This window comes from Melospiza melodia, chromosome 29, assembly GCF_035770615.1.
Source record: "Melospiza melodia melodia isolate bMelMel2 chromosome 29, bMelMel2.pri, whole genome shotgun sequence".
In the NCBI taxonomy this organism is placed as follows: domain Eukaryota; kingdom Metazoa; phylum Chordata; class Aves; order Passeriformes; family Passerellidae; genus Melospiza; species Melospiza melodia.
Genome location: NC_086222.1, coordinates 5694293 through 6670529, shown reverse-complemented (window position 1 = coordinate 6670529; position 976237 = coordinate 5694293). Strand labels below are relative to the sequence as shown.

The following is a 976237-nucleotide window of genomic DNA, read 5'->3' as shown; positions in this document are numbered from 1 at the left end:
TTCTTTGTGTCCCTTCACACGCAGAACCGGGGCTATTCATGTGCAGAGTTAGACAAAAGTCCAATCCAGGTGTCTGGATGTTGTCAGAGAACTTCGGGGAAGTCGGTATTCACATGTAACACGGTGGCACTGCCAATCACCATGGTAGATACAATCTTCGAGGTGAGAATCACTCTTGAGTGGTCCTAGCATTCCAGGGAAGCCGGTGGTCATCACCCAGGAAGTTTCCATTCTTACGTTAAAGAACCCGATGTTATCTTAACGTAATCCGGGAACTGGATGAATAAGAACAAGACACTGCTCCCTGCTGGGGTGGTCAAAAGACATAATTTGGATCTTACAATATTTTATACATTAATAGCATGAATTATCTCTATCATATACTACAACTGTATAAAACCTCGCTGCAAGAAGCAGCTCTTGTGAACGGGGGAGACTCTGACACTCGAGGGGTCGGGTCCAGGTTCACCCAGCGCCGACTCCGGACTCAACGCTGTCTCTTTGGCTGTGGTGGTCTCAGAGACCAAAATTCAGTTGCACAGATAGATTAATAAATCTTTCCGAAATTTTTGATAATTTGGCTCACGACTGATCATTTATAACACCTTTTGCAAACTGGTGTTAATTGTTGGTGCTCCTTTGGGAAGAGCATGGGGATCTCCCGGGGAGGGACCAGGCTCCCGCAGCAGGTGGCTGTGAGGGATGCTGGGCACGGCAGTCGTTTCCAGGCAGTTCAGACTCGAGCACTGGACACGATCTTTAAAACACCGAGTGATTTTTAAGTGCTTCTCTGAGAGCATTTACAGGGCCCTGATTTACTGAGTGCTCAGAGCAGCCTGTTCTCATTGGAAAACAGGGCTCGGGATGCAGCCAAGCATCCAGAAACACAAGCCTTGCACTCTTTTAATCTCTGCCTTTCTCAGCTTTCCTGTCTTTGAAAGGGGGATTACCTGGACACATTCCCAAATATTCCCACAGCCACTGCTGAACAATCTGCACCCACTGCAAGAACAGGCAGGAGCCCAGAAACTCTCACAGAAAGGGAAGGAGGGTCCTGACAGGGAAGATGTGTGCTGGTGTTTAAACAATCCCATGGGTGAGGGTAGGGTTGAATGGCTTTGAAATGGGGCTGAATGTTTCCATTTCAAGCAGCAGGTTTGTTACAGAGCCCTGACAGCGTGGCTCCTGAATCAGACATGGGTCTGCACAAGCCTGAACTTCTGAACTTTGGGGGAAAATGGCAGTTTTAAGGGGGGAATGTTACCCCCTTAAAACTAAGCCTTCTGATGCTTGCATTTTTGTAATGGAGTTTCTCACACATTTTTCATGTAAATAATGATTGTTTTGCATTTCTTTCTGGAAGAAGAGAGAATTGATGGACTGTTTGTTTGACCAGTGTGGTTGGAGAAGTAGCAATTTCATCCTCCAATCCATGGTCACTTTTAGATTTCTATAAATATCCAGGTCTGGAAATAAATGTGCCTTTTTTGCCTTGGACATCCTAGCATGTGAGTGTCGCTCATTTTGTGTCCTATTGCAACAGAGGATGTGGGGTAGGTGGTTTGGGAAGGCTGAACCTCCCATAGCTCAGCCAGTGGGGAAAGGAAGAGGGAAACAAAGGCCAGGAGTTAGGATAAAAGGGAGGCTGCATCCTCCAAAACCTCGAGAGAGAGAAAACCCTGCAGGTGTGCCCTGGTGGATGCTCTCCTTTTATTCCAATGAAGCTGAAGGACTCTTCTTTCTCCCTTGTGGCTTTTCCCATGTGATTTTCAACACAGCCCCTCCTTCTCTGTTCCATCCCAATGTGACAGCAAATATGGGCAGCATCCCTGAAGGTGCTGGGAGCACCAAAAATCAGGAGAAAGCCAGGGGTGTCATCAAAAAGGGTGCCATGGAAGAGGATAAGGAACTGGCTGATGAAGGTGGTCTGCAGGTCCATGCATGGGTGTTATAGATGAGTAATGTGATGGTTGACTTTCACAAGTAAGGAGTGAATATTAAGTATATGATAAGAGAAGTTTTGTACATTTATATTTCTGCTTCCCCTTCCCCCTTGCATTGTTATCAGGGGGTGATCAAGGTTTGGGGCATTTGGGAGGGTCAGCTTCTTACTATGGCAACACCTGCCCTCCAATCAAGGTGTCAGGAATGATCTCCACCATGGACAGCAAAGGAGTCGATGGACACGATTTTTGGCAGGGGCTGAAGGTATAAAAGGTGGGACCTTCATTTTGCAGAGGAGCACAATGTGACTGAATCCTTTGCTCCCAGTGCTGTAATCCTTTCTCTATTCAGTCTGCTGTTGTATTTTTTATAAGGTTTTAATAAACCTTTTACATTCTTTGAAAGTGAATATAATTTCTCATAATGGGGTACAGAGTACCCCATTCTTGGGGTAGAATTGGAATGTGCTCCATACCCCACCATACCTACACCACACATCCCTGGAAGCCAGGGAGGCAAAGGAAATGTTCCAACACCCTTGAGAGAACCTGGGGGTCTGAACCATCTCCTTATCACCACACCCAGCCCAGGGCCTTGTGTTCCATCCCCCAGCCCAGCTCCTCACAGTGACCATTAGTGTTTCCACATTCCCACCCCTTTCCAAGCCTCCCTTTCCTCCCACACCACTTCCAATGCCTTTGCCTTGCTCAGAGCAACGAGCAGCCCCCAAAATCACCTCAGTGCAATGTGGACGGGCCAGAGAGCTTCTGTGTCTGTACAAAACCAAAGCATCACTCAGGAACTCCAAAGCAGAGCCCGGGATAGGCCAAAGGAGATGACTCCAAAGGCGCCGTCTCCGAGACATTTCAGCACAAAATTTCCATGGGATTGCCCTTGGCTAAACAAAAACGCCCTTTGCCCCCTCCTCCCACCGCTCCTGTGGGAGCTGGTGCCGAGGAGCTGCTGCAGGAGGGAGAGGCAGATCCAGGGCACCTCGATAAATCCCTGCAGGGCTCACGTCCAGCTCCTGCTTCCCAGAGATAAAAGGGAAGCGGCGCCGCTGCGAGGCGCGGACCCCGGGCTAATCTCCTCCCGCTCCGTGTCACGGGAGCCAAGACCAGCCAGGGGAGGGAGGAGGGAGGGATGGGGCTGTCAGCATCCCAAAATGTTCCAGGGAAATCAGCCCCAAGCAGCTGCTTGAGGAAGGAGCAGCGCCTCTTGTTTATTTTACACGGGGAGCTGGAAAGCATTTTTCTGTCTTGAAGTGGAAAATGAATCCTGCAGAAGGGCCCTGGAGGGTGCGGATATTATTTAGGTGCTTTGAGATCTATCCTAAGGTGTGATGAGGCTCTGACAGGTCCCACGATGGGAATCCAGGAGGGCAGAGAAGAGCCTGGCAAAATTGCAGATGCTGGAGGAAAATCACTCGAGGGGCCAGAAAAAAGGGAGCTGTAATGACATCCAAGAGCTTCAGAGGGAGGAGAGGCTGGGCAGGGAAAGAAAGCGAGCAGTTGCTGCAGGACGTTTGTGCCAGACACATTCAGATCAAAATTAGGCTGAATTTTTAGCAGGGAGGATGATTAACCCTGGGAATAAATTATCAAGCAAAATGGGAAATGCTCCACCTCTTGATGTGTGTGGATAAAACCCAGGTGCCTTTGGGAAGGATGAGCTTTAATGGAGCCCAGAGCTCCCCCTGGACAGGAGTGGGAGAGCCAGGCTCACTCCCTTCAGACCCTGCCAGTCCATAAAAAAATGATTGCTCCCCTCTGCCCTGGGAAAGGACTGACCCATCTGCCTTTGGAGAGGGCTGTGAGACACTAAGGAATTGCCAGGTGCCAAATGGATTCTTTTTTTTTTTTGCAGTAATAAAAGGGAATTTAATTGTCGAGGCCAAATGAAAGATCCCGCCAAGGCCGCTGTCAGTCCAGCACCACAATAAAATCATGGCTCTCGTCAAACAACAAATGAAGGAAACTTCCACTTTTATTTTGGTTTTTAATTTTTCTTCCCTTCCACACCTGAGAGTGTTTTCTTCAATCTCATGCCTAGTTTCTAGGCTCTGTTATATTAACACCCTTCAGCTCTGATGGTGTTTGATCTCAGCCTTGGGATGCTCGGAGCCCCTTCCAGGGCACTTTGGGGGTACAGTGGCACAGGGCAGGGGTGGCAGGTGGGTTGCTATTTCTGCTCAGTGACTTCCAGTTTAAATTACCTACAAGGTGCCCTGAATATTATCCAGGTGCCATTTTAATCCCCAGGAGGACAGGGCAGGTTGATGGCTGCAAGTTGTCTTTGCTGCTGTGGCTGGGGCGGGGTGAAAACCAGCAAGAGCCCAAAGAAGGGTGGAGAAGTGGGTGGGAAATCAGCAGAGCTGGGTTTTGCTCTTCCCTACACCCTTTTGTCCCCAAGTGGCAGCACAACAGCAGGAATGAGCAGTGAACCTGCCCAACATCCCAGCTCCATCCTCCATCTGGGTGAGTCGATGCTGGTGACCACAAGAGATGCTCCCAAAATTGCCATGATCTCTTCAAATTAGGGGCTTGACCTGTGGCCACACCAAATAAATTCATTAAGTTTATCTACATGGCCAATATTTGAATTCAGGAAATTTGGGTTTATCACTCCCCTTCCCACTCCTGTGCTCACAATCCATTGGGAGTACAAGAAGCAGGTGAGTCCTCACCCAGAAAATCGGTTTCTCCACCTGAAAATGGATTTGCTATTTAACCCAACCCAGTCAGGAAGGAAAAAAAAAAAACCAATAAAACTGAGACAAGGTGGAGCTTTGCCTCTCAGGCTCCATCTCGGGGAGAATTTGGAGCGTTTCCGATCAAAGGCAGCCCCGCAGGGACCGCTCGGGGCGCAGCGGGAGCCGATTCCCGGCTCAGCGCATGGACGGCTCCCCAGGGACCCCGAGGCAGTGCTTTGAGCAGAGCTTAGAGCCTCTTCCCCTCGCAAAAAGCCTTTCCCAGTGTGAGCTTTGGTCTGCGGCACAGGAAACATGAGGGATATTTTGGGACCGGTCTTGTTCTCCTGCCGCCTTTCTTCTCCTGCCTCCTGCTGCTGCCTCTCGTGTTTTGATCTCTCTCCTCTCCCTCTCCCTTCATGTCTCTCCTTTGGAGGTGAGATGCAGCTCCCTTTTCCCCTGCTGTGGCCACGTCCCACTCTCCAAATCCATGAGACGTGTGGCAGTTTGGACCATCCTCCCTGGGGCTTTGAAAGCCATAATATCTCTGGGATGAGTGAAGCAGGAAGGCCAAATATTCAGCGCATCCTGCCCCGCGCAGCACCCTCTGAATCCATTCACCCATCCCCAAAATTTTTTGGCGTCATTATTTACACAGTTGTTTCCAATCACTTTGCAAAGGGGTCACAGAGTCCAGAATGAAAACATAAGAGACAGAGGGCAGTGCTGGATGGGATATTGGGAATTGGGAATTGCTCCCTGTGAGGGTGGGCAGGCCCTGGCACAGGGTGCCCAGAGCAGCTGGGGCTGCCCCTGGATCCCTGGCAGTGCCAAGGCCAGGCTGGACATTGGGGCTTGGAGCAGCCTGGGACAGTGGAAGGTGTCTCTGCCATGGCAGGGGTGGGATGAGACGAGCTTTAAGGTCCCTTCCACCCCAAATCCTTCTGGGGTTCCATAATTATTGAGTTGCAATAATTCTGGGTTGATAATGAGCACTGATGGATAAATACACTCCAGAAAGGGGCATCAGCTCCATTCCCTTTGCCTCCCCACCACAGCCCAGGCCAGAGGCTGTGGGGTCCATCTAGGGGCTGGGATGCTCCAGAAGCCCCAGGATCTGCTCAGCTCCCAGCACAGCTCGAGTGTCACTGGCAGCGGAGCCGCGCACCCTGCAAGGAGCTGAGCTGTTTACTGGAGCACTAATGAGATAATCAAGGAATCATTTAGGCTCCTCTGCAAGCAGATAAGTGCCTCTGGCAGATTTTCCACACATCTAGCCCACACAGACCTGGTCCAAGGGGCATCCGAAGGCCTGATTGGGCATGTCCCAAACAGGGAGTGGAGGTGTAGAGTTGGTGCTGGGATTGAGGCACATTTTCCAGCCCCAGAGTGAAACAAGAAACTCCTCATGTCTTATCTATGTTCCTAACATGTCTAATCCATGTTCCTAACACCACCCATGCTATTTTCCCTGCTCATTTTCCTACATGGAATTTGCAGAGCAATGCACAGCACTGGGGAAACTGAGGCACAGAGATTGAGGGAATTACACCCGATAGCCGAGCTGGAATAAATTCCCACTTCTTTTGGGTCTTGATCCCAAGCTGCAACCCCCTCACCACCCAACTGACCCTCTTCCACTGACCCTTCCCTTTTGTCTTTTGCAGGGGCTGGCCAAATCCCTGCTCCTGGGTGAGGCCACAGCCCCTGCCAGGATTTCCCTCTCGGGGGGCTGGTGAGGAACATCTCCACACACATATGGCAGCCTGACTCCTCTGAGCACATTTTCAGGGCAAACTCCTCATCCCACTGCCTGCTCGCCTGAAAATAGAAAGCTGAATTTGGGATGAAATGCGTTGCTGTTGGCTGGGGAAGCGGCAGGCAGTTACAAAGGAGGGGCTGCCAGGAATATTTTTCACCCAAAAGAAAAAAAAAAAAAAAGGACAGAAAAGCAGGAAAAAAGAGCTTTTTTAAAAAAAAGAAAAAGGAGAAAATGTTGTTTATGATTGGGGTTTGGGAGAATCGTTTTGGAAAAGCTGTTCCTTTGCAGAAGAATGAAGGGAAAAGGGGGATTTGGGAGAGCAGTGGGTGATGTAAAGAGGTGACACATCCATATGGAAGAAGCAGAGGCAGCTCCATGGTTTTACCTTTCTAGATCATTCCATGTTCAGCCCATCTCCTCTCCAAGTCGCATCTTCTACCTGTGGGCATTCCCAAAGTCCTGGCCTTGGTGGCAGGTGACCTCAGAGGGTGGCATGTCCCCCTTTGGGGATGCCTTTGCCCAACTGGGGCCACACGGGAGCAGCCTCTCCGTGAGTCACTACAGGAGGACTGAAAGAGTATATTTAATACAAAATATGGAAATTCCCATTTGCATGGAGGATTTCGTGATATTTGTCAACGTTTCAATGAAACTCGTGGCAAAAGCCGGGAATTTTCCAACGCTGCGCAAGGAACGTCTGCCAAGAAAATTCATTTACTCTTGAGCAAAACTTCGCATTTCCTCCAATCATGGCCATTCTCACTCACTGTAAATGTGGTGGCGAAGCCTTTTTGGGGTAAAACCAAGGAAAACAGCAAGCCAGACATTGCCAAAGGGCCTTGGGAGCTCATCCATCCTGGATTAGGGCTCAGGGTGCTTTGGTCTTGGGCAGAGACATCCCTGGAAGTGAAGGGGATCCACCCTGCAGATCCGATGTCCCAGTGTTGCCCCAAGTCTTGGAGCTCCTGGATAATTTCCCCCACACTGGGCACATGGCTGGGCACCACAGTGATCTAAAAACTGCCCCCAAATGTGCCACAACCACAGAGCTGGGCTGGGCTTTCTTCAGGCAGCGAAAAAAGAACCAAGGAAGGGGAAAGAAAGCCTCTGCAAAAAGCCATTTGTCCCCTCGGCTTTATTCTGACTGCAGAGCCAGAGCAGCTTGTAGCTCCAGAGAACTTTTAATAGAAATCTTCAGAATGAAATGGGCTACAGCTGTTTGCCTTGATAAATATATTTTATGCTACATGCCTCAGCCGCCATCTGTTTGCTGATACGAGCATTTCTGCTCCGAGCAGCTGAAGGGAAGGCATCAAAGGCAGAGCAGGAGCTGGGATTGCTGGCAGGTACAGGGGAAGAGGTGAAGTGGCCCGTGCAATGGGCTTATTCCGGTGGCTTAATGTGCCACAGAGGGGACAGCAACACCAGGGAGGGCTGGGCAGGGCTGGGAGCTGGGCTTTGCAGGCAATGTTCTGCTGGGGTACACCACAGGCCAGGGTGCCCAAGGAATTTAGATGAAAAAGATATTGGTGTCACTGCAGGATACAAAATGACACGGATACACTGCTTCTTTCAAGGTAAAAAGGGCACTTTTTATTTTTTAACTTCAACATTTATAGATTTCCAAAAGTGACAGTAGATTGGAGGGTGAAAGTGCCACCTCCCCAATGACACTGGACAAACCAACAGTCAATCAAATTTCTCCTCTTCTACAAAAAAAATGCAAGACAATGAGTTATTGACATAAAATGTGTGGAAAAGTTCATTACAAAAATGTAAACATCAAGAAATTTAGAATATCTTGAAAAATCAGAGCAACAACATTGGAAAGGAATTGATCCCTGTGAGGGTGGGCAGGCCCTGGCACAGGATGCCCAGAGCAGCTGGGGCTGCTCCATCCCTGGAAGTGTCCAAAGCCAGGTTGGATGGGCCTTGGAGCCCCCTGGGACAGGGGAAGGTGTACCTGCCATGGCAGAGTTGGAATGGGATGAACTTTAAGGTCCCTTCCAACCCAAACCTTTCTGGGATTCTGTGACTTACAAATACAGATGCCGATTTGCAAATGTAAATGTGGATTTGCTAACAGGCATTTTACCCCAAACTCTTGGGCAGCAAAACTTCCCAGGTGGCACCAGGCAGATGCAATGGGTCACACATTCCATCCTCTTCCACCTCCACTCACTAATTCCATCCTCTGGAAACAAAACCCCACAAATGTGGGGAATCTGTTCAGCCACCCAACACCTGGGTGAGGAACAAACCAGCCCAAACCCCTCTGCCCCTCTGTCATGGATGGCTCTTTGGGCTGGCAGTTAAACTCTTGCCTTGCTGCTCCAGTAAAGCTCCTCTGTGGGAGAGCTGGATTTGTTTTCCTGCTTCCCCCACTCCCCTGCTCACCCCCAGCCCTGGCACCCCTCTAATTGCAGTAGGTGTGTAATAGCTGGTTGTCAGTGCCACTCTGTGCCCAGGTGACAGGTGCCCTGGCCAGGAGCAGGGTTATTATGGTGATTATTGCTATCAGTGCTGTGATTATCAGATTATTCCATGGCCTGCATGGCTCAGCAGAGGTCAGGGCTGCGGGAGATGCTGTGGGAGTGCATAAAAAAGGGGAGCTCCATGTGCAGGGGGATTGTGATGAGGGAGCTGGGCAGACAGGCAGGCAGGGCTGAAGTGCCCTGGCTGGCCAGGAGAAGGGGAGCAGGGGTCAGGTTTAATTGGGTTGTGCCCAATTTTGTCAGAGGTCGACATCGCCCACAGGGTGAGGTTGGCAGGAAAATGTGGGTGTCAGCACTGCCTGCAATGGAGATGGGGTGGGTGACTCAGGGACAGGGGCCTGGAGCACTCCAGGGTCACCTACCAGGGCAGTTATGGTCCCTTTATTATACTTATCCCAGGAAAATTGTCCTTCCCCTCAGCACTGGCTTGTCTGTGCTGTTTGCAGTGTGTGGATCAGCACAGCCCAGCTGCACGAGCAGGAAGAGCCTCTCTGCCCCTGGGAGGGAAAATGCCCTTTTCTCCAGAAAAGTTCTCCTGGGGAAAATCCCCCTTTCCTAGTGGGCTCTGGAGGGTGTGATGCTGAGCGTTTTGGGCCAAAATCCCCACAGTTTGCCTCTGATGCCTCCATCACTTGTGAGCATGGAGAAAGCTCTGGGGCAGAGCAGGGCTGGCCTGGGAGAGCCACACGGGGACGTGGTCCCTGCTCTCCCTGGTGTTCCTGGGGACACTGGGACATGGGAAGCAGAGCCATGGACAGATGGACCAGCTGTCCATGGCTGTGTCCTCACCATTCCCGTGCCAGCCCCATCCTGCCCCCACCCTGTCCTGCAGCCACCCCAGAGCCCTGCTGGGCCTCATTTTGGGATGACCATGAGATTTCCGTGGGCACTTAGAAGGGGAGAGGATCTCAGAGCCCCAGAGCAGCCTTAGACTCGCTGTCCTCAGCAGGGCTCTGCTCCAAGCCTGTGGGAGAAGTCCCCCAGCACCACCTGGATCACACCCTTCCAGAGCCAGAGCAATTCCTGCTGTCCTTTGCCATGCCTGGGAAATGCTCCTTTTGTCCTGTCTTTTCTCCCTCTCCCCATTTCTGTTCTTCCACCCAGAACGCTTCAAGTGTGAAGCACTTTAAAATTCAAGGGAATTCAATACAATGCAGGAGGTTTTGTATTTTTTTGTCTGTTCCTCCTCCTCCCTCATCTCCAGCATGTTTCATTCAGTGTCTCCGGGCCCTTTGCTGGGGCAGATAAAGGCTGAGCAAAGCCCTTTTGCAGAACTGGGCATCCTGGTGGTTCCAGAAAAAGCCATGGAGCAGAGAGGAGGAAAAGGCAGAGCTGTTCCATATTGTGGGCTCTTCACAGCTCCCAAATCAGGGCTGGAAAAACCTGAGGGTACTGCAGGAAAGGAGCCCTTTCCCTTCAGCATCACTCAGCACCGTGTCCACTCTCCCTGCATCTCAAATCAGCCATTTCCCTGGATTTCCTTCACCTCCTCCCTGTCTCAACCCATCAGTTCACACCAAACTGGGTCTGAACGGGATGATTTCATCATTCAGCATCCCCCACGTGGGTCCCCAGCCCCAGCCCCTCGGTGTGACCCTCCCAGCGCTGTTCCTGCCCTGACCCAGGAGCTCCTGGCTGCTCTGAGGTGTTTCCATGTCAGCTCCCACTTACTGCTGTGAGTGATTCCTCTCAGCCAGGCCAGGCACTGAATCACTGCTCTGTGATCCTGTAAAATTAACATGGCCTGCTATAAATAACCTCTCCCTAATGGCCTGTCAGTCCAGGCCTCTTGGACAGGCTCGGCTCATGTGAGCGAAAGCTTTAACGACTGTAATTGAAATTAGATGAAACCCATCAAGGCTGAGCTTTCTCTGACCCGTGCTAGGACAAAACCTGTCATGCAGCAGGGGAAAATTCCCCCTCCAGGATGTGCCATGCCTGTCTGTGTGTGGGAACAGCCCTGGAAGTGCAGCCAGGGGCTCTTTGTGCACAGAGAGCACTCTGGGTTTCTCTGGGGTGGCAGCAGCAGAGTGGGGATGTGGCAGAGGAGCCAATGGGTCTGGGCTGCTCTGATGTCCAGGGATGTGCTGTGGGATGTTCAGGACCAAACTTTAGCCCCAACAGCTGGGTATTGAAGAGGAAACACAAGTTATTGTGGCTGATGATGAAACAGAAGCTGCATTTTGCATTTGGGCCCAGCAAACCGAGAAGCAGCACCTTCCACAGGGTGTTTGCCCTCATCCAGATTCCAAGGGAGTTTCAGCTGCTGCCACTCCAGGATCAGGCCTCAGATGGAATTCCCTTGGCACACATCTCAGTGTTTTGTTGACTTGTTTCCTCCCATACAGACCCCAAAGGGCCCCAGGTTCCTGGGGTGGCAGCAGCAGAGTGGGGATGTGGCAGAGGAGCCAATGAGTCTGGGCTGCTCTGATGTCCAGGGATGTGCTGTGGGATGTTCAGGACCAAACTTTTAGCCCCAACAGCTGGGTATTGAAGAGGAAACACAAGTTATTGTGGCTGATGATGAAACAGAAGCTGCATTTTGCATTTGGGCCCAGCAAACCGAGAAGCAGCACCTTCCACAGGGTGTTTGCCCTCATCCAGATTCCAAGGGAGTTTCAGCTGCTGCCACTCCAGGATCAGGCCTCAGATGGAATTCCCTTGGCACACATCTCAGTGTTTTGTTGACTTGTTTCCTCCCATACAGACCCCAAAGGGCCCCAGGTTCCTGGGGTGGCAGCAGCAGAGTGGGGATGTGGCAGAGGAGCCAATGAGTCTGGGCTGCTCTGATGTCCAGGGATGTGCTGTGGGATGTTCAGGACCAAACTTTTAGCCCCAACAGCTGGGTATTGAAGAGGAAACACAAGTTATTGTGGCTGATGATGAAACAGAAGCTGCATTTTGCATTGGGGTGCAGCAAGGCAGGCAGCAGCTCCTTCCACAGGGTGTTTGCCCTCATCCAGATTCCAAGGGAGTTTCAGCTGCTGCCACTCCAGGATCAGGGCTCAGATGGAATTCCCTTGGCACACATTCAGTGTTTTGTTGTCGTGTTTCTCCTCCCATACAGACCCCGAAGGGCCCTGGGCTCCCTGGGGCTGTAAATCCCACACATCCACCCCCCGCCCTCATGGTACCCCTGGGAATGGGACAACAAATCCCCCCTGAGCACCTCGTGTGCTGCTTGCACACAACAAAACACCTCCTCTCTGGGGACAAGGGGTGGCTTGGGGCAAATTAGGAGCTGCCAAAATGTCCCTGAAGTGCTGCTTTGCCCAGGCCACCAGCGAGCCTTGGGATGCACAGGGATGTTGGTAATGAGGGGGCTGAGAAGGGGGGATTGCTTTGTGGGCTTTGGGTTTGTTCCTAAACGCCAGGAAAGAGGAAAAGACAAGAAAATTGACTTTCTCTTTAGGTCCTAATAGGCCCCAGGAATTTACAGGCACGCAGAGACACCCAGAGAGATGCTTGGCTTTCATTACCCAGGGAGAGAGGCTGGAGGCTCAGCAGGGGAGATTGGAGTCATTGCTGCAGGAGCTCTGCAGCAAAAAGGCCTGGAAAACATTCCCTGACTGCTCCTTCCAGGCACCTGTTGTGTCCCTGGGGAAACCAAGGCATGGGTGTCAGAACTCAGTGCATCCCTCGGGGTGTCCAGAGTTCCTGAGGACCCCACTTGGGGGCTCAGAGACCCTGGCACACAGCCCAGAACACCTGGGGATTTGATTTTGACCCCTGGAGCAAATGACCAGCTTTGTATGAGGACCTGAAAGTCACAGAGGTTTGAATAGTATAATAATAAAATTATCACAGGATGAAAATGTAGATTTCAGGATTTTTGGTATGGGGGTTATGGGGACAAGATGGAGGGATCTGGGCATGTCCAGCCTTTCTTCTTCTTCTTCTTCTTCTTCTTCTTCTTCTTTCTTCTTCTTCTTCTTCTTCTTCTTCTTCTTCTTTCTTCTTCTTCTTCTTCTTCTTCTTCTTCTTCTTCTTCTTCCTCTTCTTCTTCTTCTTCTCCATTTTCTGCTGTGATGTTGGCACTTTGGGATTGGTTTAGAACAGAAGTGCACTGCCTAACATAGGTGATGGGTATTGGAAAGTAATTGTAAATATGTTATGTTTAGAATAGAAGCTCACTGTCTAACATAGGTGATGGGTATTGGGAATTAAGTGTAAATATGTTATAGGTAGTTTGTAGTATAAAAGGACAACACCACCTCAGGGGCGGTCAGAGTGCCTGTGGCTGCCCTGCTGAGCAAAAAGAAAATTTTATAGATAAGAATTAATAAACAACCTCAAGACTGAAAACTGAATAGTCCAGACTCGTTCTTCAGCTGCGTGGGCCGAAGCAGAGACACCCTGCACATCTTGGGGCAGCAATTATCAACAGCAACCCGAGACATGGGAAGTTTGGGTTCCAGCCCTCCAGCCCAAAAGCAGGAGGGCAGGAGGGAGGTTTGGGGGAGCAGAGCTTGGCATCCTGGCCCCAGAAGGTTCATCTGTAAGAGGAGATCCAAGCTTGTGTGGCTGCAGGTGAAATACAGGGCTGGTTTGGGGTGTGGTCCCAGAAAAACAAGCAACAGCATCTTCTGGGAGGAGTTGGGTAAGCAAACAGCATCCAAGGAGCCATTTCATCCAGGCAGGGAGGCTCAGGGATGAGATGGAGACGGATCAGCTCAGCCCCCAGCCTCGATCCAGGCGTTTGCTGCTCTTCCCCACATTCCCCTTCATTTTAATCCTTGCTTATAAATCTTTCCAGCCTGTGGGAATGAAATTCAGACTTTTGTGTATTTACTAATTGAGAAGATGGATGGCTCAGGGTGGGTTTTTTCCTATTAAGCTTTTTCTGCCAAGCAATTTACTCCATATGACAAAGATTTTTACTCCACTTGGGCAGTTTTATCTGGTTTTAAACTTGCTATTAATATTTTTCACTGAAAAGATTAGATGGTAAAGAGAGGGCAAAGGTTTCCAAAAGTCACAAAGAAACACAAACCCTCCAACTAGAAAAAAATAAAAGTAGCTTAGAGCTATCAGGGTGAACTGTCTGGTTGGTCTGCAACAAAGCATCATTTGAATTTAGCAGTTGCAGAAGAATTTGAAAGGGATTGGTTTTAAATTCGCCACCAGAGACAATGTTTTCATTTCCAAATTGCCAGCAAACCCAAAAAATTTCATTTTCTTCTCTGCCTATTTGTGAGGGAATATTCACTGGGGTATTTGATAGCTGTAATTTACTTTCCAAGCTGTGTAATTAGCCACCTCAATCAAACAGCATCATTTCTATCTCTGCTCTGAAGAATAAACCATTGCAGTGCACAACAAACCCTTTGCCTGGATTTGAGCAAAGCCCAGGAACAGGCTGGAATTCTGCAGCCAACTTCTGCTTCCAGAGATGCTCATGCTCATCACGGGCTCTGAAAGCTTCCTGGGAAAAAAGAGAGAGAAAAGTGGGGCTGGTATTGACTCCAGGCTCTTGCTCATCTCCCTGTAACACAACCAGCTCGGGGAGGATGTGCTGGGGAATGTTCATTCCCTGGACTGCAGATGTTGGGGTTCTGGACTGGGAGATGGGAAGGAGCATCAGGGTTTCCCAGAGCTTTCCCTTTTTACACCTGACAGCACCAGAAGTAGTGCAGAACAAATTTTTTTTCTGTATTTTTGTGGATAAAGAACCTTTCTTTCCCACAGACACATTTCCCCCCAAAGGTGAGGAACTGGAAATCTCCAGGGTCCCATTTCCCCGCTGTGATGGGCTCAGAGTTGTCTTTTATTGTCTTTGTTGTTTCACATCCAGACTTGTGGGTGTAAAACCCTGCTCGGCCCCATTTGGGGTGGCCTCCTTTGGGATTCCAGGCTGGGCTCAGGTTCTGTGGGGTGACTTCAGATCACACCTGAGCCATTCTTTACCAGCCCAGATCATCTGGAGCAGTCCCAGGAGACTCCTGGGCATTACAACCTCCCCCTAAACACAGGGAGGGGAAAACGAGGGAAATTGCCTTGTAAAACCACAAGGACTTTTGGCTCTCTCCTTCTCGCTGGAGCTCTTAAATTCAAGGCTGGCTCCGGAGCCTGCGCAGTTCCTGGCAGACTTGAGAGACAGAACTTTTCTTCCCTCTCCTCCTTAGCATAACAATCCCTTGTTAACATAATAAGATTAATTCTTGTGCTGCAATCAGGAAGCCACACTTTCACCGAGCTCTAAATAATATCATTCCCTTGCCACGTTTATAAAGTAGCTGGGGTTTTTTTTTTTCTTCCTTTCTTTTTTTCTTTTCTTGTTTTTTTTCCCTTTTGCATTGAAAAAAAAAAAAATGGAAATCTTGTAATCTTGAGATAAATATAACGGTGTGGAAGCTTCCCATTCTCCTCCAATCTGATTGCAGTGGCAGCAAAAGGACACGGGCCTAATTAAAGTGCCAATCAAGCAAAAATGGGATTCATTGTTTTTATACAAATGCTCCCTTTAACCCTTTGCAGCTCGTTCATAATTTTCTAATGCACTGCAAAGCAAAAAAAAAGTCCACGCCAGAGTGAGTATGGAGGATGAAAAATCGCCAAAAATTATATTAAAAAGCATAGCTGGTGATGAGGACAGTGTCCAGCAGCCTCAGCACATCGTTGCCATCGCATTTTGCTGCTGCCAGCTCCCCTCCTGCAGCCACCGGAGGAGCTGCGGAGCTCCCGCCTCCCTCAGCGTCCCTGCCCTGCTGGGAAAGTTCCGTGGGACTGGAAAACGCCAGGATCGGACGGCAATTCTCAGCAGGCACTAAGGCAGTCCAGTGTCTGTCACGTTCAGACTACAAACAGCACCTAACCCGGAGTTTTAGTAGTTTTCCAGTGGATTGGGACAATCTGCCCAGATCTGAACATCACCAACCCCCTGGGGCAGGAGGGGGAGAGTGAAATCTGGCCCCAGTTCGCCTGTAACACCAGCAGGACACTGAGACAATCCCCAGGCACATCTGGGCACAACTGGGCAGTGAAACAGGAGCTGGGAATTCTGAAGGCTGCCTGGTGCTCCCTGTGCCTGTTCACAGCAAGGAGTAGTGGCACAGTGGCAATTCCCTCTTATCCCAGGAAACACCTTGTGGGGCTTCACCTGGGGTTCCAGAGCCATCCCTCTGCACCACCACCTCCTCAGCAGTGCCCCATAAATCCCAGTTTCCAGCAGCACACCCAGCCCATCCGTGCACAACAGCCCAGCAGGTCCAGCTCGCTGCTTTAACCTTGCCTGGCAGCGGCCGCTGACAGGGAGGGGAAGCAGCAGAATGCAAAGCACAGCATTAAAATAACTTTGCATTAAAAGACCTGCATCAAAGGCAGCCAAAAAGCCTCCAGGGAATGGCCTGGGCACTGATCTGGGTGAAGTTAGGAAGGGCCTATCAAGAACCCTGTCAGGGATGGGGTTTGGCCACCTCTGTGCCTTTGATCCCTCGGGGTCCCCAGCCCGGCTGGGATGGCCCCAGGCTGTGAGAGGAGCAGGGTGGCTGTGGGAGGCATGGCAGGAATCCACAGATCATGGAATATCCTGAGCTGGAGGGACCCACAGGATCATCCAGTGCAGCCCCTATCCCTGCCCAGACCCCCCGACAATCCCACCCTGGGCATCTCCAACCCCTCCTGGAGCTCTGGCAGCCTCGGGGCCGTGCCCATCCCTGGGCAGCCTGGGCAGTGCCAGCACCCTCTGGGGCAGAACCTTTCCCTGATCTCAGCCTGCCCTGCCCTGGCCCAGCCCCAGCCGTGCCCCGGCTCCTGTCCCTGTCCCAGGGCAGAGATCAGAGCTGCCCTCGGGAGGAGCTGCAGCCCCTGAGCTCTGCCCTCATCTCCTCTGCTCCAGCTGCACAATCCCAGTGCCCTCAGCTGCTCCTCAGGGCCCCTCCAGATCCTTTCCCACCTCCATGTCCCTGCTTTGGACACTCTCCAGCAGCTGTGGATTGATTCATTTTATGGTGCCTCACCTGCCCCCAGCACAGTAGGTGAGGCTGCCCCAGCCCCAGCACAGCAGGACAGTCCCTCCCTGGCCCAGCTGATGTCCCCAGTGCATGGTGGCCTTTGTGCTTCCAGGGCACTGCTGGCTCATGCCCAGCCTGCCCTCACAGAGCTCCCAGGTCCCTTCCTGTGGTGCTGCTCTCCAGCCCCTCATTCCCAGCCTGGCCCTGCACCCAGGGGTGCTCCAGGGGGATCTCCAGCGCCCTGGGGGTTCACTGAGCTGCTCCGGGGCAGGCTCAGGCTGGAGAGCAGGGAAAGGCCCCAGGGCATCACTCACAGCAGTGATGGAGTGGGAAAGGTCCCAGTTCCATCCCAGCTCCAGCCTTGCCCACAGCCGCTCCCCTCAGACAAAGGGGGGGCCAGGGCGGCGCAGGAAGCTCTCCCCACCCGAACCCAAAATGCCATCACAGCTCTTTTCTTTCTTGTTTTTAACCCTCAGAGCTTCTCGCTGCCCTCCCCTGGCTGTTCCCAGGCCCTGCCTGTGCTGCCCACATTGCTCCAGGCCCGCTGCACAAGATCTTTATGAGTGCCACAGGCTGAGGGGCCTTGGCAGCTCTCCACATGGCAGCAGCAGGAGACAAGGAGAGAAAAGAGCCCAGGCTCTCCTGATCTGCTTCCCTGGCCTTCCCTGGGCTGTTTTCAAAGAGGATCCGGGGGAGCTGTGGAAAGGGACTGGCATGTTTGGCTGGGGTTGCTCTGGAAAGCGAGGCAGCACCAGAGCTGGAACACTCAAACTGCTCTCATGGCCTGGGCTGAGGGGCAGCAGAACTGGGGGATTTGGGGAGGCAGCTGCCTTTACTCCTGCAGGGAAAAGCAGTGTCCACCTGGGGCCAAGAGAAAAGGTTTGCTTTTTTCTCCCTGTTTTCTGCCCTCTCCAAGAGCATCTCAGCAATGGGGTGACCTCCTGGGAGATCAGCCTCCTGCCCTGATGTCCCTTGTTTGCTGGTAGGAAAAACACAGCCCCAAATACCCCCCAAAACCTCAACCTGCCATTCCCAGGGATATCCTTGGCACCTCCACGACCTCTCAGCCCCAAAACTGCAGTGAGGTCCTGCAGGGTGGGACAAGAGCTGTGCCTCTCTCCTGTTGTTTGGAGGGACAGCTGCACCTTCCTCCATTCCTTTATCCCATTTTTTTGCTTTTCAGTCAGCACTCAGCCTACCTTGGAAACATTTGTTCTGTGAGCAGGTGACAAAGGGGAGTGGTGCTCTGCAGACGGGAAACTGAGGCACGAGGGATGCGTTTCCTTAAAGCCTGGGAAGGCTTTAAGCCTCTGAAACAGGAGCAGGGAAAAGCTCCAAGTCCCAGCTCCATGCTTTTCCAGCAGGACTCTGCACAGCTTTCACTTGTCATGTGTATTTTTAAATGACAAGGAAAAGATTTTCTAAACCAGGGAAACGTGATTATTTTCCTCTCTCTCTCTCTTCCAGGTGCTTGGCTTAGCGTTGTAATACCACAAGAATGAAATCCATCTGAGTTGCTGTTGTCCTGCTGCTTAAAACCCCATTTTCTGTCAATATTGCTTCATTTTGATCAAGCTGCTTACATGTTTTGTATTATTCTCTTTTTTTTCCCCCCTCCATTTTGCTGCAGCATTTTCAGAACATTTTGTTTCTTGCACTTCACAGTAAATACTTCTCAGTAAATAGCCTGGAAGTAAGAGAGGCAAAGGCACGAGAAAGTCTGGGCTTTCATTGTTGTGGTGTTTCATATCTATTACACTTGTCAATGTAGAATATAAAAAAAAATAAAAAATAGGGGAGGGCTGGGGGGGGAAAAGAGGAATTTGCCTGTTTTATCCCCACTGATAAAGGGGATAAAAGGAGGAAGGGAGAGGTTGAACACCTGCTCTTTCCAGCTTCTGGAATTGCCCTTTGCCTTTAGATACAGCACAGGGCAGAAGTGTGACCCCAAATTCCATGGGGAGATGTGGACACGGCCCCAGCACAGCCAGGTGGGGAGCAGGGGGTGCAGAGGGACCAACCCCACGTGGGGTTTGCAGCTGCGAACGCACCCTGGGCCCAGCACTGGGGCAGAGCTGCCAGCACCAGCTTAATATTCCTCCCCAAAGGCTGCTCCCCCCAGCTCCCTGATTTTCTCAGCTTTTTAATTGGAATGATTCATTTCCTTCCACAACACAGAGCAGATTTAAATGAGATATCCGAGAGGAGCAGCTAATAATCAGTTTGCACTCGATTTGCTCTCCTGAATCAGGTGGAGGGGAGCTGATCTTGCAGGACGCTGCTCAGGCTGCAGCAAGCCAAAATTATGTCAGAAAGCTGATTTTTTTTTTTTTTTTTTTTTTTAACATGCCTGGTCCTCTAAATCAAATTTGACTACCAATGTAGTCGAAACCACAGAGGTAATCAGTTAATAAAACTTCGCACTTACCTGCTACTTCCACTCAAGGATTTAAAGCCCTTTGCAAAGGTCAGTATTGCAATGATGAGAATTTTCCAGCTGAAATGTTTTCACTGGGAAGGAGAAAGAAGAAGGGAAAAAAAAAAAAAAAAAGAAGAAGAGAAAAATATTCATGATTCCTGGAAGTTAAAAATTCTGCTGTTTTGGATGCAGGCAAGGAATAATATTTTTTGTGAAAGGAAAAGAAGAAATTGCCATGCAAATGTTAATGGTGTTTTGAAGCTTCACAGGAAAGCCTGACTTGTGTAGCAGCCTTAATATACATTAGTACCCCTCGTCTGCAAGCAAACAACATTTTGCAGAATAAACTGAAACACAACAGGGAGAGCCTTGGAATTATTTAGAAATCTAATTCCCACTGAAATCAGGCGCTGAGCAATTTATTCCATGCACATTTAAATCAGTGCTGCTGCCAGAAAAAAGCACGCCAAAAAATGCACCACCTGTAACCTGCCAGGCACGGGGACACCACTGCAGCTGTGGCCAGTGCCAGAATCCCTGCCAGGGCTGGAGGTGATGTCCTGGTGCAAAATGCATTCCAGGAGTGCCACTATCCCTTGGAGTGGAGAAATGCAGGAATTGGACAGCTCTGAGCAGCCAGCCCCACTTCTGCTCCTCTTCCTCCCAGGAACACGAGCAGGCAGGGATGGGCAAACCAGCACACGTGGCCAAACCCAAATAAGCTTGATTTCCTTAGGGATGCAGGCTAAAAATAATAATAAAAGCTCTTTATTTGCAGGGTGACTCCCCCTGCGCTGAGAGCAGAGCCTGCGTGCGGTGCTTGTGTTTCAATCAATAAAACTCAGCTCCACGCTGCTCCTAAGCCAGGTTTAACCACCTGGCACCAGTTTAGCTTGTTAGCACAAGTGGATTTTAGAAAGTTATCCTTTTTTAGCCAGCCCAGGACTGGTAGCCGTGGTTTGACCATGGTTTAGCCATGGTCCCACCAAGGTAAGCAGGAAGCTCCAGAAGAGCAGGAAGAGCTGTGTTGCCTTTTTTTCAAACTCACCTTGCAATAATTAGAGTCCACGGCTGTAATTACTTTCTCATTTTGGTTTAATAATTGCCTCAGCCATCCCCACATGCCCCTCAGACTGGTGATGAGGGAGGCTCTGGCATCAGTAGGCATATAAAGTGTAGTGGTAAGCAAGGATTTCATTGGCTGGGTTTGATTTTTGGGCACCTCTGCTCTGCCCCCAAACTCCTGCTGGGTGAAAATGAAAATAAAGAAGGTTAAAAAAACCCCAGAAGGATAAAAATGGTGATTAAAGGAGAGAAAAGGCCCTTTTGTCTCTTGCCCCAGTCCTGCCAAATGACAGCAGGAAGTGCTTGCACAGGGTCCCCTCCTTACAAGCAAAACTTTATTGGGTGGGGAGGTGTATTTTTATTTTTCATTCCCAGCTCCAATGTATGTTTTTAGGGAGGTGTGAGGAGCTGCTGCTTTCCTCCTGGAGGAAATGAGGGTGCAACTCTGGGTGGTCTTCCAGAGGACTCCCCGTCCCCATTTCCAGCTCCCTCTGGACTTTTGGAAGGTTGTTGGATATAATTTATCTCCAAGGGGGTGGACACGACATTATACACACATTATTGACATACACACGTTATTTCCCCCTCTCTTTTCCTGGGATTTGGGGAGTATTTTTGGGAGTATTCCCCTGTATTTCAGGATGAGGCTCTGGGTGCCCCCCCAGGAAGGCACAGACTGTAGGAGGGGCATTCTTATTTTTCAATTCCAGCTCCAATGTATGTTTTTGTGGAGATGTGAGGAGCTGCGGCTCCCCTCCTGAAGGAAATGAGGGTGCAGCTCTGGGGGTCTCACAGAGGACTCCCCCCCATCTCCAGCTCCCTCTGCACTTGCGGATATAATTTATCTCCGGGGGGGATGATGACATACACATATTATTGACATACACATATTATTGATGTACATACATTATTTCCCCCTCTCTTTTCCCGGGATTTTGGGAGTATTTTTGGGAGCATCCTGTATTTCAGTGGGAGGCTTTGGGTGCCCCTCGGGAAGGCACAGAGGGGTGCAGGGCTGCCGTGACTGATGGGCACCAATCCCCCACACCTCAAATTGAGCTGGGGCGGGCAGAGCCGTGCAGGTGTTCGCGCTCCTGCTTTGGGTGCCCCGTTGGGGCGGCGGCAGCTCCGGGAGGGGGGCGAGCATCACCTGAGGCAGGAGCATCACCTGAGGCAGGAGCATCCCCAGCGCGCCCTCACCCCCCGGGTGCGCGGCGCTCTGGGGAGGGGGCGATGCGCGCTCGTTCCTCCCCGCTGCGCGCAAGTTACTCCCCCTTTCCCCGGCACTTGGGCTCCCTCCCTCCCCTCCCTTCCCCCCCCGCTCCAAAAGCCGGGCTGCGCCGCCGAGGCTCCGCCAGTGAAGGCAGCGCTGCCGGGGGAGGGAGGAGCTGGGGGGGCGGCGATGGAGCGGAGCCGGCGGGCGGCGGCCTGAAGCCCCCGCCGGCAGCGGCAGCGGAGCCCGAGCCCGAGCCCACCCTGAGGAATGAGCGCTCTCCAGGCTGACCTGCTCCTGCTGCTGCTCGGCTGCCTCCTGCTCAGCCACGGTAGGACCCACCCCGCACTTTGCGAGCGGGGCGGACCCGGGGGGCTCCCCGGCTCGGGGTGGGGTGCGGGGGCTGCTGTGGGGAGAAGGTGCGGGGGAGAGAGAGAGGGAGGATTGCGGAGTTGTTCCCCTCCTGCATCCCCGCCGAGGCGGCTTGCCGTGCTTTCCTTTAAAAATAAGCGAAAAATCTTTAGTATGCAAATGAGTGCTTTCTGTTCCAGCTCGGTAAATCGGATCGTGTTTGTGTGTGTAAACACGGCTCGGCTGAGTAACAGCCCCCCCTGGCCCCCATCGCCGCCCGGTGCTTCCCCTGGTGCAGGAGGGCGATGGATGCTCAGTTTCGGTGCGGCGGAGGAGCCGCTCGGGCTGGCGGCAGCGGCTCCAGCCCGGGGACCGGAGCCTGCGGCTGTGCAGCCGGGCTGGGCAGCGATTTGTGCCGGGGGGTGTAAGGACAGAGAGTTGTTCCAATGCGGGCAGCCCGGGGGAGGTGGGCACCCCGCCGGGGTGTCACAGCCCCAAGGCCACCTCCCCACGGCGCGGGCAGCAGCGTGGGCATCGCAGGAATTCACCCCGCAACTTTACAACCTGCTTCATTCCCACGCAAAAAAATAAAATTAAAAAAAAAATTAAAAAGAAGGATTTGTGAAGGGGGTGCGTTTTGGGAAGCTGTATCTGGCACGCTGCTGTGTGCCTCCTCCCTGGACTATCTGTCACCTGTGGAGAACGCTGAGCTGCAGCCAGACCCCGGCTTCGCCTCTGTGCTGCTCATCCCCCCCAACGCCGGTGTCAAATCCCATCTGTGTCACGCCGCCGTGGCCCCCACGCCAGCTTTTGTGAGGGTACGGCTTGGGGATGCTTGGGAAAAAAAAGAAAAAGGGATAAAAAAACCCCAAACCCACGCAGCCAGTCCATCTGTTGATTAAATGAAGGATAAAACTTTTGGAGAGAGTAGTGCTTCTCCACGGGCAGCTGGTTTTTTGCTCAGCCAGACATCAGTGCTGAACATCCCCCACCACACGCTGGGTTTCACCCTATTCCCCGAGCAGGGACGCCTTGTTTGTGGTGTCTGTGCTCCTGGTTATCCTTCCCTCCTCTTTTCCTGGGCTCGGATGTGATGCTGGGCTCCTACACTGTCCTCCCTTCCCCTTTTCTCTTCCCCTCACTCTCTGCTTGTACTAATATTCCTTCGGGGAGAAAGCTGTGTTTGCATTTGCCTTTGCTGCTGCACAAAAGAAACCCACTGTGTCCTCCGTGTGGGTTTCTGGCTGAACAAATCTGAACTCTCCTGGTACAGCAGGGCAGCGCGGAGCCGGGCACGGCAGCGATCTGGGAGCTGCTCCGGCCTCCCTGCATCCCTCCCTGCTCACACGGACCCCATCAGTCCCTGCAGGTCAAATGGCACTTTGCTAGCGGGGCTGGAGAAGTTTGTGAGCAGGATCCAGCCGGGATTTGTTGGGTTCTCCCCCCGCTCCTTCCTTTTGCAGCCATGATTTTAATGTGGGTTAATGCACTTTTTAATAGCGCTGGCGCTGGGAAGCCACGGCGGCTCCTCGGCTCTGCTGCCTGAGCTCAGCTGGTTCGTCTCCTGCAGGATCGTGGTACCTGCTTATTCACGCCGGGTTAGGAGGCACAGAGAGTGCCTCGCGGAGCGTTTTCTCCGCTGGTTTCTCCCACAGGATGAGCCAGGAGTGTTTCTGTGGAGTTGCCGCTCTCCGTGCGCGACAAAGGCGCCGTCGGCAGCGCCGTGGCTCTTCCCGTGGGGTGAAACCATGCAGGGGATCCCTAAGAGGATTTAATGCATGGGATTCCTGCAGCCACACGGTGCTGAGGGGCAGGAAAGGCCTGGGTGCGGGTGCTGAAGCTGATTTTCCAGCAAGTGTTGTGTCTGCCTCCCCTCGAGCAGTGTCCAGATGTGGTGGCACTGGCTGGCTGTGACAAAGGTGTCCCTAAGGTGTGGGGATGGGACACCCCATTTAACTGTTTCAGGGGGGATGGCATGCTGTGTGGGCACCCACAGGGCAGCCCTGCCTTGCCCGGGAGGTGCTGGTGGTCCAAAACTCATTTCAAGGGACAGCTAAAATCACTTGGCTCTGCCCTGCCTTGCCCAGGCGGAGCTGGTGGTCCAAAACTCACTTCAAGGGACAACCTAAATCACTTGGCTCTGCCCTTCAGGAGTTTCAGGAGCTCCTTTTTGTGGGCAAGGTGCAGGCAGGGCTGTGTTTTCTTGTCAAAGTGGCTTGAAGGGATTTGCCATCATTAAATCCCCCAAGCCAAGGGCAGCAAGGCTGGAAGGATCACCTGTGCTGAAAACCTCACTTGGGATGTCTGGTCTGGACAGTACTTAACAAAAAATCTCCTTATCCCAAACCTCCCCAAAAGGACATTTTCCATCACGGGATTTCTACACCTGTGCCCTTGGGTTTGTATTTCATGGGCAGCCCGGTGATATCCTGGCATCCTGCTGTTCCTGCAGCCCGTGCAAGCTGGAATTTGGGCTTCCAGTGCAGCTGGCAAGAGGAGAAGCTGCTCTTTGCTTCTGTCCGGGGCTGTGCTGCACCTGGGCATGGCTCAGCCTGGGAGGGAGGAGGATCTGTCTCACAGCTCACTGCTCCAGGGGACCTGGGCAGAACAAATTGTCTTCCCTGGAGCATCTTGTCTTTGTCCCTTGCAAATTATCTGAAGCAGCCTGTGCTGGCTCTTTCTGAGTTGGTGGGTCAGTGCTCCAGGGCGGGTTTGCCCTGGTACCACTCACTCTTCCACCCCCTCCAGGCTGCCAGGGCCAGGCTTTGGTGGGAGGGAGAGAAAGTCCCAGCACCAGTGGCCTCCTGTGGAGATGGGATGTGTGGGACCCTTTGTGGGAAGGAACTGCTGCTGCCATGGATCTGCCTGCCTGGGGAATAACTCACCCATCCCTCCCCTGCTGCAGTGCCAGCCAAACTGGGGGAGGCTGGAAACAACTGGGGGAGGCTGGAGACAACTGGGGAAGGTGTCTCAGTGTGGGAGCTGGGGCTGTGGGGAGAGCAGCACTGAAGATGCACCTACAGCCACCCCCTCCTCTCACTGACCTGTGCGAGGTGGATTTGGCAGCATCTTAAATTTACCTTGGATGGGAAGATTTCTGCCTGTCTAGGGCTCTCTTTCCAAAGGCATGTTTGCTTTCCCTCGGGGTGATGAATACCGAGTTCTCTGGGTGTTGCAGGGTATGTTTTTCTCCTTCACAGTTCACTTGGTTCCTCCCTGGAAGCAAATGCTTTACAATCTTCTGTCAGAGGGGCCCGTTAGCAGCAGCAGTGGCTCAACTTCCCACTGGCTCAGCAGCAGCCCCCAGGTGGAGAAGGGTGAAATTATGCTGATGAGAGAAACCAGGCCAATTCCACCCACCAACACTGATTAGGAGCAAGAGATGAGGATTTTCACATCTTGGGGGCGGTTAGTGGGCAATGGGGAGGGAAAATACAAGGTTTGGGGTGCTGAGAGTGTGTGTGTGCAAGAGCTGGGGCACTTGGGGGGTTTCTGTGTCTCACAACCATAAATCTGTCAATGAAAAGCTTGGAAATCTGTGACTGTGGTCCCTGTTCCATGTTTATTCCTCCTGCCATGTGGGGAGCAGGGCAGCTTTGCCAGGAGTGTGTTGGGCTGTTCCCTAAGGCCAGCAGGGCACTGTCAGCACTGGGAGCTGTTCAGGAAGTACCAGAAGTGGAAGCACCCAGTGAGATATAAAAATGATGGTGAGGAAGAGCTCCTGAAGCCCAAGAGGTCACACCTCAGGTTATTCTGTGGTTCTGTGAACTGGAAATGGCTGAGCAGAAAACAGAGGTGGTTTGGAAAGTACTTTGTGAGGTGCTGCTGGTGGAAAGGTGCAGGCTTGGCTGGGGCAATGCATTCACAACTGGGCTGCGTGGGAAAGAAACTGAAATAAGCCTCAAGATAAAACTGGTGTGGTCCAGTCTGTGCTGTCCCAAAGGAATGGGGCAGAATTGCCTCATCCAACACCTGCTATAACACAATTTAGGTTTCCCATCTCCCATCTGCACCTCCTGCAGTGAGAGCCACGTGAGGACCACTGATGACTTTGCTCAAATCAGCTTTTCTTGCAAGGTTTCAGCTCTCAGAAAAGCACAGGATCCCACAGGGAGGAGCTGGGGTTTTGCTCAGGTGCCCTGTGCCAGAGGGAGGGGAGCTGGGCAGATGTTCCTCCTCAGATGTTCCTCCTCAGAGCTAACACCACGTCCCCACCAGCCTCCCCCTGCCAAGGTTAAGCAGAGGTGCCCAGGCAGTTTATGCACAGCACATCTCGGGCTGATGTCGATTATTTCTGTGCTTTCCTGTTGGTTTAGGGGACACCAACTGGAGTCTGAACGTGCCTAGAAATCCCTGACAGGTTCCCAGCACCGCATGTCACCGGCTCCAGCCGCTCTGTAGTCGGACTGCCAACGTCAGGATAAAAAAGCTCCGTGCTCTTCTTTCTTTTGTAGCTGTAAATAAAGGGGGGAGAGGCCAATGTGCCCCTTAGGTTGTGAGCTGGCTGAGGATCAAGGGCTTTGAATAAACTGTTTTCTTCCTGTGAGCAGCCTGTGATGGAGAGTGTGGCTGCTCCAAAGCTCTGATTTAATGATCGGCTTTGCGAGTTTGTACAGTGCTGGGTGCAGGGGGCTTTATGGAAATGCTGCTGGAGAATTGGCTTTACATCACTTCCAGAATCTTTCCAGTAGGATTAAACAGCTTCTATTTATTTATTTATTTACTTTAAAACCCAGCAAATTTATACCAACAATTGCTGAAGGCCCTAATTTATCTTCTGCTCAGGAGCAATACGAGTCTTTCCTTTGGCTTCATTGAGAGCCACCTCTGGCCAAAGAGAGCGACAGAGCCACAGTGACCATGTACAGGCTTATTGTATAAATCAATAGGTAGTGAAACAAATTGGTTGTAAATCAGTCTCTTACTTGCTGAGATTTAAGGCCTTTGGTGGAGCTGTGAGTTTTTGAGGCGGTCTGCCCTGCCTTCAGGGCTGGCACATGGCCTGGCTTTTGCAGGGATGTGGGAACCCAGTACTCATTTCAAACGTGCCAGGAGATGTGCAGGGTTTCCTGGCTGGGAAGAAATAAAGTTTAAAAGCTGTGCTCATCCTTCCAGGCAAAGGCTGAGCAGCAGGATCCTGGTGCTGCTCAGATCTCGGGGGTTTCCATTCCTCCACTGCACCTCATGGCACGTCTGTACTCCAGACTGCTCAAGGGGGAAGAGGAAAGTATCCATTTCTGAATTGTGCCTTGTGGTAGGACAGAGAAAATGCTGGGATTTGGTCTTGGAAACGGTGGCCTTACAGATGTCCTGGTTCAATATGCCCTTTGAGTGTAGCCCAGCCTGTTTATTCATTGCCTGGCTGGCAAGACCCACACTCGAGTGTTTGCCTTTCCCTGGTGGCAGCAGCAGCCTCCAAAGTGGAGCAAAGGAGCTGGAGGTCACTTGGCTGTTACATGGCTCTTCTTTTTACCGACTTGCATTAAACAGCTTAAATCTAAATGTGCTTTTAGTGCCTGTGAGCGATGGGCTCTGGGCGTCCTGCCTCGGGTAGTGTCACATGCTGGGGAAGTGGGAGGTGGAACACTCACATTGTTAAATTCAGATGCTAACTTGGGGATAAGATCTTGTCTTAATGTGTTCATTCAACTCCCCCACTCGCAACAAAAGCTACAGCAGCTCTTGGTCTGCTGCATTTGGGGTGGAGCAGGATGTAATTGGTTTTTGAGGGCTTTGCCATAACTGCTGCTCATTAACCATTGATGCAGGCACGGTCAGACTTTCAACTCGGATAATAGATGCTGTCTTTTGTTTGCAATTACTTTGCGTTTGGGTGGAATTGCCTCGAAGGTTTCACATGTGTGTGGTCGTGTGGTGGCTAATTCACCTCCTCAGGGCTGCTGGATTTATGTTCTGGGCTCTGGGGCTGTCATGCTCAATATGAGGCAAAGGCAGTGGTGAACGCCCTGCCTGGCTGGGCCGGGGCTGGGAGGATGTTCAGCACCTCCTGAACGTTTTAGGAGCCTTCTGGGTGAGCAACCCCAACGCAGTGGGAGGGGAAATAACAGAGAAAATGTTCAATAATGTGGTTTTTCTGAGGAGTTGTGCCCAGCAGGACATGCCCTGCAGGTGAGATGAGCCCTGCTAATTATAAAATATGCACCAATGGTGGAAGGGATTGGCTCCTCAAACTCCCCCATGGATGAGGATCAATCTTTGTGCTGTGGGCCTAAATAAGCATGGAATATATGTGAGTGGAAGAAGCTACAGGGTTTGGGGTCCCACCTTGCATTTTGGGCAGGTTGTCATTAACCTTATATCACCTAACTCGTTAAAAAGTCAGAAAGGAACGGCCTGATTCTGATGGTGGAAGGGATGAACCCCTCGATCCTCCTGATTCTGATGGTGGAAGGGATGAGCTCCTCAAACTTCCCCATGGATGACGGATCAATCTTTGTGCTGTGGGCCCCATATAAGCATGCAATGTAAGTGAGTGGAAGCAGCCACAGGGTTTGGAGTCCCACCTTGCATTTTGGGCAGCTTATCATTAACCTTACATCACCTAACTCGTTAAAAGGTCAGAAAGGAAAGGCCTGATTCCCTCTCAGGTCCTGTTGGCCCGTCCCCCTCCCACCCCAGCATAAATGAGTATTCAAGCAGTCTGCTGCCAGTCAGTGAATGTCAATATTGGATAAGTGTTTCCTTTATATCACTGCAATTTAGCATAAGCTGCTTGGAAACAAATGTCTTCCATAAGCATGAGGTGTTTCAGTAAGTACACAGTCAACATTACTATGAGGATTAAATAAATGTCAGCCCCACTTGTATGCTCAGCAGCGAGTTAAGACAGCCGAACTTGCATAATGGCCAGCACGGCAGGAACAGCAGCAGGGATTTGGAGAGTGTCTGGAAAAAGTGGGATGGAAGGAGCTGCTTTGGATGGATCTGAAGCCCCTGGGTCAGGAAGGGATGTAGAGACAGGTGCAGAAGCTCCTTAGAGCAGGGGTAGCTGATGATGGGAAGGAATCCTTTCTATGGGGGTGGTGAGACTCTGGCACAGAGGAGATGTGCCCTGGGAGTGCCAGGGTGGATGGGAACCTGAGCAGCCTGGGATAGTGAATGTCACTCCTGGCCATGGGCTGGAATGAGATGCATTCACCATTCTGATTCTATGGTGTGGAGTGCAAAGAGATGCATGGAGCTTCCTTCTGGACAACCAGGCCTGCTCATTCTTTGGTGCTGGCTGCAAACCAAAGATGAAAATGTGGTTTGGCCAATATTGGCTGGGTCTGGTGAGGCTGCTGGCCCAGGAGGAGCAGGCTGATCCTGCAGATCTGCCCAGTGCTAGGCTGGATCTGCCTCTGCCTTTCCCAGTGCTAACTGGGAGTTGTTGGCTGCAGCTGGTGAGGCCAAGGATGAGGCTCAGCTGTCACTGCTGTGTGACAAACTGCGAGCCCTGATTCAGCTCCAGCTCAAGGCTTCCCAGAGCCACAGAGATGAGGAAAGGGTGGCACTGGTCCATGCTGGCAGCACTGTGGGGCCTTCAGGGAGATGGTCACCTCTGGCTGCTCTGTCTTCAGGTGTTGGGTGGGAGTTTCTCTCTGCCCAACAGGAAAAGGACTCTGGCTTCTCCAAAGAGATTTAAACCCAGCCAGCACATGGAGATGTTGCTGAGGCAGCCAAGGCTTGAATCTTTCCCTCAAGCTGTGTCTGCAGGAAAACCCTGCTCTTCTCCACTCCTCACTTTGCATCTTCACCTGTCACCCCGAGGTGTCACTCGGTGCTGTCTCAAGTTCTGCCAGCGAGGAGCAAACCCAGTGAGCGTGGTGGGGGCTGAGCTGGCTGTGCTTCCATCCCAACCATGCAGAACCGCTGCTCTCTCCCCAGCTGGCAAGGCGCTGACTGCAGCCACTTGTTCCCAGCTGCACAAAAATAACCGGAGACAAAATCGTTATCACTCACATGAGCCTTATCAGCTCCTCTGATGTCTGTGGCTGTCTCTGCCCTGCGAGCACTCATTCCCCATGGTGTGTGTGTTTAGTGCCGGTTCCAGGTGATCCCAACCACAGCTTTCCCGAGGATTTTTGCCTCCTCACCTGCGCGGTTCCAGCGCTGGAGGAGCAGGGCAGGACATGGGGATGTCCTGGAGAGCCGGGGGTGCACGGGGAGGGAATGCTCGAGTGTTGTGTCCCCGATCCAGGTCACCTGGAGGGAATGCCCGAGTGTCCTGGCCCCAAACCCACTCACCTGGAGGGAATATCTGAGTGTTGTGGCCCGATCCAGGTCACCTGGAGGGAATGCCCGAGTGCTGTGGCCCGCAGGTCACCTGGAGGGAATGCCCGAGTGTCCTGGCCCCAAACCCACTCACCTGGAGGGAATGCCCGAGTGTTGTGTCCCCGGTCCCGGTCACCTGTCAGGTCTCACCCTCAGTGTTGCCGTTCAGCCTGGCGGTGGCAGTAGCTGCTCTCGCATGGAGGAGCCGAGCGCTCCGCTCGCACCTGCCCGTGTCACCTCCTCGCAAAGGGGCAAGGTGACCGCGGGGCTCCGGGGGTGCTGAGGGCACCGAGCCTGGCCTGGAGCTCCGCAGCTACGGCCAGTCCCTCGGAATGGAGAGGGTGTTTGGGCGCTGGGCTGGGAGGAGAGCCGGGACCCTCTGAAGGTGCCACCCCAGTGCGGGGTTGGACACTTGAGGTGACCCTGCCTGGAGCACACCGTGTGTGAGAGCCGTGGACTGCTCTGCAGGGGAAGGGCCAGGGGATGGGAGGGTGCCACAGACATCTTTAACGAAAAATCCTTTCCTTAGGCTTTTTCCCCCTGAGAAGCTGAGAGACCTCAAGAACAAAATGTAAACAATGGTTATCTGCTGCTGTGGAATGCAACAGGTGCATCTGGGATTGGTCTCAGGTGGTTGTTTCTAATTAATGGCCAATCACAGTCAGCTGGCTTGGACTCTGTCTAAGCCACAAACCTTTGTTATCATTCCTTCCTATTCTATTCTTAGCTAACCTTCTGATGAAATCCTTTCTTCTATTCTTTTAGTATAGTTTTAATATAATATGTATCATAAAATAATAAATCAAGCCTTCTGAAACATGGAGTCAGATCCTCGTTTCTTCCCTCATCCTTGGACCCCTGTGAATAGTCACAGGAGGGGACTTGGGGCTGTCTGACCCAACTCTGAGCCCCCCAAAGCAATAAATGCACCCAAGGGGTCTCTCCCCTCCATGAGCAGCTCCACCCCTCAGTGGATCCTGTGGGATACCCTGCAGCAGGGAATGGCTGCTGCTCCTGGTCCGTTCTCGCTCCCTCCTCTGAGCTAATCCCCGGAGTGTGATTCAACACTCGCCTCTTTTCCTTCTGGCTGTGTCTTTAATAAGCCAGGAGTGACGGGGCCACCCCCCATCCTCCACAAGTGCCTGAGAAACAGAACCAACAGATGCTAAAATTAGGCACAGCTGTTTGCAGCGTTTTGTCCTCCCGATCACAGAGTCTGACACTGTCTGTGCTTATTCCTCATCTTGTCCAGACACTGAAAAGGTTTAAGATATCAAAGCTTGGAGTGGCTGTAAATTAACTCTTTCTGTCTGAGCTGAAGCTTGACTTACTGATAGTAGATTTCTTGTGATTTCCTTTATTTGCCCTTCTAGTAATAGGAATTGCCAGGTATTCTCTCTGTACCCGGGAGACAACACTGCTGGTTTGGGCTGCTCAGGAGCTTCCCCATCAGGGACCAGGGGAACATCTTCGGTCCTGCTGTCCCTCAGCCTTTATGTGCCTAAACCCTGTTCTGTGTTCACCCTGTTCACCCACCCCAGCATCCAAACCCCGTTCTACGTGCAGCTTGGACAACCTCTGCAGCCCAGCTCAGCCTCTAAAGCCTCTAAAGCTCTTTCTCTCTAAAGCTGTCCCAGTCCAGCCCCACATCCTGGCCATGATCATCTGCTCTTGCCTTGGTGAGGGGGAAGGTTTTCTGGGCATTTTTGGTACACACAGGCTGTGTGTTCCTGGTTTGGGTGTCGGCGTGGGTGTCACCCCAGGGCTGCTCTCTCCCTCCCTGCCAGGTGTGTTTGGCCTGGCAGTGGCTGTAGGGAGCATTTTGGGAGGAGGTGCCCGTCTCTGTCACCTGCCACCCCTTGGAAAACATCCGTTCCCCTCCACTGGGGTGGCACCAAAGTGGAGCTGTAGCACTCTGGAAAGGGCAGCAGGAGGGATTTCATGGCAGAGCAGAAATGTCTTTTCTGTCAAGCCTGGAGCAGTGTACATGTCCCTGCTGACAGATCTGCGCTGATGGCAGCAGCACAGCTCTGGGGCTGCCTGTGTCAGGGTCTGCACGGGGTTGTGAGTCTGAGGGGTCTTTTCTGTCTCTGTGTCTCTCTCCCGAGGCAGCGGCGCCTGCTGAAGATTCCTCTTGCTCCGGTCATGCTTAAAATGATAATGTTGGTTTAAGATAGACACTTGTGATAAACCGGGGAACACGGCGCCCTTTGAAATCCTGAAAGCTCTCTCTCATCAAGAGGGCTGGCTGGAAAGGCAGAGCCAGAGCTTTCCAGGCTGTTCACATTGCCACAGTTCCCTGCTGACCTGCTCCTAAGGATGCTGTGCCTCAAAGAGCTGCCACCCTCACCCTCCTCCCCTCCTGGTGTCTGCCACGCCTGGGCAGCACCTCTGTGCAGCTTCCTCTGGCCTCCCCAAACTGCCTCTTTTCACTCTGTCTGTGCTGGAAGCAAATCAGGAGGGGAAGTGCTAAAGAAAGGCTGATTTTCCCTGAGGAGGAGTATGGGTGGTGGGGAAGAGTGAAACATCTCAAGGAAAAGCACCACGAGCAAGTGCCAAGGGGTTGACATGCCTTGGTGATGTCTTTGTAGGGGAGGTTGGAGCAAACCTTTCATCCAGCACTGTGATTTTTCCCTGCAGCAGGGAGGTTTCTCCCCATGGTTTGGCTTTATCCCAAGGATAGACAGAAATCTGTGCAGTGCTTTAACCCCTGCAAGTTTCTGCTGACTCGAGCAGATCGGAGTTGTTGTCCCAGTGGGAGCATCTTGTTCAAAATCAGGAAGAAAAGTTGAACTTTTGAAACTTGTAGAGCACGAAACATCCAAGAGTTAGGGATTGGAGACTTGGAAGTAGACTTGGCAAAATACCACGTTTTGATATCTGAAATTTTAACGTGGAGTGTAGGAAGGGTTTTTTGCACAAAGGATGTTGAGTATCCCTGTGGTGGGTGAAGGGGAAACTGTTGTAAAAATCATTTGTCTGCTGATTGCTGGTTTTTCTCTGGGACTTGGAAATGGATTTCAGGTCTCTTCTTGCCTTTGGCCTGGCCAGTGAGCCACCGTGGTGGCTCTCTGAACATCCCAATTTGTCACAGGATATTGAATTCTAAACCAGTGTTAATCTGATCTGTGTGTCTGTAAAGCATCTTGTGTTGGGTTTGATAAAATTAGGTTTTATTGTCTAACACAGTTTATTTCTCTTGGTCTGCTTGCGTGCTTTTATTGCCTGTTCTGCTCTGCACCACGAGGCCATCGTGTGCCAGCATCTGCCTCACTTGCACAGCTCTGAAAGCACCTTAAAACCAGCCCCTAATTATTGGAAATATGGAAAGACTCTGAGGGTGCCAATGATATCAGTCTGGCACTGGTGCATTGAGCAGGTAAAGAAAGGACCTAAGAGGCAATTGAAGAGATTGATGGGCAGTAATGGGGATAATTGTAATTTTTGTCCTGTGTTTTTAATAAAGTGATTGACGACAGGCACAGCTGGAGCCCCCGTGCGGAGACCAAGAGATGCAGTTAAATTACAGAGGCTTCTTAACTTAATGAGGCCAGGTAATAAAAACGAGGCATAATGAGCAAGGTATAATAGTACTATTATCCTTAGAGTGCTCTCACCCAGGGCTGAACAGGGAGAGCTTGGGATGAGCTCACTGCAGGAAGGGCTTTCCTCCCTGGGGAAGGATCTGGAATGGAAACCTGGGAAGGATACTGGGTGATCCCATTGGGAGGAAGGGCTTTCCTTACTGGGGAAGGATCAGCAGTGGGAGACTTGGAAAGAACGCTGGGTGATCCTACTGGGAGGAAAGGCTTTCCTTATTGGGGAAAATGAGGAGTGGGAGACTTGGGAAGGATAGTGAGTGATCCTACTGGGAGGAAGGGCTTTCCTTACTGGGGAAGGATCAGCAGTGGGAAACCTGGGAAGGATAGTGGGTGATCCTACTGGGAGGAAAGGCTTTCCTTACTGGGGAAGATGAAGAGTGGAGACTGGGAAAGAATGCTGGGTGATCCTACTGGGAGGAAAGGCTTTCCTTATTGGGGAAAATGAGGAGTGGGAGACTTGGGAAGGCTGTTGGGTGATCCTACTGGGAGGAAGGGCTTTCCTTACTGGGCAAGATGAAGAGTGGAGACTGGGAAAGAATGCTGGGTGATCCTATTGGGAGGAAAGGCTTTCCTCCCTGTGGAAGGATCAGGAGTGGGAGACTTGAGAAGGCTGTTGGGTGATCATGCTGGGAGGAAGGGCTTTCCTTACTGGGGAAATATCAGGAGTGGGAAGAATTTTGGGTGATCCCATTGGGAGGAAGAACTTTGCTCTCTGGGGACGGATAAGGAATGGGAGACTTGGGAAGGATATTGGGTGATTCCCACTGGGAGGAAGGGCTTTCCTTACTGGGGAAATATCAGGAGTGGGAAGAATACTGGGTGATCTCACTGGGAGGAAAGGCTTTCCTCCCTGGGGAAAATGAGGAGTGAGAGATTTGGGAAGGATATTGGGTAGCCAAGTGCTAACCCAGGACTCAATAAGCAGGTGGAGCGCCACCTGGTTGATCCTCCCCGTGCTTCTGGTTGTATTTGTGAGGTTTGAGGCAGCTCTGTTCCAGGTTTTATTCACTTCTTGTAACCCCGTGTGGCCCTTGTTGCTACTCAGAGGACATGGCCAGAGGGTCAGACTTTGTGACATGAAGGAAAAGCAATGAAAATGTGAAATGTAACAGCCTGGAGGGAGGATGTGCAGGGAGTTGGTGGATGGGCTCAAGAAGGTTGGCCAGGGCTGCACCAGGCTCATGCCACACCTTGGTTTGGAGCCTTGGCAGGGAGGCTGCAGCAGCTGGATTGGGACCTTGGTGGGGGTGGAGATGGGAAGAGGATTAGTGTCTGCAGAGCAGTTGGGTGTCTGCTGCTGCTAAATGTGGTTAAACTTGAGCGACTCCTAATCTAATAATGAAAGGAAGAGAAATAAGTGTTCTCAGTGATGCATGCCCCTCACGGTAAGTACTAATTGAAAACAGATATTTACTTTAAAATGAAAATGTAATACGATAATGGTGGGTTGAGAATTTCACACACGTAGGAGGGAAAGATGAACATGCACAGCTTCCCATCTGCTCTGCCTGGGCTTGGAGTGTCCCTGGGGGCAGGATCTCCCACACCACCGCCTGGACAAGGGGCCTGGGGCTTGGGCTGGAGCAGAGCTCAGCCTTACTCAGCTAAAATCAGCTTCACTGGGGGTCTCTTGAGCTGATCTTGGTCTGCAGAGGCTGCGCTTCTGTCTTTCCCCCCACACCTTGCAGAGCCTTCCCAGCCAAATCTCCATGGGAAGGAGAGGTGGGGTAGACTGGGGGAGCATCACCTCCCTTGTCACTGAGATGGGGACACCATCCTGAGTGGTGGTGACCCCTTCCTGATGGTCTCTGCTGCTTGAGACGCCCCTTGCTGCCCCTTTCTGGCTGTCCTGACCCATTTCCCTGGTTCGGTGGGTGGGCCTGGCTAATGCTGCCTTTTGGGGGCTGCTGAGGAGCGCTGGGGACACCTTTGCTCTCTCAGGCCAATCTAAATGGGTGCTGATCCCTTGGGGAAACTCTTGGCTATGAGTGCAGAGACTACAGCCCCTGTTGGTGTCTGTCTGTCCTCCCCTCCTCTCCCTGAGCCACTTTCCAGCCATTGCTCCAGAGTTGGGGTCAGGATGCTTTTCCAAGTGCTTGGGGTCAGGATGCTTTTCCAAGTGTTTGTAACAAAGCTCAGTGCAGCGTGACTGGTGCCCATTAAAGGATCCTCCCCAACAAGAGCCCCCCCAGCGCTGGAATCTTCTGAGGGAAGTAGCCTGGCCCTAATCCCTTTGTGCAGAGTTCCTGCTTGTTTCTTCCTATGGGTGCATTTGTATAATTTGCATTTTGCACTCTGATCGTATGCATAGAATTCAAATTGAAATGGGGCTTGAATGCATTTGCATGCTAATGAGGCGGTGGCTTTATTTATTTATTTGGAGCCCTCTCAAGCAGGCAGCCGTGTGTTGGGGAGCAGCTCGTGCAGCTGTCCTGCTGACAGAGCTCTGTGGCAGCTGAGGAGCCTCAGTTCTGTCCCAAGACTCATTTGCCCCCTGTGCCTAAGCAGGTGAGGCTGGTGGGCTCTGGTGGGGAGATCAACAGTTCCTGCACTACCCAGAGATGCCTCTTTAGGTCATCCTGGTGTCCATTGGGTGTGGGTGAGACATTTCTGTGTTAGGTTTGGGTGCAGCCAGCACGAGCACTGATGGTGACTGCAGAGCTCCAGGGCACAACAACCACAGCCTGTCCCCATTCTCTCCCTGACTTTGGGGTGCTACCCGCAGCTCCCTGTGCTCCTCCTCCCTGTTATGGGGCTGTTATTGCTGGTGTCCTTGGGCACCTGCCCTGGGATGGGCCCTGGGCTGTGCTGCCCATCCATCCCCAGCTGCCCTTGGTGCTGCTGTGCCCCCTCAGCAGGAGCCTCCCAGGCTCTTGCAAAGCAATAGTGAAGAAAGTTTGGAAATGTTGAGAAGGAGAAGCCAAGGGCTGGGAGAAAATCAGTTCCCAAAACTCCACAGCGTTATTGGGAGGAAAGAGAGAGAAAGACACCAGAGCCTGTGAGTTGCAGCATGGAGTCCCTTTGTGCCCCACAGACACACCCAGGGCACAGCTCAGTGCCAGCCTTTCCATGCCAGCCCTCCCTCTCCAGTGACTCCTGCTGCAGCTGAGCTCCTGGCTGGCACAGGGAGCACTGGCCAAGCCAGGGCTCCTGAAATGGCAGCAGGAATTGGGTCACATTGCCATGCCCCAGGAGAGGGAGTTTCTTTCAGAGCAGTCTGGCTTCCAGTTATTATTTTATAGAGGATGTTGGAGGTTGATAAGGGAGCTGTTCTGACTGCCAGTGGGGCTTATTTGGGGCTTATTGTGTGCTCCAGTTTGTATTTTAATATAGTCAAAGGTGACTTACAACTTTAATATTAATTTTAAAACCGATTGCTCGAGTTGGTTTTTTATCTACGTTAAACCAGATTAATCTCAGCCTCCCTTGATCCTGTTGGTAGCTTTTCTCTCCCTGGCTGGAGCCACACGTGGTCTGTGTTGCACCAACAAAAGCTGAGGAGGAAGATGTTTTTGTGGCAATAAATAATTGTCGCAGGGCTGCTTTTCTTCCAGAGAAATCTCGTCTCTACGAGCTCAACAATGGCATCAGTGGGAGCTCTTGCTTTTGTCCAAGGCTCTCCTCCTGAGCGTGCAGAGCGGGGCTTTGCTGAACAACACCTGGCTTTGTGCTTCCCATAGACAGCTCCTCCCTGCTGTTGTGTTTCTCCCTGGTTTTCCAGGCACTCCAGAATCCATCTCCTCCTGTGCTGCTTTGTGCTCTGGCTTTACAATTCCTGGCACGCTGGCTCTGCTGCTCGCTGGATGTTTTGTGCCCACAATATTCTGTGGGTAGGGGAGGTGGCTTTGGGACAGCAGGCTGTGTGGAGCTGGGGTTGGATCCTTGTCCTGTTTCTGGCTCCTTGGGCACCCTTGGGCAAGGCTGGAGGAGCCAAGAGCAGCCAGAGCTTGGTGATGTTCTGCCTCTGGGTGCCGAATTCCTGGTGGTTTGGGCATTTGTTGGTATTTTGAGTAAATGTGACACCTCTTAAGGTGGCCATTTAGGTACCCAAAACTGAGCTGCTCTCAGCAAAATTCAGCATTAAGCTGGGCTGCCCCAAGTGCAGGCTGGTGCTGTCCAGCAGTTTTCCAGGCAACGCCAGAAGGGTTTGATTTGGAAGAGACCATAAAGCCCACCCAGTTCCACTCCCTGCCACAGGTAGGGACACCTTCCACCAGACCAGGTTGCTCTGAGCCCTGTCCAAGCTGGCCCTGAACACTTCCAGGGATGGGGACTCCCAAATGATGTGGTTTAAGTGAATCCCCTTGACATGACTGTTGGATTTGAGGACCTTAAAGACCTTTCCAGTCCTAACAATTCCATGATTCTCCGACATCTGCAGGACAGTCAGTGACCCATCATGCTGCTCTAGATGCTCTGTATCTCAGAGCATCCTTGTTGGTGCTGCCAGCCTGTGGAGCACTGGGGGGTGCTTGATCTTTGTAGTTAGAAGAAAAGGATCAGAGTCATGGCCCTGGACCCCTGTGGTCATAAAGCTTCACGTCCTGAGCAGTAACCAGGCCAGCCTGGTACCAGTGGCACCAGTGAAATCACCCAAATGCTGAGTTTACAGTACTCCTGTACCCCTGGGAATGATTGCTGGAATCCAATGCTCTGTAAACAGCCTTTAAATTTTCATGGTTTGTGTGTGGAAAAGCACTTCACTGATGGTCCATGTTCTCCAAAATACCTCCCAAATGCTGCCTGTACAGTTTCTCCTGCCAGCCTTACAAAGAGCTGCGTTCCAGAGATTGTTATTCCGTGCACAGTGCTGTAAATAAACACGCTGGACTGGTGGGCTGGAATCCGAATGAGCCGAGTGGATCTGACAGTGGCACGTGGGGGGAACTGAGGCACGGCAGGCTGATGTGACATCCATGAGAGTTGGTGTCACAACCTGGGGGAAAACAGAGGGATTTGTGTGCTGTATCTGCCCCTGGTCTGTCTGTTCTGCTGTTTCAGCCCGAGGTGAGGGAGCACCAGGTACCAAGATAAGACAGTGATAAGACTGTGGACCCAATAAAGGCAAGACTTGACTCGTGTGAGAACGCGGAGCAGCAGCCGCATAAATCCCATTTGTTTTACATTTCAGAGCTTAATGAGACAGAAATCGCATGGCAATTGTCACATGTGAAGGCAGAGATTGCCGGTTTGCATTTAACTAAAGCAAGCACCGTATGCGGCACGGGGATCCTCACTCCTGCAAACGGCTCAGCACCAATCCTGGCTGGAAATAACCAACCTCCCTGGCTGGAAATAACCAACCCCCCTGGCAGCCACACCATGTCCTCCTGGAGGGCCCCAGCCTTCCCCAAAATACTCAAATGTCACGTTCTTTGTGTAGAGAATGGAAGGGTAGTCTGTGACAGTGTTCACAGGGATCTTAGGTTGAGGGAAGAGATGAGGATTTGATTCCATGTTTCAGAAGGCTTGATTTATTATTTTATGACATATATTACATTAAAACTATACTAGAAGAATAGAAGAAAAGGTTTCATCAGAAGGCTAGCTAAGAATGGAATAGGAAAGAATGATAACAAAGGCTTGTGTCTCAGACTCTCTGTCCGAGCCAGCTGACTGTGATTGGCCATTAATTAGAAACATCCAACATGGGCCAATCACAGATCCACCTGTTGCATTCCACAGCAGCAGATAACCATTGTTTACATTTAGTTCCTGAGGCTTCTCAGCTTCTCAGAGGAAAAATCCTAACGAAAGGATTTGTCATAAAAGATGTCTGTGACAGTAGTCAAGTCCACGAACTGAATTCTTTGTGGTTTTTCCAGGACGTGGGTACTGAAAACCTCCTTTTGGAATGATCTGAATGAAGTTTAATCAGACTCAGGGCAGGTGCTGCAACCCCCAGGATCATCCAGGCTGGGGATGGAGGGATGGAGAGCAGCTCTGGGAGAAGCCCCTGGGGTGCAGGTGGGGGAGAGCTGGACAGGCCCTGGCCCAGAACCCCCCCGTGCTGGGCTGACCCCCAGCCTGGGCAGCAGGGCAGGGGGGGATTCTGCCCCTCTGCCCCCCAGGTGAGACCCCACCTGCAGAGCTGCCCCCAGCTCGGGGCTCCCAGCACAGGGAGGAGCTGGAGCTGCTGGAGGAGCCCAGAGGAGGCCACGGAGATGCTGCAAGGAATGGAGCCCCTCTGCTCAGGAGCCAGCCTGGGAGAGATAGGAGTGATTATCTGGAGGGGAGAAGCTCTGGGGTGAGTGAATTGTGGCCTTCCAGAGCCTGAAGGAATTGACAAGAGTGATGGGGAGAGACTGGGATCAAGGAATGGAGTGACAGGACAGGGGGAAATGGCCTTAAGCTGAGGGAGGGTAAATTTAGATATTAGGAAGAAGTTGTTCCTGGTGAGGGTGATGAGGACCTGGAATGGATTTCCCAGAGCATCCCTGGCAGTGCCCAAGACCAGGTTGGACAGGGCTTGGAGCACCCTGGCATAGTGGGAGCTGTCCCTGCCCATGGGGTGGAACTGGATGAGCATTAAGGTCCCTTCCAATCCAACCCAACCCATCCCAGCACTGTGTGCCTTGTCCTCCAAAGGGTGGAAACCCTCCTGGAATCGTCTCCAAGCTGTGTTAACCATTGAGTTCCACGTGGTTTGTCACTGCAGACCTGTAGCTCTTTCAGACGAGTTGAACAATAGAAGGATATTAGTGCCAAAAATGCATTAACTTGGGTAACTTCCTTCATCTCTGCTAATTTGTGCCTTCGCTTTCCAGATAATGTTCATAAATTGCTAAAGCAGTACTTTAATATTAACATAAGCTGCAGTCTCTGTGACAACTGTTACAGAATGGGCTGTTTGCACCTCTGAAATTGATTTTTTTTTCTTTTTTGCCCTTGTCTGTCTAAACTGAAAAACTGAAGAAAACATGCTGTATTGGGTTAACCAAAAACATGAACAAAAATAATTTTTTCAGGTGAAATAAAACATTTCATTAGATACAATATGTTATTTTGTTAAGATTTTAAAAACCTTTTTATAAGTAAATTAACTTCAGAGGTGCCTTGGGAGTGGGGGGGGGGGAGAATGTCTAAATGTTTCATGTGGAGGAGAAAATGTCTAAATAAACCACTCACTTCTGACACCCACTCCTCCCCTTGCAGGCCAAATGGGTTTGATGGGAATTCATGAATGTCTTTGCTTGACCCACATCTGTGCTGGAATTATTGTGCTGAAGACGCGGGGGGAAGAGTTTAATGAGTCATTTTTTAATGGGTATCTCAGTAGGTGAGAGAAGGACCGAAATTATCCATTTGAAGGAATAATGGGACCCTGGTTGGGTGACTAAACCCTGCTCTTAATCATCCTGGGGGCGGTGAGGAGGGGAAATTGGGGCTTGGAGCACCCTCATCAGATAAACTGGGGGGGAACAGTATTTTGTATTTTGCAGCTGGCCTAGAGCTTTGGAGAGGGATGAAGGATGGAGGGATGGGATGAAGGGAAAAGGTTCTTCCCCTGGAGGGTATCAGGCACTGAACAGGGAATGGGCACTGCCGGAGCTCCAGGAGCCTTTGGACAATGCTCTCAAGGACAGGGTGGGGTTGTTGCATGTCTGGGCAGGGCCAGGAGTTGGACTGGATGACTCTGGTGGTCCCTTCCTAGAGAGGGAACCAAAATCAGCTGACAATCCCTGGTGTTGATCCTTCCTCATCCCAAGGGGCCCTGTGAGGCTGTGGCTGGTGGTGTGCTGGGTTCCCAAACCCTCCTGGCCACTGTGTTTCACCAGCAGTTCCTTCAGTGTTGGGTCTTCCTGCTGCCCTTACCAAGGTAACTGGGACCATCTCAGTGCAAAGGGAGACTCCCCTTCCCAACATCCCAACTCCTTTGTTCACAGAACCCACCGAATTCACAGGATCACCAGGTTGGAAGAGACCTCAAAGATCATCAAATCCAACCCAGCCCAAACACCTCAACTGAACCCTGGCACCCAGTGCCACATCCAGGCTTTGTTAAACACACCCAGGGATGGGGACTCCACCACCTCCCTGGGCAGAACATTCCAGAACTTTATCACCCTTTCTGCAAAAAACTTTTTCCTGATATCCAACCTGAATTTCCCTTGATGCAGCTTGAGGCTGCTGTAAAGCACTTGGCGAAAACCCTGTTGGGATCTGCTGCTGTGCTGTCTAAAATGTGAAGTGAGCAAAGGTTGGGAAATCATTCTAGTGGGACCTTTGTGGTGTCCAGGTCTTCTGCTGAAGGAGTGCTGTTTTTCTGGGCACATCCATTTGGATGCATCCCCTCCAAGTCAGCACGTGGAGCGCTGGGAAGGCTGTGATCTGTTTTAGTGCAGCAATTGAGCAATCACATTGTTCTGGACATAGCAACTAATGATTTTTTTCTGTATGATAATGCATCTTCATTACTCTGGGGAAATCATTTGCTCCTGTGAAGACAGGCCTCTCATTCCTGGGTTAAGGGGGAAGAGACTAATGGCTTAATTAAAAGGTTGGAGAGAAAAATTCATCTTAACCCTTTTTTTGTGTGTTTGAAGCGTGCTGTGGGTAGAGAGATGCACACGCAGGCGTGGCACAGCCTTCATCTCAGAGAGGGTTTTGGACCAGTGGACACGAATTCCAGGAGTTCCATCCATCACCTGTATCTCCCACAAGCCACCTGCCCCCTGGAATGGGCCAGCCAGGGTCTGAGCTCTGTGTGTTTGTGTCCAAGGCTGAGATTTATTCCGTGTGAAAGGGGAGCGTTATTTAAATCTGCACATTTTGCAGGATGTGAAAGCAGCTCCCCATAATCTACAGCCCTGCTGTCCGCTGGGAACGCTCCATTAGCATCTTTCATTCCTGCAGTTGGATGCTTTGCAGCTCCTTTTAGCAGTGATAATCCAGCAAAGGCCCTGTGTTGTTCACACTGCAATATTTATGGAGCCAGCCTTCCTTTGAATTTCCACGCTGGCTTTGGCCAAAGGCAGAGAGAAAACACAAACAGTGGCTTTAGAAACACAGAGTCCAGGCTTTGCCCTTGCTGGGATGTAGGGCTTTCCAGAGGCCTGTTTGGAGCTGATTTGGTGTCTTTGGGGAAGGAACAGAAGGGCTGAGTGTGTCTGACAGCAATTGTGCTCTCCCAGCCTCCATCCCAAGGGAAATTGTGGTGTAAAGCCCTTTCCTACAGACAGGTGAACACCCACAAGCAGAGGCAACAGGACCAGTGGGTGAGCTGCTGGGATTTTCAGCGTGCAGGGGCCCTGCATCCTTCCCTCCAGGCCTTTGAACTGAGCAGTGCCAGTGCAGGGCATCCCTTTGTGTACCCAAGTCATCAAGGCTGGAAGAGATCTCACCATCAGCTAATCCCCAGCACCACCACAATCCCCCTAAACCACATCCCCAAGTGCCACATGCAGAACACTTCCAGAGATGGTGACTTCCCCTCCCTGGCCACTTCCAACACCTGATGAGCAAAGCCATCCTGCAGGGGAGCAGTGCTTTCCCTGGGCTTGCTCTGGGTGAGCCCTTCTCAGGGGGCTCACAGCCCTGGGTGATTTTCTGTTGGGATGCAGATGCCAATGGGCACCCACGAGTGTGGGATTCACGTCCTCTGAACCTGAGAGAAGCAGTGAGAGAAGCAGAGAAAAGAATGATCCATACAATTCTTATCTCATTTGCTGCTCCTGTGTTGTGCCAAAGCAGAATGCAATATGGAGATTGTTTACCCAGAGTGATGGGGTTTTGTTTCCTTGGCCCATCAGGGCTGAGAACATGTCCCGACTGTGGGTCAGGAGACAGCCACGAGATTCTGGGCAGCTGAGTTGAGTTGGGTGCTTGTGCAGACTCAGTTTAGATGCAGTGTAATATAGTATAGATTAATAGAGTATAATAAAGTAATTAATTGGCCTTCTGATGGCATGGAGCCAGATGCATCATTCTTCCCTGTGTCAGGGGTCCTGAATATCACCAATACACGAAGCTGGGTGGAGCTCATGGAGATGGGTTTCCCATGTTTGTTTTCACAGCTGCTGCATGTGGTGCCTTTGCCTTTCCCTGCTCTGCCTGCAGTGCTCTCCCAAAGTGGAGCACTCCTTCCTGTGCCAGGGAGAGGGCAGGGGGAGCCCCTGGGCACGTCCCAAGGGTGCTGCTGGGTTGGTGCTTTGGCTCATTTGGGTGCCATTCGGCACGGGAGGAACAGAGCCCCTGGCACACACGTGCCTCTCTCTGCAGCTCCAATCCCCCAGCTCCTCTCTCTTCATTTGACACAATTAAATATTAAAGCCAGTAAACACTTTAGTTCGTCTGCACAGCACTCTCTGCTCAATTATCCCCCTGCAGGGCTGTCAGACTGTGCCAGTTGCTTCCCTGGGTGCTGGCAGCCTTTACCCTCTATGCCAGCATTGCCCCGAGGAGAACCCTGCTCTCCAAACCTCTCTTCCCACCTCTCTGCTGCTCCTCATGCCTTGGGGTTACCTCAGCTATCCCAAGGCAGTATTGGCCTGCATGAGTCTTTTCAAAGGGCCAGAAGGAGCTGCTTGTTCTTCTAAAGCTGTTTTGCAGGTATTGACTGGGGAATAAAGGGGGAGTTTAGGCAATGGCTGCTTAGAAACCTGTGCATAGAGGTCAGAGCTGTTGTTGTCTGTGAAATGCAGAATGGGTTCTTCATCCCCTGGACCTGCAGGACACTCTCTCGCAGTCTGTGTGGATCTGCAGCACCTCAGAAATGCCTCCCTGAAGGTGGGATTTTGCTTCCAAAATACCGGAGTTAAGGCTTCATCTTCTCTCTATCACAATTGTGGTGTGGGGTCACCCCTGCCCCAGTCCTGAGGACGCTCTCCTGGCAACCTAAAACCCTTTTTGTATTTTTATGTGGCCAATGAGATCTTGCTGACAATTGAAGGAAATTGCTGCAGTCGTCCCAGTTAAGCAGAGCTGGTTTGGGGTGGTTTTTTCATTGCTGTTGTGTTCTTGCCTTTCAGGGCCTTGACATTCAGTAGAGTCCATTTCCAAGAGGGATGGGACAGCAGGATTTTACTGTGGTTTCAAAAGACAGTTTAAGTGCTTGAACTGCTGCCATCCCTGAGTTACACGCCTGACTCTGGCCTTGACTGTGCAGGTTGAATTTCTTGCTCTGATTTTCAAGGCAGCCAGCATTAGCAGCTCGTCTTGTGCCAGACAGATCGCTGGGAGCAGCTAATGGGGTTTCTCTTTTCATTCTCTCAGCAGTGATGTGCATTCCCAGACCTTGGCACCTGAGCTGGGCCCTGGCAATATCAGCAGATATCAGTGAGGAGCCTTGCCTAGCTCCAGGGTGAGATAATCAGCGTATGCAGAGTTTCACCCCAGCACAAAATTCAGATTGGAATTTTCCCTGGTCTCCATTAAAACTTATTACCCACTGGGGTTACTATTGACCAGGCTTCCTCACCAGTCTGTATTTCCTTCCTGGATCAATAATCCCAGTATTGATTTCAAAACAAGTTGGTATCTTGGAAGTGAGGCCATGCTGGCTCCGGGCAGCTCGGGCTGTGCTGCTGTGGGAATTCCCCATTGCAGCTCTCCAGGCTTTATCTGTGGGCTGCCCCTTCCCCCAGCAGCAGGATTTGATGTCTGAAACCCCTCTAGAGATGGGGCTTCAGCTGAAGGGAGCAGCCTGGGTTTGTTGTGTCAGGAGTAAAAGCCTGCTGTGCTGTGGTGTGATCCCAGCTCTGCATTCAGCTCCCAGGGCTGTGCATCTCCTCTGTCCCTCAGGATGGCTCCAAGGCTGCTGGGTGCAAACTGCAGGCACAGGGAGGGAAAACCGCTCCTCTGGGCTTCCATAAATATTTCATGGCATCTCACAGCTCTCTGGGGGAGGCTTTTGGGAACCTGAGACCTCAGTGCCACCTTCTCCTGACTCTTTCTGTAATACCCCTCAGCCTGGAGCCATCCTTGGTTATTTATTTTCCCCGCAATGTCTTGCAGGGCAGGAGCTGCTCCTCTCCATGGGATTGTTCTCAGCTGCCTCTGGTTTTCAGAGCTCTTGAATTGACCAGCAAGTGTGACCGTGGTCACAGGGGTTTTTGGATTGGGGAAGAGACGAGGATCTGACTCCATGTTTCAGAAGGCTTGATTTATTATTTTATGATATATATTACATTAAAGCTATACTAAAAGAGTAGAAGAAAAGGTTTCATCAGAAGGCTGGCTAAGAATAGAATAGCAAAGAATGATAACAAAAGCTTATGTCTCAGACAGACAGTCTGAGCCAGCTGACTGTGATTGGCCTTTAATTAGAAACAACCACATGAGCCAATCACAGATCCCCTGTTGCATTCCACAGCAGCAGATAACCATTGTTTACATCTTGTTCCTGAGGCATCTCAGCTTCTCAGGAGGAAAAATCCTAAGGAAAGAATTTTTCATAAAAGTTGTCTGTGACAAGCAAGCTCCTTTGCACATTTTGTCCCCCAGCCCAAGGAGATCTCCTGGAACTGCAGTTAATAAAGCACAAATCTCCCCAGGCCTGATGAACCCATCCCTGGGGTGGCTTTTGTGCTGTGTGAGGTGTTTCATAAGAAGCTTTGCTGTTCTGCAGCACCCCAGATCCTGCAGGCTGAGCTGGCTCAGGGGCAGCTGAGGCACCAGGCAGGATCCCTGATGGAATCTGTTGGGAGTAATGAACCACAGATGACTCTGTTTTCTGAGCTGCTGTTTCTAGAAAGCTGCCAGCCACAAAAGTGTGAGGCTAGCCATGGAAAAGAGCTTCCGTGGGGAAGCTGGGAAAGCTGTTGGTGCTGTCAAATGTCTCTGCTTTCAGCCCAAGAGGCTTCTGTCTTTCTGTCGTGGACAAAGTGTCTGTTCCTGTTCTGTCCCTGCTCCTTCCAGATCCTGGGAGGTTTAGTGCAGTTCACGCTTGCAGAGCACTTGGGTAAAGCATTCTTGAAAAGTGCAAAATATTTATTAGTATTTGCATAGCAGCCCCTGACCTGCTGTGAAGAAGCAGCCCTTCAGCTCTTCTGAGTAAATATACCTTCATTAAATAAAACTGCCTGTACTGCTCAGCACCGCTCTGTCTCACCTTCATCTGCTTTTTCATGTGTAAAAAGTCTTAGGAGTATTTGACTTTAATGAATTTTGAGCATGCAAAGAGCCTGCCTGGCCCAACAGTGCAGTTTTGACCCTGGTGACAGGAATGAACAGCATCCAGGGGGCTGCTGAGGAATCATTTCCTGAAGGAGTTGCTGAGCACTCTGCTTGGAAGTTCCTTTATGGCTGGAACCCTGCAGAAGGGCAGGGAGGGGGGCTACAGGGCTGGCTCCCACCTTGGTTTGCTGGGAAGATGTTGTGTTGTCATTTCAGGGTTCACCCCGGGTCCCTCCCCTGCAGATTCCCTCCCAGGTGTGTCAGTCCCCTCTCCTTTCCCCTCCCTGACCCCTCCCAGCACTGTCTGTCAGTCCTGGCATTCCAGAAGGGAATTGGCAGATCCAAAGGATGCCCTCTACCCCTGGGGGGCATTGGGCCATCCAGGTGTCCTTTGTCCCTTTGTCCCTCCCCTCCTGTCCCTGCTTGGTGGCTCCCTGCCCCTTCCCTGCCCCTCTCCTGGGCTTCAAAGGAACAGCAACCACGGGCTCAGGGAGTTCTGTTGGAGCTGCTGCTGCATTCAGAGGCCTGTGGGCCAGAATAAAGCTCTGCATCCAAACCCTCCATCAGAACCGACTCCTTTCCTTCACCATCACCTTAAAGCTTCTCCACAGAGGGAAACTTGAGGAGCAGCCCCTGTTATGGGGAGAAGCTCCATCCCAGCACCACCAGAGCTCCTGCAGGCCTGGACTTGTCCCCACGGGCCCAACTGCAGCACCCAGGCAGCCTAAAGTGTCTCTGGGGTGAAACACCACACACCCAGGCAGCCCAAAGTGTCTGTGGGGTGAAACACCACACACCCAGGCAGCCCAAAGTGTCTGTGGGGTGAAACACCACACACCCAGCCAGCCCAAAGTGTCTGTGGGGTGAAACACCACACACCCAGCCAGCCCAAAGTGTCTGTGGGGTGAAACAGAGACACTTTTGGAGCAGGATGGACCCTTTGGATGGACGCTCCTCTGGAGCAGGATGGACCATTTGGAGGAGGATGATCCATGTAGAGCAGGATGGTCTGGTTAGAGCAGGATGGTCCATTTAGAGCAGGATTTTCCCTCTCAAGCAGAATGGTCCATCTGGAACAAGATGGTCCTTTTGGAGTAGGATGATCCATCTGGAGAAGGATGCAGCAGCAAAAGTGTCTCTGGGGTGAAACACCACAGTGCTGCTGTTTGGTTCAGCGCCAAGGGTGAACCAAAGGCACATCAGCCAAGGCACATCCAGTTGGGCTATATTGGGAATATTCCAACAGGAAGGTGTGTGGATTGGGGCTGGGCCTGCCTGGGGCTCACAGCCACCCTTCAAAGCTGCTTTGTGCTGCTGCTGCAGAGCTGCTGGGATTGCAGATGGGATGCCAAGGCTTTAGATGCTCTCGGTGGCCCATAAAATCTTCTTGAGCTTTACATGACGTTAAAGCTTGAAGAGGCACTATTTAAAGCAGAGTGTTTTCACAAGTGCTTGAGGTTGGCTTAATGCTGCTCTTGTTGCAGCTAAGCCCAGTTCAAACAAACTTTGTTCAGCGCTGAGCACACTCTGGAAATATTCCCCTCTCCCCCACCCCCAGAGGAAGGCAGGCAGATATTTGTGTTAGAAGAGTCTCTGTACAGCTCAGAGGCTCCAGCCATTTCCAGGCTGACTGGAAATAGGGAGGACAGAAGGCACTGGCCATGATCCACGAGCTTTCCAGCCTTGGCAGAAATGGTAAATAGGCTGCCAGGTAAGGCTGGGTGTTAAGGGGGGATTTCTGCTTTATAATTCATTGAGCAGCTTACAGGTTCAGCTGGGAAGCTGCTTTCTCTTCAGCATCCTTCTTAAAAAAAAAAGTTGCACAGCTCAACAGATTTCCTTGATAAATTCCTGAAGTGTATCCTCATCCTTCCCTCATGTCAGCTGACAAATGACTGTTTTGTCTGGCATCCCTTATTGACTTATTTGTTTTTAATACAATGCAGAGAGCAAAGAGCCCAGGCAGCACAAGCCTCTTGCTCGTGGCTTTAGGGGCTCGTTTTTCATTTGGGAACAGAGGTGCTTTCTTTGTGCTTCCTCATTTTCATCCAAGGCTTTGTTGCAGATTATAAAATACAATGTTGAGAAGAGAAGTCCGCTTGTTTCTCTCACCAGTCACCTCTTGGTCCCCAGAGCCACATTTTGGGACACTGGCTGTGCACCTGCTTGTCTTTGCTTCCCTCTGTTGCAGTGTTTTATGTGCGAGCCAGACTGGGAGTGTGCTCAGAGCTGTTGTACTTGGAGAGTCTTGTGAAGCTTCCCCAAACCCCAGGAATATGTGAGGGATGGAGAATAAACACCAGATGCTGCAGTGCCACCGAATAAAGCTGAAAAAGCATAATCCACCCATATGTGCCAGATTCATCCCAGCTATGCTTTGTTCCCTCTGCAGCCTGCTGGTCTTAGAGAGTCCTAAAATCCCAGACTGGTTTGGATTGGAAAGGACCTCAAAGCTCATCTCAACCTGGCACCTTCCAGCAGCCCAGGTTGTTCCAAGCCTTGAGGGCTCTGCTCAAGTTCTTGGTGCTGTGAAGGATTTGTGCCCCTGCTGGCTTTCTCCGTAGTCTGCCAGAGATGGGATTTGCCAGAATCCTTGAGCTGAAGTTCAGCTGCCTTGCAATGGGATTAGAGCTCCTGAAGAGATGAGGAGTTTCAAACACGGGTGTTGCTCTGTCCTGGAGCTGCCAGGCTGGGGGTGCTGGAGTAATTTGGATCTGGGTCCATTTTGTCACTGGCCGGGGTCTCTGTACAAATCACAAACAGGATAGGACTGCTGTGGAATGTGCCTTGAGCTGTTTTATTTTTCAGCATCAGTCTCATTCCATGGTTATGACAATGGGATGATGCCAGCAGCTCACATCCCAGGCAGCAGACCAAGAACTTAATGTTACAACTCACTTTATAAGCTTCCTGACCAATCACACAAAGTGAAAGCACATTGACAGCAGTTCTATCCAACCACCATAAGCACAGGTCCCTTTGGTTAAACAATGCTTGCTTATTTCCAATACAATACCTGCTTGTGAGCCTTAAAACACAATGCACAGAGCTCCATTATTAAGCTTCAACCTTCCTAATATCTTGCTAGATAAACTTTTCTGTAGCTTCGGGAGTTATTCTAGACAAGCGTTAGTACACAATAGACAAGCGTTAATACACAAATCATTGTTCTATTTGTCCTTACTTTTCTACTTTTTAAATAATTTTTCTGCTGGCCAATCTCATGGCTGCTGCTTAGCTCTAATCACAGTTCAACTGTCTCCTGCCTTTTGGAGCTTTCCCACAACCCTCTGATTTTGTAGATTCCCTCACATTTTCTCTTTAGGCTTTGGTGGCTGAGTGTCTCTTGTTTCTTTAAGACAAGATCACTTTGTTTTCTTGCCTGGAGCACAAGCCAGTGTCATCATCTGCCACATCTCCCACCGGTTTACGACAGGTGAAGAAGAATTAAATACCAGGAGGATTATAAGAAGCCATAATGTAATTACTTAGGGAGAAATCCACTAGGATTCTGCTGAATATCCTGTCTTATAAGGACTTTTGGGGCTTCTTAGCTGTCTGGAAGCTTTGGGATCTGCTAAGACTGAGCTTTGAGAAAAGTAGCCTTAAATCTGCAGCACTGGGGGCGGGGGGGGGAAGGTTGCTGGGCTGAAGGTGATGTTGGGGTCGTTCCTGATTTGGGGAAGAGTTTCAGACTCCCACATTTGGGGCAGTGAGGTTTCAGACCTCACACTTGGGCAGAGGGGTTTAGACCCCACATTTGGGGCAGTGGGGTTTAGACCCCACATTTGGAGTAATGGGGGTTCAGACCCCACATTTTGAGCAGTGGGGATTCAGATCCCCACATCTGGGGCAGTGTGGGTTCAGACCCCACATTTGGGGCAGTGTGAGTGGTTGTGCTGCAGCCTTTGGTGGGTTCCTCCACCAGTGAAATGCTGCCAAGCTGTGGGGTGTGTGTGGCCTGCCCAACTCTAACCCAGTCTGGGGGTGTGAGTCAAATCCAGTGGAGAATAAAACACCTCCTGAGCTAAGGAAGAGTCAGGCTGTGCCTTTGTGTGTGGCTGGTGGCCACAATCTGAGGGGCCAGAATAGAGGTGCAAAGCAGGATCAGCCATTCTTGACAGCAGAATCCTCAAAAAGTTCCTTTTCCTCTGGGTAACCAATTGTGGAAGAGGTGAGAGAAGAGCTGACACTGTGCTGAAGCAACTTTCTCCAAGGTGATGCTCCTCAGTGCCTCCTGCACTCCCAGCTCTCTCCCCATGCTCCCTGCCCAGCTGTGGAGGGTGTTGGGTTTCCATCTCCCTCGCAGGGCCTCCCTCCCCCTGTCCCAGCACCATATGTCATTAAAATGCTCAGACATGTGGAAAGGGCCTTGACAGAGATGCAAGGAGACAGGGGAGACACGGCGGAGCAGAGACTTTGTCAGATGGAATGATTCTGACATTAGCCACGGTAACTGGGGGAGAGAGATCCAGCCAGGGGAGGGGGGACCTGGAGTGACAGGGCAAAACAGAGCAATTTCCAGCTGCAAATGGAGTGGAAACAGCACTGGGGTTGGAGGACACGAGCATTGTGTTCACAGCAGTGCAGGGCAGGCAGTGACCCTGCCTTGCCATCAGTTCGGGCGTGTTTAGGTCTCAGACCAGCAGCAGGAGGATTTATTCCCCTTCTTCCACCCTTTGCCATGCCAGGAGCTTGTTTGGGAATCTTTTCTAGCTGAGTGTCCTCCCACAAGGCTGTGAGAAAGATGTTAGCCAGCTCCAGCCTCCACCTGTGCCAGGTGAATGTGGGGAAAGAGCCCTGGGAGCATCTGGGGGGTGGAGAAAGGGGAGCCTGGTGTATGCCCACTGCAGGATTCCCTCTGCCTCCTGCTCTTTGCATGGAACCTCCCTAAAAACCCAAGACAGAGCTGTTTTGCTGGTTGCTTATCTTGCTTTGAAGGTATTTTTTCCCTGCAGAGAGCACCTCTGAAATTGCTTTGTGATCCTGTAAAGAAAACAAATGAAAGGAAGTCTTCCCCTGCTCCCATTGATGGGAGGAATCCAAGCATCCATGTAGGTGGCAGGCGTGGATGTACAGCCCTGAGTGTTTGATATTCAGGTGGGGAAAACTCAGCAAAGAATTCTTTATATCGTTAGTGCAAATATGGCTGTGGTTCAGCAAAATTGAACAAATGAAACACTTGGGGCTGGGAGGAGAGAAAAAAGCAATCCCCAAACTCTGTGCAACCTGCAACAAAAATGCAGCTCCTGGTGTTTGAAGAGCCTGGGCTGGAGAGGAAACCCCTCTATGGGCAGGGAACAAAGAGCCAGCTCCAGGGAGTGAGTCAGGAGTGAGCCAGGACACTCAGCTACACGAGAGGGAACGTCCTGCACAGCTCTCCTCAACATCCTCAGCTGTGAGCTTGGGAAAAGGCCACTTTTATTTATTTATGAACAGCTGGAGACCAGGAGTCTCCAGCCAGGCACGGTGAGTTCCCGCTGTGCCTCCATGCCCAGTGTGGAGGGACTGGGAGGCTGCTCAGCCTGGCCCTCACTGTGGAGCTTCCTCTTCAAATCAACCACCTGGAGGTCATTCTAAAAGGATTAAAGGGATGTGGTTCCTCCCATGGAGAATGGTGAAGGGTGCTTGGGACTGGAACGCTCTGATGTGCTCTCAGGTGGCTGAATTACAGCATGCCTGAAGATGGGGCATTGCCACTGCTTCCCAAATGGTGCAATGTCACAGACATCTTTTATGAAAAATCCTTTCCTTAGGATTTTTCCTCCTGAGAAGCTGAGAGGCCTCAGGAACAAAATGTAAACAATGGTTATCTGCTGCTGTGGAATGCAACAGGTGGATCTGTGATTGGATGTTTGTAATTAATGGCCAATCACAGTCAGCTGGCTCAGACACAGAGTCCGAGCCACAAACATTTGTTATCATTCTTTCCTATTCTATTCTTAGCCAGCCTTCTGATGAAACCTTTTCTTCTATTCTTTTACTATAGTTTTAATATAATATATATGATAAAATAATAAATCAAGCCTTCTGAAACATGGAGTCAGATCCTCGTCTCTCCCCTCACCCTAAGACCCCTGTGAACACAGTCACAGGGAAGCAGTCTCCTGCCTTTATTTTCCCAAGTTTTCAGGGTGTTCCTTGAGGGATGTGTTGGTCTGCCCGAGGGTGTTAGGACAGCTGTTTGCTCCTGGGCAGGAGCTGCTTTAGGGAGGCTGAGCAGAGATGTTTATATGGTTTTCTCTGGGGCCTGGACATGGAGTCATGGGATACCCTGAGCTGGAAGGGTGTCGGAGCATTGTGGGGTAGCACGGTGGGGATGGACGAAGACAAGAGATCTCTGACGCCAGGTCTGGGAACTTGGGGTTTATTGCAGAGGGCCTGGGTGCAGGGCCCTGCTGGGAGCTGCCAAACACAGCTCAGAGCAGGGCTGAGAGAAGAGAGGGGGAGAGAGGATGAGAGGGTGAGAGAGTAAAAGGGTAAGAGAGTAAAAGGGGTAAGAATGTGACATTCCCATTACAATACAATAGATCATCTTCTGTGTGAATATTCTGATTCTCACTAACCAATCCAGTACAAGATACAAATCCTACAGCATTTACATGCAGCCTATAAGAATCACTACATTACCATCCTGTGTTGCATTTTAAACCCTAAAAACTCCTCTTTGGGCCCCTTCTGCCAAGCTGTAGGGTCTGCTCTGACCCTTGGGCCTGTCTGCAAGCAGAGGGTGTTGTTTCATCAAAAGGGGATCACCTTCAGCCAGCCACACCATTGTTTTCCAGTTGTTCAGTAACTGAGGGATCTCAAAGCTTGCTTTCATTTCAATGTCACTTATAGTTTCTATATTCTCAAAATCTTCTGCCAGACAATCATATTGATAAGGCTTTCCTGTTTCATCTTCCTCAACATCAGGGAACCACCAGGATCACCCAGTCCAACCCCTGGTCCTGCCCAGACACCCCAACAATCCCACCCTGTCCCTGAGAGCATTGTTCAAAGGCCCCTGCAGCTCTGGGAGCTCAGGATATAGCTGTGCTGTGAGGGCCCTGACAAAGGAGGAATGATGAGGAGGAAGGAGGAATGATGAGGAGGACTCCAGTGATATCAGAAGGATCATTAATGTGCCTTGTTTTTTTCTGCAAAGAGAAATGTGGGGCTACATCGAGGCCATGCCCATTCCCTGAGGAGCCTATTCTAACTTATGTTTACCAGAACTTTATATTCTCCCTAATTCCTGGCCTGCTGGCTGATTTCTGGGTGCATTTCTCCCCTCCCCAGCCTCCAGCACCGTGGTTTCCTTCCATGAGTCACTCCCTCCCAGACAGGCTGTTATTTCTCTCCAAGTGGCCTATCTAACACAAACTTTGTACTCTTGAGTGCCAAGGGAAGCGTTCTTGGGGGAGACGAGCTCGATTTGTTTAACACTGTAATTCACTGTTAGAAGTCTCTCTCTTTTGTCACAGACAGAGTCACCGGATGCGTCAGCCTTTGATCTCAGCAGCCGATCTTCTGCGTGGAAGAAATTTCAGTAACATTTTAAATTATGTGTCTGAGATACCCATTACCAACGTGTTGCACTTAGATTTAGGGAGACTGTTGAGTGGTAGATAAATAGTACATGAGGTGCCTTTTAAAATACTTTTATTATACCAGTATTTTTCTCCATGAGACGTTCTTAAGAACTGGGAAACTGCATTTCCTCTCCTGCCATTTTAAAAAATGCTCCACAAGCCTGGGTTTATGGTACTTGCCTAATTTGATAGATGTTGATAAATGGCATGTCTTATAACGAGTGGCTTTGGGGCTAAGTGTGCATCGTGGCTGGATTTGAGTTTGCTTCTTGCTCTGCAATTAATTCCTTCAGTGACCTTGAGCATATTGCTTCAAAGCTGTCTCATTTTACTGTCTTATCTCCAAATGAAGTCCCTCCATTTGGAGAGAGAAGCCTAAATGAAATCTCTGCTGGCAGCTGGGAGCTCACCTGGCTGTGTGCAGCGGTTGCAGAGCGGGTTGCATTTCACCCTCCGGTGACACGATGTGCTCTGTTGTGTTACACTGGAGTTAAATCCGGCATTTTGCTCTCATCTGTCAGGCTCCTGCGCTAAGGAGATTCACCTTGTTGCTTTTACACAGCTTCAGGTCCCTCTGCTTCACTTAATGGGATTGTCTGTCCAGGAGACAGCTTGGGGAAAATGTAAAGATGTGTTTTCCGCCTCCTGTGCTCTCGCCGTTGGAAGATCTGCCAGAGCAAATCTCCCAGGTTCACAGGGAGTGCTCAGGAACACACACCAAGGCTTTGAAATCCCCTCTGCAAGTGTCCACCCAAGTGCCAACTGCATTTTAAGCTCAAGCTTTAGGCTGAGAGGTCTGAACTCCTTTGCTTTGTGTGCATAAGCTGGAAGAGAGGTGGGCACCAAGATCATGGAATCAGGGAATCACTCAGCAATCTGAGGTAACAAAGCTGTTTGAGGTATTAAATGAGGAGCCCTAGAGCTGGGAGAGGCTGCGGCCAGTTTGGCAAAGGCTCAGTGTTCCAGCTGAGAAAGGGAAGGTTGTGATTTGCTGTAAGGATGGAATCCTTTACTCTGTGAGGATGGTGAGGCTCTGGCTCAGAGATGTTGTGGATTCCTGATCCCTGGAAGTGTCCAAGGCCAGGTGGACAGGGCTTGGAGCAACCTGGGCTAGTGGAAGCTGTCTCTGTCCAGGGCAGGGGGATCCAACTGGATGGGCTTTAATGTCCCTTCCAGGCCACACAATCTGAGGGTTCTGTGAGTCTGTGAACTTGGAGCTCTTGGAGGACTTGGAGGGTTTGGGAGCAGCTCCCTCTCCCTGTCACCCTGATTTTTTAAGTTTTTCTAAGCCTTCTGTGGTTTACATTCTTGTAACAAACTTTCTCACACACTTTATGTAAATAACTCATTGTTTTGCATTCTTTTATGGAGGAGGAGAAACTTTAATAGACTGTTGGTTTGTCCAGTGTCAATGGAGAGGCGGCACTGTCACCCTCCAATCCACTGTCACTTTTGGAAATCTATAAATGTTGGAGTCAGAAAAATAAAGGTCCCTTTTTTACCTTGGAAGGAGCAGTGAGTTCACATTGTGTTGTTTCGTGTCTTGTAGTGACACATCCTCCTCAGTGCCCCATGTCCTGTAGTGGACATCTCCTCCGTGCCCCAGACTTGGAGTGTGACCATGTTCACAGGGGTCTGAGGATGAGGAAAAAGATGAGGATCTGACTCCATGTTTCAGAAGGCTGATTTATTATTTATGATATCTATTATATTAAAACTATACTAAAAGAATAGAAGAAAGGATTTCATCAGAAGGCTGGCTAAGAATAGAAAAAGAAGGAATGATAACAAAGGTTTGTGTCTTGGACAGAGAGTCCGAGCCAGCTGACTGTGATTGGCCATTAATTAGAAACAACCAACATGGACCAATCACAGATGCACCTGTTGCATTCCACAGCAGCAGATAATAATTGTTTACATTTTGTTCCTGAGGCTTCTCAGCTTCTCAGGAGGAAAAATCCTAAGGAAAGGATTTTTCATAAAAGATGTCTGCGACATTGGAGCTTTAGGGTCTGGCTCCCACCCATGACTTGAGAGAGCAAAGAGCAGCAGGCAGTGGTGTGGAACAGCTGCTGCTCCCAAGGCCCTTCCTGCTGCTCCCACATCCCCAGCACCTTCCACGTGGGGCTTGAACCATTGAATGACCCACAGCTACCAGGGGGACTGGGCTCTGCTCCCTGACACTGTGACAAGGGAAGGGCAGCATTTCCCAGAGCTGGAGCCAGGAGCTGTTGCTAATAGCATAATTTCCAAGCAAGTGTTGTCTTTTGAAATCCCATGAATGGGATAGGAAGTGTCAAATTTGGAGCTTTTAGCTGCTTGACCTCCAGCTTTGATTTTTGAGCAGGCTGTGCTTGTGTTTTGTTAGTGGCCAGCTGCAAAGGACAGGGATTCAAGGGAGCATTGAATGCACCACAGATCCCTCCCAAAGGGATTTTGGGTCCCAGTGGTGCTGGCTGCTGTTGTTTCACAGGTGACAAAGGCATCTCTGAGGAGATGGACTTCAGTAGAACCCGGTGAATTTCTAAAGGAAGGCTGTTTCATTAACCACAGACGTGTGCTCAGAGCTGATGTATTTCTGATCAGAGGAAGGGTCTGTGCTTCTGCAGGCACAGACACAGAGAAAAGGATGAAAAGATTTTCCTTAGGTGGGCGTTAAGAGCAAAGACACATCGATTGCTGCAGGCAGTGAGGGCTGGTTCCCACCCACCGGCCTGGGGCCTGAGCTTTTCCATTTTTGCCTCGTGGATGGAGCTTTCCCCTTTTGCAGCACGAGCTTAGCAGAGCTTCTTTCCCTTTGAAGTGCTCCGAGAGCTTCAGGAGGTAAAAAAAACCCTCAGTAGGTGCAAGAATCTCTTCCAGTGGATCATTATTTGGTGTGTCTGGAAACACTTCAAGGGGGATGCAAAGCAGAGCTGGTTGTGGGGCACACTGGGCGTGCCTGTGGGCAGAACACCTGTGAGCAGGGCTGCTCTTCACAGTTCCTCATGGACTCACTGCTGTTCACAGGGAATGGCTGCTGGAGCTGGGGATGGATCCCAGACACTGGATTTTATTTATTTTTTTTTCAGTGCAGCTGCTGTGCTGTGACAAGGAGTGCTGCACAGTGCAGGTTAGCAGAGGTCCCTGTGAGGCTTTGTAATGAAACACAGAACCTTTCACCCTTAGCCAAAGCTTCTGTAAATTGCAAACAGGGATTAAACCGGGAGCAGGAGCTCAGAGCCCCGCTCCTCATGGTGCAAGACACATGGGGAATTCTGCTCCACTGGAATTGAAAAATCCACAGCTAAGAAAGCAAGTGTTATGGGCCAAGGGGGCAAGTGTAATGAAACCAAGTGTGATCGTGTTGCCCTGATTAGATCCAGAGCGTTTGGTTTGCAGAGAACTCCCTGGGCATGGGGACTCCTTTATTCCTATTAAATAAAGCAGTCATGCTGGATCTGGAAGAATTGCAGAGATGGAGCTGCTGGGAGGGGGGAGCACAGGGGGAGCAGATCAAAACGGGTTTGTCAGTGCAAAGCTCGCACCGAGCACGGCAAAGAGACAGGGAGAGGCAGATCACACGGGGAGAATGAGACTGAGCCACAGCCAAGGTGTCAGAGCAGGTTTGTCGCTGCCAGAGCCAACTGCAAGTGAAAACATCACGGGCAACCAGAGGCAGATCGAGCCTGTCAGCGAGGTTTAACTCGTCTGAGGGCTGAGAACACTCCCAGCCCTGCAGGGCTGGGCAGGAGAGCAGGGACATGTCACCAGCATATTTTCTGGAAAAATCCCTTCAGCAGGATTTCTCCCCTGGGAAGATGAGAAGCCTCAGAGAAAAAGGAAAACAATATTATCTAATTTGCTTCTCCTGTGTTTTGCTGCTTTGGAATGTGGTTTGGAGATTGTTTATCCAACATGTGAATGTCTATATCAATATCTATATCTAATATCTAATATCTAATATCTAATATATAATATCTAATATCTAATATCTAATATCTAATATCTAATATCTAATCTATATACCTATATAATATATATACATATTATATATAGTATATATCTACAATATGTAATAAATATATATTTATATATAAAATATATACTATATTATATATAATAATATATAAATAATACATATATAATGTATAAAGATATTGTATATTATATATATATATATATATAACATCTAATCTATCTCTATCTAATATCTATATCTATAACTATCCAACATGTGAATTGTTTTTACTTAGTGACCAATCATGGTCAGACTCTGAAGAGTCAGTCACAAGTTTTTAATTAGTATCTTGCTAAGCCTTCTATAAGTATCCTTTCTCTATTCTTTAATGCAGAACAGTATAGCATTCTTTATTATAATATAGATAATAAAATAATAAATTAGCCTTCTGAGAACCTGGAGTCAGATTCATCATTTCCTTCCCTCATCTGAGGACTGTGAAAATACCACAGGGACAGGCAATGCCTGTGCAGGGACAGGAGAGCAGGGACAGACAGTGCCTCTGCAGGCTGGAGGTGCCCAGGACGGTGCCCAGCTCAGGAGGAGCTGCTGCAGCCCCTCCAAGCCCTGGCTGGTGCCCAAGGGGCCAGGGAATGGCTGTGCCACCCAGAGAGCCTCACGCCTGTTAGGGGGCTCCCAATGAACACTCAGATCTTGTCGTGAGCTTAGCAGGAGTTGAGGGAAGGTTGGTGGCACTTGGGGACTCTCCAGGTGGATTTGGGTGCTGGAGGGGCAGAGCTGTGCCCCACCACAGGCTTTGCCTTCCTCCCTGCATCCACTGGCAGCATATTCCCTTTTAATATTCCTGCCAGCTCCCTTGCCCATGACAGCCAGGGGATGCTGCTGTGCTTTATTGCCACCACATTAATGAAAAGGCCATTGCAGCTGAGGCTCCTTTGGTGACTTGGAGATGGATTTCCTCTTAAGGCGAACAAAATGAGCCATCCCCAGCCCGCCTGGAGATAAGGAATGCTGAGGGATGGTTGGGACTGGAGCATATTTTGCTGGGTGAGGCCATTCTTCTGCCTGACGAGTTGTTTAAAATCCTGCAGATTGTCCCTTCCTGCCAGGCAGAGCTATGGATGGGGCAGGTGGGGCTTTTTGAGTCATTGGAAGAGACTTTACAGCTCATCCTGTTCCACCCCTGCCATGGCAGGGACACCTTCCCCTGTCCCAGGTGCTCCCAGCCCTGCCCAGCCTGGCCTTGGGCACTGCCAGGGATCCAGGGGCAGCCACAGCTGCTCTGGGCACCTGTGCCAGGGCCTGCCCACCCTCACAGGGAACAATTCCCAATTCCCAATATCCCATCCAGCCCTGCCCTCTGGCAGTGGGAGCCATTCCCTGTGTCCTGTCCCTCCATCCCTTGTCCCCAGTCCCTATCCAGCTCTCCTGGAGCATCACTGGAAGAGGCTCTGAGGTCCCCATGGAGCCTTCTCCAGGGCACTGAGGATCTCACCAGAGCTTGGGAGGAGAAACCCCCTCAGCCCTTGAGGGTCCAGGTCTCCCTGAGATGCCCCAGCCCCTGGAACGTGTTCCCCTGGGCAGTCAGAGTGCTCAGGGAGCTGAGGAGGGCTGGGAGCAGCAGCAGGGAGGGTTGGGGCTGCTGCTCCCCTCCCCAGAGGTGCAGGGAGGTGCCAGTCTGTCCCAGCACTGGGCTGCTGCCACCCACACCTGCTCCAGAGCCACAGCAGGACCTCACATCCTGATCAAAGCTTTTGTGCCTCTTCCCACCTGGATTTCAGTGCTGCAGCAGCTCTCTGAGCAGGGCTGGTTGCAGGTTTTCCTTTCTGACTTTTCCCATCTTCATTTCTTGTAAGAGCTTAAAAGAGAGATGCAGGATTCCAGGCAGCTCTCTAAAATGCATTTATTGTATCCAAAATGCAATTTATTACATCCAAGACATTACAGCAGTCCAGGGTGGTGGGTGACAGAGCTTTGCCTACAGCTGTCAGCTCCAGCTGCAGGCAGGCATGAAGACCCTTTGGTTTTGGTTACATTGCATTATTTACTTTTCTTTTGGTTACATTGCATTCTATACTTTTCTTTGCTGAGGATCTTAATGCAGTAGAACCAATCTATACCTTAACTATTATCTATAGCCTATCATAACTACTGTAATTACCATATTCATGTTACTTGTCTCCAATCACTAAAAGTTAGTACATTACAGTTTAAGCTAGAAGTTGTTTTTCAGTTTTCTTGCAGTGGAAAATTCTGAGACCTTTTTTCTACTTGCCACATTTGCTGACTTGTTTGCCTGTGCTCTCTTTCTGCTTGTAAAAACATCTTCTTGTTTGGGGTGGGTTTATCCTTTTCTCTAAGCCATACAAACCCCTTCTAACCAACACACCATTTGCCTCCTTGGTTATCCAGTAAGACTGGCTCAGCAATTCTTTTCTTCTATATCAAAACTTGCTTCCATCTCTATTCCTTCATCAGACTCTACATTTAAAAATCTTTCTGCCAAGCACACATATCTGTGAGATTTTCTTGTCAAACTTTCATCCTTCCCAACAATTTCTTGTCTGCTGGCTCTTCCAGCCTGTGCTTGAAGCATCACAGCCCACTGAGCACATCATGCTCCATGGGAACCTCCAGGGGAGGATGTGCAGGGAAGCAAAAGAGAAACAGGAGCACCTCAACCCTTCCCTGTAATCCATGGAGAGGCAGGGCAGCCAAGGAAGGGGCAGCCAAGGGAGACTCTCAAATTCTGCATCTTCCAGGTCTCAGTATAAGATGTCAGATTGCCCAGAGCAGCTGTGGCTGCCCCTGGACCCCAGGCTGGACAGGGCTTGGAGCACCCTGGGACAGTGGAAGGTGTCCCTGCCATGGTTGGGGTGGCACTGGATGGGCTTTAAGGTCCCTCCCAACCCAAACCATTCCATGTTTCTCTGCTAGTTTGGATCACAGAGCACTCAGATACAAGGCAGAGGCTCTGGAAGGACTCAAAGTGGTGCTGAGTCCTTCCAGAGTTTGGCCTTGCTGCTGAATTTGATGCATGTTGTTCATTTTCGCACACTCCTACTGCAGAAAAGCTGGGTTTAAAAAATAAGGAGGGGGAAAGTTTCCTATCTGCTTTAAATTAAAATAAATCCAGAGCAGAGAAGGCCTTTTGTAAGGTCTGCTGAGTTAATGGATTCATAATGACTTTTAAAGCTTCACTTGGGTAAGAAATACTGTTCATTTCATAATTGCATATAAATATACTTTCTCATAATCCAGGACAGCATAGCAAAAGGAAATCTACTGGCTTAATTATAAATCTTTTTATTAGCTGGAACCCCGCTGGAATAAAAAAAAAGCACCACATATTGTTTTTATCTAGGAGGAAAAGCATGGGGAAAGGAGGGAGGGGGATGTCTTGAGAATGAGTTATGAGGAATTAAACAGGAAAGAAAACAACTGTGAGTGCAGGGGCTGGGGGCAGCAATGCAGGTACTGGGGGCTCCTCTGAGCACTTTCCCAATCAATCCAGGCAGGGACCATTCCCAGCCTGGTTTCCCTGGGAGACAGCACAGCAGATCAATCCTCCAGCCAGTTGGTGCCTTTCCCAACGTGTATTTTTTTATCTCTTTGACCCACCCTGACCCCAGCTGAAGCAGATTTGTTTCTCCTTAGCTCCTGTCCACCTTGCTGGCACGGGCAGATTTCTCTTTTGGAGCTGGAGCAGGAAGCCGAGCTGGAGGGAGGAATCAGAGACCTGCTGATGCTTTGTGCACCTGGGGATGCAGAGACACCTCTGGGGATGCAGAGACACCTCTGGGGATGTGCCCTGGCTGGGAGGCGCCTCCTGTGCCATGGGTGGGTGTCCCAGAGCAGAAGGATGCTGGGGGTGGGTGGCACTGGTTTTTCTGGGATGCTGGGGATGGCTGGTCCTGGCTGGGGATGGCTGGCACTGGCTTTTCTCTGGGATGCTGGGATGGCTGACACTTTTTTTTTTCTCTGGGATGTTGGGGATGGGTGGCACTAGCTTTTTTTAGGATGCTGGGGATGGCTGGCACTGGCTTTTTCTGGGATGCTGAGGATAGCTGGCACTGTTTTTTTTGGGATGCTGAGGATAGCTGGCACTGGTTTTTTTGGGGATGCTGGGGATGGCTGGCACCAGGAATTTCTCTGGGATACTGGGGATGGGTGGCCCTGGTTTTCCTGGGATGCTGGGGATGGCTGGCACTGTATTTTTCTGGGATGGCTGGCACTGGCATTTCTCTGGGATACTGGGGATGGCTGGCACTGGTTTTTCCTCTGGGATGCTGGGGATGGCTGGCACTGGTTTTTCCTCTGGGATGCTGGGGATGGCTGGCCCTGGTTTTTCTCAGGGAAGCAGCAGGGTTGAGCCCAGTTCTTTGGGCATTTACAGGAGCAGAGCTTTGGGATGGCTGCAGCTCCTCCCTGGGAGCTGTAGGACCGAGCTCTTGTGCCCAGCCCATCCATCACTCCCTGCTCCCCTTCCAGGGAACGCGGCACCCAAGTGCTGCTTTTAAAAGCAAAAAGGAAACTAATTAAGCGCTTAAAGGTTGAACAGCCCATTTGCACCTGATGGAGACAAATGAGGCTGCCTGGTGCCCAGCAAAGCTGGCACTGCTCTCCTGCTCCCAGGTGTCTGGTTCTGCAGTTCTGGGCTGCTGCACACCCTGGCACTGCCAGGCACCCTCTGCCCCCTGTGCCTGCAGGGCCGGGGTGGCTGTGCCGGCCCTGGCACCCCCTGCTCAGGGAATGTCCTGGGAGAGGCCCCTGGGTGTAGGATTGATGGGGGTAGCACGGTGGGGACGGATGGAGACAAGAGAGATCTTTGCAGCCAGGTCTGGAACTTGTGGTTTATTGCAAAGGGCCTGGGTGCAGGGCCCTGCTGGGAGCTGCCAGCCACAGCTCAGAGAAGGCCCAAAGAGGAAGAGAGAGACGGCAAGAGCATGGTGAAGAGAGAATGAGAGAGTAAAGGAGAGGATCAGAGGGCAAGGTTCCTGTTGCAATACAATAAATGTTCTTCTGGTTGTGGGATTTGGGGTTTATTGCAAAGGGCCTGGGGCAGGGCCCTGCTGGGAGCTGCCAGCCACAGCTCGGAGCTGGCCTGAAAGAAGAGAGGGGGAGAGAGGATGAGAGGGTGAGAGTAAAAGGGGTAAGAGTGTAAAAGCCAAGAGCTAAGAGACAAGAGGTAACAGTGCGAAATTCCCGCTACAATGCCATAAATCTTCCTCTGTGTTGAACATTCTAATTCTCACTAACCAATCTAGTTTAGGATACAAATCCTACAGCTTTTCCATACAGCCTGTAAGAATCATTACATTACCATACTGTGTTACATTTTAAACCCTAAAAACTCCTCTTTGGGCCCCTTCTGCCAAGCTGTAGGGTCTGCTCTGACCCTTGGGCCTGTCTGCAAGCAGAGGGTGTTGTTCCATCAAAAGGGGATCACCTTCAGCAGCCACACCATTGTGTTCCAGTTGTTCAGTAACTGAGGGATCTCAAAGCTTGCTTTCATTTCAATCTCGCTGATAGTTTCCATATTCTCAAAATCTTCTGCCAGACAATCATATTGATTTCCTGTTTCATCTTCCCCAACACTTGGGCATCACAAGTCTGGTGAGGGAGCTGGGAAGGTGCTCAGCCTGGGGGAAAGGGCTCAGGAGGGCCCTTGTCACTCTCCACAGCTCCCTGGAAGGAGGGGACAGCCAGGAGGGGGTCAGGGTCTGCTCTGAACTGATGGGAGGATGAGAGGACATCATTTTGAAGTGCAGCAGGGCAGGTGTAGCTTGGGCATCAAGAGGGATTTCTTTGGAGAAAGGGTGATCAGACACTGGAATGGGCTGCCCAGAGAGGCGGGGAATCCCTGTCCCTGAAAGTGTTTGAGCAAAGACTGCACAAGGCACTAAGCACCACAGTCTGGCTGATGTGGTGGTGGCTCACAGGCTGGATTCTCTGATCTCAAAGCTCTTTTCCAGCCTCAGTGGTTCTGTGGTCTCTATAAATCCTCCTCACTGTGCTCTGATGCCCCACTGTGATCACTTTAATCTTCAGAGCCAAAGCCGAGCCCAAGAGCCTCTGCTGCTACCCCTGGTCTTGCTCCCATCCTGGATTTGGGTGCTGGTGTCCTCTGAGCTGTGTCTGACATCAAATACAGCTGCTAAGTGAGAAATCTGAGGGGCTACAGGCAACTTCAGCTGAAAGAATGTGTCATATTCTCTATCACTCTGGATACAACCCAGTTCTTTGAGAGAATTTAAAGTACCAGGATGGCTGGGCAAATAATTTCCCTGTTTATTTTGCCTTGTGTGTTGAGAAATGTGATGTTAATTTGTTCCTTTTTAGAGGAACCCAAGAATGTTTTATCCAAGCTAAATTCTCAGCACTTTTGGCCAGATCTTCCCTGGGACTTGTATGTAGTGATGGAGGTGGGAGGGAAAGAGAAAGCCAGAGCCAAAGCAGAGAATTGAAGAAAAGCAAAGCAGAGCAGGACAGTAATAATGCTTTTGGATTCCTTTTTCATGTTCTGAAAAGGAAATAGGGAGGTAAAAAAAAAATAATAATCTCTTCTCCCACCCTTCCCTGCAGACCATGGAATTAAATCTATAACCATTAGAGAAACATTTTGACCCAGACATCTTTTTTTCTCTCCGCTCCTTCTCCGCATTCAAAAGCCTCCAAAGTGTCAGCATGTTTCCATGCAGGCGAGATGTGCATTGCATCTAAACAACATCATGTCAGTGTGGTGGAGAAAATTCCCACTGAGGGCCCTGCAGGTCAAAGCAAGCTAATGTATGATGCCCTCCCTTGCACCACTGAGCGTGAGTTGTGCTGATAAGGCTCCGTTCTCTGTGTCTATTAAATCTTCACTCCTGTATAAGCAATGCAGGCACAGAGTTATTTACTTCTTTTTCTGGCCTTCCTCCCCCTGTAAATTGTCATCCTTGAGCAGAGGGGACCAGCTCAGCCAGGGGATCTGGTGGTAGCCATCCTAGCTGGTTTTATTTTATTTTTATTCCATTTTTTCCCCGCTCTGTGACACTGGTAAGTTGTGTCTGGTTGCTTTATGTGCTGCTGTGACTTAGCTCGAGGGCCTGTCCTCACCTAGAGCTGGTGATTCCTCCCTCCCTGCTGTCCTGGGTGTGAGGTGAGTGCTGGCTCCCTCTCAGCTCCTTTGGGAAGTGGCTCTGGGAAGCAGCTGATATTTCACCACTTTTGATGTGCAGGATATTTTTGGAAGTGTGAAAAACGCCAATCACTTGTTTTTAAAATTTTAAAAGTTTAATAGAAATAAGGTGGTTATAAAAATAGTAATATATTTAGTGTAATAAAAATTTTGGACAATTTGAATTAGGACAATATGAGACAATAAATACAAAGAGTTATGGATGTCCAGGTACCTCATTCTGGGCAAAATAAGCCCGAAAAAGGACACACATTAACAGAGGATTAACCCTTAAAAACAACAGCCCGTCATATATTCATACACCTCATACATGATGCATAAATTCCATTCAAACACAGGATTCTGTCTGGGCAGTGTCAGCTTCTTCCTCTTAATCCTGACAGTGTTGTTAAGTCTGAGCAAGGCAAGAGGAAGTTCAGGCAGGAAGAAGTTCATTTCTTTTGATAAGAGCAATCAATTATTTTTCTCTGAAAGATTCAGGTGTCCTTGGCTGCTATCTCAGTGAGAGTCCTTTCTTAAAAAAAGAATCTTACATAGTATAGTTTCTATTTTAACATTTTGTAATAACCTAAAACTATATTTAACGAAAATTATTACAGCATCACTTTCTAACACCACACATATAATATTCATTTCAATATTTGCAAAAAGCCAATCATAAAATATGCATTTTTCACAGAAGGGAGGCGACTGGTTGGGAATTGTTCCTCTTGACCTCCACCCTCTCCATTTTGTGCTGCCAGGGCACTGAGTCTCTCCTTCTCACATTGCTGCTGCTCAGTGCAGGCATTTTGGTGCCATTTCCCAGTTTCTGAGTCTTTTTTTGTCCCAGCCTTGGGGGGTACCTGTGCTAATGAGGAATGTCCCCTCGGTGGGTGGCAGTGGAATGCTTCCAGCCCAGCCGTGTCACAGGGCTGGCTCATTAACCACAGCTGCACCAGCACGGAGGGACACAGGTCAAGCTGTGAGAGCTGCTCAAGTGGGGCTTTTCTAGGGAACTGCTGGAGCCTCTTAGAGGAGAGGCCTTGGGGACTCATTATGTGCTGCCAGTGGTGCAGGGTGAGCTGGCTGTGGATCTGTTGTTCCGTGTAAACAGATACACGGAGATGGAGGGTCTGCTGTGCCTGCTGCAGGAGCAGAAGGATTGGTGGTCACAGGGAACTTGCAGGGTTTGGGCAGGAAAGGTTAAAAGGAGGAAAAGAAGAGATTCTTCTGTATTGAGGACCTGCTGTTCCCTGGGCAAAGAGGGTGATGAGTGTGCAGGTGAGGGGCTCTGAGTGCTCACACTGTGGGGATAAGGACAGGACGTGTCTTTAGGGGTGATGGAGAGAGCCTGTGCCATGGAGAAAGAGCAAAAGAGACAGGGGAAGACGGCCAGATAGACACCTTTAATCTTTTCTATTAACTGAGTCTTTTTGCCTGTGGATTTGGGGAAGGCAGCTGGCTCCTTTAGAGCCAGGCTGGCAAATGAAAAAAGGGATGACAGGAGATCTCTGATGCTGAGAGTGGTTAATGCTTGCAGGGGACAGCACTGGGGAAAGGATGAGCAGTGAGGGGGCGGGGGAGTCACCAACATCTGCTCTCACACTCAGCGTTCACACTGATCCCCCCTCCAATCTGCCAATCTGCTCCCCTAATCCCTAAATCCCAGCGATCTGTGCAGCCCCGCCCGGACATCCATCCCTGCAATCTGCCCGTGCTCAGGGAGCAGCTGCCGGGCAGGAGGAGCCCAAATGAGGCGCTGCCCTTGTTGTCAGACACTGCTGACTCTCCCCACCTGGCTGAGAGAGGCAGGGACAGGAATTAATCAAACAAGCAGCAGCAGCTGTGAGGAGCAGCTCCCAGCGGCTCCTGAATCAGCGGGTTCAGCTGGGTTTGGGGTAGGGAGCAGTGAGCCCACGTTTGAAAAACACCTTCACTCAACAGTGAAAATGTAAAACGTGTAATAAAGGGCAAGAGGAGACCACAGAGCAGAGGTGATTAGGGTGCATCTTGGTGCTCAGCCAAGATCACCCTGTTATCTTCAGATATACCCCTTAAATACCTTTTCATTACATCAGCCTGTTGCATATTCATAAACCCTTATGCATAGTAAACTTTTTCCCAAACTAGTTTCCATGTTCCAAGAATTGTTTAGCATGGCTCCTCCTTGGATCTGCCTTTTTAGAGAATGTGTATTCCTTGGCTGTGGTTTTAGTCCTTTTTTATCCCCTCCAGTTTTGGGCCTTGGTCCACTCTGCCTTCAGACATTGAGTGCTGATGGTTGGCAGATCTGTACAGGTGTGCTCATCCTGTGTGCATTGGCTGTTATCCCATCCCAGCAGGCATTTTAACACAAGGACCCTGATATCAGCTATTTCCCTAAGCTTAACAACAGAAATAAAAATTATATCTTTATAACAAATTTACTTTAACATCACACATATAAAATCCATTTTAATATTTGCAAAAAGCCAATCTTATAATGTGTATGATAACACACAAATCCAGCCTGCTGACTGTGTTCCTCTGGCCTCCCTCTGGGAACCATGAAACATATCAGCCAAAACACAGGGAAAACCTGGGGGTGTTGCTGTGCCTGCCCTGCCCTGTGAGTACCTTAAATGTGTGTTCAGAAGTACAAAGTCATCTTGGCAGGAGGCTCAGCTGGGAGCAGCCAAGTCTGGGGGAATCTGAGTCAGTTTTGGGGACAGGAGCTGTGTGGGATTGTCACATCCCTGCCAGTGTTTCACACAGTTGGAAAGGCAAGAAAACGAGGAACAGCTCCCAGTGGGTGCTGAGCCAGGGGTTCAGCTGGTTTTAGGGTAGGGAGCAGTGAACCCAGAGCCTGCTGACTCTGTTCCTCTGGGATCCACAGCATGCATCACTCAAAATATCAGGAAACCTTTTCCCTGTGGCGCCGGTGCTCCAAACACTCTGCTGGGGCTTCACCTGTGCAGCTCTTCAGGTCTGGGCCAGACTTACATCCCTTCATCTTTGTCTTCTCAATAATGGCATGGTTGTTGCTGATGTGCCCCTTTCAGTGGCAGAGCTGTTCCTCCTCTGGGAAATGCCAGGCTTTAAATGGACACCAGGGGTTTGCAGGCAGCCTTGGTCCTTCTGCACAAGTGTGGTGTTTGCTGGGTCCCCAGGATGAAGGAAGAATTGAGAATCTATGTTCTTAGAAGGCAAATTTATTATTTTATGATACTATATTATGTTAAAGAATGTTATACTAAACTATACTAAAGAATAGAGAAAGGATACTTACAAAAGGTTTAACAAGATAATAATGAAAAACTCATGACCGCTTCCAGAGTCCCAACACAGCTGGACAGTGATTGATCATTAAGTAAAAACAATTCACATGTTGAATAGTTATAGATATTAGATATAGATATAGTTATAGATATAGATTAGATATTATCTATAGATTATTATATATTATATATTATGTATAATATATTATGTATAATATATTATATATTATATATTATATATTATATATTATATATTATATATTATATATTATATATTATATATTATATATTATATATTATATATTATATAATATATATTCATTACAAATTGTATATATTATAATATAGATATATGTGTATATATTATATATAGGTAGATAGATTAGATATAGATATAGATAAGATATTAGGTATAGATTAGATACAGATATAGATATTCACATGTTGGATAAACAATCTCCAAACCCCATTCCAAAGCAGCAAACACAGGAGAAGCAAATGAGATAATATTATTATTTTCTTTTTCTCTGAGGCTTCTCAGCTTCCCAGGAGAAGAAATCCTGGAGAAGGGATTTTTCCAGAAAATATGGCAGTGACACACCAGGACTTGGGGCTTGGGTTCATATCCTGCACCAGGCTGGACATGGAGGCAATGCAGGTTTCTGGAGAAGAGAGGGACATTCCCTGGAGGAGAGGCATACCCCTGCCCGCTGCAGGGTTTGTTCCACCCCAAGGAGCACATTTGTGTTATTTTAAGGCTTTAAGCAGTTTTGTTTAAAAATTTTTTTGTTAAAACTCACATGCCAGCCTGTGGGTCCTCAAGACAGTACCTGGGGCCCCCAGACAAACCCCAGGCTGGTGCAGCAGTTCAGGGATGGAGTAGCACACATAAAATCCCAGTCCCTCTTCTTAAGGAAATTCGAGTCCTTTAGGAGGAGGGGAAAAGCTCAGCTGTCTGCACTGAAACCTGTTGGCATGGAAGAAGTGCCGAGAATCCACCTGTCATCTCTTTAGCACCTCGTCAGTGGCTGAAGCCTCGTGCCCAAGCACAGGGGCTATTAGGGAATAGCTCAGCAGCTATTTTTATACTCCAGCCAGCTCTCTCGGGTGTGATTTTTCCCTGAGATTTTTCTCCCCCTCTGTCCTCCCAAAATTAGCTGAATTTTGACACAAAAGAAGTGGTTGGAAAAAATATCATGCAGAGAGGCCTCAAAAACCTTTCCTGACTCCTGGAAAGGTGTCGGAAAGGAAAGGAAAGGAAAGGAAAGGAAAGGAAAGGAAAGGAAAGGAAAGGAAAGGAAAGGAAAGGAAAGGAAAGGAAAGGAAAGGAAAAAGGAAAGGGAAAAGGAAAGGGAAAAGGAAAGGGGGATGATGCTTCTTTGGTGCCTTCCTTTTCTTGGGAAGGAACAGAGGAATGAAAGACCCTTTAGAGCTGAGGTTGGCCATGCTCAACTGGCCCTTGGGGTCCTGTGCCCTGCCCCAGCCCATGGAGAGCCAGGCAGTGAGAGCAGGAACAGCTCAGGAATACCAACAGCCCTGGCTGGGTTCCCAGCCCTGGGGCCAAAGCACAGGCCTCGGGTGGGTGGCAGGAGCTGAGCAGCAAAGCTCGCACAAGGATGGGATTGCTCTGGAACCTGGTACCTCATGGGCCCAAAACATCGCTCAGGACTGAGGTGGCAGTGTCAGAGCCTGGTTTGTGGGTGGGGAAGTGGTGATTGAGCAGCTCTGGCAGGGTGAGCAGGCTGGGAAGGCTCCCATGGCACTCAGCCTGCTGCCCAGAGCTGCCTGTGGAACAGAGGAGCATTGGCATTCTTCAGGAAAGGGCAAAATTCAGACTCTTTCCTGAATTCAGCTTTCAACAAAGCCTGTTTGCAGACATTTCCTCGTCTCTCCTTCCCTGCTCTGGCTCCACAGGTTCTGCCAAGTCTGGGGAAATCTGAGTCAGTTTTGGGTGCAGGAGTTGTGTGGAGTGGCATTATCACAGCCCTGCCAGTGTGTCTCAGTTGAAAAGGATATAAAAAGTGCATTTTCCTCTCTCCTCCTTGCCAACAAAATTGAGACTCTTTCTTGCTCTCCTATGGCTAAATCAGCTGAAGCCTTCCCTTTTGTTTAGGTAACCTTCTCTTATATTAAACATATACCCAGCAAGCCAGATTCATTACTTATTAATTTACAAAGTGGTAAATTTCAAAGCTGTCATAATGTTGAAGTCATGTTCACTTTAGTTATTCTGCATAATTAATTACAAAGTAATAATTTGTACATCATGATATTTTCATTCCAACATGAAAGCCAAAGACTGGGAGCCGTAACAGCCTCAGGCAGCAGAGAGGGCTGAAGGAGGTTTCCAGACGTGCCTGGCTGAGGGGAATTTCAACTCTGCCTCACTTCTGGCTTCTGGAGAAGTTCTTTGTCAGAACCCAGGACTTTCCTCTGGCTGCCCTGGAGGACTCAAGACCCTGGCAGGGGTCTCAGAGACCTTGGCATGGAGTCAAAGACAGTTTCTCTCAATAATTCCTGCAATCCCCTCTGTGGCAGACATCTTTTATGGAAAATCCTTTCCTCAGGATTTTTCCTCCCGAGAAGCTGAGAGGCCTCAGGAACAACATGTAAACAATGATTATCTGCTGCTGTGGAATGCAACAGGTGGATCTGTGATTGGTCTCATGTGGTTGCTTCTAATTTATGGCAAATCACAGTCAGCTGGCTCAGACTCTGTCCAAGACACAAACTTTTGTTATCATTCTTCCTTTTCTATTCTTAGCCAGCCTTCTGATGAAATCCTTTCTTCTATTCTTTTAGTGTAGTTTTAATGTAATACATATCACAAAATAATAAATCAAGCCTTCTGAAACATGGAGTCAGATCCTTGTCTCTTCCCCAATCTGAAAACCCCTGTGAACACGGTCACACCCCTCTCCTGCCAGTTTTCTAGTTTCTTAAGTTTCTTCCATATATCTCCCCAAGATTTTCCTACAATTTGTGTTTTTAATAATACCTCCCCTATGGGTGAATTTGGATCAACCCCTGAATACATTTGCAAACCTCTTCTCAATCTCTCTAACCATTTGGTAAGAGTTTTGTCTTTCCCCTGGCATTCTCCAAACACTTTGCTAATGTTCTGCCCTCAGGGTACAGCCTCCCAAATCCCCTGTATGATAATGTTTCTTAAATCAACCATGTGTCACCGACCCTCCTCTGTTTGAGCATTCCACCCAGGTCTTTGATTTGGCCATTTCTGATCCCAAATTAAATCCTGGGGATTCCAGTGTTCCCATTCTTGTATGCCAGCTTGTTTATCACCTCTCTTTCCTCAGCAGTAAACAAAATTCTCAACGTGGCTTGCATGTCATCCCAGGTAAAGACACTAGTCCCCAGAAACTGGTCTAACCAGTGCCTTTGATTTTAGCCTATGGAAACAATTACCAACTTTGTGTGAAGAGTTACAAGCCACAAGGGTTTGAATAGAATGGTAGTGAATTTAGCACAGGGTGAAAATGTAGAATTTTGGGGTTTTAGAATGGGGGTTCAAGACGCAAGATGGAGGAATCTGGGCGTGTCCTGTCCTTCTTAGCCTCCATCTTCTGCTGTGATGGTGGCACTTTTGGATTGGTTTAAATTAGAGACAAACTGTCTCACATAGGTGATAGGTATTGGGAAATTAATGTAAATAAAGTACAGGTAGTTTTTAGTATAAAAATCTAACACCACCCTGAGGGCAGGGACTGTGTCACAACCCAACCTGCTGTACAGATCTCAGCAGGTAAGACAGACAATGCATTAGATGAGAGCAAATAAACAACCTTGAGAACCAGAGCCAAGGAGCTCTGTCTTCTTCTTTGGTCCCAGGGCTGGGAAAAAGAAACTTTCCAACACCTTGGGGTCATCTCAGCACCAGAGACCTGATCAGCTCTTCTTCCCTCTCAGTGTAATGACCTCTCCCCTGTGGGGAAGGGAGGAGATGCAAAGGAGGATGAGAGCAGTGAACACGCCCTGACCCCAGGTGTGCACCACAGGTGAAGTTTGAAGGTGCAAGAGGGAAAATCCTGGTGTGTGCTCAAGGACAGCCTGTGCTTGAGCAGGCTTGAATTGCCTGGCAGGGGTGATGAATGCATCCCTTTAGATCTGGGCCCTTCTCAGAGCAGGCAGGTCCAGTCTGATGTCACAGCCAGGGCACAGTGGGCCATGGGCCACTCATGTTTTACCACCCAGCCTGCCCTGCTGGGAGCCTCCTGAGCACCAAGGAAAGGGTAAGACCATCAATCTCCCAGAGCCAAATCCTGCTCCTGAGCTGGAGCTGGCTCCATTGGGAGCATCACTTACCAGCCCTGCTGCAGGGAAATATCTCCTGTGACAAGTCTAATTCATTAATTGTGGTTGATGATGTCACATGCAATTGGAATGGCGAAGGAGACGTGAGCAGGGAGTGCTGGGAGGATTTCCCAACTTCCCTGCACTTCATGTCCTTCAGCACAGCCAGTCCTGACGTCCCATTAGCAGGGAAATGCACCCAGGCTCCTCCAGCAAAGCCTTTGCAGCCCTCTGGAATCAGGGCTGCAATTCTGATGAAGCCTGCCTATGTTGATTTCCTGAAAAAAATAAAAACAAGATATTGAAAAAGCAAACAGCTTTCAAAAATTGAGTGGTGTAATGGTAAACTTATAATATTAATATATAACATAACATAACATAACATAACATAACATAACATAACATAACATAACATAACATAACATAACATAACATAACATAATATATATAACATGTATTATAATATAATATGTATTATAATATAATATACTTATAATATAAACTTGTAAGTTATTCTGATGAAGTCTGCCCCTGTTGATTTCCTGAAAAAAACAAAAACAAGATATTGAAAAAGCAAACAGCTTTCAAAAATTGAGTGGTGTAACGGTAAACTTATAATATTAATATATGCTATGATATGATATGATATGAAATACTTATAATATAAACTTATGAGTTATTCTGATGAAGTCTGGCCATGTTGATTTCCTGGGAAATCAAAAACAAGATATTGAAAAAGCAAACAGCTTTCAAAAATTGAGTGGTGTAATGGTAAACGTATAATATAAATATAATATAATATAATATAATATAATATAATATAATATAATATAATATAATATAATATAATATAATATAATATAATATAATATAATATAATATAATATAATATAATATAATATAATATAATATAATATAATATAATATAACATGTATTATAATATAATATGTGTTATAATATAATATACTTATAATATAAACTTGTAAGTTATTCTGATGAAGTCTGCCCCTGTTGATTTCCTGGGAAAACAAAAACAAGATATTGAAAGCAAAAACAGCTTCCAAAAATTGAGTGGTGTAATGGTAAACTTATAATTTGGGAATGGTTGTTACATTCTCCATTGCAAAGATCAATCTATAGCCTTTGTGAGCTGGTGAATTTGCCCAGTCTTGAGAACTTATTTTAATCACTTGACGCTAATCTCATTTCCAGGCCTGAAAACAGCCCCAAACATTGAAATTATATGTTAATATAGCAAGATTGACAAAAGGAAGCTGCTTGTATCGACTTGGAATTAATGAAGCAATTCAGCGATGAACAATATCGCTGGCAGGAGGTGTTAAGGAGAATTGTTGCAGTTGTTAAATTTTGGCACTGAGAGGTCTCATTGCTCTGAGGAGACAGTCGGATCACAGCGAAATGAAAATTACCTGGGAACTTCACAGGGTTTTAGTTATTCTGAGTAATTTCATCAGAAGTGCAGCAGAAAACAGGGAAATGCAGGTGGGGGGACTCCTGGTTATCCACGAGTGCTTTTCTGCACTGCTGAGGCAAGAATCCTCTCTGCAGTTCTGTGATGGGGTGGAAATAACATGCAGGCTGGGCTGTGCCCCACTCCAGCCCCCGAGGATGAGCTCAGTCTTACTCTGTGTTACAGCAAAGAGCTCTGGGTTAGAAGGGGCCTGACCATCCCAAGCTGTGAATGTGCAGGTCCTGAGACAGAATCACAGAACCTCCTTGGCTGGTGATTGGAGGAACTTGGTTCACGTCCAGTCCCACTGGAGGACTTGGAGGGGAGCCACTAGGATCATCCAGTCCCCCTCCTGTCCCTACCCCCCAGCAATTCACAGAATGACCAGGTTGGGAGAGACCTTCAAGATCATCGAGTCCAGCCCAGCCCCAACCCCTCAACTGAACCCTGGCACCCAGTGCCACATCCAGGCTTTGTTAAACACACCCAGGGATGGGGACTCCACCACCTCCCCGAGCAGCCATTCCAGAACTTTATCACCCTTTCTGTGAAAAACTTTTCCCTGATATCCAACCTGAACTTCCCTTGACAATCCCACCCTGGGTATCCCTGGCAGGGCTGCCCAAACCCTCCTGGAGCTCTGGCAGCCTCAGGGCTGTGCCCATTCCCTGGGCAGCCTGGGCAGTGCCAGCACCTTCTGGAGGAAGAACCCTTCCCTGATCTCCAGTCTAAACCCCTAAACCTCCTGTCCCTGTCCCAGGGCAGAGATCAGAGCTGCCCTCGGGAGGAGCTGCAGCCCCTGAGCTCTGCCCTCATCTGCTTCAGTCCCAGTGCCCTCAGCTGCTCCTCCTGTGGCTCTATTCCCCTCCAAATCCTTCCCCATCCCCACATCCCTCCTTTGGATGCTCTTTAACACTTTTTCATCTCATGCTGAGGTGCCCAAATCTGCCCCAGGGCTGGAGGTGAGGCTGTTCCAGCCCAGAGCAGAGCAGGAGCATCCCTTCCTCACCAGGCTGTGGATGCTGGACCTCATTGTCCCCTCCTGGAAGTGCCAGGTGTGTGTTCCCAGCTGCTTGTGGCCCAGCTCTGCGGGGCTGTGGAAAGCTTTGCTTTGCTGTGGGTTCCCCTTTTGTGGGACCCAGTTTTGTCTGGGGCTCCTTGCACGGCCTGGTTGGCAGCTTTGGCTTTCTGCAAAGTGCTAGTGGTTTGTGGGGCTGCTGACAGTCCAAAGCATTTCACCCTCCCCAGAGCTCAATTTGTGCTGCTTGGTGGTGTCAGCAGAGTGCGAGCTTGGAGGAGCCTGAGCCAGGCTTTGATTCCTTGACCAGCCCAGCCAGGAGACACAGAGCATAAAGCTGCACGTCAGGAGAAAAGCAAAAACTTGTTAAGAAATAGAGTTTCTGCTCTTTGGAATGAAATTCCTCAGTTAAGACTGCAGATAAAGATGCCAGGATGTGTTGCTGCTGTTAACATCTCGGGGCTTTGAACTCGTACATGCAATACTTGAGAGACAATTTGGAGCAGCTGAATTCAAGGCACAGCAAAAATGCTTTAGAAGCTGCTCTCTGACAGTGATAAACATGTGAAACGGGGAGGGAGGTGCCCAGCGGAGTTTGAAGTAGCTGCTGGTGAATCTGTTCCTCCAAGGGAGCCGGAGTTGAAAGTTGGAGCATGTTTGCCAATTATTGACTCGCTGATTGATGGCTTAGGAGGATGAAGGAGACATGAAAACAACAAGTTTCCCTCCAGATGAGGGGGATTCCAGGGTGGGGCAGGACCATCACAGGCAGCCCATCACGGGTGAAATAAACAGGGCAGGAGACTTTTTCTCCTTTTAATGTCTCTATTAAACATGATCAGCTCAAGGTTGGGAGGGAGGCTCAACAGGCCCACGGTCTCTGTCATCTCTCCAAGGGTGACTTGGAGGAGGAGGAATGCGCAGCTTTCTCCACTAATGGGCAAAGCTGGGGGGTCCCCTCCTCCCTAGAACAGTGAGCATAACCCCCTGAATCAACTATTGAGTTTTCTAGGCTCAGGGTCTTGGTTCCAGCTGAGGTCTTTGCTCAGGGCAAGCAAAGGTTCTCAGCATCTGTGCAGGGTCGGTACTCTGTTCCTCACGTCCAGACATCACTCTGATCTTTTAATTCCATGTTGGCTCGTTGTTTTTGAGGTCTTTTCGGTGAGTTTGGTGGTGGGGCTTCCCATGGCATGCTGGTCCCGAGGTATTTTGCATCCTCTGATGCCCCCTCCCCACATCCCCTCCTCTCACTGTCCGGGGAGAAGGACCATGAACTTAGCCTAGGGCTATACCAATACAAAAGGAACAATTAACGAGAACACCTGTGATTACAATACCAAACAGGTTGAACTTCACCTTGGCAGCAACTGGTTTAACTGATTCTACAACTCTTTCCCCCCCCCCCCCCAAAAAAAGGCAGATTTTTTACTTATAGCAACAGGTGCTCCCTTTCCTCAGCTGGAAATCACACCTGCTTTGGGAGTGTGCCTTTCCTTTCTGTGCTCCTGGGAGCACAGGCATTGATGTCCACTCACACAGAGGTTTCTGCTCATCAGTCTTCAGCTTCCAATGGATTTGGTGGTCCCTGGTGTTAATCTGTGCTCAGAGGCTGCAGCAAAGTGCCTGTGCTGCTTCCAGGTGTGCCCACACTGCAGCCTGGGGTTTTAGGGACAGAGGAGATTGGCAAAGCGCTCTTTTTTTTCCCCTTTTTTCTGCTTTCCTTTGCAGGAGGAGCCAGGTTTGCCTCTGTATCCCACTGGTAGTTTTTCCTAGAGCTCTCTAAGTGACAAAGCTTTGTTGAGGTAAAATACACAGCACTTTGAAATTACAGCTTTTTCAGGTTTGGTAGCTGGTTGAGGGCCCCAGCAGGCTGGGGGGTCTGTTCTGGTTGGATATTAAATACAGATGGTTTATATTCACCAAAGTGAAGTTTCCTGTTATCTGGCAGGTGTATACTGCAAACAAAATGTTTATTTTTAAATCTCAAAGTGACTAAAAAAGGTAGATAACTTTTTTTCTTTGCAATAAAGAATGCTGGGGTTGAAAATACTTTCATTTCATGAGCTGAAGGTGTTCTCTGAATGTAGCTCAGATTTGTAAAATTACTTTGCTCTCTCTGACTTTTTTTACTTGTCATTCCCCCTCAAAAACCTGAACTCTCTGAAAATGTCAATTTGGGGAAGCACTCTTTGAATTTTGGGCTGGAGAAAATTCCAAATTGGCTGTGGAAGTGTCTGTCAGGATCTTTATCAGTGTGCTCTGCCCGTGGCTCCTCATTCCCTTGGTTCATGGCACCACAACCACATTTTGATGGTGGAAGAGAATTTGTCTGAGGTCATGGAGTGAATCCATGGTGTGGGAATCCACAAAATCAGAGGGTTTTGGGAAAGCTGCAAAAGGCAGGCTCCAGAGGCAGCAGAACTGTGGTTAGAGCTAAGCAGCAGCCGTGAGATAGGTCAGCAAAAAAATTATTTAAAAAGTAGGAAAGTAAGGACAAATAAAAAGAATGGTCTGTGTATTAATGCTTGGCTAGAATAACTCTCTAAGCTACAGAAAAGTTTATCTTGCAAGACATTAGAAAGTTTTAAGCTTTAGAATGGAGCTCTGTGCATTGTTTTAAGTCTCACAAGCAGGTATTGTATTGGAAATTAGCAAGCATTGTTTTAACCAAAGGCACGTGTGCTTATAGTGGTTGGACAGAACTACTGTCAATGTGCTTTTGCTTTGTGTGATTGGTCAAAAAACTTATAAAGTGAGTTGTAACATTAAGTTCTTGGTCTGCTGCCTGAGATGTGAGCTGGTGGCATCTTCCCATTGCCATAACCATGTAATGAGACTGATGCTGGAAAATCAAACAGCTCAAGGCACGTTCCACAGCAGTCCCATCGTGTTTGTGATTTGTACACAGACCCCAGCCAGCAATACCATGGCTCAGGTGAGACCTCAGTTCAGAGCAGCTGTGGCCTGGCCTTGCCTTTTAACCACGACCCCACACCTCTGCCATGAGAATTAAACTGGTTTGGGATCAGAGCCACAGTGTGGGATTAGGGTGGAGTGTAAGGAGTGCTTTTGGTGAAGTTTTAAGGTGGAATTGAAACCTTCACCTGGCACTTATTCCCAGGTGATGCAGGGTCTGTGGCCAGGGGCAGCATCTCTGCTCCTGGAAAAATGGATGTTCTGTGCTTTGGCATGCCAAAACTCATCAGGAGGAGCTCCTGACAGCAGCTGGACAGCAGAGTGCCTGGTGGCCAAGGAGGCCAAGGGCTCCTGGCCTGGGTCAGGAATGGTGTGGCCAGCAGGAGCAGGGAGCTCATTCTGTACTCGGCACTGGTGAGGCTGCACCTCGAGTGCTGTGCCCAGCTCTGGCCCCTCAGCTTGGGAAGGACCTTGGGACACTGAGCACATCCAGAGGGGCTGGGAACACAAACCCTGAGAGGAACCACTGAGGGAGCTGGGAGTGCTCAGCCTGGAGAAAAGGAGACTCAGGGGTGCCCCCATCACTCTCACAGCTCCTGAAAGGTGCCTGTGCTGAGCTGGGGCTGGGCTCTGTCTGCAGCAGCACTGACACACCCAGAGCACACAGCCTCGAGCTGCACCAAGGGAAATACAGGTTGGATAGCAGGAAAAAGTTTTTTACAGAAAGAGTGATAAAGTTCTGGAATGTTCTGCCCAGGGAGGTGGTGGAGTCCCCATCCCTGGGTGTGTTTAACAAAGCCTGGATGTGGCACTGGGTGCCAGGGTTGAGTTGAGTGTTGAAAGCGAAGGGAGACGACCCATCCTTGTTGATCAGCATCGAACTCCCATTCATTGATCTCACACACTTTTATAGTGGTGTTAATTAAGCTCATGCATATTGCAAAATCCGAGCTCACCATAGGTCACAGATTACACATTAACCCCTCCTTTTGTTTTCAATACCTGTGGTTTGTTATTGAATCCAGGATTTGTGTTCTCACCCTGATATGAAGGGTTCTCAAAACCTCCATGTCTGTTCCCAAAACAGCCAAGGACAGAATGTTTACCTGTTATTGAAGACAGGCTTGAGAACTTAGCTGTTTACAGAAACAGGCTGTGAGAATTTGCTCCTCACGGCTGCCTTTTACTTTTCCATCAGCTGTATATTTTCATGGCCTTTTTTCCTTCAAGCCATGTCTGAGCAAAATTCTCCATCAGTTGAGGGGTTGGGGCTGGGTTGGACTCGATGGTCTTGAAAGTCTCTTCCAATCCAGTGATTCTGTGAATTCTGTGGGTGTCCCCAGGATGAAATGTGCCATGAAATGCAGCTCCACACCCTGGCAGAGGCTCTCCAAAGGGCAGCTGCAGCATGGGGGACACAGATGGATTGTGCTGTGTGATTCCAGTGATCCCTGTTCATTCCCAGTCTCCCACAGCACCCTGGGAAAGGCACATTGGGGATTCATTCAAGCTACCTCAGCACATCAGAGCCTGTAAGGAGAGGAAAAATATCCTCCTAAAAGCAGCCTCAGCTTGCTGGGATCAGGCACAGCAGCACAGAAATTGCTTGCCCCATATGCCAGGGAAATCTGGTGCCTCTTGGATGGATCTGCTCTCAGAGATTTCTGCCAAATTGCTGGCAAAGGCTCTCACTGGCTGCCTGGAGCTCAGTCCTGGCCCTTTTAGTTCAATGTTCTCTTAATTGTGACCCTCCCAGCTGGCAGGCTGCTGCCCAGCCCATCCAGGAAGTGCCATGGGATGCAGGAGTGCCCTGGCTGAGCTCCCAAGGGCCAGCATCTCCAGAGAGCCATTGGCTGGCCTGTCCCTAAATCCCACTGGCATTTCTGGTGGCACTTAATAGACTTGGCGTGCCTGTGCAAGTGCAAAATGATGGCATTGATGAGGTTTAGATTGGATATGATGGAAAATTTCCTCACTGAAAGAGTGCTCAAGCTCTGGGAAAGGCTGCCTAGGGCAGTGGTGGGGTCAGCATCTCTGGAAATGTTCAAAAACACTCAGGTGTGGCCTTTAACCTTATTGCTTCTCACCAACCAGGGGCAACGAGCAAATCACAAACAGGATGGGACTGCTGTGGAACGTACCTTGAGCTGTTTGATTTTCCAGCATCAGTCTCATTACATGGATATGACAATGAGAAGATGCCACCAGCTCACATCTCAGGCAGCAGACCAAGAACTTAATGTTACAACTCACTTTATAAGTCTTTTGACCAATCACACAAAGCAAAAGCACATTGACAGTAGTTCTGTCCAACCACTATAAGCACAGGTACCTTTGGTTAAACAATGCTTGCTTATTTCAAATACAATACCTGCTTGTGAGCCTTAAAGCACAATGCACACAGCTCCATTATTAAGCTTCAACCTTCCTAATATCTTGCTAGATAAACTTTTTTGTAGCTTAGAGAGTTATTCTAGACAAGCGTTAATACACAGACCATTGATCTCTTTGTCTTTGCTTTTCTACAGTTTAAATAATTTTTCTGCTGACCAATCTCATGGCTGCTGCTTAGTTCCAATCACAGTTCTGCTGCCTCTGAAGCCTGCCTTTTGCAGCTTTCCCAAAACCCTCTGATTTTGTGGATCCCCACAATTGCTCTCTACAGCTTCCTGAAGGGAGGTTGCAGACAGGTGGGGTTGGTCTCTGACAGAACCAGAGGACACAGCCTCCAGCTATGTCAGGGAAGGAATAGGTTGGATATTAGGAAAAAATTTTTCATCAAAAGAATAATAAAGGACAGGAATGCTCTTCCCAGGGAGGTGGTAGGATCACCATCTCTGGATGCCTTTAAAAACAGACTGGACATGGCACTTGGTGCTGTAGTTGAGGTGTTAGGGCATGGGTTGGACTTGATCTTAGAGGTCTCTTCCAACCTCATCATTCTGTGATTCTGTGATTTGGGGACAAGGTTTGGTGGTGGTCTTGGCAGTGCTGGGGGAATGGTTGGACCTGGTGATCTGAGAGGGCTTTTCCACCTTTCCTGTTGGCTCTGTTGTATTCCTGGGGCTGGGTGCCCACAGAGCCTCCTGTGATGGTCCTGCTGCTCCTCAGCAGGGCTGGCTGTGCCTGGGGAGCTGCTGAGGAGTCAGTTTTGAGGAAAGATGTATCTCGCATCCACCAGCACATGTAAAATGGCCTCAGCTTTACTTCCAGAATGGTTTGGGTTAGAAGAGACCATGAAAACATCTCATTCCACCCCCTGCCACGGACACTTTCCACTACAGGAGGTTTTTCTATTTGGGCATTTTTTGTACTAAAAATCAGAGCTGTTAGGCAAAAGCAAGAGGAGCCTTGGCAGAGCACAGGGGCTGGCAGTGAGGATTGGGAATGGACATGGGTGAGCAGTGAGAGCCCAAGGTAAGGACAGGCAGGAGAAAAAGATCTTTCTATTTGCAGGGTCTGTTTGAAACTAATGGAACAAGGAGGGGGGAACACATTGTTTTTCTGCTCTGCAGGAGTTTGAATATTAAATAAAGCGAGGCACTGAAATCCTCCTGCCAAAGGCCCAAGAGTTGGTGTTTTCAGGCACCTCTGTGTCTCTGGGAGCATCACAGGGGTTTGGAGTGCAGAACCCCAGGCTGGTTTGGGTTGAGAGGGACCTTAAAGCTCATCTCAACCCCTCCTGCCATGGACAGGAGCACCTTTCACCAGCCCAGCCTGCTCCAAGCTGTCACCCTAGTTTTTAAAGATTTTCTAAGCCTTCTGATGTTGACATTCTTGTAATGAACTTTCTCACACACTTTATGTAAATAACTCATTGTTTTGCATTCTTTTAAGGAGGAGGAGAAATTTGATGGACTGTTGGTTTGACCAGTGCCATTGGAGAGGTGGCACTGTCACCCTCCAATCCACTGTCACTTTTAGAAAACCATAAATGTTGGAGTCAGAAAATAAACTGCCCTTTTTTCTTCACCTTGAGAGCAGGGGTGCGTGCTTGTGTTCTTTTGTGTCCTACAGTGACACCAAGCCCTATCCCACATGGACCAATTCCTGAGCAGTCTCTGGTTTTTTCTGAACTCCAAATTTTCCTTTCCTTGCTCAGAAATCAGTCCTCAGGGATGCTCTGGACTGATTTCTGCCACTCTGAGCACTCGTGGTGCTTTTTTTTTCCCCTTTTACTGCAATATTCAGCACCCCAATTCTCTGAGCCTTTTTCCTGCCTTTATTTTCACTGCAAAGACACAATAGGTGTCTAAAGGTAAGAGGCAGTGGATGGGAGGTGAAGCTTTCAGGAGTCCTGGGGATAGAACAGAGCAGTTTATCCTTCCTGATATTAGTTCAGGATTTTGCTGCTTCTTTGACAAAAGAAAGTCCAGCTAGCCACTGGTTTCCCTGTGATGATTCTGGGGTTTTGTAGGAAAAGCCAATCTTTTCTTTGGTTGAAAAAGCCAATCTTTTCTTTCGTGAAAAGGCAGCTTTTCAGTCAAAGCCAGGTTTTCAGTAGGAAATGGCTGGATATTGATCATCCCAATGGAAAACCTGCCTCTGCAGCTCCTGTCACCAAGCTGGAGCACAGGAGAAGCAGCAGCTGCCCTTGCCCAGCCCCAGCAGGGTCTGTGGGCTCCAGGCAGGCACATCCACACCCAGCATGGTCCATGGCTCTGCACAAAGGCTGATAAATGCCCCTGTCCAGCTGCAATCACCTGCTGCTGCCATGGGGGATTGGCTTTGGGCTGGGTGGGGTGGGAAGCTCTAATTATTTGTCAGATAAGAATCCAACCTTCTCTGCTCACTGCTTAATTAGGCTGTCCGCAAGCTGGGATTAAAGACTTTGCATTATTGGCTGGAGAAAAATAAAGATGGTTTAACATGATTTCAGCAAGGAACCTCCAGGAGCAGCTGCTGTCCTGCCCCAAATGCTGTGTGTGAGCTGAACCCCTGACCCTGAGGCAGTGAGTTAGTGCTTGGAGATGGCTCCTGGACATTCATTCTGAGTGCTCAAGACGATGGCCCTGAACCTGACTGCTGGGGATGCTTCCTCTGAGCCTGCTTAATCGGTTTGATAGACTGTCCATCATTTATTTTTATTTATTTCCATTTAGGAGAGGAGGAATTTGTTGCTTGGGCTCTGTCAAAGAGCTGCAGGCAGTGGCAGAAAACAGCATCTGGCTTTTGCAGCCTAAAATAGACCAGGGGGTGTTTGATACAAAAGAAAAGCAATAAGGGGAGGGGGCTTTCCTGTCCAGCCCAAGCACTGCTGGCTGTTAATGGGGCTCATGCAAAGCAGGAAAGTTCATCTGCTTTGAGTGGGTTTTCTGGAGGAAGATTCTGCAGATTCTGCAGAGACAAAGCCCAAGTGATCATCCCCTGGGAGCTGAGGCTTGGAAAACTCCCCTCACCTGAGGTTTAGATGTGGTTGTTTCATCTGGAGTGAAACCAACCTCCTGCTGCAGGCAGAGAACCCTCGGCTCTGATAACTGAGGTCCTGCAGTGGGAGGGTGGCCTGGGATGGGATTTATGCTGCTGTTCTTATAAAGACTGGGCTAGGCTGAGGTTGGATACTGGAAAGGAATTGTTCCCTGTGAGGGAGGGGAGGTTGTGGTGTGGTGAGGGTCCCCAGGATGAGGTGAGAGATGAGAATTTGACTCCAAGTTCTCAGAAGGCTGATTATTATATTATATTATATTATATTATATTATATTATATTATATTATATTATATTATATTATATTATATTATATTATATTATATTATATTATATTATATTATATTATATTATATTATATATTATGTTATATTATATTGTGTTATATTATGTTATATTACATTACATTATATTATATCATATCCTATTATTACTACCTTATATTACATTATATTACATTGTATATCATATCATGTCACATCAAAAGAAATTATATACTAAAACAATACTAAAGAAAGAAAAAGGAATACATCAGAAGCTAGAAAGGAATGAAAATAAAAAACCTGTGGCAGACTCAGGGAGTACGACACAGCTCAGCTGGACTGGGATTGGTCATTAATTAAGAACCAATCAAAGATGCACCTGTTGGTAAGCAACCTCCAGACCACATTCCAAGCAATCAGATAATTATTGTTTACATTTCTGAGGCTTCTCAGCTTCTCAAGAGAAAAATTCTGGTGAGGGGATTTTTCATAAAATATCATGGTGACAGAGAGGGTGCCCAGAGAAGATGTCCATCCCAAGGCCAGGCTGGGCAGGGCTTGGAGAACCCCTGGATAGTGGAAGGTGTCCCTGTCCATGGCAGGCAGTGGAAAAAGATGATTTTTAAGGTCCCTTCCTGCACAAGCCTTTTTAAGATTCTTTACTGGATTTCAAGACCAAGATACTCATAAATGGTTAAGTTGGAGTGGAGTGAAGTTGTGTTTTTCTTGTCCTCAGTGATTTGCAGGCCACAGACGGGGCAAGAGGAGAAAAGCCTCGCCTGTAGCACAGCAATAACAACTGGGAAGCAAGTGTCTGCTGATGTTCATCGTGTTACTGTGCTCCTTAAAATACATATGCCTTGAAGTCTGCCAGGCGTTTTGTTCCACAAAGCATATGGTTTAACAGATAAAATGATTTCTGACCTGGAGACCTGAACTGACAACTTTGGAGACGAACAAAAACCAGGATGGCTCCATCTGTCAGGGCCGGTTCATGTCCGCGCTGCTTACTGACATTTGTGTGTGTGCATCAGGAAAATGCTTCAGTGCCCCTTCCCCTGCCCTCCCCAGGAGCTGCTCCCTGTCCACCCTCGTGTTCCTGCCTTGCTGCACGAGTTCTGCCCCAGGCCCTCTGTGCCAGGGCTGTGCCAACCCTGGGCATTTGTTCTGTGGCAGTTCCTGCTCAGGCAGTGCCTTGGTTGCTGGGTTCAGGCTGAAGCTTTGAGCAGGGTCTTTCCTCGACATTTCCATGCTCAGGAGCTTTTCACCAGTCAGGTTAGCTCCATCCCCATCCTGGTGCCAGAGACTAATTCAGGCAGGTCATTCTAATGGCAAATTCTTCTGGATGACAAAGCTCTGGGTGCTGGCCCTTGTGCTCTGCCTCCATTTCAGTTTGTCACATGTGTGCTTCTATAGCCAAGAAGCTTCCTGCTTTTGATAGGGCTCCATGGCCATGTGTCACAGACATCTTTTATGGAAAATCCTTTCCTTAGGAGTTTTCCTCCTTAGAAGCTGAGAAGCCTCAGGAACAACATGTAAACACTGATTATCTGCTGCTGTGGAATGCAACAGGTGCATCTGGGATTGGTCTCATGTGGTTGTTTCTAATTAATGGCCAATCACAGTCAGCTGGCTCAGACAGAGAGCTGAGCCACAAACCTTTGTTATCATTCCTTCCTATTCTATTCTTAGCCAGCCTTCTGATGAAATCCTTTCTTCTATTCTTTTAGTATAGTTTTAATATAATATATATGATAAAATAATAAATCAAACCTTCTGAAAAATGGAGTCAGATCCTCATCTCTTCCCTCATCCTAAGACCCCTGTGAACATGGTCACAGTCATGTACTTGTAGAGTGAATATCCTAAAAATGTCCTGTATTACCCCCTGCAAGTGTCCCAGCCCTTGCAGAGGAGCTTGCTTGATCAAGGACTGATGTCACTGTTGAGTGCAGGGGCTCAGTGGTGTTCACAAAGTCACCTCCTGCAGACCACAGGCCTCCCTCAGCCTTGGCATGGTCACTGCAGCCAGACCAGGGTGTGGAAGGGAGCGTCCAAAATTGATGTCCTGTCACCCCAAGCCCTAGTCCATCTCTCTCCATCTTTGTTTTGGTCACTTCAGGCTCTGGAAGGCCACAGTTCACTCACTCCAGAGCCTTCTTCCCTCCAGATGATCACCCCCATCTGTCTCAGGCTGGCTCCAGAGCAGAGGGGCTCCATTCCTTGCAGCATCTCCGTGGCCTCCTCTGGGCTCCTCCAGCAGCTCCAGCTCCTCCCTGTGCTGGGAGCCCCGAGCTGGGGGCAGCTCTGCAGGTGGGGTCTCACCTGGGGGGCAGAGGGGCAGAATCCCCCCCTGCCCTGCTGCCCAGGCTGGGGGTCAGCCCAGCACAGGGGGGTTCTGGGCCAGGGCCTGTCCAGCTCTCCCCCACCTGCACCCCAGGGGCTTCACCCAGAGCTGTTCTCCATCCCTGGAGGGATTTGTAGTGAGTTCTGTGAGGCTTTGGGTGATGAACTTTTCCTCCTTTCCCTTCTAGAATAAACTTTCTTTCTCCTTTCCTCATTATTCTCCCGATGTCCCCATTGCCTGTGCACATGCAGGGGTAGAACAGCTGAGGGGGATTATTTCTGCTCTCACCAGCAAATCCATCCCCATGTAGTTATTTAAAGCTGAAACTCAAAAGCCAAGCAGTGTCTGAGAACAGAAGCTCTTCTAAGAAGTTTTAAGCAAACATTATTAGATATGACCTCTTATTTATGAGCGACTTTGCAAAGGATGTCTGTTACCCTCTCACTGCCTCAGCAAAAGACCTTTTTTCCCACCATAATATCCCCAGCAGCAATCAGTCTGATTGGAGTTTAGGATGATGCAGTAAACATACCAAAGCTGAATTTAACCAGCAGAGAAGCAAATAATAATAACTTGAGGCCTTTGGCCATAAAAATGCAGACGTTTACCTTGAATGTTGACTCAAACCATTTCAATTTTGTGCCAAATGAGGCTTGAAATGTATCACCCCATGTTCAGTGTCCAACCAATAAAAATTGCCTTAAATATTGCACCTTCCTGCTGGCAGTGCTGCAGAAGGGAAGCTTCTCTCTCTTGGTCGGGGCCCCCTGGAAGCCAGGCAATAATGATGGGGTTTGTTTGTTTATTTAGGGATCTCAGAGCAAACTGTGAATATTCACTGATGTTGTGGAGGCTGTTTGCATTCACCTGGGCTGCACTGGAAGATAAAGCTTTGTCTTCCTGCTCTGACATCTCCAAATCTGCAATTCTAGGTGGAAGGAGCGGGATATGGTGAAGGAGGAGCATGGGTAGGTAAAGGAAAGCAGCCAAAATCTTTATCTCTGCACTTTACTGAGCTTCCTGATTCATTAGCAGGCCTGATTATCCAGTTCCGTGGCTGTAATCCCTAATTAAACACCACTGCTGACAGCGTGTTTGTGCCAAGCTGAACATAAGTGGCCTCTTCTCAATAAATGTGTAAGTCTGATCTCTGCACTGTTAGCAGAGAAATGAGAGCCCCAAGTTCTTGGAGAGTGGTAATTGCCAGAGGGACTTGCTTTATTTTACCCCTTAAATGCACAGTCGATGACCATTAATGTTCAATATCCTTTAAATTGTAATTCCTTGAACCAAAAGCTTGTTTTGAAAATGGAGGGAGGCCTCTGTAAGTGTGGTGATGAATCCACCTGGAGGAGAGGCCAGAGATGGAGGTGCTGTCACTCATTTCCAGCTCCCAGTTTCTCTGCAGCCTCTCATGGGGACCAAAGGATGCTGGAGCAGGTGCTGATTCCTGATTGCACTGAAATCTTCTGTTGTCTTGAGAATGGCTTAAAGATTTTGGTGCTGTTTGGATTTCTGTTCAGTTTTGGGCTCTGTGTTTGGGTGGTCCACCCAAACACAAAACTATTTGTGTAAAATATTTTGCTACTATAGTGGAAAAACTATTTAGGGGAAGAAATGAGGTGATGTGTTATGGCTGGAGGGATTTTTGTACATTACATTATTTTATTGTTTGGCAGCAAACAGCTTTGAAATGGGTGAGACAGGACCTCAGCAGCTTTGGGAGGGCTCAAACATGGTGCAGGAGCTCAGCTGATGCTACCTCACCCCCGTGTCCAAAATTATTCTAACCTCTCCCACCACACTGCCTAAAACAAGAACAGCTTCTTTACAGAGAGCACTGAGAGAAACCAGATTTGCAGCTGGTGTGGGGATGTTTATGTATGAGATAGGACTAAAGCACTGCTGCCTTTTTGTTTCCAAAAGTGGGATTAGCCTGAAAGCTTCTGGCCATAACTTTTGAGCCCGTGGTTTAGAGAGGCTGAAGGATGAGGTGCACGTGTAGGTCAGAGCTGCATCCCTCTGGAGTGGTGCTTGGGGAGCACTCAGGGTGTGCAGACATCCCTGCCTGGCCAGATCTGCTGCTTCCCTTGTGCTTTTCAGCTCTTCTCTCCAGGATCTGCTGCCTTTCCCTGCCGGGGAAGTTGTGCCCCTGGGGGCCTGGCTGGAGAAGGGGCTGTGCAGAGCAGGCACAGGGAGTTCCCCCCTCTGCTGTGACCCCGCTCTGCCTCCTGCCCAGCCCGGGGCAGTGCTTCAGCTGCAGAGGCCGCAGCAGATGGAGAGGCTGCCCTGGTGCTGGAGGCACTGCTATAAATTCCCTGTGCCCTGGGAGCTCGGTGCCACGCAGGGAACAGGGAATGGCTCCTTCTGGCCTTTCTCTGTCTCCGTGGAACAGCCTGGCTTTGGGGCTTTGCTCTGGGTTTTGCAGCCTGGCCCCAAATGGGCTGGAAAAGGGCCAGAAAAGAGGTTCTTGGGCCCCCAAATCCAGACAGGTTCTGTGAGGTGAGACCCCCCCACCCAATTTGGCCACTGGCTCTCCTAAGGGGTGTCCTTCTTTCAAGGAGCAATCTCAATCCTCCCCCCATCACCCCCTTATCTTTTACATTTTATTTTCCCTGAGCAGATGTGAAGATCGTGCTTTTGTCAGCTTTCCTCCTGCTCCAAAAAAAGGGAAAGAAGAATTTGAAAAGAATATTAAATTCAGGAAGGGTGCACAGAAGGGATGGGAACAAGTTTTCCGATCGCACATCAGAGCCGCGTGTCCCACATTCCCCTCCTCGAGGCGGATCCTTTGCCTTGATTTCTTTACCTTTTTCTTTTCTTCTGTCATGACTCCTGGAATAATTAGTTACTAGCAACTCTGTGTGTGTAGTTTTAAAGGCAACTTTTATATCAGCAGCATGGGTTCCTTTGCCACAGCTCTGCAGTGCCTCATTCCCTTGAAGATATGCAATCAGCACTTCTCCTGAACCCACTGATATACTTGGCCATCACTTAAATATCATTACAGGAAAGATTTCACCGAGATCACTGCACGTTAGACTTTAAAGTTTGACTTTAAAAGAATGTCTGGGCTTTGCTAAAAGGCATTAGTAATGGGATTCTCTATCTTTGAGCTTAATTTATTCTGGAGAAAAAAGGCCATTATCTTAAATCTTTTTTTTCCCCTTTTCCTCCTCGTACAAAAAGGAAGAAAGGGAAAAGCAGCCTCTGAAGTCCAGCACTTATGGCAAACCCATTGTTTAATTACTTGCTCTTTTCATCCTTTGGAGGGAGGCGAGCTTGGGGGGAGGTGGCAGCCCATGGTGTTTTGGCGTCAGGGCTCCTATTGCTCCACAAATAATGCCAGGCTTGGGGTGTTTTTTAACTCACCCTTCTCTCGACCTGCTTTGCTCCAGAATTAGGGAGTTATGGGTTCATTTTCCATGAGAAAAGAAGAGTCATTCCTGTTATGCAGCGCTGTGGGTGAGTCTTGACTAAGCCAGAAGGACAGGCAGAAAACCTGGGATTTCTCAGTGCTGTTCAACAGCTGCAGGCTGGGAACCTTCCTCTGAAAGACTTTGTGACAGACAGACCCTCCTTTGCAGAGCTCTCATTAGCCGTGCCAAAGAACAGACCAGGAGCGAGCCCATGGAGGTGTTTTATGTACAGACACTGCTGGGAGCAGCTCTTGGCTTCTGGAGGATTTGATTTCCATCAATGCCATCAGAGCAGAGGGAGCCTACGAACCTCCTGTTATTAGTGCTCAGCCAACCTTGAAATTTTTGGTGCATCCCAAGCCAGCATTGTGCTCATGCATCAAAACTGAGCAAAAAGCCTTGGCCTTGGGTTTAATTCCACCTGAGGATATGTTTAGCCTTGGATTACAGCACACAGAACTCTTAGATTAGGCCAGAAACAGAACTCAGACTAACCAAACACAAATGTCTTTCAGCAGCAGAAGTATTCTTCTCGCCAAACTGAGGAGAGAAACCCTGGGAAGGGTTCAATTCCAGTTTTTCCAATTCAGAGCCCAATGCAGCTCCCTGGAGTGTGGAGCTGGGAGCTTCCATTCTCACCAGTGCTCTCAACTTGGAATGTGAGTGGGGCTGGAGCAGGGAGGAGCAGAGGCTTTGCCCCAGGGCCGTGGGAGCTGTATTGATTCCAGCAGTCCTGCTCTTGGGCTGTGACTTTCCCACTTCACTGGGAAATGGTTTGTGCTCTGTGGAGGTGTCTTGGTTTGAAAAGGCAGGTGTCTGCTAAGGAAGGCAGGAGCCTCCCCTGAAATGGAAAATGCAAACCCCCTCCCTCTGAGTTGTTATAATTTGGAAATTAGAGGCTCTCGGGCAAAGATGTGGGAACAGGAATAACAGTTCTTTATTAGGGAAGAAAATAAAAAATAACATAAAAATGCAGTAATACAAAACAACCCTGCCAGAGTCAGAGCAGTCCCTGCCCCCTGTGTGTCAGGGAGGTGTCCCAGCCCCATCCCAGGGGGGCTCAGCCCTCCTGCAGTGCCAGCTGTGGCTCTGCTGCAGCAGGGATCCTGCACAAGGGGGGAGTTTTCCTCTGCAGCTCCAGGGCTGCTGCAGATGGGCCTGGGCTCCCTCTGGCCATGCAGGGCAGCACAAAGCTGCTCCTCTGGCAGTGCAGGGGGCAAAGGCTGCTGGGGTGTCCCAAAGCTCAGATTGGATCCAGGTAGGAATGCTTGGCTCCTCCCCTGGGCGGGGCATCTCCCCATGGGATGCTGGGATTGGATCAGCCATGCAGGGATACTCACTGGCCATGGACAGCAGAGAATTAATAATTAATGGCCCATGAATAGCAGAGATCTCCTGGAAGGAGGATTGGCTGTGGGAGAGATAAAGAAAACTGCCCAATGAACAGCAGAGAACTGCCCCAGCTCTGACAGATGGAAATTGAACACACAGCCCCATTTCCAGCCTAAGTCAGGGGCCCTCCTGGGTGCAGGCAGGGCTCCATCCCTGGGAGCTGCAGCTGCTGGAGCTGGAGTTATCCGACGGGCTTAAGGATCAATTATACATTAGGGACCTGGTAATGATGAGAATTAAATGAGCTTTTGCTGAAGTGTGCTGTGCTTCTGTTCACCTTCGCATGGAAACTGCTCTGAAGAGCACCAACATCTGCACAAATAATCCATCTTCTGGCAAGCACATTGATCCCGTGTTTACAGATGGGAGGGCTCTCCTGCAGCCTCTCCTGGGACAGGGAGCTCTGCAGGCAGGAGGGAGGGCTGTGGTGCTTTTCCATGCCTGGGATATGCACATCAGCACTGAGGCACAGCTCCGAGGCCAAGCAGGCAGCAAGGCTGTTAAACTCTTCCCTCCCTCCTGCTTTGAGGCAGTTTCTCATCATGGAAATGCTGGGAGAGCCTGGGGAACTGAAGGCTCTGGGGAGAGCTGAGAGCCCCTCGCAGGGTCCAGGCTCAGCCTCCATCCAGGAGGTCAGGACTTTGCCATGAAGCAGTGTGGAACATCCACCTGGACACCCATGGATGCTCCAGCTGCTCCCGTAGGTGCAGGTATGTCTGGATGGAGTTGCCAGCTTTTGGCAAAAGTGCAAAGGGGATTTTCTGCTGCACCACTGCCTTGTGAGCCCAGGAACCAGCCTGGATGGTTTGAGAACCTTTTGTGCTGGTGTTTGTCTCTTGTTCCTTCAGAGAATCCCAGAATTATTGACCTGGGTTGGAAAGCACCTCCCAGATCATTGGATCTCACTTTTGACTGATCCCAGCTTTGTCACCCAGCCCAGAGCACTGAGTGTCACATCCAGCCCTTCCTTGGGCACCTCCAGGGATGGGCACTCCAACCCTCCCTGGGCAGCCCCTACCAATGCCTGACAATTCCTTGAGTGAAGAAATTCCTCCTGATCTCAAACCTGAGCCTGCCCTGGCCCAGCCTGAGGCCGTTCCCTCTGCTCCTGTCCCTGTTCCCTGGAGCACAGCCCGATCCCCCTGGCTGTCCCCTCCTGGCAGGAGCTGTGCAGAGCCACAAGGGCCCCTGAGCCTCCTTTGCTCCAGGCTGAGCCCCTGCCCAGCTCCCTCACCAGCTCCTTTTCATAGGACTGGCCCTCCAACTCTTCCCCAGCTTCACTTTTTTCTCCAAGTTCAGGGTTGAAGCCAAACCACTTTTGGCATTTTGCTTGTCCCAGGCCTGAATGGTTGTAAATAAGGTCCTGACTTTGGCCATGACCCAAGGGTGTGTTGAATCATCCAAGGGTTCCAGTGCTTTGGGTATTTTCTCACGGGTTTGGTCTTTAGCAAGATTTAAACCTTGGTCTCCTGACTCAAGCAAGTGCCACTGGGCATCTGAAGCATGATCTTTTATTTGTGCAACTTGCAGAGATCAATGCAGGGTCCCCAGGACAGCCCAGGCCGGTGGTTAAAACATCATCAGTTCAAACTCCCCTTGTTTGAATCCCTGTGATTCTGCTCCTCCCCACGGCACAGCTGGATGATGACACTTCCCCATTGCAATGCAGTTCTGCAGGTTAATTTATTTTTTCCAGCGCACTTTGCAAACATTAAGCGTTACATAAATCTCGGGTATTACTATCCACAAGATGCATTGATTTGCAGTGTGGTCGTATTGTCTGGATTTCTTTTTTCCTTTAAAAACTCCAATCCATTAGAAGGAAGGGGGAGGAAGAGGGGGAGCCCCATAGGTCTTGTACAAGACCAAATAGTCCCATAAACACAGAGCTGAAAGTGGCTGATCAATGAGAAGGCAAATGGGGCCAATTGTGATCAGATCCTGCCTCCAGCTATGGTTTGCACTGGGGACTCTGGGCTTGCTGGAATCAATGCATGACTGTGGGGAGCAGCTCCCACAGCAGTGGGATGTTTTCCCACTTTTCCCCTAATTCCATATTCCCTATATGATTTTGCCTTTGGTTTTGGAAAGGAGGAGCTCACAGGTCACTGGGAAAATCCAGTCTTGCCAGCAGTGGTGTTTGTGCTCCTGTGGCACTGTTATCTCTCTGGGGACAGGGAAATACACACCAGCATTTTGGGGGTTCTGAAGGCGACCGCAGGGAATAAATCACGAGGCAGCAGCAGTGGAGAGCAGGGCTGCTCCTCCAGCTCCTCAATGATGCTGTAATTTCCTTTATCAGCAACAGCAGGACAGGAGAGATAACTGAATGCTTTCTGTTAGGCTGGGGGCTGACAAACATGGGGGGTTATTTTTTGGCTGAGTGACACCGTAATGGCAAGCATTGTGTTCTTCTCAATTTTTATTTGGAAAGCTAAGATGGAGCAAGCAGGGACTATCTGTCTTTTAGGCATGGAAAGGTGTCCCCTCCCCAGCTCCAATCAATCATAACTCTCCAAGAGTCATTGATTTACAGACAGCACCTGCTCGCTGCATCCCCACATTGCTTTTTGTTTGGCTGGGGGTTTTTGTGTGTTTTTTTTTTGTTTCTTTTTTTTTTGAGAAACTCTGTACTTTGTGTTAGTGGGAGGCAGAAAGAGGCATGACAGTTGTAACCAGTGAGTTGCACCTCCCTTAACCTGCTTCCCTGGCTTGCAGAGCCCAACTCTGGTATTCCCAACTCACTGCTCACATCTGGGCTGAGACCAAGCAAACTTCTCTCACAGTCTGTAAAATCCTAAATTTTTGAGTGGATGAGATGGGAATTGCTGGTCTGGGTGGAACCAGCTCTTGCCAGTGCCAGTAGTTTGGTGTTGATGGCTGAAGTGTTGAGTCTTTTTTGGAGCAGAGTCATTGTCACAGACATCTTTTATGAAAAATCCTTTCCTTGGGATTTTTAGTCCTGAGAAGCTGAAAGGCCTCAGGAGCAAAATGTAAACAATGATTATCTGCTGCTGTGGAATGCAACAGGTGGATCTGTGATTGGTCTCATGTGGTTGTTTCTAATTAATGGCCAATCACAGTTAGCTGGCTCAGACTCTCTGTCCAAGCCACAAACCTTTGTTATCATTCTTTCTAATTCTATTCTTAGTCAGCTTTCTGATGAAATCCTTTCTTCTATTCTTTTAGTATAGTTTCAATATAATATATATCAAAAAATAATAAATCAAGCCTTCTGAAACATGGAGTCAGATCCTCATCTCTTCCCTCATTATAAAACCCCTGTGAACATGGTTACAAGTCATCTTCTCAATCCTCTTGTATTTTCGCTGGAAAAGGGGATGTGTGGTGATTGTACCAGGCTCTGCTGTGTCTCTGCCCTGGATTCCCCTGTGTGTGAGGAGCAGTTGAATTTTTTGAGGTGCACCAGTTTCCCAGACACAGAGAACTGCAGAAGCAATTGCTTTCCAGCAAGCCAAGGAGCCATGCAGGGTTAGATTTTGTTTGCTGGATGGGATTTGTGTTTGCAGAAGTGCTTTGAGATTCTGGGCAGATGGACCCGACAGAAGCGTGAAGCTCTGTTGTTCTTCTCCAGCAACAAGATTTGAGTGCTGAAGCTGCACTTGTAAGAAACTTCCCCCAAATCTGAAGTGTGCCAATGTTTCTGAGCTGATCTGCCTCTGCTCTTGAGAAGAGTGGTCCTTGTGAGGCAGTAGATTACAGCAGGGAGCTGTGCTGGGAGCTGGATCTCTCTCCTGCAGAACACACTCCCATTGTCCCAACCACAGTTTGGTATTTGCCATAAGCCACGCTCTCTTATGAAAAACCATTTGCAAGATAAGTAAAGGAAAATGTAATCCCTGAGTGGAATGAAAGGTGCTTTGAAATGAATGGGGGATAATCCTTTTGTTGTCTGTTACAAATGCACTTTATTTCTGCATTATCTGAGCATGAGAATAGACTGTTCTCTCAGCCAACAAATCCACTGCAGCACCCTCTCCTCAGCACTCAGACCCAGAGCAGCGACAGAGCCGCCTCTCAGCTCCCTCAGCTCTGTGGGTTGCAAAAAGGGCTCTTTTGAATTTCAAAATCCTGCTGGCGTGATGATTTTGGCGTTTGCAGAGTGCACAGTCTTGGCTTAAGTCGCGCTAAAGACGCGGGTTGGGATGCAGGAAGTGGTCTGAGGGATTTAGCTGCCTACCTGCCCCTGCCTTCCCATCCAAACAGGCAGGGAAATCTGCCTAAATTGCTTTTAAAATCACAAAGCCTCTGCTCCAGGGACTTCTAGTCGGGGTCGGAGGATTTCTTCCATCTGCTTTCAGTGTGTTTTCCTCTGTTGGCAAATTTCTCTCGGCAAGTTCAAGCCCCTTGATTTATGCAAGGAGATGCTTCCAGCTTCTGCTGGACTTTGTGACCCTGTGGCAACAGCCAGGCTGGATCCATCCCCAGCCACTCCAGCAGAAAGGAAGGCTCAAAGCTTAAAGACTGAGCACTGCAGAGCCTGGAATGGCAACAGCTCTTTCCAGCTAATGGTAAAGTGCTTTAGTTACTGCAGGCATTGATTCTGGGGCCCTGGAAAATGCATCCCAGCATGGCTTCTCCTTGGATTTTTAGTGAGTGATCAAAGTTCAGGAGATAAATCATGAGTCATTTGTTCAATCTGATTTTATTGTCTGTCATACCCAGCCTCCAGCCAGAGGTTCAAAACTTCTTTGCACTCTTCCCTCCCTCCTGATTTGATGCAGTTTCCCATCATGGAAATACTGGGAGAGCTGGGGGTGCTCTCCTGGAGAGGAGAAGGCTCCAGGGAGAGCTCAGAGCCCCTGCCAGGGCCTGAAGGGGCTCCAGGAGAGCTGCAGAGGGACTGGGGACAAGGGATGGAGGGACAGGACACAGGGAATGGCTCCCACTGCCAGAGGGCAGGGCTGGATGGGATATTGGGAATTGGGAATTGTTCCCTGTGAGGGTGGGCAGGCCCTGGCACAGGGTGCCCTGAGCAGCTGTGGCTGCCCCTGGATCCCTGGCAGTGCCCAAGGCCAGGCTGGGCAGGGCTGGGAGCAGCCTGGGACAGTGGGAGGTGTCCCTGCTCATGGTGTGGCAGGGAATGGGATGAGCTTTAAGGTCCCTTCCCACCCAAATGATTCCAGGATTCTGTTCCCATTCTGTGCTGAAGACAGGACACAGATTTTCTTTTGGGTTTTGCTTCAGGAAAGTCCCTGGAAGTGAGGACAGTCCTGGACTGAGTTGTTGCACATCTTGCAGGCTGGGCAGTGCCTTTACCTGGGTGAATTCCAGCAGCGATGCTCTGTGCTCCAAACCATGAGATCCCATCAGAGCCCAGCTGTGCAGGAACCATGGTGTCTTCCCCAGATCAACAGGTCCAAGCCTGGGGCTCCCATTATTCCCACTGCCTATGGCATGCATGGTTTCAGTCTTAGAATAATCCAGTTGCTTTTAGTAAAACAATTATAGCTCTTACGATTTTTCTTTGCAAGCAGACTAATTAGAGGAGAATAGGAAATTAATTAAAAAGCTAATTATTAAGCCCATGAATGTTGTTTTCAAATTTTTAAATGAATTTACTTTTGCTCAATGCTGCCATTTCCAATTTTTTTTCAGCTGTAGTGGTGGCTACAGGTTGGGAAACAGGGAGTCAAAGTGTGGGATCCTGACATGGTGTGGTGCCCTGCTGGGTCCTAAGGGGATTAGGACATAGATGATGGAAAAGACACAGCAACAGCACTAAGCTGCCTGTAAGCCTGTTGTCTTCCAGCTTTTTCCATTACCAGGCACAAAGGAAATTCAGGTTTTCTGCCTCCTGGAGTCTCATGCCATTGTAATCTCAAAGTAATCCCTTCAAACAAGCGTTTCCCTGCCCTTGGAGCACGTTTGCCATGGGGTCTTGCTTTCTTGGGAGCCACGAAACGCTGCAATTAATCGGGGTGCTTAGGTGGCTTCTTCAAGACCACATTAGGCTCAGCAGCAATTTACAGCAAGTGTCCACTGGTAAATGGTGAAAACCACCCAGGGAAAAGCCGGGATGTTCCCATGCATAGCAAACGATTCATTAGCATCCAAGCAATTACGCGGAATACCAAAATGACCTTGCAGTCATTAGGAGAGAGGTATGTTATGACTTAAGTTTAGAGGGACTTGCATTACAATGTAACATCTAATTAGTGTTACCTCTGCTAATTGCTACATATTGCTGAGGTATATAAAAATAAATGCCTGAGTGATACGGGGCCAGCAATGCCGAGGCTGCGCCCATGTTGGAGCAGGGGGAGAAGTTTCCTGCCATAATGAGCAGCAGCAGCTTGGTTTCCTTCACTGGCAGCTTGTTAATGTGGCTCCTGTTGTCTGCTGAATGTAAAGAGGGGTTTTGAGTGGGGATTGTGCCTGCTGGGCTCTCCAGGGTCTTTTGTGAGGTGGGGTCCCACTGCTGGAGTGGGGGTGAAACCACTGGGGAGTTCCTCCAGCCAGAGCTGGTGGTGGCACTGCCACAAAGGAGATTCCTGTATGAGGCTGCAGTCATGGATTTGGGGTCAGAGCCTTCACCTCTGCTGCCAACAATCCTGGAATTGTTTGGGTTGGAAAATATACCAAGACAAGTCCTACAATCAAACCAGTGCCACCACTATGGGAGAGACCTCTGCTCCCAGGGGACAAGGAATGAGAAAAAACAGCCTCAGGGTGCATCAAGGGAGGTTCAGGCTGGAATTTCTCCAAGGAAAAGGTGCTCAGGCACTGGAAGAGGCTGCCCAGGGAGGTGTGGAGTCCTCACCCCTGGAGGTGTCCAAGGAGGGCCTGGAGGTGGCACTCGGTGCTCTGGTCTGGTGACAAGGTGGGCGTTGGGCACAGGTTGGACTCAATGATCCTGGAGGTCTTTTCCAACCTCAATAATTCTGTAGTTCTCTCTTCACCACTAAACCATGGCCTCAAGTGCCACCGCCAGCTGTTCTTTGAACACTTCCAGGTTTGGTGACTCCACCAATGCCAGTGCTTGACAACTCCTTCCACAAAGAAATGTTCCCTAATATCTAGTCTAAACCTTCCCTGGTGCAACTCATAAAAAGAACATAAAGGGAAGAAATAGAGGGAAAATAAAGAGAAATGCTGAGGCTTTATCCCCAAGCACCTGAGTCCTCTCCCCAAAGCTAAAACTTTTGGAAGATCAGTCTCTTGAATAAGAGACGGGTTGACCAAGGAATAATCTCTGCAGGAGGCTGTGCTCTGTCTATTTTCATGTACACAGGTGATAAATTACTCTCTTAATAAAGAGAATAATTTTGTCTCCATCCTGCCCCACTGATGAGTGGCATATTTACAGGAAGGCAGGCTTGGAGTCTGGGGAGCAGACCAAGGGTGACAACATCAGGAACTGCCTTGGTGTGACCAGGACAGTTTCCTTTCTACTGGAACTACAACTAAAGGAGTGGAAAGCCACTGAGAATGTTAAAAAAAACTGTGCCTGTCTGCATTCCTGGCTTATGAACACATTCACTTCTCAGCTTCACAACACTTCAGTTTCCCAGCTGTCTGCATGAAATTTTGAGAGTTTTTTTTATTGTTTGTTTGTGATTTGTTTTGGTTTTCTTTCATTTTCAACAACGGGGTTAGGAGAAATGGATCTGCTGATAATTAAAGTGAAATTTTTGTTCCATGTGGTCTTTAGTACTAAGATCATCATCAGAGCCAGACAGTGATATTTTGATATTCTAGACAATTTTTTTTTTGATATCTGGAGGGAAGTTACAAAGTGGGGAAGGACGGCAGGCCTGGCAGTTTTATAATCGCTCTGTCTAATGTGCAGTATCATGGGACGCCTCTCAGATGTCTCCACGGTGGCTTCTATGTGCTTCAAACACGTGTGCTCTTAACTGCAGAAACCAGCTCCTGAATTAATGACTGCGGCTTCAAAGGACCCTCCCCCTCCCCAAGCTGGAGATCTGAGGGCCATCTCCAAGTGGGTGACATGCCTTTGAAAATTATGCAGTGCAAACAATAAACCTCATTAGAGAAAGTCAGCAAAAGCAGCTCGGCAACCCAGCACTGGGAATGGACACGGTGGGGACACAATCCAGGATCTCTGTCCAGGGCCAGGCAGGGCCAAAACCTCTGGGTGTGCGGGTAAAGTGTGTGTGAGTCCAGAGTGAAGTGCCAAGTCCTGCCCTTGGTCACACCAAGGCTCTGCAGGGCTCCAGGCTGGGGTGGAGGGGCTGGGAAGTAGGAAAGGGCCTGGCAGGGGTGGTCAGCAGTGGCTGGACATGAGCCAGGTGTCCCCAGGTGGGTGAGTGGCCAATGGCCCTGGGCTGTGCCAGCTCCAGTGAGGGCACTGGACCACAGCAGTGACTGTCCCTTGACACTGAGCACTGCTGAGGGACCTCTGATCCCATGTCCAGTTCTGGGGAAGGACATTGAGGGTCTGGAGCGTGTCCAGGGAAGGGTCTGGAGCCCCAGGAGCAGCTGAGGGAGCTGGGCAGGGGCTCAGCCTGGAGCAAAGGAGGCTCAGGGGGGCCCTTGTGGCTCTGCACAGCTCCTGCCAGGAGGGCACAGCCGGGGAGGTCGGGCTGTGCTCCAGGGAACAAATGATAGGATGAGAGGAAACCACCTCAGGCTGCACCAGGGGAGGTTTAGATTGGATATTGGGAAAAGTCTCTTCACCCTAAGGGTTGCCCAGGCACTGGAACAGGTTGCCCAGGCAGAGCCTGCATCCCTGGCAGTGTTCAGACAATGTGTGGATGTGGCACATGAGGACATGGTCTGGGGGTGTACATGGTGCTGGTGTTGACAGTTGCGTTTTTGCATTTGATGGTCTGAAACTTCTTTCTGAACCTTAACAATTCTGTGAGTGCCCATCCCAGTGAGGCTGTAGCGTTCCCCCCAAGGAGCTGCTGACAGGCAGAAGGAGCCGTGGGATGTGGTTCACAGGCAGCTGAGGGGCTTGGATGAGTTTCTTGTCTCCTGAGAAGAGTTGGGCAGCGCAGGGTGGAGCTGCTCACCTGCTCCTTCTTCATGGTGGGGTTGTGGGGAGGGTTTTCTAAGCAGAGTGAAATCAGTGCCATGACAGGCAGCAGCTCCACATTGACCAGAACCTCTGTTAAAGTCTGGTCCACCTCACTGAGCTCCACCACCATCTCCAAAGAGAACCCACCCTCTCACCAAGCTCGGGGCCAGCTTGGCCGCCCCACCACTCTGCCCATTTTGAAATGAGGATTAATGAGTTCTTCCATCTGATACTTGTTTGAGATTTGCCATTTGGGTTCATTTTAAACTAATTTTATTCTCCGTGTCACTGGCAATTTATGCAGCAAACGCAATTATTGGAGATGAACGCCTGCCACAGCTGAAGGCTACAAGTGCCACTTCCTTGGATGCGTGAGGAGCAGAGAGCTGGGGAATTGGGACGGGGGGGGAGGGAGAAGGAATATTAGAAAAATAATCTTTCCCTACAATGCTCTCAGAGCTGATACACACACCTTCATAAAAAAGTAATTTAATTTTCCCAGTGCAGCACGAAAAGGAGATCTAATTATCCACTTCTAAATTGCTTCCTTAATTTTTCAAAACATGGCTTTTTGTTTATGCCTCTCCCCGAGCCCTGCTCGGAGCCTGCCGTGGAGCTCACCTCCATCTGGAGGTCAGTGATAAAGCCACCTGGAAAGGAACTTGCTCCTGGTAGCAGGTGTTGGAGCTCCTAATGTGCCACGTGGGCCTTTTGTCCATGCTAATGGGGCTTCTCAACAGGTGGCATCCTCTGGTGATGCTGGGAATTTGGGAGGCAGCCCCAGAGCTTGGCTGGGGATGTGCATCAAACATGGGTTCTTTTCTCAAGGTCTGCAGGAGTTTTGCTGCCTCAAAGCTCTGCGTTTTGCTGCTTTCTGGGTTTCTGGGTCTGGCTCAGCAGCGTTGCCATGGCCCCACATCTGTTCTGCATCCATATCAAAGTCTGTAATCCCCCAGAATGAAATTTCTGGAGTCTCCAAGAGATTCCCGTGGGCGCTGCCTTTTAGGGTGTTTATTTACCTTGGACGTGGACAATACATTCTGCCAAGTCCCCAGAGACCGGCGTTTCTGCAGGAAGCTCTTGTAAAAATCATCAGCTGTGTTTGAGACAAGTGTTTGAAAAACCTCCTGGTTTTGATCATGTTGCATGGCGCGCCTCTCCGTGCTTCATGTTTTCTTCCCATGGATTTCCCTAAAGTTCAGCTCACAGGCTTGCTTTGGAATGTGAAATGATGTACACACACGCCTCCTCTAATATTTATAGGATAAATGCTAAGCTGCACTTTAGTGATTATCAGGAGCTTCTCAAAAACAGGTTTCAGGAGCTGACATGACACCTTCAATTATTTACTGGGTGCCGGGTTTCAGACTACTGGCTGTGGTTTGTTCAGGTGTTCAGAGGCTGAAGAAGGATCCAGGGACATCTTGGAGCCCCTGCCAGGGCCTGAAGGGGCTCCAGGAGAGCTGGAGAGGGGCTGGGGACAAGGGATGGAGGGACAGGACACAGGGAATGGCTCCCACTGCCAGAGGGCAGGGCTGGATGGGATATTGGGAATTGGGAACTGTTCCCTGTGAAAGTGGGCAGGCCCTGGCACAGGTGCCCACCCTGGATCCCTGGCAATGAATCCCAAGGCCAGGTTTGGGTTAGGTTTGCATGGGGTTTGGAGCAGCCTGGGATAGTGGAAGGCATCCCTGCCATGGCAGGCAGTGAAACAAGATGGCCTTTTGAGGTCCCTTCCAACCCAAACCAGTCTGTGATCCCACCAATCTATGAAAGCAGTTCCAATATGTGCTGTCCATATTTTAAACTTCTTTTTGTGTTGCATTCCACTGTTATACTCCCCCTCTCTGTGCTTCGTGCCTTGTTGGGTCTGAGTTCTACACTGAAACCTGTAGGGATGGGGTTTTTTGTTGCCTGTTGATCTCACTAGAGCCGGATTAGTTTCTTTTTTGTGCCCCATTTTTCCCCCCAGATATTAACAGCAGCATGTAGAGCATCTCGGGGTTATCTTATAGAACCCTAGAATGGTTTGGGTTGGAAGAAACCTGTAGGATGATGTATTCTGAGCCCCTTGGTGTGTCAGGGGGTGCCCACAGCAGTGTGGGTCAGAATCCCCACCCTCCATGGGCACAAGGGGGTCGGGGCTGTGTGAGCCGGAGGCAGCAGCTGCTGGCAGAGCTCTCCCGCCGAGCCTGGCTGCTCAATAATGCTCTAATTAACTACTGCAAACTTCAGAGGACCCAGCTAACTCTAATTGAGAGATCAACAGAGGCTGCAATGAAGTTAGATGTGCATACTAATTACTGAATTATCTAACACCTGCTTTGGAGAGCAGCACCAAAATATAAGTACATTTTGCATTGTAAGGGCCTTGCTTTGAGGAAGGCGAGATCTTGCCTTGTCAGACACATCTCAGATCCCTCACGCTGGCTGCAGCTTCCCAGAGGCGCCTCGCTGGAATTTATCCTTTATTTTTAGGCAGGGTAGTGAGGCTGTCATGTTGCAGGCTCAGCTTGCAAGAAGCCAATTAAGCAGGACTCCAAACATTAACTCGGATGCTCCCAAGGTAGCGTTGAGGATGATGATGATGATGATGGTGATGATGATGATGATGAGGATGATGACAATGCCGTCCTTCGCAAAGCCCCGGTGAATTCTTACAGCACTCTGGGTCTCATGTCAGCGTCCAAATGACACTCAGTTTGCTGGCAGCTCCCAAAGCTACTCTAAAATAAGAGGGGGGAAAAAAAGAGGATTCATTTTTCAGCTGCTGAGTGGCAAAAACAAAGGTTAAAGATCCCAGGCATTAGTGCAGGGATCCACCAAAGGGCTGTGGCCAAGCGCTCTTGGAATGGGGAGGAGAAACAAGAGAGGGGAGAGGAAAGGCTGGTTTGGAGTTTTTCATTATTATTATTCCATTCTGTTGGGGTTTTTTGCATACTGATCTGAGGTGCGATTTCCACATCATCAGCTCAGTCAGCCATCACCAGCAGCCCTCTGAAGGCAATAATTTTCTGCTAAGCAGTTTTGTCACCGTGCTGGAAGGATAAATGAAACCAGTGTTTCAGTGCTTTGTCCAGCCTGGAATCAGCACATGGCACATCTTCCCTCAACAAGTGGTTATTCTCTATTTTCTTTTGTTGAAGATTAAGCTGCTTACCATGGAAAATTCGTCAGCTTTGCTATTTCTTCCCCCTTTTTTCAGTATATTTGCTCAAGTGAGACTCGTTGGCTGTTTTGATGGTGTCAGTAGGGCTGTCTCTGTTTGTTAGAGAGTTGGTTGGATGCTTTCCTGCTGACAACTGACTATTCCATCCCTCCTGAAAGGCAGGAGCCCCCTGCTCTCAAAACACTGCTTGTGCTTATGGTTGTGATATAAAAAGCCTTGAAATCAAAAGTTATTGACTGTACTGAGCTAGAGACAGGTAGGGAAGGGGTCTGCAGGGCAAAGAGGCTCCTCTGTGGAATCCCATCCTGATTCCTCTCTTTGGAGTCCCATCCTGATTCCTCCTATTTGGAATCCCATCCTGATTCCTCCTTTTTGGAGTCCCGTCCTGACTCCTCTCTGTGGAGTCCCATCCTGACTCCAGGTTCTTTTGTCTCCCTCCTGGAAGGAGACACAACTTCTCTGTCACTGCCTTGTCCCTCTCCCCTTGCTCCTGATCCAGTGCCCTCACGTGCATCCCCACGAGGTGTCTGCTCTATTTTGGGGAGGGGGTTGTTAGAAATTCCCCTCGCACTCCTCTCGCCCACTGCAAACGGGGATTATCGACTGCCTGTGATGCTAAACTTCCCTCAGCCTGCCGCTTACTTGGAAAATCTTTCTGTAACTGCAGTTGCCAAGCAACTGTCAGCTGTATTTCCAAGATGCTCAGGCTGCCTTCAAGATGTTTGGACCCAAATGCTGCTGCTCCGCTCTCCATGGTTGCTGTTTTCCCTGGGCAGGGAGCTTTGGGAAGGCCAGGGAGCATTATTCCCATCCTGACATCATCTTCCCTGGCTCTACTAGCATGTTTTCCCAAAGCTCTCTGCCCACTCATCCCATTGATTATCCTGCTGGTTGAGCTCTGAGGAGGTGCCTGGCTCTCCCTCCAGCATGTGCTTGCACACCTGGCACAGTGTGAGAGAAAGTTGGAAATCCAGGTGCTTCACCTCATCACTAGTAAAAGCATTCCAGTCTTGCTTTTTTCTTACTATGAAAAAAGAAGTGATTTTTTATTGGAGCTAAGACAGTTAAAAGACAGGAAAGCTGGAGGTGTAGATTTAGATGAGATATTAGGCAGAAATTTGTTACCGTGAGGGTGGTGAGAAGCAGTGCCCAGAGTGGTTGTGGACTGTGCATCCCTGGAAGTGCTGAGCAGCCTGGTCTGGTGGAATTTGCTTTTGCTCATGGCAGGAGGGTTGGAACGAGATGGGCTTGAAGGTCCCTTCCCAGCCAAGAATTCCATGATTCTGTGATTGTATTGATGCCTTAGGATTTTAGCTTTTATATTTTCCATCTATTTGCAACCCTGCAGTTCTTTAGTGTATAACTCTGAACTCCACACACAGTGGGAGCTGCTGCTTCCCCATTTTGGGCAGACACAACAATTCCTCTGCAGGCCTGGCAATCAAGGACACCTCACTGCCTCAGGCCCCAGAGATGGAGACAAAAGGGAGCTGGGGAGAGCAAATGGGGTAAACGGGGTAAATTGGGGTAAATGACTTAATTACCTGAAGCTGTAATTGGACAATTCCCCCCAATATGGAAATGGACCAAACTTATAAAAGTGTGAAAACCTATGACCTGTTATCCATTTTGGGTGTAGCCCCCAGGGGGCTTCATCTGCCCTAAGTGAACCTGAAGGCCCTTCAATAAATATAATTTCTTTTTATTCCCTTAATTTTGTCTGGCCTCTGTCTTTAGGAAGTCCCAAAAGGCATCATCAGTGTCATGGGGCTGCTGCCTGCAGTGCTCTGTGGATGCTGTGGGATGGCTGCTGACTCTCAGGGTGCTGGGGGCTCACCTGGCAGGCTCCAACCCTCCATCCTCACCTGGCAGTGCAGCTGCTCCAGGTTGTTTCTGTGCAGCAGGAGCCCAGTAATGCCTGTGCTGGTCTGCACAGAATGAGAGGGATGGCAGAAATGAGAAACCCATCAAACTTTGCCTACAGAAGTGCTCATTAGCAGCCTCCCTGTGTCCGTGGCCATGCATGGCCAAGCTCACTTTGGAGCCAGGCTGTTCCATTTGGGTTAATAGAAGGAATCTCTGTTCCATTAGGTGCATTACAGTGACAAAGCACCCGGGGAGAGGGAGCTGGTGCCTGTCAGCCGCCCGAGGACCGGGCTGTCACTTGTGCCATCAAGCCTTCCTACTTATTTGCAATTTTTTTTTCAGATGTGATTGACATCTGGAGGCTCTGACATTCTCGGCACAAACATACAGCCTGTTATTATGCTTGCATTAACATTTTGATAAACACACAGTGCAGCATTGAAAAAGTAATTACATGTCATCACATCTCTGCCTCATCAAAGAAAACTTTGCTGTGTAATTGCTCCAAGATTTACCCAGGTACAATGTGCTGCTTCCAGTAAAGGCTCCTTTCTCTTGAAGAGCTTACATTTACCTTTTAAGATGCACAATATCTTTTCCCCAAGGGGCTTTCTAGGGCTAAAATAAACTCAGCAATATAATTTAGCTTTTCATAAATACACTGGGATATTAGAGTGTGGTACTCTTTGCATAATATTTATTTAATGCTGGATGTAAATATGCTGTGTATTATATGGGCAAAGCTATCAAGGGGAGTTTTTTGCAGACAGGTAGAAATAGCACATTGTTACCCTGGCTCCTGCATTAGCACAAGGGCCCTTTGCACTTGTATTTATATGGGTACTTCTCACAATGACATCTAATTTTACAATAAAGTGAGCTTAGCTGAAGCGCCTCGCTGCAGATTCTAAAATATTGGCTATTTCCTCGCTTGTAAAGGACTTTTCTGATGGGTCTCTGAAAGAGGTATTATATGGAAGAATACAAATAATTTCAAGAGAGGGTTTTTTTTTCCCCCCTTCCTTCAGAGCCAAGTAAGGAAGAGAAAACCTCATAGATGTTCAGTCAATAAATCTTGCGAGGTAGGTGCTGAAAGACCTGAATAAAGGTAGAAGGAAAAAGCAGTGTATGATGATAAACCAGGTGAAGTGGTCAATGCAACAATTGCTGGCCAGGGAGGGTTTCAGATTCTTTTCTTTAGGGTGCTCTGTGCTGGCTGAGGCACATCCTTCCTGCCTGGGGAACAGGATAATACCAGCCTGTTCCCACTGCTGCCTGATGGGATTTTATCCCTTTTGCTAAAGCAGTGCTTGTCTGCGCTCTGGAATTACAAGTTTCATGCTGTGCCCCCAGTTCTGATGGGACTGAACCCTGATATTTCCTACCAGCAGGTGAAGGGCTGAGTATTTGGTCTGGGTGGTTCAGTTCTCACATTACAAGGTTTCTTCATGGTCTGTGTTACTGGAGAGATGTGGAGGCTTGTGCATTGCAAAATTGTTCTGGAGTGGTGAATAATTCTTTGGATTGTTCATGAGAGGAGCCTTATGAACAAATCCTTTGGGAAGCCTCTTCTCCCTTCTTGTAGTAATGAGGGAAATGAGTGAGGAATGGCCTTAACAGTCTCTGCTTCCCTTCTGTCCTCTGCCTTTGTCTGCTTCCAAAGGAAAATATTCCTCCTCCTTCTGCAGGAACACATTTTCTCCCCCTTCTTCTGCAGGAACACATTTTCTCCACTTTCTTCTGGAGATGTCAGGGAAATAATGGCTGATTCTTTTCATAGAAGATGGTCAGGGAATCACAGAATCACTAAGATTGAAAAAGACCTTTAAGATCATCAAGGCCAACCATTAACCAAGCCCCACCACGTACACCACTAATCCATGTCCCAGGTGCCACGTGTTTGCTGAACATTTCCATCCATGGTAACTCCACCACATGTCTCTGCAGTATGTTACAATCCTTTCCATGAAGAAAACTTTCCTAATATAATTTTTTTTCTAGTCTATACCTCCCCTGGCACGACCTGCAGCCATTTCCTCTCATCCTCTCTGTCTCTGCCGGGTGGGACAGGAATTGTGCCAGCCTTAGAGCTGCCACCACCTGAGCATATTGGCTTACCCAAAAACCAGTTTTCTTTCCTCCCTGGGCCAGGTGCCAGCTCTAGCAGAGGTGTCTGGCATTACAGGAGCAAGGCAGCACTCCTGGGGCTGGGATCTCCTCAGTCCCTGTCCTCTGGTGATGTCCTTTCTCCAGGAGATGCTCGTGTGGTCACCAATTGTTGTGGTGTTATGGGTCCCAGGATGAGGTGAGAATGAGAATTGACTCCAAGTTCTCAGAAGGCTGATATATTATATTATATTATATTATATTATATTATATTATATTATATTATATTATATTATATTATATTATATTATATTATATTATATTATATTATATTATATTATATTATATTATATTATATTATATTATATTATATTATATTATATTATATTATATTAATTTTACTTACTTTACTTTACATTACATTATATTATATTCCATTCAATCATATCATAACATAACACCATATCATATCATATATCATATATCATATATCATATATCATATATCATATATCATATATCATATATCATATATCATATAAATTATATACTTAAACTATACTAAAGAAATAGAAAGGAGAAATCAGAAGGATTCTAGAAAAGAATGAATAATAAAAACTTGTGACTGACCAGAGTCCTGACACAGCTGGACTGGGATTGGTCATTAATTAAAAACAATTCACATGGAACCAATCAAAGATGCACCTGTTGGTAAGCAACTGCCGGACCACATTCCAAGCAATCAGATAATTATTGTTTACATTTCTTTTCTGAGGCTTCTCAGCTTCTCAGGAGAAAAATCCTGGCAAAGGGATTTTTCATAAAATATCTCAGTGACATCCAGATAGCATGGATGGAGTGTGGTTGTGCTCAGGAGCAGCTCATGGGGTGCTGTGTGCCTGCCAGGGAGCTCAGCACCCTCAGAATCCCTGACCTTGCTGGAATGACCATGGGGAGCATTAGGGCCAGCCTAGCACGATCCCAAGTGTGTTTAATGGTTGGATAATGCCCTGTTAATGTCTGTTAATCCTCTCAGGAGCTCGGTATTAGCTCAGCTTTAGCACCAGACTGTCACTCTCTAACAGGATGCACCCAGCCTGGCGCTGGGAACATCTGTATCTCACATCTGTATTATTCTGATTATAGGCTTGTGGCCTAGATACGGTGTCTATGAAATTAGATCTGGTATTATACCTCCCGAGCAGCTGGGGGGGTTAATTCCCTCTCCTCCCTGCTAATGAGGGCTGCAAGGGCTGGGATATGCCATGGGATGTGTTACCAGGGCTGGGCATGCACTGGATTGGCTCTGACCTGCTCTGCTGAAGGACAAAAACTGTCTGGGCAAGCAAAGGTCAGCCAGAAGTGTTTGGAAAGTGGGGTATTTTCAGGAGTCTCCAGGAGAAAGGAGGAATTGAGAATCTGACTCCATGTTCTTAGAAGGCATATTATATTATATTATATTACATTACATTACATTACATTATATTATATTATATTGCATTACATTGCATTATATTATATTATATTATATTATATTATATTATATTATATTATATTATATTATATTATATTATATTATATTATATTATATTATATTATATTATATTATATTATATTATACCATATCATATCATATTATATTACCATTACATTACATTATATTATATAAAAGAATGCTATACTAAAACTATACTAAAGGATAGAGAAAAGATACAGACAGAATGTTACAAAGAATGGTGATGAAAACTCATGACTGCTTCCAGAACCCTGACACAGCCTGAGCATGATTGGTCATTAAGTCAAAACAATTCACATGAAGCCAACAAACACCCACCTGTTGGATAAACAACCTTCAACCATGTTCCAAAGCTGCAAAACAAGAGAAGCAATGACAGAATATTATTTTCCTTTTTCTCTGAGGCTTCTCTCTTTCCCAGGAGAAGAAATCCTGGCAAAGGGATTTTTCCAGAAAATATGACAGTGACAGGAAAGTTCTCAGGTATAGGGTGGGATTTTTGGGATTCTCCTTTGCAGGCCCAAATATTGGATGCAATGATCCATGTAGGTCCCTTTCCAGCTCAGGGAAATGTATGGAAATCTATGAATTACAGCACAGGGAGGGTCTTTCTGTTGCTGTGTTTGACCTTCTGCTTTCTTGCTTATGGTGCGGGACAGCTCACTGTATTTTAATCTTTTCCATCCTGATGAGCTGCGAGATTCTGCTTTGCCCAAAAGCTTCCAAGTGTGGTACCCTCAAATCTCAGCATTGTAGCCTTGAGGAGCTGAGGGATTTGATTCCCTCAGGTGAGACCACACCTGCAGAGCTGCCTCCAGCTCTGGGCTGCTGTTACAGGGAGGAGCTGGAGCTGCTGGAGCCCAGAGAGGTCATGGAGCTGCTCCAGGGCTGGAGCCAGGCTGGGAGAGCTGGGGGTGCTCACCTGGAGAGGAGAAGCTCCAGGGAGAGCTCAGAGCCCCTGCCAGGGCCTGAAGGGGCTCCAGGAGAGCTGGAGAGGGACTGGGGACAAGGGATGGAGGGACAGGACACAGGGAATGGCTCCCACTGCCAGAGGGCAGGGCTGGATGGGATATTGGGAATTGGGAATTGTTCCCTGTGAGGGTGGGCAGGCCCTGGCACAGGGTGCCCAGAGCAGCTGTGGCTGCCCCTGGATCCCTGGCAGTGCCCAAGGCCAGGCTGGACAGGGCTGGGAGCAGCCTGGGACAGTGGGAGGTGTCCCTGCCATGGCAGGAGGTGAGACTGGCTGATCTTTAAGGTCCCTTCCCAACCTAAGTCAGTGTCTGATTCTGGGATTCTGGGATTTGGGCAGCAGCAGAGTCTCCTCTCCCCCATCAGGAGCACATCCCCACTGACTCAGGAAGAGCCAGGGAAGCCCCATGTGCCATGCTGGCCTGTCACTGCTTATTGCATTACTTATCCCAAGCAGGAAGTGGCTCACGGTTCCTCTTCATCTTTTCCATCCTTACCCATTTACTTTCAGAACATTTACATTTAAATGTGTGTTTCTGCAGAAGCTTTACAGGAAAGCAATGTTGGACCAAAAAAAAAAAAAAAAGGAAAAAAAAAAGGGAGACTCTAAAATGCATTTTTCATGCTCCTTCATACTCTATTGATTTTGTTTTTCTCATTTTTTCTTATAAAGAGAAGGTTTTCTAATACATTTTTCAGAAATAAAGGAGTCAGCAATTCCACCCTCCTAAAGCAATAGTTATTCACCAAGATTACAAACAGAACTGGGGAGGGAGGGCTATTTATATAAATTTCCCTTTTCAATAAAATGAATATGGTGAAAAGCAGGCAGCTCCAGAGCTGTGTTCCCAAACAGAGAGTTCTGATCCTGAGTTTGTGCCTTGCCTGGACTGTTGCTGATGGGCAATGCACTTCACTTCCATGCTTATCCTGCTGGTTGAGCTCTGAGGAGGTGCCTGGCTCTCCCTCCAGCATGTGCTTGCACACCTGGCATGGTGCTGAGTGTGAGAGAGAGCTGGGAATCCAGGTGCTGCACCTCATCACTAGTAAAAGCATGCCAGTCTTGTTTTTTTCTTATTATGAAAAGAAATAGAAGTGAATTTTTTATTGGAGCTAAGACAATTAAAAGACAGGAAAGCTGGAGGTGTAGGTTTAGATGAGATATTAGGCAGAAATTTGTTACCGTGAGGGTGGTGAGAAGCAGTGCCCAGAGTGGTTGTGGACTGTGCATCCCTGGAAGTGCTCAAGGCCAGGCTGAGCAGCCTGGTCTGGTGGGATTTGCTTTTCCTCATAGCAGGGAGGTGGAACAGATTATCCTGAGCTGGAGTGACCCACAGGATCATCCAGTGCAGCCCGTCTCTGCCCAGACCTCCCAACAATCCCACCCTGGGCATCCCAAACCCTCCTGGAGCTCTGGCAGCCTCGGGGCTGTGCCCATTCCCTGGGCAGCCTGGGCAGTGCCAGCACCCTCTGGGGAAGAGCCTTTCCTTGTCAGGATCTCTACTGCTCAGAGTGACCCTGAGAAGAGTTATAAAGTCTCTTTTTCCAGCCCGGCACTTAAAGAACGAGTCAGAGCTCTTCATTTCTCGGTCTCAAGGTTGTTTATTGTTCCTTCTCTATAAAATTCTTTCTCCTGCCCTGCCAAGGTCTCATCCAGCAGGACAGTCCAGGCACTCTACCTGCCCCCAGGGTGGTGTTATCTCTTTATACTAAAAAATACAGGTACAATATTTACAATTACTTCCCAATACCTATCACCTATCACAGTGAGGTTCTACTCTAAACCAATCTAAAAGTGCCACCATCACAGCAGAAGATGGAGGCCAAGAAGAAGAAGGAGAAAGGCTGGACACACCCAGATCCCTCCATCTTGCCCCCTGATCCCCCATACCAAAAACCCCAAAATCTACTTTTCCACCCTGTGATAACTTCACTATTATTCTACCTAAACTATTGTGGCATGCAGATCTTCACATAAGCTTGGTATTTTGCTCCACAGGTCATAATCAAACCCACAGGTGCTTTGGGCTCTGTGCCAGGGTCTCTGAGCCCCCTGGCAAGGTCCTGGCCATCCTGGACAGCCAGAGGGATGTCCTGGGTTCCCACATTTCCCCTGATATCTGAAGGATATTCCCTGATATCCCACACTCTGCCCTGTATGAGAGCTGGTGAGGAGGGAGCCGCAGCCACCGAGCACTTCCCTGAACAAGCACCTTGTAGGAAAAAATCAGTTTTCTCTTGTCAGGAGGCGAGAAGTTATTTGTAAGCACTGGATTGCTGTGGTTTGACATCATTGATGTCCAACATTCCAGCTCCTGGTTTGAAAGGGCTGTTTTCAAATACTGTTTGTGTTGGTCTGTTTGAAGAAGGAGAGGGAGGAAAAAGCAGCACGACAAGCAGCACGTCAAAGTTATTGAGAAGAATTGCTGTCACTGCCTTGCCTGCCTAATCTCCCAGGGCTTTTTTTTTCCAACTGGGGACTGTTTGTGAAATGTTGATAGTATTGGGTGGGTTTTTTGCATTTGAGAGCATCATTATTTTGGCTGCCTCAGAAAAAACCATCCCAGGCCCCGTGTGGAGCTGCTTTTTGCTGAGGCCAGCCATGTATCTTGGTTAAACTCCTGGAGCTGGCCAGCAGCTGCCAATGATAGTCAATAATGTGCCCTTTTATACAAAATCTGCCTTCTCACTTTGATGGAGCACAAAGGGGAGCACTTCTCCTAAATGACAAAGTTTGGCTCCGAGCCTCAGCTCCTTTTTTTGTGTGTTTGGCTCTGAGAATATTGAGCTGGGGTCAGACAAGGGAGTGGTCTTGTCCTCCCACCTTGGGCACTTGGAAATGAAGAGCTTTGGGCAAATAACACAAATTTTGAATTAAACCTCATCTTCCACGTTTCCCTTCCCCTGTTTTTCACACTGCTGCTATTATTAAAAGCGTTAATTATTTTGAATAACAGCATTGCTATTATTATTTCTATTTATGATGATTTTTGCTTGCTGGGTGCCTCTGGAATGTCCTCCCCCTTGCTCTGAGTCTCTCCTGTATGCTGCAGATGAGCTCTGCCTTTTGCTTGGGGTTATTTCCTCCTCCCCCACTTTTCTGGACTGAAACGTCTTTGCCAACTGCGGGAACCTCCCCCTTCTATTTATCCTCCTTCTTTGTGATCTCCTACAATGTAGCTTAATCAACCCACTGGTGCTCTGCTGAATCCTGTCTGGGAGACACAAAGGAATTAAAGAGGTTGAGTGTTGAAAAGCTTTTTCCAGCGTCTGAGTTGCCTCCAGGAGAGCGGCTGCTTGTGCAGGGCCCTGCTGGGATCAGCTCCCACCTGGGCACAGGGCTGTGCCAGGGATCTGATCAGCTCCTGCCTGGGCACGGGGCCGTGCCAGGGGGGATCAGCTCCCACCTGAGCATGGGGGCTGTGCCAGGGATCAGCTCCCACCTGGGCACGGGGCTGTGCCAGAGATCAGCTCCCACCTGGGCACAGGGCTGTGCCAGGGATCAGATCAGCTCCTGCCTGGGCACGGGGCCGTGCCAGGGGGGATCAGCTCCCACCTGAGCATGGGGGCTGTGCCAGGGATCAGCTCCCACCTGAGCATGGGGGCTGTGCCAGGGATCAGCTCCCACCTGGGCATGGGGGCTGTGCCAGAGATCAGTTCCTACCTGGTCATGGGGCTGCGCCAGGCCTGCTCCTCCATTTCAGCCCTTACATGTTGCCCTCAGGGGCTGCCTGAGCCTCAGCCCAGGGGGATTTCAAGGAAGCAGAAAGGGACCTGGGAGCTCTGTGAGGGCAGGGTGGGCATGAGCCAGCAGTGCCCTGGCAGCACAAAGGCCACTGTGCCCTGGGGACATCAGCTGGGCCAGGGAGGGACTGTCCTGCTGTGCTGGGGCTGGGGCACCTCCTGTGCTGGGGGCACTTTGGGTGCCACGATACAAAACAGACATGGAGCCATTAGAGAGCATCCAGAGCAGGCCGTGAGGATGGGAAAGGATCTGGAGGGGCCCTGAGGAGCAGCTGAGGGCACTGGGATTGTGCAGCTGGAGCAGAGGAGATGAGGGCAGAGCTCAGGGGCTGCAGCTCCTCCCGAGGGCAGCTCTGATCTCTGCCCTGGGACAGGGACAGGAGCCGGGGCACGGCTGGGGCTGGGCCAGGGCAGGGCAGGCTGAGATCAGGGAAAGGTTCTGCCCCAGAGGGTGCTGGCACTGCCCAGGCTGCCCAGGGATGGGCACGGCCTCGAGGCTGCCAGAGCTCCAGGAGGGGTTGGAGATGCCCAGGGTGGGATTGTCGGGGGGTCTGGGCAGGGATAGGGGCTGCACTGGATGATCCTGTGGGTCCCTCCAGCTCAGGATGTTCTGTGATCTGTGACTCTGGGGGTCTGTGCCCAGCTGGTGCCCAGGATAGGCAGAGGAGGCTGGGGCTGGATCACACCCTGCAGGTGTTTGAGATGTGCTAACACAGCCCTGGAGCTGCCTTCCCTCTGCCACTGGGAACTCTCCTTTAATTCCATTTAATTCCACTCCCATCTGCCCTCCTTCCCCTCCCAGTGCTGGTCCCAGCCCCAAGCTCACTCCACAGCATCTGGCAGTGGAGGCCATGGAGGTGCCCCATGGGAATATCTCCTTCCTACGTCCCATTGGATTCATTAATAACAACATTATGTTGCGATGTTTTCCCCTTGTATTATTCTATAGATCATTTTTATTATGTAGATACAAACCCTTTGATATTGTAATTGTGAAGTACACGTTATGAAGACAAATGTGTTTGGCTTAATGAGAATGGATTGCCAATAAAAGCTGAAATAGAGGAAAGCATTTTATTATTATTATTTTTTTTAGCATTAGCCCTCGTAGGAAGTGTTGTCAGACTGAGCATGCAGCAGAAAAGAGCCACGATGCAAAGAGACTTTTTAGTCTGTTGATGGAGCATTGGCTTCCGGAGTGCTGTGGTTATTTGATTAAAAATAAACTACCTCAGGTGGCTGCACAACTGAGAAAATCAACAAAAGGATGAAGTGAAGTGTGAAGTGTGCACTGCAGAGGTGGAACTGGATCACTCTCAAAAACCTGGGAATTCTTTTGGAGAAACTCCTGAGTTTACAGGTCTGTCTGGTGAAGGCAGATGATAAATTCAGTGGGGCTGGTGAGGGGCTGGATAGCAAACCTTGGAGGGACAGGTGGTCCTGCAGTCCCAGAAAATGATTTCCTGGAGGAATGATGCAATGAATAATTTGCCTGAAATAGAGAGGTCAGGCTATTGTCCAAGACATGAGGAGATCTTTGCTGTGGGCAAACTACAGAGAAAGTGTAAAGTCATAAAAGACAAAAAACCTCAGTTTTTAGGAGCACTGACTTCTCCAAGCCCCTTCATCATCCTTCCAGTGCCTGAAGGAGCTGACAAGAAAGATTGAGAGAGACTCTTTACAAGGGCCTGGAGTGATAGGACCCAGGGAATGGCTTCCCACTGCCAGAGGGCAGGGATGGATGGGATATTGAGGGGGAATTGTTCCTTGGCAGGATGGGCAGGCCCTGGCACAGGGTGCCCAGAGCAGCTGTGGCTGCCCCTGGATCCCTGGCAGTGTCAAAGTTCAGGCTGCATGGGCTTGGAGCAGCCTGGGACAGTGGGAGGTGTCCCTGCCCATGGCAGGGATTGAAATGGGAATGGAATTAATGTCCTTTGCAACCCAAACCAATGCAGGATTTTATTATTTCAGTGGCTAACAGCCCTGTATTAACTCTCCTGCAGTGTGGGGAGCATCCCTGTTCCTGCTCTGCAGACAGAAATAGGAACTCTCACTGTACTCATGAAAGGACCCAGCATCTCTGGGTGTGAGAGAACCTGCTGGATATGGATGGGGAGCAGCCAGCTGGAGCAGGAGGGACGCAGGGATCAGCAGGTGAGGCGGAGCAGAGCTGTTGTGCCCCTCCATGCCCATCAGGATCAGTTTGCACAGGGACAGGCAGAGCTGTTGTACCCATCCATTCCTGGATTCCCATCAGGATCAGTTTGCACAGGCACAGGCAGAGCTGTTCTGTTTCTCCATGCCTGGATTATCCCATCCCGGATCAGTTTGCATAGGGACAGGCAGAGCTCTTGTGCCCATCCATGCCTGGGTTATCCCATCAGGATCAGTTATTTTAAGCTTTGCACAGGGACAGGCAGCTCCAGGCCGGGCTCTGCTCACCTGTGGCTGCTGAGCTCTCTCGGAGCTGCCAGCCCTGGGAAAGGCTCAGGAGCAAACAGATGGAAGGAGCCTCTCCCCATCTGACACCAGCACAGATTTAATCAGCTCACACTTCCCTTTTCCACCTGGCACAGACACCGGGAAATGGATCTTGATTTGCGTCCTCCCAGCTCTCCCCGTGGACTCTTGACATCTTTGTTTTCTTGTGACTCAACAGCAGCAATTGCAGCCCAGCACTCTGCCACCTGTCACAGGGACGAGCCCGGTCCCTCCCTGGCTGTCACTGCTTCGCTTTCTGATTTTTTGACTCCTTTTTTGGGGGGGAGCAAGGCAAGGTAGGATAGTGATACAACAGCATGAGGAAGAGAGCTCGTCCAGTGCCGGCGGTCTGCTTCATTTCCATGTTCCCTCTCTTTCTCCCCAGCTTTAAAATATATTTAGGCTCAGCTTTGTCCCAAATATTGCTAAAAGTGGGGCTGTTCCACCCTTGTAGGTGTTGCTGTTGCTTGCAAACTTCTTAATATTTCATGTCCTGGGTTCCTGGAGCCCACCTCTTGGAACTGGTTACTGAACGTTCAAGCTGCTTTCAGTAGGGAACAGAAGGGGGAAAAAAATCCCAAATGCCCTCAGGCACTATATTAAAGCTTAAAAAGATTATTTCTTTCCCTTTGAGATGGGAAAATGAATGACAGTCCCAGCAAAGGAGTTTTATTGCGTGAGAAGGAGGACCCCAAAAGAGTCTTTCTTTGAATAGGTCCTGCTAAGGGGCTTCAAGCAGAGCAGCCTCTGTGGTTTGGGTGGGGAAACTGAGGCACAAAGCCAAACTGATGGGGGCAGAGAGAAGCCAAGTCTCACCTGCTGCACACAGTGGCCTTTGAATGTGGTGTATTCCTGTTAGAAAGGAGATTAATTCATAATGCCTAAAAAGAAATTCCACATGTGAAGTGAGGGAGGGGAAAAGGCCCTCCCTGCCTGTGCTGTCAGGAGGATTTGTGTGGCTCAGCAGAGCTGTCAGAGTTAAATCCAAACACAACCACTGGAGCCAAGGAAACTGAGAAGTGAAAAGTATTTTATTAACATTCTCTATTGATTTCTTAATGGCTTTTCTTCCTGGAAACAGGCAAATATTTACTGTGCTTGGAAGGTGCTTTGTGATGATTTTGGGGCAGGGGCTGGCAGTGGGGCAGGGGTGTCAGGGGTGCCATGAAGGTGTCCTAGGCTGAGTCCCAGGCTGCCCTGGAGGGGAAATGCCCAATGAAGAAAATACAGGAATTTTGGCAAGGTTGGATTGGGTTTCCACCCTCGTGCACTCCTTCCCCCTTGAACACCTCTGTTATTTTAAGCTTTCAGTGCAGCAAGGGAAGAAAATGGAAAAAAAATAAGAAAATCACTTTCCACTTGCAAATGATTCTATAGAGCACATCAGTGCTGCAGTGCGAGGTGAGGAATCTGGGATGATAACACCAACCTGGAAGGAAACTCAGCACAGGGATGCACCAAACCCTGCTCTGCTGCCTCCTGGTCGCTCCACTGAGCAGCCCAGTTGCCTGGAAAGCTCAGTACCTTGTTTGCTCTGCTCTTGACTTCTGATTCTTCCCTCTCTCCACCTCTTTTTATTTTTCTTCAGGACGCCGTTATATGAATATCCTTGGCTTAATTTGCATTGCATTAGAGTAAAACATTTTAAATTTCTTCACAGCAGAAGTAAATCTGACAGACTTTATGAAGCCATTATACCTGCAGGTATTTTATACTTTTAAAATACATTCTTGTCAAGCTATCTTAATTATATTATTATATGTACTTTTGAACTCGGATCCACTCTCGGGTGATATATTACACTTCTGACAGTGCAGCCCTAAAAAGCTACAATTTATATCAAAGCTTTGTGGCTGAACAAAGATGTATCTATTATGGATTCGGGGGAATTTATTAATTTACTGTTTTGGAACACTTATTCATTGACAAAGCTTGCTGGCTTTAAATTTCCAGTGGGCGATTCCTGTGTGCAGCATTTCCGTGGCTTTGGAGGTGTTGGACTGCAGCTGGAGAGAGCTGGAGGCACAGAGGGCTGGAGCCTTTGCTGGCTTTTATCCAGGGTCAGAGTTTGCAGCATTGCCCATCCCTGTGCCAGTGGCCACAGATAATCCCTTACAGGACATCCCCAACGCTCTGAAGGAGCTGCCCTGGCAAAGAAATCTTTACTGGGTCCTTCCACAAAACTGTTCAGTGCTGGAAACTGATGGGAGTTCAGAGCGTGCAAGGGAAGTTCTTGGCTGCAGCACAAATCCTGTTTGCAGGAGGTGTTTAGCTCACAGAAATCAGAGAATTCCAGAATAGTCTGGATTGTAAGGGACTTTAAAGATTATCTCGTTCCATGGCAGGGACATTTTCCACTGTCCCAGGCTGCTCCAAGCCCCATCCAGCCTGGCCTTGGGCGCTGCCAGGGATCCAGTGGCAGCCAAAGCTGATCTGGGCACCCTGATTCCCAATATCCTAATTCCCAATATCCCATCTAACCCTGCCCTTGTCCTGTCATTCCAGGCCCTTGCAAAAAGTCTCTCTCCATCCATCTTGTTAGCCCCTTTAGGCCCTGGCAGGGGCTCTGAGCTCTCCCTGGAGCCTTCTCTTCTCCAGGTGAGCACCCCCAGCTCTCCCAGCCTGCCTCCAGCACAGAGGGCTCCAGCCCTGGAGAATCTCCATGGCTTTCTCTGGATTTTTTCAACACAAGAGCAGAGTAGAGGGGTGTCCTGGTTTAGGACAAATTAGGGGAAATCTCCAAAAGGGAGCCCCCCAAAAGAAAACAAACCTCCAACCACCCCTCCCCCAACACCGGGTTCGGGAAGGAATTTCTCGGAGGAGCAAAGTGGAAAACAAAACCTATTTATTTACAAGTAACAAAAGAACACTCCCCAACACAAGAAAAGAAAAGAAAACAGACTGTGTTGTGGAGGGCGCTGAGCTTCTCTCACAAGCTCCGGGTGTCCTGGACGTCTCAGGTCAGGTCCGGAGCTGGTCCAGTATCTTCAGGGGAGGGTAAGAAAGAGGGAACAAAAGAAAAGGAAAAAAAAAACAGCGCAAAAAGCAGAAAGCAAGCAAGCAAGCGGCTAGCCAAGCCAAGCAGCCCAAAAACCAAAAGCGAAAGTGCCTGGTCACACACTCCCTCCTCTCTTCCCCGCCCCGCCGCAACAAGACGGCCGGAGGGGGGTGGGGAGAGAGAAAAGGCACAGCTGCCAGACACAACACACGATATTGGGATAAAGGCTGTCAACCCGCGACAAGGGGGTATCTGCCCTGGTTGCCTGGAGTTGTCTTTGTGTGTGCCAAGGACATCAGGAGGGGCCTCAAGGCTGCCCATGGAGTTGTTCATTCCCATGACCACAGGCACAGCCCTGTGCCTCTCCTGGGCTTTGGGGTTATCACCCAAAAAAGAGGTTGGTGGTCAATCTTCATCAGTTCAGGATGTCCTAGTTGAAGATTACTCCAAATTCTTGGTGAATGGTTTTGGTGCAAGGGAAGCCACATGCTTGTCCTGAATTCCATTCTCCAGCAAATCAGCCCATGGATGTGGGACAGCTTCACTTTCCCATGGCCATAGAGTTTGAATGAGATGATCTTTAAGGTCCCTCCCACCCCAAACCATTCCATGGCTTTGCTGTTCTATCAAATATTTAAGATGTGAAGAGATCCAAGATTTCAAGTCCAGCATGTGACCAAACACCACCTTGTCACCCAGACCACAACCCTAACTGGGCACTCCAGGGATGGTGACTCCATCCTGGGCAGCCCATTCCAGCGCCTGACAACCCTTTCCATGAGGAAACTCTCCCTGATGCCCAACCTAAGGTCTGCAAACAGCTGGGCCAGTGACATGGAGAGGTGAAGGTCCTTTCCATCCTTGCTTTACAAACTCTTCCCCAAATCCATGCTGGCTCCAAAGCTCAGGGCTCGCAGCAGCAGCTCTTTGAGCTCAGCTGGTCATTCTCCCTCCTATTTAACAGGAGAAACAAACAGATCAACAACTGTTCTATGCTCATTAAATTGCATCAACTTCTCCCTTGATGATCTTCTGTAGATGGGAGGTCTCAACTTAAGTGGCACCAAGGGGGATTGTTCAGCCTGGACAAAAGGAGACTCAGGGGTGCCCTCATCACTCTCACAGCTCCTGAAAGGTGGCTGTGCTCAGCTGGGGCTGGGCTCTGTCTCCAGCAGCACTGACACAACCAGAGCACACAGCCTCGAGCTGCACCAAGGGAAATTCAAGTTGGATATCAGGAAAAAGTTTTTTACAGAAAGAGTGATAAAATCCTGGAATGGCTGCCCAGGGAGGTGGTGGAGTCCCCATCCCTGGGTGTGTTTAACAAAGCCTGCATGTGGCACAGGGTGCCAGGGTTTAGTTGAGGTGTTGGGGCTGGGTTGGACTCGATGATCTTGAAGGTCTCTTCCAACCTGGTCATTCTGTGACTCTGTGAATTCTGTGAATTCTGTGGAACACCCCCTGTCTCTGTTGGGTGCCAACAGCTCCATTAGAGCCGGGGCTGGAGGTGCAGTGAGCCAGGAGTGTTTATTCCATGAACTCCTTCTGCAGTGACTGCTCTCCTCCCACCTCTCCTCGGATTAAGGAGGCGAGGAGAGCTGGAGGAGCAGCATTAGACTTTCTATTCTGAGCAATCACCAAAATCCACTCAGGAAGTTTAATTGCTTCAAGTAAAACTTGTAAATTCCAACAGGGCACAAAGCACTTGAGCTGGCAATTTTCTTCACTGCTTTCTGAGGATTCAAATGATATTTTTCATTCCCTATTGTTGTTCTAAAGGTTTTAGAAGAGCACTGATTTTTTTCCCTTTCTTTTTCTTTTTTTTTAAATTATTTTTTACCCTCTTCAAGCCCTGCACTTCCCTCCTAAAACATGTTCCAGTCAAGTTCATTGAAATTGTCTTGGTATTGTCAGAAAAATCAGTTTGACTGCTTCATCTTGTAAAACTTTCAAAGCTAAAAATTAACTGACATTTCCAAGTGAAATGTCATTTTGCTCCAAATAAATAAATAAATAAATCCAATGTTTTGACATTTTTAAAGCACTCTTCCTTTGTAAAAGGGAAAGAAGTTCTTTAAATGAAAGTCCTGTCAAAACTGACTTCTTTTCCCTCCTTTTTTTTTTTTTTTTTTTTGCTCAGAGAAAATTTGACTTTTACAGATTTTTTTTCCTGTGGGAAGATATTGTGTTCATCCGTGGGCCTAGGCTGGCCCCAAGAGTGACTGGGGAGGATCCTAAGAGGATCTAACCAGAGTGGAGAAGCACTGGAGGAAGTCTTGGCTGGGCAATTGGATGGTTCTGCATCCCTGGCTGCATATAAATATACATTTCCCAAATATACATTTCCCATCCCTGGCAGTGCCCAAGGCCAGGTTGGAGGGCTTGGAGCAACCTGGGGTAGTGGAAGGTGTTACTGCCCATGGCAGGGTGTGAAACAGGATGGGCTTTAAGGTCCTTTCCAACCCAAACCATTCTGGGATTCCATGATTTTGTAGAAATATATAAAAATCTTTATTGTGTGTTGGCTTGGCTACTTGTTTAGAGGCAAATTTCCAAAGCAGCTGAGCAAGCCAAGCATTTCCTGTGGTGGCCCAGGACACAGAACCCCAGGAATGTCTCTTCTCTTCCACTGGGCTCTGGAAAAGTGGAGATGTCTGACCACAGCAACCCCAAGGTTGGAAAAGACCTCAAAAATCATCAAGTCCATCTTTTGATGGGACACCCCCACTAAGCCATGTGCCACATCTGCTTGTGTTTGAGCACCTCCAGGGATGGGGACTTCACCACTGCCCTGGACAACGCCTTCCAATGCCTGACCACTCTTTCAGGGCAGGAATTGTCCCCAATATCCAACCTGAACATCCCCAGAGCAGCCTGAGGCTGTTTCCCTTCTTCTGCTGCTGTTACCTGGCCACAACTTCCAGGGACCTGTAGGATGTGGATACTGACAGCCTGGTGAGAGACAGGAACCACATAAACTTCCCCAGGAATTGTTCTGGGGAGTTTTGAGAAGGCTGAGAGAGAAATAATTAAAACAATCTTGCAGCTGGTGTTTTGAACAGTTGTTTTCCCATAAGATGTTTACCAAAGGGTATCTCCTTAATTAGTCAGTCATGTGAGGGGTGTTAAGAACCAATTAGGTTCTGGGTGAATGATGTTGGTTATAAATATCGTGCAATATTGATAAATATCATGTGAGGTTGCAACAAAGGGGCCTTTTGCCTCTGAAAATGCATGGAGTCAAGGCATTGCCTTTCTTCTGAGGGAGTCAGAAGCTCCCCCAACTTGCTGTTGTCTGGGTCAGCCTTGGAAACAGCAGCTTCTCCCCTCGTTGTGTTTTATCTCACCACGTGGCTGTTAACATGAAGATAAAAACAGCATCTGAGCAAACAGCTGGTTTGAACCCCAACACCCTGATTTTCACCCCAAGAGCAGCACTGGGATGTGCCTGAGTGTGGGTTTAGAGTTCACTCACCCAGTCCCACTGAAGGAACCGCTTAGACCCAGGCAGGGCTGATTTTTTTTATTATTTTTCCATTGATTGATGTGCTCCCTGCCTTCAGTGTGCCTTGCTGAGGGCAGCAGATCCCAGGGTGTTCATTCAGACACATCCCATGGCTCAGGGGGCTCTGAGAGCACTGCAGCAGGGCTCAGGTTTAAGGAGCTCTCCAAACCTCCATCCTTGGCTTGAGGGCTGAGCCAGGGGAGCTGCTCCCATGGGGCAGGGTTAGGGAATGGCTCAGTGCATGTTAGGAGATGCCTCGTGGAAAAATAGAGAACAAACACTTCTGTAGCTGCTCCTCTCCTGGCTTTCATGCTAGCTGATGTTGGTAAATCACTGCAGAATGTTGTAAATGATGTGTGGAAGGGGAAAAGGCAGAAATTATCCCTTCGTTATGCAGGGAAATCTTCTGTGTTGGGGGCAATTCATGGCAGAGGTTTCCTGTAATGATGGAGCAGGAAAACCTTCTGCTCTAAAGGGGTGAAAAAATAATCCCCTTTGTTTTTATTTCCATCTAAGGATTTTCTAATATCTTATTTCCCTGCAAACCATCCTCACAAAATACCCCTGGGCCCCCCCAGCCTCCCCACACTTTTCATTCGCTACCATGGTTTCACCCCCCATTTTCCCTGCTGCTGAGTTTTGAGAGGTTTCAAAGCCAATTCCATTTCCCCTCTGGTGTTTTGGGATTTTTCTTCATTTGTTTTGGGTGGGTTGGGGTGTTTGGGGTTTTTTGTGCTTGGATTTTGTATTTGGCAAGGCCAGGCAGTTCCCATGCCTGTAACTCCTTCCCTTGTGCCTTTCTGGGGTGGTCTGGAAGCAGCTGAGCACAGAGAGGGAGAGCATCACCAAGAGCCTTGGACATGCCAAAAACTGCTGCAAAGCAGAGGGGAACCATGGCCCACCATGGGGAAAGGGTCATAATCTAATATTTAAATTCCAGTGAGGACATTTAGCTTAAACATCTGGAATATCCTTTTCTCTGTGAGGAGAGAGAACCCTGGAGGTGTTTGAGGTAGCTCAGACACACATGAGCTGTTTTTACTGGGGGCACAGCTCATCTTGGTACTGGAGAAATGCAGAATAAGAATGGCTTGAGAGGACCTGGAGGGATCACATAACTCATCCATCTTCCTCCAAGTCCGGGGTTAGGCAGTGCTGGCTTTATCCAGGATTAGGGATTATTTTCTTGGAAGGAGGATTTGGTTGTTCAGGTGGAGATGCCCATTTGGGAGGCTGGTGAAATGGTGCCCTTCCACTATCCCAGGGTGCTGCAAACCCTGTCCAGCCTGGTCTTGGACACCTCAGGGATGGGGCAGCCACAGCTGGAACCTGCATCTCCCACCCTCCAGGGCTGGCTGGTGCCAGGGCAGCACCACCAACCCTTCAGCAGTAACTTCAGAAGAAAGGAAACTTCAGAAGAAAGGAAAGGCCTTTGACTACTCCTTGGCATGGCTTCAGACCATCTGAGATGGGCCCAAGTGGGAGCTGCAGCCCAGACATGGCCCGTGGAGCAAAGCTGCTATTCTGAGAGGCGAGGGAAGGCCAGGCTCCATTGGGGATCTGTCAGGGCAGGCAGGGAGATGAGAGGTAGTCAATGACATAAGAGATGTCAGGGTTTATTTCCAGTAAGAGCCGGTGGAGCTGGGAAAATTGCTCATTAATGCTTTATTGATATTCATGTTCCTATTGAAGAAGTCTGGGCTGGGAGGTGGAGCAGGGGGGGCCGTGCCCTGTTAATGGGGCCAGGCTGAAAATAGGTTCTTTTATGCCTGGGCAAAGGGGATGCACTGACCACGGGAGGTTTGCCTGTGTCAGTGTCTCTAAATAGAGCCTGGATCATTGCTGTGCCTGAGCCAAAAGCTTTGGAGGAAAAAACTAATAACTCAGGTCAAACCATGCCAGCAGCGCTGGAGTTCTCGCTGGCTTTTTTTTCACAAAGGAAAATTTAAAGCAGATTGTTGTAAAACTATGCAAAATGTTCGTCTGTGGGGTTTGGGACTATTTAACCCTCATGTTTGCTTTAGCGTTCTGTTTTTAGAGTAATTTGAATTTAAAATGCTCTATCAAAAGGAATTTATTTCCAAAATGTCAAATTACTTTATTTCAGAAGTGCTGACGGTAAAACGTTTTGGCTTTTAAAAAACAAAGCAAACTCCATTAGCAGTTTGGCATTGGTGACATTCACAAATATTTTCTGTTTCTCTGAAACTCTTTATTCCATACATTTCCTACACCCTGCCCAGATTTGTAGCCAGGCACCAGGCTGAGCACTGCAGCTCCACAGGGAATGTCCCAAACCAAGCAATTCCCAGCATGGTTCACAGAAACCTTGAGGTTGGAAAAGACCTCGAAAATCATCAAATCCATCCTTTGGTGGGACACCCCACTAAGCCATGTCATGCTTGTGTTTGAGCACCTCCAGGGATGGGGACTTCACCTCTGCTTTTGGGGCTCACTGGAAATGGGATTTTGCAGAATCACAGAATGGTTTGGGTTGGAAAAATACCTTAAAACTCTCATTCCACCTTCCACCAGCCCAGGTTGATCCAAGCTCTGCCCAGCCTGGGACCCTGCCTGGTGCTCATCCCCTGCAAGTTTAATCAACTTCCAACTGAACCAAGCACCTTTCTGGTGATGAAAAGGACCATAAAACCACGGAGAGAGATATCCTGAGTGTTATTGCTTGCATGGCCTTAGGTCTGGGAGCAGCAGTGCCATAACCATCCTCTCAGCCTGTCAGGCTCCACCTGCAGTGGCCAAATCCCCTCCCCAGCCCTCCCCAGATTGCTCTGGCTTTGCTGGAACCTTCCTGCCTCGCCTGAGCAGGGAATGGAGCTGGAGCCTCCCTGGGGGACAGGTAGAGCAGGAGCAAACCTGCCACAGCTCAGTAATTGGGGCAGGGGAGGGTGGAGGTGAAACATCTCCTGTTCCATGTTCTGCCTCTCAGCTGTCTCGTGCAGCCTCATTTCCTGGGCTGTGCATCAGCAGGGAGCAGCCGACTGCTGGAGCCCTGTTAGCACATCTCAGAGGTCTGCCATGCATAATTCCCATTTTTTTGAGTTTTGTCTCATTTTATTTTGTTCTTTTTGCTGTTCCCATGTCTGTTCATGTGTTTGATCACAGCAGGATTTGTGGAAGGGCAGGATGTAACATCCCAAATGCTGAGCCAGACCCCCAGTCTCCTTGCTGAACCACAAACCGCTCCTTTTGGATGTTATTTTAAGCTCAGTACATTCCCTGCTCTCCTCCATCCAGCCTGATCCTCCTGTCTGCTGGGACATTGTTTTAATGAAGCACTGGGCATTTTACAGGTGCTGAGAAGCTTATCCTTGTTGTTCCTGGCATGTAAAAGCAGAATCACTCTTCTCATTGTATAGGTACAGAACATTTTCCCTGGTAATGTCTCCTGCCAGCCTGCCTTCCCAAACCTCCCACTAAAGCTGTGCTTCCTGCAGCAATGCTGGGAAAGGGCTGGGTGTTCCCTCCTTGGGACACACCTGGAGGGGCACCCAGGAGATGGAAAGCTGTCACAGACATCCTTTATGAAAAATCCTTTCCTCAGGACTTTTCCTCCTGAGAAGCTGAGAAGCCTCAGGAACAAAATGCAAACATTGATTATCTGCTGCTGTGGAATGCAACAGGTGCATCTGGGATTGGTCCATGTTGGTTGTTTCTAATTAATGGCCAATCACAGTCAGCTGGCTCAGACTGTCTGTCCAAGACACAAGTCTTTGTTATCATTCCTTCCTTTTCTATTCTTAGCCAGCCTTCTGATGAAATCCTTTCTTCTATTCTTTTAGTATAGTTTTATTATAATATATATCATAAAATAATAAATCAAGCCTTCTGAAACATGGAGTCAGACCCTCATCTCTTCCCTCAACCTGAGACCCCTGTGAACATGATCACAGAAAGCTGCCTGCAAGTCCCTTCCCCTGTGTAAGATGAATGTTTATCAGTGCTGAGATGAGGGAAGATGCTCCTGTCAGGGTTATGGCACTGCTGCTCCCAGACCTAAGGCCATGCAAGCAATAACACTCAGGATACCTCTCTCCATGGCTTTATGATCCTTTTCATCACCAGAAAGGTGCTTGGTTCAGTTGGAAGTTGATTAAACTTGCAGGGAAGGATGGTGATTTATGCCTGACCAGTCCTCCCAAGCACTTTGTAGCACAGTGTGAATTAAGGCTGATTAAAGTGGAGGGAAGGTTCCCTTCTGCCTCACCCTGGGATTTTGGATTGGGATGTCAGGAGCATCCATCCCTGCCCGTGCTCCACCAGGTCCTGGCTGCCAGGCACTGATGGGAGAGGAGGGCATGGGCCAAAACACAAGAGCAGACCACTTATTATTCCAAATAAAAAGCTGCTCTTCTCATTAAAGCTGAAAATTATGGTCTGCAGATAACTCTGGTGGTGGCTCATGGAATCAATAAACCCCCAGTTTGTTTTGAAAGCCAAGTTGCCGAAATGCCAAAATACATATTTTGCAAATTGCTTAATTTCCATTTGAAAAGATCAAACCTTATTTCTTCTGAAAGCTGAGAGGTGGGGTGACGGAGGCGACACACACACACAGCAATTTCAATCTTCTTTTTCCTGGAAGATCATCATTTAATGGAAACTGAGAGCAATGGAGAAACTGCTTCCTTTTGTCTTATTTTACTTTTCAAACAACAACCCTGCAGGGAGGCTGATAGTCTGAGTTACAGGGAGTCTGGGCTAATTCCAAAGCAGCTATAGCTGATTTTTGGAAGCAACATTTCTGGCTGTCAGGGCATCTTCCCACAACAGCTTCTGCCTTTTGGAGGCGTGATGGTCACTGGGGCTCTCGTGGATGCTCCTTGCTTCCTAAAACCTTTGTATCCATTGGAACGTAGGATATACAAGCTGCTGTCAGGGATGCAGGCTCACAGGAGCACTCTGCAATCAGAGGCTGCAGGATGGGTGAGCACTCGGAATGCTGAGCCTGGAGATTTCCAGGGGGTTTTGTGTCAAGCTGAGCAGGTGTCAGGTGTGCCCTTGGCATGTGGGGCCTGTCTCAGCCCAGCTGAGCATCCTCCAGCCCCTCCAACATGTCAATAACACTCACATCAACTGCTGGCAGCTCAGGAAGGGAGAGGCAGAGAAACAGCTGGAAGAATAATTTACCTCAGAGGTGCCCATGGCACACACAGCCCTGCCCTGTGCCTCCATACCCAGGGACTTCTCTTTCTTTCCCATAACCACTTGAAAAATAAAGATGTATGATGCCTACTTGAGCAGAATAGATTGTTTTCGATTGCTATTCATCTATTATTTTAGAAAGTAAAATGAATAAAACTTATGCAGGTCACAGACATTAAAGAGCATTTTTATATCAGTTTGGGAGCGCTTGTCAGCTTTGATTTATTAAGTAACGTTCCCCGACTGGCTACTGGTGTGTGTTGTCAGTCTCTTGATAATGGATAGACCTCACAGCTGAATGCTCTGTGATTAGACTTCTCAACTATATATTTTTAAATAAAGGCATTGCTTTTTTTGGGTTTGCTCATTTCCCTCTCTTAGGCGATTTCATTCATCTTCCCTCACCCTCCCTCTCTCCGCTGTAAATTTGTTGCTGTTGGGAGCTATGAGGATGCTAAATGGGACACATCTTAGAGGGTTTGGGTTGGGTTTTTTTTTTGTTCCCCCCTCCCCAAGCTTGCTTCCAACTTAGCTTGATGGATTAAATGTCACAGGGGGACAAAAGTGGGTAAGGAAGCCATAGAACACCTTTCCAGAGAGAACACGGCATGTGCTGCTCTCTTACTACAGCTGTGTCAGCATTTTTGCTGTCACACTGCTCTTCCCTGGGCCTTAGGGATGGAATTACCAGGGCTGCATGGAGAGGTGGATGAGGGAGCCCTCAGCCTCTCTGAAGGGAGCAGGGGCTGAGCAAACCCAGCACTGCCAGCCCTGATCCCTCCTGGGGAGGTTGCAGGGAGTTAATGGGAATGGCAGTGGCAATGGCAATGGCAACAGGAAGCCTTGCCTGGCTGATGTCAGCATTTTGACTGTCACACTGCTCTTCCCTGGGTCTTAGGGATGGAATTACTAGGGATGCATGGAGAGGTGGATGAGGGAGCCCTCAGTCCCTCCAAAGGGAGCAGGGGCTGAGCAAACCCAGCACTGCCAGCCCTGGTCCCTCCTGGGGAGGTTGCAGGGAGTTCATGGGAATGGGAATGGGAATGGGAATGGGAATGGGAATGGGAATGGGAATGGGAATGGGAATGGGAATGGGAAGCCTTGCCTGTCTGATGAGGAGAGCTCAGGGAAGTTCAGAGGGGCTCTGCTATCTCCTCTCACCACAACAGTTTGTTTTCCCTTTGGGGATGGCCCTGTGCTGCCTGGCTGAGCCCAAATCCCTCTGCTGGAGTCTCTCCAAGGGCAGCTCAGGAGCCCCTTGGCCGCCAGGGCAGGGATTTGCAGTGAGCTCTGAGCTGCTGTTACCAGGCACGTGCTGGGAGCTTCTCCTGGGAACGGCAGCAAATGGGACTGAAGATGAGTATCCTGGGCTAAAATCCTCAGCTAGAACTGTAATTATGCTTTCATAAAGAGCTGAGCTGGAACGAGGATGAGATTGTTTCCCCAGGGGCTGCAGGAGCGCTGGGACTGACTCATTAGCGTGGAATTGCAACAGCGCAGGTGGGAGGCCACCAAGTGCCTTTGTAAATGAGTCTTGCAGATCCTTCAGGAAGGGCAAAACTCAACAACCTCCCCAGGATGCTGGGATGAGGCAGCGACCTCTGCTTTTGTTATCCAAGGCTTTGGTCTCAGACCAAAACTGATCCGTCTGACTTGGGAAATGCAGAACGCATTGATAAGAAAAAAAAATATTGCACTGATTTCAAAAGCCTTTTTACTCTTGCATGACTCCGAAAATTGCTTTTGATTTAAAGGTTAAGATCTGACAAGCCAAGAGACCTTAAAGATCTTTTCTTTCCCCTTCTCTTTTCAACTCCCTGACTCCTTCAAAACCTGAAAGATGATAAAATCTGTGTAGGACCATCTGTATGGGGAGGGGGGCAGCAATTCCTTTGGGAAGTGATTCCTGCTGCCCCTCCACTGCCAGATGGGGACACGTGGGTCACACAAGGACTTGGTTTCCCCAGGCTGCATCATCCTCTGGTCCCTCTCACAGCAAGATCCAGCCTGGGCTGAGTGACCCCATGGGGGAAGGATAGAGGGGGTGAGGAAGAGGAGTGCCAGGAGAGGACAGAGCAGGGTTTGGAGCTGTGGCTCTGGAAGGACAAGTGATGTGTCCATGGTGATTTGATGTGATGGTTGGCTGCAGGAGGCCCCTCTCAGCCAGGGTCTGCTCCCAGCAATGTCTTTGCAGTTCATTAAGTGTCTCCTGCTGCTGTTTCTCAGCCTGAAATGGCCTTAGTGGCTTTGCCTGTTGCAGTGACACTGCCATTATCTCCCAATAACAAACACATTCATTATGAAGCCAGATTGTTCATTTAGACCTTGAAATGATAACACTGCTGCTCATTCAACAAATCCAACCCCAGTGTGCTCTGAAGGGGCTCATTGGGGCATTTTTGGTTTGTCCCTACTGACTGTGGTTTCTTAAGCTACCCTGCTGACAGCCAGGCAGGAATGTCATGGATAAAAAAGTGTCTGAGGCTCTCATGCCAAGGGGGTTCCTGCTCCTGGGGAGCTGGGTTTGCCATCAGGGAGAGGAATCGGCTGCCAGGCACCCCAGGTGTGAAGGGAAGGGTCTCCACTGAGATGGGGCAGCAGATCAGAGCCAAACTCCCTCAGGGTCCATGGAGTTGGTGGTAAAGCACTCAGGGAATTCCACTGACATGTCACAACTTTGGCACTGGTGGAAGGAGCCCTTGTTCTGGCTCTTGGCATCAGCAGCTGGGTTGGTTGTGCCACCTTTGGCCCCATGAGGAGCTCCCTGCCAGGTTCATTCTGTTCAGTGCCATGTTCTAGGAGGGAGCAGGGCTGAAATCTCACACAGTATTTCCCATGGCCTGAGGGCAAACAGCTTCAGCCCTTCATTGCTTTAGACCCAGCCTGAATGCAGGAAAACCACCGTGTCCTACAGCAGAATCCACCTAACCAGGTCCTTTAGTCCTCTTTTTTTTTTCTTTTTCTTCCTCTGTGTAAAAACATCTACATTTTGTCAGGATCTCTAGCTTGTCAGTGACCCCGAGAAAAGTTGGAAAGTCTCTTTTCCCAGGCTGGTGCTTGAAGAAGGAGTCAGGGCTCTTCATTTCTCGGTCTCAAGGTTGTTTATTGTTTCTTATCTGTAAAATTCTTCCTCCTGCCCTGCTGAGGTCCATCCAGCAGGACAGTTCCAGGCACTCTGCCTGCCCCCAGGGCAGTGTTATGTCTTTATACTAAAATCTACCTGTACAATATTTACAATTACTTCCCAATACCTATCACCTATGTTAGACAGTGAGCTTCTACTCCAAACCAATCTAAAAGTGCCACCATCACAGCAGAAGATGGAGGCCAAGAAGAAGAAGGAGAAAGGCTGGACATGCCCAGATCCCTCCATCTTGCCTCCTGAACCCCCATTCTAGAAATCCCAAAATCTACTTTTCCACCCTGTGATAACTTCACTGTCATTCTACTTAATTTGTCATGGCTTGCAGATCTTCATCTAAGGTTGATAACTTGCTCCATGGGTCATAATCAAACCCACAGGTGTTTTGGGCTCTGTGCCAGGGTCTCTGAGCCCCCAGGCAGGGGTCTTGGCTGCTCAGGACAGCCAGAGGGATGTTCTGGGTCCTGACAACTTTCTCCAGTTTACCAGGTAAAAACCTGGAGCATTCCTCCCTGAGAATGTGTAAAAACAACATTCTCCACTTTCCCTTTGCCAGTGGTGGTTCTCCTCCCACATCCTCTGCGTGCCCTTCTCCATCCTTGGCGCCCTGTGTGGGATTTTCTGGTTATCAGCAGGAGTTGGGACTTCCAGGATGGGGGCAGTGAGGCACCATGGACGTGCCAGTGGATGTTCCAAAGGGAAGCTGCTGCCCAGCCCTCCTGATTCCCACACCAGATGGGGCTTAATCGGGAGCGCCGCGGGGTTATTATTGAGAGACATCCAGTTCTGGATGAGAGAAGATTATCCAGGGTTTATTTCCAGCTGATAACACTCTGCCCTTCCATAACACCTTTTATCTGAGCATCTCGGAGCTCTTCACAGACTCAGTTAATTAAGGCTCCCGTTGCCCCCCGGAGCCGCGGGTGAGACCCGGGTGAGGAGCTGCAATTAGGAGGGATCGGCTCGGGCAGGCAGATAAGGCTCATGATCTCCTGCCTCGTCTTTGCTGTCTTATTTGCATGTTTATCTTCCCTGTGCAGTTGAGAACAGTGAACCCAGGGGTTGCCCTCCCTGCCCAAACTTCTCGTAAGGTGCTGCACCGGACTGAAAATGTGCGGATCTCCTTCTGCAGCCCCAGAATGAGCTGGATGCAGAGGTTTGTCAGTGGAGCATGATGCTGACTTTGTCCTCCAAGTCTCCCTTTTCTCCATGGGCTCCAGCCTTGGCTCTGCTCGAGTTTCCTCCCTGCAAACACGACCTCCAAGCCTTCCTTTGCTCAAAAATAACAACAAAACCCCTCACAAGCCTCCAAAAAAACCTTTTGCTGCCTCTCCCCACAGGGCCAGATTCCTCAATAGTGATTTCTCTGGAGAATAGCTCGGCCTGAGGTTTCCTTCCCCTCCTCTTTCCTTTTCTTTACTTTCCCCTAACTAAAAATCAGGAAGCTCTAAAATCCTCTTTGAAGTAACACTGTATGAAGAGGATTTATCCTTGTCCACTTAAATATTCATGACAGCTCGCATTTCTGTTCAAAAAGACACTTGTTTATTTAGATAAGATTTAATTTATTCATAATTTACCTAAATTTGCAGGAGCGTGCATGTACATTTTAGCTTATAAGTAGCGTAATACATAAAACATTATTGAGGCATGCAAATTACACAAATACAGCATTGGAAACTGCCTGCTTGTTTTAGGCAGATAACTAATTTCTTACCCTGAGTAGAGACACAAACACAATTGCCTGGGCTTGTTGCCTGGGATTTGGCGACTCTGAATTATGCTTCCCTTAATGCAAGAGGCACAGCTTCAGAGCAGGGCTGTGGCAAAGCCCACTTTTCTTGGACTGTGAACCGTGGTAATGCCAAAGCCCTTTGCTGGAATTTTTTTTTGTTTCCAGTCCTCTCTCCAGGGACTCAATTTGGGTTGGTGTGAAATCTCCAAGTTCCTCTTTGTTTCCTTGGGATGGGGTTAGAATTTTTTGAAAAATGCGTGTATTTTATGATTGGCTTTTCGCGAATATTAAAATGAATATTATATGCGTTGTGTTAGAAAGTAATGCTTTATTAATTCTCTTAAGTAGTGGGTTAAATATAGTTTTAGGTTACAAAAATTGTTAAAATAGAAACGATGCTATGCCAGATACTTTTTTAAAGAAAGGACTCGCAGTGAGATAGCAGCCACAGGACACCTGAATCTTTCAGAGATAAAGAATTTATTGCCCCATTATCAGAAGAAACAAACTTCTTCCCACCTTGAAGGATTCGGAGGAAGAAGATGACACTGATCAGACAGAATCCTGTGTTTGAATGGAATTTATGCATCATGTATGAGGTGCATGAATATACAACAGGCTGTTGCTTTTAAGGGTTAATCCTTTGTTAACATGGGTCCTTTTTCAGGCTTGTGCTGCCCAGAAAAGGTACCCAGACATCCCTAACTCTTTGTATTTGTTGTCTCATATTGTCCTAATTCAAATTGTCCAAATTATTATTACTCTAATTGTATTACTATTTTTATAATCATTTATTGCTATTAAACTTTAAAATTTTTAAAAACAAGTGATTGGCATTTTCCACAAATTTCTAGCAGAATTTCTACGATTTCTAGCAGGGCAATTTCTAGTTGTGTCTAGCAGGGCAAACTCTAGTTGTCTCACCAGTGCCTGGGGGGTGATGGAGGGACCAGATATCCCCGTTCCACACTGTGAAAAATGCCAATCACTTGTTTTTAAAATTTTAAAAGTCTAATAGTAATAAAATTGTTATAAAAATAGTAATACAATCAGAGTAATAATAATTTGGACAAATTGAATTAGGACAATATGAGACAATAAATTCAAAGAGTTACGGACATCTGGATGCCTCTTTTGAGAAGGACATCCATTAACAGGATTAACCCTTAAAAGCAACAGCCTGTTGCATATTCATACACTTCATCCATGATGCATAAATTCCATTCAAACACAGGATTCTGTCTGGTCATCGTCAACTTCTTCCTCTGAATCCTAGCAGCGCCTTCGAGGTGGGAAGAAGTTCATTTCTTCTGATAAAAGGGCAATAAGTTCATTTTCTCTGAAAGATTTAGGTGTCCTGTGGCTGCCATCTCGCTGCAAGTCCTTTCTTTAAAAATAAATATCCTACATAGCACAGTTTCTATTTTAATATTATTTATAACCTAAAACTATATTTAACCTACTACTTAAGAGAATTAATACAGCATTACTTTCTAACACAGTACATATAATATTCATTTGAATATTTGCGAAAATCAATCATAAAACACATGCATTTTTCACACACACCATTCTCTGGCAGTGTGGGATCTGCTTTTCCTGTGATGGACCTTGTTGGAGTGACCCATGGAGCCCCTTGATCCTCATTATTCCCTGCACCCCTCAGGATGATATGCTCACTTGCTTTCCTCAGAGCAGAGCCACAAATGGCACACAAGTTCCTCATTTCCTTCAACAATTCCTTCCCAATATTTAAATTTTTCCTCTTCTATTTTGTTTCGGCTTGTAGCAATTTTAGTTTTTATCAATGCCATACAGGTGAAGTAAAACGTTCCTCAAATATCCCATTTTCTACTTACTTCCAGTTAATAATTGCACAAATTAGCAACCACACAATGTGCTCGGCTGGGGAAAGCAGGCTGGGCTTCCTCCCAGATCTCCATCCCCCCGTGCCATGGACAAGGGCTGAGGCTGGAGGGGCTGCAGGGATTTTTGGGCTCTGCATTTGGCAGCTGGACAGCAGGCACTGCCTTAGCAGCATCACTGCTCTCAGACTGTCAGAAATTGTTCCTAACAGGAGCAATTCTGGTCAGGAATGAGAAGTTTGCAGCTGTATATGTGGAATGTAGGGTTTGTGTCTGTGGAGCCTGCAGGAGATCTCTCAAAGACGGGAATATTGGGCAGGTGCTGCTGTGCGGGGCTGTGTTACCCACAGCCTGTAATTAAGGCTCCGTGACACCTCCCACCAGACTCTGCCTTCCCTTGCCTGGGCTGTGCCAGGCTGGAACTGTTTGGGCTGCAGCTCCCAGGGCCAGATGTCCTCTGGGGCTCACAGGCTTTGTTTGTTTGTTCTGCAGGGATGGACCAGGAGGGATGAGGACAGCAGGGCTGGTTGGTGCTTTTGCATTTTCCTAGCTGAAATCAGAGCCAACATTTTCTATCGTTTCCAAGACTGAGATCAGTGGAGAAAATACATTTTCCCTGGGTTTGCCTGCTTCAAAAATCACTGATGAGTATCTCCAGAGCCTGAGTGCTTCAGGAGAGGGACAGGTTTTTTTGGTGGATCATGAAAATACCTTATTTTAATCTTGGAAAAGCCATTGCACCTTGGGAAAAAGAACCTCTTCCTGGTTTTGGGAACAACCTTGAGTGTGCAGGTGGATAGAGAGGATAGAAACTGCTGGGGAACCCGCAGGGATCAGTCTGTGGTGGCACTGTCCCCTGTGCCATTTGTCCTCAAGGCTGAGGCAAACCAGAGCAGGCCCAGCCTCATTGCCATGGTCATGCAGTGAGGAGAACGAGGTGGCTCTGCTGCATTTGCTTTGTAGGAGAATTTAATAACAGAGGCTTAGTTACAGAGTCACAGCGTATTTGGGTTTCCAGCAGGTCATGGCCTCACTGGGTGGACAGAACTCACCCAAGAGCTGAGCTGGTTGTGGTGAGCTCCAGGAAAAAACCTCTTTCAGGGTAATGGGAAACAAAATAAGACCTAAGGAGAAATGCTGGCATTAAACACTTGCTGATGAAAGGAGCTCTGCCTGTTGCGTGGGCTGGAGATCCTGGGAGGAAATGCTGCAATGTTTTAGTGGCCTTCACCTGGCAATGCTTAATTTAGTCAGAAATGCTGTTATCTGACCATGATCTTCTAATTGCTGCATCCCTGTCTGCAGAGAGGGTTCACAGGAGGATCAGAGGTGTTTTATATAGCCACAACCCCCATTTTGTCCTTTTTTCACCTGTTCTTGGCTGGAATTCCTGCATAGGCTCTGCTTTAAAGGGAGAATTTCATGATGAAGTGGGCAGACTCCAAATTCTGACTTTGCTGAGACTTGTTGGAGCTGTAGAAATGCAGCAGAATTCTACATGTAGTGCCAGGCTGGTGGGAATCATGGAATCCCAGAACATTTTGGGTGGGAAGGGACCCTAAACCCACCCAGTGCCATCCCCTGCCATGGGCAGGGACACCTTCCACTGTCCTGGAGTGCTCCAAGCCCTGTCCAGCCTGGCCTTGGGCACTGCCAGGGATCCAGGGGCAGCCACAGCTGCTCTGGGCACCCTGTGCCAGGGCCTGCCCACCCTCACAGGGAACAATTCTTTCCCAATATTTAAATTTTTCCTCTTCTGTTTTGTTTCAGCTTGTAGTAATTTTAGTTTTTAGCAATGCCATTCAGGTGAAGAAAAACAGCCCTCAAAAACCAGTGCTTGGGAAGGTGTTTTCCTTCCCCATGATTTTGGAGGGAGCTGAGATGAGGGGAGTTTGTGTTTAGGAATGGGATGTGGGAAGAGTGTCTGAGCAAAAACTTCAGGTTTCAAATAATTTCACTAAAAAAGCTCATAATTGTGTGAGCTTGACCACCTCAGTGTCTGCCCTGAGAGAAGGGGGAGATGCAGTGTTTGGCTATTCCTGAACACACATTAATTAAGGGAAGAGATGAATATTTACTGACCAGCTCCGGGCAGGGTGTATCGGAAAAGAACACAGCATCGATCGGAGGGAAAAATAAATAAATAATAGAAATGTCCCCCCCAACACCACCTGTAGATGTATTAGGGAGAAAATATTGAACTGGGCTCTCCTGGCTCCCATGCAATTGATGCAATTTATTTTCAATTTGTCAAACGTGGCATTGGAGCAGCAATTGGTTTTGGTGATTTATTAGGAATTTTCTAACCAGGGCACTCTGTCATTGGAGTTACTTCACTTCTGTTCAAGTAGATTTTTGTCTTTCTGCAAGCTCAAGCTGTGAAGCCAAGAAGGTGAGTTTTTCTACACCCCCCCCCCCCTCCTTTTTTGTTAAATCAAAAGGGAAAACTGAAAGAAACTCAGCCAAAAAGGGAAATGGGGAAAAAGTAGCAGAATTGACATATTTTAAACATCATGACAGGATGGGCTGTTTAAATTGCCTCTGTGAATTGATTTAAAAGCTGTTGGAAGGCATCTCTATTTCATTAACTGTCTTTCTCCTTCATTTCAGTCACTGGAGTCATTGCCTCTTATTACCTTCCAGGTTCGTGATATCCATCCACATGGTTATTTTAGTTATTACTATCTGTATACAGAAAATGTAAGAGGCAATTTTGGGACAGAAGCAGCTTGGGAGGGATGTGGGGATGGTAAAATAAATAATTTGATTTCTGTGTGACACCCATGATTCAAAGCCATCAGGATTACAGGAGTGTTTGTGCTGGGTGTGCATTTTGGTCAGAACCTGGGGGAAAGTGTGGGGGTGTGTGGTATCAAATCTGCATCTGGATATGAAGTGTTTTCCCACATTGAATAACTGATAATGAAACCACAGCAAATTTTCTCCTGGGAGTTAGGTGCTGCAGTGTGCTCATGGTATTTTTCAGCCCTTCTGGCTGTGGTGGTATCAGGAGTTTGGAGAGTTTGAAGTGTATTTTCATTTACCTTCCTCTGCGAGGTGGATCTTGGGGAGCAGGAGGACCCTTTCCTTATCCTGGGGGACACTGATGATCTGTCCCTCAGGGAACATCAATGCTCCCTTTATTTAACACCTGAAAAGGTGCCTGTGGTACCTACAGAGGTTTCTGGATGTTTCCAAGGTTTGTGGGGGAAAGAAGAGAGGAAATCTTTTGGGCAGTCCTTCCCAAAGCTTTTCGTTTCAGACCTAAACAACACAGCAAGCTCCAGATTATTTTCACATTTTCTAAAAAGCTGGAGCTTCCAATCTGTTTTCCCAGAGCTCTGCAGAGTCATTAGCTGCTTACAGCACTTAAAAGAAAAATGTGGTGCCTCGGAGACTTCGCTTCTGTTTGCTGTCTTTACCACCAACTAATTGGTTGGATAACGAGCAAATATTTTTCCTCTGTTCCTTAATTTCCAAGCTTTTTGACTTGCAAGCAGGAAGAGCAGAAGCTGCTGGTGGTTGGCGGGCAGTGAGAGGGGAATGAGCTGTGGGGAGGCTGCTGGAGCCACACTCAGGGTGGGATTGCAGGGACTGCCTGGACCCTGCTCTCCCCATGGTTTGTGCCTCTTCTGCTGAGAATTCACATCCACAGGTCTGGTCTGACTTATTGTGTTTGTAGGGAAACTCTGATGAAGGCAGGAATGATGCATTTGACTCTGTGTTCTCAGGAGTCTAATTTATTATTTTGTTATTATTTATATATTTATTTATATAAACATATAAATAAATATTTAATTATTTCTATAAATAAATATTATAAATTAATAATTTATTAATTATTACTTAATCAATATTCTGTTAAAGAATACTATATTATACTGTACAAAAGAATACAGAAAGGATACTTACTGAAGGCTAAAAAGATATTAATGAAAACTCATGACTCTTTCCAGAGTCCTGACACAGCTTGGCCCTGATTGGCCAAAGAGTCAAAACAATTCACGGGACAATCCAATAAAACAATCACCTGTGGGTAAACAATCTCCAAACACATTCCACATGAGCACAACACAGGAGAAGCAAATGAGATAAGAGTTGTTTTCCTTTTCTCTGAGGCTGCTCAGCTTCCCAGGAGAAAATCCTGGGCGAAGGAATTTTTCAGAGAATGTGAATGGCACACTGACTCATCCTTAAAGCAGGTGGGGAAGGGAAGGGGTGAAGCTCTGCAGGGCAGAGTGACCAATAGCTTCCATTTGGGGGGAACAAAGCACCCAGGAGCCTTGATGGTGTGAAAAACCCATTCAATCTCCTGTGAAAATCTAAAAAGTTTAATAAAGGACCACAGAGCAAAGTTGTCATTCAGCCAAGAGCACACCTGCTAGTTTTGGGAGCACCCTTTATATACCATTTCTACTGTATCAGCTTGTTACTTATTCATAAACAATTTTACATAGTAAACTTTCCCCAAACTAGTTTACATGTTCCAAGATTCCATATTCAAAACTTTACTTTTTCCCCAAACTGGTTTACATGTTTGGTTCCACCCTTTCACAGCATTCTTATTCCTTGGCTGTGGTTTTAGTCCTTTTTTATCCCCTCCAGTTTTGGGTCTTGGTCCACATTGTTTCCAAACATTGAGTGCTGATGGTTGGCAGATCTGTACAGGTGTCCTCATCCTGTGTTCATGGGGTGTTATCCCATCCCAGCAGGCATTTTAACACAAGCACACTGATATCAGCTATTTCCCTAAGCTTAATTAACAACAGAAATAAAAACTATATCTTTATAACAAAGTTACTTTAACATCACACATATAAAATCCATTTTAATATTTGTGAAGAGCCAATATTATAATATATATCTATAACAATAGGAGGACTTGAATGATCCTATTATCAGGGTGACTGTGGTGAGGAGAGACAGCTCCTGGCTGCATGAGCTGGCATTACCTTGATTTAAAGGCAGTGTTTGTGGCTTTGAATGGAATTCTCTGGGTTTGATTCAGCCCTGACCAAGAGCTGTGTGTGCAGCTGGAGGCCATGGCCATCACTCACAGTGAGGTTCCCCAGGGCTGTGAGCACAGCAAGGTTTAAAGGCAGTAGCCAAGGAGAGCAGGGACATCCTGAATGACATCTTGAGTGCCACCCTGAGTGCCACCCTGTGTGCCATCCCAAGTGACATCCTGAGTGCCCTGAGGGAGCAGAGAGCTGCCCTGGCAGGGGAGAGCTGATCCCCAGCACGGGGACACTCCTACAGTGAACAGCAAAACTTCCTGGGCTTGCAAAGTGTTCTGAACTGGAATCTTCACCCAAATGCTGGAACCTGGCAGAGGCACCTTTGCCCTGGGCTCTTGCTGGGGGTGCACCACCCTGCCCGTGACCCACGAGCAGCAGGTGCCAGGGATTTACCCCCATCTTCTGATACTGCTGCTGGTGAAGTGAAACCAAGCCAAGTCTGAGATGCTGAAGGGTCTCAAGGGGCTACACGAGGAGTGGCTGAGGAAACTTGGCTTGTTCAGCTGAGACTGAAGTCAGACCAGGGGCTGCAGCTCCTCAGGGGACAGCTCTGATCTCTGCCCTGGGACAGGGACAGCACCCGGGCACGGCTGGGGCTGGGCCAGGGCAGGGCAGGCTGAGATCAGGGAAAGGTTCTGCCCCCAGAGGGTGCCCAGGGAATGGGCACAGCCCCGAGGCTGCCAGAGCTCCAGGACGGGTTGAGCAGCACTGCCAGGGATGGACAGGGTGGGATTGTTGGGGGTCTGGGCAGGGACAGGAGCTGCCCTGGATGGTCCTGTGGCTCCCTCCAGCTCAGGATATTCTGTGAACCCTCCTGGCTGCCTGGAAGTGTTGCTTTGGCTCACTCCTGCCCTTTGAGTATCCTGATGTGTGTTCCCACAAGTACAAAGCCACCTTGGCGGGAGGCTCAATCTCACCTTCCCCTCACACCTGGTTTTGGGAATGACAAAGGCAGAATGTTCTGTGCTGGTTTAGCTTTTTCCTGTCTCCATCTGAGCTGTGTGGGATAGCTCTGTTTATCCTCTGTTCAGTGCTCTGTGTCTCTGCATGAAGGCAGTACCAAACTTTGGGATTTGCAGAACCAGTCTGATGCTCTGGGACTGCAGAGCTCGTGGCTTGAGGTGAGCCAGGTGCTGCCTGTGGCATCTCAGACGCATCTCTCACACCCAGGTTCCTCCACAGCCACCCCAATGGCAGCAGATGTGACCCCATTGTCCCACCACCTGTGGAAGGACCCCATTCATTAACTGTGAGCACATTCCCTGCAGCATCCACATTTCAGGGCCCATCTCTGGGAAATGTTGATGCTGTTTCCTGGAGCATTGGATGATGGCATTTCCCAGTATCTGTTTTCATTTCAAATTCACAGGCCTTTCTTGCACACAACTTTTGGTGCCACCTCACACTTGCAGGGTGGCAGGATGGGAAGTAGCAGTCCCCAGCCCAAACAAAGCACATCCTGAAATTTTATTAATGAAGATTTGCAGCTGCTCCTGGGACTTGGCAACTGCCAGCAAAGGCTGGTGACAGGATTCATTTGGTGATAAATATCAAGTGGGAGCAATAAGCAAGCCGTGGTCAGTTCATGAGTGGGTTTTTCATGTTGGCTGGGGAATAATTTGGTTTCCAGTGGCAGCAGGATGTGCTATTTCTCCTCCCTCTCCCCCACCAACCTCCTAAAGATGCTGCAGGACTGATCTGTAAAGGAGCAATGTTGCAGCCTCTCACCTCGTTTACAAGCCAAGGTTGATCAGCCTTGAAAGGAGAAGGAGCTGGTGGAGCTGAAAGCTGGGACGTGCCTTGAGTGGAGAGGGAAGGGCTGTGGAGCCAGGCAGGGCTTTTTGCAGGTGATAGTTATGGTAGATAATCACCCTGCTCCATCTGGGCTGAAAACATTGCTAATTGAGGCAGGGCTGTTTCCCGTGGGAGAAATAACCCTCCTGTTCTCAGGGCTTTGCTGTGAGGTCAGGGGTTCCTCAGGAGATGCTCCCTGCCTCACCCTGGGGCTGGTTTACTGAAATACTACCAGCTATTTGCCTTCTATTTTCATCCATTCCTGGCACTTCCCATCTCCAGCTTGTTACAGGCTTGGCAGGGAAAAGAGAATGGGAAAGAAACATTTCATTTCCATTTCCAAAGCCGTGCCTCGCTCCCGAGGAGCAGCCACAGAGCTGATGATGCTCACGGAGCTGTCTCTGACAGATCAGTGCCAAAGGGAAACCTGGGCTTCCATTTCCAGCCCTGTCCCCCCTGGGCAGAGCTGAGGAGTTCGTGGGGATCAGCAGGGAGAAGGAAAACAATTTGATCAAGGGGCCCTGGAGTCAGGCACATGGAGAAACTGGTCTGGTGGGGTTTTTCAGCTTCCATCAGTGTCAAGTTGATTTTATTTCTAGAGCAGTGATGATATTAAAAATAAAAGGAAGGGAGGGGTGAATAAAGCACCTACAGGTAAATGGGGCAGAGCCCCCATCAGCTGCTCAGCTGGCCCTTCCTGACCAACTCAAAGCTTTTTGGAGCTGATGAGAGGAGATTTTACAAGGTGGGTGGGGGCTCAGGTGTAATATTTTATGGTGTGTAACCACACTTATCTATTGCCTCATTTTGCTGTATTTGGGAGTGTGGGGAACATTTTGTGCAATGGGCAGTGTGGTGTAGGGGGAAAGGGAATCCCACTCTGTCAGTGCCTGGGGCTGGGGTTGGCGACAGTCCCCACAGCTGCCAGCAGGACAATCCCAGTGAGTCATGTCCTGTCACTGCCTGGCACCAGCATCAGGGATTCCTAAGGAAGATTGGAAAAATGCTGCAGCAGAGGTGAGGGTCCCCTGCCTCCACTCCTAGGCAGGTGCTGCCGTAACTCTGAATTGCCAAAAGCTGCTCCAAGTCCTGGAGCCTGAGGTGTTTATTGTCTGTCCCAAACTGCTCCTCCCCTTCAGCACCAGCTGCCCTCGCTCACCCCAGCACCCAAACCAACCCTTGGTTCCTCCAAACCCACCAGGGTCAGGCTCCTGCTCCTCTCACACCAAGAGAAGTGAGCTGGTGTCCCCTCTTATAGGCAGTGAGTGGGGACTGTCCCCAGATGTGTCCCTCAGGTTTTTGAAATGTTTTCCATCTGTGAGAGAAAGGAATGCAAACCTGTGGGTGGCACAGCATCGCCTGGAGAAGTTCTGCTTCCTTCTGCTTTCACTCAGTCCAAGATTCTTCCCTGCTAATGATGGTCATATGCAAATATGTGAGACCATTATATATTTATATTTTTTATCATTGTGTTCTGAATTGTCCCAGCAAAGTTGCCCTAAATCAATGCTGAGGGAAGATGAAAGTTCACTGCTTTCTGTGCAGACGAATATGAAAATAGGAAGGGTTTTAGTCTTCTCTGACATTTTCCTTGCCTTCTGAGCAAAAAAGTAGCAGGAAAGCAATAAAATAAGCCTTCCACTCAGGACTCCAGCTGCCAGGAGAATTATTAGACTTTTGCAGCCCAGGCTCAGGAAGGGCTTTTATACATCCCAAGCCAGGCAGGTGAGATGAGACACTGGTGCTCAGTGCAGGGCTGCCTTTCCCAGGGCAGCTGCAGCCAGCAGTGAAGAAGGCAAGACCTCAGTCAGGAAAAACAACACATTTCTGTGATTTTCCTCTCCTTTGCTGCAGAGCTCGTGCTGCTCTGGTGCAGACAATGAGGCTGTGCAGTGCAATCATGACCCTGTGCTGGCAGAAATGCCAGGCTGGTTTAATGAAGAATCCTGAGCAGGGCATAAAAACCCCCACGTTAATGGCTCAGGGCCCAGAGAGGTGAGCTGGTCCTTATGAGAGAATGATGGGTAAAAATTGGCCTGTACCGCTCTTAGCCAGCCTCAATTAATGGAGATAATGCTCCTCTCACAATGAGCCACTTCTGCTCTGCCACCTCCCGTGACCTCACTGGCTTTCATGGCATTGGTGGTGATACAAATGTGTGAATCCTGTGCCAGGAAAGGCCAGGCTTGGCTGGGAAACAGGGCAGAGGCAGCAGAACCATGGTTTTGTGGTCATCCCAGCCAGTCAACAGCGGTGGTGGGCAGGTAGAGGCTCTTCAGTGGAGCCACAGGTGACTTGGGCTGAGCGCAGCAATTAAGAGCTTATTTATCCCAGCTTGGAGTGTCACGCTCTGGTAACCAGGCACTTCTTGTTGCTCATCTCGAAATCCCAATCGAACGCCTTCATTATCACCCAGCAGTGTTTCCTTTGTGGATAACAAGTCACACTGCGAGCATTAATGGAGCGTCGGATGGATTTGTGTTGTGGGATTGTTGTAAGCGCTGATTGAAGTTTTGCCTGTGATTAGGGGGCTTAGTCAGGTGTGAGAGAGGGAGGCTCTGCTGCCTCGTAAGATCTGGGTTTGCAGCGCCTCTCTGAGGGGTGTCATCACAGAATTCACAGAATTCACAGAATCACCAGGTTGGAAGGGACCTTCAAGATCATTGAGTCCAACCCAGCCCCAACACCCCAACTAAACCCTGGCCCCCAGTGCCACATCCAGGCTTGTTTTAAACACATCTGTTGGAACTCAGTGCATCCATCTGAGTGTCCAGAGTTGCCAAGGACCCCTGCCAGGGGGCTCAGAGACCCTGGCACACAGCCCAGAACACCTGGGGATTTGATTATGACCTCTGGAGCAAGTTACCAGCTTTGTATGAAGACCTGAAAGTCACAGAGGTTTGAATAGTGTAATAACAGAATGATCACAGGGTGAAAATGTAGATTTTAGGATTTTTAGTATCGAGGTTATGGGGACAAAATGGAGGAACTTGGGTGTGTCCAGCCTTTCTTCTTCTTCTTCTTCTTGGTTTCCATCTTCTGTTGGAGATGTTGGCACTTTGGGATTGGTTTAGAGTAGAAGCTCACTGTCTAACATAGGTGATGGGTATTGGGAAGTAATTGTAAATATGTTATGTTTAGAATAGAAGCTCACTGTCTAACATAGGTGATGGGTATTAAAAAGTAATTGTAAATACGTTATGTTTAGAATAGAAGCTCACTGTCTAACATAGGTGATGGGTATTGGAAAGTAATTGTAAATATGTTATGTTTAGAATAGAAGCTCACTGCCTAACATAGGTGATGGGTATTGGGAATTAAGTGTAAATATGTTATAGGTAGTTTGTAGTATAAAAGGACAACACCACCTCGGGGGCGGTCAGAGTGCCTGTGGCTGCCCTGCTGAGCAGATCTTGGCTGGGCAGAAAGAAAATTTTATAGATATGAATAAATAAACAACCTCAAGACTGAAAACTGAATAGTTCAGACTCGTTCTTCAGCTGCATGGGCCGAAACAGAGACATCTGGGAAATGTTAATGTTCAGTTAAACCCAACTCCAGACACTGCCTGGGGTTCTGGTTTAGAGGGTTTAGAGGGTTTGTGGTGGGGCATCATCCTCCCAGTGGAATGCAGACCTTTGTGACCATGTTTACAGGGGTCTGAGGATGAGGGAAGAGATGAGGATCTGACTCCATGTTTCAGAAGGCTTGATTTATTATTATATGATATATATTATATTAAAACTATACTAAGAGAATAGAAAAAATTATTTCATCAGAAGGCTAGCTAAGAATAGAATAGGAAGGAATGATAACAAAGGTTTGTGGCTCGGACAGAGAGTCCAAGCCAGCTGACTGTGAATGGCCATTAATTAGAAACAACTGCATGAGACCAATCCCAGATGCACCTGTTGCATTCCACAGCAGCAGATAACCATTGTTTACATTCTGTTCCTGAGGCGTCTCAGCTTCTCAGGAGAAAAAATCCTAAGGAAAGGATTTTTCATAAAAGATGGCTGTGACAGACCTTGTTCTGCAGAGGTGGGCACAAAGGAGGGGCAAAGGTGTGAGCTCATCTCCTCACCCAACCAAAAACAAGAAAACATTCCAGGGTCATGAGAAACATTCTTATTGTGTGGAAGAAACAGGACATCAGGTGTGCTAGGAGCTTCTTGTCCAGCAGCTGTGGGAGTTGGGAGGCAAAGTTGCTCCACCCCAGCTGAACACTCTGACACTTTCATTCCTTGAGATCAGTTGTGATTCCTTAATTGGGATGAATGTGGAGCTGGGGGAGAGGCTGGTGGCACAAGCCATCAATTTTCCCAATGAATAATGCTGGGAAGTGGCATCCTCCCTGTCTGGCAGGCTCCCAGCCTCCCCCACTGCACACCTCATTATCCCGTTCCACTGCCTCATCTCCATAACATTCATCCCTAATGATGGCGGAGGGATATTCATATTCTGGAGAGTTATTTGATTATTTCCAACCCAGCCCTGGTTCCCTCTGGAACACCAATATTTGGGGGAATAAAAATATTGGGGAATATTTCTAAGACGTCGTGGCTTGCTCAGTCTGGACTGATGGGTACAAGGTGAGGGTGAAGGATGTCCAGGAGGATGTTCTGTCTGGTGTGTGTAAAATTTCCTATTCAGCCTGTCCTGGTGCATGTTAATATTTCCAAATCAGTCTTTCCTGGTGTGTGTTAATATTTCCAATTCAGCCTGTCCTGGTGTGTGTAATATTTCCAATTTCAGCCTTTCCATTGGTGTTTCTGGTCAGATTCCTGTTTCCTCAGCTCCAGGAGAACCTTTGGTAGGAAAAGGGTGCTCAGACCTGCCAGGGAGTTGCAGAGCTGAGTTGTGGGTTAGGCAGACAGCTGGGAGGTGCAATAAAATGGGCAAAATGGGGGTTACACTACAAATGTGTGTTGAGAAGATAAATTCATTAAATTACCCTGCAGGCTGGGCAGAGGGGGCTGTAAAATTGCTCCTCACCTCCTCAGGGAGCCTCGTGCAGGATCTCAGGGCAGCCCCAGCACTGTGGGGTGTCCTTGTGGGTCTCCTTTCTCTCCCCAGATTTTCCAGTGTCTCCCATTACCCTGAGCCCCACTGGGCCACCATCCACGGCTCCCTGGCCAGTGAGAGGTGCCAATACAGCTCCCGTGTCCACAGACTCCACAAACCTCTTTGAAGGCTCCTAACAAGTTAACAAAGATTGATCTGCTTCTCATCAGATCATCTTGGCTGTTCTTAATGAACCTGGGCATTTTGAAGCCTTTCTTCCCCTTAAAAATGAGCTTCCAAATAAATACTCTTCTTGCAGTCGATGGGCAGCTGATTCCCTCTGCATTCCCCCAGCATTAAGGTTTGTATTGAATGAGGTACCCCTCTGGCTTTGTGCTGGTCATGTGTGTTGGTTTTGGAGGGAGGCTTAAGTTAAGCAAATCTTATATTTGGTCTTAAATAAAGATGGATTTAATTACAATTAACTGTCTCACAGAGTGGTGGTTTGAGAAAGCTGCCTCAGCCCTGGTATTTCTACCTAAGATTTAGTTGTAAGCCCTCAGAAAACACCCAAATTTTAATTCTCTCCTGGACAGGCTAAGCCTTGAATAGTAAAAGTAAAGGTGGGAAGAGCAGTTCAAGAGGAGCTGTCAGAGCAATGAAATTAGTGACCCTTTTGTCCAAAAAATTTTACTTTAGGCAGCTGGGATAATCCGCCCTGCTGTCTGTAGCATCACCAGGAGAGAGTTGTCAGAGTAATGGGGACTTTGAGAGATCACTGATGGTTCTGGTGTGAATGTCCACCTGCTGCTGGAGCTCTTTGTTCCCTGCCCTCCCCATTTTCAGGGAATCCATGGGGCTGAAGTCCTGCCCTGCCATTGCTTCCCCTGCTTGGTAAATCCCTTGTACACACGTTGCCATCTGGTCCCTAATGCTTTGTGTCAGTTTAAGTTCCCCTAAGCTCTTATTGACCATTTCTTGTGTTATCTGCACACTCCCTAATTCCTCTTCTCCTCTCCCCAGGGTTCTGATCCCTGACTTAGGCAAATCCTCATCCTCTTCATTTGTGAACACAGATGGAAAAGTAAATATTGTAAGTGTCGGTGTCAGCTTCTTATCCTCTTCTGCCTCCAATTTCCCTCTGTCAGTCTTATCTGTGCTGGATCCACTTATCTCTGTGTCTGCATAATGGTCTTTTCCTTCTGTGTTTTTGTAAAAGCCGAGAGATTCTCGTCGTTAACTGTCGTTTCTCCTTTAATTATATCGCTGTGTGTTTACCTTCCCCAACCCATGGCCCCGCTTCTAACACATCCCCACTTCTAAGCAGGAGAGTTTTCTTTGTACCTGACTTTGATTAAAGATGGGAACGTCACAGAATGCCTTGTTCTGGAAACTCAGCACCTGGGGCTGTGTGAATTCAGCACTGCTGGCTCTGCTGTTGGGCACTGCTGACTCCTGGGGTGGGGGACATCACACAGCCCCCAGGGATGAGATGGGAAAAACCCAGAGGGGATGGACAGCTGTGTCTGGATTTTCCTCTCTGTGTGTGACATGGGGAGAGTGTTTCTTACAAAGAGTAGAAGCTGTGTGGGTGAAAGCAGGGCAGAGGCAGAGCTGCCCTTCCTTTCCTTTGGGATTTTTATGGGTGCAGGAGCATCTTGGGACAGACCAGAGCCAAAAGGCACGTGGAGTTTAAGCCAAAACACAAATATCAAACTCCCAAACTGCTTTGGAGTGTGTTTCCCCTTGGAGTGTGGGTGCTCCCTGCTTTGTGCTGACACCAGATCCACCCCAACCCCCAGGATTTGTGGGCTGATCATGGCTGATGTTATAACCTGGATAAATCAATTTATTTTACCTGTAAGTGCCCCACAATAGTGTTTATTACATAACAATTCCTATCAGGAAAGTGTCTTGGTGTGTGATTTACAGCAACACTAAACACCAGGGTAGCAGGAGGGCCCCGCTTTTTGCAAGCTGCAGCAGTTTGTAATTTCCAGATCAATATGATGATGTGTTTTTTGAATTTTAATGAATAAACTACACTGGTGTTTGTTGTTTACCTGCTTTCTGATTTTTTAACAAGTGGCTCTAGTGATAATTACCAAAAATCTGTAGTCACAGAAGGAGGGAGGAGGTGGGGGGGGGGGAACCTGGATCCTTCATAACTCTCCAACTGGGCAATTATCTCCATACTGTATGTGCTGCTTTTCTATAAATGTTGAAATTCAGTAATTACCACTAGAGCCAGCCGTGACATTTCCAAAGCAGATACATAACAAATAGGGATGCCATGGAGTCATTAAAATTCAGATATCAAAACAGCTCTCCCTGTTCTTCTTTGCATGAATCCATCTCTTTGTTTCATGAAGAATTCAGTTGCCAATTAAATACCTTTTCTTTCCTTTTCCTTCTTTGTTTTTTTTTTTTTTTCTTTTTACTTTTTTTTCCCCATTTTCTTTTTCCTTTTGCAAATGAATTCTAATCTCCATGAAAGGAGCTGAATTGACAGTCGTGACAGTTGGTGCTTTAGGAAAAAAACATGGATGGGTTTAGTCCTTCCTGAGGAACCCAGCCAGCACCTCCCCAGCTTTGGAAATGGTGAGGTTGTATCAAAAATATAGGGAGAGAGGGATGGTTTCTGAACAACTCCCCTTCTCTCCTTATGGCACCTTTTATTCCTGCTTGTCCTAAAAGGAAAAGCATCTTCCAAGGTGTCCAGTAACTTTGGGAAACCTCTTTTCGCCTGTCCCACCAGAGCTGTGGTTTCATGGCCAACAGGAATAGCTCAATTATCTCCCAAATTGTTATTCCTGCTGCAGTCTTGTAGCAATCCCTGGCATCTGGCAGTCAGAGCTTTTTATTAGCTGTTTTTTCAGTGGTTTGGGAGGTTTTTTTTCATTTTTTAACAATGTTGTCTTGTTTACGGGTTTGACTCTTGGAAGACAGGATGTGATGCCTCCCAATCAGTTGCTAATGAAACGGAGGGATTGACAGGCTGGAATTGATCCTTCCTTTGTAAAGTGGGAGCAGGCAGACAGGTCTGCCTGTGAACCTGTCAGGGGTTGTGTGTAAGACAGGTGTGATGAGGAGCCCGGGCGCTGAAAACAAGGAGAACAGCATCTTCCAAAACCTCACAGGCAGGGAAACCTGAAGGGTTTCAGCTCCTCCCTGCCTGGATCTGAGTGCTGCTCGTGTGCTTTGCCAGCAGTGTCTTTTGGAGACAGCAGGGTGGGGTTGTTCAGAGGGGCTGGCATGTGGAGGGGATCCTGCTCCTTAAGCATGGAAAAGCAGCACGAGCCTGAGTAACAGTGTCAGAGTCATGGAATGGTTTGGGTTGAAGGGACCTTAAAGCCCATCCAGGCCCATGGCAGGGACACCTCCCACTGTCCCAGGCTGCTCCAAGCCCTGTCCAGCCTGGCCTTGTGTGACTGTTTTCGCAGGGGTCTGAGGATGAGGGAAGAGATGAGGATCTGACTCCATGTTTCAGAAGGCTTGATTTATTATTTTATGATATATATTACATTAAAACTATACTAAAAGAATAGAAGAAAGGATTTCATCAGAAGGCTGGCTAAGAATAGAAAATGAAAGAATGATAACAAAGGTTTGTGTCTCGGACTCTCTGTCCAAGCCAGCTGACTGTGATTGGCCATTAATTAGAAACAACCACATGAGACCAATCACAGATGCACCTGTTGCATTCCACAGCAGCAGATAACCATTGTTTACATTTTGTTCCTGAGGCCTCTCATCTTCTAAGGAGGAAAAATCCTAAGGAAAGGATTTTTCATAAAAGATGTCTGTGACAGCCTTGGGCACTGCCAGGGATCCAGGGGCAGCCACAGCTGCTCTGGACACCCTGTTCCAGGGCCTGCCCACCCTCACAGGGAACAATTCCCAATTCCCAATATCCCATCCAGCCCTGCCCTCTGGCAGTGGGAGCCATTCCCTGTTCCTGCCATTCCAGGCCCTTGTAAAGAGTCTCTCTCCATCTTTCTTGTCAGCTCCTTCAGGCACTGGAAGGATGATGAAGGGGCTTGGAGAAGTCAGTGCTCCTAAAAACTGAGGTTTTTTTGTCTTTTATGACTTCACTCCACACTTTCTCTGTAGTTTGCCCACAGCAAAGATCTGCTCATGTATTGGACAATGCCCTGACCGCTCCATTTCAGGCAAATTATTTATTGCATCCTTCCTCTAGGAAATCATTCTTCTGGGGCTGGGAGATCTCCTTTTGCACAGCACTAAAGGAGGAGCTTGTACAATTTAAGGAGGCCTCAAGTCCATCCTTTGGTTTTCTAGCAGTGGCCAGATTTGCTTTTCCTCCACCAGCAAAGCCTTGGATAAACCCACTCAGGGGGAGCTTGGCTAAGGTTTACTCTCAAGCCTGGTGCTCATATGTTAAGGTGAACAGGAATAATATTCACTTCAAGGAGAGATGAGGCCCTTGTGTTGACTACATTATCATTTATACGAACAAAAAGAGCTTAAAATGTTAGCATATCCTTTTGAAAACGGAGCTTTGCATCCTATTAAGAGGAAGGAAACACAACCTGCGGCACATTATATTTCCAAGCTCCTGTCAAGAAACACTTAGGGCTGTCTCATGCTTAGGAGCATCCAGCTTGAGGAATAAATTGGGAACAGCTCCCTGAGAGCTGATCCCCAACAAAGGGACAGGAGATGTCACTGAGTTAAAACCCAGCCAAACACCAGGCGGGGATCTGTGTGGGACCAGAGCTCAGGGACCTTGAGGATGGAGAGCTGCAAATGTTTCCTGGTGTGGAGCCTGGAGAGGAGGGAGCACATCTCCCAGCCTGGCTTTGGAGAGGGGAGGATTTGGGGGAAGATTCCCTCATTTCAGCACTGCGGATTTTGGCAGTGTGGTTTTCAGCCTGGCTGGAATAGAGAGGAAAAACAAACTTAATTTGACCCCTGTGATTGGGAAAAAAGTGTTTCAACATCAAAATTGCTTCCTGCCAGTGTCAGGTGGCTGGAGGATTTTAGGGGAATAAGCTGGAAATCCTCAGTTCCATGTGGAGAGAGGTGTGCAATACACAGCACATGGCTCATGCAGGTGTAGGACACCTAAACTAGCAATTGGGATTGTGCCTCCCATTCCCTAAATCTGCTCCCTCATCCCCTGCACAAGGCAGGCAGTTCTGTCTGCCCAAGTGCAAGCAGTCTTTGTTTTAAGGGAAAATCAGGAGAAAGCCCTAAATCCCAAAGAGAAAACCTCCAAAAGCCTTTCCCCAGGAAGAGCTTTTGGAGATAAGTTGCTGCTTGGCAATTTGCTAATGTGAACTTGTGGCCCCACTAGAGTCTTTGTAGAGCCAAAATCCACCTGGAGGGGAAGAACCAGGATATTTAGGATATGCTTTGTCAGGCTGCTGAATCTGGTGCTTGGAGCCTGCTGTAGTTGCATCTTCTGTTGAGGAAGGATCCCTCATGCCCTTCTGTGGCATTCACATTCTCTGAAAAATCCCTTTGCCCAGGATTTTTCTCCTGGGAAGCTGAGCAGCCTCAGAGAAAAGGAAAACAATTCTTATCTCATTTGCTTCTCCTGTGCTGTGCTCATGTGGAATGTGTTTGGATATTGTTTCCCCACAGGTGATTGTTCCATTGGATTCTGCTGTGAGTTGTTTTCACACTTTGGCCAATCAGGGCCAAGCTGTGTCAGGACTCTGGAGAGAGTCACAAGTTTTCATCATTATCTTTTTAGCATTCAGTAAGGATCCTTTCTGTATTCTTTAGTGTAGTTAGTTTAATATTGTTTAATATAATACAGTATCATAAAGTAATAAATCAGCCTTCTGAGAGCATGGAGTCAGATTCATCATTCCTCCCTGCCACAGGGTCCCTGCAAATCCAACACCCTTCCCACTCTGCCATCTCTGCTGGGCTGCACGGGGAGGGTGGATGCTCCTCCTGTGCCAGCTCAGGTGCATTTTTGGGGTGTGTTGGGTCTGCTGAGCTGGAGTTCATTGCCCACAGGAGCCATCCCAGTGCTGAGCTCCCAGTGGGAGCTGGAGAGGTGTTTATAACACACTCATGTGTGTTTGGGCACAGCAGGCATAGCCTCAGCACTGTCCCTCAACATTCCGCACATCCAGGGGCTGGAGTGAGCAAGATCCCAGGAGGGGACACAGCCAGGCCAGCTGGCCCACCCTGACCAAAGGGACATTCCAGACCCCCAGCTCAGAGCACAGAGAGAATGAAGGGACCAGAAATGGGGGGCACTCATTATTTGTATTTGTCTCTCAGAGCAGCCACTCCATGCGCTGAAGCTTCCCAGGAAGTGGCTGAGCATCCCTGGCTAATGGGAATGGGAGAATAAAACTTTTCTTTCTCTTTGCTTCAGTAAACTGCCTTATCTCAGCCTGTGAGTTGTTTTCCATCTTGTTTTATCTCCACTGTCCAGCTGGAGAGATGGAGCAGCTCTGTGAGCACCTGGTGTCCAGCCAAGGTCAACCCAACACAGTGGACTGTGAAATCAGAATCCAGGAATGCTCTGGGTTAGAAGGGACCTTAAAAATAATTTCTGGCCATGGCAGAGACACCTTCCCACTATCCCAGGGGGTTCCAGGCCCTGTCCAGCCTGGCCTGGGCACTACCAGGGATCCAGGGGCAGCCACAGCTGCTCTGGGCACCTGTGCCAGGGCCTGCCCAGCCTCACAGGGAACAATTCCCAATTCCCAATATCCCATCCAGCCCTGCCCTCTGGCAGTGGGAGCCATTCCCTGTGTCCTGTCCCTCCATCCCTTGTCCCCAGTCCCTCTGCAGCTCTCCTGGAGCCCCTTCAGGCCCTGGCAGGGGCTCTGAGCTCTCCCTGGAGCCTTCTCCTCTCCAGGCTGAACATCCCAGCTCTCCCAGCCTGTCCCAGTACTAGCTGTCTCATCCTGAATAAATGCTTCCTTTCAGGCTGGGGCTCCAAACATCCTCACAGAGCAACTTTCCTGAGCTGCAAATCCAGACCAAGCTTTGAAAAACACCACTTTTATTTCAGTCAAGGCCCTGTCTAGTGCTGGTAAGGACCTGGGGATCTCCAGTTGTTGTAGCCCTGCAGGGTGTGCTGGCCAGCAGATCCTGGGTGGAGCAGTGGACATGGACAGGTCCTTCCTGTATGCACAGGGTGCAGGAGATGAGGCAAGGAGTTGGTGCCAGACTGGGAGCATCTCCGTGGGGATCCGTGTTCTCCAGTCCTGGCCATGGGCACGTGCCCTGGCTGGCTCCATGAGGGACCAGGTAAATGAAGATGTCTCACTGCCCTTTCTCATCAACACTGATGCATCCCACTGATAGGCAGAGCCCTGTTCCCTCACCTGTCCACTTTGATTAATCTGGTGCCTCATTCCTGGGCTCTGTGAATTTGTCTTGGTTCTGCTCTTCCCCCTGAGGCAGAAGCTTCTCCCCCTCCTTTTAACCACATTCTGCTACAAAGCCTTACCCAGGCTGCACAGAGAGATGATGTGCAAAGTCCCTGTGCATTCCAGAGCACAAAATCCAGCTGTGAATCCTCTTCAGAAGCCTTCAGAAAGCGCTGCTAACACCAATGCTCTGGTCAGAGAAGCACTGCAGCTTCAGGCACTTCAAACCCAGCGCTATCAGGAGGGCTCTGAGCTCACACAAAGCACCCCCAGCTTTAACATAGAGCAGGGAATAAAGGCTGGAGTCCATTGGAAAGGTTTCCTGTGTGTGCAGGAAGATAATTTATGGTAATGAGGACAGCCCTGAGTTGCTGTAAGTTACAAGAACTTATCACTGCTCTCTGCTGTTGCGGCACATTCCCGGGATTTGGGCTCACCAAAGCAGCGTGAATAGATTTATTTTGCATTGTTAGACTGTCAAGTCACTGCAGAGCAACAACTTCCAAATGATAACTTGTGCAGCGTGCAGGAGTTGGGAATTACACGCTTTTAGTCCCACAAAGAGCCAGGGTGGGCTGACAGCTGCTCGGCTGGAGCCTCTTCCCAGTCCTGTTTCCCTTCCCTCTCTGTGCTCTGTGCACATGGTCAGTGCTCAGCATCAGCTCCCTCCTCCCAGCCCCATCAGGCTGTTTTAAGGATTATATCCATTTATTTCTAGTTCACAATGTGCCAGAGCAGCTGAGATGGACTCACAGAGAAGAGGGAAGCACCTCCACCTGATTCCTGTGTGACATTGGCTGGGCTGGTTGGGTTTGGAGCAGGGGAGGAGGCCCAGGCAAGGGCAAGTCTTGGGGTGGAAATCAGTGCCAGGAGAGGCTGAGGGGACTGAGGTTCTTCAGACTGGAAAAAAGGAGGCTCAGGGGGTCTTGGGTGGATGGTTGTTAATTGCTGCCCCGAGATGTGCAGGGTGTCTCTGCTTCGGCCTGCGCGTCTGAAGAACGAGTCAGAGCTCTTCAGTTTTTGGTCTTGAGGTTGTTTATTAATTCTTATCTATAAAACTTTCTTTCTGCCCAACCGAGGTCTGCTCAGCAAGGCAGCCACAGGCACTCTGACCACCCCCGGGGCAGTGTTGTCCTTTTATACTACAAACTACCTATAACATATTTACACTTAATTCCCAATACCCATCACTTATGTTAGACAGTGAGCTTCTATTCTAAACATAACATATTTACACTGAATTCCCAATGCCCATCACCTGTGTTAGACAGTGCACTTCTACTCTAAACCAATCCCAAAGTGCCAACATCACAGCAGAAAATGGAGAATAAGAAGAAGAAAGAAAGGCTGGACACGCCCAAGTTCCTCCATCTTGTCCCCATAACTCCCATACCAAAAATCCTAAAATCTACATTTTCACCCTGTGATCATTTTATTAGTATATTATTCAAACCTGTGTGACTTTCAGGTTCTCATACAAAGCTGGTCATTTGCTCCATGGGTCATAATCAAACCCATAGGTGTTCTGGGCTGTGTGCCAGGGCCTCTGACCCCCCCGGTGGGGTCCTGGCAACTCTGGACACCCAGAGGGATGCACTGAGTTTTGACAAGGGGATGTTCTGTTTTTCCACAGCTCCCTTACAAGATGGAACAGCCAGGGGGAGGTCAGGCTCTGCTCCCAGGGAACAGGGACAGGAGGAGAGGAAATGGCCTCAGGTTGCAGCAAGGGAGGTTCAGGTTAGTTATTAGGAAACATTTCTTCATAAGGAGACAGTGGTTAAGCATTAGAGCAGGGAAGTGGAAGAGTCACCCCCTCTAGAAGTGTTCAGAAAAACAAGTGGCTGTGTCATTTCAAGGTATGGTTTAGTGGGCCTGGAATTTAACTTGGTCAAAGGTTGGACTTGATGATCTTGAAGGTCTTTACCAACCCTAATGACTCAATCATTCTGTGATCTCCTCGCCTTGTCAGATGGATCAGGGTCTCACTTCCTGGCCTTTGGCTCCTGTTGCTGTCCCTGGCACTGGAGATTTGAGTTTAATGGTGTTGGGGGTGACTTCAGCATAGAAATCACCAAACTCTGACCCCACAGGACTGGGGGAACGTGAGCACATGTTGTCTTATATATCAAGTGTTCTATTATCATTGTAGTGTAAGGATTCCATATCGCCAGAGTTCCATACCTCCTCGATGTTTCTCGTAGGCACCTCCTCTAAACACTGACTGTTCCTGGTCCTTGCAGTAGTCCTCTAAATTCTGATCCCCCAAATCCACTCTTTTATACCACTGTTCTTATTTGCTGCAGGTGTGGCCTGTTAACACCAGGCCTGCTCCTAATTTTTAGTCATTGGTTCAACTGCAACTCTTTGGGGGATAAGATTACATTCTATACCACCTTGGTTCTGTATCCCCTAGAGGTGCAGGTGGTGTTTAGTGGTGTCCCTGGCCACAGCTGTGGGTGACACCCTGGAAATGTCCCCATCACACGGTGTCCTGCAGCAGGGCACATGGTCCAGCCTTTACACAAACCCCAAGGGCATGGAGAGCTTTCCTATGTGGGATCTCAGCACCTCAGGACTGATGTGCCGAGTCACCGAGACCACCCTTGGGGGTCTCGGAGGTCCTGGAATGTTGCCAGCAGTGTCTGGTGGCTGGACTTTGATCCTGCATGGGAGACGACACCTGTATGAGGATGGGAGGATTTCACTGGGATAAATGGTGAAGGGATAGGTTAATTAGAGTGTGAAACAGAGGTTTTAGAATTTCGGTACAGGGGGGTCTGGAGAAGTAAGATGGAGGAATTGGGGCATGTCCTGTCCTTCTTCTTCTTCTTTTTGGCCTCCATCTTCTGTGGTGATGGTGGCACCTTGGGATTGGTTCTTACTAAAAGTGCACTGGTCAATAAGGGTGAAAGGTATTGGGGAAAATAGGTAAATATCTTACACGTAGTTTTGAGTATAAAGATAAGTGACCGCCCCAAGGGCTCTCAGTGTGCTCATGGCTGGCTGTTGTGCAGACCTCTGTCGGGCCGAGAGAAAATCTTGTAGATAAAAACTAATAAACACTGAAGACCGAGAAAAAACCTGAAGACTCTTCTCGTCCTTTGGAGCGCAGGCTGTCCAAGGCCATCCCGAGCCTTTCCAGGCCATAAAACAGCCGAGAAAGAGACAAGTGGCGTCCCTGGGTGGGCTCGAACCACCAACATTTCGGTTAACTGGTGCTGAGATCCCACATTCCTGTGGGAGCAGGGATCCTCTCAGATGTAGGATGAAAGGGAAGGAGTGACATGTGGAGTCATGGAGATGGAACATAAGGAGCCTGGGAGGAGAGCTCAGACTCACATAACTGCTCCTGAGCTTTCATTTGGTCATGGAAAGGTAAAAAAAATAACATCAAGTCCTACTTGGTTATAACTGAGTTGCCTTTTTTCCCCTTGCCTTGGTACTTCTGAATATCCACACAAGTTTATTTCTTCTTGGTGGGTGTTGCACACCAGGTGTGGTCTGAAGCATTTTCTGGCTTCCTGCAATTATTGTGTTGGGTGTAACTTGACAGAAATTGGTGTTGCTAGGGAGGAACCAGCTTGGGAATGCAGAGCACCCTGCAAGAGCCTTCAGGCTGGAATATTTTGCTATTATTTTTTTTAATATTCCGCTGGAGTTTGAGACTGTATCAAGAAACTTCTTTTGAAAAGGAAATAAACCCATAAATTATAGCATAGTCTTTGCAGAAAGGCAAAAAGAATACAAGATTGTTTAAACGTATTATTTGCTGACCTTGACAGTTTACTTGTAATGTTATTTAAACATTTGGGTTTGCAGGGCGGGGGTTCTTATTTATTTATTTAATAAGCTGCCAGCTTACAAATTGCAAAACTTTCGTGGCTCCTCTTATCTTCTAAAGAACCACTGAGATGGCAAAATATATTCTGTGTCTCAACAATTCCGCCTGCATTTGCATGAGGAAATTGGAAAGCGAGTTGTTTTCCCTCTTCTGCATGACAATACCCCGAGCACAGAGCAATTCACCCTTTAATTTGGGATAGTTAGCTGGGGAGAAGAATGGCCCCAGCAGTTTGACTCGGTTCTGTCGCTGATGTTGTCACCGTAATTAAAATTGATTTATTAGTAAAGGAGACAAAATCCATGCTTACCTGTTTATTCAGCACCTTGTCAACCTGCAGAGCACAATAGTTGGGGTCACCGAGGTCAAATCTACTGCAGAGCTGGAGGAGCTTCGCCAAATTGAGTTTTCAGGGAGAGCTCTTAATTAGTGAAACATTTCCAGATGGCTGATGGTGGAAATATCAGACCCAGAATGGGACCAGGACCTCCACTGGCTCTGCAGGAGCATGACCTGGACTCCATCAGGACATCCTTACCTGGATGCACACACAGGTTTTGTAGGATAAAACATTCCAGGGGTGATTTCATCCTTGTTGCATTAATTTGGCAGCAGCAGCACATTTCTGCTGATAAGAGCTCAGGGCAGTTAATAAGCACTTGATTGGATTGAGGAATCTCTTGAATGCAGGGAAAAGGCTGAAATTAAGCTGGATGGAAGGCAGCCCCTGTGGTTTGTTAGGATTTTGTGTCAGGCTGGTGTTTCTGAGGATGGGTTCATGTTCCAGGTGGAGTCTCCAAGCATGAGCCGTGAGCCTTGTGCTCCCAGATTCCTGGGATTTTAGTCAATGGGAAGAGACAACCTCAGGGATGATTTGTCTCAGCTGAAAATGGGCATTTGAGGAGGCCTGCCTGCTGAAAGTGCTCATTCCTCCCTTTTGGCTGTAAGAGAAATCTCAGGTGAGGGATTCATCCCTCAGTGTCTGACTCCAGCTATCTGCCTGCTTGCTCCAAACAACATCCAAGCTTTCTGGTGCTTTCTGAGTGTTCTAAGAGGAATTGCATTCCCTGACTTTGGCTGCACGTCACTGGGCTAATCCTGGAGCTGGAAGTAATCTGTTTGGAGTGAGACAGTGCTGTCAGAATTATGAAGCTGTTGAGACAATGAGGAGCGTGTTGGACAACTGGTTTGGTCACAAAGGAGCTTTGAAAGGCAGATTTAGGCCGATGCCAAATAGGCTTTCAAAATCCCCTTATTTACTCTTCAAAATATGCAGAAGCAGAGACTTTATGAGTAATCCTTGTACTTCTTCAAGACAAAGAAATATTAATATTAGATAGGGACCCACTGACTTTGTAAAAGGATAAATAAGGGCAGAAAGATTGAATGGTTGGAGAGAACTCTGCAGCAAATGAAAATCCATTTCACTTGCCCCCAACAAGCACAGGCCAAGGTTGGAGAAAGGCTGGATTTTGGAATGCTTTAAATAAGGGTCACTGAGGAGGAGCTGGAGGAAATAACTGTTCACATCCTTAATGGCTGCAGTTACCTCGAGTGTGGTTTTTGCCTTGTGCTCAAGTACTGGGAGTGGCATAGATTGAAAGTTATATTTTGAGGGGTTGAAGTTTATGATGTGAACGAGAAAAGATACAGCAGTAAAAAATAAAACACTCCTGCAGTGCTGCTGCAGGACTGAGGCTCATAAAAAGTACTAACAATCCTTGATAAGAGTTCCCTTAAAATAAGGGATTTCTCCAGCCATAGAGTGCCCACAGTGGGGGACTGGAAATGGAGCATCTTTAAAATTCTTTCCAACCCAAAGCTCTCTGATTGTGATTGCGTGATTCTGCCAACTGTGAGACAACTATTTTCTGCTCCCATGAAAAAAACAACCTTTGGGGATGTCAGGAGTGTCAAGGAGGGGTGGAAATCTCCTTCCTCCATCCCATGGACAAGCCCTGGAGCTGGGACCTGCTGCCCACCAGCCCCAGCCCAGAAAGGGGAGCTCCCAGTGGAGCTCAGGTGCTGGAAATGCCCAGTGTTTTTTGCATATGTAGTGAGCAATGTTTGCCATTTATGATATTTCAGGGGAGACCTGACTTTATAAAGCATTCATGAGCTTGGCCTCCTGGAACGCATTTTTTTTCCCCTGGTTATTAGGAAATATTCAAATACTGCAAACAAATGTCAGTCTGTAGAATATTCATGAAGTCTCCTGTTCAAGTGGATCCCCCAAGTCGCTGCTGGCTGGAATACATCAACCTAATGCTGATTGCCTACATTTAGGGTTGAATAAAGATATTCCACTAAATAAGTGCGGAATGGCTTTTTCAAGTTCTGAGACTCTGGGAATTGAAAAGGCTCACACAGGTCCCGGTGCCAGGGAGCTGCTAATGGAGGTTGTTTTTCTGTGTGCTTGGCCATCATTTGGAATCAAGGGTGGAATTTATCCCCTCTGGTTCTGGCCAGCTGAAATTCCTGCCCTAAGGTTTTAGCTGGACTCCCCTCTTTAGTCAAGAATGGCAATTTCAGCTTAAAATGTGACAAAATGACAGCATTTTGAAACATTGTAAAAACAGCGTTTAAATACAAATAAAAAACCCCAAACCCCACCCAGACAAACTCCTTTCTGCAAAGGGTTCATTCTTTCATTCAACATAAGCAAACTGTGCTCTGATGGTTCTTGCTTACTTTTGAAATAGCATTTAATTTCAAATTAAGTACTTGGAAAAACTGTTACTTACTTTTGTAATACATCTAAAACACAATTTCATTTCAAAAGAGCACAGGCCTGATACCAAATTGCCAAAATAAGATGTGCCACAGCTTTGAAAATGACTTTGTAAATGGCTTTTTGGCTTGGTCAAGCTGAAAACACTTTCGATAATAAAAAAAAATGTTTCAGACAAAATAATGTTACAAGGTGGGAAAATGCTTAGGGGAAAAAAGGAAACGTTTAGGGCTAAGTTTACCCCTAATTTTTCTCTCTCTTCTGGGTTTGGAAAATGTACAGAAGGGTGAGAGACAGGATAACCTGGTCCCAGGGGAGCATTAGCAGGGTGGTTTGGTCTGGCCATCAGAGAGGCACTAAAACCCAGGAGCTGGAAGATAAATCCTGCAAACAAATTCAGGCTAGAAAATTAACAACACCTCCAACAGGAGCCTAATTAGCTGCTGGCACAGAGTGCCAGGGGTTACCTGGATCTCGTGTTCCTAGAGGGGAGTCAGGGCAAAGCAGATGTTCTGCTCACCCCCAGGTGCTGTAGCTCAGCCAGGGCAGGGCACGGCAGCCCTCGAGGTTTGGTGTTTTCTCAGATCCCTTCCACCCCAAACCATTCCTGCTGAGCCCAGAGGTGGAAATAACCCAAATAACCCAAATAACCCATCCCAATGGTCCTGCACACCTCCAAAACCTGTGGGTCCAGGCCCAGGCAGGGCATGAATGCTGCTGCAAAGCACATGGATTGTAAAAGACTCTTGTGATCCCTTCCTGCAGCAGCCTCTTGCTTTTCCGTGCCCATCTTTAGCATGCAAGCTGCGGGGAGAAATAATTACATTTAATAGAAACGGTGGGTTCCCAATGAAGATGTACAGCGTTGTACACAGCGTGCTCCTAATGAACAGAAATGTCAGGCCAAAGTAAGAGATGAGAAGGATTAAATTCTCCAAGGTGGGTGGTGTGATTACCCTGCCTTTGTGCGAGGCTGTCTGGAGCCACTGTGCTGCAGCTGCAGGCAGGTATTGGACGGGAAAGACCAAGGAGTTGATCAAAAAGAAGGGAATCCCACAATGCTTCCGAGAGCTGCTAATTAAAGAGTTTAAACTCGGGTTGTTTGCTGAGAGGCACGAGGAGGGGCTGGGAGGGGAAATGCCTTTGTTTGGCCAGCAGACCTGCAGGTGCAGATGGGCAGGACAGGCTCTCCTGGGGCTCAGGTGAGACCTGTGGATGGAGATGGACAGGACAGGTTCTCCCAGGACTCAGGCGAGACCTGCAGGTAGAGAAGGGCAGGACAGGCTCTCCTGGAGACCTGCAGGTAGAGATGGGCAGGACAGGATCTCCTGGGGCTCAGGTGAGACCTGCAGGTGCAGATGGGCAGGACAGGTTCTCCCAGGACTCAGGCGAGACCTGCAGGTAGAGATGGGCAGGACAGGCTCTCCTGGGGCTCAGGTGAGACCTGCAGGTGCAGATGGGCAGGACAGGTTCTCCCAGGACTCAGGCGAGACCTGCAGGTAGAGAAGGGCAGGACAGGCTCTCCTGGGGCTCAGGTGAGACCTGCAGGTGCAGATGGGCAGGACAGGCTCTCCTGGAGACCTGCGGGTGCAGATGGGCAGGACAGGCTCTCCTGGGGCTCAGGTGAGACCTGTGGATGGAGATGGACAGGACAGGTTCTCCCAGGACTCAGGCGAGACCTGCAGGTAGAGAAGGGCAGGACAGGCTCTCCTGGAGACCTGCAGGTAGAGATGGGCAAGACAGGATCTCCTGGGGCTCAGGTGAGACCTGCAGGTGCAGATGGGCAGGACAGGTTCTCCCAGGACTCAGGCGAGACCTGCAGGTAGAGATGGGCAGGACAGGATCTCCTGGGGCTCAGGTGAGACCTGCAGGTGCAGATGGGCAGGACAGGTTCTCCCAGGACTCAGGCGAGACCTGCAGGTAGAGATGGGCAGGACAGGATCTCCTGGGGCTCAGGCGAGACCTGCAGGTGCAGATGGGCAGGACAGGCTCTCCTGGAGACCTGCAGGTGCAGATGGGCAGGACAGACTCTCCTGGGGCTCAGGTGAGACCTGTGGGTGGTGAGAAGGCAGGGCAGGTCTCCCTTGCTGTACACACCACCTCCCCTTTTTATCACCATGACCTCCCTCAGCAGTGGGAGCTCTCTGGAGCCTGCAGTGGGACTTGGGGGAAGCTCTTTGCAGTCCCTGTTTTTCCTCCTCCTCCTGGTACTGAAATTCCTCACGTAACCACAGCTTATGACCTCGTCCTGCTGAATTTTCATGAGCTCCTTGGCAAGCTGCAGTTCTTCAGCCAGTGCACCTATACACGGAATAAAATCCAAGAGACCTTAAACCTTGCTCTTAATTTTTCACTCCCTGGTAAAATTGCTGCATAAGGATATTTGAAGAAGTCATTGCCCCCTGCGGATATTATCACTTAATCTTTTTTTTCCTTCTTAATAAAAGCCTGACTCAAAAGTCACTTGCTGAAAACAACCATGTCCTGTGCTGCCAGTGCCTCACTACAGTATTTTTTAAGATCATAGCTCATAACCACAGGGAGAGGTCTCTGTGGAGGGAGTGAGGAGTAACTTTCTGTTTATAGCCATTTACCTTCAACTGTAATGTATTTAAGAAGGAAAATTGCCACTTAGACTTGCAAAGCAAATTGGCTTGTGCTCAGTAATGGCTTTCTAGTGTCTGTCTAGGAAAGGTCATCCTGGAGACTCCTGCACTGCAGAACTCGGTGCTGGTGGCCGGAGGGACATGGTGTGGCCCCAAGGTGGCATTTTCTCCAACTGTAAAGGCCTCAGCACCACCCCTCTCACATTTTCCAGGTTTCTCCATCCTCTCCATCCTGGCTGGGATGCAAAGCTGTCCTTGGTGTCTCCTTATGGGCACAGGAGCCCCCCAGTGTGTGTGAAGCAGAGGCACCAAGCTCTGTGTCCCCCCTTGCCTCTGTGAGAGACAACTGCTGACCTTGAAAATGTAAAGAGGTTTATTAAACCTTAACAAAAATACAACAAAGGACTACATAAGGAAAAAGCTGCAGTGCTGGGAACTGCCCCTTGTGCACACCACATAGCCAGTTCATCTTCAAGGTGGGTGCTCAGGCTTTTATACCCCTGGGGCTGCATCAGCCAGCCCTGGCCCTTCCCAAAGTCTGTCAGGCAGCTCTTTGCCATTTATCAGTGCAGACTGCTTTCTTGTAACTGGATTGGAGCTCAGGTGTTGCCATGCCAGCCCCTGAGCACCCCCAAGCTTTTCCATTCCCACCTGCCCCAGGTAAGGGACATCTGTGCAGCTTCTTTGTACCTGTCCTAGAAAACAATACAGGGGGGGAAATGGAACTATGGGGAGAACGGAGGACATCTAAACCACAATAACATAACTGTACATCACTAAAGCTTTTCTTAATATTCACACAATAGTTACCTTTTAATTGTGAAAACCAATCATCTCATTATCCATCTAGAACACCTCCATCTGCCCCACTCTGCAGAGGCACCGGCCCACGTGTCCCCCTGCAAAAAGGGCCCATGTTCCATTTTAATGTTATTAACCATCACCGTGGTAACAAATACAGATGTTGTGTTTGCAGCAGCACCATTTCACAGGTCCCTGAGGAGCCTTTACCCTTGAGTGCACTTAGTTGATAGCAAAACCAAAGGGAAAGTAAAACAAGCAGGTTGGAAAAGAGGCACTGGCCTTTCTGGGGCTCTGAGTGCAAATTATCAGGTGTGGGAATGCAGCTGACTGTCAGCCTGGGTGTAAATCTCCCCCATTTATCCATCCCCACAAGTGTAAAGCAGGCAGGCAGCATTACCAGCTCCTAACAGCGCTGCAGTGGCCAGTCTGGCACAGCAATTATCTTAATAACTTCAGTAGCAACAGCAGTAATGGGAAATGCAGCTCTGTGTGTGTCTGAGGGATTCTCACCTTTATCAGGGATCAGTCTGGGGCAGCAGCAGGACACCAGAGAGAGGTTTTGTTAGCACTGTGTGAAGCAAAACCATCTCAGGTAATTGTGGTTTGGACTGTGGGCATCAGCCTCCAAATGCAGTCCAGAATTCCTGTGAGGTGCCTGATGTGGGACTCCTTGGACAAGAAGCCAAAACCTCCCTGAGGGCTGGAGGCAAGGACAGGAGGGTGATGAGGTGCTCAAAGCCAGACTCTGACCAGGGACCAAGTCATGAGGGCAGCGGCAAGAGCTTGGATTTAACAGGAGCCCTTGTGTCAGCACATTAATCGAACAAGAGAAGCTGCCAGTGGTGCCGCAATCCACCTCTGCTACAGCACTTGAATATCTGTAAGTAAAGGGGGAAACACAGTAATTGAATCTAGGCCTTGCCCCGGTAGGTCCCAGTTGATCTTGATGGGCTGCAGCTGCAATGTCCTTCATTGGGCTGCAGCTGTGGCTGGTGAAGATAACTGGGATAAAAGGGGGTTGGCCAGTCGGGGAGAGCCTGGAAGGAGCCCTGACTAAGAAGCAGCAACAAGCAGAAGAAGTCTGTGCTGTGAAGAACTGCCCCTAAAGAAATATCACCGAGAAGGTACAAGACTTTAGAAATATGATTGTGACAGTATGGGAATCTAGAAACATGAAATACAACAAGATAACAACACTCTGCCACATCTCCCTGGTCTTAAAGCAGCTTTGCAGCCCCCCAGCCCTTCCCTGACTTTTCCTCTCATCCTGCACCATCTACTTGAGCCTGATGAAGCAAAAACTGGCATTACCTCCTATTTCCATAATTTTCCTTGTGGCGATGCCCTGATTCCATCTGTCCATCTCAGCCCAAATGACAGCCCAAGTACATTTCCTGCAGCGTGCACTGGCAAACTGTGGGATGGCCCCTTCCTTCCTCCATCAATCCATCAGCCACAACTCCATAGAATTATCTCCCTGCTCCTGGGAGCCTGTGGCATCATTAAACTCAAGCGCGAGCAGACACGTGCAGCTGAATTTGGGCTGGAAAGGGGAGATCTGTGAATGATCCCAGAAAAACACTGAGGAAATGTCCTTGTCCTCAGCCAGAGGAAGGCGTGTCACAGCCAGGGCTCTGCTAAAGGGATGCCTGGGGCTCATTACAGTGAGAGTGAAACTGGAAGGTCAAAGTGCCATGGGGGTGTTTTGGGCTTAAGGGAGAAAAGAAGGAATAAAATGTATTGGAATTGTCTTTTGTCTCTGTCTCTAGAGATTCCAGGCACGGCAGGCTCAGAGGGCAAACTTCTCATAGGAGGCATTTCCTGACCCTCCTGCAGCAGAATCTTAATGGAGATGATGTTTGTTCCCCCTGGCACATCTCCCTGTCTGTGATACAGATTTCAAACAAACATCTTGAGCAAAGTTTTCCACTTATTGCAGTTAAGCTTTCCTGGGCACTGCCTCGTGGCCTGTGCTGGTTTTTTTTGGGGAGGAGAGCGTTGCCTTCCCCCTTCCCAGGGCACAGGAATACGGAATTTGTGCTGAGGGAAGACGTTTTCTATTTTATGTTTTATGTTCTCTACCTCCAGAGAGAGGGGCCATTTCCCTTTACTCAATCCCTTTTTACATCTTACTTTTTTGTTGCTGTTATTTTAGGTTTTCTCATATTCCTTTTTCCCTTTAACAGTGCAGCCTCATCATCCCTTGTCAAGTTTGGTTGAGATTCACCAAGAATTTCAAAAGAACTTACAAGACACTTGATTGATGGACCAACAAGGCTGTCAAAACAGCTTAAGGAAACCAGGGTGAAACTAAAGATAATAATTAATGAAATGGATAAGGAGAGAGGCTGGAAGGTTTTCCAGCTGCTAGATCCAGTGGGGATCATAAAGGATCTGGCACCTGGAGTAGAGACTGTAGAAAATGAGCTGAGAGGTCTTCTGCTGAGAACTGTGAGGCTGACAAAGTCTGACATTGTTTTCATCATCTGCCAAATACATTTTTTAGGGAAAAAAAGGCAGAATATTCCCCTAGAAGACACTTTGATTGATGTACCTGGAGAGCTGTTATACCTTGGTTTCCTCTGCAAACGGGTCTTGGCTGCTGGCACCTCTTTTCTGTGATGCAGGGGCTGTCAGAGCTCCTAGGAAGGTGACACAGAGGCTGAGGGAGTCCCAAAACCCCCAGGGATTCATGGAGTAGTGTGGGAGTCTGACAGGTACAATCCTGAGGATGGTTAAAAGCAGAAGTGGTTGGATGTCAGATTCTTTCTCCGCCAATTGATTATCTTCTGATCCAGGATGAAGGGCTCTGAGATAGCCCAAGGCAATGCAGGATGTTCCAGGCCCTGCACGGGGATGGATCTGAGGTTTGGGGAGGCTGCAGGGGTGTGAGCAGAGCCCTCTCCAGCCAATCCCTTCCCTGGCTGGCTCAGCACCCCTGCTCTGTGTGCAGCAAAGGACTGAGTGTGCCTTGCACAGCTTAACAGAAACCAGAATGTTTTCTCTGCTTGTGAAAAGGTGTGGAGCTGCTGGAGCAAGGCCAGAGAGGCCATGGAGTGCTCTGAGGGCTGGAGTCCCTCTGGAGCCAGGCTGGGAGAGCTGGGGGTGCTCAGCTGGAGAGGAGAAGGCTCCAGGGAGAGCTCAGAGCCCCTGCCAGGGCCTGAAGGGGCTCCAGGAGAGCTGGAGAGGGACTGGGGACAAGGGATGGAGGGACAGGACACAGGGAATGGCTCCCACTGCCAGAGGGCAGGGCTGGATGGGATATTGGGAATTGGGAATTGTTCCCTGTGAGGGTAGGCAGGCCCTGGCACAGGGTGCCCACCCTGGATTCCTGGCAGTGCCCAGGCCAGGCTGGACACTGGGGATTGGAGCAGCCTGGGACAGGGGAAGGTGTCCCTGAGGTGGAACTAGGTGGTGTTTAAGATCCCTTCCCACCCAAAACATTCTAGGATTCTGGGACTTGTGCATGTCCCAAGGGCTGGGAAGTGAGGACTCTTGTCCTCACTGAGGACAAGAGGGAAAGGCTGGAGCCGTGCTGGGGATGTTTAGGTTGGATTTCAGGAGAAGGTTCTGCCCCCAGAGGGTGCAGGGACAGAGGTGAAGCAGCAGAGCTCAGGTGAAGACGTGTGGCAGTGAGATGGGCTGGAGGGGATGGCACAGGAAGATGCCAGAAGCAGGACACTCCCGGTTTGGGGCTCAGCCACATGGGGCTGTTTTGCCCTGGCTGTTTTGGCTCTGCTTTTCCCGCAACCACTGATGAATCCTTTTGGTTTCTGGGAGGCCAGATGGGAATCCCAAAGCCTTGGCCAAGTTTTGCAGGAGGAGCCTCCTGCCCTGGCCATGCTGCACAGCCCAGCCTGGTGCTGCCTGATGAGCATGACAGGGCTTTTACACTCGACACCTGTGTTTATAAATATGGAGGAATTGTCTCAAGCTGGTCAAAACACAATTATTTCATTTTCTTCCCCATTCAGGATTGTTGTTGTTTAAGAATAAATTGCCGCTGCTGATTTACAGGATCAACAAGGACAGCATGAAATGGGCTCAGTGAAGTGATTTTGAATTTCCACTACAATTACTCTTCTCTTCAACCATATGATTCCCTTTTGCTCACATGCACCAGCCAGGGCCGGGTTTGTTTTCTCCCTGCTGCCCTGGGAGCTGTGCCCGCCCTCGCTGTGCAGCAGCCCCAGGCTGAGCCTGCACAAACAAACCTGGAGTGCTAAATTGCAATTTATTCAAGGAGCCTGGCAGGGAAGGTGCATCCCCAAATCCCACTGCTCTGGCACCAGGGGATGGAGATTCTCTGGCTTCAGCTGTGAAGTCAAGAGTAAAGACCCTGGATTTGTTATGCCAGTGTTGTGTGTGTCTGCTGAATAAATTCCTCCTCTTCTTGTCCCTCAATTTCTCTCCCAGCACACCCTGGTTGAGGCCTCCTGGCTTCACACTGAGCTCCTCACGAAGCCCACGTGCTTCTCTTGGTGATCCAAGGCTTTGCAAGCTCACACAGATGGGTGACACTGTGTGTGTCACCATTAAAACTCTCTGTGGCCCAAAGGGCCTCAGGGAAGGGACTGCAGACTTGGTAGAAATTCATTTCCCAGGCCCTTGTGTGGCCTTCTCCAGCTCGTTCAATGTGTCCAGGAACACAACTGGAAATGGGCCAAAAATTCCAGGTGTTGGCAAGTGAGGAATCCTCTCATGGGTGTGTGCATCACTTGGAGTAAAGAGGCAATTTAAGTGAGCAGAGAAATAATTTGTAGGAATTCAGCTTTCCCTGCTGTTCCTTGGATTAGTGTGGTGTTGGAGAAGGGAGTGAGCATTGCCTTTAAGCTCTGTTTGTTTCTTTGCATCTCTTACCCCCCTTAAGTCTTTCCTTCCCCTTTACCAATGTCTGCAGGAGCTCTGTAGAATTCCAGAATAATTTGGGTTGGAAGGAAACTTTAAATTCATCCAATCCCACACCCTGCCATGGGCAGGGACACCTTCCACTGTCGCAGGTTGCTCCAAGCCCTGTCCAGCCTGGCCCTGAAGCCCAAAGCCCCTCTCCTGACACTCCCATGGCACTGGGATGTTTGGATGGTGTTGCTAATTCAGGACTATTGTCCCTTCTTGTATTGTTTAATGAAAGGTGTGTGCTGGGGACCTGAAGTTATTAACAAACCCTCAGCTCTGGTAACAGCACGAACACAAACCCACGCCAGCAATGCTGAGCTCTAAATAGTCTAATAAATGTGAACATCTTGGGTAATGTGATTTATTATTGACAGCATGAATAGGAAAATAATAAAACAATGTAATGATTCTGCAAGAAAAGTGAGGGGGTTTTATTATTATTCATACTTGGAAGGGTGTTTACAAGGCAGGAATGAGGTCAGACTTTTAAAGAGAGCCACGAATGCCAGATCTGAACCTCGTGCATGTGAGGAGATGTAATCCCCTTCCTGCAAGTTCATCTGCGTGGGGAATTGGGCTCCCCAGTTTCATTAGCACTAATAGACCCTGCCTGTGTCTGAGTGGCTCCACGGATATTGCAGTGCTGGGTGAGATGGAGAGCTGGAGCTGCACAGCTTGGCTGGGAAGTCGCTTTTCCACGCCTGGCAAAGGGAGTTATGGAGTTTTGGAGTGGGGTCTGTTGGTTTAACTCAGGTTAAGAGGTGGAACTTGGGAGGGCTGGGGTTGGAAAACGGGAATCCAAAATGCTGCAGTGGTTTGGGGAGAGGGAAGCTGAGACACAAAGGGTGGTGCAGCCAATCTGGGATGGGGCTGTTGTCTGAGCTTTGGGCTCCATCCAGGGATGATCCAACAGGGCACAGCCTGGCACGGGTGTTAGCAGGGCACTGCTACTGGCACTGGCACCCCAACACACCCTTTTCCTTCCCTACCAGCTATCCCTGCCATTTTCCAAAGGTCCTGCTGTTCTCTCAGGGATAACTGAACCCATCATCATCCCTCTGCAGTGCCTGGTGCATCCAGAAACTGAGGGAAAGGCTGGAGCTGTGCTGGGGAGGTTTAGGTTGGATTTCAGGAAAGGTTCTGCCCCCAGAGGGTGCTGGCACTGCCCAGGCTGCCCAGGGAATGGGCACAGCCCCAGAGCTCCAGGAGGGTTTGGACTGCACTGCCAGGGATGCCCAGGGTGGGATTGTTGGGGGTCTGTGCAGGGACAGGGGATGGACTGGATGATCCTGTGGGTCCCTTTCTCACTCAGGATATTCCATAATTCTGTAATTCCCAAGAAATATTCCATCTGTGGTTTTATTCAGCATTCTGTTTCCTGCCCCACACAGCAGCACTTCCCACAGGTGGGACTAAACATCCCTCATTTTCCTCTTTATTTTACATCAGCCCAGCTCCACTCCAAGCCCAATTGGATTTTTCATTACTGTGGCAGGTTATGATCCTTTGGATACTTTTCCTGTAATTTTCATGTTTTCGTTTTAACATTTCTCACGAGATTGAAAGCTTGGGATAAGAGGTGGGAAGCTTTTGCTCAGCACGTTAGAGAGGAACCTCTGGAATTTGAATGAGGTGAGGGATGCCAGGGCTGGTGGCTGTGGAGATGAGGGGAGGTGATGGAGTTGAGCTGGGGAAGCTGCAGCACACGAGGAGCATCCACAAAAACAGCATTTCTTAAGGCCCAGCAGTGCTAAATCTCTGCGCCTCTCTGACAGCTTCTACTGCCATCAACATCTCCCATGTTTTTCAGCGAAGTAATTCTTTTAGATGCTTCAAATATAGATAGATTTTTGTGTATAGAGGGTTTTCTTTTATTTATATAAATATATATATCTCTACTGTCAGCTGGTATTACAAAGAGCATAAAGCACATCTCCAGCGCCTGCATGTTCAGCTTGGCTGGGATCACGTCTGTCGCAGGAATGGGAGGACAAATGAGCCAAACTCCAACATTTCCCCTCTGCAGGGGACACCTGGGGGGTCCTGCTGTTTGAATGGCTCTGGGATGCTGCTGGTAGCTCTGGGATTTCAGGTAGTTCCAGATGCTTTGGTAGGGAATATGTGTAACTGAGCATTTATGCCCCTTATTTCCCTCTGTATGAGAAAAAAAGCACTCTGGGCTTTTTTCTTGAATTACTTTGCCTGGAGACTGCCAGCTTCTCTGCCTGCATCCCTCTGGGAAGCAGGGGGCTTGTGGAACTCCTTTTTATCAGCAAATTAGATAATGGCAATTATCTTGATGATCTTTAAGGTCCCAGCCCAGCCCATTCTACGGTTCTACGATCTTACTTTTGTGTCATTAAATGCTGGCAATGACTCTCAGCTTCCCCCACCTCCTGTGGCAGAGAACATCATTTCACTTGGCTGCAGAGCCCGAGCCACAGAGGGATACGGTGTCGGTCTGCAGGAAATCTCAGCCGTAGGACCCAGATATTGCATTTAGATGTAGTTGCTTTCATTAACTCTCTATTTTATAGCACTCATCAGTCTTTCTCCCCTGCCAGAAAGTCTCCAATGTACTGAGGAATATTCAGGCCTCTTTTGGCAAGCGTCAGAGATAAGTGGATAATAAAACACACCTTGAAAATATTCTCCATCCTATTATTAGCCACTTTCTTATTATACTTGCAAAGAAAAAATTCCAGTTATGAAGCAGCGCACTCCTCTGTATTGCCAGTCCATCGTGCTCAGACACTTGCAAAGAAAGTCTTTCAATAATATTCCCACTATTGTTTGTTGATTGGCTCTATTAATCACTTTTCACAGCCTCAGCTACACATTTCCATGAGCGTGCACAGTTTAAACCCCCCTCCCTCCCCGCAGCCTCCTTTTATGCTCCCATGAAACTTTGAGGATGCCTAAACCCCTGCTTCAGCAGGAATGAGAGGAGACAGATCTGCAAAGCTGCCTGCTCTCCTTTTAGCAAGAACAAAAGCTCCCTGGAATAGCAACTGTTATTTACTCATCTCTCATCAGCAGATTTGACCTAATTTTGCTCTTCCCATGCCTTTGTTTCAAACACCTGGTTGCGGCATCGCCGCCGGATCCGGCTCTCGCACAGCGGCTGGATTCGCTTGGAGGGGGAAGCTGGCTCCTCCGGGGAAAGCTGAGCCTGGTGGCCTGGATGAGCCTTGCAGAGCAGCCCCCAGCATTTCACTGGTGGGGAGCCCCTGAGAGCCTTTCCTGAGCCCCCAATGTGCCCACAGTGGGTGCTGGGCAGCAGTGACTGCTGAGCCCCTGGCATGACTCTTCAAGCTCAGTTTGGCACAGGTGAGAGCACCTGGCTGCCCCTCTGCTCCTAAAAATACACCCAAACCCCAATTTATAGTGATCCCAGCCCCTGGTGGGCACCCACCAGGTTGTAGTTGCAGCAGCCCCCGGGGCAGGAGCTCTGACTTCACCTCAAAGGCTGCCCAGAGGAGCTCAGCCACAGATTTTGTTGGGATATCTAGCTGGTCAGTGTGACCCTGAGAAAAGTTTGAAAGTCTCTTTTCCCAGCCTGGTGCTTGAAGAAGGAGTCGGAGCTCTTCATTTCTCTGTCTCAAGGTTGTTTATTGCGTCTTATCTATAAAAAATTTTCTCCTGTCCTGCTGAGGTCAGCTCAGCAAGACAGTCAGAGGCACTCTGCCTGCCCCCAGGGCGGTGTTATGTCTTTATACTAAAAACTACCTGTACAATATTTACAATTACTTTCCAATACCTATCACCTATGTTAGACAGTGAGCTTCTACTCTAAACCAATCCCAAAGTGCCACCATCACAGCAGAAGATGGAGGCCAAGAAGAAGAAGAAAGGCTGGACACGCCCAAGTCCCTCCACCTTGTCCGCAAAACCCCCATTCCAAATATCCTAAAATCTACATTTTCACCCTGTGATAATTTTATTATTACACTACTTAAACTTCTGTGACTTTCAGGTCCTCATACAAAGCTGGTAACTTGCTCCAGGGGTCATAATCAAACCCACAGGTGTTCTGGGCTGTGTGCCAGGGTCTCTGAGCCCCCCGGCGGAGTCCTCAGCAACTCTGGACACCCGGAGGGATGCACTGAGTTCCAACAAGATTTGTCCTGGCTTTCCATTTAAAATAGCCTCCAGCCCTCCTGTGCCAGCGAGGAGGCAGCAGGAAGGGAGATGCACTGATGAGAAATGTGGGGGCCCGAAATTCATTTTTCAAAGATGGCAGCAAAGCCAGTGATTTATCTGCTGTCACCACGGTCCGAGCCAATCTTCCCCACCAGGTGAGCGATGCAGGAAAGGTAACTCAGCAAACACAAAATACAACGAAGCCCTGCCAGGCTCCCTCACCTAGAGATGACTTTTATTTTGAGCCCTGAATGTAATTAACAGCACTGACTTGAGAAAAGTAATGAACTCTCTCCCATGCAGTCTCTGGGATCTCTTAGCCAACTTCCATGCTCTTTGCCTCATGCATTCCCCATCAGTTTTCCCTCTGTCATCTCTGATTTATTACCTTCAGAGCAGAATCTTCATCCCCAGGGCTCAGCAGCTCTGAACTGGCTAAGAAAGACCTTTGGTGTCATTGGGACAGACCCACTCAGGCAGTGTTAGTTTTTGGAAGTTTTGAGTCCCTTGAGCCACTCATCCATCCTGTAGCCAGCCTTCTCCAGTGCTAGCTGGCTACACATGTTTCCAGCAGATGTTTTGGCTCTTTTAGGAAAGCTGTGTGCCATGGAGGCCACCTCTCCCTCCCTTCATCCATGTGGGAACCATTCCAGGCATCACCTCCAGCAATGACCGCGCTTCACCTCCCACCTGTGCGGGGCAGCCACAGCCCTGCCTGGCCAGGGACATGAGAATTGTTACAGCACAGGCTGACCTGCACTTATTGCCAGTCAGGGTCTGTGTACAAATCACAAACATGATGGGGCTGCTGTGGAACGTGCCTTGAGCTGTTTGATTTTCCAGCATCAGTCTCATTCCATGGTTATGGCAATGGGAAGATGCCACCAGCTCACATCTCAGGCAGCAGACAAAGAACTTAATTTTACAACTCACTTTATAAGTTTCTTGACCAATCACACAAAGCAAAAGCACATTGACAGTAGTTCTGTCTAACCACTACAAGCACACGTATCTTTGGTTAAAACAATGCTTGCTGATTTCAAATACAATATCTACTTGTGAGCCTTAAAACACAACACACAGAGCTCCATTACTAAGCTTCAAACTTCCTAATATCTTGCTAGATAAACTTTTCTGTAGCTTAGAGAGTTATTCTAGACAAGCATTAATACACAGACCATTGTTCTATTTGTCCTTGCTTTTCTACATTTTAAATAATTTTTCTGCTGACCAATCTCATGGCTGCTGCTTAGCTTTAACCACAGTTCTGCTGTCTCTGAGGCCTGCCTTTTGCAGCTTTCCCAAAACCTTCTGATTTTGTAGATTCCCACAGTACTGAACATCAATCCAGTTATGAATAAGAAACCCACCCCAGCTCCATAAACCAGCCTCTGGGCTGACTGACAGAGGTCTCAACCAATAACAGCTCTCCTAAAATACAAGCATTTGACTGGATCAGAGTCTGGGAGGCATAGGGATTAGACCAATGGCTGTTTAAGAGCCCAGAGCTTTGAATTGCCTATAAAAGCAAGCCCTGAGCAATAAAGCAGGCTGTTTGGCTGATGAACAACCAAGGTCTGTCCTATGTTATGTCTCAGACACGTGAACATCACGTGTCACAAAAGGCTTCCCAGGAACCTGGGAGAGCAGCACAGCCAGGGTGCAGAGAGGAGACACAGCCAGGGTGCAGAGAGGAGACACTGTCCTTTCAAACCTTTTTTTAGGGTTTCAGGTGTTTGTGAAGCCAAGGTTCAGAAAGGAGCTGTACAGCCAGAAAGGGGGATGCTCATGGAGGATGGAAAGGGACCCTGCTCCAGTCTGTGTGTGCAAACTGCAAACTAAATCCTTTGGTGCAGAGAGGTCCAGCCTTGTGGGATGTGTAATTCTGGCTCCATGGTTTTGGATCTGCAGGTTTTGTGCTAATGTCAGGCTTGGCACAGCCTTTGTCCTCTCTCCCCATGGTCCTTCCAGCAGCATGAAAGATTTTTGCAAGGCATTCCTGGGAATGTGTGTCTGGGAGGGGAAGGAGGTGAGCCTGGCTGGAGGAGTGGCACATCTAATGCGCAGCCCCAGCCAGAAGGGAAGCCCAAGGTGTGACTGTGCTCTTGCTGAATTGTAGGAACTATGGAGAGATCCAGAGTGTTTGGAGGTCGTGGACAGTGTAAAGGGTTTTAGTATTAAAGGGCTTTCTCTGTTGGTTCCTGCTGCCAGAATTAGGGTCTTGTGGTGGTGTTCACAGGGGTTCTTGGATGAGGGAAGAGACGAGGATCTGACTCCATGTTTCAGAAGGCTTGATTTATTATTTTATGATATATATTACATTAAAACTATACTAAAAGAATAGAAGAAAGGATTTCATCAGAAGGCTGGCTAAGAGTAGAATAGCAAAGAATGGTAACAAAGGCTTGTGGCTCAGACAGAGAGCTTGAGCCAGCTGGGCTGTGACTGGCCATTAACTACAAACATCCAACATGGGCCAGTCAAAGATCTACCTGTTGCATTCCACAGCAGCAGATAATCATTGTTTACATTTTTTTCCTGAGGCCTCTCAGCTTCTCAGGAGGAAAAAATCCTAAGGAAAGGATTTTTCATAAAAGATGTCTGCAACCGGGTCTTACACTCAGAAATCCAGGCTACTGTCTCCTGCTGGCTGCATCCCCTGTGCCCAGGGAGGTCGTGGAGTCTCTGTCTCTGGAGATATTTAAAACACACCTGGATGTGTTCCTGTGTCACCCGCTCTCTGTGACTCTGCCTCAGCAGGGAGGTAGGGCTGGACAATGTCCAGAGAGCCCTTCCAACCCTAACTGTTCTGGGATTCTGTGATTCCTATTCGGGGATTCTGTGATCCCCAGAGCAAGGCAGACAGACAAGCTGAAAGTCTCACTGGAAAATAAATTATTTAGTGCACCTTCAAATAAAACCAGGGGTCTTTGCTCTCATATCGTTACTGTTTTCTAATAAAGGTGCCAAGAAACTGTTCTGCCTGTGGGGTCACTCCTGGTGCACGGAGATCACTCACTCTGCAGGCAGATTGGAGGGAGCTGCATGAGCTGGGGCTGCCATCCCTGCTGGGTCATCCCTGGTCAACAGCTTAGCTGGGAAATCAATCAGAAAGCTCAAGATGCTGTCGAATAAGGCTGGTAATTCCCTCTGTTGTACCCAGCAAATAATGGGAGTTCTTATACATCCACGTTCGGCGTTTTCAAACAAAATTGAGAAAGTAATCACCTGCCTGCGTATGGCTTGAAGGAAATTTCCAGAAGCTTGAAGGTGCTGGCCGTGGGCTCTGCTCAAATTTTAGATTATTTTAACTACAGTGCTTTTCCCTCAAAAGCTTTTTCTCCTTTTTTTGGGTGGTTTTGGATGGCTGAGTCGTTCTTGACCTCCTGCCTCGAATTCTCATGGTTTGTTACTGCTCATCGTTAAAGAGCTGCTGTGCTCTACAGTAGAATCGATGCAGTTCAGGCCCAGGGAAATGAATCCTGTAGCCAGTCAATTCTAATCACTTTGGGACCCTTCTGAGTGTGAGGAAGTTCTATAAATGCAAGCAGGACAGTGCATGAGCTCTTTACAAGTGCCCAACAGGTGTGGATAGTGAGTGCTGTTGAAAAGCTTTCATCTGAGGTTTGGCTTCATTATTAAAATTATTTCAGCAGTTCTCCAAGACTTCCTTTCTTCCTCCTCAGTGGCAGCACAGCCTGGGACTGGACTGGGCTGTTCTAATGCCACACATCTGGTTATTCCATTTGCTTACCTCTGCTGAGAGGTACCTGCAGAAGGAACAGGTCCATATACACCCTATTTGCCTGGATTTAATGGAAATTGTAATTTTGAAGTCTGATTCTCTCTGTTTTCCTTTATTCTTGCTAGGAAGAATATTCCCCATAACCAGATATGTGGGTGTTGGGTGCAAAGCCTGTGCTGAAGTTTGGGCTCCCAAAGCTGATTTTCAGTTTTTATTGCCCTAATCAGTCAAAAATCTACAACAACCCTGCAGTTCCCCATTACCTTTGACATAAAAGGCCTGGAGTGAGAGGACAAGAGGGAATGGCTTTAAGATGAAAGAGAGAGAGATGGGATTTTGGGAAGAAATGCTTCCCTGTCAGGGTGGTGAGATCCTGGCACAGGGTGCCCAGAGCAGCTGTGGCTGCCCCATCCCTGGAAGTGTCCCAGGCCAGGTTGGACAGGGCTTGGAGCCACCTGGGACAGTGGGAGGTGTCCCTGCCCATGGCAGGATTGTGGAATGAGATATTCTTTAAAGTTCCTCCAACCCAAACCCAAATCTGGGATTCTGTGCTGAAGTTTGTGAGGTACCTGCTAATTTATTAATGCTCCGCTCACTTTTATTAATGCTCCTAATGTGCCACTGGCAGAGCCAGGACTTTGGGAGAGGGGATTGTTCTTATCTAAAGGGAAGGTAATATTTTACTGTGAAAAGCAACACAAACCAGCACGAGACTCCTGATAAATCATGTGCTCAACATCACCCGGCTGCGACGGAAATTAATGGGAGTTGCAAGGCAAAATTCCCCATCATCTCTTGCAAATCTCAACTGGAGCTTGTGCTCTCAGCCTCACTGCTGTGTGCAGCCCGTGCTCCCACGCTCGTTCTTCATGGAAAAAGGGCCCTCCAGCAGCCTGTGAAGTTTATGATGAGACTGGAGCAACTGGAGCTAAACTGTGAGCTTTTTGTCACCGCCACACGCAGCCACTCTGGGGCTCGGCGGGGCCGGTGGCTGTGAGAGAGAAGCACAGGAAAAGCAGCAGAGTCTTCAGTTACTACAAAATATGCAGAGCTGGTTTGGAGCGAGGCAATAACCTTGGAGTTGCTCTCCCGACTCTAATAACCCAAATGTTGAAGGCACTGGGTTGTAGCTCATCAGGAACGGCGCTGCCCCAGCTCAGCGTGCTCAGCACCACGCTGGAGTGCCAGAGTTGGGAAAGGTCCTTAATGAAGCATTAATTCATCCAGCACCGCCTGCTGGGCCTGCTTTTCACACAGGAGGCCACACGGTGTGTCCCTGCTGGAGGAACTTCTCCTGCTTTTCCTTTTCCTTCTCTTCCTTTGCTCCTAGGAAGGTGCCATCATTGCAGGTAATGAATTCAGCGCAGGTGGCAAATCACCAGATCCTGCCATGCCCATGGCTGCTGTAAAAAATTTAAGACATCAAGTTCTGTGAAACTGCCTGTAATGAAGCATCCCCTCCTTACCTGCAAGGAACACATCGTGGGAGGCTTCTCTCCCTCTTCTGGAGTTACCCCACAGCAGCCATGGGGCTTTTTAAACCTTTTTGATTTCTTCTCTCAGGATGCAGCTTCTGCTCAGACTTTTTAAAACTTGAAGAGAGCATAAAGGATCTTAGTGCCAGAAGCATCACATCTCAAATGCCATGGAGAGATTTTCCTATTTATCATTTTTTTTCTGCAGGCTTTTTGAACCCTGGTGGTACAGCAGACAAAGAAAAGGCCAAGAAAAAAATGCCCAGAAAACAGTGAGGAGAAGAAGTCATAGAATCATTGACTCCTGGAATAATTTGACTTCAAAGGGCACTTAAAGCTCATCCAGTCCCACTCTTTGCCATGGGCAGGGAGACCTTCCACTGGACCAGGTTGCCCAAAGTCCCATCCAACCTGGCCTTGGACATATCCAGGGGTCCAGGGGCAGCCACAGCTTTTCTGGGAAACTTGTGACAGGGCCTTCTCACCCTCATAGGGAGGAATTCCTTCCCAATATCCCATCTAACCCTGCCATCCAAGGTGGAAGCCATTCCCCCTTGTCCTGTCACTCCATTCCTTCTTCCCGGTCTCTCCCCATCCTTCTTGTCAATTCCTTCAGGCTCTGGAAGGCCACAATTCACTCACCCCAGAGCTTCTCCCCTCCAGATAATCACTCCTATCTCTCCCAGGCTGGCTCCAGAGCAGAGGGGCTCCATTCCTTGCAGCATCTCCGTGGCCTCCTCTGGGCTCCTCCAGCAGCTCCAGCTCCTCCCTGTGCTGGGAGCCCCGAGCTGGGGGCAGCTCTGCAGGTGGGGTCTCACCTGGGGGCAGAGGGGCAGAATCCCCCCCTGCCCTGCTGCCCAGGCTGGGGGTCAGCCCAGCACAGGGGGGTTCTGGGCCAGGGCCTGTCCAGCTCTCCCCCACCTGCACCCCAGGGGCTTCTCCCAGAGCTGCTCTCCATCCCCAGCCTGGATGATCCTGGGGGTTGCCCTGGCCCAGGTGCAGCACCTGCCCTTGGTGTTCAACCTCATGAAATTGTCCAGGCCAGGACAAGGTTGGAGGATCTGCTCTGCTCAGTTTCTGTTACCAAAACCAGCTTGGAGGGGAACCAGTTTTGTCTTTCTGGGGTTTCTTTTCTCATCTCTCCTCTGTAAGGACACTGTGTACATGTGGTGGAGATTGTTGAGTAAGTGGCAGCATATGGGATTAGGATTTCTCCCTTTAATAATGGTTGATCTGATAGCAGATTGTGTTCTCTTTTTTTTCCCCCTCTCCCACAGAAAATAAGTTGGGTTTTTTTTAGCATGGGCTTTTCAGCAGGAGCTGTCTGTTTTCCATCAAACATTTGAGTATAGCAAAGAAAGAACATATTGCTAATTTTGGCCAAAATTTGATGGCTCGTTTTTGACCAAGCATTCCTTGCTTTTCAGATCCACCAGCTTGGAGCATAAAGAGGGGATGTGGTGAAATCCTCACTGCCTCCTTGTGTTCTGCTGCACTTCCTCATGGAAGTGAATTTTGCAATGAGCTGTAAACCTCCGTTCCTGTTCCCCTCCATGAATTATCCGGTGCTATTCCAGCGCCTCGTGGCAGAGCACAGGCAGTGAATAGGCACTGTCATGAAACACTCCAGAGCTGTAATTAATAGCTCAACCTGCAGAAAGAGCTTAAATTTAGAGCTGCAAACTCTTGTGATGCTCTGCCTGGAGCAGGGACTTCTCCCTCTGTTTGCAGGGTGACCTGTGCATGCAGCTTGGCTTTTCTTCAGGATGCAGATGAGCATTTGTGCCAACTCACAGCCAGAAAATGGCACGGAATTCCATCCAGATTCAAGGAATACGGGGACTTTAGAAGGAGCAGCCAGGGAATGTGTTGATGTGATTTCAGGGTGGAAGTTAGGAGGATGAGGGGATACAGGACAGCTTTTGTGTTATTCTGCTGGGAAAATAAACTGGTTTTCCTAAGCGCTGGGAAGGGGCCATGTAGGAGTGTCGGGGGTAGGATGGTGGGGATGGATGGAGACAAGAGATCTCTGGAGCCAGGTCTGGAACTTGGGGTTTATTGCAAAGGGCCTGGGTGCAGGGCCCTGCTGGGAGCTGCCAGCCACAGCTGGAGCAGGCCCCAAAGATGGAGAGAGGTAAAGAGAGAGAAGGCAAGAGCGTGGTAAAGAGGATGAGAGAGAGAGAGAGAGAGAGAGAGGTAAAAGAGAGGTAAAGAGTAAAAGAGGATGAGGTTCCCGTTACAATACCATAAATCTTCTTCTGTCTTGAATATTCTGATTCTCACTAACCAATCTTACTAGATACAAACATACAAATCCCATAGCATTTACATGCAGCCTATAAGAATCATTACATTACCATACTGTGTTACATTTTAAACCCTAAAAACTCCTCTTTGGGCCCCTTCTGCCAAGCTGTAGGGTCTGCTCTGACCCTTGGGCCTGTCTGCAAGCAGAGGGTGTTGTTCCATCAAAAGGGGATCACCTTCAGCCAGCCACACCATTGTGTTCCAGTTGTTCAGTAACTGAGGTATCTTAAAGCTTGCTTTCATTTCAATCTGGCTTATAGTTTCCATATTCTCCAAATCTTTTGCCAGACAATCTTTTGCCACACTGGGAAGTGCCTGTGGACTCATCAAGCACAGTTTGGTCAGGGATGTGATGTCTCACCCAGCCTCAGCCCCAGCCCTGCCCATGTCCCCCCAGGGTGGGAGCTGTCCCTGCTTCTGCCTCTGGCTGTTGCACCATGGGAGCAGCAGGGAGATAAAAGGAGATCAAGGAGTTAAAAGTGCCCACTGTTTTTTGGGAGGTGGCATGTGGAGCCCAGAGACCCTTCTCACTGAGGGAAACAATAAATCCCAGCTCTGGGAGCATGCTGGAGCACTCCTGGGTTGCTGCCCCCTCCCCGTGCTTTGCACTGGCCCCATCCCCGTTATCTGCTCATCCTGAATTGCACGGGAAACATTCATATGGGAAAATAATCCTTTCACCAGGCCAGCTGAGAAAAATAGCTATAATTAAAAACAATGATGCACTGGGTTTCGAGCAGTGGTCTTTATTTCCCGTCAGGCTGCCAAAGACCAGGCCAATTAATCTGTTACAGGTGGGAGTTTATTTTAATATCATGTTGAAAGTCAACCAGGCTGTTTGGCTTCGTTTTCCACCATCTGACTTGGTCCTCCTGCCCTCTTGCCTTCATTAGTGGGAGACAGTAAAGAAAATTACAGTCTGTCCTACTCAAGGCAGCTGTGCTGGGAGGGTTTTTAAAAAGACAGAAGTAAATACCAGTGACCTGGCAATTACTGGAGCATTGTTTATTCCAGTGCTAAATGCAGAAGCCACAAACCTGTTAAAGTGTAGGAACATGGAAACCCATTATAAGGAAGATTAAAGCAGCTAGCCTTTGAAATAAGAGTTTGTTTTGTTTCAAGGTGATGCACACAGGATCGTTTCTTTCTTCCTGGTGCTTTTAACTCTCCCCTCTGTAGTGTCACATGGAATTCACAGAGAGGGATGTGGATGCTCGATCTGTGGAGGGATATTCCCAGACAATTAGCTTAAAATAACCTTCCCTGGCTGCACCCTCGGGTTGGAATACACTGAACTGATTAATATTACCTGGTTTGACAAAGCAATTCATTAGTGGGCAAGCACAGGGTGATGGTGGATGTGGTGGCCAGGAGAGCTGGACCGAGGAGCAGGCTGCGTTTGCCTCTTCGATTTCCTTCAGCTGTGGGAGCTGGTGAATCTTGAAAACAATGAAGCGGAATTTATTCTGATTTAAGTACCTTTTTAATGCTCAAATGCATGAATTATCTTCCTGTTAATTGGAGGATTTGAAATATCAGTGAGCATATGCACAGCCTTACCTCGGCTGCTCGCTGGGAAAGGGTAAAGGCAGAAAGGGCCTTGCAGGGAGATGGGGGATGCAGGGGAGGCTGTGCCATGCAGTGGGCAGCAGTGCTGGTGCTCTCAGCCTCACCCAGTGTCTTGGTTTGGAAAGACAGGTGCCTGCTAAGGAAGGCAGGAGCCTCCCCTGAAATGGAGAATGTAAACCCTCCACACCCCTCAGAATTGCTATAAATTTTAAATTAAGGGGCTCTCAGGCAAAAAATACGGGAGCAGGAAATAACAGTTCTTTAATAGGGAAGAAAATAAAAGGATAAAATAAACAATGCAGTAAACTAGAACAACACTGCCAGAGTCAGAACCCAACCTGACACCCTGTGGGTCAGGGTGTTGGCAGCAGCCCCATTGGAATTGTGGCTCAGCCCTCCTGCAGTGTCAGGGCTGGTTCTGCTGGAGCAGGGATCCTGTAGAGAAGGATGGATTCTTCCTCTGAGGATCCAGTGGAAGGAGAGGCAGCTGCTGTTCCTCTGGGGAATCCCATGGAGAAAGCCGTGCTGGTGTCTAAAAAAACCTCAGGATTATATCCGGGTAGGAATGCTTGGCTCCTCCCTCTGGGCTCACATCTCCCAATGGGATGCTGTAGTTCTTATCAGCCATGCAGTGACATTCAATAGCTGTTATCAGCAGATGTTCCCTCCCCAGGGAGGAGTGATTGTGGTCACTCAGAGAGAGAGATAAGGCAACTGCCCATTTGACAAAGGTAATCTGCCATACAGATGGTAATTGAAAACATCTTGCATGGCAATTTTCAACACTCAGCCTGTCACCAGGCTGGGCAATGCCTGGGAAAAGCCACCCTTTCCTCCAGGGCTGTGGGTGGGGTGAGGTGGGCGAGCAGGGGCTCTGCTGTTTCCTGCCAGCTCTGCAGAGGGAAGCTTGGCTCCAGCAGTGGAGCTGCAAGGAAAGCTCAGCTGCAGGTTTAAGGGGGCTTCTTTCTGAGAGAGAAAAGCGGGGTTTGTCTCACCCTTGCCTTACCTTTGTGTAAAAGCCTTTCATTCAAGCTCCTGCTAAGGCTTTGTTGCTTTGTCTGCTGGGAGGAAAGGGAGACCTGGGTCCCTCCCTGAGCATCCTCCTCACAAAGCCCTGCCCCTCCTCCCTGCCAGAGGAGCTGCTTCCCGTGGCCAGGGCTGATCATTTCCCTCTGTTCCTTCTGCTGTGGATGTGTAGCACTCCTGCCTTTCCCTGATCTGGAGACAGCCCAGGAGCATTTCCCCATCCACCACGCTTTCATTACTCGATTTATCTGTTCGGTGGCTGCAGTGAGAATTAGTTATTAGCAGTGCCCTAATCCTCAGTAGCTCACTTCATTTGACTGGAGTCAGGGCCAGATTTTAATCTTGCTTGTAGTGGTGTAAATCCTCAGTCAGCTCCAGTGGAGTCGACCCAGGCTTTGTAACAGTGTGAGCAAGATAAGAGTCCTCTGCGTCCCTTCCTCCACGAAGCCCTTGGAGAGTCTAAGTCAATATCTACCCCCACCCTCATAAATCTGTATGAACTTGGCCAGTATTCCCCTAGGGAATGCAAATCAAGATGGGAAATGTTCCCCCCTTTCATTTCAACAGGACTATCTCAGGAAAATATAAATCTAAGTTTTAACTTGAGCTGCCAGCCCAGAGAGTCACAGAATCAGGGAAAATGGTTCTGACATGCCCTGTTAACTGGGAGTGCTCCCCAAAAGATAGGAGAAGATGAGGTTGGAGGGGGGAACAGCTGGCAGTGGTGATAAGGCTCTGCTGGAGCTGGGGGTGTGCAGCTGCACCTACTGCTGCTGCTGAGGCTGGCTGGAGCCTGTTAAAATGCTGCTTTAACCACAGGAGGGAGGCTTAGATGGGCTCTTCATGCAGGAATCTACCCCTGGGACATGGATGTGGAGTAGGAGGACACCTCTAGGTGTGGTAAGGACACCTCTGGGTGTGGTGGCTCTCAGAGGGAAGCTCTTCCAAGGTTTGTTGGAGCCTGGAGTGGGCTGGTGATGGAGCAGAGGCATCCACCAGCCTGGCAGATCTTTGGCTTGGCATTCTTCAGCAATGATTTCCCATTCTGGTTCAGCTGAAGTCCCAGAAAAGAGCAGGATGCTTCAGGAGGAGAGCTGGAGGGCAGCTCACAGAGCAGGGAGGGGAAGAGACCATTGACACCCAAGGCTTCCATGGATGGTCCTCCCAGTGACCGCTGATGAACCCACAACAGCCCTGACCAGCTCTGTTATCCAGTGCTGTCATCCACATTTGGATTTAGCAACACAGCAGGAATTAGCATGTCCAGGCAGAGCACTGAAAAGTACCTTGGCTTGTTTATTAAAGTGCACATTTCTCCCCAGATCACCAGCTGACAGAGCCTTTGGAAGGTTAAGCTTGCATCCTAGTTCATATTTCCTTGCTCCTTATAAAAAAATTACCCAATTCATTCAAGTCATGGATTTTTCTGCAGCTGAAGCAGTTTCCCGGAGGAAGTTGTCATGCAGGCTCACAGTTATGGAAATGCCAGAGTTATTTCTGACACCAGTAAATAATAGTTCTCTATGCACTGACACTGTTTTCTTACCTTACCAGGCTGGGGCTGGAGCCGTGATTTAGATGTTTGCAGCTGATTAGCATTTTTGGGACTGTGGTAAGCAATTTGTGCAGTGTGTTTCAATCTTATTTTATGCACAGGAAGGAGGGGAAAAGTGATTAGTGCTCTTTGGAAAGAAATGTCTGCTAAATTGTTCTGATCAAGGTAAATCAAGACATCCCCTGGAATGATCTGGGAGCCAGTCCTCCCCCTCAGCTACTCCTCATTCAAAGGAAAATGAAGACCTTGTGGTTTTGTTTGCTGGGGTTTTGTGCTATTTCTGCCAGGGAAAGATCTTTCTCCTGCAAAATCTTTTTTTTTTTTTTCCTGAGACAGGGAAAATAGGATCTAGCCTTTTGCATCAGGAGATGTCAGTGCATATAGAGGGCTGAGAAAAGCTTGGGAAAGTGCTCGTGCCTCTGCCATGTTCAGGTCAAACATAATCCTGAGCAGAGGAGCTTTGCTCAGGAACACCCAGCACAGGTGAGGAACAGGACCAAAGAGTTTGGAAGCCTGTGCTGTTTGCTTGGTGTCTTTGCCAGTGGGTGCTCTTTTATGCCAAGTTTTCCATGGCTGTGCATGGGGATGGTTTGAATGAACACCAAGTGCATCACCAAGCCTGGCTGACAGGACTTCTGTAGGAATCTACAAAATCAGAGGGTTTGGGGAAAGCTGCAAGATGCAGGCCTCAGAGACAGCAAAACTGATTAGACCTAAGCAGCAGCCATGAGATTGGTCAGCAAAAAAATTATTTAAACTGTAGAAAAGCAAAGACAAATAGAACAATGGTCTGTGTATTAATGCTTGTCTAGAAAAACTCTCTAAGCTACAGAAAGTTTATCTAGCAAGATATTGGGAAGGTTAAAGCTTAAGAATGGAGCTCTGTGCATTGTGTTTTAAGGCTCACAAGCAGGTATTGTATTTGAAATTAGCAAGCATTGTTTTAACCAAAGGCACGTGTGCTTATTGTGGTTAGACAGAACTACTGTCAATGTGCTTTTGCTTTGTGTGATTGGTCAAGAAACTTATAAAGTGAGTTGTAACATTAAGTTCTTGGTGTGCTGCCTGGGATGTGAGCTGGTGGCATCTTCTCATTGTCATAATCATATAATGAGACTGATGCTGGAAAATCAAACAGCTCAAGGCACGTTCCACAGCAGCCCTATCTCCTTCGTGGTCTGTAAATAGCCCCTGGCCAGTGTCAAACTTCTACACTTTTGCCACACCTGGACTAAGTTTGTCTAAGCAGTCCTTAAGAACCTGCAGGGACTGAGATTGTGCAAAGCTATATTTTTATTTTATTTCTTTTTCAGGAAGCTGTATCTAATGTCTTTCTTAACATTTCCTTGCTGCAGTTGAAGCTTCTTATTTTTTTTTTATCCAATCTTCTGTGGACATGGAGAGGAGCTTTCCTCCCTCCTGCCACCAGTTGTTTGTGTGTTGGAAGATTATTCCTGTGGCTCTCCTCAGTCATCCCTTTTGCAGCCCCTGGTGGCTCACACAGTCCTTTTTGGGGTGTTTTCCTGTCCCTGGTGCCACCTGGACCCTCATCCCAGTCCCTTCCATGGTGGTGCTGCTGCTGTGTGGGAGCTGAGCAGAGTGCAGGGATTCCCTGAGTGTCCTGCATCTCCTGCTGGGCTTTGGGCAAAGGGAAAAGCCAAGGGTTCATGGCAGGGGGAGATACACAGAATCTATTCCAGCTGGAGCTCAAAGCATCCCATGGCCAGGAGATGGCTGTGAGATTCCCCATGAGTAGTCCTGGGGTGCCTCAAGAGGGAATCATTAAATGGACAGGGAGTGACAGGACAAGGTGAATGGTTTCACACTGACTGGGGCAAGGTTAGGTTGGATTTTGGGCAGGAATTGTTCCCTGTGAGGGTGGGCAGGCCCTGGCACAGGTGCCCAGAGCAGCTGGGGCTGCCCCTGGATCCCTGGCAGTGCCCAAGGCCAGGCTGGATGGGGCTTGGAGCAGCCTGGGACAGTGGGAGGTGTCCCTGCCCAAGGCAGAGGGTGGCACTGGAGGAGCTCTGAAGTCCCTTCCACCCCAAACCATTCAATGATCCTGTGATTCCATGGCACATCCAGCCCTCTCCTCTCAGAGGCATCCCCCCCCTCAGGGCTGAGCTTGCAGAGGTTCCAGAGTTTGGGCTGCAGCTGATTCAGTTCTTTGCTGGCATCACCTGACAGTGCTCTCAAGGTGCTCTTCCAGCACTTCACCCTTGTCACAGTTCAAACACTCTCACATTTCCCAGCTGCAATTTATTCCCATGGCAGGATCAGTCCAGTATTCCCCTAGGGCATGCAAATCAAGATGGGAATTTCTTCCCCCTTTTCTTTCAACAGGATTATCTCAGGAAAATACAAATCTAGATATTAACCCGAGCTGCCAGCCCAGAGGGTCATAGCCATGGGGGCAGCTCACAAGCCCCACTGGATGCTGAAAGTGAAGGACTGTGTGGTAATTAATGCCAGGACTTCTGCATCCTAGGGCTGTTTGACCCTGCTGAGAGATAGGGATATAAAATTAACTCAGAGCTCTGGCTTGGGCTCCTCTCTGGCTCTGGGAATCTCCTCTCCAGCTGGAAAGGAGGAGCTTGGTGGTGATTGCTTGAGATCAGAGCTATTCCTGCAACCTGGCTGTCCTGTGAACCTCAGCTCTGTCCCCTGCCTCCCTCAAAGCACCCCCACCAGCTCTGGTGTTGGTTTCTGATTCCCCTGCTCTGTCCCTGAGGCAGTGGAGCTGTGGCTGCTGTGGCTCCCTCCGTGCCTGGCACCCCTTTGTAATTATCTCCAACCCAACTGCTCATTTCCAGCAGAACTTTAAACATTGCTCCCTTTTATGTAGCACAGCTTTTTAATTTCCCTCCCTAACAGAAGTGATTGTTTATGTTGTAAATGCCACATTAGGCCCTGTGAAATGGAGATGGAATTGATTTTCATTTTGGAGATTTCACAGCTTGCCCCAGAACTTTTCCTGTTGATTGCTGGTGCTGGGGAGGCACAGGAGTCAGGAATGGCACATGCAGTGGGGGATGTACAAACACCAGAGCCTTCCTCCAAGTGTTGTTCATGGATCACGGAATGGTTTGGGCGGGAAAGGACCTTAAAACTCATCCAGTCCCACCCCTGCCATGCCAGGTACACCTTCCACTGTCCCAGACTGCTCCAAGCCCTGTCCAGCCTGGCCATGGACGTTTCAGGGATGTAGATGAAACTTCTCTGGGCACCCTGTGCCAGGGCCTGCCTGCCCTCACAGACAGTAATTTCTCTCCAATATCCAATCTAAATCCCTCTCTTTCAGCTTGAAGCCATTCCCCCTTGTCCTGTCACTGCAGCTCCTGATGAGATCCACCAGCTCACCCAGTTCAGTCCAGGCCTGTTGCAGCTTCCAGGACTCAGTCAAGGAGCTGCCTGCTCATTTCTCTTTTCTTGAAAGGCATGTCTGGATCGAACTCTCCCTTGCCAACTCTGACATTGAGGATGAGGAACACAAACCCTGTGAGGAGTGACTGAGGGGGCTGGGGGTGCTCAGCCTGGAGAAAAGGAGACTCAGGGGTGCCCTCATCACTCTGCACAGCTCCTGAAAGGTGCCTGTGCTCAGGTGAGGTTGGAAAATCAGGGCCCCCAACACAGGGAAGAAATTATGAGGAGGACTCTATGATATCAGAAGGCTAATTAATTACTTTATCATACTATATTATTCTATACTATATTGCACTACATCTAAACTAAAACTGCACAAGCACTCAACAAAATCTCCTGACTGTCTCCTGACCATCAGGACACAGTTTGCAGAAATTGGTCAAGAAAACAAAACACTCACACCAGAATCTAATTAAGCAAATTCCTTCAAGTAAACAATCTTCTAACACATTCCACGTGTTCCAAAACACAGGAGCAGTAAATGAGATAATAATTGTTTTAATCATTCTTTTCTCTGCTTCTCTCACTGCTTCTCTCAGGTTCAGAGAATGTGAATCCCACAAGGTTGGGCTCTTTCTCCAGGCAGCACTGACACAACCAGAGGACACAGCCTTGAGCTGCACCAAGGGAAATAGAGATTGGATAATTGGGAAGAAGTTTTTTACAGAAAGGGTGATAAAGTTCTGGAATGTTCTGCCCAGGGAGGTGGTGGAGTCCCCATCCCTGGGTGTGTTTAACAAAGCCTGGATGTGGCACTGGGGGCCAGGGTTTAGTTCAGGTGCTGGGGCTGGGTTGGACTCGATCATCCTGAAGGTCTCTCCCAAAGTGTGGATTCTGTGAATTCTGAGGTGGGCCCAGGTCAGCCCATCCACATGACATCCAGGCCTTGGCATGTACCAAGGCCTTGCTCCTGGTTGCTCCATGTTTGTGAGAATGGATGTATTTACCCTATAGTAAATAGGTGGGGTATGTACCCTGCTATGTATTGATTGTTATAGTAGCAGTATTAGTAACAGTGCCTTGTATACTTCACTGTGTGCAGCAGATGATGAATAAGACCATGAAAGATGTTTTCACAGTTCTAGAAAGAGAGGGAGATGTGAGAAATGGATTTGTAAAGAATTCTCAAAACCTGACAGAAAGCTCACACAGTCTTGTACATCTGTATGAAAACTCTGAGATAAGGTGTGCTGACTTAGGAAGGCCATGGAATAGAGATGACATTGTTGAGAGAGAGATTGAACTAGAAACAAGTTTCAACAAGCTTCAAAATATGGCCTTGCAAAAAGACTCTCTATTTTAGAGAATTAGAACTGTAAAAGATGCATTGTAGCAGGACCACGTGGTGTTAGAAGTAATAGCAGCATTGTGTGGCAACAGCTAATAGGCTGAAAAACATTTATAAGGTATTGTAACCAGGAAATAGGCTGGCTTCTGATAGAATGGCATTGAGTTTTACATCTCTTATGTCTCACCCTTCATGGAGACTGATAATGGAATCAAATCTTTTGAAACTCCTCTCAGTTGCCCCATCTCTGTAAAGGCTGGGAAAATCAACAATGTTCTACCGGGGTAAGCCATGGAGATAGTTCTTGTTTTGGCAGGGACGTGATGGAAACTCTTTTCCTCACCTGTGCTTGCAGGATCAGGACAAGCTCTGAGGAGAAGGAAGCTGTGTGTGTCCCCTTCCTGTAGAACAGGTGGGATCACCAGTGCCCACTGTCCAGCTCCTGTCACTGGGAACACACCTTGGGGATGTAAAATCCTTGGGGATGGTATCCTTGGTAAGATCCTTGGGGATGTAAAAATCCCTCATGTAGGGAGCAGAAGGAGCTCTGCAAATTTACAGGGCTGCAAGGATGTGATTCCCTCTCCTATCTTAGCCCAAGCAGTAGGAGTTGTGGAGGTCAGGGTGGTTTTTTGGTCCCAAACTGCATGGAAGTTCCTCTCAGCTGCTGCAGCTCCTTCTTTTAACACAGTGCTTGTGTTTGATCACCCTGATCCCACTGGATCCCAGGCAGGACCCTCAGTGACATCACAGTAAATCATCCCAGCAGCCCAAAGGCTGAAATATGTTTGCATCCCCCATTTCTCCAGGAATGCTACAGAAAAAATCAGCTCATAAAATAACGAGGCTTGAGCATGGGAAGTTCATGAACGCCAGGGCCTGTTGAACCATTTGCTGCCAATAATTCATTATTTTATAGAGGGCAAAGGGAAAAAATGCACGATTCTCCTATCACCTTAAAAAAATGAATTAAAAGAAGCTGCAGAATAATCTGTCCTGTTCCCAAAATGCATTTTTGGAGCAGACTTCCTCCATTCCCATGTAAATACAAACCCCCCCTCTGGCACTGGAGCTGGATCTGCCGATGTGAGCGCAGAAGGGAGGCAGAAGGATCTGAGTAAGTGGCATGAAGACAATTTGCTTGGACCGGGGAGGAAGATGCACTCTGACAAGGATAGATGGAATGAGGTTGTTGCCAGAGAAAATCTCAAGGAATTGTGAGCCAGGTTGGGGGGAGCCTTGGATGCAGCAAGCATGCAAATCTCCTTGTGTTTTTTGGTTTTGAAGTAGTAGCAGAGCCGGCGAGGGGAGGGAGGGGGCTAGAAAAATCCAAAGAAGCTTTGTCAAGTCTGACATTCCTTTTGCATCCAAAAGTGGGTATTGATTTTCCACCCGTGACTGCTATAAATGAGAATTTCTGTGTCGCAGCTCAGGCCCGCTCTCCTTGTGTTTCTTATCTCTTTAAATATGATTACCTGCACTTCATGGCTTCACAGGAAAAATTGTAATGAACTTTGCCAGCCCAGGCAGCCCCACATTGCCTTGGTGTGCGTGAGCAAATGAGTTCCACCAGTTCCTCCTGCTCTGTCTCCGGGCTACAGGTTTATTGACTTTCCGCTAATTTTCTTGTCAGGATAATTCTCCCAATCAAGATTTAAAACAAACTGGGAGGTTACTAAAGTGCTGGAGGTTCAAGTCCTAAAGCTTTTTGGTTTTGACTGAGAGACCTTTGAGCATTTGGGTTATGGGGGGCAGGTGAGGGAAGGGGATGGGGTGAGGGGGTTGTGCTTGATTTTGGTCTGGTACAAAGCTCTTTGTGGAAGGAGTGGGTTGTTTGTTTAGAGCAAATCCCTTCTTCCATGCCAACATCTGCTGCTCTGTATTTGCTCGCAGGGGAAACTATAAAAAAAAAAAAAAATAGAAAAAGAAAGAAAGAAATAGATTATTCCCACTGCATCAACCTACAGGCATCTGCTGGCTGCAATTTTCTTCAATTTCTCGCCGTGAAAAGCAAGAGCGTTCATTTTGTAAGTGCTGCTTTTGTGTGTGACCTATATTTTGAAAACTGATGGGGTCACCACCTCCCTCCTCCCAACCTGTTGAACCAAAGAGTGTCTGAGATCTCTCCTAGATTGTATTTATCTCAGAGATTATTTAAAAAGCAAGGTAGCTATTACTAATAAGACAGTGTTGTTCTGGTGAGGTTTGATTTTTTGCTTTTTTTTCCCTCTCCCCTTTACTCTCCTTTGGAAATGAAAATCCCAGCCTGGCTCCACCTGACCAGGAAAGCGCTTCCTTTGCTGTCTCCATCCTTCAGAGCTGATTTAAAAGCACGTAATCTCCCTCCACTCATCCTCTCCTGGCCCTCTTTGATTTCCCCCCCGTGGGTTGCTATTACGCTGCCTGGCAGAGTCGGGAGGTGTCGGAGCCTGTCAGGTACATTTGAAGACATCCCATTTGTGCATATGGATACACACATTGCAGCTCTCCAGTTGCTTAATGACACATCTCATTCCCCTTGGATTGCAGCTTGGATTGGCACAGGCAGAGCCAGGTGAGCTGCAGCAGCCCAGATCCATCCGTGTTCAGCACTTCTTTTGCTCTTTATCAACTTTGGGGTCTTTTTTTTTGCCTGTCAGAAGTTCCTCTTTTTTTTTTTCTTCCCCTTTAATCTCACTTTCTATTAAAAGTCTTCCCAGAGCTAATGTAATAAATTTAGATCCAAAGCCAGATGCATAGCAAAACTTTTGGCAGAGAATACTCTATCAGAAGACATTGCAAATGAAATATGCTTCCCCTTGGGGATTATTCTACAGTTTAATTTAATTTGATATTTCAAATTAAATTAATTCAAATGGTTATGCAGTTTCCAGGGAAAACAGACTTCATTTATGATGTTCTGCCACCAAATTGTTTTGCTCCTATCATATATCTTATATTGTTAACTGGGAATGATAAGTAGTGACAACGTAGGATTTTTTCATGCCCTTTGTTTTGCAATTCCCATCCTAAAGGGAACAGAAACATCTCCTTATGCAGGGGTTTCTCTGTGGGGTTATTCCAGCATTTCCACTGAAACCTGACTGTGGCTGAAAATTAGATTTTCATCAAAATGTGGCTTAAAAAAACAATAATGTGTTTGCTTTGAGAAGGTTTTGAGTTCATGGGACTCCTACGTCTTGCCTGGTTTCAATTTACAGAAGAAAAAACAGCAACTCTTGGTTTGGGATTGGGGTTTTGATCTTCCAGGCTTTATGGCACGGGCAGGAAGGATGTGAGGAAAAAGGTCTGAGATGCTTTTCTAGCTTATTCTGTCGGTTTGGGATTGGTGTGGACACTCCTGGGGACTCAAAAGCAGCGTGGGCAGGACCTTGAGGGAGCTGATTCTGCCCCTCTCAGGTGAGACCCCAGCTGCAGAGCTGCCTCCAGCTCAGGGATCCCAGCACAGGAAGGAGCTGGAGCTGCTGGAGGAGCCCAGAGGAAAGGAAAATGATTACAGGGATGAAGCAGCTTTGCTGTGAGGAAAAGCTGGGAAACTGGGGATTGCTCACCTGGAGAAGACAAAGCTCCAGGGAGACCTGATTGTGGCCTTCCAGGACCTGAAGGGATCCTAAAAGAGAGCTGGAGAGGGACTGGGGACAAGGGCGTGGAGGAATGGGACAAGGGGATTGGCTCCCACTGCCAGAGGGCAGGGCTGGATGGGATATTGGGAATTGGGAATTGTTCCCTGTGAGGGTGGGCAGGCCCTGGCACAGGGTGCCCAGAGCAGCTGTGGCTGCCCCTGGATCCCTGGCAGTGCCCAAGGCCAGACTGGACAGGGCTGGGAGCAGCCTGGGACAGGGGAAGGTATCCCTGCCCATTGTGGGAATAAGAAGAACTTCAGGCTCTCTTCTAATCCAGACCATTCTCTGATTCTCTGTTTTACAGCCAGAAGTGATTTTCTTTTATCAGGGGTACGTTGGGGAAATTTCTGCACTTCCCAAGCAGATCCAGCTTCACCAGGGGCAGAATTGAGGGGGTTGTGCTGCATTTGAGGGGTTCCATTTCCTTTCATCCTTCAGCAGCAGGGAGGAACTTCCTAAAAACAACCCAAACCCCAAACCTGGATTGTTGTGCTTTTAGTGTGCCCTGCCTGGAATGAGATTACTGATGTTGTGCCAGCCCTAAAGCAGCTTCCCAAGACCTGTGGGGACTCCCATGGGATTCCTTTATCACCATCTTATCCTGCTAGTGCAGGGAGTGATTGATTCAGCATGGCTTTCCTCCACAGGCTCTGATTATTCAGAGTCATCAAGGAACTTGCTCCAAACTCTGAAGTACATTAAGACAAGGTAATTCAGGGAAGCCTTTGCATCTGGAAATCTCTGTAAGCACTTTCCTATCTGCTGGCCTGTAGAAAAGCCATTATTCTCGACAGGGGAAAAAAATATTGCTAATATCACAAGAGGCTTTGGAAGAGAACATAAAGCTGGTTTCATTTTCCAGTCAACTGAGATCTAATATTTCCTGTACAAGATGTTGAGATGTTTTAGAAAAAGGAGCAATGTTTATTTGTCTAAAGCACCACACACACACATACACACAAGTTCTATATTGTGCTTCTGGCTTTTTTCCATTGTAAATGGTTTTGCAGGGAGAAATCTCTTTCCCATCCATCACAGCCAGTAGATTAGAAAAATATAAATATCATCTAAAGAGAATGGAGCTGTGGCTCCTATGGAATGCACAGGAGAGAAATGACAAATGCAGCATCCCTGGTGGTGGGGAAGGCTTGGCTTTGGGTCAGAGATAGCCTTGTTGTCTTCCTGGCGATTTATTTGCTTACTCTCTCCCAGGACAAGGCTCCCAGAGTGATATTTCTTATCAGACATGTCTTTTGGGCTGGTCCAAACCCATTTCATTGAGCAATCTGCCATCAGCAAAGGAAGGTTGGTCAAAACATTCTTCTTTTTTGCCCTTAGAAGTGCATCCACTTGGGGTTTTTCTCATTATTTTTCAAGTCCTGCAAGGATTTGTTCCAGAGTAGCCCCAAAGCACTCTGGGGAGTGTTGGATTCCAGTGCCCCCATGGTGCTGATCTCAGCCTGACAGCCAGGCTGATGCCCCAAGCTTTTGTCTTTTGAGCCCTGACCATTCCTGACCAGTTTTGGGCATGATGGGAGGCAAGTCTGTGCCCTGGAGGGCTCGTGGATGGCTGGGTGTGTGTGATGAGGATAAAGCTGTAGTTACAGGGCCATGGCTTGAAGTGACAGAGGACCCTCCCTCATCCCTTTGGCCAGCCCATCCCCATGGCTGGGAGCACTGGAACAATGAAGGTTTCAAGTGTTGGGATTTCCATCATTTTTCCTTTTTAAATTCCTCTTCCTCCTCCTCCTCCTCCTCCTCCTCCTCCTCCTCCTCCTCCTCCTCCTCCTCCTCCTCCTCCTCCTCCTCCTCCTTCTCCTTCTCCTCCTCCTCTCCTTCTCCTCCAATTTTATTTTTTTATTTCTATTTGTATTTCATTTTTATTTTTTATTTTCTTTTTTATTTTTATTTTGATTATGATGATGATGATTATTATTACTACTATTACTACTACTACTACTAGACAATGTTTCACTCCTCAGTGCTTCCCTGGCAGCCAGGAATTCTTCACCTTGGAGTTGCCGGTGCTTTGGTTTGATGACATGCTGCCAGTGGTTTTGGTGTGGAAACCTGCTAAAGCAGAAGTGGCTGTTTGGGCACAGTCAGGGTAGTCAGGGAAGTCTCCTCTTTCCCCCAAAGCTGAATTAGGCTCAAGTTTAATTGGGTGTGGAGCACCCCCAGCTGTGGGTGTTCCATTGTGTTTCAGTGCTGCTTCTCCTCAGGCAGAAACCAAGTCCATCCCAGCACAGATTTTGCTTTTCTCATTTTGGTGATTCACCTTGCTATCCATCTTCCCTCCCCCAAAACCTCTCCATCCCCAAAGCCCACTTGGGCAGGGGGAGCATATTCTGTCCTGAGCACAGACAGAGAGAAATGGGACACCCAGGCCATGGCTGCCTCCTTTGGCTTGGCCTCCTCTCCTTGGAAGCCTTGGCTTTTAGTGGTGCTGATGCTTTTTGGGCTACCTAAAAACAGAGACCAGACAAAATTAAGGGAATAAAAAGCAGTTTTATTTATTGAAGGGCCTTCAAGTACATTTAGGGCAGACAAAACCCCCCCAGGGGCTACACCCACAAATGGACTCACGGGTTTTCATACTTTCATATTTGCATTTTGGGGTGAATCTGCCAATTCCAGCTTCATCTAATGAAGTCATTGACCCCAAGTTTTCTGCCCCCAACTCACTTTTGCTTCCATCTCTCAGGCCTGAGGCTGTGAGGTGTCCTTGACTGCCAGGCCTGGAGAGGAATTGTTGTGTCTGCCCAAAACAGGGAAGCAGCAGCTCCCACTGTGTGTGGAGTTTAGAGTTCTACACTAAAGAACTGCAGGATTGCAAATCCTCCAATATTATTTATATTACAAAAAATATCAACAACTATTTATATTACAAAAATGATAAAAGCTACAACCCTAAGGCATTGGTGCTGGCAGTTCCTGTAGTCGCACAGGCCGTGTCTGCAGGATCAGGCCCTGGAAGAGGATTTCTGGGAGAGCTCTGTGTCCCAGAGCTCAGGCTGGGAGCAGCTGTGCCCAGAGCCTGCTCAGGTGTTGGAGATGACAGAATGCAAACACTGCAGGCAGATGTTCCTGCAGCCCAGCTCATCCTGCAATCCATTCAGGTGCCTCCCCTCAGGAAGTTTCTCAGGGCGCCGTGTGCTCTGTGACACCTCTGCTGTTATGGTTTCATTTTTCTCTGCTGCAACCTTTGTCTCTGAGCAGAGAGTCACAGAGAGAGATTGCGCGGGCCTGGCTCTGCTTTGGGCAGCTCTGCTCTCCCCGTGTGCCTGAGGGGCCTCCACAGGCAGCCCCAGCATGGAGCCCTCCAGGCCAGCATGGGCAGAGCAGGGATTTTGGGAGAGCTGACCATGGAATCATGGAATGGGTTGGGTTGGAAGGGACCTTAGAGCTCATCCAGTGCCACCCCTGCCATGGCAGGGATACCTCCCACTGTCCCAGGCTGCTCCCAGACCTGTCCAGCCTGGCCTTGGGCACTGCCAGGGATCCAGGGTGGGCACCCCGTGCCAGGGCCTGCCCACCCTCACAGGGAACAATTCCCAATTCCCAATATCCCATCCAGCCCTGCCCTCTGGCAGTGGGAGCCATTCCCTGTGTCCTGTCCCTCCATCCCTTGTTCCCAGCCCCTCTCCAGCTCTCCTGGAGCCCCTTCAGGCCCTGGCAGGGGCTCTGAGCTCTCCCTGGAGCCTTCTCCTCTCCAGGTGAACACCCCCAGCTCTCCCAGCCTGGCTCCATGGGAATATTCTCTTGAGGGGGCTCTGTTTGGGGCATATATAAATAGGAAATTTATTCACAAGCTGCAGGATGGGTCTCTCAAGGCCATACAGAGGTGCTGGCTGCACTCAGAGCAAGGGGAGGTTGCTGTTATCTGTAAATCCTTACAGATAATTGTGATGGTGTTCACAGGGGTCCGAGGATGAGGGAAGAGACGAGGATCTGACTCCATGTTTCAGAAGGCTTGGTTTATTATTTGATGATATATATTACATTAAAACTATACTAAAAAAATAGAAGAAAGGATTTCATCAGAAGGCTAGCTAAGAATAGAAAAAGAATTATAACAAAGGCTTGTGACTGACTGAGACAGTCTGGATAGCTGACTGTGATTGGCCATTAATTAGAAACAACCACATGAGACCAATCACAGATGCACCTGTTGCATTCCACAGCAGCAGATAATCATTGCTTACATTTCGTTCCTGAGGCATCTCAGCTTCTCAGGAGGAAAAATTCTAAGGAAAGGATTTTCCATATAACATATCTGTGACAGAAAACCTCTGATGTGGGCTGGCTTTCCCAAGGAGGTGCCTCTCTGGTGTCCCTGGGGAATGGCAGCTCAGGTGAGAGCATTGCTGCCAGATCCCATGGCCTGAGCAGCCCATGGTGCCTTTATCCTCATCCCAGAGTGACAGACTGTCCCTCTGGGCCTTGGGGTGAGTTTGAGGGGTCACTAGGGTGTCTGCTTTGCTCCAGAGCCAGCTGTGTGCCACAGAGGTTAATGGCTGCAGAGGGAAAAGCCTCCAGGAATGCAGTGTGTTTGTCCCAAGCACCTCTGGGTGACCCAAAGCCCTCAGAGGTGGCTCTGGGGGCCAGAGTCCCACACACAGCCCTGCCTGGACTGTGCCACCTCTCCCTGGCCTCAGGAGCACCATCTCTCTGTGTTAAATACATCAGTGCAGATAAAACCTGTGATCCAGGAGACTCTGGCTTCAAAACCTGTTGTGGGGGAGCTGCTGCCCTTAAGGTGCTTCAGGAGTTATTGATGGAAGAACCTTGGGGGCCGAGTCTCAGCTCTGACAGAGGCGAAGGAGAAATCATTGTTTAAATAACCCCCAGGGACTGGAACTGGTGGTGACCCAGAAACAGTTTATTTTTTTTATTGCTTTCCAGAGCTTCCCCAGGCTAAAGCTGTCTCCAGTAAAGGAAAAGCAGGTTGCTACTGGGGGTGTAAGCAAATTAGCAGACGAGGGCAAAAGCTGAGCAGAGTCGAGGACCCGGGAGCTGTGACAGCTGAACAGCACTTGTGCCTTTCTCTCTTCTCCTGCTTTGAGTGTCCCACTGATCTGTAGCCCCTTCACCAAGTAATTCTTTTTTTGTTTCATTTTATACCATTGTTTCAGTATTTCAGGGTAAAACCAGATTCTTCATTGACTGGCAATTCCACTTTCAGCCTATGTGATGCTCGGTCAAAACCAAACTGATTTCTTAATCACTGAAGGATGTTTTCAGGGGCTTTATTATTCTTTATCATTTCAGCCACTGTGTGGGTACTCACTGCAAATCTCCTAGCCTGCTTCCTGCTGTTTCAGGGAATGTTGGGGGTAGGAGCAGGAGGGGATAAATATATCCTCATTCAGTCATCTCTTGACCTGAATAGAGACCATCACCATCTTTATTATTGCAGGGTTGACTTTGGGGTTGCATTTTATCAGTCTGAGCCTCCATAGCAGCCCTTCCTGCCTGCTTTATAGAAGCTGCTCATTCCCTGTGGGATGTTCCAGCTCCCAGTCCCACTCTGCTGGTGCCTTGGCCAACACAAGGGGGTTGTTCGCTTGTTTGCTAATTGGATTTTGCACCAAGGGAGTTCCAGAGAGCTACACCTCTGGCCTAAATCAGCGTGGTGGTGACCCCAGGCCACCAGTGCTAAAAGCCCTGGCCATGGCTTGTCAGGCTCCAGGAGATCTCTTGTCATTTTGGATCAGTGTGAGCCCTCACAGCTCCTGAGCACCTGCCACCAGCAGGGAGCAGGACAAATGCCCTGGTGCCACAGATGGAGAGAACAAACAAGTCTTTGCCTACATTATTGGGTTGTTAATGAGGAGAGACCTCATCAACCTCCCAGCCTGTTGGAACTCAGGACATCCCTCTGGCTGTTCTGGATGGCCAAGACCAGTGCCAGGGTCTCAGAGACCCTGGCACAGAGCCCAAGACACATGTGGGTTTGATTATGACCCATGGAGCAAGTTACCAACCTTAGATGAAGATCTGCAAGCCACAACAGTTTAAGTAGAATGATAGTGAATTTATCACAAGGTGAAAAATAGATATTCTGGGTTTTTAGAATGGGGATTCTGGGGGCAAGATGGAGGGATCTGGGTGTGTCCAGCCTTTCTCCTTCTTCTTCTTGGCCTCCATCTTCCACTGTGATGGTGGCACTTACAGATTGGTTTAGAGTAGAAGTTTACTGTCTAACATAAGTGATAGGTATTGGGAAGTAATTGTAAACATTGTACACGTATTTTTTAGTACAAAGACATAACACCACCTCGGGGGCAAGCAGAGTGCCTCTGACTGTCCTGCTGGACGGACCTCGGCTGGACAGGAGAAAATATTTTTATAGATAAGATACAAGAAACGACCTTGAGACCAAGAACTGAAGAGCTCTCACTGCTTCTTCGAACACCAGGCTGGGAAAAGAGACTTTCTAACGTATATCAGGGTCACTATGAGCAGCAGAGACCTCAAGACCAGCCATCTAATTTCTCTTGGCTGCCATTTCAGCCACTTAGGAACCACACCAGGAGCAGCATTTCCTGGTGTGAACCAGCTCTTTGAGGGAAACATTTCAGATGGGAAAACGAGCAATTCTCCCTTTGCCCCTGTCTCTGATATCAGAAATGTCCTCCGGACCACACATCTTCTGCAGAAAGACTGAAGTCCAATCCCAGCTGTCTCAACCAAGCATTTCCCACTGTGTGCCTCCAGCAGCATCCCAAACCTCTGCAGGATGGAAGTGGGAGACTTTCCATCCTTACCCTGCAGTTCTCATTTCAGGGGCTGCTGCTCGAGCCCAGAGCATTTCAGGTTTATTTTTCTAACCATGACCTCACCTCCATGTAAGCAGAGCTTTCTTGGAACTCAGCCACAGAGCTGAACGCGCCAGTGCCCCTTTTGAAGCTCAGACAGCTCCATCCCTCTGTCAGGAGTTTTCCTCCTCCCTATGCCACCTGGAAGCATTGGAGTTGACCCTCTCCCCAAACTGGACCCAGCCCCTACAGCCCCACACCAGCCTCTGGCACTGGCCATGCTGCACAGGTATCTCCCACTCACCCAGCGCTGACTCACAAACTAATTAAAGTTCATGTCACACTGGGAAGATGCAAAATGCTCTCTGAGCACTAGATGTTATTATTTTAAGCTTCTCTTCTTTTTCCTGAGGCACAGCAACTCCCCGAATCCCAGCTGGCACACCACATCCAGCCACAAAACACCGCTAATTGGGTGTTTCTCCTGTTGACCTCATTTCTCCAGCATACTTTGGCTGGGTTTATTTCCATGGGTTTTGGGGAATTTTTTTTCGAGAGGGCCTGGAAACCAGATAAACAGAAACACTTTGCTGAGTGTCTTGGGCAGTCCTTGGTCATTCCTCTCCTCCAGACCTTGCCCTGATTGAAGGTATAACAATGCTGCTCTTCCCCATCATCATCTGTTTTACACATCCAAGGAAATAAGAGGCAGAGGGAGGTGGGAAGAAAGAGATCAAGGGCAGAGTGATGACTTTGGAAGAGGTTTCATTTGGAGGAGTTCGTAGATCTCTAGTCTAGGCAGGACCTACACTGTTTCTCCTTCACATCCCAAGGCATTGGCAGGTCCATCATCCTTAAGAAGTATTCCTGGGACAGGATTTGGGTACTGAAGGGTGGCTTTTGGACTGATTCCCCTTCAAAGGAGAAGGTGACTTGTGCTATAAATGTTGTAAATCTCAGCCAGGCTCTGGGACAGCTCCTGCCTGATGAACACACCAAGTTCATTAGCAACGACTTTGTTCAAGCGTCCCCGACCCGGTTCAGCTCCCAAAGAATTGAGGAGTCTCCCATTAATTCCTTAATTGTGTTATTGGGAAGGTGCCTCCTCAGTGTCACCTTGCAGAGTTGGTAGGTGGAAACCTTTCCTTGGTGTTCTCCAGGTGTCTTGTTTCCTTCTTTGCGTGTTTGTGAAAACAGATTTGATTCCGTGTGTGGGATTCAGCCCCATCCACCTTCCCTGACATGAATTCATCATGCTGTTTCCCCCACACCATTCATTTCCTCCTTAAAAATGAATGCAAAGAGAAAACACAATTAGATGCTGTTTTGGTTAAATAATACCTTGGAAAAAAACCAGAACAATGGCTTGAAAAATAAGGAGAGAGTGAAGATTGCGCAGTTTGAACTAATGATAGAAATTACCTCGAGTTAAGTTGGATTTTAAATCAGAGGTTTGGGGATTGTATCTTTTACTTTTCTTTCCAGTGAATTATGAAAAATATAGAGGCCTTCTGGATGGATGATTAGATTTTTTTTTTCTCTCTCCCATCCGCATTGAAAAATGAAATATTTCTGTAATTTTAAATCTGTCCAATTGATCAAAGTGTGGTGTCAAAAAATGTTGTAAGCTCTTCTTCTCATCCAGCCCCTTCAGCAGCTGCAAACCAAAGACCTTTTCAATCCCTTTCTGGAGGCAGCTGAGGTTACCTCTGTTGAAAGAGTCTGTGCAAGGAGTGAGTCTGCATTTCTCCAGCACATTCCCACAGCAGGGATTTACAAAGGACTGCGGATTTGGCACGTGGAACGCCAGCACATACCCTCAGCTTTGGGGGTTTGTCTCCCCATAGGGTCATAATCTGTCCCAGTACAGCCCTGCCTAACAGTGGGGCAGGAATGAAGGATGGGTGGCCAGAAGAGAGGTGAGAAAGGGAATTTTTTCTTCCCTGGCTCAGTTTAATGAGTAACCACTGGGAGATTTATGGGTGTTTTCCTTCCCCTTATGTTTTCCTTTCCCTGCTTACTTTCACTGGAGAACAAGAAAACCAAACAAACCAGAAACCTCAAATATTTGGTCACTGTTTGAGGAAGCAAACACAAAGTGTATCCAAACATTTGGAGAGGTGGGAAGCTGTGGTATTGCACAGCGGGATAAATACAAAGTGTGTCCAGAAAAGAAAGATTTTTTGGAAAGCTGTCAGTGAGGAAAAGCTGAGAGAGTTGGGGGTTGCTTTGTATACAAAATAAGGGATGGTTTTCCTCAAGTGGATACTGTGGATAAGACTGAACAGTCTTGCAGTGAAGAGAGGAGGAGAAACCAGCTTGGTTTCAGCAAGAAAGCTGAAAGAGGAATAAAACCCCCACTTCTTCTGGGAAGGTGGGGTGTGGGACAGGGAATGTGGAGTGCTATGGACTCACTTTCATCAGCAGCTTGATTAGGAATAGGTCTTCCAAATACCTTGATTAGGAATAGGTCTTCCAAATACCTGTTTCCATGCTGTCATCCAGCCCCTGGAGCTGCATGGAGAGTGACCCAATATTCCCTTTAGTTCTCAGAATCCAATTCTCCAGCCCCTTGCATCGCCTTTGGTTCTGCTGTTTTGACATGAAACTCTGGCTGTCTTCAAAAGAAAAGTACAGGGCAGAAAAGTAACCCATCTGTTGCATCTGTTTGCATATCAGGGAGGTGTTTGCTCACTCTGGGAGGACTCATTTATTCCTGTGGCTGCATGGGGACGTGCTCAGAACTTCCATAAAACGTGTGAGGAGCAGCAAGTGCTGCTTCATCTCTTGGTGAATGAGCAGCAGTTTCAGAAAGCAAAGCAAGGAGTGAAAGGCTCCTGTTCTCTCACTTCATGCCTCAGTGTCCCCCAGCTCCTGGACACGCATGGGAGATCAAAAGGTGGAAATCTCCACTCTCCTACACATCAATCCCTTTGCTTTAGGAGCTCTTTGTGCTATTGACTCACCCTCCTGAGGGAAAATAAGCATTTTCCTTAGTTACACAAATGGACACACGGGTGTAAAGAGATGAAGTCATTTTCAGAAAGTCACCGACAGAAATGAGGGAAAGTCAGAGAGCCCTCCTTCCCTGGCACAGCCCCTGGTGAACCTCTGGATAACCCAGGGGAGAGTCTCCAACAGCTCCACAGAAATGCAGCAAAGAGATGGATTGTTGCAACTCTGCTGCTTACCAAATTAGAAACAATTTAAGGATTTAAGGATTAAGTACCATTAATTACTGCCCAACAAATGCTGATCTACAATGGAGCACTTGTGGAAATGGAGAGAGAAGTTTCTGCGTGAATACTAAATGGCTTCATTAATGCTCAGTGCAATTTCATTGAGTGATAGATTAATTAGCTTGATGCTCCAAGAATTACTGAACAGGATCATGGGCACATGTGATGAAGGGACAGCAGGAGCCCAGTGTCCCCTTGCCTGGCAGAGCGGGTCACACAAGTGTGGGATGTGGGGGCAAGGTAAAGGGAGTAAAGAAAGAGGAAATGGGGTTTCTGAGAGAGGAAAAACCCAGATGAAAAATGGGTTTCTTCATCTGGATTCTCTGATCTGGAAAACACTGGAGGTCCCAGTGGTCAGGATGAGAGAAGTGGGATCAAGGTCATTATTTTTCTGTGGCACCTGGAGATGATGCTTTACCCTCCTGCTGTTGTGCTGCTGATGGTGGGTGGGTCAGACATCATCCCTGCTCCTCATATCTCTGTTCCCTCCATCCTCTCTGTTCAGCCATAACCACGGGGCTGAGCAGACCTTCCCAGCCACTGATTTCCTTCCCTCCATGGCTCGTGCTGGGTGCTCTTCCCATCACACACCAGGATAACGGAGGTTGGAGTTTGCATCCTCTTTATCCAACACTTGTGGCAAACTCTTGGAGCATCCCAGGTTCCTTGGCATTGCTCCAGGGGCATGTTTACCTGGATCTGGAGAAAGACTTGGTGCTTCCAAAACCTGGGGGAGCCCCGTCTGGCATGGCAGCCCAGCAAAACTGCGACAGCTTGAGCTGGAGTCTGCTCCCCGGCAGCATTTTCTCCCCGAAGCAGTGGAGGAGGAGGAGGGAGCAGCATCCAGCCAGGATGTCTGGCAGTGAGTAATTTCAGTTTCTCCTCAGGCTGTCATGCCATGACAGCTGCCTGGGCAGAGCCTCCCCACCCCCCTTCAGCACGTTACCTGGAGTTCAGCATCGGATTTCTGTCCCTCAAGACTTTTTAGCCACCCGTGCCATCGCAGCGTTATTGATTGCTCACCCAGCCGTGGCTGGAGCTGGATTAGGTGTGAACAGAGCACTGCCCCAGCAGGCCCAGAACAGGGCAGGATGCTCAGAACCTCCTTTCACCATCCGTCTTTTTTTAGCTCTCTCCTGCGTTGCTCTTTGGCTGCCTCCTTTGCCTCACTCTGTGCCTCACTCTGTGCCTCGCTCTTCCTCAGCACGTTTGCAGTGCCTGTAAAAGTTGTGTGATTTCACAGCTCTGAGCAGGTCCCTCCTTGCCCCAAGGCTGGGGTCCCCTCAGCTTGTTTTGCTCCCGCTCCTGAAGGCAGAGGGTGGAAAATGGCCGACACTTTGTTCCTCCCTTCCAAGGCGAGATTGAACAGCGAGGAGATGTTTGTGCCCCTCCATGGTTCTCCACATCCCTCTCCATCACTCCTCCCCCAGCCCCTGCAAGAAAACCCATATTAGGGTCACCAGCTCTTGATATCATGAGATTAGACATTATAGACATCATATAGATATCTATATAGACATATAGATATCATGACATTACAGCTCCTTGTCTTGATGCAGCCAAAGACTTTGCCCAAATATTCCAGGTCTTCTTTGGCCAAGAGGGGTGGCTGTTCAGGATGCCCCAGTGGAGGAATGCAGGTGGATGTGGAGACTCCTCTGTGCTCTGAATGGCCCTCCCTGGCTCCTGGTCCCAGTCTGGCTCACATTTGGAGCTCACAAATGAGATGAGCCGAATTTCTTACATCCCCCATCCCCTGCCCTGGCCATGGAGACATATCCTGGATTGGCCATTAGGGACCAGAGAAGGAATATCAAATTAACAGCCCTCATGCTCACAACATGCAGAACTCATACCAAAGTTTTCCTAGCGTAATGAGCTGGTATAAAAGCAGCCACAGGGAGACATCCTCAGCTTTATTGGGCTGGCAAAGGCAGGCACAGAGCTGTGCATTCTGGAGTGCCATCTTCTGGCACCTGCAATGCGAACTCGTCGCATTCCTGTGTGGCTGAAGCAATCTGGTAACACAGAGCTGTGCCAGGCACAAGGAAAGAAGTAGATTTCCAGGATTTTCCAGTGTATCCTTGAAAGATGCATGGAGTGCAGATGCTTTTTTTTTTTTTTAGCATCCTCCCATCCCTTTGGCTGCCGGGTACCTGCCTGTGCCAGGCAAGGAGCCGCGCATCTGCACGGAGCTGGTGTCGGCTCCCCGTGCCAGCTTGGGAAGCATCTGTTTCCTGGTTTATTTATCCCCTCTGCAGTCACCACGGGAGGATAATCTCAGTGACATGCCACATCTTGTTTACAGCCGGCCCCTGAAAAGTTAGAAGTGCAAGTTGTGGGGTGGGGAGGAGGCGGGGGAGGACGCGGAGTTGCGCACGCTGGGGACTGAGAGGGGACTTCGGGAAACGTATAAAATATTAAATGACATCGTGGCAAGACACAGACAGGGGGAGAACAATAATTAAAGTAAACAGCACATCAAAAGCCTGGCTAAAACTCACATTTAAATTTCAAGACAACGCAGAAACAGCTCATGTAGCCGTGTGTAAATGTGTTTCCAGGAACCTTTTAAGAATATTAACGATGATGGAAGCAGAACAGCAATGATTCAGACTTTATGTTATGTGACAATACAGGAGGCCACCAGACTCCTGCCTGGCTGCTGGCATAAGGAAGCTGATGAGAGCCTGGATCTTGCCAGAAGAGCAGGTTTCTTTCCAGGGAGTGAGAGATCTGAAGTGAGCAAGAATGGAGCCTCTTCTCTTGCCAGGGACATGCAGGGCTTCCTTCAGCCCCACGGGTAAACTGAACCCCTGAAAAACAGGGGCTTCTGTGGGTTTGTTCCCTACATCCAGTCCCACGTGGTATCGTGCTGTCTGCTTCCCAGGCTTTGTCCTAATTAGTTTAAAACATTCCTGGTCAGGTTCCTGTGTGTTCTTCATCAGGATCCTCCAATATGTTGCTGCTTTCTAGACTTTTAATTTGCTTGCAGCCACGAGTTGTTCCTGGTGTTGTCTCCTTCTCTGTTCCAGCCTGGAGCATGTGGAATCACCACACCTGAAGCCTGAATATAGCAGAGAATATAACTGGAAAACTCAGGTCAGGCCCGAAGCCGTGCAAGACAAGCTGAGCAGCCCCTTCCCTCCCCAGCACGTTTGAATTAAGGGCTAGAAATCAGTGTCAGATTTGTCTGGACTCCAGCACGGAGTACCTTTGGGCTATAGAACAAATCTCTTAATTATTCCCCGTGCCTTTTGCCCTCTCCTGTACAAGGACTACAATAGCTCTGTCCTTGGGGAGCCCCAATTCTCCTTAGTCCTGATAATACCGTGATTTACGGAGGATTTCCCAACGAGCCTTCAGGGCACAGTGTTACCTAATGGAAGTAATTAAAAAGCATTGGGAAGTGACCCTCTGAAAGTGCAGGCAGCTGCAGATGGAATAAGGGAATTAGAAGGCTGCAGGGAGCTGCAGGAGCATGTGTCTATGCTGTGCCACAGTGGGATGGGGGGCGCGAGTGGGGGCTCAGGAAGGGGATGCCATGAGGGCCTGAACTGGAAAATTTCAGGTGGTTTATTTTTCATTTGATTCTGTATTTTCATGAGGCCTTTTGGATATTTTGAGCTTAGGAGGTTCTTGGGGGACTGCGTGAAGATTTGACTTCCCATAGGGTTCAATTTTCGGCTAGTTGAAGTCTCTAGGCTTTCCTGTTTTCTTAGAGCAGTAGAAAACTCTTCACATCCTTCTGTGCTGCAGCTCCCAAGCTGCTGTTCAAAGGAGAACAGCCACTCCCACTGACAGCATGGAGCTGTGCCAGAGGAGGTTTAAGTTGGATTTAGAGAAAGGTTCTTCCCCCAGAGGGTGCTGGCACTGCCCAGGCTGCCCAGGGAATGGGCACAGCCCCAAGGCTGCCAGAGCTCCAGGAGGGTTTGGACAGCACAGCCAGGGATGCCCAGGGTGGGGTTGTTGGGGTATCTGTGGGGTTGGACTGGATGATCCTGTGGGTCCCTTCCAGCTCAGGATAATCTGTGGTTCTCTGATTCTGTGATTTGGGGAAACGGAGGCATGGCACGGGGGGGCAAGTCTGAAGGGGACAGTGCCCATTCCTGGGGTGTCCATACTGCAAAGGGAATCCTGCTGCCCTCTAAGCAGGCAGGAAACAGTGCTGGCAGCTGGGATGAGCCTCAGGACAGCTTTACCTATGAAATATCTGTGTTGCTGCTCCTTCCCAGGACACTCAAGTGCAGCCCTCCCTCTCCAGCACATAATAGACACCACAAACAATTTCCAGGCATGATTGTGTTCAAAATATTCCAGACACTGCTGGGCTATTTGCATCCCAAGTTCACAGGAGGTTGGTCCCATATCCAAGGACAAGCATTGCATGGACCAAAGACTTTCTTTGCCAAATTCTTTGGCCCTCAGTACAGGAAAGCACAACTTAGTTTGGGGAAAGAGCAGCTCAAAACACACTCAGGGCTTTTTGGTGCCTGGTGAAAATCCAAAATTACACAAAGCCTTTTCCCAAAGCCATCATAGGTTTAGCCAGGACAGGATTTCCCTTTTTTCCCCTTGCACAGAGAGTGGCTGAGTCTCCTGTCAGGATTTTCCCAGCATGCAGATGTTGTTGTGACCTAGATGCTTAAGCATTCATTTACTGCTGAAGTTTTGCATTTAGAGGTCTTAAGAGTTCGGGTCGTGGGCTGTCTGGAAAGCTCCAAAAGGGAAAAACACCGAGGGCAGCTCACGAGTTCCGAGAGAAAAGCGATTTGACGTTCTTATGCCTCCATTTATTGGCAGCCCACAATGAGATGTAAAGAAATGTCAGAAAATCCCATGTGCACGTTGGTTTGGATCGGGGAAAAATTGCTGTTCTCCTCTGCCTGGAGGCTACGAGTCGCTCTGCTAATGCAAAGGCACTAAAATGACCCCTTTGTTTTTCCTATGATCACTTCTGATAGCGCGCTCTGCCAGAGATATCATATCTTTGATCTCTCTGTGCTGATGTTAAGTCTCTCTTGAGTTCAGTAGCATCTCCTTGAGATTAATACTTCATGGCATTCTCAGCACCAAGCTGTCCTAACCCATACATCACAGGATGTCACGCTTCGCACTCGCCTCTGCCTCAGTGACTTCACGCTGGCACCATAAATAACCCTTGGCCGTGTGTGTGTGCAGAGTCCTGCAGGACCTCTCTGGAGGTGAGCAGGGAAGGGATGCTCCTGTGGCCATGGCAGGCATGATGGCCCTGCCTCGTCCCTGCAGGGAGGAGGGTGCTGGGGTTTTGGGAGGGTTATTCCTGATCCGTCTCCAGGCAGAGGGAGGGACCGAGCGCGGCGGCTGCTCCACGGCGCCTTATAGGGAGTGACAAAGCCATGTACCCCAAGGGGACCCATCTGCCAGCCAGCTCCTTCCACGTCTCCTCCATGAGGCCAGTTAGGAAAATCACTGTCTGCTTCGGATTTTACTTTGGCTTTTCTGCTTCCTGATTTGATTTCCAAGGGCTGGGCGGGCAGACTGGGCTCCTTTAGCAGGACAGGCTGGGTGTAAAAACACCTACCCCTGCTTTGGGAGATGTGTGAAATGCTGCCAAACGCCGGTGCTGCAGCCCTGCAAAAGGCACCAACATTCAGCTGCAGCTGACTCAGAGCCTTCTGATGCCTCTGAAACCCTCTGATCATCATGGGAGGCTACGGGTGAAAATCCCCCGCCTTTCCCAGACCAAAAAAAGGAATTTTAAGGGAATTTTGAACATCGCATCCAGCAGATGTTGGGGTTCACGAAATGCCCAATATTGAGCAGGATCTGGCAATGTGGAGCAGGCGTTGATGCTCTTGGGATTGAAACAAGGTCATGGCTGTGATCCAGACAGAGAGCAGTGGAAGTCCTGGTCTAGGGCATGCTTGAGTAGGAGGTTGAGATATGTCCCAAGGGCCTGAAATCTGCTGTGGTTTCAGTGGTTTGGAGTGAAGAGGACTTTGCAAGGTCTTGTTTTTTTTAAATCTATGGTCCTTTACTTCCATCTTGAGTTTTGCTCTCAGGCACAGGGTGGGATTCTCGGGATGTCCTGTGCAGGGTCAGGAGTTGGACTTGATGACCCTTGTGTGTCCCTTCCAACCCAGAATGTCCTGTGATTCCATAGTTTCCATGGTTTTGCTGGTGCTGCTGATGTTCAAGGTGCTGTTCAGTGACCCTGTTCCAGGGACATGAGTCTTGTCCAGTGCTGAAAACACCTCGAGATTCACCTCCTCAGCCTCAGAGTCTCTGTGAACTCACAGCTCCGTGATGTTCCCTCACACCCCCCAGGCTCCCTCCTGGTCTGTGGTGCACGGGGTGAGGAGGGGATGAGCTGCTGCCCTTCTGTCCCCAGCCCAGAACAGTCTGTGTCATTCCTGCACAGCATGGGGTTAGTGAGGAGAAATCCTTCCACTACCTCAGACTGGATTTGGAGAAAATTGAAAGGAAGAAGGGAGGTCTCAGGGGAAGGAGTGAAGACACTGACACTCAGCAGGGCTGGGATGAGATGTCCTGCAGTCTGTGACCCTCCTGTTTGTGCCAGAGGGGCTCTGTGTCCCCTCACATCCCTCCACAGTGCCAGCTGCAGCTTCCTATGGACAAAGGGGCTGTTCCCTCTGTTATATATTTCTGTTATAATCTCCTCTTTTAATGTGTATTTAATCCACACTGGGAAGTGTTTAAGGCCAGTTTGGATGGGGAAAAAACTTGATCTATTTTGAACGGGGAAGTTTGATCTAGTGGGTGATATCCCTGCCCATGGCAGGGACTTGGGAATAGATGATCTTCAGGGTCCTTCCAATCCAAACCATTCTGGCATTCTCAGATCCCAAGCATCACTTGCCCAGAGCCAAAGGATGCCTGGCCCAAAGAGCACCCAAGGGATGCTCACCCAAAAGAGGCACTGAGGGCACACCACGAGGCTTTTCCTCCCCACAAAAAAGGGATTTATGGGGTGGGTTCAGTTTAATCCTGGCTGGATTGGCCATTCCTGTGCTGAAGTTGGAATGTGAAACATTCTGTGCTGCACCTCTGCTGCTCCCTCTAATAGCAACCCAAATAATTAGCACTGATAAGCCTGGCCCTAATAAGAGCCTGTTGCTAATGGGGTGCAGCAGGCTGGGAGTGCAGGTACCACATGTGCCTTGTGGGCTGGGTGGCTGCTAACGAGGAGGGACGACACAATTAGAGAAATCCCCTTTTCTTCTAATTTCCCACCAGTCTCTGGGGAAAAAGGTTTCATTTTTTAAAGTTCTGTCACACCAGGTTAGAGTATTAACAATCACGGTTCGCTGCTATCTGTATTTGTTCCATTTGTGGCATTTATGATGGTTATCCACATTAATTATTTCGCTGCTTAAGTCCCTTCTAATTTCAGAGCACTGTTATTTCCAAGAAAGATGGATATTAAATATGCCACACATCAGCGCGGGGTGGCATTACACCGTGCTATTAAGTTTGATGCGAGGACTTGGCAAAAAATAACTTTGCTATTTGTAATCACCGTGAAGTGTTTTAGTGTTGCAGCTTGGAATAAGAAATAAAGATGATGACAGGAACTGATTTCTTATTAGGACGCGGTGCAGGAGTTTACATAAATCAGGATGGAAATAACAAGGTAACCCTTGGCTGGCCAGATCCATGTGGGGTCTGATGGGGAATGAGTGGGTGCAGAGTGTTTGAGGGGACCTCACTGAGGGCTGGAGCCAGGCTGGGAGAGATGGGAGTGTGCAGCCTGGAGGAGAGAAACTCCAGGAGAGCTCAGAGTCCCTGCCAGGGCCTGAAGGGGCTCCAGGAGAGCTGCAGAGGGACTGGGGACAAGGGATGGAGGGACAGGACACAGGGAATGGCTCCCACTGCCGGAGGGCAGGGCTGGATGGGATATTGGGAATTGGGAATTGTTCCCTGTGAGGGTGGGCAGGCCCTGGCACAGGGTGCCCACCCTGGATCCCTGGCAGTGCCCAAGGCCAGGCTGGACAGGGCTTGGAGCAGCCTGGGACAGGGGAAGGTGTCCCTGCCATGGCAGGGAGTGGAACAGGATGAGCTTTAAGGTCCCTTCCCACCCAGACCACTTGAGGATTCTTTGATCTCTACCCAATGCCAAGGTTCTTTATCCACCCTGGGGTTGAGTGGAATGAACCTTCACCCCAGAAAGGAGGGAGAGACCCATCAGTCCCAAGAAAGAGCTGACACCCCCAGGCGTTTTGGGGCTGTGATGATGCAAAGATTTGGCAGTGTTTTTCCTCAGAAAGAAGGGGCCTCTCACTTGCTCACAGGGCTGCATTTTGCACACACAACCCTCTTACCCTCCCTGGTGTTGCTTATAAAAACATTAGGCTCTTTAGAAGCTGCTGCATTCCCATGGCTTGGAGGTGCTACCCCTTTCTGACTCAAGAGTGAAGCCCAGGACTTGCTATGAACCATCCTGTGAGGGTCCTGCACTCCTGGGAGGGCAAAGCAGAGGGAGTTTTACCCACCAGGAGGGAATGGATTCCCCCATCACCCCTGAGCCTCTGAAGGATGAGATTCCTGTGCCTGACCAGCCCGTGGGGACAGCCAGAGAGCTGATGCCACTTTTGGTTGGCACTGGACATCTGAGTGGTGCAGTAGCTCTGGCTGGATCATCCCTGTGAATATCCTTGATCCACAAGGACACCCCTGACATCTGCCAGGGAGGCAGGACAGGGGTGATGCCCCCACATTTTGGGCAGTGGGGATGAGCCCCTGGCTCCAGAGGTGAAGAGGGAACAGGAATTGTTCAGCTTTGCAGGCTGCCAGGGGCTGGAGCAGCAGCGTGGGGTGGCGTTGGGGTTTGCCTTGGGTTGAGCCTAAGGAAGATTCTTTGTGATTTTCAGCAAACCAGTGATAGAAAAAACAAAGAAAGGTTGAGATCAAATGCAGAGCTTTGCTCAACTCCCAGGTGCAATGTTCCCTCTTAGCAATGAGTGTTTGTGTACAGGTTTTGCTAAGAGAGAGGAATCATTTGAAATTAAAAGTAAACTAAAGGTGGAAAATGTGTCCCTCTTATTTTTTCTGCCAGTGTCAAAACAAATCCCTCTAATTCCTTGGGGGAATTGCTTGTTTATTTTTTGACTGCTGTGGTTTTAGCTCTTCAGGCCCCAGAAACCAAGGCTTTGGTGAGGCATTCCAGCATCTCCAGAGCTGTCTGTGTGTGAGCTGCATCCACCTGGCAGTCTCAGGTCCAGGGTGTGATCCCAAGGGATCAGATCACATTTCTGGACTGAGGTGGGTGCCCAGCAAATTGCAAACCACGAGTGCTGGATGAAGGCCCCTCATTCAAGTGTGAAGGCAGACAAGTCCTTGTCTCTCTTTTTCATGTGTCAGCTCCCAAGCAGCTCCTGCTCAATACAGAAGGATACACCAACCTTTCTCAACTGTTATGGTCTATTAATTAAATGCTAATTAATTATTAAAAGAGTATTTATTGAGATTTAACAAGTCTGCAGCCAGAAAACAAGGAAAAAACCCATTGGTGGCAGGTGTTCCGCTGCAGTAATGAGGTTCTTAATAACCAATTGGCATTTGTTTGACTTAGAATAACATTCTTATTAAACTTAAATCAACTCTTTACTTGAGACACTTAATTACATGGGGGTTATTTTTTTTTCCCTGCCACCTTTCCCTGGTGCTGTGGGAGTTCCCCACCCTCCCTGCTGAGGGAGGAGTCTGTGACTGCATAAATGTGAAAGGTGATGGTTTCTCATGGAGAGTGACATTTATGGAATGATTTCCCTGAGCTCGTGCTCACAGGAGCTTGCAGGGCTCCTTCTCCTTTCCACAGGAAAGCTGGGACATGGGAGAGCTCTCTGCCTGTGCCATCCTAGGACAGCTCTGCTCCTGCCCTGATTTAGGGAGGGAATTACCAGCCTTGACTTTTGCTTGGTTATTTGTTAGAAATCCCTATTTGTTAGGAATCCCTCCCATTTAGCACTGGGAGAAGTTGCTGGTGCAGTGCTGGAAACCCACAGGAGAGGAAATAAAACTCCATACAAGCATCTGGGTGACTGTGGTGCCCTGGGGGGAAGAATGAGCTGCACAAAAAGCCCCAGAATTCGCTCTGGCTGCAGCTTTGTGTTGCTGATGTGAAGGGGAAAGGCTCCCCAGTCCATTATCCAGACACTTTGATTTCTTCAGGGTCAGCAGTGATGTTTAAAATGCTCTTGTTGCGAACATTTTTGCCTTGGAAGGAGATGGGAAGGTGGGCAGGGGAGCAACTGCTGCCTTTAATCGGGATTTAATTACTTCCCCTTTTAATGTGGCTTTTGAAAAGGAAACAAGGATCCCAACCGGGTGCTCTTGTAGCACAAATAACAACAGGGGGGGAAAGGAAAAGTACCCGACAACAACAAACAATCTGTGCTATTACAGGATCATTATTCTGATATTATTTATTTCAGACATTTTGATACTCTCCAATGCTTGACTTCACAGGCTCATTTAGTTCCTTTCAAAAGCAAAGCAGTGCTGCAATTTGCCAGGAGAAAATGTGATAAACACTGAGAAGGGGGGAAGGAAATAACCCGGCAACCATAGGGATAAATATATTTATTTTCACAGTCTGGGGAGTTGTGTGGGTGTGAGGGAACCATCATTCATGGCTTCAGAGCCACAGGACAGGGAGCACCTGAAGGCTGGATGTTCAAGTGGTGATCATTCAGTCACCTCCCAAATTTTAAACTGCCTGGGAAGATGATGGCAGGCAGGAATGCTTTCCTCCATTCCCAGAGAGATTTGGAATTGTGATGGTCCAGCATTGTCAGGACGCGCTCTGAGGTATTTGAGAAGTGGCCAAGCCCTGGAACAGGGTGCCCAGGGCAGTCACTGTCTCAAGAAGGGTTCAGAAAGCTCATGGATGTGGTGCCGAGGGATGTGGTTGGTGGTGGCCTTGGCAGTGCTGGGCTGAGGGTTGGACTGGATGATCTCGGAGGTCTTTTCCAATGTTAATGATTTTGGGATTGCCAGAAGTGCTGGGCTCAGAGCGAGTGGGGCAGGATTGCTCTTAGGGCAGGGAATGCTGCAGGCCAGCCCCAGGGGAAATATCTCCTGCCTCCCTGGTGTAAAACACACTTCAGTTCCCTGTGCCCAGCTCTGTGTGCCAGGACAATGTGTGTGACCTTTCCACAGGGCTGGAAGCGCTCAGGTCATTTAATATCCATTTTGCCTTTCTTGGGCAGCAACAACAGCCACACACAGGCATCTCTGAGTTTACCCAAAAAATGAGAGAAATGGGCCTAACCCACCTTCAAACCCAGGAGAGCAATAAAACCAAGCAAGCCAAGGAGAGCTCTTTGTTCTCCCTGGGTAGTCTTGAGCATTTCTGGAACTTGGGGAGCTCCTGGGTGTTTGTGTCAGCAGGAATTAGATCACAATATCATTAGATCTGAAGGCTGTGCCCGGATTATCATCGATAGGCAGCGAGAGCTGCTGCATCCAATTAGTTTATGGATTAAGGGAATCCCTTCTGAAGTTTACTGTCCCAAGAATGAAAAAAAAAAAAAAAAAAAAAAAGAAAAGAAAAAGAAAAAAAGGCAGAAAAAAGCGTGATTTGGATGAAAAACCCAACTGGAATGTGATGATCCTTAAGGTCCCTTCCAGTCTGAACCATTCTGGGGTTCTGTGATAAAAAGTTCTTTAAGCTTAAAAGTTCTTTCAGAGCTTGGTGAGCAATTGGTTGCCCAGAGCAGCTGTGGCTGCCCCTGGATCCCTGAAAGTGTCCAAGGCCAGGCTGGACAGAGCTTGGAGCATCCTGGGATGGTGGAAGGTGTCCCCATGGCAGGGAGTTGAACAAAATCACCTTTAAGGTCCCTCTGAACCCAAACCATTCTGGGGTTCCATGATCCTGATGTTTGGAGTAGTGGATGGATAGCTTTGGATGTGCCTGATCCCAAAACTCCTCTTGGAAAGGAGTCTGAAAAATCACCCCACCACAAATCCTGGAACTCATTTATCATCTAAAGGACCTTGATATTGAAAAATGAGCCTTGATGTTGTGAAATGATGGAAGTGCATGGACATCATTTAGCTGGAGCTGCCTTGTTCAAACAGTACTGTGAATGTTTATTTATATCTCTATTTTTTATACATTTTTGAGGTTTTTCTGCAAAGACACTCCCTGCTACACCCTTTCAAAGCTCTGTTGGGGAATATGGCCTTTGTTGGTTTCTCTCCAACTGTGGGGCACCTCAACCCTCCCTGCTGGATTCATTTGAAATTTCTGGGTCACAAAGTTGTGTCGAGCCCCCAGTTTCCCACCTCACATGGACTTCCCATGAGAAGGGGCTGGAGGCAACCCCACAATGCCAAACCTCCCTGGATAGAGCATCCTCACCTGCTTGTTGTTGGAAAAGGGTGGGAGAAGAGGGTAAAACCAGAAAAACCACCCTCCTGGGCTGTCTCTCACACCTAGAAAGCACCAGCATTCCCATCTGGGTTTTTATCTTGGCTCACTCCAGAACCAGCGGCACCGAGCTGCTGCAGAGCGGCCAGACTTAGTTATGAATTAAAATAGGAGGATTTCCTAAAGAAAAATTAAACCCAGCCCTAAAGCAACAGCAAAGTGCTGCAAACAAACCAGCCCGCTCGGCCCCTCCTGCTCTGGCACTGGAATGCAGCTCGTGGCCATTATCCCGGGATTTTTACCGGCGCCTTCGCCAGCCCACGAGACGGATTTGCTGTCCCCAGAGCCTTGTCTTTGGGATGTGTGTCAGAAACATCCTTAAATCTTCAGCAAGAACCCACCCAGCCCTGGCGTGGCTGCGGGGCTGAGCGGCGGCTGCCGTCAGGAGCTGTACAAACCTGCTGATAGACAGATGGAGCGCTGTAATTACACACGGGGAGGGGGACGAGCACGCTGGAATTATTGGTGTGGGCAGACAATTAGAGGCTTTTCCAGAAGATTACCCTCTCCCTCCCATCTGTGCTCCAGGGAGGGGTTTGCTGTTTCTGTCCTCAGCCCTGTGCTGTTTGCCCAAATCGCGGTTCCGCGTCCCTTCGGACCCCGCTGGAGCATCCCCGGATTGCAGGAGGAGGGAAAGGTTCTGATGGGACAGAGCCACAGAGCTTTGGGACAGGCTTTGGGAGAGGCTTTGCTGGGAGTTCAGAGCCCCCATCACGGGTGAGGATGCCGTGGGATGCAATTTGGGAGGTGACTGAATGATCACCGCCTGACCCTCAGGTGCTCCCAGTCCCGTGGCTCTGAAGCCATGAATGATGGTCCCCTCACACCCACACATCTGTAAAAATAAATATTTTCCCCTGGGGAATCAACCCTCAGGAAGATGATTTCCCCAGGGAAAGGGTAGGTACGGTGATTTGAGGTAGGTTTGGTGATTTCTCAGCTTCTCCAGCTCGCCAGGGACATTTTCAAGCATGTTTAGACTAAGTGACCTTTGAAAGGTCCCTTCCCACACCAGCTATTCCACGGTTCCATGTGTGCAAGCAGCAGGGAGGGCAGGCAGCTCTCAAGGCCAGCAGCTAATTACATCCCCCTTTCAACCCAAATCACTATTTTGTGTTAACTGTATATTTATTTTCAGTATTTGATGTGCTGAGGAGTTAAACAGGAATTATTTTGGGTGGCTCACCAATCTTTTTTTTGCTTGAAATCAAGTCAGGACATTTGATTTCAGCACTGAAGGGTTATTTCTCCACAGTTTATTTTTCACATTATGGTCACTTCAGTTTGAAAACATTGCCACTGGCCATTTGTTGAGTTTTCTGAATCAGGAAAATAATAATAGTAATAAAAGAGAATACTTGGATGATTCACAATGTCCTTTGTCAGCTTTTCTTTCTCTTGGAAAGATGATGATAAATTGGGTGCAAACTTTCTCCCAGCTCCCATGATAACACTGGGGATGATGTTTGTGGTGAACCTGTAACTATTTCCTGATGTCCCACATTGTCCCTGGCTCCTACCAAACTCATATCAAGGGGTGACAGCAGCTCCTTTGGAATGGAAACCACTCTGACACACAACCCTGGGTATTTATATGTGTGTAATACATTTATTTTCCCTCTCGCCTTAAAAGCCCTGTCAGAATCCTTTGCTTCAAAGTCTTCCAGCCAGACCTTGAGGCTACCTGAAGTCTGAGGACTCCTTTGTGTCCTGTAAATCGATATACACGGGGAAACACAGAGATAAAATAAGAACTCAGTAAAATGAATAAGCTGAAATCAAAATAAATGGCGGCAAGCAAAATATGGGAAGTGGGAGATGGGAAGGGAATTTATTATTTATTATTATGTTGGTGTTTGAAGGGTAGGGGCAGCTTTTGCCCTTTGCCCTTAGCCACAGCTGCTGCTGCAAGGGACCCTCATGTCTCTTTTGTTCCGTCTCTATGGAGCTGTGCACCAAAAAATGCTTTTGGGTGGTTTTGCTGTTTGGAGGTGCTCGAGCTCTGGAGGTCTGAGTGTCTCTGCCTGTTTGCACATGGGTACCAAGACTGATATCTCTCAATTTATTCTCCACCTTCTACAACCTCTCCCATAGTCCCTGTCCTTCCACAGCGGGACTCGGCTTCCCAAAATCTCTTCCATGGTCCCTGCCCTGCTTCCATGGAGCTCAACCCCCCAAAATTTACCCATCCTCCCTGCCCTGCTTCAATGGGGCTCAGGCCCTGAAACCTCTTCCATCCACCCTGCCCTTCCATGGGACTCAGCCTCCCAAAACCCTTTCCATGGTCCCTGCCCTTCTTCAACAGGGCTCAGATTCCTGAAACCTCTCCCATGGTCCCTGCCCTTCTTTGTTGGGACAATTGTACACATTTTGGGGCCGTGCTGAGCTCACACCCATCCGTCTGACATCCTGGGGCAGCACCCTGAGCATGGACAGCTCTCAGACCTGAAGAACCTCTCACATCTCCTGTCCTGAAAGGTGCCCTGCAGACACACAGCCCCCAGGCCCTGGTTTACAGCTGGGGCTGCTTTTGGCACAGTGTGCTCTGGCTCCTTGGCCCCCATTCCCACCCCAGCCCTATGGGAGGACACTCGAGGCTGTGAGTGTCCCTCTGCTGTTGTCAGGACCCAGGACATCCCTCTGGCTGCCCTGAGCAGCCAAGATCCCTGCCAGGGGGCTCAAAACCCCTGGCACAGAACCCAAAACGCCCCTGTGGGTTTGATTATGACCCGTGGAGCAAGTTACCAACCTTAGATGAAGATCTGCAAGCCATGACAAATTAAGTAGAATGATAGTGAATTTATCACAAGGTGAAAAAGTAGATTTTGGGGTTTTTAGAATGGGGGCTTTGGGGGTAAGATGGAGGGATCTGGGCATGTGCAGCCTTTATCCTTCTTCTTCTTGGCCTCCATCTTCTGCTGTGATGTTGCACTTTTACATTTGTTTAGAGTAGAAACTCAGTGTCTAACACAGGTGATAGGTATTGGGAAGTAATTGTAAATATTGTACATGCAGTTTTTAGTATAAAAAGATAACACTGCCCTGGGGACAGGCAGAGTGCCTCTGACTGTCTTGCTGAGTGGACCTCAGCTGGACAGGAGAAAGAATTTTATAGACAAGAAACAATAAACAACCTTGAGACCGAGAAATTATGAGCTCTGACTCCTTCTTCAACCACCAGGCTGGGAAAGGAGACATTCTAACACATCTGGGGGTCACTGTGAGCAGCAGAGACCCTGCCATGCTGTCACACTGCTGTGTGGGGAAAGAGCAGCTCCAACCAGCCTCACTGCTCCTGCAGCGCTCCTTGATGGAAACAAGGGCCTCCAGGGGCTGTGAGAGGGATTCAAGGGCCCTTTGTGGCTCCCCTGCTGCTCCTCTGGCCATGGCAGCCCTGGCAGGAGCTCCTCTGGCAGCGATGCCCTCCCGGCTTCCCCCTCCTGCTGCCAGCAGTGCCGGTGGCTCAGGGACCATCCAGTTTTCCTCTTTCTTCCAGGGCTGGATTACAGCTTCTCCCTGCAATTTAACTCCGATTAGATGCATGAGTGGTGCTGCTCAACAAGGCTGGAGAGGCAGTCAGGGATGTCTTCACCCCTCTGATCATATCCACCGCAGCTTATTTCCCTATTTTTGTTTCTTCCCTCTTCCCTTCTATTTTTTTTTCCACCCTCACTGGTTTGCCGATTGTCATTTCCCCCAACTCCCCCAAGCAGTAAGATCCTCACAAGATCCTGCTTCCAGTCAGATAAATCCATGAGAGCCTTTGTTTTCCTTTTTCTGAGTATTTTTTCCCTTCCCTTGCCCCTGGTTCTGCTCCATCGTCCTTTTTCCCTACTGTTTTTACTCCACCTGATTGGTACCAATCTTTGGCAGTCAATACACTTCACACCATGTCCCATTAAAAGTAGGGAAAGGAGAATTTAGGTATAGTCTTGAAATAGGAGGAGGGATTTTCTCTGAGAAAGTGCAGCTTGCAGCCCAAATTTAACAGAAGTTTGCCAAGCACTCCCCAAGGCAGAGAGATGGATAGGGAACGATCTCTCCCTGCTCCCTAATTTACAGCCCTGACAATACAATGCTGTTAGTGAGCATCCATCTTCGTGTATAAAGGGGGGGAGGAAAAATGAAAATAATAAAAAAAAAATCATTACATGCCTTTCAGCATTGACCAGCCCGAGGAGACGCGAGTTATTCTTAAGAAAGTCGTGTATCTTCCTTACTTTGGCATCAACATAAATAAAATTACTTATCTCTCGGATTTAAATGTGTTGCACCTTTAGCAGGCCATAAATTCTTCTCTGCTGTCCCTTTATGTGTTTATTTCTCGCTCCATCCTTCACCTCTGGATGTGAAACTGCAGCTTCTCTCCCCACTCTGAGCAGGGGGAGGACCCCAAAGTTCCCTCCATCCTCCCACTCGTGTTTTCTCAGGAGGGACCCTCAGTGCCAGAGCGATGTGTGGTCCTTTGTCACCCAGCAGGGCAGGGAGGTGGGGCTGGAGCTCCTGGGAACCTGGACTGAGTCACCTGGAACCTTGAGAGCATCTCATGAACCTCTGCCATGAACAGCTCATCACCCCCAGCAGCAATCAGTGTCCTGGGAGGACATCCAGGCCCAAAATAAGATATTTATGATTGATTTTGTCACCTCCTATATGACCACAGGTGCTACAAACCAACACACACAAATGGACAGAGCTCATAAACATTTCATTTTTCTTCTTTCTTCCCTCTCTCCTTGGTGCTTGATCTAACATAAACAACTCTGCTTGGCTGTGCTTTCCCTCCTGGATTTAAAATGGAGATAGGACAGTAAAAATAATCATTGTCTTGGAAACCCACATGGATCCTTGTCATGGTGAAACCATAAAGTCCAAACTGATGCTTTCAGGTGGGACAAGGTGAAATTGGTTCTTGGAATTATAGAATAACAATCAGCATCCTGGGAGGACATCCAGGCCCAAAATAAGATATTTGTGATTGATTTTGTCACCTCCTATGTGACCACAGGTGCTACAAACCAACACACACAAATGGGCAGAGCTCATAAACATTTCATTTTTCCTCTTTCTTGCCTCTCTCCTTGGTGCTTGATCTGACATGACCAACTCTGCTTGGCTGTGCTTTCCCTCCTGGATTTAAAATGGAGATAGGACAGTAAAAATAATCATTCCATGTGGATCCTTGTCATGGTGAAACCATAAAGTCCAAACTTCTGCTTTCAGGTGGGACAAGGTGAAATTGGTTCTTGGAATTATGGAATAGTTTGGCTTGGAAGGAACCTGGAAGATCATTTCATCCCAATCCCTCTTGTTCCCACAAGGAATGGCTCAGCACTGAACCAAGAGTGGACAGGTCCCATTGGCTCCATCCCAATTAGCAGGCAAAGAAGATCCTGCTGGAGAATCCGCATTTTCCTCAGAATGAAACTAAGCAGAAAACCCTGAATCCCAAGATATCTTTTGTCAGGAAGATTTTGCTCTTACCCTTGGAAGTCCAAAGGGATGAGCAGTTTGTCTCACAGATAGAATGGCAACAGGAAACAGGGACCTCACCTGCACTGATTTTGTGGTTTTTTAAATTTAGAGTCCATGTTTTCCAAAGCCTTCTCTTTTTTTCCCAACCCAAAATAACCTGGCAGCAATGACATTTTAACAGGAAATTAAATGAAAACATTTATTTTGAATTGACATTTTGACTTGAAATGCTGATTTGTTCCGGATTTTTAAGCCAGAGAGCAGCAACACACGGTCATTGTAAATGAGAAAAAAAGGAGAAATATGTGAAAAATGGCCACAAACTCTCAGGACACATCAGGGACAGAGAGGGGACACTTGGCTCCTGGGGAGCTCTGCAGAGAAGGACACAGGATCCACACTCAGCTTCTACACCAACCCACCTTTGCATCTAATTTGAAACAAGCACAAAAAGGGCAGTTTTCTGTTTTCATGAGAAAGGCAGAAATTTCTGTGAGGCTCAGAGAGTGAGAATCGATTTTTCCATCTGCTGTTCTCCACCACCGTTGGAGGGTGATACTGTTGATGTGTTGAGGTTTTGCCTTCTTTAAATATCACTGGTATTTATTTTCATTGCTCACTCTTAATTCTAACGAAGCTGAAGTCTCCTCTGTGCCCTGGTGGGGAATTTATCCCAAAAAAGCATCGAGAAACGTTTCGTTTCTTGGTCTGCAAACATCCTTTCATCTCTCCAGCATCCCATCTGTCTGTCTAGCTGCTCCTCCACCACTTCCTTCCTCTTCCCTGTGATCGCAGCCACCACGACCTGTGAAATGAACATTTTCATAAATTCTTCGTTTGCATTTCAAACGAGGCAGAGGCACAGAAACCCACAGGAAAGGAGAAAAAAGCACAAAAACCAACTTTGCTTTCTCAGTTCCTCCTCATTTCTCACATCTGAAGAGATTATTAAACATGTCTAAAGGTAAAATCTCAACTCTTCCCTACGTGCCTCCAATGGAAATGGTTTTCCTTGGGTGTTCTCTTCCCCTCAGCCTCTTCTGGTACACTTTGGATGGGCTTTTGTGCTGTCATGATCAATTTGTGTGATGTTGCCCTCTAATGGCTGATCAACAGGAATTTTAGGAACCCTGCCCAATAAATCCTCCTTTATTTTCTTATGAGAAATGGTGGGAGTTTGGAGATAAAGGGTCTGGGTGTTTCTCTGTACCCAACAGAGGAGTGGGAAATGCACGTTAAACTCTCATTGTGTTGCCTCTCCAACCCCCTTGTCACTCATCCCTCTACCCCAAAATAGAAAGAACCACAATTAGAAGTTTAGGACAGCATTTCTTCCCCCACAAGCCCTTTCTTGGCTGCCTCCACCCTGCAGGAGATCCTTGAGGACCTCAGCAGATGGCTCCCAGCACCGCAGCCTTCCGACAGGAGCTCCTCCACTCCGCTCCTCTTTGAACAAGGGAAAACATTTTGACTTGAACTTTCATACATAATGATGAGGGTTGGTTACCCAAATCCACACATTTTCTTTAGTCGTTTTCATTTACTACTGTTTTAAATTATTTCACAGCTCCTCCTGACAGCCAGAGCCCAGGCACGGAAAGGGAGAGGGAGGAAAAAAAACCCCACTAAGCGTTCATTTCTCACATAATATATTCCAATCCTGTTAGGTCGTGCTGGTGAAGGTAATATTTCTGGCATTCATTTAATGAAATTGACAGTGATGAATGGTTAATTATACAAATTACATTCTTATTAAATCCCCTGGAATCACTGCCTTAGAAAGTCTTAGCTATGGACTTCTTGTGCTAGATACTTATTTTTTTTTAGGAGCATCTTTACTGCTGGCTGCTGCAAAACCGTCTTCCAAAAAACCTTGAAAAGCATTAAAAATCCCCTAGTTAAGTCAATTACTGCAGATAAGTTAATCTTAATGGGATGCTTAAACCCCTGTCCTTGCATGAGTTTACTTTTCATCCCTCGCTCTCGGCTCTGGAGGCGCTGGAGAGAAAAGTTTTCTGACGATTGTTGTGACAAATGGATTAAGAGTGGATAAACAGGGCTGGATGCAAAATTTGCATTCAGACTGGTTTTTGGCAGAATTTTCCCCCCGAGCTGGCAGTGCAATTTCCCATTTTGGGGTGGAGAGCAGCAGGATGCCAGCGTGTCCCACTGGATCAGTCACTGGGTGGGGATGCGATGCCCTGGGAACTGTTGGCTGGTGATAAAGAATTGTGGGATCATGGGATCATTTTGGAAAAGCCCTCTGAGATCATCAAGTCCAGCCATTAACCCAGCACTGCTTTGTCCCCAAGTGCCACATCCACATGGCTTTTAAACACTTCCAGGGCAGTAGCACCAAACTCCCCTCACCTCTGTGAGGTGGACAAAACCAGCCATGGACATCCCTGATTTCCCAAGAAGCATTTTTAGGAAGGGAAGGCACCAACCATTAACCCCTGCTTATTCCCAGGGTGTTAAATCCCCCTCCCAAACTCTCCAAACACACAGAGTGGTTTTAATTGCAGGGCGCAGGATGAGCCGGCATTATTAAGCAGGGATGCGCGGGAGTAAATGTAATAAATAGACTGTTAAGTTAAGCAAGTTTTCAGCTTCAGCAGTGAGAGTGGCCATCTATCTTGTGTGGCTTTCTGCATGCTTCATTACCACATGTAACCACACTGGAAAAATCAGCTTTATCCCTTCTAATTAGATGATAAGTTCCCTAAGATGTGTGTTAGTGCTGCCAGGCACCTGACGCTCCGCCACGGCGCCCACTTCCCGCAGCTCCCGGGGAAATTTATTACCCAGCCTCATATTAGACTTAAGTTAACATCACTTAATCTTCTTACTCGACAGAGTTATGTATGAGCACTCAGGATATATTGGCCAGGATTTAGGGACTCTGAAGGGGGGGCTGTGCTGGGGGTAGAGGTGGGTGCAGGGCGGGTGGAGTGCTCTGAAGGTGAGCAGGATGCATTTATTTCCCCATCCCCTTATTTCTGAGGAAATCCCAAGGGGACAGAGAATCTCCTGCAGCCTCTCCCTATCCTTTAACTAAACTTCAGGCTGGTTTTGCCTGGCTCTATGCAGAGAACAGCAGCAGTCAGTAATTAAGGAAGGAGCCATGACCTCTTTGAGGGGGGAGGAGAGTGTGGAGGGTTGTTGGGCACAAGCAGAGTGTCACCAAAAATCAAAAATCCTCTAATGATGTAGGCTGCAGAATAGTGTTCATCAGGTCCAAAAACTACCCCGGGAGCATCACCAGCAGCTCTCTGCTCCTGGGCTGTCCCCAGGTTCTTTCAGCCCAGAGAAAAATGAGTGTTGTTTTCTTCCTTATTTTCCACCTAATTTTCCAGGGAGGCTGGAGGCACACAGAGGTTGCAGGGAATTGTCACAATTGAACAACTTGTTTTGATTTGGATTTGGGGTTCCATCCATCTCCCTCCTCCTTTCCCCCCCGCAGGATCTGTGTCTCCATAGCAAAGTGCTGATCCCCTGGTGCCTTCTGGAGCCTGGAATAAGCCAAAGGCAGGAGAAATGATGGAGCTGCCATCACATCTCCCTCTTTTGACTCAATAAGCTTCATAATCTCTGTATAACCACCTATATCACACCAAGACAGGAGGAGCAGGGGGAACTTTATGAGCTGGTTAGAGCAGGCAACTCCATCACCAGCCATGACTATTATTATAAAATATTCTGGAAGTTAACTCAATAAAAAAACTAATAATGAGAGGAACCATCTCTGCCTTTGTTTATGGCTTCTTTAAGTGTATAAATGAGCACAAGGTGATTAATGAGGGTGATCTGAGAGAGAAAGATTTGCATGCACAGCGCTTGAATTATTTCGTTATTGCATGTGCTTCCCAGTCCCTGTGTTTATTGTGCTGCTCGACGCTGTTTAATACAGAATGACTAAAGTTATGAGATCCTATTTATTCCACCTGACACTGTCCCCTCTGCCAGCTCAGCCCCTGGGACAGATAGCGCATGCACAATGAATTTAGAAAATATATTAAAAAGCAATTATAAACTCCCTGCCTTGGGTGTCCTGGCCTTATTCTTCACAGCGCTCCCCGAGCATTTGCATAATGTCTACAGGCTCTTGTGGAGTTATCAAAACATGAGGAGTCTCTCTCTTATTTTCAAGAACTGATGGATTTAAGAATTAAAGGTTGCCAAAGGTGCCTGTGTACCCTCCTTCTCCATGCCCTATAAATGTTCCTGGTGCCAGTAGCTCACTCCCTGCCCCACCAGCCTCCCCAGGAGATGATGGCAGCTGGAGTTTTGCCAGCTCAGTGCATGTTTCTTGCATTAAGCAGCATCCTTTGCTCTTCCCACCACGATGGCTCTGATATTAGAATTTCATTATCTTCCTGGGCTGCTTTCCTCACTGCTTTCTGCTTTATAGACTTCTCAAAACCTCTCTAAGGGACAGGAAGAACATCAGACCGAGCCGTTCCTATATGATAGGTAATTTTTCTTGCCTCTCAGACATTGCAGGGTAAAATCCTGTTGACTGGGAGCTAGATTTCACCTCTCACTCTTTCTCCAGAGCTCTTCAGCCAGAGAATTCCTGTTCCACCCTGGATGTGCTCTCAGTGCTGGTGTGCCACTGGGAGCATCCTGCACATCCATGGCCCATGGGCTGCCGTGCTGAGGCACAAACCCACCATTCAAAGACCTTTTACCTTTTACCCCAGTAATATTTCTGGCATTCATTTCATGAAATTGACAATGATGAATGATTAATTATACAAATTACATTCTTATTAAATCCCCTGGAATCACTGCCTTAAAAAGTCTTAGCTATGGACTTCTTGTGCTAGATACTTAATTTTTTTAGGAGCGTCTTTAGTGCTGGCTGCTGCAAAACCGTCTTCCAAAAAACCTTGAAAAGCATTAAAAATCCCCTAGTTAAGTCACCTGCAAGGGTGACAGGCAGCAAAGAGCCAAAACCATAATTTAGGGCTTTTTGAAGTTGTAACAGCATAGTGTGTAGTTTCAGTGGGATTTTAGGGTTAAAATGATGGTGAACTTGGGTGTTTCACCATTCATAACTGGGGAAAAAACTGCAACAAAATCACTGCAGCCTTGCCAGGTTACGCTGGAAAAACTTCTCACCTGGATATCCCAGTGGTTTATTATTGATGTCTTCTCTTACGCATAATAAAACATGGATATGTTGCAAATCCGAGGTGCTGTTGAAGCAGCTGGCTCTGTGTGTCTCCATCTAATTACACACAGTCCTTTGGGTTTCATTCCAGCCCCGCCATCATTCTCTTCCGCAGGATTTTAACTCACTCCCGGCACAAGCGCTTCATCTCTGTTAAAAGTGAGGGTGCGAGCAGATAAATTAGCATTTCAGGAAGTACTTGAAGGCTTTCACAGCCTGTCTTTCCCCAGAAACTGTTTATCAAGCATCTTAATACCGACCAATTTGTACACCTCAAAAATACATTTATTCTGTAAATTGTTTATAGAAAACCAGCAGAAGGAAATGGGCTTTGCTGCTATTGAATTCATTAGTAGCAGACTGGCTGATTGCTTTTATTCCTCCTAACCTATTGTATATTTGATTTGCTTGGAATATTTTATATACATCAGCGCTGGATGCGTTCTCTGCCGGGGGTTTCAGGGACTTAAATCAGCCCCAAATTGAGGAATCAGACAGCACTGCTGGGTTTTGCTCCACATATTGGTTTTGTTGGAATAGGTAAAAGAAGATGTAGGGTTCCCAGAGCAGCTGAGGCTGCCCACCCTGGAAGTGTGGAAAGCCAGGCTGGACAGATCTTGGAGCAGCCTGGGATAGTGGGAGCTGTCCCTGCCCATGGCAGGGGCTGGGATGAGAGGAGCTTTGGGGTTCCTTCCTGCCAACCCAGATTATTCTGGGATTCCATGACAAGTTACATTATCTTATCCCACTGTTCTCTTGCAGTTTTCCCCACCCAGAGCTGTGGGGTCACTGCACAAACACTTGTGGTTGGCACGGCCATGGGGACAATTTTGGGAGAGGTGGCAGGACCTTTGTTTGGTGATGGAGTTTGTGTCATTGTGGGTTTGCCTCAGGGAACGCTCCTCAAATCCCTTAATCCTTCCTGGCTGCTCAGGTTTTTATTGCTCCTTCAGAAGAAGGGGGAAAGGCCCTGAGAAAACCCCTCCAAACTGGGGTGTCCTCATGTCAGGACTGCAGGGGAGCAGGCACAGAGGGAATTCCAGGTGCTTGGAAAGAGCAGCTCTGTGAGGAGCAGCTCCCAGGGCTGAAAAAGCTGGTTGGGGTCACCCCAAACAGCTGAGTCAGGCATGGAAAACCCCCTGAGGAAACGAGGCCACCCCAGCCAGCCTGGGGCTGTGCTGAGTATGCCCAGCCTGGCCATGCCCACCTCCTGCCCTGGCTCACACACCTGCACCCAAAGTGGCACCTGCAGAACGTCCTGGAGCACAGATCCTGCAGGTTTACCCACTGGGCTGGATGTGCTGCGTGCTGCCACAGGATGCTTTACTCATCTCTGCCCAAAGTCCCCCCATCACCACCTGAAATTCCATGATTCCCTTCTCTGAGAGCTCTCTCCTTGCAAACTGCCTGTTCTGGATCTGAATGCTGCTCTTGCTGCCAGTGCTTGATGTTTATAGGACACAGCCTGTGCATCTGTGCTTATATTTGCATGTGTTTCACTGTGTTTAACCCAGTTTGTCACAGGGTTCACCTGCTGGTTTGGGTGCCATGACCTCCAGGATGTGAGAATTCAGGGCTCCCCAAAACTTTCTTCCTGTCTCTAGAGTTTTGTTCTGCTGGCCTGTATTGGGGGATCTAAGGAAGAGGCAAGAGAAACAGAGCTCTTGGGTTGGAAATAGGCTCCAAACCCCCTTTTTTGTGATTTGACAGTAATTCTGGTTCCACAAAAGAGTAAATACAGGATTCACTTTGACCCAGGAGCTGCTCCATCCCTCGTGTGTGTGGAACATGTCCGTGCTCACTGCCTCCTCTGTGCCACACAGGACAGGCTCCTGTGGGAAACTCATCCTGATCCCACAGTGCCAGGCACTTGTCTCGGGTGGGGTGGGCAGGAGAGCTCTTTGATCACAGCACTGGGCATCTTTAATCAATCCCTACCTGTGCTCTGTGTGCAGAGAATGAGGTTTAAGAGGAGATTGATGGTGTTGAACCTGAGAGGCAAAGGGAGATTCACCTCCAGAGCTCCAGAATAAACCCCTGGAAACTCAATCCACCAATTATATCCCTCCCCAGCACCCTTCTCTTCCATTTTCTTCTCCTCCAAGGCACTGGATTTAAATTTGAGTGTGTGAATGATAAAATATGTACACTTGGCTGTAAAATATGTAGTACTGAAGGGAATAATGTTGAAGGGAAGCAGGACACAGGCCACATCTTCCTTGCAATTTCCCACAGCAAAGGGGCAAGATCATCCCCAAAGGTCAGAGATACCATAAAAATAATTATTCTCCCCAAAACACTGTGAGTGCCTTTGGGTTTGGTAGAAGAGGTGGCACAGGGAGAGGATGTGCTTTCTCTGGGGGGAGGGTTTTGGCTACTGGAGGATGTCAGTGATGCAGTTTTAATGTAAAGGAGCTTGTGTGTTGTCTCAGTCACACAGAATTCCCTGTGGACATTTACACAGAGTCTTAGTTTGGAAAGACAGGTGCCTGCTAACGAAGGCAGGAGCTTCCGCTGAAATGGAGAATATAAACCCTCCCCACGCCTCTGAATTGCTATAAATTTTAAATTAAGGGGCTCTCAGGCAAAAATATGGGAGCAGGAAATAACAATTCTTTAATAGGGAAGAAAATAAAAGGGTAAAATAAACAATGCAGCACACTAGAACAACACTGACAGAGTCAGAACCCAGCCTGACACTCTGTGGGTCAGGCTGTTGGCAGCAGCCCCATTGGAATTGTGGCTCAGCCCTCCTGCAGTGTCAGGGCTGGTTCTGTTGGAGCAGGGATCCTGTAGAGAAGGATGTGTTCTTCCTCTGAAGATCCAGTGGAAGAAGAGGCAGCTGCTGTTCCTCTGGGAATCCAGTGGAGAAGCCGTGCTGGTGTCTCAGAACCTCTGGATTATATCCAGGCAGGAATGCTTGGCTCCTCCCTCTGGGCTCACATCTCCCAATGGGATGCTGTACTTCTTATCAGCCATGCAGGGACATTCAATAGTCTGTTATCAGCAATGTCCCCTCCCAAGGGAGGTGTGAATGTGGTCACTCAGAGAGAGATAAGGCAAACTGCCCACTTGACAAAGGTTCTATTATCATACACATGGTAATGGAAAACATCTTGCATTGCAATCTGGAACACACAGACTCCCAAATATCACATCCCCTGCCTGCACAAAGCCCTGTGTATCCCTGCAGGCATCCTTCCTGAGGGGGATCCAGAGCTCCAGGCTCAAATGTGATCCTTTGCACCCTCTTTTGATCCTTTGCATCCAACAGCACCAATGGTTGCACTCAATGATCTCAGAGACCTTTTCCAATCTAAAAAATCCCATGATCTTCAGCTCCTTGCTAAAAGCCAAGTGGAGAAAGCAGCAGGGAGAGGAGGAAGGCAGGGGCCAGGAATGTCTGGCTTGGGAAAGAAGGGGAGAAGGGTGGTGTTGAGGGGGGGTGGAAGGGTGGCATTTCTCAGCCAGTCAAAGTTTGCAGGAAAACAAACAAAGCCCTTTCCAGACCCTGAGCCTCCAGTGAAGGGAGGCATTTAGCTCCTTGGCAGGGCTCCTTTGGAAGCCTTGGCATGACCCACTTTGGAGAGCAGGAGCCAGCAGGAGACTTTTCCCCCCTCTTTGAACAGGAATAAATGGGAGAAGGAAAATAAAAAACAGAAGAAAGAGGCAACAGTGCTTGGGAGAGAATTTTGATATTGGGAAAGAATATTTGCTTTAAAGGGACAAATCCTGTCTTTTGTCCCTTTCTTCCATTCTAAAAAACCTCCTCATCCCAGGACTGCTCCAAAGGGGGATGTTTGCCCCTGCCTCTGGCATTGTTGTTCTGTCTCCATTCCTCCTGCACATAGAAAAAAATGCAGATGTTCTTCTTCTCCTTCTTCACTGAAATCCTGGAGAGTTCTGGGGGTCTGGGGCATTTGCTGTGGGGAGAAGTGTGGGTGCAAGCAAACCCCACATTTCCTGCATTGCTGTGAGGTGGGCATGGCATGCCTGGAATGGCAGAACCCTGCCCCAACAGGGGAACAGCTGAATGGTGTGGGCATGGGAGGGGTTAATTCCACATCCCTTTCTCTCCCCTCTTTGCATGCTGGGGAAGGAAGGGAGCAAAGGAAAAGGGTGGATCCACCCCAAAGCTGTGGTCTTGTTTTCTGTCGGAGAGAGACAAAACTTTCTGCTGAGCTCGACTTCAAAGGCAAGCGCCGAGCCTGGAGAAATTCATTTTAGAAATTCATGTACAGCTGCATTAGTTCAGGGCTTCACATGTTTTATCCACTTGTCACGATTAGACATTATTATTATTGCTGCAAACAGAGATGGCTGAGAGATAATAATTCTTTATGAACATCCCGTCACAATTAATGTGAGCTCCATACTTGTCCATTTGCTGAGTTTTAAGCTAATCATTCCTTATATGTGTTTCAAGCCTTTAGTGAAGTACAAATAATTTGAACTAATTAGCTTATTAAAAGAAGGGAATGAAAACAAATGGCACATGAATGAATTGTGGGATTTCGCATGGAATTAATATCTCACTAATACATGTGGATTTGGTAAATTCATTATGCATTCATAATCAGACCTGATGAATCACCTAGCTAATTCAGGAGTAATTAGCCATGAACCACTGACACTTATTTTAAAGTGCGACCAAACTGCTTGGCTCTATCCTCAGGACTCAATTACAGTCTCCAAGGCACGGGGAAGCTCTGCAGTGTTCCCTGTGAGACCTGCCAGGGTGACACAGTGACACCCTCTGGGAATCACGGCTGTGTGATCAGGTGTGAGGGTGTCCACGCTTCCAGCCCAGCAGCTCCCACTGGGAGGTATCCATGTCCCCTTTCCTGGAATTCACATTGCTACCCTTGGAACCAGCTCATTTTTCACTCCTTGGCAGCTGATGCATTAACAATCCTTGTAATTATTTACTTTTTCTATTATCATTATGGCTCGTGCAGTGCAGCACCTCCCTCATTCAGCATCCCGTGGAATGTGGGGCTGATCCAGACCCCTGGCCCAGCCTTGGAGAGGGGATCGGGCACTCAGGGAGACAGAGGTGATGTGAGGACACAGTCCCAGCCAGTCAGAGGGTTTTGGAGGTGTTGAGGCAAAAGGAAGAGCTGGGGAGCCCCTGCTGATAGTCAGCACAGGGGCTGGGAAGGGTGGCAGAAAGCACCAAGGGTGTGACAGGAGAGTGGTGGGAAGGTGGAATCAGCTGGAATAAAGGATGGGAGAAGTGGTCCTGTCACAAGGAGGGCAGGGCACAATGAGGGTGATCTTTGAGCTGGGATTCAGGCAGGACACGAGCAGGGAGAGTTTGCATTGCAAAGGCCATAGGAGAGGACTGTGGTACCCAGGGAGGAAGGCTCAGGTGAGCCTTGAGCCCTTGGGAGGAGGAGGATGATGGAGGAAGGCTTTGTGGGGAGAGGAGCAGGATCTCGAGGCTGAGGTGACATTGTGGATTGGGGAACAGTCTGAAGAGCTCTGTGGCAGCTGGGTTGGGCTTGGTGTGAGGGTGAGGCACCCCCGAGGAGGGGCAGGGCAGCAGCTGGGGCCAGGTGGGGGAAGCACCCACGGCTCCCTCCGTGCCAGAGATCCTCAGTCACTGAACGGAACCTCCGCTGCAGATCTGTGACTCATCTGCCTCCAGGTACCAAATTTGTATTTGCAGATAAGATTATCCAGGGATTAATTGTAGAGGGAGAAGAGAAATGTAGATTAGTCATCCCTTGAGAACAGACATAGATCAACAGCATTTAGAATTACCTTTGGGTGTTTAACAGCCACGGATCACCAGAGTACCTGAACACCTACCATGTAAAATCAACAGTCTCGTTAATTATGAAAAATAATTCATGTCACACCAATCCAAACCCACTAAAATCTCTTCTGCATTCATCCCAGAGGCAGCTGTATCGTTCCTGCACTCACCCCAGGGCCAGCAGAATGTCTTGAATACCATTTCTTCCTACACCTTCTCCAGAAAACCCGGGGTGGGAAGGCCTGGCAGCAGCAAAATTCCATAGCCTAATCCTCCCTTTTGCAGGAACCACTGCTGCTGAGAGCCCTGGTGGCTTTCAGAGCCAGGAATGCACCTGGGGAATCATCTTTGATGTCTCCACCTGTGTGCCTCCCTGCAGTGCAGCCAAGCTGCCCCTGGCCCTGCAGCAGTGGGAGAGGATGGATTGCCCTGCTCTGGCTCTGTGCTTGCAGGACCTCAATGATTCCCATCCCCTAGAGATGGACAGAGCTCTGCACCCCAGCATTCCATCCCAAACAAAACCCATGCTGCATAAATTGGGAGTTTTGGTTCCGCTTCTCCAAGCACATGCGTGACAATCGGATCTTTCCCTACCTAAGAGGAGTGAGACAAAGTGGGAAATCACATTCCTTGCACGCCGAGGGCAGCCCAGATCCACCAGGAGGGCCAGCCCCGGATCTTTCCTTACCTAAGAGAAGGGAGACAAAGTGGGAAATCACATTCCAATCACATTCCATGCACGCTGAGGGCACCTGGATCCACCAGGAGGGCCGGCCCTGCTCAGCCCCGCCGGTTCTTGCGATGCCGCGCGCGGATCCGAGCGCGGTGCAATCACCAAGAATAAACAGTAGCAATTATTTAATACTTGTGGCGATGGAGTATTGAAAATTAGCAGCGGAGTTAAGCGCTAATAAGACACGTAACACACCGTAAGCCTGTGAATTTTATAGAGTAGGATCAAGAGTAAATAAAATTACAATTTAAACAAAGGCAGATAATTCAATTATCTTGTAGGCACAGTGCTAAAATTTGGAGTGATTGGCTAATCAATACGTTATTACACAATGCAACAGTGCGGCCTGCCTGGGAGCTGGTAGGAAATGGATACTCAGGAGTGGTGGGAACCAGCAGTGCCAGAGCCTGGCAGATCCCTGGGGCTGAGATGCCTGGGAAGCATCGTTAGCATTCAAGGGTACCCATGGGAGCAGAGGTAGAAACACAGAATCACTGAGGCTGGAAAACCTCTCTCAGATCCAGTCCCACTGTTCCCTGAGCACTGCCACAGCTGTGCCCAAGTGCCACATCTACAGCTTTTGAACACCTCAAGGGATGGTGATTCCACCATTGCCATGGGCAGCCAGTGCCAGTGCCTGACTAAATTCCAGAGGCTTGGAGTTGTAGAAGGAAGGAATGTTAGGCGCTTTCTCTGATCCTTTCATGTGTTTTTTTGATTCACAAGTTTTCAGCACTTTGACATTTAAATTTGACATTTAAATTGAACTTTCTGGAAATGAGCAAAATGAGGGAGGTCGGCACAGCTCTGAGAGCAGCAAGGAGCTGCCACCTGTGAGTACATGTGTAAAACACTCCCCAGAGCAGCAGCTCAGCCATGGTGTGCCCATGCAAAACTGCCCAGGATGGTGCGATGCCAGCCTTCACCATCAAAATGCTCACAGGGTCTTTGGAGCTCTCCAGTTTGTCCCCTGCCTCAGGCAGCCTTTCGGACAAGGGGGAAAGTTGTTTTTTCTTGGTGTTTCTTTGTATTAAGCCTTGAGGTCTGTTCTCCATCCCTGATGTCCTCCAGTCACAAGGAAGCACCTCTTCTCCAGGCCATCTGAGCTCACAACCCTTTTGCACCCAGAGATTCCAGCCCCTGAAGCTCCTAATATCCCTCTCCACATGAGACAGGAGGACAAGCAGGACATGCTGTCCCCTCACAAACATCCCATGGGAAACATGCACAATGAGTGTTCCTCCAGCCAGATCCTCACCTGCCAGGGTCTGGCATTGCCACGTTGGTGTTGGGGTGGATTGTGCCAAATTCCACTATCTGAGGATTTGGCTGCTGCACCCAGCCAGCTGAGATTTGTGAGGATCAGGAGCTGCAGCCAGATGAAATGCTGGGCTTTGGTTCCACACCGATGCCAATCTTCTAAGGGAAAGCAGCTCTTCTTTCCAGCCCATTGTATTTCGCTAATTTAATTCTATTCTGTATGTCAAATCACATTATACATTCACACCGACGGAGGATCTATTTTTTTCTTTATTAATATTAAGACATTTATTTGTCATTTTTTAACAAAATTGAAAAGGAATCAAAACCTCATTTTCTGGGAAAGCGGCGCTATTGACGTGCGTGCACCACTGCAGCTGTCTCGCTGTGTGTGGCTCACCTCTCTCTGCAATTTTTTTTTCCCTTTTCCAAAATCCAGCTCAGGCACACAACTCCCCCACAGGATTTCATACAGCCAAACCCCCTCTTCCACAGAGCACACCCCAGTTTGGAAGGGCCAGCAGGGAGGGCATGGGGCAGCTGGGGTCCAAATGTTGCTCTCTGGTGCAGGTGGGATGAGATCTCTCATCCTGTGCTCAAAGGACTCTCACAATGAGGAATCAGAGAGTCATGAAACTGTGGAATGGTTTAGGTTGAAAGGAACTTAAACCTCATTTTGTTCTAATCCTCCTGCCTTGGGCAGGGACACATTCAGCTGTCCCAGGCTGCTCCAAGCCCCATCCAAACTGGCCGGGGACAGTTCCAGGGATGGGGCAGCCACAGCTTCTCTGTGAACAGCCCCATCTCTCCCAGCCTGGCTCCAGAGCAGAGGGGCTCCAGCCCTTGGAGCACCTCAGTGGTGTCCCCTGAAGACAAGGATAGGGAGCAGAGTGATTAGGAGAGGGGGTTTGGCTTGTCCCATGAAAATCCTTCTGCAGCTCTGACACAGGTGATCCCAGTACCTTGTGCTGGTGCAATGACAAGATGAACATCCCCTTTCTCACAAGGACGTGAGATCACCCCCTTTATTTTGTAACTTGCCCTCCTAGACTTTGCCCTTCTGTCTGCACAGAGACTGTTCGAAGCAGGTGATGTGAGCCTGGGAGCCATTCCAGCCTCTGCAGTGCAGAGCTCCTCTGTGCCATGGTTGGGAATTGTCCAGGGATCCAGTGGACAGAGCAGGAGATGGGCTGGGTGTGCATGGATGTGGCAGCGGGCTCTGAGTTTGGAAACCACTGCACTGAAAGGTTCTGGGGTCCAGCCAGACCCCAGGTACAGAGACTGAACCTCACTCCTTACACCACAGGAGCCTTGGAGAGTATGGAAAATCTCCCTCTGTGACCTTGGTGGGGAGCAGATGACCTCTCCAGCTGCTGTAAAATAATTTCAGTGATGTTTCAGGGAGAGGACTGTTATTTGACTGAGAAACTCTGGCATTTTGTGGAAAACTCCATTTTCCTGTAGAAGCTGAAGATTGGCAGCTGGAGAAATGGAGTGAGAAGTGACAGTGGCCATCTGCAGCGCACAGGAGTGTTTTCCCTCTGTCTGCCTGCCTGGTGCTTTGTCCCCTTTGCCCCAAGCAGAATGGTCCCCAAGAGCTCTGATTTTTCCCTTTTCTTAAAAGCATCATCGTTTTGGGGTTTTTTTGAAGGGTGTTAATTCCATGCTGTGGCTGGGGGGAGCCCATCATGTTTTACAAGGCTGCAAGCTGGGTGGTTTGAGTTGTTTCTTCCCTGTTCTGAAAATCTTTGGGTGCAGGTTCTTGGGAGAATCAAATAGCTTGGAAAAACTTTGTTCAGCTCCAGCTGCCGTGGATCTGAGCTGTGGCTTTGTCACTCACCCTCCAGCACAAGCATTGCTGGAATTAGGGACACAAAACATGAGTGAAGCGATGTGCCTGCCCTGCCTGTGCACAGTTCCACAGCACAGCAGCCAGGAAGGGGTTGGGTGAGTTTATGGCATTTTTGGCTAATGAAGCACAGATCTGCATTGCAGTAATTGCAGGGAGGGGTGGAGATCCCAGCAGGGGCTTTGCAGGAGTGCTGAAGCAGAGGCGGGAGCAGCTCGGGGACGTTTGCTGAGCTGTACCCGTCACTGTGTGGCACCTGGGCTGGTTCTGCAGTGGTTGGTGTCACACGGGGCAGGTTTGGGCAGGGTGGCACTCACAGGCCCCCATGTGGCCTCCTGCCGGCAGACAGGGCCAGTTGTGAGCTCCTCCATCCCACCCTGACTCAAAGATGCTCAGCTCAGACCCCTCAGGGCTGGCACTGGGCTCCCAAAGTCTCTCAGCTGACAAACCCTGGTGGTCCCTCAAGGTTTCTTTCCCCCTTGGAGGATGGATGGTGCCAGCAGGGTGCAGCCATCCCTGGCATTGTTCAGAGAGCTGTGGCTGCCCCTGGATCCCTGCAAGTGTCCAAGGCCAGGTTGGATGGGGCTTGGAGCAACCTGGGATAGTGGGAAGTGTCCCTGCCCATGGCAGGGGGTGGGATGGGATGGGATGGGCTTTGGGATCACTTCCAACCCAAACCATTCTGGATTCACCAGACCTTTCTCCAGCCTGACTGGCTGGTTGGGACCAGCCCATTGCCTGTCCCTGCTGGTGAGATGCCACAACCTCTTCCAATAAACTGCTTCCAATAAACCACTCATCTTGTTCCCCAGCTAAGAAATGGCAGCTGGCACCCCAAGAGAACGGCAAGAGGCTGTGTCAGGTCTAGGTTGTATATTATGGGAAGGTTCTTCCCCCAGAGGGTGCTGGGGCACTGGAACAGCCCCCCAGGGAATGGGCACAGCCCCAGGGCTGCCAGAGCCCCAGGGATGTTTAAACAACTTTCTCAAGGACAGGGTGTCATTGTTGGGGTGTCTGTGCCGGGCCAGGATTTGGACTCACTCATCCTTGTGGATCCCTTCCAACTCAGAGTTTTTCATTATTCTGTGATTCCACCATTTCTCTTTCTATAGGAGACTCCAACACAGCACAGCTCACCTGAAGCACAATAAAAAATGGAATTTCTTATAAAATCAAATATTTTCTAGAAGAATATAAAAACAACAAAAAAAAAAACCACCACCACCCTCCCCCCATTCTTTTCCTGCTGTATCAACATAACCTGATAGCAAGCCATTGCTTTGATGAGGTCTGCATGTTTCCTTTCTGGTTTATGGGATCATATGATTATAAAGTTGAAACAATAAAAGCAAATCAAAGCCCTTTGATAGCACGAAAACAAAACGTTTGGGGTTTGGCTAAAATGAATTATATTGCTGGAGCTGCACTGAAGTGCTTGGGTTTTTAGGACTGCCTTGTGGTGCTTCTAAAAAAAAAGCTTTACATTAAATTTAGGTAAATTTTAAAACAAACCATCATTTCAAAGTAGAAAAAAAAATCCTAGTGCTGTGCTTTGTGAAGGCAGAGATAAAAACTTCCCAATTTTCCCATAGAAGAAGAGTATTTCCAATTAGAAGCGTTTCAAGCTGGTTGTCAACGATTTTGGGACATTATCTGACTCTTCAGTTTTCAGCAAATGAGGTTTCTGATTGGAAGGAGCTCACCCATCTGTAGGAGAGTGTCCTATATAGAGGACTAATAATGTTGGCATGAATAATTCATCGATCTTTATTACATCGAAAGGTATGTGTGGAGTGTGATGCACACACAGCCTCATCAAAGAAAGGCATATTCAGTTAAAAATAATCAGTTTGACTGTAGATTTTGAGAGTGTTTGATGGATTAACTCCAGCAAATCAACCTCCAAACTCGACTTTTGTTTGTCTCTCCCCGATCTGTAGGGAGATTATTAATATCATGTAACATTCAGTTAATAGGTCAGATGTGAGACCTTATTACAGACTGGGGATAAATTGCCTCTCTGGTAGCACATCCCTGACCTTCACAGACTTCAGAGTTCAATATTCAGCCTTCATCCATCCAGCCTTAATTACTGTGTGCACGAGCATTAGCAGCACCACGAAAGGGCCAAGTTCATGCAGCCAGGACCCTGCTTTGCATCGTCTCTCTGCCTGGGAAGGACACAAAAAAGTCTTTGACAGGGTGAGAGCCAGGATCTTCTTTGTGTCTAGGTTGTCTTTTAGTTGTTTTTCACCCAAAAGTTTGCTCTGGGTTCTGTGGAATTGAGGGACTGTGGTACTTTCTGCCTCATTAAAAACCTTGAGAGCTTTCAAATATTCATTGACTGATCTTGTTGCACCCGGATTTTGGGGGTGCCTTTGCAAGGTGTTTTCACCCAGGAGAGGTTCTCAGTTATTGCACAAAACACTGCAGTGGCAGAGCTGGTTCTCCCAAAATCCCACAAATCAGTGAGGATTTGGTTTGTGCAGGGGAGACATCACGGGCAGGTGCCAATCCCTGCTCTCTGTGACAGGGACAGGAGCCGGGGCATGGCTGGAGCTGTACCAGGGCAGGGCAGGCTGAGATCAGGGAAAGGTTCTGCCCCAGAGGGTGCTGGCACTGCCCAGGCTGCCCAGGGGATGGGCACAGCCCCGAGGCTGCCAGAGCTCCAGGAGGGGTTGGGATGCCCAGGGTGGGATTGTCGGGGGTCTGGGCAGGCCAGGAGCTGCACTGGATGATCCTGTGGGTCCCTCCAGCTCAGGAGGTTCTGTGATTTGCACAGGAAAGCGTTTGGGTTTTTTCTTCTCTTAGGAGCAGCCAGAATGATTTGTGGTGCTGTCTCTAATTGAGGATGGATGAGACCAGGGGTGGTTGTAAGGCGAGAAATGTGGGTTTGGAGCCGTATTTGATGATCCAACCTGCCCCATCCCTGCTCCAGCAGTCTGAACAAAGGGTGGTTGGCAGGTGGCCCTCAAGAGAAAAGCTCAGGAGGGTCCTCAAACAGAACTTCCCTGGAAATGTATCTTTTCAGTTTTACTCAATTCTACTCATTTCGCCGGGGGAAAGTCGATGGCCTTCATTACCAGTCAGAGCAGGTGACATAATTCTCCTTCTGTGCTTTCAAATCTATGAACACACGAACTTAATATTAGCAACACAGATACAAATAGCATTTTAACGCAGTATTTATCACCGCGCCTTCTCAGGAGAAAATCTATCAAAGCTTTAAATCTAAAACTCTCCCATTCTTCTCGAGCAACAAGATCAATTCATTAATATTTGGAAAGCTCTCAGGGTTATTAATCATCTGTTATTATTTTATTTATGTACCTCTTACTAAGAAAAAGCGGACGAACCAAGGCCAGTCTCACTGATTGCAGCTTTTAACTTGGGGAAATGCGATGGGAGAAGGATGGGAACAATTTTATGGGGAAAAAAAACATCCTTTGTACTTGCAATTTGCATGGCAGAGGTAATAAAAGATGCTGCAAGCCATCCAAAAGGCTGAGAAAGGTAGCAGGTTAATTGTCTTATAATTATGAATTCACTTTGTATCCGTGGCCTTAGCAGAGATCATAATGAATTTATTTAGTATTCACGGGGCCATCGTGGCACTTTGCTGTCATCAGTGTGGGCAACACCTGTGTTGCCCCAGGGTGGCCATTTGGGGGTTACTCTGAGCCCAGACTGGAGTGGATGGAGCAGAGGAGTTATTAAACCATGCCACAGACAGCCAGGCAGAGAGGTCAGCCCCCTAAATGAGTTTAGCTCCTTCCCTGGGTCTATCTCAGATGAGTACCCGCAGCTTGAAAATAAGTTTGTAATTGACTGACCCAGACAGATGAGTTTGGGAAGAGGTGATTGATGTCAGCAATATATCTGAACACAATCAGCCTGGCCCAGAATACTGATCTGACAGCCTTTAGCGGCTCAGAGCTGCTGCTCTAACACACTTGGGGTAAGTGGATGGTGCCCCAACCATTGCCTTGGGCTTCTGCTTTCTCCTGCCTCAGAAGCAGTGAGGAATCAGGAGCTGCCTGTGATGCCAGCCACGGGTTTATGTACAAATCATGAATGGGACAGGATTGCTGTGGAACACTTCTCAAGCTGTTTTATTTTCCAGCATCAGTCTCATTGCATGGTTATGACAATGGGAAGATGCCAGCAGCTCGTGTCCCCGGCAGCAGACAAAGAACTCAATGTTACAACTTACTTTATAAGATTTTTGACCAATCACACAAAGCAAAAGCACATTGACAGTAGTTCTATCCAGTCACTATAAGCACACTTACCTTTGGTTAAACAATGCTTGCTTATTTCAATACAATACCTGCTTGTGAGCCTTAAAACACAATGCACAGAGCTCCATTATTAAGCTTAGAAATTCCTAATATCTTGCTAGATATACTTTGCTGTAGCTTAGGGAGTTATTCTAGCCAAGCATTAACACACAAACCATTGTTCTATTTGTCCTTGCTTTCTACTTCTCGTATAACTTTTCTGCTGACAAATCTTACGGCTATTCCTTAGCTCTGGTTGCAGTTCTGCTATTTCTGAGGCCTTTTGCAACTTTCCCAAAACCCTCTCATTTTAAGGATTCCCACAGCCTGATCTGTGGTGTTTTATTTGTGTCGAGCCATGGTTTCTCTCTTCAGGTCTCGATGCCACCCAGTATTTCAGCACACATATTTGAGCTTGTGAGTAGTTGGGATGATCTTGGCCTTATCTGCCTCAAAACACCAGGAACAAGTGAGGACTGTGCTAAATCAGGGCAGGACTGGGAAGTTGAGCTCATGCTGGAAGCTGGAAGCAGTGGGGCCTGCACGCTCAAGAGGCTCACACAGACTTGTGAGAAGAGCAGCTTTGTCCTGGGCAGCCTTCTGCTGAGCCATGTGCTTTAATGGCAGAGAGACAAATTCCAGGGTTACCACCGAAGTCCTTTTCAGTAGCAGGACGTGGAACTGTGTCTGGGTACCTGGAGCTGCATCCAACCTTTGGCCTGTGTATTGGAAAAAAAATGGCTCCCAATATTATCAGTTAGATTGTGCCTGGGCCAGTCTGACCCTCGCTGCTGGGCCAAAGGCAGCAACTGCGGTGTGTCACCCCAGAGATACCTTGGCTTGCTGGTGGTTGCAGCTGGGCACTGAACAAGTCCAGGCTTGTTAGGAACCCCGTTTACCTCAGGAGGAATAGCTTCAGGCGATGGTGAAGAGAAAAAGGAGAGGATTCTGCTGGAGGGTTTAATGTCCAGAGGTTTATTCCATGGTTACAGAGGTCTGAACGTGAGCAACTGCTCCAACAGAATATCGGCCGCATGGTCTGATCACCTTTTTAAGCTCAGGGACAGGGGGAGGGGAGGTACAGGTGAGCCACCAACCAGGTGAGAGGGGCAGGGTCTCAGGGGAAGATGACACCCAGACAGGCCAATGACCTCTGGGCATAGGGGCATCCTTTGAACTTGACCAACCACACCACGCCTTGCTGGAATGTTCAGCCTGATTGACAGGACTCACTCAGCAAGGGGGCGAGGGGGAAGGGAGAGAGGTATAGGCACACCTGGGGAAATGACCTGGAAGGCCAAAATGGGACAATACAGCACACCACAACACTGTGGTGGCCAAAGCTCTGGTCCCCAGGTTCTCAGGGGCTGCCACCCTCACCAGGTCACCAGGCTTGGGAAAAGAAAGCTCTGGAAAATCAAGGTGGGGCAAAGGAGCTGGAAAGCGGCAATGGTAGGGTGAATAAATAGGAAAACCCACATTTCCCCACTTTTGGTGCAGAGACATCTCAGATAAAATCATGGTTTAGTTGCTTTGTTGCAAAACCAAAATGAAATGCTGGTGATTCTTCACCTTGAGGAGCAGCGTCAGGAGCCTTTTCCCTGGGTATTTTCTGTCTCGTTAGATTAATGGCGTGCTGTGTGGGACTGTTACAGTTTGAAGGCTCTGTGAGATCCCTGCCATCCCATGCTTTACCAGCTGACAAGCTCAGAGATGCATGTGGGATGCACGTGGGGAAGGTCAGGGCTCCAGCCTGGCTCCCTTGATACAGCAGCAAAGGGCACTGCACAGCCACCATGAGGAGGTGTGGAGATGCCACAGACAATGTGACATTCCGCTGGGCTTTATGTTGTTTGGAAGCCCCTTGTTTGCCTGTGCTGTCCTGACCAAGACCCGCTGGAGCAGCAGGGAGGCCAGGCAGGGACACAGGAGATGGAGCTTCCTCTCTTCCCCAGCCTGTTGCACCTCTCCTGTCCCTTGCCAAGAGCTTGGCTGGCACTCTCGAGCCATGAGCAGTGTCCACCTGAGCTGTGTCTGTCTGTCCCCACCCTCAAACACCCCACTGAGGCCCCATAGCCCATAGGCTTTGCTGAGCAGCATCTCTGGTGTGGTGGCTGCCAGTGGGCAGGAGCTGCTTTATTCCTTCACCAGCTCCTTCATCACCAGCCTTCAGCTGACACGGGGCCTTGGATTCGTGTGTGGGGTGGTGTCTGTGTCACTGCTGTCCCATTTCTCCTCCCTCTGGGTGTCCTGCCTGTGGGCCAGGTTGGGATGGCCCTGGGACAACAGGCACGAGCTGTCAGGCATTGTTAGGGCTGTCCCACATTTGCTCTTCTCCAGCAGGGATGGAGCACATCATGGAGCTGCCTTTCCAGGGAACAATTACCCATCCATTTGCCAGTGGTATTTTCCTTCTCCTGCCCTCCTACTCCTCCTCAGCTGGGCAGGGACCCCAGGATGTCCCTCCTGCCTGTCCTGTCCTCTCCCAGCTCCCTCGTGCTCCTCAGTGTTTGCCATCACTGCCAGCCTGTCCCCACCTAAAGGGACTCGTGCTCTTTTCATCTCTGCATCTCTTTAACTCTTCATTCTTTTGCCTTGTCTTCCTCGCTGGCAGGATATGAAAAAGCCACAGAAATCGAATTCCATTTAAAAGCATCCACCAAGAGAGGATTTCTTTTTTAATCCTCCTTCCCCTTCTCTCCTCCTTAAAATGAAGTTTCTTGCACTGCTCATTAGATGATAAGTGGATACAGAAAAACCTTTGAGCGAAGGTAATTCCTGGCATGTGGAAGAGGGCTCTGGTGCTGGCTCCACATTTACGAATGCAAACGAGTCCGGGCGTCCTGTGGGGATGCTTTGTCAGTCCTTTTATCTCTAAAACCAAAGTTCAAACTGACTTCCTGAGTCAAGAACCAGAAAATTATTCTGTTGAAAGAATTCTCAAATGCCATCAGTGGAGGGGGGAGACCTTCATTTCCCAGCCTCTGAACTGGTCTGTGCATGAGCAGGGGAAATGAAAGAGCCCCTCATTATTGGGGTGCTGCTCAGCCCCATGCTGCTCTCCCATAATTGATGGAATATATCATGCTCCAACAGGGAAGGCCCAAATGGAAATCCCCAATAATAATAATTATAATAATGACTCAATGTGCTTCAGTCACCCATCCAATCCCCAGATCTCAAAGTGCTTTTGAGACAATTAAGCAAGACCCACAGAAATGCTCACCAAGCCAGGATGTCACCATCACAACCTTTGCCTTTGTCACAAATCAGAGGAGCTGTAATTTGAGGGGTGTCCCTTCATCTGGGCACCATCAGCGCCCCAAACCCATGTGGTGTGGGAACATGGATAATTCTTTCTCGGGTTGCTGGTTGTTAATTGCTGCCCCAAGATATGTGAAGGATGTCTCTGTTTCAGCCCACACAGCTGAAGAACGAGTCTGGACTCTTCAGTTTTCAGTCTTGAGGTTGCTTATTAATTCTTATCTATAAAATTTTCTTTCTGCCCAGCCAAGATCTGCTCAGCAGGGCAGCCACAGGCACTCTGTGTTGTCCCTTTATACTACAAACTACGTATAACATATTTACACTGAATTCCCAATACCTGTCACCTATGTTAGACAGTGAGCTTCTATTCTAAACATAACGTATTTACAATTACTTTTTAATACCTATCACCTATGTTAGACAGTGAGCTTCTATTCTAAACATAACATATTTACAATAACTTTCCAATACCCATCACCTATGTTAGACAGTGCACTTCTACTCTAGACCAATCCCAAAGTGCCAACATCACTGCAGAAAATGGAGAACAAGAACAAGAAGAAGAAAGGTTAGATACCCCCAAGTTCCTCCATCTTGTCCCCATAACCCCCATACCAAAAATCCTAAAATCTACATTTCCACCCTGTGATCATTTTATTATTATACTGTTTAAACTGCTGTGACTTTCAGGTCCTCATACAAAGCTGGTAATTTGCTCCAGGGGTCATAATCAAACCCGCAGGTGTTCTGGGCTGTGTGCCAGGGTCTCTGAGCCCCCCAGCGGGGCCCTGGGCAACTCTGGACACCCGGAGGGATGCACTGAGTTCCAATAATTCTTAATAAATCATTCTGTTGGTGTAAATAGGATGAAATAGAAATGAGAGGATGCTTTAGGTGCCAACACAACCATGGACATGGGCTAAAGCTGCCCAGGTGCCTGGCCATGCTGCTCTGGGGTGTTTTGAGGTTTCCAGAATGTGCCATTAAAGAGCTGAAGGTCTGTAAAGTGGGGCCCTTGCATGTGACTGTGGAGCAATCAATCTCTGCAGCACCATTCCTGTGCACAGAGAGAAGTTTCTTCGTGTTGCAAGCCCCCCAAATCAGTCAGACCTGCTGCATCAGAGGTAAACCCTTTACATAGGCCACATATTTCAGCTGGGATGGTGTGAAAACACAAGCACAAACATGCCAGAACCTGGACAGATAAAACAGAGGAGCACAGGGCAGGGAAATGACAGCAGAGAAGGAGAAATACAGCAGGTGTGACTGCCAGCACATCTGTCCCAGTTACCTCCCACCAAGGAGACTCAACAAGGTCCCAGTGCCAGCACCACCCCTGTCACAAGCCACTCAGCCAAATGCTGTCAGCATTCCAGAGGTCTGCATTTCACTGTGGCACCAATTAACATTACAGTTTACAGGCAGTTTGCTGTTTTTTGGGGTTTTTTTGTTTTTTTTTTTTTGGTGGATTTTAAATTGCATGTCTTTTTTAGTAGCTTTTCCTGCAGAGATAAACTGCTGCAGTGGGTTGGGGACCAGAACAGCTCCTGATGCCTCTTTAGCTGAGCATCAGAGTGGCAAAGACATCTTTGCCCACCCAGTTGTGTCTAAATCCCACTGGTGCCAGTACAAATCTCAAGCAGCTCCTGAACACAGATCACCTGGAGTGATGGAAACCCTCCAGGGGCTGCAAGGAGAGCTCAGGCTCTGCTCCCTCTCAGTCCAGGGATGTTTTACTGCCAAGCAGGACGCAGCCAGAGCAGGAGCTTGGGCTGTCCAAGATAATGCTGAGGTCCATGCTGCTTTCACAGCAATACTGGAGGATGCTCCTGTTCCTGTCCAACCTTCCAGCTTGTTCCTTCCACTACCTCCCAGCACTGCCTAAAGGTGCAGGACCCTATTTAATTAAGTAATGAGAATCAAATGTGATAGCTACAAGCATCAGCTAATTAAAAGGAGGGGAATTGCAAATGAGAAGTGCCAAGAATTCACTGAAAATCAATCAAATTAGAGCAGTCTCATCATCCCCTCAAATGGGCCTGATCTTCTCCCTCTGTCTTGCTGCTTAACCCTTTATACCAGGATATTTTGGTTGGTGTTAGGGGAAGGTGCTGCAGAGACACACTGTGGGACAAGGCAGCATTTAGGGCTCCAAAGGCACCCCAGGGCTTTGATCCTCTCTGGAGCTGGGTCTGTGTCTCCTTCCCCCTCTGCAGGTGCTGCTGGCTCCTGGCAGGGCCTTCTTCCTTTAAATCCTCACCCAGGAACACGACAGCAGCACCACCAGAAGACGAGGAAGAAAAAAAATCTCATTTAATCAAAGAGAATATTAAAGTTGAGCTTTTTGTACAGCAACGGGCCTCAGATGGAGAAATCCCCTCTGTCGGCAGAGGGAAGAGCAAGGGAGAGGGAAAGAGATAAAAAAGCATCAGAGTTTTAATTAAAAAGCTGCATCCTGCCTTCGTTTGCAGCTTGTTTCCGGATCCCTTCATTAGGGCTTTACCCTTTAAATGCTCGTTATCAAAGCTGTACAAATTCCACTGACTTGGGATGTGCATTTGCTTGAAAAAGCCCTTTTTGTCTCTGGGTTGGATTGCTGATGGGGTACAGATGGGCCAGCAGCAGAGGGAAGGAGCAGAAATTGTTGTTTCAGGGAGAAGCATCCCAGCTCCAGGGATTTTCTTCCACTGTTCTCACTGCTGCAGCCAGGCCACCTCCGTGTGGGGCTGCTCATGACCTAAAGGAGGTCATGGTGCCTCTTTAGCTGAGCATCAGAGTGGCAAAGACACCTTTGCTGCATCCTAAAGGAGGTCACGAGGCCAAAGGAGAAGCCAGGTGTGTTGGAAAGAGCTAATTTGGCTCTGGAGGCTCAGGAGGGCTTGTTAGGGCCTGCAGCTCCCACCACACCTTTCCTGACCCAGCAGGAATATTTCCAGAGGAACTTTAGGTCTGCAGAGGTTGTGCTGAGCATCTTGCCATGAATATCCCTATCTGTGCTCCTGGAATTGAGGGGAGTTCCATTCCTGATCCCTGCAAGCTGCATCAGAGTGGGGTTTGGCCAGTGCCGTGGTCCCCAAACCTCTTCTTGTCCAAAGTGCCACACGACCTTTTATAGCCACTGTGCCTTATTTTCAATTAAAGCACTGTGCCTTATACAGTCTGTGCCTTATTTTCAATTAAAGCACTAATGATCCCTTCCAAATTGGGCTGTTGAAGAACACCATCCTCACCCCTCAGATGCACTTCAGGATCCAGAATTAAAACAGAGTCTATAATGTGGGTAAAGAATCCCTTATAAAATCCCGTTGGGATCTCTGCTGGTCAGAGTGACCCCGAGAAAAGTTGGAAAGTCTCTTTTCCCAGCCTGGTACTTGAAGGAGTCAGGGCTCTTCATTTCTCAGTCTCAAGGTTGATAATTGTATCTTATCTATAAAATTCTTTCTCCTGTCCAGCTGAGGTCCATCCAGCAGGACAGTCCAGGCACTCTGCCTGCCTCCAGGGCAGTGTTATGTCTTTATACTAAAATTTACCTGTACAATATTTACAACTACTTTCCAATACCCATCACCTATGTTAGACAGTGAGCTTCTACTCTAAACCAATCCAAAAGTGCCACCATCACAGCAGAAGATGGAGGCCAAGAAGAAGAAGAAGGAGAAAGGCTGGACATGCCCAGATCCCTCCATCCTGCCTCTTGAACCCCCATACCAAAAACCCTAAAATCTACTTTTTCACCCTGTGATAACTTCACTATTATTCTACTTAATTTGTCATGGCTTGCAGATCTTCATCTAAGGTTGGTAACTTGCTCCACAGGCCATAGTCAAAACCACAGGGGCATTCTGGGTTCTGTGCCAGGGCTTCTGAGACCCCTGGCAGGAGTTCTGGTAATCCAGGACAGCCAGAGAGATATCCTGGGTCCTGACAAAATCCCTCATTTCCTGTGTTTCCCCATTGCTGGTGCTTTTTCAGGCCTCTGGCTGTGGTGCTGGGCTGGAAGGAGGACGTGGCAGCTCAGTGGTGTCACAGCCAGGCTGTGTCCAAGCCCTCTGTGCAGCGGTGTTAAATGTTTAATCCTTGGGAAGGGCTGAGGGGCCAGGACACCTGGGCCTGGCACTCAGCCGTGCCAAGCTGTCTTGCCTAATCATTAGCAGAGCAGCAGAGCCAGGGTGCACAAGTTCAGTCCCTGGATGTGTCAGGTCTGTTTCCCTTTCATGCCTGATGCTGGGGACTGAAAAATCAGAGCATCCAATGTGGCAAGTGACCTTGAGCAAGGTTGTCCATCCTGGAGATGGATGGGACTTTGTCCAACCCTTGTGCAGGGTCACTGGGGAGCCTGAACTCATTTCTGTTTTGGAGGCGTGAATGAATGCTGGATGCTGCTTTGTTACAAGATGAGGAAGAGATGGGAAAACTTCCTTCCCTCTTTCCACTCAGCCCCCTGACAAAAAGCCCAGCTTGCCACCAGGGTCAGAGCCACCATCACCTCACTATCAGCAACAGGGTGACCCCCGTGGCAGGGAGAAAATGATGAGGAGGACTCCATCTTATCAAAGGGTAATTAATTACTTTCATATACTATATTACTCTATACTATATTACACTTCATCTAAACTGAATCTGCACAAGCACCCAACTCAACTCAGCTGCCCAGAATCTCGTGGCTGTCTCCTGACCCACAGTCTGGACACGTGCTTGGCCCTGATGGGCCAAGGAAACAAAACCCCATCACTCTGGGTAAACAATCTCCATATTGCATTCTGCTTTGGCACAACACAGGAGCAGCAAATGAGATAAGAATTGTATGGATCATTCTTTTCTCTGCTTCTCTCACTGCTTCTCTCAGGTTCAGAGGATGTGAATCCCACACTTGTGGGTGCCCATTGGCATCTGCATCCCAACAGAAAATCACCCAGGGCTGTGAGCCCCCTGAGAAGGGCTCACCCAGAGCAAGCCCAGGGAAAGCACTGCTCCCCTGCAGGATGGCTTTGCTCATCAGGTGTTGGAAGTGGCCAGGGAGGGGAAGTCACCACCTCTGGAAGTGTTCTGCATGTGGCACTTGGGGATGTGGTTTAGGGGGATTGTGGTGGTGCTGGGGATTAGCTGATGGTGAGATCTCTTCCAGCCTTGATGACTTGGGTACACAAAGGGATGCCCTGCACTGGCACTGCTCAGTTCAAAGGCCTGGAGGGAAGGATGCAGGGCCCCTGCACGCTGAAAATCCCAGCAGCTCACCCACTGGTCCTGTTGCCTCTGCTTGTGGGTGTTTAGGAGCTTTCCTCCTAAAATAAAACCTTCACTAGAATGAATTGCCACCTAGCCAGGTGGCCCTGGTCCCTCAGCTGGGTCCCAGCGACAGCTGCTGGGAGCGTGCTCCGCAGCCAACTGCTGGACCTGACAGGATGAGTTAATTGGGATGTGATGTTTGTGATGTTCCTGGATGTGACACTGCTAAGGCACAGCACAACTGGCAGCGTCACTCAGGGCGGGCAGCGTGGCCACGGTGCCACCTCTCATTAGCGCTGACAGCGGGGTGGCCGTGCCAGCTCAGGGACCCTGCTTGCTGCAGAGAGGGCCTGGCCTGTCTGGGCTGCTGTCCTGCTGCCCTCGAGCTGCTCCAGAGGGACAGCACTGCAGAGGGACAGCACTGGGAGCAAACTCAGCAGGCAGTGTCTGCTTTCTGTCTTTCCTGAGGAAGGGCAAAGCTGGGGCACCAGCTGATAAGGGACTGTGCTATCACTCAGATATGGGTACCTCATTTAGGTGCTGGGACTGCTGAGGTAGGAGAGTTTGACTTAAACCCACTCTCATCCTCTGCCTTCACACAGGCAGTGATTCTGGCTGTCCCGGGATGCTCTCCCTTGTGCTGAGGTGGAGCCTGCCTGACCTGGCAGTGCCCAGGGAGAAAACCTGGATTGTAGCTCCAGCAATGCATCTACTCACAGCTCCTGCCCTCTGCCCTGTTCCTCTCTGGCTGGGCAGGATGACCCCAGTTGGGATGTTGGGGTCATTTTGGGTCCTGTTGGGATGCTGGGGTCATGTCTCCCACAGCAGGGAGAATGCCAGGAACCCATGAGTGTCCTACAGGTCTGGGGTGTGAGACCTGCAAGGGCTGCTGTGCCATGTGTGCTTGGGGTGGGTCACTGGTTACAACCTCACTGAGATTAATGGGACCAGCAATGCTCCACGGGTGACTGAAGTAATAGGTACTGAAGTAATATCTGCAGCAGCTGATCTTTGGAGACAGCCATTGCCTTAGCCTTGGGCTTGGGCCACTTTTCCAGATTTCAGGCCGGGTTGTTTCTGACTTAACACCAGAAGTGTGTTTACTTTTTGCATAACCACACCCAAACAAACCAGAGAAGGATGTGGCTCTTTCTTTGGTGCAGCTGTGATGCCCTGGGCCTGGTCCTGCTGCAATCTCTGTCTCCATGGCTCCAGGCAGTGCTGTGCTGCTGGATCAATGGAAGTTATTTCCCAGCACACTCTGGACTATGCACACGGGCCCTGTTAGGCAGGTGAATGGTGCAGCTCACACGTCGTTGTTGCTCTCTAATTGTCATTGCTCTACAAGGAGCTCTGGATATATCTCAAGTGGAAATAATAACCCCAGTTTTATGGAAATGTGGAGATATATACCCAGCCTAACTCCATACAAGGGCAGAGCCACCTCCCTCATGCACCAGTTGTGATTGCTCTCCATGGCTCCAGGGGAGCTTTTCTTGAGCAAATGGCACAAATTCCCATTTCCGTACAACAGCCCTCGGGGAAAAGACAAAAGGCTTTCAGAGTTGTCAGAGAAGCCTCTGCAGGAGGACTCTCTGCAAGGTGCTCCCTTGCCTTGTCTTCTGTGTCTGGTGTTGGCTCTCCAGAACCAGGAGGCCCCTGGAAGGTGTTCTCAGTTCTCAGATGATAATCCATGTTTGTATGGAAGTAAAGAGCCCAGAAGAGACCAGTGCCATGGCTGGGTCAGGATCTGTGCATATCCACAGGGAAGCACAGGCTCTGTCTTATGGAGTTAATGATCCTAGTGGAAAACATAGCCTCAGGCAGTTTGGATACGCTTTCCCTATGGTTAAATCGTGTGTTGGAGCCAGTTTGGCAGCTCCAAAAGGCAGGTTTCTCTTTGAGAGCCTGTCCCATCCTTCTCACTGAACGCTTGGCTCAATCCATCTTGATGTCCCACCCTGGGTGTCACAGCCATCTCTGGGCTCCACTTTCCTCTTGTTGGCCTTGGACCTCCCTGATTGCTTCAATTCCTTCCAAAAAAAATACAGGGGGTGTTTGGTGCTTTGGATTTCATGTGTCCTTTCTGTATTTCCCCCCTGAGCTGCTTCCACCTTTGGGTGTTCCCATCACCTACTGGAGTATTCTGTATTCCATTTTGGAGCACACCTGGCTCTGTGTCACCCCTCTCCTCCATCCTCCTCCTCACCTTGTCCTGTGCCCCACCATGGTGTCATTCCCATCCTACAAACAGCACCATTCCCCTCCCCTCTGCACCAGGATTCATGAATTTCCATCAGCCAAAAACAGAGGATGGCAATTGCTTGGATTCCCTTCTTCCATTGCCAATGGATGGAAAATTAAAAAATAAAGGACCCTTGTGTTTTGGGATGGGAAATAAAATGTTGGGGGGAGAGAGAAAAAATATTTCTCAACATAATGAAAACACAAATGGACAAGATAATTATCTTCATAAGGGCTTGGATCCATGACAATACATCTCATTTTATAAAGCCCATTAGAGTTGGAATTTTATGCAAAATGCTAAAAGAAATCTAAAAATATAAGGCAATAGAGCCAAAGCAATGGGGATTATTAAAGGGGGAGGCGTGTTATATTGGAAGCAATAAACCCTGGAAGAAACAGGAAAAAAATGTTCTAGTAAAACTGTAATAAATGACTGGGGTTTAATCACTTGGTAAATAACTAAGATATTTCTGCAGGTTTTACACTGTCACTAAAAAAAAATAATCCCAACCACTTGTACATTAAGGATTCAGCCAAGATGTTTTTCTGGAGACAGAATCAGGGAAGAGTGTCATTTCAGCAATTCACTTTTTTTAAATAATAGTGTATTATTTTCTGCATGGATCCACTTTTCCAACCTCTCCCTTGCTTTTAAGAGATCATTTACCATTAGCTGGGTTTTTCTCCTGTTCCCCACTCAGCGTACTCTTGAGTCTTTGAACACACAAAATTATATTATTCTGAGCAATCTTCCCCACCACAGCAAAAAGCAAACACTTTGGGAAACTCCTGGAGGGTCTCATTTTTAATAATGATCTTTCCTGTGCTTGGACCCTAATTGAAGATATTATATGGGTGTTTTAGGAAATAGAAGCACATTTTGTGTGGCTTTTTCTTTACCTATTAAATAGCTGGGATCTAAAGAGTCCCCGTTCTTCCACCCCCCAAGTTATGGCGCATTCTGTTAAAATGAAAATACTTTAATTTAATATCCTTTCCTTTTTTCACAACCAGCCTGAATGAAATGCAGCTCTCAGTTTAATTTTTAAGGAGGTGGGGGAGGAGGTGCCCAAACCCTGACCCTGCCCCATCATCAGCACCAGCCCAGCTGGTTCCAACCCCTGAGAAAAATCTGCTTGTCCAGGATGGCAGAGGCTGCACAGGGAACTGGTGGGGTCACCATCCAAAACAGAGGGGTGGCAGAGGTGGCACTGGGGGATGTGGCTCAGTGGCCGTGGTGATGTTTGGTCAAAGATTGGACCTGCTCTTGGAGGTCTTTTCCAGCTCTGTTGATTCTGTGATCCTGAACTCCTAAACTCCTCACTCATGGTCCCATGAGCTCGTGGGGCCCTGATGTGACCCTGCCCTGGCATTGGGGACATCACCCCTGAGGCACCAGGGGTACCTGGGCTGGGGCTGGTGCTTTTGCCTTTGAAAACCTCACATCCCTTCCAGCAGGACAATGCCTTCAGGGGCCAAACCTTCATGCTGGAGTCTTCACATCCCCTCAGCACTCACAGCTTTGCCAGTAGAGCTGAGATCAAAGCCCCACCACGACATTTCCTAAGCAATCTGTTAATGCAGGAAAATCGTGATGGAGCATCATGGTGAGAAACTGAGGGTGCTGTTCATCAAGAAACCAGGCACTGGTTCACCCCTCTGGCTGGGTCAGTGTGACTGTGTTCACAGGGGTTTTCAGACTGGGGAAGAGACGGGGATCTGACTCCATGTTTCAGAAGGCTGATTTATTATTTTATGATATACATTACATTAAAGCTATACTAAAAGAACAAAAGAAAAGGTTTCATCAGAAGGCTAGCTAAGAATAGAATAGGAAAGAATGATAACAAAGGCTTGTGGCTCGGCTGTCTGTCCGAGCCAGCTGACTGTGATTGGCCATTAATTACAAACATCCAACATGGGCCAATCACAGATGCACCTGTTGCATTCCACAGCAGCAGATAACCATTGTTTACATTTTGTTCCTGAGGCTTCTCAGGAGAAAAATTCCTAAGGAAAGGATTTTTCATAAAAGATGTCTGTGACAGGTCAGTGTCACTTGGAGAGCTGATCCCTGTGCTGTGCACGGATTGAATCCTCCTGGATCCATCAGTGCTCCCAGGACCTGCACACCAGCTCCACCAGCATGAATGGGAGTTGCAGAGGGGGAACCCATACAGAGGAGGCTGGAAATCAGCCAGGAGCTCACCCCAAGTCCTGCTGTAAAGCAAACAGGGGGTTCCTTCATAGAATCATGGAACATCCTGAGCTGGAAGGGATCCACAAGCATCAAGTCCAACTTCTGGCATGGCACAAGACAACCCCAAAAATGACATTTGGTGTAAAGCAAACAGCTTTTTGCTACAAACAACCCTTTTGATTTATTATGAAGTGTGGAGCTACACATCCCCAACTGTGCCAGGGCTTTGCCAAGGTCACGGCAGGGGGAGGCTGAATTTAGGACCCAACATATGTGTGCAGCAGACCCAGCTCTGATGTGGCCCCAGGGAAATTTGTGTCAGGATAAAGTGGGATTACAAAATCTTTGAGCGTCTCCACACCTCAATTCTCCCTCCTGTTCAGCTGAGCTGGAGCAGCCCTTGGGGACAGGCACCAGAGCCCTGTCCTGCACCAGAACCGCTCCAGCAGGGAATGTCCACTCTCCAAAGAGAGCTGACACACATTTGGTGTGGAGATTGTGCTGTTAAGAACATTTGTTTGCCTGGAAGTGGCAAAATAAAGGGAGATTTATGAATGCCAGACCTTATGGTTTTAGCATCCTCCTTAAATTTTAATCCTGCAGCAGGCAGCTGTTAATCCTGCTGGGTGCTGGGAACCAGGGTGGCCTTGGAGATGGGAGCAGGGACTCTCTGGGCTTGTCCATGTGACCCCACTTGTGCCACATCTGTAAAAAGTAGGCATTTCACAGCATGACCAGGTTGGAAGAGACCTTCAAGATCATCGAGACCAACCCAGCCCCAACACCTCAACTCAACCCTGGCCCCCAGTGCCACATCCAGGCTTTGTTAAACACATCCAGGGATGGGGACTCCACCATCTCCCTGGGCAGCCATTCCAGAACTTTATCATTCTCTCTGTAAAAACATTTTCCTGTTATCCAGCCTGTGTTTCCCTTGGTGCAGCTCGAGGCTGTGTGCTCTGGTTTTGTAAGTTCCTGGAGACAGAGCCCAGCCCCAGCTGAGCACAGGCACCTTTCAGGAGCTGTGAGAGTGATGGGGGCAGCCCTGAGTCTCCTTTTCTCCAGGCTGAGCACCCCCAGCTCCCTCAGGGGTTCCTCACAGGGTTTGTGTTCCCAGCCCCTCTGGATGTGCTCATTGTCCCAAGGTCTTTCCCAAGCTGAGAGCCCAGAGCTGGGCACAGCACTCCAGGTGTGCCCTCACAGTGCCAGGGATAGGGGCACAATGACCTCCCTGCTCCTGCTGGCCACACCATTCCAGACCCAGGCCAGGAGTTTGGCCTCCTTGGCCCCAAGGGCACTCTGCTGGCTCATGGTCAGTCACTGCTGACCAGCACACCCAGGTCCCTCTGTGCCTGGGTCCAGCCACACCATCCCCAGCCTAGAGCATTGCAGGGGTTATTGTGGCCAAATTGCAGCACTCAGCCCTTGGATTTATTAAACTTCATCTTATTGGACTCTGCCCATCCCTCCAACCATTCCAGGTCTCCCTGCAGAGCCCCCTACCCTCCCACAGATGGATGGACACATGCTCCCAGCTCAGCATCATCTGCAGATTTGTGCCACTGTGCCCATCTGTCCCAAGGGTCACACCTGCAGGAGAAGGATGGGGTCCAGCTGCATCTTCCCATCACTGGAACCTCCTTTCCCCATCAGGAAAAGCCCCATCACCCTGTTTGTGTCAGTGTCTGAAAATCCTTGGAGCTGTGTAAATAAGAGGGATAAACAGCATCTTAAAAAGTTCTGGTCTCATGCAGTTGCAGAGAGAAGGCTTTAAAATACAACCCCTTAAAAGCTCCAGGCTCAGAAGGGAAATAGAAAGAAACCACTAAAATTTACTTGTTTTATAAATGCCTGTGATTTCCTCTCTTTTTTTAAGCTGGTCCCATGAGGTGGGGACATAAATCATGGCTTTATTTGAACGCTTGGGCTGGGAAATGCAACTCTTTCTCCTTGGAGCCAGAGAGCAATGGATGCTCTGAGCTTGTAAAGCCCCTTCAAATGGACTTCTCATCTAGCACAGAGCTGCTCCCAGAGCCCAGCTCCCAGATGAATTCCCAGTTTCCTTATTTCTCCAAGCAGCTCGATCCTCTCAGTGCCAACCCCTCCATTTCCAGCAGCAGGACATTCTGTTTCCTGCATGGATCTTAGTCTGAAAAAAAAGGGTCACTGCCCTGAGGCAAAAGCCACTCTTAAAAATAAAATTTGAAGTCCTGAACACAGTTCTATAAAAAAAAAAAATTGAACATCAAACCTTCTATGTTTACTCTCCAGCTGGCTGGCAATGGAAATAAATATATAAAGGCCTAAATTAAAATTCCAGGGAAGCCATCCAAAATAAATATGCAATATTTTCCTGCAAAGGACCATAATATTATTTTTATTTTTTGCTCCCAATATGATCAGACTACTTTACATTTTAATAAATGCATAGTTTTGAAGAGAAAATAGTTTTGCTTTGATATGGCAATGATTATTTGATCAAATAAACTATTAGAAGTTTTTGGGACTGCATTATGGGGGGAAAATGTTGGCTTCTTTGCAGGATCTGTCTATCTAATAGGCAATGATTGCAAACAAATAGTTATATGCTGGAACAAATGGGGAAAAATTAAGGTTATCTGGCATGGAACAGCCAAAAAAATCCAGTAAGATAACAATAAGGGAGTAATGTATAGCTGAGTGTTTGGGAGATAATTGCATTTCAATTGGCTGGTGGCAGAGCGGACTGAAATATGAAGACAGTGTGGCAGAGGAGCCTCTGTCCTCTCACTCCCAGTACAAAAACATCCCTCACATCTCCTGCTGGGTGCTTCTTCCCCCCAAAGCCACTGGAGTTCTTGGTGAGTTCTCCTGATGGCAGCAGTTTCATCTTCATCCCAAATTGTCCTGTGTGGTCCTATTGTAAATCAAAGGTGACTCCGACAAAGGGGAGAGAATGATGTGGACTCCATGGATATCAGAAGGCTAATTAATTACTTTATTATACTCTACTATATACATTTCATCTAAACTGAACCTGCCAAGCACTCACTCTGCTCACACTGCACAAAATCTCGTGACTGTCACCCCACAGTCCCCACACACACATACACCCTGATAGGCCAAGGGAACAAAACATCCTCACTTTGGTTAAACAATCTCCATATTGCATTCTACTTTGGCACAACACAGGCACAGCAAGTGATAAGAATCATGCTTTCCCTTTCTCTGAGGTTCAGAGAATGCGAATCTCAGAAATCCTTGGGAAGAATTTTGTGCCTTGCTTTTCTTTTTTGTGAAGGGAAATGTGGCAATGTGGTCCCACTCTGCTGGGGAGTCGGGGTGGTTTGAGGGGTTTGTGTCATCCTTGAGTGTAGGATTGACGGGGGTTAGCACAGTCAGGACGGACAGAGAGCAGAGATCTCTGCAGCCAGGGCTGGAACTTGGGGTTTATTGCAGAGGGCCCGGGTGCAGGGCCCTGCTGGGAGCTGCCAGCCACAGCTCAGAGCAGGGCTGAGAGAAGAGAGGGGGAGAGAGGATGAGAGAGTGAGAGAGTAAAAGCATGAGAGAGTAAGAGGGGTAAGAGAGTAAAAGACAAGAGCTAAGAGACAAGAGGTAAGAGCTAAGAGAGTAAGAGTATGAGTGCGAAGTTCCCGTTACAATACAATAAATCTTCTTCTGTGTTGAATATTCTAATTCTCACTAACCAGGCTAGTACAATACACAAATCCTATAGCATTTACATATAGCCTATAAGAATCATTACATTACCACACTTTGTTACATTTTAAACCCTAAAAACTCCTCTTTGGCCCCTTCTGCCAAGCTGTAGGGTCTGCTCTGACCCTTGGGCCTGTCTGCAAGCAGAGGGTGTTGTTCCATCAAAAGGGGATCACCTTCAGCCAGCCACGCCATTGTTTTCCAGTTGTTCAGTAACTGAGGGATCTCAAAGCTTGCTTTCATTTCAATCTCACTTATAGTTTCTATATTCTCAAAATCTTCTGCCAGACAATCATATTGATAAGGCTTTCCTGTTTCATCTTCCCCAACACTTGAGCCCTGGAGGTCCTGGGGATGCTGAGCCAGGGAGTGCCCTGATGTCTCCTGTCACCAGGTGATGTGAAACAAGAGGAGATCATCCCTTGGAGAGGCCTTGGCTGAGCTGAGGGGCCTGGGCAGGTGCAGGCTGCGGGTTCTGGAGGAATATTGTGTGTGATGGGTCTCTGCTGCTTTGGGGAGGAGTGAAAGATTGAGAATAATTGCACCAATTGCTCTTTGCTGAAGTGTCCCCAGCTGGGCTCAGTGTAACCCCAGCTGAGGAAACTGCTGGGCTCGCAGCTCCTCGAGGACAGCCAGGAAGGGGGGAATGGCTGGGATGGAGCCCCAAAATCATTAATATCACATGTGCTGGCATGTAGAGAAGCAATCACAGATCATGGAATATCCTGAGCTGGAAGAGTCCCACAAGGATAACCCAGTCCCACCCCTGACCCTGCACAGATCCTCTCAACAATCCCACCCTGGGCATCCCTGGCAGCGCTGCCCAAACCCTCCTGGAGCTCTGGCGTTGTGTCCATTCCCTAGGCAGCCTGGGCAGTGCCCAGGTCTGGGAAGATCCAAGTGGCATCTGACAGCCCAGCAGGTGAGGGGGTCACCCCAGGTGGGCTGCAGGGCTGTCCCCCCTCACCCCAGGGAAATGCTGGGGGTCACTGGGTTTATTTTCGTGGCTTGATGTCCCTGCTGACATTCTGAAAGCCCGGGTTGGGGGATGAGTCTCATCCCTTTGCTGCCACCCCTGAGTGTGCAGCGGGCTCGGAGAGCATCCCAGGCACCAGGGACAGCTCCGTGCTGCTGGATTTCTGCTGCTCTGAGCATGTGTGTATTTGTGTGTGTGTGGAAATCGAGGCTCCTTCCAGCCAGGAACAGGAGGAAAAGCCACCCACAGCTGCCTGTGCTCCTCAGCTGGATGAAGACAAAAGTGGGGACAGTGTTGTGTTTAATGAACCCACCCATGGGCCGATAGCCACAAGGCAGTTGGGAAGACATGCCCAAATTGTAGGGGGAAGGAGAGATAAAGCCTGTGTGTTTTTAAAGTTCTGATTTCCTGCTTTTACTGAAAATACCTCACAGAGCACTGTGGGTTTGACAGCACTGATTTTAGACTCTTCCCAGCAAACCTGGTGCAGCCTCATGCCCTTTGCTACCACACTGAGATTTATCCCACCTAAATTTTGCTGCCCATCTGTCACAGGCAGGATGTGTCACCTGGCAGAGGTACTGATCTGTCTGTGCTGAGGAGAAACAGCCCGGTCAAATCCGTGAGACAAAAACCCATTCAGCACCTGGAGTTACAAGGAGCAGAGCACATCCCCAGAATACTTATTCTGCCATCAGTGCTCGTTTTCCCCTTATCCATCCCCCTCTCACACGCCATGTGTGAACAGCCTTTTCCGGCATGGCACAGAGCAATTCTCGCTTCCCCTTTGCAGTCTGCCTTCCATAATCCACTTAGAATTTGCAGCTTTTTTTCCCCTTTGTAAGCCTGCCTTTAAACTCTTGATGTAGCGCTTTTCCCATCTGTTTCTGCCTGTGCATCTTCCCCGTGTGCTGCCTAATGACTTGCTCTCGCTAGGAAGAGGCTGTATATTAATATTATCATTATAATTCTCCTTTCCACCACTTCAGATCTTGTGAGGAATGTAATTGCTAAAGCAGATTTTAAGTTACATCATGATAACCGAGAGAGTTACGGGGGAGGTTGGACTATCACTTTGCTCAGTAGTTTCAATTTCCCTTCGGTGCTGCTTTCTGAAGGACCCCGATGGCACAGCGCAGGCAAATCCTGCATGAGTGGATTCATTATTAACATTGTTGTTAACTGGCATTATTAAATTGGAGCCTGGCAGCCCCAATTATGGGCTGAGAGCCTTTTGTGCTGGGGGGCCTATTTCCCATAGAACTCCTCTTCCATCAGCTGCAGGTCCCCTATCATCGGCTAATTCTGCATCCCAGAATTTCTCTCTTGCTTCAGTCCACGTGTTCCAGGGGGAGTATTTTCCTCTGCTTCTTGCCCCATCCCCAGAGGAGCAGAGGATGACGTTCCCATGCTGATAATGCGCCTTGAGAAGTTTATTCCACTCCACTGAATGGAGTTAACAGTCTCTGTGGGTTTAACACCTGTCTAAAATTAATCCTCATTTTGTGTAGGGTGAGGTAACTGAGGGAAGTGGCTTTGCTTTCACCCTCAGAGCAGCTTGGAGCTTAATGGGACATGAACGAGGCAGCACAGCCAGCGCAGGGCTTTCACCACCCAGCCTTTGGTGCCTCTCTGTGTCCCACAGCCTCAGCAGGGCTCCCACCCTCCCAGTGGGATAACACACCAGTAACACCAGTAACCACGCTGGTGCTGGGCTTGGTGGCCACTCTGTAGAGGCTGGGATTAATCTGGAAATGGCTGAGGGAAAGGATGCTCTCCTGTTCCCATCTCCTGGTTTAGCTCCAGGCTGCAGTGGCACTAACCAACTTCCCATGCTGGAAAACCCCAGGTTCAGTGGATTAATGGCTCCAGCCTGCACTGTACTTATTAAGTGGAGCAGACTATTTTCATTAAGAGACACTGACATTATTAAGGCCAGTTAAATGTCTCCTGGAGATGGCGTGCCCAGCGTGAGCTCGGTACAGCCTGTCCTCCAGTTTGGCTGGGACATCCAAAATCCATCCATCAGCCCTCGACTCCTCTCTGTCCCTCATCCCTCAGCTGCTGAGTTTCATTTGGCCAGCCCTCCACTCTCCCTCCTCTAATCCAGTTCCAGGGACTCAGGTGGATTGAGAACCGGGGACTCAGAGACTTTCATTATTCACATTGTGTGCACCTGAAAATTGCGCTGCCTGCTGGCTTCCAAATTGAGTACATTAAATACAAAGCATTAAACTGCCGAAATATGGAAATACCCAGGGAGGGCCTCGGATTTAAGACAGCCCCAGTTTCTGAGAGTCACGAGCTCCGTTAACAGCAGCTGGTGCAGAGCCAGGGAGGAGCAGGGGGATGGGGCTGCAAAAGGACAGGAGCCAGATGGGTCCTGGGCAAAGAGGAGATGCTGCTGGGATCCTGGCAAAGAGGAAGAGTCAGGCTGGGTTAAAATGCAGCAAAACCCAATCTTGAAGAGTCAGGCTAGATTAAAATGCAGCAAAATCCAGGCTTCATCCCCTGTCTGGCCGTGTGATCTGTCAGCTGCTGTGCAGGACCTCACCTGTGATGCTGGAGGTGGCTGAGGGGCTCTGAAGGGTGCAAAGTCCCTGTGCAGCAGAGCTGGTGGTGAGGCTGGGCTGGACATGGAAATGACCCATTTTTCCTCCCTGTTGTTCATGGGCGCTGCATTCATTTCATATGTGGGAGGTGGAGCTCATTGTGCTGCACTCAACAAGGCTTGCCCAGCTGAGGAGAGCTCAGGGATTGCCAAAGGGCCCTTTTGTCCCCTCTTGGTGCCTGTGAAAGGGTTTCATCACTGACCACTGAGTGTTGATAGTGTGAGGTTTTTAGTTTTTAGTTAGGGAAAGTGAGGCAGAGCAAGGAAAACTGCTCCTTGTCAAAGGTCAAGGGCCTCTGTAGCAGACCATGGAGCAACCCAGGTGCCTTGTGTTCCCATATGGAAATCAGGCTGGGCTTTATACCCACCGCTTGCCTGCCCCAGTTATCTCAGCACTGGTCCCTCTGTTACTTTTATTGATATGCACTGTTTCCCTGATACACATATTTCTCCCTTAAAGATGGCAAAATCAAAGCAGGAGCGCTGCCATTCAGGTGGGGTGCTCAAACTGCCTTTGGATTTATGTCTCCCATTCCACACTCGCTTGTGATGGATCTCTCAGTGCTTCAGGAGCTTCACAGATGGATTTCACAGCTACCACGTGCACAGACCCACACCTTTGGGTCTGTTTCCCACATGGTACAACAGTGTTTCCCACATGGTACAACAGTGTAGCTGAACAGGCCAGGAAATGAGTACGGTGCAAATATCGAGTTTCAACTGGGAATCTAATTAACCAGGATTTGATTGAGATAGTGGATTTCCTCATCCATGATTAGCAAAGCTATGTGGGGTGTGGGATCACCAATAGTGATCAAGACTTTGATTAAGAATTTCATCTTGAGAGAACCCTTGATAATTCATCTGCCCTGGGCAAGAGGCACCTGCAACTCTGAAGAGGACAGAGGTTTCCAGCAGCACCAACAGATGCTCTTGCTTAAAAAATAATAGCAAACCTCTGTTTGTTGGCCAAACCTCCCTGCTCCTTGTTGGCTGCACCACAGAGCCCCTAAACAAAGCCAAAAGGTTCCTCTGCTTCTGAACTGACCCTTTTCCCAAGGAAAATAAAACCCTCCCATCCCCAACACTTCTAGTTTAGAGAGAGGCCGAATCCAAATCCAGATTTTCTCCTCATCTTCACATTGCTCCAGTTTTGGGGTTTGGTTTTGAGCCATCTCTGCCTGAGCTGCCAGGTTCCGCCTCAGTTAAAGCCAGTCCTGGTCAGTATTTCCCTTTTCCTGGCTGGAAGTGCATCCCACAGCTCTGCTCCCTCTGCCCCTGCTGCCCTGGGCTCCCACAGTAATTGAACAGGGTATTTTAATGCCAGGCCTGGCAGCTTGGCCTAAGTGATTGTAAACAGGGAGTCAGACATAAAAGGAGAGACAGCAAACATAAAATTTTATGGCTTAATACCAGCAATTAGAGGGGAACACGGGTATGCTTTGGAGCAAAGGTTCTGCTCCCTCCCTGCAGAGAGGCCTCTCCATGTGCAGCACCCCTGGGTGCTCCCGTCCCTGCAGGGCTGTCCCTGCCCCGGGCACACCTGGCAGTGCCCAGGGCTGTGGGAGCAGCACAGGTGGGCACACCTGGCTGTGTGGGAGGCCGAGCCTGGCTGCAGGAGCTGGGCAGGAGGAGGGAGCAGCAGCAGCTGCCGCCTGTCAGCCCAGCAGATGCCTCATTAGCCACGGCAGCCCAGCTGTGCCCAGGGCCCCGCGGCCTCCGGCTCCAGATGAAGATGTTGAGCTTGCTTTGCTCACCTCCCTTCTCCTCACACCCTAATCCCTTCCCCAGTCTGCTGGCTGCGGCCTGTGCTTCACCTTCTCACATCCTCCCTGCTCAGCCCCACGGCATCCCTGGGGCAGCCATCCCAATTTCCCACCCTTTGATGCTCAACAGGAGAAGGGCTCAAAGCTGGATCAGCTCAGCACAGAGGGTCCCCAGGGAGGGAGAGCAGCTTTTGGGCACGGTGTTGGTGGCCAGGGGGGTTTGGCACTGAGGACCTGTCTCTGTCCTCGTTTCACCGGGAGCTGATGCTCAAGTGAGAGCCATCACTCATCGGCTTAAACAAAGTGTAGTACAAGACAATTCAATTAACTGCAGCGGAGTCAATAGCGCGGGGCCGGGAGTGCAGTGCTTCCCAAGCCAGGGGAAATCATCCTGCTGCCTGCTGGCCAGGGGCTGCCATGGGGCACAGAGCCATGCTGCACAGACAAACATCTCCGGGAGCAGAGAGCCATGCTGCAGAGACAAGCATCCCCCAGAGCATCCCCCATGGGGAACAGGCAGCCTTGACTCTGAGAGCAGCCTGGTTTCTCCACAGCTGTCTGTACTCTAGGGACAGATCCAGGAATGGGCAAATCACAGAATCACAGAATCACAGAATTTCAAGACTGGAAGAGACCTATAAGATCATCTAGTCCAGCCGATGTTCTAACTGTTCAACTAGATCATGGCAGCAAGTGCCACATCCAGTCTTTTTTTGAATTCTTCAAGGGATGATGCCTCTACCACCTCACTGGGTAAATGATTCCAGTATCTGACCACTCTTTCTGTGAAGTATTTCCTTCTTACTTCTAACTTACATCTCGCTTGAGACTGTGTCCTCTTGTTCTATCCGTTGTCACCCGGAGAAAGAGGCCGACCCCCAGCTCACTACAGCCACCCTTTAGGAAGTTGTGGCCAGTGGCTTGAGGGTGTGGATTCTGCCCCTCTTGAGAGCTCACCTGTGTCCAGCTCGGGGGTCCCAGTGCAGGAAGGACACAGATCTGAGTGAGTGAGTCCAGAGAGACCATGGAAATGCTCCGGGGCTGGAGCCCGTCTGCTCTCTCTGCTCAGGCTGGGAGAGATGGGGCTGTTCGCCTGGAGAAAAGGCTCTGGGGAGATCTTAGAGCCCCTTCCAGTGCCTAAGGGGGCTCCAAGAGAGCTGGAGAGGGACTGGGGACAAGAGCCTGGAGAGACAGGACAAGGGGGAATGGCTCCCACTGCCAGAAGGCAGGGATATTTTTGTTCCCCTTGCTTTGAGCACTCTCTGCTTCTCTTCACAAACCCCCCCTCTCTTATGAGACCCCCCAGAAATACACAAAGATCCTCCGGTTCACATCTCCATCTTCTGCCCATCCTTGTATTCTCCTGCATTCCCCTGAGCTTCCCTAACAATCCCCCCTCCAATGCACTTGTAATGCTATTCCCGTGTTTCCTGGGGTTTGCTTGTGTTTGACGAAAAGACCTCATCATTCCAGATTTGTCTTGCGTGAACTATCACAGCACTAGCGAGCTGGAAATCTTCCCGAGTTTCCTTTCAGAAGCTCGTCCCTCGGGAGCATCGCTTTAGTAAGTGATTTTTCTGTTCTAGCCCAAGGATTGGATCCGCATCCGGTAGCCAAATTGAATTCATTCGGGCAAGGTTAAGAGCCATTTGATACAGTTTTAGATTAGGTGAAGGCAGCCATATATATTTCATATTCTGCACTAACTGCTGCACAGTTTGCAGGGATGGACCGGTGTAGCACTTATTGACTGCTCCCCAGCGGTCCCGCTGTTACAAATGGATGTTGCTAAACAGGGAGATGGATCCTAAATCTTTCCCTGCTGAAAGGTAATGGAAATAAAACAGAGCGACAGGCAGAGGGAATGGCTCGACACTTAATAAAAGGTTGGGGTGGCTGTCGGGGTGGCTGCGGGCAGTGGGGAGAGCTTCCCTCTCAGCTGGGGGGGCTGTTTGTACCCCTCCCCTTGGCTTGAGCTCTTTCCCAGGCAGGATTGAGAGGAAAGGAATGGAGAGTGTTAGAGGAAAGTATTGCTGCAGTCACCAGCGTGGTACCGAACAGGGCTGCTGTGTTACCGTAGTAACAGGAGATGCTGGGATCCTTCCTGCTCCCCTTCCCGGCTTGCAGGGAGCTCAATTCAGCAACCTGGCTGCGTGCACTGACGAGGCTGAGATGTGTCAGCCAAGGATAGAGACATGGTTTGAATAGCAGGACAAATGGGTTTCTCTGTTTCCTTAAGGTGAGCCCATCCACGGTGGTAGTGATGCCTGAAATGTTCATGTGCCATCGCCATCTGCTCCCGCTGGAACCATCTCAAGAGCAGCATCCCCTGGGGCCAGAGCCCTCCTTCCGTGTGCTTGGCCTGTGGCAGGAAAAAAGGGAAAAGAAATGGCCCTGATGTCTCAGAGAGGCTGCAGAGGCTGTGAGATACCCACAGAGGCACAATGAGCCAAGAGCATCCCATGGGTCCAGGTACAGCATGGAAAGCAGAGAGGGAAATCTCTGCTGCCAGGGTGGAAGAGTTCACAGGGTGTAAGAGCTCCTGTGCACAGCTTTTAGCACAAGCCAGGTGAGAAAGGACTTTGGAAAAGAAGCAAGTTATATTTAGAATAACCAAAAGTCCCCCTGAAGGATCTTAAGGACAGTCAAGGCCCATAAAATTCTGTTTTTACTCACAAATCTCACCAATACTCTAGAGCATCAGGCCCAGGATATTTATTGCTTTTCCAAAGGGTCCAGCTCCTGAAGTCATGACATGAAATGAGGGGCTCAGCCTTCCTTGCCTTTTGACTGTTTGATCTTTACAGCAGCAGGGAAAATTTGGAAAACGTAACCTTTACATTCTGCAGAGCCAGGGAGCAAATAAAAAGGACATAGAAGTCGTTTGCTATTTATTTCTATTTCTGAAAAATTTCATCATTTCTTTTTTTATTATTTTGAAAGCACCTTGGTCTCACACACATTTTTTAAGTGCTTGAAATGGTTTTGAGGAGTGGAGATGTGTAAATAATGACAGGTTTGGGCCTTTTTGTGCATCTTCTGGGCTGTTCCTTAACCTGCTAGAAATGAGGAAAACAAGAACTAGGGAATTAAAAGCTGCCTAAAGATGTGACAGGGGAGAGCACAGATCCTCTCCTCCTAGAAATGTGTTTCCCAGGAGTGGATGGAACTGGTGGAAGTGAGAATGCTTGACCTAAACCCTTGTGTCACACCGAGAGCTCTTCAAAGCAGGAGACAGCACAGAAGAGCTCTTCAGCTTCATGGCACAAGTGGCTCTAGAAATGGTGTTCAGGGTGTTCAGTGTCAATTCTCACTCCACGTTGTCCAGGGGACGTTTGCAGAGGCTGTTCTGCGTGGTTTTGTGAGACAGAGTCCCAGAAGTGCAGAGCTGTGACTGGGTGACATCAGCATGGAGACATCTCCACGTCCCCTCCAGACACAGCCAGGGATCAGAGGGGCAGGAGGTCACAGCGGGGGACACAGGGCACTGCCATGAGAGGATGTGACATTTAAGCTCCACTTTATCTGCTTTCTGTCAGTAGAAGCCTTCCTTCTCCTTTTCTTCCTCCTCGTCCTTCTCCTTTTTCTTGTCCTTCTCCTCCTCCCCCACATTCATCACTCAAACTGCCCCTGTGAAATTCAGGGTCTCTGATGAGGCATCTCCTTCCCTGTGCTATCCATGATGTCTCCTCCCTTGGGGCTTTCCCCTCTCATTTTCCCAGCTATAAATGTGTTTCTCCTTGTTCTCCCCATTTCTTTACCCTCCTGTTTAAAATGGCCAGGGGACTGTCATGGACATCTTTTATGAAAAATTTTTTCTTTGGGATTTTTTCCTCTTGAGAAGCTGAGAAGCTTCAAGAACAAAAGGTAAACAATGATTATCTGCTGCTATGGAATGCAACAGGTGCATCTGTGATTGGTCTCATGTGGTTGTTTCTAATTAATGCCCAATCACAGTCAGGTGGCTCAGACTCTCTGTCGGAGCCACAAACCTTTGTTATCATTCTTTCTTTCTTTCTTTTTCTATTCTTAGCTAGCCTTCTGATGAAATCCTTTCTTGTATTCTTTTAGTATAGTTTCAATATAAGATATAAAATAATAACTCAAGCCTTCTGAAACATGGAGTCAGATCCTCATCTCTTCCCTCATCCTAAGACCCCTGTGAGCATGGTCACAGAGGACTGGTGGGGAAAATGAACATTTTTGTTCTTGTTTGAACCAGAAAAAAAGCAAGCCCTTCTCAAAAAATTGCTCCGTTGTTTGTTTTGTTCTCTTCAAAACCAATTCAAAACTACCAAGCTGGTTGGTTTCTTGCTGTGGTTGTTTGGGTTAGAAATGAGTGCAAGCCAGGTAAAAATATTTTAGCTTGAGGGATTTTCCATCCTGAAAAGAAAAAAAAAGCAGAGAAGGAAGTGTGGAGGAAACAAAGCTCAAACAACACAGCACTGCAAATCCCACCAACCTGGGAATTAAACATTGCTCCTTTTCCATCATTTCCTCAGAGAAGCCCAACAGCTGTGAACAGCCTTGACAAACGTGCTTACACTGTTTGATAGGAATCTTCCAGTCAGTACTAAAATACAACATTGTGGAGCAGGAGGGGAGGGGAGATGTACATTCATCTGTCCAGGGAGAAAATGGAGCATATTTGGACACAGGCAGGTCCAGGACTGACTGGGCAGTACCAGAGCTCTCTGACTGAGGGTGTTTGATGGCTGTGTGTCCAGCAGTGTCAGTGCAAGAGGGAGTGTTGGGAAGGATGGAAGTTTGACAAGAAAGTCTCACAGATATGTGTGCTTGGCAGAAAGATTTTTAAATGTGGAGTCTGATGAAGGAATAGAGATGGAAGCAAGTTTTGATATAGAAGAAAAGAATTGCTGAGCCAGTCTTACTGGATAACCAAGGAGGCAAAGGATATGTTGGTTGGAACGGGTTTTTATGACTTATAGAAAAGGATTAACCCACCCCAAACAAGAAGATGCTTTCACCAAGCAGAAAGAGAGCACAGGCAAACAAGGCAGCAAATGTTGCAAGGAGAAAAAAGGTCTCAGAATTTTCCACTGCAGGAAAACTGAAAAAGAACTTCCAGCTTAAACTGTAATGCACTAACTTTTAGTGATTGGAGAACAGTAACATGAATATGGTAATTACAGTAGTTATGATAATAGATAATAGTTAAGGTATAGATTGGCTCTGCTGTATTAAGATACTCAGCAAAGTATATAATGCATTGTAACCAAAAGAAAAGTATATAATGCATTTGTAACCTAAAGAAAAGTATAGAATGCATTGTAACCAAAACCAAAGGGTCTCCAGGCCTGCCTGCAGCTGGAGCTGACACCTATGGGCACAGCTCTGTCACCCACCACCCTGGAATCTGTAACTCTTGGATGGAATAAAGTGCATTTTGGATACAATAAACTGCATTTTGGAGAGCCCCTGGAGTCCCACGTCTCTCATTTCAGCTCTTACAGTGGTGCCCAATGTAGGGTGCCATTAGTAAGAGCCTGAATGAGGGATGCAGGTTTCCAGGCCTGCCTGCAGCTGGAGCTGACAGCTGTGGGCACAGCTCTGTCACTCATGACCCTGGACTGCTGTAACCTCTTGGATGGAATAAACTGCATTTTGGACACAATAAACTGCATTTTGGATACAATAAACTGCATTTTGGAGAGCCCCTGGTGTCCTGCATCCCTCATTTTGGCTCTTACAGAGAGCCCTTCCCTGTTGGTGTCTGCATGGAGAGCAGCCATAAATTGGGGATGGAAGATCACGCTCATCCCCGTAAGAGCCTAAAGGGATGGCCAGGCAGGGATGGAGTGATGGCTCACCCGGCACAGGAGCTGAGCTGGCAGGAGCCTGCCTTCCTCCCAGAGCCGACCTCAGCTCAGGAAAAAGAAAACCACAACATTTTTGCTGCTCTTCAGAATTCATCCTTTTTTCCAGGGTCCCAGTTTCACATCATTTGAAGGAGGAGGCAGGCTTTGGTGCTGACTCTGGATGTCTCCCTGGGCAAGCTTCAGAAGAGGCTGTGTCATCTCCAACCTTTCAAGGAAGCCACAAGGGCTTAATTAAAACCTAAACCCGCGCACCACTATTCAGATGAGACCCTGGGCTCCTCTGCTGACGGCAGCTCAAACTTGTCACTGTGCTTGTGCTGCACATCCATGCTGGAAGGGAGGAAATTTCAGCTGAGACAGGCCCAGGGCTGGCGTGGGCTGAGCCCCTCTGTGACAGTGTTTGCAGGGGTCTGAGGATGAGGGAAGAGACGTGGATCTGAGTCCATGTTTCAGAAGGCTTGATTTATTATTTTATGATATATATTATATTAAAACTATACTAAAAGAATAGAAGAAAGGATTTCATCAGAAGGCTAGCTAAGAATAGAAAAAGAAGGAATGATAACAAAGGCTTGTGGCTTGGACTCTGTCACAGCTGACTGTGATTGGCCATTAATTAGAAAAACCACATGAGACCAATCACAGATGCACCTGTTGCATTCCACAGCAGCAGATAATCATTGTTTACATTTTGTTCCTGAGGCTTCTCAGCTTCTCAGGAGGAAAAATCCCAAGGAAAGGATTTTCCATGAAAGATGTTTGTGACACTCCTCTGCCAGAACCCTCTGGCTGCAGGAGCGGTCGGGGCCAGCAGCATCCCTGTAAGGCCAGGGAGCAATCAATCACTGGGGCTTCGTTGGGAGATGCATCCAAGGCAGACGCCTGACACAGCCAGTGTGCAGAGGTGACACAGAACTGACTCCAGCCACCAGGACTTGAGGGAGAGAAAAATCTGCATTTCCTAATCACATCACTCTGGTCAGAAGTCACTTGTTTTCAGCTCCACTCTGGGCATTTGCATGCTTGGATGGAAAATGTAATATTAACCATTGCCTCCCATCCCCGAGGAATCAGCCAGGACATAAAAAGGAGCAGCTACAGAGAGGGATGATTTTGGGGGGGTGTAGATTCAGGAGCAGCTTAAAAACAGGGTGGAAAATCCAGCCCATCCATGGAATACCAGTTTGTGGTTCCCAGTAAAAGAAGAAACCAGGCACTGAAAAGAGACACACCTGTGAGATGTTCTCATTCCTGTGTGTGGCTGTAGCACTCACGTGTGTGCTGACAGGGCTGTGCATGGAGGGGTTGCTCTGTGGGACACACCTGTGTGACACAGGACAGGTGTGCACCCCAAGAACACCTGCAGGGTGTGCCTCTGCATCCAGACAGACCAGAAGAGGCCTTAGTGAGACTGAAGGGAACACAGAGAGATTGTATTAACCATGGTGAGGTTGTAGAAACCACGCTGAGGATGAAGCATGGTGATGTTGTGGAGACCAATGAAGCTGTGGAGACTTGATTACCCTGTAGGGACTGTGGTGAGGTTGTAGAGACCATGGTGAGGTTAAAGACATCATGGTGAGGTTGCAGAGACCATGGTGAGGTTAAAGACATCATGGTGAAGTTGTAGAGACCATGGTGAGGTTAATGACATCATGGTGAGGTTGTAGAGACCATGGTGAGGTTAATGACATCATGGTGAGGTTGTAGAGACCATGGTGAGGTTAAAGACATCATGGTGAGGTTGTAGAGACCATGGTGAGGTTAAAGACATCATGGTGAGGTTGCTCCTCTGGTGCAGCTTGAGGCCATTTCCCCTTGGCCTGTCACTTCTTCCCCAGGAGCAGAACCTGGCCCCTACCTGGCTGCCTCCTCCTTTCATTGACTTGGAAACCCAGAAGGTGCCCCCTGAGCCTCCTTTTCTCCAGGCTGAGCCCCCCCAGCTCCTCTCATGCTCCAGCCCCTTCCCCTCTCTGTCCATGGTGTCCTGCTCCTGCCTGGGGGCTCAGGAGGTGCTGCAGGACGTGGTTCCATCAAGAGGCACCAGCCATTCCCACTTCCCTCTGATTCCTAGCACACGGGGCCCCTGTGCCAAGCATACCCCACAACAACTTGCCCAGCAGCTGTAGGAAAGTAATTTCTCCATTATTTGATGCTCCAATGTCGGGACCCATGTTGGGCCTTGCTCAGGTGCTTCCTGAAGAAGCACATGAAGGAAAATCAGATTAGATATTGGGAAGAAATTATTCCCCGTGAGGGTGGGCAGGCCCTGGCACAGGGTGCCCAGAGCAGCTGTGGCTGCCCCTGGATCCCTGGCAGTGCCCAAGGCCAGGTGGGACAGGGCTCAGAGCAGCCTGGGACAGTGGGAGGTGTCCCTGCCATGGCAGGGGTGGAATGAGACAACCCGTAACATCATTTCCAAACCAAACCATCCTGGGATTCCAGGATATCCAGAAGTACATGGAGGTGAATGAGATGCTGTGGAGGCACCACACACATCCCAGCCCATCCTGCTGTCACTGATCTCTCTTCAAGGAGATCCCAGCTGCTCTCTCCGCTCCATCTGCAGCCTCCAAACAGCCACTGCAGGGGAGACAATAACACACTGAGTTCAAGGTGGGGGAGGGAAAAATTATTTTTAAAAAATTCAGCTGTTCTGGCATCCCATAAATCTCAATTTATTTGTCCTTTTCTCTTTATACAAGCGTGAAGGGAAGTAAAACCATGTGTACTGAGCCTCCCTGGGGTCCCTGTCAGCATGGAGGGGGATGTTCAAGGCAAGATGCCTGCAGACCTCAGCCACCTGTAGTGAGGAGAAGGGACTTTGTGGAATTTAATTTAATTTTCCCCCTCAGGTTCTCTGTGGTGGGATCATTCACAATGATTTTTGCTCCCAGGAAGAGGAAGGTGCTGGAAGGGGAAGGAGGAGCTGGAGAGTAGAACAGAGGGAAGTGACCTGAGGGGTCTGGTGAGGGCAGGGTGGGCATTAGCCAGCAGTGCCCTGGCAGCACAAAGGCCACCGTGGCCTGGGGACATCAGCTGGGCCAGGGAGGGACTGTCCTGCTGTGCTGGGGCTGGGGCACCTCCTGTGCTGGGGGCACTTTGGGTGCCACGATACAAAACAGACATGGAGCCATTAAAGAGCATCCAGAGCAGGCCGTGAGGATGGGAAAGGATCTGGAGGGGCCCTGAGGAGCAGCTGAGGGCACTGGGATTGTGCAGCTGGAGCAGAGGAGATGAGGGCAGAGCTCAGGGGCTGCAGCTCCTCCCGAGGGCAGCTCTGATCTCTGCCCTGGGACAGGGACAGGAGCCGGGGCACGGCTGGGGCTGGGCCAGGGCAGGGCAAGCTGAGATCAGGGAAAGGCTCTGCCCCCAGAGGGTGCTGGCACTGCCCAGGCTGCCCAGGGATGGGCACGGCCCCGAGGCTGCCAGAGCTCCCTGGGCAGCGCTGCCAGGGATGGACAGGGTGGGGTTGTTGGGGGTCTGGGCAGGGACAGGGGCTGGATCCATGATCCCTGTGGGTCCCTCCAAATCAGGATGTTCTGTGATTTTCTAATTCTGTTTCTCAGGTGCCCCAAGCATGGGGGCTCCTCAGTGCCAGGGTTCTGCTCAGCAGGGCCCTGGGGCAGCTCCTCCCTCCATTGCCCTCACTCTGCTGCTGGTGTGGCCACGTCAGGGTGATGCTGTGGTGAGGTTGTGGTGATGCCGTGGTGATGCCATGGTGATGCTGTGGTGATGCCATGGTGATGCTGTGGTGATGCTGTGAGGAGGTGAGACAGGTGCCCTGGTGAGGAGGTACCAGTGGCTGCTGTGGCAGGCAGCCCAGGGGTTGTGCCACTGCTCTCTGACTGCAGAGCACCCTGTCCAAACAGCGTGCCCTCCCTCCAAAGGCCCTGCAGGAAGGGTGTGGATGCGGGCTTTGCTCCCAAACCCTGCAGGCTCTGCAGCCCCAACGTGTGCTGGGGTCTGCTGGCTGCCCTCCCTCAGGGCTTTGGGCACAGGGGGTGTCTCCTTCCATCTCTTCAACCCAACATCTGTTTCCTGCCTTGTTGTTGAAGCACAAACTGTGGGCTTTCTGTTGGTTTTGGGTTTTATTTTGTTTCTGGAGTAGTTGCTCTGTCTTTCCTGAGCTCCCAGCAGGATTTGCTCAGGAGTTTGCCATCCACAGCACCTGGATTTGCTGTGCCCATAGCTGCAGAGAGGTGAGATTGGGATGCTCCCAGCCTTGGAGGATCCCAGGGATTGCTGGGATCATCTCTGTAACCTCTCCAAAGCTCTTGCTGAGTGGTGCTGCAGCTGCTTGGGTCACTGGGAGTTTTTAAAAGGTTTTTGCAGGTTCAGGAGTGCACAGCTCAGAGCAGGCAATGGATGCTGCTTCCCAAATCCCTGCACTTCAGCTGCTGTGCAGCATCTCCCATGCATGGGGTGATGGGACAGCCTGGGGGCTTTTCCCTCAGAGCAGTGGGAGTGGCAGGGCCTGTTTAACACCCCTTTTCTGATGGTTTAACATCCCTTTTCTGGCTGTTTAACATCCCTTTTCTGACTGCTTAACACCCCTTTTCTGACTGCTTAACACCCCTTTTCTGACTGCTTAACACCCCTTTTCTGATGGCTTAACATCCCTTTTCTGACTGCTTAACACCCCTTTTCTGACTGTTTAACACCCCTTTTCTGACTGCTTAACATCCCTTTTCTGACTGCTTAACATCCCTTTTCTGACCGTTTAACACCCTATTGTATTTGCAGGGATTCCCATGGCAGGGAGGAATGATGTATCTGACTCCATGTTCTCAGAAGGCTAATTTATTGCTTTATAATACTGTATTATATTAAAGAATATTAAACTAACTACACTAAAGAATACAGAAAGGATACTAACTGAATGTTAAAAAGATAATAATGAAAACTCCTGACTGTTTCCAGAGTCCTGACACAGCTTGGCCCTGATTGGCCAAAGAGTGAAAACAACTCACAGCAGAATCCAATGAAACAATCACCTGTGGGTAAACAGTCTCCGAACACATTCCACATGAGCACAACACAGGAGAAGCAAATGAGATAATTATTGTTTTCCTTTTCTTTGAGGCTTCTCAGCTTCCCAGGAGAAAAATCCTGGGCAAAGGGATTTTTCAGAGAATGTGAATGTCACAACACCCCTTTTCTGACTAACACTCCCTTTCTGACTGTTTAACATCCTCTTTCTGACTGTTCAACATCCCTCTTTCCCCCTCTTGGCACAGAACTTGTATCCACATCTTCATTTTCCCTGGACTAGGACATTCACAACTTGTGTGCAGTAATTACACTCTCCATCGCTTTCCCATCAAGAAATAAATGGAAGAAAAGCACATCCCAAGGTAGCAGCACTGACCTTCATTTCGGAAGGTTAGTCACAGTCAGCTGGGCTATAATCCAGCCCTAAATTTACTCAAGACCTTGCTGTTCCCTCAGGCTGGTCACATGCTGAGATGGGGTGGGAGCTGATGGGGGACGCACAAGTGCTCTGGGAGGTGTTTTCTGTGAGGAAGGGCTGGGGGAGGATTTTTGGGGTCCCTCTCTGCAGCAGGCAGTTCCTGACGTGTGCATCACTCTGTTGGTGGCTGTGAGAGCAGGAAGGTGTTGGGGTCCCCCTGAGGTCAGGCATTCAAAGTTCATTAATCCCATTCTCTTCCATGGCCTGGCAGTGCTGTGATGCTCCCTGTGTCTCCCTGAAATGTCAAATGTCACCTTTGCCTACTGATAATGGATAAACTTCTTTCCAAAGACTTTGCCTAAGGTGTGGTAACTTTGAGCATGGGCTTCCTTCACTCCCTCCCACATAGCTCTGAGGGATTAAATCCTCCCACCAGGGTTGGCAGTACTGGGATAAGCCTTGGGAAAGGTCAGCAGCTCTGTCCATTCCCTCCAGCACGTTCTCACCAGTCTCAGCAGCCTGCAGACATGGAATATTCCAGTCCATGGAATGCCAGGGAATGTGGTCACCAGTTTATTCCCCAGACCATTTAAAGCTTGCTGAGGGAATATCTGTTTTAAGGCCTTCAGCATGCCCCTGTGCTGTGCCTGATAGTCCAGGGAAAACCTTCCCTGCTCTGCTCTGATGCAGAGATGAGGGAGGTCCAGCATTTCTTGATGTTCCTTAGGGAACCTATAAACCCTCCTTTACAAAGGAACTCTGTCTCCACCTTCCAAAGTTATTCCTGTGTTATTCTGCCCAAGAAGGGGATTTGGGGTCTGTGTGGGCCCAATCCTCCTTCCTTTGGCTGTGGAAGGGAGGGAGATGTTTCTGCCATTCCCTGAGAGAATGATTACAGAATGTTGAGGTGAAAGGCACTGTCTTGATCTGCTGTAAATCCAGCTGCATTCCTGCACCTCAGCTGCCCCAACACAATGTGCAGGGCAAGAAGTGGATCCTGGCATCTTTATTATCCCTCTAGACTTGCTCTGCACCACTTGCTGTCTTTGAAAGACGAGGGGTGGAAATAGATGGCCATGAGAATTGTGTTCAGCTATTTCATGAAAGTCATAATCATTTCTAATCTCGACGTGCAGGGACTGCATCACAGGGCCCAATCTGTCACCAAGATTGTCCTGCAGTTGCATTCAGCCAGAAGTAAAAACCCATCCAGAGACAGAAATACAGGAAACAAGAGTGTCTGGGGCTGGGCAACTTTGTGATGATAGGAGAGCCCAGGTGCTGAGCACAAACCAGTCCTACAGATCAGAGATGGGAATGGAAGAAGGAGCAATTGATCTGTGGAGAAATTACTTGCTCCAAGTGTAGATGGAGAAGTTCCTTCTGTCCTCACTGCAGGCAGGGCTGGCAGTGCAATTCCCTGTGGGATGCCCACAGCGTTGGAGAATCCCAGCATGGTTTGGGTTGAAAGGGAACTTAGAGACCATCCCATTCCACCTCCTGCCATGACCAGGGACACCTTCTACCAGACCAGGTCGCTCCAAGCCCTGTCCAACCTGGTCTTGGACACTTCCAGGGATGAGGAGGAGTTTCCTAAGACAGCAAGAGAGTCCCAAACAAGGGCATTTCATCTCGGCAGATGACAGGGGGTGACCAGAACTCTGCTCATCTCCTCCTGAAGGAGCCCTGGGAATTCATCCCTCAGCATTCAGGGCTGTGGGGACAGCAGGTATTCCACTTGTGCCATGGAGTCTCAGTGTGTCTGTCAGGCTTTAATGCAGATTGTTTAATGCAGATTGTTGTCTGTTTTCCCACACCAGGAGGGCTGAGTGCCCTTGGTGATGGGATCTGCCTGCCCAAAGAGCCTTCAGGCCCTGGTGTGAGTGCCCTCATGTGCTGCAGGACTCTCCTCTGGGAAGTCCCTGAGCTGGCAAAAGGGAAGGACGCTATTAGGGAGGCTGGAATCCCTCCAGCATCCGTGATCCTCTCATGTTTGTTCCCTGTGTGTTTGCCAAAAGCACCCTTATTTATTTCATCAGCTAAATGCCGCAAACCAGATGCCTGAGTTCCATCAAGGCATTTAATGATGATGATCATTGCTCCCCCTGATGCAGTGTCTCCTAGCGAGGACGATGCCACAGCAGTGCACAGCTGTTGACCAATGGGGGCCTGTCTGTTTTCTTCAGTGTTTTATGGTACTTATCTTTTTTTTTTTTTTCTCCTAGGCCTCCTTTTCCTTCCATCTTTTTTTTTTTTATCATTTTTTCTGCTGAGTTGCAGGAAGTTCTGAGGTGGAACGTGGCAGCTGTTTAATGGTGCAGGAAGGAGCCTGGCGAGGCAGATGAGCTCAGGGAGTGAGGAGAGCCTCCCTCTCCTCTGTAGTGCTGCAGAAAGTCTCCTGTGTGACACAAACGTGGTCCCACATCCTCCCAGAAGCAGAAAAAGGTTGTGGCTGCTCTTTCCTGATGACAGCAGGGGTATATGGACAAATCACAAATGGGACAGGACTGCTGTGGAACGTGCCTTGAGCTGTTTAATTTTCCAGCATCAGTCTCATTCCATGGCTATGACAATGGGAAGATGCCAGCAGCTCACATCTCAGGCAGCAGACTAAGAATTTAATGTTACAACTCACTTTATAAGTTTTTTGACCAATCACACAAAGCAAAAGCACATTGACAGTAGTTCTGTCCAACCACTATAAGCACACATATCTTTGGTTAAAGCAACGCTTGCTTATTTCCAATACAATATGTGCTTGTAAGCCTTAAAACATAACACACAGAGCTCCATTATTAAGCTTAGAACTTCCTAATATCTCACTAGATAAATTTTTCTGCAGCTTAGGGAGTTTTTCTAGACAAGCATTAATACACAGACCATTGTTCTATTTGTCTTTACTTTTCTACAGTTTAAATAATTTTTCTGCTGACCCATCTCATGGCTGCTGCTTAGCTCTAATCACAGTTCTGCTGTCTCTGGGGCCTGCATCTTGCAGCTTTCCCAAAGCTGCAAATTCCCACAATTCCCCTTCTCTGTTCACCTAAAAAGAAACTTTCATAATCGTGTCATTTATTACTTGCATTTCGTAGCTAAGCTGGGAGTAAATAACACAGATGAGTAAATAATAACAGACCGGGCTGCACGAGGAGGCTTTGGCACAGCCAGAAGGGAAGATTGATCCTAAGGGGTTTGTTCCTGGTGCAGAGCCGTGTTTTTCCTTGGCTGGATGCACCAAGATGAGCTTGAGAGGACACGAGGCAGGGCACAGATGTTGGGGAAGGCACACAGGGATAACTTGGCACAGGAAAGCTGCTCAGAGCCTGCATTTCCCAGCAGTGTGCTCCACTGTTCTGCTGAGCTGCTCTGCTGATCAGGATTGAGAACGGGCTGGGGACAGGTCAGGTTGCTTCATTTCATCTGGTGGCTCCACTGGGAAGGTGGGAGCAGGATCATGTCCTCATATCTCAGGGTGTTCCAGGATGGACAGGCTGCAGCTGGAGTAGAGACAGGCAGAGGCACTTCCAAAAGTGGTATCAGCCCTCAAGGCACCTCCCAAAGGTGATATCAGCCCACAAGGCAGTCCCCAAAGGTGATATCAGCCCACAAAGCATCTCCCAAAGGTGATATCAGCCCTCAAGGCACTTCCCAAAAAGTGATATCAGCCCTCAAGGCACTTCCCAAAAAGTGATATCAGCCCACAAAGCACTTCCCAAAGGTGATATCAGCCCACAAAGCACCTCCCAAAAGGTGATATCAGCCCACAAGGAACTTCCCAAAGGTGATATCAGCCCTCAAGGCACTTCCCAAAAAGTGATATCAGCCCACAAGGCACTACCCAAAGGGCAACACCAGCCTACAAGGAGGAAGTTTTCCCAGTGACAGTGGTGAGGCACAGGGTGCCCAGAGCAGCTGTGGCTGCCCCTGGATCCCTGGCAGTGCCCAAGGCCAGGCTGGGCAGGGCTTGGAGCAGCCTGGGACAGTGGAAGGTGTCCCTGCCATGGCAGGGGTGGCACTGGTGGCACTTCCAGGCTGCTGCCATCCTACAGGAGCCACACGTGGCTGTTCAACCCAGCTGTGGTGCCACCTTCCTGCTGTGAAACTTCTGGAGGTGTCTTAAGATCTCTTAAGAGACAATTAAGAATTTCAGTGTTGCTTTGATATTTGTTGAACAAAACACTGACACAACACACCAGGCTATTCGGGTTTGTTTTAACTTGCAGTTTAGGTTTCAAAAAAAAAAAAAAAAAAAAAAAAAAAGAGAGTATGAAATGAATTAGCAAATTATTTTGATTGCTTTGTTCATTTTTCCAGCGAGAAAGTTACCCACCTGGAAAATACTGACTGGCTGCAGGCAGGAGCAGAATTTATTACCTGAGATAAATGGATCTGGGATAAAAGTCCTCTTTATTTTTTCATTTTAGCTGCAAAGGATGATATGCTTCTGTTCTGCTCTTTGTGCCCAAGATCAAATAAGAAGGAACTTTGCATAGGTGTGCCAATGCCTTTCAAGGGGAAGTTTCTCCCCCCACCCCAGCCTTCCTTTTCCTCCTGGAAGCAGCACCTTGGCCTGGAGATGAGAGCAGTGTTTGACGTCCTTTTCACAGTGATGCCAGCATGACTCTGAATCCCAGAACTGGCACTCATTCTGCGTTCCATCCGTGTGCACAGGCTCTGATCTCTCTACCTTGGCCTTGTTTTATTCCCTTTTTTCTTCCTTTCTTTTCCCATTTCTTTGGAACAGAAGGCTTTGTGGCAGAAGCCTCGTTTCATTTCCGCACAGGTCCCGAGGGGCGGCTGGCAGATCTCACGTGCAGGGTGTCAGGTGCATTAAATGAACATGCTCAGATCACTGTAAATCCCTATTTACACATAATAAACACGAGGATATAAAACACAGAGGAAATAATACATTATTGATTACAGCAGTGGCATGTAATGTCCTTTGAAAGGCGGGTGGTGCTTGGCCATCCATCAGCGCTCTGAACACAGATCCTCCTGTGTCAGAGACAAATCTTATGAAAAGCCTTTCCTTAGGACTTTTTCTCCTGAGAAGCTGAAAGGCCTCAGGAACAAAATGTAAACATTGATTATCTGCTGCTGTGGAATGCAACAGGTGCATCTGTGATTGGCCTCATGTGGTTGTTTCTAATTAATGCCCAATCACAGTCAGCTGGCTTGGACTCTCTGTCCCAGACACAAGCTTTTGTTATCATTCCTTCTTTTTCTATTCTTCACTAGCCTTCTGATGAAATCCTTTCTTCTATTTTTTTAGTATAGTTTTAACATAATCTATATCATAAAATAATAAATCAAGCCTTCTGAAACATGGAGTCAGATCCTCATCTCTCCCCTCATCCTCAGACCCCTGTGAACACCACCACAGGGTGAATCCTTGGGGATTCAGCTCTGTGTGCCTGGCTGCCCTGTTCCCTGGGAGAGAGGATGGGCAGGAATGGGGAAAGGTGGCTTAGAGCTGTTGGCAGATAGAACAGCAAAGGGAGATATCAGCCTACAAGGAAGAAGTTTTGACAGTGACAGTCATGAGGCCCTGGCACAGGGTGCCCAGAGCAGCTGTGGCTGCCCCTGGGTCCCTGGCAGTGTCCAAAACCAGGCTGGAAGGGGCTTGGAGCAGCCTGGGACAGTGGAAGGTGTCCCTGCCCATAGCAGGGGGTGGCATTGAATAGGCTTTAAATTTTCTTCCAATGCAAACTTTGCTATGATATTTCCCCAAAATATCCCCTGCAGCCATGTCTTTTGGCATGTTGGAATTTTCCTTTAGGCAAGAAGGTGCTTGAAAAACATTTTACTACAGGCGCAGCCAGAGCATTCAAATCTCATTGTCTATCCCACTCAGAGCAGACAATATCTCCCATAAGGAGTGGGTTATGGGGTCATGTCTATGTGTGAGCAAAATGAAAGCTTGGTAACACCTCGGGGGGTGCAGAGTCTTTTTTTGGGATTGGGAAGGATGGCTCACAAGCCCTGACATCACTCCTATGGCTATCAGTCCATGCACTCCAATACAAAAAGCGTGGTGGTTTTTTCTCTGTGTGGATGACTTTTTGTTAGGTTTTGTGTTTTTGTTTTTTTTTAATGGTGATGTGCTCACCACCTGAGGTGCCCTATCAGCATCACTGCCCTGGCACTCGTGTTACAGTGATGAAGAGCAATATTTTGATGGTTGCTGAAATTGTAGGTGATGATTCCTTCCTTCTCAACAGCAGGCACCATTCCTCATCTCCCATGCGATTCATGAAATTCATTCCCTTGTTTTATCTCTGGCTGAGGTTGCAGGCGAGTGAGGTCGGTGAGGCTTGACAGGCATTTGGAATAGGTTTTGTTGGGTTTAAATGAGTTGAGAGTTCAAAGCCAGGCAGGTAATGGAGCGGTTCTGCTCCCCTTGTTCACTTTGAGAGGATTGCAGACCCTGCTGCTCCTCACTGCTCTGCTTCAGAGGCAGCTGCTCCATCAGGGGAATCCTGAGGTGCAGCTGGGTTAGAGGGAGTGCAGGACAAGGGGGAACGGCTTCACACTGATGGGGGCAGGGTTAGGGGGGATATTGCTGATGCCTCAGGTTTTGGCTTTTGTATTTTTCACATTCTGTGCTGCCTTAATGTGTGGGTCTGGGTTCACATCAGGGGATGGTGAGCTCTGTGCACAAAGCAGGGAGATAAAACAATTCCTGCTCCAGCTGGGGACCAAGGACAAATGATCCAAATCTCAGCCCAAGAGCACAAACAACATGGACCGAAGAGAGAAAAACAAGAAGGGACTGCATGAGCTAAAGCTGGAATTGGATAATTAACTCCAATATACAAATGGAGCAGAACTGATCACAGTGAGAGACCCCGTGCCCGGTCGTGCGTTTTGGGACCATTTTGGTTCATCTTGGGTGCAGCCCTGGCTGGGCTCTTGTGCTGCCCAAGGTGCATCCATTGAGGCCTTTTAATAAATCCCTGCGTTATTCTTTAAATCCATCCAGCCCCGTTCTAGGTCAGCCTTCTCAAAGCATCATTGGGAAGAAATCCTTCCCTGTGAGGGTGGGCAGGCCCTGGCACAGGGTGCCCAGAGCAGCTGTGGCTGCCCCTGGATCCCTGGCAGTCCCCAAGGCCAGGCTGGAAGGGGCTTGGAGCAACCTGGGATAGTGGAAGTTGTCCCTGAGGATGGAATGAGATGATCTTTAAGGTCCCTTTCAACCCATCCTTTTCATGGTTCTAACAGAGCACCTTCATGGATCACTTGACTCTGCACATGGGGAAAGCTCCCTCTCCCACGAGCTGCCCCAGCCTTGGATCCAAGCTGTTTACTCACTCGTGGGAGCTCTGCAGTGAAAAAATATTAAAGTTCCCTTTTCCTGCAGCTTTTTTCCTCCAGGTATTTAATCTTAGTTTACAGATGAAATGTGCAGTGGAGAAAAAGATGCTAATCACACAGTTGCTGCACTCTGCTCCAGTCACTGAAAAATTTATTACCATCTGTCCTGGACTGGACAGGGCTGGAGCATCACCCTGCTAACAGCTTTGGAGCAGCAGCAGCAGAGAGACCCAACATCACAGCAGGGCACATCCCCAGTCCCTGGGGCCACCAGGGACCTCGCAGGGGCTGGTGCAGGAGAGCTGCACTTCCTAATCTGCTCTTGGCTCAGCTCTGAGGCAAAGTGTGGGCTGGGCTGGAAGCTTCCAGCACTTGGCTGTGAGTGTCACCAGCAGCTTCCTGGTGTTTCATGGTCAGAGGAGATTTTTATCAACCATTTGTCAACACTCTCAGGTGTCACCCTGGTTTTTTTAGATTTTCCAAGCCTTCTGATGTTGACATTCTTGTTGTGAACTTTCTCACACATTTCTGAAAATAACTCATTGTTTTGCATTCCTTTATGGAGGAGGAGAAAGTTGATGGACTGTTGGTTTGTCCAGTGTCATTGGAGAGGTGGCACTGTCACCCTCCAACCCACTGTCACTCTTGGAAAACTATAAATGTTGGAGTCAGAAAATAAACTTCCCTTTTCCTTCACCTTGAGAACAGCGGTGTGCACTTGGGTTTTTTCGTGTCCTCTAGTGACACTCAGGCACCTGGTGGGATTCTTGGGGTGTCCAGTGCAGAGCCAGGAGATCAACTCAATCCTTGTGTGGGTCCCTTCCAACTCAGGACATTCTATGATTTAACTACTCAGCTCTTCCCTCTTTTTTTAGCCAGCTGTTGAGGTGTCATTATTTCAGTCTCCCAGATACAGCATTATGTACATCCCTAACAGGTCCCTTCCCTGGCTGTAACAGGGCACATGGCTTTACATGATCAGGTTCTTTTAGGCTTTTATAAACCTGCAGCAGAAGGCAGGGTCAGAAATCAGACCAGAAATGGGATTTCTCTGCCTCCCAAAGAAAGGTGTTTGGCTGTGCAGCTTTCTGAGCATCTTGTAATATCAAACTGTCTTGGAAGTAAAGTGGTTTGATTTTTGGCCTGTCTCTGCCCTCAGTGGATTATTGGACTTACAGTTCAGAAAGACTCAAACTGCAGCTCCTGTGATGCATCTTAAATATACGCTTTTCACTTGGCTTTTTGCAAGACCAATGTTTCTTCCTGGCAGATCCTCCTGTAACTGTATTTCCCCTCCAGCACCAGCAAGCCCAGCAGAATCTTGGAGCACACAACCATTCCATAAAGTCCCTCTCCTGTGGCTGTGTTTGCTTATGTCTCTCTCCCTTTTTTTTTTTTTTTTTTTTTTTTTTTAACTTGGACTATTTTCATAAAACCTCACACCTTGGAGAACCCAAAACTGCTGAGCAAGGAGATAATCATCAGTGGTGCAAGGAGTGCTCGTGTCTCTCCTGCAGCAATTAGCAAACCTTAACGCAGCCTTGGCTCTCTTTCCAATTAAGCCCTGGCAAGCTGGAATGCACGATGTGCTAATGAAATGGGGAGTTTTGGAGCTCCTCTGCTGGCTGTTTGGAGGATATGGGAGCTTTAGGCTGTCTGCCTGAAACGAAGCCATTGAAAGTAATGGGCTGGACAATCTCACCCCATTACTTTTAATGGGATTGAGAGAGTGCACGGGGAGCAGCACTGGGGGAAGCAGGGGAGTTGTTTCCACAGATCATCCAAGTTATGGCCAATGCTGGGAAAACGCACCCCTGGCAGCAGGAGCTGTGTGCAAGGACAGGGCTTGGCAGGGAGGGAGCAGGGAAGGTGATAAAGGCACCAGTGCCACCAGTCAGCCCTGATGGGGGCTGATTTTGGTCAGGGCACAAGGTCCTTTTGGTCCTTTGGTCACAAGGAGGGGAACTGCTGGATGGGAGAGATCCCTGCTGCTGGGTGAGGGAGATCCCATTGCTGGATATGGGAGATCCCATTGCTGGATGGAGGAGATCCCATTGCTGGGTGTGGGAGATCCCATTGGTGGCTGGGAGAGATCTCAGTGCTGGGTGTGGGAGATGCCATTGCTGGATGGAGGAGATCCCATTGCTGGGTGTGGGAGAGATCCCATTGCTGGATGGAGGAGATCCCATTGATGGATATGGGAGATCCCTACTGCTGGATGGAGGAGATCCCATTGCTGAATGGGGGAAATCCCACTGTTGGGTGTGGGAGATCCCATTGTTGGATGTAGGAGATCCCATTGCTGGATATGGGAGAGATCCCATTGCTGGGTGTGGGAGAGATCCCATTGATGGATATGGGAGATCCCTACTGCTGGATGTAGGAGATCCCATTGTTGGGTGTGGGAGAGATCCCATTGCTGGGTGTGGGAGATCCCATTGCTGGATATGGGAGAGATCCCATTGATGGATATGGGAGATCCCATTGCTGAATGGGGGAAATCCCACTGTTGGGTGAGAGAGAATCCATTGCTGGATGTGCTGGATGGGGGAGATCCCATTGCTGGGTGAGGGGCACTCCTGCTGCTCCATGTGGGACATCGCTGCTGCTGGGTGGGAGATTCCTGCTTTGTGCCTGCTTTGGTCCCTCCCTCACACCCATTTTCCCTCCCTTGTACCCATCTTCCCTGGTTTACCTTCCTGCCCCTGACCTGTGCTAATTGCACCTGCAGAAGTGGAAGCAGGGTTTAGTGTGATGTGATTTCCATGATTTCAGCTGAGGCAGCTGAGCATGGCTGGCAAAGCGTTTGCATGGAGATCCAGTTAGAGGGACCAAGTGCAGAAATTGTGAGTTTTCAGGTCAATTAGGAAACTGAAAATGCTCGAAAAGGGGGAGGGATTGTCATGAGACACAAATATCACAGAAGATTTAGGCTGAATGCTGCAGCCTGAAGCTGCTGTGGATGCTCAGTGTCTCTGGTGTCCTCTCTGGAGCTGGGCAGGGTGAGCAGTGCCAGGGCAGGGTGAGCTGAAGCAGCCCAGCCTGAGGGTGCTGCTGTGGGTGCCTGCGTGGCCTGGGGGCTGCATTTGTTCCTTGGACGTGGAAGGAGCAGGGTCTGGACAGGGCAGCAATCAGCCTCCCACAGCCTGAGATTTGCCCACTCACTTTCCTTTCTCCTTTTGCTGAGCGTGGCCAAAGCCTTCCCTGCCAGTGCCTTGAATCTCAATACCTCAATCAAAGCAGAAAGGGAGTGTGGTGATGAGATAATCCCTCAAATCTTATGGCTTTCTCTCTGTAATTTGTGCCTTGTTCCTTGGCGGAGAGTTGGGGCCTGTTTTCATGCTGCCCCTTCCATTTAGCACCACAGCAGGGACTGCAGCAAACGCACCTCCAAGTGGGATGAACCTGGAATTGCTTCTTCCTTGGCCAGTTTACTCATCTGTGATGGTTTGGTGACACCACCACAAGGTTCCCCAAGCTGTTTAGGAACCTCAGCTCCCATTCAAATTCCTGGGAAGTAATTCAAGTTTGGATATCTGAGGAGGAAATGGGGATTAACCTGTGCCCTAAGTTACACATTCACATCACTGATCCCTTTCATCTTGGAGAGGAGACAGCACAGCAAGGACTGGTCACAGCAGGTCTCCTGCCCCTTCCCACCTCACAGGCAGGAAGGCAGCTAAAAGAGATGGCTGAGAGTTGCCAAGGAGAGGAAAAATGAAATAGAAGCTGAAGATCAGAAATATTTTTAAAACGCCTCAGATGCAGAAGAATTGCAGCCGTGCTGTGAGGTAACCAGCAAATAGAATTTAATTATACAAAACACAGGAGTAATGGAGCTTGTGAGGCTGGAGTGTGATTTCCCAGTAATAGGAGGACAGCAGGGATCCCTGCTTGGGCTGTGTGTGTGTTCACAGAGAGCAGGATGGTGCTGCAGAGCTTTCCCTGCCTCAGAAGGAAGGGATGGGCACAGCTCCTCCAGCTTGGACCAGCTGGGCTCTTCTTGGGGTGGGCAGCACGTGCAGCCTTTGGAGCAGCTGGCAATGGGGGTTTCTGGATCAGGAGCAGGAGAATCTGGGGCACATGGGCTCAAAGGCAGTGGCTGAGGTCAGGCAGAGGAAAGCTGTGATCCCAGCACGTCTCCAAGGGCAGAAGTGGTTTGTGCTTCCCAGTGCTGCTGTCCATCTTCCAGACTTGTAAGAAGGATGGCTTAGGCAGAAACACATCCAAGGTGGGAGGTGTGAGGAGCCATTGTTGATCCAGAGCACGGCTGTAGATGTGACCTTTACGGTTCTGTGGGTTTATTTTTATTATTTTTCTCTCCAGCTTATCCACAATCTGTCAGAGCAGCGTGGGGACTTCCAGGGTTTATTGCAAAGTGTTTCCATTGCCATGTTCTCCTCCCAGTTGAGCTTGTTTTATTGTGTTGGATATTCACCTTAGGGAGTTTGTTGGTTTGTTTGTTTGGTTGGGTTTTGTTTGGTTGGGTTTTGTTTGTTTGTTTGTTTGTTTGCTTTTACAAGGTGCTCTGGGTGGGGAGTGAGGCAGGGACACTCCTGTTGTTGTGAGGAGCTCTGGACCTGCATGTAAATGTGGCTCTCTGAGTGACAAACAATGCTATTCATTCCACCATGAGATGTTCCCACCAGGCCCCAGGATAATGTGCTGTGGCTGTGGCTGATGCTGCTTGGGTTGGGGTGGGACACACAGGGGTCCTTCAGCAGGAGCAAAGAATGGTGCTGGGGCTTTCAATGAAAGGAGAAGCCCCAGTGAAATCAGGCCTTCAGAGAAAACACTGCGCTCTTAAGGAATCAAAATGTGTGGATTTTGTGTCTTTCTCCCTGTTAGTTTTGTTCTGAGCTGGTTTTAGACCATCTCAGTCTCACAATCCCTGCTGTTGAAAGCCCTCCCAGTTTGCAGGAGCACGTCCTGATCCAATCACTGGAGATGGAGCAGGAGAGCTCAACCCAGCTTCAGACCAGCTCAATCCATCTCCCAAACTCCCCTTCCCCTGCAGCCCCCCCAGTTCACACAGACCCCTTGTGCTGCACACACTGGGGCTTTTTCAGTCTCTGGGCCATGGCCCCATTAAAGCATTTTATTTCTCTGGAGAGCTTTTTTCAGTGGAAGGGCTGCTGCAGAAAGCTGGGATGGGTTTCATACATGGAGGGTGGGGTCACTTTTCTGCTGTCTGGAGCTGAATGTGCAGCTGTGGGGTTTGGTGGTGTGAAAGAAGGCGGGTGGAGGAATGTGTGTGCCAGGTCCCCAAGTCCCTGCCAGTGCAGGGCTGAGCTGCCAACAGAGCACTGGGGAGGAAGTGACAGCCCAGGGCCACCCCAGCCCCTGGCTGGAGCAGAGCAGTTCCTGGAGGAGGTGGAGCAGCCAGACAGGGTGAGGGACACTGCCTGCTCCCCTCTCCTGCCCTGGCCATGGAGGAGCTGCATGAGCACATGGATCTGTGCGGGCTGGTGAGAGCAGCCACTGCAGTGAGGCCAAGACAGATGTGCCCAACCTCTGGGTGTCCTGCTGTGTCCCTGTTTGTCCTGCTGTGTCCCTGGCTGTCTTGCCATGTCCCTGGTTATCCTGTTCTGTCCCTGGCTGCCCTGCTTTGTCCCTAGTTGTCCTGCCCTGACCCTGGTTGTCCTTCTCTGTCCCTGGCTGACCTGCTGTGTCCCTGGTTATCCTGCCCTGTCCCTGCCCTGCTCTGTCCCTGTTTGTCCTGCTCTGTCCCTGGTTGTCCTGCCCTGTCCCTGGCTGTCCTGCCCTGTCCCTGCCCTGCTCTGTCCCTGTTTGTCCTGCTCTCTCTCTGGTTGTCCTGCTCTGTCCCTGGCTGTCCTGCCCTGTCCCTGCCCTGCTCTGTCCCTGTTTGTCCTGCTCTCTCTCTGGTTGTCCTGCCCTGTCCCTGGCTGTCCTGCCCTGTCCCTGGTTATCCTGCCCTGTCCCTGCCCTGCCCTGTCCCTGGTTGTCCTGCCCCTGGTTGTCCTGCCCTGTCCCTGTTTGTCCTGCCCTGTCCCTGGCTGACCTGCTCTGTCCCTGGTTATCCTGCCCTGTTCCTGCCCTGCCCTGTCCCTGTTTGTCCTGCTCTGTCCCTGGCTGTCCTGCCCTGTCCCTGGTTGTCCTGCCCTCTCCCTGCCCTGCTCTGTCCCTGGTTGTCCTGCTCTGTCCCTGGCTGTCCTGCCCTGTCCCTGGTTGTCCTGTTTTGTCCCTGGCTGACCTGCCACCTCCCCAGAATCAGCAGATCCTGTTGGTTCAGATCTCTTCCTGGTGGGACAGCATGGATGGTGATGTGTGCTGGTTTCAGGGGCTGACCTGGGCAAACCCTAGGAGACACTGGGGAATGCATGGCCAGGTGCTTGCCTGTTGCTTTAATTTCCCTGGAAGGCTTATCCCAGCCCTTCCTGAGCAGCTCACTGCACTGGAACAGAGCACTTGAAGAACTGGCTGGAGCAGCAGGTACAAGGGGCTGGAGTGGAGCAGGTTCATCCCCTTGGAGTGCAGGTCAGAGCCACCAGCAGGGGAATTGGTTGAACAACTCAGGAACCTCTCAAGGAGGATCTGAGCTCCAGGGCTGCAGCCAGGCCAGGAGCACCAGAGGGGCTGAGCCAGGCTGAGCCAGAGCAGCTCTTGAGAAATCCTCCAAAACTTGTGTGAACTGGGGGGAAATGCTGGAGCTACCCCTGCATCCCAGGAGTTTGTGGAAGGAAACACCAACCCCACGAGAGTGGAGCCTTCAGAAAGGGGGTAAGGAGGGAGCAGGTGCACCCCAAACTCCCATGGGACTGCTGATTGAATTTGGGATCGTGGGCAGCCCCACCAGCCTTTTCCAATGCCTGGCTGTGTTTTTTGCCGTGATTCTCTGACTGTGTAGGGTACCTGAATTTGGGATCATGGGCAGCCCCACCAGCCTTTTTCAATGCCTGGCTGTGTTTTTTGCCGTGATTCTCTGACTGTGTAGGGTACCTGAATTTGGGATCATGGGCAGCCCCACCAGCCCTCTCCAATGCCTGGCTGTGGTTTTTTTTGCCATGATTCTCTGACTGTGTGGGGTACGTGACCCAGCTCTCAGCAGAGCAAACAGGACTGGGTTTGATATTCAGTAGTGAAAAAAAACCAGATTGTTTCTATATAACCTTTTATTTGGTTTTCCTTCAAGTAAAACCCTGTGTGTAGAAGTTATAACTTTTATAGTAGGAAATACAGCAAAAATACTTTTTCCTGCACATGAGGTGTAGTTAAGCTGTGGGAGTTGCTGCCCCAAGGCCTTAACAAAGCATTTTGGACAATTTGACCAGTGTAGAGACATGCCTGTGCACACAAAGCTGTGGAAGGTGTTTGTGTGGGAAGGTTCAAGTACCAACAGCCACCTTACTCTGGGGTGAATTGGTTTTCCTACTGCAGCTCCATCAGATTTCTTAACTTCAGGAAAAGGAAAAAAAAAATAAATCCAAAGAATGACTGGATTTGAGGTTTGTGAAGATTTTTCTTCACTTGTCAGATGCTCCCCAAATTGGACATGTTTGTGAGAGGTTCAGAAAAAGTGCATCAGCCATGAAGGGCTGGGGAGGAGAGTGGGGAATACAGACAGATTCAGTTCTGAACTTTAGGGACCAAAGGCTCTGTGTTGCCACTAGAGAAAAAAAGCCTCTTCAAAACACTCCAGTGCTGAGTTACAACTTGGAGGTGCCTCTTTTCCCTTCATTAGCCAGGGAACACAGGGATATCATTCTCTTTGCTCAGCAGCACAAATCCCTCTTCTTTCTTTCCCCTCCTGCCAGTTGTGTTTCCTGCTAAGAACAACTTTTAATTGTCTGGTACCAGGGCAGAGCTTGTTCCTGGGGAGAGCTGCCTCCTGGGTGTTTCTCTGCTCTTCCTCTTGAAGCTTCCAGTGCTGCTGCCTTTCAAGGCACCTGGAAAGCTGAATTCCAATATTCAAGGCATGTACCTGTCCAAAGTTGCTTGTCCCAAAAAATGCCTTCCTGGGTTATGGAGACTCTGGTTTTCCACTAGGTTGAAAGAAGCATAGCGAAAATCAGCACATCCAAGCTTTCCTGTCTTTTTTCCATTATGGTTTTTAACCCAAAAGAAATGTTTGAGAGAAGTTTTAAGGATCCTCCAGACCTTCATTCTTCAAATTCCCAGTAGGGACAACAGCCCTGGGACTGGTTTGTGCTGTTGCTGTTCCCAAATGTAGGTACGTGCCTCTCCAGTGGTGTTTAAGAAAAATTTAGGTCTTACCGCTCTACCTAGAAGTTCTTACAGACCTACCAAGAGGTTCTTAGACCTATCAAGAGGTTCTACACAGGGCTTCAGTTTTGGGGAGCTTTCTCTCACTGTGCAAAGTTGAGCTTTCCTCTCCAAGGTCCTCACCCTGTACAGCAATAGGAGAGGAGATTGGAATGATAAATTCTTCATCCAGAACTGGCTCCTGAATGGGGACAGTTTCCCACAAGCCCTGTGGATGTCCTTCTCTCTTTCCAGGTCTGTGGGCTGTGGGAGAAGAGCCAGTTGTGTTTTCCATCTCGGAGCCATGAGCTGGCAAACATCTCTGCTCCATCTGTTTTCTTTCATTGATGGATTCTTTAAAGTCAGATTGTGGTCCCACAGGGACACACTCAACTAATCCTCTGCTTTTAAGATTTTATTTGTGCAATAAATGGATGACAAGGTGGTTTGCGAGTACATAATACAATAAATGGGTTTATAAATGCAACTTTTTTGCAGAGCACTGTAGAATAAAATACAATACCAGTCCAGCATTTAACACTGATCTCTGCTTCATTCATATTTCAAACAGTAATGTGCCCATTTTCTCATCTGGGAAGCCTCTTAGGTTTTTTAATACATTTTTATAAATTAACTAGGCACAGATTTAATAATAACATGAATTTGTATGGCTTTTTTCATCTCTGAAGATCTTGGATTGCTCTGCAGACTTAACAGTGTAATATAGGAATTCTGTGCCAAAGGATCTGTTTGCTCTCTGCCAAATGGCAGCAGGAGTTCGGATGGCTCAGGAATGCTCATGGATGCAAATAACATCAAGGGGGGAAGCTTGAACCCAGCACTGATGACAGAGAACTTGGAGAAAAGGTGATCCATGGCTGCCCAGGGCAGGGTCCTCTGAAAAAGAGGTTACAGGGACATTTGGGATGGTTCAGAGTAAATCAAAATGATGAAAAACAAAGAAAATGCTCCTTCACCTATTTCTTCAAACTTTTGGGATGCAGCATCCCCGGACACAGCGAAGCCAAGGGCATGGAAAACCCTGGGAGATCAGGATTTTCTGTCCATATTGCTTCCTTACCAAGGCACCCATGTACCGCAGGGAACTGCGTCCACCAGGACAGGAAACTCCTGAGTGGGAGGAAGAGGATTCTCCATCAAAATCTCTTAGATTTGGTCAGGTAGGATCTTCTCCTTGCTGGCCACATTAGGAACATGTCAAGCTTCTTTCCTTGGAGAATTTCATGCTCTTTGAAGAGTTCCCAGCTGAATTCTTTGCTTCTGGGATCTCCAGGTGAGATAAGGCTTTTCCAGCCCTCTGCCTTGCCCAGTTTCCACATTCTGGTGTCACTGACTGTAGGATATCTACCATGGAGATTGCCCATTCCCCATCCCAGAAAGTAGAGTTAAACTCATGGATATAACACGCAATTAGAAAAAATATTTACAGGTAGCAAATTGCCATTGCTGTAGAAGGAAAACACGACAAAATGGAAACGTGATATTTATGTTAATACAAAGTTTTAAAAATTTAATTTTAGAGACCAGCTGTTTCTGCTTCTCTTATAAGAGTTTAATTGGTATATAATAGCATAGTTAATTAAATACAAATCAATAGTTTAAACCAGCTAATTGATATTTAATATGTATGGGAAAATATAACTTAGTTGTAATATCATTAGCTCAATATTAAATAAGCAATGGAATTGCAATTATGCCTTTACAACGATTATAAAGTTTATCGTTCTTTAATAAACTTGCAATTAGACAGGGTGAGCTGAAAAATTATTAAACAGGTATTATTGGGCTATTAAATGTTTATTATCATTCCTGGTGGGATACAGCTACACAATAGTACATATTATGATTATGTTAATAAACCCTTATTACAGCTTTGCAGCTTTAGCCTTTAGTGCACCGGTGATCTGATATTTCCTTCCCTTCCTGAGTGGTGAGGGAAGGAATTGCCTTGAAATTGAGAAAAGAAATGCCATACAATGAAAGAACTGAGGAAAAAGCAGAAGTAATCTGTAGTAGTAGCCAGCACTAAGAGATCTTTCTTCCTAAGTATCTTTCCCCTCTGTTTCCCAGGGTAAGGATCCCTTGATCCCTTTCTCAAAGTCTCCAAGGTCTGTCTCTTTTAAGTGGCTTTTGCTTCATTGTCGCTGGCAATTTGTGGCTTGAAGTTGCTCCTGCTTTGCCCAGTGAGTTTTGGGGATGAATTAATGCAGGTACTTCTGAGAGGGTCAAAACCATGGTTCTGCTGGGTGTTTTGCAACCAGGATACCTCAGATCCCATTTCATCACAGTGCGTGAGATGATCAACTTCAGCTCTAACTACTTTTGCCATGCTGAGAAATTCAATTATCATCACAAGGAAATGGATGGGACTGATTTGGGGGAGATGGGAACACGCAAGGGCTAAAACATTCTGGTTTTGGTGTGTCTCAGCAGCACCCCTAAAGCCAAGACATTTAAAATGCTGGATATCTGCTTAACTCTTTTAGCTTTAGGTTGCCACTAAAAGCCAAAATGGTGAGACATCCTTAGGCAGCAGAATCATCTTGAAGTATTTTACCTTTTAAAGGCACTCTCAAGTATTTAAAGGTGCCTTTAGCTATAAAGATTTTTGCATGTTCTCACAAATTTATGGTATGAATTATTATAATGCAGTGCTTTTGTACAGCTCCTTTCATCATGGGATATCAAAGTGGTTTATAAGTGTTAATTATAGCACCCCTTGGGGAGGCAGACGGGAGCCAGGCACCCACAGCAGCCTGCTGAGCCAGGCTGCAGAGAGGCAGGAACCCACATTTCACTGGAATCCAGCCCAGCCTGAGCTTTCCTCCCTCTCTGAGGGACCTGGGACCTGTGGGGCAGCACAGCCACTGCCTGGGGCAGAGCCCCTGCCCACAGCCCCCTTTTTGGGAGCTTTCTGCTCACTGCAAGGGGCAGGTGAGAGCTGGACACCTGAGTGGTGGGATTGTCCTGGGATGCTGCAGCTCCTGCTGCCACCAGCACTGCCCTGGCCTGGGCTGCTCTGGGGCCACCATCATCATCATCAGGAGCTGGAGCTGCTGGGGTGAGGCCAGAGAGGCCATGGAGCTGCTCCAGGGCTGAGCCCCTCTGCTCTGGAGCCAGGCTGGGAGAGCCAGAGAGGAAAATGCTCTGAGGAGAACTCAGAGCCCCTGGCAGGGCCTGAAGGGGACTCCATCCCAGAGCCCAGCTGGTTTCTCTCCAGGCAGTAACATGGGGCCTGACAGAGACAGGAGCTGCAAATCAGACCATTGTGGAAAGGATGCTCAGGCTCTGGGAGGAAAAAATATTCTGAGTTCCTCTGTTCTCCACTGGAGAAATGGAGGGGTATGGTGGGATGGATGATGAGGGGTGGGGCATCAGAGGGGCGTGGAGCTGCTGGGGTGAGTCCAGAGAGGCCATGGAGCTGCTCCAGGGCTGGAGCCCCTCTGCTCTGGAGCCAGGCTGGGAGAGCTGGGGGTGCTCACCTGGAGAGGAGAAGGCTCCAGGGAGAGGTCAGAGCCCCTGCCAGGGCCTGAAGGGGCTCCAGGAGAGCTGCAGAGGGACTGGGGACAAGGGATGAGGGGCCAGGACACAGGGAATGGCTCCCACTGCCAGAGGGCAGGGCTGGATGGGATATTGGGAATTGGGAATTGTTCCCTGTGAGGGTGGGCAGGCCCTGGCACAGGGTGCCCAGAGCAGCTGTGGCTGCCCCTGGATCCCTGGCAGTGCCCAGGCCAGGCTGGATGGGGCTGGGAGCAGCCTGGGACAGGGGAAGGTGTCCCTGCCATGGTAGGGTCCTTAAGGCCCATTCCCACCCAAACCATTCCATGATCTTGGTGATGTTTGTGCTCATGGTGTGTGCAGGGGTGGCTGGCCCACTCAGCCCAGGTCTGTGTCCAGGAAAACCCACCCAGCATCCACTCACAGGCCCCGTGTGCACGTCTGAGCAAGCAGAGCTGGCTCACTCAGCTGCACTGTGGGCTCTGCTGCCTTGTCTGACACTAATCTAATTGTGTTGTTTTAATTACTTTGATACCTTGGTGCTCGTTGGAGGCTCAATAGCAATCAATGTGGTTTTGTTTTCCTATCAATAAAGACATGAAGGCTCTCACCTGCTGTGCTGGCTCTGTGCTGAGGGCCCTGGGGGCTCAGGCAGGCTCTGCCTGGCACCGTGTGTGAGTCCTCACAGGATCCTCATGGAACCTCCCCCAAGGGCAGCAAGGTCTTATCGACCCTCCTTATCAGCCAGGGCTGAGGGAAGCAGCTGAGCTGGCTGTCCCTGCAGTCAGAGGCATCCAACACCTGCAGGCCGACACCTTTCTGGGTGTGTTTGTGGTGGAGCACTTGGTGCAGACCATGGTGGAGCACGTTATCTCTGTCCCAGAGAGCAGGAGAACTGGCTTTCACCATCAGACCTGGACAATAGCTGCTCATTACTCCTTCCTGCTAATTCAAGAAACCACTGAGAGCTCTGGTGGTTGAGTCATCTGCCCTGATCTTTAGACATCTTCACCTGAGTTAGTCACCAGCTTTTATGGCTAATGAGGGAGTTACAAGCACCCTCAAAGACACTGTGAAAGGTGGAGTCACATTCTGGAGATGCCTGTTTCTCTCTGGGGCATTCCCTCCAGGACAAGGCGAATTAAATTTCAGCTTACTCTGATTATTTCAAGAGACTTGCCTTTGTCTGAACATCAGCCTCAGTGGATTGACATGTGGGATTTGTTTTGGTTAGATGCCTTAGGACCAGAAGCCTCCTGCAAGGTGGACCCCTGTATAATGCTAGAGAAAGTGCTTTAACTGGGCTTGTGTGTGGCATCAAAAGAAGTCTGGTTTTTCCTAGGTTTAGGCTCAAATTCTGCCTCATACTGTGCACAAGAGGAGGATGTAAGCACTCTGCTGGGATGCCACGGCAGCGAGCACTGCTAGGGAGGGATTCTCTATGTCTGGGTCTGTCACCATGATATTTTCTGAAAAATCCCTTTGCCAGGATTTTTCTCCTGAGAAGCTGAGAAGCCTCAGAGGAAAAGAAAAACAATAATTATCTGCTGCTGTGGAATGCAACAGGTGCATCTTTAATTGGTCCATGTTGGTTGTTTCTAATTAATGGCCAATCACAGTCAGCTGGCTCAGACTCTCTGAGAGTCAGGAGCTTTTGTTATCATTCCTTTCTATTCTTAGCTAGCCTTCTGATGAAATCCTTTCTTCTGTTCTTCTAGTACAGTTTTAATATATCATTTTCTTCTAAAATAATATATATTATAAAATAATAAATCAGCCTTCTGAAACATGGGGTCAACATTCTCATCTCTTCCCTCGTCCTGAGACCCCTGCGAACACCACCACATGGGTCGGGGGATCTTCCCTCATCTCATCACATCACACTTCCCTCTTCCTCTGGACACGATCCAGATCTGCGATTCAGCCCCAAATTTGCCTCGTGGCACTGAAAGCCAAGCTTGCCAGGCAGGTCCTGCTTCACTCTCCAGGCCCCGGTCCCGCCACCTAGATATTTTCTGAAAAATCCCTTTTAGTATAGTTTGAATATATGATTTTCTTTTAATATAATATGTATCATAAAATAATAAATCAGCCTTCTGAACCATGGAGTCAAGAGTCTCATCTCTTCCCTCATCCTGGGAACCCGGAGAACACCACCACATTGGTCTGTGGATCTTCCCTCATCACATCACATCACATCACACTTCCCTCTTCCTCTGGACACGATCCAGATCGATTCAGCCCCAAATCTGCCTCGTGGCACTGAAATCCGAGCTTGCCAGGCAGGTCCTGCTCTGCTCTCCAGGCTCCAGTCCCGTTGCCTTCCCCTCCTGCGAGCGAGCGAGCGGCACAACTCCACAGAGGGGGCTCTGCACAGTCCACAGCCACATTAAGTAAACATCAAAGGGGCTTTGATCAGCAGGGCTCTGCAGAGCACAGAAGCCCCTGAGGAGCTCTGCAGGTCCGCAGGCAGCGTTGGGGACATGGTACCTTAATTTTCTGCACTGTGACACAGGAGGATTTGTTTGAAGAACGAGAGCTCTCTGCCTCTCTGAGATGCGCACGGGGAGAGCGCCTGTGCTCGCAGCCTACTTCTGGAAAAACCCACGCTCAGATCTCTCTGTTTGTTACCAAGAGTCAAAAAGCCCCATTAACAAATGAAGGCATCAAAGGCCTGTGCCTCCTCAGACTCTGGCTCTCTCCTGCTCACAGGGTCACTTGCTTGCTTCTAAAGAGCAAGATTCCTCAGGCCAGAATTCTCTTCCCTACTGAGGCCCATTTCCCGTTTCACTTTGCTGCCCACTAAGGGAGAAAGGGATGAAAGAGTCCTGTTGCTGCAACATGCTACTGTGGAAGAAGATGCAGCTCATTGCCTCACTTGGAATAGAGGAGAGCTTAAGGACAGGCACGGGAGGGGATGCTGACCCTCCTGTCTTTAGATACAGTCTTGGGGCCCAGCCAAGCTCAGCTCTGTGAGGCTGACCAAAGACTTCAGTTAGGTGCCCACCTTCCTGGCGCTTCTCCTGTAGGGTGTCTCCAGCAGGACTTGCTCCCTGCAGCAACCCCAGGTGCTTGCTCCTGTCCCCAGCCCAGTCTAACCCCACGCTCTCTTCTCTTGCAGAACTGGGGCTCCCAGGAAGAGGATGCTGCCTAGTACTGGGGTTCATGTACAAGGAGAAGTACCGCAGGATGACTGAAGGTGAGCAGTTCCCTCACCTTCTCTCCTTCTTCTTCCTCTTTAGCAATCTCATTGTGAGGGGCTTCACCTCTGAGGGCGTGCTGGGTTCTTGTTCCCACCCAGGAAAAAATCCTGCTTCCCCTTTGATCTCTGGAACATTTTAGAGGGCACATGGTGAGCCCCCTGTGTGAAGCTGCAAGAGAAGAGCAGGAGCTTTGTAGTTCCATACATCCAAAACCCACTGTCTTTTCCTACAGAAAGGATTTGTCCCACAGGAAGCTCTTGCAGCAATTGCTGCATCTACTCTTCTTGTTCTAGTTGGGTGGCAGTGGTCCCATGCCACCTCCAGAATCCCAGATTCCAGTGCCTCTGAACCTCACAGAGTCACCATTACATTGCTCTTCAAACTTCTGCTAAAATCTCCCTATTTTATATTCCAGTCATTCCCCAAGTACTTTATGAGCATTGATTAATCCATAGAAATATCATAAATAATTATGAAGCATAATAACTAAACAAAAACTATTTATGTTCAGAAGAACTGCCATCCTTGCTTCTGGTAGCTTCTTTTCCTGGAGCCAGCCCTGGTGCAGCCCCCTCTGATTAATGTTGGATGAGAGAAGGAAGCCCAGAGCCCTGTGAGATGGGAGGGTCTCCAGGATGTGCCACAGGGAGTTCGGCTTCCGTGAGGTCACTCTGGGAGTTGGAAACTTGACCCAAGCATGGATTTAACCCTTTTAAGGGATTCTGATTGGAAATAATTTGGACAAAGGGTGTGATCTCTTGCCCTCCTGGGCTTCCTTTTCTGGAAACATCCAAGGTCAGGCTGGATGGGGCTCTGAGTGACCTGGTCTAGAGGAAGGTGTCCCTGCTCACTGCTGGTGTTGGGTGACCCTGAAGGTCCCTTCTAAACCAAACTATTGCATGATTCTTTTTCCCTGCATGGGATGGAGTTTATCCAGCAGTTAGCCATGGGGGTGTCTGCTTTTCATGCAGTAAAAGGTGAGTTTATTTCCATGAAGTAAAACTCTCATAGAGGCAAGTTTATGGTTCAAATATCAGTTAGAAGATCAAAGGTTCCTTCACGTTCCCGGGAGCCCTGATACTGAGCTGATAACATGGGGAAAGTACTTCACAAGGCTTCACCTCATGCTTGTTAATTACCACACGCTCTTTAAACATTGATTAGAGGATGTTTTTAATGGGAAGGGGCTGCCCCGTGGGACAGGAGTGTTGTGAGAAGGTGCAGCCTCCCTCTTGGTACCTTTCTGTCCCTCCAGGCTCTTGCACAGGCTGTCTGTGGCTGTGCCCAGACCCTGGGGATGCTCTCAGGGTGTTGGAGAGCTGGCAGGACCCTGGGCATGCTGCCAGTCCTTTGGGATTGCTCTGTCCCCTGATGGATTCAGAGCCTGCATCAGCCAAAGTGAGCCCCCTTTTCAGGCTGAGCGTGGCTTTGTGTGGAGAGAACAAAGAAACATGAAAGGCCAAAAGTAAAGCTTTTGTGAGGGAAAGGGAACAAAGTGTTCCTGCCTGACATGCAGCCAGTTTCTGGCCCCTGCAGGCTGCAGGGCCATTATGTTTAAAGGCACAATCTGCCAAAAAACAAAAGTCAGGGGGATTTCCATGGCTACAAAGACCACCTAGGACTTGTGTTTTCATTAGAAGCAGTTACAGATGACAATTGCAGACATCTAGCTTCCCAGGGTTTTGGTGGATTGCAGTACAGATCCACGCTGTATGGTGTGTGAGCTGGGGTGGGGTCAGTGTCTGGTCATCCACAGGAATTTCCTGCCCAAGGTGCCTGAGCCAGACTCTTTGGGACAGCTCTCTTGCCAGGGTGAGGAGAGAGAGCAGCTCCCCCTTTGTATTTGTGCCAAGTGATAGCTTTTTCTCCCTTTAAAAAGAGGCTGAAGAGCAGCTCTATTAATAATTACAAGGGAGCTGAGGGAACGGAAAGCACAGGAAGGCAGTGGGGCAGTGGGATAATATGAGGCGTGGGCTCTCCATCCCAGAGGAAACTGCAGGGATCATTAGAACCTTCCTGTCATTTACTGGAGACATCTACAATGGCTTGGAGGGAGATAAGCACAAGAGGAGTTAGAAACCTTGACACTGTGGAAGAATCTTTTTCTGATGGGAAATAACTTCTTAGGTTGGATTTCAGGAACAGGTTCTGTCCCCAGAGGGTGCTGGCACTGCCCAAGCTGCCCAGGGAATGGGCACAGCCCCGAGGCTGCCAGAGCTCCAGGAGGCTTTGGACAGCACTGCCAGGGATGGACAGGGTGGGACTGTTGGGGGGTCTGGGCAGGGACAGGAGTGGGACTGGATGATCCTGTGGGTCCCTCCAACTCAGGATATTCTGTGAACGTAGTGGTTTTGGCTGTCTTCACAGAGAAGATCCAGTCTGGATGCTCACAGATCAGTTGGGCAGCCTCTCCCAGTGGGATGAAATAGGTCTGGGTTAGAGGTGCCCAGCAAGGGCCTTTGGTGGCATTGTGCTCTTTGCTGAGCAGCTGGCAAGGGATGATGTCCATTAGCACAGCTGGCTGCAGAGGTGGCTCTTCCAGCTGAGCTAGCCCCAGGATGAGGAGCCAAGATCAGTGTCCATGGATGTTGTCATTATAGTGCAAAAGTTCTAGTCCTTTTCCCCAAATCCTGAACCGTGTCGGGGTCACCATTTGTCGTTATTATACTACAAGAGTTCTATTGTCATTACACTGCAAGAGTTCCATATTGCCAGAGTTTTGTACCTCCTTGATGTTTCATGTAGGCAGCTCCTCTAGGCACTGACTCTTCCTTGTCCTCACAGTACCCAACTGACTCCAGTTCCCCTCACCCAACCAATCCACTCTTTTATAACACGCTTATCATCAGCTACAGCTGTGGCCTGTTAACATCAGGCGTGCTCCTATTCTTTAATAATTAACCCAGCTGCAACTGTTTAGGGGGTAAGATTACTTCTATACTACCTTTATTTACTTATATTCTATCCCCCTACACATGGATGTGCCTCTGCCCATGTCAGCTCCATCAGCTCCATGAGCTCCTCATCTCACTCTCTGTGCAGTGATCAGACAGGCCCAGGTGCAATGCTGGAGCCTCTCCCAGCTGTCAGGCCCCACGTGATGGGCACAGCAAACGCCGTTTGGGCACTGTCCTTGCCCTGCTGTGCTGTATCAGGTGCGACCACTTCTCGCTTTGTAAAGCCCTCAGCAGGAAAAGTCTGGATTTGGGGGTGGAATTTGGCTGGGGAGCAGCAAGGCACAGCTCCAGCGTGGCTGCTCTGTGCTCATGTGATTGATGACGGGCTCGTCTCGTGCTGGGCCCACGCGCTGGTGTGCACTGGGAGCTGTGGGGTGGAATGGAGCTGGTGACAGTTGCAGACAGAGGGAGAGGGAGAGGGAGAGCTGTCTGCAATGACGGCCGCGCAATAAAGATGCTCTGGAGTTAATCCTCCGCCATCTGTCTTCATTCTGCTAATAACCCACTCAATCAGCTGCTGCCAACTGTTTGTTAACATTCAGAAACAGATACATAATCAGGAGGAGCGTGCTGTTAGCTCAGGAGGGGCTGGATTGCTCCTTGGGAACAGCTCTCCCATGGCCACGAGGGTGGAGCAGTGGGAGCCACCATGGGTGGCCTGGATGTCCCGAGGCACCTGCAGGGAAAGGGAGGTGCTGCTGGGGCTGGAGGTGATGCTGTGAGCTGACTTACCCTGCTTCTCCCAGGGCTTGTGCCACCCTGATTCCAGGTGATTTTGGAGTAGGGAGATGTTTTCTAGGATGTTGGTCACCATTGTCTCCCAAGAAAAAGGATTTTGAGCTACTCTGAAAATTTGGGCTTGTTCTTCTATTCCCACTTCTCCTTTCTCATGCAGTTCTCTCCCCAGGAGCAGGCAGAGGTGTGCTGCAATATCTCTCTCTGCTCACCCATCATGCTCCCTGTCCATACCTGCAGGTCCCAAGCCGGGCTTGCTCTGCTCTCCTCTGCAATGGTCCAAGGCAGGAATTCAGATGCTAGCTCCTGCAATTTTACTTCTTGTCTCCTGCCTTTGACTACTTGCCAGATCCAACTCGAGTCATTAGCAAGCGTCACTGCAGCAATTATGGCACTTTTTGGCTGCCATTCATAAAGCTACTAACGGGAGCGATTAAGCACTGAGAGGTGTCAGCCTTCACCTCCACCACCTGTTCCCACCAGCCACCAGCTGCTGGAAGTTCCTACAACAATGTCCCCCCACGCAGGGCAGCAGGGCAGCTCCTGCCCTCCTCTGACCTCCCCTTCCAGTCACTTTGCTGGCTCTCATGTCCTCACAGGTGGCATCTCCATGGCATGGACACAGCTCCTGGAGTATGAGGGGTGGGCTCCATCCCCGTGCCCAGCACGGAGCAGGGAAAGGGACAGAAGGATTTGGTGCAAGCTCTTCCTCCTGGAGCAGTGAGTGGTTAATGATCTGTGCTGAGGGAAGGACAAGCCCTGCTCTTCAGAGGGATGCAAACCCTGCCTGCTGTGCCAGGAGGAGGCTGTGCCGCAGTTATCTCTGGCAGCAGCCGCTCTCCGTTGGTGGGTTGTGCATTCAAGGTGTCTCCATTCACCACACAAAGCACAGCAGAGCCAGCAGCCTGTGCTGCAGAGCTGCAGCTCCACACAGCAACGAGAGCTCTGCCTCCTGTGCCAGAGGGACAGCTTGGCAGGTCACCTCTGCTGGTCAGGGCTGCAGAAATCAGCTCAGGAAAGGGCTGCCCGGATCCTGGGGACACAACTTTTCTTTAAAAGCCACCTGGGGCTGTTGGGCAGCATAAAACAGTCTTCAGTTTTGGGAGGGGAAGGAGTGAGGCTTTGAAAATTTTGCAGTCTGAGCTGCAATCACCTTGACTCTTCTGTTCTGAAGGTCTGGGATCTTATTTGAAGGCACTAATGGAAAGCTCTGTTCTTTTGCTCATAGAATCCAAAATGTTAAGGGTTGAAATCATCTGGTCCCAACTTTCCCCTGCCATGTTCAGGGAGACTTCCCACTAGACTTGGGTGCTCAAGGACTTGTCCAACCTGGCCTTGGACACTTCTGGGGATGGGGCATCCACACCTCCCTGGACAACTTGTGCCAGTATCTCTCTACCCTCATAGTGAAGGATTTCTTCCTGATATCTGGTCTGAATTTCCATTTGTACCCATTCCCCCTTGTCCTGTCACTACAGTTCCTGGCTGAGCCCCTCTCCAGCTTCCCTGTGGCTCCTTCAGACACTGGCAGGTGCTATGAGGTCTCCACACAACCCAATCTTCTCCAGGAAGGTGCTCCCATCCTCTTGTCAAGTCCATGGCCTCCTCTGGCCTTGCTCCAACAGCTAGTTCTTGGGGGAAGGAGGAAAGATGGAATTCATCCACAAACCTCAGACATGGGACAGGGGTGAGTTGGCCCAGAGAGACAGGGACAGTGGTGGCCTAAATGCAAGGAGAGCCACCAGCCTGCTCTGTTTGGGGTGATTCCTGCATCCATGCAGCCCTCACAGACTGCAGCTTCTAGGATCACAGAACCATGGAGTCATACAGTGTTTGGGATGGAAGAAACCTTCAGGATCACCCAATTCCAGCCTCTGGAAGGTTGGTTCTGACCAGCCCCTGCCTGCCTGCAGAGCTGGGCAGCTCCTCCTGTTCCTGCTCGTGTTCCCAGCTCTGGCTTCACATCATGACCTGTGAGCAGCTCTGTGTGAGGGGTTTGTCCTGAGCTACAGGGTGTCTCCAGTCTGCAGCAAGGTTTTGGTGCTGCCAGAAATGGGGAGAGAATTGTGTCTGCATATGAAAGCTGGTTTTATGGCTTGTAATTATCTCATACCCATCCTTAGAATAATTATAGCTCCTCCATTATTAATAACTGGAATTCCAGTCCTTGTCATAGATCACAAAATGGAGAGGAAGCTCAGCCCAGGGTTTGCATAATGTACCTTGGCCTAAATTGAATAATTGGTAAAATGGTGAAAATTGTTCGTTTTTTCCCCCATTCCTTGGTGCTGGAATTAGTGAGATATTAGTGCAATTAGCCAGTGCTTCCATTTGAGGCTGCAATCATTTGGTTTGTAATTTAGAATAAATGTAAAAGCCCACTTATGCTTCCAAAAGGATTATTTGTCCTGTTTAAAAGTATCTAATGGGGTGGCTGTCATCTAAGCAAGATACATTTGACCCATTTCAATTTGTTTCCCTTTTAATCTGCTATCTGTTTTCCTGGATCTTTTTTAATAAAAACATAAAGAAGAAGCGGGCAAGAGAGACCAAAGAGGGAGAGAATAGAGGTGTTATAGATCTGGAGTTTATCATAAGCCAAAGTAACTTGAAATCAGGGCTGTTAAACTGCAGAAAGCAATAAAAAGAAAACACTATTTGGAATCGTTTAAAGGGCCGAGTGCCTTGTCAATGAAAGGTTGCTCTATTTGACTGCTTCTTAATAGCTTCTCTGAGGCAATCTGCAGCTCCTGCAGGAGCGAGGGCTGCAGCTCCTTCTGCAGCTCCTTCTGCAGCTCCCTCTGCAGCAGGGCAGAGCTGGGGTCCCTGGGGAGCTGGGCAGCAGCTGAGGTCGGGAAACACCAAGGAGGACAAAGAGGGAAGGAGATGGATCTAAACACCAAAGTGGGTTAAAGCTTTAAAGCATGTCACAAATATCGAAATCCTGGATAATGTGGTGGGCACAGGGCATAGATGCATTGCTGCTTGTAGGGCTGTGGGCAGATGTGTGCCCAGTTCAGCCACAGAATCACAGAGTCATGGAATGGTTTATCTTGTAAGAGACCTAATGATCATCTTATTCCACCCCTGCCATGGCAGGGACCCCTCCCACTGTCCCAGGCTGCTCCCAGCCCTGTCCAGCCTGGCCTTGGGCACTGCCAGGGATCCAGGGGCAGCCACAGCTGCTCTGGGCACCCTGTGCCAGGGCCTGCCCACCCTCACAGGGAACAATTCCCAATTCCCAATATCCCATCCAGCCCTGCCCTCTGGCAGTGGGAGCCATTCCCTGTGTCCTGTCCCTCCATCCCTTGTCCCCAGTCCCTCTGCAGCTCTCCTGGAGCCCCTTCAGGCCCTGGCAGGGGCTCTGAGCTCTCCCTGGAGCCTTCTCCTCTCCAGGGGAGCACCCCCAGCTCTCCCAGCCTGGCTCCAGAGCAGAGGGGCTCCAGCCCTGGAGCAGCTCCATGGCCTCTCTGGACTCACCCCAGCAGCTCCGTGTCTCTCTGATGTCCCACCCCTCATCATCCATCCCACAATCCCCCTCCATTTCTCCAGTGGAGAACAAAGAACTCACAATATTTTTTCCTCCCAGAGCCTGAGCATCCTTTCTCCAACAGTCTGATTTGCAGCTCCTGTCTCTGTCAGGCCCCGTGTTACTGCCTGGAGAGAAACCAGCTGGGCTCTGGGATGGAGTCCCTGCTCTTTTGGGGAAAATGGCTTGTTCAGAAAGGCTGGTTGTGCCTCTGCTGCAAATGTCTCCCTGCCTGACCGCCTCTTCTGCTCCTGCCATAGTTCAAACTGGTTCAGTGAACCCTTCCTGCCAGGAAAACCTCTGATTAGAGCGTGGCACTGAGGCACAGTGGCATATTTGTGCCACCCATTAACAGCCCAGCAAGGCAGTTGCTACCTCAGAATTACTTGGATTTATGGGAACACTTAATCTGGATCTTGCAAGTGACTTTTACATCTGCAGCAGCACAGGCTGAGCATGAATCTTCCTGAGCCTCAAGGATAGATGGGAGCTAGTCCTGTTATCCCTGTAAAATGTGACCTTTCTCCTCTACCAGATGCCAACAACCTCAGTGCTGCTGTAGAAGGTCAAACTGCTCTTGGTTCTCTGGCCTGACAGTGGGAAGGGTCTGTCCTTTGGGAGCAGACCTGTAACCTGCCACTTGGTTTAGTTCAAGCAGTGTTGGCTCTGCTCAGCCAATACAGCAGAGCCCAGAAACAGCTCCAACCACACCCCAGCATCTTCCCACAGCTTTGCCCTCTGGGTTTTGCATGGTCTGCCCCCTGGAAATGGGATTTCTGCCAGGCTTTGCTGCAAGCTGCAGGAACCCTGGCACAAAGGGGTGCAGCAGTGGTGGCTCCGTTATCAGCTGATCAATCACTGTCATATTTTCTGACAAATCCTTTTGCCAGGATTTCTTCTCCTGGGAAGATGAGAAGCCTCAGCTTCTCCTGTGTTTGCTGCTGTGGAATGTGGTCTGGAGATTGTTTATCCAAACATGTGAATTGTTTTTTCTTAATGGCCAATCACGGCCAGCTGTGTGGGACTCTCTGAGTCAGTCACAGGTTTTTATTATTCATTCTTGTTAAGCCTTCTGATGTATCCTTTCTCTTTCTATAGTATAGGTTTAGTATAGCAGAATAGAATAGAATAGAATAGAATAGAATAGAATAGAATAGAATAGAATAGAATAGAATAGAATAGAATAGAATAGAATAGAATAGAATAGAATAGAATAATAAATCAGCCTTCTGAGAACATGGAGTCAAATTGTCATCTCTTCCCTCGTCCTGGGGACCTCACAAACACCACACTGATCTCCAGAGATGGAGGCTCTGTTATCAGCTGATCTCCAGGGATGGAGGCTCTGTTATCAGCTGATCTCCAAGCATGAGATGCAGTGGGAACTTTGCATTCCTCACACTGCTGTCACTCCCAGTGAAGGTGCCACCCCCTCTGTGATGGGGGTGCTCCCTCACCCAGCATTGTCACTCAGCAATTGATGCATTGATTAGGGCCGGCAGCTCCGGGTGAGCTGCACTGAGCCTTTTGTTCTTTATCTGACAAAGGCGTTGGGAAGGAAGAGGAGAGTGGATAGAGCTGTTCTTAAGGAGTTGTTAAGGATGCGTTGTTATCTCAGAGGTCTCATTGATATTTCCGTGATGTTTTGTGTGTCTGGGAGATGAACAAGGCAGGGATGTAAGTGAAACCTGAGGAAAATCAGTGTCTGGTGTCAGAGGGAAACCGTGCCTGGGTTGGGTGAGCTGGAGAACTGGATAAGGCAGGAGCTCTGTGGCTGTGAGCTGAGTCCTGGCTGGTGCAGCACGCTCATTCCCGAGGATGCTGCCAAGGGAATGCATTCCTGTGTTACCTGCTGCTTGTTCTCCCCAGCTCCCTGCTGCTCTCTGCTCCTCTGGAGAGGGGGAGCAGAGCTCCATCCCTGATGTTCCAGTCATGCAGCAGCTGTGGAACGGCTGAACAACTCTGCTGGTCATAAATCTGATCAAAGCTCGGGAGCTTTACGGTAACAGTGTTGTTGTAGCAGTTAATGGTTGAAGGGTATCATTTTATCTATTGATTTGAGCAGCAGTCCCCTGTGGAAAGCTATTGCTGCATGGTCTTAAATAAATGAATACGATCCTTCCTCACTCCCTGAGTAGCAGCATCAGACATTTCAGGAGCTGCTTCTGTTGCAGTTCAGCCTGCAGGTGCGTTCAGCAGAACCTGGATCCTGTGGGGTCTATGCACTGCTCCCTTGCAGGGAGTGCCTTTGGAGAGCCCACTAAAGACATTTCAGGAGTCTTAGGCTGGAGATGCTCTTCACAAGAGCAGGTAGTGGTGGGACAAGAGGAAATGGCCTAAAGCTGAAGGAGGACAGGGTGAGATGGGATATTGGGAGAAAATTCTTCCCTGTGAGGGTGCTGAGGCCCTGGCACAGGCTGCCCAGAGCAGCTGTGGCTGCCTTATCCCTGGAAGTGTTCCAGGCCGGGTTGGACAGGACTTGGAGCACCCTGGGACAGTGGAAGGTGTCCCTGCCCCATGGCAAGGGGTGGAACAGGATGGTCTTTAAGGTCCCTCCCAACCAAACCATTCTGGGATTCCATTATTTGTATACATGGATCAATATCTAGGGTGGGATGTAGATTATTTCAGCCACCTGAATTCCATTGCTCTTGCCATGCCCCTTTAGTTCCTTTCTGGCACTGAAATGGGTTGTGCACCTGAGGAATATGGCAAGTTGTTGGTAAAAGCTTGTCCTGTGAACTGCACCTGGAAGCTGGCAGAGATAAGGTTGTGGACCTCACCTTGCCACAGCTGCCTGGCCATCTTTTGGTGCTGTGGGCTTTGGGCCAGTTTGTTTTTAATCTGGAGATGGGGGACATGAGTGACAGGAGGTCCAAGGCTTCTGTCTGGAGATGGCAGCTCTGCCTTTCCCACCTCCACACTGCTCCAGGCTGAGTTTCCCTTGGAGCTGTATCTGCTGGCAGTTTTCTCCTCTCTGCAGAGCTGCTGCTGCAGCCCGGGGTGTGTATTGAGCTTTCCTCCCTCATGGGGACCCTGCCAGGGAGGCTGCTGGCAGCAGTGTGATCAGTGACCCCAGTCATGCAGCTGACACACAGCCATGGAACTGTTTAGATTGGAAAAGACCTCAAAGATCTGAGTCCAGCCAATAACCCAGCCCTGCCAGGCCACCACTAAAGGACGTGGTGACCACCAGAGCAGAGCCTGGACGGGCAGAGCTGGCTCTGACACTGAGTCAGGTGCTGATGATTCTGTAAATTGTCACAGACATCTTTTATGAAAAATCCTTTCCTTAGGATTTTTTCTCCTGAGAAGCTGAAAGGCCTCAGGAACAAAATGTAAACAATGATTATCTGCTGCTGTGGAATGCAACAGGGGATCTGTGATTGGTCTCATGTGGTTGTTTCTAATTAATGGCCAATCACAGTTAGCTGGCTCAGACAGAGAGTCCGAGCCACAAGCCTTTGTTATCATTCCTTCCTGTTCTATTCTTAGCCAGCCTTCTGATGAAATCCTTTCTTCTATTCTTTTAGTATAGTTTTAATATAATATATAGCATAAAATAATAAATCAAGCCTTCTGAAACATGGAGTCAGATCCTCGTCTCTTCCCTCATCCTCAGACCCCTGTGAACACAACCACAGTAAATTCCCCTGACATGGACACGACAGCCTGGCTGTGTGGAAGTCTCCAGCTCTCAAGCCATTGCTTTCAAGAAAACAATCCAGATTTTGGTCAGAAAGGGGATAATATTGTGATAGCACATCTCTACCCAAGGCTGGAGAAAGGGAGAGCATCATTTCTGCTATTTTACAGGCACTTGTGTGGCACAGACATGGCTGCAAGGAGACAGCGGGATTGTTCCTGCCTGCTCTGGATCCCCAACCTCCCTCTCCTGGAGGCAGCCACGTGCTTTCTGCAGGCAGAGATGGTTTGCTGATGCCCAGACTGGAGCAATGAAGCAGTACCAAGCTCCTGTCACTTAGAATATCAATTAAAACCACTGCAGCCTTGTAAGTCCCACCCTGAGACACCCTCAGATCGACAAACAGCCAGGCCTGCCATTGAAATGGATCTTGAACCAGCACAAGGAAATCTGCTGTGCAATTGTGAGCAGAAACTGGAGTGCTGGAGCACTTCCAGCCCAGCAGGCTGCGGGTGGGAGCTCAGACTGGTGTGAAGATGAAACCCTCTGGTGTTCTGGGCACTGGGGAGCTGGTGGCTTTGCTGTGCTTGGAAAAGGCTTAAATAACTCATTCTGAAGCTCCTTCCCCAGGGTTTCCCTGTGTGCCACATAACACCATCCCTGCAGTCCCAACCCACAGCATGAAGCTCCTTTCTTACAGGAGCAGTGTGAGGCAGCTCTGGTTCACTGCTGTAATGGCAAAATGGGATGAAATTGTGTGTTTCAGGCCAGCACAGTGATCCTGCTTCCATTCCTCAGTGGAGTGGGACTGTGTTGGATTTGACTGAAAGGCACTGCCAAGCACCCAGCAATGCAAGCAGCTGCGTTTGAGCTGACTTGTTTTAAACCCTTCTAAAAATTCTTAGCATAAGGAAATAGGGAAATCTGGTTGTGAAGTATCCAGCTGAATGCTGCAAGTCCTGCTTTTCTTGTTTGCCCCAAATTATTTATCCCAAATTATTTCTTCTTGTTTGCCCCAAATTATTACTATGTATCTGACCAAACCCTCCCACCTGTGTTCACTCAGATTGATTGAAGCCTTCAGGTTGAGGCTGATGAAGGTGGAAAAAGTGGGAATGGTCAACAACCTGCAGGACAGGCAGGGATTGTGTGTGAGGGGAATCCCCCGGGCCAGGCAGCCAATGCAAGGATTATTTAGATCCTTCAGAGGGCAAAGCACATCAGCCACAAACCTTCCCAGTTCCCTCCAGTGCAGCACCAGTCTCAGAGTCAGTATTTCCCTGCCCTTTTATACCCTTTATTTGCTCCCATGGGTATTTACTCCTCTATAAATGTATTAATGGAGCTAATCTTAAAGCATATCCAGAGATATAACTTGAGATGTTTTTTTTTTTTTTCCCTTTAACAAAGATGAAGCTTTTATATAGACGGGAAAAGAGAAGGGAAGTGAAATGTTCAGTGACTAATGATCCTCATCAATATTCATGAGAGTCAGTAGCATTCCGAGATTTAAAATAAAGGGAGAAAGAGAGAAAGGCATTGACTCCTTTAGAAGCTAAATGAAATATTTAGGCTGACCTGGAGATAAGTGTGCTGGGTCGTTGTTGCCATCAGCTCAGACCAGTGTTCAATCCTGGAGCTTTCAAAGGGAGAGCCGAGGTGCCATGGATTTTTCTGGAGACAGGGAATGACTGGGGGGGCTCACCTTCAGCTGAGGGTGCAATCCCTGCTGGGCCAGGGGCTGTGGCACCTCCCAGACATGAGGGAACAATCCCTGCGCAAGGAGCCTGCTCCCAGCCAGCCAGAGCTGGGAATGGAACTGCATCCAGGGGTTTGTCCAACCAGGCTGGGATCAGGGGTGGCCTGTCCCAGGTGCGTCCCAGCTCCCACCATCCACCAAAGGGCTCCTGGCCTGTCCCAGGTGCGTCCCAGCTCCCACCATCCACCAAAGGGCTCCTGTCCCAGCCACTCTCTGTGGTGAGGCTGCCTTGTGGGACAGGGGACAGCCTGAAGTGCTGGCTTGGAGGGTGCAGTGGACATTGATGGATCTAAAGCTCAACCACCCGGTGAGAATATCCTTCCTCCAAGCTGCCAACAGCTTGGGGAGCTGATTTGCTGTTGTGGGAGGGGTCTCCTTATCTGTTGTGCTGTTTTCCTTCCTTCTTGCCCATCCCTGCCCACAGAAAATCACCCCAAGTGCACCTAACTTGGAGGTGAAGTTTTAAACCCCTCAATATACTTGTAAATAGATGGGGGAACCTTAATCCTTCTCCATCTCATCTTTTGTCAGCTGGGTGGGAGGAAAAGAAAAACTTCTGCAGAGAAATAGATGAAATACGGGTTTGTGAGGATGAAATAGGTTTGTGAGGATGTAGCTCTGGATGTGCAGCAGTGATGGTGGAGACAGAGAGAATAACAGGATTTAACTGCAGACAGAGCACTCCAGACCTGGAAGAAAGGCTTCCCCCACCTTCTGCATGTCTCCTCTTCTAAATCCTTTTCCTTTCTGCTTCTGCAAGTTGCCCTTGTCTCCCTCTGCTTCTGAGGCTGCTCCTTTTCATTTGGAGCGATCCCTCCCTCCTGTGAGTGACAGCTGTCCCACCCCTGCCAGGCCATTTGCCCTTGAGACCATCTTTGATCTGTGCCCTGATAGAAGGGCCGAGTATTGACTTTGGCTGCAGCTTCATTAAGAGGCAGCCTCATTTGTCAACTTGTTTGTTCCCAGAGCTGCTGGGGAGGTGGCAGAGCTTGCATCCCCTCCGAGCCGAGCGCGGCCAGAGTCCAGAATTAACTCCCTTTTCAAGGGTTTCCATCAAGGGCATTGCAGGTGGCCCTGCACAGGTCTCTCCTCCTCATTAATCGATGTCACCGAGGTTTAAAGCAATGTTAGACCCAGTGGGAGTGTGGATGGGAGACCTGCCCAGGCTCTGGGGGCTGCAAGGACCCAGGGACAGCTGTGCCAGGTAATCCAAGGCTCTCCCAGCTGGAAAAGAGGTCTGTTCATAGGGAAATCAGAGCTGGGGGCTGGGATGGGCTCTCAGTGGTGGGATCCTTGCAGGGGGTTCTCCAGCTCTGGCTGTGTAAGGACTGTGAGCAATGAAGATGAATTTCTCTTGTCAGTTGTCATCAGGTAGCCTGTCTGCCAGTAAAGGTCTCTGGTTGCCATCCAGGTGCTCAGCGGGGTGAAGTGAGAGAGTTGCCCAGGCTTCCCTGCACTCGTGGTGCTCACTGAATAAAGCACTGACCAGGGTTTGCCCTCTGCAGGGGTCACCTCCCTGCCCTGCTGGTGCCAGGTACAGAGGAGATGCCAGTGATGGATGTGCCCCATGGGCTGGTCCTTGAAGGATCTGGGGGAAACAATCTTACCCTGCAATCACATTAAACTGAAGCTCCAAACACTGGCACCCTCAGGGTAGTTCAGGGATGTGGAATGGCTTCACACAACAGCCCTGGCAAAGAAGAGAGACTTATGGGTGACACAGAATCAAAGAATTATGGAATGGTTTGGGTTGGAAGGAGCATTAAAAACCATCTTGTTCCAATCCCCTGCCATGGCAGGGACAACTTCCACTGTCCCAGGCTGTTCCAAGCTCTGTCCAGCCTGGCATTCAACACTTCCAGGGATCCAGGGGCAACCACAGCTGCTCTGGGTACCCCCTGCCAGGGCCTGCCCACCCTCACAGGGAACAATTCCCAATTCCCAATATCCCATCCAGCCCTGCCCTCTGGCAGTGGGAGCCATTCCCTGTGTCCTGTCCCTCCATCCCTTGTCCCCAGCCCCTCTCCAGCTCTCCTGGAGCTCCTTCAGGCCCTGTGAGGGGCTCTGAGCTCTCCTTGGAGCCTTCTCCTCTCCAGGTGAGCACCCCCAGCTCTCCCAGCCTGGCTCCAGCCCTGGAGCATCTCCATGACCTCTCTGGGCTCACTGCAGTTGGTTCATGTCCTTCCAATGATGAAGACCCCCCAGCTGGGGGCAGCTCTGCAGGTGGGGTCTCATCTGAGCAGGGCAGAGCCCCTTCCCTCACCCTCTGGCCACGCTGTCCCATTGCTCAGGGCCAGAGCAGAGGATGCAGCTTTGCTGCTGGGGGCAGGTGCTGCAGCACAGGGCATTTCCAGACCTGTCTGACCCTGGCCAGGAGGAGCAGGTGAAGACAAAAAGCCAAACTTCACTGGGATCCACTTTCCTGCAGACCCTAAAGCTTCGCTGCCCTTGTGAGGAGAGGTCTGGTGAGGCTGTTTCCATATTCCTGGGGGATGAGCAGAGCAGGAGGTGTGGGAGCACCAGCCCATGTGAAGGAAAGCAGCTCACAAACCACAAGTTGCACAGCTCAGCTGTGCTGCAGGGGTTAAAGCTCTTTGAGTGCTGGGCACTTCCACACTCCTGACAGCACGGAGGGAGCTGAGGGAAAGATGTTCCTGGCTGTTGCCACGGGCATTTTGCTTCAGCAGGTCCCGAGGTGCTCAGCAGCAGTAATTGTGCAGCTCCACGTGGGCTGCGGGGGGACGGGACCTGCAGGGGGGAGCACGGAGCAAACCAGGGAGAATTCTGACTGCAGTGCCAGGAATGGCCCAGGGATTCGACAGCAGGTTGTAAGAGGAGAGACTGGAGGAGGTAAATTTATATAGTCTGGAGGAGGCTCAAGGGGAGACACGACCAGAGTCTATAAATACACGCAGAAATAGAAACCAAGGGAGGAAATTATTCAGAAGGAGGGAGGACAAGGAGCAGTGCCTGAAGCAAAGCAAGAAAAGTTTATTCTGGGTCTTGCATGGAGGGAGAGCAGCCTTCAGCACCCAGCAGCTGCCTGGAGTGGGGTCCCAGCACTGCCAAGCTCCTGCTCTGCTCCCCAGCTCTCGGGGGTCTCTGTGGTCCTGGCTGACCCTGAGATGTGGCAGAGTCTCTTTTCCCAGCCCAGCAACCAAGGAGTCAGGATTCTTCTGCTCTGGTTTTCAAGGTTGTTTATTTTCTGTTATCTATAACATTCTTTCCCTGGCCTGCTGAGGTCCCTTCAGCAGGTCAGTCCATGGCACACTGCCTGCCTTCAGGGCAGTGTTGCCTTTTTATATTAAAAAGTACGTGAACTTTATTTACAATAATTTTCCAATACCTATCACCTATGTTAGACAGTGTGTTCCTATCTTAAACCAATCCAAAAGTGCCACCATCACAGCAGAAGATGAAGGCTAGGAAGGAGAAGGAAGGACCAGGCACACCCAAATTCCTCCATCTTGAGACCCCAAGCCCCCATTCTAAAAACCCCAAAATTCTACTTTTCACTCTGTGATAAACTAGCTATCATTCTACTTAAACTTTTGTGGCTTGTAATTCCTCATATAAGGTTGGTAATTTTTTCCATGGGTCAAAATCAAAGGCACAGGGGGCTTGGGCTCTGTGCCAAGGTCTCTGAGCCCCCTGGCAGGGGCTGGAGCCATCCAGGGCAGCCAGAGGGATGTCCTGGGTTCTGACACCCACCCCTCTGATGCCTCCCAAAGCTGGATGCTCCCCTTCCTGGCACAGCTCTGCTGTTTTACAGTAGCCCCACCTCGTTTCTCCCCTGCCAGCCATCTCACAATGGGTGTCTGGCACCCAGCATGCCTTCGAAGGTTTAATAAAACAGATTGAGATGCACTTGGGCTCGTGGCTTGACAACTGGCTCCCCTTGGACAGGAACATTTGCCTTGCTGGGTGACAATGCTTTGAGTCCGTCGCCTTAGGCACTGTGGCTCATTGCTAGTCATCTCTCCAATGAATAATACACAGGCCTGAATATCTGTCTGCATACATCTTCCTTTTCTGTGGGATAATTTAATGTTATCATTGGGCCTCCTGCTTCAAAGATGAAGAGATTACTTCGAACCTGCAGCCTGCAACCACAGCCATCGGTTTCAAACGTCATTAAGTTTCATTATAACAAATAAACACTGCAATGACATTTATAAGTTACCAGAGAGCACAGAAACACAAATATGAAGCAGATAAACTGCATTTGATCCAAATAATTACTGCAGGCAATATCAAGCTTAGGCTGAGCTGGCAGGCGGGTGCTGGGTAATTTATAGGTGTCCGTAAGGCACTGTGGTGCACAGTGCTCCTTAAAAATGATGATGATGATGGTTATGTGTCTCTCTCTAAGGCTCAAACAGGTTATGTTCCTGCCACCTTGCAGGCAGTGAGCTTTTCCTCAAGTCAGAAATGGACGTGGCCCAGGCAACTGTTGCTGTTTGGGGACTTTCCTCTCACCATTCCTCAGGATTTCAGCCTGAGAAGGGACCTGCATTTGAAATTTGCTCTGATTTAAGCTGCAAAATAGCCTTATTTCTTTGTTTATGGAGTTTTTTGTTTATTTTTCTTTGGGGATATTTATCCCCACCGTGGATAAGTTCTCAAGAGTGGGGAATCCTTGGGGAGAGATTTCCACTGATTTGCTCCAGGGGAGTATAATTCTATACTTAGAGAATAATGCAATACTGGAATACACTGACTTGGAAGGGATCTACAAGGATCACAGAGTCCCACTCCTGATTAATGATAATGAAGTTCCTTTCATTTTGACTCCTGGCTTTACACTACCAGCTCTGAACCCTGAGCAAGGGCTCCTCTACCAGCAAACCAGGTGGAACAGCATTTCCCCCAGCTGTCCCCAAGAACCTGAGTGAAAGGCATTTGCTGCTGTTGTGTGTGCTCTCCCAGAGCTGTGCCTCTGCTGTGGGCTGAGAGCACATCATCTCCTGAGTGACCCCAGCAGGGCTCCTCATCCCCGAGTCCTGCAGGCAGCGCCCAGGAGGGGGGTCAGACACAGCTGAGTTTATTGACAGCGTCTCTCATTACCTGCTAATTAACACAGCAGGCTGCAATGTGCTCATCTGCTCTTGGACCGGGCTTTTGCACCAGGCAGCCATTGACTCTGCAGTGGGGAGCGTTGAGAAGGAGTTGGTGACAGAACAAACAGCAAAATCCGTGCTCAATAATCCCAGTCCCCTCTGAGCCTCCCTTCTGCTCCAGCAGGGAAGGGGAGAAGCCACGGGGTCTGTCTGACAGGGCACAGCCCCTTCCCTGGGCCTTCTCCAGGCCTGCACCTGGCCTGACAAAGCACTTGCAGGGCTGTAAATATTGACTGAATCTCATTTTTCATGGTTCTTTGCTTTGCTGGGTAAAACCCAGGTGAAAAGCACCAGCTGGTTGTTGTCAGCAGTGGTGCAGGTCACTGGCCTCTTCTGTGATGGGTAAATGAACTTTCTAGGCATTTCCTTGACTCTGGGGATAGTGTAGCCAAGATTTTCATGGAGGGGAGCTTTTGTTAAGCTTCCACATATAGAAAGAGAAGTAAGTGAATTTTTAAGCACCTTCCTGGGATAACAAGATGGGCACGTGTGTGAAACATTTTCTCCTCAGAGATGATCTGTTCCCTGTCTGTTCATCTCAGCATCTCCAACCCCTCCTGCCTCCCCCCTGCCACTTTTTTTGTGTGTTTGTATTGCATATACTTCACTTTAGGCTGTTTTTCAGAATAATTTGTTTTAATTTTAAATATGAATCTTACATGTGTAAAAAAAAAAAATGCACATATTTACAATCTCTTCCACTTGTAAAAATCCAAGCAAACAATAATTATAGCAGAAACCTGCTAATTCTCACTCCACTTCATCTTCAGAGCTGATAATTCACACAGCACAGCCCTGAGCAATCCCGCCCTGCTCTGGTAAACAGCAGGAGCTGGAGCGAGTCCACAGCCTGCTCTGCACTATCCCAGAGCTCATCTGGCCAGGAGCTCCCCCAAAAGCCACCCAGGTGATATTTCATGCAGACAGCAGCTTCCCAGCCTTGCAGGGCAATAATAAGATTTATTCCTGCCTTCTCTTCCCTCCATCTGTGAGCTTTGGTGCCACCAAGGCGTTTCTTGTTCAGGAAAGTATCGAAAGGAAATCTTCAATGATGGCGCTTCCAACACCTGCAGAGATGGAAACACCCTGTAGAAACACTCATTTAACTCCTCCTTGGATGGATTCTCCAATCTGTACAATGTCTCACCAGTCTTTAGCAAGATGAGTTAAAATTATTGTGAGAAGGAGCAGAATTTTCCACTCATTTTAATATTATAGAATCCCAGAGCAGTTTGGGTTAGAGGGGACCTTAAAGATCATCCAACCCCACTTCCATATGCAGAGAATGTAACACTCAATATCTGCATTTTCTGTTCTGAGCTGCATCTTCATTCTGATTTCCCTCCATGCCTCATAGCTTGCGATAACAGATTTTGAAAAACGAGGATGGAAGTGAAACATGGTGCGACCCAAGGCAAGCTCTTTGCTCTAATTTTCCACCCCGTGAACTGCACAACTTCCAGTTGCAGCTCTTCCTGGGAGCAGAGCCAGACTTTGAAATCTCCAAATCGTTTGTGAAATGGATTATTCATCCTTCTCGTTTTCCTACAGACGAGTGTCCTCTGTGCCCTCTAACTCAAAGATGAGCTGAGATTTAAAGGACTGTATTTCAAAAGAGCAGCCCTGATCTGGGAACAAAGGGTGGCCAAAGGGGAGCCACTTGGATTTACAGGGGGATCACCTGAGAGATTTCAGAAGGTCACAAGGGATAAAATCCTTAAGGATTTTATCTGGGAGACCTGGTGCAGGCAGGCTGCTGCCCACTGCTTTGCACATCCGCTGTTATTTTTAGAAGGAAAAGTTGCTTTTTCTTCTCTGTGGATTCAAGTGGGAGTTTTATGTCCCAGGAGTGTCTGTGCAGGACTCCTGCAGCTGGGGACCTGCCACCTCCTTTCTGAGCTACAAATAGTTATCATCCAAAGAGCAGCTGCAGTTGCCACAGAGAGAGCTGCTTGGCTGGAATTACCAGAGCAGGAGCATCCCCTGCTCTGTTCCCCTCCCTGAGCCCATCAGCCTGCCCTGGGGAGCTGTGCCAGGACACTGCACCTTGACAGGAGAACAAATGGTGATTTCTTACTGTGCCACAGCTTCCTCACGAGCGCCGGTAACAAAATATTTCTTGGAGTCGTTGGCAGTGCTCAGTGGAGCCGGGCCTGCAGGTGGATCAATGAGAGGAAATCTATTCCCCTATGCTCCTGTCTCCATGAGGGATTGGTGCTCAGTGCCTGCCCAGGGTTTCCAGTGCCTCTGGAGCAGCTGCTGTCCCTGTTCCCAGCAAGGACAGGCATCACCTGTGCCCTGAGCAGCCTTGGCACAGGCTCAGAGCCTACAGCTGCTCCTGGAGAGGGAGCCACGGCAGCCCAGACACTGGGATGAGGTGCTGGCCCCAGCCCAGGGTATGGGGAAGCTCTCACACCCCTCTGCCACAGCTTTAGTGACACCACCAGCTTTGCCTCTTGCTGACCCTTCAGCTCCTCTGACACCCGCTGCAACAGCTTTCCTGCTTTCCCCCCCTCCTCCTGTGCTGGCCCTGGGTAAAACACCGCCTAACCCAGTTTGCTGCCGCTACCTCCAACGATGCAAAAGTCCTTTGTGCCCCAAAGCACACATCCCAGCTCTGGCAGCTTGTCTAATTAAGGAGATAATGCTGCCTGCTCAGAGCTCGGTGTATCTGGGCAGCAGGAGAGGCTGGGAGAGCAGAGCAGCCTGGAGCCATCATGGGAGCTTGGAGCCATCCATGGAGCTTGGAGCCATCCACAGAGCCTGGAGCCATCCATGGAGCTAGGGGCAATCCATGGAGCCAGGAACCATCCATGGAGCTTGGAGCCATCTGTGAAGCCTGGAACTATCCATGGAGCCTGGAGCCATCCACGGAGCCTGGAGCCATCCATAGAGCCTGGAACCATCCATCCATGGAGCCTGGAGCCATCTATACAGCCTGGAGCCATCCACAGACCAGGAGCCATCCAGAGAGCTTGGAGCCATCCACGGAGCCTGGAGCCATGCATGGAACCAGGAACCATCCACAGAACTAGGAACCATGCATGGAGCCTGGAGCCATCCACAGAACCAGGAACCATGCATGGAGCCTGGAGTCATCCATGGAGCCTGGAGCCATCCACAGAACCAGGAACCATGCATGGAGCCTGGAGCCATCCACAGAACCAGGAACCATGCATGGAGCCTGGAGTCATCCATGGAGCCTGGAGCCATCCACAGAACCAGGAACCATGCATGGAGCCTGGAGTCATCCATGGAGCCGGAATATTCAGTGTGATCCAGGCTGTAAGGTCACTGAATGCTGCTTTTTGGCACCTCAGTGCAGTACATTAGTTTGTTTCCTAGCAGTGCAGCTCCCAGGAGCAGGCCTTTAATCTCACAAGAGGTAATTCTCCAAGCTGCTGCTGGGAAGAGTTTGCTAATAAATATCCCACGGTAAGGATACTCTTACACCTTTCCCAATCGGCAGCTAATAACAGAGCAGCGATGACATTTCAACCCTTTCTGCATGGCTGATCAAACTCCTCACAGTGACTTTGAAAGCAGTGCTGGGATTTCATGTGGGTATCAAAGCCAGCAGAACACTCGATAGTTCAGATCTCTTGCCTCTGTGACTAATAGACAAAAAGATCTCTGAAAGGTTTAATGTCTTACTCAAAATTTCCCCGTTTCCTGTTTGAAGCTACTTAGTGGACACAGTGGGATGTTGATGGTTCCTCTCAAAGCAGTGCCAGGAAAATATCTGACATCACTGTGGGATGAGCTCAGCTGAGCATGTGGGCTTGCTGAGAGCTGGTCATGGCCAGGCAGGAGAGCAGAGCACTGGCTTTGCACCTTAAACTCTGCCCTGGCAGCTGGCATTAAGACCACAGGTCATTTATTTGAAAAAGACTTAAAATTATCAAGTCCATCCCTCAACTCAGCGCCTCCACCATATTCATCACTAAGCCATGTCCCCAAGTGCCACATCCACACCTCTTGTGAGCACCCCAGGGACAGGGACCCCACCACTGCCCTGGACAGCCCCTTCCTGTAGCCATGGTATTTTCTGAAAAATCCCTTTGCCAGGATTTTTCTCCTGAGAAGCCTCAGAGGAAAATAAAAACAATAATTATCTGCTGCTGTGGAATGCAACAGGTACATCTTTGATTGGTCCATGTTGCTTGTTTCTAATTAATGGCCAATCACAGTCAGCTGGCTTGGACTTTCTGAGAGTCATGAGCTTTTGTTATCATTCTATTGGAAAAAGGCTCCCAATATTACCAGTTAGATTGTGCCTGGGCCAGTCTGACCCTTGCTGCTGGGCCAAAGGCAGCAACTGCGGTGTATCACCCCAGAGACACCTTGGCTTGCTGGTGGTTGCAGCTGGGCACTGAACGAGTCCAGGCTTGTTAGGAACCCCGTTACCTCAGGAGGAATGGCTTGAGGCGATGGTGAAGAGAAAAAGGAGAGGATTCTGCTGGAGGGTTTAATGTCCAGAGGTTTATTCCATGGTTACAGAGGTCTGAACGTGAGCAACTGCTCCAACAGAATCCCGGCCGCATGCTCTGATCACCTTTTTAAGCTCAGGGACAGGGGGAGGGGAGGTACAGGTGAGCCACCAACCAGGTGAGAGGGGCAGGGTCTCAGGGGAAGATGACACCCAGACAGGCCAATGACCCCTGGGCATAGGGGCATCTTTGAACTTGACCAACCACACGACGCCTTGCTGGAATGTTAAGCCTGATTGACAGGACTCACTCAGCATGGGGGCAAGGGGGAAGGGAGAGAGGCATAGGCACACCTGGGGGAATGACCTGGAAGGCCAAAATGGGACATTACAGCACACCACAACATCATTCCACTTCTTTCTTTGGCTAGCTTTCTGATGAAATCCTTTCTTCTATTATTTTAGTATAGTTTTAATATAATATATACCATAAAATAATAAATCAGCCTTCTGAAACATGGAGTCAAGATTCTCGTCTCTTCCCTCATCCTGGGACCCCTGTGAACACCACCACACCTTCCAGTGCTTTGCAACCCTTTCTGTGAAGACCACTTTCCTAAATATCCAACCTAAACCTCCCCTGCTGCGACTTGAGGCCATTTCCTTGTCCTGTCCCTTGTTCTCTGGGAGCAGAGTCCGGCCCCCACCTGGCTGCCCCCTCCAGTCCAGGAGTTGTGGAGAGGGAGAAGGTCCCCCCTGAGCCTCCTTTCCTCCAGCCCCTTCCCCAGATTCATTGCCCTACTTTTCACTGCTTTTCCTGGGCATCCCTTTGGTTTCACCGCAGTGCATCCCACACCTTTCCCTGGGAGCTGCACAGGTGCTGGGAACAATGGGGACCCCCAGGCTGTGCTCCAGGGAAAGCCTCATCTCCCTGTGTGCTTGTGGGTGAGCAAGGCACCAGCTCAGCTCCTGCTTCCCTCCTCTGCCCGGTCACACAGCTGGGCAGTGCCCAGCACCGTGCCATACACCTGAGTCATCCCCTGACTTTGTGCTGTGCTTTGGTTTCTTTCAAGTTGAATAATTCAGCACTGAGGCCACGTGAGCAGGACTTACGCAGTCTCTCCAAAAAAAGGCCAAACTGACATTTTTGTTCAAACGGATTTGATTTTATTTTCTCCCCAAGGAAGCCAAATTTTAAAAAACAGGAATCTCATGCAAGGGCTGGACTCAAGCTACCTCTCTTATTTGTGCAGTGAAGCCCAAGGCAGTGTCTGACATGGCTGTGGCCATCACCAGCAAGGGGCTGATCCCCATCCCCTCACTGAGGACAGCATCACTGGTGCCATCCCTCTGCTCCTGCCTGGGCAGCCACAGCTCTTTGCTTCTCTGATGCTGTAAGAAAAGCTCATCTCTGTCCTTGTCTGGAGAAATCCTTGCCCCTGGGAACTCGTGGCTCCCTCTTCCCTGTGCTCTGTGCCCAGCCAGGCCTCGGGCTCCACCTCAGTGCAGGTCTGGGTGTTGTGTCCCACCAGGGAGAGAATTGGGCTGCATGAGGTCATGAGTAGCTCTGCAGCCTGCACAGCCCCTCCCTGTGCTTCCCCATGACTGACAATTCCAGAGAGCTTTGTAAATAATGTAAAGCTTTTGTCTGCTTGCTCTTCCTCCTCATCTGAAAATCAATGTGGGCGCGTGTTGTGGAGCACGATGGGCCCTGTGCAGGGGCTCGGTGTCCTTGGCTCCAGGGAGGGGACCCAAAGGAGCACTGGGAGCCAGCCTGTTTGTCACAGGGCCACAGCAGGGGCTGTGTGGGGTGCTGCAGAGCCAGTGGTGGGGTGGTGCTGGGAGATGTGGGAACAGAGCCATCTCTTCCCAGCCCTCTCCATGGCCAAGTGACGTCTCCATCTCCAGGCATCACGCCACAAGAAACCAGCCCCAAGCTGGGCTGATTTTCCTGAAATCAGCTGTAATTTCAGCCCCTGGGCTGAAGTGCCCTGATTTCCATCGGGTGGGATCTGCTTGGTCTGAAGCCAGCCCCTCGTGGATGTTGTGTAGGATTAGGATGTCTCACAGCAGCCCCTTGATCATCCTCCCACCACGCGTCGTGACGGCTCCAAGCTGAGGGAGGGATCAGCTCTTCCCACTGAGGGACAAGGAGAATGTCCCACCACTCCTAATCACCAGGCCTTTCATTTCAGAACAGTAATATTTTGACAAGGAGCTCATAGTCCTCCTTCTCCACTTCTATGCTCTCCTCAACAAAAAGGACTAATTCTTTTCAGAGCACAATGGACATTCAAAGCTTCACTTACATAAAAGCAGCCACAATGTCTCCATTTCTAATGAGTCATTGTTCCCTCGGTGAGTCCCTCGCTTCCTACTACAATACTCACTCCTCTTGGGTAATGAAAATTTAACTTTGTGCTGCTCCCGGTTGCTGGTTTGGGCACAGGAGGCTGCAGGCTGAAATAATTCAGCCAGGAACTCATGCAAACAGATTTCAGTCTTCAGAGAGCTTTAAAAGCCTGTCACAGACTCTGGCTTCAGCGATGGAAGGGGCTTCAAGGTCCTGCTGCAGCACAGACCATGGCAATGTCATTGTGTAGGCACCTTCCTCTGTTTTCTGGGTTGTTAAACAGGATTTTTGGGCCTTCTCACCATCCGTGGGCGTTGAGACATCTGAAAAGCAATGCCCTGGCACTGGCAGTGTTATTTCCCTTGGAAGTCACAAACAGAGAAGAGTTTCAGCCTTTGTTTGAAAGAACAAGGCGACATTACAGAGAAATACTGAGAAACAGGAGCCACAGGTACAAAATCCATTAAGGAAATAGAAAAAGTTCTAAAGTGGTTCTCTCTTTTTTCCTCCTTTTTTCTTCCTTTCGCTTTTATGACACGCTTGTGACTTCACAAGGATCCAGCCTGGGGTTTTTGAAAGCAGGGTTAGTGTTCTTGCCTGCTTGCTCTTCACTGTGGTGCCTTTATTGTCCCCTTTTGTTCCTGCCCGTGGGGGTTTCAGTGGCTGCAGAAGTGCCCCCCATGAGAGAGGCTCCTTGAGGAAGGCAGGATTTTGGGGGCCAGCAAGGGGGTCCTGCTGGTGCCTGGCAGTGTGACCGTGTTCACAGGGGTCTGAGGATGAGGGAAGAGATGAGGATCTGACTCCATGTTTCAGAAGGTTTGATTTATTATTTTATGATATATATTATATTAAAACTATACTAAAAGAATAGAAGAAAGGATTTCATCAGAAGGCTGGCTAAGAATAGAATAGGAAAGAATGATAACAAAGGTTTGTGGTTCAGACAGAAAGTCTGAGCCAGCTGGGCTGTGATTGGCCATTAACTACAAACATCCAACATGGGCCAATCAAAGATCTACCTGTTGCATTCCACAGCAGCAGATAATCAATGTTTACATTTTGTTCCTGAGGCCTTTCAGCTTCTCAGGAGGAAAAATCCTAAGGAAAGGATTTTTCATAAAAGATGTCTGTGACACTGGCAGCTCCTCAGGGAGAGGGGCAAAGCAGCAAGCAGGAGGAGATGGGAAGGCTCTGGGACCAAGAGCTGCTCTGGTGACAGCAGGTGACCTGTGGTGACAGCTCACACCCAGCTGCAGGGCAGCTCCAGAGTGCAGTGGGACACTGGGCTGGTGCTGGACCCTGGCCAAGTGGCATCGTTAGCATCTCATTTCCATAGCTGTTTGTTTTTAAAACAAAACCAAAAAATTCAACAACTAATTCAGATCCTGATCTTTGCTTCTGCTCAGAGCATCTCTGTGCTGGATGGGCAGATCCTCAGTGGACACTCTCAGGAGCAGAGTCAGTGTCCAGTGACTCCCTGTGAAGTTCCCAGGAAGCCAGGCATCAACTCAGTCATTTCTATGAAAATATTCCAAGTCTCTGTACTTGAGGGAAGATGTGAGGTAGAAGTAAAACAGGGCTACACTTGGGTTGGGGGCACATGGACATGTTGTTGCATCTCCCTGCTTTGTTATGCACCACTTCCCAAATCCATTTGGGAATGCTTTCTGCAGCAGGAGGTGATAAGGAGATGGTGATGAGGGTGCCATGCCGGGACTCTTGCTGGGCTCATGTGGTGAACCCTCTCTGCCTCTGGGGTCCCAGCACAGGGAGGAGCTGGAGCTGCTGGAGCCAGTCCAGAGCAGCCCATGGAGATGCTCCAGGGCTGGAGCCAGGCTGGGAGAGCTGGGGGTGCTCACCTGGAGAGGAGAAGGCTCCAGGGAGAGCTCAGAGCCCCTGCCAGGGCCTGAAGGGGCTCCAGGAGAGCTGGAGAGGGACTGGGGACAAGGGATGGAGGGACAGGACACAGGGAATGGCTCCCACTGCCAGAGGGCAGGGCTGGATGGGGTATTGGGAATTGGGAATTGTTCCCTGTGAGGGTGGGCAGGCCCTGGCACAGGGTGCCCAGAGCAGCTGTGGCTGCCCCTGGATCCCTGGCAGTGCCCAAGGCCAGGCTGGACAGGGCTGGGAGCAGCCTGGGACAGTGGGAGGGGTCCCTGCCATGGCAGAGGTGGCAGGGGCGGCACTGGATGGATTTTAAGCTCCCTTCCAACCCAAAAAATTCCATGACTGTCTGATGAACTCCAATTCTGCAGAGATTTGGATTAACCAGTGTTTGTGCCTAAAACTCTCTATAGTGGAAGGGGAGAAGCTGGGAAGCTCCTGCTTGCCCAACAGGTTAGAGTCAAACCTCCTGCTTTGAAACCAAAGCATCACTTTGTAATTCCATTTTAAACATTCCTAGAAAAATACCCAACTGACATCTCTCAGCCCATTTTCTTGTAGCTGAAAACGCTCAGCCTGCATTTGTAAATCACCCTTTCCCAATCTTTCCTCATTTTCAGTTATTTTCTGTCAAGTATCTTATCTCCCTTAAAACTTTTCTGCAAATTACTCGTTCCTTTGACATTAAGACATAAGCTGTAACGTGGACAGGCCTCTGATCTTCCAAACCCAGTTAAACCCAGTAATCAGACTTTAAGCTGATTTGAAAGTGAGTTGAGCTCTCTCTTCAGTACTTTTTTCTTTTTATTTTATCTGAGATTTAGGGAGAGATGATCCTGCTGTGGAGCAGGGACTGGGCCAGGTAATGCTCTTAAGGTCCTTACACCCATCTTTCCTCTCCTGAGCTGTTTGTAGCTGAAATGGAGCCTTGGATGAATAAAAAATGGGTTTAAGTGACAATTCTTCACACTGAACAAACACAGGGAAGGAAAATACAGGAGACATATGCCATGTTTCTGCTCTGATTTTCCATGGCCATCAGCTCGTCTTTAAAACAAATCAAGAAATAAGAGAAAAAGGAAAAATAAAACATAAAAAGAGCTTCATTTCCAGCAGCAATTACCAAATGAAGCCTGTGCTTAATGGGCATTTGCAGAGGGCACAGACACCACTTTGTGCTTCTGAGTTCTCATTAGAGCTCGTGCAGCTCCCAGCTGACAACCTGATAATTCTCACTGATAAAACAAATCTTTCTGGGTTATTGCTGCCTTCCTGCACTGTCCCTGCTCGCCCAGCTCTGCCTTGAGAATTGTCAGGATTACAGAGTGAGCTGTGAAAACCCAGTTAGTGGGTGGAAAGTATATATTAAAATAAAACAACAAAACAGGCAAAGCAAAACACCCACTTTTTCTGCTTTCTGAGTTTTCTCTCTCATCCCATTGTCCCTGCTATCCTAGGAGCGTTTGTCCTTTATGAATCAAAAAAAAAAAAAAAATCAGAGCTGACTCATGTTCCTTTTGAAATCAAATATCTAAATCTCAGCACAAGGGTTTGTGTCAGAGGCCACCATGACTTCCAGTGAGTGCCTAGCAGCAGGAAAAGCTGGAATCTGCTCTGGAATTAACCTGCCCTGTTGTGCAGGCAGCACCACGCCAAGAGCCACCACTGTGGTCTTTTGGAGTATCTGGGGTGAAAATCAGAGTTCCTTGGAGATATGTGGGTGCTGGAAGACGTGGGATCTCTGAAATACCCACAAATAAGGTGCCCAAGGTGCTCCTGGAGATCTGCAAAAATTCCAGCCGGGCTTTTTACTTTCCTGTAATGTAACACATCTGGAATTTCAAAAGGACAGCTCTGCTTTTCCCTGTGCTCCTTTAGGTGGCTAAGAGTGAGCTGAAGCTATAATAAATTAAATTTAAATATAAGCACTCATGTGGGGGCACGCGTTGGTTCAACGGCGTGAGCTAGGAAATGATGGAGCTTCAGAGCCCTGCCCTGTAGGAAAGGTCCTGCAGCTCATCTGGAAACAAGTTCAGATGCAAGAACTTGTGTCACACTTAACCTTGGTTCTGGATTAATCATCAGGCAATGATTAAATGGAGTCGGTGTAAATTAGGATTGAATTGATTTGGGGTGGATCACATGGAGACTGTCCTGCTCTGACAAATTGGTTTTCAAGAGGAATTTTTCCTCCAGCCCAGTCCCCTTCCATGGACTGAACACAGACAGTCAGTGGAGGGCACAGGCTCTGAATTCCTGCCTGATGCAGGGCCATAATTCCTACCCAGAGAGGCTCCTGGTCCTACAAACCCCACAGGTCACTCAATGAGGGGCAACTCACCTGTTCCGCCTTCCCCCAACACCTCTTTCCCAGATCATCTCCTGAATCCAGAATCAGAGCAAGACTAAGTGGGGGCAGAGCAATTGGGATGCTCTACAACCAACCCACACAAAAAACTGTACTCACAGCAGCCCAGATATCAGCAGATCTGCCTGAAATGGCCCCACATTTAGGATCTTCCAGCTTCAGACTGTGGCTCTGCAGGGGGATTTTGGGGTTGTCCCACGCACTCATTATGGAGAGAAAAAGAAATAGCAGGATTTAACACTTTGAATCCCTGGAACATCCAAGGCCAGGTTGGATGTGGTTTTGGAGTACCCTGGGATAGTGTAAGGTGTCCCCACCCATGGCAAGGGGGAAAATGAGATGGGCTTCAAGATCCCTCCCAGCCCAAACCATTCTGGGATTCTCTGATTCTCTGAATAATTTTCAATCATGGCAAAGCCAGGGGAGAGTGAAAATAAAACTTAACGCTGAGTAAACTCTGCTGTGGAAGAGGTTACAGTGACTGGAGCTTCCCATGGAAAATGAGAAGTGCCATGTCACACCTGAGGTGTGAGACATCCCACCATGGCAGGAGATGACCTGGGGCTGGGATTTGTTATTGCAGGATTGCAGGTAGGGAAGGGTGAGGAGAAATTTGTGAGTTTGACAATGCAGCTTCGAGAAAGGCAGTGCTGAGGCAGAGCTGGGCCTTCCCTTCCCCTCCGGATGTGTGGGAAGCTCCCAGCAAACGCCGGGAGGTGACACCTGGGGAGGGAGCAGAACAGCAGCAGTTGGTTGTTTCCCTGTGTGTTTTATAGCAGGTTATTTCCTTGCACATCCTGATTTCAGAGAGCAGACGAGGTGGGAGCAAGGCTCAGAAGCAGAGGATCAACATCCTCTTTTATTATGTGTAATATAAAATACAGCTGCTGCTGAACATCCTGCTGCTTCTCTGTCTGTGATCATTGTGGCTGAAACACTACCACCACAATTTGGAATAAAACAGTTACAAGAAATGCTGGTGCCTCTTGGTTGGAGCTTTCTTTTCCCCCTAGGGAGCAAAAATATTGCAAATATTTGTCTGTCACAAAGTGCTGTGTCCACCTCTGGGTCCTCAGCACAGGAAACACGTGTAGCTTGTGGAGTGAGTCCAGAGGAGACCACAGAGATGCTCCAGGGCTTCTCTGGATACAGGCTGAGGGAGCTGGGGGTGCTCACCTGTCAAGGAGGAGGCTCCAGGGAGAGCTCAGAGCCCCTTGCAGGGCCTGAAGGGGCTCCAGGAGAGCTGGAGAGGGGCTGGGGACAAGGGATGGAGGGACAGGACACAGGGAATGGCTCCCACTGCCAGAGGGCAGGGCTGGGTGGGATATTGGGAATTGGGAATTGTTCCCTGTGAACAGGATGAGCTTTAAGGTCCCTTCCAACCCATTCTATCATTCTATGGGGCAATCACATAATTAAGCAAACACATAATTAAGAGTTGCCGAGCTCAGTCTCCCATTTGTGCTGTGCCAGGAGCGTGCTGGCATTCTGCATCCCAAGGAAGTGCATGGTGTAGGAAGGCCCTGCAGAGCTGACAGTGTCCTGTTCCTCTCTGTTCCTGTGCAGGCCAGGCGTCCTCGTTCACGCAGCAGCCGCAGGACCAGGTGGTGATCGCGGGGCAGCCGGTGACGCTGCTCTGCGCCATCCCCGAGTACAATGGCATCGTGCTCTGGATCAAGGACGGGCTGGCCCTGGGCGTCGGACGGGACCTCTCAAGTAAGTAGAGACACCCCGCTAGAACCCTGGGTACTGAGGTGTTGTGATGGGACTTCAGGGTTCACCTCAGAACCCCGGGTCCCTCCCCTGCAGATTCCCTCCCAGGTGTGTCAGTCCCCTCTCCTTTCCCCTCCTTGACCCCTCCCAGCACTGTCTGTCAGTCCTGGCATTCCAGAAGGGAATTGGCAGATCCAAAGGATGCCCTCTACCCCTGGGGGGCATTGGGCCATCCAGGCGTCCTTTGTCCCTTTGTCCCTCCCCTCCTGTCCCTGCTTGGTGGCTCCCTGCCCCTTCCCTGCCCCTCTCCCGGGGTTCAAAGGAACAGCAACCACGGGCTCAGGGAGTTCTGTTGGAGCTGGTGCTGCATTCAGAGGCCTGTGGGCCAGAATAAAGCTCTGCATCCAAACCCTCCATCAGAACTGACTCCTTTCCTTCACCATCCCCTTAAAGCTTCTCTGCCAGAGGGAAACCTGAGGAGCAGCCCCTGTTATGGGGGGAAGCTCCATCCCAGCACCACCAGAGCTCCTGCAGGCCTGGACTTGTCCCCACGGGCCCAGTGCAGCACCCAGGCAGCCCAAAGTGTCTGTGGGGTGAAACACCACACACCCAGGCAGCCCAAAGTGTCTGTGGGGTGAAACACCACACACCCAGCCAGCCCAAAGTGTCTGTGGGGTGAAACACCACACACCCAGCCAGCCCAAAGTGTCTGTGGGGTGAAACACCACACACCCAGCCAGCCCAAAGTGTCTGTGGGGTGAAACACCACACACCCAGCCAGCCCAAAGTGTCTGTGGGGTGGAACACCACACACCCAGCCAGCCAAAAGTGTCTGTGGGGTGAAACACCACACACCCAGCCAGCCAAAAGTGTCTGTGGGGTGAAACACCACACACCCACAGCCCAAAGTGTCTGTGGGGTGAAACACCACACACCCACCCGGCCCAAAGTGTCTGTGGGGTGAAACACCACACACCCACCCGGCCCAAAGTGTCTGTGGGGTGAAACACCACAGTGCTGCTGTTTGGTTCAGCACCAAGGGCCAGACAAGCACAGACACGTCCCATCCAGCTATATTGATTTTATTTCAATATTACAATACTGAGGATTGTAAACTTTCTGTAGTGACAAAAACTAACCCCCAAGAAAACACTACATTTAACCTAAAACTGTAAAAAACCTTCCAAAACTAAATAATGAAATGAAAATTATGTATGTATACTTTAAAGAGAAGTGTATAATATCATGTAATAAAAAACTTATAATTTAAAAATTTTAAATATTACAATATTATATATATATTAAACACAATTATATAGAATAGAATAGAATAGAATAGAATAGAATAGAATAGAATAGAATAGAATAGAATAGAATAGAATAATCAAATTTAGTAAACCTATATTATATTATTTTATATATAATATATAATATAATACATATAGATATGTACAATTTTTATATATATAGCAAAATAAATGTTTTAAAACCAAAACTAATCCTTCTTCTTCACCTTCTTCTTCATAAGTTTAAATAATATTACATAATTAAATAGAAAATTAAATAGAAATAAAATAAATAATAAAAATATAAATAAAACAACAATAATAAAAGTAAATAAACATAACAATAATAAATCTAAATAAAATAAATAATTAACTTAAATAAATTATTAAGTTAAAATTATAAATTATACATTTAAATATAAATAAAATAAAATTAGTCACAAATAATTAGTTATTAAGTTAAAAATAAAACTAATTTCAGTGTAATTTCTTAATTAACCAATTTATCCATAAAAACACTTATAAATAAAATACAACTCCATTTTAACATATTAAAAAAAGATACTATAAAACTCACAATTTATAAAACTATAATATAAATAAAAACTAATAAACATCTAAATTCAAACCAAAAATACCATCTCACACATGTAATCCCAACTTTAACAAAAAAAAAAAAAAAATTCCACAGCCATCCTCAATAAAGAAGGAAAGCAGGATCTCTCCTCACCCAGCATTTTTTTGGGGAATGTTTTCATTTCACTCCAACACCTTCCAGTCCACCCAAACATAGGCACTGATGCCTGGAATAAACCAAAATCTGTTTCACTCTGACCCGAAACAAACCTGTTGGCTCCTACAGATATTGCCTGTCCCTTTGGAAAGGCCTGGTTTGATTTCCTTGGAAATTAACGTCACCTTTCCAAAATGTGGGATGAAATGTTTTATAAATGTTGGAAGTGCCTGTTTTGATATTCTCAAAAATGAAAACAACCATCGAATACCCTGAGTTTGAAAGGACCTACAAGCCTCTGTTTGCTTTGGATAAGTGTTTGTGGCTTCCTCAAGCTTTGGTTTTGGCAAATTATAGTTTGGTGACCAAATTGCTCACAAGTCACATTCCTTAATCCCACACCCTCACTGTGATTGAGGGTTAATTGTAGCTGGTGAAGACAGGTGCAATACTGGGGAAGTTTTGAGTTTATTCTGTATATTTTGCTGGAAAACACTAATTTGGAACTGAAATATTTCACGTGAATAGGAAGAGTGTTTGCTGGAACAGCCTGGGAGGACATGGAGCCCTTCAGGAGCTGCAATGTCCCCAGGCTCTGCAGAGTTTGGACACATGTGACGCTGCTCAGCTCTCAGTGACCTGGGAGAGTTTTCCCCTAGACAAGAAGCAGCATTGAGAAACCAGGGGAGGCTCCATGCTTTTTGGTCTCCAGGGACCCTGCTCCTCCCTAAAGTGCAATGCCTGCTCCTTCTTTCCCTCAATATTTTATTAATACCTATAATTGCACATTTACAGCTGTGCTCGAGTGAGCAGCCCCATCTTTACCTGTTTTTCAAAGCTCTGAGCCACAATTTTTGCATCTATTAGAGAGCTGAGCTTCCCATGCAAGACCTTGCAACACGACTGAGTAACAAGAGCTCCAGTGAAGTAGGGAGCTGATGTGAATGACTTGCACAATTAACAGAGCCAGGGCTGCTGGAAGCCACAGGAGCTGCCAGCTCGCGTGATACCAGCTCAGCCAGTGTCTAATTAGCACAATACAAACAAACCCATCATTTGTACTCCTCGCGGTTCAGGAGAGCAAATCCTGCTGTTGATGACTCGAGAAACAACAGAAGCACGAGTGTGTGCCAGTGCTGGGTTACACAGGGCACAGGAGGACACAGGGGTAGCACTTTTCCTCCTGTGTGTCCATCCTGTGTGTCCGGCCAGGCTGACCAGGGCTGCAGGTGCCCCCATGTTGTGTTGCACTTAATTGTTATTTAGTTGTTGGCACTGAGTGTTTGGTAATTTGCACTGTTCACATTACTTGTATCCCACGACCTGAACAGCCCACCCAGACACAGATTCTTACACCCTCAGACCCCTGCTGAAGCTTTACACAGAGCTAATCATGGTTGTATTCCAGGGTGTCACCTCAGCTGACTCCAGGAGCTGAGGATATTCCATGGTGGGTTGCAGAGGAGCAGGAGGTGGTGGGTTTCCTGGTGGAAGGGCTCACCCTTTTCCTTGTCCAGGGAGGTTGTGAGTGGCCCAGCCCTGGAAGGGTTCAAAGCCAGGCTGGAGAAGGCTTTGAACAACCTCATCTAATGGGAGGTGTCCCTGTCCATGGCAGGGGGACTTGGATCCCGATGATCTTTAAGGTCAAAACCAAAACCTTCCAACACTTAACATTCTATGATCCCATGATTCTTTGGGATTTCAGTTAATGCTCCTTCATCAGCACTTCTTTTTTGAACCTGTAGAGCAAAACGTGCAGTCTCTTTCCTGGATTTGGCAGTTTCTTTCTCTCTCTTTGGGCTGGGTGCCCAGGAGGGGAGGAAGCTGCCTGGATCCTGGGAATTGCTGTGGGATGCTTGGTCTCTGAACCCATGCTCTGCTCTCCTCATCCCTGGGCTCATGGCCCCAGCTTGTTGCAGCACATATTGCAGTTAAGACAGCCACAATACACAGAGTATCATCATACATCTTCAGAAAGCTTCAACCCATACAGAGTAACACCACATCCTTTCAGAAGGCTTCAAGCATTAGCACTTCTTGTTCTTTAGCCCTCATGGTTGATGCCTTACACCTGTGTGCCCTCTGTTCCCTGGGTGGTTGCTCAGCACACCTGGGCACTCCATGGCTCATTGCTGTCAGTGCTGCTCACAGCTGTACCCATGGGGATGAGGCTGGGCCACCTCCACTCCCAATCACCACAAACTGCGTGCTACCCCAGCTGCCTCCTGACCCGTGCTTTGCCTTGGGCAGGTTACCCACGCTATCTGGTGGTAGGAGACCATCTGTCAGGTCAGCACCACCTGAAGATCCTGCGAGCTGACCTCCAGGATGACGCCGTGTACGAGTGCCAGGCCATCCAAGCCGCCATCCGATCCAGACCTGCCCGGCTGACCGTCCTCGGTGAGTCCTGGCTCCTCACACCCTCGGGGTTTGTTGGGCATTCACTGCCTTCGTGGTCACACTGAGTAGCTTTTGACAAAATGTGTTGTTGCTGGATCAAGAGGGCTGGGAATGAATCCATGGTGAGAGCAGTGGGGGAGCAGCTCAGTCCTGAGAACAGGATCAAAGGAAGCTGCTTGGGGAGTGAAGCAGCTCTGGGGTAGAGTATGACAGTTCCAGGAGTAACACAGCCACCAAGTGTTTGGCACTTCAGCTTTATGGATTTATGCCCCAATTCAAGAGAGTCTGTCCATAAATTTAAGGATGTGAAGAGTGTCAGTGTCATCACTTATGCGTTACCCTGCCTACAGGACCACGACAACTCCACCCGCTGAGAAAAGACTGGTCTCATACTAAGCAGTATTTTTAAACTATCTACATGCTAATATTTTATCACCCTGTGTTTCTCAGTAATTCATCTTTCCCATGAGCAGCACAGGAGGATATTACCTGGAATTACAAACTGGAAGTGACTCCCACAATCATGTAGAGGACCTTTTGTTGTGGGAGGTGGGTGGGGAGCACTGGCAGAGCTGGACAGAGGCTCTGGAGAAGGGGAGCACTGGGGGGCTTTGTTGGCCATCTGGCAGAGCAGGAGGGAGGCTCTCCCCACAGGAGTGCTGGGAAAAGGCAGGCACGTCAGCCAGGCTTCCCGGCATGGACGTGGCTTCAGAGAACTTAATGAAAATGGTATTTTTCTCAAGCAGCTTGGACAAAACCCAGTCTGTATTGCTGCTCCCAGATTCATCCTGATTATTCAACCCTCAAAGTGAAACCATTTGCATATTTAAGTTTGTTTAAATTGAGGATTGGATTTCTTTTTTCCTTGTTGTTTTTATTCCTGGTTAGTTTCTAGGGAGGAAAAAAAATCCTCATTTTAAAAAGATCCAAATCAAGAATTTCTGTGCTTTTAGTCAGATCAACACTGATTAGTTTTAAGCAGCCAAAAGTGAATTAAGGTACCAGCTGTGGTTGAAGGTGCACCTCACTGGAGTCTGCACTGTGAAAATGAGTTCCAATTCCTGGTTTGCAATTTCCCCTGCATTTGTTTTCCTCCCTCCACAACCCTACAACATCCCCTACTCCCAAACTTTCACAGCTGCCATCCCTTCCTTCCCTGACCTTGATGATAATGATGATTTCTCCTTCTTCTCAATCAACCCTTGGCAGCAGCTCAGAGCTCTGACATGTGCCATACATGAAATAATCCTGGAAATGAATAGGAAAGGGGAACGCTGTCTTGCTCACCGACAACCCCTCCTTCGCCTGGGCTCCCTCCTTCTGTTGTGAAAGCAGAATACATTGCGGGAGCCAGACAAAAGAAATAATGTTATTTAATTAGAGCTAAAGATTTCAAAACTAATTTAGTCCCAGGGCGTACGTCAGAGCTGCTGCAAAGCGTTGATTGAGCAGAGAGATGTTTTTATGGATCAAAAGGAAATCGTTATTATCTTTGGGGTTATGGAATGTGTTGAATAGATGGTAGTTAATGTTTATGTGGATATACATAGTAGTTGCTAATTGGTACATTTACCTAAGATGTTCAGCAACTTATATTTGCAGAGTGTTTTCCTTTTAAGAAAATTAAAGTTACAGCATGTTCAATTTAGGACAAATCGATGAGCCAGTGTGGGTTTGGAACTGACTGGTAGCTCATCTTTAACTTTAGGGGTATTTATGCAGATGTTCTGAGGGGGGAAAGGAGTCACAGCCCCAAGGCTACCAGAGCTCCAGGAGCATTTGCACAATGCTCTCAGGAATGGACAGGGTGGGATTGTTGGGGTGTCTCTGCAGAGCCTGGGGTTGGAGTCAATGATCCTGTGGGTCGCTCCCTGCTCAGGAAATTGTGTGATTCTATGACATTTCAGGCTGACTGGGGAAGTAGGAGTGATGATCTCACCTTTTCAGGGGGTTGGTGGTCAGCAGTTCACACTGCTCCTTTGGGATGGGGTGTCCTGTGCTGGCAGCAAGGGCAGGGGCTGCTGTGGGATCTGTGCTCTGTTTTTTCAGCCACCCCACTGGAGGGGAGAGAAGTGGCACATGAAGAATAGAAGCCTTAAGCCCCCGTGTTTCTGACAGCTGGGAACAATGTGCAGCCTGTCAGGCTGAACTCACTGCATGGCAGGGGGGTAACACATGTCTGTGAAGGGGGAGAGACATTTCTGGTGCTTCCAGATGTGCAGCACCACCAGCTGTGCAGACATGTCTGCTCTTAGCATGCAGTGTGTGAGCCTGCTGTAGTTGTGAGCTAAGCAGCTGCGTCTGGAGGGAGCTGGATCTCCCAGATTTCATCTCCCTGGGTTGGGAAGGGATGTGCCAGGCTGCCTGAGCTGCTCACAGATAATGCCTGGGGGGTGTTCCTTCATCCCAGTCTGCCCAGCTTCACCGAGGCTGCAGACTTCCCCTGGGCAGGAGAGGATCCCTGAGGCATCCCTGGAGCTGGGTGCAAACCATGCAGCTCTCTAGGAAGTGATCAATCACATCTGAGGCAGAGCTGAGAGGCTCTGGTGGCTGGGGGGGCTCTCTCTGGTGGTTGGGGGGACTCTGTTGGCTGGGGGGGCTCTGGTGGTTGGGAGCCCAGCATCTGCTGCTGGTTTCTCAGTGACTCAAGGGCTCTTCAGCCACCTGGGTGTTAGAGGCAGTTCTGGGGAACTTTGTCCTGCTTTATCATCCGCAGCCTTGTCTCTGGAAAAATGACCCTGCCTGGTTTTTTGTATGTGTTGGTGCTGCCTTGTCTGTCCTTGCCAGATTTTCCACTTCCTTGGTATCAAGAAATCCCCTAATGCCTCCAGATTTAGGCTCCAGCTGCTGTCATTCATGTCTGACAACAGCTTTATGGGGCTGATGCCTCCTACCTCCCTGCTCATATGCTGAGCTACACCATATTTTAATTAAATATTTAAGGTTTTGTCACATTGTTTTCAAATCTACATGGTTAAATGTAGTGGAACAGATCATTCCATAGCCTTGGAAGTCCAAACACTCAAACAGACGAGCCTATTACTGTCATCAGCATCAGGAAAAGTCTTTTCTTTGTGGAGTTCCAGGGACAAATATTGCTGGGAAATGTTGTGAATGCATCCCAAAGCAGAAGGTTCCCCTTCTCCAGGTCTCCCTCACTCTCCCTCCTACCATTGCCCAGACTCTCTGGGGAAGGAGTCCCTGCCCATTCTCCTCAGGATATCTGCCCCAAGCAGGGAAGGTTGATAAATCTGATGGGATGGGATTTGGGACATATGGAGACATTCAGATTTTCTGCAAGCAAAGGATGTCAGGGTAGTTTGGCTGGGGACCCCAAGCCAGGCAGTCTCTGGGAAGCCACTGGAGGGCTTTTTGCTACCTGGTACATCTCTAATGGCAGACTGCTTAATTTATGATCTATTTAACTAAGCCAGGGTATTAATTAAATAAAGTAAGAGCCTGATTAGGACTTGGAGAAATTTAAAAATAAAATCAGGCAGCAATCGAGCGAAATTGCAAAGCAAACACTTTGGCTGTAACCACTGGAGAGTTCCCTCCAGTCTTCCATCAAAGCTCAGAGCAGGGAGGGCAAATACAAGAGATTATATTGCCAACAGATGTGTGTTGTTAAAATATGCATCTGCCAGCCGTGTAGCTTCAGGAGCCAGAGGGCTCGCTCGTGGATCCTTCTGCACTCGCGGGACCGTGAAGGAATTTGAGGCCCCGGCAGCCGAGCTGGGATTTGCAGACACGTTAATTAGCGATGAGTTCCCAGATCTCCGAGGCAGCCAAGCGAGGAGAAACTTTGAAGAGAGCTTTGGTTTCCCTGGGAGGGAGTGGGGAGGGAGAGGAGAGCCCTGGCTCGCAGCGCCGATGTGGCCACGGCACGGTGACACCTTGGCCTGTGGTGACACCTGGGCCTGCGGTGACACCTTGGCCTGCCATGACACCTTGGCCTGCTGTGACACCTCAGCCTGTGGTGGCACCTCAGCCTGCAGTTTCACCTTGGCCTGCAGTGACACCTTGGCCTGCAATGGTGACACCTTGGCCTGCAGTGACACCTCAGCCTGCAGTGACATCTCGGCCTGCGGTGACACCTGGGCCTGTGGTTGTAGCAATGTATCTGAACAACCAGGCCACATCGTGCACCAGCCATGCCGCTTGTAGTTATTATCATTAGAGCCCTCTGGAATTCATCAAGGTTACTAAGACATAAATTGTGCTAAATTAGGAAGAAGAAGCTGAGAAACAGAATTCCAAGACCACAAGAACTGGATAAAGGAGGGTGGTGAACCACCTGGACTGTAACCAATGACATATTCTGAGAAGTGTGTGCAGAATGTGTGGACAAACCAGAGGCACCAATCAAGAGATGTGTGATCAGCGTGTGCAGTAGGGTTAGAATATATAAATAAGTGCATAATGTAAACAATAAAGGGCTCCTGCTTAATCATATTGGTTAGTTGTCCAAGAGTCCTGATTCTCCAACTTGCAGTGACACCTCAGCCTGTGATGAGAGGTTGTCTGGCAGAACCCACCGTGCCCGGAGGATGGAGCAACCAGGACAATGAAGCAGATGGATGACGAGGTGTTGGGAAACTGGATGGCTCCTCTCCTTCATGGCAGGAGCATCCCAGAGCTGTCCTGGTCTGTCCTCCCTTGCAGGAGATGCGGCACCTCCAGCCTGGTGATGCCTTGGGAAGGCTGACCTAGAACAGAGACTGGACAGAGTTACAGAATAAAGCAGGGATTTATTAAAAGGCCTCCATGGATCCACCTTGGGCAACACAAGAGCCCAGCCAGGGCTACACTCAAGATGAACCAAAATGGTCACAAGGTTTCTCACTTTTATAAATTCTGCTCCATTTGCATATTGGAGTTAATTGTCCAATTCCAGCTTTAGCCCATGCAGTCCCATCCTGCTTGTTTTTCTCTCTTCAGCCCACATTGTTTGTGCTTTTGGGCCTGAGATTTGGATCATGGATCATTTGTCCTTGGTCCCCAGCTGGAGCATGAATTGTTTTGTTTCCCTATTCTGTGAAGAGAGCTCACCATCCCTAATACGAAGCCCAGACCCACACACTAAAGCACAGAACCTGAAAAATGTAAAAGCTAAACCTGAGGCATCACCAGCCATGTACCTCAGGCTGTCCCAGGAAGCTCCCAGGCAGCACTTGCTTGGCGCAGGGGGAAGGTTGGTCCCAGAGGTGCCAGTGGGAAATTGGCCACAAGCAGGAAAAGGCAATATGAGGGTGTGAGGAGGGAGGCAGGAGAGCTACTTCCAGAGACTTAAGGTGAATAATTGATAGGCAATTAACTTGTACCTTCACCTTTTATAGTCTAATTCCCTCTCTCCTCCCTTCCACGGCCTCTTCTAATATTAACTCTGTCTTCACGTGTGTCCCATTAGGAATAAAGCTTTCTTAAATCAACATGAATTATTTAACTCTACAGATTAAGTTAATTTGAAGTGAGAGCTCCTGTCTCTTTACAATGGCACAAGGCAGGGACAGGAGGAGGGTCACTGGGGTGTCAAGTGTATCCACATTCAATCACAACCATTTTCCTCTTTTTATTTTATTTTTTTATTTTATTCCAATCCTCTTTCTTGCCAAGTCTATCCAGTCCTCCCCTGCAGAGCAGAGTAAGCATTTCCATTACCAAAAACGATGGTTGGCAGCTTGAGACATCTGCATTTCCCAGCTTTCAGGCTCTTTAGTGGAGTTTGATCAGGAAATAAAGAGGTTATGTCCTGGGTAAATGCCCTTTCTCAACATTTGTTTGTAATGCTGAGCTGCAAGAAAGAAAGTGAGGAGGTGATGTTTCAAATCCAGAAACAGTTCAGCCTGGAACCCTTTTTCCACACTTTTTAATAGAATTCAATTCTCTGAATGCAAAATTCAGAGCATGTAGAGCTGAGATGTCAATTCAGAAAAAAAAAAAAAAAAAAAAAAAAAAAAAAAGAAAGAAAGAAAAAAAAGTGATGAAAATGTGATCATTTTCTTCCAGACAGTCTCTTCTCCTTGAACAACTTTAGGTCTTCAGAAAGCTGCATTTTCTGCTGGGAATATTTTCAGTGGCAAAACAGCAAGTGGCTCTACTGGGAACGAAACAGAAACATCAAACAATCGAGCGCAAATCCCAAATAACCTAAATATTTGATGTCGTGTCTGAGCAGCTTAAGTTTACAGCTCTCTGAGCCAGCTCCTTCTGATAACAGAGGGTGGCCAGGTTTCCTTGCTCTCATCCCTGCGTGGCTCTGGGGTGGGAAGGCATCTCCATGGGGTTGACCATTCCAGAAAAACCCAGGGGCTCAGAGGTGAAAGGCAGCCACTGCCTGGAGCAGCATAGAGCTGGAAAACAGACCACAGAGAGAGCTAAAAAACTGGGTCTTGAGATCTCCCTGGGTGGGTTTCACTATTGGAATAAATCACACAAAACTCCACTTTCTTCATGGTGGAAAAAGCTCCTACTTTATCCATGTAACTCATTTTTATATAGTTTACAGACCTTGTGTGTGACTCCAATGGGTTAGCAGCCTTCTTGCCAATTATTGGTTAGTAAAAGGTATTTTACTTGTCCATCAAATCTCTCTACTCTTCAATTGTTTACATATTTTCTTCACTGGTTTTCATGGGGTACGTTCAATGTTTATGCAGGTGTTAGTGGTTTTTCACCCAGGAATAGATTGTTATGTTAATGAACTGCTCACAACAGGATTGATTTCACATGGGAACTTGCAAAGTTGCTAGCTTGACAAGGCCAGCCATCTACTTAACAGAGCAGGCTGATTTTATGAGGCCTTTCTTTTATAATTTTTCTACTTTGCTGCAACATTTCACCTGAGTGCTGGGAAGTGCTGCTTCCCCCATTCTGGAGGGGTTTGCACCCTGTCTGAGAGAAGGAGGAGGAGAAGGGAAGGCAGCATCTGCATGAGCTCTGTTCTCCTTACTTCGAAGGAGAAGCAAAATGACATCTTTATATCCCCTGCAAGTACATCTGGGCTGGTGGTGGGTGCCAGGATGAAACTCTCTGTGGGACAGAGCCACCCACCTCAGGCTCTGCCAGGGTCGCAGCAGAGGAATAACAACTTTGCAGTCATACAAATATGGGGAGAAGAAGGCTAAGGAAGGGGTTTGTTTCACCTTAAAGGCACTAAAAATTATAAATATAATAGAACCATGGAATGCTTTGGCTTGGAAGGGATATTAAAGATCCTTTAGTTCTGCTTCCTTGCTCTTCCACTATCCCAGGTTGCTCCAAGCCTCCTCCAACCTGGCCTGGGACACTCCCAGGGACCCAGGGGCAGCCACAGCTGCTCTGGGCACCCTGTGCCAGGGCCTGCCCACCCTCACAGGGAACAATTCCTTCTCCAGCTCTCCTGGAGCCCCTTTAGGCTGTGGAAGGAGCTCTGAGATCTCCCTGAAGCCTTCTCTTTTCCAGGTGAGCACCTCCAGCTCTCCCAGCCTGGCTTCAGCCCTGGAGCATCTTCTGTGGCCTCCTCTGGGTCCCTCTGCCAGGTCCATGTCCCTCCCCACAGGACGGGGCTGGGTGTGAGCAGGGGCTGGTGTTCAGTCACATCAGGGCATGTTCAGCAGGGCCAGCCCAGCATTAAGCAGATGCTGCCTCTGGTCCCCCAAACCCTGCTCCAGATGGGCTCACACAGTTCTTAGAGACTTTGTATTTCCTAAATGCCCTGGGGTTGACTGATGCCGCCTCTCCCATCAAAGCTTCCCTTCCCTAAGCCCTCAGAGCCACACCAGCATTCCTACCTGCACTCTGAAGTGCCACAGAGTAAATAGGAAGAGACACAGATAGAAATGATTAATGTTTGTGTTCCTGCACCAATCTGTGATTCCTTGTCTTGATGCAGGGAGGGCATCGTGGTTCTGACCCGTGGTTTTATCGAACACGAAGCATTTGGCTTTTCCCTGCACTCCGCTGGGCTGGGCTGACCTGATGGATGCAAAGCACAGAGGGCTGATAAAAAAACCCTCCTGATCTTTAGTCATGCCTTTGTCTCTTTCCAGCCTCTTCTGCTGGCTCTGCCACTGCCCTGGGCCCCGTTACTGTGGCTGTGATGGCCATGAGGGCGCTGTGAAATGATGTGAGGGTGCTGGGGTCAGGACCCCTCTGAGCTCACCGCTCATTCCTGTGCCTTCAGCCCCTCCTGCTCTGGGCAAGACCCCTCTGCACCTCACTGCACAAGCCAGCTGGGGGCCAGCAGCTCCCTCCACACCCCACTAGCCTTTCCCTTTCCCCACCCAGCGCCTCCAGCTCCCTGGGTTGCCCATGGACAGCAGGCATTATTCGCTTCATGCGCTGCTGAACCGCTGACACCTCACATTGTGCACGAGCAAACCTCGCTTTGCTCTCACTCCTACGCACGATTCTCCCTGTTGCCAATCAAGGCCCAGCTCCCCCATCTGCATCCTGCCCGCGCTCCTCTGCATCTGTGCTCACAGCAGCCCTTTGTGCCTCTCCCAGCTGTGCACGGATGCCATACCGGGAGCCCGGTGGTTGTTGGTGACCTGACACAGGTATTGACTGCCCCTCCCTTGTCAGCTGGCAAAGAACGAGGCTCTCGGAGGGAGTGTGACATCACCTGAGCGACAGCCCCCGCTCGGCCATCGATTGCCCGGGTGACAAACGGAGCGGCGGCTCGGCAGGGCAGGGCAGGGTTGGAGCCGCTCTGGGAGAGGATGAAGGGATGCCAGCCCTCTGCCTGAAGGGATGCCAGCCTCCTGCCCGTGCCCAGCCTGCAGGAATGTTGTTTCCTGCTTCCAAGAGCTTGGCCAGCCCTTTTTGCTTCTCTTGCCTTTCCCTGCTCCGTGAAGCATTGTCCAGCCTTGCCCCGCTGTGGCAGAGCTTCTCTGTCATCATTGGATGGTTCAGGCGTCCCAGCAGAGCTCCCAGCATCTCCCAGCTCAGTTCCCAGCTCAACCAGCATCTCCCAGCCCGTGGTGAAGGTATCTCTCTGTCACACATCCACACAGTGCATTCCCAGTGCTCTTGTCAGTGTGATAGATGCCAGCCTCCAGTCCTGCAGGAGCACTGGGATGGGCTGGGAGCTGTGCCATTCCTTCTGGCTTCAGCTGGGCTGTAAAACTGGATGGTCATGTCTTACTGACTGACCTGTGGGTGCCCTTGGTAATTAACAGGAGAACAACCTCTCCTGCCCCAGGATATTTCTTACATGCCAAAATGGACAAATGATCCTCTGGAAGGGGCTATTTCTCTATTTCTCTTTTTTTTTTTTTACATTAAAGGTGCCTGATGTGCTCAGATTTGCCCCCTTCAGTGGGCAAAGAGAGGTGGAAAGCATGGACATGGCATTGGGTGACCCACCCAGGACTCCCCAGCCTCCTGCTCCAGGGAGTTGGGCCAGGGCTCTCCCACAGGGACAGCCACAAAGCCACAATATCGGGTTCCTTTAAACTCAACTCTGACCTCCACAGAGAGAGACAAGGGATTCATGGCAAATTATGGATTTAACACCTATGATGAATCCCCATTACAGCATGAAATGAGAAAGGAAAATGTAGCTAAATGGAAGATTTCCCCTGGGCAGCAGGAGGCTGCAGTTCCTGAGAGGCTGGGGAAAATAGAATGAAAAAAATTGGGAAAAAATAGAGAATGAGAAAAAAACCTTGTTCGATTAACTAAATATTGCAAAACCTTTGCAAGCCACTGCTTGCAGGTTAGTGGGGTTTAAAGGCCAGGGCTCAGACTCTTGACACATCCAAGATTTTTAAATCCATCCCCTTAGTTGTCATGACAAGGGGAAATGAAATACTGTTGATGATGGTCCCTTGGGGGCTCAGAACAACTGATCCCCTGTCTCTGGGGCCAGAACCTGCCCTTCATTACATTCTGAGTGTAGCCTGACCCTGCATCTTGTCATTTCCCTTTGGGAAATACCAATGGAGCATCAGAAGGATAAAAAAATGCACTGAAAAGTTCACTTTTACCTTACAGCAAGCTCCTGGCTCCCAAACATGAGGTTTAAGGCCAGGTTGGACAGGGCTTGAAGCAACCTGGTCTGGTGGAATGTGTCCCTTCCCATGGCAGGGGTGTGGAATGTGATGATCTCTAAGGTCCCTTCCAACCCAAACCATCCAGGATTTGGGATAATGCATCTGGAGATGAATTCCCACCGGGAAAAGCTGTCAGTAGCTGCCACTGGGTTGCTTTGCTGGAAGTGCAGGAAGGAAGACAGGCTTCAGCAACCAAATAGGGTTGCTGAGGAAAATCAGAGAAGGGGCTCCCAGAGTGCTGCCTGCTTGGCTTGTTCTATGGGCAGAGAGGGAATTGGGTCATTTATGGCCTCCATGGAAACACACACAGCCTGGGGTCATTTCTGTGCTGCTAAAGCCTCCATGTGCAATCCTTCAGATCCCTCAGGCTCAAATCCCTCCCTTAAAGAGCAGGAAAAAGGAGCAGGGTGAGGCAGGAACAGATCCCTTGGGTCATGGGTTTGGTCCCTGTGCTCACTGCAGCCCCGGCTGCGACAGGAGCACATCCAGGAGCTCGGTGCAGTCACTCATCCCCAGGGTTGGGCAGCGGCCAAGCAGAAGCACTGCAGAGTCACAGAGTGGAGACAAGTGTCTATAATCTCCACTGAGTCATAAATCATGGAGGAGCTGAACTCTCCTCCCCATGACCCCGTGGATCCTCTCCCCGTCCTCATGAGGGCTGGACAGCCTGCGGTGGGTTTGGATAATCCCAGGAACATCCTCATACCTGGTGGCTGTTTCTTATTCACGTTGTTGCTAGGGAATTCTGCAGAGATTTCTCTTAGTGGGTGAGAAGTGACTTTCAAATCAGTGGCAGCATGAAAAAATTGCGATGGAAAAATAAGAGTCTTTCATGAGATCCCATTTAATTGCTAACGAAGACAAAAATCACAGCTCTCACATTTGGTTCCCCAACAAAACCCAGATAGCAGCTGCCCTGTACGTATCTGATTCCAACTGGTAGGTTTAAAAGATACAGAAGGTATTTAATGATAATGATAATGATTTACATTTATATAGTGCCTTGTATCCGCTGGGATCACAAAGTGCTTTATATATGTATGGATAAAAATATACTGGATAACAAGCACTCCATCCATCACCAAATCACAGCCCCTTCCCTGGCGAGCCTGCAAGCTGTTCAGGAAAGAGTTTCTGCATTTCCAGAGCCACTCTCCCTCCTCGCTCCTGCAGTACTTGGGGTGCTCTACGGTAATTTTGTAATAAAACCAGGTGATAAAAACACTTTAAAAACAATGTCATAAAAAAGGAGAACCCTCAGTGTCATAAAACGGCACGCAGAGGAACAGGAGGGGAAACTTGAAAGGGAGAAGGTTATAACAGTTTTAAAATAAAACAGAGTAGGTTTGGGTTGGATATTGGGAAGAAATTCTTCCCTGTGAGGGTGGGCAGGCCTTGGGACAGGTTGCCCAGAGAAGCTGCCCAGCCCCTGGAAGTGTGCAAAGCCAGCTTGGGTGAGGCTTGGAGCAGCCTGGGACAGTGGAAGGTGTCCCTGCCCATGGCAGGGGAGTGGAATGAGATGAGAATTAAGACCCTTTGAACCCAAACCATTCCATTATTCCACAATAAATAGGGACAGTTACCACCAGGAAGATCAGCCTTGGAGGACAAATGTCCTCCAGCTGCTCTGAGTTAGGAGGTGAAGAGCTTGGCCAGCAGGAACAGCCCCAAAGCATGGGTACTATCAGAGCTGGGTAGTCAGGAACCTCCCAAAATTACTTTGGGGGTAGCAGCACAGAGAAAAATCCTGACACCTGATGCTCAAATGAGGCTTCTTCTTCCATGTTCTGGCTTTGTCCTGCTGTGGAACCAATCTGTTCCCATGGGCTGGGTGCAACTCAGCCTTCCCCCAGCAAGCTCTGCCCACATCACCGTGTTTTGGTGCCTGTCCTGGGAGGGATGAAGCCTTCCCAGCCCAAAGTCCTGCTGAATCTGGAAGGAGCCCCTCAGTAACGCCCCTTTGGTGGCAGCCTCAGGCTCAGCTGGGCCTGGGAGGCAGGCGAGGGGAGGGGAGGATGGAAGGCAGAGAGAAATCAAGGCTCTCAGAGACATTCATTCAAAATTCATAGGCGCAAAATTGCAGTCTGCATGGATTTGTTTCCTTTGGAAAATTACAGGAAGCTACAGGCACCAACAACTGTTATTCAAATAGCCACTTTGGATGATTAGGATGGCAGGAGGCTGTACTTACACATGCAGACCCAATATAATCAGGCGTGAGGCAGGGTGGGAAGGCAAGGCCGGGGAAGGGAAGCTGGAGGAGCTCAGAAGCAAAAACAGCAGCAGGGTGGCTCTGTGGGAAGAGCCATGGGGCCAAACCCAGCCCCACTGCTGGGTCCAGCAGGAGCAAGCCAATTAGCTTCCAGGTTTGGGTGATAAGGAAAGCACAGAGCTGGGAGATGATTCCTGGGGGAAGTTTCTCAGCCCTCATGGGTCAGCAGCTAAGAACAGGCAGTGCACAGGGCCAAGCACCATTCCTGCAAGGAGGGCTTTGCTCCACCCTGCACATGCATCACAGCCCAGAAAGCACCACAGAGTCACACAATCCCACAATGGCTTGGGTTGGAAGGCACTTTAAAGGCCACCTCATTCCAGCCTTCTGCCAGGGCAGGGACACCTTCACTACCCCAGGTTGCTCAGGTTAACCTCCTCATCTCCTGCTCTCCTGCCTTCCAGCAGAAAAATCCATCATCACTCCCCTGCCTGTCATAAATCAAGAAAAAAAGTTTTGCCCACACTGAATTTATTTCTAAAAAAAAAAAGAACTTTAAAGCCACACACACACAAAACCCTGAGCAAATACTGCTTTGAGGATTGGCCTGTGGGTCAGCAATGAAACGCAAGCAAAACATCTGAGCCGTGAAGGGTGAAAATTGTATAACAAAAGTAAACTCTGCAGTACAAGCAGAGGAAAAACTCCTGGCTTTGTACTGGGGAGCTGCTTCTCTCCCTTTTAAAATGCTTCTCTGCAGCACCAGAGGTGTCATGCAGCGCAGAGCAGCCAAGAGCATCTCCTCCTGCACCGGCAGCAGCTCCGGCACAGCCCAGCCCTCCCCACGGCTGCGCCTCTCCCGTGGATGGCCAGGATCCAGCCGCCTGCCGCGGCTTCGCGGGCGCCTCGAGGTGTGGGGGAATGTTTGCACACAGGCCCTCCAGGCCCATCTGTGCCTCGGCAGCAGCAGAACACGTGGCTTGGCAGGGTTTGGCTGGAAGCACAGCGGGAGCGGCGGGCACAGGCACCCAGAGCCGCCAATCCCAACCTGTGGGGCCTCAGCCTGCCGGACCCGCAGCCCTGCAGTGTGGGATTCACATCCTCTGAACCTGAGAGAGGCAGAGAAAAGAATGATCCAAACAATTCTTATCTCATTGCTGCTCCTGTGTTTTGCCAATGCAGAATGTAATATGGAGATTGTTTACTCAGAGTGATGGGGTTTTGTTTTCTTGACCCATCAGGGCTAAGCGCGTGTCTGAGGTCAGCAGACAGCCACAAGATTTTGTTCAGTTGAGTGCTTGTGCAGTTTCAGTTTAGATGTAGTGTAATATACTATAGAATAATATAGTATAATAAAGTAATTAATTAGCTGTTACTATAGGACACAAAACATGACATGGACTTGCTGCTCTTTTTAAGGTTCTCCCTGAACCTGAGAGAAGCAGTGAGAGAAGCAGACAAAAGAATGATCAAAACAATTCCTGTCTCATTTGCTGCTCCTGTGTTATGCCAATGTAGAAAGCAATATGGAGATTGTTTACCCAGAGTGATGGGGTTTTGTTTCTTTGGCCTATCAGGGCCAAGCATGTGTCCAGACTGTGGGTCAGCAGACAGTCACAAGATTTTGTTCAGTTGAGTGTTTGTGCAGTTTCAGTTTAGATGTAGTTAATATAGTGTAATATAGTATAGAATAATATAGTATAATAAAATAATTAATTAGCTGTTACTATAGGACACGAAACAACATGACACGGACTTGCTGCTTTTTTTAAAGTAAAAAAAGGGACTTTTATTTTTCTGACTCTAACATTTATAGATTTCCAAAAGAGACAGTGGATTGGAGGGTTAAAGTGCCACCTCTCCAATGACACTGGACAAACTAACAGTCTATTCAAATTTCTCCTCCTCCATAAAAGAATGTAAAACAACAAGTTATTTACATAAAGTGTGTAAGAAGAATGTAAACATCAGAATGCTTAGAAAATCTTAAAAAATCAGGGTGACAATTAGCCTTCTGATATCACAGAGTCTTGCTCCTCATTCCCCCACCAATCAGGTGAAATATGACCAATCCTGCAGCAGGAGGGTCCCAACTCTTCTCCCTGGCTACACAGGGCTCCGTGGGGGAAGGGCTTTAAACTGAGAGAGATTTGGGCTGGATATTGGGAAGAAATTCTTCCTTGTGAGAATTGCCCAGAGCAGCTGTGGCTGCCCCATCCCTGGAAGTGCTCAAGGCTTGGTTGGATGGGCCTTGGAGCAACTTGATCTGGTGGAAGGTGTCCTTGCCTATGGCAGGGGGTGGGTTTTAAGGTTCTTCCCAACCCAAACCAGTCTGGGATTCTGAAGATTCTGTCATCTCTGTGATGTCAGTCTCTGTCACAGAGAGGGAACCAGATGGAAGACCAAAGCTGTATTTATGGTGAAGGTGGATGGGGGGATGGTGACAATGGGATTTTCTGGAGCTTGAGGCTTAGAGCAGCCTGGTCAGGTAGAAGGGGTCCCTGCCCATGGCAGGGGGTTGGAACAAGGTGATCTTTAAGGTCCCTTCCAATGTAACCATTCTGGGATTCCATGATTCTATGGGTTTATGTTCCATCAAGCTCTTTTCCTGGCAAGTCAGTGCTGTTCTAAAGCCCCTTGCTGATGGACAAAGGTGGATGTGGATGTCTTGGAAAGGAGTGAGACCTAAAACAGCAGAGCAGGAGGTCTGGAAGGAGTTAACTTTCAAGCACAGCTCAGAAGGCAGCTTGGACATCCTGCATGTGCAAGGAGAACTTCACAGAGCCTGGGGACTCTCCTTAAACACAGGTTCTCCCTCCCTGGGGCTTTTTGGGGCTTTTTGGGGTGACCTTGAACATGTGTTAGCTGGACATGGATTGTGACGAGCTACTTTGCACATCCAGCCTCTTTCTTGTCTTTACAAGTGCTTCTCTCTTATCTGGTAGTATTTTGCAAAACTTCACAAGCTTTTAGTGGCGAGACTTTTGCTAAGAGGCTGTTGATAAATCTGGAGTAGGCAGCAGGAAGGCTTTAGTGACGTATTCTCTTCCTTTTGACTGGAAAAAGCAGCTTATCTGCTGTGGAGAATACAGGTTCTTCCTCTTTATCCACACTGAAATCTTATCTAAACTGGTTCAGGTGGCAGAGCTGAGAGAAGGAAATAATTAAGCAAGACAGGTGAAATGCTGGCATTATTATTACTTAAGTGGCCCAAACCTTTTACCTCGTGTATTTTTTATTATTATTTTACCTTTTTTTTTTACTGCTGGTGACACATAACAAGGGAGAAATTGGTTTTTCCAGGTTATCTCACCCATCCACACACTTGCCACTTCACCCCCCTCCTCCCTACCCAAATATAAATCTTGTTTAACTGGTTCTGTTGGCAAGACAGAGAAATAATTAAGGCGAAGGTGGCTGCAGTGTTGATGTTATTACTGTAATGCAGCAGCCTGTTTAGTTTCTTTGCCAATGAAATGCAACCAGGGGAAAATCAGTTTTAAAGATTACCTCCCAGAGATGCAAATAAAGGAGCGGAAACCATGTAGTCAGGAAGAAATGGTCTCAAACTAGGAAACATTTCAAAGTCGGTGACAGTCTCTTAGGGGCTTTTAAGACCACAATTTACCTTTTGACTGCATTCTATTTTCTCTGAAATCCTTTATTTCCCTCTTATTTATTGACTGGAGAGACAGCACAGAAACGAGAAAGCGATTCTCCAGCCGCTGGTCTTAAAAATCCATAGAAGGAAATTGTTCTCGGGAGTGCGGATTTTTGTTGTTGTTGGGCACTTCTTTTTTCCTCCCTCCTTGTTTTTAGCCCTCTCTGTGAACCAGGGCTTAATTGAATCACTTTACCATGGAGAGGCCTCGAACTGGAAGGGATCAAGGTCAGCAGCTCTGTCTGGGAGCAAGAAGCCCTGATTAGAGGTGGAGCCATGGTGATAACACAGCGAGATAAGGCACATCCCGCACCAGGTCAGCTCGGGGTGGAGGTGGTGTCTGTCCATCCACACACAGCAACAGCAGCTGAACCACAGTGAGGTGCTTCAAGGGGAATCTCTTTTGTTTCAGGGATGTCACTGCAGGTTGGGAAATGGGCAGCTCTGTGCTTGGATTGGCATCCCAGTCTTGGATTAACGTCCTGCTCTTGGGACTGGCATCCTGCTCTCCATGGAACATCCCACTCTCAGTTTGTTATCCTGCTCTAAGATTAACATCCTGATCTCAGATTGGTATCCCACTCTAAAATTAACGTCCTGCTCTCAGATTAGCATCCTGCTCCTGGTTTAGCATCCCAGATTTAGATTAGCATGAGACTCTGAGATTAGCTTCCCACTCTCAGATTAGCTTCCCACTCCCATATTAGCATCTCACTCTTGGCTTAGCAGCATGCTCTCAAACGAATGTCCTGCTCCTCATTTAGCACGCCAGACTTAGTTTAGCATGTGACTCTCAGTTTAGCTTCCCACCCTCAGATTAGTATTGTGCTTTCAAATTAACGTCCTGCTCTAGGTTTAGCATCCAGGTTTAGCATCCCACTGTCACAGCAGCATCCCTGTGGACACAGTGGCACCGTGAGCCATCCTGCTCTCAGAGCAGCATCCCTGTGGGCACAGTGGCACTGTGAGCCATCCCACAGTCACAGCAGCATCCCTGTGGGCACAGTGGCACTGTGAGCCATCCCACAGTCACAGCAGTATCCCTCTGGACACAGTGGCACTGTGAGTCCCATGCCTTGCCTGCCATCTCCTGCTCCTCTCGTGGTGGTTCCCCCCACCCCACACACGTGTGCTGCCCACAGGTTCCTGTTTGCGGGTGTTCCCTGCTGGGATGATACTGAGACATGCAGAAAAAGCCAATCCCAGAGAATTCCTGCAGTGCTGGCCTAGTTAGCCTGTTCCCAGCTGTGAGCTAACGCTGCTGCCCAGGCGAGCCCCTGGAGACGGTTCTGCTTGGAAGAAATAACTCGATTAAAAAATAGCGCATCAATTCAGGGTCAGAATTGGTGCAGCCCTGTAATTAGAGCCTGGATTTCAGAGATTAAATCCTTTAAGGGCAGCTTTCAGTAGCTGTGTTTAATTACTCCTCGCATCTCCCAGCCCTGTCTTCACAGAAAGGACCATGTTAGGACAGCTCCTGCTCCATCCCTGAGGTTTCCTGCTTGTTGATACTTTTCTGCCTAATTCCTGAGGCTGCACCATTCCTTGGCAATCTGGGCAGGCTGGCAGCAAAGTCCTGCCCGTCCATGCTGCAGAGGCTGAGCCGTGCAACTCCTCCAAAGCATGTTGGGTGGTACCAGGACATCACAGGGATTCACAGTAGGATGGCATTGGGGTGAGGAGGAAAGGGAGAATCCAATTTTAGTGGTGCCTCTGGAAGAGCTGAAAAGGGGGCTACAGGTTCAGGAAACATCCTGGAGCAAGGATTTCTATGCAGAGGCTCCTTAGGTTGGGCTGCTCCATTTCCTGGCGCTGTTGGTGTCTGTCTCAGCTCTCCAGACAGCGCTTGGAGGTATTTGGGTGGTGCAGAGGCAGCAAGAAGAATGGGAGAGGGAAATTGCAGAGATTTGAAAAATTTCCCTTTTGGAATGAAGGATTCTGCTACTGAACTGAACTGAACTGAACTGAACTGAACTGAACTGAACTGAACTGAACTGAACAACAATTGATTTGGGCAGACCTCCCCAGGGACAACACCAGTTCATCCAATCCCACCCCCAGGAAAGCTACCCCACCCTGGCTGTGCCTGTGACCCTTGGATTCCCTGTACCTGGATGCCTCCCGTGATGTGCTGTGATGGCCAAGAGCCCCAGGCTCTGTCCTGGGGTCGGAGCTGTGTCACAGGAAGGTTTGGGGGGATTGTGTCCATTAACACAACTGAAAAAATGAAACAGAAGCCATTCCCAGCCAGCTCCCAGCTTTCTATGCAGCCTCTCCTGCTTTCCCATCTCCCCTGAACCCTTTCTGATTTCTGCTGCTGTGGCAGGCTCCGGGAGGAGCAGCATTCCTGGATGTGGGTGGAGGCAGCAGGACCCCTCACCCTGCGAGCCCCGGGCACCGCACAGTCCGTGTCCCTGCACAAACCCATCGCTGCAGCGAGAGCACCCTCTCCTGTCTCAGCTCTGCCTGCCTGGCTCCCTGCTCCTCCCCTAAGAGATGCCAGGACCGAGGCTCCATCACATCCTGGGGTGAGGCCATGGGGACAGGGACACAGCAGCCCAGTGCCCACACCCTGCCCTGGCCCCAGTGCCACCCAGGGACCTCCTGCCCGCAGCACAGACAGCTGTTTAGGAGGACCAGGGGAATATTTAGGTAAAAAACAATTTCTAGGAGAGGTCTGTTATAATTACTAATTAGATCGGGTTATAATTATCTCTCTTTGAAATCCCATACCTGCCTCAGAATAGCTCCAGTTCCTCTTAACAATTAACAGAGAAAGTCTTTTACAGCACACCGGGTGATTACATCGCAGTCACAGCCTCTGTGGCCAACGCTGCCTTATTAAAGAAGGGCTGGTATTTACAGAAGAACATTGTGATCAAATTAGACTAAAATTAACTGGAGTAAATTAAGAATAAGAGGGTTTCTTTCATCTGCTTCCCTTTATTTTCTGCTACAGAATTGCCTCTGGGTTGGTTATAATGCTCTGTGTGTTGATTGTGGTATTTGACTGGGCAAAAAAATCACAGAAAGTGGCAGCAACTCATTTCTCTGGTTTGCCTCACAGTGAAATCTGCATTCACATCTCCTCTCTCATCCACCTCCTCCTGCTCCACGAAAGCTCAGGCTTGAAGCCTGCCATAGCTCAAGGTGCTCCCAAGCACAGGGTGGGGTTGTTGGGTGTCTGTGCAGGGCCAGAATCTGGACTCCATGATCTTTGTGGATCCCTTCTGGCTCAGGATATTCTGTGAAAATACAGGGTCAGAGCCAAACCTCTGGTGTTTCAGCTCTCCCAGCTTCAGTGAGCTGGGCTTGTCTAGCCTGGAGAAAAGGACACTCAGAGGTGACCTTATCACTCTCCACAACTCCCTGAAATTAGGTTATCATCAGCTGAGGCTGGGCTCTTTCTCCAGGCAGCATTGACACAAACAGAGCACACAGCCTCAAGCTGCACCAAGGGAAATACAGGTTGGATATCAGGAAAAAGTTTTTTACAGAAGGAGTGATAAAGTTCTGGAATGTTCTGCCCAGGGAGGTGGTGGAGTCCCCATCCCTGGGTGTGTTTAACAAAGCCTGGATGTGGCACTGGGTGCCAGGGTTGAGTTGAGGTGTTGGGGCTGGGTTGGACTCGATGATCTTGAAGGTCTCTTCCAACCCAGTGATTCTGTGATTCTGTGAATGAGCTCTGCCTGTGAGTCTCTGCCATGCCTCAGGCATCCCAAAGTGCTCATCCCACACTTCCTGCTCAGGGCATGGCTTTGCTCAGAGCAATAGCAGAAATGGGGTGGATTTCCCCCAGCGACCCTAAACCCAACACTTGCTCACATTTAACACACAGCTTAATAGCTGCAGAACCAAGGCTGGTGCTCAGCATTACCAACAATCATCCAACGAGGAATTGGGAGATTTTTTTTTAGTAGCAATGGGCCAAACAAAAGAATCATCAGGTGGTTTGAGGGTTTTTCAATTATTCTTCAGCACCAATGGAATTACTGGTGAGCAGAGTGTAGTTTATGGGAGGGCCAGCTCTCTCTGTAGGGCTCCAGAAAATGGATGATCAGACTTTTGGCAGTGGCAGTGTGATGTGGGTGCATGGGCTGTTGCTTTGCTTCTCCTGAGCAGGAGGCTGAATCATCCTGAAGAATAGTATAGCAGAAGCTGCTGGAGGGAATGAATAGCAGAGTCTCTGACCCAAGCCTTTGGATAAATCATCCTGCCAGTTCAAACCCATGAATCTGACAGGCTTTGAAAATTGCGTCTTATTACAGTTTCACCAGCTTCTCCACCTTTACCTGATTGCTTCATCCCTAATCCCCACATCAAAGCCCCACTGAACACGGGGGCCTTTATTGCATCTTTAGCCACTCCTGGTTTTTCCCTTAATCCAGGAGCTCCACCCCATTTCTGGTTTAGCCTTTCATCAGCAGTTCCTGCAGGCTGAGCCTCCATCCAGGCAGCTTCACTCTGAACTGGAATTCCAAGCTGGCCTCTAGATGGGCAAAGCCAGGCCATGAGTAGGGAGTGGTGGCACTTCTGCAGTGCCAAGGATGCTGTTAATGCAGACAGTGCCATTGGTGTGGGAGGGAGATGGACACAGGGCACACTCCCCATGGGCTTTGGAAGACACTTTGGGAAGATGCAGCAGCTGGGATGAAAGAAAGATGCAGCAGTTGGGATGAAAAGTTTATCAGTCAACAGGCCAAGATGCTCTTTTTCCTCCTTGGTTTCAGAGGAAGACACTCACATGAAGTTGTTGATAAGGTTTTAAGTTTTGTCCTCCTCTTTCCTCCATTTCTTTTCTCCAGAGAGGAAGAAAGAAAAGAAATGACTGAGTTAAATTAGGTGAATAAACTTCATTTTTCAGGGGTTTTGTCACTGAAAAACTGAAAAATTCCATCTTGTCTGTCCAGAATGAAATGCTGGAGTTTATTGTTCGTTCTATGCAGGCATGATGAGTTCTGATGGGGTTTTGCTTGCTCCTCTCAGTGCCTGCAGAGCTGGCAGTCAGCAGGGACCCCTGCCCTGCTCATGGGGTGACAGGACTGGAGGGGCTGGTGCTGGCAGTGCCCATTGGGGGTACATGTGTGTCTTGGTTTGGAAAGACAGGAGTCTGCTAAGGAAGGCAGGAGCCTCCCCTGAAATGGAGAATGCAAACCCTCCTCACCCCTCAGAATTGCTGTAAATTTTAAATTAAGGGGCTCTCAGGCAAAAATATGGGAGCAGGAAATAACAGTTCTTTAATAGGGAAGAAAATAAAAGGATAAAATAAACAATGCAGTAAACCAAAACAACACTGACAGAGTCAGAACCCAACCTGACACCCTGTGGGTCAGGGTGTTGGCAGCAGTGCCATTGGAATTGTGGCTCAGCCCTCCTGCAGTGTCAGGGCTGGTTCTGCTGGAGCAGGGATCCTGGAGAAAGGTGCAGTCTCTGCCTCTGAAGGTCCAGGGGAAGAGGCAGCTGCTGTTCCTCTGGGGAATCCAGTGGAGAAGCCGTGCTGGTGTTCCAGAATCTCCAGATTATATCCGGGTAGGAATGCTTGGCTGGTGTTCCAGAATCTCCAGATTATATCTGGGTAGCAATGCTTGGCTCCTCCCTCTGGGCTCACATCTCCCAATGGGATGCTGTAGTTCTTGTCAGCCATGCAGTGACATTCAATAGCTGTTATCAGCAATGTCCCCTCCCCAGGGAGGAGTGATTGTGGTCACTCAGAGAGAGAGATAAGGCAAACTGCCCACTTGACAAAGGTAATCTGCCATACAGATGGTAATTGAAAACATCTTGCATTGCAATCTGACACACTCTGATACTTCAGTGGGTGCCAGGGCAGGGAACAGGTACCAGGAGGGAAGGGCAGGGAAGGTTGGGAAGGGCAGAATCCTCCGAGGGTGTTGGTGGTGCTCCCATTCCTGCACCACACTCAGTTCCCCTGAGGGCTGGCAATGGCTGAATTAGAGGATTTTCCCCCTGCAGGTCCTGCCCTGGGGAATCAGAGGAGGAAAGTGGGTGTTCTTTATTCACATCACACCTGAATATTCATGAGAGCTGTGAATTATCCAGCTGTGCCACCTGGGCAGGGCTGGCACGTCTGCCTGGAGCTCCCCCCCCCCCCCCCCCCCCCCATTCCTCCAGCAGCCTTGCTGCAGTGAAGGAGAAAATTAACAGCACTTCTTTTGGGGACACTTCCTTCAACCAAATCACTTTTGAAATCTGGTGTACGTTGGGTGCTTTATTTGCAGATAGCACTCAGGGTTTGTGGGGAACAGGCAGCCACCTCAAGCCAGGTTTCTAAATCTATTCGACCCATTTGAGGATCCAACAAAGGAGAAACCAACCCAGCTCCAGGCAGGCAGAGCTGAAGCCCCATGTGAGGTGTTCTCCCTGCCCTGCTCCTCATGCTGCCTTTGCATTAGTGCAGCACAGCAAACAGTGCATTGAATTGGTACAGAATGAGCCCAGGGCAGGAGCAGCAGCATCGTTTTCTCAACTGGAATGAGTCATTTTTTCTGAAGTATTCCTGCTCTCCTGACCTCACAGTGTTGCTCATCCTGGTCAGGATCTCCAGATGACCTTTGCAGCTCATTGTCAGCTCTAATTGCTCTCTGCTTGGGCTCCAAACATGGACAAGAGCAGAGCTAGGACAGAGGAATTGCTGTGTTAATCCCTGGCTTTGCTAGGCCACCTGATGGCCACTTGGACACTCCTCCTGGACAATTGGGAACGGTCATCACTTTCTCTTTGGGGATGCTGGAGAACAAAATCACCATAGAAATAACAAACCGATGACTACCTCAGGTGGCAAATCCCAGTGTCAGCCACAGGCCTAATGAGCTCCTGTGAGCCCCCAACAGGAGCTGGCAGGACTTGGCATGGTCAGGATGAGCCACAGGCTGGGAAATCGTGGAATGATGCTGGTGGGTGGCACAGTGTGAGGGAGGGACCTGCAGGGACAGCTCTGTGTGTGCAGCAAAGCCACAGGCTCTGAGGATGCTCCTCGTTTTGTTCTGTGAGCTGGCACGGTGCTGGTTCCAGCCCTGGATGCAGTGACCAGGGCTGGGGTGGCCACTGGCACTTGCTGGTGTCTCTCCAGCAGGTGGAAGTGGCACCTGTGTCCTCAGCAAGGTCCCAGTGTGCTGGTATTTGGGACTGTGAGTCCATCATGTCTGTGCTCTCAGGGAACCTACCCAAACCCACAGCATATCCCTGCCCATGGATCCCACAGAGCTCCCCAAAATCCAGTGCCAGTCCATCATTTCCCACACAGATAAGGCTTTCCCTCCCTTCCATGGCTGCAGATTGTGTGAATGTGCTGGCAGTGCCACAGCCAGGACCCTGGCATGTCACAGATGTGTTTTATGAAAAATCCTTTCCTCTCCTGAGAAGCTGAGAAGCCTCAGGAACAAAATGTAAACATTGATTATCTGCTGCTGTGGAATGCAACAGGTGCATCTGTGATTGGTCTCATGTGGTTGTTTCCAATTAATGGCCAATCACAGTCCAGCTGTCCAGACTGTCTCAGTCAGTCACTTTGTATCATTCCTTTTCTATTCTTAGCCAGCCTTCTGAGGAAATCCTTTCTTCTATTCTTTTAATATAGTTTTAATATAATATATATAATAAAATAATAAATCAAGCCTTCTGAAACATGGAGTCAGATCCTCATCTCTTCCCTCATGCTCAGACCCCTGTGAACTCCATCACACCAGTGTGTGCCATGGGTGCTCTCCCACATGGAATGCAGTGGGAACAGCCCCATGTCAGTGGTTACAGTGACTGGAGCTGGACAGCTCAACAAAAGCTCCTCAGTGTGTTTTTTTTCCTCCTCAAACAATCCTCCAAACAAGTTCTGGCACAAGGGTGGCTGTTTGCAGACATGTATAACCCTTTTTATTTCAGTTGGTTTGTTTGGGAAGCGGCTGCTGTGAGGCCCTGGGATGAGGCTCAGAAACAGCTGCGCTGCACAAGTGGCACTCCAGAATCAGATGTCAGGTCCCCAAAGCCTTGAGACTGCGTGAAGGAGTGAGGGAATTTCTAGTGAAAATAAAACTGCTTTGCCTCTCTTATTGGTGTAGCATGCCAGGGTCATGTTCTGCAGCTCTGCAATGCTGAGGACGAGCAATGTGTTGGTTTTCTGAAGCTTTGCAGTGCTGAGGACAAGCAACATGTTGGTTTTCTTGTGATGAAAAGCTCAGCTCCTCCTCGCCTCCGATGCCTTTGGAATCTGGGCTGGAAGAAGAGTGAGAGATGATATGACAAGCAGGGTACAGCTGCTCTGGATTTGGTGACGCTCAGTTTGCTGGCAGATGTTCACCCCCATCCCTTCTGCTCTGCAGAAGCTGAGCAAGGCTCTCTCTAAACCACTCCAAGACCCCTGGGAGCTCTCCTGGCAGTGCCATAGCCCCATTTCTGGCAAGGGGGTGACTCCTTGGGTGGACAGCTGTGCCCTGCATTCCCTGACCCCTCTCCGGGATGGAAAGCAAAGCTCAAGGTGGAAGGATCTTCTTGTATGAGGTCACTTTGCCCAGCCTGGGACCAGCCCAGGGCTCCTGCCAGAGGCAATTCAAGAGCTATGCTGAGTCAATCCACCTTTCCCCCTCCTTTCCATCTGTCTTTCCAAGGTCTCCCTCCCCCGGTGTCAACACAAGCTTAATGAAAATGCAGCAGATGTTGCTGTGATTTCAATTTACTCAAGATTTTAACCTAATGCAAATACTAGTTTGCATCCAGCTGTGACAAGGCAACCTGTGCTGAGGCCCAACATCCCTGCCTGCAGATCTCCTACCTGTCCCATGGCTGGCAGGGCAGTGACTGACTTCCAAAAATCTTCTCCAGGAGGTTGTCGTGGGACCTGCCCTGACCCAGAATGTGCAACAGGACTTGCAGCACCTCCTGGTGAGGCAGAGTGGGATCTGTGGGAGACATCGAGCATCGCTGTGGCCTGGGTGGAAATATTTGTGTGTGTTTTGGAGGTTTCTCATGAAATGGAGGAATAATTGAGAAGAAGAGCAGTCAATAGCAAGTGATTCATCTGCCAGATTGAGCTTTGCTCTCCCTCTTAGGATTGCAGAAGCCAGCTATGATTTCCTGACCTTATCTCCTCTCCGAGTGGGTAAACAACAAACCAACTCCTCTGTCGCTGCCTGGAGCAGCTGGAACATAGTCACAAGCAGATCTGCTTGGTTTGTTTGTTTGTTTGATGGAAAACAAACATCTTCTCCTCTGCCTTGTATTTTCACCACCCGAATTCCTGTGTGTGGGCAGAGCTCCATGGTCACTGTGGTACCGCCAGGTCTGTGACCACCATCCTCCCCAGAGCATGCAAAGCCGTGGTCACAACAATGACCATATTGTGACCATGGCAGGTCACAACATGGTCATTGGGAGGCTCTCTGTGTATGGAGAGCACCCACAGCTCATCCCCCCACTGCCCCCCATCCCTGAAAAACTCTGCACCATTCCCAGCCCTCAGGGCCAAAGCTCTTCAGCACGGGAGGAACGGACCCAGGGAAAGCACAGATTCACATTCCAGTCTTCACCACCTTGCACTTCTCAAAAACAGATGGGAACAGGAGACAACCATATGCTTGCAGAGCCAAAGCAGTGGTTTGCCTCCTTGTGGGACACTTTTCAGATGGTTTTGGTGTTATGCAGACATCCCAGTCCATGCATGCCTTCCCAGAGACTCCTGCCTCCCTCCTGCCAGAGTCCTGCAAGCCCATAATGGACTGAGATGGGCACAAGGGGAAGGAAAATCTTCTGTCACTGGAAAAAACACCCTGCATTTCCCCCTGTAGCAAAGCAGGGGAGTGTGGTCAGCGTGGAGCCCATCAGAAATCTCAGCCTGATTAGGAACAGTGATCCCCTGACACGGAGCAGCAATTTACAGCACCATTAGCCCACGCCAGAGAGACAGACATGCCGAGATTGGCCTATTTTCTGTACCTCTGGAATGCCACACGGCTCGTGAAGGATAAAAATAATTAGCTGGAGCATCTCAGGGATAACTGACAAGTACCCAGGGGCTGGGAGCTCCCCCAATGTGCATTTTGAAAGGGAAGGGGAGAACTTTGCTGAGAGCCGGCTCAGGGCTGTGGATGCTGCCGGATCTGTGGGAGTGGGATGGGATGAGGGCAGCTCAGAGTCACTCCAGCCCTCACACAGGGCCCTGCTGCATCCTGGGCTGAGCCCCTCAATCTGCTGCTGCCAGAGGAGGTTGGTCACACAGGGACAAGCCAGGCTTGGCTGTCCCCTCCTGCTGCAGCAGCACCTGGATCCCACCATCCCTTCTCTCCTTCATCGACCCCTGAGCAGCCTCTCTGCTTTTGGACCTCGTGGTATTTTCTAATTATTAGGCTTGCTAAATGGCACTATCAGGCTGTCATGAATAATGGGGAGGTGTGGGAACCCAGAACATCCCTCTGGCTGTCCAGCATGGCCAAGACCCCTGCGAGGGGAATCAGACACCCCAGCACAGAGCCCAAAATGCTTGTGTGGTTTTGATTATGACCCGTGGAGCAAATTACCAACCTTAGACAAAGATCAGCAAGCCACAACAGTTTAAGTAGGGTAATAGTGAAGTTATCATGGGGTGAAAAAGTAGATTTTGGGTGGTTTTTGGTATGGGGGTTCAGGAGGCAAGATGGAGGGAACTGGGCATGTCCAGCCTTTCTTCTTCTTCTTGGCCTCCATCTTCTGCTGTGATGGTGGCACTTTTAGATTGGTTTGGAGTAGAAGCTCACTGTCTAACAGAGGTGATAGGTATTGGGAAGTAATTTTAAACATTGTACAGGTAGTTTTTAGTATAAAGACATAACACTGCCCTGGGGGCAGGCAGAGTGCCTGGAGCTGTCCTGCTGGATGGACCTCAACAGGGCAGGAGAAAGAATTTTATAGATAAGGAACAATAAACAACCTTGAGAATGAGAACTGAAGAGCTCTAACTCATTCTTCAAGCACTCAAGCTGGGAAAAGAGACTTTTAACATTCTCAGGGTCACTCTGACAAGCAAGAGATCCCGACAGGGAGGGTTCAGGGACAGAGCTGGGAACTGGCTCCATGGGCTACAGGAATGAGTGGGGAGCTCAGGAAGGAGCTTTGCATCACTCCCTCCCTTCCAAGCCACGTGTCCAGACAGGACCTCATCCTTTCCAGCCAGTTTCCCTCCAACCTCTATTTGGATCCCCCTCCTCCCAGCTTTTTGCCTCTTCTTCCTCAGTCTATTCTATTTAACCCACCACCTCCAGGCCTGCATGCCCTGTCTCTCTGCTCAGGCACAGAGAGAGAGCTCTGTCCCAAAATGAGAGCTCACAAAGTGATGGAGCCAGTGGTGCAGAGCTGGGTGAGACTGGTTTTCCATTGCTGATAAACTCACTGGGAGCTGTTTGTTGTGTGAGTCAAAGCTGGGAAAGCATTCCAACTGGGACAGGACAGCAGTAGCCTTTATGTTCCTGAAAAAGGCCAAAAATTTCACATGAGCCTTTCCAAAATGAAAGGCTAGGCAGGGAAAAACCCAAATCCTGTGTTTTGACATCTTCCAAACCTCTCTCCTTTTGTGCTAACTCAGCCCTTCTTGTTTAAAAAAAAAAAAAAAAAAAAAAAAAAAAAAAAAACCTCAATTCCTGAGTAGGATTTTCTTTCCATTCCCTTCCCATCCAGCACAGTTTCTGTCCTGCCTTCTCCCCTCAGCTGTGACAGAGCAGGGCTCTGTCCTGTCCCTTGGGCCAGCCAGCTTTGGGCTTTCTCACCTCTCTTCTCTTTCTCTTCCTTTTGGCAGCCTGGACCCAACTGATGAAACCCTCGGGAGGCAGGAGGGGGATGCTGATGGATGCTTTGGGTAGTGCCAGTGGCACCTCTCTCTGTGCTGCCCACCAGGGAAATCCATCTCCCCAGAGTGGGAGCACCCTGGGGCTCCAGACCAGGGGTAGAATAATAGTGTTTACTATCATTTATGGCGTTTTTATATATAAACTTTGAGATCAATTTGTAAGTCAAACTGAGAAAGAGCTCTTGGATAGTGGGAATAATGGGAAAAGTCTGGTAGAACCCCTCAAAGTGGGATTTCCCATGGAATAAAAAGCTGATACTCCATTACCAACAGCAGCATCACCTCCCAGCTTGTTCTGTGCCCCTGGAGGCTCCTTTGTGTGACTGAGCAAGGTCATTTCTGCTGCACCCTGGTAGAGCCAAGCACCTGGTGAGCAGGAGCTGGGTGTGGTGGCATTGGTGAGCAGGGTCCTGGTAGAGTGGGACCAGCAATTGGTGAGCAGGAAGCAGAGCTGGGATGTCATTAGTGCTGTCCTAATTGCTTTGTGCATGTCTCGGTCTAAGGAGGGGAACAGCCCTAGAGGAGCTGCTGCTTCTCAGCCCATAACATTTCAGAGGTGTTGGATAGAAAACCATAATGAGAACTGCCAGAAATAAGAAAACAGGAAAAAAATCAAGCAAAAAAGTCAGAAGGAAACACAACTCTTTCTGCTGCAGAAGCTCCTGGGAGCCATCACTCAGACACCTGATGCTCCCTCCCTTGCTCTTTCCTCGCCTCATTTCCCAGGTCAGGCCAAACCTGCTCAGATTCCCCATCAGCTTTCAAGAGGAACGAGACCAAAACATTTCCCCTATTGACATGTTGCTGCCTTTTTTTTTGCTATTGATTCCTTAATTAAAAAAGAATAAAATTCCACCAAAGCAGACATTTCTCTGAAACAGTCCATCAGTCAAAATAAAAATAAAAAAAGAGGAAACAAAATCAATATCCTATTAAAAAAAAAAAGCGAGAAACACATTTGGGAGGAGATTTTGGAGCAGCCCCAGGTAGTACATCTAGTTCCTTTTCTAACAAGTTCTGTTTGCTCTCCCTTCCCATGCTCTCCAGTCCCTCTTCTCTTCACTGGCGTCCTTTCCTCTGGACTTTTCCCACAAATCCCACCATTTCTGGCAGGGTTATCACTATTTCTAAAGGGTGAAGCCCAGGGAACCTGCCTGTTTCCCTGCAGGGTCCTGTGCACAGGCACCATGTCCCTAAGGATGGGTGACACCTCTATCTTTGTGCTCCTCTCAAAGAAAACCTTTGGTAAATCATGCAGGCAGAGCAAACTCGGAGCCAGTATTCCCAGGATCCTTGTGTCGTGGCTTTAAGCAGGATTCCTGCTTTTCCAGCCCCATTTTCCTGCTACTCTGCAATTTGCAGGCTCTCTGGGAATGCTGTATTAATGGCTCTGGCTCCATGGGGATGCCTTCACAGAGGGACTTGACTGTGAACAGCCACCCCAGGGGATTCCCTCTGAGCAGAGGTTTAAAGATTTGGGTAATTTATCTTAAAATGGGGCTATGCTAATGGTCTATGCAGGATGAATTATCCTGGGAAAGGCTGCGAGACTGGAGGGCAGACAAGGGCACTGAAGTGTCTGCGAGGCTGAACCTTTTCCCTGTGGAGCTGTACTGCAGCCTGATAAGGGATTCAGACCAAATCCAGACATGTGTCAATGCAGGGACATTGGGATTGATCGTGCTCCATCCTGGGCAGGCTGGGTTTGCTTTGCTCTGAATGTGTGGCCCAGCCACGTTGGAGATAAGGAATTGCACGGCATTGATCAAAGTCAGCTGATGGATGCTGGATGCATCCCTGGGGGTTTGCTCAGCCCTCACTGCAGAGCAGCTGAAGGTCTGCAGAGCCTGTGACCTCTGCAGCTCAGGGGCACCTCCCTGGTGTCCAGCAAGGGACCTGCCACAGCACCATCAGTGCTTCGGGCTGTCTGATCTTTAAATGCTCCGCACGGTGCTTAAAGCAGAGCTGGGGATGTTCGTTGTTTGCCAGAGCTGGATGCCCAGTTCCAGCTACACTTTTCCCAGAGGAGATGGTCAGCATGGCCTCCCTGGGATTCTTGTGTTGTAGGAATGATGGGGGTAGGACAGGACAGATGGACATGAGAGATCTCTGAAGCCAGGTCATGGAACTTGTGGGTTATTGCAGAGGGCCTGGGTGCAGGGCCCTGCTGGGAGCTGCCAGCCACAGCTCAGAGCAGGCCCCAAAGAGGGAGAGAGAGATAAAGAGAGAGAAGGCAAGAGCGTGGTAAAGAGAAAACGAGAGAGAGAGAGAGGTAAAGAGTAAAAGAGGATGAGGTTCCCGTTCCAATACCATAAATCTTCTTCTCTGCTGAACATTCTAATTCTCACTAACCAATCTAGTACAAGATACAAATCCTATAGCATTTCCATACAGCCTATAAGAATCATTACATTACCACACTGTGTTACATTTTAAACCCTACAAACTCCTCTTTGGGCCCCTTCTGCCAAGCTGTAGGGTCTGCTCTGACCCTTGGGCCTGTCTGCAAGCAGAGGGTGTTGTTCCACCAAAAGGGGATCACCTTCAGCTGGCCACACCATTGTTTTCCAGTTGTTCAGTAACTGAGGGATCTCAAAGCTTGCTTTCATTTCAATCTCACTTATAGTTTCCATATTCTCAAAATCTTTTGCCAGGCAATCATATGTATAATGCTTTCCTGTTTCATTTTCCCCAACACTGTGTCCTGAAAGAGGGAGAGGGTTTAGGACCCTGTCCAGCAGAGCAGTGGGAGGATGTGGGGTGTGAGGCCTGAGGTGGCTCAGGCCAGGTGTGTGATCTGCTCCCAGGTGTGTTGAACAGGGAGTGTTTTCATCTGGCTGGAGCTGCCACAGGGGGGTGAGTCCAGCTGTTTGCAGGCCTGTGGTGCTGGGGAAGGGGAGGGAAGCAAGCCACTGACAGCTCTGGGACATGGGATTAATCTCTTTCTAATTTATTTATTTCATGTATTATTTCTGATGTTGTCTTACACCTGGGAGGGTTTGGCTGGTACCCAGATCAAAGCTCCCAGCTCCCAGCCCAGCCCTTCCTGCCTCGTCCATCTCGGTGCCACCACAAGGCAGGAGCAAAGCACTGAATTTCCCTGAATTTCCATGTCCCTGTGGGGCTCCCTGGTGTGAGCTGCCCTCGATTCCTCTGCAGCAGCACAGCCAGGGATCTGAGTGGGAATGTCTCCTGGTGGGGGCTGGAAAGAGCATCACTCAACACAATGCACAGCCTGGTCCTGCCAGGGAAGGAGGGATGCAAGAACTTCCAATTGGTGACCTGCAAATGAGAATGTTCACAGAATCCAACAATGGGAGGAGTTGGAAGGATCCAACAACGGAGAATCAACAATGGAGTTGGAAGGAACCTTAAAGTTCATTTCATTCCATCCCTTCTGCCACAAGCAAAGACCCCTTCCACTGTCCCAGGTTGTTCCAAGCCCCATCCAGCCTGGCCTTGGACACTCCCAGGGATCCAGGGGCAGCCACAGCTTCTCTGGGCACCCTGTGCCAGGGCTTCACCACCATGAAAGGAAAGGGTCCTGGAATCTCAGAATCTCTGCTTGTCAGAGTGACCCTGACACACATTAAAAAGTCTCTTTTTCCCAGCCCAGCAGTCAACGAAGGAGTCAGGATTCTTTTGTTCTCATTCTCAAGGTTGTTTATTGTTTCTTATATATAAAATTCTTTCTCTGACATGCTGCAGGTCTGTCTGGCAGGTCGGGTTGAGGCACAGTGGCCACCCTCAGGGCGGTGTTATCTTTTTATACTAAAAACTATGTGTACATTATTTACCATAACTTCCCAATACCTATCACCTATGTTAGACAGTGAATTTCTACTCTAAACCACTCTAAAAGTGTCACCATCACAGCAGAAGATGGAGGCCAAGAAGAAGGAGAAAGACAGAACACACCCAGATTCCTCCATCTTGCATCCTGAACCCCCATTCTAAAAACCCCCAAATTCTACATTTTCACCCTGTGATAAATTCACTAGCATTCTATTCAAACTTTCTTGACTTGTAATTCTTCATATAAGGTTGGTAATTGTTTTTTCCAAGGGCTAAATCAAAGGCACAGGGGTCTGGGGCTCTGTGCCAGGGTCTCTGAGCCCCCTGACAGGGTCTCGAGTCCTCCAGGGCAGCCAGAAGAATGTCCTGGGTTCCAACACTGGAAAGGGACAGATCTGTCATGGTTTGTCTTTGTTTCCAACAGCCACAGGGCAGACATGAGCTGTAGGCAACACCCCCCATCCTCCTCTGGTCCCACATTGGCCCATCTCCATCAGAGTCACATGCTCTGAGGTCTTGGGAACCTCTCCATCCCTCCAAACTCACTCTGTGCTGATGTCAGGTGCTCAGCACTTGGGAACAAGGATCCATGCCCAAGAAAGGGTGGTTGGGTCAAGAAATTGTCTCATCATTGCTGCAGCGTGGGGTAGGAGCTTTCCCAGCCCTTCTGGGTCCATCCCAGCATGGAGAGCACAAGAAAACAGCCTAAAACCCTGGGGAACCTCCACCCTTCCTAGTGACCCACACTGAACAGGTGTGGAAAATCTTCATCCTTTCCCTCAGTTTGATCTTCCTGCTGTGCAAACAACCAGGGACAGATCAACCACAGGGAAAAATCCTTCCCTGTGAGAGTGGGCAGGCCCTGGCACAGGGTGCCCAGAGCAGCTGTGGCTGCCCTGGATCCCTGGCAGTGCCCAAGGCCAGGCTGGATGGGGCTTGAAGCACCCTGGGACAATGGGAGATGTCCCTGCCCATGGCAGAGGGTGGAATGAGATCTCTTTAAGGTCCCTTCCAACCCAAACCAATTCTGAGATTGTACAAATGAAAAGGCTGAATCCTCCTTGCTTGAAATGGCAGTCATACTTCAAATCCTAGGCACAGGAAGTGCCAGGGAGATTTCTCCCAGCCTGGCCTTAAGTCTTGTCTCTTCTCACTCTTTCCTGCTCCCAGTTTCCTCAGTGACACATCCCAGCAGCTGGATCTGGGTTTTCTCCAGCCCTGGGCTGCAGCTGGGAATAGCCATGGCTTTGGGACAGGGAATGGCTTAAGGGGCAGCGCATGACAAAGCTGTGGCCTTCAAGGGAAAGAGGAGAAAAAAGGAAAAATCAGCCTTTCACCTTAAAAACAAATAAAAACAGTTCTTCCAGACCCTAAGGAAGGTAGAATCCCTCCACTCTTCAAAGTGCTGTCTGGGAATACAAAGCACCCCTGGGACGTCTCCAACCCATGCTGGGGTGCCTGGCATTAGTGAGAGCAGGCACTTCTCTGCCATCTGAGTCTGGAACAGCTGGATCAGACCAGGAACCTGCCCATCCCAGCCAGGCCAGGCAGGGAAATGCCACAGGAGAGGGGAGGGCAAAGCTTCTGCAGTGAGCAAGTGAATCAGTACCGGGGCCACAAGGGTGAAAATGAGATCCTGAGCTGGAAATTCACATTTCATTCTGTCTCCTTGTACCTGAGCACCAGACAGGAGCCCGGGACTGAGGCTAGAGATGCAGCAAGGCTCAAAATACAAACCTCCCCTGGCTCTCCTCAGCCTGCAGGGCCTTGGGAAGGGCTGTGCCCATCCCTGGCATCACCCACCCACCCTGCCCTGGATGCAGGCTGAGACAAGGAGATGTCCTGCTGCTGCACAGGGAGTGGTGCCTGCCTTGCTCTGGGACCCTTCCAGCTCCCTGCCAGGCCCATCCCAAGGGAAATGCAGGATTCAGCTGTGCTCAGGCTCCCAGGCCTGGAAGGTGCTGTTAGGATAGCAAATAGCACAGCTAATTAACAGAAGAGGTGTTGGCTAATGAGCTCAAGGCACGTGCAGCCTCAAAACAGATCCACATAATCAAGCCCCAAACCTTAACGAGCAGGTCCCGGTCTCCCATATCACCCCAGTGTGCATCACTGAATTTCCATGGCACCTCCTGGGAGGAGACAGGCAGGAGTTCTCCCCCCATCCTGCCAGAGAGGGGATCTAAGAGCAGCTCTCACTAGAAGGAGGGGACCAGCTCAGGGTTTTGCTCCTGTTTTCCTTTTTTTCCTATTTTTTATGAACGGTAATAATCCCCCTCTTTTTTTTTTCTTTTTTTTTCTCTTTTTTTTTTTTTTTTTTTTTTTGCATTTTTTTTTTTTAACAATTTGAAACTATCTGACATATGGGAAAAATAATGAATTCGGTTTTTCGCCTGCGTTCTCTGATCTGTCAGTCTGCACCGGGGAGCTGCATGCAGGGGGAGGAGGAGGCCGGGGTGCTGGCCTACATTGGGGAGATAATGATGTTCCTGCTGATCCCCCTCCCAGGAGAAGGCTCAGGCATGTCCTGCAGCTGAGGAGAGCCAGGGTTTGGCTCAGCCTTTTCTTTCAGCTTTGTGTTTCTCTTTGTGGGAGGCTGGTTTTCAGCTACAGCAAAGAGAGATGTGCTTGGAGCATCTCTGCAATCTCCCAGTTCCCAGGGGCTCCTGGATCCACCAGGGCCCTGCTGCCTCCAAAGAAGATTGACCCAGGGCTGTGCTCTTTAGTTTCAGCATCTCTGCCCATCACTGTAGGATCAGGGAGGATGCTGCAGCCTCTGTTCAGTCCCAGATTCATTTGGAGAGTTCCAGAATAATTTTGGCTGGGAAAGACCTCCCAGACCATCCAGTCCAACCTGTGAGCAATCCAAGAGTACTGAGTGCCACATCCAGCTGTTCCTTGAACACCTCCCGAGGTGGGGACCCCAACACCACCCTGGGCAGCCCCTGCCAAGGCCTGAGCTCCTTTTCCATGGAGAAATTCCTCCTGATGCCTGACCTGACCCTCCCCTCACGCAGCCTGAGGCTGATTCCTCTTGTCCTGTGTGTTGTTCCCTGGGAGCAGAGCCAGACCTTCCCCTGGTTCCCCTCTCCTGTCAGGGAGTTGTCCCCCCTGAGCCTCCTTTTCTCACAGAAGATCCCAAAAATTTGGGACACCCAAGCCACAGCCCCCTGCCATCCCTCCAGTGCAGGGGGGGTTGCACAGGACTGGCACAGGCCTTGGTGCAGGGCAGCTGGGCAGAGCAGGAGGCCTGCACAAAGCTGGGATGAGGGGATATTCCAGCTGGGAAAGCCTGGGATTCAGAACACCTGGTCTATCTGTGCCTCAGTTTCCCCTGTGCCCAGAGCAGCTGTGGCTGCCCCTGGAAGTGTCCAAGGCCTGGTTGGACAGGGCTTGGAGCACTCTGGGATAGGGGAAGGTGTCCCTGCCCATGGCAGGAGTGGAACAAGATGAGCTTTGAGGTCCTTTCCAGCTCAAACTGTTCCAGGATTCCGTGATTTTATACTGGAGGGGCATCCCCAGCACAGGGATCTTGTGTGTGATAGGGGCTCTTATCAGTAAATTTGATCCCATCAGTGGTAACAAGGCCAGGTGGGCAGGTAATTTTTCCTCCACTCCTCTCCCATGCCTGCTGACACATCTGGGGAGCTTTGCCCTGACTTTCCACCATGCTGACAGGCAGAATTGGAACCATTAATCATTAATCATGGTTGTCCTGGAGCAGGGGCCCACCTCTCTCTTTGTGGGCAGCAATCTTCAGTTTCCAGGCAGGCAGGGCACACGCAGCAAAGCAAAACAGCTCCCTCCAAATCTGCCCTGAGTTAGGGCTTGGCAGTGGCTGTTCCATCTGACATGATCCATCCAAAACCACTGCCTTGGTGGGCAGAATCAAACAAGGACCTGGCAAATGCAATCTATTCTTTGGCATTGTGCTGCCCTTTCAGCTGGGAGAGGAAAATTTTAAGTTTTTTACTCTTTGCAGAGTGAGCGTTCCACATAAACAATCTGTGAAAAATGCCAATCACTTGTTTTTAAAATTTCAAAAGTTTAATAGAAAGAAAATGGTTATAAAAATATAGTAACACAATTAGAGTAATAACAATTTGGACAAATTGAATTAGGACAATATGAGGCAATAAATACAAAGAGCTATGGACAGTCTGGGTACCTTTTCTGGGCAGCACAAGCCCAAAGAAGGACCCACATTAACAGAGGATTAACCCTTAAAAGCAACAGCCTGTTGCATATTCATACACTTCATCCATGATGCATAGATTCCATTCAAACACAGGATTCTGTGTGGTCATCCACAACTTCTTCCTCTGAATCCTGACAGCACCTATGAGGCAGGAAGAAGTTCATTTCTTCTGATAATGGAGCAATAAATTATTTTTCTCTGAAAGATTCAGGTGTCCTGTGGCTGCTATCTCACTGCAAGTCCTTTCTTTTAAAAAGTATCCTACATAGCATCATTTCTATTTTAACATTTTTTTATAACCTAAAACTATATTTAACACACTACTTAAGAGAATTAATACAGCATTACTTTCTAACACAACACATATAATATTCACTTTAATATCTGCGAAAAGCCAATCATAAAATACATGCATTTTTCACACAATCCATACCTGGCCAGCTCCCTGCCTGCACAGCATCTGGATCTTTGTTAAAGTGTGGAAGGGGGCTGCCAAAACTTCTTTCTCCTTGCATAGAAGGCTTTTCAGTGGAATACAAATGCTCACTTATCCCATGTCAGATCTGTTTGTGTGCTCTCCAAAATGGATCCTGCCCAGACCCAGCTCTAACAAAGGATTTTAGGACTTTGACATTTGATTTAATTCCAATCCATTGTGAAAACTGAATATTTAAAACTCTCTCTAGCCAAGAATCTAGGAGCAAACCTCAGCATGAAGAAGCAAAGAGTATTCCAGTGATATTCCTCAAAATGACCTGGAGAGGGCTTAGATGGAGGAAAATCAGCCCCTCCAGGGCAGTGAGTGGGAAAGCTGAGCTGTGCTTTGCTGCAGTGAGATGAAACCATCTCTAGGAATCATTTCTGAGTTTTAGGGATCTTCATTCTCTTTCACTGGAGAAATCCATCCTGCTGACCCTAGAAATGTGGAACATGTGAGACTGGATGAAAAAAGACAAGTCATTAGGAGAAAATAGGGGGGGAAAGGGGGAGAATTTTAGGAAATATTAATGGCTTGTTTTTCATGAGCTCCTTAATGTGAGGAGGGTCCATGAATGAGGCTCAGCTGCAGAGACAGGAGGGAAACAGGGACACAGGTGCTTGGGGTGGAGAGGAGGCAGCAGCCCTGGCAGCCCCCCAGCCCCTCCTGCTCACACACAAATACACACTCAAGTGCCACAAGACAAATAGGACCGAGAGAGAGATGCACTATTTAAACTTTCATCACTATTTTTCTCCCTGGCTCCCCTTGTTTCTTTTGATTTATTTTTTAGTGTGTTTTCCCCAGGCTGTGCTGTTTGCCTGCATCTCTTTGCTCTCCCTCTCCTGGCAGCAGTTCTGGAGCACCAGGAGCTGTCCAGCATTTTTCAGGCTCTCCAGGCTCAGCTCCCATGGGCAGGGGGGAGGAATGAGGCAGCAGAGGCTGGGAAAGATGTGGCCAGGACACAAGCAGGGACAAGAGGGAACCTGTAGCCACAACATCCTCCTTTTCCCATCCATCCCCGACCCAGCAAGGACTGGGGGACAGCTCTGTACTGCACAGAGCAAGAATCCCAGCCCAGGGTCTGCCATGGGATGGATGCAGGCAGGCAAAGCACCAGCCTTGCATGCCATGGCAATCTCAGCAGGGACAGAGGCTGGCAGCACACAGAGGGGGATGGATGCTTGCAAGCAATGCCAGAGCTCATCCCAGAGCCAGTGTGGCCTCTGTGAATTGGCTGTGGACAGCATGGACTGGGTGGTTTTCAGCCTGTTGTGTGTAGGGAAGGTGCAGAGAGCTCCAGGGATTGTTTTATACAATCACAGAGGCATGGAATGGTTTAGCTTGGAAGGGATCAGTGCCACCCCCTGCCATGGCAGGGACACCTTCCCCTGTCCCAGGCTGCTCCAAGCCCTGTCCAGCCTGGCCTTGGGCACTGCCAGGGATCCAGGGGCAGCCACAGCTGCTCTGGGCACCTGTGCCAGGGCCTGCCCACCCTCACAGGGAACAATTCCCAATTCCCAATATCCCATCCAGCCCTGCCCTCTGGCAGTGGGAGCCATTCCCTGTGTCCTGTCCCTCCATCCCTTGTCCCCAGTCCCTCTCCAGCTCTCCTGGAGCCCCTTCAGGCCCTGGCAGGGGCTCTGAGCTCTCCCTGGAGCCTTCTCCTCTCCAGGTGAGCACCCCCAGCTCTCCCAGCCTGGCTCCAGCCCTGGAGCAGCTCTGGGGCCTCACTCCAGCAGCTCCAGGTCCCTCCTGTGCTGAGGACTCCAGAGCTGGGTTCAGGTTCAGCTCTGGGGATGGGGGCTCACAAGGGCAGAGCAGAAGGGCAGAATCCCCTCACCCACCCTGCTGCCCCCTCTGCGGGGGATGAGCCCAACATGGGAAGATGAGGATGAGAAGAGTGGAGCCTCCAGCTGCAGACTGGATTGGTCTCCAGGTTTCACATTAGGATGCCAAGGAAGATCTGCTCAGTCAGACTTGAATATTCCCCACTGGAGTCAGGAGGGATTCTGAGCCCTGTGCTCTCCCCATTTAAACTCTGACCACTCACTCTGTGTGGTTCGTTTTTCCTCACCTGCCAAATCAAAAGGACTGAAATCCCAATTGCATCAGGAAGGGGAGAGGTAGAACAGAACTTAGCATCCAGGGCTAGGTTTCCTCCAGATCTTAGGTCACTGAGCCCCACAGTCCTGCCCCAAGTCCCCGCTTGGTGCTGCCCTAAGAAGCCCAGCCCGTGACAATGCTCAGACAGCAAAATCCCTGCCTTTCAAGTGTTGGACAAAACCTAAGAGTGTGTTTATATCCTTCCTAGCTCTGAAGAACTGCTGGAAATCTGAATCCTAAATGTGTAAAGGCCTGATAAATGGAAAGCTGAGCACTCCTGGAGCTGTAAGCTGCTCTGCAGTGGTTTAGCCCCTCACAATTTGCAGCCTTCAGGGTTGATAATACAGCGAGACCCTGAGCAGTCTGCAGGAAAACTCTGCCAGAAACACAATCCCTGTAAGGGGATTCTCTTATCCCGTGTAGCAAGCTTCATCCTAAAAGCAGTTTTGTGTTCTAGCCCCTTTTCCTCCCTGTGGAAAGCTTTCCTAGACACTTGATGAAACAGAGAACCTTCTTTCTCCCCCAGCATCCAAATTTTCCTGCTTTTTCCTTTGTCTTCTCCCAACCTACTCCTGGTTCTTTCACTCTAACTCATGCCAGTGAAGCCTCCCAGCCTTCATTTTGCCAATTAAACAACCCAACCTCTGCTGATTTCGCCTGGCAGGGGAGCTGCTCTTTTCCTTTGATCAGCTCCAGGGAGTTCTGCAGCCATGAGTGTGGCCAAAACACCCCAGAATCTCAAAAGCATCGTGCAGAGCGGCACCACTAAAGCTCCAAAATGCCCCCAAGGCTGGTGGGGAAAGCAGAGACTGTCTGGGAAGAGGAGGCAGCTCCCTGCAGCTCCCAGGCAGAGAAGAGGATGCTCGATTCCAAATGATGCACAGAAATGATACCATAGCAAATTAACCCTTTTGTGACGGTGTTCACAGGGGTCCGACAATGAGGGAAGAGATGAGAATGCTGACTCCATGTTTCAGAAGGCTTGATTTATTATTTTATTTTATATATTATGTTAAAACTATACTAAAAGAATAGAAGAAAGGATTTCATCAGAAGGCTGGCTAAGAATAGAAAAAGAATGATAACAAAATCCTGTGACAGACAGCTGGACTCTGATTGGCCATTAATTAGAAACAACCACATGGACCAATCACACATCCACCCGTTGCATTCCACAGCAGCAGATAATCATTGTTTACACTTCTTTCCTGAGGCTTCTCAGCTTCTCAGGAGAGAAAATCCTAAGGAAAGGATTTTCCATAAAAGATGTCTGTGACAGCCTTATCCAAGGGATCTCATTCCACAGGGGACTCTTGTGCCGAGTCCACACCAGCTGAACTCTCCTTGCAGACATTTGGCTCAGGGCAGCCCTCAGGGGCTGCTCACCCCAGCAGGTGTTGGGGTTGAATCACTTAACTCTGAGAAGAGGTTGGCCCCAAGAAGAGGAGGTGGTTACACAAACCCAGCAGCAGCGAGGCACCAGGCACAACCCAGGCAAACAGCCTTAATTAGGGAAAATGTGCTGCTGGCTGCAGGGCTGTTTGCTTGCTGCACTTCCAGGACCTGGCTGCTGCAGGATCCTGTTATCTCAGCAACTCTTGCTAATGACTGAGGCTCTGCTTGCTTGCCACATCCTTGTCCAGCTGCTGGGAGCGTTTAAAGACATCCAGGTCATTCCTAAAGGCAGCCTTAGCCTGGGGTCCCAGCCCAGCAGAAGAATTCTGTGGGGGTCACTAATTAACCAAGTTGTGCAGAGTGGGACAGTGTGCAGGAAAGCCTCTAACAAGTAATTTGAAAAGCTGATGAATGCACCAAGAGCACCAGCATTTAATTGTGTTTCTTTATGATGATGTGCTGTAAGTGCACTTCTCCAAAGGGCAGAGACCCCAAGCTGTCCCCTCTCATCCAGGCAGCCCAGAGCTATGGAGAATAGACTGAAGCCTGTCCAAGGCTGGTTTTAAAATATTCAGCAATTCCTGTATTTTGACAGAAAATGAGGGGTTTGGCAGGGAGAAGTTTGTCAGCATTTCTTGGGAAAATTTTGCCTGCAGTGAAGAGAGGGACAAGTGTCCAGCTGAGGTCCTGAGGGCAACGTGAGGAACAGGAGACCTTCAACTGGGGTGATTCACCTCCACATCACTCTCATGTCCATGTGGGGATAATTTATGGGGACTCTCACCCCATAACAAGCTGCATGTCACAGACTCATGGAACCATTCAGGCTGGAAAATCCCTGTAAGCCCATGGAGTCCCATGTTCACCACTAACCACGTCCCCAAGTGCCACATCCAGGGATGGGGACTCCACACTGCCTTGGGCAGCCTGTTCCCACCTGACCATCCTTTCAGTGAAGGGTTTTTCCCTGATATCCCAACTCCACCTCCCTGGTGCACCTTGAGGCCGTTTCCATGTAGCTTTCCGCTCCTGTGGGCTGGAGCTGTCCTGGATCCCTTCTCCATCATTTCAATCTTCCTGGCCATGAGTGGGTTAACTTCATTTGCTTTGCTGTCAGGAATAACCCCCCCCTGCAACCCCAAACAACTCTTCCTATTTATATCCCTCGTTTAATCAGGAAAGTTAGAGCTTCCATAGCTGCGTGATTAAAAATTAGGAGACCAGATTCTGTAGTGGTGCCTCATAATAACAACCAATCCTGGGAGCACAGTGGATGAATAATGGATCATGGCTTCTTGCTTTCCCTCCTTTCTTCTTCTCCCCTTTTCATCTTTTCATTCTTCTCCTCCTCCTCCTCCTCGTCCTCTGCCTCCTCTCCCAGGCTGGAGGTGGAATGGGGAAGAATGCATCCATCCTTCATACTGCAGAAGTTAGAGAGACATCACTGATTCCTCTTCATCAAACCCTCCACCCCAAGCAAACTCCCTGTTAGGGAGCCTGGAGACATCAATAATTCACAGATACCTGGAGGACTGGGTGATGAAAATCATTTACTTGGGAAGAGATCACCAGAACCCATCCTCTCCTCATTGCCATAAGCAGCTCCTCAAGGCTGGCTGCTCATCCCATAAGGAGAAACTGGAGCAAAACTAAAAACTGAGGATTTCTGGCACGGGCCTGACAAGTGATTCCATGTTTGTTTGCATTATGTTCTCCCCTGTCCCATAATATCCCCTGGTGGACACGCTAGATTGCTTTGCAGGGGAGATGTTGCTACAGGAATACCAGTGAAAAAAGTCAGGAATGTCAAACATCCCACCATAAAAGTTCCTTCATTAAATTCCAAGATAGTCTTCAGAGAAAGATTTGTGGGTTGTTTTTTTCCCCACTCTACAAGATGAATTTTCAATGTTTTTTACAAGCAGAGGTCAAATTCAATTAATGGATTCAGTGAGGGGGAAAAAAAACTATTGAACAATGCCAGATTTGGGTTTAAACAACATAAACTCATCCCATGAAATAAAATAAATAAATCTTAAAAATTAAAATTCATACCTCCTTTATAGTTAAATAACCCCAGAATGGAGCAGAATTGTTCCCATTTTCACATCTCAGTGACAGGCAGGCAACTAACCCAAACCACAGATTTTCACTTTCTTGTTCCACTCTTTTAGCCTGAGGGAAAAAAAAAAAAAAAAAGAGAGAGAATAAAGAAAAAAAAAAGTACATTTTGGATCCGTGTAGAAAAGCTTTTTCCCTGGTCCGTGGGTTCCACCCACTGAGCTGAAAAATCCCATTACTCCCAGTGCTTGGCAGCCGCTGTGCACAGCAGGGAGTGCCCACAGCACATCTGCAAATCCCAGCCTGGGGCAGGCAGCCACCTCTGCCTTGTCAGGGACCATAATCCCTTCCCAGCTCCCACCCCAGCCCGGTGCTGGAGATTCTAAATCCTCCCCATCCAACCACGAGGCAGGGGCAGCTCAGGAGCAAAGCCAGGCTTGGGGACTGCAGAGGGGGCTTTGGTTCCGAGGCCTCAGAATCTCTGCTGCTCACAGTGACTCTGAGATATGGACAAGCTTCTTTTTCCCAGCCTGGCCGTCGAAGGAGTCAGGATTCTTCTGTTCTCATTCTCAATAAGAATTATTTTTCCTTTCTCTGAGGTTCAGAGAATGTGAAACCCAGAAATATTCTCGGGAAGAATTGTGCCTTGCTTTCCTCTGTGAAGAGAAATGCGATGACACCAGGCGTGGAGGGTTTAGTAGCCCTTGGTGGATTTATCTGCCACAGACCTGATCTCTCATATTCCTGCAAAGCTTGAAGCCACCTGGCCCAAGTCCCCTCATAAACTTCTCCAGTTGTTGCTGCTGGAGGTCAAATCTGAGGCAGCAGAGCAGCAGAAGGCAGGTGGCTGTAACTGAGGACAGGGGTGGCACTGCCATGGCCATCCCAAACCATCTGAGAGGTCACAGGGCAGCCCTGGCAGCTCAGCCCCACAGATGACTCCAGGAAGGTGGGGTTCATGCTTCTAATGGCATTGTCTCCTCTCTCCTGTTTCACTGCAGTTCCTCCAGATGACCCTGTCATTTTGGGGGGGCCCATCATCAGCCTGAGAGCAGGAGACCCCCTGAACCTGACCTGCCACGCAGACAACGCCAAGCCAGCAGCCTCCATCATCTGGATGAGGAGGGGAGAAGTCATCAATGGAGCCACCTATTCCAAGGTGAGGCAGGATGGGGCTGGGACAAGTGCTCGTGAGAGGGCACCAGGCCTGACACTTCACACAACCCCAAACATTTGGGGCAGCGCTCTTGTAAGAGCCAAAATGAAAGATGTGGGACTCCAGGTGGCTCTCCAAATGCAGTTTATTGTATCCAAAATGCAATTTATTCCATCCAAGAGGTTACAGCAGTCCAGGGTGGTGGGGGACAGAGCTGTGTCTACAGCTGTCAGCTCCAGCTGCAGGCAGGCCTGGAAACCTGCATCCCTCATTCAGGCTCTTACTGATGGTGCCCCACGTTGGGCGCCACTGTAAGAGCTGAAATGAGAGATGTGGGACTTCAGGGGCTCTCCAAAATGCAGTTTATTGTATCCAAAATGCAGTTTATTGTATCCAAAATGCAATTTATTCCATCCAAGACGTTACAGCAGTCCAGGGTGGTGGGTGACAGAGCTATGCCCACAGCTGTCAGCTCCAGCTGCAGGCCTGGAGACCCTTTGGTTTTGGTTACAATGCATTCTATACTTTTCTTTTGGTTACATTGCATTCTATACTTTTCTTTGCCGAGCATCTTAAGACAGTAGAACCAATGAATACCTTAACTATTATCTATAGCCCATCATAACTACTGTAATTACCATATTCATGTTACTGTTCTCCAATCACTAAAAGTTAGTACATTACCATTTAAGCTAGAAGTTGCTTTTCAGTTTTCTTGCAGTGGAAAATTCTGAGATCTTTTTTCTACTTGCCACATTTGCTGACTTGTTTGCCTGTGCTCTCTTTCTGTTTGGTAAAAACATCTTCTTGTTTGGGGTGGGTTTATCCTTTGCTCTAAGCCATACAAACCCCTTCTAACTAACACACCCTTTGCCTCCTTGGTTATCCAGTTAGACTGGCTCAGCAATTCTTTTCTTCTATATCAAAACTTGCTTCCATCTCTATTCCTTCTTCAGACTCTACATTTAAAAATCTTTCTGCCAAGCACACATATCTGTGAGGCTTTCTTGTCAAACTTTCATCCTTCCCAACAACCCTCAGCTCTGCAAGCTCATCCCTTCCCACTGGGGAGCCTGGGAGGAAAACAGTCAGCAGGATGCAGGTGAGGAGCCACAAACTGTCACCAAAATGGGCTCTGCTCTGAATTTGGCTTTTTGTACCTTCTTACAGATTGTCATCACCTGGTGTGGCCACTTCTCCCCCGTTAATCCCACCTTTAGGGCGTGGTGTTAATGCTGTGTGCAGCAGCACTGACCCAGCCCTGGTTCTGCTTCTGCAGTAGAAGCTCTGGATCAAAGGGGTGGTTGCAGTGACATGTGTCCCCTCCTCCAAGTGCAGTTTTCCATGAAAAATTGTCAGGGTTCTTGGCATTTTTTAAATTTAGACAGAAAGTCTTTATTGGGTCATGAAGGAAATAATCAAAGCGCAGTCAGCAGCACACTGGGAATGGGACCCCAAATGTTCTCCTGTTTATGGGCTCCTGATGGCTGCTGAGTGTGAAAGATTCAGTAACACTTGACAGTTTTAATGAAATTTTTCTCGACAGCAAAATTCAAAGCCTAAAATGGGTCAGTTTGCAGCCAAAACTTCAAAGTGGGCAGTCAGAGCCATTCCTCGAGCTCCCAAATATCTTTAATAAACATTTCATCCCGGGCTGCCACTGTGCAGCCTCCATCCAGCCTCATCCCAGCAATACCCTGATTTGCTGGGGAGAGCAGAGGAGGCAGAACACCCTTCCTTCCTCCTCCCTCTCCTCCTCTTCCTCCTCCTTGCTGAGCTGAGCTGCTTCCCTGCAGCCAGGGGTGAGCAGGGGAATCTGCCCCATCTCCCTGCCTGCCATGCAGAGGAAAGGCAGCACTAATTAGAGCCAGGGAGAACTGACCCCTCTTTCTCTCTCTCTCTCTCTCTCTCTCTCAAATGGAGTGGAATTAATTAAAATCCAGGCCATTGATGTGCAGTTGTTCACTGCTTATCCCCCTCACCCCCAGCCTTCCCTTCCAGGGCTGCCAGGCCCTGAGGAGACACATTTTGAGCCCTCTCCCTTTCAGATCCACAAGGGGGAATGCCCATCTTTAAAATACTTCCAACAAAATACCCTTCCAAAGCAGAGTTTTCCAGGCTGCACATCCATCTCCCACAGCACAGAGATCTCCATGGCATTTTAAGCATTTTGCAGGGATGGGTTGGGAGGGGACATTTTTTGAGTTGGAAGTTTGGGGTCTCAGAAACGTTTCCCTTTTCAAGCTCCCTTTAAAATAGTTCCTCAATTTGCCTCTTTCTGCTTTTTCAAGAGAACTGAAACCCAACCCAGCTTTCCTTTGATCCAGATATTCCAGCCAACCAAAAAAGAAGTCCTGTTTGGGTTACTGACTGCCTGAAACCATTCACACTGAGTGGTAATTTCTTTGTTACTCTGAATTTCCAGTCCACCAAATGATCCATATGCAGCCCCCTGCAATCCCAGCCAGGCAGCACAGAACAGCCACAGCTGACTGAAATCCCTCTGATCCCTGCTGAAGGGGACAGGGAACGTTACAAAATCCTGCAGGATTTGGAGGTTAACCTCAAATAGGGGAAATTTTGCACACACTTTGGGTTCACCTCAACCCCAGCACCAAAGTGGGGTGTTGTTCCCCAAGGGAAGAGCACACAGTGTGACAATAAAGCAAGGACAGGGCAGCATCCTACAGTTGTGTCCAGAGGTGGGAATGGAGCTGGGGAAGGGGCTGGAGGACCACGAGTGTCTGAGGGAGCTGTGGGGGCTCAGCCTGGAGAAAAAAAGGCTCAGGGGGAACCTTCTTGCTCTCCCTGACAGGAGGGGGATTCAGGGGAGGAGTCGGGCTCAGCTCCCAGGGAACAGGGACAGGAGGAGAGGAAATGGCCTCAAATTGTGCCAGGGAATGTTTAGATTGGATAATGACAAAATTTCTTTACTGAAAAGATATTCAGCCATTGGAACGAGCTCTCAGCACGGTGGTGGATTCCCCATCTGTGGAAGTGTTCCAAAACCCTGTGGATGTGGTGGAGAGGGACGTGGTTTAGTGGGTCAGTGCTGTCAGTGCTGGGTAAATGGATGGAGTCAATCTCAGAGGGCTTTTCCAACCCTCATGACTCTGGGATTCTGGGCTGATTGTGGTGACAGTTTCTCAGCATCCTTCCTTGTCTCCTGTGCTTGAGAGGCACAAACCTGTGTGCATGAAGGCTGTGCCACAGTGACCCAGGGAAAGCTTTAGTCTTGGAATCAAAGAATCATTAAGGTCAGAAAAGCTCTCCAAAATCAAGTCCAACCATTCCCTCAGCACTGCCAAGGCCACCACTAAACCATGTCCCCAAGTGCCACATGCACACATCTTTCTGACATCTGTTATCTCCCAGTAAAGCCCTGTCTTACACTGTGAGGAAGAAACTTGAAGGATAAAGATTTAGAAGGAAAAACTGCCTGGCAGGGTCAAAAATCCACAGTGGATAAACCAGAGAGAGGTCAGAGGTCAGAGAATGATTCAAAGGCTGAAAAGCACACAACATCTTGAGAGCTCTGAGGGCTCAGCTGATCAAAGTCAGGGTTACGGGGTGACGTGACCTCCTGTAAGAACATGCAGGAGGATTAGGGGGTGGTAAGGAAGCTCTCCCAGGCTCCTGTGCTCCCAAAAGAGGCACAGCAGGGCACCACAGCTGAATTCAGATAAATCCAGGGAAGAAGCACGGTGCCAAGGCTGAGCAGGCAGAGCTGGTAACCACCTGTCTTGGTTTGAACAGACAGGTGTCAGCTAAAGAAGGCAGGAGCCTCCACTGAAATGGAAAATATAAACCTCCTCCCTCTGAATTATTATAATTTGGAAATTAAAGGGCTTTCAGGGAGAGATATGGGAGTAGGAATAACAGTTCTTTATTAGGGAAGAAAATTAAAATAAAATAAAAATGCAGTAATACAAAACAAACCACTGACAAGAGTCATAACAGGCCCTGTCTCCCTGTGTGTCAGGGTGGTGTCCCAGCCCCATCCCAGGGGGGCTCAGCCCTCCTGCAGTGCCAGCTGTGGCTCTGCTGCAGCAGGGATCCTGCACAAGGGGGGAGTTTTCCTCTGCAGCTCCAGGGCTGCTGCAGATGGGCCTGGGCTCCCTCTGGCCATGCAGGGCAGCACAAAGCTGCTCCTCTGGCAATGCAGGGGGCAAAGGCTGCTGTGCTGTGCCAGGCCCAGATTGGATCCAGGCAGGAATGCTTGGCTCCTCCCCTGGGCGGGGCATCTCCCCATGGGATGGTGGGATTGGATCAGCCATGCAGGGACACTCAGTGGCCATGGACAGAAGAGAATTAATAATAATGGCCCATGAACAGAAGAGAATTAATAATTAATGGCCCATGAACAGCAGAGATCTCCTGGAGGGAGGATTGGCTGTGGGAGGGATAAAGAAAACTGCCCAGTGAACAGCAGAGAACTGCCCCAGCTCTGACAGATGATGAATAGAACACACAGCCCCATTTCCAGCCTAAGACACCCCCAGGGTTTGATCTCTGGCCCCCATCAGTGAACACCTGAGAGGTGATGATTTACCATGGGCTGGGCCAGACCACAGCATCCATGGCCAGGGTCTGTCAGTGCTGCTGGCAGCTGGCATCACCTCAATGCTGTGGGAAGTGCCCAGGCAGCTTTGTGCACTCACCTGGCAGAAGATGACAGCAGGGTCACAAAGCCATTTGCCTCTGGCTCCCTCTTTGCTGGGCTGGTGGGTGAGGTGTCTCACTGGAGCTTTCCTCCCTGGCCTAGGCACAGCAGGGCTGCAGGGAAGCAGATGGAAGTTAAGTGCCCAATTCCCAGGGAAGTGCACTGAAATTTGTCTTTGTTATTCCCCCTGAGGCTTTTGGCAGATTCCAGCCATAGGAATTGTTATTGCAGGAAGCTGCTTGGCTGAGAAGCTCTTATTGAGCCTGGGGATGGGGAAAGGGCCCCTCTCCAGCAGGAAAGTCCTTTCTGTCAGATTAGGCCCTTTTCTGACCCAGAGATGGGGCAACTGAGAGGTGTTTTAAAAACTTTTATTCCATTTTCAGTCTCATGTGAAGGGTGAAACTATATAGATGTTATAATTCTCACCATCACAATCAGAAGCCGACTATTTCCCAATTACAAAGCACTATAAGCGTTTCTTAGCCTATCAGCTTTAACCACACCATGCTGTAAATGCCTTAAGGCAAATCATCTAAAATTACCCCTCGTGGGCCCCATTACAGTGCATCTTTCATGGTTCTATTTCTCCACAGTATCTAGTTTTATTTGCAAGGCCACCCTTTGAAACTTGTTTCTAATTCCATTTCTCTCTCAACAATATCTGTCCTAGTCCATGGCATTTCTAAGTCAACATTTTTTATCTCAAGGTTTGCATACAGATGTGAGCCTTCTGTCAGGCTTTGAGAGTTTGCTACAAATTCATTTCCAGCACTTTCCTCCTCCCTGTTTCCCCTGGCAGACACTCCTCCGTGACGGCAAGAGGGAGAGCATCATGAGCACTCTGTTCATCGCGCCGTCCGACATCGAGAACGGGGAGAGCATCGTGTGCCGAGCCACCAACAAAGCCATCCCCAGCGGGAAGGAGACCTCTGTCACCATTGACATCCAGCGTGAGTACACAGCTGGCTGAGCCACTGTTTTGCGGAGAAAAGAAGAAACCTCACAACTTTATAAAAGTTGTAAAGCCCGCTATGCTTTTATTACGACACGCGCCGGACGCAAGTCCCCCAACAAGGCATGCGTACCTCTGAAGACCTCGGGTCTTCTTTTATCCCCCTTCCAAATGCATATGCATACAGTTTCACAATAAGTTCATACATATTCATTCCGTGTGACATTTAGCACCAGTTCTTCTTTATCAAAGGAATTTCTAAGTCGGGGCCAAATCGACCTTGTGGTCTTTTCTGTTTTTCTTTCTCTGTCTCCTTACTGTCTCGGCATGCAAGTTTTTCCTTCAACTTTGGCCTCACAGACTTTTCACCTTTCTTAGACACTTCACCTAATTCAGAATGGATCTTTACTCTATCTCACCACCCCTGGCTGCTGGGACACCCTGGCCTCTCTGCCCTCTCCAGCCAGGGCTCTGACTCCAGGCAGGAGCAGCATGATGCAGCTGGGGGTTTATCTTTACTGGGATACTGGATGTCATGGTTTGGAAAGACAGGAGCCTGTTTAGGAAGGCAGGAGCCTCCCCTGAAATGGAGAATGTAAACCCTCCCCACCCCTCTGAATTGCTGTAAATTTTAAATTAAGGGGCTCTCAGGCAAAAATATGGGAGCAAGAAATCACAGTTCTTTAATAGGTAAGAAAATAAAGGGATAAAATAAACAATGCAGTACACTAGAACAACACTGACAGAGTCAGAACCCAACCTGACACCCTGTGGGTCAGGGTGTTGGCAGCAGTGCCATTGGAATTGTGGCTCAGCCCTCCTGCAGTGTCAGGGCTGGTTCTGCTGGAGCAGGGATCCTGTAGAAAGGTGCAGTCTCTGCCTCTGAAGATCCAGTGAAAGGAGAGGCAGCTGCTGTTCCTCTGGGGAATCCAGTGCAGAAAGCCGTGCTGGTGTCTCAAAAACCTCTGGATTATATCTGGGTAGCAATGCTTGGCTCCTCCCTCTGGGCTCACATCTCCCAGTGGGATGCTGTAGTTCTTATCAGCCATGCAGTGACATTCAATAGCTGTTATCAGCAGATGTCCCCTCCTGAGGGAGGAGTGGGTGTGGAAAAGATAAGGAAAACAGCCCACGTAACAGAATATAACTGCCCTACAGATGGCAAATAGAATACATCTTGCCTTGCAATCTGGGACACTGGAGTATCACAGAGTGAAGTCACAGCCAGGAGATTTAATGACCCCTGAGCTCCCTGAGGAGCACCCACACTACAGAGATATCCTGCTTCCAGTGTGTCCATGGATCTGAGCAAAGCAGCACCAGCTGCCATGCTCTGGGTGGCCCAGTTCTGCCCTGACCCAGGCCCTCAGGGGTCTTTGGAGCAGGGATGGATCACAAAGGTTTTGGGTGAGCAAGCAACACCTCTGGGCATGGCCAGTAGCAGAGATAAGTCCTGTTAGGATTTCTGGTGCAGAATCTCGAGTTTCCAGACTTACAGGCAGTTCAGTGATACATTTTTTGTGAGACACCTGATCAGGACAGTGTCCCTCCCATGACACAGAGCCAGTCACCACCTCAGAGGACAGGGCTGTAGTCAGAACTGTATCATTCACCCTTACTGTAAATCCACAAAGCAAAATCTGCCATCTTCCAAAATTCACATTTCACAGGCCTCTTTTCTCCTCTGCAGCAGCCATTGCTCTTGGGCTCCTCCCAACCCCTTCCAGCCACGCTCCATTCACACACCCAGTTTCTGCAGCTGTATTTACCCACCACTTGCAAAAGCAGGATGTTCAATATTAGCATGCCAGCTGCTTTCCAGAGACCAATTAAAACTGGCAAACTCAACTGAACAAACTCGAGCACAGCAGAAAATTCAGCATTTAAGACTTCCAGCTTTTGCTGCCGGAAGATTACCAGGCTCTTGGGTTGCTGCCTGCGTGTCCTGACAGAACTGGGCAGATAAAATGAGATAATAGCTTGGGTTATTTCACAGCCAGCAAACAGCTACAATAGCTGGAGACACACTCACACAAACAACATGGAGCAGAGACATCATTACACCAGGGCAGTACAGTGTGGGCTGGAGACGTGAGCTGAATCCCCAAGCCGCATGGAATCTGCTTGGGAAAGAGAAAAACCCAATAAAGAACACCAATTTCCACTCTGAGCTATTAAATTCTCCATGCTGTGAATATAATAACAGTAATATTCTACCCAGCTATTAAAAGTATGTTGTTCTTAATGGTGGCTAATGAGGATATCAATTTTCCAAAGCTGGATGGGTGATGGGAGAGAAAAATACTAAGATGGATTAACCAAGCTGAGGTGGGGTGGATTTTGACCTGGATGCAAAAGCCTGCTCTAGCTGCGTCTAGTAACTGAATCATGGCATTGTTAAGGTTGGGAAAGACCTCTAAGATCATCAAGTGAAACTATTAACCCAGCTTTAGCTCATGAGGTCTCACTCCCAGCCTTGTAGACAACCAGCTGCATTCACTTCGCAAAGAGCTAAAAGTGAAAAAAAGCAAAAATTATCTGAACCACTCATTTTTTCCCTAGGGAATTAGGGAAAAAATTATTCTGGGAAGTCCTGCTCATGGGTCTTCTTCCAATTTCTAGCAGAGAAGCAGCACCTCAGGGAGAGAAAGATGTGGTTTCTGGAGGAATAAGGAAAAGAAAGCAGCAGCTGTTGGCTGGGGAGCTCTTCCCAGCCTGGCATGAGCTGCAGCATCCCCCTGGACCCCTCCAGCTCCAGCAGTGCAGGTTGAACTCACACCATAGCAAACATCACCCAGCTGCATGGCTTGAGAGGTGGCCTTGCAAAAAAATCCAAGGGAACCAAAAATAATACTTCCCAGGAAGCAGCAGCCTGGTAAATCACTCCTACCGCTTTCTTTCATTTTCTTCTGCAACTCAAAAGAGCATCAGCAATGCTCACAGGCAGCAGAGAAACACCAGGATGGAGGTTATCCCCAGCAAGGGTGTGTGTTTGGTGGGAGAGATTATCCTCTTTCAGCTGATGGAAAATTGAAGTTGGGGTCCCATCAACCTCATGCCTGACCATGATAGCAGCAATGAAGGAGCTGAGTCATAAAACCCTCCCTCCCAAATATATAAAAAAAAGGGGGGATCGGCAGAAAGAGCTGAAAAAAAACCCAGTGCAGGCTCTGTAATGGAAACACTAAGCAGCTCCAGCTGGAACATCTGTTCAATGTGATTTCCGTTCCACCAGCCACATCAAAGTCAGCCTCCTGTGAGTTATGCGTCGAACATCACAACTGGGATTAAAATCATGTTTAATAGTTTGATATGCCATAAACTATTTATACCGCAGGAGCCCAGTGGATCCATGGAAATGCACACCCAGCGTGCTGGGATGGGGAGGAGCAGGGTTATTGCTTATCCAAAGCCATTGCTCCAAGCCTCTGCACACACATGTGCAGATGCTCATTTTTACACCTTTTTTTTGTCATGGCAAGAAGGGATTTGGCTGCATCTGTATGTTTCTGCAGGAGGTGGGAGGAGGAGAAGGAAAGTGGAGGGTGATGAGGGGCACATCGCTGTGCTGGAGGGTCTCCTGCTGGGTTTATCCTTGGAGCTTTGCGGTGTTTGATTCCCTTTTGTGCTTCCCACTGGGGAGTGGAAAGCCCAGGGCTGAAGTGGCACCTCAGCCTTAGTGAAGAGGTTGGGAAGGGCTTGTCCAGAGGGAGTGGAGTGCAGAGAGGGATCTGCACCGCCAGGGCAAGGGCCAGCACAGCACCTGCAGCCCATGGAGCTCAGCCTGCAGCCATTCCTCAGGTGCTCAGTGGGAGCTGAGGGTTTGCCAAGGTGCTCAGGGGGAGCTGAGGGGTTTGCCAAGGTGCCTCCCGAGCTGCAGGGCTGCTGAGGAGCGATGCTGGCCCTGGTACCTGTCCCAGTGCCCGTCCCCACAGCACCTGCACCAGCACTCACACCCCTCCTTCTGCTGCCTGTGGGCTGGCTCTATCTCGTTCCATCATTCAAATTCATTACAAGAAGCCAGGCAGGAATTATAATTGTAACTGAGTGGAATTACATCCTGATGAGTTACAATTTGTGTCTTTTTTCCCTTTAAAATGCCCAGAAACACAGTGGCACAGGCAACCCACGCTATCTCAGCACCCACAATACTCGAAAGCCCAATCCCATTTCTGAAAGGAGAGATCAAAGACTTTAATTCATTTCTTTTTCTTTTTTTTTCTTTTTTTTTTTTTTTTGTCTTTTTAATTTTTTTTTTTTTTATTATTTTGAGTGCAGGAGGGAGCCAGGCTCATTTTAATACAAAGAGGTTCCTCTCTGTAAATCGTAGGCACAGCTCCTAACCCATCAAACAATGGGGAAGCTACTAAAGAGAAGTGTGATTCATACTTAACAAAGGAAGGTGATTAGCTGTTGTTGTCTAACAATAGGGAAGTGTCAGGATGCCTGGGAATGAATTAGGAGCCCGCTATACATCTCTGGGCTGCTGTGTCAGGGAAGCTCATTTATATTCCCAACTGCGCCCATCTTTATTGTCATTTGAATTGCACATTTTAAAATGAAATTAGGGTAAATTGAAAATACCTATAATTTCCCCGTCATAATTTCCCATCAGGAAGGCAGGTGGCTTTGCTCACAACAAAGCCAGGCTCCGGCTGGGTAAATACCGCGGGGCGAAGGAGAAGGAGGCTCTGGAGCTCTGCCGGGACTCTGCCTTTGCTTCTCCCCTCCTGCCCAGCCCAGGTCACTGCCCAGGCCACCTCCGACCCTCTGCTGTGTCCCTGAGCTGTCCTGGCTCCTCGCAGGGCTGGAATAACCCAGCCTTGCTGTGCAGGCAGTCCCCACACCAGTTTGCCCAGTTGGAGCCCACACCCTCCAGCAAAGGCACCGAGCAGGTCACTCCAGCAGGACCTGACCTGAGGGTGCTGGAGGGAGAGGCCAGCAGGGAAAAACCATCCCTGGAAAACCAGGACACCCGTTGGGCATGGCTGGAGCCGTGGCCCCACAGCAAAATTTAGGAAAGAACCGATAAAAGCAAGCAGGAAATGGGTGAAATGTTCAGATGCAGAATATCCAGAGCTGTTTTAATTTTTTGTGATGACTGAGGCCTTCAGCTTTAGGTTTTAAGCACGGGACCTTATTTGGGGGCAAAAAGCAGAAAGAAATGGCCTTGTGGAGGGTTTTGTTGGTGCCTGGAGACCTTAAAACCTAAAGCTTAAATGCTTAAAACCTAAAGCTGAAGGCCTCAGTCATCAGAAAAAATTAACACAACTCTGGATATTCTGCATCTGAACATTTCACCCATTTCCTGCTTGCTTTTATCGGTTCTTTCCTAAATTTTATTTGCTGCTAAAGCATTTAGATGCTTCTCATGTAAAAAGGAAGAGAGAAACTGAGGAGCAGCTGGAAGACTGGAGAGCCTGTGACACCAGTAAGGGCTTGGCAGAGATGATTAGGCTGATGAAAGAGCAGAAATGCCACTTTAAAGTTAGAGGATAGACAAAAAATCATTGTTATACAGCAAGATATTAAACTGGAGTGTCTCAAAGCAGGCGAGTTTATGTCCTTAAATGAGAATCAGAGCCAGCAGTCACATTTTCCAAGTGAAATGTTACATCAAATGGTGTCTGTGGCTCTTCTTCCTGTCTTATTTGCTGAAGCCTTTCAAGAGAAGAGCAGTGTTCGTGGCATCAGCTTGTCTGACAAACCTCATATGGCTTTAAACTGAAAAATGGCTTCCACTGCCAGAGGACAGGGTTAGATGAGATCTCAGGAAGAAATTCTCCCCTGTGAGGGTGATGAGGCCCTGAAAAGGTTTTCCAGAGAAGCTGGAAGTGTTCAAAGCCAGGCTGGGCAAGACTTGAAGCAGCTTGGTTTAGTGGAAGGTGTCGCTGCCCATGGTAGGGTGTCACAGACATCTTTTATAGAAAATCCTTTCCTTAGGATTTTTCCTCCTGAGAGGCTGAGAGGCCTCAGGAACAAAATGTAAACATTGATTATCTGCTGCTGTGGAATGCAACAGGTGCATCTGTGATTGGTCCATGTTGATTGTTTCTAATTAATGGCCAATGGCAGCCCAGCTGGCTCGGACACAGAGCCCAAGCCACAAACCTTTGTTATCATTCTTTCCTATTCTATTCTTAGCCAGCCTTCTGATGAAATCCTTTCTTCTATTCTTTTAGTATAGTTTTAATGTAATATATATCATAAAATAATAAATCAAGCCTTCTGAAACATGGAGTCAGAGCCTCGTCTCTCCCCTCACCCTCAGACCCCTGTGAACACGGTCACAGTAGGGATGGAACTGGGTGATCTTTAAGGTCCCTTCCAATCCAACCCACTCTGGGATTCTGTGATATCACAGCTCCAGGGAGTCTGAGTGCTTTTGCCGGGTTTCTGACAGCCTGAGGAGCTGGCAGGCAGCGGGCAGGGGGTGTCCCAGCTGTCCTGGGTGTCTCATGGGCTGTCTCTCTTTGCAGACCCTCCCCTGGTGAACCTGTCCGTGGAGCCGCAGCCGGTGCTGGAGGACAACACTGTGAAGTTCCACTGCTCTGCCAAGGCCAACCCTGCTGTCACCCAGTACAGGTGAGCTGGCACCCCTCAGTGCAGCCCTCTGCTGAGAGCATCTCGCCTTCCCGTCCAGGTGACCCATCTGGAAATCTACTTTTCCACCTTGTGATAAATTCATTATCATTGTACTTAATTTGTCGTGGCTTGCTGATCTTCATCTAAGGTTGGTAATTTGCTCCATGGGTCATAATCAAACCCACAGGAGTTTTGGGCTCCGTGCCAGGGTCTCTGAGCTCAGCACCCCTGGCTGTGGTTTCTGGTGGCCCTTCCACCTCCTCCTCCTGTGTTTCTCCCCACTTGGCGCTGACAGAACTGGGCAGATAAAATGAGATAATAGCTTGGGTTATTGTGGCTCATCCCCAGGGCCTCTGCTGCCCCTGTAGCCATGGCTGGAGCCAGCCCCCCTCCCTGCTGTGGCAGGGTCCCTGTCCCCATTCTGTGCTCCCTGGTGCCACTCTGGCCTCAATGGTGCTGTTGCACATGGAGAGGCTCCTCTTCTGCCACTCACCAGGTGTCCGCTGCCTTCTACAGCTTTCCAGTCAAGGATTCATGGGCATCTGGAGTGGATTAAGAGGCCTGGCACTGAGCTGGCAGAGCCATCTGTTTGGGGACACTGGGAGCAATGCACACCAAGTGAAAAGTCTATTATGGGAGAAATTGTCTCCCTTTTTTTGCACACTCTTTTATGATTTGAACAGAGCAGCTCTGTCACTATCTCCATGTAACCCTTAAGCAACCACCATAGGCCTCTCTGTGCCCAACATGGTGGAGCTGAGCCCAGGAGGGGCCAGAGCAGAGGTGCAGGTGCCTGAGGTGTGAGGGGACACAGGGGATGGGATCTCCATGGGATCTCTTTGAGTGGGACATTCTCCCTGGGTGAGGGGGTCACATCTGCAGGACACAGTCTGCAGTGCCCCTGCACGGGCCAGGGTGAGCTCAGAGCAGGGCACAGGTGCTTGAGGAGATGTGGAGCAGCAGGAAATGTGTCTGTTTTTGCTGAGGGAGATCTGGGGTGCAGGCAGTGCATGGGGTCCCTGCCAGCCCTGAGCCCCTCTGGGTCCTCTCTTCTCTCTGGTGACCTGAAGGAACAGCTGGAGCTGTGCCAGGAGAGGTCTAGGTTGGATTTCAGGAAAGGCTCTTCCCCCAGAGGGTGCTGGCACTGCCCAGGCTCCCCAGGGAATGGGCACAGCCCCGAGGCTGCCAGAGCTCCAGGAGGGTTCGGGCAGCAATGCCAGGGATGCCCAGGGTGGGACTTGGGGGTGTCTGTGCAGGGACAGGGGTGGGCTTGATGATCCCTGTGGGTGCATCCCAGCTCAGGAGATTCTGTGATTCTGTGAGTGCACACTCAGGGACTGATGGGCAGGAGAGCAGATGCTGTGCCATGAGCCCTTGGCTTTGGGTGTGTCTCAGGGCCTTTCTGGTCACTGCAACCCCGAGAATGTTAAAAGTCTCATTTCCCAGCCCAGCGCTTGAAGAAGGAGTCAGAGCTCTTCATTTCTGGGTCTCAAAGTTGTTTATTGTATCTTATTTATAAAAAATTTTCCCCTGCCCTGCTGAGGTCCATCCAGCAGGACAGTTCCAGGCACTCTGCCTGCCCCAGGGCAGTGTTATGTCTTTATACTAAAAACTACCTGTACAATGTTTACAATTACTTCCCAATACCCATCACCTATGTTAGACAGTGAGCTTCTACTCCAAACCAATCCAAAAGTGCCACCATCACAGCAGAAGATGGAGGCCAAGAAGAAGAAGTAGAAAGGCTGGACACACCCAGATTCCTCCATCTTGCCCCTGAACCTCCCCATACCAAAAACCCTAAAATCTACTTTTCCACCTTGTGATAAATTCATTATCATTGTACTTAATTTGTCGTGGCTTGCTGATCTTCATCTAAGGTTGGTAATTTGCTCCATGGGTCATAATCAAACCCACAGGTGTTTTGGGCTCCGTGCCAGGGTCTCTGAGCCCCCTGGCAGGGTCTTGGCCGTCCTGGACAGCCAGAGGGATGTTCCGGGTTCCCACAGGTGTGAGGTCTCCTGCATCAGCAAACACCCCTCCTATCACAGGTTTTTTTTTGTCTAAGCAGACAAAATATGGCTCTGGGAAGCAGGACAGGCTGTCAGCACGCTTTGGGAGAAAAGAGCTTTGTGTAGCAGGTACAGCCCTGTCCTGCCTCATCCATCAGCCACTCACCCCTCCTGCCTGGAAGGGCTGAGCATGCACACACAGGCTCACCATCCATCCTACCTCTGCAGAACCATCCATGGATAATAACAGGAGGCACCTCCGGGGACAGGTACCATGACCCTCCTCCTGTTAGGCTCGTGCAGCTTAATTAGTACAATCAAGTTTCTGGGTAGGAACTATCCCTTCCAGCTGGATACCAGCACAACAAAGCTGTAATTGTGTTCCTGGTTACACAGAAGAGTTATTAATTCAAGAAGTCAATTAATGTCAAAGATACAAATAGCCCTGGTTTCATATTTACAGCTAGAAGGAAAACAAAGTGCATGGCAGGCTGGGTGAAGGACCCACGTGGTTCTTACCCCAGGACTGATTCTGGTACAAGGCAAAACAACCATCTCTGGTCAAGGAAACAGACATGGGCAAGACCCTGGCAAAACCCAACAAAGGAGCCTTCCACATCATCCCTGATCCCATCTGGGCTGATCCCTTGTGCACTGGAGCAGCCTGGAAGGCTCCAGTCCAGGTTTCCACTTCCTTGGACAGGGACTATGGAAAAGAGGAATGGCTCCCACTGCCAGAGGGCAGGGCTGGATGGGATATTGGGAATTGGGAATTGTTCCCTGTGAGGGTGGGCAGGCCCTGGCACAGGGTGCCCAGAGCAGCTGTGGCTGCCCCTGGATCCCTGGCAGTGCCCAAGGCCAGGCTGGACAGGGCTGGGAGCAGCCTGGGACAGTGGGAGGGGTCCCTGCCATGGCAGGGGTGGAACAAGAAGAGCTTTAAGGCCCCTCCAGCCCAAACTGTTTTGGCATTCTGTGATTTCTCTTGGCTGTTTCCACCCTTGGGATCCATGCTCACGCCAAGCTGAGCTGATTTTCTCCACCAAGCAGAGGTGGATCCAACACTCCTCTCCCATCTTTGCTGCCATCTTGGTAGCACAGTTTTTTGCTGTCCCCCCTCTGCCCTCTTCCTCCCTTCTCACCCATCCTGAGGCCACAGGTCTTGTCACCCTTCCTGTCCCCTGAGCCTCCATGATTCTACTTTGCTTCAAATGGCTTTGGGATTCATTCAATGATGGACTTTACTCTTAAAACTAATTGCATGTTTTTTCAGGCTATGCTTTCCCATAAAAAGGGTTCGGGGCAGGGAAAAAAAAGAGGCATGACAAATTCAATCACTTTGGATTTTTCATTTCTTGAGTTCCCTTAGCATGTAAACTTCACACAAGGCTTTTTCCCTACCACTGTGACAAGCAAACAGGACTCAGCAGTGCTCGCTGGGGCTTCCTTCTGCTTAAAGGCTCTGATTGATGAAGGGGAGATTTGTTTCCCTTCCACAAGATCCCAAAGCTCTTCACTATGTAAAATTGGCAGATGTTCCAGCACTCAAGCTTGGAGCCCTCTGGAGTGGGTCAGCCAAACAAGGAGCCCCCTGCACCTTGACACTGGCCAGGAGAGAAGGATGGGAACTGTAACACTCCAGGCCTGGGACATCTGGAGGTTTGAGAAGGAGAACATGAGCTTGGTGCCATCCCCAGGACCCCACCACTGGTGAAAATGAACTTAATTCCGCCTTAAAAAATCAACAGGAAACATGATTATTTTTCCCCTCCTTGGGCAAGGACCACTCTGATGTCTCTCCTATGGTTTCCCTCACGCTTGGACAGAGATCCCAGATCTTCAGACAATATTTATTTTTAATCCCCCCCCCCCCAATATGTTTGTCAGTAAATAACTCTGAACAGAAAGGAAGAATGTTTAAACAACCTAAATCCCCTTTTGTGGCCATAAATCTACAGCCAGCTTTGCAGGGCCATCCCGGCCACCAACACAGCAGCAAGCTTCACCTTGCTGGAGTTTTTGAGGAGCCAAAGGTTTTGCATTGGGGTTGCATCCTGGGTTTTTTTCCTGGGAAAAGCACATGAGGTCCAGTATCCCACCCATAGATGTTCCCTTGGGAAGCATCCATGAACCGGGCTCTTTGTTAGGATGAAGCCACTAAACCACCTCTGTGGTCCTGCTGACCCAAGACTTTAAGCCCAGATCTCCTATTCTCTTAGTTAGAAGGGCAAGGGAAAAGAAACAACATTCAACACAATTTCCCAAGAGATGAAAAGGCCCCTCTGCCCCTATAGAGAACGTAGTTTTGATTAAATTGAGCTGCTTTTTCCTTAGGAAGTTTTCTTCATTCTCACTTATATAATCACACACAGGTCGATTTTAATGCAAGAAAAACTTGGTTGGAAAAGAGACCTCAGAGCAATCCACTCCCAGAGCCAGAGTGGAAAGTTACAGCCTGCACCTTGTCTTCTCTTCTGAAGGCAGAGGGGTAATGGCATTTTCTCAAAACTGACAGATTTTCACAAAATCTTTGGCCTCAGTGGCATTTTCCAAGCAAGAACCCCTCTTCTCTAAAACCTGCTGGCATCTCCTGATGCTGGGAGGCAGGCAGGGCTGGGGCAGAGCTGGAGGCACAGCTCCTCTGCTCCTTCCCCAGCTGAGGAGGCTGGAGCTGAAATGCCAGCCCCTTTCCCTTGCTGGCAGCAGTTTCCTGCTGAGGATCAGCATTTCCCCAGGGAGGTTTGTGTGCCCATGGTGTCACTTGGGCTGTCACTCACTCTGGACACAGAACAGGCCAGTGGCACTAAAAGCAAGGGGAGGGCAGAGGCTGGTGAGGTGTCACAGTGATCCTGAGCAGGGGGTTCTGGCACAGGGTGAATTAACCCTCTGGCAGCAGGGGTTTGCTCTTTGGATGTTTTCCCCCCTTCCATATACAGCAAGCTTTGCACAGACACATCCTACAGCTTCTGCAGGGTCTTATACCCATAAGCCCCTAAGGTGGGATAAACCCATCTGGCCTGGGTTTATCCCACCTCTGTCAGGTTCATCCCACCTCTGTCAGGTTCCCTTTGGAGCTGAGGAGCAGCTCAGCCCACTAAAACCTGCCTGGGTGTTGCCAGTGCAGCATCCTCCACTTGGAAAAGGCTCAAAGGGGACCTGAGCTCCCCAGCAGCGCTTCCCTGGATGTGTCCCCATCTGCTTTAGCACCATGAACATAGGGCTGGAAGCCCAAAGAGGCTCCCTGGTGTCCCAGGGGTGGCAGGGGACCACATTAACCTTTTCTCTCCCCTCCCCTGAGGCACTGCCAGCCCCTGCCAGCCCATTTGCTGGCACAGCATCCCAGTGCCAGGCTGGAGCAGCAAACAGCTCTGGTGCACATCCCACCTCAACACCCGCTCCCACACACCTCTGCAGCTTCCTGGACAGCTCTGGGATGGGGAGGGGAGAGTTTGGGAATTTACAGGCTTTCTTTTGCTGCAAGCACACGGGCAGGAAGGGGAAAGGGAGAGTAATTAGCTGTCGCCGTTGTTCTGTACCTGCGATGGCGGGTGAAATTAATGGGAAGCAGCAGAAGTCAGGGCGACGTGAACCGACTCCCAACCAGGCCTCCTCTTTGCTCCCTTCAGATCTCTCTATTTGCCAATCTTCTCGTGGCTTTTGATGTCTGTTGTGTGTCTGTGGGGTGTTTTCTTGCTGTTATTATTTATCACTCGCAGTGAGAAAGAGAATCTTTAAAGTGGCAGAAGAAAATGGGAAGGTTTAATATTGCAGGAGGCAGAGTCCCTGAGCATTTCAGGCTCCTGAGCTGATGATTATTTTTGTGGAGCGATGGGGAGCTGGTGCAGGCAGGGAGGGCAGTGATACCAATCTCATTCTGTGCATCCACACAGAGCTCTCACCCCCAGGGCTGGCAGAGACCTTTGCAAATAATGTTATCTTTGGTGGCAGAGGGAGACATGTGCAGCCACCCTCCAGCACCAGCTGCAGCTCTGGGACCACTGCACTTTCAAAGGAAAGTGTGGGACTGACAGACAGACACACAGACATAGCTGGGAAGAGGCAGACAGCCCTCCCAGCTGCTGCAAGGTGTTGAGCACAGCAGTTGTGAGCAGCTCTTCATAGCTGAGGGATGTTGCAGAAGTCCAGCAGGTGCTACAGCAGGAGCAGAGGTCAGGAGGAGCCAGGGGACATTTGTTTGTCAGCCACCCAAGGGATGGTGCTGCCCCACTTCTTCCCATCCCACGGCCAGACTGGGATCACAGCAAGTGCAGTCCAAGCAGATTCCACCCACCCCTGCTGCTGCCTGAATGCAGCTCTGTGAGTGGCAGCCCCACCATGCCCCCGCTCCTGCTGAGAGCCATCCCACAGCCATCCCAAGCTCAGAGCCATCCCACAGCCATCCCAAGCTCACCTCCTCGTGCTTCCCCCTGAGCACTGTTTGTTTGTTGGCTCAGGAAGGCAGGAAAGCCCTTGCTCAGTAAATACTGTTTTATCTCTGAACAGCAGCTCACTGTCGCTCATCAAATATTAATCCAAACTCAACTGCTTCTTAACAAGGTTTTCTTTGAAGGCATTGGGGCTGGAACACACCTGGTGGGAGGCAGTCCTGGCTTCCCCCTGGCTTTGCCCAGGGCAAACAAAGGGACAACAACAGGGAAAAGCTCCCTGGTCTGGTTCCTCCACTCTTCTCCATAGGATAGGCATTTCCCACCCAGCTTTAGGAAAATAAGTGGATGAAGAGCCCAAGTGCCTTTGGTGTCTCCAAGGTTCATACATGCCCAGGTACAGGTTTGGGGTGTTTTGGCTGCTGGCCTTGGGAAAAAAAAAAAAAAAGTGGCAGGATTTTGTAGATACAGAAAGATTTCACCTGATGTCAAGGAGCTGTGAGAGAGAAAGAGAACATCACAATGTGCATCATCTGTGCTGTGCCTTACACTGTGCAGCTTGGAGGCATTCCTCCCATGGAGACACATTCCCTCAGTTTGTTTGAACAAACCTGGGGAGAAATTCAAACTCCACAGAGCTTTGCTGCTCTTTACCCTTTGAGCCTTGTCTGCACCATTTGGGGACCTGCTGGCATCTCACCAGATTGATTCATGACATGCCTCAGCTCCCACGGGGGAGTCAAGTTCTGTAAGAGCACGTGCCCCATGTCCTGCTGGAAATGGCTTGGAAGTTTGCTCAGACACTTGAACCAGTTCCCTCGTGGCTCAGCATTGCTTTGGTGCCTGGCAAAGAGCAGGAAAAGCAGCAGAAATCTGGGAAAGCTTTATCAAAGGGATGGGGAATGGAGGAGGGAGTGAGCAGCTGCTCAGCCCTTGCTTGGCTTGGCAGAATCACTGCACTTTCCCTGCCCCAGTGGATGTGGCTGGATGGACCAACTCCCTGCCAGGAGCACTTCCATCATCAGTCAGTCGTGGGCTCAGCACACAGACCCAGATCCTCCAAAACAAATCCCAGGGAAAGAGCCAAGAGACATTCCAGCCATCCCTGAGTGGTTGGTTATGGCAGAGGGGGAAGCCCAGAATGAAGGTCAGCAAGTTATAGAATCACAGAATCAATTAGGTTGGAAAAACTCTCTAAAATCATTGAGTCCAACTTTTACCACTGCACTTCCAAGGCCACCACTAATCCAGATCCCCAAGTGTTGCATCCACACATCTTTTAAATTCCTCCAGGGATGGGAACTCCACCACTGTCCTGTTTAAATGTGTCTGATCCACGTTTTAATCAAGAAATGTCTCCTAATATCCAATCTAAACCTTCCTTGATGAAATTTGAGGCTGTTTCCACCCCTTCCACATCACTGATTCAGATGGAATTCCAGGGAATCCCATCCCTAATTCCTCACCCTCACTTCCCAGGGATCAGACCTGTTCCCATGCCAGAGGTCTGTCCCCAGGGATACATCCTTAGCAGGTTAAAAGGGAAGGTGAAATAAAACTGCCTCCCACATCCAGGTAGGGAGGAGAGCTGGGCTCATGGATGGGTGCACCCTGTTCCATCTGAGCATGAGGATCTATAATATCTCTAACAGAGTCAAGGAATTCACATCTTAGGGAAGGAAGAGTCACAAGAATTGTTTGCTGCTGCCAGGTCGGATGAGCAGAAGAAATCACCCCAGACAGTGGGAGCAAGATGTCTCTGTTCCACCTAGATCTCCATTGCTTCTTTGCTTGGTCAGTCAAGCTGTGGATGTGCACAGATCCCTATTCTGGCTGAAAGGCCAGGAAAGGCCTGTTTGGGGTTTAACACCCTTTCATGACACCAGAGTTGTCCCTACCTCTTCCAGTCAGCTGAATAAATTCACACTGTATGGAATAAATCCATAGGCTGTAAAGGCCAGAAGGGATTATTGGATCGTGGGAAGCTGATCAGAGATTCAGGGCAATGATTTCATTGGCAACTTTTGAGAGAGAAGTGGCAAATGATCCATTTAATAGGCACTGCCTCCAGCCAAGCCAGAGCAGGGGCTGTTTTCCCTCTTTTGGCACTATAAAACCTGGATATATTTTAATATGCAATTCTGGTGGCTTTGAAAAGTGTCTCCTGGGAGTGTTTTTGTGTTCCTTGCATTCCTCTGCCTGTTCCTGGAAGGCCCAGGATACAAGTGACCAACCCCTCGTGCCTTGCATTCCCAGAGCTTCTGATCACCAAGACCACAACCAGGGAGGAGGATCTGCCATATTAACTCCTATTAAATTACAATCATACCTGTCTTCATATTTAAAAGGGACTGTCAAGGGTTTGAAACGCTGCAGGGCCCCAGTGGCTGCAGACAAGGTGTGAAGTCTGTGGGTGCACGGGCACTTTTCTCCACATTGATTGCACTCAGTGTCCCTATCACAGGAAAATCACCCAGATTTCTCCTCCAGGGTCTGCACCGGGACCCTTCCAAGGCTGGTTTGGATGGGCCTTGGAGCAGCTTGGTCTGGGGGAAGGTGTTGGAATGAAATGAGCATTAAGGTCCTTTCCCACCCAAACTGTTCTGAGATTCTATGGGATCATCTGGGATTCTATTCCAACCCAAATTCTGTTCTGGGGCAGCCCCACAAGAGCATCTGCAGAGTCTCAGGGTGCCCAGAAGGCTGCAGAGAGATGAGGTGGGGAGCAGCTCAACACATGTTTGGCCCAGACCAGAGGCATTTCAGCATCTTGAAACGGAATGGTCACTTTGGTTTTGCTGCCATTTCTTGGCACACTTTGGACCTTCTCCCCCCCCCAGCCAGCTCCCTCCTCCAGCCCAGCCTGGGAAAGTTCTCATTTCTGCCAGTGTGCAGTTTTTGTTGCCCTGCTCCCCCTCTCCCATCTGCTGTGTCCCCTGCAGTGGCCGTGGCTGCCGTCTGTCCAGCCGCAGGACGCTGGCAGCCCATCTGCTGTCCCTGGGCAGGGCTGCACCTCCCCTGCTGCTCCCCCAGCCAAAGCTGGCAGGGAGGGAAGAGAAGCTGCAGTGGGGAAGGGGCCCGCAGGCATTTCACAGCAGTAACAGAATAAATCTAATTTATAGACATAGCAAAATGCAGCTAAAGCAGGAGTTGAAATAAATGCAAAGCACACCGAGGTCTCAAGTTATCGGCACTGTAACATTTTTCCTGACTATCTCTGTTTTCCTGCCTGGGTTTGTCTTTGTAGCTTCCTCCCAGACAACTGGACCTTTGCTCTGAAGTGAAAATGAAAGCTGGGGAAAAAAAAAATACCAGGAAATGAATTCTTCAGATCTCCTTCGTGATGCATCAGCCCCATCTGCCAGCTCCCTGTGACAGGGAGCAGAGCATGGCTGGTGGCAGGTGGAGAGACAGGCTTTAGAAAAAGGAAATAAAGTAAAATAAAAGGCACAACTATCCCTGCAGCTGGGAAGTGAGACTGGGGCTGCTGGGGGGCCTCTGCCAAGGCACAGAGCTCCAGGTGAGACTGGGAAGACAGGGCTGGAAGAGCCTTCACTCATGGAGGTGTGAGGACAGGGAGATTTGTCTTCCCATTCCCTGGCTTGTCAAGGTAATGGGAACAAGCGGGTGGGAGATGTTCAGAGGCAGCTTGAACTAATTAGGAGAGAGAATAGAGGGGAGAGAGTCTGATGGAGGGGGGGAAAGGAGGGAAGGAAAACGCTTTGTACTGGTGAGCACCATCCCTGACACAGAGACGATGAAAGTACCAGAGCAGAGTGATGGAGCAGCCAGCCCGGGGCTGGATGGAGCCTCTGCCACGGTGGGGCTGCCAGAGGGGTTTGGGGGTTCCAGGAGAGCTCACAGAAACATGGGGTGCCCCATGGTGGGTGGTGCTCATCTCCATCCCAGCCAGGACCACCAGCATCCCAGGAGTCGGCAGCACTGGGACTTTTCCAAACTCTGCTCCAGCCCTTTCCCAGCCTCAGAGTGAACCTGTCCCCATCTCATTTCCTGACCTTGGGGATGTGGGTGTGTGCTCCCAGCCTCAGAGTGAACCTGTCCCCATCTCATTTCCTGACCTTGGGGCTGTGGGTGTGTGCTCCCAGCCTTGTCAGTCACCCCTCCTTCCAGACTTGCTCCTGGAGCTGGGAATGAGATTCAGAAGGGAGCATCCTTGCCTCCTCTGGCCAGATCTCCTCTCCCTTTGCAAGAAGTGGCAGCTTTTTGTGCCTAATTTAGCAGTCTTTAATCTGAGTTATTCCAAACCACACTTGCCACTTCCTTCATGCGTTCCCGCAGGATGATGGGCTGATTTCACAGAACGAAAAGCCTTAAGCAAATCTTGTCACACAAGAAAATTGATTTTTCAAAACTGACTTTTACAAGATTACTGGTGGTTTTTTTCCTCCTCATCTTTCTTCTATATCGTTCCCTTCCAGTCTCACGAGGTGGCTTCAGATCTAAGGAAATTAGAGATGCTGTGACTAAATTGAAAATGTAAAAAATGGGGAGAAAGAGGGGAAAAAAAGACACCCAGCACCTCCTCTGCTGCTGCCTCTGAAGGATAGAGCTGCATGTGCTTGTGAAGGAGCAGAGCTGTCTCCTTGACCTCTCCCACTGCCATGACATCAGTGCCACATCACAGCAGAGTCTGTCCAAGGATTATGCCAACACCTCACAGGCAACATCCCCTGATGGCCATTCCTTGGTGATCCCAAGCTAGATTGTGGGGTTTTTTCGTTCTCTTCCTCAATCTGTACATATTATTTTATCTTTTGGAATTAAAAAAACAGTTTCCCCCTGCTGCTCGGTTCAGAGACATCTCAATGTGTTTTGTTAAAAAAAAGAAGACAGAGGAAGAGTTGCCTTGAAGTTGTTTCAGACAGCTTAAAATATGCTAAGCTTTTGTGTTTCTGCCACATAAATAATGAATCCTCTTACAGCTTCTGAGTCAGGAAAGATGTTGATTTAAGAGGCCTTCAGCTCTGTTTGAGGCTTTTCTGCCAAAAAGGGAGGAATGTGACCAGGGACGAGCGAGGCATGAAGGATGAAGCAGAGTGTGCAAGGAGGATGTGGGACAGGGACAGAGGTGGCACCACCACAGCCCTGCAGCAGCTGTTCTGAGGGATTTCCCTCCTTGATTCCCTCTTTACTCCTTTATTGCAGACTGTGGGGGCTAGAGATGTGTTTAAATAGAGAACAAATCTGTGAGCATCTACTTCTGTCACTATCTCTGCCCCAGTAAACCAGTGGGGGTTTGGTGACTGCAGCAGCATCAGTTGTTGATCATTTGACTCATCCCCCAAGTGCCACCCCTTGGGGAAGGAGTCAAATGAACAACAGAGCAGTCAGGAGAGCTGCAAAATGTGGGCCAGCAGGCATGGCAGGAGAATGGGAAACCCAGTGGGTGCTGGTGTCCCCAGCAAACCCGGTGGGTCCCCAACAAACCCGGTGGGTCCCACAAAAAACCCAGTGGGCCCCCAACAAACCCGGTGGGTCCCCAACAAACCCCATGGGTCCCCAACACACCCAGTGGGTCCCCAACAAACCCAGTGGGCCCCCAACAAACCCAGTGGGTTCCCAACAAACCCAGTGGGTCCCACAACACACCCAGTGGGTTCCAGAACAAACCCAGTGGATCTCAGGTGCCCTCCAGGACCGTGTGCCCATGTCACCTCCCCGGTACCATGACCAGACACTGGCAGAGGGCTCAGCTGCTGGAATGTGGATCCATTGCAGAGCTGGCAGGTCAGGCTGAGTTCATCAGGGAACAGCAAAAAGAGGAGCAAGGGCCAATCTGGCCCAGGCTGAGCTAGGGCAGGAGAGCCTTTCCTCCCCAAACCTGTGTGACAATGGAACCTTTGCCAAGAACATGCTGTGCATCCTGAGCATCCTCTCCACCTGGCTTGGCACAACTGTTTGGGGTACACGGCACCTACCCTTGCACACCCCATCCCAGAGAGACCCCAAAGGAGTTCTGGGATTGAGGAGTAACCCTGTTCACTTCAGGTCTCAAAAATAGCCTTGGCTTTCTGTTCCACTCTAGAAACTGCTGGCAAATATTAAAGCAAATAGAAAAGGCAGGGTGGTGTCTCTGGATTAGAAAGTTGTTTGTAAAGCATTAACCAGCATTTATTGCTTAGCTCCACTTTGTTACTGAAGTGGGTAGTGAAGAACTTCATGGTTGTTACTTTTGGAGATGTCTTTTTTTTTTTTTTTTTTAATACTGTTTCATGCTGTTCTGTGGAGAAGTTGATAAATAATCACAGAGCTCTCTGGGTCAGTCTGTTGTACCAGGACAGAACCACACTGGGTTGTTTGCCCATGACATGGCAGAGAAGGGCAGAGCTGTGCCAGGGTGTCAAGGGCACTCCAGAGGTTTGTGAGAGAAGAGAGACTTGACCAGAATTTTGGGGATGGATGGATGGATGGATGGATGGATGGATGGATGGATGGATGGATGGATGGATGGATGGATGGATGGATGGAGGAGCTGGGGTTGTTTCAGCTGACAAAAAGGAGGCTCAGGAGAGACCTTATTGCTCTCTACAGCTGCCTGAAAGGAGCTTGTGGTGAGGTGAGGGTTGGTTTCTTATCTCAAGTAACGAGTAATAGAATAAGCACAAACAGCCTCACGTTGCACCAGCAGAGGTTTATACTGGATGTTAGGAACAATTCCTTCCCCAAAAAGGTTGAACAGCCCTGACACAGTCTTTAGAGGGAGGGATTTAAAAGGTGTGTAGCTGTGGCACTTGGGGACACAGGTTAGTGGTGGCCTTGGCAGTACCAAGTAAGGCCCAGACTCAATGGTCTTGGAGGTCTTTTCCAAACTGAGCAATTCCGTGATTCCATGGATGAATTTCCTACTGAAAAGATGAACGATTTTTGGTGAACTCCTAGCTTTATTCTACTCCCCTGTGAGCTGCCTGTGTGTTTGCATTAGCACAAGGGAACACTTTGGATATTTATTATTCCTCCTCATGACTTGCCAGATCCCCAAGCTGCTCACACTCCAGCCAGCAGAAATCCAAGTTCCTTACACAGAAATCCCTGCCCTTGGCATCTTCTGTGAGGAGATTGCCACAAAATGAGGGCTCAGCCCATCTCACCCGGCTGACTCAGCTGCCTCTGTTGATAATCCTGACGTGAACCTGATATCCTGTTGATAATGCTAATGTCAACCATCTGATCTAGACACAGTTGAGCCCTGAATAATTAACTGTTCTGGCAGGGCAGGCCAGGGAACCTGCCAGAGAAGGGGCCATGCCTCACGCCAACCTGAGGACACGCCAGGAGTCACACAGAGCACAAGGGATGGGAACAGTGCCTGTCATAGGGAAGGAGGGGCTTTAGGGGCACTGCTGGGGCTGGAAAGCCAGACAGAGCCGGCTCAGGCTGGTGGGCACCATTTTTGGTGGCCCAAAGCATTGCCTGGGCTGTTTGACATGTCCAAGGTTGGCCACCATCCTTGAAGAGTCAATACAAACTTGGCCCAAGGTCTGTCTGCTCTCGCCATGCCAGAGAGAGGGCAGACCCTCTCATGCTGCAGAGATCAAACCACAAAACCCTTGAAAACATCCCAAAGTCAGGACCAGGTCAAAGCCTCAGAGGAGCTTTAGGAGCCAGCCAAGAAAAAGAAAATCCTTGGAGAAGACCCAGATACCCAGCAACTCTCTGCTGCATGAGTTCCACGTACAGAAAGGCACAAGCATTCCTGCCTGCTGTGCCAATCATTTCTGCCCTGGAATATGTGGATTTGGCAGTTCCAGTGATCTAGAACATGAGGTCCCAGTCCAGCATCACTTTCAAGATCCCCAAGAGCAGCTTTCTTATGCTGATGAAGACCTGTGAGTTTCTGTCTCCATTCACCATTGTCTTTTTCCTGCCAGTCTCAAAGGAATTTCACATGGAGGTGTAAAGCTGCAAAGGCCTCAAGCACAGGTGGAAAATAAGAGCTGGAACAGAGGGAAAGGCAAGTTCCAGCAGCTTCACAGCATCAGGATTCACTTTGCACTGAGGAGGAGTATAAACATAGCAGAGAATTAGCTCCTCAAGATGCCAGCATCCATAAATCTGGTTAAAGACATTCTGCTACGGGGGTGGAGTGGGGTAGGAAGACCCCAGAAAGGACTAATCCTATTAAACGATTTGAGAAAACACAGACCACGTGATGAAATTGGATTACCCAAAATAATAGTTAAGCTATTAGTCATGTCTATTGTGTGGCTGGGTAAGTCAAGATGATGTAGGCAGGGAAAATGAAATGCAGCATCACTGCCAAAGGGGTAGAAAACTCCCCGAGGAGAGGTGACACCTCCAAGCTCATCCAGGACTGGGGGGTGACTCACAGCCCCAGTGTTTCCCCAGGATAAGCAGCTTTGGCAGCTGGCTGGCATAGTCTGAATGGTTTTAAACTTTCTCTGCATACATTAAAATGAGGTATTTAGTGTTCATAATTTAACTTGGGGGGAGAAGTACAATTTTCATATGATTTCATGACTCTGGGGCCAAAGATTCTTAAATCTTAGGTCCTCTCCTTAGAGGGAGAAGGAGTTCTTGTGAAAGAAGGTAAATCTGTGAAAGGGAAGGGGCAGAAAAACATCTTCAGTGGCAAGTGCCAAACTGGGATTAATGTGGACAGGTTTGGTGCCCAGCCCTGTCATTGATGGGGTGGAGGAAGAGGGTGGATTTTAAACAGCAGGATTAAAACAGCACTTCTAAAGCATCTGCATTTTGTTTTGATCTGTCACAAAAACAGCTCAATTTGCAGGAGGAATCATCCAGTCCATGAAGTTTGATGCTTTCCCTTTGAAACAGTAACAGCTTTCCCAGATTTTTCAAGTAACAGCCTCTCTGGTTTCCTTCAAGAGGAGGGATGAGGGTCCTTCACAGCCCCTGGTGCAGGGAAGGACCAGGGGGACACGGTGGGATGGGCTTTGGCCACCCCTCTGTCTTGGTTTGAAAAGAGAGGTGTTGCTAAGGAAGGCAGGAGCCTTCCTTGAAAAGGAAAATGTAAGCCCCCTCCCTCTGAATTATTGTAATTTTGAAATTAAGAGGCTCTCAGGCAAAGATATGGGAGGAGGAATAAAAGTTCTTTAATAGGAAAATGAAAAATACAAATGCAATAGTACAAACAAAAAAAAAAAAAAAAAAAAAAAAAAAGAAGGCTGACAGAGTCATAACAGGAACTGCCCTGTGTGTCAGGGTGGTGTCCCAGCCCCATCCCAGGGGGGCTCAGCCCTCCTGCAGCCCCAGCTGTGGCTCTGCTGCAGCAGGGATCCTGCACAAGGGGGGAGTTTTCCTCTGCAGCTCCAGGGCTGCTGCAGATGGGCCTGGGCTCCCTCTGGCCATGCAGGGCAGCACAAAGCTGCTCCTCTGGCAATTCAGGGGGCAAAGGCTGCTGGGGTGTCCCAAAGCTCAGATTGGATCCAGGTAGGAATGCTTGGCTCCTCCCCTGGGCGGGGCATCTCCCCATGGGATGCTGGGATTGGATCAGCCATGCAGGGACACTCACTAGCCATGGAAAGAAGCTAATTAATAATTAATGGCCCATGAACAGAAGCTAATTAATAATTAATGGCCCATGAAGAGCAGAGATCTCCTGGAGGGAGGATTGGCTGTGGGAGGGATAAAGAAAACTGCCCAATGAACAGCAGAGAACTGCCCCAGCTCTGACAGATGGTGAATAGAACACACAGCCCCATTTCCAGCCTAAGACACCCCCAGGGTTTGATCTCTGGCCCCCATCAGTGAACACCTGAGAGGTGATGATTTACCATGGGCTGGGCCAGACCACAGCATCCATGGCCAGGGTCTGTCAGTGCTGCTGGCAGCTGGCATCACCTCAATGCTGTGGGAAGTGCCCACACTCAATGCCCATGAACAGCAGAGATCTCCTGGAGGGAGAATTGGTTGTGGAATAGATAAAACTGCCCAATGAACAGAGAATAACTGCCTCACCTCTAGCAGATGGGAAATAGAATCCCCCAAACCATGCCTGACAACCCAGGGCACCCTCCCTGCTGCTCAATCCAGCATCCCCGGTCCTCGCAGGTCTAACACGCTCTGCCCACGCTGGGTGCACCTTTGGGCAGGGTTTATTCCCCCCGTGCCCTGGCCAAGCCCTGCCCCTGGGCTCTGGGACCCCTGGGTGTCTCTGGAGCTCTGTGCAGCCCAGCTGCAGCCCTGGCAGTGCTGCTCCATTGATTACCTGCACGGCTCATCAGCCCTCTCCAACTATTCCCCACGGTTGATCAGTCAAGTCATTGACAAGTTAACAGCTTTGTTTACTTCTCCCTCTCGCTTCTGCAGCCAATTTGTTCTGATCACTGTGCTGAGAGAAAGGCTGTTTTGATTGGTTTCTCACCCAAAATGAACCATGGTGGGTGCATGGACTGGTGGCATGGCTTTAATTGTGTCACCTGGGAGAGAGAAACCTTCTCACCCCACTTGTTTCAGGTGCCTGTGCCTTGGGCAGCACAGACCTGACCCCAGGGTGTCCCTGTTAATTTCTCCTCCAGTACCCCAGCTGAGCTCTCATTGAACATCTTCAGGTGTGATTTGGGCAGCTCTAAGTAGCTCCTCATGGATTTTTCCCACCCACGGGACCTGCTGATGGTGAGGAGGAGATGCAAAACCCAGGCACTGCCCTTGAAGCCTGCAGCTGATGAGCAATCAGGCTCATCCCAGCCTCCTGGCTTGGCAGGAGTGGGAGCACTGGAGCCGAGATGAGATGGAAAATCAAGCCAGAATTTTCCTCTGCAGTGAGGTGTTATTATTATCATCAAAATCCCGGAGTGTTTAAAAACAATCCAACTCCAGTAGCAGCAACTGGTGAATCGTGGTGAGCGCAATCAGACACCAAACATGTCCTTGTCAGGGGTAAAAATCTGAAATTTGGGGAAAGGTTGCAATCTTTCTCCTTGTTTATTTGATTAAAAAAAAAAAAAAAAAACATATGGGGGGAAAGTAAGGAGGAGGAGATGAGGAAAGTTGGCATCTCTGCATCTGAGCTGTAGCATTCCCACCATTAGAACTTGAGGCTCACTTTGTGGTGGAGCCAAGATCCCTAAATTGGGATAGAGAGGTTTGGGAAGAGGTGATCACTGCTGCAGCTATGTGTGCATGGAGGTTTGTCAGGATGGGAGCTGGAGGTTTGGAAACCTTTCCTTGAGTACAATGGATACGATACACAAGGAAATACCCTTCCATGTGCTTTCTTCCCCTGTAGTCAGCACAGGTGAGGCCACATCTCAAATCCTGTGTCCAATTTTGGGCCCCTTACCCCAAAAAAAGACATTGAGGTGCTGGAGCATGTCCAGGGGAGGGAACAGAGCTGGGAAGAGAGGCTGAGGGAGCTGGAAAGGGGCTCAGCCTGGAGAAAAGGAGGCTCAGGGGGTACATTGTGGCTCGGCACAGCTCCTGACAGGAGGGGACAGCTAGGGTGAGGGCCAGGCTGTCCTCTCAGGGAACAGGGACAGGACAGGAGGAAATGGCCTCAGGTTGCCCTAGGTCAGGTTTAGGTTGGATATTAGAGAAGATTTTTTTATGGAAAAGGTTGTCAGGCATTGGCACAGGCTGCTCAGGGCAGGGGTGGCATCACCATCCCTGGAGGTGTTAAAGAAACCGTGTGCTTGTGGTGCTTGGGGACCTTGGGGTCAGTGCAACCTTGGCTCTGCTGGTCAGCAGCTGGACTGATGCTCTCAGAGCTCCTTTCCAAGCTGAACAATTGCCTGGCTCTGTGGTTCCACAGCCCAGCCCCATGCTGCAGGGCCAGCCCAGGCTCAGGAGAATCCTCAGGGCTCTGAGCTGGATGCAGCCCAGGCTGGAGGCACAGCTGTGTAATGCGGATGGGGAGAGGTTACCCAGGGCCTGCTGCTGACAAATGAACCCACACTCAGAGTGGGAGGTGGAGGAGCCACATGAGCCCCACACGTCTTCATTAGGCAGGGAGAAGAGGAACAACCCCATACATCACCATTATGAAAATTTACCCGTAATAAAGAAATAATTTGTGCGATGCATCACACGTGGGGGGCACCGCGACACCGCTTGTGTTGGGAACCTCACTCCATCATTTCTCACAAGGCTGGCACCAGCAGGAGCCATCCATTGTTCCTGTCGCCTTTGGACCTCCAAAGGATGCCAGAATGTCAGCCTCAAAACATCCATCCTGTGGAGGATACCAAGGCTCTGGAGCCTCGGGGGTTTGGGGTGGTGCTCAGGGCATCCCACTGGGGACAGCTCTGCTGTGAGGGTGAGAGGAGGGGACTGTCACATCACACCCAGGAACTGGAGGTACTGCTGGCAATAAAGCAACGAAACCCATTCTCTGAGCAATTTGTAGCAATTAATAGCCATTCCCAGGAATGAAATGTTAATTAATTCTTTCCCTGAGCCATGCATTTATTTAAGGTATTTGTGGGTGTTCTTGGTACTTTTATTAAGCAATTAAAATGCGTCCAAGAAAATATTTATCCATTTTAAGTAATTCTTAGTAAACACGATTTATATGGCAAGCAACCACTTTATTTTGCATTGTTAATTAAAACCGACGACACACTCCACTTCCCCCGGTGATTCGCCACCAGAGCAGCCAGGAGTGCTGCTCCAGAGCTGCTGGCAGCTCCAATATCCTCCCTCAGAACCTGCAGGGTGGATTTGTGCAGTGCTTGATGGGGCATTTCAGAGCCCCAGCAGCCCCTGTTACCCCCCAGGAGTCCCTGTGATGCTGTAAGGAGCCGTGGCCTGATGAAGACCTTTCTGAAGAAGATTTTGTTGAGTCCTACAGCTTTCCCAGGGCTGGGAAGTTGGTAGTTTGTTCCCACACGCTGGGTGTTGAAGGATTAGAAGCCCTTGTAGGGCAGACAGAGAGGGGTGTTTGTTCAGGTGAGCGTGAGCAGGGATGAAGTATTCATGAGCAGGGATGTTAACAATGCTCCTCCAAGGACTGACACCCTGTGGGTGTCCTGGTTTAGGGCAAATTTGGGAGAGAATCTCCAAAAGGGGGCTCCTCCAGAAAGCAAACCCACATGGCCCCTGCAGACAACTGGGTTGGGAAGGATTCCTCGGACACAAGTGGAAAGAACCTGTTTATTTAACAGGCACAGCACCCCCAGCACACAGAATGAACGATACCAGATGACACCACTCTGTCACTGCTCTGGAAAAGATGACAAATTCAGAAAGTCTCTCCTGTGGATGCTCACTCTGTTATCAGTCCCTCCGGCACTGGGAAAGGCTGCGGCCCAGAGCAGGCCCTGCAGGCCACAAGGTGCAAACTCTTGGTGCTCCCCAGGTCCCAGACCAGAGCAGGCTCGATTTGGTTGAAAAAAAGGAAAGGAGAAACAGCCCAGGAATAAATTTGGACTGTTTAGCTAAACTAACTAAGGAGCAGAAGTAAGAGCAAGCAGAAGCAAGGCAGAAGCAAGAGCGAGAGCAAATCGAAAAGCAAAAGCAAAAAAGCAAAAGCAGCACCATGTACTGCCCGTCTCTGTGTTCCACCAGGCTGATAAGAAAACCCAAACAGAACTTTCACTCTTCAGAGCCAGTCTTAAAAGCACAGAACATGATATCCAGCATAAACAGAACACATGAATGGGGATACAAGCATCATAACATCACCCTAGGACAGTGGGGTTTGCTGTGCTCTCACTGGGGAATTCTGTGGAGGCTTCACCAGCCTGGCAGCCCAGCCAGAAACAGGATTCATGGGAAAGAGGGATGGAACTGCTGTGCAGAAGGAGATGCAGCTGAGCATCCCTCTGAGAGCTGGGGACGAGGCTCAGGTGTGTCATCCCATCTCTTGGCAGACTTCCTTCAGAAACAAGAGCAGAAGAAATAAAAACACTAAGACATGAAAACCAAAACAAAGCCCTAGCATTGTTTAGGAGCTGACAAATCCCAAACTGTCCTCTCTTATTTGCTTGTGTGCACTCTTAGCTGGGAAGCAATCGATGGAGTCAGAAAAATGCTATTTCCCTGAAGAATGTCTCCTTAGAAAAGTTCCTTCCTCCCTCTTCAGTGTTAAAAGGACCCACTGCAGGTATTCTATTTTTTGTTCATTCTTTAATCACCGGTTTTCAGTGCTGATTGTAACAACCCCTTTGAAACTTGGATCAAAATATCTCTTTCCTGGTTGAAATTTGTTTTCTTCCATCACTCGAGCAAATTCAATTTGCAGAAGATACTGAATTGGGAGGCACCTGGTACTCCCTCCAGAGAGGCCAGAGGAAAACAAAAGCACATTACAAATATGAGAAAGGAAACAACAGAATGAAACCCAGCCCACAGGGGAAGAAATGCCCATCTGGGGACACAGACTGAGATGGTGTTCAGTGAAAAGAAATGAAGATGAGAAAATCTGCACATCTCTGTCCTGGATACAGGCTGGGAGAGCTGGGGGTGCTCACCTGGAGAGGAGAAGGCTCCAGGGAGAGCTCAGAGCCCCTGCCAGGGCCTGAAGGGGCTCCAGGAGAGCTGCAGAGGGACTGGGGACAAGGGATGGAGGGACAGGACACAGGGAATGGCTCCCACTGCCAGAGGGCAGGGCTGGATGGGATATTGGGAATTGGGAATTGTTCCCTGTGAGGGTGGGCAGGCCCTGGCACAGGTGCCCAGAGCAGCTGTGGCTGCCCCTGGATCCCTGGCAGTGCCCAAGGCCAGGCTGGGCAGGGCTGGGAGCAGCCTGGGGTAGAGGAAGGTGTCCCTACTATAGGACAAGATGAGCTTTAAGGTCCCATCCAACCCAAACCCTTCTGGGATTATGATTCTGTGATCTGCATTGGTCCCAATGGGACAGGGTGAATTTGGAGCTGGGTACTCCAAAGGTGCCTGTCAGTGGCAGAGGGCAGGAAATGAAGACACCCCCACAGTCACCCTGTGGGGACCACCCAAGGGGCTCAGGGGCATTGGGAGAGGTCCCACAGCATCCCCTCTGCCTGTGCTGCCCTTCAGCCTAAGGGAGTCACACACACGCAGTCCTGTGGGCAGGGTCCCCACAGACAGAGCCTCACCCCTCTCCTGGCACAGGGAGCCCCCTGCCCAGCCCTGCCCCTGCACTGGAGCCTAGCAAAGGGTGGGAATCAGCACAAGCAGTGACAGGCAAGGTGGTGGCCAAGTCATCCCGGGAGAGACTAAAGCAGGTGAATTTATAGAGTCTGGAACAGACCCTGAGTGGCACATTTGCTATCTATAAATACCTTCAAGGGAACAACATAAATGAAAGGAGCCCCTGATCTCCAGGCTGGCAGGACCAGGAGCACTGGCTGGGAGCCAGGCTGGTGCAGGCCATGGATACAGGAGGAAGAAATCACAGAGAGCCACAGCAGTGGAGGTGGTAGATGGGGCTGCAGGACCATCCTCCCCTCTTCTCTGCTCCTTTTTATTCAGGTTCTGTTTATAAATAACAACTGAATGGTTAATAGGTGAGCAAGGCACGTTATGGGCTCATTAAAACCCTCAGTTAAAACCCTTCTGGCTGTCCACGAGCTCATCACAGGAAGCTTTACAAGAGAGTTATCAGCTGCCATTATTAAAAACCAATTTGACATTATAAAAGATCCATAATGCTCGTTCAGCCACATTGATTTAGCCTGTAAAGCCTTGGAAAACTGGAGCAAGAACCTTGATCTCTGCTGAAGCACAAAAAATTGGTGTTTGTGACACATCAGGAAATCCAGTTTTGCTGCAGCGATGGGTTTTGAGCAAATCCATAAAGCGCCATGCCACGGTTGTTGGGAGATGTTTTCCCAAGCAGCTGCGATGTCAAACAGCTCTTGGAAACTTTGTTCTCTCTTTTGCAACATCCAGAAGGATCTCATCTGAGCTCTGCCCAGCTCAAACCCACCTCCAGACACTTCTTTCTCCACCTGGTTCCAATTCCCAGTGCTCTCCAGGAATGTTGGGAGGATGAACTGCAGGTGCAAGGACATGACCCCATAAGTCACTTTTATCCTCATCTTGAAGCCTCCTTCTTGCCCTTTGCACAGCAGGGAGGGTGCGTTTGTGCAAAATATTTGTGCACAAGAGAAGCTCTGGATTGTCCACAAAGTTTGGTGCCACACCCTGTCCCATTGACTGCTGTAAAAAAATGGCTTCATACACCTGCTGCCTCCCCTGAGCACCTAAGGGGCAGAACAAGACCCTCCAGAGGCTGGAAAACTGCTCCAGGCTGGGAATCTCTGCAGGGACAACATTGTAAAAGGAGCTTAATGGAGCAGGAATATTTCTGACGGAGAGCATGGGGGATTTCCCCATTTCCTTCCTTCCTTCCTTCCTTCCTTCCTTCCTTCCTTCCTTCCTTCCTTCCTTCCTTCCTTCCTTCCTTCCTTCCTTCCTTCCTTCCTTCCTTCCTTCCTTCCTTCCTTCCTTCCTTCCTTCCTTCCTTCCTTCCTTCCTTCCTTCCTTCCTTCCCTGAACCTTCCCAGAAGCTTCCTTCCCTCTTTCCTTTCATTCCTCTGCAGTTCTTGATATGAATTCAGGCCTTTTGGACCAGCAAACCAAACAGGAGACATCAGGACCATGTCTCTCTCCATTCTCTCCATCCCACAGGCTGTGCTAAGCTTTGGGCAGGAGGTGCCAGACCTGTGGCAGATGTCCCTGTCCCTCTGTTGCCCCATCCCCGAGGAACAGCCGCTCTCACAGCGCTGGCAGGTGCCTCCCACAGCCACCAGCAGTGTTCCTGTGGCAGGGCAAGGCAGATCCATGGGGAGGCAGGGGGAGCAGGATGCTGAGCTCAGCCTTGCAGGCTTGGCTTGGGCTGCAATTCCCTCTGGGAGACATCACCAAAGCATCACTGCCTGTTCAGAGCTTGGGAGCAGCACCTGCCCCTCCATTTGTGCAGGTTTTTCCATACAGAACCTCCCTCATTAACACACAAAGCAGCCCTAGAAATAAAACCAGCACCTCCTGATTAATTATTGGAGGGGGAGGTGAGGGAGGCAGGGGAGGGAAGCTGAAGTGGCCAGTCAGCATCTGTTAGAAGTGCAGAGATAAATGGGAGGCGAGGGCAGGTCAGGGCATACAAATGACTGCCATCCACTGGGGAACACCTCTCAGAGTGCTGTGTCACCACGGGGAGGCTGAGCAGGTCACTGGCAGGAGGCACTGAGGTTCACAGTGCTCGGGGAATTGGCTCTGGCAGCACTAAGGGTGTTCTCCAGCCTGCCGTGCACCAGCATTCTGCTCTCTCTGCAGCCCCACTGAGGCACTCGGTGCCTATGGACCTTCAGCAGGAGCTCCCCGCAGCTCGAGTTGTCCTTGGCTGCCTTTGGGGCAGCACTGGAGCAGTGGGGAGCCATGGCAGAGTGACAGGAACAAGCAGAGGGAGGCAGGAGGCCGCTGGGAGGAGCAGATGCTGCTGGCCTTGAAAGGGACAGCTCTCCCCAAACCACGGCACCGGCCCCGTGTGGGGAGCAGCCTCTGCAGCTCTTTCAGCAGCTCCTTCTCTCTCCTTCAGCCTCTGCACCTCCTTCCTCTCTCCAGACCAGCTCCCAGTGCCTGCATCCTTCCCAACCCATCCAGCACAACCAGAAGGGCAGCCCCACAACAACAAGGCAGAGACTCCTCAGGGAAACCCTCTTCCCTCCCATTTACCTGTCCTGTTTGGGGAGGATTATTATATGTTTTTTCCCAGGCTTTTTTTTCCCTTCCCCAAAGAGTGGCTGGAGTTTCAGGCCGCCTGACAGCATCTCCGCCTTTCCCACCCGCTCCCGAGTGGCAGGTTGCCAGATGGTGCCCCATTAGGTCACATTTGCTCATTGTTTGGCAAACAGGGCTTAATTCAAGTGCTGAGTTGACAGCTTGTTCTCCAAGACAATTTGCAAGTTGCAGTGCTGCAAATGCCAGCTTGGCTTTTCGGGAAATGTTATTTCAGCTGCCTTAAAGGGATAAAGTTCTCTTTGACAGGGGAAAGAAAAAAGAAAAAAAGGAAGAAAAGGGCCAAAGCGGGGGGCAGCAGAAAATGTTTTTACTGGTTTTGATGTGTTGTTTGATGCCAGCAGTGTTGTTGGCAAGCCTTCAGGAAGGGACTGTCATCCCCATCAAGTAGACACCCCTCCATGTCCCATTCCTCCCATCACTGAGGTCCTTCACTATCCTAGAAAATGAGGTGTATTCCCACTGAAACAGGGTAATAGAATGTTGGTTTCTTTTGGAAAGGTTTCTGTAGGGGTACATGTCTGTATCTCTCTGATGGCTCCTCTCCTCTCTGTGGCTTCAGTCCCTAAACCCCCAGGGAAGGGGACAATGCTGAGAACAAGCTCATGTCCCTTCTGAAGTCAGGGGCACTCCGGGTGTGCTGCCCCAGCACTGTGACAGCTACACGTGGACATGGCAAGAGACACAAAGCAGCACCACAACAATGCTCTGTTTACTTCAACAGGTGGGCGAAGAAAGGCCAGGTGATAAAGGAAGCCTCCGGGGACTTCTACGAAACCATCGTGGACCACACGTTCTTCTTTGAGCCCGTGTCCTGCGAGGTCACCAATGCTCTGGGCAGCACAAACATCAGCAGGACCGTGGATGTCTACTGTGAGTAACCTGATGGCTTCAGCCTGGCTTCCAGGCTCAGCAGAGCTGCTGAGAATCAGCAGGAAGCACACACAACTCAGTCTTACTTGCCCAGGGTGGCAGGACTGGCTGGGCTCTCCTGCAGCTCACTCTTTGTAAACGCTCTGCTGGTTGGACCTGTGATTTCCTTGTGAGCTCGTGGGGTGGTCACTGGGGAGCTGACCCCTCTGGAGCTGCAGCAGGCTTTTCTTTATTTGGGGCCCATCATGATCTACCCTGCTCCCCGTGCCCTGTTTAGTGTGGGGTTCCTGGCTGGCAGAGCCCATCCCTGGCAGTAATTCCAGTTTCCTCTGCACAGTTGGGCCCAGGATGGCCACGGAGCCGCAGTCCCTGCTGGTGGACCTGGGCTCGGACGCCGTGTTCAACTGTGCCTGGACTGGGAACCCCTCCCTGACCATCGTCTGGATGAAGCGAGGCTCGGGCGTGGTAAGAACCTCTGGGGGCAGGGGCAAGGGCATGGCCAGGGCAGGGGGGCTGCAATCTTGGGGTCTCTGCTGCTCACAGTGACCCCCAGATGTGTTAGAAAGTCTCTTTTCCCAGCCTGGCAGTCAAAGAAGGAGCTCTTCATTCATTCAGAGGGATCCTAGCAGAGGATGGTGCTTTGTGAAGCCATCAGCACCCAGCCATCCCAGTGGGAACCGGGATCACGGCTGATTTTTCCCCAGCCCCTCTGTTTTCAGAACCAGGTTGAAGTCCCTCAAGATTGCCTTCTTTTCTCCTTTTTTCACAAAAAGGAAGCAAGTCAGAGACCAAAGAGAGGTTGAGGCCAAGTAAACACAGGTGTTTTTATGGCTAACTCTGCAATCAATACTAACACAGTGGGTTTAAAGGGATCTGACCCTCTGTGCCTCTGCCTCGTGCCAGGTTAGGGCTGAGACCCCCACCTTGCTACAGGGAGACCCCAGATCCACATCCAACCCCTGCATCCACTGACTCCAGGAGCTGTGGGAGCAGTGCCAGCTGTGGCTCACCCAGCTGAGGAGGAGGAGGAGGAGAGATGATGGGCTGTGACCTGCAGAGCCCTGAGGGAGAAGGCCAAGGGCAGCTGGAGGAGTTTGCTCCAAAAACCATTCTCTGTTTGAGATCTGCCATGTGTTTTTTCAAACCCAGCAGTGCCAAGATCCCGCTGACAGCCTCAGCCAGATCCCTCAGCTTTTCCAGGTTTAATAAAGCACAGCAGGGCAGGGGAGCAGCAGTGAGCCAGTCCATAGCAGGGGGCTGGCCAGAGCCAGTTGAGATTTCCCTGGGTATCCAGACCCTGTTCCAAGGTGTCTGCCACCTCTGCCACAACTTCTGGGCATAAAATTCCAGAGTCAATCCCAGCAGGCTCCCCTGTGCCTGTGGATGTGGAGGTACAAGTGTGGAGTGTGGTTCTCTCTGAGGTTTTTCTGCCTGTGTCACTGCAGCCACCAAATTTTCCTCTTGCATCTTGAACTTCTTACAAAACAGGAGTTTGTAAAAATTCAAATGGATAGGAAGAGGATTTCTAATTCCACCCCAAAACACCTGTGGTGATTCTTTATTCTTTGGGCAACAGCAGCAAGTGCTATTTCCATGCAATGCCAGACTTTGGGCTCATCCGCTTGGCTTTCCCAAGGATGCTCAGGAGCTGGTGACTCGGGTCATTGTTTTGTCTGTAACTTCTCCTGGCCCACCTGAAAGGTCCCCTCCTCTCTTTCAGGTCCTGAGCAATGAGAACAAGCTGGTCCTGAAGTCAGTGCGCCAGGAAGACGCCGGGAAATACGTGTGCAGAGCCGTGGTGCCGCGCGTGGGCGCGGGGGAGCGGGAGGTGACGCTCACCGTCAACGGTACCTCCTCCTTACTTCTGACATTCATTCCTGCTCCCCTCTGACATTCCCTCTCTCCTGCTCCCTTCTGACACTCCTTCCTGCTCCCCTTCTGCCATTCATTTATATCTGCTCCCCTCTGGCATTCCCTCTCTCCTGCTCCCTTCTGACATTCCTTCCTGCTTCCCTCTGACATTCATTCCTGCTCCCTTCTGACATTCCCTCCCTCCTGCTCCTCCTCTGCCATTCATTCATTCCTGCTCCCCTTCTGCCATTCCTCCCTGCTTTCCTTCTGCTATTCCTTCCCTCCTGCCATTCATTCATTCCTTCCTTCTTCCCTTCCACCATTCATTCCTTCCTGCTCCCTTCTGCCATTCCCTCTCACTCCCCTTCTGCCATTCCTTCATTCCTGCTTCCCTTCTGCCATTCCCTCCCTCCTGCTCCTCTTCTGCCATTCATTTATTCATTCATTCATTCCTGCTCCCCTTCTGCCATTCCTTCTTTCCTGCTTCCCTTCTGCCATTCCCCCCTGCTCCCCTTCTGCCATTTCTTCCTGCTCCCCTTCCACCATTCCTTCCCTCCTGCTTCCCTTCTGGCATTCACTCCTCCTTCCCTTCTACCATTCCTTCCCTCCTGCTTCCCTTCTGCCATTCCTTCCTGCTCCTCTTCTGCCATTCATTCCTTCCTTCTTCCTTTCCACCATTCCTTCCCTCCTGCTTCTCTTCTGCCATCCCTTCCTACTTCCCTTCCACCATTCTTTCCCTCCTGCCATTCATTCCTTCCTTCTTCCCTTCCACCATTCTCTCCTGTTTCCCTTCCACCATTCATTCCCTACCCCCATTCCCTTCCTGCCTTGATTCTGTTGTCTGACAGCTCCTGTTCCCAAATTATCCCCTCAGATACTTCCTTTGGGAGCAAACCCCACCCCCAGTTGAATCAGAGATCCAGGCAATTGGAGTAAAGTGGATTTTGCATTATTTTGCCTGGAAATGCACAAGTTAAAGCAAAACAAAAATCAACATTTGCTCAGCCCCACACAGTTCCCTATTATCAACAGGAGTTTATTGAGTAGTTGGGAGCTGGCAGTTTTAAATCTTTAATAGATTAATCTTGCAAAACCCTCGCGAGGTCGGAGAGTGCTGTTGTCTCTGTTGTACACCTGGAAAGCTGGGAATTGAGTCTGGATCCAAGAGCAGCAGCCTAATCACACTCTCCATCCCACATGAGGATACCTGTGAGATTCCTGTGAGGATACTTGTGAACACTCTGCCTGCCAGGATTCCTGTGAGAATTCCTGTCAGGATACCTCCATGGCTGCTTGGGGCTCATCCAGCAGCGTGTCAGGATGTGCCCTGGACTCACAGCCAAATCTCTGGAGTTTAATGATGCCCTGTCCAGGACCTCACAGCAGCTGGTAACAAATTTCAGCATAAATACGGCAGGGAAAGAGCCAGGCAGGCTGCAAATGGTGTAAGCAGAGGATGAATTTTGCATTGTCTCTCACCTGCATGACAAACTGGCAGGTTTCACTCCCCACTCACTGTCACAGGAGAAGAACATAAGCAGGAGGCAGCTCAGGTAAGCATTGATTTCAAACACAGGTAATGCACATGGTGGATGCCCCAGTTCCCTGGAAACATTCAAGGACAGAGCTCTGAGCAACCTGATCTAGCTGAAGATGTCCCTGTCATGGCAAGGGGTTGGACTGGATGACCTTTAAAGATCACTTCCCACCCAAACTATTCCAGGTTTCTATAATCCTGGAAAAGGAAGCTGAGGGCAACCCAGCAGGGACTGAAAACCAACCACTAAAAACTAACCATTGAAAACCAGCCACTAAAAACCAACCACTAAAAACCAGCCACTGAAAACCAGCCACTGAAAACCAACCACTGAAAACCAACCATTGAAAACCAACCACTGAAAACCAACCATTAAAAACCAACCACTGAAAACCAGCCACTCCCTGACTTGGACTCAGCTCCTCAGCGCCTTCAGTCTCCTTCCCCAGCAGCTGCTGGGTTTTAATTACAATTAAATGAGCTCATGGAAAACAAAGCAACAAATTAGCACAAAGAACATGCTCCTTCCCTGACACCTACCAGGCACAGGGATGCCCTGAGAGCAGAGCAGAGCTCCCCACAGCTCGAGGCATTTGGAGCTTGCAGCACTGACTGGAAAAGTTTCCCTCCAGCAATTTTTGGTTTTTCCCACCAGCTTATGCCTGGGAAAACTGATGGGGAGCAAATGAAATCCATGCATGGGGTTCACTGCTCAGCCTTGATCATCTGCCAGGAACTGACTGCCTGCACACCCCATCCCATGGGAGGTGTTGCCAGGTGCACCCTGAAGGTGACAACGTTGGGACATGTTACTGCAAGTGTTGGACCAAGGGACAATCCCACACCTCTGGGCCAGAATAGTCTCCTGGCCCTCCAAGTGAAGAGAACCGAGCCCCTGAGCAGCATCCCCACATCCCACATCCCCCAAGAACAAGAGGCAGCCTGTCCTGCAGTGGGAGCAGCGTTCCAGCTCCAGAGCACAGCACAGTGTGTCTAATCCAGCTAATGAATTCTGCTGGAAGCCTGCTCTGATGTAATTCAAGGGGGAAGCTGAATGCCTCATATTTTGAAGTGATTTTAAATCCAGAGGGTGATACAATTGTCTGTTACTAACAGATGCTTCCCTCTGTCACAGAAAAATCAGGCATTGAGGAGTTCTGGGGTGGCTGCACTGCCCTGATCAGGACACCTGGACTTTTAGAGGGCTGATCCATCCCAGCAAGCCCAGAGGTCCCAACTGAGGGATCACCCAACCCACTCTGAGCCTGTGATCCCACCAGCCCATCCATTCCCAAAATTATCCAAAATCATGGCGTGGTGATGGTGGGGTGGGAGAGCATCCTGTGCCCTTCCCACCCAGCTCCCTCAGACAGGGCTGTGGTTGCAGAGCAGCCCAACCCCATGCCAGAGCCAAGGCCACCAGCCTGCAAGGAAGCAGATAGGATTCAGTCTGGTGAGTGGGAAGGAGGATTATGCAAAGCAGCAGCATTTGGCAGGGCCAGAGCAGCAGAGGCTCAAGGGAAGGGAGGAACTTGGTGCCATCATAAATCAGCAGCAGCTGGATTTACAGCCAAAGCCTCTCGATGCTCTTGACTGCACCCAGCCTGGTCACAGCTCCCACCCCAGCAGGAGCACCCCAAGGTCACCTTCACAGGCAGATCAGCAGCAGTCCCCTCTGTCACTGCACCATCCAGGCTTGGCAGGGGCTGCTGGGCAGGGACCACCACCCCTGCTCACCTTGTTCTGTAAGAGAAGTTTGTTGGAAGGGCTGGACAGCTCCAGGTGACTAACTCAGGATGTCATTTGCCTGGGATTCACCCCAACAAGGAATTTGGGCATGTGTGACAGCTGGGAGCAGGGCAGGGGCTGATGTGCTATCCCGCTTGGTCAGGAGCACATCAGGGTGTCAGGAAGTGTTCAAGAGCAGGTTGGAACAACCTCCTCTGGTGGGAGGTGTCTCTGCCCATGGCAGGGGATCTGGAATGAGATGGGTTTTAAAGTCTTTCCCAACACAAATCATTCTGTGGTGTTCCTTTGTAATCAATACCAGGCAGAACCAGCCAGCTCAGGACTTCTGCAGGAAGCAAGGAGTTAAACAAAACTCTCCTGCCAAATCATTTTGAGTGCCTGGGAGAAAAGTTCAGATGGACTCAAGCAGACTGGAGAAGCCAAGGCCATCCTATCCTTTCATTCCTGAAGGCTTCCACCTCAGACTTCTCTTTTGTGCGAGTCGCCAGGACCGCACAAATAAATTGGCACCGAGGTGCTAAAAATAACCTCCACCAATAGCTCCATCATTTATATCCATAGCAACATTGCTTAGAGCCTTTTCCCTGCCTGTGGGCTGTCTCACACTCGGTGCTGAATGCCAAGCTGGAGATTGGCAGCTTTCATAAGGAGCCAGAGCCTGGTGGAGAATCAAACACCAGCCCTGAATGAGAAGAGGCTGCAACTTCGTGCTATTATTTCTGGGCATGTTCATCTCACAAATAGTCTTTAGTCATCCACTATTATCATGATGATAAGCCTTCGACACTGAACTCCTGAAGCAATAATAAAAGCCAAAGCCATTGGCATTTGTGCCATTTAAAACCCACTCGCCTTGGGGAAAATGATCCTTTTAATGATTATTAAGCCATTTTTCTCTAGCGTCACCCAGTCTTGGAGCACTTCCAGAATTTATAAGTAACATACAACCATCAAAATGGAAAGGAGATGGTTCTTTTTATTACTGTTTAGGTCTGGCTTGCAGATCCCACCACTGCTCTTGCCTCTGCTGGCTTTGGAATCATCAGGTGGGCAGGAGCATCAATGGCCTCAGCAGGCTCCTCAGGCAAAGCAAGGAGTCACCTCCTCTGAGACCCTTGGGAAAGCTGAGCTTTCAGCAATGGATAAACAAGAACTCACACCTTGGGATCGTGCCTAGAACAACATCTTGAGCATTTAGAGAGAAAAACACAACAAAGTGGCTTTTTTTTTTCTTTGCCTTCTTCGATCAAAAAGGGCAGAAGCTTCCACAGCCGTACTGCTGTGTCCATTACAGCAAAACAAGTCCTGACCTTCACGCCCAGCTCCTGCTATTCCTGATGCTGATGGCGGCTCCCTTCCAGTAGTAATTTCCTGAGCTGCCAGAACCGTGGCCACTGGTCAGTGAATTGTGCTTCAATGAGCTTGTTTTCCATCCATCTCCCCTTGGAGCAGTGTAAGGAAGCAGGGACAGGGCTGTGCCTCAGTGGGAAGTGTGTGGGGAGTGTGCAAGCTTGGTGCAGGAAGGGGTTACCGGGACAGTTCCAAAAGGCAGCTGTGTGTACAAATGCCTGAGAGTGAAGGATTTAGCATTTTGGTATATTTCTGTGCATGTATGGAATTTATAAATGGGTGATTTGGATGAGAATCAGGCAGGAATACCCAGGCAAATCTTTCTTCCTACTTTACCCCAAATCCCTGAGACCGTTTTTTGAAGGAGCATGTCAAGTGCAGGGCAGGGAGGTGAGGAAAATGGGAAAAAATCCACAAGGCTGCATTACTGATAAACCCAGTGACATACTCCAAACCAGATTTGGCAACCCCAAGTGAACACCCAAAGTTCCAGAGCTGGAGCAGGGGGAGTTCTGACAGCCCCTGCCACTCCTCTCTCCCTGCCCTGCAGGCCAGTTGTTGCTGTTTTCTGCCAGCAGCAAGCCACTCATGGAAATGCAAATCTGCTTTAATTAAGGAGGTTAATAAACAGCAATTAGGATCCCAGCTCTTGTGCTGCTCCCCTGGGGCCATCAGGGCTGTTAGAAGAGTGAGGGACACACCACATGCTCTCCTCTCCCATCCCTTTTCTCCCAAGCACAGGATGCTCACCAAGGCAGGACATTTCCCATCCCAAGCTGGTGTTTGGCTCAGGAAGAGCCTTTCCTACCCTCTCTCCTCGGCTCCTTTCATGACCCACATGGCACAGGAGAGCCCAGCTGATGGGTGTCAAGGTTTTCCAGCAGAAACTTCTCCACCACATCTTCCTTAATGACCTGGAGAGCAATTAGTTTAATTCAAACTGGTTGCTTAATGAATCTGGTTGGTTGCTTAATGGATCAGGGAGGGCACAGAATAGGAACAGCAGGTGGGATGGGATCCTGCTTTGCTCCTGCAGCAAACAGCCCTTCTCAGAGGCCAGGCTCTCCAAGGAGATGGGAGAAGGACCCTTTACACCAGGGATGGGGGTACAGAGATGGGGGACCCTGGTGTTTTGTGAGGGCTTTGCAAAAACCCACTCATTGCTCTCCATCGCAAGAGGAGATGGGGCTGTTTCTCCATCCCTGTCCTTCAGAGACAGAACCCAATATCCATTCTGGGTAACACCCCCCTAACACCCTCCATCCCCAGCAGTCCCATGGGGTCACAGCAGCCTCTCCTGTCTCCACAGGGCCCCCCATCATCTCCAGCACGCAGACCCAGCACGCCCTGCACGGCCAGAAGGGGCAGATCAAGTGCTTCATCCGCAGCACTCCGCCGCCAGACCGCATCGTGAGTATCACCCTGGGCACGGGCAGTGCCTGCAGCACCTGGGGCTGCTCCAAGCTCACCCTTCTCTCTCTTGGCAGGCTTGGTCCTGGAAGGAGAACGTTCTGGAATCCGGGACCTCGGGGCGCTACACGGTGGAGACGGTGAGCACGGATGAGGGGGTGATCTCCACACTGACCATCAGCAACATCGTCCGTGCTGATTTCCAAACCATCTACAACTGCACGGCCTGGAACAGCTTCGGCTCTGACACCGAGATCATCCGGCTCAAGGAGCAAGGTGGGCACTGCTGGGGGCTGCTGGGGCTGGGGGCACTGGGAATTAGCACCTGGCTGGGCTCTGAGAGTGGGGACATGCTGTGAGAGGCAGGAGGTGCTCAGAGAGCTCTTGGGGTGTCAGAGGAAATTAGGAAGGACAGTGACAAGGCTCCAGCTGTGCTAGCTGCAGGATTGCATCCCTAAGGCACATGATCTAGTAAAGGGGAAGGAGCAGGGACAAGCCCTGTAAAGTCTCTGCTTGGTAAGGTATTGCTGATTTTACCTGTCCTGCTAAAGCTGGAGGGCACGGGCTGATCCTGCACCCCTCACCCCCTGTCCCACAGTACAAGGTGATGTCACTGCCCAGGCTGGACGATCATTCACAGCCTTGGAGAGACAGTGGCTGCTCCCAGCAGAGCCCACTGCTCCACGGTGATGGGGGTGAGCAGAGGAAGGCGTTTGGACTGGTGGCAACTCTCCATCCTGGCCACCAGCCACAATGCCAGCATGTCCCACAGGGCTGGGCTCACACACCCAGCAATTCCCAGGGGATGGCCAGGGAAATTCCACTCTCGGGGCTCTCCACAGCAGGGGAGGGAGATGCCTTGTATGAGGAATGCTTAGCTCCTGGAGGAACTCCAGTTCTCCTCTATTTTATTAAATGCCAGGGCAGGCAGGTGGATTGTTCTCATTAAGCTGTGATTTATAGGCAAGGCTGGCGTCCAGATTAAATCAGAGCTAAATGAACCCCTTAAAATTAGCCTTGGGCTTCTTCCAATGCAAACAGAGCCAGTGGTTTTTTCCAGGTCGGCTGCCAGTCAGCGGCAGCGCTGGGCAGTGAGCCTGGGTCCCAGCAGAGGGGGACGGGGAGCCGAGCTCACACCCAGCGTCCCTGCAGGGCCACCGGGGGGGACAGCCCTGCCCGGGACAGGGGACACCGCAGGGTGACATAGGGGACACTGCAGGGTGGCACAGGAGACACCACAGGGTGACATAGGGAACACTGCAGGGTGGCGCAGGGGACAGCCCTGCCCCAGTCAGAGTGGAACAGGGGACAGCTCTGCCCAGGACAGGGGGACACTGCAGAGTGGCACAGGGGACAGCCCTGCCTGGGCCAGAAAACACTGCAGGGTGGCACAGGGGACAGCCCTGCCCCAGTCAGAGTGGAACAGGGGACAGCCCTGCCCCGGCCAGGGTGACACAGGGGACAGCCCTGCCCCGGCCAGGGTGACACTGTAGGGTGACACAGGGGCCAGCCCAGGGGACAGCCCTGCCCGGGCCAGGGGGACACTGCAGGGTGGCACAGGGGACAGCCCTGCCCCAGCCAGGGTGACACAGGGGACAGCCCTGCCCAGGTCAGGGTGACACAGGGGACAGCCCTGCCCCAGCCAGGGTGGCACAGGGGACAGCCCTGCCCCAGCCAGGGTGGCACAGGGGACAGCCCTGCCCGGGCCAGGGGACATCACAGGGTCCCCTTCACAGGGCCAGCCCCCGAGCAGGCAGAGCAGAGCAGAGCAGAGCAGAGGGCTGAGCACTCAGGAAGGTGCGGTGGGCGCGTGGGCTGTGCAAGGCTGTGGACACTTGCTTTATTTTCAAACAGGTACGGAAATGAAATCAGGAGCTGGTATTCAAGCAGGTATGGAAATCATGAGCTGGCGGTGAATGTGAATTGTCCCCAGGCACCACCACACCTGAGGGCCCAGCGTCCTCCTCCTGGCCCGGCAGCTCTCCCCAGGGCAGGCAGGGCAGGCAGGGCTGCAGGGAGCTGCAGGGCAGTGACTGGGGCAGGACTGGGGAGCTGGAGGGGTCCAGGCCCCCTGTGCCACTGACCCACTCTGGAAACCAGCACTTTTCCTGCCCCAGCTCCCCAGGCACTGGAAGGGGGATGCTCTTACTCAGCCGTGTTTAAAATGTTGCAGAAGTCTCACAGAGTGCTGCTTTGGGACAAAAACAAAGAGGGGAAAGTACATGTTTCCAGGGTCATCTGCAGACATCAGCTTGGTTCAGCATAGTGGGAGAGTGATGGCCAGCATCCATTGGCACCAGAGCAGGTCTGGATGGATCTGGGGCAGATCTGCAGGAGATGCTGCCCTTGTGGTTCCTCATCCTGTGCTGCCCTTGTGGTTCCTTATCCTGTGCCCCAGAGCAGGATTCCTGGGGGAGCCAGCAATCTGCACCTCCCTCAGCTCACCCAGCCCTACAGGAGAGTTTACCATCCCCACCATTCTGTCACAGCCCCTTTGCAGTTTCCTTTATCCCAGCCCAGGAGAGCCCTGGACATTTTCCCCACCCCATTCCCTGCATGGCTCTTCATCCCCATCACCAGCTGCTTCTCTCTGATCTCTGCCCTGCAGATCCCATTCCCCAGAGCTGAGAGCCAGCCAGCCCTCCCAGGGCTCCTCTCTCTCCAGCCCCTTGCTCCATTTTCCCCTTGGAAGACCAAACACATCCCATGAGGAGCTGCCACTGTTGGCAGAAGCACTGCCTAGCAGGCAGCCTCAGAAATCCCTGGTTACTTCATGCCATGGCCCAGCTGCTGGGCTGGAGGATGGTGATTTTAGGGTGAGCTTCTTGGAGCAGCTGGACCCAGCTGCAGCAGCTGTCCAGCAGAGGACTGAGGGGATTTGCCTTTTCACCACCTGGGCACTTCCAGAGGTTTGGTAGTGGATTGGTTCAGTGCCACTTGAGTCATGTCACACTGGCCCACCTTGAGTGGCATGTGACACATCAAGCAGCCCAAGCAGGAAATCCATGAGCAAGCCACAAAAGTGAGAAACATCAGTTCTGTTTGGATCAAGTGTGAGCAGAGCCTGAACTCAATCAGCACCACATGTTAATCACCTACAGTTCCCAAATTAGGGCTCAGGACCCGGGAGCTCCACAGCCATGGCTTAAGGGTACCATGAAGTGGCTTTAGATCTCCCCTCTCCCACTTGGGATAGGGTAAGCAAGGATGACACCCTTTGCTGACTACACAGTGGATGCTGGTGGAATGAGAACTGCCCCCAGTCCCACCTGTAGGGGTGTGCCCCCCTTGGGAAGGATGGAAGGCACAGATGGGATCTGTGCTCTCAGGTCCAGGATGAAATTCCTGCCCACCCCCAGCTCCACACCCATGGGCAATGGGAAATGATTCCTGTATCCCCCTGTCAAGGGACAACCCCTGGGCTTTGCTTCTCAGCTGGGTCACCCCTGTGCCCCCAGGCTCCAGCAGCATCCATGTCCCCATCTGCACAGAGCTCTGAGGAGAACCACCTCTCTGCATACATTTTTCCATAAATTCATCCCATCCATTTCCAAGGCAAGGCCTCCAGGGAGGAAACACCTTCCAAGGAGGTGTCCAGGAAAGTTGTGAGGACACACTCACCCACCTTTTCTGGCCATCCCTGACAGAGTTATCCCTCTTCTGGCTCACCAGATCCTACAGAGTGTTTAGAAAGAGAGGAATGGGGACCTAGAGATACCTGCAGCTTTAGGGGAGAGGGTGTTTGGGATGCAGCTTTATCATCTCAGCCAAGGAAGGCAATTTGTGGTATCCTCAGCTGTGGTGTCCTACAGTGTGAGTGCTGCCCATTGCTGCCCCTCCTTAATCCAACCTAACACTCACTGCAAAGTCAGAGCTGTGCCTGGCGGAACTGAAGAGACAGGGCAGGAAGATAAAAAGGCTTTGGGGGTCCAAATCTGAACCCCTCACCATAAATGTTATTTCCCATTCCACCTTCCTCACACCTCACAAGCTGCTGTCAGGGCCTGTGTAGATAAATCAGCTTTGCTGGCTGAGCCACAGCCCAAAATCCCCCCCAGGAATTTGGTGACTGAGTTCTTGTAGACAGAAGGATGTGAGGGTGTTCTGCCTCCCCCAGACCCTGCCCACACATCCCACCCCACAGTGCTCAGCCCCAGCATGGGTCATCCCTCCTATCCCAGGCTTTGTAGCCCCCTCAGGAATTTTGGAAGGATGACAGTTGATAAGCCACAGGAGAAGGCAGGAAATTGGGATATAAAATAGGGAGGGGCTGTGAATGATGACTTGGGTTAAGTCATCCATCAGCCTGCTCAGATGTCATTTCTCTTTCTTTATAATATTAACACACAGTCTTCTTTTGCACTTCATCCTTTAGAGAAGCTCATTTATTAACCTCAGGGTATTAACAAAGTAGTCACTAATCTGCTCCTCTGGCTCCCCCCTCTCCTCCCAGGGTAAACTGAGGCACAGAACGAGCAGGGCTGTACAAACTGCAGCGTCCCATGGGCAGCCCGTGCCAACATCATCATGCAGGGATGGGGGAGCAGGGAAGGAGGCCCCAAAACCCTCCCTGGGCTCATCCCTGAGCCTCTTGCCAGTAGCCAGGGTGGGTCCCTGAGGGAAAAGACCCCTCTGTGACCTTCAGTCCGCTTCACTCTCGCTCTCCTTGCTCTTGCAGAGTCGGTGCCCATGGCGGTGATCATCGGGGTGGCCGTGGGGGCCGGCGTGGCCTTCCTGGTGCTGATGGCCACCATCGTCGCCTTCTGCTGCGCCCGCTCCCAGAGGAGTAAGTGTCACATGTTGGAATGTCACCAATATCGTGTATGGGATGTGCCTGAGCTTGTCTGGCCCTGCTGCTGAGCCAAACAGCAGCACTGTGGTGTTTCACCCCACAGACACTTTGGGCTGTGGATGTGTGGTGTTTCACCCCACAGACACTTTGGGCTGCCTGGGTGCGTGGTGTTTCACCCCACAGACACTTTGGGCTGTGGGTGTGTGGTGTTTCACCCCACAGACACTTTGGGCTGGCTGGGTGTGTGGTGTTTCACCCCAGAGACACTTTTGGTTGTGGGGTATGTGGTGTTTCACCCCACAGACACTTTGGGCTGCCTGGGTGTGTGGTGTTTCACCCCACAGACACTTTGGGCTGGCTGGGTGTGTGATGTTTCACCCCACAGACACTTTGGGCTGTGGGTGTGTGGTGTTTCACCCCACAGACACTTTGGGCTGGCTGGGTGTGTGGTGTTTCACCCCAGAGACACTTTTGGTTGTGGGGTGTGTGGTGTTTCACCCCACAGACACTTTGGGCTGCCTGGGTGTGTGGTGTTTCACCCCACAGACACTTTGGGCTGGCTGGGTGTGTGATGTTTCACCCCACAGACACTTTGGGCTGTGGGTGTGTGGTGTTTCACCCCACAGACACTTTGGGCTGCCTGGGTGTGTGGTGTTTCACCCCACAGACACTTTGGGCTGCCTGGGTGCTGCACTGGGCCCGTGGGGACAAGTCCAGGCCTGCAGGAGCTCTGGTGGTGCTGGGATGGAGCTTCCCCCATAACAGGGGCTGCTCCTCAGGTTTCCCTCTGGCAGAGAAGCTTTTAAGGGGATGGTGAAGGAAAGGAGTCGGTTCTGATGGAGGGTTTGGATCCAGAGCTTTATTCTGGCCCACAGGCCTCTGAATGCAGCACCAGCTCCAACAGAACTCCCTGAGCCCGTGGTTGCTGTTCCTTTGAACCCCGGGAGAGGGGCAGGGAAGGGGCAGGGAGCCACCAAGCAGGGACAGGAGGGGAGGGACAAAGGGACAAAGGACACCTGGATGGCCCAATGCCCCCAGGGGTAGAGGGCATCATTTGGATCTGCTAATTCCCTTCTGGAATGCCAGGACTGACAGACAGTGCTGGGAGGGGTCAGGGAGGGGAAAGGAGAGGGGACTGACACACCTGGGAGGGAATCTGCAGGGGAGGGACCCGAGGTTCTGAGGTGAACCATGAAATCACAATGGAACAGTCACCCCCACCTCGCTGTCCCCTTTGGAAGGGCTGGGGGGACAACTCTGGGCAGAGGGTGAATCGAGTGGAGCAGGGAGAAATCAGAGCCTGAATTAACCAACACAATTTACTGAATTCACTTCTCTGCACAAGCTGCTTCTCCTGTTGGTCTACCAAGTGTCTGCTGCAAACAGCCGCCCTGTGGGAAAAGGGAAGGGTTTATGGAAGACATGCCAGGGTAACTGCTGATCCCTGTTAGCAGCTAAGGAGGTGTGCAGGGGACCTCTTAATCTCTCCCTTGGAGGAATCCTGAGGTACAAGAGGGAGAAGCATCCTCACTGTGCCACATCGGTGCTTAAAAACCCTCCACAGTTCTGCTTCTGTTTTAATTCCAGTTTTCCTGACATGCATATTCCTGGCAGGAATGCCAGCCAGCAGAGGGGTTTTTCATGGCACTTGTGCATTCTGGAGTCTGGCTGCAGTGGGAATACAAGTTAAAGTGACATTAGAAACAGGTACAGGCGGAGGAGAGGGAAGCAGTGCAGCATTGTCTGGCCTCATTACAAAGACACCGGGAAATTAAAGGAGGATTGTTGGCTCTGTGAAAAGGCACCAAAGCAGGAGGGAGAAGAGTGTGGTTGTCTGGAGCATTCCAAGCCTCTGGGGAGAGGAGAGGAGGAAGATCCTTGGCGCTGCTCCCGGCGCGCCAGACGCGTGGTGCGGATTCCAGGATGCCAAACTCCTCACGTGGTTGCCAGAAAACCCAATTGTTGTTCTTTTATTTTTCCCCCCTTGATGGTTTACAAAGCCATCAAAGACATCAGGCTGCTCCTGGATTCAGTAAGGACACACGACCCCCCACTGCAGAAATGTGTTTAATTTTCAGTGTGATAATGATGCCTCTCCCTGTTTTATCCCATTTTTTTGAACTCCCACAGCCTCCATTAGCAAGAATTAATGAATTAAATAGGGGAAGTCATGTATCTTGCTTTTTGAGGAAGGATTGCTGATGGACAGCACCCAAGACCAGGCCAGTTTGATGTCATTTGGCAGCAAGAGACAATGCAAGCACCTGAAGGAAGCAGGGCCAAGCTGTGTTCCCGTGTCCATGGGCAGTTTTTTCCCCAAGCCACATCCTTCAGAGAAACTGAGAGCGTGTGGTTCATTATTTCTCTCTCGTTTGATGGAACCAGATGGTGCGGGGCTCTTTACAGGACGCACAATTTCACAGGAATGCCATGACAACAGATCCCAGACATGGTGGAAATGCCAGGATTTAGATCCTCACAAGCTGGAGGCATGCAAAGATGGGCTGCTCTTCACGGGGAAAGCCAAGAGGGGTCAAGGCTATCCCAGCCAAGTGCCTTGTGCTATTTATCCCATTGGTAAATCAGGAAAAAGAGGCATTTTCCTCACCAGGGCTGGGAAGATAGGTTCTGGAAAGAAGGCACTGGGGACATGGTGGCAGGGTTTGAATTCCCTTTTCTCTGCTGTGTTTCTGGTGCTATCCTGTTTAGAAAAGGTTTTTTGGTCTCCAATACACCAGAGGCTGCTGTGTCTGGGAGTGATCCCTGCTCTTCTGCTCCCCTGGCAGTGTGATTCCCTGGGGAGAGCTCAGCAGCCTCCCCAGGCCAGGGCAGGGGTCCCTGTGCTCCCTACAAGGCTTCCTTGCCACTTTCCTTTGGGATCAGAATAAGTAAGAGATCATGTAGCTCTGATATTTTCTGAAAAATCCCTTTGCTAGGATTTTTCCTCCTGAGAAGCTGAGAGGCCTCAAGAACAAAATGTAAACATTGATTATCTGCTGCTGTGGAATGCAACAGGTGCATCTGTGATTGGTCTCATGTGGTTGTTTCTAATTAATGGCCAATTACAGTCAAGCTGTCCAGACTGTCTTGGTCAGTCACAGGATTTTGTTATCACTCCATTCTTCTTGCTTGCTTGCTAGCCTTCTGCTGAAATCCTTTCTTCTATTCTTTTAGTATAGTTTTAATATAATATGTATCATAGAATAATAAATCAAGCCTTCTGAAAATGGAGTCAAGATCCTCATCTCTTCTCTCTTCCTGGGACCCCTGTGAACACCACCACAAGATCACCCAAGAGATCAGTGAAGATCCCTGCCCTGATCTCCCTTCTCTCCCCAAAACCTCATGGGAAGCGAAGAGCCAGCCCCAGCTGGGGACAGCAGCAAATCCAGAGTGCAGGTGGGATTCCCCAGCCTGAGACCCATGCATGGGGTGCTGGTGGCACTAAGCCCACTCAGTTCTCCTTCACCTGGCTCCAAAAGCCACTGGAAGCTGCCAAAACAGTCCCTCCTTGGGTTTGGGGGAACTGGGAGCACCAGCAGCTGCACCAGAGCCCAGTGACAGTCAGGGTGCAGAGTCCTGCAGGGAAGGACTTGGATGTGAAATCTAAGTTCACTCTTAATTCTTCTCCAAGGAATACCCACAAACCCTAATGAAGCGAATTAAGGGCTATTTAAAGGGGGTACAGCTCCTTTAAAAAAGAATACAATCTCTACGAGCTGATAAATACTGATTTCCCAATTACATTGTGGACCCTCAAGCAGCCATCAACAAAGAGTGAGTTAAAGCTCTGCACTACAAAAATATAAGAACTTTATGACTCCTTCCCCATTAACAGGCTAACCTATTTTTAAATATGAGAATTAATGCTAGAATGAGTAACCAGGGTCCTCCCTCTACAACACAAGCTTACATACATACATTATTAACAAGTCACCAATATATGACAAATCAAACAAGCAGAGTATTAAATATCTTGTTAACCCATCTTGGTGGATGGGCTTTCACCCCAGTTTTGAGGTGCTGATGCCAGCTGAATGCTGTGGCCACTGTCTCTGGTGGCAGGAGGGTGGGAACACCAGGCTGAAAGGTGACGAAAGGAATGTCGTCCCTGTTAGTGGTGTGTATGTGCAGAGTTATTACACAGATCAGCTCAGGAATGATGGGATTGACAGAGCACTTGGATAGCAGGAGAAGGACTCATTTCCTGCAGGATGACTGCAGATTCCTCTCCCAAGACAAATACTGGAGCCTTGTGCCATCATTTATAACAACAACCTGGTGCAGGCTGCAGGCACCGTTGTGTCAGGAGGATTCAGTGACCCAGAGTAACTCTGGAGAGGAATCTCCTGCCCCAGCCACTGACCACAACTAACAGCAATTCCTGACCATGTTTTGGGAAAATGCAGCAAAAAAAAAGGACCAGGTGCAGACACACCAAGCCTGGAGGCTCTGGAAAATAAAAAAATTTACTGCGCATCTGTTGTTGTATCTTCAGTGACTTAACGGCCCAGAGTTATTTGAGGGGGAGCACTCCTGGGAGAGGAGCTCCAAGACACTGATTAGCATCTCCTTGTGATTAAAGACAGAGGCTGCAGCACCAGGAATGTGGTCCCAGCAGGACAACATTAAAAAAAGAAGTTGTAGTAAGTTCCCAGTGAAAGGCTTTGCCTTGTGCCCTGAGACTTGGCGAGGTCTGGGGGCTGTGGGGGGCAGGGGATGCTGAGAGAGATGAATTCAAGACAGAGCTTCGAGCTGGTGTCAGTTGCATCATTCAGTTTGGTTTAGAGATAAATCTCCCGGGGGTCCAGCCTTTTCTGGACTGCTCCCCACAATCCTGGCTTGGCAGGGCGCTGCTGGATCCATCAGCTGGAGGTAGATCTGACAAACCGGTGGTTGAAGGCAGTTTTTGGGTCTGGGAGGGCTGGCACAGCCATCCTGTGAGGTGAGAGCCAGGTCTGTGGCTGGGGGACAGCTTCAAAGCTGTTGAGGTCTCTCTGCTCAGATTTGCCTCCATCTCTGCTTTTCATCTCGGCCTTGCGCCGCCGCTCTGCTCCCGCTGCTCCGCGCTTTCCTCCTGCTGGAACGACTTGTTCAAAGCACGCCTGACACCTTCAGGGAAGGCAGGGAGTCTCTCCAGGAATGTTTCTCCTCTCATTGTCATTTCCAGGCTGCCTGCAGATGATAAAACTGTCCCTGGCTATGTCTGTGCCCATTGCTTGGCCTTTTCCATGTGCTGTCTGCACCCCAGACTGGAGGAGGCTTTTCTCAGGGGTTCCCAGGGCCTGGGCAGAGCTGGCCCATCCCTCAGGAGCAGGATTTCCCACAGATCAGCAGGCTGGACAATGATTTCACTGCCTGTGGGAGCAGTTCTGCTACAGCCCAGCCCCTGGTAACAGTACTGTGTGAAAAACGCCAGTCACTTGTTTTTAAAATTTTAAAAGTTTAAAAGTAATAAAATGGTTATCAAAATAGTAATACAATTAGAGTAATAATAATTTGGACAATTTGAATTAGGACAATATGAGACAATAGAGAGCAAGAGTTACAGATGTCTGGGTACCTTTTTCTGTGCAGCACTGGCCAGAAAAAGGACCCACGTTAACAAAGGATTAACCCTTAAAAGCAACAGCCTGTTGCATATTCATGCACCTCATACATGATGCATAAATTCCATTCAAATACAGGATTCTGTCTGGTCATCATCCACATCTTCCTCTGAATCCTAACAGTGCCTTGGAGGCGGGAAGAAGTTTGTTTCTTCTGATAAGAGGGCAATAAATTCTCTTTCTCTGAAAGATTCAGGTGTCCTGTGGCTGCTATCTCGCTGTGAGCCCTTTCTTTAAAGTAGTATCCTACACAGCATCGTTTCTATTTTAACATTTTTTATAACCTAAAACTATATTTAACACAGTACTTAAGAGAATTAATACAGCATTACCTTCTAACACAACACGTATAATATTCAGTTTAATATTTGCAAGAAGCCAATCATAAAATACATGCATTTTTCAAAACCGTGAGCTCCAGAAAGAATTTCTGTAGGAGTCTGAGCTGTCCATACCTTCTGGCAACACAAGTATTGCTCCTGCAGCTCTCCAGTGGGCTCACTGAGCCGGGTTTATTTTCTCAGGTGCTGCAGGAGTCCTCAGTGATGTCCTGTGACATTGGTCACAGGGGTCTTTGGATGATGGAAGAGACAAGAATTTGACTCCATATTTCAGAAGGCTTGATTTATTATTTTATTATATATATTACACTAAAACTACACTAAAAGAGTAGAAGGAAAAGTTTCTCATCAGAAGGCTAGGCTAAGAATAGAAAAGAATGAATCAACAAAGGTCTGTGGCTCGGACGGAGAGAGAGCCAGCTCTGCCATGATTGGCCATTAATTCCAAAGAACCACATGAGACCAATCCCAGATGCACCTGTTGCATTCCACAGCAGCAGATAATCAATGTTTACATTTTGTTTCTGAGGCCTCTCAGCTTCTCAGCAGGAAAAAATCTTAAGGAAAGATTTTGAATGAAAAGATGTCTGCGACAACGTCCCTGCAGAAGGTCGGACTGAGCCCCTTGTCCCTCTCCCTCTTTTCGCAGATCTCAAGGGTGTGGTGTCTGCCAAGAACGACATCCGCGTGGAGATCGTGCACAAGGAGCCGGCCTCGGGCAGGGAGGCGGAGGAGCACCCGACCATCAAGCAGCTGATGGTAAGGAATTCCTTCCCTCCCCCGCTGATTGCTCCGGGCCAGGTTTGGTGGTAACAAACCCAGACACGTGTCGTTCAGCCCCCTAATAACCACTCGAGGCAAAGATGCTCTTTCAAAAATGCTGTTCTCGAGATCCACCTTCTCTTGCCATAAAAACATCTCGAGTGAAGGGGTTTTTTTTTTTTGCCAGGCTAATTGCAAAGCAAATTTGCCACCTCACAGCTGGAAAGCTGCAGAGGGCAGGGCAAGCACGGGGTGATAACGAGCTTATCACCCAGCGAGGCTGTGCCCAGGGTGAGCACAGGGTTGGGTGTGAGGCCATCCTGTCTCTGGGTCTGTAACCCCGGGGAGCTGTCACCCTCCCGAGATCACTGCCTTCACCCGAGGGGACCGACGGACACGGCAGGGCAAGAGGAGGATGGCTGAGATGTGGGAAATGCATCTTGTGCATCCTCACCACTCTCTGTGCTCTGGTCACTGCTCTCTGTGCCTCAGCCCCAGCCTGCCTTGGCTTTCACTTGCTGGTGACAAATACAAGCTGAAAAATGGCAAAGAATCCTGAAAAAAAAATATATATATAAAAGAGCAGATGGGAAAGGGGGAAGGGATTGAAGAAGCCAGTGGCTGCTTTCTAGGCTGCTGGGTGGGTTTTTTTCCTCCTCTAAATCTCAATTTTTTGGGCAGCACTTGTATGTCCTGCCTGCAAAAGCTGTTCCATGAATGCCTGGTGGGAAGGCACGGCTGATCATCCTAGAGTGGGTGGAATTGCTTGCTGAAATTGTCAGGATTGCCAGAGTGTTTAGACAGCCAGGGAGCCTCCAAACAATGAGGCAGGAGGAGGAGGAGATCTGGCAACTTATCCCTGCACCACTGGGGTTCCTGTGCAAGACCCTTCGTTCCCAGGAGGGCTTTGCCCTGAGAAATCTGCAAGTCCATGGTGGGATTTGCAAGGCTGGAAGGACAGACGAGGCTGGGGTTGGGTTTGGGAAATGACAAGTTTTCTCTCCATGGGACCCTGTACATCATCTGTGTGATCAGCAGTGCCAAGTCCAGGTCTGGCTCCCTCAGGGGCATCTGGGATCATCCCAAATCCCACTCCAGACCATAACTGGAAGCACACACAAAGCCTCAGCAGAAGGGAACATTTACACTCTGAGTGAACAAGAAAGAGGATGGTGGTGGGAGCTCAAGCACAGGATCTTGGAAGCCGTCCTGGGGGTTTTCTTAGGTTATTTGCAGGAGCCAGGGGGTGATTTCACATCAGCATGTGCCTTGGTGAAGCTGGGAGCAAAGCTGTGCTGGGCACATTGCAATGAGGATTCAGGCAGAGTGGAAATGGTGCAGAAAAAATGACAATATTTGTTTGAGAGCTGGGAAAAAATGCCTTAGAGGGAGAGGTTGTGGAGCTCTTCTGGTTAATCAGCCAGACTGGTGAGAGGTGGTTTGGTCACAGCACAATGGAACAGTGTAAGTGTGAGCAGGGTTCACACCTAAAGCTGAGCACTTTCAGATGTGACACAACAGAGACTCACAGCCTGGCTGGACTGGAGGAGGGCAATTCTTCCCCTTTCCTGGCCAAATCCAGGCATTTTTCCTGAAAATACAGCAGTTGGAAATTGCATAATTGGATCAGCAGCGTTCAGGAGCTGGAAGAGATGGTCCATGATCTCTGACCCTGGTGCTGGCAGGGTTTGGGACAGCTGGGACATCCCACCTGCAGGGAGAAGGCATCAAACCCCCTCCCCTGCCTGGATCAGAGCCTCCCCACCCTCATCTGCCCTCAGCAAGCACGTTCCCAGGAAATACTCCCCAATTCCTTCTCTCCACAGAGTCTGCAGAGACCCCCTCCCTCTGTCCTTCATCCCCATCCTTGCTGTGTCCAACAGCTGCTGTGGGCATCCTCCTCCAGCCATCAGACACCCAGCCTTGGATGCCAAACAGTTCCTGATAAAACATCCCAACTTTGTCAATGAAATGGAAGATCAGTTAAGGAAGGAAGGAAGTTAAAAACTTCCTCTTGCTGATAGGGAGCGACGAGACCTCTTCAGCAGGAGGAGGAGGGCAGTGCCCAGCAACTCCGGGATTTTCCAGCTCTCCTTCCTCCCATTATTACAGCATTATTCCCTCTGCTTCCCCATTTTCCTTCTGCGAGCGTCCTGTGGGATCTCCATCCCTTGAAGTGATCTCACCCTCAGGGTGTTCATCACAGCTGTGAGTGTCAGTGCCACACCAGGGCTCGGGATCATTACCGGGGATGTTAACGAGGAGCAGCCACGCTGCTGATGCCGAATTTTGCCCCAAAAGGCGAGAATAACTGCTTAAGAGACTCAGCTTAGGTCAAATAAGCAGGAGGTATTTCATTGTGACGCGTCGGAGAAATCACAAAATGGATTTCTGAGTTTCCCGTAACAAAAGCAAGCCTTTTATACAGTTTTGAATATAGGATTACATCAGATCATATACATCATCATATCTTTGCATGAATATTCATATGGGGCGTGGTGTAGGCGGAGCGTGGGCGGGGACACCTCTTTTGAGGATCATCTTGGTGGTCGTTCCGGTTGCCTTCATCATGGGCTGGGGTCTCGTGATGAGTCTTCCTCCTTAAACTTTTGAACTTCTTTCCTAATTTGGTCAATTCCCGGTGTACTTGGCTTGGTCTCTATGGCTTGGCAAAGTTCTTAGGGTCAGTTTGACATTGTTGGCTCTGAACATGCTTAGCCCATCAGTTCCCCTATACCTATCTCTCTTTCCTGTCATTGTGTTTCATACTTTAGCTGATTTATTGCTTTATGTGTTTCCTAATGCTGTGCTTTCTTCAAATGCCTCACATTCTATGTTTTAACTCATTATTTCTTGAAGGCTATCTGTTTTGGGGCTTCACTGGCAAACAGCTCCTCGCTGCTCTCCATCCCAACCCCATCCCAGCCCCTGACTCCAGCACAGCCTGAGCTGCTCCTGCTGCATTTCAGGCTCCTCAGCGCCGCGTTTGTGCCTTTGTGCTCGGTGCCCGTGTCCCGCGGGGTGCCAGCGGGACTCTCCGGCCCCACAAACGCTGTTTTGTCGTTCTCCAGCCATCTGTGACCTCGGCAGCTCACCGTGCTTTTCACAAGGAATTATTCATGCATCTATAAACTCATTAACACCTTAGGATCCACGTCACGCTGGCTGATTTGCATATGTTCACATTGCCTCAGCGGCGTTCTGCTCCGAGAGCTGTTCTGCCAGGCGGTGCCGCGGGCAGGGAAAAGGCTGCCAGCTCCAGCGGCTGCAGGCAAAGGATCCTGGTAAAGGGTTTGATCCTGGGAAAAATAAACCGCAACAAAAGCATTCTCCCTCCTGCGGGACGCATTGCACGGGCACGGCAGCTGTGAGGAGGAAGACGATGAGTATGGTCAGCCCTGGGGTGGCACAGCCTTCTCTTCCCTTAGCACGGATGGGTTTGTTCCCGGCTGATCGGAGCCCGTGCCTCCCCACCTGTGAAATGGGGCCGATAATCCCAAAGGAGCCATCCCCACTGCCATGAGCAGTGAGGGACGATCCCAAAGTGACAGAAGTGACAGGCAGGGGCATCACAGAGATCTCCTTCCCTGGATCATTCCTCCCTTCTGGATCATTCATGCCCCACTGTGGCCAGGCAGATCCAGGCATCACCTGTGGTTCAAATTTAGAGCGGAACAGTCAAAACAATCAAGCCACTGACAGGTTTATCTTTTCTTGTCTCCTTCAACCCATCCTTCTGCTCCAAGGGTTGTTCCCAGTTTGTTCATAGCCTTCACAGGTGATCAGCACCAGACACCTTTTCCAGACAGGTGGAAGAGGAAAAAGCAAAGGAGCAGAATTTCCATTCTGGGTGATTTTCCTTCCTATCTTCAGCCCAATGGGCACAGCATCCCTTTTTCTCTGCCCCTTTCTCTGCCTTCCCCCGTGCCCGTGGGGTTCCATGTGCCCACCCTGGGAAGCACGGGCAGCCCTGAGCTGTCAGAGCGGATCTGAACTGCAGAGAGCAGCATCTCCACAACACCCAGCCTCGCCCAGGAGGCTCGGGGAGCATCCCTCCCTCACAGCCAGCCCCTCCCAGTGACACCAGCCCATCCCAAAGCAGCATTTTGGGGGAGGTGGGACAAGGCGGGCAGCCTCTCCTGTGGTGGGCACCAACATCACTGGGCGGCCGAGGCCAGAGCCGGTGTTTGAAGGTGATAAAGCTTCATCAAGCTGGGATTTCCCAGAGGGGTTCTTTATTCACGGGCTTGTTCCCTCCCTGGGAGCAGAGGAAGTCGCTGTTTGAGAATCGCCATCAACATCCCTCACTCACCCTGGTAACATCTCGCCTGCACAAGTGCTGCCGGGTGGCATCCAATTACCCAGCCAGCCGGAAATATTGTAATTAAACCTGGAGCGAGGCGGGGGGAGGCTCTTCCAGCCCGCCGGGTCTGGAGGATACTCAGGAAAACCTGAAGCAGCATTTTAAAAAACATATTGTGTCCACTAATGAAAGCCAAGAATTTAATATCCTGTGGGATTCTCCATCTCAGAGGCTCCGTTTGGTGGCGTGAAACGCGGGAGAGCTCCACGCTTGCAGAGCAGAGCGGAGGGCTTGGCACGCTTGGCACTGCCCGCTGCTCCCAGCGCTGGGAGAGTCTGGAAGGAGCTTTGCTGGGCAGGGAGGCGCTCCCTGGTGTTATAAATGATCCAATCGAGAGCCAAACTTATAAGAAAATTTAGCAATGATTTATTAAATTGTCAGCAAAACAGAATTTCGATCGGCAAAAACCACCACAGCCAAGGGCAGCGTCGAGCCCGGGATCGGCGCTGGGTGAACACAGATCTGACCCTCGAATGTCAGAGTCTCCCCTGGTCACAAATGCTGCCTCGCTCAGCGAGTTCTTATACAGTTTATTCTGCCTGAGGCAGTGATGACCGAATGTTCTTTGTGTCCCTTCACACGCAGAACCGGGGCTATTCATGTGCAGAGTTAGACAAAAGTCCAATCCAGGTGTCTGGATGTTGTCAGAGAACTTCGGGGAAGTCAGTATTCACATGTAACAGGGTGGCACTGCCAATCATCATGGTAGATACAATCTTCGAGGTGAGAATCACTCTTGAGTGGTCCTGGTATCCCGGAGAAGTCGGTGATTATCACCCAGGAAGGTTCCGTTCTTACCTTAAAAAACCTGATATTATCTTAACATCATCCGGGAATTGGATGAATAAGAATAAGACACTGCTCCCGGCTGGGGTGGTCAAAAGACATAATTTGGATCTTACAATATTTTATACATTAATAGCATGAATTATCTCTATCATATACTACACTGGGCAGGGGGAGCCAGCACTGCCAGTTGAAGCTATCTTTCACAGTCTGTGGGGATCCAAGGTCACGAAGGAACAGTGTCCCTGTCACTCACTGATTACAGGAATCCTTTGAAGAATCCAAAATCCTCAGCCATGAGCTGGAGTGGAGAGCATCTTGAACAAAAGTTAGCACTGTGGGTTTTAGGAGACTTCTTGGGTCAAATGGCATGCCCATCTGAAGGTCAGGAGATCTCCTCTGAAAATTAATCCCACAGGCTGCAAACACAAAATGTTACCACTCACTGCCAGTCTGGAGCTCTGTTGCTGTGAGCACTGATCCAGGGAAACTGCACTCCCAATTATTTCATCTGTTCATGCAAGGGCTCAGTTTTTCCCCCAAGTGCAGTTATTGTCAGCTGGATTTTGCCTTGCTGGCTGTGTATTTGCAAGAACATGCTACATACTGTCAGCCTGTCCTGCTCTGAGCCCCTCTTTATGCTTCCCTCCATGAACTCTGCCAACAGGAGATCTTCAGGCTTGAAAATTGTGGTTTGAAATCTTCCCTGAATCTGTTTATCTCTGTACTTTGGGGTACAGAGGGGGTGCTTCAGGACCTGGAGGGGGTCCCTGCCTTCTGCAGCGGGGGAAACTGAGGCAGCGACAGTCAGGGGTGCAGTTTGTCACATCCCTGCTGAGCCAGGAGCACCAGGGGGTTCGGACACGGGCAGGGCTTTGTGGTGCCCGCTGTTCTAGGCAGGGAGGGCTGCTGGTGCCAGGCAGTGCCAGGCAGGGTGAGGTCCTGGCAGGGGGAATGGTGGCACTCACAGCTGGGTGTACGGCCAGGCCCGGAGCATATTGGTGCTGTCACCTGGCTGGAGAAAGGATGGATCTGGAAAAACATCTAGGAAAGACGGGGGCATCCCATGCCAGGGCTCTCAGACATCTCTATTTCTCCCTCCCTCTTCACAATTCCTGTTAATGTTGGTGATATAGTGAACTTGAGCATATTGGTGCTGTCACCTGGCTGGAGAAAGGATGGATCTGGAAAAACGTTCAGGAATGACAATGGGGCATCCCATGCCAGGGCTCTTAGACATCTCTTTTTCCATCTATTTCCCTCTCCCCCTTCATAATCCACATTAATATTGGTGACGGAGTGAACTTGAGTTAAGGTCGGTCCCTTCCCGGTGTTGACTCAGTGATGACAAAGAGGAAATCACACTAACGAGGATCCCACCGCCCACTAATTAACGGTGTAAAACTTTATTAAAGTTGTTAATGACCGGCTGTAATGGGGGAGTTGGAGGTTCGGCGATGTGGTGGCGCTTTGTGGACCTCATGTGGAGACTCCCTGCAGTCCCCAAATCCACGAGGTGCAGCCAAATTCAGAGGGGACAGGGGACAGGCGGGGTCCCCATGGAGCATCCCAGTACCTGGATCATTCCCATCATCACTTCAATAAAATAAATGGCTTAAATAAAATGCCTTCAAACACCCCATCAAACCCGACATCATTAATTCCAGGGAGGTTTTGTCACAGTGGGATTGTTCCTTTGGTTCCCACCACCCTTCTGCCCTCTCCATCTCTGGATCTGGCCTGTGTTATCCACGCTAACACAAAATAAAACCCAAAAAAAAACCCCAAAAAAAACCCAAATCCAAGGAGAAATTTTTTTTTTTTTTTCCTTTTCATTCCAACCTGTTAAACCCTTCCGATAGGGTTAACATCCCCAGTCTGCCTTTGCAGAGATGCTTTAGAGGATCGAGGGGGTCGCCGGGGTTGGCAGAGCAAAAAAACCCCTCCACGTCCCATTTTAGCTGCACTCGTTTAATCCTCGGCGACACTTGTATTTATCCTGGTAAATCAATGGCTGATACAGGCTTTCTTTTCCCTAGGAAAACTCAGGTACTTTAATTTATTGCCTTTAACAGCCACATCAAAGGCTTTCGGGAGATGAACAGCAAGTGCCGCGGGGTGAATTTCCACAGCCACTTACCATCTTAAAGAGGAGCGAATTTGGGCAATAAAAGGGGATTTTGGGGCTGACGTGGGGCTGTGATCCCAGAGAAGCCGGGCTGGAGGCGTCGGGTGGATACGGGAGAAGCTAAAAAAAGGCAACTGAGGAATTGGTTGATAATTATCCCGCTTCCTGCACAGCCCCGCGTGCTGAAGGAAGGGTAATTAAAGCTGTGGTGTAATTAATGTGCACCTTGCCCCTCCTCTCCGCCTCCCCCCGATCACAGCCAGCCTTCAAAGGAAAACTAATGAGGCGGCCAAGTTCAGCTGAGGAGGAAAGGATGAAAAGAAGGGAATAAAAAAAAAAAAAAAACACCAAAAAAACCCCAGACGATTTTGGGGGTGTTGCTTTGGGCAGGCGGGTGCAGCCCCAGCCCTCATCTCGGTAAATAATTCGTTTTCTGCATCAGCCTGCCTTTTTCTGTCCTAAACAGGAAAAATTAATCTGTAACCCAGGGAATTGTGTGGCTTTTGGGCGTCTGCCCTCGGACATCACTGGGACACCCCTGGGCACGTCCTTGAACCCGGCCGGTGGCAATTTCCCAGTGCCCAGGGGCTGGTGATGGATGTGGGGCTGCCCCACGGCCTGGGGGTGATGGGGAGCGGGCGGTGCTGGATGCTGACCCTGCTCCTTTCCCAGATGGACCGCGGCGAGTTCCAGCAGGACTCGGTGCTGAAGCAGCTCGAGGTGCTCAAGGAGGAGGAGAAGGAGTTCCAAAACCTGAAGGTGGGTTGGATCCTGGGGCCTGCCTGTGTCCCCAGTGAGAGACGGGCTCAGAGCCCCCCAGTGCTGGCAGAGAGGCTGCACCCGGGGGGCTGGGGACCCTCCCCGTGCCCACCAGCGGGCAGAGCCTCACCCAGCGCTGCTGCTGCCAGGCTGCCTGTCCTTGTCCCCGGTGGTGGCCTGTCCCAGAGGGCTGTCCCTGTGCCGGGACAGAGGCTCTGGCATGTTGGCACTGCTTTATGGCCCCGGCAGCTTTTAAAGCTAACACGAAGGTGTGGTGCCAGGACAGAGGCATGCAAGGGCACTTGTGTCCCCATCTGGAGGGGGCTGAGCAGATTGGAATTTACTGGTGGCACAAGAGGATGTTGCTGGATGGTTTGGTGGTTGAGGTGTCCTCCAAAGGGGGGCTATGAAAATGAGGAAGGGTCTGGAGGGTTCATATGAGGAGCAGCTGAGGGCACTGGGATTGTTCAGCCTGGAGACCAAGGGGAGACTCATCAGAGTCTGCAGCTTCTTCCTGAGGGACAGCTCCAACCTCTGCTCTCTGTGACCAGCAACAGGACCTGAAGGAACAGCTGGAGCTGTACCAGGGCAGGGTTAATTTGGATATCAGGAAGGTTCTTCCCCCAGAGGGTGCTGGCACTGCCCAGGCTCCCCAGGGAATGGGCACAGCCCCGAGGCTGCCAGAGCTCCAGGAGGCACAGAGAGTGGGTGGGATTGTGGGGGTGTCTGTGCAGGACCAGGAGTTGGGCTGGATGATCCTGATGGGTCTCTTCCAGCTCACCATATTCCATGACTCTGATGAGTCTCACATGTCCCAGGTGGATGGGCAGGGTGGGCACCCCAAATGCCCAGGGAGGTACCCAGAGAGGCCCCCACCAAACTGTCCCGCTTCTCCCACTCCCCAGGACCCCACCAATGGCTACTACAGCGTGAACACCTTCAAGGAGCACCACTCCACGCCCACCATCTCGCTGTCGGGCTGCCCCGCCGACCTGCGCCCGGCGGGCAAGCAGCGGGTGCCCACGGGCATGTCCTTCACCAACATCTACAGCACCCTGAGCGGGCAGAGCCGCCTCTACGACTACAGCCAGCGCTTCGTGCTGGGCATGGGCAGCAGCTCCATCGAGCTGTGCGAGCGCGAGTTCCAGCGCGGCTCCATGAGCGACAGCAGCTCCTTCCTCGACACCCAGTGCGACAGCAGCATCAGCAGCAGCGGCAAGCAGGACGGCTACGTGCAGTTCGACAAGGCCAGCAAGGCCTCCGCCTCCTCCTCCCACCACTCCCAGTCGTCTTCCCAAAACTCAGACCCCAGCCGGCCCCTGCAGAGGCGGATGCAGACGCACGTTTGAGCCCCTCGGGACGCTCGGGACCCTCCCGTGGGCGCCGTGCTCTGCTCGGACAGCGGCACCGCCGGCAGCGGCGCTGGGAGCGGCCGGATCCAGGCCCCCGGAGCAGGGCTGGGGCAGGGGACCGGCCGAGCATCCCCCTCCCCGGCACACGCTAAGCACAACCCCGCCGAGGACGCGCTGAGCCCGGGGAGCCGCTCCCTCAGAGGGGCTGGGGACGGCCCTGGCCCCAGCGCGCCCCCCGCGCCCCCACAGCCGCTCGCCTCCGCTTGCCGCTGCCCCCTGCCCCGGCTCCTCCCTTCCCTTCGTGGTGTTCGGTGTCCATACTTATAGAGTCCGTGTCGGGGGGTCGGGGGGTCCCGCCATGGGGACGGCGGTGGGACAGGGACTCCCCGGGAAGGGCCTCTCCGCTGTATCGCGGCACCGCGGTCAATACAAGAGGTGTTTCTCGTGGCACGCCTGGGCTGATGGCCGCCCCGCGGGGACACGGCTTCCCTGGCACTCTGCCCCGGCACACGGCTGGCCTGGAGCCTGGCTGTGCCGTGGCCTCCTGGGGCAGGCCCCATTGGGGCAGAAATGGCCGGTGGTGGAGGGAAACTGAGGCACGGGGCGGCTGGGACCCCACAAGCCCAGCGTGAGAGCCAGGAGATGGGGCATCACAAACAGGTAAGGGGACACAATGACATGGGGACAGGCCACCCTCCCTGCACCTCACAGCCCCAAAACTCCCTCACACCCCCTCCCCACCTTGCCCCAGGAGCACCCAGCCCATCCCAGCCTCACCAGGACTTTATTGGGTGCCAACATGAGCCCCAACACCCCCATCCATGGGTCACCCCAACACCTGCGGCCCCACGGGGGCAGAGGGGACCCTACACCAGCAGGGAGAAGGCACCAGGTCAACCTCTCCATGGTGGGGGACATCCCAAATGCCCACCCTGAAGCCAAGCACACACCAGCCCACCCAAGGGCCCTTGTCCCTGACACCAGTGGCATGCAGGCCCTGGGGGAAGGCTCCACCATAAATAAGCATTTAAATTAATTAAATTAATCTGCACCACCAAAGGGCCCTGGCAGACCCCGAAGCCAAGCAGCCCAGGGTGCCCCCACCCAGGGGGGCTGTGGGGACGAGTCCCTACGCCAGCGCTAAGGCACAGGACAGGGCCGCCAAGTAAAAAAGGAAATTAAAAAAAGGGGAGGGAATTAAATATTTGGGGGGAGGTCCAGGGCAGGGAGGAGGCAACATGAACCTCCAAAGGCTCCCATTCCCTGGGCAGGGAGGGGCCAGGACCCCAAAATCAGCCCCTCAGCAGGGCCCTCGTCAGTGTATGAGGGAATTAAGGGAAAGAGAATGTCCAGGGCAAGGGCTCCTGCCCTGGCTCACCCCCTCAGGCCCGCTGGGAGGGAGGACCCCCCTACCCCAAAAACCCCCTCAAGTCCTTGGTAGCTCAGTGCGTCAGTAGAAAAGGCTCAGGGCCACGGCCCCGCCGGGCTCCCTGCACCCCGAGAGCCGCCCCAGCACCCCGGGCACCCGCGGTCCAGCACGGGCCCAGCCCCAGGAGTCCCAGGCCGTGGTGGCAGCAGTGACAACAATGCTCTGCCCTCGGTCACTGCGGCCGTGCCAGTGTAGTGTCCCCTCGCTGCAGGGGACGGTGTCTCCTTGTCCTGGGGACGGTGTCCCTGCGCTGCTCCGCCACCCTCAGAAGTAGGTGAGGTTCCTGACGAGTCCCAGCTCCAGCATCCTCTTGATGGCCACAGCCTCATGTGACACGTTGTGCTCCGACGCCTGCAGGACAGGGAGCAGGGGTGACACCAGAGCCTGGGCCGCACATTTTCCTTCCAGTCCTCCCTTCCCACCCCCAACCTTGCCCACCCCACCAGCAGGGACTTCAGCCCCCCAAAAGCAAGGACAGAACCCTCCCCACCCAATCCCCCGGTCCATGAGCTCTTCTGCTCACACATAAACTGTGATGGATCCAACTCTCCATGCCTCCAAGGACATTCGGCTGCCAAAAGAAGTTGGATGATGACCAGCCAAAGGTGGACTTCAACCCTCATCATGGGAGGGGAGTGAGAGGGAAGAGCCTCCCATGCCATTCAGCATCCTGGCACTGCCATCCCCCCCTCCTGGGGGAAAAATGAGGGCAACAGGGACAAAACTGTGAGGCAAACACTTACAGCCATGGACTTGAGTGTGATCTGCTCGTAGTAGTGGATGGTTTGCTTCTTGTTGGCTGAATCGGGGTAGCCAAAGCCCGCGATGTGCACCAGGTCACAGAAGTGCAGTGCCAAGGTGATGGCCAGCAGCCCTGTGGTGGGCTTCTGAGGGACAGAGAGCCACAGCCTTCAGGGAGCTGCACAGAGACAGCCTGACCCCCCTCAGGGTGTGCAGGGTGACTGGCCATCCCCACCCCTTACCTGTTTGACCTTCCGTGGTTGCTTCATGGGGAGGTTGAGCAGTTTAGCAGCAGTTACTTCCATGTAGTAGGGATTGAGGACGCGCACTTGCTCCGGGTTGGCGTCCCAGATCAGTGGGGGCTGTTTCCAAAACCCTTTGCGAACCTGCAAGAGCCCAGATGTCCCCAAGGGTGGGGTGGCATGACAGCTGGAGTCTGGAGCAGCCAGGGAGGGGTTGGACCCGGTTCCCCACCACACTCACCCTCTTCTTGTCGTTAAGGATGGCCTCCATCCACTGGAAGTCCATGGGCTTGAAGGGCACGAGCACCAGCAGCGTGTCGGGGTTGTTCTCGGTCCGGGGGTCGAAGTGGGCTGACTCGGGGTAGAAGAGACGCATGGTGGTCTTGGAGCCCACGTCCTGCTCATAACCGTGCACCGGGGCGTTGTTCAGCCTTTGGGACATCACAGGTGTCAGCCCCAGCTGCGGTGGCACCGGGCAGGGAGTGGGGGCCGGGGCTGTACCTGATCACCACGTCGTAGGTGTTGATGGTGTCCCCCATGGAGCTGTTGCGGAGCCGGTGGCCGTTGCCCACCACGGCACACCTCCTGCACTTGAGGCTGCGAGAGAAAACCCTGGTTTAGCCAGGCCTGCTCCAAAACTGGGCTGATTTTAACCACCAGGGGAGTTAAACCTGGTGTTGTCCAGTCTCCACACCTTCCCATGCTCCACCAACCACATCTGGGTTGCAGAGGTTCATTTTGCCAAATCCTAGGCCCACAGCAGACAAATTGCAACCACCCCCAAGAGAGAAATGATGAAGAAAAAGAGAGAAAAGCCCCTAAACCCACCCCAGTGTTACCTCTGGATGCTCTCGGGCAGGGAGTAGTGGGTGATGGACAGCAGGCGCAGCAGGACGTCTTCTGCAAAGCAAGGGTAAGGACAGGGTGAGGAAGGTGAGGAAGGTAGCTCCTGCCTGGCACAACACTCTGAGTGCTGTCTCATCCCTGCCAAATTTAATCCTACTGTTAATCCCAATTGCAAGCAGATAATCTGTCTCTGGGGCTTAGTAAAACCTGGCCCGCTCTAAACTTTTTTAGAGGCGCCATGTGTGAGGAGATACTGCAGAGCCTAAAAACCAAGAAAATAGCTTGGAAATAGTCCCCAGCAAAATCAACCTGCAGATGTCTTTAGGAAAAAGGAAGCAGCAGCAGGACAGACAGACAGACAGATCCCACAGAGCATTGTCAGGCTTACCACTTCCCTTGGTGCCGTAGGGCAGCTCATAGAGCGACGGCGTCTTCACCCAGAAATAGTCCTTCAGCTGCAAGAACAGTGGGTGGTCCCTCGTGTAGCTGCCAAGGAGCAAAGGGTCAGTGACACTGGGATCAGGGATGGCACAGGGAGGGGGGTCCTGGCTCTGCATCCCCCCCACTCCCTGCTCCCAGCCCCAAACTCACTTCCCGATGAGCTGCGCCGCTTTCTTTTCCACCTCCCCAAGGGGACACGTTGTCTTGTTGTTTTCTTGTACAGGGAAATAAAAGCTGTAAAGGAAGAGGTTAATTAGATCAAATGGCGCCTGTTCCTCTGCAGCCCCCTCCTGGCGAAAGGGGCTCCAGCACCCCCAGGCATCCCCGCTGTGCGATTCAAGCTGTGAGAGATTTCCAGACGGATTTAAGGCCGGCACTGCCTGGGCAATTTATCTGCTGGGCTTGCAGCCTTGCATCAGAAGAGGTCTCTCTTGCTCTGCTCATGAACCTCACACTCCACTTTCCCCATCTCTCTCAGCATCGCTGGCACTGGGAAGAGAGCAGGGCTTTCCCATCCTCCTGGGCTCAGAAAAGCACCAGGAAAAGCAGCGCTTGCAAAAAACCCCCCAGAGCCCAACCACCACCACCCACCGAGGGGGAGCCTCGTTTGTGTCCCCCATTCTCCAGCAGCAGCCAAGGATGCTGCCACCTCCCCAGTCCCCTCAGATCCAGGGAATGTGCCATGCTCTGGCTTCCCTGTGAGGGATGGGCAGGAAGCTGCTGCCTCCCAGGAGTGAAGGAAAGGGCAGGAGATCATTCAAACTTGAGTAAGGAGCACTCACAGCTGTGTGTACCTGTCTTCCCGGTAGATGGAGTACCAAACCATCACCAGAAACAGCGCCAGCACCCCGAGTATCTTCCCTCCTGCAAGGCCAGAGGGGAGGGGGAGAGATAAACCAGTGTCAGCCATGGGGTTTAGAAGGTTGCTTGTGGGGTCCCACAGCATCCCCAGCTAGAGCCAGGATGGCAGAGCCCTCTCCTCAGGGAGCAGGTTTGGCTGGCACCACGGCCCAGAGAGGAGCGGCTCTAAGATGAGTCAGGTGGTTTTATCTCAGGTTTAAAAAACCACTGTGACGTTTCTGCTTCCTCCTGCCTGCTTTTCATCAAAGATTAGGCAAATATCCCTTTTTCCGTGTGCCTCCACCCCATTTCTGTACAACAAAGTCCAAAGGGTTCCAGGTGCCCAAGCCCAGAGATCAAGGTGCCCAAACCCACCCTCCCCACTGCGACCTGTGATAGCCCAACACTCCATCACTCAACTGGAACCACAGCAAAGCAGCATCCAACCCCCAGAATTCCAAATGCAAATTCCCCAGGCTCCCCAGCCCTGCTTGGACAGAGGCAGAGGGGATCCCTGGGGGACTCACGAGACTTGTTGATCATTTTTATCAGCAGGAAAGGGATCAGGCGGGGGCCAGAGCTCTCATTGTGGCTGGTCACCTGCAGCAGGAAAACAGGGAAAACCCATCAGAGCTGACCCTGAAACCCCACCCAAGAGGCATCACCCCCTGCTAGCCCATCTGCATCTGCAGACAAGCAGGTGCAAGTGTTCCGAGAGGATTTATTTATTTAAATTCACATTTCTTTGCTGTAAAAAGGTTGGTTTCAAGAGCTTATCAAAGCCAAGCAAGCGGCACTTCCCAAGGAGCTTCAGCCCCACAGGTTAGAGGCCAAAGGAAAAAAAAAGATAATTAGAGAGGGAAAACAAGCCCCCAGTGGGGTTTCAACCACAAAATCCCATGGGGGAGACTTTAAACCCAGCTTAAGCATCCACCTGGCACCAGCAGATCCAAAGTCCAACGTGCCACCACAAAGCCAGCAAGGACAGGAGCAGCCGAGCAGCATCAAACCAAAGAGCATCACGTACTTGGGGAACCTCCAACGCCTTGGATTCACCCATCCCGGCCTGGGGACAGGAGGTGCTGGAGCTTAGTGCCCACACAAACACTGCCCAGGGAAGCAGGGACACTTTTGTGCTCCTCTGAAACCTCTCGCTCCTGGAACAAGGAGCAAAGAGCCATGGTTGGAGCCATCCCAGGATGGGCCCATCCCATCCCACCAGGACATGGCAAGGATGGAAAATGAACTTACCGTGAGGGGGAAGCTTTGGGCTACAGGGCAGCTTTGCTCCCAGGTGAATCCTGCTCTAAGCCAGGCTCAGAGCTGGGCTTGGCTGTCCCCTGTACCTGAGCTGCTCCTGCCTCTGACCAGCCACGTCTCGGTGTGCTGAATGCCAGCCAAGGGAAAGGTGCACCGGGGCTGGGCGATGCAAACAGCCTCTCAGTCAGAGCCTGCCCATCAGATCCTCCAGGATTAGTCACTGCCAAGGGAGGGCACCCACCTCATCCCCTTCCTGCCCAGGGAAGTGCCACTAACAAACCTGACACCTGCCAAACACCTGGCAGGGCCACGGCCTCAGCCAGCCAAGAACACCGGGTAAAACACCCCCCCCTTTGGGGGCAAAAATGTACCAAGAACGAGGAGAAATGGGACCAAGGATGGTCCCACAAGAGCCAGGCTCTTCCCTTCCCAGTCACGGCCTTCTGAAGTTAAAAGGGCAGAGGAGCAATTAATTAAAAAGGGCAGGAAGGGCAATTAAAAGGCAATTAAGGACAATTAAACCACACTAAAAGCAACGGGACAGGACATTTGAAAAAGAAAATTGTGTCCATTTGACAGCAGAGGGATGGGGAGGTGAGGAGGTCCCCTAGGAAAGCACCTCCCTCTGAAGCACTTCTTCATAAAACACGGATAATTGTGCCCCATCATTACCTGGGGGCTCCAGAAAGGGGAAGCAATCCCCCCATCCATACTGGCTCTCATCCTGCATCCGAATTTCCAGCTCAGCAAGCCCCTCGTGCTTGGGAAGATGAAACCTACAGCTGGGTCTTCACGGGTGGGAGCAATACAGGGAGAAGGCACAGGGGGGTCTCACCCCTTTCCATATTACAATTTCTTGGAAAAAATAAAATTAGGGGAAGGTACAAGCAGCTTCTGCTTCCTGGGGAGTTTTGTTCTTAGTAAAACTGGCCACAAAAGCCCTAAGGGGAAATCCACTGCCTCAGCTGGAGGCTGGGTTTGCTCCTGGGGTAGGGGGCTGAGTACCCCTGTCTGCCCAGGGCTGGGAAATTGCTGGGCATCAGGACCTGATTTTAGCACCAAATTCACCCCCAGCTTCATCCTCAGGTGCCAAAACACCCAACCAAGCACACTTCACCCCTTCCACCAGTGAAAGCACTGGGAAAATCTGCTCTGCCCGCAATGTTTGACTTTACATACCAGCTTTTTTTTAAATAATGTTTCTTGAAAGCTTTATGATCTTTTCCCAGGCTTGTATGCACAAGCTGGGCCTGATGCAAAATTTATCTAAGGCAAACGTGGCATTTAGTCCCTGAGGAGAAGGAACCTTGTTTAGTGAAGCGATCAGGGAATGCGGAGCAAAACAGAGCACACCCGGCTGCCCCCGCACCCCTGGTGCTTCTGGAATGAGATCAAGCTCCCCACAGCCCTCCCAGATCCACAGCCCAAACCAGAGCAGCTGCTGAAAGCAGCAAGGTCTGAACACCCTGAGCCAGGTCCTGTGTCCTCCTTGGAGAGTTGCTGGAGTGAGCAATGCCAAAGGGTCCTGCTGGTCCCCACAGCATCCCCAGTCCTGCAGCATCCTCAGAGCCTGCAGCATCCCTGTCCCATCACAGCACCCTCAGAGCCCCCTGCAGCATCCCTGTCCCATCACAGCACCCTCAGAGCCCCCTGCAGCATCCCTGTCCCATCACAGCACCCTCAGAGCCCCCTGCAGCATCCCTGTCCCATCACAGCACCCTCAGAGCCCCCTGCAACATCCCTGTCCCATCACAGCACCCTCAGAACCTGCAACATTCCTGTCCCATCACAGCATCCCCAGTGCCTCCCTGAGTGTCCCTGTCCCATCACAGCACCCTCAGAGCCCCCTGCAACATTCCTGTCCCATCACAGCATCCCCAGTGCCTCCCTGAGTGTCCCTGTCCCATCACAGCACCCTCAGAGCCCCCTGCAGCATCCCTGTCCCATCACAGCATCCTCAGAGCCTGCAGCATCCCTGTCCCATCACACCACCCTCAGAGCCCCCTGCAGCATCCCCGTCCCATCACAGCACCCTCAGAGCCCCCTGCAACATTCCTGTCCCATCACAGCACCCTCAGAGCCCCCTGCAACATTCCTGTCCCATCACAGTATCCCCAGTATCCCCTGAGTGTCCCTGTCCCATCACAGCACCCTCAGAGCCTGCAGCATCCCTGTCCCATCACAGCACTCTCAGAGCCCCCTACAACATTCCTGTCCCATCACAGCATCCCCAGTGCCTCCCTGAGTGTCCCTGTCCCATCACAGCACCCTCAGAGCCCCCTGCAGCATCCCTGTCCCATCACAGCACCCTCAGAGCACCCCATGGCACCTTGGTCTCACAGCATCCTCAGAGCCCTCCCACAGCATCCCCAGTCCTGCAATAACCCTATTCATGCAGCATCCCTGGTCCCCCACAATGTCCTCAGAGTCCCCTCCCACTGGCATCCTCATCCCAACACAGGATCCTCAAAGCCCCCAGAGCATCCTTCGAGCCTCCCTGAGAATCCCTGTCCCATCACAGCATCCCTGTCCCATCACAGCATCCTCAGTGCCCCCACATCATCCCTGTCCCATCACAGCCTCCCTCAGACCGCCCCAGCACAGACCCCTCACCAAACATCCTGCCTGGATCCCACACTGCAGCATCCCTGTCTGGCAGGAGAGATTCAAGCACTCACTGGGATGAACCCTCGCTCCCCCAGGGTTGTTCCAGGGCATTGCCTGCCCCACCGAGCCCTGAAGCTGGGGGGGAAGTCCCAGCTGGATTCAGCTCCCCACACCTGGAAGAAGTGACTGGAAAACCCTTCTTTGATGTTGGAGGATGCACCCCCACAGCACCGCAGGCTGCAATTATTGCTGCACAAAGGATCCAAAAGCCCCATGGCCCATTCCCCATCTCCCACTCCCTTCCCCACCCCGTGTTCTGGGAAAGCCCCATCCCAGGATGCTGCAGAGGCAGCTCATGGCCAAGCCTCGTGGAGTTTCCCTGTCTGCCTCTGAGCTGGAGCAGCATTTTGCCTCCCAGTTTCACCTTGTCCCCTGGGAGATGCCAGCAACACCCATACAGACCCCGACCCTCCTGCCAGGTGGAAACTCAGAGAGGTTCATCCCTGTATCTCCATCAACCCATTCCCATCTCCCCCCACGGCCTCAATGGCTCCAGCATTTCCAGATTTAAGTCATGTCAATCCACAAAGTGGAAGCAAGCACCTACTAAGTTGCTCCCAGCCAAAAAAAAAAAGCGAAGAAAGGAATTTAAAGGCACAGAACAAGCATGGAGGTGGGGAGTGGTTATAAATTCCCCCACACCATCCCAGTGTGGATGGATAGTGATCCCAGGCCACCCTGGCAAAGCATCATGGACCAGCAGGCTTGGTACTTTTATGTTCCCATGGTAACCTGTGGATTGGGAAAGGCTCGACACGAGGCACGGACACCTCTCCTGTGCTCCCACCGATCCATCCCACATGCCCACGGGACACGGAGCCACCCACTGCCTGGTCCAGCTTCCCTGGGTAAGAAAAGTAGGCATCTCCAACAGTTTATCCCAAAAAAGGTCTTTATTTTTAACTGGAGGAGAGTTGGATAGCACCCGAGGAAGGGATGCAGTCCCTAAGGATTCACTCTCAGCACCAAAGGGAGACAGACAGACAGACCCCTTCAGCCCAGCCACACCATCTCTCCCGAGCTCTCCAGGCACTCAGAGCTTTCAGGAACCAGCAGGGCAGCCCCTGTGCTCCCTGGAGGGCAGCAGCGACCCCCACAGAAGCAGTTTAAGCCCCGGGATGTTCCAAGCCCAGGTGTTGTGTGCGCGGTAGGGCCGGGATCGCCCCACGCCGGCCCTGCCCCGGCACAGCCCGCGCCTGCCGCAGCCTGGGAGGCGGCCGGGGGCCATCCTGCAGGGAGAGCATCCAGGGAAAGGCACTGCCTGCGCTTGGCACGGCATCAAAGACACCCAAATCCCCAGCCTGGCAACCCAAACCTTCCTCGCCCCGGCCGCTGCGAGCTCCCGGCGCTCGGGGAGGTTTTTTTCCAAGCTGGGGAGAAAATCTTTGTGGGATTGCAACGACCACCACTGCAAGGCCAAAAGGCAGCAGGGATCAGATCTGAGCCCCCTCCAAGACACGTTGCATGGCAGGGAAAGAGGGATGCCAAGGGGAACCAGGGATGCTGAGATGCCAAAAACCACAGAGCAGAGCAATGTCAAGAGCCGGAGCTGCAGTGCCATGGCTGGGGGAATGAAGAGGGTTGGGAGGGCACAGTACTGGAAAATCAGCTCCACTGGACACTGGGCACAACCCACAGAGGGTGTGGAGCCAGCCTGGCCTGTGCACTGATACCCACATTTATCCTATTTTAAGAGCCCTGCGAGTCACTTTAAAGGAATCTTTAAAGGAATCTTAATTGCCTCTTACTCGGAGAGGCAGCGCTGTTTCCTTTACCGTGGCACACAATAACCCAGCCAAAGATTTACGATAGGGGAAACAAGCCCTCCTTGGCATGTGAGTCTTAACAAAACATTTACCCATGACCAGGCTGCAATTTTCAAGGTGGCAACAGCAAATAAGCTCAGGTACAACAAGTATTTTCACAGTGGCGGGTCCTCAGGATAAATCCAAGCTGCTTCTGCCTTCCCATGGCACTGCTGGTTTTAATGTGCTCCAGTGTGATTCAGACCAGCCCTGGGTCCATCCTCTCCTCTCCCCTTATGTTTTTTCTAATCCTTGCAGCAGAAAAAACAAAGGGATGGGACACAAATCCCTTCCTACAGCCCCAAACCACCAGCTATGTGGGTATACCTGTTTATCTCACTACTCTGGGGTAACCTTGGGCCAATCACAGACCTACAGGGCTACAGTTGAGCTATAATGTTAGAGATTACATATTATTATTTTTATTATATAGGTTTAATCACTCTTTTGCTATTAAAACACTAAAATAAAGACCTTTTCTTGCTGTATGCAGCTCGCTACACCCTGGAGGTTATGGCCGAGCTGCTGAAGAGAGCAGAGCCACCCATGGGGTGCCAAGCCCCTGCTGAGGAGATGAGGGCAGTGATAATCCGGTGGGATTTCATCCCTGATGCCCTGACATCGATCCAGGCACACCCTTCTCCTGTCCAGCCCCCCTTTGCTGCCACGCTCACCTCGGTGCCGTGTTTACTCTCCGGTATCTCCATCCTCAGGGATCACCCAGGGATGCAGCAGCAGCAGCAACAGCAAAAGCAGCTTTGGCAACACAGCTTTGAGCCCGTGTTTTGGGCTAAATGCCCCCAAAAAGCAGCAGAAAGGGGAGGCAGTGAGCTGGGGGTGCAGGCAGGGTGCTGGCAGCCTCTCCCTGCTCGCCTGGGAGCAGCAGCCAGAACACCCACTGGGAGCACCACTCCCTTACAGTTCTGCGAGGTAAAAACTAAACCACGGAGATGCTCCAGCCCATCCCCAACCCAAACTCAAGCAATGCCCCAGCTCTTCTGGCAAAAGGGCGGGGGGAAATCATGGGATATCAAGGTCCAGGGCTGAGTTACCCTGCAGGGAGCTCCTGCTCCCAATGGCTTTTGACTCTGGGGGGTTCCTTTTTGGGGCTCAGACACTGCCTGCATTATCATCCCCCTTGCAAAGCTCCTGTGCAACCGTGGCCTTGTGGTTTCTCCTCTGTTTCCTGTTTTGCACCAGAGAGGAGCAGAACCCCGAGAGCAACCCCACAGCCTGATTTGGCCAGCCCTAAATCCCCTGGGTTCTTCTCTGCTCTTTTCTCTCACGCACAGAGGGAGATTCCCAGCAAAGAACCCGCTCCATCACTCTGCACCCCCAGCATCACGCAGGGAGGAGGATTCCCATGGCAGGGAAACCTTTTTCTGCATCCCCAGCGGCGGGAGAGGCTGCAAGCAGTCCCAGCAGGGCGGGGATTAGCTGGCAGCGAGTCACGGCTACTTACGGCCCGTCCTCTCGGTCCAGGCGGGAGCTCGGCGGGATCGACGCTGCCGTCCTCTGTTCCCCTAGGAGAGGAGGAGGGAGAGCATCCTCAGGGCTGCGGGCGCTCCGGAGGATGCACGGATCGCTGCGCATCCCCGGGCAGGGCAGCGGGGAACCGGGCGAGACGGCACCGGGCGCACCGAGCGGGAGCGCCCCGGAAAGCCTCGACCTCCGGAAAGCCTCACACCCCGAAAAGCCTCCCACCTCCGGAAAGCCTCACACCTCCAAAAAGCCTTACACCTCCGGAAAGCCTCACACCTCCGGAAAGCCTCCCAACTCCCATCTCCCACCCCGAAAAGCCTCACACCTCCGGAAAGCCTCCTACCTCCCACCTCTCAGCTCCCACCCAGGGCCGCGCTCCCGCCGCTCTCTAAGCAGGAGGTGTGGCCGATCGCAGCGCAGACCTCAACATCCCTCGGCCTCTCACCCCGAAATCCCCCTCCGTGACTCACTCGGCCTTTTAGGAAGACCCCACGAGATGGAGATGGAGCGGTGCCCTTTTCCAGGGAAAGGGGAATGCGGCTTTCCTGCCCTCCCGTGTAGAGAAAGCTCCTTACTCCTTCATCTCCGGCACCTTTTCCCCCAAAACTTTCCAAACTGCACATCCTAGCCCGGCGCTGTCATATCCTTATGGTTTGGGGGAGGAAAAGCTCTGCCGAGAAACCACACCACTCACAGAAACGCTGCTGCCTCTCAGAGAAATCCTCCCTCCCTGATCTGCATGCCAAGGCAGGGATAAATGAGGCAGCCGCTGGAGAGAGCCCACTGCTGTCCCAGCTACCCCAGGGCAGCAGCTCTGCTCCTCTGCCTGTGCCCCTGGGATGGACGGGCTGTGATGAGAGCCACGGCTCTCCCCAGAAAAACACACACCAGAGGGAATATCAGCTCGTTTCAGTGCCAGAAACGGTGATGCAGGTGAGGACACAAGCTCATCTCTGTCAGCTGCTCATCAAGCCCTGGCAGGGAAGGTGCTTCCAAGGAAAGCTCTGAAGGGCCAGAGGTTTCCTCACCTGTCCCCATCTCCTCCAGCTAGAAAAAGCAGAGCTGAGAGAGGTGCAAGCCTTCCCCAGAGCATGTTCCTCTCTTAATATCTCATTAATTTATCAAAGAGGGCTACATTCCTGTCCAAGGGGTGGGGATGGAAACCACCCAGGAGCCTGAGAAAGTTTCTCATGGATTCTTCTCGTCAGGGATCAGGCTTTCTGCACATGCCCCGGGATGACAGGGATGGCTCTATCCCAGTGTCACCTTCCCTCTCCACCCAAAGAACCTCTTCTTCCTCCTTCCATCACTGTTTGCCTTGGGGGGCAATTAATCCTGAGGGCTCAGGGCAACGAGCAGCCAAATCAAATGCACTTGAGGCCACAAAATTCACCTTTGGCACCAGGGTCTTCCCAGAAGCCCTGAATCCACCAGAGCATCCAACACTGCTGCCTCTGACACAACGTTTTCATCCAGAGCTGTGAATTATAGGATGCACTCACAAGGTTAAACTCTCCCTGGGGAGCTCCTGCTAAAGCACTTCATGGCACAGCATCAGCCCCTGCCCGTGGAAATGAGGATGAGGATGTCCAGAGGGGTTCCAGGAGGATCCTGCAGCCCTGGGTGAGCAGCAGACTGTGATACTGTACAGGATCAGCCAGGCAGGATCCTGTGGATCCGAGGTCTTGCCCTGAGCTGGTCTTTCCAGCTCGACTGGAGGAGCCAGGAGCTGGATTGCTGCTGCTCTTCCCAGGGTTGTGTTCCAGCCACTCGAGTGGTTTCCCTGCCATGAGCCCGTGCTCATGGTCATTCCCAGCCCAAGGTGCAGAAAAGTCCCTCACAGTTCCAGTGTCCACGAGGTCAGGAGCCACAGGCAGCTCAACCCATCCGGCAGCTGATCCCAGCAGGAAATAAACATTGCAAATCCCAGACCCTTCAAGAAGCCCTAAACAAGCTGGATTTTGCTCCTTTCCTTCTCCAGCTGTTTTGCTGGCCTCAGTTTCCTCTCCTGCCTATCAGTTTAATCATTTAAATAATAATTTCCAAATCTGAGGGCAAAAAGGCACCTTCTGCCCACTCCCCAACATCTCCCACCGAGATGCTCGTGGCTTTGAGCAAAAGAAAAGAAAAATCCAGTGGGCACATCCCTTCCAGTGGGCACATCCCTTCCAGTGGGCACATTCCTTCCTGTGCTAAAGACTAAAGCCAGGCAGAACTGGCCCTTTGAGGGGCTCAGCCCCAGTGCAGGAGCATCCCGGCAGGAATGGATATTCCAGAGGCAATGGGGGACACACACAGGGCAGGGATGAGCCTCCAAATTCCTCCTGTCATCATCCTCCCCATCAAAAACCAGATCTCTCTAACAGGGCTGTTAAAAGAGGGGAGGGGGAGATGGAGAAGAGTCTCCCTCCAGACCTGCAGGGAGGCAGCCGTCCGTGCGTCCGTCCCTCGGTGCTCCATCGCCGGCGCCAGCCTCCCTCGGTTAAAATTACCTCCCGAGGGGGGAGAGAGCAAAAGCCAGGCTGGGAGGGGAATAAAATCCAGGTGAGCTCATCCTCCTCCAGAGAAAACGTCTCCAGCTGGCAGGAGCAAGGTGTTTCCAAGCCCGGCACATCCCTCACGTCACCACAGTCGCTGCGGCCCCAGGACCAGCAGCTTATTCATCCAGCAAGTATTTAATGGGAGATAATCCAGGCGCTTCCCAACCATCCTTTGGCCGAGCCTAAGTTGTAATTCCAGTGTGGGAATTACACTTTGGGAAGAGGTTTCACTAATGGTCATCCCAGGGGATGCTCCCTGTCCACGACAGCACAAAACGGCAACAACTGGCAGAACCCTCATCCTTCAACCCTGTGTTTCTTTAATTCTATTAATAGTTTATTAAATTTATTAAAATATTTCATTAAAAATAACATAATTTAATAAACCTATTTCTATCAAATCCCTGAGAATGGGAAGAAAAGCAAAGCTGCCCAGCCAAGCCGGATTATCCAAAGCAGCAACCGACCTAAAAATAAACCACTGCTATTTAAGGATGAGCCTCCCACAACAACCACCCCCCACCCCAAAAAAAATTAAAGGAAAAAATAGACATATTCCCAGGCTGGGGTGTTGAGCATCACCCACCACACCAAAAAAAGCCTGCTTTGGGTTCATTTCCTAGCACCAGTCTGCACTTCCAAGAGAACAGCATCCCCACGCTCAGTGCTGCCGATTTCCAGACACCCCATGCAAATAAATAATTAAGATTTAAAGCTGCGTTTGCATAATACAGATAATCTGTCGATTTAACTTGTAAATGCAGGGGGGATTATGCAGCAACGTTGTTAATTAGGCAGCAAAGGGGCCGGGGAAGCCCCAGCTCCAGGGCAGATGCCAATGGACCACCAGGATGCTGAAGAAGCCGAATGTGTGGGGGACGCAGGGTTTTGGCAGTGGGATCTGGTCCCGGGACAGACAGCCCTGAGGTGTCAGGGCTCCAAAACTTTGTGTTAAATCCATATTTTAACTGAAAATCCCCCCCCAGCTCCCCCAGCCCTTCATCAGGAGCTGCCCATCCCTTCCCACACTGCCTGCACCACCCAAGCCCTCGAGGGCTGCCGTCACCCCACGAGAAAAAAGGCAGTGGAAAGGAGCCCGGGGTGAGATTTCTGAGGACAAATCACATCTTTTTGTTGCATAAAGAGCCTGCTCTGACAGCCGGGCTCTTGGTTCCCCCACCCCGAATACCAGACCCCGCCCGGGAGCAAAACCTGTTGAGCCCGAATACGCCCGAACAGACATTTCTTTGTGATTCTTTTTCTTTTTTCCTTGTCTATTTTTTGGTTTGGAAGCAGCACTGGTGATCGCACAGGGACGGGCCCAAGGAATTCCCAGCCCTTGGCATTGCTCCTGATGCCTTGTTCAAAGGCAGCACCACATTTAACCCCTAAAGTCCCTCACTGCCCTTCATTTCTGACACCATCCCACTTCCCACACCCTAGGCCTGTTCAGTCAAAGTTCACTTGCATCCCCCTCTCTGCATTTTTCTCCCTCACTTCTCACTTTCCACCTCATTTTTCCCCTCAATGCTTCAGTGCTTTCCTCCATTCCCAACACAGACAGGTCTGATCCGTCCTCATCCACAAATCTCACCCACAGACCACAGGCCAGGGGGGTCAGGTGAGCCCAACAGCCACAGAGCTGCTGTGCTGGGGGCTCAATCCCCATCCAGGGGTGGTTTATGACCCAGGGTGGGAATGCTGGGCTGGCTGGGTGCACACAGCATCAGCAAAGCCCCAGAGCAGCGTTTCAGACTCCTCAGCTCTTGCTCAGCACTCTCCTGCCTCAGTTTCCTGCCATTTTGGGGTTCAATCCCCATCCAGGGGTGGTTTATGACCCAGGGTGGGAATGCTGGGCTGGCTGGGTGCACACAGCATCAGCAAAGCCCCAGAGCAGCATTTCAGACTCCTCAGCTCTTGCTCAGCACTCTCCTGCCTCAGTTTCCTGCCATTTTGGGGCTGAGGGAAGCTCTGCCCCGTTGGCAATGAGGGCAGAGTGTGCAGCAAGGGATCCCAAACCCCAAACTCCGTGCCAGCTCATTTACCTCCGTTTTAAAAGAAATTTAAAAACCACCCGATGTCGCAAGCAGCTCAAACCCCGGCGGAGGATCCACCCCGGGGCTCCGGCTTGTGCAACACCGCGGGTGAGTTCCAACCTCCCGCCACTGGCACCGGGCTCTGCTTAAGAAATGAAGGCTCAGCTTACTCAGCCTGGCCGGATATGGGGATGTCAAATCCAGCCGGGAAAGCTTCGGCGGGCTGGGGGAGACATTTTGCAAGGGGAAGAGCCGGAACGGGAATGGCATCTGGAAGCGATTGGAGGCAAGGAGCCTCTCCCTGGCGCAGCAGGGAATTCCAACGGCGTGAGCTCAGGTTAAAGCCTCCTTCACAGACCCAGGATTAAAGAGAAGAACCAAACTTCAGCACAGATATGTATTTTTAAACCTACAAAGAACAGGGGAAAGGAAACCAGCTTCCTGCGCGGTCATATCCGGACGTGGTTTGGTGATTTAAGGTTGTTCTGACTTGCAATAAAAAGAAACCAAAACTCCAAAACGGTGCAGAAATCTTTCTGTGGATTTGTGGATCTAACTTCTGGTGTGGTGTCAGGAGTGAAAACTGACCAGTCAGCACTGCACCATCCATTCCCTGGGACCACTGCATCCCACCTCTGAGCATCCCTTGCCAGCAGAGGCTGCATCCTGTGATGGTCCAGGAGCATCCCAGCATCCTCAGGATCCATGGAAGAGCCGATGGAGATCACCAGCCTGGCTTGGACAGAGCAGTCCTCCACAAGGAGCTGATGCAGTGTGGAGTCCCCAGTTCCAAGGGTCAAGGAGCAGCAGTTGGTCAAACCCACCTTCACTGGACATCCCAGCAGAGCAATTCACGCAGGGCAGATCCCCGTGGGACGGGCAGATCCCAATGGGACGGGCAGATCCCAATGGGATGGGCAGATCCCCATGGGATGGGCAGATCCCCATGGGATGGGCAGATCCTGGTGGATGGGCAGATCCCTGTGGGACGGGCAGATCCCAATGGGACGGGCAGATCCCCATGGGATGGGCAGATCCCAATGGGACGGGCAGATCCCTGTGGGATGGGCAGATCCCCATGGGACGGGCAGATCCCGGTGGGATGGGCAGATCCCAATGGGATGGGCAGATCCCTGTGGGACGGGCAGATCCCCATGGGATGGGCAGATCCTGGTGGGATGGGCAGATCCCTGTGGGACGGGCAGATCCCCGTGGGATGGGCAGATCCCAATGGGACGGGCAGATCCCTGTGGGACGGGCAGATCCCAATGGGACGGGCAGATCCCCATGGGATGGGCAGATCCTGGTGGGACGGGCAGATCCCCATGGGACGGGCAGATCCCCGTGGGACAGGCAGATCCCCATGGGATGGGCAGATCCCTGTGGGACGGGCAGATCCCCATGGGACGGGCAGATCCCCATGGGATGGGCAGATCCCCGTGGGACGGGCAGATCCCTGTGGGACGGGCAGATCCCCATGGGATGGGCAGATCCTGGTGGGACGGGCAGATCCCTGTGGGACGGGCAGATCCCTGTGGGATGGGCAGATCCCCGTGGGATGGGCAGATCCCAATGGGATGGGCAGATCCCCGTGGGATGGGCAGATCCCTGTGGGATGGGCAGATCCCCGTGGGACAGGCAGATCCCAATGGGACAGGCAGATCCCAATGGGACGGGCAGATCCCCGTGGGATGGGCAGATCCCCACTGTGCTCCTGCCCCGATCGCTGTTTCGGTCCCATCACGAGCCCCGAGCAGCGCTGCCCACAGCCCTGCCCCGCTCCCCTGCACCTCCCTGGCGAGGCCGTGCCCAACCTGGGCCCCTCCGTGCCCCACCAGGGCTGGGAGCAGCAGCCACGGCTCCAGGAGCTCCGGCAGACACCGAGCACATCCTGGAGAGCGGCCGCAGCCGAGCCAGCCCCAAACCGCCGCAGCATCCGCCAGCCCGGAGGAAAACCAGCATGGAGAGCGGCTCCTTTGGTTTTTCCGCTCCCTGACAGCCAAACGCCTTTCTGCTTCCTCCAAGGAAGCTTTCCAGCCCAACCCCAGTCACATGCAAGGGGTCAGCAGCTGGAAAAGCAGGAGATTAGCAAGTACTGGGTTTTTTTTTCCTCTTCCCTCCCAAGAAGACGCAGGGTTTTCCTAGAAAATGCTCAATAAATACGAGGATTACAGCTGGAGGACAGAGAAGTGTGAAAGCAAAGTGACAGGAACTTAAGAAACACCAAAAAAAAAAAAAAAAAAGAGAGACAGAAGTTGCAACGAGCAGCATGAAAACATCCAATAATTTCCTTTCCTCACTGTAAAACCAAAACCACTCATGCAAGTGTCCCTGGGGGCAGAGAATGGGGGGGTCCCAGTCTGGAATGGGTAAAGCAGGATGAGATCCCAGAGGGATCCCAGTGAATCCAGGATGCCAACCTCTGCAGGAGCAGGACCACATCCCTGCTCCTCACACAGCCATCCTGCTACCTCCAGAGGGAAAAATGTAAGGGGAAAAATAACATAAAATAAATCCCCACACAGCCATCATGCTACATCCAGAGGGAAAAATGTAAGGGGAAAAATAACATAATATAAATAATTTTTAAAAATCACAATGGGGAAAGGCGTGGAGAAGCAGATGCCACGCTGCCAGCCTGCATCAGCTCTGGAATATTCGAAGCTAAAGCAATGGGACCATCACTTTATCAAAGAGAATAAGCAACAGAATACATGGGATTTAGAGATATTGCCAAATAATTAATTAGCAGGATTCAACCTGAGGATTGCTGCCAGCTGAAAACCCCTGAACACAGGCATGAGGAGGGCACTGGTTTCAGCATTCCCATATTCCCCTGAAGCTGGTTGCAAGAATGGGGATGACACAAACTGTAAAAATACGGGATGTAGACATGAGTACAGCTGCTCCAGAGTTCCAAGTGGATGTTTTCCCTCCAGGGTGGATCCTCCAGGAGGATGCTCCAGTCCCAGATGTGGAACACACCCTACTTGCAGATCTCCTTAAAATCAGTGTCCACAGACAGCTCCTCCATTTATATTTATATTTATATTTATATTTATATTTATATTTATATTTATATTTATATTTATATTTATATTTATATTTATATTTATATTTATATTTATATTTATATTTATATTTTACTTATACTTATATTTATATTTATATTTTACTTATATTTATATTTATATTTATATTTGCAGAGACATTATTTCCCAGAGTTTGGTGCCTTGCTGGAGCAGCTGCTGTGAACTCCCTGCCTGAAGCTGGATGAGCAAGCAGCCCTCCAGTGATGCAGACAGTGAGGGACAGGGGTTAGGGGGAGTCCAGCAGAGCATGTCAATCTCATCCTACAGCTCATAGCAACACGAGGAGCTCATTAAATGTTGGACACATCATTAGCAGCCAGGGTAGGAAGGGGACACCTAAACCATCAGTTTAGGTGATGCCTAAACCGGTTCTGCCCTGCCTGGGGTGCCTGTCTCAGGGACACCCTTGGCAGAGACAGCTGGCAAAGCCTGGGCAATCCCTCCCCTGCCTCCAGGAGCATTCAGAGGGAAAGACCAGCAGAAAAGACAGGGAAATTCAGCAGAGCTTCCCAAAAAGTTCCGCCACAAGACTTTATTCAGCTCATCTCACCAAGAGATGGAGCTCAGACTTGCCAAGCAGCAAACATCAACCCACAGGCATCACCCCACTGATCCAACAGGAGAGATGGTGTCCAAGCTGAGGAACACATAAACAAACACCCAGAAACACCCAGAAAAATATTTTCCTTTGTTCTCCACTCCCCAGAACAATAAAACACCACTGGTTCACCCTGCAAAGACCTGACATGAACAGATCAATGGGGAAAAGTCCAGCTGGTCCCTTTCCTGCTGGTCTGGGTGCAAGCATCCTCATCCCTCCCCGGGAGCAAGGGCTGCAGGCACACGGAGTGGGACGGGACAGGACGGGGTTTATCCTGCATGAACGTGCCCAGATCCACTGCCAGCAGCTCTGTCCACGCCAGCACTGGGTGGGGGAGCAGCAGGGACCCCTCCCACCCCTTTGGGACCACCAGGCTGCTGCCACACATCCACCCACCAGGCAGGATGCTCAGGGATGGGGAGAAAACCCTCAGACCGCTTCATAAATCCTGTTCTGCACCGGAGAGACTTCATCAATCCTGTTCTGCCGTCCTGAGCGCTGAGATGCACACGGGGCACGTCCTCCCCTCCCAGGGCCTCCGGGAGGATTTTCCCTTCCCCACCCCGGCTCCCGGGCATCCCGATCGCCCGGAGCCATCGCAAGGAGCGCCCCGCGCTGTGGGGAGATGCCAGCCCTGCCCCGCGCTATGGGGAGATGCCAGCCTTGCCCCGCGCTATGGGGAGATGCCAGCCCTGCTCCGCGCTGTGGGGAGATGCCAGCCCCTGCCCCGCGCTATGGGGAGATGCCAGCCCTGCCCCGCGCTGTGGGGAGATGCCAGCCCTGCCCCGCGCTGTGGGGAGATGCCAGCCCTACCCCGCGCTATGGGGAGATGCCAGCCCTACCCCGCGCTATGGGGAGATGCCAACCCCTGCCCCGCGCTGTGGGGAGATGCCAGCCCCTACCCCGCGCTATGGGGAGATGCCAGCCCTGCCCCGCGCTATGGGGAGATGCCAGCCCCTACCCCGCGCTATGGGGAGATGCCAGCCCCTCTCCCTGGCGCTCTCGGGGTGGGCTCTCCCTGCCGGGAGTGGCCACGGGCAGGAGCGATGCCAAGGGCCGTCTTTTCCCGGCGAGATGAGGGGGTTTGTTTAGCCAGGAATGGGGAGACAGCAGATGGAAGGGCACTGGCAGAGCGGGGGCTTTTCCTCTCGCCGCTGCCCACACTCACACTTCAGGCGCTGATTAATCGCGCTAATTAGAAAAATAATCATAATAATTATTTCTCAAAAACCCACAAAACGTAGAAATAAAGCCACTTTCTCCCTTTCCCATGTGCCGCGCTCGCCAGGACACCGATGCCAAAGGCGTGGGATGCTCGGGGGGGGGGGTCCGAGCTGGGGTGAACCGGGAGCCCCCCGGTTTGCACCCCCCATGCCAGCCCTGCCCGGGAGCTGCCGGGCGGGCAAAGCCCCTGCCCTGCCCAGCGCGGGGCGCCCCCTCCAGCCCCCCAAAACAGCGGGGCTTCGCTTCCCACCCTCCGCTCGTGCCCAGCGCCCCCCGCCCGGCTCGCAGCCCCGCTCCGGACCCGGGGGGACCGGGGGGGGATCCCCGGTGCGGACTCACCATGGGGCGGCGCGGGGGGCCGGGAGGATGCGGGGGGCGGGATGCGGGGCCGGGAGGATGCGGGGGGCGGCGCGGGATGCGGGCCCGGCCCGCGGGGCGGGCGGGGGGCGGACACGCTTGCGCAGAGCGCGGGATGGGCGGCGGAGGGAGGAGGAGGAGGAGGAGGAGGAAGGAGGGAAGGAGGGAAGGAGGGAAGAGCATCCCGGGAGGTGGAGGCGCGCGGTCCCCGCACGGGAGAGCAACAACGCCCTCCCCGCGTCCTTCGGACCCCCAGAAAGCGTGGGGCTGGGGGCAGCCCCTCCCAAGGCACAACCCGAGCCAAAACCCCCCAGAGTTGGCTCACAGCAAATTTTGGGAGTGGGCGAAACTCATCCTTTTTGATGGTCCCGGTTGCTGGCAGCTTTGGTTTCGGAGAAATCCAGCAAAGTCTGCAATTTAGAGCTTGGCACTGCCCTGTCGGGCAGGGTCTGTGGCAGCAAACGGAGCCCACTTTCCGTGGGAATAAGAAGTCATTTACCACCCTCTGGGTATCAGATGAAAGGTGGCCTTTGGGGCTTTGCAGCCTTGCAGCGTCCTAGTTGCTGGCAGCTTTAGTTTTGGAGAAATCCAGCAAAGTTTGCCAATTTGGAGCATGGCACTGCCCTGTCGGACAGAGCGAGCGGCTGCACACAGAGCCCATTTTCCATGGGAAAAAGAAATCCTTTCCTCAGAGTCTGGGTATCAGGTGAAAGGTGGCCTTGGGGCTCTAAGGACTTGCAGGGTCCTAGTTGCTGGCACCTTTAGTTTTGGAGGAATCCAGCAAAGTTTGCCCAATTGGAGCATGGCACTGCCCTGTCGGCCAGAGCGAGTGGCTGCAAATGGAGCCCATTTTTCCATGGGAAAAAGAAATCCTTTCCTCAGAGTCTGGGTATCAGATAGAAAGGTGGCTTTGGGGCTCTAAGGACTTGCAGGGTCCTAGTTGCTGGCAGCTTTAGTTTTTGAGGAATCCAGCAAAGTTTGCCCAATTGGAGCATGGCATTGCCCTGTTGGACAGGGCGAGCGGCTGCACACAGAGCCCATTTTCCATGGGAAAAATAAATCCTTTCCCCAGGGTATCAGATGAAAGGTGGCCTTGGGCCTCTAAGGACTTGCAGGGTCCTAGTTGCTGGCAGCTTTAGTTTTTGAGGAATCCAGCAGAGTTTGCCTGTTTGGAGCATGGCACTGCCCTGTCGGCCAGAGCGAGTGGCCGCACACAGAGCCCATTTTCCATGGGATAAAAGGAAATTTCCCCAGAGATTGACACGGAGACAGGGGGTTTGCACTGTTCCCTCATTGAACCCCCATGAGATGATGCTGGAAGCCCCATGAGATTAAGCTCTAAACCATCATGAGATGACACACAAACACCCTGGGGATGGCTTTACTTTAAATCATCAACTAATATTAAGTATTTTTCTTTTTCCTGAAAATAAATTACTCCCCACCACAGGAATGACCCATGTCAGGCCACCTTCCTCTCCCATGGGATTCCATTTCCATCCCACCCCACAATCCACAAAATTAGCAGTCAACTTTTGAAGTTTTTTTTATTCCCTCAAAACTTTATTTTTATTTCTGCAGCTTCAAACTCATCCCTCCTGCCTGGGGCGAGTTTTGCCATTCCCTGAGACAACATGTCCGGTGCCAATATAAATTGATAAAATATCTGTCGAGCTGACACATCTGATTTTGCCAAGGGAACTACATCCATATTTGAGGATAATCTTTGCCTCATTCCTCATCCTTTTTAAGCTGGGGTTTCCTTGCCGTTAACAAGTGGGGCAGTTTTACCCGTGGTGACAGGAGAACTTGCCATAATTAGGTTTTAATTGCCACAGGCTTGTAGACGATCTGGGCTAATTAGTGGGGCCACAGCTCGGCAGGGATTTGCTTGAAGGATCTTTTGACCCTTTGGTCTCACGGGTTCCACATCTTGGTTTATTGCATCTGAAAACAATAAACAGCATTCAATGAAACTCCAGCAATAATAATGCATCCCAAATGTCTATTTCTGCTGTGCCCCCAAGACAGAAAGAATATTAAAAGAGGCTGCAAAGCTTCTCTTCCCAAGATCTTCTCAGTCCCCAGCAGCTGGGTCCTGCTGGTGATGGTGGATGGGCTCATTCTGGGGTGATGGTCTCTGTGACCGTGTTCACAGGGGTCTGAGGATGATGGAAGAAAAGAGGATCTGACTCCATGTTTCAGAAGGTTTGGTTTATTATTTTGTTATATATATTATATTAAAACTATACTAAAAGAATAGAAGAAAGGGTTTCATCAGAAGGCTGGCTAAGAATAAAATAGGAAAGAGTGATAGCAAAGGTTTGTGGCTTGGACTCTCTGTCCGAGCCAGGTGACTGTGATTGGCCATTAATTAGAAACAACCACATGAGACCAATCACAGATGCACCTGTTGCATTCCACAGCATCAGATAATCATTGTTTACATTTTGTTCCTGAGGCTTTTGAGCTTCTCAGGAAGAAAAATCTTTAAAAAAAGATTTTTCATAAAAAGTGTCTGTGACAGGTCTCCATCTCCAGCATCCCCCCATGGCCCAGGGCAACATCAAGAGGACTGGGAGCAGGATAAAAACCCTTGCAGTTGCAAATCCAGGATCAGGGATGGCCCAGACCTCTGTGCCAAGAGGTCACAGTGCTGTGGCTCAAGCACCACCAAGGTTTGGGGAGCAATGGTGATCCCATATCAAGTGTTGGACACCAGCTGTGTGCATCCCACAGGGATCTCAGGACACCAGCAGTCACAAGGTACCTGTGTTGCCTTGGGTGGACCCCAAAAACCAGCCAAGAGCTTCCTGTGGCCACCACAGCCTCAGCAGCATTCAAAGCCCACCAGAAAATGGGAATATATTTGCTGCTGTAGCAGAGTGCCAGGAGCTTTGCTGGGTTGTTAGTCACTATGAATGACTACACCCTGCCCTAATATTTAATTTACAAAGGATAAACTGCCACTTGGATTAATTCAGCATGATGAGTGCTGAGTAATTTGGAGAAGAAAAGAGAGGGGGAAAATGCTGGCAGTTTGAGAAATGAATTTGTAACGAGCTCTGCCATCACCCTTTGGAACTCACACTGACAGGAGCGTTTGGGGAACCAGTGCAGGACAGGACTGGTGTCCTGCCCCACCAGGGCACGGGCAGAGGCTGTGCCATCCATCACAGCACAGCCAAAATGCTCCCAAGAGGGTGATGAGGCCAAAGCAGGAGCCAGGCAAGCAGGATCTGTCCAGAAAGGAGGAGGAAAATGCTCTCAGCAGCATCTGCTCCAGAGGGACAAGAATGTGGCGATTCATGGCCAGCACAAGCCGGCTTTGTCCTGGATCACCTCAGGCTCACCCTTCCTCCAGCCACAGCGTGGGAATGCCATCTGGCTGTGCAGGCCCAGCCCCAGGACCTCAGTTAATCCTTTGAAGGCTGCAGATCCATCAGAATGCCTCCCCCTGACCCCTTCTTTTGGGACAGCAGAGGCTCCGTGCACCCCCTGCTCTCCAGTGCAACGATTCATCCAGCGGGAGCCAGGCAGATGGTCTGTGGAAGATGTGCTGCTTGGCTGTCTGTCACAGCCCTCTGACAGTCTATTTTCAAGACTGAGGGTGTTTTTTCAATACCTGAGGACCGGGGAGCCTTCCTTAGAAACAGCATGGGCCTGTGTGTTGTTTAACCATCTCCATTCCTGGGCTGGCCTGGGTGGAGATGTAAAACTGGGATGTTCCCTCACCAAGAGACCAAGCTCCCCTTGGCAGAGAAAATGCTTTGTTATGGGCAAAAAATCATCCCTGTCCCTTAGCAATTTAAAACCTAGGGATGGGGAGGGCCATGGGACAGGCAACCCAGCTGACCATGTCCACATCCTGAAGCTCCCCAGCTCCCCAAATCAACTGTTCTGTTCAGGAGATGATAGATAGATAGATAGATAGATAGATAGATAGATAGATAGATAGATAGATAGATAGATAGATAGATAGATAGATAGATAGATAGATAGATAGATAGATAGATAGAGCTGAAGCAAGAGGGAAAGGCTCCCACAGCAGATCACTGCAGCTTTCTTACTGTGGGTTGCACTTCTAGACTCAAAGAATAATTTGGAAAATACCTCTAAGATCACCAATCCCAAGTGTTCACCCAGGAAATGGGAATTTCTGCAGAGAAATAAGGGAAGGTGGCTGCATCCAGCTGCTCTGCCACTCCCTGCTGCTAAAAGGCATCAGGGAGCTGCCTGACCTCAATATTTATAAATGGGATGAGCTGAGCAGAGCCCCAGGGCAGCTCCAACGATGGCACTTTGCTCCAGCCAGCTCCAGGTTCTGCTCCAGCACAGAAAAAATAAATCCCATCTGGGTTTTCCACCATCAGCAGAAAAACCCCTCTTTTAGAGCTCAGGGTGTGGAAAGGAGCACAGAACTGGGGTAGCAGCAAGATGATTCCTGCAATTACATCCCTGGTTACCAACCAGAAACCAGAGCCCTCCTTGGCACCAAGAACTCATGAAGTTTTCAGAGGTTGGTGCTCAGTGGAGAAGGTGCCAGGGAACCAATGGCTGGGTGGCCAAGGAAGCTCCCTGCACCCAGAGGAGCTGGGTCTGCCACCACAAGGGATCACTGAATCCAAACTCCTGGCACTCTCCCATCCTGCCGCCGCCTCAGCAGAAGGAAGAGCACTATTATTTATTTCTGGGGGGTTTTAACCCATAATCCTTGCAAACCCTTAGCAGCCTCTGTGAGAAGGGGCTGTCCTTGCAGTGAGGCTGTTTCAGACACAGATGAGTAAGGAGCAGCAGAGGGGTGATGGCTCTCAGGCTGGGGAGCAGGCAGCACGCAGCGTTTGTCTCCACACAGCCAGACAGGAAGGGTGAGGACTCGGGTTAGTCACTGGAGTTCTCTGGAGCAAGGCACCCCTCCCTGCTCGAGGAAAGCACAATCTCATTCCCAGGGGTAAATCTAGAAAAGAAACACATGAAGCTTTCTGAGAACAGCAGGGTTTTTTGGACCCGTCCATCTACCTATTACCCTATTTGGGCTGACATCTGGGGATAGGTGGAAAAGATGGACACACAAAGTCACTCCCACCCAAACCCCTCTGCTCCCAGCATCCCACAGGCACCCAGTCTGAGGTAAAATCCAGCACACTCAAAGGGGTTTATTCAATCACTGTTTTAATGGACTTGAACAGACAACACAGTTTCCATAGCAAAGGATCATCAGCCCCACCTTGTACAAAAACAGAGTTTAAAAACATAAAAGGAACACAACCTTACAAAAAAGCCCAAAAATGGGTATTTATTTTTTAAAAAATTATACAAAACCACCTCTGCCTCCTCACACTTTTCCTGCCTCCTGGAACTTCTTAAACAGGGGTTCATCAGCCCGCAGGGGGAAGGTCAGAGCCCGTTTCTGGTAGTACATGGAGTCCATGGCCAGGTTGTCAATGACATCAGCCAGGAGATGGGCTCTCTCCACGGAGCTGCCTGGTGCATCATAGCCCAGGGCAGTGAAATGCACGTGCAGGTGGTAGTAGGAGGGCTGGTAGTGCAGGTAGATCCGCAGCTGGGAGCCGGGCACGCCGAAGCGCTTCACTATGGCCTCCTGCAGAGGGGACACACAGAGCTCAGCACTGGCACAGCCTTGGAATGGCTGGGGGAGAGCATCCCTGCATGGCAGGAAAGGTGTAGAGAAAGGTAAAGGGGAGTTCAGTTCCCTCACAGCAAGGGAAAGGGGGAAGTTTGGAAGGACAGAACTCTTCCCCACCCTCCATTTCAGCCTCTGCAGGGACAGAGCAAGGCCTCCAGCTGCCCCACTTTTATCTCCCCATGATGGGATGTGCTATCCACCCCTATCATTTTCCCTTTCGCCCTTATCACTCCAACTCGTTGGAAAAGTAACAGAGATCCGTTACCAGCCAGTGTAATTAAAGCTATGAACAGCAAGAGCAAACTCTGGCACGCCGGCTCCGCTCGCTGCAATCCCCTGACTAATCTCTTAATTAATCTCCCACCTTCCCCAGTGCAATTACTTTCCAAATTCTAACACAGTGAAAGGAGGAGAAGCTACTGCACATCCACCTCCCAAACACACCCTGTGGAAAAATACATCAGCCAGTGAGAACAGGCAAGGGATGGGGATTGGGATGGGGTTGTTAATATGAAGAGCTCACTGCTAACAGGAAGTACAGAGCATTCCTACAGCACCTGGAAGTGGCATGATCTGGGGAAAGTGCTGATGGAGAGCAGAAGCCAGGCTGTCCAGGCAGAGAGGGCAACACAGCCCTGTGTTTCATGAGTCATTATCTCCTGAGGAGCAGTCCCCAGGCGGGTGCTGTGCCAGAAAAGCCAGGGTGTGCCTCTGCAGAGGCAGCCAGGCTCTCCCTGGCCAGGGCAGCAGCGTGGGACCAGGCTCACACTCACCTTCCCTTCCTGCAGGACGTTCCTCAGCAGCGGGAGGTGCTCGGCCGTGAGGTCCCGCAGGGATTTGATGTCCCGGCGGTGCACGAGGGCGATCAGGTACAGATCATCCAGCTGCAGGGACAAGGGTGGGCGTGGAGGGGACACACCAACAGCACATGGAAAAAATAAATCCCAGCTGGGTCAGGCCCCATCTTTGGGCCTGACACACCATTCACAGCTTCCAGGCTGTTATATAGGGATCCTGGTGCCATACGGGGACGTTTGTGCTGCACAGGGATACTTGTGACACACAGGGACACTTGTCCTGCACAGGGACACTTGTGACACACAGAGACATTTGTGTTACACAGAGTAATTTGTGCTGCACAGGGTTATTTGTGCCATACAGGGATATTTGTATCACACAGGGTTATTTGTGCTACACAGGAATATTTGTGCTGCGCAGGGATACTTGTGTCACATAGGGACATTAGTGCCACGTAGGGATATTTGTGGCACACAGGGATTCTAGTGTCATACACTGATATTTGTGTTACACAGGGATATTTTGTTACACAGGGATATTTGTGCCACACAGGGATTCTCGTGTCATACACTGATATTTGTGGCACACAGGGATTGTAGTGTCATACACAGATATTTGTGTTACACAGGGATATTTGTGTCATACAGAGATATTTGTATTACAGAGGGATATTTGTGGCACACAGGGATTCTAGTGTCATACACTGATATTTGTGGCACACAGGGATTCTAGTGTCATACACTGATATTTGTGTTACACAGGGATATTTTGTTACACAGGGATATTTGTGCCACACAGGGATTCTTGTGTCATACACGGATATTTGTGGCACACAGGGATTCTTGTGTCATACACTGATATTTGTGGCACACAGGGATTGTAGTGTCATACACGGATATTTGTGTTACACAGGGATATTTGTGCCACACAGGGATTCTAGTGTCATACACTGATATTTGTGTTACACAGGGATATTTGTGTTACACAGGGATATTTGTGTCATACAGAGATATTTGTATTACAGAGGGATATTTGTGCCACACAGGGATTCTTGTGTCATACAGATATTTGTGTTATACAGGGATATTTGTGTTATAAAGGGATTCTTGTGTCATACCAGGATACTGGTCTTAAACAACCACACAGAGCTGAATGTCCCAGTATGGGATGAGCTCACCCACAATCCCACTACACCTTAAAGCATCATTTCTGGTTTTTGTCCAGAGATGACCAGAAGAGAAGAGCCTCATCCCAACCCATAAACAGTGGGATCACAAACACTTTCTCAGCATTAGAGGCAGATGGAGTGACCAGCCCTCTCATGCTGTGAGCACTGCCCTCGGTGCTGCCCTTCCCACCTTGACATCTTCCTGAGCACCTCAAAAATGTTTTCTCTGTATGACTGGAGGCTGGAGACCAGGTGCAGGGACCCATGCAGACATGCAGGGTCACTAAGCCCTCAGCAGCACCCCTATGCATAGCCCACAGCCTTCTCAGTGACAGCTGATCTGCAGCACACTCAGATGAGCATTCACAGTGAACCAGTGTGGAGAGCCACAAGCCTACTGGGGAGAAGACAACAGCAATGCTCTGGAGAGATGCACCTTGGGCTCTGGGCATTGCTCACACCTCAGGGTGAGCAAAGAAGCTTCCCCCATGGTGCTCTGCAGCACTATGTTAGTTTGTCCCAGTTCTGTCCTCCCCATTGGCCTTGCCTTCCCTTTTACCCTTATATGTTCATGTCCTGGCGAGTTCTCCCTTCCCCATTACCCCACTGGTTTGTGTAACCCTGTCCATCCACCCTGGCATCACCTGAGCCCTCAGGCCATTGGATCCCTGAGCCTCTCCTCTGGCCCTCTTTCCCTGGATTTATACCCTGGACCCCTTCAGCATGTTGGAGCTCCATGCCTGGACACCCCCATGCCTTCCCAGCCAAGCTGCTCTGTGTGTGAGTGTAAGTGTGAGAGAGTGAGTGTGTGTGTGAGTGTAAGTGTGAGAGAGTGAGTGTGTGTGTGTGTGTGTGTGTAAGTGTAAGTGTGAGAGAGTGTGTGTGTGTGTGTGAGTGTGTGTGTGTGTGAGTGTAAGTGTGAGAGAGTGAGTGTGTGTGTGTGTGTGTGTAAGTGTGAGAGAGTGAGTGTGTGTGTGTGTGAGTGTAAGTGTGAGAGAGTGAGTGTGTGTGTGTGTGAGTGTAAGTGTGAGAGAGTGAGTGTGTGTGTGTGTCTGCTGGTGCTCTTGTTGCTCCTGCCCTTGGCCTCAGGGAAGGTTGTGTCCACCACCACCACTGCAGACTGCAACAAACCATTGGCTAAAACTGAAACTGAAACCTTCCCCAGAGATAAGCTCACTGCTTTTCCACTGTGCAAACAGCTGGCCACTTTTGAATCACATCACTTCTATAAATAACAATTTTCAAGGCCTAATTGGTCACTGTGCAAACTCAGGGCAGCTAAAATATGTCCCTTGAGCAGCTCTCAGACAAACCTCTGGCGTCCCCTGAAGCACTCAGCACATTCTATGTTTAACACAACACAAAGTTGTGGATCATTACACTTTAAAAAAAATTAAAATCCCAGTCTCCTCCACTCAGTTAGTGGCTTTATAATATAAACACTGGACAGTAAAGGGTTTGGATATTTGAGATCCAGCAGATCTCTTCAGGGCTGTGAGAAACCAAATGCAGCTCTTTGGAAACAGATGCTGGTCTCAGAGGATGCTCTCAGAACCCTTCACAAAGCTCTTGAAGCACAGAGCTGTTCCTGCACCCAGCCAGCACAGCCATGCTCAGGGCTCCATTTGATTCCCATGCACAGCTCCAGAAAAAGACAGTGTATCAGCTTGTGCTCTTTGGCTCCAGGCTGGCTGATGAGAGGAAAAGCAAACAGCTCTTCTCCTTAGAACAACATCTGCATGTTGCTGTTTGAAACAAATAAGCCTGTTGCTAAAAAGGCCTGGAATGATGTCATGCCAGGCATTGCTTCAGGCAACGCCTCAGGGCTCCTGCAGACTTGAAACCAACTCAAAAGTTGTGAAAGAAAAAAAAAAACAGACAAAAAAAAATCAAACCCAGTTCAAACCACTATCAAGGTTGGGCAGCAGCACCCAGAAGGTTGAGACCAGCAGATTTCACAGTGCTAAAGGGGATTTTCTCCCCATCCAGTAGTCTGAAATAACTGCAGGTGAATTAATGGGATCTGTGGGCCAGGCACTAAAGGAGTGAGGCCACACTGCTGAAAGGACTTCTGAGGGAGAGTCCTGCTGGGAGCTGCATCTCACCATCTCACCTCCCTGCCTTCATTCAGCAGCCTGGCCTGTCAGGTGGGATGTGGCAGAAGGAACCTCGTTCCCTGGCAGCCCTGGGGCTGTCAGGATCAGCTCTGGCTCAGTGCCACCCACAGGCAAGGAGAAATTCCTTGGCTCAAAGGCAACCTGGATGCTGTCTGCCTGCCTGTGAAGGAGATCAGCAGTGCAAAGGGCCCAGATAGCTCCAGGGATGGCTGGGGTGCAGCAGACAGCAGCCCAGCAGCTGTGGAGAAGTCCAGAAGATCCTGTTCAGCACTCCAAGAGGCAACAGGAACATGGGGAAAGCTCCCCTAAGGACAAATCCTACCACTGAGGCATTCCCTGACCACACCAGCTGGGAGATGTGGATGCAGCACATCTTTAGAGAAATCCAAACACAAATTTTAGCCCATCTATGCTTTTAACCCAATCCTGATGTGAGTTGCAAAGTTTGGTTGCAGCACACAAGGATATCCACCAAGGCTTTGCATGTGTTTAAATATTGCTCCACTGGGAGGGCACTGAACAGGGCACATCCTACAAGCTGGACATGAATCCCCTGTGCTGCAAAATCTCATCAGGAAGAAGGGTGTGCCTCTGGTGACCAAGTGGAAATTCGAGCTTAGCTTTCCCACCAGCTCTTGACAGGGGATTTCTGGAGCAAGTGATGTGCAAGGAATTCACAGGGAGCAGCCACTGCCCTGCAGGGACTCCCCAAGCTCTGCACCACAAACAGCTGCTCCCTGCACACACACACAGGATGGAGCTGCCCACCAGCAGCCTTCTGTTCCCATTTTTTGAGTTTTAATTTCCATTTCTAAGTCTTAATCATACAGCAACTCTCCCCACATGCCCCCTGCAGAAGCATATGAGGATCAGAAACATGAGGGGAACTTTTTTTGATGCCACCAACTTCAAGGGAGGGGTGTGTGTATGGAGTTTCTCCTCCCCAAATTTAAAGCACAAAAGGGAGCCAGAACCCAAGAAATAATTCTCAATTTAGGATTACAGCCTGGTCTTAGAAATCACTTTCACCAAGTGGGCACTCCCACAAGGGGTAAAGCAGCTGCTCATGAGCCAAGAACCATCTGTTTAACACTGTGGAGGAGAGTTAATTGCAGCAACCAAAGGACAACACAGCTGCCAGGTTTGCATGCACCTCAAGTCAAGGTTTGCCAAAAAAAAAAAAAGAAAAAAAAAAAAACCAAAAAAACCCCCAAAAATCAGACAAGTTCAGCAGAAGAAATGCACAGGGTTTAGGTTTGAACACATCCTGACAACATTTGGGCTGATATGGACAGTGAAAGTAAACCTAACAAATACATCTCAGCAGGAGAGAACAGCCTGGGTGTGCAGGATCCCAAATCAGCTTGGGCTAAAAGGCCCTGGCAACGTCAGCACTGACAACAGAGCACACAGAAACCAACTCAGGCTCTCTCAGGCTGTTCTTAGTAGCCTGAAAGGGGACATTTCCTCTGGATTACCTTCAGACAGGCAGCATTAGAGGAGCAAACCAACCTGGTTTTGATTCCATTTTAGATCTGGAACCAGAACAAAGCCATTGGAAGGATCTGGGTTTTCATGGACGATTCGATCAGCCTCAGCTTTCTTCTCCAGGATATTATACACCCACTGCAAGAGAAAGATGGGATTTAGAAGTCAGCAGAGAATTTAAAAAAACAGCACCTCAGGTGCATTTAGCCCTAGCTCATGGATTACTGAACATTCTCTGCAACTAGAATTTATAAAAAAAACTGCCAATTTTATTTTAAATGACCAAATAATTTCTAATTAATTAGCCATAAAACACTTCATCAACCAATAAACTCCAGAGTATTATGAGCACTTCATTAAAAAGCAGTGGAACCCAGCTCCTGTGGGGCTCAGCACACACCTCTTGCAGCACCATGGGGCTGTTTACAACTTTTTTACCCCCCAGGCTGCAGCAAAATCTTTACAATCAGGTCTGGGAAGGGAACTTGGCTGATTCTGTTCCTTATTCAAAGAGGAAGGAGCAGAGCTGGATGTGGCTCTGGCTGCTGGCAGCTCTCTGCAGGGATACCAAAGGCCTGTGTGTTTTTTTTGGGCAATGCACGTCTCTTGGCTCCCTGGCTGATTAGAAAACAGCTCACCACTCTTCTTCTTCCATACTTAAGGTTCCAGCCTCCAGCCTGCCTGTAATCCCTGCTCTGGTTATCCCCCCGTGCTCCTCCTGCAAGGCAAAGCACCATTCAGAGAAGAGTTATGGAAATGGAAGATACCAGGGATAAGGGACAGAGTAAGACCAGAGAAAAGCATCTTTGCTCTCCCTGGCTCCCAGCCTCAGCTCCAGCATCCTTCTTTGCAATTCCAAAATGCATGTTATGCTCTAGCTTAAGCCTAGCTTAAGTACTGGACTGGCAAGAGAGTCACTGGAAGGTGGTAACACAAGGCAGCAGGAAATTGCTAAAGCTTGGAAGCTGAAAATGTTTGGAAACATCATTTTCCTCACCAAATATAGGTCTGAAATATTCTGGCTGCCCCAGGTGGGTAGGGAAGGTGCAGCCAGTTTCATAAGTACACCAAATGAGCTGGGCTGGATTTCCCCTCAGACACTTTATGGGAAATCCATCAAGAGTTTCAATAATCTAATAAACACTTAGGATTGCTGCAAACTGACCTGAATACATCTGGAGGGAAAAAACTACTTCTCATCCCTTGATCTGGGATTTTTGGCTTAAATTGCTGTCTTTTCTCCTTAGCATCATCTTAGAGATTAGATTCTTCAAGTGATTCTCAAAACCACAGCACAAGCTCACTGTGTTCCATAATCCTGGGAGGGAGGTTCAGAGGGAAGCTCAGCAAAAAATTGACATTTGCCTTTTGTTGGGATTTTTAAGCCTGCTCTGATCACAAGTGCCAAGCTATCAGTGCCCTAAATAAGTTCACTGATCAGATGAGCTGAATTTTAAACCCAAGGCTGCCTCGTGATGGGCAGGTCCTTGGCTGGCTGCTCCTGCTGCTCCCAGCTCAAGCAGAGCACATATCCAGGGCCTGGCACCACAATAAAACCATTATCCTGAAAGCTGAAAGCATCCACACTTTGTATCTTCCAGCAGGAAACACAGACGCCTCTGTAGTCCCCTGGGATTTGTCATCCCTCACATTTCCTCTTGGACTTGGCAAAACCAGTTGGATAAAGACAAGGAACAGCATTATTAAACTCCAGAGGTCAAGGACTGACCATGATTTCTCAGCAGATGCTCCTGATGGTCACCAGGAACATGTTTCCATGTACTGAAAGCAGCTCACAAGCATTTGGGGCAAAAAGCAGAGTGAGAGCTCAAGCAATTCCTGAAGGCAGCTGCTACACCAGGAAACATAAGAAATTTGGGATCAAAAGCACAGAGAAAATATTCCATGAAGGCTGTGGCCTGGTAGAAACACACACTTGCCTTTCTCCAGCTAATAAATGCTGCAGTTTAAGGCATTGGGGGAGCATCCAAGGCTCCTGGTTAGTTTTGGGGAGTTATTTTTAATGGAGAGCCTCAGCAGCCCCAGGATTTGGTTTATTCCCCCTTCTGCAAAGGCTGGCATGAATTGATCCCTACAGACTTGTATTCCTTTGGTCTCTAAAGGAGAAAGACAGGGAGATGAACAGTTTAAAAGGATAAAGCCAAGGCAAAAGCTGGGGCTGCCTGGGGCAAGCAGCACACTGTAAGTAACAGTTTCATCACATGGAATATGGACTGAGGGGCTGAATGGCAGGAGGAGTGAGTTGTGATGCAGAAGTCCAAGCATATTCTGTCCCTTTCCATTTCCACAACAACCCAGAGACTCCAAAGAAGCCCAGTGACAGCACCAGTGCCCAGGAAGCCAGCCTTGGAAAGGAGAAACAAACCTCAGAGTTCCTCCAGAAACCTTGGGAAAGGACACCTCAAGACCAGCTCTAAGGCAAATGTTTTTCTGCAAAGATGGGAAAGGATGTCCCAGCCAGCCAAATAAAGGGGAACAGCACCACAGAGCTGACAACACAACCAACAGGAGATGGGGCAGAACTCTCAGCTCTCCAGCCTGGCCTTCAGAGAAACCTCTGACAGCAGTGTTTTGACAGAGGAGACCAAAGCCATCTGTGTCTGCAGGAGAGGGTGTGGTACCCATACCTGGATGCTGAAGCTCTGGGCCTGGATGAAGGGCAGGGTTATGTTCTGGTAATCCTCCCAGGTCTCACGGATGAGGTGCACTTCCTGCCGGAGATATTTCTGGATGTGTTTCTCCGTGGCAGGGTACACCACTGTGGCTTTGATCTCTAGGAACAAACACAGTCACTGAGTTACCAACCACGCTGCTTCCTTCAGGCCCCAACAAATCTGCTTTCCCTTCCAAAAAATGCCACACTGAGACATTTTGCAGAGAGGGTGAGGGAGAATGGACATGGAAAGCAAACAAGTGCTTAAACCTCCTGCACTGCTGCTGCTTTTCTGGAGGAAGAAAGAGCCAAGGGCACAGCCAGGGCCTGTCTTTCCAGTTCAGGTGGAAGAGTTTGCTGTCTGTTTTTCCACACTCGCTCTTTCACGTCTATCAGCAACACTGGGGCAGAAGTGGGGCTCCCAGGGCAGTGTTTATGTGCAGTCAACAACCAGGACAGAAACACCACCCTGGGGACAGAGACACATCTTCTTCATACTTCAATTCAAAGCTCACAGGACGCACCCAGCAACTTCATCCAGCCACAAACCCAGATGAATTCCAAGGAGTAGCTTCTTCCCAGAGCTCAGTCAGAGTGCTTGGCCTCAAGCCCCAAGTACAGGAGGCAAAGAAGTCAAGGGCACAGGGACTAATCCAGAGCAAGCAATGTGAGCTGATAGGTCAACAGAGCTCAGCATGAGCCAAGGGAAGAGGGTTGAGTGACCCTCTGCCCACAAAAATAATTTCAGTATTTACCTTGGCAAAAAGAAAACATTTTGTGTTTGCCTCAAGATTAGAACTTTGCTGGGTAATGTTTGTGGCATTGAACAGGATGCAAGTGCTCCCCTTGTCAACCTGGCAGCTGTGATGTCAGCAGCAGCACATCCTACCCACAGGGCCAAAACACACGGAACACATCCGTCTTTGGCCAAGATTGGATGTGTGATACGGAGCCTGCCACAGCTGCAAGGTGCTCCAAGGGCACAGGAGTGTCTCTGCCTTCCCAGCTGACAAAGCTGCCACAAACTGAAGGAGAAAAGCCCCATGAGCCTGAGCAAACCCCAGGCACACCAGACTGAGGCATTGTGAACACTGCAGTCTGTGCCCAGGGTCTGCCACAGAAAACCAGGGGCTGCACACACAGCAGGGCACCAAAGTTGTGCTTCATGTTTAAAGTACCTATACAGGCTAGCTAGACACTGAATATAAGCACCTATTTGTTCCCAGAGCCAGGATTTAGGATGGTTTGAGTCTTTTTTAGTTTTCTGCTTTCTGTTTTTTTAAGGTCAGCGCTGCACAATCTGAGAGACTCTGCCTTTTCATTCCATGCCAAACCCAGCTTAATGAAATCCACAGGAAAATGCTGGTAACATGAAATATGAAAATGCAAACCACAAGGGCAGTCTGGTCTGATTCCCACCATACACATGTTCAAACAAGGTTGTTTTCCAGGACTCAATTAGCACTTCTAGCAGGGTGATGTAATACCACAGAAAAAAAAAAGACAAGGCTGTAGCTCTCCTCACTTAAAAAGATCAGCAAAGCACTGGGGAGAAAACAAAAAAGGCAAAAGATAAAATACCACAGCCAGCCTCAGGCTGAAACCTTCACAGTTTGATTTTATACCCCAAAAATAGAGCAAGAACTGCAGCAAAAGCCCCTCAGTGCTGGGTTGATGATAACCACAGTGCGTGGGGCTGCAGGAGACCCATAATGGCTTCCCTGGCACCTCCCCAACCAGGGGGTGGCTGCTCATGGTGAGGAGAGAGCTCAGGGTGCTTTAAATGAGACATCACAGGACTCCTTAATGTGCAGCTGCAGCTGAGCAGATGTTTGGAAGAGAAGGCAGGGGAAAAGCTGTGGTTCACTTATGATTATTTCCCTTCTAAAGGTCTCATCAACCCCAAAATGCCCCAGCGATGCTAATTAGCATCAATCACTGCAGCCAGAGAGGCTGTTTGATACCTGCTCAGAGCCTGACAGTCCTTAGGAGCTGCACACAGGATGCCAAGTCACAGCTGAGCCCGGGCTGGGCTGCAGGAAACATCCACAGCGAGACCAGGCTCGCCCCAAAACCCTTCCAGCACTGGCACACGGCCACGCTCTGGTTTCCCAGTCTGCTCCTGGCAGGCTCCATGAGCACCAGAGCAGCACGTACACCGTGGGGCACCCAGAGCCTGCCCCAGCCTGGGAACGGGGGTAGGGAACTGCTGGACACGTGAGGTGGGTTCCTGAGCTGGCTGAAGCACCAGGGATTGTCTCTGCTCACATCTGACTCACATCAGGCAGCCTGGTCCTGAACGCCCGCCCGGGGCCACCACAGAGCAGCTGTGGTTTATTCTGGAAGACAGCACTGACCATCAACTAACTGGGGGTTATAAAAAGCCAGGAGGTTTAATTGAAGGAACCTGGATGAGCAGGAGGCAGAGAACTGCCCAGGCTGGTAACTCTATGACAGGAACTTGAGAGGAATCACCACAGTGCTGGGAAACTGCCCAGGAGAAAAGGAGGCTCAGATTGATCAGGCACACACCTCTCCCCTCTCCTGCTAAAAACAAGTGAGGAAAACACAACCCAAGCCAAAGGGAAAATCAGAACACCATTTGGGGAACTGAAGGGAAAAAGGGCTGGAGGCAGCTGCTGTCAGGAGGAGAGGATGAAATATGAGCAGAGAGAGCTCGTGCAGGTAGGAAAGGGCAAATGAGCTCACTAAGGATGGCTCATCCTCCTCTGTGCCACACTGCCCCCAGGCTCTGCCACTGTCCCCTTCTGTGCCACACTGTCCCCTTCTGTGCCACACTGTCCCTAGGCTCTGCCACTGTCCCCTTCTGTGCCACACTGTCCCCTTCTGTGCCACACTGCCCCCGGGCTCTGCCACTGTCCCCTTCTGTGCCACACTGCCCCTAGGCTCTGCCAAAATCCACTCCAGCTCAGCACATCAGTGAGGAGAGTCCTCACACTCTCTTCTCCCACCCCACTGCAGCATTAGCACCTACTGCCAGCCTGTTTTAGACAGATGTAACCCTGCCAGGGAGCCAGGAGAAGCACACAGGGCAGGCACAACCCATTTCTCCTTTGGGGCAGGGGTGCTTTTTCCTCTCTTTGCTAGCAGGAAGCAGAGCTTTCATTTATAAGCTCCCTAATCAACCTCACCATCAGATGCAGGAAGGTGCCAAGGTCAGGGAACAAGAGGCAAGTCGACATTTGAACTCCTGCAGGTTTTTTTTTTCCCCTCTTTTCTGCTGCACCCAGCTCTGAGCTGTCCTCTCATCAGGAGGGAAGACAGCACCTTGGATGCAGCCCTAACTAAATACAAAATGCCCTAAGTAAATATTTTGCCCTTCTGCATGACAGCCTCTATTTGGTTTTAGGGTCACAAGTGCAGAGGAGTCACACAGGAACAGTGGATTCCAACCCAGCCCCAGCCAGGTGTGCCCATGGCTTTGTCCCAGACAGCTGGAGCACTCTTAAGTGAATGAATTAAAGCTGCAAAGGATAAAGCTTGCAAGAGCTCAGTTTCCAAGGCCAGCACATGCCAGGGCAAGATAAACGTGCTGCCAGGGACTCAGCTAAGGCTGCTTGGCTCCTGGGGCTCATGCCAGGAGGACCTGGGGTGCTCAGGGGGTTTTAGCTGCAAAGGGGAAAGTTGCAGTTTACCACCCCTGCAAAACACAGAGCAAAGCACAATGACACCCCCCACCATCCTCCAAACCACCCCACATGTTCCCACAGCTTCAGGCTTGAGCTTTTTATTTAAAGTGTAAATGCAAGAAGTTTCCTTGGCTGGGCAAACCCCAGAGGCAGCCAAAGCATGGAGACACAGGGAGAAGAGCCAGCCTTCCCACTGCAGCTCCTGCAAGTTTCTCCAGCTCCTCACTGCCCGAAACCAGACTCTTTTTGGGATGTGGATTACTTCCTGTATGACTGAAAACTTTCCTTCCACACTCTCTCATTTTTCCCACAATTTCTCCACTGTTGGAGCAATGGAGCCACAGCTTCTCCCCTTGTGCTTGTTTTAAGATGTTTTTATCTTAAGATAAAAAGGTAAGAAGCTTTGGCCTGCAGCCAGGGAGCAAAGACTCCTCAGAGGACTGATAAGAGCCCTTAAATCACACCAGCACAGCTTTGGAGAAACACAGTCCCACAGCAGCCAGGCACCACGAGGCTGCTTTTTGCCACAAACATCAAGGTCTACGTGGCAAATGGGTGTGAGGAATTAGATGTTATCAGGCAATATGAATATTGAACCATCTGGCTTTTACAATCCAACCTTTGGTAGTGGAAAATTTTTCCCTTCCTGTGAAATCAGCCCTTGCTCTCCCTGCAGGGGAAAGCCAAGGTTGGGGTTCCTCTCACATCTAGGCTTAAGCTGCCTCTGAAATCACAGCAACATCCAGAAAGTGGCTTTTATTTGAAGGCATCTTATTTTAGATGCACATGCCTGCCTTTGGTAGCAGCACAGTCACATCAGCTCTGATACACTATTCCCCATAAATTCACTAAGTCCCCTCTCCTCACTCCACAGGTTTGGGTTGCCCTTCAGACAAACTCTGACCATTGTCTGCAAATGTTATTTCCCATTTTAGCCTTGACACACGCAGTAAAATCAATGAGATGAGCAAGACTCATCTGGTGCTGCCTTCACACCAGTGTGCTCCCAGACCTAAAAATCTCATCAGAGTGAAATTCATCCTCCCTGAGTGAAATGTCCCTTCTGAGGCCAGAGGGGAGTCATTTGCTCAAGCAACATGCTTTGGCCTCCCTTTCCCTGTGTCACCATCCAAACAAGTCATCATTGCTTGGGGTCTGTGCTGGTTTTACTGCACAGAGGGAGCAGCACCCAACTCTCTTCACAGAATCACTGGGTTGGAAGAGACCTTCAAGATCATGGAATCCAACCCAGCCCTAACCCTTCAACTCAACCCTGGCACCCAGTGCCACATCCAGGCTTTGTTAAACACACCCAGGGATGGGGACTCCACCACCTCCCTGGGCAGAACATTCCAGAACTTTATGCCTCTTTCTGTAAAAAACTTTTTCCTGCTATCCAACCTGTATTTCCCTTGGTGCAGCTCAAGGCTCTGTCAGTGCTGCCTGGAGAAAGAGCCCAGCCCCAGGTGAGGGGAAGAAAAGGAGGTCTGTCTCTCTTGTAGAGAGTGATGGGGGCAGCCCTGAGTCTCCTTTTCTTGAGGCTGGACAACCCCAGCTCCCTCAGTGGTTCCTCACAGGGTTTGTGTTCCCAGCCCCTCTCCAGCCTCATTGCCCTTCTCTGGGTGTGCTCCAGCCCCTCCATGTCCTTCCCAAACTGAGGGCCCAGAACTGGACACTCAAGGTGAGGCCTCACCAGTGCCAATCACAGAGGGAGAATGATCTCCCTGCTCCTGCTGGCCAACATGGAGGTGGGGAAAGAGTGAAGGAAGTCTCCAGCTGAATGAAGAGCCCCAGGTTGCCAGGAGCACAGAGGCAGCAGTGAGAAACAGGCTCTGGAGGCAGCTCCTCATGGCATCAGCACGAGTCACTCAGCCACCACTTCCTCTGCCTTGAGCTCTATCTTACCTCAGAGGCTGAGTGTGGCAGGGTTCAGCTGCCCAGGGTGCTGTGAAATCCCCCAGGTAAATTCCTTCATCACACAACACAGGACTGTTCCAAGAAACTGCTTAATGCCAAAGTCTGGCCTTTTCTACAAAATACTTTACTGCTATCTTCTAACCAAGTGTAAACTTGCAAGGACCAGGAGACAAAACCCTGTAACACTAACCCTGCAACTAAGGAGCCAACAGACCCTGAGCAAGGGCTCCCTGGCTCTCCACATTATCACTGGACATCCCAGGTCAGTCAAACCCTGACTGCAGCCTTACAGGCAATTCCTCCTGTTTATGTTTTTGAGCCACATTCCTCATGTCAACTGTACACTATGTCCTTGGGCTGACTCAGCTCCAAAGGGTAAACTCCTCCTCCTCCTGACACACAGGGCTGCTTGCTTGGTGCCAGCCCAGCTGCTCACCAGCAGCTCATGCAATGTGCCCACCAAACAGCTATTTGCTGCTAATTGCTTCAAAAGAAGCCTCCTTGCTCTGCACTCCTCAGGGAGCCTGGACAGCAGCCCCAGGGTGCACAGCCCCCTCCTGATCTCCTGCTTGGGGCTGCTCAGCATCCACAACGACCTGAGGGGTGCCAAGGACAGGGGTGGGAAGCAAAGATGCACCACTGGGTAATAGTACAAATATTGCAAGAAATTACCTTTTAGAGACAGATTTAAAAGGCGTTAAAAAGATAAAAGCTCAGCAGAAGAAAGCCAGAGGCTTCCTCCCCATTCAAACATGCAGGAGGGGTTTTGCACCTGGCATAGGCCTTAAACAAAATAAGGAATTCTGTTATCAGATCACCGTGGGGTTACACAACACTGCAATTCTGTTATCAGAGCACTGCAATTCTGTTATCAGAGCACTGTGGGGTTACACAGCACTGCAATTCTGTTATCAGAGCACTGCAATTCTGTTATCAGAGCACTGTGGGGTTACACAGCACTGCAATTCTGTTATCAGAGCAATGAGGAGTTACACAGCACTGCAATTCTGTTATCAGAGCAATGAGGAGTTACACAGCACTGCAATTCTGTTATCAGAGCACTGCAATTCTGTTATCAGAGCACTGTGGGGTTACACAGCACTGCAATTCTGTTATCAGAGCACTGGGGGGTTACACAGCACTGCAATTCTGTTATCAGAGCACTGTGGGGTTACACAGCATTGGAATTCTGTTATCAGAGCACTGCAATTCTGTTATCAGAGCACTGTGGGGTTACACAGCACTGCAATTCTGCTATCAGAGCACTGTGGGGTTACACAGCACTGCAATTCTGCTATCAGAGCACTGTGGGGTTACACAGCACTGCAATTCTGTTATCAGCACTGTGGGGTTGCACAGCACTGCAATTCTGTTATCAGAGCACTGCAATTCTGCTATCAGAACACTGTGGGGTTACACAACACTGCAATTCTGTTATCAGAGCACTGTGGAGTTGCACAGCACTGCAATTCTGTTATCAGAGCACTGCAATTCTGTTATCAGAGCACTGTGGGGTTACACAGCACTGCAATTCTGTTATCAGAGCATTGCAATTCTGTTATCAGAGCACTGTGGGGTTACACAGCACTGCAATTCTGTTATCAGAGCACTGCAATTCTGTTATCAGAGCACTGTGGGGTTACACAGCACTGCAATTCTGTTATCAGAGCACTGCAATTCTGTTATCAGAGCACTGTGGGGTTACACAGCACTGCAGCCAAGTGCTGGGAGGAAGGCAAAGGCAGCAGGGCTGAGCTGGAGGCAGCCCAGGGGATTTCAGTCTTGCAATGCCACCTCGTGGGAATCACTGCAACTCCTGCTGGGCTGGAACACAGCAGGTACCCAAGCAAGAGCTTTCCCAGCTAAAAAATAGGAGATTTAACTCCTCTTCCAACAACTCCTGTGGTGTTATGGTGTTTTCCTCAGACTGAAACTCACTGCAACAACAAAATCTTTAATTTTGAGTCCTTCACAGGAGAAAAGGAGTTTTGCACAATTCAAGCTGACAGATCCAGACACTGCTCCCTCCTACACCGTGGGAACAGAGCTAAAACAAGAGCATTTTTGGAAAGGCACAATTCAAGCTGAAAAATTATCTTGGCCCTGCAACAACATCTTACTTAAGGGACTCAGATTAATTGTGACTCTTAAACCTGTTTGGCTGTTATTGTCTATGAAAGCATTGACATGGAATTTATCACTGCACTTCTGGAATTTAAATCTATACCAGCATTCAGATGGAATTAATTGTGGAAGATGATTCAGCTCTGCTCAGGTGAGACCCCACCTGCAGGGCTGCCCCCAGCTCTGGGGTCCTCAGCACAGGAAGAACATGGAGCCACTGGAGCAAGTCCAGAGGAGGCCATGGAAATGCTCTGATTGGAACAGCTCTGCTCTGGAGCCAGGCTGGGAGAGCTGGGGGAGATCAGCTGGGAGAGGAGAAGGCTCTGGGGAGAGCTCAGAGCCCCTGCCAGGGCCTGAAGGGGCTCCAGGAGAGCTGGAGAGGGACTGGGGACAAGGGATGGAGGGACAGGACACAGGGAATGGCTCCCACTGCCAGAGGGCAGGGCTGGATGGGATATTGGGAATTGGGAATTGTTCCCTGTGAGGGTGGGCAGGCCCTGGCACAGGGTGCCCACCCTGGATCCCTGGCAGTGCCCAAGGCCAGGCTGGACAGGGCTGGGAGCAGCCTGGGACAGTGGGAGGGGTCCCTGCCATGGCAGAGGGTTGGAACAAGACAAGCTTTAAGGTCCCTTCCAACCCAAAACAGTCTGGAATTCTGTGATTAAACTGAAGTGCCCAAAGATCAGCCCAGTTTTTTCAGTGGCAGCTGGAAATCATCACCACTTCAGGACACCTTCCCACTGGGACAGAGCCCCCTCCACAGGGTGAGAGCCTTCACTGCAGCTCCCCAACCTGCTCATCAGTCCTTGGTTATCAGCAGAGTTTTATAACACACAGATGTGTGAAATCTTAAGGGGAATGGGGCTCATCTGCCCCAGCACTTGAGGTTACCAGCCCTTAAATCCTGCCCCAAATACAAACTGCCTGTTCTTACCAGGTGACAAAAAAGCTCATGAGATGCCACCATGGGATGAGAAGCAGCTGCATGTGCCCTGCAGACTGTTTCAAGAGAAACATTCTGGAAGGAGACAACCCTTCCTCACCCAAGTGAGAGCACTGACAATCACTCACTGAGCCTTTCTGCACCTTCCTGTACAAGATCACCAAGCAATGGCCATTCAGTGCCTCATCAGCTGAGCCCCCTGTCCATGGCACAGCAAAAAGGGGATGAAACAGGGCAGCATTCAAAGCCTCATGATGAGACACTGCTTTCAGCATGGCAACAACCCACTGACCTCCCCTGTTGCTTTGATTTTTTTAAGATTTTCTAAGCCTTCTGATGTTGACATTCTTGTAATGAACTTTCTCACACACTTTCTGTAAATAACTCATTGTTTTGCATTCTTTTAAGGAGGAGGAGAAATTTGATGGACTGTTGGCTTATCCAGTGCCATAGAGGTGGTACTGTCACCCTCCAATCCACTGCCACTTTTAGGAAACTATAAATGCTGGAGTCAGAAAATAAACTTCCCTTTTTTCTTCACTTTGACAGCAGCAGTGTGTGCTTGTGTTCTTTCCTGTCCTATAGTGACATTCCCCACCTGGGCCAGGTGTGCTGCTGTCACCAAACCACAACCAGGGTGGCACAGCCAGGCCCAGCAGTGGCACCTGCCCTCCCCACTGCACCCTCCCCTCTGGAATGGGCAGGAATCACATCCTGGCATCCCTCCCAGATCCCTGGGCAGGGCTGAGGGCACTCACCACTCAGCTCTGGGGGAGGACTCAGGGAGAAGGTGCAGTAAATGTCATTGTGCATCTGCAGCTCTGCGTGCATGGGCTTCTTCAGCAGGTCTGGGATCTTCTCCTCCTGGAAAGGAGTCTTTTCCAGGATGACTACAGCATCTGTGCCCTCTCCAGAGAGGCCAATCCTCTAGAATACGAATGGATAAAGTCATCAGCAACACAGATCCAGCACTGTGGACAGTCTGAGGTCAGGGATCATGGCAGACACCTCACAGCCCCCAGTCCTCATGCCCAAACCCCCTGTAGGACAGACACCCATCCAAAAATAAACAGCACGTTTGCCTGGAAGCACAGCAGGAATTTGCTCCCCATCAGGGAACACAAGTGGTTTTTGGGGGAGCTGGGGATGTGGGCAATGACTCAGCCCATCTGCACCTCCCCGGATGCTCCCGGGTTTCCTGTTGACCCACAGCACCAATTTCATCTCTGACACTTCCCAGGAAGAGGGCAAAGGCAGGCGTGGGGAGTTGCTCATAGTCAGGGAGCAAGTTCTGGGGCAGGGGGCACTCACTGCTGCCCTGCTCCAAGGAACCACAGCCCCGGATCCCGAGGCCTCAGCGGGCTGGTTTGGGGAGGTGCTGGGTGTGGAACATCCCCCAGCCTCACTCCTGCCCGTGCAAAACCCAGGTGAGGCTTCATCACATCACCTGGGGCTCCCAACCCTGTCAGCTTGAGAAGGAAGATGTGTGCTGATGCCTTTACAAACAGTTTGATGGGTCTTAATGTCTTTGAAATGGGTTAATGTCTCTATTGACTTCGGGCAGGTTGGCTCCAGAAAGAGACAAGGGTCTGCACGAACCTGAACTTCTGAACTTTGGGGGAAAATTACAGGTTTAAGGGGGGATATGGGGTAGGTGGTTTGGGAAGGCTGTACCTCCCTAGTAGCTCGGCCAGTGGGGAATGGAAGAGGGAAACATGCAGCCAGGAGCCGGGAGTTAGGATAAAAGGGAGGCTGCACCCTCCAAAACCTCGAGAGAAAACCCTACGGTCATGTGGCTCAGTGCATTCTCTCCCTGCATTGGAATAAAGCTGAAGGACTCCTCTATCTCCTTCTAAACATAAACCTCTGGGGTTTGTGGATTTTCCTGACACGCTCACAGGGCAGAGCAGGTCTGTGCCCAGCTGTTACTGCAGGAACCCACTGAGACCAAAGCAGCAGCCTGGAACCTCCCTGTCCCCATCTCCTGCTGGCTGCACATTTCAGCAGACAGGGGCCTCACCATGCAGGGAACCACGGTTATCAACACGCACAACCCCAAGAATGATTCAACATTTCCCTGTAATGGCTGTACTATTCACAGTCCCAGAAGCAGCATGCTGCTTACAACCCAGTGCCGCTTTACCCACCAAGCACGAAAAACGTGCTGGAACCCAAAGGCACCAAATCATAGCAACAAGAAAGAGGATTGCAGTAAGGTCTGCAGCCGCCTCCCCGGCTGTGAGTTCCGCCTGGTTCGGGCCGGGTTAGGCTGGAAAAGCGGCCCGGGTTAGGCTGGAAAAGCGGCCCGGGTTAGGCTGGAAAAGCGGGCCGGGGCCGGGCCAGGCCGGGCGGGAAGGTCTGGGAGCGCCCGGGGGCTCGCGGCACGCGCCGCAGGGGGCGGGGCCAGCCCGAGCGCGCCGCCGGGGGCGGGGCCGTGCCCTTAGCGGGGAAGATGGCGGCGGGCGCGACCGCCCCCCCCACTCCCCGGTACCTCGGCGTGCAGGAACACGATCTTGTCCCGCGCCGACTCCCGCAGGACGCGCCGCACCCGCAGGTCCGACAGCGTGAAAGCGGCGGCGGTGCCGCCTTGAGTGGCGGTCCCGCCATTTTTCTCCTCCTCCTCCTCCCGCTTCCTCTTCGGCTGCGGAGCATCCGCCATGGCTCGCGGCCGCCCCCGCACTGCGCAGGCGCGGCGCCTCGGGGCGCGCTGAGACATGGCGCCCCCTGGCGGCCCGGAGGTCGCGCACCCCCGCGGCTCCTCCTCCCACAAACGCCCGAACCGGGGATTGAGACAAAAACACCCAACACCATTAAATTGTAAAACTTCTGCATTTTCGTAGTCGCAACGATTCCGTGCAGCGTCACTGCCTGCCTCATATCTTGTCCTGCCCACATGTCTTGTCAGCTTAGTAGGCGTCCCGGAGGCCTCAGGACAGAGAACGCCAGTGCAGTAAAGAGCTCTCATGACCCTGAGAACCACCAACACCAGAGCTTAGTGTTTGTGTGATGGATGTCCCTCTCCCCACCGAGGAGATTTTGGCCACCAGGACGTGGTGGGCTCCAGTCTGCTGTCCCTCATGGATGCAGAGAACTCCCTATCTTTGGTCCCAGGTCCGGTCTGAGCAGCTCAGGTTTGACCTCAAGGTCCAACGGGATGTGCCAACACCCAGATCCAACGGTGACAGCTCCACGATGCCCATGGGAATGCATCTGCCTGCTCCCAGCACTACTCCATGCTTTTTGTGGAGCTCTGGCACAGTTCCTGGAGGTCTGCAGGGACAGCAGATGAGCTCCATTAACAAACAAGTACTCTAAAAATCAACTTTACATAAATGTACGGAATCCGCTCCGTTCCCACGGTCCTCACCGCAATGAGCTGACGTTTCACCAGCATCCCAGAGGATACTCACAGCGCATGACAGTGTCTCTGATCTGCCTGAAGCTCTTCTCCTTCAGGGCCATGTAGATGTAGTAGATGTTCCGCAGCTCCCTGGGATAGTCCTTGCGATCCACGTCCTTCAGCACCGGGATGGTGCGTCCGTTGGCCATGGGAGCCTCAGCCAAGGCCTGGTGCATCTGGTACCTGCACCAGGGGTCCTGCAGGAAGCCGGGGGTGATGAGCATGACCCAGCAGTGGCTGTTCTGCACGGCGTCGCAGAGCTCCGTCACCACGGCGCTGCCCGGCGCGGCGTCGCGCAGCTGCAGGAAGCAGCGGAAGCTCTCGGGCTGCCCCTCCAGGTAGGACACCAGCTCTGACACCAGCTCCACGTCCCCCTCGCTGTGGCAGATGCACACGTCGTAGCTCTTGTCCCAGCGGGGGCTGTGCGAGGCGCTGATGTCCACTGCTGACACGGGTGACAGGGAGATGGAGCTGGTGGCCAGGCTCGTGCCGGGAGAGGAGCTGGAGCTCTTGGCAGAGGATGAGGAGGAGGAGGAAGGCGAGGATGAAGCACAGTGGCTGGACTTGAGGCTTTCCACTGAGCTGGACTTGGGTTTGTGCAGGAGCCTCCTAAACCAACCTGCAGAGAGGTCACAGTCACTTCTGGGGGCTCAGCAGCCCCTGGACTTCCCAAGCACAGCATCATTCAATCTGCAGGATGCCCCCAGATGGAAAGGGGTGGGTAGGATCTCATCTTGACCCCAAAACCATCCTGGTCCCTGAAACTGAGCTGCTACCACCACCTGAATGCTGTGGCATCGTGAGGAGCAGCCCACGGGCACCCTGGTGTTGTGCTGGGGAAGGGATGCTGTGAGGGAGGGGACAGAGGCAGGTTTGTTCCCACACTCACCAGCCATAGTGGGCAGCACACTGCTCAGCCACCAACTGCCAGCAGGACACCCCTCCTGAGAGCAGAAAAGAGGAATAAAAAACTGAAAGCAAGAACTGCTTCATGGCAGGTCTCAGCCTGGTCTGGTTCCAGGGATCTGCACCTCTGGCGTGCTCTTACAGCCCCACAATCACCCCCAGCACATCTGCCTCCCCAAAATGTGCTGGGAAGGAACATTTACCTGTTACTGGCTCTGTCCACTGGACATACACAACTGCAGCAAGCGAGGCCAGGAGAGAATGGGGAGGAGAAACCCTCATTCCCATCAGTGGGGAAAGGATCCTGTGGAGAGGAGAAAGGAAAATCAGCTGGGATCACCAGGGATCACTGGGTGCTGGCAAACCAAAGGCAGTGTGGGTGATGCCCAGAGCTGTGCATCCTTGGTGCTGCCTGCCCTGGCACTCCTGTCTGTTCCCTGCCAGCTCACAGCATCCTCAGCACGGTGCTCCCAGCACGGTTTAGGGAGCCCAGACACTCCCTGCAGACACACAGGAACAGAATGTGGCAAACAGCTGCTGTTTTCCACTGCTGGCATCATCCCTTCCGAAATGAAACACCCCACGTCATGCTGAAGCCTTTCCCCTGCTCCAAAAACAGCACAGGGCTGCAGGAAATGCCCACAAAACCCCAGCACACCCATGGAAACCACAGTGCCCAAGAGTCACCACCAACAGCTCAAGTGTGAGAGGAACAATGAGCATGGACAGTGAGCAGGGGGGAAGTTGGAGGGATCTTACCTGGAGTGCAGGAGTCCGGCACTGGAGCAGGGAAGGGGATGCATCAGCCCCTGGGTTTGGCAAAGAAAGATCTGCTGGGATTACCTGGGTGGGAAAGGACAGGCAGGATGCTCACTCTGCAGTGAATGGTGAGGCTGATCCATCCTTGCAGCTGCCACATCCCAGAGTGGATCCCAGTGAAGCCACCCTGGCATGGAAACGAGGGCAGGGGCACCCACCTGCCTCCCCAGGGACAGAGTGCAGCAGCTCCCTGAACACCCCGGTGCCCCCAGCAGCTGCAGCCTCTGCTGGGGAATGTGAAAGCACAGCAGGTTAAATGGGCTGGGACTGCGGGGAGGGGAAGCCAAGCCCCGGCAGGGGCCTCCCTCCCACATCCGCCACATGCCGTCACTGATGGGTGTCAGAGTGCACAGCCCTCAGCAGCACCCTGCTCTGTTCTCCTCCCTGCTTTCCTGACAGGTCCATCTTTGCCACTCACACTTATTTTACGAGTTAAATTTACCTAACAAGTCATTTGTTCACCCCAAAATCCCCCCTGTATTTCTCCTTCCCCAGGTCTCGTTCCCCTAGGGCTGCTGGTGGCCAACTACTGACACTGCCTTCATCTCCTCATCATCCTCAACCCCTCCAAACCCCTCCTCCTTGGGAGATGGAACCAGGACTCACCTGGAGCTCATCTCTCACAGGGCATTGAGGAAGAACCACCTGTGAGAGATGAGCTCCAGGTGAGTCCTGGTTCCATCCCCCAAGAATCTGAGGGAGTCTCCAAAGCTCACATGCCCATCAGCTCCCTGACAGGCTGCTCCTGGCACAGGACATTTCCCCATCTCTTCCCTGCCTAGGGGACAATGCCTGGGCCTCTGATGTGGACACTGTCCCACACCCCATGGGACACCAGCAGAAGGAGCCCTGGGGGTCCAGCCCCAGTACTGAATGTGTCCCTCCCTCTCCCATCCGAGTCCTCACCCTGGATAACAGCGAGGATCCCCACAGAAGCTGGCCCTGGCACTCACATGGGAGCATCTCCAGAGTGATCCCAGGGTGGACCAGAGCACAAAGCTGGGTCAGCATCTCCCTCACTGTTAACCCTGAGGCAGAGTGGTGCCCATCACATCCCACTGTGCACAGGACCACAGCTCCACCTGTGGGGGTCCCAACCTGCAGGGGCTGGGCCAGGACCCACCCAGGTAAGCCCTTACCTCTAGCCCAACAGGGAGAATCATAGAACCCCAGAAGAGTTTGGGTTGGAAGGAACCTTAAAGATCATCTTGTTCCAAGTCCCTTCCAGCAGTCCAGGTTGCTCCAAGCAGATGGCCATGCTCCCCTAACTCAGTGTGTTCATGGAGAGGGCAGGCTGTGCCCAGTGCCCATCTCCCCAATTTCAGGACTGCTGCCCCTGCCCTCAAAACACATCCCCAGTGTCCCCCATCTGCTTCCAAGCTGACTGGAACAATCCCTACCCCTCCACGCCTGAAGGGAAGTATTCCCCTCAGGGAAAAGTCCCATGTCCTCTGACCCCATTTAACCTCAACACCCCATCCAGGGCTAGTCAAGATTCCCCTTCATCAATGGCACCACGAGCCAGCTGTGCCCCAGGACTGACTCCACCTCCCTGCTCAGCACACTGCTCTCCTCCTTCCCTTGGAGTCTCCTGGGACAGAGGGCTGAAGGTCAGGAGATCCCCCAACCCCCACCAGCACCTGTCAGGCTTTTGGGGACCCCATGGCCACCCCACCACTGTGTCCCACAGGTCTTTGAAGAGCTCCTGTTGGGCACAGTGTTCCTCCATGCCACCACCTGGCTGTGGCTTCCACAGATGTTTCCATGCCTATTCACCCACCACCTTCAGCAAAACAACAGACCAGAGCACAGTAACACAAAACCATATGAAATGAGGGGGCTCCCTGATGGCTTTGCCCCCTTGCCATAAACACCTCCCCATCCCCAAGGATTTCCCAAGCCAGGCCATCTCTGAGCCCTGGGGTGCAGGAGCAGGCAGGATCCTCCTGCAGGGCCCCCAGCCCACCCTGAGACACTGTGCTGAGAGCAGAGGAACCTGGGCAGCCTGTGCCCAAAATGCAATGAATTCCCTGAAAGACACTGAGCTCCTCCTCACCCCCTGCCACTATCTTGGCTGCCTTTCTCTCCACCAAGCAGGGGACACCAGTTGGCCCCTTGGTGGCCAAATCCCAAAGGAAAACACCCAAGGCCGAGTGGCACTGAGCCCCACAGGGACCCACAGGCCACCACCAGCCATGGGCCCAGCACCACTCATCCTACCGGGACCCATTTGCCATCAGTCCCTGCCCCAGCACTGCTGCCACCTCCCCAAAAATCAACTCCTCACCAGAGGACAGGACCAAGAGCAGAGCAAGTCACTTGCCAGTGTGAGTCACCCCATCTGGAAACCTGAGTGAGGGTGAACCCACAAACCCTAAATCCCACAAGGCCACACCATCTGGATCAACCTCCACCCCACCTCAGCAATAACAGAATCGTTATTAAAGGTGTAATTAGCAGGCACAGCTCTATTCACAGCGTGCCTTGACCCAGCAGCAGCAGCACGCTGAAATGCCTGCAGCAGACGTTTCAGAGCCTGTGGTTTACAGGAGTGCCTGTGGAATTAACAAACAGCAAACACCAGGTGCTGCAAAGCAGGGTCAAATCGTTCTGGGGGAGAAAATAACCTAATTTTGTCCCTCAAACCACCATGAACGTTTCATTTACGGTGCCAGTACAGAACAGTGCGCAGCTACCCAGAAAACAGAATAATTTTTCTCCTGGAAAGCTCTAAGCACACCCAAATTCCGCCACACATATTCCTGAAGGGATCACAGCGGCCGTCCAGGCCCAGGCACCGCGTGTACCTCATAGGGCTGGAGACGCGGTGGCACATACAGGAACCCAGGCAACGGCAGCTGGCGGAGGAGAAGCCCCTGAGGGGAAGGGGGGCACGGGGGCACCGCCAGGCCCGGCCCAGCGCGGCCCCGGCCCGGACAGACAGACGGACGGACGGACAGACAATCAGACAGACCCGCTCAGCGCCGCCCCCGGCCCAGCACTGCGCCGCGCATGCGCGGGCGGATTTTATAGTCCCGCAAAGCGCCGCGAGAGCACCGCCGCGTTCCCACGCCTGGCCCCGCCCCTTCCGCTGCCAGCCAGTGACAGGGCGGGGCTGGAAGGGGGCGTGGCCAACTCACCCCGCGGGGCGGGGCGTGGCCGGGCGCGGGGCGGGGCGGTGTCTCCTCAATGGGGCCGCGCGCGCGGCGCCAGGTGCGTGCGGGGCGCGCGGCAGCGGCGGGGGGCGGGCAGGGCGCGGTTGCCATGGAGACAGCGCGGGGGGGGGGGGGCTGTTGCCATAGCGACGGCGGCCGCCATAGCGGGGGGGGGTCTCATGGCCGCCGGGCTGAGGGGACGGCGCGGCCTGAGGGGAGCGCAGGGAGCGGCGGGGCCGGGGGAGCGCCGGGGGACCGGGAAACCTCCGGCAGCCGCGGGCGGCCCGGCCGAGACTCGGCCCCGCCGTCGCCCTCTATAAACGCTCGTTCTTATTGATGTGTCCCCGTGGGAAAGGAGCCTCGGCGTCCTCCCCGCCTGCTGAATGCCCGTGTTGTTGCTTTTCCCGCAGCTTTAGCGAGGAGGGCACAACGGAGAGCACAGGTAAGGGCTCGAGCAGAGCCGAAGGTGTGACCCCCCCCTCCCCGCTTCCCTCGGCAGAGTCAGTTCTGGAAAGGCTCTGTGGGATGCGGAGCTCCGCCAGGCTTTGCTGTGTCACTGTCTCTCCTTGCTCATGGAGCCATGGGGAAGCACGTGGAGAATCACAGCGTTGAATAAAATCCTCTGGTGTGTTTTGTCTCGCGTCCAAGGAGGCTGAATCCTGTGTTTTTGTGGCTTGGACAGGAGCAGGGCTTGTCCTCGGTCCCATTGTCTCTGGAGCCTGTGTTTTTCTAGGGTGGTTTTGATCCAGCTCCAGGGCAGCTCCCACGTGGAGGGGTAGGCTTGGGAATTGGCCAGGGACAGCTCAACTTTCAGCTGAAACAAAGTGGCTTTTACGCTATCTTATCCCAACACCCTGAAGTGCTGAATTAAAAGAGAAGCTGGGAATGACATCTTTGCTGGTGGCAGTTCTCAGCACTCAGAGAAGCTGAAAATAATGGACGAGCACTAGGTTTGTACTTGTCTGTTTTGGGAATTTGTGGGGGCTCTTCTGGAGGAGCCCATCTTCCAGCATGGTGCTGGATCACTTGGCTTCAATTTTAAACATCCAAGTACAGCTTTAGTTCTCTGTTGGGTGCAGCAGCAACTTCTCCTTGATGTGAGGGAGAAAATGTTCCATTAATTCCCCTTTTCAGTTCTGCAGGTTGGGCTCTGGGGTTGGCTGTGTGGTGTGGTTGTGTTCTGCAGAGCTGCAGAGAGGTTTTTGTAAATACACACCCTGTGTTGAACTTCAGCCTTTGTCTGACACACGTGGTGTTCAGGTGTTTGCTTTTACCTGGGATACACCTTCACATTTCCAACATGGTGTGTCTGTGTCACACAGGGAGTTGCTGTGGTTGGGTTTCTCCAGTTTTGGTGACTTGGGCACAGTTTAAAACTGCAGTCTGGAAGGCTTTAGCATAAATTAAGAGATTTCTGTGGTGTAGAGGGAGAAAGAGAACACACCAAACCCACACAGGGAGTCTCTTTTAACCCTGATAAAAGTGATGGGGACAAGGCTGGGACAGGGGAACGGGGCAGCTGAGCCAGGAATCCATGGAGTGTTGTGTTTACAGTCTTCAGCCCCTGTAGTCTAAATAGCTGGAAAGTCCCCAGTGTCTGAAGAAGGCTGGAGAGACATTTCTTATCTTCTGAGTGCTGTGGCTCCCTCTCCTCCATGGCACCTGTGTTCCCAGGGGAACCTGCAGTACCTGCTGTGCTTTGTTCCCATGGCAGTGTCATGCTCTGAGGTAATTCCATTTAATTTTGCCTACCTCAGCTGTGCCAGCACCATCCATCCCTCTAGCAAGCAGAGTTTCTCCCCAGGACTAAAAACCAGAGGTTTCTATTTCTTGGCTGAATCCCCATGAATTCTTTTTAAGACCTGTAATAACTTTTTTTTGGAACTAGACTGTATTTATAATGAGTTTTTTGTTCCTTTATGGCTCTCTGCACTGAATAATAGACTTGAAGGTTGAAGGTCATTATATCAGAAAACCTTGCAAGGTGATTATAATTCCAAAAGGTGTTTTTTCCTAAGTTTAAAATTGCTTTTGAAATGTCATTTAGAGGCACTTAAAATTGATTTGATGGCTCCATTCCTGCTGTTAATAGCATGGGAATGTGCAGGGTGAGTGAGATGGGAGCTGTGCTGAGGCAGGTGGAAGCAAACAGGGGAGCTCTAGGTGGGAGTTTACAAACAACCTTGATATTCCAGCCTCAGCTGATGATTCACAATGCAAAGATAATTATAAGCTTAAATTATATCCAATTTAGAAAGCAAGGAAGGATTTACCTTCTGCTGTAGCTCTGCTTCTGCACAGGGGCTGAGGGCAGACCTGGCACCAGCAGGAACTCAAAACTTCCCTCTGAAACACTCCTGTTATCTATTGTTAGTCCCTGCCCTATCTCAAGCATCTTTGCACCACTAAATAAAATCTGGCTGGCTTTGTGGAAGCAGCCTGTCCTTCCAGAAAAATCAGCTAACCCAAAAGGAGAGATGGGACCCTCCTGGGAAGGAAAAAGAGGGGCTTTTCCCCCTTTATCCTGATTGTGCTTGGCTGCATTCACTCAGCAGGGATTTGAGTTCAGTCTGACAGCTCTGTGTCCAGCAGGTCTTCCTGAGAGTCACTGCTTTGGTCTTTGGAGATGTAACCCCTCAAAAAGTGTTCACCTGGCAGGATTCAGGGGTTCAGGGGTTCAGAGGTTCATTGTCAGAGCAGCACTGAGCTCCTGGGCTGAGTGTGGGTTGGAAAAACGCAGGGTACAATGTTCACAAGAGGGTGTGATGGAGGAGCCCTGCCTGGCATGCACAGAGGGGGGAAAACCAGGAGATTCCTCACTTGCTGAGGGCCTTTGACACTTATCCAAAGTCTGGGCCGTACAGTAAGGCCCAGTAAGATAAAATGTGATTATTTCGAGTGATGAGCAGCATGTGTTCAGTAATGTTTCAAGATACAGGTAGTGAAAAACAGCTCTTTGAGGTGTTCTGCTGTTGTACAATGATTTATTATTGAGCAAGGTGGGGTGATGCAAAGTGTCCCTGCCATGGCAGGGGGGTGGAACGACACAAGGTCCTGTCCAGCCCAAACCAATCCATAATGCCATTGTATAGAGTTTTCTGAAGGGGTCAGAGGGTAAAGGCTGCACACACAGTGTATCTGAGCTCCTGACAGTGTCACTTTGCCCTGTTCTCATCATCCAGCAAGGAAAGGTGGTGCTTTCCTGGAATACTGGCTGATTTCTCACATGTTCCATGCCAGCACCTGCAGATCCTACCTAGAGAGACCTGCCATTGTCACCTGCTGGGCTGCCAGGGAGCAATCACAGCATGCCATCTCTAGAATACTCAGATCTCTCTGAAATGGCAAAACCTGCAAAACCTCTGTGATTTTGGGTCAGCAGCTCTTCCTCAGCGTTTCCTCTTAGCCAAAAGCCCTTGTCTAACAGAGTTTTTGATGGACTCCTCATTACAATTGGCAAGGAGAAAGCAGAGGAGGTTGAACAGTCCTGTTCATTTTCATTCCCTTTTCATAGACTTATTTGGGAGAAGCAGAGTGGGAGAGCTCTGCGTGCTGGCAGAGCTTTTGTGTTTTATGTGACGGGGCTGTTGAAAGAGTTCTCAAGCTTCACTTCCTTCCCGTGGGCTTTAAGGTCATTTCCCAGTGCTTGCAGACTCATGGCGGGCTGGGAAACCCTTCTCTCATCACCAGGGAATGAAATGCTCTCGGTGGCTTTTTGGAGCCAACAAAAATCTCTTTGTCTTCTCTTCCCTCCCACTGTTTCCCAAGCAGCAAGTTTGCTGACGGGCCTTGTGGGGAAGGGGGGAGTGCTGCTCCAAGATCCAGCTCTCAGGAAAACGAGCAGCTGAGGTGGAACAAAGGGTCTGGCAAAGTGGGTTTTGCTGAGGCAATCACACCTGGGAAAAACAGCCAAGGATTTTATGGTAAAAGAGGTTAAGGAAGAGGATGAGACTGTGGGACAAAGTTCAGAGACAAAAACATGCAATTCTCAGCCAAGAGGTGATCTTGGAATGATAACAAACCTCAGATTTATCCACGTGTGCAAAGCTGGATCTGTAAAATCCTGTTGTTGTGGTGGTGTCCATGTGCAGTGACTTCCCTTTGGTGATTTGTCTGCTACAGAAACTGGATGGCTTCTACGGTGAGCCTGGGCAAGGAAACATTGTTGGAAGATGGAATGCCACCTGCAAAAAAGCCCAGGTAAATTTCCTTATGCTCCAGTGAATTTGTTCTAACAAGAGCCTTTTCCTTTGCCTGGCATTGTTCTTTAAGGATTGTGACCCCTGGCGACCGTGGCTGTTTTGTTTCCTGATCCAAGAGCTGTGTGCTGGCTGCTGGCCGGGCCCTGGGCTTTCCTGCTGTTTGTGGAACAAACACCTTCACACCCACAATGTACTTTTGGGGTTTTAACCCTCAGCCCGGGGATGGGGTCACTCTCAAAGCTGTATTTTGCTGTCCTGTCTCCGTGGTCCTGGCCACTCACAGTGTCAGGTCAAACATGGTTGTTGTGCTTATTCGCTTGAGTTGGATGATGGTCTCCAGGAGGGCAGAGTTACTCAAATTAGTATGGTTGAGCTACATGTAAATAATTCACTCTGAGGCTCCCTGTGCTGAGAAGTAGGTGGTCTTACAGTTCTGTGAGTGGAGTCTGACTGGTGGGTAATTCTGTCTGTCAGAGACTGAGACTGTGGCTGCTGCAGGCTCAAAAGTTGCTGTGGACAAGCAGCTGATTCAGCTGGGGGGTTGTCTCCCACTAATTTGATTTATTTGCAAGTTCTGGAGGGCTGCAGGATAGTACTGTGTGGTCTTGAGGTTGATCTGTGACCCTGGAATGTGCAGAAGAGACACTGGAAGATAATTTTTTCCTTGCTCAGAATATGAAGGTAGAAACAAGTGCATTTATCAGCAGGGCAGGCATGCAGGACGTTAAGACTTGGGTATTTGTTGATATTTTGGATATCAGTCCCTATATTTCCAATAGTTTTTTTTATATTAGCTCATTAGCCTGAATACTAATTTATTCCTCACAAAAGGCTTGCAGTCCTAAAATTAAACCTTGTTTATCAGCAGTAACAGTGAACCCTCCTCAAGGAAAGGGTTAACAAGTCTGTTTTAAAAGGCAGGGGCTGAGCAAAGCACAGCTCCATCTGTGTGGTGTTAGTTTCCTCTCCCCTTCTCACTAAATATCACGTGTTTGCTGATGAAGCCCATTTCTTCCATACAAGTTGCTTTCCCAGGCTGCTGCTCCAATCCTGAGAAGCTGCAGCAGGTTCCTGCTGTAGAAAGCAGCTGGACACCAGGCAAGGCAAGGCAAGGAGCAACACATCTGCTTAATAAATGATAAAGGTCACATTTAAAAGCTCTGTGAAGGTGTAAAGCCAGGAAAACGGGGAGGAGGGGAGGAGGAGTAAGGAGAACACAGCCCTGCAACCCTTTCATGTGACTCTGTATCATCTGGGATATTCTAAAAAATTGGCCTTGAGCCTCTTGCTGACATTTCAGGCATCACAGGGAAGGGATTGCTGGTACAGCTGAGGGGGTTCCTCAGCAAACTGGGGCTGGAGGAAGCCTTCCCTTGCTTTTGTCTGTGCTGGGATAAGTGGAGCTGTTGTCTCAAGGCCCCTGTTCTGCACCTTGTTTAAACCAGGTCACATTTCTGACCTGCACTGGATGTGACACATGTTTTATCTCAGGACACAGAGCATGTGTGTGTCTCATTCTCTCGTGCTCACCACTCCTTTCCCATGCCCTCCAGCCCTCCATGTAACTTTTATTAATAGACTTCCTTTATTCCAGATTTTTAGTGGATTAGCTTTGCTGCAGAAGCACCCCAGGGCATCATTGACTTCCCCAGTAACCATCCTGGTAACAGATTTGATTCCCAAAATGTTGTAATTAGGGACCTTGTATTGGGAGCATTTGGGCTGCTGATCCTGATGCAGCTGCCTGCTGTCCTTTAAGGATACCAAGCTGCTCCTCTCATGCTCTGTTTATCAGAGAGCCCAATGGATGTTTGACCCAAAATTTAGGCACAGGGTGCCTCCCTCTCAGTCTGCATGTGCCACCACCCCAGACACCCTTCCCCTCGTGGTGGTACCAGCTGTGCTCCTTTCTCCTTTTGCAGGAAGCTGTTGCCAAGTCTCAAAACCAAGAAGCCTCGGGAACTTGTGTTGGTGATTGGGACAGGAATTAGTGCTGCAGTTGCTCCCCAGGTCCCAGCACTGAAGTCCTGGAAGGGGCTGATTCAGGCCCTCCTGGATGCTGCTATTGACTTTGATCTCCTGGAAGATGAGGAGAGCAAAAGGTTCCAGAAGTGTCTTCATGAAGACAAGAACCTGGTCCATGTTGCCCACGACCTTATTCAGAAGCTGTCTCCGGTCAGTGTGCTTGTACCTGCCCTGAGGGCAGGATTTGGCTTTTGGAAAAAGCCAGATTTGCTTCTCCAGCAATGGTGCCCCATCCCAACAATTCCTCTGTGCACAAGGAAGCACAGGTGCACTTACTGTGCCAGGTGCCTGTGACATAACCCTGCTGTGGATGTGGGTTTTGGGTGTTTCACCTGGACCAAGATGATTAAAGGGATGGAGCACCTTCCTATGAGGAAAGGCTGAGAGCAGTGGGATTGTTAAACCTGGAGAAGAAGGCTTCAGTGGTGACCTAGCTGTGGCCTTCCAATACCTGAAGGGAGCTGAAAAGAAAGATGGAGAGAGACTGTGGGCATGGGCCTGGAGTGACAGGGACAAGGGGGAATGGCTTCACACAGCCAGAGGGCAGGGTTAGATGGGATGTTGGGAAGAAATTCTTCCTTGTGAAGGGGGTGAGATTGCCCAGAGAATCTGTGGCTGCCCCATCCCTGGGAGTGTTCCAGGCCAGGCTGGAGGGGTTTGGAGCAACCTGGGATAGTGAAAGGTGTCCCTGCCCAGGGCACAGAGTGGGATGAGATGGCAGAGTGGGCTTTAAGGTTTTTCCCAACCCAAACCAGTCTGGGATTCTGTGATCCTACAACTACACTGAAGGAGAGCACCCACCCTGGTGCAGCCAAGGCTCTGTGTTTGCCCTGCAAGGACCCAGAGCTTTGCAGGGTGTTGGGGAAATGTGGGCAGCTTTTCATGGGGTCATTTGGTGTGAGGTGTTACGGGGCTGGCTCTGATCTCAGTCTGTCTCCCCTTCTCAGCGCACAAGCAACGTTCGCTCGACCTTTTTCAAGGACTGTTTATACGAGGTGTTTGATGACCTGGAATCCAAAATGGAAGATTCTGGGAAGCAGCTGCTTCAGTCTGTGCTTCACTTGATGGAGAATGGGGCCCTTGTGTTAACCACAAACTTTGATAACCTGCTGGAGCTGTATGCAGCACACCAAGGGAAGCACCTTGAGTCTCTTGACCTGACTGATGAAAAGAAGGTAAAGGATGATTATTTCTTTTGTCAGGGACTGTGGTGGTGCAGAATGTGCTCTCATGCTGCTTGAGGGCATTGTTCTGATTGTAGTGGTTTAAGTGGTGGCAGACAAGCTCCAGGCAGAGGCTCTGTCCAGGGCAGCAAGCAGAGGAATGAGGAGGAACACTCCTTTCTGGAAGGCTGCTTTGCTGGCTGCCATCCAGTGCTCAGGAGGAGTCCTTAAGCCTGCTATTCCTTTGATCTCTGTCCTTGAAACTTCTGGCTTGGCCTTGCTTCCACATAAGGCTCGGGTTGATGTTTCTAGCCCATATGAGAAACTCCATGCAAGATGCAAAGCTAACTTTTTTTTTTTTATAAGGTGCTGCACAGTGCTTTTTGTGATGGGTGTTCAGGGCTGCAGCCTTCAAGGCTCCCCTTTTGCCCCATGTCCTCTTCCTGCAATGGCTGGAATGGCTCCTCCTGCTGCACTCTCAGAGCTACTCTCTTTATGCAAAAATCCCTCCTCCTGCCCCAGTCAGGCTGTGAAACCCTGAGCTCTGCACCTGCTCACCTCATCTCTCAATCACGGGTTTTTCTGGTGGGGAGCATCTCATCCTTCTGTTTGCATGTTAAACACCCTCAGTGTCTGTGTCCTGTGCAGTCCTTGCTCTCTTTTCATTCTCATTTCTGTGCTTCACGTTTCCTGCGTGACCTCTTAATCTACATGGCTGGAAGTACTTACAGTGTTACAAGTAAGCATTCTAATTATTGCAAGCTTAAACGAGCTGAGGTCTGCAGGAGTAAACCGAGAGCCTCAGAAGCAGCTGTCTGAAATGGAGGTCAGCTCAGCTAGTGACTCCCTCAGAGCCAGTAGGGGCCACAAAATACAACTTGGTGGGCTTGAGAAACATGCTGACAGAAGATTTGTAGTTTTTTCCCCTTTTTCTGGTCAATCTGGCATTTTGATTCAGTCTGCTCATAACATTCACCTGTCAGCTGAAGTGCTGACCCAAACAAGCACCCCAAGCTGTGGCTGCAGGCCTTGGTGTGGAGGCTGATGGAGAAGATGAGAAGATGAGGAAGGAGCAGCCTCTTTAGAATGCTTCCCCAAAATGTTACATTTAGCAGTGCTGTGGCAGCCAGCGCGATGCACTCACGGCCGTTGCTGCGGGTTTGTGCTGTGCAGGTGCTGGAGTGGGCACAGGAGAAGAGGAAGCTCAGTGTCCTGCACATCCACGGCGTCTACACCAACCCCAGCGGCATCGTCCTGCACCCGGCCGGCTACCAGAACGTTCTGCGCAACACCGAGGTCATGGTGAGCCACGCTGGGCCAGCCTGGGCACGGCTCAGCTGGGCTTAGACTGAGCTTCACTGAGGGTGGGGAGAATTAATAGATATGGGAAAGAGGAGGGTGAATTCCCTGGCCTCTGAGGTGCTGGAACACCTCCCATGTCACAGACATCTTTTATGAAAAATCCTTTCCTTAGGATTTTTCCTCCTGAGAAGCTGAGAAGCCTCAAGAACAAAATATAAACAATGGTTATCTGCTGCTGTGAAGTGCAACAGGTAGATCTTTGATTAGCCCATGTTAGTCGTTTCTAATTAATGGCCAGTCACAGTCAGCTAGCTCAGACTTTCTGTCTGAGACACAAGCCTTTGTTATCATTCTTTTTCTATTCTTAGCTAGCCTTCTGATGAAATCCTTTCTTCTATTCTTTTAGTATAGTTTTAATATATATCATAAAAAAATAAATCAAACCTTCTAAAACATAAAGTCAGATCCTTGTCTCTTCCCTCATCCTAAGACCCCTGTGAACACAGTCACACTCCCACACTTGCTGAAGGATGGCATTGCTGCAGAGCCTCCCCAGGGATAGGGCAGGTGCTGTCTCTTGTGAGGATGAAGCTCACCTTGACCAAGAACATCTTTCCCTTTCTTAAAGCGAGAGATTCAGAAGCTGTATGAAAATAAGTCCTTCCTCTTCTTGGGCTGTGGTTGGACAGTTGATGACACAACGTTTCAGGCCCTGTTTTTAGAGGCTGTCAAGCACAAGTCAGACCTGGAGCACTTCATGCTGGTGCGGAGGGGGGACGTGGATGAGTTCAAGAAGCTCCGTGAGAACATGCTGGACAAAGGCATCAAAGTGATTTCCTATGGAGATGACTACGCTGACTTGCCCGAGTACTTTGAGCGGCTGACGAGCGAGATTGCCATGCGGGGCCGAGCAGGTACAGGGCAGGGGTTGGGCTGGGGGACCCTTGGCTGGCACCATGCACAGTATGCACAGGGGCTACCACCCCTGTCCTTCATGCTATGTAGAGATTCCTGAAACCTTTTTTTTTAAAAAGCAAACGTGTCTCTAAGTGTAGCTGGATCTGCGGGTTGCTTTTATGAAAACATTCTATGTTTTAACAGTTTAGACAGCTGTGCTGCCTCCCACGCCTGCAAACTTTGCTTTTCATGTGCAGCTGTTTGCTCCCTTTCTAGTGAAGGGGCATTTAGTATCCCTGACCCTCATGCTGCTCAGCCTGAGCCAATGATTTTAAACAAGAGGTATCACTAATAAATCATAAAAATGGGGGAAGTGGGTTCTGAGGGTTAACCCAGCCAGGAAAGCCTGTGTGAAACCAGCACATGGGCAGCTGGCTCTCCACCTGAGTCTGGTCTCTGCTCTGCCCCAGGTGTGCCCAAGGAGGGGCAGCAGCTGAACGGCTCTGCCGCTGCCCACGCTGAGGTGAAAGGTAAGGAAGGCTCTCTGGAGCCAAGGGGCTTCACCCTGTGCTGCTCCCTGGGGTCCCAGGCAGGTTTTCAGCCTTTGCTTCCACACAGGATGCAGCCCCTGAGCCTGAGCCCTGCCCAAGGCCCTGAGCTGTGGCAGGGGCTCCTGGGACAGGCCCAGGCCAGGCCAGCAGCCCTCAGGGAGGCCGGAGCCCACCACTCACTGTCCCACTGCTGTCCAGCACCGAGCCAGCACCCTTCCAGCAGGGACAAGGCCAGGACAGAGCCACCACGGATGAACAGCTGGGCTAACACAGTAATTGTGGTTTCACTGGGGCTGCGTGTGCCTGCGGAGCGCGGTGTCCCCGAGGGAGCTGCAGCCTCCTCTAACTTCATACCTAGTGCTTTTATATTCTGTATTTCAATTTAAAAATGAAACTTGAGCTTTTTTTTTTTTTTTTTTTACTGGAAGCTCTAGTTTTCTAGTCCTGTCTTTTTACTGTACAGTATTTTGTATGTTGAAGTTGTATTAAAGGCCTGCTCACTGAACTTTGGCTGCTGTATCATTTAAAGGCCCTTTCACCCCTCCTGGTGGGAGTTCATCTACCCCAAACCCAATAGGAAACAGGTCCTGGCTGGAGACAAGTTATTTATACACAGAGAACAAATTATGAAGTTTATTTTATATAAATTATGTCTCTTAGCAGACAGCATTCAATTTATTGCACTATAGCACATCTGCAATACAGAGCTACAAGACATTGTCAGAGGTTTGTATTATCAGTGTAGCACTTCCGACCGGGATCAAGAGGCACTCGGAGCGGGGAGAAAGGGTGCAGGAAAGCAGCAAGCAGCCACCATTCTCTTCCAGTATTAATGTGGTTTGGTTTTTTTTTTCCTTTTTACTAGCAAATAACGCCAAGACCAGCGGGCAGGAGCCAGGCAGGGCACGCTGCCTTCCACCTCTGGACCTGGCTGCTGCAGCTCTCCAGCTCCTGCCCAAATATGTGGTGTCTGGGGACCCTGCTTCAGAGTCCGGGTGAGGACAGATAGGGGGGACTTTAAGGCAATTTAGCATGTCCCCTCCAGCCCAGCACAGGCCATCACTTTTTTTGGTTTATCAGCTTCGGTGGAGCTGCCACGAACAGCAACGTTAACAGCCAGATCTAATACTGCCCCTAAGCCCAAGTCCCTCCTGTCTCCTCCCTAAGCTGGTCTAAAAATCAAAAGCAGCTCAATAAAAAGCCTTCAAACCCACCAAAAAGCACAGCAGATCCTGGCACCACCCACCTTCCCCCGTGCAGCACGAACAATACAAAGCTCTGGATTCAGCCTCCCCGCAAGGGAGCCTGCGTCACTGGACACAGAATGGAGGAACCCAGAGAAGGGCTTTTTCTGGATAAAAGTGGGTTTATCCAAAAAAAGTACTCCTCGTGCTGCCATTCCTCCATTCTGTTCTGCACTACACGGGAAAGACTAGTTGGTGACAGGGTAAAGCAGGTTCTTCTGGGACATCTGCACACAGCGATTTGGTGTTTAGGCCTTCATGAGCGCTGCGACCACGGCCTTGGCGTTAAGGCTTCGCAGATCACAGTAGGTTTGTCCGGTACCAACGAAAACGATGGGCTTGCTCGTGATGTAGGTCATGGAGATGGCAGCACCCACCTGCAGGGGACAAGCAGCACTATGAAATCCATTGCTTCCCCTCAGGGAGCTCGTCATTTATTCATTCATCCCCCACGAGTGGAAACCAGACTTCTATATTTGGTTCAATGGCTTAAACACAAGGAGAAAGTGCAGGAGTGCCCTGTGTTTGACAGTTCCCATCTCTCCCCTCCAGTCACTGTCAGGACTCTGTGCAGAATCCCCTCAGCAGCCTCCTTACCTTGTCATCAATGGTATCAAACTTGGTGAGGACGATGCCATCGATGAGCCGCGGTGTCTGGGCCATGGAGTGATCAGCCAGGGCCTTGTTGAACTTGACCTGAGGGAGAAAAAGGATCTGAGAAATGTGTTTGTGGTGCTGCCACCATCCAATTCTCTGGTAAAACCTACAGAAACGGCTTCTTTTCCCTCTTTGTCTGTCGGAACTCAGCACATCCCTCTGGGTGTCCAGAGTTGCCAGGACCTCTGCCAGGGGGCTCAGAGACCCTGGCACACAGCCCAGAACACCTGTGGGTTTGATTTTAACCCGTGGAGCAAACTACCAGCTTTGTATAAAGACCTGAAAGCCACAGAAGTTTAAGTAGTGTAATAATAAAATTATCACTAGGTGAAAAAGTAGATTTTAGGGGTTTTAGAATAGGGGTTTCAGAGACAAGATGGAGGGACTTGGGCATCTCCAGCCTTTCTTCTTCTCTACCTCCATCTTCTGCTGTGATGTTGGCACTTACAGATTGGTCTAGAGTAGAAACTCACTGTCTAACATAGGTGATAAGTATAGGAAAGCAATTGTAAGCATTGTATACGTAGTTTATAGTATAAAGAGATAACACCACCACGGGGGCAGTCAGAGTGCCTGCCTGTCCTGCTGAGCAGACCTCGGCTAGACAAGAGAAAACTTTTTATAGATAAGATACAATAAACAACTCTCAGACTGAGAACTGAAGAACTCCTACTCATTCTTCAAACACATGGGCCGAAACAGAGACTTTGCACGCATCTCAGGGCTGCAATAAACTGCAACCTTCCGAGATTCATCTCTCAATAGCAAAGCCTCCACACTCACCAGCTGATCCACAGCCTCATTTCCCACCAGCGCTTCCCCAACGAACAGGACCAGGTCGGGAGCGTTGACAGCGATGAGTTTGGCCAGCGCAGTCATCAGGGGCGCGTTGTCCTGCATGCGTCCCGCCGTGTCCACCAGCACCACGTCAAAGCCCTGGTTGCGAGCTGGGGCCGCAAGGAGGCAGCGTGAAGGACGGCCCTGCCTCAGGACGGCACCCCTCACCCGCAGCTCTGCACATACCGTAGGAGATGGCCTCCATGGCGATGCCCGCCGCGTCCTTGCCGTAGCCCTTCTCGTAGAGCTGCACCATGGTGCGCCCGCCGTGGCTCTCCGGAGGGTGCAGCGCGTTGAGGCGGCGCGTGTGGGTGCGCAGCTGCTCCACCGCTCCCGCGCGGAACGTGTCGCACGCCGCTATCAGGACGCTGAAGCCGTTCTCGATGAGCCAGAACGAGATCTGCAGCAGGCAGCACAGCAGAAAAGTAGCTACACAGCCTGACTCCATCACCCCACCTGTGAGCCAGGGTGCTGTCCCACCTTGGCCAGGTTGGTGGATTTCCCGACGCCGTTGACACCGCAGAAGGTGATGACGTAGGGCCGGCGATGGCGCTGCGCGTCCATGACATCGCGGAGGACGTCCACGCGGCGCTGGGGCTGCAGGATCTGCACCAGGGCCTCCTGCAGCGCCTGCTTCACCGTCGACGTCACCGCTGGGAAAAGGGGGTGCAAAGAGGACGTGTCACACGTGGGGAATGCTCCTGAGCTCCAAACCACACACTGGATGCCACACGGACACTTACTGGTGAACGTCCCCATCACCTTCCCTTCCAGTTTCTTGGCCACTGATTCACAGAGCTGCACTGCAATCTCAGCTGCCACGTTTTTAGCTTTGAGAAAGACAGAACAGGGAGTCAGTGCTGCTGAGAATGTTATGTACATCCCACATTGGTGTCAAGGGAAGGATTCCCACCAGACCTGACTGCTACCCCCCTTTTTGCTGCACTCTCAAGGACTTCTCTAGGGTCAGACAGGAACCCACCACAGCTCCTGTGGGCAAGAATATCCCAAACCACGGGCACGACCCACACCAAGGCCCACCCAACAGAGCACAGGGAACTGCCACTAATCCCTCACACCATGGATCCAGATGTACCAATCAAGTGATCCTTCATCTTCTCCAGAACAGGGTCCATGTCCCCTCTGGTCAAGCTCTTGGAACCCACCAGGCCCTTCAGCATGCCAAACATGCCCCCCAGGCCACCCTTCTTCACACTGTGGGGAAGCAGAAGAGTTACATTGAGGTTTGAAAATTATCATCTGCAAAGGTCAGATGCAGAAGGGCTTGCCCTGAGAGGAATAACACACCAGTTTGTGCTTCCTGCATTACTGGTTAGACTGGAACAGGAGTTACAGGAGAGAAATCAAGAACCATGTGACAAGCAAGGGCTGTGGGAGCCTCTACCTGGGTTTTGAAGGGTTCTGGACAACTTTCTCCTCTTCAGCTTCATCATCACTCTCATACTCCAGGTCATAGAGGCGGCCAGGCTCCCGATTTTTGTCCCCCAGGGCCTGCAAAGAGAACAAGCAGCTTTATGGGCTGAGTGCCACAATCCTTATTTCATGTTTCTTCATGACCCCTCCTCATCCAGGCACAGAGACTGGGCTGGGTTCATAATGCCCAGCTGATCCCAGAGAATGCACAACAGCAAACAGAGCCTGACTTTTCCTTACCATGTCAGGGTCAAACTCCTCCACAGGACAAGCCTCGGCGCTGCCGTTGGTAGCAGAATTACTGTAATCAAGTACTTTGGCATTAGAGTTCCCCAGATCCCACACCCGGGGCTTCTTCCCCTTCTCCTTCTGTGCATCGGGCTTTGGAGATCTGGTGGCACAAAGACAGAAACACATTGTGTGCAGTGCAGGGAAGCAGCAGCCATCACCTCCTTAGGAGATGTGAAAAATAAAAGCCTGGATTACCCAAAAAGGCAGAAATTCATCAATCTGATCCCCAGAGTTGATTTACCTGAACTTTAACCCCATATGGCACCACTTCCCCTCAAGCCAGGTATCAATGCACTAATGCTGTCTGCTTGCTAAAGACAGGTCTGGACTTCTCCCAGGGTTTCTGCATCTCCCAGCAAAGAAAATCAGGTTCTATTACCCCTCCAGGACACCCAGGTGTCTTCTCTCAAATTTTTCAGCAAGGAGGGAAATCAGGGAAATAAGGTCCAGGAAAGTGAGGTCTGGCTTCCAGGGTTCACCAAAAGGAGAAGAGATTCAGCCATGGCCTGGTTCAAACATAGGCAGACTGACCATGCTCTCATCACCCACCTGGACTTCTCCCCAGCTTTCATGTGTCTCCTGAAGAATTCCTCCCGGTTCTTCTGCAGGATTTCATCCTTGGTCAGCTCCTCCTTTTCCCCTGCTGCTGAGAGCTGCTTGTCACCCGCAGATGCTTTACTGGGTGCTGCCACAGCTTCAGTTCCTGACAGGAAGAGCCCCACACAAGCTCAGTCCAGCTCCAAGCAGATTGGGAAAGCACAGCCTGCAACACATTGCTCTGGAATATTTCCCTCCCGTTTATCTTCCCCATCAACTCACCATCCTTTTTGGAACCTTTGTTCTTCTTGTTCTTGACCTTCTCCTTTGGTTTCTCCCCTCGGGTTTCAATCATACACTTGACAGTCTTCTGGGATTTCAGAGACTGCTCAAACGTCTTCATTACCGTGGGAGCTCGGACTTTGCTGCTCTCCTCTGCATCCCTGCAGGGAGATGACCCATTAGCCTGGATTTCAGCTCTTCCCCCGCTCCCATCTCTGCTCAAAACACAGATTTAAGGCAAAACCCAAGCTCTGTACCGGAGGAGGCGCATGAAGTCATCTTTAAAGTCAAAGGTGCCATTTAGGAGGCCCAGGGCTCCTTTCTGCTGGAACTCATTGCGGTACTTGTCCCTGAACTCCTTATGGACGTCGTCTATCAACTTGTCCACGTAGGTTAGAGTCAGGATCTTCTGGAAGCCCACCTGCCAAGGAGCATGGCCAACAGACACTGCACTTCCAGCTCATTCAACAGCAGCAAGCAAGCAAAAACCTCTCTGTTTAATTCAGAGTTCTTTAACTTGGGCAAGCTTCAGCCTGCACTTTCTGCTCCACCTTTCCAAGCTTTTAAAATGCCCCCAAAAAGGTGAAAAACAGCCCAGAGCTTTGCTTCAACAGGTGACTCTAACACACAGAGGCTGTCTTATGGCAACGTGGACACGTAGGGCAAGGGCAGAAAACCTTTAGCTTATCTGTGGGCCAACAGGAAAGGTAGTATGGATTTATGGAGATAAGGTGCCAGGCAACAAAAAAAGATAGTGTTAAATGCACCATAAAGTGAAGGGAATAACACATTTCTGGCTTTTTTTCAGTAGCTGTGGCCAAAGTAAAGTTTTACAAGGCTGCAGCTTCTATTTGAGGTTTGATTAGTTTTAATCCTGCTGCAGATGATTAAAATAAGCTGCTACTGCAGTGGCATTCAGCTGACAGACACCCAAGTCCCCCCTCTGTGGGGAGCCTGGCTACACTGGGGTCACTGCTCAACATCCCCCTGAATCACTCATCACAGCCCCTCACTCCCCAAAAATCCCAGAGACAGAGGAGCCAAAGCACTCTGGGAGCCGATATCCAGCCCTAGGCAGTGCAAACAGCTGCTTGCTCAAACCTCAGCACAGCGGGAACTGTTCCCCCTCTTTTCTGGGGCAATCCCCTTCATTCGGGTTTGGGGGCACATGGGGGGCTGGAGGGACCCTCCTGCCACCAGAGGGGTGCCTGGAGGGGGTCACTTACCACAAACACCAGCTCAAACTGGTTGTCCAGTTTGTACTTAAGCGTGAGGGCTTCATGGGTGAAGGAGTTGTTGCCGCCTCTCTCCTGGGGGAGAGGAGCTGTCAGAATGGGCATGCCAGCAGCACCCACCATCCCCTCACCCCTGTCATTCCCCTCTCCCCACCATCATCCCTGTCACCCCCCTTTCCCAAAGCAGTCCAGCATCCCTCACACATGACCCCATAGGGTGGTCGCGGCCCCTGTGCCCCGTCCCAGGCGGGTGGTCCCATCCAGGTCTGTCGCCTCCCCAAAGTAAAGGCCCCATCCACCCCAAATGGGTGACCCCACACCCGTCCCGACTCCCAGAGCTGGCCGTGCCTGTGTGTCCCCTCCAACAAGTGGTCCCACCTGTGTGCCACCCCTCCCACTCTCCTAGAGCTGTTCGTGCCCGTGCTTCCCCCGCCCCACGCAGGTGGTCCCGGTCCCCATTCCCCGCCAGCTCCGTGGCTCAGCTGATGTCCCTTCCCAGGCAGACGGTCCCATCCCGCCTCCCCGCCATGTCTGTAGCTTCCCCTCTCTCCTCCCGAGGCAGACGGGTCCCACCGCCCCCCTCCCTCACGGCAGCCGGGCGCTCCCTCGCCCCCCTCGCCAGGTATGTGACCCCCACCCAACCCTGCTCCCCCGGCAGCCGGCCCCGCCCGACCTGCAGGAGGACGGAGCGGATGAGGGCGTTGACGGGGGCGGTGGCGGCGGGCCCGCGCACGCCCTGGAAGCACCAGAGGACGAGGCCGCCCTTGCTGAAGATGGTGAAGAAGTCGAGCATGGCGGCGGCGCCGGGCCCGGCGGGGCGCACACGTCGCTCTGCCCCGCGCTTCCGCCGGAAGCCCCGCCCACCCGCGCCATTGGCGGGACGGCGGCGGGCGGGGGCGGGGCCAAGGCCCGCTCCAGTGGGCGGGGCCACAGGGAAGGGGGCGGGGCCATGCTGCGATGGGGGCGCGCTCTGCGCGCGCGGGGGGCGGGGGGGTTTGTGGGGGGGACCCCGGAACCGGGGGGGGTCCCGGTATGGACCCCGGCATGGGGCCCGGGCCGCCCCCTCCGCACCGCGGCTCCGCTCAGCTCCGACTTCTTCCGCGGTGAGAGCCCGAGGGGTCCCCGGCACCGCACCGGGCATTTGGCGGACACGAGGGGAAGGACACGGGAAGAGTGGAGGGGGTGTCTGGGTGTGGATAAGGGGAATGGGGAGGGGGGCAGGTAAATTGGGGTGTCCCAGGGAACGTCGGGTTGCTGGGGTATGTGAGGATATACGGCCGGATTGCTGGGCATGGGGGTGCGCTGGAAATGGGGGGAGATGAGAATGGGGAGCTGGGAACGGGGAGCACTGGGAATGGGGAGAGCTAGTAATAGGGGGGAGCTGGGAATGGGGGGAGCTGGGAATGGAGTGAGCTGGGAATTGGGGGGAACTGGGAATGGGGGGGGATGGAATGGGGAGCTGGAAATTGGGGGCCCTGGGAATGGAGGGAGCTGGGAGTTAGGGGCGCTGGGAATGGGGGGGAACGGGGAAAGAGGGGCGCTGGGAATGGAAGGGAGCTGGGAATGGGGGGCGCTGGGAATGGGGGGGAACAGGGAAAGAGGGGCGCTGGGAATGGGGGGCGCTTGGAATGGTGGGCGCTGGGAATGGAAGGGAGCTGGGAATGGGGGGCGCTGGGAATGGGGTCGCTGGGGTGGTTGCGGTCCGTTTGGGAGCGTGCCAGAGGGGCCTGGGGCGATCCCTGGGGGCTGCGGGGATGGCAGGGGACACTGCTGGGGCTGGGGACAGTTGGGCGGCCGGGGGTCTCAGAGGGGACGGGGGGTTCCGCCAGGCCCAGGGGACACTGGAGGGGGTGCCAAGGGGGCTCTCGCAGGATCATGGTGGAGGTCTCGGGTGATTCCCAGAGCGGACTGTGGACTCCCAGCGGGAGGCACTGGTGTCATTCCAGGCCACTGGAAGCGTTCTGGTGGTTCACAGAGCGTTCGGGGCGTTTTCCTGGTCACCCGGGGGGAGCCTGAGGGCTATCCTGGGAATGTCCCGGGGGGGCAGAGGTACCGGGGCTGCCGGCCGTGCCCCCTCAGGCTCGGCAGCCCCCGCTCCGCCGCAGAGCTGGGGCAGACCCTGGAGCGCATGGCGCAGACCCTGCGGGACCAGCTGCCGGCCTCAGGGAGCGGCGGGCGCGGCTGGGTCCCCCCGGGCACCCACCCCGACCCCCGGCCCCCCGACGAGGCCGACGTGGTGGTGGTGGGCGGTGGCGTGGTGGGCTGGTCCGTGGCCTACTGGCTGAAGGTGCTGGAGGGCTGGCGGCGGCGGCACGGCATGAGGGTGCTGGTGGTGGAGCGGGACCCCACGGTGAGACACCCCGCCCAGGGCAGGCTGTGGGCCTGGGGACCCCCTGAACCCCTTCTGTTCTGCGGATTCAGAGCCTTCGGTATCAGTATGAGTGCCTTTGGGTATTTATATCTTCAGTATTCCAGAGCCTCCACAGTGCTGTCGGCAGGGGGGATCCGGCAGCAGTTTTCCCTCCCGGAAAATATCCAAATGTCCCGATTCTCTGCCAGCTTCCTCCGCAACATCAATGTACGTGGGGTTAGATGGGCCGGGGGTAATTTGAGGAGTCCAGCCCCGCTCACTGTGGTCCCCCCATCTCCTTACAGGAGTACCTTGGGGTGCCGAATGAGCCCCCCATTGACATCCAGTTCCGCCCTGGGGGGTACCTGTTCCTCGCATCCCCCCAGAACGCTGCTGCCCTGGAGGCTGCTGTGCAGCTGCAGAGGTGGGGGACACACGGGACCCTCCCAGGGGGGGTTTCAGAGGCTGGGGTTCATCCTGACCTCCCTCCACATGTTGACCATCTCCAGGGATGAAGGGGCACAGGTGACCTTGCTGTCCCCCACCCAGCTGAAGGAGAAATACCCCTGGATGAACACGGAGGATGTGGCTGTGGCGTCCTATGGTATGTGGGAGGATGGGGGAGGGCATGGAGACTCCCCTCAACATCCTTCCTCATCCTCCTGATGCATCCTTCATCCTGGCTGTATTTATGGAAGGGGAGCTCCAGCCCCCCCAGTGCATGTATTGGGGGGGGTCACACAGGAGTTTCCCCCCGTGTTTCCCTGCCCAGGTCTGGAGGATGAGGGCTGGTTCGACCCCTGGACCCTCCTCAACGCTTTCCGGCGCAAAGCCACGTCCCTGGGAGTGCAGAGCTGCTCCGGGGAGGTGCGAGGTGAGGGATGGGGGTGCACAGCGAGGCTTCCCCCCTGCCACCCCCAGGAGCCCCCACCTGACCCCAAAACCCTCCAGCTTTTGTCACCTCGACCAACTACATGATGGCGTCAGCGCCGCCGTCTGCGCGCATCAAATACGTCCACGTGAGTGTGTGTGTGCCCCCCCGGCTCCCCAGAGTGCCTGTGACCCCCCTGCAGCCCTGACCCCCCGTCTGTGCCCCCCCAGGTGCACATGCCAGACAGCCTGGAGTACCAGCCCGTGGCCTGTGCCATCGTGGTCAATGCTGCGGGTGCCTGGGCGGGGAAGCTGCTGGAGGCAGAGGGGCTGCCCCGGGGGCTGTGCCAGCCCGCCCTGCCCATCCAGCCCAGGAAGAGGTACTGGGGCTCACAGTGGGGCAGCCGGGCAGCTCCTGGGCTCAGAGTGGGGGCACAGCCTGGAAACTCCTTTATCAGTGGGGTGATGCCCTTGCTGCTGTTTTGGGGGGTACTTTAGTACTGTGTCATGAGGGAGCACCTCAGCACTTTTATTCTGGGGGGTGTCATCCTGGCATCCTCTGTCTTTGAGGGGGTGACATGAACCCTTAGGTGCTATTTTGGGGGATCACAGAATGGGACACACATCCCAGCACCCACCACCCTCTGGGGGGGATGTTGAGCTTCCTCAGTTTGTTATTTGGAAGTGGGGTCTTGCATCCTGGAGCTCCCATTATTCCTCAAGTGCCCCCAGCCCCACTGTCCCCGTTATGTCCCCATACTCCCAATCCCAGTGTCCCCATTATCCCCCTCAGTGTCACCTATTGCCTCCCCAGCTCTAGTACCCACAGTATTCTCCCAGTATTCCCAGTACTCCCATTATTCCCCCAGTGTCCCCATTACCTTGCCAGTGCCCCCAGCCCTATTATCCCCATTACCCCCACAGTACTTCAATTATCCCCCAGTGTGCCTAAGAGTGACATGACCTCCTCAGTGTTATTTTTCTGGGGAGGACAAGCATCTCCACATCCCAGCCCCACTGCACCATACTGGGGGGCAAGAGGAGCACCTCTCACACTCTGTTTGGGGTTCCCCAGGTATGTGTTCACCTGGCACTGCCCCAATGGCCCTGGCCTCTCCTGCCCCTTCCTCATCGACACCTCTGGTGCTTATTTCCGTCCGGATGGCGCTGCTGGGAACTACCTGGGCGGGATGAGCCCCCCCGAGGTGAGCCCCTGGGGTCCCCTCAGATCCCTCACCCCCCTATTCCTTATCAGACACCCCCAGCTTATCCTTTTCCAGGAGGAAGAGCCGGATCCCAGCGATCTCTCGGTGGATCACGATTATTTCCAGGAGCAGATCTGGCCCCGGCTGGCTCGGCGTGTCCCAGCCTTTGAATCCCTGAAGGTCAGGGGCTCTTGGGCAGGGTACTACGACTACAACACCTTCGACCAGAACCCGGTGCTGGGCCCGCACCCCCGGCTGGAGAACCTGTTCTCAGCTGCGGGCTTCAGTGGGCACGGGCTGCAGCACGCGCCGGCCGCGGGCAGGGCCCTGGCCGAGCTGCTGCTCCGGGGCCGCTACGAGACCCTGGACCTGCGCAGGCTGGGCTGGGACAGGCTGCTGGATGGGGAGCCCCTGCAGGAGCTCGGCGTGGTCTGATGGGGGCGGGGAGGGGGGAACTGAGGCACGGCCCTGGACCCCCTCCCCAGGCCAGAGGTGGTGTCCTGTAGGAATAAAATGGACCTATGGATGATGAGCGTGCTGGAGAATTAATGGGGTCCATGCCTGTCATGCTCCCTCCACCGGGGCTACCAGGATCCTCCCGGTATCCTCAGTTCTAATGTCCCCATTGACACCTTCCACAACTTCAGTGTCCCCACTACACTCCATTCCATCCCAGTATCCCCATTATGTTCCCGCACCTGCAGTCCCCAGGATCTCACAGTGTTACCTGTTGCCTCCCCAGTTCCCACTAATCCCAGTATCTTCTCAGTGTCCCATTGCCCCAGTGCTCCCATCATCCCCATTATCTGGTGCTCCAATCCCCTCCAGCCCCAGTACCCCCATTACGTCCCTATCCTCCAGATCCAGTGTCCATGTTATTCCCCCAGTGTCCCTTGCTGTCCCCACAGTGTCCCCTCTAACCCCCATTTCCCCCACTGTGGTATTCACGTTCTCTGAATAGAGAGACATAATTCCCTCTCCCAGGATTTTTCCTGGGGAAGGCAGTGAGAGAGAAGAAGGAAAACAATTATCTCTACTTGCTGCTCCTGTTTGGCACGCGTGGAATGCATTATGAAGATTGTTTACCAGGAGTGATTTGTTAATTGGACCAGTGATGGTTGTTTGGACTGATTGACCAATTGGGTCAAAGTGGTGTTGTGACTGTCTGGAAAGGGTCACAGGTTTTTCTTTAGTTTAGTGTAGTTTAGCACAGAATATAGTACAGTATATAATGTAATATAATATAGCTTAATAAAGCTTCTCTTCAGCCTTCTGAATCTTGGAGTCAGAGCACAATATTCCCCAGGTGGGTGACACCTGCATCCATACCCCCAGTGCTTCCATCATGATCCAGTGCCCTCAGTATTCCCCCAGTGCCTCCAGCCCCAGTATCCTCAGTATTTCCACTACCCTGCAGTGTCCCCATCTCCAGTGCCCCCAGTATCCCCTCATTATCTGCCCCAGTGCCCCCAGCCCCCAGTGTTCCCACAGTGCCCCAGCCCCAGTACACCCATCCCCACGGATATCCCCAGTATCCCCCCAGTGTTCCCAGTGTCCCAGCCCCAGTATGCCCATTCATTCCCCCGGTATCCCCAGTATTCCCGCAGTGTTCCCACAGTGCCCCAGCCCCAGTACACCCATCCCCACGGATATCCCCAGTATCCCCACAGTGTTCCCAGTGCCCCAGCCCCAGTACACCCATCCCCACGGATATCCCCAGTATCCCCACAGTGTTTCCAGTGCCCCCAGCCCCAGTACGCCCATTCCCCCCGGTATCCCAGGTATCCCCCAGTGTTCCAGTCTCCCCCCACAGTGCCCCAGCTCCAGTACTCCCATTCTCCCCAGTATCTCCCCAGAGTTCCCAATATCCCCACAGTGCCCCAGCTCCAATATGCCCATTCCCACTGGTCTTCCCCCCATTCCCCCCGGTATGCCCAGTATCCCCCCAGTGTCCCCAGTGCTCCTGGGCCCAGTACGCCCATTCCCCCCGGTATCCCCAGTATCCCCCCAGTGTTCCCAGTGTTCCCAGTAGTCCCATTCCCCCCAGTATCCCCCCAGTATTCCCAATATCTCCCCAGTGTTCGCAATTCCCTTCCCTGTGCATGTGGCGCCCTCTGGCGGCGGGCGGCAGCAGCGCGCACGCGCCCCTGCATTCAGGACAGCGGTGTCCGCACTGGGTTTTGGAGTATGCGCAGTTGGGGCGGTGGGCGGTGCCCGGGGTTTGTGGGCGGTGCCCCGCTATGGGCGTGTCCCGTCGGTGGGCGGGGCGAGCAGCGGCGGGCGGGGCCGCGGCAGTGCGTGTGCGCGGTGCGCGCGGCGCATGCGCGGTGGGCGCGGCCGGGCCGTGTGAGCCGGGCCCGTCCCGCCGTGCGCCCCCGGCCGGCCCCGGTGAGTGCGGGGGGACCGGGGGGCCGGGGGCGGCGTACGGAGACACGCACGGGGGGCACCGCCGGGAACCGCGGCCTTCCCGGCCCGAAACAAACCCCCCGGGGGCGCTGGGCACTGCGGGGGCGGCCCTGAGGGCATTTGAGAGCTGTCCCCTTCGAACACCATGTGGGAGGCTGTGGGAACAGCCCGGGGTAAAGCGCGGGGCTCCGAACTGAGGGGGGCACGCGGAGCCCCGGCAGCCACGGCGGGGTCTGCCTGAGGGTCACCCCTGAGCTGCCAGGGGTGCTGACCCCCGGGTTACCCCCTCAGGGTGCTGACCCCCAGGTCACCCCTCAGGGTGCGGACCCCCAGGTCACCCCTCAGCTGCCAGGGGTGCTGACCCCCGGGTTACCCCGGCTGTGAGGGGTGTGGACCCCCAGGTCACCCCCTCAGGGTTGCAGACCCCCGGGTCACCCCTCAGCCGTGAGGGGTGCAGACCCCCAGGTCACCCCCCCATTCCTGTGGGTGCCCTCCTCGGCACGGTGTTCCTTGACTCGGGTTTTTAGGAGGAAGCTGCCCGTGATTAACTCGGTAACAAATCTGGAGGTCAGTTCTGGTTCCGCAGCTTAGATCCCGGCAGGGTTTGACTCACAATAACCAAAACAAACACGTCTTTAAAATGATTTTAAACTGTTTGCGTCCCGCGGCTGCAGCAGCAGCAGCGCTGCCATGCCGGGGTTGGTGACTTCAGCTGCTCCAGCGCTGCCTGGAGGAACGCGAGGTTTGCGTCCTGCTGGGAAAGCACGAGTTTTGGTAGCTGCTGGTTTCTTTTTGCTTGGTTTCAGAGGCTGATTTTTCTTTCTCTGGTGGTTTCCAAGAGCTGTTCCTCCAGCCCTGGGCTCGCTGGGTCCATTCCCCGGCCTGTTTTAGGGCGGCAATCCTGTTGGCAATCAGCGGGGTGTGCCCGGCCCTGGCATTCCCGGCCAGCCCGATGTCACCGGCTGTGCCCTGTGTGTTCTCTCCGCAGGCTCCTCCGTTTCCCGTCTCTCCAGGATGAGAGAGGCCTGGGCCCGGCTCTCCCCCTCTCCCTGTAGTTGATAGTTTGGGAAGCAGAGGTGATGCTGGAGTCGAGATGGCCGACAGCGTGAGAATCTTCCTTCATGACCTCGTCAGGGTGAGGCTCCTGGGCTGCTCCTGCTGCTTCGGGAGCGCCCTCCCTCCTGTGGCATGGCTTTTCTGCTCTTTCAGTGCAGATTTTGGGAATTAATAAAGGTTGAAAGAGTCTCCCTGGTGTAAGTCTTATAGAGACAGCACTGGCTGAGACATGGGGTGAGTCTGTGCAGGGATTCCTTCCAGGATTTCTGTGTTTGGATAAAATCAGGTGCACAATTGGTGTGCAGCTGGTTCTTGGTGACTTTTCCAAGGAAGGAAAAGGGTCTCCAGGTGTATTTCAACATTGTTGTGTGATGTGTCTATTGCAAAGGGCTCAGTGTTTGCTGCTGAACCTCTGACAAATTTCCTTTGGGCACAAATTAATGAAAAATCACAATAATATCAATAATAACATTGATAATATTGACACACCTCTGTCTCCCTGTGCTGTTTTCCTCTTCTTCCCTGTGTATTGTTATATTTTGTAATCTTATAATTAATAATAATATTAATTATAATATTACAATATATAACAAGACACAAAGTTTATAATATATTTTAATATAGAGTGTACAATATTGTGTATAATTTAATAATAATTACAACAATAATAAATTAATGTCTGTGGCCACAGCAGCTCTGTCCCAGCAGTAAGGTCTGTGTCACCTCATTGTTCCCACCTTGTCTTCCATCATCCAGAGTTAAATGCAGGCTAAAAGCCTCTCATGCTGTGTCACTGAGCAATAACTCATGCTCAGAAATAACTCTGTTTGGGAAACAGACAAAGGTTTGATCAAAGCCCTGTGGCCACAGCCTAAAAGCAGGAGTTGTGTCATTTCCCAGGGCTCCTACACAGCTGTAAGAGCTGCCTGGGCCAGGGATATGAATTTGGGATTGGAATTTATCCTCTTTGGGCAAGAACTCCATGAACCCAACCAGGGTGGTGACACCATCCTGGCTTAGGATTTTTATTTTAAAGGGAAATTGTGACGACCATGGATATGGGATCACCTGGAGCTGGGAATAATGGGACAGGATCCCAGAGGGGTTTGGGTTGGAAGGGATCTTTAAGTCTTTCTTGCTCCATGTCCCACCTTCCACTATCCCAGGGTGCTCCAAGCCCCATCCAGCCTGGCCTTGGGCACTTCCAGGGATGGGACAGCCACAACCTCTCTGGACAAGCCAAGTCCTGAGAGGCAGCTCTGCAAATATGCCAAACATGGAGTAAGGGAAAACTTCTGGGCACTCTTATTAACAGGCTTGCATGGATGTGGCTGGTGGGAGGAAGTTTCTGGGATGAGGACAGATGCTTTTATTAGTGAAGGTATAAGCATCAAACTCACAGCATACACTGAGACTTCACACATCCCAAAGATTGGTGTAATTCCATTTTACTGGCCTCAGAAAGCTGGCAGGGGATGAGGGGCTTCCTGCCAGCCAAGAGATCAGACTCTGATTTTTTGCCAGGGTTTTAAATAGTGCAAATTGGAAGAGAATTGCACCTTTACAGATAAAATTACTGCTGGTCACAGAGATGCTGGGACATGCATTGATTTGGGTCACTGGGCCATGGAACAGAGGTGGTGCTGCTGCTCCAGCTGGGCCCAAGCAGCCAGGGAGTGAGGCCAGCCATGGCACCAGCAGGGTTTGGATGGCCTGGCTCAGCCACATGCCATTGCTCCTCTCTCCTCATGCCCACAGGGAATCAAGGACTCCATCTGGGGCATCTGCACCATCTCCAAGCTGGATGCCCGGATCCAGCAGAAAAGGGAAGAGCAGAGGCGCAGGAGAGCCAACAGTGCCCTCGCCCAGCGGAGGTTTCACATGGAAGAGAAGAAGCAAGAGAAGTGAGTGTGGGTGTGGCTGCTCACAAATGGGGTAATTCCCTTCTCCTCTGGCAGCCAGAGCCAATAAATGGGGAACACGTGGTATGAAACTCCCTTTTTGCACTGTGTCATGGAGCCAGAGCTGTTAGCAGGAGATAAGGAGTCAGGCCTTTTATGTTGTTTGATAATCAGCTTGAATTACCACTGAAAGAATGTGGATTTATAGGTTTCTTTTCCTCCTGAATCCTTGTACTATCTCAGATCCATTGTTGCTGCTGGGATCAGGGAAGAAACAGCAGCTTGGATCCAATGTCCTCATGAGTGTCTCTTTTCCTCAGCCCTGCTGTGTTTTGTGGAGTTTGGAGCTGCAGTGGCTCTGGAAATGCCAGAATTATCCCCATGCAGGAGCAAACAGCATCTGTTCCCATGTCTGACTCCCAGACCATGCCAGGATGTCTCTGCTGCCCTGATGGCACTGGGCTGGCACCTCACACAGAGGTTTTGGGCAGTAATGCACATTCTGAGACATATTTACCAATTATCGTGGCTGAAAGGTGAAAGAAAATTCTCCCATGATCCTGATACATCTCAGGGGTCTCTGCAGCTCCACATCTGGGCTGCCTCTGAAGAAAAATATAATTTTTTGTTGTTGTTGTTTATATAAATAGCTGAATTTTGGTGGTTTTCTTTATAGCAAAATCATTCTGATGTCAAGAGCTGACTGGGAAAGTGCTGCAGAGTCTCACAGAGCTGTTCTTGCATGTCCAAATAGACACCAAAACCATCCTGAGCTGAAACAGCCCCTTCTGAGACCAAAACATGCCCCAGATGTCACAGTTTTATTGTGGCAAGAGTTTGGGGAGAACAAAGCCTGAGATCTACAATATGTGCTTAAAAATCTGGAAGAAAGCTTTGCTTTTCTTCTGTTTCAGTGCAGATTTTGGGAGTTAATAAAAGTTGAAAGAGTCTCCCTGATGTAAGTCTTGTAGAGACTGCACTGGCTGAGACATGGTGTGAATCTGTGCAGGGTTTCCTTCCAGGATTTCTGTGTTTGGATAAAACCAGGTGCACAATTGGTGTGGAGCTGGTTCTTGGTGACTTTTCCAAGGTGTCCAAAATGTGGGGCAGGAGCAGTTGGCCCCTGTGAGGGAGCATTTGTCCAGGTGCTGGGACATTAACACACCTCTCTCCCACAGTGAACCCCGGATAGTGAGCCGCATATTTCAGTGTTGTGCCTGGAATGGAGGTGTCTTCTGGGTATGTGGAGATTCTTATTTATAACAGTTTTTATTTTAAAAACCCTGTGAAAACCCATGTGCTGCTCCAGCCCTCCTAGGCTGTGAGTGGTGGCAGCAGGAATTTTTGGGAACCATCACATTCCCATCCCAATGCTGGATTTTAAGGGATTCACTATGGGATACAGGACCACAGATTTATTCAAGAGACCCACAAATGAAACTCAATCTGCTTTTCCAAGTCTTTGAAACTTCTCTCCTCTTGAACATTCAATTCTTGCTTTGCTATAGCCTGGGATAATGTTTTGCCAATTGGATATTGACATCCTAAAGACATTTCCTCAGCTCTGGCTTGCTGTGCCTGGTTCATAGGGCTGATCCTTAATGGAGCCAACACTTTATAAATCAAATAAGCAAATAAATGGCTTCATTTTCTCATTACACTGGTGCAGAGTATGAGGGATGTGTGATGGTGTTCACAGGGGTCTTAGGATGGGGGAAGAGATGAGAATGTTGACTCCAGGTTTCAGAAGACTTGATTTATTATTTTATATATTATATTAAAACTATACTAAAAGAATAGAAGAAAGGATTTCATCAGAAGGCTAGAAAAAGAATGATAACAAAGGCTTGTGACTGACCAAGACAGTGTGGACAGCTGGGCTGTGATTTGCCATTAATTAGAAACAACCACATGAGACCAATGACAGATGCACCTGTGGCATTCCACAGCAGCAGATAATCATTGTTTACATTTTGTTCCTGAGGCCTCCCAGCTTCTCAGGAGGAAAAGTTCTAAGGAAAGGATTTTTCAGAAAATATCATGGCTACAGGGATGGGCATGGAAATGTCAAAGTGTTCAGCTGTAGATTGTGGCTGCATTTAAACAGAAATCCTTGCTCCTCTCTATTTGTGGGTTGCTGAGGGAGGAGAGGCACATGTGCCTTGGATCTGTAGCCACCACAGGAGCACAAAATGCCCGTGCAGTGCCTCACTGAGGTTCCTTGTTTGTCTTTCCCTGCAGCTGAGTCTCTTCTTGTTCTACCGAGTGTTCATCCCCGTCCTTCAGTCGGTGACGGCGCAGATCATCGGTGGGTGCCTTTCCCCTGGGGGCTCCAGGCTGCTCAGCAGCCCATGGGGTGGATGAGTTCAGGGTCTTTGTCCCATTGAGCTGTTCCTCACACCTCTGTCTCCTTGTGCTGTTTTCCTCTTCTTCCCAGTACCCACCAATCCCATCATTAATTGTCCAGTGGAAAATCAGGGGTGGATCATCCTGCTGTGCTCTTGGGGGTCTTGCCATTTCAAACACATTTGTCTGTGTGTTTTTGCATTTACATAAAAATTAACTGGGTGGAAATGTGCTTTTAAAGACATTAGAGAACTAGAGTCAGGAGAAACTCCCTGTTGGCTGTGCCAGGAAGCATTTGGAGATTCCTACACCAGTTCCTCATGTGTGTCTCTTTGTCTCTCTTCCAAAGGTGACCCTTCCTTACATGGTGATGTCTGGTCCTGGCTGGAATTCATCCTCACCTCCATTTTCAGCGCTCTCTGGGTCCTGCCCCTCTTTGTGCTCAGTAAGGTGGTCAATGCCATCTGGTTTCAGGTGGGTGACAGGAACCTGGGCCCTGCCTTGAGCAAACAGAGGGCGTTTCCTCACTGGGTGGGGCTTGCTCAGGTGGTGTGGGAGCACAGGATGAAATCCTGCCCCAAAACAGGCTCTGGGCATATCCCTGGTGGGCAAAAGCAGCTCAGGAGCATCCCCCTGGGTTTAATTTCCCTGAGGCCCCCATTGCTCTGGAGTTCCTTAGCCTGAAGCCCCTGTCTGTGCTGGCAGGACATCGCAGACCTGGCGTTCGAAGTGTCGGGCAGGAAGCCTCACCCCTTCCCCAGCGTCAGCAAAATCATCGCTGACATGTTGTTCAACCTCCTGCTGCAGGCACTTTTCCTCATCCAGGTGAGACAAACAACCACCCCACAGCTCAAGGGCTGCCCTGCCCCAAATCTGAGCATCCCTCTGTCCTTTTCTGTGCCAGGGAATGATCGTGAGCCTGTTCCCCATCGACCTCATTGGGCAGCTGATCAGCCTCCTCCACATGTCGCTGCTCTACTCGCTCTACTGCTTCGAGTACCGCTGGTTCAACAAAGGTCAGGGAGGCTCCTGCAGGGAAAGGGGGAGTTTGCCTGCACTGAGCATTTCTCTGCTGAAGGAGCATCCAATTGGGGTGTCAGGCTGAGCTCCCATCAGTTTTTATATGGGATGAAGGGTAAATGTAGGCCAGCAGAGTGCTTAGGTGGTAAGAAGGCCAGTGGTGCCTGGTCTGTACCAGCCCCAGTGTGGGCACTGGTGAGGCCTTGTGCTGTGTCCAGTTCTGGGGCCCTCAGGACAAAAAGGACATTGAGGGGCTGGAGCATGTCCAGAGATGGGGAAGAGTGTGGAGCAGCTGGGGGAGCTCAGCCTGAAGAAAAGGAGGCTCAGGGGGGTTACTCTGGTTCTGCACGACTCCCTGACAGGAGGGGACAGCAGAGGGGTTGGGCTCTGCTCCCACAGAACAATTGACAGGATGAGAGGATATGGCTTCAGGCTGTGCTGGGGAGGTTCAGGCTGGACATCAGGGTGAATTTCTTCACTGAAAGGCTGGTCAGGCATTGGAAGGGGCTGCCCAGGGAGGTGGTGCAGTCCCGTCCCTGGAGTTGTTCAGGAGGCGACTGGACGTGGCACTCAGTGCTCTGGTCTGTGGACAAGGTGGGGATTGGTCAAAGGTGGTGACTGGAGGTCCTTTCCAGCCTAAATGGTTCAGTGAAGCTGCAGTGAGGGTGTCTCCTCCCCACGGGTTCATTTCCACGGGATTCTCCTCTTGCAGGAATCGAAATGCACCAACGGTTGTCCAACATCGAGAGGAACTGGCCCTACTACTTCGGCTTTGGCTTGCCCCTGGCATTTCTCACGGCCATGCAGTCCTCCTACATCATCAGGTGGGCGAGCCACTCTGGCCCCTCCTCCTCCTACTGACACCCACTGAGTTCCCCTTATTTAATTGTATTTTATTGTGCTTTTCCCTTGCAGTGGTTGCCTCTTCTCCATCCTTTTCCCTCTCTTCATCATCAGCGCCAACGAAGCCAGGACCCCCGGCAAAACCTAGTGAGTATCCTTCATTTCCAGCCACCCAGTGACCCCTGTCCAGCACCCCAGTGCTCCCCAAAACCCTGCAGGGGTGTTTGGCATCCAGAGCTGACGGACTCTCTTCCCTTTCAGCCACTTCCAGCTCCGTCTCTTCTCCCTGGTGGTTTTCCTCAGCAACAGACTCTTCCACAAGACCGTTTACCTTCAGTCCGCCCTGAGCGGTGCTTCCTCCTCCCCCTCCTCCTCCTCCTCCTCCTCCTCCTCGCCCTCTCCTGCCAAACACGCGGCTGCTCCGGGGCACTGAGCTGCCCCCAGAGCCCGGGGAGGGGGGACCCCACGGGCTCCTCTGCGCCCCCGATCTCCAGGGTCGGGCAGGACCCAGCCTGACCAGGTGTCACTGTCAGCTCTGCGTCTCCCCCTGGAAATATTTTTGGGGGACAAATCTGGGTTTTTAACACCTTTGTGAGTTTCCAGGAGCCGGGTTGTGCCCTGCGCTTGTTTTATAGTGGACTCTTTTGTACGCCTTTCCCGTGCCATGTCCCCGCTCGGGCCGTGGGTCGCCAGCCCGTCACCCGTTTTGCCGTTGTGTCCCTCCCGTGTCTCCCCCGTGTCCGTCGTCCCCCTTCCCGCTCCCTCCATCTCCCCTAACTCAGGTCGTGGGAGGGGGGCGGGCATTTCCGGGAGCTCCCGCTGCCGTCGAGCACAGCGTCCCCGTGCCGTGCATGTACCGTTTCTGTCGGGTCGGGGAAGGAACCGGTGACGTTCAGACCCCTTTGGATATTTCGGGCCGGTTTATCAACTTTTCTCTAGTATTTTCACACTGAAACATTAAACGGAGAGACCACGATTCTCAGCCCTTCTGTTGTGCCGCTCTCGTTCCTGCGGGCGGGGTTCCCGGGCCGGGCTCCCCCCGCGCCCACGGTGGTTCCGCCGCCCACGTGGCCAGACCCGCGGGCTTCCGCTTCCGCCCACGTGACCCGCGCGGCCCCGCCAACCCGGACGGACACGTCACGGCTCCTTCCCCGCCGGCACCGCCCACCTCCCGCTCCACCAATGGAAAGGCGCCGTGCTCCTCACGCGCCGCCCCGCGTCCGATTGAGTTTTCGGCGCTTCGGCCAATGAGCGCGGCCGCTCTTGGAGTGGCGTGCGCGACGACCAATGGGAAGCGAGCGGGGGCGGGGCGCGGGCTGGCGGCGGCGGCAGCAGGGCGGCTGCGCGGGGCGGATGGACGGGCCGGCGGGGCAGCGGTGAGGGACGGGATCGGCACCGGGAGCCGAGCGGGGCCGGGGGAGCTGCGGGCCCTGCGGCCTGCAGGTGCAGGGGTGCCCGGGCTGCGGGGTGTGCGGGGCCTGAGGGGTCACGGCGTGCCCGGGCCTTGGAGGGGCGTGTGGGGAGAGGGAGCGCGGGGGTTGAGGGGTCCCGAGCGTGAGGGCCGAGACCCCGGCGCTGCTCAGGGCCCGGAGCCTGGTGGGGGCAGCGCGGGGTCGGGAGCGCTCCGTGTCAGGGCAGTTCCTGGGGGTGAGGGGTCCCCCCCGAGGGCATCGGGGCAGCCCGGGCAGAGCCGCTGGTGCCCGGAGGCGCCTGCACTGCGCTCCGTTATGGCGGGGCATCCAGGCAATGACCACCGCCGGTGTTTGTACCGGGCAGTGCCCGGCGTGCGCCAGCCGGAATCACTGCTGGGCACTGCCAGGCTTTTCCAGGCCCGGGGTGTTCGGGTTTTAAATCTCAGCCTGTCCCACTGCGTCCTGCTTGGTGTTGTAGCTCAGAGACCTGAACTGCACATTTAGGGACCCGTGATGGGACTGAGCACTGCGAGGGGTTTTCCTGACTGATTGGGCAAGGAACGATTTGAAGAAATCTGAGTGTTTTCAAGGTAGAAAAATGTTAAAGCTGTGATTGTTCAGTAAGTGTGTCACTTCCTCGGTTTGCAACCCCAGGGTTTCTGTGGCTTTTCCTTCCCTCAGGGAAGTCGAATTAAACAGCCTGGTGTGAGCAAAACCAATTTACTGCCCTGGTCTGCATTAACAAACTACTGGGAAATATATATATATATGTATATGTATTTGACATAAGTGATCCAAACTGGCTGTAACCAGGAGCCATTCAGATCTCCTGTGTGTGGGAAAAAACACCCATTTCTTCCATTCTCCAATTTTTTGTGCATTACTTGCAGGTGACGGTTACACTGCAGAGAGCGTCCAGAGGGAGGGCAGGGGTTTGCTCAAGTTAACCCTGTGGTTTTGTTCTGTGCACAGAGAAACAGGCAAGTCCTCTGCCCCGGAGAAGTTCTGGGCTCTGTAAAGGAAGGAAAACCAGCTGGGGTTTGGGGTGACAGCTCAGATCAGGACAGGAGGTGAGAGGTTTGTGGGGGGAGGCACAAGCACCTGGCAGGGGTGAAGGCTGGGCCAGAGGGGGGCATTTAAAATCCAAAGGCTCCTGAAGGCTTTAAAGGCTTTTGATGTTCCTGATTGCGTTTAGGTGTTCAGGGATCCTCAGGCCCTGCATTTGATGTAAGAATGACCAAGCTGGGGTTCCTCCGGCTCTCCTATGAGAAGCAGGACACGCTGCTCAAGCTCCTCATCCTGTCCATGGCAGCTGTCCTGTGTAAGTCTGTGCCCTCAGGGGTGGCTCCTGGTGCAGGAAAACCAAGGGTGACTTCTGAGCTCTGTGTGTTCACTCTGCCCCTTCTCTGTTTGCAGCTTTCTCCACGAGGCTTTTCTCCGTCCTGAGATTTGAAAGTGTCATCCATGAGTTTGACCCGTAAGTGTTGGTTCCTCTTTTCCTGGGGGCCTGTTGGGCTTTTCCTGTTCTGGAGCACACACAATTCAGGTGATGGTGCCAGGCTCAAGTAAATCTCTATTGAAGATGTGGGATTTGGAGGACATGTTTCAGTTCAGCTTGGTTTTTCTCTTCCACACCCAAATTTCCTTGGTACCCAGGGCTCTTGCTGCAGCCCAGATGCAAGAATCACCTGCTGTTGCTTTTCTCATGGGATGTGGTTACTCCTGACTTGGGACAGCAGGAGAGAGAGCTCCTGGCACGATTTGTGTCTGTCCCAAGCTTGTTGCTGATTGAATCAATCCCAAGGGCCAGTGTCACCTTTGTAAACACACTCTTAGTCCCACTGGGAGGAGGAATGAACCTTTGCAGCTGAGGTTTGGGCACACATGGAGCAGCCCCCACAGTGGGCTGTGGCACAGATACCTGTCACTGGCACAGGTGTCACACCCTGTCACCCTTACAGGTACTTCAACTACCGCACCACCCGCTTCCTGGCCGAGGAGGGCTTCTACAAATTCCACAACTGGTTTGATGACCGAGCGTGGTACCCCCTGGGCAGGATCATCGGGGGAACCATTTACCCAGGTAAAGCTTTGCCAAGCTGAAATGCACCTGGGGAGAGGGAAAATCAGGGTGGGGGCTGCTCCATGAGTGCCAGCTTGGGGATGCATCCTTGGCAGCAGCTCCCTCCTGGTGACTCTGGAGCACCCTGATAATGTTTCATTTCCATGCCCAGGCCTGATGATCACATCAGCAGCGATTTACCACGTGCTGCACTTCTTCCACATCACCATCGACATCCGCAACGTCTGCGTGTTCCTGGCTCCCCTCTTCTCCTCCTTCACCACCATTGTGACTTACCACCTCACCAAAGAGCTCAAGGTACAGGGGCCAGCAGGGTGTGCCCCACAGGCTTTGGCTTTCCAGAGGAGTGGGACTGTTTGCCGTTTGGGAGAGCAGCTGGGTCAGAGGTTTGGAGGTGAACACCACACTCCTCAAAACCCCAACTATTGGAAAAAGGCTCCCAATATTCCCAGTTAGATTGTGCCTGGGCCAGTCTGACCCTCGCTGCTGGGCCAAAGGCAGCAACTGCGGTGTATCACCCCAGAGACACCTTGGCTTGCTGGTGGTTGCAGCTGGGCACTGAACAAGTCCAGGCTTGTTAGGAACCCCGTTTACCTCAGGAGGAATGGCTTCAGGCGATGGTGAAGAGAAAAAGGAGAGGATTCTGCTGGAGGGTTTAATGTCCAGAGGTTTATTCCATGGTTACAGAGGTGTGAACGTGAGCAACTGCTCCAACAGAACCCGGCCGCATGGTCTGATCACCTTTTAAGCTCAGGGACAGGGGGAGGGGAGGTACAGGTGAGCCACCAACCAGGTGAGAGGGGCAGGGTCTCAGGGGAAGATGACACCCAGACAGGCCAATGACCTCTGGGCATAGGGGCATCCTTTGAGCTTGACCAAGCACACGAGGCCTTGCTGGAATGTTCAGCCTGATTGACAGGACTCACTCAGCATGGGGGCAAGGGGGAAGGGAGAGAGGCATAGGCACACCTGGGGGAATGACCTGGAAGGCCAAAATGGGACATTACAGCACACCACAACACCCAACCTTCTGGGAAGTGGCAGATCTGTTTGAAAACTTTATTTCCACACATGATTTTTATTCTTTTTAGCAATAAAATCCCTAAACCCAGATGTCTCTTCCCTGGCTGTTTTTCCCAGGATGCAGGGGCAGGACTCCTCGCTGCTGCCATGATTGCTGTTGTGCCTGGATACATCTCTCGCTCTGTTGCTGGCTCCTATGATAACGAAGGTGAGTTTGTGATCCTCAGGGAAGGCTGAGATCAGGTGAGTTCAGTGGAAGGGTAAACCTGAAGGCTGAGTAGAAGCTTAGATGGAGGCAGGACATAAAGTTATAGGGTGGAAGCTATAATTTTTTGAGTCAAAATCAACTGTTAGTTAGACTAGCTTTCTGTTATTCTGCTCGTTCTAACCCACCTTGGATTCATTCCTGTCCTAGCCCTAGTGTAAGGAGGAAGATGAGTAAGGAGGTTCAGGTTAGGGTGGCAGTGGGAGATTGTAGCTGGGTGGCTCATGGTAGTGGGAGGAGTAGGGCAGTCTCTAGGTTGAATAGGAAGAATAGGATGGCTGCTAGGAAGAAGTGGATTGGGTGCTGGAAAGTGGTGCTGGAAGATGCTGCAGATCACAAGAGAGGTCTGTCCTTTCCTGGTGATCCCTGCTGGGTTTGTGCTGAACAAACCTGACCCATCAGAGATCAGAGATGGTTTTTGGCCATGCTGTGCAGCAGAGGGAGTGTCTCCCAGCTCTGGCAGTGGGTTTACTCCAGTATCCCTGTTTGCCAGTCAAAAGGATTTTGTCACCTCCCCAAATTCTGCCTGGAACTGGAGCTACTGTGTGGTTCCTCTGTGCTTTTATCCCTGTTCCAGCAGTGACATGGGGACTGGCAAAGACAGCAATCTCACTGCCACAGCCTGGGGCAGAGGAGGATCCTGGCTCCTGTGCTGCAGCTGGGCTTTTGGGGGCTGTGTAGGAGTTCTCCCAGCTGGTGTGGCTGGAGGAAGCCACGTGAGCTGTTAGACACAAACACCACAGTGTTTCAGTGTACAAACCAGATGTCAAGTGCTTTTCCCAGGCCTGGCTCTTTGTGTGATGGAGCAGCAAAAGCATTTCCAGATCTGTTTTTAATGGTTTGAGTTCTCTGCTGTGCCCCAGAGATGGCATTTACAGCTCTGGCTCCTTCCACAGGTATTGCCATATTCTGCATGCTCTTGACCTACTACATGTGGATCAAAGCTGTCAAAACTGGCTCCATCTATTGGGCAGCCATGTGTGCCCTTGCCTATTTCTACATGGTGAGTGTCCCTTCTCCCAGCTCTGGGGTAACCCTGGCTCTGAGATCCCTCTGGGTGCACTCAGCAGGCAGCCATGGTGTGCTGTTCTGTGGCAGTGTGTCCAGAGAGCTAAAACCTCTATGGAGGTGGGAAGGGAATGGGTCCTTTCTTGCAAAACTAGTGGGTTTTGGATGAGGTGTTCTTAGTAGTGTTGAAAAAATCCATGTTTCTGTCAGTTTTGGAGGATCCTGGCTGGTATTGCTACTGTGTGAAAATCCTGCCTGTAATCCTAGGAAAGCTGAACCTCTGTGTTTCACCTCAGCTCTGCAGCTGTTCAGCCTGGAACTTGTGGTGTGTGTCTGCTTTGTGTCCTGCAGGTCTCCTCGTGGGGTGGCTACGTGTTCCTCATCAACCTCATCCCCCTGCACGTGCTGGTGCTGATGCTCACCGGGCGCTTCTCCCACAGGATCTACGTGGCCTATTGCACAGTCTACTGCCTGGGGACCATCCTCTCCATGCAGATCTCCTTTGTTGGCTTCCAGGTGGGCACCAGCAGGGTTTGAACTCAGGGATGGCTTCTAACAGTGCTGACACCTGGTTTTACTCCTTGCCCTTCATCACTGAGGTTATGAGTGGGTGCTGACTCCTTGTTCCAGCTTCCATTATGCTGATTCCTTGCCACCTTTACAAAATGAGCCTTTGGCTGTGCTGGATGACTTTCAAAGTGTCTAATAACCTTCAAAGCACCTAATAATAACCTTCCCAGCACCATTTGTCTTTCATAAAAATATCTTTGGTTTTGCTGAAGGAAGCACTTATGCTGTGTGTGTCTTGGTATGGCAGGAAACAGGCCTGCCCAGCTCATGTTTTCAAGAGAATCTGGTTAATTTTCTACATGGATTCTTATCAGAATCAAAGCAGATGTAGGAAAAGAGCTCGTGCCAGTCACAGGGAGGGAACATTTGAACATTTTCCTGTGGCTGGCAGAGATTGTGCCAAGCAGTGATTTGTGGAAAAAGCCAGTAATGGCTCCTGTTCATTTATGTCTGACCATGTTCTGCCCCCCTCCCAGCCCGTCCTCTCCTCAGAGCACATGGCTGCCCTTGGAGTCTTCGGCCTGTGCCAGATCCATGCCTTTGTGGACTACCTCCGGAGCAAGCTGAACCCTCAGCAGTTTGAGATCCTCTTCAGGAGTGTCATCTCCCTGGTCGGCTTCGTGCTCCTCTCCGTTGGGGCTGTGCTGATGCTCACAGGTAGCCTGAGGCTGTGGCCATTGCAAGGGTGTTTCACCCTCTTTCCTTGCCTCCCAAGGCATGGAATTTGTCCATCTGAAACTCTGTGTTAATGTGGTGCCAGTGCTGTGAGTCCCTCAAAGGGGGAGGTTGGGACCTGCGTGAATTTGTGCATTAGCAAGGAATATTTAAGCAGCAGCTGTAAGGCAGGAGGGGCAGAGACTCTGGGGACACCAGGCTGGTGCTGCAGATACTGGTTGTTGCTCTGTAGTAGCAAAGAGATGCTAAAGGTAGAGGTTGAGCAGGGAGGAGATTTAACAGTGAAATTGTATTGTATTTCCTTTCCAAAATGGCAGGTTTGAGTAGTAGAGATTCCAAATGAGGTCTGGGATCACTCATTCAGCCTCACGTGTGGTTCCCTGGGAGAGTATGTGTCAACATTTGCTGTTACTCTGCTGCATCCAAAGAGGGTTTGTTTTCTGCACTCTCCTAGGGAAAATCTCCCCATGGACGGGGCGTTTCTATTCCCTGCTGGACCCTTCCTATGCCAAGAACAACATCCCCATCATCGCCTCTGTCTCTGAGCACCAGCCCACCACTTGGTCCTCCTACTACTTTGACCTGCAGCTCCTTGTTTTCATGTTCCCAGGTGAGTTGCTACATCCTGAGTTACTCACCAGAGGGTTTTCCTGCCTCTTGGCTGTGCCAAGCCTTCTGTGTCCTGCTGTGTCCCTCAGTGCCTGGTTTAATTTCATCTCTGAGCTGAACCTGACCTCTTTTTTTTCCCCCCTCACAGTTGGTCTCTACTACTGCTTCAGCAACCTCTCAGATGCCCGTATCTTCATCATCATGTACGGGGTGACCAGCATGTACTTCTCAGCTGTCATGGTGAGGGCTGCGGGCACCAGCACTGCCTCTGAGTGCTCATAACAATTTGATTTGTTTTTCTGAACTTAGTGATGATTCTTTCACCCTGAGGGCTTTTCTCCCTTCCATAAACGTGGTTTTGTTTTGTCCCTCTGCAGTGAGGGAAGGTGAAGTTGCAAAACTCAGTGGTTTGGGTGTGACTGTCTCTGGGGCTAGTGCTGCCTGGTCAGGGTTCCTGATCTCCCAGAGCACCCAGTGCAATCTCAGACAAATTCTCTGGGCTTTGAGGCAGGGAGTGCTGACAAACAGTTGTTGATGAGCCCATTTCCACTCTTCCTGTGGCACCCTGAACACTAAATGTGGTTGAGTTCTGCTGTGGAGGCAGCTACCAGTCCTTGCTTCCACCTAAGATTGCTGAAGTGACCAAAATTTCCCATGTGGGCCAATTTTGAGCATTTCAAGGAATTTCCCTCAGGGGTGTCTGAGATGGTGGCAGCTCCCCACTAAAAACCAACCACAGGTTTATCCCAAGGCTGATATATCCACTGAATTGGTGCTGGATTAGGAATGGCATCCAATTCCCTTGGATTTTTGCTGGATTCCTTCTCCAGCAGTTCTGCTGTTGCCACAGGTGCGTCTCATGCTGGTGCTGGCTCCGGTGATGTGCATCCTGTCTGGCATCGGGGTCTCTCAGGTGTTGTCCACCTACATGAAGAACCTGGATATCAGCCGGCCAGACAAGAAGAGCAAAAAGCAGCAGGACTCCACCTACCCCATTAAAAACGAGGTGAGCACCAGGGGCTGGCTCAGGAACACACCTGGTGCTGATGGGCTGACTGCAGGAGGCTGACGGCCCCGTCCCTCTGGTGCTGAGACCCTGGGTTGTTCCCACAGGTTGCCAGTGGCATGATCCTGGTCATGGCGTTTTTCCTGATCACCTACACCTTCCACTCCACCTGGGTGACCAGTGAGGCCTATTCCTCCCCCTCCATCGTCCTCTCTGCCCGTGGTGGTGATGGCAGCAGGATCATCTTCGATGACTTCCGAGAGGCCTATTACTGGCTGCGGCACAACACGCCGGAGGTGCGGGTGTGACCGTGTTCACAGGGGTCTGGGGATGAGGGGAGAGACCAGGATCTGACTCCATGCTTCAGAAGGCTTGATTTGTTATTTTATGATATATATTATATTGAAACTATACTAAAAGAATAGAAGAAAGGATTTCATCAGAAGGCTGGCTAAGAATGGAAAAAGAAGGAAGATAACAAAAGCTTGTGTCTTGGACAGAGAGTCCGTGATTTGCCATTAATTACAAACAACCACATGAGACCAATCACAGATGCACCTGTTGCATTCCACAGCAGCAGATAACCATTGTTTCCATTTTGTTCCTGAGGCCTCTCAGCTTCTCAGGAGGAAAAATCCTAAGGAAAGGATTTTTCATAAAATGTGTCTGTGACAGTATGGGGTATTGGGGCCTTGGGCACCCCACAATGCCCACTGAGGCACTGATGCCCGGCCATGTTTGGTGCAGGATGCCAAGGTGATGTCCTGGTGGGACTATGGGTACCAGATCACTGCCATGGCCAACCGGACCATCCTGGTGGACAACAACACCTGGAACAACACACACATCTCCCGTGTCGGCCAGGTGGGTCCCTCCCTCCCCCCCTGCCTTTGCCAGCATTTCTGGGCACCACATCAGCACTGGCTGACACCACATCTGTGCTGGTGTCACCCCAGGCCATGGCATCGACGGAGGAGAAAGCCTACGAGATCATGAGGGAGCTGGACGTCAGCTACGTGCTGGTGATCTTTGGTGGCCTCACCGGGTACTCATCGGATGGTGAGATCCTGCTGTGATCCGGGTCAGACCCAGCTGGGGGTGCTGGTGGCAGAATCCCACCTCCAGCTGGGGCTGTGGAGTGAAAACGGGGCCAGAATGCTCCTCTCTGGAGCTCTCCCTCATCTCAACCTTGCTTTTGCCCCCCCCACATCACCTCAACCCTCCCTCCTGGCTCCCCAGCTCAACTTGGCTCCTCATTCTTTTACCTCATCCCAACTTGTTCTTTCACCCCAACGCAACCCCTCGCTCTTGGCCCCCCAAATCAACTCAAGCCCTCATTCTTTGCCCCCCACCTCTCTGCCTTGCAGACATCAACAAGTTCCTATGGATGGTGCGGATCGGGGGCAGCACGGACACGGGCAGGCACATCAAGGAGCACGACTATTACACCCCCACCGGGGAGTTCCGGGTGGACCGCGAGGGCTCCCCGGTGCTGCTCAACTGCCTCATGTACAAGATGTGCTACTACCGCTTCGGCCAGGTCTACACTGAGGCCAGTGAGTCCCTGAGTCACCCTGGGGTGTGGCACAGCTTCTGGGGGACCCCACTGTGCCCTGATATCTCTGGGGAAGATACAGCAGCGCTGCCTGTGCTTTCCTCTCTCCCAGAGCGACCGCCAGGCTACGACCGGGTGAGGAACGCAGAAATCGGCAACAAGGACTTTGAGCTGGACGTGCTGGAGGAGGCGTACACCACAGAGCACTGGCTGGTCCGAATATACAAGGTATGGCACCAGAGCAAGCCCAGACCTGCTCAGTTTGGGAAAAAACCATGGAATTGTACCTAATGAACTTTCTTTACTGCCCAGGTGAAAGATTTGGACAACCGCGGGTTGTCGAGGACGTAGAGGAGCCGGCGCCGGCCGCGCCAGACACCGCACTGACCCAGCCTTGCCTGTGCAGCAGAGATTCGGGGGTTTGCTGGGGGTTCGAGGGGGGCTCTTTCGGGTTTGTTTTATACCGTTTGTAAGCGCAGGCAGCGGCGGGAGCACCCTGCCCGCCCCGTCCTGCCGGCAGTGATTTTTATATACACACGGAGCCGTCGCCAAATCAGGAATTGCGGCTCTCATCGGGGCTGATTGACCAGGAATTGTAAAGAATGCAAATAAATAAAAATCAATTTGATGGGTTTCTCTCTGAATTCTGTCAGAGGGGCGTTGGAGCCGTTTAGCTGATATTAACCGATTTGAATGTAAATACAGGCGGGGGCGTGGCCTGCAATGGGCGCGGGATCCCAGGTGGGGGCGGGGCCTGGCGGGGTGTGGGCGGGGCTTTGTGCGTGCGCGCGCAGGGCGGGGCGGGGCTCGCGGCGGTGGCGGGAAAGGGCGGCGTGGCCGGGCCGCTGCCGGGACCGGGACCGGGATCGCGGCCCGAGCGGGCCCGGGGCCGGGGATGGCGGTGCCCTTCGTGGAGGACTGGGACCTGGTGCAGACGCTGGGCGAAGGCGCCTACGGGGAGTGAGTGCGGCGGGGCCGGGGGGCGCGGGGTTGCTGCCGGCCGGGTCCGCCCCTTGCACGCCCCCGCCCTGCCCCTTGCGCGGCCCGGGCCCCGCCCTGCCCCTTGCACGGCCCCTGTCCCCTCTGCCCCCCGTGTGCCACTTGCACACCTGCTGTTTGTCCCTGCGTGGTTCTGCGTGGCCACTGCGTGCCCGCTGTTTGCTCCCCTCTTGGCCATCACACGCCGTGTGTGTGCCCACAGCTCGCCCAGTCCGCGCTGCTCGCCCGTCACATGCCCGCCGTTTGCCCCCTCGGGTCGTGGCACGTCCTCTGAGTGCCCGCTGCTCGCCCATCACACCCCCTTGCACCTCCGTGTGCCCATGCTGCACCTCCCCGTGCCTGCATTCCCTGCCTGCTCCTGCCCGCACCATTTGCTGCCCATTCCCTGCCCGTTCCTTGCCTTCAGTGCCAATATTCCCTGCCTGCTGCCATCTCCACGGGCAGAACTTTCTCCCCGTTCCCCGCCTGCTGCCTGTCTCTGGGGGAAGCATTGCCATGCCCACTCGCTGTTCCGTGCCCACCGCAGGGTGCAGCTGGCCGTGAACCGCCGCACCGAGGAGGCCGTGGCCGTGAAAATCGTGGACATGAAGCGCGCGGCCGAGTGCCCGGAGAACATCAAGAAGGAAATCTGCATCAACAAGATGCTGAACCACGAGAACGTCGTCCGGTTCTACGGACACCGGCGGGAGGGCGCCACGCAGTACCTGTTCCTGGAGTACTGCCGCGGCGGGGAGCTCTTCGACCGCATCGGTGCGCACGGGGCCCCGGGGATGTAGGGGCAGCGGGACATCCTAAATTGTCATCCCCACACGGCTCAGGGCTGCTCTTCCCTTCTTCTTCCCCACGTGCAGAGCCAGATGTCGGGATGCCAGAGCCGGAGGCGCAGCGGTTCTTCCAGCAGCTGATTGCCGGCGTGGTGAGTGCTCAGCAGCGGCAGTGCCATGGGTGCCCAGCAAAGCCACGGGTGCCAGCGGCGATTCCTGCACGGTGCTGACCCCCGACCCTTACCATGATTCCTACACGGTGCTGACCCTTGCCATGATTCCCATATCATGCTGACCCTCTGATCCTTGCCATGATTCCTGCCCGGTGCTGATCCTTGCTATGATTCCCACACCATGCTGACCCTCTGACCCTGGCCATGATTCCCACATGGCACTGACCCTTGCCATGATTCCTACACAGTACTGACCCTTGCCACGATTCCTACATGGTGTTGACCCTTGCCACGATTGCCACATCATGCTGACCCTTGCCATGATTCCCACATCATACTGACCCCTTGATTCTTGCCATGATTCCCACACATTGCTGAACCTTGCCGTGATTCCTACATGATGCTGACCCTTGCCATGATTCTCACATGGCACTGACCATTGCCATGATTCCTACACCATGCTGACCCTCTAACCCTTGCCATGATTCTCACACAGCACTGACCCTTGCCATGATTCCCACACCATGCTGACCCCTTGACTCTTGCCATGATTCCCACATGGCACTGATCATTGCCATGATTCCCACTCACCACTGACCCTTGCCATGATTCCTACACCATGCTGACCCCCTGACCCTTGCCATGATTCTCACACAGCACTGATCATTGCCATGATTCCTACACCATGCTGACCCCCTGACCCTTGCCATGATTCCCACACCATGCTGACCCCTTGACTCTTGCCACGATTCCCACATGGCACTGATCATTGCCATGATTCCCACTCACCACTGACCCTTGCCATGATTCCTACACCATGCTGACCCCCTGACCCTTGCCATGATTCCCACTCACCACTGACCCTTGCCATGATTTCACATGGCACTGACCCCCTGACCATTGCCGTGATTCCCACTCAGCGCTGACCCTTGCTGTGATTTCACATGGTGCTGACCCCCTGACCCTTGCCAGGACTCTCAAACCATGCTGACCCCCTGACCATTGCCATGATTCTCACACAGCACTGATCGTTGCCATGATTCCTACACCATGCTGACCCCCTGACCCTTGCCATGATTCCCACACCATGCTGACCCCTTGACTCTTGCTGTGATTCCCACACATTGCTGACCCTTGCCGTGATTCCCACATGGCACTGATCATTGCTATGACTCCCACTCATCACTGACCATTGCCGTGATTCCCACTCAGCGCTGACCCTTGCTGTGATTTCACACAGTGCTGACCCCCTGACCCTTGCCAGGACTCTCACACCGTGCTGACCCCCTGACCATTGCCATGATTCCCCTCAGCACTGACCCCTCCCCTCCTCCTCAGGTGTACCTGCACAGCATCGGCATCACCCACCGGGACCTGAAGCCGGAGAACCTGCTGCTGGACGAGCGAGGTGGGGGCAGCCAGGGCCAGGCGTGTCCCTCTCTGGCCTCCATTAAGTTTTCGTTTCTTAATTTGGGGTTTTCCATTTGAGTGTTCAATTTAAAGCTTTAATTTGAATGCTTATATTTTGCATTTGATTTTTTTAATGCAAGGGTCTAATTTTATTCTGAATTTAAATTTTACTTTACATTTTTCATTTAAATTTCTTACAATTTCTTTAGCTTTATTTCTTAATTTAAGCTTTTATTTGAATTTGCATTCTGATTTGAATTTCTTCTTTTAATTTTCAGGTCAACTTTTTAACCTAGAACTTTAGAATCTTAAGTTTAAATTCTAGTTCGAATTTCTTTTGATTTTATTGGTATTTTAATTGGTATTTTTGGTATTTTATTGGTATTTAATTGGTATTTTATTGGTATTTTATTGGTATTTTAATTCAAATTTTCAGGTCAACTTTTAAACCTAGAACTGTAGAATCATAAGTTTAAATTCTAGTTTGAATTTTTTCTTTTAACACTATTTGTATTATAATTCAAATTTAAGTTCAACTTTTAGACTTAGTGGTTTAAAATCTTAACTTGAATTTTCATTTTAAGCCTGTTTTCAATTCAAATTTTTAAACAAATTTTCAGTTTGAGTTTATAAGTAAAATTTTTACTTATGTTTTTATTTCAATTTGAGCTTGCGTTTTGAATTAATTTTGTTGGGGGGGGTGGGTTAATTTTGAGTTTCGATTTGAAGTTTTAACTCGGCTTTGCTTCTGTTCGGGCCCAGACAACCTGAAGATCTCGGATTTCGGGCTGGCCACGGTGTTCCGGCACAACGGGCGCGAGCGGCTGCTGAACAAGATGTGCGGGACCCTGCCCTACGTGGCGCCCGAGCTGCTGCGGCGCCCCGAGTTCCGCGCCGAGCCCGTCGACGTCTGGGCCTGCGGCGTGGTGCTGACAGCCATGCTGGCCGGAGGTGGGCAGGGAGGGAGGGATGGGGAATGGATGAGAGATGGATGGATGGATGAGAGATGGAGGGATGGATGGATGGATGGATGGATGGATGGATGGATGGATGGATGGATGGATGGATGGATGGATGGATGGATGGATGAGAGATGGATGGATGGAGGGATGGATGGATGGATGGATGGATGGATGGATGGATGGATGGATGGATGGATGGATGGATGGATGGATGAGAGATGGAGGGATGGATGGATGGATGGATGGATGGATGGATGGATGAGAGATGGAGGGATGGATGGATGATGGATGGATGGATGGATGGATGGATGGATGGATGGATGGGAGATAGATGGATGGATGGATGGATGGATGGATGAGAGATGGATGGATGGATGGATGGATGGATGGATGGATGGATGGATGGATGGATGGATGAGAGATGGAGGGATGGATGGATGGATGGATGGATGGATGGATGGATGGATGGATGGATGGATGGATGAGAGATGGATGGGTGGATGGATGGATGGATGAGAGATGGATGGATGGATGAGAGATGGAGGGATGGATGGATGAGAGATGGATGGATGGATGGATGGATGGATGGATGGATGGATGGATGGATGATGGATGGATGGATGGATGGATGGATGGATGGATGGATGGATGGATGGATGAGAGATGGATGGATGGATGAGAGATGGAGGGATGGATGGATGAGAGATGGATGGATGGATGGATGGATGGATGGATGGATGGATGGGAGATAGATGGATGGATGGATGGATGAGAGATGGATGGATGGATGGATGGATGGATGGATGGATGGATGGATGGATGGAGGGATGGATGATGGATGGATGGATGGATGGATGGATGGATGGATGGATGGATGGATGGATGGATGAGAGATGGATGGATGGAGGGATGGAGGGATGGATGGAGGGATGGATGGAGGGGTGGATGGATGGATGGATGGATGGATGGATGGATGGATGGATGGATGAGAGATGGATGGATGGATGGATGAGAGATGGAGGGATGGAGGGATGGATGGATGGATGGATGGATGGATGGATGGATGGATGAGAGATGGAGGGATGGATGGATGGATGGATGGATGAGAGATGGATGGATGGATGGATGATGGATGGATGGATGGATGAGAGATGGAGGGATGGATGGATGATGGATGGATGGATGGATGGATGGATGGATGGATGGATGGATGGATGGATGGGAGATGGATGGATGGATGGATGGATGGATGGATGGATGGATGGATGGAGGGATGGATGATGGATGGATGGATGGATGGATGGATGGATGGATGAGAGATGGATGGATGGAGGGATGGAGGGATGGATGGAGGGATGGATGGAGGGGTGGATGGATGGATGGATTTCACAGAGGGTGACCTGGTGCTAGTGGCCATGCTGGCTGGAGGTGGGCATGGATGGAGGGATGGATGGGTGGATGGAGGGATGGATGGATGGATGGATGGATGGATGGATGGATGGATGGATGGATGGATGGATGGATGGATGGATGGATGGATGGAATTCACAGAGGATGATGTGCTGGTGGACATGCTGGCCGAGGTGGGAATGCTGGGATGGATGGATGGATGGATGAGGGATGGATGGGAATGGATGGAATTCACAGAGGATGATGTGCTGGTGGCCATGCTGGGATGGAGGTGGGAATCTTGGGATGGATGGAGGGAATTCACAGGGAGTGATGTGCTGGTGGCCATCCTGGCTGGAGGTGGGAATACTGGAATGTGCAGAATTCACAGAAGGTGATGTGCTGATAGCTGTACTGGCCAGAGGTGGGAATGCTGGGATGGATGGATGGATGGATGGATGGATGGATGGATGGATGGATGGATGGATGGATGGATGGATGGACGGACGGACGGATGGACGGATGGATGGAAGGAATTCACAGGGGGTGACCTGGTGCTGGTGGCCATGCTAGATAGAGGTGGGAATGTTGGAATGGATGGAATTCACAGAGGGTGGTGTGCTGGTGGCCATGCTGGCTGGAAGTGGGAATGTTGGGATGCATGGAATTCACAGAGGGTGCTGGCAGCCATGCTTGCCAGATATGGGAATGTTGGGATCGATGGAATTCATAGAGGGTGATGTGCTGCTGGCCATGCTGGCCAGAGGTGGGAATGTTGGGATGTACAGAATTCACAGAGGATGATGAGCTGATGGCCAGAGGTGGGAATGTTGGGATGGATGGATGGATGGAATTCACAGGAGGTGGTAAATGGCCAGCAGAGGTGGGAACACTGAAATGCCTCTAGGAATGGATGGAATGCCTGTGACCTGTTCAGGGGGTGTGGGGGACATGCAGGGGTGGTGCAGAGGACGTGGGGGAGTGTTTGTGGAATGTGCAGGGATGTATGTGTGGAATGCAGAAGGGGTGCACGGGTGAAGTGTGTGAGGGGAAGTGCCTGGAGTGCACCAGGGATGTAAGGGATGGGGCAGGGGTGCACATGAGATGGGAGGGGTGTGTGAAACACAGATGGAGTGTGTGGGATCCATAAGGGAGATGGGAAATGCATGGAGGGGAATGTCTGGAATATCCATAGGGATGCATGGAGGGCATAGAGGGCCGCAGAAGGGGAATGTTTGTGATGTGTAGGGGGGGTGTATGAGAGGCAGAGGGGAGGTATGGGGGGCATAGGAGGTGTTTGGGATGCATAGACAGGTATGGGATGTGTGTGAGAAACCATGGGATGCACAGGGAGGTTTGGGATGCATGGGGAGCACACAGGATCCATGGCAGGGCAGGGTCACCTGGCACACCACGTCCCCACAGTGCCACATGTGTGCCCAGGGGATTGTGGCACTGGGGGTGACAGCAGTGGGGTCGCCTGGCAGAGCTGCCTTGGGACCAGCCCAGCGACAGCTGCCAGGAATACAGTGACTGGAAGGAGAAGAAAACCTACCTCCCACCTTGGAAGAAGATTGATTCCGCTCCCTTGGGTAAGCACCCAGCAGCTCCCTAAATATGTCCATATATATATATATACACACACACAAATATATAGCTATATATACACACAAACACACACATCTCACACACACCATATTGTGTTCCACCCCCTCGTCTCCCCTAGCGCTGCTGCACAAGATCCTCACGGAGAGCCCCACGGCCAGGATCACCATTGCTGACATCCAGAAGGACCGGTGGTACAGCAGGCCCCTCAAGAAGGGTAAGGGGCTGCGGGGGAGCGCGCTGCTGCCCCCGGATTGGGGGTCACCCGGTGTCCTGTCCTTTGCAGATGTCAAGCGGGCTCGGCTCTCCTCGGGGGGAGTCAGCGACTCCCCTGGAGGCTTCTCCAAGCACATCCGATCCGATACAGACTTCTCACCCGTGAAGGGAGCACTGGGGTGAGCCTCTGCTTCCCTCCACACGGGTTTGCAACTCCTCGCACGCCTCGGGGCCTTCCCGGCATTTTCTCCAGGAGGTGGTCGGGGCGGAAACCCCGCGCAACCCCTGTGATCCTGCAGAATCCCATGCAGTTCCCACAGCGGGCTCTGTGCAGCTCTCCTAACCCTTGTGTCCCCCCTTGCCTTGCAGTGAGGACAAGGCAAGCTATTCCACGTCTCAGCCGGAGCCCGGCACGGGCGGGATGCCCTGGGAGAGTGGCACGGGAAGCATCGACCAGCTGGTGCAGGGCTTCAGCTTCTCGCAGCCCGCCTGCCCCGAGCACATGCTGGTCAACAGCCAACTCCTGGGCACCCCAGGCTCCTCCCAGGTCAGGGGGCACCTGGCACCACCTGCAACCCCGGGGTGCTGCCTCGCCGTGCTTGGGGTGCGGCTGGGCGAGGTTGATCCTCTTGGGATTTCACCTCGCGGCGTTCGGGGCGCAGCTGGGCAGCGGTGTCAGCGTGCACCTGCAATGGTTTGGGGGCTGCTCTCTGCTGCTTGGGCTGCAGCTTTGCCTGCTGGGGAACACTGGAGCTGTAACTTTTTGTTGTTTATCACCTCAGGTGCGAGTCTGCAGGAGTTGGGGCACAGCTTTTCAGTATTTTCACTATCAGGGTGACACTTTGCCATTGTGTGGGTGCAAGTTTGCAGGAGTTGGGGCACAGCTTTTCAGTATTTTCAGTATCAGGCTGACACTGCCATGGCTCTGAGGTGCAAGTTTGCAGGATTTTGGGCACAGATTTTCAGTATTTTCAATATCAGGGTGACACTGCTATTGCCTGGGGTGCAAGTTTGCAGGATTTGGGGCACAGATTTTCAGTATTTTCAGTATCAGGCTGACACTGCCATGCCTTGAGGTGCAAGTTTGCAGGATTTGGGGCACAGTTTTTCAATATTTTCAGGATCAGGGTGACACTGCTATTGCCTGGGGTGCAAGTTTGCAGGATTTGGGGCACAGATTTTCAGTGTTTTCAGGATCAGGGTGACACTTTGCCATGGCCTTGGTGTGTTTGGGGGCAGCTTCACGTCCAATTTACAACACTGGGGTCCAACGTTGCATTGCATAAACTGGGGTGTAACTTTGCATCCATGAGGAGCAGCTTTGCCATATTGATAACATCAGGGAGCAGCTTGGCAATGTGTGGGGTGTGCCTGGGGGAGGTTCATCATCTTGGGGTGCAGCTCTGCAGCATTTGGGGGGCAGAGTCTCATCCAGTTTACGTCAGGATCCAGTGCTGCACCTTTTATACTACTGGGGTGCAGCTTTGCCTTAGATATGTAAGATTAGGAAGCAACTTTTGTTGTGTTTATAATATCAGGGAGCAACTGTTTGGGCTGTGGCTGTTGAATATTTACCACCTGAGGGTGTCAGGTGAAGGATTTGGGCTGCAAATTTGCAGTACTTTTAGTGTCACTTTGTCACTTTGCCAGGGATTTGAGGGGCAGTTTCACATCTGATTTACAGCACTGGGGTGCAACATTGTGCTGTGTAAAATACTGGGGCACAACTTTGCATCATAAATACCACATTAAAGAGCAACTTTACTGTGTATGGAACATCAGGGAGCAGCTTGACAAGGGTGGGATGCAGCTGTGAGTTTTATCATCTCGGGGTGCCACCTCCCAAGATTTGGGTTGCAAATGTGCATCATTTATGGCATCAGGGTGCACTTTGTGCTCTGTGGTGTTTGGGGAGCAACTTCACATCTGATTTACACTATCAGGGAGCAGCTTGGCAGCGTTGAGGTGCTGCTGGGCAAGGTTTGTCATCTCAGGGTGCAACCTGGTGGCATTTGAGGCACGATTTTACAGCATTTTGAGTAATAAAACGCAGCTTTCTAGTTCCAGGGTACAGCTCTGCAGCATTTGGGAGGCACCTTCACATCCAATTTACAATATCAGGGTCCGTCTTTATACTATTTATACCATTGGGACGCAACACTGCATCCTATGTGTGTCTTTAAAGAGCATTTTATGGTACCAGGGGCTGACTTTGCGCTGTTTGGGATGTGGCTGTGCAGGATTTCTGCTGTTTGGGATGTGGCTGCGAAGCATTTCTGCTCTTTGGGATGTGGCTGTGCTGTTTGGGATGTGGCTGTGCTCTTTGGGACATGCTTGTGCAGCATTTTTGCTTCTGTGGGATGTGGCTGCGAAGCATTTCTGCTCTTTGGGATGTGGCTGCGAAGCATTTCTGCTCTTTGGGATGTGGCTGTGCTGTGTTTCTGCTCTTTGGGATGTGGCTGTGCTCTTTGGGATGTGCCTCTGCTCTTTGGGACATGCTTGTGCAGCATTTCTGCTCTTTGGGATGTGGCTGTGCTGTGTTTCTGCTCTTTGGGATGTGGCTGTGCAGCATTTCTGCTCTTTGGGATGTGCCTCTGCTGTTTGGGACATGCTTGTGCAGCGTTTCTGCTCTTTGGGATGTGGCTGTGCAGTATTTCTGCTCTTTGGGACATGCCTGTGCAGGATTTCTGCTCTTTGGGACGTGGCTGTGCAGGATTTCTGCTGTTTGGGACATGCCTGTGCAGGATTTCTGCTCTTTGGGATGTGGCTGTGCAGGATTTCTGCTGTTTGGGATGTGGCTGTGCTCTTTGGGACATGCCTGTGCAGTATTTCTGCTCTTTGGGATGTGGCTGTGCAGTATTTCTGCTGTTTGGGATGTGCCTCTGCTGTTTGGGACCCGCTTGTGCAGCGTTTCTGCTCTGTGGGATGCGCTCGTTGCCTTGTGCCATCAGGGGGTGCAGCTTTCCAACATTTCCTCACCGAAAGCCAGGCTGTGTCAGAGCTGGGGCTGGAACCTGGTGGGATTTGGGACCCTTTGGCGGGGTTGCTGACCCCCGGGATGTTTTTTGGGGCGGCAGAGCCCGTGGCAGCGGCTGGTGAAGCGGATGACGCGGTTCTTCACCAAGCTGGACGCCGACGGCTCCTACCGTGCGCTGAAGGAGGTGTGTGAGAAGATGGGCTACGGCTGGAAGATGAGCTGCACCAACCAGGTGGGGGTCAGGGATGAAACTGGGGCTGGGACCCCTGTGCTGGGCCATCAGGGAACAATTTGAGACATTTCCCCCCTTCGCAGGTCACCATCTCGACCACAGACAGGAGGAACAACAAACTCATCTTCAAGGTGAACCTGGTGGAGATGGAGAGCAAGATTTTGGTGGATTTTCGCCTCTCCAAGGTGTGTGGGGGTCAGGGTGGGTGGTGAGGGCTGTATGGCAGGTGCAGGGTGGGGAGGGACCACGGGAGGTGGGTGCAGGGTTGGGGTGACCATGGGAGGTGGGTGCAGGGTTGGGGTGACCACGGGAGGTGGGTGCAGGGTGGGGGTGAGCACGGGAGGTGGGTGCAGGGTGGGGGTGAGCACGGGAGGTGGGTGCAGGGTGGGGTGACCACGGGAGGTGGGTGCCAGGGGAGGGAGGGGTGCAGGACATGTCAGCCCCTGTCTCTCCCCACGCAGGGTGATGGCCTGGAGTTCAAGAGGCATTTCCTGAAGATCAAGGCCAAGCTCAGCGACATTGTCAGCACCCAGAAGGTCTGGCTGCCCGGCACCTGAGCCCTCACATGCCTTCTCTGCCTCTTCCTTCTCTTCCTCCACCTCCTCCTCCTCCTCTTCCTCCTGGCTGCCCTCTGGCAGCAGCACGCAAATACTGTGAAGGTGTCTGGCCACCTGTTTTAGGTTTTGAAGGTTCAATAAAGCCCTGGGGGACACGAGGTGGGGCTGGTTGCTGCCCGGGGGAGTTGCTGCCACGGGGTTGTTCACTCTGAAGCCTGCTGATGGCGCAGCTTTGCTCGGCCAGGGTAAATCCCACTGCGGGAGCTGTGCCGAGCCCTAAACCCGCCCCAGGGGCTGGGGGTGACCCCCCCGCCCCCCATTCCTGCCCTGTCTCAGGGCAGGGGCTGCCCTCATTTTCCAGCCTCTCTAATTGCTTTTGGGAAGGACTAACGAGCCCGAGAGCTGCCAGGGGTTGTTAGCGCTGGAGCGAGAGAGGAGAGCCAGGGATTAACCCCATCCCCCCCCAAAAAAGAGCATCCCCCCAAAAAAACCCACCCCAAGGTGCAAACCCTGAGACATCACCACAATTCCTCCCTAAAGCTGCATCACTGTTGAATTACTGGGCTAAAAAAAAAAAAGCATTTTTTACTTGTTTACCCCTTCTTAAATTATTATTTTTTTTAATATCCCTTTGCCCAGCCTTTTTGTTTCCCTGGTGGGAACCCCCCTTGGGCGAAGCAATTAGCGGCGATTTTTTAATTGCATATTTATATTGCAGCTGGGGAGCGAGACCCCGGCAGCGGGCGAGGGGAAGGCAGGAAGACGCCGCGCTCCGACCTTGTTTGCTTTTCAGCTGGGATTAAGCACTTTTAATTGTCCCAGAGATCACAGATTGCGGCCAGGGGGGATAATTAGGCTGAATACAGGGTTTTCTGGTTCATTCCCCCCAGGAATTTATATTTCTAAGGGCATGAAAAAGAAAATCTTTGGGAATGCCTCGGGAAGGGAGGGTTGTGGAGGGGTATGAGGCTGGACACAACTCGTTGCATGGGTGGGTCTTGCTGTCAAAACAAATTAATTTTTCACCTGTTACCTGCTGTAAATGGGATATTTTGGGGGGTCATGGCGTATTTTGGAGGGTCATGGACATGTCCCCTCCTCCCCAGGTTGCTTCAGGGGAGACTGGACACTGCCCGTGCTCCACTACGGTCTTGTGCATTAACCAAGCTCCATTCCCATGGGAATCATTTTCAACCCCAAGTTTTAGGCTCCTTTTGGTTTTTTAACTCCGTGGAGAGGATTATTTTCCTCTTCTGGGGTCTGTGGGGGAAACTCGAGGGGGATGAAAGGTTTGTGTTGCTCTGTGGCTGGGCGGGGGGGGCTGTGCTGAAAGCGCCCTTTGTGCGGCCCCGCCGGGGACCCGGCGCGCTCGGAGGCACCGGAGCGTGGCAAATCCCAAAACCAACAGCACGGCCGGGGCGGCCTGGGGGCTGCTGCCCCCTCCTCATCCCAAATTCATGGCTCTCCAGCGGGCACAGCGGGTTCTGCCAGCCCCCAGCTCCCGGCAGCATCCTGGGAGCGGAGTTGGGGATGCGGAGTTGGGGATGCGGTGCTGGATGGAGGATGGAGGGTTCAGGGTTCACGGATGGGAATTTAGGATTTAGGACATGGAGGATGGAGGATTTAGGATCTAGGTGTTGGTTGTGGGACAGAATTTGAGATGCAAATGCGGGACATAGGATTTGGGGTGGAGGTTTAGGGTGTAGGTGCAGGATGTGAAACGGAATTTCTGATGCAGATATGGGACTTAGGCTGTGGATGCCGGATTTAGGATGTAGATTCGGGATGCAGAATAGAATATTTAGGATTTAGGGCACAAACGGAGAATGGGGGATGGAGAATTTAGGATCTACGTGTTGGTTAAGGGACAGAATTTGAGATGCAAATGCGGGACATAGGATTTGGGATGGAGGCTTAGGGTGTAGGTGCAGGATGTGAAACGGAATTTATGATGCAGATATGGGATTCAGGATTTAGGCTGTGGATGCAGGATTTAGGATGTAGATTCAGGATGCAGAATAGAATATTTAGGATTTATTGCACAGATGGAGAATGGGGGATAGAGGATTTAGGATCTAGGTGTTGGTTGTGGGACAGAATTTGAGATTCAAATGTGGGACGTAGGATTTGGGATGTAGACACAGGATAGAGGGTTTAGGATATAGATGTGGGATGTGAAACAGAATTTATGATGTAGATATGGGACTTAGGATTTAAGCTGTGGATACAGGGTTCAGGATGTAGATTCAGGATGCAGGATAGAGTGTTTAGAATTTAGGGCACAGACGGAGAATGTGACATAGGATTTGGGATGGAGGTTTAGGGTGTACATGCAGGATGTGAAACGGAATTTATGATGCAGATATGGGACTCAGGATTTAGGCTGTGGATGCAGGGTTTCGGATGTAGATCCAGGATGCAGGGTAGAGTATTTAGGATTTAGACATGGTGTGCAGGATTTAGGGCACAGATGGAGAATGGGGGATGGAGGATTTAGGATCTAGCTGTTGGTTGTGGGACAGAATTTAGGATTTAAATGTGGGACGTAGGATTTAGACTGGAGGTTTAGGGTGTAGATGCAGGATGTGAAACAGAATTTGCGATGCAGATATGGGAGTCAGGATTTAGGATGTAGATCCAGGATCCAGGATAGAGTGTTTAGGATTTAGACATGGGATTCAGGATTTGGGACATGGATGAAAAATGGATGGAGGATTTAGGATCTAGGTGTTGGTTGGTGGAAAAGAATTTGGGATGCAGATATGGGACTTAGGATTTAGGCTATGGATGCAGGATTTAGGATGTAGATTCAGGATGCAGAATAGAATATTTAGGATTTAGACATGGTGTGCAGCAGAGGATTTAGGATGTAGATGGTGTTGTAGGATTTGGATCACAGGTGCAGGTTTCAGGATGCAGATATAGAAAACAAGATTTAGGATGTAGATGTGGGACATGGGATTTGGGACACAGACACAGGATCTGGGACAGATCCCAAGACAACTTGGGATGCAGATATGGGACATGGGATTTAGGATGAAGATGCAAGACACAGGATGGAGGATCCAGGATGCAACTGTGGGATAGAAGGCTTAGGATGCAGATGTGGGATAGAGCTTTTAGGAGGTATGTGGAGACTTGGGATTTCAGATGTAGATACAGGATGGAAGATTTAGGATGCAGATATGGAACACAGGATTTTGGACATAGATGCAGGATGGTGGCTGGATGATTTAGGATTTAAATGGGGACACAGGATTTAGTATGTAGGTGCAGGATGCAGGACAAAACACTTGGGATGCAAAAGTGGGACATAGGATTTGAGATGTAGGATTTGGGATGCAGGACTTAGAGATGTGGGATATAGGATTTAGGATGGTGGATGAAGGATTCACAATGTAGGTGCAGAATGCAGGATGGAGAACTTAGAATGGAGATGTGGGACGTAGAACTGGGGATGTAAATGCAGGATAGAGGATTTAGGATGCAGGTGGGGGACAGAGGATGCAGGACACAGAATGGAGAAGGCAGGATGCAGGTCTGGAATGGAATATTTGGAATGTAAATGGGGACATGGGATTTAAGGATATAAAGACAGGATGAAGGATTTAGGATGCAGGTGTAGGACATAAGATCCAGGGCAGAGATGCAGGATGGGGGATCGAGGATTTAGGATGTAGATGCAGAACACAGGATGGAGGATTCAGGATGCAGATGGGACACACAGAATTTGGGATGCAGATACACAGTGCCAGATGTAGGGCACAGAAGGGAGCATTTAGGACGTGGGATGCAGGGTTCAGGATGCAGACAGGAATTTAGGAAACAGATTGAGAATTTAGGATGTAGACACAGGTCCCCAGATGCAGGATGGAGCATTTAGGAGGCAGATGCAGCTTTCCAGACACAGAACATGTGACATGGATGCAGGACACAGGAGAGGGGCTGCAGATGTGGGATGCAGGACAGGGGACATGGGATGGAAGGGCAGATGCAGAATATGGGATGCAGGTACAGAATGTGGGGTACAGCAGTAGAATTTGGGATGCAGAGGTGGGATACAGGACAGGTGGTGAGGGACATGGAATATAAAATACAGATGAAGGATGGGCATGGGTTGCAGAGGAGGAATTTGGGATTGGAGGTGGGATGCAGGACACAGGAGATGGGATGTGGATGCAGGACATGGAACGCAGGACTGGGATTTAGGGTGCAGATACAGGATGGAGGTGCAGGACATGGGATGCTCCAGCACAGAGCACCAGAGCTCAGCCCCAGCTCTGCACAGGGACTTTGCAGCACCCCTGGAGATGGGGAGTGCGTGCAAGGAGCCGGGAAACGCAAACTTCCAAGGCAAAAATTATCACTTTCCAAGCCCGTGCAGACATTCTGCAACTCGTCCCCCATCTGGGAGGCAGATCCTGGCCTTTGGCCACATCTGCCTGCCAGATGTGCTGGGGAGGGGAACAGAGCCCCCGTGGATGGGAAAGCTCCCCACTCCCCTGTGGGCAGGCCAGGTTGGGAATGCAGCTCCACCATTCACACCTGCTCTGGAGAAACGCCTGGATGGGACCAGGAGCAGGGGGGAAGGAAGGGCTGGATGGGACCATTCCAGCCTCACAAATGGTTTTCATTCAGTTCAGTTTTTGTCCTGGGGCTGGGGGAGCAGGCAATGACACACAGCCAGGCTGCAGCCATAGGGGACAGCCCAGTATGGCCCAGTATGGCCCAGTAAGAACCTGGGCTGAACTTACCCAGGGCCCTGGGTGGGGTGGGAGCTCCTGGTGAGGCCAAGTGGACCTGCAGGGGTTGTTGGTGCCTGTGGGATGGGGATGTGGGATGGAGAATATGTGGAATGCAAACACAGAGTTTGGGGTGTAGGTGTGGGAAGGGGGGCTGGATGCAGGTGCAGATGGAGGATGTGGGATGGATCCTGCCCATGCAGGACACGGCGCAGATGCAGGATCTGAGATGCAGATCTGGCATGCAAGATTTGGGATGCAGAGTGCAGGATGCAAGAAGTGGGATGCATAGGGCAGGATGTGGGATGAGAGGTTCAGGTGCAGGGTGTGGAATGCAGGGCACAGCTGCAGGATTTGGGATGCAGGATGCACCCTAAATCCCAGTCCTGCGTTCCATGTCCTGCATCCACATCCCATCTCCTGTGTCCTGCATCCCACCTCTGCATCCCAAATTCTACTGCTGTACCCCCCATTCTGTTCCTGCATCCCATATTCTGCAGGATGGAAGAAGTGGGATGGATAGGGCAGGATGTGGGATGAGAGGTTCAGATGCAGGGTGTGGAATGCAGGGCACAGCTGCAGGATTTGGGATGCAGGGTGTGAGAAGTGGGATGCAGGGTGAGGGATGAAGAGTGCAGATGCAGGACATGGAGTGCAGGGCTGAGGGTGCAGATGCAGGATGAGGTGCATGGTGCAGGGTGAGGGATGAAGAGTGCAGGGCTGAGGGTGCAGATGAAGGATTTGGGATGCAGGATGAGGTGCACGGTGCAGGGTGAGGGATGGAGAGTGCAGATGCAGGACATGGAGTGCAGGGCTGAGGGTGCAGATGAAGGATTTGGGATGCAGGAGGCAGCCACAGGATGCTGATCCAGGGAATGGGTGTGGGATGCAAAAGCAGGATGCAGTTGGAGGGTGCAGCTCTAGGATAGAAGGAATGGAATGCAGAATGGTGCAGGATGTAGGTGCTGGATTCAGGATGGAGGTGTGGGGTACAAATAAAACTCCAGGATGGTGATGCACCACCTCAAGCAGAGAAGAATGGTGGAAGCATTTCCCCTCTGATTATTAGGGGCAAATGAGAGAATTTCCCAATAACATCAGCTTTTTGGGGACTGGAAATCCAGTAGGATTCCAGAAGATTTTTATTTTCTGAACTGCCCCCATCAGCTCGGTGTCTCCAGGAGAGAAACATTTATTTAGAAAAAAAATCCTAAAGCTGGAGCAATTCCATCTGAAGACACCCAAATCCAGCATTTCCCACTGTGGAGGTGCCTGAGGGGCTGCATTTGTTGGATTTTTAACCCAGGAGATGTTTTAGCTCTTGCAAAAGCATCGCAGCAGCCTCGGGAATGCCGCCACATTAATAAAAGCAAAAATGCAGAGGAGTCTGTTAAGGAAACTCCTGCAAAAATCCTTTCCAGAAACATCGTGGGCAACATTAGCTCTTGGCCTGAGCTTTTTTCCCCTGCTTTATTTCATTGGGAAAATGAGTTTTGGAGGTCATCACGTGCCCAGAGGATGGTGCAAGGTGGGTTTTGGCAGCAGGTTTGGCCCCCAGATCCTCCTATCAGTATCAGGGAGGGGTTTTGTGGGGAAAAACCTGGAATTTACAGCTTAAAATTGGAATTTTCAGGTTAAAAGCTACAGCAATCAGCCTGAATTGAGGATTGGCACTGTGGATGCAGCCTGGCAGTGGTGCCAGGGACACGGTGAGGCCCCAGCTGTGCCTCTTGCCTGGCAGGCAGGAGAGGGAGAAAAATGCTTTAAAAAGGTAAAAAAAAAAAGCTCCAAAGCAGAAGGCTGAGGTCATTTTCTTGGCGAGGAAGTCGGCTCCTTCCAAATGCCTCCGGGTCGGGTTTAATATCAGCAGAAACATTCTTGGGTAGGGTGGGGAGAAAGTGCTGCTCTCACCATCGAAAGCAGAGCCCTCAAACCCCCAAATGCCCCGGGAAAAAAAACCCCAAACATCCTAAAACCCCCAAAATCAGTTCCCCAACCCCCAGACTGCTTCATTGGAACCTCTAGGTGGGGAGTAAATGAGTATTGGGGTGGAGAGGTGTGAAAACAGCTCATGGAGGAGGGGAAAATTCCCCCTGGGAGCCGAGATCTGAATCTTTAAAGTGGCTTTTGAGCATCATTTGGCCACTGCTGGGATTTTTGGGATGTGGAGAGGAGGAAAATGAGGGGATCTGGCGGAGAAAATGCCATTTTCCCCATTGTCCTGGAGAGTTTTATCATCACTTCAATCCCTGCTTGATTTAGCATCATCTCAGCAGGCTCAGCACCCAGCAACACCCCCTGGGGCCAAGGGACCTGCGTGCGAGGAATATCCTGCTGGAAAATACATCAAAAAGGAGGGGGAAAATTAAATGGATTTCATCTGCTCTGCTCTGCTCTCAGAGGGCTGCCTGAGAAGCTCAGGGGCTGCCAGTGCCTTGTGCGAGCCCTGGGCCGCCCTGCGGAGCTGTTGTGGCTTTTCCAGGGATTTTACACATTAGGAGGGGGTGGTTGGACCGTGTTTGTTTTGCTAAACCTCACCAAAACCCAAACCAGAGCTCGGAGGCGGGAGGAGGAGGTGGGAGATGCAGGGAGAAGTTATGAAAAAATAGGGGCAAAACTAAAAACAGGAGCTGAAGGGGGGGAATGAGTTTGGGATTGCAGCAGAGCAGGGATGTGGCAGTGGGAGAGAGGCAGGGGGTGGCAGGGATGTGGCACTGGCAGGGATGTGTGGGTGGCAGGGATGCTGCACCTTGCTGGGGATGTGCATCCCACCAAAACCAAGACGGGAAAAAAATTCCCCAGGAGAATTGGGAGGATAAGAAGCATCAGGAGGGCTCTGATCCCACTGGGAGGGAAGCTGTGAGGCAATGCTCTGGCATGGAAGGGGATTTTCCTTGCTTGCACATTCCTCCCATCAGCACCAGGAGCAATCCCAGGTGGGCTGGATCTCCTCATGGGTCTGGCCCCGGTGCTGCAGCCCCACAGCCCCTTGCTCCTTAATCTCAGGGCTTCCTCCCTGATCCCTTTGCTCTGTGCTCTCTGCAATCCCTCCTGTGCTAAAGTCCTGCTCATGACATTCCAGAGCAGCCCCTCCCAAGATTTTCCCCATCCCAGCACCCAGAGCTTCCCCTTTGGCCTTTTCTAGGGACAGGGCTGCTCCAGGCTGCCCTCGGGTGCAGGGTTTGGGGTGGCTCCACGGGGCTGCTCCAACTTCAGGCAGTGCTGGGCAGACCCAGCAGCATTTCCTCTACTGGGAAAAGGTCTGGGAAGTGCTGCAGGAATGCAGAGGGGTTTGTGGGATGCAGGGATGCAGCCCACAGGGATGTTGATGGGATGCAGGGATGCAGCAGCACACAGGGATGTTTATAAGATGCAGAGATGTTGACCATGCCCAGGGATGTTTATGGGATGCAGGGATGCAGCACACAGGGATGCTGGCCATGCACAGGGATGTTTATAGGATGCAGGGATGCACCCAGGGATGCTGGCCATGCACAGGGATGTTTATAGGATGCAGGGATGCAGCTCACAGGGATGCTGGCCATGCCCAGGGATGTTTATGGGATGCAGGGATGCAGTAGCACACAGGGATCTTTATGGGATGCAGGGATGCACCCAGGGATGCTGGCCATGCCCGGGGATGTTTATGGGATGCAGGGATGCAGTAGCACACAGGGATGCTGACAAGGCACAGAGATGTTTATGGGATACAGGGATGCAGCAGAACACAGGGACCTGACAATGTATGGGGATGTTTTTGGGATGCAGCACACAGGGATGCTGGCAATGCCCTGGAATGTTTATGGGATGCAGCAGCACACAGGGATGCTGGCAATGCCCAGGGATGTTTATGGGATGCAGGGATGCAGCAGCACACAGGGATGCTGGCAATGCCCAGGGATGTTTCATTTATAGGATGCAGGGGTGCAGCAGCACAGGGATGTTTAGGGGATGCAGGGATGCAGCAGCACACAGGGATGCTGGCCATGCACAGGGATGTTTATGGGATGCAGGGATGCAGCTCACAGGGATGTGGCAATGCATGGGGACGTTTATGGGACACAGCAGCACACAGGGATGCTGGCCATGCACAGGGATGTCTGCAGCATCCAGGGCTGTTTGCAGCAGGGTGCAGGGATGCTGCAGCACACAGGAACATTCAGGCTGTGTGGGATGCCAGCAGCACACAGGGACACTGGCTGTGCACAGTGTGGCACAGTGTGATACTTGCAGCATGGAGGGATGCACGGAGCCACTTTAAGGAACACCTGCAGCAGCTTTCAGGCCTCCCATGCCTCAGTTTCCCCTTGCTGGAGCAGGGCTGTTGGTGTGTCTGTGCTGTGCCTGCCTGGCTGTCAGCTCCATGCTTGGCCAGCAGCCAGGGCAGGGCTGGGGCTGCTGCTCGCCAGATGTGATAAGGAAAGGTTTGGCCCAGGCTGGAAAAAAGAGACAAAAAGAAGAGAGGGGTAAAAAAAAAAAAAAAAAAAAAAAAAGGAAAATAAAAAAAGCAAAAGCAAAGCAAATTCCTTGGCAAATCAAAGCAAAATGCTTGCACACGGCCTTGCATGCAGCCATCCGTCTTGATAAGGGGCTCTGGGGAGGAGGAGGAGGTGGAGGAGAAGGAGGCAAGCTGACACTGGGAACTTGACAGCAATCCCATTTCATGGCAAAAACCCTGCCAGGTTCCCCACTGCCAGCTGGGCAGGGGCCCAGACCTGGCGTGCCTCAGTTTCCCCACTGCATGCCTGCACTGAGGTGTGGCAAAGGGGTTAAAACTGCCTGGGAGGGGTTAAAAGGGGCGATTTCTGCCGGGTTTTATCCAAAACATATGTTTTCACCACTATTCCAGTTATCTGGGATATTTCCTGCGTGTTTGCTCCTATGGCAACCGGCCCAGCATGAAAGACCCATTTACTGGGCCCGGGGATAAGGAGCAGCCATATGGTGTCAATTTGGAGGGAGCTCCATCCCCTCCACCCGGCCCTGGCTCTCCCTCCACCACGGCCTTGGCCCCTCCAGGGGCATCCACCAAGGGCTGGCTCCAGCTGGGGCTGGGAATGGGCACCATCAGCAAGGTGAGGTGGTGGGTTGGGTTTTGGGGAGCTCAGAGGAGGTGGAGATTGGCTGCAGCAGTGACCTGGGATCCTTCAGGAGATAGGGATGGAGTAAAGGCACCTGAGATCCTTCAGGAGACAGGGATGGAGTGAAGGCACCTGAGATCCTTCAGGAGATAGGAATGGAGTGAAGGTGGCTGCAGCAGTGACCTGGGATCCTTCAGGAGATAGAGATGGAGTAAAGGTGGCTGCAGCAGTGACCTGGGATCCTTCAGGAGATAGGGATGGAGTAAAGGTGGCTGCAGCACCCACCTGGGATCCTTCAGGAGACAGGGATGGAGTGAAGGCACCAGCAGCAGTGACCTGGAATCCTTCAGGAGATAGGGATGGAGTGAAGGCACCTGAGATCCTTCAGGAGACAGGGATGGAGTGAAGGCACCTGAGATCCTTCAGGAGACAGGGATGGGGTGAAGGCACCAGCAGCAGTGGCCTGGGATCCTTCAGGATATAAAGATGGAGTGAAGGCACCTGCAGCACCCACATGAGATCCTTTAGGAGACAGGGATGGAGTGAAGGTACCTGCAGCAGTGACCTGGGATCCTTCAGGAGACAGGGATGGAGTGAAGTTGGCTGCAGCACCCACCTGGGATCCTTCAGGAGACAGGGATGGAGTAAAGGCACCTGAGATCCTTCAGGAGATAGACATGGAGTGAAGGTACCTGCAGCACCCTCCGAGATCCTTCAGGAGACAGGGATGGAGTAAAGGCAGCAGCAGCAGTGACCTGAGACCTTTCAGGACACAGGGATGGAGTGAAGGTACCAGCAGCACCCATCTGAGACCCTTCAGGAGACAGGGATGGAGTGAAGGTATCAGCAATGACCTGAGATCCTTCAGGAGACAGGGATGAAGGCACCAGCAGCACCCCCTGAGATCCTTCAGGAGACAGAGATGGAATGAAGGAACCAGCAGCAGTGACCTGAGACCCTTCAGGACACAGGGATGGAGACAAGAGACCCACAATGCTGATCTGGGATCCACCAGGAAGATAAGGATGGAGACAACCTCCCTGCCACACTGAGCTCCATCCAGAGAGAAGGTTGAGGACAAACTGCCTGAACTGTGGGCCCAAGGTCTGCCCAGGAGACAGACCAGGCTGCAGCGAGCCTCCAGCAGGGCTCATTCCAGCCTGGCCTGGGGCAGGCAGGTGCTGGAGAGGTCACGGGCCACAGAACCTTTTATCACCCTCAGAACCCTCAGGAGGGGTGCAGGGGCTCTGTCCCACCCCAGCATCTGGGTTCTTCCCAGAGATACCCCCAGAGCCCTGGGAAACCCAACAGTCACTGCATGGCGAGGTTCTTGCTCCTTCCTAAACACTCAGGCAATTTTTGGCACCAAACTAATTCCATGGAGTTAAATGACCAAAATACAGGAAAATGAGGCAAAAATCATCTTATAGTCTGCTGGAAAAAAAAAATTAAAGTAAAAAAAAGAATTATTTTCTAATAATTCTAATTTACTTTTGTTGCCAGTGGGTGTTTGCTGCAGGGGAGATGATAAAGCTGGGCAGGACCAGGCACGGCGTGGGACAGGGGATTTTGGGAATGATTCACTCCCAAAGCCTCCCGCAGAGGTATTTCTGATGAAAAAAAGAGAAAAAGCCAAAATAGATTAGTTGAGGCTTTTTAAAAGAAAAATAGAGGTTTTACAGAAGTGACCCTTCCCACCAACCTCCCCAATTTTCTTTTTAATAAGGAATAAAAAGCCTTTCAGCCAAAAAAAACCTTTGCTATAAAAACGTGTGTTTGGGTCAAAAAGCCAGTTTTCACTGGGGGGAAAATAAACCAACAAAACCCCCCTGACCAATGCATGAAGAGATGGGTTGGTAAATCTCACAGGGACATACAGCTTCTTTAGAGGCAACATCTCATCTCTTCTCTCTTCTCTTCTCTTTGTCCTCCTCATCCTTTAGTCCTTCTCCTCTTTCCCTCTCCTGCTATCTCATCTTGTTTCTTCTATCCTCCTGATTTTCATCTTGTCTCTCCTCATCTTCTCTTCCCAGGTGATTGTTTTCATGTGTGCTCCATCCCAACACCCCTCCAGCCTTTGTCCCCTGTTCTTTCTCCATTCCTTCGGAGTGGAAATCCTGGGATTCTCCACTCACACACATTGCCTGCCACGCTGCACATTCAGCAGCTGATGCCACCTGCGCTGCCAAGGCTGGGGGGCACCAGGCTGGCACCAGCTGTCCCCTTCCCAAAAAGGACCCAAACCTTCCCTCAATGGAGATCACTGGATGCCAAAGGGCATTGGAGTGTTGGGCTGGCCCTGTGGAGAGACACAGGGACACAGGGCCATGTCTCTGGGACAAGGGACAGGGACACAGGGCTATGTCTCCGGGACATGGGACTGAGACAAGGCACCTGCTGGGATCTGGGCCAGGGTGAAGGGACAAGGACAAGGTGATGGGGACTGGGACATACTTATGGGGACAGGGAGAGATGATGGGGACTGGGATGATGTGACTTGGACAATGTACTTGCTGGGGCCAGGAGATGGGAACAGGAAGGAGGTGCCTGCCATGACGATGAGAACCAGGACAAGGAAGCTGCTGAGGGTGTGGAGGTGGGAACAGGGATCAGGCACAGCCAGGGACAGAATCCAGGGGACCACAAGAAGGAACCCAGCGGAGCCCAGCATGGCCTTGGGGAGCATCTCCCAGCCTCAGTGCCTCTGCCCTGGCCCTGAGCTCTGCACCCAGCCCTCAGTGGTGCAGGCGAGCACGGGGGGCTCGGCGTGGCTCCTCATAATCCCACAGCAGTGCAGGCGAGCAGGGGCCCTTGGTGTGGCTCCCCATAATCCCACAGCAGTGCAGGCGAGCACGGGGGGCTCGGCGTGGCTCCCCCAAAGCCCTCAGCAGTGCAGGCGAGCACGGGGGCCCGGAATGGCTCCCCCCAGGCTCTCAGCAGTGCAGGCGAGCACAGGGGGCTCCCCCCAGGCTCTCAGCAATGCAGGCGAGCACGGGGGCTGCGTGTGGCTCCCCATGATCCCGCAGCAATGCAGGCGAGCACGGGGGGCTGGGTGTGGCTCCCCATGATCCCGCAGCAATGCAGGCGAGCACGGGGGCTCCCCATAATCCCACGGCAGTGCAGGCGAGCACGGGGGCTCGGCATGGCTCCCCCCAAGCCCTCAGCAGTGCAGGCGAGCACGGGGGCTCGGCATGGCTCCCCCCAAGCCCTCAGCAGTGCAGGCGAGCACAGGGGGCCCTGCGTGGCTCCCCCTGAGCCCTCAGCAGTGCAGGCGAGCACGGGGGGCTCCCCCTAAACCCTCAGCAGTGCGGGCGAGCACAGGGGGCTCCCCCCGAGCCCTCAGCAGTGCGGGCGAGCACGGGGGCTCGGCATGGCTCCCCCCGATCCCTCAGCAGTGCAGGCGAGCACGGGGGACTCGGCATGGCTCCCCATAATCCCACAGCAGTGCAGGCGAGCACGGGGCCCCGGCGTGGCTCCCCCCGGGCGGCGGCGCTGCCGATCGGCTCCGCGGGGCCGGGAGCGCCGAGCGCGGGCAGCGGGCGCTCGGAGCCGGGGCCTCACTCCCACGAGCGGATGAAAGGCTCCCTGTCCAAGCGGCATTAGACGCGCTGCGAAGCCTCATTCCCGATCGGTCACGCTCCGAGGCGCAGCTGCAAAACCCCCTCCGGGAGCCCGGGATGCTCCGGGGGCTTTGTTCGGAGCAGCCCCGCTTCCCGGGGAACCGTGACAAGACGATGGGATTACGGGGCAGGAGAAATGAAATAAAATAAAACCCAACCTCGCTGGGACCACGCTGGCTGGGCGGAAAAACAAAGGGGACCCGCAAATTCCCCCGTGCTCCTGCCAGGAATGATGGCCCCACCTGGGCGGGGGGAAGGGGCACGGAGAGGGCTTGAGGATTCCCAATGAGGCAGGGTGGATTTTGGGGGTGTCCCCCCCATTTCTGCTCCCAAATCCCAGCACTGAGCAAGCGAGGAATAGGAGGAAAATCTTGCAGGCAAGTAAACCTTATGAGGAGGGGAAACCTTGCATGGAGGGAAAGCTTGTGAGGAAGGAAACTTCACAAGGAGGAAAACCTGCGAGGAGGTAAAGCCTTGAAAGGAAGGAAACTTCCAAGGAAGAAAACCTTGCAAACAGGAAAACTTGCAAGGAGGTAAAGCCTCCAAAGGAAGGAAACCTCCAAGGAAGAAAATATTGCAAACAGGAAAACTTTCAAGGAAGTAAAACCTTGAAAGGAAGAAAACCTTGCAAGGAGGTAAAGCCTTGAAAGGAAAGAAACCTCCAAGGAAGAAAACCTTGCAGAGAGGAAAACTTTACATGGAGAATAAACTTTGGGTGGGGGAAAATATCACAAAGAAGGAAAATCTCGCAAGGAAATAAAACCTTGCAATGAGGAAACCCTTAGGCAAGGAAGGAGATCTTGCAAGGAAGGAAATACTTGAAGGAGGAAATCCTTTCAAGGAAGGAAACTCAATGTAGGAAAAGCCTTGTAGGGAGGAAAATTTTACAAGGAAAACCTTTGACAAGGAAGAAAATCATGCAAGAAGGAAAACCTTGAAGGAAAAAAAAACCTTCCAAGGAAGGAAACCTTGCAAGAAGGAAAACCTTGAAGGAGAAAAACCTCCCAAGGAAGGAAACCTTGCAAGAAGGAAAACCTTGAAGGAGAAAAACCTGCCAAGGAAGGAAACCTCACAGGTTTGGAGGAAGAGAGCAGGTTGAAGGAGAGGTTCAGCACCTTCCTTCTAGGAGCAGCCCGGTCCCTCCTGGCACAGGGCCCGGCACGGTTTGGCTGAAGTTAATTGGGTTAGTGAGCGGCTAAAGGGCGTAGCTTGTCCGGGCGCCTGCTCCCTAATGAGCATCTCATTTGAATCTATGCAAAATAGCAGGGAGCATGGAGACATGTTAATTAAAGTGATTGCTGTTCGCTAATTAAGCAGCAATTCTCCTGCCCAAGAGGGTATTCTCATGCAAATGCGCTCAAGGAGGGGAAAACATCGCCCCAAAAATTGTACAGGGAGAAATTGCGATTTGGCACGGCCCCTGGTCTGCAAAACACCTTCATTATAATCCTCATTTTGAGTGTTTTTATCCCAAAAAACCATACTTGGCTCTCTTCTGTGCTGAGAACAATCCTGAAGCCTTCATCTTTTCCAGTGGCTGCCATAAATCAAGTCATTTAACTCCTCATCTGTGTCAACCCCCATTCTGTTTTATTTGGGGGTGTTTTCTTCAGATCATGGGATTTTTAATCTGCTGAGGATTTTTCTACTCTTCGTTTTCTTACTTTTTTTCCCCTTTCACACTTGTGGAAATAATGACGTCCTACAGGAAACCTCCTGAGGGATAAAATTAGGGCTGGTAAACACAGGGTAGTGCAGCGTTTTGGTCTCACAGGTTTGTCTGAAAACCATGAGATTTTATTTCAACTCTAGTTTTTCAGGGGAGTTTTAAGCTTATTTTTTCTTTATTTTTAAACATAGCAACTGTGTTTCTTTGCAGTCCATGCGGTGCTGAAGCCTTTCCTGGCGAAACTCTCCTTGGGATAAATCCCTTTTCAGCTACCACTTGTGGATGGGACCAAAACCCAGCAAATTCCCACAAAACAAGGCATGTTTGGCATATTTGGGTCCTTTTGGAAGGGGTCAACGGTTTGGGCACAGTATGAGCCCTTAATAAAGCCCCTTTTTGCTATTTTTAGCCCGAGTACGGGGTTCTTGGTGGCGTCATCTGGAGAAGGATGATGCATGGAGCATGTGTGGGGGCATTTCTGGAAAAAAGCAGAGCCACTCCCTCACTCCAGCGACACTGAGCACACAGCTGCTCGCGGAGTGGGAGCCGTGGGCTCCCCGGCGTGGGGGCGGGCACGGGATGACCCCGGGCGGCCGCGCAGGTGAGCGGCGCTCGGAGGGGGCACAGGGTGCCTGGTGTGTGTGACTGTCGCACACAGGTGACACACAGGTGGCGGGGCCGTGTGGGTGTGGGAGCGCGGCCGCCCAGGGCGGCACAAGCGGCCGGTCCGTGGGAGCGCAGGCAGCGGAGCGCGGTCACGGTGCCCGGTCACGCACACGAGGGCGCTCCGGCCGGGTGCGCGGTGCCCGGTCCCGCCTTCCCCGTGCCGTGGGTGCCCAGTGCACCTGCTGCTCGGGGCTCGGTGCCGCGGGTCCCGGCTCACATGGACGCCTGGTCCCGGAGGTTCGGGAGCGCCGTGGCGCGGGTCCCGGAGGTTCGGGGCGCGGGTCCCGGCTCACATGGACGCCCGGTCCCGGCGGTTCGGGGGCGCTGTGTGCCGCGGGTCCCGGCTCACACGGACGCCCGCTCCCAGCGGTTCGGGGGCGCGGTACCCGGCTCACACGGATGCCCGCTCCCAGCGGTTCGGGGGCGCGGTCCCGCGGGTCCCGGCTCACACGGATGCCCGCTCCCGGCGGTTCGGGGGCGCTGTGTGCCGCGGGTCCCGGCTCACACGGATGCCAGGTCCCGGTGGTTCGGGTTGCGCTCTGCCCGGCGGCGCCCCGCGCGCACGTGCATCCCCTCCACCCCCCTTCCCGTGCCCCTTAAAGGGCCCGCACCGCCCCGCTCGCCGCGCGCTCGGGCCGCGCTCACCGCCGCCCGCTCCCTCCCCTCCTCGGGCGGTGGGTCCGCCCGCGGGGCACCCGTGCTCCCCCGCACCGGCCGGCGTTGGTTCGCTCCGCGGGGCGGGGCGGGGCGGCGGCACCTCCCCCGACACGGGGCGCCGGTGGGAGCGGGGCGGGGAGCGGAGCGCGGGGGGAGATAAGCGGCGCCGAGCGGCCGGGCGGCGCTGGATGGAGGCTCCCGCCCGCCGGGACGCCCGCCCCAGCCTGGAATGTCCTGGCGAGCCGCCGCCGAGCGGCACCGGCACCAGGACCGGGACCAGGGAGGGGGCGCGGCGGAGAGGTAACGCGCGCGCTTCCCGCCGCCGGCGCGCGCTGATGGGGGCGCGGGCGGGCGCGCGCCGGGAGGGGCGAGCGCGGCTCCTCCGTGAGGGGCGAGCGGGCCCGGGGCGGCCGCAGGTGGCGGCGGCTGTCACCCCGCAGGGCTCGCCCGCGCCGCCCCGCTCCGCTGTGCGCCCTCGGTGCGCGGGGCTGAGCCGGTGCACGGCGCTCCGGGGAGCGGGACGAGCCCTCCGCGCTGCCCGGCTCTGATTTATGGTCTCATTTCGCACGGAACGCGCTCCACTCCTCTCTATTTGTCATTTAAACGCTGCTCCGCTTGAAGGAGGTGCCGTAGGGGATGGGTTTGGGGTCGCGTCCAGCCTCTTAACCGCTTTAAAATGGTTAATCTCAATGTTTTTAACCTGTAAGGTCACTTTTCTCTGCAATTAGAGCGGTGCAAAGTCAGTCCCTAAGGCACGAGGTGGTGTGTGATGCCTGAGGTCTCTGGCTGTAAAGCATCCTGACATCTTATCTCTGTTATTATTATTTTTATTGCATTAAGCTGCCTACCTTCTTAAAGCCACGCGATTCTTGAATTTTAAGTTACTTTCCCTTGCTTTATCTGTCTCTTTGCCAAAAGCAAATATAAATTATATAGTTCCTGACTTCTCATGGAAGAACTTTCCAGCCGTCTGTCCCATGCTTCCAATGCTGATGTTTTTTAAACCAAGAGGGATGTGTGTTTCAGCCGTGACACACTGTCGGGCAGAAAACAGGCAATGTTTATTTTGCTCCCGCCTCGTAACTGTGTAAAGGCTTGGTGAAAGGGTAAATGTGATGGCTTTATGTAGCTTTTTCTTTTTAATTATTATTTTACTGCTTTCCCCCACTGCCTTGCTGCCTCTGGGAAGGAGCGGTCGCGCCGAGCCTGTGGCTGTAAAGCTGTCAGCTCTGAAGGGCTGTTTACTCAGCGAGCTGTATCTTTCACACATGCACCAGAAATACAATTTACCAACCCAAACACAGCCCCGGTCACCGGGGTGACGGGCAGCGTGGACGCTTTGCTTCTCTGGGGTTTTATCCTTCGTGGCCCGGCGTTTTCCTTGAACAAAGCAGGTAATCCTGGGGTGCTGGCGCTCCCAGCCGAGCTGTGGGGAGCCCGTTCGCTTTTTTCCTCATCTCCCCCGACCCGGGTGTTTTGACAGTCGCGATTTATGGGATGTACAGCCTGCCCGGAGCTGCTTTAAGGAGAAAAAGTGCTTTTGTGGTAGCGGTTGCTGCGGGCGACGGGCAGCTCCTTCTATATTCCAAAAATTCGCAGCGAACCTTTCCCGGCACAATTTCTTAATGCTTTTCTGTTGAACTTGATATTATTTGCCTTAATTACAGCCAGCATGCTTTTGTTCCACCAAATTGAAGTAGGTGTCGAGAGCATGAGTCAAACACGTTGAAACCAACCCCTGCTTTTTTGGAGCAGCTGCAAGCTTATCTTGTGGGGAGGACTTGGTAATGGAGTGATTAAAAAGAAATAAATATTTTTGACCTGTATTCCCCTTTCCATAAGAAGAGGGAAGCCTCTGACTGGCTTGGTCTCCATCCCAGAAAATCCTCAGGCTTGTGGGGAGACCCATGACTGTTGCTCAGAGCTGTTGAAAGCTGGACTCAGATAGAAGGTGGGATTCACTGAGTTACCTATCATGTTAAAAGGTATTTTTTTTCCTCCTCAAGGGGTAGGAAGTGAGATGGGAACTGCTGCGGTGTGGAGGGATTAGTAACTCACCCGAGGATGAGCGGGATGTGGCTTTGTCGCCTGGATTAATGTGATTTACACCCTTAAGCTGCTCCAAGAGCTCGTAAACAGCCGTGCCCGTGTGTGCAAGGTGAAGTGTGGGCGGGCAAGCTCGGGTGCACCGCGGGAGTACTTTGAAGGGCTGGTTTTTGCCCTCCTTCGTGCAATCTTGGTGATTTTTCATCTTTTTTTCTCTAGGCTTCCTCATCCTTTTTCTGTAGTTTTCATCCTTTTTGCCCCCAAACTCTGTGTTCTTTGCCCCCAAACCCCGACATAGTGGCAGTGGGATTTGGGCTGGCCCCGCTGTGTGCCCCCTCTGCTGGATCACTGGGCTGCTCTGGCGCTAAAATTCTTGGTTTTTACCCCAAAATTGAGGAGGGGATGGAAAAAAAAGCCTTGCAAGGAGAGGCCTGACTGCAGGGCAAGTCCCACCAGTGCTTTCATTATCTCAAGGTGTGCTGTAAGCCCATAAACGAGGCTCCTGCTTACTTTGGCTTGCTGGTGTGCCAGAGGAATAAGGCAGCTGTGCTCTGACTTCAGGTGATGTCACTTGAGGATTTTAACTGTCAGAGCTTAAAAATACCCTGGCTTGTTTAAAGACTGCTTCTGCAGATGTGGAAATGGGGAAGCAAAGCAGTGGATTGTGAGTGCACAGCCACGTCAGGCTCCAGCATCTCATAAATCCCTCTCTGCCTGTCCCACAGCAGAACTGCTCTGCCTGACAGGCCTCGGGTGTACCATGAGCAGGGCATTAATTGCTGGGTGCTCAAGATGAGGCACTGCCATGAGCTGCAGACCAACAAAATTAGTGCCAAAAAACTAACGGGGAAACGTGATGATTAGTTAGTTTTGTGAATAAAGCTGTTTTCTGATGCCGTGGTACAGTCACAGCACTTTCTTGCGTACGGTGTTGGTGTGACTGGGTGTGCTGTGATTTCAGGTTGTTTGCAGAGCTGGGTGTGAGGAGCTGTGGGTCAGGGGCTGCTCTCTGGGTGTTTGTATGTGCACATGCAATGAGCTGTATTGAGAAGGTTCCCTGTGAGCTGTTTCTAGGTCTATGTGTTGCACATGGAATGAGCTGTATTGAGAAGGTTCCCTGTGAGCTGTTTCTAGTTCTATGTGTTGCACATGGAATGAGCTGTATTGAGAAGGTTCCCTGTGAGCTGTTTCTAGTTCTATATGTAAAAAGGCATTGAGCTTCACCTGGATTTCCCATATCACCCACCAAACCCACTCTTCACACCTGCTCCAAGAGCTCCTTTACCTCCTCTGTTTCTGCCAGTCTTTGAGCCTGTGGTGGAGCCTCCTGCTCTGCATTTTCCTCGTTCCCATGTCCACAGATGTGACTCTGGGTGGGTTTCATTGCAGTGCTGTGGCTTGGCACACAGTCCTATCCAAAATGACATGGGACTGTGGTGAACCTGTTGGTGAGATTTCAAACTTTGGGTTTAGTACCAGAAACTCTTGGATTGAGCAGGTTTTGACCCACAAACCTGCTGAGATTGATTATCTCAGGTAATGTTTTTTTATGGAATCGCTTTAATTGGTGACTTGGAAATAGAATGTCTTTTGTTATTTGTATAAATTAATTGATACTGTAAACTTGCCCTTTGTACACAGAGTCAGGTTTTTGTCTCCTGCCTTGCTTATGAGCTGCTGAGTAGTGAGTGGCTCCCTTGAGCCGAGTTCTGCCCCTGCCTCCTCCCTGCAGTGTTCTGCTGTCAGTTCTCTGGTTCTTGGCTTTTCAGTGGGCTGGGGAGCTTCAGAACCAATTTCCGTCTACAGCTGGGGTGAGACTGAGCTAGAAACTTTGTTTCAAGTGGAACGGGTCAATTTCCTGGAAATTTCCTCCTTAAATGGGAATTTGCAGCTTGCCTTGCAATCCTGACTCTCAAGCTGGTACTTGGGCACCAAACTGTGTTCTCTGCCCACTATTTTGCTATTTTGACATATTTTGTTAATTTGGACCTATTTTGTTGTTTAGGCTGGTACTTGGTTGGTTCTCCAGGTGTTTTCCTACTCGCTTTCTGCTCTCCTGGAGGCCTCCCTGAGCAAACCCTGCTGTTGTGTGTCCCCTGCATTATTTGCTCTGGGATGGTGTTTGTCTTTGACAAAGTCAGCAAAAACCCCTTTGCTGTGTCACTTTGGCTAGTGCGAGGTCTCCAACTATGCTGGCCCAAGAATTTCTAGACTAGCTAGTTTCCTGTGTGTGTACATGTTCACTTTTTTCAGTTGAGTGTTCTTCCAGTGATTTCCTTGGTAGATGGCTCAGTACAGCTTCCAGTGTGTCAGAGTTTTCCACTTGTGCTCCCTAGCTCGCTTCTCCCTCTCTGCTGGGGATGATGATTCTCATTGGCAGCCACCACTTTAGGGGAGCTGCTTGTTCAGCCCAGTAAGGGATTGAGCCTTGCACATCCACACCACCTGCCATTTCCATTAAGCCCAAACTCATTCTTTCTGTGTGAGAAATATCTGCTGTCTTTCAACAGGAGGGAAAACAATCATGTAAGGTGGGTTGTTTTCCCATTTTCCATACCTATGAGATGTCTTGGAGCTCTTCTAGCCAGGTGGAACTCTATTTTTTTTCTTTTTTCCCCCCTTTTTTCCCCCTCCCCAGCTGCTTGGGCGCAGTTTCACGTTTCAGCTCCCTCTGAGGGCTGGCTGCTGCAGGAGGTGGCAGGTACATTCCTGCCTCTTCCCTGCTTCGGGAATCCAGTGCTGGAGCAGCCCCAGGGGAGTGACTCCAGCTAACCCTTCAGAAAAAACAAAAAGTACCCAGGCCCCAAACTTTCCTGGATCTTGCCCTGCAGTTAGAGTTGTTAAATCTTCCTCTTGGATGACTGGGATTGCCCTGAGGGCTGGAGGGGGGATGGCCCCTTTTGGCAGCACTGGCTTCCAAATTGGCTTTGCTGTCTCCTGGTCCTGTGTGCTCGCTCTGCTGCTCAGCCAAGGGTGGGTGCCTTCAGAGAGGGAGGGGATCTGGCCTGGAAATGCCCATTTGAACCAGTCCAGCTCACAGAAAGAGCATGGAAAAAGGATAAAATCATTCCCTAAAGCTCAGAGTGAGCAAGACCAGCTTGGCTGGGATGTTGCCATGAGTTTGGCAGCAGGAGGGAGCTGGGGCAGGGAAGGAGAAGGAAACTGAGACCATCCCCTTGGCATGGCTGAGCTGAGAGGTGCAGCCACACCCTCGGCCTCACCTGTCTCTCTGATCATGTCTGTGATTTATACCCTGGGTTCTGCTGTTTAGTTTCCCCACAGACTCCAACCATTGGATCTGATAATGAACCAAGTGGTTGAGTCTTATTTGTTTAATTCAAAGAGCAGTTTAATGCTTCCTTCCTTGCAGTCTGTGGCGTCTCTGCCTTGCAGCCCGTGGTTTTCTTTGCAGTAAACCTATAAAATACCAAGACAAGGACTAAAAGGCTTGAGTTGTGAGCAGCTTGTCATTGAAACAGTCTTGGCAAAGAGGCTGAGCACCACAAATTCACATTTTTGGAGGGGTTCACAGGTGTTTTGTCTCTGCAAAGGTGTATGAGGGTTGTGTTGCCTGTCAAGCATTCCCTGCCAGCTGTGTGCTGGTGAGCCCTGGGCATCGAGGGCTGCCAGCTCCAGCCAGAGGGGAGCTCTGGGGGAGCTTCTTGGCCCCCCTCAATCTTAGATGAAGAACAGCCGGATCCTGAATGTCTCTGTAATCGCTCTGTGGCATCTGCTGAAGCACCAAAGTACAGACATGCTGGCCATGTCCAGCCTCCTGGAGTTGCTGTTATATTCTCTGTAGACACCTTCTAGCTGGAGATGTTCCTGCAGGGGGATGGGATGGCACCAGGGGGTTTTGTTTCCCAGTCCCCAGTGAGTTAAAGAAACCATTTATGGTTTCTTTCTGAGTAAAAGGCCTCACTCTAAAGAAACTTGCAATAAATTAATCTTTTTTCCGTGCCAGTTTGGATGGTGAGGACCCAGGTGACTGTTCTTCTCCTGGGGAACAAAAACAATGGAAAGGGGACAGTTCATGTGGCCCCTTCTGAAACAAACAGTGATTGTTTGGAGTAGAAATGCCCAGCTTGCTTCCAGACCAATCCACTTGAAGTTACTGCAGACAGGTGGTATGTTTTCAGTTTTTAATTTCTTTTTTCTTTTTTTTTTTCCTTGCTTGTTGTTAGTGGAGAGCTGATAGATCGGCCCAAATAAGGCCATGAGCAAGGCTGGCCATTTCCAGGAGGATCCACAGACAGTCAGTGCATGACTTGTTGCCTTTATCTCTGAGATCAGGAGATTCCTTTGCAGTGATGGATTAATCCACCCTTGAGTGAATAATATAACTGAGAACAAGTAGGAGCCAGCGCTCCAAACAGATGATTTGTTCAGTACGTGTGTGCCTCCCCTCCCCCTCTGAAAAGCATCTTTCTTCACCGTTTCATTCAGCCTGTTGAAACCTCCCAGCAACCTGTGTCTGCCCCAGCCCTGCCAGCATGGGGCTGTGCCAAAGGCCTGTGCTCCCAGGTGCAGGGAAGATCAACCAGGATGGAGAGAAGGAGCCCGTGGGCTGCTGGGCTGTGAAGTCACCTGTCTGCTCTGGCCATGACATCACCTGTCTGCACGTCCTGGCTGTGGGTGGGAGTGTTGGTGCTGGCACCTGCCTGGGCTGAGCTTGCACAGCTCTGTCCCTGCTGCAGTGACTGTACCCCAGGGTGAGTTTGCACAGCTCTGGTCCCTCCCTGGCAGTGACTGTACCCTGCTGGCAGTGACTGTACCCCTGGGCTGAGCTTGCACAGCTCCAGTCCCTCCCTGGCAGAGACTGTACCCCAGGGTGAGCTTGCACAGCTCTGTCCCTGCTGGCAGTGACTGTACCCCAGGGTGAGTTTGCAGAGCTCTGTCCCTGCTGGCAGTGACTGTACCCCAGGGTGAGTTTGCACAGCTCTGTCCCTGCTGCAGTGACTGTACCTCAGGGTGTGCTTGCACAGCTCTGTCCCTGCTGGCAGTGACTGTACCCCAGGGTGAGCTTGCACAGCTCTGTCCCTGCTGGCAGTGACTGTGCCCTGCTGGCAGTGACTGTGCCCCCAGGGTGAGCTTGCACAGCTCTGTCCCTGCTGGCAGTGACTTTGGTAGCTCATATGCTGGGTCTTGTTGCTTTAACATCTTGGAATGCATCAGGAGCATGAACTGCTCCTGTTGATAGGCTCCAAGAGAGTGTGAGATGCCTTGCACAGCTCTGGTCCCTGCTGGCAGTGACTGTACTTCAGGGTGAGCTTGCACAGCTCTGGTCCCTCCCTGGCAGTGACTTTCGCAGCTCATATGCTGGGTGTTGTGGCTTTAACATCTTGGAATGCATCAGGAGCATGGACTGCTCCTGTTGATAGGCTCCAAGAAGGTGTGAGATGCCTTGCACAGCTCTGGTCCCTCTCTGGCAGTGACTGTCCCCAACGTGAGGCAGCGGGCTCTGCATCCAGGAGAAGCTGTGTAGAGGAGCTGGAATATTGGCACTGGGGGAGTGAACTCACTGGACACAAGGGGATGGCAGTGGGTGGCTTTGAACAGAAATAAGAAATAAGATATTTAGGAAGATGGTTCTTCAGTTGTGCCAGGGCAGAGCTGTAACTCATCAGCAGAACCACAGCTTCTGGAGATGTCCTAGAGCCGGACACCAAGGGCTTAAGTGACACATGGACAGTCCTTGTTAGCACACCCCCAGTATAGGAGACAAGGCTGGAAGGGAGTTGTGCAGCTACAGCAGTGGAATTCACGTAGTGAGATCTGTTATCATCCCTGTGGATACGCTGGGATAATTCTCTGGCAGCTCATATGCTGGGTCTTGTTGCTTTAACATCTTGGAATGCATCAGGAGCATGGTCTGCTCCTGTTGATAGGCTCCAAGAAGGTGTGAGATGCCTGGGGCTCCTGCTGCTCAGGGACCCCCCCAGGCAGTCGCAGTCTTACTGAGAAAAGCTTTGATAGCTCAAGGTCAAGTTGGTGAAAGTCTCCAGCTTTGGGAACTTTTCCCCAAAGCTTTCCTTGCTTTTCCCCACAAGCTTTCCTCGTGTCATGAGTGCCAGCAGCCTTGCCTTGATCCCATTCTCTTGGGGTGTGGGATTGGAAGCATTGGTGGCAGCTTTCAGCTGCGTTTTGGAGAGTTTCTGTGCTCTGTGGGGTGAAGGTAACCCATTTAAAATGGCATTCTCCCTCTGGAGAACGGGCTCTGCTGCTGTTGGCTGTACATAATTTCTGGGAGCTGAGGAGTTTTGCTGTGTAATGTTCCAACTCCATGTAGATTAAATGTATTGCGGAGTCAAAATAAACAATAGCATGTGGTTTTCCTTTGTTCCCCCCCTTCCCCGCAATGAGAGTTCACAAAAGTTCTTGAATTAGGGCTCTGCGTGCCATACGCTCAAGCGTAGGCTCAAATTTTCATAAAGCTTGCTGAGGGCTGTTACTGCTGGGGAGCACTTTCTCCTTTGGGATGGCTTTGGAAATCTCTTTGTTTCTCAGGAGCTTTTTCTGAAGGTGTGTTTTAGTGCAGCACTCGGATGCTTGCTGCCTTAAATGCTTTGCAGTGACAATATATTGCAGCTTGATGGAGATTTGAGACTCCTCTAATAAAATGCAAGAGAAGGAGGAAAACCCCGAGGGTTTTTTGGAACAGAAGATGTTTTCTGTTCCTGCCACTAATCTCTGTTGCAGAATGAAATAGGAATGTATACTTTAAATCTCTGTCAGGGTGTAGAAGGAAGCTGGCAACGGATGTAATCAAAAATGTTATTATCAAAACTCTCTAAGTATGTTGAAATTTCAAACTTAATGATATAATTTTAAATTCAGCTATTCAGACTGAGGCATGGTTTTGGGGTGCAGATTGCACTTCCAAATTGTGCATCAAGATGGACCAGAGAGGGGTTTGGAGCAGACTGTAGGTAGTGGGTACTGCAGTGGAATGGCTGGAGTCTTCAGCCCTGTGATTTCCAGTGACTGGGGTGGCAGCATTAAATTGAGGTGTGGTTTTCTAGATTAAGGACTTTGTGGCTGAGCACTTAAAAAAGGGTCCAGTTTCCAAGTAGCATTTTTCCTAATTAGTGCGTTTGCCGTGGCTTGTACGTAACCAGCACGTGTAGAAAGTGTACGTGTTCAGAGTTTGTCTGAAACAGCTCTGGGCACAGTGAACACAAGAAAGCACACCTGATGTAATGTGCAGCAGCAAAGACTCTACCTAGTGAAAAAGGAGACAGAAAGTTTCCAGCCTCAGACTTGGAATAAGGGAACTGTGAGTAACCTTCACCCTTGTGACCCTTCAGCCTCGAGCGGAGAGGCTGCAGGTTTGAGGATGCAGAAGAAGCTCAAGTCCTTCTCTGAGCCAAAGGTGTGAAGCTGTTTATTTTCACTGGGACAATGTATATATTGCAGGAGGCAGATGCTCGCCTGCTTAACCCAAGCACTCTCTGCTTATCTGGGCTCTGGCGAGTGTACAAGTGTTGTCCCTTCTAATCCCCCAACATTAAACAGTCCAGGCACCTTTCCCTGGCTGAGCCTGGGACTGCTTTAAAAAACACACAGAGAGAAGCCAACAAGAAAGAAACATTTGCTTTCTTTGCCAAGTTTAAATGAAGACTAATGCCGTGGTGCTGCTTAATCTTGTTTTTCTTGCTATCTGATGGATGCTAACGTGGGATGGAATCAATCCCGGCAGCCGGTTATCTTTGCAGGGCCCCCATGTTGCTGAGCTCGGCATTCGAGTCTCGTGGGGGAGTTGATTTGCTATGAAGAGTCTGGAAATTTCTTCCTACGGGGTGAAGCTGTGGCTGGGGCATCCATCTTCCTTTGGGAAGGTGTCTCCAGGAATCGCCAGCCTGCTGTTGGACGTCCAAACAGAAATCTTGTTCGGCAGAGCGGGATGTGTCTGAGCGAGTGAGAACAGGGCACAGTCAGGTGAACCTGGCGGAAATTTCTCCCTGGTCCCTGTGATGAAACTCAACTCCTTTCCTATCAGTCACTCGTGTTTGAACTGGTTCTGCTGGGAGCAGCTGCCATGGCCCCGATTTGCAGGAGGAGGTTTGGGCTCTGACTCACGACCTGCCACTGTGAGGGTGCTGCCCTGAGTGCCCCCAGCCCTGGGCAGGGGTCCCTGCTGCTGGCTGGGCTGGGCTTGGCTGCAGTGAGTGGAGCAGGAGGGCTGCAGGAGCCAAACCCTCAGGCCAGAGCTTCTTGATGACTGCTGGATCAAGGCTCTCCTTGGCTCTGCTGGCGTGAGGAAGGAGGCGGGAAGCTACACCGGTGCTGGGTTGTGCAACACCACTGAGCAAAGCCAGCCCAAAGCCTCCCTCTCTTTCCCCCATGTTCCACTATCCCTCTCCTTGCCTGGGAGCCAGGTTGGTTTGTTGTAGCAAACCTGGCCTGACCAACACAGTTTTTAATTTCTTTTTCTGCTGAGCTGCTGCTTTTATCTGGGCCTGAGGCAAAGGGGCTCCTTTTGCTAAGCAATATTGTCAGTTGTGTCAGGATTCCTTCCCTCGAGGTGAAGAAGTGCAGGAGTGTGCGTTTGCCAGAGAGCTCGGACTTCAATTTTGAAACCAGGTTTGGTCTTTTGAGCATGGGGGAAGGGAGGGGAGGAGAGCAGTAAAACTGAATTACTGTAAGGCTGGAGGATGGATTGTGTGAAGGCTTGTTTTAATCGGGGGAGGAAAGGCCGGGGTCTTTCCTGCTCTCTCCCTCAGCTGTCCCTGGTTAGCTGGTTTGCTTTTTAATAAGCATTGTTCTGCCTGGAGCCTGGGTCCAGCAGCCGGGAGTGTTGGCATTGCCTGTGACAGCGTGTGGACAGCTGTAACAAGGGGGGAAGCAGTGACTTGGAGTGCAGGGCAGCACTTTTGTGTAGAAAGCAGAGCCCAGATGGGTCTGTTGCTGCAGCCTGAGCACAGTTCCAGCACGGTGAATTCTGAGGTGCCTAACGACTGTGCTGTAACACAGGCTTGGCTCTCTGCTTCCAGTGCACCTCCCATATCCTGCAGCCATGAGTTCACAGGCTCCTAATTGCCTATGATGTAAGACAGCAGTAGATGAGGTTGCTATAAATTCTGGCTGCAGGTGTGGATTTAATGGCTGTGCTTCCCTTTAAGGGCTCACGGATAGCATGGATCCCTGCAAGTTACAACAGAGCGACTTGGACTGGGGCTAGCACAGCTAAAAGAACCCATTTGTCTGCGTTTTTTAGAGCTCTTGCTTGCTGGAGGCTACCAAAGGACGAGGTGTCAGTGTTCATCTGGAATTGCCTGGGGAATGAGCTTGCTGTCCTCTAACAGAGCTCAGCCATGGTTCTAATTCTTTCCATCAATGTTCTCTCAGGGCTAAACCACCCAGGTGAGAGAATGTCACTGGAAGGGGACCTTTGGGCAGCTTGTGTGGACACAAGCACCTTTGTCTGAGAGTATGGCAGCTTTTTCTGATGACCAGTGCAGGACTCTGGTTCTTCTAGTCCTTTTTATTTTTTATTCATGCTGGATTCTGGTTTTAGAAACCATAGACAAATAATAATCATGGGTGATGGTCCTTGACATGCACAATGCAAACTTTTTGGAGGGGAAAAATCCACCCCCTGAGGCAGTTACTCCAGCCTGCTGTGGTGTGTGCACCTGTAGCTTGGATAATTAGGATGGTGAGTTCCCTAGCTCCCTTGAGAAAAGGGGCATGGCTCACTTGCAGTTTGGTTTTGTATATTTTTCTTCATTTTTGCACACATTCTTGCAGCCCAGGGTTTATTCAACATACCAGGGTGTTGCTTCATGAGTTGAGCTGAGGCCTCACGCTGTTCAAGTGCTAAGTTCCTGTTCTTGGATGTCCATTCCCAGCCCCTCCTTTGGGCTGGTGCTCCAGGACTGCATGGGGAGCTGAAACTGCTCCCTCATCCAGGTGAAAACTGAACCTCATTTTTCCTCTGGCTGAGTTTTCAGCTGGATCTGCCAGCAGATCTGACTCACTTGCTGGCCGCAGGATCCCTGCTGCAGATAGGGGAGTGCAAGCCAGGTCCTGAAGGAAGGTGTTGCTGCCCTCCTCGGCAGCGGCCCATCTTTAAATTGGCTGAAAAACGGGTTGCGAAATCTCATTCTTGCTGAAAACCAGAGCTGGAGAAGGAAAGCAGGCGCCTCTCTCCGAGGCTGAGGCCAGCCTGAGGAAGGAGGGGAGGGGTCTTGGCCCAAGACCCTTGCAGGGACATGACTGAAGGCAGCAGAGCTGGCACAGGTGTCCCTTCAGTGGAATGGCACAGGTGCTGAGCTAAATGTGGGGAAGAAAATGGAAATATGAGGCAAAGTAGTGCCGAAGCAGGAGAGATAAAGATAGGGGAGATCTGGGAGGGGGCTGGAAGAGCAAAGGGTGAGAATTTTGTATGTATTTGGCCTACTGTGATAGAACTGTTAAACTAATGATACCCTTAGCTCCCTTGGGGGCTGAAAGCCCTGATTTAGGCATTTAAGCATAATTGCAGCCCAGCAGAACTATGTATCAGGCTAATGCTCTGTTCTCTGGCTTCCCCGAGGCCAGAGGAGGCAGGAGCCATTCCCACTTCATTAGTGTGGCAGCAGGGGGACTGTCTCAGCTCCTTTGCTGAAGTTAATAATAAAATTAAACTAATTGTTATGCCTGTTTGTGGAGAGGAAAGTGTGGCTTCTGGGATGATTTATTTATTTTTCTCCTGATGCCTGTCTCGCTGTGACCGGTGTAGGAATGGCAGGATGGGAGCCCCAGCTCTCCCCCCTGGGAGCACAGATGTGTCTCGGGAGCAGAGTCGTGACTCGGGAGTGTTTTCAGCTCTGTGTGCTGAGACACAGTACACAAACTGTTAAATTTCCTTCCCTCAGCTCCCAGATCCATTCCTCCAGTCCATGCCAAAGCATGCATTCTTCTATCAAGACCATATGTACGCCAGGACCAAGGTTCTAAAGTCAAGGTGTTTTTGAAATATTGGAGTGCAAATTAAGGATCTGAGTAATCTTAACTGTCTTCTAAAAAAAAAAAAAATTTCTCTATCAGCCTCACGTATAACTCAAAAGATTAATGGAAGGCTAAACTTTGATCCAAGTCCAACAGCTGATACCAACCATGAGACTTTCCAGGCCTGGAATCAAAATAGAAAAATCCAATAAAAAATGTCTCCTTCTGCATCTTTAAGGCACACAGCCTCTTGGCCATGGTTTGGGCTATTACTGCTATTTTTTCCTCAGTTTTGCTTAACCTCTTCTTGTGTCACCTTTGTCCTGTGCCACTGGACCTTCCTAGAGCAGTTTGAGTAAATTAATGACAATATTTAGGGTGTTTGATAGCTTGGTAGGAAACACATCTGCCTGATTATTGAGAAAGACCAGCAGGATGTGAGATCCCCTGTCCTCTCTGGGGCTCAGTCACTGTCTCGTTTGCTCAGCACTGTTTGTTTTTCCTGCCATCTGCCACCCGAGCAAACACTTGCTCTGTATTTTGACAAAAATATCAACTTTCAGGTCTTTAAGGTCCCTTCCAATTCAAGCCATTCTGTGAACAGTGATGTGACATTAGAAATTCCTGCACAATTGATAAGGGACTTTAGCCTCAGAGTTGTTCTTTGGATTCATCACCAATTCATGGGGGGTTAAATGGTGTGAAGCAAGAAAAAAGCTCATGCAAGGCTGCTTATAAAAATAAATGTTACCTAAAAAGAGGTAAAAATACCAATTGAATCCTTAGTGGGAATAGGCATAGGAAGCACTTGGATCTGGCTTAGCCCTGGTGGGTATGGGCAGAAATGTGGAGGCATTACTGAAATCCAAGCTGAGGATTGCAAAGTTTGAGCAACTGTAATTTCTCTCCTTTATTCAGGAGATCCTTATCCTTCTGATAAGGATCTGGAGGGTGCACTTTCATTTGTTTAAAATGCAATAAATAAATATGAACAGAACATCAAAGGGTGCTTTTTCTTGTAATTTTTTAGTGCCTCTCTCCTCAGTGTTTCTGTGGATCCCTGGGCGTCCGTTTCATTGTGATTGACCCATTTGTGTCTCTCAGCTTGGTTTATAGGGTTACTGTCAGCAAACTGATTTTTCTGGGGTTTTCCCTTTCACATGTTTTTTTTTTTTTTTTGGCATTAAGAAAATCCCAGGCGTATGGGACTGTTCGGCAGAGTTCTGTGTGTTTCCTAAAAGCACATGGAAAATCCCTTTGAAGAATGTAATTTTATTGCTTGCACTCACAAAATCCTCTCTTTGGTGATGCCATAATTCCAACACAAATGCTTAATTACGGTATTTTTTTACAAAATCCCCGACCCTTCTGTAGCTGCCTGGCTCCTTATCTCAGGCACTCGGCTTCCTGTGATTTAGTAGCACACAAACTGCAGCTCCAGTGCTCGAGGTGGAGAGGGGTAAAACGGGAGCACTTGAATGTTTTCTGCCCAAGCTGTGATTACAGCCCGGCGTTTCCCGGCGCTCGAGCCTTCTCTTCGGAGTGTAATTAGGAACACATTGATTCTTATTGCAGCTGGCAGCTGCTCGCTATTGCCTTTTTCAGCTTCTGACCCCCATAGTCCCGCTGACCTTTCCTGGGGTTAGTCGTAGGCCCTTTTCATTGTGATGGGCTCGAAGTGGCTCATGTGGAGTTGATTATTTCCTTGCTTGTCTGGCCTTTTTGGTGCCATAACTCCAAGTCACTTCCATTTTTTTCCCCTGCTTTTGGCTGACCACAGTGAAAGGAAATGCTTTTGCTGGCGACAGGATCGGTTTGCACGCTTGACTGACTCGATTGAGACCCTGAAAGGGGGGGAGGGGGAGGGTAATGAACACTGTAGGTGCTGCATTTGCTTTTTAAAGGTTGATGTTAATGATTGAGTGGTCATTAGGCATTCATAAAAATGAGGCTTCGTCGCCTTTTGGCGCTCGGAGCCGCGCGGGTTGGCATTAGGGGCGCGTCTGTCGCATCCCGCGGGCAGCGGTGGGTGCGGAGCCTCCGCTGTCACCTGCGTGGTACAGCCCTGGAGCCTCCGCTGCCACCTGCATGGTACCATCCCCTCCTGGGCTGTCCCATCCCCCCGGAGCGCTCCGCTGTCACCTGTGCAGCACCACTGGGCTGTCCTGGCCCCGTCACCTGCGCGGTACCGCCGGGCTGTCCCATCTCTGGAGCGCTCCGCTGTCACCTGAGCTGTCACCTGCGCGGTACCGCCAGGATGTCCCAGCCTCGTCACCTGTACGGCACCATCGGGTGTCCCAGCCCCGTCACCTGTGCAGCATCACCTGGCTGTCCCAGCCCCGTCACCTGTGCAGCATCACCTGGCTGTCCCAGCCCTGTCACCCGTGCAGCTCTCCGGGCTGTCCCAGCCCTGTCACCTTTGCGCCCCCCCGGGCTGTCCCGGCCCTGTCACCCTGTCACCTTTGCAGCCCCACCGGGCTGTCCCAGCTCCGTCACCTTTGTGGCACCACCGAGCTTGTCCCAGCCCCATCACCTTTGCGGCACCACAGGGCTGTCCCAGCCCCATCACCTTTGCGGCACCACCGGGCTGTCCCATCCCCATCACCTTTGCGGCACCACCGGGCTGTCCCAGCCCTGTCACCTTTGCGGCACCACCGGGCTGTCCCATCCCCATCACCTTTGCGCCCCCCGGGCTGTCCCGGCCCCGCAGTGCCCAGGATAACCCGCGCGGGTTCCCCTCCGAAGCCGCGGGCAGGCTGCCGGTGGCTGCCGGTGGCTGCCGGTGGCTGCGGGGCTGGAGCCCGCTCCTCCCAGCCCCGAAAGCTAATGAAGTCTATGTGCCAGCTGTTACACTCATTTTGCCAGACCCCAGGAGGACAGCATGAAGACAGTCAGTGATCAAAGGCTCTGGAGATCACTGAGGAGCCGAGCGGCAGGAATGTCTGATTGCTTTCTCTTGGAATGCCACAGGCTTCAATACCTCCTTTTTTTCTTTTTTTTTTTTTTTTTTCTTTTTTTTTTTTTTTTTAAGGTGTCTTGGTGTGAGATTTAATGATCTAACTCAGCTTGCTCACGCTGAAGCCAGAGTATTTTACTTAATTCAAGGGGATTCATTTGCTCTAAATTTAGGTGGTTTGAAAATTTGTGGGGTTTGTTGTACTGATAACAAGTTAAAATGAAATTTTTCTTGCTAATTCTAATAAATGACCTAGGGGGGAAAAAACCCAATTTGCTGAGCTTTGGGTGTTAAATCACATATGGCACTATAAAGTGAGGTGGGATAAATCAATTTTGAGTTGATGCTGTTTAGGAAAAATGGGAAATGTGAGTATCCAAAGCTGGTACACTGCAGAGGGCTGTCACAGTGCAGCTGGTGGGCAGAGCTGTCCCGAGGCTCAGTCACTTTTTCTTCCTTGGGCTTCTTAGCAAAGGCTGTCAGCTCCTGGAGGCGGAGTGGGCAACCTGAATAACTCCCTCTGTTCCCGAGCATGCTGTTTCCTTCCTCCTCCTCCTCCTTCTGCTCTACCCAACATTTATAGGACCTGGAACGTTTGGGTAGTGCAGAAACCCTTCCTCATTTAGCTGCTCCTCGTGGAACAGCTCAGTGAAGGTTGGGAGAGTGATGGAGCGGGGAGTGATGGAGCAGGAGTGCATCAACACATCGAGGTGGGGTGGTGGCTTTTGGGAAGGGAGGTCCTGGTGGTGTCCTGCCAGCTGGTCTGAGATGGCAGGAAGATGATTCAGGGAGCTGAACCAAAATGGGGATGAGATAATGCTCTTTTCATAGTGACTCTGCCCTCAGCTGCAAGGGTGGAGAGAAGTTCACGGTCCAGTAAATAAGTGGGGCAGGATCTCAGCTGTGTTTGGAAGGACACAGGAGCTTGGCACCATGGGAATGCCTGGCAAACAGCATTTTGTCATCTTCTAGAGTGTGTGGAGGGCAAAGTTGGGTAGGAGTGAGTTATTTTGGAGGTGAGGGCTAAGTTACAGTGTCAGACCAGGCCTGTGAGCTGTGCATTGAGGACCACTGGTTTATGGAGAAGCAGCGACAAACACGAAGCTTTGGGAAGGGACAGGAGGGTCACTGCCAGGGCTGCAGAAATCCTGGCTGCTCTGCTGCCTGTGCCTCAGTAGGGTGCTTCAGTGAGCCCACAGGCTGCTCTCTGGTCCAGGGTGACCCATGGCCATCCTGGTGAGGTCTCCAGGCCATGCCAGCTGTGTGCCAGGCTGTTGTGCCATTCTGGTGTTGGGGACAGCCCTGCTCCCGTGCTGGGAAACCACTGTTGAACTGTGCCCTCCCCTCTGTTTGCAGTTAGAGGTGATAGTTTATTTTCCTGCCTGTGCACAGCATTCCAGAGGTTGTGGGGCTGAAACTGGGAGCTGCTGGACTCCTGTGCCCACAGCTCTGTGCTGAGGGGTTCCTTTCATAAAAGGACTTGTCCTCTGTGACAAACGAGGCACACAGCCAGAGTGTGTCATGTGCAGAAATGCTTCATTTACTAATTATGTGCAGAAGTAGCAGGCACAGGTTTCTGGGTGCCCCTGTGTGTGCAGGATGATTCCTGGGGCAGGCATCCATTGGAATGGTCGGGATGACCTCCCTCTGACACAGGTCTGTTATCTTCCTTGTTTCCCTTGATCCATGAGCAATAACATACTTCAGAGCTGACCAGGAGGTCAAGTGCTGCATGAAGATAACTGGAGGATGACTTTAGGTGAAGAGGTCTGGGTGGAAGTAGGAGAAATGTGGCCTTTGCCGTGCTGTGTCTTTCTGCTGGGCTGGAGAAATGGCCAGTGAAAGTGAAATGCACATTTTCCTGATCTATGGAAACCATGTCTGTCTCTATTCAACCTTGAATATTGTTTATATTAATAACTCCTCTTTTAGTTTAAAATGCTCAGACAGTGACACCTCTTACTAAACACTGACACCTCTTACTTCAAAATAATTCTGACTGTTTGATCCACAAGTGATGGAGGTACATCCTTCCAATCAAGGAACAGTGAAGAGTTGTTCTAAGCAGAGCTCATCTTGTAGTCTAGGACACTAAAATGGAGTCACACCTAACAAAGATGCTCCTCTTTCAGATCCCAAAAGGACCCCAGTGACTGGTGTTTGCTGTCAAAATAACCTGTCAGGGTTATTGAAAAGATAGCAAAGGGGAAGAGTCATGTTTTTCCATCCCTAGGGCTTTTTTTAATACAATATTAGAGGCAGAGTTTCTCCCTGGGATTTCTAAAGACCAAAAGCTATGAGCTGTGGTCTTGCCCTCTTCTCTGTTTTTAACAAGGGGCTTCTGTAGTGTCACCATCTGCAGAAGAAAAAGAAAGAAGCATTTTTGGGTTAGGTTGTGTGGCTGGGTCTTATCTTCACCCTGTGTTCCCAGATCTACCAGTGAGCAAGATGTTTCTGCCATCCCTTCAGAAGCAGAAGTTGAGAAGCTTCATTCAGATGCCCAAGTGTTGTTGCTGAACAATCCTACTCCAGTTAAAGACAATATTTTTCCTTTATTTCCCCCAGTCAGAGAACTTTGGTCTTTGTGGCTCGCTCTGTGTACTCAGTGCTTTGCAGTTGATCTTACCACTCCACAAGCCTGCAAAAGCCAAACTGGTAGGTCAAAAGAGGAGTAGCTGTTGACACTGGCAGCGAGGAACATGTAAGGAGAAAGATAAACAGAGGGAAATCAGAGCCTGGATAAAGTAGATCTCCGAAGATAAAGTTTAGTTAAAGATAATGAGCTGGCCTTGTTTAAAAAGACAGCTGCAAAATAACCCAGTAGCTCCATGTGCTGGGGTTAAAGTTGACCCAGAATATACGTTTCATTGCTTTTGATAAATAAATAGTGGAGGGAAGATTTGGCAAAAAGCAACATTGCCCCCAGCCCTCTTCAGCAAAGTGTTTGATGTTAACAAGTTCTCTGGGTGTTTACTTTGTCCTCTGCGTGCGCTGGTGGAGCGGCGCTCCTGCCCTTGAACCGAGGGAGAATTCAAATAAACCAACCCCTTCGGCACAGCTGGGCTCTTCTGCCATCTGTGGCTTCCCAGAACAGCCCCAGCTCGCCTTGGGAACCAGCCTGGGCCACGGGATCGCTGGGTCTTCCCAACAGCTGAAATAAATTTGGTGGATCAGATAAAACTGCCCCGAAACGGGAGCAGAACTCGACAGCGCTTCTTGCTGCCCTCTCAAGCTGTCAGTGTAACCCAGAGTGCAGTTTGTGGGCAAACAGCTCCATAAAATCCAGAGTGATTATTTAATTATGATTGGAGGCTTTTCCTGATGCTTCATTTGCATATATACTTTACAGTGATGCTGTGGTGATAAAATATGGTTATTTTTAAATAAACCACAGGAATAATTTTGCTGTTGATATCTGGATCCAGCTTGGAAAGCAATTGGCTCTATGAACACTCAATAAACTGGGACTTATTCCTACCAAGCATGTGTATTGCTGCACTTGTTTCTGTGCTGAGTAAAACAGTAAAACTCCCAGTTATTGTGTGTGTGTTGGATACATGTTTATATACACAGCTGATAGATGAGATGTTTAAAGTCTATGTTGAGTGTTATCAGCAGTGGAATTGTATGGCTGGGCTGATAAATGAAGTAACTGTGCTAAATGAGCTCAGATCTTATCCATCATGGCATTACACAAGGCCAATTGGACATTTACATGAATGACAGCTGTGGATTTATTGTTTTCTTGGAGAAACCAGTGTTTGATTGAGACCCAGAGTGTCAGAAACCCCATTCCTGAGACTCACCTCGGGCAAGTTCTGTTGCTGGTTCCATGATTTAGTTTTTATCTTGCTGGTTTAACAATTTATTGTAGAGTGATTTAGGTTGGAAACGACCTCTGGGATCATACTTAGTTTGTGTTTTGCTGGTTTAATGATGTATTTTTTATTTTTGATGATGAAAGTGAGATCTCACATAGCTGAATGGTCGAGTGTGATATGGCCAAGGAAAGGACTGCCCTCTCTAGAAGGAGCCGTGGAGATAAAAGTGGATATAATGCATGCCACAAAAGGATATAGGAGAAAGCACCATTTTTTTGTGGGAACATAAATGAGAATGAGACTAATATTGGTGCTTTTTCATTGCTATGGTTTGCCTGTAAAGCCCAGCAGAAGCAGCCAGCAGATGACAGGTTTCAGTGAGCAGGTTTAGAGCAATTGAGAGCGGTAGCAGTATCGTGGCAGTAGATTCATAGAAACTTGTAAAACAAGTGCGGCCTGATGATAGATGGTCAAATGATTATTGTTTGCAAACAATATTATCTCCAATAGATAAGCTGTTTACTTTGGACTCCAGCTCCTCTGGGTGGAACGGAGTCTAATTTATCAAGGCAGAGCGGTTCAATGCGGACGCCTCATGCCCCAGCTGTGGAAAAACTCTTACATTAAGAATAGTGCTTGGAACCACAGTGAAGTTCAGCTCTAACTCACTTTTACAGATGGTTTCTATATTGCAAAGAATATTAGCTGTTTCCTGGTTGTACTTTTTTTTTTTTTTTTCTTTAAACCCCAAACACTTTGTTGTAAGAGAGTTAAAAGACAAACTCCTGAAGCTCACAGTAGACATGTGCCTGTTTGTTTTGTAGCTGTTTCCGTGCCTTGTCTTAGTCTGGAGCTTTGGGCTTTCAATTTGGATAATCTGGCGCTATGCATCCAGCCCCTGGGCGCTTCCAGGCACTGCTCCTCATTGCTGCCACCAGCCTGGTCACTGTCACCAGCACAGGTAAGGCCTCCCCCAAGCTGGGGACTTGGAGTTTTTGGGGTTGAGCTCCAACTTTGGAACAAACAACACTTGGGAGTGCGTTTCAAAGTGGCCAACTTTACTGGATATTGTCAATAAGCTGCTTTAAGGAAGCATAGAGCACTGAAACACAGCCTTACACTCAGTATGACTTTGCTGTGAAAACTTGGCTCAGGACAAGCACCAGAACATGGAAAACTCTGGGATATGTGGGCTTGTTCCTTGGGATCTCCATGGATTCAGCTGGACGCCGGTTCTGCTGCACGCAGTGCATCTTGTGTTCCCAGGGGCTGGGAGGGGTTTGCATTTTCAGGGGGAGAGGGGAATCAGCCCTTTGAAATCCGAAAGCTGATGCGTGGCTGCAGTTGGAACAGCTCTGGTGTTAAAAAAAAGAAGAGGCATGGTTTTAATTGACACATCTGCTCTGTGTAGTCAGCTTGTCTTAACGTAACCACACAAAAAAGAAGCTTTTACTACTTTTAGCACTTCATAGCCAATCGTTATGAGCAAATGGGATAAATTTTATTTTTCAAGCAGTCATAGGAGATAAATTCCAGCTGCAGGGTCACTGCTACCAATTTTGCCTTTTACGCGAAGTGCAGCGTTGGTGTCAGAAGTGAGGGCAGGGGCGAAGATGAAAGTAGCAGTATGATTTCATAATAATTGGTGGAAGGCAAACTGAAAGGTCAGTGCTTCCCTCTTATCCCTGGAAATTCAAACTGAACTAATAGGAAAAACAGTTTTCTAATTAAAAGCTAAAAATGGACATCTGGAGTCCTGCGAAATGCTTGGATACCATTTTTATGGATTTCATCTTTTTTTGTTAAGTGAAGCCACACTTTAATTTCCAGTTTTATTTTATGTTTATGCAGATAGTTTATGGTTCAGTTAAAAATGTGCAGTCTCTCATCTGAAACTCATAACCAGAGCTGGGATGGACTGACTTGAGAAGAAAAGCATGAACCCAGGGCCCCACCTATAAGAAAACTGTCTCTGACTTGGATGTCATTTAATATCATCTTGACCCGTACTATCTGGAATTCCTTAAGATCCTTTACGAAATAGAAGTTGTTTTTCCCTGCCAATGTGTCTATTTTTAATTTAGTTTTTTCTCCTAATTTACATTACTAACCAATTAAATATTACTGGTGTTAATTGCCTTTTCTCTTGCTTCCTTCATGCAAAATCTTTAGTGGAGAATTCAATAGAAAACAAATGGAAATACTTCCCAATGTTTCATTGGCCAGGATAGGAAAAAATCTCTTCCAACAAGCAGGAATTTTCTTTTGGCAAATAAATGGATTCTCATAACCAAGTTCTGTGGAATTGAACCTTTTATTTATTAGCAGCTCTTCCTGTTTCTGTTCATCTTTACTCAGTAAAGATAATGGATGCCCAATTCATCATCCTTGTCCTGATGAAGTCCATGTATTTGGAATTAGCAAGAGCCTTTGCTGTTCGTCCAGCTTTTTTTTATCCGGCTATTTTTAATTAGTTCTGCAGACTCGGAGACGGTTCTGTGTAAATACCTGGCAGGCTCCTGCCATTTCTAGCATTTTATAAGTCACGTCCGGGCCTGCTTCATATGGGACAGATCAGCTACAGCTGCATGTTCCTGTGCTCCATCTCTTCAGGTGATGGCTGCTGTTTTCCTCTGGATAAATCCACTGGGATCGCAATTTTTGTGACACCAGTGCCTTGTGCACACTTGGGGACATACCTCCCCCTTACTGCACCTACGTCCATTTAATTGTTGTTATCCCTTTGTGGGGTTTGAATCTTGATGTTTTCCCAGCGCTTTAGAGTGAGCAGGAATCTCTCCTGAGTTCCTCTTGCCAAGGAAAAGGCAACACTTGCTTGAGTATCACTCAGAGTTTAGAGTCCCTTTATATGGTGAGTCTTTCCTTCCAGTCAACACATTGTTAACCTGATCACCTGTGTCCATGCAAAATTCTGGTCTCTAACTCAATATATGCATATTTTTCCTTTTAGATCTAACTCCCCGTTTTATTTCTGAGCCCTCATCTACCGTCCAGAAGTCTGGTGAGCCCGTCCAGCTCCGCTGCTCTGCCGAGCCCTCGTCAGCTCACATTTCCTGGCTGTTCAATGGGGAGCCTCTGAAGAGCAGGGTGGGAGAGGTGGAGATGCAGGCAGGATCTTTGACAATCGTGTCCCTGAGCCCAGAAACGTGCGGGCGCTACCAGTGCGTGGCGAGCAGCGGCGTGGGCGCCGTGCTGAGCCGGCCGGCCGCCGTGTCCATGGCCAGTAAGTTCATCTGCATTCCTGTTCTTTGCTCCCTGCCAGTCCTCAGCTGGCTTGTATGGCTTGTCCTTTGACTTTTAGATCAAAATGTTCTGGGACAATATGATGGATTGTACACTTCTTGGCTTTTGTTTAAATTACATCATCTGAGACCTGTCAGGTGATGCAGCCCTGGAGCAGATTCCTCAGAAAGCTTGTGGATACCCATCCTTGGAGGCTTTTAAAGCCTCAGCTACACCAAACCATACCTGATGGATTTAGTGTTGGTGTCAGCCTCACTTTGAGTTGAAGGATCTCAAGGGTCTCCTTCAGCAAACACAAATGTTATTCAATGAAATAATAATTCATTTCCATGAATTGGCCTGAAAAGACAAGATTCCCAAATGCTTCCCTTCACAAAGGATGTTGAAGGAGCAGCTGAGCTGCTACACCATTGTAGAGGTGTAAGAGTTGAGGAGAAATCTGTGGGAATTGTTGCCTGGGAAATAAGTGGGAGCTGCAGATTTTCATTTTATTTGATCAAACCAGTATTGATGTTCTTCAGGTGGGGACGGTCTTCTCACCTCTTAGGGACAGCTTCCCTTCTCTCAGTTGCACTGGTTCTTCTGATCAGTCTTTGCCTTGATGCTCGATCTGTAAATTGTGTGACCTCCAGGGATTTGGAAGAGGAAGGGCAATGTCTTCCACAGGGAAAGGACAGTGCAGTGCTGAGAATGGGAGTACAATATTCCTGCCTGAGTGTGGTTTGTCTGCCTGGGATCTGTGGGCTGTCTGAATCAGGTCTTTGTCAAGCAGGGTTTGAGTGATTTCTCTGCAAGGGTACCTCATCTATGGAGCATGTCCAAAATCCCCTTGGGAGGAAAATCTCTTATAAGTGTTTTGGTAAAGTACTGACCCATGGCCAGTCCCTCTCAAGAGAGCTCCAAGGGTGGCCAACATAAGAAAACTTCACAGCCTCAAAGAAGTTTGAACATGGAGGGAGTAGAAGAGCAGCTTTCACACTTCCCTCCTGCCTTGGAGGTTTTGGCAGCACACAGGAAGGTGCTGGGAGCTCTCTGCCTGCCTCATTATCATCCCAGAAAGACAATTCCATGTTTTTATGGACAGGTTTCCTGCTGTCAGTGTGAATTGTCTTCTGTAGTGCCCGCAGAGTGTGTGAGGAGTCCTGCAGCCTTTCCAGTGTCTCTGCTGGCTTTTGTGGGAGCAGTTGAGGGGGATATAGAAATTATTTTTTCTCCTCACTGTTCCCAGGTAAAAGCTTTTTGCAGTAAGGAAGTGGTTAAGGAGGGTTTATGGTGTTAGGGGCTGCAGGATAGACCAGGGCTGTTGATGTGAATGTCCAAAAGCTGCAGCAGAGAAGATAATCAGCATGAAACCAACTGTATTGTGAACACAAACACTGAGCTTGCTGCCCTTCCCCTCTCCCACGCCGTGCCTGCTCTTACCCTGTTCCAATTCTCTCCAGGTTTAGGTGACTTTGATGCTTTGGGGACAGCTGTTGTTGAAGCAGAGGAGGGAGGCACAGCTCTCATCAGGTGCAAGGTGCCAGAAAGTCACCCCAAAGCACAGGTTCGCTTCCAAGTGCGGGGGAAGTGGCTGGAACAATCAACAGGTGAGGTGTTTTGTGCAATATAAGTATAACAAAAGTTTGCCTGGAGTTTTTGATTTGAATCTAAAGGAAAAAACTCTGGAAACTTGCAAAACTTCCTGTGCAAATTACTTTATCTAAACCTACCCTTATAAATGAGTCTCCTTTGCATGGGGATTTCTGTTTGATTCTGTATTTAGAATAAATAGCTATAGCTGACAAATTAATTTTAAAAATTACAAAAAAGAAAGACATCTTTTGAAGCAAAACTAAATTTAATCCTCTTTTCACCTTCCCCTCTTGTTCAGACAACTACCTAATTCTTCCATCTGGAAACCTGCAAATTTTGAATGTATCTTCAGAAGACAAAGGATCCTACAGGTGTGCAGCATACAACCCAGTTACTCATGACCTCAGAGTAGAACTCACTTCACGGAAGCTCAGAGTCACACGTGAGTATTCAGTTCAGCTTTCCAGAATTAATACAGCTCCAACAGGATAAATAACATCCCTCTTTTAGCAAGGGCCTATCAGTACCTCCAACACCGTGGTATGCAAAATCTCTCCTGCATTTTTTGCACATTCAGTTCTTATTTTCCCTCACTGTGGAGGAGCACCATGACTGCTTTTCAAATCCCAGGCAGTCACCTTTGGAAAGGGAATACTGCTCATACTTCTGTCCCCAAATCTCTTTTGGAGCAGAACTTCTGGGAGACAGTGTTACAATCTTGTGCTCAGTCCCAAGTGCAGTGTTTGAAAGACATGGAGGAGGACAGAGAATGGGGTGGGATTTAAAAACTTGGTTGGTTTCTCCTGCAAGGAAAAGCTGAGAGAATTGGGATAGTTCAGCCTGTAAAATAGAAGGTTTAGGGGTGACATAATTATGACCTTCCTAATTGTGACCTGAAGGGAGCCTACAAGAAAAATGGAGAAAGAGGGCCTGGAGTGACAGAACAGGGGGAATGGCACTGATGGAGAGTAGGTTTAGATTAGATATTGGACCCTGTGAGGGTGACAAGGCCCTGTGAGTCTCTCTGCCAAGAGAAGCTGTGGCTGTCCCATCCCTGGAAGTGTTCAAGGCCAGGATGGACAGGGCTTGGAACAACCCAGTCTAGTGGAAGGTGTCCAGAAGCCCAAGCCATTCTGTGATTCTGTTCCACAATTCATCTCCTTTCCTGCAGGCCCTTCTTCAGGTGGCTCCCACATCCTTCACCCGCTGGCTGCCCAGAGCCTGGCAGTGCCCCAGCACAGCGCCCTGACCCTGGAGTGTGTGGTCAGCGGGGCAGCTCCAGCCCCCATCCGCTGGCTGAAGGACGGCCGGGACGCGCTGAGGACGGGCAGGTGGAGGCTGCTGCACTCCCACCTGGTCACCGACAGGCTGGAGCCATCCGATGCTGGGAATTACTCCTGCCTGGTGGGAGGCGACTCCGGAGCAGTGAAATATGTTAACTATTCGCTTACTGTGCTTGGTAAGAATTAAAGATATTTTCACATCCAGGCAACAAACATACCCTTCGTATACCTGCTAGTTTTGGCATCTGCTTCCAAACAGCCTTGCATTCTTGCTCAGCCTTAAGCATATTAAAACAAAGAATACAGATCTCTTTATAATGACTGTATCCCATCATTTCTCCCAAGTTAAAATCCGTAATTATTTATCTCTTCAAGCCATTTGCAGTCTGAAATAATGAAATAGTGAAGGATAACAAACTCCAAGGAAAGAACTGATCCATTTATTTTCCTACAGAGTGCCAGTGTCAGTAATGTGCCAGGGACCAGATTTGCTTCTTTTGAGGTTCTATGTGAACAAAAACTGGTGAGAGAAGGTGATATGTTTGGATGAGAACATCAACAAAAGCAAAAGAAACATAATAATATATTTGGCCTCTTTTGTTTGGCTGCTAGTTATTCCTCACCTCCCCTTTCCATTGTAGCAGATTTTCCTAGTATTTGAGTTTTTCTGCATTTGTGACAGATTTTGTTTGGGTTTTAAAATGTGTGTGTTTGAGTTACTCAGAAAACAGGGTGTTGACGCACAACACACCTCTTCTTGGGAGATGTCACTAATTAATTGTTTTGAAAATAGAAGTCTTTTATTTACAAGATTACTGCAAACATGTGGCTGTTGAAATAAAAGGGAGAACCCATTCAAATAAGCCCATGTGTGGGAAAACCAGCTTCGGGCTGTGCAGCCTGCGGTACTTGTTCAGCCTTTGGATGTGATAAGCCTGTGTAATGTTTCACAGCAGTTTTTTCAGGACTTAGCCCAGGTCATTTATGCAGAGTCGTTTCCCTTTGCAGAGCCTGCCTCACTCTCCAGAGGGCTGCAGGACCAGACGGTGGCTGCGGGGGCGAGCGTCCATTTGTGGTGCGAGGCCGGGGGCAGCCCCGCTCCCGCCCTCACCTGGCTCCACAACGCGGCTCCTCTCCGGCCCTCCCCACGGCATCTCCTCACAGGAAACCACCTGAGCATCTGCGGGGTCACCCTGGGCGATGCTGGCTTGTACCAGTGTGTGGGAAACAATGGGATTGGGTTTGTGCAGTCCACGGGGAGACTCCGTGTCCAGCCAGGTAGGAGCACTTGCAACCCTTGAGAACTCACATTAAGGATTTATACTTTAAGCTTTGTGGTATTTTTTCCCCCTAGATTATGTATTAATTTGTTTCTGACCACTAATCTTACAAAGAAGGTGCTTTCAGCTGGACTTTAAGAGATGCAGGGATTTCTGGGGTAGTGTGGCTACTTGATACTTAAAACCTGGATTATCAGCTGCAATCAAATCAGCTTATGATTGGACTTGATGGGATTTATTCTTAAATGGAATCAGGATCCTGTTGTGCTGGGTGAGCTGGTACTCTTAGTAGTATTGGCTGCTGAGTAGTTAAGCCTGTTCCATAATCAAGTTTACACAACAATCATCAGGTCTGGGGCTAATGCACGCTTCCCCTCTATCAGATTGGCAGGATCAGGTTCCAGCAGTGTTTTTGATCCCTTTTGTCTCTAAGATACCTTCTAATACCCAGAGAAGTTCATTTCTGCTGGCACAAGGATGCTGGCAAGACTGTTGCTGTCCCCATTCTCTCCCTGTCGTGCATAGCTGAAGCTTTGAACCTTCTCTGGACCAGTAATGGTTGGTGTGAGCTGTTCAGAGCCTGGCTGAGCAGAGATTTCGTGGCCTCTGTGTGTGTGGAGTGGACTAAGCCAGTCTTGCCTGCGCTGTGTTCCTCACTGACAGTCAAGTCTTCGTCATTTAGAGAATTTAAAGCACAGTTTGAGTGTAGGTTTTTATCAGCCTTCTCTAAGGTGGAGTCTGTGCTGATCTCTTCAGTTTGGAAGGGAAGTCTAGAGAAGAAATAGTGGTTAAAATGGTTAGAAAGAGCCACATGTGATGTTTGAAATTGTATTGACGTGTTCTGGCATTAAGTGTCATATCCCTTAGCTGAATTCATGCTTTGGTTGTGTTTCCCCCCAGGCAAAGACTCCGTCCCCATCATCATCTCCTCCCCAGCCAACACCACCGTGGTGGCCGGTGGTGATGTGACCCTGTCCTGCAACGCCACGGGCCTGCCCGCTCCTGTGATCCGCTGGTACGACAGCAGAGGCCTCGAGATCAGCCAGGGGCTCCCCCCTGGAGCACAGAGCCCTCCCCCAGCAGGGCCAGAGCCCCGGTGCCCCTCGGCGCCCCGGGCGGGCTGGGGCTCCCTGCGCCTGCGGAACGTCAGCGCCGAGCGCGCCGGGCGGCTCCGCTGCGAGGCCAGCAACGAGCACGGCTCTGCCCTGGCCACTGCCTTCCTCACTGTCGGTGAGTTACAGCCCCTGCCTTCCTCACTCTCGGTGAGTTACTGCCCCTGCCTTCCTCACTCTCCGTTAGTTACTGCCCCTGCCTTCCTCACTCTCCGTTAGTTACTGCCCCTGCCTTCCTCACTCTCCGTTAGTTACTGCCCCTGCCTTCCTCACTCTCGGTGAGTTACTGCCCCTGCCTTCCTCACTCTTGGTGAGTTACTGCCCCTGCCTTCCTCACTGTCGGTGAGTTACTGCCCCTGCCTTCCTCACTGTCGGTGAGTTACTGCCCCTGCCTTCCTCACTGTCGGTGAGTTACTGCCCCTGCCTTCCTCACTCTTGGTGAGTTACTGCCCCTGCCTTCCTCACTGTAGGTGAGTTACTGCCCCTGCCCCTGCCTTCCTCACTGTCGGTGAGTTACTGCCCCTGCCTTCCTCAGTGTCGGTGAGTTACTGCCCCTGCCCCTGCCTTCCTCAGTGTCGGTGAGTTACTGCCCCTGCCTTCCTCACTCTCGGTGAGTTACTGCCCCTGCCTTCCTCACTCTCGGTGAGTTACTGCCCCTGCCTTCCTCACTGTCGTTAGTTACAGCCCCTGCCTTCCTCACTCTCAGTGAGTTACTGCCCCTGCCTTCCCTCTTGGCTCCCTGATTTGGGTGAGAAACGCCTCAGGATAAGAAATGCCTCAGGATAACAAATTCGTGGCAGGCGGGTGGGGTGGAGTCTCAGGGGAAGGAAGCAGAGATGTCTTAGTTGTCTTCATGGAGCAGTTCCTCCATCCCACCTCAGGCAAAGGAGGAATGCTGTGTGCATTGCATGGGCTTAGCATCTTCTGTGTGAAAAAAACTATCTGAGGGTGTGTCAGACTAAGCCCTTTTCTGACTGAGAGATGGGGCAGCTGAGGGGATGAAAAGCCTTTCCTGCCTTAAAGCCAATCATCTAAAATTACCCCTCGTAGGTCCTAATACAATACATCTTTCATAGTTCTATTTCTCTGTTTCTATATCTCTGTTTCTCCAAAGTATCTAGTCTTTTCTACAAAACCATCCTTTAAAACTTGTTTCTATTTCCATTTCTCTCTCAGCATATCTGTCCCATTCCATAGCATTTTTAAGTCAACATTTCTTGTCTCAGTGTTTACATACAGATACATACTATGTCAGCCTTCTGTCAGGTTTTGAGAATTTTCTACAAGTCCATTTCCCGCAAGGGTGGTATTTTTTATTTATTTTTTTAAATTGCTACTAGGAAAAGACAGTACTTACATTAAAGCAAAATGGGAAAGAGCCTTTCCTCACATTGGAATATTATGTGACATTAATAACAGGTTTGAACTCTCCCAAGTTCCCTTCACAAGAACTCAGATTCAGATTTTTAGTTACATGAAGTTACTTAAGTTTCTCAGCTCTTTCAGCACCTTGCCTCAGTTAATTCAGTTGAATGCCAGGGAGATTTCAGGTTAGTGGGATTTAATATGTGGCCCTGTATTTAAAGTTCTTTGGTTAGAGTTTAAAACTCCTGTAAATAACATAAAAAGATGCTTAAATGTTCACTTAGGGGAAAAAAAGAAAGAAGAAACCTCAAGAAAGTGATCCCATCATGTAGTTTTATAAATCAGTTATTTTTGGACCTTGCTGAGTGGAAAAATGAAACTAAATATCATCCCAGAATTCAGCCTGTGTTAAAGAGAAAAATCCCAGTGCTTTGCCTCAGAATTTTATGGCAGTGAGTTCCATTTTAATGCTTTGTTTATTAACTTTTATCGGTTTCTAATACGTTGTACTGGCTGCTGATTATGGTGCAGAGGGTGGTTAAGGCATTTGGTTTTGATATAAAAGTCTCTGAGGACTTTCTGGGAGCTGTTAGGGGTTTAGAGCAGCTCCTAGCCATGCCAAAGACATGCTCAGACACTCAGCTGTTTAATGAAGAATTCCTGCCAGGTAACGCTTCCGAAGCACCTGAATGACTTCAGCTGGGATTCCATTGCTTCAGCAGAAGGATCAGCTTAAACACCTCTCAGCTTCAATACCTGGTCCTGTAATTTGCCTTGTCCCAGCACACAGTAAGAGAGCCCATTTGGCTGAAAAATATATCTTTTTTTTTTTAATTCTGCTGGATCTGTTCCAGGCTGTGATTCATTGCATGGTCTAACAGTGGGCAGGACAACTTCAGCTGCCATCATAGTGAGAAACCACCAAAATGTAAAATGATGCCTCAGGATCCTGTACCCACGGCCCTCCCTTTTTTTGGGTCTTTTTTAGACAGTTGCAGGAGCTTCCCAGAGCTACTGAACACAAGGTTAAATCTCCAAAATAACTTCATCTAATGGAAATGAAGGAGAAAAATACACTGCAGGCAGTTTGAGTAGCAGGAGAGGGAGTGAAAAACAGAAGGAGCATTTAGTATACACAGGTGGGTGTTTCAGGGATAAACAGGCTGAATTGCTCCTACAGAAACCTTAGAGAAGCTCTGAGAAGTCCTAATGTGATTTGAAACACGTGCCAGGTGTGAGTGACCTCAGTGATGTGCTGTGTTCAGGTTTTCAGAGGGCTTCCCCAGCCTGTGCTGGGGTGTTTGGAGAGCTTGGAAAGAGGGAGGATCCTCTGGCTGTGAAAGGAGCAGGGAGGAAGTGCCTGGGAATGTGACCTGTTTGCACAGCAGAGATAAAACCCAGAGCTGCTGGCTGTGCCCTGGTCAGGAGGGAGCAGGAGAACAAGCAAAGGTGCTGTGAAACACAGGAGATGGGGAAAGGTTTCTGCAGGAGGAGAGGCTGGAAAAGTGAGAGCTCTTCCCCTTCAAAATGAGGCTGAAGGGGAGAAACAAGAGTGGGCAGTCCACTATTGGGTATTATGGAATGTGTGAGTTGGAGCCAGGCTGAGAGAGTTGGGATGGTTCATCCCAAGAGAAGGATCTGGGGAGATTCTAGACCCCCTTCCCATGCCTAAGAGAGCTGGAGAGGGTTTTTGTACAAGGGCCTGCAGTGACAGAAGGAGGGGGAATGGCTTCACACTGCCAGAGGGCAGGGTTAGATGGGATATCGGGAAGAAATTCCTCCCTGTGAGGGTGGTGAGGCCACAGAGCAGCTGTGGCTGCCCCATCCCTGGGAGTGTCCAAGGCCAGGTTGGACAGGGCTTGGAGCAGCTTGAGATAGTGGAAGGTGTCCCTGGCCATGGCAGGGGACCTCAAAGGCCTTTAAGGTCCCTTCCAATCCAAATCATTCTAAGATTCTATGAATACAGTTCTTTTAATGCCCAAATTTGGGTCATTCAGTCCTTCTCCACTTGCTGGTAGGATCAGGATTTTGGGTGCATGCAGCCTTTGGCCTGACTCAGCTCAGTGCTGCTGGTGTTTCCAGTGGGATTGGGAAGCTGAGGAAGAAAAATCTCCATGGCTAAAGAGGAAGGGATGGCACTGAGAGCAACAGCCAAAAAAAGTTGCATAATGACACAGCAGCAGAGAGAAGGCTGATGTGCTGGGTTATATGGGTAGTAATTATACCAGAAAGTTTGCAGAAAGAGCTTTGATGTGAATTACTCAATGGGAATTGTTACCCGGGGCTTGTTTTCCAAAGCAAAAATACAACAAACCCAGCAGTTGTTGACGACTCCCCTCCTGCAGCAATAAACGCAGTGCTGGCTGTGGGTCTGCTGTCACCAGCTGAAACCACAACTCATCCTCCACTCCAAGAGTCCATTCCCCAGTGCCAGCAGGCACCAAACCATGCCCACCCACATCCTCAGGGTCCACCACAGCGCTGAGGGCCTTCCACCTCCTCCCATTTGTTTCCAATATCACGCCCTTCCCGCTGCTCCACTGACAGCGGAGATACCCTTTCACTCGGGGATTGTTCTGGGAGTGTCTGGCATTTTAGGACCATCTGGGCTTTGGGGACATCCTCCCCACGTTGTTGCCTTCTTCCTGTCTCTGAATTTTGTGGCATTGCTAAATAAATGAGAAGAAACAAACAAGGAATGCTTGCCGAGAGCATGTCTTCAATTTGAAAAGAGAACTTTCCTTCCCAGCTTTTTAAAAAGTGGCCAAAAATAGCAGCCACACTTGCTGCTGGTATTTTAATGGAGGTTTGAAGGAATCTGAGTCAGCCAGGCTAACACTGCCTAGGCTTTACATTACCAAGGAATTTGTTTGTTTTGTAAACCAAGTTCCCTTCATTCCCTTCCCCTTCCAGACCCCGGCACGTAACATAAACCTACACAAATCTGAAAGGACAGACAGGGCTCCGAACATCTGGCTGTCCCACTGCTGCCGTGTGCAGCCTTGAGGAGCTGTGCTGCTTCCCAAACCTTCTTGCTTTAAGTACTGATGTTTTCTTGTCCTGGATAATCTCACATGTCCAACCTGCCACCATTTTCCTGCCTGGAATTCTGACGATCCCTGCATCAGCCAAACAGGGCTTTTTTTTTGTCTTGTGGCCTCTTTTAGAGTACTGATACTATATAGATTTCTTTTTCATACCAGCAAAAGTAAATAGGACGGAGGAGGCTGGCGAAGGATTTCTTGAAAAGCGTTGGTATTAAATTGCATATAGATCTTCCTGTAAACTGAGTTTATTCTCAGCATAAATTTTCAAATGAAGTAGTTGAGTTGTACAGCTTTCAAAGCTTCTCTAAATTACAGCTAAAACCTCAGAAGCTGGGGTAGGAGAATGTCCTCTTGTGTGCATGCCAGTGCAGGCCATGAAAAGTTCCTTGTACAACGACATACAAATTACTCGGTTTGTCTCACAAATTTAGCTATATACTTATTTATTTCTTTTAGCATGCATTGCCATGACTTAATTTAGGGGAGATACGGTCAAACTGTGCCTGTAGACGTTGAGTTTCAGGTTTTCTCTCTTTGCTACTGTGAAAAAAAACACCAAACCAAACAAAACAAACCGAACCCCACTGCTGTGCCCTGAAAAAACACCCAGGCCGCAGCTTGGCACTAGGCTCAGACCTGTGTGGGCACCTCTGGACCTGGCGTTTTGCAGCAGGGCTTGTTTGGAAATGTCACTCTGAAATGATTTAGCGTCCCCTCGGCGCGGGGCGAACGTACGTCATGGTGGGGATGTAACCAGACCCTCCCTTTGCAGTTCCTTCAGCAGCTGGCACGAGAGCAGGAGAAACAGCTCCTCTGGAGCTTGCCCAGAGCGACGAGAGCGGCGGCGATTTTGGTGCAGAAATGGCATTTTCAAGCTCGCCTCCGACGAAATCTCCTGTGGACGCGGCCGCGATGGAGAAGGCGTCGAGCGCCGCGGCGCCGCCCGAGGCTCCCATCATCCTGAGCCCCCCACAGACGCCCAAGCCCGACTCCTACAGCCTGGTGTGGCGGCCAGGCCGCGCTGGGGGCCTGCCCATCAACGCCTACTTTGTCAAATACCGCAAGGTACCGTGCCCAGCCCTGCCCAGCCCCGTGCAGGATGCACCGCAGTGCTGTGGGTTTCATAAGGAACAGCGGGGCTGGTGGGTTGTGGTGGCTGATGGCTCAACCTGGACACTGCAACCTTCCCAGAGAGAGCTCCTGCAGGAGACAGCTTCTAGGGGTCTCAGGCAGTCCTTCAGCCACTGGGTAACCTTCAGCAAGGGGCAGGCAGCTCAGCTCTTAGCAGGGATTTCACCTCTTAGCAGGGATTGCACCTCTTAGCCGGGATTTCAGCTCTGAGTGATTTCACCTCTTCGCGCTGATTTCACCTCTTAGCAGGGATTTCACCTCTTAGCTCTGATTTCACCTCTTAGCACTGATTTCACCTCTTAGCGCTGATTTCACCTCTTAGCAGGGATTTCAGCTCTTAGCGCTGATTTCACCTCTTAGCAGTGATTTCAGCTCTTAGCAGTGATTTCACCTCTTAGCAGTGATTTCAGCTCTCAGCAGTCATTTCAGCTCTTTGCAGAGATTTCAGCTCTGCCTTGCAAGGTGTCCCCAGGCCAATACAGGGATAAAGAGACAGGAGCTCCGTGTAGCAGTTCCACAGAGTTCCTTTATTCCAGCAACCCTGTGAAGGAAGCCAGGGGTGACAGCTCCCTCCTGAACAGGGCAGAAGCCGGGGATTTTATGGGGAAAAGTGGGGTGGTACAAAAGGGGAAAAACCAATGAGTTATAAAGAATCTACATGGGATCCAAAGTGTGCTGGGAACTTGCCATGACCGAGGAGGGTTCCTCAGTGCAGGAGGGTTGAGATGATCTTGTCACAGCCCACTCAAGGGACGTCTCTCCAAGGGAGAAGTTTGGTATGCTTATCTGTCTCCACATTGCTGTGAACCAGGACATGGGCTCAGGCCAGGCAGAACACAGTGTCTGAAGCACAATGTCACACACACAGCTGAAGCACAGTATTCCTGTGCTCACACAGCTTGTATGAGGGATGGCTGACATTGTCACCAATACACTGCTCTGTCTAGTTTTAAAAGTGAGATTTATCCAAGCTTTTCTGTTCTTTACAGTGTCGTTATGGAGAATGGGGCTCCAGGACGTGTTGTGTGCAGAATCAGTGTGGTTAAAAATGCATTTAAATGTGAGCCAGCTTGAATCTGTGTGTGAGAGCAGAAGGGAAGCTGAGTTTTACCTTAGTGCATCACTGAGTTTGCTGCTCTGGGTCCCAAAAGGACTTAATTAAACTGAAGTTATCAAATATGAAAGTGAACTGAAATTTGCAGGGCAGTACCTACTGTGGCATTAAAAATGGTGTGACAGCACCAAGCTCTTTTCCTTAATATCACATGGTGGGATTCCTGGAGTCTCTTGTGCAGAGCCAGGAGTTGGACTCTGTGATCCTTGTGGGCCACTTTGAACTCAGGAGGTTCTGTGATTCTAAAATCAGAACCAAGCAATGCCTGTGTCTGTTCTTCCAAGCAAACCAGTTTTCTGCATGGCAAAGCTGTTGGATTTATTTTTCATAAGCTTTTTAATCCTCTACATCCTGATCTTGTCTTAGCCTGGAGGGAATGCTTAGAGTTTTGACCTGTTGGTTCCTGAAAACCAAGTGCCAGAGTTTGTTGGTGATAATTTCTCATCAAAGGCGGTTGGTTCACATAAGCCCTGGAAGCTCTGAATGCTTTTTTGACCTTTTTGACGCTCTCCCTTCTCTCACACCAATCCTTTCCACATTAAATGTGCTCACTCATGCATTTCTCGGCACTGAATTTATCCTGTTTTTAGGGTGGTGCTCTCTTTATGTCATTAAATTATTTTATTGATTTCCCTCTTTTAATAGAGGAAAAAAAATTGGGGGAATAAAAGCCCTGGAGTGGCTGCTGTAGAAGAAAATAGTTGAACAAAGACCTCTGGCATAACCTTTGATAATCCACGGCGTTTAGATCTGCCTCCAATGTTTTATTAAAGTCTTATATTGTTTAGTAGTTTATTTTTGATGGAATCTTTGTCTTTTCCTTTGGGATTTGGGGTAATGTTTTCCTGCAAAGGTCAAGCATTAAGAGACTACCCAGAAAGTCTTTCTTTTCTTTAACGGAGCTGATTTTTCACTGCTAAGTTAAAAAGTGTTTCTGCTTTAAAAAAAAAAGAAACATGCATTGGTAAACCCAAATCTTTGATATCCCTGCTGACTTTTTTGCCACCCTTAAAGAAGACATACGTTTTGTTGCCCATTTTAGCCAGTAAATATTTTTAAATGCTGAAGTTTAGGGGAAGCTGGGCAAGTACAGGGGGTATTGGGTCCAGCCCTTTAGTAGCAATCAACTGAAGGCTGACTGAAGGCTTGGAAAGTAGTTTTACCCACAAGTGAAAATGAAAAAAAAACAGTCAAAAACCAACTCTGTGTATGTGCGTGGAGAGGGGAAATAAGTTTATCCAAGGAGTGTTATGGTGCTTATTCCAAGAGGAGAAAATGGGTGCAAAGCTGCTGATTTGTAGTAGGAGCACTTGGAGACAAACCATAGGTGAATGTAGGACAGCAGTTTTGACAAGGGGCAGAGGTGCTTTGGGGTGCAGTTTGGGGTGTGAGCAGTGCCCAGTTCTGAGCGTGCCATGCTGACAGTTTCTCCTGTGTGCAGCTGGAGACAAACCATAGGTAAATGCAGGAAAGCAGTTTTGGTGAGGAGCAGAGGTGCTTTGGAGCATGATGCAGGGTGTGAGCAGTGCCCAATTCTGAGCACGCCATGCTGTGACAGTTTCTCCCTAGTGAGCAGCTGGAGACAAAGTGTAGGTAAATGCAGGAAAGCAGTTTTGGTGAGGGGCAGAGGTGCTTTGGGGTGTGATTCGGGGTGCGAGCAGTGTCCAGTTCCAAGCATGCTGTGACAGTTTCTCCTGTGTGCAGCTGGAGACAAACCATAGGTGAATGCAGGAAAGCAGTTTTGGTGAGGAGCAGAGGTGCTTTGGGGTGTGATTCAGGGTGTGAGCGGTGCCCAGTTCTGTACTCACCGTGCTGACAGTTTCCCTTGTTCCCCTGTGTGCAGCTGGAGACAAACCATAGGTGAATGCAGCAAAGCAGTTTTGGTGAGGAGCAGAGGTGCTTTGGGGTGCCATGTGGGGTGTGAGCAGTGCCCAGTTCTGTGCACACCATGCTGACAGTTTCCCTTGTTCCCCTGTGTGCAGCTGGAGACAAACCATAGGTGAATGCAGGAAAGCAGTTTTGGTGAGGAGCAGAGGTGCTTTGGGGTGCCATGTGGGGTGTGAGCAGTGCCCAGTTCTGTACTCACCGTGCTGACAGTTTCCCTTGTTCCCTCGCGTGCAGCTGGAGGACGGTGTGAGCGCGGCGGGCGGCTGGCACACGGTGCGGGTGCCCGGCAGCGAGCACGAGCTGCGCCTCACCGAGCTGGAGCCCTCCAGCCTGTACGAGGTGCTGATGGTGGCCAGGAGCGCCGCGGGCGAGGGCCAGCCGGCCATGCTGACGTTCCGCACCAGCAAGGGTAGGTGCAGCACAATGTGCCCTGTGTCCTGGCCTTCCAGAGACATTTGTTTAATGACATCAGTCCTTTAATGGCATCTGCTAAGCCACATGTGAAATATTCTGCAATTTATTTGCTAAAGAACAGCCTCTAATAGCTGAAATTGCTGGAGGGCAAACTTCCTTGAGTGTGAGGCTGTTGGTAAGTAGAGGTTATTAAAAGCTCGATAATATTATTTTTGGGGTGATTGTTAAGATTTGTGCTGTGAGGTTTCTCTTGCTTTAAGGAGCAAAGTCAGGAGTAGTCTGTCGTTGTTGAGATTTTTAATCACAGAAGAAACTCTGCACCACTGAATTTTCATGTGTCAACAAAGCTGTTCCTGGTTTGCTTTGCAGACACCTCAGTGACAGTCTCTGCTGACCACAAGCCAGCTGTTCTGATAGTTGTGTGCAGACAGCAACAAGCACAACATTCCTAATCAGAGCGTTTTTTTCTTCCAAGCTTGGACGCTGCTGCCTGTGCTCTTTAGCACACAAACAAGTAGATATTTTTTGTACTACTGTCCAAGAATGGCTTTTAAGTGACAGAGGGTAGGGTTAGATGGGATACTTGGAATAAATCCTTCCCTGGGAGGGTGGTGAGGCCCTGGCACAGAGCAGCTGTGGCTGCCCCCTCCCTGGAAGTGTCCAAAGCCAGGCTGGATGGGGCTTGGAGCACCCTGGGATAGTGGAAGGTGTCCCTGCCCAGGGGAGGGGGTGTTGACCAAGGGGAGCTTAAAGGTTCCTTCTGACTCAAACCATTCTGGAATTCTATGGTGGACAGGATAGCTTAAAATTTTTAAAAGAATTTCATGTCTTCATGAAATTTGTGAAACATACTTAGATCCTTTGCCCAACCATCCTTCTCATCATTCTATCAATGAACAGATACAAAACTGATGGCCCTCAACCTCTGAAAATCTCTCCCCTGCTAAAAAAAGTCTACAACTCCCTAATTGTGATCTACCCACCCCCCAGAACATCTCTACCTGATGAAACTTTGGGTCTCTCCCAGGAACCTGCCCAACAACTCCAATCCTGGCTGGCCTACTCACCCTGCACAGCCCAGCAGACACAGCCCCAGCCTGCACCACCCTTGGCCAGACACACAGAAACGTTCAGTGTGGCTGACTGGTCCCTCACCTGCTCCAAAGGGAGCCTCCTTCTTCACCTGCATCTGTCAGCAAGCTAGAGAGGATTCTATGGCTCCTACTTACACAAAGAAACCTCTAACACAGGAGTCCTCCTGCTCCCCCTTCATGGACTGTGTGCTAATGAGGTCAAACACCATTTTGAGAGGCCACAGTCATCCATCCCCAGCCTCCTCTCAGCCATCCCCTCCCCTGCACAGACCCTCAGAGGATGAGTCTGAGGAGGATTCTCTGCAGAACACCCCACACTTACCTGATTTTTTTTGTGCTACACCTCCTCCCTTTATCATCACAGGTGCACATTCCTCCACCCCACCTTCCTCCACGTGTCAGGTTCAAACAGCCCCCGGGGCATTGCACCAAACTGTGGCAGAATCCCGTTCCACCCATTCTTTTCTGTAAAAGACATCCTGGTGTTCATACTCACATTCCTCCTCCTGCAAACCCTCCCAGCTTACTGGGGGGCTCAGAAAGCTTCACACCAGCAAAGCCACTTGTCACAGCCCATCATATTAAACCCAGATGGTGCTTCCTCTTCACTGTCCTGTGATAAATCCCTGGCAAAGTCAGGGCAGTCAGTACTGCCACCCTACCCTGCTCCTCACTATCCTGCCACAGGCCAAAAGCCCTCTCAGCCTGGTGTACTGGCTCCAGCTGCTTCCACAGCATTTTTATTCATCCTCTAGACATGGATTTCAGTGAGTAATTTTCTCCATCTGGTGATGTTGTGATGAATGGGCTTGGCAGCACAGGCAGGAGCTGGCAGCATCACCAGTAAGTGGATGTCAGTACTGCAGATGGACAGTCACCCACCCACAGCCTGGGTGGGAAATCTCTCTCTGATTGCTCTCCTGACTGTCCAGCCTGGGGTTTGAAGCCAGGGCAGCACGGTAGCAAGTAAGCATTGACAAAGAGCATTTCCTTATGCAGGCCCTACACTGATGTACTGTCTGTCAAATCTTCTTAGAAAGAACATCATCCTCGAAGAACACACAGGCTCCATCTCCACCTGCAGGAATCCCCAAGCATCCCATTGTTCATGAAGGCACAAATAATAACTTTGGTGTCATCCTTCCAGACCTGTCTCGCCACAGTGGAGGTAGGAGTGTGGATGGTTTGTGATTTGGGCACTAAAAGTTGTGTTGCAAGGAGCTGTGTCTGAGTTAACCTGTGTTTATTACTGCTCCAGGTGCTTGTATTGCCTTCTCTGTTTCCTGTTTATTCTGTTACATAGGATATTTCCTAGGATGCTGCTGCCTGCATGTGTGGCTCTCAAAAAAAACGAGAATTTTTGCTTACAAGACACGTTCTCACTGCTCATTTTTAAACCTGTGGTATCTTTTTGCTAAATACTCTGGTTTTCTCTTTCCTTCCACTGAGAAAGAGCCAAAGGAAGAGGAAGTGGGAAATGGCTGTGTCAGAGCTTTAAGTTCTCAGAGTGTGTGATATCTGTTCTGAATGTTTTCCTGTGGCTTCCCAGGGACAGGCTTATTTCTGATGGGGAGGAGATATAAGCACTTCCCAGTAGATGTGATGTTTGGCCTGGTTTCCAGTGAAAAGAGCACGTTTATAGTCCTTTTTCTCATCCCCTGTTCTCCCAGCCTTTGAACTCCTTGGCCTGGTTCAGGCAGATTTACTCAGGGGCTGAGATCTCAAAGGTATCTAAAATTTGGGGTAAAGCCAAAGGTGAGTGGAGAGGTTTAATAACACTGGCAAGGAGCTGAGCTTGTGGCAGCACTGAATGTCAGAGGAGCCACACAAGGGCCTTACTGGTGCCTGGCTGCAAATGCTCAGCTGCTTCATGCCCCAGAGCTGCCAGCCTGCTGCTCCTTGCTCCACTCCTCAGCACCAGCTCCATGTTCATGGATCCAGGCTGGTTTAGTAAAGCCTCACAGCTCTTAAAACCAGATTTACTAACACCCCTCTTTCCTTTCTCTCTGTCCCACTGCTGCCTGTAACCACAGTGAGTTCCGTAAGTACATCCTGCTGCATGCTTTGTTCTCTCTTCCTTCTCGTTTCTCCAGCACTCCTTAATGCAGATGGGTTGAAGTCCCATTGGGTCTGGCGGGATTTTGGGGACTTGAAAATAAGAACCACCATGTTTTTCTTGTTCACTTAGTGTGTGTGTCTGTTTTCATGTAGAAATGGTTGGGAGTAGTGCAGTACCATATAATTTTTTAATATTATATTGGTAAGATAATAAATTCCTCTTGAATTGTCTGCTTATCATCCATCCTCTTCAGCAGTGGTGATTTCAGGAGGATTTGAGATTCTCCATGTTAATATGTGAAATCCAACACAATCATCAGCAAACGAGCTTAATGTTATTAGTGAAAACTGAGTTTCAGCTGACTCTGACCCTCTTGTACCCGAATTTCCCCGTTCAGTTCCAGAAGCTCCTGACCGACCCACGATATCCACGGCCTCGGAATCGTCCGTCTACGTCACGTGGATCCCCCGTGCCAACGGGGGCTCCCCCATCACTGCCTTCAAGGTGGAGTACAAACGTCTGGGGCGCAACAGCGACTGGCTCGTCGCAGCTGGCAACATCTCTCCCTCCAAGCTGTCTGTGGAAGTTAGGAACTTGGAGCCAGGTAGCAGAAATGATCTTTCATTACTGCGGCTCTTCGGGTTTTCTCGTTTTAACTTCTGCTTGGATTACCCCGTTTCTGCTCGATTAGGTTTGGGTTTTGTGTATGGCCTAGGAGCTCATTACATGAATTCAAGTTGATTTCTGGCTTTCCAAGTGGAAAAAAACCCCACCATAATTTAATACTTGTTCATATGGAGAGGAGGGTTGTGTATCACTGCTATTTTTAACTTAATTGTCCTTCTAGTGAACACTCAGAACGTGGAGAAAAATGCAATAATGGAAAAATGTCTGTCCTGACTTCTTCCAGTGTCTAGCCCTGAAAAACTCAGGCAAAAAAACACAAGAGAAGAGGGAGTGGATAGTGATAGGGATCCTTTGAAGCATCTTCTCAGTGCCCTCAGTTTAGGGATTTTCTGGCCTGATGGAGGTATCTCCAATAGCCCTGAAAACTCAGGCAAAAAACACAAGAGAAGAGGGAGTGGATGGTGATAGGGATTCTTTAAAGCATCTTCTCAGTGCCCACCAGTTTAGGGATTTCCTGGGCTGATGGAGGTATCTCCAATAGCCTTTGGACATTACTTGAGTGACTTCCAGAAGCTGTTTATATCTCCACACCAGCCTGTGGCAAGGGCTCCTCTCCTTTTCTAACTACATACCGTGCAAAAAGTACTTCCTAATCTGTTTAGTCTCCCCTTGAATCCTCTTTCCAGCACTTGTTTTGCTACAAGGGCTTCTTTCTTTCCCCTCTTTCCCTTAAAAGGAGAAATGTACCGGTTCCGCGTGATCGCGGTGAACACGTACGGGGAGAGCCCGCGCAGCGCGGCGTCGCGCCCGTACCAGGTGGCCGGCTTCAGCGGGCGCTTCTCCAGCCGGCCCATCGCCGGCCCGCACATCGCCTACACCGAGGCCATCAGCGACACCCAGATCATGCTCAAGTGGACGGTGCGTGCAGCTCTGCCTCTCCTCGCTGTAGGAATGAGAGGGGGTAGCACGGTGGGGACGGACGGAGACGGAGATCTCTGAAGCCAGGTCGTGGAACTTGGGGTTTATTGAAGAGGGCCTGGGTGCTGCAGGGGCCTTTTGGGATTTGGGGTTTATGGCAAAGGGCCTGGGTGCAGGGCCCTGCTGGGAGCTGCCAGCCACAGCTCAGAGCAGGGCTGAGAGAAGAGAGGGGGAGAGAGGGTGAGAGAGTAAAAGGGTAAGAGAGCAAGAGCGTAAGAGCAAAGAAGGGTACGCTCTTATGTACGAAGGGTACAAGAGAGGGAGGTTCCCATTACAATACCATAAATCTTCTTCTGTGTTGAATATTCTAATTCTCACCAACCAATCTCATACAAGATACAAATCCTACAGCATTTACATACAGCCTATAAGAATCATTACATCACCATCCTGTGTTACATTTTAAACCTTAAAAACTCCTCTTGGGCCCCTTCTGCCAAGCTGTAGGGTCTGCTCTGACCCTTGGAGCTGTCTGCAAGCAGAGGGTGTTGTTTCATCAAAATGATATTACCTTCAGCTGGCCACACCATTGTTTTCCAGTTGTTCAGTAACTGAGGTATCTCAAAGCTTGTTTTCATTTCAATCTCACTTATAGTTTCTATATTCTCAAAATCTTTTGCCAAACATATTTATAAGGCTTTCCTGTTTCATCTTCCCCAACACTTATCACAGTTTGTACTTCAAAGTCAAGGATTAATGTTGTTTGTGGAGTGGTTTTCCTCCGCACAAGACCTGGAGATGATCGTGTTCCTAGGATGGGGCTGAGGCACTTCATGTCTGTATGGTAGAACTGGGGCACTTAATGGGACTTGTGCCTCTCGAGCCCTTTGGCCAAATTTCCAGACACTTTTTCCCGCTCAGAGGCAGCCCTGTCAGTTGTCTGTTGCCTTTTGCACCATCTCCCAGCTTCCCTCTACCCCACTCCCCTTCCAGCTCCCCAGGGACCCTCACACCCCTCCTCGGGTTACGCCAGATGTGCCCAACTGGCAGCTCCAGTGAGAGGCTGCAGCCGCCCCAGTCCACCTGCTCTGGCACAGACATCTCAGAGGCACCAGTGGGCTTAACTCTGTCCCAAGCCCTCTTCATGCCATGAGTTGTGAGTGAGTTGGCTCCGTTTCCTGCAATTCCTGCTGCTTTTGTCAATCCAGGCTGGGGTGGCTGGGAGAGTGTTTCAAACTCGCCGTCTTCCCTCACATCCAGTGGAGGTTTCATGTTAGAGAAACATTTTCCTTTCCCCTGTTACCTCGTCTATTGTAAACAAGTACTTTAAAGTCCTTATTGAAACCCACAGAAATTCTTTGCTCTTGTTTTGAAATCTAACCCCCTGGTATACTTTGGAGGATTTAATGTGTAGAGTTCCCAGTGTTAGTTTGCTCTGCTAGCTCAGCCTTAAGAGATGTTAAGGATAATAAACTTAAAATAACCTCTGGTTCCTCAGGAGGCTGCATAACTTAAAGATTCTTGAGCTGATTTTTAGAGTGACCTTAACTCTTTCTGAAGAGTTTTATGGTTTTAACTTTTCCATTTCCATTAATCATGCAGATTTTCAGGCTGTGTATGATCAAACTCTAACTGAGGGTTTGGGAAGGGATATGGGAGGAAAGAGTTGGCCCAAACTCAGTCTCTTGTACCCATCCTACTCTCTGTCTACTCAGGGGAGCTCAGTCACTTTTACTTACACAACCTTATTAAAAATACTCCTATTTGCAGAGCGTGAGCTACTCGGTGGCGACAGCACAGCAGGACTCAGTTAAAACTTTTCTCCTCTCATGCAGTCTTAAAATTCTTTTGCAGTACATCACATCGAGCAACAACAACACGCCCATCCAGGGATTTTACATCTATTACCGGCCCACGGACAGTGACAACGACAGCGACTACAAGCGCGACATCGTGGACGGTACGGTGCCTGCCTGGAGAAGGGGAGGGACACCCTGTAGCCATGTTGGCTGTGTTTATATGAAATCTAAACTGCTTTTCCCAAGCAGTCTTTATAATATATCTCACAGGAGGAGCTATCTCAGCTCCCTAACGTCGGGGTTTGCCCACACGTGAGCTGGTTTCTTCCTTCTGAAGCCTCTTTGACGTGGAAGCTTGAGGGCTAAATGCTGGGTTTAAGTTTGGCTTGTTACACAGCTGCAAAGCCTTAATGAAGGTCTGTTTTAACTGGTGTAGCTTCAAGTTGTATAGAGAGAAAGCAGTGTAAATGAGGTTTAACCCAGGATAAAAACATCTGGGTTACAGACTGTACTAACAACTAGCTGGCTTTCAAAATTATTTACCCCAGCGTGGACTTTCTAAGCTGGTAGTATCTTGTGTGTAATTGCCCTTCTCTCCTCTTACCTCGCCTAATCACTTCTCCTGCTATAAGGAAGTTGCTTTTAGCCTCAAGTGCTGTAGCACTCTGCAAATGCAGCTATGTTTGTGCTTCATTTTGCCTTTTAATCAAGTTATTTTTTTCCCCTGTGCATATTAGATCATCATTTTCCTGGAAGAAGTTATTAGATAATGTCTATATTAGTCCAGAAGTGGAAAACCCTTTTAAAAATATTTTATTTAATGTCCTTATTGCTCGGCCTGAGCAAATGCAGTGATCTCATTCTGGCCCAATGACGTTAATTATTTTTTTCCCCCTCATTTATTCAGTTACAAGAGGAATGGACCTTTATTTTGAAAATTTTCCCCTGCCAGACAATACTGCACATAGTACTTTGATGCATGACATAAGCTTTTGCACACTATAAAGCTATTAAAGGTCCAGAGTTTGAGCTCAGAGGCTTTAAAGAACCTTATGCAGGCTTCACCTTCATCTGCAAATGTATTTTAGCCTTTGCTAGACAGAACTTGTGTGTTTATAAATCTTATACACTGAGCAGTTAGTTGTTTAAGTGGGCTCCACTGTGCTGTGAAATTAGCTTGTTTCGGGTTTTTTTTTCCGAGCGTGTGTGTATTGAACTCTTTGTGGCAGTCTGAAACCATTAGCAGCTGCTCCGCTCTGCCAGAGCCTGCAACAGAAATCACTCGGTGGAAAGATTTAAACTTCAGCTTCTCTTTACTGTGCTCCCCTAAATTAGCTTTTCAGGAGGAAAAAAAAAAAAAAAGAGAGAGAACTATTTTCAATTAAGTTGTGATTGGAAGCACTTGATGTGAAATATGTAGAGGAACATGTGACTTAAGGTATTTTTGCCATAAATCACTTGCTTTTTCTCCCGCTCTGTTACCTTTGAATTAATCTGCTTTATGACAGGGAATTTTATCTTGAAATGACTGCATGAGTTGTGGAAAAAGTGTTGTGATGCCTGTGCTAGCTAAGTGCTTGCCGCAGGCTTTCCTCACCGCTTCCTGTTAAGTCTTGTCTTTCGAGACATTCAAAACTCTGCAGAAACCTTTTTTTTTTCCCTTATAAATGCCGCTGCAGGCAAAATCAGATTTTATTTGAAGGAAAAAACAAGCAGAAAAGCTCTGATGGCTCCTCGGTATCTCTCAGCCGCTGTAGGCAAAAGCAAAAAAAAAATCACCCCTGTCCTGCATCGATGGTCTGAATTTCTCTGTTTCTGGTCTGCATTTCTCTGTTTCTGGTCTGAATTTCTCTGTTTCGGGTCTGAATTTCTCTGTTTCGAGGATCCTGGAGATTGAATTTTAAATGTAAATGCAGTCTGATGTCAGTTGTTTAAATGTTTTCCCCTGCTAATGGTGCACGAAGAGGACAGTTAAAGTGCCTGTACTGATTCCAGTTCCACTAATGGTTTGAAGCGGAAACCTAAAACCTGGTGTAGTAATTACCGAAAGGAATGCTTGGGGGTGGGGGCGCCGGGAAAAGCGAGGCTGAAATCTTGGGAAAAAACGTGCGATTTAGGCAAAGGCAGCTCCAGCCTCAGTGTGTCCACGGGGATGTGGACACGGACCGTGCTGGGCAGCCCCTGGTGCAGAGGGGCCCTGCTGGGGGTCCCGGACCTGGGCTGGGGTCCCGGAGGAGCTTGAGCAGCATCACGGTGACAGCCGAGCACGCCCGAGCCCTTTTATTAATGCTTAAATCAGTAGGTGGTAGACAGTTCCTTAGAAACAGTGGAAACAGTTCAAGGTGGTATTTTCCAAGAGGGATTAAGAGCACTCAAACAGTTAATTAAACTCCCCCTCCAAAAAAAAAAAAAAAAAAAAGGTCGCTGTTTAGTAAAATTTGTCACAAGCCCGTGAAAGTAAAAACTGGGAGTGATTTATCCTGAAGTGCTCAGTGCTTCAGGAGGGTGTCTAAATGAAAAGCTGGCCGGGGGCCAGAGATGACAAAACCATCCTATTAGAGAAGATTGCTTGGCTGGGGCTGGGGCTTGGGCTCTGCAGGGGCAGTGGCACCAGGACAGCCTTGCTGCGTTCCCAGGATGGTTCATAAAATGCACCCTCAATTATTTGGGGTTTCAACCAAACCGAGCAACTCAGATGTGTCTTTTCCATGTTACACCCATGGCTGCAGTGGTACCTTGCACCTCTAGAAAGTCTGTTCACAGCCAAGTTCTTCCTTGTCCCAAGCTCTGTCTGCCAGTTTTGCTTGTTATTTGCCCAGTGTACTGTAAAGAATCAGCATAATCCACCCTGAACCCATCCCTCTGACAGTTCCATGTTTAGGGTGCACAGGGCTGCTGTTGAACTTAAATGCACATGTGTGGACATTTGGATGTCTGGGTTTTGAGTTTAGTGAGTTATGGCTTTTGTAGAGAATGACTTTCTTTGAAAGAAAATACTGAAAAACCCTCACATTAATTCATCAAAAGGTCCTTCTAATAATCAATTTCACAAGATAACACACGTCTTAGAGAGTCATGGAATGATTTGGGTTGAAAGGGACCTTCAGGATTATCTAGTTCCAGCCCTCTGTCATGAGCAGGGATGCCACTTGTGGACCATGGTTTCAGTTAAATCCATAAACTACTACTGAAGATTTTTGTGCTAACAAGACAAGCTGCAGTGCCCTTGCATTTGGTAGAAAAGGTCCCTGCAATGCACTCTACCATAATTCTGGCTCCTATGGGTAAACGAATTGCAATTTACTTTTTGTCCCCTCCACAGGTACAAAGCAGTGGCACCTGATCAATCACCTGCAGCCTGAAACTTCTTATGACATTAAGATGCAGTGCTACAACGAGGGAGGGGAGAGCGAGTACAGCAACGTGATGATCTGCGAGACCAAAGGTGAGGCTGTGGGGCCGGGCTGGGCTGGCCTTTGGGACGGGAAGGATCCACTGGGGGGATTTCTGTGCAGCACAAAAGTCAGCTGCGAGGATGACCATAATTTTCTGGAATGTTTCGGAGGATTGTTTTGTCTTCCGAAGCTGGGATTGTTTTGAACATATGGAAAGTGATCCTTTGCACTCCTGAGGCTCTGAGCAGAGCTCTGCAGCTTTGCCTGCCCTCAGAGATAGCGCTGCTGCCTCTGCTCTGCTGATGGCCTCTCCTTAGGAGACAACCATGCGCCTCAAGATGACAGAATTGATTTGTACATCTGTTTTATGTCTTCAGGGCTCTGTGACACGTTGTATAAGTGCAGACCACAGCAATTGATGGCTGTGTTGGCTGCCTCCATCCCTAATCCTGCATGCCTCTGGCACAAAGTTTGTACTGTTCTCGGGAAGTGTCAGATATGGCAGTCACATTTATTTTGCGAAGAATTCCTGTCTCCTTTAATCTCTAAAACCAAGTAAGGCTGTAAAGGGAAAATGCAGACAGTAAACTTCAAATGCAGTGCTATGAAAAAAATGTTTGAGAAAAAAAAAAAGAAAAAAGCCCTCTGGGAGCGGAAGCATCAAAATTCAGTGAAGTGAGTAGTGAAACCTTTGAAGGAAGGAGTAGGAGCTGCAGGGCTTCGAGGCTGTGCACACAGTTGGTCTCCCTCCTGCAAGGAATATAATATTCTTCTCTAATTTTAAAATGGGCAAGATGTAATCTGTCATTCACACTGCCTCTTCCTTAAAATTTATCTCCCCGAGGCTTGTAAGGGTGATCCAGCTTATCCAGCATACCTGCATGGAGGTGCTTGTCTCTCTCTGACCAGCTTCACTCCTAAGCCAGGCACCTCTTTTAGGGTTTTAATGTCAAATGAAATCAATCTGAACTGTGGTGTACTGGAAACTAATGTAAATGCAGTTCCTGGGTTAAACCAGCATCTAATTTTCAGTGATTTTCTGTTCATCTCTTGGTTGATCTTCAGCTGTGTGGTTTGGAAAGGGGGTTAGCAGGGTTCACATCAGATAAGGGGAGGTCATCTGGCAGAGCCTGGGCGAGAGAAATGAGTGTTGTGGTTTCTCCTGACCTCAGAAGTGGAAAGATTTGTGCTCTTTCAAGTTGAGAGTTAGAGCAGTTGCAGCCACGGGTACCTCGAGCGGCTCGTTAAAGTTCCAGTGACCTCAAGGAGCGGGTGAGCAGGGGATAATCACCATTTTCCAAGGCAAACAGTTATTACCCAATAGGAGCTGGCATTCTTGCAGGATTTAGCGTTGACTTGGAAGCTTTCTTTGCGAGGCATCGGGACTCAGACTCAGTAATTAATTATTTTCATTTCACGATGAAAAAAAAACCACATTTAGAAAATGCGTTTAGCGGATGTTCCTGTCCTCGTCTCTCCTCACCCAGTGAAACGCACACCAGGAGCGTCTGAGTACCCAGTGAGAGACCTGAGCACGCCCCCCAGCCCCCCTGAGCGGGCTGGGGGCAGCGGGGCCGTGGCTGCCGGCGGCCCCGTGCGCAGTGGGGACATGCTGTACCTGATCGTGGGCTGCGTCCTGGGCGTCATGGTGCTCATCCTCATCGTCTTCATCGCCATGTGCCTCTGGAAGAACCGGCAGCAGAACGCCATGCAGAGTGAGTGGGGGTTGGTTTCACGGGGAAAATATTACCGGGGTAAAATTAGGAATGCCCATGCTGCGTTTTATGGGTGGGAAGCAGTTTCCTGTTAGGAGCCAGCTTGCATTTCTGTAGAGACTTGTACTTCCAAGTGGGACTTAGGTGCAGCTTGGGTTTTTAAGAGCAGTGTCTCCATTTCTTCGCACTGATGCTCCCTGCCCTGCTGGGTCCCTGGAGGACTGTGATGCAGTTTCACCCAGATAATGGTGTGGGAAAGGCCTGGGCAAATTTTCTGCAGTTTGTGTTTAACTTTGAGCCTCTGCATAGGCAGAATGTGTGTAATCGTAATCACTTATTAAAATTGCGGAGAGTTAAATCCTGGATCTCTCCCTTTCCTGAGTGCATCTGGAAGAAAGAGAACTTGCAGCTCTAGGACAAGTCCCTTGTTACCTCTTAGTCCCTGCACAATGAGATGGCATGCAATGGCCAAGTGTTCCAGAGAGGTGTTAATAAGGAAAACCTGTTCATTAATGAGCAGGAGCCTGGAGCAGGAGCTTTGCAAGGTGCTCTGCGCCCACCAGCAACCCAGAGCCAGCAGAATCTCTGCCCTGGCCTTTTCTGCTCCTTGTGCATAAATCAGCCTTGCTCTTGCCACGGCCTGTGGTTATTTTTAAATACTCTTACTCTCCTACAGAGAGAAATGTAGGAGATAATAAAGATAGTATCTTCAGCTGCAGCCCAGAGAGATCTTCTGGAAGCAGCTTATAGCAGATACAGCAGAAGGGCTGTTGGTGATACAAAAGGCCTGGTTTTAGGATGCTCTTGTAGTGATTGACATCAGCCAGGTCTTCCAGACCAACATTTCTGGCCTGCTCTCCAGGATGTGGCTGTTTTCCATGTCTACATGCATATGTATGCTAAGCAGTTGGATAGCAGAATTAGCTCACAAAAGCTGGGGAAAGAAAAAAATAAGTTTCTATATTTTTTAGGGTTGCTCAGTAGAAGTGCTTTCAGTAGAAATGTCTTTTGCAGAATACGACCCTCCAGGCTACCTGTACCAAGGGGCAGATATCAGTGGGCAGATGATTGAGTACACGACCTTGCCCGGGACCAGCCGGGTCAACGGCAGCATCCACGGGAGCTTCCTCAGCAACGGCCTCAGCAACGGCTGCCCCCACCTCCACCACAAAGTTACCAACGGGGTCAACGGCATCATGGCTGCAGGAGGAGCAGGACTGTACCCAGGGCACACCAACTCCCTGTCCAGGACACACGTGGACTATGAGCATCCCCATCACCTCGTGAACGTAAGGTCCTACGCCGGGTGGGAGGCTCAGCCCAGACCGTGGGGTTCATTCAGGGGCTGTGGAAGCAGGCTTAGTTTGGGTGGGGGAATGCTCATCCACTGATAACAGCCAGTTCCACTGAATTCCTTATCCCAGAGGAAGCAACTGGGCTGATACTTGTGATACAAACATCATGGTTTTCATTTGAGAATATCAGATGACAGCAAGAATTCCACTTACTCTGGGAAATCTGCCTCTACCCTCCTCCTAACAGCATGTAAGCTCTGAGAATGCCTCAGTGCTGGGCTGAGATACTTTTCTTGTACATATGGTATTTCTCAATCTCCAAGTTAAATACATTTAATTATAGCTGCTTATTCTGCAGCTTTATGGATCACCCGTTTTTCCCCCACCTGTTTCAGATCTGTAACTCTGAGCAATGCTATTAATTATGGCAAAGCACGAATGGCGCAGGAGGTTCCATGGAATGAAGTGCCCCATACATCTTGAGCTGCAGCACAGCCATAACTGCTTTTTTTCTTTTTTTTTCAGTCCCCTGTTTGTGACTGTTGAGACAGGCTCGTTTTTTGTTTTGAAATTGAAAATAAAATTAAAAACTAATTTCAGTCTGCGACCCAGCCTTTGTATGCTGTGGAAAAATACTTCATTTGCTGAAACGTGTCCTGTTTCCAAGACAGAATAATGATTTCATTATTGTCTATGGAAACAGATGGCTTGCATTCAAACTTACTAAACTTACTCAAAACTGTGAACATTGCCCAGGAAAACTGAAAGAAAAAGTTCAAAAGTCTGAATAACCCATGCTGTTTCTGGAGAAAAAAAAACGGGTCTATTGTTTGTGTTGGTAATTGAGCACAAGCACTTCATTTTATTGAACAACAAATTAGCACTTGCACAGTAGTTGCCACTTCACTTCCCTCCAGTCTGAGCCCAGACCAGTCAGTTCTTTACCCCATTCTGCCCTTGGCCGACCCATGGAGCAAGAAGTGCCCACTTTTGGTTGTTTTCAAGCACAACCAAGGCCCAAACTGGGTTTTTCGTGTCCTGTCCAACCTCCCAGTGGGTGAAACTCTCCAAAAATCTCCAAGCCCTCAGGGAGAGAGAATTTGCAGTGCTCAAAAGCCTGCCCAGGAGAAAGACTGGGAGTTTGCATTAAGTTTTGTCCCTTCCATTTTTATTTTCTTGGGGGGAAAAATGAAATACATGTATAATGACACAGGTCTTGGTGCCTGGAGCTCCTCTGTGCCATGAGGTGTCCACCCAACACCTGTGTCCTGCTGGGAGCAGGTGATGGGGTTGAGCCTTTCTTTCCCCACTCCCTGTTGGGAAAGTTTGAGTCACAGGATCTCTGCCGTGGAGAAGGGCTGGGGCTGGCACGTGGGCGAGGCAGAGGAACAGGATGTTCTGATCCTGTTGGGTTGCTCTTTATTGTTTCAATGATTGGCTTAAATGAGGAAGGGAGAAACTGGCCAGGATGGCAATCAAGGCTAATTAGGCATTTCCTCAGGGCTCCCTATCCCTCAAAAGCTTCAGGGTAAGCTCTGTTTTTGCAAAAACAGGGATTGCTAGAAGTTGCCTGGCACTTGAGCTGCCAAAAGCCAGGTGAGCCTTCCCAGCCTGGCTCCCTCCTGGAGCCCAGGGCAGGAGCCTGGCTCTGCAGCCCCCTTGGAGTGGCTCCCACATCACTGTCTGCCTGGTCCCCAACAATGAGGTATGTGTTAATCTGGGCATTTCAACTGGCTTGTAATGGCCCCGTTAGCCAAAACCAACAACACAAAATCCCTCTCACCCGGAGTCATTGCTGGCTGAGGAATTACCCCATCTGTGCAAATACGAAAAGGTTCAAAAATCAGTGTAGTGAAGTAAACTGATCTAATCGGAGTAATTACAGGAAAGTGGGATGGGTTTGTGTGTGACATCAGCCCTGCAAATTTAATCCCCTGTCTCCCTAAACAAGCCTTGCGTGCTAATGAACAGCAATTCGCTTTCGTGTCTGTCATCAGCGTTAAAAATAAATATATTTACAGCGTGTTTATTAAATTAAACCTCAGCATATTAAGCTGAAAACAGACCAGGGAAATGACCACATACTTGTCTAAGCTGCAGTTATTTACTTTTCCCTGACACACACACTGGCAAAGCCCTCCCCTGGCCTTTGGACAATCGCTCAGTGTTGCTGTGCCACGTACAGCCCGGAGCAGGGCATTGATAACGTGGTCAGAGTGGGGAAACTGAGCCCAAGAGCCCTTGGGTGTCCCTGCAGTGATTTGATTTATAATCATTGATTATTAATCCTTCCTGCTGCAGGGTGGAGGGATGTACACGGCAGTGCCACAGGCTGACCCCTCGGAGTGCATCAGCTGCCGGAATTGTCGGAACAATAACAGGTGAGAAATGACAGTCACAGGTGAGACATGACAATCTTAGATGAGAAATGACAATAACAGGTGAGAAATTACAATAACAGGTGAGAAATGAGAGTCACAGGTGAGAAATGACAGTAACAGGTGAGAAATGACAATAACAGGTGAGAAATGACAATAACACGTGAGAAATGACAGTCACAGGTGAGAAATGACAGTAACAGGTGAGAAATTACAATAACAGGTGAGAAATGACAATAACAGGTGAGAAATTACAGTCTCAGATGAGAAATGACAATAACACCTGAGAAATGACAATAACAGGTGAGAAATGACAGTCACAGGTGAGAAATGACAGTAACAGGTGAGAAATGACAATCACAGGTGAGAAATTACAGTCTCAGATGAGAAATGACAATAACACCTGAGAAATGACAATAACAGGTGAGAAATTACAATCACAGGTGAGAAATGACAATAACAGGTGAGAATTGACAGTCACAGGTGAGAAATGACAATCACAGGTGAGAAATGACCTGCCCAGAGAACAGCCCTCCCTCTGTGTGCTGGGGTGGAGCTGGGGCTGACAAAAGATGAGAGCTGGAGTCCTGGCTAGCACAAGGAGCTCCATGGATGGCAGTTGAAGATTTTCTGTAGGATAGAATATAACAAGTTGTTAAAATTCCAGAGCTCACTTTGCTCAACATGCTCCTCTGATGCTCTCTGAGGAGTGAGGCAGGTTGGGCACTGGATTTTAGAAAAAATCTGTATTTCCTGTGTTTTTCTTCAGTTCTGAGATAACAAAAATCATTCCATAAGGAGCTTGTCAAATTGGATTTAATTGGTCTTCTATATTTTACACTTTCTGATGTTCCATGAAGAACACTAACCAACTCACTCCTTTGCTATTCTTTTTAAAACATGGAATTAGAAGTTTTTGAGGCCTTCAGGAGATGACCAGCCATTGTCAAACTGGAATACTTTTTTTTATCATGTGAAAAAGGATTCCTGTGTAGAATTAGGGAAAATCTGTCTTCTGCATTGTAGCTGGGAGTCAGAAACCGAATAAAAATTACTGAGTTTTCAATTTGGAATTATTATCCTCCTTAGGCTTCTGACTCAGTCTCTGGTTATTTTAATGATTAGAAATAGGACTGAAAGTCAGACAAGCTGGGCTGCTCTGACTGGTAGGTTCTGGGCTTTTTTTTCTATTTTTCAGTATTGTTAAAATCTTCAGCTGCCTTTAGGTGTGCATCTGGCTAAGCTGAGTTGAAATTAGTCATTGAATCATTGAATATTCTGAGTTGGGCCCACAAACATCATGAAGTCCCACCCCTGTTGAACAATCAAGGTGTTGTTGAAGTCAGAAAATGCATTTACTTCATTTTCATAGTTTTGCTTTTTAAAATATCACTTATAATGAGCATTGAATCCTTCTTCCTTCCATAAATATGGGCATGACAGTGAAATGCTGGCAGGGGGAGCTGGGCATGCCTTGCCTGGCCCAGTGTCCCTGGCAGGTCTCAGGAGAGCCCAGTGAATTCCCTCACACCCCAGTGCTGTGATTTCCAGCAGGCTGTGCAGCAGCCTCGTGGTAATTTAGAACATGCCATATGTGTTACACTGTAATTAAGAGCTTGCTTCCAGCGTTAAACACATTTAATTCTTTATTTGCTCTTTTTTTTTTCCCCCTAAGAAAGCGAGGGAAAGAGTTCCATCCTCTGCAACTGCGCTGCTCCTCCCAGCCGGGTCATCAGCAGGGCCTGAACTTTGAGTTTTCACAGCCCCTTTCTATATTTGACTGCTTGACAGAGAAACAAGCTGTCCCTGGGAGCTGCCTTGGCCCGGAGGGGATCATTGCCCTCGGTTTGGCCGAGAGCTGCAAGGCAGGGACCGCTCTGTTCCCGCTGGGGGAATGCACAGAGGACATGGGAGAGGGGAGAGCAGGGGACCAGGACGTGCCTCAGCTTTACACCAGGGAGCCCAGGGGGAGGAGGAGGAGGAGAGGAGGAGGAGGAAGGCCTGTTGGGTTAGTGCAGCCAGCCCAGTAGGTTTTGGAAATTGGGAATTTGAGGCTGGAGTGTTTTCCCCATTTTGTTCAGCCCCAGTGCACAGGTGAGGACTGTCCCCCTGTCCCCATCCCAGCCTGGAATCCCTGCTGGAATCAGGCAGGAGGGGAGGGGGTTCAGGTGGACACAGCTCTGTCTGGCTGTGCCAGATCACACTGTGGCCTTGGTGCCACGAATTCCTCACCAGCCCATTCCCACCAAATGCCTGGAGCTGTTGCTGATTTGGGGTGAATGCAGCAGTTCTGTGAATTGTAACCACGTGCAAATGAATCCTAAAGGTTCAGCGTTATTTCATAGCTGTTTTCAGCAACAGCCATCTCAGAGCAGGTTTTATTATTTCAGTGCTGAAATCCCTGGGTCTTCTGTTTAAATTAGCACTTTATCCCTCATAACTTCTCGTGGAGCCTTGCCAGAGGGAGAAGCTGCTGAAAACTGGAGACCCACTTTGCTATTGTGGACAAAGCCTGTGGTTGACAGGATTGAGAATTGATCTTTTTTCTTCTCTTGTGCCTTTGTGCTAAAGCTCTCAAGATACCTGACATTTGCAGAGGAATTTACACTTTTGCAGATCTCTCCCCTTTGCAAATTCACTCTATTTTGATCAGAAATCTGAAATACACAATACAGATGTAGGAACATCAGTTTGTTTTTCCAGCTTTTTCATCTAAATTATTTTTTTTAGATTATAGTTTAGTAGGGTTTCAGTATTAAGAATTGACAGAAGATGTGTTTTCCCAGCAGGGATTTTACATCACTCCTCCTCCACACTCTGCTCTGGTTATCCCCATGGCTAGTTTCCATCAAAATGTGGTTATTGAAGCTTAGAAGGCTGAACTGCTGTTGAAACATCCTTCAAGCTCTTACAATAACACAGAGAACTTCACTGACCCCTGTATCTTTAAGAAGAAACCCCCAAAACATGCAAACCCAAACATTTTAGATGGGTTTCTCTGAGCTTTTTTTCCTAAATAATAAGTGAGTGCAGTCAAAACCTCTGCGGAGAGAAAGGCAAACTAATAAATGGATTTGTTTGAGGACCAGATGTGTTTCATGTGGATTCTCCAGTGGCTTCTGTGGTATTTTGGTACTTGGAATAATGATTTTGGAGGCAGTTACAGGAGTGGGAGGACAAAATAGGAGAGTGAAGGCTGAAGCTTAGTGCTGCTCCATCCTCACAGCTTTTGGGAGGGGAGCAGGCTCCAGAGGGGAACCCATTTGTCCTGTTCTGGCTTTGCAGGTGAAGCATCTGCCTGAGGGAAGCTCATGACAGCTCCTTCTCTGACAGGTTTATTTGTGTTGTTGGGTGTTTTGTTGCCCTTTCAGTTCTGTCAGTATTGATCCCAGGTTTTGATCAGGTTTCAGGTGTGAACTGAGGCTCTAGGCAGGGCTGTAGGACAGGTCCCTCCAGTGTGATGGTTTTCCTTATTGCCATGACTTTTTTAATGGCATAAAAGTGGTTTGTGGGACTTGGGCAGGACTTAACTGAGACTGCCAAGCTTAACATGTCCTGGTTTGAAACCCTTCTGAGCTCAGTGCTGGGCTGCTGTCAGTGTCAGCTCTGCTGCCTGCTGCCCTGGCACCGCTGTCTCAGTCCATCTTTCCTCATTTTCAGCAATTTTTCTTCTGCTCTGCTCAGGTTTGGGCCAGAATCAGTCTGGAGCAGCACACAGTGCTCCTTGCTGAGCAGGCAGGTCCCGGGGATCCGTTTTTGTATCCCCAAATGCAGTCTTAAACAGCCCCAGGGGTGATGGACAGCAAGTGCACTGCGCTGATCCCTGTGAGCAAAGCAGGTGAGAGATGGGTTTACATCTGGTCAGAAAAAAGAGAAAGGATGCTCAGAGTTGTATCTGCACCAGCACATAAAGACCTGGAGCTTGTTCAGCTTTCACAGGGGCATTTTGGGGTGTCACTGGAGGCTGTGAACACTTTCCATCCTTATTTCCATGCATTTATCTGCAGATCCATCTCTGTCTTGCACCACATAACAAGGAGCATCTTGATGTGTAGTTTCTCAAAATTTGTGGTAGCTGCACAAGTGAACCTTTTATTTTTTGGGTAGTTATGGCTTTCTTAGGAATTGTTTATATAAATGTTCCCTGAGGCCACATTGTTCATGGGGCTGCAAACACTGAGGTGTTTTCCCTCATACCAGAATGCTATGTGTGTCAAAGTCCTGCTACTTTTTGTTTAAAGCTTAAATACCTCAGCTGTAACAATTGATTCAGCACTTTAACTTCAGTTCCACAGCTTTACACAGGTATTACAGGGCCACAGTCTGACTTACACAGCAGAACAGGGGGGTTAAATTTGTTATATTGCATCTATTTTTCTAATTTGCATTCACTCCAATAACACTTAGTATTTATTTTTCAAGGTACCTAAGTGTGCTGCTTGGGTTTCAAGTTTGAGCTCTTTATCTTGGCAGTGAAAACATGTTTTGTGGAGTTGCTTTGATGGAGAAATGGACTCCCAAGTCAGGTCATTGGGTCTCAGTTGATGGGGGAAGGAACTGAGCGTGTTTTGAATGTTTTCAGCTGTCTGCTGGGAGAAAAAAAAACCACTAAATCCTTTTCTTAATGTCAGAATCGCTTCACAAATATATTTAAAACTGATTTGACAAATGCTCTGATCGTTGATATGGTAAAACATTTAAAAGCTGGGGAGGGAAGAAGGAAGGGGAGAAGAAGCCACTCTGAGTAACGTTGCCCTCTGTCCCTCCCGCAGGTGTTTCACCAAAACCAACGGCACTTTCAGCAGCAGCGCGCTGCCCGTGGTGCCCCTGGGAGCCCCTTTCCAGCAGGAGGGCGTGGAGATGAAGCCCCTGAGCCCCCATGTGATGGTGGCCATGTGCCTGGCCCCGGCCGGCCCCGAGTGCAGCGCCGGGCTGGAGGAGGAGGAGGGCGGCGAGAGCGCGGAGCAGCCCCCGGCACAGCGTCCCTGCTGTCGGGAGGGCATCGGCCAGCAGCTCTCCGTGGATTGCATGGACGGTGAGGCACCCCTCAGGGGATATCCCTGCCTGGGAGGCTGGGAATGTTCTGTAGGGAGCTTAATTTACTTCAGGGAAGCCGGTAATTAAACACCTGTAAGAGCCGGCTTGGAGGAAGGTGAAGCGTCCCGCCTTTCCATCGTGGAAAGTGGGAGCAGTGCTGCTCCAGTGCGTGCTCCTGTCCTGCCCTTGTGATTGATGCCTCTCAAAAGGGCTCATTGACACATAAGGAGGCTGTGACTGATGGATGCTGCACTCACAGCACACCCGGTGGCCCTGACACAGGGCACAAGCATCCCAGAGCCACCCTGGAGGCAGGAGCTGGCACAGGGAGGGACCCGGTCTCTGTTGGTGGAAAGAGAACCTGTTCCTCATCCCACCCTGGAATCATTGCTGCTTGTGGGCTGAAATCAGGCAGCTTCCTCTGGCAGGAAGGGAAGGGAGGTTCAGGTGGACACAGCTCTGGCAGGGTGTGCCAGACCAGGAGTGTGGCCTTGGTGCCATGAACTCCTCACTGAGCCATTTCCACCACATGCCTGGAGCTGTTGCTGATTTGGGGTGAATGCAGCAGTTTTGTGAATTGTGACCACGTGCTAATGAATCCTAAAGGTTCAGCATTATTTCATAGCTGTGTTCATCTCAGAGCAGGTTTTATTATTCCAGTGCTGGAACCTCCTCTGAGCTGTTCCATACAGGTGCTGTGCTGGGATAGAGCCTGTGCCCTGCGCTTGTGCCTGCTATGGTGGGAATGAGCCTGAGCCAAAAGAGCATCACCCACTGGAATTAAAGAGTTTTTGGGGCATGTGGTTCTGTTAAACTGACAGAAAATCTGAAAAACCCAACCCAACCACATACCCTGCTCTTGCTTTGCAGGCAGCAGCTTCCTGCACTCGGAAACGTCGAACCACATTTTGAGTTGGAGTCCCCTCATTCTTCAGCCTCTTTCCAAGGACTGTAAGGAAAAACCAGGATGGAGTTCATCCAGAGTCACCCTGAATGGTTCTGGGGACCTTTGTCAGCTCCAGCTGCAGGAAACCTGAGGCAGTGACCGTGTCCCCACTCAAGGCCAGGAACTGCACCGCTGAAAGGGAGTCACGGGGGGATGTTAATTATAACAGAGAGAGTCACTATTTATTTTTTGTAGTAGTGTCATATGAATGTATCTTGGTTTCAAAATGGTTGCCTTTTTATATTATTTATGCCTTGAAATGCCTTTTTTTGTTGGTTTTTTTTTTTTTTCTTCCCCCACACACACCACAAAACTAGCCTGGTTATGTGTATAAAAAAGAATTGTAATAATATAAAGAATGAGGATGGGAAATGTGGAGTGTGTTTCCATGGCAGTTTACCAGTGGGACAAGCACTTCTGAGGAGCCCAAGAGAGGGATTTAAGCAGGTCTGAAATGACCAACAGCTGCCACCTCCCTGGCAGCTCAGTGACATGGCACTGGAACCCTCCTTTCCATGAATACCTCCTGGCCTCTCTTGCTTTCTCTGGGAAGATCCTGATGAAGAAATAAGAAGATCAGTAAGAAAAATGAGCCTTGGTTGAGTCTGTCCTGTGCAGCTTGAAGCAGAACTTGAGTCAGTGACTGTGTCTTTAAGTGCTCAATAACCCTTCTGCAGAAGTACAGGTGGAAATCCAGCCTGTCTCACTTTCCCACTCACAGAAGACAAAATCCAGTTCAACTCTTGGTTTGAGGGATTACTGACAGCTTGGATAGCTCTGAAATGAAACCAGTCCTGGTGAAACAGCTCCCAGCAGCCCTGGGCACTGTGAGGAACCTGCCCATCCTGGACACAGCACGATGGAGGTGCTGCAACCTTAACTGCAGGGCTTGGGTGGATGTTTTAATTTTTCCTTTCCAGATTTAATCCCAGAAAATAAACCAGACCAGTGCTTGCAAAGCACTCCCCTCACACGAGTCACAGTGCAAAGCCCCAGAAATGAAGCACAATTTACAGAGATGGCCACCCCAGGGTGACACCTGCAGCCCAGAGCAGCGTGTCCCTGGCCAGTGTGGAAGGGAGGGAGCTGTGCCAGCCTGGCTGCAGCTCTCCAAAGCCCTGGGGAGCTCAGGGCTGCTGGTGCAGCTCCAGCAGCCACAGGGTTTGGGGAGTGGTGTTTGTGTGAGGAGGAAAGCCTTGAGATCTGCTTTGGTACCAGCAGCTCCATGGGCTGCTGGGATTTTTTTATGTTTCATAGAATCCCAGCAGAGTTTGATTTGGAAGAGACCTTAAAGATCATCCCATCCCACCCCTGCCATGGGCAAGGACACCTTCCACCATCCCAGCTGCTCCAAGCCCCATTCAACCTGGCCTTGGGCACTTGGGACAGCCACAGCTGCTCTGGGTACCCTGTGCCAGGGCTTCACCACCCTCCCAGGGAAGAATTTATTCCCAATATCCCATCTAAACCTGCCCTCTGGCTGTGGGAAACCATTCTCCCTTATCCTGTATATCTGCTTGTATAAGAAATCAATCTCCCTCCTACTTCAGGTAATTGAAGGCCACACTGAGCTCTCCCCAAAGCCTCTCTGTTGCATTATTTGTGGTTATATTTATTCTTTTGCCCTTTTATTGGGTTGTGCTTCCTCCCAGCTAGAGCTGCCTTATCCCAAATGTCTTTGCACACCATGGGCTTTGGCTGCCACATACCCCAGAGCCATCACAAATCTCCCTCCTCCCTTTTTGTTTATCTCATCCCCCCAGCCTGGATTTTCCTTTTGCAGGATCTGCTGCAAAGCCTTTCCCCTTTTCCCACAGAGATTGGCCCACAAGTTGTTGGGATTTAACTGTGGCTGCTTCGTTTTCCCCAAACACTGAAATTGAACCATGGTTTTAAACAACTTTGCTTGAATCTCCCCTGTATTGTGGGTGTGTCAGATAAAGATGCTGTGTTTTCCAGAGAAGCTGTAATATCCCTCTAGAATGTTCTGTGTTTGGAAGTGATGGTTTTGCAGGGGGTTTGGGTGGGGTTTGTATTTCTGGGGCTGGTTTGATAAAGGGATTAATGCTGCTTTATGGCTGATGTGGGGATTGATACTCTGTGGGCAGTGATCAAGGTTGGTTTGTGTGGCTTGATACTTCCCAATGGGTTATTATTAACCAAATACAGCAGAAAATGGCCCAAGGTGCCCTTGTGTCCACACACAGCAGAGGATGAGGACTCAGGAAAGCTGGGAACTGCCTGACACTTTCCTTGGACCCTGCTTCCCTTTGTGCCTGCTCCAATGCAGGGAAAAACCATCTCCAGTCACTGTTTTTAACCTCCTGTGGTTTGCCCTGATACTGGGGAGCCTGGGGGTGAAGATGAGGCCCCTTCCCACAAAAAGCTTTGTGGCTGTTCTTGTACCACAGGAAGCTCAGCACAGTCCCCAGGCAGCATCCCCAGTCGATGCCAGCCCTGGGGCTGAGTGCGGCGCTTCGGCCCTCGGCCTTTTTTCCTGCCATCGGTGAGAAACTATTTATTGTAGCCTAAATATTTATTTTAGCTCCAGCAGTAACTGCAGCCCCGGGGCTGAGCCGGAGGGGCTGAGCCGGGTGCGGGAATGCAGCCAGCCCGAGGCGCACAGGTGGGTGCTGCCGTCCCGTGGTGCGGGACAGAGCAGGACAGGGAAATGAGGAGCGGTCACGGTGTCGCTGTCACGGTGATGGTGACATTAACCGGGTCATCCGTGCTGCCTGGTGCTGCCGAGGGCGGCTCTGCAAGGGGTGGGGGAGCCACGGGTGGGTGCTGGGTCAGTGGGGCAGGTTCAGCAGGGCAGGTGGGTGCTGGCTTAGCGGGGCAGTGGGTGCTGGTTCAGCAGGGCAGGTGGGTGTTGGTGGGTGCTGGGGCAGGTGGGTGCTGGCTCAGCATTATCAGATGGGTGCTGGGTTAGTGGGGCAGTGGGTGCTGGGTCAGCAGGGTGGATGGGTGCTGGTTCAGCGGGGCAGGTGGGTGCTGGTCCAGTGGGGCAGTGGATGCTGGGTCAGTAGGGCAGTGGGTGCTTGGTCAGCGGGGCAGGTGGGCACTGGGGCAGGTGGGTGCTGGCTCAGTGGGGCAGGTGGGCACTGGTTCAGCAGGGCAGGTGTCTCTGCCCTCAGCCCGCCCCGGTACCTGCTGCCGTGCCCAGGGCACACGGCTCTCCCTGTGCTGGTGCTGCCTCGGCACCCGGTGCTGCACCGGGGGCACTCGAGTCTCCCTGGGCTGGCCCTGCTTCCTCCTCGCCGCCTGCGGCTCCCTCAGCGTCCTCCGCTGTGCCCACGGGCTCCTGCTCTCCGCTCCCGGCCCTGCGGGGACACGGGGGGCTCGCTGGTGCCCGGGCGGTGGCACAGAGGGGTTCGGGCACGGGCGGTGGCACAGAGGGGTTTGGGCACAGGAGGTGGCACAGAGGGGTTCGGGCACAGGAGGTGGCACAGAGGGGTTGGGCACGGGCGGTGGCACAGAGGCTTTGGGCACTCACGGGCGGAACAGCAGGTCGTGCAGCCCTGCGGAGGGAGATGGGTGTCACGTTCGGGGGCCGGGGGTCGGGGGCCGGGCTGTGGCCCCGAGCAGCCCCCGCACTCACGCGGGAGGGTGTCCCTGTGGCGGGCGATGCAGTGCACGGCCAGCAGCGACGCTGCGCTGGCCACCAGCATCCCGGCCACCGCCGCCCCCGTCACCGCCGGGTAGGCCTCGAAGGGAGGCTCGGCTGGAAGAGAGCAGAGCGAACATGGCAGGCAGCAGGGACGGGCAGAGCCCAGAAAGGCCCGGCGAGGTGCGAGCCTGTGCCTGAAACCTGCCGACGGCTGCTCACACTCGGCTCCTCAGCTCCACCGCGATGGAAACGCTGCCCTGCTCCGCTCAACCCTCGCTCTGCCCCCACGGAGCAGCCCCTGCCCGCTTCACCTGGCGTCTGCACCTCGGAGGGGTGCCCGGCCGTGCGGTGGTTGACGGCCAGGACGCGGAAAGCATAGAGCACCGCGGGGTCCAGCCCCCCCAGGCGCCGGTCGCGGGAGTGCGGCTCGATGTCGCCGGCCGCCGTTTCCCAGGGGCTGGCGCTCTCCCGGAGGGGTTTCTTGGTTCGGCGCCGCTGCACCACGAAGCCGGTGAGGTTGCCGGCGCCCTGCGTCCGCCACTCCAGCCGCACCTCGGTGCGCGCCCGCGTGTACCGCAGCTTACTGATGGTGACATTGGGCGGGGCCGGGTACCCTGCGGCGAGACGGCGCCCGGCAGGAGGGGCTCGATGCCCCCAGGCCACCCCTGATACCCCAGCCCACCCCTGCCCTTCCCAGGACTCACGGTCCACGCGGAGGCGCACGGGGAGGCTGGCGGTGCCCACGGCATTGGTGGCGGTGCAGCGGTAGATCCCGCTGTCCCCCAGCCACTCGGCATCCCGCACCGTGAGGTTGACCCACTCTTCTCCCTGCTCCAGCTGGTACTTGGCCAGCCCCGGTGTCACCTCCCGCTCCTTTGGGTCGTACCAAGCCACCGTGGCACCGAGACCGGCGCTGCTGCCGCGATGCCGGCACGCCAGCTGCGCCTCGCCGCCCTCCAGCACCGCCACCTCGCTCTCCGCCTGCAGCTCGGGGACCTCTGCTCGGCGACAAGGGGGGACACCATCGGCCGGGAGGTGCCACCCCGCCGCGGCACGGTGGCACGGCGGGGACGGCTCGGGCTTACCCAGCCGCAGGCGGCACTCGGCGGCAGCGGCCCGCAGCGGGTGCGCGGCCTCGCAGACGAACTCGCGGCCGCCCAGGCTGCCGTCGGTGCCCAGCACCAGCACGGCCGTGGAGGGCGCGGGGTCGCCCAGGGCCCGGCCCGCGCTGTCCCGCCAGCGCAGGGTGACGAGCGGCGCGCCCCCCGCCCAGCGGCACCGCAGCATCACGAACTCGTCCCCCTTGGTGGCCGCCGCCGCACAGCTGGGGCTGCCCGACGGGACCCCTGCGGGACGGAGCGCTGTCGGAGCGGGGCACCGCCACGCTGGGCCAAAGCACCCCAAAAAGGAGATACCCCCACCCCAGGGTGAGGGGGGTTCGGCAATCCCGGCCGTGCCACAGCGTCCCCGTTTTGGAGCAAGCTGGAGGGGCTGAAGGTCCCAGGAAAGGCAGCAGCACCCTGGAGTGCCCATCCGTGGTTTGGCCACGGCCCGGGTGACACCAGGGGGTCACAAAGGGGGCTGGGGGGCAATGGGGCCACTGTCACTCACACAGGGTGGTCCCACATGCAGCCCCCAGGGGCAGCGCGGGGTGGGAGGCCAGGCAGGAGAAGGAGCTGCCGTTCCTGGTGGCTGCCCCTGACTGGATCCTGGTGGCCATGGAAAAGCTGGTCCCCATCAACCCCTCTTCCTCCTCCTCCTCCTCCTGGGGGCCCACCCAGCGCAGCCGGGCCGGGGGGAAGCCCCCCAGCCAGCGGCACCGCAGGGCCACATCCCGCTGGTCATCGGAGGCCAGGGCGGAGCAGCTGGGGCTCCCGGCGGGCGGATCTGCAGGAGACCATGGGCACTGGGGGGCAGCGTGGGCTCCCCCAGCCCCACCCGCCCTCCCACATCCTCACCAGGGAGCTGCGCTGGTCCGGCTCGCCCTGTGGGGACCCAGGGCCCCGCCGGGGTTACTCACAGTACACAGTGAGGACGATGGTGGCCTGGGTGCGCGTCTGCAGGTGGCTGTTCTCGGCCAGGCAGGTGTAAGTGCCCGCCTGGGCACGGGCGATGGCGGTGATCACGTAGGTCTGGCCGACGTGCACCTGGGAGCCGTTGTGCAGCCAGACATAGCGGCTGGGGGGGTTGGAGGGAGCCAGGCAGCTCAGCACCACGTCCTCCCGCTCGCCCGCCGAGAAGCCCCCCTGCTCTGGGGAGAAGGGCTCCACACGGATGGCCGGCTCATCGGGGCCATCTGCGGGGACACAGGGCCCTTCAGGCAGGGACAGCCCCACAGAGGGGACACAGCCCTCCCTGGGCTTCCTCCCTCTGGTGGGAAGGGCAGCAAAGGCCACTTAGAAAGGGTGCACCATGAGGGCTGTGAGCACACCATGACACACAGTGGCCACGGCTGCATTGTGGTGGCAGCACACACAGTGGCCATGGTGGCTGGAGAGGCATTATGCCAGTGACGGCCATGAATACATCAAAGCAACGAGCCATACCCTGGTGGCCACAGAGACATAGTGGTGGCCACAGAGGCATCACGGTGATGTCCATGGACGTTCCATGATAGCTATGGACATACCATGGTGGCAGCGTGCTCAGTGGCCATGGGCAAACCACAGAGCATTGTGGTGGCCACATACATGCCATGGATGGCCCCAGCCCTGAAGATGCCATGGATGGCCCCAGCCCTGAAGATGCCATGGATGGCCCCAGACCTGAAGATGCCCCCCAGCTGGTGGCTGAGGCCCCCCAAGGTGGGTGGCACCCAGGGCACTCACAGACGATGTCCAGGTAGACGGGGTCGCTGCTGCGGTTGTTGACCTCGTTGCTCGCGGTGCAGATGTACCAGCCCGTGTGGCTGCGGTTGGCGGGTGTCAGCTGCAGCTCCGCCCTGGAGCCCCCCAGCCCCGCAGGGGACACGGAGGGACCCCCCCGGGGCTCCTGGTGCTGCCAGGAGAAGCTCAGCGGCTCCGTCCCCTCCCGCACGGTGCACATCAGGGCCACGGCCGCCCCCTCCGCTGCCGCCGCCGCCGTCGGCCGCACGAAGGGCTTGGACACGGGCACTGGGGGCACCGAGTGTGAGCGGCCCCACAGACAGCAGAACGCCCCGGGAACCACCCATGCCCCCCACCCAGACAGATTGTTTGGCCAGGAAGTGCCACAGCAGCCAGTGGAATGGTAGTGAGGACACCTGCAGGCTAGTGAGGGGCACCCTGGCTGTGGGCATGGGCTGGGGGAGCTACTGGGACCAGTTTGGGGTGGTGGGATGCTTGGGTAGCCAGGGCAAGGAAATGAGGGTGGCTTAGTGGGCTGCTATGTTGGCTCATAAGGGCCTGCACTAGGAGGCAATGGAGGTTTGGTGGCTGATGGTGAGCTCTGCTCTGGGCTGGCTGATGAGTGCTATGTTGGCTTGCGTTGAGCAACCTTGGCTGATGGGATGCTATATTGGCTAGTGGTGTGTTATGTTGGCTAGTAGGATGCTTTGCTGGCTAGAGACAGACTACATTGGCAAGTAGGGTACTCCACTAACTAGTGGGGTGCCTGGTTGGTGAATGGGGTACTACAGTTGCTAGCGAACCACCAGGCTGGCTAGTGGGACCCTGCATTGGCTACTGGCGCACTTTGCTGGCTTGTGCTATACTTTATGGACTTGTGGAGCCCTTTGTTGGCTAGGGGGTGTTTGTTGGCCAGTGGATGGCTCTGTTGGCCACTGGGCAAGGGACTGGGCTTGGCCACGATCTAGGAGAGTGTGATGCTGGCTGCTGCTGGCCAGCAGGTTCCCCCAGGCTGGCCACAGCCAGGGACTTACCCAGGACACGCAGGAGGACGGCGGCATAGCCCACACGGAGCCGGCCCCGCTCTGGGAAGAGCCCCTGGCAGAGGAAGCGGCCCTGGGCGGCCACGCGCAGCTCCCGCAGCTCCAGCGTCCCGTTGCGCAGCGTCACCCGGCCCAGCGTCCCCGTGCCGGGGGCCACGGCCACCTCCCTGCCCGAGCCCACGGCCACGGCCCGCGGGAGCCCCTCGCCCTGCGGCGTGAAGCTCCAGAACACCACGGCCGGCGGGGCCGCGGCCGCGGGCCCACAGCTCAGCTCCACGGCCCGGCCTCGCACGCCCGTCGCCCGCCATTCCTCGTAGGCCGCCTCGCCGGCCGCCAGCGGCTGCCCTGCCCGGGGCAGCGTCTCCGTCAGGCCCCCGCTCGCCCCCACCCGGGAAATGCAGGGACGGGTCGGTGCTCACCCCCCGCCAGCGCCGGCAGCAGCACCAGGATCCAGGGCCCCCTCCACGGCGGTGCCCGGCCGCGCTCCATGGCGCCATGTCCAGCACCGCACGCCGAAGCAGCGCTGCGCTCTCCGGCACGAGCTGCTCTCCGGTTACCCCCGGGTAATTAAGCCCAGCCCTGATTAACTGTTAATTATTTATCAACCTGCCAGCACAGGGGGAACCCGACGCCACTGCTGCCGGGGCCCCTGCAATCTCAGGGCTGAGGAGCGGCGCACTTGCTGTGGCAATGGCAGCATCCTTGCATTCCCCCCACGTGAGAATTTAATCCGAGTGTCCTCTCTTCCACACACAATATTTTTTTTGGCTAAAGGAGGGGAAAATAAACTGCCACTCCCCTGTGATCAAAGCTGGGGGGTTTGGAGCTGGGGAAGCCAGGCAAGGAGCAAGGTTTGATATTTCATCTCCCACTGTCTGCAACGCCCCAGACCATCAAACATTGATAGGGGCGGCTGTGCCGTAACGCAATGCCAGGGGGCTGGAGCAAGCCAGGGGGGATTTGGGGGTGCACGTGGTGAGGGGGATCAGGGAACACCCAGCAGAGCCTGGAAAACTACCTTGCATCTCCCATCTCCCTCACTGATCCTTTAATTAGAATTACCAAAACCACACTGTTAATACTAAATGTGTGTACTCTCCACAAAGAGGCTTGAAATGCCCCAAAGGGTTAAAGCTGGTGGCAAGGAACTGCAGAGCCAGGGCCAGGCACTCTCCTGCTACCACCAGGTCCTGCTTCCACCTCTGGCTGCACTCTCATCACGTTTTGATCACTTTTTGTGCCTGTCCAGGTTGGGTTTGGATAGAAATCTGGATGAGGAAAGCAGGGTGCAGTAGCCAACCCAATAAATGACACCATTGTCAACACTGACCTAATCAAACCTCACCTGCAAGGGTTGATATATTTCAGAGGATTCTGGTAAAGAAGGAGCCACCCTGGTGATTACAAACAATTTCATTTATTAAAGATTAACAAAGGCACAAACACAGCCCACTTCCTGAGTCCAACTTCTGTCCTCACACTGCTGGGACCCCGAACATTTGGGTTCCAGACCCCTGGGGTCCAACCTCTCTCTCTCACCGATGGGATCCTGAACACTTGGATTCTGGAACCCCCGGGGGTCCAACCTCTCTCCTGCACTGCCGGGACCCTGAACACTCGGATTTTGCCCCGGGATCTGGGATGGCAGCAGTGGATTCCTGCTGCCACCTAGCGAGACAAGGTTCGCTCCAGCCTCTCCTCAGGCAACACAACAGAACTCAACAGCTTCAGAATACAAGAGAACCGGGAAGTCTTCCCCTGTAACTTTTCCTCCTGTTTAGAACTACAACTTGGATTTGGGAGAACGAATCCCTGCTCCTCACTCAGCTGCAAGCTTCTCCAGCTCGTCCATGTCGTAGGGATCCAGCTGCTTGATCGTGGTCTCTGTAGGAAGGAAAGAGCAATTGATGGGATGTGAGTGCAGAGCTCGCTCCTCTGAGCACTGTCCACGCCACCTGAGTGCCCCACGCCAGCTGGGAAGCTCCTGAGTGCTCACTGCAGCAGGGAAACCAGCTGGGAAAGTGCAGGGGTGTCAGACATCTTTCATGAAAAAGCCTTTCCTTAGGAGTTTTCTTCCTGAGAAGCTGGAGGCCTCAGGAAAAAAATGTAAACATTGATTATCTGCTGCTGTGGGATGCAACAGGTGCATCTGTGATTGGTCCATGTGGTTGTTTCTAATTAATGGCCAATCACAGTCAGCTGGCTCAGATTCTCTGTCCAAGCCACAAGCCTTTGTCATCATTCTTTCTTTTTCAATTCTTAGCTAGCCTTCTGATGAAATCCTTTCTTCTATTATTTTAGTATAGTTTTAATATAATACATATAATAAAATAATAAATCAGCCTTCTGAAACATGGAGTCAGATCCTCATCTCTTCCCTCACCCTCAGCCCCCTGTGAACACGGTCACACAGGGGAAATGGGGTCAGCAGGGAAATCAGCTGGGACAAAGCAGGAGGGGAGCTAGATCAGAGCAGCAGCAGCAGCAGCAGCAGCAGCAGCACAGAGCTCAGCCCCTGATGTGCCCCCACTCCCTGTTCCCACCTCCCCAGCCACACAGGACAGGGAGGGTCTGCACCCTCCAACTGCAGCACCACAACATGAAAAGCACAAGTCAGCTTGCTGGGGGCTCATCCTCACACCGGCTCCTGCTGCCCGTGGCTGTGGTTGGGCTCATCCACAAGGCAGCTGTTCCAGCTGTTCACTGCTTCTACTCCACAGCAACAATCTCTGCCAGAATGTGTGGCTGGTGTCTCCTCTGCCTGGTGTCTGCCTCAGGCTCACTCCAGGTTCCAAGGACAGGTGAGTATTTGAAAGAACCAAGAGGGCTGAGTGGCTCTGAGGCTTGGAGATGTGGAATGGACACAGTTTCCTGCCCATCAGAAGGCTTCTATAACCTTCTTTCCTCTAAAAATCACAGGGATAACAGGCGCTGGGATTCAAAAAACCATCAGTGCAGCCCTGGCATCTGGCAAATCCCATGAAAATCCTCTTGATGTTAGCAAGTTACAATCAATTTCCACTCAGGAAAGATTTCCACAGCTGCCATCTCCTCTCCCACAGCCAGGGCTGAGCTAAGCTGGGGCACCCGGTCCCCTGTGACAAGGAAAGGCAGAGAAAATGCCTGAAAGAGGGAAAAAAAGAAGGTGCTGAGGCATCCTGGCTGCTGCTAACATCCCCTGCAAGTTGCACACAACCTCTGGGGCTGCTTCTTGGGAAATTTGCCTGCTGGGGAGCAAAAATCACTCTAAAAGCTGTATCTGTCACCCATTCCCAGTGAGATGAGCCCTGGGGAGAGGAGCAGCCCGACAAGGACTATTTGCCAACAGGGAATAATCTCTGGAAGTGTTCAAGGCCAAGCTGGATGGAGCTCTGAGCAACCTGGTCTAATGGAAGGTGTCCCTGCCAATGGGAAAGGGTGGGAACAAGATGGGCTTTGAGGTCCCTTTCAGCTGTGGCCATTCTATGATTCTGTGAGTCAATGTGAGCCTGTAACAGCTCAAAGGAAAGCTAAACAAGGTGAAGTGTCTTCCTGTGTGTCCAGTGCATGCAGTTGTACAGAAATTTGATGGAGGGGATCCCAGTCCCAGCCCTGCCTGTGGGAGCAGCAGATCCATGTTGATACTTGTCGCAGACATCTTTTCATAAAAATCCTTTCTTTAGGATTTTCCCTTCTGGGAAGCTGAAGCCCCAGAAAAAGAATGCAAACAATGGTTATCTGCTGCTGTGGAATGCAACAGGTGCACCTGTGATTGGCCCATCTGGGATGTTTACAATTAATGGCCAATCAAGGACCGAGCTCTCTCTGAGACAGAGTTGGAGAGAGCTCCTTTGTTATCATTCTTTTCTAGCTAGCCTTCTGAGAACTTCTAAAGAGAAGAAGTGTCTGCCTCAGGCTCACTCCAGGTTCCAAGGACAGGTGAGTATTTGAAAGAACCAAGAGGGCTGAGTGGCTCTGAGGCTGGAGATGTGGAATGGACACAGTTTCCTGCCCATCTGAAGGCTTCTATAACCTTCTTTCCTCTAAAAATCACAGGGATAACAGGCGCTGGGATTCAAAAAACCATCAGTGCAGCCCGGAGTTCCGATGATGATCTGCTCCTCCAGCACTGTGCCCTTCAGAACTGCAAGGGGACAAAAGGATTTATTTGGCTGCCTCCAGGCATGGAGCTCTCTGCTGCTCTGTGTTTTCCCTTGGCTTGCTCAGACTCTGGCTGCTCAGTGATGCCTTCAAGGGGTCATCACGACACTTCCCTACAGCCTTGGGGCACGGGAACCACCCCCATATGGGAAAAGGGAGTCTGCAAGCAGCCAGTGATGATGGAAAGCCTCCTCAGCTCTATTCCTTTTACTATAGTCATAATGTAATATATACATCATCAAATAATAAATCAAGCCTTCTGATCATGGAACCAACATCCTCGCCTCTCTCTCCACCTGCAAACCCTCGTGAGCACGGATACTCACGGAAATACTCCTCAATCCTGTGCACGAGGGGCACGGTCTCCCTCTGCACCACGCTGAAGGCGATGCCGCGGTGCCCGAAGCGCCCGGCCCGCCCGATGCGGTGCAGGTACGTCTCAAAGTCCGGCTCGCCGTCCTGATCCATGGGCAGCCCAAAGTTCACCACCGTGGTCACCTGCTGCACATCGATGCCTGCAACAGAGGGAGAGGATCCTCTTGGGTTGCCTCGTCCCACGGGATCTGCTGCTCAGGACAGCAGGCCTGGTGCGTTTTGGGGCAGGGTACCTCTGGCACAGACGTTGGTGGCGATCAGGACCTTCTCCTTGCCCTCACGGAAGCGCTGGATGACGCTGGCCCGCTGCACCACCGTCAGCTCTGCTGTCAGGATGGCCACTTGGTGCCCGTCCCGGCTCATCTTCCCCGACAGCCAGTCTGCCATCCTCCTGGTCTGCACACACGCCGAGAGGCTGAGGCTGACAGCTCCCTCTCCAGAGTGCCCTGCCCCTTTTCAGGCAGCTCATGGCAGTTTTCAACACTCCCCTGGGGGCTGCTCCTTTGGTCTGGGGGTCTTGTGAGGAGCCCACTGTGCCCACACTGTAAAATGACCCATTCCAGCTATTCCCAATGGGAGAGGGCTCTCCCAGGCAGGCCCCTTACCTGGCAGAAGATCATGACCTGACCGATGGTGAAGCTGCCATAGAGGTTGCAGAGGGCCTTGTACTGCTCGTCTGAGCTCTGGCACACCATGAAGTACTGCCTGATGTTGCTCAGGGTGAGCTCCTCCTCCCGCAGCTTGATCACGATGGGGTCGGGGATGATCCGCTCAGCAAAGGCCCGAACAGGCTCCTTGTAAGTGGCTGAGAACAGCAGCACTTGGCAGCTCTTGGGAAGAGCCCTGGGGCAGGGAAACAGCTCTGTCATCCCCTTTGTCCCAGGCAAAGGACAGAAACCCTCATTTAAACTGATTTTGTGTTGCCTTCAATGGAAAGGGAAGCAAAGATGGAAAGAGACGTTTTACAAGAGTCTATAGTGACAGGAAAAGGGGAGAATGGCTTCACACTGGAAGAAAACAGGTTTAGATGCTAGGAGGAAGTTCTTCCCTGTGAGGATGGTGAGGCCCTGGCATAGGTTGTCCAGAGCAGCTGTGGCTGCCCCTGGATCCCTGGAAGTGTTCAAGGCCAAACTGGATGGAGCTCTGAGCAACCTGGTCTAATGGAAGGTGTCCCTGCCAATGGGAAAGGGCTTTAAGGTCCCTTCCAATTGTGGCCATTCTATGGTTCTGTGAGTCAATGTGAGCCTGTAACAGCTCAAAGGAAAGCTAAACAAGGTGAAGTGTCTTCCTGTGTGTCCAGTGCACGCAGCCGTACAGAAAGACAGACTTGTGGACAAACCTCTTTGGCACCATGGGCACACTCTCACAGCCCTTTGGTAACAAACTCCTCTAAAGCTACAGGAGAGAAGGGAAAGCAGGGAACCAGGGCAGCAGCTCTCAGCAATCCTCACCTGTGGATGCGGATGCTCTGACAGGAGAGGCCCTGCGTGTCGATCATGATGTCAGCCTCATCCAGCACGAACAAGGAGATCTTTGTCAGGTCCAGGATGCGTTGTTTGAAGCACCAGTCCAGGGTGGTGCCTGGAGTTCCGATGATGATCTGCTCCTCCAGCACTGTGCCCTTCAGAACTGCAAGGGGACAAAAGGATTTATTTGGCTGCCTCCAGGCATGGAGCTCTCTGCTGCTCTGTGTTTTCCCTTGGCTTGCTCAGACTCTGGCTGCTCAGTGATGCCTTCAAGGGGTCATCATGACACTTCCCTACAGCCTTGGGGCATGGGAACCACCCCCATATGGGAAAAGGGAGTCTGCAAGCAGCCAGTGATGATGGAAAACCTCCTCAGCAGGAGAGGGGACAGACACGATGTTATTGCCCTTCATGGATGTCTGGGCAGTTCCTGGCAGCTCCAGGTTCTAAGAGAGGATCCCTGTGCCCCCTCCCTGTTTGTGCAGCAGTGCTGGGAGCTGGGCTGGGCTCACCTCGGTTTCCCCGGACAGCGTAGTTCACCTTGATGTCCGTGCAGAACTTGCCGATGGCGCGCACCACCTGCCCGATCTGCAGGGCCAGCTCGTAGGTGGGAGCCAGGCACAGGCACTGGCAGGAGAGCAGAGGAAGGAGCTGTCAGGCCCAGGATGGGGCAGAGGAGCTCAGGAGCATCCCACAGCACTGGGGGACAGGGCATGGGGCAGCACAGCATGGCTGGAGGCTCTGGAGATGGGCTGTGTTCCCAGCTCCAGCCAAGGGGGCAGAAAGAAGCTGCTGCTGCTCTTTTGGAGGAGGAAATGCATCTCTAAGAAGGTGGTGCAGCTTGTTCCTGTGCCCTAGTTCAGTCACACTGTCCACACGTACAAAAGGAGATCTTACACGGCTGGAAACTGTTGGCAAAGCTGGTTCTGCACCCTGAGAGGGCACTGGGAGTATGTGACCACCAGAAACCAGTAGTGTCTGCAGCTGCTCCTCAAAACCTAAATTCCAGGGTAGCTGAAGCCTGGATTGATCCACTCTGGCAATCCTGAGGTGGGCACTGTGCCTTTGGTCCTACCTGCCACTGGGCCCTGGTGGTTTATCACCCCACTCCAGTGGGTAAAGTCACACAGGAACTGGGACAAAGCCCAGAGCTCTGCCCCTGGCAGCGTCCTGGGCGCCTGGGCCACCCCCTCCTGCAGCAGCTCTCCCTGTCCTGCGTTACCTGCGGATATTTCTCGCTGGCACTGGCTCTGCTCAACATGGCCAAGACAAAAGCTGCTGTTTTCCCTGTCCCTGACTGGCTCTGGGCAATCAGATTTTGGGGCCTGCAAGGCAAAAGCAGCTTAGTGCAATGCAGGGGTCGGGTGCTGGGATGCTGTGAGGAGCCGGGGCTCAGCCACCTCACCCCTTCCTACTCACGGGTAAGCCAGCATGAGGGGCAGGGCCTGCTCCTGGATTTTGGATGGTCTGTTGAAGCCCATCATATAAACCCCCTGCAGGAGCTCCTTCTTCCTGTGGAAACAAAGCACCCGAGCGCCCATGTGAAGGAGGCTGGTGTGCTGCAGCATGGTGGGGCTGGGGGCTGTGGCAACTCACAGGGGCAGCTCCTCAAAGGTCTTGATGGAAAAGAGTGGGGAGCTGGGGTCTCGCTGCAGGATCTCCACGTGCTGCTGGGACTCCACCAGGGACGTGTGGATCAACTTGTTCATCAGTGACAGCTCAGCCAGCGGCACTGGGAAAGGCAGCAACTCCGTAAATAAAACAAACGGAATCACAGAATCATTAGGGCTGGGAGGGATCTCTGGAAATTATCCAGTCCAAACTGCTTCCAAGGAAGGGTCAAATGGAGGTGACACAGAACGTGTTCCTGTAGGTCTGGAATGTTCCTGAGGAGGGAGAATCCAGGACCTGCCTGGGCAGCCTGTGCCAGCGCCCTGCCACTCTCCATGTCAAGAAGTTCTTCCTCATACTGAGGGGGAACTTCTTGTGTTTTAGTTTACAACAAGGGGCTTGCAGTGAGAATCCTCTTCTCTCCCCAGAGGATATCTTATTGTTCTGAGAGTTCATTAGAAACACTGCAGGCAACATCCATTATTCCAGACTTACTATCACCATACTCATAAATGAGCATCTAAACGCACTGCACTGAGCCCTTCCCTCCTGTCGATTAAACGCCCTCTTGATTCAATTACGGCTCGATGCCGTGGGCCGCCTCTCCCTCGGGACCCCGCGGGGTCGCTCCGCGCTCGGCGGGGCTCGGAGCGGGGCGGGCACCGCGATCCCCTCCGGACCCACCTCTCTCCTCGTCCTCCGGCTCGGGCCGGGGCGCGGGCGGCGCGGGGGCCGCGGGGAGCAGGCCGAGCCCGCGGGCCGTGCCCCGGCCGGGCCGCTCGGGCCAGCGCAGCCCGGGGCAGCGGGAGCCGGAGCGGCGCGGAGCGGCCCCGTGCCATGGGCAGCCCGGGCCGGGGCCGCCGCCCGCCGGGCCGAGCCCGCGCAGCCCGCGCTCCGCCCCCGCCATGGAGCCGTCCCACAGTGCCGGGCCGCCGGATGGGGCGGGAACATCCGGCACCGGAGCGGCGGGAGCGGGTACGGCCCGGGCGGCGGGGCCCGCGGTGGGAGGGCGTGCTCGGGGAGCTGGGCACCGGCTCCTGGCAGGGCGGTGAGGGTGCCCTGCTGCACACGGGGACTCCGCACGGTGCCAGCTCTCGTCCCTGTAAGGTCTGGGGGGCTCCTGTGTGGCACAGGGTGCTGGGAAACCTTGCGGAGCTGGGGACCATGGAGGAGGGAGGGTCCCTGTCTCCAGCAGGGCTTGGGGGCTGTGTCCCTCTCCCCGTAGGATGCTGAGTCCTGGCACACCAAGAGGGAAGGAGGTGTCCCCAGGGTGATGGAGATGCAGGGATCCCATGGAGTTTTGGGGGGTCCCTGGGGTGCTGGGGAACAGGGACCCCATAGGGCAGTGAGAGTGCCCAGTTGCACAGAGGGATCCTACATGGTGCCAGCACTGGGCCCCATAAGGTTTTGGGTGTCTCTGGGGAACAGAGACTGTCCTATAGTGGGCATGGTGGGGTCCCTGGGGAGTTGGAGGACAGGACCCTGTAGAGCAGGAAGGGGCCCCTGCTGCAGTCAGGACCTCACAGGCTCTGAGAGGGGAGGGAAGGGGCCCTTGGGTGCTGAAGGAACAGGGAGGCTGTAGGATTGGGGTGCTGTCCCCTATAAGAGTTTGGGGAGGGTGTCAAGGGTTCTGGAGCACAAAGACCCCTTCACAGATGGATGAGAATCCATAGGGTGCTGGAGAGTTGGGGACCTCCAACCTGGAATGTCCCCCAAGATGCCAGAACCCCTTCACTGTGGGGCAACAGCCAGGTCCTCAAGCTTCTTTGTCCCCCATCTGGGATCACCTCCCAGTGAGGTTCAGGGGAGGCTGGACACGTAATTCCAGGCTGCAGCTGTCACATTCTTCCCATCATCCTGTTCCCTTTTCCAACCATCTCACTGAGCTTTCAGGGACCCTTTACTGCACCAGCACTGCCACTTTTTCAGTCCATTCCCATATCTTGAAAAAAAATTAACACTAGGAATAGTAATAACACTACTAGTAGTGCTAATAATACCTTGCTTCCATCCTAAAGCTCCTTTATTTTAAAGACGAGGTAAAATAAGGCAAAGACAGCAGAGTTAGGTGATGCAGAGATAAGTCTGGAATAATGGATGTTTCCTGTAGTGTTTCTAATGAACCGACAGAACAATAAGGAATCTTTGCAAATGCTTTATTGAGAAAGATACTGCCGAGACATTGCAAAGAAAACCTCCTCCACACCAAAACTTAAGCTGCTTGAAGTGCACCGGGGGATTTTCCAGACGAGGGAGGATGTTGAGGAGAAGCAAGCAGCGGGGCTGTGGCTCTAGGAGGTGGTGTTCCGGCGGGGCATGTTGCAGTGGGCCAGGTCGTAGCGCACGCCGAAGCGCAGCGAGTCGCGCTTCTTCGTCGTGGGCACCTGGTACGTGTTGGGCACGAGGCGCTTCTGCGCCTGGCGCGGCAGCCCCGACTGCAGCATCTGCGTCCGCATGGCCCAGCGCAGGCCCTGGTGGGAATCCTGCCCAGGAAAGCGGAACCTTTGCCAGTCCTGCCTGTACGCATTGAGTCTGGCCACCGGGTCAGTTCTCCTCACTCTCTCGGCCTGTGGAGCAATGTAAGCGGGCACCACGGGCGATCGCTCGCGGGGCATGGCACGCTCGGATACAGTATTGCTCCCAAAATCCCCCAGGAGAGAGTAGGGCCTGTCCTCAAGGAACCACTCATCATCCTCATAGTGCAGGAAGTCCTCCAAGTTGCCGCTGGTGGTCTCTGTTCCCCCTTCGGAGATGGCGTCCTCCATATAAGTCCTGGAATGCCCCAGGTTCCATGGACAGGTGTTTATATCTGACTTGATGCTCGGTGACTCTTCGGAGACCTCCACCCTTCCATCAGGTCTGTGCCTCAGCACCTTCCTCTTCATCACCAACCTCCTCGCTTCCCTCTGATCCATGGGAAGGTCTGACTGTGTGCCAGAAACGATGGATGAGTCAGCATAGGGATCATCCTGGAAACACGATGGCATGTCGCTGTATCCCTGCCAGGAGCTATGCGGGCTCAGATCAGCTGCCAGCTGCTCCCTGCGCTCTGCTCTTCGCACCTTCTCCATGGTTCCCACCAAACTGGGTGGATTCTGCAGAAAAAGAAATCAGGGTTAATTTACTGCAGTACATTCAGGTTGGCTAAAGATGTCAAAGGGGTTCTGATGCTCAAGTTTTTGGGTTGAGGGGTGTTGATTTAGGTTGGGGGTGTTCTCAGTGCACTGCTAAACCTCCTGCTGCCAGCAGAAGGCTCTTCCCTACAGTAATACAAACACAACTCCTAAATTCCTGCTAGAAAACTACACTAAAATTAATTATATGATAAATTAAGTGCTCATGGAAAAACAGAGGGCAGGTTCCATGAACTGGGTGAGAGATTAATGGTCTTTCCTTGTACCTCTGCTTCTAAACCCGCAATATTGAGTCATAATTTAATCAAGAGACATCCAAGAGGTTGTTTTACTTCCAGAGGAGGGAAGGGCTCAGTGCAGTGTGTTTAGATGCTCATTTATGAGTCTGGTGATAGTAAACCTCCAGCCCTGTGACAAAAAGGGATCCAGACACAGATTCCACTCTCAGCACAGGTTTGGGATCTCTTTAAGGCAATTTGAAAAGCCGCAAGTGCGCTGGGAGCAGTGGGAGCAGATGGCAGGGCGGGATGAGTGGCAGCCGTCAGCGCGCTGTCTGCAGCGGGGATGCAGGTGTGAAAACGACAAGGGCTCCGTGACGGCTCGCCGCGAACGTGCTGCTGCTGACGGAGCAGATCCCATCAGCTGGGGGAAGAGGAGTGATTGAAGAGCCCAAAAAAGAGATTTGAGTGAAATGAAGCTGCCCGAGCTAAGCACCAGTGGCCCTGCCCTGTCTGTGCTCTCCAAGGGGCTCAGACAGTAAAGACTGACTCTGTTGGTAGCAGTTATTTTGCAGGAAAAGCCGAGAGATCTAATAAAAACCACATAAAAATGCAAATCCACCATTTTTTTCTTTCCCTGCAGACCCTAAGGATCCATCAGCAACAAACTGACACTCCAAGGTGGTGGCTATGGCTGAGGAGAGCACGGCTACTGACCACGAGCAGCTCCTGAGGAGGGTGCAGGAGCTGGAAGTGGAGGTGAAGCGGCTGCAGGAGAAGCTCCAGGAGGACAAGGAGGGTGCTGGGAGGAGAGAGGCTCCTCCAGCCTCTGGGAAAGCCAGGAAACGCCAACAACGGCCCTTTGATTTCGCTGCCCACAGCCGCAGACACGTGGCACTGCGCATCGCCTACCTGGGCTGGGGCTATCAGGGCTTTGCCAGCCAGGAGAACACCACCAACACCATCGAGGAGAAGCTCTTTGAAGCCCTGAAGAAGACACGGCTGGTGGATGACAGACAGACGTCCAACTACCACCGCTGCGGGCGCACGGACAAGGGCGTCAGTGCCTTTGGGCAGGTCAGCATCTCCTCAGTGGGGGCTTCAGCATCTCCTCAGTGGGAGTTTCAGCATCTCCTCAGTGGGGGCTTCAGCATCTCCTCAGTGGGGGCTTCAGCATCTCCTCAGTGGGGGTTCCTGTCGATTTTCCTTGGGGGGGATAGAGACCTGATGGGATTACTGCTTGGATTTGTTCCTTAAAGCCATCAGCTCTTAACCCTAGAAGTGAACCTGGCAATGGCTTCCTGCATGTGCAATGATGATTTCAGGCCTTTGAATCCATTTTAGTGCCATTTTCCCCCCATATTAGTTGTTTTCCAGGGCCCTGTTTTAGGAGGATAAAATGTGTTTTAGGCTGCAGATTCTCCAATAGCTTGGTGATGCCCTGCCCTCAGCAGGGTCCTCTCAGCTGATTTAACTTGCCAACCCTACAAAAACCCAAAATCTCTAGGAACCAGCTCACTTCCTGCAGCATCAGGCAGCTGAATTCCTGCACAGAAGGGTCTGAGGGGAGCTGCAGCCAGCGGAAGGGAGCGTGGGAGTGGGAGCTGGAGGGAGGGAAGCAAGCTGGCCTGCTTGGTGGGCATGGAGCCATGAGCCTGGCTGAGATGCTGGGGAGAGAGCAACCTCGGTGGCAACCATAGGGCTGGTTCTCCTTTCTTCCCTCCCAGCACAGAAAGCAAAGCTGGCGTAGGTTTAACTTCAAATGGCTGCTCTGCTCTCCTTCACAGGATGAGCTACACGAAATCAGGGCATTTGGTGCCTTCTCTTGCACCACTTCAGCACACGGCACCCACAGGGGGAATGAACTTGTTCCCACACCAGGCTTCCCGGCCAGCCAGGCTGTTACTGCCTTCGAGTCATCACCTCCAGCTTGAGAAAAAAAAAAAAAAGAAGCACATTACAACCCCGTGACTAAAGATGAAGCCGTTCCGAGACTGTGCTACGTAGGCAGCCTGCAACTTTCCCTGTTTTATTAATGGAATCCATGGCATCTGCTCGGGTCCTCAGAGGCACTCACAGCTCTGCCATGGCAGGATTGCCTGACTGAAGCCACCTTCATCTGTAGGAGATCCTGGATTTATTTCCCAGAGGTGTGGGAAGACTTGGCTCCCCACGCCGCTGCGCCCATCCATCCGCGCTCTAATCGTGCCTTTCCTCATTTCTGCAGGTGATCTCCCTGGATCTGCGCTCCAGCCTGCCGGAGGGGCAGCAGCTCAACGGCCACGAGGCCGAGGGGCAGCAGGAGGAGCTCCGCTACACCCACATCCTCAACAGGGTGCTGCCACCCGACATCCGCGTGCTGGCCTGGGCGCCCGTGGGGCCGGAGTTCAGCGCCCGCTTCAGCTGCCTGAGCCGCACCTACCGCTACTTCTTCCCTTGTGCCCAGCTGGACGTGGCGCTCATGGACAGCGCGGCCCAGCGCTACGTGGGCACCCACGACTTCCGCAACCTCTGCAAGATGGACGTGGCCAACGGGGTGCTCAACTTCCAGAGGACGATCCTCAGCGCCAGAGTGACCTGGGTGGACAGGGGAGGAGAAGCCAGGCCACGGGATCCCTTCCGGCTGTGCCAGTTCGAGGTGACGGGACAGGCGTTCCTGTACCACCAAGTGCGCTGCATGATGGCCGTGCTCTTCCTCATTGGCCAGGGCATGGAGAGCCCGGATGTCATCGATGAGCTGCTGAACGTGGAGAAGAACCCGCGGAAACCACAGTACAGGTAGGGATTGGTCTGGAAAACACAATGGGCTGCTCTTCAGAGAAAGAGCTGGGCCTGGAGTGCTGCTGGCAAGCCATGCCAACACATGAAGCAGTCTCATGCATGGAAACAAACTGCCAGTGGCCTCACTGGAATGTATCCACAAGGATCTCTGTTTTGTTGCTCTTGAGCAAAGTTTTGATAGCTGTACTCCTTGGTATTTGGTGAAAATTAAGTTACTTATTACTCAGAAAGGAAGTTCTGTGAAGGTTAGGGCTGGTTTTGGCAGATCCATTGTTCTTGAGCTTTTTTGTGGTTCCTCCTCCTTGTCTCCAGCATGGCGGTTGAGTTCCCCCTGGTCCTGTACGACTGCGAGTTCCCAGACCTGCAGTGGCTCTACGACCCAGAGGTGCAAGGCTTCAATGTGACACACTTGCAGCAACTCTGGGCCAGCCACGCCGTCAAAACCCAGGTGCTCCGGGACATGTTGGCAGGCCTGGATGCTGCTCCCGTGGCCAGCAGAAATGGTAAAGGGAGTCTGGGGGGAATAACTTGGAATGCACGCTGACAGACAGCAGGGTTAGATGGGATATTGGGAAGAAATTCTTCCCTGTGAGGGTGGGCAGGCCCTGGCACAGGGTGCCCAGAGCAGCTGTGGCTGCCCCTGGATCCTTGAAGTGTTGAAAGCCAGGCTGGACAGAGCTGGGAGCAACCTGGGATAGTGGAAGGTGTCCCTTCCATGGCAGGGCACGGAACAAGATAAGCTTGAAGGTCCATTCCAACACAACCATTATGGGATTCTGGGAATTACAGAGGATTAACTGCTTTGAAAAAGAAAAAAAAAAAAAAAAAGAAAGGACGGGATAATTAAATGTTGTTTTTCCATGATGTCACAGGTCCAGAGAGCAGCCTGGTGCCCTGGGGTGAGCTGCAGCCCCCGCTCCACAGCCAGATCAGCGGCTTCGTGGAAGGGGTCCAAGCCCGCACCTACAAGCCCCTGCTGGCCCGGCCCCGGTGCGAGGGGCTGGAGGCGCGGATCGAGCACTTCGTGCGGAGGGGCCGCATCGAGCCGCCCCAGGGGCCGGGGCTGCCGGGGGACGGGGCCGGGGAGCCCCCCGAGGGCAAGCGGGGCAGCAGCGGAGCCCCCGAGCAGCTGCCCAAGAGGATCTGTATGGACGCCGAGTGACGGGGCACCTCGGCACGAGGGCAGCAGACACTTCACCCTTTTTTTAAATTACTGTAATTGAAAAAAAAAAAAAAAAAGTTTTTTCAGTGCTATTTTTTATAAATCTCAAGAAAACCGGCGTAGCGGTAGTGTGTTCTGGTTTGGGGGCAGTGGGCTCAGCGCCCCAGCGCAGTGAGGCAGCGCTGAGGGGATGGCTGAGGCTGTGCGGGCTGGGACCCCCCACCCCTCTCGCTCCCCGGTACCTCCGACCCGGCCGCGCGGCTCCCGCTGCTCCGTTGTGCCCGCAACTGCCGCCGCGGTTTAAACACCCCCGCGCGCCGCCATTGGCCAGCGCGGGTGTCGCTCAGCAGGCGGCACCTTCCCATTGGGCAAGCGCTCCGCGGTGCTGCACCCGCGGCGCCGCCATTGGCCGGCAGAGGGACGCGGAGAAGGAGGCAGAAGATGGCGGCAGGCGGCGGCGCGGCGAGGCGCTGTTGGCGGAGCGGCGCGGGGCTGTCCCGGGCAGTGCGTGGAGTCTGCGGGAGCGCACGGGCGACGGCGGCTCTGCGGGCAGAGGAGCTGGCGGAGCGGCTGCGGAAGAGCGAGGAGCAACAGCGAGAGGTGAGCGGAGTGCGGGCCGCTGGGCCCAGCGTGTCCGGACTACAAGTCCCGGCGTGCACAGCGCGGGCGGGCACGGGGAGCGGGACTCGTGGTGAGGAATCGGGTGGGATGGGAGCAAACCCGTCCAGTTCCGCCCTTGCCAGGGGCAGGGACACCTTCCCTATCCCAGGGTGCTCCCAGCTCCTTCCAAACCCGGCCTTGGGCACTGCCAGGGATGGGGCAGTGCTCTGGGCAACCTGCGTCAGGGCCTCACCACCCTCAAAGGGAAAACTTCTTCCCAGTATCCCTTCTTAACTCCGTGTTTTGTCGGTGTGAAGCTGTTCCCTCTTATCCTGTCGCTCCAGGCCCTTGTCCATAGTCCCTCTCCAGCTCCCCTGGAGCCCCCCTTAGATACTGGAAGGGGCTCTGAGCTCTCCCTGGAGCTTCTCCAGATAATCACTCCTATCTCTCCCAGGCTGGCTCCTGAGCAGAGGGGCTCCATTCCTTGCAGCATCTCCGTGGCCTCCTCCAGCTCCTCCCTGTGCTGGGAGCCCCGAGCTGGGGGCAGCTCTGCAGGTGGGGTCTCACCTGGGGGGCAGAGGGGCAGAATCCCCCCCTGCCCTGCTGCCCAGGCTGGGGGTCAGCCCAGCACAGGGGGGTTCTGGGCCAGGGCCTGTCCAGCTCTCCCCCACCTGCACCCCAGGGGCTTCTCCCAGAGCTGCTCTCCATCCCTCCATCCCCAGCCTGGATGATCCTGGGGGTTGCCCTGGCCCAGGTGCAGCACCTGCCCTTGGCCTTGTTCAACCTCATGAGATTCCCCAAGGCCACTGACTGAGCTTGTCCCGATCCCTCTGGATCCCAGGCTGTCCCTCAGCCATGGAGCAGGAGCTCAGGGAAGGCGAGCACGTTGCTGCAGGTGCCAGTGCAGGTCTGTGTGAGAGCCAAGAGCTGTTTAAACCCCACCACTGGAGTCTCCTTCTCTCCTCAGATCCCCAAGGACCCGACGCAGCGATGGCTCCGGGAACTCGCTGCAATGAGCCAGCAGCTGCAGCAGGTTCACCCCAACGTCCTGGCCAAGATCCTTAAGCAGAGAACTCTATACCAGAATGAGGAGATTGTGGTGATAGACAAACCCTACGGGCTCCCTGTGCACGGTGAGGGCGAGTGGGGAATGGAAATGGCTCCGTGGTGCTTATGGTGATCCTCTGTCTCTGCTCTTCCTGTGCTGGGGTTTCCTTTCCCTGGGAAGGTTCCAGGGGCTTGGTCACTGTCAGATCTCGGCCTTCCCTGGCATTTTGGGCTGATTTAGGGTGCATGGGGAGCACAAGAGGTGAGACTCCTTGCTGCCCTGGGTCACACAGGTGGCCCCGGCATCAAGAACTGCATCGCTGACGTGCTGCCCATTTTGGCCAAGATGCTGGAGAACATGAGAGCTGAGCCCCTCCACCTCTGCCACCGGCTGGACAAGGAGACCACGGGTGTGATGGTGCTGGCACGGAGCAAGGAGGCAGCAGAGAAGATCCGTCTGCTCTTTAAAACCCGTCAGGTGGAGAAGATCTACTGGTAGGAAAGGCGTGAGTGAAGATGCGGCTGTTAAAAAAAAGGGTGAGGGGAAAATCCCTGGGGTGTGAGGATTTTGTAGAAGGGTGTTGCTTATTTCCCCCTTTCAGCACCATTTTATGGGACTGGGTTGTGGGAGAGGGGCTGAGGGGAGGGCCACACCCCACAGACCTCTGCTTTCCCTTTCCAGGGCAATTGTCCTGGGGGACCCAGACCCTGTTGAGGGCGTTGTGGAGATCCCCATTGTGGAGAAGGAGGTGAAGAGCCACCAATCCCACTACAAGGTGAATCCTGTGTTCCCTCAGTCACCACTCTGGCCAGGCAGCCCCAGCATCCCCTCCTGTGTCCCCCAACTCCCCTCTCGCCACCCTCAGATGACGCTGGCGCCCAGGTTCCGCGTGTGTCCGGAGGATGGCCGGGTGGTGAAGGCGCGCGGGGATCGGCACGCCGAGCGCGCGGTGACGCGCTACCGCCGGCTGGCTGCTGCCTCTGCCTGCTCCCTGCTGCAGCTGCAGCCCATCACCGGTGAGTGGGGCCTGCCCGGGGCTGGATCTGCTCCCTGCCTGTGGCAATCCATAAAATCACAGGGTTTTGGGGAAGCTGCAAAAGGCAGGCTTCAGAGGCAGCAGAACTGGGGTTAGAGCTAAGCAGCAGCCGTGAGATTGGTCAGCAGAAAAATTATTTAAGCTGTAGAAAAGCAAAGACAAATAGAACAATGGTCTGTGTATTAATGCTTGTCTAGAATAACTCTCTAAGCTACAGAAAAGTTTATCTAGCAAGATATTAGGAAGTTTGAAGCTTAATAATGGAGCTCTGTGCATTGTGCTTTAAGGCTTACAAGCAGGTATTGTATTGGAAATAAGCAAGCGTTGTTTTAACCAAAGGCACGTGTGCTTATAGTGGTTAGACAGAACTACTGTCATTGTGCTTTTGATTTTTGTGATTGGTCAAGAAACTTATAAAGTGAGTTGTAACATGTAATTCTTGGTGTGCTGCCTGAGATGTGAGCTGCTGGCATCTTCCCATTGTCAGATCCATGGAATGAGACTGATGCTGGAAAATAAAACAGCTCAAGGCACGTTCATAGCAGTCCTGTCCCATTTGTGATTTGTACACAGACCCCTGCTGGTGTCACTGTGCAGTCAGCAGCAGCTCTGGAAGGGGGAACTTGTCATTAGACAAGACTTTGTCCCATTTCTAGGACAAAGCTCTGGGTGCTGGCTGCCAGTGATTCCAGCATGGCTTTGTCCAGCACTGAGGGTGAGGCCTGGCCCAGCTGGATGTCAGCTGTCTCTTCTTCCCCTTTTCTCCTCAGGGGTGAAGCACCAGATCCGGGTTCACCTGGCCTATGGCTTGGGATGCCCCATCCTGGGGGATCACAAATACTCACATTGGAGCAAACTGGCGCCCCAGGTAAGGCAGGTCTTGCACTGGGGAGCAGCTGGAGCTGGGTACGGCCCCTTGTGTCCCCCAGCTGCTCGTGGGCTGGGGATTTCAAGTCCCAGCTGCAAAGCTGCAGTTTTGAGGGGAACATTTTCTGTCCTTGCTGCAGAAACTTCCTGAGCTCACCCTGAGGAGGCTGAAGCTGGAGCAGAGCAAGGCTCGGCACCTGCCCCTGCACCTGCACGCCCAGCGCCTCTCCCTGCCCCTGGGCCAGCCCTTGGACTTTGTCTGCAAGCTGCCCCTCTTCTTCCAAAAAACCCTGAGGAAGCTGGAGCTGGACATCCCCAAGGACTGACGAGGCAGGACTGGAATGGTGCCGTGTATCTCCGCACCTCCAGCACGTGGCAGCAGCTGTGCCCACCTTGGAGCCAGTGGTGGGGTGAAGCCTGCAGTCTCGGTGCTAGTGCTGAGTGCTGGATTCAGAGTGGGTGCCTACATGGGCTTTTGGCCCAGGAAAGCAGCTGGACATACTGAGGAGCCTCTAGGAGAGACAAACACGGCTGGGTGAAAGTTGGGCTTTGCCTGATTTGTGCTTTGAACTTGTCTGTGAGCAATAAAGGTTCCAGTTCCCTTGAGGGAAGGTGGTGTGTGTCTCTGTGCTCTGGCTGCGTGGGACTCAGTCCCTGTGTAGCTTTGAGCAGACCTGTTGTCTCTCCAGAGTTGTTTGGCTCAGATTTGGAGAGTCCCTTCACTGGAAAATCCATCGAAAGTGCAATTTGGCAGTGGCTGTGGTATTTTTTTGCTGCGTTGAGAGACTGCACAACGTGGAGTTGCTTGGCTTGGCTGGGCTGAGCAGCTCTGACACTGCCCCTGCTCTGTGCTGCCAGCAAGCAGCCTTGGTGTGGGTTTCTCAGCACTGTGCTGCTGGGAAACTGTTCTGTAACTGCTCCTTCAGTTACCTATTCCTTATTTTTAGAATCCCTTATTGGGGTCCCCTGCTCTTGGGAGCTTTCCTTGGGGCCAGATTCTTCTGCCTGTGCCCTGAGAGGGAGGAAGAGGAGGGACCGCTGATATGGGGTGTTGCGGTGTGTGGGGAATTGCAGATGTTCTGCCTCACTATTACCTCATTTGGTGTCTCCTGACCTGTCTGAGGAGCTTGGAGCTGGGCAGCAGGATGTTCTCTGGCCCCTCTGGCTGGTTTGGATGCTGCAAAGGGGATTTTATACCCCCCAGGGCCACTGTGTATCTGGCTGGGGCTTTTTGCTGTGGGTGGGCCCAGTCCCCTGGCTCTCTGCTGAAAATAGCTGGGGACCCCCATGCCCTGGGGCCACAGCGCCAGAAATCTGCTGGCTGATGAGAGAGGGCGGTAAAACCACGGGGAGCCGGGAGCGGCCGCGGCCGGGCAGGAACGCTGCCCTGCAGGATGCTGTCAGGGAGCAGAGCTGCGGTGCTGGGGTGGGTTTTTTCTATTTCTGCTTGTGAAAAGGTTTCCCCTGTAATTACGAGGTGATTTAACGCCCTGCCTGAGCTGTCGTTCACAGCTGCCGGACACAGCACTCAGGCTCTCGGCAGGGACTCCTCACTCAGCCCGGCAGTCACACCTCGGGCAGCCCTCATCAGTGTCCCTTCCTCACTTCAAGATGTCCCTGTCGCACACAGCTGCCGAGTACATGCTCTCTGATGCTCTGCTCCCGGATCCCAGCAGTTCCCGGGCCAAGGGCTTGCGGCTGGAGCTGCCGAGCGATCGCCTGCTGAAGTTTGTCACCGTGGGGCTGCCCCTCTTCCTCGTCTCGCTGGCTTTCGCCCGGGAGTTCTCTGCTGGTGAGTTGTGGCTTTTCCAACGCGTTCTCCAGGTCGTGGGCAATCATCACAGGTGGTTTGGTTGTTGTGGCAAATCCCTTGTATTCTTGATGGTGTGGTGATCCGAAGCGGAACAGCCTGGAACAGTTTTAGGAGCTGTTCTGCCTCATGGGTGTTTATTGATTGTTTTTAATGGATCATAATTCAGTGGGAGAGCATGGGAACAGCTGTGCTAATCCCAGGAGCAGCACTGAGTCAATGCCCAGCCTCGGCTGCTTGTGCCCAGCACCTTTGGGTGCCATGGGCTGGTTTCCAAGGAGGATGAAGAGGAGAGGAGGGTGCCAGCAGCATGGAGAGATACATTGTGACCTCAGGCTAAATCTGGCCTTGGCCACCATCTAACTGCTCTCCCTGAGGGTTTGGTATTACTCCAGTTTCTGGCTGGTTAGTTGTTAGTCTGTAATTCCCTACACTGTGTACACACTGCTACACACAAAGGGTTTGTGTTTGGGAAGAAATGGAAAAGTCCTGGCTAGAAACACAGCAGCTCCAAAACGACCATGAAAAAGGCTTTTTTTGATTCAAAGCAATGCCTGAGATGTAATTACCCTCCTGTAAGGCATTTGCTTGTGGCTTTGGAGTGTTCCTCCACCCTCCATGGCTGAGATTTGCTCTCCTCCTCCTCGCCCCAGGCTCCCAGATCAGCTGCTTCTCTCCCACCAACTTCACGGGGAAGCAGTCCGCCTACACTGACACGGCTTGCTGGGACTCCCTCATCCACCACGGCTTCGACGCCGAGGGACGTGCCATCACCAAGTCCCTCTGGGCTCTCAAGGTAGGCTCAAAGTCACCTCTGGGTGCCCCTGCATCCCATCTGGATGTCCGCAGCAAGAGCAACTCCACATCCTCCGTGACCGTTCGTGTTCTCTGCCCAGGCCTTCCCCTACTCGCTGCTGGTGGTGGCGGTGCTGATGTACCTGCCGTACCTGCTGTGGCGCTACGCTGCTGCCCCCGCCCTGCACTGCGACCTCCTCTTCATCATCGACGAGCTGGACAAATCCTACAACCGCTCCGTGCGCCTGGTGCAGCACATGAAGAAGGTGCAGCAGGCCAGTGCTGAGCCAGAGCAATTCTGGGAGGAGTACGAGAGGTGAGGCCAGGCCAGGTCACCGTGGCCCTTGGAGTCCCTCCACCCAGGATGGACCTGGGTGAAATGGGGGGTGGCTCTCACTCCCCCTGTGTCCCTCCACCCCCAGGGCCCGCCGGGAGAGGTATTTCGAGTTCCCGTTGCTGGAGCGGTACCTGACCTGCAAGCAGCATGCCCACGGCCTGGTGTTCATCTACATCCTGAGGAACCTGCTCCTGCTCCTCTTCTTGGCTGCCACCTGCCTCTACCTGGTCTTTCTCCACCTTAACATCTTCTTCCAGGATGAGTTCAGCTGCTCCATCAAAACGGGGCTGCTCGAGGCAGAGCCGCACATCCCGTCGCTCATCCCTTGCAAGCTGGTCTTCTTCTCCGTGTTCCAGCTCATCAGCCTCTCCGTTGGCAGTGTCTATGTCCTCCTCATCCCCGTGGTCATCTACAACGCCCTGCAGCTCTGCCAGTGGGACAAGGGGCTGCTCTCTGTCTACGAGATGCTGCCTGCCTTCGACCTGCTCAGTCGCAGGATGCTCACCTGCCCCCTCAACGACCTCAACGTCATCCTCCTCTTCCTCCGTGCCAACATCTCCGAGCTGACCTCCTTCAGCCGCCTCAACGCCGTCAGCGCCCTGAGGGAAGCCACTGCCAACAAGGAGGACATCGACACTGTCATTGACTTCATGACACTGCTGGCTGGGCTGGAGACCACCAAGCCCAAACACCAATCCTGCACCCCCGAGGCCGAAGGCAGCACAGCCCTCTCCAATGGTGCAGCCCTAGGTAGGCTTTTAGGGCAGAGACAGCTTCCTCCCTCTTCTCTTGGCTCCCACACCATAAGATCCCACCCTCAATATGTGGCTGGACCACCCTCAATCCTTTGCCAAGACTTTAAGGGGTTTGGGGCATAGCTGGGGGTCACTGTGAGGGCTGACAAATCCTGAAAGGGGTTCTGGCATGCAGAGTGTGATGCTACTTCGATCCAAAGTGTGGGCAGGGGTTGCTATAGGAACAGCAAGCCAAGAGATTGCTGCTTAAATCCAAGCTCTGGGCAAACTGCAGGGCTGGGAGGGTCCCTGTTTTTGGCAGCTCATCCTGCTGGGAGTGGGGTTGGGAGTTTCAAATCCTGGGGGGCTGATGCCAAGGATGCCATGCCTGCATCCTTTCTCCTGTTCATATGGCACTGGTGGGCACAGTGGTGCTGTGTGTGGAGATGGACATGGGTTCCAAGATAAAACCACATTCCCAGGACCTGCACTGCTCCCTCTCCCATGTGTCTGGGGAGCTGGATGCCTCCTCTGGGGTCTCACAGGGACCCCTGGTGCCCATGGCAAGTGGTTTGCAGGCTGTGGGAGACAGCCCAGCCCCACAGGTAGGAGCTGAGAGGCCTGGGCTTCACTCCTGGTCCTAAACACACAGTCTGAATTATGTTTTAAAAAATCCACAGACTGAGCTGGATTCTGCATCCTCGTTACTATGGCAACCCAGGGCCAGCACAGCTGGCTCCTGGGCCAGTTACTCGGTGCTGGAAAAAGCCCAGATCCCAGTCTGCCATTGCCCAGCTAATTAACTGCTTGCTCTTCCCCCTTTGTCTAGAACCAAAGCCTGGAGTGGAAAGGATGGGAAAAGCCTCACGGGACTCACTCGGCTCTGCCTGACCCAGGAGGAGGCAGCAGGAGGGATCCTGTCAACCCAGGATCCACTTTTCTGACACAGCTCTACTGCAGCAGCCAGGCTGAACCCACCTGTGCTTCCTACACCTGGCCTTCCCCTTCTTTTGTACATTTGTCCAGCCAAAAAGGGTTAAACAATCAATATTTTGTGCAGAACCTCTTGGGTCTCTCATTCTAAGCACTGGGTGCCACGCTGTGCCTCTTCCACACAAATTTCCATGCTCTTTTGGCAAGAAGTGGGGCATGGAGGATTAGGAACGCTCATCTGAAGGAAAAAAAAGATCTAGGAATAAAATGAGAGATCCAGGAATAAAATGAGTTGGTTTATTAACTTTTTATTAAGAGAGGGAGGTGGAAGGCACTCGCAGCCCTCCACAGTTCCCTGTCCCAGCCCAGCCTTACTGTTTGGCCATGTTTTTTTGGCAGAGCTCCTCTGTCCACCCTGCAGCTGGAAGCTGATCCCTGGATCCTGTGAGCACCCTACCCTGGGGATCAGCAGTCCATGCCCAGAGAAATGGGGTGTCTGGGGGGCCAGGACCAGCTCCATAGGCAAGGGAGCAGCAGTGAGGGGTTCAGCTCCCATTGCTGTGTCCTCCTGCTTTGCCTTACATAATTTTTCATATATTTAATTGTAAATTGGCTTTTCCCTCTTCCCCCCACCCTGCAGCCTTGGCTTGAGTCCACAGAGGAGCTGAAAACTTGTTTAATTAATAAGGGAGTAATGAAGTCTCTGATTCCATGGCTTGGGAAGGGACAGTGCCAGGAGCCATGAGTGCTTTGCCAGAGCTCTGAGCTCACTCATCTCCCTAATTTAGGGGGAACCCAGAGCTGGGGAGGAGCAGCAGCTCCCTCCCTTCAGCAGTGCTCCCTGCAGGGACGGTGTCCAGCAGGAAGGAGGGTGCAGGCAGCCCCTGGGAGTTGTAGAGGGGACAGGCCAGGTACTCACAGGGCCACTCAGCCCAGGCATAGCGCAGCCCCAGCACGAGTGTCCTGCAGCCACTCAGGGCCAGCGTCACCATGTGGGACCTTACTGCCACCACTGGTGCCAGCAGCCACTGGCACGGGAAGGCCGGGCTGGAGCAGCACACCTGGGGAGCAGAGAAACCCCGTCAGTGCTGCCTTCCCTTCTGCAGCTCTTTGGAGAGGATATCCCACTCCTCACCTCAAATGCCTGTGCGTCCCTCTGGCGCCAGATGAGCTCCTGGCTGTAGGTGACATTCAGCAGCCCCCTGGTCACCTCCAGGACAGCCCTGGTGGGAAATGGTCCCTGGAACACTAGGCCCTTGTCCCCATAGGCCACAGCCAAGGCACCCAGCAGCAGTCGGTGAGCCACGCTCTGCTTGTCCCGGGGGTGGACACTGCGCAGGAAGAGGGGAAAGATGGAGCTGGAACCCAAACCCTCCATCCCTACACCCTCACCCCAGCCCAGGACTCACTCACCTGCCATAGGGAGAGTGCTCATCCCCCAGATCCATGGCCACAGCCATGAAAGTGCTGGGCATCCTGGCATTGGGAACAACGCCCAGGTCGGCTGTCTGGTGCCAGCGGAGCCGGGCAAAGCTGTCATCTGCACTCTCACGGCGGTAGGTGGACAGCTGTGAGGCACAGGGGACATGGGGGGCTGGCTCAGATCCCAAACCTGGCCACTGTGGTCCTGCCTGTGATTTTCAGCACTTGGCAGGATGCATTTGTGTTGACAGCATCCTCTCCCTGGGCATCCCCCAAGGACAAGGGAGGATGTCACCCCTCTCACCCCCCACACCTGCACAAAGCCAAAGGGGAGACGTGGCTCCGTCTGTCCGGCTGATCCGCTGTGGAACGCCCAGCGCCAGTCAGCAATGAGTGCAGGGAAGGTGCAGTTGTACTGGTCTGTGTTCAGCAGGGTATTCTCCTCACCTGTCCCCAGAAAGAAGGGCTGGTGAGAGCTTGGTGGGACAGTGGGGGCTGCTCCACCCCAGGGGACAGAAATGGGGGCTCACCCTGGTACCAAGCGACGCCCCGCAGGGTCATGTTGAGCAGTGGGTGGATCATGGCATTCCAGAGCACCGAGGGCGTTTTTGGGCCAGAGGGATGCTGATGTGGGGAGGTGCTGGAAGACAAAGTTAGGTTTAAGAGGGGCACAAAGCCCATGGCAGCCTTTTGGTTAAAGCAAGCACCACGGCAAAGGGAGATCTGGGGTCCCTCTCTTCTCCCTTTACCCACCTAAGATATGAGTGCTTATGCTCTTGGCATAGGAGGGGTTTTTATCCAGAGGGGTACAATGATGCATAGAGGGGGCTGTGAGGCTCTGGGAGAAGAAGTGAGGTGGGAAGGGATGAGGATGCTCCGCAAAAGCAGCGTGGTACAGAGCAGGAGGCGTTTCCACAGCACCTTCTCTCACCTCCCTGTGTCCTCTGGGAGCCCACATGCCTGCAGAACCCGGCGGGAGGACCAGGCCTCGATGGGGGTCCCTCCCCAGGCCACCTCCACCAGCCCGATGGGGGTCCCCAGAGCCTCATACAGGGAGCGCCCCAAGAGCCAGCACACGGCCGAGAAGTAGGTGAAATTCCCGTGGCCCAGGATTTCTGCTCAAGAAACAGCAGGCTGCAAAGGGAAACAGTGGGAAAAAACCCATTTCCAAGCTCTCTTCTGGAGGCACATTGCACTCACCAGCTGTTGGGATGGACCATGGCAAATCAATCTGCTCCAGGTCCTCCAGCTCCACGCTGGAGCGGGCGGGCGCCGCAGCAAAGACGCGGACGTAGGGATAGCGAGCGGCGGCAGCGAGCTCCTGGCTGGCATTGGCCACCTGAAGAAGGGCCAGGAGCATGCAGGGTGCTTCCCTGCCTCATCCCTACCTGGTCTGCCTGCTCTGTGCTGAGGGGCATTACCTGCAGGACTGTCATGGCCATGTTGCTCTGCCCACTGCAAAGCCACACGTCTCCAAAGTAGATGTCCCGCAGTGTCACGTTCTCCAAGCCCTGCTCAGCTGTCAGTGCATAGGGACCGCCTCGATCCATTGGGTTCAGGACAGCTCTCCAAGTCTCAGAAGGTCCTGGAGGAAGAGGATGGTGCTTATCTTCCACCACCCTTATGAAGGACTCAAGACCTTCACCAAGATGTTGGATGAGCAGCCATAAACCAGTGGTGAAGGACAGGCAACAGGGAAAAGCTTCTCCACCACAGAGACAGGTTGAGGAAACAGATTTCAGAAGCCCTCTGGCATCAGAAGGACCTTTCTCCTGCAGGAATTTAGGGGTTAAAAAAGAAAACCTGGAAAACAAATGTGTGTCAGAGCAGAAGCTGCTGGGAGGAACTGGGATTACAGGAGCAGCTTGGTGTGTGTGACACTGAGATGTCTCCAGCTAATTTTAGAGGCGCCAAATCAAAGCGTAAAGATATTCTGCTGGAGCTTAGCATGGATTTTCTGGCTGGATCCTGCAGATCTCCTGGATTGCTGCTCTCCCACAAGACACCCCCAGGCTCTTCATCTTATGGAGATGCCCTTGGGCAGCACTTTTACCCTCCAAAGGTGATGAGCTCCCTCCCAACTCTTCAGGCAGAGATGTAGCTGGGATTTGAGGTGCCCCTGAGCCTTCCCAGCTCCAAGAAGTTTCTGCTTGCACAGGCAACATCCTTTGGGGCTTAGAGATCCCACAGGGCAGAGATCAAAAGAGAACCTGGAAGTGCTCAGGAGGTTCCTCAGACCTGGTTTAGACAGGGAGAGAAGGTAAATTCCCCTTGTCCCCTGCACAGCCTCTCTGCTGGGCTCAGGCTGTGCGGTGCCACCCACTCCAGCAGCAGCTCGGCTCCCTCTGGGCGCCCACGGGAGCCACTGCTGGCAACCACAGTGAGCAAAGGCTGCACTGCTGGGGAGGGGATGGCTGAGCCCCCCAGGTCCCCTGGAGAGGGAAAAGCACAATGTCACCAGCACCTTGCAGCCCCAGGGCAGCAGTGTGACAAACACAGGCGTGGTGCCAAACCCTGTCTCACCCACCCCACCACTGGCTCTGATCTGGGCTCAGAGCAGTTCTTTGGCCACCAAAACCATCGATTTCTAATGAAAGTCTGGGACTGACCTTTAACCTGTGCTGTTTTCTCCATGATGACGAGGCCACTGGCACCTGAGAGAGTCAGGGTCACCACGGCCCCGAGCTCCCCGTGGCCCCACACCACGGCCCCCGAGGGCTTCTGCTGCAGCACCATGTGGTCACCATAGTAGGAGGCAAAGCTGAGCATCCCCCCTGGAATCAGCAAACAGTGCAAACATCATCAGCTCCAAGAGAAAAACCACCCTGACCCCCTCTTAAATACAGATTATTTGAGATCCCACCTAATTTACAGATTCCTGGTCAGCTTTAAGGTGGTTAAAACCACCACAGAGCTGAGGAAGAGGCAGAATTTAAATTCCACAAGAGGGAATTCACCTCCTAAAATATAGAGACCATGTTGCATCTTGTATTACATGGATTTGGGTACAGATTTTGGTAAAAATTCCTCTAATAGCAGCATGGGAGTGTCTCTCCCAGCCCAGCCTTGCTAATGAATGTTCTGATGTATTTTTACCTTGGAAAAAGGTTTGTCAAGGGGTGGGATAGAAAACATCGGGTGTGCAGCATTGGCAAAGGCACCTTCAGTGGGGATGGAAGGAGAAGGCTCAGCCCTGGCACCCCCAAAAGCCCCATTTTTGCAGTGTGAAAAGAAAATAATATTTGAAAAGGGGGTGAGAAGGAATGTGTGAGGGGTGATCTGGGCAGAGAACCCCAGTGACCAAAGCAGAGCTCATGGAGCAGAGCTCATCTGCTCTGCAGCTCATCCTAGGCTGGGTTTAGGGAAGGAAAGGGAAAGGGAAAGGAAAGGGGAAAAGGAAAGGAAAGGAACGATGTTCTTGGCCCCTCAGGAGTCAGCTGCATCGCTGGTCCCGCTGCCTCATGCCACAAGGCTCCGGGAGTTATATAAAAAACAAGTCGGAGGAGAAAAAAAAGCCTAAAACTGAGACGCCAGGGAAGAGTGGAAGCTATAAAAAGCAGCTGGGAGGAGGGAAGGGAAGAAGAAGGGAGGAGGGAAGGGAGGAGAGCCCACGAGACACCACCAAGGAGCCGCATGCGGCTCCCACCTTACGTAAAGCATCGTCCCACGGCAGCAGAGCTGGGCCAAGGGCGTTGGGGAGGGGCTGGGGGTGTGAAGGGCATCAAAGTGGGACTCGGGGGATGCAAAGGGCATCGAACTGAGGCTTGGGGGGATGCCACGCTTGTCAAAGTGGGACTCAGGCTGTGCAGAGGGTGTCAAACCGCGGCTCTGGGAGTGCAGAGGGCATAGAAGCAGAGCTTGGGGGTGCAAAGCGTGTGAAAGATGGGTGGGGGGTAATAAAGGCATCAAAACTGGGCTAAAGGGGATGCCAAGGGCCCCAAAGTGGGGCTGAGAGCAGCGCCAACCTCATCAAAGAGGGGCTGGGGGTTCAAAGGGTATCAAAGTGGGGCTGGGAGGATTTACAGGAGGCGCCAAGAGGGGCATCCGAAAAGGGGTTGGGGAAATGCCAATGTACATACGAGGCTCGGAGCGCGCAAAGGGCACCAAATCAGGGCTTGGGAGGGCTTAGGGAATTCCCTCGGCATTGGAGCCGGGCTGCTGTGATGCCAAGGGTTCTGGCGGTGCCAAGTGCCCCGAAGTGGGTCTCGGGGGGTCTCAGGGGAAGCTCGCTCCAGGGCCCGGCTGCAGAGGATGCCCGCGGGGCTGGGGGCCGGAGGGTGACCTTGCCCAGCCCTTTACCTGCGGCCGCCGGAGCCAGAGCCAGCAGCGCCAGCAGCGCCCACGCCGCCATCCTGGGGGCACAGCGGACTGCGAGGGCGCCGGGACCCGCGGTACTCCCCGGTGCTGCCCGGTACGGGCCGGTACCGCCCGGTACCCTCCGGTGCCCCCCGGTACCCCCGGCCCGCCCCGCCCCTCAGGCGGGCCCGGCGCGCGGGGGCGGGGCCTGGGCACGCCCCGCCCATGGGGGAGCGGTTGCCAAGCGACGGCGTCCGCAGCACGGCCTGAGGTGCAGGCGCTGCCCCGTCCGGCTCTGACAGGAGAAGCCGAGAGGAAAGGCCGGGAGCGCGGGGCCGAGGGTTGCGGAGCTGCGGGGGGAGCCGGGGCACACCGGGGAACGGGAGCCGGGGCACACGGGGGAACGGGAGCAGCGGCCCCCCCGCCCCCGCTCACCCCGCACAGGCCGCGCGTGCGTAGAGAGAGGCGGCCGCGCGCGTGCGCGGCGGGCAGGGAGCGTGTCTCCCCCTAGCGGCGGTTCTGGCCTCCTCAGACATTGGGCCCCGGGTTCGAGTCCCGGCGCTGCCCGGTGGCACCGGGCGCTGTGGGCTGCGGTGAATCCCGGGCTGTGCCGCTGCAAAGGGTCCAGGAGAAGCGACCATGTCCATCGCCGCCGCCAACACCAGCATGAGGGTGCCCGCCGGCTTCCGGAACCTGCTGGAGGGGCTGGCGCGGGAAGTGCTGCGGGAGCAGCCCACGGACGTGGTGGCCTTTGCAGCACAGTACTTCCAAAAGCTGCTGGAGAGCAGAGAGGGTGAGTGGCCTTGCCCAGCAGCCACCCCCACACTGCCATCCACTGCCCTGCCTGCCCAGCCTGTCCCATCTGCCCATCACCAGGGCATCAGGCCTGCCCCACATGTCCCTTGCCCAGGGTGTCAGTCCTGCCCCCCGTGCCCACCATCTACAGCATCAGGGCTCTCCTGTGTGCCCATCACCAGGACATCAAACCTGCCCTTGTGCCCATTGCCCATGGCCTTGTGCCTGTCCCAGATGTCCACCACCGCTGGCCATCAGGCCTCTCCTGTGTGCCCAAACCTGCCCTTGTGCCCGTTGCCCACAGCCTTGTGCCTGTCCCAAGTGTCCACCACTAAAGGCCATCAGGCCTTCCATTTGTGCCATCGCCCAGGATGTTGTGCCTGTCCCATGTGCCCATCACCCGTGGTACCAGGTGCCCACTGCATGTGGCATCTAGCCCTCTCCTTCCCCAGCTGGTGGCATTGACCCGGTGGCATGGGGAGCCATGCTGGAGGACGACCGTCTCACCTGGCCTCCTTCCGAGGTAGGCTGTCCTCCATTCAGGTGCCAGGAGCCACACTTGGTCCCTGCTCCCACCCTGTCCCTGCCCTCCTTGTGCCACAGCATCTAAATTTTCTTCTTTCCTCCAGGACTTGAAAGAGGCCAAGGACACAGAGGGGTAGCAGGCAGCACCAGCAGGGGCAGGCAGCAGGCACAGCTCTGGATCACTGTGATTCCACCCCAAAACGAGTGGAGAGGAGCCAAAGGGGAGCATGTCCCCATAACCCTCATGAACTGGGACGCCTCTCTGGAGATGCAACCGCAGCACTTGCCCCAAATCCCCCATTTCCCACTGTCCAACCCCAAAACTAAAAAAAGCCCCTTGGTCCTCCCCTGGCTCCTGCCCTTTTCCCGTGGGTGGGTGCTGCACTCCCATCCTGCCCCTGCGGTGCTGTTTTAATGAGGAATTTTATTAACGAGGTCCCCGCTGTTATTAATGTCGATCACCTGAGATTTCTCCCCGAAAAATCCTGGGTTTGGGGCTGAGCTGAGTACGGGATGATATTTTTAGCCTCTATATTTAGGCCCCTGCATCCCTGGAGGATGGAAGAAACTTCATAACATCCCAGCGTGAAGGAATGATGTGACATTGCTCCTCCATAAGCTGAGATACCTCCATGGAATTCTGGGGGGCACACAAGAGCCCCCCAGTCCTATTTCCACTTGTCAAATTCATATTTTCCAATACAGCGTGGTTTCAAAATCCCCCCCAAAAAGTGGGGTTTGCGTCGAAGCCGGCTGCTCTATTTTTGGAGAGGACTGAACCCCCCCAATCCATGCTCACCCCGTTTTTACCCCCTCTTTCCTGTTTTCCATCGCCATATGTGGCGCTCGCCCACGGCACGGGGCATGACAGCGGCTCCCCCGGGAAAAACAGGAAGGAGGGATGGGGAAAAAAAGCTGGCGGGGACCCTGTGCCGGGGCTGATGCCAACCAGCTACGCCTTGACCCCCCCTCCAGCACCGCCCCGCCGGCTGCCGGCTCCTGCTTCGCCCAGGGCAGCATTCCAGCATCCAATTCCCTTTGCTTTTAAGGATTTTTCCTCTGTTTTTAAAGGATTTTTTAACACCTCGGTGCCACCATCTCGAACCACGACGGCGGGATGTTCTCAGCAGGTCTCGCCGGCTGCATTTCTCGTTCTGCCCTTCCAAAATCTGAGTTGTTGCCTTGGAATTCAAATGTTGGAGGTGCTGGGGCACCTGAAAAAGCATCCTCTAGATGAAGGGGTCCAGGGAGAAAAACGCAGAGCCTGGAACAGGCTCAAACCCGCCATTAATGATTAGAAATGTTCTGGCATTTCGCGTCCCTCCTCCGCAGCCGCAGCCTGCGGGAGACGGCGGCGCTCGGCGGCTCTGCCAGGACCCGGCTGCCACGGAGGGAGCAGATTCTGGGGGCTAATTGAGGGACTAATCCTCCTTTTGGGGCTAACTTCTCAGATCCATGACCCCGAATGATTGACTCAGATCAATCAGCCCAAAAAACCCTTCCCACTTAACACAGCTGGTCTTCTCTCATTGGAGCAGGCAGTGATGGATCTGGAGGGTCTAAAATCCAGGGAAGGATCTCTTCCCATCAAAAATTCCAGCAGAGCTGCCAAGGCTTCTCCTGGAAGCTGCAGCAGGGTTTTCTGGAGCAGAGCTATTCCCACCCCCCACCCACCGTGGTGTGCTGGTGGAAAGAAGTGATGGTGGAAAAGCTCTCCAGTGGGAGAGCTGGGTGCCTCACGGGGGAATTTGGGGGATGCTTGGGAGCATTTCCCAAGGGCAGTTTGGGTGCCTGGCATGTGCTGAGGCAGGAGTGACCCCCATCAACCTCCAAGTGTGGGTGAAGCTGCTGAGGGAGGTGGCAGTGGTGGGATGTGCATGGGATGGGGTGGAGTGGGATGGGGAGCAGGTCCTGGGAGCTGGGGTGTCAGGGGACAAGAGGTGACACCATCTGCACTCAGCAGGTGGAGAAAGAGATGGAGGTGGGATGGGAATGGGAGCAAGGATGGTGATGTGGCAGGGGACAGGGCCAGGGATGAGGGTGATGATGGGGATGGGGACGGGGGTGATGGGGTTGAAGCTGGGAATGGGAGCGGGGATTGGCTTTATGAAGAGCATGGGGATGAGAAGTGGGATGGGGATCGTGACAGGGATGGTGATAGATATGGGGACAGGGATGATGGTGGGGATGGAGGAGGTGGTGGAGGTGATGGGGATGAGGTCAGGGATGGGCACAGGGCTGGTGGCAGCAGAGGGGACAGTGCCCATTTCAGTGCCAGCGGGACAGGGATGCTAATGGGGATGATGATGGTGAAGATAATGGTGGCAAAGAGGAAGGTCAGAGCCACCAGGCCCCCAGGCAGGATGACCCCTGTGGGCAAACCTGGCCAGGGGGAGGCAGCGGGGCCGGGCTGTGCGGGTGGGCCGGGGCGCTGTGCCCGCCTTGGGGGGGCCAGGCTGTGTTTTGGGGGCTGGATGGAGCAGCCTCGGCGCGGAGCCCACGGGCGACTTGTGCAGTTGCTTAGCAACTCCCAAACCCGGATTAGAGGCGAGCGAGGCAGGGATGGGGGGGTGTGGGCTGCAGCCCCCCGCATTGCCCTGGGGGTCCCTCCTGTTCCCCGGGGTGCTCCAGCTCGCCCTGCCAGCCCCAGCCCCTCGGCGTGGTCTGGGGTGGCAGCAGGGTCTGCAGGGAGCACTGAGGGTGTGGAAGTGGTTGGGACTGCAGGTCTGGTTGGAGAGCACCCCAAATGTGGGGGGGACAGATGCTCCTATGAGTGGGGAAGGGGCCCCCAGACCCCCAAAGTGGAGCCCACTCCTCTGCTGGGATGTGCAGCTGGGCACATCAGCCCCGGGGCTCTGTGGGTGCTCAGCGGGACATTGCGTCCCACCGTGCCCACCCTTCCTCACCATCTTCATCCCTGCCATCCTCATCCTCACCCTCCTTCAGGACCAAGTCCTAAGTAGGTCAAGAAGGTTTTTCCCCCCCATGCAAACCAACCCGGGGGGCAAAACCTGCCTCCAGCATCACTGTGGGTCATGTACCCCCCAAAAATGAACCCATCACCCCCATTTGCTATAGCTGTGTCCCCCAAAAAACCCTCCATGCCAAAGGCAGGGCTCATCTCATCTTGGCTCGCATCCCCTGCATGTGATGTTGTGTTCCACGAAACTCCAAAGCGAGCTGCCGGCTCCTTTAAGTGTTAGGAGGGAGTTGGAGGCTGCAAAATAAAATTGGAGGAGGGAAAATAAAAAAAAAAAATTAAAAAAAAAAAAAAAAAAAAAAAGGAGAAAGGGAGGAAAAAAAAAAAAAAAATAAGGCACCCCTCCTTCCCCCCCAAAAGCCTGGCAGGGGTGTCGGGCTGATAGGCTCGCCCGGAGGAAAGCGCATTACGTAGGCAAGCGGCTCCGCTCAACTTGCCACCTGCGCCGGGAGAGCTGCCGGGGAAGAAGCGAGATCCTGCCGGAGCCCCTCGCCCGCCGCTGGCCGCCCACCCGCCCTCCGCCATGGACTGCTGCAATGTAGGTGCCCGTGCTCCCTTCCCCGGCCCCGCTCCGCTCCTGCCTTCCAGCCCTGACCGCATCCCTGACCCCCCGCGCTGGGGGCTTTGGGGGCTTTGGGGGCTTTGGGGGGGTTTGGGGGGCTTTGGGGGGCTTTGGGGGGTGCTGCGCCCACCGAGAGCTCACCCAACTCTGAGACCCCCCCAGCGCTGCTGCTCCTTCCCCAGCCCCCCGATCCCCACTCCTGCTCACCCCAGTTCGGGCTCCATCCCACGGCCGGCAGCCTGACCCCACAGCCCACGGAGGAAAATCCCCCCCGACCTCGAATCCGGCTTTTGTGGAGCTTTTTCTTCCCCCCACCCCACAATTGCTCTACAGGTGGGATCGGGGGTTGCCTATGGAAAAAGGGCTCAACTGGGGTGCACCCCTCTCTTCTCACCCGAGGGTGAGCTCCCCTCCTCCTGCTAAACCAGCCTGGGGAGAAAACCACATCCCTTCTCCCTGACCCTCTGACTTTTCGTGCCCCTTTCCCCCTTTTCCTCTCCCTTTCCTCTTTTTTTTACCCTTTCCCCCATTTTTTCCCCCTTTCCCCACTTTTCCCCCGTTTTCCTCCTCCTGCTAAGACAGCAGCACAGGGAAAAGCCCCCATCTCTCCTCCCGAGCACCTCCAGAGAGGCAAAGCCCACCCTGGATATAGGATTTTTCCTGCCTGGATATAGGATTTTCCCTGCCTGGATATAGGATTTTCCCTGCCTGGATGTAGAATTTTTCCTGCCTGGATGTAGTATTTTTCTTGCCTGCATATAGGATTTCTCCCCCATGTATAGGACTTTTCCCCCTCCTATGTAGGATTTCTCCTTCTGAATATAGGATTTCTCCCCTAGATACAAGTTTTCATCAGCTGCATAGAGATCTTCAGCCCATGGATATGGTGTTTTTCCACTGGATATAGGATTTCTCCTGCGAATATAGGATATGGCCCCCTGTTTATGGGTTTGTGGGTTTTCTTCCCTCAATATAGGATGTCTCCCCTGGATATAGGATTTTTTTTCTCCTGAATATATATTTTTCCTACCTATATACAGGATTTCTCAACTTGGATATAGGTTTCTGCCACCTGTATGTAGGATTTCTTCCCTGAATTTAGGATTTCTCCCCTGAATATAGGATTTCTCCCCGGATATAGGAAATGCCCCCACATATATAGATTTCCTCCACCTGTATATGGTATTTCTCCCCTGGATATAGGATTTCCTCTCTCCTAATATAGGATTTCTCTCTTGGATATAGGATTTCTCACTGGGATATAGGATATGCCCCTCCATGTACAGGTTTTCTCCCCTGACTATAGGATTTCCTTCTCCAGATATAGTATTTCTCCCCTGGATATAGGTTTCTCCCACCTGTATATAGGATTTCTCCCCTAGATATAGGTTATTCTCCCCCACCTCTGCATATACAGGATATCTCTCCTGAATATAGGATTTCTTTCCTAGATATAGGATTTCCTTCCCCTGGCTATAGGATTTCTCCCCTGGCTATAGGATTTCCAGCCCTGGCTATAACATTTCCACTCTGGACATATCATTTCCACCTTGGACATATCATTTCCACCTTGGAACTATCCTCACCTTTCACAATGGTAAAACAACCTGAGCAACTTGGTGGAGCCATGGCATGCTCCAACGGGATGAGCTTCCTCCCCCCTGAATCTACAGCTTCCAAATAAGCCCCCAAAACTCCTTTAAGTGCTTGTGGGGCAACACAAAGGCGTCACCCCCACAGCTGCTGGCACTGGATCATCCAATGCCAGCTCATTTCCACCTCATTTCATTTTCCCATGTTTTTCTTTTTTTTCCCATTGAACTTGGTGCTGAGTCCAGCTGCTCTGGTGGGCTGTGGCAGAGGGGGAATGGGTTACAGTGATTTGTCCTTGGTGGGGCTTTTCCTCCCTTCTGGCATCACCGCTTTCCTAAATTTCCTGCTGTTTCCAACCAAAGCCCTGAGGAGGGATGCAGGAGGATGCAACAGGCTATGAGGGAAGGGGAAACTGAGGCATGAGCAGCTCATTTTGTGCAGGATGGCTCCCAGCCCCCTGCCAAAAATACCCCCCAGAACCCATCCTCTGCTCCATGGATATTCCTCTCCCTGCATTATCACCCTGGCTGGAGTCTGGCTTCCTGCAGCCGTGTGCTCCATTGGTTGCCATTTCCCCAGGACACCTGCAAGCCACCCTGATTTTTAACAAAACCCCTCATTTTTAGCAAAGGAGCGCGATTTTTAATGAGTAAACCTAATTCTTAGAACAGGGGCTCATTTAAGACCTTCTTGAGCAGATTCATTTGGGGAGAGGGCTGAGAGTGAGGTTTGAGGTCCCAGCCGTAACCCTGCCATTGGCACCGCCAGGAGGGAGCCTGCACAAAGCTGGACGAGGACATCCTGGACATCCCTTTGGACGATCCCGATGCCAACGCGGCAGCTGCCAAGATCCAGGCTAGTTTCCGTGGCCATATGACCCGCAAGAAGATCAAAGGGGGCGAGATCGATCGGAAAACCAAGGACGCCGAGTGCGCCAACAGCACCCGCGGCGGCGACCTCCGCAACGGCGACTAGGTACCCCCCAAATCCCGCTCTGCCCCCCAAAACTGGGTCAGTTCTGCGAGGATGCTGCTCTGAGTGTCCTTTGCTCTGTTGATTTGGGATGGAGCATCCTTCCCTGCAGAGATTTGGGATGGAGCATTCTGCTCTGTGCAGATATGGGATGGAGCATTCCTCCCTGTGCAGATATGGGATGGAGCATCCTTCCCTGCAGAAATTTGGGATGGAGCATTCTGCTCTGCACAGATTTGGGATGGAGCATTCTGCTCTGCACAGATTTGGGATGGAGCATCCTTCCCCATGCTGATTTGGGATGGAGCATTCTGTTCTGCACAGATTTGGGATGGAGCATCCTTCCCTGTGCAGATTTGGGATGGAGCAACCTGCCCTGTGCAGATTTGGGATGGAGCATTCTGCTCTGCACAGATTTGGGATGGAGCATCCTTCCCTGCTCAGATTTGGGATGAAGCATTCTTCACTGTGCATATTTGGGATGGAGCATTCTGCTCTGCACAGATATGGGATGGAGCAACCTTCCCTGTGCAGATTTGGGATGGAGCATCCTTCCCCACACTGATTTGGGATGGAGCATCCTTCACTGTGCATATTTGGGATGGAGCAACCTTCCCCATGCTCATTTGGGATGAAGCATTCTGCTCTGCACAGATTTGGGATGGAGCATCCTTCCCTACTCAGATTTGGGATGGAGCATCCTTCCCTGCTCAGATTTGGGATGAAGCATTCTTCCCTGTGCAGATTTGGGATGGAGCTTCCTTCTCTGCAGAGATTTGGGATGGAGCAACCTTCCCTGTGCAGATTTGGGATGGAGCATTCTGCTCTGCACAGATATGGGATGAAGCATTCTTCCCTGTGCAGATTTGGGATGAAGCATTCTTCCCTGTGCAGATTTGGGATGGAGCATCCTTCCCCACGCTTATTTGGGATGGAGCATCCTTCCCTGTGCAGATATGGGATGGAGCATTCTTCCCTGAGCAGATTTGGGATGGAGCATCCTTCTCTGCAGAGATTTGGGATGGAGCAACCTTCCCTGTGCAGATTTGGGATGGAGCATCCTTCCCCACGCTTATTTGGGATGGAGCATTCTGCTCTGCACAGATTTGGGATGGAGCATCCTTCCCCACGCTGATTTAGGATGGAGCAACCTTCCCTGTGCATATTTGGGATGGAGCAACCTTCTCTGCAGAGATTTGGGATGGAGCATCCTTCCCTGTAGAGATTTGGGATGGAGCATCCTGCTCTGCACAGATTTGGGATGGAGCATCCTTCCCCACACTGGTTCAAGGTGGAGAAGGGGTTTTTCCTCCCAGGAGATGGAAACACACAGGCAGGCAGCCCCTGCCTTGCCCTAAATTTGGGTGCGCGCCGTAGTAGTTGGGAAGGATGGGAAGTAGGATGGGAAGGCGCAGCCCTAGATTTGGATTGAATCTCTCCCTTAGCAACACCACCCCGAGCGCCTCGCCTCAGCACATGCTATTTTTAAAAGCCTGTGTCACAGTCTCCTGGCAGGAAAAGGTAAATTTAAAAAGCGCCCACGGTGCCGAGGCCGCGTGGCATTGGAGCCCCGGGTGTGGCTGCGCCGTGCCCGGGCCGTGCCCTGCGCTGGGCCGGTGCCGGGAGCGCGGGATGGCCCCGGAGAGCGGCGGGGCCCGCTCGGGGTTAGCGGCGGGGAGGGAGCGCTGCCGGCTCGGCCACGTGAGTGTGGCGGGGCTGGGGGAGCTGCAGCTGCGATGGAACTGGGATAGAACTGGGATGAGACTGGGGAGCAGCTGGGGTGCAGCTGGGGTGGGACTGGGATGCAGCTGGGATGGAACTGGGATGGAACTGGAATGCAGCTGGGGTGCAGCTGGGAGGGGACTGGGATGCAGCTGGGGTGGAACTGGGATGGAACTGGGATGCAGCTGGGATGAGACTGGGATGGAACTGGAATGCAGCTGGGATGAGACTGGGATGGGACTGGGATGCAGCTGCGATGGAACTGGAATGCAGCTGGGATGAGACTGGATTGCAGCTGGGATGAGACTGGGATGGAGCTGGGATGGAGCTGGGGTGCAGCTGGGATGAGATTGGGGTGCAGCTGGGATCAGACTGGGGTGCAGCTGGGATGGAACTGGGATGCAGCTGGGGTGGAACTGGGATGGAACTGGGATGCAGTGGGGATGGGACTGGGATGGAGCTGGGATGGGACTGGGATGGAGCTGGGATGGAACTGGGATGGAGCTGGGATGGGACTGGGATGCAGCTGGGATGGAACTGGGATGCAGCTGGGATGGAACTGGGATGCAGTGGGGATGGAGTAGGAGTGCAATGGGGATTCAGTGCAGATACAGTGGGGATGAGACTGGGATGCAGTGGGGATGGGACTGGGCTGGAGCTGGGATGGAACTGGGATGCAGTGGGGATGGGACTGGGATGGAGCTGGGATGGAACTGGGATGCAGTGGGGATGGAACTGGGATGCAGTGGGGATGGAACTGGGATGGAGCTGGGATGCAGTGAGGATGCAGTAGGAGTGCAAGGGGGATTCAGTGCAGACACAGTGGGGATGGACTGAAGATGCAGTGGGAATGCAGTGAGGAGGAAGAGGAGGGTGCAGTGAGGATGCAGTGGAGATTCAACAAGGCTGCAGTGGGAAGGAACTGGGGATGCAGTGGGGATGGAAGGGGAGCTCAGCTGGGACACAGTGGGGATGAACTGAGGGTACAGTGGAAACAGAACTGAGATGTGGTGGGGAAGCAATGGGGATGCAGTGAGAATGCACTGGAGAGTCAGTGAAAATGCAGTGAGCATGCACAGGGGATGGAGAGGGAATTCAGTGGGGCTGGGATGAGAATGAACTGAGGATGCAGTGGGGGTTTTGTGAAAATCCAGTCAGAACAATGTGGAAATACAGTGAGGCTGCAGTGGGGCTGCAAAGGGGATGCAGGGGGGCTGGGATGAGAATGAACTGAGGATGCAGTGGGGATTTTGTGAAAATCCAGTGGGGACAGTGTGGAAATACAGTGAGGCTGCAGTGGGGCTGCACAGGGGGATGCAGTGAGGCTGCAGTGGGAATGAACTGGGGATGGGGATTCAATGAGACTGCAGTGAGGGTTGAGCAGGGTTGCACTGGGGCTGCACTGGGGCTGCAGCGAGGATGTCAGAGGGCTGAAGTGAGGAGGCAGCTGCCAAGTGCAGGTGCTGTGCAGCTTCTTAGGGCCCAGAGGTTCCTTTGGGATGCCTTGTTAGCGGGGCTGAGCAGGTTGGCAGCAGGGCAGCCGGGTTCCCCTCCTCCTGTCACGGTGCTCTGCCTCGGGGGGTGCACGCAGGGGTCTCCCCCAGGTTCCTGGGCTGGGTGAGGGCAGTGTGGGCAGCAGTGGAGGCAGGACAAGGGTGCAGGCAGGGTGTGGGCGGGCTGCAAGCAGAGCACGGGCAGGGTGTGGGCAGGGGGAGGGCACGGAGGTGCAGGAGCAGCACGGGAGCAGGGGGCAGGGTGTGGGCAGGGTGCAGTCAGGGCACAGGGTACAGGCAGGGTGAAGGCTGCAGGGTGCAGACAGGGCACGGGGGTACAGAGAGCACTAAAGGGCACAGGGTACAGGCAAGGCTGAGGGTGCAGGGCACAGGCAGGGCACAGGGTGAAGGGTACAGGCAGGGTGCAGGGCACAGGGTACAGGCAAGGCTCAGGGTGCAGGGTACAGGCAGGGCAGGGCACAGGGAGGGCACAGGGTGCAGAGAGCATTAAAGGTGCAGGCAGGGCACAGAGTGCAGGGTACAGGCAGGGTGCAGGCACAGGGTATAAACAAGGCTCAGGGTGCAGGGTGCAGACAGGGCATGGGGAGCAGAGAGCACTAAAGGTGAAGACAGGGGATGAGGTACAGACAAGACTCAGGGGTACAGGCAGGGTGCAGGGCAGAGTACAAACAAGGCTCAGGCTGCAGGGTACAGGCAGGGTGAAGGCTGCAGGGTGCAGACAGGGCATGGGGAGCAGAGAGCACTAAAGGTGCAGACAGGGCACGAGGTCCAGACAAGACTCAGGGGTACAGACAGGGTGCAGGGCGCAGGGTACAGACAAGGCTCTGGGTACAGGGTACAGGCAGAGCATGGTGCAGGGTGCAGAGAGCACTAAAGGTGCAGACAGGGGATGAGGTACAGACAAGGCTCAGGGTACAGACAGGGTGCAGGGCGCAGGGTACAGACAAGGCTCAGGGTGCAGGGCACAGGCAGGGCCATGCCCAGGCTGACCTCTCGCTCTCTCCTTGCTTGCAGGGGCCACCAGCTGCTGACCGGACACCCCTCGCCACCGACCCCCTGCCAGCGCTGCCCGCCGAGGCCCAGGAGCCCCCGCTTCACCCCCTGCCCCCCGCATGCACCCCCCGGGGTCCCCCCACAGCCAGGCCCCGCCCCTGTCCCTGGCTGTCCCCCCCCGCCCCAGACACCCCCCGCCCCAATAAACGCCCCTGCCAGAGCCCCGGCCTGTCCTCGGTGCCTTCTGATGCCAGCGGCAGAGCGGTGAGGTCACAGTGGGCAGGGGGAGGGCTGGGGATGCCAGCTGGGACTGCCCGTGTGTGTGTACAACACGCTGCAGGCACGTGTGACATCACTGCCAGGCTGGGACGTGACATCAGCGCGTGCTGTGACATCACTGTGGGTGGGAGATGACCTGGGAGGTGCTGGCAGGAGATGGGTGGTGATGTCACTACTGGACAAGTGACAGCTGCTGTGACACCATGCAGGGGTGTGAGATGTCACTGCTGGGTGTGTGACACCATACAGGTGTGTGTGACATCACTGCTGGATGTGTGACACCATACAGGTGTGTGTGACGTCACTGCTGGGTGTGTGACACCACACAGGTGTGTGTGACACCATACAGGTGTGTGTGATGTCACTGCTGGATGTGTGACACCATACAGGTGTGTGTGACACCATACAGGTGTGTGTGATGTCACTGCTGGGTGTGTGACACCATACAGGTGTGTGTGACACCATACAGGTGTGTGTGATGTCACTGCTGGATGTGTGACACCATACAGGTGTGTGTGATGTCACTGCTGGATGTGTGACATCATACAGGTGTCTGTGATGGCTGGAGTGACATCATTCCACTGTGTGTGATGTCACCACCAGGCATGACTGTGGGTGTGACATCATACAGGCACGTGTCACATCGCTGCTGTGTGATGGCAGGTGTGACATCATGCAGGCACAGGTGGCATCCCTGATGGACATGTGATGCCTGTATGGCATCATCCGGGCCTCACTCAGGTGCTGTGATGTCACACACTCATTGTGGCGTCGTACCTCCTGACACAGGGAGTGACGTCACGGTCATGGGTGTGACAACGCGTCCATCGTGATGTCACCTCAGCCTGAGGAGCTTGGCTGGTGCACTGTGACATCACCCTGCCCTGTGACATCACCCAGAAGGTCGTGGGACATCCCTCCCCGCCTCGAAATCCGCACAAACTCACCCAAAGCGCCGGTGCTGGGCAGCGCAGCAGCTTTTAATCAGAAAACCCCTAAAAAAAGTGTGTTGTGTGTGTGTGTGTCCCCATCATCCCCCCTCCCCCCACCCCTACTTTCTTTTGTGAAAAAATCCCTCATTTCACCCGATATATAGATATAGAAAAACAAAACCATAAAAGGGGACCCCCCTGAGGCAGGGCTGGGGCTGGTTTGGGGGGTGATATTTATGGGGTCCCTCCAACGCAGAGAGCCCCTGCACCCATTAAACACACCCACGACGAGTCCAGCTGCTCGAGGCATCTGTTAAAAAGAAAAGGAAAGCCCAAAAAGGGACCAAAACCACCCCAGGAATCGGGGAGTGGGATGGGCTGGCTGCGGGCACCCCGTTTTGGGGCTGCTCACACCAAGGAGCCCGCTCGGCTCTGCGCTGGCACCATGACTGGCACGGCTCCGGCCCGTGCCAGGCTGGAGGGGGGCAGCGCGCCCGCGGCGGGGGCGGGGGGCTCCGGGCGGCGCCGGGGGGTCCCGTTGGCGGCGGGGGGGGACAGGCTGGGGGGCCGCGTCCCTGCCCGGGGAGGGGGGCCCCGGTAGCTGCCGGTGCTGGTGAGGATGGAGGCGGTGTCGGACGGGGCTCTGGCTCCGTAGCCTTGCCGCGTGCCCGCGATGGACGACAGCGTGCTGGTTTTGGACAGGGTGTCTGAGGCTGGCCTCCTCGGCCACGATGGGGTTTTGGGGGCCACGGCGTCCTCCCTGCCAAGAGGGGAGAGTGTCACAGAGATCAGCCCTGGGAACCCTTCCATCCCTCCATCCCTCCCTCCACAGTGTACTCTCCCTAGCAGTGAGGGTGTGCAGGCATCCCGGAACTCCAAACAAAAAGGGAAAGGGGAAAACAGGTGGAAAATCCCCCTGTTAATTCTGAAACCTCATAACAACCGGCCAGAGGTGGAAACTTTCTTCCTGATTGTTGCCTCTGGAGCATATTGATGACTGGCCAGAGATGAAGAACTCTTCCCCACTATTAACTCTGAGCCTGAGAAACGATGGGCCAGAGGTGGAAACACTCTCCTCGTCTGTTAACCCTGAAACCTACTGATGATTTGAGCCCCCTCCACAAGAAGAGTTTCTCACTTGATCTCGTTGGCTCCTTCCTCCTGGCTGTCACGTTTTTTCCTCCTGTAGCCAACAAACTTCTGGGCAAAGAAGATGATGGTGGCAAGGGCACCCAGGGAGCCCAGCACGGCGCCGGCGATGACTGCTTTGGTGCTTGCTGCCAGAGAGAGACAGAGATTCCCTCATTGTCTTATTCCCACAGGGACCTCATGGGGACTGTGTCCCCCTCCCCAGCCCTGTGGACACGTACTCACTTGATTGTACCTCCAGGACAATGCTGCAGTTCTCAGAACCTGCTTGGTTTTCAGCCCTGCAGACGTAGACCCCCGACATTTCCAGGGAGAGGTTGGTCAGCTTGAGGGTGCCCTTGGCCCGGTCTGCAGGTGAAAAATTTGGGTGCTGCCTCACAGCCACTCCCACACCCTCCACCTCCTCGTGCAGGAAGTGGTCAAGGAGATGAAATCTGAATCTTCTCAGGACATTCCAGCCTACTCCCCAGCCCCACACCGGTGCCACCTTACCCTGGGCAGGGGGAAAGAAGACCTGCAGGGTGGGCGGCTCGCGCTGCCACTGGTACATGGGCGAGGGCTTCCCCTTCTTGGAGGAGCAGCTCAAGGTGACGTTGGCCCCCACGACGGCGTTGCCGTGCAGCTGGCACGTGGGGGTGGCCGGTGGCACTGTGGGCACAGGTGTTAGTCCTGAGGGACGCCATGGGGAGCTCCAAGGGAGCCGGGGGGACTGGGGGAGCCTTACCCAGCACGGTGAGGTTGATGAGGCCGACGTTCTTGTGCATCCTGATGATGTCATCCACCACGTTGACAGTGCACATGTACTGACCCGAGTCTTGCTCGCGGGTGGCGTTGATGAGCAGCGAGATGTTGCGGGTCTCGATGGGGTGCAGGAACCCCACGCGGGACTTCAGATCTGTCTCCTCCACCTTCACCACCCCGCCTATGACTGACAGGATCTGCATTGGGGAAATACCACATGCTTGTGCTTCCAGATCGTGCTGCTGGAGAGAAGAGTCCCCCAAAATCCCAAATTTTGTAGAGCAGTGGTTGCTGCATAAGCCCCCTCCAGCCTTGCCTCTGCTGCAGGCAGCTCCCCACCACAGGCACAAACACCCCTGGCATGGGCACTATGAGCAACTGTCCCATCATGAGCATCTCCCCATCAGGAGCACTCCAAGTGGTGCCCCATTGTGGACATTTCCCATTGTAGGCACCATGGGCATTTCCCAAGGACATCTCCCCACCAGGGGTATCTCCCACCTTCCTATTGCAGGCACCCTGGGCATGACCCCAGTGTGGGCATCTCCCCTCATGGGCACAATGAGCACCTCCCCACCATAGGCACCTCCTGATCATGAGGACCACAGTCATCTCCCCAGTGTAAGCATTTCCCACCATGGACACCACAACACCTGCCTGTACAGGCATCTCCCCATCTTGGATCTCTCGCCATCTTGTGTCTCACCCTACTATGGGCACCACAAACACCTGCCTGTACAGGCATCTGCCCATCTTGGATCTCTCGCCATCTTGTGTCTCTCCCCGCTGTGGGCACCACAAGCATCTCCCTACTGCAGGCACTGTGGGCATGACCTCATTGTGGGCATCTACACATCACCATGAGCACCCCCATCAAGGGTACCCCTATGGTGGGCACCATGAGATCCCCCCATTGTGGACACCACCCCATCACGAGCACCACAAGCAGCTCCCCGTGGGTATGGGGATGGCACCATGGGTATGTCCCCATGGTGGACACCATGAGCATGTCCCCCGTGGTGGTCACCTCTCCATGGTGGGTGCCATGAACTTCACCCCATCATGGGCCAACTCTCCACCATGGGCACCACAAGCATGCCCCCACTGTGGGAACCCCACACATCTCCCCATGGGCACGTCCCCACCATGAGCATCTCCCCTTTGTGGGCATCTCCCCATCATGGGCACCACGTCCTTCCCATGGACACTTATCCACTGTGGGCCACCATGAGGTTCCTCCCCTCATGGGCACTTACCCATTGTGGGCCACCATGATGTTCCCCCCATCATGGGCATTTGCCCATTGTGGGCATCTTCCCTGCACGGGCACCATGAGCATCATCCCATCATGAGCATCATGGTGGGCACCATGGGCTTCCTTCCACCACGGCCACCTCATCATCATGGGCTTCCTTCCACCACGGCCACCTCATCATCATGGGCTTCCTTCCACCACAGCCACCTCATCATCATGGGCTTCCTTCCATCCTGGCCACCTCATCATCATGGGCATCCTTCCACCATGGACACTGTGGCCACTATCCCATGGTCGGCACCATTATCTTCCCCCCATCACAGGCACCCCCAGCAGCCCCTCCATGGTCATTGACCAGCTTGGTCCCCTCCATCTCCAGTCCTGCAGCCGCTGCCCTCTCCTCACCTGGAAGGGAGCAGGTTTCTTGTTCAGCATCCAGGTGATGTAGGGCTCTTTGTGGGAGTGGCTGCTGTACCAGACAGGCAGCACTGCCTGCTGCCCCTCCACAGAGAACACCAGGCTCGTCCCCACGTGCACCTCCAGCACGGCCAAGGAGACACCTGCCCATGGGAGAGGGAAGAAATGGGGAAATGACTCAACCCCAGGTGCTACTTCTCCACAAAATCTCACTGTGAGAAAAACCCCCATTCCCAAGACAAAAACAACAATCCCAGGGTTATCACCAGGAAGCTGAACCAAGAGAACATTCTGCCTCCTTCCCTGCCACAGGAAGGGCTTTCCGCCTGCTCCGGAGGACGCAGGACATTGCTGCTCCCTCCCACCCCAGCTTCCGCCCCACGCTCAGCTCGGGAATTCCTAAGGCACAAGTCACCCTTCCCTAAGGCACAGCCACCTCCAGCAGGCAGACACCCCCTTAGCTCAGTACTGGGGTACTCCCAGCCTCCCGTGATGCTGCACCAGATCCCACGGGATTTATTTGTAGGGTTCTCCCATGTGCACCCCACAAGCCTTTCCCAGCATCCCATTTTTGCTGCCAGCACTAAACTGGGATAATCCATGAGTAGCTTTCTCTCATTTGACCCTAAATATCCCACCCCAATCCCTGTCACCGTGTCCCCTGCATGCCAGCATCCCCCAAGCCCCACTGGAGGGGTTGATGGGGTAAGGGTGGTACCACGGACTGGAGAGGGATGCTCAGCTCCTGGGGGAAGATCATTCCCCAGCTTTGCCCCTAAGGCTCGGCCAGAAAATTAATCAGCCCAGGCTGAGTTTGTGCTGGGGCTGGTTTGTTTTTCCCAGGGGAACATCAGCAGGCCCTGCATGCCAGCAGCTCCATCCCTGCATCCATCCAGCATCGATCCGTGACCCCGGCTGGCCCAGCCCTGCCAGCGCCCCAGGGATGCCTCACATCGGGATGCAGGGGCAAAGATGATGCTGCCCCCTCATCCCAAACCCTCAGTTTGGGGGGAAAAGGAAGGATTTCGGGAGCTTTCAATAACCTCACACTTTTCCCTAAGAGCTCAGAGGTTTTAATTGGATTTTTCCAGGGTGGGAAGAGGGAAACAAGGAGCTGGGGGGTATTTTTAGCCTCCTCCCGCATCCGTTCATCCCCCTCCTGGCAAGGCACGGGTGCCATTTCCGCATGGAGCCTTCCAGCTCCAGGCAGGAAACTCTGCTCCGGCTGATAAGTCTTCTCAGGAATTAAAAAAAAAAATAATTACATTTCCCTTCTCTGGTGAAAAACTGGGAGAAATAAGGCCCAGTCTGGTGAGGATGCGTAAAAATAGCTCACCCAGGCTAAGAACATAAACCTTTAAATCCTGGAGGGGTTGGGGAGGGGGGAGATGCTGGAGGCGCCTGCAGGTCCCAAATCATTGATAATATTATTTATTAATTATAGAAAGCTGTGGTATCAGATCCAATAGAGAGTATGGAAAAATAACGGTAATTATAGTGTATTTATATGTAATTATACAGATAATTGTATGAAATTTAGAGAAAGTGGAAAGAAATATGGGATGGCGACTCATTAAATTGGAATTTCCAGAACAAAATAGATCATTGAGAACATATAATTTATAAGAGTTATAAATATAGGTATATTTTTGTAAGAATAGGGATAATAGCGGGGATGTGAAAGTGATAATAGTGCTCAGAATAACGAGAGTAATGATCAAAGTGAGAATAATAATTCTAAAAGTGGGAATAATAATGATAAAAGTTATATTAATAATGATAATAATAGTGATTGTAATAATTGTAACGATGATTCCAATACAATAACAACTACAGTCATAATAATGATAATACTGATAATAAGAATAGAAACAGAAATAGAAATAGAAATAGAAATAGAAAATAATAATAATAATAATAATAATAATAATAATAATAATAATAATAATAATAATAATAATAATAATAATAATAATAATAATAATAATACAGATAATTAATTATGCAGATGGCACAGTCCCTAAACCTCCCTGCATTCTCAACAACTGGGAAAATCAAGGTGTTTTCAGCCCAGATCTCCATCATTACAAAAATGTGTTAAACTGGGATAATCTAGAAGAAAACAGATTACACTCAATAATTGTATTGTAATTTCTATTAGAAATATTAGAGATAACAGGTAATAGATCTGGTTGAAGGATTATAATTGTAATTTAATAAAAACAATTCTAACAGTTATAATAGTTACAAAAACAATTATAAGAGTGTTTATAATGATATTAGTAATAAAAGAGTGACAAGTATAATGATTATAATGACAATAATAAAAAAATTATTAATACTATAGTTCATTGATTATGCAGATGGCATCGATAAATGACTCCACAGCTTCTACACCCCTGTGCATCCCCAGCAGCTGGGAAAATCCAGGTGTTTCACTCCACATCCTCCATCAGCATGGCTTTTTGGGCACAAAAAAGGTGCTGGGGATTCCTGGGGATACCCAGGCTCCAGCGAGGGAAAAACGTTCTGGCACCAGCCAGAGGATTCCCATTGCACCCCAAGGCATTAACACAGCCCCGTGAGCCTCAGAGCTGCTCCCTGCTGCAAACCCGGGGGTGTTAACCCTGAAAGATAACGAGGAGCACGTTAATTATGTTAATTGTGCTCTGGGGCTGCAGCTTTGCTCTGCCATCCTTAAAACTCCTGTGGCAACAGGAGATCCCAGCTCCATTATCTCCCCTCCAGTGTATGGGGGAGAGGGTGGTGGATCCAGATCCGAAGGGTGCCCTCTCCTCAAAATCCCCTTTTTCTTGCAGAATTCACCCAAATTCGCCGTCTCAGACAGGTGTGACCCTAAGAAAGGCTGGTGGGGCCAGGTTTGGAGCTGCAGGCAGGGGACGAACCCCCTGGCACAGCTCTGCCTTTGGCCACCTCGACGCTGCAAATCCTCTAATGCTTTAACCAGATCGAAAAAATTAAGCTGCTCGTGGTGCTCATACTCATCCAGGGGGGCCTGGGGCCCTCAGCCCCTCCTGCTGCTCTTTGGGCTCAAAACCTGGGTTTTGATCCAGCTGCCCTGAGCTAAACACCTGCCCGGGTGTTTTCCCCCCGCCCCAGCCCATCTGCTGGGATTTTTATTGCATATGGAAAAACAGAATAGACTTAAATTTACCTTTTAAAATAGCCATAATTTTTTTTCCCCTATTAAATAAATATCTTACAATTTAGCATTCTAAAATACTTTAAATTTTCCCGTGACAAAACGTTTAAAAACAGCTTTCAATTTCCCTTTGAATTCATTCCCTATGGAAAAAAATCACCTTTAAATCCCTGCAATCTTAACATTAATCCCTGCTGATATCAATCACCCTATCCTCATCTAAAATTTTATCCTTTCACCCCCAAATAAAAGCTGTTTCCTGGCTCTGGCACACCCTGAACACCCCCAAAAAAAGCAAATTCCCCCTGCAGCCCCCTCCCCAAGTCTCTAAAGCATGAACTGCAGGGGAATTAAATCCCGGAGGCGGTTGGGGTTTGATGACCCCAGTTGATAGGATTAAGGCGCTGGAGTCATGTGAAACCCAGACCCAAATTAAATCCCAAAAGACCAAGCTTGGGATTTAAAATACACAGCGGGAATCTGGCCGGAAAAGGGACCCTTGAAAAAGCTTGGAAAAAGGTCAAGGAGCATCTCAGCACTGCAAGGCAGCCTTCCCTTTTTTAAAAATTATTTTTGGGGATTTTTTTTTCCTTTTCTTCCCTTAACTTTGACTATTTATAAACGGGCAGATAGGAGATGCTGGGCTGTGCAGCGTCCCTTGGGAAAATCCACAGCGGCATTTCTCACGACCCCGGGGGCAGGGGGGGGCCAGAAAGTGCCCCATCCTCCTGAGAGACCAAATTTGGGGAAAAAAAATTAAATAATGCAATAATCATATGTGACTTTGCTATAGATGGAAACGTGCTTCACCCCTGGTGTGGGAGGGAGAGGCGGGGATGGGATGGGATGGGATGGGATGGGATGGGATGGGATGGGATGGGATGGGATGGGATGGGATGGGATGGGATGGGATGGGATGGGATGGGATGGGATGGGATTGAGGAAAGGATTGGGGTTGGCATTGGATAGGGACTGGGAAGAAAACAAGGATGACAAACATCCCTCATTTTGCTTTTCCCCATCACGATCTCATGAGGATCCCACGGGACGAGGAAGGACTGCTAGAAAGCCAAACTAAAGGAAAAACACACATTTGGGGTTCAAAAGGGTCTTTTTGCTGCATTTTTGAGCTATCAGTGCCCGTGATGTCACATCCCAGGGCTCAAGTGTGATTTTTTTTGGTGGGAATCCATCATGATTTCATGCAGAAAACGCCATCAGGATGCGGCAAAGCAGCGCCCTGGTGGGATTTAAGGGCTGAGAGACCCCCATGCCTCATGCAAGCATGCTTTAATTAACTTTTATCAAGGAAGAAAACCTTCAAGGAGGAACAAGTGGCGGCTCCAAGACCCCCACCCAGTGTTCTGCTGGAAGGAAATGCTGCTGCCATTGTTTTTGGGGCCGTTTCCTTTCTCCAAAGGCCTCTCCTTCGCTGGGAATGCCAAAGGATGTTTTCTTTTGGAGCAACCGTGGCAAGTTCCAAAAAGACTCAAATGGGGTGGGAAATTAGGGGTGGAAGAAGGGAAAAACCCACGGACAGAGAAGCGTTGAGATCCCCCACCTCCAAACCAGCTGGGATGGCTGTGCAGCACCAGTAAACAAGGGAAAACAAGTGGATTTTTCCTGCCCAGTACCACGCAGGAAGGTGAACTGTGGACTCACTTTGGAGTCCCTGGCGTGTCCCCACATGGGGGTACATCGGGTTTGGGGGTGTTGGAAGCGGCTGTTTGGCAGCTCCAAGGCACAAACGGCTTTTCCCAGAAAGACTCAGATTTTCTCCACTCCAGGCACTCCTAAAAGGGGAGGGGGATGGATCTCTCCCCCCTTTCCTCCCAACCTGCCTGCTGGGGTAGGGGACTGGGGGCACAGAGACAGGTGGGTGCTGTGACCCCCGCCCCTGGTACCCCACGGTCCATGCATTTAGGCTGGTCCTTCCCGGTGCCACCCTCAGGCTTCCCGGCGGTGTCGGGATCCCGGGCGCCTCCGGCTGCTCCCACACCCTGCCCGGTGCCCCCTCGGTATCTCCGGGTCCTGCCCGATGCTTGCCCAAAATCTGCCGCTCGTCCTGCCCGCTCCATCCCGCTTTTCCCGCGTCCCGCCGGTCCCAGCGCGTCCTGCCCCGTGCCCGCCGCGCTACCCCGATCCCCCGCCAGCACCGCCGAACCTCGCCCGCTGCATCCCCACAGCTCCGCCGCGTCCTGCCCGGCATCCCCCGGTCCCCCGGTCCCGCTCGGTGCCCCGGTGCCCCCGGGGCTCGCTCACCCAGCAGCGCCGCCAGCGCCAGCGCCGCCCGCCGCAGCGCGCCCATGGCCGGAGCCGCAGCAGGTGCCGGGGGGGCGCCGGGGGCGGGACCGCCAGGTGGGGGCGGGCCCGAGCCCACCACACCCCGTGGGGGTGTCCCGGCCCCGCACGGACCCTCCCCCGGGGGTCCGGCCCTCCCCCGCCCCGCAGCGCGCGGTTATTCATGAGTTGTGTGGGTTATTAGCGGTTATAGCAGGGTTAAGGGGGGTGCAGTGCGGCACCGCTGTGTCAAATGTCACCCCCGCCATGGGGAGCGCGGGGACCCCAAACCCGCCCCATTCTCATCCCTCCCCCGCCGGTAGGGTGGAACATCCCGTCCTGCATCCCTCACACTCATCCAACACCCCCCGGCCTTCAGATAAACGCATCGATCCTGAAAAATAAACAATATCCAAAAAAAGGGCAATTCTGAGTACCTGGTTCTCGGGAGCCTCGGGTGGATCCTGCCCGGCTCAGCCAGGGTTATCCCGGTCCTCGATCAGAGCAGGGTCAGACCTCGAAGCCCCAGCAGAGATTAGACACTGGCGGAGGAGGAGGAGGAGGAGGCGGTGGGGGCAGAATTAATCCCTCCTCACCCTCGCCGCCCCCCCGTAAATCCAGCCTGGCCTCCAGCACTGCAGGATCCCGGCAGCAAGGAGGCTTTGGGGATCGACCTGGCTTGATCCCACCGGGAGCCCACCTCTCCCTGACAGCATCCTCAGCCTCTGATGCACCCCATGCTCCCAACTCAGCAGTTTTGGGGCAACTCACCTCGTTCTCCCTCTAGCTGAAGGCTGAGAGTGGGGAGAGTGCATTGGTGACCCACTGGTGACCTGCTCCCCTTCCTCACTCCACATCTCAGGGCTCAAAGGTGATGCCAACTTCCAGATGGGCACTGATCCTCACTTCTTTCAAGGATTCTGGGAACCTCTGCAAGGAAAGCAACCAGCTCTGGCGGTGCTCATCCCTCATTAAAAAAAATTTAGCAATTCCTCCAACAATGACCCCAGGAGCAAAGCCCTGATGGGAAAATCCACAGAGAAGAGCTCGGCACCTCCCCAAACTGCCCCAGAGAAGGAGAAGGATGTGTGGAAAGCTCTGTACGTGTTTGTTTGATTTTATTAGGACCGACACATTCATCGTATGTCACAATGTCACCGATGGATGAGCTCCAGGAAATAAAACCCACCGGCCCCGGCGGCGGCGCGGGGCTGGAGCAGGAACACGCTGAAAAGGCATAAATGCGTCCTCCCCCACCCCCCTCCCTCTCCCTCTCCCTCCCCACCTTCCCCTTCTCACAGCTTTGATTGTATCCATAAGCAATGGGTCGACAACAAAACAAATAAAAATAATCATTGTTTTTTCCCAGCTGCCAAGTTGTTCTCACAGAGAGTTTTGGAACTCGATTGAAAGGAAAAGAAAAGGAAAAAAAGGAAACTGAAAGGAGAAGAAGACAAAAAAAAGGGTAAAAAGTGAAAATAGAAATAATAAAAATAAAAGAAGCAAAAGAAAAAAAAAAAACAACAAAGGAAAATGATACAGGAATTTAAAAAACAAACAAAAAAGACAAAAAGAAGATAAAAAAAGAGGAATAGAGAGAAAAAGAAAAAGAAGAGAAAAAGGAGAGAAATAAGAGAAAAAAAAGATTAAAAAAAGACAGTAAAGAGAAAAATAGGGAAAAAATAGTGAGGAAAAAATAAAAAAGCCAGGAATTATTTTAATGTTATAAAAATAAAATAAAATAAAATAAAATAAAAGCAGATATGGCAACGCTACTAAGGATGTGGAATACGTCACGGAACCCAAAGTCTTTGCAGGCAACACTGTTTGGAGAGAGGAGAACACTCGATGGTGAAAAAAGTGAAGTCCTAAATTATATACAAGGTATCTAAGGGTGGCTTTGAAAAACAGTCCCGGGCCGGGAGTTGGGTTTTCCCTCGCCGTTATCTATTGCTTATTGAGTCAGATCCAGAGGAACACTTAGAGACGGATGCATCCAAATGAGACACCGTGGGATAGAGGAAAGCCCGAGCCCTCGGGGGCGGTCTGAAGACGCCGTGTGCACTGTCCCGTGTGGAATGTACCGAGGCCGCCCCGCGGGCCGGGTGCTGCTCGAGCCCCGCAGAGGGAGCGCCCGCGGCCCCGCGGCGCTGCCAGGCCCAAAAGTCCCCGTGCCCCGGCGGGATCCCAGTGAGATGGAAAACGGGGCGCTAAGCCCTGATCCTTATGAAGGATGAGACTCAGTTGTTAAATTTTAAGGGGTACCCGATGGCTTTTTCCAGGCACTCTACCAAAGAGCCAGCAGACAGAAAATCCCTCTCCACTTCCACAAATTTGATGTAGATGGATTTGGGTGAGACGCCGGGCTCTACGACGCAGTTCTGAGATAAAAAGGCGTTGATCCCGACCCAATCTTTGCTGAAGGTTTTGGTGTTTGCCTGGAAGTGTAAAAACAGGCACTGCTGGAGAGTCCGGACCTCGGCGATGCCGAGGTAACAGTAGATAATCCGGGCAGATTCCATATCCACCCGGAGGGAGGCCTGTGGGGAGGGCACCTCCAGCTCCCCTGGAGTCTCATTGCCGGGGTCGGGCGCCCGGTGCTCGGCCAGAGGGGAGGGGAGCTTCTCGTGGCACTCCTCATATCCAATGGCGTACAGGCCGGGGCTTTTTGGGATCCCTCCTGGTAATAAATACTGCACCACGTTCCCTCCAGTGGGCTTGGAGTGAGCGATGGGAATCCAGTCGATCTCCATGTGCAGCTCCAAGCATCGGGCTTCGCTGATGGTGATCTCCAGGAATTTGTAATAAACATTTTTCCAGTTCATTTTCTGTACTCGGGTCATGATCACCCGGCCCTCAGGTTTTTCTGAGTTGAAATATTCCCGGAGCCGCTTGCCCAGGGGCACCTGGGAGCTGATCTCGGCGTAGTGGTAACGGATATCCTCCTTCCAGCGGGTGTTGTAGCCAATGCCAAAAATGGCCAGTTTGTTGGAAAGGTGGAGCCTGGAGAAGTCCGTCCAGCTCTGAAACAGCTCCCACTTCAACTGGACCGACTCCAAGATTTGCATAATGTTCTGCATGACGTCACGCTTCCTGCAAATGAAGAAATGGAGAGAAGGATAAAGGCATCAGAGCTGAAAGCTTTCGCAGGGAATGCACCAACATTCAGAAAATGTTAATCCCCATCAGCTTTCTTGCCTGACTTTTCTTACTACTACATTTCTGGGGTAGTTTATAGGTTGTAAACAATGTCCTGATGAAGGAATTTTAAATTAATCTTGACAAAACAAAAACAAACCCAACCCCAACTCCTCCTGATATCAAAGCATCTCCAAGGAAGCATGTATCTGGCACTGCTGAATAAACACACATTTAACTACTGGGTCATTCCTTACAATCCTGGGCTTCTCTCAGCACATGGTTCATGAGCTGCATCCCAAACTCACAAGTGCCACTCAAAACACTTCTGCCTCGTTGTTATCCCCAAATTAATGCCAGCAAATGGGACTGGAACTGCAAAAACCCCAATGGGAGCATGAAGCCACTCCCAAGGGCCCTGTCCTTGTGCTGGGGTGGAAGCACAGCTCAAGGGACCAAGCCCCTGGAGCAGAAGAGGCTCCCAGACACATCCCAGATGCTGTGGGATGGACAGTGGCAATCCCTCCAGACAGCCAATTAAGAAATCCCCACGCTCCCAAAAATGTGTTTTCACTCCCAGCAGCAAGGTTTCAGAGAGGGGTTTACATCAGGAGAGAGCATCTGTGTGCACCTGCAGCGAGCTGGAACAGCTTCCTCCAGGATAAATGAGACCATTAGGGTGTAATTAGCTGGTAGGAAGAACTCCTAATTTGGGAAGTTATTGTCCTATAATGAAAGCTGTAGAAGATAATGCAACTCGTTTGCTAACAGAGAAATCTCTCTTGGTGCAACAAATGGGATGTAAAAGATCTTTCCATGCAGCTCTCCTTCCTTTATCCATTGTGCCACATCTGGAAAGCTGAACTGGGGAGACCTCTGCACTCCCGGGAGGATTTTTTTCCTTCCACATCCCACCAGGAGGACATACTGTACCAGGTGACACAGGTCTTGTGCAGGGCACACACAAATTTTCCTGCTCCTGCAGGTTCCTCAAGATCCCTTGAACTGCCTAAAACCAGCCCTTCCCAACAGCTTCCCAGTGGGGTCCAGCACCAGACTGGTGAGGGACACGAAGCCTCTAAGAGCAGATACAACCCCACAACCAAGGCTGATCCTGGCAGGTGCATTCCTGCCCAATAAGAAATAAAAATATCATCTGTGGGGATGAGGTCTTTTTCCATCATAATGTAGGTAAGGGTTCAAAGAAAACTGGACTGGGAGCTGCAGAGCCTTCCTGTGGTGCTGGAGAGGCCCTACTTCAGAGACTTTCATTCCAAAAAACCTTTTACAGGTCTAACTACAAGGCATGTGATTCTGGCAAGGTTCTCCAACTGCTGGGTGTCCTCTGGGCTCAGGACATAGAGCTCTGGTTTGACATCTGATGCTTGGTGCACACCACCTGCAAACCTCACCTGTGCTGGCCAAGCTCCCCTGAGCGTTTCTGAGCATCCAGGTTGGGACAGCTCCCTCCTCACAGTGACACCAGCACCACATCCATCACCACCTCATCAACCTCACCTGCCTTGTAGGACCAACCATGTCAGAAGTTCCCTGAGAAGACCTTCAAAGGCATTTTGGGAAGTACATTTCCACCACCACTGGAGTGTAACTGAGTTTCTAGAGCACTGAGGAGGGACAGGCTGGACAAGCAGAGCCCAGGGGTTCTTAAAAACATTGATTCCATCAGCACTGAAGTTCTGTTTCTTACTACAAGTTATTCTGAGGAGTCAGTTGCACTACCTGGCAGTAATGGAGAGAAATCTCAGACAAGAAGAATATGTGAGTAAATGGAAATGGATTTGGGGTAAACAAACACTGGCAAAACTCATTTAAAACTTCCCTGAAGCTTTGCCATGCTTGGAAAATATCTTTTTGAGGCTTCTGGAAGTGCAAGTTTACCTTCTGGGCACAAGGGGGTAGGACAGCCAAGGGGACAGGGCAACGCTGGAGCAGAGCTCAGTGTCTCAGCACTGGCACACACAATTCACTCCTGACAGCAGCTCAGCTCCAGTTATTCCCTTCCCAAGGCAAAGACAGGAGAGCACGGCGTGGGCAGGTTTTCATTCAACAGCTGAGGAGCAGAGTGAGGAATGAAAGCAAAGCCCCCACCTTTATTAAGTGCACTATAAATACTCTGCTCGCTTTAGCTCGGCACAACCCAGACCCAGCTCGGCTGCATTAGTCACTGCAACTGCTCCTGCAGGGGTGGGAATCACTGCATGGGAGCTGAGCCTCAGCAGCAGACTGAGAAGGGCTTTCCACAAGGAACTCACTGCTTTCAGCACAGAGGAGAACAGGGGGAAATGAATTTTAAGTAGTTTTGCTTCTCAGGTTTAGCATCTTCTCGCTTTTGCCAGGACCCAACTTGGCTGAGCTTTGCATCCCCAGGATCTTGACAACTTAGCCAAGCAAAGGGACCATCAGCAGTAAAAATTACTATTATTTAATTATGTATTAATGTAATTTTCATTCATTCATCAATTTAAAATTATTTATTAAACATGTACTTATGTATTTGCTTTATTTGTATTGTTAATATAATAAATTTTTTAGGAGGACAATGGGAGCTGAGCAGAGGGTTTAACCTGTTACTGTCTCAGGACAATCTCACTTTTCAGCTGCAGAAGGTGCCCTAGAGCTGGATTTTCCCTCATCATCAAACCATCACCTCCCTGCTGGAGTCTGGGACCTGCCTTTCTTCCTCCTTGGAAGCTTTTGCAATTCAAATGAGGAAAGACTTGAGACAAGAGTAGGCGCAAATTTGTTCTGAGGCAGACTTCAAAGGGCCCAGAGCAGCTGCTTGCAGAGAAGATCCACGAGCTTTCTCTAGTTCATCCTCCCAAAGCCAGCAGTGAAATCAAACCACTTCTCAAAGTCTCTAAGTACTTCACTTTCACTTTTCAAAGCAGTTTATTTGGAGACAACAGCCAAGGGCAGGCAACAACAGAGCTGACATGGGGAAGGAGCATTCTGATGGAGGATGGGCCATGGACACAGGTTACCTACTGCCCTTTGCTTCCAAAATGTCAAAAATAAACTGAAAGGTGGGAAGCCCCTGTGTGTTACAGACTCAGAACACTTTGGCCTGTAAGGGACCTAAAAAACTCATCTTGATCCCATCCCAGCCATGGAGAGGGACAGATTCCACCAGTCCAGGTTGATCCAAGCCCTGTCCAGCCTGGCCTTGGGCACTGCCAGGGATCCAGGGTGGGCACCCTGTGCCAGGGCCTGCCCACCCTCACAGGGAACAATTCCCAGTCCCCAATATCCCATCCAGCCCTGCCCTCTGGCAGTGGGAGCCATTCCCTGTGTCCTGTCCCTCCATGCCTTGTCCCCAGCCCCTCTCCAGCTCTCCTGGAGCCCCTTCAGGCCCTGCAAGGGTCTCTGAGCTCTCCCTGGAGCCTTCCCCAGGTAAACACTCCCAGCTTTCCCAGCCTAACTCCAGAGCAGAGGGGCTCTGGCCTTTGCAGCACCTTTCCCCGTCCCCCTAGAGGAGCCCATGGCTCTCTCTGTGTCACTTGGAGACACAGTGCCTGAGTGGGGGCAGCTGTGCTGTCCCACACTGCTGGGAAGTTCAGAGGAGATGGGATATCTGCCCTCTGACACCCAGGCAGGTTGTACACGTGCTGTAACTAAAAGCTATCCATAGAATGCCCACTAAATCCCTAAAGCTGCAATTGGCCTTTTTTCCTCCCAGATTTATAACTCATATTTCCCCAGCCCTTTCAGTATTTTGGGGCTGTGTGACACCTTATCTTCATCCAGCCCTCTTTCATCCATAAAAATAACCATTGGTTATATTCATTAATTGGTACTTGAGGAACCTGCTCCAGACATTCCCTATCCCTTTCTCCTTTGCTCACATCCATTCCCATTCCCACAGCACTTGAGTGATGGCAAAAACTTCCTGTTATGAGCACAAGCAAACTGCACCAACACAAACCCAGCACTGCCCAGGGCAGGGCAGGGAGTTCCTGGAGCCATCGCTGTGCTGAGCCCTTGGGGATCTGAGGAGAGAAGGAGACTCCAGTGGTGGGGTTTAAACAGCTCTTGGCTCTCACACAGACCTGCACTGGCACCTGCAGCAACGTGCTCGCCTTCCCTGAGCTCCTGCTCCATGGCTGAGGGACAGCCTGGGATCCAGAGGGATCGGGACAAGCTCAGTCAGTGGCCTTGGGGAATCTCATGAGGTTGAACAAGGCCAAGGGCAGGTGCTGCACCTGGGCCAGGGCAACCCCCAGGATCATCCAGGCTGGGGATGGAGGGATGGAGAGCAGCTCTGGGAGAAGCCCCTGGGGTGCAGGTGGGGGAGAACTGGACAGGCCCTGGCCCAGAACCCCCCTGTGCTGGGCTGACCCCCAGCCTGGGCAGCAGGGCAGGGGGGGATTCTGCCCCTCTGCCCCCCAGGTGAGACCCCACCTGCAGAGCTGCCCCCAGCTCGGGGCTCCCAGCACAGGGAGGAGCTGGAGCTGCTGGAGGAGCCCAGAGGAGGCCACGGAGATGCTGCAAGGGCTGGAGCCCCTCTGCTCTGCAGCCAGCCTGGGAGAGATGGGGGTGTTTATCTGGAGGGGAGAAGCTCTGGGGAAAGCAGGGGAGGGACTCGTGACAGTGGATGGAGTGACAGGACAAGGGGGAGTGCCTTCCCACTGCCAGAGGGCAGGGCTGGATGGGATATTGGGAATTGGGAATTGTTCCCTGTGAGGGTGGGCAGGCCCTGGCACAGGGTGCCCAGAGCAGCTGTGGCTGCCCCTGGATCCCTGGCAGTGCCCAAGGCCAGGCTGGGCAGTGCTGGGAGCAGCCTGGGACAGTGGGAGGTGTCCCTGCCCATGAGATGAGCTTTAAGGTCCCTTCCAACTCAAACTATTCTAGAATTCTGTTTCTCTATGTCCAAAAGCACACCACAAGTTTCACCAGGATTTGAATGATTTCTGGAGACAATTTCTGCTGAAAATCTGCCCTTGACCAAGAAAACAACTTTGAAGTAGGCTATCTGCATTTCAAAACGCCGTGCAAGGAGGTGAAAGAGTTTGACAACTATTTATCTACTGTGGCTTTTAGATGAAATTTTGTTTTTTTAAGATAATAAATAAATACCCAGCTTATCTTTGTATCAGCTGTGCATCTTCTGACTGCTTTTAACCTACTGAGTCAGAGTTTACAAGTTCCTTCTCCTCACAGACAAGGGGAAAAGCAGCTTTTAGCAAATCTGTGCATTGGAAAATGCTCCGTGCTTCCACTCTGCACGTAGGACCAGTTTGTCACTGGCATGCTTCACAAAATGCCCCAGAGTTCAGAGACTCCACTGCATTTTAGAGGGAATTTGTGGGGAAAAATGAACATAAAACTTTAAAAGGTCTCATTTACGAAAATCTAATTCAGCTGTTCACGCACACATTAAAACTTGGAAGAGAAGACTCATGTGGTCCAAGCCTTCCCCTCAGAAAATTCAGGATTATTTGCTATGCAGCTCCTTAAAGGTAAAATTATTCCAGAACAGCACGAAGAAACTGTTCAAAGTGGCAGCAACAAAGTTTATACTGAAAAAAGCTATTTTTCTCCAGGTTGTCCCTAAGTTGTTAAAAATGAATTTGCTCCATGTGAAGAAAAAAATCACTTTTGGCTATGTGAATATCCACCTGAAGTGAAGAGTCTACCAAAGCTCCTCTACTGCCATGGAAGCTTCTTGTTAATTATTTTTCTTTTAAAATTATTTTTATTTTCTCAAGTTATTTTAAATGTATTTCTCTTTTTACTTATTTATATTGATGTTAAATATTTGAGATAATTTTGTTTTCATTGAGTTCCAGTACAAAGCCTCTGTTCTGTATGACTCATCAGGGATGTTCTGTTGCTGTTCCCAGTGCTGGTGACCTCCTACCCTACAGCAGCTGATTTTCTACCATGGAAAATCCCAGTAACACTAAAACCCACTGGTGTGGGAGCTCCTGTGAGAAACCCCAAAGGATCTGTGAGCCTGGGCTCACTCCCACTGCAGACAGACCCCTAAAGGCTGGCAGAAAGCTGCCCTGGACAGAGCAAATACAGCACAATTCCCTTCATTTTTGGGAATGCTCTGTGTTATTGTTGGAGAGCAAGGGAGAGTCAAAGCATTCAAAAGGCTCCAGTGTTTGCTAGATTAAACCCAGCCAAAAGGTTACCAGGAAGGTCTGGAAAGTTATAAAAATGAAAGTCAGAGGCTCCCAAGCTTTGGCACACTTTCCCACCAAGGAATGGAGCTGCTCTTGTGGATTCTGTCCTCACATCCATGTAGTAAGTCTTGTTTTATTTTCTGAATGGCAAAGCCAAGGAGAAACAGAGTTGTGAAGCTTTTCAGCTGTTCTGAGGTAATGGGAATAATGCATAAAGCAGATTCAACTGTATGAATAGTCTTGCACAATGTATTTATAATTATAAACAGAAGTTTCAAATATCCTCTCCTCCTGCACATTATCCCCAGGGAAATACATTCCAGGGTAAAACATTCATAAATTACTTACTGCGTGTCTTCTGAAGATTCCTGTTTTATCTTTAATGTTCTTTTCGTGGTAGGCATTTCATCTGAAAGGTAAAATTCCAACACATAATTAGATTTTAAATAATGTTCTTAGAGCTTTTTTTTTTTTTTTTTAAGAGCTTGAAATTAAATGAAAAATAACTCTGAGTTGCTTCCTAAGCCAGGCAGTCTGCTGGAGTTCTACATGAGACAGCTCCAGCTCCTACACCCTCTGTAATTGATTGAGTTTTTCTTTAACTTGGAAAAGATATGGTCATTTAGGTTTTGAGAGAGATTCAGATCCTTTCATGGACAAGGCTCCAGTCCCATCCATTAAATCACACATTGACAGAATTGCAAACTACATTGTTTCAAGGGAAAAAAAAAAAAAAAAAACAAGAAAAAGCAATTCTGCTTCTAATGGCACATTTCAAGAGGAAGCAGCAGCAGAACTGCATCTGTGTTCAATTCAGAGCTTGTGTGCCAAGTGCTTTGCTCACAACTCCTGAGCATGAAGGGCATCATCAGCCCAAGCTCACGCAAATGTCCCCAAACTGGTGACAAACCAGGAGATCCCAGCTTGACTCACCACAACAAACCACACCAGACAGAATTAGCCATCATTTCCATACGTTTTGTAACGTTTTTCTTCTCCCCACTGTTTCTCTCCCACATATTTCTGACTTTTAAATCCCCCAGGGAAGGAGTCTGAGGAATTGGAATGTGGTTAACAGCCAACTTGCAAATTTTAACATTAAACTGCGATCTGAGGCTCTTCCAAAGCAACCTGACTCACCAGTCCCCCAAACACAGATGTGTACAGACACCCAACTGCATCTCCTCTCCCTCTTTCATCCCATAAATGGGGAAAAACAGCCTTTACACAATTCACCCTCTTCACCTGCATCTCCAGTGGATCTGATCAGCTTAAAGCTCCTGCTGTGAAAAAAACCTGCTCAGGGTAAGGGAGGAACACACACCCATAAAAGCAGTAGCTTGAGAGAAATGTGCCTCAAGAAAGCCACTTCTTCCCAGAACTCCTCAGATTGGAGTGTGCTTTCTATCAGGGATGTGGTACCCTGATCTGTTTAACAAAGTTCAAAAAGCCATGAGCAACAATTAAATCTCCAAGTTAATTTAAAAATTGACTTTCAGGTAGACACTTTTAGGCAATAATTCAGGAAGAAAAGCACTTGGAAGAGTTCGGTTTAAGTCTCAAACATCAAGTGTGAGCTTGCTTGCTATTTTTTCATTTTAAAAAAGGCCACACCTCTGGATATAGATATATTGACATGTTTAATATCAATATATCAAGGTAAATAAGAAAGAGCAACATTTTTTACTGTTGTTGGTGTTACCAGCAGCAGGCTGAAGCCCTGTTCACAATTTAAGTAAATGATGTTAGAATGGTAACACCCAGGTACCACTGGGAGGGAAAACATCTCCTGAATCCCAAGAGAGAAAATAAAACTGGGAGTGAAAGGACAGACAGGGAAGCTGTCACCTCTGCTGTTTCTGGGCAAACAGCCCTTGTTTCCTCCAGTCTTGATCCATGGTTTGCTTTTGATTAAGTGAGGAATTTCTGTCCCTTTTCTCTCCAAGGATGTGTTTAGCACTGTGTGTCACAGGCATGTTTTATGAAAAATCCTTTCCTTATGATTTTTTCTCCTGAGAAGTTGGGAGGCCTCAGGAACAAAATGTAAACATTGATTATCTACTGCTGTGGAATGCAACAGGTGCATCTGGGATTGGTCCATGTTGATTGTTTCTAATTAATGGTAAATCACAGCCCAGCTGTCCGGACTGTCTCGGTCAGTCCCAAACCTTTGTTATCATTCTTTCTTTTTCTATTCTTAGCCAGCCTTCTGATGAAATCCTTTCTTCTATTTTTTAGTATAGTTTTAACATAATATATATCATAAAATAATAAATCAGCCTTCTGAACATGGAGTCAGATCCTCGTCTCTTCCCTCAACCTAAGACCCCTGAGAACACGGTCTCAACACGGACCCCTGAGCACATTCTGAGAGGTGAAAGCTGGCACAGAGATGTGTGTGCCAGACCCCCAGGAGCACAGGTGAAGCCCAGGCAGGCAGATGTGCCAAGATGGGATTTCTTACCCAGCTCCTGCTCGCCGGTCTGGTAGCAGTGAAGATCCTGGCTGTGGTTTCCCCAGTCCTCCTGAGAGTATTCCTCCATGGTGCTGCCATCTGACTCCAGCTCCTGGTACAGACCACTGCTGTTGATGAGGACGGGCTGGCAGGGCTGGGAGTCCCATCCTCCCTGCCCAAACACCTGCTCCAGCTGCTCAAAGGTGTAGCTGCTTTTCCTCTTGCCCACGCCGTGCTCCTTGACGCGGCTGTAGCACCTGCGGAGGGTCTGAGAGAGAGAGGCAGCTCAGTCAGGGCTGTGGGGCTGGACCAGCACGCAGGCACTCACACACACTCACACAGGCAGAGTTTAGGGCTTTGGGGGTTATTTCTGTTGGTCATATTTGCCCCATGTTCATGAGCAATGCTCCCAAATTAATCTACACCCACCAGGAAGCATCATATAGATCCAACATTCCCGCTTAGCGTTAACATCCATGACACAGGACAAGTTGTGTAGCAGCTACAGATTCCTCAGATTTAATTTGAGTAATTTATTCTCTTTCTTGCTTAAAAAAAAAAAATAAAATCCCCAGATCTCCTATGGATGCAGGGAAAAAAAATAAAATAAAAATACCAAGAGCCCCCCAGTCAGAGACACCAATCAGCCAGGAAAATGCACACCTACTACGAGGAGGAGAAAGCAGAGCTGGTGTTGTGCCCACAGCTTGGAGAGGGGAAAGCAGGGAGGAGAGAGAAAGGAAAACAGAAAGATTTCCCCCAAAAGCAAAGACAGTCCAACCTTCCTTACTCTGGTAAGAAGACACAAGGTACAAAATGGATATGCCTAAGCTATTCAGCTAGGAAAATATTTATTACTTACATATTTTTGCATTCCTTACTAACTCACTCTGTCTCTTGTGAAGCTGCTGAAATTTAAAAGAGGTCAAATCAATAATGCTCCCAAGTTCTCAGACTTTGATATCAAGCATCAAGTAAGTAACAGCACTGAGGTGGCTTGGTAAGAGCTGGGGCAGAACCTCCCACAGATGCCAAAGCCTCACCCAGCTCTGGTGATCCCTTTGACACCCCACATCAAGGGCTAAGCCTATGGTTCCATCCATGTTTTCCCCCTAATCTGGAGCAAAACACAACAACTTGGGGATAAAAAAACTAAAGCTTTCTACACAACCCTCAGTGTGGTTTTAATTCTACCACTGCTCTGATTTTGAAAGACAATTATACGCCCCAGGTTTTCTGGATCTTGGGTGTTTTTTTCAGATTGGTAAACTGCTAGAAAACATTAACTTTTTAAGAAATTAAATTTAGCAGATCGCTGAGGTTCTAACTTGAACGGCAAAGCTGTCTCCAGAAATCAAGAGAGGCATTAATTTGGGAAGGACTAATTCTGCTCCCTTGCTTTCTGCAGGAGGACTGTAATGGACAAATCATTACAAAAACTATTTGTTTTTTTTTTCTCCCCCCAAAGAAAGGAACTTTTAAAACTCCAGAAAGCTGGAACCTACCTAATGCTCCTCACACACTGGTTTAACAGCATCAGCAGCAAAGGGATACATTTCTAACCAGTTTCCTCCTGAGATTCAGAGCCCTGGGGGCAGAAGCAAAACCGCTAAGCAGCAAGTCAGTATTACCCTGCTGTTTCAAACAAAAACACACGAAAACAAGACAAAATAAAAAATAACCCATATAAACACACAGGCAACAACAGGCATGAGTTACTCCACGGTTTAAGGTGGAACCCTTCCCACTTTTGCCATAACTACCTCAGGATAAACAGGCAGATCCTCTTTGGATGGACATCAGCACATTTTAACTTTCTATCTGTGAGCAGGGTGGAAAACAACCTGCTGTGCAATCTGGCACCAAAACCCAGCCTGGAAACCTGTTGGTATTTGCTGGTGCAAAGAGGGTTCCCTCAGGCTGGGGTATAGATGCATTTGGTTGTTAGAATTCACCTTTCTCACTCCAATTTCTCTCTGTTCAGCTCAAATCTCACTGACCAATAAGGGCAAAGTCATTTCACTCCCATAACTCTAAAATCCACCCAAGTTAGATTTTTTTTTAAATTTATTTCCCAGGCCCCAGCTCTTGTACCTGTGCCAGCTTATCCATAGGAGTTAAACATGGATTTAGAGCCTCCAGCTGAATTTATTAGCAGCCTTCAAGTGAAAGGAACCATTTCCAAAGCATCCCTACGCTTGGCCAAGCCCTCTGGGGATGCCCCACACCCTCAGCCACTCTATTTTCACACCCTATTTTCAGCATGTGCTTCAAACATCTCTCCCCACCAATGGGGTTATGGAGGATCCCACACTAGGTTGTAGCCTAGTAGTAATTAATTATTTCAGTCAGGCTGCAATCTGGCTTATTTTACTATCAAAATAATTTAGCAGCAAGTTAATGCAAACAAGTAGAAAAACTAAAGGGAGCAACACAGGAAGGGGGATGAAAATAAATGAGCAACAGAGTGACTGCTCATTATTGATACTTTTGGGGGTACTGCCCAGATGCTCACCTGGCTGTGTTAGCTCTGCTTCTGCAAGCAGATAACCTCAAATTTGAGGGAAATCATCTCAAATATAGGGATTTCCAAAGCACCAAAGGGCCTGTGGCTAAGCAGATGGTGGCTCTTTGGTCTTGTGTGCTGGAGAACCAAGATCCCTGCTAGCTCTTTGTTCTTGGAGGCTCTCCTCAGTGTCTCCAACAGGCAGCTCCTACAACTTCCCTCCAAATACCACGAGTCAGCCTTGCTTCATGCAAGTCCACAGGCTTCTCTTCTTCAGAGAGCCTGCTAAGACCTAAATAATTGCTCAGACCTCAGGAAACCTGGACATTTTATCACCCTCGACCTTTCTCTCACCATTTCATTCTGCTCTCCAAGATCTAAGATCTGGTTTTTCTTACGCACCTCCTCTACTCCTCCCGGTGTCCAGCTCAACTCCTGCTCCGTGGCTCCTGAAGTGCACACACACAGATTGATACAGATACAGAAAGCAGGAAATGTAGGACAAGTAACTGAAAACAGACCTGATCACTGCCCAGTGACTGCTCAGACTGGAAGAGACCGAGGCTTTTGCTTATTGTTCTGCAACACTGCCTGCAACACGAACACACATTATCCCCACTTAATTTATCATCAGGAAAACCAAAGGAGGAGACAGTCACAAAGCTCATTGTGGGTTTTCTCACCATTTCTAACTCACGAGTCCTCATCTCTACAAGTGAAGCCACCGAAGAACCTGGAGCTCTGCAGGAACTGCAGGATGAGGATGAGAAAAACCTTTAGGAAGGCTGCAGACATGGTCCTCCTCCCAGCACAAAAATAAGATGAGAGAGGACCAGACCACAGCAAGCTTTTTGTATAAAACCTGAGGTTGTCCAACATGGAATGCCAGATCCCTGATCTGAGACAGGCTCTTCCTCAGGGGGAAGCTATGGGCTCTGCAGAGCAGTTTGGTGGCCTGTGGCTGTGTCCACATTTTAAGTTGATTAATTTACAGCAACCTAAAGGGGTCCAGAGCACCACCTAGCACAACACTCAGCTTCAAAAAGGCTCTTTTACTTAATGTAGAAGAGTTCTCAGCTTTATATCCCAAATAAAGAACAGCAGTGCCAAACAGCTCCCTCCCTCATCACGCCAGGATACTCACAGGAAACACAAGGTGAAACTACACTGGGACAAAAGAAACAGCTTTTGAAGCCTGGAGTGCTTGTAGGGAACAGTGAAAGCTCTCAAAGCCTCCATTTTTCAGTTTCTGGGAGCAGAAGGTAACAAATCTGTGCAATAACTTCAGCTCATGAACTTTTAGGTTAAAAGCTATGTGCAAGGCAGGAGAACACAAGACTTACATGGGGTATTGCCTCAACAAGGCCCATTTCTGTGGTTTATCAAAAATAAAATGACAAGAGCAGCACCTCAAACTCTTGGGAGAGCCACACACCACTGCAGGAAGGCAGCTGATGACACCAATGCAACTCCAGCATTCCAAACAGGAATATCCCTGTGCAGAATGTGAGAAGCCAGCAGTCAAACAGCCCCCAAGAGCTCAGGGTCAGTCCCAGGAGCTGCCACAGCCCAATCTGCAAAGGCTCCAGCCCCACAGCTGGCTGCACATCTGCACTGTCCCCAAGCACACGATGGCTGTCACAGTGAATCACTCTCTGTATCAAACAGCAAGGCCTTGGCTGCGTCCTGATTTCCCCAAACACACAAGGACTTCCTGAAGCCTCAGAGGAAAAGCAATGGGAATGCCCTCACATGAGGGGAGAAGGGTTGGGGGTAAATACAGACAAGGTGATTGTCCTGACTGAGGTAAGAACAAAGCTCTCTTTGGACCATGAAGAAGCCAAGTCACCCTGGCAGACACAGGGAGGGGGACATCAGTCGAGGCAGGGCAGACTCAGGTTTTTGTTAGGGAGAGCTGAAACTGAACAAAAACTCACAGCCACCACTGCCAGTTGCTAAATCACAATTAAACATAATACAAAAGAAACCCCTCTTGCCTGGCCAGGAATTATTTACACCAATTTGTAAATCACAATTAAACGTAATACAAAATAAACCCCTCTTGCCTGGCCAGGAATTATTTACAGAAGCTGCAGAGGTCGGCCCCCATGAGACAGGACTTTGCCAAGAGGGGATGGAGTTGGGGTTTTACAGGCTGTGTCCCATCAGGGTGAGGACAGCAGTGACATGTGGGGCTGTGACAGCAGAGCCCACAGCGCTGTGAGCTCAAATCCACAACCTGGGAAGATGCTCCACTGCTTGCTGCTATCAGAATGCTCAGGAGGATCCTCAGACCCTCAGCAGGGATTTGTTGCTATTTGAGCCAGAGCCCTGGAGAGGAGGCTCCAGCACTGCCTCAGAAAGGCTGCCAGCTGGGCACCTCTGGCTCTCAATCAATGCTCCTGGTTTTCTTAAATCAGAACGGGATGAAAATAACAGGAATGAACCTGTTAGAGCTTGAGAAGGCAGAGAAGCACAACCAGACCCACCAAGCCAAGGACTTTGTAGAGTTTGGATGTAGTGGGTGGTGCTCCAGACAGAGCTCAGCTTGCAGAGATCACTGGGTCACAGAATATCCTGAGTTGGAGGGACCCACAAGGATCACCCAGTCCAACTCCTGCCCTGCCCAGACACCCCAACAATCCCACCCTGTGTCTCTTGCAGGATCAGTGCCATGACCATTCCATGGGAAGCCTGTGTAGGTACCCAACCATCCTCTGGGGAAAGAACCTTTTCCTGATACCCACCCGAAATGGATGAGATGCCTGAGTGAGCTCCAAGCTGCCCCTGACGTGACCTGTTCCAACATTACTGACTTTGGAGCAAAGAAAGCCACACCTGAGCAGGTCACCTTGCCTTTGGAAACAAACTCATCCCAAAAATCCAACTTGAAGTTGCATGCATCTACTTGTGATCAGGACAAACAGCATTACACCACTCACAAAACCAGACCTTTAAGGAAAACTCAAACTGCAGCAGCCTGCATGAAAAGAGGTCTGAGATGTACTCAAAAAACCATATCTGTGCAAGCCTTGAGAGATCACAGACTCAAATCTCTGCTGGTCCTCACTCAGGTGAATGGAGGGAGACCACAAGCCCATCCAGCAGAGGAAGAGCAGCACAAATCATTCCACGGGTGGGAGGGAAAACCCTCCTGTCCAAAATGAGCTTCACTGAAGGGCAGAAAGCACCAACATGGGCAGCACCACAAGGGACATGGCTTGTGTCATTCACAACCCTAAAACACCTGACATCCAACAGTGTCCCAGCTGTGTGTGACCTGAGGTCTCTAGAGGAATGTCCACACCACTCCAAGTGCTGTGAAAATGTTACCAAGGAGACCAATCCCTAAATCCATGGGAAAAGCTGGAACTGAAATACCAAAAGTGACTCCAACCCCAACTTTCACCACCAGTGGTGCAAGGTTTGGTAACAGGTGAGACCACAGCACCCAGAAAGCTTTGTCTGCTTGGCCCTCCAAATTTACACACTCAGCAAAGGGAGGGGAGCAGGAATCTGCCCCTGTGACAGCACTTGAAGCACAGTGAGGATTTTTAACATCTTCCCAAGTCCTCCATGGTCAGAGAGCACTACAGGAGAAAATTGTGTGTGCCCAGTCTAGGATTTAATGTTCCCAAATCTCCCTAAATGAGATTTAATGCTCAAGTTTTGCCAATCTGTCCTCCTGCAATGAGTTCCTGACCATCAGCTGTTTCTGACTCAACAAGACAACCTCCCAGCTCCCTCTGGGAATCATTCTGCACCCATGGAATGAGCAGTGCATGGCCCAGGTACACCAGAATGATCAGATGTATTCCAGACACACAACACAGCTGCAGAAGCCACTGGATTGTAAAGACACAAATCTTGCAATTCAAGCCACATTCTTACCAGCACAACAGCTCTCTGCAAATACCCCAGCTGAGAGCAAATCCAAGAGTGTTCACTCCACAGGACACTCACATCCCAGAAATGCTCCTCTGCCACAGCCCCACAAAGGACTGAAACAATTCAATCTGCTCTTTGGCACTGAAAGTTTATTTTTTTCCTGCTGTAGATGTCAACCAAAAGTTGCTCCCACCTACCAGAGCACATGAGATCCTCCAGTGAGAAGCTGGGCTGCTGGGAGGGATTCAAGGAATGGCAGCCTGGAAAACCCAGCACATCTGAATCTATTCAAGCCAAGGGAAGAAGGGGAGGTAACCTGAACACCAACACACATCACAGCCCAGGGAGATAAGGGGATGGCGAGCTGGGTGTGAGATAAACTCAAGATAAAGACACCACATTGAAAAGAAATAGAAACCCAGAATCACTGAATTGGTTGGGGTGGAAGTGACCTTAAAGCTCATCTTGGTCCAACCCTCCTGCCATGGCAGGGACACCTTCCACCATCCCAGGGTGCTCCAAGCCCTGTCCAGCCTGGCCTTGGGCACTGCCAGGGATCCAGGGGCAGCCACAGCTGCTCTGGACAGCCCATGCCAGGGCCTCAGCAGCCTCACAGGAAGAATTGTTTCCTAATATCCCATCTATCCCTGCCCTGTCACTGGGAAGACATTCCCACTTGCTCTGCCACGCTCTTGTAGAAAGTCCCTCTCCATCCTTATCAGCTCAAATCAAAGGCAAAGTTGCTTTGAAGGTGGATGCTTGGCATGAAATGCACCCAGGCTCCATCATTTGACACTTCAGAATCACCAGGACAGCCCCTCCACTCACTGCAGCCAAGGAAGGAATTCTGGCTGAAATCCTCTCATGTCCAGCAGCTCACAGCAAGCATTCCTTCTGAGACAGCTGTGCTGGGGCAGCTTTTCCTGCCTTAAAAACAACTCCATGCAAGGTTTACAGATTGTTTGCATCACAGAGCAGCTAAAACCACAGGCCCCTTACAAACAAGCCCCACCATCATCGTGTTTGTGTTGCCTAAAGCAAGAAATACCAACAGCTGAAAGTCAGGTGTGATTTTGCATCCCTTCCCATTTCATGTGGGTTTGTGGCACTCCCATCTATGATTTGTTCTTTCTGAAGCACTCAACCAGCATCTTCAAGGTATTTCTTTTCCTTTTGAAGAACAAATTTCTTTTGTGGACAACCACAACCCAACCAAAACCTCCAGTCACCCATTTGGGAAGAAGAGGAAGTTGTTACACACACAAAAAACCTCAAAAACAGCAGAACTGGATTGGCAGTGATGCTTGGGAATTCCTGCAGTCAGGAGTTAAGATGTTGGAACTGCTGCACTTTGAATCAATGGGTTGGCATTGACTCTGGGAAAGGCAAAATAAAAGCAGAACTCACATTTCTGCAGTAGCTGAAGAAATGACATTTTAAAAATGCCCCGAAATTAGTTTTAACAGCAGCTTCTGAGAAGGGATTTGTCTCTGCTGGGGAAAGGCTCTCCAGCCAGAGGATTTCCACCCTGCAATGCTCTCTCAGCCCAAGTGAGCCATGTGCCATCAGCAGGATGAGCCTTTGATCCACCTTCCATCCAGATGCCAGCAAGAGAAGCAGAAAATCTCCCATGGGTTTAAAAAAACCCTTAAAATCTGGTATTGAGGAACAACTGGAGCCCATTATTTCAAGAACATTATTTTAAAACAAAACGAACCTTTACTGCCTGAAAACACCCCTTGACTCCCACAGCCCTGAGTGCAGCACCTGAGCTCCCCTGTGCCTTCCCAGAGCATCCCAGTGGAAGAGGATGAAGTGATGGAGTTCCACACACTGATGGAACATGTCCCATGCACCCTGTGACCTCCAAGCTGTGTGTGGCCTTCACACAACTCATTTTCCCATGCTTAAACTCCCAACAAACCTCCTGCTCCTCAGTGGAAGCATCACCCAGTGCAGGGCACAGGATCCCAGCAAGGTTTGGCCAAATATTCCATCACCTGCCTTAAAATCCCAGCTCTAAAGTCAAACCTGAAAACAAACAGCTCTGCATGTGCTGCTGTGGGAAGGTGATGAGTTTCAGGATAGAAAACAAGGCTAAACCCTTGCTCAGGAACACAGGGAACAGGAAAGGGCTGGATGGAAAGAACAGAGAGTGGCACTGAACAAGCAAGGATTAAGGACAGAACGTGATTTCAAGGGGTGAGGATGCTATGGCACACAAGACAGCAGAAATCAAGATGTTCCATTCTTCCTGCAGTTCCCAACTGCAGAGCTACCCAAGCCACAAATCTCAGAGCCACCAAGTCAGACTCAAGGTCTCTTTCCAAAGGAAAAGCTGCTGGAACATTTGTATGTGAATCCCTAAATTTGAAATGCCAAAATGGTCCCTAAATTTGAAACAGACCCTCCCAGAGCAGCTCCAACCTGACAGCAGCCTCTGATGTGCAGAAAAGCAGATGCAGATGGTGAGAGACAGGCAAAAATCTGCCCTGGGACCTTTCTGCACACCCTGTTTGAATTAAGAGAGAATGCACCCATGCCATACAACTGGAAAACCCTCTGCTCACAAGCTGATTTGTTCCTTTCCAGCTCAAGTGGCTGTTGAGACTCGAGATTTGGTGTGTCCAGGGAATGCAGGTGTTCCCAAGGAAAGCAGTATGGCATCCTGATCTAAATTCATTTACAAACCAGCTGAACCTGGAATGTTTGCAGCACCATTTATTATCCAGCAGCAAAGCCTTGAGCTCTGTCCCTTGATGGGCGTTAAGTATCCTGTAAAATCCTGGAAACACAGAACATTTTGGGGAATAAATGGGACAGTGCAGCTCCTTCATCATCTCCCCAGTCCTGTTTTGAGTGAGGAGGACTCCAAGGTGCCTGTGCCCTCCTCTTGCTCCTGCAGCAATGACAATCCTCCTGCTCCATCCCAGAGGAATCCATGCACGACCCCTCCACATCCAGGAGTGACTTCTGTTTGTGGTGGACCATGGAAATGCCAAGCAGCCAATCCTGCCTGGAATCCTACAAAAACTGGGACTTTAGGGTTGGCAACAGCTCTCACGACAACTATCTCAGTCATCCCTGGAACAAGGGAAATTCTTGACACCCAGGAGAGCTCACAGCTCCCAACAAGGGTTCATTTCCCAGCAATTCCAGCCCCAAACCCACTGAGAGCACAAAGGAGAAGCCACATTGCTGCTGCAGGACTGTGCTGAGGAAGGGCCTCACTGTGGGGTCCAGGATATGCAAAGTTTGGGTGGATGGTGCCAGGGACAGCACCAGCATTCCTGCAGCTGCTGCTGCCCTGCACAGGGCCTGAGGAGAGGCCAGGCCAGGAACACAGATAATTCCCTTCCAGAGTGCTGAAGGAGAGCCCAGCCTGATGTTCTGCAATCTAGAAACACCTAACAGGTCTGTCAGGAGCTGTTGTTGGTGATAAATATCAGCCTTGAGCTCTTTTTCTGCTCTTTGATGGGTGGTTTCTTCCAAGCTTAAACATTTCAGGGGCAAAGATGTGTTCAAGCCTCACCTCTGAGGAAAAGTGGGAGAACCCTCAGCTGCAAGGAGCTCAAATTGCTGGGAGTCCCAAAATCAGCTCCATCCAAACCCAGAGAGCCAGTTCTGGGCTGCTCTGACAGTGAGGTGACACCTCACAAGCTGCCAGCACACCCCAAAACTGGGGCTGGGGACCTCAACAGCACTGACTGCCATCCCCATGACAGCCCAAAACCACTGCACAAAGCCAGAGCACCTCAAGGAACTTTTCCATCATGCCTCTGGAGAAGTTCACAGGTGATTCAAGCAACAAGGACCTTGAGAGTCATCAAGAGAATTCACAGAATGACCAGGTTGGAGGAGACCTTCAAGATCATTGAGTCCAACCCAGCCCCAACCCCTCAACTCAACCCTGGCACCCAGTGCCACATCCAGGCTTTGTTAAACACACCCAGGGATGGTGACTCCACCACCTCCCTGGGCAGCCATTCCAGAACTTTATCACTCTTTCTGTAAAAAACTTTTTTCTGCTATCCACCCTGTATTTCCCTTGGTGCAGCTTGAGGCTGTGTGCTCTGGTTGTGTCAGAGGGACTCCAAGAGGCTTTGCAGAGCAGCAACTTTCCTCTCCAAAAATATTTGAGTGTGTTCAAGGGAAAAAGGTCCCTGAGCAGCAAACACACAGACATGAGGGAAATACATCCCTGAAATACATCCAGAAGCCAAAAATTCTATAGAAAGTGGGTTTGCTTTGAGTACCTATTCCAGGACAGGCTGCTCTGATCAACAGGGATCAAAGTGGAAATTTCTCACTGATGCTGCAGCATCCCTAATTCCATGTATTTTGCAAGTTAAAGGCAGCCCAGGTGCACACACCTGAACAGCCCCAGCAGGTGTTGTTAAGGGATGGGAAGAGGAAGGGACAAACAACCAGTGCACCGAGCCCCAGCAATAACAAAACATTTATTTCTCACTCCACCTGAATTGGCTGCAGGAGCCCGATGGGTGAGGAAAGGAGAAATCAGAGCCAGAGGGAGATCAAAGTGTGTAAATCATCCTCCCAAACATCATCCACATTTACAAACTCAAGCCCCACAGCCATTTCCACATCGTCCAGTGTCTCCTCTCTGTAAAAGGAGGATGGACAAAGGGGCTGCTCCCAAAGCAGGAACCAAACCCAGCCCTTTTCTCCAGGGAATGATGGAACTGGAAAGGCCCCTCTGGAGAGCACAGCTCATGGGGCTGTTTATCAATCACTCAGGAGCTCTGTGAAGCCACAGAACATCCCTGTTGAGCCAGCAGACTCCACAAAACAACTCCACAGCAAAGGGCAGAGCCAGGAGTGCAAGAGCAAGCAGAGCCACCCCTTGTTACTGGGGGAACTGGGAGCTCTGTTTTCCCAAGGGGGGCACAGGGAGCAGCCAGGGCCAGCCCCTCATGGCCAGGGGACACAGGAGGGGACAGAGCCAAGCACAGCACCCACAGCACTTGGGGCCAAAGGAGGACACCCAGGGGAAAGATCCTGCTGGGGTTGTGGGACACAAACAACTGGGATGCTGTGTCCCTCCCCACTCAGCACCATGGGATGCTGCCACAGCCCACCCACAGGAGAGGAGCTGAACCCCCGGGGAGCAGGGCCCGTGTCCCAAAGGTGCTGCTGGAGGCTACAGGGACAAGGCAGGGACCCAGAGGATGAGGCAGCCAGGAGACACCACTGGAACCAGGCAATGGGACACCCTGCAGGCAGGGCAAGGGCTGGGCTCAGTGCTGGGGTGAACCTCCAGAAAACTGCAGCACGGAGACCCCGAGAGGCCCAGCCCGGGGGACACGGTGCCCCCAAATCCAGGGCCGAAGGACAGACTGACACCCAGAGCCAGCGCCAGAGGATGCTCAGGACAGATCCCGAGGGACTGAACCGCCGGAACGCGGTGCCCCCGGAGCAGAGAAGGCTCAGGAGCGCAGAGAAGGCTCAGGAGCGCAGAGAACGCTCAGGAGCGCAGAGAAGGCTCAGGAGCGCAGAGAAGGCTCAGGAGCGCAGAGAAGGCTCAGGAGCGCAGAGAACGCTCAGGAGCGCAGAGAACGCTCAGGAGCGCGGCTCTGCAGGGAATCGATCCCGGAGCTCACCCAGCCTGGGGCGGGCACGGGCACCCCCGGCTCACCCTCCCCTCCCGTCCCGGGCCGCGCCGCCGCCCCCCGGGGTACCTTGATGCGCTCCCGGCACTGGGACGGGGTGCGCTCGTAGCCCAGCTCGGCCAGGGCGCGGGAGACGCGCTCGTACATGGCGGGCCCGGGCGCTTTGCTGCCGAACACGGTGCCCGCTCCCTCCAGCTGCTGGTACCGCGCCTCCACCAGCCGCTCGTTGCCCCACACGGCGATCAGCGCGTTGGTCTCCGCCGGCGTCCAGGACATCCCGCGGCACGCGGCGGCAGCGGCGGCGGCGGCGGCGCCGCCGGGCGAGAAGGAGACGGAGGGCGAGGCCCCGCCGCGGGCGCCCAGCGCGGCCCCGCCGGCCGCCGGCCCCGCGCCCAGCGGGGAGGCGCCGCTGGGCGTGGAGGGGTCGGACAGGCTGGGGTTGCCGTCGCTGAGCGCGCCCGGTGAGCCCGGCGACAGCACCTCCATCTTGGGGACGCGGAGCGGTGGCTCGGCCGGTGGGAGCTGCGAGGAGCCGCAGGGCGCCGCCATGATGGGGGTGCGCACCGAGCGGGCGGAAGTGACGCGATGCTGGGGGAGGAACTTCCTGCGCGCCGGGGAGGGGCGGTGCCAGAGGAGGCGGGACCGTGACGCGCAGAGGGGGCGTGGCCACGACAATGAGAGGGGCTGGAGGGCGGGGGCGTGGTTCCGATGGAGGGGCGTGGTCAAAGGCGGGTATGGGGCGGGGCACGGGCGTAGTGGGCGCGGTTATAAAATGGGCGGGCACGCTGTTTGTGTGGGGAGTGGGCGTGGTCTGAGAGTGGGCGTGGCTCAGCCTCAGCACCACCCAAAGTGGGCGTGGCCTATGTGGGCGGGGCAGGGTCCCCTCGGCCCCCTCAGGGCAGGGACCCTCCAACCCCTCCCTCCCATCGCCCGCGATTTGCCCTCGCCCGAGAACCCCAAATGTGCGGCCTGGCATCCCAAAGGTCAGGTGTAGCCCCCCAGCCTTGGAGAGGAGCATTCCCGCCGTACTGGAGCCGAGCTCGCCGCTCCGGGCCGAGCACGTCCCTCCGGACTGGGCACCCCCTATTCCTGTGGAGCACCCCTGGGCTTCCAGAGCTCCACACGCCTTTACTGAGCATCCCCCAAGGACTGAGGCTGAGTCCAGGGGACGGGGATCTCTCTTTCCCCACCTCTCTTTTCCCACCGCTCGCTGTCCCCGGCCCCGGTGCCTCCGAAACCCCGGGACCCCAATTAAGGGTGACCGTGATTGATGAGGCCGGGCGCAGCTCGCGGGGGGTGCGGGGACACCCCAGCTGCGCCCCAACTCTTCGTTAAGCCAAGACTAACGAGCATCGGGGAGATTCTAACTCTCCCGACCCCCTCAAACCCCCCCATCCATCCAAGGGGGGTGGTTAGAGAGGTCCTATGGGACCCCCGCCCGGGTTGGTTAATTAAACGCTTTAATTAGGGCCGTGTTGGTTAAACAAATGGCGGGGGAGGAGGACGGAAGGGGACATCCCCCCTGCCTCTGTCTGTCCCTGCCGCTCCTGCCCGCAGCACGGAGAAGCCATCAGCAGTGTAATTACACCCCTCTAATTAGCGGGATTAGGGGCTAGCGACGGCGCGAGGCTGCGGATCCCACACTCCATCCCCCACCCCGAGCGGGCTCTTTGTCCCTGCTGTCCCCAGGGAGTGTCCTCCCAGTGGGGAGACGTCCCCAGTGCCTACATATCCTCAAAGGGATGTCTGTGCTGCCTCCGCATCCCCGAGGGGGTAATGAGCAGAGTGCCCCAAAGGGATGTCCCAATGGCAGTCCTGTGGCATGTGCCCAAAGAGATGTCCCTGCTGTCACCACATCCCCGAGGGATCGCCCAATGTCCCAATGGCAGTCCCGTGGCACGTCCCCAAAGGCGTGATCTGCCGCTGGCATGTCCTCGGTGCCACCACATCCCCAAGGGGTTGTCCCTGCTGCCAGCACATCCACCCACTGTCACCACTGTGACATGCCCCCAAACGGACACACAGCTGGTGTGGTCCCAGAGGGATGCTCCTACTGCCAGCATGTCCCCAAAGGTGTGTCCCCAATGTCAGCATCATGTCCCCAAAACGATGTCTCTGCCACCACCATGTCCCAAAACAGAAGTCCCCACTGCTGGTGTGACCACAAGGGGATGTCTCTGCTGCCACCGTGTCCCCAAAGGTATGCCACCCGCTTCCCTGGAGTGTCCTCAAAGGTGCGCCCGCACTGATGTGTCCCCACTGCCACTCCTGAGGCACGTCCCCAAAGCCATGTCTCCACAGCCAGCTCTGCTGTGTGTCCCCAGAGGGCTGCACGCATCCCATGTGGGGTCTCCAGAGGGGCGTCCCCGCTGCTGCTGTCCCCTCAGGTGGCCATGCCAGCTGCAGTGTCCCCGCAGCTGTAGACCCCCAAGCCCCCCGGAGCTGGCCAGACCACGATTAGAGGCCGGGGAGGAGGGGGAGGGCGGGCCAGATGCAAATGAGGGTGGCGGTTAATTAGGGCCTGAACACTCATTACGGCCGAGAGCAGCTGATTGCGATGCAGCCCCGAGTCCCGGCAGCGCCATTTGACCGCGCGCTAATGACGAGGGGGTGGGGGGCGAGGGTTGAGGGGGGGACAGGAGGGGACAGGGGGGTCCCCCCAGCCCGGCTCACCCACGGCACCTCCGCAGGCATTCCTGGGAGGGGCAGGGTCCGTGTCAGCCCTGCCGTGAACCGGGACCGTGCCCGGCTCAGCCCTGCCGTGAACCGGGACCGTGCCTGGGCACGGCTCAGCCGTGCCGTGAACCGGGACCGTGCCCGGCTCAGCCGTGCCGTGATCCGGGACCGTGCCCGGCTCAGCCCTGCCGTGAGCTGTGGCAGCTCTCAGCCAAGATCACTCGATGTTCTGGATATTATGGACATTCTTAGCTGGGCTCACCTGTGAAACGGGCTCTGGGTGACTTCAGCCACGCAATGAGTTGTGGCCATTCTCAAATGAGACTCATCCGTGCAGCGACTTGTGACTGTTCTCAGGCTTATCCGTGCAGAGGATTGTGTGTGTTTTCAGCCCAGACTGAGCTGTGCGAGGATTTTTGGGCGTTCTCAGCCAGGGCTCACCCGTGCAATGAATGAACTGTGCCAGGGCTCACCCGTGCAATGACCTGTGCCCGTTCTCAGCCAGGGCTCACCCGTGCAATGAGCTGTGCCGTTCTCAGTCAGGGATCACCATTCAATGAGCTGTGCCCGTTCTCAGCCAGGGCTCACCATTCAATGAGCTGTGCCCGTTCTCAGTCAGGGCTCACCCATTCAATGAGCTGTGCCCGTTCTCAGCCAGGGCTCAGCATGCAATGAGCTGTGCCCGTTCTCAGTCAGGGCTCACCATGCAACGAGCTGTGCCCGTTCTCAGTCAGGGCTCACCCGTGCAATGAGCTGTGCCCGTTCTCAGCCAGGGATCACCATTCAATGAGCTGTGCCCGTTCTCAGCCAGGGTTCCCCCGTTCAATGAGCTGTGCCCGTTCTCAGCCAGGGCTCACCATGCAATGAGCTGTGCCCGTTCTCAGCCAGGGCTCACCATGCAACGAGCTGTGCCCGTTCTCAGTCAGGGATCACCATTCAATGAGCTGTGCCCATTCTCAGCCAGGGCTCAGCATGCAATGAGCTGTGCCCATTCGCAGTCAGGGTTCCCCCGTTCAACGAGCTGTGCCCGTTCTCAGCCAGGGATCACCATTCAATGAGCTGTGCCCGTTCTCAGCCAGGGATCACCATTCAATGAACTGTGCCCGTTCTCAGCTCCTGGGGATGTGCGGACAGCGGGATGAGCAGCTTGGGGAAGCGGTGGGGAAACACCCCCGGGTCCCCAGCACTCCTCGTTCCAGTCAGCCTCCCTCCAATTCAATAGGCATAATTAAAAGTCCGCCAAAAAGCCGAGCGGACAAGTCATTAGACCCACAGCAGTGTGCCCTGCAATTTACTGACCTGCTTGTCATTAACCTCCTGCCGCCAAAATACGCCGCTGAAAAGAAGTATAAACTTATTAGTGGCGACGGTGGCTAATTAAAGCGAAAGCCATAATTATCCCGAGATGTGGCCGCAGGCAGGGAACTGATGAAAGGGGAGAAAAGGCGCTCGATGCAATATTGGGAAGGACGCGGGGATGCCGAGCGAGGCAGCGCCCTGCTGCCGCACGCCGGTGCCCATCAGCATCCTGAGCGCCTGCATCCCGATCCAGCTGCCCTGGCCGCCGCACAAAGGGGACCCAGGCGGGCTAATTCGGCGCGGGGGCAACCGGCACGCCCCCCTCTTTGTCTCCCTTTCACAGCCAATATCCCGAGCCCAGATGGGTTAATACATAATGCAGACAAGCAAGTAATTGCTTGCCTTTGTGAGGCCGTCAGCGCTGGGTCCCCGGCCCTCTGATCCCCCATTAGCGGCCATGCAAACAAGCCTTCCACCCAATTAAGCCCAGCTTTGATAAAGCCTTTCCCAATGATGTGGCGGTCCCAAACTAGCGATTCGCACATGAGCCACTACCTGTTAAACCCGGCGTCGGCTTCCTTCGGGGACGAGCATCCCTCGCCTCTCGCCATGACCCAGCTGCCGAGCTCTGCCCGGCTTCCCCCGGCCCTGAAGGGAGGCTCGGCTGATAAATGATCTCGACAAACTCTATATTAAAGAGGTGGAAATGGGATGTTAATATACCCCAAGCCGCTCGTCTCGAGAACACATGGGCTCCGGCTTTCCAAAGATGCTGGTAATGAGGCGGGCTGGGATGCCCGCGAGGAGATCTCGACGCACCGGCCTCCTGCGCCTGCCAGGTGCGGAGGACAGACAGACTGACAGCCGTCCTCTGAGGCATCCCCACACCGCTCCACAGAGGCTCCATGGGTCATCCCCTAAAGCATCTCAATCTGCTCACTGAAAGCATCCCAGCAGCATCCCCTAAAGCATGCCAGCGCACTTCCCTGGAATATCCCAGATTTATTCCTTGCACACCCTGGCATCATCCCCTAAAGCACGTCAGTGCGCTCCCCTAAATCTTCTCAGTCATCCCCTAAAGCATCTCACTAAGCTCTCCTAAAGCATCCACTAAAAAATTCTGGCACCATCCCCTAAAATATCCTGGCATCAACCCCTACAGCACCCCAGTGTCATCCCCTAGATCATGCCAGCATGTTCATCTGAAACATCCTAACGTTATTCCATCTCACACCCTGGCATCCTCTCCTAAAGCCTCTCACTGTCATCCTCTAAATCATTCCAATGTGCTTCCCTAAAGTTTCCCAGGATCATTCACCTAAAGCATCCCAACACCATCCCCTACAGCATTCCAGCATTATTCCTTGCAGCATTCCAGTGTACTGCAACACAGTATCTTACCATCATCCCCTAATACATCCTGGCATCTCTCTGTGCATCCCAGACTAATCCCTTAAAGCATCCCGGTGACATTTTCTAAAGCATGATAGATTGCTCCCCTACAGCATCCCTAGCATCACACCCTGAAGTCCCATAAGGTCCTCTAAAGGACCTTAAGGATGCCAGCATCTCTCCTTAATTCATCCCACCATTATCCCCTAGTCCAGTCTGTTCTCTGAAAAAATCCCAGTGTCATTCCTTAGGGCATGTCAGCATCATCCCCTAAAACACCCCAGTGCACTCCCCTTAGACAGTGTTATCCATGAGCCATCCTGACACCATTCCCTACAGCATCCCAATATCATCCCCTACAGCACCCCAATATCATCCCCTACAGTATTCCAGTGTCATCCCCCAAACTATCCCAGTGTCATCCCCTACAGTATTCCAGTGTCATCCCCCAAACTATCCCAGTGTCATCCCCTACAGCATCCCAGTATCATCCCCTACAGCATCCCAGCATTATCTCCTACAGCATCCCAGTATCATCCCCCACACCATCACAGTATCATTCCCCACTCCATCCCAGTGTCTTCCCCTACAGCATCCCACCATCATCCCCCACACCATCCCAGTGTCATCCCCCACACCATCCCAGTGTCATCACCCAAACTATCCCAGTGTCATCCCCTACAGCATCCTGGTGTCATCCCCTACAGTATTCCAGTGTCATCCCCCACACCATCCCAGTGTCATCCCCTACACCATCACAGTGTCATTCCCCACTCCATCCCAGTGTCTTCCCCTACAGCATCCCACCATCATCCCCCACACCATCCCAGTGTCATCCCCTACACCGTCCCAGCATCATTCCCCAACATCCCAGTGTCATTCCCCACACCATCCCAGTATGCTCCCCAAAACTCTCCAGCTCCATGCCCTAAAACATCCTAGCATTATTTGTTAAAGCGTCCAAGCGTCATCCTCTAAATCAACACAGTATCATCCCCTAAAGCATCCCAGTCATTCCCATATGCTCCCCTAAAACATCTCAGCATCTTTCCTTAAAGCATCACAGTTATCCCTCAGACAATCCCAGTCTTGTCACCCCCTGAAGTATCCATCATGATTCCCAAAGGATCCTACTTCTATCCTCTAGAACATCCACTACATTCTCCTAAAACATCTCACCATCATTCCTTAAAGCATCCCAGCACTGTCCTCTCAAGCAAGCCAGTGTCATCCCCTACAGGATCCCAGAGTAATTCCTGACAGCATCCCAGTGTCATCCCTAAAGCATCTCAGTGTCATCCCCTACAGCATCCCAGTGTCATCCCCTACAGCATCCCTGCATCATTCTCCAAACCATCCCAGTGTCATCCCTAAAGCATCCCAGCATTATCCCCTATACCATCCCAGTGCTACCCCCCACAGCATCCCAGTGTCATTGCTTACACGATCCCAGTGTCATCCCCCACACCATCCCAGTGTCATTCCCTACAGCATCCCAGCGTTATCCCCCACAGCATCCCAGCGTTATCCCCTACAGCATCCCAGCGTTATCCCCTACAGCATCCCAGAGTCATTCCCCACTCCATCCCAGTGTCATCCCCTACAGCATTCCTGCATCATTCTCCAGACTATCCCAGTGTCATCCTCCACTCCATTCCAATGTCATTTCCCACACAGCATCCCAGTGTCATTCCTTACACCATCCCAATGTCATTCCCTACAGCATCCCAACATTATCCCCTACAGCAAGCCAGTGTCATCCCCTACAGCACCCCAATATCATCCCCTACAGCATCCTGGTGTCATCCCCTACAGTATTCCAGTGTCATCCCCCAAACTATCCCAGTGTCATCCCCTACAGCATCCCAGCATTATCTTCTACAGCATCCCAGTATCACCCCCCACACCATCCCAGTGTCATCCCCCAAACTATCCCAGTGTCATCCCCTACAGCATCCCAGTGTCATCTCTAAAGCATCCCAGCATTATCCCCTACACCATCCCAGTGCCATGCCCCTCACCATCCCAGTGTCATCCCTACAGCATCCCAGTGTCATCCCTACAGCATCCCGGCATCATTCTCCACACCATCCCAGTGTCATCCCCCACACTATCCCAATGTCATTCCCCACTCCATTCCAGTGTCATCCCCACACCATCCCCAGTGTCATTCCCTACACCATCCCAGTGTCATTCCCTACACCATCCCAGTGTCATTCCCTACACCATCCCAATGTCATTCCCCACTCCATTCCAGTGTCATCCCCACACCATCCCCAGTGTCATCCCCTACAGCATCCCAGTGTCATCCCTAAAGGATTCCAGCTCCATGCCCCCCCTCCCCACCACTGCCAGTCCCCAACATGGCTTTCTCCACCCCCCCCAGCCGCCCCCGTGCTCCCCTTTCCCTCCTCCCCCCCCCAAGTGCTGCCACAACCTCTATAAATATTCAAAAAGCCGCATTTCCCGGCCAAACGCCTGGCTCGGGGTGGGGGGCTCCCGGGGGGAATGTTAATAACGGGGCTGCCAGGGGTTCCCCCGGCAGCGGGGAGGGGGGACCCAGCCGCTCATTTGCCCAGACAAATATCTTGTCGCTCCTCATTATGGCCAAACTTCGTGCCTCAGTTTCCCCCCTCCCCAGCTCCCCAATGCCGCTCAGCGAGGGTTGGTTGGGGAAAAACAGGAGGAATAAGAAAGCAGCAAAACCAGTGTAGAATAATGAGGATAACAAAGTATGGAGGAAGCCTCCCCCCATGTAAAAACTTTGAGGAGGGTGATTTGGGCAAAGCCTGGGCAAACAGGCGCTAATCGCTAAATCAAGCAGCAATTAAATGCCGTGGCAGTGAGAATAAATCTGCTAACGAGGAGGCGATGCCCCCGCTCTCGCTGTTTGCCCAGCTGATTAACGGGATGGATCTGAGGGGGATTATCCATCGGGATGAGGCGGCTCCTTTGTCTCATTCCCCATCACAAGCTCTCTCAGAGGAGGCGCTGGATGTGCGTGTGTCACCCCTGGGAGCCATCGCTGCGGCCTCGGGCCTCAGACTGGGATTAATACAGAGGTGCTTTAATCCCTGAGGCTCCCAAAACCTCCAGGATTCCCATTAAAAATTCTCACATTTTCCAAGGACTCCATGAAAAGGGGCCCAAGGGTTTTCCATGGATTAACACCCTTTTTCATCCTGTAGTTCTGTGTTGGAGATGTCCCATTCCTCAGGTCAGCTTTTCCCAAAAGGAGAAAGTGGGGAAACAGGAGCATGCAATGTTTAGATATTCCAGCATTGCCATCAATTCCCATCCCACAGAATTATTCAGGTAATAGTTGGATAAACCTCTTCTTTCATGGATAATTTTTTTTTTCTGATCCTACCGAGAAATCCCTGTGCTGCCACACTGCCAGCAGGAGAAGAGGAAAAGCTTTGTGCTCCTACTAAATTAATATTTATTTACTTTCTCTGTGCCTAGCTCCAAGGGACAGATGAATAATGCATTGCCCACCGGACACCTGGCAGATTCGGTGGGATATGGAGAACCCAGAGGATGCTGCTGAGGCTGAGTGGGTCAGATGTGCACCCCTCTGCAGCCTCAGCACAGCTCGGGCCGTGGAAAAGCAGCCCGGGCAAGCTGTCCAGATGTGCAAACTCCAGATGTGCACAAAGGGAAACCACCTGGCTCTCCAGATGTGCTCGAGCATGCCTGTGCACAGCTGTGTGCCCAGCTGTGACATCAGAGACCTCTCCAGCTGTTGGTCTGATGCAGCTGCATCCCCCACACCACCCAACCCTCCCAGATGTGAACACCCTGGAGATCCTTGGTGCCCCAGATGTGTGCGGATAAACCTCCCCCCCTCCCCAGCTGTGCCCCAAGTGTCCTCCAGATGTGAATGCCTTTGGGGACCCAGATGTGCAAACACATGTGGGCAGACTCCCACTGCTCTGGGCATGCAGATGTGAGGCCCCTTCTCCCTCCCAAATCCCAGATGTGCAAACCCAGTCCCCCCTGGTCCTCCTCCACTGCCCCTTCCTTCCCCACCTCCTCTTTTTCCCCGAGCCCCCTCCAGCTTCCCCACACTCCCCACTTCCCTTTTCCCCCACTTTTACCCTATTCCAAGTGCCGCCATCAAAATATCCTTTAATAAACTCCCCCCAGGAGCCCCCTCTCCCCATAATGAACCTCCCTAATTAATTCCCCCAGCCCCCCGCCGGGTGCTCGCTGAAGGAGCCTCATTGCTTCCCACATCAGCCCCAACACAATAATTAAACGGCCAATTGCTACTCACGCATTCAATGGTGCTGATTCCTCCGTGTTTCCCCCCTGACCCCACAAATTGAAGGCCGCTGGTGGTCCCAGCCCCCCCAAAGTGTCCCTCAGTGTGTTACTCAGCCTCATTCCCCGTGGGCTGCGGGGTCGTGCTGCTTTTCGGGGTTCACTGACGGGGGGTCCCGAGTGTGGGCTGATGCAGCCCCATGTGGTGTCGCGTAATTTGGGGTGAAGCCAGGGAGCTGCTGCGTCTCCTCCGTGTCGTCCCTCCAGCCCTAGGACCCCCCTTTTCCTGTGCCCCCTCAAAATTCACCCCAGTTCCACTGCACCACCCCGCCCCACACGGGACATCCCCCGCCTCGGTGCCCATGCCGCTGCTCGGGGACGGGGAGGGCACACAGGGACACCCGCGTCACCCCGCCCCGCACCGCCCCGGGCCGGCCCCTACCCGGGGGCGGTGCCGCAGGCTGAGCCGAGCCGAGCCGAGCCGAGCTGAGCTGAGCCGAGCCGAGCCGAGCTGAGCTGAGCCGAGCCGGACTGAGTCGGGCTGTGCTGAGCCGAGTCGAGCCGGGCTGTGCCGGACTGGGCTGAACGGGGCCGGACTGGGCGGAACTGGGCGAGACTGGGCTGAACTGAGCTGAGCCCAGCCGAACAGAGACGAACTGAGCTGAGCCGGATCAGGCTGAGTCGGACCGACCTGAGCTGGATCGGGCTGAACTGAGCCGGACTGGGATGAACTGAGCCGAGCCCAGCTGAACTGAGCTGAGCCGGATCGGGCTGAACTGAGCCGGACTAGGCGGAACTGAGCCGAGCCGGATCAGACTGAGCCGGATCGGGCTTATCTGAGTCGGATTGGGCTGAACTGAGCTGAGCTCAGCCGAGTTTAGCCGAACTGAGCTGAGCCGGATCGGGCTGAACTGAGCCGGACTGGGCTGAGCCCAGCTGAACTGAGCTGAGCCGGATCGGGCTGAGCCGAACTGAGCTGAGCCGGATCGGGCTGAACTGAGCCGGACTGGGCTGAGCCGGATCGGGCTAAGCCGGATCGGGCTGAGCTGAGCCAGCCTTTGCCGTGCCGGGTAGTGTCGGTAGTGCAGTCTTTGCCGTGCCGGGTAGTGCCGTGCAGAGCCGAGCCGAGCCCCGCCGATCTCAGCCGAGCCGGGACAGGATGCTGCGGTACCTGCTGAAGACGCTGCTGCAGATGAACCTGTTCGCCGACTCGCTGGGAGCCGAAGGCTCCAACTCCTCCTCCTCGCTGCTGCTCGGCATCAATCGCTCCATCGCCGCGCTCCACCTGCCCGATCTGAGCCCCGGTAACGGTACGTGCTCCCCGGTCCCTCTGCCGCCCCGTCCCGGAGTTCCCGCTCCAGCCGGGATGCTGGGAGTACCCACAGACCCCAGCCCCAGCTGGGACCCCACCAGCACCCACACTGGATTCCCATCCTGTCCCCTTGTCCCCAAACCGGACCTGCCCCATGTCACAGCTCCGGAACTGACCCAGTGTCCCCACGCCGGCCCCGTGTCCCCATTCTGGGACCAACTCCCTGTCCCCAGCTCCTGGGAGTGATGTGGTGTCCTTAGATCGTCTACACGACCCCAAACCGACACCAGCCCGCTCTGCCCAAGTCAGGACCGTCCTGGTGTTCCCAAACCAGTCCTGTGTTCCCAAATCCTGAACTGCAAGCAGCTCCCTGTTCCCAAACTGTCCCGTGTTCCTCCTCAGCTGCCAGACTGTGAGCTGGGACAGACACCAAGTTGTCCCCATGTCCCCAGACCCCGAACCAGGGGCAACCCAGTGTCCTCAAACAGCCTTCATTTCCCTACATCCATGCCCAGTCTCCAAACCAGGACCAGCCCCGTGTCCCAAACCTGTCCCAGTGTGCCCAAACCAACTCCCAGACAAAACTAGGAGAGACTCCATCTCTCCAAACCAGCCCTGTGTCCCCAAGCCAATCCCAGACTACTGACTGGAACTGGCTCCGTGTTCCCAAACTCTCTCTACATTCCTGAACCATTCCAGTGTCCTCCAACCAGCTCCGTGTGCCCTAATCCTCCCCATGTCCCCACACCAGCCCCATGACCCCAGTGAGCGGAGTGGGGGTGAAGGAGGGGTGAGGGAGGAGGTGTCTGACTGAATTTTGACTCAGTTTTGAGCTTCTCCCCTCTTTTTCAGTCTGTGCCCCTCCAGGTGGCTGGGGAGGGGGCGGGGGTGTTCCCAAACCCCCTGGGTGCCCCTGCCCCTGCACAGCCAGCCGGGCACAGGGAGGGGCCTGCCCTGACCCCCTGCTTGTCCCAATTAGTCACCGGGCCCAGCTGCGGCCCCCTCAGTCCCTGCTGTGCCCCCCGGGGTACCCAGTGCCCGGCAGCATCGCTTCCGTCCCCATGGCAGCCACAGCCCGTCCCCATGGCAACCCCTGGGCACCCCAAACTGCAGCGCCCCCTGCATCCTGCCCCAGAGTGAGGGGAAAGGGCGTGTGCGAGTGGGAGACGTGTGTGGGGTGCGTGTGCATGTGCATGCACGTGTGTGCACTTATGGGCAGTGTGCATGCGTGTGCATGCATGTGCATGTGCGTACAGTGTGCATATGTGCATGTATGTGCATATGTGCTTGTATGGGCAGTGTGCATGCGTGTGTGTGCATGTGTGTACAGTGTGCATTTGTGCATATGTGCTTGTATGGGCAGTGTGCATGTGTCTGTATGTGTGCATTTATGGACAGTGTATGTGTGTGCATGTGCATGTATTTGCATGTGTGCATGCACGTGCGTGTCTGTACATTGCGCAGGTGCTTGCGTGTATGTGCGTCTGTCCATTTATGTGCATGTGTGCATTTATGTGCAGTGTGCATGTGGTGTGTGCATGTCTGTACGTTGTGCATGTGTTTGCATGTCTGTACAGAGTGCATGTGTGTGCATATGTGTACAGTGTGCATGTGTGCTTTTAGGAGCAGTATGCATGTGCGTGCAGTGTGCGTGTGTGTGCATGTCTGTACAGTGTGCATGTGTGTGCATGTGTGTGCATGCAGCAATGTAGGTAAGCATAGGCTCATGGCCCCACTTGAGTGTGTGTGGATGTGCATGGATGTGCGTGGACCTGTGTGTGCCCCTGTGCATGTGCACCTGCGTGTGCAGCCTGTGTATGCATGCCACACCCGTGTGTGAATGTGCACATGTGTGTGCACCTCTGCATGCCTGAACACATATGTATGTATGAAAGGACCCCCCCAAATACATGCATGTGTGCAGATGTGTGTGTGTGCATTTACACCCTGCACGAATGCACACACACATGCATGCATCTGTGCATGTCAGAACATGCACATCCCACCTGAAGCACACATGTGCATATGTGTGTGTGCAAGCACATGTGTGTGGTTGCACCTGTGTGTGTGCACACCCCTGCGTGACTGCCCACATGTATACACACACCTACACGTGCAATGCACCTGTGCACACATGCACCTGCACTTGTAACGCACGTGTGCACACATGCACGTGTGTGTAACGCACATGAGCACACATGCACGTGTGTGTAGTGCTCATATGCACCTGTGCAGACCCACAGCTGTGTGCACACGTGTGGCTGGGCGTGCAGTGTGTGCCTGTGCCACTGGGCCAGCAGTGACACCTGGGGACCAAACTGCCAAGACACCCCAGGCGGTGTTGGGGACACACGTGGTTCAGCCCAGCTGGCCCCAGCATTAATGAGCGTTAATTATACTGACATTAATGACCATCTATTAATTCTTGTGCCCTAGCAGGGTTGTTTTTTTTTTTTCTGTAACAGCCCCATAACTCCAATATGGGGCTTTTAAAAACTTACAATTAAGCATTTTCTGCAGCCCAGAATGACCAGCTCTGCTACAGAAAGTCAGCACTTGCAGCTGGTGGAAAAATCCCTTTTTGGGGAGAATTTAGTCCCATCCCCATTTCATCAGGCTGCTTTGTCCCACTGGCCTTGCCTGACACCTCTCCATCTGATCTTAAGCTGCACCAAGGGAAATTTAGGTTGGATGTTATGAAGATGTTTTTTACAGAGTGATAAAGTTCTGGAATTGTCTGCCCTGAGGAGGTGGTGCAGTCCCCATCCCTGGGTGTGTTTAACAAAGCCTGGATGTGGCCCTGGGTGCCAGGGTTGAGTTGAGGGATTTGGGCTGTGTTGGACTCAATGATTGTTGAAGTGAGGGGAGAACGACCATCCTGTAATGCATCCAACTCCGATTTATTGATCGATCAGTCACTTTAAATAACAGTGTTAATTAATTTCATGCATATTCCAAAATCCAGGTTTATGATAGGCTAACAGAGAAAACTCTAACCACTCCTTTTGTTTTACAATACCGTTAATTGTTTATTAAAAACAAAACCAGTGTTCCCACTGTGATATGAAAGGTTCCCAAAACTTCCACATCTGTTCTCAGGGTGCCATCTTTTCCCAGAGAGGGTGTTTCGCTTGTTATGGGAAGACTGTCTGAGAACCTTATTGTTTATAAAGTGATGCATGAGAGAGTCTAATTGTTTATAGAAATCAGGCTGGGAACTGCTTTTGGAACTGCTTTGCAACTACCTTTTACTGTTCTCTCAACTGTATGCCTTCATGGCCTTTTTCTTTAAGCCATGCTTGAACTAAACTCCCGACAAATGATCTTGAAGGTCTTTCCCAACCCAGTCATTCTGTGATCTTCTGATTCTGTGAATTCTGCGATCCTGTGATTCTGTGATCCTCTGACCCTGTGTTCCTCTGATTCTGTGATTTTGTGATCCTCTGAATTCTGTGATTCTGTGATCCCCAGTCATTCTGTGATCTTCTGATTCTGTGAATTCTGTGATCCTGTGATTCTGTGATCCTCCGACCCTGTGTTCCTCTGATTCTGTGATTTTACATCCTCTGAATTCTGTGATTCTGTGATCCTCTGACCCTGTGATCCTCTGAATTCTGTGATCCTCTGAATTCTGTGATCCTCTGACCCTGTGTTCCTCTGATTCTGTGATTTTGTGATCCTCTGAATTCTGTGATTCTGTGATCCTCTGACCCTGTGATCCTCTGAATTCTGTGATTCTGTGATTCTGTGGTCCTGCTCCCTCCCACCCTGGGATAGGCTGGGCTGGGACCTGGCCACATTTCATCTCTCACCTCCTGCCTTCCAAGCAAAGCAGGGTCTGGGGCCAGGAGAGCACCACTCAATCCAAGGATGCTCAGCCCCCAAACCCATCCCTGCCCCTCCCCGCTTGTCCTGCAGGATCCCACGCCCAGCTGGAGGACACGGCTCCCCGCATCGTGGAGCACCCCACGGATGTCCTGGTCACCAAGGGGGACCCGGCCACGCTGAGCTGCAAGGCCGAGGGGCGGCCGGCCCCGGAGGTGGAGTGGTACAAGGACGGGGAGCGGGTGGAGACGGACCGGGAGGATCCCCGCTCCCACCGCACCCTCCTCCCGGGCGGCTCCCTCTTCTTCCTCCGCATCCTGCACGGCCGGCGGGGAAAGCCCGACGAGGGCGTTTATGTCTGCGTGGCCAGGAATTACCTGGGCGAGGCCACCAGCCGCAATGCTTCCCTGGAGGTGGCCGGTGAGTCCTGGGGGAGCATTTGAGGGAGGGAAATTTGGGGTTCTGGTGTCGCCCCCTAAACCCAGCCTGCTCCTGTAGCTGTGGCTTTCACATTCCCATCTCTGTTGCCAAGTGAAGAGGGGAAAGTAAATAAAAATACGAGGAAAATAATTAGGAATAAGTAAAGTGAAAAGGAATGATAATAAATTAAAAGAAGTGAGAAATGTTGGAAATAAACGACACTAAGTGAAAACAAATGAAATATTGGAAATAAATGACACTAAGCGAAAACGAATGAAATATTGGAAATAAATGACACTAAGTAAAAACAAATGAAATATTGGAAATAAATGACACTAAGCGAAAACGAATGAAATATTGGAAATAAATGACACTAAGCGAAAACAAATGAAAAAAGTAAACGAGTGAAAATTAGTGAAACTAAAAGTAAGGAAGTGGAAATGAACGTAAATAAGAGAAAATAAGTTAAAACATGGGAAAAAAAGAAATTAAAGAAAGTGGGAGTAAATTAAAGAAAGTGAAAATAAATGAAAAAATAAGTGCAAATTAGTGAAGAGAAATAGTGAAAGAACTGAAAATAATTGGAAATAAATGAAAATAAATGAAAATTACTGCAAAGGAGTGAAAATAAATGAAAACATGGTAAAAGAAATTAAGAGAGGTGAATATAATTGAAAACACATGAAAATAAATGCTAACAAATGAAAATATTTGAAAATCAAGTAAAATCAATGAAGATAAATGAAAATGTGCTCAAGCCAGTTCCGAGCCCCGGTGCTGCCGCAGCCCGGGGGCGCGGGGCCGGCAGCTGAGGCCGCGCTGTCCCCGCAGTGCTGCGGGACGATTTCCGACAGCCCCCGGGGGACGTGGTGGTGGCGGCGGGAGAACCGGCCGTGCTGGAGTGCGTCCCGCCCCGCGGGCACCCCGAGCCCAGCGTGTCCTGGAAGAAAAACGGGGTGCGGGTCAGCGACAAGGACGAGCGCCTGACGGTGAGCGGGGCAGAGCTGGGCTGAAGGTGATGGAGGGGATGGGGAGTGTTACAGGGACACAGGATGTGGGGTGACATGGATGGGGAGCAGTGAGGATCTGGAATGTGGTGGGGGTGTGGGATGCAGCAGAGTTGTGTGATGGGATGGATGTGGGGTGAGATGGGGATGTAGGATGGGATGTGGATATGGGGTGAGATGGGGATGTAGGATGGGATAGGGATATGGGGTGAGATGGGGATGTAGGATGGGATAGGGATATGGGGTGAGATGGGGATGTAGGATGGGTTAGGGATATGGGATGAGATGGGGATGTAGGATGGGATGGATATGGGATGAGATGGGGATGTAGGATGGGATAGGGATATGGGGTGAGATGGAGATGTAGGATGGGATAGGGATATGGGATGAGATGGGGATGTAGGATGGGATAGGGATATGGGGTGAGATGGAGATGTAGGATGGGATGTGGATATGGGGTGAGATGGGGATGTAGGATGGGATGTGGATATGGGGTGAGATGGGGATGTAGGATGGGTTAGGGATATGGGGTGAGATGGGGATGTAGGATGGGTTATGGATATGGGGTGAGATGGGGATGTAGGATGATTTAGGGATATGGGGTGAGATGGGGATGTAGGATGGGATGGATATGGGGTGAGATGGGGATGTAGAATGGGTTAGGGATATGGGGTGAGATTTGGGATGTAGGATGGGATGGATATGGGGTGAGATGGGGATGTAGGACGGGATAGGGATATGGGGTGAGATGGGGATGTAGGATGGGTTAGGGATATGGGGTGAGATGGGGATGTAGGATGGGTTATGGATATGGGGTGAGATGGGGATGTAGGATGGGATGGATATGGGGTGAGATGGGGATGTAGGACGGGATAGGGATATGGGATGCATCAGAGATTTGGGATGCAGTGGAAACATGGGGTGTGATGACAGTGTGGGTGCAAATGTGAGATGCAATGAGGATGCAGGATGTGATGGGGATGCAGAATGCAGTCAGGATGAGATGCAATGAGGATTTGGGATGAGGTGGGGATGCAGGATGCAATGGGGACGTAGGATGCAATGGGGACGCAGAATTTGATAGGGATGGGAGATGTGTGTGTGTATGCAATGAGGATGTGGGATGTCATGGGGTTGTGGGATGCAGTGGGGGAGTAGGATGCAGTGGGGATGTGGGATGTGATGAGGATGTGGGGTGTGATGGGGATGTGGGACATGATGGGGGTGCGGTGTGTGATGGGGGTGTGGGATGTGATGGGGATGTGGGATGTGATGGGGATGTGGGATGTGATGAGGATGTGGGATGTGATGGGGATGTGGGATGTGATGGGGGTGTGGGATGTGATGGCAATGTGGGATGAGCTGTTCCTCCTGCAGATCCGCGGTGGGAAGCTGATGGTGGCCAGCACTCACAAGAGTGATGCTGGTGTCTATGTGTGCGTGGCCACCAACGTGGTGGGGGAGAGGGACAGCGAGCCAGCCGAGCTGGTCGTCTTTGGTACGTGGGGATTTCAAGTTTGGGGTGTCAGGGAGGTGGGTGCTATCCTGCTGGGACTGACAGCCACCCCACAGAGCGCCCAGCCTTTGGCAAGAGGCCCCAGAACCAGGTGGTGCTGGTGGAGGGCACGGCGGAGTTTGCCTGCGAGGTGATGGGGGATCCGCAGCCGGCGGCGCGCTGGCGCAAGGAGGAGGGTGAAATGCCACTGGGAAGGTGAGTAGGGGGCGAGAGGGGTGGCTCAGGGACACCAAGGGCAGCCAGGGTCCTGTGGTACAGCTGGGCAGCTCAGTGTGTGCCAGCCTGGTGTGCTTGGAGCACCTGGCATCTTCATGGCATCAAGTAATTGCATCCCATGACCCTGGCACATCCTCCATCCTCAGCACATCCTGTGCTCCCTACTGCATTCCACATTCCCACTGTGTCACATCTCCATCCCATTCCACATCTCCCTTTGCATCTCAAATCCTCATTGCATCCCTCACTCTTATCACATCCCAAATCCCAATCACATCCCGTATCCTCACTGCAACCCGCATCCCTGATTCATCCCACATCCCCATTGCATCCCACATCCTCCCACATTCCATATCCCCATTGCATCCCACATCCCCATCACATCCCCATCGCATCCCACATCCCCATCACATCCCACATCTCCACCACATCCCACAATCCCCATCACATCCCACATCCCCATCACATCCCAAATCCCAATCACATCCCGTATCCTCACTGCAACCCGCATCCCTGATTCATCCCACATCCCCATTGCATCCCACATCCTCCCACATTCCATATCCTCATGGCATCCCACATCCCCATTACATCCCGCATCCCCATCACATCCCACATTCCCCATCACATCCCCCATCCCCATCACATTCCACATCTCCACCACATTCCACATCCCCATCACATCTCCCATTTTCCTGCATCCCAGATTTCCCCTGTACCCATCACATCCCACATTCCCATCACATCCTCCACCCTCGCTGCATCCCCACCCCATGGCACCTTACGCCCTCCTGGTGCCCCAGCCTCGTGGGTTCCTCCAGGTGGGAGGTGCTGCCAGACAACACCCTGCGGATCAGGCAGCTGCAGGTGGAGGACGAGGGCACCTACACCTGCGTGGCTGACAACAGCGTGGGCAGGTCGGAGGCATCGGGCACCCTCACTGTGCATGGTAAGGGGGGCCCTGGGGAGCACCCTTGGGTGCTGGTGGAGTGCCCAGACAAGCCCTTGTCTCTCCCTGCATTGCTGCAGTGCCCCCCCAGCTTGTCACAGGGCCCCATGACCAAGCTGTCACCCCTGGCCAGAGTGTGACTTTCCAGTGCCAGAGCAAGGGAAACCCACCACCTGCTGTCTTCTGGCAGAAGGAGGGGAGCCAGGTCTGTCTCCTTCCCTCATCCTTGACCCCACACCCAGTCATAGTCCCATCCTCATCCCAATCCCATCAGCATTTCCATTCCATCATAATCCCCATCCCAATTCCCACTCCATCCCCATCTCATCTCCATCCCAATCTCATCCCATCTCAACATCACACCACTACCAATCCTCATCCCTACCTGTCCTCATCACCATCCCATCACAGTCCCTATTACATTCCTGTGCCCATTCCATTCCCATCACAATCCCCGTCACACTTCATTCCACTTCATCCCATCCCATCGCATCCCATCGCATCCCATCACATCCCATCGCATCCCATCCCATCCCATCCCGTCCCATCCCATCCCATCCCATCCCATCCCATCCCATCCCATCCCATCCCATCCCATCCCATCCCATCCCATCCCATCCCGTCCCGTCCCGTCCCATCCCATCCCATCCCATCCCTGTCCCCAGTCTCATTCCCACCCCTAACCCTGTCCTCATCTCATTCCCTGCTTCTCACCCCTCATCCCCCACTATTCCCACTCCCTCTCAGACCCTGCTGTTCCCGGGCCAGCCCCCAGTCCCTTCTGGCCGTGTCTGGGTGAGCCCCAGTGGTGCTTTGACCATCATCAACGTCCAGCCCAGCGATGCCGGCCGCTACCTGTGCCAGGCCATCAGCGTGGCCGGCAGTGTCCTGGCCAGGGCAGGCCTGGAGGTGACAGGGGGTAAGTCCAGTGCCAGCGCAGAGCTGGCACGTCCAGCACACGAGTGACACCCACCCCACCACTCAGCAATTCCCAATTTTCTCCCTGCAGCACCCACTGAGCTCCACCCCCCGGTGCTCAGCCTGCTCCCCACTAACCGGACAGTGCTGCCTGTGGGGGCCACGGTGCTGCTGCCTTGTGGGACAGGGGCCCATGACCCTGCAGGCAGCGTGGGGTGGCTGAAGGATGGCAGTGCCCTGGTAGGTGTGCAGCCCCGTGCCAGCCTGCTGGAGAACGGCACCCTGCAGATCAGCGGCCTCCGGGTGAGCCGGCCCCGGCAGGGGCACTCGAGGGGGCACTGCAGGGAGGGAGGGGGCAGTGAGTGCCAGGGGGGAGCAAAGGGACGTGGACGCTCACCATGATGGGTGCAGGCAGTGCTGGGGCTCAGCGTGGTGGGTACAAAGCGTGGCGGGTGCTCAGGGTGGTGGGTACAAAGTGTGGTGGGTGTTTAGGGTGATGGGTACAAAGTGTGGTGGGTACAAAGTGTGGTGGGTGCTCAGGGTGGTGGGTGCTCAGGGTGGTTGGGTGCTCAGGGTGGTGGGTACAAAGCATGGTGGGTGCTCAGGGTGGTGGGTGCTGAGGTGATGGGTACAAAGCGTGGTGGGTGCTCAGGGTGGTGGGTGCTCAGGGTGGTGGGTGCTCAGGGTGGTGGATACAAAGCATGGGGGATGCTCAGGGTGGTGGGTACAAAGCGTGGTGGGTGCTCAGGGTGGTGGATACAAAGCATGGTGGGTGTGCAGGGTGGTGGGTACAAAGCGTGGTGGGTGCTCAGGGTGGTGGGTACAAAGTGTGGTGGGTGCTCAGGGTGGTGGGTATGAAGCGTGGTGGGTGCTCAGGGTGGTGGGTACAAAGCGTGGTGGGTGCTCAGGGTGGTGGGTACAAAGCGTGGTGGGTGCTGAGGTGATGGGTGCTCAGGGTGATGGGGCAGGAGCTCTTCCCCCTGCAGGTGAGAGACTCCGGGCTCTACAAGTGCGTGACCAGCAGCCCAGCGGGTGAGACAAGCTGGGGCATCTCCTTGGAGGTACAAGGTGGGTCATGGAGATCTCACCGCAGCGGGGATGCCGTGGCCCTGGGAACAAAGCCACCCAGACCTCCATGCATCTCCCTGCAGGTGATGAATCCAGCCTCTCCCTGCCTTCCCCTGCACCCGATCTCCTCCCTGGGCCACCCTCCACCCCTGTGGTCACCAACGTCACCAAAAGCAGTGTCACCCTGAGCTGGAAAGGGAACGAGGACAGTGGTGCCACCGATGTCACCTCTTACATAGTGGAGGCTTTCAGGTATCACACAAGCCTCTTGTCTGGCTGCAGGGATGATGTGGTGGCCTGATACCACCCTGTCACGAGTCACCCCTGTCCCCTGGCAGCCAGGCAGTGGGTGGCCCGTGGCAGACAGTGGCAGCTGATGTGGAGAGTGAGACCCACACAGTGACCGGCCTTGTCCCTGACACTGTCTACCTGTTCTTGGTGCGGGCGGTCAACGCCTACGGGCTCAGCGACCCCAGTGGCATCTCGGAGCCTGTGCGCACCCAAGGTGAGACCCAGCAGGGACATCAGTGGAGGTGTCCGCAAACCCCCCACCCGTGGGTCCATGTCCACTTGGTGACACCAGTGGAGATTCCCGTGCACCCAAAATCTTTGGGAATCTTTGGGTCCATCTTTTCCCAGTGATGCCCGTGGAGTTTCCCATGGGTATGTGCTGTCACCATGGCTCCTTCCCTTGGTGACACCAGTGGAGATATGCATGGACCTTCCATCCTCTCATGTTTCCAGCAGACACCAACCCCATGCAGCAAGGGCTGGATCCTGAGCAGGTGCAGCAGGAGCTGGCACAAGTGGCTGTGCACCTGAAGGAACCTGTGGTGCTGCCGCTGGGCACTGTCCACCTCTCCTGGACCGTGAGTGCTGAGCCTCCCTTCCAGTACAGGGCTCTCAGTGTCGATCATGCCCCCATCCCACCCTTCCCTCGGCTCCTCAGGTGGAGCACCAGGCTCCCTTCCTTCAGGGCTACCGGGTGCTGTACCGGCAGCGCGGCGGGCGCTGGGAGTTGGCGCGGGCGGTGTGGGCTCCGGGGGAGCGGGGGGCCCTGCTCACCGAGCTGCGCCGGGGCCAGGACTACGAGGTCAAGGTGCGACCCTACTTCCATCACCTCCACGGTCCCGACAGTGCTGTGCGGGCTCTGCGCACCCCTGAGGCGGGTGAGTGCGGGGATGGAGGGGATGGTGCGGGTCCCTGGGGACAGCCTGGAGGTGATACCCCACGTGTGCTCCACCGGCAGCCCCCAGCGCCCCACCACGAGCTGTCAGTGTGGCTGGGAATGGTACCAGTGTCCGCATCTCATGGCAGCCACCACCTCTGGCTGAGCAGAACGGGGTCATCCGCGATTACCGGGTAAGCGTGGACAGCAGCAGGGGTGTGGCAGCTCCACTCTGTCCACTCATGACACCATGAGCTCCACTCTGTCCACTCATGACACCATGAACTCCACTCTGTCCTCTCATGACACCATGAACTCCACTCTGCCCACTCATGACACCATGAGCTCCACTCTGTCCTCTCATGACACCATGAACTCCACTCTGTGCACTCATGACACCATGAGCTCCACTCTGTCCTCTCATGATGCCACGTCATGCTGTCCTTATGGGTGTTCCCCATCTTTTCCTCCTGGTCCCCACCAGATTTGGTGCCTGGGCAATGAGAGCCGCTTCCACATCAACCAGAGCGTGGAGGGGACGGTGCTGGCGACTGTGCTGCAGGGACTTGTCCCCGGGGTCCCTTACCGTGCTGAGGTTGCTGCTGCCACCAGTGCTGGTGTGGGTGCCCGCAGTGCCCCTGTCCCCATCCACATCGGTGAGTCCCTCATTGTCACAGCTGTTCCCCATCTGTGGGGCATGATGGGGACACCCACTGCGGTGCTTGGGGTCGCTCCTTGGCACCCTGCCGGTGTGTCCCTCTTTCCCGTGTCCCTTGCAGCCCCCCTGGTGGAGCGAGGTGCGGGGCCAGCAGCTGGGAGCAGCTTGACTGAGCATCTAGCAGAGGTAGCCAGGCAGCCAGCCTTCATTGCCGGTGTCGGTGGCGCTTGCTGGGTCGTCCTCGCGGCCTTTGCTGCTTGGCTCTACAGCCGCCGCCGGAGGAAGAAGGAGCTCAGCCACTTCACTGGTACAGAGGGTGCTACCCCTGGGACCCCTCACCTTCATCCCCCACCCATCAGCCACCCACTGTCTGTCTCTTTGCAGCATCCTTTGCCTACACACCCACCGGTAAGCCCACGAGTGCTGCGGGGTCCCAGTACGGCCTCTCGCTGCCCTCACCCCCATCTCTTTCCACAGTCGCCTTCCCGGCTCCAGTGCGCAGCAACCCCAGGTAACCCCCCGGCCCCCCTGCCCTGCCCCAGGTAACCCCCCCTGGCCCCCCTGGCCTGCCCCAGGGCTGTGCACCAGCATTCCTTCACCCCGTCCCCCTGCAGGGCAGCTGCTGGCAGTGGTTACCCGTGGCTGGCGGATGCGTGGCGTGGTGGCAGCACAGCCAGTTCTGCCGGGTGTTTGGGGTCCACTGAGAGATACTACAATGGTGAGGGGTCAGCATGGGGCTGGGTGGCTCTTGAGGGGGTTATGGTCAGCCCTGATGGTGCTGGTCACCCTCTGCAGATGCTGGCATCACCCGTTACATCGCGCAGACGGAGCAGTTTGGAGCGGGGGCTGCCGAGGGGCCGGTTTACAGCACCATCGAGGTTGACAGTGAGGAGCTCTGCGCGTTCCCCCGTCCCTTCTCACAGTATGGGACCTCCTACCCTGGGGGGGGTTCCCAGCCAGTGGATGCTGCAGCCTCCCAGGTGCCCCGTGGCCGGGCTGAGCACGGTAGGGTGGTCGGGTGGGTGGGGGCACATGTGGGTGCTCGTGGTGCTGTGCCCTCCCCACAGCCCCCCCAGCATCCCTCCTTGGCACAGGGGCCAGAGCAAAGCTGGGGCAAGCAGTGAAACCACCGGCAGTGAGCTGGACAGAGCTGCTGCCCCCGCCACCCTCAGCCAGTGAGCTCAGCCAGTGCGCCCAGGAGGAGGAGAAGGAGGAGGAAGAGGAGGATGAAGAGGAAGAGGCAGCCCGAGGGTGAGTGTGGGGGCTCAGGGGCTGGGCATGCTGCCCCCAGCAGCTACCCTGTGGTCTCCACCGTGCAGGTTGGGGATGGAGGTGTGGTACCCTGGTGAGGACATCCCCTGTGCCACCGCTGCATCCTCGCCCACCACCTCCTCGGGCTGCCGCTCCACCGCCACGCTGACACCCTCACCCCGCACCACGGAGGACATCCCCCGCCTCCGCGACTTGGATGGCTCCCTCCTGCCCCGGTAGGGGATGGGCCTTGCTGGGTATGGCCGTGCCATTGGGGTCTGGATGTCCCGCTGGGGTCCAGATGTCCCATTGAGGTCCAGATGTCCCACCATGGCCTGGGTGTTCCATTGCCACGTTGTCATACCCAGCCCTACCATGCCATCATGGTCCAGCTGTGTCGTTAGGGTGTCATTAGTTTCCAGGTGTCTCATTGGGGTCCAGATGTTCTGTTGGGGTCAAGATGCCTCACCATGGTCCAGATGTTCCATCACAACCCAGCCATTTTGTCACGGTTTGGCTCTGCCATGCTGCCATAGTCCAGCCATGCTGCTGAGGTGCAGATATGTCATCTGATGGGACATCCAGGTGTCCCATTGAGCTCTGGATGTTGTGCCCAATCATGTTTACGTGATCCAGTCCCACTGTTCCACCACAGTCTGGCCTTGCCACTGGACTCTGGATCAGGCTCTGGATGTCCCACCATGGCCTGGGTCTCCCATCACAATCCAGCCACTCCATCATGATCTGGGTCCTGCTGTGCCACCGTGGTCTGGCCATGCCATTGGGGTTTGCATGACCCAGTGGAGTCTGGATGTCCTACCATGGTCCAGGCGTCTCTTTGTGATCCATCCATGGTGCCACCATCCACCCCTGCTCCCCAGCTGAGCTCTGGCCGTGCTGCCATCACACATCCATGGCATTGTGGGTGACGGGGGCATTGCAATACAGCTGCACCATCGTGAGTCAGGTGGGCCATCATCACCCAGCTGTGCTGCCCAGCTGTGCCCCAGCTCTGCCATGGTCCATCTGTGCCACCACAATGCTGGCATGTCACTGCACTCCAGCTGTGCAGCTGCAGTCAAGCTCCAGGTTGCATTCCAGCTGTGCTATGACCCAAGCTGCATGGTTGCAATCCAGCTGTGCTACCATCTAGGTGTGTCATGATTTAGCTGTGCCGCTGCAATCTGCCAGTGTGCTTGCAGTCCAGATGTGTGTTGATCCAGCTGTGCCACTGCAGTCCAGCTGTGTGGCTGTAATCCAGCTGTGCAGCCTCTATCCAGCTGTGCTCCAGATGTGCCACTGCAGGCCAGCCTTGCCGTGCTGTGGTCCTCTACCCCATCTGTGTCACCGCACTCATCCAGCTCCCCTTTGCCACCCCAGCTGTGATCCAGCTGTGCAGCCTATATCCAGCTGTGCTCCAGATGTGCCATTGCAGGCCGGCCCTGCTATGACAGCCTTGCCAGGCCGTGGTCCTCCACCCCAGCCGTGCCACTGCACTCATCCAGCTCCCCTTTGCCACCCAGCTGTGATCCAGCTGTGCCACTTCCACCCAGCTGTGATGCTTCACCCCCCCTACACCGCTGCCATCCAGCTGTGGCAGTACCACACGGCTTCTCCTGGCTCTGGCACAGCTCTAGAGAGTTGTGCCACCCCTGTGGCGGCCCCTGAGCCCCCCCCACGCTGCCTTCACTGTACCCCCTCTTTGGCAGGCGACCCCCGCACGGTGCGGGCACCCCCCCACGGGCACGCAGCCCCTCGGTGGCCCCGGATGCCGGCGAGGGCCGCCCAGCCCGAGCCCTCTGCCCTCCCGGCACAGGTGAGCCCCCGGGGCCCGTGCGGGTGGGCGGGGGTCTCGCTGGCTGCGGAAGGGGCTGACGCTGCCATCCTATCCCCCCCTCCCCAGGGAAAACCCGCGGGGCGATCTCCAAAAGTCGCCTGAAGCCCAAGAGCAGCCGCTACCGCCAGGAAAAGCAGACGGGAGGTGAGTGGGAGGGAAGAACCGGGGCACTCAGGCGGCTCAGGGAGCTGAGCCCTGTCCTCCCCCTGTGCCGCAGAGCTGCCGCCGCCGCCGCTGCCGCCGCCCGGAGAGAGCCCCGGGCCCGGAGCGGGGCCGGAGCCGAGCGGGGCCGAGCGCAGGGTCCCGCAGCGCCCGGGCCGCGGTAAGCAGCGCCACCGGCCGCGACTGCAGGGGCCGCGGTGGCACCGCCGAGCCCCAACCCTGTCCCTCCCCTGCAGATGAGGCCCCCCCCTGCAGCAAAGCCCCGTGCCTGCCCCGCGGCAGCTGCTCCACCACCGGCAGCGTCTCGTCCCGCGGCTCCGGCAGCTCCCGCGGGCACGGCTCGGGGCGCAGCCGGACCCCGGCGGAACGCGGAGAGGGCACCGGGCACGGCCGCCGCACCGGGGCACCCTGCCCGCCGCGGGAGAAGCGATAGAAGGGAGGGAGAGTCGGTGACAGAGTTGGGGACACGGGGATGGGGCACGGGACACGGAGGGATGTTCTTTAATTTGTGATGGCTCCGCGGAAATAGGGTTGTACAGAGGTCGTGGCCAGTGGGCGTCAGAGTGAGGGGGAACGGGGATTCTTGGGGTGGGGCAAGGAATTCACAAGGAATGAGCACCCTGGGGAGGGACAAGGAAGGACATGAACCCTGGGGACAGAAACAGCTGGGACAGATGAGCAGAAGAGCGATGAGGGCAATGGGGAGGGATGAAGAAGATGCTTAAGCAGAGCAAAGATCCTGGAGACAAGGACAGCTGGGAGGAACAAGGATGATGGGAAAGGACAAGGACGCCTGAGAGGGATGAGGTGATTGAAAGGGAAGGGGACAGTCGGTGGGGGACAAGATTACATGGGGGGACAACAACACAGCAGGTGAATGAGGGTGCTGGTGAGGGACAAGGAAGGCTGGGGGACGAGGAGGCCTGAAGGGAAGAGGACAATGGAGGAAGGACAAGGATTTCTAGGGGCTTGAGGACTGCTGGAGAAAAAACAAGATTGCTTGGGAGGGACAAGGACAGTAGTAAGGCTGAAGGGGGATGAGGACAGTGGGGACACTTGGCATGAGGGACAAAACGACTGATGAAGGATGAGGACACCCAGGAGGGCTGAGAAGGCTGGAAATGAAGATGATTAGGAGGGACAAGGACATTTAGAGGGAGCACATGGACACTCAGGTGGCTTGGGAAGGATGAGAACATTTGGGAGAGACAAGGATAGAAAACGTGGGACAAGAATGCTGAGGAGGGACATGAACTATCAGAGATCACAAGGACAGTTGGAAGGAATGGGAATTGTCAGTGGGAATGGGGATGGTCAGGGGGTCAACAACCCTAGGGAAAGACAAGGACACAGGGTGGACAACAGTGCTTGGGCTGGAGAAGGATAGTTAGGGGGGATGAGGATGCTGGTGAAGGAGCAGGACACTGAGGGAGGACAAGGACACTTAGAGGGATGCAGACTCTTGGGGAAGATGAGGGTGCTGGGGAGAAATGAGGAATTTGGGAAGGGGTGGGGATGCTGAGGAGGGATGGGGGCACTGTGGAAGAAGGAGGACGCTTGGGAAGGACAAGAACGCTGAATAAGGAGGGACACCCACCCACCTAGGTGCCACCCACCCTTTGTGGGTGGCTTTTCCTAGTAAAGAGCCCCTGTTTGGGGAGCTGCCCAATAAAGCTGGATTTTAGCTGAGCCAAGGGCTCTGGCCTGGCTGTGTCCTGCGCCCTGGGGACTGCCACGCTCCTGTCCCTCCTGTCTGCAGCTCACCACCTTCCCTGGCCCAGGGGCTGCCAATCCCTGTCCCTTGGCAACCTGGAAAGCAAAGGACACATTTTCCAACACCCTGTAACACCTCACCACCCCCAGCGCCCACCACCCTGGCACTGGGGCACTGCACACCGTTCTGTGAGCTGCTGTTCATGGCTGCCTCTGTCCTGGCTCTCTGTGGCACCTCCAGCACTTTCCACCAGTCCCAGGTGGCAGAGTGGACTCCGGGTGGGAAGACCTGCTCCAAGGGCGATGGTGGTGGTGAGGGACCTGCAGGGAAGAAGGCAAGAGATGGTGGCATCACCGTGGTGTCCCAATGGAACCATCTTCATTGAGTGTGGGGGTTCCTGTTGTGGGTTTCTCTGGGTCTGGATTGAAGGCACTTGGGACAGTAGTTCATGTTTGGACTCAGGTGTTTATTATTTCTTATCAGTGAAACAGTCTCACTACTGTGAGTTTGGCAGCCTTTCATCAGAAGGCACAAAATGGCCAACAATCTCTTGTTCCAAGGTCTTTTAAGACTAAACTATCCAATTAAGAACTGACACCTGGATTATTTTCAATTTAACCCAATAACTGATCCCTCAAAGCCCACAATGGGGACTTTTCTGCCCAATTACAAAATGCCACCCAAACCCAAGAAGAAGAAGGAAGAAGAAGGAAGAAGAAGAAACCCAGGACAAACCCTGTGCCCTCCATCTTCCTTCCATCCACAACATACTAAAAATCCCAAAACCTCAATTTCTCACCAAGTATCCACCTACACTACTCTCTATAGTCTATTGCACACTTTTGTGGATTCCAGTCTATCTTGAAGTCTGGGAAACTTTCTCCATGAATGAGGAGAAAGTTCTCCATGGAGGGTCACTGATTTTGACTCTCCATGAATGAGGGTGCACGTCAGCGCTCCCCTGGGGGTCAGGGCCCCCCAGAGCAGACACAGAAATGTTCCCTGCGGCGCCCTGGGTTTGCACACTTGAGAAGGTGACAATGCTCAGGGTCAGAGAGGGGGGCCAGGGCCCTTCACTCACCCCTGCAGGCCCCATCAGTGTCCTCCAGGCTGTAGCAGAGGCCGTCGACAGCCACGGCCAGTGCCCGGGCAAAGCTGGCGTCCAGCAGGAAGGAGCCGTCGCAGGAGCTCACCAGGCTGCAGCGGGTGCTGGCAAAGTTGTCCTCTGACACAGACCCCCAGTCGTTCAGCAGCGACCCTCCTGGCGAGCCCCCTGTTGCTGTGTGCTCTTCCTCCTCCTCCTCTTCCTCCTCCTCCTCTTCCTCCTCCTCGCCCAGCTCAGAGGCCGGTGGCCCGTAGATGTAGCCGTAGGTGTGCGGTGGTGAGAAGGAGCGTGGTGTGGTCGGTGCTGGGGGTCTGTGGGGAACACGGGGGGGGTACTGCTGGCACCACGGGATGCTGCAATCATGGGAGTGTCCCAGGGGATGGGGAATACCTGCAGCAGGTGGTGTCCTGGTCCATCTCCAGCACCTCAGCCACCTGCTGTTGTGTGAGGACCCCGTCGCTGAATGCTGGCGAGAGGCGCCCGCTGGCCAGGGACATGTCCTTGGAATACCTGGTAGCCAGGAACATGTCCCTTGAGTGCCTGGCCTCCAGTGACATGTCCCAGGTGTGGCTGGTGGCCGGGGACATGTCCTTGGGATACCTGGTGTCCAAGAACATGTCCTTCTGGTGACCAGTGACTGGAGACACCTCTTCAGGACGCCTGATGGCCGGAGATGTGTCCCTGGCATGCCTGGTGGCTGGAGATGAGTCCCTGGAGTGCCTGGTGGCTGGAGATGTGTCCCTGGGGTGCCTCAAGGCTGGTGACATGCTTTCAGGGTACCTGCTGCACAGGGACATGTCCCTTGTGTGCATGGTCACCAGTGATGGGTTCCCGGTGGCCTGAGACATGTCCTCAGAGTACCTGGTGTCCAAGAACTTGTCCCTGTGGTGCTCGGGGACTGGGGACGTCTCCTCAAGGTGTCTGCTGAGTGGGGATGTGTCCCTGGGGTGCCCAGTGGCTGGCAATGTGTCCTTGGGATGCCTCAAGGCTGGTGACATGTGTTCAGGGGACCTGCTGCACAGGGACATGTCCCTTGTGTGCATGGTCACCAGCGATGGCTCCCTGGGGTACTTGTTGGCTGGGGACATGTCCTTGGCATACCTGGAGGCCAGGAACTTGTCCCTGCAGTGCTTTGTGCCTGGTGACATCTCCTTGGGGAGCCTCGTGCCTGGGGATGTGTCCTTTGGGTGCCTGCTGGCTGGGGACATGTCCTTGGGGAGCCTGGTGGACACTGAGATGTCCCTCTGGCACCTGGCTACTGGTAATGGGTCTCTGGGGCACCTGGTGACCAGGGAGGTGTCCTCAGGGTGCCTGGTGGCCAAGACTGTGTCCCTCTGGTGCTTGGTTGCTGGTGGTGGATCCTTGTGGTGCCTGGTGGCTGGTGACATGTTCCTGGGGGTCCTGGTGGCTGAGGACACATCCTTAGGCTGCCTGCTGTCCAGGAACATGTCCTTGGGCTGCTCAGTGACCAAGGACATGTCCCTAGGGTTCCTGGTGGCCGGTGACACACCCCTGGGGCTGTCTGTGACTGGGGACCTGTCCCTGGAGATCCCAGTGACTGGGGACATGTCCTCGGGATGCCTGGTGACCAGAGACGTGTCCCTGGGGCACACGAAGGTCGGGGACCTGCAGGTGCAAGGGACATGCTGGAGTTTGCAGCGAAGGGCTGGGCTGCAGGGTTCTCACCTGGATGGGGACACCCAGACTCACCGTGTCACCGGTGGGTGCCAGGCGTGGGGTGGTCTCGGGGGCGTCACCGGTGACGTGGTTACACCCGAGGCCAGCGGGGTGCTGCCCCGGTGTGGCTTTGGAGAGCTGAAGGCCGGTGGCCGTGGGTCCCTGCTGTCCATCCTGGCAGTGGCAGTGCCACCCTTGTGCCCCCTCTGCTGAGGCTGCCTGGCTGCCAGCCCCAAATCTGTGCCCCACTCGCCTCCAGTCCCAGGGACAGGGACGTGGCTGGGGCCAGGCACGAGCAGCGGGGTGCTGTGCACCTGGTGCAGCTCTGCAGGGGGAGTGAGGGACATTGGCCGTGGGCCATCGCCCTGGTGTCCCCCGTGTCCCCCCATGTCCCCCACACCCACCTCTCTTGCGGACACGCTCCCAGGGCGCTGGGTTTGGGGTGCTGGGCGAGGAATGCACCCCAGGGTGCCCCCCAGCACAGCACCCCATGTCCCCGAGGGGGGGTGGGTGTCCCCCATGGAGGCTGCTGTGGATGGGGGGCGTGGGGGGACCGAGGCTCGACGGCTCCAAGGAGAGGGCTGGAAGAGTAAGAGAGGTCAGGGCACCCACGAGGCCATGTGTGCCCTGTCCCCTCTGTCCCTGGTCTGTGTGTCCTCACTGCCTGCAGACAGACAATGGGGAACACCAATGGGGACCCCATGGCACTGGGGGTCCCCAGCATAGGGTGGGGGTCTTGGGTACACTTTGCTGGTCCCATGGCACTCTGTGGGGTCCTAGCCTGGGCTGGGGGTCCTGCTCCATGGAACCGGGTGGGAATCCAATGGCATCACATGGGGGTCCCATAGTACTGGAGGGGGTTCATGGCAGAGAGTGGGGGCTCTGTGGCACTAGCTGGGGGTCCCAACCCTATTGTTCACTGCAGGGGTGGGGGTCCCATGGCAGTGGCTGGGGGTCACCAGTCTCTGGGGGCTCACTGGAGGGGTGGGGGTCCCATGGCAGTGGCTGGGGGTCACCAGTCCCCACGGGGCTCACTGGAGGGGTGGGGATCCCTGCCATCACTGCCCAGGAGCCGGCTGCTGAGGCTGCTGCTGCTGCTGAGGTTTCGGGGGGCACAGCTGGGTTTCCAGGGGCCACCAAGCCACGGAGAGTCACCAGCCACCAGCCTGCAGGGCGAGAGGTGCTGTCAGTGCATCCATCCCCCCCACACCAGGGATGTGCCGTGTCCCCCAGCCCATGGCCTCTCACCTGTGGCGAGCTGCAGCGTCCTGGCTGGCGCGGCGCTGGCACAGGAGGAGGAGGAGGGCGAGTAAGGCCAACCAGAGCATGGAACCAGCGGCTGCGATGACAGCAGGCTGCCGCAGCGCCTGCACCACCCTGCTGCTCCCTGCTGCCAGCCCTGCAAGGTCCCAGCAGTGTCACTTCATGTCACCACCCTGACCCCCACCCACACCCCGCCCTGCTGTCCATCTCCTACCCAGGACTCCGCAGGTGGCATTGCTGGGGACCCCCAGCCCTGCGCTGTTGAAAGCGGCCACCTGGACACAGAACTCGGCCCCGGGGTGTGGCAGGAGGGCTTCCAGGCGCCGGGTGGCTCCGTCCACTGTCCTGTTGGTGGGATGCTGCCAGCCCTCACCCATTGACCAGACCTGGCAGGCACCAAGAAGATGTATCCCTTAGGTGATTAGCCTTGATGGACCTCCTTGGACAGATTCCTTCAGATGAACATCCCTTGACAGACTCCCACTGATGGATCCCCCATGGACAGATTCACTTGGATGGGTCCCCTAAGATGAATCTTCTTGATGGACTCCCCTTGAAGGACCCCTTTGGATGGGCTCCCTTGTATGCCCCTAGGATGGACCCCCTTGGGTGAAAACTTCTTGGGTGGATCCCCATTGATGGACCCCCCTTTGGATGGACCCCCTTGGGTGAAAACTTCTTGGGTGGATCCCCATTGATGGACCCCCCTTTGGATGGACCCCCTTGGGTGAAAACTTCTTGGGTGGACCCCCATTGATGGACTCCCCTTTGGATGGACTCCCTTGGCTGAATCCCCTTGGTTGGACTCCTTTGCATGAACTCCCTTGGATGCCTCTAGACATGCCCTGGGAGGGACCTCCACCCTGGCTGGCCCTTTTGGATGAACCCCCTCCTGGACAGACTCCTTGGATGGTTCCTCCCCTTGGACAGACCCCCACCTTTGCCAGGCTCCCTTTTTGGATGGATCCCCTTGGACTGACCCTCCCTGCCCAGAAGACCCCCGCCCTGCCCCTTTGCCCCTTGCCCCATACCTGGTAGCCCCGGATGACGCCGTTGTGCGCTTCAGGAGGAGGCGGCTCCCAGCTCACCACCACGGTGCCATTCCCTGCCTCAGCCTGGCTGACGGTGACACGCTGGGGCGCTGCACTTGGCACTGCCGGGACAGGGATGCTGAGACCCCTGGGACCCCCATCAAACCTCCCCACCACCACCCAGGCATCCCGGGGGATGCACAACACACCTTCCTCGGGTATCCAGAGGTGCCTGCTGTTGCTGTCTGAGCCCTGGGTCCCTCCGGTGTAGGGTCGGACCTTGAACTCGTACTTGTAGCCCCTGCGGAGCGCGGGGATGGTTGTGCTGAGCTCCCTGCCCGCATCGTGCTGGACCCAGGAGGTGGCGACCGGGAACAGGCTGCGGTACAGCACCACGTAGCCCACGGGCACGGGCACCGGCATCAGCATCTGGAGGAGAAGGGAAGGATCCCGAGTTAAGGTGGGACACGGGGATGTGTCCCGTCCCCTCTCCCCCGAGAGTGGCATCACACGAACCTGCCAGCGGAGCTGCACGGCAGCACTGGGCAGGGCGGTGCTGTTGTCCAGGTGCAGCCGCACGGCCAGCAGCTCCCGCGGGGCAGAGTCCTGCTGGCCTGTGGCCAGACGGTCTGTGGGGCAGAACAAGGTGAATCCAGCACCAGGCAAGACCAAAGCACCTGCCCAGACACCCCCTGAGATACCTGCACATGGAGATCCTGACGTCTACCTGGATGGACTGACTCTTTTGGACAGACACCCTTTCATTGGTTTGCCTTCAATTGACCCCTCTTGGAAGGGTCCCCTTTGATGTGCTGCCCCTGGGGACATGGGATGGGATCCCATGATTCACCCCTCCATGATGTCCCTTTGGATGGATATTTCTTGTTCTATCCCCCTTCAATGTACTTCCATCTTCCATAGATCCCTTTAAATGGATCCCCTTGGAGGAACCAGGTTGGCTGGATCGCCTTAAAGTGGGTGATCTTGAATGAATCCCCTCGGATGGACTCCCACCTCAGTGCATTTCCTTAGATGGATCCCCTTACATGGATGGATCCTGTTGGATGGATGTGTTTGGATGGACATACCTGTGGAAGTTCTCCTTTTGATGGATCCCCTCAAATGACTCAGCTGGATGGACTTTATTTGATGAATGATGGATGATGGCTGATGGATGATGGATGATGGATGGCCTTGGATGGACCCGCATGGACAGACTGCCCATGGATGAACCCCATTAGATGGATCCTGTCAGATGGATCCCCTTGCATAGACCCCAAGATGTCCCTGGTGCCTGTGGTGGCGGAGGTGCCAGCACTGACCCTGCACGTGCAGGACGGTGGTGGCGGCGGCGGTGCCCAGCTGGCTCTGCGCTGTGCACACGTACGCGCCGGCGTCGGCGGCCGTCACGGCATAGAGGCGCAGCGTGTGCTCCCGGTCCACCTCGTGCCTAAGGGTCACCAGCTCAGCATCAGCCTCATCCCCACGCCAGGGATGGGACCTCTCCCCCCTGCCACCACCTACCTGCCCCAGGGCAGGTCTCCGTGCTCCTTGTGCCACTGCACCTGTGGCGCTGGGTCACCGCGGGCGCTGCAGCCCAGCTCCACGGTGCTGCCAGGCACCGCCATGGCATCGCTCGGGTGCCGCACGATGCTCGGCTTCTCTGCGGGGGGACATCAAGGACATGGCACCATGGCGGCTGTGAGGTGCCCACCAGCTGTGGGGGACCCTTGGCTTACCCAGCACAGAGACGCGGGCGCCCCGGCTCTCCCTCCTGCCTGCCGCGTTGGCCGCCACGCAGATGTAGAGACCGGAGTCGCTCCGTTGCGCCGACGCCACCTGTAACTTCCCCTTGGTGACCGTGTACCTGCCACCTACCAAGTCCAGGGTCACCCCATCCTTCTTCCAGGTAATGTAGGGCTCGGGGTACCCCAAGGGGGGAACACAATCCAGCTCCAATGCTTGTCCCGCTGTGGTCACCAAATCGCCCGGCTGCAGGCGGAAATTGTCCCGCAGCACTGCGGCGGGAGGGCACATTGTGGGTGGGGGGAACAGGATTTTCTGGTGTCTCCCCACCAGCATCTCCCACCCACCAGGCGTCCTTACCAGCTGGAGTTTGGGGTGCCGTGGCCACGCTGGGGAGGCGGCAGCCTGTCGGGTGACAAGGAGGTGGGGGAATGCCAATAGGTGCCCCAGGTGGGCATGGTCTGAGACCCGGGGTGGGGCAGGGTTGAGTGGAGTTTGGCCCCATGGGCCGCACTCACCTCCGCGGTGCAGGGCGGCGAGGCAGAGCCCCAGGCCCAGCGCCGTCTCCCAGCCGCCCGCCATGCCGGCCCTGGCCAGCCTCAGCCTCCCCGTTTCCTCCCGAAGTCCCGGTTCCTCCCGCCCGCACCGGGGCTGGATCCGGCTCCGGATGGGGGGGGACAATAGCCGGATGCGGGGGCCGGGAAATGCCGGGGGGAGAAGGTGGCGGTGAACACAAACATCTCAGCCATCCTGGGGCGGGCGGAGTGCACGGAGACAGCAGAGTGGGGGACACCAGCAGTTAATGAATTTAATTAGTCAGAATAAATTCCCCTTTTCCTTCGCCATGTTCAGAGGAAAACAAATTAAGAAGAAACGGGCTCTCAGCTGAGGATGCCATCAGTAGGTACCAGAGGGAACAGCCCAAGTTCTCCCATGCATTAAAGTGCCAGTTTCAGTGCCAGCCAGGTGCATTGGGTCTGTGTGTGCTCTTACCTGTCAGCCACTTCTCATGTGTCCCCCCACCCTGGGGGACCCCTGTCCCACAAAGACACCCAAGGGTGCCACCACCGTTCGGGTAGTACGTTTAGTTTATTGGTTAGTAGTGCACCCCGAGCACTCTGGGGTGCCCCGGCACCCACCCTGGGTGCCCCAGGGCCCGGCTCGCTTGGCCGGCCGCTCTCTGCTTTTCATCCTAAACCTATTTCCCATGAAGGCTTGGGGAGAGACAGCGCCGTGAGCCCCAAAACCGGGGGATTTTCACAGAAAATCCTACCATGGCAAAGGGGCAATGCTTGGACCAGGGCTTCCAGCCCACGTTTAGGGGACATTGCAGCTGGGGAGCTGGGGAGCAGGAGGGAGCCCCCTGTTTAGGCCGCCTGGTGCGTGTTGTGGCTTGTGTGCCAGTGCATGTCCTGCTCCATGCATGGGGGCTGTGCCATGGCGGGCACCGTGCTCTTGCTCTTGTGTGCCAGTGCATGTCCTGCTCCATGCATGGGGGCTGTGCCATGGCGGGCACCGTGCTCTTGCTCTTGTGTGCCAGTGCATGTCCTGCTCCATGCATGGGAGCTGTGCCATGGCGGGCACCGTGCTCTTGCACACACGTGTGCATGCAGGGTCGCTGGGTGCGCAGTGTGTGTGCTCCCCGTGTGCGTGTGCACGCTCCAAGCATGCTCAGCTGCTGTGTGCTCGCTCTCTTCACACACATTACACACACCCTGTGCAAGCACAGCACACACACTTTGCACACTCACTGCAGGCTCCATGCGTGCCCTGTGCCAGCACTGCAGATTCACTCTTGTGCATGCTCTGAGCACACTCAGCTTCTCGTGTTGTGCACGCTCTTTCCGCACACACCATGCACGCTCTGTGTGTGCTTTGTGCAAGCACCGCACACACCCTCTGTGCTCACCCTCTTTGCACACTCACCGTGTGCTGTGTGCCTGTCCTGTGCAAATGCTGTGTGCAGGTTCCCTCCCCACGCTCCCTGCACACCCTGCACAGGCGCTCTCTGCATGGACTCTGTGCATGCTTGGAACACACACGCAGGGCTGGCATGCTCACAAAGGCCATGCAGGCTCAGGGGACACTCTGCACACCCCATACATGCCCTGTGCACACTCTGCAGCTTAGCGGCACGCTCCACGTGTGTGCTCTCCATGGGCTCCACGTGTTTTCCTGCATGCTCTGTGCATCCTCTTCGCACACTGTGTGCACACTTGCTGCACACCCTGGTGCCTGCCCCCGTGTGCACAGTCCACGTGCCCTCCTGCACGCCCCATGCACGTGTGCAGCGCTCCATCGCTCCCTCTGCACGCTCCATGCACCCCTGGCACACTCTCCGTGCGCTGATCGCATGTTCTCTCTGCACACGCGTGTGCACGCTCGTCCCGGCGAGAAAGCCATTAAAGCGATGCCCCAGGAAGACGGGGGACGGAAGAGGGGAGCTCTGGGTGGGATCAATAGGAAATTAGTGACTTTACGCCGAGCAGAATGACGCCCAGTGGCGGAGCAGGGCCGTGCCGGTGTCCCCGCTCGCTCGGCGGCGGCAGCGCGGCCGTGCCGGTGTCCCTGCCCCTCGCACGCCGCCACCGAAGCGCGCACAGTCCGCTGCTCAGGCGCTGATCTCCACGGCGTTGGCCTCCTCCTGCTCGCGGATGACGTGCACGCCCGCAGTCCGCAGCAGCCGCGGGGCGCCGCGGGAGCGCGCCGGGGAGCCCGGCGGGGAGCGGTGCGTCCGCGTCGAGGCGGGCGAGCGGGCCGGCGAGCGGTGGTAGCGGCGGGCGGAGCGCCCCACGGGGCCCGGCGAGCGGCCGGCGGCGGGCACGGGCGAGCTGCTGTAGCCGGGCTCCACCGTGCCGCGGGGCTCGGGCAGCGAATCCTCTTCGGCCTCCGGAGAGTCCTGCCGAAAAACAAGGGCAGAAAAGCGTGGGGCGTGTGCGAGACCCTCTGCTGGGACGCTTCAGCGTGCTACTGGTGCTACCGGCTCTCACCTTATCTTTAAGGATGTACAATGCCACCGGGTTCTTGCGCTCGTGCTCGCCGCTCCGCGGGATGCCCTCGGCTGCGTGGAAGGAAGGGAAGGTGCTGCTCACCATGCCAGGAGCGTTGGTGTCCCCCCATGCCCGGAGCATTGGTGTCCCTTGGCCCACCACTGCCGCACCAGGCTGCACTCACCCTCGTGCTTCAGGCGCTCCTCGTCCTGCTCGGCGTAGTCAGAGGTTGGTTGTGTCTCTGCTTGTCGCTTCTCCCTGGAAAGAGGCAGGGCATGGAGGGGGCAGCACTGGCATCGTGCTGGAGGAACGGGGGGAACTGCCCGTGGCTCGTCCAGGGGGGGTCAGGTACTGCAGGGATGGGGTGGGATGGGATGGGATGGGGTGGGATGGGATGGGATGAGGTGGGATGGGATGAGGTGGGATGGGATGGGATGGATGGGATGGGATGGGATGGGATGGGATGGGATGGGATGGGATGGGATGGGATGGGATGGGATGGGATGGGATGGGATGGGATGGGATGGGATGGGATGGGATGGGATGGGATGGGATGGATGGGATGGGATGGGATGGGATGAGGTGGGATGGGATGGGATGGATGGGATGGGATGGGATGGGGTGGGATGGGATGGGGTGGGGTGGGATAAGATGGGATGGGGCGGGATGGGATGGGATGGGATGGGATGGGGTGGGATGGGATAAGATGGGATGGGGTGGGATGGGATGGGATGGGGTGGGATAAGATGGGATGGGGCGGGACAGCACGTCTGTCATGGCATGCCATGCCATAGCATGGTATGGCATGTCTTGGCATGGCATGGGATAGGATGCATCAAGATGAAATGAGATAGGATGGTAAGGACAAGATAGGAAGAGATGAAATGGGACAAAATGGGATGGACAAGACAGGATGGGACAGGATGGGACAACCCCCTTTATCTCCCACGTTATCCCCACACGTACTTCTTGGAGGGTTTCCAGCAGGCACAAACTGTCACCAGCGTGACAAGAAGGAAGATGCCACCCGTGGACAGGATGATGTAGAGAGAGCTCCGGCCTGCAGGAGAGGAGTGAGGGGGGACAACACCCCAAAAAATTTTAGCTGAAAGCATCTGCAAGGGATGGCCAAACCTGGGAGCAGGAAGGGGAGAAGGGTGGCTTACGGTAAACAGTGAGCTTCACGGGGACACTGCGGCCATGGCTGATGGGGTTCTCCACCAGGCAACTGTAGACATCATCGTCAGCCATGAGGACACGGGTGATGGTGAGGATCTTCTGGTCAGGGGAGAGGAGCAGGCGCGAGTCGTTGCTCAGCGGCCGCCCGTCCTTCAGCCAGGTGTAGGTGGGCTTGGTGCCATTCTCGTGCGAGCAGTTGAGGGTGAAGAACTCGCTGAGCTCCAGCACCGTTGAGGAGGCCACCAGTACTTGTGGCTTTGAGACGGGAACTGTGGGCAAGCAGAGGAACCACAGTGATGCCACATTTCAAGGGATGGATGGGCTCAGGGGGCAGGAAGAGTGACACCAAAACCCCACCAACCTGAGGTGGCTGAAACCCCCAAAACCACCTCCTGGCTGGAGAAAGGCCTCCCAATGTGTGCTCAGGGAACACATCCCATGGATAACCCAATTTCCCCTGTGTAGCATGATATTTTCTGAAAAATCCTTTCCTTGGGATTTTTCCTCCTGAGAAGCTGAGAAGCCTCAGGAACAAAATGTAAACAATGGTTATCTGCTGCTGTGGAATGCAACAGGTGCATCTGGGATTGGTCTCATGTGGTTGTTTCTAATTAATGGCCAATCACAGTGAGCTGGCTCAGACTCTGTCTGAGACACAAGCTTTTGTTATCATTCCTTCTTTTTCTATTCTTAGCCAGCCTTCTGATGAAATCCTTTCTTCTATTCTTTCAGTATAGTTTTAATATAATATATATATCAATATAATATCAATATATATAAGTGAAGTCTTCTGAAACATGGAGTCAGATCCTTGTCTCTTCCTCATCCTCAGATACAAGCCTTTGTTATTTATTCCTTCTTTTTCTATTCTTAGCTAGCCGTCTGATGAAATCCTTTCTTCTATTCTTTTAGTATAGTTTTAATATAATATATATAAATATAATATATATATATATATATAATATCTATATATATATATAGTAAATCAAGTCTTCTGAGATGTGGAGTCAGATCCTCATCTCTTCCCTCATCCTCAGACACAAGCTTTTGTTATCATTCCTTCTTTTTCTATTCTTAGCTAGCCAGCCTTCCGATTTCCGATGAAATCCTTTCTTCTATTCTTTTAGTACAGTTTAAATATAATACATATAAATATTTTATATATATATATATATATATATATATATATATATATATATATATATATATATATATATATATATACGTATGGATGGATGGATATGGATATGGATATATAAAATACCAATATATATATATATATAATAAATCAAGCCTTTTGAGATGTGGAGTCAGGTCCTCCTCTCTTCCCCCATCCTCAGACCCCTGCAAACACAGTCACAGCCCTGGCTGTCCTCCTTGCCCTTACTGTCCACGGTGAGGTTGATGGTCTTCTCGCCGGTGAAGGTGTCGTCGGTGATGGACACCTCCACCTCGTAGGCGCCCTCGTCGGCCAGCTGCAGGGGGCTGATGAGCAGCGAGCCGTTCTCCAGCACGCGGATGCGGTCACGGTAGTCGGGCCGCAGGTTGCCGATGATCTCGGTGCCGATGGACTGGACCACGGTGACGGGTTTGTCCCTCTTCAGCTGCCACTTGACCACGGGCTTGTCGGCGCTGGCGCTGGCGTAGCGCACCGACAGCAGCGCCGCCTTGCCCGCCGTGCCCCGCACCAGCGGCGTGGGGCTGGTGATGTTCACCCCTGCCAGCAGACCTTGGGGGGTGGGGGGAAAGAGCGGGGTGCCCAGCATGGAGGAAACGGGGAAACGCCAAGTGAGCACCCACAAGGTGCCCAGCTTGGTTCCATGAGCTTTGCAAAGATGCACGTGTGACCCCAAAAATGCTGGTGATGTTCATCCTTGCCAGCAGACCTTGGGGTGTGGGGGGAGACAGTGGGGTGCCCAGCATGGAGGAAACAGGGAAACACCAAGTGAGCATCCCCAAAGTGCCCAGCTTGGTTCCATGAGCTTTGCAAAGATGCACGTGTGACCCCAAAAATGCTGGTGATCATCCTTGCCAGCAGACCTTGGGGTATGGGGAGAGACAGGGGGTGCCCAGCATGGAGGAAACAGGGAAACGCCAAGTGAGCACCCCCAAGGTGCCCAGCCTGGTTTTGTAACCTTTGCAAGGATGCATATGTGACCCTAAAAGTGCGTGAGGGGTGATGTTCACCCCTGCCAGCAGACCTTGGGGTGTGGGGGGAAAGAGCGGGGTGCCCAGCATGGAGGAAAGAGGGAAACGCCAAGTGAGCACCCCCAAGGTGCCCAGCTTGGTTCCATGAGCTTTGCAAAGATGCACGTGTGACCCCAAAAATGCTGGGGATCATCCTTGCCAGCAGACCTTGGGGTGTGGGGGGAGACAGTGAGGTGCCCAGCATGGAGGAAACAGGGAAACACAAAGCTGGGGCTGTGCTGAGGAATCCCAAGGTGCCCAGCTTGGTTCCGTAACATTTGCAAAGATGCATGTGTGACCCCAAAAGTGCATGAGGGGTGGGAGTCCTCCCGCACTCAGATCAATGCAACACGAGAAAAATCAAGGAATCAACCCTAAAATTGCTTTGGGCATGGGAGGTGGGTTGTCACAGACATCTTTTATGAAAAATCCTTTCCTTAGGATTTTTCCTCCTGAGAAGCTGAGAGGCCTCAGGAACAAAATGTAAACATTGATTTTCTGCTGCTGTGGAATGCAACAGGTGCATCTGGGATTGGTCTCATGTGGTTGTTTCTAATTAATGGCCAATCACAGTCAGCTGGCTCAGACATAAAGTCTGAGCCACAAACCTTTGTTATCATTCTTTCCTATTCTATTCTTAGCCAGCCTACTGATGAAATCCTTTCTTCTATTCTTTTAGTATAATTTTAATATAATATATGTCATAAAATAATAAATCAGCCTTCTGAAACATGGAGTCAGATCCTCATCTCTTCCCTCATCCTCAGACCCCTGTGAACACGGTCACAGTGGGTCAATGCAACCCCCTGTGAAGATGCATTATCACCCCTCAAAGCTGCATTGGGGATGGCAGTGCTCCTGCAGCCAGGCAAACATTACCAACACTTTGCAAAAATGCATGCATCACCCCAAAATGCAAGGAGGAGGAGCGGATGGCACACCTCCTGTTGCTGGGTTTTGCAAAAATGCATGTGGTGCCCTCAAAATGTGCAGGGCTTGGGCAGGAGCTCTTCTGCAGCTGGGCCTATGCAACCCTTTGCAGAAATTCATCTGTCACCCCCAAAAATGCAGGGGAGTGCTCCTGCAGCCAGGTCGATGCAGCCCTTTGCAAAAATGCACACATCACTTGCAAAAATGCAGGGGTGGGAGGCAGGTCGAGGCAGCCCTTGGCAAAGCTTTATCATTGCCCTGCAAAAATTGCCTGGGAGTGAGAGATGCCAGTGCTCTGATCAGTGCAATGCTTTGCAAAGATACCTTAATTCCTCCAAAAATGGCGAGGGGGAAGGATTTTGTATCACACCCCCATCCCCATTGGATGCTCCTGTCCAGACAAAGCCCCCTCAGACAGAAAACTGCATCACGAGATGCACGTGCATTGCTCCTCATCGCTGGTTTCGAGCCAAAAAAGGCAGGGAAAAAGTGTAAAAACATGATTTTCTGAGGGGAGGCCACTCTCCAAAACGTTCTCCCTCCCCAAAATACCTTCAGCACCCCCGTCCTGACATCCCAGAGGCGCCATCCGTGAGCCCCCCATACGGGCGCCGTCACCCACAGCGAACAAACCCCATATTGAAGAGGAGGGCAGAGTGGGAAAACCAGCTGGGCTGGGAGAAGCAGGAGCAAGAAAGGCCTTAAACAAGCCCGAAAAGTCATGGGACCTATTGGTATGCAGCGTCCGTCCGTCCGTCCTCCCCGGCAGCGCCACAAACAGGCCCCGGCTCGCCAGATTTGGGGAGCCCTCGCCCCACAGGGAAGGCCAAGGCATGGGATGGGGATGTGGCCTTCCGTGCATCCCTGCCCCCTCCCCGTGCGCTGCTCTTTAACTGTTTCTTCCCCTTTTTTAACCCTGTTCCTGGCCTTTTCTCCGCTCTGGATAAAAAAACCAAAAATTGGGGAGTTCATTAATAAATCAGGAAATGTTCAGTTTTCCTACAGCATCTTTGGCTTAGGAAAAGCCAAAGATGGAGATCTCGCAGCCCTTTTTAACCGATTTGTTGAAAAAGCCCACCAAAAATCCTCATTTTCACACTATTTTGTGGCACAAATCCCTTTTTCATTTTTATCCTGCACTATTTTTTGGGGTGTCCTCACTGCAGCCCTGGCTGTTTTTAGGGTCTAAATCAAAGCCAGCAAAAACCCAGTTGGTTTTGTTTTTCATCCATCCTCCACGTCTGAAGGGAAATGGGGCCTCCCCAGAGCTGCTTTTGGGTGCAAACTTTGGTAAAACAGAACAAAATTGTTGAAGGTGATTTTCTGTGTTGCCAGACCTGGGATGGGGTGGTTTGGGGCTCATTGAATTCCAAAAAGTCAGAATTTAGAGAGAAAATTAGGGAGAAAATGATGGAGAAAACAGAGGGTGGCAGTGGGATGGGCAAGCCTAGAAATGGGGTGAAAAATGACTTTTTAAGGGCAGCTGAAGAATGGGTAAGAGAAAATATTTGGAGATGCTAAAAAATTCGGAAAAAATGGGGTTCGGGGAAGGAAAAAACCTGGGGAGAAGCTCAGGATGGGGGCAGCGCCAAACCCTCCCCGACATCAGGACCTGCTTGGCTCCAGAAAAGCGTTTTCCCCATTTTCATTCCAATTTTCCCCCCTTTTTTCCCAGCTCCCGAGCAGAGGGTACGCTCGGCAGCGCAACAACCCTCCCTCAACCCCCCCCAAGGGCATCACCACCCTCACCACCCCCCCGGCCCGCTCCCTCCATCATCCGGACATCCCCAAAACCATGGAAAAAACGGGAAAATTGTGGGAAAACAGGGGAATCTGCGTACCTGCGTGCAGCGCCAGCAGCCAGGTCAGCGGCAGCAGCCCGGGGGGAGCGGGGTGGCCCCGCGGGGCAGCCGGCGCTCCCCACATTTCGGGCAGGCTCGCCCCCCGAATCGCTCCGCTTCCCCACTCCGGGCACGTCCCTCGGAGCTCCCGGCTTGGCGTTTCGCCCGGCTAATTTATTTTTTTTTTCCTTTTTTTTTTTTTTTTTTTTTTTTTTTTTTTTTTTTTTTTTTTTTTGTTCTTTCCTTTCTCAATAGAGCCCTGTGTCCTGGTGGCTTTCGCCTCCTCGGAGGCCTCGAGCTGACATTTATTTGAGGAAAAACCACTCAGATTTGCAATTTTTTTCCCCCCGCTTACAGACCCCCCATTTCCATGTTTTCTACACTTGGGGTGGGGAGGCATCACCCCATCGAGCCCAGCTGAGGTTTGCTATCCCCTCCGCGGACAAGCCAAAGGGATTTTGGGCTCTGAACATCCCATTCAGCTAAACTGGGGTTTTCTTTAGGAAGGGTGTTTTGCAAAGCTGAACCCCCACCCCAAAAAACGACCCCGCTTTTTTTTTTTTTTTTTTTTTTTTTTCTTTCCCCTCTTCTCAGGCTCTAAAGCGAAGCCCGGTGGCATCCAGGCTTCATTCCAACTCCATGCCAATTAGCGCCAGTTCCCCGGGCACCGCTGAATAGGGCAGCGGGATGTGAGGCAGGATGCCCAGAGCCACTTCCCACCCCCTTCCCGAGCCCTGCCAGGCTCATCACCCCAGTGAGACACCGCCCACCCCCCGGGGGTCTCCTGGCCCCCAAAAGGGGTCGATGCCTCCGAGCATCCTGCCCCAGAGGGAGGGAGATGCTCTGAGGGAGACGGGTTATGGGGAGATGGTGCAGGGGGGTTGGGGGATGCTACAGAAAGAGGCTTTGAGGTAGTTTTGGGGAAACATTAAGGGGGGCAGATGCTTTGGGGTCACTTTATGGGGAGGTGCTTTGGGGGGATGCTGTGTGATGTTATAAGGGGATACTCGGAGGGGGTCAGGGATGCTGTAAGGATATTTGGGGGCGACTCGTACAGGGATGCTGTGTATGGGGTGTTCCAAGGATGCTCAGGGGGCAGTTTCAGGGATGCCCTGAGGCGGACACGGTTCCTCCACCCCCATTCCAGCGGAGGCGGGACTCGAACCGGTGACCTCAGAACCGTGAGGGGCTGGGGCTGGGGGCGGCCTGCGATTGGCTATGGCGGGGGGGGGCGGGGCTTGAGGCGTGGCGGAGCGATGATGGGCGTGGCCGGGAGGCCTGAGGGCGTGACGGGGGCTCCCGGGGGCGTGACCGGGGCGAGATCGGGGCGTGACCGAGGCGACATCGGGGCGTGGCCTAGACGCCTGGGGGCGTGACCAGGATGCGACGGGAGCGCTACCGGGACTCTCTGAGGCGTGGCCGGGGCGTGGCCGTGCGGCGGAAGTGGCGCCAGGATTCAAAGCTGCGCTGGCGGCGGAAGTGGCGGTTGGTGCGGTCTGAGGGGCTGCGGGGAGCTCGGGGCTTGGCGAGGGGGATTACGGGGAATGAAGGTGCAGAGTCTGGGGAGGCGTTTGGGGCATACGGGAGGATGGGCCCGAGCCCGTGGGGCAGCGCCCAGGGACGGGTGAGGTTATACAGGGGGTGAGGAGGGGCTGGCCGGGATGGAGGGCGGTGGAGTTCAGGTACCGGGAGATCGGAGCGCGAACCTCGGGGAAAGGGGGAGCTGGAGGTGGGGTAAAGGAGGTGGCAGTGGGGATAGAAGGGAAGGGGTGCAGTGATGGGGCAGAGGGGCTGTCAGCCGCCATGGGCTGGGGGTCTCCGCTCAGAGCTGCGGGAGGGCAGCGCGGGGAGAGGCTGCGGGAGCTGGGGCAGGTGCGGGTTGGGCTGCAGGGGATGGGGCAGGTGCGGGTTGGGCTGCAGGGGACGGGGCAGGTGCGGGTTGGAGTGCGGGAGCTGGGGCAGGTGCGGGTTGGGGTGCGGGAGCTGGGGCAGGTGCGGGTTGGGGTGCGGGAGCTGGGGCAGGTGCGGGTTGGGCTGCAGGGGATGGGGCAGGTGCGGATTGGGCTGCAGGGGATGGGGCAGGTGCGGGTTGGGCTGCAGGGGATGGGGCAGGTGCGGGTTGGGCTGCAGGGGATGGGGCAGGTGCGGGTTGGGCTGCAGGGGATGGGGCAGGTGCGGATTGGGCTGCAGGGGATGGGGCGGGTGCGGGTTGGGGTGCGGGAGACGGGGCGGGTGCGGGTTGGAGTGCGGGAGCTGGGGCAGGTGCGGGTTGGGGTGCAGGGGACGGGGCAGGTGCGGGTTGGAGTGCCCGGAACACACCCTGATGAGCTCTGCTCCCGTCCCCAGGGCCGGGCCCGCGGCCGTGCGGGGATGGTGCTGCCCTCCAAGGGGCCGGGGCAGCCCCCGCGGTGCCGGTGGCGGGCGCTGGCCGAGAGGAACCAGAGCGTGGCGGCCGTGGGCGCCTGGGTGGAGAGCGCGCCCGGGCAGCAGAGCCCGGCCTTTGTGAGTGCATCGTCTGCGGGGCCCGAACCCTTCACTGTGCCCCTAACACCCCCAGCGGGGCCAGAGCCAAAGGGGATCTTTGTCACAGCCTGGGGACAGCCAGGAACATGGCTCCTAAAAATAATAATTTGTTTTAGTATGATTTAGCGGGGTCAGAAGCTGCCGTGGTGTTGGTGTAGTTTGGCCTCCCCTTTGCATAAGCCCTCTATTTTGCAGAGATAAACAAAACTCTGCAGCTTTGTGAAAGTTGTAAAGCTGGCATGTTTATTACATTGTATTTATTACAGGTATGTTTATTACAGTGCTGGATGTATGTGGAGGTTACTCTCTTTAAAAGACATGCGTACTTTTGGGGACTTCAGGTCTCTTTTTATTTTCTTCTCAAATACATACGCATACAATTTCACAATAGGTTTGTACATAGTCATTTTTATAAATTTTGTGTGACATTTGCTGCTAGTTCTTCTTTATCAGAAAGAATTCTTAGGTCAGGTTGACCTGCTCTCACAGCAGTCTCTGTTTCTCTTTATCACTTTTGGTCTTTTTTTCTCTTTATCTCTGTCTTTCACTGAAGCAGTTTCTCTGAGCTTAGGCTTTTTTGCAGTCAGGCTAAATAGCTATGTTTTCAAACTACAGACTTAACTCAAAGATGTACATTTCACTTAAATCAAAATGGATCTCTACTCTGGAGAATTTCTACTTTGTCTCACCTCAACATCTCTCTGGGTTGATCCCCCTCCAATAAACTGTTCTTTGAGGAGAAATGCATCAATTTTAAACATCAGTCAGGTGGGGAACCCAGCCAGTGCTGCTTCTTGCTTTCCCACTCATCCCTTAAGGATGTCAGGGAGTCAAGATTTTATTCTGTGTTGCTGATTAAAAAAAAAAAAAAATTAAGCTGAGTGTTTCAGGGTGTGGAGCCAGTCTCTACTGTACCCTGTTAGAAACACATAAGGAAATTTTCATGGATGCTTATCTCAGGGATTTCTGTTTTGAGGGTTGCTCTGCTTTCTCTTGCTGTGTTGGCAGCCAGCAGAGCAGTGCTGTTTTAATTTAAGCCATGGTGGTGTTGCTTGGCAGAATTGCCAAGAAAACAAAATGGGATTTTTGGGTTTTTCAGGTCATTGCTCTTAAATCTTTCACTTCAGATGGTACAGACATTCTGAAGCAGTGCTGTGCTCTGTGAACTGCTCCCCTGATTTGCTTCCAGCCTTGCAGAACATCACCAGGATGAGGGGCTGGCCTGTTCCTGTGGACCCAGGCTTTGGATATTTGAGCATCCTTTAATAGGAGCTGGAGCTGCTCTCAGGGTCTCCTTTTTCTTTCCTTCCCTGTGTGATGCAGAGAGGCAAAGGCAGAGCTGTGCCTGCTCTGTATCTCTAGTCAGACTGAATCCAGCCCACAATAACCCAGTAGATTTTGTCCAAGCTGTTATTTCAGATGTTTTGAAACAAAACCTGAAGTTTGCTCTGGGCGCTGCTTGTCTGCCTGGTCACTCCGGGTGGGGGAAAAGGGAATCCAGGGACACAGCGGCTCTGGTGCTACAGTTTAACAAAACCTGCTGAAATCTGCTTCTACATCATGCAGGCCTCAGCATCCAGGGTGGAGGAGGAGCTGAAGGAGCAGCAGCAGCAGAAGGCAGCCAGCCTGAGGAGGTTCCAGGGCGAGGTGAGGCAGCGTGTGAACCGGCAGGCCAGGCTGCGCCGCAGGCTGGAGCTGCAGAAGGCCTACGAAGCTGTAAGTGAGGCTCTGGCAGGAGAAACTCCTCCTAACAGCATAAACTGGGAAAAACCCAAACACTGGAGCTTAAGTCAACACCTTAAGTCAAGGTGTTAATGAGAAAAAATTGAGAAAATCTGAGGTTTCGGACCCTGTGGTGGCAAACAGTGTCCAGGCTGGGTCAGTGTCACGCTTTGGTTGGTGCTGGAGATGCTTTGAAGCCTCCCCAGGGAAAGGTTACTGGCTCCCTCAGGCAGCAGCAGAACAGAGTTCTGAAGCTCTCTGTGGAATTGCCTGGAGTTACAAAACAGCCATGCAGGAGTTGGGAATGATGTGGATGTGTCCTGGCTGCCTTTGAAGCAAAGCATTTTTCTGCTCTTTCTTTTCCAATCCCTTTTCCAGAGCAGCCAAGTAATTTCCAAACAACGCTTTCCCTGTGTCTCCACATTCCCTTTCCCCCCATGGGCTTGTTTTGGATTGTCCTCTGAATAAATTTAATTCTTTCTATTCTCAAACAAGTGCTGGGGAGGCTTGCCAGGATCTGACTGTGGCAGAAAAGAGAATGCACTGACATGTCACCAGCTTTGGCCACTCTTGGGGTGTTTGGGCTGTTTCCATGGCTGGCTGGGGATGTCCTCATGTAACTCTGCCAGCCCCAAGCAGGAAGCCCTCAAATACCCTCAGCCCCAAAGAGCCTGATGCTTCTTTGTATTCCCAGCATGGAGAGCCAAAACCTCCCTCCCAAGGGTGGTGAAATGTCACCAGGGTTGACTTCTTGCTGGGTCACGGTTGGAGATCCCCGTGGCTTTTTCCTGGCAGGTGGAGAGAGAGAACAGTGCTGCTGTGCAGTATTCAACCCCCTGGAAGAACACGTGCCTGTTCCAGAGCCTCCCTGCTGCCATCATCTGTGCACCCAGTGGCTGTGACCCAGCCCAGCCAGAAGAGGAGCACGGGGAGCCATTCCAGCAGCAAGCTGCTGAGGTGAGCCCTGCCCCTCCTGTGCTTCCATCACTCATTCAACCTTTTGGATCCTCGGGGTTTGAAATGGGGAACGGGCCGTGGTTTCTTTTTTAATTCCACAGCACATCCCTGCTATTTGGGTTTAGCTGTTGAATGAAACGCCAGCTCACACTGTCACCCTGAAGGCTGTGGTGCTCCTCAGAGCATCCAGCTGGGTGTCTCATCCCAGACGCTGTGCCTGAGCTGCCCTGGCTGCTGGCAGGCACGGTCGGCGCTTTCCCGGCCGTGTCCTGGCGCAGAGGTGGCACTAGGTGGTGCCACCTCATTGCAGCTTGTCTCGTGCAGCCCGAAATCTGGGAAAACCTGCCTTCAGGACTGTTTAAGCTTTTCTTTTTTTTTTTTTTAATAGTGATGTTTATGATGCATTTGGTGGTTTAGAAAGCCTGTGTGCTCGCCTAGGAGCTGGAGTTACTCCAGCTGGAGCACCATGGGATGCATTCCAGTTGAAGTACCTTGGGGTGCAAAATCACTTCTGGCAGGATACCAAGCAAGAAAATTTGGGATCTGGCATCTCAGCAACATGTTTTGGGAGCACATGAGTTGCCTGGATCAGAATTTCGGGCAAGCTCTGATTGTGTATTGGGTTGTGCAGCCTTGGTGAAGCAAGGAGGGTCTCTGAAAGACCCTGATTGTGTGTTGGGTCGTGCTGCCTTGATGGAGCTCCTTGGCTGGAGCAGACTGGCTGGGAGATGTCTCCTTGCAGCTGAACTTGTGTTTTCTGCTGGAGCACTATGGGATGCATTCCAGTTGAAGTACCTTGGGGTGCAAAATCACTTCTGGCAGGATACCAAGCAAGAAAATTTAGGATCTGGCATCTCAGCAACATGTTTTGGGAGCAGCTGAGTTTGCCTGGATCAGAATTTCAGTACCTTGGGGCAGCTCTGAAAGACCCTGATTGTGTGTTGGGTGTGCTGCCTTGATGGAGCTCCTTGGCTGGAGCAGACTGGCTGGGAGATGTCTCCTTGCAGCTGAACCTGTGTTTTCTTTGCCTCTCTCTGGGCCCAGCTCAGCAGGGCTGTGCAGCAGGTGCGGCGCAGGCTGGCGTCCCGCAGGATCCTGTCCCACGTGTCCCACGGAGCCTGGAGGCAGCAGGTGAGCAGGGCAGAGAAATCACCTTGCACACTGCTGAAGGTTTGGCTCTAATTAGCAAATTCAAAACATAAATCAGGAAGTTTGTCCAGCAGGAATGAAATAAACTGTGCTTTCCTTGTGGCTAACCCATTTCAGAGAAGGCAGCAGGATAAAGTGTGTGAAAACATCTCTGAGATGAACTCAAGAACGCAAAGTAGACTTTTAAAGGTTGAGATTGTGATCTGGGTGTCTGGGAGGAATGTGATGACCAGCCTTCCCTTCAGGTGCCTTTATTTCTTCAAACCTCAGCACCTCTTTCCATTGCACGAATTGCTTGTTTTGTGTGGGTGGCAAAGATCTGGAGGCTTTTTCCTCACCCGGGGCTGGCTTCTGGGAGAGGATTGTTGGCATGCAGCTGCTTTCCTGAAAGCACTGCATGGAAAGAGGTCAGTCCCACCTTTTATTCTGCTGAATTTCATCCTGCTTTTGCTCCTTCAGTTCTCAAGACCCCTTTTGTGTTGTAGCTATTTTCCCTGTCTCTATGCCAAGACCTTTCTTGAACTGATGTACTTTGGAGAACACCAGGAGCAACCCAGTCTGATGTTTTGACTGATTGCCTCTGGAGCCAGTTTCCTGCCCATCCTGTAAATCTTCATTCTCTTTTTCAGGTTCACCAAAGGTGAAGCAGATCTTTGCTGATTATCTAGAAACTGTCCTTTTATAGAAGGGCTGCTCTGCCTCTTCTTTGTACTCTTGGATTTCTGATGAAGTCTGTCAGCTCTGCAAATAGGACTCAGAAAAACACAATAATTATGGTCTCAAAAACCTTGTTACCTGTTTCCAACAGCAAACATCCTTCTTGTCTGAGCTACTAATGCATTCAGTGAGATAGGTTGATTTATGAGCTCACATAAACAACAAAGCCACTGCCCAGGTGAGCCAGAGGATTACAGGAGATCCGTGGGAGTCCTGGGCAAGTCATCCACAGCAGTGAGAAACACTGGGAGGGGTTTGGGACCATCCTCCCATCCCAGCCTCACTGCACCTACAGTTAATCTACATAAGGAAGTTTAACAGCTTCCCTGATCTATTCTGGGAGGAATATATTGATTTATTGCATTGCTCTGTTTTATTACTCCATGATATATGAGGAGAAAAAGCTCCCATATTAATCTAAATCTCTCCCTGTATGAAGGTTTGGCATGTTCCCAGCCTGGCAGGAGTGCAGCATCTTCTCTTCAGGGGAAAAGGCTGCCACAGACACAACCATGGACCTGACCCCCTTGGTAGTGCTGCCTCTGCTTTTGTGCTCCCTGGATTCCTTTGTGCTTTGTATTCCAGCCCATTTCTTTGGTTTTATGCCAAGGGTTTTCACCCAATACAAGGCAAGTGGGGTCAGTAGCTTAATCAAGATGCTTCTTTCTTCCTTCATCCAGGCTGATAATGAAATCAAAGAGCAGAGGCCACCTCATTCTTACCCTATTTCTGTGCAGTGAACTCCTGAGACCAAATCTGGGCCATGTTTTTAATCAGTTTTGTGCATCCCATATCAGACTTCCATCTAACAGGTTTTGCTTTACCCCAGTGTTGAATTAGGCCAGGAACCCCAGAGTCTTCTGCTGCTCTTTGCCTGAGGCTTCTTCCTTCTATTGTAGGAGACATGCAGTTTATCTTGGCCTGACTCTTGACAAATTTATGCTGGTTGCTGCTTATCTTGTTTTCTTGTGGTTTGCAGATAGTTTGCAAGGTGATTTCCTCTTGTTTTTTTCAAAAGTCAGAGTTAAACTCTTGAGGCTAAAATCTTTTATTTGGTGTTTCCTTTTCCTCCCCTTTAAATAAAGAAAGACACTCCTTGTGCCCTTTGATAATCTGGACCTCCATAGATTTCAGGGAGCTTTTTGCACCTTAGCTGCTGTTCTGGCCCAGGGGAGGTCCATCCTCCTTAAAAACCTCAGCTTTAGGAATAACCTGACTTTTTCTTCCCAATAATAATCCCAGCAGTTTTCTCCCTGCTGCTGCTAACTCAAAGCAAGTCTGGCTGAAATGTTTTTTTTTTTTTTTCCCTCAGTTCTGTTTTCTGCATTTTTCTTCATCTTTTTCCTTTCTCCCTGTAAAGTATTGCATTCCCTGTGATAATAATCCATGTTCCTAAGATCGCTGCTCCTTCTCTCCCGGCCAAGATTTCTATTCAGGTTAAAAGGACCCAAGGAGTTAATTGCCTCTTTCCCAAGCAGATACCAGAATGGTAATTGCCTGGAAATGACCTGTCCAGTGTTCCAGCTCATCCTGTTAGTGAGTCTTTGCCTCCAGGCTTTGATGGACAACTGTAGCTCCCCAGCATGGCAGCACCCAAATTCTTTTCCCCAGTGTCTCATTCCACCAAGCTGGTGTTGTTTTTCCACAGTGTCATGTCTTTCTGCCTTCAGTGCTCCAGAGGAACACCCAGAGCAATAACCTTTCCCTCTATTCCCTTATCCTTACCAAAGCAGCTCTTCTGTCATAATGGGGTTGATGGAGTAATTCCTGTTGTCCCTATCAAATAATTCCAGGCTATTCTCTGTCCTTCCCAAACAGCAGCAGAGCCATATCAAGGAATTCTTGGCATCACCTGTTCTGCTGATCCATCCTTTCCCTCTCTCAGCAGTCCTGTGCTTCCCTTCCCACCATGCTGAAGGAAAAAAAGAAAGCATGGGGAAAAAAAATTATCCTGGCTTCAAGCTTGCTTCTGGCATTTTAATTCTTTATTTTGTAGGAAACAATCTGCTGCCTCTCAAAATATTGTGGATTGCCACTGGGGAGCCTGCCCACTTCCCATCTGAAGGAGTGTGCTCTGTACTCAGTGTCTCTGAGATTCCAGCTCCTTGCCACTGTGAAATTGTGCCTGGAGAGGTTTCTGCCTTTCCTTCTCTTCACCCCTCTGCTTCTGCCGTTGGGGAGGGCACAGTCACAGTCACCCTGCTGCATTCCTGTTGCCCAGCTCTGGTGGCCCATGGTGCTGCTGAACACATGGTGCTGCCAGATCCCATCCAAGTGACAGCACACACAGCCTCCTCCTGAGTGCTAAAGCTGCTCCAAGGGTGTTCAGCTTTCCCTTGGCACCAAACAGCCAGATTTCAACTCCATGTTCACACCCGTGTCCTCCCTTCTCCAGGATCCAGACCCTTGCCCAGCAGCTGCAGTGCCCATGGAGGAGAGTGAGGAGCTGCTGCTGGCAGGACACCACGATCTGCCTGCTGAGCTGCTGGAGCAGGGCACAGCTGCACATGGCACTGGGCAGGATGATGGCTTCTACATCAAAATTGAGTTTAAAAAAGTAAGACTTGTGCAAAGTTGGTCTTGAGTGGTTTGGATCATAAATTTATTTTGGTGTCTGGAAGAGGCTGCTCTTGGAGGAGCATTTGCTCCCTCAGGCCTGCTTTACTCCTCAGCCCACCATCCTCAAAGCGGGTTTGGGAGCAGAACTGGAGCTCGGTGAGGTTGGCACTGCCATTCCCTGCTTTCATGGCCTTGGATTCCTGCCTGCCTGTGATGCCACTTGGCAGCTGCCCAGGTGAAAGCTGAAACCAGGGCGTGCTGTCACATCGTACCCAGAGCCATGCTCAGACCTTATGCTAAAAGTCCTGAGGGTGGAAGAGATCAAAAGAGATCACATCAGTCGGAAACCTTGAAAAGAGGAGGAAAAAAACCCCAAAAACCCCTCCCCCCAAAGCTTTGTATCATCAGGTAAAGGAGATGGCTGTGGCTATCCCGGTGGCAGGCCCTGCCCTAGGAGGGGTTGAGGAGGGCTGGATGTATTTATCCTTCCTCTTTTGTTTTCAGGCAGCTGTTTCTGAGCATCTGGGGGGTGGAAATGGTTCATCCTGATTGCCTGGGGTGGTTGGCAAAGGCTTTGTGGCTGTGGCAGTGTGTGCCCAGCCTTGGCTGGGGATTAGTGCAGCTTGGAGCAGAAATGCTGGCAGGGCAGATAGGGACACAGCAGAAGTTTATGCTGAGGTTTACACTGAGGTTTTGGGAAATGTTGGCTGTGGGATTCCCCTTACATTGAGGGTTTTTTTTCACACTTCAAGTAATTCATAATACAAGTTTGGGATGGGGAGATGTGCATCCATATTTAAAGTAAACCAAAACCCTCCTCCAAGGACTTCTTTAGAGATGTTTTGACAAAGCTTTGGTGCTCAGACTCCTATATTGAGATGTGGCACATCTCTCCTGTTCATGGCCAACCTGGACCCCAGATAAAGCCCATTCCAAGGTGGGTCATTGAGGTCTGGAGGGATCACACAGAGGCCCTGCCTCCAGTAAGAGCATTTTGCTGGGGGAAGATGACAAAGAGCTGTGGTGATGCTGATGCTGCTCCCCTCCATTATCTCTCAGGTCTGTGGTGGGACAGTGAAGGACTCGAGCCCTCCTGGGAGGCCACACAGTGAATGCCAACCTCCCCTCAGACTCTGGGCTGGTGTGGAGCAAGAGGAAACCAGGAAGCAGGTCTGTCCAGGGGAGCCAAGCCCCTTGTGGTTTTGTCTGGAAGAGATTGGGTGTTAAGAATGCTGCTGGCTTTAATGAGAAACCTCAGAGGAACTTTGATGTATGAAACCCCTACTGGGTTTAGTTTGTCAGCTTTTGGTCTCAGGTCTTAGGCAAAGCTACCAGGTTATTTTTTAAAATCTGTTCTAAGTGGAACTGTTACCTACTACTCCTACAAAATCTGGGGTCTCAATAACACCAGAATTTTGAAGGAGAAACAGGCTCCTTTAATTCTGTCTGGCAAAACCAGGGGGTGCTTGCTGCAGTTGCAAGGAGCTCAAGAAGCTGCCAAAAATGCTTAAAAAAAAAAAAAAAAAGAGAAGAAAGAGCAAAGCTAACTTTATCTTGTTTAAATACAAGGCTGGAATATAAAGGTTTCTTTGCTTTTGGGAATAGCCTCAAGCTCAGCCAGCAGGCCAAGTGGATGATTTCACAGTGAGGGTTTACAGCCTGTGTCCTGGACAGTTTGGACAGTTTGGCTCGTGCTAATCTCAGTGATAGAGAATGATGATGTTTCTCTTGGATGCCTAAAGCCAGTGACTTTTCTTTTCCTGCTTCCTCCTGCTATGAAGAGGAACATTTCTCACTCCTTTTGTCACTTTTCTTGCAGTTTGCAGTGTAAAATTAGGAACAATTTGCAGGGATTTTGTTTCTTACAAGTGTTTTCAAACCAACTGATCCCAAATATGGTTGTGGTTTCTCACCGGTTCGACGACAACAGCTGGGGCTTCTCAGGCTGCTCCTCCTAACCCTGCTGTTCCCTTTCCTCTTGCTTTTAATCTCCTTGGCTCTGATCCATCCAAGATAACTGGTTTTGCTGCACTCTCCTCTGCCTGGGGTTTTTCCATCCGGTTTTCTTCACTGGCAGCCTGGTGATCTCTTCTCCTCCTCCTTTATCTCCAGCTGTGCTGGGCTCTCTCCACTGAATGAGGTGGACAAACTCAGCCCAAAGGTTTTGGCATTCATGCAGAAAAATCTGTGCATGAAACTCTTGGGAGTCATGGAGCTCAAACTATGTCTGTACCCCTCAGCAGGGAGGGCTTTTGATGGGAGCTTGAGCCAGGGAGGTTTCCCTGCCCTTGCTGTATCACCCAAAGCCCAGACACTAAACCCTCAGTATCCACATGGGAGTTTTCCCTGCAGGGCCCCTGGATTTGTCTCAGCAATGGTTTTGCCATCTTGGTGGTTCTCCTGCACATAGAGAATCCAGCTTGGTGTCATACTTTCATCTTTTGGAGCAGATACAGGATTCCACTGCAGGGGAGCACCAGTATCCACATGGCTCCAAATTGAAGCAGGATGAGGTTGGAATTGGCTCTTTTCCCCTCAGCAAAGTGAGAGTTTAGGAATTTGCCAGGTGGCAGAGCTGCCATCCATAGGCAGTGTCCAATGATTATCCAAATCATTTGTCATCAATACACTTTCAGTTAACCTTCCTCTATATTTCCTGGTATCAAAACCAATAACCAACTATCATCAGCACTCCATAACCACCCCAAACAGGCATAGAATTAACCCCAGAACTAACCCCCCCCAAAAACCAAACAAAAATACAAACCATGATCATAAAGGGATAAAGTGGACCCAGAATAAAAGCCATGATCATAAAGGGATAAAGTGGGTCAAAAATAGAAACCATGATCATAAAGGGATAAAGTGGGTCAAAAATAGAAACCATGATCATAAAGGGGTAAAGTGGGTCAAAAATACAAACCATGATCCTAAAGGGATAAAGTGGATCAAAAATACACACCATGATCATAAAGGGATAAAGTGGATCAAAAATACTCACCATGATCATAAAGTGGAGGGATGCTGGTACAGAGCTCTCCAAAGCTTTGAGATCACTTGGTCTTTCCTACCTTGGTGCCATCTCTGCAGCTTCCCAGTGCTGGGTCATGTGCACTCAGAGACATTGAGGGTCTTTTGGGGAAAGGTTCCATCTTCCAGCAGTCAAGCTGAGCACTGATATCACTGGGTATTTATCCCAGGCAATTCTCCTGCCTGTAGAGAACCCAGCTTGGTGTCATACTTCCATCTTTTCAAAGGAGATACAGAGTTCCAGTGCACTGCAGGGGAGCACCAGTGTCCAGGTGGATCCAAATTGAAGCAGGCTGAAGTTGGAATTGGCTCTTTTCCCCTCAGCAAAGTGAGAATTTAGAAATTTGCCAGGTGGCAGAGCTGCCATCCATAGGCAGTGTCCAATGATTATCCAAATCATTTGTCATCAATACACTTTCAATTAACCTTCCTCTATATTTTCTAGTCTCAAAACCAATAACCAGCTATCATCAGCACTCTACAACCACCCCCAAACAGACACAGAATTAACCCCAGAACTAACCCCCCCCCCCCCAAAAACCAAACACAAATACAAACCATGATCATAAAGGGGTAAAATGGATCCAGAATAAAAGCCATGATCATAAAGGGATAAGGTGGATCCAAAATACAAACCATGATCATAAAGGGATAAAGTGGATCAAAAATACAGACCATGATCATAAAGGGATAAAGTGGGTCAAAAATAGAAACCATGATCATAAAGGGGTAAAGTGGGTCAAAAATAGAAACCCTGATCATAAAGGGGTAAAGTGGATCAAAAATACACACCATGATCATAAAGGGATAAAGTGGATCCAGAATAAAAGCCACGGTCATAAAGGGATAAAGTGGATCAAAAATACAAACCATGGTCATAAAGGGATAAAGTGGATCAAAAATACACACCATGATCATAAAGTGGAGGGATGCTGGTACAGAGCTCTCCAAAGCTTTGAGATCACTTGGTCTTTCCTACCTTGGTGCCATCTCTGCAGCTTCCCAGTGCTGGGTCATGTGCACTCAGAGACATTGAGGGTCTTTTGGGGAAAGGTTCCATCTTCCAGCAGTCAAGCTGAGCACTGATATCCCTGGATATTTATTCCTAAACATCTTTCTGTTGTTCTCCACAGCGGCAGAGCGAGTTCCTGCGGTGCCGGCGCCTCTGCATGGCCCTGGAGCGGGAGCGAGTGCGGCAGCGCCAGCGGCAGCAGGACAGGCAGCACAGAGTGGCCCAGTGAGTCTGTGCATGGGCTGGGGTCACCTCCTCCCTCAGGCTCCTTCAGAGGGTTGGAAAATCTTGTGAGTTTGTCTGGTATTGGAAAAAAGCTCCCAATATTACCAGTTAGATTGTGCCTGGGCCAGTCTGACCCTCGCTGCTGGGCCAAAGGCAGCAACTGCGGTGTATCACCCCAGAGACACCTTGGCTTGCTGGAGGTTGCAGCTGGGCACTGAACAAGTCCAGGCTTGTTAGGAACCCTGTTACCTCAGGAGGAATGGCTTCAGGCGATGGTGAAGAGAAAAAGGAGAGGATTCTGCTGGAGGGTTTAATGTCCAGAGGTTTATTCCATGGTTACAGAGGTCTGAACGTGAGCAACTGCTCCAACAGAATCCCGGCCGCATGGTCTGATCACCTTTTAAGCTCAGGGACAGGGGGAGGGGAGGTACAGGTGAGCCACCAACCAGGTGAGAGGGGCAGGGTCTCAGGGGAAGATGACACCCAGACAGGCCAATGACCTCTGGGCATAGGGGCATCCTTTGAACTTGACCAAGCACACGAGGCCTTGCTGGAATGTTCAGCCTGATTGACAGGACTCACTCAGCATGGGGGCAAGGGGGAAGGGAGAGAGGCATAGGCACACCTGGGGGAATGACCTGGAAGGCCAAAATGGGACATTACAGCACCCCACAACAGTCTGGGTGGGATTCACACACCCTCAGGCCATGTTGAGGCCTTTAGCACTTCTCTATCTAGTTTTAAAGTCCCTGAGCAGCTTGGAGCCGAATCATGGGGCTGGGAAAAGTACCAACTCCCCAAACCATGACTCTGGGAACCTAAGCCTGTGTTTAGAAACTTTGGGGTGAGGTTATGTCGTTGTGCTAAGCTGTGACCATCCCTGGCATTTTTAATACCAGACCCTTCCCCTTGCAGCCATAAAAACTTATACAGTGTAATAAAATATTTTACAGGCATTTGTTCCAGAGTTGAACACTTGGTATCAGTGTTAAAGTATCGATTGTGGTGGAGTTTTCTCAGCTTTTCCTGTGAAGGAGTTCACTAAGGAGAAGCTTTGCAAATTCACAGCACAATAGGAAAGATCCTGTAATATTTTTTTTTTTTTTTTTTTTTTTTTTTTTTTTTTTTTTTTTTTTTTTTTTTTTCCCTGGCTTTCCTTTGAATGAGCTGTCCTAAATCTGACCGTCCTGGCTCTTCTGTGATCAGGCTTTGGGGACTGGGACAGGCACCACAGGGCAGGATTTCATGGGCATTTTTGGGGAAAAACTGCCAGTCTAAAGCAGTGCTCCCTGAGCCACATCCTGACATTCCAGTGGCACTTGGGAGCTCGGGAGAGCTTGTCCCACCCTGAGAATGCTGGCAGGGCCCCAGGGATTTCTAGTTAGGGCAATACCTTTTTATTATGATTTTTTCCCTTGAAGTGTGTGCAGAGGGGAGCTGGGTTTGTAATTACAGGGTGTAAAGCCCTGAGCTGGCCTTGGCCTAGAGTGGATTTACTGTGCTGTACTTAAGGTTCTACAATTCATTTAAAAAACATTTCCAATTTTATAACTCAACCAGAGAAGGTCAACTTAAGCACTTTGTTTCTGGATGTAAAGATTTGACCCCCTACATGAAGGGGATGTGAAATGTCTTGTCCTGACTTCTTCCCAGCCTTGATTTTGGTTTTAATGCCCCCTGGCAAGGAGTAGCCTGGGACACATTGCTGCATTTGGGAATAAAATGTCAGACACTTCAGTGTAAACCCTTTGTGCTTTGCAATTGCTGCTTGTCAGGGGAATGTGTCTTGTGTTTGGTGGAAATTACACAACCCAAGTCCCAATAAAGGGCTGGAGGGCCATGTAGGTGCAAGAGAGACTGAGGAAATAGAGGGAAACTTGGTTAAAAGTACATTTTAAAGCCTGTTTCAGAGGAAAACTTGGTTAAAAGTAAATTTTAAAACCTGTTTTGGAATGTCTCTGCTGTACCCAGCCCTGTCACACTTCCCTGTCCTGGAAGGTGCTTACAGAAGGATCCAAGCTGCCTCAATTAGAAACAATGGGAAGTGGGGAAGCTGGGAAGCCAAGGTGTTGGTCCTTTCTGGGGGTATTAAAGAGCCCAGCTTTGTTTAAGGACAGAAGTGCAGCTGTGGGGAACTGTGTGTGGCAGGAGCATGTGTGGATGTGATGCAGGAGGGAGCTGGAAAGAGGAAATTCAGGATGGTGAGGAAACAGGTGGGCAGGAAGAGTTTAAAGGCAGGAGAGCATTCACAGGCTGGTGTTGCCATATGAGGGGAAGAATGGAGGCTCGGGAAGCTTTTTTGACCATTCTATGTTTAAAGCCAATATGTTTGTTTATATTTAATGCTGTAATTATTGCAGAGTTACTTTTGCCTTTGGAAGCAGCAGCATCACCCAGATTGCTGTGGCCTGACCTCACACCAGGAATGGAGGCTGGGATGGGAAGCTCCCTCTCTGAGCTGTGTGTGTTCCTGCAGGATTAAGAGGCAGAAGGAGAATCAGCGGCGGGCAGAGGAGCAGAGGATGAGAGATGTGGCTGAGCAGAGAGAGCCCTCCCCAGGAGAGGGAACCTGGGCAGCCCTGGCCCAGCTGCAGCTGGAGGAGAGGAGAGTGAGGGACAGACAGCAGCGAGATAAGGAGCACGTGAGGTACAGGCAGTACCTGCATGTGCAGAGCCAGGTGTCACTGCCAGAGGTAATGTTTGATCCCTTGCAGGTATCTTGAAGCTCTGAGAGCCCAGATGAGGGAAAAAGTCAAGCTCTGTAACATTGATTTGCCCCCACTGTGTTCCTGTGGGTCTGATTTCTGGGATTCCCACCCGGATACCTGTGCCAATAACTGCGTCTTCTACAAAAATCACAAAGGTAGGAGCTCCTGCTTTCAGAGGAGACACTTGGGCCTGATTATACAGGGAGAAATCAAACCAGGATAGGTGTTTCCATGCTCCTGGGCTGCTGTGCAGAGATGCTCCTCCAAATATGCTCTGAAGAGGGCAAGTCAGGGGCTGTGCTGCTTGACCCAACCTCTGTCCCTGAGGGAGTGTAGTGGCATCCTGAGCAAGGCACCAGCCCCTGCAATGTGTTAAATGACACAGCTGTGACACAGCCATGTGTGTCACACATGACGCAGCCATGAGGAAAATGCTGCAAAGCACCTCATTAGGGACACAGAGCCCTCTGCCTTAAGTGCTGAATTTTCTGCCAGGAGGATGCACAAAGGTCTGGAAATGGCCTTCCTTAGGTGATGGAGTGCTCTGACCTTGAGCACAGCTTGGGAAAATACCTGATTGGACAACTGGGAATTACCTGGCAGGGGAAATAGAGACATTTGGGTCCATAAAATAATCTTTGATTGATGTTCAGGAGTGTGCAGAGTGTACAGGCATGTTGATTTACCTTATACCCCAATCTCTCAGCTCTGGTGAAAGGCTAGAGCCAAGCCCAGTTTCAGGCCATAAGTGCCCTGATATTGTGTCCCCGTTGTGCTCAGCCTACAGCCAGGTGCTGCACTCGGTGATCTCCTCCTGTGGCCCTGCAGCCACGCGCTCTCTGCAGGACCTGGCTGCTCTCTGTGCCCGCTCGGGGAGGCGCCTGTGACCCAGAGCTCGGTGGGGCTGGGCTGAGCAGGGAGTGGGGCTGTGCCTGTGTCTGTGCCTGTGTCTGTGCCGTGTCCTGCCTGCCCTCCACGCCAGCTGCCAGGACGGCGTCACCTTTGCCCTCGCAGGCTGTGCTGTGCCTCTCCCACCGTGCCCCAGGGGTGCAGCGGGCCGGGGCGATGGTCGAGGTGAAGGAAGCAATTGCTCTGTGGGGTTGGTTTATGGCCCACACTTGCATTCCAGTAGCTGACTGTTGACTGCACATCCTTATCGACTAATCGTTATTGTGGAATAAACTACTTTCAAGGATTGTTTGTCTCATTTGAAGTGTGAAAGGAGGGGAAATGAGGTGACTGGGTTCAATATCTCTGAGGGGAGGATTTCTGACCGTTCCCTGCTCCCTTCTTTCCCTTTTCTTAGAGCTTCTGCCAGCCCCTGCCACTTGGATCACCTTCCAGAGCCTTCTAGAGTTATTCTAGACAAGCGTTAATACACAGATCATTGTTCTATTTGTCTTTGCTTTTCTACAGTTTAAATAAGTTTTCTGCTGACCTATCTCATAGCTGCTGCTTAGCTCTAATCACAGTTCTGCTGTCTCTGGAGCTTGCCTTTTGCAGCTTTCCCAAAACTCTCTAATTTTGTAGATTGCCACAGTTTCCTCTTTCTTTTCTGTGTGAGGATCTCTCTTCCAGAAACACCCACACAGCTTTGTACCTGACCCATGCTCCCATAGGCACTACTTTGCTCCTGAAAGGAAGGAGCATTTTTCTAATAAAAAAAAATTTCAGGCCTTTGCAGGAGTGACTGGAGCAAGATGGGTTTTCCCAGAACAGCACGTGCTGAGGTAACGTGGTGCTGGGCAGAGGTTACTCCATACCCTGTCATTAATATTTACTCCTTGCTGGCCGCCCTCTCCAATATTAACCACGGCAGGAAGGATGGGTGGCCGAGCGTGCCGGATCATTTCTTGTCTCTGTTCCCATCCCATTGGGCACAAAGCAAACCCACCTCCGGCCCAGAGGTGGCACAGAGCCAGGGAGTGCTCCTCAGTTCCTCCTGGAGAATCATTCACTGAGGGATCTGTCGTGGCTAATGCTGTTTATTAACAGCTGCTTGCGTCAGCACTGCAGCCCTCATTCAGGGTGTTGGAGTGGGTTTTGAGAGGGCAGGATCTGCCCCGTGAGGGGGCAAGGAAGCAAAGGGCTTCTTGTAGCTGATTTCAAATCTAGGGCAGCTAAGGACACGCAGCTCCTTGGAACTGCTGAGATGAGACCTTGGAACTGCAGGGCCCGAGCAGTTCCCCAAGGAGCTTGTTCAGGCCCTGGGGACCCCTGTTCCTACCTCTCTGGAGTGATCCCCAAGGGGGCTGTGGGTGATTCAGGGCTCAGTTAAAGGAATAAATACAGCTGTTGCTGCTCCTCATCCTCAGTCTGCCCCTAGTAAGATAAATGGGACACTTTGAGAGGGGATGGGAGGAGAGGAGGACTCCCGACATTCCTGACAATAACCCCGAACCATGTCTGGGGTAGCTCAGTCACCCTCAGGGCAGTGAGGCCTGTTCGGGGCTGCTGAAATGGAAGTGGAAAAGTTAAATCCAGTTTTTTTCTGTTGGAAATAGAGCATCTGGGGCAGCTCACAGAGCCCCGGGCCATACCAAAAGGGCTGCTCGGTCCCGTCGGAGCTGTGCCGCCTCCCACGGCCCAGCGCGGCCGTTCCCTCGATCCAGCCGCCTTTGAGGGCGATGTTTGTTTCAGAGGCAGCGAGGACGGCCCGGTTCACCCCTCGCGGCCGAGGGACCGGGGCCGTGCCCGGGCAGGGCCGGGGCGGGACCGGGGCCGGCGGGGCGGGAGCGGCGGCCCCGGGGGCGGTGAAAAGGAGCCGGGGGTGCCCGAGCGCCGTCGCCGCCCGCCATGAGGGCAGCGCTCGCCCCCGGGATCCGCCTGCTCCGCGCCGTGCCCCGGGACAGCCGGTGAGCGGGGACGGGGGACCGGGGCTGGCTCGGGATAGAGGGACCTGCACCGGGACTGGCTCGGGATAGAGGGATCGGCACTGGGACTGGCTCGGGATATAGCGACCGGCTCGGGATATCGGGACCGGCACAGGGAGTGAGACTGGCTCTGGATATAGGGACCGGCACCGGGAGCGGGGCTGGCTCGGGATATAGGGACTGGCACGGGGACTGTCTGGATACCGGGACCGGGACTGGCTCTGGATATAGGGACTGGCCCTGGGTGTAGGGACCGGGAGCGGGACTGGCGCTGGATATAGGGACCAGGATCGGGACTGGTCCTGGCCATAGGGACTGGCACCGGGGTCGGGACTGTCACTGGGATCGAGATAAACCGGGATAGGGACTGACATTAGACAGGGAGGGTGTCAGCACTGGGATAGGGACGGTCTCTGGAGCGAGGCTCGCTCTTCCGTGGACCAGCACTGGAATAGAGACTGGCCCTGGACATTGGAGCCGACACCAGCATGGGGACCAGAACGGGTGCTGGGATAGCCCCGGGTTAGGGACAAGAGGGTGGCATTCCACCCGGCACTGGCAACCGCTGGAGTGGAACCGGGATGGAGGCTGGCCCTGGGCACAGGGACTGGCACTGGGATGGAGGCTGGCCCTGGGTGCAGGGACTGGCACTGGGATGGAGGCTGGCCCTGGGTGCAGGGACTGGCACTGGGATGAGGCTGGCCCTGGGTGCAGGGACTGGCACTGGGATGAGGCTGGCCCTGGGTGCAGGGACTGGCACTGGGATGGAGGCTGGCCCTGGGTGCAGGGACTGGCACTGGGATGAGGCTGGCCCGGACCAACAGACCGGCACCAGCGTGGAGCCAGCCCTGGGACCAGCACTGGACTGGAGACCAGTTGTGTGGGGACTGACACGGGACAGGGGTGAGACCTGGGCTGGGGACAGGGATAAGAGGTCAGTCCCCAGGGCCCAGCATCATCCCCAGGCGCTGGACCCAGCTGGGATCAGCCCACAGCAACTGCAGCCCAGGGATGAGACCTGGGGAGGGGGAACCTCGAGGTGGGCAACAGGACCTGGCAGCCTCCAGATGTCTCAGGCCCTGACACTCAAAATTCAGTGGGATGTGGCCAAAACAGAGATCTTGCCTGCTGCCTTCTCTTCTGACGGGGTGATGGGACTGCTGCCCGTTTAATTTCAAGTAATAGTTGCATTTTTTGGAAGCCCATTGCCAGACACCCTCCCTGCTTTTCCGTCTGCTGGAATTTTCCCTGCCAGAACACGAAGGGTAAAAAGAAAAATCCCGACATCCAAGTGCCTGGCCCAGGGGGGCGCTGCGTGTGAACTTTATCTTCCCCTTCCCTACCACGACCTCTCTGCTTCTCTTGGATCAGCCCTAGCAGTGATTTTGGGCGGTTTATTCACTTTCTGGGGTGGGCAGCAGCAGTTTCTCAGCCACAGTGCCGCTTTGGAGCCGGCACACAGCACGGGGAGTTGCCCTGGATTTTAGGACACCCGTCACTGCTGCAGCTCCAGGGAGAAGTGAAACTGCAGAGAGGAGCAGGATGGGCCAAAACCACCAAAGGAAAGGTTGTTTTCTTTCTAAACTTAGGGCAGTCCCGTGACATGTCTGTGTGCTGCAGCTGCCCCTGACTGCTTGCATCCTCTGTGCTGCTATAAAACCCTTCCTGAAGGCAGGAGAGCTCCTTCAGACATACTCATCTTGCTCCAGAGAGTGCTGGATCCTACTTGGGATTCTCCAGGCTTTATCTGTTAGCTTTGATGGGTGCAGCATCCCCGTTTCCTGAGCTCAGATTCCCCCTTTCCCTGCATTTTATCCGAGCAAAGGAGATGAAATTGCTTTTTGGTGGAGGAAGGGGAGCTGGTATTGCCTCCTGATTTTTTTTCCAGCTTATCTTTGATTAACCCTGGGAGTGATGATGAATCAGCACAGTTTCCACTCGTGACACCAGGAAGGCACTTGCTCACCCTTCGTTTCGGTGGGATGTAACTGCTTGAGGAGGTGGAAAAACTGCTTGATGTTCCCCACAAAACTCAGCTGATCTTTTTAAGCCACATCCTGGGCTTTTTTTGGGGGGTTCTGCTCACTTCCTGACCAGCTCAGCTGTGCTGGTTCAGGTCACCAATCCAGTAGAAGAGTCCCATTGCGTGCTGAGGCCACCCATCCCTGTCCCACAGACGCTGAGCTCTCTGCTTCCTTCCTCCCCCAGCTATCGGGGCCTGACTCTGGTGCTGACCTTCCTCTCCTACGCCAGCTACCACCTCTCCCGAAAACCCATCAGCATCGTCAAGGTGAGCCCAGCCTCGCCCCTGCTGTGGGACAGGGAGCCTGGAGAGGGCACATGGGCAACGGGGTGCTGACAGCACTTTGGTTTCACCCCTCTCTCTCCCTCTCCCTGCAGAGCCAGCTGCACCTCAACTGCTCGGCCTTGGGCCCGAACCCCCTCAATGACTCCAACAGCACCACATGGTGCGACTGGGCCCCCTTTGGTAAGGCTGAGTCCCCCCAGGCACCCCAAACCCCACGCTTGTGGCAGCTGGGTTGGGCTGCCCCCATTCCCTAACAGCAGGTCGTGGCCAGGGTTTGGCAGGGCGCCAGCTGCTCATTAGACAGCCGGAGGTAATTAAGTGATGAAGATCTGTCCCATGCCCCTGGGCCAAAGGGCAGCAGCAGGTGGTGAAATCCAGGACAGGACCAGGTCCCAGTGCTGATGGCACCTGGCCATGTCCCCAGAAGCTCCCATGGCGACCAGCCTTTTGGGAATGGGGGACAAGACCAAGCCAGCAGCCACGGGGAGGGGACATAAGATGGAGGCCAGGCTGAGGTGGCCCTAATATTTGTTTTCCAGATGGGGACAACTACAACGAACTTTTTGGGGCACTGGATAATGCCTTCCTGGTGGCCTACGCCATCGGGATGTTTATCAGGTACCCAGGGCCTTTCCCCCACTCACCACTTTGCACCAGTCTGTGGAACTGGTTTGTTTCCATGGGGATGGGGTTGTGCTAACAGGGAAGCAGCCAGGGATCCTCTCAGGATTCGGGAGCTGGCTCAGTGTGATGATGCCCATTGTTGGCACCACCTGTGACAGCTTTTGTTGTGCTCTCCCTCTCTCTGCAGTGGCATTTTTGGGGAGCGCCTCCCCCTGCGCTATTACCTGTCGGGGGGGATGGTGGTGAGCGGGCTCTTCACCGCGCTCTTCGGCCTCGGCTACTTCTGGGACATCCACGTGCTCTGGTACTTCATCATCGTGCAGGTGGGTTGTGCTGGATGGTGCCTCTCGGGTTTTGGTTGTTATTGCTGCCCCGAGATGTGCAGGGTGTCTCTGCTTCGGCCCGCGCGTCTGAAGAACGAGTCAGAGCTCTTCAATTTTCGGTCTTGAGGTTGTTTATTAATTCTTATCTATAAAATTTTCTTTCTGCCCAGCCGAGATCTGCTCAGCAGGGCAGCCACAGGCACTCTGTGTTGTCCTTTTATACTACAAACTACGTATAACATATTTACATTTAATTCCCGATACCCATCACCTATGTTAGACAGTGAGCTTCTATTCTAAACATAACGTATTTACAATTACTTTATAATACCTATCACCTATGTTAGACAGTGAGCTTCTATTCTAAATATAACATATTTACACTTATTTACACATATTTACACTTCCCAATGCCCATCACCTGTGTTAGACAGTGCACTTCTACTCTAAACCAATCCCAAAGTGCCACCATCAGAGCAGAAAATGGAGACCAAGAAGAAGAAGAAGAAAGGCTGGACACGCCCAAGTTCCTCCATCTTGTCCCCATAACCCCCATACCAAAAGTGCTATAATCTACATTTTCACCCTGTGATAACTTTATTATTATACTATTTAAACTTCTGTGGCTTTCAGGTCCTCATACAAAGCTGGTAACTTGCTCCAGAGGTCATAATCAAATCCCCAGGTGTTCTGGGCTGTGTGCCAGGGTCTCTGAGCCCCCTGGCAGGGTCCTGGCAACTCTGGACACCCAGAGGGATGCACTGAGTTCTGACATATGCCCAGGCTTTACCTCTGTGGCCTCATCCCAGATTTTTCAGTGGCCTCCAGGGCCTGGGGTGGCCCAGTTTCTGAGCGGGGCAGCCCTGAGCATTTCCTCTCCCCCCAAACTTGGCTGTGCGCGGTGTGGGCGTCGAAACCTCCGGGCGTGCCCGGCTCCGATCGGCGCGGGCAGCTGGTTTGGCAACAGCAGCCACTCCCAGTTCAGCCATGGCAGCGATGCAAACGGCCCCAGCAGGGAAAAAACCAAACAAACCAAGTGTTTTCTTAGCAGCTTTGGATAGGGGTGGCTGTTTTTGCCCAGAGCAGCGCAGGGCTCCGTGGCTGTGCTCAGTGCTTGCTGGGTGATGCTCCCATCTCTTTCTTGCAGGTCTGCAATGGGCTGGTGCAGACCACAGGCTGGCCTGCTGTCGTGGCATGCGTTGGAAACTGGTTTGGCAAAGGAAAGTGAGTTTTCTCCTCTGTGTCCCATGCCAGTCCTGGTCCCCGTTGGCCCTGGCAGCCCCCCCAGTGCCACTGACCCGGCTGTGTCCCCACCAGGAGAGGTTTGATCATGGGCATCTGGAACTCGCACACCTCCGTTGGCAACATCCTGGGGTCTCTCATCGCCGGTGCCTGGGTCTCCTCTGCCTGGGGCCTGTCCTTCATTGTGCCTGGCATCATCATCGCCGTCATGGGCGTCATCTGCTTCTTCTTCCTCGTGGAGTGTGAGTGTTGTCAGCCGGGGCACAGCACACAACCAATATAATATATACAATTTTTCACCTAGCCCATCTCTAAGCATTTTTGGCAATCTCAAATACTTATTTCCAACCTGTGGCTGGCAGGGATGTGGATCTGACCACCATGGGGATGCTCAGCATCTTTGGGGCTATCCAGGCAGGCTCATCCCCCATACCAGTCACTCCTCTGGGCCTGTCTTTCTAGGAAATATCAGGGAAGTCTTTTGGGTTTTTACTGGGGAAGAGAGTACCCAGAGATGCAGCCCAGACCTGGGGGTTCCCAGGCCCTGTGAGATGCTGGAGGGACAGCAGGAGGAGTGGGGTTGCTCCAGGCTCTCCTCACAGGGTGTTCTTTCTCCCTGCAGATCCTGAGGATGTTGACTGCAATCCACCTCAGCATCACGTGAGTGGCTCCGATTCCCAGGGGGCCTGTCCTGGGCTGGGTGACACAGCTGGGCCAGCAGGTTGGAACAGCAGGAATTGGAGCAACGTTCAGTTGTCACAGTTGTCACAGGGGATGGCTGTTGCTCTTCCACTGGGAGCATCCTCTGGGTCATGCCCCAGCAGCAGAGCCAATGTTTCAGCCTCCTCCAGCCATGACAGCCACATCTGCTGCTTTTGGCTTGATTTTAGACGGCTGCTGATGAGGATCCTGGAGGAGTGACCACCAGTGAGAAGGATCCTGAAGCAGTGATCTCCAACGAGGGCCCACTCAGCCTCTCAGGCCAGAGCAGTGTGGATCACTCCAAGGCCCCCAAGGAACCAGCTGAGGAGCCCGAAGCCATCAGCTTCCTTGGGGCACTCCGGATACCTGTGAGTGCTGGGGTGGAGGAAAGAGCAAAGCCAAAGCAGCTCAGAGCATCCACAGGGCAGAAAATGGGAAAACCCCACCATCCAGAGGAGGTTGGGCTCCTCTGATGTCCCTTCCTCTCCTCCCAGGGCGTGGTGGAGTTCTCCCTGTGCCTGCTCTTTGCCAAGCTGGTGAGCTACACCTTCCTGTACTGGCTGCCCCTCTACATTGTCAACGTTGGTGAGTTTTGGGGACAGTGAGGTGGGAGTGAGCCTTGCAAGGGGAGCATCTCCTCACCCCTCTCCTCTCTCCCACAGCTCATTTTGGTGCCAAGGAAGCCGGGGACCTGTCGACCCTCTTTGATGTCGGGGGTATTTTAGGTTCGTCAATATAATGGGATGGAAGGGGTGGATCTGGGTTGATTTAGGGACAATCCTGGCCTTGACCAGCCTTGGCTGGTCCCCACCACAGGCAACACCATCTCTTTCCCCCTGGAGGTTTATTCAGTGGTTCACAGCACTCAGCAGGCAGCAAATGCCCCTCCATTTTATTTTGGCATCCATTGGTTTTGCCGACCATCACAGCCTCTTCCCATCATTGCCATCACAGCCTCCTCCCTCAGGTCTCTCTTGCTCAGGCACTCCTTTTCCTACAGTTTGCAAGCATGGAAGAGACCAGAGTGGCATGGAAATGCAGGGAGGAATGGAAGGGATAAATCAAAGCTCTTCACTCTGATATTATTATGTTTAACCTTGGTCAGAAGATGGGGGATGAAAGAGCATCACGTTGATTTTGGGCTGAGTCAGGGCAAACCTCTGCCTTTGGGGTGGTGTGGGTGACACCTGTGACTCTCCCTTGCAGGGGGGATCTTCGCTGGCCTCATCTCTGACTACACGGGCGGCAGAGCCACCACGTGCTGCGTGATGCTGGTGGTGGCTGCCCCCATGGTGAGCTGTCACACGGGCCCCAGGCCCGTCACGAGGCTTTCCCCTGCTCCGGCTCCTTTGAGTCACAGCCGCCTTCCTCCTGCCAGGCTCTGGGACGAGCGGGTCACGCGCCCGGCTGGGATAGAGCTGGGATTGATTCACGTGCCCAGATGTTCCTGGGGAGGATGTGCTGCTGTAGGGGCTGGGGAGGGATTGCAGAGACCTTGGCAACTAAAAATACCCTGTAGGTTTTTCCATCCTGCCATAACTCTGCTCAAAGCCTCGGGGGTCCCACCGAGCCCGTCCAGCTTTTGTCTCTTTGATTTTCATCCCAAAAGCCCCCGTGCCAACGGCCTCACACTCCACTGGAAGTTGGCCTGGACATCCTTCCAGGCACCTGCACAGAGCTCATCTGGCTTTGCTTCCACAGCATGGCTAATTAGCTGTAATCCAGCCCTGGCTGGCTCTGGGGTGGGAGCCCCTCCTGCTGCACGTGCTGGGAAGCAGAGGGGCTGCAACACATCCATGGCCCCAAGAGCACCACTGGGGCAAATTTTGTCTGGCTGCAGCTGTGGGATGTGGCAGAGCCTCCCTGGCCATAAATCATGGCAGCACCTCTGTTTGCCAGCTGCCAGGTATTTCATCATGCCGGTGGGATGCAGAGGTCAGGGTGCACTCAGCCCACCATCCCTGCTTGGCACGAGCAGTAATTCAGGTCCCACATTCTCCATCCCATTCCCAGGGTGCTGCTGCAAGGAAAATTCTTGATAAAACAGCTGGAGTAGCCATAACTGGTTCACCTTGTGTCTCTTTTCCAGTTGTTCCTGTATAACCATGTGGGTCAGAATGGCATTGGCGTATCAGTAGGTAAGGAGCTCCGTGGTGCAGCTTGGTGCTGTCTCTGAGGTGGTGATGGAGGGCACTGAGGATTCAGCTGCCTTTATTCCTCCTGTTGAGCCAGGCTCCAGGCTGAATCTGGGAGAGGGTGGTGTTGGATGGGAGTTCACTGCCTGCTGGGTGGGATCCTCATGGAAAATGGAGATGCACAGGAGATGGATGGACAGCAATGTCCACACATGGGATGGGGATGGGGGATCCAATGTCCTGCTGCTCCCTGCCCCTGAAGATTTGATCTCTTCCTGGGTACCCTGCAGCGATGCTGATCATCTGTGGAGCTCTGGTCAACGGGCCCTACGCGCTCATCACGACAGCGGTGTCGGCAGATTTGGTAAGAGGTGCCCGTGCACACCCAGAGGCTGTTCCCCCTTTCCCAGAGGGATTTTTGCACTTCACCTTTGTTTTCCAATGCCTCCAAAGCCCATTGGAGAAGGGCAGAGCTGTCACTGGTGCTGCACTCTGCACCCTCCCTTAAACACAGGGCATTTTCCTGTTGCTTTTTCACCTTGGCCACATGACTGTGTTTCAGCTTTGCTGCATCTCCCTCTGAGCACAAGCAGAGTGGAAATATTTGGTGGCAGATCCCCTGAAGATTTCTGCCTGCTGTTGGGGATCCATGGTTTGCCTGCAGGCAGCATTTGAGTTTGGTATTTCAATCCATGGCTGGGTCTGACACGTGGAAATTGCTGCCTGGGACATCAGCCTCACTGGGAAATGCCAGCCATGCACCCCAAAGCCTCACTGGGGAATGCCAGCCAGCACCCCAAAGCCTCGCTGGGGAATGCCAGCCAGCACCCCAAAGCTGCTTTTGCTCCTCATGTTTTATCCCTCCATCCTTACAGGGCACCCATGAATCCCTCAAAGGAAATGCCAAAGCCCTCTCGACCGTCACGGCCATCATCGACGGCACGGGATCTGTCGGTGTGTCCTGGGGGGTCTGGGGGTCCTGTCCCCTCTCAGCTGGGGACAGGGCTCACCTGGCTCCTGTGCCCCACAGGTGCTGCCCTGGGGCCGCTGCTGGCAGGGCTGATCTCTCCCACAGGCTGGAATAACGTGTTTTACATGCTGATAGCAGCTGATGTCCTGGCGTGTCTGGTAGGTGTCTCCTTGCAGGACTCCTTTCTCTGCCCTGGGTGTCACAGCTCCCTTTTAGCTGCCTGCTCCCTTGTGGAGAGCACAGATGGTTCTCAGCAGGCATCCAGGTCAAACTGCAAAGGCCTGTATTGGCTCTTGGTTTCCCCAGCTTTTACAGACATGGGGTAACAGAAATGTTTTAAAAGATTTTATTCTATTATCAGTCTCAATAAATAGTGAGACACAAAAAACTCAACACCATTCCATCACAAACTAACCTTTTTCCTAGTAACAATACCTTATAAATTTTTTCAACCTATAAAATTTTACTACGCCAAACTACTATTACTTTTAACACTAATCATCTATACTTTTTCCTCACATAGTCCTACATACATTTTTCACAGTTCTAATTCTCTAAAATATTTAATCCTTCTACAAAACCATATTTTGAAACTTATTAAAACCTATTTCTAGTTCAATCTCTCTCTCAACAATGTCATCTCTTTTCCATAACCTTCCTAAGCCAACACACCTTATCTCAGTATTTACATACAAATATACAAGACTGTGTCAACTTTCTATCAAGCTTTGAGAATTCTTCACAAATCTTTTCCCCACAGACTTCAAACCTCTGCTCTCACTTGGCTTTTCCCAACAACCTCCCCCTTGCACAGGTTTAGTTCATATGACCTTTGCTGGGAAGAGCTGTAGGGTTGGTGATGGGAATATTCCTGCCAAGGCTGGAGGCTGCAGTGCCCCCATCCAGCTGTGGAATTGATCTCCCAGTGATGGGAATATTCCTGCCAAGGCTAGAGGCTGCAGTGCCCCCATCCAGCTTCAGGATTGATCTGGTGATGGTGGGAATACCCCTGCAAGGCTGGAGGATGCAGTGCCCCCATCCAGCTGTGGAATTGATCTCCCAGTGATGGGAATACTCCTGCCAAAGCTGGAGGCTGCAGTGCCCCCATCCAGCTTCAGGATTGATCTGCTGGTGTTGGGAATACTCCTGCCAAGATTGGAGGCTGCAGTGCCCCCATCCAGCTGTGGGATTGATCTGCTGGGGTGGGAATACTCCTGCCAAGGCTGGAAGCTGCAGTGCCCCCATCCAGCTGCAGAATTGATCTTCTGGTGGTGGGAATACTCCTGCCAAGGCTGGAGGCTGCAGTGCCCACAGCCAGCTGTAGGATTCATCTCCCAGTGATGGGAACACTCCAGCCAAGGCTGGAGGCTGCAGTGCCCACAGCCAGCTGTAGGATTCATCTCCCAGTGATGGGAATACTCCAGCCAAGGCTGGAGGCTGCAGTGCCCCAGCCTTGCAGCCATCCTCCCCCCTCCCTTCCTCTTGCAGCTCCTGGCTCGCGTGGTGGTGAAGGAGGCCCGTGGCTGGTGTGGCCCCATGGCGAGGCAGAGAGGGTACGTAGCTGCCCCCCCGGCGTGGCCCCTGGTGCCAGGGTGCCCGGGCAAGGTTTCAGTGCTGCTGCAGAAGGATGTTTGTTACCCCTTGCTGTCGCTGCTGCATCTCCGCGCGGGCATCGCGAGGCCGCCGGCCCCGTGTCCCGCTCACGGGGCCACTGAGACATTTCCACCTCCAGCCAAGGCAGCACCCGGGGGATTTTAGCCACCTGCACCTCCAAAAAACACTTGGGGTTTTGAACACGGTGTCCTTGTGTCTTTGTAGCTCTAGTGTGCAGCTAACAGAGTCAGTGATGGATGGGAAGTAGCTCGGTGTAAGTATCTTCACTTGAGCCTGAGGATTAAATGCAAACACAAGCCTGATCCATTCTGATTCTGAGTTTCACTTTGCAGGCTCAGCCTAGAAATAGCCGCTGCTCCAATCATTTAGGGCCGAGATCAAGATTTGGGAATCAAAAGATCAAATTGCCATGGCCAATTGTGGGGGAGTGGGAGGAAGGGGGGAGAGGGAGACGTGTTTGGGCAGTGCATCCTTGTCTCTGGCTGATTTAGCAGATACTGACCCAGATGCCCAATCGATTGGCATTGATTAATGCACTTCAAACAACTGAATTTGCAGGCTTTGCCCACCTGTGCAACTGAGCTTGATTACACACAGCCAGGGCTGGCTAATCAGATCTGTGGGCCAATCACCGCAGCGAGTGTATAAATAATCCCCAAATCAGCACTGCCCTGGCTCTGATTGCCACCACCATCCCCGTGTGACACCTAAAGGAGGGGCCACAGCCTGGCCTGGCCGTGGGGCTGCCACACCCCGACCCCTGCGAACGTTCCGTCCCTTATGTCTTGTGTTTGCAGGTGACACACCAACAGTCTGGGCCTCGTGCTGCGGTAAGTGCAGCCCAGATCTGCTGGTGGAGGGCTGCCAGCTCTGCTCTCTCCTGCCGGGGCTGGTTAGGGTGACAGCTGCCCTAGGGGTGACAGAATTCGTGTCTGCACCAAACCCTGCCTGGTTTCTGCTGGGGGAAGCAGCTGGCTGAGGTTGTGGCAATACTGCAGTGTCCTGAGGGCTTTGGGGAGCGTCTCTTGCAGAGAAGAGGCACAAACTCTGTAGGATTTTTGGGGACATTTCAGCTTTGGCCGGAGACACAACAGTGGCTGGATCTCCTGCTGGTGCCTGCTTCTCCTCCTGGTGCTGCGGACGGGGCTGAGCTGTTTTCCCTTTCCATCTCGGCGGTGCCCACATCCATCCCAGCGCCTGTGCCCGCCCTGAGCTTTAAGGAGGTTTCTCTCCCGCAGGTTTAAGGAGTTCTGACGCGTCCCTGCGAGCCCGGAGCGAGGACAGAGCTGGGGCACCGGGGGGAGCCGGGCACGGCCCGGCCCGGCCTGGGCACGGCCCCGCGGGCACTGCCAGCACGGGTGTGATCCCAGCGGAGGAAGGGGCGAGGAGTGGCCAAAGGGCCCTGGCCAAACGCTTTTCTGGGTCAATTCTGCACCATCGGCCGTTTTATGAATAAAAACGTGTAAAATCTGCGTGGCCGCTCCGTGCCGTGTCCTGAGAGGCTCGGCCAAGGCTGTGAATACCCGGGGGCAGTGATCACACCCCTGTCCTTGCTTTTCTCTTGTTTGTGAGCCTGGCCCATCCAGGCCGTGCTTGCTATTCCAATGCCCTGCTTGGTATTCCAGGGTCTGGATCAGGAGGATGGTGCCAAATCGCTTCAGGCACTGCCTCACCAACAAGGCACTGCTTATTCTACACAGGCAACATCCCCGGGCTGGGCCCAAATTAAGCCAGGCTTACTCCTTGACACATCCCACTGCAAAAAGAGACTAAACCAGATGGTTTTTCTGGTTATTAATATTCCAAAATCATACAGTTTAGCTCCAAAAGAAGAACCCACATGCATCAGCCCCACTCCACGCTGAGCTGTTCACGCACCGGCTGCTCTGGGTCCGGGGCTGCTGCTCACCCTCGTCAGGCACTCCCTGGTGAGGAGAGGCCCCAGGAGGTTGTGGCGGTGCCCCTGGCTGCCAGCCCTGCCTGCCGGCTCCCCGGGCAGTGATGGGGATGTGTTTGTATCCCCTGGGATGTTTGCAGTCCCCTGGGATGTGTTTGCAGTGCCCTGGGATGTCGCTGCATCCCCTGGGATGTGATTGCCATCCCTTGGGTTATATTTGCAATGCCCTGGGATGTGATTGCATCCCCTGGGATGTTTGCAGTTCCCATCGGATCTGACTGCATCCCCTGGGATGTGCTTGTATCCCCTAGAATGTGTTTGGTGTCCCCTGGGATGTGACTGCATCCCCTGGGATGTTTGCAGTGCCCTGGGATGTGACTGCATCCCCTGGGATGTGATTTTCATCCCTTGGGATATATTTTCAGTGCCCTGGCATGTGCTTGCATCCCCTGGGATGTGATTGTATCCCCTTGGATGTGTTTGCGCTCCTTGGGATGTGTTTCCAACCCCTGGGATGTGATTGTATCCCCTGGGATGTGTTTGTATCCCTTGGGATGTGTTTCCAACCCCTGGGATGTGATTGTATCCCCTTGGATGTGTTTTGCGCTCCTTGGGATGTGTTTGCAGTCCCTGGGATGTGATTGCATCCCCTGGGATGTTCTTGCATCCCCTTGGATCTTTGCAGTGCCCTGGGTTATGTTTGCAGTGCCCTGGGTTGTGATTCCATCCCCTGGGATGTGATTGTATCCCCTGGGATGTGTTTGCTGTCCCATGGGATTGCATCCCCTTGGATCTTTGCAGTGCCCTGGGTTGTGTTTGCAGTCCCTAGGGTGTGATTCCATCCCCTGGGGTGTGATTCCATCCTCTGGGGTGTGATTGCAGTCCCTAGGGTGTGATTCCATCCCTGGGGTGTGATTGCAGTCCCTAGGGTGTGATTCCATCCCTGGGGTGTGATTCCATCCCTGGGGTGTGATTCTATCCTCTCACCACCCAGGGATGGTGCCTGGCTCCGGGGCTGGGGGCTCTGTGTGTGCCTGGGATGAATTGCAGCTCTAATTGACTTCACCTCCTTGGATCTTGACCAGAGGAGAAAACATCTGGGCCTGATGTGATTTTATTGAGTGCTGATTTCATCAGCAAAGGGGGAAAAAAGGGTGGGGACAAAAAAAAGGAGGAAACTTGCAGCCAGTTGGAGCAGCTCCCTGTAAACCTGTGGGGGTGATGGAGTGGCACAGGCAGCCTGGAGAGTGGCACCTGCAGGTTTGAGGTGACCAAACGATGGCCTTCAATCCCCTCCTCTCTGGCTGGTGATGCTCAGTGAGCCTTGGAGAAAAAAAAAAAAAAAAAAAAAGCAGGAAAAGTGATGGAGCAGGCAGAGAAAAACAAAATCCCCATTTGCCCATTTTCCTAGGAAAATATCAATCCCACAGGGCTAAACCCTGATGGAACCACAGGGAGAGATGCCACTGCAGGGTCTGTCCCCAGCACAGCCTCGGGGTGACCCTGCAGTGCCCCCAGGCTGGTGGCACACGTGCCCTCTGTGGGCACAGGGACATTGCTGCTGGCAGGGATCCATGGGCTGGGTGAGCATGGCCCTGTCAGTGCAGTGTGATGGAGATTTCACATTGCTGAGTGACCTGATGGCATCCTTCTGGGGAGAGGGGCCTCAAAATACCCCTGCAAGCAAAATATCATCCTCTAAGTCCTGGGGGCTTAATGCAACAGCAAGTTGGTTTGGGGATTTTCTCCCTCCTTTCTTCTTTTTTTTTGCTTTCCCCCCTCCTGCTTGTCCTTTCAGCTGCTTACAATCTTTCTGGGACAAATTTAGGCCTGGGCTGTGTCCCATTTGTGTTTGGAAAGTCTGAGCAGCCTTGGCTCAGCTGCCAGGAGCGAGGAGAAAGGGCACACAGCCCATGGCAGCTTCAAACTTAAAATGAAAGGAGCCAAATGCCAAAGAAAACTCCAGATTTGAGCTTTGGAAATGAAGGGTGAGTGGGAAGGCAGAGAGGGGATCCCCTGGGTTTGGCTTGGCCAAAAAAAAAAAAAAGTTTAAATGGAGCTGAGCTGCTCTGGGAGGAATCTGGAGGACAACTCGCCTTGTTCCTCCTCTGCTGGGTAAGGGGCTGCTGCTTGTATCATGTGCCCACCTCTGTCCTGTGTTGGGACAAATCCCACCCCAAAGGGGCTCTTTGGGTGTGGTAAATGCAGGGTTTGGGTTTTTGTGTGGGTGCCCCCACAGTCCCCAGCCCAGCAATGCCATCCCCCAGGAGGAGGCAGATGGGCAAGAGGCTGCTCAGATATTTTTTGGGGAATGCTGCTGGTCTGCAGGGAAGGTGAGGAGGTGGCTGGGGCACGCTCTCTAATAACCTATGCAAGGAGCAGCTGGCAAAGGCTGAAGGGCTTTTTAATTAGCAGCCAAAGGCAAATCAGGATCCAGCAGCCGGGAAGCTGAAGTCAGCAAAGTCAAGGTAGAAATGTGAGGGCAGTTTTTCCAGTGAGGGTAATTAAGTGCCAGCAGAGAGCAGCGTGAGACATGAGGAATGGCCGTCATTCAAGGGCCTTAAATCAAGGAGAGGAGTTTCCCCTGCAGACATTCCTGCTCCTTCCATCCCTGCTTTGGCCCTGCTCCCTGCTCTCCCTCAGGCTGGTGAGCCTGGCACTGCCCGGGCATCCTGGTGCAGGGGCATCCCTGCTCATTTCTAAAGAGCCAGGCAGAGAATTTAGGGAGAGAAAAGGGCTCTTCTTCCCCCTGGCCTGAAAGCAGCCAGCCTGCCCTCAGCGTGGCACACAGATCTTTCAGCACAGCAGCTTTCTTGAGCTGAGATTCAGCCTGATTTTCTGCCTGCACCTTAGGACATGGCAGTTCTGCTTCTCTAATGTCCTGGTTTGGAAAGCCAGGAGTCTGCTAAGGAAGGCAGGAGCCTCCCCTGAAATGGAGAATGTAAACCCTCCCCACCCCTCTGAATTGCTATAAATTTTAAATTAAGGGGCTCTCAGGCAAAAATATGGGAGCAGGAAATAACAGTTCTTTAATAGGGAAAAATGGAAAAAAATGAAATGCAGTACACTAGAACAACACTGCCAGAGTCAGAACCCAGCCTGACACCCTGTGGGTCAGGGTGTTGGCAGCAGCCCCATTGGAATTGTGGCTCAGCCCTCCTGCAGTGTCAGGGCTGGTTCTGCTGGAGCAGGGATCCTGGAGAAAGGTGCAGTCTCTGCCTCTGAAGATCCAGGGGCAGAGGCAGCTGCTGTTCCTCTGGGGAATCCAGTGGAGAAGCCGTGCTGGTGTTCCAGAATCTCCAGATTATATCCAGGCAGGAATGCTTGGCTGGTGTTCCAGAATCTCCAGATTATATCCAGGTAGGAATGCTTGGCTGGTGTTCCAGAATCTCCAGATTATATCCAGGTAGGAATGCTTGGCTGGTGTTCCAGAATCTCCAGATTATATCCAGGCAGGAATGCTTGGCTGGTGTTCCAGAATCTCCAGATTATATCCAGGCAGGAATGCTTGGCTGGTGTTCCAGAATCTCCAGATTATATCCAGGCAGGAATGCTTGGCTGGTGTTCCAGAATCTCCAGATTATACCCAGGTAGGAATGCTTGGCTGGTGTTCCAGAATCTCCAGATTATATCCAGGCAGGAATGCTTGGCTGGTGTTCCAGAATCTCCAGATTATATCCAGGCAGGAATGCTTGGCTCCTCCCTCTGGGCTCACATCTCCCAATGGGATGCTGTAGTTCTTATCAGCCATGCAGGGACATTCAATAGCTGTTATCAGCAATGTCCCCTCCCCAGGGAGGAGTGATTGTGGTCACTCAAAGAGAGAGATAAGGCAAACTGCCCACTTGACAAAGGTAATCTGCCATACAGATGGTAATTGAAAACATCTTGCATTGCAATTTTCATCATCTGATCCTGCAGGAGGAAGGCTGGATCAGTTTGGGCTGGAGCAGGGCTCCTTGGCTTTAAACATCCCCTGAAGTCCCAAAATCCTCACCTGCAACTGAGAGGTTGGGGTTTCACACAAACCTGCCCTCCTCTGGCACGTTAATTCCAAAATAAAGGCTCAGGCTGCTAGATGGAGGCAGATGTTCTAGAAGGGATTATGCTCCAGGAGCTGGGGTTTTGGGATGTGGATGGAAGCAAAGAATCCCCATTTGGGGCTGGTTGGGAAGCAGCTCTGGCTCATACCAATTCCTTGACGTGGTCTTTCCTGTTCCAAAAATAAACAGGAACCGTTTGGAAAGCCCCAGTGTGGGGAGGAGCAGAACTCCCCAGAATAAATAAATACACAGAGCCCGCGCTGAGTTCATCCAGCTGGTGGCTCCCCACTGCCAGGGGCTGTGGAGGATGAGGATGAAGCTCAGAATGTCTCAGTGGGGGTGAGAGCACGTGAGGCTTTCTGCAGTTAATGGGGTTTTTGGGAAAATGCTGAAATTACCTCCTTGAGCAGGAGCTGCTGTGTCTCTCTTGCAGCATGGCTTTCTGCCCTCCCTAAAAGAACTGCTGCTCTATCAGCCTTTCAGCTCATTTTAGTCACAAACAGTTAAGAGGACAGAAAAAGCCCTTATTTGGGTTTAATACAGCACAAAATGGGGAGAAGTTTCACGTTTCTGCTGTTAGGGTTGGGTTTTTAGTGCCCCAGCTGCTTTTGCTGTGGTTTCCCTCCCATTTGCTGGACTGAAGCCCTGGTGAAGCTGTGGCCTCACTGAGGCTCCCAAATCATCCCACAAACACAGGGATAACAGCACAGCAGAGCTGGAGCTGCCAGGGAAACTCCACGTTCATTAATGTTATTAACACAATGAATTAAATATGAATTTTGTTTCAGGTGTAACATCAAAATCACCAGGAGACCTCAATGTGCTTGTGCTGCATTAAATGCTCAGCATTTCCTCAACACACTCCCTTGTCATGGGCTTCAGGACAGGAAGGGATTGAGCATGGCTGCAGTTTGGAAAGCAGAGATGCCTCTTCTCTGCTTTTTTTGGGACTGTACTCACATTTTTCAGCTGACTGAGTCAGTGCTCTGGGGTGCTGGGGCATTTTCTGCCAGGGAAGCATCACCTCCACACCCACTGGCTCTGCCTTATCAATCTTGCATGTCCTGAAAGCTCTGCTTGGTGACTGACAGCTGTCAGACAGGGCTGGAAAATGACAGTGGGTTCTTTAATTTACTGTCATCAGCTCAAAGTAAAAAAGGAAAAAAAAATCTCTAAAATGGGGGGGAAAAATCTGAGTTTCTGCCCTCAAGTTTTTGGCTGTGTTGACCCTGATCACTGCTCAGGGCTGTCTCACTTGACCTCACTTGCTGCCAGCTCAAGGCTGAGCAGCTCCATCCCACGAACAACAGCAGAGCCCACCTCACCCCTTTGTCACAGACACATTTTATGAAAAATCCTTTCCTTAGGATTTTTCCTCCTGAGAAGCTGGGAGGCCTCAGGAACAAAATGTAAACAATGGTTATCTGCTGCTGTGGAATGCAACAGGTGCATCTGTGATTGGTCTCATGTGGTTGTTTCTGATTAATGGCCAATCACAGTCAGCTGGCTCAGACAGAGAGCTGAGCCACAAACCTTTGTTATCATTCTTTCCCATTCTATTCTTAGCCAGCCTTCTGATGAAATCCTTTCTTCTATTCTTTTAGTATAGTTTTAATATAATATATATCATAAAATAATAAATCAAGCCTTGTGAAACATGGAGTCAGATCCTCGTCTCTCCCCTCATCCTCAGACCCCTGTGAACACCATCACAGCCCTTCCCTGTGGGAGCCTCTCCCCAGTGCAGCAAGGAGGGTAAAAAGGCTTCTTCCCTGCTACAAAATGGTCACAGACCACCAAAAATGCTTTTCTCCTGCAATTTGAAAGCCTTTTGAGGTTTCATGCAGGAAAACAAGCTGCTGCCACTGAGGGCACAGAGCTGGTGCTGCCCACAGCTTCATCTCAGCACAGGCTCTGCCTCAGCAGCACTGCTGCCCTGGCTCCCCCCAAAAATAGGGACAGAAATGGGGTTCAGCCCCACTGCTGCTCCTGCAGAACACAGAGAGGGTTTTCTCCCCCAGGAGAGGAAAAGAGGGACAGGGAAGGGACAGGGTGACAGCAGCTCCAGCAGGATCTGTGCTAGAATTGAGCAAAGGTTTGAAGTGTTAGGGTGGCAGCAGTTGTGAGCCTTTGGCAGCACCCAGGGCCCTCACAGGCAGGGAACACTCAGATATCAGCATTTCCCATGGCTGGGAGCCCTGCTCAGCACCAGGGAGGGCACACACAGCTTTCTGCTCCCTCCTGGGAGGGCAGCTTTCCATTTGCTGTTTGGGATCACTCTGCATTCACTCCCCCTCCAAAGCCTCTGGTTTGCAGGCCAAGGGACCATCCCAAACAACCCACAGCCACACACTGATGTTTGGTTGGGTTTTTTCTCATGGGCACTGTCACCACAGCGTGGCCAGATGTGACATCCCTGTGGAATAAATCAAGCCTGAGGCGGGGATTTCTCAAAGACTTTTATTAAACCACAGTGAAAAATGAGCAGTAACAAACTGCTCTTGTGTGTTACTTGTTTGTTTGTTTGTTCTGCCCATCTCCTGTGGGTAACAATAACAAACCACCTCGGTTCAGCACTGAACCAGGAGCAGCACCAAGTGCTGGATCTCAGCTCCCTGCAAACGAGAGCAGCATTCAGAGGCTCACACACCTTTGAAGGTGCCCAGGCTTGAACCCCTGGGGAGGAAGGAGCTCATGCTCAGACCAAACTTCGCTTTTTAAGATGAAGCAAAGGCTTCTCTTGCTTTGCTGGCTCTAAGAACATCAGGATCACCTCCAGAGCAGCTCCTGGTGTCTCCTGGTTTATTCCCATGTATCAGGATGTCCTTTTTGCTGTCTCTATCTGCTGTGGAGAGGCTTGGCATACACAGGCTCCATGAGGTGGTAGATGAGGAACAGGAACAGGCACCCCAGGAACACCAGGCTCATCACAGCCAGGAGGACGAAGCGCCCGATGAGGAAGGTGTCCACAACCTGCAGGGCACAGAAACACAGAGATGCCAGCAGGTCACAGCCCCAGCCTGCTCCAGGAGCCTGCAGGGAGCACAACACATCCTGCAAGGATAAAAGAACCTCTGGGGCTCCCCCAGATTCCTCTCCTTGCTTTCCATGCCCTGGGATGCACAGTGTGTGACAAATGAGAAGGAGATCCCTGCAAAAAGCTGCTGGGAATATTAATGTGGAGCAGCAGAGCTCTGAGCACAGGCAAGAGGCAGCAGCCAAGCCCTGCAGCAATTCTCCCCAGCCACAATCCCTCCTTTTAGAAGGGAGAAGGCGAGAAAAGAGAAAAATAACAATTAAAAATAAAGCTGTGGTAGCCAGGCAAGACAAAGAGAAGCCCACAGAAAGGAGCTGTTTGTGAAACCCCCTCTCTGCTGCCCAGACCCCCAGAGCTCTGCTCAGCCCCAGCTCAGCTTTATCCACCGCATTAGCTCAGCCCTGCTGCTCCTGCTGAGAGTCTCTGGTGAGCCCAGCGCTGGCTCCTTCTGCACGTTTCACTCTTTAATTAGCCAATTAGCAGAGTTTTGGTGCAGAAAGCCCAGGTCATGTATTATTGATAGGCAGGGCAGGTCCAGTCCAATTGAAGATCCGTGAAAAAATAAAGCTTTGCAATTCCATTTGCCTCCCAGGCAACAAACACGCACTGGGCTGCCCTTCATCTCACTGCTAACCTTCCCAGGAGCAGGTCAGATGTGACACAGAGAGAAGAAAAGAACATTACAAGTCTCTTTTAGTAGGGATTTACACAGAACAAGGACCAGAAAAGCAGTAATTAACATTCATTAATAATAGAAGGGAGGAAACAGCACCTGAAAGGGCTCAGAACTTTGTGTATTCAAAGGCCAAAGAGCTCTGGGAGAGCTCAAGGTGGCAGCTCAGACAGCCTGATCCAAAAACTGGGGAGATCCCTGGGCCTGACAGGGCAGATGGCTCCGTGTTCAAGCATGGCAGGAACCTACGAGAGAGCTGAAAAGCTGAAATTGGGCTTTAACCAGAAATCACAGCTGAGGGAAGAGTTGATAAGAAAAAAAAGCTGATAAGGGAAGGGAATGGCAGAGAGGGAGCAGAGGCTGCTGGAGCTGGGGGGGCCAAAGCAGGAGGGCAATCCCTGCACAGAGCCCTGGGGACGGGAGGAGGGAGCCAAACCCCACGGGTCAGGTGGACCAGGGTGGAAATCAGCAATTCTGTGACAGAAATGAACATTTCCCAGCTCCACCAGTGACACAGCCTGTGCCAGAGGGAGCGCACAGAGGCAGCACGGGGCAATCTTGGGGGCACGGGGGTGGTACTGGGGCTGTCTCTGAGCTAAAAGCCACTCCTGGGGCCTCAGGGCATGCTGAAACCCATCCCTGAAATGAGGAACCATTCCCAGGGCATCCTGAAACCCATCCCTGAAATGAGGAACCATTCCCAGGGCATCCTGCAGCCCATCCCTGGGGTATGGAACCATTCCCAGGGCATCCTGCAGCCCATCCCTGGGTGAGGAACCATTCCCAGGGTATCCTGCAGCCCATCCCTGAAATGAGGAACCATTCCCAGGGCATCCTGCAGCCCATCCCTGAAATGAGGAACCATTCCCAGGGCAGCCTGCAGCCCATCCCTGAAATGAGGAACCATTCCCAGGGCAGCCTGCAGCCCATCCCTGGGTGAGGAACCATTCCCAGAGCATCCTGCAGCCCAACCCCGGGTGAGGAACCATTCCCAGGGCATCCTGCAGCCCATCCCTGAAATGAGGAACCATTCCCAGAGCATCCTCCAGCCCATGCCCGGGTGAGGAACCATTCCCAGGGCTCCAGGATGGCCGTAGGGGCCGTCCCTGCCTCAGAGACTCCTCTGGGGCCATGCCCACGGAAAAGGCCGAGCCCCGGGGCTTCGGGACAGGAGCCGGGCCCATCCCGGGATCCCGGCGGTTCCGCCCTCCCCTCAGCCCGGTCTCACCTCCTCAGCGCCGGCGGGGCCCGGGCTCTCGCCCTCCCGGGGGAACAGCAGCAGCGCGGCCGTGAGCGCGGCGGCTCCGAGCAGCACCGGCACCGCTCCGACCCTGCGGCGGGACGGGAGCGGGGGGCGAGCTCAGCTCCGGCGGGCCCGAACCCTGCGATCACCGGGTCGGTCCCATCCCATCCCCGCGATCACCGGGCCGGTCCCGTCCCCATCCCCGCGATCACCGGGCCGGTCCCGTCCCATCCCCGCGATCACCGGGTCGGTCCCGTCCCCATCCCCGCGATCACCGGGCCGGTCCCATCCCATCCCCGCGATCACCGGGTCGGTCCCATCCCATCCCCGCGATCACCGGGCCGGTTCCGCCCTATTCCCGCGCTCACCGTGCCTGTCCAACTCCATCCCCGCGTTCATCGGCTCCGGTCCCGTCCCCGCCCCGTCCCCATCCCCGCGCTCACCGGGCCCGGTCCCGCACCCACCCCGTCCCGTCCCTGTCTCCCCGGCTCATTGGGTCCGGTCCCGCCCCATCCCCGCTCTCACCGGGCCGGTCCCGTCCCCGCCCCGTCCCCATCCCCGCGCTCACCGGGCCCGGTCCCACCCCATCCCCGCGTTCACTGGGCCGGTCCCGCATCCACCCCGTCCCGTCCCGGTCTTCCCGGCTCACCAGGGCCGCCCCGTCCTCTCCCCGTCCCGCCCGGTCCCCGCGCTCACCGGGCGCGACCGGCGCGGCCCAGCGCCATCACGAGCAGCAGCGCCATGGCCCAGAGCAGCAGCAGCGCCAGCACCCCCGGCCCCACGCCCAGCTCGCCGGCCATGCCGCCCCGCGCCGCCGCTTCTGCCTAGCAACCGCGCCGCCCCGGCCAATCAGCGCTGCCCGCAGCGGCGCCCGCGCTGTCTATTGGCTAAGGGAAGGAGGGAAGAGGCGCGGACCCCGCTTTACCCGCCCCCCGGTTCTATCTCCGCGCTTCCCATTGGCTGACGGTGGAGGGGTGGGCGGGGCTTTCTGCGCGCTGCCGGAGGCGGGGGCGCGCCCGGGGGGGCAAGTGCTAAATCCCGATCCCAGCCCCCATCCCGGCCCCGATGCCGATCTCGGTTCTAGTTCCGGCATCGATCCCGATCCCGATCCCAGTCCCGGTCCCAATTCTGATCCCGATCCCGGCCCCCCATCTTGCCCTCGATCCCAGTCCCGGTTCTGGTTCCGGCCCCGATGCCGATCCTGGTTCTAGTCCCAGTCCCGATCCCGATGTTGGTCCCGATCCCGGTCCCGGTCCCGGCTCCAATTCCAGCCCCCATCCCCACCCCAGTCCTATTGAACCCCGGCCCTGCTGACCCGGTCCCTATTGAACCCCGCTCCTACTGACTCGGCCCTACTGAACCCCGGTCCTGCTGACCCGGTCCCTATTGAATCCTGGCCCTACTGACCCGGTCCCTATTGAATCCCGGCCCTGCTCACCCGGTCCCTATTGAATCCCGGCCCTGCTCACCCGGTCCCTATTGAACCCCGCCCTACTGACCCGGTCCCTATTGAATCCCGGCCCTGCTGACCCGGTCCCTATTGAATCCTGGCCCTACTGACCCGGTCCCTATTGAACCCCGCTCCTACTGACCCGGTCCCTATTGAATCCCGGCCCTGCTCACCCGGTCCGTATTGAACCCCGGCCCTGCTGACCCGGTCCCTACTGAACCCCGGCCCTGCTGACCTGGTCCCTATTCAATCTTGGCCCTGCTGACCTGGTCCCTATTCAATCTTGGCCCTGCTCACCCGGTCCCTATTGAACCCCGGTCCTGCTGACCCGGTCCCTATTGAACCCCGGTCCTGCTGACCCCGTCCCTATTCAATCTCGGCCCTCCTGCCCCCATGGGATCCCCAGGACCCCGCTCCAGCCGCTCCCCGTCCCGCGGCCTTGGACCCGGTCCCAGAGCTGCTCCCGGTGGAACGGGAATTTCCCTCCGCTCCCTCCCGGTCCGGGCGGATTGGTGCTTCATTACCTCGCCTTGGCCGGCGCCACCCGGCTCTGAACGCACTTTCACCCCACAACCCTGAAAATCGAGCTGTTCGCGCCCTCAATTGTATTTAGGGCCAAAACCAGGCAGATTTTGTTAATATAGGAATGCTGACACGGGTTTGGAACAGCCGTGCTGGGGGTCTGGGACAGCCAAGCCAAACTAGGGAGGTTTGTCAATGCTACAAGCATCTTCTAACGTCAAGACGAGGAATTTCCATTTAAAATAAATATTTCAGCCTGTTTATAAATCCTGTCTCTCCACCACCACATCTTGCCCACATCAGACCCAGGCCGGTGTGGTTTGATAAGTGACTTTATCACAGAATCTCAGAATTACACCATGGTTTGGGTTGGAAAGGATTTTAAAGACGATCCTGTTCCAACCCCAGGCACTTGGGCTCAGTTAACCCAAAAAACCCTAAACATTGATATTTTCTGTCCCCACTGCTTCAAGCCTGCAATACTTTGGCTGCAGAAAATGTCACCTGAGGGGGCGTTTTCTGTCTGCTCTTCCAAGGGGAGGAATAAAGCAGAGTTAATTACTCTGTGCAGCACCGACCTGCCTTCCTGTGCCTGGGATGGAATCAGAGTCGCCAGCATGACACCGACTGCTTCAGCAAGCAGAACACAAACTGTGTGTGACACCTGCCTGTGCTTGGCACGGAGCAGCAGCCGGCTGCCAGCACATTAAAAACGTATGTTTGATTGCAAACTCCCTCCTTTCCTGCTCTGTTCTGCACTGTGTGTTATCCCCACCAGGCAGGGCTTTTCCCTCTGCAGTCCCTGCCTTGCTGTGTCCATCTCTGCTGTTCTCTTCCCTCTCCTCTTCTGTTCCCTCTGATCCTGCTGCCCATGAGAAATTAAACCTTTGCTCCTGTTGTTTGGGAATCTCCCTTTGTTTTTCTCTGTTTTCCCATTTATTTCCATTTCTGTAGTTTCTAAACCCCCAAATTTCTTCTTCATAACCCTGTTTTCAGCTGGAGCTTTCTCCCTCTGCCATTCTTTTGCATCCTTTGGCTTTTCATCTGGAAGTGATATATTTTATTCAACAGCCAATAATGCTTTTCCTTGTCTTATTTTTCTCTTGTACCTCTTATCCACAGCTTTTCCAACGGCCTGGTTAACCTCTTCCCACATTGATTGGGTTTTTATTTCTCATTTCTGTGTTTTGGTGCTGCCTGATAGTTTCTTGATGCCAGCAACAGCAACACTAAGCCAGTTCAAGAGATTGAAGCAGAGAGCTCGAATCATCCAGCTGCTGATCCTGCTGGTGGACCACACCACATCCCACATCTCTGGCCAGAAGTTGAAGGATAAATGCAATTTACAGCCCAGCAAGCACATCCAATGGCCAGCTCTGAGCCTTGCTGCTCGTTGGTTTGAACCCCACCATTGCAATAAGGCTAATAGTAACTCAAGCACAAGATTCAGAGTTGCAATGAGTTGAAATGGGCCCAGCAGCCCAACACCCTCCAAAATATTTATATATTTATCCATTGAATATTAAATGCATTCAATATTTAATAATAGATATAATATATAATATATAATAAGATCTATAATCTATAATCTATAATATACAATACAATATATAATATATTACAGATATAATATAAACTAGATAATTAATATAATATAATATAATATATTACAGATATAATATATTACAGATATAATATAATATAATATAATATAATATAATATAATATAATATAATATAATATAATATAATATAATATAATATAATATAATATAATATAATATAATATTCTGCAGTCTATATCTATAATATATATTATACACTATATACGATATACTATGTATTACATATTACATATTATATAATACAGAATATGTAATATATAATATATGATATATAACATATAACATATAACATATACTATATATTATATAATATATATTATATAATATATAATATATAATATATAATATATAATATATAATATATAATATATAATATATAATATATAATATATAATATATAATATATAATATATAATATATAATATATAATATATATTATATAATATATATTATATAATATATAATATATATTATATAATATACATTATATAATATATATTATATAATATACATAATGTTTAATAATATTTATTTGCCCAGCCCCCCTGGTATCACAGCAAGGCTGCAGTTTTCTCTGAGCACAATGAAGGCAAATGGCAAACTCACAGATAAAAGGAAACTGGGAAAACCAACCCCACTGGTGTGATATTTCCAAGCACAGCCTTCACCAGAAATTTCTTCAACTCATCTGCAAAAAAATCTCATCATCCTAAACCCATCCCTCTCCTGCATCTCAGCCTCCTCCCAGCGTCAGGAATGCCATTCTGGGGATTTGCCTTGCAAACTGCTCCATCAGCCCATCAGCTGAATGCAAAGATCTGATTTTATTGCCAAAGAATCATTTATTGCTGGCTTAAAATAACTTTTCCTTCTAGATTTTACCTGCTGGGATTTGGTCCCATTTATTGCTTGTGCCAGAGTTGCATTGCAGCTGGAAAAAAAAAAGTAACAGAAAGTGGGAGAAAGGCAATGCTGGGCGTAAAAGGTGAAATAAAAAACATGGGAGAGCAGCAAATATTGAGGATTTTTGTGTTGTTTGCATGACTCTGGGAGAAGTTTCATATTTGTGGTGTTTTTTTCCAGGATAACTGTTGATGTAGGGATGTTTGCTGGTGTCACACGTCCAGGTTTTCTCCAAGACTTTTGATTTGCACCATGTGGCGTTTGCACCCAAACTCTTTTGCTGGGGACAGGACACATCAAAATGATGACAAATGATGTGGTGATGGTTAATTCCAGCTCCAGAGTGTTTGATATCCATAATATTGGTATCATAAAGCCTTTCCTGGCAAGACTCTCAAGCAATAATCAGCTTTAAATAAGGAGAAGCAGAGTCATACAGCTGCTGTTGGGTGCTTGTTGCCCAAAAAACCCAATTCAAAGGATTTATTGGGCACAAATAATTCAGTGTTCTCCAGTGGATGGGTGCTGCTGTCCTGCCAGGGAAAAGGAATGATTTGAAGGCTGTGTCATCACTGCAGAGAGTTTTTCCCTAGGAAGAGATCAGGAATTTTCTATTTACAGGGACACTTATGGCAGGAAGGAACAATGAATCTGACTCCATGTTCTTAGATGGCTAATTTATTATTTTATGATACTATATTATATTAAATAATATTAAACTAAATTATACTAAAGAATACAGAAAGGATATTTACAGAAGGCTAAAAAGACAATAAGGAAAACATGTGACTCCTTCCAGAGCCCTGACACAGCTTGGCACCGATTGCCCAATGAATGAAAATAATTCACATGAAACCAATGAAACAATCACTTGTTGGTAAACAATGTCTAAACACATTCTAAAGGAGTAAAACACAGGAGAAGCAAATCAGATAATTATTGTTTTTCTTTTTCTCTGAGGCTTCTCAGCTTCCCAGGAGAAAAATCCTGGGCAAAGACGTTCTTCAAAAAATATGAATGTCACAAGGGAATTGTGGCATTTCTTGGCAAAGATCCTGAGGCTGGCATTGGATGAAATGGGCTTGGCAGACAGACACAATTAGCATTGAGGCTAATTAAACTCTTGGCACAGGAGGATGGAGAGGTCACCTTCCTCCAAGGCCTGCAAGATGGGATCACATGGATCAAAGCTTTTTGTGAGAGGAGCAAAACAGAGCAGCTTTGGGTCAAAATGGCTTTTTTTTGGCTTAAAACCTGCAAATCCACCATGGCCAGCTCATCCTGGTGGCCAAAAGAACCAACGTTGTCGCTGTCTCGGCTGTTTTAATGACCTGGAAAGGCTCGGGGTGGCCTTGGGCAGCCCGCGCTCCAAACGACGAAAAGAGTCTTCAGGTTTTTTCTCGGTCTTCAGTGTTTATTAGTTTTTATCTACGAGATTTTCTCTCGGCCCGACAGAGGTCTGCACAGCAGCCAGCCATGAGCACACTGAGAGCCCTTGGGGCGGTCACTTATCTTTATACCCAAAACTACGTATAAGATATTTACCTAATTTCCCCAATACCTTTCACCCTTATTGACAAGTGCACTTTTAGTAAGAACCAATCCCAAGGTGCCACCACCACCACAGAAGATGGAGGCCAAGAAGAAGAAGAAGAAGGACAGGACACGCCCCAATTCCTCCATCTTACTTCTCTAGACCCCCCTGTACAGAAATCCTAAACCCTGTGTCTCACACTCTAATTAACCTGTCCTTTCACCATTCACCCAGTGAAATCCTCCCATCCTCATACAGGTGTCGTCTCCCGTGCAGGATCAAAGTCCAGCCACCAGACACTTCTGGCAACATTCCAGGACCTCCGAGCCCCCCAAGGGTGGTCTTGGTGACTCGGCACATCAGTCCTGAGGTGCTGAGATCCCACAAACGTGGCCAATTATCAAATGATAATAAATGATCAGAGTCTTGGTGGTGGAGCTGGAAGCGCTGAGGGAGCTGATTTAAAACCGCTCGCGCAGTCGTGAGACTTCCACTGTTACGGCTGGAGCTCCAATATTAGAATTAAAAAGAAACGGGCGTTGATGCAGGGAAGAAAATATTCTGCTCCCGATTTAAAGACTAGCGAATTGCTAAATATTTTTATTAGTGGCAAATTTGCAGCTTGCTGGAACTAATTTCACGCCCGGCAGATGTGGAGCTTAAGCTGGGAATGGCGTTAAATTGCTCTCGTGTGAGGGTGTTCAAGCCTGGGGATGGGGACGTGTGGGGTGCTGGGGACCCCTTTTTTGGGGGGATTCCTCGTGGCTTGGGAGTCTGGGGATGGTGGTTGGGGAAAAGGCTCTCAGTACATGTGTGTCATTTTGTGCTTGGTGTGATAGGAACCACCAGTCCCCTCTCATTTGCATAAATTTGCTTATGGGGTTTGGCTGCAAATCAGCGTGGTCATGAGGCCCCAAGATGCTTCAGCCTGGAAAGAGGTTATTTATATTTTAGGGATATTTCGGAGGTTATTCCATATATCCTGCACATGCAGTTGATTCTGTTAATTTTAAAATTTATTCAATTATAAGAATGCACTGAATTGATTTTGAAAAAAAAAAAAATTTATTTGAATTGATTTTTTATTTAGAATATTCCAGGTTTAGTTGATTTAAGAGATGGGTAAAGGTTGGAACCGCTGTATCACTGAGTGCCTCTTGCCCTCTGGACTGATTTTTTCCGTGTTTTCTTTGTTGGTTAGATGTTTTACAGCTTTCCAACCCAAATTTGGGCTGATTTTCCAGCCCAAATCCCTCTTTCCTCCTCCTGTAAAGTCTGTGAGGGCACTGGGAACCACCCAGCTTAATGCTGGGGAAAACCCCATCCCATTTCAGCTTGCCCAGATACAAACTTGGACAGGTGCAGGTGTGGGGTCAGAGGATGTGGAGCTCCAGAAACCAAAGCAAAGGCATCAGGAGGATCCAATTACTCCTCTAAAAATACTGCCAGGAGGGTGGCAGTGGTAAACAAGAGCTATTTAAATCCCTCAGCCCACTCTCTGTGATGGGGAAAATGAGGTTAAATTATTCTTCCCAACTTACCTGGAGGACACACGCAGCTGAGAAACACTGAGTTGTCCTTTTCCAAAGAGACATCCCCCCAAAAAAGAAAGTTAAAATAATAGGAGAGGGTTGGTAATGTCTCCAGTGGGGATAGAGCTCTCTCTCACAGGAACCCACTTCAGATTATCTTTTTCTAGCTGATGGCGGAAATCAATTTTAATCATCCTGACAGGAAATGAGGATGTAGGACTTCAAACAGAATAAATCCTGCAACATTAAAAAAAATAATAAAATGGAATATGAAGTCACTTTTCAAGAGGGAAAAAAAAAAAATAAAATCCCATCTCAGCAAGTGGAAATGCCTCTAAAAGAGCCTGGGTGGTGGGAGGAGAGGAAATATTTCCCACTGGGGGTCAAGGCTGACCCCAGTCCAGGAGCACTTGGAGAAGGTGGATGGAGGAAGAGAAGGTGTCTCTGTCATCACAGCCCTTATGGCTCCTCTTATGCTTCACATCACTCCCAGCTGGGAGGAAATTGGTAATTATTTGGGTTTGGTGGCTTGTTATAGTAAATACAACTTTATTTCAGACCAGTAAATTTATAGACGGGTGCAAATAGGGTTTTTGATGCTTGGTTCTGCGAAGTTCAAGAAGCTGCTGCAATTTCCCAAAAAACCCTACAAAAAGAAAGTTCCTGTAGCTGTCTCCTGGGGATGTTTTAATGCCCTTGCGCCCACAGGGGATGGCATGTCCCCATGGGGTCAACATGGGATGATATTGTGGCAAAATCCGTTCCAGCCAAGGAGAGGAAGGAGGAGAGAAACTGCTTGAGAGACTGGAATTTGGCTGTGGAGACCTCTGTGGGTGCTGCAAGGGATGGAGAGAAGGGAATGTTAAAGGAAGGAGGTGAAGAATTCATGGAAAATAAGAAAATAGAGGGGAAAATGAAAGACAAGAACAGGCTCTGGGGAGATGGTAACAATTAAAATTTGCTTTTCTAATGGCATTCCCAAAGGCTCTAAAGCCCACAGTCAAATGTTTTTCCAACAAACTTCTATTTCCCACCCATTTCCCCAAGAAATGCTATTTCCCACCAATCTTATGTTGAAAGAGTGTCCATGTGGGTGCTCCTTGCATCATCTCTTTGCAATCCTTCCTCCTTTACCTGTCTCAATCCCCTCTTCCTTCCCACCCAGGAGTTCCAGGCTGGAAACCAAGGAGCCATTGATAAGGAAACCCACAACACTTCATTTTAAGTGGCTCATCATCATTAGTTCTTTGGGTTTTCTTCACAATGGCATTAATCACTGGCCACTCATGAGACTTTAATGGGCCCATAATAATCATCCATTTTAATTCCATTGCAACTGAGCAGTCAGTAATGTCTCGGAGCTGGGAAGGGTTGAGCAGTGACAGTGTCTGCCCAGGGTGGGATCAGGGGTGACTGAAAGTGACCAAAAACTGCTGAAATGCCCCAAAATTATTGCTGAGACCCCCAGGACTTTGAGGCAGGTGGGTTTTTTGGCAGTCAAGCCTGTTTACAGTTTTCATTCGGGTTTTATTCTTGGCTCCTTGCAGCATCTTTGTTCTCGTCCTTTTTCATTTGACACGTATCGATTTTTGTTCTGCTCTTTCCTGGGCTGCAGCTTGGAAATCGTGTGAGTTTTTTGTTGTTGCTATTTATTTATTTATTTTTACATTTCTTTTCCTTCCCTATTTGTGTGTGGTGGTCGGGAAATGAGTCATGATGGGGCCTGGCCGGGCTGAGCTCTGCTGGGTTGGAGCAGTTAACTCTAAAAATCACAGTGCTACCCTTAACTTCACCTCTCCCCGACTCCTGAGCACATGGGATGTATTTTTATACCTCCAGATTAAATTCTGAATTTCCACACACCTCAGGATTGTTGGCTAAAAGGATGTTCTCGTGTATGTGACTTTCATGGTGTTCAATCAACTCGTGGCTTCATGTGTGGACGACTGAAGGATGGAGCCCACCCTCCTCCAGGGGCTTCCCCAGGCTGCACCCACCTCTCCTTTCTCCTCATTTCCAAGCTAATTTTTCATTGCTGGTGGATAGCAAAAAAAAAAAAAAAACTCCAAAAAACCCCAAAACAAAATAAAAAAAAAGAAAAAAGGAGATGAATCCTTCCTGCTGCATTGTGACTCCGTGGTCCTCCCCAAACCCCACCGCGGTTTCCCTCAGTTCTGCAAGGGCACCATTTTATTCCAGCCCAGGGGTTTTGGTCTCAGATCTCAGAAGTTTTCCATCCCAAAGGATGCATGAAGCTTATTTTGCTTTCCTTTGCCTGCAGAGAAGATATTATGCAGTGCTTTGGTTTTCTCAGGTCCACTGGCAGCTCCCTGAGACAGCTCTGGCAGCCAAGGATATGAATCACTGAGATGGTATTTAAGATCCTTCAGGTAACCTGTACAACAAAAAAAAAATTAAAAGGCAGCTAATCAAATGGCTTTGAGGGCTGTAAAAATGCAGAATTCAATCCCTGAGAACTTTCCAAGATGTAATTTCAGAAGACATCAAAGATTACATGAGCCTAAGAAAGTAAAACTACTCAAAATTCAAAGTTTATAGTCCATCTGTCTCTTTGCTTCAGGGAGCTGGTATTAAATTTATTGCTAAATAAAACAAATAAGCCTAGGAAAAGTCAGCACCGAAATCTGCATACTTGTAAGAGAATTAGCAGAGCTCTCTTGTTATGATGGCTGCTTCTCAATTTGCATCTTTAAAGAGTTGTGACCATCTCTGTGCTTCTCCCTCCAGCAGCTCCTGGAGCCGGGCTGGGGCTCAGCGAGGAGATGCAGGTGAAGGTGGAACTGGGCCCAAAGGAGGACGGGAACAAGCACCAGAGCCCAGCCAAGGTGAGGAAACATCTCAGGGGAGTCAAAGTTTAAAAGGGCAGGATCAGCATCTGCACTCTGTGTTTGTCAGGTGCTGCAGGTACCCAAGGGGAACAGAAATTGGAGGGGGCTCAGCCCATTGAGCAGCCCTGGTTTGGTTTCTGCAGTGTTTGCACAGGGTTTAGTTTTACAGTTATTGATAATTTTATTTATTTTATAATTTTATATTTTTATAATTTTATAACTCTATACTTTTATAATCTATATTTTATATTTTAATATTTTCATATAATCTCATAATCTTATATATTTATAATAATTTTATAATTTTATATATTTATAATTTTATAATTCTATATTTTTATAATATATATTTAATATTTTAATATATTTATATAATTTCATAATTTTATATATTTATAATTCTATATTTTATATTTTTATATGTTTATAATTTTATAATTTTATAAATTTATATTTTTATAATTTTGTATTTTTATACTTTTATAGTATAAAATAATATTTATAATTTTAATATTTTCGTAATTTTACTGTTTTTATAATTTTAATGCATCTGTAATTTTTTACCTTGTAAATTTTTGCAATTTTTATATTTACATACTTTTAATATTTTAATGTTTTAAGTTTTATGTTATTTTTTACCATTTATATATTTTAATAGTTTCAATAATTTCTATTTTAATAATTTTATATTTTTATAATGTTTATATTTAATATTTTAATATTTTATTATTTTCTTATTTTATTAATTTATTATTTTAATATTTTAATCTTTTAATATTTTAATCTTTTAATATTTTAATCTTTTAATATTTTAATAATTTAAATAATTAAAATAATTTAAATATTTGTATATTTTTACAATGTTTTTATTTTTATAATTTTTCAATTTTTTTGCAATTTTTACAATTATTTCTAATTTTTGTTTCCCCTCCCCTGGTTATCCCTCCAGCCCATCTCTATCTCAACCAGCTGATATTGCCTCTGGAAAACAGACTCCAAATCTTGCCCAAGTGCTGGAGGTAAGTAATTTTAAACATCCAGAGCCTTCTCTTTTTTTATTTATCCCTGGAAATGCTTGGGAAAGGATCAGTCAGTCAGATGCTTCCAGTAACTTTGCACAGGAGAGCCTGAAGGAGCAGCAAAAAGCAGCTGAGGACTTATTATGCCTTGAAATTAAACATTTAAGAGGAGTAAGTTGGCAGCAGGGATTTTCTAATCAAAATATATATAACCTGCCATTTCTCCACCACTCGCCCTCTGGAAGGACCCCAAAATGCTTTCCTGGCCCAAGAAACCACCACCAACCCCCACTCAGCTAAAAAAAAATCCCATTTTTTTAGATGTTTTCCCACTCAATCCCAGCTGCTTGGTGGATTTTCTCCCATCAATGGGGAAAAATCCTTTGTTTTTGCTTTGGCTCTCTTTTTTATCAATCCATCAATCTCTCAGAAGAAATAAACTTAATCTTATTTAATCTTGCATAGGAAAACCTCTGGGAATACAGAGCCATGCTGGCACTGATCACTGATTCTTAATATATCCTCCTTGTCCCTATGGATTATTGATAAACCCCTTAATTATATTCTCCCATGTATTTATCTATTCGTTCTTGTGAAATTACAAGCTTGTTTGCGTGTCTGTGTTGTTTAAAATGCACGGTGGCTTCAAAAATAACATTGTTGTCTTGGTGTTGTAATTCTTATTATTGCCAGGAAAATCATGTGCACAGGTAAAAGGAGGAGTTGTCCTGTGAGTGAGGTACCAAAAAATGGAGGGAAAATCAAGTTATCCAGAAATCTTCCATGAGTTAACAGTTAAAATTTGGGGAATTCTTTAATTTCATCCCAGTTTTGGCACAAGCATTGTTGGGTTTGGACAGACAGCTGTCTGTGTGCATGGTCCCTACGTGGCTTTTTAAGGCTGAATTGTTTGATCCTGAATTTTCTTCTCACTCCTTGCAACTTACTGCTGGTTTGGAAAGGTGTAGGAAAATATTCATGTCCTTAAATATCTCCTAAAAAAATCCAAAATTTCAATGGGTGATTTGCTTTGCCCATCATGGCCAGATCCAAGGGTGGTGCCTGAGCCAGAGGGATGAAGGGCTGGTGGGTACCACTGGGACAATTTGGAGAAACACTCAGCCTAAAATAATCCTAAATTGTGTTTAGGGATTTCTCTGCAGCATCTTTTAACTCCCGAGGGGTTGGACACCCTCCCTGTAATTTGGAAGGGACGTTGTCCCCCTCCAACCTGCTCCAATTTCCTTCAGGCTGAGCCAAGTGCTTAAGCCAGGCTCAGCCTCAAGGAAATGTCCTAAACCCCTGCCTTGTTTTGAACATCCATTTTTGAATAATTTACTCAGTTTTTTGCTCTTTTGCATCTTGCAGAGAATCCCATCACAGTTTTTCTTAGAGAAATCCGACACGAGCAATAATGCAATCTTGGAAAGAGAATTGAATTATTTATGGAGGAGCGGTGAAATGATGGAGACTAAACCTCTATATTTTATGTAATTTGTTTTCTCCTGAAGCCTGTTATGTAAAAATGTAAATATTGCTGGTTATGTGTGTCGCTGCTCTTGCCAAATGTTTAATATTTCATCAAACCTGCTCCCAGTGCTCGTCTCTTTTGGAAAGGACCCGTCCATGTCCTCTGGAATAAGTTCCAGTGAGTTTGTGGCAATTACAGATTTACAACACTGCAAAAAATTCTCCCTGAGGTGCCCATGCTCCAACCTGGGGCATGGAAATAGCATAACCCCCAGAATTTGGGGGAACTTTAGGGGAAGGGGTTTAATTTCAGGGAGGTTTTCCAGCAATCTGGGTTGAGATTGGGATAGGAAAAGGTGTCTGAAGGAGGTTTTCCTGGTTTTGGGGTCTGGACATCCCTTCCAGGGTGGGAAGAAATGAGCTGGTAGCCAAACTCTTCTCAGTAGGGATGCAGCCCTGGAGATCTGGAGGCTCAGGGTTTATGAGATGAGACCTGACCAAAAAAAATCACTCAGCAATGACCTGTTGCAGCAGAAAAATGCCTTTTTTCTCCTTTTTTTCTCTCTTTTTTTTTTTTTTCCTCCTGGGGAAAAGAACTACGAGATCGAGTGTGAGAGAATTTTAATTTATCGCCAAAAAAATTCCAACAAGCTCCCACGGCTGGGTGATGAAGTGGCCAATCCAAATGGGAAATGTATTTTTTTAACCAGGCATAATAATTGATGATAATTAACCTCTGGAAAAAACTCTCGAGGGAAGGAGCAGCTTTTTGCCTTTGTGAAGGAAAAATCTGGGCCTGGATACTTTCCCTGGAGTTTTAAAGTGAGATTCCAAAACCAGTGGAGGAATTGCTTTGGCAATTGGGGAAGAAAAATGAGGGATGCCCAAGGAGTGAATGTGGGATATTCAAGGATCAAATATGGGATGTTTAAGGACAAAATTTGGGACGTTAATGTGGGATATTCAAGGATCGGATGTGGGATATTCAAGGACCAAAAGTGGGATGTTCAATGATCAAATATGGGATGTTTAAGGGCCAAATTTGGGACATTCAAGGATCAAATGTGGGATATTCAAGGATCAAAAGTGGGAAATTCAAGGATCAAATGTGGAAATTCAAGGATCAAATGTGGGAAATTCAAGGACCAAAAGTGGGATATTCAGGGATCAGATGTGGGATATTCAAAGATCAGATGTGGGATGTTCAAGGACCAAAAGTGGGATATTCAAAGATCAAATGTGGAAATTCAAGGATCAGATGTGGGAAATTCAAGGACCAAATTTGGGACATTCAAGGATCAGCTGTGGGAAATTCAAGGATCAGATGTGGGAAATTAAAGGATCAAATGTGGGATATTCAAGGATCAGTTGTGGGAAATTCAAGGATCAAATGTGGGAAATTCAAGGATCAAATATGGGATGTTCCAGGACCTAATTTGGGACATTCAAGGATCAAATATGGGACGTTCAAAGATCAAATGTGGGATGTTCTAGGATCAAATGTGGGATCCTTGAGGAATGAATTTGGGACGTTTGAGGAATGAATGTGAGGAGCTCGTTGCTGCTGGCTCCAGAAGAACCATCCCTGCACCACGAGAACCCTAAAATTTTGAGCTCTTGGATATTTTTGGCAATGATGTAGCTTAAAATACGCCCCACATGTGCCTGCTCTTTTACATCCCTGTTTTCCAAGATGAGACGTGAGGAAGATGAGACGCCAAGTGTGGATGATCCAGTGGTCCTTTGATATCACAGTGATGGCTTTTCCATCTGCCTCCCCTCCTCTCTTCCTTTCCACTTCTCCAGCTTCTGCAAAACCCAAAATATTTTCTGTCTGGCATCCCCAGCTGGTTGAAACAACCGGCGACAGCTTTATGGCTCCTCATCTTTGCTCGCTTCTGTGGAATAGTAATAAGGGAGGGGAAAAACGTCCTGCTGGCTGATTTACAAGGCAAGAAATTCCTATAAATCATTCCAACATCTCCCAAGGACTGGGGGGATGCTCTGAGTTCCTGCTGGTTTTCTCAGTGATGCAATGCAGTGATTTTTTTTTTTTTTTACTTTTTGGAGGGGAGTGGGTGAGATTCATCCCAACCAGGCACTGCATCTCTCTGTGATTTTATTGATGGATTCCAAGTGGGAGCCATCTATTTTCCCTTGCTCTTCATTGGCCAACCCAAAGGACATCAGTGTGTGTTTAGAGCCTGCTCCCAAGCAGGAAGTACAGACAGTGCAGCAAATATTTTCTAGATGGATTTATTTTTGGGATAAACTAGAAGGGGGGATTTAGGAATGTTGATCATTTTCAAGAGGTCATTTGTTCTGGAAAACTGTAGAAAAAAATTAAATTGTTTTGGGTTCCTGGCCTTAAATTTAATTTGTTTGTCCACCCTTCAACTTGTATCTCTGACCCCATGGCCATCCCTTACACACCATTTAGTGCCCCTGGCCGGCATCCCCCTGTAAGTCTTTGGAGCCAGTTTTAACTTATTTCTTATCCCATTAACCTATTCCAAAGGAATTCTGGGGCTCTTTTGAGTGACTCTGACCCCCCACCTGAAATCTTTAGGAAATGGGCAGAAATTCAGCAGTTCTCGTTAAATCTGTTCTTGATGGCATTTTTCATTAGGGAAGAGGATGGAAAATTGGGAGAAAAAAAAACGATGGCCAGACTGGTCCAGAAAAATCTGTCCCTGTGGCTTTTGCAATAAAATGTGGGAAAATTTGGCTGTAGGACCCAGTGCTCCCAATGATTCCAGGGAAACCTCATCTTCAGGTCTTTGGGAGAGAGATGGGCAGCTGATGTCTCATGCAGACAAAAATTTGAGTTGAGAACGCTCAGATAGGAGCCCCCCCAAATTAACAGCAATTAACAGATATTTCCAAAATAAGAGTGTTTTGCCTGGGGGATAACCCAGGAGGGGTTTGGGGTGGGATTTCCCTGGGTACCCTCAATGTCAACGTTGTGCTGGGGGGTGGACGGGTTTGGTACCCCCATGGGGGGACTCCGGGGTTGGGAGTTGGGGTCACCAAGGCCACCAAGGCTGGCTCTGAATCTGGGGTGGCAAAAGCATTCTGGGGGAAGGAGCGTGGAGATACGGAAGGGAGGAGATGCTGTGGAGGGGCAATATGTGATGGGGGGCAATATGTGATGGGGGGAAATATGTGCTAGGGGGAAATATGTGTTAGGGGGCAATATGTATGTGTTAGGGGTCAATGTGTGTGGGGGGGCAATATGTGTTAGGGGCAATGTGTGTTGGGGGATATAAAACGTGTTGGGGCAATAAGTGGGGGGGTGCGGGGCAGTATATTTGGGGATTAAACCGGGGGAGGGATGCTGCTGGGGAGGCAGGTGCGTTGCCGGGGATCAGGCAGAGGGCAGCAGGGGCAGGGCTGGCCGAGGGAGGCTCCGAGCGCTGTCCCGGGTGCACTCGGGCTGTTCGGGGGCTCTGGGATCGGGGGGCGGCTCCGTTTGGGGCGGGGGGCGCCGCAGCGCCGGCCGGCAGGGGGCGCTAAGGGGAGCGCGGAGGGGGCGTGGTCGGGGGCGTGGCCAAGCGGCGGGGAGGGCTCGTAGGGGGCGTGGCTCGGCGTGGGGGGCGTGTCGCTGCGGGCGGTGGGCGGGGCCTGTCGGCGGCGGCGCGGCGGGGCCGGGCGGGCGGGCGGGCGGCGAGCGGCGGCCGCGCTGTCAGGCCGGTGTCGGTGTGATGAAGATTGGCGGGCAGGTAGGGCTGTCACTCACGGCGGGGCCGCCGCGCGGGGGCGGGCGGAGCCGCGGAGCCCGGCGGACAAAGCGGCGCGGGCGGCGGGGCACGTGCGGCGGCGGCGGCGGGGACACCCCCCACCCCCCATCCCCTCCGGTGTGGGAAGTAACTTGCCGTTCCCGCCGCCTCCCCGGCCGTGCGGGGCCGGGGCAGCGCGGCTGTCCGTGCCCGGTGTCCGGTTCCCCCTGCGGGCTGCCCTCCGGCCGTGCCGCTGCGGTTCCCCGCCGTGCCCCCCTCGGCCGGGCGCGGTGCTTTTGGGGGCACGCAGCGATCGGGGCGGGCTGCACTCCCCGCTCCCCATCCCCCGGCCGGCTGCGGCCCTCCAGGGGAGTCCGGTGCCTGCGGGTCGCGCACCCCCAGCCCGAAGGCTGCAGGCCCCCCATACAAGTTGCAGCCGCCGCTCGCGGAGCCGGGAGGCTGGCGGGGCTTTTCGGGGGGCCGTACCCCATGGCCGCGGCAGCCTCCTCCCGCCTGCCGTGCTTGTAGCGGGGCTGCGACCCCCGGCCGGCTGCAGACCCCCCTCCCCTCCCCTTTCAGCGCCCCCGCGGGGGTCGCAGCCCCAGCCGTGAGCGGGGCCGGCCGCGGAGCTTCGAGCGCGGGGAGCGCTCCCGGCGGGGCTGCCCCGGCCCTGGGGCCGCTCGCTGAGCCCTCCCCGGGGGCTGCAGCCCCCCGGCCCCTTGCGAACCTCCTCCCCACAGCCCTCTCCCGGGGATGCCAGCTCCCCTAGCTGACCACGACCCCCGTGGAGGGCTGGAGCTCCCTTAGCTGGTCACGGCTCCCGGGAGGGCTGGAGCCCCCCATAGCTGGTCACGACCCCCGGGAGGGCTGGAGCCCCCCATAGCTGGTCACGACCCCCGGGAGGGCTGGAGCCCCCCATAGCTGGTCACGGAGCCCTCTCAGAGGGCTGGAGCCCCCCAGCTGATCACGGCTTCCCCGGGGATGCCAGCCCCCCTCGGCTGGCCACGGCTCCCCCTCAGAGGGCTGGAGCCCCCTCAGCTGGCCCCGGGGATGCCAGCCCCCCTCAGCTGGTCACGGCCCCCGGGAGGGCTGGAGCCCCCGGCCCGGGGCGTTCTGTGCCCGGGAAGTTGCCCCGATCAGGGAGCCTGGGGGGCTGCAGCGGGCGGTGCTGGGGGCGTTTCGTTTATCTGCAGCATCCCGGCCGTGCAAAGCGCCCGGTGAGCTCGGGGTGCCCCCCGGGGCAGCGCTGGGCCGGGGCACAGCGGTGCCGCCCCGCAGGGCCTCCCTGAGGCGGGCTCGCCGCCAGTGCCCGAGCGTGGCCCTGGTAGCAATGCCGCATCCCGCCGGCTCTCCCGGGACAAACCCCCGTGCTCCCCGACATCCCCCGGTGCCGCCTTCTCCTGGCGCACCCCAATTCCCCCAGGGCTCCTCCTTCCTTCCCCCTGGAACCCTCCGCGGGACCCCTTGGCAGCTCCCCCCATCCCGCAGCGTTGGATGAATACTCCAGAAATCCCTTTTAGTGGCTCTGCAGCAATGCAGGGAGGGCTTCTACATCATAATAACCATAATAATAATAATAATAATAATAATTGTGATTTGAAATTTATCCTGCAATTTTTTTTGTTGCGTTTCCGTCTGCGGGAGGGTGGCTCCGCCGGTGGCATTGTGCAAACTCAGGGAAGTTTTGCCGAGCTTTTTGGGGTGTCCCTCCTCTTCATCCCAGCCCTCGCCAGGTGTCCAAGCTCAACTTGGGCTCGGGCTCTTTGTTTGGGCTCTTCCCGGTTTTTCTCGCTCCCAAGGATCTTTTTTTCCCACTATCTCGCCGCCCACCGGGTAACGGGAAACCCTAAACCCGGCAGGATATTTTCAAACTCCCAGCCGGGGAGATTAGATGGAGGAAAGGGGGGGGGATGGATTATTTTTGGCTGGGATGCGGGACAGCTGTCTGCCGGGGAGAAGCAGAAAATAGAAGAGGAAATGGCTTAATTTGGCTTTTTTCAACTTATTTTGCTTTTAAATCCTGGAAGGTATCGGGGTTGGAGTGGGGAAAAGCAGAGTGTGGCTCAGAGGACGTGGATTTGATGAAACTTTTGGGCATCGTACCTCCAAAACTGCTGACTCGGTGTGGTTGGCATCATCCCCTTGTGGAAAAGTTGGGGAAAAAAACACCCCAAAACCTTTGGGGTTTGATATTTGGGGAGCTCTTTCCAACCCCATGTGGATGGGGAGAGGGATTTGTATGAATTAATTGGATTTTGGGAGATTTGGGTGAAAAAGCAGCAGCTTGTTTTGGGTTTAAGCTATATGGAGCAGACAGATGATGGGATCAGGATTCCCCCTTATTTTTTATTTTTTTTCCCCTCCTCCCTCCTGTTTCATTTAACTCCCTGCACTGAGATTCCTTCGTTAGGAGCAAAAGTTAATTGCTTGAGGCTAATTACAGGAGAGGTTAATAGGGGAGCTGGCAGTGTCAGGAAGGGAAGGAGATGCTCTGTTCCTTAGCATCCCAAAATTGGCCTTTTTTAAGGCATTTTGCAGCCCTTGCCCCCCAAAGCCAGCCCATAAACCTCTTCACTTTAACCTGAGATCTTGATAATATTAGATATTTATTTATAAATAACATGAAACACTCCCTGATATCATGGGGTGAGGGAAAAAACGAGGGAGGAAAGTGATGCTGAGTTTATCCACTGGAACATATTCCATTTTCCCTCCATCGTTTTTGGGAGGGGGAAAATAAAGGAAATATCATTTTTGATGGAAATTTCCCTTACTTTTAGGAAATTTCTTTTTTTTTTTTTAAAGTTATGCCTTTTTAAGGCAAAATTTGTTGTTTTTTTTTTTTTTTTTTTTTTTTTTTTTTAAGGGAAAAGTGGTTTTTTTAAGGAAGTCACTTTTTTTTTAAGGAAATCTCATATTTTCCTTAAGTTTTTTTTTTTTCTTTAAGGAAATCTCATCTTTTTATCTTTTTTCCTTAAGTTTTTTTTTTTTTTTTCTTTTTTAAAAGGAAATCTCCTCTTTTGGATTTTAAGTGCATGAAGTTGTGTTGGGAGAAGAGTGTTTTTACCCCTCTGGCACATCAGGAATAACTCTTGTTCCAACTCAGGGATAAATACAAGACCCTCATGGGGCCGCTTTGGATTTTGGCTTTTCCAGGGAACTTCTGAATTTTTGTATTTTTTCCAAGTTGATGAATATCACCTGTAAATTTCTGAGTGATAACAGGGTTTTTGTGGGAGGATAAAACTTAAATATTGGCTTGGTCCTGCTGGGAAGAGCATCCTTCATCCATCCATCCTCATCCTCAGGGGTGCAGGACTGCACCTCTGGGTCCCATCATCATCCTGCTTGGGTTTGTGGGATGGATTTTTGGGATATTTCCTGAAATCATGGAGAAAATGACCCTGGGGTGCTGGGACAGCCCAGTTTGGTGTGATTTTCTGGGAGCTGCTGTGGCTTTGGAGGAATCAGTGAGATGAGGAAAGGGGATGGGATGTGGGATGGGTGCAAGGAGCACAGCCCACACTTCCCAAAGCCAGGGGGAAACTTTGGCCACTCTGAGGGATAAACGAAGGGAGATTTGGCATTTGCAGCCCTGGTGGAAAACCAGATCAAGCATCAGGATAATTGTTTTAGGCTGATACATCCTGTCCCCTCTTACTCCCCATTCTCACCTCACTGCAGCAAGTGGAAATCTGATTTTTTGGGGTGCTAGTGGGATAATTTACTGGACCCAGCCAATTCCCAGTTCCATTTAACATCCCGTGCCCTGTCAAATACTTGATTCCCAAACAATTTTTGCCCCCCACTACAGCCAGGAGGAAACTTTGGCCACTCTGAGGGATAAACTAAGGGAGATTTGGCATCTGCAGCCCTGGTGGAAAACCAGATCAAGCATCTTTGTTTTAGGCTGATACATCCCAGCATCCTGTCCCCTCTTATTCCCCATCCTCACCTCACTGCAGCAAGTGGAAATCTGATTTTTTGGGGTGCTAGTGGGATAATTTACTGCACCCAGCCAATTCCCAGTTCCATTTAACATCCCGTGCACTGTCACATACTTAATTCCCAAACAATTTTTGCCCCCCACCAAAGAGGGTGTTAACAAATGCCCTCTAATTAGCCCCAAAATAAATTAATTCCCAGCGTCATTAGCCAGATCATTAAGATGCCGGCTCCACAGAAGAATCGGGAAGGGTGGGAATTAATCCTCAATTAAATTTAAACTCGGCTTTATCTCTGCCTTGACAGGACTGGGGGTGCTGCAGGTGATGCCCGTGGGCAGGCCCTGATGCCAGGCTGCCCTTGCCCAGCTGTGCTTTGCAGCTGGATAAATAAGAGGGGAATTTGGCCTCGGTGCTTCCCAACCGCTTGATTGTATTTTATTTTTTTGGCTTTTCCCCTTCCAAGGAGGAGCACAAACCCTGGGTACTCCCAGCTCTGGTTATTTGGTGTTTGTGAAATAGTTGAGTTGCAAAAAACCTTGAAATCCACCACTAAACCACTTCCCAAAGCACCATGTCCACAAGTTTTAAGAATTGTTATTTACTTATTATTTTATTTTAATTTCATTTTAATTTATCTCCATTGGGTCCAGCTGTGAAATCCACCACTAAACCACTTCCCAAAGCACCATATCCACAATTTTAAAGAATTGTTATTTACCTATTATTATTTTATTTTAATTTAATTTTAATTTCATCTTTTTTGTTTTCTTTTTATTATTTCATCTTCTTTAATTTCTTTTGTTTTGTTTTCTTTTTATAAGTTCATCTTATTTAATTTTTTGGTTTGTGTTCTTTTGATTTTAGATTAACTGGTTTAGTTAATAAGCACTTAGTGAGCTCTGGGTGCTTATTATTGTTTTATTCTGTTATTGTTTTATTTTGTTATTGTTTTATTTTGTTATTGTTTTATTTTGTTATTGTTTTATTTTATTATTGTTTTATTTTATTATTGTTTTGTTTTATTATTGTTTTGTTTTATTTTATTATTGTTTTATTTTATCTTATGGTTTTGTTTCATTATTGTTTTGTTATGGTTTATTATTATGTATCATTGTTTATTATTGTTTATATTATTCATTATTGGTTTATTCTTTATTATTGTTTATTATTGTTTTTACCACTCTGTTTTTGTTATTGTTTTATTTGTGACTTTAAGTTTTTTTTTAACTTTTATTTCATTTTTTCTGCTTTATCACTATTTGATTTTTTTACCTTGACTTTCATTTTCCAGGCCACGTTTCCCTCACCTTTTCAGCATCCCGTCCCATACAAAATAAACCCCAAATATCCAGCCACAAACCCTCAGCTTTAGATTCGCACCCCAAAAATCACATTCTTTTGGTGCAGGTGGAGTAGAGAGAGAGTGAAACCCAACTTGTTTCTAGGGAAAAAAAAAAATTAAAATTCCCCCCTGATGTTGAATCCGGAGCTGTTGGCTTTACAAGGTGTTACAAAAACGATGAGAAATGTTATTACTGAGCGCGGAGTTTTTGGCCAGGTTTTCCCTTCCCTGCCTGTGCTGGCTGCCTGGAGCCCTGCCAGAAACCTCAGAAAGCCAATTAAAAATAATCCCAATTTTGGCCCAGCCTTGGGAAGCTTCTCTTTTATTTCTTGCCCCGTTTTGTGTTTGTTTGAGGATGGGTTTGGAGGGAGCAGGAGCCTCCCCAGGCCCCTGAGCTGGAAATTTTTCCATCTCAGAAAAAGCTGATTTTGTTCTCCTTTTTCCCATTTCCCCCTCCTTTCCCTCCTTCCTCTCCCCCTTTTCCCTTTTTCCCCCCTTTTCCACTTTTTCCCCTTTTTCTCCTTTATTTTTTTGACAATTTTCCTTTGTCTTCTTTTTTCCCGTCTTTTCTTTTTTTCCCCTTTTCTCTTTGTCACCATTTCCCCTTTTGTTTTCTCCTTTATTTTCTTTCTTTTTTCCTTCTTTTAATATACTTTCCTTTCTCTTGTTTTATTTTTCTTGTTTCCTTTTCCCTTGTTTTATTTTTCCCTTCATTGTCCTAATTTTCCCTCTTTACCTTTTACCTTTCCTTCTTTACCTTAACCCTAAACCTTTTAAAAATCTTTTCCCCTTTATGCTTTGTTTTCTTTTCTTTTTTTTCCCCCTTTTTTTCCTCCTAAAAAAAGTGGAATATTTAATGTTTTTTGTCCCTTTTCCCCTCTGTCTTTCTCACTCCTATTTTTTCCATTTTCTGCCCTTTTAAATTTTCTTTTTTTTGGCTTTTCCTCTTTCTCTTTTTCTTCTTCTTAATTTTTTTTTAACTTCTAGTTTTTCCTTTACTATTTTGCCATTTTTCCTTCTTGTTTCCTCCTTTTTCCCCCTCAATTTTGGCAGCCCAGCCCTTTCCAAGCAGCACACCCAACATTTTCCATCCCATACTCTCTGATACCCCCCTCAATACCACCAGCAAGGCAAAACTTGGTCAAATAATGAAAAAAAAAAATTCCAATATCGAATTTTAGCAGATTCCTTTCCATCACCAGATCAGCAGTGTGTTACTCCCAGGATTTTTAGTGGAGCCTCTTCCATCTCCATCACTCCCAGGTACATGGAGGGCACTTTATGGCTTTATAAACCCTTCAAATATTTATTTTTTTTAAACACTATTTGTGTGTTTAAAAGTTGGAGAATTGCAATTACCAGCTCCTGCATCCCTGGGTGAATTCCCACGGTGCTGCTGGATGTAAACCACTTCAGACATTTTTAATGCTCCCGAGCAATAAATTTAAAAGGGAATTTATTGTTCCAAGCTGCTAATTTCTCCATCCCAATGCTGCCTGTTGCCGAGCTGGGAGCCTGGATGGGGATTGTGATGCTATCCCAGAAAAAAAAGTCTTTTCCCTGCTTGATTTTTCTCCTTTCCCTTGTTTGATTTTCCTCCTTTTCCTGCTTGATTTTCCTCCTTTTCCCTGCTTCATTTTCCTTCTTTTCCTGCTTCATTTTCCTTCTTTTCCTGCTTGATTTTTCTCCTTTTCCTGTGTGATTTTTCTTCTTTGCCCTGTTTGATTTTCCTCCTTTCCCCTTCTTGTTTTTCCTCCTTTCCCTGCTTGATTTTTTTCTTTTCCCTGCCTGATTTTCTTCCTTTTCTCTGCTTGATTTTCCTCCTTTTCCTGTTTGATTTTCCTGCATTTCCTGCTTGATTTTAATCTTTTCCTGCTTGATTTTCCTCCTTTCCCCTCTTTGATTTTTTCTCCTTTTCCCTGCTTGATTTTCCTCCTTTTCCCTTCTTGATTTCCTCCTTTTCCCTGCTTGATTTTTCTCCTTTCCCCTGCTTGATTTTCCTCCTTTTCCTGCTTAATTTCCCTCCTTGATCTTTCTCCTTTTCCCTGCTTGATTTCCCCTCTTTTTCCTGCTTGATTTTCCTCCTTTTCTTCCTTGATTTTCCACCTTTTCCTGCTTGATTTTCCTCCTTTTCCTGCTTGATTTTTTTCTTTTCCCTGCCTGATTTTCTTCCTTTCCCCCGCTTCATTTTCCTGCTTGTTTTTCCTCCTTTTCCTGCTTGATTTTTTTCCTTTTTCCTGCTTGATTTTCCTCCTTTTCCTGCTTGTTTTTCCTCCTTTTCCCTGCTTGATTTCCCTCCTTTCCCCTGCTTGATTTTCCTCCTTTTCCTGCTTGATTTTTTCCTTTTTCCTGCTTGATTTTTCTGCATTTCCTGCTTGATTTTAATCTTTTCCTGCTTGATTTTCCTCCTTTTCCCTTCTTGATTTCCTCCTTTCCCCTGCTTGATTTTCCTCCTTTCCCTGCTTGATTTCCTTGCTTGCCTTTCCTTCTTTTCCCTGCTTGATTTTCCTGCATTTCCTGCTTGATTTTTTTCTTTTCCCTGCTTGATTTTCCTCCTTTTCCTGCTTAATTTTCCTCCTTTTCCCCGCTTGATTTTCCTCCTTGATCTTTATCCTTTTCCTGCTTGATTTTCCTCCTTTTCCTTGTTTGATTTTTCTCCTTTTCCTTGTTTGATTTTTCTCCTTTTCCCTGCTTGATTTCCCTGCTTCATTTTCCTCCTTTTCCAGCCTGATTTTCCTCCTTTTCCTACTTGATTTTCTTCCTTTTCCCTGCTTGATTTTTCTCCCTCTCCAGGTCTTGTATTTTACTATCCCCTTCATCAGCTCATAATAAATAATTATAAATAATTATAAATAATTGGCTCAGGCTTGGTGGGTGGAGGTCTCTCCTCCAGACCATCCTGCATCCCATGCCCCCATCCCACCTCTCATCCAATTTAGATAAAATTATTCAAAAAACCCTCCAAAAATCTGAATTCTGAGGAGCTGAACTTTGCTGGAGGAGTTAAAAACAAAACAAACAAAAAAAAAAGAAATAAATTCTTATTATTTTCGATCTCAATCCCAAGAAAATCCCATTTCTATAAAATGCCTGCAAAGGTCTTTTAATGCATTTATGGGCAGAAATTGGTTTCTTTATGTCTTGCTGCCAGATCCAAGGTCTTGAAACTCCTGCAATTAATTAATTGCTCTAAAACAAAACAAAAAAAAAATGAAGTGGGTAAAGACCAAACTTAACTATCATAAAAAATCAACCATAAAAAATAAATAGTAATACATACTCAATAACCAATAAAAAGTAAATAGTAAATAGTGAAAGATAATAATTAATTAAATACTAAATGCTATCAAAGAGGTGTTTTCCTGTTTTCTAAAAAAAATCTAAATCTAAAAATCGGCATTTTTAGATTTAGATTTTTAGATTTAGATTTTTTTTAGATCCCCCTCCAACTTCAGGGATGCTGGTGCCAGTTTTGGCAGTGCCAGGGCAATTTTCATAGCTGCAGTTTGAGTGATGCCCCTTCAGCTTTAGGAATTATGTTGCAGCTTCAGGGATGCTCCTCTGCCTTCAGTGACGCTGATCTAATTCTAAATTTTAGAGAAATTTTAGAATTTTAAATTTTAGTGAAATTTTAGAGATCCTGCTTCAATCTTAGGGGTCCAGGTGCATTTTTAAGGATGCTGCTGCAATTTTAAGGACGCTGGTGTGACTTTGGTGATGCTGGTCCAACTTTGGGGGCACTGCTGCATTTTTAGGGATGCTGCTGCAGTTTTAGCATTGCTGGTGGGAGTTTGGGGATGCTGGTGCAATTTTAGGGGTATTGGTGCAGTTTTAGGGGTGCTGCTGCAATTTCAGTGATGCTGCTGCAATTTTAGGGCTGCTGCTGGTGCAGTTTCAGGGATTCTGGTGCATTTTTAGGGGTGCAGGTGCATTTTTAGGGATACTGATGCACTCTTAGGGACGCTGCTACAATTTTCGGGATTCTGGTGCATTTTTAGGGCTGCTGGTGCAGTTTCAGGGATCCTGGTGTGAGTTCAGTGGTTCATTTTTAGGGGATGCTCGTTCATTTTAGGGGTTCAGGTGCATTTTTAGGGATCCTGGTGCATTTTTAGTAATGCTGGTCCAAATTGAGGGGTAGTGGTGCCGTTTTAGGGATCCTGGTGTGAGTTTAGGGGTGCTGCTGCAATTTCAGGGATGCTGCTGCATTTTTAGGGATCTTTGTGCAGTTTTAGGAATGCTGGTGTGAGTTTAGGGATGCTGCTGCATTTTTAGGGCTGCTGGTGCAGTTTTAGGGCTGCTGGTGTGACTTTTGCAATGCTGGTCCAACTTTAGGGGCACCGCTGCAGTTTTAGGGGTTCTGGTGCAGTTTTTAGTGATGCTGCTGCAGTTTTAGGGATCCTTACCCATTTTTAAGTGTCTCTCATCCAATTTTAGCAATGCTGCTCCAATTTTTGTGGGTGCTTATCCCAGTTGGAGGCTTCTTGTGCAGTCCCGGGGATTCTGATGCATTTTTACCAACATTTGTCCATTTTTAGTGATGCTCCTGCAGCTCCTGGCTGCGACTCCCCCAGACCAGGAGCCCCCATGAGTTTATTCCCCATTCCCCCTCTTTTCCCCCTTCAACCCCACTGTCTCAACCATCGCTTTTTATCAAGTTTTTTTTCACTCTTTTTGAGCATTTCAGTGTTTTTTTCCTCATACCAGGAGCTTTTCCTCCTTTCCAACATCACCTTTGCCACCTTAACCCCACCCTGCACCACGCCAAATCATTCCTCCTTGCCTAAACAACCTCCAAAAGCTTTTTTATTTTCCTTTCCCTTTTAAATTTAACACCCCAAACAGTGGAGCTGAAGGTCCTGGTGAGAATATTTATGCTAAAACCACGAAATAAAACGATTTAGTAGCATTTTTAATAGCTGAGTGCCTGCTAGATTGGGGTTCCAGCCTCTTCTGGTAAATTCTGGTGTAAATCTGGTGTAATTCTGGTAAATGTGTTGTAAATCTGGTGTAAATTCTGGTAAATCTGGTGTAAATTTTGGTGTCAATCTGCTGTAAATTCTGGGAAATCGGGTGTAAAATCTGGTAAATCTGGTGTAAGTTCTCATAAATTTGCTGTAAATCTGGTGTAAATTCTGGTAAATTTGGTGTAAATTCTCCGAAATTTGGTGTAAATCTGGTGTAAATTCGGGTAAATCTGGTACAAATCTGGTGTAAATTGGGGTAAATTTGGTGTAAATCTTGTGTAAATTCTGGTGAATCTGGTGGAAATTCTAGTAAATATGGTGTAAAATCTGGTAAATCTGCTGTAAATTCTCCGAAATCTGGTATAAATCTGGTGTAAATTCTGGTAAATTTGGTGTAAATCTGGTGTAAATTCTGGTAAATCTGGTAATTCTAGTAAATCTGGTGTAAATTCTGGTAAATTTGGTGTAAATCTGGTGTAAATTCTCCTAAATTTGGTGTAAATCTGGTGTCAATTCTGGTAAATCTGGTGTAAATCCAGTGTAAAATCTGGTAAATCTGGTGTAAATCTGGTGTAAAATCTAGTGTAAATTCTGGGAAATCTGGTGTGAAGTCTGGTGTAAAATCTGGTAAATCTGGTGAAAATTCTGGTGTAAATTTGGTGTAAATTCTGGTAAATCGGGTGTAAATCTGACGTACATCTGGTGCAGATTCTGGTGCGAATTCTGGTAAATCTGGTGTAAATCGGGTGTAAATCTGGTGAATCTGGTGTAAATCTGGTGTAAATTCTGGGAAATCCAGTGTAAATTCTGGTAAAACCGGTGTAAATTCTGGGAAATCCAGTGTAAATTCTCCTAAATTTGGTGTAAATCTGGTGTCAATTCTGGTAAATTTGGTGTAAATCCAGTGTAAAATCTGGTAAATCTGGTGTAAATCTGGTGTGAATCTGACGTACATCTGGTGCAAATTCTGGTGCGAATTCTGGTAAATCCGGTGTAAATCCGGTGTAAATCTGGTGTAAATGTGGTGTAAATTCTGGGAAATCTGGTGAAAATTCTGGTGTAAATGTGGTGTAAATTCTGGTAAATCTGGTGTAAATCGGGTGTAAATCTGACGTACATCTGGTGCAAATTCTGGTGCGAATTCTGGTAAATCTGGTGTAAATCTGGTGTGAATCTGGTGTAAATCTGGTGTAAATTCTGGGAAATCCAGTGTAAATTCTGGTAAAACCGGTGTAAATTGTGGGAAATCCAGTGTAAATTCTGGTAAAACCGGTGTAAATTCTGGGAAATCCAGTGTAAACTCTGGTAAAACCGGTGTAAATTGTGGGAAATCTGGCTCCCCAGTCCCCTGCAGCCCCCCTGAGCTGTGCAGACAGAATCCCCCCCTTTGTTTCCTGCTCGTTCTGGAGGCTGGAATGCTCAACAAGCCCCTCTTTGTGCTAATTGAATTAATGGCTGGGGCTGAGGGCAGTGGGGATGAGCCACAGAGGCCATAAATCCCTGCTGGGGGGGTCTGTGGGGCTGCCAGCCCAGCAGCAACTCAACCAGCCTCAAATTAATTGCAATTAATTGACTCAGACTCAACCCGATTGATTGATTGATTGATGCTCAAAAGCCAAAGGTTGATTGGGTTCTAATAGAAAATTATCAATGGATCCATTTGGAAAGGAAAGTCAGGGGTTGGTTTGCTCCTAATAAAAATTTATTGGCTGGTTTGAGGTGGAAAATTGTGGGTTGATTGGTTTATGGTGGGAAATTTGTTTGATTCCTAATAGAAAAATAGCGGGTTGATTAATAGGAGAAAAATATGGGTTGATTTTTACTGGGAAATTATTGATGGATTTATAATAGGAATATGTGGAAAGTAAAGGGTTTTATAATAGAAAGTAAAGGATCAGGTTGTGACAGAAAATTATTGATTTATAATAAAAATAGTGGTTGATTTATAATAGGAAATTATCATTTAGGTGGTTGATAAAAGGGAGTTATTAAGCAGGGGAGCAGTGTGAGTGCTGGCCAGTTTTGGGGGAGGAAAATCGTGTCCCCCAATACAAAGTGCAGCTGCTGATCAACCTGTTCATGCAGCCCTGAAGGAAAAGAACTTTTCTGAAGCAAAATAAACATCCCAGTGGTGATTTCCAGGGAAAAACCCCGCTTGGATACACGTGCACACCCTCCTGGTGCTCCTCCTGCCAGTGCCTGGTGGATTCTCAGTTTCCTGCACAATTCCTTGTCCCTGTGCTGGTTTTTTTTGGTTACAACATGAATTTCAAACTTTACATTTCATTTGCAAGCAAGGAAGGGGAATAACAGGATAAAGCTGCAGCAATGGAGTCTAAAAGAAATTTGAAACTTGCTGCTGGGTGAGTTTTAGCTGCCAAAAGTGATGTTGGTCTTCCACAGGAGATGGAGACGAGTTTTCCAGATGATAAATGAAAGTTTTCAATGAATAGATTGGGATAACTTTTATTAGGTAGTATATAATTTATATTATATTATATTATATTATATTATATTATATTATATTATATTATATTATATTATATTATATTATATTATATTATATTATATTATATTATATTATATTATATCATATATCATATCATATCATTATAATATAATATATAATATATATTATATATAAAATATAATATATAAATGTATATAGTATATAAATATATATTTCTATATTTCTATATAATATATATTTATATATAAAATATGTGTTGTATATATTATATATAACATATATTGTCTATATAATATATATACAATTATATATATATTGGTATATAGACAATATATATAATATATATAATATATATAATATATAATATATAATATATAATATATAATATATAATATATAATATATAATATATAATATATATGTATGTATTATTATATAATACATAATATATATGTATTATATATAATACAGATATATAATATATATGTATTATATATTATATAATAGTATATACTTATTTATACAATATATGTGTATATTATATATATAATATATAATATATATTGTATATAGACAATGTATATTATATATAATATATAAAACATATATAATATTATATATTATATATATTACTTATATATAAATATAATATATATTATATATACACAATATATAATAGTATATGTACTATATCTTTAGTATTATATATTTATATATAATGTATTATATATATTTTGTATATAATATATAATATACAATATACAATATATAATATATAATATATATAATGTATATAACATTAATAATAATAATAAATACAATCAATCCAATTAATAGAAATATGTTTAATATAAAGTTCTCTTGATGTACAATAAAATTAAGCAGTAACATGGCTGTGAGAATGGGGATTATCCTAAATCTGAGATTTTTAGCCTCAAACAGCAAAACTTCCCATTCAGCTCATTGCACAGTAAGGGAAAAAAATCAGTGAATAACAATTTTCTCCCAAATTATTTTGCTGTTTTGGCACGTGGAGCATCACATCTTTCTGCTGCTCTGGATAAGGAGCCCTGAGGATGTCACTGGCAGGGACCAAGTGCCAAGTTTTTACTTATTTATTTTTAATGTGCATGGGAAGACTCCCCAAATCCAATATAAATATCCACCAAATCCCTCTGTGATCCCCAGCTCTGGATCTCAGCTGCATCTTTGTGTCCACTCTACCCTTAATTAACAAGATTTCCAAATATTTGCTGAAACCCAAAGTGCTTTTTGCCCCTGGAAATAAAATCAGGCAAATCCTTAACACCAGTTTGGGTGCTGTTATTCCATGTAACATTTCTCTTTCCATTCCCTTTAAGACGGGGTGTAGTCCCCGTTTATTTTAGGGATGCTGGGTGCGTGTCACATGAAACGGAGGGGAATTGTTGGTGAAATGATATCCCCAGTCCCAAAATAGCTGCGTGCCCGCGATCCCCGCTGGATGCTGCAACCTGAGCCCCGGAGCCGCGGGGCACGGCCGGGCCAGCGCCTCCCGCGGTGCCATCCCGCCTTTATTTACATCGGCTCGCTCCTCCCGCTGCTGCCAGCCCATCGGAGCTGCTCCTGCCTGCAGCCCTGCTTTAGCTTTCCACGTGAGCAGCTGGAATCCTTGTGGGGAAAGGCTGGGAGTTGAGGAAATCGGTACTGGGTGCCTGATCTGCTCTCTGTGCATGGGGAGCTGGAGCATCCCGGCTCCAGCCTGGGATAATCCTGTATCCTTTCTTACAGGGAGCTGGAGCATCCCGGCTCCAGCCTGGGATAATCCTGTATCCTTTCTCACAGGGAGCTGGGGTATCCCTGAGCATCCCTGCTAGATGATCCTGTATCCTTTCTCACAGAGGGCTGGAGCATCCCTGGGCCAGTCTGGGATGATCCTTTACCCTTAGCCCAAGCATAGGGAGCTGGAGTATCCCTGACCATCCCTGGTCCAGCCCAGGATAATCCCTCATCCCTGTATCCTTTCTCACAGAGGGCTGGAGCATCCCTGTTCCAGCCAGGATGATCCCTGTATCCTTCCTCACAGATAGCTGGAGCATCCTTGGTCCAGTCTGTGACAATCCCTGTATTTTTGCTTGGTGCCCCAAGCACAGGGAGCTGGAGCATCCCTGGTCAGTCTGGGATGATCCTGTATCCTTGTTTACAGGGAGCTGGGGTATCCCTGAGCATCCCTGCTCCAGCCAGGGTGGTTCCTGTATCCTTTCTCACAGGAGCTGGAACATCCTTGAGCATCTCTGCTCCAGCCTGGGATAATCCCTGTATCCTTGCTTGATGCTCTGTGCACAGGGATCTGAAACATCCCTGAGCATCCCTGGTCCAGCCTGGAATAATCCCTGTATCCTTTCTCACAGGGAGCTGGGGTATCCCTGAGCATCCCTGCTCCAGCCCAAGATGATCCCTCTATCCTTTCTCACAGGGAGCTGAAGCATCCTTGAGCATCTCTGCTCCAGCCTGGGATAATCCCTGTATCCTTGCTTGATGCTCTGTGCACAGGGAACTGAAGCATCCCTGAGCATCCCTGCTCCATCCTGGGATGATCCCTGTGTTTTTGCTCACTGTGTGCCAGGGAGCTGAAACATCCCTGAGCAACCCTGGTCCAGCCTGGAATAATCCCTGTATCCTTTCTCACAGGGAGCTGGGGTATCCCTGAGCATGTCTGCTCCAGCCTAGATGATCCCTGTATCCTTTCTCACAGGGAGCTGGAGCATCCCTGGGCCAGTCTGGGATGATCCTTTACCCTTAGCCCAGGCATAGGGAGCTGGAGTATCCCTGACCATCCCTGGTCCAGCCCAGGATAATCCCTCATCCCTGTATCCTTTCTCACAGAGGGCTGGAGCATCCTTGGTCCAGTCTGTGACAATCCCTGTATTTTTGCTTGGTGCCCCAAGCACAGCGAGCTGGAGCATCCCTTGTCCAGTCTGTGATGATCCTGTACCTTGTTCACAGGGAGCTGGGGTATCCCTGAGCATCCCTTGTCCAGTCTGGGATGATCCTGTATCCCTGCTCACAGGGAGCTGGAGCATCCCTGGTCAGTCTGGGATGATCCTTTACCCTTGCTTACAGGGAGCTGGGGTATCCCTGAGCATCCCTGCTCCAGCCAAGGTGGTTCCTGTATCCTTTCTCACAGGAGCTGGAACATCCCTGAGCATCCCTGCTCCATCCTGGGATGATCCCTGTGTTTTTGCTCACAGTGTGCCAGGGAGCTGAAACATCCCTGAGCAACCCTGGTCCAGCCAGGGTGCTCACAGGGAGCTGGAGTAACCCTGCTCCAGCCTGGGATAATCCCTGTATCCTTTCTCACAGGGAGCTGGAGCATCCTTGGTCCAGTCTGGGATAATCCTGTATCCTTTCTCACAGGGAGCTGGAGCATCCCTGGTTCAGTCTGGGATAATCCCTGATCCCTGTATCCTTTCTCACAGGGAGCTGGAGTATCCCTGAGCATCCCTGGTCCAGCCTCAGATGATCTTTGTATCCTTGCTCACAGGAGTTGGAGCATCCCTGCTCCAGTCTGGGATGATCCCTGATCCCTGTATCCTTTCTTACAGCATCCCTGAGCATCCCTGCTCCAGCCCAGGATGATCCTGTATCCCTGCTCCACCCTGGGATAATCCATCATTCCCATCCTCCCTAGCCCTCCTCAACTATAGGAATATTCAGAAAGAAATTGATCCCCCTGGGCATTTTCAGGAAAATAAAATGGGGATTTTTCCCCTAGGAAGAAGCTCCCCAGCCTCCAGTGGGGTTTGGGGTGGTTGGAGGAGCCATCCCAAGCAGGAGCTGGGAGTGGGGCCTGCCTGGGGGATGCTGGCAGAGCAGCTGGACTCTCACTGCCAGTGTCATTTGGGGCATTAATCCAAACCACTAGGGTTTACTGGGATTTTACTGGATTGGTTTTGGCTCCTGGGCAGGGCAGTTTGATTGGAAAATGCAGATAATTTGAATTTTCCTAAGTATTGGTGATGCCTGCTCACATCTGTATTTGCACAACTTCACAGAAATGTTCCACCTCCACTTCTAATTCCAGTTTTCCTAGAATGAAGAGCTTTACTCCTACCCAAATTTATGGGCTAAAGTTTTGGTTTTTTTTTTTGGTTTTTTTTTTTTTTTTTTTTGGTTTTTTTTTTTTTTTTTAATTTTTATTTTGTCTTTTTATTTGGTTTGGTTTGGTTTTTGTTTTTTAAGTCCAAAGGGAAAGTTTGGGATGAGTCTTATCTCCATCCCTTTAGGAACAGGCATATTTGTGCACTGGATTTTTTGTTCCAGGGCAAGCAAAAATCACAAAATAATGAAATTTCTGCTGGGAGGAAGCAGGGCTGGGTAAAAAGTTGAATGGGATTGGGAATCCCTGAGTGATATCCTACACCAGCATCCCTGTCTTGTCCTACACCAGCATCTCTGTCTTGCTGGGTTAGAGGCTTGGGTGGGTTTTTTCTGCTTTGTGATGGGAAACTTGTTTTCCTTTCTCTATGGGAAATAAAATTGGTTTAAAAAAGGAAGTAAAGGAGGAAAAGTGGTAATGAAAAATGAAAAATTGGGGGAAAAGAAAACTAGAAGTAAAAAGACAAAAGAAATTAGGTAAAAAAATAAAAGAGCAAAAGTGGGAGAAAAAGGAAACAGTAAAAAGGAAAGGGAAAATTAAAAAAAAATTGGTTAAAAAGAAGCAATGAAGCAAAATGGAAAAAAGAAAAAATGGATTAAAAGCAAAAGGGAAAATGGGGAAAAATAATAGAAAAAGGAAATAAAAAGAAAAAAAATTTTGGTAAGAGAAAATTAAATTGGAAAAAAAACCAAAATAGAAAAATGTTAGAAGAGAAAATTGAAAACTAAAATTAAAAGGAGCTAAAAAGCAGCTCTCCCCAGGTGGAGGTGCAGCCCCATCCCGGTGTTTCAGCAGCATTCCCTCCATCCCTGCCCTGTCCCTCGGGAGTTTTCCCCTCTCCTGCTGCCCGAGCCCCCCACCCTGAGGATGCTCCTGCTGCTCTTTGCTGTCCCCTCCCAGCCTGTCCTGCCCTCCTGAGTGACCTCGGGGCACAGCAACCCCCCCTGGGTTCCCAAGCCGGGATTAAGTGGACATGATTTCTTCCCACAGCCCATTAATTTTGCTTTATTGCTGGCCTGATGGCCATTACCCTTTTTTTTTCCCCCCCTGCCAGCTCCTTCCCCCATTAGGTTTGTACAATTAGCAAAATAGGAGCCATTAATGCGGCCTGGGGGCTGCAGATGGGATTTGGGGATGCTCTGAGGGCAGTGAGGCATCCCAGGAGCTGCCCCGTGCCCTGCAGGGATGGGCATCACCTGCTCCTGGCAGGATTTTGGGATGCAGAACCATTCCTATAACTGAGGGAGGGATGCAGCTGGGAACTCATTTCTGGCAGGATTTTGGGTTCTAAAGCCATTCCTATAACTGAGGGAGGGATGCAGCCACGTCTTGAACCCGTTCCTGCCAGGATTTTGGGATCTAAAGCCATTCCTGTAGCTGTGGGATGGATAGGGCCATGTCCTAAACCAGCTCCTGGCAGGACTTTGGGATACAAAGCCATTCCTCTAGGTGAGGGATGGATAGGGCCGCGTCCTGAGCCTGCTTCTGGCAGGATTTTGGGATGCAGAACCATTCCTATAACTGAGGGAGGGATGAGGCCACATCCTGAACCCATTTCTGGGAGGATTTTGGGATGCAGAGCCATTCCTGTACCTCAGGGATGGATGTAGCCACGTCCTGAACCAGCTCCTGGCAGGATTTTGGGATCTAAAGCCATTCCTGTAGCTGTGAGATGGACGCAGCCACATCCTGAACCCATTTCTGGGAGGATTTTGGGATGCAGAGCCATTCCTGTACCTCAGGGATGGATGTAGCCACGTCCTGAACCAGCTCCTGGCAGGATTTTGGGTTCTAAAGCCATTCCTGTAGCTGTGGGATGGATAGGGCCATGTGTTGAACCCGTTTCTGGCAGGATTTTGGGATGTAAAGCCATTCCTATTACTGAGGGTGAATGCAGCCATGTCCTGAACCTGTTCCTGGCAGGATTTTGGGTCCTGTCCATGTCCTGTTCCTGGCAGGATTTTGGGATGCAGAACCATTCCTATAACTGAGGGAGGGATGCAGCTGGGAACTCATTTCTGGCAGGATTTTGGGTTCTAAAGCCATTCCTGTAGCTGAGGGTGAATGCAGCTGCATCCTGAACCTGTTCCTGGCAGGATTTTGGGTTCTAAAGCCATTCCTGTAGCTGTGGGATGGATAGGGCCATGTCTTGAACCCGTTTCTGGCAGGATTTTGGGATGTAAAGCAATTCCTATTACTGAGGGTGAATGCAGCCATGTCCTGAACCTGTTTCTGGCAGGATTTTGGGATGCAGAGCCATTCCCATATCTCAGGGATGGATGAGGCCACATCCTGAACCTGTTTCTGGTAGGATTTTGGGATCTGACGCCATTCCTGTAACTGAGGGTGAATGCAGCCATGTCCTGAACCAGCTCCTGGCAGGATTTCGGGATGTAAAGTCATTCCTATACCTGAGGGAGGGATGCAGCCACATCCTGAACCCATTTCTGGGAGGATTTTGGGATGCAGAGCCATTCCTGTACCTCAGGGATGGATGTAGCCACGTCCTGAACCAGCTCCTGGCAGGATTTTGGGTTCTAAAGCCATTCCTGTAGCTGTGGGATGGATAGGGCCATGTGTTGAACCCGTTTCTGGCAGGATTTTGGGATGTAAAGCCATTCCTATTACTGAGGGTGAATGCAGCCATGTCCTGAACCTGTTCCTGGCAGGATTTTGGGATGCAGAGCCTTCCTATAACTGAGGGAGGGATGCAGCTGGGAACTCATTTCTGGCAGGATTTTGGGTTCTAAAGCCATTCCTGTAGCTGAGGGTGAATGCAGCCATGTCCTGAACCTGTTTCTGGCAGGATTTTGGGATGCAGAGCCATTCCCATATCTCAGGGATGGATGAGGCCACATCCTGAACCTGTTTCTGGTATGATTTTGGGATCTGAAGCCATTCCTGTAAATGAGGGTGAATGCAGCCATGTCCTGAACCAGCTCCTGGCAGGATTTCGGGATGTAAAGTCATTCCTATAACTGAGGGAGGGATGCAGCCACATCCTGAACCCATTTCTGGGAGGATTTTGGGATGCAGAGCCATTCCTGTACCTCAGGGATGGATGTAGCCATGTCCTGAACCAGCTCCTGGCAGGATTTTGGGTTCTAAAGCCATTCCTGTAGCTGTGGGATGGATAGGGCCATGTCTTGAACCCGTTTCTGGCAGGATTTTGGGATGTAAAGCAATTCCTATTACTGAGGGTGAATGCAGCCATGTCCTGAACCAGCTCCTGGCAGGATTTTGGGTTCTAAAGCCATTCCTATAACTGAGGGAGGGATGCAGCCACGTCCTGAACCCGTTCCTGGCAGGATTTTGGGATCTAAAGCCATTCCTGTAACTGTGGGATGGATAGGGCCATGTCCTAAACCAGCTCCTGGCAGGACTTTGGGATACAAAGCCATTCCTCTAGGTGAGGGATGGATAGGGCCGCGTCCTGAGCCTGCTTCTGGCAGGATTTTGGGATGCAGAACCATTCCTATAACTGAGGGAGGGATGAGGCCACATCCTGAACCAGCTCCTGGCAGGATTTTGGGTTCTAAAGCCATTCCTGTAGCTGTGGGATGGATAGGGCCATGTGTTGAACCCGTTTCTGGCAGGATTTTGGGATGTAAAGCCATTCCTATTACTGAGGGTGAATGCAGCCATGTCCTGAACCTGTTCCTGGCAGGATTTTGGGATGCAGAGCCTTCCTATAACTGAGGGAGGGATGCAGCTGGGAACTCATTTCTGGCAGGATTTTGGGTTCTAAAGCCATTCCTGTAGCTGAGGGTGAATGCAGCTGCATCCTGAACCTGTTCCTGGCAGGATTTTGGGTTCTAAAGCCATTCCTGTAGCTGTGGGATGGATAGGGCCATGTGTTGAACCCGTTTCTGGCAGGATTTTGGGATGTAAAGCCATTCCTATTACTGAGGGTGAATGCAGCCATGTCCTGAACCTGTTTCTGGCAGGATTTTGGGATGCAGAGCCATTCCCATATCTCAGGGATGGATGAGGCCACATCCTGAACCTGTTTCTGGTATGATTTTGGGATCTGAAGCCATTCCTGTAAATGAGGGTGAATGCAGCCATGTCCTGAACCAGCTCCTGGCAGGATTTCGGGATGTAAAGTCATTCCTATAACTGAGGGAGGGATGCAGCCACATCCTGAACCCGTTCCTGGCAGGATTTTGGGATCTAAAGCCATTCCTGTAGCTGTGGGATGGATGGGGCCATGTCCTGAACCTGCTCCTGGCAGGATTTTGGGATACAAAACCATTTCTGTAGGTGAGGCATGGATGAGGCCACGTCCTGAACCCGTTCCTGGCAGGATTTGGGGATCTAAAGCTGTTCCTGAAGGTGAGGGATGGATAGGGCCACATCCTGAACCTGCTCCTGGCAGGATTTGGGGATCTAAAGCTGTTCCTGAAGGTGAGGGATGGATAGGGCCACATCCTGAACCTGTTCCTGGCAGGATTTGGGGATGCACAGCAGAGCCATTCCTGTAGGTGAGGGATGGATGAGGCTGTGTCTGAACCCATTTCTGGCAGGATTTTGGGATACAAACCCGTTCCTATAACTGAGGGATGGGTGCACCCACGTCCTGCCCAGGCTGGGTTGCCCACAGAGCATCCCAGAGCGAGGCAGGAGCGGTGTCACCTCTGTCCTGCCTTGTGTCACCTGGAGAGCCAAGGTGAAAACACCCACGGCTTTGGGGTAAAAACAACTCCTCTAAGAGCTGGAAATAATAACAAAATCTCTTAAAATAACTTCAAAAATGGCATTTGCATCACTCAGTGCCTGAGGCACCTGAGACCCCTTCAGGGCAGCTGAGGGAAGGAGTTCAGCAGGGCACCCAAGGGTGGCATGGCCATGGGATGGCACCTGCTTGGCACAGAGCCTTGCAGGGCACCCTAATTAGCAAAGATGCTCGTGGGGCACAAAAAATAAAGATGCCAACCAGGCACCCAAATCAGGAAAGGTCATTGCAGGGCTTTTTAATTAGCAGAGAGCCTGGTGTGGCACCTGCATGGCAGAGATGGTGGCGTGGGACCTGAATTAGCAAAGACACTCTCAGGGTGTGGGGATGAGCCAAGGTCCTTTCAGGGTTCCCAAATTAATGATCTCCTCAGAGTGCCCAAATCAGCAAAGCTCCTCACAGAGCACCCTAATTAGCAAACACCCTGATGTGGCACCCTAATTAGCAAAGACTGAGTTGGTACCCCAGTCATCAGGGATCTTGCAGGGCACCCAAATTAGATATTCCAGCCAGGCCCCCTAATTAGCAAAAGGGTTTGTGGGGTACCCCAATCAGCCAGGGTCCCCATGGAGCACCCCAATTAGCAAAGGTGATCACAGGGCACCCCAATTAAAGCCTCCCACACACCAAAGGTCTGTGCAGAGCACCCCAATTCCAGACCCATTGTCACTTTTAGATGGAAATTCCCCAAAACCCCACAAGTATCAAACATCCTGTGCTGCTGGGCTGGTCACTCCCATCTCACCCCAAAATGGATTTTAGCACATCTGATGCCCAAGGTCTGGAATTCCCATCCAATTTTCCATAAAATCAGAGCTTTTCAGTAAAGTCTGACCTTCAGATGAAACCAGATTTTAAATAAAACCACATTTTCCTGGGGATTTTTTTGGATGTCCTGAGAGTGAGATCTGGTAAGGATCTTTAAAGGATAAACTCCTTTTTCCTGACAAAAATTAAGTGGATTTTGCTCAAAACTCAGCAAATTCGTGGCAGAAGTTTGACAAAAGTAAATTGAGCCCAAGATGTAGAAAAAAATTGATGAATATTGCAGAAAAATTCAAAGAATTGTGTTAATTGCAGCCTCCGAATCAATTTTAAGTGAAGGGAAATGCAAATAATATTTTATCTATCTTTCTATCTATCTATGTATAATATATATGCATATATTAGAAATATATAATGTAAATATGTAAATATAAAAATATAAAATGTATATTTCGTATATAAATATATATTTATATATAAATATATAAAATATATATTTATAAATAGAAACATAAAATATAAATATAAATTAGAAATATATAATGTACATTGTATATAATGTAATGTAGTGTAGTGTAATGTAGTGTAATATTATATAATGTAATATAGTATAATATAATATAATATAATGTAACGTAACGTAATGTAATGTAATATAATATAATATAATGTAATATAATATAATGTAATATAATATAATATAATGTAATGTAATATAATGTAATATAATGTAATGTAATATAATGTAATATAATGTAATGTAATATAATGTAATATAATGTAATGTAATATAATGTAATGTAATATAATGTAATGTAATATAATGTAATGTAATATAATGTAATGTAATATAATATAATGTAATATAATATAATGTAATATAATATAATATAATATAATATAATATAATATAATATAATATAATATAATATAATATAATATAATATAATATAATATAATATAATATAATATAATATAATATAATATAATATAATATAATGTAATATAATATAATGTAATATAATATAATGTAATATAATATAATGTAATATAATATAATGTAATATAATATAATATAATATAATATAATATAATATAATATAATATAATATAATATAATATAATATAATATAATATAATATAATATAATATAATATAATATAATATGATATAATATGATATAATATAACATAATATAACATAACATAATATAACATAACACAGTATAGTATAACAGTATAGTATAATATATGCTATATATATATATCTATATATTATAAATATATATATAATTATAATAACTATACATGTATATTTTATATATATATATGTTCATGTATTTATTTATAGGGGGATATAAAATATATTATTTTGAGGGATATATTTAGGAGTAGAAAATATTGGGAAATATTGTACGTATTGAAGAAAATTAGATCGTATTCCCTGTATATATATTGTGAAATACAATGTTTTATATAAATTATATGTGTATAAATACGATATATTGGAGAATATAGCGGAAGAACATATTTGGAAATGTAATATATGGGGAATAGATACACTGGGATTTAATTGATGTTTCTTAATTACCTGTGTGACATCAGGTGGGTCATTCCTCCAGCTCCATCTCCATCTCCTCACTCCACCTGGAACCTGACGCATCTCTGGGTGGTTTTCAGTGAGCTCATCTTCACCCTGCATCTAAAACCTCCCAATTTCCCCAGGTTTTTAGGTGCTGATGGCAATATTGTGTCCTTCTCCAGACTTGAGAGCTGGTGGGGGTGAGAATCATTATTTTAGGGATGCTCAAACTTGGAGCTGCACGGGGTGAGGTCCTTAGGGATTCCTCTTGAGCAAGAGCTGTATAAATGTAATTACAGATATAAAATAAAACACTTGAGTGTTTGCAGGGCACTGATTTTATGAGGTTTTGGCTTTTTTCCCTCCATTTTTAAGGCATCGTGCAGGACTTCCTGGCAAGGGGAAGTTTTCTCTTGCCCTGAATCGATGATTTTTCCAGGTGGCTCTGTGACATCCTGCTGTAGTGGCCGTGTCACCACCTCTGGGGTCAGTCCTGGTGGGTTCTGGAGCAGCCAAGCCTGAGCTCTCAGCTCCTGCAGCTTTCCCTGCCCTTCTGAGCCGCCTCAGCAATGCCCTTGGTGTTCTGCACGTGGGGCTTTGGTGGCCCTGGCAAGGTTTGGTGACTCTGGCAGGGTTTGGTGACCCCCAGGAGGGTTTGGTGGCTCTGGCAAGGTTTAGAAGCCCCCAGGAGGATTTGGTGGGGCCCAGGATTGTTTGGTGTGGCCTGGCAGGGTCTGGTGGCTCTCCAGAGGGTTTGGTGGCCTTCCAGGAGGGTTTGGTGACCCCCAGAAGGGTTTGGTGGCCTTGGCAGGGTTTTGTGGTCCTCAGGAGGGTTTGGTCAGGGTTTGCCTAACAAGATTTTCAGGAGGGTTTGGTGGCCTCCAGGAGCTTTTGGTAGCCCCCAGAAGGATTTGGTGGCCTTGGCAGGGTTTGGTGGTCCTCGGGAGGATTTGGTGAGGATTTGCCTAACAAGATTTTCAGGAGGGTTTGGTGGCCCCCAGGAGGGTTTGATGGCACTGGCAAGGTCTGGTGGCCCTGGCAGGGTTTGGTGGCCCCCAGGATGGCTTGGTGGCCTCCCAGAGTGTTTGGTGGCCCTGACAGGGTTTGGTGGCCCCCAGGAGGGTTTGATGGCCCCCAGGGACCAGTGAGAAAACACCCACAGCTTTAGGTTAAAAAACCCTCCTTTAAGAGCTGGAAATCCAGAAAATCTCTCAAAATAACTTTAGGAATGCCGTTTGCATCACTCCGAGCTGGGATGCAGGCACAGCATCCTGTAGGCACCACTCCCAAATTTTGGGGGTTGCTGCGCCCACACCTCCAAAACACTTTTTTTTATTTTTTTTATTTATTTTTTTTTTTCCGTTTTCTGGGGTGATGAGAGGAAAAGCTAATTGCAATTTGCATGATGCAATCAAGGTGAGCTGATGAGGTGCTCAAGGGCTTTTCGGAGGGGGTGGGGCCGTGGTGTCCTCGCAGCCCCCCCATGCCGGAGCCTGTTGGAGCAGCGCTCCCGATTAATGGCTCTGCTTAATCACCCCCCCTGTCCAGAGCGGGATTGTCTTACGGATAATTTCGTTTGCCTAACGAGATTTTCACTAATTAAATCTCCTTTCGGTTGGTGAGGTTCTCCCTGCTGGATAAGGGGGAATGTTTGTGAAGGCAGCGCCGCTCCCGGCTAAATAAACCTTTCCACTTGGCTACTGCGAAATTCCCGCTGGGAATGCGGGATGCAAACGCTGCTTGGGCAAATTAATTCATTCTTGCAACCCTGGAAATGATTTTCCATCCCCCTCACCACCAAAAATTTAGAGGAGTTGCTTCTTGCAACCCATTTGGGGGTCACACGTGCATCAAAAAATGGATGGATTTCTGGTGTAGATATCAAATTCCAGAGGTTTTTGGCTTACCTGGGATGGTTTATCAGGAAAAGGTAGAATGGGGTTTTGGAGCTCTAAAGTGGCTCCAAAATCATCATTGATGTCTTGTGGTGTTGCAGCAAAATATTTCCATTCCCCCCCAGAAATTGAGGAGTTGCTTCTTGCAATCCCTTTTTGGTCACACATTGTGCATCAAAAAATAAATGTATTTTTGGCGCAAATACCAAATTCCAGAGGTTTTTGGCTTACCTGGGTTGGTTTATCAGGAAAAGGTAGAATGGGGTTTTGGAGCTCTAAAGTGGCTCCAAAATCATCATTGACGTCTTGTGGTGTTGCAGCAAAATGTTTCCATTCCCCCACAAAAGATTTGGAGGAGTTGCTCCCTGCAACCCATTTGTGGTCACACATTGTGCATCAAAAAATAAATGGATTTCTGGTGCAAATACCAAATTCCAGAGGTTTTTGGCTTACTTGGGATGGTTTATTAGGAAAAGTTGCCCCGAAATCATCATTGATGTCTTGTGGTGTTGAAGCAAAATGTTTCCATCTCCCCCAAAAAATTTGGAGGAGTTGCTCCCTGCAACCCTTTTGTGGTCACACATTGTGCATCAAAAAATAAATGGATTTCTGGTGCAAATACCAAATTCTAGAGGGTTTTGGCTTACCTGGGATGGTTTATCAGGAAAAGGGTTTTAAGGATCTAAAGTGGCTCCAAAATCATCATTGATGTCTTGTGGTGTTGCAGCAAAATGTTTCCATTGCCCCCCAAAAATTGAGGAGTTGCTCCCTGCAACCCCTTTGTGGTCACACATTGTGCATCAAAAAATAGATGGATTTCTGGTGCAAATACCAAATTCCAGAAGTTTTTGGCTTACTTGGGATGGTTTATTAGGAAAATGGTTTTGAGGATTCAAAGTTGCCCCAAAATCATCATTGATGTCTTGTGGAGTTGCAGCTAAAGTGGATTTGTTGAAGAATAAATTGGATTTTCTCCAAAGAGCTGCAATGCCAGGATAGCAGAATCCTGCAGAATCAGGAGAATCAGGAAAATTAATTCAGGAAATTCAGGAAGGAAATTGTTGCCAGTTCTGGACAGTCCCAGTCACTCCCAGGTTGTGCATCTCTGTGTCAAGGTGTTCATTTTTCTCCTAAAGATTCTTATTTCTGCCACCCTCCATGGGAACCTCTGAGCAAACTCACTTTGGTTTAAATAGAATGGAATGGACCAGAATAGATGAAAATATGAGATAAATGAGATATTCCCAAATACCTCAAATGCTGTTATTTCTCAGTAGAGCTCACCTGAGATCCAGAAGGGAGATGTGTTCCACCCCAGGTGTAATATTCCACATTTCTCTCCAATGGGAAGTGATCCTTCAAGTTTGGGATTTTTTACAGCATGTCTTTAGGGGCTGAGCTGCGGGTTGGGACTTAAAATACATATATTTTATGTAAAATAGGGGCTGAGCCATAGGTTTTCTATAAATTAAATATCAGGCACGAATTTATGTAATTATATGATAGAATATACAACATAGTATAAAATATCTGTGATGTGTGATATCATAAATATATGAGAAATTGTAGATTATAAGATATAAAATATATAATATAGCATTAGAATATAATTAATATGTAGTAGATAATATAGAGTATAAAATATAAAGTACAAAATGTAATATGGACTTTATAGAGTATAGATACCTCTACTATATGTATACAGTATTATTAGATATAGGGTAAGCTATGTTATCTGTGTATTGGTTTTATATAATAAATAATATAGATAAAAATTATATAGTGTGTATATCTATATATTATATTACATATATAAAGAAATATATATATAAAATATATATTTTATATGTATAATATATATTATATTTATATATAATATAATATATATTACAACATATATTATATACTATATATAATTTTATATATTATGTAATAATTGTAATTATTTAATTAATATATGAATAATATATAAATACTATATGTATATATAAATATATATTCTATACAATATATATTATATATAATAAAATATATAAATATATATAAAATAAATTTATCAAATAAAATAATATAATATATAATATAAATATAATATATTCTATATATATAATATAAATATATAATATATATTATATAAATATAAATTATATTTATATTTATATAAATATAATATAATAATATAATATTATAATATATAAATATAATATAATATATTATATATATGATATAGAATGTATAATATACTACTATATAATAATATAATAATATATAATAATATGATATATAGTGTAATACTATATGATATAATATAAAGTAATATATAAAAATAAATTCTATATACTATTTTAATATATAGTTAAACATATAGATAATATAAATATATACCACATATGATATAAATACATAGTCATAGATATGTAATATTTATAACTGTATATTTAAATGTATGATATTATTAATTTTATTTTAATTGAGAGAAAAAGTGCATTTCAGGAAATCTCGTGGGGTTTTAAGGAATGGGAAGGTGGGGCATGCTCCCAGCACCCATGCACGATTCTTGCACACTCCCTGCTCACTCCTTACTCGCTCCTTACTCACTCCTTACTCACTCCCTGCTCACTCTGGTGATTCCTTTTAGTGACTGCTTGGAACAGAGGCCAGACAGAGTTAGAGAATAAAGTGGGAATTGATGAAAGGCCTTTAACAGACACACCTTGGGCACTCCGAGCCTCCCAGCACGGACAGTGGTCACGAGTTTTTCACACAATTATCAGTTTGGTCCATTTACATACCAGGGGTTAATTCTCCAATTACAGCTTCAGCTAATGAAGTCCCATTCCCCCAGTTTGCTCCTCCCCAGTTCACTTATTTATAATTTTTGGGACCTGAGGCTGTTGGGTGTGCTTGGTTCTCAGGCCTGGCAGGATTATTTTGGCTGAGCAGACTGAGAGGAGAGCTGATGCTCTGTAAGGAGTTCAGAGGCAGGAATTGTCCAGTTCAGGATCTGAAAAACAGAAAAACTCAAACTCGAGGTATTGTGTGCGCGCTCTGTGCACCCTTCTTCCACAACTCCATCTCCCTCTTTTCCTCCCACACACACCCTCACCACACCCCACTACTCCTCCACCAGGAGTATTTGTATTTTTTTGTCTAAAAAGCCCCAAAATATCCCAATTTCCCCCCAGTTTTCCAGAGCTTTGCCCAATGTTCCCAAGCTGGACTCATCCTGCTGGAACCCACTGGAGCATCCCAGCTTGGTTGTGGAGGCATTTCACAGCTCCTGAATATCTGTTGCAGAATATTTAATAAGATCTGCTAATATTTTATACTATTCAATAACGTTTAATGGATTTGAAATAATTTTACATAATTTAAAATAATTTAATATATTATTTAATAACACCTTCTTGTGGCATGAGCATCACCTGTGGCTTATGGAAGGCACCAAGGCTCAAAAAGTCACAGGGAGAATTGTAATAATCCCTTTGGGAGCAAAATAATTGGCGACTGAGGAGAAATATGGAAAAGTAAAATAAAAGGAAATAAATTAACAAAAAACCCTATGTATTAACGAAACATTAACTCCCAACATGAGCTGACTTCCATGGGAGCTGGGAGTGGGGGATGCTCTGCTCCAAAATCCCACTAGAAGGGAAAGAAAAGAAAATAAAAATGTTTTATCTCTGCTCCCATTCTGTGATAATGATCTTAACAGAGTGGGGAACTGGCGAGGAAAAAAACGTGTGTGGTTTTTAAATGAAAATTGCCTTTGCTCCAGACGGCTGGGGCAGAGATTTGGACTGTTTGACCATTTGGGGGGATATTTTAATAATTATTCAAGATATTTTATTATTTAGGGGAGTAACTTAATATTTTTGGGATGTATTTTGTTGTTTATTTGGGTTTTTTGTTATTTACTTAGGGCTATTTTATTGTTTACTTTGGCTATTTTATTATTTTGGGGGTATTTTGTTAATTATTTGGAGTATTTTATTATTTTGGGGGTATTTTGTTATTTATTTTGGGTATTTTATTATTTTGGGGATATTTTGTTACTTCTTTTGAGCATTTTATTATTTTGGGGGTATTTTGTTATTTTTTGAAGCATTTTATTTTTTCTGTATTCTATCATTTATTCGGGATATTTTAAAATTCAAATTTAATTTTTTAAATTTATTTGGAGGTGCTTTATTACTTTTTGGGATATTTTGATCATTGGCGAGGATATTTTATGAATTCAGGGGCCTATTTTATTATTTTGGTGGATATTTTGTATTTGGGGTGATCCTGGTCAGGGTTTGGGATTGCTCCTAGAATTTTTGGCTTTTCCCATCTGCCCTCTGAGTGGAACAGAAATTCTAAAGAGAAATAGAATTCCCCTTGCAGAATTTTTCTAGATTTGGGGAAACCCTTGCTGATGTGAAATAGAGATTTATTCCAGCCCTTCGGAGCAGGATTTTGTAGCAGATATTTCAGAGGGGAGAGGTCTTGGGGAAGTTTTTGTGTAAATCCACTTGATCTGAGGTGTTTTTTAGCTGCAAACACCTGGCTGAAAATCCTTTTTGTCTATTTAAAGTGATTTTTTGGTGCAAAGCTGCTGTTTGAGGGACTTTTTTTGCTGCAGACACCCATTGAAAGGACATTTTGTGGTGCAAGGACTGGTTTTGAATCAAACCCTCTGTTTTAAAGGTGCTTTTCTGGTGCAAACCCTTTTTGTGGCAGTTCTTTTTGGGGTACAAACCCCTTTTGGACAACCTTTAGTTCAAACCCCCGTGTGAAGGACTTTATTTCTGCAAAGCTCTGCTTTAAGGACTTCTTTTTTGCTGAGAACTGCTAAAAGTCCATTTTTGGGTGCAAGCCCTTATTTTAAGGACTTTTTGGGTACAATTCCCTGCTTGGAGGAGCTTTTTTCTTCAAACCTTTGCATCAATGGCTTTTTTGGGTGCAAATCCCCAATTTTAATGGCTTTTTTTTTTTCTTCAAACTGATTTGGAGGAGCTGCTGAGGCATCATTGGGTTGGGGATGAGAATGGGAACAGAGTGTGGATGGTTTTTGCAGGGCACAGGGATTGTTTGGTGGAAAGAGAAAAGATTTTAGGAGCAGAGAAGGAACCCACCAACAGCTACTTGTGGTGGGTTTTGGGTATGCTTGATCCCTTTTCCCCCAAATCCATGTCCTTAAAGCCTTCTGGTCTTAATGTAAACAATGCACGTTTAGCAAAAGTAATTGTAGTTTGCAAAAATAATTGTATTTTCCCCCCATCTGATGAGGAGAAATTCCTGTTACCCAATGATGCTCCTTGATGACGTCCTGTGAGCAAAAACCCATTTCGTTTGAAGCTTTTTTTTGGCTTTAATTTGCTTTAATTTGGATTTTAAAATTTTTTTTTTTGCTTCAATTCCAGCTACTAGCGTTGTGTTTTGAGTACGATTGATCCCTTTTCCCCCAAATCCACATCCTTAAAGCCTTCTGGTCTTAATGAAAATAATGCAGGTTTTACAAAAATAATTGTATTTTACAAAAAAAAAAATTGGGTTTTGCAAATATCCCCCCATCTGATGAGGAGAAATTCCAGTTACCCAATGATGCTCCTTGATGACGTCCTGTGAGCAAAAACCCATTTCACTTTGAATTTTTTTTATTTTAATTGGCTTTAATTTGGCTTTTCAGCTTTTTTTGGTTTTAATTCCAGCTGCTTGTGTTGGCTTTTGAGTACAATTGATTCCTTTTCCCCCAAATCCATGTCCCTAATGCTTTCTGATCTTAATGAAAATAATGCAGGGTTTACAAAAATAATTGTATTTTGCACAAATAATTGTATTTTGCAAAAATAATTGTATTTTCCCCTCCATCTGATGAGGAGAAATTCCTGATACCCAATGATGCTCCTCGATGACGTCCTGTGAGCAAAAAGCCATTTCATTTTGAACCTTTTTTTTTGGTTTTAATTTGCTTTAAACTTGCTTTAATTTGGCTTTTTAGCTTTTTTTTGTCTTTAATTCCAGCTACTTGTGTTGGGTTTTGAGTATGATTGATCCCTTTTCCCCCAAATCCACATCCCTAATACTTTCTGGTCTTAATGTAAATATTGCAGGTTTTGCGAAAATAATTGTATTTTGCACAAATACTTGTATTTTGCAAAAATATTTGCATTTTCCCCCATCCGAGGAGGAGAAATTCCTGTTACCCAATGATGCTCTTTGATGACGTCCTGTGAGCAAAAACCCATTTCACTTTGAACCTTTTTTTTGGCTTTAATTTGCTTTAAACTTGCTTTAATTTGGCTTTTTAGCTTTTTTTGTCTTTAATTCCAGCTACTTGTGTTGGGTTTTGAGTATGATTGATCCCTTTTCCCCCAAATCCACATCCCTAATACTTTCTGGTCTTAATGTAAATAACGCAGGTTTTGCGAAAATAATTGTATTTTGCACAAATATTTGTATTTTGCAAAAATATTTGCATTTTCCCCCATCCGAGGAGGAGAAATTCCTGTTACCCAATGATGCTCCCAACGTGAGCAAAAAACCATCTCACTTTGAAGTTTTATTTTGGCTTTAATTCCAGCCAGGACCAGGTGATGGAGGAGCACCACAAGCATCCCTGTGGACATCATCTCCCATTCCAATCATTTTTTTTTTTCCTCCCGGTAGCTTCGTACAGGTGGGAGAAATCTTTTCCCCGCTGCTTTTTGAGTAAAAACCCAAAGTTTTCTCCACTTTCCCCCCACTCCTCCGCGCCGCGCGCTCGCCACCCCGCTGTCTGTTTTTCCTCGCCGAGGTTCAGTTCTAATTATGTTGATTTTCTCCAGCCCACCCCCCTCCTGGCAAGCTTATTAGGGGGAATATTTTTATTTATTATCATTTCGCCCAACTCCTGCCAGCATTTCCAATTACTCTCGCCGCTTCCTTGTAATTGTCTTTCCGTAATGGCTGCGAAACAATTGCGCTAAATGAGGTGGCTCCGGCAAGATGAGGGTTTCACTTCATTAAAGGCTAATGGATTCCCAGCTCCAGCTCTGTGGGCAAAAAAAAAAAAAAAAAAAAAAGAAGAAAAAAAAAAGGGAAAAAAAAAAAAAGATTAAAAAAGAAGAGATTTAACCAAGTTCTTTTATCTTATTGGGGTGATTTGCCCCGGTGTGCTGTGTTTGGGTGCTGGGTGTTTGCGGTGTTGCTCGGGTGTTAAATGGGTTTTTCCCCAAAATATTTTGTGGGATTTTAAAAAATTGTTATTCCTCTAAATTGCTGCTAATTTGCAAAAAGCTTTCTTTTTTTTTTTTTTCTGTGTATATACTGATAAATTCTATTCACTGCCATAAATATTATTATAGAAATGTTTGCTACGTAACGTTGATGTATAACCTGTAATGAGTGAATCCAATACACAAATATTTATAAATAATTAAATAACTACCTGGCATAATCCTGTACCACAGGAGTTGATTAGGATCTATTCACATTGACATATTTATTTATAATGCTTGATATATAGTGATGTACTGATTATAGAATATGTATTAGATTGCTATATAATGCTTGATAGAATAAGGAATTAAGAATAAGGAATTATTATCTTGCTATATATTATTTATAACAGCATTAATTAGAAATACAATATATCTAGCTATATGTATTTCTCAATATCATCTATTTATTGCTCTAAAATATCCATTTCTGCCATCAGAAATTGGCCCCACAGGCAGGGGTGGAGTCAAAGCTTTTGGGGGTTTTGCTTGAATTTTGGAGTCTCACTGAGTTCCTCAAGCACAAATTATTCGATTGTTGTTTTTATTTCTAAAAACCTTTTGGTTTTGAAATTTCTCCCATTTTTTCCTGATCCTTTCTCTTCCTTTTCCCTTCTTTTGTGGGAGGTAGATGTGCTTCAGGTGCTGGGATGGACCTGGGATCCATCATGGTACCATGTGGAGTGTCGCAGCTCAGGGAAATTATTTTTCTTAAATATTAAACAAAAATCAATTCCCCCAAGAACTTTATATTTTGTTTTTTGGGGGGATTTTTTTATTTTGAAAAGCAAATTCAAACCCCTGGCCATAGGATGGTGTTCAGGGCTGAAGCAACCTGGCACAGATGTGGGAGTGGGGCTTCATGGCAGAGGGAAATTCAGCTGGTAATGCAGGGAAAACCCTTCAGAAAAGTAAAATTCACAGTGGAGTGAAACATTGAGCCAGAGCCACCCCCACAATTAGCAGGTGCTTGTGTAGATGCAGAAAATCTGGAGAAGCAGGTTAGAATGGCCACTTTGTTTTCTGCACTGTCCCACCTGCTACATTTCCAGAAATAGCTGGTTCTGGCAGCACGGCGCACCCCAAAATGGGGGAGAAATGCTTTAATGTGGGATTGCTGATCTCAGAAAATGCTGATTTTCACCAGTGTGTGGGAGGAGAGAAAGCCAGAAACTTGAGAAAAGCTGGGTTTTTTGTGAAAGTTTGACAAATAAATGCAAAGCAGCAGCAGAAGGGGTTAATGCTTATGGAAGTCAGATATGTACATAATAAATTTAGAGTTTATAGTTCCTCTATTGCATGGTATCCAGCCATTGGATCCATTATATTGGATATTATAAATAAATATATATGTTGGATTGAGTGTGTTGGATATATTTTATTATGTCCATCTATTGGATTACATTGGATGGTTATTTTGAATTTTATATATATATACATACACACACATGGGATATATATATATAGGAGATATATATATATGAGATATATATATATATATATATAACATATATATATATAACATATATATATGGAAGACAGATATAGCTATAGATACAGATGTATAATATACATTGAATATATTGGATATATTTACATTATATCCCTCTATTGGATTATGTTGGATGATTATTTTGAATTTTTATATATATGTATATACACACACACACATGGGATATATATATATATATATATATGGGAGATATATATAGGATATATATATAATATATATGGGAGATTATATATATATTTATATAGGGTATATATATTATATCTATATGGGAGATAGATCTAGCTATAGATACAGATGTATAATATACATTGAATATATTGGACATATTTACATTATATCCATCTACTGGATTATGTTGGATGATTATTTTGAATTTTTATATATATGTATATACACACACACACACGGGATATATATATATGGGAGATATATATAGGATATATATATAATATATATATATGGGAGATTATATATATTTATATAGGGTATATATATTATATCTATATGGGAGATAGATCTAGCTATAGATACAGATATATAACATACATTGAATATATTGGATATATTTACATTATATCCATCTATTGGATTATGTTGGATGATTATTTTGGATTTTTATATATATGTATATATACACACACGGGATATATATATATATGGGAGATAGATATAGATACAGATATATAATATACATTGAATGGATTAGATATATTTACATTATATCCATCTATTGGTTTATGTTTGATTATTTTGAATTTTTATATATATATTCATATATACTCACACATGGGAGATATGTACATTGAATGTATTGAATATACATTGAATATATTGAATATACATTGAATATATTGAATGTACACTCAATATATTGAACATACATTTAATATATTGAATATACTTTGAATATATTGAATATACTTTGAATATATTGAATATATTACATTATATCCCACTGGAAATATTACATGAGTGCACTGCATATATTATATCCTTATAGCCACACTATTATATAAATTTAATATTATATCCATTGGAAATACAAGGTATAACATATCCAATATATTAATCCAATATATACATATCTTTTTTTCCTATCTATCCTCTTTCTGTCTCCTTTCCCTCCTAATATCCTCTCTGTATGTATGGGATGGGTATAGAAGTGTTCTTTTTATATATATATATATATATATATATATATATATATATAATTTATAATTACATAGATAGGATATAGAATTATAAACATATTTTTATAAAATATTATATATATACATATATATATATAAAAAATAGAAAAACTGATCCAATTATCTTTATCTTGGACGCTGCTCTTTGCATATTCATCATGCTACAACTCCAACTCTTCTGGGTGTTAAACCACTGAAATATGGATTTCCCCACCAAAGCAGGGGAGCAAATCTTGTATTATCTCAGGAAAAAATTTTTTTTAAATTTAAAAATGCCTCTGAACACCTCTTGACTGGCACTGCATCCTTCACTGATCGTTGCATCCCAAGTTTCCTCCAGCTCTGCCTTGCACACATCCAGTGCCTCCCCCAAAAACTGCCTGAGCCCCATGAGAAAAGAAAATTAAAAAGAAAAAAAATAAATTTGGAGATAGGAACAATATAAATATAAATATATTGTTTTCCTTATAGCAGTGGAAATCCAGGAGCCGTGGGGAATTCTCATGTGCCTCTCCCACCCGTGAGCTGCTCACCCTTACTCCCCTAAGAGATAAAAGGAGAGAAAATTCATTTAAAACCTGCAAAATATTTATTTTTAAGACCCTCCCTGACCTCCAAGCCTCACCTTCCAGCACAGTGTGTGTGTGTGTATATTTTTCCTGGCATTTTCCTGGGTACAGATAAATAGTTCACACATCAAAATTCAGTGTATTTATCAATCCCCAATCCTAAAAATCCATTTTCTACATCCATTATTAGTGTACCTCTTATCCCTCACAGGCTTTAAATTGTAAATCAGGAAATCCTACACATTGTAAATCAAGAAATCCTATACATATAATCCTATATTAAATAGTTTCTATTATAAACTCTTAATATAACATTTATGCACTCTTACCTCAAGTTGCAATTAAACCACAAAAACGAAAATTATTAATGTAATTCCAAATAGAAATTCTAGAATCTTTAATTACAAGACATTTTTAGGCACCTTCTGAAGCTGTCTAAAATTAGTGTCTAAAACTGGGGGGACTCCTGATGGGGACACCTCAGGTTTGATTTAATTACCTGGAGCTGCCATGGGAGGTTTAGAAAGCAGAAAAAAAATTAAAACTGGGGTGGAAAAACTGGGGGCAGTGGTGGCAGCTTGGACAATGCTTGGAGCTGTGTGTTCCAGCATCTGATTTGGGGTAAAGGAAAAAAAAAGTGATTTTTAAATGAAAGTTGTCTTTACTGCAGAGGCCTGGGGCAGAGATTTGGATATTTGACCATTTAGGGGGATGTTTTAATAATTATTCAGTATATTTTATTGTTTGGGGTAGTAATTTATTATTTTTGAGATGTTGTTTGTTGTTTATTTGGGGTTTTTGTTATTTAATTATGGTTATTTTATATTTTACTTTGGCTGTTTTATTATTTTGGGGGTATTTTGTTATTTATTTGGAGTATTTTATTATTTTGGGGATATTTTGTTACTTATTTTGAGCATTCTTTGATTTTGGGAATGTAATACTTTGGGAGTATGTTTGTTTTTTGTTTTTGAAGCATTTAATTATTTCTGTATTCCACAATTTATTTGGGGATGTTTCTTACTTTTAATTTTGTTATTTATTTGGAGGTGTTTTATTCTATTTTGGGATGTTTTGTTACTTATTTTGAGCATCCTATTATTTTGGGAATGTAATATATTGGGAGAATTTTGTTATTTTTTGCAAGCATTTAATTTTTTCGGTATTCCATAATTTATTTTAATTTTTAAAATTTATTTGGTGGTGTTTTATTCTAATTTGGGATATTTTGTTACTTATTTTTGAGCATTCTGTGATTTTGGGAATACTTTGGCAGCACTTTGTTATTTTTTCAAAGCACTTTATTTTTTCTGTATTTTATAATTTATTTGGGCTATTTTTTAATTTTAATTTTTTAAATTTATTTGGCGGTGTTTTATTCTATTTTGGGATATTTTATTACTTATTTTGAGCATTCTGTGATTTTGGGAGTGTAATATTTTGGGAGTACTTTGTTTTATTTAAGCATTTTATTTTTTCTTTATTCCATCATTTATTTGGGGTATATTTTAATTTTAATTTTTTAATTTATTTGGGGGTGGTTTATTGTATTTTAGGCTATTTTTATCATTGGGAAGGATATTTTATGAATTTGGGGTCGTATTTCATTATTTTGGTGGATATTTTATATTTGAGGTGATCCTGGTCAGGGCTTGGGGTTACTCCCAGCATTTTTGGGGTTGCTCCTGGTGTTTCAGCATCTGATTTGGGCTAAAAATGTGGATTTTTCAGCACGGTGCTGCCAGCTGCTGCTGCAGAGCTCCATTACCCCAGCCACCAGGTCTCCATTCGTGCCTTGATTGCTCCTGCTGATTTCCACCCTGTCCTTTTGGGGCTCCTCCTCACCTGGCCCTCAGCCAGGCTGGATCTGCACCATTGCCTTCATCCTTGTTTCTGGAGCATCCTCATCCTCGTTATATTTAATATCACAGCTGTGTTTGCATCCCTCTGAGCTTTCAACCATATTTCTGAAGGTTTTAACAGCATCCCTATCCTTCCATGCGCCTTCCTGCGCCATTTTAATAATCAGAAAGTTAGAATTCAGGATATTATTTGGGATTATTTCAGCGGAGAGCCTCGATGGTGCGACCCCGTGAGCCGAAATCTTTAATTATTGCAGGTGTGACCTTGCTGGGATGAGTGACCAGACGGCCAGGGATGCTCACTTCCCAAAAAAAACCCTAGGACAGGCTTGATGCAGGGTCTCCTGACGAAGTCATCACTTCCCAACTTTAATTAGTTGCCCCTCATTAAGCACAGAGCTCGTAGAACTGTGGCCCAAACTTCTCCAGTGCTGGACTGTGACATTACAGCGTTTAAATGTGTGGAAAAAGAGGCTGCAGGGGTTGCAGAGCATCACATCTCACCCTGTCAGAGCTGCAGCCTTGTTGAAGTCATTAGAAAACCATTTGGAAATTAATTCTTTTTTAGGATGCAGCATCAAATGGGGCTTTAGCAACACTTAGGTCTTGATTTATCTTCATCTCAGAGCAAGAAAATATTGTAATGTGACTTCCTTGTGTTGAAAGCTGAGCAGAGGAATTATTTCCAGTTTGGACACTGGGTGTAACTGGGGTGGGTGGCTGGGGACTGGGTTTTTCCTGCAGCTGTTGCTTTGCTATTGGGTTTGCAGGAAATCCACGATTTTTTGCTGCTTTCTCTTTCCCAGTATTACTTCTGAGGCTTAAATCTAGCTCAGGTGTGCCAAGGGAGTGGTGAAAAATTTTATGTTTCCAGGAAAAATCACCTATTTTTTAAAATATGAAAGAATAAAAAAGGCAGTGAAGTGAACTTCAGAGCGTGAGGCTTTTAAACAATTTTTATTTTTGAAGCTGGGTAAAGGCTGGATTACTCTGCACTTCAGACATCTCATTTGCCAATGGAGACAGGTGTCAAAAATCCCCCAAGCCCCAAAAAACACCCAAATATTTTCTGATGAGCTCAAGAAGTAAATACAGAGTTTTGGGAAGGTTTTGGTTGGTTTAGGGTTGCTGAAAACCTTAATTGAAAGCTGAATATCCCTTGGAAAGGAACATCACCATTTAACAACCAAACCCTGTTCTGGGTGCAGGAGTTACCAGCAGTGTGTTCTGCAAGAAATTTTCGATAAAAAAAGCACTTTTTGAGCAACACATCACTGAATTTATGTGCTTGAGCTGTGTCACGAGTTAAATGGCAGCACCAGATGATTTTTGCAGAACAAACTCACCATGGGTAGAAGCAGCCCCTGGGTTTTGGGGAGCTGAGCTGACTTCCAGCCCCAGGCTGCCCTCAGCCCTGCAGCCAGGAGTGAGCTGGACCTTTGTGATCCAAGCTGTGCCAGAAAATGTCTCTGTTTTTCCCAGCTAGTTCAGTCAGGTTAATAAAATGCCCATTGCTGCCTTGCTGGAGGGGCTGTGGAGGGGTGCAGGACCTTGCCAGGCTGTTGGCAGCCTGGGAGACATCAGGATGAGCGTTTTTTAAAAAGCTGGATGAAAATTGAGTTGCTGAGCTTTGCTTTAGGCCAGTGTCTTTACTTTGGTCTTGGCCACATCTTCAGTTTGCTCTGCTAGTGGCCTTGGCTGGTTCCAGCATCCCTGGACTGATCCCAGCTGACATCCCTGCTTTGGGCCCAGACAGGATTTTGGTTTAATTTTAACTGTGACAGAATCCCAGAATGGTTTGGTTGGAAGGGACCTTAAAGATAATCCAGTTTCACCTCCCTGCCATGGGCAGGGACACTTTCCAGTGTCCCAGGCTGCTCCAGACCCTGTCCAGCCTGGCCTTGGGCACTGCCAGGGATCCAGGGGCAGCCACAGCTGCTCTGGGCACCCTGTGCCAGGGCCTGCCCACCCTCCCAGGGAACAATTCCCAATTCCCAATATCCCATCTAACTCTAATGTCTGGCAGTGGGAAGACATTCTCTGTGTCTGTCCCTCCATCCCTTGTCTCCTGGAGCCTCTTTAGGCACTGCAAGGGGCTCTGAGCTCTCCCTGGAGCCTTCTCCTCTCCAGATAATCACTCCTATCTCTCCCAGGCTGGCTCCAGAGCAGAGGGGCTCCATTCCTTGCAGCATCTCCGTGGCCTCCTCTGGGCTCCTCCAGCAGCTCCAGCTCCTCCCTGTGCTGGGAGCCCCGAGCTGGGGGCAGCTCTGCAGGTGGGGTCTCACTTGGGGGGCAGAGGGGCAGAATCCCCCCCTGCCCTGCTGCCCAGGCTGGGGGTCAGCCCAGCACAGGGGGGTTCTGGGCCAGGGCCTGTCCAGCTCTCCCCCACCTGCACCCCAGGGGCTTCTCTGCTTCTATTTCCCTTTTTCCTCTGGTTTTTCCATTCAGTGCAGACTGCCACTTCTCAAATATGATGGAGAGTGGCTCGACCACTTTCTCTGCCATTTCCCTGAGGAAATGCATCCAGTGGGTGCATCTTTCCAGGTCCCATGGATTCATGCGCCTTCAGGTTGCATAACGGGTGCATTGAATGTTCTTGGATGTTCTTGAACCTGATCTGCAGGCGTGGTCTTACCTTTGGCCCTTGTGGGCATCCTCATTTTGTATTTAGCTGGAAGTTTTACTTTGATAAGAACCAACATCCATGGATTGATTTGTGTATCCTTGAGCTAATCCTGCCCAGCATCCTTGGTTTGGTCCTTTCCACCATCCCTGGTTTGATACCATTCCCACACTTGGATTTCAAACATCACTTCTCATCAGCATCCTCTGTTTAAATTAGCACAATTTCCAGGTTATAAGTGTAAATACATATAAAAATGGGCATTTTTTCCTGCCCATTCCCATTTTTTGCAGCAGTTTTTGTGGAAGAGCATCCTGGTGAGAGAGGGGTAGCAGTTCTCCAGCTGCTGTTAATGCAGGGGGCATGGTGGTCATGCATGCAGCGAGACCTCACAAGGTCAAGCCAAGAATTTGTTTTCCTTAAAAAAACGAGAGCCCAAAATTACCAAGCTGAGTAAGAATTCAGGCTGAGCATCCCCAGTCCCACATCAACCCTGTTGTTTTCATCTCTTGAGTGAAAATTCAAGCAGAACTTTGCAGGAGGAGCCTTTTTTCCTGGCTTTTTGGGGATGCTGCAGCTCCAGCGTGGGGACGCCGGCACCTCTCTGCTCCCACCTCCGTGCAGAGCTGCGGCAGCCGGGTGCATAGTCGGGCTGTAAAGATAATTAAGTTGCATTTCTGTGCGTTGTTTACTGTTCCTCTGATCCAAGTGTTCCCCAGAGACTCCAGCTCGGGGCTGGTTTTTGTTTTGCAAAGCTCCTCGCGAGTGTGCCCTTCACTCTGCTTCGGGAGCCATTCTCATTTTACTATTATTAAACCATCCCAGACGTTGCCTTATTATGTGCCTTGGAGCTGAAATTCCTCAAGGAGGGGGGGGAGCACCACTCACATCTGGGCTTGTTCTGCAGATGTTTGCTCTGCTCTAGGAAGGAGCAGACATTAAAGGCTGATGTTGGAGTGGTTTTGCCCCGGGATGGGTTTGCACAGGTCGGCGCGGGATGGAAATGGCTCTGGCACAAAGAGGAACCCCAAAATTTAATTCGTCCTAGGCGGGAGATGGGTGTGAAAAGATCTTGTCTTGGCTTCTCCGGAAAGAAATTCGTAATTTTTTTCTCCTGAAAAAAGAATTTCAAAGGAGAGCCATAATTAAAAATTAATTAAATAAGTGGAGTGAATAGGAAGGATCTGCGCTGCTCACCTGGGGAGCCAAGCCTGAAATTTTGGCACGGTTTTATGATCAAACCCTATTTTGCACTTTTTAAACTCAGAATGGGATCCCAGGAGCGCACAGCTGGGGGTGCAGCAGGGATGCATTTTGCCCTGTGGCTGTTGGTGTGTCTGTGTGCATTTGCAGATCTGCATGTGTGTTTGCACGTGCGTGTCCCATGCATGTTTGCATTTTCCTGTGCATGTTCCTGGGGTGGTGTTGCATTTCTGTGGGTGCTGCCACGTGCCCTGGGCTGCTCCCAGCTGTGCTTTGCCCCCAGGCCGTGTCTGCACGGGTGTGTGCCCATTTCCATGTGCATTTCCAGGTGCACACCTCCCAGTTTTCCCCGTGTTGTTGCACGTTTGCAATGCAATAAATTTGCATATATGCAAACACACACAGCCACATAAATCTGCATAGCAAAACATCTCTTTTTGCCCACTAAGACCCAGGGAAGCAGAGCTGTGTGCACTGAGCTGTCCACACACACATGGCCATTCCCACATCCAGCTCTCCTGATTTACACACCCTCAATAACTTTCTTCCCATTATCCCTAACCCATAGACTCTGGGAAGTTTAATTTCTTCTCTCTAGTAATCACCATTAAATAGAAATTGTCTTTTTTTGTGTAAACACGTCATTAGCGAAGCTGCTTTCTGCAGGGTCCAGATTTCATTTTTATTAAAATGAAACATTTTTTCGGCTCCTCACTGTGTCCGGAGATGAAGAGGATAATTTTAACCCGTTGGGTTGGCCACAGATAATTGCACCAGCGTTTGATTGGGGCGATTAGGGAAATATCTTCTTTTCATGCAGAATTTGCATTTTCCCCTCTTCCTTCTCTGGAGCAGAATCGTGCTTTCCTACCCAGCCAGTTTTAATGATTGTTATCAATCCTAATAAATAGCTTTTCATCTTCCCTTTATTGACTTCTTTTTTAAGCTGGGGTGGGCTGAAAACCAGGTCCAGGTAAGAATTTGGGATGGGGAAAGGCACCAAATTTCAGCTCCTTTTTGCAGGTTGATGCTCAATAAGGGGATTTTTTTTTTTTTTTCTGATTTTTTGGGGGACTGAAAGCATCCCTGAAACGATGCAATGGAGTTTTGCAGGGGGAGAGAGGTGGGTTCAGTGCCAGGGGTTGCAAACAGCTGTCAGCAAATTCCCTTGCCAGGTGTGCAAGGGCCACATCCCCCCAAACCTGTGCTCTGCAGTGATTTTCCAGTGGTCCCAGGCCCAGCAGGTACCTCTGGGAAAAGACATTTTCCCCACTGAATACCCAAGAAAATCCTGAAGCTCGCACACAGATAAATCCATCTATTTGGTACATCTCACATCAGACAAATAAAATATGGCAATGATAGATAATAGACATTAAAATAATACATAATACATGTTGTTCCCATCACATCATAGATATATAACCAGAAGGAAAGGATACCTATATATCATAGATATGTAACCGTGTAAGGAAATAGTAGAGATGAAATAATTTATTGTTCCTATATTTTATAACAAATATTGTATGATATAAAATAGATTAATTTATAATCTATTGTTGGGATACGAGTAATACATATTACTCCAATATAATATGTAATATATATAAAATTTATAATATATATATAACACATGTAACAAACATGTTATATATAATATTAAGTATTGTATGATATAAAATAGATTAGTGTATAATCTATTATTGGAATATAATTAATACATACTATTCCAATATATTATGTAATATATGTAATATATAACACATAACATATATATAACACATATAACATGTATATTATATATAACATATATAACGTTAAATAGGGTATGATATAAAATAGATTAATGTATAATCTATTGTTGGGATATAAGTGATACGTATTACTAGAATATATTATGTAATATATATAATATATAACATAGCATATATATAACAAATATAACATGTATATTATATATAACATATATATAACATTAAGTATCATATAAAATAGATTAATGCATAATCTATTATTGGGATATGACTAATACATATTACTCCAGTATATTATGTAATATATATAACACATAACATTTATAACATATATATAAAAAATATAACGTGTATATTGTATATAACATATATATAACATTAAGTATCATAATATATAAAATAGATTAATGTATAATCTGTTTTTGCAATATAAGTAATACATATTGCTCCAATATATGGTGTAATATATATAACATATAACATATATATAATACATATAACATGTATATGATCTATAACATATATAACATTAAGTATTATATGATATAAAATATATTAATGCATAATCTGTTATTGGAATATAAGTAATACATGACTCCAATATATTATGTAATATATATGACATATAACATTTATAACATATATATATAACAAATATGTATATTCTATATAACAAATATATAACATTTATAATACATAATGCTAGACAACATCTGAACTTCTATAAATGTAATCTGTAACATAAAACATAATGATATAAAACATATAATATAAGATACAAAACATATAAGATACACAGTGGCATTAGGTGATGTGGTGGCCTCCCCCTCCCCCTCTGCCATAATCATCCCTTGAATTTCTGCCTAATTTGGCACAAAACCCCCCAAATTAATTCTGAATGTACAAATATATACCATAGGCAATCCATTCACTCCCTTTGCCTTTGAAAATCAAGTTTACCCTTCCAGTGCTACCTGGAAAATCTTATTTTCACACATGTGGGAGAAACAGATTCCCCCAAATCCACCTCTGAGCATCCTCCAAAGGCAGATTCCCTGCTGGGACGGGGGTCCAGCCTCTCCCCCTGCCCTGGCTGCTGCTGTTTCTTGTATTTATTTAAAATCCCAGCCCCAGGAGCGTGGCCAGCGCGGCCGCTCCGATGGTGTTTGCACAAGCCCACTGGGGGCCAGCGAGGGATTGTGGGGCGATGGGAAAGCTGCTCTTTTTCCCAAACTGCACCAACCAGCTTGCCTTTTGCTTGCTTTTTTTTCACCATTCCTTGCTTTTCCTTGCTCTGCCCCCACACCTTTCCCTCGCTTTTTTGTTTTGCTTTTCCTCCGCTTTTTCTTGCTTTTCTTTCCTTTTCGCTTTTTCATGCTTTTTAGCTTTTTTTTTTTTTTTTTTTTTTTTTTTTAATGTGGAGGCATGCAAGCAGCCAGGCCTCCACTCCCAGCTAGGAATTCGAGGTGAAAAACTCCCTTTTTGGGCCCACAGGCTTGTTTTTCCCCCAGTTTTTGGGGTTTGGGGGATATTGCTGCCACAGGAAAGCGTCACCTGGGTAAGTAAATCCCCGCGGTTCCTTCTCCACCCCACGGAGTGTCCCACTAACATCCACAACGCCCCAAAACGGAGATTTTCCTCAAAATGCAGCAGGATTGTGGCTTGGTCCTCTAGAGAAATGAAATTATGCAGCATCCCTGCTGTTTTGGGAGAAAAGACTGGAAATTGTTATTTGTGGCAGCACCAGGGTGCCACGTTCTCTCTGTCACCTGAAGTTTTGCAGCTGGGACTGAGGGGAGTCCAAAGCATCAGCCTGAATTGTGTTTTAAGGAAACTTAACCCTTGTTAAACTGGTTGAGGTGGAACTGATTCAGCTCTTCCAAAGCTCCAAACGCTTGGGACAGCGTTGGAAAAACATCCAACAAAGCCACAGCCCCCCATGGAAACCCTTCCAGCCCTCAGCACTCCTCTGATGCTGGCAAAAAGTAATTTTATTGTTGTTGCCAGCTAATTAGTTGCAGTACCTCTGTGTTTTTCTGGTACTGGGAGGGGATTCCCTCTTCCGTTTTTCCTTTGGAAACTCAAGTTTAATGATTGGAATCTTCCTTTGTGATGAGGAATATTGATGTCCCCTTCTCACTCATGATCCTTTTATTGTCACTCAGCTTTGCCTAGCTGAACATTCCCTGTGCTGCTGATCCCAAATTTACTCCTTATTAATGAGTAAAACATTCTTTATTTTCCTTTGAGTGTGGCTTTTCCCTGTTTGGGCTGAGCAATTTCACTCAACACCAACTCCAAAAGTTGCATTAAACCTTTTTGAAGCTTTTGCTGCCACTGAACTGGGGATTCTCTGGCTGAGCATCATTAGCTCTGGGCCTTTTAACTATTATTATTATTATTATTATTAGTAGTAGTAGTAGTAGTATTACTAATGGATTGCAGTGTATTTTGAGCAAGTAAAATTAATCTCAGAAGCTTTTTTTAAAAAAAGAAGGATGCAGAAATGAATTTTGTATCAATTGGCCCTGGGTGATCAACTCCTTGCCCTGATTCCAGGAATTATCCACGGGGCAGATTCCAAGGCTGGGTGGTGAGAGGTGATTCCACAAGCCAGGACTAATCCTTGTTTTTAATTTAAAAGTCACTTAGATTATTGAATTAGAGAATAATGTACCTTATTAAATTATAGAATTGTTATCAAATTAGAAAATAATTTCTATCTTAAAATTAACTCTGCATTTAAATTTTAAAATTTATAAATAGATTAATGTATAATCTATTGTTGGGATATAAGTGATATGTATTACTACAATATATTATGTAATATATATAATATATAACATAGCATATATATAACAAATATAACATGTATATTATATATAACATATATATAACATTAAGTATCATATAATATAAAATAGATTAATGCATAATCTATTATTGGGATATGACTAATACATATTACTCCAATATATATTGTAATATATATAACACATAACATTTATAACATATATATTAAAAATATAACGTGTATATTGTATATAACATATATATATAACATTAAGTATCATAATATATAAAATAGATTAAAGTATAATCTGTTATTGCAATATAAGTAATACATATTGCTCCAATATATGGTGTAATATATATAACATATAACTTATATATAATACATATAACATGGATATGATATGATATGATATGATATGATATGATATGATATGATATGATATGATATGATATGATATGATATGATATGATATGATATGATATGATATGATATGATCCTGGCTTGAGGATGCATCCAGCTGTGGGAAAATATCTGTAAGGATGTTAAACCCTGGCAGAGGTTTGAAATGTAGGTTTTTTTTTTGCTCCAAAACCCTCCAACCCACCAAAACACAGATGCAAAACCAGGGATTTAAGGATTGAAATTAGTGTAAGGTTTAATTCTGGTATTTTCAAACTCCAGAGTTTATGTTCCCATGGCAACCGGTATTTTTATCCTCTTGGTTCAGCGCCTGTGAGATGGATCTGTTGGGAAATGTTTTCCCTCTGGGACCCATGAAGATGTTGGGGTTGGGTCAGAAGAAACACAGAAATAAATCCCCACCAGCCAATAAGGAGAATATGCAGGATTCTGGAGGTTGTCCCTTTCTCAACAAACCAGAAAAATACAATTTTGGGGATGCTTCAACCCAACAGTCAATGGGTGCTTGTGCTGCTCTCCAAAATCCACCAAAACTTGTGCTGGAAAAATCTCATTTTTCTTTCTCTGTATTGTTGTTAGATTCTCTGCTTTGGGATGAGCTTTATGGGCTGAGTTGGAACTCCAGGAATTGAAAAAAAGTGAGGGAAAATATCCCAAATTTAAAATGCAGCAACATTATCTAGACCCAAAAGAGTCTTTTTCTCTTGGAAATTATTTATATTGAGCTGCTTTTGCTCAGTCAAATCTCATAAGCACTTATTACCTGACAATGTTTGCTGGCTTGCTTCATGTTATAACAATTTCTCAAGCTTTTCAGATCTGTTATGCATGGTAATTTTATTTTTTTTTTCCCCGCTGGAGATGAACTACTTGGTGGAATTCCTCAAAAAACAGTAAAAATGGGGGAAAAAAAGAGATTTTGTGACTTTTCCATAAATGGACTTGTTGGTAGGAACTGATACCTGTGGATTGTGTTGGCAAGATGAGATGGAGCAGGAGAGAGAAATGCAGATTTCAAGATGGAAAGGACTTTTAAAACTGCAGGATTTTGCTCCTAAAGCCCCAAATGAGGGAAATTACACTCAAAAAACAATTCCAGAAATTTAGTCAAAATCTAGATTAGGCCAAGGTTACTCCCCTCTTCCCTTCATATTAAAATCCTAGATATTAATTAATTTTTAATACTATTTTTTTTCCTGTGACCAGGATGTTCCTAGCATCAACTGGCTCCTAACCGTGGGTGAAAACACTGAATTAAGGAAAAATTACAGATTATTGTGCTGTATTTTTTCTCTTGCCTGCCTCAAACAATGCTGTTGGCATAGAAACAGCCTTTTGTGGAAAGGTCACCTGTGAGGAGGGTGGTTGAGGTGTAATTCAAGGAGATTACAGGGGATTAGGCTACACTTATATTTATATATTTTTTATAGAGTTAGGGTGTGTGCATATCCATATATTCATGGACACCTGCATAGCTACATTTATATATATATATATATATATAATTTTTTAAGGAAATGTGATAAGGCAGCAATATCCAGGAAGCTTTGCTAAATTAAAAAGTCGATGATGAAGGGGATGGGTTTTTTTTCCTATTTTTTTTTTTTCTCTATGTGTTTTTTCCCCCCCCCATTTTTCCCCCCTCTCCCTGCCACATGTGGTGGGGCGATATCAGAACCCAGTGCTGCTCCTCTGTGTTTTTCTCTTGGCTTTAATTAAACCTCAGGCAGAGCTGGAAAAATGTGGCGAGACGAGATAATTGCGCTTATTCCCCGCGCGGGGCTGGAGCCCGGGCTGGGAAAAAAAAAAGAGAAAAATAGAAATTTGGAGGAGATGTAAAGGTGATGGAGGGTGGCTGAGCTGCACCATCGAGGATGATGGAGCTGTGAGGTTTGGAATGAGAAACTTGGCTGATTAAAACTACCGAAACTACCAATTTTCATCCCATTTTCCAACTCTGTGTGTCTGCACCCTGCCCCTGGAACCAGAAAAATAAGCAAAATTCTATTATTTTTTTTTAATTTTTTTTTTTTTTACTGTGACTGCCCTGTATTGCTTGTCTTCTATTTGCTTTCTTTTCCTATTTTTATTCCATTTGTTTTTTTGGTGTGGCATGGGCAAGGCAGGAATTTGAAAGGTTAGATCACTGGATAATTGCATTTACATTGGATAAACCCCCCACACCCTGTGCACGCGTTCTCTGCCCTGTGGTAAAAACCTCCCAGTTCCATTTCATCCCCAGTTCCCCCAAACTGGTGCCATCAGTGCAAAATACAGGGAAAATCCTCCCAAAATTCAAATCCCCCCCCAAAATTCAAATCCCTCCCAATTTCTCCTTTTTTTAGAGAAGAAAAACCATCATTTTTTGAGGGTTTTTTTTTCCCCACTATTAAGGAAAATCGGTGCACTGGAAATGGTTCTGTGTGGTGGAAGGAGCTTCCTGCACCCTGGAAATAATTGGCAAAAAAGGGTTCAGAGAAGCTACAATATCAAAAATCCCTTTCTCTTCTCTTGCCATCAAGCTATAACAGACTGTGGTAGCAAATATTTGGCTCAGATTGCTTTTGGGTGATTACAGCTTGTCAGAAAATATTGTTTGCATCCTAGAGGAAATATTGTATTTTAACTCTGTTTTCATTCCAAGAAGTCAAAATATTGATTTATATATATGTATATATTTTTTTTAATTTTAATTTTTTTTCCTTTCCATGGTAAAATTCCAAAAGCATTTTCTGTTTGGACACATGGAAGCAAAAACTATCGGCACCGTCTGCAGACGTGAAATGTTTTGACATTTTAAAATGTTAGTTTCCAATTGACATTTCAGCATAAAATAGCATTAAAATGGCACCGAGTGAAGCTGTTGATTCAAACCAAAAATTAAATTTCATTGAGGCATTTCAAAACTGAATGTTTTTCTCCATTCTGAACTAGCACTTTGGGAAAAGGAGCGTTTATTGCTGAAGAAATAAAATATTTCTCCCTGGTTTTTGGTATTAAATAGTCCTGACCCACTTGGTGGTGGTCACTGCACTGGGCCACCCTCAGCTGCCCACTTAGGGATGAGACAGCAAAAAGGGGATTTTTCTATCTAAATGCAGTTTTGGATAAATCACCATGTATTCCTTAGCCAAAAAAAAAACAAAAAAAAAACAAAAAAAAAAAAAAAAAAAAAACCAAATAATTCACATCAACTGAAAAAAAAAAACCCAAAAGTTGCATTTATTCCCACATTGGTTGATGGCCAATGGCATTGGAGGTGGGATTTTCCTATTCAGCAGGGAGCAGCTGTGTAGGAGATCAGCCAGTAATATCTCAGAGAGAGCTGAAAAGCTGCAGCAAGGCTCAAAATCACTCTTATTTCTCTCAGTCCTTGCAGCTCCCATTCCATGGGAAAGCAAACTTGGAGCGCTGGGTCTGGTATGGAGAGTGGATTGTGCAGCTTCAGCAGCTCCCAATTTATTCATTCACTCAGTTTCATGTTTGATTTCAGTTGTTTGTTTGGCAAGTCATGATTTTGAGAGGGATTTGGTTATTTTGGAGGATTCTCAGGAGAAGGCAGGGAGGGAATTTGTAAGGTGTGGTGGTTTTGGTGTTTCCTGTGATGCTGGTGAGAAGATTGGAGGACCTTTCACTCCTCTGGCTTGGAAATGGTGGGGAAGATCTTCTAGTGAGGGTTTTGGTTGGAGAAACAGCATTTCTGAGTGCCCAAAAGCTGGTGACCTGCTGCAGCAAGCCTCCAAATCACTTTTATTTCTCTCAGTCCTTGCAGCTCCCTTTTCATGGGAGAGCAATGGGGGCAGACTTGGAACACTGGGTCTGGTATGAAGAGTGGATTGTTGTTTCAGTAGCTCCCAATTTATTAATTCACTCAGTTTCTTGTTTGATTTCAGTTATTTGTTTGGCAGGTCATGATTTTGAGAGGGTTTTGGTTATTTTGGAGGATCCTCAGGGGAAGATGGAGGGATTTTTGCAGGGAGTGGTGATTTTGGTGTTTCCTGTGACGCTGGTGAAAAGGTTGGAGGACCTTTCACTCCTCTGGCTTGGAAATGGTGGGGAAGATCTTCTAGTGAGGGTTTTGGTTGGAGAAACAGCCTTTCTGAGTGTCCAAAAGCTGGTGACCTGCTGCAGCAAGGCTCAAAATCACTTTTATTTCTCTCAGTCCTTAGAGCTCCCATTTCATGGGAAAGCAGTGGGGGCAGACTTGGAACACTGGGTCTGGTATGAAGAGTGGATTGTAGTTTCAGTAGCTCCCAATTTATTAATTAACTCAGTTTCTTGTTTGATTTCAGTTATTTGTTTAGCAGGTCATGATTTTGAGAAGGTTTTGGATATTTTGGAGGATCCTCAGGGGAAGACAGGGAGGGATTTGTAAGGTGTGGTGAATTTTCTCTGATGCCGATGGAAAGGTTGGAGGAAGGGGCTCTCCTTTCACTCCTCTGGCTTGGAAATGGTGGGGAGGATCTTCTTGTGAGGGTTTTGGCTGGAGAAACTGCATTTCTGAGTGCCCAAAAGAAGAAGGTAGAAGAAGGCATTGCTCCTTCTCATGGTTCTTCTTCCATCACCCCAACAAAGAAAACCAAACCAAACAAACCCTTCCTGGTTTTGTGTTTGTGTCCTCTGGTGGTGCTTCTCCACTGGAAATCCTCATTTTTCCTCCCTGAGATGTTTTTACCCTCTGACATTTTCTCACAGACTGCTCCTCCTGGAATAGACCTCGCAGCCTCTTTCCACAGGTTAGAACTAAGAAATGTTGAATAAAGAGGCGATTTAAGCTTTGGGAAAAATTCCATATGAAAAATTGCCATTTCCACTGGGTCACACAATGGCTCTTTAGAAAGATCTCAAGTTTGACCAGAATTGATGGCCAAGGCTACAACTGCAGAGTGTGCTTTCCACCCAAATTGCCAAACGAGGTTATAATTAGTCCCTGGAGATTTCTTTCAATATCTGAAATCACTTAATAGTAGCATTTGATTTTTATGGCAGCCTTTAGGCAGTTGGCCTGAGTCCTGCTTCTGCACAGTGCGGTCATCAATGCAGGGCTGGGTCTTCTCTGTAGGATCAACAATTTACTCATTGCTTTGTAATCATTAACTCAGGGCTGGTGTTTGAAGGGTTAATTGATGTGTTACCTGCTGCTGTTGTCTTCATCAATACAGAGCTGGGTGTTCTCTGAAGGGTCAATGTTGCTGTTAATGTTGTTTAATAACAGCTTAAAATGTGTCCGTAAGGGCTTCTGGGGGAAATGGAGCATCTATTTCCAAAATTTTTCCACAATTTGCCTTTTTCTTGCTTGGAATTTGACTAAAAATAAGGAAATTCTCAAACTGCATTGGGAAGAAATGCAATTTCAATACTTTCAATGCAATTGCAATACTTTCTTCAAAGAAAGTATTGCAAAATCATGGTCCAGGAATGTCTTAATGTTGAGTTCTTGGGCATGAACATTATGGCTTCCATTTGTTTTCTTGCAGTATTAATTAACATGAATTAATGTGTCAGTACTGTGGGTTGATACCACACCTGACACTCCACAGAGTAAATGCCAGATCCATGCTTGCTCTTTCATTTTGATGGGAAGAATCCCCCAAACATGCATATTCCCACGAAAGATGGAGAAATGGAAAGGGAATGGAGATGGAGAAATGGAAAGAGAAATGTCTGATTTCCTGGAACTGCATTTTTCATGGAGCACCTCTGATTTTTTCGCTGTGCTCCGAGCCCGGACATTGGCAGTAAGAACTTGTACCAAGGGGTACTGATCACATGCAGCTCAAATCCATCACAGCCTTACTGCAGGCTATTAATACTTTATTAACTCCATTTAAACTCTGCCTTAATGCTCCTGGTGTGACAAGTGGCTCTGCGCAGAAATTATTAAGAAAAGCCGGTTTTTAATCGAATTATGGAGTAGTGCTGGGACATGCGTGCAACCCACACTGTGCCCTGAGTAGCCAAATTTCTGCAAATATTCTGTGTGCATTTGCATGCAATAGAATATTGGATCTGGGGGGGATATGCTCCCAAACTATCCCTGGAAAATAAGAGCTTCTCAGGAGGTTGTTTCCAGCCGAGCCAACCCAAAGCCTGGGGTTTTGCATGAGCAGCCGACACAGGACTGAATTTTGCAGGGGTGAATATTTGAATCTGAATGTCTTAGAGTGACTCTGGTCATGGGAAGACCCTGAGTTTTAGACATCTATTCCCATCACAGCAAGAGAAGAGTTTTTCTGGCCTGTTCCTACCTAGGGAGAAATTCAAAGTTTGCATGGTGAAAAATTTTTGCACTGCTGGAAGATTTCTGCCTCAGAGATGAGAACTTACATTTGCTCTTATGGCTGCTCCCCTTGTTTAATCTCAAGCGCTCCCTTCCTGCCCGAACACAGAAAAATACTTCTAAAATTCATTTTCTGCTCCTCTTTTCATTTTGCTGTGATGGTTTTTTTTGTCTCTTGCTGGTCCCTGAGTATGGAGAGTCAAGGCAGGACATTAATATTGATGCTGACCTCGGTTATTAGGAGCTGCATTTCCGAGTGTGCCGGCAGCATATAAATACTATTACTGGGTAATTAGTGAGCCTCAAGCTGAGGCTGGATTGAGCAGGGCTCTGTGTCCTACTTTTGGGATTGGGCTTGGTTTTTTTTTTGTATTGGGCTGTTGGGGTTTTGGCCCAAGAAAAATCCAAAAATTTTGGAAATGGAAATCCTGACTCGGACGCACCTGGATGCTCAATGAAAGAGAAAGAAGCAAAACAGAGAGGAAAAAATTGAAGAAAAAGTATCTTCCAAGGCTTTTCCTTTTCTGAAAACCTCCTGTATTTGAAATACAAAATAATAATTTTTAAATTTTGTATTTTTTTTTTTTTATTTTAGTTGTTCCTGTCCTTTCTTGCTGGATTTCTTGGTTTGCAATTTCTCTTCCCATGCCCCACTGGAATTTTACTCCTCTGGTGCTATAAAAGTTTGGAAAAGCTTCAGTGTTGCCAAAGGGCAAATGCAGCCAGGATTCTCTGGTTGGATGCACCTGAAAAATGGATGCTCCTTGCATTCCTCACTCTCCAGCCCTTTCTGGACACAGAAAACCCTTTTATTTTATTGTCTCCCCCATTACTTCTCCCCAATAAATACAAGAAGGGTTTTCCCATCCCGACAGAGATGGGGAGCCATCCCCAGGGTCACCAGATCCTTCTCTTTACCCCATAGTGTGGCTTTGATTGAAACACCATGTGAATAATTTAGGGGTGTTTTGCATCTTTTATACCTCTGAACTTCCACTAAAAGGGGTTTTGAGTTGCTGCTGCTGGCGAAATAGCGTCTGAAGGTGAACAACCCCTGAATTTTGCATGAGCTATAAGGGCTGTGAATGGGGAGTTGGGCTTTGCCTCTGAAGTCAGGTGGGTTTAATGCATGAATTTCATGAATTAGCGCGGGAGGAAAGCAGTGGCTCCCTGCTTTGGGGGGTAAATCACTGCAGCTCACTGGGCCTGGGAGATCACTGAAGGTTTTGGCATCACTGCACCTCCCTGCACTCAGGGTTGCAACCCTAACACTTGCCCCGTGTTACTGTCCCCCCTTTTTATTTTAAATTTCAGCTCATTTGCCAGCTTTCCCTCTGCATGGAGATGTTTTGGGTCAAATCATCCCATTTTCAGACCTCATTGGCCAAGGCTTTGAATAGTTTTTCCAGGAGGAGGTGCAGCCTCGTCAGTGGCTCCCCTGCAGGACCATTCCTGTGTCCCCCTGCTTGGAGTGGAGGCTCACAGAGCACTTCAGTGGCACTGAACTGAAGGAGGGGAGGTTTAGATATCAGAAAGAAATTGTTCCCTGTGAGGGTGCTGAGACCCTGGCACAGAGCTGCCCCATCCCTGGCAGTGCCCAGGCTGGCCAGGGCTTGGAGCACCTGAGACAGTGGAAGGTGTCTTTGCCAATCACAGGGAATTGGAAGAATCTTTAAGATCCCTTCCAACCCAAACCATTCTGGGATTCTCTGATTCTCTCAGTTCTCTCAGAGCTGACTGGCTCCCAGGGCTGCATGAGCAGCAATATGTGGGCTTGACAGGGTGCCTGTGTCAAGCTGCTGGAAAAGATTTAAAATTCCCCAATAATTTCTTTTCCGCAAAACAAATGAATCTTCAGAAGGGCCTTTCCTCACAGTTGCTAAGCCATTTAATTTATCTGAGTCATTTACAATTTGTGATGGGCCTGTTAATAGCCTGATGCGGGGATCAACATCACTTAGACGTGGGGGTTGTTTTCTTTCTTTTTTTCTTTTTATTCTTTTTTTTTTTTTTGCCTTTTGGGTTTTAATTTCTTGCTGGATTTGCCCCCAGAGGCACCAAGCTGTGTTTGGAAAACGTCAGCTCTGTCTCCCCAGCCCCTTTGTCATGCTGGTGCAGCTCGGGCTGAAAGCACAAACCACAGCCCACCCATGGGGACGTGCTGCCCTGCTACTACTTAACTGCTTCAAAGTACCTGTCTGTGATATGAAACATGCCATAAAATCAATATATTCCAGATGTCCCAGCGAATTTCCCCTCAGCTCCACAATCCACCTGAAGGCAGTGCACGCAGCGAGGTTCCTTGGTCCCTGCTGCCTCTCTCACTGCCAAAGCAGCATAATGTTGGCTCGTTTGGGGTTGCACTTTGTGGGGTGGCCATTACCAGACCAGAGTGGTGACCCCTGGTTCTGCTCCGTCCTGTGTGGGGTGAAGATTTCAGTCACTGATGTCTCAGGGGGTGATTTCCCTCTGTGGGATTGGGGGAAATGGGGTTTGCACCCCAGGTTCTGCTCCATCCTGTGTGGGGTGAAGATTTCAGCCACTGATGTCCCAGGGGGTGATTGCCCTCCGTGGGATTGGGGGAAATGGGGTTTGCATCCTTAGGTTTGCTCCGTGCAGTTTGGGGTGAAGATTTCAGCCACTCGTGTCCCAGGGAGTAATTGCCCTCCATAGGATTCCAGGAAATCGAGTTTGCATCCTTAGGTTTGCACCCCAGGTTCTGCTCCGTCCTGTGTGGGGTGAAGATTTCAGCCACTGATTGTCCTCCATGGGATTGGGGGAAATGGGGTTTGCATCCTCAGGTTTGGGGGTCTTTGTCCAGGAGGGGATTTCTGTCTCCATTCTTAGATGGGGGATCCCCAACCTCGGGGTCTGCAGGATCTCTATCCTCAGGGTTGTGAAGGTCCTTGGGTTCTGAGGCTCTGCATTGTCACGGTTGCTGGATCCCCATTCTCAGGGGAGCTCACTCCTTGAAGTTTGTGGGTCTCTATCCTTGGGTTTTGGAGGTCTCCATCTGCAGGGTTGGGAGATCCCTTTCCTTGAGGTTGAGGGAATTCCCAGCCTTGGGGTTAGGTGGATTCTTCCTCGTGTTTTGTGGAGCTCCATCCCTGAGCATCTTCACCTTCAGAGTTGGGAGCATATCTCCATTTTTTGGATATGAGGATCTCCTTCCTTGTGTTTGGAGGAAAATCTTCAACTTTGGGGCTGGCAGATACATCTGGGGTTGGCAGAACTCCATCCTGGAAGGTTCTCCATCTCCAGGTCTGGGTGATCTCCACAACCTCCACAACCTCCTCCACACCACAACACCCACGTTGCTCAGGGACTACCCTTGGACAGCTGCTGGTTTGGGATGATGGGCACCTCTGTGAGCAGAGCAGGCTCCCAACCTTCCAGCCACTCAGCAAAGATGACCCTAATTTATTTAAAAGCTTCAGAGGGATCACGTTGGGGTGTGTGTTTGCTGTTCAACTGGGTATTTCCAGGAGACACAGCCAATAATTTCCTTGGTATGCTCTGTGCAGGTCCTGGTTGGCTGGGAGGACCATGGAAAAGCTGGAGTAACAACCGTGTAGAAGGCAATGAAGAAGGTACAAAAGCTAAAATTACCGTTCGTGGCTAATACTTTGCACGGCACTAATTAATTTTTAAACAGCCTCGCTGGGGACCTCATTGCTAAAACATGATGTTTTCTTCTCCGGAACCATAACTGTTAACTCCAAACCAAGCAGAAGAAAGTCAGGAAGGATGAGGAACCACGGGACCATTAGGCTGCATCTGAGTTGCCTGACCTGATGGCCAGGTCTGATGGCACTGTGCCTGGGGGGATGCTCTGTCACACCCCTCTGAAGGGATTTTTTTGGGCTGGGGAGTAAAATCCATTTTGCTGGGAGTGCAAAGTGTTGTCTGAGCTGCAAGCATGCTGGGAGGAAAGGGAAAACTACTTTTGATTCTGCTCTCACCTGTCTCACTTTCCCTACTTGTGGCTTTCCCTGAATATTTTTAACCATATTTTATTACTGGTCTCACAAACCTCAAACTGGGGGATTGCTGTCATTGCACTCACCCACGTGTAAGTTATTTAATTCAGTCTTTGTGACTGTTGAAAAAAGGCTTTCCTCAACGTTTTCATTGCTGCTGACATCTAGATCAACACCCAAATTTATTTATTTGACATTTCCCATTTCCAATTAATCTGTGAAGTATTCCTCCTAAAATGGTCTGAGCTGGTAATGCTTTATCTTCCATTTAATGTTTAATTATTCTTTAATTATTTGGACACTTTTCTTATCACCACTTCATGTCCACCTATTAATTCCATCCTTTTAAATTTCATTATCTCCAAAAGAAGGGAAACTCAGCAAGCTTCTGCTAAGTTTAGTTTGAAAAATGTATCAAGTTCAGTAGTTTTACTCACAACCTCTCTGTTTACTTCTTTATTTTAAAATTAAGAAATGTGGTGGTAGCTTGGGGCGAATATTTTTTGATATCCTCTGGGTCTGATGGTACCAGAATCCAGCCTGAGCCAGGCTGAGTGTAGAAAATGACAATTACACCATTGAAATATATTTTTTTTTTGCTGTTGGAGGGAGCCTTTGCTGTGTGCCAGTAGCAGCCCTGGGGTCAGGGAGGGCTGGGACTGAGGGGAGCACACGGCCCCCCCAGACGGGGAGATTTCTGTTTCCATATGGAAAAGGGATGTGGCATCTGGTTTCACTCCCAGCAGCTGGCAGCTTGAAGCCTGTGTTTTGCATGGTGTGGAGTAAAGAGAAAATAAAGTGTCGAATTGTTTGGCATTATCAAGGATTTCTGCTCCCCAGGACTCCTGCATAAAGAGATGGAAATTTTAGCTGCTGGAGCCAAGAAACACACAGAAGTATATGAATTTATTACATTTTATCTCATTCCCTTGCAAACAGCGCTGGAAATGTCAAAAGATCATCTATTGTTTCATCGTTTAGAAAGAATTTTTGTTTTCTAGTTGTAATTTCCTTGATGCCTGGCTGTGGGGAAGGAAGAGAAATTGGAGCAGGAGCTGGCAGGTTGAACATGCAGGTTTGTCTGGCCATGGAGCTACATGCATTTAAATTTCTCACAACCCAGGTTTTTAATTTAACAAATGTAATTAAGGCTGGGGTAGGTACTCGGATTATTCATTTACTCCAGATGGAAAAAATTAAATTGAATGCAAATTCCGTAATCAGACGTGAAGTTGAGGATGTCGGACGTGATGGGGAAGTGTCAGCACATTAATCGGACTGCTTTCCCTAAACAGCCCCCAAATCTAAGAGCCAGGGATTATTTGAATAATTGAGGTGGCATTTGATAAGATATCTGATTGCTGATATCTCCTTAAGACGAAGCCCTAATTGTAATTCTCCATCAAGGAGGATTAATCTGCGCTGGGAATGGTGTGGTGTCACACTCCCTCCCCTGAGTTTTGGGTTTTTATCAAGGGCTGCCATGCCCAGGGAAGGTGCCAAAGTGATTTATCGCTTCTCCTGTTACTTTATCCTTGTGCCAGGAGGTCGTCAGGTAGCACAGCTTGGCACTGGGGATCTGGGCACCCAAGGCTGCCTGAGTCCCACAGAGCTGGGTCTGTATTTTGGAGGTGCCTCCTGTTGTTGGAGAAGGATGAATCCTTGCATCTTAATGTCCCTTCTTCAACAGTTAGACCTTTTTCCTCTGGGAAAGGGAGACAGAATGGAGACAAAGTGTCCCAGCTTCAGCAGAAGACCATGTTGGTCCCTTCTTCATGTCTTCAGGGCACAGTTAGACCTTTTTTCCTCTAGGAAAAGGAGACAAAATGGAGACAAACTGTCCCAACTTTAGCAGAAGGCCATGTTGGAGGACCATGAACCATCCATGACCCCAGTCATCATTGATAGGACCCAATCTTGGAAGACTTCTGGGGGTTGATGGACGTTGACTCCCAACTCAGTCTTGGCTGGGGTAGAGTCCTGGTTTAGGAACGGTGCCCCCAGTTTAGTGCTTCTACTGAGAGTTTGCAAACCACGCTGCCACTCACTGGATCCCCTTTCTCCTCCCCTTCTGAGGAGAATTCGAGGCATGAAAAGCAAAAATCATCATCAAAAAGATGGGTTGTAATGAGAACAATTTGCTGGAAACCAGAATAAGCAAACAAACCGTAGCAGCAACAAAATTAATAACAAAAGGGTACCAAAACAAGAGTGATTCACATACAAAATGCTCACCTTGAGCTAGAGCTGCTCCGGCTGGGAAGGGAGTCCCTTTCCTGCCCTTCCCCCCAGAACGATGTGCAGTGGTATAGAATAACCAGGTCCTGGCCATGCCCCTCCCAGCTGCTGCAGAAATTAACCCTCTCCTGGCTGGAACCAGGACAGGTACCAAGAGGAGTTTCCACTCAATCTGGCAGCAGACACTTGGTCATAATCGTAGAAATGTGGCATCTGTTTTGCTGCCAGCACCATTGGCTTCTCTTAAAACCAGGCATGGAAAAGTGGGGAGAGAGGGGTGGACTTTCCTCCTTGATTCCCACACCCTGAGTGAGATTAGAAAGGATTTAAATTGCTGAAATGACAACTTAAAAAAAAAAAAAATGAATTGACAATCCAGTCTTGTAAACAAATAATCATCATGGTCCTTCCTTCTCCCTTCCTCTATCTAGCAGCAAATGAAAAAAAAAAACAAAAGGGGAAAAGATGAGAGAGGGCAAAGGGATAAAGCTTGAAAGAGGTTTGAAAGAGTTCGCTGTTGTGTTTTTTGAGAGCTTGAATATTGTGAAACAAGCTGTAAATGGAAATTCTTCCCTGTAGGATGGTGATGCCCTGGCACAGGTTTCCCCATCCCTGGAAATGTCCAAGGCCAGGCTGGATGGGGATTTAGACCAACCTGGGATAGTGGAAGGTGTCCCTACCTGTGGCAGGGAGTTGGAACAAGATGAGTTTTAAGGTCCCTTCCAACCCAAACCATTCTGGGATTTCCTTTTTCTGTGTAATAGAAAATAAAAGGTGCTGGGGATAAAATAATCCTTAACTCTTCTGCAGTCAGTGGTTTGCCCAGAAGTGATGAGGATATATTAGATTTTTCCTGTCTCTAAAGCAAAGTGAAATGCAGAGATTTTTCATCTTTTCTCTTTGTCCTACTGTCCCACCTCCTCCTGTGACCATGTGCCAATGGCCACTCCTGATGGATTGGGTGCACGAAGGGATTTTAGCCAGGCTCAGGGCAGTGCATTCACAACCAGAAAGGCAAATCAAAGCAAATAATATCCCCTCAAAAAAACCCCAACCCGAAACACCCCCCAAACCACCAACCCCTCCCCAAAAAAACCAACAAAAAAAATCCCAACTTAAATCACTTGAGATAAGTTGGGTGTTATCTGAAGTTGCAAATTGCTTGTTTGCTTCTCCAGCTGGAGCTGTTAATTCAGAACAATTAACACACATTTAAAACCCAGACAAAGCATATGGAGGCAGTCCTTGGGAAAAGAGCCTCTTTGGGATGGAGTGCCTCAGTGGGAAATCAGGGTAACTCCAGTTTGGCTTTCCCCTTAGATCCTGGCAGGTGTTGTGGGAAATGACACAAATACCAGAGTTTGGACCCTCAGAACCCCTATTGGATTCTAGGTTGAGGGATGCTCAAAGCAAGACCCAGCTGGGTCTCTAGACCCAAAAGAAATCCAGTGTTGACATTCACTGTTGGGATGAATTTATCACTGAGACAGCCTTCACCTCCTGCTCATCCTTCAAATATTTCTTCTTGATGAAGAAATAACAAATCCTAGAGTGACTCCTAAAATAATGCCTGAATTTTTTTATTGGCCCTTTGCAATGCCATGGAGCACCTCCCTGGCTCCATCCTTCAGGCCTTTTGTGGCATCATTTTGGACACCTGCCATTTATTTTCTCAGGTTCCCTTTTGGTTTTTGATGCAGGTGAAGAGCAAAAGCCTAAATCTGGAAAGAAACCCCCAAAATACAGGAGTTCAACCTGCTTAAAATACTGATGTGGTGAGCTCAACCTGCTTAAAATATCTGTGGGTCAAGGAGCCAGGAGGTGAGCTCATTGCTGTTTTGCAAGGACATAAACCACTGTTAGACTTTTATGGGATGCTGTAGAAAATGCTGCAGCAGTTGTTGCATTTTTGCAGCCCAGTGGTGGCTTAAGGGGTGATCCATCCTTTCCTCCACCCTTGCCTCCATGTATCCATGTGTCTTTTCTCCATGTGTGTTCACCCATGCATCTGTGGAGCCTTGCATCCATGAATCCATGTATCCTTGCATTTTTCCATCCATCATTTTTGGTCTTATACTTCTGACCAGCACTGCACACAAATTTTATTTAGGACACCCATGAATTTTTATCACAAGTGAAAAAAAGTCCCACAAATCCAGATATTTTCCTCAGAAACTTTACAGGAATTGGCATGGCTGAAGGTGCAGCAGCTTCTAGCATCCCCTGCAAACGATGAGAAAATTAACTTTTCCATCTCAGAGTTGGCCCTAGGATTTTGGGGTTGGGGACCCCTGTAGCATGAGCCCCCCAAAACCTCCATGCCCCTGAGCTGTGAAAGCCAAGCAGGTCATCTTTAAGAGCTTTTCCTGCAAACCCTTTCCTGCTACTCCCCCATCCGAGGATGGATGTAGGCAGCATCGGCAAATCTGAATAACTAATCAGAGTCCTCATTAACCCCCCGCTGAGATGCTCAAACATTCACTTTGCTGTTTGTGAAGCAGGGAAAAAAAAAAAAAAAAAAAGGAAAAAGGGAAAAAAACCTCACAAGCCACCCTGCATTAAAATTGATCTGTTATTAATCCCACTGTTCCAGGCCTCATGGGCACCGAATTTTCCTGCGTCTGGCCCGAGGCTGAACAGTATGGTGCTGCTTCTGCAGGGCACTTTGCCTTTCCATTATTTATCAGCACAGTGGAGAGAGGCTGCTTTTGTTCCCTGGATCCAGATGTGTGCACATGCACATGTCTGGGGTGGGGATGTCCAATATTTCTCTGCGTGCCCCGTTTGGGTAAATGTGAGCCCCTACAGCAGGACTCTGCCAACAGATCTGTCTCTCCCAACTGTGTTTTGCCTCAAAGCAGCTTTGCATTTGCAGAAAAGATTTTAAAATATTTGGATGTATGGGCATGTTTGAAATCTTTCACTCTCTCTGAGAAAGGGTGGGGTTTGTGCATCACCAGTTTAACTTCTGAAATGAAAATATTATGTTCTTCTTTGCACCAGCATCTCCAAAACCTGCCCCCAGCCCTTATCCAGAGGCTGGAGAGAAATTGCACTGTGTGCCCAACACACCAAAGGTTTTTGTCACAAAAGTCCTCCTGGCAGATGGCAGCAGGTGTTGCCAAGGTATTTGGAGAGCCACGATCATCCCTTGGAGCTCCTTAAAGGGTTAACTGAAACTTGAGCTTTGATTTCTGCATTTGTACTGATTTTCACACCTACAGGGTTGCTTTGGTTGTCCCCAGGGGTGTGGAGTTTGGGGCCCATAGTGTGGCCCAGCAGCAAACTGCTGGCCCCAAAAATAAAAATAATTCAACAAAAATATTTAAAAATATAGTATAAAATATTAAAAATACAATATATTTTTTGTAAAATATTATATTTTATACAATATTTTTAGAAAATATTATACGAATAATATAATATTTAATAATATTATAATATTATATAAAATAATTAAACAAAACCCAGCATTACTGGGGATTTCACCATTTATGGTTTCCTTCTAAGTCAGAGGAGCTGACATTAAATTTATTAAACCATGATTGTCACAATTAAACAGCATTGACATGATGAGGCTGGAAGCACCATGGCCTGCTCACATTGGAAGAAACAAAGTGACATGCTGGGAAAAGCCTTCCTGCTTTAAAATCCTACACTTTTCACAAAAAATCCTGGTTTTTCTTTTGCTAAATGTCAGCTTTATTAGCATTCCCTTACACTTCATTAAAACTTGTTAGCAGGGATGCCCTTGGCTTTTTGCAGCTGGGGTAGAGCCTGTTGTCCCAGGGTACTGGGCTCCCAAATCTGCTTTGGATGCTGCTCAGACCAGCAAATCAGGATTTAGGGCATTTCTGGGGATTGATGACTTGTCAGAAATGGTGTCTCATTTTTGACCCCAGGGCTGAGTACCATGAGCAGCCATGGGACACCAGGATCCTGCTGCCTTGCATTGCCTGTGGTGGAGCATCTTGGAGGAGGCATCTCCTCCGTTCCCCTTCGCTCCAGGAGGACTTCAAAGGCCTTTGCTAAACTTCAAAGGATGCCTTTTGAAGTTGCTAAAAGTGCTCAAAAAGACTTCTCTCTCTCTCTCTCTCTCTCTCTCTCTCTCTGTGCAAGGGTGTTCAGGGAGATGTCCCTGGTGGGGTTGGCTCTTTGTGTTCTCCGTGATGGGGACAAAAACGGCGCCGTTTCTGCAGAAGGTGCACAATGGTTTTGTCCTAAATGCATGTAGCACCCAAGGCCTCAGGCCTGGCCACCTCCAAGGATGAAAATCAGTCTGTCAGAGCTCTTTTAACACTGACAGAGCCTTATTTCTGCTCCTTTTCGTCCAGCCCTCGTGTTTTGTTCACACAGCAAGCCCAGATGGCAAAAGTCTATCCTGTGGGATAGAAAAAAGTCTTTATAGAATGAAGGTGCAAAACATGAACTTTTCCATCATGATGTCAGGGCAAATCCAATGAAAATCAAGTCCAAATTTGTATTTGGCATCAGCCCATTCATGCTCCTCCAAGGCATGAACATTAATTCTTTACCCTAAATAACCTTAATATTTCACCTGCTGTTGTGGTGGAAGAGTTTTGGACTCAGGCCCTTCAGGTCTCCACATCTCTTGGCGGGACCTGCACTTGCCTGAGAAGTCAAGAGGCACCTTGATCATTTGTCTCTCATCAAATTTTCCACATTTGGAGGTTTCCGCTGTGTTTTGCCCTGAAATGTTCCAATTGTTTCCAGATCTCTCCTTCTTCATGCAAGTTTCCCCCTGTACCTCCTTTGGACCCACGTTCTTGGGGGAGATAATGGACACCTGCCCTGAAGGCACAAACCTGCACCTGTGGTTCTTGCCAGGGGTTGGGATGGAGTTAAAACCAGGGGAAACAGTTCTCATGGATCTCCTGTCTGGCCTTACCACACCAGACACGGCTCTCTGCTGGTGATGTGTAGCGGAGATGCATCCCTGGGGTGTGGGGGGGGGCACCTGAGGAGCTCTCCAGGGGTTCTGTGCAGGTTGGGAGATATCTCAGGTGTATATTGGGCATCTGAGAAGCTCTCCAGAGGTTCTGTGCAGGTATCTCTGGTGTATATTGAGCAGCTGAGGACCTCTCCAGAGGTTCTGTGCAGGTATCTCTGGTGTATATTGTATCTGAGGAGCTCTTTGGAGGTTCTGTACATGTTGGAAGGCATCTCAGGTGTATATTGTATCTGAGGAGCTCTTTAGAGGTTCCATGCAGGTATTTTGGGCAGCTGAGGAGCTCCTTGGAGGTTCTGTGCAGGTTGGGAGGCATCTCAGGTGTTTATTGTATCAGGTGTATATTGTATCTGAGGAGCTCTCCAGAGGTTCTGTGCAGGTATCTCAGGTGTACTTTGGGCAGCTGGTGAGCTCTTTGGAGGTGGTGTGGTGGCATATATCAGATGTACATCCAAATCATCAGTTCAGAAGGTGGAGGTGTGCAAGCATCTGCCTATGTTAGACATTTATCAGCAATCTGAGGAGCTCTGAATGGATTTTGTGGACCAGGGTGTTTGGGATGCATATTGAAATCTGAGGGGCTCTCTGGAGGTGACACATCTGTCAGAGCTCTGAGGAGCTCCCTGAAGGTGATGGTGCCGTGCTGGGTGTGTAACAGAGGTTTGAGGAGCTCCCTGAAGGTGATGGTGCCTTGCTGGATGTGCTGGGTGTGTAACAGAGATCTGAGGAGCTCCCTGAAGGTGATGGTGCCGTGCTGGATGTGCTGGGTGTGTAACAGAGATCTGAGGAGCTCTCTGAAGGTGATGGTGCCGTGCTGGATGTGCTGGGGGTGTAACAGATTTGAGGATCTCCAGCCAGGTGTGTTTATCAAAGGTGTCTGTGCCAGATGTGCATTGGTGAGGAGCTCTCCAGGGTGGGTTGGTACCAAGGTGATCCATCAGGGCTGGGCTGAGAGCAGCTTGCCAGAGTTTGTGTGCGTCAAGGGACATTTATTGCACTATATATATCTATAATATCAGGGATTTATGCTGGAATCTGAGGAGCTCTTTACCAGGAGATATATATCAGGGTGGATGCATCAAACATAGATTGGAGATCTCAGGTGATATTTCTAGACACAGAGGTAATATCTGGGGTGATGTTCATTGAGGGACAGATCAGATGGATGTTGAAGGTCTGAGGGGCTCACTAGAGGTGTTGTATATGGAGAGATCTGGTGAATTTTATCTCTTGTATTCCATTTTTTTTTTTTGCAGTCAAACACAAAACACCCCAGTGTGGGTGGCTGTGCTGGTCCTTGCTCAGCCCATCTTTGTTTTTCCACTGGAACTGCTGAGATGGGCCCAGAAATCCCAGTCCCATAAAGGGCAGATTCTTGGCAGCTGCAAAATCACCTCTAGCATATGGATGGACTTTTCTTTATTAATTAGTGTCTGGGAGCTCCCCCATTTTGGGGGTAGTGGCTGCTCCCCTGTTCACTCTGTGTGAGCCCAAGTTTAAAAACACCTTTATTATAAAAGGTGTTTTTAACGTAAAAATATTATAATTAACCAGGGGAATGCCAAATATTATATAACATATACAACATATAACATATTATATGTTATATATAATATATTATATATTATATAAACTACATAATATAAATGTTATATATTTATAATAAATAATTATATTAGAATTTATAATAAATAAATATTATAATTTTATTATAATTGACCAGGGAAATGCCAACTACCAGCATGAAATGGGGGCTCAGCCAGCCATCAGTGCTGTTTCATTCCTTTTTTCCCCTTTTTTCTCCTTTTCAGACCTGGATTGCAGCAGTAACCCTCAGTGTGATCCTGTGAGGAGCTTTCAGCACCCACCAGGAGTGGAAGAGGAGGGGACAGGACCACCTTGGCCTCCATCCCCTGTGCCCAGACCAAGGAGGAGCTCGCCTTCGTTTGCTGGACACATCTCGGTTCGACCTCTAAAAATTCTGATTTGTTTTTGTCCCTTTTTTGGAGATGTTCAAACCTGCTGGGGAAAATCCGTGACCTAGCTCGACATCAGTCCTGCTCTCACCTCCAGGGGATATTCCCACCTATGTTTTCCTTGATTTCTCCTATTTTCCCCATCATCCTCCAGAAAAAAAAGCATTAAGAAAGACTTGCCATCCATGACTCCACATTCAATGCACTTTCCTAGTGCAGACCTTCATCCTTTGCTTAATATTTCACTTTCTTATTTTATAATTTCTCTCAATATTAAAATATTTCATTTTTGCTTCCCCAGGTTGTGATCCCCACCCAGTTTTCAGGGCAGTGGGAGGACACTTCCAGGGCAGTGGCTCCCTGAGCACCCCCTAACAGTAAGGCTGCTTTGCTTTATATTATTTAAGCAATTATATGTATTAATTGTGCAATTATGTATATTAATTGAGCAGGATGTGGTGAATCATGACCTTGGTGTGGTTTATTTGGAGGAATTTCTGCTGTTTTCTGTTGATATAATTTAAATTGTATCAACCCTTTCCCTAAATGCTGTGAGCATTTCAGAGCAGAAACACTTATTTTTTAAAAATAAATCAGTCTGTGCAGGGAGTCTTGTTTTAAAGCTCAAGTGTAGATAACATATTGTTAAGAGCCCTACAAGGCATAAGCAGCCTGGAGAAAAACACAGATATATTTTTGTGAAAATACTCTGAAATATAGGTTGTTATCACTGCAAAATTTTGGCACAGCCGGCAGTAGGGTGCAAAGAAATGGCCACCAACTAAAAATAAATGAAATGCAGAGCTTAAAATAAGATGTACATGAAACCAAGGGTTTCACAGTCCTTTAGTCAACCCTGATCACTAAAATTAGGGCTTGACAGAGTGACAAATGTGCTTGATCCGTGCCAAAACCAGGACACCAGCAGGTGACACAGAAAATAAAACCCTGCTGGCTACAGCTTCCCTCCTGTAGGAGCAAAGAGAAATCTTTGGTCACTGAAAATGGGAGTGGCCCCTTCAATTTGCGTAAATATTCTGCAAAAGTGCCTGGTTTCACTTTAAAGTGGTTATATTTAGGTGGGGGCTTCTCAGGGAAAAACCCAAACTCTTCATTTGGTCCATGGCCCAGCAGAGCATCTTTTCTTTGAGTCTTTTCTTTTGTGTCTTGCCTCTTCCGAAAGTAAAGTAAGGAGTAAAGGAAGTAAAAAGTAAGAAGTAAAGTAAGAAGTCCCCTCCCATTTTAGTAAGAAGCAGCCAGAAGGGGCAGGATTATTTCCCCTAGGCTGCCCTTTGTTTCTTGCTGGTGTCCCTGCCTCAGCCCAAAAAAACCACATGGTGAAGGAAGTGATGAAAATCTCCTCAGCCTGATTTCACCCCTTTCTGATAAAGGTGCAGGTTGGGTTCATGTTGAAATTACTTTTCTGCTGACTGTAGGGGGGATTGGGGTCACCACAATGACACTTTTTGGGGGGATCCTCCCTGCTTGGTGCCCTTCTTCCAATCTGTATTTCAAAGTGAGTAAAAGTGATGCCTTGGAGTGGCTGCCTAGAACAGAGGCCAGACAGTTAAGAGGATAGAGTGGGAATTTGTGAAAGGCCTTTAACAGACGCACCTTGGACAGTCAGAGCCTCCCAGAGGCTGCACCCAGCATGGACAGTGGTCAGAGTTTTTCAGGCAGATTTCAGTTTGGTCCATTGTCAGGGTTTGGAAAGCCAGGAGTCTGCTAAGGAAGGCAGGAGCCTCCCCTGAAATGGAGAATGTAAACCCTCCCCACCCCTCCGAATTGCTATAAATTTTAAATCAAGGGGCTCTCAGGCAAAAATACGGGAGCAGAATAAAACAGTTCTTTAATAGGGAAGAAAACAAAAGGATAAAATAAACAATGCAGTACACTAGAACAACACTGACAGAGTCAGAACCCAACCTGACACCCTGTGGGTCAGGGTGTTGGCAGCAGTGCCATTGGAATTGTGGCTCAGTCCTCCTGCAGTGTCAGGGCTGGTTCTGCTGGAGCAGGGATCCTGGAGAAAGGTGCAGTCTCTGCCTCTGAAGATCCAGGGGCAGAGGCAGCTGCTGTTCCTCTGGGGAATCCAGTGGAGAAGCTGTGCTGGTGTTCCAGAATCTCCAGATTATATCCAGGTAGGAATGCTTGGCTGGTGTTCCAGAATCTCCAGATTATATCCGGGTAGGAATGCTTGGCTGGTGTTCCAGAATCTCCAGATTATATCCGGGTAGGAATGCTTGGCTCCTCCCCCTGGGCTCACATCTTCCAGTGGGATGCTGTAGTTCTTATCAGCCATGCAGGGACATTCAATAGGTGTTATCAGCAGGTGTTATCAACTCCTCCCCGAGGGAGGAGTGATTGTGGTCACTCAAAGAGAGACATAAGGAAAACTGCCCACTTGACAAAGGTAATCTGCCATACATATGGTAATAGAAAACATCTTGCATTGCAATCTGGAACATCCATTTACATATCGGGGTTAATTCTTCAATTACAATGTCAGCTAATGAAGTCTCATTCCCCCAGTTTGCTCCTCCCCAATTCACCTTTATTTATACTTTTCTGGTCCTGAGGTTGTTGGGTGTCCTTGGGTTCCAGGCCCAGAGGAATTGTTTTGTCTGACCAAGATGTGAAGACAGGAGCTGACGCTTCATATGGAGTTAGTTATGCACTAATGCAGCACAGGATTTGGAAAATATAAAGGCTAAAATCTCAAGGCATCAAAAGTACTCAGTGCCCTGCCATGTGTTTTGTGTGGGTTGGGTTGCTCTCTTTGGAGGAGCTGTGGCTGTGAGGACACAAAGTGCTGGAAGCTTCTCCAGCAAGGAAGTCAAACCAGAACTGCTCAGCAAATTGTGCCAACAGGGTGCAGACACCTTCCTTGAAAGGCACAGGAGGATGTGATGGTGGTGGGTGTCCATTAAATGACCTTCTGGAACACTGAGCTGTAATCACTCTAAGTGGTTAATGATAGAAATTACCTGAAGGCTTCTGAGGAACAACTTGGTTTCCCTTGGCTTTCCCCACTGTGTGTTAGAGCCCTCAGTTTCCAGGCACCAAACTATTTCAGCTTTCCTTCTCCTGAAGCCCCTATGACCACAAGATGCACCTCTGAGGCCAGGCCATACCTTTTGTCATTGTGCAAAAAAAGTTGTGAAAATAATTTAACATATCTGTCTCACACCGTGAACACTTTCCAATCCTTTTTTGATCCCAATTTCCTCATCCTGTTGAGTTCAGACCAGGCTGAGATTTACTCCCATTTGGAGTAAATGGAGAAGACAGTCTTATTAAGCATTACTAAAGGAGTTTGAAACCCATTGTAATTCCTTATAAATCACCATGTCATATTTCAAACTTCTCTTTCATCATTGAGGCTGGAAATATGGCCCAAAAATTGTTTTCACATGGGCAAATGAAAAATGTTTCAATTGTGGTGATTAATCAAGGTGTTCCCATCTCAATCTTTAGTGCCTTGGCTTGGGGTTTGGACAGGGACAGCTCCCTGTAGATGCCAGAAAGCCTGACATGCCTCAAGGAAAACCTTATTTTTGTTTTCTGGTCAGCAGAGTCATTTTTCATAGGGAATTTTACATTTTACATAGGAAATTCAGGGAGAAGGCAAGACCAGGAGGAGCCAGAGAGCTGCAAGAGAGGGATGTGAAATGAAAACTCAGTGAGTCAAGAACTCTGGTTTATCTACCTTATGGGGCTCCAGAGGGAGTTTTTCCCCCTCCCAAGGGGAAAATTTCCTAGTGTGATAGCAGGATACAGCAAGAAATGAGGCAGATTTAAGGGAGGATTTTATTTGGTGTAGTGTAGTACTGCTGCTTTCCTGACTTTCCCAGTCAGGGAGTCTTTGCACTCACACCTCACCTGTGTTTCTGCAGTTGGGTTCACTCTGCTGTTTTTAGCAAGTCCACCAAAAAACCAGGTATATGTCCATGTTTACTCATGGGGGTTTTGGGAGATTTACATAAATACGGTGAGATTTGAGTTGCAAAACAAACACCCCAGAAAGGAATTAAATTGAAATCTAAAAATACGGAGAATTGCAGTATTGATTATGGGGTGCTCATGGACTGCAGCAACGTTTACAAAAAGTCCTCGGTTTGTGGTGGGGTATGTGCCAGAATTGTTGGCAGTGTTGAGGTTGCAGGTGGGTCTTGCACTGACATTGGTCTGTTTTGCACTTTGTGGTATTTGCAGAGGCAGAGAAATTGGTTATTATTCAATAACTGTATTCCCCAAGTTAGTGCCCCTCCCCAAATCTCCAAAACTCCATGCAGCTCACTTGCTTCCCTGCTCCTGCCCTGTAGAAAAAAAGATTGGAGGCACAAAAGGCAAAGAGGGGTTGGGATAAGAACAGTTGGGATAAGAACAATTTACTGGAAACAGCAATGAGATAAGAAAATGAACTTGTAGCAGCAGCAATGCAAATAACAAAAATGCACAAAAGAGAGCCCAGAGCTTAACCTGACCACAGCCATGCCCCCAGAGAGCTCCCTCTGGTCAGAACCAGCATTAGCACACTGCTCTATCCTTCATGCTTGCTGCAGGAGAATGAATTCCCTCCTTCTCAGAAGAGAGAGAGTCCCTTTCCCCTGCCCCTGGCAATAGTATCAATAATAATAATAATAATAATAATAATAATAATAATAATAATAATAATAATAATAATAATAATAATAATAATAATAATAATAATAATAATAATAATAGGTCTGGTCAAGCCCCCCTCCAAGCTATTGTAAAAATTCACTCTGTCCTTTTTGAAACCAGGACACTGGTGAAGGATTGCAGGTGTCAGTTTGGAATGGAAAAACTTGAATAATGGTTTAACTTTTGCAGAGCAAGAGAGTTTTTGAGTGTGTTTCTTCTCAGCTACTCAAGCAACAGAGCTGATGTCGCCTTTGGTCTTGGGGCAGAAGTTTGTAGAATTCACAAATATTGCAAATATTGTGAGGGGGAGACGAGGGGCAACAACCAGTGGCACAACGCAAAGGAACAGCCTGAAGTTGTGCCAGGGCAGGTTCAGGTTGGGTATTAGAGAAAGGTTCTTCACCCAGAAGAACTGGGCATGGCTCAAGGGCAGCAGAGCTCAAAAAGCCTTGGGACAATCCTCTCAGGTGTGCGGTGTGACTCTTGGGATGGTCCTGAGCAGGGCCAGGAGCTGGAATCGAGGATCCTTGTGGGTCCTCTCCAGCTCAGACCATTCTGTGATTCTGTGACCTTCTCATGGCCAGTGTGGGGTTGGGATTTGGTGTTTGCAGGATGGAAATGTGGGTGCTCAGTGGCTGATTCCTGACTCATCGCTCTCCATGAGATGGAGAATGAAGAGCACAAGCCAAGGTTTGAAAGCACAGGACAAGACTTCAGACTTTGGACATTATTTGTTCTCAATTAATTTGAGATTGTTCTCAACTGTTAAAACATTCATCTGCTCCCTATTTTTTACAAGACAACCAGAACTATTTTTCTTTTGACGTTTCATGCCCAGCAAGAGGAAGTTCCAACATTTTTGGGGTTCCTCAGCTACGCTTCACTTCAAAGCTTTTTGATTTGCTGAAAAAAAAAAATCACAACTTGCTCTTTTGGGAACTTTTCTCGGGCAGAGGGCTGGCTTGCACAAAATTCAAGTATTCTCAGGTTACTTTGAAGAAGCTTCTTTGATGTTTCCCTGTGCCAGTTTGTTTTGGAAGGTGCTTTAATGGTCTTCCCCTATAAAAATAACACTTTAAAATGTATGTAGGTATCTCAGCTCTCCACTTAAAAAAATGAGCAAAGTTGTTTAATGCTGCTGTTCAAGGTACATTAACCTTGTCTGCTAAAGCTCTGACTGGCTCTTGCAGGTTTTATTCTCATGTTTATGTTGCAGAGATATCCCTGGAGCCTTTCAGAGATGGGTATCTTTGGAGAGGAGAGGAATATTTAGCAGTAATTGTTGTTCTCATCAGAAATCCACTGAAGCAGCTCCATCCTTTCTATGGAGATGAACTTGGGAGGAGAATTGGGACTTATTAATTAAATAAATACAAATAATAAATAAATACATGTAAATATTAAACAAAAAGAATTTAAATGCCTAGGTGAAAATATTAAATAAATAAATGCTCCTTTGGCAAGGTTTTTTTTGGCATTGTCCAACAGGGTGTTTCCCTCTCCCTTTTATCCCAGTGCTTATGTGCTGACCAATTGGTTTTTTAAGGAGAAAAACCAGAAAAGTCTGGTCTAGACTTTGTTCTACAGCAATGTCATGTCACTATTTGCTTCAACCCATCCTTGTAGCAGAAACACAAACTCAATTCCTCCTTTTTTTACCAGGCAATAACTGATAACAGGATACTGGGAGGGTATTGAGGTCAACATTTAGTAAAACCAGCATCATGGCCAAGAGCAAAAGATGCTCCCAGTGCAAGAAAACCTCCTGGAACTGGATTGAGGAAATTTGGCTATGATATATTCTTAAAAAAAATTAAAGCTATTTGATGGCACAAACGTTCCTGATCTCCCCAGATGAAGTGTTACATAAGCAACAAGTTTGGAAGCAACCTTGAATGTGAAGGAATGGCCAAGAATGGGTAATGTCTTAAAGAATTGGATTATTTTCTGGTTTTGACCATTTAATAGCACTTGCTTTATTTTTAACAAGCTCGAGGTGGCATAAAGGACTTCACGTAACGACATGAAAACCTGCTGTTCATCTTTCAGGGTAATTTTGGTAAAAACAGGCAGAAAAAGGTGGAGATTTGTTGATAGAAATGAGCCATTCAAGAGGAGAGGGTCACTCTTAATTCACTTTATGGGCAATCAAGAGTTGGCATCACCCCTGGAGGGCGAGCCTGTCCTGGTGGCTCAGGGTGAGATGGATTGTCCTCTGGAGGACTCTCTCCATCCCTCCTCTGCTGTATTTCTTCATTTTCACTTAGCTGAGTGCATATATCATAAACTCCAGCCTGCACAAGCCCTCTGTGAAGATGTGACATAAAAACCTCTCAGCCTGCTGTGGAGAGAGCGTGACTGACTCGGCGTCGTTGGGGATCTCACAGCTTCCCCTCTTCAAAAAATCCCCTCAGAAAAGGCAATCTTCCCTTAAAACAGAAAATATACCTTCCATGGCTGGTAAAAAAAAAATAAATCCTTAAGTATCTCTAATTATTTTGATGCTGCAGGTGGAGAAGAAAAGGCTGAGAAGTTGATTTTCTGATTTTTCTTGTGGAATCCTCCATTATCAATTGCATGTGTTGCTGTGGGGCAGAAGCCTCTCAATAAGCTAAGAAAAGTGATCCTCATTTTCCCATTGGTTCAGAAACAAGAGTTGTGCTTTACAGACTGAGTATTAACATTTTGCTTTGAAAACACTGATGTAGAGTCCATAAAAGGGATTTTAAATTTTTTTTTTTCATTCAGCCCCAATTCTGACCAGCCCTGACCATTCTAATATGGGTTTATCGTTTTTTTATTAATCAAGGAGGTCATGTTCACCTGGAGGGTGACTGGCAATACTTTGGTATTTTAAGGCATGATGGAAAAAAACTCCCAACTTTTCAACTTAGTCTTTAATTATTTTTCCTTGAAAAAGGATGTAATATATTGCTGGTAAAAAAACCCAGCCTATAAATCTGAGAGTCTTTTAGATAGGCACAAGCTCTTCGGGAAATACATTTCCCAAGTAACGGCAACATTTCAGTGATAGCTGAAATAATTTTATTTCATAAGGAAATTTAGGATACTTTGATCTCAAGTCACTGCCAAAATGTGAAGTACTGCTGCTTCCGGAAATGAAAGAGCCTTTATGGGTTTTTATTGCTCACCATTTCTTTCTTCTGTGCAAATCCCCCAGGAGTTGGCTGCAATTCCTGCCCTCCCTGATCTCCAGATCCCCAGAATTCTCTCTTCACCCAGGATTTGAACATTTCTTGAGGTGGGCTGGAGGGAGCTGGCAGGGGTTTGGTGATGCTCTGCTCCTTCCATTATCTGGATGTCCATAGTAAAAATCAAAAATTAATTTAAGAAGTGGGGGAAAGGAAGAAAGGAAGAATGAGGGAGGGAGGGAGGGAGGGAGGGAGGGAGGGAGGGAGGGAGGAAGGAAGGAAGGAAGGAAGGAAGGAAGGAAGGAAGGAAGGAAGGAAGGAAGGAAGGAAGGAAGGAAGGAAGGAAGGAAGGAAGGAAGGAAGGAAGGAAGGAAGGAAGGAAGGAAGGAAGGAAGGAAGGAAGGAAGGAAGGAAGGAAGGAAGGAAGGAAGGAAGGAAGGAAGGAAGGAAGGAAGGAAGGAAGGAAGGAAGGAAGGAAGGAAGGAAGGAAGGAAGGAAGGAAGGAAGGAGAAGGAATTAATGTATAAAACAAAAATACAAAAATAAGAAAGGGTTAATGCATGTAATAGCAGCTTTCAACCCTTCCCTGTGCTGGCTGCTGATAAATCCATGGGGCTGACAGCTCTGCCCTGTTATCCTGAGATTCATGGCTGGGGCTCCCACGTGAAACACCTGTCCAGCTTTTCCTGTGGCCACCAGACATTTTCTGCATATTTACAGTGCCTGAGTGCACTTGTTTCCCCCAAGATAAATAATTATACTGCTATTGGCAACAGCTGTCTCCCACTTTTATCCCTTTTTTCCCCCCCCACATTTAGCTGTCAGTCCTATTCTCCAAACAAATCATCACCCATAAACCTCAATGAACAGCTTGATTTGAGCAGCTTAGACATTATTCAGCAATTAAATGGGGCTCTGGGCTGCCACCTTCTGGGAATAGACTCACCCAAAAAGCTCACACCCCCCAGCAAATCGCCACGTGCTGGCCGTAGGATCTCTCTTGGCAGGAACAATAGATGCCAAGCAGGGTATTTTTCCCAAAATAGCAATGTCTTTTTTTTTTTTTTTAGCTTCCCACACAGATGTCCAGACTGTCACAGTGCTAAATTCTGCTTTTCCCCAGCTGAAATTCTCTTTCTGGTGGGGAGGTTTTTCCCTGGGTGTTGCCCCCCAAGGACAGGGATATTTGTGTGCCTGCAGCTGTGAGCTGAGTTTGACATTGGACATCAAAGGTTTTAAGCTGTGAGTTCACTCAGGAGCAGATAATTTTGCCTCCTGCTATTTTGCTGTTGGGAGGAAAAAGATGAAAAGCGTCATTTTAATCCCATAAATGCAATATCCTCACGGCTAGAGGTCTGTGTGAGGGAAGAACCCTGATCTACCTTCACAATGCACAGGATTTCGGGTGTGATTTCTTAGTATTCAATTCATGGGTTATCCATATTTGTGCAAAGTATAAGAAAGAATAACCTCATTTATTCATGCAAAAGAAAGAAGGGTTGTTGATGCTCGTCCCAAGCACTTGGCTTTCCATTTGGATGTGTGCATTTGTGAACTTAGTGCCTGGCAAAGCCTGAAGCCTTGAGAAAATCAGAATATTGCACCTCTTCCCCCAAAACAACCTCATAGAGCGGACTAAATTTTTCACAAACATTCCCAAATGTGCCTCAGTTTTGGCTGAGCTCATCAGTGCCTCTTCTCCTTTTCCTTGCCCCTTCCTGCCATTTTGTGGTGAAAGCAGTGCTGACACTGGTTTTGGGTTATTTTCCCTGACAATATCTGGGGACTTTCATACCTTCCTGCATTTCCTCATGGGGTGGTGCCATGGCTTTTCCCCGGACAAGAAGCCAAGGGGAAAGTCAGTGCATCACGATGGGGAGATCCTTGGAGAGGTGCCACCTCTTACAGAAAGGAGAAAATAAAAATGTCTTCTTTGACATTGAAATGTCTTCTTCTTCAGAAGAAGAAAAAATGTCTTTCTTCTGAAAGAAGAAATTTCTTCTTTTCAAGAAGAAATGTCCTTTGGAGGTCACAGGACTTTTTTTGGGTAACTTTGTGAGTTGGCCCAAACCAGAGCTCCGAGCCATAGAGAGGACAGGACAGAGTTTTTTAAGAATTCAGGCAAGATGATTGGCTTTTCTTTCTAAAGCAACCACACAGCTGCAGTGGAAGAGTGGGATAAAAGGTATTTTCAGGACCAAGAATTGCTTTTGGGTCACATCTACCATCAGGTCTATTTGTTGGGGACTTTTCCCAGCCAAGTGCTCCACTACAAATTTGTCCCTTCCTGGTGCCCCTCTTTTTTCTCCATCTCCTTTGGACCTGAAGATACAAAAAAATTAGTCTGTTTTCCTCCCAGATAACTGCATTTTGGAGAAAGCAGCAGCTTTCAGAGAGGTTGGAGGCAGTGTGAGCACCATCTCCTCAGTTTATGGGCTGTGCAAAATCCAGGTTTGCTCCCTGGCTCAAATCAAACAAGAATTTCCACATTTCTGTGCATTCAGTCATCATGGGGTCAGTCACCTCAGCACAGGAGGCAGCTAGGTTAGAGTGCACAGCACTCTAACAGGAACATGTTAAATAAAATAATAAATAAATAAATATATTAAGTATGTTGGTGAATCTCCACATTGAATTCTCGATGTCCCTTCTGAGGATGTGATTCTGTGGTGACCAAAGGCAAAGAGACACATCATTCTGGGACAGTTTAGTGTATAATTTAAAAATGTTAAGTTTTGTATTTATCTTTCTGCTTCCAGAACAGAGGAATAGCTGGAAAGGGGATGGAAATCCCCATTTAGGCAGTGTGGTTAGGCATGAGGGGTGGGAAGAGAATGCCCTGAGTGTGCCAGAGTTCACAGAGGAGAAAAGATCATGAGTTTCACTCGTGGCACCTCATCTCCAGTGAAGATCCTGCTGCCAGTGACCTGCTTATCCTCCCCTCCCAGTGCATTCCTTATCCAAAACCACAAAACTCAAAAAACCATCAAATCACAACAAGGCTCATCAAACCACCTTGAGTTTCTTCCAGGGACCGTGTGGCAGGGGGCAGTGTGAGGAATGCCACCTCTCCTCTCTGCCTTTCGTTTTTCCTTCCCTTCCTGTGGGGTTTTTCAGGGTTTGGGGCCATCCCTGGAACTCCAGAGCTCTGTTCTGCCGCCCGCAGGTTCTCGATGTGAGTCCCAAGCAGGATGCACCATGTCTCCCCTGCCCCAGCTCTGACCATGATGGCCACCCAGACAGTGCCTCCTCCTCCCTACCAGGACACCCCACAGGTGAGTGTCCTCCAGACCCCCCAGGACCCCCAGCTCCTGCATTCATTACCTTGATTTCCCAAATAACGCCCATTACAAAATAATGTATTAATCTCAGAACTCGCAGAATTAAAACCTCTTCACTCAGTCTGCAAGATGGAAAGATTTTGGGTTAAACTATGGGGTTTTTCCCTTTTTTTTTTGGCTTGTGTATTAAGCTGTGCCAAGGGAAATTTAGGTTGGATGTCAGAAAAATGGTTTTTTTACTGAAAGAATGGAATGTTCTGCCCGGGGAGGTGGTGGAGTCCCCATCCCTGGGTGTGTTTAACAAAGCCTGGATGTGGCACTGGGGGCCAGGGTTCAGTTGAGGTGTTGAGGTTGGACTCAATGATCTTGAAGGTCTCTTCCAACCCAGTCATTCTGTGATTCTCTAAATTCTGTGGTTTTGGGGTCTTTGGGTCTTCTTGGAAAGCTGGCACAGTGGCATGGTTGCAACCAGCAGGTGAATTAGCTAGAAAGATGAAATATTTAACTGAACCAGGACAGGTTTAGTCATAGGAATGGCCTTTGATTTATTTCAGTGGCATTTTTTAATAACCTGTGGCAGGGGAGATAAAAGATTTCATCTCCAATGGTGCTCCAAGCAGCCAAATAACTTTTTCAAGCATCGTTATGGAGTCAAATTATTACAAAAAGAGGAGTTTGTCTAAGAGAAACTCTTCTGGAGCACCCCAGAGGGCTGGACTTGGGAGTTGAGGATGGATTTGGGGGATGGTGTTGCACCTTGAAGCCTAAAAAATGGATTTGGGGGATGGTGTTGCACCTTGAAGCCTAAACAATGGATTTTGGGGTTGGTGTTGCACCTTGAAGCCTAAAAAATGGATTTTGGAGGTGGTCCTGCACCTCAAAGCCTAAATTTACCTCTAAAAAATCCTGAGATTTTTTAGGGATAAATTTATATCACATTTCTGCTTTCCCAGCTACAATGACTAAACAGGGGTGATCTGTATTGTGCATTGAGCCAGCTCCCTGCTCAAAACAGCTTTTTTTTTTTTTTTTTGTGTTCATGTGGAAGATTTCAAGCTTTTCCTTATTTGCTGCGTTTCTCATTTGTGAAAGCAGAAAAAATCTCCCCTGCCAACAAAAAAAAAAACAAAACCCAAACCAAAACAAAACAAAAAGCACAAAAATATACCACCAAAAAAAAAAAAAAAAAACTAAACAAAAAACCCAAACAAAAAAAAAAAAAAAAAAAGAAAAATAAAGAAAGAAAACGAAAAACCCACCAAAAATCTCACCCCCCCCAAGCCTGTCCTCTGCAAGCTAAAATAAATAAATTGACTTTTACACGCCCCCTTGGAGGCACCCGTGTCTCCTCTCTCCTCATTTCCTTCGGTGGGGAAAGGTCACTCCTCACAAACGACACTCGCTGGGGTTTTATGGCTCCTCCAACTTCTGTGTCATCATTTCCTCGCTTCGCTGCTCTGCCTTCAGTAGGGCTGGGGTTTTTTATTTTTTTTTTTTTTTCTTTTCCTCCAAATTTTTTTTCCCTTTTCTCGCTTACACAGCGGGGGAGCCACGGCACCGTTTGAGTCCTAATGGGCAATTTAAGGGACTTTTTAAAAATAGCCACATTTTCCCTGGCATCCTTTGGAGATTTCCCCTCTCCCTTCTCCCTCCTTGTCCCTTCTCTGCCCCCTGTTTGAATATATTGAATTTTGGGCACCCTCAGGAGCTTTGCTGACCAAATCCTTCCTTTTTTTTTACCTTATCAAGGAGGTTGCTCGAGCGTTTAGTGGGTTTGGAAGGAAAAGCTGCAGCCAAGAATTGATTTTTTTTTTTTTTTTTGGACTGCTGTGAACTTCTTTTCACCTGAAAATTTGGGATTTCCAGGGATTGGAAAAGCAAATGGCACAAATTTCTTCTCTCCAAAAGCGGGGAAGAAACGGGGAGGAGTGGATAAATGGAAAAATTATTGATTATCAGAGCTACAATGAGCTCCTCCTCGTCAAGGGAAGCACTTTGGGGAGAAAAGTGCTAAAAAAAGGGATTTGGGGAGCTTTGCATTCATGTTTTACAGCAGAGGCTGTGCAAGCTGTCACCCTCAGTGTCAGAAACAGCAAAAAATGAAGCAGAAATGATGGGAAAAGCTGATTTTTGGAAGGAAATAATGCTTCATTAATCCCTGGAATCTGTTAAAGGAGTGGAACATGGAGCATCTTTCACACCAAGCATGATCTCATTGAGTTCTCTACCTGTTGAAAATGAAAATCTGCATTAAAATCAGTTTTCTGTAATGAAGGACAACTAAAAGCTGAGGAAGAATCTTCAGCCATTTCAATGGGAAAAAGAGGTTTTTTAAAAATAGGTATTTTTAGCATCCAAAGTGATGAAAGCAGCTTTGCCCTTCCAAAAAGATATTTATTAGGTGGTCACAAGAAGGACAAAAACTGGAGGAAGGGGGATTAATTAACTTATTTATTTATTTATTTATTTATTTATTTATTCTAAAACTATATTTAAGAAAAAGTGTTGTTAAAAATTGGGTTAATTTTTAATGGATTTCAGCACAGAAAGTGATAAAAAGCATCTTCCCCCCGAGTGGTTACAACAGGGACAAAAATGAGCAATAAATAAATATATTACCAATGTATTTTCTAACAATACAATTACTAATAACTGTAACAATACAATTACTCTATAAATATATTTTGAAAAAAATTAAAAATCAAATGGAGAAGTTGATTTTTCCTATTTTTCAACACAGAAAGTGATAAAAGTATCTTTCTTCCTCCCCTCCTCCCCATAAAAAGTGCTTTTTTGGTGATTATAACAGAGACATATATATTTAAATTTATTTAATTAATTTATTTAAATTTTATATTTTCTATCTTTAAAACGTATTTTAAGGATATTTTGAAGAGAATTTAATTTTTTTTTCAACCTTTTAGCATCTCTTTTTGTATTTTCTACATTTTAAAGCATTTTGGATTTTTAGTAATGTATTTTTTTCATTTTTCTGCATTTTAAATGCATTTTTAGCATGTTTATAAAACATTTTTGGATTTTCACATATTTGAACATATTTGAACATATTTGTAATATTTTAAAATTTTACTTTTCAATATATTTGTAAACACATTTTGAACATATTTGAAACATATTCTAACAGATTTTGAACAGTTTACATAATTATTGTGACCATTATAATTTTTTTCTTCACTTTTTTTGCTGTTTTTTAAACATAACTTTTTGTGCTTTTATTTTCCTTTCCCATTTACCTTTCTCCCTCCTCCTCCAACTATTTTTGGCCGTTTTCCATGGGAAAAAGAAAGCAAACCAAAACCACCTGTGTTTTTTTTTATCAAAATTTACAACTTTTACAGCCAAATATTTCCTCCTATTTCCCATTACCAGGAACCTGCTGCCTTTTCCCTCCCCACCTGCTCCGCTAAAATTTCATTTTTGGCTCAATTTTTTTCCCTTCCTTCCTATTCAGCTGCAAACCCCCCCATCTCAGCATCCTCTCCCTCGTTTTCCATAGACTTGGAATTATTTTTTACTTATTTTTCGTTCTTTTCTTTAGTCCAAGGTGAGTAATGGCTTCAGAGCAGCCCCAAAGGAAGCTTTATTTTTTTTTTTTTTTTTTGGTAATAGCTCAATTAGTTGCAGACTTGGCTGGAAATGTTCAACTTGGCAGGATGCAAAAAGGGCTTTGGAATCCTGGTAAATAAGTGTGATGATGGGGGGAGGATAAAAAAGGGAAAAAAGGGAAAAGGTTGGGAGGAAAAGCCATTTTTCCCTGCATAAATGTAATTTTCCATGGAGATAATAGGGAGAAAAAAAAAAGGGAATAAAGATGAAGAGATATTCAGTAATGTGGCTGGATTATCCCAAAATCTGCTGCATTTTTGGTTTTAAATGGAAAATGGGAGGGAAAAAAGGAGAAATCCCAACTGCTGTGAGCAGGAGGGGAAGTGAAGCCCAAATTTCTCTCATTTCTTGAGCTCCAGGGAGGGGAAGAGGGACAGAAATTGAACCTGTGGGGAGAGTTGGAAATTAAATAGAGCCAAGTGAATTTGCAGGTGCTGGAGCCCAACTTTGGAGTTATGAACAATAAAGGAGATTGAAAAGAAGAAAAAAAAAAAAAAAGGAAAAAAGGCGACAGCAAAAGGTCAGGCAGGAGATATTAAAGGCAAACATTTTAAAAGCAAAAGGTGTCATGATTTTGGTCCAGCTTGGGTTTATGAAGTTTTACATATTTTTGTAAAAATATACATATTGCATTTACACCAATAATGACACAATTATTTATATGAACATTTTTATATATTAACAATCACAAATAAATTTAAAAATATATTAGACAAATAAAATATACATATAAGTATGTGTATCTTTTATTCATTTTATATAATAAATATACATATAAGTATATGTATCTTTTATTCATTTTATATAATAATATTTATATGTTATTCTATATATATACAGAAATATATATAAAAATATCAGGCAAATAAATAAAAATATTATTTATATCAAAACACAGACAGGAAGATACAAATAAATTAATTATATATATAATATTTAGCAATGCTATATTATATAATAAATAAATTATATGTAAAATTATATATTATATATAAATTAGATATAATTTTAATATAAATATAACATTATACAAAAATTAAAATTATGTATAATAAACTATATATATAACGTTTAGCAAGAACCAGAGCTTCCTTTTGCTCCATGCCTCAAGGGAAGACTGAACATTTACAGGTAAAAATAGGCAAATCCTAATTTTTTCACACATTTCAGCAGAGAGGCAGGCAAACCAACCACTTTGCAGCAGTTTTTCACTGGGATTTTAGGCTGAAACCTCTAGATTTGAGGTGTTGCTGATGCACCCCAGTTGTTTCAAATTCTCCCTGATTTTTTTTTTTAATGGAATCTTGCGTTGATAATGCAAAGGCCAGGTTGGACCTGTCTGAAGTCTGACAATGAGTAATTCAGATTTTTATTTTAAAGTGAAAACTGCCCCTAAATAGGTGTTGCCCTGTTCCAGAAGGTGTTGGGTGTTGGAAGGATGCTCAGGGATTCACAGGAGCACAGGCACAAGCGCATCTTCCATCTTAAAAATCCATATTTACCTAAAATCATGGCTGTTTTTAAAACAAACACAATGTTTGTAGTCTGGGTGATTTATTTCACATTCCCATTGGGGCTAATGTTGGGTGATTTGGGCATGGGCACCAAAAAAATTAGATTTTTTTCTTGGCTGTCTTCTCACAGCTCTACTCTGAGGTGACTCATTGCTGGGCTTGGCGAGCTGGAAGAGGCTCACCTAATTTGGGGATAAAATTGAAAATGACTCTGTCTAGACAGTAATACCTGCCTTGAAAGGGCTCTTGGCAAACCGCGGTGCTGCAGCTGATTTAATCTGGGACTTGTGTGAAACTTCCCTGCCTAAATTACCCCGCGCAATAAAGATGGTGGGGGTTTTTTCCTGTATTTCCATGGGTGAAAAGTTGGGGAAAATGTGTAAAAATCTAAACCTTCTCTTTCCAGGCAAAGATAAAATGCCTGGGTGTGTTTTACCTGCCCCACCAGAGCGCTCCATCCCAAACTCCCAAAATCCTGCGCAGAATTCCATGAAACCCATCAGGAAAGCACAACAAATCCTGTTCTCATTTTATTGTATTTTATTTTATTTCACATTGTTTTTCCCCCCCTCTCCTGTATTCCCTGCCCTCTCCAGATGACAGCCACAGCCCACCAAAGCCTAGAGCGCTGCATTCCGGACTCCCCAAAATCCCATGCAGAACACTGCAAAACCCGTCAGGAAAGCACAACAAACCCCGTTTTTTTTTTTTTTCTTTTTTTAATTTTTAATTTTTTTAAAACTTTTTCTTCATATTCTTTTTTCCCTCTCTCCTTTTTCCCTGCCCTCCCCAGATAACAGCCACAGCCCAGCAAAGCCTAGAACGCTGCATCCCAAACTCCCCAAATCCCGTGCAGAATGCTGCGAAACCCATCAGGAAAGCACAACAAACCCTGGTTTTATTTTATTTTATTTTATTTTATTTTATTTTATTTTATTTTATTTTATTTTATTTTATTTTATTTTATTTTATTTTATTTTATTTTATTTTATTTTATTTTACTTTATTTCATTCCACATTTTTTCCCCCTCTGTTCTTTATCCCCTGCCCTCCCCAGATGACAGCCACAGCCCAGCAAAGCCTAGAGTGCCGCATCCCGAACTCCCCAAATCCCGTGCAAAACGCTGTGAAACCCATCAGGAAAGCACAACAAACCCTGTTTTTATTGTGTTTTATTTCACATTCTTTTTTCCCCCCTCTCCTTTATCCCCCGCCCTCCCCAGATGACAGCCATAGCCCACCAAAAGGTAGAATGCTGCATCCTGACTCCCAAAATCCTGTGTAGAATGCCGCAAAACCCGTCAGGAAAGCACAACAAACCCTGTTTCCATTTTATTTTATTATTTTATTTTATTTTATTTTATTTTATTTTATTTTATTTTATTTTATTTTATTTTATTTTATTTTATTTTATTTTATTTTATTTTATTTTATTTTATTTTATTTTATTTTATTTTATTTATTTTATTTCACATTCTTTTTCCCCTCTCTCCTTTTTCCCTGCCCTCCCCAGATGAAGGCCACAGCCCACCAAAACCTAGAACGCTGCATCCTGAACTCCCCAAATCCTGCGCGGAACACCATGAAACCCATCAGGAAAGCGCAACAAACCCTGTTTTCATTTTATTATATTTTATTTTACTTCACATTCTTTTTCCCCTCTCTCCTTTACCCCTTCCCCTCCTCAAATGACAGCCACAGCCCAACAGCCCAGCAAAGCCTAGAGCGCTGCATCCCAAACTCCCAAAATCCTGCGCAGAATGCTGCAAAACCCATCAGGAAAGCACAACAAACTCTGTTCTTATTTTTATTATTTTATTTTATTTTATTTTATTTTATTTTATTTTATTTTATTTTATTTTATTTTATTTCACATTCTTTTTCCCCTCTATCCCCTCCCCTCCTCAGATGACTGCCACAGCCCACCAAAACCTAGAACGCTGCATGCCAAACTCCCCAAGTCCTGCGCGGAACGTCGCGAAACCCCATCAGGAAAGCGCAACAAACCCTGTTTTCATTTTATTGTATTTTATTTCACATTTCTTTTCCCTCTTTCCTTTATCCCCTGCCCTCCTCAAATGACAGCCACAGCCCAACAGCCCAGCAAAGCCTAGAGCGCTGCATCCCAAACTCCCCAAATCCAGCGCGGAACACCGCGAAACCCCATCAGGAAAGCGCAACAAACCCTGCTTTCATTTTATTGGATTTTATTTCACATTTCTCTTCCCTCTTTCCTTTATCCCCTGCCCTCCCCAGATGACAGCCACAGCCCAGCAGCCCACCAAAGCCTAGAGCGCTGCATTCCAAACTCCCAAAATCCTGCGCAGAATGCTGCGAAACCCATCAGGAAAGCACAACAAACTCTGTTCTTATTTTATCATTTTATTTTATTTTATTTTATTTTATTTCACATTCTTTTTCCCCTCTATCCCCCGCCCTCCTCAGATGACTGCCACAGCCCACCAAAACCTAGAATGCTGCATGCCAAACTCCCCAAATCCAGCGCGGAACACCGCGACACCCCATCAGGAAAGCGCAACAAACCCTGTTTTCATTTTATTGTATTTTATTTCACATTTCTTTTCCCTCTTTCCTTTATCCCCTGCCCTCCTCAAATGACAGCCACAGCCCAACAGCCCAGCAAAGCCTAGAGCGCTGCATCCCAAACTCCCAAAATCCTGCACAGAATGCTGCGAAACCCATCAGGAAAGCACAACAAACTCTGTTCTTATTTTATCATTTTATTTTATTTTATTTTATTTTATTTTATTTCACATTCTTTTTCCCCTCTATCCCCTCCCCTCCTCAGATGACTGCCACAGCCCACCAAAACCTAGAACGCTGCATGCCAAACTCCCCAAGTCCTGCGCGGAACGTCGCGAAACCCCATCAGGAAAGCGCAACAAACCCTGTTTTCATTTTATTGGATTTTATTTCACATTTCTTTTCCCTCTTTCCTTTATCCCCTGCCCTCCTCAAATGACAGCCACAGCCCAACAGCCCAGCAAAGCCTAGAGCGCTGCATCCCAAACTCCCAAAATCCTGCGCGGAACACCGCGAAACCCCATCAGGAAAGCGCAACAAACCCTGCTTTCATTTTATTGGATTTTATTTCACATTTCTCTTCCCTCTTTCCTTTATCCCCTGCCCTCCCCAGATGACAGCCACAGCCCAGCAGCCCACCAAAGCCCAGCCCGTGCACCTCACCACGCCGGCGGCAGCCGCCAACGCGCCGGTGCCGTCAGCGGGCGGCGACCCCCAGGCACAGCTGGAGGCCGACAAGAGGGCTGTCTACAGGTGAGGCAAGATAATTGCATTCATTAACGCCTTTTAATTAATGGCTTCGTTGTTGGAATGCATCAATTATTGCATTATTGTGGGTTGTTGCGTCAGTTCGGCGATGCATTAATTAATGCGTCAGTTATTTGCTGCATTCGTTGTTATGATGCATTATTAATCTGCTGTTCTTCTAATGCATTAATTAACACACGGGAAGGGGGGAATTAGCAATTAGCTCCTTTTTAGCAATAATAACCATTGATTGTAACGTGTGGTGGTGGAGCTCCTTCGTGGATATTGTTCTGCAGCATCTCTGCCCCCTCAAAATATTAAAAAAAAATCCCAAATTTACTTTTTGGGGGCAAAGTCTTGTGATTTGGGGCTGAACAAGGAGTGAAGTCACACATTAACCTGAAATGTGCAGTTCCTGCATCTGCACAGAATGTGGGCAGTGATGGATGACTCCTCCAGTCCATTTTTTGTCAGTTTGGGCATAATAATACATAATATTTTAATATATGCAGTAACGTTATTGTATAACTGCTATAAGTACTGTTTGAATTATGTAAATAGTATAATTATATAAGTAATATGTAATTATACAAGTGATATATGATAATTTACAAATCGTAGAGCAATGACGCAAGAGTAACAATATTCTAATATAATTAGGATTAAAGTTTAAGGTTTAGGATTAACCTATCAATGACCAGGGCTGTGGGGGCTTGTGAACCAAAAAATTGCAGGTTAGACTTGAAGGAAATAAAATATTTGCCCTCCAAATATCAAATATTACAAGGCTGAAAGGTCTGAAAAAGTGGATGAAAGGATGGGATAAACTCACTCTTTCCCAGGAAAACACCAAGGATTATTCACTGAAGGCCTCTCAGTGATGGAAATCATTTCCTCAAAGCAAAAGAAGCCATTTGAGGGCAAAATTACATTTCTTTGCCCTTTCTTGAAGAGTTCTGCAGCATTTGTGGGATAAAGAGAAGGAAACAAACCCCACCCCACCTTGGAGTTTTCACAGCCTTAATTGGAAGGTCAAAGACATGGAAAAAACACCTTGTGGGAGGTATTCCTCCAGAAAACTGGGGGGAAATTGTTGTCCAGCTCCATGTGTGCACTTATTGCCCAAACCTGGATGCTTAATTTTGGGTACTGACTGAAATAACCCCATAAATATATTTTTATATAAAGCAAATATATCCTACTATATATTTATGCAATACATTATATATATGCATAAAATTAACCTTTTTTTTTTGCTGAATATCTCCCTATCCAGTGGTTCAAATGGATGCTGTGTATGCCATTAGGTATCAAAAGCACACAAGGATTTTTCTTAGCCCTCCCAGGTCCATTTCCCTCCACCCAAACCAATGGATTTTTTGTTAATTTTCAATAATTGCACCAAGGCAGAAGGCATTGGCTGTGAGCATCAGTCGATCAAGCTGGAGGGAAATTGCTGGGAAAATGTGATGGGAAATATAAAAACCCATGGACAAGTCACCCTGCCGGGTTTTATGCCCTACCAGGAGGTTTATCACCCGTTAAAAAATAGAAAAAAAAGGGAAAAAAATAAATCCTTGCCCACCCTTGTTGGTGTGGGAGCAGCTTGGCAGGGACTGGTCCAGCAGTGCCACTGCTCAGCTGCAATTTTCTCCCAGCTAAAGTGTTTTCTTGACTTTATGCAACAGTGGGGCTGGGACTTCCCAATGGATTTTGGACCAGAGAAGATGATGCTCCTGAAGGGAAATGATGCTTAAACCACCTAAGCACCACAAATTGGGTTTTTCCAAGTGGATTTCTTTGCATTAAGTTTGATGGGGGGGGGCTTTTTGTGGGGTTATTTTTTATTGTTTGGTGTTTTTTTGTTTTGTTTTGGGTTGTTTGAGGGTTTTTCAGGGGAAAAAGGGTGAAAAAAAAATAAAATTCCTGTTGTGACATGCCCGCTGTGCTGCTGGCTCGGCTGAAGGTGGGAAATTAGGCCATTAGAGGAATTCATTCCTCTTTATTAGCCCGTGTCGAATCCTTTTTATTAGTGGCTGCAAACGACCTCTCTCCTGCAGGAAAATGTCAGGGCTGGTTCAGCCCTTTCATTTGGAGGATTCCCTGGCAGAAAAAAAAACCCAACTAAACAAACCAAGTTTTTTTTTTTTTTTTTTTTCAAAACTAAATCACTAAAAGCAGATTTTTCTACCCCAAAACTCTTCTTTGTGCCATAGGGGTGGTTTTCCTCCTCTGTAACACCCACAGTGAGGAAAATCCTCCTGATTCCCCTGTGCACCCTGGATATCCATCTATTCCCCCCACTGCAAATTTTATGGCAAAAAGGGGCTCCAGCTCTTAATTTTTATGCCACAACCTCCACCTGCTGTGGTGGGCCGTCCTTTCCTTTGCATAGTGTGAGCATGGAAAGGCTGGAAATAAGGAAAACCTGGTTTGGGTTGGTTTTTTCCATACAAAAATGAAAAAAAAAGCCAAACCAAATTCCACAATAATTTGGCATAAAGCTCATGGCAAACCCCCAAATTCCATCATTCCTCGAGACTGCTCTCAGAGGGTGCCCTTGGTGCCTCCTTTAACCCATCCCTAGGGGTCTTGCCCCCCTGATTTCCCCTTGTGTTTGTTTTTGTCATTTTTAAAAATATAGATATTTTAAATTTGGGGGTTTTTTTGTTTGTTTAATGTTATTTTATCTTATTTGGTGTTTATTTAATTGTTTTGTTCCATTTAATTTTATTTTTACTTATTGGTGGATTTGATCGAATTGGATTCCGCTTTGGTTTTTTTATTTTATCTTAGATTTTAAATTTTTTTATTCCACTTTATTTTCAGCTGAAAAGCAAACCATTGTCGCCTCAGCCATATTCCTTCCTCCTCCTGCTCTCTGCCAGCCCCAAACCTTTTCTGGGGGCCCAGAGCAGCATTTTCCCCATTGTCAATACTGAGGAGCACGGGGTGATGCTGGCCTTAATGCAACCCCTCAAAGAAAAGGGGCTCAAATATCTCAGGGGCTGCAACCCCCTTTTCCCTCCGCACACCCCCATCCTTGGGGTAATTCCATACCTCTGCTCCTAATTGTTGGAGCAGCTCTGGAAATGGCAGCAGGCACCTGCTGCGGTGGCACCGTTCATAAGTCCCAATAATTCAACTTTCCGCCTGGAATTTGCCTTTCATATCCCCTGGCTAAGCTCCAGCGGGGCGACTGAAATTATGAAATGATTTCCCCCCCTCACCACTCTCTGCTCCAGCCTCGGTGAATCTTGCATTAAACCAGGATCAGGACAGATTAAACTATAATATGCTGTGGTATTAGCGGCTGCAAATGAAGACTTAGCCAAGGGGTTTAACCCCTTCGCCTGACTCCGGCTCAAAGAGGCTGTCAGGAGGTGATTCATAATCACCTTTTGGACCATCTTTTGGAGATAAAATGGTGGAGCCAATCCTGTTGTGCTCAGGTAACTGGAGTGCTGTGGGAGGCCATTCCTGCAGGAGCATTTTGCATTTCTGCCTGGAAAGACTCCATAAAACATTTTTGATTTGAATTTGCACAGCTGGAGGGGCTCCTTGAGGTTTGCCCTAAGCCGTGGTCTTCACCCCTGTATTGTCCACGAGCTTTGGTGCTGTTTGTGTGTTTGCATTTTATACTGCATCATCACTGGAGAGATTTGGGTTTCAAGAAGAGCTATAAATCTTTGTTTTCAAGATGAGCTCACGGTAAGAAAGAAGTGGGATTTGACCCATCTTTGTGGACTTGTCAGAGGTGCAAAGAGCCCATATCAAGGTTGATCCATAGGATTCTGCAGGCAGATAGAAGTCCCCATCCATCAACTCCAACCAAAAAGACATTTTGAGGTGAAATATTACCATCCATGAGCAGGTGCTAATGTCCATCCTTGAAAGGAAAAGCCACTTGGACAGCAGATGGCTCCAGGACATCTTGGCTATGTCCAAGACTTAACCTTTTTGCCTGTTTAGGAAATGCTGACTTTGGTGCAATGATGGAAAACACCATGGAACAAGCCTGATGGAGGAGATAGTGAATTGTACAATTTTAAAGCTTTTTTTTTGTTGTTGTTGTTGAAAGAGATCAAGAGGGTCCACTTCCAGTGTGACTTGGGAGTGAGGTTTGCATGACCAGGTTCTTAGAGACTGGGAGGGAATGGATGGATGGATGGATGGATGGATGGATGGATGGATGGATGGATGGATGGATGGATGGATGGATGGAGGGATGGATGGATGAATGGATGGATGGATGGATGGATGGATGATGGATGGATGGATGATGGATGGATGGATGGATGGATGGATGGATGGATGGATGGAGGGATGGAGGGATGGATGGATGGATAGATGGATGGGGGATGGATGGATGGATGATGGATGGATGGATGGATGGATGGATGGATGGATGGATGGTGGATGCATGGATGGATGGATGATGGATGGATGGATGGATGGATGATGGATGGATGGATGGATGGATGGATGGATGGATGGATGGATGGATGGATAAAGATGGACATGGGACCCAAAACAGTGGGCCTTATGGGTGTTCTCATTTTTCCTCTGCAGGCACCCTCTGTTCCCCCTGCTGACGCTGCTCTTTGAGAAGTGTGAGCAGGCCACGCAGGGCTCGGAGTGCATCACCTCAGCCAGCTTCGATGTCGACATCGAGAACTTTGTCCACCAGCAGGAGCAGGAACACAAGCCCTTCTTCAGCGACGACCCCGAGCTGGACAACCTGGTATAGGCAGCTGGGGCTTGGCAGATGATTTCTGGGGGGTGTTGAAAAGCTAGGGGGTGAGGAACAAATGAAGATCTACCACCATGTCTCTGGGGCTCTGTAGTGCTGGCCATCTTGGCAAGGTTTTCCACAGACCTTTTGAGACCTTCTCCAGCACCTTCTTGGAGACATTTTCCAGAAGATTCCCCTGTAAGAATAACCTCCCTGCCCCTTTTTATCCCACACAACGTCCATGGGGTCAACAAGGTTCCTGAAAACAACTGAGATTATTGGTTGCTTTGTGCCCCAAAAGTTGCAGTCTCTGTAGGAATTACTGCTCCACAGTGCAACGTACAGTAGTGTCAGCATGCTTGTCTGCCACCATCTGGTTTGAAGTGTCATGGCCAGCTCATGTCCTAGGAGCAGGGCAGAATGAAAACTTCATGGAAAAAGTTATGGAAAAGGTCATGGATCTCAACAGTTTGGAACACTTGGACTGGCTCTGGTGGATTCCCTGCCATATCAACTCAGATTTCCTGCTGCATCCATTGCTGCTGGATGGTGCCTCAGAAGACTCTGCTTTGGATTTCTCTTGTGTGGACCTCAGGAAATATCCCCAAATCCTGGTATTTTGCCCAGAAGAGCATCCACACATGGTCTCCATGGCAAACGTGGGTAGACAAGTTCATGGCACTGTCCTGATGCTCCACAAACAGATTTTCAAGGTCTGAGAGAGAATTCTGCGCACCTCTGATGAGGCAAACAGCAAAACAACTCCCCTGAGAGGTCTGTGTTCCCTGGGACTTGTAGAAGAGGGATTTCCATCCCTAAAAAAAAGAAGCAAAATCAGGCAATTCATAGGCTCCTTTTTCCAAGTATTGCAGGTATCAAGGAGGGGATTTTGAATGGTGATATCACAAAGGGAAGAACTAGCAAAACTTATCTAGGTGCAAGAACTACTGTTTTTTAAAAAAAGCAAGAGAAGATTTGAACATGAAGTAAAATCCCACATGTTTGCACCCAACTTCAACTTGTGGTGAAGAGTTTTTTAACATCCTTAAAACAAGAGTGTGCAGAATGCCCTCCAAAAAATTTGAGGCCAGGCAAAGCCCCCCTTGTGCATATTGCTAAACTCATTTTGCAATAACTTGTAGTCAAGAACAGAAATTGCTCTGGGACAAGCAATCAAAAAAACCCAAACAACTCACAAGAACCCAATAACCCAAACAATGTTTGGGATTATTTCAGTTTTTGGACTAAACAAATGCTGAGGTGCACCAACAAACCCCCATTGCATTAAATTGCATAAAAATGGGTGTAAGGATCTATCAGGAGTAGAGAAATTGAGCCAGATGAAGGAAAAAGAATCTAAAATTTTGGGAAGGAAAAACCTATTTCTGTACATATCAAGATGAAACATCACCAGCAAATAGTCAGGGCAGGACATGTATCCACACTGGCTATTTTCAGGCTTTGTGTGGTTTTTAAAAAAAAGAAACCCACATCACACCAATCATGTTTTTTAGGCATATTCTGAAGCAACTCTTGCTGCCAAGGTGAAATTTGGCCTTGGGCAGTTGGGTTGATCCCACTGATGCCATGTATGACCTTACAGACTTGATACATTCATATTCATATATTTCTATATCTGTTGCTGTGTCTTTCTGTGTATCTATATCTCTGTTTATCCGGGTTTGCTTGGTTCTAGTACATAGCTGGGTGTATATTTTCCATCCAATGCCCAGAACTCCACCAAAAAAGGAGGAGCCATGCACCTCAGTGTGGGTAACCTGCATCAAGGCAGAGGAGATGGTTGATTTGATGCTGGAGAAGCACATTCCTCTCGTTGGGAGGGAATTTTGGGTTAAAAACTCTTGCAGTGCTCAAAACTCAACATTTCAGCCTGCTCTTGAGCTGTCACTTTTCCTCTATTTACATTGTCCTTATTTCGGTTGTTGTTATTTTTTGGGTTTTGTTTTTCCTTTTTTTTTTTTTAACACCACCCATTTGCCAGAAACTGGTGGTGATGGCACAGCAGGGCTAAAAAGGCCAGTGGCATTAGCTATCATTAGGATAAGAGTCATGCATTCCTCGCTGCCAAGATGCACATAATTAGAAATTAGAAAAAGGTCAGATCTCACCATTATCAACTCAATCAGCTGCCGAGTGCCACACAGTCAATTAATTCAGCATCTGTATTTTTTACAACCCCGCGCACGTACGCCGTCGGACTGTAACTCTTTATCCGGACAGATATACGACGCAGCGGAGCAGGGACATAAAATGAGACCCTAAGCAAATGAGCTGAGATAATTGAGAGATTTATTTTTTTACATATATGTGTCAGGTCTTCTTGCCTTTGCCCTTGAATATTGACTTTCATGGCCGGTGAGCCCTGGGAGGATGCGGAAATCCTGGGGACGACACCTCCACCTTGTGCTTTGCCTGTGTCAACTGCTGAGGAGGGAAAAAAAAAAGAAGGAAAAAAAAAGAAAAAAGCAAAAAAAGGAAGATAAATAAAAGGTTTTTCCAGCCTCAACCTATCATCCCTGTTGTTCACGAACCAAAAATTCACTTTCTCTGCCACTGGAGTTTGGCCCTGGATTTTTCAGGATGTTTCCCAACCATGGCAACTTGCAGTTTGTAAAGATGACCACTAAAATTTGCAAGTTAAAAACACTCTTTGAAATGCAAAGACGCTTTGTTACATAAAACCGGATTTATTGCCCCGGAGTGAATAGCTGAAATTTTATATATTATGCAAGATTTCAAACAGCGGCTGTAAAACTTAAGGTTTCAGCTCGGTGAGAGGAATGTTTTATGTGTAAATTTTTTAAGGTTTATGGGGTACGTTTTAATGAGGCCCAGGCTTTGCACCAGCAACAGCTCACGGCTGAGCTGCAGCCCCGTAATCTTGTTAGAAGAAGTGGCCTCCAGAGAATAACCAAACACTTTTCAACAACGAGGAGATTGGCTTGTACTCTTTTTTTGGGGCATGGGGAGCAATTCCCGTGAAGGCAGTGGTGAATTTGGTGAATTTTTTCTTCTTGGATCTCATCTGATTGATGGGCAAGGCAAAGGAATGCAGATATGCAGAGGGATGGGCTCTGGGATGGGTTTTGGGCAAGAATATTCATTACTTGTGTGCGTTGAGAAAGGAAATGAATTTAATTTTGCTGTAGGGGATCAGTTCTACGTTAGATTTTGGGGGAGAATCTTGATTTTACCTCTGTGCCCTTGTGCAGATGGTGAAGGCCATCCAGGTGCTGCGCATCCACCTCCTGGAGCTGGAGAAGGTCAATGAGTTGTGCAAGGACTTCTGCAACCGCTACATCACCTGCCTCAAAACCAAGATGCACAGTGACAACCTACTCAGGAACGACCTGGGGGGGCCCTACTCCCCCAACCCCTCCTCCATCAGCCTCCACCCCCAGGTAATGCCTTAAAATTCCTCTCCAATAACCATTGTTGCACTTGGGCCAGCAGCAGTTGCCAACAAGGTTTCAGACTTGCTCTACAAGAGCTGCTCCTGAAAAGTCATCAGTCCATCGCCAAGAATTAAAAAATAATCCTGTGCCTTGCTTGTGGAGTGTGCAATAAATGATGTTGTGGTGACTTTTTTCCCTTTATTTTAAATGTTTTAATGTCCTTTTTTGCATGTGTTGGCAGAGCTGCAACCCCAGTGTTTGTGGCTCTGCAAGAGACTCCTAAACTCTAATGCTGCAGCAATTAAATGTGAGGGCAAGGGAGCTGTGCAAGTGTGTGGGAATATAAATAAGAAAGTTGCATTTTTAAATGAAAAAATGCTAGTTGTTGGCAGGAAGGAGAGAAACATCAGGATTTTCTCTACTGTTTCTCTCTCACTTTTTGTTTTAAGGCAGCTCAAAGGATTTTTGGGTCTCAGATAACTCCTTCTGGCTTTGCTGCTCCTTTTTGTGTCGCAGCAGATCTTGCAGTTCTCCCCCAGCATGATCAACATTCCCTTTGCTTCTTCTTTTGCATAACTTGGATTTTAGCTGGGAGAAGAAGACAATTGGTGCCTCAAGGATAGTGGAAGAGTACAAGGAAATACCCGAGAGCTGCAGAAATGTCACCTGAAGTAGCCAAAAGAAGTTGAACCTTGGTGGCTTTTGGGGCAAAATAAGGGACTGTAACTCAATATTCAGAGAAGCTGCCCATGGTTGGGGTTTTCATGTGCATCTGCAGTGCAGGGAATACATCTTGGCTGCTTGCATCCCAAAAAACTTGATGCTAGATTGTGTTCCCCTACGGCATTTCCCTCTCTCAGGCTCTTGGTTTTTGGGGTAGAAAAATGCAATTTCGGGTTGCACAATCCCACCAGAAATAACTGCAGTGAACCCAAAATAACCTAGGCAGCTCCTGGAGCTCTCCCTAAAAAGGAGGGAGGTGCTGGGGCCTTCTCCAGGCTTTTGGGGCATTTTTAAGGTGGTGGAAAGGAAAAAAAAAAAACATTTTTAGCAGCTCAGCTCCAGGTGCTGCAGAGTTTGAAGCTCCCAACATGATGAGGGAAAAGCCCCCAGAAAAGTTCAGTTTCTTATTTAGGTTCCCTGAAAGCAGCAAACCACTTACTCATTGATCTAAGAAACCCCATCCTCACTCAATATTCTAATAATCTCTAGAAATAGACTTATTATCCCTTGGCTGCTTTATGGAAGCATTCCTTATGATCAAAATTAGCAAGACACTTGCATAAAAGAGAACAATAATTGCTCAACGAGCATCTCGTTTGTAATTTATTAGTTTCTATTATTGTGCATTGCCATGGCAACAGCTCACATCCCGGGTGATGAGAGAGATGTTAGATATGAGCCGACAAAGCTCCCGGTCCCAGCAAATGGAGATGCACGTTTTTTATCAGTAATTTTCATGAAAATAATAAGTGAGGGAGTTAATGAGATGGAAAGCCGTCCTGTGGCTATTGTGAATTTTTTTCCCCCCCTCCCTCCTTCCTTTTTTTTTTTTTTTTTTTAAGTGTTGATCTAATTAGAATGCATCGGTCAGGAAAAGTAATGAGGATTTAGTGTCTCACAAAGAGGTGGGGATCATATCAGAAAATTAGCACGAGTCTTTGGAAAATCATCAGGCCCATGGAGAGGTACCAAGAGCTTCTGATTCCTGGAAACCCAGAGCTGCTGCCATTTCCCTTCTGGGCCAGGCTTGAAAGTTGAGGAATTCAAGTGAGGATTTGGAGGCAGTTGTGAAATAAATGGGAACACACCCAGGAAAAACCCAACTGGAGGGGAAATGTTGGCTCAGCCCCTGAGGGATTTTCAGCAGGTGGAGCTGAAATATTCACAGAGATGGTTCACGATAGAGCCACCATCTCATCTGGTCATGGGATAAGGGTGACAGACCAGTGACAACACAAAGGCAAATATTTTCCAACTACACCATGCCAAGTGCTTGAGTGCTTCAACTCTTTGAGTCTACTTGAGTTTGCATGGATAAAGAAAGGTAGAAATGCTCCATATCCATCAGCTGAGTTTTAGAGGCTAAGGATGCTCCAGAGAGCTGAAAAATCATGAGATTGGTGTTTAAAAAATGGCAAGTGGGATCATTTCTCTAATTTTCAGCCTGTTGGTTTCATGCTGAGGGGACGTGCATAGGCCATTAATTCAGGATTTTAAGAAAATCTAAATAATGAAATGTAATTAGTATCAATGAAGGAGGTGTCCCAGCAAATAGGTTTTCTTAGGATTTGGAAAGAACATCAATCATTTTGTGTTGAGATACACCAAGTTTGTCATGAAAGTGAAATATTTCAGGTTTTGGATAAGTTTTTTACCACAGGACATGTTAAAAAAAAATATGGGCACACAATAACAAGGATATCAACCAAAACTGGGGAAACAATGCCTGGACCTGTGAAAATGTCATCTCAGGACAATCTGTTGGAATTCCCTGGTGTACCCAAAAAGGACGGTCCTTTGCCTGCTGCTATTTCTGCTCTCTAAGATGGAAAATGCAAGAATTTTTGGAGATGCAAAAAGCCTGAGATGATGGGGAGATGAGAGAACACTCAGACAAGGTGTTTTGGCTGCTGCTGAAATCTTCTCACGTTGCCAGGTCCACAGATGATTCCTGATGCGTGACAAGTTTGGGTGACAGGCTGGGTCTTTCCCATGTGATGAGTCTTCCCTGAACTTTCATAACCTTACAAAGATTTTTGTACCCTCTTTTCTCCATTGCTTCTTCATTTTGTGCTTTGCTTTGTCTTGTGATTGAGCTGTTGCCCCTTTGTCCTGCAAGTCCACCAAGCAATCAATTCCTCTTCTATTTTTGTTGGCTGCTTTTCACTTGGCTTCATTCTTCTACCTCAAGTCCTCATTGGGCCCTTTTTTAGCCCCCTCCCTTTATTTAGTGAGTATTTTTGAGCTGTTTCTGACCAGGATGGGAGAGGGGAGGTCCTTCTTCCATGGAAGAGGGAGGAAACCAATTTAAACCAATGTTTAATTTCAACTTTCCTTTGACGTCAAAGGAGCCCTCATTGTTCTCTACTTGCAAGAAAAAAACAGTTGCAAAACCAATCAGATTGGGAAGCACAGCACTGCCAGGGACATTTAAATGGAATCAAATTTTGGTTTTTTCAGCTCTTGTTTCAGATTGGCAGAGTTTGAATGGGCATTTTCAGGACAGCATTTCTTCTTCTCACATTAGTTCTCCACAGAATCAGAGGATGGTGTTGGAAGGGACCTTAAAGCCCATCTTGTTCCAACACCCTGCCAAGGGCAGGGACACCTTCCACTGGCCCAAGCTGCTGGTGGACAGTTGGTTTGGTGGGACTCAGTGCTGTTCTTCTCTTTACAGATCTTCATTTATCCAAAGTTTGCTCTGTGATCAGCCCTGCATTCCTCTTTATTTAAAGCCAATTTTTTTCTCATCGTCATGCACCCATCCATTCACAAAGTCCAAATTATCATACATGGCTTTGAGTTTGGCCACCTCTTTCTTGGCAAACCCATGGGTTTCTTTTTTTTTCCTCCAACTTATCCCAACTTCCCTCAGCACAAGTGATTTTCAGAGTTAGGATGAGACAGATTTTGCCACATGGTGTACCACCCAAAAATGAATGTCTGTGTCACAAAGCACAAGGGCAAGGACAGCAGCTCAAGTAGCACTGAATTTTAGCACTTTCTTACAATTTAGCACTTGGACATTTTCCTTATTGTAAGAAAGGGTTTTTTTTTTGTGTCATGTCCCAGATCTTTTTCTTCACTGACGTGACTTTTTAAGTGGGAGAATTCTTGTTTTTCTGTTGATCAGTGCTGAGATGTGGGTCTGCAGAGACACCTAGTGATGCATTTGTTTCCACGCTCCGATTTCAAAATTGCCAAAAGCATTTCAGCTTGAGGGTGGTGCAGCACCAGCACAGGGTGCCCAGAGCTGCTGTGGCTGCCCCTGGGTCCCTGGAATGTCCAAGGCCAGGCTGGACAGGGCTGGGAGCAGCCTGGGATGGTGGAAGGTGTCCCTGCCACGGCAGGAGGTGGAACAGGATGAGCTTTAAGGTCCCTTCCCACCCAAACCATTCTGTGATTCCATGAACTTCCTTGAGTCTCAAAATATAAAATATATAAGATATTTTCCACTGCAGAACAGAACAGCCTAACAGAATTTGGCTGACATTTGCAATCTGAGGCAATTGGTATGCAAAATATATTTTTTTAAATCTTCTTGGAGATATCTCTCTATATTTATTTGAAGGTGGAGCCTCCGCTTCCATTGGGTCACTTTGGTTTCACAATTCTGTTGCAGAAAGACCATTAATTCCTTTAATGACTCTTTCTAATAATTACCAATATTCTGCCCTTTTGGACACCAGTGAGATGGTGTTTTGGGAGAGTTTTCCTCTACCTCACAAAAACAATGGCAATTTTTATCATCACAAAATACTGTTGAAAATGGCTTTGACCATTCTATCTGGAAACAGCAGTTTCTTATTCCCATTTTCTGATATTCCAAATTGCTTTTACACAACACACTTCCAAAAATGGTGTTCTGGATGTCCTTCTTTAGGAAAAATCATGGAAAAACAAGGAAGGGGAGGAAAGCTAGAGGTCTTCAAGCTGCTCCAAACTTCTGGTTGCACCTGGCCACATCCAGCTGCTTTTTGGTGTTCTCCTGGGCCACTTTTGCTTTTTAATGAATATTTCCACTGTGTTTATCAGCTGGATCTTTTGCCAGGGCCAAATCCAAGAGTGTGCAGAAGAAACTGATTTTTACTCTCCATATCCTGAGAAATATTCATTTCTCAAACTGAAAACTACATCCCCCAGAAGACTGGAGGTGGGGAAGGAATACTAAAAAAAAAAAAAAATACAAGTATTTGACACTCATATTTGCATTTTTAAAATTAATTCAGCTGTGGTAAGGAATGTCTGGGAATCGAATGAAAAATTCACAGCAATTGCAGCAAAATTTGCAGATAAGAAAAACAGCAGAAGTAACTTGTGGCAGAGGAATTGGGTCCAACATTTTGGAATTGGCATCACAGGAGGGGAAAGTGCCATGAGGGGGTTTTAAAAGCAAAAGCCTGACATTTATTGAGAGTGATGGCACAGGCAAAGCAGTGGTGATTGGTGGGGGAAAGTTACATAATGTGATGGGGAGAAGGGGAAAAAAGGAGCAGACCTCAGGTTTTTCCCCCCAGCAATGGGAAACACACTGAAGGGGACACAGAGCACCCCAAATCCCCACGGGACAGCACAGCCAGGGCTGATGTGACATTGGTGCATTCAGAATCCATCTCTGGAGTTCTGTCACCTGGAGAAAGGGAGATGCAGCTTTCCCCACCCTGATCACATTTCCTGGGTTGGCTTTTCCAGTGTCACTGCACATCACTAATCCAGGGAAGTTCTCTTTCCTTAACCCAAATGATGGGATCCCTGAAGAAATGCATGAAAACCTAGGAAAAATGAATTAAAAGGTGAAAAAAATCCCTTTTGTTGATATTATGTTCAGCACTTGAGAACCAGCTGGCCACCAGGGAAATGATGCAGAATGGGAAAGTCAGTAGAAAAGGGACAAAAAAAAAAGAGTGCAGTTTTATTTCTATTCCAGTTGGGTGAATTAGAGAGATATAGTTATCTTTGGTTTGTTTTAAAATTATCATTTTATTAATATTACCAATGTTATTTGCAAAATCCTACCCGTGTGGAAGCTTGAAGTACATTGCCCCATATTCCCCCACAGCCTCAATTGTGACACTCCTCCCTTCCCAAAATGTCACATTAAATCCTCAAATAGTCATTTAAATATTAAAATAAATAATCAAATAATCATCCCATTTGGGGTCTTTTGGTGTTGCTCCAGAGATGGGCCTTAAAGTAAAATTACAGCTTTTGGCTCAAAAAATTGTCCATTTTTGCAAGAAATTAGCTTAAAGCTTCAAGGAGTGATTTCAGTGGGGTTATATTATTATTAACTTTATTATTTTACTCCAAGGTAAACTGTGCTGCTCACCCTGAATTTTAGCAAAGGTTGCATCATCCAGTCCCAGTCAAAGCACCAAAAAATGAGAAATGTTAAGAAAGAAAAAGAAAAAATAAATTCCTTTTGGTCCCTTGTGATCTTTTTTCCCCCTTTCATATTTTTTAATGGAAAATAGTAACTGCACAAAGAAAACTGCACAAAGGAAAAGGGAACTGCACAAAAGTTTGGTGAAGATGCTAAATGGGGGTTTGTACAGCATAAACACTTTATTTCCATCTTTTTTTTTTTGCAGTTGCAACAAACTGAAAAATCCTGTTTCCTGCCATTTTTCCCGTTGAAACACCAAAATTTAAAAAAAAAATAATATAGGGGGGGACAAAAAAATGAAACTTTCAGGCTGAAATGGATGTGTTTGGTGTTTTGTTTTGTGCAGGAGATACTGCAGAAAACAATTTCCTGCCATTTTTTCCGTTGAACCACCAAAATAAATAAAAAAAAAAATTAGGGGGTGGGGACAAAAAGCGAAACTTTGATGCTGCCATGGACGTGTTTGGTGTTTTGTTTTGTGCAGGAGATGCTGCAGAGCTCTCCAGCAGCGCTGCCGCCGGCCTCCAACCCCCCCGCGGGCATCGTGGTGCCCGCGGCCACTCTGCCCCCTGGCAACCTGGCCATGGGCACTGGCAGCAGCTCGCCCGCCGTGCCAGGTAGGCAGGGCAGGGGAGGTGTGGGCAGGGGGCACTTTGGGGGTTTGGGTGCCCCCACTCGTGTTTTTTGCCATAGGTGGAGCCTTGTACCAGCCCGTGACGATGGTGACGTCGCAGGGCCAGGTGCTCGCCCAGGCCATCACCCCTGGCGCCCTGCAGATCCCCAATGCCCAGGTAAGGCCTTGCCAGCTCCACTTTGGCACTGCAGCAGGCAGAACGCCCCCATTTCTCCATAAATTCAATCCTTGGAGTGTCTTAAATTTTTAATTAGCAAGAAACGTTGATTAAACCCATCTGCTAGGTGCCTTTGGGGTGCCGAACAAATTATTAGCCATGACCTAAGAAGTTATAACAGTACTTATGTTATTGTTATAAAATATTACAGCATATAATAATAATGTACATAATATTATTTAGTGCAATAAATAACAATATATACACAATATACAATAAACACACACATATATATATGTAACAATATCTGTTATTTGTAATGTGTGATAGAACTTGGTATTTTATTCTGTATGCTTTATTATATACTGTGCATTGTACATATTGCATATTCTATACTCTATATTAATAATTATATATAGGATAGGATGATTAGATAGATAGATAGATAGATAGATAGATAGATAGATAGATAGATAGATAGATAGAAAGAGATAGATAGATAGATAGATAGATAGATAGATAGATAGATAGATAGATAGATAGATAGATAGAAAGAGATAGATAGATAGATAGATAGATAGATAGATAGATAGATAGATAGATAGATAGATAGATATTATGGATGATATTGCTGATATTATTGCTGATATCTATCTATAAATCTATCTATCTATCTATCTATCTATCTATCTATCTATCTATCTATCTATCTATCTATCTATCTATCTATATATCTATATATATATTTATATATAGAGATATCTATATATATTATCTATATATCTATATCTATATCTATATCTATATCTATCTATCTATCTATCTTTATATATAGAGATATCTATATATATTGTCTATATATCTATATCTATATCTATTTTATTATTATTATTATTATTATTATTATTATTATTATTATTATTATTATTATTATTATTATTATTATTATTACTACTACTACTACTATTGCTGATATATTACAGATCTAGGATCACTGGCATTGCCTGTCCAGCACAGCCATCATGGCACTTGTGGGAAAGGCTCATTTTTAGGTCTTCCTTTCTGAATTTGGGGATATTTTTCAGCCATTTGCTCTGGTTTTATTCCTTTTTTCCCCCCCCTGACATTGCAATGAGTTATGCAATGATCCCTGCATTCTTGCAGTGAGACAATGATTTGAAGCAGGGCTGGAATGATTAGCATAGCTTGTCCATGAGCTCTTCCCAACCCCAGGAATTTGGGAAATAAAAATCCCTTCAATTTCTGTAACACTGCTTCCTGGGGGCAGAGCAGCAGAAATTCACCCCCATTATTCCTGAAATGCCCCATTTTAATTGCAGGAGCCTCTTATCAAACAATCAATAAAGAGCATTTTGAAAAGAGGTGGCACCTCCCTGGCAGTTTTTTGGGTTTTTTTTTTGTTTTTTTTTTTGCCTGTGCAATGCTTAAAAATTCTCTTTCTATAATATCTCTCCATTGCAGGTTTAAATCTTGCAGCAAAACCCTCTGTGGTGGGAAAAACATGTGCACAGGGAATATTGGGGCAGGGAGAGAGCCTGGACAAGCACCTTTGGATGCTCTTCCTGTGCCACTGGCATGATTTATTCAGCTGCAGCCCAGGGGAATCACAGGGACCTGCTGGCCTGATGTTTAATTCATCCAGGAGAAGTGTTTTGATGAAGACTTGGGGAAAAAAAATCCCTTTTTAACTCAAGTGCTTAGATTTCAGTTTGGTTCCTGAATCCTCATTAAAACTCCTCTTGCAGCAAGATGCTTCTTTTTCATTTCTGGGGGGCAAAAAAAGCAAATTTTGGCTCAATGGGCATGTCCCTCCTTGTGGTGGAAATCAGGGTGAGGAATATGGGTTTGCAAGGGGTTGGTGAGTGGCAGGGGTCTTTTTAATTTTAAATGGAGAAAAATAATCTTTTTATGAGGCTTGGGGTATTTTAATATACTTTTTCAGGTAAAAGTGTTTTCCTCCTAAAGCACACATTGAAATTGGTCATGGTGTCATCACTACACTCCCCAACAGTGCCATTACCCTTTGCAAAGCATTGACAAAAATGTTGAGATAAAAAATACAGATCCTGGGAGGAAATCTGCATTTATGCAGATTTAGTGGAGCAGGAAATGGGTTTTGGATGCCTCTATAAGTGCCAGGTTTTTTTCACTCATCCCACTCCCATTTTGGGTTGGTTCTGCTCATTTTTTGGGTTACCCATCACCATTTTCAAGCAATTCTCTCCCCATTCCTTTTGCCCTGACAGGTGAACCTGGATCTCACCTCCCTCCTTGATGGTGAGGACAAGAAGTCCAAGAACAAGCGGGGGGTCCTGCCCAAACACGCCACCAACATCATGCGCTCATGGCTCTTCCAGCATCTCATGGTGAGCACCTCAGCCACCAAAACACCCTGAAACGTGGGGAAAAAAGGACAAAAAGCCCAGAAATCCTCAAATCCAGGTGGTGGATTGTCTGAATGTGTGCTTGGAGGTGCAAAGTGATTTGTATTTTGGGAGTATTTTGGGAATTACCATTGTCACTGCAGGTGGGAAAAAATATTCCTTTAAGGCAAGAAGAAGCACACAAATCTAGAAGGGGACTCCTGAGACTTTTTGAAGATGGAGAATTGAGCATTTTTTTGCAGTTAACAGCTCCAAAATATCCTTTTCTAGCAAGCTGGAATGTGAGAGCTGCTCACAGGTAGGGTTGTAGCACATCAGCCGCCAGTCAAAACACAGAATTGCAAACTCACCCTGTTCTGGGGGATTGGAAGTGGAAGATGGAGGGAGCTTAGATGCAAACTGGATATTTTTGTGCATGAAGAGTTCTCTCTCATCAGCAGGGCTGGGAGAAGGGCAAAAAGCCAAAAATCCCATATTTTTTCCTGCATAATTCAGCCAAGAAATCACTTGGAAACTGAAACTGGTAGCAAAGTCTGGCTCTCCAGGAAGACAGAGTGGTGGGAGATCCCCGAGGCATCAGAAATGCAGAAGGTAACAGCTCCAAGAAGCAACTTGTGGAAAAATGAGCCAGGACATGAAGCAGCAGCAGCAGAACTTCCCAGCCTTTTTTTTAAAAGGAAAATTCTGGATTTTTTACAATGAGGACAAGAATGTTGCTGTGTCGTGCATCCCCTGTGTTTCTGGAGGGCACAACTGCAGATTTGCAGGCAGAAAAAGGATGTTAAAGACCAGAAACTGCAGAGCAATTTTCTGCCAAGTGCTAGGAGAACCCCATAGTTTAGGATTTCCAAAAGGGAATTGAAAAACTGAAAAAAATTCTTCTGCTGGATTCTTCTTCTTTGCTCACAGCCTGGTCCTTGTGGTCAGAAGAAATTTGGGCTTCCCTGTGAGATTTCTCCATCTGGTGTCAGAGATGATGTGGTTTTTAACCAAAAATTCTCATCATTTTACTGGAAGTTTTGGAGCACCAGCAGGAGGAAAGAATGCTGGAAATAATACACCAAAAATGGGATAGTTCTGCCCAAAAATGGTGATTTTTAACTACTGAGACCCCAGCAGGAAGTGAATCTTCAGTGTGCATTGACTTTGGGTGATGTTGTCAAGGAAATCACAGTTTTGGGGCTAACAGCTGAAAAATGGTAATGGTAATTGTCACTGGCTTGGGGCTCCAGAACATGGCTTTGATAATAATTTCATTTCTGGGGCTGGAAAAGAGCATTTTAGCACAGTTGGAAGGAGGTTGCTGAAGCTTTCAATGCTGCAGTTTCCCAGTGCAGATGTTTCAGGGTGTTTCATTGATGTCTCTGACAATAAAGCAGCAAAAAGCTCTTTTGAAGCACAAATTTCATGTTTACCAACAACCATCACTGGAAAATTGCTGGAGTTTAAAAAACCCCAAGAACATTTTCCTTCAAGGAAAGCATTTGATGGAAAGCCTTGGGAAAAACCCTAATTGCACCCAAGGAAATCTTGATGCTCTTGGATGCCACCCTTCAATTTTGCATTCAGCAAGTGCAAGAAGGCACCAAATTTAGGGTGGGGGGAAAAACAAGGCAGACTTTCATTATTTTTCACTCAGGGATGACATTTTGCATGCAGGGATGCAGTCTTGCTACCCCATCTCTCTTTTTTTCCAGCACCCCTACCCCACAGAGGATGAGAAGAGGCAAATTGCTGCCCAAACCAACCTGACCCTGTTGCAAGTCAACAACTGGTGAGCAGATACTGGTGGCCCACTCAGTCATTTTGCTGGCTTTAGGACCTTTTTCACCTGTTTTTTGTGCTGTATAATGCTTTTTTGGGGAGTAACTTGGGTGGTTAAGGCTGATTCTTGGGGTGTCCTGCACGGGGCGAGGAGCTGGACTCAATGATCCTGGTGAGTCCTTCCAACTCAGCCTATTCTGTGATTTTGTGACTCTGGGATTTCTGGGAGATGAGCTCAGTGGTATTTAGTGTCAGCCCTCCTTTGCAAGGTCTCAGTGCCCTCTCCTGGCAAATCCAATGTGCAGCATTCTCCCAGCTCAGCAGGAAAAACTAATGCAGAGCTGCAATGTGACTGTCTTGGTTTGGAAAGCCAGGAGTCTGCTGAGGAAGGCAGGACCCTCCCCTGAAATAGCGAATGTAAACCCTCCCCACCCCTGTGAATTGCTACAACTTGTAAATTAAGGGGCTCTCAGTCAACAAATATGGGAGCAGGAAATAACAGTTCTTTAATAGGGAAGAAAATAAAAGGATAAAATAAACAATGCAGTAAACTAGAACAACACTGACAGAGTCAGAACCCAACCTGACACCCTGTGGGTCAGGGTGTTGGCAGCAGCCCCATTGGAATTGTGGCTCAGCCCTCCTGCAGTGTCAGGGCTGGTTCTGCTGGAGCAGGGATCCTGGAGAAAGGTGCAGTCTCTGCCTCTGAAGGTCCAGGGGAAGAGGCAGCTGCTGTTCCTCTGGGGAATCCAGTGGAGAAGCCGTGCTGGTGTTCCAGAATCTCCAGATTATATCCGGGTAGGAATGCTTGGCTGGTGTTCTAGAATCTCCAGATTATATCCAGGCAGGAATGCTTGGCTGGTGTTCCAGAATCTCCAGATTATATCCAGGCAGGAATGCTTGGCTGGTGTTCCAGAATCTCCAGATTATATCCAGGCAGGAATCCTCGGCTCCTCCCTCTGGGCTCACATCTCCCAATGGGATGCTGTAGTTCTTATCAGCCATGCAGGGACATTCAATAGCTGTTATCAGCAGATGTTCCCTCCCGAGGGAGGTGTGATTGTGGTCACTCAAAGAGAGAGATAAGGCAAACTGCCCACTTGACAAAAGACAGCTGCCACACAGATGGTAATGGAATTCATCTTGCCTTGCAATCTGGGACAGTGGCACAGGCAAATAAACAAACTCCCACTGAGTTTGTTTGCAACCCACTGAGTTGCCATAGCGCTGTGTTGACTCGGTGTTGGTTTAACAGCTCTCACTCACTGCAGTGCTCTCTCTTTCCCATGGAAGGTTCATCAACGCCCGGCGGCGCATCCTGCAGCCCATGCTGGACGCCAGCAACCCGGACCCAGCCCCCAAAGCCAAGAAAATCAAATCCCAGCACCGGCCCACGCAGCGGTTCTGGCCCAACTCCATCGCCGCCGGCGTCCTGCAGCAGCAGGGGGGCAACGCAGGGACAAACCCCGATGGTAAGGACAAGCCCCAGAGTGGCCCCTGCCCTTCTAGGCCATGCATTAATTATGGACTTAATTGGTAATTTCCAGAGGCCTTTATTGAGCTGTGGGGAAACACAAGATGTTCTCGCAAGAAGGTTCTTCCAGTTGGCCACCGGGATGATGATCACCCACTGTGGGACATGGCCTGGGTCAGCTCCTGAGCAGCTGGGGAAGGGAGGGAGGGAGGGGAGAGGTGGAAAGGTGGAGATGAGAAGACAGATTGAGACAAAATTGGAAGAGAGAAGATGAAGAGAAGATAGATGATGAAAAGGAAGAGAAGAATAGAGAAGGTGATGATGATGAAGAGAGATAATGAGCCAATAACAGATGAGGACAATGAAGAGAGAAGATGAAGAGAAGATAGATGATGAAAAGGAAGAGAAGAATAGAGAAGATGATGGTGATGAAGAGAGATGATCAACAAAGAACAGATGAGGAAAATGAAAGGAGAAGATGAAGAGAAGGTGAAGAGAGCAGAAATGAACATACGCCAGACGAGATGAAGAGAAGGAAAGGTTGGACTTGAGAGACAATGAAGAGAAGATCTGCCCAACCAATCTGGGCATCTACTTGCTCAGAACTAAGCTTTCCTGTTATTTAACCATGCATTAGCTAAAAAAAATTAAAGATTGGACCTTGGGGAGTGACTGGGGTAGGTGGGACACCCCATGGGTGAAACTTTCCAAGCTTTTCATTTGAGTTATTCTTGGTTTATGCACTTTTGTCCTTTCTGTGTTAGCTGGGGAGTCCTTATTTCTGCACTTTTAATTCCAGGCTCGCTCAGCATGGACAACCTCCAGCCCCTGTCATCAGCCACTGCCACCATGGCCATGCAGCAGGCGATGCTGGCAGCCCACGATGACTCCCTGGATGGCACTGAGGAAGAGGAGGAGGATGAGGAGGACGAGGACGAGATGGAGGAGGAGGAGGAAGAGGAGGAAGAGCTGGAGGAAGAGCCTGGTGGCCTCCCAGCAGCACCTGGTGCTGACCTTGGTTTGGACCACAGTGACTCACTGGAATAGCTCCTCCTGCACCCTCCCAAATCACTGACAGCACCAGATACAAAATTCCCCCCGAAATGCAAAAAAAAAAAAAAATAAAGGCAAGAAGAGGAAATTAGTGAGAAAAAAGCAAACTGGCAGCGCTGGCAGAGGCCCTGACTGCCCCAGGAGCACAGGGACCACCATGGCAGCGCCCAGAAGTGGACACACGTTTACAAGGCACATATTGTGGCCAGATTAATCTTTTATTTCAGGTTTTGTTTTTGTTTTTCCCTTCATTTTTTGGTAAGCAAAAGCATTTTTAGGGAAAGTTGTTTTCCCCACGTGACGCTCGGATGCTGGTGGGCAGCGCTGGGTGGGCCACCGCGCCCATCCCTTGGATTTCCTGGTGCAAAGAAAAGCCAAACCAACCCCAGGACTTGATGCTTTTTGGATTTTTTTCCCCCAGAAAGGTCATTCACAGGCATAAATACTGGCATGGAGGGGGAAGAAAAATAATCAGCGAGTGCAAATTCTGCTACATCCAAGGAGGGTTTGGTGCTCGACTCGTGGGATTGCCCAAACCTCCCAACTTTGGCCCCAATGCTGAGGCTGCTTGGTGACTCTGGACACAGCTTTCTGGAAAATGGAGGAAATTCCTCCAAATCCTTTAATTTATGTGCTAAAACCTCTGCTGAATCTGGAAAAAAATCCAACTCACCCCATTCTCGTCTTTAAGGGCCGAGATTGGAGGCAGAGCTGGGGCAAAGGCTGCCGGAAGTAAAACTTTTCCAAAGGCATTTTGGCACAGAGATGGTTAAAAGTGGGGGGAAAATTGGTTTAAAAAAACTCAAGATTTCACCCAAAATTGAATGGTGATGTGCAAAACTCACCTGGGTGGAAGGAAACGAAGTATTGTTGCTTAAAAGATGATTTCTCCCTGGTATTGTCCCTCCACATGGAAAAATGGAGGAGCTTTAGCCCCATGGGGGAGGGCAACTGCCAAAAAACCCTGTATTTTGGGTTTTTTAATTTGAAATGCTAGCAAAAGGGTGGATTCGCCTTAAAATGTGGCATGGGAGGAAATGCAAAAGCAAACCAGGGCAAAAATAAAAGGAATTGTCTTCTGCAGGTTCCTGCTCTAAATGTGAGATTCTAGGAGAAGGATCATTTTCTTGGAGGCTTTTTGCCCATATTGTCCTTTTTTTTTTTCCTGGCTCTTGAAGAGTTCACAAAAGAACCTGAACAAGAGCTGGGATTAAAAGAACAAGTGATGCAATGGGCAGAAATGCCTATTTTTGGATACTGATCTGGCGTGAATGTAATCTGTAATTTCATAAAGGATTCATTGTAATTTAGTATTAATTCCTGGCCATTTATTATAAAGTGCTACAAGATGAGGGGTCGCACCTGTATTTTCTTGGCAGCTTCTTCCTTTGAGTGGAGAAGACCCAAAATGCAGGAATAACCCCCCAAAATGGGCAAAACTCCCCTCATGAAACTAATTTACCCCCCCAAATGGGTGGATGGACCCAAATTGGTAATTGAGTGATGTGGAGAAAATTGGATTTATACTTCCAAAACTGCTGGTCAAAAACCAAAAATGAAAATTTCCCCCCTCAAACAAGCTCCAATGGGATTTTGCCCACTAATGAATGATGAATACCCCAAACCAATGATACACACCCCAAAATGAGCTGTTCTCTCCAAAAATGTGTGATTCTCCCCAAGAAGCTCCCCCAAAGTGTTTCCAGACAACCCCAAAATGAGTGATGGTCTCCAAAAATGAGGGATGCTCCTCCAAATCAAGTGATGACCCAAAAGGGGCTAATTTCTCCCTGAAATAAGTGATTCTCCCCCAAAATGGGTGCTCACCCCAAAAGGAGTTGTATTCTCCAAAAATTCTCCCCCAAAATGAGGGACATGCCCCCAGAGGATGCTGTCCCAAACTGGTCCTTCTGGAAATGAGTGACTTCTCCCAAAATAACTGAATTTGCCCCAAAATGGACAATACCCTGCAAAAACGAGCAACAACCCCCAAATTAGGCACTCTTCCCCAAAATGAGTGACAAACCCCAAAACAGAGCAATTCTCTCCCAAACGGAAGAGATGGAAGCCCCCCTGTCCCTTAATGAGCCATTCCTGAATAATGGGTTGATTTTCTGGGTGATGTTTGCAATAATTTTTAGCAGAAAATGGGATCACAGAAAAGTGAAAAAAAATGGGAAAAACCCCCAAGAATGCAATTTCATCTGAATTTTGCCCCTCTGATGGTGGCAGCTGCAGCCAGCAGCTCGTTAGCCAGAAGTTTGTGCTTTTTAGAGATCCCAAAATATTAACGAGCTGAGTCTACGTTGGGATTTTTTGCTTAAAAACATAATTTTCCTATCAAAAAGTTGCAAAGCGCCGCCAGGAGCAAGGGGAGAGGCAGACACCGGACACCAGTTGCCTAATTAAGGTCAGGAATTCTTTATTCCCAGCTGTGCAAAGGGGGGAGTGCAGGGTGGGGCAGCCACGGGGGGGTGGGTGACCCTTTTTCCTGGGGTTTGGCCCCGCTTCGGAGGCGCCGGGGTGGGAGTGCGGGGGCAGCGCGGCGTCAGGTCGGGCAGAGCACTGCAGAGAGAGACACAGAGAGAGAGAGAGAGAGAGAGAGGGGCTGGGGCACTGCACGGGGGCACCCGGGGTGCAGGGAGGCAGGAGGATGAAGGAGGATGCATTGGAATGCACAGGGATGCACAGGGATGCAGGAGGATGCACAGGGATGCACAGGGATGCAGGAGGATGCATTGGAATAAAGGAGGATGCAGGAGGATGCACAGGGATGCAGGAGGATGCATTGGAATGCAGGAGGATGTAGGAGGATGCACAAGGATGCACAGGGATGCACAGGGATGCAGGAGGATGCACAAGGATGCACAGGGATGCAGGAGGATGCATTGGAATAAAGGAGGATGCAGGAGGATGCACAGGGATGCAGGAGGATGCAGGAGGATGCACAGGGATGCAGGAGGATGCATTGGAATAAAGGAGGATGTAGGAGGATGCACAGGGATGCACAAGGATGCAGAAGGATGCATTGGAATGCAGGAGGATGCACAGGGATGCACGGGGATGCAGGAGGATGCACAGGGATGCAGGATGATGCATTGGAATAAAGGAGGATGTAGGAGGATGCACAGGGATGCAGGAGGATGCACAGGGATGCAGGATGATGCATTGGAATGCAGGAGGATGTAGGAGGATGCACAAGGATGGACAGGGATGCAGGAGGATGCACAGGGATGCACAGGGATGCAGGAGGATGCACAGGATGCACAGGGATGCAGGATGATGCATTGGAATAAAGGAGGATGCAGGAGGATGCACAAGGATGCACAGGGATGCAGGAGGATGCACAGGGATGCACAGGGATGCAGGAGGATGCACAGGGATGCACAGGGATGCACAGGGATGTAGGAAGATGCACAGGATGCACAGGGATGCCCAAGGATGCACAGGGATGCAAGATGATGCATTGGAATGCAGGAGGATGCACAGGGATGAAGGAGGATGCACAGGGATGCAGGATGATGCATTGGAATAAAGGAGGATGCACAGGGATGCACAGGGATGCAAGATGATGCATTGGAATGCAGGAGGATGCACAGGGATGCACAAGGATACACAGGGATGCAGGAGGATGCACAGGGATGCACAGGGGTGTGTGGGGAAGCATGGAGGGGCATTGGAATGCAGGAGAATGCACAGGGATGCATAGGAATACAGGAGGATGTACAAGGATGTGCAAAGATGCATTAGAATGCAGGAGGATGCAGGAGGATGCACTGGAATGCATGAGCAAGCACAGGGATGCACAGGGGGGTGGGGAGAAGCATGGAGGGGCGTTGGGATGCAGGAAGGTGCACAAGGATGCACAGGGATGCACAAGGATGCAGGATGATGCATTGGAATAAAGGAGGATGCACAGGGATGCAGGAGGATGCACTGCAATGCATGAGCAAGCACAGGGATGCACAGGGATGCAGAAGGATGCAGAAGGATGCATTGGAATAGAGGAGGATGCACAGGGATGCATGAGAAGGCACAGGGGTGCACAAAGATGCACGAGGATGCACTGGAATGCAGGAGGATGCACAGGGATGCACAAGGATGCAGGAGAATACACAAGTATGCATGGGGATGCACAAGAAAGCAGGAGGATGCACAGGGATGCAGGAGGATGCACTGGAATGCATGAAAATGCACTGGGATGCATGAGGATGCACTGTGATCCAGGAAGATGGATCCAAACATGCACAAGGATGCAGGAGGATGCATTGGAACGCATGAGGATGCAAAGGGATGCAGGAGGATGCACTGTGATCAGGACGATGCACAGGGATGCATTAGAATGCAGGAGGATGCACGGGGATGCAGGAGGATGCATTGCAATGCAGGAGAATGCACTGTGATCCAGGAGGATGCACAGGGATGCAGGAGGATGCATTAGAATGCAGGAGGATGCACGGGGATGCAGGAGGAAGCACAAGTGTGCACGGGGATGCACAAGAATGCACAGTGCCATGCTGCACGAGGGTGCACAGTGACACACAGGGCTGCATTGGCTGCACGTGCATGGACAGGGGTGGCCAGGGGCTGCACAGGGACACAGGAGAGTGCACAGGGACAGCCAGGAGGGCACAGGGACACACACAGAGTGTGCCCCACATGCACAGGGCTTCAGGAGCAGAAAGGCTGCGTGAGTGTGAACGAGGCACCTGGGCACGTGAGGGTGCAGAAATGCTGCAGCAGGCTGCACATGGGATGCAGCAGGAACGGGAAAGGGATGCACAAGGGATGCACACACAGAGCTGTGCACAGCAGGAACGTGAAGGACACACGGGGACTCAGGAGGATGCACAAGAGATGGACAAAAGGGGTGTGGGAGATGCACAAGGAGGCCCAGGAGATGCCCAGACGGATGGGGATGCCCAAGGGACACACAAAGGATGCAGTGGGAGGCAGGAGGATGCAGAAGGATCTGTGGGGGAGGCCCAGAGCTGCAGAGGAGCTGGGTGAAGGATGCACGAGGGGGCAGGAGCAGGTACCTTTGAGGATGTAATCCGTGAGCAGAGTGGGCACCTTCTCATTCCCCTCCTTCATGGCAAACAGGACTGTGGGGGAGAACAAAGCTGTGAGCCTGGCCCTGCTGCCCCCCAAATGTCCTTTTTCCCCCCCAAACCAGCCCCCACAGCTGCCATACCAGTGACCCACACAAACAGGACCAAAAAGGAATTCCATCCCCATTAGCCAACCTGTGCCAGTGCAGAATGGGAGATTTACCCCAAACCAACCCTGGTATCGAGAGAATAAACCGGGGGAGGTGTTGGCTGCCAAGCAGCTGTGCTGCAGTGATGCAACCCGGGGATTTTCCCCACCAGGTGGCTTTGTTGCAATGATGATGCACCTTAAACTGCCCAGGCTGCAATGATGCAAAATATCCCTCCAACTGGTTGTGCTGCAACGATAGCCCAAACTGCAGCCACTGAAGCAAAGCAAAATGTGCCTTTGTGTCCCCAAAACATGTGATGGTGACCAAAACCAGCGGCTTGAATGAATACTCACTGTTGGTGAGCATCTGCAGGTCCTCAACAGAGGGTGGTGAGCCCTTCTTCTCATAGGGAATCACCGTGTTCAGGTACTGCAAAAACAAAAGCCACCCCAAAACCCACACAGATGGCACAAAACTAGTTTTGCATTGTCTTGAGACAAATTTGTGGAAAATTAAGAGTATTTCTGCAAAATGCCTGCAATTGCAGTTAATTTGCAGGTATTTGGGGGAATGCTGAACTAACTGGGTGCTGCAAGCTCCACCCAAATCCATCCCTCCTCAGAGAGGACTTTTTGGGGTGAAAACAGGTAATTTTTTCAAGAGGGGTTGGGGTTTTTTCACCAGGGTGTAGGGGATGGAGCAGGGTTGTAAAATGAAGAAAGATTTTAACAGGGGGTTGGGGAATGCAGGGGAATGGGGAGAGCAGGGAGGAGGAGTGAAAGCAAACATATTTGGGCTATTTTTTGGGGGAAAAAGGGCACCTGCTTCTCGTTGGTGGTAGGGCCGAAGGTCTGGCGCAGGCCGGAGTGCAGGATGCTGGAGATGCCCTCCATGCTGAAGCGCTGGGGACACAAGCAGGTGTCACCCTGTCACCTCCCAGGGCAGCGACATCAGCCTGGCACCTCCCCTGCCACCAGCATCCCCACAACCCCCTGCCTCCCACATCCACACCCTGCCCACATCCCTGCACCCTGCTCCATGCCCATCTCATTTCCCTTTGTGTCCCTGCTCCAAGTGCCCCTGTCCCTGCATTCCCCATGTCCTGTGTCCTTCCTATGCCCCTCTGCCCCGTACTGTCACTATTCCCATCCCATAATGCCATCCCATCCCATCCCATCCCATCCCATCCCATCCCATCCCATCCCATCCCATAATCCCATCCCATTATCCCATTATCCCATCCCATCCTGTCCCATCCCTCATCGCCTTGCCTCCATGTCCCTCTGCCCCACCCTGTCACTATTCCCATCCCATGCCATTATCCCATCCCATCCCATCTCATTATCCCATCCCATTCCATCCCATCGATTGCCTCACTCCCATGTCCTTCTGCCCCACCCTGTCACTATTCCCATCCCATTATTCCATCCCATTATCCTATCCCATCCCATCCCATTTTCCCATCCCATTATCCCATCCCATCCCATCCCTTCATCCCCATGTCCCTCTGCCCCACCCTGTCACTATTCCCATCCCATCCCATCATCCCATCTCCTTCCATCCCATTATCCCATCCCATCCCATCCCATCCCATTATTCCATCCCATCCTATCCATAGCCTTGCCGCCATGTCCCCCTGCCCCACCCTGTTACTATTCCCACCCCATCCCATCCCATCCCATCCCATCCCATCCCATCCCATCCCATCCCATCCCATCCCATCCCATCCCATCCCATCCCATCCCATCCCATCCCATCCCATCCCATCCCATCCCATCCCATTACCCATCCCATTACCCATCCCATTATCCCATTATCCCATATCCCCTTGCCCCTCCCTGTCCCCACATCCCCCCACTGCCCCCTGGCCCCGGGTCACCCCTGTCCTGTCGGTGCCCCCCGGTGCCCACCTTTCGGGGCATGCTGCCGCCGCGCTCGGAGCGCGCCCCTTGCAGGCTCAGCCCCTTGTCCCTGCGGCGGCGCCGGGCGGCCTCTCGCTGCTCTCGCTGCTCGCCCTGCACGGCCAGCAGCGCCCCGATGAACGCCGTCTTCACCTCCTTCTCGAAGGCCAGCTCGTCCCGCCGCGCCAGCTGCGCCACCAGCTCGGCCGAGAGCGCCCGGCTCGCCGCCTCCGCCCGGCCCGCGGCCGCCAGCAGCTCCCGCGCCGACAGCCGGCCCAGCCCTGCCCGGCAGAGAGCCCTGGAGTGCCGGGACATCCCGAACATCCACCCCAGCCCTGCCCGGCAGAGAGCCCTGCTGTGCCGGGACATCCCGAACATCCACCCCAGCCCTGCCCGGCAGAGAGCCCTGCTGTGCCGGGACATCCTGAACAGCCAGCCCAGCCCTGCCCGGGTACAGACCGGGACATCCTGAACAGCCACCCCAGCCCTGCCCGGCAGAGAGCCCTGGTGTCCCGGGACATCCTGAACAGCCACCCCAGCCCTGCCCGGGCACAGACCGGCTACTGACCCGGGATATCCCAACAGCCGGCCCAGCCCTGCCCGGGTACAGACCGGGACATCCCGACAGCCAGCCCAGCTGTGCCCGGGCAGAGAGCCCTGGAGTGCCGGGACATCCTGAATATCCACCCCAGCCCTGGCCAGGCAGAGAGCCCTGCTGTCCCGGGATATCCCATCATCCACCCCAGCCCTGCCCGGGTACAGACCCCTCGTGTCCCGGTACATCCCCAACAGGGGCTGGAGGGACTTACAGCCCGTCTCGTTCCACCTCCCTGCCATGGGCAGGGGCACCTCCCACTGTCCCAGGCTGCTCCCAGCCCTGCCCAGCCTGGCCTTGGGCACTGCCAGGGATCCAGGGGCAGCCACAGCTGCTCTGGGCACCCTGTGCCAGGGCCTGCCCACCCTCACAGGGAACAATTCCCAATTCCCAATCTCCCATCCAGCCCTGCCCTCTGGCAGTGGGAGCCATTCCCTGTGTCCTGTCCCTCCATCCCTTGTCCCCAGCCCCTCTCCAGCTCTCCTGGAGGCCTGAAGGGAAAGGCTCTGAGCTCTCCCCAGAGCCTTCTCCCAGCCTGTCACCCCAGCAGAGGAGCTGCAGCCTTTGGGGCATCCCCGTGGCCTCCTCTGGACTCGCTGCAGGCAGTGCCATGCATGGGGAAAGGAGGGAATGCCTGGTGCAGTCAGGGACACCCCAGTGCAGTCAGTGAAACACACACTGCAGCCAGTAAAATGCATCTCTGCTCAGCGAGATGGGCTCTGCATTTTCTGAGACAGCAAGAGATAAACCCAGAGTGCAATTACTGATGTGCTCAGAGCCATAAATGATGTGCCCAGAGCAATTAAGGGACTTCTGGCACCATTAGTGACATGCAAGGTGCGCTCAGTGATACTCACAGTGCAATTAGTGACAGGCAGGCTGTGATTAGTGACATGTGTGGTGCAATTAGTGACATGTGTGGTGCAATTAGTGACATGTATGGTGCAATCATTGACATGCATCGTGCAGCTGGTGACATGTATGGTGTGATCGTGGACATGCATGGTGCAATGAGTGACATGCACAGTGCAATTAGTGACACGGTGTGATTGGTAACCTGCACAGTGAGATAAAGAGCAGAGCAACGAGTGAGGTGCCTGGGCCTGTGGGTGACACAGCCCACGCCAGCAGTGACAAATCTCACGTGCATGGAACCCCCATGCAGAACACAAAGGCTCCTGGTGACCCCCACGTGCCTTTCCACACCAGAAGCCACATCCCTGTGTTCTTCACAGTTTTTGCCAAGAGCCCTTCTGGCCAAATCCCAGAGCAAGCCGGCACTGAGGCCTGGAGAGACTCAGTTGTCCAATTTGGTTGGGATTGTCCCCAAAAAGTGACTGGCGCGGGCTTTGCTGGCCGTACCTTCGTGGGAGCAGTTGTTGTTGAGGGCAGGGGAGAAAGCATGCAGCTCCCGCAGCACGATGGGCTCCGTGCCCCCACCACCACCTTTGCCTTCAGCATCAGCCTTGGTTTCTTCCTCCTCCTCCTCCTCATCCTCCTCCTCCTCTTCCTCTTCACCCTCGGGGTCAGCCTCGGGGTCGGGTGAACTCTGCATGAGCTCCTCCAGCTCCTCGATGACCTGTGGGGCGTCAGGGACCTCCATGTGCACCTGCAACTCTCCTGCACCCTGCACCCCACACCTGCGACCTTCCTGCACCCTGCACCCCACACCTGCATCCTTCCTGCACCTTGCACCCCACACCTGCAACTGTCCTGCCCCCTGCACCCCACACCTGCGTCCTTCCTGCACCCTGCACCCCACACCTGCATCCTTCCTGCATCTTGCACCCCTCACATCCTGCACCCACACTTGCAACTGCTCCCTTCATCCTGCACCTGCATCCTCTATCTCCATCCTGCATCTGCATTCTGCTCCCCTCCTCCTGCATCAGCACCTGCATTTACATCCATCTCTACCCTGGGTCCTGCATCTGCATCCCACACTCCCACCCACATCCAAATCCCACATTCCATGGGCACTGAGGACCTGCACCCACATCTAAATCTGCATCCTGCACCTGGCTGCATCTGCTCTCTGCACCCACCTCCTCCTCCTGCGTCCTGCATCCTGCAATTGCACCTGCACCTGCATTCTCTATCCTGCAACCACACCCTGCTGCTGCCTTCACCTCCCCCTCACCACATCTGGCACCTGCATCCTACACCCCACATCTGCATCCTGCACCCCACATCTGCATCCTGCACCCCACACCTTCACCCTGCATCTGTACCCCGCATCCTGCACCCCACATCTGCATCCTGCACCCCACACCAGCACCTGCAGCTGCCTCCCACCTCTGCCCCCCACACTTCCATCCTTCCTCCCACGCCCCCATTTTGTACAGCAGCACCCACAGCCCACCTCCCCACGTGCACCCAAATCCCTCACCACCCCCACAGCCCACACTTCTGCCTTCATCCACGTTCCAGGTCCTGCGTGCCCCACCCCAAAATGTTGGGATTTGCCTTTTTCCTGTGCTTTCAGCTCATGGCCATGGGCTGAGGTGGCCGAGCCTGGCTTTTGGTGCCCCTGGGTACCTGCTCAGCTGTCAGCAGCGGCTCCTCATTGATCCCAGAGTCCTGCTCACTCCTCTCAGTCAGCTCCTCTTCCTCTTCCTCCTCCTCCTCCTTCCCACCGAGCTGCAGGAGACACCACAGGCCCAGCCTGGTGTGGGCATGGCCCCAGCAGGGACAGAGCCACAGCCCTGGCACGGGGGGACACGGGGACATCGAATGGGACACGTTGGATTGAGGGCACTGCATGGAGATGCTGGACGGGGATGTTGGACGGGGCTTTGGGCAGGGACAATGGACAGCTCTGCAGGGGGAGGTGTTGCAGGAGATGGTTGGAGATGTTGGACAGGTCCTGGATGGAGACTGTAGGATGGAGCCATGGAGTAGGGAGAAGTCAGGGAGAAGTCCAGGTGGATGGAGAGTGGGGTTGGACATGCTCGGTGGAGACACAGGGGATGCTGGAGATGGGGGCTGGTGGGGCTGAATGGGAGAGGTCTGATGGAGACACAGGGTGGGGACACCAGGTGGGGACGTGGCAGAGGGGAACACCACCAGAGAATGGATGGATGGATGGATGGATGGATGGATGGATGGATGGATGGATGGATGGATGGATGGATGGATGGATGGATGGATGGGTGGATGGGTGGATGGGTGGATGGGTGGATGGGTGGATGGATGGATGGATGGATGGATGGATGGATGGATGGATGGATGGATGGATGGATGGATGATGGATGGATGGATGATGGATGGATGGATGGATGGATGATGGATGGATGGATGGATGATGGATGGATGGATGATGGATGGATGGATGGGTGGATGGGTGGATGGATGGATGATGGATGATGGATGGATGATGGATGGATGGATGGATGGATGGATGGATGGATGGATGGATGGATGGATGGATGGATGGATGGATGATGGATGGATGGAGATGTTGGGTGAGGAGGCATCTTCTTTTTCCCCACCTTCACCATCTTTTTTCACCTTTTTAGCAGAAAACAACCCAAGGAAGTTATCTTCTCTTCCCCCTTCAGCAACACATCCAAATGGGTTAAATTCCATGGATATTGGGACATTTTCACAACCCCAAAAGCAGCTACTGACAGCACAAACTCACTACAAATGAAAACCCATTTTCTACCCCCAAAACCACCCACCCCACCCATGGCATGGGGGCAAACTGGCACAGACCAGGGGCTAAACCAACCCTTTGTGGGTGGTTTGCAGTGCATGATGGTCACTGAGCCTCGGGGCTGACTGACAGCTGTCAATCACAGCCAGGGGACCCTGTGGGGATGTCACAGCCCTACCTGGGGGTCGGTGCCATCGAGGGCCTCGGTCCCAGGGAGCTGCCAGGGCCGGGGGGAGCCCCGGGGGGCAAAGCCATCAGTCAGAGCATCCCAGACCCTGCAGGGAGGCGGGTGGTCAGTGCTGATCCCAAAATGCTGCATCTCAGAGACACAGCCCAAAAATGGCACACCAAAATGCTGCAAAACACCCTGAAATGCAGCCCAGAAATATCCCAAAATGCACCCAGAAACATCCCAAAATACAGCCCAGAAATATCCCAAATGCTGCCCAGAAACAACTCAAAATGCACCCAGAAACATCCCAAAATGCAGCCCAAAACCATCCCAAAATACAGCCCAGAAACAACCCAAAATGCACCCAGAAACACCCCAAAAATACAGCCCAGAAACAACTCAAAATGCAGCCCAAAACCATCCCAAAATACAGCCCAGAAATATCCCAAAATACAGCCCAGAAACAACCCAAAATGCAGCCCAAAAATATCCCAAAATGCAGCCCAGAAACAACTCAAAATGCACCCAGAAACATCCCAAAATGCAGCCCAAAACCATCCCAAAATGCAGCCCAGAAACAACCCAAAATGCACCTCAGAAACATCCTGAAATGCAGCCCAAAAATATCCCAAAATGCAGCCCAGAAACAACAAAAAATGCAGCCCAAAACCATCCCAAAATGCAGCCCAAAAATATCCCAAAATGCAGCCCAGAAACAACTCAAAATACAGCCCAGAAATATCCCAAAATGCAGCCCAGAAACAACCCAAAATGCACCCAGAAACACCCCAAAATGCACCCAGAAACAACCCAAAAATACAGCCCAGAAATATCCCAAAATGCAGCCCAGAAACAACTCAAAATGCAGCCCAAAACCATCCCAAAATACAGCCCAGAAATATCCCAAAATACAGCCCAGAAACAACCCAAAATGCAGCCCAAAAATATCCCAAAATGCAGCCCAGAAACAACTCAAAATGCACCCAGAAACATCCCAAAATGCAGCCCAGAAACAACCCAAAATGCACCTCAGAAACATCCTGAAATGCAGCCCAAAAATATCCCAAAATGCAGCCCAGAAACAACAAAAAATGCAGCCCAAAACCATCCCAAAATGCAGCCCAAAAATATCCCAAAATGCAGCCCAGAAACAACTCAAAATACAGCCCAGAAATATCCCAAAATGCAGCCCAGAAACAACCCAAAATGCACCCAGAAACACCCCAAAATGCACCCAGAAACAACCCAAAAATACAGCCCAAAACCATCCCAAAATGCAGCCCAGAAATAACCCAAAATGCAGCCCAAAAGTATCCCAAAATGCACCTCAGAAACATCCTGCAATGCAGCCCAGAAATATCCCAAAATGCAGCCCAGAAACAACCCAAAATGCACCTCAGAAACATCCTGAAATGCAGCCCAGAAATATCCTGAAATGCAGTCCCAAATCATCCCAAAATGCAGCCCAGAAATGTCCCAAAACTGCCTCCAAAAATCCCCAAACACCACTGACATGCCTGAAACATCCCAAACCACCCCAAATGATATCCTAGAAAAATCTTCTGTCCTAGAAGATCCCAAAGCTTCTCAAAACAGCATCACTAAATCCTGCCCTGAAATACCCCAAGGTACCAAAAAATGCTTCCCCAGCACCTGAGATGCCCCCTAAATGTCATTTTGAAATGTTGCTATCAAAACACTCCCAAAGGCCACAGAAATGTCCCAAAATGTCTCTAAATGTCCCCAAATGCCACTCAAAAACATCACCACCCTGAAGTGGCACACAACACCCCAAAATTCTGCCCTGGAATATTCCAAACTGTCCCCAAATGCTCTTCTGAAACACCCCCAAAATGCCACCCTGAAATAACCCCAAAATGTCATGTTCCAACCACCCACTCCCCTCACTGAAATACCCCAGAAATCCCAAAAATGTCACTTTTCAACACCTAGAAATACCCTAAAATGCTTTTCTGAAATAGTGACCAAAAGAGGAGAAATTAGAGAAGGAAAAGAGGGGAAAGAGGGCAAAAAAGGAAAAGGGGAAAAGAGGGGAAATGAGAAAAAAAAAAAGGGGTAAAGAAGAAGATGGAAAAAGGGGGACAGGGGAAGAAGTGGGGCAAGGAAAATTTGGGTAAAAGGGAAGAAATGGATGAAAAAATGAGAAAGACGGAAAAGAAGAAAAATGGTGGGTAATGGAGAAAGAGGAACAAAAGGGAAGAAAGGGAAAGAGGAGGTAATAGGGAATAGGAAAAGAGCCAAAAGAGGAAAAAGGGAAAATCAGGAGAAAAGGGAAATGGAGAAAAGGAGAAAATGTAAGAAAAAAGGGAGAATGAAGGGGAAAATGGAGAAAAGGGCAAGGAAAGCAGAGAAAGGGAAGAAATGGAGGAGAAAGACAAAAAAATGGGAAAAATAGCTGAAAAGTGGCAACATTGAGAAAAAGGCCAAAAATGGGAGAAAAGGTCAAAAATGGGGGAAAGGCACAGAAAGAAATTAGAAATTTTCTCCCTGTCTCAGGCAAATCCCCCATTTTCCCACCAGAAATGATGGGTTCAGTCCAATTGGTGCCTGAAAATCGCCCCAAAACCATTTGTCCCTTTTCCAGCCCCAAAACTGCTCCTTTTTGGGATTTATTCTATTTCCCTTTTCACCAGGGCTGAATTCCCCTTGGAATTACAGATTTCACAAAGGAACACACAAAAAAATGCAGATGTCAAATCTTAAATACTTACTTTTTAAACAAAGCACTGCCAATTAGTAATTATCCCCCCAAATTTGATTTTATTCCCCCAAATTTGATTTTTTGTTTTTTCCCCTGCTCTTAAAGGACCAGCACCCCACAGGGGCAGGCCAAGAGCAGCAGTGATTTCTGAGTTAATTATGGCAAGAAATGGTTAAAAACTCTGGAAATGCATTGCCTGTGAGGCCATGGCCCCTCCCCCAGCCTGCACACAGGGCTCATTCAAAGAAGACTAAAAAAAAAAAGCCCTGTTTTGCCCAAAGTGACCCAAAAAAAGACACAATAAGTGGCACAAAGCGGCGACAGCGCGGCAGCCCTGGCGCGCAGCCAAGCTGCATTTTGCCCTCAAAAATCACGAATTTGTCCAATTGCAAAAATCACTGCAACCTCAGCGGGTTTGGGGAAAAAAAATCCAAACACAAACCAACAGATTTGGGGCTTTTTGGGTTGAATGTAACCCCTTTGTTTGGTGAGAATGAGGGTTAGTGATTTTGGAATAATACAGATTAAATAGATAAAAAATCCACTAGAAATGTGAGAGCGTGAATCATCAGGAGGAAAAATGCCAAGGATTTGCAGGAAAAAGTGGCATTTTGGAACAAAACAAGGTTTTTAATGAAACTGTAGGATTTAACACAAAGGCACAATAATAATTGGGGAGCCTGGGGGGGAATTTCACCCTAGGGAATAGTGGCATCCTCTAGCATGGTACAGAGGGGTCTACTCACTCCTTACTCAAGGTTTATGCTCAACCCCTGGGGCTTTCCTTGCACAGACAGAGCTTTGGCTCCTTGCAACGTGGCATGGGACACGCTGCTCTTCCTCCTCATAGGCTGCTACTCCAGGGACCTCACACGGCTACTCCAAGGATCCTACACAGCTACTCCAAGGTGCTGTATGATCACAGCACAGTCCAGGTGCTGATTTGCATGTGATAGGCTCATAGAAGAGCACAAGGAGGTCTAACAGGCAGTGGAGTGATGTTACTCATAAGATACTACACCACGACTCTGAAGTGCTACACAGTCATGCTGTGTGCACGCTCTGGGAAAGGGGAGTGTTCAATGACCCTCACAGGGTGCGTGCAGGCTCGAGGGTGGCCTACTTACAGGATGCTACACAGCTACTCAAAAGATACTACAGGGACACTCAAAAGATACTATGCAGCCACTCAAAAGATACTACACAGCTATTCCACGCTGCTGCACTGTGCTGTGACGCAAGGGGCCAAGCTGATGTGAGCTGTACCTTGCAAGGTGGCACGCAGACCCTTACTCACAGGATACTACACGGAGTATGGCGCGGAGCACGGCCGTGCTGCGGTGCTGGGAGGCTGCCTGCCCTGTGGGGGGGTTCGGGGTGGGAAGAGGCCCCGGGAGCAGGGGGGCTTTACTCACTCCTCGTCCTGCAGGCGCTCCTCCTCCTCCTGCGCCTGCAGCCGGCCCCGCACGGGCGCCAGGCCCTCGGTGGCGGCGTCGTAGTTGCGGAAGCACACGGTGAGCTTCTCGTCAAACTCCTGCACCAGGTCCTCCATGGACTTGAAGCTCATCATCTCGGCAGAGAAGCTCTCCAGCTCGGCCAGCGCGGGGTCCGCGGGGCGCGGCGGGGACCCCCCATCGTCCGCGGGCCCCTCCTCGAACTCCTCCTCCAGGCTGACCAGCGGCGCCTCCATCCTCACACGGCTCTGCTGCTGCTGCTGCTGCCTTAGCTGCAGGGACACGGCACCGTCAGGCACCGGGCTACTAGCAGGTTACAACAGCCAGCTGCCCGTCAGGAACCGGGCTACTAACAGCTTACAACAGCCAGCAATCCGTCAGGAACCAGGCTACTAGCTGGTTACAACAGCCAGCAACCCATCAGGCACCGGGCTACTAACAGCTTACAACAGCCAGCAATCCGTCAGGAACCGGGCTACTAGCTGGTTACAACAGCCAGCAACCTGTCAGGCACCAGGCTACTAACAGCTTACAACAGCCAGCAATCCGTCAGGAACCGGGCTACTAACAGCTTACAACAGCCAGCAATCTGTCAGGAACCAGGCTACTAACAGGTTACAACAGCCAGCTGCCTGTCAGGCACTGGGCTACTAACAGCTTACAACAGTCAGCAATCCGTCAGGCACCAGGCTACTAACAGCTTACAACACCCAGCTGCCCGTCAGGCACCAGGCTACTAACAGCTTACAACACCCAGCAACTCATCAGGCACCAGGCTACTAACAGCTTACAATGCCCAGCTCCCTGTTCCCTGTTCCCTCACCAGGCTACTAACAGGTTACAACACCCAGCTCCCCATTCTCATCACTGTTGCCGTGCTCACCCAAACCCTGCTGCCAGGGCTGTTACACAACCAGCAGTATCTCTGTAGTATCCTGGTAGTATCCCAACAGGATGTGCTACCTTCAGAAGAAATATTCTGATATTGTGGCACTGCTCTAGTGGTAATTTCATAGTTGCAACAAAGTGTTCATAGTGGTCCAAGCAGCTCAGTGCTACCCTGACAGTTTGTAAAAAATGTGATGCCACGATCCATTTCCCTGGAGTGGGAGTATCTTAGTTGTATCCTTACACTATATTGTCAAATTATGTCCTTTTCTGACCCAGAGATGGGGTAACTGAGAGATGTTTTAAAAACTTTTATTCCATTTTCAGTCTCCTGAGCAGGGTGAGACAATACAGACATTATAATTCACACCATCACAATCAGAAGCCAATTAATTACAATAATTTCCTAATCACAATACACTATAAGCTTTTCTTGGCCTATCAGCTTTAGCCACCTCTGTTACCCCATCTCTGAAGCAGGTTTTAATCTGACATTTTATCACTGCTAAGCAAGTGGCCTGAAAGTACCAGCAATGTGCTGCCAGCACCCCAAAAATGGGAGTGTTGCCCTGATGGCATCCCAGAATTCCCTTACCATGACCTTTGCTAGTGCCCTTGTGTAGCATCTGGGAAGTATCCTACAGATAAGTGCACTTTACTCCTGAGAGCATCCTACTGCAAACTGTCCTGAGAATATCCTACTCCAAACTGACCCATCCTGAGAGTATCCTACTCCAAACTGACCCCTGTCCTGAGAGCATCCCACTGCAAACTGTCCTGAGAATATCCTACTGCAAACTGACCCTGTCCTGAGAGCAGCCCACTCCAAACTGACCCCTGTCCTGAGAGCATCCTGCTGACCCCTATCCTGAGAGTATCCTACTCCAAACTGACCCTGTCCTAAGAGTGTCCCACTGCAAACTGACCCCTGTCCTGAGAGCATCCCACTGCAAACTGACCTGGTGCATCCTACTGCAAACTGAGCCCTGTCCTGGAGCATCCTACTCCAAACTGAGCCCTGTCCTGAGAGTGTCCTACTGCAACCTGACCCATCCTGGAGCATCCTACTCCAAACTGACCCCTGTTCTGGGGCATCCTACTGCAAACTGACCCTGTCCTGAGAATATCCTATTGCAAAGTGACCCCTGTCCTGAGAGTGTCCTACTACAAACTGACCCTGTCCTGAGAGCGTCCTACTGCAAACTGACCCATCCTGGAGCATCCTACTCCAAACTGAGCCCTGTCCTGAGAGCATCCCACTGCAAACTGACCCCTGTCCTGAGAGCATCCCACTGCAAACTGACCCCTGTCCTGAGAGTGTCCTACTGCAAACTGTCCTGAGAATTCCTACCACAAACTGACCCCTGTCCTGGAGCATCCTACTCCAAACTGAGCCCTGTCCTGAGAGTGTCCTACTACACACTGACCCTGTCCTGAGAGCATCCCACTCCAAACTGACCCCTGTCCTGAGAGTGTCCCACTCCAAACTGACCCTGTCCTGAGAGTGTCCCACTGCAAACTGTCCTGAGAATATCCCACTGCAAACTGACCCATCCTGAGAGCATCCCACTGCAAACTGACCCTGTCCTGGAACATCCTACTGACCTGTCCTGAGAGCATCCCACTCCAAACTGACCCCTGTCCTGAGAATATCCCACTACAAACTGAGCCCTGTCCTGAGAATATCCCACTGCAAACTGAGCCCTGTCCTGAGAGTGTCCCACTGCAAACTGACCCATCCTGGAGCATCCTACTGACCTGTCCTGAGAGCATCCCACTCCAAACTGAGCCCTGTCCTGAGAGTGTCCCACTGCAAACTGACCCAACCCGAGAGCATCCCACTGCAAACTGTCCTGAGAATATCCCACTGCAAACTGACCCATCCTGAGAGTATCCTACTCCAAACTGAGCCCTGTCCTGAGAATATCCCACTGCAAACTGAGCCCTGTCCTGAGAATATCCCACAGCAAACTGACCCATCCTGAGAGTATCCTACTGCAAACTGACCCATCCTGAGAGTGTCCCACTGCAAACTGACCCCTGTCCTGAGAGCATCCCACTGCAAACTGACCTGGTGCATCCTACTGCAACCTGACCCATCCTGAGAATATCCTACTGCAAACTGACCCATCCTGAGAGCATCCCACTGCAAACTGTCCTGAGAATATCCCACTGCAAACTGACCTGGTGCATCCTACTACAAACTGAGCCCTGTCCTGAGAGTGTCCTACTGCAACCTGACCCATCCTGAGAGCATCCTACTCAAACTGACCCCTGTCCTGAGAGTATCCCACTGCAAACTGACCCATCCTGGAGCATCCTACTCCAAACTGACCCCTGTTCTGGGGCATCCTACTGCAAACTGACCCTGTCCTGAGAATATCCTATTGCAAACTGACCCCTGTCCTGAGAGCGTCCTACTGCAAACTGACCCATCCTGGAGCATCCTACTCCAAACTGACCCATCCTGAGAGTGTCCTACTGCAAACTGTCCTGAGAATTCCTACCACAAACTGACCCCTGTCCTGGAGCATCCTACTCCAAACTGTCCTGAGAATATCCCACTGCAAACTGACCCCTGTCCTGGAGCATCCTACTCCAAACTGAGCCCTGTCCTGAGAGTGTCCTACTACACACTGACCCTGTCCTGAGAGCATCCTACTGCAAACTGACCCCTGTCCTGAGAATATCCCACTGCAAACTGACCCTGTCCTGAGAGTGTCCCACTGCAAACTGTCCTGAGAATATCCCACTACAAACTGACCCATCCTGAGAGCATCCCACTGCAAACTGACCCCTGTCCTGGAACATTCTACTGACCTGTCCTGAGAATATCCCACTGCAAACTGACCCCTGTCCTGAGAATATCCTACTGACCCCTGTCCTGAGAATATCCCACTGCAAACTGACCCCTGTCCTGGAACATTCTACTGACCTGTCCTGAGAATATCCCACTGCAAACTGACCCCTGTCCTGAGAATATCCTACTGACCCCTGTCCTGAGAGTGTCCTACTGCAACCTGACCCATCCTGAGAGCATCCTACTGCAAACTGACCCTGTCCTGGAGCATCCTACTCCAAACTGAGCCCTGTCCTGGAGCATCCTACTGACCTGTCCTGAGAGTGTCCCACAGCAAACTGACCCCTGTCCTGGAGCATCCTACTGACCTGTCCTGAGAGCATCCCACTCCAAACTGAGCCCTGTCCTGAGAATATCCCACTGCAAACTGACCCATCCTGAGAGCATCCCACTGCAAACTGTCCTGAGAATATCCCACTGCAAACTGACCCATCCTGGAGCATCCTACTCCAAACTGACCCCTGTCCTGGAACATCCTACTGACCTGTCCTGAGAGCATCCCACTCCAAACTGACCCCTGTCCTGAGAATATCCCACTGCAAACTGAGCCCTGTCCTGAGAGCATCCCACTGCAAACTGTCCTGAGAATATCCCACTGCAAACTGACCCATCCTGAGAGTATCCTACTCCAAACTGACCCCTGTCCTGGAACATCCTACTGACCTGTCCTGAGAGCATCCCACTCCAAACTGAGCCCTGTCCTGAGAATATCCCACTGCAAACTGACCCCTGTCCTGGAGCACCCCGGGAGCTCTGTGATAATATCCTGGTAATGTTGTATCCTAGCAATGACCCTGTAGTATCTTAGTAGTGCCTCATTAGTAATACTCATTAGCATTAGCAATACATTTGCAATTAGCCAAGGGATATTTTGGAGTGTTATCCTGATAACATCTTAGCAACATCCTGGTAGTGCCTTTGTGCTACACTGAGAGTATCCTAGTAGTAGCTCAGCATTGAGTAGCTCAGCATTGTCCTGATGTTGTACTAGCACAGGCAGAAATATCCTGATTCTGTCAGGAGCATCCCAAGAGCACTCTGGTGCCCTGATAGTATCACAGTAGTAGATAAGGAGCGTGCTGATAGGATCCTAGTAGTAGTGTAATGGGATCCAGCTGTTATCTCGGTGTGTAGGTGCCACTGTGGTGTTATCCAGGCATTTTCCTACTGCCCGGTAACCACACTGAAAGCAACCTGAACGTATCTTGGGAGGAACCGTGTGTGAGCTGCTCCAGTGTGAGCTACTCGTACTTCATGTGAGTACCTCAGCATTGGCTCTGGATGTATCTTAGCAGCAGCCTGATAGTACCTTAGTGGAGCTTTTACAGCACCCCAGTAGCATCCACAGAGTATCCTGAGAGTAGCTTAGTGCCACTCTGCAAGCGCCTCACTGCTGTCTGCAGAGCAGCCTGTGCACATCCTACTAAACTCATGGCATCCCAGCAGCACCTGAGAGCATCTCAGCTGTGTCTTGGTAATATTTCACTACTCCCTTAGGAGATTACTGAGAATATCCTAGCAGTGGCCTCAGAGGAAGCAATGAGTAACTCAGTAGTAAGCCAGGAGCAGCCCAGCACAGGTGGCAGCACCCCGGCTCACTGCCCAGCCTGGCCATGCTCCCTGGGGAGGCAGCACAAACATCACAGCTGTGGGAAAAGCTGCCCTGAAAGGGATTCCAGTCACACACCCCATGCACGTGTGCCCCACTGGTGCCCCGAGCCCTGCAGCACACGCCCTGTGCATGCACACCCTGCACGTGTGCACCTGCAGGGGAGCCCAGCCCTGCACACCCCTACAGCACACACAGACAGACACACAGACAGACACACAACAGGGTCCTGTGCTCCCTGTGAACACGCATGCCACGCACAGAGACATGCAAAGCACACACACGGAGCAGTGCATGTGTGCACAGAGTGTCTGCAGACAGCTGCGTGTGTGCTGCAGTGGTGCACATGTGCTGGGCTGCACACACATTCACCCCCACGTGCCCCAGTGCATGCACATGGAAGCCTTTGCACTCACACATCCCCACACGTGCAAGCATGCACACCTCTGCAAGCACACCCCCCGAACAGTGTCTGTGTGTGCACACCATGCACTCATATATCCCCACGTGCAATGCTGTGCACACACACACAGAGTGCACCCCAGTGCATGCCTGCATCCCCTCACACACACTGTGCACCACTGTGCACTTGTGCATTCCCACACGTGCACCACGGAGCCCACAGCAGCAGCTCCAGGCCCCACACACACCTGCACACACACCTGCATGCACACACACCTGCACACACACCTGCACACACACCTGCATGCACACACACCTGCACACACACCTGCACACACACCTGCATGCACACCTGCACACACACCTGCATGCACACACACCTGCATGCACACCTCCACACACACCTGCACATCCACATGCCTGCACGTGTGCCCCTGCAGCTGCACATGCACACCTTCACATGCACACATCTGCATGCACACACATCTCCACACACATCTGCACATGCACACACATCTGCACATACACGCAGCCCTGCATGCACATCTGGACACACACACACATCTGCACACACATCTACACACACACATGCGCTTCTGCACAGACACACGTCTGCATGCATACACACCTGCACAGACACACAGCCCTACACACACATCTGCACCTGCACACACATCCCTTGCACACACACACACCCCTTGCACACACATCTGGACACGCACATCCCTCGCACACACGCACATGCCTTGCACAGACATCCCTCGCACACGCTCAGCCCTTAACACGCACGCACATCCTTTGCACATGTACATCCCTTGCACACACGCTGAGCGCTGCGCACACACGCACACATGCCTTGCACACATATCTGCACACGCACATCCCTCACACACACACACACCCCTTGCACACACGCTCAGCCCTCGCACACACGCTCAGCCTTTACACGCACGCACATCGCTCGCACACACATCTGGACACGCACACTCCTCGCACACACGCACATCCCTTGCACAGACACCCCTCGCACACACGCACATCCCTTGCACAGACACCCCTCGCACACACGCACACCCCTCGCACGCTCGCCGAGCGCTGCGCGCACACGCACACAAACACTCGCACACGGACCCGCCCTCGCCGCGCTCGCCGCCCCTCCCTGCGCCGCCCCTCAGGCGCCCCCCCCGCGTCCCCAGGACCCCCCAGGCCGCCCCCGCAGCGTGCGAGCGCAGCCCGCTCCCGCACGGCCCCGCACGGCCCCGGCCCCGCTCCCCGGCCCTGCCCGCAGCGTCAGCCCGCCGTGCGCTCCAACGCGACACCCCCGCAACAGCCCCGCAACACCCGTGCGACCCCCGCAAGGACAGCATCGCCCCCCATGCCAGGAGAGCATCGCCCCCCCATAAGGACAGCATCGCCCCCCATAAGGACAGCATCGCCCCCCCATAAGGACAGCATCGCCCCCCATAAGGACAGCATCGCCCCCCATGCAAAGACAGCATCGCCCCCCCATAAGGACAGCATCGGCCCCCATGCCAGGAGAGCATCGCCCCCCCATAAGGACAGCATCGCCCCCCATGCCAGGAGAGCATCGCCCCCCCATAAGGACAGCATCGCCCCCCCTGTAAGGACAGCGTCGCCCCCCATAAGGACAGCATCGCCCCCCATGCAAAGACAGCATCGCCCCCCCTGTAAGGACAGCATCGCCCCTGCTGCCCCCGAACCCCGCACCCTCCATGGCCCCCCCCAGCCCCGCACCCACCGGCAGCCCCGCATCCCTCGCCGCCCCCCCATTCCCGCACCCATCTGAAGCCCCCCTGCACCCCCCCATCCCCGCACCCACCTGCAGCCCCCCTGAAGTCCCCACAGCCCCCCTGCACCCCCCCGGCCCCGCACCCACCTGCAGCCCCGCATCCTCCGCTCCGCGCCGGGGGGTGCTGCGCCCGCACTGCGCAGGCGCGGGGGAGGACCGGTGACGTCACCGCGAAGGGGGATGCGGATGGTGGTCAAGGGAGCCGTGACGTCATCGCTCACCCCGGGGTGGGGGGGCTCCGTCCTTTTCTCTGTCCCCAAAAATCCCTTTGAACCTCCGCTCTGTCCATCCATCATTTATACACGCGGGGCTGCGTGTCCCTGACGCCGAGGGAGAAAGGGAAAACCTCGCTGAAACCGTGGGAATGACAATGGGAATTTACAGAGAGGAAATGGGAAAAAAGATTACATAAAGGTCGAGTCATATATCCGAAGATCTTTTCTTTTCTAAAATAAAACAATTAAAAATTATAAAACAAAAATCAAGGGGATTAGAAAATAAAAATCCTTTTTCCTCTCGAAAATATAAAATAGTAATCACAAGAAATGAGCAGCTTTTTATAATAATTTTATTTCAGCTTTAGCTTTTAAAATTTATTAGCAATTTTAAAAATTGCTTTAGATTAATGTAGTCATGTATGCTGGGGGGTTGGGGTTTTTTTCTTTTCTTTCCTGTTTTTGGAGGGTTTTTGTGTTTTGGTTTGGTTTTGGGTGTTTTTTTGTTTTGTTTTTGTTTTTGTTTTTTTATTTTTATTTTTTATTTTGTTTTTGGTTTTGTTTCTTTTTTTTTTTTTTAATCTGGGTTTAGTTCATAGCCAAGTGAAATATCTGGGCTTAAGCTCAGTTTCCCAGATCTCTGCTCCTGCAGCTGCCTGCTCCTTCTCCATGCTGGTTTTCCATGCAGCAGAACAGGGGAAAGGTTTCTCCTCTGGCTCATGGCTTCAAGTTGTTAATATTAAGGGAAAAAAAAACCTGAAAAGAGTCTGTGGAATGGTTGTTGTTAAGTTTGATGAAATTTTGCCAAGCCCTGGCTGGAGCCCCGCGTGCTTTGGCTTGGTGCCGGAGAAATCCTCGAATGCCAGAAAGGTTTGGGCTGGCAAGGACAAGGACCCTAAAGCTCATTTTGTTCTCAGGCTCAGACCAAGTTGCTAAAAGCCCCATCAAACGTGGCCCTGAACACTTCAGGGGATGGAGAAGCTTCTGTGGGATGCAGGTGCCCGGCCTGCCCACCCTCACAGGGTGGAATTCTTCCCAAAATCCCATCCAGCCCTGCCCTCTGTCATTCCCTTGGTTCTGTCTCTCCAGGCCCTCATCCCAAGTCCCTTGGGTGTTCCATGTCATGTTAGCCCGGCAGGATCAGTCCTTCTCACACCTGAAACTACAAACTGACAAAATAATGACAAAATCCTGCTCAGGGGACAAAATAATGACAGTATTTTGATCAGCGGACCAGATGAGGAAATGCTTGGCCAAACAATGGACAACACTGCCCAGCATTTACAGGGATTAAATATTCACATTCCCGACTCAACGTGGCAAGGACCAAGGCAGGAGGGTGCATTTTTAGATACTGATGATTGGGATCTCTTCTGTTCTGTTATTTTTCACTTATATTCTCATGTTTATCTCTCCTTATTGGTGAAAGTGGGGTGGTTCAAACTGAAGGGGATGTAGCTCATTTTGGAGTCTCTGCCCTGCGTCACTGTCTCAAACTCAGCCAACACTGCAGCTGGGGCTTTGGGAGGATTCTGGAACTCATCCTGACCCAGCTGCCCCTCAGCAGCTGCCTCTCCACCCTGCCCCCTGCCTGCCTGGGCACCAGGGAGCTCCTGGAGCTTGTCCTAGGCCTGGGGGAGCTGCCACAGCTCCGCAGTGTCCCAGGCACAGCTGGGGTGCACTGCCTGTGCCTCTGCTCCAGTGTGGGAAATGGTTTGGTAGAAAATTGTGGCTAAAGCTGATAGGCCAAGAAACACTTAAAGTGTTTTGTAATTAGGAAATAGTTGGCTTCTGATTGTGATGGTGTGACTGTAACTTCGGTATTGTCTCACCCTTGTCATGAGACTGAAAATGGAATAAAAGTTTTTAAAACGTTCCTCAGTTACCCCATTCTGGGTCAGAAAACGGCTTGATCCGACCCTTGTCCACAGCGGGAAGGACACAAAGAATCAGCTCCAAGACGGGATGGATACAGCCAAGGGAAGGTTCCGAGGGGGGCTGGATGGCCCCAGCCAGCTGGGGAATGTGCCCAGGAGCAGCTCACGGAGCCATGGGGAGAATGCTCCCCCGAGACCCGCCTGCTCCTGCCGCTCGTGTGTCCCTGTGTCGCCCTCTGTGTGTCCCCCTTGTGTCCCTGCCGTGTGTGTCCCCACTGTGTCCCCCGTGTCCCCGCTGTATCCCCCCCGTGTCTCCCCGGTATCCCCCCCGTGTCCCCGCTGTATCCTCGCCGTGTCCTCGTTGTGTCCCCTCCATGTCCCCGCCGTGTTCCCCCTCTCTCTGTGTGTCCCCCTCATTTCCCCGCTGTACTCCCCCCGGTGTCCCCCCCGTGTCCCCGCTGTGTCCCCCACGTGTCCCCGCTGTGTTCCAGCTATATCCCCCCCGTGTCCTTCCCCGTGTCCCCCCCGTGTCCCTCCTATCTATGTCCCCGTTGTGTCCCCGTTGTGTCCCCGCCGTGTCCCCGTTGTGTCCCCGCCGTGTCCCCGCTCTATCCCCGCCGTGTCCCCGTTGTGTCCCCGCCGTGTCCCCGCCGTGTCCCCGCTGTGTCCCCGCTCTATCCCCGCTGTGTCCCCGCCGTGTCCCCGTTGTGTCCCCGCCGTGTCCCCGCTCTATCCCCGCTGTGTCCCCGCCGTGTCCCCGTTGTGTCCCCGCCGTGTCCCCGCTCTATCCCCGCTGTGTCCCCGCCGTGTCCCCGTTGTGTCCCCACCGTGTCCCCGCTCTATCCCCGCTGTGTCCCCGCCGTGTCCCCGTTGTATCCCCGCTCTATCCCCGCCGTGTCCCCGTTGTGTCCCCGCCGTGTCCCCGCTCTATCCCCGCTGTGTCCCCGTTGTGTCCCCCTCGTGTCCCCGTTGTGTCCCCGTTGTATCCCCGCTGTGTCCCCGCTGTGTCCCCGTTGTATCCCCGCTCTATCCCCGCTCTATCCCCGTTGTGTCCCCGTTGTGTCCCCGCTCTATCCCCGCTCTATCCCCGCTCTATCCCCGCCGTGTCCCCCTCGTGTCCCCGTTGTGTCCCCTCCCTCCCGGGCCTCTCCGGCCGCGTCCCCCGTTGCTCCGGGCAGTTCCCACGCTCGCGGCTGCCGCCGAGCGGCCAAAGCGCGGAGCTGCAGCTCGGTGCTCCCGCTGAGCCCCGGGAGCGGCCCGGAGGAGCCCCCGGGACACCCTGGCCGAGCACCATCAACAGCCTTGTCCCCATCTCTTCCGTCCTCCTCGCTCTGCCCGTGGCTATTTCTCATTTGCCAGCTCTTTGTTTTTCTGTCCAGCTCTCAGATAACCATTTTTGCATTCTTCCCTGTAGCCCCGTGGTATTTCTGCTGTCTCTCTGTCTGGTATCCTGTCACTGTTGATCCAGGTGTTCCTTCTGGACCCTGTAGCATGCCACAAGGGCAATTCTTTCACCATCTTTATCCTGTACCCTGTATCTCACTTTGAATTCCTCCTTCTCTGCTCCATCACCTGTAGGCGTTGCCTGTGCATAGAGAAGTCCCAGCGTTTCTCCTGGGCTTTCTTGTGGAAAAAAAACTTGAAAAATTGTGGAAATAAAAGGGAAAATCTTGGAAAGGGGGCAGAAAACTTAGAGACAAAGTGGAGAAATGTGGAAATGAAGAGGGAAAACTTGAAAGAGAAAAGACAGAAAGGAATCTTGGAGATTAAAAGTGGGAGATGTTGGAAATGAAGTGGAGGACTTGGAAATAAAAGGAGGAAAGCGAAGAAAGTGGAGCACTAGAAAACAAGGGGTAAAGCTGGGAAAGAAGGTGTAAAATTTGGAGATATAGGAGGAAATGGGGATTAGAGGAGAAAAAAAAAGGAAAATAAAGGACAAAACTGGGAAGGAGGAGAAAATTGGACAACAAAGTTTATAGGGAAAATAAAGTAGAAAACCTTGGGAACAAAGTGGAAAAACTCGGAAGCAAAGAACGCTGCCAGGAAAGCCAGCTCCTCACCTGAAGGGGCTGCTGGATGGCACAAGGACCCCCCAACTTCCCAGAGAAATGGGGACAGAAACTCTGGAGAAGGTTTTCCTCTCCTCAGGGACCAGGGTGATGATGTCTTGCAAACATGAAACAAGTTTTGGATGTTTTTAAACTCAAGGATGTGTTTAAACTCAAGTCTAAACACTAAATTGTCACCCTATTCTTTAGTTTCTCTAAGCCTTCTGATGTTTACATTCTTTTAATGAGCTTTATGTAAATAACTCATTGTTTTGCATTCTCTTATGGAGGAGGAGAAATTTGATGCACTGTTGGTTTGTCACCTCATTGGAGAAGGGGCACTGTCACCCTCCAATCCACTGTCACTTTTGGGAGCCTATAAATGTTGGAGTCACAAATTAAAAGCTCTCTTTTTTGCCTTGGAAAATCCAGTGCCAGCATCTTTCTGTTAAATAATCTCACTGGGGATCCTCATGGCACTTTCCATCGGGGGTTTTATTAAAAATAGGAAACATAGGAGTCCAGTTTCCCCCATTTTGGCTGCAGGCCCCAGAAGCTTTCCCCGTGCCACAGCTCAATTCCCACAGCCTTGGCCGTGGGCATGCTGCTGTGCTGGGCTGCTGCTGCTGCAGGGAGCTGGTGGCCATAGGGTGACAGGGTGGCACAATGCGGGTGGCCAGGGGGGTTGTGGGCTGGTGGCCCTGGCCCCTGGCCACTGCCCAGGACACAGGTGGCTGGGCTGGGGAGCAGGGCCAGTGTGGTGGGGCCCGGCTGCTTCACCTGCAGGATGATCCTCTGCGGCACCTGGAGAGGAGAAATAACACAAAAAAAAAAAAAAATGAGGAAACACCCTAAATCTGTTGCTTTTTAACCCACAAACTGCTTGAGGTTGGTGTGAATGTGTGAGGAGAAGGGATTTTCCAGCCCTGCCTCCAGAGGGTATGAGGAAGGACAAGAAGGGTCAGATTTGAGGATCTTGAAGGGTTTTCCAAACTTAAGGGCTCCAGGATTTGAAGAATGTGCTGCAGAGTTGCCCCTTGCAGCGTCTGAACCCCACAATCCCCCGTTTGTGTGCCCCAAACCCACAAACTGGGGATCTACAGAGGAAAGCAAAGATTGAGCCAAATAAAAGCTCAAGTATTGGGATCTTTGTTCCCGTTCTTCTTCCCCCTTCCCAGAAGAAAGAGCTAAAGTAACAGGACTAAAATAAAAGGACTAAAAGAAATAGGAATAAAAGATATGGAATTAAAAGAATTAGCAAAATTAAAATCCAGAGGAATTAAAAAAAAAAAACAACCAGAAATGGGACGAAACAAACTAAAAAAAAAAACAAACCCTGTAAACCAGAACTTCAAACCACAGAGCTACAAAAGTGTGTTGGGAGAGGATGGAAGTGACCCTGGAGAGGGTGGAAGTGGCCTTGGAGAGGATGGAATTGGCCTTGAAGAGGACTGAAGTGGACCTGGAGGGGATGGAAGTGGCCTTGGAGAGGACTGAAGTGGACCTGGAGGGGATGGAAGTGGCCTGGGAGAGGGTGGAAGTGGCTCTAGAGAGGGTGGAAGTGGCCTTGGAGTGGGTGGAAGTGGCTTTGGAGGGGATGGAGGTGGCCCTGGAGAGATTGGAAGTGGCCTTGGAGAGGGTGGAAGTGGCCCCAAAGGAGATGGAAGAGGCCCCAAAAGGGTGGAAGTGGCCCTGGAGAGGATGGAAGTGGCTTTGGAGAAGATGGAAGTGGTGTGGGAGTGGATGGAAGTGGCTTTGGAAGGGATGGAGGTGGCTTTGGAGAGGATGGAGGTGGCTTTGGAGAGGATGGAAGTGGCTTTGGAAGGGATGGAGGTGGCTTTGGAGAGGATGGAAGTGGCCCCAGAGGGGATGGAAGTGGCCCCGGTGCGGGTCACACCCAGGGGCTGCATTCACTTGCCTGCTGCAGGAGCACGACCTGCGGCGCTGGCAGGGCAGTGGCCGTCACCTGCTGTGCCCGCGGCTGAGCGGGCGCCAGCCCCAGCTGCAGGCCGGGGAAGGGCCCGAGGGTCTGCACGAAGGGCTGCAGCAGCGGCTGCGGGGCCAGGGCCGGCTGGGCGCCGCTGGGGGCGATCTGCGGGGCGCTGAGGGAAGGCACTGCGGGCTGGAAGCTGCCCTGGTCCCGCATGGCCTCGGCCTCCAGCAGCTGCTCGGTGATGCCCGCGGCCCACAGGCACTGCTGCAGCAGGTCTACCGCAGCGCCCGCTGCAGCCCCGCCGCCCTGCGGGCAGCCCGGGCCCGGCCCCTCAGGCACCCGCACCGCCCGCCCGGCCAGCTCCGAGCGCGGGGAGGGCTCCTGGACCTGGGAAACGGAGGGAACAGCGAGGGGACTGAGGGGAAACATGGCAGGGAACAGCGAGGGGACTGAGGGGAAACATTGCAGGGAACAGCGGGGGGACTGAGGGGAAATATTGAGGGGAATAGCGAGGGGATTAAGCGGAAACATTGAGGGGAAACAGCGAGGGGATTGAGGGGAAACATTGAGGGGAACAGCGAGGGGATTGAGGGGAAACATTGCGGGAAACAGCGAGGGGACTGAGGGGAAACATTGCAGGGAAATTGAGGGAAAACACACCGAGGGGACAGAGGAAAAACACACCGAGGAGATTGAGGGGAAACACTGAGGGAAACAGGGAACTGAGGAGAAACTTTGAGGGCAACACAGCGAGGGGAAATATGGAGGGAAACAGTGAGGGGATTGAGGAGAAACATTGAGGGAAACAGCAAGGGGGCTGAGGGGAAACATTGAGGGAAACACAGCAAAGGAACTGAGGACAAAAATGGGGGAAATTGAGGAAAAACACAGCGAGGGAATTGAGGGGAAATATTAAGGGAAACACAGCGAGGGAAATATTGAGGGAAACACAGCAAGGGAAATGAGGAGAAACATTGAGGAAAAACACACTGAGGGAGATGAGGAGGAAAACTTGAGGAAAAGCACAGCAAGGGAATTGATGGGAAAATTTGAGGAAATTGAGGAAAAACACACTGAGGGATTTGAGGAGAAAAATTGAGGAAATTGAGGAAAAACACAGCGAAGGAACTGAGGAGAAACATTGAGGGAAACACTGCAAGGGAAATGAGGAGAAATATTGAGGGAAATTGAGGAAAAACACAGTGAGGGAGTTGATGAAAAACATTGAGGAAATTGAGGGAAAACATAACCGAGGGAACTGAGGAGAAACATTGAGGAAATTGAGGGAAAACACGCCGAGGGAATTGAGGGGAAAAATTGAGGAAATTGACAAAAAAAAAAAAAAAAAAAAAGACCAAGGGAATTGAGGACAAAACTTGAGGAAATTGAAGGAAAACACACCGAGGGAATTGAGGACAAAACTTGAGGAAATTGAAGGAAAACACACCGAGGGAATTGAGGACAAAACTTGAGGAAATTGAAGGAAAACACACCGAGGGAATTGAGGACAAAACTTGAGGAAATTGACGAAAAACAAACCAAGGGAATTTCATTCCCTTTTCATGGGAAAAAAGCAGCAGCAGGAACTGAGACCAAAAAAATCATGAGCTTTTGGGAAGTTTAATATTAAAAATCCAGTTTTTCTTTAAAGAAAGTGCTTGTGTTACGGAAGTTGCGTGGGTTTGGGCAGGGAGCTGAGTTGTCACTCACCTTTCTGGATCCAGGCAAAAAATCCACCAAGGCCTGAGGATCACTGAAAAAACAGAAAAAGGTTTGAGGAGGCGGTGCCAGTATCTAATTTAAAAGTTAATGTCAATAAATGCTGCAACTAATGGTGGACACACATTTATGGTCCAAGAATTATGTTTTATGACCAATTTAATTGATCAAGTGGGTTCTCAGAGGCCAATTTTTGCCTCCTGTATTATTCACACCTTTTTCTCCTTTCCTCCGTAATGGTACAAATCCACAATTATTGACAGTTTCATGATCAGAACAAGAAATTAACCATTTGTCAAAATATTGTTTGGGCAGCAAATGGAGCCCTAAATGCCATAGCTCTAGGTAAAATAACTGAAAAAAAGCATTTATTCCCATTCCATCATTATTCTCTGTACTCTTGGGGTGTTTTCAGACCTTTGGAGGATGTTTTCCACCCATTTCAGGACTTTCCAGCCCTTTTGGAGGACACCTCAGGGGGGTTTTGGCTGTGGGAGACCCAGCCCAGCAGCAAGGAAGCCCTGATGGAGATGAGGGTGGTGGAATCCCCTTTCCCACCCCAAACATGTGGGGACTTACTAAAATACATCTGGCACGCCCCAGCTGTTGTTGGCACCTCTGTCAGCTGCAAAAACAGAGAGAGAACTTGTGTCAGGAGAGCAGGGGGCTGGTGGTGATGATGATGGTGGTGATGATGGTGGTGATGATGATGATGATGATGACGGTGACCAGACCAGCAGACACCTCAAGAGGAGGCTCCACTACTCCCAAGGGCATCAACCCACAGCCAGGAACCTGGAGAAGTTCCAGGGTGATTGCTCATCTGTCCACTGGATGGATTTCGCTCTGAGTTCTCCCAGTAGGAGCTCACATTTCACTCTGAAATCCAAACCAGCAGGTTTTTGCCTCATTTTCAGCTCACCAAGGGGCACTGGGGCCTTGCTGGCTGTGCCTGGTGTGGGATGGTCCTGGGATCCTCAACACTGGGAGCACCTGGAGGCGGATGCTGGCAAAAACTCACCTTTAACAGCTCTAATTTATGCACTTTTATCCCTGAAATTCAACCGTGGTAAAATGGATTTGGAAGGATTTGAGGATTTTCTGATGATAACCTGGAATCAGCACCAGGCCACCTCCTCCTAAACCCCTTTTGATGAGCAGATCTGAGAAACTCTGCTTTTGGTGTTTTCTTTCTTTTCCTCAGATCTGAGCTGGACTTGGAAGTGCAGCAATATGAAACTGCTAATAAAAATCACAGAAAACAAGAAACATCCTACAGATAAAAATATGTTCCACTATCATCCCCCAGAACGATATTGATGAAGATTTCCCCCCTTGTCATTCCCCAGTGGGGGGGATATGTGCATTAAAGTGTTTTGTTGCTACCTGGATGTCTGTGAGAGGAGCTGAGTGAATTCAAGCCAGCAATCCCACATGAGGGATGGCAGCCTCTGACCTCAGGGCTGCTCCATGGGCGCTCAGAAATCACATTGGGCAGCATGAGGGCGAAATACCCTTAAATTAGACCCAAAATAGTCCATATTATTTTCACTGATTCCAATGGAGAACAGTTCTCACGAATTAAGGCGCAGGAGTGAACACCAGGGCCTGAAAATAACCTTGAAAATAACCATTAAATAAGCCCTTGCAGGGATCAGAGTTCTCCCTGTAAATAGAAATACCTGGTATTCCATAAATCAAAGTGCTTACTTTGATCTGGGGCGTTCAGGGAAAAAAGGAAGCTCCATGGGCGGCACCTGGCCATGGCTGAGGGCAGAATTCCCTCGCTGGCTACGTGGCCATTTCCAAGGGCCACCTGGTTATGTCATAGGGCTGCATCAGCAGCTCTGAGGGCCGCGTTCTGTGGTTGGCAACCATCCCAGGACCGAGGTCAACATTCCCTTGTGGCCACTCTGTCTCTTCTGGGGCCAGGTTCCGTTGCCATGGGCGAGGAGCAGCAGTGATGCTGTGTGCCCCAGGGGAAGTGCCAATAAAACGCCTTCAGAGTCAATCAGAAGTGGAAGAATGGGAGATTTGATGTGTTTTCCCTGTTGTTAAGGCAGAACAAAACAGTCTCCTTTTAGCCTGGAGAAAAGGAGACTCAGAGGTGACTTTATCACTCTCCACAACTTCTGAAAGGTGGCTGTGCTCAGCTGGGGCTGGGCTCTGTCTGCAGCAGCACTGACACAACCAGAGCACACAGCCTCGAGCTGCACCAAGGGAAATACAGGTTGGATATCAGGAAAAAGTTTTTTACAGAAAGAGTGATAAAGTTCTGGAATGGCTGCCCAGGGAGGTGGTGGAGTCACCATCCCTGGGCGTGTTTAACAAAGCCTGGATGTGGCACTGGGTGCCAGGGTTGAGTTGAAGGGTTAGGGCTGGGTTGGACTCCATGATCTTGAAGGTCTCCTCCAACCTGGTCATTCTGTGAAAACCAAAAGACAACAACAACCCTATGGAGTAATGAAATGCTGCCTCAAATGGCCCCTTCTCACCCCCTTCTAACCCAAAGAAGACTTTGGATCAGGTTGAGAGGAATGACAGATTTGTCTTTACAAACAAGCTGTGGGTCTGCTGGCAGATAAAACTGGCACTGAGAGATAAAAGAAACAATGGGAAGGATTCCACTGATTGATGAATGGAAAAAGAGATTTGCCTTTACAAACAAACTGTAGGTTGGCTGATGGATGAAATTGAAAGATGAAAGAAACAATGGGGAAAAGCCCTAAATTCCATAAGAATTAAACATTAAAAGGGAGGGTTATAAATGAGAGGGGAGTCTTTGGTATCAGGTGTTTTGGGAAGTCTGAACCTCTCAAGTACCTCAGCCAGTGGGGAAAGAGAGAAGGGAAATGGGGATAAAAAGGAGGCTGTGTCCTCCAAAAATCTGAGAGACCCCAGGGAAATGCCCTATGGCCTCTCCCTTTATTTGAATAAAATTACAGGACTCCTCTGTCTCCTTTTTGGACATAAACCTCTGATGTTCGTGGATTCATTTTCCTGACAAGGTTCAGTCACAACAGCTCCTCCCTGAAGCCACAGTGAGTGTCCCTCATCTTGCAGCTTCCCTGCACCTCCAGCATTCAGAATTTAGTAGCTTTTAATGAAGTCGTGCCCCTTTCATGGCCAAACTGCATTCATAAGATGATTTCTACTCCAGAGTCCTGTCCAAGGGGGATATTTTGGAATATTTGGTTGTGAGATGAGGGAACAATGGGGTTCAGCAAAGGGGTCACATGAGAATGATGCCAAAATCCCAGATTTATTTCCACAGCTGGCCTTCCATGGCACTTCACACCTTGTTAAAGTAAAACCTGGTCACTGGAGCAGTGGGAAATCTACTGGGATCCACAGGGAAACACCCTTGGAAAAACCCCCTTAATGCAGCTGATTAATTACCACCATTAAATCCATATCCATACATATAAATACATGCTTTATATACATATAATGTATCACAATTTTGTTTAATTAATTAATTGCAATAAATATTCAGAAGTTTTGAGCCTGCTGGGGTGTTTTGAACAAATCCTGCTCAGATTCTTGTCCCCAAATTTATTTGCAGTCTTTGATGCCATAGATTTGAAGGATTTGGGCCCATCTCAAACTATCTGAGGTGACCCCAGGTGGATTTGGGATATTCCACAGTTCTGAACACGGGAAGGGAAAGGCAGAAAAAATCAATAAAAGGAGGGAGAAAAGGGAATGGGTGGAGCAAAAGGGAAATGAGGGAGAAGAAGGGAAGGAGGGAAGAGGCAAAGGGGAAAATGGAAGGGGAAGAAAGGAGAAGCGGCGTCAGGGTAGATATTTATATTGATGATGTTTCTTTCTACTTGTTGCTTTTGTTCCATTTTGCTTTTTTGGGAATAATGTTGAAGAACTGTGGAGTTACTTGTGCAGTTTTAGCTTTTTCATGGAAATGTTGTTGACAAATTACAAAAAAGGAAAAAGGAAAATAAAAAGTGGAGAACAAACCTCTTTTGCCTTGTTGTTTCATTCCAGCACTGCTGGGTTCTGCTGAGCCTCTGCCCTGGAGCAGGGGGGATCTCCCCAGCCACACTGAGGTGATGCCCACAGGGATGCATTTCCTTGTGAACCAAGTGTCACAGACCCCTCCAGAACAACTCTCTCTCTGCTCCACAGAAATTATTTATGGTGTTGTCACAGAAATGGACATGGGAAGCAGCCACTGGCACTGAGAGGGACAGACAAGCACAGTCTGCCTTGGGATCAGAGGCTGAGCTCACAAACAGACAGCTCTGGCCTGCACATACACCAGAGCTCAAGCATGGTGTGTCCCTGATCCACAGCACGTGGATGGCTCTTGCCTTTTCAGCAGCAGCTGGAATGGATGGCTTCTAGAGAACCAAAATGTCTCCATTCACCATCATTTCACCACGAGAAGGTCCCAGTGTGCTATGGTGAGGGTGAGAGAGCTCGTCCTTCCTCCTCTGTGATGCTGTGGGTGTTGCAGACATCTTTTATGAAAAATCCTTTCCTTAGGATTTTTCCTCCTGAGAAGTTGAGAGGCCTCAGGAACAAAATGTAAACAATGGTTATCTGCTGCTGTGGAATGCAACAGGTGCATCTGTGATTGGTCTCATGTGGTTGTTTCTAATTAATGGCCAATCACAGTCAGCTGGCTCAGATAGACAGTCCGAGCCACAAACCTTTGTTATCATTCTTTCTTTCTCTATTCTTAGCCAGCCTTCTGATGAAATCCTTTCTTCTATTCTTTTAGTATAGTTTTAATGTAATATATATCATAAAATAATAAATCAAGCCTTCTGAGCATGGAGTCAAATCCTCATCTCTTCCCTCAACCTGAGACCCCTGTGAACACAGTCACAGTGTGGCTGTTGCCTTTCTTTTACCCTGGAAATGCAACTCCATTATCCCCTGTCCTGGCCAGAAGCAGGACAGGCTGTCACAGCTGTAGCCAGTGAGGGGCAACCCACCAACATGAGGCAGACTTCTGGAACAGGATGTGTGGAGAGTTTAGTTCAAGCATGGCTTAAAGAAAAAGGCCATGAAGGCATACAGTTGAGAGAACAGTAAAAGGTAGTTGCAAAGCAGTTCCAAAAGCAGTTCCCAGGCTGATTACTATAAACAATTAGACTCTCTCATGCATCACTTTATAAACAATAAGGTTCTCAGACAGTCTTACCATAACAAGCAAAACACCCTCTCTGGGAAAAGATGGCACCCTGAGAACAGATGTGGAAGTTTTGGGAACCTTTCATATCACAGTGGGAACACTGGTTCTGTTTTTAATAAACAATTATAGGTATTGTAAAACAAAAGGAGTGGTTAGAGTTTTCTCTGTTAGCCTATCGTGAATCTGGATTTTGGAATATGCATGAAGTTAATTAGCACTGTTATTTAAAGTGACTGATCGATCAATAAATCGGAGTTCGATGCATTAAAGGATGGTCGTCTCTCCTTCACTTCAATAAGGATGGATCCCACCCCAGGAGATGCAGGGCAGCCACAGCTACCACAGGAATGTGGCCAAGACCCACCAGGGCAGCGTGGAGGGGCCAGGACTCAGCACTGCAGCCTTTTCTGGGTGTGACCATCCAGGGCTGGGGACAGCAAGGACACAGCTGCCGATGACCCACGCTCCAGGGGGGTTGGAGAGTTGAGAGCTGGCAGACACAAGGTTTAAGACCCAAGTTCTCCTTTGGAAGGCCCAAAGCCATCTTTTACTGCTTGAAGCTTTCATTCCAAAGCTCAGTCACAGCCCTTAGCAGGCTTTGACTGCAGCAGCCATGGTCAGCCCTTCAGCATCAGCACCTGGGTGGTCCCAGTGACTTCCAACTGCCAGGATGAGGTGGCCACAGGGCCAACAATGTGTGCTGCCCTGTGTCACAAAAGTGGCAGAGATGTGGAACCTGTCACTGGTGATTGTGAGCTCACCTGTGCAATGCTTGGTATCCTGAGGTGAGGGCCAGCAAAAGCCCTTTTGGACTGGGCTGGCCATTGGGATAACTTGGCTCTTTCCCCTGCTATTTGTATGTCTGCCTTTCCCCAATTATTCTTTGACTTTGGCGGCAGCCACAAGCACCAACAAAATGCTTCTGACAGCTGAAGGTGCTTTTTGGGTAACATCTGGGGTTTTAAAAATCAGTTTATTGAGCTATAAATATTTCCTTTCCCAACAGGTGATCTTTCTGGAGGAGGTCCTGATATCCTTTTTCATCCACAGTTCTTCACTTTGTACCTGAGAGGAGCAATGGCTACAACAGGGAATGACTTCTTTGAGTAACCTTTTCACCAGCTGGCTTGGACTTCCTGAATGCCCACGGACCACGGACATGGCCACTGCTGCATCCCTAAGGGTTGATGTGCTGATAGTCTGGAGTGAATTCTGGGGCATTCCCTGAGAGCAGGTGTTGCTTGTTTTCATCACATTACAACCAGGAAAAGCGATAATCTGATAATTGAAGGCTCTAGAGGGAAAGGAAGGCAGCCTGAGGCCCAGATATCAGTCTGGATTTGTTGGATTTTTGGCAGATTAGGCAGGGGAAAACCCTGTTTGCCAGAAGTGTTTCCCTATCAGTGGATGTCAGTAGGGTGTTAGGCTTCCCCTGATGTTTTTGGGTTGGGGGTTAGAGCTGTTGTCCTTGGTGTCATAGAGTGCACTCAGCATTTAAATATTCACATACAGAATCACAGAGTCAATTAGGCTGGAAAAGACCTCTGAGGCACTGAGTCCAACCTTTGACCAAACACCACCATGTCAACCAGACCACGGCACTAAGCTCCATGTCCAGTCTTTTCTTAAATACCTCAGGATGGTGACTCCATCACCTCCCTGGGCAGCCCATTCCAACATCTAATCACTCTTTCTGTGAAGAAATTCCTCCTGGTGCCCAAGCTGAACCTCCCCTGGGAGAGCTCAGACTCTGTATCCTCTTGTCCTGTTGGTTGTTGCCTGGGAAAAGAGGCCAACCCCCACCTGGCTACAACCTCCTTTCAGGTAGTCACAGAAAGTCATAAAGTCACCTTTGGGGCTCCTTTTCCTTCAGGATAAAATATCCCAGTTCCCTTAGGTGCCCCTCATAGGATTTACCCTCTAGACCCTTCCCCAGCTTCACTGCCCCTCTCTGGATGTGCTCTAGCACATCAATGTCTTTCCTGAGCTGAGGAACCCTGAGCTGGACACAGCACTCGAGGTGTGGCCTCAGCAGTGCTGAGTACAGAGGGACAATCACTTCCTTACTCCTGCTGGCCACACCATTCCTGAGACAAGCCAGGATGCCTTGGGCCTTGTTGGCCACCTGGGCACACTGCTGGCTCATGTCCAGCCACTGCTGACCAGCACCCCCAGGTCCTTCTCTCCTGGGCCACTTTCCAAGCACTCTGCCAGCCTGGAGTGCTCTGTGGGGTGGCTGAAGTTAGGAGCTGGCACTTGGTCTTGTTGAACCCCATACTGCTGGTCTTGTTCCATCAACCCAGCCTGCCCGCAGCCCTCTGCAGAGCCTTCCTACCCTCCAGCAGATCAACACACCAAATTTGGTGTGGTTGTGAATGTACCGAGGCTACACTTGATCAACTCATCCAAATCATCAGTAAAGATAATTAACAGGAGCTGGGCCCAACAGTAATCCCTGGGGACACTGCTAGTGACCAGATGCCAGCTGGATGCAGCACCATTCACCAGCACTCTATGGGCTCTGCCTGGCCATTACCCTGGGAAAAGTGCACCTCTCCCCCATTTTCCCCTGCTGCCCCTGACCCCAGCTCACTGTCCCCCTCACCTATTGTCTGATCTCTTTTCAAATGTTGTTTGCCCACAGTCACTGGCAAGGGAATGACTTCACCACAAAGAACCCTTTTTCCCACGGAGAAGATTTCCATGGACTGGCGGCAAAAACGGAGACCTGGAGCAGGACTTTACAACCTTGGTAGTACTTGCTACCTCAACGTCATCCTGCAGTGCCTGACATACACTCCCCCTCTGGCTAATTACCTGCTCTCTCGTCAGCACAGCCGGTTCTGTGAGTACTTTCAGAAATATTTTCCTTTTAAATGTCTTGGGCTAACCCCAATGATTCCCAGAAGCTGCAGGTGGGTTTAGGAGAACAGCAGCCCTTCTTTGTTAGCCCCAGGAGCTTATGTTCCTCAAACACTCAAACTAAAAGCCACTTGTCCTGTCAAGGTGCATTCATCTTCACCTCTTCCTAGCTCTGGGTCTCTGTCCCTTGGAGTTGAACCCTCTTGGCTTATTGCACAGAAATCTTGTGCCAGTGAAGCCTCCCTGTGAAGAACATTTTCTATGCACTAAAATGTCCCGGGTTTGTCAGAACATTGGCATCTTGGGAGAAGAGGAGTAGAGAGTCTTTACAGCTTCAAGATCTCCATTAGGTTTTCCATCAGGGGATTGTTTTGCTAAGCTGAGAAGCTTCTCTCCTCCCTCAGGTAGTCAGCAGGGTTTCTGCATGATGTGCATCATGGAAGATCACGTTCGCAAGGTCCTCTATTCCTCAGCCATTGCCATCCGGCCGAGGGCTGTCATCAGGGACCTCAAATGTAAGCAATTTCAGGTGCTTCAACAGGTTTTCTTTCCTTCTGTGAAGGGAGAACTAATAACTTCTTTCTCTTAGTCATAGGAGAATTTAAGCCTGACATCCCGGGAGACGCCTACGAGTTCTTACGCTGTACTCTCAATGCCATGCACAGAGCTTGTCTGAGTGGAAGCAGCGAGTAAGCACAGGAAAATTCCCTTTTCAATCTTCCTGAATCTCTTGGACTCCTTGAAGTGCTCCCATCAGGGAAAACCTACACCCAGGGCTTTCAATGCTAAACTCCTGGAGGAGGTAACTCTCTGCCTTGCATTTATTTCCAGCTTGGACAACTCTTACCAAGAAACTTCCATCATCCATGAAATATTTGGGGGCTTTCTGAGATCCAGAGGTATGCTTCCACAGCTGCTGCCCTTCTTGGCATTTTCTGTGCCCTTATGTGCCTGTGACATGCAGCTGGTCCTGTGAGGACTGGCCTAGGAGTACCTGTGAGCATAAACTGACATCAATTAACTTCCCTCAGCATTTTGATTTTCCTTCCAGTCACATGCCTGAGCTGCAAAACAGTTTTTGATTTCTTCAAGGTCTTCCTGGATGTCCTTCTGAAAATCAAGGTAAGAGGTTTGCCGTTGTGCTTCAAGAGGTCCCAAGGCCCATTTCCAGAACCAAAGCACTTGTCTTAAAAACCTCTTTTGTGAGCACAAGGGATCTTGGTGGTGTGTGGGGAGTGGAATGGACAGAGCCCTCCTGCAGAGGCTGTGGCACTGGTCTCTCTGTGGTGCTGGGTTTAAGCAGCATTATCCCCTCTGCACCCTTGGGGTACTCTCCTCTCTCCTCCCCTTGCCCTCCCTCAACACCTGTCTGACAAAGAATATCAGACCTCCTCCAGAAAGATCACCTGTTGGGAAAGGAAATATTTGTAGCTCAATAAAATTATTTTAGAAACCCCAAATGTTACCCATAAAAGCACCTTCAGCTGTCAGAAGCGTTTTGTTGGTGCTTGTGGCTGCTGCCAAAGACAAAGAATTCTTGGGAAAAGAGGCAGCCATACAAGGAGCAGGCAGATGGGTTGGATCAGTTTTCACTTCTGATGCCCCTGCACGCCATCAGCAGCTGAATTGAGCAGTAGCACAGAGAGGGAGCTTTAGGTGGCCCCAGGAACCCCTGGAACACAGGGAAATGTTCAGTATCCCACCCTCTTTCTGTCTCCTTACAAACACTGCCTGCAGGGTCACGGTGGCTCTCCTCAGCATCAGCTCTGGGGAAATGTTTGGGTGAGGGCACTTCCCACATCTCAGCAGCTCCTTTCTCTCTCCTCCAGGGAGCTTCATCCCTCACCACAGCTCTGGAGGACTTCGTGAAACCCAAGGAGGTGGATGGGAAGAAGTACTTCAAATGTAGCAAGTAAGATGATTTCTTACAATACATTAACCCCAGATTCTGCAGGAGGGGCTGTGTGAAATCAAGCAGAATAATTTTCTCAGGTTTAATGCACAATAATGGGATGCACAGCCTGGAATAGCCTTAAATTTAGTGCCAGGGTGTGAGAAAGGAAAGGTGGTCTGGCACTCTGGAGGTAAGGCCAGCTTCATTTCAGCACTCAGCTCTGTGCTTGGGTTCAAGGTGCAAGAAGAAGGTTGCAGCCTCCAAGGTGGTCACAGTCCATCATGCACCCAGGGTCCTCACGGTGTGTCTGGGAAGGGCTGATCATCGGAGCAGCAGGAAGCTCAGCCAGGTCTGTACCCAACCAGAGCTTCCTCTTTGCAGAGAAGATTCCCCCAGGCTCTGTCACAAGCTGCTCGTGTTGGGCTTTTCGTGTTCCCTCCCAGGGAGAGGAGATTTCCCAAGGGAAGCCCAGCCTGGACTCTGCTCTGGCAGAGAACAGTTTCCTCCCTCCCATCTCATGTGGAACATTCCTGAGCCATCTTGGTGTCTCCATAGGTTGTGGAGTATCCTGAGTGCTTGGATCTTCGGCCATACACGTCTGACCCAGCTGGAGAGCCCATCCTCTACTCCTTATATGCTGTGGTGGTGCACACTGGTCACACCTGTCTGGGTGGGCATTTCTTCTGCTACACAAAGGTAAAGCATGACTTCCCTCCTGACAGGGAAGAACATGTGCTGGAAAGTCAAACTGTCCTGGCAGTGTTATGGGCAACCAAGGCTTTGGGGGAGTTGCTGCTTTGGGGCTGGATTGGACTTGTTTTTGTGGGCTCTTGGTGTGTGGCAGTTTTCTGTGCAGGAACACTGCCCTTCCCCTGCAGAGATGGATGCCTTCCTTTGCAGGCCAGCAATGGGCAGTGGTACAAGATGAACGATGTGTCTGTGGATAGCTGTGCCATCCACACAGTTCTGGGCCAGCAAGCCTACTTGCTGTTCTATGCCAGGTAATACCAGGGTGAGCTCTTCATTATTTATTTCCTTCTCCTGGCTTTGCTGTTTGTGTGTCATCCTCCTGAGTGTTTCTGCCACAATTCCTCCCTGCATCCCTCAGTGCTGTCAGTTCTGAGCTATCCCACACCAGTTCTTCCCTTCCCTTGCTGGGCTTTGTAAGCTGCTTTCCCTGCCCAGGCTGCTGTCCTGTGTGAGCTGCTCCTTGTCTGCTCTCTGAAGCTGGCTAATGCAGAAAAGAAGACTTAAAGGGGCCTCCAGGAAAGATGGGGAGGGCTCTTCATCAGGGACTGTTGTGACAGGACAAGGGGTAACAATTTCAAAGTGAAAGAGGGAAGATTGAGATTAGATACAAGAATTAAATTCTTCCCTGTGAGGGTGGTGAGGCCCTGGCACAGCTGTGGCTGCCCCTGGATCCTGGAAGTGTCCAAGGTGAGGTTGAACAGGGCTTAGAGCAACCTGGGACAGTGGAAGGTGTCCCTGTGCATGGCAGGGGGGTTGGAATGGGATGAGTTTTAAGGTCCCTTCCAAGCAAACTCTGTGATTCTGTGAAATGGAGGCTGTAGGGGCTATAAAGACAAAGATTTCCTAGGACAGGGACAGACCTGTAAGAAGGCCCCAGCTGTCTGAATTTCCCATTGGTGACCTTGGTTCTCTGTCATAGAAACCACTCCAAAAAAATGACTGAATCCCAGATAAGTCTGCAAGAAATGCCCTAAACAGAGATCCCTCTTTTGTTCTTCAGGTCCTCCAATTCACAAATGGAGGAAATGGCGTCTTCTTCTTCATCGTTCCCTTCCGTCCTCAGTCATGGGGAGAGCAGCAGCCAGGCAAGTTCTGCATCACCACAGGCTGTGCCTTACAAGTTTAGTGTGACAAGCTGCCAGAGGAGCAGTGCCAGGAGCAGATCCCCACAGTGGAGCAACGACCACCACAAAGGTTTCATCCACACCACCAACCACAGCAGCTCAGCAATGAGGAGGAGGAAGAGAACGACTCCCCCAGATCATGACTACACTGACAAGGATGCCACAGCTCCAGGGCCCTCCAAGAGGAGCTTCCAGCTTTCTCCAGAATACAGGGTTACTGGGGAACAACTCCTGCCAAGAGAGAGACGGTACAGCAGACCCTCACAGCAGGGCTACGAGTTCAGCCGACGGTTTGCCAAGCTCAGGGAGTACCACCAGTCAGAAAGCAAAAGGAGGAAGCACTCATTTGGAACCTACAGGCATAAGAGCCAAAGCTAATAATTAAACCCCCTTCTTGGCCTTTCATGAATATTTGACAGGGTGTTTCCTTCTCTTTAGGTTTTGGGGCAATTGGTGGAAACACACAGTGAGGGATGTGGGTGTGATGGGATTTTGAAAGCTTGCATGTGCCCACCTGGCAATTTCATTTTTTAAAATGTGAATCTCAATTCACTCAGAGGAACACAGGCTGCATGAGCCAACAGTGACCAGGACTGAAAAGGGCTGGGCCCCAGAGTTGCTGCTCAGCAGCACCAAATCTAATGTGGAGCCAGAAACAAGCAGTGTCTCACAGAAATCAGCACTGAGATCTCTCCTGTTTAATATTTTCCGTAACTAATGGTCTGAAAGCTGGGGCAGAAGGCACCCTCAGCAGGTTGGAGATAACACCAAAGTGGTGGTGCTTAGGCCAGGTGCTGTGTGCACCTTTACATTTGTGCTCTCTCACTGAATCCAGCTCCAGAATTTTAATATGGAAACAAAAAAAGGAGGAAAGAATTGCTGGGTTTCACATTGGCTTCGAAGGATAGCAACAACATCATGCAAATCAAGGCTATGAGCTTCCCTTTCAAACTCAATTTCCTATCACATTCTTACAACCTTGCAGAGCTGCTGAAACTAAACTAACTGTATCAAATGTAAATATTGGTGACAAAAGGTTCCAGCTCAGCAAGCTGTTGCTGTCTCCACATTTAACTTGCATCCTGGGAGAAGCAACACACCTTCTGGAGTTTGGCACTGTCCAGCTCAGGTGCAGGTCCCATCACATCCTCCCACTCCGACAGAGCCCAGCTGCAAAACTTAATATATCCAGCAACTGCTCCCACAGCAGAGATCCTAGAACACAAAATAAGTGCTGGACTTCACTTTCCCCCTGCAGCCTCCAAAGTGCAGCACACCCAGCTCTGTTCTTGGCTCAGTGGACCCTCAGGCACTTTCACAAGGTCCAGTTCCAAAGCTAAGAACATTCAGAAGCTGAAAACATTCAGCAGTAAATGTTCTGGAAGAAAGAGGAAGTGCTGGAATTCACTTTTCTTTTGCAGCCAATAAACTGCACAGTCAAAGATGAGAGAATTCACCTCCCTTCCCGGGAATGTGCAGCACCACATTCTGTGAGTCTGCAAGAGCCAGGACCCGCAGAGAACCCCCACATGACCCTCACTGCTCCCACACCGACACTGCCAGGGTACAAAAGCTTTTTTGGCTTTCACCTGGCAAAGGTCAGCGCTCCTAAAAGCGCCACACAACGGCGCTGTGCCCTTGCAAAAGAAGCCAATGGTCCTTGCCTGTGTCCAAACCACCGAAGGGCAGAGCCGAGCTGGAAACGTCGCAGCTCTCAGATAAACCCTGTCAGGACAAAAAGATTTCACGGACCTTCCCCTTCCAAGTACAAAATCTTGTCTGCACCACACTCCAACAGCAACACGAAATCCTTTGTGCTAATAACTATTGTCTCTATCAGAGTTCAGCTACAACCCCAAAAACATCCAAGTACAAAAGTGCCAGTGAGGAAACTGTTGCTGGCTATAACCTGAACTGCACCACAACCTCTCTGGTATCTGCATCTTCCCTCTCAGCTCTGGGCACCACCATAATACTTATGCCTGGCAGAGTCAGGGACCATACTGAGCAACACCAGGGACTGCCCACATGCTAAAGGGCAAAATTCTCACCAGCTTGGCTTTTGCATTCCCCTGTAAGAGTTCAACAGCTCTAACAGACAGAACTGGATGCTAGAAAAAGCAATTAAATTCACCAGGACCATCCAGTGTGTGGATCCAAGACTGGTTTCTTTGCCAAAGAGAGGAACTACGACCCCATCTCAAAAGAAATGGGATTTCCTCCTCTAAACCAGCAAGCATCCAGGGATTGATCCCACATAAAATGCCAGAGCTGTTACTGGGTGTTTGTCGGTTTCTCGGCTGTTTCAATGACCTGGAAAGGCCCGGGGTGGCCTTGGACAGCCCGCGCTTCAAAGGACGAGAAGAGGCTTCAGGTTTTTTCTCAGTCTCGGTGTTTATTAATTGTTTATCTAAAAGATTTTCTCTCGGCCCGACAGAGGTCTGCACAGCAGCCAGCCATGAGCACACTGAGAGCCCCCGGGCGGTCACTTATCTTTATACTCGAAGTTACATATACAATATTTATCATTTTTCCCCAATACCTTTTACCCTTATTGACCAGTGCACTTTTAGTAAGAACCAATCCCAAAGTGCCACCATCACCACAGAAGATGGAGGCCAAGAAGAAGAAGAAGAAGAAGAAGGACAGGACACGCCCCAATTCCTCCATCTTACTTCTTTAGACCCCCCTGTACAGAAATCCTAAACCCCGTGTTTCACACTCTAATTAACCTATCCCTTCACCATTCACCCCAGTGAGATCCTCCCATCCTCATACAGGTGTCGTCTCCCGTGCAGGATCAAAGTCCAGCCACCAGACACTGCTGGCAACATCCCAGGACTCCCGAGCCCCCCAAGGGTGGTCTCGGTGACTCTGCACATCAGTCCTGAGGTGCTGAGATCCCACAGGTGTTACCTGCCCTGGGCACTGGACCAGCTGCACCCAAGACTGAGCTGCTTACCTTGCTGGAAATAAAGGTACTGCCAGGAATTGCAGATCAGCACCTCTGAAAGGTGGAAATGATTTGCCAAAATGAACCTTTCGTGACACCATCTTCAAAATATGGGTACCAACCCCATACCTGTACAAGCTGGGGGAATTCTCCCACACCAAATATGCCAGGACAGAAAGTTGCTGCTGCCCTTGAGCTCCACTAGGCAGCTTCTGATCTGCACCTCAAACACTGGGGCTATGTGCTTTCCTTCCCTTGGAAAAGCATTGCCACCCTGTGGTGGTGTTCACAGGGATCCCAGGACGAGGGAAGAGACAAGAATCTTGATTCCATGGTTCAGAAGGCTGATTTATTATTTTATTATACATATTACGTTAAAAGAAAAAGATACATTAAAATTATACTAAAAGAATAGAAGGAAGCATTTCATCAGAGGGCAAGCAAGGAATAGAAAAGAATGGAATGATAATAAAATCTTGTGACTGACCAGAGACTGTGATTGGCCATTAATTAGAAACAACCACATGAGACCAATCACAGATGCACCTGTTGCATTCCACAGCAGCAGATAACCATTGTTTGCATTTTGTTCCTGAGGCTTCTCAGCTTCTCAGGAGAAAAGATCCTAGCAAAAGGATTTTTCATAAAATGTCCATGACAGTTGTGCAAGGCAATGCCAGGCAAGAACACAGAGGGGTTGCACAGGCAAGGCAGGGCAGAGGAGAGGAAGGGAAGGTCTGGGGAGAAAGGAGTGAGCCGGTCAAGGCAGGGGATGGGTAGGAAAGGCAGTGCAAGGCAAGGGAGGGGCAGGAAGGGCAGGGGAGGGACACAGGTGTGTCTGGAAGGCAATGCAGGGTTGGGCTGGCAGGCCAGGGCAGCTCAGAGGAACAGGCAAGGCAAGGGTTAAGGTTTGGGATTAGGAGGTTATGGTTAGGGCAAGCTAAGGGTTAAATTTAGAGTTAGGGGGTTAGGGCTAGGAGTTAGGGTGGATGAGAATTAGGATTCAAGGCAGGGTTTTGTAAGGGTTAGGTTAAGGTTCGGGTTTAGTAAACCTTAAGTAAATCTAAACCTTAATGTTTAGATTTTGGCTGTGGTGGTGGGTGTTGCAGTGTGTTTTTTGACAGTAGGGATGATGTTAGGGTTAGGGCTGGTGGCTGTTAGTGGTGCTTAGGGTAGGGTTTATATCTGGGGTTTATTGTTTGTGTTAGGGTTAGGGCTCGTGGTCTTTAGAAGTACCCAGTGTTAGTGTTAGCATTTAGGGTTTTTGGTTAAATTAGCATTTAGGATTAGGTCACCGTCAGGGTTAGAGTTTGGTTATAGTTAGCATTAGAATTTGTCCTGGGGTTGTCCTAATATTTAGGGTTAGGATTAGTTTTAGGAATAGGGTTATGGTTATGTTTGGGATTAAACTTTAAGTTTGGAGTTATTGGCTCCCAATATCCTGGAGTCTCCTGCCCAGAGCAGGACAAGGCACAGTAGCCAGTTCCACACAAGAGACTCAGGTTGGCTGAAGTTCCATCTCACATCACAGAATATCACAGATATTCCCAGAAATATCAGAATATTCTCTGTGCTCAGCATCAGGCCAGGCAGTGGTCAGTGCATCACCAAACACCCAGACACCTCTAACCTGTTTACTGTCTCTTCCTTCTCAAATTCAGGATGTTCCAGATTCTTCCCAAAGATTCCCACAAGATCCTCTTGCTGCTCACAGGCGTAGGTGCTGCTGAGGATTGTTCAGCAGACACATTTGGAACAGGATCCATCCAGGAGAGGTTATTTCCTGAATGGAAATGAATATCTTTTATACAGGCTGGATTAGGGAGTCAGTGGCCAAGCTGTTCCCTTCAGACCTTATTTTCTTTGGGCCTTAAGCACACCCCACATGAGACATCTGGCAGAGTTTGCAGGATACAGTTTGCTTTGGCACTGGCCAGATTTTGGAGCTCACAGTGTTTAAAAAGGATTTTATGAATTGAAGATCTCACTCTCTTCTGTAATGCTTCAAATTAAGGTTTCCACATATGCCTTTAATAGAGATTCATTAAGACACTTATTGTATGTTAAATAAACATCGCTCAGTGAAATAGAATTCCCTCAGTGAGGATTAACAAACACACAGTTCAGTCAGGGTCCTGCAGCAGTTAAACCTCAAATACAACTTCAGTGTCACTACCAGTCTTTTCATTAAGATAATACTTGCCCTATTAATGCTAATTAAGAGATGAATGCCTTCCCACTCCTGTGGCATTGGTCACCCCAAGGCCCAGAGCACAAATTCCCTCCCCATCTCCAAGGTCAGTTCATGGGACAACCAGAGCTGCTCACTGCCCCCTGCTCCAGAAAAGCTCCCGACAGGTGTTGGAGGATTCAGGAGATTGAAGGGGTGTGTGCAAAGCTGATGTGCTCCTGGAAAATGCTGGGCAGGTTAGTTAACCCTGGTTTTCCCAGGCAAGCAGGGCACAGCTGCAGGTCCTGGACACTTCCCAGCACAGAGCCAACGAAGCAGGAAGGGATTGCTGCCCTAACACAGCACCTCCTTCCCTCCCATCCTGCCAAGAACACCTCACCAGGACCCTGCTGGGAGGCTGGGGAAGCCCAGAACTCTGCTGGGAGCCACCAGAAGGGAATGGAGCAGCCTGGATCCCTGCCTGCACAACCTCACAGGCTGATCTGTTTCCTCAGGAGCACCTCAAACACACAGACCCCGCTCCAGACCCCGCTGCCCAGCCCCAGAGCCCAGGCCCTCGTGTGTTGGGAAGGATGAAAGGTGGACAAGAGTCTCACAGATATGTGTGCTTGGCAGAAAGATTTTTAAATGTAGAATCTGAAGAAGGAATAGAAATGAAAGCAGGTTTTGATATAGAAGAAAAGAATTGCTGAGCCAGTCTTACTGGGTAACCAAGAAGGCAAAGGGTGTGTTAGTTAGAAGGGGTTTGTATGGCTTAGAGCAAAGGATAAACCCACCCCAAACAAGAAGATGTTTTTACCAAGCAGAAAGAGAGCACAGGCAAACAAGTCAGCAAATGTGGCAAGTAGAAAAAAGGTCTCAGAATTTTCCACTGCAACAAAACTGAAAAAAACAACTTCTAGCTTCAAATGTAATGTACTAACTTTTAGCGATTGGAGAACAGTAACATGAATATGGTAATTACAGTAGTTATGATGGGCTATAGATAATAGTTAAGGTATAGATTGGTTCTGCTGTATTGAGATGCTCAGCAAAGAAAAGTTTATAATGCATTGTAACCAAAAGAAAAGTTTATAATGCAATGTAACCAAAACCAAAGGGTCTCCAGGCCTGCCTGCAGCTGGAGCTGACAGCTGTGGGCACAGCTCTGTCACCCACCACCCTGGACTGCTGTAACGTCTTGGATGGAATAAACTGGATTTTGGATACAATAAACTGCATTTTGGATACAAAAAACTGCATTTTGGACACAATAAACTGCATTTTGGATACAAAAAACTGCATTTTGGATACAATAAACTGCATTTTGGAGAGCCCCTGTAGTCCTGTATCTCTCATTTCAGCTCTTCCACTCGTGCAGCACTCAGGACCAGATTCCTGTGCCTGGCTGTTCAGGCTGACCTTGCAGCAGGAGATGGAGCAGATGTTCCAGCCCAGGCTCCACGGGGGCTCAGCAGCCTGAGCCAGAGCTGTGTTGTAACACTTGGCTGTCCATGCACAGAGGTTCCCCTGCCCCTCATTCCCGGGGTTTGGTAGTGATTATTACTATAAAAGTTGAACAGGAAGAAAGCAACAGTGGATTCCTTGCACCCTCATAATTCTAATTGGATTTGTCTTCCTTAAGTGGTGAATATAATTGACCTCATTTCAAAAGAGGCCCAGAGGAGCAAGTTCTCCTTGCCCATGGGACAGTCACCTTCCCTGCAGCTCAGCCTGTTAACCTGGCTCCCTGTTAGTCTGTAAAATAACCCATCACCCAGCCCTACAGCACATTTAGATATTGATCAATGGTTAAAGCATCTCTGAAATGCACTCTGTAAAAAGGGAAATGACCTTATCCTTCCTTTGAGACTCTTCACCTTCCTCCTCCAAGAATTCCTGCAGCATGACTTGCTGCATTCCCTGCCATCCCCTGGCTGCGTGGGACTCTTGCAGGAGCTCTTTTTCAGAGCTCAGTTTCCTCTTCAAAGCAATGCCAACCAGAGGCAGCACAAAAAAAACCCCAAAGAGACTCTTTATTAACCTGCTGCCCTCTCACTCAAACCTCCTCTTCTGGCAAAGAAGGAGAAAAGGCACTAAAAGGGGGGAAAATATTCAGTCCAAAAGGTTTGTGGAGAGTGACCTCCATGGTTCAGGTCACTTTGTACTTGCCACACCAGTTTGATATTGAAAAACAAGACTGAGGGAAAAGATAGAGCTGGGCTGACCCCTGGGAGATTTTCTGTGGGTGAAGAGAGAACCCACCCAGATATCCCCCAGCATGGCAAACCCAGGGCTGCAGCCCTAAAAAAGCACACAGAAACCTTCATTTCAATCACTCCTTTCCTGTTCTGAAGGATCAGTAAGGATTCAGGAGCACCAAGGGCTCCCAAGGTGCCCAAGCACACAAATGTCACCCGGTGTGACAGAGCAGCAATCTGAGATGGAAGGTGCTGGGATCAGGGTGTGATCTCAACGGGAGGGAAATGCTGAGTCCTGCTCCAAGCCCAAGGCTCCAGAGAAGACATCTGGCAAGATCAGGACAGGGAGGCAGGTAACCATGACAACCACTCATTTCTTAGCATCAGACAGAAATGACTCCTGGAGCCACAGGGCCCACGGCCACACCTCTGCTCACCTGGCTGGGAGGGCAGAAGGGCCCTGGCAATGCACCACAGGCTCCCCCTGATTCAGAGACCCCCATTTCACCCCTCTGCTCTGCACAGCAGGGGAATCCTGCCCAATTTCCTACTCCTAGGTCCCAATCCTCCCTGTTTCACCACTGACAGAGAGGCCAGGCACGCACCTCCAAGCACTTTGCTTCCAAAACCCTGAGAAAAACAAATAAAAAATCTGCATGAAAATTACCATGGGTGCTAAGAAACAGGCAAAGCTGAAGGAAATCCACCATTTCATGGCAGGGCTTCATCTTTCTAGAACAGCAGAACAATTCGAAAAATGTGCAAGTGCACTATCATTGTTATTCACTGTACACATCAGGTGGGAAGCTTTCATCTCCACTGGGCACCCACATCACTGATTTTATGAGCTGTGCACACACATAAAGCCAGGAATAAAATTTAAATGGTTCAGAGCTTAACATGTTAATGCTTCAGGCAAAAGGCAGTGAGCTGAGCAGCCCCCTCACCCTCCCAGCCCACCTCCGTGAATATGAACAGAATTCCAGAATTTTCCAGGCTGGAAGGAACCCACAGACCTCTGCCTCCCACTGTTGGAACCCAGGAAATTCCTTGAGCCCCTGCCCAAGGGGCTCAGAGACCTTGACACAGAGCCCAAGACCCCTGTGCCTTTGATTTAGCCCTTGGAAAAAATAATTACCAACCTTTATATGAAGAATTACAAGCCATGACAGTTTAAGTAGAATCATGGTGAGTTTATCACGGGGTGAAAAATAGATTTTTGGGGTTTTTAGCATGGGGGTTCAGTGGGAAAGGTGAAGGGAACTGGGCATCCCCAGCCTTTCTCCTTCTTCTTGGCCTCCATCTTCTGCTGTGATGGTGGCACTTTGGGATTGGTCTAGAGTAGAAGCTCACTGTCTAACACAGGTGATGGGTATTGGAAAGTTATGGTAAATAATGTACATGTATAAAAAGTATGAAAAGATAGTATAAAAAGATTACACCACCCTGGGGCAGGCAGAGTGCCTCTGACCTGCTGGACGGACCTCAGCTGGACCGGAGAAAGAATTTTATAGATAAGGAACAATAAACAACCTTGAGACCCAGAAATGAAGAGCTCCTTCTTTGACTGCCAGGCTGGGAAAAGAGACTTTGTGACACATCTTGGGGTGTGGGATCTCAGCACCTCAGGACTGATGTGCAGAGTGACCGAGACCACCCTTGGGGGGCTCGGAACTCCTGGGATGTTGCCAGAAGTGTCTGGTGGCTGGACTTTGATCCTGCACAGGGGACAACACCTGTATGAGGATGGGAGAATCTCACTGGGTGAATGGTGAAGGGATAGGTTAATTAGAGTGTGAGACACAGGGTTTGGGATTTCTGTACAGGGGGGTCTGGAGAAGTAAGATGGAGGAATTGGGGCGTGTCCTGTCCTTCTTCTTCTTCTTCTTGGCCTCCATCTTCTGTGGTGATGGTGGCACCTTGGGATTGGTTCTTACTAAAAGTGCACTGGTTAATAAGGGTGAAAGGTATTGGGGAAAATAGGTAAATATCTTACACGTAGTTTTGGGTATAAAGATAAGTGACCGCCCCGGGGGCTCTCAGTGTGCTCATGGCTGGCTGCTGGGCAGACCTCTGTCGGGCCGAGAGAAAATCTCGTAGATAAAAACTAATAAACACTGAAGACCGAGAAAAAACCTGAAGCCTCTTTTCGTCCTTTGGAGCGCGGGCTGTCCAAGGCCATCCCAAGCCTTTCCAGGCCATCAAAAACAGCCGAGAAAGAGACATTGGGGTCACTCTGAGCAGCAGAGACCCCGAGATCCCACCTTTCACTGCCTTCCTCTGCATCTCCCCAGCACTTTGAGGAGCTCCTGGTTGTGTTGTCCTCTCAAAGTGCCCATCCAGGCACAGAGAAGAGCAGCTCTCACAAAAGTTTCAGGATCTTTTTCTTTTCCATCACTTTTCCAGTATGAGATCCTTTTCTTTTCCATCACATTCCCCAGTATAAAATTTTTACCTTTTCCATCAAATTCTCCAGTATAAAATCTTTGCCTTTTCCTTTGCATCCCCCAGTATAGGATCCTTGCCTTTTCCATCACATTTTCCAGTATAAGATCTTTGCCTTTTCCTTCACATTTTCCAGTATATCATCTTTGCCTTTTCCACCACTTTTCCAATATAAGATCTTTGCCTTTTCCATCACATTCCCCAGTATAAGATCCTTTTCTTTTCCTTTGCATTCCCCAATATAAGATCTTTGCCTTTTCCTTCAAATTTCCCAGTATAAGATCTTTGCCTTTTCCACCACTTTTCCAGTATAAGATCTTTGCCATTTCCATCACATTCCCCAGTGTAAGTTCCTTCCCTTTCCTCCAACCTTTCACCTTGCCAGGAAGGGCTGGAGAAGCTCCTGGAGCAGAGGGCAGGGTTAGCCAGCTCTCCTCCCCCAGGGGCAGAATTAAATCCCAGCCATTTCCTTGTGTTTTTTTGTGGGTTTTTTTTTTTTGCGTTTATCTTAACTGGAAGATTTAGATCGAGCTGGCCCCAACCCCAGACTGACCTTAAGCAAACCCACCCCAATCAACACCCACCCCACAGAGCTGCTCCATGCCAATAAAACAACCCCATGGAGCCAAAGCCAGCCCATGGACCTGCATTTTCCTAGCTAAGGACTTTATTTTAATTTTTTGGCTTCGTTATCATTCATTTAGGTTTCATTATCCTTGAGCACCTGCTTTTCTGGCGTGAGTTCAGTGCAAGGCACTCTGTGCACCGCACCCAGGCCAGAGAGGAGCTCTGTGCTGCAAAGGGAGCCAGGAGTGTTTCAGATGTCACTGTCTCCAGCTGCTGTGTTGATTTTGAGAGAACAAATGTGCCCAGTGAAGCAGAGAGGTTGACACAACTCTGTCACTGCTCAGTGCCACACAAAGCGCTGAGGTTCAAGGAGGGAGCACACAGAAAACCTGGTTGGAAATGTTCTGAATTCAACACACAAAAGGAGGAGAATGGAAACAAAAAAGCACAGGATTTCAAAGCTGGCATCAAATGAGCCTTGCAGAATGAGCTTTTAATTAAACAATATTAGAGGCCCCTTTTCCAGGGAAAGAAAAAAATATAAAAAGAAAAGGAAGGGCTTAAAGCTGTTATTTTCTTGAATAGATTTTAAAGTGGTTCTGCTCAGGAGATGGAAATCGCTGAGGGAAGTTTTGTTTTGGGGAGCACAGGTACCACCCTGCCTTTGGCAAGAGCAGCTACAAAGAATGGAAAAAGGTGATTTTGTCTGGGACATAATCTGGATGATCCAACCCCTTTCTTTCCCACTCCAAACCAGTGACTGGGAGGGCTCAGGGCAGGGTTTTGGACAGCAGAGCCAAAGGTTTGCTTAAAGCACAGCACAGGGAGCTCATGGGGGCTCTGTCTGGAGAGAGATGCATGTGTGGATTGGGAAATGAAAAGGGAGAAGATATGGCAGAGGAAAGGGGAAAAGCAAATTTGGTCTACAGCTGCTTTCTATTTCCAGCCAAAAAATTCAAAAGACAGTGTTTGGTTGCAAGGTTCTCTTCCTTGCCTTCCAAAATGCTTCTTACCCAGGTGCTCTGCAGCAGGGGGGGAGGTGCTGTGAGAACACAGGACCTTAATATTGCCAGGGAGCTTTTCAGTTGTTAAAAAATGCAGAAAATAAAATTTTAATGGATCTTCCCATAAAAAATAAAAAAAAAAAAAAAAGGAAAAAAAAAAAAAGAAAACCAAAACAACCAACAAATGAAAAAAAAAAAAAAAAAAAAAAAAAAACAAAAAAGGGGGAAAAATCAGGAAAAAGACCCAAAATGCTGGTGAAGTAAATAATGAAATGAATTCCCCTAATTACCACAAGATGCTCCCCAAGTCTGACAGTGCAGATGTGTTCAAATAATATTTCCTCATCCTGCAGCCTGCATGGGCAGATTCCAGCACCAGGCACTAATGTTAAAAAGTGCCTAATGAGCATTGACATTTAAGAGCCTGCCTTGGCTTTTGGTGTCTGCATTTTTCCCATCTTCCAGGCCAAGTTACAAAAGTTTTGCTGGTATTATTCACATCAGAAAGTGCTTGATTTAAATCAAACCCAAACCACTAAAATCTGGACTCATGAAAGCTGTTGCTAGAAAGGAAGGAGCGGAGCCCTTGCAGATTTTCTGCAGACAGAGGGAGTGCAAAGGGGCAGGTCTGAGCTTTGTCCAGCAGTGACAGCAAACCCTGCCTGCCTTGCTCAGAAGCCCCTGCAGATGTTTTTTAGGATGAAGGATTATACACACTCACACACAGATCCCAAGCAGGTTTTTCTCATGGCTTTCTCCTGTGATGTGCTGTCCCAGCCTGCTGCAGGGCCATGGAGCTCCTTGGAGTGATGTCTTCACTAAACAACAGGCAAGCTGGCAGCTGCAAAAATGCAGAAAAGAAAATTAGGCCAATTTTTCCTCCACAGTCCTTCCCTTGCTGCTTGGGAATGGACTGTCCAAAGAGCTCAGAGATTTTGAAGCAGACCCAAGAACAAATGTTCTGAATTCTGCCATCTGTTGCCTCCCCTCTATCACTGGTGTTCCATAGCTGCTCTACAAATGTTTCAGTGGAGAGCATTGTGACAGTTTGCAAAGAACATCTTCACAGGCTCTTTTCTATTTCCCTCTCCCTTTTCCCTGCTCCCATGTTCACAGTAATCTTCTTCTCTTCTCTTCTCTTCTCTTCTCTTCTCTTCTCTTCTCTTCTCTTCTCTTCTCTTCTCTTCTCTTCTCTTCTCTTCTCTTCTCTTCTCTTCTCTTCTCTTCTCTTCTCTTCTCTTCTCTTCTCTTCTCTTCTCTTCTCTTCTCTCTCCTCTCCTCTCCTCTCCTCTCCTCTCCTCTCCTCTCCTCTCCTCTCCTCTCCTCTCCTCTCCTCTCCTCTCCTCTCCTCTCCTCTCCTCTCCTCTCCTCTCCTCTCCTCTCCTCTCCTCTCCTCTCCTCTCCTCTCCTCTCCTCTCCTCTCCTCTCCTCTCCTCTCCTCTCATTATTTTCACCACACAAAAGCAGGCTGCCATGAGGAGCTCTGGGGACATCCTTGCCCTCTGGTCCCACCTGGCCCTTCGCAGAGCAGTGCCCTGGGTGTCCCTCTCAGCCATGTGTGAGGGCAGAGATGCGAGAGCTGCTTGGAAGAGCTGGAAATTAAGAAATGTTCCTTGAAGCTGTGCCAGTGAATCCCCCCAAGGTGAGGGATGGGTTCTGACAGCAGGCACCTCCTCAGCTTGTCCTGAGCCTGATTTCAGGATCCAGGCTCGTGTCCTCCTCAGGGCCCCTCTCTCTCCCCCCACTCTCCATCCTCATTTCTGAACGAGCTCCAGGGTTGATTTCCTGCATGTTTGAATAGGACCAGCTTGACACAGCCTGCCTTAGGATGAAATCACCAACTTGGCTTGCCTTCTGTCTGAAAAACAAATCCTTCTGCAGGGCTTTCATCTAGAAAAAGGAGAAGGATTCTGAAATGCAGGCAGGCCTCTGCCAAGTTCCTGTGAACTGCTGCCTGAGTAAAGCTTATGTTTTCTGTGTACTTAGCTTATCTTTATTAAAGGTAACCTACCTGAGATTTTACCCTAAGAACCATCAATGGATTTTTTCCTGTTCCCTCCCTTAGTGGCTCAGAATAAGGACATAGAGCAGAGGGAGTTGAGGTATGGGTGTGCAGGAACTCGCTGTTTCCACAGAGGGATGGGAAATCTCACCCCTGTGGGAGCAAAGACCAGGGCAAGCAGAGAAAGGGAAGCTGTGACACCAGCCTCAGAGTGAGAGGGCTTTCTTCCACATCCCAATCTTCCCAGGTATTGAGGCTGTTACAGGAATATCATCTTCATACCTGGGCTTTGGCTTTCCTATCACTCTGCAGGAAATGATGATGATGGTGATGGTGATAACTTTGGGGGAGCTGAGAGCTCTGCAGGCAGTTTTGTGTGCAAACAGCACCATGCAAGGGCAAAGAGGTCTGACATGCACCAGGGGCCTGCTGCACACTGTGGCTCCTGCACTGCTTTTGGGACAGAGTTCCTTCTGTGACAGTCCTCAGATCTGCCAAGCTGTTCCAGCTACAGATGGTTGGCAGTATCTGCATCCTACATCAGTAAGATGCCAAAAGGATAAGGTACCAGCTGCATTTGAAACCTCAGAATTAACCCAAGACTGTTTCTGGTGTTGTCCAGCCCCTCTAATAACCTCTCCTAGAAGAGAAAATGAAAGAGGAGAGGAGATGAGCAGAGGAGTGGAGAAGGTGGGTGTCGGTTTCTCGGCTGTTTGGTGACCTGGAAAGGCTCGGGGTGGCCTTGGACAGCCCGGCGCTTCAAAGGACGAGAAGAGACTTCTGATCTTTTCTCGGTCTCGGTGTTTATTAATTGTTTGTCTAAAAGATTTTCTCTCGGCCCGACAGAGGTCTGCATAGCAGCCAGCCATGAGCACACTGAGAGCCCCCAGGGTGGTCACCTATCTTTATACTCAAAATTATGTATACAATATTTATCATTTTTCCCCAATACCTTCTACCCTTATTAACCAGTGCACATTTAGTAATAACCAATCCCAAAGTGCCAACATCACCACAGAAGATGGAGGCCAAGAAGAAGAAGAAGAAGAACAGGACACGCCCCAATTCCTCCATCTTACTTCTCTAGACCCCCCTGTACAGAAATCCCAAACCCTGTGTCTCACACTCTAATTAACCCATCCCTTCACCATTTATCCCAGTGAGATCCTCCCATCCTCATACAGGTGTCGTCTCCCGTGCAGGATCAAAGTCCAGCCACCAGACACTTCTGGCAACATCCCAGGAGCTCCGAGCCCCCCAAGGGTGTTCTTGGCCACTCTGCACCTCCATCCTGAGGTGCTGAGATCCCACATCGGGAAGGTGTTTGCTGGGCACAGACAAGGCTGGGTTACACATTTACTGTGCCCTGACTTCTGCCAACCCTTCTACCTGCTGGAGAGCTGGGATCTGGAAGCCTCCATCCTTTTATCACTGGTACTGGAGAAGGGTGAAGGCACTGGTGAGGACTGGGCATGCAGAGGAGTGGAGATGAGCAGAGGAGATGAGATGAGCAGCACAGCAAAGTCCTGGAGGTGAGAGATGCATTGGGAGTCTGGGCTTGTCACAGACATCTTGTATGAAAAATCCTTTCCTTAGGATTTTTCTTCCTGAGAAGCTGAGAGGCCTCAGGAGCAAAATGGAAACCTTGATTATCTGCTGCTGTGGAATGCAACAGGTGCATCTGTGATTGTTTCTAATTAATGGCCAATCACAGTCAGCTGGCTTGAACAGAGAGTCTGAGCCACAAACCTTTGTTATCATTCCTTCTTTTTCTATTCTTAGCCAGCCTTCTGATGAAATCCTTTCTTCTATTCTTTTAGTATAGTTTTAATATAATATATATCATAAAATAATAAATCAGCCTTCTGAAACATGGAGTCAGATCCTCATCTCTTCCCTCATCCTCAGATCCCTGTGAACACCATCACATGGGCTCAGTGCTGAGTTTGGCACAGGGGGTTCCAGCTCAGTCCTCCTCAGCTCAGGAGATGCTGAGCCCCAAACCAAGGATCCTCCAGCCCTGCCCTTGCTGTGGGAAGGTGTTTGCTGGGCACAAACCAGCCTGGGTTATGTATTTACTCTGCTAACCCTTCTCCTTGCTGGAGGCTGGATCTGGAAGGCTCCATCTGGTTATCATTGGTACCAGAGCAGCCTGTGGCCAGGACACGTGGAACTCACATTTTCCTCTGGACCACACTCAGCCTGCACTCACTTATTGTGGGGGAGGGCCTGGAAAAACCATTGACTCACTGGCAGGAACAAAACATTCAAAATCCTGAAATGATTCTTTTTAACAAAGCTTTTCTGCTGGTGCACAGGAAAGGGAACAAGTGTTGACTAGGAAAGTTTGGGGGCTGCATGGAGTTTTCCTTCTGTGAGAGGTGGGAGGGATTCACTGAAGGGACATTTCTTCCTGGCACTGCTTCCATCAGGGTCAGGTTTCTACTGTGGCCTTGCTCTGTCTGTACCTGGTTGAACCCAGGAAAACTGAGACCACTGTTCCTCTGTTCCTCAAATCCTGTCTGGTTTAGAAACATCTCTGTCAGGAATGGAGCCCAGGGGGGATCCTGTAGCTCAAACCGAGCTGTCAGCTTCAGCACAGACCAAAAGGCACCCTGCAAATGGCAGAAATCCTCTCAGAAAACCTTACCCCAGCCCACAGCAGGGTGTGCAGCAGAACGGACCTGCTGGTTCAGCCTGGGGAGTTTCCAGCCAGAAAAGCTGACACCTTTTGCAGGTGGATAACAGGGACTGACCCCACCACCATCAGCTGACAAGAACGACCCCTTGTAGCAGCCACTGAGCAGGGAGAGGAAGGGATCCAAGGTTTAACCTGGGATTCAGGCACAACACAGCTCTGCTAAACCCTCCCTGGCATTGCTGCTGCTGTTGTGCAGCTCTGTGCCTCAGGTGTCACAGCCTGCAGTGCATCAGGCATTCTAAAAGCTGATCTACAGAGAAAGAAGAAGAAAATAAATCTGTAGAAAAACCACATAAAGAAAGACACAAAATGCCCGTGGGTAAAAAGGCCTCAAATGTGGGCAATCTCCCCTCTGCCCTGTGCCCAGGGAATCCAACAGCTGCACTTGTGTCTGCTTCAGTGAGGCTGAAATGCCTTCAGCTACTGACACAGCTCCTGCGGATCTGAGGAGGCTCTGCTGGGCTTGAGATCTGAGCCAAGCTTCAGCCTGGATTCTGCTGCATCCAGCTCCATTTGCCTCAATGGGCTCTGCCAAGCTCTCCTGAGCCCGGGAATGATGTCCAGTTGTACTTCTCAGCCCTGCTCTCCTGCCTCAGCCTGCTGCTGGAAAACACAGGATAATGGAGATTAGCCAGAGCTCAAAGGCCTTTCAAGTATTTTCCACAGAGCACGAAAGCTCTGTCTGTGCTCCTTGCTGGCGTCACACAGAGACATTTCCCCCCAGCCCACAGCCTCTCCCAGACATCTGAGAACAGCGAGTGTCTCACAGAGCTGAGGAGGGCTCCTGTCCTGAAACCCAACAAACAACGAGATGGCTGAACATCTGCAGGGAACAGATGCTTCTCATATCCCTGCATGGTGCAATTCAGCGTGGACTCGATGGCACCCAGGGCTGTCTGCCCCCGGAGAGGGGAATCTGGGCTTGTGGCACAGCAGAGCTGTGAGTCAGAGCTGCTGCTGCAGCTGGTGCCTCACTGCACAGAACACACGAAGAGCCCCACACAGCTGAGGGTCCCAGAGCACACAGCCAAACAGGGAGGTGCTCACAGCACGTGTGGGTAGGAGAGACCAGGGATTACTGGGAGTAGGGCATGGGGGAGATGAGCAGCAGAGTCCTGGAGGTGAGAGAGGCAGTCTGGACTCAGTGCTGAGTTTGGTACAGGGGGTTCCTGTAACCCAGCCCTGTCCTCCTCAGCTCAGGAGATGCTGATCCACACACCAAGGTCCTGTAGCCCTGCCCTTGCTGTGGGAAGGTGTTAGCTGGGCACAGGCAGGGCTGGGTTATGTATCTACTCTGCTACCTTGCTGAGTGAGAGCTGGGATCTGGAAGCCTCCACCTGGTTATCATTGGTACTGGAGGAGGGTGAAGGCACTGGTGAGGACTGGGCACTCAGAGGAGTGGAGATGAGCAGCACAGCAGAGTCCTGGAGGTGAGAGCAGCAGTGGGCTCAGAGCTGAGCTTGGCACAGGGGGTTCCAGCCCAGTCCTCCTCAGCTCAGGAGATGCTGAGCCACAAACCAAGGATCCTCCAGCCCTGCCTTTGCTGTGGGAAGGTGTTTGCTGGGCACAGACAAGGCTGGGTTATGTACTCACTCTGCACTGACTGCTGCCAACTCTTCTCCTTGCTGGAGAGCTGGGATCTGGAAGCCTCCATCCCATCCTGTTATCATTGGTACTGGAGGAGGCTGAAGGCCCTGGTGAGGACGGGGCACTCGGGCCGTGCACAATCAGAGAGCTCAGCCCAAGTGCCCCAGGGCTCCTCTCAGAAAACCTTACCCCAGCCCACAGCAGGGTGTGCTGAAACGTCTCCATCTGGTTCAGCCTGGGGAGTTTCCAGCCAGAAAAGCTGACACCTTTTGCAGGTGGATAACAGGGACTGACCCCACCATCACCAACCCCTTGTAGCAGCCACTGCTGAGGCAGAAACCTCTTGTGTCCTGTAGCAGAGCAGGAATGGAGACACCTGTCCTTCAGCCTCAGTCTGGGCGTGCCTGGATTAGGATCTGTTTCTCTGCTGAGCACCCAGGGAAGCAGGAGCAGGTGCCTTTCTTCTGGCACTCGGAGGCTGCCAAGCCAAGCTCTGTGGGAAGGACACTTTGAAGACAGATCCTGTGCTATTTTCACAGCCCAGCCTTTCATGGTCTGACTCCTGGAGATGGATGAGTGAGATCATACCTGCCAGGTGAGAAAGGGAAGAGCTGTGCTGACAGGTCCCATCTACAGCACCAGGAAAGGGAGATGAGGATGTTGCAAAGTGCCACAGCTTTAGTCTGTGCTCAGCTAAGCTGAGCCCTCCAACTCCAAACCCATGAAAGTTTATAGATTAAATCCACAAGGCATTAATCCAGCTCTGTCCCTTCCAACAACCAATGAGCCACCAAGCATCAGCCTTGGGTGTTACACAGAAATAATCCCAGCCTGATCTTCTCATGGCATCATAAATTGCCTGTGTTGTCAGTCAGCAGAACCCTGAGACGAAATCCTTTCATTTGCAGTTAATTATTCCCAAGCCTTTGCAGCCTGAGCAGAACTGGTGAAAGGTGCTGAGCTGACAGCCCTGAAGAAGGGAGGGATGGGCAGGAGGTGTGATAAACAAGGCCAGGAGAGCAGCTCCTTTAAAAAGGACTTTATTAAAGACAGCTCTGGGTGGGGAACCCGAGGGGTCATGCACCACAGAAGGAGAAGGAGAAGGAGAAGGAGAAGGAGAAGGAGAAGGAGAAGGAGGAGGAGGAGGAGGAGGAGGAGGAGGAGGAGAAGGAGAAGGAGAAGGAGAAGGAGAAGGAGAAGGAGAAGGAGAAGGAGAAGGAGAAGGAGAAGGAGAAGGAGAAGGAGAAGGAGAAGGAGAAGGAGAAGGAGAAGGAGAAGGAGAAGGAGAAGGAGGAGCACAGCTTTGCCTCTCAGCAGAGCTGGGCCTTCCCTCCTCACAAGAGTCCTTAGGAAGGGAATGTTGGCTTGTAGCTGAGGGGGATCCTCCAAGCTGAGCACTATTAAAGTTATGGTGACAGGACGGAAAATCTGGCTCTGGTCAAGGGTGGGTGATTTAGTGTGGTTCTGGTGGGTTAAAGTCAAAGTTCATGTGCTGGTTTGTTGTTTTGAGAGGGTTCATAGAGTTCCCACAGCCTCTCATTTGAATTCAGTCCGGGTGCAAGGCCTACCTGGGAGCAGGGGAGCAGGGAAGTGGTTCCTGAGGGGAAGGGAAACAAATCCGGGGTGAGACGGAAAGGGGCACAAATACAGAGTACGATAAGGAGTGATACAAACACAGGGTAAAATAGTAACACTAACAGCAGCAACTAAAGGCATTCAATGCTTAACAACAGACCAACACTTCAAATTCGGACCCTATCAACTTCGTCAGCATCAGCTACCAATTACTTCTCTGAAAAAGAGCTCTCATCTCCAGGGTTTCATTGCTCACAAAGGGAGCCAGCAGCAGCAGCCTCAGCCTGCTCTGCCAGGGACCTGCAAGGCTTGGGCTGCTCTTCCTTCCTGCTGCTCCCACTGAGCATGGCCCTGGAAACCACAGCCCAGCCTGTGGAGCTGCTGCAGGCCAAACCCAACACGATTCCAGCCCGAGTCTGGCAGCCTGGGAGGGTGAGGCAGCCTCCTCCAGCCCCGAGCTGACGTTTGTCATGGCCAGGTGCAAATCTTCTTGCGCTGGCCCAGAGCCATGAGACCAGCATGTTTTTCAGAGTTTCACCCTCCTACCAGACAGTGTTTTTCAATATTTTGCATTAAATCTTCTGCTGTATTTGATTAGCCTGCAGCAGCTGTTTTCCACTCTCACAACAAATCATAAATCTATAAGCTTATGTGTGAGAGACTGTCTGTGCCTGGGAATGCTGGTGTCTGCACAGCTGTGGGTGAGCTGCACCTGAACACAGCCTGGGCAGAGACAGCAAGGCAGCAACCCTGGCATAATCCAGTCTGGAGCTCTCCTGGAGGCCAGCTGATTACACAAGGTGCCTTCTATGTGTGTGTGTGTGAATGAATGTAAGAATTCCTGCCTGGATAGAAAGGAATTTGTGGGATCCTTAGATGAGTTCCTCACCATTTCACAAAGAAGGCATCAGAATAATGCTAATAAACACTTGATTACACTGAAGACATCAGAATAATGCTAATAAACACCTTGATTGCACCAGTGTGAGCTCAGATATGTGCACCTCTCTATGAAGGGAGGGGAGTTTTAGCACAAACAGGTACAACACATGAGCCTGGAGATGTCAGAACACAGGTAAAAAAGTGAAAAAAATCCTTAACACATCCATCCCAGTCCACAAAAAACGTGTAACAAATCCCCATCCCAGTCCAAGCACCAGTGTGACCTCAGATATGTGCACCTCTCTATGAAGAGAGGGGAGTTTTAGCACAAACAGGTACAACACATGAACCTGGAGATGTCAGAAAACAGGTAAAAAAGTGAAAAAAATCCTTAACACATCCATCCCAGTCCACAAAATTGTGTAACAAATCCCCATCCCAGTCCAAGCACCAATGTGGGCTCAGATATGTGCACATTTCTGTGAAGGGAGGGGAGTTTTAGCACAAAGAGGTACAACATGTGACCCTGGAGATGTCAGAAAACAGGTAAAAAAGTGTAAAAAATCCTTAACACACCAATCCCAGTCCACAAAATCATGTAACAAATCACTATCCCAGTCCAAGCACCAGTGTGGGCTCAGATATGTGCACCTTTCTATGAAAGGAGGTGAGTTTTTGCACAGAGAGGTACAACACATGAGCCTGGAAATGTCAGTGTAAGGATTGTTACACTTTTTACACAGGTAAAAAATCCCTTAACACACTCATCCCAGTCCAGAAAAACGTTTAACAAATCCCCATCCCAGTCTAAGCACCAGTGTGACCTCAGATATTTGCACCTCTCTATGAAGGGAAGAGAGTTTTAGCAGAAACAGATAGAACATATGAGCCTTGAGATGTCAGGACACAGGCAAAAAAGTGTAAGAAACCCTTAACACACCCATCCCAGTCCACAAAATCATGTAGCAAATCCCCATCCCAGTCCAAGCACCAGTGTGAGCTCAGATATGTGCACCTCTCTATGAAGAGAGGGGAGTTTTAGCACAAACAAGTACAACACATGAGCCTGGAGATGTCAGAAAACAGGTAAAAAAGTGTAAAAAATCCTTAACACACCAATCCCAGTCCACAAAATCGTGTAACAAATCCCCATCCCAGTCCAAGCACAAATGTGGGCTCAGATATGTGCACCTTTCTATGAAGAGAGGGGAGTTTTAGCACAAACAGATAGAACATATGAGCCTGGAGATATCAGAAAACAGGTAAAAAAGTCCAAAAAACCCTTAACACACCCATCCCAGTCCACAAAAACACAGGTCCACGTGCAGTCTGGTTTGGGATTGTGCCCAAAGCTCAGTCAGGAGCTGCTTGCTGTGAAGCCAAGATCTGCTGTCCCACGGCCAATTCAGATAAGGAGAGCAAATGGCTGAAAGAGAAGGGAGGGAAGCTGCTACACATATTTGAAAAAAAGGTGTTATTCAAAGACTATAAAAGGCAAAAGTTTGGATGAAGGAGAAGACAGAGGGTTGCCAAGTCATTGCAATAAAAAAAAAAAAAAAAGAAAAAAAAGGAGGAGGCTGTTGCCAGGTCTTGGCACGTGCTTTTACTTGTGTAAATCAGTCACTCCAGACCTGTGGTAGTTCTTGCTGACAAGCTGTCAAGCTCCTTGGCTGGGAGAACAGGGCATGTGCTTTACATGCACTTACAGAATAGTAAACTGTTATTAAAAAGGGGGAAAAACCCCAGGCTGATTTACTTGTGGTTTTGCCTGCTCGGCTGTATTATCACAGAACAAATCCCCTCCTGCCTGGAGCTGTGTGGATCCATGGAAAACTCTACAGGCCAACCTCCCCTGGAAACACTTGACCCCTTAAGGGGAAGGGCACAAACAAAACATCTCCAAGAACAGAGAGCACCAGACAAAGAAAGGCTGTGAGAAGTGCTGCTCACTTTCAAAATTTAAAAGGTTTATTAAAGCTTTATCAAAAAATACAGCAGAAGACTGAACAGAGAAAATATTACAGTGCTGGGAGCAGAGGATTTTTTTTTTTCCCACCATGTGCTCACCCAGATAATGGAGGATTCACCTTTTAACCCTTTAGCTCCTCCCAAAGTTCTGTCCATCTACTCCTTTTTGTCTGCCCAGGGATGGAGATCACTGCCTTATACCTGGATTGAAGGTCAAGTGCTGCCATGGTAACAATCCCACCCTCCCAAATGTCCCAAACCCTGATAACAACACAAGGGGGGTAAAACAAAACTACAAAACATAACTATAAGTCTATCAAGCTTCTCTTAGCATATACACATATTTGTCTTTTAATTGTGAGAGTCAGCCACGGCATTCCTCATCTATCACAAGGCCAAAGCCACAGCAAGTCTTACATTTTCCTCCAAATATAACGACAACAAATAAGCAGTAAAGGGAGTAAATAAGCAGTAAATAAGCTCTTTCAGAGAGCCCCTCAGGATGTGGCACCTGAGAACATCCCAGCCTGGTGGGGAAATGGGGAAAGCAGCTCTGGGCAGGCTGAGATCAGCCCGGGGTTAAACCCAGCCGGGTGAGCCGGGCTCAGAGCACAGAAATCCCTGAAATTGGCTGGCAGCGAGTCCTGAGCTGCCCGGGGCTGGGCAGGAGCAGCAGCAGCAGGAGGAGGATGGGCTGCAGCCAGCAGAAGACAGAAAGGATGGATGGATGTTCTGCTTTGGGGAGGAAAAGGAAAATTAAAAGCAGAAAATCCAGCAAAGGCTTTAGAGGGATGTCATCGGAAGAGAATCAATGGATAATTGTCTGAGGAGAGGCTGAGCAGACCGACTCTGTCTGTGCCGGCCCCGCCTGACCCGGGACAGCCCCAGGAACCGGCCCTGCCCTGATCCGGGACAGCCCCAGGAACCGGCCCGAGAATGGCCCGGGACAGCCCCAGGAACCGGCCCGGCCTGACCCGGGACAGCCCCAGGAACCGGCCCGAGAATGCTCCGGGACAGCCCCAGGAACCGGCCCGAGAATGGCCCGGGACAGCCCCAGGAACCGGCCCTGCCCTGCCCGGGGCTGTCCCGGACCCTCCCGGGCTCACATCGGGGGACCCTGCCCACCAACACCCACAGGGCCGTGCAGGGATGGAATTGTGCCCTGTGAGGGTGGGCAGGCCCTGGCACAGGTGCCCAGAGCAGCTGGGGCTGCCCCTGGATCCCTGGCAGTGCCCAAGGCCAGGCTGGACATTGGGGTTTGGAGCACCTGGGACAGTGGGAGCTGTCCCTGCCATGGCAGAGGTGGCACTGGGTGAGCTTTAAGGTCCCTTCCACCCAAACCATTGTGGGATTCTCTCTCTGTGTCACACACAGAGTGATCCCAACCATCAGCCTTCCCCAGCCAGGCTCTGCTACCCCAGAGCACACTGACTCATTTTGGACACATTGCAGCATTCCTGGGCTCACTCACACAACAGAATTTCATTATTTTTATTTTTTTTTTTAAACATCCTTGTCAGGACATTCAAACCTACCAGAATTAAAAGTGAAACCCAACACAGATATGAAATTTTATGGTGCTGTTTGTAGCAATATTCCAAAAGTAGCTTTGGCTGGAAAACAGAGAGCTGGATTGTGCTGATCCAGGGTCCATGAGACACAGAGAACATCAGTATTGGAAGAGATGGAGTTTTTCTGTGTGTCTTCTCCTGTATTTCTCTGTTTGTAACCCCACAGCTCTGCTGTAACGTGTTCTGAGCACTCCCAAGGGCCTGTTCCTCCTCAACAGCACATTTCTGCCACTCTGAGTTTTACTGCTTATTTGTTGTAGTTATATTTGGAGGAAAATGTAAGACAAAAACTATTTTAAAAAATAACTGTCTGCTAACAAAACCAAACACAACAACTGCAACAACCTCAATCTCAAATCAAGAGCTTCTTTAAGCCTGCAAGCAGACAAAATTCCAGTAATAATCCTACCACTAATTCACAGGGAGTACAAGTTCATCAGGCCACAGACCATGGATATGATGGCAAAAAAAAAAAAAAAAAAAAAAAAAGGAGAAAATGAGATGTTTGTGTGTATTTGCAAAGCGAGGCTGTGGCCAAATTGAGCACTCAGGGTTTCCAAATCCCAGCTCTGGCCCCAGCTGACAGAGTGGCTGCCTCAGGGCTCCAGCACAGACCAGAGCAGGGGATGGGATGCTCTGCCATGGCTCAGGGTGGGTCGTGTGCAGAAGGTCAGGGTGAGAAACAACTGCTCACTTTGAAAATTTAAAAAGGTTTATTAAACCTTAACAAAAATACATCAAAGGACTACATAAAGGAAAAGCTGCAGTGCTGGGAACTGCCCCTCATGCACACCACATAGCCAGTTCATCTTCAGGATGGGTGCTCAGGCTTTTATAACCCTGGGGCTGCATCAGCCAGCCCTGGCCCTTCCCAAAGTCTGTCAGTCAGCTCTTTGCCATTTATCAGTGCAGACTGCTTTCTTGTAACTGGATTGGAGCTCAGGTGTTGCCGTGCCCACCCCCTAAGCACCCCCAAGCTTTTCCATTCCCACCTGGCCCAGGTAAGGGACACCTGTGCAGCTTCTTTGTACCTGTCCTAGAAAACAAT

At 50.0% G+C, this 976237-nt stretch overlaps 30 protein-coding genes and 1 long non-coding RNA gene across 71 annotated transcripts; 16 read left to right on the top strand and 15 right to left on the bottom strand.

Annotated features, from left to right (window-relative positions):
• The first annotated feature begins 21680 nt into the window (after positions 1–21680).
• KIRREL3 (kirre like nephrin family adhesion molecule 3) lies at positions 21681–439558 on the top strand. 3 transcript variants are annotated; one of them, XM_063178566.1, is made up of 17 exons: positions 21681–21870; positions 295278–295355; positions 325706–325855; positions 330122–330271; positions 373040–373197; positions 378657–378807; positions 385289–385394; positions 410171–410319; positions 410657–410784; positions 412040–412166; positions 418116–418216; positions 418294–418492; positions 420071–420106; positions 422895–423002; positions 429608–429717; positions 437670–437756; positions 438662–439558. In XM_063178566.1, exons 1-17 carry the CDS (start codon positions 21810–21812, stop codon positions 439103–439105), a joined length of 2343 nt encoding a protein of 780 aa, XP_063034636.1. In that variant the 5' UTR covers positions 21681–21809; the 3' UTR covers positions 439106–439558. The 3 variants fall into 3 exon arrangements, with proteins under 3 accessions (XP_063034636.1, XP_063034638.1, XP_063034639.1); XM_063178568.1 differs by lacking the exon at positions 420071–420106; XM_063178569.1 differs by lacking the exon at positions 295278–295355 and having other exon boundaries at positions 21682–21870.
• LOC134430707 (uncharacterized) lies at positions 436260–437777 on the bottom strand. Its single transcript, XR_010030899.1, has 2 exons — positions 437654–437777; positions 436260–437455 (listed from the first exon to the last, which is right to left on the bottom strand). It is a non-coding gene; the product is annotated as an uncharacterized LOC134430707 (long non-coding RNA).
• Positions 439559–439873: 315 nt separating the features above from the next.
• On the bottom strand, positions 439874–460727 carry ST3GAL4 (ST3 beta-galactoside alpha-2,3-sialyltransferase 4). Of its 4 annotated transcripts, none has more exons than XM_063178570.1 (13): positions 460694–460722; positions 453277–453383; positions 450842–450902; positions 444175–444247; positions 443590–443671; positions 442958–443041; positions 442755–442852; positions 442360–442420; positions 442022–442117; positions 441762–441951; positions 441521–441664; positions 441281–441424; positions 439874–440888 (listed from the first exon to the last, which is right to left on the bottom strand). In XM_063178570.1, the coding sequence occupies exons 1-13, from the start codon at positions 460694–460696 to the stop codon at positions 440802–440804; spliced, it is 1230 nt and encodes a 409-aa protein (XP_063034640.1). In that variant the 5' UTR covers positions 460697–460722; the 3' UTR covers positions 439874–440801. The 4 variants fall into 4 exon arrangements, with proteins under 4 accessions (XP_063034640.1, XP_063034641.1, XP_063034642.1 ...); XM_063178571.1 differs by having other exon boundaries at positions 443602–443671; XM_063178572.1 differs by lacking the exon at positions 453277–453383 and adding an exon at positions 444675–444804 and having other exon boundaries at positions 460694–460714.
• Positions 460728–465866: 5139 nt separating this feature from the next.
• Positions 465867–485918, bottom strand: DCPS (decapping enzyme, scavenger). 3 transcript variants are annotated; one of them, XM_063178319.1, is made up of 6 exons: positions 485729–485918; positions 483996–484164; positions 474578–474723; positions 471954–472067; positions 467132–467242; positions 465867–466313 (listed from the first exon to the last, which is right to left on the bottom strand). In XM_063178319.1, exons 1-6 carry the CDS (start codon positions 485894–485896, stop codon positions 466047–466049), a joined length of 975 nt encoding a protein of 324 aa, XP_063034389.1. In that variant the 5' UTR covers positions 485897–485918; the 3' UTR covers positions 465867–466046. The 3 variants fall into 3 exon arrangements, with proteins under 3 accessions (XP_063034389.1, XP_063034391.1, XP_063034390.1); XM_063178321.1 differs by lacking the exon at positions 485729–485918 and adding an exon at positions 485385–485528; XM_063178320.1 differs by lacking the exon at positions 467132–467242.
• Positions 485919–486047: 129 nt separating this feature from the next.
• Positions 486048–491354, bottom strand: TIRAP (TIR domain containing adaptor protein). Of its 2 annotated transcripts, none has more exons than XM_063178397.1 (6): positions 491170–491354; positions 488303–488386; positions 487747–487847; positions 487527–487581; positions 486648–487256; positions 486048–486507 (listed from the first exon to the last, which is right to left on the bottom strand). In XM_063178397.1, exons 4-6 carry the CDS (start codon positions 487531–487533, stop codon positions 486464–486466), a joined length of 660 nt encoding a protein of 219 aa, XP_063034467.1. In that variant the 5' UTR covers positions 487534–487581; positions 487747–487847; positions 488303–488386; positions 491170–491354; the 3' UTR covers positions 486048–486463. The 2 variants fall into 2 exon arrangements, with proteins under 2 accessions (XP_063034467.1, XP_063034468.1); XM_063178398.1 differs by lacking the exon at positions 491170–491354 and adding an exon at positions 488521–491163.
• A 167-nt stretch (positions 491355–491521) lies between these two features.
• Positions 491522–502162, top strand: FAM118B (family with sequence similarity 118 member B). Of its 5 annotated transcripts, none has more exons than XM_063178385.1 (9): positions 491522–491575; positions 491928–491959; positions 495640–495717; positions 497642–497894; positions 498692–498919; positions 500081–500209; positions 500838–501123; positions 501577–501636; positions 501708–502162. In XM_063178385.1, the coding sequence occupies exons 3-9, from the start codon at positions 495647–495649 to the stop codon at positions 501761–501763; spliced, it is 1083 nt and encodes a 360-aa protein (XP_063034455.1). In that variant the 5' UTR covers positions 491522–491575; positions 491928–491959; positions 495640–495646; the 3' UTR covers positions 501764–502162. The 5 variants fall into 5 exon arrangements, with proteins under 5 accessions (XP_063034455.1, XP_063034456.1, XP_063034454.1 ...); XM_063178384.1 differs by having other exon boundaries at positions 491557–491575; positions 491873–491959; XM_063178386.1 differs by lacking the exon at positions 491928–491959 and having other exon boundaries at positions 491528–491575.
• A 97-nt stretch (positions 502163–502259) lies between these two features.
• Positions 502260–508998, bottom strand: SRPRA (SRP receptor subunit alpha). The gene is made up of 14 exons (XM_063178366.1): positions 508848–508998; positions 508166–508249; positions 507197–507360; positions 506940–507100; positions 506670–506823; positions 506070–506220; positions 505801–505907; positions 505492–505610; positions 505139–505225; positions 504876–505048; positions 504582–504795; positions 504342–504505; positions 503499–503597; positions 502260–503278 (listed from the first exon to the last, which is right to left on the bottom strand). Exons 1-14 carry the CDS (start codon positions 508965–508967, stop codon positions 503150–503152), a joined length of 1926 nt encoding a protein of 641 aa, XP_063034436.1. The 5' UTR covers positions 508968–508998; the 3' UTR covers positions 502260–503149.
• A 125-nt stretch (positions 508999–509123) lies between these two features.
• On the top strand, positions 509124–513876 carry FOXRED1 (FAD dependent oxidoreductase domain containing 1). Its single transcript, XM_063178309.1, has 10 exons — positions 509124–509277; positions 510280–510524; positions 510642–510752; positions 510830–510948; positions 511034–511128; positions 511297–511398; positions 511476–511543; positions 511626–511774; positions 512470–512599; positions 512675–513876. Exons 1-10 carry the CDS (start codon positions 509124–509126, stop codon positions 513032–513034), a joined length of 1533 nt encoding a protein of 510 aa, XP_063034379.1. The 3' UTR covers positions 513035–513876.
• Positions 513877–514921: 1045 nt separating this feature from the next.
• On the top strand, positions 514922–523156 carry EI24 (EI24 autophagy associated transmembrane protein). The gene is made up of 11 exons (XM_063178408.1): positions 514922–514987; positions 515994–516140; positions 517820–517965; positions 519141–519201; positions 520204–520270; positions 520658–520782; positions 521014–521133; positions 521213–521324; positions 522041–522152; positions 522244–522318; positions 522433–523156. The coding sequence occupies exons 2-11, from the start codon at positions 516099–516101 to the stop codon at positions 522602–522604; spliced, it is 1032 nt and encodes a 343-aa protein (XP_063034478.1). The 5' UTR covers positions 514922–514987; positions 515994–516098; the 3' UTR covers positions 522605–523156.
• A 328-nt stretch (positions 523157–523484) lies between these two features.
• On the top strand, positions 523485–533005 carry STT3A (STT3 oligosaccharyltransferase complex catalytic subunit A). Of its 4 annotated transcripts, none has more exons than XM_063178343.1 (19): positions 523485–523547; positions 524556–524653; positions 524779–524904; positions 525000–525060; positions 525545–525666; positions 525818–525963; positions 526807–526897; positions 527851–527957; positions 528314–528478; positions 529009–529189; positions 529662–529817; positions 529965–530056; positions 530667–530822; positions 530930–531118; positions 531570–531686; positions 531779–531881; positions 532190–532378; positions 532490–532605; positions 532690–533005. In XM_063178343.1, exons 3-19 carry the CDS (start codon positions 524817–524819, stop codon positions 532726–532728), a joined length of 2118 nt encoding a protein of 705 aa, XP_063034413.1. In that variant the 5' UTR covers positions 523485–523547; positions 524556–524653; positions 524779–524816; the 3' UTR covers positions 532729–533005. The 4 variants fall into 4 exon arrangements, with proteins under 4 accessions (XP_063034413.1, XP_063034416.1, XP_063034415.1 ...); XM_063178346.1 differs by having other exon boundaries at positions 523512–523547; positions 524474–524563; XM_063178345.1 differs by lacking the exon at positions 523485–523547 and adding an exon at positions 523591–523614.
• An 823-nt stretch (positions 533006–533828) lies between these two features.
• CHEK1 (checkpoint kinase 1) lies at positions 533829–543819 on the top strand. 2 transcript variants are annotated; one of them, XM_063178348.1, is made up of 11 exons: positions 533829–534126; positions 534228–534292; positions 535652–535721; positions 536486–536674; positions 539562–539666; positions 539801–539896; positions 539966–540074; positions 540265–540442; positions 542973–543104; positions 543188–543289; positions 543566–543819. In XM_063178348.1, the coding sequence occupies exons 1-11, from the start codon at positions 533961–533963 to the stop codon at positions 543659–543661; spliced, it is 1308 nt and encodes a 435-aa protein (XP_063034418.1). In that variant the 5' UTR covers positions 533829–533960; the 3' UTR covers positions 543662–543819. The 2 variants fall into 2 exon arrangements, with proteins under 2 accessions (XP_063034418.1, XP_063034417.1); XM_063178347.1 differs by having other exon boundaries at positions 539801–540074.
• Positions 543820–560287: 16468 nt separating this feature from the next.
• Positions 560288–620770, top strand: CDON (cell adhesion associated, oncogene regulated). 6 transcript variants are annotated; one of them, XM_063178325.1, is made up of 21 exons: positions 560618–561490; positions 562103–562254; positions 580676–580812; positions 582823–583095; positions 584558–584704; positions 584989–585132; positions 585862–586149; positions 586982–587251; positions 588154–588483; positions 593550–593842; positions 597144–597318; positions 599454–599585; positions 600874–601080; positions 601840–602021; positions 603876–603981; positions 607143–607265; positions 608703–608930; positions 609945–610219; positions 612527–612606; positions 617376–617638; positions 618511–620770. In XM_063178325.1, exons 3-21 carry the CDS (start codon positions 580737–580739, stop codon positions 618675–618677), a joined length of 3759 nt encoding a protein of 1252 aa, XP_063034395.1. In that variant the 5' UTR covers positions 560618–561490; positions 562103–562254; positions 580676–580736; the 3' UTR covers positions 618678–620770. The 6 variants fall into 6 exon arrangements, with proteins under 6 accessions (XP_063034392.1, XP_063034395.1, XP_063034394.1 ...); XM_063178324.1 differs by lacking the exon at positions 562103–562254 and adding an exon at positions 561942–562047; XM_063178323.1 differs by lacking the exon at positions 562103–562254 and adding an exon at positions 561939–562047.
• Positions 620771–621173: 403 nt separating this feature from the next.
• Positions 621174–626553, bottom strand: VSIG10L2 (V-set and immunoglobulin domain containing 10 like 2). Its single transcript, XM_063178353.1, has 12 exons — positions 626484–626553; positions 626056–626409; positions 625025–625309; positions 624217–624492; positions 623808–624083; positions 623282–623542; positions 622901–623194; positions 622508–622810; positions 622188–622310; positions 622083–622107; positions 621737–621909; positions 621174–621342 (listed from the first exon to the last, which is right to left on the bottom strand). Exons 1-12 carry the CDS (start codon positions 626551–626553, stop codon positions 621269–621271), a joined length of 2514 nt encoding a protein of 837 aa, XP_063034423.1. The 3' UTR covers positions 621174–621268.
• Positions 626554–627465: 912 nt separating this feature from the next.
• Positions 627466–634378, bottom strand: DDX25 (DEAD-box helicase 25). 5 transcript variants are annotated; one of them, XR_010030851.1, is made up of 10 exons: positions 633642–634243; positions 633465–633557; positions 633268–633370; positions 632558–632672; positions 632031–632208; positions 631185–631422; positions 630813–630975; positions 630531–630719; positions 628704–629159; positions 627809–627948 (listed from the first exon to the last, which is right to left on the bottom strand). XR_010030851.1 is itself a non-coding variant. In XM_063178351.1 (10 exons), exons 2-10 carry the CDS (start codon positions 633752–633754, stop codon positions 630087–630089), a joined length of 1293 nt encoding a protein of 430 aa, XP_063034421.1. In that variant the 5' UTR covers positions 633755–633777; positions 634341–634378; the 3' UTR covers positions 629059–630086. The 5 variants fall into 5 exon arrangements, 2 of the variants coding, with proteins under 2 accessions (XP_063034422.1, XP_063034421.1); XR_010030852.1 differs by having other exon boundaries at positions 627881–627948; positions 628608–629187; positions 633642–634242; XR_010030849.1 differs by having other exon boundaries at positions 627882–627948; positions 628608–629159.
• A 216-nt stretch (positions 634379–634594) lies between these two features.
• PUS3 (pseudouridine synthase 3) lies at positions 634595–641069 on the top strand. Of its 3 annotated transcripts, none has more exons than XM_063178579.1 (5): positions 634595–634631; positions 637652–638085; positions 639236–639786; positions 640102–640292; positions 640662–641069. In XM_063178579.1, the coding sequence occupies exons 2-5, from the start codon at positions 637699–637701 to the stop codon at positions 640949–640951; spliced, it is 1419 nt and encodes a 472-aa protein (XP_063034649.1). In that variant the 5' UTR covers positions 634595–634631; positions 637652–637698; the 3' UTR covers positions 640952–641069. The 3 variants fall into 3 exon arrangements, with proteins under 3 accessions (XP_063034649.1, XP_063034651.1, XP_063034650.1); XM_063178581.1 differs by lacking the exon at positions 634595–634631 and adding an exon at positions 634659–634763; XM_063178580.1 differs by lacking the exon at positions 634595–634631 and adding an exon at positions 634687–634758.
• HYLS1 (HYLS1 centriolar and ciliogenesis associated) lies at positions 635798–641407 on the bottom strand. Its single transcript, XM_063178585.1, has 2 exons — positions 641194–641407; positions 635798–636751 (listed from the first exon to the last, which is right to left on the bottom strand). The coding sequence occupies exons 1-2, from the start codon at positions 641314–641316 to the stop codon at positions 635948–635950; spliced, it is 927 nt and encodes a 308-aa protein (XP_063034655.1). The 5' UTR covers positions 641317–641407; the 3' UTR covers positions 635798–635947.
• On the top strand, positions 641346–645108 carry RPUSD4 (RNA pseudouridine synthase D4). Of its 2 annotated transcripts, none has more exons than XM_063178584.1 (7): positions 641346–641551; positions 642519–642684; positions 642892–643093; positions 643281–643374; positions 643482–643615; positions 644406–644503; positions 644643–644786. In XM_063178584.1, exons 1-7 carry the CDS (start codon positions 641393–641395, stop codon positions 644651–644653), a joined length of 864 nt encoding a protein of 287 aa, XP_063034654.1. In that variant the 5' UTR covers positions 641346–641392; the 3' UTR covers positions 644654–644786. The 2 variants fall into 2 exon arrangements, with proteins under 2 accessions (XP_063034654.1, XP_063034653.1); XM_063178583.1 differs by having other exon boundaries at positions 641354–641551; positions 643465–643615; positions 644643–645108.
• Positions 645109–645179: 71 nt separating this feature from the next.
• Positions 645180–649399, top strand: PANX3 (pannexin 3). The gene is made up of 5 exons (XM_063178582.1): positions 645180–646294; positions 646966–647108; positions 647209–647423; positions 647530–648194; positions 649008–649399. The coding sequence occupies exons 1-5, from the start codon at positions 646114–646116 to the stop codon at positions 649067–649069; spliced, it is 1266 nt and encodes a 421-aa protein (XP_063034652.1). The 5' UTR covers positions 645180–646113; the 3' UTR covers positions 649070–649399.
• A 4-nt stretch (positions 649400–649403) lies between these two features.
• Positions 649404–654928, bottom strand: SIAE (sialic acid acetylesterase). Its single transcript, XM_063178578.1, has 10 exons — positions 654833–654928; positions 653143–653307; positions 651955–652118; positions 651734–651872; positions 651465–651648; positions 651064–651173; positions 650847–650980; positions 650525–650679; positions 650247–650442; positions 649404–650172 (listed from the first exon to the last, which is right to left on the bottom strand). Exons 1-10 carry the CDS (start codon positions 654882–654884, stop codon positions 649891–649893), a joined length of 1581 nt encoding a protein of 526 aa, XP_063034648.1. The 5' UTR covers positions 654885–654928; the 3' UTR covers positions 649404–649890.
• Positions 654929–655076: 148 nt separating this feature from the next.
• Positions 655077–656897, top strand: SPA17 (sperm autoantigenic protein 17). The gene is made up of 3 exons (XM_063178540.1): positions 655077–655622; positions 656077–656147; positions 656254–656897. Exons 1-3 carry the CDS (start codon positions 655469–655471, stop codon positions 656284–656286), a joined length of 258 nt encoding a protein of 85 aa, XP_063034610.1. The 5' UTR covers positions 655077–655468; the 3' UTR covers positions 656287–656897.
• Positions 656898–659499: 2602 nt separating this feature from the next.
• NRGN (neurogranin) lies at positions 659500–667987 on the top strand. 2 transcript variants are annotated; one of them, XM_063178542.1, is made up of 3 exons: positions 659500–659667; positions 662053–662295; positions 666507–667987. In XM_063178542.1, the coding sequence occupies exons 1-2, from the start codon at positions 659653–659655 to the stop codon at positions 662257–662259; spliced, it is 222 nt and encodes a 73-aa protein (XP_063034612.1). In that variant the 5' UTR covers positions 659500–659652; the 3' UTR covers positions 662260–662295; positions 666507–667987. The 2 variants fall into 2 exon arrangements, with proteins under 2 accessions (XP_063034612.1, XP_063034611.1); XM_063178541.1 differs by having other exon boundaries at positions 659506–659667; positions 662053–662259.
• Position 667988: 1 nt separating this feature from the next.
• On the bottom strand, positions 667989–676731 carry LOC134430691 (endothelial cell-selective adhesion molecule-like). The gene is made up of 7 exons (XM_063178539.1): positions 676684–676731; positions 671247–671401; positions 669570–669783; positions 669338–669493; positions 669071–669193; positions 668835–668973; positions 667989–668456 (listed from the first exon to the last, which is right to left on the bottom strand). Exons 1-7 carry the CDS (start codon positions 676727–676729, stop codon positions 668105–668107), a joined length of 1185 nt encoding a protein of 394 aa, XP_063034609.1. The 5' UTR covers positions 676730–676731; the 3' UTR covers positions 667989–668104.
• Positions 676732–677987: 1256 nt separating this feature from the next.
• On the bottom strand, positions 677988–701016 carry MSANTD2 (Myb/SANT DNA binding domain containing 2). Of its 6 annotated transcripts, none has more exons than XM_063178535.1 (6): positions 691352–691535; positions 689949–690031; positions 689306–689351; positions 688453–688711; positions 686337–686397; positions 677988–679794 (listed from the first exon to the last, which is right to left on the bottom strand). In XM_063178535.1, exons 3-6 carry the CDS (start codon positions 689315–689317, stop codon positions 678942–678944), a joined length of 1185 nt encoding a protein of 394 aa, XP_063034605.1. In that variant the 5' UTR covers positions 689318–689351; positions 689949–690031; positions 691352–691535; the 3' UTR covers positions 677988–678941. The 6 variants fall into 6 exon arrangements, 5 of the variants coding, with proteins under 5 accessions (XP_063034605.1, XP_063034607.1, XP_063034606.1 ...); XM_063178537.1 differs by having other exon boundaries at positions 689306–689348; positions 691352–691526; XM_063178536.1 differs by having other exon boundaries at positions 691471–691513.
• A 10190-nt stretch (positions 701017–711206) lies between these two features.
• Positions 711207–726840, top strand: ROBO3 (roundabout guidance receptor 3). Its single transcript, XM_063178307.1, has 25 exons — positions 711207–711410; positions 715331–715657; positions 716489–716646; positions 718042–718162; positions 718237–718375; positions 719218–719345; positions 719426–719550; positions 720093–720264; positions 720355–720566; positions 721250–721331; positions 721415–721583; positions 721670–721836; positions 722076–722200; positions 722281–722500; positions 722581–722693; positions 722984–723464; positions 723542–723668; positions 723772–723875; positions 723953–724162; positions 724252–724408; positions 724477–724644; positions 726118–726224; positions 726312–726389; positions 726463–726567; positions 726644–726840. The coding sequence occupies exons 1-25, from the start codon at positions 711260–711262 to the stop codon at positions 726838–726840; spliced, it is 4143 nt and encodes a 1380-aa protein (XP_063034377.1). The 5' UTR covers positions 711207–711259.
• A 40-nt stretch (positions 726841–726880) lies between these two features.
• Positions 726881–735692, bottom strand: ROBO4 (roundabout guidance receptor 4). Its single transcript, XM_063178599.1, is given in 22 exon segments — positions 726881–728216; positions 728304–728441; positions 729203–729537; positions 729617–729736; positions 729827–730009; positions 730088–730240; positions 730328–730852; positions 730937–731228; positions 731308–731484; positions 731939–732069; positions 732152–732302; positions 732381–732552; positions 733198–733319; positions 733407–733626; positions 733714–733826; positions 734520–734647; positions 734722–734860; positions 734937–735215; positions 735304–735348; positions 735462–735589; positions 735591–735653; positions 735655–735692. Coding segments are annotated over 22 exon segments (3780 nt in total). The 3' UTR covers positions 726881–728088.
• A 38-nt stretch (positions 735693–735730) lies between these two features.
• HEPACAM (hepatic and glial cell adhesion molecule) lies at positions 735731–744200 on the bottom strand. Its single transcript, XM_063178600.1, has 7 exons — positions 744071–744200; positions 740500–740841; positions 739100–739381; positions 738900–738993; positions 738118–738191; positions 737934–738004; positions 735731–737842 (listed from the first exon to the last, which is right to left on the bottom strand). The coding sequence occupies exons 1-7, from the start codon at positions 744153–744155 to the stop codon at positions 737555–737557; spliced, it is 1236 nt and encodes a 411-aa protein (XP_063034670.1). The 5' UTR covers positions 744156–744200; the 3' UTR covers positions 735731–737554.
• A 2230-nt stretch (positions 744201–746430) lies between these two features.
• Positions 746431–761867, top strand: CCDC15 (coiled-coil domain containing 15). 4 transcript variants are annotated; one of them, XM_063178413.1, is made up of 10 exons: positions 746431–746572; positions 748160–748309; positions 749111–749272; positions 750317–750403; positions 753534–753695; positions 754757–754867; positions 757861–757964; positions 760441–760611; positions 760679–760827; positions 761453–761867. In XM_063178413.1, exons 1-10 carry the CDS (start codon positions 746441–746443, stop codon positions 761557–761559), a joined length of 1335 nt encoding a protein of 444 aa, XP_063034483.1. In that variant the 5' UTR covers positions 746431–746440; the 3' UTR covers positions 761560–761867. The 4 variants fall into 4 exon arrangements, with proteins under 4 accessions (XP_063034483.1, XP_063034485.1, XP_063034486.1 ...); XM_063178414.1 differs by lacking the exon at positions 746431–746572 and adding an exon at positions 746589–747361; XM_063178415.1 differs by lacking the exon at positions 750317–750403.
• Positions 761868–763443: 1576 nt separating this feature from the next.
• On the top strand, positions 763444–774935 carry SLC37A2 (solute carrier family 37 member 2). 4 transcript variants are annotated; one of them, XM_063178399.1, is made up of 20 exons: positions 763444–763527; positions 765754–765835; positions 765946–766033; positions 766393–766471; positions 766665–766800; positions 767948–768024; positions 768118–768284; positions 768665–768702; positions 768933–769112; positions 769239–769329; positions 769407–769469; positions 769951–770036; positions 770834–770882; positions 771170–771243; positions 771755–771833; positions 771910–772007; positions 773338–773402; positions 773668–773716; positions 774261–774293; positions 774702–774935. In XM_063178399.1, exons 1-18 carry the CDS (start codon positions 763469–763471, stop codon positions 773708–773710), a joined length of 1554 nt encoding a protein of 517 aa, XP_063034469.1. In that variant the 5' UTR covers positions 763444–763468; the 3' UTR covers positions 773711–773716; positions 774261–774293; positions 774702–774935. The 4 variants fall into 4 exon arrangements, with proteins under 4 accessions (XP_063034469.1, XP_063034472.1, XP_063034470.1 ...); XM_063178402.1 differs by lacking the exon at positions 773668–773716; XM_063178400.1 differs by lacking the exon at positions 774261–774293.
• Positions 774936–781849: 6914 nt separating this feature from the next.
• Positions 781850–785156, bottom strand: TMEM218 (transmembrane protein 218). Its single transcript, XM_063178308.1, has 4 exons — positions 785053–785156; positions 784882–784955; positions 784342–784472; positions 781850–782376 (listed from the first exon to the last, which is right to left on the bottom strand). The coding sequence occupies exons 1-4, from the start codon at positions 785154–785156 to the stop codon at positions 782242–782244; spliced, it is 444 nt and encodes a 147-aa protein (XP_063034378.1). The 3' UTR covers positions 781850–782241.
• A 15755-nt stretch (positions 785157–800911) lies between these two features.
• Positions 800912–910026, top strand: PKNOX2 (PBX/knotted 1 homeobox 2). The gene is made up of 14 exons (XM_063178371.1): positions 800912–800981; positions 857791–857856; positions 867265–867416; positions 867731–867806; positions 878416–878524; positions 886829–886968; positions 891535–891706; positions 894931–895119; positions 901707–901839; positions 901916–902013; positions 904281–904400; positions 906116–906192; positions 907476–907654; positions 908456–910026. The coding sequence occupies exons 5-14, from the start codon at positions 878441–878443 to the stop codon at positions 908701–908703; spliced, it is 1440 nt and encodes a 479-aa protein (XP_063034441.1). The 5' UTR covers positions 800912–800981; positions 857791–857856; positions 867265–867416; positions 867731–867806; positions 878416–878440; the 3' UTR covers positions 908704–910026.
• Positions 910027–911114: 1088 nt separating this feature from the next.
• Positions 911115–932138, bottom strand: FEZ1 (fasciculation and elongation protein zeta 1). The gene is made up of 10 exons (XM_063178336.1): positions 932071–932138; positions 924376–924686; positions 920245–920341; positions 918947–919048; positions 917771–917987; positions 915823–916094; positions 914734–914814; positions 914266–914341; positions 913749–913814; positions 911115–911274 (listed from the first exon to the last, which is right to left on the bottom strand). The coding sequence occupies exons 2-10, from the start codon at positions 924648–924650 to the stop codon at positions 911258–911260; spliced, it is 1203 nt and encodes a 400-aa protein (XP_063034406.1). The 5' UTR covers positions 924651–924686; positions 932071–932138; the 3' UTR covers positions 911115–911257.
• Between the last annotated feature and the right edge of the window lie 44099 nt (positions 932139–976237).

What these genes read in the sequence shown, in the direction of transcription:
- ST3GAL4 (XM_063178570.1), bottom strand. An exon ending in AAAAATGATCAACAAGTCTC is followed by an intron (nt 443,672 to 444,174) that starts GTGAGTCCCCCA and finishes CTGGCCTTGCAG; the next exon opens with GAGGGAAGATACTCGGGGTG. An exon ending in ACCTACGACGTGGTGATCAG is followed by an intron (nt 441,952 to 442,021) that starts GTACAGCCCCGG and finishes GATGTCCCAAAG; the next exon opens with GCTGAACAACGCCCCGGTGC.
- RPUSD4 (XM_063178583.1), top strand. Translation starts at nt 641,393, where the DNA reads ATGGCGGCAGGCGGCGGCGCGGCGAGGCGCTGTTGGCGGAGCGGCGCG. An exon ending in CAGGTGGAGAAGATCTACTG is followed by an intron (nt 643,094 to 643,280) that starts GTAGGAAAGGCG and finishes TTCCCTTTCCAG; the next exon opens with GGCAATTGTCCTGGGGGACC. An exon ending in GGAGCAAACTGGCGCCCCAG is followed by an intron (nt 644,504 to 644,642) that starts GTAAGGCAGGTC and finishes TCCTTGCTGCAG; the next exon opens with AAACTTCCTGAGCTCACCCT.
- EI24 (XM_063178408.1), top strand. Translation starts at nt 516,099, where the DNA reads ATGGCCGACAGCGTGAGAATCTTCCTTCATGACCTCGTCAGG. An exon ending in TCCTTCATGACCTCGTCAGG is followed by an intron (nt 516,141 to 517,819) that starts GTGAGGCTCCTG and finishes TCATGCCCACAG; the next exon opens with GGAATCAAGGACTCCATCTG. An exon ending in CAGTCCTCCTACATCATCAG is followed by an intron (nt 522,153 to 522,243) that starts GTGGGCGAGCCA and finishes TTTCCCTTGCAG; the next exon opens with TGGTTGCCTCTTCTCCATCC.
- VSIG10L2 (XM_063178353.1), bottom strand. Translation starts at nt 626,553, where the DNA reads ATGGAGCGCGGCCGGGCACCGCCGTGGAGGGGGCCCTGGATCCTGGTG. An exon ending in CTCCGAGGTGCAGACGCCAG is followed by an intron (nt 622,311 to 622,507) that starts GTGAAGCGGGCA and finishes GCTCTCTTCCAG; the next exon opens with CCGAGCCTCCCTTCGAGGCC. An exon ending in TGCCCTGGGCACGGCAGCAG is followed by an intron (nt 621,343 to 621,736) that starts GTACCGGGGCGG and finishes CACCCCTTGCAG; the next exon opens with AGCCGCCCTCGGCAGCACCA.
- DCPS (XM_063178319.1), bottom strand. Translation starts at nt 485,896, where the DNA reads ATGGCGGATGCTCCGCAGCCGAAGAGGAAGCGGGAGGAGGAGGAGGAG. An exon ending in TCGTGTTCCTGCACGCCGAG is followed by an intron (nt 484,165 to 485,728) that starts GTACCGGGGAGT and finishes TTCGTATTCTAG; the next exon opens with AGGATTGGCCTCTCTGGAGA. An exon ending in CCCAGAGCTTCAGCATCCAG is followed by an intron (nt 472,068 to 474,577) that starts GTATGGGTACCA and finishes TTTCTCTTGCAG; the next exon opens with TGGGTGTATAATATCCTGGA.
- SRPRA (XM_063178366.1), bottom strand. Translation starts at nt 508,967, where the DNA reads ATGCTCGACTTCTTCACCATCTTCAGCAAGGGCGGCCTCGTCCTCTGG. An exon ending in TCCGCTCCGTCCTCCTGCAG is followed by an intron (nt 508,250 to 508,847) that starts GTCGGGCGGGGC and finishes CCTCTCCCCCAG; the next exon opens with GAGAGAGGCGGCAACAACTC. An exon ending in AATCCACCAACCTGGCCAAG is followed by an intron (nt 504,796 to 504,875) that starts GTGGGACAGCAC and finishes TGCCTGCTGCAG; the next exon opens with ATCTCGTTCTGGCTCATCGA.
- CCDC15 (XM_063178413.1), top strand. Translation starts at nt 746,441, where the DNA reads ATGGTGCTGCCCTCCAAGGGGCCGGGGCAGCCCCCGCGGTGCCGGTGG. An exon ending in TCAAAATTGAGTTTAAAAAA is followed by an intron (nt 753,696 to 754,756) that starts GTAAGACTTGTG and finishes ATTATCTCTCAG; the next exon opens with GTCTGTGGTGGGACAGTGAA. An exon ending in AGGCAGCACAGAGTGGCCCA is followed by an intron (nt 757,965 to 760,440) that starts GTGAGTCTGTGC and finishes GTGTTCCTGCAG; the next exon opens with GATTAAGAGGCAGAAGGAGA.
- TMEM218 (XM_063178308.1), bottom strand. Translation starts at nt 785,156, where the DNA reads ATGGCCGGCGAGCTGGGCGTGGGGCCGGGGGTGCTGGCGCTGCTGCTG. An exon ending in GCGGGGACGGGACCGGCCCG is followed by an intron (nt 784,473 to 784,881) that starts GTGAGAGCGGGG and finishes GCCGGAGCTGAG; the next exon opens with CTCGCCCCCCGCTCCCGTCC. An exon ending in GCCCCGCCGGCGCTGAGGAG is followed by an intron (nt 782,377 to 784,341) that starts GTGAGACCGGGC and finishes TGTGCCCTGCAG; the next exon opens with GTTGTGGACACCTTCCTCAT.
- SLC37A2 (XM_063178400.1), top strand. Translation starts at nt 763,469, where the DNA reads ATGAGGGCAGCGCTCGCCCCCGGGATCCGCCTGCTCCGCGCCGTGCCC. An exon ending in AACTGGTTTGGCAAAGGAAA is followed by an intron (nt 768,025 to 768,117) that starts GTGAGTTTTCTC and finishes TGTCCCCACCAG; the next exon opens with GAGAGGTTTGATCATGGGCA. An exon ending in CTGATGTCCTGGCGTGTCTG is followed by an intron (nt 772,008 to 773,337) that starts GTAGGTGTCTCC and finishes TTCCTCTTGCAG; the next exon opens with CTCCTGGCTCGCGTGGTGGT.
- PKNOX2 (XM_063178371.1), top strand. Translation starts at nt 878,441, where the DNA reads ATGCACCATGTCTCCCCTGCCCCAGCTCTGACCATGATGGCCACCCAG. An exon ending in ACCCCGAGCTGGACAACCTG is followed by an intron (nt 891,707 to 894,930) that starts GTATAGGCAGCT and finishes GCCCTTGTGCAG; the next exon opens with ATGGTGAAGGCCATCCAGGT. An exon ending in CGCAGGGACAAACCCCGATG is followed by an intron (nt 907,655 to 908,455) that starts GTAAGGACAAGC and finishes TTTTAATTCCAG; the next exon opens with GCTCGCTCAGCATGGACAAC.
- FAM118B (XM_063178385.1), top strand. Translation starts at nt 495,647, where the DNA reads ATGGCTTCTACGGTGAGCCTGGGCAAGGAAACATTGTTGGAAGATGGA. An exon ending in ACCTGACTGATGAAAAGAAG is followed by an intron (nt 498,920 to 500,080) that starts GTAAAGGATGAT and finishes TGTGCTGTGCAG; the next exon opens with GTGCTGGAGTGGGCACAGGA. An exon ending in TGCCATGCGGGGCCGAGCAG is followed by an intron (nt 501,124 to 501,576) that starts GTACAGGGCAGG and finishes GCTCTGCCCCAG; the next exon opens with GTGTGCCCAAGGAGGGGCAG.
- LOC134430691 (XM_063178539.1), bottom strand. Translation starts at nt 676,729, where the DNA reads ATGGGCGCGCTGCGGCGGGCGGCGCTGGCGCTGGCGGCGCTGCTGG. An exon ending in CTTCTTTCCCCCTGCCCAGG is followed by an intron (nt 669,194 to 669,337) that starts GTAAGGTGGCAC and finishes TTTCACCTGCAG; the next exon opens with ACCGGGCCAAGGGCACCCTC. An exon ending in GAAGGAGCCAACGAGATCAA is followed by an intron (nt 668,457 to 668,834) that starts GTGAGAAACTCT and finishes CCCTCTTGGCAG; the next exon opens with GGAGGACGCCGTGGCCCCCA.
- DDX25 (XM_063178351.1), bottom strand. Translation starts at nt 633,754, where the DNA reads ATGAACAAGTTGATCCACACGTCCCTGGTGGAGTCCCAGCAGCACGTG. An exon ending in CCAGCGAGAAATATCCGCAG is followed by an intron (nt 632,673 to 633,267) that starts GTAACGCAGGAC and finishes CTCTCCTGCCAG; the next exon opens with TGCCTGTGCCTGGCTCCCAC. An exon ending in AGGTCATGATCTTCTGCCAG is followed by an intron (nt 630,976 to 631,184) that starts GTAAGGGGCCTG and finishes GCGTGTGTGCAG; the next exon opens with ACCAGGAGGATGGCAGACTG.
- SIAE (XM_063178578.1), bottom strand. Translation starts at nt 654,884, where the DNA reads ATGGCGGCGTGGGCGCTGCTGGCGCTGCTGGCTCTGGCTCCGGCGGCC. An exon ending in CTCCCAGAGGACACAGGGAG is followed by an intron (nt 651,174 to 651,464) that starts GTGAGAGAAGGT and finishes TTTGTCTTCCAG; the next exon opens with CACCTCCCCACATCAGCATC. An exon ending in GGGACGCACAGGCATTTGAG is followed by an intron (nt 650,173 to 650,246) that starts GTGAGGAGTGGG and finishes TCTGCTCCCCAG; the next exon opens with GTGTGCTGCTCCAGCCCGGC.
- PUS3 (XM_063178579.1), top strand. Translation starts at nt 637,699, where the DNA reads ATGGCTGAGGAGAGCACGGCTACTGACCACGAGCAGCTCCTGAGGAGG. An exon ending in CCGCGGAAACCACAGTACAG is followed by an intron (nt 639,787 to 640,101) that starts GTAGGGATTGGT and finishes CCTTGTCTCCAG; the next exon opens with CATGGCGGTTGAGTTCCCCC. An exon ending in TCCCGTGGCCAGCAGAAATG is followed by an intron (nt 640,293 to 640,661) that starts GTAAAGGGAGTC and finishes ATGATGTCACAG; the next exon opens with GTCCAGAGAGCAGCCTGGTG.
- CDON (XM_063178322.1), top strand. Translation starts at nt 580,737, where the DNA reads ATGCATCCAGCCCCTGGGCGCTTCCAGGCACTGCTCCTCATTGCTGCC. An exon ending in ACTTTGTCAAATACCGCAAG is followed by an intron (nt 593,843 to 597,143) that starts GTACCGTGCCCA and finishes CCTCGCGTGCAG; the next exon opens with CTGGAGGACGGTGTGAGCGC. An exon ending in AGATCATGCTCAAGTGGACG is followed by an intron (nt 602,022 to 603,875) that starts GTGCGTGCAGCT and finishes ATTCTTTTGCAG; the next exon opens with TACATCACATCGAGCAACAA.
- FEZ1 (XM_063178336.1), bottom strand. Translation starts at nt 924,650, where the DNA reads ATGGAGGCGCCGCTGGTCAGCCTGGAGGAGGAGTTCGAGGAGGGGCCC. An exon ending in TCGATGGCACCGACCCCCAG is followed by an intron (nt 919,049 to 920,244) that starts GTAGGGCTGTGA and finishes TGTCTCCTGCAG; the next exon opens with CTCGGTGGGAAGGAGGAGGA. An exon ending in CTACCACCAACGAGAAGCAG is followed by an intron (nt 914,342 to 914,733) that starts GTGCCCTTTTTC and finishes TTGTTTTTGCAG; the next exon opens with TACCTGAACACGGTGATTCC.
- ROBO3 (XM_063178307.1), top strand. Translation starts at nt 711,260, where the DNA reads ATGCTGCGGTACCTGCTGAAGACGCTGCTGCAGATGAACCTGTTCGCC. An exon ending in GGGCACCCTCACTGTGCATG is followed by an intron (nt 719,346 to 719,425) that starts GTAAGGGGGGCC and finishes GCATTGCTGCAG; the next exon opens with TGCCCCCCCAGCTTGTCACA. An exon ending in GGAGCCTGTGCGCACCCAAG is followed by an intron (nt 721,837 to 722,075) that starts GTGAGACCCAGC and finishes TCATGTTTCCAG; the next exon opens with CAGACACCAACCCCATGCAG.
- HEPACAM (XM_063178600.1), bottom strand. Translation starts at nt 744,155, where the DNA reads ATGTGGGGAGCGCCGGCTGCCCCGCGGGGCCACCCCGCTCCCCCCGGG. An exon ending in GCTGCTGGCGCTGCACGCAG is followed by an intron (nt 740,842 to 744,070) that starts GTACGCAGATTC and finishes CCACCCCCCAAG; the next exon opens with GTCTGCTGGCAGGGGTGAAC. An exon ending in CGTGAAGCTCACTGTTTACC is followed by an intron (nt 738,994 to 739,099) that starts GTAAGCCACCCT and finishes CCTCTCCTGCAG; the next exon opens with GCCGGAGCTCTCTCTACATC.
- CHEK1 (XM_063178347.1), top strand. Translation starts at nt 533,961, where the DNA reads ATGAAGCGCGCGGCCGAGTGCCCGGAGAACATCAAGAAGGAAATCTGC. An exon ending in GACAGCCATGCTGGCCGGAG is followed by an intron (nt 536,675 to 539,561) that starts GTGGGCAGGGAG and finishes GTCGCCTGGCAG; the next exon opens with AGCTGCCTTGGGACCAGCCC. An exon ending in GATTGATTCCGCTCCCTTGG is followed by an intron (nt 539,667 to 539,800) that starts GTAAGCACCCAG and finishes CGTCTCCCCTAG; the next exon opens with CGCTGCTGCACAAGATCCTC.
- PANX3 (XM_063178582.1), top strand. Translation starts at nt 646,114, where the DNA reads ATGTCCCTGTCGCACACAGCTGCCGAGTACATGCTCTCTGATGCTCTG. An exon ending in AGTCCCTCTGGGCTCTCAAG is followed by an intron (nt 647,109 to 647,208) that starts GTAGGCTCAAAG and finishes TTCTCTGCCCAG; the next exon opens with GCCTTCCCCTACTCGCTGCT. An exon ending in CTCCAATGGTGCAGCCCTAG is followed by an intron (nt 648,195 to 649,007) that starts GTAGGCTTTTAG and finishes CCCTTTGTCTAG; the next exon opens with AACCAAAGCCTGGAGTGGAA.
- SPA17 (XM_063178540.1), top strand. Translation starts at nt 655,469, where the DNA reads ATGTCCATCGCCGCCGCCAACACCAGCATGAGGGTGCCCGCCGGCTTC. An exon ending in GCTGCTGGAGAGCAGAGAGG is followed by an intron (nt 655,623 to 656,076) that starts GTGAGTGGCCTT and finishes CTCCTTCCCCAG; the next exon opens with CTGGTGGCATTGACCCGGTG. An exon ending in TCACCTGGCCTCCTTCCGAG is followed by an intron (nt 656,148 to 656,253) that starts GTAGGCTGTCCT and finishes TCTTTCCTCCAG; the next exon opens with GACTTGAAAGAGGCCAAGGA.
- STT3A (XM_063178343.1), top strand. Translation starts at nt 524,817, where the DNA reads ATGACCAAGCTGGGGTTCCTCCGGCTCTCCTATGAGAAGCAGGACACG. An exon ending in TCTCCTTTGTTGGCTTCCAG is followed by an intron (nt 528,479 to 529,008) that starts GTGGGCACCAGC and finishes CCCCCCTCCCAG; the next exon opens with CCCGTCCTCTCCTCAGAGCA. An exon ending in CCTTGTTTTCATGTTCCCAG is followed by an intron (nt 529,818 to 529,964) that starts GTGAGTTGCTAC and finishes CCCCCCTCACAG; the next exon opens with TTGGTCTCTACTACTGCTTC.
- MSANTD2 (XM_063178534.1), bottom strand. Translation starts at nt 701,016, where the DNA reads ATGGCGGCGCCCTGCGGCTCCTCGCAGCTCCCACCGGCCGAGCCACCG. An exon ending in GACCGGCGAGCAGGAGCTGG is followed by an intron (nt 686,398 to 688,452) that starts GTAAGAAATCCC and finishes TTTACCTTTCAG; the next exon opens with ATGAAATGCCTACCACGAAA. An exon ending in GAATCTTCAGAAGACACGCA is followed by an intron (nt 679,795 to 686,336) that starts GTAAGTAATTTA and finishes CTTCATTTGCAG; the next exon opens with GAAGCGTGACGTCATGCAGA.
- KIRREL3 (XM_063178566.1), top strand. Translation starts at nt 21,810, where the DNA reads ATGAGCGCTCTCCAGGCTGACCTGCTCCTGCTGCTGCTCGGCTGCCTC. An exon ending in TGCCCGGCTGACCGTCCTCG is followed by an intron (nt 330,272 to 373,039) that starts GTGAGTCCTGGC and finishes GTTTCACTGCAG; the next exon opens with TTCCTCCAGATGACCCTGTC. An exon ending in CTGCGCCCGCTCCCAGAGGA is followed by an intron (nt 423,003 to 429,607) that starts GTAAGTGTCACA and finishes CTCTTTTCGCAG; the next exon opens with ATCTCAAGGGTGTGGTGTCT.
- FOXRED1 (XM_063178309.1), top strand. Translation starts at nt 509,124, where the DNA reads ATGCTGCGATGGGGGCGCGCTCTGCGCGCGCGGGGGGCGGGGGGGTTT. An exon ending in GCTGCTGTGCAGCTGCAGAG is followed by an intron (nt 510,949 to 511,033) that starts GTGGGGGACACA and finishes GACCATCTCCAG; the next exon opens with GGATGAAGGGGCACAGGTGA. An exon ending in CCCATCCAGCCCAGGAAGAG is followed by an intron (nt 511,775 to 512,469) that starts GTACTGGGGCTC and finishes GGGGTTCCCCAG; the next exon opens with GTATGTGTTCACCTGGCACT.
- TIRAP (XM_063178397.1), bottom strand. An exon ending in CAGAGACACTGTCATGCGCT is followed by an intron (nt 486,508 to 486,647) that starts GTGAGTATCCTC and finishes CTGTCCCTGCAG; the next exon opens with ACCTCCAGGAACTGTGCCAG.
- HYLS1 (XM_063178585.1), bottom strand. Translation starts at nt 641,316, where the DNA reads ATGGGAAGGTGCCGCCTGCTGAGCGACACCCGCGCTGGCCAATGGCGG. An exon ending in GCCGCGCGGCCGGGTCGGAG is followed by an intron (nt 636,752 to 641,193) that starts GTACCGGGGAGC and finishes CTTTTTCTGCAG; the next exon opens with AATCCACCCAGTTTGGTGGG.